The sequence below is a fragment of the Jaculus jaculus genome, chromosome 1 (genome assembly GCF_020740685.1).
Source record: "Jaculus jaculus isolate mJacJac1 chromosome 1, mJacJac1.mat.Y.cur, whole genome shotgun sequence".
In the NCBI taxonomy this organism is placed as follows: domain Eukaryota; kingdom Metazoa; phylum Chordata; class Mammalia; order Rodentia; family Dipodidae; genus Jaculus; species Jaculus jaculus.
Window position 1 is genome coordinate 199346341 of NC_059102.1, and position 1153433 is coordinate 200499773.

Consider the following 1153433-nt stretch of genomic DNA (forward strand, 5'->3'; position numbering starts at 1 on the left):
CTCTCGAATTATCATTCCCCAAATATTAATCCTCCTAATACCATCATGAGGGGTTTAAGGTTTCAATATAGGACCACACCAGTAAAGAGCAAAATCACTTAAGTCATAACATAATTTATTCATACATTTTCTACAATCTATCACATGTATATTTAAATATAAATTCATGTAAGTTTACCCAGACATGTATGCACATTCATAGCTATACACAGTAGTCAAAATATATTTTAAAAAGAAGCAACTTACCCTTAATGAATCCTACAAATTAATATAATAACTTATTCATAAAGTAAAAATGAATAAAAATGCATCCATTTTAATAAGTATAGAATATTTTCATGAGTGGAATGAATGTATATTATGAAAATATTAGAAAATGATTCAATTTGCTAATATATTTTAAATCTGATTTGTAGCATTCAACTTTGGAATTTCATTTAAAAATACATCACTGTGGGTGAAATATTTCACAATTTTTCAAAGAACTATATTTAACAAAGATGCCACATAACTCGAGAGATGGATTAGCACTTAAGGCATTTTCCTGCAAAGCCTAAGGACTCAGGTTCAGTTCCCCAGAACCCATATAAGACAGATGCACAAGGTGGCACACGCATCTGGAGTTTGTTTGCAGTGCCTAGAGGCTCTGCTATACTCATTAATTCCCTCTTTTAAGTAAATGAATAAAAAGTTAAAATAAATATTTACAAAAGAAATATCATCAACTCTAAAAAGTATATGTAGAAACTGTCCCTAAACCAAGCATGACTTTATTACTTTCAGTATCACTAGGCGTACACAAGGTAACTAGATATATTGGACTCTGAGAGCAGCCTCTCTAGCATACTTGAAGAAATACAGGTCAATTATAGTTATAGTCAAAAACAGGAAAAAAATATGGATAAAAGCAAGGAAACATCTAAAACTCAGATTGCAAATACAAATTTGTAGGAACAAACACTCATTAAGAAATTAGCTGACTATAGTCCTGAAATATTTAGTTAAATTCATATATTTAATTATTAGAGTAAGGGCTGTAGGACAAGACACCTCTGTGTTGTATCTCCAATTGAAATTGTAGAGAGTTTAAATAGTTGAATATATGATATATTTATGTCATTTCTTAAGTGCTGGTATATACATAGCAACAAATTATATATGCATTCAAAGAAAATACACTGATTGTAAGAAAAATGGAAATCAGATATTTAAAATGAAAGCAAAATATTTTAACTACTTTACTTTAAACATTTAAATGCTAAATAAAGTAATACTTATCATATTTAAAGTTAGAAGGCAATTAAATAATCTATTTATATATATGCACATATATAATTCATATACATGCATATACCTACCTATTTCAATATTTCAGGAAAATAGTGATAATCGACCCAGATGTGCAAAGAACTTATGTAAAATTGTTTAAACAACTTCTGAAAGCTTCTAGAAACAAAGAAAATAAATAAATTATGGTTTTTGAAAATTTAATAAGTACAATAGAAATAATATAAATATTTATTTTTAATATCAAATAAGGGATGGATGGATTGCTTAGTGGTTAAGGCATTTGCCTGCAAAGTGAAAGGACCCAGGTTTGCAGTTAAAAGCACTTTCAGTGTAAGCATGAGGGTCTCTCAGGCTGAAGACCATTCCCCAGAATCCACATAAATAGCTGACACAGCAAAGAACTTCTGTTACCCTAGTGTTCTGGGGACATGGGCAAGAAGGGGCAGACCTGACAATCACTGGTGCTCAGTAATGGACAGCAACTCCTGGGTGAGGAAAGGATCCCACATGAAGGAAATATGTGGGTGGAAGGTAAGAGGAGGACATCTGTAATTGTCATCTGCACCAGCTTGGGGTGTGGAAAGCAGCACGTTTGTGCATATACCACACATAATGTTCATAGTGTACACATGTGCAAAAAAGAATATCCTTAAATTTAAAAAAAAGGCTGGAGAGATGGCTTAGTGGTTAAGCACTTGCCTGTGAAGCCTAAGGACCTTGGTTCGAGTCTCGATTCCTCAGGACCAACATTAGCCAGATGCACAATGGGGAGCACGCGTCTGGAGTTCGTTTGCAGTGGCTAGCGGCCCTGGCGTGCCTATTCTCCCTCTCTGTCTCTATCTTCTTCTTTCTCTCCCTATCTGTCGCTCTCAAATAAATAAATAAATTAAATAAAAATAAAAAAGAATATCATATAAATAACTAGTAGCAATTTAAAATTAAAGTTGTGTTTATTGTCTGAGAAGTGTCAATTGTCCATTTTATTCAGCTGGAAGATATGCATTCAACTTGCCTTACCAATTCCAGTACTTACATTGTAAATGAAGAACATATTGAGTCCATGTTCAAAGCTACACATAGAAAGGTGTTGACGGGGCTGGAGAGATGGCTTAGCGGTTAAGCGCTTGCCTGTGAAGCCTAAGGACCCCGGTTCGAGGCTCGGTTCCCCAGGTCCCACGTTAGCCAGATGCACAAGGGGGCGCACGCGTCTGGAGTTCGTTTGCAGAGGCTGGAAGCCCTGGCGCGCCCATTCTCTCTCTCTCCCTCTATCTGTCTTTCTCTCTCTGTCTGTCGCTCTCAAATAAACAAATAAAAAATTTTAAAAAAAGATGTTGATGATAATGCTATTTTTAATACACATATTTCAGCCAAATAGTATGTAATACAGATTCCTTTTAGAATTTTATTTGAATTTTTTTTTATTAATTGGTTTTGTACCCAGTGAATACAGTCAAGTTGGTACCACGTCCTACCCCCTTCCCTTAGCCCCTCCTTGTTGAGGTATATGGGTCGTGCATTGATGAGTTAACCCACAGTTATGAGTAGGAGGAAATGTCTCTGCATATCATTTCCCAACATGTTGCTCTGACATTCTTTCTGCCCCCTCTTCAGCAAAATTTCCCTGAGCCATGTTGGGTTCATTTTGGGTCTGCTTCAGTACTGAAGTGTTGGGAGCCTCTGTGTCTCTGGATATCTGATTTGGTAGGAAATGATTGTTCCCTGTGTTGATCTCATTCACCCCTGTGCTGGTACCAGGTTCACCAAGAAAACAGCACCCTTGCTTGTTTCGCCAATTGTTCTTAGTTTCAGCTGGGGCCCTTTTGAAGTTTGATGGGGTGGTTCTTTCCTTTGAATCACCTCTATCTGAAAAAGAAGCAGATCTCCAACAGAGAGTAAAGTTAGCAGCAGATTAAATTAATTAGTTTTGTACTCAGTGAATACAGTCAAGTTGGTACCATTGTTAGGCTCATCCATGTACTACCTCCTCCCCTTGGGCCCTCCTTGTTAAGGTATATGGGTCATGCATTGTGGAGTTACCCCACCATTATGGGTAGAGCACTGTCTCTGCATATCATGGCCCAATATTTGGCTCTGACATTCTTTCTGCCCCCTCTTCCACAAAATTTCCCTGAGCCATTTGGGTTCCTTTTTGTCTACTTCAGTGATGAGGTGTTGGGGACCTCTGGGTCTCTGAATATCTGATATGGTAGGAGTTGATTGTTCTCTGTGTCTATCTCCTTCACCCTTGTGCTAGTACCCGGTTCACCAAGAAAACAGCACCCTTGCTTGCTTCACCAATTGTTATTAGTTTCAGGGCCCTTTTAAGGTACAATGGGATGGTTCTCTTCTTAGGATCTGTGTCTATGTGAAAAAGAGAAGCAGATACTCCAAGGGAGAGTAAGTTAGCACCAGACAAATGGGATAAACCTTATTATTATTATTATTATTATTATTATTATTATTATTATTTATAGAGAATAGGTGTAGGTCTTCTTGTAGCCCACAATTGGTGGTAGCTTGATAATAGAGAGCGGGCTCATGTTTGGATGTGGTTCTGGCTTGTTTCCCAGCTCCAGCTATGGGTCCTGTTTCACTGAGAGGATCAGTTAGCTAAATCAAGAGCAGTTGGTTTCCCTCCATGGTTGTGCATCACTAATGCACTTGTGTGAGCATCACAACAGGTTGTTTGCTGATAAGTAGGTTAGACCACAAGAAGTTTGGACAGATATTGGTCATGTTCCCCCAGTCACCCATGTAGCACCTTCTGGCACTAGACCTGCTGACTGTCTGGGGACTGACTCTCTTCCAGCTTCCAGCCATGTCACTCCATGTTATGTGTCAACTGCATATGGTGTCTTCAGCCATAGGGTCTTACCACTAATCTTTGGTGGCTCATTAAATTCTCTGACAGAAATCTGTCATTCTCTTAGGAAACCTTGTAGGTCTGTCTGATCAAAAGCTCATTGTGGATGATAGCTACCTGCTGGTACCTGGAGTTACAGGTCTGTGACCACTAATAGAAGAAAGAAAAATATAACTAATATAAAAGAGTTAGAGAGAAAAGAGTGAGGGAGAGTGTGAGAGAGAGAAGCTTAGAAGATTAAGGTCAGTCTTCATCATACCTGCTCCAGTGCCTTGAACTCAGGTGTTTCCTATAATGTCCTGGAGAAAGTTCAACCATTTGGTCTGCCTTTTAGGCTGTAGAATTTTATTTTATGGTACCATTGCTGTTTGGGTCTCTATTTGCGCATCCCTCCCCCTCCCTTACCCTGCCCTCCCTCCTCATTCACCCTATTGTCTAGTCCTCCAGATGCTTACTGTGTTTGTTGTCATCTTGGGTAGATTCAGGTTAGGTGTTGTAGTGTGTGAGACTATTCAGTGATTATCTTTCTATGATTGGGTAAGTTCACTGAGAATGATCTGTACCAGGTTCAACCATTCTTTTCTTCAAATTTCAATGAGTCATTTTTTCTTACTGCTGTGTAAAATTCCATCTTGTAGTTATACCACATCTTAGTTATCTATTCTTCTAATTATGGACATCTGGGTTGATTCCAACTCTTAGCTATTATGAGGTGTTTTAGTACTTAGTATGGTTTTATAATATGGTTGATTATCTAGAAAGTTATTAAAGTACAAATAAGGGCAAGAGAGGAGGTAAAATTATGTGTTCAAATCAGATTTTAATGTGTGAGGGAGAAGAACATGGTTGACCAAGCCACAGGGAGATACAAGCATTTGACTAGAGATTATATGAAAATATTACACTAATAAATGAAGACAAGAGTAAAGGTGTTCATAGTAAGAAATTCATAAGTAAAATAAGAATATTTGTGATTGTTTGAATTAAAAATACTTACCTGGTAGGGGAAATACTATGATCATGGATTAAATGCCCTCCATAAACTTATGTGCTTAAGTGAAAATTCTCCAGCTGGAGGCAATTTGAGAAGTTGAGCCCTGTTGAATATGTGTTATTGAAGGTGTGCTTATGAGTATTCTAGCCAGCTTCCCATTGTTAGTGTGCATCTCATGTCCTGTGTCACTTGCGATGTCCATCATGCTTCCTCCTGCCATCATGAGACTTCCTGTAGAGAAAGTAAGCCAAGATAAACAACTTACATCAGTTGGTTTTGGTTGGGAGCTTTGTGCCAGCAAAGGAAAGGTAAGAGCAGCAAGTGTGAAATGCCAAAGGTAGAAGCATGTTTACTGAAGTTTTGACACCTTAAGAAGAAGGAGTGATTAAAAGAACACTTGTAGGGCTGGAGAGATGGCTTAGCGGTTAAGCGCTTGCCTGTGAAGCCTAAGGACCCCGGTTCGAGGCTTGGTTCCCCAGGTCCCACGTTAGCCAGATGCACAAGGGGGCGCACGCGTCTGGAGTTTGTTTGCAGAGGCTGGAAGCCCTGGCGCGCCCATTCTCTCTCTCTCCCTCTATCTGTCTTTCTCTCTGTGTCTGTCACTCTCAAATAAATAAATAAAATTAAAAAAAAAAAAAGAACACTTGTGGAGCTGATTAAAGTGAAGTTTACAAGGAAAAGTTTAGAGATTGGAAGGCATGATATGGATTTAGCCAAAACATGTCATGATCTAGCCTACTCTTTTAGCAATGAAAATTTCACAGTGAAATATAATTATATTAATAGTCCCAATTGTTGGTGGCTCATACTGGGATAATAGATTTAGAAATGATTAAAATTTAACATATATATGAAATAAAACAACATATGTTTAAAACTGAACAGAGACAAAGATATATAGATAAATGGTTCTGTTGCATACATGTTTCTCTCTGCATGAATTTTTCAAGGAAAATAGGGGTCATTTGAATATAAGTATCATGTTTAATATATAATAACTGAGATATTTGATAAGTTATTAACTGGCAGATATAATAAAAAAGATAGTATACACAGGACAGAATAATGCCAAGTCCTGGGTGGGACAAAGTGATGTAGCACTACAATACCTTATGCTACTCAAAACACTGGCAACCTACAACATCAGAATTATTTGTTTCTGGGATATTTTCTCAATTCACTATTTTTAGAGAGAAAGCAGAAGTATGGCCAGGAGAACTACTCTAATTGACTGACGGTGTATTCTGTTTGTACTTAAGAATATCATTAATATGTTTAGATATTAAATGTATCTTAATTCTCTATTTCAGAAATATGAAATCTTTAAAAAAATGTTAAAAGCTAAAAAAAAGATTAGCTAAATTTAATTATATTATGAATGTTACCTGTAAAATTCCAAATGTTGCTCACTCAGTTATGTCTATTACCTCTTAGTGACAGTGATTATCTTAAGGGATTAGTTTTCATTAATTGTACATAAGTTTTCTCACAAAAATGCCTAAAAATACTCAAGTAATAAGAATAACCCTATTATTGTATTATTTCAGTGACAAAGATATACAACTGTGAGAGCAAATAAAACTGTATAAGTAAATATTTATCATTTCTCTATTTGACATTATTTGAAACAATTACTATTATTTTGTCTTATCATGTCCTATTTATTAAAATAAGGTTTCCTAAAGAAATACCTTGGAGAAAAATTTATACGTAAACCTAAATGTACACTTTGAGTAAAAATATGACTAAAACCTGTTTATATCACTGAATGAAAATGAAACATATAAAAATAATTATTTATGAAGCTAAATGATTAAAATATTAGGTAAAGCTATTTCTTTAGCTTAATCTATAAAGCTTCTTACAGAATGTGAAAAATTAAGCAAAACTTGAATAAATTCTTAAATCTTTCCTTCTTAAGGAATAATTTTGGGACATTTACTTGATATCACAATTTTATTTAAAATATTGTCCAGCGACTCAGAAGGTATCATGGTCCTGGATAGAAGTGACTGGAGTACTGAGTAAGATCTCAATTTCACCTTCCAAGGCTCAGGGTCTAATGCAGAAGAGGTGGTGGAAAGAATGTAAGAGCCAAAGGAAAGGTAGGACTCCTTACAAAGTGCTCCCTCCAGACATAAAATGGCCTGGATATCCATTACCTCACAGTGCCTGACACTACCTACACAAGACCATCATAAGAGGAGGAAAAGATCATGACATCAAAATAAATGAGAGGCTGATTGAGATAGGAAGGGGATATGATGGAGAATGGAATTTCAAAGGGAAAAGTGGGGGGTGGGAGGGTATTACCATGGGATTTTTTTTATAATCATGGAAGATATTAATAAAAGTTGAGGAATAATAATAATAATAATAATAATAATAATAATAATAATAAGTAAAAGGAAAATATTGTCCAGTAAAATTTCTGTTATATCATTAAAAAAATGAAATATCACAGCCAGGTGTGGTAATGCACACCTTTAGTCTCAGAACTTGGGAATAGAGGTAGAAGGATGTTTTTGAGTTCAAGGCCACCCTAAGACTACATAATGAATTTCAGGTCAGTCTGGGTTAGAATGAGACTTCACCGAGCAAAACCAACATACACACACACACACACACACACACACACATATATATATATATATGAAATGAAATATCAGTGATACAAAGCAGTATAAAAATGACAAATGACCACTTTTTTCAAAAGAACTATTTACTTTCTGTTTTCAATTTATCCATTTAGATGATCATAAAAATAAAAAAGTAAGTTTAGCAACAATAAATATAACTGCATTTTTTTTCTTCTCAATTTTTATTAACATCTTCCATGATTATAAAACATGTTCCATGGCACCCTCCCTCCCCCCAATTTCCCCTTTGAAATTTCGTTCTCAATCTTATCCCCTCCCCATCTCAATAAATCTCTCTTTTATTTTGATGTCATGATGATCTTTCCCTCCTCTTATGATGGTCTTGTGTAGGTAGTGCCAGGCACTGTGAGGTCATGGATACCCAGGTCATTTTATGTCTGTAGGGAGCACTTTGTAAGGAGTCCTACCCTTCCTTTGGCTCTTATATTCTTTCCGCCACCTCTTCCGCATTAGACCCTGAGCCTTGGAAGGTGTGATCAAGATGTTACTCGGTACTCCAGTCACTTCTTTCCAGCACCATGATACCTTTTGAGTTGTCCCAAGGTCACGGCCATCTGAAAAGAAAAGATTCTCTACCCAAAGTGAGAGTAGCATTAATATAAGGATATGACTATTAAGAGAAGTGCTTACTGGATGGCCTGATAAGCATAGTATATACATTTATCCAGACTGCATTTTTTTTTAAAAAATGTTCTTCCTTTGGGCAATCATGTAAATTTTAAGTAAGTGTTACAGGCTATCATATGTGAATCAAGTGATGGACAATAATTCACTTACAACTAGAAAACATTATCATTTTGAACCAATCAATGTGTACTTGTCCTTTTGCCACATTCTTAATCTTGTAACCACCGTTTCTTTCCAGGCTGATGTATTGCAAATGCCTTTGTACTTATTTTGAATATTAAACTTTAAATGTCAAGATTTTCCCATGTACAAAGGTTTTCTCAGTTGCTGATCTGGAAAAGATTAGATGTGCTGTTATATATGAAAACTAGCATCTGGCATGAAAGATTTTGAAGAAAAACATATCATGTGAATTGCAGGTCACAACTAGCTTCAAAACTGCTCAATGAGAAATAGCATACTTTTGAGGTTATGATTTGTGAATCTACCAATTATTTAGCCTATTAATTTGTTTGGACCTATCATAAATGGACAGATATTTTTAAAATTTATGTTTTTGTTTCTGTCTACTGTATCTCATCTAAATATCATCACCCATTGAAGGCTAGAATTCATGAAAGCTGACAATTTCTTTAGTAATTGAAAGAAATATGGAATTATAAAGCAAAAATGATCACAAATGAGAAATGAAGGCAAACAAAAGCACAAAAATCTCCTTGTGAAATTAAATATAATTGTTATCTAATGATTCCTCTGTATAAGATTTTATGTGAGGTGTTATGTCAAAATGATGTGCATATAATGAATTATAACTTATTATATAGAACTTTTAGAATCCTATTGATATCAGTCTGTACTTTCTACATGTAAATGTAGTGTGTTAACATGATATATTTTGGAAGAATGAATTTGACAAATATGATGGATTGAAATGGCATGTGCAACACAGTTCTGATTGAAATCCCAATTATTTATTTTAATATGAATAATACATGATTAGGCTGAATCATTTTATTAAAATATTATCTTAAATTGTACTATATATGAACATGTAATAATATTTTGATAACTTTGTTTTGTCTTGTCTAATATTTACTGTTGAAAACTGAAGAGTTCTGTATACTTCCAGGGAGGGAACCTTTCTAAGCTTCTGGAAACTTCAATGGTGTATTTAAAATATAATTATGTTTTGTAAAGCATCCAAATATTTTATTTTTATTCCTCACATTATATAATGGCTTAACTCACCAATTCAGAATTTTATCAGTTGTCATTTATATCCATATTATTTAATTAAATATCAGTATGTTCCTTTAGGAAATCCAATTCTTCTCAAGTTTATTCATTATTTTTCTTGTGCTTTTGAAAAATCCATCATATAACACCACATTATGTTCTTTTTAATTTGTGTGTTATCAGTAATGTATTAATATGATTCTATAGTTGTTTAATTATATTTTCTTTTATATTTTTAAATTTTTAGTCACAAAATGACCAGATTTATTAGAAATAACATGGTATTGGACCTGTTATGAACTAATATAAACTGGTAGTTTTGGCAGTTGGCATTCCTAATATGCAATGGGAGAATAATGACGGTACTTATTTCATCTATAAAAAAACTCCATAAAGGGCTGGGGAGATTGCTTAGTGGTTAAGGCACTTGCCTGCAAAGCTAAATGAATCAGAACCCACATAAGCCAAATGCAAACAGTAGCACATACATCTGGAATTCATGTGGAGTTGCTGTGGCTTGGAGGCCTTGTCACAGCCATTCTCTCCCCCCCACCAAACCCCTTTATCTCAAGTAAATTTTTTAAAAAAGTAAAAAAAAAAAAACAAAAAACTCCATTAAAATGTCAACCAGTTATAATTTGGTGAATTAATACATTTTAGTTACTTTGGCTGTGCTCTTTTTTTATCCAAATATGTACTTTCTCCTGTTCTGGATTTAAGTGTGCAAGAGGAGCACACATACTTTTCAAGGTAGCAGTGACTTTAGATGAGGCATGAGTATGATGCAGTGAAGAAAAGGACAGTATTCTGTGCTTGTATTATTGGTTGTATTTTATTTTTGTTTCCTTGGCAAACCCAGTAAAACATAGGAACTGACAGATCTGATTTTGTTGAATAGCTGGTAATTTAAATACCGTTTTGAATAGCTTTACAACTAAATGATAAGTTATATTCAAATATCACCAGATTGCAAACATACCTAGAATTCTGATTACTTTCCTAGTTATAAATTTCTTGTATTTCTTTATTTTTATTGACAACTTCTTTAATTTTAAACAATATGCCATGGTAATTCCCTCCCCCAACTTTCCCCTTTGAAACTCAACTTTCCATCATATCTTCTCCCCCCTCAATCAGTCTTTCTTTTATTTTGATGTACTGATCCTTTCCTCCTATTATGATGGTCTTGTGTAGGTAGTGTCAGACACTGTGAGGTCATGGATATCCAGGATATTTTGTGTCTGGAGGAACATGTTGTAAGGAGTCCTACCCTTCATTTGGCTCTTACAGTCTTTCAGCCTCCTCTGCTGCAATGGGCCCTGAGCCTTGGAAGGTGTGATAGAGATATTTCAGTGCTGAGCCTTCCTCTGTAACTTCTCAGCACTGTGGTGCCTTCTGAGTCATCCCAAGGTCATTGTCATAAGGAAGAGAAATTTCTATAACCGAAAGTGAGAGTAGCATTAACTATATGGGTATGAACAGCTTTCTGGGCAGTTTGGTGAGCATAGTATATACACTTACTCAGATATCAGCAGATGTTACATCCTTAGGGCTCATAACTATCCCTGTTGTAGGTTTTCAGTATCATTGATGTATTTGCTACCATAGAGCAGGTCTTTAGTTAAATTAGAGGGCAGTTCATCTCCCCCATAATAGATGTGCCACTATTGCATCCATTGGCTAATTTGGCCTGGTTGGCCAAATATAAGGCCAAACACTGTGTGTCTTTGAGTATTTTCACTGGTGATTTCTCCCCCTCCCATTGAACTGCATGCAGCATGGCTTCTTCCAGCTCTCTGTCAGCTGGTATACATGGAGGAGGTTTTCTGCTCAGCTCCAGCTGGATTTCTCAGTGATCTTGCAGCTCAAATATGTGGAGTCTTCAGCAATAGGGTCTTACCATCTATTCTTGGTGGGAAACCAAGGGCTTCGGCAATGGCCTGTAATGTTTAGGGGGCATCAGGGACCTCCCTGGCCAACAACTCACTGGAAGGTATCCCATCCCTGGCACTGAAAATTTCTAGTAATAATCTATGGCTCATGAGTGCTCCATTTCCAAAAAAGTAGGTTTGTTTCTATATGAGTTACTTATATCCTCTTAGATTTTTATTAGCCCTCCCTCCACCTTTCCTTTACTCACTGTCTTCCCCTAACCTGAGTTTCTATTTTTTGTTTGTTTGTTTTCTCAGGGTGGCCTCAAACTCGTGGCAATTCTCCTACCTTTACCTGCCAAGTATTGGAATTAAAGGCATATGCCACCATCAACTTCCTCTATTTTTTTTTCTTTTTTTATTAATTAGTTTTGCACTCAGTTAATACAGTCAATCTGGTACGATTGTTAGCTTCCTCCATGTCCTACCCCTCCCTTTGGCTCCTCTTTGTTGAGGTATATGGGTCTTGCATTTTGGAGTTAGTCCACAGTTATTTTAAACTCTATGAAATAATTAATTTCTTAAAAAGCTACACATTTAATAATATGGGATATATCATTTATTAAGGTATACAAATTTCAAAAAAAAATAGAAAATATATTCAGGTCACATTAAGCTAGAGTAAATAAAATGCCTATTCATATGCTAGAGTAAATAAAATGAATGTTTTAATTAGCCAACACTTAACAAATGATTCTATATTATACATATAAAATCATCATAAAGCAGTTCATTGGATATATTAAGTCTAATAAAGTATGTTTGCCAATATAGGACTAATGGTAAATAACATGTTTTAATTAATTACTCCTCTCAATAAGCATTTATTCAAAAATCCTAACTAGCAAAATCACTACAAAAACTCAATGGACCCACAGAAAATAATAAATTGTATCTATAGGAAGTGACAGTGAGGGTTGTATAGCATTAAAATATTCTTGCTTTTACTGGAAGCAACTGTATCTTAAAATTTTGTTATCTTCACTAGAAACTACATGTATCCCTATTAAAACATATTTAAACTTATTCAAATGATAAACATATTGAGTCTAAAATCAATTTTATTAAAACCTTTAGTAATTTGGTATCAATGGTGTTTCTTGATTTTTTGATTTTAAGTCACATAGATCAAATCATCTAAATATGGTATATGTAGAAATATTACTTTTTTATACATTATTTCAGCCAATAAATTGCTATAACTAACAGTTGGAAAGGTAGCATTATGTGTATCTATATGAAAAAGTTCAAAAAAAGAGACATAGGGGATAGGAAGATTGCTAGGAGGTAATGGTGCTTGCTGGTGAAGCCTGCTAGCCTGGATTCAATTTCCAATATGGCCACTTAAGTCAGATGCAGAAAGTAGTGCAAGTGTATGGTGTCCATTTATAGTGGCAAGATGCTCTGGGACCTATTGTACACACATACACACACACACACATATGAAACACACTCACTAATAGATAAAAAAATACTCAAAGCTTTACAATAGTAACAAATGTATGTAAATAATGTGTGTAAAAGGGAGACTAATAACATATCTTTTGCATGATACGGTGAAATATAGTTCAAATAAGTCAACCTCTTAAACACTGAACAACAAAGAGAGCACAGAGAAATATATGAGTATTCAAAATGTGATTAAAACATAACAGAAAGAAAAGATCAATCAAATCATATTATTAGAAGTAATAATATATAGAAAACAATATTTAAAAATTGGAAAACATTTTAAGAAACAGCTACAATTGTTTAAAATATGAAGACATAAGTTTTTAATTATGAAAATAAACAATAGAAGATAATTTAAAATACATGTTATTAAACATAATATGAGAAAATTTACAGGGAAGTAAAAGAGTACACAGATATCTATCCATGCATCATCTATGTAGCTATCTACAGCAAATGTAGAGGGAAAAGGAAAAATATGGCTGAAAGTGTAAAATTGCAATAGAAAATAATTCTGAATAAAATTGTTAAGCTTCTAAGAACCCTTTTGGTTTAACCTTTAAGGTAAGATTCTATCTATCTATCTATCTATCTATCTATCTATCTATCTATCTATCTATCTATCATATATCTATCTATCTAATGTGTGTGTGTGTGTTTATATTTCATCTTTGACATTTTTGAACATGATTGATAATTATGGGATCACACGATAAACAAATGATTCATTCACCAGTGGTAACGGTGATATTGAAATCAGACATGAGGAGCTTGAGAGATGGCTTAGATGTTAAGATTCTTACCTAGGAAGCCTAAGGCCCCATGTTCAGTCTCCATATGCCACATAAGCCACATGCACAGAGGTGATGCAAGTGCAAGGTCGCACATGATTACTATGTAGCGCAAGTATCTGGCATTCAATTGCAGTGGCTAAGATCCTAGGAATGCCAATTTTCTCTCTCACTCTTAAAAAAACAAACAAATAAACAAAAACACAGACATGAAAAATAGAGTATAAATGTTCAATGCTTTTTAAGACTAACATTAAGATAATTCATTGAAAACGATAGACTTTGTTTTGTAGGGTGGGTGGTGTTTGATCAAATTATTTCTTATTTAAGTTATCTTCTTTCACAGTGATATTACAAGGGTAAATTCATTGATTAGCTTCTCCTGTTCTTGTTCTCAGAGTCAGTTTTTAAGTCTGATATGGAGTGAATCCACCAAAATCTGACTTTACGGGGTGGGAATTGAGGATCTTTGGGAATTTTTATGTTAAATGTTTGTTGTTTAAGAAAGCAGTAGAGGTAGAGAGATGGATTAATAGTTATGGGGCATGCCTGAGAAGCCTAAGGAAGTGAATTTGATTCTCCAGTACCCACATAGGCCTGATGTGCAAGGTGGCACATGTGTCTGGAGTTTATTTCCCTTGGCTACAGGACCTGGTGCACCCATTCTCTCTATCTGCCTCTCTTTCTCTCTCTCTCTCTCACCAGCAAATAAATAAATAAAGGTATTTTTTGAAAGGAAAGCAATATTATCATATATTTATGGTTTTATTAAAGATATTAAGCTTTTCTCCATAAGAGCTCACATGTGGTACTGCTCTTAAATTCATCTCCATTGGAGGTTTAAGTTTTTAGTTCAGTACTAGAGAGCTAGAGAGCTTGCTTACATGAAGGGAGGCCTTGAATTCATTCCCCAGCAACATCTATCAATCTACAAGCTTCTCCTGTGGACATCCACCCAATCATTAGGTTTGGGTTGATTTTAACTAATATCTAACTAGAGGGATTAGGAAGTTAAACTTCTCTCATGTTTCATATGAAACACAGGCAAACTGTAGATACCACAAGTTTTTGTTTTTATGTTTACTACTCTTAGTCATTTGAAAATGTGATATTTTCATATCCTTAGTGAATTTCAGTATATCTATATATCTATATCTATATGTATATATATAGATATGGATTTTTATAATATACTGGATAAAGAAAAAAAATGATTTCCCTATTGTTGCTTGGACATGAAAAATACATTTATTAAGTCACTAAAACATTCTGGAATGGTTTTAGAATAGTCGTTTTGCTTGCAGAAAGAAAACATGTTCTTGTATGATGTTGTGTCCTAGACATACCTGTCAGAGCATCTCTAATGTAGATCACTTTGTATGTATGCAGATTATGTTTTCACCTTGCTTGGAAGATCAAAGTTGGTGTTTATCCTCCTTAATAAACATTTTACTGTAATCTTGGTAAACTTAATTAGTTTTAATTTATAAGTAAATTTACTTTTAAATTCATGATATATTCATTCATGTTCAGAAATATATTATAGAAATAGCATTTTCTTATTGTTTTACAAATTGAACTGCTATATGCTATTGCGCTATTCCATTTGACAGTAAAACACTATTTTTTTTATTTTCTAGAATTTAATGCAGCAAGCATTTAAACTAGAGAAAGGAGAATAAAATTACTTGTGGATATTCATCCCATGTGACATTCATTCTGGATGAAGCATTAAAACTAACTGAGGGTTATAACTGTAAGTATTTGTTAATTCAATTAGAATGTTCATTTTATTTCTCTTGATAGTATAATATGTGGTACAGTTTAATAAAATTTAGAAATAAAATATGCAGTATGGCATAGTGATTATGAAAATGCTACAATTCCTGGTATGTCAGGTAACATAAGTATAGCAATGCATAAAGAGAAAAGTGTCTCATTTTATGTAAAATCACCTAATTATAGAAAAAATATTAGCAACGAATGAAGGTGAGGTACAAAATTACAAATTTGCTGCCAACTTATTCTTATCCAGAATATATTCAGATATGCTACTGTCCTCATGAGAAATATTAAAATCATAAGCTATGATGAAAAAATAATAATCTTTGTACAAATAACAAATTAAACATGAGTTATAGATTAAAACATACAACAAATGCATATTATAAGGCCAGTTGTTCTAATTTGGATATATCTTTCTTCTGTAGATTATTGTGCTTATAGAACCCAGTTCTATTAATGGACAGCTCAGTCTCTGCCCAATTAAATTGTCTCAAACTCTTTACTTACAGCATCGACCATTTAATGACACAAAGCTATTCTTCATATATACATAGAAAAATATATATACTGTTAAGTGTCCTAATGGTTTTATTTGATCAATAAATAAAGACTTTCTACTTACTATTGCACAATACTTTACTGTCATTTCAAGGTAAGTGTTATGATTGATAACAATGTCGAGTTTGCTAGCAATTTCACTCTGACTATGGTCTGTTCTATCCAATGCCACACTTTCTTTGATCCTATGAATGACAAAATAACCATGACCTATGCAGAAACTCAGATTTCTGTATTTAGTAATAAAACCACTGGACAAGTAGGGATTTCCCTGGAATTTGTAATCAACTACATTTGTAAACAAACTACATTTCATCCCCAAAGTACTGACTGATCAGGTTATCGCTTTACTAGTTATTATTTATTTTAAATGTTATCTCAGGGTATAGCTAAATATATGCTAGGCGATGGACAGTTGGCTTAGCGGTTAAGGCACTTCCCAGTGAAGCCTAAAGACCAAGCTTTGATTCCCCAGAACCCACATAAGCGAGATGCACATGGTGTTGCATGCATCTGGAGATTGTTTGCAATGGCTAGAGGCCAAAGCATGCCATTATATCTCCTTTCTCTCTCTCTGTAAATAAATAAAAAATATATTATAAATATATTAGCTTCCTCTTGCTTTATTAATCAGAAAAATAAATAGTGAAAGATCTTCTACAATAACTTATGCCATAAACCTATTTTTTTTGTAAATGGAACATTGACTTATTAAAATTATTTTGTATGATACAAATTAGCATCATTTTTTAAATATCCTTAGATAGCTAACTTGATATAAGTAAGCAATAACTTAGATTTAAAACTTCAAAATTTAAAAATTCTATTTTACTTAATCGTTAACTTACATTCAAGACCCAGATGACAGATTTAATTTACTGTTTGAATGGGTATATAAAGGTTTCAGAATTAGCTGTCATACTTACAATTGGCAAAGTCTTGTAATGTTCATCTTTTCATTATGATATAAAATATGTAAACTCAATTCAAGGCTAAATACCAAAATTGATTAAAATTCATTTTTACTCAAAATAAAATATAACATTTTCAGTGCTAGGCTGGATACTGGGGGCTTGTGAATACTAGGCAAATGCTCCAGCACTGGGCTATTCCCCAGCATAAATAAAACTCATTTAATATCTTAGGTATCTCAATAAAAAGAATTAAAACATGCATATAATGTATTTGTTGTTATCAGAAAGATATTTCAACAAAGGTAAATTATCCTATGAAATATTTTCTGTTTTGTTTTCTTTATTTGTTGTAGAGTTTCATGAAGTCTCAGGTGGTCTTCAATTTCAGGTTGGCCCTGAAATCATGTCCTTCCTCCTACCTCCATAGTGCTATTGAAGGCACATGCTGTGAGAATATGAGCAAATGAGTAAAACTTGTTCTAATTAAAACTGCTGATGAGATGACTAAAGAAACTTTGTGAATTGATTTGAAACTATTAATCTTCTAATGTTGCTAGATCATTTATCAGAATGATGTAGTTAAATACAAATTTTCTGAAATAATTTTCAGTGCTTGGTAATTCTAAGTGATTTTAGAGCAGCATTTCTTCAACACAGTGTATTTAAGACAGTGTTTGGTATATAAAATTGTGCATTGACTTAGGGACGCTCCTGTGTATTTAGCAGTGTGAGTGTGTGTGTGTGTTAATAACTGTGGTTAGAACTTCTTTTACAGCAAGAATATTGCCTCGTATAAGAAGTTCTGTTGGTTAAGCAAACTGCATCAAGCCCTCTAGTGGCATCAACATATAAAGTATTTCATTGTGATGTTTGCTCAATAAAAATGGGTTTGTTTGTTTTTTCCTTAAGTGCAGGTATTTAACATTTCCTTGACATTAACCTTTTCAAATTCTGTTTGGCAGCTAATTTGTTTGTTTGGCAGCTAATTTGTTTAAGACTCTAGTTTTTTGTTGTTGTTGGTTGTTTGTTTTGTTTTTGAGGCAGAGTCTCACTCTAGTCCAGTCTGAACTGGAATGCACTATGTAGCCTCAGGGTGGCCTTGAACTCACTGCAATCCTTCTACATCTGTCTCCTGAGTGCTGAGATTAAAGGCATCTGCCGCCATGCCTGGCTAGGTAATTTTTTCTAAAGAAAAAAATCATTGAATTCCTTGACTTAACATTAGAGAAATGAATAGTCCAGGAATTCATTAAAAAAAAAAAAAAAAAAAAAAAGGAGCCGGGCATAGTGGCACACGCCTTTAATCCCAGCACTCAGGAGGCAGAGGTAGGAGGATCGCTGAGAGTTCGAGGCCACCCTGAGACTACATAGTGAATCCCAGGTCAGCCTGAGCCAGAGTGAGACCCTACCTCGAAAAACCAAAAAAGAAAAAAAAAAGGGGAGAAAGACAAGGATTGTTGTTGGGTAACCTGTTGGAAGTATCATGTGCAGGTATGGATGCTATGCATATTTTCTATCTATAAGCAATTAGGATAATATTAGTTATTAAAAGAAAAATGACATCCTTTACACAAAGAAATGTTCATCTGAGTAAACAGCACTATGAAGAGTTTCCAATGATTGAGGTTTTCTTTATAAGCCTTACTAAGATCTTTAGCATTAGTTAAGGTTCAAAGGAAGTTAATGGTCATATTCTTACTAAGGGATGTTTTCTGTGAGACTTACTGTTCTGTTCTTATTATAGAAAGTATATGCACTTAGAGTACATCTTTACTTGACGATATACAAAATTGTTGTTTCAAGTATTAAAACACAAATTTCAACTTTGTGATGGCCATATTTGCATTTCTTTAAAATATTTTGAAGTAGTAACAATTGATCTATGCTGCCAGAGGAAACTGAAAAAATCCAGGCAGCGAAACTGGGCAGTGCTATTGAATAGTGTAATATACAAATCAGAGTCTCAAAGATTATTTTTTCTCAAAGAAATTTCTTTGTTACTATCCATTATTTTCACTTTAACCAGAGCAATTAGATTCATGACATAACAACTAAGCGTCCTTGTGGCTGAAAGTGCTATTGTTATTTCAGAAGACCCACATGTCTTCTCAGCTCTCTACATTTGTGTGTAAAATGAGTATCATCAGTGTTCTACCTTACCTTACTTGATAGGTCCTCAGATTTTCAGAGGATGATCATGATTCCTTTGGAATGTTATGACTGCACAGTTGCTCACTGAGGACCCCATGAAGTTGATGAACACATGGTCTCATGTTCTCTCTATTTCTGTCATTGATTTTGGGTCTCCAATTAAAATTATTTTAAAATAAAATCTTAATTTCCCAGTATGTCTACTCATCCAGTTTCTTAAATATACTAATTTCAAATCTATTTTGATAGAAGGTGGGCACTCTATATCTTTATTAAAATATGAATTCCTTTAGAAACTTGAAGGGGTTTGTATGTGATGTAGATATAATTAAAATACTTGGAATTACATGAAATTTCTGATTATTATGAAGATTTTCTAGTGTATTCAGTTTATATTGTCACCTTCATGTATGATTGACATCACAGATACTTTCTGAAAGAAATAAAGATACAAGATATTCTTGAACTTGATATGTTTTCAGACCCCACCTCATATAATATACAGTTTCATGGAAATTAGATTTTTAATTAATATGGTAATAGCTTTGTCACTGTCCCCAGCAATGTCTTCTGTTCACATAGTCCCAAACACCCAGAGTAAAATCATGTTAGCAAGAATAAGTTTTATTGTGAAATCCCCAAGATATTTTTCAATGGAATAATATCTACTTAAAAAATTGTGGAATAACTTAATATCATGATGCAAAATGAGACAAGCATAATGTTGTTTTCTAGGATATTTTCTGGTTGCAATCTTCTATCTTCTATATCTTCCTTGATTTTCAGATGTTGCTCTTAACCAGAAAAAAGTGGATCTGCCAGTGCTTTGCAAAGTTGGTTGAGAAAATAGACTAATATAAAGCTGGCAGATAAGTCTTTAAGCACTAATTAGACCAATGCAAGTCAGGGGCTTCCATGTTTCACTTTCCTCTGTAGAAGGGTGTTGGCTCAGATTAGCCAGATCAACACAGGTGTGATCATTTTATTGCCAAGGAAAGCCTGAACAAAACTTGCTTGTTGCAAAGAATATATGGGTCATAAAATGGTGGGGGTGGGGGGAGGCAGAGATGAGCCTTGGAGTGTTAAATATGGAGCCACTAAAGAAGTGTGTTCATGTTCACCATAGTCCACGATATCTTTACAAGATGACTCAAGAATCCTCTGCTAAATTCTCAATTTGAGAGAGCTCTGACTGAGGACTTGTGATATAGGAAGATGGATATGCTTGTCCATGGCTGACAAAAGTCTTTGACTGCTGCTGTCTTTAGAGGTACTGGACTTGCACCAGGTCTCGAGTACAAAAAGCCATTTTTTGCTATGAAAACCACCAATGAGTCTTTGAAATAGCTTGTGGTTAATCCTGAAAAATTTACACCTGGAGTTTAGGGATTATAATTCAATGGAAGTGTCATTCCTTGGCATAAACAAGGCCTTAAATTCAATCATCTGTTACCTCAATGCCAAATATTTTACGCATAGGGTTCTGGTGTGGAGCCAAGTTCCACAGCAGTTATCATTATACTCATCTATTTACTCTTAACTTTAAATTAGGAAGTAAAATGAAATAATTTTTGGACTTTATAACACTGGTACATAAGTAGCCTATTTAGGCAACTAAATTTCAGAAATTATGTTGTGCTTGGTTTGGTGTAAAGTGCTAGTGATACCAAGATAATCTCCCACCTTCAAAAAGCTTATTGTTTAGGAAAAAATATTTATAAACTCTGTTGTAGCAGCACTATAGTGTACTGCTCTCTTGTCAAATAAGCTTGCTCACAGTGAAGTACTTTTTTTTTTTCTTACAAATTTATTACTTATGTTGTAGTTGGTTATTTCATTCTATCCTCTTTGAAATAGTGATTAACTAAGGCTAAGAGGGGTTAAATAATCTGTATGCTAGTAATTGGAATAAGATGAGTCCAGAAAACATGAATTTAACCCCAACATGCAATTCTTTCCATGTAAAACCTTCTGAACATTAGAGAGGTGTATAAAATATTAGGATGAAGAATAAAAGAGGCACTCAGTTCATAGAATGAGATCCAAGACAATGCTGTCTAAACTGTGTGGGCTAGAGATGTGGTATAGAGGTGGCAGACTAAAACTGACAATTAGTTGATTTGCAAAGGGCAGCATCAACAAAGTTGTGGGTGTTCTGGATTCATTCTGGTGTTTCAACACATAATTAATGTAAAAGAGGCAGCACATCAAAAAAGTATCAGAGACAAAGATTTTTAATTTCTTAAAAATTATTTTATATTGGTACTTGTTATGTAAAGTCCCAGAGAGAAAACTAAACATTTTTATTTATGTGCCTTTGTTCATAATCCCTAAACTAAGGAAGATAATATAGAAGCAAAAGCGAAACATTATAAAGGTGTTTGCCTTGGGAGACATCTCTGCCACTTTAAGTGCCAGGTTAAGGTAGTTTGCAGATATTTAAATGTACAAATCATTCCCTAGAAGAAAGAATTCTTAGGACCATGGCTGTTTAATTGGGCAGAAGGAACTGTGCCTCCAAGTGGATTCAGTACCAGAGGACCCAGTTAATTTAAGGAAGTTTTAAACAGAAAAACACGGTGATCATGAGCCCATTAAAAGAGAGATGAATTCACAGCAAAACAATTCTGGAGCAGAAGAGATGGCTCAACAGTTAACCAAGTTCAATTTCTCAACACCCTTATAACACCATATCTACAAGGTATTGCTTGTGTCTGGAGTTTGTTTACAGGGCTAGAGACTCTGGTGCATTCTCTCTATCTGCCTCTCTCTCTCTCTTTCTGTCACACACACACACACACACACACACATTATTTAAAAAGAACCAGTGTTGGAGGTGATGGAATTAGTATATGGATTTGATGCTGTATGGTGTTAGATAAAAAAGGGAAATCTGTACTTTTGTGATTGTCCAAGAGGTCTACTCAGTGTAAAAGAACCCAGATCTGGAATTGGGAGCCAGATCAGAATCCTATGGAGACAAATACTGTGTTCTCCTTTGTCAAGCTATCACTAATCTTTGACTAAAACAGAGGTTACATACATCAAATTTTCTCTAATAATGCATATTCAATTTAAACTATTCTAACTCACTCTCCATTTGAGAATCTCTTCTTTTTCAATAAGCAAGAGTACTGCTTCCATGGTGAACCAGAAAATCAGTGCCAGGGTGTAGGAAACAGACCCTGAGGATACTCACCACTTACGAAAGCAGAGATCCAGAGGTTCCTAAGAGCTCATCACTGAAGTACATTTAAAACTCACCCACCATGGCTCAGGGAATTGCAGAATGATTGCTTGGAAGCAGGACTGCTCATCTTCCCAGTTCCTCTGTGGTTTCATCTGTAGCTCAGCTGAAATGCAAGGGAAGTTTATTCTTGGTTCTCTCAACCTTATGAAAAAGGAAAATCAGATTCTGCAACACAGAATAAATTCAGTATAGTATAAAAGGGTTCAGCATTATTAAGTTAGGGAGAATTTGATGTATGTAACCACACTGTGAGCCAAAGAATAGTGAGAGCTTGACACTAGAGAACACAGTCTTTGTCTCCATAGGATTCTGATCTGGTTCCCAATTTCAGATATGGGTTCCTTTACACTGAGCAGATCTCTTAGACTTTCACAAAGCTATTAGTTGCACACTAGTCTGTGTGCCACTATTGCACTGCCATTTACATCCAGTCAGGATGATTGCTTCTAAGTAGCTTAGACCTCTGGTTGCTCAGACCATTGTTGGCCATTTCCCAGTAGCTCATGTACCACTTTCCAGCACTAGACAGGCTAATTCTCTGGGGACTGGTCCTCTTCCAGATTCCAGGATGGTCTCTCCATGCTCTGTGCTGACAGCATATGATGTATTCAGCAATAAGGTCTCACCTTTTGCTTGAGGAGGGCAATCAAGTGCTTTGACAGAAGCCTGCCATGTTTTGGGGACCATGTAGGTCTTTCTGATCAACAGCTCTTTGTGGATAGCAGCCAATTTCTGGTACTAGGAGTTACAGGCCAAAGACAAAAATGAATAAATAAGTAAATAAAGTATGGGTTTGTCTCACCATCTCCATGGTCCTTCTTTCCATGTGCTTCCCTCGTATACCTGTTGAGGGTTATATCTTTTAGTCTATCATCAATGATAAAGGTTTCTATGGTACTAGTTCATTTTGGATTTAGTTTTGTGATTGCTTTCCCCACTCTCCCTTTCCCTTTCCCCCAAACTCTCCCATTCCTGTTGTCCGGGCCTTGAGTTGCCTATCAGGTATGTCAACAACTCAAGTTGGTCCAGGTTAAGAATCACAGATGAGTGAGACTGTGTGACATTTCTCTTTCTATGATTGTGTGAGTTCACTAAGTATGGTTTCAAGTCTGTCCATTTTACTACAAATTTAACTGTGCCACTTTTATTTATTCTAACTGCTATTTAGAATTCCATTGTTTATATGCACCACTTCAGTATCCATTCATCCAGTTATGGGCACCTGGGTTGATTCCAGTTCTTAGCTATTATGAATTGAGCAGCTATAAACATGGTTGAGAAAATCTCCCTGTAGTGAAAAATGAAGCATTTAAGAGAAATGCCCAGTAAAGGAATAACTGGTATTATTAGTAGTTCTATATTCATCATTTTCAGGAATCTCCATGTTGATTTCCATAGAGACAGGACTAGTTTACATTACCCCTAATAGTGAATGAGGGTTTCGCTTTCCCCAAATCCTTGCCAACATTTGTTGTAATTGAATTTTTAATGTTTGCCACCCACATTGGACTAAGGTGGAATCTCATAGTTGTTTTAATTTCTAGTTCACTAATTGGTAGGGATGTTGAACATTTTCTTAAGTGTGTGTTATCCATTTGGATTTCTTCCTCTGAGAACTACTTATTCAGTTCTCTACCTCATATTTTGAGTGTGTTGTTTGATTTTTTTATGTTTTTGAGTTTCTTATAGATTCTAGATATTAGTCCTTTGTTAATGGTATAGCTGGTAAAAATTTTCTCCCATTTTGTAGGTAATCTACTGGCTCTGATTATGATATGTTTGTCTGTGAGAAAGCTTTTGAGTTTCATGAGTCTTATTGGTTGAGATATTGTTGAATTTACTGGGCTATGAAGGTTTTTTTCAGAAGTCTTTCCTAACTCCTATATTAGGGAGAGTTCATCCTATCTTTTGTTCTAATAGGAGAAGAGTTTCAGGTCTTATAATGACATCTTTACTCTTTTGTATATAGAGCGAGAGTCAAATTTCATTTGTCTACATTTGACTATCCAATTTGTCCTTGCAACATTTGTTGACTATGCAGTCTTTTCTCTAGTCTTTATTATTGGCACCTTTGCCAAAGATCAAGTAGCTGTAGTTACTTGACCTAAGGTCTGGAATTTTCACAATACTAATTCTACCTGTTCAGAAGCATAGGAAATCTTAAGCCTTCCTTGATTTATTTCTTGGGTTGTTTTTATGTTTTTCATTATATAGGTCTTTCAAATCCTTGGTTAGGGTTATTACATGATGTTTAATTTTTTTGTTGCTATTGAAAATGGGATATTCTTACTAATTTCTTTTCCTTTTTTTCCTTTTGTATATAGGAAGGCTAATAATTTTTTGTGTTAATTTTGTGTCCAGGCACTTTTCTGGATCACCTTTACAAGTTTTGAGATAGAGACTTTAGGGTCACCTATGTATAGGTTCATGTTATATGCAAATAGGGCTGACCTAACTCCTTCCTTTCACATTTGTATCCCTTTTATTTATTTTTTATTTATTTATTTTTTTTTCCTATCTCATTGCTTGGGCTAGTGCTTCTAGTTGAAGAGCAGTGGTAAGATCCGTGTGAACTCCTTGAGTCTTTCCCCATTAAGCATTATTTTGGCTTTAGGTGCTTTATATATAGCCTTTATTGTATTGAGACCCTCTATGCCTATTCTCTCAAGTGTTTCGAACATGATGTGGTGCTGTATTTTGTCAAAGGTCTTCTCTGTATCAATGGGATGATCATGTGGTTCTTATGATTAAGTTTATTTATGTGGTGTATTATGTTGACCAATTTCTCTATGCTGAACCATCCTTCTATCCAGGGGATGAAGCCTCTGTGATCCAGGTAGATAATGCATTTAATATGTTGTTGAATTTGGTTTGTGAGGATTTTGTTTAAGATCTTTGCATCTAAGTTCCTCGGGGATACAGGCCTGTAGTTTTCTATTCTTACTGTATTTCTGTACTAGGGTGATATTTCAAAAAGGTGTTGTGAAGCATTCCCTACTTTCTGATTATATGAACAAGTTTGAGAAAAAAAATTGCTTTTAGTTCTTCAATGACCTATTGATAGAATTCAGCTGACAAGACATCAAGTCCTGGAATTTTCTTTCGAGATAGGGTCTCATTCTAGCCCAGGCTGACCTGGAATTCACTACCTATTCTCAGGGTGGCCTTGAACTCACAGCAATCCTCCTACTTCTACCTCCCAAGTGCTGGGATTAAAGGCATGTGCCCCATGCCCTGCTTTTGGTGAGGTTTTTGATTCCTTTTCAATCACGATGGAAATGATTTATTTAGGATATTAATCTGCTCTGAGTTCAGTTTTGATAGGTGATATGTGGCTAGGAATTCATTAATTTCTTCCACATTATCACATCTTGTGGAATAGATGTTTTGCAAGTATGTCCTTTCTTTTTCATTTCTAATTTTGTTAATTTGAGACTTTTCTTTTGTTCACTTGATCAAATTGAAGAGGGATTATTAATCTTGCATTTTTTTGTCAACGAACCAGCTCTTGTTTCATCAGTATTCTTGTCTGTTTGTTTGTTTGTTTGTTTGTTTGTTTGTTCTGCAAGATAGGGTCTGACCTGGAATTCGCTATGTACTCTCAGGATGGCCTTGGACTCACAGAGATCCTCCTACCTCTGCCTCCCAAGTGCAGGGATTAAAGGCGTGTGCCACCATGCCTGCCTTGTTTCATCAGTATTCTTAATTGTGTTTCAGTTTCCAATTCATTAACTTTTGTTCTTATCTTGATTATTTGTTTCCATCTGGAACTCTTAGGTTTGTATTCTTCTTGTTTTTCTGGTACCTTTAGGTGGGCAGCTTGGTTATTAATTTGGGATCTATCTTTGTTGTCATTTAATACTGTGAATTTTCCTCTTAGGACTACCTTCATTGTATCCCATAACTTTTGGTTAGTTGTGTTTTTATTAACAGTATATTCTAGAAATTTTACAATTTATTTTTCTAGTTCTTCCACTACTCATTCATTGTTTAAAAATGTGTTGTTCAGGGCTGGAGGGATGGCTTAGTGGTTAAGCACTTGCCTGTGAAGCCTAAGGACCCCGGTTCGAGGCTCTATCCTCCAGGACCCATGTTAGCCAGATGTGCAAGGGGGTGCACATGTCTGGAGTTCGTTTGCAGTGGCTGGAGGCACTGGCACACCCATTCTCTCTCTCTCTCTCTCTCTGCCTCTTTCTCTCTCTGTCTGTCATTTTAAAGAACCCCATTAATATGTATGACTAATATGCCCTACCAATTACAATGAAAATAAACAACTCACATTCAAAAATAAATAAATTAAAAAAAAACAAAAAAGAGCAAATTGTTGTTGAGGTAGTAAAAAAATATATTTAAAAAAATGTATTGTTCATTCTCCAGGATCTGGTGGAGTTCCTGATGTGTCTCATGGTTAATCTCTACATTTAAAGTATTGAGATCTAATGCGATGCAGGAAGCTACTTAAATTTTCCTGAGTTTATAGAGGCATGCTGTATGGCCTAATATATGGTCTACTTTGAAGAAGGCTTGCTGAGAAGAATGTATATTCTGTTTAGCTGTGATAGAAAGTTCTGCAGATGTCTGTTAGGTCTTCTTGATCTATGGTATTATTGAGCTGTATTATTTCCCTGTTGATTTTCTGCTTGGATAATCTCTCCATTGATGAGAGTGGAGTATTGAAGTCACCATCATGGTGTTGGTTTTTATTTCTGTTTTGGTGTTAAGTTACGTTTTGTTTTATAAACTTTGGTGCACCAGTGTTCCGTGTATATAGATTTATGATTGTGATGTCCTTATATTGGATTATTACCTTGATGAAAAAGAAGTGGCCTTCTTTGTTCTTTTTGATTATTTTTGGTTTGACGTTTATTTTTCATTAAATTTTATTATATAAAAAGCTTTTATTTTTCTTTTTAATTTCCATTTGCTTGGAGTATCATTTTCTGTCTTTTCAAGCTGAGGAGCTGTCCATCTTTAGTAATGAAGTGGGTTTATTGAAGGCAGCATATAGAAGCTTCCATTTATCTAATCCACCTGCTAACTTGTAGCTTTTTTTTTTTTTTTTTTGGTTTTTTGAGGTAGGGTCTCACTATTATAACCCAGGCTGATCTAGAATTCACTATGTTGTCTCAGGATGACCTTGAACTCACAGCAATCCTCCTACCTCTGCCTCCCAAGTGCTAGGATTAAGGGTGTGCACCACCACACCTGGCAACTTGTAACTTTTGTATTTTTATTTTTTTATTATTATTTTCTTTTCAAAATTTGTATTAACATTTTCCATGATTATAAGAAATATCCCATGGTAATACCCTCCCTCCCCCGAAACTTTCTCCTTTGAAATTCCATTCTCCATCATATTTCCTCCCCATCTGAATCATTGTACTTACATATATACAATACCAACCTATTAATTATCCTCCTCCCTTCCTTTCTCTTCCCTTTATAACTCCATTTTAACTTACTGGCCTCTGCTAATAAGTATTTTCCTTCTCATGCAGAAGCCCAATCATCTGTGGCTAGGATCCACATATGAGGGAGAACATGTGGTGCTTGGCTTTCTGGGTCTGGGTTACTGTACTTAGTCTAATCAGATCCATCCATTTTTCTGCAAATTTCATAACTTCATTTTTCTTTACTGCTGAGTAGAATTCCATTGTATAAATGTGCCACATCTTCATTATCCACTCATTAGTTGAGGGACATCTAGGCTGGTTCCATTTCCTAGCTATTATAAATTGAGCAGCACTAAACTTGGTTGAGCACGTACTTCTAAGGAAATGAGGTGAGTCCTTAGGATATATACCTAGGAGTGCTATAGCTGGGTCATATGGTAGATCAATCTTTAGCTGTTTTAGGAACCTCCACACTGATTTCCACAATGGCTGGACCAAATTGCATTCCCACCAGCAGTGTAGAAGGGTTCCTCTTTTTCCACATCCCCACCAACATTTATGATCATTTGTTTTCATGATAGTAGCCGATCTGACAGGAGTGAGATGGAATCTCAATGTAGTTTTAATCTGCATTTCCCTGATGACTAGTGACATAGAACACTTTTTTTAGATAACTTGTAACTTTTAATGGGTGAGTTAAGACAATTAATATTTAAGGTTATAACTGTGAGGTTTCATTTAATCCCTGCCATGGTGGGGTGCTTTTGGGAGTTTGATGCTTCCTTGTGCTTTGTAATTTTTTGAGCCTTCACTAGTTTTGGATACTGTGATCTTCTTGTAGGCTCTTGAGATGGGTTGTTTGACTCTTCTGTGTGGAGTATACCCTGAAGTATTCTCTGTAGGTTTGGACTAGTGTTTATTATAATAATAGAGTTGACTTTTTTCAAGTGAAATTTGCCTTTCACTATCTATTACAATGGATGTTTTCACTAGATACAGTAGTTTGCATTGGAAACTAGCTTTCTAGACTTAGAAGTGTTCCATTCCAGGCCCTTTTGCCATTCAGGGGTTCAACTGAGAGGTCTGAGATAATTCGGATAGATTGCCTTTGTATGTAGTGAGTTGTTTCTCTCTTGCTGCTTTCACCACTCTCTTTGTTTTCATTGTTAAGAGTTTTACCTATGATGTGCCTTGGAGAGTTTGCTCTTTGATTCTATCTGTTTAGTGTGCTGTGAGCTTCTTTTATCTGGCAGGACCTCTCTTTTGTGAAATTGGGAAAATTTTGTTCAAAAAATTTGATGAATATGTTCTCTATGCCTCTGGCCTGGATTTCTGCTCCTTCTGGTATACCCAGGATCTGGATGTTTGGTTGTTTTAGTGTACCCCACATTTCCCACATCTACTATTTACATGATTTTTTGAGCTTACCAAAGTTTTGTCCCCTGATCAATTTCTTCTGTCCTGTTTTCATACTTAGATGTTCTGTGTTCCACACCGGTGACACTTAGTGAGGAGTTCTAGAGAGGGTTTTTAAAGCACTATTTGATTTTTGTTTTCTGTTGTATTATTTTGTATTGTGATCATCTATTTTTTGAGGTACAGTTTCAGTTCAAGGCCTGATTTTCTTGATGATTTCTGGAATTCGTTACTGCATTTGAATATGTCTTCATTAAGCTTAAGCAGCTGGTAATTGAGAACTACTATTTATTGACTCACCTTCAATTCATCTATATGCTTTTTGATGTTTCTCTCATTTTTATAAATTAAGTTCAGCCTGGTGGTCAAAGATGAGTGCTCTAAGTGATAATTATTCTCAATTTCAATTATGTAATTATTGGTTTTTTGATTCCAGGTCAGCAATTCTTTGATCAGGGGCACATAGCTTGTTGTGTTTTCATTCTGGGATTCAATTTTTGTTCTTTTCTCTGTGATTTCATTGGTGGCTTTCATTGTGGGACTAGCCATCCTAGGTGGTGACCTCTTATTTTTCTGACTTTCATTACTTTTATTGTTATTATAATTATACTTATTATAATTATAATTATTATTTGCATTGCGGTCTACTCATCTTGGGAAAAGCATTGTTTTATTGAGAGGGAAGAAAATATTTGTCCTTGTAAGATCTTCTGGAGGTTTTCTGTTTTAAATGTGAACCATATTGGTTTATGATTGGATTATAAACACAGAAACACTGACTATGGAGGTTTCAAGTACTTCAAAATTACCTGGGTAACTGGGAAGTGGGGAACTGGGAGCTGAGGCCTATTCACTCCACCTTCACATACTCTTCAGCACAAAGGGACCAGGTATTTGGGACCCAGGAGCTGGGAAGCTGAGTAGCCTGGGGCAAGAGGCCAGGTTCCACAGTGGCCAATGCACCCTATGGCTCAGGAGAATAACGTTTTGGGGATCCAAGGAACTGTCAATCAGGAAATCTAAGCAAAAAGCCTGCTTCGGCAGCACACATGCAAAGACCAGGCCACCCAAGCCAACAACAGGGGTACTGGAACAGGGAACTGTGAGGTAGAGGAGGAGCCAGGAACTCTGGTCTACTCACACTTTATGCTGCATGTGCACCCTCTGGAACAGGGTGTCCAAGAGTTGGGGACCCAGGGACCATTGGATCAGAAAGTAGAGTATGGGACCTGCATTTGCAGCTAGCACAGAGGGTCCAAGCAGCCCCAAGCCAGCAGCAGGGGTACTGGGACCAGTAACTTTGAAGTGGTGAAGGAACCTGGAGCTCTGTCCTACTCACTCTGCATACACACCACGCAGAGCAGGGGATCCAGAAGTTGGGGACCCAGAGGCCATTCAAACAGGAAGGCAGTACAAGGGGCCGACTTCCACAGCAAGCTCACAGGGTCCAGGAAGCCTCAAAAACTCACACACACACACACACACACACACACACGTATGTATATATTATGTTCTCCAACATCAATCTTTCACTAGTCTTTGGTGAAAAGGGGGCCTACATCCATAAAAATCTCCTAAATTTTAGAACATTTATCCTAGTTAACCTATTCTGATTTCATTCTCCATTGGAGAATCTGTTTGTCTTTTTCAGAAGGTAATGTGACTGGATGAGATAAACCACCCCTCATATTTCAGCCAAGGCCCAGGTGAAACCACAGAGAAAATGATGAGGTTAGCCTGAGTGCTGCTTCCATGGTGAGCCTGAGAATCAGTGCCAGGGTGAAGGAGACAGACACTAAGAATACTCAGCACATACCAAATCAGAAATCCAGAAGCTCCCAATAGCCTCTCACAGACTTAAAACAAACCCACCATGGCTCAGGGAATTGTGTAGAAGAGGGGATAGAAAGACTGTAAGAATCACAGGTTTTCATGTCATACCTAGAGGCATCGCCTCACTTTTTAACTGATTGCTGCTCCCACAATGCATAACCCACAACCTCATTGGAATACCATCAACACTACTGAGAAGGGCCCCAAATAGAATAGAAACAGAGAGGAGTGTAAGTATGGCACCAACACATGATGTCTCCATACAAATTATTCTCATAATAAACAAAAATGAAGTAGAAATAGATTCTTCCTTATATGTAATTATTTGAAGAATTAGAACATAATGAGTACTTCTATTTAGTAATAGATGGAACTCATGAAGTGATGAGAATTATTAGTAGGCAATGATTACATTAAATGATGAATTAATGTATAATATTATTTATAAATATTTTAAATTATTTTTATTTGCATTGGTTTATTCATTACCTATGCATGAATTTTAATATTTAAATTGTGATAATAAGAAACAAATATCCAAAAATATATTAACAAATTGATATTACATTTTATTAGCATCTTCTGTATTGTACAGTGCCATTAACAACATAAAATTATTTACATAAATAGTGAGAATATATTGAAATGGATTCCATTTTATGTTCATAGAAATTTTTGTCAAAACAAATATTAAAAAATGTAATGCTCATAATTATTTGTATCCATAATTCAGAAAAAGAAATAAAATACTTGTAAGAGTTTAACTCTTAAGTCCCAAGTTAATATATATTATGATAAAGAAATAATTATTGCCTGAAATGGGGATATGTGGAAATCGTGTTATTTTTCTTGCTAGTAATTCAAATATACCTTGTAAATTATTAAAATTCTTGTAACCAAATAGGAAAATTTTGATTAAAGAGAATCAACTCTGTCCCCAAACCATTCAGTATATTAGTGCCTACATGACAAGTACACAGTTACCTTCAGTTAAATGTCCATTCTCGGTTTGCAAGGAACTTAAGTAAACATTGCTACACTATGATAATAATGTCATATGTATAATTTAATTTCCCATAAAGAGAATTATTATGTCACCTATGAATTCTCCTTGAGTGTCTTGATAACGCAAATATCATTTAAAATGAGTGAAAACTTTGGTGACTTTGCCAATGTTATAGACTGTTAGTGACCCATACTGGACTATTTCTTTTCTAATTCACTCATTTAATTTGTTGCTCATTTCCTTCCTTACCTTCCTTCTTTCTTCCTGTAATAAAGCCTTACACATTCATGATCTTTAAAAGACATAAAAATATGAGAAGTAAAAAAATGACCATGTCTATTGCCTGCTCTTATTTCATGCTCATTTGAATGTATATTTAAGGTGTTGGTTAATCAACAGAAGTCTCAAATGAATGAACAAAATATATAATAATCATGCAGACTGGGATTGGGGATATGGCTGAAGAATGAACAGTGATTCTGTGTACACACGAAAGCCAGAGAGTTCTTGATTTCTTTTCTCCATTACCCAAGTAAACAGCTCTGTATGGAAATGCTTGTCTATAATTCACTTCTACTCTTAATAGAGGTTGGAGATATGTGTGACAGAGGGCAGAGAAATGCTAGAGCTTGATGACCAGTAAAATGTACTGAAAACAACAGCTCTTGCTTGAGTGGAGATTCCATTTCAAAAAAAACAGACAGAGGAGTGAAAGAAAAGGACACCCACATTCTCTTCTTGCATTCACATGTATTCATAAATGGCTTGCATATCTACATGCACACATACAAACATGCCAACATTACACACACATCCATCACACACCACATCACAAATGTTAAATAAAGAAACTCATACATACACTAAACACATTTATCACACATTACCTCACAAATGTTCTACAGACACATGAACATACACACACACTCCAAATAAATAGGTGAATGAATAAATAAATTTAAAGATTAAAACTCATAACCCAGGCATGGTGGCACATGCCTTTAATCCCAGCATTTGGGAGGCAGATGTAGGAGAATTGCCTTGAGTTCAAGGCCACCCTGAGCGACTCCATAGTGAATTCCAGGTCAGCCTGGGCCAGAGTGACACCCTGCCTCAAAAAAACAAAAAATAAAATAAAATAAAATCTCAAATTATTCAGAATAGACATATTGCAAATGTTACTACTTAGAGTTCTGCATAGAAATTGATCTCTTAAGCATACAAGTTATATAGCTATGCTTTCTTGAAAAGATAATACCTAAGTTTTAATATAGAACTAAATAGACTGAGTTTGGCCTATTTCCATGGAAAGTTCTACATATTACATAACAAAATGTTCTAGTTTTACATGGCTGGAACAGACATTTAATACACCAATTTTCAAAATAACAATTTCCTTTTCTATCATGTTTCCTTTACTTTAAAATATAGTCATTGCCAATAATGAAGGCCCTTAAAATGCAATAACACATCTTGCTAAATAAGTTCTTATAAAATGATATTATCTGCAATTTGTCATATTATATTGCATGCTTCCAGTGAGTGCTAATAAGTGTGTGACATTCAAGAGGTTTCATTTAACATCTGTCACCAGCATCTAGCAACCGCACCTACAGGGAACTGTAGGAGAGACTGTTATTCTCCTTTGTAACACCCTGAATCTGTCTCACATCATTTACATACAGATAGTTACAAGCATTCATCATTTCATTATGCTGATGACTTCACTATTCTGATGTATAATGTCTCCTTAATGAGCCTCAAAAAATACAATATTCCTTGATTTATGACTGCTTAACTAAAAAATTATACAAATTGGCAAGAATTCTTCATAATGTATTTTCATTTTCGCTCTACATTACACTTATATTTAATAGTGACTCATGAGATAAGATCATGCTTGTTTGACAAAAGAAGTGATCAAAATTTGAGTTACATGTTTTAGTGTTATTGTGGCTTATGGGCACACTTAAAGTTGTATTGTAAAACTCTGCTGACACTAAAACACAGCAAATGAAAATTGACCACAAAGATCGTGTATTAGACAGCTAACTTCTCCATGACTCTCAAGTCAGTTGAGGCTTTCTTATATATAGAGGAGGTAATCACGCTAATATTCTATTTGTTTATTTTTTATTATTTTTCTCTATTTTGAGGGAAAATTTTATAGCCTTGACATTCAGAGAACACTGTAACTAGTAATCATAGAATCATTAAGAAAGTTAAGAGGCCAGAGGTAAATCTGACATGAAGACAGAAGTTTGTAAGATGATAGGTAGAATATGTCGCCTCTACTTACCATATCTTAGGTCCTCTTTAGGAAGCCAGACCCCAAAGTGTATCAGCCCTTGTTTGGTTTCTATTCTCTGAATAGTTGTGTCCTATTTATTAAATAAATATCATTTCCCCAACTAGCTGGCTGTTTCTCAAACAAGAATTCCAAAGAAGTATAAATTATCCCTGTGTTGCCAGCTTGGACAAAAGTTTACAACTTTTGAATCTCGAGCAATCATTTTAGAATGAACACTTCATATGACCAAGAATAACAGACATTGATTCACAGATGAACTAAGTTAGCATGAATGCGGATACAGTAAGAAAAACAACATTTACAAATGGGCCTCTTTTGATTTGATATTACCTCCCTTTAACACCACTTTCATTCAACACATCTGAGATGAATTTTAGCATTCACTTACTAAAGGAACAGAAAACCAGGCTAAATTAAGGAATCATCAGATAAAAGTAAGCACAGCATGGATCTTATTCAGAAGCAAGTGATCAGATTGTGTATAGAAACTTAATAAAAGACATAAAGTATATACATGCCTATCCTTAGAGAACATGCCCACTTGTAAAATACACACAAGATAATTAGGAGTATTATTTTAATACTAGCCTCTTACTTGCTACCTTTATTAGTATCTTTCAGGGTCCTTTTAAATTTATTTTAGTTTTATCTAAAATTGTGATTATTTCACAAAGACAATAACCAAAGCTGAGAGGGTCAAAGCAGTAGTGTAATATAAATTTTTCAGTTATATATAAGGAGACGGACTTCAGAAAGTATCTGAACTCATTCAGTAGCACATAAAGGACTTCCCTAGTGATCACTCATGTTTGATGGATGTTTATTTAATATATTTATGTGAAGTTAATAAACTCCCTTCAGTAATCTCTCATATATTTAATGCATACATTATTAACACAGCAAGATTTGGAATATACATATCATTTTGTCAGCCATTTACTGAAGCTGATGATTTCTGCTTCATTTTTATTAAAATCATGCTTTTGTTATGCCCAAAAAGTAAATATGATAGTTTTGTTGGTGTGTCAATCAGAGTTGATTTAGGGATGTTTGTCATCATTTAAAGGAAGACATTGCAGATTATAGAGAAGGTTTCCTTGGTAAAATGCTGGTGACATAAGCATGTGGTCTTGAGGTCAGATCTCTAGTACCCACATAAAAGGTGAACTTGGTAGCACATGCTTGGAAACCCTGCACTAAGGAGGTAGAGACAGAAACATGACTGATTCATGCTAGCAAGTAATATAGTCAAATGGGTGAGTTATGGCTTCAGAGAGATACCCTTTGTGAAAGGACAAGGTATAGAAGAATTGAGGAAGACATCTGATACTGAACTACGGCTTACAAACACAATCATGGGCATGTATACCCACCCATATGTATATGAACATGCACATACACAGATCTATCACTCAAACATACACATGTGGTAAAGAAGCAATTTTAAATTGTTTCTTGTACTAAAGAAAGAATCCACACCCATTTCCCTGGCCCCTGGTCCCCTGCATTCTACTGTATTAGTCAAAATCTAGGAAGTTCAGACATAATGCAAGTCCCACAGTTAGGAAACTTCAAAAATCACTGATTGACATGCTTAAGAGTAACAGAAGCAATAAGAAGAGCCTAGTAGCCCCTCTGGAGATTAATACTAGGACTCAAATAATTACTTTGGGGAAATTAACATCCTGTTATGCTAGAAATGATAATCACGTTAGAAATCTGTCAGGATCACAACACTTGAAAATATTAGTAGTAGAAGAACTGAATACTTTCTTAAGCCTATGAGAACTTGTTGCCTGGACCACAGTGTAATAACAGGAATATGTGAAGCAAATCACATTCAGTTAGCATTATCTAACACAAATAAGGGATGGATACTGGAAACACATTCGCTGTGGCTAAAAGTCTGTAAATCATGTACCCAAAGTCATACAGGTAGTTAACTCTGAATACACAGCTATAAACAGGACATCTGACTCATAATCCAGGGCTGTTTGCTCTGCTCTACTGACAAAGTAGAAACATTCCCAGTAGGCTTTCTCAGTGCAAGTCTACAGAGACACTGGGGAAACTAATTAAGAGTATGAAGGAGAGCTGTGCAAAGTACAGTTGCTGCACTGAACCAATAGTTTTGTGGATTAAATTTATTGAGTCTTACTAATTTTGTGGTATAGTTTATTTAAGGATATTCTAAAACACTATAACTCAGTATCATCTCTTAATAATTATATTTTCATACATTTAAGTTGACCTTAGAATTTCTACATAGATGAGAACTATCTTATAAAGCTAAATAAATGTATTTTTATTCTTAACATACTGAAATATTAATATTCTCTTACTATGTTTGAGATAAAAGATATGCCATATGAAACATTAAAAATCTGATTAAAGCACACACATTTTCTTGTCAGTGTATAATATTTACTAATCAAATTTTTGTCACAAAGGTTCAAAATGACTGATTTAAAATAGAGGACTAAAATAGTTTAGGAAAATACAGACTATAGCCAAAGCTACCATTCTGCATCCCTCACCACCTTCTTATAACATCTTGTCAAGCTGATTAATATAACAGAGCACTTCAGCTTTAGTGAAATACACTTATTCAATTCCACTGAAGATTATAGGTTTCAAATAATAAAATTGGATTTTACTGAGGATTGAAGTGTGTAAATAGAACATTTGATTGAATTTAATAAAATGGTATCCTGCTGATGGAGGCAAGTCATTTCTTCCAGTTTTAACTTGATTACAAGGCAAGAAGTTTTTATGAGCTATTCTGAATGGGAAACTTCTGTCTACATGAAGTCTCAGAAAAATAAGCAAAGACATTTACTATTTTTAAATAAAACATTTGAGAATAAATGACTATTTTTTACCTTCTGTGGGGGTATTTTGCAACTTCCACTTTTTACTATGCAATAAATCACCTCTGTTAAGCTAATTAGACACAAAGGGAAGACTGTAGACAATGTTTTCCTTTGACTTTGAATAACCAAAAATTTTAATAACTATCATTTAACAAATCAAAGAAGTTCTATATTAATAAAATTCATCAGATTCACTGTAAAATGAATAAGTACATAATAGCTAATATTTCAATGTTTCTTGAAATTGAGTATGAATATCAGTTTTCATTGTGTGCTTTCTAATACATAGTGAACCTTAACTTTAAGAAAACAAAAACTTTATACAAAATACTAAAACAATATCTGAAATATATCAGAGTAATAATGTGTAATTATAAGAAATACCATCCATATTTTTCTTTATTGTAATGTCATTTATTATTATGAAAATAATTTTATTTATATTTTCTAAATTTTTACATCCTAGGGTAGTAACTAAAACATTGCTTTATAAAATAGCATTTCTCTAAGAAATTCAATATTTTAGTTCTTATATCAATAGCAAACACATTCTCTCATAGCATAACTTTTTAATTATTATATTTCAAAAAGATGGCTATGAAGGTAAACGATGGGTTTGAACTCACAAGGAGTCATTATTATATTAGTAGGACAAATGATAAGAGTTGTCATATGCAATTAGCTAGCATGATGGAGACAGACACAGAGAATACTCAAAATGCAACAGAACAGAAGTCTAGAGCTTGCAAGATCTCAATATTAAAATAGACATAAAGCACAATCACCAAGGCTCAGGGAATTATGTGGAAGACTGAACAGAAAGAATGTAAGAGCCACAGGGTGGGAGGAATATCCAGAGGCGTTGTCCCCATACAATGACTGTCTTCTGCTCTCACAAATCATCATCCACACTTCCATGGTGAACACCAGCAATCCCACTAAGGGTCAGGGGGCTCAGTGGAGTGGAGAAAGGGAGGGGAATAATGGCACTAACACTTGATAGGTATCCATACAAGGTTTTAACTTAATAAAACAATACCTTGGGCTAGGTGTGGTGGTGCATGCCTTTAATTATGCCACTTGGGAGGGAGAGGTAGGAGGATTGCCATGAGTTTGAGGCCACCCTGATACTACATAGTTAATTTTAGGTCAGCCTAGGCCAGAGTGAGACCGTACTTCAAAAACCAACAACAAAAATAATTGGATTTATTTAGAATTCAATGCTTAAGTGCATTGTATTCTAAACATGTGTAAAGATAATTCATGGTACATGTATAATATTAATGAAGCACTTATTCCATACTAATTATTTGGGAGTGGTTAAGAAGAATTAATAAGTAAACACTTGAAGAAATGGCTCATTTTAAATGATACATGTCATATTTTATGTATTAGGTTACATAGTATATTCATTATACCTATTTTATTTTATTTTGTATGATTTGCTTATGTGTTGTTTTATTGTATGGAAAAGGGCACATCTCATACAGAAAGAGATTAATAATTAGAGGTAAAGAAAATACATGAGAAGAGAAAAAGAGAATAATAGGTCAGACAAGTGCCATGACTAAGTTGGAAATGAAAGCGAGCTTGAAACTAAAATAAATAAATAAATAAATACTATGTGGGAAAATGCATGTGGTTAAAGTTTTGTACATATATATATATATGTATATATATATATATGTATATATACATACATACATATATATATATATATATATATATATATATATATACATATATATGAACTTTTTGTACATACATCAGACATATGCTTGAAAATTTTTTAAAATATGTATATTTAATGAGATGGAATAAAACAAGAAATATAATTGAACAAAAGAAGTTCCAGTAGACTGCTAAAGTAGTATATTCTAAAGAGTCCCAAAGTATAGAAGACTACTTCATCAGACAAATCAAATATTACTTGGATTTTTTTTTTTTTTTTTTGAGGTAGGGTCTCACTCTAGGCCAGGCTGACCTGGAATTCACTATAAAGAGTCTCAGAGTGGCCTCAAACTCACACCGATCCTCCTACCTCTGCCTCCTGAGTGCTGGGATTAAAGGCGTGCGCCACCATGCCTGGCTGGAAAAAATTTTCTAACCAAATTTCTGGATATATTTTTTAAAGATTTTATTTTTATTTCTTCATTTATTTGAGACAGAGAGAGGGAGAGAGACTGAGAGAGAATGAGTGCACCAGGGCCTTTAGCCACTGCAAACAAAGTCCAGATGCATGTGCCACCATGTGCATCTGACTTATGTGGAACCTGGAGAATCAAACTGGGGTCCTTAGGCTTTGCAGGCATGCACCTTAACCACTAAGCCATCTCTTCAGTCATAGATGTTATAAATGTGGTTAGAGGGAAACTCCAAAGAAAGAGAGGTGACAAATATCCCCTGATAAATGAACCCTGAAATACATAGAATTTAAGTATTGAAATAAAATTATCAGTTAGGCTATGAGAATGGCAGTTGGATAATAAATCAGTGTCCATGAAGAGCAATGTATTACAACACAATATACATGAGGGCTTTTCGTTTTGAGAAGCAACTCTGAAAGAACATTTGTTAGTTCTTGAACTACATAGAAAACCACAGACCACAACTGTTTGTTATTTATTGAATGCCTAAAATGTGCCTAGCCAGCTGTACAATAGTTTTGAATGATTTTAAACTCATGTAAGTGGTTACAATAGCTCATTCTTCCGCACTAATCTAATTTGGTCATGACAAAGGCAGCAATAACAAAAATACTGGTTCTATTCAGAGACTGTCAGTATTCATAGGAACAGTATGTTTTTGTATTATCAATAGTGAAAATTATTTGAAGAAAAATAAATCACTTTCTTCATCTGAATAACTTTTTACACAAACAATCCTCTTTCCTTGTCTAGTATAAGTATCAACTTTATTCAATGTGAAAATAAAAAGAACAAGCATCAACCCTGACATCATTTTACCAGGTAACACATTGATATTAATTCAGAAATGACTGATAGATCTCATTACCTATAGAAAGAATGAAATCTTAACTGAATGATAAAGGCAAAAATCATAAGATGAGAAGGGAAAATAAAATAAATCAGTTTTAAAACTAAATGAAACTCCAACCAACTAGTCCACAGTCTGACTTTCTCTTACACTAATGAGTTTTACAAGTAAGTCTGAAAAAAGTCTTAATCTTCTTTGGTGTACATGTTTTTGCTTCTTATTCTGTCCAAGGTGCCATATAGATTGTAAAAATGCTTCATTTCTCCTCAAAAATTTGTTCCAAAGTCCAAACAAAAAGAAATTAATCATGTTTCTTATTTTAAGCCTTACATTCAGTTTGTGCATATAAGATTTCAAATGTTAAGTGATTCTTACATTTCATTCTACAGTCTAAGTGCTAGAGAAGTATGCTCTGACTGGTCTAAGGTAGCATATTTTGTGTCACAGTAGTCCTGAAGCACTAGCAATAATCATTGTAATATGAACATTAATTACAGAATATAGTGTATTATTGGAAAAGGGGGGGCATTGTTGACAACTCAGAATCGTTTCTAAAGGTTAGTTGGTTACTGTTTTCTTACATATTTATAAACATTTTGAAATAGAAAATTACCTGAAAGATTGAGCTTCTTGTTATTAATTGGAAATATATCAATACAATTTAGGAAGTGTTCCCTTCTAGAAAATAAAGTTCTATTCGGATGTAAAGGAATTATGAATTTATAAATGTGTGTGTTTAACTAATTTTAGAATAACAAAGTATGAAGCATTAAACCTTTCAAGTTACAGGGATTTATTCTGCAGCCAACCTTGCAGGACCTGCATTACCACTACCAGTGAGGAAATTCAGCTATGTAGAGATGCTAAGTTACTTGAACAGGTCTGTTGTCAGAAGAATGAAATTGTTCTCATTGCCAATTTAGAGAGTCAGCACTGTGTAACTATCTCTTTAATGACTTGATCTGAAGATATTTATGAATAGCACACCCTTTATTTCAATCTAAGAGTCAGTATTATATAGACAGTTACATATTATTGCCATTACTGTCATTACATTCAACTCCCAATTTAATTTAATTAAAATCAAATTGGATCACATCACAATTTTAGTTAATCAAAATGATAATGAAACATATGATAAAGGTTGCAATAACTGTTGCTTAACAAGGCTTTCAAGCATTATCTGTTGCTTTGTATGAATCATATTAACAGAATACCTCCAGTTTCATAGAGTTTAAGATTAACATAAAATAATAGTTATATCCTCATTCTGTGGAACAATTTTGAAAATATTGAAAGCATTAGTGCGTTAGTATAAGTGAGGAGAAAGGAAAGAAGGATTAAATAGGTACCATATCATAATAGCAAACAAAACCCAAGGAATTTTAGTCTCACTGTTGCCCAGAGAAAAAGAAAACGGCAGCACTGTTTCCATCTTCCAGAAAGCCAGGCTGAGAAAGAGAATCATTGTTGCTCAAATGGCCCCTACAATTTTAGAATGTAGGAGAGAGAAGAATGCACGTATCCAAGCCAAGACTTGATTTAGCAGGAGGCCTATGCTGCATTCTCTTGATTTCAGGACTCTCTGCTGGGAAAAAAAAAAAAAAAAAATCTGAATGTCATGCAGCTAGTTAGAACTCTGGTGAAAGGCAGTTGGGCAAGCAAACAACAAGGTCTAGTGGGTATAGTATTGAGGTTGTTCAGAGCTTGGGAGGCCCTGAATTAAATCAGTGGTACTGAAAAAAAAAAAAAGCAAAAATACAGAAGAGGAGATAGAACAAGATAAAAGCAGAAGGAAAAAAGAAGAGGGTCAGGAAAGGGAGGAGAATTATGAATCAAGAGGAAAGAGAAAGGACAGGACTATGGAGAAAGATGAGCCCCAGCAATGACAACCAACCTACAATCTATATGGGCAAAAGTTTGGTCAAATAAGTTCAAATTTGATTTAAGATAGGAAACAAACAGCATAAAGGAAAATCTTTTTTGGACACATTAATTAAATCTAATTGTATTGCAAAAGAAAATATGTTCAAGATGAAAAACTACACCAAACCAATAAATAATTCAGAAACAAAACAGAATCCAAGGCCGTAGGTATAGCTTAGCATGAGAGGTCCTTGCCTACAAAGCTAAATAACCCAGGTCTGATTCCCAGGGCCCACATAAACCAGATGCACAAGGTGGTGCACGCATATGGAGTTTGTTAGCAGTGGCCAAAGTTGCTGGCATGCCCATTCTTTCTCTCTCTTTCTCTTTCTCTCTCTTTCTCTTTCTCTCTATCTTTCTCTTTCACTCTCAGATAAATAAATTAAAATAATTAACCTAAATAGAAACAGAATATCTAAAAGAAGTAGATTATATTCCTAGCTCAAATGAGTATACAGGCTACCATACAATAGAATGAGTTTAGGACTGGAATTTTTGGGAATCATTAAAGGGACCTTAGGACAACCAGAAGATGAAGGGATGAGCCCTGGGAAAGTGACTTGAATTAATATACAAATGGGTGAATCTACAATGGTCCTTAATCTATAATATTGCCTACCACACAGTCATCACTGTGGAATTTACCACTCTTAATTTACTATATGTTGTTGTGTTTAAAAAATGACCCTAATGTGTTGCAAATCCTACTCTCGGCCAGTCAAGGAATTATGCTTCACTCCATATCCACAGTCTGAAGTCTCTCTTTTTGCCTAAGTTTCTGGTTAACAAATATTGTATCCCTCAGGAATAAAAAAAAAATTATTCTGATTATTGTAAAGCAAATATTTTAATCATAGTAATGATAATTTATCCTCAAAATGTGAAAGAATTGTGGAAACTAGGATAAAAATTACTGTAAAGTTATTAACAATTTCTGCATTGATTAATCATACCAAAATCAAGATGCTCCAATCAAGACATCACTTCTCTAAATGTGCTTTCCTTTAGATAATACATTGATGTGCTGCCCTATGCCCCTCACGCTTAAGCTAAAACAGTAAGGGTGGCAGCATACTGTTCACAGAGGTGTAAACAAACACCTCGGGAGAAGCAGAGGCAGTTCTGGACATCTACCCATCTTCACATACTGCTGCGAAGCTCAAAGAAAGAAAACACAGTGAAACTAGTAGACAGAAGAGAATGGCACCACTGAATGACATAATAATAAGTATTTCTAAAAAAATGATCTCTATGAGTAATAAAAATCAAGCATAGGAGCTGGAGAGATGGCTCAGCACTTAAGATACTTGGTTGTAAAGTCTAACGACCTGGGTTTGATTCCCCCAACACACACATAAAGCCAAATGCACAGTAGCACATGCATAAAGAATTCATTTACAGCCACTGGATGCCCTGGCACAGCATTTCTTCCTCCCTCTCTCTCTCTCTCTTTCTCTCTCTGTCTCTCTCTCTCCCCCTCTGTTTTCTTTCCATCTTTCTTTGCCTTAAAATATATAAATTAGATAAAAAAAATTAAGGATATCCTATAGAATAGTCACATTGAAGGATTTTATCCAAATGCTTACATATGCTAAATTGTTATATCCCCATTTAGGGATATTTACAGTGATAATTCTTAATTATATGCCAGAAAAGGCAGAACATTTCTTTAGCAGAAACATTATTGAGGGAGTGAGAAGATGACTCCCTCAGTCAAGTACTTGCTTCAAAAGCTTGAGGACTTGAGTTTCAATTCCAGTACTCACATAAAAATGCCAGGCATAGTGGTATGGGTCTAGAATCCCATCTCAAGGATACAGACTGGAAGATACCACATGTTCTGGGGCAGCAGGGTTAGCCTAATTGTTGACTTCCCCCCACCCCTCGATACACACATGCAGAAGAGGGCTTATCACTTAAGGTTATTTCCTTTGAAGCCTAAGAACCCAGGTTTGATTCCCCACTCCCCATGTAAGCCAGATGCTCAAAGTTGTACAGGTATCTGGAATTCATTTGTTACTTGTAGTGGTTGGAAGCCTTGGCCTTCCCATGCTCCCTCTCTATTTGCCTCTCTCTCTTTTCTTTCTCTTTTTCTCCAATGAAACATAAATAAAATATTAACAAAACAGTAGACAGAGCCTGAGGATGACCCCCAAGGTTGCCCTTTTCCCTCTCTCTAACTCTCACACACACACACACATATGAGAGGAGGAAAATATTCTCATATATTCATCAAGTCATTATTGGAACATCAAGACACTCAAATTGAGGCTTTAGAATGCTCTTGAAGGGGAGTAACTATAATTGAGTACCTTTCCATTTTCCCTTCCATGGAAAGCATTGTTGGATCCATTAGATGGCTTATAACTACAATTGACATTATTGCAATTAGAAATATGTAGATGAAACATTTATGTTTATGTTTATGATGTGAAACAACTGTAGATTATTGGGGATTATTGGATGTAAAATTGATGAGATACTGATGTGTTGGAGTTACGCATTAAAAATCACCTGAGGGCTGGAGAGATGGCTTAGCGGTTAAGCGCTTGCCTGTGAAGCCTAAGGACCCCAGTTCGAGGCTCGGTTCCCCAGGTCCCACGTTAGCCAGATGCACAAGGGGGCGCACGCATCTGGAGTTCGTTTGCAGAGGCTGGAAGCCCTGGCGCGCCCATTCTCTCTCTCTCCCTCTATCTGTCTTTCTCTCTCTGTCTGTCGCTCTCAAATAAATAAATAAATAATTTAAAAAAAATTTATAAAAAAAAAAATCACCTGAAAATCAGAATAGTTAAAAAGTCTGAGGATTGAAGATTTAGACTCATCTTTATAAACTGGAGTATTTATTTTAGAAGCATGGCTACTTATCAAAATATTCAGTCAATTTTGAGAAAGAATTAAGAGGTGTGCTCTTATTCAATATAATTATAACAGTATAGAGCTCATAGGAACCTAAAAATCACATAGTCCACGTCATAAATCAGTATTAAAATTTGGTGTTAGGGGCTAGAGAGATGGCTTAACAGTTAAGGCACTTGCCTGCAATGCCAAATGAACCAGGTTGGGTTCCCCAGGACTCCCATAAGCCAGATGCACAAGGTAGTACATGTGTCTGGAGTTCATTTGCAATGGCTGGAACCTCTGGCACACCCATTCTCTCTTTCCCTTTTTCTCTCCCTCTCAAATAAACAAATAAAAATTTTAAAAAATGAAAAATGATGTTAAGAATTTTGTTTAGTAGAAGAGTGTATACAGAGCAAACTCAAGACAGTGTATTTGAGCCTCAGCACTGGAAAAAGTTAAAAATAAATATTAAAATTAAATACATTTAATTTGTTTTATAAGTATATATGTGTATATCCATGTTGAGATTCTCTCTCTATATATATATGTATATTCATATACATAGTCATGCCCATTATTCACTGAAAAATATCACTTTGATTAATTAAAAGAAGATCAACATTTACCCTGAATAGCTTGATTACATTCTAAACCAACATACACACAGCTTATCACAGTTAAACATAATACTATAGTACTTGTTAAGTGCAAATATAGTATTAATTTCAACAGATGCAATCTAATTAAGATAACCTGTTTCTTTGATCCAGTCTTAGGAAGAGGAAGGACTTTGTAACCTAGGGGAAATGAAGCAGAGGAAGCCATACAGATGGAGGAAACAATGTGCTGCATTGTCAAGTTGAGTTTTAAGAGACTTACAGGGCTAGAGAGACAGTTCAGTGGATAAAGAAAGCACTTGCCTGCAAAACCTATGGCCTGAGTTTGATTCCCCAGTACCTATGTAAAGCACAAATTGAAGTTGTTTGTAGTGGCTAGAGGCCCTAGTCTCTCTCTCTCTCTCTCCAAATAAATAAAATATTAAAAAGTTTCTGTTTGATAATAATATGAACTGAATAACATGTGAAAATGAAAATTTATCAGTTTACTAAGCAAAATCATTATCATTTGCTAGGCCATTTTATCCATTAACTCATTCATATATTTACCCATTCATTCCATAAGCTCTGAACACAAATGCTGAGAATATGTTGGTCCTTGTTGTAATGAACATTCAGCTAAATGAAGGAATAAAGGACATGGTGATTTTATTGTTAAATATTTTGTTACCTGTTTCTTCAAATTTATATTGCAGTTCTAAAATATTTCACATTATTTGTGGTAATATAGATCTTGAATTAAAAGAATGTTTTTAAAGACTATATATGTATATATGTGTATATATATATATATATATATATATATATATATATATATATATATATATTGTGCAATACTTTTATCCACTCATGTTTGTAGTACTTTTGGAGTATGTATTTCAGTAATCACTTCCCTCGGTGTTTCTTTTGATACCTACTTAGTATAAGTTTTTGATAGAAAAAAGGAAATATTGTCATATTAACATCACTGGACATACCATGAATTTAATAAATTGAATCCAAGAATCAAAATGAACCATTAGGTCAGTTCATCTTCATATTGGATAGATGGTAAGTTATTTTGAAACTTTATTAGAGTTATTTTAGATGTTTTAGGTTTGCTTTATGTCTGTTTTATCTCATAGCATCTATGTATTCTGTTCATATTTCATTAATTGTGTCATGCAAGTCTTTTCCTTGCTATTTGGCTACTCAAGAATATCAAGTACTAAATATGCAAAGCTTATATACACTGATGAGAAAATGACATGCAGGGAACTGCTTCCTTTTTGTAGTAAAGGACTGCATTCTTCTGGGCCTCAGCATAATCCAGTTGTCTTCCTCCTGTGCTGGCCCTGTCCTAAAGCTCTATCACTGACAGATACATAACACCGGTGCCTCTTCACAAGCAGTCGTAGAGGTTGCCTGTTGCAACTTACAGCCTTCTTCCCTGTTTCCACTAACCCTGTGTGGCTTTCCAGGTTTCTTCTTTGGGTTCTTCCTCTGATGCCACTGAGTAGATCTTTAAACTGAGGACAATCACTCAAAGTTTGCATTTGTACTCTTTATAAATCTTTATTCACTAATATTGATGTTTGATATTCTCACATACATTTGGACATTAAAAACATATTACCTCTGTTCCTTTTTGTTTTTCTTTTATTATTTTCTTTTGGAGATGAGGTCCTACTGTGTAATTCTCACTGGCTGGGACTTTTGTACATTGAGCAGGCTGGCCTCATAGTGTACTGATCCTCCTGCATCTGCTTGAGTACTTATGTTTTTTAAAAAAGAACTGGAAGGATGGCTTAATGGTTAAGAAATTTGCCTGCAAAACCAAAGGAACTAGGCTGAATTACCCAAGACACACATAAACCAGATGCATAATGTCACACATATATAGAGAGTTCATTTGCAGCTATTGGAGGCAGTGACACACCACTTCATTCTTTCTGTCTCTCTCTTTCTCTCAAATAAATGAAAAACATTAAGAAAAAAAGAAAAAGCAAACACAACCATGCCCCTCTCTTGCATCACTTATCTTCATTTTTTAGGTAATATTTTATACATGAAAAAGCAGGCTCTTCTTTGCTTATTGCTTATAAACTCTGAGACTTTTAGTGAACAAAATCAAACTGTAAGATGGCATTCTTTGAAAAAAAAATCAGATAATAGAACATTAAATCAGAATATTCTCACACAAATCTTAGATGTCTTCTGCCATTATGTTACATTGACTGAATTTAAAAACATGACAAATCCCTTTTGACTGCCATCTTTCATTCTCATTTTCTTATCTTGTAAATGAACAGATCATGTGCACACTTTATTAGGCATTCTTATGAAATCCCAGAAGTTTTATTTTCCTTTTATATAATTGGAATGTTGAATCATGTTCAGATCACCATACGTACGTAGAAACTCAATAACTTCTGTATTACAGTAGGATTTGTGATTTTTCTTTTCAAGTTTGTCATTAATTTTCCCCTTTTTCATTTCAGGTGCATAGAATTGATTTAAATCAAGTCCATGGTTCTTGGTATACTCTCATCCTTGGACAGTATGTGGATCCCTTAATTTCATTCTGCCAGAGCCTGGCTGATAACTCATGCCTACTGCTTGTTCTTCCTCTGCACAAGCACCCCATGTTTCCCACAGTAGCCACCGTATTGGACACATGCTTAATTTAATAATTTCCCCCTGGCATATATTTTATCATCCAATTATATATACATTTAATTTCCTTCCTGCTACTTCATCTTAAGAGTCTTTTACACATTTCATTATCATATATGTCATGCTATAATACATGGTATTACATAGGCATAATTGTTTAGTATTACCTTGTGAGAATGTGACATAATAAATCTATTATTTTGCCTATATCATATGATTTGTTTTAAACATTTGATCAGTGCTGGTTCAAACATTATTGTGTTATTTTTTTTCTAACAGATATAATACAAATTATACTATAGGATATTATATTTTTTTCTTTTATCTGGTCATGTACTTTCTACTATACTTTGGGATTGTTTATAAGTAGTGACGTTCTTATAAAAATTTATTAATAAAACACTTAAAATGTGAATTTGTTTATAATGTAGACTTGTTTGGATTTTCATCCTTCAAGTTAGACATAAAGGTATTTCCTTTCAGTGTTTGTTCTGTTCTGGTCTGTTTTATCCTTATATTCTTTTTAAGTGTCAAGCAGTATTTTGTTTCATTATATTATAAAATCTGAGTGATTTCCTTATGGTAAACTAGCATTTCAAATATTTGACTTTTGCCAAGGTATCAGTGCTCTTTCATGATTCATTTGACATTTTACAGAATTATTATTAATGTATTTATCTAAGAAGTGTTCCTCTTTTTATCTCTGTATGATTTTACAAGTTTTTGTTTCTTTTATAACATAATATTTACTCAAAGTTATGTAGTATAATGTATAAAACTTAATCTGATATCAGTTGAATTGGATAATGATGCAGGAAATAACACTTAAAAAGAGGAGCAAAAGAGAAGAACTTGAATAAAAGAATTAAGGCAAGCATGCTCATTAGTCATCATATAGGCACCACAGAGGACCCGGCCTGAGGGCCATTCCATTTAAAATGCTCCATAAATACTATTGGATCCCTGAAGCAAAAAATAATAAGGGTTTGTCATCCCAGTTAAAGTGCTGGGAATGTGACATGCTGACCAGGATGGCTTTTTGCATTTTGTGAGAATGGTATTCTGGTAAAGCAATTCTGGAATGGATTAAGTGAAAATATTTTGAGAATTATCACTTTTTTTTTCTAATTTTGCTTTTTGCTTATTTCCCTAAATGAATTTATTAATCTAATACCAGAACCTACTTATTATTAGTTGACAATAGAACAGATTATGGCGGAATCCTAGAGAAACAAAAGCATTGAAAAAATGCGAAAGGTAGATCTGGCATGTGAGCCTTTTAGTAATTTCAACTGCTTATAGTTTAACGAGGGAAGAAATAATCATTTATTGATATTCAAATTATTTCTGTGTTATGAAAGGAAATACTGATGAATTTCAACATCTTCAACATTTGACCTCAACTTTGGGTAGTATTTATGCATTCCAAAAGATACAATATATACAAACTAATTAAAGGTAAATTAATAATTTTTAAATGAACTAAAAATGAATGCATCTTGTGGTTAGCAAAATTTCATACACATATGTAAGTAAAAGAAAGATGGAACTCCCAGAAAATCACCTGCCATTTAGCAGTTCTTGGACACATCACTTAAACACTTGAAGCAACAGTTTTGTGGTATTACACATTGATAATAACTGTACTCATTTCATGAAACTTTTCTTATGTTATAATTACCTAAAGAACTTAAAAGACAACCTGACATGTAAAAATTTTAGAAATATTAGTCATGCAGCATTTTGTGTCTGTGATATAAAAGCTCTAGTGGCTGAGCCCAGAAGATCACAATGAGTTTTAGTCCAGCTGACCAACAGAGTGGACTTTGATGCTATCTTGAGCTATAGACAGAGACCTTGGCTCAAAATAAAAAAAAAAAATGAGAGAAAGAGAGAGAAAGAGAAAGAGATTGATTGAAATTAGAGCTTATTTTATTTTGGACATCATTATTGTTAATACCATGTGAATTTGATCATTCATGGTCCTGCATTTAGGCTCTTGCCATTTAAAATGTCATTTTATGATCCACTTCAATTAGAAAGATGTAAATTTGAGATTGGAGATATAGACTAGCTCAGTCAGTAAATGTTTGCCTTGTGTTCACAAGGATCTGAGTCTAAACCCCAGAATCAAAGTAAACAAAAATAAATAAAATAAGCAGGTATGAAGATTCACATTTATAACCCAGTGGCAAAAGAGTCAGACAAAGACAGATCACCAGCCAGTCAGTATAGCCTAACTAACAAGCTAAAGGCCCATGATATCCCCTGTGTGCGCGCGTGCACGTACACACACACACACACACACACACACACACACACACCTCTGCACCTTCTTACAAATAAACATGCACACACAAACAAAATTAGTCAGTTAATCCAGTAAATATTGAATACAAACACATAACAAGAGGGTAAAGTGAACTAAAATTAAAACTATATTATATAATAGCTGATAACTTGAGAGTTCAAATTTCAGTTAACATAGGATAATGGGAAAGATTTTCTGTCACAATTTTTTATTTAATTTTTTTTTTATTAAAGTAGTTAATAAGATAAAGTAGAAAAATTGAAAGTAGGAGTTTAAACAAACTGTAGAATATTAATTAATTTTGTAAATATTAAGTACAAGTCAAAATTGATGAAAAAATAAAGCAAGTGAACAATAGGTGCAATTAGTGCTAATAAAAATTTATACTTTAAAAGGAAAATAAGCATAAAGGAAAAATGATTCGTTGAAACGTGAATTAAACCTACATAATATTTGGAAAATATACCTATGGACAAATTGAAATCTTTATCTGCAGTCACTCATGCCTCCATTGACCTACCATCACTGTGATTATGCTATTCTGTTTTTAAAATAGATAGTGTAATAAATGTAATTCCATGAAAACATCAAAATTTTGTGTTGAAAATTAATTTCTAGTGATGCCAATCCTTCTAATATGTAGTTGTATGGCTATGAACAAATAACTATACTGCAAAAAATCCAAGGAAAGATTGTTTTAAGGAAATGCTATAATTGAATTTTCAAAATGCAAGTGCCAAAATAAATATGATCTATATCAAAAGTATGCATAAAAGTGCAATGAGTTGGAAATTTCTTTTTTTTTAATATAGTAAAGCATTGTGTTTCACTTCAACAAAAGAAGCTAAACCAGCATGTCATTGTATGTGTTCAATAAACAAAGTAGAAAAATTCTTAAATATGAAAAAGAACTACCTTTAGGCTATTTTTTAAAATAATGCTACTTTCTAACCTACTTCAAGCATTTTCTTGTAGGCATACTTGAAACCTATTTTTTTATTAATTAGTTTTGTATTCAGCAAATACAGTCAGTTTGGTACCATTATTAGGCTCATCCAACGCCTACCCTCTCCCCTTAACCCCTCCTTGTTGAGGTATATGGGTCATGTATTGTGGAGTTAGCCCACAGTTATGGGTAAGATAAATGTCTCTGCATATCATGACCCAACATATGGCTCTGACATTCTTTCCGCCCCCTCTTCCCCAAAATTTCCCTGAGCCATGTTGGGTTCTTTTTTGGTCTGCTTCAGTGATAAGGTGTTGGGGACCTCTGGGTCTCTGGCTCTCTCATTTGGTAGGAGTTGGTTTTTCTCTGTGTTGATCTCCTTCCCCCTTGTGCTGGTATCTGGTTCATCAGGAAAACAGCACGCTTGATTGTTCCAACAATTTTTCTTAGTTTCAGCCTGGGCCCTTTTGAGGTATGATGAGGTGGCTCTCTCCTTAGGGTCTACATATATCTGAAAAAGAGAAGCAGATTCTCCAGCGGAGAGTTAGTTAGCACCAGGACAAATGAGATAACCTTTTTTTTTTTTTTTTAGAGAATTTAATAGGTGTAGGCCCTCTTGTACCCCATGATTGATGGTAGCTTGATAATGGAGAGTTGTCTTATGTTTGGATATGGTTCTGACTTGTTTCCCAGCTCCAGCTATGGGTCCCATACCACTGAGAGGATCAGTTAGCCAAATCAAGAGCAGCTGGTTCCCCACCATGGCTGTGTGCTACTATTGCACTTGTGTGGGTATCAAACAGCTTATTTGCTGCTAAGTATGTTAGGCCATGAGTTGCTTGGACAGATATTGGTCATTTTCCCCCAGTCGCCCATGTAGCACATTCTGGCACAGGACCTGCTGACTGTCTGGGGACTGACTCTCTTCTAGCTTCCAGCGATGTCGTTCCATTTTATGTGTCAACCATATAAGGTGTTTTCAGCAGGAGGGTCTTAGCAATAACCTTTGGTGGGTCATCAAGTACTCTGACAGAACTCTGTCTGTCTTTTGGGAAACCTTGTAGGTCTCTCTGATCAAAAGCTCATTGTGGATGATAGCCACATGCTGGTTCTGGGAGTTACAGGTCAGTGCCTACTAAGCAAAGGAGGAAAAAGATAACTAATATACAAGAGTTAGAGAGAAGAGAGAGAGAGAGAGAGAGAGAGAGAGAGAGAGAGAGAGAGAGAGAGAGAGAGGGAGGGAGGGAGGGAGGGAGGGAGGGAGGGAGGGAGGGAGGGAGGGAGGGAGGGAGGGAGGGAGGGAGGGAAGGAGGGAGGAAGGGAGGGAGGGAGGGAAGATGTGGAAGATTAAGGTTAGCCTTTATCATACCCTCTCCAGTGTCTTGTGGTTCAGGTGTTGATACATTATAAACAGTGATTAGGAAGGTGTGTAACAGAAAAACACAAGCCTAGCTGAGGCCTTCAGGCTCCATGGTTCTGGACTGTAAAGCACTCAGAAATATCTGGCTGGGCATTGGCCTCTTGGAAAGTATAAAATTACTGTTGGTCAGAGATGGGTGAAGTAAGATTCCTGTCATAAATCCATGGATAAGCATAGTGATTTCCCCCAAACAGAAACCAGTTAATTTGGGCTTTTACTTCTAGGAAACAGGTATGTAGCTGCAATTTCAGGCTTAGATAGCATTTAGATAGGCATTTTTATTTTTCAATGTTTGTCAGTATTTCACCATTATTACTAAAGCATTCCCAATTATTACCACTGTGCAGGAATATAAAATTGCTACTATGAAACCTGGAATTGCATTCTAAACATGGGAAGCCAGAAGGAATCCTTGTGTAATTATTATAATTTAAATGGAAAACAGTGCCTAGGTAGGTAAATATGTAAATTACTCTAGAAACAATAATTTCATGACATGTAGACAAGAATACTATAAAAGCTAAAATATATATGATTTATAAATCTAATAATGAATGAATAATAAAGAGTGCTGCAATGAATATTTGAAAATTGACAGCCAGATATAATATTTACCTCTCATTCCTAAATGAGATATGGCTGAAAAGGAGATAATCTTATTTGGTTGTATGGTAGGGTGATGCAGTGATTCGAAGGATGTTACACCTTAATTATGGTGTAAGTAGTCAGTTTATTGATCTAAATCGTATGAAATATAGAAAAAAATCACAAAAATATTTTTTCTGATCTAAGCATTTCAATATCATACATTATGAAGGGAAGAAAACATGTACATTGTGCTTAAACACTAAGATTCAAATTGTTAACCCCCTACACACATACTTAAAGCTACTTTGTAAGAATGAAATTGCCCTTTCATTTTCACCTCATTTCTTATACATTCTAGTACAATCCATGTTTAGTATGCTACCTTTTGATATATGAGATATATATATATATATATATATATATATATATATATATATATATATATATATATATATATATATATATATATATTGCCAGTAAGAAGCACAATCATGGCTTGGAAATGAGAGAATACGTCACAAGCCTAGCCAGAGGAAATGTAGATACCTTAAAGAGAATGTTAAGTTTTAGAAACAGAAAGGAAAAAAGTTACATTAAGAAAAATCTCCATATCTTTTGGCAAAATTTTATGCTTGTATTCTAATATCTATATAACATACCAGAAGCATGAAGGATCCAGGATCATTATCATATGTTATTGTTTGAAACCAAATATGAGAAATGTATTGCAAATCAAACCAGAAGTAGATTTCAATAATCTTCAGGGAGGTAACAAATACAGAAATTCTGTTGTATACCATCTATGTGCACCAACATTTCATTGGTATTAAAGAGATTCTTCTGTAGAGGAACAATGAATATGTTTGTATGTTTCAAGAGTTTTGAACAATTTCAATAATACTTAATGATATTTCATTTGCATTAACCTCTTATTTTGCATTTTTCCTTTGGCAGATAAATTGTTGTGAAACAAATTTAAGATTATATGCATATATTTATATGTTTGACTTTCAGGTATGTCCAATTTTCTTGCTAAAATGATGAACATTTTAAAAGCAACACTTCCCTTAAGAGTACTTTGAAGGAAAGTTAATTATGCCATACTTTTTGAAATACAGCTCAGTTTATGTTTTAGATATTTTAGCAGAAATAATTTCACTTAAAAGTTGAGTTACTCATTTTTATTTAAATATTTTATTTGCCCTCACTAAGAATCAATCTAAATTCAAACACACCCTGACCTTTCTCCTAAGAGTGAGTAATCATCTCTGAGCTATTTTGTCAGGTTACAATCTGATTGATAAATTATATGCTTTTGCTCATGGTATATCTTCTTGGAAAATATGCAAGTTAATTATGAAAGTTTTCTGTAATCAAATATTATCAAATACTATTGGTGCTCTTTAGATATAAGTGAGGCAAAATGAATCATAATTGAGACAAGATAATATCAGAGAATGTTCCCATACTATATTTTGTTACTGGGCTAACTGACCTAGATTTTTTTCCTCCTAAATGAATGTAAGTTCACCAGGGCTAATGTGTTTTTAATTATTAATACCATATGAAGTATATTGAATCTTCCAAAATTCAGTGACATTGTATAATTTTTCAGAATTCTCATGAAATTATGATATACACTATGTCAGGTAAGTTGTTGTTATTTAAGTCTAACTAGTATATTGGTCATAAAATAAGATATGGTAATTACAAAGATTATAATTAAAATATGTAAAAAGTAAATCAAATGCTTTAAAACACAGTGAAATTGAAATAGTTAATATATTAAAAGTTGATAAGAGACATCATCATATGATTGGTTTCTGAACACAAATAGGACATTATCAAATATACAGGCTTCAGCTAATAGACTATTTACTCGTCCATTAACAATACAGAACCAGCCAGCTTTCTGCTGACTTTAAGAATACCAAAATGTATTCATGAGGCAAGTATTAGCACATTAGGTTTTGTTATGACCCTGCCATACACATTTCATAAGAACACTCCATCAACCTCCAGTGCCTCTAATTAAAGCAACATGAACTCGACCCTTCATTCTGTTATTTTGTGGGTACCAAACCCTGACCTCAAAATGTCTTTCTCAAACTCTATCCTGATTCCACAAAAAAAGACAAGATTTATTTTCATTTCTTTCTGCATACTGTATACATTTTCTTAAATTTGCTTAGTACTCTCTTATCTGTAGTTCTTTGTTCTAACATATAGCTATGTCTGGTAAGTGTTTGTACACATATTATTCAATCCAAATCCAATATATGTGAAAGGCTTAACTACAACAGGATCACTATGAAGCTACCTAATCATCATGCCTCCTCTCAGCCCATTTTACACTTTCTGTCACTATGCTGGAAGCTCTAGGAATTTATATGCATGTCTGTTTCCTAATGTAATTGACGTTTTTGAGGACAAGTACATTGGAAATTGCTACAGATATATCTAAATTTGAAAAGAAGGTAAATAAACAAAACTATGCTATGAGATTCTGTCTTAAACTTGCTCAATTGTGTTTAAACCTACTTCTGGCACAGTAATCACTTAATAAATTTGAGCTATTTGTAGTATATTGCATCCAAAAGCAATCTAGACATATTTAAATATTACAACTTATGATTATATAACAATATTAACTTAATTCAAAGCTATGCCTTATGCACATTTGATTTAGCTGAGATTACCTAGAGAAGAGTTGTAAACACTCAACTGATAAGGTCTTACAAAATTAAATTATTTTTCACGTTCATAAAAATGGCTATCCTCGTCATTTGTTGGTGAGCAATTGGCCTTCATTTTTATCTATTCTGTAAAAAATTACCCCAGTTCTTTTGGAGTTCTTAAAATGGGAAAAGAGTCAGTATAGTCCAGTAACAGAAGATATCAAGTGTCTTCCATTTACATATACTTACATATACTTTGAGTTAATAGTAACCATGTAGAATAAGGATCTAGATCAATTCTTTGGAGGTGGGGTGTGTTTCTTTTATAGGTGATAGGCATAATCTATTTATTTATTTTTTTAAAGATGGGTGAGTCAGTATTTGGCAGGTTGGTTGTTTTTTTGTTTTTGTTTTTTTTTTTTTTTTTGAGAGAGAGAGAGAGAGAAACTTGGAGAAAGAGGCAGAGAAAGGGGCATTTAGAGAGAACTGGCACACCAGGACCACCAGCCACTGCAAAGGAACTCCAGATGCATGCTCCACTTTGTGCATCTGGCTTAGGTAGGTCCTGGGGAATTGAACCTGGATCCTTTAGCTTTGTTGGCAAGCGAATTAACTGCTCTGCCATCATTCTAGCCCTATTTTTTGTGTTTTTAAGTAGTAAATTCTCTAAAATCTTGAGAAAGTACCTTTAAGATTTCTCCAGGAAAACATGAATAAAATTTCACGGAAGTATTCAAATAATAATATCCTCACCCTTTTACTCGGTCAAAATGAAACAAAATCAGTATTATTTATGACTGATTCTTCAGTACAACTTAAATTTGTCTTGTGATATTCTCTCTACTTCAGAATGTAATGTATTCCAGATGCTTATTATACGCTGTGAGTATTCAACACAAATATCCCTGTGTTATTAAAGGAAACAGTTTTGTTTATTATTAATGCATTTCACCTGAAACCATGACAATATTGCATCAAAAATACTATAACACTGTTTACTACATCAAAGAATATACAATTTGCTTCTGATTAGCTTTCAATTGGCTTAGAGTGGTCTTCTGGTACAATCTTTAGGAGAGGCTACCCAGGAAATAATACGGAAAATTTGGGAGGAAGTATAAAGGGCAGAGCATATATGATGGACTCTTAGGAAATGTCTGATGTTATTTATATTCATAAGTCGTTGGGTGGAGATACTGAGAAGTCACTGAGAGCCCTTACCTAAGAAATTCTCAGATGAACATCTTCTTCACAGGCATGCTGTGAAGAAGACTGACACCAGCTGTAGGACTTTCACAACATCTGACTGAACACAGCCTTCTCCCTCAGATTATAAATATAAATATTCAAGATTGCTAGCAAATCTAGATTATCCAGCAGACCCCAGTAGACAAGGATAAGGATTCTGCTATTATTTATTATTTAGAGTAACTTAATGTTATTTTAGACCATATTTTCAAGTGTAAATTTATTGAAAGAACTGTAAATAAAATGTTGAAGTACTTTCCTCCTCACGCCAGTTGCATTGATATCTATAGGAATAAATTTCCTTTGTCTACTTGGGAGAATTTATGGAAGCATATATCTATATATGTTTTTTCAGTGATACTTGAAAGAAATGCTATAAAACATAAAATTTCCTATGAAACATTTATTTATGTGATGGGAGACAAGAAAAATGAAACACAAGATTTAGAAAATGCTCTGTAGATTTTCAGACATTTTCTTAAATATAATTGGGTATTTATCCCCAATTATTTCCAGTTTTTGGCTAGAATTTACATTGAGAAAATAAGTGGCATACATCTTGTCCAATACATTTCATTTTTTGTTATCTCCATTGATACCATAGTATTTTTTTAATTTGCACATAGTGACTATACATGGTATATGGTTTATAATGTGATATTTTTACAGATGCACACAATGTATAATGTGTGAAATTTGGGAAATGTTTATCTGCTTCTTCAAACATCTCTTCATTTGGGGGTAAGAACATTTATATTATTTTAGCTTTTATTTATTTATTTATTTATTTATTTATTTATTTATTTATTTTTTGAGGCAGGGTCTCACTCTAACCCAGGGTGACCTGGAATTCACTATGTTGTCTCAGGGTGACCTCTAACTCACAGCAATCCTCAGACTTTGGCCTCCTAAGAGCTAGTATTAAAGATATGTGCCATCAAGCCTGGCAAGTATGGATTTTTAAGTGTGTTTTGAATTTTCTTTAAGTATATTTTATCTGAAAAGAAGGGGAATCAAAATAGAGATTTAAATTCACTGTCTTTCAAGAAGACTATTGTCAAAAAAAATGATAAAATTTTGGTACCTGACAATATAATGATGATAATCTGATGGCAGGAAATAGAAAAAAATGTAAATTTCTTCTCTATCTCATGAAATATATACATGCAATTAAAAAATCAAAAAATAAACCTCTGTTAGCATTCTACACTACTGAGAAAATGTGCATATTTAACTATGCTTAATATGTTAAAATTTTATAACAAATATATAAAATGCAGTCAAAGGGGAGCATACTTTGTCCTCTATTATTTGCATATACATCCGTGTACAAATTCTCATAAAAATCCATGTTTATTACTTATACATTTTATGTATGTGCTTGCTTCATGAAAGTACAAGCTCACAACATAATGTGAAAGAAATGAGGTAAAAACTAATTCAGTATTTCATTAAAGAGAAAGTGAATACTAAAATATTCATCAATGAGTTTTAAAGTATTCATATTTTAAACCCTGGGCATTCTTTAAAGAATGATGAAGACACAAGCATGCTCACCTTTGAAAAGTGATTATTCTACCAAAGTTTGATAAGGTACCTTCTATTTATGGTATGCCAAGAAGGTGTTAAACATGTTTAACAAACATTGTAATTATGAAACAATAATTATATCAAATGTCAATTTGTTTGCTTCACTGTGATCATGCATCAAAGATAATGTTAATAGAAATGACTAAAAATTAATGATTTTATTGAGATATGCTAATATTCTAATATTTCTTGAACATAGAGAAAAATACCAATCTTTATTTTCAGTATTAATTAAACATTTGAAAATTTGAGGGGTAATCAGCAATAAAACAATATTGAGTGCCTAATTTCCATTTCAGAAAATAAAAAATACTATTTAATCTAATGAATTTAACTTAAATGTATAGATACATAAAGAAATCTGTAGATTCCTTTTATTTTTAACGTTCATTTGCATACTTTGAATAACACTATTGACTGTATTTAAGGACAATGGAATAAGTAATAAACTTTCTTCATTGCTATCCAGCTTCATTCATACTCTGAAGTGTGTTAAAAGAAGCCAATAATGCAATATATGACCATAGAAAAGTAGAAAACTAAATGTAATTATTTAAAGCTGATAAGATTTTATTTTTACAGAAAATACATCACAATTTCCATAAAAATCCCATGAGAGGGCTTAATATGATATTTTGATGTGGCACTAATAGTCAAACTCATATTTTATTTGTACAAACTAGAATTATCATTTCCTATCAAAATCATATTAATCAATGCACGCTTACTATTTAGTGACTGAATGTCTAACAGTGCTATAAGTCATTCAAACACAAGAAATCATTGCCTCACAAAATCTCTGGGGTATGTGCTCCTATCATTCATTTTAGAGAAGATAGGTTGATACATGTACAGCTTCTTTGGCATTGTAGTCCAAGGTAGAATCAATGATGTAAAGGAAAAAGGCTAATGATAAGAGAAGAAAAGGAAATTCAATTCTTTTCTCACATTTTCATACTCAAAAATGTTTTAAAGGCTACCTGCTGCATTTACTTTAAGCATTTGTTACCTTTAGATTGATGCCTGTCATCTTCTATCATTTAAAAGAATTGGAATGCCCCCCTACATGGCATATTTACCTGCTCTTATTTTCTACATAAATATCATCATCTCCTTGCATACTTAAATTTTCTATTTCTTGTCATTGTTGTTTATACATATCTACCTTCTTCTGAAATATAACTCTACAAAGACAGAGATCTGTAGTACAATTCTTAATAATATACCTTAAGTGCCAAGAACAACCCTGGCATGTAATAGATGCTGGTTAACTGTTTTTCTGAATAGTTTATAGGTATAGTAATAATGCCTGGAATTGGTGTGCACTAGAATTAATATAGACATATGAAGGTCAGGAGGATGACACAGGCAATTATTACCCTTACATATATTAATATATCTTTGAAAAATAAATCATTTCTTTAGGAGACTTCATAAATTATAATTCTTCTGGTATTAATGAAGTCTTTAGTAATTCATAGGCATTTATTTAGCCAACATGAGTAATTTTAGTAAATAATTATAATAGTTAATCTATGAATATTAAGATTATTTGATATTAATATAATTATTCAATTAACATGTGTTTCTAAATAGTCATAATAACTGTTTAAAAATTGACACAATAGACTGGACTAAGAAATAATGAAATATAAGATCGGTAGCTGGTAGTGTTTGGCTTACTAGATAATGACAGGCATACATTTTATGTAAACTCTGAATAGACAACAGAAAGATCTCTGTGATTAACTGTCAGGACCTAAGCTCTTAGGAGAATGCCTGGAAATAGAAGGCACTCAATGCTTATTTACAGCATGAATTATTATTTCAATGAGATAATTATTAACTTTCCATAGTTTAGTCTCATTTCAGAAATGGAAATAATAGCATGTATGCAATATTCATCTTTAAGTTAAGTGACAGCCATAAAGCAACATGAATTTCATTAGTACTAAAGGTCAGTATCTTGGCTTTCCTTCAAATAGAATCACTTTGCATATTTTCTTTTATTATGTGGCAATTTTTCTATAGTAGATATAACAAATGTTAAATCTTTAAATGGGCCTTTTCTCCTGCATTTTTCTTCCTCAAATATAGTTATTTCATTATAGAACTTACATTTAAACATACATAAAGAGGATAACCATGTCTTAATTAAAATCATTACTATTTAGATGTGTGTATAAGGTTTCCAATGACATTGCTCAAATCTTTTTTTTTTAATTTAATTCATTAGATTTCTTTTCAGCAAATACAGGCAGCTTGGTACCATTGTTTAGGCTCATCCATGACCTACCCCCTCCCAATGGCCCCTCCTTGTTGATGTAAATGGGTCGTGCATTGTGGAGTTAGCCCATAGTTATTGGTACGATAAATGTCTCTGCATATCATGACCCAACATGTGACTCTGACATTCTTTCCGCCCCCTCTTCTGCAAAATTTCCCTGAGCCATGTTGGGTTCATTTTTGGTCTGCTTCAGTGCTGAGGTGTTGGGGGGCTCTGAGACTGTGGCTCTCTGATTTGGTAGGAGTTGATTTTTCTCTGTGTTGGTCTCCTTCCCCTTTGTGCTGGTATTCAGTTCATCAGGAAAACATCACCCTTGCTTGTTTCACCAATTTTCCTTAGTTTCAGTCGGGCCCCTTTTGAGGTATGATGGGGCAGCTCTCTCCTTAGGATCTGCATCTATCTGAAAAAGAGAAGCAGATTCTTCAACGGAGAGTAAGTTAGCACCCGGAAAATTGAGATAACACTTATTTTTTGATAGAGAGTTTAATAGGTGTAGGCCCTCTTGTACCCCATGATTGATGGTAGATTAATATTGGAGAATGGGTTTATGTTTGGATATGGTTTTGACTTGTTTCCCAGCTCCAGCTATGGGTCTGGTACCACTGAGGGGATCAGTTAGCCAAATCAAGAGCAGTTGGTTCCCCACCATGGCTGTGTGCCACTATTGCACTTGTGTGGGCATCACACCAGGTTATTTGTTGCTAAGTAGGTTAGACCATGAGTTGTTTGGACAGATATTGGTCATTTCCCCCAGTCGCCCATGCAGCACCTTCTGGCACTAGACACGCTGACTGTCTCGGACTGACCCTCTCCTGGCTTCCATCCATGCCATTCCATTTTACCTGTCAGCTGGGTATGGAGTCTTCAGCAATAGGGTCTTACCGCTAACCTTTGCTGGGTCATCAAGTACTCTGACAGAAGTCTATCATTCTTTTAGAAAACCTTGTAGGTTTCTCTGATCAAAAGCTCATTGTGGATGATAGCCCCATGCTGGTAGTGGGGGTTACAGGTCAGTGCCCACTAAGAAAATGAGGAAAAAAAATAACTAATATACAAGAGTTAGAGAGGAGAGAGAGGGGGATGGGGAGAGGGAGGGAGGGAAGATGTAGAAGATTTAGGTTAGACTTGATCCTACCCTCTCCAGAGTCTTGTGGTTCAGGTGTTTCCTGTAAGGGTCCAGTGAAGGCTCAGCCATTTGGACTGCCTATTAGGAAGTAGAATTTTATGGTACCATTGCCATTTGGGTCCAGATTAGTGTTTCCCACCCTTTTGATGCCCTCCCCACCCTCCCCATCCATCCTATTGTCTAGTCCATGAGGTGCTTGCTGGGTATGTAAGGTATCTTGGGGAGATTCAGGTTAGGTGTTGTAGATGAGTGAGACTATGTGTTGATTTTTTTTTTTTTTTTCTGCGATTGGGTAATTTCACTGAGAATGGGCTCAAATCTTAATGTATAATGCTTTAAACATTTTTTTAGATTTTACTTTAAGGAAAAATATACTCTGATATTTATGCCTTGTTATTATTAGCTCCTTCAGAAAGTTTATTGTACTTGTGAAAACTGTTCATTTTTGGAAAATTCACATTTCACATTGCTATGAACTAAGTGTTCTGGAAGATTCTTTTCACATTTACAGAGTGGTTTTCAATTTAATAAATTATGAGTTACAATACGGTTTTTAAGAAGATATTTCTTTTTTTTCCAATTTTTTATTTTCACTCTACCCAGTTAAAATACATTACTACTTTTTCTAAAACAGGTTGCATATAAAGAAATATGAATATTACTATACTTAAGTGAATATATCAGCATAGATATATTCATACATACCTCTCTATTTAGCTATCTAGCTGTGCATATTTGCATAGAAACATAAATGAACATACCAGTAAGAAGGAGGAGCAAAGAAGTCTTTATGGTGTGGTTGTTTGTTCTTCAGATTACTGGCACCTATATTTTCAGGTATACCATGAGAAATGTCTCAAAATTTTCTTATTTGTAAATTGGAAAATTTTGTATTTTAGTCACAAATTAGACAAAAAATGTAGAATGAAAGAGATAAAATAAAGTTATGATAATGTTTTATTTTTATTCTAAATAAAACTACTAAACAAATTATTATTTTCCTAGGATGAAAATTGCATGACATTTCATGGAAAACAATATGAAATAATTTTAAGTATTTAAATATTATTTAACCAATTATAAAATTCAAATCTTAATTACTATCTTACCCAAAAGAGTGGTTAATTAATATAAGTAATTTTACTTGACAATTATGAAAGTTTTAAATACTAAAATGAATATAATATTTCTGTATATTGATGCTATGATTTCTATTAACAAATCCTAGATTAATAGTCTATTCTCAATAGAATTAACACCAGTAATTTTGGCTTTTTATTCAATATATGCATTCAATAGTATTATACAATATTTTCCATAATACTAATATATTTTAATAATTTCTAAATATAATTGTAAGTTGATATCCAGAGAACCTCAAGTAGAAGCTAATTGAGGCCAATATCAGTAGAAAGAAAACAAAACTAAGAGAAAATAAAGAAAGTAAAATACCTTCCTATTTACCATCTGAAATTTGACTGCATCTGTATTGAACAGAAAGTAATAAACCATAGAAAAGCCATTTAACACCATAGTCTACCTTTATTCTATTTTTTTTTGTTGTTGTTGTTGTTTTATTTTTTTAAATTTTATTTATTTATTTATTTATTTGAGAGTGACAGACACAGAGAGAAAGACAGATAGAGGGAGAGAGAGAGAATGGGCGCGCCAGGGCTTCCAGCCTCTGCAAACGAACTCCAGACGCGTGCGCCCCCTTGTGCATCTGGCTAACGTGGGACCTGGGGAACCGAGCCTCGAACTGGGGTCCTTAGGCTTCACAGGCAAGCGCTTAACCACTAAGCCATCTCTCCAGCCCTCTTTGTTGTTTTTTAATAGTGTCCCTTAATCAGTATCGCTCACTGTTTGAAAGAGTATTTTACAGGAAATGTTTCAAGAAATACCAAGTGTAATTAATTCAAGTGGCACACTGGGCATGGCCAGATTGGCCTCAGGGCAACACATGTCTGAAAGAGGTGGGTAAAGAAATACATCTGGTTTCCTTAGAATCCTTGTGTTAAAGCCTATCAGCAAGACTGTGATAATGAACCTTAATTGTTTCATAAATTATTTAATTCATGTATTTATTTACTTTTTTTATTTATTTAAGAGACATAGAAAGAGGCAGATAGGGAGAGTGAGTTGGTGAACCAGGACCACCTGCTACTGCAAACGAACTCCACCTTGTGCATTTGTCTTACCTGGGTACTGGGCAATCAAACCTGGGTTCTCAAGCCTCATAGGCAAGCATCTTAACTGCTACTCCATTTCTCCAGCCCTGAATTTTTTTATAGTATTAGGCATTTTTGGAAAATTCAACCAGCATAGAAGTCAGCTGTTTTCTCGTGTGTTAAATAAAAGTAAATAACTAAATTAAGTAGATGAATACAATAATATCTAACTTACTTGATGGTGAGCGAAATAGATGCTTGGATTTGTAAGTTTTATAGGTACAAAGGTGGCCCAAAAAAGACTATCTGGAAGAAATGAGTACTGAGAGTGTGTAGATTGGAGGAGGATGTGGGTGCCAAAAAAAAAAAAAAAAAAAAAAAAAAAAAAAGGAGTAGCATGCGGTGTTAATATTTGGAAGTGTAAGAGCAATATGACAATATGACACTCACATAAAGAATCAAAGGTATGAAGAGAGAAGTAAGAGATAAGACCAAAATACTCTGAATAAAACGTCTTAAATTTTTCCTTGATGGTTAGTCAATACTGTGGAATTCTTTTACAAAAAGAATAATGAATGGGTGGTAGGAATTATTGGAACTGTGAGAGTAGGTGAATAGAAAAGTTGGGTTGGATGATTAGAATAGATTAGAATAATTCTGAAGGGCAGAGGAGTAACACAATTGTCTTTTTAAATATAAATCACATTTAAAACAAAATCATTAGAATTACACCATTGTAATGAAATATATGAGAAAATTAAGTCTAGTGAGGAAGGCTGGGTTTGAAGTGGATCAAAGTTTCAAAGGTCCTTGGTTGGCTAGTTTTGTTGTTTCTGAGTCATCAGGAAGCACTTCATAAGGAGCATATGTCAAAGCAAAGTTGCTTATCTCATAGTGGCCAGAAAACAGAGTATGGGGCAAGAAGGTCTCAAAGATGAGATATAATCTTTAAAGAGTTATTCCCCACTGACCTGCTTTTACAACAAGACCTCCCATAATCAAACAAATAATTCAACAATGACTGATTCAATGATGAGGCTAGCAGCATTACTAAACCTTCCATACATGAACCTTATCTATCCTATGATATAGATTTCTTATATCAAGTTAAATGTATTAGAAATGTAGTGGAGAGAAGAAATGGTTTACATGCTATCAGCAAAATTAAGAAAGGAAAATCACTGAGTTAAGGTTAAATGTATGTGTGATTTGGTTTAAAAGTATGTTTCAATGCCTAAGATATGCAAATATCATATAGTAGACGTATTGGCTGAGTATATATAGGTTCAGGGATGTATGTGGAGACAGGGGATGAAGCTTAGAGGCCAAGAGCAGAATTTGGGGGAAACAATGTCACTATTAGCAACTGAATTCAAGAATTACCTTCATGGGCATTCTCCTTATTTTGGGTGGTAGTATATTTTATTGCATTTTCAATGTACAAGCCATGTTCCCTTGAAAATGTATGTCACACTTTGTTATTTCTTCAATATTTGCAAAATTCTTACTCACACAGTGATTCAAGGAATAATTTGGGAAGGAGTTCAATAGATATAAAAATTGTCTTTGTGATGAAATTAAGCTGAGGTAACTTTTCATGATTATAGAGACAATTCCTCTGTCTGAGATCAAATTAAGTTCCATAAGGTTTAGTTAGCACCCTTCCTTCTGAAAGCATAGTTCATCCAACGTTTAAAGTGCTGGCATAGAAAAGATTAAGTGTAATCACAAAGATGAGCCTAAAGTGAATGTTGCAGAAACAAATAGAAGTCTATTGAGTTATTCTATATCTAACAGGATTTATTTTTATCTGAGGACATATGAAATCATGTTAACAGTAAGCTAAGTTACCTATTCTATACATCATGAATTGAAAGCTATTTTAGTCATTATAAATAAAATTAAAGTGACTGGAGAGATGGCTTAGCAGTTAAAGGCGCTTGCTTACAAACCAGCTGCCTCAGGTTCAAGTACTTAGCACCCATCTATACCCAGATGAAAAAAGTGGTACAAGCATCTGATATCCATGTGCAGTGCAAGAGCCACTGATGCACACACACATACACACACACATACACACACACACACAGAGAGAGAGAGAGAGAGAGAGAGAGAGAGAGAGAGAGAGAAATAAACACACAAATAAAACTATTATAACAATAAAATTGGAGATGAAGAAATCACTTTCCTTATGCACAAATCATGCCAGTGCTCTTGAAGTAGTATGTAATCACAGGGTTTTCATAAGTGAAAGGGGGGATAACAGAAAACCCAAACTAGATTGGGTTGAGACATGCCAGGATTCAAGCAGCAGTAGAAACAGTATTAATCACTGTTGTATTCTCTAACAGTGGCCATCCAGATTTTGATACTGATCACAAGTAGATCACTCTCTATTTGTTAATTTTCAAATAGGGGAGTGAAATCTGAATACAGATCAAATGTAATATTATAAATGTGATCACCAGGTTAGGAGAGTTAAAGAGCTTTAATAATTTCTTAAAAATCATTATTAACATTTTCTTGAACATTACGATTGTCAAACATTTTATCATATATGAAATATCATATTTAAGTTTATAATATATGTGAAAAATGATACATGGGAAAATTGTGAAATTTCTATGTGCACTTAACACAATAGACATACCTACTAGACATATGTACATATAATATTTATACAGTGATATTTATATAGACCAGAGTGATAAGCAGGGCTGGTGTATAATCCTCACAGTATGCCCTCAGTATTCACTTTCCCTAGTGAAGAACACCACCAAAATAGTGCTCCTGGGTTTGGGGAAAGAAAACTGCTTCTTCCTATGAGAATAACAATGTATTGCATTCTTTCCATCAGAGTGATTTTATACTTTCAAGCAGATATTTTTGTGCATTAAATTGTTGTTATTTTTTCATCTCTCTCTTCTCTCTCTCTCTCTCTTTCTCTCTCTCTCTCTCTCTCTCTCTCTCTCTCTCTCTCTCTCTCTGTGTGTGTGTGTGTGTGTGTGTGTGTGTGTGTGTGTGTGTGTTACTGGGTGGTCTGGCTATGTTGGAACTTGTAATGAAGCTCAGGCTGGCTTTTAACTTGGCATCCTCTTCCCTCATTTTTATAAATATTCATATTGCTGATGTGGTCCTCTATTTCAGCTTGTTATTGAAATGTTACGTGTTCATGCATGCATTCAAAAGTGTCACTAAGATATGGTTTGTGAATTGGGGAGGGTGGTTAAGGGATTTGCCTACAAAGCCTAAGGACCAGAGTTTAATTCCCAGTACCCATGTAATACCAGATCTGGAGTTTGTTTGCAGTAATCAGAGACTCTGGCATGCCCATACTCTCTCTTTCTATCTGCATCTTTCTCTCTCAAATGAATAAATAAATTAAATAAATATTTTAAAATATATGGTTTGTAAAATCTTATAAGAATGATATTTTGCGAGCTTTTACCATTGATATAAAAACGTATTTACAAAATATGTCCGTGTGTGTTTTTAAAGTTGTCATTAGTTACCGTTATATTGACCTAAACCTGATTGGAAAGATAAATGTGCACTAGCATTTGTTTTTGACACTATAATATCTACCTGGAAAAACTGATTATGCTCAATGATTTGAAAGATTTCTCACATAGAAGAAACAATCATTTACTAAAATACATTTATCAATGACACAAAAAACATAAATACCAATTGTGGGAAAACATAATAAAAAGTATGCTAAAGTATATGTTAACAATATACATACTTGCTTTATGGTTCAATTAAGACTTAAGATGAGTATGTAAGTTATATTGAGTAATCGTTGCTTTACCTTATTTTTGTGTTTTCATATGTGTTTATGGCATGAATGTGTGCAAGCATGTTTGTATGTTTAGGAATGCATGTATGGGTGCTTATGTGTGTATAAGCACATTAAGGCCAAATGTTGACACTCTCTGTATTCCTTTTACCTATTTTTTTTTTTTGAAACAGTAGCTCACAAAATCTAGAGTTCACTAATAAGGCCAGACTAGCTATCCAGCTACTCTACAGTATTCATCTTTCTCTATTGGACCAGACTGGGTTCACAAACAAGTCCCACTGTGTCTGGCATTGTACATGGGTACTGGGCATCTGAACTCAGGTACTCATTCTTCCATAATAAGCACTGGATCACTAGAACTTTCAAACACATTTTTAAAATTTTTTTTGGTTCATTTTTTATTTATTTATTTGAGAATGACAGAGAGAGAGAGAGAGAGAGAGAGAGAGAGAGAGAGAGAGAGAGAGGGAGGGAGAGAATGGGCGCGCCAGGTCTTCCAGCCACTGCAAACAAACTCCAGATGCATGCACCCCCTTGTGCTTCTGGCTAACGTGGGTCCTGGGGAATCGATCCTGAACCGGGGTCCTTAGGCTTCACAGGCAAGTGCTTAACCGCTAAGCCATCTCTCCAGCCCATTGAACACATTCTTAAATAGCTCCAAGGAATCAAACGTATTGATGTACCAGATTTTTTTTATTTTTTTATTTCGTCATCCCAATCCTTTTCATAGATAATCTTAGTATGTCATGGTTTTATATATTTAGAAAACTTACCACAAGTCCACAAGGGATGCTACTCACAATAGCTATCATGTTTAAAGTGTTGTTATGACAATAGTACACAGGCATAATTAATTTCATGACCACTATATGAAACAACTGACACTCATTCAATAATCTAAGGAAAATGTCAACTAAGCCTACATAACTTATACTATTTAAGTTATAATTCTATTGTAAATAATTAATCCTATTCAGAGAATCAACAAATTAATATAAAGACAACACAATTTTGCTCTGTCACTAGAAGGAATAAGGAAAGATGGCATAGTGCATAATTTCCTTTGAAATTCTAATAAATGTTTAGCTATTTTACTGAAACCATCTCTATAAAGTGTAATCCAAAGTCTACAATGTTATTTTGCTATTAGTCCTTTGGAAACTATATTATATCCACCATAAAGTATTGAATCTTTATATCATCTATATCTCTGCAACACGTCAATTATGAGAACAGCCCAAATGTTTGTTTCTCTGGACCCTGGTGTCTTTGTAGGTGATAATTACCATTCCTAACCTTGGACACTGAGAAATTTCTTTTGTTCTCAGAAATCAATATTTGACTCATGTGTCTCTTCTAAAGATAAAAGCCTGAAATGACCCTTATAATACTGATGATAAATTTTGTTTTTAAAACACAAGTTAAAAGTGATTTTTAATACTAATGAAGTACCAAAGTTATTGTCCTGTCTGTGTGATGATATGTTGACAAATTAAGGTTGAAAATAAAGCCAAGGAATTTCTAACTAACAAAACCTTTGTATATCCATGTGATACTTTTTCTTTTCTATACTCAGGTCAACATCCCTACCAAATAAAAAGACAACCCAATACTAAGTTATGACAAACATCTTAAATACTTCTATAGTCATTTTATACTACACTCATAATTATGAAATTCCTTATGTTAATGTATTAAGAAACATACAAATGGAACATTTCAAATATTGTATGTCAGCTAATAAGTATTACATTTAAAAATGTTCAACTACACTTATTCTGGATGAGATTTAAAAGTATAACAGAAAATATGTTTCCTCATAGATCCTTACCACTTCACTAGAGGCTGGAATAAAATTTCACATATGTGTTATAAATATTCTTAAGAATTTTTACACCCCTGATGTAGAAACAATGTCAAAGAAAGAGGACACTATCATTGATGGAAAATTGCTTATCATGAGTGATTATGATTGAATAATGCATTATTTCTCCTTTAGAGCATAAAGTTAAATACAGTAAAAAATGAGAGAGAAGTGCTCAGAATACAAGGCTATTAAAAGTGTTCAAACAAAAGCTTGCTATAAAGCACAATTTTACCAATGTTAGTAATTTAGTTACATTAATTGAGGGAATTGTTATCTCAAGTGGAGATTGTAGAGAAAACGTACTTTTATATGGTCCTGAGGATGGAATTAAGTCCTCATGCACACTAGGCAAAGTTCCTACCACTCAGCCATACCCTCAAAATCTTTCTATGATTTTTTTTTAATTTTTATTAATTTATTTGAGAGTGACACAGAGAGAGAAAATGGCTGCACTAGGGCCTCCAGCCATTGCAAACAAACTTTAGATGCATGTGCTACCTTATGCATCTGGCTTATGTGGGTACTGGAGACCTGAGCCATGAACTGGGGTCATTAGGCTTCACAGGCAGGCGCTTAACCACTAAGCCATCTCTCCAGCCATTTCTGTGACTTTTTTATTTATTTATTTATTTATTTATTTTTTTTATTTGAGAGTGACAGACACGGAGAGAAAGACAGATAGAGGGAGAGAGAGAGAATGGGCGCGCTGGGGCTTCCAGCCTCTGCAAACGAACTCCAGACGCGTGCGCCCCCTTGTGCATCTGGCTAACGTGGGACCTGGGGAACCGAGCCTCGAACCGGGGTCCTTAGGCTTCACAGGCAAGCGCTTAACCGCTAAGCCATCTCTCCAGCCCCATTTTTTTTTTATTTATTTATTTGAGAGCGACAGACACAGAGAGAAAGACAGATAGAGGGAGAGAGAGAGAATGGGCGCGCCAGGGCTTCCAGCCTCTGCAAACGAACTCCAGACGCGTGCGCCCCCTTGTGCATCTGGCTAACGTGGGACCTGGGGAACCGAGCCTCGAACCGGGGTCCTTAGGCTTCACAGGCAAGCGCTTAACCGCTACGCCATCTCTCCAGCCCTTCTGTGACATTTTTGATAGTAATACTAGAGATAATTTTCATTAGACTTATACATCTATAAATTCTAACTCTGGTATTATTTTAAATGAATGTCAGGATAAAGGGATATGATTCTGATATTGTGTTCTATGCACATTTTATAACATTTATTATGTATGTGTGATTTTTAGAGGAAAACTGCAAAGAAAAACAGAGACATGTATTCTCCTAGGAGATAAAGTCTGAGAAGTATGGTAATCACAATACAGTAACTATGTGACATGTAAAATATGATCATATTGGTTTGGGAGAATTTTTTTGTAAATTCAAAGAAAAAAAAGGTCAGATTAAAACTCTCTAAAAATATACCTTGTTTCCAAAGCAACATTGATGCATCATATGGAAAGAAAAGCATTTCCTGATGTGAATTCTATGACACTTTCTTGGGCTCCTAAAGAGGAAAGAAAGTACTGGGAAAAAAAAAAAAAAAAAAAAAAAAAAAAAACTGCTCCATCTAATCCCTTGGACTGCTACAAGGAAAAAGGACTTTTGATCACATGTTTTCAGTAACATTTTCCTGATTGAAGATTGCAAAAGTGTTATAATAATAACATTGACTTAAATTGATTTAATTCAATGATTTCCAAACTTATTTGATACTGGTAATTCTTTTCAAATTAGCATTAGAATCAGACATGAGCTGGGGTCCCTTTGCAGATAGATCACAAAAGGGCTTATCTGTACAGCTGGACACATTCAGTTATTTTAGCCATTGCTGTGAATAGATACCTGACAAGATATGGCTTAAGGAGGGAAAGGGTTTATCTCAGCTCACAGCTACAGATAATACAGTTCATCATGTTGGGGGAAGGCATGGCACAGGGTCAAGAAACTGGCTGTACACATTGCATCCATAAACAAAAACAGAGGGCAGACAGAAAATATGGTGAAATATAGAAGTATTTTGAAATATAAACTATTGAATATATACCTTGAATAAAAATAGAAATATAGAACACCAGGAACTTCTCTGCCCCTAGTGAACCATGACTTTCAGCAAGGTTCTATCTCCTAAAGGAAAGTTATAACTTTCAAACAGTGCTACCAGCTGTGAATCAAATGTTCGAATACATGACTTTATGGGGGGCGTTTTATATTCAAACTGCAACATACCTCCTGGCACCAGTAAGCTCATGTACATTCTTGATGCAAAAGGCATTCAACACAATTTCATAAGTATGCATAATCACAACAAACCCAACATGAAAATGTATGCTGAGACTCAAGGCAATCTTTTCAATGTGAGCCTATTAAATGTCCTCTCTCTCTCTCTCTCTCTCTCTCTCTCTCTCTCTGTGTGTGTGTGTGTATGTGTGTGTGTGTGTGTGTGTGTGTGTGTGTGTGTGTGTGCATATGGCATGCATTCAACATACAATGGGGACATTATAAGTAATGATTGAAGTAAAACAAGAAACCCAGCAGGGTAAACACTACACTCAATAGTTCCATGTCTGGTATCTGTGTTCCAAACGGTTTAAGTAGCCTTGTCTCTCCACAACTGCTGCCTATAGTACTCTCCGCCTCTCTGATGGTCCTGAGCCTACAAATTTACTTGGCAGATGTTTCATGCTCCTGCCTCTCCAACACCCTGCAGTCTCTAGTGCAACTAAGGCTTTAAGTTTACCACTTAAGACAAAAGCCTCCTAGGGCCTCCTTGAAGGAAATTCAGCTCTACCACATGTTAACTTGCTGCAACATGTCTCTGAAACCATGGAGCAAGGTGTCGTGACACCAGTAGTCTTGCATCTTTCATGCCTACACAGCTGGTAGATGTGGATGCTGTCCTCCACTTTCTGTTGCACACTCAGGATGAAGATTGACCCGCTTGGAACATTGCTGTGATAGCGTCTGTGTGCCTTGGCGGCTGAATCTGTGGAAACTCTACGCGGTTGTATGGACAGCAGTAATTCTTTTGCAGCATTCTTTGTTTAGGCTTTGTCCTTTCATAGGCACTTTTTCCTCAGAAGTTAGAGTGTTTGATGGCCAGTGTTTTGCATTTTGGACACTATATCTTTTGTCCCAGTGATGACACTTAGAATTTCTTCTGATCATGATAATTCCTTTAACATCATTGATGTCTTCAAGTATAGATGCTTTTGAGAGAAAAAAAAAAAAATTAGCAGCATTTTCTTTGTCTGGAACTTTAAATATGTATACAAAACAGTTCTCTCTAAACTTCATTTTTTTATAACCAATTGCTCCCATGAGAGAATTAATGCTATCTAGCATTAAAATGTCTCCAAACAAACATATTAGTCCCTTATTCTTTTTAATTTAGCCTCACTCAAGTTTTATGCCAGTATAATGCAGCTATATTTTTTGTCAGAATATCACACAAACTATCTCTAGCCCAGTTCCTGATAGAATTCTTGTTTTCTTAGAAATCTCTTGAGCTTGACTCCCATGCTTCTCTCAGCACTGTGGTCTTCTAAACATCCATCAGAGAGGATGCTTATTTCCTGTTTACAACATTGTAGGGCTTCTCTAGTCCACATTTCCAAACTGTTCCACATTCTTTCTGAAAACCAGTGACATATGCCTATAAACTAAATAGTTTATCACAGCAATATCCTCACTTCACAATATTAAATTTCTGCAGTATTTATTATACCGGTTGCTATCTTATAAGAAGCAGCTTTAAAAAAAAAAAGTAGAAATTATTGTTCTTTGAGGTTCCATACAATACCTTCTGTCATGGAAGACATGGTATTGCAACAGGATAAAAAGGCTTGTATCACATTGTATGCCCAGTAAGGAAGCTGGTGAAAAACAGAAGTGTCAGGCTAAAACCTCAATGCCCTCCCAGGGACCTACTTCTAGGCAAGACTCTTACTTCCTAAAGATTCTACGACCTTCCCTCACAGCACAAATGAAAGACCAGGATGATGAAACACATAAGCCTTTGGGAGACGTTTCACTCTCCAAACATGCAGGCCCAATTCACACTAATTCACAGTGTAAGCTGGGTTCAAGGAGTTCTGGCGCACACATGGCAATTCCATTATGAGATTGTGATTTTATTCTTAACATCAAGGCTTCAGATTTCTTCTGAACACAGTGGTATACAGTCTATAAGAAATGCTTGATAGATGTTGAATTAAGTTGTCTAGCTTGATGCCTATGTATCAAGTGACAGATCATGTTCTTTTAATGGAAATGTAGCCTCAGACAGAATGCACCAAGTTACAAATTCATGCAGGACAGGGATTAACTCATCTATATCATACCAATTTATTTTCTTGCACTTGACTGTCATTTACAGAAACTTTCATTTGATTTTGTGGATAAGACTATAGTAAGCTAAGGTGGTAGACTAATATATTAGCAAATAAAATCATAGCTTTGTATTTGTGGAACATTTTTTCTCTTGATACTTAAACAGTAAAACTTTCATAATTGAAAAAGTAAAATAACCCAAAGCCAAATTTCAGGGTTCCTGGCTATAAGCTTTTAAGAGAATTGATATACGTAGATAATGTTTTCTCTCTGGAGACAATATTATCTGCCTAATAGGGTTAAGTGTCTCTTTGTACAGTGTGCCTGATGAGGTTATTAAGGAATCTGAAAGGATTATGTTATCAGTGAGAAATTAATGTTCTCAGAGATCGAATGAAATCCATACAATAGTTAGCTAACAATGCAAAAATATTTAATCATTCTATTCTTTGCTCTAAGGACTTAAAAATAAGAAGATTATTTAAATTGTGAATTGATTTATTGAAAAGGATATTCTACAGGGAAAGTTTGAGGGTGATTTCCGACATGTTTTGCTAATAAAAGGTGAATGCAAACAAGCATGGGAAGTGTTAGCACAATGAATGTAGAATATTTCCATGTTTCTCTTCAGAGTTGTGTACCAGTTTATTGAGGCTTCCATAGAAAAGTATTATACACAGGGCGGCTTACAAGCAATGAAATTTATTGGCTGATAATGTTGTAGGGGATGAACAAAACTAAGTTAGGAATGTGTTCTCTCTAAAACTTGTAAAAGTGAGTCTTCTCCTGCCTCTGCTTACCTGATGGTGGCCACCAATCCACGATGGCCTTGGACTGGAACTACAGCACTCCATGCTCTGTGTCTGTGGCCACAGGTTCTTCTGTCATCAGGTTTTTATATCACCACATTCCATTTCATTTTGCTTACAATGGCATGCATTGCACAAACTTATAAATATTATAATAATATTATAATGCCCTCACTGAAGTAGCCACTTTGGGCTACAGAAATGGTTCAATGTGCTAGTTTGCAAAGCTTAATAGTGTAGGTTTGATTCTCCAGTTTCCACATAAAGCCAGAATTACAAATTAGCGCATAAGTCTGGAGTTCCTATGCATTGGCAGGAGGCCTTAGCCAACTAAATCTCTCTCTCATTCCCTCTCTCTCTCTCTCTCTCTCTGTGTGTGTGTGTGTGTATGTGTGCGTGTGTGTTCTACTCTCTTTTCAAATACATATATGTTAAATAAAACATTTTGCAACCACCCACTTTGCAAACACCCAATTTCCACACATTATCACAATGACTCAAGCTCTTTGTATGGTTATCATCATCTATTTTATTTTTAAAATTTATTTTATTTATTTGAGAGAGAGAAAGAGATAGGGAAAGTGATAGAGGGCTGGAGACATGGCTTAGTGGTTAAGCGCTTTCCTGTGAAGCCTAAGGACCCCGTCCATGTCTTGATTCCCCAGGAATCAAGCCAGATGCACAAGGGGGCTCATGCATCTGGAGTTCATATTCAGTGGCAGGAGGCTGTGGCACACCCATTCTCTCTATCTTCCTTTTTCTCTGTTTGTCTATTGCTCCCAAATAAATAAATTAATTAAAAAATTGAGAGAAAGAGGCAGAAGGGAAGAGAATGATAATGGTCACACCAGGGCCTTCAGTTACTACATACAAACTTCAGATACATTTGCCACCTTATGAATCTGGCTTATGTGGGTCCTGGCCATTGAACCTGGGTCCTTTGACTTTGCAGACAAGCACCTTAATCACTAAGCCATCCCTTAAGCCCATCATTGATTTTTTTTGAATTGTGAATATATTTTATGACTTTTGTGAATATGGAATTCATATGAGTTCTATTTTGTCAGTGCAAAATATTTCATTCTTTCAAAAGTTAATGAGTATAGTATACATGAATAAAACTCAAGTTCCTGGAATTGAAGGAAGTAGAACCTGTAATGGAAATCTGAGGATCCCAGTCAGGGATTGCCACAGATGCCTCTGTAGTCATCATTTTCCTTACAAAAATTATGCTGTTCTATCCAATTTTATAAATATGAAGTTCTTGGTAAGAACACCCAAATGCCAATTTGAGGTCACAGACACATACAACATCAAAAGAATATCTGGCTTCAATATATTTATGGTGGGACAAAATACCACGAAAAATATTTTTAAAAATACATAAAGGTTATAAACAGTAAAGTTGCTACCACAGAATGAATTTAAGGTGCTATTTAAAAGAAAGTCAAGAGCTGGAGAGATGGCTTAGCAGTTAAAGCATTTGACTGCAAAACCTAAGGACTCAGGTTCAACTCCCCAGAGCCTATGTAAATCAGACACAAAAGGTAGCAAATGTTTCTGGAATTTGATAGCAGTGGCTAGAAGCCCTGGCATGCCCATTCTCTCTCATGCTCTCTCTTTCTCTCTCTTTTATAACAAAAAAAAGAAGATAAGTCAATGTTGGGTACCCACTATGTACTAAAAGTAGTAATGGCAGAAAATAGTAATGTTGGGAGTGAAATATTTAGTAAGCTTAGTAATATGTAAAAAGCTTCTGTTACATCACATAATATAGCTGTCTGTGATTGCTGCTTCATGGGAATACATTATGTTAAGTGACTTTTGTATTTCTAAACCCAGGTGGAATTATGTAGGATGAATCAGATGTTCCCTGATCGTCTAGTGCTTAGAAAGTGTATGGGATAAAATGTGGCCAAAATTATTTAGTTTGAAAATGTTTTAATTTATTTTTAAATTTTATTTTTCTTGCACATTCTCTGTGTTCCAAAAGTAGTTCTTCTCCTAGGTCATGGTTATCCTTTCTCACATTGGTTACATTTGCCAATCTGTTCAATAACCCTTTTGCTGTCAAACATGCAGACAATTAACTTTCCATATGTATTTTTGCATCTTCATGATTTGTTTTAATACATCCTATTAAATGTTACCTGAAATGTGAATTCTATCTCTTCTTTATTCTAAAGTAGTTTACTAAAGTAGAAGCATAATGATGAGGAAGCATCATGAACCAGGCGATGTTATAGGATATCAAAGAAATGACATATTGAAGACTCTTGAGAACCAGGATGCTGTTGAATGAGTTTTGTTTCTTATATCTCAGGATGCAATCTATATGGTTTGCATTTTCATTCCCTTTCTCTGTCTTCTTTTCCATCCACATAGGCTGCTTGGTCAGTGCAGAATCAAAGAGCAGTCCGTCAAGATCTTTTGCTCACCACTAAACTCTATTTGTCGTCTCAGAAAACTAGAATGGTGTGTTTCTAAGCCAACAAAGGACCTGTCATTATTGAAGATATTTTACTGTGTCAAGATCAACCATTTGTTGCCAACATAGACAAGGAAGGCAGTGCAGTGTTATATAGGGAAGCCACATCATGTGTATTAAATAGAGCTAATCTGGTCTACTCCAACTCAATTGGTGAAACTAACAACTAACATTTAATACGTATAATTTATGGGGATTTGTTACATCCACCCTATGTGACTGATTTCTATATTGTGACAAATTTAGAAATGTTGCCCAAAGGTTTGCATCATATTTGTGGTCTCTTCTTCAGTCACAACTGTAATAAGTACCCACTTCTTTGTCATTTTTCCATTTATTTAGTTTTAGTCTGCCTTATTAAATATAACTTTCTGTAATATCCTTTCCACAATAAAACAATTATTTATGCTAATTCTACATCAGGATTTTTTTTGTTTATTTTTATTTATTTATTTATTTATTTGAGAGCGGCAGATGGATAGAGGAAGAGGCAGAAAGAGAGAGAGAGAGAATGGGCATGTCAGGGCCTCCAGCCACTGCAAACGAACTCCAGACGTGTGCGCCCCTTGTGCATCTAGCTAAAGTGGGTCCTGGAGAATTGTGCCTCATACTGGGGTCCTTAGGCTTCACAGGCAAACACTTAACCACTAAGCCATCTCTCCAGCCCTATATTAGTAATTTTGAGATGAACTAAAAATGTAAAGGACATAGGTATCACTATACCTATGTACCTATTACTTAGAGTCTTTAGAACATTAATTTACAAAAAAAAAAAAAAATTCAAGCACAGTAACACAAACGTTGTAAATAAAAGGAAAGTTAAGTTTCTTTTTGACTTACCTTAATGACTCTGTACCCAAGAACACAAGCTCTAGCCTTTCCTCTTCTAATTTCCAAAGCTTACCTCAAATAAAACCTATTTCAAGACTCTCAAATATGTTTTCATTTTTACAGAAATGTGTAGACGGTTTTGATTATAATAAATGACCTCTTCACCTGGTAACTATTTTTTTTCAGCTATAATCAAATACAATGTTCCTTCAGCTCTCTAGATATCTCATTAATGATACTTCTGCCATACAACTGGACTTAACATCAGATCTTGGCTTGAAAAATAACAGTGTCATCACTTCAATCACAGTGTGCACATAAATTTATGTGACTTGTTATAGATGATTTTAGACATGCAGCAGTTTGTATCACAAAATTAATCCTAGTAACTACAGACCTTTTAAACTACAGCATGAGTTTGTGATCAATTGCAAAGTGAGAATAAAGCCCATGTCAAGGTCTCAGTGGCTCCATAGTTCTATCAAGTTTTGAATACCTATGATATTCTGCAACTAAAAGATGGGCTCACTGCCAAGTTGTAGAATAAAAACTACAAGTAGCACCTACATAAGATTCGGAGTGTTTACTACATAATTCACCATCACTATCTATAGCCTGTAAGATTCTTATCTTAAGCAGTATATCTGAATAGCTCTTTGTCCTTTTAGGTTCAGGTATAGTGAGTCCTTTGCATTTAATAAGTCCTTGAAGAAAGAGAAAGCTGAAAAGATAATTGGAGAGCCAGGGCTATTGAAACTGCGTGAAAAAACAAACAAAGCTAAATACAATGCTTAATATACAGGGGCATGGCTTGAAACAATAATCCAACTGTGCAAAACTGGACAATAATTAAAACTGAACTAGTTCTTCTAGAGTGATTAAATAAACCATTTTCACTAAGCAAAGATTTGTTCAGGAGGGAATTGAAAACACAGTTAGAAAGAGAAAAAAAATGTACTTATTAATGTGGCAACAGATGCTAGTTATTATATAAACTTCAAATGCTACTAGTATGAGAGAATTACTGATTGTACCTCTTTTATTTCAAATCATAATGATAAGGTGATAGATATATCACCAAAATTTAGACAAAGCTGAAATGAGAATTCCATGCATAGTAAATAATAGATTTGATCAAACATCAAATTGTATATTTCCTTTGCATTAAGGCTCTCAGTCCTTAGTTCACAGAAATATGGACAAAAAAGCATTGGCAGAAATAAAGTCTGAAAATATTCTCCAAAGGAATTTTGATGTAAACAGATAGGAGAACTTACAGAAGCTGCTTATGAGATGATTCTAAAATATTTTAACCTCATATCATTTAATGGTTAAATAAGTTAAGTACTAATGAATATAATTTTTTTTAAGTCTAAACAAGGAACTTTCTAAGGTGACCTGTCTTCTCCTTTTAAGACAAGTGTGTGTCATCCCTTGTGAAGACAACTATAGAAATGGCTTCTTACTTTATAACAATGTGCTGCTTCTGAAAAGTCTAATGGAAATGACTACAATAGCAAAGTTGTCTTTGTCATACTAGTTAGTCATTGTTATTAATGCCAAAAGCAATTAAAGAAGGGATTAATGGTTTAATGAAATACTTCATGTATCTCCCTAAATTATCAATTATCAGGAATACTTCTAATTGCAGTAATAGTACATTGGAAACATATGGCTCCAAGAGATACAGTTGACTTATATTTCATGGTGTTGCCATCTCTTTATTTCTTCAATGAGAATAGCAGCTGAGGAAATTGGAAGGAAAAAATAAAGCAAAGGTGCTTTTAACTTTTCATTCTGTGAAATTATTTTGCAGGGAGCAAAAGGAAGGAACATTGAGATAGTAAAAGGTCTATGGCAGTGAAGAAAAGCATTCGAATTTTAAAAGTCAAAAACACCAGGGCTAAAAGGTTGTGCAATGAAAATCTCTATATCTGATAATTCCCAAGTTCTTTCTTTAAATACACAATGAATGAAGAGAAAGAAGTTTTACTGTAGTTAATAATTAGTTTAAAGGAATTATATGTGTCATATATTCATATATGTACTGGTAATACACATGCATGAGAAAGATGACATATTTTTTGGTAGCATGGGTAGGAAGCACCCTTTTCATGAAAAAGGAGCATGTAGTTCTGCTTACTTGGCATCACAGCAAATAGCCACACTTTCCAAGTATTAACAAGTATTTGCTTTAGACCAAGAATTTTCTGAATATATAAATAACATGTTTTATCATGAAGTGTTATAGCTTTTCCCATTCAACTCACAATCACCCTGTATGGCACATTCTTCTGGGTTCCTCATTCCTCAATGTATTCTACAGCATTAAGCTCTGTGCCAATATCTTTGTACTGATTTAGTTCTGTACCCAAACTCATAAATACAGTGATAATCAACAAAGTATCCTCCTGAGCAAGAAAGAGGGAAGAAGAATCTCTCAGATTCCCTCCCTGGTCAATCTTTACAGTGTCTCCCCAGCTTTTCCCCTCCCCACAGCCTTTCCTTCTCAATGCATTAATACCCCCCCCCGGAAGGTCTAATAGGCTTTTGGGTTCTGTTGATGATTATAAGAATAATATATTTTCAAATGGAAGTTAATCTGATAGAAGTAGTCAAATTTTCCCTGAGCTCAAGCAGAAACAAACTTCTTCATGGCAATTGTACTGATTCCATCCACTATTACAGTGATGGAGAAGACAAATTATCCAATTACTATACACACTGCTCTAGGCAATACAACATAACATCCTGATTAATCTAAGTACATGGGAGAGATACTTCTGTTTAGAACAAGTCCCTTAAAACAAACAGTACTTGATTACCAATAATGATTAGTCATATTTGCTTAGTAATACTTAAATGCATTTTAATCCTGAGTAAAAAGAGTTCTACTTAAGTTTAAAAATTATTTGTATAAATGTTTTAACATAGTATGCAATTAGAATTCAAATGTAAAAGTGTCAGTACATTCATCAAACCATTGATAAAATAAAATGAGAATGACTTTGTTCTAGCCCATTGGTACAAATAAACAAATTTCATTTCTTTCCATTTTGTACTTTATATTTAAAAATAAAATATTAAAGAATTTTGTACATACAAGTATTCATTAGTAGACATTCCAACCCAGTATCATATTGTTTGTCAAGATAATTAAATGATTCATGTATTTCTCCATGAGGAAAGTGAAAAGCAATAGAATTTTTGGCAAGAAGACACAGAATTAAATGGCATCAGCAAAATTATTAAAGGAATATTTTACTTTTAATAATTGATCTGAAAATATGTTAGACACTAAGAAAAACAGATAATGAAAAGAGCTAAAATAATATATACTCTCTGGAACCTTTGTGTGTTTCAACTAACACTTTTGCCTACTAATTCTCTAACACTAATATTTTGTTGTAGTTGCTGGTATTTTCTTTGCCTCATCACCTAGGCCTCATGTCTTAAGGCATTGACTGTGATGAACTGGCAATTCTGAACTTGAAGGTAACATAGCAAATATTTCCTTTATTTTACTTTATTCCTTTTTCCAGAGAAAGAAGGAGAGGAAGAGGCAGATAGTGAGGGAAGATGGGGGACAGCAGGGCCTTTGGCCACTGCAAATGATCTCCAGATGCATGTGCCACTTTGTGCATCTGGCTTTCATCAGTTCTGGGGAGTTTAATATGGGTTCTTTGAATTTGCAGGCAAGTACCTTAACCACTAAGCAATCGCTCCAGCCACACTTTACTTTGAATTTACCTTCTGTTTTATCAAACTTCATTTAACATATACCTTAGCATAACCTCACCATATGCTTCCAATAATAGCCTGAACACTAGCCTCTAGTCCTGGGGCCACTTGATTGCCTATGTTTAATGTTAATGTTAAAGTTATAAATGATTAGCACAGTTGTGTTAATGGAACTGAGTCCACTTTCCTGGGCCAAGGTCATCTCTATGATGCTACTAAGATGAGATACACATGGAATATCTAAGAAGTGCATAAAACCAGACTCAATATATTAAAATATTGCAGTAGAGTCTGAGACAGGATGATGGAGAGCCCTTTGTGGTGGTTTGATTCAGGTGTCCCTCATAAACCTAGGTGTTCTGAGTGCTAGGTTCCCAGCTGATGGATATTTGGGAATTAACACCTCCTGGAGGGAGTGTATTATTGGGAGTGGGCTTAAGGGTTATAGCCAGTTCCCCCATGCCAGTGTGTGGCAAATTCTCCTGTTCTGTTGTCCACCTTATTTTGGCCAGAGAGTGATGTCCACCCTCTGCTCATGTCATTATTTTTCCCTGACATCATGGAGCTTCCCCTCGAGCCTATAAGCCAAAATAGACCTCTTTTTCCCACAAGCTGCTCTTAATTGGGTGATTTCTATCAGCAATGCAAACCAGACTGCATCAGTAAAATGGTTTCCAGTAGTGGGATTGCTGCTGAACACTTGACTGTGTGGCTTTGGCTTTTTGGAGCTAATTTTCAAGAAGAATGTGGAAGGGTTTGAAACTTTTGCCTAAGAGACACCTTGCAGTGTTGTAAGTACAGCTTGATGGACTATTGTGTTAGAGTTGAAAGACTTGAATGTAGTGAGAACTATGAACTGTGAAGTTTAGCTTATGAGGGTGAGAAAGAGCTTTGCTTGGACTGGGCTAGCAGTTTGTGTGAGAAGCTTGCTCTGATGCCCATGTCCTGAGAAGTTGTGCAGGGTTGCTTTGCATAGAAATAAACTGGTTTGAGTAGAGGGATATGGCACAAAAAGAAATCTTTAGGCTGAAACTGATGCCTGTTCAGCTGCAATTGAGAGATTACAACTTTTGAGACTGGGGCAGCTGACCTGCACTGGGGCAACAGGAAGAATGTAAACATTTTGAAGGGGTCTGAATGCTCAAGGAGTGTCATGTTGTTCAAAGTCTGCTTTATTCCCTGTCTCCCCCGCCCCCGGAATTAACAAATTGGCACCCCACCTGGTATTTTGAGTATAAGAAATGTAGAAAAGAGAGGGTCATTGAGTTTGCAACAAGGTCTTGTGTTTTGGGCAGTGTGAAGCAGGTTTGCTGGATGCCTGCATAGAGATCCCATGAGGCCATGAGGATGAACCCTGGATTGCAGTGGAGACCCAGTGGAGATGTCGGGGCCACAAGATGGCTGCTAAGCAAAGCTACCCATCCCCATGAAGTTTTCCAGAACTGTGAGTAGCCTAGGTTGAGGGGTGGATTGGAATGTCAGAGACTTGTTGCTGGTTAGAATTATTGGACTTAGAGATTTGTCACTGGCTAGAGTGGTTGGTCTTGGAGTTACAGTTTGGTGTTAGCCTTGGTTGTTTTAAATCATGTATTGCTTGAGTATTTCTTTGCTATGCCCAATGCCATCTTTGGCAGTGTGAATGTTTAGTCTGTGCCATTATGGGCTTTTTTTTTTTTTTTTTGAGGTCATGTTTTGGTATTATGACTCAATTAAAAGACCTTTGATTATGGGGATGTTTGAACATCATTGGGATTGATAAAATCTATGGGGGCTTTTAAAAGTCAGACTGAATGCACTATATTTTACATCATGTATGGATATCAATTTATGGGGGCTAGGGGTAGAATGTGGTGCTTTGATTCAGGTGTCCCCCACAAACCTAGGTGTTCTGAATGCTAGGTTCCCAGCTGATAGAGATTTGTGAATTAACACCTCCTGGAGGGAATGTATTGTTGGGGGCAGGCTTCTGGGTGTTATAGACAGTTTCTCCATGCCAGTGTTTGGCACACTCTCCTGTTGCTGTTGTCTAACATATGTTGGCCAGGGGGTGATGTCCACCCTCTGCTCATGCCATCATTTTCCCCTGCCATCACAGAGCTTCCCCTTGAGCCTGTAGGTCAAAAAAATCTCTTTTTCCCACAAGCTGCTCTTAGTTGGGTGATTTCTACTAGAAATGCAAACCTGGCCGGGCATGGTGGCACACGCCTTTAATCCCAGCACTCAGGAGGCAGAGGTAGGAGGATTGCCATGAGTTTGAGGACACCCTGAAACTTCATAGTGAATTCCAGGTCAGCCTGGGCTAGGGTGAGACCCTACCTTAAAAAAAAAATGCAAACCTGACTGCAACACTTTTTTTTAGAAAGTCATCATCTTTAAGGGTGTACACCTTACACTGCAAATGAATACAGCCAACAGCAACAGGAACCTTTATGTGGCCATCCAGACAACCTCAGAGAATATAGGCTGCTGGTGGGACTGCACACATCAGATCATTGTAGGCCCAGGAAGAAGTGAACATATTTTTAGAAGTATGGGTATGAGATTTTAGTAATGAATAAATCCTACTCAGTGGTGTCTGTGAGTTTACTCATTTTATGTCTTTTAATTTTAGAAATTGTGTTACTAAACTCGTCAAGTAAAAATTTCTTAATTGTAAAAATAATAGGCATCTATGCCACAAGGTTAATGAGAAAATCTGATAATTTAATTCATGGGTTGGAAATCACCTATTTTGGTACATATAACATATTTAGGGAAAGTTTATAAATGGCAAGTCTCAGAGATATCCTAATTAATGTAACCCCAACTAACAACTTGCATGCTTAATTCCATTTTTTTTAAAATACCCTTATTTGTTGTGTTCAGGGTTATTTCTTATAATTAATTAAATATACTTATGTTATATAGATCAAAGAGTGATCTGATATGATGTATACTTAATATCCATTTTCCCACACTCACTCTTCTGAGTCATAAAAACAATAGGTTTTGAAATTTGGTTTTGAAAACTGAAGAATTATTTATATAACTAAATTCAAAGAAGGATGCAGGTTTAAGTAGTTACTGTCCATTGATGTGATGTAATAGACACTGAAGGTGTAAAATCTCTTGTTAGGTGAAATAGACTGTACGGTGGTCATTCCGCATGAATAATGCAGTTATCATGATGACTTTATTCAGTACCCAGCATACAGACTGGGCCTGTCCATGCAATTTTCTTTGGGCAGTAAGGTGTAATAAGCATGATTCAAGCAGAGACTTGATAAACATTGCCTGTTGGCATGTGCCATTTTCTTATGAGGCCCACTTCATGAGGTCAGAAGCAGAGGCTATTCTGTTAGAGCCAAAGCAGCTTGCAAAGATACTGAAGGGTGAAAGTCCACTAGGCAAAGTACCATGTGCTGGAGGACCAAATCCAGCCTCTGATCAATGGCAGCTACACAAGTGACCTTGCCTGCCAGTGTCTTAGCATAGAATGGGATTTACCACCCTGTAGACAGCCAGTGTTAGGAGAGGTAATTGGTGCTGATTTAAGCCGCTAAAGTTGAAGTGATGTGTTTTAGGTGATAGAATGGGACTGAAACTTTGTCTTTAGATAATTTGATGTGATATCTTGGCCAGCACCTCTTTGATCCTTTTGGAGCCATCAAAATGTACACATTCCTCTTTCATTCTTCATTACCATGACAACTTGAGTAGGAGGCTGAGCTTATAAATAATTGGAACTCACATGCAGAAGGAGAAGGAACTAAATTAAACTAGATGGCATAGGTGAGGAGAGGCAGAGAGAGCCTGAGGGAAGCACAATAATGAAACTGGAGTGCAGGGTACACTGTATCCCTTCTCAAGTCCTTAGAATACCATAGGAAACATAACCAAGATTTTATTTTAATTAATATATGAACACCACAGCTAAAGACATTTAAAATAACATTAAGCATTGCTACTAAGGACAAAATATGACATGGGATTTTGTATATAAAAGATAAAATTATGGCCAGTTGTGGTGGTGCTTGTCTTTAATCCCAGCACTTGGGAAGTGGAGGTAGGAGGATTGCCATGAGTTCAAGGCCACCCTCAAACTACATAGTGAATTCTAGGTCAGCCTGAGCTAGAAACCCTATACCTAAAAAAATTAAAATATTAAAATTATGGAGTATTCTAGCCAAAGTCAAATGATTCAAGATAGACTATGAAGTTCAATACATTATATTTTCCAAAACAGCAGGGTGGTAATCAAGGAGAGCAAAGCCAAACTACCATTCTCAAAACATAGCATTGGTGTACAAATTTGTTTTTCCCTGATTAATTACGATACTTCAAGTTGTTTAAACTTAAAATTTCATCTAAAATGTATATTTGAAGATGGAGAATGCTGTAGTACTTTTGACAGACTTTCAAAACATATTTTAAGAAGATAACTTGTTTTTCCATTCATCCTGCTCTTATGTTCATTTTTCTTTGGAAATCAAACAATCACCTGTCCTGTGATCCTGATGCATATTATTTTAACAATTTTAAGAAAGAAATCCTAGTAAACAGGTACACTATTTGTACATGAGTACATGTCTGAATAATTGAGATAATTTTACTGTGTAAATTTATTTTATTCTAGCTTTTTGTTACTTAAGGGAAAGTTGTATAATTGAGAAACGCCCTCCTTAATTGATGGATAGCAGTTAGGAGTTAAATGTCCCAGTCTTCCATTTTCATCTAGTCCCACATGTACAACTTTCCCCATTCCTGTGTGCTTGCCAAAATTTCAAGGCATACAGATTACATGCCTCACATAGATTACATAGTGTTTGAAGCTCTGCTCCAGCCCTACCTCCTCAGTACAAGAGAAGCATATTCTTCCCCACACTATGCACCCTTCTTGCACTTTGGAAAAACATCCCCTGGTTCTCTGGGAAACCACTTCATACCAGTCATTATTGAGTAACTTGTATCATCCACATTAATGACATTGAAATTAGTGTTAAATCTGTGTTGGAGAGATGGCTTAGCAGTTAAGATGCTTGCCTGGAAAGCAAGTGGACACAGGTTTTATTCCCTAGGACCCATGTAAACCAGATGCACACTGGGGTACAAACATCTGGAGTTCATTTACAGTGGCTGAAGGCTTTGTTGTACCTATTCTCTCTCTGTCTCCCCCTGCCTATTTCTATGTTTTTCTCAAATAAACAAAACTAACAGATTTTAAAAAAAAAACAAATTAATGAGGATAAGTTTATTCCAATCTCAATACCACTATCATAATATGCTATAGGATTTAATAGCCTTAAATAAATACATAAGCATGTATTTATAGATGTATATGTATATGCTACATATACTACTCAAAACTGTGCTGAGTATTTTCTGGGAACATTTTATATAGCATATGAATAATCTGTTTTCTCTCAGTGTCCACTGTCCCTAATAAAAGATAATGTGATGGTTATACTATTCCATCTGTTGGATCTCTTCAATAGTTTTCTATTCTTCTAACTGTTAATAGATTTGTGACAAATCACAAATATACTCAGAAAAGGTAAAATATTTCTCATAAAACTTGTTAAACTGTTCCCAAATCAATAGTCATGTAACTTGAAACAAAATGAACATGTTTTAGAGAAAAAAAAGCAAGTATTTGAGGCAGTTTATTTTATTTTATTAATATGTTTATTTCTTTGAAAAGAGAAAGGAGGGAGGGAGGGGGATAGAATGAAAGAAGAAATAGCATGCCAGGGTTTTTTGCCACTGCAATCAAACTTCTGAGGCATGTACCACTTTGTGTAGTTTTACATGGGTGTTGGGGAATTGAATCCCATGCCATCAGGATTTGCAAGAAATTACCTTTGATTGCTGAGCCCTCGGTGTTGTTTTTTTCTTTTTTCATTTATACAAAGTGCATTATTCCAAAATGGAAAATACATAAACTTGGTGTAGTTATATAATTTTATTCTTTTTATAATATATACTTAATTAAATTAAATTTTAAAATATTTAACAATTAAAATATTTTAAAAGAACTTCACGTACAATGTGGATAATAATTTCAGACTTAAAAATATTTTACATAGATAAAAGGAATGGATAAGTAGTATCCACTGTACATTTGCTTAAGGCATTATGTTTGAAATATCTAAATTTAAAAGTTTCACAAGAACTTATTTCTCTAAGTAAATTTTAGTAAAAATCTGGCATAAGAACTATGACCAAGGCTGTCTGACAGCTTTGAAAAGTGAAGTAACTTTGTTCTCATTATGTCCTATGATAAAATGAGATTTAAAAAAAAAAAAAGTAATTTTAGTGAACATTTCCTGGCCCAGCCCTTATAACCATCAATGAAACACACAGATGGCCCAATTACTTTGTTGAAATGGCATATATTTCAAAAAAATACCATGCACTAAGATTAGCCCTTAGTCTATACACATTAACTATTTTATTGATTCCAACAATGAGTTATCACATCATAAATCACCTTTGTCACAATGAAGAAATGAGAGGTTAAATAATATAATTTTCACATAACCTGACGATAAATATGGGATTTGAATTTAGGAACTCTTGCTGAGTATTATATACTTTTTATATGGTATAAACATCTATATGAATATATGCATACACCTAAAATGAAATGGCTGCCTCAATTGATGGGAATCCAAACCAATAATAAAGTTAGGCTGACTCTATACCATCACTTCATTACTTCCATGAGAAGTAGAAGAGCACATTACTTTATGTTTCAATTACCTTATTGTTTCTAGGTAAAAACACACAACGAGAAGCATATTATAGGAAGAAAGGGCTTATTTCAGGTTTATAGCATTTTAGGGGAAGCTTCATTATGGCAGAGAAAAGCACCCAACTCACATCCATGCAGAGCAGAGAGAAATAAGCTGGGTCTGGACACAAAGTAAACTAGTTTCCTCCATCCTAAAATCCTCCTTCAGAAAGGTTCCACCCCCTAAAAATTTCACCTCTGGGGGCTAAATAGAAAGCTTATTCAAAACTACCTGAGGCTATGAAGAGTGTTTACATTCAAACCACCACACTTTACAAAAAGAACCACTCTTATCACTAAAGAGCTTCAATGTATTGAAAATTCAAGAAGCTGAAGAAGATATTGCCTGAGCTATTCCCTTTCCATGGAGTAAACCAAATAAAATAAAACGAGGGCCCAATGTGCATGAGTAATGTGACCCACAATGCAGTTGAAGCAAGGTATATTCATTGCACATCTCCCCTCTGTATCTCAACCTCTGGACAAGAATTATGCTCTCCAAACCTTAATGAATATCTTTTCTTTACTTATATGACACTTAGAAATGTGAGATGTGGCAGCCTGTCAAGATAAACTTACTCTGAATTATGGTAATAGACTAAAGGAGCCTAACATATTAAGGATCTCAGTGGCACATCTCTGAGTATTGCAAATGGGTACATTGTGTGTACAACTAAATACATCTGGATGCACTTTACTGACATCCATTTATAAATTTTAAGACACCAGAGTTTAGCATGAAGATGGCTTAGGTAGTTTGAGATCTTGAAACTGGACTGGGTGATGTAATTGATTTTACTGATTTCTTCAAACTTACTTAGCCAGAATTCAGAATCCCTACACTCATGTTATATTTTGATCACCTCTCCACTTAGCTGACATTTGTGTAAATATTAAGTTAAGCTGAATAAATATGGATATTAGTAAATTGAATGAATTAAATACATGGTATCTAATATAAAACTAAGCTTGACCCCACCCCCTGACTGTCTGCATTTCCATAAGTTGAACACCAGAGGGCGAAGAATCTCCTTAATTACTACCAAAATACCAAGTCAATGTTCAAATCCTAGGTTTCTTTTATACATTTAAACATCAATTAGAAGTTATATATATCCAATATTATTAAATGACTTAGAATTTGTATGTAGCTATAAGATTACATTTAATTTGAAAACAAAAACTGCATTTTTAAAAAAAAATAGTTAAATTTTGCTTTGTAGTTCGAAAATGTTAACTCTTGCCTTTAAAAATCCTTATTTATGCCTATTAAACACTAATAATAATCATATCATATTTGTATACAGTCTCATAAATTGAATAATCTACTTTTTAAAACTATGTTCTAATTCATCCAATAATGTTTTTGTTTGTTTCAAGGCTGAGTAGGTTTAAAACAGATTCTGTCTCAGTGAAGACAGTTATACATTTATTATTAGTTAATTTTGTACTTTCTCCACTATAGGTTTCCTTTTGAAGACAAGATTTTTGGTCTAATTTAAATGTGATGGAATATTTAATTGTATTTTTTATATTGCTCTGTGTGTGTGTGTGTGTAGTACATGTGGTGATACATGCATGTATAATGTAGGCATATGTGTGTATGCTTGTGTGTATATGTACATGCCATGTACATACATGTGTAGGCCAGAGGAGTGCATCAAGTGTATTCCTGTTTTAATCTTCAATGTCTTTTTCTTAGGACAGAGCCTCTCATGTGAAACTATAAATTGTAGCTGTCTTTTTTTTTTTTCTTTCTTTGTCATACTGATATACCTGAATGCCCCAGTGATTTCTTAGTGATTTCTGCCATCCCTCATGAATTTGCCTATGTGCTTGGCCATGCTGGCTTTTTACATGGGTGCTTGAGGTTGAAGTCCATGTTTTTCAGGCCCTCTCTGGCCCTCATGCTTGCCTAGCAAGCAGTCTTACTCACTGAGTCACCCACAAGTCTTAATGGAATACTTGAAAGTATATATTGTTTAATATAAACAATATAATTTGAACATCAAAACTGCTACTATGATTTTCTAAAACCGTAGAAATATATCTTACTTAAAATGTAATGCCTTCAAATAACCTAAAACAATGATGTGTATAAAGATAGGTGAAACACAACAAGATTTATAATAAGTCAACCTCATTGAGGCTGAAGTATTCAATAATCAGTAATAAGATTCCATGATTCATCCTACAACATATAATTGTAGATAATGTTACAAGAAATTTTCCAAAGAAAATATTAAGGACCAGTGCAGCCCATTGTCGATGGCTTATAATATGTAATTCTTTTCACCAGAGCTGTATACTAAATTGTATACACAGTAAAATTCTAATTTTATGAAACATAAAGTAAAGTTTCAAATTAGTAGTTATTTAAAGGTTTAGTTAATCATTGAAGTTTCACTGCTAGTATCTAGAGGTTAAGAAACATAAAAATATAAGATCATATCTACAAACACTAATTAAAATGAAAAATGAGAGAATATAAAAAAGTCATTAAAGAAGCAAGACAGAATTAGTTGTCTAGAGTCCTGTGAAATTTGCTGCAAGGCATAATTGGTAGAAGGAGAATTGAGATTGCATGAAGCAAATATTAAATCTTCCAGCATGAGACTATGGGTTGAAGATAAAGAGAGGAAAGCATCTTGCACGAGCTGATAAAAAACTATAGCACCTATGAACACACGCATATACTGAGGGTGGAGATTCAAAGTGTATAAAAACTGCAGCAGAATGAGTAACAAAAACATAAAAGGTGGGGCTACAGAGATGGCTCAGAGGCTAAGGTGCTTGCCTGCATAACCTAACAAGCTGAGTTCAATTCCCCAGTACCCACGTAAAGCCAGATGCACAGTGACACATACATCTGGACTTCCTTTGCAATTGCTGGAGGCCCTAGCATGCCCATTCTCACTATCTACCTATTTCTCTTCTCCCTATCTCGTTCTGCTTGAAAATAAATAAATACCTAAATCATATATATGCATACACATATATAATTTTGATGTGATATTTATTAAAGGTGGCATTAATCCATTTTTATTGTCAAACTAATACCAAGTATTCATTGATGAGCAATTATTCCCCTCCACAACTTAATTCCTACATTTTTTAATTCCTACATTTTGTGGGTTTGTTTTTGTTTTGAATCAAATGTTCTTCATAAACTGATATACTTTGAATGTTTGGTCTCCAGGCTAGTGACAACTTGGGGAGTAGAGCCCTGCTTAAGGAAGTGTGTTGTTGGGAGCAGGCTTATGGTTGTTATAGCCAACTCCCTCTTGCCAGAACTGGGCTCGTTCTCCTGCCACTGTTCAGGCCATGCTGACCCCTGCCATCATTAACCTTGCCCTCAAGACTATAAGCCAAAATAAACATTTTCTTCCTGTCAGCTGCTTCCAGTCAAGTGTTTTGTCTTAGCAATGTGAAGGTGATGATAATATGTTTATTTTATTTTATTTATTTTTTATAAGAGAAAGAAATAATTGGCGTGCCAGGGCCTCCAGGTCACTGTAATCAAACTCCAGATACATGCACCTACTTGTGTGCATGTGTGACCTTGCTCTCTTATGTCATCTTGTGTATCTGCCTTACATGGGACTTGGAGAGTAGAACCTGAATTCATAGGCTTCCCAGGCAAGTACTTTAACAGCTAAGCTATCTCTTCAGACTTGTTCTTCTTTTTTAAAATTAAGTTATTTCTCTCTCTCTGTCTTTCTCTGTCTCTCTCTCTCTCTCTCTGTCTCTCTCTCTCTCTCTCTCTCTCTCTCTCTCTCTCTCACACACACACACACACACACACACACACACACACTTTTTATTAAGTAGAAACTTTGTTTGGACACATGTGCTGATATCATCATATCCCTCATCCCTTCCCTGGGGGGACCTCAGTGGGATTGCTGGTTTACACAATGGGGTGTATGTTATGAGTTGTGAGAGCAGCAGTCAAATTTGTTGGGGCAGGGGGAAATGCCTCTACATATCCGCTCCCACATGTGGCTCTTACAACAATCTTTGTACCCCCTATTCTGCAAAATTCCCTGAGTCCTGTTGGGTATGTTTTAAGTCTATTTTAGTGCTATCAGAAGGTTCTAGATTTCTGCTTTGGTGCATTTTGAATATACTTGGCAAGTGTGGTGGTGCAGGTTGTCATAACCCCAGAACTTGCTGCCAGAACTAATCTCCTGCTCCTCTTGCCAGTTCCTCTGTGGTTTAACCTGGGCCCTAGCTGATGTACAAGGGGTAGTTCATCACCTGCTAGGAAGTAAGTCAGCTATCTGTTTTTTGTCTTGTTGATAGAATTAGGTTGTCCTCAGTTTTCACTGCTTTCTGAAAAATAACAGATTCTCCAGTAGAGAGTGAGATCAGCATATGTTAAAGGGGATAGGCATTGTTAATTTGGAGAGATTTTGAAGCATGTAGTCTCTCTTTTGGCCAGACTAGTAGGGACTTCCAGATGGAGTCCATAATTATGGTCTCCATAGTATTCTGACTTGTTTTCCACTTCCAGCTATGTGCTCCTTTCCAATTTCTATATCCCTTGAACAATCAGAGAGCCGTTGGTTACCCACTTAGGCTGGATACTAGTATTGTACAGGTGTGTACATATTGTCACACTGGTTGCTTTCATATAGTTTGCTTGCTTGCAAAGTTTTGGCCATTTCCCCCTAGTGGCTCATGTAGCACTTTTCTGTACTATATGAGTTAATCTTCTGGGAATTGGTTTCCTTCCAGATTATGCCCAGATCCCTTATCCTTCTGTGTCAGCAGGCTATGGTGTCTTCAGAAATATGGTTTTACCTTTTACTTCAGGATGATAATCAAGTACTTTGACAGAATCCTCTCATGTTTTGAGACCTCGTAGTTCTCTCCAATCAATATCTCAGTGTGGGTTGTAACCAATTTATGGTATGGAGAGTTATAAGCCAGAGCCAAATGTTTTAAGGTTAGGCTTCATCCCACCCTCTCAAGGGCCCTTCTTACCATGTGACCCCCCCCCCCATACTACTATTGAGGGTTTTATCTTTTAGTCTGTTATCCAGGAGGGAGTTTTCTGTGGTACCAGTTCATTTTGGATTTAGTTTTGTTCATACTCCCCTTTTTTTGTTTCTTCCCCCCTAAACCCTTTCATCTTAGTTGTTTGTCTCTTGAGTTGTTAATCAGGTATGCCTGCAACTCAAGTTGTTCCAGGCTAGGAACCATATTATGAGAGAGATCATGCAGCATTTGTCTTTCTATTCTTGAGTGTTTGCTTAGCAGTGTCCATTTGACAAATGGACAATGAACATGTGGTACATACGCACAATGGAATTCGACTCAGCAGTAAGGAAAAAATGATATAATGAAACTTCTAGGAAAGCAGGCAGACTTGGAAATGGTTCATATAACATATTTTTGTTTGTTCATTTGTTTTTCAACTTTGTTAGAAACATCCCATTTTTACCACTAGAAAAGAAAAATGTATTGTCCATTGGAGAAGTACTTAGCATAAAATATATATTCTTGTTGTTGTTGTTGTTGTTGTTGTTTTATTAGAAAGACATCGCCAGGTGAAAGGAAGACAAAATAGTTGCTTATTGGATCATCAACATGAGCTACTGTGTACTTGACTCATGGGCAGAGTACACCGGAGGGAAATAAGCCTTGTGATAAGAAAAGCCTCCTATGGTTTCTGTTCCTTCCAAATTTCTAGTGGTTTCACCTCCACTTTAGAGTGAAATGAAGGTTTCACTTTGGCCCTAAGTGCTACATGAAGCTTTGTCTTTCAGTGCCACTGTTAGAAAATGTGTGATTTAATACTTGTATTGTGCAAGCCTACAAAATCTGCCTCTTGTAGAAAACACAGAAGTCTTCCAACAGGTCTAGTGGTGGCCTGCTGTGCTTAGATGGAGGTGACTGTAGTGACCTCTAACAAACATGTAGAAACCCCACCCAAATCCTGTTGTTGTCTTATCAAGCTTAGCTTTTCAAGTGAGTTAATAACATTACACATGAAAATCCCTCCCCTCTCCAGGATTTCTTAAGACCTGCTTATAGAATCCCATGACTTCTCTTCTAACTTTTACCAGGTCCTTCCACCAACTCCTCCCATGGGGTTTAAACCACATGGCCTTGATTCCTCAGCATTCCAAGTCAGTTGCAAAACGTGGTACATGTATATGGAGTTTTTTTTGAAAAGTCAAGAGGTCCTGATAAACCATTCTCATGCTTTCTAAATAAATAAATAATAAAAACAAGCATTATTAAAAAAATAAAGTTTAAACCATATGACCATGTAGTAATACACCATTAACCCATTCCTTCTTTTAAGCTATTTTCTATGTCATTTTTGTCACTGAGGAGAGAAATGTCATAAGTAACTTTAAAGAAGAAAGATTTATGTCAACTCATTGTTTCAGAGGTGTCAGATCTTTGTTGTCAGATTCCATATGTGTGAGCCTGAAATAAGATGGAACATCACAGTGGAAAGAAGGTAGGAATGCCAAGTTCCTTAAATCATACCAGGCAGCAGAGAGTGATGGAGAGAAAGGGGCTAAGGACAAGATATTCTAAATAATGCATTCCAGTGACCAACATCCACCAATGAGGCACCACTTCATAAAGTTTCCATATGTGCCAAAAAAGCAACACCAGCAAGGAATGAAGCCCTTTGAAATATATGCATGTTTTAGACTTTTAATATTCAATCCATAATGGGTAACCAATGAATTAAAATCTTTCTTTTCATTGTTAGATTTACTATGTAGTAATTTTGCAGTGCAAAATGTCTACATAGTTTTAGTTTTTGTAAATAGTCTGTGACCAAGAATAGATAACTCTATCTTGTGGAAGAGAACAGGCTACTAGTGTATGAAGAAGAATGGCAGGTGGCAGTCTAAGACCATACTACCCAGAATTCATCAGATCTTGGAACATAAATATATTCAGGCTTAGTTAATATTTGGAAGAGGAAATATTCAAAATTTCTACCATAAATGTAAGTGACAAAATAGTGTGGTAGTTTATAACATAGTAATTCAGAAAATAGAGAGGATTAGACATCATTTTATTGACCAAGATCCTAAGATATATGACCACTAACTCATTAGTTAATTAAAATGTTGTCTGACTTGCATATACTTTGAATATAATTTTACTGTGTACTTCTATTATACTAGATTATAATTGTGGCATGAGAACCATAAACAGTAATATGAAATTGTCCCAATATCAAAAAGTGCCCACCAGCACATATGATAGTATTTATTATAACACAACATCATAAAAAATGATATAAAATAAATATCAACTTACCCTTTATTTTTAATTGTAACAACTATGTATGACACACTCAAAGAAAAAAATATTTGGTCTGTGTTATATATTGAGCTGATACACTAAGTCAGCTTTTTGTTTATTCAATGTACTTTCATTAGTGGATAAAAATAATTAATACATTTAATAATAAGTCAATCCTAGAAAGTTTTATTCTTGCTTGAGAACCACTTCAACACTCACAGAAGAGAAAATAGTTGAAGCAAATAACCTTATATTTTGGAGACTGTTATTAAAATGATTACAGATATATTTCTCCTTATACGTTTCTAAATTTCACTAATATGATTTATCTAATTTTATACATATTTCAAAGCTATCATTTGGAATCAACTTTATCTTACTAAATATTTCTTTATTTCAAATGCTAATTCAGTAGTGTCTTCTCAGTAGGAGAGTTTCTGCAAGGACACTTAATGTGGTCAGGCACCCTGTTTGATCCTTGCAGTACCAGAGAGTGTGGATTGAATCATTGCTATGATGGAAGCAGAAGCAGCCATGGCACAACTCAAACATGAAGAACATGTGAGTAGGATAAACAGGTTAATCTGAAGACAAAGTATTAGTCCTTAGATACCAGTTCCAGAGTCTTCTCAGTTCCCTTCTTTGCAAACATGTAGAAATATGGAATGCTATATAATTTCTGTGATATGTCAGAATTAATAATTTATGAAGAATGTATTTTTTAGCTAAATTACTCTAACAAGTCATATAACTACTAATCTTTATGATATATGAAAGACAATACAAAAATAAATAGTACACCATTCAAAGAAACCTTATTTTGAACATATTTTATTTTAATTTATTTATTTGACAAAGAGAGTGCATGACAGGGCCTCCAGCTACTGCAAATGAATTCCAGACACAAGCACCACCTTGTACATCTGATTTACATGGGTCCCAGGGAATCAAACTTGGGTCCTTTAGCTTTATAGGCAAAGTCCTTAACAGCTAAGCCATCCCTCTAGCCCCAAGACACTGTATTTTGATATCAAGAATCTTTAATTAAAAATACTGGAGCTAATTTAAAATGTTAGGATTTTATATTATAAATGTTTTTATTAAATAAGGTGATGAACTTATTTACAGGAGCACTTGGCTTTTATTTTGTTTTTTTGCTATTGTTATTCATATGGAGTTGTAGCTCAGCAGCCTTGTGCTGTGTGTGTCTGTGTTTCAGAGGACAGGTTTGCAATCGAAGCTGATTGTTTGCCCAAACACCATCTGGCTTACCTATTTATAATATGTCAAATGAGGCTGCCCAAGGTGTGAGGGAAATCTTAATTTCACATTTATTCAGGTCATACTGGCTGAGAAGTCTCAGGCCCCAGCTCATACTGCTCTACTACCATGCTTGTATTTGTCACAGCTTAAGCATTGCTGTTTAAAATTCTCACGAATGCTTTCTGATTTTCACTACCTTCCCTAGTTATTTTCAAAACCTCACTATTAAAGCCATAATGTGAACCATGCTATTACAATACATACTATTATAAACTTTTGTTAAATTACTTACTAGTTGTATTAGAAACTAAATACTCAATTTAGGTATTTATACTTCTCTGGTATTTCCAGTATTTATACAATACATACACATATATAAAACAACAATGAATATATGTATTCATTGCTGTTATATTAATATTATTTTTGGTATTGTGGCTGACTTAAAATACTTAGGAATATATAATATTTGAACATTATTGGATAGATAAAAATATAAGAGCCAGGGGTGGAGTGTGATAATTCGATTTAAGTATACCCATAAACTTATGTGTTCTGAATGCTACATGTTTAGCTGGTGGCAAGTTTTGAAACTTAAGACTCTTGGAGGCATATTGTCAGTGAGAGCTTATGGGTGTTATAGCCAGCTTCCGCTGGCCAGTGTTTGGCACACTCTCCTGTTGCTGTTGTACATTTGATGTTTGCCCAGGGGGCTGGGGGGCATCCTTTGCTCATGCCATCACTTTCCCCTCCCATCATGGAGCTTCCCCTCAAGTCTGTAAGCCAAAATAAAATTTTATTTTATTTTTTCCTCCACAACCTGCTCTTGGTTGGTTGTTTTCTGCCATCAATGTGAACCTCATTGAAACACAATTATTGCTAATTTAAGTAATATAACCTCTGATTCAAAAAAAAAAAAAGTATCTAAAGCATCTAAAGTTCAAATCTAAATGAACAAATAAGATTTTATTTGGAAATACAAAATGTGTGAATATTTTCATGTTATACCTTGCTGAATGTATGTCTCAGAATGTATACATTAAAACCAAACACAGGTGATATGTTCCATCTGTACAACTATTTTCATATTAATATAGAACACTTTGAAAAGTACAGTTCATGTCTAAGTACCCATTTTGATTTAAAACTATAAACATTATACAAATACATACTCTACTTGTTTGACTTATTGTCCTTTTGAAAAGCAACAAAAGACAACAAAGTGTGAAGATACTGATATAAAAGGTTATGAATGCTAATGTGAATATTAAAAAAATTCACCTACAAGGAAATGTATTCCTGTTTTATTGTTTTTGAAGATGTGAACCGATTTTTTTTTCCCAATGGAAACTCAGTTTTATTTCCCTCTAACCAATGTATAATACAATTTAGTCTGTTTTTACAGGCATGATGGCAAAGTATGAAATAGTGCCAAAATGTTCACTGCAGGATCTGTTTATATAAGGTATTGCATGTTTTGTGATAGATTTTCTTTAAGGCCCTTTACATTCCTTTTCTTCAAGTACAAATCCAGCTACAAATTTTTGTATTTGCTTTACTTCTACAACTTTCCATACAAGATGTATTACAGATGATAATTGTCGAAGTACAATTTTGACTTAATTCTTCCATGATAAGAATTTGCCTGAATTCAAGACAAATTTATTTCTGATTTTATTCTCATTTAACATACACCTCCTTACATTATAGGAAATTTGAATGACAGAGGAGGAAATGAAAATTATCACTAGCTTTTGCTGTCAAAGATAAACAATTTGTATAATGTAGGCATGTATAAAAAAGTCCTGCTTGTTTTTATTTGCTACTGTGGGAAGATTAATCTCATATTATTTAAATCTTTGTTTTAATATTTTATGTATTTATTTGTAATCAGACAGAGAGAGGAGAAAGAGAGAGAGAGAGAGAGGAAGAGGAAGAAGAAGAGAGAGAAAGGGTGTTCCAGGGTGTGTAGCCATGGAAAACAACCTCTAGATGCATGGTCAACTTCATGCATCTGGCTTTATGTGGGTACTTGGGAATTGAGCCCATGTTGTTAGGCTTTGCACCCAAGCAAGTACATTAACCACTAATCAATCTCTACAGCCAGCCCTGTACCTATTTTTCAGTGAGCAAAAAATTAACTACTATGAAATATATTGACTTTAACTATTTTCAAACAATACACACACAGGATATAAGAAATAATTTATGAAAACATCTTTCATCATAAAACCTTGTATAATATTATATAATTTTTGAAATATTTCTGTCTATGGCTTACTTCATCCTACGGACTCTTTGAAGAGATTTGATGTGTGTTAAAAAGTTTGTCAAAATGTTGCATACCTAGTTACCCTGACACTACCTTCTTATGTGCACATCTAAGCACATAATTTGTTTGGCAGTGAAAAATGGATGGCTAAAAATAGGTTCTTATTCTTATTTTATCTTATTAACATTTTTACTTAATAGTTGTTTTGAAGATGTTTTAATGTATTCCTTTACCTTCACATGTGAAGTTTTGTATGCTCATCACATAGTATTAATTATTGTTAACTCTTGTCTCTATGCCGTTGAAATCTGTACTCATCAGTTGGAGTAAGCAGAATAAATTTTTGCAAATATTTATTTCAATGAACTGTTGTAGGTTGCATGTAATAAAAGATGAACTATTTACTCTCTTTAATATACACAGCATTTCCTTCAAAATTTTCTCCAAAGTTTTTGTTTTGTACAAACCAGTAAATCTAAGGACAAAACAAATGAGACTACAAAACCCTGTTGCCAAAAATTTATTCTACAGGGTATAGGTATAACTTGCTTTAAAAGTTAAAGATTTACACACAAAATAAGTATTTCTAAAGCCTAGACCATTCAAAAACCTAATATATTAAGATATAATTTATAGAGTCTGATACATATCTTTATCAAATTATGTTTATGAAAACATCCTTACACATTGTCTCACATTAAATTGATTGCTCTTACTTCACAGGTTAAAAAATATGGCTTTAGATTGGGGTAAAGCTCTATGATGGCATACTTGCCAATACTGCACAAAGAAACCCAAACAATAAATAAATAAATAAATAAAATAAATAAAAATAAAGTGATGGAGAGATGGTCAGTGATTATAGGCACATCCTCGTGTGAAGTCTAATAGCCTGGTTTAATTCCCCAGCGCCCATGTATAGCCAGACACATAAACCGGCACGTGTATTTGGAGTTTCTTAACAGTGTCAGGAGACCCTGGTACACTGATGTCTCTTTCTGTCTGTGTCTTTCTCTCTCTTTCTCTCCCACTGATTTCTCTTTCAATCTCTCCCCCCCCTCAAATAAATAAAAACAATATTAAAAAAGAAGGAAGACTTCAATATAGAAATTTCAAACTGAACATTTGCCATGTCTCTGAAAACAGCTGCAGATCTTTTACTCATATATTTTAGCAATTTTGGTATAAACATATAGCAAGTTTGTATTAAATAAATGTAAATTCAAATGATAATTCTTAAGTGTCTGCATCTAAGGAGGAAAAAAAAAGATAATGAACTGAAATCTATGGGAGAGATACTGGATCAGAGAAAATGTCTTTAAAAATAATGGGGAATGGAAAGAAATTTTCTATATCAGAAAACTCTAAGCAGGATCTGGCACAGTCTACCACTCTCATTATAAGGTATATTAAATACTTGGAACTGGCAAACTCATTTGATCCCTCTTCCCAGTTATTTAAGTATAGCTTAGGGATGCTTCCTTGTATAAGCTCTGCATTTGGGAGGACATCTCTGAATTGGGTTTTAATCTTTTCTGTTAGGAATTGCACACAAGCTTTTTCTGAGCAAACTAAAGAAACCACACATACCTTAACCTTGCATTGTGAGGAAAGTCCTACAGTCAACAGCTATAATGAACATTCTGAACACACTCTGAGCCTTTTTACTCTGTGAGCATAGTGGAAAAAGAAGGAAACAAGAACATAATAAGCTCCTTCAATGAGTGAATGCAAAGCAAGATATACTTCTGAGTCATATGATTTATTAAGCAAAGAAAGCATGACTTCATTTTTTTTTTCAGAAAGTAGTGTTCTAAACCATAGTTTAATAAGCATTTTTAAGTTTAAAGATTTAAGTCACTGGATTACCAGTCATCATAAAATTTCCAAAGGATAAAGAAACCATGAAGACAATGACCATTGACTTTCTAATAACCCTGCCCCTCTACTTACTTGATAATACCGTTAAATAATAGAGTGATATAGTTATTGAGTGCCCAGGAAAATGGAGTTATGTTTAAACAACAATCTGCATATAAATGTTTATATTAAGATATTCATAACATTCACAAATTGGAGAAATTCCAGATATCCTTTCATAAATGTAGGATTAAACACATTATGTCCCAACAATACCATAAAATGCTAAACACTGATATAAGAAATAATCTGTATGAATCTCCAGAGAAGTACAATCAGTGACAAGAGTCAGTCCTACACAGTTACATGGTATATGATTCCACTCATACAACATTCTTGAAATGACAATATTACCAAATAAGGCAAAGATAAATAATTTTTAGCATTTAAGTAGGAAATAGGGGCATGGCATAAGGATGGGTATAAAGCAGCAATAAAAGAAAGACAACAGTAATTCCCACTCCCTCAACTTATGCATTCTGTATCCCTAGAAGGTTAAAAATATTACTTTGTAATGCAATAAATCCTTTACAAATGTATTTAAGAATCTCAAGATAAGGTCATAATAGACTAACTGATCAGACTCTTTTGCATTCAGCTTCAAGTTGCTGGCAGAAAACACCCAACCAAGAGGAACTTGTGGTAGGAAAGGGTATAGTTTGGTTTACAAACTCAAAAGGAAGCTCCATTATGGTAGAATAAATAATGGGGTGATCAGAGGCTGGACAAAACCTCCTGGCCAACATCAGGTATATTACAGGATTAGGACAGTGTGCTGAACAATGGCAAGGGGGATTGGGCTATAACAACTATTAACCTGCCCCCAACAACATACAAGTGCTAGGAGGATCCAATTCCCAATTGCCACCACCTGAGAACCTTGCATTCAGAACACATAAGTTTGTGGGGAAGACATGAATCAAACCGCCATGTTCCATCTTTGACCTCCATAAACTGATAACTATCCATGATCATGATGTAAAATGCAACTTTAAAAGTCCCTATACTTTTGGGGTTGGAGAAATGGCTTAGCAGTTAAGGCATTTGCTTGCAAAGCTGAAGGACCCAGGTTTGATTCTTGAGGACCAATATTAGGCCAGTTGCACATGGTGGCACAGGCATCTGGAGTTCATTTGCAGCAGCTGGCACCCTAGCATGCCCATTCTCTTTCTGTCTATCTGCCTCTCTCACTCACTGTCTCCCAAATAAATAAATAAAAATATTTAAGACAAAAAGTCCCCATAGTTTTTGTCAATCTGAGTGATGTTCAAACATCCCCATAGTCCAAAATCTTTTATTGTTTTAAGTATATGAAGTGAGGATATATTAATTAGCTTGATTCAACCATTTTATAAAGCATAAGCAAATCAGAACATCATGATTTGCCATATATTCATACAATCACTATTTATCAGTTACAAAATTTTAAAAAGAGAGACAAGTTTCTGGGATAATTTCAGAATACAACAAAATCTACCCTGTTATCATGTTGCTTAGGTCTTTATGTGTCCTTAACTAGAGATTGATGCTACTTCTAGTATTAATATTGTATTTTTCCATGAAAATCTATATTTTCTCCTTTATGAAATGGATTGCTATATTAATAACTTTATATATTTTGAAAATTCTTATTTATTTATTTTTTGTTTGTTTTTCAAGATAGGGGCTCACTCTAGCCCTGGCTAAACTGGAATTCACTGTTGGGTTCTGAAAGGCCCAGGCGTGAGACCTAGTGGGACTTCCTGAGCCTAGCTGAAGTTTGGCGACCTGTCTCTGGCCAGCTAGGACTCAGCAAGATGCCTAATGGCTTCTGGCCTGCCACCTCCTCCGCATGGCAATTGTAATTACCATTTCACTAGTTACAGTTTACTATTGGCCCTTACCCACCCTTCCCCCCTCCCCATCCTAAAATCCCGCCTTCGTCCCCAACATTATATAGGCAACTGCTCAGAGTAATAAAGCAGGTTATTTCTGCGAGTTTCTGTATCGAAAAGACTCCTGACTCAGTGTGGTTTTTCTCTGGTGGCCAGGAGAGGTCTGGGTCGTTCGACGCTTATCATCCCCTCAGCCCCTATGGAGGAACCACCAGGCCTGGTCCTTCCCTTGGCACTACCTGCCTGCCCAAGAAGGAGCCCAGCAATTCACTATGTAGTCTCAGGCTGACCTCAGACTCATGGCAATATTCCTACCTCTGCCTCCTGAGTGTCGGAATTAAAGGCGTGCACCACCATGCGTGGCTTAACAGGACATTTTTACTTTTTATTTTATTTATTTATTTGTTTGTTAATTTTGAGGTAGGTCTCACTCTAGTCCAGGCTCATCTGGAATCACTATGTACTTTCAGGATAGCCTTGAACTCAGGGCGATCCTCCTATCTCTGCCCCCTGAGTGGGATTAAAGGCTTGTGCCCCCATGCCTGGCACCTTTATATCTTCACGGCCAATTATAGGTTTTGCCACTCTGCCTTTCTTGACCTGGGAGTATGGTTTAGTAGTAGGGAGCTTGCCTGGCATGTATTGGACTATAGGCTTGATCCCCAGCACCCTAAAAACAAATAAGAGCATATCTTTGTCCATTCAAAAGTTGTTAAAATAGGGGCTGGAGAGATCACTTAGCAGTTAAAGTGCTTGTCTGCAAAGCCTAAGGACCAAGGTTTGATTCCCCAGTACCTACATAAGCCAGATGCATATGGTGGCACATGTGTCTGGAGTTCCTTTGCTGTGGCTATAGGTCCTGGCACACCCATTCCCATTCTTTATCTGCCTCTCTCTCTCTCTCTTAAATATATATGTATGTATGTATGTATGTGTGTGTGTATATATATATATATATATATATACACACACACACACACACACACACACACACACACACATACATACATATATACATACATACATATATATATATACACATACATGTATACATACATATATACATACATATATTTTTTTAATTGTTAACACATCTGAGATAATGATTTACACATCAGAACCTTTGAGGTTTTTTTTTTTTGTTTTTTGGTTTTGTTTTTTTTTTTTTTTTTTTGCCTCTTGTAGCTTTTCATTTTGCTGTGTTAGCCTGTCTTGGATTATTTCTCATAGGTGAGTTATGCCTTTTTATACTGCTGATATGGTCAATAAGTTATCTTAGTTCTGTCTTATCATTATAATATATGTCATATGTATATTCTTTAATCTTTCATGTATTTTTTTTCTGGGAAAAACAGACAGGGTCCCACTCAGTAGCCAAAAGTGGGCTGGAATAAACTATATAGCCCTGGCCAGCCTTGAACTCACAAAAATTCTCAGAGACTACAGATGTGAGCGACCATGCCGGGTTTTCATGTATCTCTTCTGCAACATCATCCCTGATGTCTTGCTATCTGACTTAAAGTGAATAAATCCTCATATACCAGAAATAAAGAAAACAAAAAGAGAGCCTAATGGGGATGAGAATATTGTGTTATCTCCATATTATTGATATCAATGTCCTGATTATTACCTTGTACTAGGGTTCTGCAAGATGTTAACATTGAGGGATACTGAGGGAAAGAGTAAGCTGAATTTTTAGTCTGCTAGAAGGAACTGGGCATTTGTTTGTATGTACTTTTCATAAAGTAGAAAACTTACAGCAGTTTATAAGCCATATGCAATATAAGATTAATATTTGGGGTGAGAGAGATGTTTCAGTGGTTAAGTTGCTTGCCTGCAATGCCTAATGACCCAGGTTTAATTCTCCAGTACCCACAAACGCCAGATGTAAGAAGTGGTGCATGCATCTGGAGTTTGTGTGCTATGGATAAAAGACCCTGGCACACGATTCTCTCTCTTTCTCATTTGGATTTTCCAAAGTGCATTTTCACCCAACCCTTCACTACTAAGATAGGAATAACCATCTAGGAATAATACAGTGCACTATGCATGGTACCTGATTATAACCAAAACAGGACTAGAAGTGTTTTCAAGAAAAAACAACCTTTAATTTGCACTTAGCTTCTAGCTTCAAAGTAGATCAGCCTCATGGTGATAACACTGGACTGCTATACCTACTTTATCTTTTCAAAAAAAAAAAAGAGAGAAAGAAAGAAAGAGGGAAAAATATGATAGAAGGAAAGAAATATAGAAAAGTATGAGAGAAAATTAAAAATGGCAGATAAAATCTATCAGATATGCTGAAGTAGCTTGTTTTCCAAAGTACATAAATACATTAAATACATGTTTATGTGTATATATATATATATATATATATATATATATATATATATATATATAGAGAGAGAGAGAGAGAGAGAGAGAGACAGACAGACATCAAAAAGGTACAAATTATATATATATATATATATATATATATATATATATATATATATGTGTGTGTGTGTGTGTGTGTGTGTGTGTGTGTATATATATGTATATATACACACATATATATATACATATATATGTGTGTGTGTGTGTGTCAGAAACATAAAATTTAAATATAAATCAATTGAATGTCAAAGTAACAGTTTAAAATATTCCATTCAAAATATGTGCACTACATTTCAGCAGTAATTACTTCAATTCAAAAAGGGGAAATCTGCAAAATAATTTAAAACCAAATCACCAGTGATAGTTTCTCCTTATGCTTTCAAGCTTTTGTCCTTAAATAGTGAAAAAAATCTGGGGCTGGAGAGATGGGTTAGCCGTTAAGGCATTTGCCTTCATAGCCAAAGGTACCCAGTTTGATTCTCCAGGACCCACATAAGCCAGATGCACAAGGGGGCACATGCTTCTGGAGGTAGTTTGCAGTGGCTGGAGGCCCTGGCATACCCATTCTCTCTCTGTGTCTCTCTCTCTCTAACTCTCTCTCAAATAAATAAATTAATGAAATGTTTAAAAATCTGTAAAATTTAAATATATACTTACGATATCAGCCTTAAGAATGTAGGCATTTGAAAGAAATAATTAGGACTGAAAATATATTTTTATATTAGCCAAAAAGAAGACCTATAAACATTTTAACTTGAAATGCTTAATTTTAATCCCATTAGTTAGAAATAAATATGAAAATATTTCAAATACAGCTATTAAAAACTACTTCGTGGGCTGGAGAGATGGCCTAGTGGTTAAGCGCTTGCCTGTGATGCCTAAGGACCCCTGTTTCGAGGCTCAGTTCCCCAGGTCCCACGTTTAGCCAGATGCACAAGGGGGCGCACGCGTCTGGAGTTCGTTTGCAGAGGCTGGAAGCCCTGGCGCGCCCATTCTCTCTCTCCCTCTATCTGTCTTTCTCTCTGTGTCTGTCACTCTCAAATAAATAAATAAAAATTAAAAAAAAAAAACTACTTCGTGCAGTTTACAATATTTGGCATTATTATAGAAATAAAGTTAAAGAGTTCTGTTGTTCAAAATGTGAAGTGGTCTCTTGTAGAAATACAGTTGTTAGCTTAAAACATTATTTTCAAGCTTCTTGCCAAGAACCCCCATAAGCTCACAAAAAGGTTGTAAACATTTTCATATTTACTAATATTGAATTAGTGAACAGGTATGGCACATAAATCAGTTTGTATTAAAACAAAGAGGAGTATGGAATATATAAGGTACATATGTCGAAGTTATAAATGATTATATGTGCACAAAATTGATGTTGAAATAAATGATCACCTACCATCTTATTTTTGAAATAATAATATCTAACATAGGAACTACTAGCAGAATAGGCATTTCAGATTTGAACTTTTAACAAATATTTTATTAATTAATTTATCTGAAAGAGAGAGAAAGAAAGAGAAAATGGGTGTACCAGGGTCTTTCCCACTTCAAACTCCAGATGCATCTGCCACCATGTGCATCTAGCATTATGTGGATACTGGGGAATTATACTCAGGTCCTTAGGTGTTTTAGCCAAGTGCCTTAATTGTTGCACTACCTGTCTAGCCCTTAAACTTCTTCCATTAGTTTGGATATGTCTCTTTCTACTTTTTTTTTCTCTAACTCAGCACCTAGTATATGCTAAGCACATGCATTTTCCACTGAGGTACATGTTCATGCCTAATTTTCATTCTGTGTCTTTTATTAGAAAATTAAGATAATCCTTTAAGAGAATATCTTCCAACTTAAGTAAAAATATAAATATAAAATAATGTGGGAGATGGTTATCTGTACTATGCTATCACTTTTAGAAGTAGATAAGCATCAATGCCATTATAGAATGATCTTTTTGAATTTAAAAAAAATTATTTATTTAATATTTGAATGAGTGAGAGTGGGAAAAAGGTGGAGAGAGAGGGAGAGAGAGGGAGAGGGAGGGAGAGGGAGGGAGAGGGAGGGAGAGGGAGAGAGAGGGAGAGAGAGGGAGAGAGAGGGAGAGAGAGGGAGAGAGAGGGAGAGAGAGGGAGAGAAAGAGAGATTGGGCATGCCATAGCCTTCAGTCAATGCAAAGGAACTCTAGACACATGTACCCCTTGTGCATCTGGCTTATGTGTGTCCTGGAGAATTAAATCATGGCCCTTTGGCTTTGCAAGCAAATGCTGTAACTACTAAGCCATCTCTCCAGACCTATAGAATGATTTTAAAAAATGATGTCATAGCCAATACCAGGAAGTAAGAATTGAAAACTAAAGTGACATAGACATTTGAGGAAACTCTAGGAAAGCTTACTTGTTCATCAGATTGATTTTTCCTTCTTCCATATTATATATGTTACATCACTGTATTAGTCTGATTTGTGCTTCTATAACAATATACAACTGACTAGGTATTTGATAGACAATATATGTTTGTCTGATTCACTCTTCTGAAGGTGATGTAGAACCTGGCTGAGAGGCTTTACCTTATGAAGATTCTCATGTAGAGTCGTTGATAGAAAACCTTACACAGCTGAGTACATGAGAGGAATCACCATCCAGGGAACACAAAAGATGGCAATAAGAGATAGAGAAAAGAGAGAGAAGAGATGACAGAGGCAAAAGTAACAAAGACAAAAGATGGAACAGAAGAGCTAGAAGTAAGAGAAGGAGCATAAGAGAGGAAGGGAGGGAGCATAAGAACATAAATACAAGAGGACCAAAGGTGCTTCTATAAAGAACTTACCTCTTCAGTGATGACAAGAGTCAATTCATGAGGGTCTTCAAGGTCAACACTGTTGCTTTCAACCCTGTTGTTTGGGTATTAAGCTTTCAACACATATTCATTGTGGCATATAGTTAATCCATAGTATTCTCTTGGTAACAGTTCAGGCAATAGAGTCATTTCATTGGGATCAATCTAGCCATCAGAATGTCAATGTAAGACAGATGTGGTGGCACCTGCCTTTAATCCCAGAAGTTCAGAGGCTCAAGACCACCCTGAGACAACACAGTGAATTCCAGGTCAGCCTGGTCTAGAGGGAAATCCTAAATAAAAAAAGAATAATAAAAATAAAAATAAAAGACCAACAAACAAGAAAGAATGTAAATATAAATGAGTGATTGAACTTCCTTAAAAAGACTACAGAGCCATCATTTTGCAGACCTGACTCTACCCACTGACTGCACAAGTACTTCAGAAATGTTCTCCATAGGAACAAATGCTGCTCGACTGAATGACACTATATAAATAAATACCAGTGCCTGGAAGGATCTATTACACTGAGAAAGAAAGTAAGTTGAATGCTGTTAGATTAAATGTGTAGCACATAAAACATTCCAAGTAATGTACTTACCTAGAGGAGACCTAAGAATTGTATTTAGATAATCCCTTCCAATGTAGACTTATTGATAATATTTCTTCATATAAAACCACAAGCAACAAGAAAAGAAAATCACAAGATGGGCATGGTGGCACACGCCTTTAATCCAAGCACTGGGAAGGCAGAGGTAGGACGATTGCTATGAGTTCAAGGTCACCCTGAGACTACATAGTGCATTCCAGTTCAGCCGTGGCGATAGCAAGACCCTACTTCAAAACCCCTCCCCCCAAAAAAGAAAAAGAAAAGAAAATCACTGAAAACTATGTTAAAAGAAATGACTAATGTTTTCAGCACCAATAGTCAACTAATTCAAACACAAATTGAAAGACTAAGTTATTTTAGACTAACATATACATGTTAAATAAATATGTGGATTCCTGCTGAGGAAGGGTTTCCCTTATTTTTTCTCAACCAGACACACAACAAGGATAGAATCTGAGAAGTAGCCTATCTTTCAATGCATAATTTTCAGTGACTCAAAATCTCATTATGCATATCCTAGCACACATATTTTATAGGAAATAATCTGAACATTGTTTTGCCAATAAGTATTTGCATCTATTTATATTTCATTATAGCATTCAGCCTCTTTGGTTCAAGGTTTATAGTAATTTCTGAGTAATAGTAGTACCTTGAGGTTTACAAGGAATCTTGGAGCTTACCTTTTCAGTAAAGGAGTATGTAACCCTATATTTTTGCTACCATTACTTTGACATATGAAAAAACTGAACCATAGAAATACGTAGATGGACTTAACAATAAAACAAATATAAATGTATACTATAATTATCTAAGGATAGATTATCCTTAACTCAAAATATTACCAATATCAGAGAATACTTAATTTTTTTCAAACTTGTGACACATAGCTATGAGGAAAGGATTATTTTCTTTTACACTTGGACTCAAGTTGATGGTGCTCTTTTGGAAGATTGCAGATCATTTAGGAGGTAGAGCCTTACTGAGGAAGTGGATCACTGGAGTATGTCTTGAGGCTTTTTAGTGACACCCAACTTTCTGTTTGTTCTCTAGTCCCTGACAGCTCATAAAATTTGAACACCAGAACAGTAACTGGAAATAAATCTTTTATTACCTTAATCTGCTTCTGGTCAGGTGTTTCTTCCCAGGAATGTGTAAGTAACTAGTAGAATAACAGACACCATTTTTTTTTTTCTCAGTGACATTTCACACAAAACTTCAAACTGTCCACACATAAGTTTTGTTTTATAAAATACATATTATATTCTCAGTTTTCAATAAATATAGAATTACATCTCACTGAGATTAAATGTCTTGCTGAAGAATCAAAGTGGACACCTCATAATTGTTACTTCTGCCTCTTTGTCCAATGGCAATGTTCTCAGGAATTGATTAGTCAACTTCTCTGAAGTTACTACTAATATATAACCATATCAATTTAACTTAAGAAAATTTAATGATTAATCCTATTAATATTATGGCATAATTTTTCCTATAATGTCTTATATACCATGCAGAGAGTTGAGTATATAAGTAGGAAGCCCTTGAGTTAGTTGTCACAGACAAGTGACTGCAATATGTTGTGATAGGTGGCTGAGCTTAAACAACATTGACACCTAGCAAAAAAAGAAAAGTTTGATCCAAACAATAACTTGAAAGGATTTTTGATTTAAGAAGTTAATGTCAGCAATCTAAGTACGGGTAGGCTTAAAAAGCAACTGAGTCAATAGTAGCTACTATGAAGATATAACAAGATAGTCAGCGTACTTGTAGGTATTCATCTGCCCATCCTATCAATTCACTCACAACTTCCACCTTATTGAAAAACAAGGTCTGATCTAATAAGTAATAGTTGGGTCATTATGATAGAGATAAACGTTTTTAAAAAGTTTATAAGATTTATAAAAATTCCAGATGAGTATCTATGACAGGCAGGTGTATATTTAGATTCACAGAACAGTAGATTAAGAAATAAATGTGGGATTTGGGCTGGAGACATGGCTTAGCGGTTAAGCGCTCGCCTGTGAAGCCTATGGACCCCGGTTCGAGTCTCAGTTCCCCAGGTCCCACGTTAGCCAGATGCACAAGGGGGCGCATGCGTCTGGAGTTCGTTTGCAGTGGCTGGAAGCCCTGGTGCGCCCATTCTCTCTCTCTCCCTCTATCTGTCTTTCTCTCTGTGTCTGTTGCTCTCAAATAAAAAAAAAAAAGAACAAAAAAAAAAAAAAGAAGAAAGAAATGTGGGATTTGAAGATACATAACAGTTAAAACTAAGGAAAAAGTTCAAGTCACCTTGGAACTTACTTAGAAAGAGAGGACTGAATTGAATCTGTAAATGAACAGATAGAAAAAATGGAAGGAAAAAGAGACAGACATAGCAGAAAGAAGAAAAGAATGCTGATAGAACTGTGCAGTAAATGAGACAGATGCCATCATAAGACTTAACGACTAGTAATTTCAGAAGCCTCATAAAAAATGTAGGGAACCATGTACGATGGCCTCAGGATAAGAGAAGTGACTTGGGAAAACACTGTCCATGACCTTATTAATGGCAGGAGCAAACTGGAGTTAAGGTTAAATATAGAAAATGAAAATACTCATGTCAGTTACTGTTTTTAGTAGATATATAATAGAAATGGGAAATAGAGAAATTCTGTTTGTGATTGTTTAGACTGCTTATCAATTTGAAAGGATCTAGAATCACCTGTAGGAGATTTTGGAGATTAGGTTTCCCTCTTCGATTTTGTGAGTGATTACCTTAATTAAGTTAATTGAGGTGGTATGATGCAATTTAACTGTAGTGACCCAATTTTATGGGCCTGGGTCCTGGACTGTATAAAAATGAGAGGGTTACTGAGCACCAGAATATCACTATCTGTTTCCTCACAGGACTGGATATGGCCAGCTGCTTTAAGTTCATACTGTCATGCTGTTCCCACCATGATAAAATTTACTTCATAAGTATAAACCCTTCTTTTCTTAAACTGATATCTGTCAGTTATTTTGTGCACCAAAGACAAAATAATTGCTCTAGTGTACTAAATCAAGGAAAACACAAAATACAGGGAGTTTTATCTTATAGTATTTCTGGAGTTCCAATTCCACCCCTCCAACTAGGCTACTCACAGTTCTTGAAAACTTCATTCAAGGATGGTGAATCTCCTTACCAGCCATCTCATGGTCCTGGCATCTGCACTGAGTCTCCTCTGCAATCCACAGTTCATCCTCATGGCTCCATGCAGCCATCCAGCAAACCTGCTTCACACTGCCAGAGCTATTTCTAAGACACAAGACCCTGTTGTAAGTTCAATGACCCTCTTGCACACATAATACCAGATGGGGTGCCAATTTGTTAAGCCATGGGGGAATAAAACAGAATTTGAAGAACAGGACACTCCTTTAGCATTCAGGCCCTTTCAAAAGATTGCATTCCTTCTATCATTGTAATGCAGGTTTGTTGGCCCAATTTTAGAGGTTGTAATCACTCAATTGCAGGAGAACCAGCAGCAGTTTCACCCAAATATTTCATTTCTTTTTCTCTACCATATGCTCATACCAGTCCAATACTATAAAATTCTACCCTGCACAAAATTTTAGGACACGGGCATAACAACAAGCCTCTCACATGAACTTCTTGTAGCCCAGTCCAGGCAAAACACTTTCTTACCCTCACAAGCCAAACTTCACAGTCCAAAGAACTTACTGTATTCAGGTCTTTCAACTCTGACCAGAATAGTCCAACAAGCTGTACTTACAGCACTACAAGGTATCCCTTAGGCCAAGGTTTGAAATCCATCCACAATCCTCTTGAAAATCAACTCCAAGAGGCCAAAAGCTACACAATCAGGTGTCTAACATTAATGTCCCCACTTCTGGTACCAACTTTACTATTGTAGTCAGGTTCACATTAGTGGCAGAAAGCACTTGACAAAAAGTAGCTTGTAGGAGAAAAATTTATTTTGGCTCACAGACTCTAGGGAAAGCTCCATGATGGCAGCGGAAAACATGGCACAAGCAGAGGGAGGACATCACCTCCTTGCCAAAATCAGAGATGCTATCATATTAAACTTGAGCCAATCACACTCTTGATTCATATTGTGCTCTTTTCAGCCAAAAGAAGAGTTTCTGGTTCTTAAATATTCACGAGGCACAATGGTTTCACAACAAATCAAATTTAATTAAATGATGCATTTCCTCCACTTACAAAAGGTTTATTAAAGGTTTATTTGCTCATGCAAATTAAAGTGTTAGAGTAAAAATCCACATGAAACTTGGCACTAACAATTAAAAAAATATATTGAAAGATTTCTCGCCTCACTGCAATACCTTCCTATACTTAAACAGCTCAGCTTGTCATTTAGAATCTTTAATGAAACTGGGGAGGAGGCTATTTATTTGCATAATAGGACATAATTTACTGTGGTGAGGTTTTAATTATTTATAGGCTGTCTGAAATATTTAAAATGGCATCACTAAGGAGCATGAAGTGTTAGATAATGCCTTCATTTCAGGTTTCCTGCCATTTCTTTTATGGGTCAAACGATTTATTTCTAATTAGTATACCAGGCTAGTGGCTTTAAAAACATAAGGGAAACAAATTGGTTTTAGTGTGTTTGCAGCTTGAGTGGTTGGGGATGGCCAAGGGTCACTGACAGAGACAGAGAGGAGTTAGGAGTTGGAGCCAGCAGTCAAGTAAATACACAGAATTCACTGACTCAACAAAGCCATACTTCCTTTGAGCACCCTATTTACTATATGGATTAGTTTCTCATTGGGAGATAGTGGGTTCTAGCTAATGGACTTTATGTTAATTGTTCCTTAAAATATTTCCTAACATTAACATACTTCTTACTGGAAATGATTGAACAACAAAAAATGTCCCATTGGATAAAAGATGCAGTGATTATTCTGTGTGTAGGGAAAATGAAGCAATTTCAGGGTAAAAGTGAGTATTTAAGTGTGTGCAATGCAATATTATTTATATAAATGAACAGAAACTGGATTTCAAACACAATACTGTTTGCTTTTTAATAAATTGTACAGAAATGTAGCTATTTTATAAGAAGTTCTGGATTAGTTGAACATACTAAAATCCTACTAGGATTTTTAAAACACCTTTATGTACATTGCAGTATTAAAGAGAACATAAAAAAAGGCCAGGTTCATATCAAAATAAGGTTCATTATTTTATAAGAAATTATGCCCTCATGATTTTTTCTGTGCAATTTCTAATACAATAATTTTCTTCAACATGATTTTCAATTTTTCATGTTTTAAGCATCATTGTTCAATCAGGAGAAATATGTATGAGCCCAGGAATTATGGCACTTCCATGATGAACTTGATATCTTTACTTTGATGCACATATAGTTCAAGTGGAATTTTTGTATTTTAGAGTTAAGTATCCTCTCTTCTGTCACACTGGGCCTTACAAACATGGGTAGGACGATGTCAGGCTTATGTCTAGAAAATACCTCTGGACATTACAGAGGATGCTCTGGGTACCCTCTCATGGACTACACAGATATTTTGTCTAGAGAGAGCATGTGATCACCATGCACAGCATCCAGGTGATAGAAAAAGGCAGAAAATGAATTGAACCCCATGGAGAATATTGAGGGTGTCTTTATCTTGAAGGCAAAAATAAATCTTGTTTGTGACAGAATGATTTTGGAAGAAATATCACCAATATATTTTAAATATATACATACTATATATATATATATATATAATATATATAGCATATATATTATATATGTTCAAGTGTCTATGGAGTTCAGAATGATATTTATAAATATACATATTTATTTAAATATATATTGATATATATATATACACACATATACATATATATCACATATATATTATACACACACATATGTTCAATGGGCTGGAGAGATGGCTTAGTGGTTAAGCGCTTGCCTGTGAAGCCTAAGGACCCCGGTTCGAGGCTCGATTCCCCAGGACCCACGTTAGCCAGATGCACAAGGGGGCACAAGTGTCTGGAGTTCGTTAGCAGTGGCTGGAAGCTCTGGCGCACCCATTCATTCTCTTTCTCTCTCTATCTCTCTCTCTCTTTCTCTCTGTGTCTCTTTCTCTCTCTGTTACACTCAAATAAATAAATAAACATGAACAAAAATAATATTTTATATGTTCAAGTGTCTATGGAAATCAGAGTGATGGTTATAAATATATATATCACATATATATCATATATGAATATTGTTCAAGTGTCTATGGAAGTCAGAATGATGGTTAGAAAGTAAGTGAGAAAACATAAAAATATTATGGGTTGAACATCAAAATCTTAACTTAGTTAATGACAAATTGAGCTCTATATGAAAGGGATGGAAAGGTTTATATTTCTCAGTGTACATTAAGAGTAAATACAGCATTGAAGAGATGGCTCAGTCATTAAGGCACTTGTCTGTGAAGCCTAAGGACCCAGGTTTGATTCCTCAGTACCCACGTAAACCAGATGCACAAGATGGCATATGTGTATGGAGTTTCTTTGCAGAGGCTGAAGGCCCTGGCACACCCATTCTCTCTCTTTCCTGCTATTACTCTCTCCTGCCTCTCCCAAATAAATAAAAATAAAATAAAATAAACACTTTTAAAAATGTTAATATATTTTATTATCTAGCTAATAAACTATTATATAAAAATGATCAGGATAAAGGACAAGGTGAAATGTGAGAGGGAAATAATAAACACTTTTGGTAAAATGCAATCTGTACAATTGTTTAAAATATATTTAAAATGATTGACAGATACATTGCTTGAATTATCTCTTTCAAATTACTTAAACTGTTTTAAGTTGTACTTTCTGAAGCTCAGAAAAATTGCCAGTATTATAATAGGACTCAAACTAATCATTCTTTAAGACAGCATGAACCTGGATATTTGTAACTATAAATAAAATCAATGATAGTCTTGAAAGCTATATGAAGTAGCATTCCATTTTTAAAGGTTTTAAAATGCAGTTGAACAGTTACTATACTTTGTTTTTGTTGGTTTTCTTTTATGTAATTCCAGCGAACAAATTCAGGGCCTCATACATGCTAAACAAATGTTCTACTGTAGGGATGTGCCTAGAATTGTTATTTTAAATATATATCTTATTTATTTATTTGAGAGAGAAAGAGAGAGAGATAGAGGGAGAGGTGGTGGGGGGGCATGCCAGGGCCTCCAGCTACTTCAAACAAACTCCAGATGAAAGCACCTCCTTGTGCATCTGGCTTACATGGATCCTGGGGAATTGAACTGGGGTCCTTTGGCTTTGCAGGCAAATGCCTTAACTGCTAAGCTGTCTTCTCCTACTCTGTTATTTTTAATAGACTTTATTTTTAGTATAGTTTTAGTTTAAAAACAAAGTGAGCAGAAAGTGCAAAGGATTCTTGTATCTGCTGCCCTAGATTCAGGGTCTCCCCACTATCAAAAGATGCCCCTAGAGAATATGCTGGCTGCAATTAATGAGACCAAGCTGCCACAGTATAACACAAATTCTGTACTTAGCCTGAGGATGGGCCTTGACATTGCACTTTGGGCTTTAACACATACACCAATAAAGCATCACACAGAGTAAATTCACTGCCACAGACGTCATTTTAAAATGACATGCTTCTCATCCTTCCCACTCCTTTTACTCCTAAGAAGTAATCACCTTAACTGTCTCTACAGTTTTACCTTTTCCAGAATGCCCTATAGTTGGAATCATGGTATTTATCCTTTTTGGTATTTTCATTTAGAAAAATGCAAGTAAATTTATTCCTGTTGGGGATTTAACAATGGAAAAAGTACTCCCCATACAAGTATGAACCCAGAGTGTGCAACCTGGCATCCATATAAAGAACCTTGTTCTGTGTCAGGGTTTGCAATCTCAGCCATGCATATAGGCATGAAGAGAGACAGGGGCAGCAGAAACTGCTGTCGCAGCAAGCCTGGAGAAAGTGGCATGAATAAAATGGCACTCTTCCTCAAAGGAGCTAAAAGGTGAAGAATGACACCCAAAGGTTGTCTTCTGACCTCCATATGAACACACATGAACACCATGGCTTTATGTTTCATGCATGCCCAGTATCTATATCTCTCTATCTCCCTCTCTCTCTCTTTCTCTCTCCCTCTCTCTCTCTTTCTCTCTCCCTCTCTCTCTCTCTCTCTCTCTCTCTCTCTCTCTCTCTCACACACACACACACACACACACACACACACACATACACACACACACACGTTCTTTTGTCTTTTTATGCCTCAATAACTCATATCATTTCAATAGTTAATATTCTGCCACTGTCTAGATGTGGATGTGCCTGAATATTTACTGATTCACTGGCCTACTTGCTTACTTCCAAGTTTTGTCAACAAAAAGTGAAACTTGGGCTGGAGAGATGGCTTAGCAGTTAAGCGCTTGCCTGTGAAGCCTAAGGACCCTGGTTCGAGGCTCGATTCCCCAGGACCCATGTTAGCCAGATGCAAAAGGGGGTGCACACATCTGGAATTCATCTGCAGTGGCTGGAAGCCCTGGCACACCCATTCTCTCTCTCTCTCTCTCTCTCTCTCTCTCTCTCTCTCTCTCTCTCTCTCTCTCTCTCTCTCTCTCTCTCTCTCTCTCTCTCTCTCTCTTCCTCTTTTTCTGTCGGTTGCTCTCACATAAATAAAGAAAAATAAACCAAAAAAAAAGTGAAACTGTAACATTCATGCTCAGGTGTTTGTATGAATGTGTGTTCCAAACTCACTTGGCTTAATATTCAGGAGAGAGGTCCCTCACTAATATTGGTAGAGGACGATTAACTTTATAAGAAAATGCAAAACTATTCTCTAAAGTGACTGTCGCATTTTGAATTCATAAGTACAATTCATGAGGCATTTTTGGCTCCACATCCTCCAACACTGAATTGTTGGCATGTTGGATTTCTGCCATGCTATAGAGGCATAGTGGTAGTGCACTGATGGTTTAGTCTGAATTTTTTTTTAATTTTTTAAATTTTTATTAACATTTTCCATGATTATAAAATATATCCCATGGTAATTCCCTCCCTCCCCACCCCCACACTTTCCCATTTGAAATTCCATTCTCCATCATATTACCTCCCCATTACAATCATTGTAATTACATATATACAATATAAACCTATTAAGTAGCCTCCTCCCTTCCTTTCTCTAATAACAACATATGGTATTGGAATTAAGCATCTTTCCATGTGTTTATTTTCCAATTCTGGTGAAGTTGCTCTTCAAATCTTTTGTGTGCTTTCAATCCAGGTGCTCACATCTTTTGTTCTGAGTTTCAGTATTCATTGTCTATTTTGGCTTTGAGTTGCTTTCTTCCTCAGCTGATTTTATTTGTTGTTTTGTTTTGACACAGGGTCTTATGTATGCCAGGCTGGCTTTAAATATGTGTTGGAGATAACCTTGAATTTTTGTGTGTCTCAACCTCTCAAGTGTGGTGATAAAGGCAACTATCACTGTGCCCAATTTTAAGCAGTACTGGGGATCAAATGCAGGGCTTTCGTGCTAGACAACAACTCTACAAGCTGAGCTACATCCTAGACCTCCTTTGGACTTTTTAAAATTGTATTTATTTATGTGTGTCTATGTGCATGTTCCTATTTTTGGGTGGAGGTCAGAGGACAACTTCCAGGTCCATCCTCAATGTTCCATCTCATTTGAGGAAGGGTTTTTCTCAATGTCTCTCTGTGTGAAATTCTCCTGTCCCCTACTTCCATCTCCCCATCAAAGGTGCTGAGATTACAGTAGCTCCATAGGATTTCCAACTTTATTTTGTGGGGTCAGAGGATCAAATTTGGATACTCAGGATTGAGGGGCATGCAAATTATCATGGGAGTTAACTCTGCATCTTTCCAATCCCATTCTATGGACTTTATATAAATGTACTTTTCATGGAGAAACCAGGGTATGGTCACAAAGAAAGACTAATTCTTGATCATTTGCTTTGCAGCTAAGAAATTCCACTTAGGGGGCTAGTGCTGCCTCTCCTCATTAAAGGGTCACACCTATATTCACACAGTGAGACTTCTTACAAAAGCATTATATATTATGGTTTCTGAAGTTATAGTTCTCAGTCATTATTAGAAATAATTGGAAGCTGACATAGTCTCCCAGTTACCAGCCTTTCAATTCCTTTCCTCTACACCTGAAGAGAAAAATAAATGTATTGTTTGGATTACTGATAAAAGATAACTCTTACTATAAATCACTTAATTTTTTTAAAAAGTGGCTACACTGGATTTACTCTGACACTGCTGGCTATCAAAGACTCATCTCAGCCAACATTGGACAGGAAACATGTGGGTATTGGCAGGATGACCAATGCACTCAAACTAGGGGGTCGGGGCCAAAGGATTTTGTAAAGCCTGCTATGTCATCAAACAATTGGGTCCTGGGCCAATTTGTAAATTTCATAAAAAAATGAGTTGTATTCCCTGTTTATGAAAATCATGTATGTGGTTTTCATACATTAATGTCATGCATTTTGTTTACAGAAGAGTGGCTTTTATACTGCCAAATCAAGGTCACAGTGAATACTTAAAAGTATTCAGACTACTGCACTACTCCTGTGTTTATGTGTGAAGATGCACTTGTCTAATTGAAAAAGCAGAAAGTGCCAATAAATTTGCCATAACAGTCCTTAACCATATTTAAAGGTTTAAAATTAGAGATGATGTACAAAATATTCAGTGTAAATAATGTGACTTTATGGACCAAAATCTAAATACCTACATGTTATCACTCATACTTATGTACAGGAAACACGTACTTCAGACCTACCAGTTTCATTTTATTTTTATTATTTTCTAAATTAACCTCTGTATTGTCAAAATGCTTCCAATTTACGGTTACTCTTACCAAATCTTTATACATTTTATTCCAGAATCTAGATGAGAGGAAATGTGTAGTCGATTGCATGTGGATATCATTATACAGTAAAAGGTCACATTAATGCATATTCATAAATATACAAGACATATATCTAAATTCTGGAACAAAAAGCTAATTAAAAAGATATGGTATTGGATTTGAACAATTAGAGATCAGCTATGATAAGCAGAGAACTGACTGAAAATTTGAACTCTCAATGCTTAATTTCCTTTACTTAGAAATTTAAATAATGATTGTTACTATTTATAAAAAAAAGTCCATAGTATTTTTTATTGCACTTCTTAGATACTTCATGGAAAAATTCTGAATAATTGGTACAGATGACTTGTAACTTTATGAGTATGTGATTTTAATGGGATTTACTCTGAATTCTGAATAGTTGAATGGTATGGTTCCAGCATATAAAGTATAATAATAATCTTTTATATTAATCAAAGTAGTAGACAACTCAGGATTTCTTTGTTCTATGATGGAATATTGAAAATTATTTTCTAAAGTATAAGTTTCCACAGCAATAACATACTGTTCTGGTTCTAACTGAAAAGATATCAAATTTATTTACTGAATTAAATTGAGCTAATATACATTCAACGGTCTCTAGTATCACTTTGATTCTGTTTATTTATCATTTATATATTTATTTACTTAATTTGAATATAAGCCTTTGAATTCACAGTTTTGCTTGTATGCTAATTAAGGATATTAGTCACAATGTTAATTTCTTTTCATAGACACACACACACACACACACGTGTGTGTGTGTGTGTGTGTGTGTGTGTGTGTGTGTATGGAGAGAGAGAAAGAAAGAAAGAAAGAGAGAGAGAAGATGAATGGGCATTCCAGGGCCTCTAAGCCACTGCAAACGAACTCCAGACACTTGCACCACCATGTGCACCTGTCTTTCATGTGTTCTGGGTAATTTGAACCTGGGTTCTTAGGCTTTGTGGGCAAGTACCATAACCACTAAGCAATCCCTGCATCAGGCTCAAATTTCCATTTCTAAAATTAAAATAATAGCAGACCCCAAGGAGTTTTAGACCTGTGGAAATTATTGCTCTCCTGTCATATATGGGCCCAACAGACCCGGAAGTCATTTCCATTGCTACATCTTAATTCTCCTTGCTAGTTTATACTCTGGTTATCAAGCTACTCATTATTCTAATTCTTCCTGAACTAACAGAAACTCAAACAGAAACCATCTTCTCTCCACTTGTAATTCTTTCCATGTTCATTTTGCATACCATTTTCTTCTACTTTTTTTTTTTTTCTGCCTGGTCAACCTCTTTCTGTTATTTCTTTTTTTTTTAATTTAATTTATTAGTTTTCTTTTCAGTAAATACAGGCAGTTTGGTACCAATAACTGGGGGCTAACTCCACAATGCACGACCCATTTTCATTTTCTTCTACTTTTAAAAATCTGTTTCTTTCTGTACTTATTTCTTGATTCATACATGTAACTTGTCTTTAAAGCTCTCCTTCTTTTGTTTTCATCAATCAAGTTTGCAAAGCATTTAATTTGTCATTACCCTTAAGGTAATATATATCTTTCATCTTGTTTTTTTTTTCTAATTCAATTTCAAGTTAGCTTTACTAATTCTTCACTCTTGATAATTTTGTTAATCTGAAGTCTACTGTTTAATTGCATATATTTTCACTACATTCTATTTTCCATCTTTCTCCATTAGTCAGGAAAACCTTCCAGTCCATCAATACCACTTTTCTACAGTGGTCCCTATGTCTCATTGGTTTTGGTAGAAGCATTCCCCTTTTCATTACTTTCCAGCTAGTGATTTCCTTGTGCTCCAAGGCTAATTTAATCTTCTTGTTGTTTTAATTTCCAAAGAAAGATATGGACTTGTGTGAAAACTGCATTTAAAAAAAAAGTTAAAGCTTGCTTATGGTACACTATTTGTAGAATTGTAATATATTGCAAAGAAACAAGAACATACAAAAAAATAAACACACATACATGTTTAAGAAGTCTAGTTCTAAATTTATATATTCAATCCAATATCTGGACTGACTATTTATTTCTCTTTATCATTTTTTATTTTAAGCATACTATACCTTTTTAATTCCCAAATAATTATACTAGTAATTTTGTTTCTGCTATACCATGCACGTATTTATAGGATGTTTGGTAAATAAAAAAAAAGTAAATAAACCATTGTGCTTTTGCTAAAAATTATATTGTATTCCCTGTTTTTATGCTTGCATATGTACACCCTATTCAAGCTCTGCCCTTAATTTAAATAAGTAAGAAGAGGCCAGAAGAATTATGCTTACCTGTCTCTTACTCATCTATTCATTCCATCATATGTAATAATTTTATTATTTTAATTTGCTAACCATCCTAAGTACGCATATAGTGGCCATATATATATATACACATGTCTATTGTGCATATATCTTGGTGCTGGGGAGATGGCTTAGGGGATAAAGTACTTGCTGTACCAACATTACTACCCCAGATTTGGAACCCAGCACCCACCTAAGAAGCCAGTCAACTGTGGAAGGTACTTATAATCTCAGCCATGCCTATGAGCAATAAAGTTCTCGAGACACAAAAATATTCTAGAAGATCAGATGCACCACACATAAATTCAAGAAAATAGCATGGAACTCTGTGAGGTGGAAGGTAGGAACAGACACCTAAACGTTGCCCTCTGATCTCTACATGCATGTTATTTCTAAATGTATCGTTGACTTAGGTAATAGGTGCTGCTAAGCACACACACACATACATGCACATACACACACACACACACACACACACACACACACACTGGCATGTTTTAAAGACTTGTTCTAAAATTAAACAGGTGCTCTATTAGAAGCTGTTTGGTATAAAACAATGTTTTGAACAAAATATTATTAAATTGATTAATTAATGTGTTTATGGTGTTGTATATGTGTGTGTGTGTGTGTGTGTGTAATATGGCAAGTGTGTAGAGGTTAGAGGTCAGCTTGTAGGTGTGCCCCAGAGAGTGAGGGTGAACTGGTGCCATGGCAATCATGTAGAAGTCAGAGGAGGGCTTCCATGTCAGTCCTTTTCCTTATACCATTTTAAGGCAAAGTCTCTCCCTTTGTTGTTTACCACTCTGTTTTTGAGCTTCTGAGAAATTCTGTCTCAGCATCACTTCTCATCCTGGGTCCATTAGGATTACAAAATCCCTGCCCCAGTTTCCAGCTAATATGTGGGGCCTAGGTACCTGAACTCAGATATTCAAATGATAGAAAGCTTTAAGAGGCAGGACTCAATGGGACTTTATAGATTATTGGGGTGTGCCAATGAAGGTGGTTATGACATACTACAGTGTCTCACACTCTTTCTTCCTCTCTCCATGTTCTTCTCCCCATCCCTTCTCCTGCTCTAGCTCTGTCTCTTCTCCCTTCTCATCTCCCTGACTTCTAGGCCATAAGTTTCCCTATGTATGATGTACAGTCTTTTCATAGTCCCACAGTCAAGGAGTCAACCACCTCTGGACAAGTCCCAACATTGTGAGCAGAATTAACCTGCCCTTTGTTGGAGGGGTTGTTTTGTTCAAGGTAGGGTCTCACTAGCCCAGGCTGACCTGGAATTCGCTATGGAGTCTCAGGGTGGCCTCAAACTCATGACAATCCTCCTACCTCTGCCTCCCGAGTGCAGGGATTAAAGACATGCACCACCACATCCGGCAACCTGTCCTTTTTAAAAGATGATTAGCTCAGGAATTTATGTGCAATAATGGAAATTTATCTCACAATGCTGCATAAGATATTTTTGTATTCTGAGATTATGAAATTAAATGTTTTAGTATTTTTACTCACAAGAAATTAAATACTTTGGATTTTTCAGAGAGATTTACCACTTCTCCAGTAATTAATTCAAGAAAGGCATTAAGAATGTATTCCATTGCCTGTTTGAATTTCAGAAATTATTGTGAATGAAAGAAGGTTCTAAATTACTCAATTACTCAAAGCTATTGAGATACTATTTTCAGTCTTTTAATGTGTGAGAAAAGAAAGCTGGCAACTATCACAAAAAATAATGGAAGCCTAATAAATGAATTAGATAATAATTATTCTAACTGAGGGAGAAACTACATAAACATAATGTGACAATGTCCAAACTATTTGAACCTGTTGTTGTTCATGGAAGGGAAAAATCTAGTTGTGCTTGCTTTCTTCTGATATGTTTCTTATTTTTTTTTTTAAAATGTGTTACTTATTTATTTATTAGACAGCAAAAGAAAATGAAGGAGAAAGAAAGAGAGAATGGATATGCTAGGGCCTTCAGCCAGTGCAAAAGAACTCCAGACACATGCACTACCGTGTGTATCTGGCATAAGTAGGTAATTGAGGATAGAAGCTGTATCCCTAGGCTTTGAAGGCAAACACTTTAACTGCTAAACCATCTCTCCAGCCCTTGATATGTTGCAGCTTAGTCAATTAAAAATGTAATGAGTTTTGAAAATTTTAGGTCCTTTACATAGTCTTTTAAATTTTTTTTGAAATATTTTATTTATTTATTCATTTGAAGGAGAGAGGAAGAGAGAGAAAAAGAGAGAATGGATATGCTGGGGCCTCCAGCCACTGCAAATGAACTCCAGACTCATGAGCTTTATATGGATATTGGGGAATTGAATCTGAATCCTTTGACATTGTAGGCAAGCACCTTGTTACTAAACCATCACTCCAGCTCAGGACCATTACGTGTGTGTGTGTGTGTGTGTGTGTGTGTGTGTGTGTGTGTGTGATCTCAATTTTTTCTTTATTAGTTATGTACATTCTCAGTGTGTAAACAGCCATGTTGGTACCATTGTTAGCCTCCTTCCTGTCCTCCGCCCTCTGAACAGATCATCCTTATTGGGGATTGTGGGTCATGCACTGTGGGGGTAGCCATCAGTTATGAGGAGGAGTAAATGTCTATTACTTTTTAAATACCATGTGTATGATAGAAATAAGCAAAAATATACTCTTTATTTTTTGCATGTAACTAAGGTAAAATTGCAAACAAATATGACTTTTAGCTATCCTGATTTTCTTGTTTGTTTTGAATAGTTCTATTTCATTAAACTGAAGGTCAGTTGCACAGTATTCTTCTTCTCGTTTTATTCCTTTTCCCATATTCCCTGATAGCAAGGAGAATATAGAAAGTTATTGGTTCTCAATCACATGTAAGAACATCACCATCCATTTATTCTAGTATACTCAATATGTATTATGCATAATTCAAGAAGTAAAATAAGAAAATAGTTCAACTTCAGAAATAGAATATCTGTTACAAGTTAAAGACTCTCAACACATGTTTAATCGTGGATTTAAGCAAGATATTTTGGGTAGCTGGGAATTGGTGATAGCAGATAGTACTAGGAATTGTGATGCATGATTTCATGTATGCCCTTGAGCTTCACCTATTGTTATCATTATTGTGGTTGATATTTACTGGATATTTTTATAGCAATCATTATGCGAAGTTGTTAATAGTTTTCTTCATTATAAAGTAATGAGTTTATGTGATAATTCTCTTTGCATATTTACTACAAAAAATTATCCAGTTTATGAACAGAAAGACCAGAATTCAAATATGGCTATTTAAAACTCTATCTTTCCTATAACTATCATGCCATACATTCTCCATCTCCACAAATCATGAATACAGTGTAGTAGGAAGTGTGTGAATTGCACACTTGCACTAGTCTCTAAAAGAATATGTAGAGGAAGACCACTAGTACCCACTGTCATTTCTGGCTCAACAGTCCCTGGAAAATAAATGTGTACAACTCTATTAGAGTGCCATTATAATGAAAAAAAAAATGATGGTACATAAAAATAATGTTCATTTGGCAAAGTTTTAATTGTGACAGCAATGAGATCATCTTGATTTGAGTTCAACTTCTGAAAATGGTCCAGGTGAAATTTTTGTTTTGTTTTGTGTTTTTGAGGTAGGATCTCACTCTAGCTCAAGCTGACAGGGTGACCTGTAATTCGCTATGTATTCTCAGGTTGACCTCAAACTCATGGCAATCCTCATACCCTGCCTTCCAAGTGTTTTGATTAAAGTTGTGTGCCACAGTGCCTGCCTGTCCATGTGAGAATTTTATTTCATTCACTTTTTCTTCAGATGGGGTTTTGCTACCTATTTATCTCAGATTGTCTTTGAACTCACAGTCCTTTTGTCTCAGAATTCATAGTGTTTTGACTACAAGCAACCAGCACTATACCAACTTGTTTTTGTTTTTCTTTTTATACATTGGTTTTCATCATGAAGGCCAGCCTGGCATGGAATTTACTCTGTTGCCCAGACATTCATTGGATTGGTAGCCATCCTCTTGCCTCAGCATCCCAAATGTTGAGATTAAAGGCATGAGTCACAAAGCTTGGCTATGTGAAAATTCGAGAAGGCAAAACATCATTTTTATGCCCTATAATAAATTATCTCCATTGACTTTGCAAGTTTACTTTCCAAGAGCTTGACACACATATTTTAATATATGTGAGCATGGATACATACACAGACATATATATGTATAGAAACACAAATGAATGGAAAATCATAATATACATTAATTCTAAAACTATTGGTGATTTCTAGGCAAACATTATGACCATGAATTTTCCTTATATTTAACTTTTTTTGCTTAATACAAGGTAAACATGTAGTCCAGTCTTGTCTAGAACTCGCTATATGGCCCAATACAGCATGCAACCTGCAGCCCATCATCCTCTGCCTCCTGCTGATTGTGGGCCTGAGCACCAAGCGTGACTAACACAATTCTATTTTCAAAATCAAAATCTATGAAGTGACCTTTGCATATTTTTGTAATGACTAGTTATGATTTAGATACATACTTATAATGCTGAAAATTAGTATGTTTATTATCAACTAATATAGTTAATCATTTTTATCCTAATTATGAATACATGAGTAAGAGAGAGAGAATGGGCACACCAGGGCCTCTAGCCACTGCAAACAAACTCCAGACACGTGCGCCCCCTTGTGTATCTGGCTAATGTGGGTCCTGGGGAATGGAGGGTCCTTAGGCTTCACAGGCAAGCACTTGTCTGCTAAACTATCTCTCCAGCCCTAATTTTCTTACTCAAATATATTCTTCTTAATAATTACTCCTCAGTTGCTTTTATGAAAGATAAAAATGGAAATTCCTTAGTGATAACTGGGTTCAGACTATATTCATTGATAAAAATGACCTATTACTTATATATTTATTGGATTGAAACTGAAAATATGGTGGCTGATTTCAGAGGTCACTTTTATATAAATTCCACCAGGTATTCATATTCAATGGCTTGCATTGTTCTTTCTTCACATAAATCCTGAGACATCTCTATCAAAGCCTGTCCAGCACTCCTCCACTTCCAAGCATTGTGCTTCCAATGTAATTTCAGTGTACCATGCTTTGTGACGATGGAAGAACACCACTACACATGAGGAAAGCTGTAACACCAAAAACAAGTACCAGACAAGCAAGTAGGTAAACAGGCATAAAGGAAACAGTGATAAAGCCATGAGCAGAATATTTTTTTTTATTGTGAAGTCTATTTTCAAAGTTAGAACAGACAATTGAATAAAATGAGAAATTTAGGTAATTATAAAATGAATAAACTGAAATCAATTGATGCCTTGAGAATTTAAGAAAGAACATCAAACATTTTATAAAGCAAATTTTAGAAGAGAAAAATTAAATCTCCAAGAAATTAAATAACATACAGTACCTATTAAGTAATATGAGAAATTTATATATGAAGCATATGGGTATCAAATCAGAATATGTAATGTTAGTATCATTTCAAGAAGAGGAAAGATAAGCTGGTTACTTAGTAGTTAAGGCATTTTGCCTACAAAGCCTAAGCACCCAAGGTTGATGACCCAGTACCCATGTCAGCCAGATGCATAAGGTGTTGTGTGTGTCCCAAGTTCATTTACAGTGGCTACAGGCCATGGTGTGCCCATTCTCTCTCAGTCTCTCTCTCTTTCACTCTTTCGCTCTCTTAAATAAGTAAAAAAAATATTTTAAAAGAAGAGGGTTGGGGTTGGAGAGATGGCTTAGTGGTTAAGTGCTTGTCTGTGAAGCCTAAGGACCCCAGTTTAAGGCTCAATTTCCCAGTACCCATGAAAGCCAGATGCACAAGGTGGCACATGCATCTGGAGTTCATTTGCAGTCATTGCAGTCCCTGGTGCACCCATTCTGTCTCTCTCTCCCTCTCTCTCTGTCTCTTTCTCTCTCTATATATATCTCTATCTCTCCCTGCCTCTTTCTCTGTGTATCTCTCTCAAATAAATAAATCAACATAAACAAAAATTTTCAAAGTAAAGAAAAGATTTGGAGAGATGGTTTAGTGATTAAGGCACTTGTTGGCTAAGCATAAGAACCCAGGTTCAATTTTCCCAGTACCCACAAAAGCCAGATGTACAAAGTGGTTTATGCATTTGGGGTTTGTTTGCAGTAATTGGAGGTCATGGCATGACCATTCTCTCTGTATCTGCCTTTCTCTTTCTCTCAAATAAGTAAATATATATATATATAATTTTTTAAAGAAGAGTAAAGATGTGTGTGTGTGTGTGTGTGTGTGTGTATGTGTGTGTGTTTTCAGGCATGCATATGCATATAGATGCATGTATGTGTTGTCTGTTGTCAATAGAAAGACTCAAATATTTTTTGTAATTATTATAATTTATAAAATTGACCGACCTCCATTTTTGGACATACAAATATCACTAACTGTCCCTCATATGGTTAATGAGAAATTTTCTCATCTTGATCCATTATTGCAAGTTTTCAGACTACCAGTAATAAAGAAAATGTACATAGTTCCATAGATAAAAGTAGATACCATTAAAAAGTTTAGGGTTATAGTTTTCCTTCACATGACCATGAAACCAGAAAATTACTATCTATATGATGGAATGACAATGTTGGTAGCCTAATGTAAAACTGTTGTTATAGAATTTTATGCACTGACAAACTATTAGGTAAGTGTAAAAAAAAAATGACAAACAAGGCTGGGTGTGGTAGGGTATGCCTTTAAACCCAACACTTGGGAGGCAGAAGTAGGAGGATTGCTGTGAGTTTAATGCCAGCCTGAGACTGCAGAGTGAATTCCAGGCAAGCATTGTATAAATACTCTATCTTAAAAACTAAACTAACCTAAAATAAAATAAAATGAACAACACAATCATTTTAAGATTTAGACATACTCACATTACATTCTATACACAATTATCAGGAGATGACAGACAGAATACTCTTCAATGATTAAGTAAAGAACAAAGAAAGACATTGGTCACAGGAAGCTGAACATGAAAATAATTATAACTTCTGAACTACTGAGATAGTCAAGGATGAGACTCTTCCAAGACTGCAAATAGTACTATTCATGCTTTAAAATTAATCACATCAAACATAGAAGGATGTTATGAAAGTACTAATGAAATGAAGATGCAGGATAGGAAGAGAACGAGGAGGAGCCAAAACTGAAAGAAAGTTCCATGTGCCTTTTGTTGTTTCTGTTTACCCACACAATAATCCATTTTTACCAATGAATGTAAGGCTAGTTAGTGATGATTACATGTAGGAAAAGAAATTAAAACAAGAAAATAGACCCACACAAAATTAGAATTGTGTTTTAAAGTCACTGTAATGTAGATGATTCAGTTGTAATATTTTACAAGAACAAAAATATAAACTCATTATTTCCTTAAGTTAAAAAAAAAGTAATTAATTGGGTGTATTGGTGCATGCCTTTGATCCCAGCATTTGGGAGACAGAGGTAGGATGATCACCTGGAATTTGAGAACAACCTTAGATTACAGAGAGCATTCTAGGTAAACCTGGCCTAGAGTGAGACACTACCTCAAAATAAAGTTTTTTTTTTTTTCCTCAATTTGTATTAACATTTTCCATGATTATAAAAAATATCCCATGGTAATACCCTCCCTCCCTCACCCACATTCCTTTTTGAAATTCCATTCTCTATCATATCCCCATCCCATCTCAAGCAGTCTCTTTTTTATTTTGATGTCATGATCTTTTCCTCTTATGATGGTCTTGTGTAGGTAGTGTCAGACATGGTGAGGCCATGGATATGCAAGCCATTTTGTGTCTGGAGGAGCATGTTGTAAGGAGTCCTACCCTTTCTTTGGCTCTTACATTCTTTCCGCCACCTCTTCCACATTACACCCTGAGCCTTGGAAGGTGTGATCAAGATGTTACTCAGTACTCCAGTCACTTCTTTCCAGCACTATGATACCTTCTGAGTCATCCTAAGGTCACTGACATCTAAAAAGAGAAGATTATCTACCCAAAGTGAGAGTAGCATTAATATAAGGATATACATATTAAGAGAAGTGCTTACTGGGCAGTTTGATAAGCATAGTATATATACTTATCTAGACATCAGCAGGGCTCATGACTACCCCTGTTATGTTTTCAGTATCAAGTATATATCCCCCCCCCCCATGAAGAGGGCCTCTAGTCCAATTGGAGGGCAGTTGGTTTCTACCATGACAGACATGCCACTATGGCACTCATTGGCTCATTTGGCCTGGCTGGCCAATAATAAGGCTTGCAGTTTCCACTGTTGAGTATCTTCACTGGTGATATCTCTTTCTCCTATTGAACTACATGTAGAATGGCTTCTTCAAGCTTTCTGTCAGCTGGTCTACATGGAGGAGGTTATCAGCTCAGTTCCAGCAGGATTTCTCAGTGGGCTTGCAGCCCAAGTATGTGGAGTCTTCAGCAATAGGGTCTTACCATCTACTCCTGGTAGGAAACCAAGGGCCTTAGCAATGGCCTATAATGTTTTGGGGGCATCAGGGACTGCCTTGGCCAATAACTCACTGAAGGTATCCTACCCCTGGCACTGAAAGTTTTCTAGCAACGATCTATGGCTCCTGAGTGTTCCATTGTCCGAAACTGGAGGATTCCATATGATTTATTTGCATCCTCTTAGAATTTTATTTGCCCTCCCTCTACCTTTCCTTTACTCAATCTCTTCCCCTGACCTCACTTTGGGCCTTTTCATCCCTGTTAATCTATTCTTCTATTTATATATATACAATACCACCCTATTAAATGCCCTCCTCCCTTCCTTTCTCTTCCCTTTATATCTTGTATTTAACTTACTGGTCTCTGCTACTGAGTTTTTTCCTTCTCACACAGAAGCCCAATCATCTGTAGCTAGGATCCACATATGAAGGAGAACATGCAGTGCTTGGCTTTCTGGGCCTGGGTTACCGTACTTAGTATAATCCTTTCCAGATCCATCCATTTTCCTGCAAATTTCATAACTTCATTTTTCTTTACCGCTGAGTAGAACTCCACTGTATAAATGTGCCACATCTTCATTATCCACTCATCAGTTGAGGGACATCTAGGCTGGTTCCATTTTCCAGCTATTATGAATTGAGTGGCAATAAACATGGTTGAGCATATACTTCTAAGGAAATGGGATGAGTCCTTAGGACACATGCCTGTGAGTGCTATAGCTGGGTCATATGGTAGATCAATCTTTAGTTTTTTTAGGGACCTCCACACTGATTTCCACAATGCCTGGACCAGATTGTATTCTCACCAACAGTGTAGAAGGGTTCCTCTTTTTCCACATCCCTGCCAGCATTTATGATAATTTGTTTTCATGATGGGAGCCAATCTGACAGGAGTGAGAGGGAATCTCAATGTACTTTTAATCTGCATTTCCCTGATGACTAGGAATGTAGAACATTTTTTTAGATGCTTATACGCCATCCATATTTCTTCTTTTGAGAACTCTCTATTTAGCTCCATAGCCCATTTTTGAATTGGTTTGTTTGATTTCTTATTACTTAACTTTTTGAGTTCTTTGTATATCCTAGATATTAATGTTCTATCAGATATATAACTGGCAAAGATTTTTTTCTCATTCTGTAGGTTGCCTCTTTGCTTTATTCATAGTGCCCTTTGCAGTACAAAATAGTTTAATTTCATGAGGTCCCAGTGATTAATCTGTGGTTTTATTGCCTGAGCAACTGGGGTTGTATTCAGAAAGTCTTTGCCAAGACCAATATGTTGAAGGGTTTCCCCTACATTTTCCTCTAGCAATTTCAGAGTTTCAGGTTGTTTTTGTTTTTAAACATTTATGGGATGCTTAATGATAGAATGTGTAGGTGTGTTTGTGTGTGTGTTTGTGTGTGCACACATGCATGCATAAGCACATATGTGTTGACAGCAAAAGACAGTGGGAAAGGGAATGAATGTACTTTGGGTAATATCAGGTAAGACATCAGAATGAAATTATTTTAAATACTAACTTGGAAAATTACAAATTATTTAGAACTGCCAAATCATGACATAGCAGTTTGAGCACATGACTTAGAAATATGGCTTGAGCCACTGTAAGTATAGGTACATGTTAAATGTAATTAGCATATTTATGCAGCTGAATGTTACTAGAGTACTATGTGCTTGTCAGTCATTATATGTCCATTTTAAAACAAAACTGTAGAAAAAGGGGAAATGAAATGTGTTCCTGATTATCAAAACACACTTCAAAAAACATAAAACCCCACCATTCAGAAGTTAACTTAAAATTAACAGCTTGTTCCTCATTTATGCTTTCTGACCCTATTTTCTATCTGGTGAAGAGATAAATACAATAATAACATTAGATTTTGTGATGATACTTTGCATATTTTAAAGTTTCCCCCCAAATATTTCTTTAGTATTTGCACCAATTTATATCTGTTTGCAGAAATGGAGGACAATGTGAAAGGAATTTCTTCCTTGCCTGCATCTCACATGAAGCCCTTTGTCTCCAGCCTGCCCACCCAGACTGGGGGAGTGCTTTTCCTTAGTGTTTAATTCTTCCAGATTATTTGCTGTGGTCCTACTTCTCTCAGATCTTATTTGTTGCCTAACTGATATGATAAACTATTTGTGTAAACTGTACAAAGGAACTAAGTATACCTTTGCTAAATATTTATTGACAAGTTAGATATTGAAGGGACTGTGCGATACTTTGAATTACATATTCTCCATAAACTCATGTTTTGAATATCTGATTGACAGCTGATGACAATTTGGGGGATTGATCCTTGCTGGTGGAGGTGTGTTTTGGGGGTCAGGCTTAGGGATGTTATAGCCAGCTCATCTTTGTAGACTTGGGTTCACTATTCTGCTGCAACTTGCCCCCTGCTGTGGTGAGATGATGATGCCCAGCTCCTACTCTACCATCTTTCACATGCCAGCGTGGAGCTTCTTCAGGAGGCTGTAAGTCAAAATAAACAACTTTCCTCCCTCCAGCTGCTTTTGACAATTGCAACAGATGGATTGTATGATAGCATGACAGGAACTTTGTTGGTGTTGATCCTATAGTCTTCAGATAGGATCCTCAGACCAGATCAAACCCCTACAGTTGGAAAAGACACTATGTCATGTTCATATGTTCATATTGCTATATGATCTTTCAAATACACACCATGAAATAAGTATATCATATTTATTTTGGTTAAGAATATATGGTTATAGAGTATAATTTCCTTAAGCAATTATGATATTTTGGTCTTTTGTCCTTGAATATTTTAAGAAGTTTCTCCCTCTCTCTCTCTCATTCCTTCTCTCTTTCTATATTAGAATTCATGTGGTAAATACACATTGTGTCTGTCATAGGTTTGGTTCTAGAAAGTTGAAGTACTAGTGTTAGAGATTCTTGTACGAAGCAAGAAATCATACTGAACTTTAAGTCATCATAAGAATAGATAGTGCCCCATTAAGTTTAGTATTTAATATGCTAAATGCATTTAATATAATTTCCTTCCTAGAACATTCAGCTTTTTGTAAGACTCAGAGAAATGTTAATAAGTGGTTTATTGCAAAGTTTTCTGCTTTTTTTCTTTGTATGACATTGTCTATTCTTGGTCCAGATCCACACAGAGATTCTGCCTTAACAGGGAAAGAGAACTTTTCTAAGATTTATTTGAAACATGACTGTTAACGTTTTGGAATTTTGTTATTCCCCTTTGAAAAGTGTAAGGGAAAGCTATTTTAGTTGGTTACACATTAAACTTTATTGTTTAAATATTCTTGTCTGTCCTAACTAGCACAATCTTTTGAATAAAAACAACTTATTTTGGGAAAGTAGCATGTTTTCTGTAATAAAATTTTACAATAAAGAGAATACTGCCCTGGTAAGCCCTTTCTTTCTTTCTTTCTTTCTCTCCTCTGTGTGTCTGTCTGTCTGTCTGTCTGTCTGTCTGTCTGTCTCTCTCTCTCTCTCTCTCTCTCTCTCTCTCTCTCTCTCTATATATATATATATATATATATATATATATGTGTGTGTGTGTGTGTGTGTGTGTGTGTGTGTGTGTGTATGTGTGTGTGTGTGTGTGTGTCAAATAATTTATAAAATAAATAAATAAAAGGAATATGGAATACTATATTATTTCATTAATTTGCATGACTGCAAATATTTTTAAAATATGAGAAATGAGGTAATCTTGAGGTAAGTCAAGAGAAAAATATATATCTGAAAAATAGCAGCTGAAATAATATATCAGAAGTCCCCATTACTATGCCAAACCTCCTAACCATTAGCAGGATAGTCTCCAGCTCCAGACACCCAACATCACACTGCAGTCATTGTGTATCATCAGGCAGGCTTACTAGTCTTACAACCTTCCAGTCCTATTTGAAACTACAGGCTCTATACCACTGTAACATTTTCCTCAGTTTTAACAAATTTCCAGTTAACTCTTTTTCATTATATTTTCATATTTCTTTATTCTCTCATTTATGAGTACATATATCCCTTTATTCTATAATGCTGAGATGGTTTTACTTCTTCAAGTCTATCCTACAGACATGTATATACTTTTCCAGTGTTGTATAGATAAGAATTTTTATGGGAAAGTTTGTGGGGGCTGGAAAATAATTAGCAAACAGCTAAGTGCCTCTCAATAAGGCAATAGTTAATAAACCCATGCAACATTAATAACAATAAAATAATGAGATGTTTCTGTTGGTACCAGATTCAAAATCCCTAATAGATACATTTAAACAAAAGCAAGTTACAGAATAATATGTATAGCAGGCTTAGGAGATGATTCAGTGGTTAAAAGCATTTGCTTTCAAAGTCTACTGGACCAGGTTCAATTCTCTAGTACCCATGTTAAAGCCAGATCCACAAAGTGGTATATTGTGTCTGGAGTTCATTTTCAGTAGCAAAAGCCCCTGGTGTGCCTATATACTCTCTCTCTCTCTCTTTCTCTTTCTGTTTTTATCTCTTTATCTCTCTGTATCTTTATTTTTCTTGACTCAAATAAATAAGTAAAGATATATTAAAAAGAAAAAAAAAAAAGGGCTGGAGAGATGGCTGAGCAGTTAAGCACTTGCCTGTGAAGCCTAAGGACCCTGGTTCGAGGCTCAGTTCCCCAGGTCCCATGTTATCCAGATACACAAGGGGGCGCACGCGTCTGGAGTTCATTTGCAGTGGCTGAAAGCCCTGGCGCACCCATTCTCTCTCTCTCTCTCTCTCTCTCTATCTGTCTTTCTCTCTGTGTCTGTCGCTCTCAAATAAATAAATAAAAATTAAAAAAAGAAAAGAAAAAAAAAGTTAAAGTCTGCCTGGGCTTGGTGCTATATAATCCCAGCCCTTGGGAAGTAGAGGTAGAAGAACTCCCATGAGTTTGAGGCCACCCTGGGACTATACAATGAATTCCAGGTTAGTCTAGGCTAGAACAAAACCCTACCTCACCAAAATGAATAAATAAATAAAATGTGGCCTATGCAGAAAATGTTCTTAATTTTCACTTCTGTGAATGACAATGAAAGGCAGTAACAAAAAGGAATATTTTTATTGTAGTCATTAATGCATACTGATTTTACAAACTGAGGTATTCACAGTGATTTTTCCATGTATGTATACATGAAGCATTTATCATTTCCATCTCTCTTCTCCCATAATCTTTCTTCCCTCATTCCCATAACCCCACTCCCACACTGTAATAAGCCTCCTTCTACTTGCTGACAATCCTCTTTTTTGATTCTTACATAGGAGTGGTAATATCTGTCATTTTTCTTTTGATCTAACTGATTTTTCTCAACATGAAGTCCTTCAGTTCCAGACCTTTAGTAACAGCTGGCAAGACTTCTTTCTGACATATGGCTGAATAACATTTTTGCATGCACACCATTGTTTTCTCTGTTTACACATATTTGTTAGGCAGACACAAAACCCTGGTTATTGTGCACTGTGCCACAGTAAACATGAACATGTTGCTACTTCTTTTGTATACTGCCTTCATATTTTTGGAGTGAGATAACAAGATCATATGATAGCTCTTGTGTAGCCCTTTGAGACACTCCCATCTGGTTTTGCATATTTCAACTTGTAGCCTACTAAAAACAACACAAGGGAATATGGATCTAAGAGTTTCTGTATTTCATAATTGAAAATTCAGACTTGAATGATAATGGATCTGTATACCTAAATGTCTAAATGAATTTAGAATGTACTTTTTCCATTTTAGGACAAAGCTCTAAGACCAAATGTGAATCCTCACCATGTATATATACCCTCTAGAATTTCTATATAAGTTCGTTTTAAAACTTATTTATAGAGCTGCAAATTTCATGGGATTGTAGAATTTAAAGAAGAATTTAAATTGAAAAACTAAGTACTACTGTAAGAGAAAAATCTCTCACTTGTTTCTAGACAGCAAATAAGTAGTGTCCTTCAGTTGTAATATTATTTAGACTGTTCCTTTTTGAAATAATTGAACATCCAGTGATGATTGTAACAATTCCTACATATTTAATAATTGTGCTATTATAAAATGAGCTTCCTTGTAAACTGACACTTGTACACCGTATATCTTCCAAGTAGAATCTGAAAAATAAATTCATAACCTAATAATAGCACTGCAAATTGATGCCTTATCTCTCTTTTAAGTATCCCCAGCAATCTTAGCCATAGCCTTTGGGAATGTTTGTAATCATTTTATAACCACTCTCCTGATATTGACAAAGCTTAAATTCATTTGAACCTTTTTTTTAATATACTAAAGCTAGAAATATAGCACTTCTCTTATCAGAAAGTGAACCTCATTTATGTCATCATTGGCAAATAAAGTTGTGTTTGTTCTGTAACTATTAGAATTTTTTAACTTAATCTATTCATCTATTATTTAGTCATTCTGACATGGTTAAATTTGCTTTTTATATAGATATTTACTTTGGTACGATTTATACATAATATGTGGCATATAACTTGAGAAATCTTAATTTTTATTTAAGATGTGAAATTGATTAGCAGTAATCTATTAAATGTCAGCTGTAGGGTACTACATCTGATACTATGTGTGGCTTCTGAGTAGTTCTACATCACTTAGATGATCTGAGCAGAAATATTGTTAGATATCAAAAGAATGGCAGTCTACAGATAGAACTAATCACCAGGTGGTTTTTAAGATATGACTTTGAGAGCTTGAAGTTGACCTGGGGATGTCAGATGGGATGATGGCAACCCAAGCAATCTTTCTCCAACTGGATCATCTTCATCCATACTTAAAATTCAGCTGAATCAAAGATGTGTTTGTCTTCTTAGGGTGCATTAGGTGAGGCAATACCTCTATTTTTCTAGGTCAAGTTTGATGCAATGCATTCTTATTCTTTCTGAGTTTGTATTTTATTATATTGGCTCTATGAGCATAGGTACACTAAATTTTACATCTTATCATGTAAAAGTTCGTGTTAAGTCCCAGTTAAAGATTTGGATGTATAAATCACTAAATGGATAATTACATGGATGAATAAATTCTTAAATTTTGAATCCTGAAATTGTGATAAGGAAACTATAAGCTTAAGCAAACCATTTTCTTCCAAAAGCTACTTCTGGTTGGGTGTCTTGCCCTCCAAAAAAGAGAAGGCACCTTTTATAATGTGATTCTATGAAGGAGTAGTGGTAAACCCAGCATATCGAAATGGCTTCACACTGAAACTCCTGTAGGTTTCACATGCCTATAGAAATACTTTGGGAGCCAGGTTTCATGGCACACATCTTTAATCCCCGCAATCAGGAGGCAGAGTTAGGAGGATCGCTGTGAGACACTATCTTATAAAAAACAAATAATAATAATAATGAAAAAAAATAAAAGTACTTTGGGTGCAAGACATATGCCCTATTTAATAAATAATTTATATATTCAAAGGTAATAGCAATTTTGACAACCTGGAGCCTTCTCATGCTTCTTACCTTAAGTGGTACTATATTTTATATTTTTCACATTTCATACACAGACTTTATAAGGATACCAAAAAGTCAAAGGGGAGGAAAAGGATTTCTCCTTTTATTTATTTATTTATTTATTTATTTATTTATTTATTTATTTATTTGAGAGTGACAGGCACAGAGAGAAAGACAGATAGAGGGAGAGAGAGAGAGCGCCAGGGCTTCCAGCCTCTGCAAACAAACTCCAGACGCCTGCGCCCCCTTGTGCATTTGGCTAATGTGGGACCTGGGGAACCGAGCCTTGAACCGGGGTCCTTAGGCTTCACAGGCAAACACTTAACCGCTAAGCCATCTCTCCAGCCCAGTTTTCTCCTTTTTAAATGACTTATTTATTTGTTAAAGAGAGAGAGAAAGAGAAAGAAGGAGCAAGGGGGGAGGGAGAAAGAGACAGAGAGAGAGAGAGAGAGAGAGAATGAGAAAATAGGCAAAGAGCCTGAAGCTATTGCAAATGAACTCCAGGCCACATGTGCTACTTTGTGCATCTGGCTTTACCTGGTACTAGGGAATCAAACCTGGGTTTTTAAGCTTTACAGGCGAGCAAATTAAAGTTTGAGCCATCTTTCCAGACTGCAAATGTCTTATTTTTAAGTACATTCTTTGTTGCTTCTGATATTAATGTTGCTTTTGATTTTATAGTGTTTTAAAACACCATAGATTTTAATCTAGGCCAAACAATAGTGTACTTCTTAAAGCATGGAAGATAAACTATCTTTCAACACCTCTGGGGTTAGGTATAATTTTCCAGGACTTGAGCTTTTGCACATGCCTGAAATGACAAGTCTCATTTCTCCTCTCTTATCATTCTCTGAGTATGTTTTAAACATGCTTATCCATGCAGTGAAGGGAGTCATTCTTACGTAGTAGCTGTCCAAAAGATATACATAGAATACATAGAATAAAATATGCAGGAAAATCTGTGTACACTCATGAGTGCACTCTACACACCAGCACAAAGATTCTCTCTTGCCTTTCTTCCTTTTCAAAGGTGATGTTTTATTACTCTTCCCTTCATCTTTCAATATATTCCATGTCTCCTATTCTTTTGTGACTTTCAAAAATGCTCACTCTGCATTCTATTTTTCTTACAAGTATACTTTGAGCTACTTCCTGTGTCTGAAAAATATGTTGTCTGCTAATTTATAATTTGTTTTGTTTTTATTTGCACTGTACATTTATATTTAGTTTCTACTTATTGATGGCTTATTATTTCCATTGATAGGCTGACACTGATTGTGTAGCATGAAGATGTTCTGTGCACAGTTTTGACTTGCTTTTTAAAATAATTGCAACCTCAGTCTTTTAAATATTGTAGCTTAGATTATAGTAATAAAACTATGTCTCTTAGGGCAAGTACTCACATTTAATTTTGTTTATTTTATATTTAATATATAATATATACAGCCAAATAAATTTGAGCATCAAATGCTAATATTTTCAAAGGTATGTGTGAACTTATGAATATTAAATAGATTTTGGTAAAAGAATTTTCAATAGCTAACATCTTCATGACATATTCAGTATATAGCATTAGCAATATTTACATGGAATTTATAATTCATCAAATTCTTTAAAGTCTTACAGATATGTAATTATTTAATTACTACAGAGACAATATGCAGTAGATATTCTACAAAGTGAATTCAAAATTGGAAAACTGTGACAGAGATTATGTATCTTGCCTTTGAGTCCATGGCTGGAGTGTAGCGGAGATGGTGATCCAGACTCTGTTATCCAGCTTCAAAGTTGGACACTTGTATAATACTCTGCCAAACTGTCTCTATATACCTTGATATTCAGTGAACAATTCTTTGTCACCGTCTTGATAATCACACTTTAGAATGCAAACAATGCAGGCTCAGAACTTTTTTTCTATACTTTAGTCACTTTTTAAAAGTTAGTCCAGGGACATATTAGATACTCATTAAGTATTTTTTATAATGAATATGTTTCAAACATAATAAATATTAGTTTAAAAATACATGAGCTGATGACCTATACAATTTTCTTTGAAAGGATTCATTGTTCTCTTACTATTATCTTCCCATTTGATCAAGCGATGCATCATTTTCAAAGTTTCATTTGTGTTTTTTCAAAAAGTACTATCTATGCATTTTTGGTGCCATTTCAAATATGCTATTATCACGCCCTACTATACATTATAAGGAAATGTCTAAAGCAAAATATTTTCAATCCAGTTTGTATGAAAGATGAAGAATAGCAAGTCACATACAGGTTTACCCATGGTCAGTACTCTAAGGCCTAAGGGTTCTGCATGTTTGGTTTTTTTCACTCAATTACCTTATGCCTCTTACCAGTGCCTCACAAACCATGACTGAATTTTTATGAGTTTGGAGATTGAACACCGGCCCTCTCAGAACCTAATGCTTGCATGCTAAGAGTTCTTATCCACTGAGCCATCTCTCTAGCCCTTTAAAGATTAATTTCTAGCAGAAAAAAAAAAAGCTGAAATTTCAGGATATCAAAAAAAAAGTGTCTTAGAAAAAAAAAAAAAGAAATGCAACAAAGTAAATAGACTAGAGAAATGAGTTAGCGGTTAAGGCACTTGTCTGAAGTCTAAGACCCCAGGTTTGATTCTCCAGGTCCCACATAAGCCAGGTGCACATGGTGGCACATACATCTGGACTACATTTGCAGTGGCTAGAGGCACTGGTGTGCCCATTATCACTCTCTCTCTTTCTCTGTCTCTAATAAACAAACAAAATTAAATATCTTAAAACAATAAAGTGGTAAAAAAGTCTCTGGTTCTTATATACTTTTTGGAAAATTCTCCAGATTTTTTTGGTAAGTATCTATATTTTATATTATTTAATCATGATGTGTTTTCTTTCATATTTAGCTTATACATTACTTTATTAATTGTATTCATTTTAAAATATGTACAAGACATTTATTATTAGTAGCAAACATTTTTTTATCCACTGTCTAAAGACTTACAATCAAATTCTAGGTATGGCACCTGGATGATTCTGTCCTTGCCCTTCACATGTGCCATATCATTCATGTAGGAGTATGCTGATGGCTGGCCCTTAGGGTCTTACTTGCTTATGTTGACACTACTTGGAGTTTAAGAACTTTCCTTTGTCTCTGTTGTCTCATTACTCAAGGTCAGTATTAATCAAATGACCTTGATATATGGGAACAGTCTTCCTTAAACACATGTACTCTCCTTTTTTTTTTTTTTTCAAAATCATATTATTAGTATAATCAATACATATTTTCTGATGCAATGCAAAAAAGTAACTGCAATCATGCTTTCTGATGATCAGAATCATTTCAACCTGAAAATAAATGCTAACAATTACAGCATCTACATGATTATACAATCTCATTTTGATTTGATAAAATGTGATTATCGGAAAGGTTCTGTTTAGTCAATCCTTCAGCACCTATCTTGGACTGCCAAAAATTTACCTACACTTTGTACTTTCACTATTGGGCATATCATGGTATGCACATTATGTTATCATTATCTTCTAGTTTTAACATAACAACTTCATTTTAATAGAGGAGGGCAGCATGATGTCATCCATTAGTGTGAACTTCTTTGTACTGAGTCTAAACTTAATTAAATTTATGGTAGATGCATTCCTGAAATCACTTTTATCTGTACCCTCTGGAAAAATGGCTGTATCACAACTCAAACATAGGATAGGTTAAGAATTTTATTTCTATGCTTCTGTGTATGTGCCTAGATAAACATATATTTTGAATTTACAAAAGTACAGATGGTGGTAGGAAGCACACAAAGGTAATAACATGATTTTCATTGCTGGATTCTTGATTCCTTGGTAGAGAAATAACTTTTGTTGAGCAACTGTAATTAAAGATCAGTGATCTGAAGCGCTAATTACCTGAGATCAATGTGGATGGTATTCTTAAGTTTGTTTGATATCAGTCTCAATGTGTATGTGACATGGATTATTTCCTGTTTGATCACCAAAAATATCAGTATGCTCACTAGGTAAAGTTTAGACAACTCAGATCTCATCCAGTAATTTGAAAGCTGAAAACTGCAATATAGGCTAGAATTTATTTCAATTACTTTTCTTTTCCCACATGTTAAAGCTATTTTAACCTTTAGCAGCATACAATTATTACAGATAGATCATTTTTAATGATTCATTATGTATGAGGTCATTGACAATGCAATTAGCTTTGCAATGAAAATTTCTACTCTTTTGATCACTCTGTACCTATAATGAATGAGGAGAGTTTTATATCTAATTTCCTGAAATTAGAAGATTAAAGATAGAAACAGACTCTTGTATTTAAATGAGGCACAAAGTAACAAGATTGCATTGGTTCCTTAGCTGTGTACCTTGGGAGTGCAGAACTGTGGAGTGTTGCTACTGCCTTTCATTATTCCTGTGGCCGGCCCTTGAGTGCTGTGTTGCTGGCTTCTGTAATCACTTGCACGTCCCAAGTCTGCTGGACATTAGGGAAAAGTCTTGCAAGCTCTCATCAATGACACGCATCACTAGGTTGTATTCATATCTAAGAAATAAAACTGGAGATGTTTGAAAAAAAGATTAAGCCCCATGTAAATGTACATTATAAATCAGGTGTTTTTGTGTTTTTATTTTCTTTGGATTTTTGTCTTCTTTTTTTCTCACTCCTTGCCAGATAAGATCTGTATTTCCAGTTAAGTCATAATGTATTCCTGTTTTCTAATTTTCCTTTTAATATGATTGCAAACTAAGGTCAATTTTTATAGTTAATGAAATATATATGGGCTTTTATCCTCCATCTTCCAAATACAAAAATAAGATTCAACTGACAGTAAAACAAGACAAAATGAATTCTAGACCTATGATAACATGGAAGAACATCATAGATGGCTTTGGATGGAAGCATGATTTTATATTTGGTTCCGTGAAAGGTGATCCTTAGACAATAATTAACAATAGATTTGTTTGCAAATATTTTTATTGACACATTACTAAATGAAGATCCAAACCTCTCTTCTACAATATTGAAGAAAACATATTTAATGAAGTTTAAAATGAATCACAGGTGTATAAAAACAATTTTAAAATGAAGACTGGAAAGCCACCATTATGTTCATAAACACATGACATTTATACTTAATGCATAATTTAAAAATTTGGTTTCAATTTTTTTTTGATTTTTTTTTTTTTTTTTGAGGCAGGGTCTTGCTCAATACAGGTTGATCTGGGACTCACTCAGTAGACATAGGCTGGCCTCAGCCTCACAGTTATCCTCCTACTTCAGCTTCCTGAATGCTGGGATTAAAGGTCTGTGCAAAAAATCTAGATTTTTAAAGTTTTATTTTTTAATGTGCACTTTTAAAGGTGACTGTGTTTTGGTATCAGCAGATAAATTAAAACAATATTTTGGAAAGTATAAGCAGGTTCTTACTTAAAATGACTAGAAAGAAAATTAATACAGGTTATAACTCCAAAGTCAGCCATAGGGATTTTGAATGTTTGCCCTCAGATGAATGGCATCTGATAATTGGAAATTTTCAGCAAAGCTATTATGGGTCATAAACGGATGGCCTGTATTTTTACACCTTCCCTAAACTTTAAGTTTTATAAACTTTTATTGAGAAATCAAACCAAAGGCTCTTCTCTCTCTCTTGTAGTTTTTTGACTTTTGTATAAACACACAGAAAGGAATTATTTTCTTTTTTTGTTGAACTATTGCTTTAATTTATGACAACATAATGAAATAGAGATTCTGAACCTCTAGAGTATTTCTTCCTCATTCTTTGGTCTGTATCTTCTTCCACCTCCTCCTCCTCTTTCTTTTCCTTCTCTCTCTCTCTCTCTCTCTCTCTCTCTCTCTCTCTCTCTCTCTCTCACACACACACACACACACACACACACACACACACACACACACACACATACACACCCTCTTGTTTGTGCCTATCTGCTGCATGCCAGCATACTCAAATTCAAGAGTAATTAAGTTTGTGACTTAACAGGCAGGTAACTTCAACAAAAGGTACTTAAGGTTCTTTGTTGTGGTTTCCTTCGTTTTAACCCTATTGCCAAGTTCTCACATTACAGATAAAAAGATAAGGCTACAGGTAGATGATACACTGATAATAAATAGATAGATACTAGGTAGAGTCTACAATTATTCATCAACACAAACATCAAGAAAAACCTAGTTCTGTTTTATGGGGATACATTTGGGAATTAGCATGTGTTAAGATGACATATATATCAAGTAATTCAAAATATTATTTACATAAAACAGCACATAAAAACATCAATTTTAAAACAGAAAGGGGTGTGTGGTGGTTTGAATAGATGGCCCCCAGTATATTCAGTTGTTTATTTGTTTGTAGTTTGCATCTTTAGCCACCTGGCTGGAGGCAGTGTCACTGGGTGGATCTTAAGGTTTGGTGGTGTGTTTCAAATTTCAATCTAAAGATATGCAAAGTGTGCCTAGCTGGAGTTCCAAAAGTGTGCTGTGTGGCTTTTGGCTTTTGATTTTTAGGCTTATGCTTCTCTCTGTCTGTTTGGGCTTGTGAAGGCAGGCCAGCTTCTTCTGCCATTATGTAACTTCCCCTGGATCTATAAGCTTCAATAAATATCCCTTCCTCCATAACCGTGCCTGCTCTGGAAGTTCATCTCAGCGAACCTGAATCTGTCTGCTACAGGGTGTGTGTGTGTATGTGTGTGTGTGTGTGTGTGTGTGTGTGTGTGTGTGTGTGTATCAGTGTGATGGAGACAAACACTGAACATACTCAAAACATACCAGAGCAAAGATCTAGAAGCTTCTGAGAGGGCAACACTAAAGTAGACTTACAATACTCCCACCATGATTCAGGGAATTTTGTGGAAGAGGAGGCAGAAAGACTGTATGAGTTCATTTGGGAAGGGATATTGTATTGTCCCTCTCTCTCCCAATGACTGACTTCTTTTTTTTCATATTTTTGTTCTTTTTTTGTTTGTTAAAATTGTACTCATATTTTATAGTAATAAAGGAATTTTATTTATTTATTTATTTTATTGGTTATGTACACAGTATATACAGTCATGTTGGTACCATTGTTAGCCTCCTTCCTGTCCTCTCCCATGCAAAAGGACCCTCCTCTTTGTGGAATATGGTTCGTGAATTGTGGGGTTCCCTGAGCCCTGTTGGGTTCATTTTATTTCTGCTTCTATGATAAGGTCTTGGGAGCCTCTGTGTCTCTGGATATCTGGTTTGATAGGAGTGGTATGTTCTCTGGATCTATGTCCTTCACCCTTATGCTGGTATCAGGTTCACCAAGAAAGCAGCACTCATGCCCATTTCCCCAATTACCATTTATTTCAGCTGGGTCCTTTTTGAGGTGTGATGGGCTGTTTCTCTCCTTAGATCTGTGCCTATCAGAAAAAGAGAAGCAAATTCTCCAACCAAGAGTGAAGTTAGTGCAGGTAAACAGGATACCCTTTTTTTTTTTTTTTTTTTTAGAAAGAGTTTAATAAGGGAAGGCTGTCTTATAGCACACTATTACACTATTGGTGGGAGCTCGATACTGGAGAGCAGGCTCATTTTTGGATATGGTTCTGACTTGTTTCTCAGCTCCATGTATGGGTTCCATTCCACTGAGAAGTTGAGTTCACCAAATCAAGAGCAGTTGGCTTCCCACCATAGCTGTATGCCACTATTGCATTTGTGTGAGCATCACATTAGGTTGTTTGCTGCTAAGTAGCTTAGACCACTAGTTGCTTGGACAGTTTTTGGTCATTTTCCCCCAGTTGCTCATGTATCACCTTATGGCACTAGATGAACTAACTGTCTTGGGACTGACTCTCTTCCAGATTCCAGTGAGGTCAATCCAAGTTCTGTATCATAAACATATGGTGTCTTCAGCAGTAGGGTCCTACACTAACCCTTGATGAGTCATCAAATACTCTGACAGAATTCTGTCTTCTTTTGGGAAACCTTGTAGGTCACTCTGATCAACAGTTCATTGTGGATGTTAGCCACAGGCTGGTACTGGGAGTTACAGGTCAGTGCCAAAGAAAAGAAGGAAGAAAAAGATAGGTAATATAAAGGAGATATAGAAGAGAGAGAAGATGGAGAGAGAGAGAAACAAGAGATTATGGTCAGTCTTCATCATACCCTTTCCAGGGCTTTGTGATTCTGGTATTCCCTTTAAGGACCTGATGAAGGTTCAACCATTTACTCTGTCTTTGAGGATATAGAATTTTATGGTACCATTACCATTTGGGTTCAGTTTTGTGTTCCACACCCTCACCTTTACCCTTCCCTCCTGCCCCAACAACCCTATTGTCTGGTCTTGGATATGCTTATTAGGTATGTCAGCATCTCAGGTAGAATCAGGTTAAAAGCTATAGATGAGTAAGACTGTGTGACAATTATCGTACTGTGATTGTGTGAATTCACTGAGAATGATCTGTTCCAAGTCTGACCATTTTTCTTCAAATTTCATTGTGCCATTTTTCCTTATTGCTGTGTAAAATTCTATCATGTAGATATATCACATCTTGGTCATCTATTTGACAATGACTAACTTGTGCTCTCATAAATCATAACCCACAACTCCATGGTCAATCATGGTCAATACCAGCAACCCTACTGAGGAGGGCCCTCAGTTGAATGGGGGCAGGGAGGAGGAAAATGAAGGTGCCAACACATGATGTGTCCTTAAAAAGTTCCTATTTAATTTTTTTTAAAAAGTTTTAAAAAGAGGAACAATTTTCTGATCCACCCTTTTAGCTTGTGTATCTTGATGGGTGAATTAAGGCCATTGGTATTTAGGGTAATGACTCTGAGGTTTGATTTGATCCCTGCCATGTTATGATGGTTTATGTGGCTTGGTGTTTTCATGGACTTTGAAGATTTTTGTGCCTTTTCTGAGTTTGTTTATTTTGATCTGCTTCTTGTAGGCTCTTGAAGTTGATTATGTGATTCTTCTGTGTGGAGAATTTCCTGAAATACTCTCTGTAGGTTTGGTTTTGTGTTCAGATAGTTATAAAGTGGAGTTTTGTTATGGAAAGTTTTTCTTTCACCGTCTATTATGAGGAATACTTTTTTGGGGTAGAGTAGTTTGGGTTGGAAGCCATAGGTTCTTAGAGTTTGCAGTGTTCCATTCCAGGCCCTTCTGGCATCCAGGAAAGGTCACTTAGAAAGATTTATCTAGTTATTACACAGCTCGGTGGCACCCACCTTTAATCCCAGCCCTCAATAGGCAGGGATAGGAGGATCATCATAATTTCAAGGCCACCCTGGAACTTCCGAGTGACTTCCAGGTCAGCCTGGCCTAAAGTGAGATTCTACCTTGAAAAGACCAACCCCAAAACAAAACAAAAATAATTAACTTGTTGGTTGTGAAAACTATTAGGATCCCTTAAAATTTTAACATAAACTATGTACATGACATTATATGTGTATATATATCCTAACACACAAAGTCAACAGAGCTATTTTATGTCAGCAACTATACGATAAGTAATGGATCACATTGAAAAAAAAATAAATATACTACCAATTATATAAACTTAAAGAGAACTAATTTAAAAATATGCAATAAATGCTGTTGTTGAGATCTTTATTCCTAATTTGCATATTATCCAATGATACACTATGTGATTTCAAATTATCATCTCTAGGTTTTCAAACAAATACCTATGCTTGCATAAAGCTAAAACTGTTTGCATAAACTGGGCATGCTGGCACACACCTTTAATCCCAGCTCTCGGCAGGCAGAGGTATGAGGATCACCATGAGTTCAAGGCCAACCTTAGAAAACAGACTGAATTCCAGGTCAGCCTGGGCTAGAGTGAGACCCTACCTTAAAAACAACAACAACAAAAATCATAACCTTAAAACAGAATTTATGAAGCAAAAATGTAAACCATTAAAAATAAGGCTGAATTATAAATGTCATTATCTTTAAGTCCTTAATCAGTGATCTAATGCAAGAGGTTTTCTTAATTGTCCAGGAAGGTTTCAGTTTCTGTGAAAAGTATTCTAACAAACAATGCCTTAGCCAAGATAAGGTTAGAAGCATGTCATTGTTAACAGAGACAACTCTGAGATTTCATTTCGGAACTACTGACAGATCATTTGCTTTGAATGTTCAACATACACTGGCTATTCAATTATGAAAGCTGTTAAGAGTAAGTGCTCTAAATAGAATTCTTTGCTTGGTTGAAACAGCAGAAGTTCTGATAAAACACTGATAATGTGTCCTTGGCTCTCTCCACTGTTGTGTGCCTGGGCACAAGCAGCCTGGATAATGCATGCTTTGAATATTAGCTATACATCTTGTTAAAAAATGTGCTTCAATACTGGCCAATAGGCAATATCAGAAGATTACAAATTCTTATAAAAAGAGAGCAAACTAAGAAAGGACGAGCTAGATAATTTTATGCTCATATTTAAAAATTCAGAAAACTCATTTTTCTCTAAACAGAAAGGTAGTTCATAGTCACAAATGTATAACATAGTAACAGGGTGTAAGAATACTAAAGGTACAACAAAAATTGTGTGATAAAACCAAATGGACAGATTTGAAAACAAATGTGTGATTTATGCAATAGGACTTTTAGATATGCATTTTTTTTTACATTAGAATCCACCCAGGTAAGATAAAATATAGAGAAAGTAACAACACTTAACCACAAAGTGGGCTGGTGTGGCATTCTGTCACAACCCTCTGTGAATAAAGCCTGTACTTCTTAGGTCCCTGATGACTCAAAATGGAATCCTAGTTCCTCATGTAAAACCCATCATGTAGCCATGATGCTGAACTCCTCAAGAATGAAATCTCACATTATGCACATTCAGCTCACCACAGAGAATTAAATAAATATATGTTGCTTTGAGGAGGAAGGAAATCCATGCACAAGAAATTTGTTAATTCACACATTGGCAGGCTGAAAGCATATACACCAAAATGAAAATGAGTCCTGTGGATTTTTACATATAAGTGCAAATTAGGCAAGTGCTACTAGCTCTGTCATATAAGAGGGTGAAGCATATGGCATTCAGTTCTCCACTACATAAGGAATAAATAAATACTGTATTTTTTTATTATGGCCTTAACGGATGCACTATCCCAATTCTTACTGCTTTAACTTTCTTTTTTTTTTTTTTTTTTGTCCTTTGAAATAATAAGATACTTAGCTAGGAAATTTATGTATAGGGTTTTCATTTCAACTTTCATTATGAAAGAAATTGAGTAGGTGATTTTTTTTTTAAATTTCTAAACATGTGATTTCTTTTTCTTTATAAAGAAAATATTCTTTGAAAGCTGGACATGCTTTGACTGTATGACAAGTCTTTTGATGAGTCTTCAGTTTAAGATATTCAATATCTTTGCTAACAGGTTTCCTTGCAATGAGATAGTTCTAAACTCAACACTCCTCATAAGTACTGAGATGTGATATTAGATAAAGACAAATCTATGGGAAGTTATTTGGGAAAATCCTACTTTAGCTCACTAGTTCTTCAGTTATAAATATCTAAGGTCAATTTTATTTAGTGTATAATATTTGAAAGCATGTAATTGTGATGGTGTTAAATTGAACTAAATTCAATTTCATTGTTTAAAAACAAAGACACAGGCTGGAGAGATTGCTCAGTGGTTATGGTGCTTGCCTACAAAGCCTAAGGACATAGATTTGATTCCCCAGATCCAACATAAGCCAGATGCACATAGTGGCGCATGCATCTGGAGTTCCTTTGCAGTGGTTAAAGGGTCTGTGGGTGCCCTCTCTTTCTCTCTTCCATAAATAAATAAATAAATAAATATATTTTAAAAACAGATGCTACATGCCTTGCTACAAATTAAGCAATTGTAATTTATAGACATACCAAAAGAGAATCCCAGACTACAGAGTGTAACAAGGGATCTGAAAAGTCTTGCTTACAGATTTCCAACCTGAGCTAGGAAGGAGCTTTCTAGACAAGGGGAATGACATGGACAGGGCTTTCCTTTAGGAAAAGCTGGATTTTTTTGAGAATTAAAAGAAGAATGTGTATCAAGGAAGCAGAATTATAGGGAATTAGTTGATATGATGATATAAAGCCTTGAAAAAAGAAGGATGAGGCTTTTTCTTGTCTCTGCTATATATTGTAAAGAGTAACCATTAGACAATTTGAAACAATAGGGTTATATCTAGAAAATATGTTATGTCTATAAAATATAATAAAAATCTAAGGTCATGAGCAGGGAAATTGATTTCCCTTAAATTTCCAGTGTGATGTATCATCTGTGGTGGAAATAAGTTTTTAAACTCTTTCAAATCCCTCAGGCACAATATGTATGTATAAGATAAGAGGCCCTAATTTCCTGTTCTTCATAGGAAAATTATATGGGAATGAGAAACAGTAAGCAATACATTTATGAAAAGATTCTAATAATAATTGTTAAGGATGGTTGGGGCAAAAATGACAATATTTATTAATGTTCTTTAGTATTTTGAAAATGTATACATGGCACTAAAAGTAGTATCTATCTATCATCTCTTTCCTAACATTTATTTCCTCTTTTGCTACCTGTGTCACTTTGATCAGTTCCAGATATAATTTTAATTATCTCATGTATGAGTACCAACAAAAGTTGTAGCTGATTCATGGGATTTTACGAACAGTATGATCTTTGATGAGTGCCCAAGATACAATGTTGCATACTAGTAATGGGTTTCCAATATAAATCCTTGGTTCACTGAACTTATAATATGGTTTTATATATCTTGCTGTTGTGACTTGACAAAGATGCTTCACATTCCTATTCACTAGATGGCAAATAGACAGACGGGCAGACAGACGATGTTTATTCAAGGATTAAAATAATAAAAATAAAGTAATAAATTAATTTATGTTTCTTGGCATGTGTCAAGTGCATGATGAATTTTAAAGTGTATAGGTAGAATAAATTAAAAAGTCTAACTTTAAAGAATCAGTCAGGAAGATAGAGACTGATATTCCTGGTAAACACCAGCTTTGATCTTCACTCTCAAACTTTTGATGTTTATTCTGCCATCTTATTTGTCCATGAAGAAGCAGTGTAGATCCATGATTGTATTTTTTTCTGTGTGTGTGTGTGTGTGTGTGTGTGTGTTTGTCCATATGCATGTTCTGTGGGGAGTAGGTTCGTATATGTGTGTGGATGAAACACATATATGCATGGAGTTGAGAAACTAATTTTCATCTTGAAGATGCTATTCACCTGGAGCTCACCAGTTAGCCTAGACTTGCTGGCAGTAATCCTCAGAGTTCTGTCTCCTCCTCCCCAGAGCTGGTATTTCAAGTATATGCCTAGTGATTGGCACTTTTACATGGCTTCTGAGCATGGAACTTAGGTTTCCATGTTTGTGAGATGAGCACTTTACCAACTGAGCTATGTTTCCAATTTCCATCATCATCATCATCATCACTTAATATTTTATTTATTTATTTACAAGCATAGAGAGATAGAGATAAGGGAGACAGACAGAGAGAATGGGTGTACCAGGTCCTCTAGTACTGCAAATGCACTCCAGCCACATGTGCCACTGTGTGCATCTGCTTTACATGGGTACTGGGGAACGAACCTGGGTCATTAGGATTTGCAGGCAAGTTCCTTAGCCTGTGACCCATCTCTCTGGCCTTTCCCCCATTGTTTTGGATGTGAAAAAAAAAAATCCTTTAGCCAATGTGAAACTTAAGATAAGTGTTTATATTACAAAATGAGTCTAAAATGTCCATGTCTTAGTCTTACTTTACCCCACAATGTGCATATACATAAATACACAAGTAATTTCATAAAGTATGAAAGGCTGGTCTTCACTTTAGCTATAGCATAATAATATATTTATTTGAATGCCAGTTGTAATATTCCACACATCTAGATTTTTCTTTGTATTTACATGAAGCTATTCAAATATTGAGAAATAAAGAGTAGGCATTCAAATATTGAGAAATAAAGAGTAGGCAGAAATCAAATTATGATCAATAATCTTGTCATACTAGCTCAAAGAATTAGATAATTATAATATGTGCTCCAAGGTCTATTTATCTGTATGGGCTATTGATGTCATGTTCTATAGCCTTATGAGACTCTCTGCTGTGCAAAGCAGACACATTCACCAGCTTGGACTCATGTCATCATTGCATTCACAGTTCCTACAACTGATGGAGGACAGCATTTGCTAGAATAAAACCAAACTTCTCCACTTTATCTTCTATAAAATGATAATTCTAAGCCGGGCGTGGTGGCACACCCCTTTAATCCCAGCACTCGGAAGGCAGAGGTAGGAGGATCACTGTGAGTTCGAGGCCACCCTGAGACTCCATAGTGAATTCCAGGTCAGCCTGGGCAAGTGTGAGACCTTACCTTGAAAGAGAAAAAAAACAAAACAAAACAACAACAAAAAAAAAAATGATATTTCTGATATCAGTGTCTGAAATTAACCTCTATAATTTACATAATTTAATAAATTGCTTTTATACTGCTTTCATAATATAAGCAAAACCATAATTATGGGCCATGAGGCTTATTACTTTAGCCAACAACCTTCCCTACTGTTTCTTTAAGAAGTCTTTTGCATTTGAAATTTCCCAATACCTGCTCCCAGTCTTCCCCATGTAAATATGCACTTGGCCTTTCCCTCAGTCTCTTATATAGACATTCCCATGCTTACTTCCTTCTGTTAAAAATTCACATTCCCTTGCTGGACGTAGTAGTGCACCCTTTAGTCCCAGCACTTGGGAGGCAGAAGTAGGACGATCACTGCAACTTTCAGGCCATCCTGAAACTACATAGTGAATTCCAAGTCAGCTTGAGCCAGAATGAGACTCTAACTCGAAAAAAACAAAACAAAAATTATATTCCCCTCAAATTGCACATCAAAACTCCAGCCTACTTATTCTTAAAGGAATATGTCTCTGCTTTTCTTATGTAAAGTCAGCTGGCCAATCCACATTTCATCGTAAATTCTATATCTGCCCTAAGTCAAATCTGATTTCCCAATGAAACAAAATTATTACTTACACTCATAGTAATGTCCAGAAGAGACAGGCATATTTTCCTTTAAAAAACATGGACTAAAGAATCATGGTTTGTTTATAAATAGTTAAGTGACAGTAAGGTGACTATGTTTCTACCGTTTCCATTCCAAAGCCTGTTGAAAATGAAGCCTCCTCTGAAACCTCGTAAATCCAGAGGATTGGTTATTGTTTCATCTTTCAGTACCTGCCTGTTACTTCTGCAGACAAGAAAGAGTGTAAACCAAGTTTGTGTATTTACATATTACCAAGCTGCCTGAATAGAAAACTATCCTTATAAAACCCCAAAAGAGAGTTTTTCATATTTAAAGTGCATGAAGTCAGTAAATTCACAAGTAAACATAGAGCTTTTTCTTTTGAGAGCAGCATCTTGGGGTTTAGTCTACCAAATCATCCTACATATGCAAATGTTGTTTGAATGCAATTTAGCTGCATGTTAAGCAGGACAGAAATCTCAAGGGTCAAAGATTTAAAAATGTCTGCAGCATGAAAATCATACAAGCAAATGTTTGATGTACAGATGGGGGTATACAATAGGTCATGGTTAGATGGATTCATTTATTTTCTTCAACCCCTTATTTGGAATTGTTTATTAGGATTTTTTTAACTGGGTGCGATTTCAGTTTCAGTTCTAAAATCAATTCGAAATCTTCTTTCAGTGTCAATATTAACTCAAAAAGGTAGCATATGTTTACTATGTGGATGGTAGGGGATTTATAAAATTTCTTACATACTGTAGAATAAACTTAATACAAAATTAACAAAAAACTATAATCTTGTTCATTAGTCTTTCTCTCTCTCTCTCTCTCTCTCTCTCTCTCTCTGCTAGTTGGGTTTTGTGTGTGTGTGTTTCTGAACTCTAAGTTTTCTTCCATAATAAAGAGGTTCTGGAGTTATATTATTTTTATTGCTTTATTTTTGGAATACAACTTGGTTCATTCCATCCCAAATAGACTTAAATTACTATAAGTGTAAATTCAGACACAATAGATCGTTTTATTAATTATTTCCCATTAGTAATATCTAATAGATTAGAGATATGCCATATAAGGCATAATATTAAATACTAAAAAATTCTACATGTAACATAGTATCTTCAATAAATGGATTGTAAAAGAAGAATGAGAGAGAAACCTAGCAAGAGTAAATATTTATAATACTTTGAACATGGAGATAGATTCTTTACTCATTCATCAAATATTTCTTGGTTCTGCATATAATGTTAAAAAATAAAAACAATATTGAATGAGGTGGCTAGGTCCTTGATCCGGGAAAGCAGCAGTCTAGCAAAGGACTTTTCAAGATGAAAACAAAAGAAATATTAGAGATAGTTCAAAGCTTAAGGGAACAGAATTCCTGAAGCTTGTTAATTTCTCTAAAGCTTCTATGTGGAGTAAGTACATTTTACAGAGTTCTTATTTCCTACACAGCACTCAAAGTTCATTTTGACACAGCATCCCACTAGCTTTCAAACATGCCTATAGATCCTGCCATCCAAAAACATAACAAAGGTAATTTCCTCGACTCTTCCTCCATCAGGCACTGGACTACCAATTATATTTGAATGGATAATATAAATTTTCCATAAAATACACCACAGAATATAAAAAAATCTTAAATAAGAACTGCTTATAGTAACAACAAAAATATTATATGTGGGAATGCTGAATTACATAATAGTTTTCTTTATGTGTGGGAAACAAATATGTATAAGACATGTAGAATATAAAATTTTGAACTTTGTTGATTGACAATGTCTAAGTAAATCCAAATTATATTTAAATAAATGAATGAATGTCCATTTTATCTACATTGTCAGTGTGTTAAATCAAACTTCTCTCATTGTGCCTAGATTATATTTTTTACCAAATATACATAATATTTTGCCAAATATTTTATACATATACATATATATATATATATATATAATGTCTTTCCTTTTCTAAGTAAAAAAGATTAAATATTTACAAACAAAAATGACTTTATAAATGTTATTTTTATTTATTTATTTATTTGGCAGAAAGAGAGAGGAGGAGGGAGAGGGAGAGAGAGAGAGAGAGAGAGAGAGAGAGAGAGAGAGAGAGAGAGAGAGAGAGAGAGAGAGAGAGAGAGAGAGAGAGAGAGAGAGAGAGAATGGTCACAACAGGGCCTCCAGCCACTGAAAATGAACTCCAGACACATGCACCAGTCTGTGCATTTGGCTAAGGTGGGTCCTGGGGAATTGACACTGGGTCCTTTGGCTTTGCAGTAAAATTCCTTAACTGTTACACCATTCCTCCAGCCCAAAAGTGGCTTTTCATGTTTGCTACATACCCATCAGAATATTAGAAAGATGTGCAATTTTTTACACATTTCAATTAGGGAAAGAAAATATTTTATATAAGTAAAATCATGAGAGAACCATTCCCTCCAGAAGGCAGAGATCATGATGTATTTTAAAAAGGATTTACAACATATAAAAAGGTAACTGGAAAAGATATTGCCTTTAATTAGCTTGTATCTTTTTTGATAAAGAAACCTTGGGAAGATGGAGTTCAAAGAAATATCAGCATTAAGGGATAAATTAACTATGGTGGCGTAGAAAAACAAAGTAGCCTCTTATGGAAGAAGGCAAGGTAAAATTTCATTCTTTTTGGCTGCAGAGATTCTAAGAAATTTCAAATTTGCTTTACATGAAATGAGGAATCACTGGTTTCAATAAGGATGGAGTTAAGTTATTTGTAGTGTATCTACATATCACACAACAAATTGTATGAGCAGTGGATGAGGAATAACAGAAAAACAAAACAACTAGGGATATATTTGGTTCAGAAACTAAAAGTTGGCAGTGAGGAGAGAGAAAAATAAGCATTCAAGACTTCTAGTGCACATAAATAAGTTGAATAATTAATTCCTTGATAAAGAATAGCCAATTGTTATATAAATGAAAGAATCAAAGATATTGGTAACTTAATTTCCAGTGATACAGAAACCTGAAAATCATATGCAGAAAATCAAAAGTACAAATCAAGAATCACATTATCTCATGCTTGCTCTTGGTAGAAGACGGGTATTTAATTGGAAATGTTAAGTAAGCATGTTGATATTTTGGTCTAAGGTTTTAGAGTGATATGAAAATACCATTCACTAGTGGAGTTTAAATGCAGAAAATATAGTATACAAAAGACCACCCCTCAGCTGAACTCAGAGACCACCCAATGGTTGAGGGCAGGAGAGAGGAAGAGATGCTATCACTGAGGTGAAAGTATAATGCTGAGGGCACAGTTCCTCTTGAACCACCTGCTTGTGTCTGAAAGGAGGAAGTCAAATGCATAGAAGTGAAACACAGGCTGAAAATGCTAATTGGAATTGGGCAAACAAAGTCCCAATCATTATGATCAATGGTGACACAGATGGAGAAAGGAAAGCCAAATCAGTGAGCTGGGGAATGAATTTGTGGAGGCTGTAGAGACTGCTTAGCAGTTAAGGTGCGTGCCTGTGAAGCCTAAGGACCCAGGTTCCATTCTCTAGAAACCGGGTAAGCCACATGCACATAGTAGCACATGCATCTGGAGTTCCTTTGCAGTGGCTAGAGGCCCTTGTGTGCTCATTCTTTCTCTATCTACCTCTTTCTCTCTCTTCCCCTCTCTCACTCAAATATATAAATAAAAAAATTTTTTTTTAAAGAATGTGTGTGTGTGTGCATTTGAGAGGGAAGTATGGGCATTTTTCTTTCAAGCTTTCCAGTCATATAATAGTGAGGCTTGGCTTTCCTCATTATTCTGTTCTTATTTGATATCTACCACCACACAATGGCCAGTAACATTCAGTAGAAAGTGAGCTCCCTGTTTAAGTAGAAAAGCCAGTGATGGAAGTTCATCCAAAATTCTAGAATAAACTTCAGAGCCTATACATAAATATTGACTTTGGTAGCAGGAAACAAGATGTAATTATAAAAATAATTAATTTGATTATTTATATTTTTAACATTTTATTTATACAATGATATTAAAATATTTTTGCTCTTAAAAATACTGTTTTCCAAAGAGATATTTTTATAGAAAGACTCAAAAGTTTAGATTCTCTCTATACATACATACATATATATATATATATATATATATATATATATATATATATATATATATATGTATATGTATATATGTGTGTGTGTGTGTGTGTGTGTGTGTGTGTGTGTGTGTGTATGTCTTAGCAGTTAAGTGCTTGCCTGGGAAGCCTAAGGACCCCGGTTGGAGGCTTGATTCTCCAGGACCCATGTTAGCCAGATGCACAAGGAGGCGCACGTGTCTGGAGTTCGTTTGCAGTGGCTAGAAGCCCTGGCGCACCCACTCTCCTCTCTCTCTCTCTGCCTCTTTCTCGGTCACTGTCAGATAAATAAATAAAAATAAACAAAAAAATATATTTTTTAATTTTTTTTTTAATTCTTACTTTCCTACTACCCTGTGGATCTGGGACTTTAAATTTAATGTTATGTAGATTTGTGGTTATGTAGAACATTACAGAGACTCAGTAAGCTAAAGATACCTGAATATCCATAGTTTCTTTCTTTTTTTTTTTTGTTCATTTTTATTTATTTATTTGAGAATGACAGAGAGAGAGAGAGAGAGAGAGGGAGAGAATGGGAGCACCAGGGCCTCCAGCCACTGCAAACAAACTCCAGATGCGTTTACCCCCTTATGCATCTGGTTAACGTGGGTCCTGGGGAATTGAGTCTTGAACTGGGGTCCTTAGGCTTCACAGGCAAGGGCTTAACCGCTAAGCCATCTCTCCAGTCCCATAGTTTCTTAATTTGACCTGATCACATAGAATTGTTAATGGAATCTTCCAAGAACTTGCTAAACTGCATAGATGGAATGGTTTATGTAACATGTTTTAGTTTTGTTGACAGAGCAAAGATTTTCTGTGCTTTATGAACAGGTAAAGTCTTAGGTTTCTGTCATCTGGCATGTTCAACAAGTGACAGTTTATAATATGCTAAAAGGTACCAAATTCCTGTGTCGAAAAATTTATGGCCACGTCAGTTGGTAGCTATGAAAAATCAGCAAAAGCTGTGGCACTTTGATTAAGCACTCAATTATAATATGTACTGCTAAATGAAATAAGAAAAAAAAAACTAAACATTGCAATATTTAGAGTTTGCCTTGTAGACCATGAAACGATCTCTGAATCTAAATATTTTTATTATTTTTAGAGAATTACTTCATATTCTTAAAAGTATCCCATTATAAGTCAGTTGAATGAGAATGAAAATACTTAGTAGCTGAGGCCAGTAAGATAAAAAGGAGACATAAAGGGAAGAGAAAGGAAAGGAGGAGGATACTTAATAGGTTGATATTGTATATATGTAATTACAATGATTGTAATGGGGAGGTAATATGATGGAGAATGGAATTTCAAATGGGAAAGTGTGGGGGTGGGGAGGGAGGGAATTACCATGGGATATATTTTATAATCATGGAAAATGCTAATAAGAATTTAAAAATAAAAATAAAATTTAAAATATATATATAAAAAAGAAAAAAAATAATATGATGAAAAGTGAGGGTGTTGGGAGGAAATTTTGATCATGGTATGTTGTCTATATATATATATGGAGAAAATAAATTAACAAAAATTTAAAGAGTATCTCTTGCAAATTGTCTGGTTTTCAAGGTACCTTAATGACATAGTACTTGAAGTTATCACTTCATTATAGTTTTCCATCCTCTAAAATTCTGGTCAGCACTTGCTTCTGCCATCTCATTGCCTCTGAACATTCTCACTTTTATATCAGTTGGTAAGTATATTACTTACATCCATCCATCCATCCATACATCTATACATACATACATACACTCACACACATAGCTAATCTGCTCGCAATATATTTTATATTTTCATTTCTTTTTGTCTAAATAGGCAGTCTATCAACTCCTTTGCTCCAATTAAATATTATTTTAATGAGGCTGACTTTTTCTGATTTTCAAAAGAAAATCACATATTCAAAGTTTCCAAGTACAGGGCTGGAGAGATGGCTTAGCAGTTAAGCGCTTGCCTGTGAGGCCTAAGGGCCCTGGTTCGAGGCTAGATTCCCCAGGAACCACGTTAGTCAGATGCACAAGCGGGCGCATGTGTCTGGAGTTCGTCTGCAGTGGCTGGAGGCCCTGGCACGCCCATTCCCTCTCTCTCTGTCTGCGTCTCTCTCTCTCTGTTGCTCTCAAATAAATAAATAAAAATAATAAAATTTTAAAAATTTAAAAAATAAATAAATAAAAAGTTTCCAAGTACATACTTGGTTGAAACTGATACTTATTAAGCATTTTTTGTATATTTGATATGTGTGTGTTTATGTGGTGTGTGTGCCTATTCAAATTGGTGCTGGTGCACATGTGTATGTATGTAGAAGACAAAGAACATCCTCCAGTATTGTTCCTCAGGTAGACTGTTCACTTTCATTATAGGAAAGACTCTCATTAGCCTGGAGCTCACAAACTTGCTAGATTGGGTGGTTAGTCTTCCTGTGTCTGCTCCTCCAGCACAAAAATTACAGTCTCCACACTGGGAATTTTACTACGCTAATGAGGATCAAGCTCAGCCCCTCATGCTTATAACTTAACTGTCTCTTCAACTCAGTAAACGTACTTCACTTTGGGTACAAAGTCCTCTGTTCTCACTTTGGAGTCATGGTGAGAGCAAAATCACAAAGAATTTTATGAACACTATCCAAGATTCTGGTGTGTATTTTGAATTTTCAAGATGATGGATTTCTTTTGGAAAAGCATCATGGTTTCACATTTGGAAAAATATGAGTAATGGAGTTCCTAGAATTATATACCAAGTTTTGTATACCTGTTTAACTTATAAGGTAAATGGTTTTGTACATAGTTTAAAAATTCAACACAAAGAAAGATCCTGTGTTCTTTTTTCAGCTTTCCTAAATGGTGGCATGTTGAAAACCAGTATGTCATATTCATGATTCTGACATGGAAACAACCCTGCTATCTTATCGAGATTTATCTAGATTGATGTGATCTAAACTTCCTTATTTTTTTTTTTTGGGGGGGGGGTTCGAGGTAGGGTGCCACTCTAGCTGAGGCTGACCTGAAATTCACTCTGTGGTCTCAGGCTGGCCTTGAACTCACAATGATCCTCCTACCTCTGCCTCCTGAGTGCTGGGATAAAAGGTGTGTGCCACCACACCCGGCTTGATCAAAACTTCTGTATAATTTTACCTCAGTAGGTTCATACACTTTTCACTATTGTCAAGATACTAAAGATAGTCTATACAGCTTAACAATGACATTCAAGCTAAGAAATATCTCATTAAATAACTTTTATCAAGGTGGGATCCACAGAGACTGTGATTAGACAAACCTGGTGAGATAACATGGCACACACCTAGGTTTTATGGTGTGGCTTATTGCCCCCATGGTAGAAACCTGTCTGTATTAATACCCTAGACACCGATAGAACATGGTAAGTATTTGTGTGTCAGTATATATCAAAACATAGAAAAACTGTGGAAAATACATGGTATGAAAGGTGTTTTCAAATGTTGTGTCTGCACAGGATCCTTTCCATGGAAACTGGAGGACTGGATTTTGTTCTAGGTGTGACAGTGTGTAAATGGGTATAAATGTGATAATATAGGACATTAAGGTGCTTTTCAATTGAATTTATTGATGCCAACCACTTTGTTTGTATTATATTATTTTTTTGAATATTTTATTTCTCAAAAATTAAATTAGCCAGTTGTGGTGGTGCACACCTTTAATCCTAGCACTCAAGGTAGCAGAGGTAGGAGTATCTCCATGATTTCTAGGCTACCCTGAAATTATATAATGAATTCCAGGTCAGCTTGGAATAGGTCAAGACACTACCTCAAAACACAAAGCAAACATAAATAAATTAATGAATAATAGTCATCTTACTGTAAGATCTACACTATATTAACATTATTTTATTAGATTATTTTCTAATAATATATAATTAAAATACCAATATGTAACACTGTATAAAAATAGTTTCTTTTTATATATTTATTTTGCCACCTTTTCCCCCTATTATTACTTTTTTTTCATTTTGGGGTGTACATTAGGACAAGAATACACATTTTAGTCTGAGCTTACAATGTCTTATTCAACAATAACATCTATGGAATTGGCATCTCTAGTGATAGCAGTGCCTTCTTCAAGGATTCTTCTTAAGGAGCTCCTGAGTATCTTCTTGAGATGTGGCAGTTTAAAAACTAGGTTCTTTATCCCTAGTATTTCCTTGCTTTGGTTTTTGTTTGTTTTTCTTATAATAAGATCATAAATCATGACTCTTTCTAGTAATAATTCTTTCACTAATGTAGGCCTATGTTATCAAATATTTTATGGAAATTGTTATAGTCTGAAAAAGTTTCTACTAAGATCTCACCTGTAATTTTCTTGAAAACTCTTCTGTTTCTAACCTACTAGTTTCCTTTAACGTTTTTTCAATGTTCTATTCTTGTTTTAGTCCCATTGAAATCTTATGAGGTTGCCATCATCTGACTGTTCCCTCACTAAACATAAAGCCTTTAGGTACGACATATCAAGTGACCTCACCACAAACACTTTCCCTCTCTCTCACTTATTCTAGGTATGACATATCAACAGTGACCTCACCACAAACTCTCTCTGTCTCTGTCTCTCTCTCACTTATTCTCTCCTTGGAAATAAATTTTTAAATAAATTTTAAAAAAAGAATTCAAGAACATGATTCTTATCATGATATTTTGCATAACATTTCATATTTACCATAGCAGTAAAACTGGATATAAGACACATTACACATTATTATCAAACTCCCAGGAACTAATATTCTATATGCCACCCTTTAACACAACTTTCATCTTTCCCAGCATGCCCATTTTTTAAGCAGGAAGATCCAAGAAGAAATGACAGAATCGGGCCAGGTATGGTGGCACATGTCATTAATCTCAGCACTTGGGAGGCAGAGGTAGGAGGATCTCTGTGAGTTCAAGGCCACCCTGAGACTACATAGTGAATTCCAGGTCAGCCTGAGCTCAAGTGAGACCCTACCTTGAAAAAAGAAACAAACAAGAAAGATATGACAGACTCACCCTTTGGAAATTGTAGCAGTCTCAATTAGCAACTGTTGTAAAATATCCAGGAGAGTTTCATATTTTCATATAGGTACTTGTTGCAGTCAGGTTCACATTGCTGGCAGAAAACCTGACCAACAGCAGCAGCTCATGGAAAAAAAAAAAAAAAAAGGAAAACTTTTTTTGTTTGTTTGTTTGTTTGTTTGGCTTACAGACTCGAGGGGAAGCTCCAAGCTCCATGATGGCAGGGGAAATGATGTCATAAGCAGAGAGTGGACATCACCTACTGCCGAATCACAGGTAGACAAAAGCAACAGGAGTGGGTTCCCAACACTGGCAAGAGGAAGCTAGTTATAATAGCCATAGGCATGCCCCAATAATTTACTGCTTCAAAGAGGTTTTAAATTCCAAATCGCCATCACCTGGGGACATGGTATTCCGGACTCCGAAATTTTATGGGGGACACCTGAATCAACCCACAATGGCACTTTTCACTCAAAGAAAAAGAAATATAGTAAAAAAAAAAAAAAAAAAACAAAAACAAAAGCATTGTTTTGTGAGAAAGTTGAGATGTTGGTTAGGGTAATAAGAGCACTTGCTCATATTTAGATGAATTTATTAATATGTATGCCAGGAAATAACACTGTGGGCTTTCAAACATATATTACCTGTAATATATGCTTATGAGATAGCTGCAACTATATCTACAAGGAAATACCCACAAAATTTTATTTCCTATTTAGTGTACTATCTGTAGTAAATCAAAAGTTTGTATCAAGACTGAATTATCCTCTAAAGATGTGCTTCATATCTTCTGCTCTAGTGAGTCCCAAAATAATAGTGTGCATTAAAATCACCTGGGAACTTAATTGAAATTTGAAAATCTAGTCTCCACCAATGAGTTTGATTCAGAATGTCTCCGAGGGGTCTGCATTTTAACAAGTACTCCAGATATTTCTGACGCGGGTGGTAGACGAACTCTGTTTGATGCTGTTTAAAATGTCCCCACTGAGCACACCTGCACTCAATTTAATGTGCACATATTGAGGAACTGCAACAGAATCTGTGCCAGACACCATGCTGGATGTAAGGAAACTGCAGAACTATCCCTCTTCTTTAGGCACGTTGTGAAGTAGAGCAAACACCTACTTCCACTCCTCCCTGTGAGAATAGCCTCAAGAATAGTAAAGAACTTCTGTCACTATTAATTCTTATCTATTTTTGCCATCATTTGACTAGCTGCTTTCTTTAAGGCTGGAACATAAATACCATGAGAGCATATATAAACATGTTTATCACCACAGTTCTTCTTTAAATAGCAAAGCTGTTTACCCTTTATAGGAATGCAATACAAAAGCATGCAATATATGTGTTTCAAAGAATGTTATGCTTTGTGTGTTTAAAAGAAAGCTGAAATGCATTAATTGAAAGCAATGAAAATGGCTACATAAAGGAGCAAGGAGTTCCACTGAGTTGTGAAGGCTTAAGAAGCAGAAAGGGAGAAAAGAGCTTTCCAGGGTGAGGGAATATGATCAAAGCTGTGGATAGCATGAAAGCACATGGCCAATTAGGACTATACTATAAAGCTGCCTCCAATAAAGCTCAAAAGAAGAGTTTTGTGGCTGTTTCTTTTCGGTCTTGCTGTAAAATAAAAATCAAGTATGGCACTCAACACAGTTGAGAGGTAATAATTCTGATATTTATTTGCTTGTAAATAGTTTTCCATATTTTCACAGATAATATATGGATTCATGTGCTCAGTCTGTTAGTTTTTGATTCTTTTCCTGTCTAAAAATCTTTCCAAGTCTGGACATTAAAATTGTGAGGATTTTTATAAGTTAATCCACATACATACATGAACCCAGGCACCAAACATGAGTCAATAATGGGAGAGAGTCCATGGTTGTTAATGGTTAGCCAGAACTTACATAAAGTTGTTTTTTTGTGTGTGTGTGTGTGACTCTTTGCAAGTCTGTGTGTGTGTGTGTGTGTGTATGCATATGAGGTCAGGGGACATGTTTAGGATGTCAGTCCTTGCTTAAGGTAGACTCTTTTTCACCATGGCATCCCAAGGCTAGCTGTACCACAAGCTTCCAATGCAACCTTCTGTCTCTAGCTTCTACTTGCCCTAGAGCATTAGAACTACATATGTCTGATACAGCTTCTCTCGTTTACATAGGTTCTGAGGATCCTAGCTCAGATACTTATGATGTGGCAAATAAGTTATCCACTTGGGCATCTCTCTAGCCTGTTTTATTTTTTTTTTAATTATTTATTTATTTATTTATTTGAGAGCGACAGACACAGAGAGAAAGACAGATAGAGGGAGAGAGAGAGAATGGGCGCGCCAGGGCTTCCAGCCTCTGCAAACGAACTCCAGATGCCTGCGCCCCCTTGTGCATCTGGCTAACGTGGGACCTGGGGAACCGAGCCTCGAACCAGGGTTCTTAGGCTTCACAGGCAAGCGCTTAACCGCTAAGCTATCTCTCCAGCCCCTGTTTTATTTTTAAAACATCATCTTAATATAGTATTTGTCAACATTTTGTAAGGCTCAATAAGATACTAATGTACCATGTGGTTTTAAAGTCTCTGGAACCTTGTATTAATTATGTTTACATATAAACACAAACATAAATTTAATATAAATGTTTTCATGTTCTAATTGATAATTAGCTATATATAATAATTAAACATTCTTTCTTTTAAAAAAACTGCACCTTTCAATTCCTTGTAAGGTCTTTTCTTCTTTTACCTATCTCGTCTTGGACATAAAGTATAACCTGTAAGATTGCAGTCAGATTAACTATAGTGAAAAATGAATAAAAGTAATGGGGCTTATGATCTAATAAAGAAAATTAAAGATATTTAATATGTATGGCTAAGAAAAATGAAGACAAATGAGAGAAAATGATAACTATATATAAATACTTGTAATAGTAAGGTATAATATAGAAAGATTTATACTAGCTAAGGTCTTCTAAAAGAAATAATGATCTGACATTTTAAACAAATAAAAATTTACGTATAATGAAAAGTGTTCTTTCATGGAGAACAATTAAAAAGAATATTTTTTTCCTGTAGACATGAATACCAGACGTGAGCAAAATCAGATGAGATAAAGCCTTTATGAACCTAATAGATAGAGTATCCACTATGTAACTCCCTCTTTTCTAGTCTTCTATAATATACCTTTAATCACTTGGAAAAAAATTATGATCCATGAAATAGAAATTATTAATGAATCAGTTATTCCACAGACTTTGAAAGATCAGCATTGGAAGTCCAAACTCCCATTACCATCCTAGGTCAAATATTTCTAAGGCAACTACTACCATCTTCAAGATATCAAGATATTTTGCTGTCCTTTATTTTCTTTGATGTGGATGATTAAAGACTCTATTAAATAATTTAATTTTAGTATATCTCTCTTTCTCATTCTTTCTCCTATTTATTTTTGTTTCTTACTACATATTTCATTTTTTTCTGCAGGTTGAAAAATGTCATGTTGTGACATATGACATGATATAAATTTAGGTTGTTAAAGGTTTGTTACAGGCTTCTTAGAAATCGCCATAGATTATGACTAAAATGTTAATTGGCTGGGCGTGGTGGCACACACCTTTAATTCCAGCACTCAGGAGGCAGAGGTAGGAGGACTGCCATGAGTTCGAGGCCACCCTGAGACTCCGTAGTGAATTCCAGGTCAGCCTGAGCTAGAGCGAGACCCTACCTTGAAAGAGCAAAAAGTAAAAACCTGTTAAATGTTTCTGATAAAATTTATCACAATTACCTGAGTTTATTTATTTGTGTACATATATACACACAGAGATATGCATGCACACATTCATATTTGTATATATGTACTTATAATCTGCCTATATAGTCCTCTTATTTTAATCTTTCCTCAAAATAGTTTATATTGTCTTTGGTAAAGTATATTAAATACTATCTATGACAAAAATTATCTGTATGTATATACATAGATATGTGTGTGTGTGTGTGTGTGTGTGTGTGTATATATGTGTGTGTGTGTGTGTGTATGCATGTATGTATATACATAGATCTATGTATATATATGTATGTATATACATAGATGTTTGTATATATATATATGTATGTATATATCTAGCATTTCTATTTATAGATTCACACCTTCAACATTTCAAAAATATCAGTTTTACAATGGTAAATTGAAATAGTAAATAATTCATGGATTGGTATTTAGCTCCTTAAGATGATCTAAGATAAATAATTGCGAAATGTCAAAACATTGTTGACAAGAAAAGTAGTACAAATCAAAGAATGCAATATTAACTTTAAATAATGAAGCCATAGTATCATAGACAATTTACAACAAACAGTAAGAATGGGTTCCAAATTTCCTATACTTGCTAATTGTCCAGCAGAGGGTAGACCATGCTACAGAACACTGAGAAATTGAGTAGCAAATGAACAAATGTATTATGTTATTTAATTGTTTTCTTGTACTGAGTGAGTTTCTTGGGTATAGCTATTAAAAATATTTCATAAAGTTTGCTTTACTTTATTTGAGGAAATTTGAAATGTACTCAAATGAATTTCAGTATTATAATTGCCAGTGAAGATAAACCTTTCATATCATTTTATTTTTTATAATAGAATCACTCTGTGTGTGTGTGTGTGTGTGTGTGTGTGTGTGTGTGTGTGTAAGAACATAGAAGTACTGCCAAGTGAAAGCAAGTCTTACAGTTAAATTAATTTGATGGTCCTAATCAGACTGTGACTTATTAATATTTTTTTAATATTAATTTTTTAAAAATTCTTGGTAGTGTAACTTTTCTGCAGAGAAGCCCATAAGTTCTTTGTCCCCAGGAAGTCACCCTTGATGAACTAAGGCTGACCCCACCAAAATTCACCCTGCCAAGTAGTGAGTTTATTGAGCTTCCATATAGAGCATGGGTGAAGGATTAGCTCGAGGAACATTGAGTTTCATTCCAGCACAGCTGCATAGATGGAGCTCTCCATCTCTTAATGTTTTACCCTCTATGCATGGAGGGAATATGATATCTCCAGTGAGATCTCCTTATGGCCTTTCATCAATGGGAAAATGTTAATCCGTCTACTCCCAAGGCATTTGCTTGAGTACTCTCAGCTGCTTTTCATAGACATAGCAGTAGCTGTCTTTATCAGAGACTAGAACCACACAACACTCCACCTTCTCCTCCAGCTCCTACATTCCTTCTGACCCTTCTTCCACAAAGCTTACTGAGTGAGTCATAAGAATGACATCAACATTAGCACTTTTCCCTCCAGCCATGGCTGTGCATTGAGCCAACATGTCACAATAGTCACTTAACTTCAGGAACCTAAATCTCTGTGGTACCTTTCCTATGGAAACAAAGTTTTCTCCCCATATTGAAGCTGATAGCAGTAGTAATATAAGCCATAAGCAGAAAAGCTTGAAGGCACATTTACTCTGTAGAAAATATAATCATTTTCCTGAATGAAGCTAACAGCAACAATTACCTGTAAGAATATCCATGCAAGTTTTTAAGGCAATTAACAATATGATAGAAGTCACTATGCCTCAAGGTCTATGGCCTCCGAAACCATAGTTTGGGGGGCTGGCTTACAATACCAGACATGTGGTACTTCCAATGGAAAGGCGTTTTATTTTTTAATTTTATTTTTTAATTTTTTTATTAGATTTCTATTCAGCAAATACAGGCAGTTTGGTACCATTATTAGGCTCATCCGTAACCTACCCCCTCCCCAATGGCCCCTCCTTGTTGATGTATATGGGTTGTGCATTGTGGAGTTAGCCCATAGTTATTGGTACGATAAATGTCTCTGCATATCATGACCCAACATATGGCTCTGATATACTTTCCGTCCCCTCTTCCACAAAATTTCCCTGAGCTATGTTGGATTCATTTTTGGTCTGCTTCAGTGATGAGGTTTTGGGGCCCTCGAGGCTCTGGCTCTCTGATTTGGTAGGAGTTGATTTTTCTCTGTGTTGGTCTCCTTCTACCTTCTGCTGGTAGCTGGTTCATCAGGAAAACAGCACCTTTGCTTGTTTTGCCAATTTTCCTTAGTTTCAGACCACCTAGCTGACCTGGAAAGGGCTTTAAATTCAACTGGGAAGCTATTGTCTCATCACCACAAGAGTCTAGCCAATATTTCATCAATGAGAATCCTGGCATTTTTGTAGTGTAGCATTCAGGATCCACATCCAAGTAGAACTGTCAGAAACAATTCTTCCCTGAAGCATGCCTAGTGCCCTCAGGCACCATGAGGATCAAACCATACACAGGAAGTTTCCAGCTCATTACCAGTCTGATTTCTTCATGTCCTATGACCAAAACACGTGGTCTTTTCAGTGATAGCATCTTACCATCCAGTTTTGGCATGCAATCAACAGCAGTGGTATTAGCCTTTATGATTCGAGGGGCCTCTAGAAACACCCTGATCAACAAGTGAAAGGGAGATAACCCACCCCCCAAACTGGGATTCTGTATAAACACCATTTGGTTTCTGGGAGTGCCTTACCCTACTCAACAAGACGCCTCTTAAAGTTATTGTTCTAACAACTCAATTTTCCTCTTAATTACCCCAGCTCTTGTGGATTTATTAGACAGGTATAAGTACCATTGTACAGCATCTGTGAAATGAATGACCATCTCCGTTGGTCCTCCATGAGCACAGATACGTTGGGTGAGATACTTGATACTGTGGCTCCACTTGTTGCTTCCTTGCAAGAAAATATTTGCAAAAAGTTAGTGCTTTGTCTAAGCAGGTATGTGCATATTCACAAACCTCACTTTCAGAAATAGGCTCTTATATATTCTATCATTACCTTTATTATGTTTATCCATCAAAGTCATAAGGGGAAAGCCTCACATAAATGTTCAGCTTGCTAAATGTCAGAATCTTTTTGGGAATTGCTGTAGCATTATTCATTTTCCATCCAATGTCCATACTCCTGTGCCCAAAATTTTATATGAACTCAATGAGCAGCCTCTATTGACACTAGGGTACAGGTGGCTCATACTCTGGTAAATTCATCAGATTCTTAGTTTCTATAGACTTTCATGTGGTAAATGACTACAGATCCTGGTTCCTGTTGAAATTGGCCAAATATTTCTTTCTCTATATATTGCCCCCATTGTGGCCAACCCAAAACCTACCAGTTCTCCTTCCACTGGGCTGTCTATAAAGTCTGGCCCCTGAACACAGCCCAATTTCAGTAGAGACTTTCATAGGCCAAGCCCTGTGAGTTACTGCCATCCATTATGCTTTCAACTCAGTGCTCAGCTCTTCCTTTCTCCTCTCTCCAGCCACATGGTGTCTTTTCACTTATAGTCCCATCTTTGCTTGTGCCTTCACCTGTGCAATCTGTGTTCCAAACTTTTAAGGGAACAGCTTGGATCCCTTCTAACACTTTGTCTGGCTGGAATGTGAGTTCAGTACTGGAGTGGCTTAGTTTCTTGAAAGAACACTGGCCAAATGCAGATTGCATGACATTATTGGCATGGCTTATAAATATCAGTCCCTCCAACCCCTAATGCTAAACATGACCAGGCTGGAGAGATGTTTTAGTGGTTGAGGTGTTTGCCAGCAAAGCCAAAAGACCTGGGTTTGATTCCCCAGAACCCACATAAGCCAGGTGCACAAGGTGGCACATGAATCTAAAGCTAATTTACAGTGGCTGAAGGTTACGACATGCCCATTCTTTCCATATCTACCTGCCTCTCCATCTCTCAATGAATAAAATGTTTAAAATCTACAAAAAAAGATATGCATGGCCATTGAAGAGTTTGATTTTGTGCAAATCTTGAAAGATTTGCCAAAAGGGCTTCAATCCACCTCTTCATTGAATAAGCTATCTTCTTTGTTACTGAAGTGGACCAAGTAATGGATTCTTTTTATTGAAAGATTGTATACAGCTGGAAATTGCTTCTTTAATGTACACTTGGTTTCTACACTTTTCCATGGCTGGAAACAAAACCCAATCAGCTTTAGGTATCTGGATGTCTTTCGACTTCTATACTGATGGGTTACCATGGCATAACACTGTCCCACCCATCCCACCATACAATATGGCTCAAGTCTATTGAGCTTTTCTACCTCAATCCCATATGGCACTCCTCTTCATCAAATTATGTGAAGGACTGATAACTCGGGTGAGGTAAAGGATGGAAATTTGTTCCAAGGAAACAAACTGGGAACCTGGTGGTCCCAAGAATATCTGAAGCTATATCACCTTCACTGGTATAGACAGTTGTAAAATCCCAAAAATAGTAATAATTTTTGATTTTTTTGTTGTCATGCCTGATCAAAAAATACTTCCAAAAATTTTACTATTATTCTTGCCCTTGCATTTTGCAGGGCCTTTTCCCCCACTAACCTAGTTCCTTTTGGTATATTTTATGTTACTGAAAGGTGTTTTTACATCTGTAAAATATTCAAGTTGTTAGCACAATGCCATCCACATAACTTTTTTTTTTTTTTAACACAACATGGGCATGATTTTTAAGATCCAACACAATCTATTCCAACAAATGCCAGTTATTCTTAAGGATCACTAGCTAAAGGAATACTAAAGAAAATGTTAACAATGCCCAATACAACATGAAAATATTCAATCACTACTATTAGTTGTTTCCTCAAAAAATCAGCATTGTGTCAAGCTGCACTGATGACAGGCATTATTTTATCAAGCCCTCTATAATCCATACTAACTTTTAATAGACCTCCCCACTTCCTTATCGGAACAATTCCATGGTGCTTGCTTGAATCTCCCTACATAACTGGTTCCATATGTGCCGGGCTTCCCTGGCAGGTAGTGCTGAGGAAGGACCAGGACCTCTGGTTCCTCCCAAGGGGTTGAGGAGGAGGATGAGTATCCACCGCCAGGAACACACTACCAAGCCGGGAATCTTGTTGAAGCAGGAACTCACTTTATTGTTACAGGCGGTTGCCTATATAGTGTTGAGAATGAGGGTGAGGATTCTAGAATGGGGGGGAGAGGTAAGGGCCAATAGTATACCATGACTTTTGAAATGATTGGTTCTAAGCGTGTGTTCACACGGAATTCCAACTCCTATACAGAAGTAAGAGACCAGGGGCTGTTAGGCGTCTTGCTGAGTCATAGCCGGCCAGAGGCAGATCACCAAACTTCAGCTAGGCTAGGGAAGTTCCACTAGGTCTCACATCCAGGCCTTTCAAGGCCCAACACATATATCCAGTTCACTTTCCCAGGTACAAGTGGTTATTAGCCCTCCCTCCCACTTGCTTCAGTACTTTAGGCTGGCTCCCTAGTTCTGACACTCTGTGATTTTTTTGTTGCCCCTTCATTGACCACACCTATCTTATGGCAGAGTCTGATCCTGCATGGGAAATTCAAGGACCTGATTGCTTGCTTTTACTCCTGCCTTACAGACCACAAGTGAGGGGTTAATCTACCAGAGTGTGGAGACCTCAAAGCAGCAATAGGATCAAAACTTCTCTTCCCAGTTAGCTGCAGAGATGGAAATGTACTTCCCTTGATTTTCCACCCTCTATATACTCTATCCAAGACATTGAGACCTGCCACACTGTGTACAGTTGGCAACTTTCCCCACCCTGTTCTTTGTACAGGCACAACTCAACAGACTAATCTTGAGAGTCTCTCTTGAATTGATTCAGAAATTTCTGATAAAGGTTGAAATAATCTTTCTTAGAGCCAGTTGTCTAGATAATCCCAGTGCTTTCTCAGGATAACATTCAAAAACAGTCCCAAATATCTTCAGTTTCAGAAATTTAGATGTTTCAATTATTTTGGACTGCATGGTTCAGATGGCCCTATCTGACTATAGTAGTTCAGGAAATAGATATCTTTGTTCTGTTCTAGGGTTTAGAAGATTCCAATCCAGATACCTGTGTGTTCCTGGGTCCATAAGCAAAACATCCTCAGACATTGATTATCATTTACCTCTCCAGCATGGCCTGCTTTCAGCTCAGCCTGAATTACCTTATGGGAATCATGTTAGTGTCTTTTCAATTTTTTTTAACCTTTAATTTTATGGATCTGTGGCAGAAACATACAAATAGAAAGAGGCAGACAGAAAGAGAGAGACAGAGAGAGAGAGAAAATGTGCACATCAGGGAGTCCTACCACTGTAAATCAACTCCAGACATATGGGCCACCATGTGCATTTGGCTTCATGTGGGCACTGGTGAATCAAGCTTGAACTGGTAGGGTTTTTAAGCAAGTACCTGCAACTACTGAACCATCTCTCCAACCCTCTTAAGTTTCACTATCTTCTTATCCTCTTTTTTGACTAATTAAACCAAAATAAAAAGGGAGAAGAGGAGTAAATCAATGGGAATCCATGTTTTCTATAATTAGTGTAAGCTATCTCTTCCATCTGTGACATTCAGTATTGACCCACATTATGATTATAATGTAGCTTTACTCTAGTATTTTAATTTTGTTCCAAAGATGATTATTATATTATGTCTGTCTAAACATTATACTAACTGTATTGTCTTCCTTGCCTTTCAAATATATCATTTTAATTTTTTCTTCAAACTTTGTAATTATTTTCAAATTTTCACAATTAAAAATTAGCCTAAACATTATATAAAACTCTAATAGACAAGTAAATATATTCTTGTGAATAGGAATGATCACAGGTAAACCCTTGGACATCATGTTTGACCGCATTAATAACTCACAGTGTATATGAAAAGCATCATAGACTGTGAGATGGCTCACTACTTTTAAGCACTTGCTTGCAAAGCCTACCAGCCTGGGTTTGATTCCCTAGCACCCATGTAAATCTGGGTACACAAAGTGGTGCATGCATTGGGAATTTGTTTGGAATGGCAAGAAGCCCTGGAATTCTCTTGCTCCTTCTCTCCCTCCCTACCTTACTTCATTCTTTCCTACCTTCCTCTCCCTCCACTCATTCCCTTGCTAATAAATTTATTAAACATTTTTAAAGTATCATGATTTTTGAATCCCTGCACTCTTATTAATATAATATTGCACTTTTCAAAGCACTGATAAAATAATATATACTTATTTTCATATAAAAATTACATAATGGCTGACAATGGTGAATATGCTGTAAACCATTGAATATTTTATTTAAGATTCAACACTCTACCAAATGATGATATGTATAGTCAAACACACCCATGCAGACATATGTTGTGAGGATTAGTGGCATATGATTAATAGTGTCAGTTCCAAATCATTGTCACATATCTACTTTGCTTCTTCTGTGTCAAAAGAAAAAAAAAAGCTGTCATTCAAAGGGTTATCTTAATAAAACTTGGAAAATAGAAGCTAAATTCATGAACATTTTGTGACAAATACTTTTATGAAAAGAATGTATTAAAATTAAAGATTCCTATCAGGTAATGATAAAAACGAAATAAATGCCAGTCACCCAATATCTTTAATAAGCAAGGACAAATATCTATACAATCATCATAGACAAAGTTTGTTTTCTTCAAAAGAAACAATTTCATGTTTCTTACAGGGCTCATAGGGTTTCCAGTATCTTTTCCTTTGATTAGATATGGTAATATTTTCCGAGTTTCACTTTGAGAAACTCTGAAATAACTTTAAAACTCAAAGGTAATTATGAGAATCCATTATCTTTTTTTCTGTTTTCATTAATCTTTTGATTTGAAAGAGAATTATTAAAAGTATGATGATTTCATATAACCTGTCTTAAGAAGATCTTTTGGGGTGAAATTATTGTGAAGCTTTGACATAACTCTGTAATTCTGATATTACTTTGGCCCATAGTTCTTTCATTTACACTTTTACATGTGTTTTCAAAATGTAAATCAACAAAAAGCATTCTAAAATCACCTTCTTGTCTTCTGTCTTTTACTTACAAATAGTTTTGGGTGTATATATATCAACTGCAGACACATGGGACACCATGTGCATTTGCCTTCACGTGGGCACTGGTGAATCAAACCTGAGCTGGTAGGGTTTTCAAGCAAGTTCCTCCAACTACTGAACCATCTCCCCAATCCTCTTCTCAAGCTGCAAATACCCTATTGCCCATTTTGACTAATTAAACCAAAGTAAACATTGAGAAGAGGAGGAAATCAATGGGAATTCATGTTTTCCATAATCAATGTAAGCTATCTCTACAATCTATGACATTCAGAATTGACCCCTTATGATCATAATGGAGCTTTACTCTACTATTATTTTAATTTTGTTCCAAAAATGATCATTATATTGTGTCTGTCCAAACATTATACTAATTGTATTACCTTCTTAGCCTTTCAAGTACATCAATTTATTTTTTCTTCAAACTTAGTGTATATATATATGTATATATATATATATATATATATATATATATATATATATATATAATTTATCTTTATATTTTATATTTTGAATATTTCTATTGCTATGTCAAAGAAAAGATTTTGTTATACATGTTCAGAATTTGCATAATATTCAACTACTTTGAATGCAATTTAATATAAACATCAAAAACAACAGAAAAGACAGAGGTGTTTGATCCTTGATTACCTGGTATAATTCCATTATATCATGTGGAGGTAAAGCAGGATGTACACCCATTTGTTAATGCAATGAGTTGTATATAAAAATTTTCAAAGAGGGCAGGTGTGGTGGTACACTCCTTTAATCCCAGGAAAAGCAATGAGAATTTGGGATCAGTCTGTGACTACAGAGCAAGTTCCAGGTCAGCCTGGGATAGGGTGAGAAACTATCTCAAAGCAAAAACTCTGAACAATCTACTAAATTTACTACAATTTAGAACTAAGAAAAAATATTCAAAAATAAAGCACACAAAATAAATTAGGTGTTGTTATGCTTTTACACTTATGAAAAGACAGAACAAGTTAAATGGGAAATAAAAGTAAATGATGTTTGCCTCTTTTTAAAAATTCATATATAAAATCCATGAATAAATATCTGAAAGTTTTAAGTGCATCCACTCTTGTAACTGTGGGTCAATTAGCAATGATTTCATATGTATGATGAAAAAAAAAGCATTTTATTATATACATATTCAAGTAACTATCAATAGAAACCTAAAGATAATTTACATTTTCTAAATCTATTTTATAATTATCATTTAGGCCATGTTATACTACATAGAGCTATGAAAATAATGTCAATTTGGAGGTTAGTTCTTGATTCAAGTCATTCAATGACATTTTCAATCAATATGAACTTGGGCAATACTCAAAGATCAAAAATTCACCTTCCTCACATAATAATCAATATTATGTCCACTTTTGTAAGTGCCATAAATCCTAATTGAAACATTAGATGTCAAAATTATTCACTAATAACATTTGATTTTTAGAAACTTCAAAACAAAACAAACAAGATAAAATTGGGATCATATTCTTTTGTGTGACCACAGTCACATCTAAATTCTGCAGTTCATGGGACTGACAACTTGTGGGAGAGGAGAACAGATTTTGTTTTTGGTGGGTCTGCTCTGCAGGATATATGGACACTGATAGAAAGAAGTCCCAAGAGACAGTAAAATTCCATCTCTGAATGATAATTTTCACCATAAATGTTAACTAGTTGTTTTGAAATGTTTTACTGCAATCACTTTTAAAAATGTCAGTATTATAGACACTAATACCTCTGTCTTTCTTTTTTCTTCTTTTTTGGGGAAAAATTTCTCTAAGATTATGATTGGTCTTGTTTTCTGAAAAGCTTGAGGTTTCCTTCCTGTTCTCACTGTTTCTCTGATGACCATTTCATGATGCTCACGTTTCCCCCAACAGCTGTGCTGCAGCATTCAGAATTCTGAACGCAATGTTAACTAAAAAAGGGAAGATAGCTAATGACTGTGGCCCTGAGTATTCTGAGCTGTCTTCTACTCCTGTGTAACAGAATACTCAGGGTATTGGGGGTTCTTCTAGATGCATGGCCTCTGGACTTTGTCTTTTTTTCCCCTGCTGATGCCATCTTGGCTTTCTGTCCCTGCTCCTTGTTTGGTTCCTTTACAAAGTCTCAGGTTTAGTCTCTACCTAGTCTATGCCAGTGCATTTGCTGTACAAATGCCTAAATTTTTAGTCTGGAAAACATTTTTTTTTGCTTTTCAGTTCTCCCTTGGTGGGGGCATCTCATTCTATTGAGGATGTGGTGGAAGATGACAGGACATAATACAATGCAAAAAAAAAAAAAAAGTGCGAGGAGGGAATTTCAGCAGCACATTACAAATTATTATTAATTTATAACAGTATTCACTTATAGAGTTGTTTTAATTCCCATATTATATTTAAGGTTTTGGCTGGCAACTACTTTTAATAATAATGGTCATTTCCTCTTTAAAACAGAATCAAAAGACAAATAAAATATTATAATAACTTATTTTCTTTTTTTTTTAATTTAATTTATTAGTTTTCTTTTCAGTAAATACAGGCAGTTTGGTACCATTATTTAGGCTCATCTGTGATCTACCCCCTCCCATTAGACCCTCCTTATTATTGAAAATGGGTCGTGCATTGTGGAGTTAGCCCCCAGTTATTAGTATGATAAATCTCTCTGAAAATCATGACCCAACATGTAACTCTGACATTCTTTCCGCCCCCTCTTCCGCAAGATTTCCCTGAGCCATGTTGGGTTCATTTTTCTTATTTTCTTCCCTGTGATCAAATAAGCATTAACAACAGAATTAAGAGGACTGGAAACATGGCTGAGGATAAAGGTGCTTGCTTGCAAAGTGTGCCAGCTTGGGTTCTATTTCCAGCATCACAGGAATCACAAAGTGGCACATGCACCTGGAATTCATTTGCAGTGGCAAGAGGTCCTGTTACGTTCATGCTCTCTCTGTCTCTCTCTCCCTCTCTCTTAAATAAATACATCCATACATGTATACATAAATAAAACAGGATAATAAAAGTTAAAAAGAAGCATTTCTCTGGGTGTGGTGGCACATGCCTTTAATCCCAGCACCCGAAGGAGGCAGAGGTTGGAGAATTGCCATGAGTTTGAGGCCACAGTGAGACTACATAGTGAATTCCAAGTCAGCCTGAGCTAGAGTAAAACCCTACCTTGATAAAAACAAACAAACAATAAGCATTTCTACAAGAGAATGCTTAAAGTTGTTTTCCATGATACCTTACATTTAAGAATAAAATCAGTGGGCTCTCAGATTTGATTAGGTGATTGAAGATTTGTTGAAAGCATGATATACATAAAATATAACCCTCTGTGTCAGGAATAAAGATAACCCCAGGAAAATCATATAAAGTTCTCATACAGTTTAAACAATATCCCAGTAATGTAAATTTTCTGATAATTCATCTCTTAATGTCTATGAATGGAGTTTTTCAGGGTAAAAATACATTGATGTTATAGTATAAGAAATTGTATAAGTCATTTTATATTTCATTATTAAATTGGTTTTTCTCCAGCATTCAAGCCAGACTCATTTGTTGGAATGGAATGCCACCACTTAATGTATGTAATAATGTCTTCCAAAGGATGAAATTACTCACAAGGGAGAGTCTGAAGAGTAAGATCAATGAACTTGTACTAGTGTAAATTATGAATGATTAACGGATATAGCTGTGGGAATTTAAATTTATTTAGAATGTATAATTGTAGATAATTTTGCACATTTAAACAGGATAAGTGTGCCAAGTACTGAATATAAAAATCATTATAATCTCCTTTTAATACTTGACAAATTATGGAGTGAAAATAAGAAGTTAATGAATTAGCACATATATATTGTATATTACAAGAGACCAATTAAGATAAATTTAATTAGGAAAATACTCTATTTAATGTATTTTTATGGATTTTTGAAGTATACAATATACTTCAAATTAAAGTCAAAAATAATTTTGGAATTGAAGCAAATCACCGAAATTTACTGTAGTATAAAAGAATACTTAAAATGTATTGCAAAGATGTATTTGAAAATCTTTGTAAAGAGAATTAAATTAGGATATACACATTTACTGTATTACTTAAAATGTTTTAACTAGAGAAATGATTAAGATATTTTTGCTAACTTCTACTTCTTTATAAAAGCAATACATAATTGTAAACAAGTCAGATGCCAATATTAATGAAACAGAAAAATGAAAACAGAACAAAGTTAAAGAATGAGCTTGAGTTTTCTTGAGAAAGTGTTCTTGTGCTTCTGAGAATCAGCTTTTGCTCCCTTTGGTCTGACCTGTTCTGATATCCACAGATTGTTATTCCAGAATATGGAAGGTGGGACTTTGAAATAAGAGTATCGGAACTTGGTGGTGGCATGGCTAACAAATGTCCATGAGTGAAAAGTAGGGTCCGGCTTCTGCTGTGTCTGCATGATTAAGATGTTCACTCACATTTTCATATGAAGGAATAACTGCCTGCTTAAAGTGTATTCTGGCTAGAAACCTGGGTGAGACTTAGAGATGTTTAACATACTTCTTTGATGATCATTTTATTAATGCAAAATCTGACAAAGCTGGAGTGGCTTACAAAAGGATGTTTCCAATTAATAGAACAATAGCAATTCCAGATTTTTCAACTGACAAAACATGAAGAAACATAACACACAAAGTTAAGAATGAAACAACTATATGAATTTCTAATATTTTAACTATTTTTTTATTTGTTATATTTGCAAACAGAGAGAGACTGGGAGAAAGTCAGAGAGAAAGACAGACAGAGAGAATGGGTGTGACAGGAACTCTGGCTACTTCAAACAAACTCTAGGTGTATGTGCCACTTTGTGTCTCTGGCTTTATGTGGGTACTGCGAATTCAAATTCAGGTGGTTAGATTTTGCAAGCAAGCACCTCAACCATTGAGACATATCTCCAGGCCAATTATTATTTTTCATTTTAAATAGAACAATCCCCTTTGAAGATCATGCCATTTTTTTCGTTATCATACCTCAATTTATAAATATTTAAAACATAAACAGATATATAAGCTTGAATTATATAAATGTTCTTTTGTCAAATAGATTATTATTGCCTTTGTGAAGTCAAAGGCAAGCTTTTTCTAATCTACATATTAAAAGTTTTTCAGTATCTCTTAATCAACACCAACAGTCTTAATTTAGTTTCTTAGGGAAAGTACATATGCATCACATAGTTGGAAAAGGAAACAGGGCCAGTCCAATGAAAATGCATAATAGTTTTTTTTTTTTTTTAACAGTGAATACAAGTAAAAGACATGAATACTTAATTAGACACACAGACTAAAAATTCATCAGTAAATTCATGGAAGAAATTATTTGAAAGTTTTAATTTTTATTGTTTCTTACAGTTGTGTAAGATTGGCAGTTCCTTTCATTAGCAACTTAAATCATTTCAGCTTTTGAGTCCTGAGGTAATACACATGAAGATAATTTATGAGGCATATATTTAAAATATTTAAAAGACAAAATCCTAGAAATACTAACAAATTTAATATATTTAGCATAGAATAGATAGATAGATAGATAGATAGATAGATAGATCTCCAAAATCAGTAGCTATTGATATTTTTGTATAACTTATTATTTAAAGAGTAAAGGAAGAAGAAAATATATTCTTTCCTCCCTAATTTAAATTTAAGTGAGGTACCTACAGTTTGATTTCCTACCCATTTACATCATATGGACTATTTTTTTGTTAATTAGTTATGGGCATACCCAGTATGTAAACACACATGTTGGTACCATCACCTTACCTCACCCCTGCCTCCCACCCAAAGGGACCATCCTCATTGGGGATACAGGTCATCCCCATGGGGATTGTGGGTCATGAATTGTGAGGACAGCCATCAGTTATGGGAAACAGACAATGTATGTGTTCATAATGTCCCAACTTGTTGCTCTAACAATCTTTCTAACCACTCTGGTAAAATTCTCTGACACATGTTGGGTGTGTCTTAAGTCTACTTCAATGATGGGCTCTTAGCAGCCTTTGGATTTCCAGTTTGATAGGTGTTGAGTGTCCTCAGTGTCTATCTCCTTCATCCTTGTGCTGATATCAGGTTCATATAGAAAGCAGAACTCTTACTCATTTCTCCAACTTCTGTATGGTTTCAGTTGGGAATGAAATGAAGTGCAATGTGTTGTTTCTCAGGTCCTGCTTCCACCTGAAAAAGAGAAGCAAATTTTCCAATGGACAGTGAAGTCAGCACAGGTTAAATGGGATAATCATTATTAGTTTAGATAGAATTTAATAGGTATAGACCCTCTTCTAGTCCAAGATTAGTGCCAGCAAATTCATAATTCGGTTATGATTATGACTTGTTTCTCAGTTCCAGTATGGGTTAACTTCCACTGAGTGGATCTATTAGCCAATCCAAGAGCAGTTGGCTGCATGTCACTATTGCACTCGTGTGAGCATCTCATCAGTTTTTTTGCTTCTAAGTAGATTAGACCTCAAGTTATTCAGACAGATGTTGGACACTTTCTACCAGTAACTCATGTAGTATTTTCTAGCACTAGATGGCTAATACCTCTTTTCCAGATTCTAGCCAGGTCTCTCCATGTTCCACACTGACAATATATGGTATCTTCAGCAATAGGGCCTTACCATTAACCTCTGATGGGTTAACAAGTGCTCTGAAAGAAGCCTGACTTGTTTTGGGAGACCTTGTAGTTCTCTGACCAATAGCTCATTGTGACTGATAACCATATCCTAGTACTGGGAGTTACAGGCCAGTACTGAGGAAAAGAAATGAGAAAAATAAAGAAAGTAGGGGAAAAAAGGAAGTGAGAAAAAATGGAAATAGGAGAATTTTTTATTATTAATTAGTTTTGTACTCAGTGAATACAGTAAAGTTGGTACCATTGTTAGGCTCATCCATATCATAACCCCTCCCCTGGCCCCTCCTTGTTGAGGTATATGGGTCATGCATTGTGGAGTTAGCCCACAGTTATGGGTAGGATAAATGTCTCTGTATATCATGACCCAACATGTGGCTCTGACATTCTTTCCTCCCCCTCTTCTGCAAAATTTCCCTGAGCCATGTAGGATTCATTTTTGGTCTGCTTCTATGATGAGGTGTTGGGGGGCCTCTGTGTCTCTGGATATCTGATTTGGTAGGAGTTGATTGTTTTCTGTGTCGATCTCCTTCACCCTTGTGTTGGTACCTGGTTCATCAAGAAAACTCCACCCTTGCTTATTTCATCAATTATTCTTAGTTTCAGCTGGGGCCCTTTTGAGGTATGATGGGGTGGTTCTCTCCTTAGGATCTGCAGGTATCTGAAAAAGAGAAGCATATCTCAATGGAGAGTAAAGTTAGCACCAGACAAATAGAATAACCTTTTTTTTTTTTTTTTTACAGAGAATTTAATAGGTGTAGACCCTCTTATAGCCCAGGATTGTTGGTAGCTTGATAATGGAGATCAGGCTCATGTTTGGATATGATTCTGACTTGTTTCCCATTCCAGTGAAGGGATCAGTTACCCAAATAAAAAGCAGTTGGTTTCCCACCATGGCTGTGTGCCACTATTGCACTTGTGTGAACATCACAAAAGGTTGTTTGCTAGTAAGTAGGTTAGACCATGAGTTGTTTGGACAGATATTTTTCATTTTCCCCCAGTCACCCATGTAACACCTTCTGGCACTAGATGCACTGACTGTTTGGAGACTGACTCTCTTCCAACTTCCAGCCTTGGCATTCCACTTTACATGTCAACCACATATGGTGTCTTCAGCAGTAGAGTCTTACCACTAACTTTTGGTGAGTCATCAAGTATTCTGACAGCAATCTGTCTTTCTTTTGGGAAACCTTGTAGGTCTCTCTGATCAAAAGCTCATTGTGGTTGATAGCCCCATGCTGGTACTGGGAATTACATGTCAGTGCCCACTAAGAAATGGAAGAAAAAGATAACTAATATAAAAAGTTAGAGAGAAAAGAGAGAGAGAAAGAGAAGCTGTCAAAGATTAAGGGTCAATCTTCATCATACCCTCTCCAGTGTCTTGTGGCTCAGGTGTTCCCTCTAAAGTCCTGGTGAAGGTTCAACCATTTGGTCTGCCTTTTAGGATGTAGAATTTTGTGGTACCTTTGCCGTTTGGGTCTAGATTTGTGCTTCCCACTCCCTACCTTTCCCTCCCCTCCCTCCCCACCCATCCTATTATCTAGTCCTAGAGATGCTTGCTGGGTATGTTGGCATCTTGAGTAGATTCAAGTTAGGTGCTGGAGATAAGTGAGACTATTTGGTGATTCTCTTTTTGTGATTGGTTAAGTTCACTGAGAATGATCTGATCCAGTTTCATCCATTTTTCTTCAAATTTCATTGTGTCATTTTTTTTCTTACTGGTGTGTAGAATTCTATTTTGTAGATATACCACATCTTAGTTATCCAATCTTCTAGTAATGGACATCTGGGTTGATTCTAGCTCTTAGCTCTTATGAATTAAGCTGCAATAAACATGGTTTAGCAAATTTCTTGGACTGTCTTTTAAAGGTTTTAGGGTACATCCCCAGTAAGGGAATAAGTGGGTCTGTTGGTAACTCTACAATCAGCTTTTTCAGGCATCTTCATATTGCTTTCCCATGTGGTTTTACCATCTTACATTCCCACCAGCAGTATTCCTAATTCTCCACATCCTCACCAGCATTTATTATCATTTGATTTTTTGATGTTTGCTGTCCTTACTGGGGTAAGGTGTAATCTCATAGGTGTTATAATTTGCATTTCCCTGATGTTTAGAGATGATGAACATTTTTGTAAGTGTGTGTTTTCCATTTGTATTTCTTCCTCTGTGAACTGCCTGTTGAGCTCTTTGCCCCAATTTGTGAGGGGGTTGTTTCACTTATTGTTTAGGTTTTTGAGTTCTTTGTAGATTCTAGAGATTAGGCCTCTGTCAGTTAGATAATCAGCAAATATTTTCTCCCATTCTGTGGGTAATCCATTGCCTTTGCTTATCACATGTTTGTCTGTAAAGAAAATATTTAGCTTCATGTGATCCCATTGGTTGAGTGACTGTTGATCATGAGCTACTGGGGTTTTGTTCAGGAAGTCTTTTTCATTCCTATATCATGGAAAGTTCTTCCTATATTTTCTTCCAGTAGTATTCGAGTTTCTGGTCTTATATTGAGGTCTTTGATCCATTTAGACTTGAGTGTAGTGCATGGTGAGATGTGTGGATCAAGTTTCAATTTCTGGCATATGGTTATCCAGTTTGTCCAGCACCATTTGTTGAAGATGCTTTTTTCCAGCCTGTATTGTTAGGGCCTTTGTCAAATATGAAGTACTTGTAGTTGCTTGGCCCAAAGTCTGGGTCCTCAATTCTGTTCCATTGGTCTATACTCCTATTTTTATGCTGTTTTTATTTCTATGGCTTTGTAATACAGCATTAGATCAGTTATTGTGATGCCTACAGAGGTATTTTGTTTGCTGTGGATATGCTTGGGTATCTGAGGCCTTCTGCCTTTCCATATGAAATTTGAGATCATTTTGTTTACTTCATCTCACCCTTTCTAGGGCTCTTTTATCCAGGTTTTCCCTCTAAGCTCATATTGAGGGTTCAACCTTTTAGTCTCTTTTCCAGGATATAGGATTCTATGGTAACACTTCCACTTGGGTCCAGTTTTGCCCTTCCCACACACAATTCTCCTCCCTCAAGCCTTACCCTCGCTATTGTCCAGACCTCAAGATAACTATTAGGTATATCACAATCTTGTGCTAATTCATGTCAGGAGCCACAAATGAGTGAGGTCATGTGACAATTTACTTTCTGAAATTATGTGAGTTCACTGCATATGTCATTATTTATATTTACTGCTGAGTAGAATTCCATCACGCAGATACACCACATCTTAGGTATCCATGTATCCAATTATTGGTACATGGGTTGGTTCCAGTTCTCAGCTGCTATGAATTGAGTAGCTATAAACATGGCTGAACAAATATCTCTGAATTGAGGTGTGGAGCTCTTAGGGTAAATGTCTAGTTAGGGAATAACTGGGTCTGTTGGTAATTCTATGGCCAACCTTTGAGTCTCCATATTCATATCCAATTAATGGTTGCACCAGTTTATGTTCCTACCAACAGTGTTCTTTACATCCTTGCCAACATTTCTTTTCATTTTATTATTAATGTTTCTTATCCTCACTGGGGTAGGTGGAATCTCATAGTTGTTTTAATTTGTATTTTCCCTGATGGTTAGGGATGTTGAACATTTCTTAAGGGTGTGTTTGATATTTGTATTTCTTCCTCTGAAAATTTCCTATTCAGTTCTCTTCCCCACTTCGTGAGTAGGTTGTTTGAGTTTTTGTTGTTTAGATTTTTGAAATCTTTGTAGATTCTAGATATTAGGTCTCTGTTGGATATTTACCCCCCCAAAATTCCTCAACTTTTGTGGGCAATCTTTTGGCTCTGCTTATGGTCCATTTGTCTGTGAAAAACCTTTTCAGCTTCATGAGAGCCCATTGGTTGAGTGATTGTTTAAGTTCCTGAGATACTTTTGTTTTGCTTTTTTTTTTTTTTTTTTTTTTTTTTTTTAGGACATCTTTCCACTAATAGTAAGGTCTTTAATCCACTTGGATTTGAGTTTTGTGTTTGGCAAAATATGTGGGTCTATTTTCATTTTTCTACATGTGGTTCTCCAGTTTGTCCAGCACCAGTTGTTGAAGATACTGTCTTCCCTTCAGTCTATATTATTAGGACCTTTGTCAAAGATCACATAACTTTAGTTACTTGGCTTAAAGTCTGGATCATCCATTCTGTTCCATTGGTCTATATTCCTGTATTTATGCCAGTACCATGCTGTTTTTGTTACTATGGATTTTAATATAGTCTTACATCAGGTATGGTGATACATCCAGAGGTGTTTCTTTTGCACAAGATATGATTGACTATCCAAGGCTTGCTGCCATTCCATATGAATTTTGAAATCATTGTGTTAAATGTATATATTGCTTTTGGTAGGATTGCCATTTTCTCAATGTTAGTTCTGCCTTTTCATGGGCATGCAAGGTCTTTCCATCTTCTCAAGTCCTCTTCAATTTCCTTCTTGAGTGTTTTATGTTTTCATTATATATGTCTTTCATATACTTGGTTAGTGTTATTCCAAGCTATTTTTTGTGTTGTTGCTATTGAAAATGGGACAGTGTTGCTAATTTCTTTCTCTCTATCTTTGTCCTTTGCATATAGAAAGGATACTGATTTTTGCGTGTTGATTTTGTATCCTGATATTTGCTGAAGGAATTAATTACCTTCAGGAGTATTGACATGGAGGCTCTTGGGTTACTTATATATAGGGTCATGTCATCTGCAAATAGAGCTAACTTCACTTTTTACTTTCCAATTTGTATCCCTTTTATTTCTTTCTCCTGTTTAATTATTTGGGCTAGGACTTCTATTACTGTGTTGAAGAGCAGAGGTAAGAAAATGCACCCCTGTCTTTTCCTGATCTCAATAGGAATTCCTTGAGTCTTTCCCCATTAAGTATTATTTGTACTTTAGGTGTTTTATATATAGTCTTTATTATGTTGAGATATAAACCATCCTTGCCTATTCTCTCAAATGTTTTGATCATGAAGTGATGTTGAATTTTGTCAATGGTCTTTTCTGCACATATTAAAAATATCATGTGCTTTTTGTGTTTAAGCTTATTTATGTGCTGTATTACATTTCCGTATGTTGAAACAACCCTGCATTTCTGGGATAAATCCTACTTGATTAAGGTGGATAATGCTTTTGATGTGTTGTTGAATTTGGTTTGTGAGGATTTTCTTCAGGATCTTGTGTCTAAGTTCTTCACAGTTATAGGCCTATAGTTTTCTTTTCTTGTTGTATTTTTGTCTGTTTTTGGTATTAGCATGATACTAGCTTCATAAAATGAGGTGGAGAGCTTTCTCTGTTCTCTGATTATGTGGAATACTTTGAGGAAAATCAGTTTCTGTTCTTCCATGAAGGTTTGATAAAATTTGGCTGAGAAGCCATCTGGTCCTGGACTCTTCTTTTTGAGGAGGTGTTTGATTAACTTTTAAAACTCGCTGAGTATGATAGGTTTGTTTGGAAGATTAATTTGCTCTGAGTTTAGTTATAATAGGTACTATGTGTCTAGGAATTTATCTATTTTTCCACATCATCCAGTTTTGTGGAGTAGATATTTTGGTAGTAAGTCTGATGATTCTTCCAGTTTGACTTATGTCTGTTGTGATCTCTCCATTTTCATTTCTAATTTTGTTAATATGAAGTGTCACTTTTTTTTTTTGTTTGATCAGCTTAGCCAGGAGTTTATCAGTCTTATTTATTTATTCAAAGAACCAGCTTTTTTGTTTGTTTGTTTGTTTTTTGTATTTTCAAGGTAGGGTCTCATTCTATATTAGCTGACCTGAGATTCATTATGTAGTCTCAGGCTGACCTCAGACTCATGGTGATCATCCTACCTCTGCTTCCCAAGTGCTGGGATTAAAGGCATGTACCACCATGCCCAGCTCTCAAAGGACCAGTTTTTCTTTCATCTATTTTCTTATTTATTTATTTAGTTTCCAATTCATTAATTTCTCTTCTGATCTTTAATATTTATTTTCATCTGCTTTTTTGGTTGTATTCTTCTTGTTTTTTCAATGCCTTCACATTGATGGTTAGGTTATTGATTTGGGATCTCTCTGTTTTTTGTATGTTTGTTTTGTTTTTGGCAAGAATGTTCTGTAGATGTCTATTAGGTCTAGTTGTTCTATGGTGTTTTTGAGCTCTCTTACTTCCCTGTTTATTTTCTATTTGGCTATCTATCTATTGATAATAATGGAGTATTAAATTCCCCAACTATGATGGTGTTAGTAGTGATTTCTATTTTGTTGTCAAGTAGGTTTTGTTTTATGAATTATGGTGCACCTGTGTTTGGTGCATATAGACTGATGATTGTGATATCCTCTTGTTGGATTAGTCAATTGATGAGTAAGTGGTGGCCTTCCATGCCTTTTTTGATTACTTTTGGTTTTATGTCTATTTTACCAGATATTATCATAGCACTGTCTGCTTGTTTCTTATTTCTATTTGTTTGGAATATCATTTTTCACCCTTTTACCCTGAGGACATATCATTCTTTAGTGGTGAGATGGCTTTCTTGAAGATAGCGGATTGAAGGGTCCATTTTTCTGATCCACCCTGTTAGCTTGTGTCTCTTGATGGGTAAACTAAGGCATTAATGTTTAGGGTAGTTACTGTGAATTTTGATTTAATCTCTGCTATGTTAGGGTTTGTTATGTTTTTTCATGTTTTTGTTGGACTTTGTTGGTTTTTGAGCCTTCTCTAGGATTGGTTATTGTCTTCTTCTTTTAGGCTCAGGAAATTGGTTGTTTGACTCTTCTGTGTGGAGAATTCTCTGAAGTATTGTCTGTAAGTTTGGTTTTGTATTTGTATAGTTGTAGAGCTGACTTTTCTCATGGAAAGCTTTTCTTTCATCATCTATTTTAAATCATACTTTTGCTGGGTATAGTAGTTTGGGTTGGAAGCCATAGGTTCTTAAATTTTGCAGTGTTCCATTCCATTCCTTCTGGCTTTCAGTATTTCCAGTGAGAAATATAAGGTAATTTTGGTGGGGTTACTTTTATATATAATGTGTTGTTTCTCTCTGCGAAAACTCACAGTCCATAGTTCTTACTGCATTCAGGTCGTTCAACTCTGATTACACTAGTTCATCAACTTGTACTTACAATGGTGCAAGGTGTCTCTTAGGCCAAGGTTTCAAATCCACCCACATTTCTCTTGAAAATCAGTTCCAAGAGGTCATAGCCACACAGTCAGATGTGTAGCAGCAAAAACCACCACGTTTCTGTACCAACTATTACTGTTGTAGTCATATTCACATTGCTGGTAGAAATCACCTGACAAAGATTTGGCGAAAAAAAGGGGTTTATTTTGGTTTACAGACTTGAGGGGAAGCTCCATGATGGCAGAAGAAAACAATAGCATGAGCAGAGTGATGGACGTAACTCCCTAGCCAATATAAGATGGACAATAGCAACAGGAGACTATGCCTAACACTGGCAAGAGGACACTGACTATAATACCCATAGCCTGCCCCAAACAATAACACCACCTCTTGGACATGTTAACTCCAAAATCTATATCAATTGGGAACCTAGCATTCAGAACACCTAAGTTTATGGGGAACACCTGAATCAAACCACCACATGAACCCATGATCCAGAGGTGGGTTATCAGGACAGCAGACCCAATGGTGGCAGTGTGGGGTGTAGGTGGTGGAAAAGGGGAAGAGAAAGGGAGAAGAGGTGCAGAAGGGAGGAATGCGATCCAGTCAGTTGGAGAAAATTTGAGAAGATGCTTGGCCCTGATCTGAGGAGCACGTAGGGAGCACAGGAGTGAACTTGGTCTGTGGTGAAGTGGCTGCCACAGCAGCTGGGATGGCTTCTTGAGGGGTTTGGAGGTCTAGTTGTTTACCTAAGAGCATGGGAATCAGAAGATTCCCTATTCTGATATTACCCTGGGAACTGAAGTGTGGTTATATGGACACCATTCTTGACCAATTTTGTTGTGTGTCTGTGAGGATGGCTATGTCTGTTCTGTGGCATACACATAGAGTTCAGATCAGAGGACAATTCCAGGTGAGACTATGCACTCTATCATGGTGGAAAAGCAATGACAGAAATAAATCATTTTGTCACATTGCATCAAAAATCAAGAAGGAAACTAAGAAAGATGTAATAAGTGAGGAAATGTAATAAATAGAAAGTGAGTTCAGGCTATAAAACCTCACAATTATCTCCCAGGGAACCACTTCATCCAATACTGCTCTATCTCCTTAAGGTTGCACAACTTTCCAAAACAGTGCCAGTATCTGTGGACCAAGTGTTCAAACACATGATCATGTGGGGGACATTTCACACTCAAACCACAGCTCTCTACCCTGACCCCTATAAAGTCATGGACATCTCATGGTAGAAAATGTATTAGTCCAACACCAAAGATTCCTGAAGTTTTACATTTCCAACACTGTTCAAAGTTTCATAGTATCTTGTGAGACTGAATATATTACTTGGGACCACCTGCAAACTAATTTAAAAAAAAGTTATCTACTGTCCATATATAATGGCATGAAGAAGATATTTCCATACCAAAAGAGAGTAACCAGGAGCTTACCAAGGGAAGATTAAACCAAGGAAAGATCAAAACAGAACAAGGAAATCAACAAATCCTGTAGCTCTATGTTCAGCAGCTAAGATTCATGATGGGACCATCTGAGTTACAAAGAACCCTGCTGTCCCTGCTCGGCTGCCACATTGTGTTATTACTTTGAAGTGCGGGCTAGGCACTTTGAAGCTCCTATGCAGCAGTCTCTGGGGACTGAACCTAGGGACACCTTCAGAATCTCCCTTCAGTCTTTATTTCAAAAAAAAAAAAATGCCTTCTTATAAGATAGAGCCTTCAATGGGTGGGGTCTGGCCCATGGAGCACTTTTTTTCCTATTTCCCCAGTGAAGAGAGTAAAGTTTCTCTTTAATCTTATTGATTTCTTTGATCAATTACAGATTTGCATAAAATGTTCCTCTATAAGCTTCACTTTAAAAAGATGAAGACTTTAACATATGAACATATTGAAATTTGATATTTCCATCAGTTTATATTTTTGATTTAGTTTTTTTTTTTTTTTTCAGTTTCTATTCTTAAGATCTCACTCTCCTTATGTTAATATTCCCATTCCATTGAAGGTCCTCTTCAATGATGTAAGGAGTAATTACCAAGGGGTCATTAGTGTACCAGTCAGTCTTTGCTTGGGGGATGGGTTGGATCACTTTTTGTGGATCTTACATTCTTTCCTTCTTCTTCAATGTTCTCTAACTCTTATAGGGTGCATAGGGTGTTTTCTTTAGAATTTTGCTCTAGGTAGCCTCTATTTATCTAGCTTGGTGAGTTTTGAGTCACTCCAGTTTCTACTGCCATATCCCTGAAACAGGTTCTCAGACTAGCTATGACAGCACTCATATTTAATCTGTCACTTCATCTGTGATGTTTCCTAGTCCCCAGCAAATTTGATAGGGATGGCCAATCTCATTCACATCAAACATCTGGCTTTCTTGTTATTCTGATGGGTCTTGAGTCTACCCATTATGTGACACTATCTCCAAAAATAATATTCTCTAATCAAGGGTGAGATCAGAATGTAGAAGGAGAAGAAGTTCAGACCAAAGGCATGTAGAACTTATTTAACAAAATAATTAAAGAAAACTTTCCCACTCTCAAAAGAAAGGGCCATCAAGACACAAGAAGCTAACAGAGCTCCAAACAAATTGGACCAAAGGACAAACTCTCCAAGACATATTGTCATTAAGACTCTAAACATTGACACAAAAGAGAAAATCCTAAAAGCAGCTAGGGAAAAATAGCACATCACTTTAAAGGTAACCCAATCAGAATTACTTCAGACTTCTCAATGGAAACCCTGAAATCCAGAAGGGCCTGGAATGAAACACTACCAAGTCTAAGAACCTATTGCTTCCAACCCAAACTACTCTACCCAGCAAAAGTCTCCCTCATAATAGATGGTGAAAGGAAAACTTTCCATGACAAAACTCACCTTTACAATTACACGAACACTTTTTTAAAAAAGTTTTTTTTTTGTTTGTTTTCTTTCACTGTAACAGCTAAACAAGAGCAGTGAGAATGTTGAACTGTCTTAAAAATTCCTCCTGAGAAAAGTAGTCCATTTAACCGCATTCAAGTTCTCAGAACATAGCCAAATTATTTTTGTTTTTTAATTTTTTTTATTTATTTATTTGAGAGTGACAGACACAGAGAGAAAGACAGATAGAGGGAGAGAGAGAGAATGGGTGCGCCAGGGCTTCCAGCCACTGCAAAGGAACTCCAGACACGTGCGTCCTCTTGTGCATCTGGCTAACGTGGGACCTGGGGAACCAAGCCTCGAACCAGGGTCCTTAGGCTTCACAGGCAAGCGCTTAACCGCTAAGCCATCTCTCCAGCCCGCCAAATTCTTTTCTAGAACATAACACAAACTGCCTCTAACCCATGTCTTAATATTTGTTCCCCTGGAATCCTCCTTTTTCATGCCTCCACTCTCCATCATTCTCTTGCAATTCTGATCTTCTCAACTCCCAGCAGAGTCAGCACTGTTAGAGAATTGCAATGCTTCTTTTAACCACAGTCTGAAAATCTTCCATATTCCTCCCTCAAACTAGGTCTAAAAGCCCATGAGCCACATGGTCAGATTTATAATTGGCTCACTTCTAAATTCCATTTTTTTTAAATATTTTTTTTGTTCTTTTTTTTTTATTTATTTATCTGAGAGTGACAGACACAGAGAGAAAGACAGGTAGAGGGAGAGAGAGAGAATGGGTGCGCCAGGGCTTCCAGCCTCTGCAAACGAACTCCAGACGCGTGCGCTCCCTTGTGCATCTGGCTAACGTGGGACCTGGGGAACCGAGCCTCGAACCGGGGTCTTTAGGCTTCACAGGCAAGCGCTTAACCGCTAAGCCATCTCTCCAGCCCAAATTCCATTTTTTTATTAGCTACTTTACTTATTACTATAAAAAGTAAATCACAATAAGTAGTTTAAGGAAAAAAAAAATGAGATTTATCGCACTGTTTGTAGTTTGAAGGGTTACTTTCTGCCATGCTGGGAAAAGCATAGCAGCTACAAGTATAGGAGACCATGTGGTTACATGGCATCTACAGCCAGTCAAGAAGAAGAGTATTTTAAAAAATGGGGCTGAAGTATCAAAAACATCGAGATCTTCCCCTCGAGACCCGCTTTCCTTAGCAATGGTCCACATCCTCAAGGAACCACAACCCTCCTAATCAGAACCACCAACTAGGACCAAATGTTCAAATGTGTGAACCTTTGGGAACATTTTACATTCAAATCACAAGAAAACTTTTCAATAAATAACGTCCATGTTATTTTCATCAAAGCTTTCTGATTCAAGTGATCTCAAAGCAAAAAAAAAAAAAAATAGGTAAGGTGTATATTTCATGGTAGATATCACAGTGAGTTCCTCATAGTGAGAAAATTCATTCCCATTTCTTTGCTATTAGAGTTTAATAACAGCTTTACTCCTCATTTGCTCCTGAAATTATATTTCCACAAATGAGACAAAATTCATTCCAATTTCCCAAAGACTGTGTAACATGATAATTTGGAGAAAAATCTATTATTGCTTGGAGCTTTCTATTTTACAGAGAATGGTTTATCTACAATTCTAGGTAACATCTATTCCTCCATATTTAGTTTAGTCATACATAAAAGTAACACACTTTCCTATTTCTTAACCTCCTGATAACTGTCCATGTATGTTGGTCCTTATACTTCTCACTCCACTCTCATTGGCTTATGTGTCCTGATCCTGTCATCTAGATTGGCCTATGTATTTTCAACTTCTCTTTAAATATACAAGCAAAAGGTAACTTTCCCTTGAAAAATACATTTTTAAAAATTTTCTTTTCAATCTGTGTATTATAACTTGGATCTGAAAAGTCTATCTTATACTTATGTGTTTGAAAAATTATACAAACTTTTGTAAGCCTGCTTTGGATAACAGGTTGCTAGGGACAGACCATTGAATATTCACAACCTCCTACATGTTATGGTGATGGGGGTACCCCATTCTCATTGCCTCAACATTAAACCATGACTTCTCCACCATGATGGAGTTCAATTCATCAGAAATTATGAACCAAGTATGTATTTTTTCCTTAAGTTGTTGATGTCAGTTACCTTGTCACAACAATCAGAAAAGTAACCTAATATACTATATGAAGAGTCAGGTTCCTATGGTGTATCTGTCATTCATTCCATCATCTGTGGGATCAGCCTATGATACCATGGACCTCTGAAAAAGAAGAATCTTCAACTTATCTTATATTCATAGATTCTCATGTAACAAATAGGATATACTTCAAAACTACTATGGAGTGAATCAGTAGTCAAATTGCTTTACATCTCAATTCAGGTTCTTTTAGGTTCTATTTTATGTTATTTTGTGCAAAGTTATGTGTTTCACATCTTCTAACTTATTCAAAAATGAGATTTTTTTAAAATTATGTTTTATATAAATTGAAATTGTGACTTCCGGTTAAGATGGCGGCGTAGGTACCACGCCAAAGCAGCCTGGGGGGGAAAAGACCAAAAAAAACTCAGCAAAATACACACTTTTACTAAAAAGTGAGGTGTATAGGAAGTTGAGGCGGCAGCGGAGAAGTGGAAGAGTTATAGAGCATCCAGAGCCTGCACAGCCGGGAACAGCGGCTCCGGGGTGGCTCGGCTGCCCGCCGCAACTGCGGAGCGGCAGAAAACCGCCGGACTCTCGGCTCGAGCCGCAGGACAAGCCAGGTGCGAGATTTTCCCCTCACACCGCGCTCTCCGCAACTCGGGAAACATGAGGGGAGAACGGCAGCGAGCAACGGAGGGAGGAGCAGACCGCGAGGTAAAAGCACACGTGGAGAAGCGATACATCCAGAGCAGCTGCGGCTCCCTCCCCTCACCCGCCGCCTGAACCCAGCTCCAGCGAACACAGCAGCGGCCCGGGACCCGGCCACGCCAACTTGGGCTGACGGCGGGACCCAAGCAGGAGCAGAATTCGGCAGCAACTTCAGCGGCTCCAGCACCGGTACCAGTGGCCCCAGCAGCAGCGGACCCAGGAGCGACTTCGGGGAGAGCAGCACCGGTGGACACGGCAACGGCAGCTTCAGCAGCGGTGGGGGCTCCGGGGGTGGCAGCTACAACAGCTGCAGAGGCGGCAGCAGCGACTCAGTTTGCCCCGTAGGAAAAGCAAGTGCCCAGCTCCAGAAATCAGAACAGCAGCCCAACGACCCAGGCAGCAACTTGACTGAGACCACAATCACCCAAGGTAACTGGGATTGCACCAGGGAAGGGTCTCACTTGGTCACAAACTGACTTGGATACCTCAACAGACCAGAAATCTAAACCTCTTTGTTGATAGAGGATCTGGTCATTATAATAACTACTCTTGCATACATACTCGGGGCTGTTTTTGATGGAATGGGTACAGTGTTTAGTTAAATTTTAGAATCTACCAGTATATTATTCCACTCAGCCTGCTTGAATACTCCTATAGCAGGGAAACTCAACCCCTAAGAACATCTTTGTAGATACTCTGAGAGTCTTAAGAGCCACACCTAATACCTTAAGGTCCTACCCTGAAAATATATTACATCAAATCAATTGATACAGCTAAGAATACACAGCTAGCTAGAAAATCCAAGCATTAACTTAATCCAAGATGCAAAAATATATACATTATAACACAAGAAACACTAAAAAGCAAGACGATATAAATCCACCTAAAAGTATTAATGCATCAGAAATGTCCTCCAGTGAGAAAGAGTTAGAGGAAATGCCTGAGAAAGAGTTCAAAAGAATAATTATAAATATGTTCAAAGAGGTCAAAGAACACATGAAAACAATCAAAGAAGAAATCAAAGAGGAAATCAAAGAGGAAATCAAAGGAATCAAAGAAGAGGCAGGACACCAATTTAATGAAATAAAGAAGGCAATACAAGACATAAATAGAGAAATAGAAATAATAAAGAAAAACCAGTCAGAATTACTAGCAATGAAGAACACAGTTAATGAAATAAAAAACTCTGTAGAAAATCTCACCAGTAGGATGGATGAGGGAGAGGACAGAATATCTAAGCTAGAAGATCAGGTGGCAGACCTAATGCAGTCCAACAAAGAGAAAGACAAACTTATAGAAAAGTATGAGTGGGAATTTCAAGATATTCGGGACACTATGAAAAGATCCAATATAAGAATTCAGGGCATAGTAGAAGGAGAAGAATTCCACTCCAGAGGCATAGTAGGCATCTTCAACAAAATCATAGAGGAAAATTTTCCCCAAATTGGGAAAGAGGTGCCAATACAGATACAGGAAGCCTTTAGAACCCCAGCCAGACAAAACCCAGAAAGAAACTCTCCTCGCCACATTATACTCAAACTTCCAAACACACAAACCAAAGATAAAATATTGAAAGCAGTTAGAGAGAAAAATCAAGTTACCTACAAAAGCAAGCCCATCAGGATTACAGCAGATTATTCAACACAAACTTTTAAAGCCAGAAGGGCCTGGAGTGATATATTCCAAGTTCTGAAAGATAACAACTGTCAACCAAGGTTACTTTATCCTGCAAAGTTATCCATCCAAATAGATGGAGAAATAAAGACATTCCATGACAAAAGCAGGTTAAAGGAATATCTGAAGACAAAACCAGCTCTACAGAAAATACTTGATAGAATCCTCCATGCTGAACAAAAGGAAAAGCACACATATAAGGAACCTAGAAAAAACCAGCCATACTCAATACCAGTTAACAGAAGAGAGCACAGGTAGAACAAGTAACACACACACACACACACACAAATGGCAAACATAAATACACACCTTTCAATAATATCTCTTAATATCAACGGTCTCAATGCCCCAACGAAAAGACATAGATTTGCAGACTGGGTTAAAAAGCAGGATCCTACAATTTGTTGTCTTCAAGAAACTCACCTTTCTACAAAGGATAGACATTATCTTAGGGTGAAAGGTTGGAAGACGGTGTTTCAAGCAAATGGGCCTAGAAAACAAGCAGGGGTTGCTATCCTAATATCAGACAGGGTGGACTTTAGTCCAAAGTTAGTCAAAAAAGATAAGGAAGGTCACTTTATATTGATTAAGGGCACACTACAACAGGAGGACATTACAATCCTAAACATATATGCACCTAACATGGGGGCTCCCAAATTCGTCAAACAAACACTATTAGAACTAAGGTCACAGATAACACCAAACACGGTGGTGGTGGGTGACTTTAACACCCCACTCTCATCAATTGACAGGTCATCCAGGGAAAGAATAAACAGAGAGGCATCTGGACTAAATGAGGTCATAGAAGGAATGGACCTAACAGATATATACAGGATATTTCATCCAAAGGCTGCAGAATATACATTCTTTTCAGCAGCACATGGAACATTCTCTAAAATAGACCATATATTAGGACACAAAGCAAATCTTAACAAATTCAGGAAAATTGAAATAATTCCTTGCATTCTATCTGACCACAATGGAATTAAACTACAAATCAGTAGCAAGAAAGGCTATAGAGCATACACAAAATCATGGAAACTAAACAATACACTACTAAATGATGAGTGGGTCAATGAAGAAATCAAAAAGGAAATCAAAAAATTTATAGAGTCAAATGATAATGAGAACACAACATACCAAAATCTCTGGGACACAATGAAGGCAGTTCTAAGAGGTAAATTTATAGCCTTAAGTGCCTATATTAAGAAATTAGAAAGGTCGCAAGTAAATGACCTAATGCTTCGCCTTAAAGCCTTGGAAAAAGAAGAACAAGGCAAACCAAAAAGTAGTAGACGGGAAGAAATAATAAAGATTAGGGCAGAAATTAATGAAATAGAAACAAAAAGAACAATCCAAAGAATTAATGAAACAAAGAGTTGGTTCTTTGAAAGGATAAACAAGATTGATAAACCCTTAGCAAATCTGACCAAAAGAAAGAGAGAAGAGACACAAATTAATAAAATCAGAGATGAACAAGGTAACATCACAACAGATTCCAGAGAAATTCAAAAAATTATAGGGACATACTATAAAAGCATATACTCCACAAAGTATGAAAATCTGAAAGAAATGGATTCTTTCCTTGATCTATATGACCTACCTAAATTAAATCAAAATGAGATCAATCACTTCAATAGACCTATAACAAACATGGACCTCCGAACAGTTATCAATAATCTCCCAACTAAAAAAAGCCCAGGCCCGGATGGATTCACTGCTGAATTTTACCAGACTTTTAAGGAAGAGCTAACACCATTGCTTCTTAAGCTTTTCCAGGAAATAGAAAAAGAAGGAATCCTACCAAACTCCTTCTATGAGGCCAGCATCACCCTGATACCAAAACCAGGCAAAGATAGAACAAAAAAAGAAAATTACAGACCAATCTCCCTCATGAACATAGATGCAAAAATTCTCAACAAAATATTGGCAAACAGAATACAAGAGTATATCAAAAAGATCATTCACCCTGACAAAGTAGGCTTTATCCCAGAGATGCAGGGATGGTTCAACATACGCAAATCTATAAATGTAATACATTACATAAATGGGTTGAAGGACAAAAATCCCATGATCATCTCATTAGATGCAGAGAAAGCATTTGACAAAATCCAACATCCCTTCATGATAAAAGTCCTACAGAGACTGGGAATAGAAGGAACATATCTCAATATAATAAAGGCTATTTATGACAAGCCTACAGCCAACATATTACTAAATGGGGAAAAACTGGAAGCTTTTCCACTAAAATCAGGAACAAGACAAGGGTGTCCACTGTCTCCACTTCTATTTAATATAGTTTTGGAAGTCTTAGCCATAGCAATAAGGCAAGAGACACACATAAAAGGGATACAAATTGGAAAGGAAGAAATCAAGTTATCATTATTTGCAGATGACATGATTCTATACATAAAGGACCCTAAAGACTCTACTAGCAAGCTGTTAGAGCTGATCAAAACCTACAGCAATGTAGCAGGATACAAAATAAATACAAAGAAATCAGTAGCCTTCGTATATGCTAACAACAAACACACAGAGGATGAAATCAGAGAATCACTCCCATTCACAATTGCATCAAAAAAAATAAAATACCTTGGAATAAACCTAACTAAGGAAGTAAAGAATCTATACAATGAGAACTTTAAGACACTCAAGCGAGAAATTGCAGAAGACACTAGAAAGTGGAGAAACATCCCTTGTTCCTGGCTTGGAAGAATCAATATCGTGAAAATGGCAATCTTACCTAAAGCAATCTACACATTTAATGCAATCCCTATCAAAATTCCAAAGGCTTTCTTCATGGAAATAGAAAAAACAATCCAAAACTTCATTTGGAATCATAAAAAAGCTCGAATATCTAAAATAATACTGAGCAACAAAAAAGAGGCTGGTGGTATCACCATACCTGATTTTAAACTATACTACAGAGCCATAGTAACAAAAACAGCATGGTACTGGCACAAAAACAGACATGTAGATCAGTGGAACAGAATAGAGGACCCAGATGTAAGCCCAAGTAGCTATAGCCACCTGATATTCGATAAAAATGCCAAAAATACTCATTGGAGAAGAGACAGCCTCTTCAGCAAATGGTGTTTTGAAAACTGGATAAATATCTGCAGAAGGATGAAAATAGATTCTTCTCTCTCGCCATGCACAAGAATTAAGTCCAAATGGATTAAAGACCTTAACATCAGACCGGAAACTTTGAAACTGCTAGAGGAAAAAGTAGGGGAAACCCTTCAACATATTGGTCTTGGCAAAGACTTTCTGAATACAACCCCAATTGCTCAGGCAATAAAACCACAGATTAACCACTGGGACCTAATGAAATTACAAAGATTTTGCACCGCAAAGGACACAGTGAAAAAAGCAAAGAGGCAACCTACAGAATGGGAAAAAATCTTCGCCAGCTATATATCTGATAGAGGATTAATATCTAGGATATACAAAGAACTCAAAAAGTTAACTAATAAGGAATCAAACAAGCCAATCAATAAATGGGCTAAGGAGCTAAATAGAGAGTTCTCAAATGAAGAAATACGAATGGCATATAAGCACCTAAAAAAATGTTCTACGTCACTAGTCATCAGGGAAATGCAGATTAAAACTACATTGAGATTCCATCTCACTCCTGTCAGATTGGCCACCATCATGAAAACAAATGATCATAAATGTTGGCGGGGATGTGGAAAAAAAGGAACCCTTCTGCACTGCTGGTGGGAATGCAATCTGGTCCAGCCATTGTGGAAAACAGTGTGGAGGTTCCTAAAGCAGCTAGAGATTGATCTACCATATGACCCATCTATAGCACTCCTGGGCATATATCCAAAGGATTCATCTCATTTCCTTAGAAGTACATGCTCAACCATGTTTATTGCTGCTCAATTTATAATAGCTGGGAAATGGAACCAGCCTAGATGTCCCTCAACAGATGAGTGGATAATGAAGATGTGGTACATTTATACAATGGAGTTCTACTCAGCGGTAAAGAAAAATGAAGTTATGAAATTTGCAGAAAAATGGATGGACCTGGAAAGTATTATACTAAGTCAGGTAACCCAGGCCCAGAAAGCCAAGCGCCACATGTTCTCCCTCATATGGGGATCCTAGCTACAGATGACTGGGCTTCTGTGTGAGAATGAAAATACTTAGTAGCAGAGGCCAGTAAGTTGAAAAGGAGACATAAAGGGTGGAGAAAGGAAGGGAGGAAGATACTTAATAGGTTGATATTGTATATATGTAATTACAATGATTGTAATGGGGAGGTAATATGATTGAGAATAGAATTTCAAACGGGAAAGTGTGGGGGTGGGGAGGGAGGGAATCACCATGGGATATATTTTATAATCATGGAAAATGTTAATAAAAATTAAAAAAAAAATAAAAATAAAAATAAAATTGAAATTGATATTTTACTTGCTAGCTCTTATAATAGATTCAACTTTTATTTTATTTATTTATTATTTGAGAGGGAGAAAGATATAGAAATAGGCAGGTAGGGAGAGAGAGAGAGAGAGAGAGAGAGAGGGAGAGAGAGAGAGAGAGAGAGAGAGAATGGGCACAGCAGGGCCTAAATCCACTGCAAACAAACTCCAAATGTGTGCACCCCCTTGGACATATGGCTAACATGGTCCTGGGGAGTTGAACCTGGGTCCTTTGGCTATGAAGGCAAACACCTTAACTGCTAAGCCATCTCTCCAGCCCAGATCAACTTTTAAATAGATTGCGCCATAAAATCAGCTAGAGAATTACTGCAAGAACCTCTCAGACAGGCTATTGAGAACATGTACTTTGATTGGTGAGAAACATTCAGGCTCATGTCAGGAAGGAAAGTAAATGACCTATGTTTATGTGACTACTTTCTGTACATGATGGCAGAGATATAGGGGAATTTGATTATATTGATGTTTATTTAATGACTCTTTATTCATATAAGTTGGTGATATGGTGAGAGAGAAAAAAAAAAAAACAAAACAGAAAACCTGAAAAGAAGCAAGATACTGTCTCTTTGTGTCTGTATTTTCACCATTTAGTTACTAAAAGTTATCATAAGAATAAAAAGTTAGTTATTGTTATAATATATATATATATATTCAGAGATGAGTAAAAATTATTAAAAATATTTTTACTGCTCTACATTAGATTTAGAAATTACAAGTTCCTTGGAGTGTTTTTTGATTCTATGTAAAAAACATTAGAGTGCATTTATACTAATTTACATCACTGAGATTAAAAGGTATTAGATAAATCACTGATTTAGAGTAATTAGATTTAGCAGTGAAAGATTTTTTTTATGATTTTTGTTAGCCATGTATAATTTTATTCATTCAACATTATGTAGAAAATGTATATAGTCCAGTACTCTCAAATGAGAAGAAAAAAGAAAATTAACACATACAAAATCTTTATAATGTTAACTTTTAGTTGTTTTAATATGCATTTGCATTTTAAAAGCTGATAATGGTAGTAAGCTGTTCTCCAACTTTATATATAGGTATGGTGAATATACTGAAAACGTGTAAGCACACACAAGAGAGAGCTTATTTTAGTTGTACTTATGCAATTTAGAATACAGTTAAAATTATTTCATTAAATATTTATTTATTTGAGAGTGACAGAGAGAGAGAGAGAGAGAGAGAGAGAGAGAGAGACAGAGACAGAGAGAGACAGAAAATAGCACCAGGGCTTCCAGCCACTGCAAACGAACTCCAGATTCAAGTGCCCCCTTGTGCATCTGGCTAACATAGGTCCTGGGGAATCGAGCCTGGAACTGGTGTCCTTAGGCTTCACAGGCAAGCACTTAACTCCTAAGCCATTTCTCCAGCCCAATAAATATTTATTGAATTGTTTGTTTAACCATCAGGGCTTTGTTTCATAATTACTGTATTTTCCAATATGCATTTTCTCATGTAATTCTCACCCAAAATCTCTGAGGGTATTTAGAATTGCTAAGATAAGAGTAAGTAAGTGAACCCAGACCTGGTGAAGTGAAGAGTTCAACATTTTTAAAAAAAATTTTTTGTTTACTTTTATTTATTTATTTGAGAGTGACAGAGAGAAAGAGGCAGAGAGAGAGAGAGAGAGAGAGAGAGAGAATGGGCGCGCCAGGGCCTCCAGCCACTGCAAACGAACTCCAGTTGCTTGCGCCCCCTTGTGCATATGGCTAACATGGGTCCTGGGGAATGGAGCCTGGAACTAGGATCCTTAGGCTTCACAGGCAAACGCTTCACCACTAAGCCATCTCTCCAGCCCCAGTTCAACATTTTTAACACCTGGGATTCTCCATCTTGGCACAGACTGGAGTAGGTACGATCCTATCATCAATGGCCTTTGTGAATTACTAACTACAGGAACTGATGATCAGCCATAGAGCAAGAAGGACGGCAGGAGTGGAGAGATAGAAAAGAAATGGAGGGGAGGAAGAAGAAAGGAAGGAAGGAAGGAGGGAAGGAAGGGATAAAGGGAGGGAGGGAAGAAGGGAGGAAGATAGGGAAAAGGGCAGGAGGAGAGTAGAGGAAAAAACAAGAGACAAGAAAGGAGGAAAGAATGGAAAGTTGGAATAAATAAAGGAAGTAAGTGAAGAGGGAGGGAGAAAAGGAGGGAGGGAGAAATAAAAAATCTAAGTATTCAAGACTAATTATTGTTTTCACATGCTAGGGAGGCAAAGATTAAAAAACTTGCTGGATGTCAAAATTGACAAAAATCAATCTGAGGAGAAAGTTGGGAACTTTGCGTTATATATCAGTCATAAAGAGTTCTCATTTTAGTTGAAAATGTATAATTCTAATCACAATAGTTCACAAAGGGGGAAAAGCTCAAATGACAAATGCAACACATAGACTCACTGCAAGCCTGAAGTGCAACCTTCTTTATATCTAAATGTTATAATTTAACTTAATACTAGATTGAAATTAAGCATGTGATGTTAGTGAATAAAGAATGTTATTACTCTGATTAAAATTTTAGAAGAAAAACCTGTCACTACACTGTAGAACTTCCTATTAGATAAAGAACCCCATTCCTCCCCCAAATAAACAGAAATGCAAACCATATGAAAAGTGTAATTCTGGAATTGTGTTTCCTTTTGAGTCTATGCCTTCTCTATAAAAGGTCCTCCAAAATGTTTTTGGGCATGCTTATATGTGACAAGGTGGGGATGGGTTCTCTGTGTCTTGACAGTAGAACGTCCCTGGCACTAGCATGCTATTTCTCATTCCTAATTCTTTTTTTAGGATTTATTTTTATTTATTTATTAGAGACAGAGAGATGGAGAGACAGAAAGAGAGAATGGGCATGGCAGGGCCTCTAGCCACTGCAAATGAACCCCAGATGCATATGCCACCACGTGCATTTGGCTTACGTGGGACCTGGAGAATTGAACCTGGGTCCTTAAGCTTCACCGCAAGTGCCTTAACAGATAAGCCATATCTCCAGCCCCTCATTCCTATTTCTTGAGATGCCTTTTTTCTTGAATATCTTCACAGAAGACATATTGGGATGCATCGTTTCAAAAACTAAGTAGAAAGAGAATTAAGCTTGTACAACAGTGAAATACATGACATCTAACAAAACCAAATTGTGCACAGGAAATTATCACTGGTATACTTCTAATTTTAAGACTATTGACATCAAATAAGTACAAGTTTGTCTCAGAATTTAATTTTTTAAAGTTATCTATTCTGAGTTATCTAATAAACATAATTTAACTCCAATAAAATTAATATAGGAACACAATTTCACCAAAATGATTGTGAAGTCTGAGGCATGATCAGCATATTTTTTCTTTTTCTTTTATTTATATATGAGAGAGATTGACCCATATAGAGAAAGAATGGGCACACCCAGGCCTCTAGCCACTGTCAATAAACTCCAGTTGCATGTGCCACTTTCAGCATCTGGCATACATGGGTCTTGGGGAAATGAACCTGGGTCCTTTGGCTTTGCAGGTAAATGCCTAAACTGCTAAGCCATCTCTCCAACCCAGCTTGTTTTTCCATTAATTTGTAAAAGCTTAATAATATTTACTATCTTAATAATGTATTTCCTTATATAAGATCAAAAAAGGATAGCTTCTGTGGCTACTTATATGTGAAAACAATGATACTGTAATGTCCCACAATAATTAGAAATACTTGAAATTTTTAAATTAAATAATCACTAAAAGATAATAGTTTTGAAGTGTGTCATCTCATATCAATTTTAAAAAAATGAATTCCTACTTTTCAGTGTATAAAACTTGAATAGTGCCTTAGTGAGAAGTTAGATCACTGGGTGTATACAGCCCTTTCAAGTGTAAGGATTCAGTGACCTAAGGTCTTCCAATTAAGGTCCTTCTCTTTGAGTTTCTGCAGGCTGGTAATCAAGACATTAAGCCTTAAGTATTAAGTCTTTTTAGGAAATATCCAAACATTAGAACCATCTCAACAAACAAATGCTGGATTAAGTGCCATTATAGTTAATTTTGAGTTAAAGAATTTTTTTCATGTTTATAAATGAGATTAAAAGTGTAAAATAAAATTAAATGTAGCAGAGCAGTATTATACTTTACTGCAGCTTTGTATTTTGGTGAAAAAATTTCCAAAGATTAATCACCTATAATAAAATTTAAAAATATTTTTCAAAATTTTGCTAGCATGGTGGCATATGTCTTTAATCCCAGCACTAGGGAGGCAGAGGTTCAAGGCCAGCCTGAGAACACAGAGTGAATTCTAGGTCAGCCTGGGATAGAGTGAGATACTACCTTGAAAACCCACTCCCGAAAAAAATTTTAAAAATTTGATCACATGTGTTTGTGCCATTTCCCAAAGGGTACATATGCATGAGTAAATTGTTATCACAACTAGTTGCTCTAACAAATAAGGCCTAATCTTACTGGACTAATACAAAAGATGTTTTCTTTTCTTGCTTAAGTAAAAGCTCACTGACTATATTTCTGACTGATAGATGTCCTTCCATGTGATTAACTATAGACTCTGGTAGGAACATTTATGGAATCCCCTTACTCAATAGCATAGGATTTTTTTATAAATATTACTGATACTTTGGGGGTAACACATTTGAGGAGAAAAGAATTTTCTCTCATTCCATTTGTTAACATCATATGATCTATTATATGTCCCTATAAGCAAAGAAGTCCTGCATATCATATATCTAGTACTGCATTATAAGCTCTGATTGTGTGTGTGTGTGTGTGTGTGTGTGTGTGTACAGACAGTGAGTGATTGTCCTCAGAAAATACATAATAATGAGGCAAACTCACTGGAAGATTTCTACATGTTCCTTCTTATCATATATAAATAATATAAATAAATATAATAAAAATATAATGTTTAATATAATGTATATTAATAAATATATAATATTAATATACATATAATAAAATATAATATAAAAATAATATAAATATAAATAATATAAAATTAAAGGCAAAACTAATTTGCTACTTTCCTATGGCATAAATCACCTTTAATGAAATGTGTTAGTCATTCAATACATTATTCACTCAGAATGCTCTCTCACTACTCTACTCTGTAGATATAATCTAAACAAACTTTGTAGTGACCAAACAAACCTATAAAACCTCTGCATTCACTGGGATTATATTCTGGCAAGAGAAAAATTTACTAAAAAGAAAGAAAGAAAAAAATTATGACTAATCATGGCAAAATTTTAAACCATAGTGAGACTATTCAGGGCTGACTTGAGTTCCCCAATATTTGTCTGTTAAAGCCCTGACCTCCATGATTGCATGTGGAGATGACACTTTTAATGATGAAATCAAAATTAACTGAGGTTGGCTGGGTGACCTTTAATTTAATCACTGTTCTTCAAACAAGAAGAAATGTATGTACCCAAAGACACAGGAGGGACAGCTAGCTGAAAATGCAGCAAGACTGTGGCCATATGCTTGCCAAGAAGAGTGGCCTACGATTAAAATAAGCTTCTAGATACCCAAATATTGAGAAAATGTGGCATCTGTTATTTGCTATTCTTTGGTACAAGTTTGTGATATTTTGTTAACGAGTCATACCAAAATAGTATGGAAAATAGTATGGAATTTTGTCTTTATACTGAGTAGCAATGAAAGACCTCCCTGTAATATAGCAGGTCTCCTAAAATCAAAATAAGAAATTTAATATCTCAGGAGAGAGTATAGGAAGTTTAGAGCCAGGAGACATGGCATGTGCAAAAGCAGAGATAGGAGAGACCTTGGAGTCTATACAATATTGGGTTATATATTTGTAGCTATGGGTGGGCAAATTTAGGAAATTCTAAACTGAATGGCACTGATTTTCAGAAAAGATTAAAAATTATGGAATAAATTGTCATGATTCTTAAAAATGAGTAATTCACAATTCTACACAATGATTACCATCATTTCATAATGACCAAGATTTATAGATGAAATATTGTATTTATTCTTAGTAAAGGTGTGATTTTACTAAGATTATAAATGATAAGCAGAATTCAACCCAGAATTTTGATTAAACTAAATAAAAAGATAAATAATTAGAATGAAAAGAATTATGATTAGATTTTGATTTTATTTTAAAATATGCACGAATATGTAGAACTAAAATGGGTTATAATTTAGTGTTTTATTTATAACTGAGAATTATATTTTCTGTAATCTCTTATGATGTCAGAGTTCATTTTACTTATATTCTGTAATTTCATTCTGAAATATTTTTATACACTTTTTTGAGAAAAGATTATTTTCTGAAGTTTATCATGACTTTCAGGTTGTGATGTAGCCCAAGATTTTCTTAACTCATTAGTCTTCTGCCTCAGTCCCAAGTGTTTGAATTATTAGTATGCTTCATTGTTGCATTCCACATGATAAAATTACTAATTATTCTTTCATTCATATCTAATGATCATGTATATAGCAAACTAATGATAGAATCATTGATAATATTTTATTCAAACTTATCAAAAAAATAAGGCTGTATAGATTTCTAAAATTCTGAGAATAGTAGCTTAATTTGTCTCAATTTTAAGAAGTGAATAGAGTGAACTACATTGCTCTCTTTATTAAATTCTATAGCAGTATCTTCCAGTGATGATCTATGATGCTCTTTCAGTCAATTAGTTATAGAAAAAAGATAAAAGGACTCATAACAGGCAATGACCTATTAGCTTTCAACGTTGTAATGTAAAATGTTGATGTTGGCTAGGAGGTGATGTTTACCCTCTGCTCATGCCATTAGTTTTTCCTGAAATCATGCAGCTTCTCCTCATGTCTGTAAGCCAAAATAAGCCCTTTTCTCCACAAACTGTACTTTGTTAGGTGCTTTCTACCAGAAATGTGAATCTAACTGCAAAAGTAAAATTGGTACTGAGAAATGGATTGTTATTGTTAGAAACCTGATTCTGTGGCCTTGGCCTTTTATAACTGTTTTACAGGATTAATGTAGAAATCTTAGCCTAAGAGACACTTTGAAGTGCTGTATGTATAGCTTGATGAACCATTTTGAAGAGAGCTGAATAATCTGAATGCAGTAAGACCTGTGGACTGTGAAGTTTGGCTTAAGAGAGTGAGAAAGAGCTTTGCCTAGACTGGGGTAGCAGAAATATTTTTGAGAGCCTTGCTGTTATGCCCATGTCCTGAGAACTTCTGCAATGTTGCATTGTGTCGAAATGGGCTGGTGAGAGCAGAAGAATATGGCACAGAAAGAAATGAAATCTTTGGGCTGAAACTTCTTTCAGCTGCAATTATTTGAGAGATTACAACCATTGGGATTGGCCCAAATGATCTACATTGGGATAAGAGGAAGAATGTAGAGTCCTTTGAAGGGGTCTGAATGCTGAATGACTGTCCTAGTTTTCAGAGCCAGCTTTACTCCCCACTGGAATAACAAATTGGCAGCCTACATGGAACTACAGAGACTAACAAATGCAGAAAATGGAGGATCATTTTATTTGCAACAACACAGTTTTGTATAGGCTGTGGATTGCAGTGTATCCCCAGTGGAGATGCCAGGACTATAAGACAGCTGCAAGTACCAGATCAAGTTTTCCAATACTATAAGTAGCTTAGCTGGAGGGGAAGAGTTGGAACACCAGAGTGATCACTAGTTGGAATTATGAGACTTGGAGACTTGTCACTGACTAGAGCTCTCGGACTTGAAGCTACAGAGTTTGATATTTTTCCCTATTTGTTTTAAATCTTAAATTGGTTGAATGTTTCCTTGCCTTTCCCAATGTTTCCTTGCCTTTTCCCACACTTTTGAAGTGTGAATGTTTATTCTGTGTCATTATTATTATTATTATTATTAAGCAGTAGTAGTAGTAGTAGTAGTAGTAGTAGTAGTGGTATGGCTCACTTAGAAGACCTTGGACTATGGGGATGTTTGAACATCACTGGGATTGATAAAATGCATGGGGACTTTTAAAGTTGGACTGAATGCATTGCATTTTTCATCATTGATAGTTATCAGTTTATGGAGGCCATGGGCGGAATGTGGTAGTTTGAGTCATTTGTCCTCCATAAACTTAGAAGTTTTGAATGTTTAGGTCCCCAGCTGGTGGCAATTTGGGAATTAAATCCACCTGTTTGCAGTGAACTTTAGGGGTCAGACTAATGGGTGTTATAGCTAGCTTTGCTTTGCCAGTGTTTGGAACGCTCACCTGCTGCTGTTGTCCAGCTGATGTTGCCCATGCAGTGCTCATACCTTCACCCTCTGCTTATGCCATCGTTTTCTCCTGCCATCATGGAGCTTCCTCTCAAATCTTGAAGCCAAAATAAACCCTTTCCTCCCAGAAGCTGCTTTTTGTTGGGTGCTTTCTACCAGCAACAAGAAGCTAACTGCAACATGAGGGGCTCCCCCAAATTATAAACCCCGTATTTGGGTTTTGTCCTATCTTTAACAAAGAATTGACAAAGACAGACTCAAGAACAATAAGGTTAAAATTGTTAAAGTTGTTAAAGAAGAACTCAGAAATTTTGGAGTTTATTTAAATTAGATTGCGATCTAGGACGGCTAGAGCACAGTCATAAACATGGGGGGAATAGGCAATATTCTCATGTGGTAACACTGCTTAGTTTATAAGGTTCATTTAAAAGAAATTAATGCTTTTGGGGGAAAAAAACTGGAGCAGAGCTGCAAGCATACGTAGGGGAGGTAAAGGTGCAAACAGTAAGTGAGGCTCAAGGAAAAATAAGAGAAAATATCAAAGCAGAGAACAAGAAATTCAGAGGTGAAATGAGTAAAGAGAGTTACACTCATGGTTACTCTGAGTTTAAAGAAGTTCTATAAGTAATAGATCTAGAGTTAGTGAAAGCACCCATGTAGTAGATCTGGAGTGTAAATGAAATATGCACATAGTAAATTAATAGACCAGTGGAAAATTATGCAAGTGGTCAAAGTGAGACCTTACTCACAGCTGTAAAACAGAGGCAAGCAGAAGAGTTTTGCCAGACCAAGAAATGGTTTTATGTTTTCCCCTCCCCTTATCCAGCAAGGCTGATTTGGGGTGAGAGGTGATACTCATATGTATCCCTGTGGCTGGAGGGAAGACATCAAAGCAGAGCACAGAGCAGAGCAAAAGTGGAGTATAGCAAGCAGAGCAAAGCAACCATTATATGCAAAGGGAAGATCTGATTAGTTTGGAGATTTGGAAGGCATATCCTAGAGCAAACACGCCTGGGCCATGTATCTAGGTAGCACTCTAGACTCTAGATAACAGATGCTGTAAGTAAGCCTCCATCATATATGGGTTCCATTTCTGACAAGTTCTGTTCTTGTGTCAGGGAAAAGTGGCATGTGGGGTGGCATCTCCTGGTTCTCTCTGGGCCTCAATTTCTAACTGAAACTACCTAAAAGAAGCTAGCTTTCTCTTATTCTCCTTCAACATATACCCATTTCCTTCCATGTGAAGAAATAAACTAAAAAAATAGCAATCATTTCTTGGAAGGCAGACTGATTTCTATTTGGCATTAGTGCTTTATATCATCATTACATCAATTTCAGGATATTTCTGGGCTGTGTTAACAACAGCAGGCACCAAATAAACTCAGGGAGTTTCTAACACATTCTGTTGCCTTCAGAAAAAATCTCCCCATAAGTTGATTTTTTTTTGATCATACTGTTTTTGTCTTCTACTATAAAGGAAATTAAGTGGACTGTCTATGCCATATCCCTCCTAGGGATGGGTTGCTCTAATATTTGTGTTTGAAAAAGATGTTTTATCTCTCATAAGGACATGCTGTCTAATTTATCAAATAACAATATATGTTACAATTCTCAGCTGAAACATTTTTCAAAGAATGAACAGTTTGAAATAAAATAAAATGACACAAAAGGGGAAAAATTCAGAGTGGTCTAGAGAGGAAAACATTAAACATTGATTTATCCCAGTTATATATGTTGTTCAGCTATGTTTTCCATGATACACACATCCTTAATACTCTGAATTTCTCTTCTTTAACTCCACAATAAATACAATTCGCTAAGTGTTATAATAGTTTAACTATTTTTTTTTACTAGATATGTAATCAAATACTGAAAATTTCCTGTTTATTCTCACTCTTAAGGTTTATAATTATAGATCAAATCATAGAAAAATATATGGTTGCCTTCTAGAATCTCAGTTGTCAAAATTTAACTTACCTTTGAGATCATTAAACAGTCAAGATTCAATAGAAGCAACTATTATCATGAAATATACCATGAAAAATTGTGGCACCATTTTTATCTGACCCAAGAATTCACTTATGAAGCTGCTTCACTCAGGTAAATAATAACCATCAAATTCCACAGAACTTGGAGCCCTATCTTTTATTCTCTCCTATTGATATAGGTGTTTTGGGGCTCCTTGCTAGCAAATGTAGGATACTCCAGATCTTATTAATTTAAATAATTATGATCAATAGACCAGAAGGTAAGACTTAAATAGATTTTGTTATGCTAAGGGAAGAAAGCTAGAGAGTTCCTACCATGTGGCAGCAAAAGGGATAGAGAGAACATGTGGGCGTAGGGTATACCCTTCCCCCATATCAGTCAGCAAGGCTGAGAAGAGGATGCTCACCAGAGCAGGACCCTAGAAGTTCAGGAAAGTGGGAAAGTCTTACCCACCTAGTAAGAGTCTATTTATAATCTTATTGTGTTGAGATTTACCCTTAGGCTCAGACAAGTCTGAGAAGGAGCTGATTGGTCTGGGCTTAGGAAGGTGTAGGCACATCTGGGTGGGTGAGAAAGAGACAGAGAGAGAGAGAGTGCTGATGAGATTAAACACTGAATTCCATTATTTATTTTATGGACACATCAAGTGTTGTTACCATCATTTCCCTCATCCTTACCCCATTCCCAAGTACGCTCTTCTCAGTGGAATTTCTGGTATTTACAATGGGGCTGTGGGTTATGAGCTGTGTATGAGCAGGTGGGGGTGCAATGCCTCTGGATATCCCCTTCTACCCTGCGGCTCTTATAATCTTTTCTATCCCTCTTCAAAATTTCCTAAGCCTTGGTGGGTGCGTGTTCAGTTTTAGGATTTTTGAAACAGATATAATTTTAAAGATCATTTTAAATAAATATTTATTTCTGAGCATATTTAATATTTAATTAGAAAATTGTAAATAAAATATTTATGAAGTGAAATATAATTCAAGGGCACTCACTAATTTATGTTACTTTTCATTTTATTAGAGTAAAAAGCCAAGAAGTAAGGACTTAATTATACTTAAAAAATACATTAGACTATAAATATATGTTACCTGTGCTTTCAACCAATCTATTTAAAAATTAGTATTATTTCATATGAACTCTTCAGTGTCATTACTTCAGAGAATGTGGATGTCAGAAATATCATCAGCTCTAAAGTTATTGCCATCTTTTAGGGCTTCATTAGGCAAATTTAAAGTGAAAAAATACTGTGATAAGTAGCAACATTTATGAGCTATCTCAGAAAAACCTTCTGGACTTATTATTTATAATAAAGTAAGCTAAAATTACAGCTAGTCTTTGTGAACTACAATACTATATCTGATTGCAGGTAAAGTGGAACTGTAAATTTACTTTGTTTTATAAAAATTAACTAAATGTGTAGTTGTTAATACATTGAGGCACTCATATTTTTATAAACATATGAGAAAGTACAATCTTGAATTCATACCTTGAATAAGTTGCCTAAATTTTATTTCCTTCAATTACTCCAATTAAATTGTTTCAATTAAATCTAGATTATATCCAATCTCATTTATATGATACTGCAAACTCTGTCTGGAATAGTTACAGCCTTACAAAACCATAGCTGGAAACAATGGTCTTCCAAGATGAAATAATAAAAGTGACTTCTTTTTTTCTTCTAACTATAAAACAAAATCTGTGACTATTATTAGACCTGACTAGACAGTGTAACTTAGCAAGATAAAACTCACTCTGCTGTGGCTTCCAGCACACCATACTATTGATACCACTTTTTTTTTTATGATTTCCCAGTTTAGAGCACAGCTTTATGAATACAAAATACCCTGCCAGTGAGATGTTGTACTACCAGCTCATAGATGAACTAATTATTTTAGGATTTAACACCTGTGGTTACCTAGAAGATCTCATTGATAAAGATTAGATGATATGGAAACTACTTAACAAAAAGTTTTAGAACTTGCATATTTTTATAAGCATTGCTTACTCTGCCACCCATCTTATTAGCATACAATAATTGGGTATGGTTACTTCTTAGAAATCATTAGGGAACAATTGCTTATTTAAATGATTTTATATGGTAGTATATTGGATTTAAAACAGTATATAATGAAAACACTATGAATAATTTATATCTGATATTACAAAATACTATGCAATTTTGCTGTTATGCAAGGGATATTGATAGAAATATGACAATGGTTCAAAAAGTACTTACTGGATCCTTTAAGGACTCACATAAAATTGAGATTGTATCTGTGTACAAATCTTTTTTTCTTTTCTTTTTATTTTTCCATGGTAGAGTCTTAGACCATGCTGACCTGGAATTCACTATGCAGTCTCAGGCTGGCCTTGAACTCAGCAGTATTTCTATATTCCTACCTCTACCTCTGAAGTGCTGGGGTTAAAGATATGTACCACCATGCCCAACTTCTTTACAATTTCTGATGGATGACCTTTTCCATCATATCCAACTCTTGGTAGGTTAAAAGATATTTATCTCGCAGTATACACTGTCACTGTATATACTTGGTCTGCCACACTCAGATCCAGCACTGTTTTCCTTACAATGGAATTCCCTGTATGATGTGACTAAGTACAGGTGGCCTTAATAAACTGGACCAAAATCTACTTCAAACGCTGGAGAGATGGATTAGTGGTTAAGGTGCTTGCATACAGAGCCTAAGGACCTGGGTTTTACTCCCCAGTGTCCACATAAAGCCAGATGACAAGGTGGCACATGCATCTGGAGTTTGTTTGTAGTGGCAGGAGGCCCTGGCTTTCACATTCTCTCTCTCTCTCTCTCACACACACACACAAATAAACTATTAAAAAAGTCTACTTCAAGCAACACCTTCTTTATTAGCTTACCCTTGATTTTTCTACTTTGTATTCCCCTAACAAGTTATTGCAGGTCCAACAACTCAGCCATCATATATCCCAATGTTTTGAATATTCATTATTGTATATAATAATTTAATAGGAAGAAATTCAGGATTCAGAATGCCTATGCTTGTGTCTGGATGCCTCATGGTACTTTCATACCATAGTTAAAGGTGTGTCCCTGACATTTTAACATATGCTCTCTAAATTCAATCTTTTACAATCAAACCTCTAGTAAATAGCTTATTCACAAAATATGCTTCTTCTGAGTAATAATACTTATAGAACCAGTAAATTTATAATTTTACCATATATGTCATATATTTGCATACATTATTTTCCAAGTGCCTTAAAGCCAAGTACCCTATATATTTAAGTATCTTTCTACTTTCTATTTTTTTAATTTTTTTAAATTTATTTATTTGAGAGCGACAGACACAGAGAGAAAGACAGATAGAAGGAGAGAGAGAGAGAATGGGTATGCCAGGGCTTCCAGCCTCTACAAACGAACTCCAGACGCATGTGCCCCCTTGTGCATCTGGCTAACCTGGGACCTGGGGAACCGAGCCTCGAACCGGAGTCCATAGGCTTCACAGGCAAGCGCTTAACAGCTAAGCCATCTCTCCAGCCCCTTTCTACTTTCTAAATACCCTAAAGCCATTTCCTTCATCATCTGGTCAAGTAAGAGTGAAGAGACTAAAAAGGTGCAATAAAAGCATAAATTTAACAGAAAATCTCCCCCAGTGATTAACTCAAGATTAGAGAAGGAGAGAACAGGGAAGGATGAAAGTAGGAAAAAAGAACCTTTTCTCAGACCTTTGCTCCATATCTCCCTACCATTGAGTCACTTTTAAAACATTTCATGAATTCTTTACAAAGAGTAGCTAAATATAATTAGAATTTTCCATCATTCATATTTATTTTTATGTCCCAAAGTTGCTACTAATTATCTGGAAAACATTAAGCAGGAAACCTACCTTTCTTCCTTATAGTGGATAAATAGCATTGACTTCTTATGGCTGGTGCAAATGAAGAGTAATGTACATAAATCTCAGCATCCAGTGACTAACTAGTAATGGCATTTAGTAAATGGTAGTTACAGCAGTTACTAAGGTTATTATTATGATTACCATATTTCTCATTATGCAAATAAGCACTCTTTGAGGGCTAAGCCTGTCTTCTATTTAGTTTATGTCCTCTATAACATTGTAATAGTAGTGGTCACATGCTAAGGAATGAATGAATACATGAATTAAGTATTTTAGAAACTTCATTAATCTAGTTCAGCAAGTGAATAACTACAAAGTGAATATCTCATTTTAAGTGGTTTCTCAATAGCACTGGTCATTAAGATCAGTTCCCTGGTGACTGCCTGCTAATGACCGTGATCCCAATTGCTCTCAGAACTCATCAAGATTATTTCATTTTATGGGGCTGTGATATCTTCTAGATAAGTTTGATTTCCTAGAAATTTAAAGGAAATCATCAATTATTTATTTACACTGTTCCATATTTAACTCTTATTGCATGGCATTTCATACTGTACTTATGTACCCCAACAATACAAAAGTATATTCACTATGATTTCTGAAGAATAGTTCAATCAGAGAACTGAGAAATGGTTACTTTTACTCAGTTGCTGCTCTATCAAAAAATAATCATATTTCCCATCTTGTCCCTTCATCTTCATGAATATTTTCTTTATATTTTAAAGTTAACAATACTTAGCACCTCAGTAATACAGCAATCATGCTATACTTAATTGTTAGCCAGCTGGAAATAGTTCAGATATGTGCCTATATGTCTACAGTTTTTAAAATGATTTTACTAAGTTTCTACAACTTACTAAAATATGCTGCAAAATCTCCCTTTTTCGATTGTAGGTCTGTCTTTTTATCCTTCTATAAGTTATATGTGTCTATATAATACAAGACAGACTGTCACAATTTTGAACAGTGCCTTTTGTCTTGACTGGATGTTGTTGGTCAAGGAACCTGGAATGCAGACTGACACAGAGCAGTGCTGTGAACTCCAGGCTGTCCGAGGTAATGCCTGTGGGGTGGGGGAAGCAGGACTAGGTAGAGGGATAAAAAGGGTCATGATGTCATAATTATTACAAAGCAACTGTGGGCCTCAGGGACTTCCTAAAGCTAGAAGTGCCCTGGGATTGAAAAAGTCAGTATTGCATTGTACCTTATTGACCCAGTTGATTATAGAAAATACAGCATGACCAGGAGAAAGGTGAGTTTAATTTCAGGATATGGTCAATGGACCCACAAGATCATATATACTAGCTGGCAGAGTAAGTTCTTCCATCTCTAAGAGAAATAATAGTGAGTAATGCTGCAAACTCCTATGCAAGACTCCACAAGGTAAATGGGTAACTGATGCAGCTTTAAATATCTTGGCTAATCTGTATAAAATCTTAGAAGAATAAAATTATCTTGAAGGTTTTTATTTATTTATATATTCATTTATTTTATTTCTGAGAGAAACAGAGTGAGAGAATTGGCATCCCAGGGCCTCTAGCCACTGCAATTGGACTCCAGATATGTGTGTCATCTTGTGCACAGGCACAACCTTGTGCATGTATAATCTTATGCATTCAGTTTATGTGGATCCTATGGAGTTTAACTGTGGTCCTTAAGCTTCACAGGCAAGTGCCTTAACTGTGGTGCTCTGATCATTTAGAAAAGCCCTGAGATCATTTTATGGAAGAATCTCTTCATTCCTTACAAAAATGAAATTCAGATCCCCCTCTGAGAAGTAGCTAATGGTATCTGGGGGAAGGGGAGTCATGTTCATTGGGGTAACATGCCCATACACATGTCCATGTACAAAACCCCCTACAGATGGTCATGCACACAACCTTTATTAAGATAATTGGGTTGAAAAAACAATAGAGCAACCAAACACAATAAAAGTACGAAAGAGAATAATTAGGAAGAACAGGTTCAGCAGAAAAAAGAGGTAGTGAGATGGGAACATTAACAAAACCATTTTATACACATATATGGAATTATTAAAAAAAATTGAAAAAAGAATAAAAATTATACTCAAATTCTTTAGTTATTGTATGATCCCTAATTCATTTTGTAAAAAGTTTTGATCATTTCTAAGTTTGTTTTGACATTTCTGAACTTAAATATAGAACCCTTTTGAATACTCATTAGAGTCATTGATGAATTTTGAGAGAAACTGAGTTTTTCCTAGTTATACTGGCATTTTTAGGGCACAAAATATGTGGAGTTTTAAATTTTATTTTTAAAATATTTCTAATTATTTTTTTCTCAACCAAAAAAAAGATGGGGAGAGAGAAAGTGAGAGAGAGAAGGTGGGGAGAGAGGTCAGATCAGGGCCTCTTGCAACTGCAAAAAAAATCTCCAGGTGCATATATCACTTTCAACGTATGGCTTTGTGTGGGTACTGGGGAATCAAACACCAGGCCATGAAGCTTTGCAAACAAATGCCTTTAACCATTGAACAATCTCCCCAGCCCACAGTTTTTAAATTTTCGCAAGGTTAACTTTGTCTTATGCTATCAAGTGTGACTTCAGAAAGCAGTATGTATTTTCTATGTACCTCATAATTCATTCACTGCTGCTCTGCTCTTGGAGAGCTCTGATAGAGCAAGTTCTTGCCCAGGGTTTGCTAAAGAATTACTTATCTGGGCCTGGGAAATAATCACAAGGCTGGTAGGAGAGAGGAATGTATGAAACAAATTTATTGTTCAAGGATCAGAATTACACCAAAGACAGAAACAGAAGGCAAGCTAATTACAAGCAGAAAACCTTCCATTAATACGGATGGGAGCTGAAAAGTAGAAACTCACCTGAGGGATGAATAGGGGTGGTAAGTATGTTAGGATTGTCTCTACATATCATTGAAAGTGTCTATTTAAAGTAACTTTTTTGAAGTAACTGGGAGACCTTTTCAATTGGGGAAGAGCAAGGTGATCTGTCTATTAAGCTATGGCAGCTGCCTTGGCCACAAATTTTCTGGCTGGACTCCCAGGGCTCCAGCTGTCCCCATTTAACTGTGGAGTTACCAGCAGCAGCTGAACTCCAAGAGCCTTAGCCATTGAAAGCTAACCATACAGTTACCAGAAGTGGAGATTTCTCCCTCACTATGGCACAAACTTCAAGTATTGGTAAAGTTTCTAAAGAAATTAAATTTGCTAACTTTTGGATATGTTTCATGAACATTAATAAACTTAGAAAATGTAGAAAACTCCCACTTTCATAATTTTCATAACCATTGCACAGCTGAAGAGTAAAGTGTGGAAGATCTTCTTCACTCAAAAGGGTCATGATCGCAGGACTGAAAGATGCAGCCTCTGCACTTCCTCTTGCCTGGTATGTCAGCATAGAACAAGGGAAGGCAGCGAATGTATATAAATATACAAATGCCGAGAGGCAAGAGGATCTTCAGTGATAAAATAAGTGTTTAAAAGAATCCATCTGGTTAAATAGACTAATAAACCCTAATCTGCATAATAAAATACACATAGAAGAGAAACATTGTGTTACTCCTTCCTTGAATACATTTCAATTGTTTCCATACTATTCTTTTCTAAATGAAACAAAATTATTGCCCTTTCATTGCAGCCTAGAAAGCTGTAAAATTATAAACAATATTGCAGCTGACTGAGGCATTATCCTAATGGGATATTCATTAAAATCTCTGAAGATTTACTTGAGAGGCTTAGAAAACTGAAATTCAAATGTTATGTACAATGGCAATTGAAATGCATGTGTTCTTTTCTCAAAATCTGGCTTAAAAGCATAGAAGTCTTACTTTGATTAAAAAGACCAGTACTATGGGCATGAAAAATGATTGAAGTACTCAAATATATTGCATGCTGAGCTGAGAATGCCTGTGATTTTGACTTGTTCTTACTATCCTCTAATTCTTCTTCCTGCCCAATACAGATTAATCTCAGTCTCCATCAGTTCTTTCTCTAATGTTTTTCATTCAGAAATGGAGAAGAAATCACTTTGGAACAAAGCTTACTGTAGTATTTTATACCTTTGCTCTTCTTTTTGTGAAACCTCTGCAATATGCCAAATGCCTTTTATAAAAACATTTGTGAGTAGAGAGAGAAAGGGGGAAGAGAGACAGCCAACCATGCCAGGAACTCCAGCCACTGCAAATGAACTCCAGAAGCATGTGCCTCTTTGTTCATCTGGCTTTACATGGGTACTGGGGAACTGAACCCAAGACCATAGGCTTTGAAGGCAAGTAACTTAACTGCTGAGCCATCTCTCCACCCCCATCTCTTTGGTCTTTCACAAAAGTATGTTATTAAGGGGCTGGAGAGATGGCTCAGCAGTTAAGATGCTTGTCTGTGCTGCCTAATGGCCTAGATTCAGACCCAAGTTCAATTCCCCAGTACTTAAAGACAGATACACAAAATGGGCACAGGCATTTAGAATTCATTTTCAGTGGCTAGAAGCCCTAGCATGATCATTCTCTCTCTCTTTTCTCTCTCTGTCTCTTTCTCCTTACAAATAAAGAAATAAATATACTTTAAAAAGTATGTTACTAATGTTATGAATGACTAAGTCACAGGATGTGATTGCCAAGTCATATTTTTCTAAAACTTCTCTAATTCCTTTGTCAAATATTCTTCAAAGTCATACTACGAATAAAAATAAGGCTAAGACACAGAAGCCACAATTTAATCATCACACAGAACAAAACTGAACTGATGGAATTATTAGCTCAAACTCATGAAAACCAGCTATTAGCTGATGGTAAACTGTACTAATAACTTCAGGGAAATAACATGATAAACTGAGAAGGAAATGACAATTCTGATTTTCTATCATTCTCTCCAATATAAGAAGCTAGCAAAGAGAAATTATGGTTAGTTTAGCAGTGACTATTCTGTGTCAAAAAGAACATGCATCAAGAAGAAAAAAAAAATCCTAAGTAAAATTAAAATTTAGTCTTATCTACAGAATTTATTTTATTAATGTTAATTTTTATATTATATTAATTATAACAGCTTATTCTCTTTTTTCCTCTTTCCCCTGCTCCTGTCATCCTGGAGTCCCTCCTCAGTGGGGTTACAGTATTCACTGTGGGGTCATTAAAGCCTCAGTCAATCCCTGTGGGATAGCAGGGACCATGCCTCAGAATATTGCTACCCACTCTGCGGGTCTTACAGTCTTTCTGCTCCTTTGTCTGCAATTTTTTTTTTTTTTTTTTGAGCTATGGCAGGCCTGTTGGCAGTCTGGTTTAGTGTTCAGTTCTCTGTATCCTCTGGACTCTTGTTTTGATCAATCACCATGTTTGTCACCAACCTGTGGCTGGTTCAGGCTAGCAGTAAGAGCAGTATTCCTTGTATCACTTCCCTGCAGTCTCTCCTGGGCTGTGGCAGATACTGTGGAGGTGGCACATTTCATGGTGGGTAGTTGTCTAACTTCTTGTCTTATCAGTGGATCTTGGGTCTCTTCCTTTTTTTTTTTTTTTTTTTTTTTCCTGTAATCTGTAAAATAAAGCAGATTCTCCAAACAAGAGTGAGAGCTGCTTGAGCTGAAGGACAGTGTGCAAGTTTAAGTTTTTGTTGGTGGTGGTGCTGCTGGTGTGTAAGTCTACTCTTCTCCACAGCTAGCAGGGAGAGGTCCTCTCTGAAGTATGAGTTTCCTGACAATGGGATTCTCATATTTCTTCTTTTTTTTTTTTACCCTATTTTCTCAGGTTATTAGCTGTTTTGACTTGCAATTACAGCAAATAAGTCCAGTTGTACTAACATCAAACCCAGCTATTTGAATGTGGGAATAGAAAGGTACTTCTGATTTCTATGTATAAGAGTTCCTTGACAACTAGATATTTTAATGTAATTTTAAACTTATAACCTGTTTTATGGCAGTGTGTTTGATGTAGTTTGCATTGCTTCATCAACTTAAGATTCTAGAGTTCTGCAAATGTTTGTGCTATGATTCTTAAAAGCAGGAAAACTTATATTCATGAACATATAGCAAATTATGTATTTTTAAAGCTCATCATAAAATAAACTAACAATTAATGATACTGTTTAACTGAAGACTGTAATAAATCTAATCAATTAAATAGGCAATTATGTATCTGATTTATCTATATATTATCAAGGCTAATCTATTTCACAGAGTAGAAAATAATTTTCAAATATATAAACAGGATTTTGTTAGGTAATAATAGTAAATCCAGATTTGTATAATAAGGTTTGCTTTTCTCCGTAGAGTAGGCAAACAAAAACTAAATGAAAATTTAAAACTATTTCATACAAAATGGAGTATGTATTTAAATGTAACCTTCTGGGACTCTATTAGGTAAATAGTTTTGAAAGTAGCACAATATTTTTTATCCCTTCACCACCAAAACACTTTTTAGAGAAGCTATAAGGCTTAATAAGAAATTGTTTTATTTATTTTACTTATTTACTTATGAGATAGATAGACAGGAAGAAAGAGAGAGAGATAGAATGGGTACACCAGAGCCTGTAGTTAGTGCAAATGAACTCCAGATGAATGTGCTACCATGTGCATTTGGCTTATGTGGGTTCTGGGGAATTGAACCTTGGTTCTTAGTCCTTGTGGGCAAGCACCTTAGCTCCATAAGTCATCTCTGCAGCCCCCAAGAAATTACTATTTTCATTTTGTAATTTTTTGAAAATAATTACAAGCTTAATAATTACAAAATGGAATATTAATCAGATATGTATTAAAGTGCCCAAACCTGAAGTGGATGTACAAATACCTCACATCTGTTTGCTGATTATAATACCAGCAACTCATAGTGTGTTGGCTGAAATGCAGTACTGGGGACTCTGCACTTTGCACTTTGTCATAAACATAAATTAAAACAGTCTGGGCTCAGTGCCCAGGGATCTAGTAAAGCAAAGGAAACTTAGCAAAGAAACTCATCAAATGGATATAATTAAGGATGTATCACATTATCTGACAAGGTTACAGTTTTCTAAAGATTTATAAACTTTGACTCAATAATTTCAAATAGTTGGAAAGAAATATGACCAGACTGTGAAGATGAGAGTGAATGATAGGATTGAAATAATTCTCATCTCATAGTGTTAAAAGTCCAGATCAATGATCAATAATCTCATCTGGAGATCAGGGCATACTTCCCTTATCACCCCTGTGAGAGCTGTGGCTATGTTCCACCTACCTTGGATAGTAACATGAATGCCTATTTTACTTCCATTTCTACCTTTTTTTAGAGCACCTAATGATCAACTTTCCTTTTCTCTCCATTACCATTCAGATCTCTGTATTGACAATAAAAAACAGGATACAACCTGTTCCACCACTTCATATATTCTGAGGTACAGGTAGAAGTTCAAAATGTGTCAATTTTTTCCCTATAGTTTTATCTGTTTCTGTATTAATTTAAGATAAGTATGAAATAGTTATTTATATCGGTGAAATTTAACTTTACATGGAGTTTATGCTGATACTAACCAAAACATTCATCAAGATACTGGCTGGAAGGTGGAGCAGGACCATCAGGGTAATATAGTCTGGATATAGGCAGGATGTTACATCTTTCTATATAAAATAGATAATATAGTTAGAGTGTAGGAAGAACTTTATAACTGGTTATATATGAGGAATAAATATTAGAAATATATTTAGGACAATTTTCCTAAAAATGATGAATAAAAAAATCCAAACAACATCGACCTTGAAGTAAAATAAAATTTTCTTTCATGTAAAATAAAAATTAAACTTAAGCATACATTTTCAAAACTGCATGCATTATTTCTTGTCTTTTATGGTACTAGGAAAGAGACACCCATGTCTCTGTTCTTATCAGTTATGGAAACTAAGTCTCAGAAGTGTTAAACAATTTCTCATTTGCTTGATGTAGAACTGACATTTCTGGAGTAAAAGCATAGTATATTTACAATTATGCTGTAATGCATGGGTAGAAGCAGTTGTCTGGATTGAAATGTTAGCTCTGCCATTCTTAATTAAATAACCATAGTAGGGTTGGAGGGATGGCTTCATTGTTAAGGCATTTGCCTGCAAAGCCAAAGGACCCAGGTTCAATTCCCTAGGACCCACGCTAGCCAGATGCACAATGAGAAGGATGCATCTGGAGTTCGTTTGTACTAGCTGGAGGCCCTGGCATGCCCATTCTCTCTCTCTTTCTCTCTCCCCCCTTTCTTCTCTGTCAAATAAATAAAGAATATTTATATAACCATAGTATTACTTTTTTTCTGGAGAAATGCATAGAAAAGCCTATGGACCATAGGTAGTGAAGGCTGACCAAAGAAATGTGTCCATTCAAGTCCAACTTGAATGATCCAATGAATTCATTAGACTTACTTGTAACAAAAGGGTCACTTGATAGGCCAGAAATAAGGTAAGAATACAAAAGTTTGTTAATTCAGAAACAATAAATCCATATGGATATATCATATCTGTTTTAGTAACACAAGCCATAGAAACGATCACTGAATGGCACTTGCTGTAAGTAGAACCTGGACAACAGTTCTTCAGAGGGTAATATGTGCTCAGTCCTGGCCAAATCAGCAGTGTACAAAGCATGCCGACTGATGACAACTGTAGCTATTCTACCTGAACTGCATGACAAGAAGGGAATTGTGTACCACGGCTTTAAAAAAAAAAAAAGTAAAGCCTTTCTCTGAAAACTTTATGACTTAATTTTCATGGGATATTAGAACCCCTTTGTGCCACTGCAGTAATGGTGCAACTCTAGGTTTTTACAAAATGCGTTACTATGCAAAAGCAAGTAGATAAAATCAATTATCAAGTAACTGGGCAATTCCGTTATATCAAAATTATAAGAGATTATGGAATAATATCATTGTTTGACTGTTTAGCTAAATTGAGAAATAACCGGGTGTTTATTAGTAACTGTTGAATGTTGAGTACTAAGATTTTTTTTTAAAAGCATGCATAGTAAAGTTAAAGTCAATATATTATGAGCCTTGTGAGATTAGATTCTTGTTTTTACTTCCACTGACGATTGTGACACCAAGTAATTGACCAAAAAAAATTGAAAACAATTTGTGGCTTGAATGTAAAATGTCTCCCATAGCCTCAAATGTTAGAATATCGATCTTCAGTTGTAGGCAGTGTTTAGGGAGATTGTGCAGCCTTTGGAAGATGGAGCATTGCTAGAGTAACTCTTTCACTGAGGATGGGCCTTAGGGTGCTATAGTCCAACCCCACTTGCCACTCACTTCTCTCTTGCTAATTTCTCCTTTCTGGTATGAAAATAGGATTTATACATGGCTACTCTTGCCATACTTTCCCCACCATGATGGACCTTCCAACTAAAACTGTAAGTAAAAAATAAACAATTTCCTTTCATAAGCTCCATAGGGAAGGGTGCTTTTTCCCAGCAACTAGAAGTTAACTGCTACAGAAGCATATGTTATTCATTCATTTAACCCAATTGGCAACTGTATTTTTCCATCTAAATATCAATTGTTACATTGAATTTCAAAGTATTACCTTTTATTACAATTTAGCAAAGTAGATTCATTAGTTTTAGATACTAGGGAGATTGTTTTCAAAATTCATAACTTAACTTCCTCACTGTAATATTTTTATTCATGGGCTTTTGAACATGGATTTTTAAACATTTACCAAAACTTTTAGGAGTGTGTATGCCATTTGATACAGCAATATTTCGACCATTAGTACTATTATTCAGCAGGACATCTTACAAGAGTATTATGAAACAATCAAGGTTTAAACTCAAATTATATCAGCAGTTGAATAATTCATAAAATCACCATTATGAAGCATCAGATAAATATCATGGTGTGTGTGTGTGTGTGTGTGTGTGTGTGTGTGTGTATTAAATATATCCTCATGAATCTATCCAGCTTAGAAATGATCATTTTAACATAAATTTATCCCATTTCCTCTCAGTATTTGCTGTTGTCATTCTTCTGAATAACCTTCTGAGACTCTGTCAGTTGTTGAACTGAGCATGACACCTTAAAGAGACAGAGAGGACGTTAGTGTTGGGGCTGACATGCAGGAAAGAGAAGAGAGCATATAAATGAGCCACTGTAGAACTATATGCTTAACCCTTCAGCATATTTGCACAGTAACCAAGAACTCTATGTACACTGAACTCTAATAAAAATAAATGAGAAAGATTAGATTATTTAATGGCAACAAGATTATTATCCTAATGTATAGGATTGGGGTTAATATAATATAGTAATGAAGCAAAATTTAAGAGCACATACAAGATGTAATTCAGTGTACTGATAAAGCCAGGCTTGAACCAAGCATTGGGGCACACACCTTTAGTCTCAGCACATGGGAGGCAGAGACAGGAGTACTGCTGTGAGTTTGAGGACACTTTGAGACTGCATGGTGAGCTCCAGGTCATCCTGAGCTAGAGTGTGACCCTACATAAACTCCCCACCCCCCAAAAGATGTTCACTCATATTATAACATTTTCTGAGCACTCTATCACTCTCTGAAGCTATAAAGGAAGACCTGCAAAGAGCTGTTTTACAAGATTCAAGGTTTAAAATAATTATCACTTTTTATAGACTAAGTATGGTGGACCTCACTTAACAGGAGCAAATATGGGAGAATACTGCCCATAGAATATTTAGCCATGTAGGAAAAGTTCAGATTATTTATATAGTCAACATAGACTGTTGTATTAGCATTGAATATCATTGGAAACTACATAAGAGAACAAAACCTCAATATCAGTGTGGGAAATTTTAATAGAAGCTATGTAGGCAAAGTATATGATAACACATATCTAGGTCAACAGTAATTTTAAAAAAAGTCTAAAGTGGGCAGTGGCCACATTAGTTTCAGGTTTTATAAATGTAGGCTATGTACATTCAGCTTTTTTAATTACTTTAAAAAATGTTTTATGTTTTCATGTGTTGATTAATTTGGATGCTTCAATTTGCTTTCCCAAAGCCACTATTTTATCTTATTTAATTTTACAGTATGTTGTTTTCCCAGAAAATCAAAACTTTATTGAAGCTAAATAATTTTCTCAGATATAATTTGTAAGTACAAAGGTAAATCTAGAAAAATGCAGCTTTATTCTTATTTTCCAAGCACTTTGTTGAATCATAAAATGTGACATAAGACAACAAGCAAATGTTGTCACATGCCATTTTGGAAACTGTGTTCAATGTTATTCTTCTCATGAGAGTAAACAACAGATCCATCTCAATTGGTGTCTACCAATATCTAAACAATGCCAAATTAAACACATATACACACACACACAACACATGCACAAATTAGTCAACAAGTTTATAAACTCGTTTATAAGCAGTGTTTACAATGCTGAAATTGGGTTGGAGAGTGGTTAAGGCACTTGCCTAGAAAGTCAAATAGCCCAGGTTTGATTCCTCAGGACCCACATAAGTCAGATACACAGGGTGGCTTTCTCTCTCTTTCTTCCTTTCTCAAATAAATAATTAAAGAAAGAATTTAAGGAGACTCAACTTAAAACAAAAAATGCTGAAATCATTTTAATGTATATAAGCCCAATAGAACACAATCCACAATAAAAATGGCTATTTATTATCTAGTCATAAGATCCAAAAGGTCAAGTGAATTTTCTTGAAATGTAGTAATTTTGAATTATACAATGGTAGACCCTTCTAATTTTCTTCCATATACTATTTAGTCCATATGCTTATAAGAGCTTTTTTTACTTCCTTTTCATTACATCCCCCTTTTGTGTGTGTGTGTGTGTGAAAGAGAGAGAGAGAATTTTATTTATGTTGAACACAAGGTCTTTCTATACATTCCTCAGGCTATCCTGAAACTCTGGGTCCTTTCAACTCCACCTCTAGAATTCTGTAATGAGAGACATGAACAGTCACACCTGCCAAACAAAGGTTTTATTAACACTTGGGTATGCTTTATATATAATGTTTACATTAAAGTAATTTTTAATTATATTCAAATTTAAATACATTTATATGATAAATGAAGGTAGAAAAATAATTTAAAAGTATATAAACATAGGAAATAAAATCAAAGTAGTAGATGACCAGATCCCTAAATCATACAAATTCTAGTGAAAGATTCCTGAAGTGGCCGGGCGTGGTGGCGCACGCCTTTAATCCCAGCACTCGGGAGGCAGAGGTAGGAGGATCGCCGAGAGTTCGAGGCCACCCTGAGACTACAGAGTGAATTCCAGGTCAGCCTGAGCCAGAGTAAGACCTTACCTCGAAAAACCAAAAAAAAAAAAAAAGATTCCTGAAGTGGGTAAAATATATAGTACGGGAATATGGTATTGTAAGTGAAAGTAAGTTACATAACACTAGTATGCTTTTGAGATCTGGAGTTTTTGGAGAGAAGGCTACTTTTTAAAAAGGGAGTTAAGGGTACTGAGGAAATGGCTTAATGGTTATGGCATTTGCCCATGAAGCCTAAGGACCAGGGTTCGATTCCCCAGGACCTATGTAAGCCAGATGCACAAGGGGGCACATGTGTCTGGAATTCATATGCAGTAGCTAGAGGCCCTGGCATGCCCATTCTCTCTTTCTCTCTGTCTCTTCCTCTCTCATAAATAAAATATTTTTTTAAAGGGAGTTAAATTGAATTTATCCACTGAAATAAGTTTCTGTTAAATAGGCTATTACTGACTACCTAAACATTAGCAAATAGTAGGCTATTTCTGCCTAGAAATCTTTTCATCAATTGATGCTATTTGTTTTAGAGAGTACCAACCTCTCCTGCTGGTACCACTCAGTCTTTTCCCATTGATTTCCTGTTAACTGGTTACATCATTTGCAGTGGCAGGAAACCCTGACACACTCACTTTCTTCCCCCCACCCCCTGCCCTCTCTGTCTTATTCTCTCAAATAAAATGAAATCATAAAAGAAAGATTGATGGGAAGAAGAAACAGGAAAGGAAGAGAAAATGAGAAAAGCGTCTTTGAGGATTGACAGCAGTGTTGACCCACCTTCTCGTTATACTTTCCTACAGTCTAGGTCCTAAAGAGAACTAACTCCAAGAAGATCTAAGGGTTTGCAATTGAATTATATTTGCTACATCTTTAACCGGTTTGGAAATCCTCCACATTCTCAGTAGGAACATGTTATTACTCCATCCCACTTTTCCCTTTATCTCACAGCTGTTATCTAAATGTCATAAATACCATAACATCACAGGGCTGCCCTAAGCCTGCGTTTCTTTCAGAAAGCGCTTTCTCTGGGATTCTGGCCCATGTGTTCTACTAGTTACAGTAGGCTCTTCTGATCTCTTGATCTTCAGCACAGGAAAGCCTCTGTGCTCCTGCAGATATCACTCATCCTAAAGCAGCCTGGAGAGTGCCTTCTGACAGAGTTTCGACAAGGCAGGGAGATTCTTACTCATTCTTTCCCTTTCCTCCAGGATTAAAGCCCACTGAAGCAAGTTCTACCACATTTGTGCACAATTTGTTCATATATTATCTCCTGTTCTATAGATGGATTTGCTGAAGTGCTGTTCCTGTATGACTTAACCGTGGCCAAAATTCTTATTATCAATTCTCACTTAATTATTTCAGATTATTATAGTATAATGGGATCAAAAATTAGAGATATTATCTTTGACTTTAATTTTTCTATGGATAAAAAGGAAATTACCTTTACTGTCTAATTAATTATAAATAGCATAATTATTTTTTCCTGAATGACAGAGCAATGTTCAATCATTCATTTTTAAATGTATTTTTATTTCCATCATACAATTTCTGTGACAATCCTTATTCTCATTTTTAATCAAACCCAACATAGAATAGTATTTCAATTAGTGAAATATTCATATCTGTTTTCACTGTTTCCTTTAAATTTCTCAAAAGGCTAATTATGGAAGCATTATCTCTGTCAGGGACCTAATTATTTGTCTTCATATGCTAAGCAATTTACCTTTTATCTTTAATCATGGCTTCCTTCAACCTTTTCTTCTGTTGTTTTCACTCCAACTTTATGTAGCTCATGTTAGGTCATGCCATTCCTCTCAATTTTTATTTTAAGGGTTTCCTGTGTTTTTTCTTCACTGCTCCCTTACAATTAATATTGATCACTTTTCACCTCCAGCATATTTATATCTCAAAAGTACATCTTGTTATTAAGCATCATTTTAATTAGCTCAAGTATTTTCTTCTTGCCCTTCCTCCTATTTAGGGCATCTCCTATTTAGGGCATCTGGATAAGAACCAGCTTTTTATATATTTAAAATCAATTTTAGTTAGCATAATTTACATTTAAGTTTAAAATTATCACTACTAATTTAGTTAGAATTACAACATTTTGAGAAAACATATGTTTTCCTTCAGGATGTACCTTTTGATATAGTACCATTTGGTCTTAAAACATAGAGCACTCAGTCTACCTTCTAACTCTCAAACCTAAATATTAAACTCATAAAATCTTAATATTTAATTTTAATGTGGGATGTTGACTTGATGATAAACATCTAATTATCCAAGTGAGTTTACATTCCCTAAGTTATAGGACTTAATAGCAGAGTGGAAGGTATATTTTTATTTTTATGTCTGTGCAATATGTTGTATATATATGCATGTATGTGTGCAAAGGTGCAAGCTCTATGTATCTTCCTACTCATTCTCACATTCATTAGTTTAACCTGTATTGATTGTTCAACTGTTCTTTGCCAAACACATTGTTATACAATGAGAATACAACAGTACAGTTAAGAAAGCAGGCTATGCCTTCCCTTTATGACCTTTCATTTGGCCCTTAAAAAAAAAAAAAAAAAAAGGAGGAGAAGGAGGAAACAATGTCTTCATGTGTGTTAGATAACACCAATGTCATCTTACAAGATTTTAATGCTTTTGACTTTTTATATCTAGAAAACCAAATATATAACTTCTAAGGATCTGCTAGATTTTGTGCATTTTAAGAAACCTAGCAATAAATGTCCTTAAATTATTTCCAAGTAATGATCAAAAGATCTTTAAAACTGTATTCTTTTTATTTAAGATTTCTTATACATGGAATGAGAGGTATGTATGAAGGGACAGTAACCCTCTCACAACTCTCTGAGAAGCTGGAGTGGGATTTGAATGAAATAAGTGGTAGTAGATTCTGTGTAATGAGTCTGATTCGAGTAGTTCTGGGTCCTCTAATAAAAGGTTGCAATGCACATGTAATCATTTCCTAGGAAATCGGAAGACGAAAATAATGTTGTTACATAAGTACACATTTATTATGACATTGGACTTCCATGCTCTGTTAACATTATTGAGCAAAATGAATTATTAGTTTTTATTGAAAAATCTATTAGATATGAGTCTGCAATATATACATCTGTTCAGAAATTCACAAAAATAATATTATATCAATAAAGAAAGAAATTTACATTCTAAGTCAGAATTTAGCCAAGATATTATCTAAAAGGGCTGGTCAATAGTAACATCAGGTCCTGGATTACATGGCTTTTATTGCAAAGTGTCAGCTCTGCCATCTCAGTTTCATTGCTCACTCGGACCCATCACTTGAGTATAACTCTCTTGAACAAAAGAACATACTGTGATACAGAGAAGCTTTGCATTTTTAAATGAGTGTCACCACATTTATCTTCATGGAAGTGGATATAGGCATCTTAAAAACATTCTAGGTCTGGAGGGGTGGCTTAGCAGTTAAGGACCCAGGTTTGATTCCCCAGGACCCATGTAAGCCAGATGCATAAGGGAGCACAAGCATCTGGAGTTCATTTGCAGTGGCTGGATCCCTGGTACACCCATTCTCTCTCTCTCCCTCTCTTTCTTCCTATTTCTATCTGCAAATAAATAAAAATAAATTTAAAAAAATCTAAATTATGGGTGAATACAAAAATAAGGGCCTAATAATGCCATGATTTATTTCAAAAAACAATAAGAGACTATACAGAAAAAGGTGAAATATCAAACACTATGTCAGAATCTGTATTACTTACATGAAAAATAGAATTGACTTTCATTTCAGCTAAGCAAGGCTCCAAATCTGTGCATTAAACCAACTTTAAATAGAAAATATTAAAAACAAGTCTTAGTCTGTACTGAACAGGTATACAATAATTTTTCCTCTTCTCTGTTATGTTTAATCTTCATTTTTCAGGATCAAGAATCACCAATGAAAACAGATCTCTAGTCATGTCTGTGAGTGATATTCTAAATTTGATTGGTTGTAGTGAAGGAACCTACCTGTACTATGTGTGGCATCCTCTCATGGGATACATTCCTGTATAAAAAGGAGAAAGCTAGCGGAGCACACTGGAGTTGTCTTCCTGCTGTGCATCCACTCTGCTGATGTATGTACCTCTGGCCTTCATATTTCAGCAATGCTTTCCCTGCCATGATGAATTTCCCTACAAAACTATGAAGAACAAATAAACCTGTCATTCCTTCAGCCTCTTTTGATGGGTATTTTGGCTGAACAATGAGAAATTAACTGATATGTCCCACAAATAATATGTTATTCCAACAATTTTTATAGTGTTTATATTTTGTTATGCATTAAAATTAATCCAGGGATAACTTTAAGCATACAAAGAGAACGTGTGTAGGTTGTATGCAAATTCTAGATATTTCATATAAGTGAGCATATACAGATTGTGATATCCATATGGAATCTAGAACAAAGCTCCTACAGATACTAAGTATGAATTATACTTTTTGTTATACATTTTGTAAACTATTTTTGTATATTATTAGTGAACTTCTTTTATCTCAAGAATATCTAAATTATTACCTTTCCTTTTAAAAGTAGATAAGTGCAATTAATTTTTGGCAATAGTTCTTCAAACAGTTTTATATTTATTTTACATACTTACAATCACTGGAAGAGGGAGGACTAAGTTGTTGTCTTGTCATTAATTTCAAATAAAATTATACTGAAAATGAAATTTGAAAAATCAGTTAAGGATCACTGTTTAGTTTATTTCTACTTAATTATTTCAGATTTGGTAAACATAACTCCAAAAAGAAGTATTAGAGCCAGGTGTGATGGTGCACACCTTCAACCCCAGCACTTGGGAGGCAGAGGTAGGAAGATTGCCATGAGTTCAAGGCCACCCTGAGACTCCATAGTGAATTCCAGCTCAGCCTGGGCTAGAATGAGACCCTACCTCAAAGAAACAACCAAAGAAAAAGTGTTAGTCTACTGAATGCTGCCTGGAAGTTGATTTGCAGTATCAATTTCAGTTAATTCCAATGTCTGTATATATAAATATTTTATTCCTAAAGGTTACTTAGTAAGATAAGCACTTTTTGTTTTACTTTATTTTTGATAAAGGATGTCATGTAGCCTAAGTCAGCTCAAACTTGCATCTCAGCTGTCCTTGAACTCCTAATACTCTTGCCTCAGTCTTCTGAGTGTTGGAATTATAGGCATGAGTCAGTATGCACAGTGAAAATCACATTTGATTGATGTATTGCATACCTGTCCCAATGAGTAGTTCTTCAATCAAATGATGCTAGTAATTTATTTTGAATTTTCAACATCATTTTATTTTCACCAGATACTTGTTTTATAATAAATTATCCTAAAGTCTTTAACCCTATCTGCTAAGAATTCTTACAAAGCTATGTGAATAGGGGCTGGAGGATGGCTTAGCAGTTAAGGTGTTTGCCTGCAAAGCCTAAGGATCCAGGTTTGATTCCCCAGTACCCACATAAGCTAGATGCACAGGAAGGCACATGTGTCTGGAGTTTGATTGCAGTGGCTAGAGGCCCCGGTATGCCTATTCTCTCTATCTGCCTCTTTCTCTCTCAAATAAATAAATAAATATTATTTTAAAGTTATATAAATAAACTGACTTTCAAAGCTGAGTTTCAAAGAGATCTAAAAGTTATTATCCATGTATTGTCACACTCTATTAAATTATTTTGAATACTTTAAATACTCAGACTTACTTCTGAAATGTCCTTCAATTCAATGTATAACCATTGAAATCTGTGCATTTATGTACATTTAGTTTAAATACCAGAATCTCTTGCATGACCAATATAACGTTTTTTGTGTTACATGTTTTAAGACTAAAGTTTCATTCCATAGTTCACACTGGCCTATAACGCATGATGTATCCCAAGCTTGCTTAGAAATTGCAACAATCCTTCTGCCTCAGCCTCCCATGTTCTGTAAATATAGCCATAAGAAACCATGTTCAACCACAATTGTCTTATTCTATATATATTCAGAAGTCAAGGTAGACAATGGTCTATGGAGGGACCAATTCCTGTCTTGTAATATTACAGCAAGGACTTAGTCTCTGATTGCTTCGAAAAAGTAACTAATGTCCTCTGAGTCTAAAGTGTATAGGGTCCCTTGGCCCAATGGTCCCATTTGGAGTATAAGTTCTGAAATAGATCCCCAGATATCAAAAAAAAAAAATAATCTGTTTCTCAGGCAGTGTGTTGTCTGTTCCTTTGTTTGTTTACCCAACAACTCCACATTGCCAAGCCTAGGTTTATAGGCAAGAGATATGACAAGTAAGAATAGTTGCTTATTAATTGTGACTGAAGCACAGCAAGGAATTAGGCCTAGCCCATCTCCCTTGATGCTCTAGTATTTGGCAGTAGCTAATAAGCATTAATCATCAAATACATAGGGATAGAAAGATGCTAGAAAAAAGTGAATGCTGGTTTAAGATGCTCTGATTGGAGACCAACTGAAATTCCAAACCCTCATGTAATTTTTCCATCTATTACCTAGGGTTTCCCTTCTTTCTTCAGGAAGAGATGGAACCAAGATCAAATGAAAACATTCCTCAATTGCCTTGTTAGTAACCATTTCTCTCTGGAGAAAAGAGCTTATTCTAATACCCTGGTATGACTTGCCAATGTTTTGTTAAGACCTATGGCAAAAAATGTCAAATCAATCCACAACCTATGACCAAAACATGGAGGTGGGGGGAAGAATCAATGGCCTTTATAACTTAAAGCATTTACTTTAGAATAATTCAACTATTAAAGATTAACTAATGTTTTATAAATATTGACAATATGATTCTTATCTAACTTATCTATAACAAACTTTCCTAAAGGCAATTAGCATCCAGTTATACAAGCTCAGCTTGTAATAACTGTATTTTTAATTTATTGACTCTCAGATACTATTACCACATGAATTGTTTCCTCACATACTTAACTCATAGAACTTTAAAAAATATACACAACGTGGGGAAAAATATACCAAAAAAATATACACAAAGTGGCAGCGTTGATCCCCTATGTGATTGAACACATGTATCATGGATGCCCTATTCATTAGGACAAATGTTACCTCATGTAAACTTGATAAAATTAAAATATAGATTATAGTTTTAAAAACTCTTTGGACTCAGGTGGCTTGACTGGGACTTGAGGTTCTAGTTAGAAGACATTTGCTACAAATTATCAAGAACACTAGTTAATGGACTAGAGAAATGGTTTAGTGTTTAAGGTGCTAGCTGGCAAAGTCAAAGGACCAGGTTCAATTCAGTAGGACCCACATAAAGCCTGATGCACAAGGTGGCACATGCATATGGAATTCCTTTGCAGTGTCTGAAAGCCCTGGCACATGCATTCTACCTCTTTCTCTCTCAAGTAAATAATTATTTCTAAAAACAGAATATAAAAAAGAACACTAGTATGCATAGAAAATAGGACTGATGTGCAGCCTGCTTAGTTTTGCATGTGCTTTGCTTTGCTACCCTTCTTCTATTTATCAGTACAGTTCACACAGGGTTACCTACACATGAGTGCCTTTACTTCTAACAAGGAATCTCACTGGGACTGGAAGCCATCTTTCAGATGAATCTGTGGACTTTAAGAAATGTGTCATACATACCTTTTAGCTGCATGCATGTCTGAAGGTACAGCACTTAAAACACAGGGCTGTGGAGATTGCTTGGTTGGTGATTAAAGGCACTTGTTTGAAAAACGTGCCTTCCTGGGTTCAATTCCCATATCACCCAACATAAGTCTCATGAAAAAAGAAGAAGAAGAAGAAGAAGAAGAAGAAGAAGAGGAGGAGGAGGAGGAGGAGGAGGAGGAGGAGGAGGAGGAGGAGGAGGAGGAGGAGGAGGAGGAGGAGGAGGAGGAGGAAGACGACGACGACAACGAAGAAGAAGAAGAAGAAGAAGAAGAGGAAGAAGCAAAAGTGTCTGATATTCATTTGTAGTGGCAAGAGGCCCTGGTGCAACTAAGAAAAAAATAATAATAAAATAAAACACTTCAAACAAACACAGTACATTGTAAAATACAGAAAAGTTAAAAAATAAAATTTGAGCCACCATATTAGATAGAGTATATTTCCATTCATAAAGCCAAAAGCAGATCATAAAATCTAAAGGAAAACGCCAAACTGCTATCATTGGAAGTTGTGGATTAACTGTATTTTTATTGCTACTGGTACTATTATTGCTACATTATGATAACTTTTCAGAACTTACATTAAGATATGAAATTGTTTTAAAGACAGAATCAAACCAGTTTCTATAATCAATGAAATAACATGTGTTATGAAAAGCAATAGAAAATATTAAAAATTAAGTGGATAGCTGAGGAAAACAATAATGTTCTATCACTATAACAAGCCACATTATACAAGGCATGTACAAAAAGAGCACATTCTGTGTGTGTGTGAAGATTGCCAGTAGTTATAAATGTATAGAAGATGACCTCAAGTAAAGAAGGTAAGTTATACAAGAACAACAACAAAAAAGAGAAAGGAATAAAGACAAAGATTAAAAACAAGAGCAAAAAAGTGACAGCTATCTTACGCCTAACCCTGAGAAGAAATACTCAATGTAAGTCCAGGAAGTCAGAGGTTTGACACAGACTATATATAAATTGAAGAGCTGGCAGGCAACTTGAGCATGCAACTAGCAATTACAGACCCATCACTGTCTCTGTTTCTAACTCTTTTTCTATACATATACATAGGCACATTCTTGTTGAAGCAACGGTATCATTTTACTACTGAAAAGAGGATATACGTTTCTTTTTATCCCAAACAGAAATATGTTTCTGTTGGAAATAGAAATATTCTCCCAAATAGAATGTCAGTTTGCCAAACACTAAATTGTCCAATATTTTCATCATAGGGTCAAAATTAATGTATAATACAATATAGGGGATATTTTCACATGCTACAAGCATAATTTCCTTTACCATTGCTAGGAGGGACAAATTCATGTAGGTGACTCCTTAAGGCATACATTTCAATACTAAAAATGACATAACTTAGTGGTTAGTTAGCAACACTGTAACAATAATACTTTAAAAAAACCTTCCAGATTAACAATTTAAAATGTTTATTGATTTATTTATTTGGAAAACAGTGATTGAAAAATGTGTGTCTCGGGGCTTCTTGTAATTGCAACCAAATACCAGATACATGTGCCACATTATTCATCTAGCATTATGTTGGTGCCAGAGTACTAGGGAACAGAACCTGAGCTGGCAGGCTTGTCAAATAAATACCTTTAACTGCTGAGCTAACCATCTCCCAGGCCCAATATTTTTTTAACTTTGTTAAGCATCTTCCTGAAGCCAACTTATTGCATTAAAGTATACATGAGCTCCTTTAAGTTGTAATACATCCAGTCTAAACAGGACTTTATGAAGGCACAATGAATTGCCTTTAAACCAAGTTTATAATTCTGATAATTGCTGAGTTGGAAAGAAAATGTTTACTTATTTATGCAAATTTAATTCTATCAGTTTAAGCTTGTCATAATGTTAGTCAAACATCAGATAATCATTGGAATAGCATTACCACTAATAAAGAAACATAATGGACTATACTCATTAGTGTATAAAATGCATATGTTATGAACTTAATAAGAAGTTTTAGTTATGGTACTGCATAGTATAACTTGATAGAGTTTATTATGTCTGCCCTCATTAATAATAAACCTTCCTTATAGCAGTTATAATGTTGGACTCCTACAGATAGCATTATAATGAGGGGTGATGCATTTTGATTGAGTTACCATAAGAGAGAAATTTAATTTAACTAGTCTTCATTAATGTTTTCCATTCAAGTCATTATATGGCACATATAGTATGCTGTTTAAAAAAGAAAGCATCCCCATAGGTCAGCTTCTATTTTATTATAAAGCCCCTTTCACTGTTATTACAACATGACTTACACATATTGGTAGAACAAAAAAATACATTTTCTTATGCTCTATGTTTAAAAATAACATCTGATATGGGAAAGTATGTCTATATATATTAACATATATGTTAACATATATACCTAACATATATACAAATGTATATGTATAACTGATAAAATTTATGTATGCTAATGTTTATACCTAGATATAATATATAATAAACATAAAATAAAATAAAATATAATAAATGTGCATAGAAATATGTTTCATAGATTAATATTTCCATGTATATACCATAATTATGCTTATCATTCTATCTTTATGAAATTAATAATAAAATATTAGAATTTATGTACCTATGTTTTTGGAGACTCCTAAACAAAACCACCACAATGATCTAGTGGTTATATAAATTAAAATGTTAAGTTATGGGAAAGGTTCCATGACCATTATGGTAGCCTATCAAGTTGGTAATATTTTGTATGTAAATAAGAAAATGTACCTTTATTTAATAAAATGCAGAGTCATAACTTCACTTATTACTGTATTTTCTTTCAGATTTGAATAAATGAAAACCTGTGACCTGAATTCTAATTACTTAACTAGACATAACTATTAAAATCAGTGAGATCTGGGATGTTTACTGCTTTTATTTCTTGGCTTTTGTCTTAGGGAAGTCTGTTAAAACAAAGTACCATAAAGTGAGTAGCTTATAAACAGCTGAAACTTATTCCTGACAGTTTGGAAGACAAGACTTCTGAGCATAGCTACTAGTATGGTAGATTCTGGCGAGGAACTTCATGGTTGCAGACTGTGGTCTTCTCTGGTACGTTCACCTGACAGACATAGGGACAGGGAGGGCAAGATTCTTTTGCCTTCTTTTCAGAGGACACTAATCCTGTTCCTGTTGCTTTAATGTTTGCTTTCCAAAAGTCCCAGTGCCTAATACCCTCACCTCATAGGTTAGAATGTAAAATATGAAAGGAGCAGGACAGGAATGTTCTATGTATTGTGGCTGTGTTATCTACTATGCTTCCTATTTCTTCAGCCTCTGACCCTTCATAAGTCTCCTTTCTTAGACATTTCTCCACTGTTGAAGGTGTTCCATTGATTCTTTGCTTGCCATGTACTCTGTACTGATTCATTAGTATGTTGAAGAAATTAAGGAGAGTTTAATATCTGCTTGAATGACTCATGAATTGTGAAATTTTAATGATCACATTTCTTTCCTTCAAAATAAAGACCTTTATACTGATCAACCCAAGACCAAATACAAGTCTCCAAAATATATTATCTATGTCACTTTTTATTGTTCCCCTTCCACAAAATCTGTATGAAGTAGCTGTCCATCTGTTCTCTTTAATAAGTCTCCAAATATTATAAATACCAAAATTCTTGAGCAAGCCACAAATATATTCAGTTGACTTCATAAAGTAAACATGGTTTGAATTTGACCTGTAATATGTGCCTATGAACATAATATAATATTTATTATAATTATATTATAATTATAATATAATATTTATTGGTTCATAATACCACTATTCACCTGGTAATTGAAACCAGAATATCAAGTTATCTTTGCCCACCACTTTATATCCAATTTCCAAACCAGGTGTGCCATTGAGTCATGTGCTTTATACTGCTAGATTTGCTCTTCTTTGCCCTACATATTTCTGCTCCAGGAATGATGCCTTCTCCTGGACTTTGGTTTCTCATGCCAGAGTTGGAGACATTTCCAGCCTCACAAGACATGTCACGAACTGTGGTCATAAAGGGCCTCATATCTAGAAACTAACTGAATTTGGCCACTGCAAATGAACTCCAAATACACATGCTACCTTGTATATCTGTTTTTTTTTTTAAATACAGATGTTTGTTTATTTGCAAGGAGAGAGAGAGGTTGAAAGAGAGAGAAAAAAGACAAAGAAAAAAATGGGCACAATAGGGCCTCTTGCCACTGCAAATGAACTCCAGATACATGCACCACTTAGTACATATGGCTATACATAGGTACAAGGGAATTGAACCTTGGGTGTTAGGCTTTGTAGGCAACACCCTTAACCACTGAACATGCCTCCAGCCTGCATCAAAATTCTAACCTTTTAGCATTGGGTGTACCCTGAAGACCTTGGAGTGAGAGGCTGGGATTCTTCCACATCAGTTAGGATGAAGCTCTTGTCTAGAGGCTGGTATGAGGAAAACCAAAGCAGTGTTGGAACCCGAGTCCCCCAAGGTATACAGCAATTTCTTGGCTGGGGACTCCAGGCTCAAGGGAGAACACTGAACAACAAATGAAAAACATCACAGCAGGGCAAAGGATATATGAAAAAAGAGAATTAGGGTGAAGAGGCAGAGGAGGGAGAGGTGAAGAATGGCAAAAAAAAAAAAAAACAAAACTGTTCTTGAAAATGCCAGAATGAATGATCCCTAAGTCTCTGATCGCAACTTGTCAATTTTTAATAAAATTAAATGTGAAGGTAATAGGGGAGTACAAGGCAAAGTTAAAAAATATGGTGTTACATTTTTGTACATGAAATACTTTTCCCCCATACTTTTTGAACAATACTTCCTATATTTTATTTTAATTTTTTTCAAGGTAGGGTCTCTCTCTAGGCCAGGCTGAACTGGAACTCTGTAGTTACAGGTTGACCTTGAACTCATGGTGATTTTCCAGTTACCTATGTCTGACTTGTGAGTGCTGGGATTAAAGGTGTGTGCCACCATGTCTTGTTCCACATCATACACTTTAAAAAATCTTGTCCTGAGTCCTTAGATGTCATAACCTTTGAGATAAGTTTCTAATTTTTTGTCCTGATTTTGACTGTCCTGTTATCTAATAAGTCTCACATATGACATACAAGTCATTATGTATTTAAAACATCCATTTATACTTAGTTTAATTAAGGACTAGTTTTAGAGCTTTTGAAAACTCACCCAATTTAAATACATATTTACTTGTTTTAAATATACAAGTTAATTTTTTGTGTTCTGAGTACAAAAAAAAATTGTTTGATGTAGCAAATACAACCCATATTTTTTATGTGATTTGGTTTTAATGTATTCACTAATAGTATATTTGAGCATATTCTACTTTTATAAGAAATTTCAAACAGTTTAAATCATATCCATCCTTTTTATATGAGATGTATATTTACAGAGTTTTGTTGTCAATTTGACTCAGGTAGAAGTTATTTGAAAATAGCATTCATCTATAGATGTTTGTGGTAGTTGCTATAACATATGGTAAAATATATTTGAGTTCTAAAAGGTGGTTTTGGTTATTTATTCTGAGCACTGGTAGAAATACCTATTTTATCCCTTGTAATCATTCATTAATCTTTACTTATATGTTATAAGCATATATGTGAGGACTTAAAAATGTTCCTGGTGCTATTTTGTCTACAGGCACTGCTATAAGTAGAGCAGAGTGCAAAGAGCTGTTTGCTTCTTTCATATTCAAACCCCCATTCCAGTTCCAGTCATTCCACCAGAGGATTGGAAGCTTTTTCTATTTTCTACAATGTTGCTCAACACTCAATTTCTTAACTTAGCAATACAGATCAAATAAAAACTATTTTATTCTCCACACAATTATTCCTTTGTTCTGAGTGTTCATGACATATATTAAAATAAATGTTTAATAGTACAGTAATAAATATTTAAAATGAAAGAAATGTACTTAAGTGTGTAAATATGTGTAGAGTTGAGCAAGAAAGCTTAATAACTTTATCTTTTAGCGAAATTGTGTCTTACAGTTTTGCAAAGTAGCCAGTAGAATCACATTTGAACCTCATAAAAACTAAATCTGATAGATCAGTTTATGTCACTATATTTTTTTGCAGAGGAGAAAATTGAGGTGGAACCAGATTATATGGTTTGCCTAACAGTCTTTATAGACATTTTCTTCCTCACATTTTCTTATTTATAATGTTAATTTAGTAGACTTCCTAAGGTATCATTAGACTAAATTTGATCACATAATGTTTAAACACTACATTCACTGACAAAATAAATATAGAATGTTTCTCTAAGATGTTTTTGAAAAGTGTGCTTAAGGTAAGATTTTTAATAGTGTAATAGCATAATTTAATTTTAGTTCAGCTTTTAAATAGATACTTATGTCATAATATGAACATCAAAGTTCCTTGTACTTTCATATGTGTAGTAAGCATATATTGATTTTTACATGTCTACTTGTTTTGATCTTCCCCATATAACTTATTGGCATTTTCAGATGTCTATTTTCTCATATCTAACGTTGTGTAAATGAAACATCCTTGTCACTGTGACAACTGCTTCATGGAAATAATAAAGAAGGGAAACTATTTTGGCTCAGTTTCAGAAAATTTAGTCCATGGTAAATGTAGTGAGTATATGAGCAAGGTTCCCAGTAAACACCCATTAGAGCTCCATTGCAGTTACCTTCTTGTTGCTGGCACAAAACACCCTACCAAAGCAGCCTTGTGAGAGGAAAAGGCTTATTTGGCTTATAGATTCCAGGGGACTCTTCAGGATGGCAGAGGAAAATGTGGCATAAGCAGAGGCTGGACATCATCTCCCGGACAACATCAGGTAGACAACAACAGCATTATCCTGTGTTGAACACTGTGGCAAGTTGAGGCAAAACATCATGATTAAGGGAGTGTGTGACAGGGGAAAAACTCCACTCATAGCTGCATGAAGACAGAGACAGAAGACAGATAGTTTTATCATTCCAGAGCACACAATCAGTGATGGACTTCCTCTAACTAGGCTCACCACCTAGTTCACAACATCTCCTAATAATACCATGATATTAAGAATTAGTCATTGAAATAAATAATTGGCTATATCAGACCATTCATGATTGTATCTGCCACCTGGGAATGGAGTCTTCAGTATCAGAGTCTGTAGGGCACATTTCATCTCTTAACACTTATCTGGGAGAGGTAAACACAAATGGACATTTTAAATCATTGCTCACTGATGAAAAGAACAGTAAGTTCAAGAACTCAGATTTCATCATGAGATACTAATATATATGGTAACAGTTAAATAAAACTACATGTATAGGTAGAAAATAACAACTTTTAGTAAATAATTTCAAGTATATGGTAGTCTCTACAGAGCAATTATCCTAATAAAAAATGACACTGATGTATACTTCATGGAATAATTCATACTACATGTAAAAGAATAATGTTTGATTGTTTAGGTGACACAGACGTCTTTACATATATTCAATCAGGTTAACATAACTGTATATTGAAGTATTATTTTATATAAATTACATATCTATTTCTGATTATATTAGCAAAACTGTTCAAAAAGTTATACAATATTAGAAATTTGTTTATTTTTAGAAAAAAGAGATGGCCTTTTATTCACTCTTTGCCCTTTATAAAGTGATTTCACAGACATAACTTATGTGATAGCAGGGAATGGTACTATGGTGTTTGAAACTAATTTGTTATAATAAAATACAATGTATTCATTTTATTTTGACTATGTAGTTAACATTATATTTGAAATTTTCATACTATCTTCTGACACATAAATAAAATGTCAATTATTTTATGAATGAGATAATTTTAGATATCTAATTGCTGATCTTCTAGAAAATATTCAATTCTCTTTTCCAGCTAAATGTCATTCATTCAAGTCTAATTGATTTTGCCTAATTAACATCATCACGTTCTTAATTATTTTTTCACTAAGTATATACACAATGTCTTGAGATTCTGTCTTTTTTTATAAAAGTGTGTCAAAAATACAAAAGTGGGGATATTTTTTATAATGAATGAAATAATTCAGTTTTTATTTTGTGAAATTATATATAACTCAATGATTCACTTATTTCACAGTAATGCTAACAGGAATGCTGGTTCCTATTTGCTAGCTAGAAAATGCATGTAAACATTCTAAAATAAAATAAGTTTTAAATCGTCTACATGGGGAGATGTGGTCCTTTCCATCAATATATGTTGTTATTATTTTTTGTTAAAATACATGTCACTCAGATATGTGTTTAATCCTTGACCATCTGGGCATATCCGTGTACTCCTTTCTATCTATTTTTTGTGACTGATGTATACAATTTCTACAGTGTGGATAATGAAGATTTTGTTTGCTACTATTTTTCCCCCTCACGCATGCCAGGCAATTGCTCTATCCTAGCCCAAACTTTTTTTTTTTTTTTTTACCTAATGTCTCTTTGACATATGTCCTTTTTAAAAAATATATTTTAATGAGATAAATAGAGCAAGAGAAAGAGGAGAGTGAGAATGAGAGAGAATTGACATGCCAGGGTCATCAGCCACTGCAATCGAACTCCAGATGTCTGTGCCATCTTGTGAGCATGTGCAAACTTGTGTGCTTACATCACCTTGTGCTTCTGGCTTATGTGGAACCTGAAGGCTTCAATACTGGTCCTTAGGCTTCATAGGCAAGCACCTTAACTGCTAAACCATAACTCAAGCCCTTACCTTTTGTTTTATACTTTGTATTGCCAACACCATATATATAACCTTTAAAATATCCCTTGCTATAACCCTAACTTTTCACTCTCCTGTATACCCCTCCACCAAATACCTTCTTTCTAAGTAGTCTTTCTTCTATTTTGCTGTCATAACTGTCTCTCCAAATATACAGTATCAATTAACTCACTTCAAGCTCCTATATGCATTGACTCTATATTGAGTTTCAGAAAACCATACCCCCAAATGAACACTTCAGAAATAAGGAACCAGAGCTCCTTACTCCCAAGGGCAGCCAAAAAGTATCCAACCTCCACCTCCTACCTTTCTGTATAGCAGCAAACTACAGAGTCTTAAGGACCTCTTTCTAGAAAGATCTCACCAATGTCTAGTAAGAAGAAATGTTGTACCATGGAGCCAAAACTTGGTGAAGGTTCAACCAGTTGGTCTGCTTTTTAGGATGTAGAGTTTTTATGAACAGTGATGCTGATATAGGAATTTTGAGGTTCCTCTTCAGTATACCGATATATGGCAATGCACCAATAATTTGGGGGTATCCATGAATTCTTGTATTTTGAATTTAAAGAATTGAAATCCATAGACCAGAGGGTAAGATATACAGAGACTTTATTGAGAGAAGGAAAAGGGAGAAAGTCCATTAGAAGAGAGGGAGGGGTAAAGTTCATTCTTTGACCTAAATTGGAGTCATTTATAGCTTCTTTTTTAAAAAAAAAATTATTTATATATTTGCAAGCAAAGAAAGGAGAGAAGAGAGAGAGAGAGAGGAGCGAGAAAGTGAGGGAGAATGAATGGGAGTATGGAAGTTCAGGGTGTCTAGCAGCTGTTGAAACAATTTTACCCATATTGAATATTACCCATGTTGAAGTTAGCTGCTTCCAAAAGCCTGTGGGTAGGAAAAAATTCATTATTTTTATTCAATATAGCCATGTATTCTAAACCCAAATTCCAAAACTTCAGTGCTCAAAATAGACTATCAATCATATGGGCCACCACCATATCACCATTGGTGACTTTTTAGAATTCCACTAACAACAGTTAATGATGGGCTTTGGGATTATGTTTTCTTTCCAATGAAGAATTAAATTTAAATACATAATTAAATTAAGCATAGGATGGGAAAGACTTCTTTAATTTCTACATTATTCAAAAGCATATCTTATACTGCATCAAGCGTGTGACTATTTTCTCGGATTCATGTAAGCTCATATGCATTCCATTTGTAGTCTTCATGGATGGCCAAGGATTTATCCACAGCTTGGCACAGAATATTTCTCTATTCCTTCTGTGGTCTGCTCACTTTTTTTTATTTTCTTGCTATCTCAGTTCTTTCTTGCTGTGGATCTCCATATGTCTCCATGTGTCAGCTTTCTGACTTACAGGCTCTCAGCTTGTTGCTTCAATTAACTTTGCAGTGGGCAGCCAGCAGTTTCCCTGCCTTCTTGATGGCGTTTCCCCTTTCCAGGCTGGTTTTTATCACTGCACTTGGCTTGTGCCTGCCTGTTTATCAGTAGTCAGCTGATGAACTCCTGTTTAGAGTGCCTGGATTTCCTGCCAATTTTATCACTAATTCCCCACTAATCTTTTGTTACACTTTTATTTTATTTTCTTTCCAATACTGTGTTCTGTGACAATTTCTTTATATGACTCAATACAAAGAGAGTTTTTGTTTTTTTTTTTACCTGTTTAACTTAGAAGGTATTTAGTTTTGTTTTCTATCAGAATTGACCAAAGGTGAAGTATATTCCCCATCTAAGAAAGTGCTTATATAAAGTATACATTGTACAGTGCCTATGATTTGAGTGTATCTGTTATGAAATATTCCCTAGGAAATTTATTTTAAAAGTTACTTATTTAATGGTAACTTGATACGTGAAAGAGGTTAACTTAAAACAATTAGTATTACTATTTGTTTCAAGAAAGAATCCTGACATTTCTTAAGAATTTTATGTTTTCATTATTATAAGTTCCTATTCTAAATAGAGGCATTAAGAGACTAGAACTGAGGTGAATTCTTCTCATTTGGAGAAAGGATATCTATAAGATTTTCTCAGGCCTGTCCAACATCATTTTCACTTTGCAACACAACAGTTTCCCCAAGCTTTACACAAGTGAGTTACCAAAAATGCAAACAATGAACAAACAATATTTTAAGTTTAAGATTTTGTTGTGTGCTGCATTGATAACTATCCTTTATTCCATAAGAAACACATGTATATGTATATGTATATGTATATGTATATGTATATGTATATGTATATGTATATGTAAATATATGTGTAAATTTAAGTTAGAAAAACATTTAAGATGTCATAAATTGTAAGGTAATTCATTACATATAAGTCTAAATAGGGTTCATGAACCTGTGTCACATAAATGAAATTTTATTAATACAAAGTAGTAGAATGACCCTATAGTAGTATACTGTGCAGAGAATTTACATGCAGTAGGAATAATGTGGATGTTGGAAGAGAGAATTTCTATATTATAATCTAAGCTTTAATATGTTTCAAGAATATAATCTCAAGAAAGACTATATTAATTACTTGGAACAGATCAATGGTTTTCCAAGGATTTTCTTTTACTTGAAAAATCTGCTTGCTTACTTTTAATAGCAAAGTTAAAGCATGGTGTTTAACCCCAGTGGAATGATTTTACAGGGATAGTTATAACTAATATCTGGTAAAAGGAAAAAGTGTGTTTCTTGGATTCTGAATGGGTTTTAGTTGATCTGAGATGGTTCTAAAAGACATATTTCTCTAGTTTCCAGTGAATTATAGCTTGAAAAATCTGGAATGATAATTTCTCATGTATGAAGCCACAAAGCATCAAATCATGTTATTTGCTCTACATATTACTGGTTTAAATGTGGTCTCAGCGCTACTACCTCTATCTCTCTGCTTGCTCACTTCTGTGGAGAGAAGTAATGGCAAGTTACTGCTTTGGAAGTTATGGAAGTTTCCTCATTCCTTCTTCACTACTGCAAGAAGCCAGGGTTGGAGCAGTCTGATTGTCCTTTCTGTCATTCAGTTGCTCCTATTTCTGTCCCTTCCTCAATCATCACTTATTTTTCACTTCTTTTGTTAGGTTATACTCATCTTTCTAACTTCTCAATATTGACATTGGTGCAGGATTGAGACCTCTGTGGGATTAGATTTCCCACACTAACAGCTCTCAAGTCTTAAGTTTTTTTTTTTTAATTTTTGTTTATATCTTATTTATTTATTTATTTATTTATTTATTTATTTATTTATTTATCAGAGAGAGAGAATGTGTGAGAGAGAGGGAGTGTGTGTGTGTGTGTGTGTGTGTGTGTGTGTGTGTGTGTATGTGTGTGTGTGTGTGAGAGAGAGAGAGAGAGAGAGAGAGAGAGAGAGAGAGAGAGAGAGGGAATAGACATGATCAAGACCTCTAGCCACTGCAAATGTGGGTATTGGGGAATTAAACCTGGGTCCTTTTGGTTTTTAGGCTTAACCACTAAGCAATCTCTCCAGCTCAAGTCTTGGGTTTTTATACAGATTAACAAAGAATTGAGAATACGGACTCATGGAATTGTGAGTTGTAGAATTTAGTTCAGGGAGTGTTAAGAAGGAAAGCAAAGGAGAAAAAAAAAAAAAAGTTAAACCAAAGAAATTGGTTTCCCTCTTGCTAGGAAAGGGAGAGAAGACCTAGAAAAGCTCCCTCACATAGAGCAAGGTCTCTCTTCCAGAAAAAAAGAGTATTGGAAAGGAGCTTGAACACATGGAAAGCAAAGCATTCAAGCCCAATAATTTTCTTTATTTTTCATTCTATAGCCTTTAGTCTATCAGCAAGTGACTTTGTTAACAACTGAGGTGTTTTATCATTTCTCTGATAAAAATCATTTCATGGCTTCCCACTACTTCCATAGTAAAAGTCAGTTAAAGGCTGGGCGCAGTGGCACACATCTTTAATCCCAGCACTTGGTGGGCAGTGGTAGGAGGATTGGCATGAGTTCAAGGCCACCCTGAGACTACAAAGTGAATTCCAGGTCAGCCTGAGCTAGAGTGAGACCCTACCTCACAAAATAAATAAATAAATAAATAAATAATAAATAAATAAAGACAGTTAATGAACTATTATTTTTTAAAAAATTTTTTGGTCTATTTCTATTTATTTATGAGAGAGAATGGGCGTCCAGGACCTCCAGCCACTGCAAATGAACTTCAGATGCATATGCCCCCTTGTACATCTGACTAATGTGGGTCCTGGGGAGTTGAGCCTCCAACTGAGGTCCTCAGGTTTCACAGGCAAATGCTTAACCACTAAGTCATCTCTCCAGCCCAGTTACTGAACTTTTATCATGGTGCTCATTTAATTCATTGCCAAAGGTGTAATTTTAATAGTAAAAAAGAAGACTACTATTTCTATTGTTTCTAGGCTCCACCTGTAAACACTCAGTTTCAGTTTCTTCTCCTTCCTGAGTCCCTACCTGTTGTACTCCTACCTTCACAGTAAACATCATCACTCTCTTTTGCATCTGTCTCTCATGTACACTGCACTTCAATAAACCTTTCTGAAACATGACAATTTGCTCTTTTGTATCTGTTTGCCATACCATTCTTTTGTTAGCTGCAGAGCTATTCTCTAATATTTCTTTTATGCATGTGATTAGTCACTTTGCACATTGCTTCTCAAAATAGCATCTTTACTCCACCCATGGCATGGACTTAATCCTTTATTCTTCTTCATATTTTTTCATACCATCATTACTATCCAACCTATTTGTTTAATGCTATCACTGCTGTACATTAGAAGGATAGGGAAAGAAATCTCAGAACCTTGTTATATTTTACTACATAATGTGCCCTAGCCCAAACCAACCCCCAAATACAAAGGGTGCTCACATATACCGTCAAATTAATGAATAAAGAATGTCTGTTTCACACTACATTGGTTCTGATTTCCTAGTTTGCCTGGCATTAATTGGACCATAAAAAATCAGTTCATAGTGAACAATTTCACATAATTCTCACTCATGCACAGAAAACCAATATAATTTTATAATACAGAAGATATTCTTGTTTCTTTTTATTGATTGATAAATGTTTATACACACATATAAAAGCACACACATATAATGTCTATTTTCCCTGAAATGTGTTATAGGGAATTTTTAGAGGACAATTGCATGTATTCCAATTTAGTTCACATGTTTATTGTATATTTAAAAACTAAAAACTAGCATATTCCCTTTTCTGCTCTTATTCTATGATATGTCAAGTAATTCTGTGCTGAAAAATATTCATTGATTATTTGATTGAACAAACATACTACAGACTCACTTCCCAGTTAGAAAAAATCAATTTTAATTCTAGGATTACTGCAAAAGAGCTGAAGAGTTTCCATAGATGGAAGAAAAACTAAAAAAGACTAATTTCAAACTTAGATGAAACCTATTTCATTTCATTTTCAACTCATAGCCTCAGAGCAATGATTCTACTGGACTATTAAGAAAACACATTTTCATCATCATCTTATTGTTTAACAGACCTTTTGTCTTCAGGATAACCAAGAAACTATATCTGTGATTTTCAGTATTCCATTCTCATTCCTATCTACATGCTGACTCGAACTTTACTTCATCTTCCACTTTCAAGTATTTCATTGGTATCTTGTTCTACCTTATATAACTAATTTTGCATTCATGACATATTGTCCAATTTTGTCCAATTTCATCCAATTATGATTACATCTCTCTGAATCAATTTGTTGCCTTAAATCTATTAATATTCATCATTGTCTAAAGCATATTCTTCCTGAATATATATCTTAATCCTAAATGCCATTAACATTAATAAGTAGGTTATGAGGAAAACTTCAGACCTATAAATTAGAGTTGAAACACAGGAATAAATTTTTTAAGAACTGGGATTTATGAGTTGGCTCAGCTTTGTTTATCTGGCAATAATGTAACCACTTTATCCCTTAAGTAATTTAATTGTTGATAGATTGAAATTTTATTTTGTCTAAGGCACAAATAGCTTATCAAATACCATACACTGGAATGTGATTTTTTAAACTTAAACCTAATATATAAATTAAACCAAAAAGTCGGCAATACTATCTAGGATAAAATATGGGGCAGGGAGATCATCTAATCATTAATATGTTTGACACATGAGCAAGAGGACCTGAATCAATACTCCTGTAAAAGCCGGATTTGGCTAGGCTTACTGTAATCCCAGTGCTGGGAAAGTGGAGACAATGAGGATCCAGGGGCCTGCTGGATAGCTACTCTGGCCTAATCAGTGAACTCTAGGTTCAGTGAGAGACTATGTCTTAAAAAATAAGGTATAAAAGCAGATAGGGAAGAAAACGACTTCAAGGTCTTACCTTCCCCAAACACATGACCACACTCATAGAGATATACTTGCTAATGCATACAATAAATACATACACACAAAAACACAAAAGCCAAACAAAATAATACAGTAATATGTAAATTTAGACCAGCTAGTATTTATTATATTTTTATAATTGATGGAGATATACTTGTTAATTATATAAGTCAATCAAAAAAATGTTGAGATTTTATATATATACAGAGAGAGAAAGAGCGGGAAAGAGAGAGGGAGCGCCAGGGCCTCTAGTCACTGAAAACAAACTCCAGGTGCAGGCACCACATTATGCATCTGGCTTTCCATGGTTTCTTGGGAATCAAACCTGGATCCTTTGTCTTTGCAGACAATCATCTTAATTGCTAAGCAACCTCTCCAGTCAAATTCCATCAATTTTAAGAAAAAATATAATGTGAAAGGACATATAAAATTAAGAATACTGAGATGTAAAAATTTCCCTCCCATAAATCCTGAAATTCTTGAGCTATTTTGTATTTTACAATGAGAGTTTACTAATTTTATAATTTAAATTCTTTTTCTATCTCTTCTCTTTTGCCAAAATCAAAACAAACATATCAAATATAAGTCATAATTCACTGTTAATTGAGTATACTTCCTAAATATCTATTGATATAATATCATGGGGTCACAAAAGTCCTCTAGTATTACATCCAACAAATCTCTTGCTCTTTAAGGTAAATATATATATATATATATATATATATATATATATATATATATACACACACACACACACACACACACACAGAGAGAGAGAGAGAGAGAGAGAGAGAGAGAGAGAGAGAGAGAGAGTGCTTGCCTCAAAACTTGAGAACTGGACCTTCATACAATGTTGGGTATGGTGGTACATGCTTGTAATTCCACTACTGTGGAAGCATGGATAGTAGAATTCCTGGAGCACATTGGCTAGCCAGTCTAGCCAAAAGGATGAACTCCATGGCAAACAGAAATGACTCAAATGAGGTGGATGGTGTTTCTCAGGATGCCTGATATACTCTGACCTCCATAAACCTAGACACATATGTACCAACATTAAAATGAGCGTGTGTGTGTGTGTGTGTGTGTGTGTGTGTGTGTGTGTGTGTGTGTACGCACATGCGCATTTAAAAAAAGAAGAAAAAACCTCCTTGTCATCAAACACGGCCATCTCTAATTTTTCATATTATGGACAAAGATATTTTTTTGCAAGACAAAATTATTTATGACATTCCATACCATATGGTTTTCTTACAGTTGACTACCAATAAAGAGAACTTTAATAGTTTACTGACTTATTTATGATTCAATGTCTTACCACTTATTATAAGTACTAATACTTCAAGTGCTTGAAGCACTTTTGAGCTAACATTTTATTTATAAATATTTTATTTATTTAGGTGGGAGAGAGAAAGAGAGAGAGGGAGATGGATAGATGAGAAAGAGAGAGAGTGAGAGAGAGAATAGGCACACCAGGGACTCTAATCACTTCACATGAACTCCAGATGCATGCACCAGCTTGTGCATCTGGCTTATGTGGGTACTATGGAATTGAATCCTTAGACTTTGCAGGCAAATGCCTCAACTGCTAAGCCATCCCTCTAGCCCAACTATGTGTCTTTGATTCCCAGCATTTCATGCTTTGTACAAGAAACATCTCCATGTGCTTGTATATCAAGTATTTGCTTCTTCATAACACAAATGAGGCTCCTACTCCATCAATACCACTTTTATTAAGGATTAATCCAGTTTTCCTTATCTCTTCCTCCCTAATCAAGTTCTGCTACCTATACTCCTTATAAAAACTGTATCAGAGTCACCAGGCAGTGTTTTTCCCATTTCTCAGGAGCTGCTTCTGTTTTATAGGAGCTCTGCTGTTTTTCATTTTCTTTTTTTTTTTTTTAATTTATTAGTTTTCTTTTCAGTAAATACAGGCAGTTTGGTACCATTATTTAGGCTCATCTATGATCTACCCCCTCCCATTAGACCCTCCTTGTTAATGAAAATGGGTCGTGCATTGTGGAGTTAGCCCCCAGTTATTGGTATGATAAATGTCTCTGCAAATCATGACCCAACATGTGACTCTGACATTCTTTCTGCCCCCTCTTCCGCAGAATTTCCCTGAGCCATGTTGGGTTCATTTTTGGTCTGCTTCAGTGCTGAGGTGTTGGGGGCCTCTGAGGCTCTGGCTCTCTGATTTGGTAGGACTTGATTTTTCTCTGCGTTGGTCTCCTTCCCCTTTGTGCTGGTATCCGGTTCACAGGAAAATATCACCCTTGCTTATTTTGCCAGTTGTCCTTAGTTTCAGTTGAGCCCCTTTTGAGGTATGTTGGGGAAGCTCTCTTCTTAGGATCTGCATCTATCTGGTAAAGAGAAACAGATTCTCCAACGGAGAGTAAGTTAGCATCCGGAAAATTGAGATAACACTTTCTTTTTTGATAGACAGTATGATAGGTGTAGGCCCTCTTTTACCCTTGTGTTTGGGTATGGTTCTGACTTGTTTCTCAGCTCCAGCTATGGGTCTAGTACCACTGAGTGGATCAGTTAGCCAAATCAAGAGCAATTGGTTCCTCACCATGGCTGTGTACCACTATTGCACTTATGTGGGTATCACATCCGGTTATTTGTTGCTAATTAGGTTAAACAATGCGTTGCTTGGACAGATCTTGGTCATTTCCCCCAGTCGCCTATGTAGCAAGCACCTTCTGGCACTAGACATGCTGACTGTCTGGGGACTGACTCTCTCCTGGCTTCCAGCCATGTCATTCCATTTTACGCGTCAGCTGCGTACGGAGTCTTCAGCAATAGGGCCTTTGGTGGGTCATCAAGTACTCTGACAGAAGTCTGTCATTGTTTTGGGAAACCTTGTAGGTTTCTCTGATCAAAAGCTCATTGTGGATGGTAGGCCCAAACTGGAAGTGGGGGTTACAGGTCAGTGTCCACTAAGAAATTGAGGAAGAACATAACTAATATACAAGAGTTAGAGAGGAGAGAGATAGAGGGGAGAGGGGGAGAGGGAGGGAGGGAAGATGTAGGAGATTTAGGTCAGTCTTGATCCTACCCTCTCAGTCTCCCTAAACTTCAAAACAATTAAACATTTATTTTCTATTAAAATAAATCATGTTTATTTAAAAATATAGTCAGTGACAGCATAAACATATTATTTTTAATTGCTCTTGTTGCTATTTGGGGCTTATAAAATTTTCATATCATATGTATAGTTCTGTTAAGGTTACTTTGTTGTAAAATTTTTGATAATTGCTTTCAATATTTGTATTTTCTTCCTCAGAGGCATGTACTACTTACTCTTTTCTGTCACAGGCAGGCTGGTAATATGTACTGTTTTCATATATCCAATCATCCTTACCTTGGTATAGGTTATTTCTGTCATTCTCTCTGAAAGTCTCTTGTTTAATTTGTTCTGTGCCCCCCTCCCTCCCTCCCTCCCTCCCTCCCTCCCTCTCTCTCTCTCTCTCTCTCTCTCTCTCTCTCTCTCTCTCCCAAATCCTTATTATTATTATTATTATTACTTTGACCAGTTCATGAACAAGAGAAGCATTCACAGGATGACTCCTAGCCTTGCTTTCATCAAGGCAAGCATGCATAAGATTACAGTAAAGAAAAACAGTACCCAGTTCCTACTTCATAAAGACAAGCCATTAGACCTTATTTTACACCCAATATTATAGGAGATAGTTTACACTGTTTGAGGAATATTGTTGACAATTTTCCCCCACTCAACTTTCGACACTGAGTTTTATGATATAAACTGACATAATGTAGAGAAGCAATCCACATGCTGTTTTTAAAAGGTTTTGATACCAAAGCTGATAGACAAAAGTCTACCCTCATTTCCACAATGTCTAATATTTCCTTTTAGCAGTGGGAAAATCCCAGAGGACAGGTATTTTGACAAATATGAACCCCTAGAAGTGCACACTAAGCCATAAAGCTCTTATCTGTCAATATCATACACAGTAAACGTGTTAAAAAAAAAAAAGAGCATAATAGCGTGCTATTGTGCTGCTGAGGCATCCGTCTTCTTTATGTTTGCATTAGGGACTTGTTAAGGTGCAGAATGTTTTGCCCACTAAATGTCTGTATGATGCAAGATTGTCAACTCAGCTGTTAATAGCAGACACTCTTCCTAGAAAAATCTCTAAATTTGGCTATTTGACTGGGAAAAGCAGTAAGGCTTTTTTATGTTTATTTGATAATTGTTTAAGTGCTTGAAAGTAAACACAAATATAAAGGTGATTTTTGAATACTTACAAAGCTGACTTTATTATGCTGCTTTTTTCCATGATTTATTGAAACTCACTATTTACTGGACACTAGTCATAAAGAGCCAATGAGTCCAAGTACTATGTTTACTGACAGAATTAAAAGCATGCTTTTGGGATTACTGCAAAACAGTAAATATTTGGAGAAATTATTCTGGGACTAAGATGATAGCTAGTAGAGGTGAAGAGTTGCTTTCTATAGCATTTATAAATTTTCTGCATGAGGTGACCTTCGAATTTTCATCTTATCCTAAAAGCTTGTGAACCCTCAAAATTTGTATGTTGAAATCATAACCCCTGAGGTTATAGGGTTAGGTGGTTATATCTATTTTAGTTAACATTGATTATCAACTTGATGAGACCTATATTCACCTAGGAGACAAACTGTTAAAGATATTCTAGCGTAGGTTAACTGAAGTCAGAAGATCCACTCTACATGTGAATGGCACCAATCTATGGGCTAGAATCCTAGACTAAATAAAAAGGAGAGAGCTGAGCAACAGTAGGCATCATTTTGTGTTTCTTGACTACGGTTATGACATGACAAGCTAACTCCTGCTGCCATGATTTCCCACAATGATGGATTGTACCTTCAAACTGGGAAGCAAAATAATCCCCACCTTCCTTACTAAATTGTTTTTGTTATATAGTTGAGCATAGTAATGATAAAAGTAATTAATTCAGGTCTAATTAGGTAACCATGCCATGAAGGTGACATTCTCATGGTCGGGATCACAGATTGACCTTTTCACCACATCTAGACACAGTGAGAGCATGCCTGATATTTTCCATCTAAAGAATGGGCCATCTCCAGTTAGCAAATGTACTTGCACCTTGATCCTGGATTTCTCAGCTTCTCAGACCATGACAACTTTCTGTTGTTTGTTAGCAGAACTGTAAGGTATTTTATTATACCATCTGAACACACGAAAACTAGCGTCAAAGGAAAAAGAACATAGGTTTTAGGGGGAACATAATAACTAATGAAAAGAAAGGAGTCTATGCCATCAGATGTGTATCAGTCTTATATCTCTTTTCCCTTTTTCCTCACCCCTCATGGTTACCTGGGGTATTGACAGCCTTGGCCACAGAAACCATAAATCTGTTCTGTATATATATCAGTGCTATTTAACTCTATGGATCCCATAGCTAAACAGAATGAATTACTAGAAATTACCATAAATGATACATTTTATTTTGCTTTATGTAAGGCTCACACAAAATAAAATTGGTATCTGTGATGTATTTCAATTATCAGGAAGGGATGGAACATGATATCCCAGTTTAAAAGTAAATAAATAAACCATCTTGCTATACGTCCATGCACAAAGTTGTGAACAAAGGTTAATGTACTCACCAAAATCTATTCTTGACGTCATGAGTTTCAAGTTATGAGTCTGTTAACCTTAAATGAGGGAAAGAACTGATAGTGAAGTTCAGGCTGGATCTTTAAATTAGGCAAGTTTTAATAATTCAAAATGACAAGAAATTGATGAAATCTTTCTTAGAGCTCATGTTAAAACCAAATTAAGAACCTTCAACCTATTACTCCTTCAGTCCTTAGTCAAAATTGAAATTTCACATAAAATCTGAAGCTCTTCTGAAAAATTAAGTGTTCATTAATGGAACAGACAATTGCCTAATAGAGCCAAAAGAACTTCAACATCACCTGTCCTGTACTTAATTTTGTAGATGAGGAACTAGAGAAATCTTGAAGAAGAACCCCAAGTTTGCAAGATCAAGTGAGAGCTATTTCTAGCTGTCAGATGATTTGACTTACAATTCAGAGCTCATTGTCCTTAAGAGCCCTCTGGAATGGTATGAGAGAAGGGTTGGTATTGAATATGAAAAGAGGAAAGTGAAAAAAACTGTAACAATAAATGTTGCTCAAAGTTTTGACCTAAGGCATTATTAACTCCTCCTTACCTCAGATGTTTAAAAAAATGAAAGTTAAGTTTAGCACAATACCCTTTACACATTTCTCAGTGGTTATATTTCAGTAAAAGAGCTTTAATCTTTGGCTAAAATAAATCATCAGGAAAAGATTGGGTATGTTATATTATAATCATGAACTGAATATAGTTTAGAAAATCAAAATCTTCACCTTATAGGATAAGAGAAAACATTGCAATATACAGCAAGTGAATCTTTAAAGTAGATTGACTTTATCCAGGTGTGGAGATGTATGCCTTCAATCCCAGCACTGCAGATGACTTCTGTCTCCCATAAGGCTGCATACAGTGCAGTTTTTTTCCAGCTTTCGGTTGGTTGGGTTACAGGGAGAAGGTTTTCTGTTCAGCACCAACTTGAGTTCTCACTGATTTTGCCACTCAGGCATGTGAAGTCATCAGAAATAGGGGCTTACCATCTCTTTCTCATGGTTAACTAAGGGTCTTGGCAATAGACTATAATGTCTAGGAGGCAACACAGATCGCCCTGGCTAACCACTCAGTGGAAGGTATCCCATCCCTGGCACTGTAAATTTTCTAGTAACAATCTATGGCTTCTGGATGTGCCATCATTTTAAAAAGTCGATTGTCATACGTCTTATTCAGAATACCTTGAATTTTGACTGACCTTCCTCCCCCCACCTTTCTTTTATACAATCTCTTTCCCTGACCTCACTTAGGCCTTTCCCTTTCATATAATCTGTTATTCTACTTACATATATACAATACCATCCTCTTAAGACCTTCCCTCTCCTCCCTCCCTTATAGCTTTTTTCTAGCTTATGGGCCGCTGCTACTGATTTTTGGTTCCTGATCACACACAGTCTATACATTTGTAGCTAGGATCCACATATAAGACAGAATATGCGACGTTTGGCTTTCTGGGCCTGGGCTACCTCACTTAGTATAATCCTTTCCAGATACATCCATTTCCCTACAAATTTCATTTTTCTTTACTGCTGAATAGAACTCCATTGTGTAGTTGTACCATATCTTTATTATCCATTCTTCTGTGGATGGACATCTAAGCTGGTTCCATTTCCTAACTATTATGAATACAGCAGCAATAAACATGGTTGTGCAAGTATCTCTAAGGTAGTCAGAAGAGTCATTAGGACATATGCCTAGGAGTGCTATAGCTGTATCATATGACAAATCTATTTTTAGCTGTCTCAAGCACCTCCACACTGATTTCCACAATGGCTATACCAGATTACATTCCCCCCAACATTGTAGAAGGGTACTCCTTTTACCACATCCTCACCAACATTTATAGTTTCTTGTTTCCTTGATGGTAGCTATTCTGGCAGGAGAAAGATGGAATCTCAAGGTAGTTTTAATTTGCATTTACCTGATGACTAGGGATGTAGAACTCGTTTTTTGGTGTTTATATGCCATCTGTATTTCTTCTTTTGAGAAATCCCTATTTAGGTCCATAGCCCATTTTTTGATTGAGTTGTTTTGTTTCTTATTGTTCTGTTTTTATTTTTATTTTTTTTTTAGTTCTTTGTATATTCTGGATATTAATCCTTTGTCAGATGTGTAGCTGGCAAAGATTTTCTCCCATTCTGTAGGTTGTTTCTTTGTTCTATTCACAGTGTACTTTGCTATTAAAAAAAAAAAAAAAAAAAAAAAACACTTTAATTTCATGAGATGCCAGTGGTTTTATTTTCTGAGCAATTGGAGTTATATGCAGGAAGTCATTACCTATGCCAATATGTTGAAGGGTTTCCCCCTAACTTTTCCTCTAGCAACTTCAGAGTTTTAGGTCTGATATTAAGGTCCCTGATCCACATGGAATTGATTTTTGTGAATGGAGAAAGGCAAGGATCTATTTTCATCTTTCTACATATAGATATCCAGTTTACCCAGCACCACTTGTTGAAGAGGTTGTCTTTTCTCCAGTGAATATTTTTTGTCATTATTTCAAAAATGAGATGGCTGTAGCTGCCTGGATTAATATCTGGGTCCTCTATTCTGTTCCATTGATGTACATCTGGCTTTGTGCCAATACCATGTTGTTTTTGTTGCTATGGTTTTATAATATACTTAAAATCAGCTATGGTGATACCATCAGCCTCATTTTTCTTGCTCAAAATTGTTTTGGCTATTCAAGAATTTTTGTGCTCCCAAATGAATTTTAGAATTATTTTTCTATATCTGTGAAGAATGCCATTGGAATTTTAAAGGGGATTACTTTAAATGTGTAGATTACTTTTGGTAGCATTGACATTTTCACAATATTGATTCTTCCAATCCAAGAACATGGGTTCTTTCTTTCTCTCTCTCTCTCTTTCTTTCTCTCTCTCTCTTTCTTTCTTTCTTCTTTCTTTCTTTTTTTTTTCTTTCTTGAGGCAGTTGTGAATGGAAGAGATTCCCTGATTTCATTTTCTGCATGTTTGTTGTTAGTATATAGGAAAGCTACTGATTTCTGTGTATTTATTTTGTATCTGCTACATTGATCAAAGTGTTTATCAGCTCTAACAGTTTGCTGGTAGAAGTTTTAGGGTATTTTATATATAGAATCATATCATCTGCAAATAGTGATAATTTGATCTCTTTCTTTACAATTTGTATCTCTTTTATGAGTGTCTCTTGCCTTATTGCTATAGCTAATACATCCAGTACTATATTTAATAAAAATGGGCACAGTGGACATCTTGCTTTATTCCTGAATTTAGTGGAAAAGCTTTGAGTTTAGTGTATTATTTAGTCTCCATGAATTTTTGTATGCTCTGTAGCTTTTCTTGTTGTTGATTTACAGTTTAATCACATTGTGCTCAGATAGAGTACAAGGAATTATGTTAATTTTCCTGTATTTTTGGAGATTTGCTTTGTGTCCTAATATATGGTCTACTTTAGAGAATTTTCCATGTGCTGCTGAAAAAAAAATTATATTCTGCAGCTTTTGGATGGAATGTTCTGTAGATATCTGTTTGGTCCATTTGTTCCATGCATCATTTTATTCAGATGTCTCTCTGTTTATTTTTTGCATGGATGGCCTGTCAATTGATGAGAGTGGAGTATTGAAGTCTCCCACTATGATTGTGATTGATGTTATCTGTGACCTTAAGTCTAAATAGTGTTTGATGAGACTGGGGCTCCTTTGTTAGGTGCATATATGTTTGGATTATAATGTCCTCCTGTTGGAGTGTTCCTTTAGTCAGTATAAAATGACCTTCTTTATCGTTCCTCACTAATGTTGATTTGAGGTCTGTTCTGTCAGGTATTAGGATAGCAATCCTGCTTGTTTCCTAGGCCCATTTATTTAAATAGCATTTTCTATCCTTTCACCCTAAGGTGGTGTCTATCTTTTATTGAGTGATGAGTTTCTGGGAGGCAAGAAATGGCAGGATCCTGACTTTTAATCCAGTCTGCAAGCCTGTGTCTTTTGAATGGTGCATGAGGCCACTGATATTAAGATTGATTATTGAAAGGTATGCATTTATTCTCACAATTCTTCTTGTTTTTTAGTGTTTCCTGTTCTCCCTTTACTCCTTTGTTTTAACTGTTATTTGAGTGTGGTTTATTTTTTCCAATTTCCTCCTGTGTTTTGCTTACTCTTTGGCATTAAGAATTCCTTCAAGTATTTTCTGTAGAGCTGGTTTAGTTGTCATAAATTCCTTTAGCATACTTTTGTTGTGGAATGTCCTTATTTCTCATCAGTTTGGATAGATAGCTTTGCAGAATAAAGTTATCTTGGTTGACAGTTGTTATCTTTCAGAACTTAGAATCACTCTAAGCACTTCTGGCTTTTAAAGTTTGTGTTGAGCAATTTGAAGTTATTCTGATGGGCTTGCCTTTGTAGGTGGCTTACTTTTCCCCTGTAAATGCTTTCATTATATTTTCTTTTGTTTGTGAGTTTACTAGTTTAAATACAACATGGCGAGGAGAGGTTCTTTCCAGTTTTGTCTATTTGGTCTTCTAAAAGCTTCTTGTATCTATATTGGCATTTCTTTCCCAATTTGGGGAAATTTGTCTTCTATGATTTTGTTGAAAATATCTACTAAGCCTCTGGACTGAAATTCTTTTCCTTCTCTTATACCCTGAATTTTTTTTCTTTTTTAATTTAATTTATTAGATTTCTTTTCAGCAAATACAGGCAGTTTGGTACCATTGTTTAGACTCATCCATGACCTACCCTCTTCCAATGGCCCCTCCTTGTTGATGTAACTGGGTTGTGCATTGTGGAGTTAGCCCACAGTTATTGGAGTGATAAATGTCTCTGCATGTCATGACCCAACATGTGACTCTGACATTCTTTCTGGCCCCTCTTCCACAAAATTTCCCTGAGCCATGTTGGGTTCTTTTTTGGTCTGCTTCATTGCTGAGGTGTTGGGGGCCTCTGAGGCTCGGGCTCTCTGATTTGGTAGAAGTTGATTTTTCTCTCTGTTGGTCTCCTTCCCCTTTGTGCTGGTACCCGGTTCATCAGGAAAACATCACCCTTGCTTGTTTCACCAATTTCCCTTAGTTTCAGTCGGGCCCCTTTTGAGGTATGATGGGGCAGCTCTTTCCTTAGGATCTGCATCTATCTGAAAAAGAGAAGCAGATTCTCCAAAGGAGAGTAAGTTAGCACCTGGAAAATTGAGATAACACTTACTTTTTTGATAGAGAGTTTAATAGGTGTAGGCCCTGTTATACCCAATGATTGATGGTAGCTTGATATTGGAGAGTGGGCTTATGTTTGGATATGCTTCTGACTAGTTTTCCAGCTCCAGCTATGGGTCTCATGCCACTGAGGGGATCAGTCAGCCAAATCAAGAGCAGTTGGTTCCCCACCATGGCTGTGTGCCACTATTGCACTTGTGTGGGCATCACATCAGGTTATTTGTTGCTAATTAGGTTAGACCATGAGTTGCTTAGACAGATGATGTTCATCATCCCTAATCATCAGAGAAATGCAAATTAAAACAACTATGAGATTCCACTTTACCCCAATAAAGATAGCCAACATCAAAAAAAATCAAATGAAAATAAATGCTGGCGAGGATGTGGAGAAGCAGGAACACTCATTCACTGTTGGTGGGAATATAGGATGATACAACCACTTTGGAAAGCAATATGGAGACTCCTTGAAAAGCTGACTTTAGAAATACCAACAGACCCAGTTATACCCTTACTGGGCATCTACCCTAAAACCTTAAAACCAAAGGCCAGAGAGATTTGCTCAACCATGTTTGTAGCAGCTCAATTCGTAATAGCTAAAAGCTGGAATCAACCCAGATGTCCATCACTAGAAGAATGGAAAACTGAGATGTGGTATATCTACACAATGGAATTCTATACAGCAGTAAGAAAAAAATGACACAAAGATATTTGAGGAAAAGTGGTTGAACCTGGAACAGATCATTCTCAGTGAACTTACCCAATCACAGAAACATATATATATCAACACATAGTCTCACTCATCTACAACACCTAACCTGAATCTACCCAAGATACCTTACATACCCAGCAAGCACCTCATGGGCTAGACACTAGGATGGATAGGGAGGGAGGGGAGGGCATTGAAGGGGTGGGAAACACTAATCTGGACCCAGACGGCAATGGTACCATAAAATTCTACTTCCTAAAAGGCAGACCAAATGACTGAAACTTCACTAGACCCTTACAGGAAACAACTGATCCACAAGACACTGGAGAGGGTAGGATCAAGACTGACCTAAATCTTCTACATCTTCCCTCCCTCCCTCTTCCCTTCCCCCCTCTTGCTCTCTTCTGTAACTCTTGTATATTAGTTATGTTTTTCCTCAATTTCTTAGTGGACACTGACCTGTAACCCCCACTTCCAGCATGGGGCTATCATTCACAATGAGCTTTTGATCAGAGAAACCTACAAGGTTTCCCAAAACAATGACAGATTTCTGTCAGAGTACTTGATGACCCACCAAAGGCCAGTGATAAGACCCTATTGCTGAAGACTCCATACGAAGCTGACACGTAAAATGGAATGGCATGGCTGGAAGCCAGGAGAGAGTCAGTCCCCAGACAGTCAGCGTGTCTAGTGCTAGAAGGTGCTACATGGGCGACTGGAGGAAATGACCAATATCTGTCCCTGAATTCTTATGTTTGATCTTTTCATAGTGCCCTGATATCTTGAAGTTCCCATTCATACCTTGCTCTTAGCTTGTCTTTCTCTTTGTTGGACTGTATTAGGTCTGCCACCTGGTCTTCTAGTTTAGATATTCTGTTCTCTCCTTCATCCATTCTACTGGTGAGACTTTCCACAGAATTGTTTTATTTCACTGACTGTATTCTTCAGAGCTAGGATTTCAGCCTGGTTCTTCAGTATTTCTATTTTTTTACTCATGCCTTCTAATGACCTTTTATTTATTTCATTAAGCTGGTTTCTCTTTCAGAAGTTTGTTTTCTTCTTTAATTCTTTTGTTTTCTTCTTTGATTCCTTTCATTTCTTCTCTGATTTCTTTGAGCATAAATACCATAATTTTCTTCAAATCTTTGTCAGGAATTTCATCTTCAGCAGTCTCATTGGTGATCATTTCTGATGTATTTATAGTTTTGGGTGGGACTGTATTGTCTTGATCCTTCGAGCTTCTTGTAGCAACCTTTGAATCCTGAGTTGATTTGATGCTTGGGTATTCTACTTATCTGCAGTATTCCCAGATGTGGCAAACCACCTCTATATACCTTCAGGATATGAGTTCAAGGTGCCAGGTGTAGCTCTTTTTCCCCAATCAAGCCACAGAAGTAATCCTAGGTACTGAATTTGCTTGCTAAGCAAGTAGGTGGAATAATTTACTGGTATATTCTAAATTTCAACAGAGTAATGTACACAATCAATAAAAACCAGAACAAAGTATGCAATTGTGGGGATTAACAAAAACAGATAGTCTTATAAAGCCAAAATCTCTAAGGGTGTGTGTTGTTCTATACCCTTAATCTTGTCAGCTGGGAGATAGAGGTTTCTGTTCTCAATTGGGTTCCAGGTCAAACTGGATCTGGTTCAGACCCTGCCCCCAATAATGACAGAAACAAAAGACAAAGGTGATATATATACACATACATACATACATACATACATATATCTTAAAGGCAACAATATTCAACCCCCAAGTACAAGTTATTTGAAAATGGTAAAGCCACCCAAGAATATATACCCCTGACAAGGAAAGAGATTAGCTCTTGCAATGCAGGTCTGTATACCTTTTTTTGTTTGTTTCTTTGTTTTGTCAGTCTTGTTACCTTTGGGGGTGGCTTCCAATCTCCTCAATGTTGACTACCTGCCTCAATCCCTCCATGTTGTGCTGTGCAGCTGTACCTCTTATCAGCTCTGTGGCTGCTGCCCTGGGGGCTGAATGTTGGAGGTTCCTGGTTTTGATAGTGGGGGATCAGAGTTCAGACTTCTGGAGTTGCTCGTACTTTCAGTAGCACTTTAGTTGATCTCAGCTGTCTTTCCTTCAGATTTCTTAGCTTTGCAAGAAGGCTGATGGAGTTAAAAAATCTGTTGCTTGGTCTCTGCTGCTGCCATTGCTGCCAGTTGTGCCTGGTGGGGTGACACTGGGTGGATACACAGAGCGTGTGTGCTTTGTGGTGGGTCTTGGTCTGTCCTGCTTCTCTGGTGTGTCTAAGAATAACCTATACTCCTTTACTTTTCAGAAGAAGAGTGTGTTTTGCTGGGGTTTTATTTAGATCCCTCCTTAGGCTGGTTTGGGGAGGCTCCTCTCCTGCCATTACCCAGAAGACCTATAATGCCCTTTTCTATTTATATTTTTACTTTTGTTTATTTATTTGCTTGAACTTTTTAATAAATGTTATATTTTTATATCTCTTTTCCCACCATCCCAATTTCCCTGACAACCTTCCTCAGTGAGTTTGTTCTGGGCTAATTCAGGCCAGTTTTTTTTTTTGTTTGTTTTTTTTTTTTTTTTTTTTTTTTTTTTTTGTCAGTTTTTGTGAGAGGGGAAACTGTGCCTGAGGGTATTCCTACCCAAGCTGACTCTTACAGTCTTTCTACCCACTTTTCCTCAATGATCTCTGAGCCTTGCAGGGCCTGTTGACAGTCTGAGTAAGTGTTGACTTTTCTGTAGCCTCTGGATTTTTGGTTAATGGGTTTTGAAATAGTATCCTTTTAAAATTGTGGGAAACCATAAGGAAATTGGTGAAACTATTAAGACTTTGAGAAGAACAAACCACAGGTTATGAAAATATGAAAAGATATCTTAGAAATAACATCAGTATTAATAAAACTAGAATTTTTTGATAGCAAGATCCAGGAGTTTTTTGTTTGTTTGTTTGTTTTATGGGTAAAGAGTTATTTTGCTCTCTTTACAGACCCCTTGAAACCACACTTCTGCCCCTCTTAAGCCTGGTTCTTACTAAGTTATTGTAAGATATTTATTACTATGAATACAAACACTATTTTGACTTCAAGCCATACTGCAAACTCAAATTTGGCCCAGTATATTCAGACATCACTTTAAACTTTGAAAATTATGACTTTAATTAAAGATTCAGCATACAGCCAGCAAGATAATAAATCTGGAATTGATTCTATGGTGTGGCTTACATTCCTGTGACCTTAGTGGTCACATCATCTCTCTGTTACTAATACCACTGTTCACTTCGCACATTTCCTCCTTCCAAACCCTTCACTTCAGGTGGTTGGCTTCTCTTCCCACTCTGGTCTCATTGTTAAATGGCTCAAAATGTTATAATAAATGCAAGGTAGATATCTCAGCTGTTTAAAAAAAATGTACTCTGAAACTGTTACTATATGTATAAAAAATTATATATATATGGAAAAGGCAGTTGGTTTGTATTTTCCTAAGAAGCAAGCCTTGATGACTCTTTACAGAGGATGTCCTTTGCATACTAAGCCTGACAAATAGTATTAGTCACTGAGACTGTAAATCGGGGCTATAGTGAACTGGAATAAATACAATTCTGCAAACCCTTATGCTCCATGGTATTCTATGTCCCTCCTCTCTTGTCTATTTCTCCATAGTGTCACCCCAGTGATCATGTATCCATTTAACACTTCTCTGTATAAAACAAAAATGCACCATGCTTTGGTCATTTCTTTGGAATTCAGTGTCTTCTGAATGTTCACATCCTCATGTCAAATTAGTGACTCATGTGATTTTCCTATTTTTAATGAGCCTTCATATTAATTCAGTATTTTGATTTTACTAAGGAGCACACATATAAACAAAGGAAGAGTGAGTAGAAAACTGTCTCCCTCCCCTGCATCAGTTTGTAGAAAACAGCCATTTAAGTACACACTTACATCAAAGCAACTGAAAACACATTTATTGAAGGCTGTTTTCTACTAAAATTATTTTTGCCTGTTGAAATATTGCACCTTAATCTACCAACTTGTTTCTCTGATTTGTGTGAAGCCTAAGTGCCTGATATCCCTTCTTTCTCCTCATATAACTCTACCTCAGTAGCTTCTCATTTTAGTCTTTGCTGGGTAGGAAATATGCCACATGGTTGCATTAGGAGAGGAAGAGTTCTTACAGCTTGATTATAATTCAATTTTAATTTAAGATGCACTGTGGGAATTTGCCTATGGCTATTTCAGAATGCATTTAAAATATTTAACCTTATTTGAAGAGAGCATTTTGTTTATCTTCACATCCCCTCCAGGGTATGAGGTTGATAACACCAGGGCCACCAGACTGTCCTGAGAGCTATGCTAGTCACCTTTCTGTTTAAAGTCTGCACTGCTCAAATCTCTCATTAAGGAAAATAACTACACCAAAGTAATTAATAAATTGTGTATGGAATTTTTTAACTTAAATTCATAATTTCATGTCATGATTTTTTTTCTTCTGTGATTGACAGAGACTATAAGTTCTGTTAGTAGCAAAGAGAAATGACATATAGATACTCTACCACCAGAGGTACTTTAATGCTTGGAAGGGACTCTATTGCATTTAACTTTCTATGTAAATACATGTACTAAAGTTTTCCTTTTCCCATTAAGAATCATTTCAAATGAATTTTTGCTATTAGAAAATGATAAATCAGGGCTGAAGAGATGGCTTAGTGCTTAAGGTGTTTTCCTGCAAAGCCAAAGAGCCTTGGTTATATCCCTAGAACCCACATAGTCCAGATTCACAAGGGGGTGCATGCATCTATAGTTCAATTGCAGTGGCTGGAGGCCCTGGCATGCCCATTCTCTCTCTCCCTCTCTCTGCCTCTTTCTCACTCTCTCTCTCAAATAAATAAATTAAGTTTTTTTTTTTTTAAAGAAAAGGAAATTATAATTAGTTACATAGCAGAGTAAATGATATAATTCATATTGTCCTGTTATGTCTCTTAATGGGCTGGTCATGAGAATAGTTAATGGACACAATTTCATTATTCTAGGTTCACTTCCTTAAATTTCTCTAAAATTTCACCTGCATGAAGAATATCCAGCAAGGAGATACTCCTGTAGAAAAAGGCAGTAGCATTTAAGAACTTTGAGGACGGAGGGATAGTCATGCTTGTCATTGTGACCCATCCGGACACAGTACATAGCCCTGATCACCTAAAACAGTTTACCAAAGTTTCTGCATTGCAAACCTGACCTTTCATTCTACTCTTATATATGCAACCTTTTAGGTGATTGAGTTCAAAACAAATTTTCCAATTCTTTTAAGGACTTTGGGTACTTAGTACTGCAAATTTCTCACTGTACAAGTGAGAGAATATCATTTGGAAATATTATCTACAATATGTCTCTCTGCCCTAGTGAGATTCAGGGGAGTCCAACATCACTAATAATTCTACTCTTTCTTATTATCACCTCTGGTTGTGGTATGTTTTGAAAGTAAAACATATTGAAGAAAAGCAGCAAGAATTAAAGAGATAAATTTCCTCATACAAGTGTACTGACGGTTCTGTTAATGGAAAAAGAGTTGAAATTTACCTCTCCTAGCTGGATGCATTTCACCACTCCAGAGATCTGTGCATTCTGAACAATAGAGTATAATCACTTTTCCAATTATCTATCTGTGTGACTGCTCAGAAGTTCTTTCTGTTAAACAGGGCACTTAGCCTTTTCACATTCTTCTAGTGTCCCCAAAAATGTTGTTTACCACTGTTGCCTTGGGATGACAACTTTTGTTATGTTATCTGTAAAATTTAGGATTGTTGGAAATAAACCAACAAAAATATGTAATACTAAGCCAAGATTTTCCAAGATTTTTCAGGAATAAAGTTAACATTGGTTCAACTTCTTGGTAGAGCATAGGGATCAAATCTATCTCTCTATATCATTGTTACTAGGCTTACATTCTCATGCTGGTTGCCTTGCAATTGAAATATGGCTATAGCATCTCCAGGGATCTCTATCATATTTGTAAGCACAAAGCAGTATTGGTGGGGGGGTAGTGGGCTGAGAGCAGAATAATAGATAATAATCTCAAAACCAGCTAATCACATTTTCTCTTATGTCTCATTTTAATTGAACTTAGTTACATAGATTTAATTGTCCTGGGGAAAAAATAAATCTTACTTTTATTAACTAGGGTGAGTTTTAGACAAGTAATAAGTCTGTTGATGTTAGTTTTTGAGTTTTCTGACCAAGAATATTGACCAGGACAGTCTTAAAGAGCCTCCTTATTGTTGCCTACACCATCCCTTACCCTATATTTCTTTTTCTTATCTTTTTTAAGAAGTATATACATATTCCTCAATCTACCATGACCCTATACACAAGCACATTGTAAACTAAAACTTATGTAAACTTATGTACATTGAAAAGAAATTTAAAGTACTAACCTTGTAAATAGAGCATCTTTGTGACATAATACACTGTAGAGTGCCTGCTTTTCCCCCCAGCGATCATGTGGCCCTGTGAAGCTGATCTCGTTGGTGTTGCCTGACGTCATTAAGGCCTAACAGTCATATGGCACATCACTCGTGTATGAAAGCAAAATTCAAACGTTAATATTGGCTGTTTTACTGAAGGTGTATTGCAGTTGTGAAACTGTAAAGTCAAAATATTCTGAAGTGGAGCCAGAGGTAAGTTGATTATGTTGTTTGCAACACATCATCAGACAGTCTAGGCAATGTGTGACAGTACAGGCATGAATAAGCATTCTTAGGTCTTAGACATCTTTCTATAAGTTATGTAAAGTGCATTGGTGTGAGAAGATTCCTGAAGCATGATGTAACCCTTACCCAGGATGAGGTTGTACTTACAGGGGGAAATCTTCATTACTTATTCACCAAAGACAGCTGTGATGAAGTTTGGGGAAAGTTACTACATACCAAGACACCTCAGTTCTACTGTGGGAAATCTTTCTTAGGTCGATAGATTGTTCTATAGGTCTCTGCTTTGAGCCAGCACAGTCAGGTCAGGCTTTCCTGAATCTGTTTCAGTGACTGCCAGGCCTTTGTCTGCTCTGCATAAGGATCAGAGATGATGAGGTCGGAGGGACAGTCATGCTCGTCATCATGACCCATCCTGGCACAGTACATACCCCAATCACTTAAAACAGTTTATCGAAGTTTCTGCATTGCAAACCTACCACTCATTCTACTATTTCTTGTTTATTTATTTATTTGAGAGACAAAGAGAGAGAAAGAGAGAATGGGCATGTCGGGGCTTCCTGACCACTGCAGATGTGTAATCGAGCCTTGAACCAGGGTCCTTAGGCTTCACAGGCAAGCGCTTAACCGCTAAGCCATCTCTCCAGTCCCCCATTCATTCTACTCTTACATATGCAACTTTTATGGTGATTGAATTAAAAAAAAAATTCCAATTCTTTTAAGGACTTTAAGTACTTGCTTAATACTGCAACAATTTATTATTATCATTTTTTCTGTGTACACATGCTTGTATGTATATGTTGGGTGTGTACATGTGCCAACCTCAAGGAGTCTGTCTTTCCCTATTTTCTGTTTTTATTTTTCTATTTTATTTATTTATTTGACAGGGAGAGAGAGAAAGAGGGTGTGGGGGAAATGGGCAAGCCAAGTCCTCTAACCACTGCAAACAAACTGCAGGCACATGCATCACTTTGTGCATCTGGCTTACATAGCTACTGGAGAGTCAAACCTGGGTCCTTAGGCTTCACAGGCAAGGGCCTTAATAGCCAAGCTTCACTCCAGTCCCTGATTTCTGTTTTTAGACATTATTTTCCTTCTTTTTGCTGTTGCATGTTTGCTACTCTAGGTAGCCTGAGAGCTTCTAGATTCTTCTTTTCCCAGTTTTGCTTTATGTAAGTACTGGGGAATCATACACAGGCCAGCAGGTTTGTGAGCATTTGCCTTTAACCATTAAGCCCTTGCTCTGGCTTATATGCTGAAAGGTCTATAACACAAATTTTACCATATATATCCAAAGGGCAGACACAATGAAAACTGATATAGTTTTTTTTTTCCTTTCTATCAACAATTTCTGCCTTCTCTACAACACCCATTTCCATTTATGCCTCCCATATATGCTCCTTTAAGCCTTCACCATGGCTCCACCTGCAAGATTATAAAATCCAAAATGTAGTCTGTCTTCAAAACCTTTGGTCTCTCCTAAGTCTTGAACCATTTGAACACAGCCATGCTTTTGTCCTCACACTACTTCAACAAGCACTAAACTAATTGTCATCTTTGGTTCCTCGGCACCTTCTATTTATTCCTCTTAAAACAATCTGTAGCTTGTTAGCAATGGTAAGTGTGAAATATGACAAGAATGTTCAATATGATCAAGGGCAGCTTCTGTAGTTCACACTGCTAGGTCACTTATCTGTATTCTTCATTTGCTGTTTGAAACTGTAGGTAGCTCTTGAAAACCTTTTGTGCCTCTTTTGCTAGTTAAATGATCCTTAGAAAGCTCCAGTTCATCTATGACTGAAGCCCAGCTCTTTCCATCACTGTCTCTGCAACTACTGCTCTTATTCTGATCTCTCCAATATGATCAAGTTTTGTGATTGTAAAGGTTGACTTGACAGTTTATTGTGAAAAGAAAATTGATCTCCTCAAATTCTTCTCTTTGGTTCCTGCTTTGATAATCCTCATCTGCATCAACAATTTTTTTTTTAATTTAATTTATTAGTTTTCTTTTCAGTAAATACAGGCAGTTTGGTACCATTATTTAGGCTCATCTGTGATCTACTCCCTCCCATTAGACCCTCCTTGTTATTGAAAATGGGTCGTGCATTGTGGAGTTAGGCCCCAGTTATTAGTATGATAAATGTCTCTGCAAATCATGACCCAACATGTAACTCTGACATTCTTTCCGCCCCCTCTTCCGCAAGATTTCCCTGAGCCATGTTGGGTTCACTTTTGGTCTGCTTCAGTGCTGAGGTGTTGGGGGCCTTTGAGGCTCTGGCTCTCTGATTTGGTAGGAGTTGATTTTTCTCTGCATTGATCTCCTTCCCCTTTGTGCTGGTATCCAGTTCACAGGAAAACATCACCCTTGCTTATTTCGCCAGTTGTCCTTAGTTTCAGTTGGGCCCCTTCTGAGGTATGTTGGGGCAGCTCTCTTCTTAGGATCTGCATCTATCTGGAAAAGAGAAGCAGATTCTCCAACGGAGAGTAAGTTAGCACCCAGAAAATTGAGATAACACTTTTTTGATAGACAGTTTGATAGGTGTAGGCCCTCTTATACCCCGTGATTGATGTTAGCTTGATATTGTAGAGTGGGCTTGTGTTTGGGTATGGTTCTGACTTGTTTCCCAGCTCCAGCTAAGGGTCTACTACCACTGAGTGGATCAGTTAGCCAAATCAAGAGCAATTGATTCCCCACCATGGCTGTGTACCACTATTGCACTTGTGTGGGTATCACATCCGGTTAATTGTTGCTACTTAGGTTAAACAATGTGTTGCTTGGACAGATCTTGGTCACTTCCCCCAGTCGCCTATGTAGCGCCTTCTGGCACTAGACACGCTGACTGTCTGGGGACTGACTCTCTCCTGGCTTCCAGCCATGTCATTCCATTTTACGTGTCAGCTGCGTATGGAGTCTTCAGCAATAGGGTCTTACCACTGGCCTTTGGTGGGTCATCAATTACTCTGACAGAAGTCTGTCATTGTTTTGGGAAACCTTGTAGGTTTCTCTGATCAAAAGCTCATTGTGAATTGTAGGCCCAAGCTGGAAGTGGGGGTTACAGGTCAGTGTCCACTAAGAAATTGAGGAAAAAGATAACTAATATACAAGAGTTTGAGAGGAGAGAGATAGAGGGGAGAGGGGGAGAGGGAGGGAAGGAAGATGTAGGAGATTTAGGTCAGTCTTGATCCTACCCTCTCCAGTGTCTTGCGGTTCAGGTGTTTCCTGTAAGGGACTAGTGAAGGTTCAGTCATTTGGTCTGTCTTTTAGGAAGTAGAATTTTATGGTACCATTGCCGTTTGGGTCCGGATTACTGTTTTCCACCCTTTGATTCCCTCCCTGCCCTCCCATCCATCTTATTGTCTAGTCCATGAGGTACTTGCTGGGTATGTAAGGCATCTTGGGCAAGTTCAGGTTAGATGTTGCAGATGAGTGAGACTATTTGTCGATTTTTTTTCTGTGATTGCATCAACAATTTTTTAACTTTATTTTTTTTTCCTTTTTTTTTTTTTTTTTTTTCCCCAGATAGGGTCTCACTGTAGCTGAGGACCTCACTATGTAGTCCCAGGCTGGCCTTGAAATCCCAGAAATCCTCCCACCTCTGCCTCCTGAGTGCGGGGATTAACATTGTGTTCCACCATTCCTGGCCTTTTTTATTACAGGGTTTTGGAGCTTAAGCCTTTCCTATTTCTTTCCTATTTTGCATTTCTTCTTAACATATCAATTTAAATACATTTTTTAGTTTCTTTTCTTAATCCTGCTCTCATGCCCACCTTTATATTCTTCTGCATCACTTTTTGCTGACAGTTAAGGCTTTCTGGGTACCAATCCATATTGCTCCCCATACTTCCCATCCTTGCATTTATTTGTCTGATCCTAACCCCCATCATCCAGTTGGCCACCTATGTTGCTTTGTCCTTGATTCTCTTCTATGTGTAAACACAATGTTTTCAATATCTGTTTTGTGAAAGCTGTTCTTTAAGGACAAGTTACATATAACTTTTCCTTAATAAAGCTTTTTTTTCCCTCTACATCTATGGAAGTTTATGCAATGTGCATATATCAAATACTTTATTGGGAAGGAATACTTGAAAATATCCACTGTATACCTAAATCAGTATATTAGTTTTAATATAAATACAAATAGATATAAAAATTATATATAAACATATGAAATATGTGTTTATATATGTGTTATATTAATATATTATTTTATATATTATATAACAATAAAATTTAATATATGATATGTATTAATATGTATAATGTATGTGCATGAAAATGCTTTTATATATTTAAGTATTTAGTTATTTATTTCAAAGCAGGGTCTTGCTATAGTTCAGGTTGATCTGGAATTCACTATATAGTCTCATGCTTGCCTAAACTCACAGCAATCCTCTCCCTTCCAAGTTCTGGGATTAAAGGTGAGTCCTACCACATGGAGTGCCATGTACATTGCTGATGTTCCATATAACTTCTGATGACTAAATGTTAAATAAACATTTAACAGTATAGAAGACTTTTTTTTTTAAGGTTTTTACTCTGGGAAAATAGCTCAGGTGTTAAAGGTGCTTGTTTAAATAGGCTGCCAGCCTGGGTTCATTTCCCTAGTACCCACATAAAGCCAACTATCCAGACTGGTGTATGTGTCTGGAGTTCATTTGCAGCATGAAGAGGCTCTGGTATGACTATAGTCTCTCTCTCATCTGTCTTTCTGTCTTTTTCAGCAAATAAACAAAAATATATAAAAGAATGTTTTTACCTAATGAAGTTAAGCAAATATGAGCACAAAGCTAAAATTGGTAACTATAGGATTTATTACGGAGTTACCAAAAACAAAATATCAATATCAAATAGTGACTTTAATTAAAATATCTTGCCTTCTGTTTTTTTATTAATTTTTAAAATTTAATTCATTTATTTATTTGAGAGAGAGAGAGAAGAGAGAGAATGGGTGCACCAAGGCCTCAAACACTGGGAAACAAACTCCAGACACATATGCCCCTTATGTGGGTACTGGGGAAATGAACATGGGTCCTTAGACTTCTCAGGTAATCACCTTAACTGCTAAGTCATCTTTACAGCCCTGCCATCTGTTTTTGATACATCCATTGAAATACTCTATACCTTTTTTTAATGTGTAGACTTTTCAAGGTCATCAAAAAGAAATCTCTACTACATATTCTGTTAGGTAATCCCAGAGTCTGACAGCACTCAAACTGATGTTATTGTGAAAAAGGATGGATGGAGTAGGGGCCAGGCACAAAATACAGCCATTAGTAGAAAAATATACCTTATAAAATAAAATTTATTTGCAAATATATGATTTGATTTTTTTTTCATGTCAGTGGTTTGGAAAGTATGATTTTTGTAAAGGCAGCAGCAACAAGAGCAGCACCAGAGGATGAAAACTGTCCTTGGGCACTGGAGTCAGAAATAACAAAGGAGGGTCACAGCACCCTGTGTATCAGTCCCTCCAGGAAATTCTGATGCATGTTTATGATTAAAACCATTGACTTAAATCACCACTGTGATGTCCATCTGCACTATAAATTTAGCTGCATGGTATATAATCCTGAGATATTTAAGAATAAATCTCCATTCATCTCAGATAAATTTTATTTGAAAAAAAAAACATTTAGCAATATCTCATTTCCTGATACTAATGGAGCTGATTTAACTAAGATATATTTGTTGCATAGTGTAACTAAAAGATATATATTGTGTTATTCCCTCTAACAGTCTATTTAAGAAAGTCCTTGTTCTCAACCTTAATATCAATAGACAGAGAGCTTTCAGAGGCTCAGGACTGACTGTCCTACTGATCCTGTTACCCAGTCAGCTTGGACATACTAGATGATTCAAGAACTCAAATTTGATGCAATCAAGTGTCTTGGATTTTAGCACAATGGTAGAGAGTGATACAGAAGTTGCCTATGATATGCAAGACCCTGGGTTCAAGCCCAACACTCTATGTAAGTAAACAGATAAACAAAACATTAAATAAGTTACATTTTGTTGGTGCATGACTTTAATGGTAAGAAGTTGAGGAAGGAAGAGTCTAAGTTGTCTTTATAGTTTCCTAACAAAACAAAGGAAGATATATGTGAACAAAACTATTGCTTACATTATATGATAGCAGGATGAAACATGAATAGCATACAAATGTCTTTGCTGCAAATTTCTGTACCTTGGAAAAGAATAGTCCCACAGGCTTTAGGCATGTGGACAGAGAAGTACTCTCCAAGGAATTCATATTTCAGCTCAGAGCTGAGAGTGAAGAAACAGCCTACACAAGCTGGGCACCAAGTAAAAGCTTCTCTGGCAGAGACTGAAGAAGGGGCAGAAGCCCTGAGTTGGGAGGAGAGTTGGCATGGATGTTTAGGAATATTTCCTGTGTCTGTACTTAATTAATGAGGGAGATATTGGCAGGAAATTGAGTTTGAAAGGACAGAGGCAAAGTCTTCTGGGCAGTGGCAACCTGTTGACTAAATGTGGTCTGTTTTAGCATCCAATAATCGAAAAAGGTAATCAAAGATAACTTACACTTCTTTGAAGTGTGATTGTTCTTAAAGATAGAGAAGTTAAGAGTCAAAGGGACAAATCTAATTAATAGGTACTAAGGCTTTATCTGGAAAAAGATATAATTTATTTCCAGGCTTCACATCATAATTCTTCAAGTGTTTTATGATTAGTCTGTATATGTCTGAAGAAAAGCTCATTTCTACTAGAACCTTGACTTTTCTTGTAACATCAGAAGAATTGAAATATTTTGCTCTTGAAAGTTCAAAGGGCAGCTTTTGCCATCTGCCTCTTAAGATGGAGAATTAAGCACCATGCAGAAATGCAGAAATTAGGATAAGCCTATGTAAAATGTACAGGGTTATTATGAGAAAAAGAAGACAATTCATCCAAGATTCTGTCCTCTCCCCTATCCCAGACTCAGAAAGGTTAGCTATGCTTGCTGTTAAAAGTTGGAGTCTACGGTCATTGGAGATGTGGAGATTCTAAGCTGACATCCTTGTCAATACAGCCTTAAGTTGTTAGCTGATTTGAAACCTGGGTACAAGAAAACCAACCCTTGTGTTGAATTTGAAAGGGAGAAACCAAAATTTCCAGTTTGTTTAGATAATGACTTTATTATGACATATTGTTACTTAACAAGATCCAGTTGTGTTAATTATTTAACAACACTGCTCCCTTGTAAACAGACACAAATAAAATCAGCATGGTATATTCGTCTGTAGATAAGTACTCATTCTTTCAGCTTTCTGCTTAAAATGTTTTAGAGTTTGTGATTTCTTTTTAGGAGTCACACTTAGTATGATACCCCTTTTCACTGCTAACAGAGCGCACATACCTGGCTCTGTTTCTTACATCATTTGCACACTGGCTTCTTACTGCTATTCATCCTATGCCTTTTCTATGTTTAAAAATCATAATATCTTTTTAGAAAACATAGTCCATCCTGTATGTACTCTCATCTGACTCTTAACATGATGTATTTTTCTGTCTTCAAAAATATTTTCAGGATATTTTTCTTTTTTAAACTTTATTGTTTAGGGAACATGATATGTGAACACATTATATTTCCCTTTGCAAAGCCTCAGAATTACACAAACCAGTGTGTTCTCAGTTTCAGCTTATGTTTCCAGGGCTTAAATGATATTGGTTGTGAAAAGCTCAAATTTTGTGAATTTTGGGTCATCCTTTTAAACTTAAATTTATTTATTTATTTATTTACTTGAGAGTGACAGAGAGAGAGAGAAAGTGGCAGAAAGAGAGAGGGAGAATGGGCATGGCAGGGCCTCCAACTACTTACTGCAAATGAGCTCCAGAGGCATGCACCCCCTTGGGAATCTGGCTATTGTGGGTCCTGGGGGATCGAGCCTCAAATTGGGGTCCTCAGGCTTCACAGGCAAGTGCTTAACTGCTAACCCATCTCTCCAGCCCTGAACTTAATTTTTAATTAAAATACTACTCATTCATTAATTAATTGATTTGAGACATAGCAAGAGATAGAGAGAAGAGGGGGGATGGGTGCCCCAGGGCCTCTAGCCATCGCAAATGAATTCCAAACACATGCTCCACCTTGTGCAACTGACTTACCTGGGTACTGGGGAAACTTGGGTTCTTAGACTTCTTATGCAAGTGCCATAACTGCTAATCCATTTATCCAGCCTTGGACTTAATTTTCGAAATTATTTACTTATATGAAAGGCAGAGAGAGGCATAGAGAGAGAGCGGGAGATGAAGAGAAAGAGAATGGGTGCACCAAGGCCTCTTGCCACTGCTTACAGGCTCCAGACTCAGGTGCCATCTTGTGCATCTGGCTTTTACATGGGTACTGGGGAATTGAAACTGGGACTTTTGGCTTTGTTGGCAAGTGCCTTACCCACTAAGCCATCTCTGAAGCTTTGAAATTAATTTTTTAATGAGATAAAATTACAATTTAAAAGAACACATACTTCTATAGTTCTAATTCATAACTGAATCTTTTTTAGAAGTTTTCAAAGGAAGAGTAATGATTTATCAGACATACACCCTAGCAGCTTCCAGATATTGAAAGAATGTTTTTAATGTTCCTCTTTAGAGAATTCAAAAGCTTGCTTTTCTCAGTAAGGTATAGCATAACTCAGTCCATATGAATGAAGTAGTACTTGATCAAAATGATACCCCTAAGCAAATAAATATTTACAATTGTGAAAGGACCTGGACTACTTCATTGCCTAGAGAATAATAATCACCTTGGTTTGATTATATCAAATCACTTAAATAATGAAAATGTAGATACATTATGATTCAGTACTATGACATTCATATGATGACACTATATCCAAAACATTCAAAAATTACTACCTTTGTTCAGTACCCATCAATTTGAAATGGAATTTATGTTAATAACCTATAAACCAAGAGGCTAATTATAACTATCAGAAAATTAGTAGCAGTTAGAAGGTTGCACTTTTATATACAACTTTGAACATGCTTTAAAATATTTGTGAAATGTTATGTAAACTGTAAAGAAATCGTCATTGGTAAGTATCAGACTAATTAATCAGACCAGCACAAACTGAAGGTTTGAAATCATGGTAGGTATATAAACTGTGTGTGTGTGTGTGTGTGTGTGTGTGTGTGTGTGTGTGTCTGTGTGCATGTGTGTATTCTAGTTCCTGTGACCGCTATAAAGGAGTGGCCCAATGCTGTGTAAAGGGTCTTGTAATATTATGATACAAAACTATATAAACATGCATTCCAAATAACTAATGAAAATGCCTGTTCATACTTGGTTTTCTGTGGTTATCTAATTTTTTTTTGTTGTTGTTGTTCAGTAATCTCATTTTTGGATACATGGTAAATACTTAATAACACAGAGAAAAGTAATATTTCAAATTTTTAATACTGTGAAAATGGATTAGCTCCAAATTATACACAGTATCTACTCTTCTATTTATTTTTTTTTATTTCCCTCATTTATTTGCACTATATATTCACTTAACAAAACTAATGAATTAGATGAGGGAAACCAGTGGAAATACTACAGGTAGAATAAAATTTGACTAATCACAAAATTAATATTTGTAAAAAATAGGATTATGATCTGTATAAGAACAGCTAAAGTTATCCTTAAACCAAAAACAACTTTTCCTTCATTTTGGAGCAATTTATTTTGTATCGCTTTCTAATTTGTATTAGAAACATTTTAGTTACAATAATTTATTACAATTGTTGTAAACCATTGCCACTTCAATATAATTTGCAGTTCTACAAATTTGTAGTTAATTTGACTGATGAAACATCAATTCATTTATTTTATGTGTCTTAAAAGGCTGTTTGATTTTAAACCTGAAGTGTCTTGCCTTATATACTTCCCCACAGAACATAACTACCACACCCTCCACTCTGTTTTCAATTGTTGATCAAGTATTTTAATTTTTTTTATTTTTTTAATACATTTGATTTATTTATTTGAGAGAGAGAAAAAGGGAGAGACAGAGAGGGAGAGAGAGAGAGAGAGAGAGAGAGAGAGAGAGAGAGAGAGAGAGAGAGAGAGAGAGAAGGAAGGGGGGGAGAGAATGTGTGTGCCAGGGCCTTCAACCACTGTAGAAGAACTCCAGATGCATGTACCCCCTTGTGCATCTGGCTAATGTGGGTCCTAGAGAGTTGAACCTGGTTCCTTTGGCATTGCAGGCAAACACCTTAACTGCTAAGCCATCTCTCCAGCCTGACCAAGTATTTTATAATCACAGATCTTTTAATAATTATCATTTTATTCTTATTATTTATGCCTTATCCCATTTTTTTCTGTTTGTCAATGTTAAACTCATCTAGGTACAAAATGGTCTCCTGGTAATCTGGCCAATTAATTATATAGTGTCTTCTCTGGATTCAGCCTAAAGTAGTCTATGATAAAAAGTTTATCATTAGGAGTCACAAAATCTTTCACATTTTGCTAAGAGTTTCTTGCTCTGAGACATCCCCTAATAGATATCTATTAAATATAGACCCTCTTCCTCCTGCATCTATTCATGTGTCCTCTTCTCTCTGTTGTGAATCGCCAGTCTGACAAAAGTACAGATCCATTTACCTTTGGAATATGTAAGCTCACTTAGATGACAATTTGCATGTCAGTTGCTCATTAAGAGCTTTCCCAGAGATTCCTTGGTTAACCCAATTTTTGTTTGTTTATTTTTGAAGGTAGGGTCTCACTCTGATCCAGGCTGACCTGGAATTCACTATGTAGTCTCAGGGTGGCCTTGAACTCACTGCAATCCTCCTACCTCTGCCTCCTGAGTGCTGGGATTAAAGGTGTGTGCCACCACGCCCAACTTTAACCCAATATTTTAACCAGAGCTTTCAGAACTTCCAGCAAATACTCTTACTCATTAGCACTTGAATGAAATAATATGTATTTAGATTTTGCCAGAATTGCCTAATGAGATGAAAACCTAGAAGCAAAGAAAAATATCACTTTGCAGGAGGAAAACAGAAAGCCTTACTCTCTTTGGTCCTTTCATTATTTTCCTCTCCTCAGTGGTGGTGGCATAGGTGCCATTTGGGTTTTCATAAATTACAATATCTCCACAAGTAAGAATCTATATTTTTACTCTATAAATGGCTAGTAAAGTTGGAATATCTTACTAAAATTAGTACAGCTGGAATGATGTAGAGAGAGATATATATTTTGCATTACCTAAGACAAAAGCCTATTTTATTATATTTTATTTCATAGTGTGTACAGTAATTTATATTAACAGCAATCACTTTATTATATACCTGTGTATACAATCACATGCCCTCCTGGATTTTTCAAGGTCTTAGTACTGGTTTCTGTTTACTCTTATGAACCTTCCTAACTGTCATTTATAAATATGAATTTTGTATTTTCTTCCTTATTCCTGCCAATATATTTTGTGGGTCAATATATGTTGGTGGAAAACTATCTTATTTATAAGTGACTGTGCTTTCTTGTGGCTGAAATATTATTGCGAGTTCTCCTACCTTTGTTCTTTAGAAAGTAAATGTGGCCTTGTGGTTTGGAGAGAAGCAGGATTAATGTTAAATCAACATCTCTTTCCAGACTAGACACCCCCCCCACCCACCCACAGACTTTGCCCCACAGAGCAAAGAGAATTGAATATGCCATTCATTAGGATGTAATTGATACTTTGTTGAAAATAAAACTTTATAAATTATATCTCAGAACTTTACTAATAAGCATCCAGATAAAAACTTGAAACATTTTTATTGTTGCTTTAAAATGAGATGAATTATGTTATTTATGACTGAAAGTCATGATCTAGACAGTCTTATTAGCTTCCCATTTTAATGAATTAATTGGTCCCCCTGGGCTGTTAAAAGTAGAAGGGGATCACTTAGAGGGAAAACTGGCTTTCTTCATGTATCATCTTCTCACACTTCTGATGGACACAGTCTGTTTTCGGCAAACAGAATGATAATGTACAACTTCTTTTCCATTATCCAACAAATAAAGTTTTAAAAGGTATAATGGGATAGATAGACATGAGAAGTACAGAATAATACCTTGATAGGATAAGATGCTCTACATCACTGCCTTTGCATGCTATAAATATTGCTTCCTTGGAAGTGGTTTGAATGCTGGCTGCTCCACTTCCTTGGATTTTACATCTTTTCTACCAGCCAAGCCTATCCATGCACATTAACCTGTCCTGTGAATCAGCTTAAAATGTCTTTCCTTATTTGCGTGAGTATAGCATGCATCAAAATAGAGGCATTTAGAGCAAGGACTTAATACTAAAATCTTGCCAGAGTGCTTTCCAAGTCAGTAATTGCAACCTCTCCCTGAAGTGTGTGGTATTATATTGATCCTAAATTCATCACTCATTGCTAGTCAGCCACTTGATTCTATTGACAATGACAGTAGAATGTGCATCAGGTAGGATTACAGTAAGAACAGCTTCCCTCTGGCTTCACACTCAGTGCTTTGTAATTGGTATTGTAAATGACTGTTGAAATCAGAGAAAGTAGAGAGAAAGAGAGAGAGTGGGGGAGAAATGAAGGAATAATGGTGTGAAGAAATTTCCCAGTAACTGAATTATTGATTATGTATTTCTGTAATTTGAAATCATTACCTCAGGCATATTAAACTAAACATTTTAACTTACTTCATCTATACTTGTGATTGCTAAGATATGAAGTCACAGTTATAATAGTATATCTCCTTCCCTGTTAGAAAGTAAGACTTGAGAAAAAATATTTTGAAGAAATACTGGAAAGATATTAAATATACTTCCAGATATTTTGTATCATTTCCCTCCCCTTTCTGTACTTTCTTTATGGACATAAATAATTCTCTGAATGGATACCCTTGTAATTTTGAAGACACTTTTTAAAATTTATTTTAGAACAAGGTCTTTTACTCTCATATTTTTGTATAAATCGCATGCAAGAGCTAGGGGCCATTCATCACATCAGTAGATTTTTAGGAATAATTTAGTTATTTTATCAGAATTATCTGTACATTGATTCAGAATGCACTCTGTGTCTTTGTATGTATTTCATGTATATAAACATCTATGTATCCACATATTGGAGAAACAAAGAGTAATAGTGTAGGCTCCCTGCCCTTTAGATATTTAAATGGGTAGAGGAGTCTTATATACAAATCATAAGTATAATATGATAGTTTCTCATGAGAAGAAATATGCATTTCTATTTTATTAGCCTAAGAAATAAAGCATTTTGTCTGTGAATTGGAAAAGAAACTCCTCAGAAGACCCCCCCCCCCCACTTCATAGCAGGAAACCCCATTATATCAATTCAATGAGAACAACAGTGAGCAATGATAATTTTTCAAGCCAACAAGCATTGAGCAAAGACAAAGTTGTCAAAACTACACTCTTGAAAACCAGAGGTATTGGGCTTAGACATTTCATAGCTAAATTTCTGTAGAAGTGATATTCTATTTTAAATCAGCCCTAATAATAGATTTCTCGGCTTCATGATGTACTATCCCTCTAGTATATATTTTTTGCCACATCCAATACCCTTACACTGACAGTAGCCTTTAATATATTACATGACTGATTTTAAGATCTAACTGAAATTCCACTCTTGTTTACTTCAGAAAAGAAAGGAATAAATATAAATTAAGCCCAAACAGAAATAATAGTTTTTGGCACAATTTATTGTACAGATGGATAACAGTAAGCAACTGTATTCAACAGGTTGACTAATTTGTTTGTATAGGGGCATGTTTTGCAGATAATTTCTTCTGTGAAACCCACTGAGAAGCATTCTGCTCATGATTTCATTTTCTACAAAAGTCAAATAAAAATTTTCTAATGGTAGCAACCAATGAATAATAACTCAACCTCAGAAAGTCAGAAAAACTCCATCCCTTACTTTTCACCTCCTCCATTTCACTTCCCTCTGTACCTTCCTCTTTTTCTTCATTCCCATCTTTCTTCTTTTAGTGCTTGAACTATGATTCAAATCTGCAGCACCAAGTAAAGCCAAAACTGCTTTGATAAACAGACACTCTGTTTGGCATAAGCATCATCATTCTGTATCTTTTTCTATTAAGTATTTTTCTATTCATTTTAAACTTCTGCACTTCTGCAGTTGATAGGCTGTCAAGAGATATCTTTGATATATACTTCCTCCTTAGACTTATTGATTCAAAGTACTTTAATCAATGAGAGAAAGAGAGAGAGTAGAGAATGCTATTTATTTCACAAGGCTCTTATAGAACTGACATGAGGACCACATTGACTCATATTGTCTGGTCCAAAAAGATTGTTGAGTTATTGTAAGGCATCCTATTTTACTTTCTACCATAACTGTCAGAAAGTATAATTTTCTTTCATGAATCTTATATATTACAGGTTATCATTAATGTTTTAATTGTCAGTCCTGTCATACATTGATTTTGGTTTATTCTAATAGTTTTTTTTTTTTAGTTTTTTGGCTTTTATTGAAAATATTAAAATTATAGCAATGGCAAATAGAAAATAAATTCCTTGAGACAGCTTTACTTAATTTTTCATCATGAATATAATCTTGGAGGGATTTTCATCTAAACAGTCATATATATATATATATATATATATATATATATATATATATATATGTATATATACATACATACATACATATATGACTGAGAACTTTCAGATACTGAACAAGTAAAAGAAATTGCTTTGCAAAATAAAAGCATAATTGCAATTTCCAGTCAAGATGGCCACCACCTAACTGCACTGCACTGCCCAGGGAAAGGAAGGCAAGGCACTAAGGGTTCACTGGGTCTTTTAGGGGAAAGCAGTCTCTAATAGATCACCAGTGGGAGGGCACAGAGGGGGAAAAAAAGGAATGGCTGATTCCCTTGGTTGAGCCCCAATCCTCCAAGCAGCTGCAGTAGCCATAGTCCCAGCCTCAGTATACTCTGCACTTACCATAGGATAGGGGGCCCTGGCCAGCATAGTTCCACTAGTGCCGGGGTCCAGCCCTGGCTTGAAGGAGGGTCCCTGAAGAGAGGTGTGAAAGGGAGTGGCGAAATAATGACTCGAAGTCAAGTTCTGGTGCAAGCTGATAGGCTAATGCTGAAGGCAGCTGAGTTTTTTCGTCTTTCTCTTTTTTTCTTGCCACAGCTCTTAGCCTTAGTCTTTTATTTTTTTGATCATGTCATACAAGAAGAAACTTTAAGAAAGATACAATTTTACAGAATTTATAGAATCTTTTTGTTATTCCGTATCATCAAACAATCCCATAATTATTTACCTCAAGTAAAGTCATCAGGCCCCTATAATGATTAACTGTTTTTACATTTTCCCCATGTATGTGCAGTCAAACACTTGTGATTTCTTGAACTTCTACTTTTAATTACTATATTAAAGGTGAGAGGCAAAACCACCACAAATGAGACTTCCCATCATTAATCTCTGGCCCAGTAGATCCATTTATCCTTTAATCATTTATTTTGAATTTTCCTTTTTATGTCCCTCCAATACTTGGACTTTGGTCCCCCTGATTGAACTCTGTCTGACTTTGGTTGCTTTTCTGTAAGGATTCTTGGTAAAAAGTCAATTGCAATTGTCACTATTTAGAAAAATTAGTCATAGAACAAATTTACATTGTTCCAGGAGGTTTATTGTTTCCTCCTAAGTGTACTGTACTCCATGCCTGACTTTCTTTAAGGCTTTTAAGGAAAACAATTATCTCTGACCCATTTTTTTGTTTGTTTGTTTTTCCAATTCTATGTCAGAGCCTCTTTCAGATATATTGACCAACACTTCACCAACACCAATTTTTTACTGGAAAAGTAAATTTAGAGATTGGAACACCAAGTGAAAGACAGAGAAAGACAAACATTATACAAAAACCACATATTTCTGTAGCATAGAGAGCCAAAGATTTTTCTATAGAGGGGCCACATTGGACTTCAAGGAAGAGACAGCTGGGCTGGAACATTGTCAAGCAGCTCTTTAACGCTAGATTCCTCATGATCCTGAAATGGCATGCTTGCCGTCTCTGGCACACTTGCATCACTGCACAAGGGAAATCACCCTGCTACCCATCTCACATATGACCTTAGGCAGGCTCCACCCACTGGCCCCTGCCAGCTCATGCTGGATCTGTCCATCTGCCCACCACATGCCACACCCATCCACCTGTGCAAGCTCAGCCTGCTTTGTCCATTTCTTCCTTGCTGTTCCCTCTGCCTGCCTGTCCAGGCACAAACTCAGGCCCATTTCAACTGCCCACACATGAGTTCAGACTCCCTCTTCCTGTCTGCCTGTGCCAGCTTAGGCCCAATCCCCCATCTGCAGCACCAGCTGCCCACCCATCTGCTTGCGTCTGGCAGCCTACCACATGAGAGTTCAGTCTGCTTCGGCAGCCCGCAACAAGAAAATTCAGGCTGCTTCATTGTGGAAAATGGAAGGAGTTCAAAGACAGTTAAGAGATATGAAGGACAGTGAAAAATAGAGGACCTCAAAAAGCAGCTGGTAGCCGGGTGTGGTGGCACATGCCTTTAATCCCAGCACTCGGGAGGCAGAGGTAGGAGGATCGCCGAGAGTTCGAGGCCACCCTGAGACTACATAATGAATTCCAGGTCAGCCTGAGCCAGAGTGAGACCCTACCTCGAAAAACCAAAAAAAAAAAAAAAAAAAAGTAAAAAGCAACTGGTGGTGCTAAATGAAGACATAAAGAAATGAAAGGATGAATTCCAAAAAGCATCAAGAAAATCAGAAAATGATGTGAAAAGGGAATTTGACAGAGGGATGAAAACTATACATAGAAAAGTGGTAGAAAATGCAAACCTAATTGAACAAGCCCAAAACACTTTAGAAGCCATCAAGAATAGAGACAACCATGTGGAGGAGTGGAGGACAGAAACTCCAATCTGGAAGACAAGACAGAAGAAACAGTTTGAGAGTTCAAAAAGTTTCAATAAGTTCAAAAATTTCTGTGAACAGAACATGAGGTAATTGTGGGATACCCTTAAATGTCCTAACATCAGGAATACCAGAAGGGGAAGAAATTCAGACCAAAGGCATGGAGAACTTATTTAACAAAATAATTGAAGAAAATTTTCCCACTCTCTCAAAAGAAAGGGCCATCAGGATACATGAAGCTCACAGAACTCCAAACAGATTGGACCAGAGGAGAAACTCTCTAAGACACATTGTCATTAAGACTGTGAACATTGATACCAAAGAGAAAATCCTAAAAGCAGCTAGGGAAAAACAGCACATCACTTTTAAAGGTAATGCCATCAGAATCATGTCAGACTTCTCAATGGAAATCCTGAAAGCCAGAAGGGCCTGGAATGGAACTCTGCAAAGTCTAAAAACCTATGGATTCTAACCCAAACTACTCTACCCAGCAAAAGTATTCCTCATAATAGATGGTGAAAGGAAAACTTTCCATGACAAAACTCAGCTTTACAATTTATATGAATACAAAACCAAACCTACAGGGAGTATTTCAGTAAATTCTCCACACAGAAGAATCAAATAATTGAACTCAAATGCCTACAAGAAGAAGATCACAATAACCAAACTCAGAGAAAGACACAAAAAAACTACAAAGTCCATGATTGCAGGGCTTTTCTGAGAGTTTAATGTACCAGCAAGTGTTTCTATGTTCTTGTGGTCATGTGAATTTACTTTAAGGAACATATTAACATATTTTTGGGCTAGCATGTAAAGTGAATATAAAGGATGAAATAACATAAAGATTAGAAAACTGATCTAGAGACAGATTAAAGTGAGCTTTGGGTGCTAGCTGGCTAAGTCTGACCTGTGACAACTGAGCATCACAGGAACTGAGACTATTGTCTGAGTCAGCCAGCAGGGCTCCACCAAGCTGCACCGCTTCCTCCAGACTAACAACAAGAACATTGCCTTGCCAATTTCTAGCTTAGAATTTAATTGCATATTTATTTACTACTAGTTCCTTTGCAAAACTGTTGAGAAAATTCAATGATTTAATGACGCAAGCTGTTGTGAGCAGAACCCAGCACTGAACGAGCAACCTAGTTCATTAAGTATTATTTATGGAATGTGATTAATTTCAACCACAGAAATGTTATTATAAAACAAATGCTTTAGCAAGGTTATATTTTATTAAGAAAGAATTCTTCAGTTAAGTTGTATGCTATAGTTATAGAAAGCAGGAAAAAAACATGTAATTTCATGCTGAGGAAATTTATTAGCTACATTGTTATAAATGGAAATACTTTCTTACAGGCCTAGATTTCAAATCTCTATTGATAAATGCTGGTGAACAACTGTTTTAAAATTAGGAAGATTTGTTAACTTATTAAGGAAAAATTCCACAAATATAGACAATATATTATGACCATAATCTCTTTCCATGCCCCCATTTGTGCTTTGAAAATTCCAGCTCCACTGAGCCCCCTTCTTCTTCCTAATTTAACTCTCTTTTAGTTTGATGCCATTGTCATATGTGTCTTCTGTGAGTAATGTCAGGTTATGAATATCATGGCCACTTTTTGTCTCAAAGACAGCATTGTATATAGTCCTCCTGTTCCTTTGACACTGATATTTTTCCACCACCTCTTTCAAAATGGTCCCTCAGCCTTGGAGAATGTGACAGAAATGTCTCAGTTAGTACTGAATACTCCACTGTCATTTTTTTTTTTTTCTCAGTAGCATGATGAGTTTTGAGTCACTCTAGTAGTCTCTACCACCTGAAAAGAGAAACTTCTCTTTCCAAAAGTGAGAGTAGCCTTAAAATATTGCCATAAACAAGTCTTGAGGGCCGTTTGGCAGGCGTAATTAATTTATCCTGTAGTAGTTTCCTCTTAAGGTTTATGACCTTTCCAGCCATGGGCTTTTTATTAAGTACCAGGCATGAATTCCCTTCCATGAAGCAGGCCTCCAGTCCAATCAGAGAACTGGTTTCCCCTGTAACAGACATACCACCATTGTATCAGTTGGCACATTTAGACTGGTTACCTGTAAGGCTTGCAGGATCCACTGAAGGTTAAGACCATTGTTGACTTCTTTCTGCCAAAAGACGGTGTGCTGCATAGATCTTTCCAGCATCCACCTCAGCTACAGCTTGGTTTCTCAATAACCTGCAGCCCAATCATGTGGAGTCTGATGTGCTAACTCTGATGTGTAACCAAGTGCCTGGTCAGTAGCCTGTAGAGTTTTAGGGGCAACAGGGGCCTCCCTGACAAAAAAGAAAAGTTTCTGGAAGTTTTATTTAATCAACAGTATAATGGCCTTAATGATAATTTTCTCCTCCACAAAAATATGAAACTGGTATCATATAATAATTCTTAAATTCACTTCATTATGAATACTATGTTAATTTAGCAGAGGCATATAAATATAACTGAAACAAAGTTCAACAAGTATTGCTGATCTGATTTAAGTTCATTGTAAATATGCATTACAAATGATTATAAAATTTTATTAGTTATGTTTGTAAATAAATATAAAGTTGGTTAAGTCATTATAGAATATTTATTATGATTAATTTGATATTCTAAACATTTGCAATTTTAAAATTTGGGTGATTTTTAATTATTTCACATAATATGCTGTTTTCTGAGTGTGAGTTTCTACTGAAATATACTCATTTTGACTAGAAGTAATCTAATCCTTTTACATTGCAAGATAAAGGGACTCCTTTGATCAAACGATTTGTATCACTTAAGTTAGTGTGAAATAGAATAAAATGGAACAAAGTCCTTATTCTTTTTCAACATGTCACATCAACAAGATGGAAGTAGGAATTGAGCTGAGTATGGCAAATATGGCTGGGCTACAATACCCAAGGCCTGACTCCATTGAAAATTGACACACTTCTTTCCAACAAGGCTCCTCCACACAAAGGCTCCTTTTCCAACATCACACCAACTGGGGAATAAGTATTTAAACATGCAAGGTGTGCTTGAGATATGACTTAGTGGTTAAGTGCACTTGCCTGCATAGCCTAAGCACCCAAATTTCATTCCCCTGGACCCATGTAAGCAAAATGCACAAGGTGGCACATGCTTGTGGAGTTTGTTTACAGTGGTTAAAGGCCCTGGTGCAAACATTCTCTCTCTGTCTCTCTCTCATATTTCTATCTGGCTCTTCATCTGTCTCATAAATAAATAAGTGAATAACTAACTAAATAAGTAAATAAAATATTTAAACATTCAAGGCCATGCGGGACATTTTACGTTAAAACAATCACAACTTTCCTCCATTGATAGTAGGGGTAAACCTACTATCATTCTACCTGCCCTTTTAACCATTTTATGAGTATATGTAACCCCATTTGCAAAGGACAAATGTTTATGTACTAGTCATCTCCTAAAAGCCAAACCTTTTAATGCTATCACAGTAGCAAAACTGGAATTGTAGGGGAGACTCATTCAAATAATAGCATCTCATTCTCTAAATGTACACCCTTCCTAAAACAAACAAAAAAAAGTGCTCTTATTCCCTCTCAACATCTCTGAAAAGTCTGAACTGAACTGACTCCATTATTAATGTCTATTTCTCAAATATCATTTGTGTGAATGAGATCTCAGGCATGGTTAGCCTGATGTAAAGGGCACCCAAGCTGTAAGAATATAAAATAAAATAGATTATGATTTCCATAATGTAATATAATATTCCTATTTCAAAGATAATCCCATTTTAATGGGAGTAATAAGGAAATAAGAAGTTCTTAAGTAAGTCCAAAACCCAACATGTAAAAGAACATTAAATGTTGAAGTTTGAGAATGTTACTTTTTTAATGTCCCATCTCCAAGCACACTAGAATCAGGACTGGGTCCTAGTGTTTCAGGGAGCCTCATTTCCATGCCCTTGCTGGAAGAAAATCACTTAGTTTGTCTATGCCCATATTTTAACTTTGATGCACTGAATTCACTCTCACCAAATTTCTTAGTGCAACAGTACACATTGATGAATTATGTGTGGCAAACTTTTCATCACTGTGATAAATAACTGAGAAAACCTATTTCAAAAGGGGTTGGATTCATTACCCTTCATAGTATCAAATATTATAGTCCAAGTTCACGTTGACCATGGTGGTAGGAATATGACACAAAGGTTTTTCACCTCATGGCATCAAATAAAAAATATCTAGAGATACAAAAAGGGACAGGGAGAAGATACCCTTACCAAGCATGCCCCCAGTAACCTACTTCCTCAAGGTAGGCCCCACAAACTAAACCTTCTTGCACCTATACAAATACTGTTGGATAAGGACCAATCTTTCAGAATATATGCCTGTGAGTACATTCCAGATTCAAATCATAACACTAACTCACAAAGCAAATACATGTAGTCCGTCCATCTCTCCAGAATTTTTCCATCTTAACAGAATTTGGAAATAGAAGCCACACATTATGGTGGACATTTTTATTCCTTGGATTTCTTCTACCAGATATATAAATTCATTGCATGTACAATTTGCCTTTTATAAAGTCCTAGGAAATGGATATATCTTAGTCAGTTTTAGCCATTGTATAAAAGATGACCTATGTTTTGATTTCTATAACTTGGTTTCACATTTCTATCTGAAATTCCTTTAGAACAGTCTTTATTGTTCATATTTCCTTCAACATTCTATTCATGACAAACCAAGTGATTACTAGTAAGAAGGAGACATTATCAATGACTTTGCTCATCTGAACCCTCAGAACAATACCCCTCAAAGAACTGTAAGATATTACAAAGTTTCTAAAGCTATTTTCATATGCTGAGACTTACAACGACACTCTGTTCCTCTTGTACCAAATTCTTTCCTGGTTGTGATGTTATAAGTATACTACAATCTCCATAATTTGTAAGAAACACAATTGTATTTCTCACAGTAAACAAAGCTTAGACGTTAACATCAAGGTGATGGTACCTTGTGAGAATGTTGTTGATATTTCTTCTCATGCTGTAAGGCAGAAGAGGAAAATGGTAAATTTCCTTCTTGATCAAACACCTTTATAGTGGAGCACCTAAACTCATTTATTCAGCAAAAGATCTCATGAATTTATCACTTTTTATTTTTATTTTTATTTTTTTTGTTTTTCAAGGTAGGGTCTCACTGTAGGGCAGGGATTCACTATGTTGTCTCAGTTCACAGCAACTGTCCTACCTCTGCCTCCTGAATGCTGGGATTAAAGGTGTGTGCCACCACTCCCAGTAAACAAATCACATTTTAAAGGCCTTGCCTCTTAATATTACCATACTGGTGGAAATTGGATTTTGTAAGGGAGCACATTCAAACCCTAGTAAGCCATTATGATATCCTCCAGGTCCCATAAAATTTTTTGTCAATTTTTCACTGCTGAATAATCACAAGAGCTTTTCTCAGCTAATCAGCCTGACAAGTTCTCTTTATGAAAAAATCAGTCATTCTAGGCATCCAGAATCCCATGCTGTGTGCTTTATAAGTATGTAAAGCAAGGATGAGGGGAGAGGGATTTCAAAATCATTTCAGGTTCGCTATCATTTTTCAATCTCCCCTTGAATCCATTTACATCAGTGGCAATAACCTGATTATGTTAGGAAGAGTTCACATATTGCACCTGAGAGACCAACCTAAAAACAGCCCTGTAACCTGGAGTGTTTCTGCCTTTTCTCTCCCAACATAGGACTGGGGACATAAAGTTATCTATTTTCATGGTAATTGTTTCTGGTTCTATAGCATGATAGTGGTATTTGTGCACACATTTCTAGAATTCCTGAATCCAGTTCCTTAGCCATGTATCTACTGAGCCCTAGTAAGCCACTTAGCTTCTCTATGTTTAGGTTTTATTCTAAAAAAAAAAAATGGTTGTTATTAAATATATGTGGATTACAGAGAATATATAGCTTTAAGTAATTGTTCACACATGTTAAGTTCTTAATTAATGTTATATCATTATTACTACAGTTACTCACTGGGTCATGTCTAGACATGCCAAATTAAGGGAACACTCTTTCATGTCTGTCAAAGACTCTCTCTAGAAAATGTGTTATCTCTTGGTAACTATCCATACACAAGACCAGAAGGGTGAAAGCCACTAAAAATATGTTATGATATGATCTGTCTTCCCAATATAGCTTCTAAAATACGGGCAATAAAGCAATAGTGTGCCATATGTAGTCAATATTTATTCAGTATTAACTTAAGGAACAGCCTACATCATTGGAATACCAAATTCTTTCTTCTGTAGGTCAATTGTCTAGAAAGAAAAGCGCAGAGATCAGAGTAGCACAATCACTTAATTCTTCCCAAAATACATCTATCTAACAATTCTTCTAATCCACCTATAGTAGAATTTTGTTCCAGGGGTTAGTCAATATTTTTATTTCTCAAAAAATATTTTACTGGGCTGGAGAGATGGCTTAGCAGTTAAGCACTTACCTGTGAAACTTACGGACCCCAGTTCCAGGCTCGATTCCCCAGGACCCAAGTTAGCAAGATGCACAAGGGGGCGCACACATCTGGAGTTCATTTGCAGTGGCTGGAAGCCCTGGCACACCCAATCTCTCTCTCTGTCTCTCTTTCTCTCTGATGCTCTCAAATAAATAAAAATAAAAACAAAAACAAAATAAGTTTAAAAATTACAAGGATGCTCTTTAAAAAAAAATATTTTACTTATTTATCTGCAAGGAGAGAGAGAGAGGGAGAGAGAATGGGCATGCCAGACCATCTAGCCACTGCAAACCTACTCAAGATGGACAGATCATTTTGTATATATGGCTTCACATGGGTACTGGGAAATAAACCTGGTTTGTTGCAGGCAAGCATCTTAACTGCTGAGCCATCTCTCCTTCCCTATTGGATATTATTGTATGTACTTACTAATATACCCACAAATGGAAAGGTATGCCAATGAAAGGTTGAAAATGAGTTTTTCCTCTACATCATAGTGTCTACTGTGGGAGCATCAGAAATTTGCCCAATATGTCATAAAGTAATAAAGTACTGTTTTTTGTTTGTTTGTTTGTTTGTTTGTTCATTTAATTTTGCTGGTGGTGCTGACCATTAAAATTAGTGCATCACATGAGTCAGTTAGAGTAGAACATTGAGTTACACTCTTAGGATCTGACAAAATTTCTTTCCACAGCAACAAAATTACTAAAATGTTTCCAATTTGGTGGATATTGACAAAGGTGTTATTCATGCTTTGCCTACACTGAACAGTAAGTCATAAGCACAGCAAAACTCTTGATCACACCAAAAGCTACATAAAAATATATGCATTTTCAGCTATCAATTAAGAGGATGGATATTAGGATATTTTACAAATATGTGTATCTTCTCTGTGGATATGAAACTTTTAAATTTTCCCTCATGCTAACTCATTTTGAGTAAAAAAAAAAATGTACTTACCTAATACCACATTATTATTCTGCTATTTTATTAGAATTCTTAGAGCTTTCATATTCTGCACCTTATCTTTAAATGTTCAGATGAATTTGTATGCTTGTTCTCTCTTGGAAAGTGACAAATTTCCACCTGCAATGCAAAGGAAGCATGGGTTGGTAGCTGTTCTTCAAACACATAGTTTGAGGTTTTAATTTTTTTATTAGTTATGTATAAAGTGTGTATACAGCCACATGGTACCATCATTAGCCTTCTCCCTGTCATCCCCCCCTGCAGACTGTGGTTGTTGCATTGTGGGAGTAGCCATCAGTTATGGGGACAAGGCAATGTGTCTGTGTATAATGACCCAACTTTTGGCTCTAACAATCTTTCTGACTCCTCGTCCGTGAATTTCCCTGAGCCATGTTGGGCTCATGTTAGGTCTATTTCAGTGACAGGAGGTCTTGGGAATCTCTGTCTCTGGATGTCTGACTTGGTAGAAGTTGAGTGTTCTCTGTGTCTGTCTCCTTCACCTTTGTGTGAATACCAGGTACACTGAGAAAGCACCTCTTGCTCATTACCCCCAGTACATTATATCACTTCAGCCGGTGCCCTGGGGGACAGGGTGCAGTGGATTTATTCTTTCTTCAGGTTCTGCATCCATCTGAAAAATAAAAGCAAATTCTCCAGTGGAGAGTGAGGTCAGTGCAAGATACATGGATACCCATTATTATTTTAGAGAGAATTTAATAGGTATAGGCCCTCTTGTAGCCCACTATTGGTAGGAACTTGATATTGGAGAGTGAGCTCATGTTTGGATGTGGTTCTGACTTTTTTCCCCACTCCAGGTATGGATTCCATTCCATTGAGTAGAATCATTAGCCCAATCAAGAGCAGTGAGTAACATACCATGGCTGTATGCCATTGTTGCACTTGTGTGAGCATCATGTCAGGTTGATTGCTGTTGAGTAGATTCAACCACAAGTGTTTAGACAGATGTTAGTCATTCATTTTCCCCCAGTTGTTCATGTAACACCTTCTGGCACTAGACAAGCTAACTATCTGGGGATTGTCTATCTTCTAGTTTCTAGCCAGGTGGCTCCATGTTCCATCCCAACAGCATATGGGGTCTTTGGCAGTTGGGTCTTACCATTCACCTTTGGTGGGTCATCAAGTACTCTGAAAGAATGCTGTCTTATTTTGGGAAACCTTGTAGGTGTCTGTGATCAATAGCTCATTGTGGATGTTGCCCACATGCTGGTACTAGGAGTTACAGGTCAGTACAAGGGAGAAGAAAGAAGAAAAATATAGGTAATATAAAAGAGAGAAATAAACAGGAGAAGATGAAGGATAGTCTTTTTCATACCCTCTCCAGATCCCTGTGAACCAGCTATACTCTCAATTTTTTATATGTCTTTCAGGATGTAGGATTTTATGGTACCATTTCCATTTGGGTCCAGTTATTTTGTTCCCCCTCCCTCTGCCCCTCCCCTCCCACCCACCATCCCTATTGTCCAGTCTTTGAGATGTTTATTAGGCATGAGGTTTTAATTTTTGAGAGAGGAAGAAGTTTCTCAATGTTCTTTCAATAATAATCAGTCCCTTCCAAATCAATAGCAAGTTAATACTCATGGCAGGTGGGTTGGTATTTATACTATTAAGTTGAATGCATTTATTTATTTATTTTTCTTTCTAAATGAAGCAATGTCTGCAAAACCTATTGATCTATATTTGACCACCATCTCCAATTGATAATATGGGTATTTATCTTATGAGCACTCCTCGTTAGTCTTGGGTTGAGGAATTAATGTCTTCACTCACTGTGTAATAAACAAAATGTACACAATAAAAAAAAATTGGAGAATTTGTGTGGACAGAGAAAAAAATTCTCTGACAACATTGCAAAGTTATAGTCATCTTAACAAAATCTATAGATGCACTCTCACACAGAGATGATGATCAGAATGGCAGATGAAGGTTGTCTTTAGTTATACACCTAACTGTACCAGATAAAGAGGATTAAAAGTAGAAGTTGTCCTTGGGGATGATTGGAAAAATAATTGCAAATATTGATAAAATTAGTTCGATAAGGTTAGTATTTTCACCTCAGCTCTCAATTAAATCTATATTGATTGTGACCATTTATTTTCATTTCTACTGAATGGAAATCCTGGAATTTAGAACATGTGTTTCATACTTTCTTTTTCTTGTTACCAAACCATAAAATTATTTATTTCTCTCAAAGGACATATGAATTGAATTCAATAACAGTATGATAATTCACAAATAAAATTAAAATAATAAAACAAATTTAATTAAAATTCCCAAACACAAGTCATAAATGGAAGGAAAATCACTTGAGGAATATGAAGCTCCCTTTCCTCATGTGCATGTGCATGCCACACACACTCACACATCCACATAGGTCAGGAAACTCCCTCTGGTATCATCTGAAGCCAGGGAGAACCAAAGAGTCAGAGTCTCAGGAAACGGCCTGGGTGGCAGGAGAGATGGACAGTCCTCACATACAAATGAGTTCTTTGTCTCAGGGTTCACACAGTGGATGCTGAGACAGGAATTCATTTCCCTTGAGAAAAGAGAGAAGTGCACAGGGAACATAGGGTCATGCCAGAACAGGTGATAATGAAATTAGAGTTAATGTAGGCTGGAAGAAACCAAGGCCAGATGGGTTGGTAAAACTATTATCTGCAATGCATGCTAAAACCAGACTTGGTATATCAGTATGGGAGAAAGCAATTGTTAAGAGGCCCATGATTTAAAAAAATAAATAAATAAAATTTAAAAATTCTTGGGAGTGTAAGAATTTTATCCTCATATCTGCAGTAGGCTGTCTTGTGTTTTTTAATATAGGTATATATTGACAACTTCTATAACAGACAACAAACCATAGTATGTCCCTACCCTCCCTTCCTCCAGTTTCCCTTTCCTCACTCTGTTCGCCATCATATCCCCTTCCTCTCTCCATTAGTCATAGGATATATCTCAGTTACTTGAGAAGCTAGTGTTAATACAGACAACAAATTTAGAAGAAATATGAGTATTTAATCAGTAATAGGGTAGCACCAGATGATAACAAATTACAAAGTATAGTGGACAGTTATTATTTTCATAGTTATAGATAATGATTGTTTTAAACTTTATTTGTTTGGGAGAAGGGGATAGAGGTAGATTGAGAAAGAGAATGGGTGTGCCAGGGCCTGCAGCCACTGAAAATGAACTCCAGATGCATGTGCCACCTTGTGCATCTCATTTACGTGGATCCTGGGAAATCGAACCTGGGTCCTTTGGCTTTGCAGACAAATGACTTAACCACTAAGCCATCTCTTCAGTCCTGTAGGTAATGATTTTTATAGGTGTTTACCATTTGTTCAAGGCTGTTTTATGATATCTTTAGTGATGTTCAGTAATTAAGAGAGTGATATAACAGTTAAGTAATATGTTGTTTAGTCTAAATAATACCCCCCACACCAGGCTGTTCTCTCTTTCTGGTAAGTTCTTCCTCAATTATTCCTTTTATTTGCATCTTATGTATACCTGTTCTAAAGTACCACCCTGTCAATGAAACCTGCCTTAATTTTCTTTCTTTTTGTTTATAATGTTTTTGTTTACTTTTATTTATTTGAGAGTGACATACAGATAAAGAGAGAAAGAGGCAGAGAGAATGAGAAAGAGAGAGAGAGAGAGAGAATGGGTGCATCAGGGCATCTAGCAACTGCAAACAAACTCCAGATGCATGCACCATCTTGTGCATCTGGCTTATGTGGGTACTGGGGAATCAAACATTTAACTGGGGTCCTTAGGCTTCATAGGCAAGTGCTTAACCTCCAAGCCTTCTCTCCAGCCCCTTAATTTTCTTTCTCCATATTAATTCAATTTTTGCATATCTACCCCTCTCTATGTCTCTGTCTCTGTCTCTCTCTATCTCTCTCTCTCTCTCACACACACACACATATATAACTATTTAAGTTTCTATAGGATTTAATTTTCTATTTTTGTCTATTGTTTATCTCCTGCAACCAGAATATAGTAAGATTTTTTTTTTGTCCTGATAGAAAAATCACAGCCCTTTGACAATATGGTGAAAATGTTAGACACTTCACAAGAAATAGTTAAACAAATTACCCTATAAGCTTAAGTTGAGTCATTTATTCACACTTTATAAAGCTTTAGAAGTATTTAGCATAGTATTGAAAACATATTGAGCAATGAAAAATCACATATCAGGTTATTTCCATTAATATTCTTCATTATGTGCACTTTTAGAAATTTTAGAAATTTCTCAGCATGAATGTGTCTTTCAAGTTGTTGAATAATAAAACTATCTGGCGAATATACACAGGCATCATAGTACATTGTTGGTTTTTTTTTAAGGTATGGTCTCACTCTTGTCCAGGCTGACCTGTACACCACCACACCCAGCTCCATGGTACATTCTTCTTTTTAAATTTGTTTTTACTTACTAAAGACATACTGAGCATGGATACATCACATATTGGTACCATCCTTTCCTTTCGCTCTTCCCTGGCCCCATTCTGCTGAAAGCCCTCTTCCATGAGGTTGCAGGTATTCCCATAGGTTCCCATGGGTTTGTGGGTTATGCATTGTGGGAGCACAAGTCAATTGTTGTGGAAAGGCAATAGCTCTAGGAATGATTTCTCAATCTGTGGCTCTTAAAATCTTTCCACCCCTTCTTGCACAAAATTCCCTGAGCTGTGGTAGGTAAATTTTTTTTTTTCCTGGTTTTATGAGGTAGAGTCTCACTCTAGCCCAGGCTAACCTGGAACTCACTCTGTAGTCTCAGGGTGGCTTTGAACTCATAGTGATCCTCCTACCTCTGCCTCCCAAATTCTGGGATTAAAGGCTTGTGCCAGCACACCCGGCACATGGTGGATTAATACTTTTGTGATGAGGTCTTAGGAGTTTCTGGGTCTCTGTCTTGGTGGTGTTGAGTGTCCTCAGTTTCTAACTCCTCCATCCTGGTGCTGATTGTCATACTCACCATGGAAACTGCATTCTTGCTCATCACCCCAGTTCCTCTGTGGCTTTGCTGAAGTGTGAGGGGTAATTTATCTTCTTAGAGCTCCCTACCTTCGGAAAAAGAAAACCAGATTCACCAATGAACACTGAAGTCAGCACAGGTTAAATGGGATAAGCATTATTAATATAGGGAATATTTTGTTTTTGATTTTGTTTTTGGAACTACAGAGTCACATTTTGATTCTTGAATTTTACAGTTTAGTATTATCACCACATGTATACAAATGGTGTACAAAATTTTCAGTGATATTTGTATTTATATTGTAATACAAAATAAACATATGATTTTTGGAAAAAATAACCTATATTTTATATCTATACAGACAGCCCATCTCTTACAAACAATAGCCAAAATTAAAATTAACTACAAAAGCTCCAAAACAGGGAAAACTGCTTCAGCTTAAACTATTCCAAGAAAAATAGACCCATACACAGTACAAAGGTGATCTAAACACTGTAACTTGTTCTGATAGTGTTATTTTTTTTCCAATGCTCTAAATTGAGTTTGTGGATAATTTTCTCATCTTAGCATGTCTCAGATCATAGATGAGCAAACTAACATTAAAATATTTACAGTAACTTGCTGTTCTGAAAACAAAAGCTTTTAAGTGTTTGCCTCAATTATTTTAAATTATTTACGTATATGGAATGCACTTAACCTCTGATACAAGAAGCTCTCATATTATACCCATTTATGGAAAATTTTATTTTGTTGCATGTAATTCTGACATGGAAGTAACTTCTTGGATCAAACTGACTTCTAGATATTAAATGCCACTTAATTCAGCACTATGTAATAGTTTATGGATGATAGTATCCTTGAAAAACTTTACTAACAAAGCATAACACAAGACCACCATAAGAGGAGGAAAAGATCATGACATCAAAATGAAAAAGAGACTTATTGAGATGGGGAGGGGATATGATGGAGAATGGAATTTCAAAGGGGAAAGTGGGGGGAGGGAGGCATTTCCATGGGATTTTTTTTTATAATCATTGAAAATGTTAATAAAAATTGAGAAAAAAAAGCATAAAGTGACTTCAAAATATTGCCCATAAAAGATTGCACTGGCTGGTAGGTGGTTCAAACAGCATTCTCTCTAGTTCCCATCTCTAGAAGGGATCATTTTGAAATACTGGTATACTGTTTCTTAGCCACTGTTATCTATAAAAGTGCTGGTTTTAAAGCTATAGTAACCAAACTAACCATTTGGAATCCAGCTTTTGTTTGTTTGTTTAATCAAAATACATGGGAAATTCCTGGAATAGAAAACTCAACATGTGCTGTGGTTATACAGGGTGTACTTCCCTCCAAATATCCACCACACTGAATTTCTATGAAATCTTTAAAGTAATGGTCCCAACAAAATAACTTCGTTTTTAATGAATTCAATTTTTTACACAAAATATTTTAAAAGAGTCAACTGATGAAAACATCAACATGATCAGCACCATTATGCAAGTAATATTATTGGGTTTGCAACTGAAGTTGTTATTTTTTTTTTCTAGATTGTATAGCCCACTGGAGCAACCCTGCATTTATTCCACCAACATTTTCCTCTCCCAAATTGTTCCAAAACCTGAGACTTTCCTTGCTGAGAACTTATCTCCCAGGATCCAGTAATCTTTATACTTATTTATTTTTCAGTAGCCTGAAAGGCAACTCCCCTTCGTTACTAGCAAGAATCATGTTCCTGGGAAGCCTGGTATTTTTTACATAACTACATTTTCCTAGCTGATATTCTGAGTGTCTTTGCAACTCCTTATATGCTTTTAAGTTCCAATGAGAAAGCTTTCTTTTTTCTTTTTTGTGTATTTCTTTGAAAGAGACAGAGAGAAGGAGGGAAAGAGAGAAAGAGAATGGGTGCGCCAGGGTTTCCAGCCACTGCAAAAGAACTCCAGGTGCGTGCGCCCCCTTGTATATCTGGCTAACCTGGGTCCTGGGGAATCGAGCCTCCAACCAGGGTCCTTACGTTTCACAGGCAAGCCTTTAATCACTAAGCCATCTCTCCAGCCCTGAGAAAACTTTCTGATTCACTTTCAGTTAATTGAACAGCTGTGGCATTTTAGTAAAACCGAATGTTTAGGGAAAATTTGATGAATAAGCCCCTTTTTAGCCAAAGACTAGTGAGAGCTTGCTATTGAAGAGCATAATTTTTGCCTCCATAGGGTTCTGACCTGGTTCCCATTTTCACGTGTGGGTTCATTTACACTGAGAGGATCTCTTACAGAAAACTATTGGTTACCAAACAAAGCTGTGTGCCACTATTGTACTTTTTTGTACATCTTTTTTGTTTTGTTTTTTTTGCTTCTGAGTACTTTAGACCCCCTGTTGCTTGGACCATTCTTGGCCACTTTCTAACAGTAGATGGACTAATTGACTCCTGACTGGCTCTTTTCTGGATTCCCTCCAGGTATCTTTGTATTCTGTGCCACAGCATATGGTGTCTTCAGCAATAAGGCCTTACTGTTTACCTCGGGTGGGTGATCAAGTGCTTTCAAAGAAGCCTGACTTCATTTGGGGCCCTGGAAGGTCTCTCTCATCAACAGCTCCTTGTGGACAGCAACCGCTTTCTTGTACTAGGAGTTACAGACCTAAGCCTTTTTTTTTTTTTTTTTTTAAGATTAGGCTTTATCCCATCCAGGACCCTTCTTATCAGGTTCTCTCCTCATACTCCTGTTGAGAGTTAAAACTGTTAGTCTACCTTCAAAGAGAAAATTTTCTATGGGCCCAATTCGTTTTGAGTTTAGTCTCTCTTTTTTTCCCCACCCTCTGCTTCTCCTCCCTAGGAACCCTTCCTTCCCTATTGTTTGGGCATCAAGTTTTCTATCTGGTATATCAGCACCTCAAGCTGATCCAGGTTAGGAACCACATATGAGTGAGGCCAAGTGGCAATTGTATTTCTGTGATAGTGTGAGTTCTCTGGAAAAAATGGATGGACTTGGAACAGATCAGTCACCCTGGTACACGTTTAAGAAAACAAACTAATCCTCCTAGGAATTGCAATCTTGCAGAGATTGTACCAATTTCTCAGTAGTTGAATTAATGTAAAGGAAAGTTGACTGCATTTCCGTTTATATGTTTAAACAATTTTGTATCCTGACTTCAAATGTAGACTGGTAACAAGTCAATGATTTTTGTTTCAAACAGTGTGGAAAATTCATGCTCACAAAATCTGTTCAGACTTTTGTCTTGGGGAAGATACAAACTAAACCAATGCTGGTTCATCCATATTGTAAATAATTTTCAAGGCTCCTCACCCTTTTGATTGTCACTTTTTTCTGGGGAGGCTGACAGAACCTTATATAATATAATGCACATGTACAAAAATACACACGCAGAGAGAAAATAATAGGTTATTATGTCAGGAAAAAGTGAACTTGCTATTTACCTGTAAGCTTCACTTTAAGTGATATTTGTCATACTTTTCACCTAATGTGCATATGGCAATAGAGAATCTGAAATAGTAAGATTTTTTTAAACTTTATTTATTTATTTATTTATTTATTTATTTATCTATTTATTTATTTATTTGAGAGAGCGAGACAGGGAAAGAGGGAGAAAGAGAGAGAGAGAGAGAGAGAGAGAGAGAGGGAGAATGGGCCTACAGACATTGCAAATGAACTCCAGACTCATGTGCCACCTTTTGCATCTAGCTTTTGTGGGTCCTGGGGAATAGAACTGATGTCCTATGGCTTTACAGGCAAAAGCCTTAACCGCTAAGCCATCTCTCCAGCATAAAATAGTGTATTTTAAAATGAGTTTAAATATGTTCCTATATTGTTGCTCATAGCTGGAATAAAAGCTACATAACAGTAAGCAGTATTTCAAACATCTATTTTGGTGAAATAAAACTTCCCTGAAGGTATAGATGTAGAGCAGATGTGCACACACAATATTATCAGAGTGAAGAATGGGGAATACATTGCTATTCTACAGTGAGAATAATTCTCCGGAGGATTGTCAGCATAGCAATATCTCTCAATAGACACTGGAATATTTTTTTTCTTTTTGTTGCTGTTTTAGGTGATCTGGAAATCCCTAAGTTCCCTAAGCTGTTCTGAAACACATGGCTATACTCCTTCCTCAGTGTCCTGAGTGACTTTCAGAAACTTTAAAACAAATAAAAAACAGAAACTTTTAAAAAGTGCTGACAAAAATATTTTAATTTTACAAAAGTATTTTCATTTTACTGGGTAGTATTTTAGCATCAAAAAAGCTATATCTGCTGATGACTTTATCTTTTCAAAAATAAGTGTAATAATTTCTTTTTCAGATATATTCAATGTTCTTATGATAGATTAAGCTTATTAATGAAAAAGTCTTAGAGAATAATTATTGGTTACTTACACCAAGTATTTATTATAGTAATACATTAGTTTTGATTTTAACAACCCATGATCAGAAGTGAATAAAATTAATGACCAAAATTCACAAATCAACAGATTTGGCCAATATAGATATTGCCTCTAAAGCATCACTTAATGCTTGGTCAGTTTTTATACTTGATTTTCTGTTATAATTCGATGCATTCACTTAGTAGTATAAAATTAATGATTTGTGTTCTTTAATTAATATGATGAACACTGTAAATTTTTAGCATATTTCACTGGAAATTTACCAAGACCTGATTTTTCCCCATATTAATTGCTCGTTTTCTGTGTTAAATTCTCTTTGTTTTTTATATGTATTTTCTAAGCTCAAAAATTATTAACTCCTTCATCCTTAATATGTACTTGAATGAGGACTTACAGCTATGGACATATTGTATAATATTTCTACATAATTAAATATATTTTTAAATTTTAAAAAATGAGAGTCAAAATGAACACTTATTTGAATAACCTACTGCTATCAGAAAGCATTTATTCAGGACACAAAGATTTGCACTTTTTTATTAATTAGTTTGTACTCAGTGAACACAGCCAATTTGGTACCATTGTTAGGCTCATCCACGTCCTCCCCCTCCCCCTAGCCCCTCCTTATTGAGGTATATGGGTCATGCATTCTGGAGGATTTTCACTTTTGAAAACAACCTATTCATGTGGTCACATGGGGGTTCCTCTCAATTCTTCTGTGTCTTATAATAAGATAATCTGTATAAATAGAAATTTTAAACAGTCTTAAATACTTCCTTCAATATAGAGAATATATATATATTTTTTCATCATATATACATATATGATGAAAAAATATCATTGGTGAAGAGGGAACTGATATTACACAGGTTGTTAATGAGTCACACCTAAACTGAAATGTCCAAGGTATGCACTAGGTCTCAGGATGAGACAACAGACCTTGCTGCAATGGCTGTGTAAAGTGGGGAGCCAATAGGAAGTTGATGCTTTGGTAGGGACTGCTTTTCTAAGTAAAACAGACTTTTATGAGAGAATGACCTCATTGAGACTAGAGGGTCTGCTGAACTAATTAATGTACTAGAAAATTATTAAAAATAAGAGCAGATGGGCTAGAGGGACCACAGAAACAAATGGCTGAACATGGCTGATATACAAAAACAAAAGAAAGATTGACTTAGGGAATACTCCAGATGATTTCACTTCTCACTTTTTTTTTTTTTTTTTTTACTGAGGTCCCAAAGATTTGATTAGAATTAAACAAGTCTAAAGCAAATATATGCATATATGTACATTTATACTTATGAGATGATATATGTATGCATGTCAAAGGTGTGTCATGAGAGAGAGAGAGAGAGAGAGAAAGAGAGAGGCTTGGGTATATGTGTTAGGTGTGTGTGTGTGTGTGTCCAAAGCAGTTTCCATGAAATGACCCAGATTATTATGTAAGTATAGACTACTTATTATAATTATTATTATGTAAGTATAGCATGGTTGACTGACCTGGGTTCACAGCAAACAATGGACAGAAGGTTCTTCTTGAGAATGGAGATTCATAAGGAGCAGATATGAAAAAAATTGTATAAATTCTTCACATACAGATGAATAAAGTTGGAAAAGTTAGAATGGATAGGCCCACCCAATCAGTTATACCTGTAATGTTATCAGTGTCATGGGGAAGTTGATGCAAACAGTATGGAAAGAGTTCAGATTGACAGGCACTTCACAGTGAAATATTTTTGCTTAAAGTGGGTCCTGTGGTAAGATGGAAGGCTAATTCCCATACCTGTCGTGGGGCACCACCCTGCCCAAGTCCTCATAATCACAAGTTAATATTCAATGGCTTCCAAGAGTTTCCAAATGTTCCTCAACATAGCCCCTCAAAATTTAACTTTTTTTTATAAATAAATCCACCTCCATCTTTACCATATACTGCGATGTACACCTAAATTGTGCTATGCCACTCTCCTCCTCTGCCCCATAGCTTCTGCCAGTCCAAATGTCTTTTTCAGATCTCTGAAGTGTTTGTCTTTGAAGTGCATTCTTATTCTGTGGGCTAGAGTAATGTATAACAACTAGCATTGGTACTTCCAATTTGTGCTGCCAGTCATAATGGTGGGTGATTCATATGTGAATTAAGTCTTCCTGACCAGAAGGTACAGTTCTGATGGAAGACTGCTTTTCCGAAATCTCTTAGCCTCCACCATACATGCCATATCACAGCACAAATGCCATGTTAAGCATTCAAGTCCAAATGCTGCTGTTTTCCACATTTCAGTTTGAAATGACAGATAAGACACTAAGATAAATGCTTTGATCTCTGAATTCCCCATAGCTTCCCTTGAGAATTTAATATGCTTTATTCTTTTAGATAAAGCAAATGCCTGGGGCAGCTGTTGTCCTGGCTTCCAGACCCTAACCCACTTAATTTAAGCTTTCTTAAATAAATTCAGCTCCCCTTTTGAGATACCATCAAAAAAATTCTTCTAAATAACATTTAAGGAGGAACTATGTTTATGGTAGTTTTTAAAGGATTTTTATAATCATCTACTTATTCCAACACATTTAATGCATGCCTCCCATATACAGTACAAAGTTCTAGAGTCCTGTGTGATGCCTAATGAAAAGTATTTGAGGCATGAGACACTACATACAGCAGGATTAGCACAGAAGTAACAGAGCACACACAGCATGGTGTAACAGCAAAGGCAACAGAAATCACATATGATATGGTATATAGTTCAGGAGGTGAGAGATCACACATGGTACATTACAGTACAGGAGTTGAGAGAGATCAAACATGGCATGTGAGAGAGATCACATTTGGTACAGTACAGTACAGGAGATGAGAGAGTCTACACACAGTACAGTGCAGTTCAGGAGGTGAGAGAGATCACACATGTTATAGTGTAGTACAGGAGGTGAAAGAGATCACACACAGTACTGTGTAGTGAGGTGAGAGAGATCACATACAGTACAGTGTAGTTCAGGAGGTGAAAGATCACAGATAGTACAGTGTACAGGAGGTGAGAGAGATCACATACAGCATGGTGTAGCACAGGAGGGAAGATACTTTACATACAGCAGAGTGTAGCACAGTGTTCCTCTAGTGTTAGTGTGTGTCATCCACAGCAGGAACAGAAACCAGGACTGAGCAAGGCTAGAACAAATTGCAATCTGCTCCTGAGTATCTGGAATGAGATCCCATCAGTCTGTGTGGATCAAGCCCTGGACTGTGAAATAGTTTGATTTTGCTGAACAGTGGAAGTTGAGAACCATTTGTGTAATAAATGGAGACATAGGATGATGACGACATGCCTGTTCTCACTGATCATTCAACTGCAGGGAAGAAACAAACTTTCCAAATATCATTCACTCCTTTGTATTTGGAATATCTTAATGATGTTTTGGTTCTTTGTTGGTAAATCCAATATTTTAAGGTATATGTGATACCTAACAAATTTAAAGGGAGAAACTGATTTTTCTACCAATTGAATGTGTTCAAATGCACAATAAAAACACCACCATAGACCATATGGGAAAAGCTTACCCTTACATTATGTACCCTAGATCACTTTAGGTGCAAGTTCTTAATGTACATTATGAGCTCAAAACTAAGCTTACCTACATATCAAATATCACGATGCAAAGCAGAGGAAGGCCCCATCAGAGATTGTTCCTCTGTGTCTCCCAAATCTCCACAATCATTGTTATCACTGTCTAAAAAAGCCTAAGCTGTTTTATTTTTCAGTTATAACCTGATAAGCATTGAATCACAATATTTCTGAATTTAACTCTGTTCACTTAATATTGTATTTATAAAATTCACATGTGATCTTTGCATACAGTAAGAATTCATTCTTAATAACTTTGTGTGCCAAATTATTTGAATGAACAATAAGGAGAATATATATGAAGAACAAAGTGCAGGAATAATTTCACAGGAGGTTTAAAAAGGATATGAACATCTGAGAATGTCCAGAATCCAAATGCATGTAAATTTCTATTTTCAGACTTTACTCTGGCCATGGAGTTTCTCTATTCTCCTCTGATTATTATTCCTCTTGTCTGTTTGTTTATTATTTTTTGAAGTTTTTAATGTGTGTATTTGTGTTGTGGGAGAAGAAACTGTAAGAAAGTCAGAGGAAACTGTTTGGGTAGGTTTTCACCCATGGCATCATTTGAGGCAGTCACCGCTTGCTCACAGGTACATTCATGAGCTCCTTAGAAATTCTTTCTCTGCCTGTCTTCTCTATATAGATACAAGATTCCCAAAGCCTGCCACAGCTTCCAGACACTATGTGGGGTCTGGGACTTGTAAATAAGATATTCAGAGTTGAGTGGCAAACAGTTTATCCACTGAGCCATTTCAACAGCCCTCTTTATTCTACCCTTGTTAACAAGCTCAAAGGAGGAAAGCAGTCTATACACATGGAGGTCCTATAAATATGAGAGATATAATGAAAAACTCAGAGGTCCCAACCTCTAAACTCACCTCCGTCAATAAACCAAGTATTTTGACTGAGATCCTTGGAAATAGCTCATAACACTAAAGATCATTAGCACCTTGGCAATAATATAAAGAATTGTGTTTGCACTTATTTAAATGGTACTAGATGTTTGGAATAATAGGAAAGGAAAGTCCTTTCCAAGAAATTGGTCCCAGATCCCAGAGTTTAAATTTACTCCTTTACACCCACATAACCATGTGTTCTCTCTCTTTGAGCTTCATTATAGGCTTTGATCATACTGAAAATGATCATACTGAAAAAGACATCTTGAGGCAAATTGCAAAGAACATTGAATACACTTACCTCCTGTATCCTAAAAATAAAATTTTAGTAACACCACTTAATTTTTGTGATATCTGTAAGGTAAATTTTGATACTAGCAGCCTCTCCTTTATGTTATCATCACTAGATAGTGTTATGGCATTGCAGTTTAGATTTAATCAGATGCATTTCCTTCAGTTCAGTGCCAAATGTTTCTCACTTGGGTTTTTCTGTTGTCATATCAAATGTTAGATGATGTTCCAGACTTCCCATAGTTGCCAGGACAGAAATGCATACAAATATGCATTATGAATGAGAATGATATGTAACTCAATTTAGTATGTATAATCAACACATATTCTAAATGGCATTATAATAATGTAGCATAAAAATAACATTTGTAATTCCAAGTATTGGTACCTGGAGGAAAAATACCATTTGTACCTCATAATTAAATGTAGGAAGAATCAGTAGTAAAGACTTTATTCAAACATATTCAAGATGGTTTGCAATAGTTATATTTCATTATGAATTCTCATAGGTTTAGAAATACTTCAACATTTTTATTACTGCACTGTTGAAGAAACATACTAAAAATAAACATCTTAATAATATATTTAAATATTTTAATTCTCCAGTTAAACAGCAAATTAAGTAACTCAAATCTGAAAAAAATGACCTCAATAAACAAATTTAAATGCAAATACATATAAAGTTTCTTTCCTTAGTGATCAAATATAAAATAATCTATGAATTTATACCCAGGCCATGAAAACAGCTTTAAATAAAGTGCCAAGACATTTTCCTTAACATTTGTCTACACCTGGAATTGAAAATGATTATAGTGATTATAGTGAGATCACAGCAATTATATGAAAATTTCTCAAAATCAAAATAATGGTGCTAACCTTTATATTTTAGCTTTTTAGGAATTCTGAATATTCTTTTGATTTATAGCTATTAACATTATATTGTGATTACTTACATATCTTTACACTTTTCTTAACTATCAGTAGAAATCATCCAACAATGAGAAACTTTGGGAAAAAATAGATTTATTTTGGCTTACAGCCTCGAGGGAAAATCCATGCTGGCAGGGAAAATGATGGTATGAGCAGAGGGTGGAAATCACCTCCTGGTCAACATCAGATGGACAACAGGAACAGGAGACTGTGCCAAACACTGGCAAGGAGACACTTGCTATAATACCCATAAGCCTTTCCCCAACAATATACTGTCTCCTGGAGTTTTTAATTCCCAAATCCCTATCAGCTGGGAGCCTAACATTCAGAACAACTAAGGTTATGGGGAACACCTGAATCAAATCACCACAGATACACTTTAAATTTTAAGGATAACAAGTCTAGGCAACAGTAAAACTCTTTAAATACACTTAGACCTATTGATTCCTGACTACTTTTTTTTTTTTTTTTTTTTTACCCTGTGGTGTGCATCACTGACGTAATGGTAAAAATACACTAGTTTATAAACAGTATCTATGTTTTCCTTTTTAATTTCTTCTTCTTTTTAAATGATTCAATGTCTAAGCTTACTACTGACTTAAAGTCTAATGCAAACATTGTATCTAAATATAGTTACTGATAAATCAAATGTTAGTGAATGATCAACTTCTCTGGTCTTATTATCCTTTACCTGGTCATAGAGCATGCCATAAACTATCATCTTCATTTTTATTACTTTTGCTTCTGCAAATAGTAGCAATAAGTATGAACACAAGTTTAGAATTTACTGGGCTTACTGGGTTCATGACTGGATTCAGCCTTTTCCAAGGAGTACTCATTGAACCTCACAGACGATCTGTGAGGATATGTGAACAGGTCAGCAAGGGCACCTATTAAGAACACTACCAGGCTTCAATCTAAGGTCTAATGTGTAAGGAATGATGAGTACAAAGCTAACATTATGTTTGCCTTTACAATGTTTCAAGGAAGTAGTTGAACTTAAAATTCTGGGAAACATAAGACCAATATAGTTCATAGGTCACTACAGGTAAATATAACTAGGAATAAGAAAGTAGTGTAGACAATATAATTATATTGAGATCTTTTTGTTGTTTTAGTATAAGTGAGTACTGATTCTTCATACTCATTGCTATTTTAGGCATTTTCTTAGGGAAAGGCAAAAATCTTTCTAATTTATAGGGACTTAAAATAGAATTTGATATATTTCCAAACTAAAACGCCAATCCCAGTAAAACTAAACATTTTACATAAGCTATAAAGTTTATTATTGTAAAGGATTCTGTTTATTTCTTTGAATTTAAACATTTTTTGCACTATGAAAACAGTAGTGTTAGAAAGTTATGTATATAATTAATGGTGAAACTACAATAGGTCATTTACCTACAAAGTAACTAAAAGATTTTTGTGATTTATAAGGATATGTACATAAAATTTCTTTCACGTCAAATGTCTCTGGTGTTTTCTTCTTCACTATAATAGAATTCATGTTTTGCAGCATTTAAAAAAATGTTCATATATTTATTTGACAGAGTAAGAGGGAGAGAAAGAGAGAGAGAATGGGTGGTCCAGGGCCTCCAGCCACTGCAAAGGAACTCCAGATGCGGGCACCTACTTGTACATCTGGCTTATGTGGGGCCTGGGGAATTAGACTTGGGTCCTTTGGCTTTGCAGGCAAACGTCTTAACCACTAAGCAATCCCTCCAAGCCCCTTTTGCAGCATTTTTAAAGGTACGCAAGTATAGCTATAGCAACATGATGGTAATCACTGTTTCCTCAAACACATAAATAGCTAAGATGAGGCCAAAGCATATTTCCTGAGACATGTTGTGTTATTCATCTGAAATAAGGAACAAGTTTTCAGTCTCAGTTTCATACTCCTTAAATTAGTATATAACTACCATGGATTCATATGGAAAATTTGTCAAAATTACCATAGGTGTGTGAAAAAAACTTCCTATATTTGGATGCCTCTTCTTCCATTTTTAATACTAAGTGAGTATATGCTTGTATATGTGAATAATTAGTGTGTGATAAAGTGAACATGTCTCCTCTGAGCCCTGTGGGATTCCAGGTATCAAGAGCTTGAATTCCTCTCAGATTATCTGTGTTAAAGGGTAAAACATTTCATCACAAAATTTCAAAAGAATACTAGGTACTGTTTTGTCTCTTGAAAACTATTAGTAAGGTAAAGCTTGATAAATTGTGGAATTTATATCTTCAAAGCAGGACTTGGTAGAGATGGTTCAGAGAAGACTCAGTGCCAAGTAGGAGCTACACATCCCTCTTGGATAGCATGAACAATCTAGAATTGGGGACCCATGATTTGGGGATTTGGAGAAAAGGAGTGAAGTCGGCGGCACTGCTGAATTTCTTTCTTCAAATTTACAGTCACATATTGTATTTTAATGACAACTAATTTTTAAGAATGAGGTAGGATAACAAGAGCATTTTTTTTCTGGTCCAAGAAAATGTAGTTTGTAATTTTTTTATTAATTAGTTTTGTATTCAGCAAATACAGTCATTTTGGTACCATTATTAGGCTCATCCGTGACCTACCCTCTCCCCATTGGCCCCTCCTTGTTGAGGTATATGGGTCGTGCATTGTAGATTTAGCCCACGGTTATAGGAAAGATAAATGTGTCTGCATATCATGACCCAACATGTGGCTCTGACATTCTTTCCACCCACTCTTCCACAAAATTTCCCTGAGCCATGTTGGGTTCATTTGTGGTCTGCTTCAGTGATGAGGTGTTGGGGGCCTCTGAGGCTCTGGCTCTCTGATTTGGTAGGAGTTGATTTTTCTCTCTGTTGGTCTCCTTCCCCCTTGTGCTGGTATCCGGTTCATCAGGAAAACAGCACCCTTGCTTGTTTTGTCGATTTTTCTTAGTTTCAGCCGGGGCCCTTTTGAGGTATGATGGGGTGGCTCTCTCCTTAGGATCTGCATCTATCTGAAAAAGAGAAGCAGGGATTAAAGGTGTGCACCACCACGCCTAGCCTGGACCAGAGTGAGTCCCTACCTTGAAAACTCAGCTACTGAGTTTTATTCCAACTCACATAGAAATCCAATCATTTGTAGCTAGGATCCACATATGAGAGAGAACATGTGATTTTTAGCTTTCCGGGCCTGGGTTACCACACTAAGTATACTCCTTTTCAGATCCATTAACTTTTCTGAAAATTTCATAAATTTATTTTTCTTTACCAGTGAATAGAACTCCATTGTGTAAATGTACCACATCTTTATTATTCATTCATCTGTTGAGGGACATCTAGGCTGGTTCCATTTCATAGCTACTATTAATAGAGCAGCAATAAACATGGTTGTACAAGTATTTCTAAGGTAGTGAGAAGAAATATTTGGATATATGCATAGGAGTGCTATAGCTGGATCATATGGTAAATCTATCTTTAGCTGTCTTAAGAACCTCCACAGTGATTACTACAATGGCTGTACCAGACTTCATTCCTATCAATAGTATCAAAGGGTTCCCCTTTTTCCACATTCTCGCCAGCATTTATATATTATTGTTTTCTGACAAGAGTGAGATGGATTCTCATAGTAGTTTTAATTTGTATTTCCCTGAAGACTGGGGATATAGAACTTATTTTTTTTAGATGTTTATATGCCATCTGTATTGCTTCTTTAAAAAAAATTGGTTTATTTTTATTTATTTATTTGAGAGAGACAGACAGAGAAAGAGAGAGAGAGAGAGAGAATGGGCGTGCCAGGGCTTCCAGCCACTGTAGACAAATTCCAGATGTGTGCGCCCCCTTGTGCATCTTGCTAACTTGGGTCCTGGGGAATCAAGCCTGGAACTGGGGACCTTAGGCTTCATAGGCAATTAACAGCTAAGCCATCTCTCCATCCCCTGTATTGCTGCTTTTGAAAACTCTCTATTTAGTTCAATAGCTCATTTTTTTATTAATTTGGTTGTTGGATTTCTTATTATTTAGATTTTTTAGTTCTTTGTATATCCTAGATATTAATCCTCTGTGAGATGTATAGCTGGCAAAGATTTTTCTCTCATTCTGTTGCTCTATTCACCATGTACTTTGCTGTACAAAAGTGTAATTTCATGAGCTCCTAGTGGTTGACCAGTGGTTTTATTTCCTTAACAACTGGGGTTATATTCAGAAAGTCTTTGCCAATACCAATATGTTGAATGGTTTCCTCCACTTTATCCTCTAGCATTTTCAGAGTTTCAGGTCTGCTTTTAAGGTCTTTGATCCATTTGGATTTAATTCTTGTGCATAAAGAGAGATAAAAATCTTTTTTCATACTTCTACAGATACATATCCAATTTTCCCAGCACCATTGCTGAAGAGGCAATCTTTTCTCTAATGAGTATTTTTACCATTTTTGTCAAAGATCAGGTGGCCTTAGCTACCTGGACTTACATGTAGGTCCTCTATTTTGTTCCATTTATCCACATGTCTGTTTTTGTGCCAGTACCATGCTGTTTTTGTTACTATGGCTCTGAAATACAGATTAGAATCAGGTATAGTGATACCACCAGTCTTGTTTTTGTTGCTCAAAATTTTTAGATATTTGAGGGGGTTTGTGCCTCCAAATTAAATTTAGGATTTTTTTTTCTATTTTCCATGAATAATGCCATCAGAGTTTTGATGGCAATTGCATTAAATATGTAGATTGCTTTTGGTAAGATTGCCATTTTCATAATATTGATTCTTCCATTCCAAGAACAAGGGATGCTTTTCCATTTCCAGCAGTCTTCTGTCTTGAGTGTTTTAAAGTTTTCATTATAGAGATCCTTCACTTCCTTGGTTAGGTTTATTCCAAGTTGCTTTATTTATTTGATGCAATTGTGAATAGTAGTGATTCTCTGATTGCATCCTCTGTGTGTTTGTTGTTAGCATATAGGAAACCTACTGATTTCTGTGTGTTTATTTTGTGCCCTGCTACATTGCTATAAGTGTTTATCAGCTCTAAGAGTTTACTGGTAGAGTATAGGGTCCTTCATGTATAGAACCATATCATCTGCAAATGATGATAACCTGATCTCTTCTTTTCCAATTTATATCCCTTTTATGTGTGTCTCTTTCTTATCACTACAGCTAAGACTTCCAGTGCTATAGTAAATAAACTGGGGACAGTAAACACCCTAGTCTTGTTTCTGATTTTAGTGGTAAAGTTTCAAATTTTTCTCCATTTAGAAATATGTTGGCTGTAGGTTTGTTATAAATAGCCTTTATTTTGTTGAGATATGTTCCTTCTATTCCCGGATTCTTTAGAAGTTTTATCTGAAGGGATGCTGGATTTTTTTCAACTGCATTTTCAGCATCTAATGAGATGATCATGTGATTCTTGTCCTTCATTCCATTTATATAGTGTATTACATTTATCAATTTGCATATGTTGAACCATCTTTACATCTCTAGGATTAAAGCCTACTTGGTCAGTGTGACTTGTCTTTCTGACATATTCTTGGATTTTGTTTGCCAATATTTTGTTGAGAATTTTTGCATCTATATTCATAAGAAGATGGGTCTGTAGTTTTCTTTTTTGTTCTATCTTTTGTTTTGGTATCAGGGTGAGGCTGGCTTGGTCAAAGGAGCTTGGTAGGGTTCCTTACTTTTCTACTTTATGGAAAAGTTTGGACAAGCGCTTTTGAATGTGCTGTTAAAATGTTTTCTTGAGCATCTCATTCTTGTTTGTTATTTACCATATGTATTGCTGCAAAGTATTCAGTGCCTCTATGTCTGCAATATAAATGACTGTAAACAAATTCTTTTGGCTTCTGATTATTGGATTGGCTATTTCTGTTAGCCAACAAAACACAGCAGAAAAGAAATTTAGATAACAAGGGAGGAGAAGTTTTATTTTAAAATAAAGCAAAACAAAACAAAATTGCAAGCTGGGTAAATTCAGCCTTTACAAAATTAAAATGTCCTCTGTGGGGAACAAGGGGGATTAGCTTAACTCAGAAGTCCCTATCCTGGTTCTATGTCACAATGAGAAGTACAGTCATACTCATGCATCATTGGTTAGTTTTATTTAAACCACATACCCATTCTTGATGGGCCTAGTATTTATATGTAGCTATAAGTATGAATTCATTGTTCAAATTCAAACAACCCAATAAGCTTTTCCAGAGAACTTTATCTTGGTAAATGGGTTAAGGGCATATTGTGCAGGAATCTCAGTATTTACGTGTGGTCTTCCTAGCAACACTGAGTACAGGTGACAGCAGCATCAGTAAATACACATCAGTCTTCATGTTGAATGAAAAGACCAGAGACCTACTTGAGAGTATTCTTGGATATTCATGTTGTCGTCTACTTGGAAATTTTCTGCTTAGCCTGTTATTGTTAATGAGCTTTGGCTGGTTTTCTCATTCTAAAAGTAAAAAAAAGCACTTAAATTTAAAATGCCAGCAGTAATCAGCAGCAAAATTATGATCTATTAGAAGAAATTGGAATCTAAATTATCAAGGTAATGGCAAAAATATTAAATTTAAAATCAGAGATCTGAATTGATGGCAGCTCTCTGCTAATCAGGGTGAACACATTCAGCCATACATGTTCAATAATTCTTTCAATAATAAAGCCACAGCCGCTTTTCTCATATATGGAAAATAAACATGTACAGAAGTGAAAATGCAGTCACAAATCTACCCACCAGCATAGATAGCAAGTGATGCAAATTTGTTACATTATAGATCTTAATCCTGAAATATTTTAACACTATGAAATCTAATGAAGAATACTCATTACTACACATTCAAATCAAAACAAGTTGTATCAACCTGTTAAAATTTTTTCAAGTTCCTACCTATATCATTCTCCATGTATCTTCATCCTGGAAAATTAAACATTTATGATATTTTCAAAAGACAAAATTGTAGTAGTATTGGCCGATGTTCTGTTTGACATTTATTTTTGATTTTAGCAATGGACAGCATCTTCTTCCACACAACAGTGTGGGATCTGATGATTTGAGGAGAAAGACAAAAGCTTTTTAGGTAGAGAAGATTTTATAATACAGAGATAGACAACAGAAACTACAGCAGGTATTTCAAAGTTACTTTCCTCAAGGATAATTCCTTATCTTGCAGATTTCAATGAACTATAATCTGTTGGTTTGGAGGAAAACCAGCTTGTTTCAAAGTTCAGTTGATAGAGCCTTGTGTGAGAAGCTGACCTCATATTTTTGTTACCCTATGAAACAACTTGCATTTACTATTAGAGTTGCAATATTTATAACATGGACAGAACAGCATCTTTCTCCCTGCTGTTTTCTTCAAATACACTCATTTTTTTATCCAATTTAGAATATTCCCTGGTGAAAAGAAAGCAATGTTAAACATATTGCAGATCACCTTTAAGGCTCAAAAGTGTCAGAGCTCCCTTTGTTTAGTAGGGATTTGCTTAATAAAATTAGTTTAACTAATTTGAGAATCATTCTGTGATTCTTGAGGTTTTCTACTTGATTCATTCTCTCTTCAAAAGCTGCTATTGAGGGATGGAGATATGAGTTAGCAGTTAAGGCATTTGTCCACAAAACCAAAGGATTCCGGTTTGATTCCCCAGGACCCACATAAACCCAGATGCACAAGGTAGTGCATGCATCTGCAGTTTAAAAAAAAAAAAAAAAAGCATTATTCAAGTATTAGCTTCCCTCTAATAAGCTAAGTATCACATGTGGACTATTTTGTGTAGGTTTTGCTTTTATATACGAGCTAAACAAATTTCAAAAACAAAAATAAATGTCATATTTTCAGTGAGGTAACAAGTATTAATCCAATTAAACTTTTTTGTTGTTTTTGTTTTGTTTTTTGAGGTAGGGTTTCAATCTAGTCCAGGCTGACCTAGAATTCACTATGGAGTCTCAGGGTGGCCTCAAACTCACAGTGATTCTCTTACCTCAGCCTCCCAAATGCTGGGATTAAGGATGTGTGCCACCATGCCTGACTCAATTAAACTATTTTTATATAAAATAATTCATAAAAAGAAACAACTGGACTGGATTAGAAGTAACACTAGAGGAAACACGCAAACACACACACACACATATTTTCACAGCTTCATTACTATTAGATGTTATACTATTAAAAGTTACACATAAGCCAGTTTAGATTTTATAGCATTTCCTCCCATGGGTAATTGTAAAGTCTAATATATGTATATAAGAATGTTCTATGCCATTACAAAGTAAGGCTGACTACTTTTCAGTATCAGAATTTACCATTGCAAGGTAAATAGGAAACCAAGCTTCATGTCTTCAAAGTCTTCTAGAGAGACTTGCTTCCAGTGCTTTCCTGCCAAGTCAGGAAACTGACATTATCTGTAGATCTAAAGAGCAACTGCTTGTTTGACTACCAAGAATTGACTATACAAAATCCTCTCTTTCAGAAGGTACATCTTCTTCCCACTTAGTGAGGCCTTTGTGTTTTCAGTAACTGTGATCCTGGCTCCCATGTATTAGACGTGATCTACTCGTTGGGATAATAGAAAATCTGTTGTTTGTACCTTTTCTTCCTATACCTTGCTTTAGTTTCCTACCGCCTTATCATATAGGTTTCCATTAAATATTTATACAATGCAATGTCAAACATAGACTAGGCATTAAGTTGCTGAAACTTAAAATATCATGCAGATTGCTTGTAAACAGTTTCAACCACATAGCAGGATACCAAAACTCAAAAAGGATAATGAATAATTTGCTGCTAAAAGATGTTTGATACTTTCTATAGTTTGAAAGTATGAAGATATAATTTAAATGCTTATTTTCACATTTATTCTATGCAAAATATTATGATGTTTTTTCAGATATTCACAGAATGAGGCTGTATTCATAATATTGACATTAATAACTGTTTTTTTTTATAATTTACCCTGCTTTGGCACTATACTTACATTCATGTTTTTTAATTCTTAAAGAATAATTTGTTTGCTGGTAAACATTTTTACTATTCACAAATGAACCTGGAATGAAACTGAAAAAAGAAAAGCTTAAATAATGAGTTTAGTAAATATACATGCATGTTGAATCTGTATTTTTAACATGCATGTTTTTCTCATGCTTGTCGTTTGGGTGAAATGACAAGAACAATGAAAACAAACTGAACTATATTTTACAACAAATCATAGAAGAAATGAGGAAAGAAGGTTCTGGGGAAATGATAATATATGGCAGTAACTTGGTTTTAAGCAGGAAAGGATGTGAAACATAAGAGACACAGCAATCTTTGGAACATGACTTTGAGGCATGAATAAAATTTCCATAGTTTAAAGCTATTGTGCTTTGCAATGACATTGTTTGAAGAGAGTAAGGAAAGTGGGAAGCTCAAAGAACATTGAAGACTGACACTACCAAGAATAAAGATTTGGGGGAGTAAAAATTGTACATGGTTCCTCCCAGGAATTGTAAAGCTGGCAGGTATGATGAACGAGGAAGTTAGGACCATAGGAAGGCTTTGTTGAGGGGTTTTGAACGCATGGCAGATGGCAGATCAGAACCCAACAACAGCTTTGGGAAGGTTCTTTTATAATTAAGGCTGTATGCATGCCAATGCTCACAGTGAAAATTATTAAACTAGCATGTGACAAGATACTACAACTTTAGGAAATTTCTTGCTATAGACAGAAACTCACTGGTAGAAAAAGTCAAAGTAGGACTATTTTATGTTTTTGCTTATTTAGAACTTTATTATATAAATTTTCATTTTTTAAAGATTACAAAATCTGTTCTATGACAGGAATACAAGCAGTATTGTTCCAGGATTATTCATGGGTACATCTAAAAGAGCTTAGATTACATACTAATAGTATGATTTGCAAACTTCCCAAATTAGACTCTTAAGTAAAACAATTTTAAGTATTCAGTGATATCTGATCCTTTACAAGCATTTCATAATTATGGCGTCAGTGCCAAGCATCTGATGTGATTTAACCATCAGTAAAAGGTACAATACACAGAACTTGTGGCATGCCTTGCAAGAGAGAAACTAGTATAAAGTAAGACCATATATAATAGTAGAAAAATATTTGTGATTTTTTTTTAAAAAAAACTGCTTAAGTAGATACTCACCCCATTCCCAGCCATGGCCAAAAAATTCAAAATAATTACATCCTTTAGATTTATACCTTCCTTTTTGTTTTGGGCAAGAGTTAAAATAAACTAATATATGTATATGACTTTAAGAGTTACAAATTCATCACACATATTAAGGATGCTAATGAATAGTAATACCTTGAAGCATTTTTTGATTATCAAAACAAAGCATTAGATGGTCAACTACACTTACAGAAATACAACCCAAAATCTTTACCTTTATGCCCTTGCTTTGCATTTAAAAGTTCTATTTTTAAATACTCATTTGAAAAACTCAGTATACAGTTCATCCAGTACTATAGTAATAATAGCAGTAAAGATGTTTACTTACATTAGATATTGAGCTAACCTACTTAGACAGGACTATTATTCTCTCTTCTCATATGTATTTCCATATAATGTAGCCAAATGGTAGGTGATTTAAATACTTTTTCTTGAGGTTTGCACATCTGGACTTAAAACTCTATTAATCTCTATTCAAAATGTCATATACTTTACTGGTTGTTCTGAGAGAAGTTATGGACATTTCAACAGCTTATCATGCAGCTCAAGGTTATATGGCAAAATAATGAGGAAAGTGTCTTAAGAGGTAGGAAGTAGGCTCTCATCTCAACCCTTGGTGTGGCCTGTTATGAAAAGTTCAAAGATGTGAATCAAAGTGGTAAATGTAAGACCTATAATAATACCAGGCTTAAGGAAATTAAGTTGACTTAATTACTAGAATCCTTTGGAGAATGGTCACATTGGAACCAGCTACATGTCACTTGCACACAGATACAGCAATGTCAAAAATATATAGAACACACCATAGATACAAATTCTTCTTGGCCATCTGTATTTAGGTATTACCAATGTGTAGATTCTTCAGTGGAAAAAGTGGTTAAGTGTGGCTCTGTAGAATACCACAGTCTCAAGAACACTTTTCTCAACAATTGACAGGAATAAACTATATAGAAGAGTGTATTAGTCAGGGTTCTCTAGAGGAACAGAATTACTAGAATGAATTATTTTATAAAGGGAATTTATTGGATTAGGTTACAGTAGTCCAATAGCAGTTGCAGGCCAAAGAATCACCGAACCTGGTAGCTGCTCAGTCCACGTGGCCAGATGCCTCAGCAGTCCCGACCCAGCATTGCAGATGGTGCCAGAAAGCCCGGAGGCTTCCTAAGGAGCTGCTGGGTTTCGATCCACGTGGGTCTTCAGTTGATGTTGGTCTTTAGTCCGTACTGGTCTTCAATCCATGCTAGAAGGTAGGGAGAAGCTCCAGCAGCCAAGTGGAAGGAAGGAAGGAAAAAGGGAACTCTTCTACCCAGAGCTTCCTTATATCAAGTCCCTCTCTGAGCGGGGCCGCCCACTCTAGGGGAAGGGCTCACCCTGGGAGAAAGACCTCCTCCTTTAGTTGATTCTTCCTAGAAGCAGCCTGTGGATTACTAAACAGATCAAGTTGACAACACCTTAACTATCACAAGTCCACCCCTTGTCAACTTGGCATCAAATCATGTCTCCTTACATCATACTTAATTTCCAAATGAAAACAGTAACAAGCTCATAATTCCGCCTAACATCGCATAACTATCCCATGTACAACCGGAACCGCAAAATCTTCCCCCCAACACAAGCTTAGTCTCTAATACAATGGGTCTAATATAAATTCAACAGTTTAGCTAATGGTACAATATTAATATTGGTGTAGATACAAACACTCTGTTATCAAGGCAGGACAGAAACATTGCAATCACAGTCCTCATTTCTGTAACTGATCACGTGGCCTTAGCTGATATTTGTAACTGCCTTCTTCTACTACCCATTCTGTATTCCCTCCACCTTCAGCAAGCACCTCGGCAGGTCTTGGTTCTTTACCTGGAGGGGTAACCCATACCTTCATCCCTGGGCCATTTATCACACTACTTCTATTGGGTTGTTGCAGTCATCCATTGACTTTGACAACAGGACATGGTAACACTAACAGATGCCCTAAAGGATCTCCTGCACTCCAGGCATACTCTTCCTTACCTCCATTGTGGAGGAGCAGCCCAATTTCCCCCTGGTAATCTGGATCAATTACCCCTGCAATCACTGTAACTCCTTTCTCAGCCTGTTCACTCAAGGGCATTAGGAGCCCAAAGTGACCAGGGGGAAGTCTTAGCTTCCAGTTCAATAGAATGTTCTTTGTGTCTCCTGGCAAAAGCACTCCCCCCTCTGGAACCAAGATTTGTAGTCCAGCAGAGCATAAGGTTGCGGGAACAGGAAGCAAAAATCTAGCTAACGGGTCACTTGGGGTGATGGCAAGTGGGACCATTCCCATTTCCACCCCTTGATTCCTGGACCCATGAATCTGGGCTATAGGAGAAACAGTACCATATATAGGACACTGATTCAGAGCATATACAGCCTGCTGGAGGACACTCCCCCAGCCCTCCAAGCTGTTGCCACCTAGTTGGTGCTGTAGCTGTTTCTTCAAAAGGCCATTCCACCATTCTATCAAGCCAGCTGCTTCAGGATGGTGGGGCACATGGTAAGACCAGTGAATTCCATGATCATGAGCCCACTGCCGTACTTCCTTGGCAGTGAAGTGAGTTTCTTAGTCAGAAGCAATGCTGTGTGGAATGCCATGACAGTGGATAAGGCTTCTGTAAGCCCATGTATGGTAGTTTTGGCAGAAGCACTACATGCAGGAAAGGCAAATGTATACCCAGAATAAGTGTCTATTCCAGTAAGGACAAAACGCTGCCCTTTACATGATGGAAGAAGTCCAATGTAGTCAACCTGCCACCAGGTTGCTGGCTGGTCACCCCGAGGAATACTACCATATCGGGGGCTCAGAGTTGGCCTCTGCTGTTGGCAAATTTGGCACTCAGCAGTAGCCATAGCCAGGTCAGCCTTAGTTAGTGGAAGTCAGTGTTGTTAGGCCCATGCATAGCCTGCATCTCTGCCACCATGGCCACTTTGTTCATGGGCCCATTGGGCAATGACAGGGGTGGCTGAGGAAGTAGGTTAACCACTATCCACAGAACAGGTCAGCTTATTTACTTGATTATTAAAGTCATCCTCCAGTGAGGTCACCTTCTGATGAGCACTGACATGGGACACAAGTATCCTTATATCCTTTGCCCATTCAGAGAGGTCTATTCACATACACCTTCCCCAAATGTCCTTTTCACCAATTTTCCAATTGTGCTCCTTCCAAGTCCTAGACCATCCAGCCAAACCATTGGCCACAGCCCATGAGTCAGTGTATAACTGCACATCTGGCCATTTTTTCTTCCAAGCAAAATGCACAACCATATGCACTGCCCGAAGTTCTGCCCATTGTGAAGACTTCCCTTCACCACAGTCCTTCAGAGTTGTCCCCAGAAAGGGGCTGTAATGCTGCAGCTGTCCACTTCTGGGCAGTGCCGGCAAAACGTGCTGAACCATCTGTAAACCATGCCCTAGATCTCTCCTCCTCAGTCAGTTGGTCATAGGGCACACCCCATGATGCCATAGGTGCACGCTTGGGGACAGAAGGTATTGCAACAGGAGTAGCAACCATAGGCATTTGGGCAACTTCCTCATGTAACTTACTCGTACCTTCAGAGCCTGCTCGAGCCCGATCACATATATACCACTTCCACTTGATGATGGACTGCTGCTGTGCACGTCCAACTTTATGGCCTGGTGGGTCAGACAACACTCAGCTCATAATGGGCAGCTCGGGTCACATAGTAACTTGATGGCCCATTGTCAAACTTTCAGTTTCCACTAAGGCCCAATAGCAGGCCAAGAGCTGTCTCTCAAAGGGAGAATAGTTGTCTGCAGATGATAGCAGGGCCTTGCTCCAAATTCCCAAGGGCCTCCGCTGTGATTCACCTATGGGGGCCTGCCAAAGGCTCCAAACAGCGTCCCTGTCTGTCACTGAAACATCAAGTACCATCGGATCTGCTGGATCATACAGCCCAAGGGGTAGAGCAGCCTGCACAGCAGCCTGCACCTGTTGAAAAGCCTTCTCTTGTTCTGGGCCCCAATGAAAACTAGCAGCTTTCCAAGTCACTTGGCATATGGGACGGAGTAAGACACCCAAGTGAGGAATGTGCTGTCTCCAAAATCCAAATAGGCCCACTAGATGTTGTGCTTCTTTCTTAGTGGTAGGAGGGGCCAAATGCAACAACTTGTCCTTGACCTTAGAAGGAATATCCCTGCATGCCCCACACCAGTGAACTCCTAGAAATTTCACTGAGGTGGAAGGTCCTTGAATTTTGGATGGATTTATTTCCCATCCCCTGATGCGCATATGCTGTACCAGCAACTCCAGAGTGGTTGCCACCTCCTTCTCATTTGATCCAATTAGCATTATGTCATCAATATAATGGACCAACGTGACACCCTGTGGAAGGGACAGGCGATCAAGGTCCCTGCAAACTAAGCTATGACACAGGGCTGGAGAGTTAATATAACCTTGAGGTAAAACAGTAAATGTGTACTGCTGACATTGCCAGCTGAAGGCAAATTGCTTCTGGTGGTCCCTATGGACAGGTATGGAGAAAAAAGCATTTGCAAGATCAACAGCTGCATACCAGGTACCAGGAGACGTGTTAATCTGCTCAAGTAAAGAAACCACATCTGGTACAGCAGCTGCAATTGGAGTCACCACCTGATTAAGTTTCCAATAATCCACTGTCATTCTCCAGGATCCATCTATCTTCTGAACAGGCCAAATAGGAGAGTTAAAGGGAGATGTGGTGGGAACCACCACCCCTGCATCCTTCAAGTTCTAGTGGCATTAATTTCTGAAATCCCTCCAGGGATGCAATATTGTTTTTGATTCACTATTTTCCCAGGTGGTGGGAGCCTCAATTGCTTCCATTTGGCCTTTCCAACCATAATAGCCCTTACTCCACAAGTCAGGGAACCAATGTGGGGGTTCTGCCAACTGCTAAGTATATCTAGTCCAATTATGCATTCTGGGACTGGGGAAACAATCACAGGATGCGTTCGGGGACCCAGTGGACCCACTGTCAGTCTAACATTCGCCAAAACTCCATTGATCACCTGACCTCCGTAAGCACCTACTTTAACTGAAGGGCCATGGTGCTTTTTGGGGCCTCCTGGAATCAATGTCAATTCAGAGCCAGTGTCCAGTAGGCCCCAAAAGATCTGATTATTTCCTTTCCCCCAGTGTACAGTTACCCTAGCAAAAGGCTGCAGGTCCCTCTGAGGAAGGATAGGTGTAAGTTTAATATTGAAACTTTTGGCAGTTGTAGGGGGGTCCTTCCCCGAGGGAACCCAGCCAACCCTTCAATCAAGGGGCTCAGGATCTGTAAACTGGCTCAAGTCTGGAAACCAATTAAGAGGCCTTGATTCTCTGTTGCTATAATTCAAAGTGGCTTTATGTCCCCTTGCTGTGGAACTTTTCTGCTTATACAGATCAAGAAGAAACTCAGTAGGCTTCTTATCTATTTGACTTCTGGGAACACCATGATTAATCAGCCAGCGCCAAAGGTCCATACGAGTCATACCTTTATGTGCATAATTTTGCCTACGCTGTCTATTATGAAAAGCATGTTCACCCCGCCTTTGGCGATTCAGTGCTGCCACTTGGCCCTTGTTACCCTGAGATCCAGTTATGCCCATTGCATCTAAATCACCTAATGCAGCAACTGAAGCTCCCACTGTGAGGTCTTCTTTACATAAAAGAGCAATGATACAGGACTTTAAATATGCTGGCGCTCCCCTCACAAATCTGTTTCTTATGGTCTTAGTGAAGGGCACATCTTCTGGTCGCTCCCATTGTGGGGGCAAAGATGAGTTTACATGGCAAATCCACTCCAGCATTCCAAGTTCTCTGAGCTTTTTAATCCCTTTACTGCTGCAGTCCGGGTCACATTGCTGGTAGAAATCACCCAACCAAGAGCAGCTTCTGGGAAAAAGAGATTTATTGTGGCTTACAGGCTCGAGGGGAAGCTCCACGATGGCAGGGGAAAATGATGGCATGATCAGAGGGTGGACATCACCCCCTGGCCAACATAAGATGGACCACAGCAACAGGAGGGTGTGTCAGACACTGTCAAGGGAAAACTGGCTTTAATATCCATAAGCCGGCCCCCAAAAACACTCCCTCCAGGAGGCGTTAATTCCCAAATCTCCATCAGCTGGGAACCTAGCATTCAGAACACCTAAGTTTATGGGGGACACCTGAATCAAACCACCACATTCCACCCCTGGCCCCCATAAACTGATATCCATGCATGATGGAAAATACAATGCATTCAGTCTGACTTTAAAAGTACCCATAGTTTTTTATCAATCCCAATGATGTTCATACATCCCCATAGTTCAAGATCTTTTAACTGAGCCATAATACCAAAATATAACCTCAAAAAAACCATAATGGCACAGAATAAATATTCACACTGCAAAAGATGGCATTGGGCATAGCAAAAAAACATTCAACCAATACAAGATTTAAAACAACCAGGGCAAACATCAAACTCTGTAGCTTCAAGTACAGCAATTCTAGCCAGTTACAAATCTTCAAGTCCGATAATTCTAATCAGCAACAAGTCTCTGGTATTCCAATTCCGCCCCTCCAGCTAGGCTACTCACAGTCCTGGAAAACTTCGTCGGGGCCGGCAGCTTCTTGGCAGCCATCTCATGGTCCCGGCATCTCCACTGGGTCTCCACTGTAAGCCACGGTTCATTCTCATGGCCCCATGGGGTCTCTATGCAGGCAACAAGCAAACCTGCTTCACACTGCCCATGGCCATTTTCAAAACACAAGACCGTGTTGCAAACTTAATGACCCTCTTTCCAGCATTTTCTACTCCACGATACCAGGTAGGTGCCAATTTGTTAATCCAGGGGAGATTAAAGCAGACTTTGAAGAACAGGACTCCTTGAGCACTCAGGCCCCTTCAAAAGAGTCTACATTATTCTTGTTGCCCCAGCGCAGGTCAGTTAGCCCAGTCTCATAGGTTGTAATCTCTCAGTTGCAGCTGAACGGGCAACAGTTCACCCAAAAAGTTTTCTTTCTGTGCCATATTCCTCTGCACACACCAGTTCATTTCTACGCAAAGCAACCCTGCACAACTTCTCAGGACATGGGCATAAGAGCAAGCTTCTCACACAAACTGCTAGCCCAGTCCAAGCAAAGATCTTTCTCACCCTCATAAGCCAAACCTCACAGCCCATAGTACTTACTGCCTTCAGGTCTTTCAGCTCTGACCAGAATAGTCTTTCAAGCTGTACTTACAGCACTGCAAGGCATCTCTTAGGCCAAGGTTTCAACTCCTTCCACTTTCCTCTTGAAAATCAGCTCCAAAAGGCCAAATGGTGGCTCTGTGCCTTTGGCTAGAGAAGAACATTTACAAAAAAAAAAAAAAAAAAAAAAAAAAAAAAAACAAAAAAAAACTTTTAAAATGCTAAACATAATAATTATTATATTTAGCATATGGTTTGTTCACCAAAATTCCATGTTAATATTAGAGAGTAAATTACTTCTATATAGTTATTATTTACCCATGATTATTTGAAGTGAAAAAGGAATTTCTGGGTTCCATTCCAATATAACAATGTGCAAACACACCAATGAATTCAGGATATCCCAGATTCTTGTTTACTGAATATACAGAATTAAAAGCCATAGACCACAGGGTAAGGTTTAGAAAGACTTTATTAGATTAAGAGAAGGAAAGAGGATGAAGTACAAAGAGCTCCCACCAAGAGGGAGGTGAGAGGTCAAGCCATGTGGAATTGGGGAGGATCTCCCTTTATCTCAGCCCTCTGGGCCTCCCTGGAACTGGAAGTACAAGGAAGATGCATAGCCAGAAAAAAAAAAAAAAAAAGGAGGATCTGTCCACCTGGTAAGTGTCTACTTATGACCTTATTGTGGTAGGCCTTATATTTAGGCTCAGGCAAGGCAGAGTGTGGGCTGATTGGTTTGGGCTAGAGCCTGATTCGAGAAGATGCCAGCCATTCAGCCAAGTGGAACCCAGGATCCACTTAAGGCAGGTTCAAAAGGTGCATCTGGAGCATGTTTGCCGTAGCTGGAGGCCCTGCTCCACCCATTCTCTCTCTATCTTCTTTTCTGTCAAATAAATAAGAAAATAAAAGTAACAAAATATTTTAGATTTCAGTTCTTTAGTCTTAAGTTGTCTGTTTAATATCATTTACAATGTATATTTATGAATAATATATTTAAAGTATTTTGTAATACAGTAGGATGTGTGTGTGTGTGTGTGTGTGTGTGTGTGTGTGTGTGTGTGTGTGTTTGGGGTGTTATTCTGGTAACTGAAGTACAGAGAAAAATGCTATATGCTTGTATGTCGTTTCTGCAAGAATTGTTTTAATGCTCTTACATTTAAAACATGCTTATCTTGGAATCGTTATATTTAAGCTCCTACACATATGCACATTGTTGTCACTGATGCAAAATAAACAAATAAGTAAAACATCCACTAGAAAGGAGCATCATTAACATATCAGTACTTCCCTGGCTCATTTTCCTTAGAAAAAATATCTTATGAATCAGCTGCTAAACTGAAATTTCAAGAATACAGGCAGCTAATGGAGGCACATAAGAAGATGTAGATTGTGAATCTTCCTTGGATGTGCTCAAGGAGGCAGTCCTCAAACAATTACTCTTGAATTCTGCCCCCCCCCCCCCCCCCCCCCCGTCTCTCACTCTCAGGTCTCACTCCTGCTAAAGAATAAAATTCAAGAAATTGATTATAAAAGATCTAGTTCACTTTTTATTGGTGATGCATGAACCTGCCAGCATGAAGTCATCTCAGCAGAAGGGGATTGTGCAACACTTGTTGCCTGGCAGTCCTTTTGTGTCAGGTTACATGAGTCAAGACAAATCAACAGCATACAAATGTGGCTTGATAAGCTTTCAGTCACCCCAACATGGGTAAGAGCAGGAGGACTCTTCTTAGAGTGGCTCAAGTTGATTGGATCTCATCTGAGTGGTTGCTATGGACTATCTGTTTTTTCAGTGTTCTTTACTTTTCTAGAAAACTGCCATGTTTAAAGATTTGAGATCAGCGCTTTTCTGTTTTCTTGGAAGGTCAGATCTGGGTGACATGAGAGGTTAGGGTGTGTGTGTCCTTTTAGGGCCTATTTTGAGGGCCCTAATGTAGGCACACAACTCAAACCAATAAAATAAATAAATAAATAAATAAATAAATAAATAAATAAATAAATAAATAAATAAATAAACTTGGGCTGGAGAGATGGCTTAGCAGTTAAGGCCCTTGCCTGCAAAGCCTAAGGATACAGAGTCAAAACTCTAGGTCACACATAAGCCAGATCCACAAGGTGGCACATGTATCTGGAGTTCCTTTGTACTGGCTAGAGGCCCTGGTATGCTCATTCTCTTTCTTTCTCCCTCCCTCCCTCTCTCTCTCTCTTTCTCTCTCATAATAATTAAAAAAAAAAAAAAACCTGCCATAAATGTTATTCAATATTTCAGCCAATTCTGAGCCTACACTTTTTGGTGATGATATAAACAGCATATTGCTATGTGAAGCATACTGCCTTAGGATTGTCTGTGTTGTTTGGAATGCCCTCATCCTTTGGATTCTTGTGCAGATGACTGGACCTTACCACCAATATGTGGCTTTATAATAACTTTTGGAGTACTACATGTGCTTCCTGGAAAGATATAGCTTTATTTTGTTATACCTTTTCACTTTAAAACATTTAGTGCACATTTTAGCTAAATCTAGTCCCTTTAACACTTACTTGGTTTGGTTGATTAAATATTCATCTTTCAAGCCAGGCATGGTGGCACACCTCAGTACTTTGGAAACAGAGGTAGGAGGATTGCTGTGAGTTGGAGGACACCCTGAAACTCTATAGTGAATTCCAGGTCAGCTAGGGTTAGAGCTACACCCTACCTCAAAATACCAAAAAAAGTAAAATAAAATTTATCTTTCATCTATTTATGACTCTCCCTAACACTAAAACTGTCTTACATATATAACACAAACATGTGTGTGTGTGTGTATTTGTATCTCTATTACCTTCCTGAATATTTAATATCTTACATATTGTAGAAGTTGTGGACAAGTTTGCTTAAACATATAAAATAAAACATGAAAGAAATCTTGGGTTTCAGTTTGGTTCATGTTAGACTAACACTATTGGGTTTCCAAATTCGTGTGTGATAAACATGGCAAAATTATGGCTATGTGTCAAGAATGGAAAAATAATAATGTATTTTACATTTCGCCTTATACAGGACTAGGTAGTAACCAGATTCCCTGTGATTTTATTTTAATATTGGAAGGTAACTGCTGCTAAGACACAACTTGGCCCTATTTAAATCATCTGTCTAAGCATAGCAACAGGATAAGGTAGGTTTTGATGGATTGGTTTATTATGGATAAATTAAGCATGGAACAATCTAAATTGCTCATTAAAGAGACAGAATCCTCAGCCATCCTTGCAGTAGTGGCTGTTTGAATTCACTTTTGGAGCCCTGGCCAAAATAGGAGGGAAATAATGATAAAATTTTTCCCAAAACCTTTCAGAATCACATTTTCAACATATCTTTGTTAGAAAACAGTACAAAGACATTTTCAATGACCAGATAAAAAACAAATGTGGCAACTGACAGCATGTATTATCCTTTAAAACACTTCAGGCTAGATTACTTTTCCTTTTTATTTTGTGTTTGTCATAAATCTGTTGTTATCAGAGTAAATTTTCTAAGGTTGTTTCTATTTTTATGTTAAACGTTTCTCCTTGTGCAGTGAGCTGTTGTTCTGAACTCTTCACTTAGGAACTTTTCTCTTTGAACCATATATCTTTTCTTGTAAATTACATTGGTGTTTTCTTCACTGTAGATTTATAACTCAGACTTTCCTCCTAGAAGATATATTTGGCTAAATATCACTCTTCTTTCACTGCCTAAGCTAGAGTTGGTTAATTCATTTTCCTTTTTTTATTATTGCTTTAGTCACATTAAATAGATACTGTTTATTAATATGTGAAACCGCATTGTTATATTTATGAACAGAATAACAGGTGAGTGTTCTGAAATCTAGCAGCAATTGGACTTTGGGATAATCTGTCATATATATAATATGACATATATATATGCATATATATACATATATATATATATACGTACATATATACATACATACATATATATACATGTATGTATGTATGTGTATGTATGTATGTATGTATATGTGTGTGTGTGTGTGTGTGGTTTGATTCAGGTGTCCTCCATAAACCTAGGTGTTCTGAATGCTAAGTTCCCAGCTGATGGAGATTTGGGAATTGACACCTTCTGGAGGAAGTGTATTGTTGGGCGTGGGCCTATGAGTATTATAGCCAGTTTCCCCTTGCCAGTGTTTGGCACACTCTCCTGTTGCTATTGTCCACCTTATGTTGGCTAGTGATGTCCACCCTCTGCTCATGCCATCATTTTTCCCTGCCATTGTGGAGTTTCCCTTTGAGCCTTTAAGCCAAAATAAACCTCTTTTTCCCAGAAGATGCTCTTGGTTGGGTGATTTTTGCCAGCAATGTGAACCTGACTGCAACACATGTATATATTTATGCAGATAAATATAATGGAATATGAGGCTTTATTATAAATCCAACCTCTTTTGTTCTGTAAATAAGAATAAATTTAGTAGTTTTTAAAAAATATTTTTATTTATTTATTTGCGAGCTGAGAGAGAGAGAAAGGGAGAAGTAATATAGAGTGAATGGGAACACCAGGTCCCCCAGCCACTGCAGACATACTATAGATACATGCATCATGATGTGCATCCAACTTTTACATGGGTACTAGGGAATAGAATTCAGGTCATTGAGCTTTGTATGCAAGGGCCTTAACCCTGGAGGCAAGTACCTTAACTGCTGAGACATCTTTCCTGCCCCTTAGTGCATTATTTTATCACCATCCTATAGATTTAAGTTAAGAATTGGAAAAGCATGATTTATGAATAAAATGAAATTAAAGCAATTAATATACCACCACAGCATCCAAGGCTAATCCTTTTTATTCTTTTTGGATGCTTCTGATACTCACTTGATTTCTTTTAGCAGTTGCTCTTTGGTTGCTCTGCTCTTTTGGATTAAACTCCAATTTACACCATTTTATGACTGTGTGATACTGATTTATAATGTGGATTATCATACTTATTTAACCAATTACCTAGTCTTGAACTTTGAAGGTGCTTTCAATTTTTCAATATTGTCAATACTATTTTGACAGTAAGCATTCTTGTCAATAAATTTTGAAAGGGGCCATAAAGGCTTTTTATAACTCAGTTTTTAAATGTAAATTCTATGTATAAGAAAATTTTCTATATATACTCCAAAATTGGATTGATTTATCTTTTTCTTCATTTACATGTATCATATAAATCTGACAGTTAGGTAACTACTTGTTTTATTTAATTAAAATATACACAAAACAAATTATACTATTTAATAAGTCATTTAGCCTGATAGTAAGACTATATTTGAAAATACTAAGAGGGCTACAGTCTAGGGATTCATACAACATCAAATGAATAAACATGAAAAATTCCCATAAAGAAGAAGTTTAATTCCCTTCTTGGCAATAGCTATAAAATGCTAATATAAATGTTACTTATTTATGTAATTATTAAGTCAGACAACCTCGGCACCAAGCTAATTATGGTCTGTAGTTACAGGACATGTTTTATGCATTTAGTAAACTGTGAAACAGGTCTGTATGATAATGAACAGAGGCTCAGTATCCTCCCACCCTCTCTGTTTAGGAGAACCTGGAATTGTGTACCCATGGTAGCTGTACAAATTAAGAGCTCTTCTCAGTGGAATGGTATGCTGTATCCAAGAAACCCCCAATGACCTTACATTTCAGTATCTTCAAATGAGGCTACTGGTTTACATGAATGTGATATACACGGGAGAAAATAAGTTAATTGTCTTGTTATTCTAAATTGAGGTGAAATGTATTTGTTGCTTAAATTTAGTTACGTCAAGACAATTAGATATATCAAAATTATGAAATGAAGTGTTCATAAGAAAGCACAATAAAATGATGACTTCCTTGTTTCATGTTAAGTCCATGAGATGCTTGCTGGGTATGTAAGGTATCTTGGGAAGATTCAGGTTAGGTGCTGTAGATGAGTGAGACTATGTGGAGATTTTTTTACTGGGATTGGGTAAATTCACTGAGGATGATAACTTGGCTGAGAGACTTAAGTCCTAAAAATGATGTCCCAATGATAGAACTGTTTGAGAGAGTAAAGATCTTGCCAAGGAAGGAGCTAAGACACCTTAGATTTTATTATCCAGATCTGTTTTCTATTTAACAAGGACATATTTATGATAAAAATATTTACCCATATTTACTTATCTTGATCATTTTTAAATCAATATGAATGTTTTTCTTATATGTATTCAGAAGATAAATGACTATAGAACCTTACTCTTTCAATGTTTGTAATTGTTTTCACTTATGAAACAAGTCCCTTCTCTGCAAATGCCTTCAACATTTGTATATATTAAATGTTCATTGCATAAAAACTTAATGACTTACAAAATATTCAGGTAAATTTTAATCTTTAAATCATACCCCTCTGCTGCATGATGATTATATATATATATATATATATATATATATATATATATATATATATATAATTTTTTTGAGGTAGGGTCTCATTCTAGCCCAGGCTGACCTGGAATTCACTATGGAGTCTCAGGGTGGCCTCAAACTCACAGCAATCCTCCTACCTCTGCCTCCTGAGTGTTGGGATTAAAGGCGTGCACCACCACGCCTGGCTGATGATTATTTTCTTAAAAACTAATCACATAGGTTCCTCACAGCCCTATTATCATCACTTTCTTTCTCCTTAACATAACTATTTTTCCACCAATGAGTTGTTTTTATTATTTAATTTGTACTTCATGACAAATTTTAGTCCCTTGCATAATTAACATCTATCCAGTAGCCCCTCATTTTACTAGTACAACATTCATTTATTCATGAATAATATTGTCCAGCTGGTCAGTATTAAATGCCATGGCCAAAGACAATGCAAGGAGAAAATGGACCAAAGCATGTCCAATGATCAATAACACAGAGGAATCACAAGAACACAAGACAATATGGCTCAAATTTGAAATATCCTCCACAGTACATGATTATGATTTGAAGGGTGTAGAGCCTTCAGGACGTGAATCCTGGTGATTGGAAGAGATCAATAGGGGGCAGGACTTTGAAGGTTATGCTGTCCCTATTTCTGGACACAGTTACTGTTCCTTGCATGCATTACGAGTACTACCACCTGCTGTAGACTGCTGGTCTTCTCTGTCATGAGAGTGGAAGATTTGAAATAAACCTTCTGGAGTAATCCTTTTTTAAAAATATTTTATTTTTATTTATTGATTTGAGAGTCACAGTCAGAGGAAGAGAGTAGAGAGAGAGATAGAATGGGTGCGCCAGGACATCCAGCCACTGCAAATGAACTTCAGATACATGTACCATCTTGTGCATGTTGCTTACGTGGGTCCTGGAGAATGGAACTTAGGTCCTTTGACTTTGCAGGCAAGTGCCTTAACCACTAAGCCATCTGTCCAGCCCGAGTAATCCTTTTTTTCCTTTAAGTTGTTTCAGACATTTGTTCATAATGATGCAAAAGTAACTGACAGAATGCACTCCTAGAAAGTAACTGTCAGAATGTACTCCTAGAAAGGCATTGTGTTTCCTTTGCATACCTTATTGCACTCCCAAATAAATAGACCTTCAATTTAGAGCTCAGTAGCTGTTGCTATATATGTGTAAGCCTTTGCTTTAAAATATTAAAAGTCTCTAATTACCTGTGCCTCACCTTTGTGTCTACTTTTAATTAAACTGTAACTGTATCCTGAAAAATGTCCACATTCATGTCCAGCATCTTTAGCCATAAATCTTATAGGTAGAAATAATCCTCATATTGTACTTTCAAAATAAATCATTCTTTATAGTGTTTTTCTGTTTGACATTCAATATAATCACCACTAACAGGGAAATATTAAGTATATAAGTATAATGTTGAACATGAATTTTCAAAAACTCAGAATTTTAGTATACATATGGCTTTCTGAAATTTGAAGAACTCTGTTTAGATTGTATCAAAGTTTAGATAAACATTTTATATATTATTTTTACATTTTAACTCACCTGATTGTCATTACTTTGGTATCTGACCAAGAAACATATATTTTAAATCACATTTCTATTATTTCAGAGTTTATCTCTTTTTGTTTTTTTTAAAGAAATTTTTCTTTTTGTATAAATCCCTTTTCCATATCTAACATATTTCTCTAAAGATATTGTATTTATAAGTATAATGTTGAACATGAATTTTCAAAAACTCAGAATTTTAGTATACATATGGCTTTCTGAAATTTGAAGAACTCTGTTTAGATTGTATCAAAGTTTAGATAAACATTTTATATATTATTTTTACATTTTAACTCACCTGATTGTCATTACTTTGGTATCTGACCAAGAAACATATATTTTAAATCACATTTCTATTATTTCAGAGTTTATCTCTTTTTGTTTTTTTTAAAGAAATTTTTCTTTTTGTATAAATCCCTTTTCCATATCTAACATATTTCTCTAAAGATATTGTATTTATAAGTATAATGTTGAACATGAATTTTCAAAAACTCAGAATTTTAGTATACATATGGCTTTCTGAAATTTGAAGAACTCTGTTTAGATTGTATCAAAGTTTAGATAAACATTTTATATATTATTTTTACATTTTAACTCACCTGATTGTCATTACTTTGGTATCTGACCAAAAAACATATATTTTAAATCACATTTCTATTATTTCAGAGTTTATCTCTTTTTGTTTTTTTTTAAAGAAATTTTTCTTTTTGTATAAATCCCTTTTCCATATCTAACATATTTCTTAAAAATATTGTATTTGTTCCTAATTCCTCATAACTCAGCAGACTTTAAAAAACTCAAGAATATATACATACAAAAAGAAAAAAACATCCCAAAATATATGGCCTGGAAATGGAAAGAAAATATGTGAAACCTAGTAGACATTGCCATGAATTATGTCACACAACCACTACCACATATTATTCTATGTAACATGTATTTAGAAAGAATACTGAAAACTTTCTTACATTTATAGTGAAAATTCATACCATCATTTATCTGTTAGCATTTAGATGTTGCCCTAGAGGGAAAAATAGAAGCAAAATAAGACATAATTTGTATATTATTTGGTGATAACTTGCTGCTTATTCTGCATTAAAACCATTTATATATTGCTTTACTTACAGCTGCACAGACTAGCAGCATTTTGATGCTAGGAGCAAAGACCTTCATTAGACAGTGCCTGGAGCTGACACAGACTGACAGCCATAACTAAGAGGACCTCTGTGCTTCTGACCTACATCATCACACAAACTCATATTTAGACACAGCCCTTTTTTTCTTTTTTTTTTAATCCACAGCTTTATGCATGCTTAAGGCATCTATTAAATTTTGATATAATTTTCAATATTTTGCTTCTTTATTTCCATTTTAAAATTAATTGACTGACTGGGTAAGACCCACTTTTCTACACTTATTTCACTGAATATTTATAAGTTATTTATTTAGTGCTGGGAAGTACAGCAAGAACTTTTCATTTAAGACATAGGACTTATCTGTAGATCTTTTCAAATATTTAGACAAGTAATATACTTCTTACTTTTCTCCAAGTTCATATCCTTATGTTAAAGTGAAAGGTAAATGACAATACCTATTGCTTATTTGCTTTGTTATCATAGTAATACCTACGGAAACATTTCAATGTGCATAAGAAAAATCCCATTAATTTACTAGTGAAAAAACATAAATCATTTTGACTATTACACTAGATTGGTTTTGAATTGGTATTTGTTGCCTTGCTTAGAAGAAATTTTGAAAAGAAAACTCTCATAGAATTTCAAGGTATCTTATTGCAGTTTATAGAGGGAACATTGAACCTAAATACTATTTTTTTTTAATTTGTGAGGTGATAATAAAATCACATTTATTGATAGCAATAAAAACTAGCTGCTTGTATTTGGAAGATAGTTACAGTAACAACTGAAGGCAAACTGACAGATAAGTTGTAATTAAAGAAGAGACAACCTATTCGACTATAGAAGTAACTGAGACTATGGTCTGACATTTCAAACTTAAGATAAATCTGGAAAAATGCTCTGGGTTACATGACCTCAGGAGCAGCATTGCTAATTCCCAGGCAATGACCTTTACCAAGAGATATTGCTCTGATCATGTGAGAATCCAACTGTATTCTCTACAACTATATCTAAGCTAAACTATTTCTAATCTCTATAATTATAATATGAATTCTAATTGTTAGGCAAGAAAAATAATTCTAATACTAAAATATTACAGATTTTAAGTATAATTTTTAAATAATAAAATATATTACTTTGCTGGTTTATGTAAATGCAGATTCTTATGTTAAATGACGAGCTTTTGAAATTTTGCACTTTAAGTTATTTACCAATGATTGTTGAGCAATTGATAAAATATACTTACCATTCTCATTATCAAGAAGATGTTATAAGAAAGATGGACATATTCCATAAGCAATTCATGGAGATTCTATCTTTTAGTTTTGTGGCATATGCAATATAATCTGCAAATGAGAGACAAGAATGAGATGTAGCAAAAGTTAATTTTTACAGAATCACTTTCATTCTTCTGATGATTTTTTTAACTTAATTTACTAGAGAGAGAGAAAGGGACAGATAGAAGAAGAAAGAGAATGGGCACACCAGGGCCTCCAGTCACTACAAATGAAGTCTAGATGTGTCCGCCACCTTGTGCATCTGGCTTTACATGGGTACTGGGTAAGGCTTCGCAGGCAAGTACTTTAACCACTAAACCATCTCTCCAGGCCCTCTTCTGATAAATATGTAATTGAACAATGAAAATGTATCAAATATCCCTAGTATTTCAACATCCTTCTTATTGGGTTGCCAGGAAAATTATGATTGTAATAATTTTCTCCTTCACTGTAAATTTTCAATAACATTTATATACCAAGTTAAATGTATAGCCTGCATACCTCTTTCAAGTTGAACAAATCCCTAGAAAGTAATTCCAGACAGTCAATTTTAGACACTGGTAGAACTAGATCTCAGACAAGTTTAACGAATGATCAAATATTACCATACAAGAGGAAGGAATTAGCATCCAAATCTGATTTAGTCCTTGAGTCAATATGAATGTCATTGTGTTTATTTATTTATATATTTATTTTTGTGTTTTTGTGTTTTTGAGGTAGGGTCTCACTCTAGCCCAGTCTGACCTGGAATTCAATATGGAGTCTCAGGGTATCCTCAAACTGACAGTGATTCTCCTACCTCTGCCTCCTGAGAACTAGTATTAAAATCATGTGCCGCCATGCCTGGCTTGAATAAACATTTTAAAAAGCATTTTGCCTAATAATAAAAACAAGTTAGTAATATAAATTGAACTTATGGTAAAAACTAATATTTTCTGTTTATTTAATATTAAAATATCATTAGGTATAAAGTTTATAGGAAAAATATTTCTCAGATATTTTCTATCTTTAAAGATTGTCTTTAAAATATATATCATTTTCCCAGTGTGTAATTTATATTTTCATAATGTTTTAGAACTTCTCAACATTTTCTCCCCTGATAAAATCTAAAGATGGTTTCACAATGACAGCCAAATATTCAACATTTCCTCTATTCTTATTGAATGTTTTACCATTACTTTATTCTTCAACCTTATGAAAACAGATGATTTTTTCTTGATATTATGATATTTGTTATAATTTTTTAAAAAATAATTATTTTTTGCATTTCTTGCCTCTCTCTCTCTCTCTCTGTGTGTGTGTGTGTGTGTGTGTGTGTGTGTGTGTGTGTGTATGTGTTTGAATCAGTGTGTGTAGGGGGATGCCTGGGACTCTTGCCAATGAGAATGAATATTAGATGCTTGTGCCAACTTTTGTATCCTGCTTTGTAGGTAGCAACTGGGAGGCAGAGGTAGGAGCATTGTAGTGAGTTAGAAGCTACCCTGGCACTGTATATTGAATTCCATATCTGCCTGGGCTACAGTGAGACCCTACTTCAAGAAAAGAAAACACAATGGGTAGAAGTACATATCATTAATAAAAATGTGATAATAAAAGAAAAGTCAGAAAGAATGAGGTTTGTGGCTTAGATTGTATTATTTTACCTTTGCCATATGCAGTCTTCCAGGGGAGAGTCATATGATTTGTAAATCTAGGATTGGGTTAGAAAAATTTGGCCTCCTGTTTACTCAAACTTCCAAGCTTATACATCATAGTTTACTGTTACCATTGGGACAAAAAATCACTTTGCTTTTCCATGTCATTTTTCCTTTTATATCTTTCTTTCATCTTATTGAACTCATTGCTTTTTCTATAAAATATATCAGTCTTTTAGAAATTATGAAGCATTGGGTCCAGGGAGATGGATCTTCGGGTAAGAACACTTTCCATGTAAGCATGAAAGCCTGAGTTCAATGTCTGGTACCTATAAAAGCCAGATATGGCTGTGAACACCTATAATCCCAACCATGATGGAGACAGAGACAGGAGCATAACTGGGGCTCACTGGTCAGCCAGTCTAATAAAACTAAACAACAAACTATGAGCTCTACTTCTAGTGAGAGACCCTATCTCATGTATATAAGGTATAAGAGAAATGGAAGCAGATGCTGACATCTTCTTTTGGGTTCTGTACACATACACAGTCGTGTACACACAACTCTGCACACATGTGCATAAACCAGTCACACATAGTACATACAATGCATACTTCCTCAGCAGCACTAACCACCACATACCCTGAAACTTTTAAAACGAAATTAAAACCCATAAATAGATAAGTAAAAAGTGAAATAAGCAACTTGTAAAATAAAATAGAGAAGCAGACATAGCAATATAAGTATTTGCTCAAGGTCATATGAGAAAATAATAAAGCCCTTGGTATTTATTCTATTTTTATTTTCTTAAATATTTTTGTTTATTTTTATTTATTTGAGAGTGACAGACAGATAGAGAAAGAGGCAGAGAGAGAGAGAGAGAAGGGGCACGCCAGGGCCAACCACTGCAAACAAACTCCAGATGCGTGCGCCCCCTTGTGCATCTGGCTAACATGGGTCCTGGGGAATTGAGCCTTGAACCTGGGTCCTTAGACTTCCTAGGCAAGTGTTTAACTGCTAAGCCATCTCTCCAGCCCACCATTCGTATTTATTATCATAAGTGGAATATTTTGAGCTATTGATTTATAATCTTATAATTTTTTAAATTTCCATACCCATCCTTAAGAATCATTGAGCCAGGCATGGTGGTGCACACCTTTAATCCCAGCACTCCGGAGGCAGAGGTAGGAGGATCACCGTGAGGTTGAGGCCATCCTGAGACTATATAGTGAATTGCAGGTCAGCCTGGGCCAGAGTGAGACCCTACCTCGAAAAACCAAAAAAAAAAAAAAAAAAAAATCATTAAAATATGAGTAAAAAGTATCCTTGATTATAAACACAACAACAAAGGATAGTCAACTGCCTAGCATGAGCTGTGCCACCATTAGCATATATGCAGGGACCCAGGAGGTATTATAAAGTAGGTAGGGGTTTAAGCCTGAGTGTTGCTCTCACTGTTATACTGACAACCATCTTCAGGAAGATGAAAATAGACACTGAGGGTACTAAAAACCCATCAAACAGAAATTCAGAGGTTTCAGGGAGCTTAATGTAATGTTTAATATGGCATGCAATATAATTTCCACAATAAAATTATGAACATATTGAGTTTTTACAGTAATTCATGACACAAGCATGCTTAGAAATTATTGTAATAGATAAGTAGATGGATTAATCAATAAAATAGGTATGGATATTGGTAAATGGGCATTGTTGTCAGCTTCACATTGTTGGGATAAACATGCAAACCAGACACAGTTTCTGGGAGAAAAGGGTTTATTTCAAGCTTATACATCCAGGAGAAGTTCCTTTAAATGGCTGGAGAAACTGCCTCCCATTCATAAATCCAAGTAGAGAGAAACCAAGAAACAGCCAGCACCACAATCAAGCATAGCCAGAGCTCACAACCTCCCTGCATAACTTTAGGCTGGAATTTGGATCCATCCCTAGTGGCCACACCCCCCTGAACTCCATCCAGGAGCAGGACTCTGCCTGCTAGGGGCTGAAGCTGCAAAGTCAATTGTAACAAAAATACTTAAGTCTATGTGGGAAATGCATTCAAACTAACACAGTGGATAAGCATATAAACGTACACACTTGAAAACACATTTTGAGGTCTTCAAACTAATACATACATTACATTTTAATTGGATATCTTATTTCATTTTACTTGTTTTGTATTATGAAAGTATATATTTTTATCTTTAATATATATTAATAAACAATGTTTGTTTTTAATAATATGTGTGTCCTGATGATAAAGTGTAATTCTCTAATTATTGAAATCGGTAAAACTTATGAACATACTGTAGCTGGTCCCTGGAACAAGAGGAAGACTACAATTTGAAATAATATGTAGTTAGCAAGTTATACTTTCAAATTTTTATTTCTTTATTTCTTTATTTGTTTTTTTTTTTTTTTGTTTGTTTGTTTGTTTTTGTTGTTTTGTTTTTCAAGGTAGGGTCTCACTCTGGCTCAGGCTGACCTGGAATTCACTATGTAGTCTCAGGATGCCTTGAACTCTCAGCGATCCTCCTACCTCTGCCTCCCGAGTGCTGGGATTAAGCGTGCACCACCACGCCCAGCTTTCAAATTTTTATTTCTATAGGGATTAGCAGTGACAAGGAAGTTATCAGTTCACAATATCTTAATCACAGAGAGTTTTTGTCATTCCTTTATAGAGTATCCAATTCTGTGGCTGGTAGAGGAGACATCAAACAGAACCAAAACTGATTGGAAATCTCAGTCTTTTGAAATACTAAAATGATGATTTGGAATACTTTATATTCTCTTTGCCATACTGTTAGGATGCAAATCAAATTGTTTTATTCACCCTTCAATCAAAACGCTTCACCAGTCTTCATGATCAATAAAAAAACAAAAAGGAAACAAACAAAAAACCACTAAATGTCTTATTGTGCCTTCTATGTCTATGAAGCTCTCGTTCTTAGTGAGATCCAAACATGATTCTTGACAATCTTATGTCCATTGAGTATTTCATAGAAACTGTCTTTCCTTTGATATTTGTCCAATGAATGTGTCATGCTCGTTATCTTTTGCACATGCCCTTTACTCTGACTGGAGTCATTTTCACTAACAGAAGTGAGTTTTCTTCATTTAGTCTTCTTTTCTCATCATTGAAGTCAATTTAGTCTTCTGTTCCTCCAGAAAGCCAAATTGACAGAATATTCCCATCTGCTTACCACATATGGCAGCATGATAAAATTATGACAATGGTGGCCTGAAATTACACTCTTCCAAATCAATAATTATTAAGATTAACTCTTAGTCTGCACAGGTCACACTGAACACAATGCATGCTTAGTAGATATTTGTTTATTAAATGTAAACTAGTATTCTCTCTGTAAATATGCAAAAGCATAAATGTATGCATTTAATAAATATTTATAGCATTCATTTAATCTATTAACCACTGATTTCATTGAATAAATGTTTTCTAATGAATATTAGTTTGGGACCAACAATTGTTCATAAGTATTTAAACCTAAAACAAAGAAAATGGCTTGAAATGTAGCTCAGCAGTAGCTTGTGGAGCGTAAATGACATCCTGTGCTTAAACTCCAGTCCTGGAAAGAAAGAGAGAGAAATTCCTATGCATAAAACTGCCTTAGAAATATTAGATTACTTGGACAAACTCATATATTTTTCATGTAGCATAAATATAATGTGTGTCAAAAAGGTTGGGTTATAAAGCATTAAATATTATTGAACGTTACTGTATACATGTGTAAACCTTAACACTTCTAAGTTACCATATTAATTGTTAATTATCATAATGTGATATTCAATTAATTTACTGATGTTAATGAATTTATGAAACAAAAGGAAATATTTAAGGAAATATTTATGTCAATCAGATTGAAGGTTGATCATTTATATATAAATTTCAGATTCCTCAAATGGACTATTTGTGTTCATTTTATTGAATGCTATATTTCAAAGAATTGTGCAAAATCTAGACTATTCAGCTATTCTCATTGATATAAGAGAAATTAATATTACATTCCTAGAAATTCATGAAAATTGTTTATAAAAAGCAAAACAGTAGAAGATAAAATAGCATAACAGGAATGGACTATGACTAGAATTGGGTTTCAGGAATAACATATTAGGTTTGTAATCAATTATGGATGAAGTGTCTGGTCCATATTTTTCCACATCATCTACCAGCACAACATCTCTCATGCCAAAATTGATTATGGAAGGAGCACCTCTTGTGTCATAACTGTCTGCTCCAAGCAGAATGTGATCCCTGCAGAAGAGCAATTAGCTGCAGAAATCAATCATCCAGAGGGTGTGCTTTCTAGGGTTTACCTTGAAAAAAAATATTCTTCCAGTTGAACCTAAAATTAGTGTCTGTGTGTGTGTATGTGTTCATGTGTGTACAAATGTGCACAGATGATTTTTTTTCTGTTGAATTAAAAGTCTGACATTTATGTGTAGAGCATTTATATTATTTATTGATATATATTTATCATCTGTCTGACTATTAATGCAAGCATATTATCATTGCAATCAGTTGATTGTATAAATCAATAGATATGCTTTAAAAGTATACTTCAAATTTTGTTCATACTTAAATCACCATATATATTACATATATATATGTGTGTATATATATATATATATATATATATATACACACATATATATGTAATATTGTAATATATATAGTGACATATATATATATATATATATATATATATATATATATATATATATGTAAAATGTCAACAATGAATCCTTAGTCAACTTATATAGCAGTTTTATACCATAAGAGTTTATTTTTTTATTTTAGTTATTTTTTTTTTATTTTTTTTATTTTCCCAGGTAGGGTCTCGTAGCTCAGGCTGATATGGAATTGATGATATAGTTCCAGGCTGGCCTCAAACACTTAGTGATCCTCCTACCTCAGCTTCCTGAGGACTGGGATTAAAGTCATGCACCACCTTGCCTGGTAGAGTTTACATTTTTATTTAACTTAGCATTTAAATTAAATACATGAGAGAATTTTACTAAAACATAACTTAGATCTATAATGCTGTTAATGTAATATCTTTGTGCTTATAGATGGCTAAAATAATTCTGTATCATATGCAATTCTATTGTTTGTACTTGTATATACTATTTTGTAAGAGACAAGTTGTTTTAATGGAGTAGTTGTCATAGTCTAATTATTTTAATACTTAATTTTGTTTATATACTTGGGAGAGAACAAAAGGATAGAGAGAGAATGAGTGTGCTAAGTCCTCTAGGCACTGAAAATAAATTTCACATGCATGGACCACCCTGTGCATCTGGCTTATATGGGTATTGAAGAGTTGAACCTGGGTCCTTTGGCTATATTTTTTTTAATAATAATGTCTTCAGAAGAAGCTGAGTCCTAAAATGCTGCATAAACATCCCATGGAATAACCCCCAACAGTTGGGAGTCTGAAGGAGATGGTCCACGTCACTGTTCAGAGGCCTCCTGTACTCCCATGTGAACAATCAGGGGATGAGATCATATTTACTTATCTTTGTGTACAGTACATTGCCTGGTACAGAAACACACAAACAATAGTGGTATTCTCTCCCTCTCTCTCTCTCTCTCTCTCTCTCTCTCTCTCTCTCTCTCTCTCTCTCTGTGTGTGTGTGTGTGTGTGTATATTTAACATAAATGATTCCTTAAGCTATTTTTATATCAGTTTGATGTTTGTCAGTCTAATTGCAGAAAAGTTAAGTCAATGATTAAAACTATTTTTTATATTTTTGTTCATTTTTATTTATATAGAGTAACAGAGAGCGAGAAAGAAACAGATAGAGAGGGAATGGGCGTGCCAGGGCTTGTGCGCCCCCTTGTGCTTCTGGCTAACGTGGGTCCTGGGGAATCGAGCCTCGAAGTGGGGTCCTTAGGCTTCACAGGCAAGCACTTAACCACTTAAGACATCTCTCCAGCCCTAAAACTATTTTTTGACAATTGCTTAGTAATTGTTAATTTGCATGTTATGTTGAGAAATGTAACTTTTCATCAAGATTTGATATCTGAAAATACTTCATGCATGAATATATCAATTTACTATAGTAACAAATACAAATAATCAAAAAGTATCATCAAATTACTTTTGGATCTTTTACTTTGTCTTATGTGAATGTATGTTAAACTTCCCTGAATGCAAGTGCAGACATTCATAATATTGCTTGTTATTTTAATCACAAACTTAAAATAACATTCAATTATCAGCTCAGCATTGGTGTTTAGCTATCTTTGACATTATAGATACTTACATGAAGTTGTTTTTCCATGGGCTAAATGTGAACCTGGAACCAGGACTCTAATTATTCACTGTGGGCTTTATTTTTTCATATGGATGTGTCTGTTAGTGTTGCTCTAACAGATGCCACAAACTTAAGCACTGAAATATACTGATAGTTCCAGGACTGGAGAGATGGCATAGAAGTTAAGGTACTAGCCTACAAAGCCAAAGGAACCAGGCTTGATTCCCCAGAACCCATAAGCCAGGTGCACACGTTGGCAAATGTGTGTGGACTTTGCAGTGGCTGATGGGCCTGGCATGCCCATTCTCTATCAACCTCTTTATCTCACTCTATTATATATGTATGTATATATACATACTTCTTATAGTTCTCATGTCATGCGTTAAAAATTAGAAAATGTGGCTGTGTTCCCTCTGATGATTCTTAAAGAAAGTCAACCTGATTCTTGCTTTCTTCACCTTCCGTAAACTTCCCACATTCACTTGCTGGTGACCAGTGAACCAAGTCTACTAAACATCACTTCTACACTTGTGTCTTTATATCACCTATCCTCACTCAAACTCCTGTCTTTTAAGGATCCTAGTGGTTATATTTTTTCTACCCATAAAACTCAAAACACTGTTAATATCTGGATCTTTGACTTAATCATGGCCATAAAGTATATTTTGCTGTATATGTAATATAATCTCAGTTTCCTTGGAATGCAATGTGGACCTATTTGAGGGACATTATTTAGAAACAGTTTATCATAAAATTAAATATTGTCTGGTAAAAGTAACTTAGATGTCTATTCTGATTTCATTTAGCCTAGAATATCTATTTGGGAAAAGTGCACAATCATTAAAAGAGATAAGAATTGGAGCAAAGTTGCCAATTGGGAACAATCATCAGCATATTTTATTTGAAATAAAAGTGTGAAACACACTCTAATGAAAACTATCCTTAATCACATTTGTTCTCACTTTATAAAGTCCTTGAGTAACTAATATGTATGTGTGTGTGTGTGTGTGTGTGTGTGTGTGTGTGTGTGTGTTTCTCATTGATATTAGTGCTGAAAGGGGTGAGTTACTACATCTTATTTTATTTTGCTAATTATTCCTTGAGGTATCAGAAGTCATTGTGAACATGAATTAATAGTATTTGTTGTGAACAACATGGAAGTAAGCAACTTTTGGAAGGGAGGATTGATTTATGTTCACAGTTTTACAGTTTTCTGTCCACAGTCACACGGTCACATGGCTCCACTGCTTTGTGTCCTTCTGTAGTGATGCTGGTCACCATGCATGAATCATGATGGGAAACATGATGGGGAAAAGTGGAACTTTCCCTGCAGAGAGGAAGAGAGGAGAGGATGAGATGGGGGTTGGAGATATATAATTTACTGCAATTAGACTCCACCTCCTAGTTTTCACTACATCTGAATAATGCCATAAATCTATAAATACATTTATCAATGGATTAATACATTAATGAAGTTAAAGATTTCAAAATCTAATCATCGCCACAAAACCCATCTGCAGTCAATCCAGTCTTTAACACATGATCTCTGTGACCATTTTATGTCCAAATTATGACAATTTCTTGTGATCAATTTGATTCAAAGGGTATTGCATAGAACAAAACTATTATAAATGTGACTAGTTAGTAGATTGACATATTATTTATTTTGTATATATGTTTGGTAACCATAAGTTATATTTAGGCTGAAATGACATTGAAAATATAATGCTCCATTTCCTTTTTGTCTATTCTTGCTGTATAGATAACAACTTTCATTAGGGTCAGATGTCACATTTCCTGATGTGCTAAATTAAATTATGCTCCTCTACTATGGATATTTCCCCATGTTTTTATTTCTATCTTCTATGATTAATGAAAATTAATAAGTAAGTAGACATTATACTTGTATTTTGGCTTCAATAACATGAATAGAAAATTTCTTACTGTGCTTCTTTTGTTGATAGTAGCATTGTTGGCATATAATGTAATGAAAATATAATTTCAAAGTATTTTATAAAAAAAATTATTGGGCTGGGGAAATTGCTCAGTGGTTAAAGGTACTTGCTCCTAAATCCTGCAGTCCCTGGTTCAATTCCTCAGTGCCATGTAAAGGCAGCTAGATGTACAACATGGGACTTGAGTCTGGAATTCTTTTGCAGTGGCAAGAGACCTTGGTCATTCTGTCTGTTTGTCTGTCTGTCTCTCTCTCTCTCTCTCTTTCTCTTTCTTTCTTGCTCTCTCAAATGAATAAGCTAAAAAATAATTCTTTCCTTTTTTATTACAAACATTTACTGTGATAGTCAAGATTATTTCTAAGGTGATTTGTAATGTAATATAATGTAATATATAATGACTATTTTGCAAGAGGAAAACAATCACACTTCACCAAACTTAGGATAATTTACATTGTATGTTTTAGTTACTGACTTCTGTCATTAAATGCTCAACATTTTCCTCAAGCTTTGAAATCCCTTTTTCAGAGCTCATATGTGATCATATTGTGCTAGAAAAAAATAGGAATAGTATTTCCAAAGGAAAGGGATGAGTTTTTGAAATACCTTGTATTTGCCTTAATCAAGATGTGAAATGTGTTCCACTTGATCCTTTAAAATAGTTTCTATGACATTTGCCACAGTGGTCATTAAATTAGATAATAATGGCCCAGTGTGTGTTTGGAATCTTTCCATTTTGTAGAAATAAAGAAATTGTGTTGGCTACTTTTCTGCTTTATGAGCCTCTGTAGGAACAAATGTGCTCATAAAATGTACATTAAGAGTTCTTCAATTATATTCCTATTTCCTTTAGCACTCCAGCCTCTTAATAAGCTTTTCAGGAGTTTCTGGTCTATATTCATTTTATTTCTTCAACATTCTTCATAAGCTTTCCTCATGAGTTAAATAAATTTTTTTTACATGGTGCAGTGGAATTATAACCAAGAGCATTCATTAAATATAATACTGTACAGGAACTTACTTCTCCATATCAGAAGAAAAATACTTTACATGTAACAACTTAAATCCTCTTGTAATTTTTAACAAAACAATAGATTGAAGAGATATAAATATACAAATTAACACATGAATATAAGTATATTATTTCATCATGAGTTAATACTTTCCCAAGTTTACCTCACTAGCTGTCTCATTTTCTATATTGCTCAAACTAGCCATTCAGGTATATTAAACTAGGTGAGAGCAGATTTAGAATTAAAAGTCTGCTTTCATTCTTAGCTAAATGTACAGTCTGATTTTTTATACTAAACTTTATGACATTGTTCACAGTGAATATGATGTGTAATAACCTGTGTGTGCATGATCCACATAGAGTGGATTTTGCTGTTTGTGTTTTTATTGTTTGGTTGTTTGTAAGGCTGAGGATGAAACTCGAGGCATAGAACAGATGGCAAGGCTAGTACCACTGAAATACATCTCCCCTCCTAAGCCTGCATCAAGCTTTCAATTGAATTGTCACTGTGGCCTGGTACTTTCTCACACGCTGAAAACATACACTTCCTATGGTATGAGCAAAGGGACAATGCTATCTGTAATTTTTTAATTGCTGAATAAGGCATATTGGAGATGATAATATAGGCATGTGGTAGTCTGAATTTATGTCCCTTACAGACTCAGGTGTTTTGTTAAAGCTTGTAACTTGGATGTCTAATCTCATGGCTGGAGAAGGTGTCACTGAGGGCACATCTTAGAGTCCAGCCCTAAGGTCTCACTGGGGGTGGATCTGAATCCCAGCCCAAATGTGTAAGAGAGCAATTTGAGCTCTGGTGAGGCACTTGCTATTTGTTATCAGTATTTTGCTTGTTGCTTTTGGTGTTTGCTGACTGGTGATGATGATCTCTCTGCTGATATATATGTTAGCAACTTCTTCCATCACTGATGGACCTTCATCATGGACCTGAAAGCTTAAAATATATCCTTCTTCCCATAAACTATGTCTACATGGAACTGACTACAAGGCATATCAAGTTGATTGCGATTCTGTCTTGTCTCTATGATTCACCTTTTCACTGTTTTCTAGTTTCTGGCAGAGAGTTATGACAACGGAAAAAATCTGGATGTTGGTACAATTGTTTATTTTTTCCCTGGTTTCTTTGCATACTTTGCTTCCTTGAGTAATTCTACTCATTAATTTCAGTTTTTATTTTAGTTTCCTATCAATCCATTTTAGCTCTTAGCTTAATTTCAGCAATTTTAAACATTAAACTCAAATTTTGATATTAAGTAAATTAACAGTGACAAATTGTTTTTATTATTATTTTTTTTATCTCTTCTGAGTTCAAAGAACCAAAACTTGCATTTCATATGCTAGGCAAGTACTCTCCACTGAGGAAAAACCCCAGATAAAATGTTACATTTTAAAATTAATCAAATATTAACCAATCCATTAGTTAAAGAATCAAGACTAATAAAAATAACATAAGATTGATAGAAGGATGGAATATTTGAAATCAGGCAAGGGGAATATTAAATCTCAGGTCTGCCACATAAAACCAGTTTTGAGATATTGAGGAAGAGTTATCTTATTGTGGAGCATGTTCTCCTCTTTAAATGAAGACAATCTCCTGTTACTATTTTATTAAGAAAAATGATGAGTCCTTCTCCACAATGGTGTTCATAGTTATTTGGGATCATATGATATCACCAATAGAGTGATTAACTTTTATTAATTTACTTCAAAATGTATAAACATGCTGAGGTCTGAAAATTCAGTTACTAACCAATACACTTAAACCCTTCCAGAGTAAATAATTTAATAAAATATTTCAACCTATTCCTTCTAAAAATTGTTTTACAAAATCTTCATCTCCTTTCTTAGATATTTTTTTTCTACTGGAATATTTATTTATTTTGAGGTAGGGTCTCACACTAACCCAGGCTGACCTGGAATTCACTATATAGTCTCAGGGTAGCCTTAAACTCACAGTGATCCTCCTACCTCTGCCTCCCTAGTGCTGGGATTAAAGGCATGTGCACTACCACACCTGGCTTTTCTATTGTATTTTGAGAGCTTGTTTGGGCATTCTAGCAGGGGAGCGCAGCTACTCGTATACCCTTGACCAAAGACTGGTGCTCTTCTATTCGGGGAAGGTCGTCCTCTTCCACTGAGCACACAGCTTCAGGAGGGATGCACATGGAGCAGTAGGGAGGAAGGGGACCCCTGCCTAGCCAGTCATCAGCAGAATCAACCCTGGTGATCAATAGGGTGACAGATGTCACATCCAGATTTCCCTCACATCCTTTATCTTGTATTTTTATTTTTATTCATTTATTTATTTGAGAGATAGAAGCAGATAGATGAGAGAGAGAGACAGTGAGACAGAGAGAGAGAAAGAGAGAGAATTTGGGTGTGGCAGGGCTTCCAGCCACTGCAAATGAAATCCAGATGCATGTGCCACCTTGTGCATCAGGTTTATATGGGTACTGGGGAATAGAACTTGGGTCCTTAAGCTTGACAGATGACTGCCTTAACTGTAAAGACATCTCTTCAGCCCTTGTGTTTTGGTTTTCAAATCCACAGTGTATTATCACCTGCTTATGTTGAGAGTTCTGTGAAAATTTGATAGGTTTACGTTCCTTTAAAATACAAGTGCCACAATGGCAGAACAAAAATCTCAAAGATTTTGCTCAATATTCTACCTAAAGTGCCTAGAGCTATGACTCATGCCTTGGAGAAATTCAATCAATGTACTCTGAAAGCATGAATAAACTAACTAATTAAAATTGGCCACTTTTAATATTAAATAATTCTTTATGTCCAATGTAAAGCTATTGCAAAAGCAAAGATCTTGTTTTTAGAATCTTAGATAAAATAGGGTTCTTCTAACCTATACAATTATTGAGATTTTATTTTCAACTAAATTATGTGCATGTGACTTTTGAATAAAATTATATGTAATAGTAAAGAAGTAGCCCCTATTATTAAGCACTCAACAAATATTACCTATTATTTTTCACTGAAAAGTTTATGATTATGTTTACAGAATTTCCTGCTTACCTTTAACTATGTATTCAGAATACCTAAGTTTATGGGGAAATCTGAATCAAACCACCACATAGCACAACAGAAACTAACATTGGTCATTACTATTATTAAGATGTTAAAATGGGTAAGTGCTAGCTATTCTGAGTAGGGCTGTTAATTACACTAAATGCATCAAATTCTAAAATTCCAAAATTTGGCAACACAGTAGGTGATTTTTTTTTCTTTTTCTTTTTTTTTTTTTAAATTATTTATTTATTTGAGAGCGACAGACACAGAGAGAAAGACAGATAGAGGGAGAGAGAGAGAATGGGCGCGCCAGGGCTTCCAGCCTCTGCAAACGAACTCCAGACGCATGCGCCCCCTTGTGCATCTGGCTAACGTGGGACCTGGGGAACTGAGCCTCGAACCGGGGTCCTTAGGCTTCACAGGCAAGTGCTTAACCACTAAGCCATCTCTCCAGCCCATTTTTTTTTTCTTTATTAGACTTTTAAATAAAGATTAACCTAGAACTCTAATATAAATGTTTAAAAACTGGATTAAAGTTATACATTTGATAATTACTTGGGCAATAAATATTCTTGTACAACTTTTTTTATTTGTTAATATTTTATTTATTTATTTATTTGAAACAGAGTAAAAGAAAGAAAGAAAGATACACAGGAAGAGAATGGGCATGCCAGGGCCTCTAGACACTGCAAATGAACTCCAGATGTATGTGCCACCTTGTACATCTGGCTTTATACTGGTACTGTGAAATGGAATCTGGGTCCTTTGGTTTTGTAGAAAAGTGCCTTAACTGCTAAGCCATATCTCCAGCTCACATAGTTTTAATTTTATTTGGAATTGGTATAAACTATTCAAATATAATGATTCATTTGGTGGCTTTACATAAGATTGTAAACAGGGCTACAGATAGCACAACAAGTTAAGTGCTTGCGTTGCAAGTAAGAGAAACTGAGTTAAAAAAATTAAAAAACAAAACCAAAAAACTGGAGTTAGTGATAATGCTGCCAATCACAATGCTAGGGAAGCTCAGATGGATGGCAGGGTTTCATTGGCCAATCGTAGGTTCTAGACCAGTTACAGTCTCTATATACATACATACATACATACATACATACATACATACATACATACATATGACTAAGTACTTGAGGAACAACAATGAGGTTGTATCTTATCTTCATACACATGCAGGTACATGTCCATGTGCACCCATACATATGCACTTACACACACAAGCATACACATCCAAAATTAAATTGGAGGAATGAGAGATGGCTCAGAGGGCACAATGTCTGCTGTGTTAGTAGGAGGACCCAACGTCTACTCTCAAGAACCCATGTAAAATGTGGGGAATTGATTTTCCACCATGGCTGTGTACCTCTATTGTACTTGTGTGAGCATCACGACAGGTTATTTGCTGCTAAGTAGGTTAGATCATGAGTTGCTTGGACAGATATTGGTCATTTCCCCCAGTCTCCCATATAGCACCTTCTGGCACTAGATGCACTGACTATCTGGGGACTGACTCTCTTCCAGCTTCCAGCCATGTCATTCCATTTTACCTGTCAACCACGTATGATGTCTTCAGCAGTAGGGTCTTACCACTAACCTTTGGTGAGTCAAGTGCTCTGACAGAAATCTGTCTTTCTTTTAGGAAATCTTGTAGGTCTTTCTGAAATTTTGCGGAAGAGGGGATGGAAAGAATGTCAGAGCCACAGGTTGGGTCATGATACACAGAGACATTTCTCCTACCCATAACTGTGGGTTAACTCCAGAAAGCATGACCCATATACCACAACAAGCAGAGTCCAGGGGGAGGGGGTAAGACATGAATTAGCCTAACAGTGGTACTGTATTCACTGAGTACAAAATAAATTAACAAAAAATAAATAAATTATAATGAAAAATGTGGGGAATTGTATCTGGGAGGAAGAAGTAGGGAATCCTTGGGGCTGATAGACCAGCTAGCCTAGCTAAATTGATTACTCCTAGGTTCTGGAAGAGAAGCTGTCTCAATGAGTATATTTGAGAATAACTGAAGAATACTATGATGTCAATGTCTGGTTTTCACATACATAATCCCCTAGGAGCATGCATACTTGCATATACCTTTGTGCCTGAGCACATACAAACACACATGTACACATAAAGTACACAGCTATATACACATACAATTACATCACAAATAAACTATGAAATCTTCAAGAGTAATGTTAAATTTGAATTATGTTAAAAGTTTCATGTATCTAATATATTATCAGTATTTGAGGATGTTCACAAACAATTGAATTTTTAGTTTCATTAGTTTTTTAGGTTTTTGTGTGGTAACTCATAAAGAATGGGGCATTATAAGGGAATATAAAAATTATATCACAATGTGTCTTCTACTTTATAGTGCAATAAATCTTCATCCTAATATTTAATACAAGGTTATTTTGAAATATATGTTAACTATGATAGAGCAGGACATTCAACAGTGACCATGTTAAAAATAACTAAAATTTGAACACTTTTAAATTCAAAACATCATTTAATCATTACAAATAAGTGCTGACATGTTTATAACCATGCTGAAATTGAGAAGGTTTCATTACTCTAATTAATTTAAATAAGACATGCTTATGTAACAACTACTGTGTAACAAGACTCTTGCACTTTCACAAATGCAATTTTCAGCACAGCCTAAGATGAGCCAAAGCCCAGCATCACACTGATACAGTTCATGCAGGTCAAGCATGTTTCTTTTTCATTCTCTCTAAGCATCTTTGTCTTTTTTATTCGCAATGTACTTCTGGATGAGGAGAATATAATTTGATAGAAACTTAGTTCAACAAGTATAAATGCTGATGGGCAACCTGACAAATTAGACTCAGAGGTGGTGTGGTATTAACCTTCACAGAGTTGGAACTCTCTTATGAGGAATGTGAATGTGTGGATAGACCCCATTGACCATTTTTATTTCAAAAGTAATTTGCAGGGACAAAAAAAAAATGCAAAATGAAGTCTCTGCTGTGGAGTTCTTCAGTTTATAAGTTCAGTACAGAAACCTCATTAACATCTCAAAAGTAGGTTAAGTAAGTGTTTTACTTAATAGAGAAGACAGTATAAAATAATTGTTACTGTTACTGATATTCATTAATATCATAATTACTATTAAAGTTATCTCTAGAATTACCTCTTTTCTCCTGTAGTTAGTTGCCTCTTGCCAGATGCAAACACAAGAATTAGCTGTTATTCTGTTTCCTTCTCTCTTTTATTGTGAGACAGAATCTCCTAATGTAGTCCAGGCTGTTCTGGAACTGTCTTCCTGCCTCAGCCTCTGAGAGCTGTATTATAGGTATATGTGTTCATAACTAGAACTTTTGTTGCTGTTGTCACTGGTTGTTATTTTTTGGTTGGGTTCTGGCTATATTGTCCAGGCTGGCCTCAAATTTCTGGGCTTAAGTCACTTTCCTGCCCCAGTCTCCTCCACTGGCTTATTCTTCAAGTACACACCACTGAACCTGGCTCAGAGATAGAAACTGGAAATTTAAAATAGAGTATTCATTAGTATATTGCATAAGTACTTTCATATTCAGTATGCACATAGCAGTATTGGAACCCAGAGGAAGGAGTACTTATTATCTTGAGGTTTCAGTGAATTCTGTCTAGACTCTTCATTTGTTTCTTGAAACAGGTTCTCATGTAGCCCAGGCTAGGCTCAGCCTCACTGAATAAAAAAGGCTGAACCCTCTAACTCCTTCCTTATCTACCTGAAGTCTCCACCTCGAAAGTACTTATATTACAGCCATGTGCCCCCAGGTCTCTTAAGCACAGAACAGAAGCTAAGCCCTAATGTAGGAAGCAAACTTTCTCCACAGAAAGTAAAGACAGGATGAAAAAGATCAGAGCATAATGAAGGAATCTAATACAAATAACACTCAATGGCAAAAGAGATGTTTTCATACTTCCTTTCCTCTTTGTCCTGTTTTCAGTATTTCTCTTAAGCAAAAGTTTTTTCTAACTTTCTGACTATGAAAATAGTCTGGAAGTCACCCTACCAACTGGGTTAAGTTCAGGTGCACATGGCATACTGGAAGGAAGACTTGGACCTCTGATGCTACAGCATGGTGGGTCCACCTTCCTGAGATTTATAGGTTCCTTTACTAGTTTTCCACAACTCATGGGTTAGATGGCTAGCTTTCTCTTGGGGATGTAGCCAATATTAATATTAAAATACAAGCAATTTTTGGAGGGAAAGTTTAGATGTATGATTAAAATTTAGCAAAGAGGATTATCTCATCATACTGCTTTAAACATGATCTTTAGTAATTTAATTTATTCATAGGTTCTCTTCTATCAGAGTTCATTGAGGTAAGTACTAATTACTAAAGGTGCAATTTATTTAGTGATGGCAAAGCTACAAATAATAATCCTGTCAGTGATTCAGAGAGGAAAATAGATACCTTGAGACAAGGCAATTGTGCAATCTTTATGCTTACAAAGAAAAATACTGCCATAGTACATAAAAGGCAAAGAATTTAATTCCTAATTTATTCTCTAAATTTTGAGAACTTTATTAATTACACTAACTAGGTGGTTGATTCCCCTCTGGTTTTGTGCCCCATGGATTTAATCCAGAAATGTTTTCAGAGCTGCTGGAGTTTCAGTACATGCAGTGAGCTCCGTATATTGATCTCAGTGCAGGATTGATTCTCACCAGCTAAAGAAAGTTACTCAAAAAGTTCAAGCTGGACTAGAAGAGTCATTGAACAGAATGTGAGCAAAGAGCTTCAGTGAACATAGAATTAAAATATGCTTTAAAATAAAGTCATTACTTGGGAGTAAAAGTTGCCAATGTTTGCACATAAAGCCATATATTATAGCTATAATTAGGTTATTATTCTAAATTAGATTGCTATTTATTTGAGAGATAGATTATGCAGAGAGAGGGAGAGAGAGAGAGGAGAAGAGAAAGAAGATGGGTACTACAGTGCCTTTTGCCACCGCAAACAAACTCTACATGCATGTGCCACTTTGTGCTTCTGATGATTGTGTTACTAGGAAATGGAATCTTGACAGGCAGGTTTTTCAAACAAGGATATTAAATTGCTGAGCTATCTTTCCAAGGCACTGCCTTAGTTTGTAATGGAAACTGTAGGTTGCAAAAGCCTGCACCATGGTGATTGTTAGGTGTATTCCAAGTGTCTGACATTATATTCTACAGCAAAGTGCCAGAAACTGTGTCTCTTCTGCCAAATGTGGCCACTGCTTGATTTTGTATGGTCTACAAGCTGAGAAAGGTTTTCAATACATGCATTTGAAACATAGAAACAACATCTTTTGATTTGTAAAGATGAAATAAAGTCCATATGTTATGTGCCTTCTGTTTTATTTAGTCAGATCCAATTGTTTTACTCATATGTTGGCTAACTACATGTGTGTTATGTCAGGGGAAAGATGTAACATACACTGTGAATCCTAAAACACTGATTATGTAATGTGTAACCAAAACTAACTTGTTAACCCCTGATTAGATAAGCAAACTGCATTCAAAGATATTCAAAATGTCCCAGGAGAATTCAGAATGTGTGACCTTTCATGAAGCTTCTATTAAATGACAGTTAAGGAAAAGACAATAAAATCATCCTTTAGGCAAATGAGAAAAAAAAGATAATATTCTGTTACTTATTTGTTAAAAAATAATATCTACTTTCTTTCAAAGCTTAAAGCTTATAATTGCAGAAAGATATATTCCCATGTGAGAGGACAAGCATAGCATATGGACATACCAAGAATGGATGGTAAGAATTCAGGCAGAGAATTACAAAACAGCTAGCAGAGGGATTACACAGAACAAAGAAAGAAGATATTAGAAAAGATTTAACGTCAACCATTTTCCTTGGTTATTTTCCCAAAAGTGAAGTATTCAATACTGTCGAATTCAGAGTTGTGAATTACAACTCTGAAGTAGGTGTTGTAACTTTTATAAACATGTAATAAAAGAAAACAACTTAACTTTTCTGTAACAGAACTAAATTGTCAGACGACAGGTTCACGTTATTCCATACTGAGTTGCAATCTAAGTTTCATGGTGAGGAAAAAGTAGCTTCAACATTTAGCACCAAGTTGAGAGCAAATATCATAAAATAAATAATTAAACAACAATGTATCTGTTACTATGTCTTGCTGTGAACAAAAGAAATGTAAGGAAAGAAAAAGTTTATTTTACTTGCATTTCTAGAGGACCCAGCCTATCATGCCAGAAACACATCTCATCAAAGCACAAGAAACACAGAGTCACAAAGAAAAGTGGAACCTGATTATATAACCTCAAGGAGTTTCCTATTTTTCTACTCCCTTCAGCAAGGATACAAGCTCAGAACAAGTATCCAAACACATGAGCTTATGCAGGGTTTTGTACCTTCAAATCACAACAAAAAATAATCATTATAAAATAGCACTGCAGCTTTGGTGGGTATATTTCCTCAACTGACAGAAAACACATGTAAATAAATAAAAATGTCATTTTGATGAATCTTCATATATTAAGAATAACCATTTATATTGTTTAGGTATTATGTTTAGGATGAAACAATCTGACATTAATCTTCTGTTGTAAGGACTGAAAACTGGAAATAGTATTATCTATTGTGTGTGCATGTGTGGAGTGGGGGGATGCATTTGCCAGGCTGGGAATTGAACCTAGGTCCTTGCATGTGCTAGGCAAGAGATTTATCACTCACACCTAAGGCTTTACACTGTGCTATGTATGAAAAAAAAAAATCTGTTTCAGAGGGAAATTATAAACTCTCACAATGAAGACCCTTTTAGGTCATGACATCCCCACCCCGATCCCTACAGCAAACAAAACTGATATGGGCAGAGGACAATTGCTAGCTGATTTCTTTTACAACCTGGAAAAATGATGTTCTACATTTTTATCCCTTTTTTCTCCTTCACTTTTCACATCCAGGAGTGTCTGGATAAATCAAACTCTCTGGGTATTAAGTATTCAGTATAGTTTTCAGTTTATAGAAATATGCACCTGCCTTGTTTCATGCTTATGCTCTTCTGTGCATGCAAGACACATTATTGAAGCATGAGAGAATCATTTCTCCTCTGCTCCTGCATGGACAGGTGCCTTGGAAAGATTTTCACAGATTTGTCTCTGTTTCTGAGAGCTTGGGGATTACATCTTTGTAACTTGGATCTTCTGGGACAATTGTTCTCTGAATATCATTCAGCCATTGTCCCTCTGAGTGTTGTCAACAAAGCAAGCAAGCAGACAATATTAAAAAGTCACATTTTGGCTATGGCCTCCATGAGCCACTATTATATCATTATTAAATTACATATCAAAATGATATGATTTTTCCCTATGCATTACAGTATTTCTCTATTGTCTATCTGTTTATTTTGTTTTTGGTAACCACTCAAGCAGGTTTAAAGTTATCAAGAAGAAGTGATATTTCCACCATCCTGTGCTGAAAACTTTCTCAAAGGAATTCGTATAAATAAATGTGTATTTAAGGTGAAATGAGAAGCAAAATTCTTGAAAATACTTGATTCGTCAAGACTTTTTATTAGCATATAAAGCAACTTAATTGGCTTTGAAATTATAGATCAAAGTCACCATCTTTCTCTTAGAAATTATTTTATTTCAGATCTCTGGGATATGGTAAGTAGATGGTAAATTCTTTGGGAAGAGATGTGAATATTCTTTCTGAGAAAATTCTGTGCATTGATCCTGTTAGCATGTACTGGTGACAAAACAATATGTGGAACATTGTGAAAACATATATTAGAGCAGCATTATTATGATATATATATGTATATGTATATGTATATGTATATGTATATATATATATATTTTTTTTTTAAAGATACACTCAGTTTTCCATTAGTGATTGATATCTATTTGGTTATGATCTACTCTTGATTTTGTCTTCTAATGTAACAGATTCCACTAATGTAGAAGGACAACATTATATAATGCTTAAGTATGTCCTCTATACCAAGGGTAAAGAATTATATTTTAGAGAAAAGTAGGAATTGTTATGAACTACTATTAATTTGATTGTCCAAACACTCAGAATCAAACTCCATGTAGCCAATAGCTTTATACCTCCATAGTGTAATTATTGAAAGTGGTCTATTATTTCTGCTATAATGAGGTGCAGAAAAGTTTCCACCATTTAATTATTATTATTATTATTATTATTTTGGTTTTTCAAGGTAGGGTCTCACTCTAGCTCAGGCTGACCTGGAATTCACTCTGCATTCTCAGGGTGGCCTTGAACTCATGGCAGTCTTCCTACCTCTGCTTCCCCAGTGCTGGGATTAGAGGCATGTGCCATCATGCCCAGCTTCCACCAGTTAATTATTGATAATGTAGATGCATAATGTCAAACACTTGGCCACACTTTACAGGAAACTCTGGAAATTTTCATTAAATATCAGTCTTTGCAATGAACTAAATTAAAGAAATGGATGCTGTGAGTAGGGCATATTTCTGAACCACATATCCCTGCCCTTTTAATTTTGCTATCATTTCTTAATTGAGTGAACAGTGATATTATACGATCTGCCAAACCTCGAGTCTCTGACTAATTACCATATATGGAATGATGTAACCACCTAACCTGTATGATTCTTGTGCATAATAGAATGCAGGGTAGTACATAGGAGAGTGTATACTTAACACAATGTAGCTTTGATTTAAAATAATTATGTTATTTACAAGGACATTTAGAGATACAACACATGGTGTCTAGTTTTATCGCCATTAAAATACAAAAACAATTTAAGACTATTCTCTACCTGTAATGCAAAGACACAGAATCTAAATTCTACCTACAGTTCACTGGAGAAAATATTAAACTGTTGTCACAATGGGATTGCTTGGGATGAGAAAAAGAAAGATGGAGCTTTTTATTTTTACTATATATTTGTTCTTTGAACATTTATAATTACATATGTGATGCCAACAATTAGTTTCATTCTTTTCTCATTACATGAAAAACATACCTGAGGAGCTTTTATTAAGTAAGAATACTATTCTTTCTGGGTGTCGTGGCACACACCTTTAACCCCAGCAGTTGGGAGGTGGACGTAAGAGGATTGCTGATATTTTGAGGCCAACCCTGAGACTACAGTGAATTCCAGGTCAGCCTGGGCTAGAGTGAGACACTACCTCAAAACAAACAAACAAACAAATACTACTCTTGAGTGATGGGAAGATAGATGACTCAGAAGTTAAAGGCAATTGTTTGCAAAGCTACCTAATAAGGGTTTAAGTCTTCATTAGTCAACTAAAGCCAGACACACAAGTGGTGCACATATCCTGAATTTGTTTGCCATGGCTACAGGCTCTGACATACCCATTGTCTCTCTTTCTCCTTCCCTCCTCTAACTCATGAATATATTTAAAAAAAAAATCACTTTTGAGATTTATACCTTGTTTTCTAAAGGTACTAGAAAACTTCTATTTCCAAGGACTGTCAATAATATTCATATACCTAGGAATCTCCATTTGAAGTTTATTGAAGGGATATTTTTAAGTTTAATTCTAAAAAATAAGAAAAATACAGATGGTCAATTTAAGAGAAAGAGATGGTAATGCTGTTATCCTATTTAAAAGATATTCCAGGAAAATGTGGAAGTGGAATTTTAATCACTTGTAACGTTTGATATAAAACAATTAGAGATAAGTGAAATAACAATGTAATTTTATTCTCCATTTTCATTTTCTATTTCAATTATCCATTTATTTATTATTGCCACTTATAAAATCCTATCAAGTCAAATCCAGATGTATAAATTTTTCAGTATATATTCTATACTTAGGATATTTTTTGCTGGACTCCAAATTACCATTTCAATTTCAATGCAAGTGGGAAGATGCATGTGCCTTTATTTAAATGGATTGCTTGTCTTTGCCTACTGTACTGTCATGGCGCTACTCTCTTCTGCTGGCTGGATTCATGAACTAACTAACATCTGCAAGTACACATAATGGGAAATTATCATTTGGCCCAAGAAACTTAGCTTATTTTAATATCCCGTTATATTATTGAACCCTGAATGAGGTCCATCATTTCATTTTCTATCATTTGCATTTTTCATTACTTGTAAGCAATTTGAAATACAATAATTGTTTTCAGATTAAAGAGAATTCATGGTTCCATATATTCACACTCTGGTCATTACATTTTCTATCATTTGAAAAGAAGTAAATATATTTTCTACAAAAATTTATCTTTCATGTTATATTAAAGTTTCTCAATCAGTCAGATTCAATTCTACCTTCCCCATTGTGCAGAACACTACATACCATCTAAACAATCATAATTTCAGGTTGAAGGTTTAAGAGACTTTAACATGTCCATTTCTTGCCAGGTTTTACATTGTAAAAGTATATAAACTCTGTTACTTTTAAAAAGTCATTTTCTTTATTGTTTCCTATAACATTTGCTTTTTGCCAAAATTTGAAAAATAACAGTGGAGATAGATAATACCTATCATCTTTTAAAATGACTACCTCAGGTGTCATAATCAGGAGCTAAACTACTACCTAAGATAGTAGTCTGATTCTGAAAAACATGTTTCCTTTCTTTACTCCTTTCTTCCAGACAGAATTTTGAGGTTTCCACATACAATTTAATTCATGCAATGAAGTTAACATGTGCATTTTGCTTGTTATTTGAGAAAATAATCATGCTTTGAATTTGTAAATATTGGGGACATTGGTAGGGGCACTGTCCTCTTCTGTGTTGTCTGTGCTCTGTGATATGCACTGAACATTCTCCACCTAGAGTTTTGTGTGAGGAATTGCTGGCAAAGTAGAAAATTTCTATCATCAAATTTCTTATATTCAAATTATTATAAAAGTAAAGCAGTGTATGTAGGTTTTCTGTTGTGTCTAAACTTATTCATAGAATGTTTCAATATCAATTACTGAAATCTAGGAACTAGCTTACTGTTAAATGTTGTCTAATCCAAAATAAGTCTTTCATTTTGATTTCACTATAATGATCAACTGATTTAATATCTTCATGCAGCCTTCTATTGATCATGTGAAAATAACAGCATTTCTCACCTCTCTAATGAAGGCAATTTAATGAATTATTGATATCTACTGAGCATCTTAAACTACTGACTTAAAATGTGTATAGGTAATGGTATGTAAGAAAACAAATACCTCAGAGATGACATCGTCTGTGTTACAATTTTGATCTCTGTACAAACTCAGATAATGACTGATGATTTTTCCCACAAAACCATAGTTAATATATGTTTCTCCAGCCTATAATTCCTAGTAATCTCCTTTACTTTCTAAGGAAACCTATCAATGTGCTTTAGAGACACCTCATCATTATCCTTTCTGCTCTATGAATAGATGGTAAGAATATATTTTAGTATGTCTGGTGCCATACATATATATAATTTCCTACATTCCTATTCAATTGTTTCTTTCAGCTAAATATATGGAAATAAGATAGCTAATTACTCAGCTTATATGCATTGAATAAAAAGTAGAATTCTACCCAACACTTGGCTCTGTTGGGGAAAATTTCAGAGAAAGATAGGAACAATTAGAGATTATTGAAAACTGCACATAGCATATATATTAAGAAGTGAGTTTTTAAAATTTGCTTATTTGTATTTATTTATTTGAGAGCAACAGAAAGAGAGAGAGAGAATGGATGCACCATGGGCTCCAGCCACTGCAAACAAACTCCAGACATGTGTGCCTCCTTGTGCATCTGGCTAAAATGGGTCCTGGGGAATCGAGCCTCGAACTGGGGTCCTTAGATTTCACTGGCAAGCAATTAGCAGCTAAGTCATCTTTCCAGCCCAAGAAGTGAGTTTTTAGTGTTCATTAAGTATGGATTTAGTGACTATTTCACTCCCTCATGATGTTATGTGAGATGAATTTTTAAGACTTGGGTTGGGAATTTTCAACAGACAAAAAGGAAGGAGGGAATTTTAGGCCAAGGAAGTAAAAAGGTAAGACATCATATAATCCAGCTATTGCTAGATGTTTTATTTACTTTAGGGAGAAAGATAGGAGACAGATAAACTGTGGAAGCAAATAGTGAGAATGGATGAATCTATACGTTTGTAGATATAATCAAGTCAAGAATGTTCAATTTATAAATGCATTGAGTTGCTAGGTTCTATGAGTTGATTAGATGATAATACATGGAAGAATAGATATGTGGAAAGAAAATCTTGTGTGCTGGAGAGATTGTTCAGTGGTTAAGGTACTTGGCTGCAAAGGCTAAGGACCCAGGTTTGATTCACCAGAACCCATATAAGCCACATACACACGGTGGTGCATGCCAGCTTGTTTGCAGGGGCTAGATGCCCTGGCATACCAATTCTCTCTCTCTCACCCTCTGTCTCTCCTATAAGTATATAAAAATAAGGATAAAAATAAAAATAAAGAATTCTGAGAACAGTACAATAATTCAGTTAAGCATAATGCATTTATTCGATACTTTAGTCAAGGCACACAGAGAGACAGCTCAGTGTTAGCCCTTGGAAAGTATCTTTGAACATTCACACAATGCATTTTCAGTCAAACTGTTTAATGATTGTTACACAAGGAGCCATGATGAAGTTCTTTTGGGCACAAAACTGTCAATTCCATCCTGACAGGAACTGTCCTGTTTTGTGGACAGATCTGTATTAGCTACAGCAAACAGACTTCCTTGCCAGGTATCTAATAGTCCTGGCATCTCCAAAATCCCAGGGTCTTCACCTCAACTTACAATTTCTCTTCACAGCCTTGTGCCGTGTCCTCACTGGGTCTTCATGCAAGGATTTCAACTCTACCTCACATCACAGTTTCAGAATCTTGTACACTTCATGACGCTATGTTCTGGAATTCTTATGCCTCCAAAATGAGTACCAGGTGGAATGGTCCATCGAATTGTAAATCCACAGGGTGGAAGGCAAAGTGGGAGTGAAATTATACCTTGATAAGCAAGAACTCCTTTACATTTTGAACTTTTAGGCATTTCATTGAGCCTGCTAGATTCTTAGCTGTCCAGGACCCCTTCTCCTATCTGCTTTCTTGTTAGTTTGTCTATCATGGAGTCATGGCTTATTCTCTAAACCCACTTACTCCCTGGTGGTAATTTCTTGCTTTAAATTATCTAAGATCTAAAAAAATTTGCAAACAAAATGATTAAAGTAATGCCCAAAGATGTAATTAATAAGCCCAGAACAAGGACCAAAGGCAATATTCTCTAAGAAAAACATGCAACTTTTAGCACATGAAACTCTTTGACCCTTGTCTTAGCAAATAAATAAATAAATAAATAAATAAATAAAATAAATGCATTCTTACTAACTTGAGTCTTCAGTGGGTTGGGTTTTGTTTTGCCCTCAGGGCATCTATCACTCTGTCCCAGTGCAGAACAGTTGGCCTGACTTTAATCTCACACTTACCAGTCTTTATTTGTCAACAACTTCAAACTTGCTTAAATTTATACCTTTGTCATATTTTTTAAATATCCTTTTGCTTTATGTTATCTTCTGTCTAATACATGTCTGTCAAATATTAACTTTAAATTCAACTCTGCTCAAATTCTCGCGATATTGGCAGAATACATCCAACCTTTCTGCCAGTAACCTAGTTCTGCCTTCTGAAACCTCATGAGTCAAACCTTCACAGCCCACAATTCCCTCTTCATTTAGATCTTTCCAACATTTACCAAAACTGGCCATCAAGTTCTGCATGTAGGTTACAAGTCTTATTGGCTCTAAAGCACCAAACCATTCTGTTATACTCCCACAAACCAGCTAAAAATGAACCCAACGTGGTTCAGGGAAATTTTGTGGAAGAGAGGGCAGAAAGAATGTGAGAGCCACATGTTGGGTTATGATACACAGAGACATTTATCCTACCCATAACTGTGGGCTAACTCCAGAATGCATGACCCATATACCTCAACAAGGAGGGGCCAGGGGGAGGGGGTAGGACATCGATGAGCCTAACAAGGGTACCAAATTGACTGTATTCTCTGAGTACAAAACTAATTAATAAAAAAGAAAGAAAGAAAGAAAGAAAGAAAGAAAGAAAGAAAGAAAGAAAGAAAGAAAGAACGAACGCAAGAAAAGTCCAAAAGCTACATTGTCAAGATTCATTCCAGCTATGATACCACTTCTGACACCAATTTGCCATAGGAACTACCTTCTTTTCACTGGGACAAAACACCTGGCTTATGGTAGAAAAGAGTTTGTTGTAGGCTTACCATTTTAGGGGAAACTCCTTTGTGAAAACAGTGGCAGCTGGCCCAGTTAACTGGGCATCAAACACTGTCTCTTAACCCTAGCTCCCTGAGTAATGTCTTCCCTTTCACTATTTTTCTGTACCTCTTTTTATCCACGAGGATCCTGATAAGCAGATGTCCCTACTGGTTCATCTTGACATATATTAGGAGCAAAGGAACCCCCCTCTATTATTTTTCTTCTAAGTTATTAACTAGGATTTTACCCTTGGAAAAAGGGGATGTCACCTTTATCTGTTGACTAGAACTCACACCTGAACCAGTCTCATCCAGAAGATGGCTGTAAAAATCAATATCAGTGTCAGATTTCTCCCTCTTCCACAACTTTTCATAAGCTGGCCCTTTCTGAGTCAGCCTCTTAAGCCCATCGACCAATCAGGTCCCTCCCTTACACACATGAGCCGGATAATGATACTCATTCTAGTTGCACATCTGATTCATGTAAATGCCCCTTAAACATGCATGTAAGCCCTTAACCCTTTACAACTTCTTCCATCCTTTCCTATATCTATATGAGAGGCATCTTCTCAGTCTCCCCTCCCATTTCTTTGTTAGGCTGGGAAAGGGAAAAATTTGTTTTTGCCTTGGTACTTTCTTGGTCTGTTTTGGGCACTTTTGTCTTTTGTTTTCCACATGTGTGTGCCCCTTGCCAGAGGTGCTTTATTTATTTATCTATTTATTTATTTTTGCATAAAAAGTTCTTTCTCAATGTGACAGAGAATTTATTGGACTTCCCCTTCCTATCCAGGTGGGGGAAGAGGGAGAATTTCTTTAGGCTTGGGAATTCCTGATTGCCTTCCCTCTGGTTTCTAATTCTTCATATTTCATAATTTACTGTTCTCTAAGTCCATGTTTTCAATTCTTTGGGAACTTAGACAGGGATCTGATTGAAGTTGAAGTACAAGGGTCCCCTGCATCTTGATGTGATCTAATCCTTCCCAAGACTCCACTCTTCTGTGATTCTGAGCCTGTTACTGGAATTTTGGGGTTCTCTGCAAATAAACCAATATACCAATGTACCAATAAATGTAGAGTACCCTGAATTCTTATCTTATGAGTTTAAAGAATTAAAACCCATATAGCACAGGACAAGATTTAGAGAGCCCTTATTATATTAAGAGAAGAAACTGCAGAGAGTTCCATGTGGAAGGCAGGAGGGGGTAGAGAGCTCGTTTGTCAGTAGGGCTGGACATACCAGAAACTGGAAGAACAGGATCCATCCAAAAGAGAGCTGTCCTCTGCTAAGGGTCCATTTATAGCCTTAATGTATTGGACTTCACTTTCAAGCTCAGGTGAGCCAGTGTCAGAGCTTATTGGTCTGAGCTGGGGGCTGGCTCAATAAGAGGGTAGCCATGATGCCCAGTTTATGGCTGACTGAACTTAATCAATCACAATGTCAGGATCAAATTTAAATTCTAGGAAAGGGGTACTCCCTCCCAGTCAGGGGCTCAGGTTGTTCGTGGGAAAACAGCTCTTAAATAACTCTTTTAGGCAAGAGATAAGAAGCAGCCAGATTCTTCTCTGGCAAAGTGGATACTGCAGGAATAGGCTTCAAGACATTCCTGCTTTTTACTTTGAGGGGACCAATCATTATAACTGCCTCAAGCCCATCCATTAAGAATTTATTTCTTTTTCTCATGGAGTGATATATGGTTCTATCATTCAGTTTCTCTCAACTCTATGGTTATATGAAGCCAAACCTACAGATAATACTTAAGGGAATACTCCAGAGAGAATAGTCAAACAACCAATCTCAAGAGCCAACAAAAAGAAGCTCACAATAACCCAAATAGACCAGGCTCAAAATAGTACAAAATATAAGAAAGCATCACACCCCATAATATACCTTATTATGGCAGGGGTTAATGTAAACCTCACAGGAATAACCTTAAATGTTAATGATCTTAACTCACCCATCAAAAGACACAAAGTATCAGGGTGGATCAAAAACAAGCAGGTATTGCTATATTAATATCTGATAAAATAGACTTCAAACCAAAAGTAACCTACAAGGACAAAGAAGGCCACTTCCTACTCATCAAGGGAATGATCCTATATGAGTACATCACAATCATAAATATATATGCCCCAAACACAGGTGGACTGAAACAAAAAAAAAAGAAGAAGAACCAGGTGTTAGGCTGGAAAGATGGATTATCAGTTAAGGTGTATGCCTGCAAAGTCAAAGGACCTCAGTTCAATTCGCCAGGACCCAGGTAAACCATATGTACAAGGTGGCACCTGTATCTGGAGTTCGTTTCCAGTGGCTGGAATCCATGGTGGACACATTCTCTCTGCCTTCCCCTCCCCCCACCTCTTTTTCTCTCTGTCTCTCATAAATAAATATTAAAATAAGAACCTGATGTTAATGTCCATGTAGAGATAAAATTGGGGTCAAGTGAGGTGGCACATGCCTTCAATACCACACTTGGGAAACAGAGGTTGGACAGTTGATATGATTTTGAGGCCACCCTGAGACTACATTTTGAATTCCAGGTTAGCCTTGACTAGAGTGAGACCATACCTAAAGAAAATAAAATGAAACATAAACAATCAAACAGCAACAATAACAAAAAAAAAATGATCTCTTTATTAAGGATAGGGAGCTGGAGAGAAACTCTTACAAAAACCTGAAATGGAAGGAAGGCTTCTTTGAAGGGAAATAGGGCTTACTATAAAAAGGCTCTGGGCATCAATAAGGAAGACTTCACCTGCCATATCTCTTACTGAAAATTGAAGCCTTGGTGATGTACAGAGTTAAATCTGTTTTATACACATTGTGAAGGAATAGGTACTAAATTGAGAAATTAACATAAAACATTTGTCTTAAAGTTCCTGGGTTGTTGAGAGAAAAACTACAGAAGTTTTCATAGAATAATTGTTCAACTCAGGGAGCAAGACATTTACACAGTGTATCCCACATCACTAGAGTCAGGTGTATTGCTGTGTGCCTACAATCTTGACAAAAGGAGGCAGAGGCCTGAAGGTGGTTCATTCAAAGCCAACCTAGAATAAACAGTGAATTTGAGGCTAGTAGGGGCTAAATAACAGGATTGTGTCTTGATAAGCAAAAGGCTAAGCACGTAGGTCAGTAGTAGAATGTACAAAATTCTACTACCCCTTTACTAATATTTATCGTTGGGGACAATATAGTCACACCTCAACCATGCACTAAACAAAACATTATGACATACAGTGTATCAGAAATAATCACAAATTTAGAAAACAAGCCTGAAATGATCAAATCAAAATAGAGGCTGGGAATTTGCTCTACTCAGGAAAGAGTGCATGCTTCACAAGCACAAGGTCCTGAGTTAGATCCCCAACACCCATGTAAAATTTGGCCATTCCATAAATACATGTGACACCAGTCCTCAGTGGGGATGGAAACAAAACTGCTTTGTGAGGCTTAGCAGTCAGCTATACTGACCCAAAGTTGTAGCTTTTTGTTGGGTGAAAGACTCTGTCCCAAAGAGAACAATGAGGAAAGAGATAGGAGGACCCCTGCCATCTTAATTTTTACACACATATACACTGGACCTGTGTATTGTGGCATACGTGTGCATATGCCATACATGCACTTCCCACACACCACACCACACACATATACAAAAATAAAAATATTTTAAAAACTACTCACTTAAATGACTTTAAAGGGAATTTAGAGATCCAAATGGTCAAAGTTGAAAAATAATTAATAAACCTGATTATAATAAGTTAAATTCACATTAACAAAACACATTAAATAGAATGTTGGTGTACATCATGAATTTAAAGGTAACTGAGATATTTTACATATATCTCATATTATGGCTAAATGAATATATACAATTGCATATTGTTGGAGCAAGACAAAATTCTGCAAAAGTATGATAGTCACTTATTTAAAACTGATAAGTCTTAAACAGCCTCACCAAGAAATACTAAAAACATGAATATGAATATTAATAAGAGAAAAATCCAAGCAAATGTTGACCAGAACATGTAAGAAGTACCTAACACATTGCTTAGAAAAAAGGTGGAAAGAAAGAGTCCCGCAAGAAGGATGCATGATGGGGAGTGTCATGAGACTAGCTGGAAAGGTCAGAAGCCTCATGTGGCCCATGTCTTTGAAATCAGGAGATGAGTCATCTAGATAGAGTCTCCATCCAATAAAAAGTGTCTTCATCTAAGCATTGCTGGTCAAAAAGTACTCTTCTTTTTGGTGAATATATAACTGGGCAGAGTGAAGCAAAGTAAAAGTAGAGGAGGAATAAGTGAATCCCAATTCTCTGTAAAGAGGAGTGCTAGTCTGCTGTGGCTAGGGACAGTAGATATGGATTTAAAAATAGATTTGGCATCAAGAAATGGAGAATGGAATTCATATTGTAATGTATGGTAAATCTGGAACTAAAAGAATGACTTAAATCTCTTTCTAAGAACATACTAGTATTTTACTACTGGTATATTTTGATCAAATATAGGGACATGCTATTATTTGAAATAGGATGTGTATTCATTAATGTTGTTTACATTTCTTGAATGTAGTTGTCAGCCATTATTAATGACAGTAAACCTCTTTCTGAAGTTTCTTTCAATGAGGTTATCATCGTTTTTCTTTCACTTGATCTTCATGTGAGTAGGTTTTTCATGGTTTTCTTTTTTAAAACTAATTATTAATTAAAGTTTAGGCTATAATTAATAATTAAAATTAATAATTAAACTTTCTCTAGTATTTTTCTCTTCTTTCTTTGCAAATATGCATGTTTTCCATGATCTTACCTTCTATACCTTTCCCTGTTCTCCCATATAAATCACTCAAGCATAGCTTGTGTGTGTGTGTATCTTTATTTATATGTCATCTATCTATCTATCTATCTATCTATCTATCTATCTATCTATCTATCCATCCATCCATCCATCCTATCATCTATCTATTTGCCATCTATCCATCATCATCTATTATCTATGTATGCATCCCTCACATACAGTTGGATGACCATCACAACAGACTAAATCTAAACCAAAGCCTATTTTAACAGGTTTAGGAATAAATAGTCAACTTCAGAAATATATATTTTTCAATTTTACTTTCTAATAAGCTTTTAATGTTATATAATAAAATATAAACAAAACAAATGGCATAATTGGGTTACCAAATATATAAAATTCCTTTATTATTTATATTAATATTTTTAACATTCCCTTAATGCAATTCCTTTATTCATCTGTTTTACTAAGGCTGATTCTGAAACAAAGTATTCAATAATTCCTTAAAAATAATTTTGGAAGCCGGGCCTGGTGGCGCACGCCTTTAATCCCAGCACTCAGAAGGCAGATGTAGGTGGATCGTCATGAGTTCGAGACCATCCTGAGATTCCATAGTGAATTCCAGGTCAGCCTGGGCCAGAAGTGAGACACTACTTCAATGAACCCAATTTTTTTGTTTTGTTTTGTTTTGGCAGTTTCCTGGCTTCTTCCACCTACATGGCCTGGGTTCCTTGCACCTGTTTGTGTGAGGGTAGGCATGGCAGTCTGGAAGAGGCCAGACTGTTAATTTCTGGCTCTGCCCAGTTCCCTGGTCCAAGTTCCCTGATCCAATCTGTGGGCTTGAGGTCACAGGGCAGAGAAAGTAGGCCAGGTCTCTGTTCCCTGGCTCCTTAAAGTCCCCTGGTTCTGGCAAGGGCCATTGTGCCTTGCTTGTAGAGACCTGGTCCCTGTGTTACCTGTGGAATTGGACCTTTTGCTTTAGTATTTTGACTGGTCACTAGGTAGGAATATCCCTGTTTACTTAACTCAGAGGGTGCACAGTCCAATGGATGAAAACTTGCTTCCTCCTCAATCAAACAGTCTTCCTAAAATGGGTAGACAGCAATGCAAAAAGGCAATGAAAGTCATAAACCTGAGAGATCTCCACCAAGTATGACTAGTCCTACAGTGGAAGCCTCCAATGAAATCATAGGGAAACCACCAGAAATTCATTCCAAAAATGAAAACATAACTCTCCAAATGGAACTCCATCCAGATAAAAGAAACCCACAGAACACCAAATAGCACCAAAGAAGAACATCTCCAAGACATATCATAGGTATAACTGTTAACAACAGAAACAAAAAGACAGTGTTAAAAGCAGAAAGAGAGAAACAATTCACAAGATACAAAGGCAATCCCATCAGAATTACATCAGATTTCTCAATGGAAATCCTGAAAGCCAAAAGGGACTGGAATGAATACTGCAAAGTGTGAAAAACTTTGTCTTCCAACCAAAGCCACTCTACCCAAGAATCAGGCATCTCATAATAGATGGTGAAAGAAAATTTTTCCCTGGAAAAGTCAACTCTATGATTTTATGAACACAAAACCAAACCTACAAAGAATACTTGAGGGGATGCTTAACAAATAACAGTTAAACAAGTAATATCAAAAGCTGACAAGAAGAAGATCACAATAACCAAAATAGACCAGGCTCAAAAAAGTACAAAACACAAGAAAGCACCAAACCCCATAAACCACCTAATCATGCCAGAGATTAATTCAAACATCACAGTAATAAACTTAAATCATCTTAACTCATCCACTGGGTAGGAATATCCCTGTTTACTTAAGTCAGAGGGTGCACAGTCCAATGGATGAAAACTTGCTTCCTCCTCAATCAAACAGTCTTCCTAAAATGGGTAGCAAAAGATACAGGTTATCAGTATAGATCCAAAAACTGAACCCTTCTATTTTCTGTCTTCAAGAAACCCTCCTCACCACTAAGGATAGGTACCTCCTCAGGGTGAAAGGATGGAAAATGATATCCCAAGCAAATGGAAATCAAGAGCAAGCAGGTGTTGTTATATTAATATCTGATAAAATAGGCTTAAAACCAAAAGTAATCAAAAAGGACAAAATGATCCAACATGAGAACATCACAATTATTAATATATATGTATCAAACATAGGTGCACCAGAGTTTATAAAACAAAATGTTCTCAACAACAACAACGAAAACAGAAATATGCACCAACACCATCATAGTAAGTGACTTCAACACTCCAATATCATTAATAGACAGATCATCTAAGCAGAAAACAAACAGGGAAATAATAGACCTCAGCAACATCATAGATCAAGTAGACCTAATGAATATATACAGAACTTTCCATCACAACTCTGGAGAATACACATTACTCTCAGCAGCCCACAGAACCTTCTCCAAAACTGACCATATATTAGGCCATAAAGAATGCCCTCATAAAGTCAGGCACATTGAAGTAAATTCCTGCATCATGTCAGATAACAATGCTTTAGAGCTAGGAATTAACAATAAGAGACACATCAAGAATTCCACAAAGTCCTGGCAACTAAACAACACACTTCTAAACAATGCATTGGTTGTGGAAGAAATAAAAAAAATATAAAATTCCTAATTGAATGATAATGAAAACACAAACTAACACACACAAATACTTATGGGACACGATGAAGGCAGTCATAAGGGGAAAATTCTTAGCCCTAAATGCCTTATATACATAGAGATCCCAATTTAATAACCTGTCTACCTAGAGGCACTGGAAAAACAAAGGAAACCCAACCAAAGAGCTCCAGATGGAAAGAAATACTCAAGATTAGAACAGAAATTAATGAATTGGAAACTAAGAAAACAATTTCACACTTGGCGAAACTATGAGCTGGTTCTTTGAAAAAAATAAGCAATATTGGCAAGCCCTTGGCCAAACTGATCAAAAGAAGAAATAAAAAGGAGGTCTCAAATTAAAATCAGTAATGAAAAAGAAGAAATCACAACATACATGAATGAAATTGGAAGAATCATCAGGGCATACTTCCAAAACCTCTACTCAAGAAAATTAAATATTACAGAATAAATAAATGAATTCCTAGACACATACCACCTACCAAAACTAAACTCAGAGCAGATTAACCTTCTAAACAAACCTATCATATCCAGGGAGATTCAAAATGCAATCAAAATCTCCCCAAAAGAAAAGTCAAGGATCAGATGGTTTCTCAGCCAAATTCTATCAACCCTTCATTAAAGATCTGACACCACTTTTTCTCAAACTTTTCTGCATAATGAAAGACCATGGAATCCTCCCCAACTACTTTTATGATGCTATCATCACTCTAATACCAAAATCAAACACAAATGCAACAAGGAAAGAAAACTATAGACTTATATCCTTAATGAACTTAGACACAAAGATCCTGAACAAAATCCTTGCAAACTAAATTCAACGACACATCAAAAGCATTATCCACCTTGATCAAGTAGGCTTCATCCCAGGGATACAGGGATGGTTTAACATATGAGAATTGGGAAGGGTAATATACCACATAAATAAACTGAACAATAAGAACCACTTAATCATCTCAATTGATGTAGAGAAGGCCTTTGACAGAATAAAGCACAATTTCATGATCACAACACTGGAAAGAATAGGCATGGAGGTTTTATATCTCAATACAATAAAGGGTATATATAAAGTTATAAAAGCCCAAATAATCATGGGGAAAAACTCAAGGTGTCCCCACTGAGAATGGGAACAAGTCAGGGGTGCCCATTCTCACCACTGGTCTTCAACATAGTGTTAGAAGTAGTAGCCCAAGGAATGAGACAGGAGAAAGAAAGAAAAAAAAAAAAGGTATTCAAATTGGAAAGGAAGAAGTCAAGTTAGCCCTATTTGCAAATGGCATGATCCTATATATAAGTGACCAAAAATTCTCCATCCCAAAACTTCTAAAGGTGATAAATTCCTTCAGCAAGTGATAGGATATAAAATAAATGCATAAAATCAGTAGCTTTTCTATATGCAAAGGAAAAATATACAGATAAAAGAAATCAGTGAAACTGTCCCATTTTCAATAGCAACAAAAACTTAAGTACCTTGGAATAACACTAATGAGTGATGTGAAAGACCTATATAATGAAAACATTAAAAAAAATACTGAAGAAAGAAATTGGAGAGGACTTGAGAAGATGTAAATATTTCCCATGATCCAGGATAGATAGAATTAATATTGTGAAAATGGCAATTCTACTAAAAGCAATGTACAGATTTAATGCAATACCATTTAAAAAAATACCAGCATCATTCTTCACGGATATTGAAACACTCATCTCAAAATTCATATGGAGTGTCAGAAGGCTTCAGATATTTAAACATATCCTCAGCAAAATAAAAGAAAACACCTGGTGATTTCACCATACCCAATCTAAAGCTATATTACAAAGCCATACTGACAAAACAGCATAATACTGGAATAAAAACAGAAACTTAGACCAATTGAACAGAATTGAAAACCCAGACCTTAGGTCTTTGACAAAGGTACCAATAATGTTGACTGGAGAAAAGTCAGCATCTTAAACAAATGGTGTTTGAAAAATTGGATGACCATATGTAGAAAAATGTAATTAAAACCACTAATTTGGCCTTACACAAAAATTAAGTCAAAATGAATTAAAGACCTCAGTATAAGACCTGAAACTCTTCAACTACTGGAAGAAAAAATAGGAGCCACTCTCCATGATATGGGACTAGGAAAAGACTTCCTGAACAAAACCTCAATAAGCCCAGGAAATTAAACAAGCACTCAACCAATGGTATCTCTGGAAACCCAAAAGCTTTTGCACAGACAAGCATACTATAAGCAGAGCCAATTGATTACCCACTGAATAGGAGAAAATCTTTGCCAGCTATACCACTGACAGAAGCCTAATATCTAGAATGTACAAAGAACCTCCAAAAAACTAAACAATAAAATAACAAATAATCCACTACAAAGTAGGGGAGAGAATTGAATGGGGAGTTCTCAGAGGAAGAATTACAGGTAGCTAACACACAGTTAAGAAAATGTTGAACATCTATAACTATTAGGGAAATGCAAATGAAAACAACTATAAGATTCCACCTTATCCCAGTAAGGATAGCAAACATTAAAAAGTCAAATGAAAACAAAAGTGGGTGAGGATGTGGAGAAATATAAACACTCATTTATTGTTGGTGGAATGTAAGCTGATAAAACTACTATGTAAATCAATATGGAGATTCCTGAAATGGATGGATATAGAGTTACCAACTGATCCTGTTATCCCCTTACTGGGCATCTACCCTAAAGTTCCCATATCTTAGATCAGAGATATTTTCTTAACCACGTTTATAGCTGCCCAATTCATAATAGTCAAGAACTAGAATCAACCCAGGTGCCCATCATTGAATAAATGGATAATCAAGATATGGTATATCTATATGATAGAATTCTGTTCAGCAGTAAGAAAAAATGACACAATAAAATTCATAGAAAAATGGAAGAACTTGTAACAGTTCATTCTAAAAGAACTCACACAATCACAGAAAGACAATTATTACATGGTTTTACTCATCTGTTGTTCCTAACATGGATCAGCCCGAGTTGCTGACAAACCTGAACAGCATCTCTAAGTTTGGACAATGCAGAGGATAGGGCTTGAGGAAAGGAGGAAGGTGGGGGGCACAAAACTGAATCCAAATTGAACTGGTACCATAGATTCTTATATCCTGGAAGTTGGACTAATTGGTTGAACCCTCAAGAGAACCTTAGGAGAGCATGTGAATCTAAAGGCCCTGGAGGGTGAGATGAAGCCTAACCTTAAATTTCTCCTGTTTTTCTGTCTTTTTTTTTCTTTTCCCTTGGTGCTGGCCTATAGCTCCCTGCACCAGGATGTGATTTTACATCCACAATAAAGTGTTGATCAGAGATACCTAAAACAAGCAAGACAGACTTCTGTAATAGCAATGGATTACCCACCAGAGGTTAATGTTATGACCCTATTACTGAAGATACCATAAGTTGTTGGTATAGAACATGTAGAGATAGTGTTGGAATCCAGAAGAGAGCCAGTCCCCAGACAATTAGGCCATCTATTGCTGGAAGGTGCTACATGAGCTACTGGGGAAAAGTGGACATCTGTCCAAGCAACTCACAGTCTAAATGACTCAGAAACAAACAACTTGATGTGATGCTCACACAAGTGCAATAGTGGCATACAGCCATGTTGGGTAACCATCTGCTCTTGGATTGGTTAACAGATCCTCCCAGTGGAAAGGAACCTATCTCTGGCACTGCCAAACAAGTCAGAAATATATCCAGATAACAATTTTGCTTTCCATTGTCAAGCTGCCACTAATCTTTGGCTATAAGAGGTTCTACACCCATTAAATTCTCACTAAATTAGTAATGGTTATCCCATTTAACTGGTGCTGACTTTACTCTGTGTTGGAGAAGATTATTCTCTTTTTAAAATGGGAGCTGGATGTGAGGAAATAAAGGAAACAGTGCACTCCAAAATAACCCCAGCTGAAACCACAGAAGAACTGGGAAAATGAGCAAGAGTGCTGCTTTCTTACTAAATATGATATCAGCATAAGGATGAAAGAGATAGACATTGATGACACTCGACAACAATCAAAGCAAAGATCCAGAGGCTTCTAGGAGCCCATCACTGAAGTAGACTTAAAATGCACCCAACATGGCTTAGGGAATTTTGCAGAAGAGGTGGTGGAAAGATTGTTAGAGCCACAAGTTGGGACATTTTGCATGGAGACATTGCCTCTCCCCCATAACTGACTGCTGCTCCCATAATGCATAATCCGCGATCCCCATGGGGTTGACCTGCATCCCCAATGAGGAAGGCCTCTTCAGAAAATGTGCAGAGAGGAGAGAAAAGGTGGTACCAGCATGTGTTGTTTACATCCTAAATATGTTGATATCTAATAAGAATACATTTTTTTAAAGTTACAATAAATTTCTTTTCAAATATCCTGGATCCTGCCACACCTAACTTCTTCAGATGTTTGCTCATGACTATCAGTCTCTTGTCTAAAGAGCATGTTCTATATTTGTCATTTGTCCTTTCTTTCTCATTAATCCCTCTATACACTGCATACTGAATTATACTTTGGACAGTTCACTAAAACATCTTTCATCAGTCAAAAACAGATTCTGCATCGTATTGTTTATGGTGGTATTTTTGTTTGTTTTTTTTTCCCTCAGGTTTCATCCTGACATTGGATTCTTCCACACAATTACTATATTGTGAGTTGGCTGCTGTCAGGGTGTAACTTCCCACCATTGTGCCCTCATCACAAAAAGCCGCTCTAACTCTTCTTATCTCCTTACCCTAAAGTGTTTTTTTTTAACTTTTTTTTTTAATTTTTATTTATTTATTTATTTGAGAGCGACAGACACAGAGAGAAAGACAGATAGAGGGAGAGAGAGAGAATGGGTGTGCCAGGGCCTCCAGATGCCTGCGCCCCCTTGTGCATCTGGCTAACGTGGGTCCTGGGGAACAGAGCCTTGAACCGGGGTCCTTAGGCTTCGCAGGCCAAGCACTTAACCATTAAGCCATCTCTCCAGCCCCCTAAAGTGTTTTTGTATAATTAATTTCTGTTTGTTTCACCATTTTAGTTTGGAGGTTGAAACCAATTATTTAATCACTGCCAATTTTAAAAGATTACTTACATATTTTCATACATTTTTTTAATCAATCAAAACCTCTCTTCTAATTTTTTGGTGTGTGTTTGTATGTGTATGTGTGTGTGTGTGTGTGTGAGAGAGAGAGAAAGAGAGAGAGAGAGAGTTTCAATGATTTTTTAAATTTTTTTTATTTATTTATTTGAGAGCGACAGACATAGAGAGAAAGACAGATAGAGGGAGAGAGAGAGAATGGGCGCGCCAGGGCTTCCAGCCTCTGCAAACCAACTCCAGACCCCCTTGTGCATCTGGCTAACGTGGGACCTGGGGAACTGAGCCTCGAACCGGAGTCCTTAGGCTTCACAGGCAAGCGCTTAACCGCTAAGCCATCTCTCCAGCCCTCAATGATTTTTTTTAAAGTTACCTCAAATATAATAGGTCCAATCCTGAACACCTTATGCCCCATAACATGGATTCTTCCTCCTGATGACAAATGTAATCAGTCATCCAAACAATGGTAGAAACCATGAATCAGGACAATAATATTTAGATCCCTTTTAACTAGGCTTACATCAAATCCAACTGCATAGTCTACTTCCAGAGTATCATCCACACAGCCACATTCCCCCATTTTACTAACATCTCAGTCTGTGTTGACATCTTTTTTCTCTCGTGTAACTCCTGAAAAGCCATCATAGTATTTTTTTTTTCTTTTAAAATCATGCCTTCTTTGTTCTGGCCCCACAATAATCTCATCACTTATCAGAACTTTGAATCATCTTTTAAAACATACAAGTCAGAGCATAGTACTACACCTGATCCAATTCTTTCTTTGCTTTCTATTAAACTTAATATCACATACAGTCTAACTACTGGGCCAATTACCTACCTAGTCTTATTATGTGTCCATTTCCTCCTTTCCACCTTGTAGCCATTTAACTTACTAATAACTCAAGGGACACACAAAGATTATTCCAGTCTCTAGATACTTAGTTTGCTCTTTCTTGTGTCCTTAATGAATAGTTCCTGGTTGTGCATGGCTTCATTTCTGTCTCTATCTTTGTGTTTGTGTGTGTGTGTGTGTGTGTGTGTGTGTGTGTGTGTGTGTGTGTGTATAATATTTTGATTTCTATTTCAATAAAACTTGCATTTTTCTATTTTCAGTAGAAAGTTATAAATTATATGTTGATGTGTTGGTTTATTTTGATGCCTTTTTGTCCTCTAGCATGTTATTAGCATGCTAACACTTATATTTATGTAAAATATATATTTATAATTCTTACAAGAGTAACACTAACCATTAGTAGGTTGCTCCTTTTCTAATAAATAACAAACTAAATACTTTTGTAAAATTAAAACACTGAATAAGACATATTAGAACATTAATGGTTGTGTGTAGAATTTAATAATGTTTTCTTTACTAGAACATGCAGAATGTCTCTGGGCATTTGCCAAATAAGCCAAGGCATAAATTCTAGTTTTCTATAATTTATCAACCTGTAACCAATTCAAACAGTTAAGAATATTGGAAAAACTGAAGTATTTTTATATGTACACATATATGATATATATATATATATACACACACACACAATATAAATGATGTTACTTATATTTTGATGATAAAATTGCCATCTGTCTGCTTCAGTGCTGAATTTAACAGAATTTTACTCAGGTATAAAGAAAGCTTTCATACTGTCTCTGTGATTTATCATGGAATAGTTTCCTTTGAGAACTTGCTTGTAGTATGTCTTCTGGGGAGCAGCTGTGGCTGTGGTTTGCAGGGCAAGTGCTATTCATATTTCTGTCTCTATGCCTTAGAAGCTGTTCTTTGTCTTTGTTGCTTTTGAATGATGGCCACTTAGATTACTGCCTGCTACAAGATACTGCCTTTGTCTAGCTGTAAATAGCATATGCTGTCTTGTTTAAAATTGTATTTCAACACTGTTTCCATCCATGCTTAGATGAAGTTGCCTTTGCTCCTCATGGTACACTTCTTGAGTTATAAGACTTTGTAGATGTATAAAAACACAAATGATAAAGATACGGATGAATGTGTGGTGCCATGGCTGCTGCTGGTAATGATCATGAGAAATGAAGAAAGAATGCCCTAGACTCCTTATCTAGGATAAACTGTGAACATGGTGATACTTAGATTTAATTAGTATCTGCTTAATTAATCAAAATAACATTTAAAGATATCTCTATTCCATTATGGATTCATTTTTCATGGAGGATCAGAATACATCTGCCTCACAAAACCTGCTTTTTCTTTAGTTATTTGATGCTTCTCTTAGGTGTTTACTGGCTTATTAATGCTTCCATTTGCTATCTCCTGGGCCACACAAAAATAAAATTATGTGTTTTTTTTTAAAGTAGGGCCTCACTCTAGCCCAGGCTGACATTATATAGTTCAACATACACAACACCCAGCATTGCTTTACATTTTAGATTTATGCATATTATTTAGTTGCCAATATGGAAATTATATCTTATTGCTTTTTTCTGCAGTGATGAGCTGATGTGGCTTATGACCTTAGTTTACATAAATGGAATTTTCTTGTTCTCTTTTATAAGTACAAAGCCCAAGTTTTTATTTTTCTTTACGGTGTGTGTGTGTGTGTGTGTGTGTGTGTGTGTGCGTTTGCATATGCACATGTGTATGCATGCCTGTGGAAGTCAGACTACACCCTTAGGTGTTATTCATCAGAAATGGTTTCAACATTCTTTGAGCATAGCATGGCCTTTCATTGTTGTGAATATCACTGACTAGGCTAGACTAGCTATCCTACAACACTCAAGGATCCTCCCTCCTGTCTTTGCCTCCTCAGCACTGAACTTATAAGCATCCTTCCATATCTGAAATTTTTACATGGATTCTGAGGATAGAAGTCAGGTCATCATACATTTGAGGCAAGAAAGATTCTGATTGGTTGAGCACCCCAGGCCCTCAAGTGTTTCTAAAAACAAAATTCTTACTGATTCCAAAGCTATAAAAAACCACAATTACACATACACTACTACTTAATTTGTTTATGGTTTTAAGAAAATTAACTATTTACCAGTGACTCACCTTTATTTGTCATTTTCATCAGTTTACTAATGTGTTATTAATAATGTGTTGGTCAGTTTTTATCATTACACCAAGCCAAATAATTTCCATATATATAATTTTATTTCCCTTTGCCATTTTCCTCTATTACATTGAGCACAATTTCATAACAATTGTTATATTCTATTTGTGCTATATAGTGGTCAATATAATTTTCATTTCATTTATAAATTTCTGAAAATGCAAATTCAAAAGATTGATGTTATTTATTTAAAAAAGAAAAGCAGTAACTAAGACATCAAAAGTTATTTTGTTGTTGGTAACTCTCAATAATCATTGTATGCTGACTGTATCAGTCATGACCACTAACAATATCTCTTTGTTTCTCGGAGATAAATGGTAGAAAAAAAGTAACTAAATTTACTTCATTTTGCATGGCCAGTAGTATAATTTAATTTGTGCATGTGATACAAATGCTGCTTGGAATGGTTAACTACAAATTGTTTTGTGAAGGTATAAAACATGAAATCAAGTTGTTAAAACTGTATAATTTGCACACTATAGTTATTCTTTCAGATTTCTAAGTTGTATGTAAATACCTGTTCTTGTCATTTATGAATATGAACTTGTCATCTTAATAAGTCCATGATTAGTTGCCTCTATTTAAATATATGTCATATATTTTCAGATTGTCTCTTATTTGAGTCACTTAAACTTTTACATTATTTTAAATCATGTAACAAGACTCTGAGACAATAGATATCAACTATTAGAGTTTTTTGGATTTTCAAAGATAAATAGCATTATAATGACGCAAACAATGTCAGTTTTTGGGATAGTGATAAAATAAGTATAAGGTAAAATAATGTGTGCTTAATTATAGATAATTTATGCTTGAAGAGTGCTGATCTTTTTTTATTTATAGATTAGTAGCTAAGTTTGAGAAAGGCATAATACTTATTCAAGTTCTTATAACACATTAGCAAAAGACTAGAGTAGAAACCATGGTTTCTTATATATGAATCCTTATATGTCTTCTTAAAACTTTTGTATTTTCATCAGGAAAATATCTTTTGTGACTGAGAAACAGTGAGAGATATATGGTTCAAGCTACTGTCTGGATTTTGGAGACTTTTCAATGAGTGCCATTTTTTCTTTTTCTAAAGCAATGTTTATTCTTTTTTTTTTTTAATTATTTATTTATTTATTTATTTGAGAGCGACAGATACAGAGAGAAAGACAGATAGAGGGAGAGAGAGAGAATGGGCGCGCCAGGGCTTCCAGCCTCTGCAAACGAACTCCAGACGCGTGCGCCCCCTTCTGCATCTGGCTAACGTGGGACCTGGGGAACCGAGCCTCGAACCGGGGTCCTTAGGCTTCACAAGCAAGCGCTTAACTGCTAAGCCATCTCTCCAGCCCTGTTTATTCTTATGTATGTAGAAAGTCTTATCATTGCAGCTGAGGGAGGAAAGTAACAATCAGCCATAGGTAGAAGTAAAAAAATGTGCACTAAAATATAGGAATGTAACATTGTGTTCCAAAAATAGGTTAGGAAACAAGTAGGGGTAGGGGGGCCTTTATAATTTTACTAACACATCAGTACAATGATTTTTTTTTAATATTTTACTGTAGTTATTTATGAGAGAGAGAGAGAGAGTATGGACATTCCAGGGCCTCTAGCCATTGCAAATGAACTCCAGACACATGTGCCACCATGTACAACTGGCTTACATGGGTTCTGAGTAGTTGAACCTGGGTTCTTAGGCTTTTCAGGCAAGCACCTTACTTCTAAAACAATTCTCCAGCCCCAGCAGAATGATTTTTAATGAAGCAACAACAATGAAATTAGTCACACAAACAAGAGACAAATAAGGGATACTTGAAATAGAATAAATTACTAATGCGTAATCCTTTCATGCACCTAATTCTAAAATTCATAATCCATGCACAAGAAATATTTTGATTTAAATTCAATATTTTTAGAACAAGAGCACTCTGTGCACACAATTAAAAATGGCTTGAAATATGAGCAACATGAAAAACAGAGTCTGGAAATTTCATGTATTTATCTATATTTACCTACTCTGAAGTAATACATTTTATATAGGAATAAATAACTAAAGTATTGTTGAAAAAAGAATGTTCTATACTTTTTTTAATTTGAAGCCACATCATTGAGTACTTTAGCATACCCACCGAATATTAGTTCTAGGAATTCACTTATCACATTAATGGCACGAATAGACATTCTTGATGCCTAATCCTGGTACTTACCTGGAATGTGCACACTAGAGCTTGGAATGCAGGTACATGAAATTGAGAGTATTTTTATCCAGCAAGACTAAATAAAAACATAAGTTTGGAACAGAACCTGCTTAACAGATTTTCACAACAAATATTTATCATAGACCAGTCCAAGTTGCTAGAATGAATATCCAAACCAGACACAGTATATGGGAGGAGATAGTTTATTTTAGACTTACAGATCCAGCAGAAGTTCCATCAATGGCAGAAGAAGCTGGCTCCCTTTCACAGATCCAAGCAGACAGAAACCCAACAAACATGTAGCAAATACCAAAAGCAGCAAGTACACGCCTGCCAAAGTTCACACTGCTATCTGACATATTCTGGCAGAATTTCAGATCTTTCCCCAGTGACCTATTAGGTCTGGACTTCAGAATCCACCCTCACTGACATATTCCCCAGCCAGGCAGCTAGAGATCCAAGTTACAAGTCTAATGTCAACACCTGATATAATGGGTGACATACATTCAAACTACCTCCATATTATAATTAAAATAATTACAAAACAAAAAGATTTTATTTTTCAGTTTTCAGATTGAAAGATAAACTACACTTGAAAAATTAAAAGTATAGGCATATCCTGTTTTCTTACTTTTACACTGCATATCTCAAAACCATGTCTTGCTAACATACACTCTTCTCTCTTCTTGGACAACCTGGAATAACTGATTGATGACAGTACTTTGGTAACCTGAAGATTCTCAAAAATGAAAGCATTAGTTTTGTAACAAACCTTTCTAACAATCATTTTCTATGTATTTTTAAGATATCATTAGACAAATTAGAATATTTATACTGACCACATGGTACTAAGTTATCAGAAAGATGAATGAATTTAACCAATGCAGGCTGACAGGATGTTTGGTCTGCATAGTGAGTCCAAACATCTGCACATTTAAAACATATTAATGTTACTAATTTATCTAAAGATCAATGCATTTTTTCAGTGTTGACAAAAACATGTTTTCCCATTTGATTCTTCCATGACTGTAAGATTTATTCAGCCTTGCTTTAACTAATTTGATAATATACTATTATTTAAGTCATTTAATATAGTTTAATTATTCAATTCCATATTTGCTAATTCATTTGGATAAAATATTAACTTAATTATAATTATTTTAACAAACTTAGTGAGACATATAGCCTATAGTATGATATTAGATGTGTATTAGTATATAAAACTAATAAAAACCTAACTTATTCAATCAGAATTTTTTTCTAGTAAACATTTTCATAGCTTTGCATAGAACATGGAAACATTGATATTCAAAGCAACAACTACCATTCAAAGATTGCATTGTCCTTTTATATTTCATAAGACCAATTGGATTTTACTGGGGAAAAACACATCTGATTGTTTTACTAAATAAAAATTGAAAAATTAATAAGACAATAAAGAAGGATTCCTAACCCAGGAGTCAGCTCTAGTGACAGTTTTGATACTTTTTATAGTTTGATACAAGATATGTCTCCCCAAATCTGAAATTCTCCAGCTTATATTTCCAGGTATTTTGCCTTTTTTTTTTTTTTTTTTTTAGAGGTCTGAAAAGTAGCTGGCTTCTAGCCCATACGACAAGCTTAGTGAACATATTGGGCAAATAACACAATCATTAATCAAGAATCTCATATGCCTGAGACTTGGGTTAAAGAATTTCCATTTTACCTTTGAAAAATCCTCTACCATATGCTATCTGAAAAGTGCATCACCTAACTCCTTAAACCTAAAGATAGCATTATCATTTTCAAAGTGTCAAATTAGTCCATGTTGTTTAGTCTATCCAGTTATCAGTTAATCAGCTGTTGAGTTTTGCCTGGGATACAGAGAACTTATGGAATATGTGAATCTCACTGTAGAAATGGGGAAATAACATCCATAAAGACACATGAGAATCCCTGTCTATAACAGGTTTACTTAGTAAATTTTTCTTAAAATTTATATTCTTTTTGTAGATTTTTTTTATTCTGTTGTTTGTCTTCCTTATAATATTAACTATTATCATGTGTATGTATGCTTTATTTTTAAAATTCACTTTCAATTATTAAAATGCCATATTAGAGAGGAAATTTTTATTATGAAATAATTCCTAAAACAAAACAACACTTATATTGTTCAGTACAATAATTTTCTATAAGTATTTTTAAGCCAAGCACGGTGGTACACACCTTTAATCCTAACATTCAAGAGGCAGACATAGGAGGATTTTTGTGAGTTCAAGGCCACGCTAAGACCACATAGTGAATTCTAGGTTAGCCTGAGCTAGACTGAAACCCTAACTCGAAACTCCCCCGAAAAAAAAGCATACTAAAAGGTATATTTTTTAAATATTTTACTTTTTTATATGCAAGCAGAGAGAGACTCAGAGAGAGACAGAGAGAGAGTGGATATGCCAGGGCTTCCAGCCACTGCAAATGAACTCCAGCTGCATTCACCACTTTGTCCATCTGACTTTATATTGGCACTGGGGCATCAAACCTGGTTTGTTAGGATTTACAGGCTAGTGCCTAACTGCTAAGCCATCTCTCCAGCACAGGTACAATGATTTTGATAACATGCTTAATTTATCATCAGTTTTTCTCTCTAAGGATAAATACAATTTCAAATCGATAAAAGTTTTCTCTAGAAAAGTAAAATACCATCTGTCTACACAATCATCTTTCCATGCTATAACCCTAAATGTCTTGAACAAAATAATAATATGAACCAGAAGTCTTAGTAGGAGCTATAACCTATCTTGGGACATTATCCCAGGGACTCAATGACTTTATTGCCTCTTCTTTGTAAGGAATGGTTGTATCTCTGCCCTATCATCCTCTAGTACTTGACAAGTGGTGAAGTTTCTACCATACACTATTTCCTGTAGGAGAATTTAATGACCCTACCAAAAAAAAAAAGAAGAAAAGAAGCCAAAACTGCATGTAACTTCAAATATGAAGGATAATAAAGTTATTTTTAAAGATTTCAATAAACCATCAACAACCCTCATTTATTGATTATAATTTTAAAAGCTCCTTTTAAAATTTTTCCTACTTCTCACATGAAATCATTATAAATATTAAGAAAAAAATAAGTTAGATTCATCTGTAGAATATATTGAGATTGGGAAGCATAAATGTAATATGATGTCCTTAGCTATCTGAAACAAATCAGAAATAAAGATCTTATTCAAGCTAAGTGATCTCAATCATTTTCATTTCTAAATTATTCTCATTTCATTCAAGATATTTACAGTAATTGAGTGTCATTTTCAAATTCATAGTATACTAGCCATCTTCTTTGCAATGATTTCCTCAAAGACATTCCATTATCGTAGGATGAATACTGAGAATTTTATTTCATCTCTATTTCCTTCTTTACTGTTTTTTTTTTTTTTTTAACTTGGAATGAGATAGATCAGGGGAGAAATTCTAACTTACCTCTTTTGACACTTCTAAAATAGAATTCTAAATGTGAACTTTTTTTTTTAATGCTACCTCAGACATGCACATTTCTTGTTTAATTTAACACATTATGGAAATATTAAAGTGTTTTAACCATTTTCACTGTCATTACACATTGTCATCATACACATAATCAAAAGATCATTTCCTAGATGAGAGTAGTGGGATCATTATGATAAATAATGATGAATATGAGATTAAGTTGAAGCACTAAGATGTTTTCTATTTGAAACAATAAATACATACATAAAATATAAGTAAACATACACATTATCATTTTAGTTGCTGTGTGATTCATGAGTAATAAACTTTCACTGGATAACATGGTATTTTGGGAAGGGCTTTAGAACAGTGGTAAATTATCAACCTAAGAAAAGCAAAAGTAGAATAAAAGAAGTTGCATATCGTGAAAAAATTGGAGAAAATATGAGTGTGGCAAGATTTCTAAAAGTACATTATAATCTCTATGAATTCTGATTATCATAATCTTTAGTCTGGATTATATAACAATATGAATGTTTCTGTGCAATAAAAATTTGGCAGACAGTGAAGATACTTTGTTATTTGCAAATGAAAAGGAAAGAAAGGGCTGGAGAGATGGCATAGCAGTTAAGGTGCTTGCCTGCAAAGGCAAAGGAATCAGGTTCAATTCCTCAGGACCCACGTTAGCCAGATATACAAGGGAATTTGTTTGCAGTGGCTAGAGGTCCTAGCACATCCATTCTCTCCCCCCCCCCCTTTTTCTCTCTCTCTTTTACAAATACATTAATTAATTTAAAAATCTTTTAAAAAAGGAAAGATAAATACAAGTGTAAATTGATCCTAGTTTTTAAGGTAGAAATGTGGATACATTTCTCATTATTTATAGAAAATTTTGAAAACAAAATGTATGAATGTCAATAATTTAGAATGAGAGTAAATTAAAACAGCTAATAACCCAGCCAAAGATATTAATCTATTTCATAAAACTGAAATATAGCTTTGTAAAACAAAACATCACTGTGTCATGAAATTATAAACATTTGTGTGTGAATTGATATTAAATTCTATTTTTAAAACAGCTTTATTGGGGTAAAATGTGCATGACATAGAATAATATATTTTCACTTTGCAGTTGGTGAAATTTAATACATGAATGCCACCATCAACAAGAGATTTTAAATCTCTGGTCACTTGAAAAATTCCTCTACCTGTCCATTTCAAAGAAATCCCCCCCCCCACCCCCAGAGTTTCTTTGGTATTTCTGTCATTTTATTTTTTCTCTAAAAAATAAAAATGAATATAATCATACGTTTTTCAGTGGCAAATAAGGATAATAGGTGCTAGTTATTTACCAACTGGCTGTGTTAGAGAGGTATTCATTATAGAGAAAATAATCTTTGAAATATCCATGGTACATTTTAGCTCACAATTTTGGAGGGTTTCTGTCCATAACCTGTTGTCACCTTGCTTTTCAGATTGTGGCAGGGAACATTGGTATATAGTTGGGGAATCTGTTGATCTTACTGTATTCAAGAAGTCAAGTAAAAGAGAGAGGAAGGGAGCCTGAGCAATGGCTTGGCAGTTAAGGCATTTGCCTGCAAAGCCAGAGGATCTTGCATTGACTCTCTAGGACCCATGTAAGCCAGATGCACAAGGGGGCACATGTATCTGGAGTTCATTTACAGTGGCTGGATGCCCTAGCGTGCCCATTCTCTCTCTCTCTCTCTTTCTCTCTCTCTCCTTTTTGTTCGCTCTTACATAAATAAATAAATAAATGTATATTAAAAGTGAGGGAGAGAGAGGAAGAGTCTAGCATCCAAATAATACCACACTCTGTGTCTGAGCTTTCTCCTGCCAGTCCCATGTCTTAAAAGTTCCACTTCACCTGAATAGAATTACAAACTTGATGCAAAGCTTTTACCTTGTGAAACCTTATGGCACATTTATGCAACCTAGAGCACTTCTTTTTCTGTTAGTTCCAAGAATGTTCAAGGTACAACTGAAGGTGGAGAATAAAAAGCAAAATTCTGTGGTTATAGAAAGTTCTGAAAGCAAGGCTCAGTATGAAAGCAGACCATTTTGTTTGTTTGTTTGTTTGTGTGTCTCCACAGTGCATGATCCATATACTTCAACAGGAGGGGTTAGGACATGGATGAGCCTAACAATGGTACCAACTTGACTGTATTCATTGAGTACAAAACTACTTAATAAAAAATAAATTTTTAAAAAATGAAAAAAGTCAAATCTCAGTTTATATATTTTGGTTGTTTGACTTGAAAAAGGCCATTTTTGCAAATATTTATTTTATTTATTTATTTATATTTATTTATGAAAGAGTGAGAAAGAGGAAAGTAGTAAGAGAAAGAGAGAGAGAGAATGTGAACACCAGTTTCTCTAGCTACTGCAAACAAACTCCGGGAATGTGCATCATCTTGTGCATCTAGCTTTACATGGGTACTGGGGAATTGAATTTGGGTTCTTTGGCTATGCTAGTAAGCACCTTAAACACTAAGTCATTTCCCAGCCCTCCAAAGACCATTTTGTGTGTGAAAATAAAATTAAAAAAGCAAGTATTCCCATATCTTTAAAATTTTCCTTGCTATAATGTTTAATACATGTGTGTTAGGTACAGAGAGCTAATTTGACATATGCATACAATGTGTTATGATCAAACCATGATTCCATCTCCTGAAATATAACTTATTTATATGAATTATTTTGCTATAAGCTGTTACCCACTGCATGCATGTCCATAAATACAACCTATGCCTAAGGTAGAAGGTCAACTGGATTATATTATAATAAATATAATATATATCATTTCTTAACTGTTATTTTTATACTAGCAAAAGTATTAATTATCTTGAGTAAGTATAAGTAATTTAAAGATTTAAGAATAAGTTATTTCCAAAGATTTTAGCAAATATACCAGAAAAAAGTGATTCTATCAAGCCTTAATAACAGCTATACGTGTGTGGGTGGGTGAGTGTGTTTTCTTTGCGTGTTTGTGTGTGTGTGTGTGTGTGTGTGTGTGTGTGTGTTTTGGATATTCATTGCAACATTTCACAGCCTTCCACCATTGAAAAGGAAAAAAAAAAAAAAAGAAAAAAGAAGAAGAAGAAGAACATAAAATTCCCCTGTTACTTTGCACTGCAGGGACAAATACCTAGTGAGAAGCAGCTTATGGGAGGTAAGGGTTTATCTCAGGCTTACAAAATCCAGGGGAAGCACCAACAATGGTGCATGAAACTGGCTTACCTCCATATGTCGTAGCAGAGAGACACTACCTACAACCAGCAAACAAGAACAGCCATAGTCCCAAAATGCTCATGAACCCACTTCACAGCTGGACTATAAGATCCATGCCCAGTGATACACCCTCCAGCAGGTTGCTGGAAACACAAGTTTCAATCATAATCCAAAAACACCTCAGTGTATATGGGAAATACATTCACATTTAAACCACCACAACCAATCTAGAGAAAAATTACTTTTATTAAGCTTCTTATTAATTTGATAAGAGATACAGTCAAATTATTACATTTGTATTATTTATATATCAATGGCTTATTTTATTTGTTCAGTTATTGGTTAAAAGTGTTATGACTTATGTTTTATTTTGAAGATTTTATATTAGAATGATATTAGAATCAAATTAATATATTTATTTTAAATATGTTTCCTAAATATCATTTGTATTTAATTTTATGTTGATTACCTATATAATATTTTATTACATTTTCAAGGTTATTGATCTTTTAATGATTATTTTTTGATTGTTTTATGCTTTAAAACATGTGAACATATTTCTTAGTCAAATCTTCAGTCTATTAATATGGAAATGATAGGTATTATTTTGTGTTAAAAACTAGGAGTGCTGGGCTGGAGAGATGGCTTAGCGGTTAAGCGCTTGCCTGTGAAGCCTAAGGACCCCGGTTCGAGGCTCGGTTCCCCAGGTCCCATGTTAGCCAGATGCACAAGGGGGCGCACGCGTCTGGAGTTCGTTTGCAGAGGCTGGAAGCCCTGGCGCGCCCATTCTCTCTCTCCCTCTATCTGTCTTTCTCTCTGTGTCTGTCACTCTCAAATAAATAAATAAATAACTTAAAAAAAAAAAAAAAAAGCTAGGAGTGCTGCTTTTTTTTTTGGTGAACCTGGTACCAGCATGAGGGTGAAGGAGACAGACACACAGAACACTCAACTCTTACCAAACCAGAGATCCAGAGACACAGAAGCTCCCAAGACATAATGACTGAAGTAGACTTAAAACAAACCCAACATGGCTCAGGGAAATTTGGAAGAGGAGCAGAAAAATTTTTAGAGCCACAAGTTGGGACATTATGCACAAAGACTTTGCTTCTGCCCCATAACTGATGGCTACCACCACAATGCACGACCCACATTCCTCAATGAGGATGATCCCTTCCCTACAGGGGGAAGGCTAAGGATGGTACCAACATGGCTTTTTACACACTGTATATGTATATAACTAATAAAGAAAAAAGGGCTCTAATAAGCTGCCTTCAGTTTTTTGAATATTATAAACATGTGTAAAAAACAAAAATTTTTTATAGTACAATTGTGGTTATAACCCTCATGACATCAATGTCAAATTCTTAAAGTTTCTTTGGGAATACATTCACTAAAAAGTATTTAATTTATAATTTGCATGGCTTGTGTTTGTGAGAGGGAACGAGAGAGTGAGAGAGAGTTGTGTGTGTTCATGGGAGTACAGGAGTGTGCATGCATCAGCACATGTGTGGTGGTCAGAGGGCACCTGTTGGGTGTTAGTCTTCACCTTTCTCCTCCTGTGAAGTAGGGTCTCAATATGCTTTACCTAGGCAGCTGGCCCCAAGTTTCCACTAGATTCTTATATTTCTGCTTTTCTTCTTGCCTAGATACAACTGTGTTTACAAAATGTGCCAAAATATCTGTGTTTTTTGTTGTTGTTGTTTTTGCACAGGTGTTGTATTCTGAACTCCACTTCTCATGGTTACATGGTCAATGCTTTCTCTACTAAGCCATCTCCCTAGAGCTCTTATTTTAAAACAAAAAATAAAAATCCAATTCACTTGATAATTTTAATTAAATGAATCAGGTCAGTCAAATTTTTCCATGTCTCTTTGAGAATAGGCAATTACTTAATCTCTATCATACCTCCTGCCAAAATATTAAATATTAAATTGTGTAAAATATCTTTTATTTGCTCTTATCCATCATCTGTGGTATCAAAACAGAAGGCATAATATTTGGAGAGAATAGGTTTGGTGGAAGCAGGAAAGAGAGGAGAGACAAAGGTAAAATGTGAAGGTATTATGATTATGACCAAAACACATTAAGCACTTTTAAGAAAATTGTTAATAAAATGTTAAAAAGACATGAAAGTAGAAGGAGCACTAGTTGGTAAGAGTAAATGCCTCAGAGGAAATGGAAAAAGGTCAAGAGAAAGTAATCAAGGAGTCAAATATGTCAAAATACATTATATAAATACATATAATGTCATAATGAAGACCTTTCTTTTATATAACTTATATATGTTAATATTTTTATTTATTTATTTATTTATTTATTTATTTGTTTGTTTGTTTGTTTGTTTGTTTATTTATTTATTTATTTGAGAGCGACAGACACAGAGAGAAAGACAGATAGAGGGAGAGAGAATGGGCGCGCCAGGGCTTCCAGCCTCTGCAAACGAACTCCAGACGCGTGCGCCCCCTTGTGCATCTGGCTAACGTGGGACCTGGGGAACCGAGCCTCAAACCGGGGTCCTTAGGCTTCACAGGCAAGTGCTTAACCGCTAAGCCATCTCTCCAGCCCATATGTTAATATTTTTAAAGTAGATGTAATCAAATGATTGATATGAATCAAAACTTTAAAAATCTACTCAAGTTAAAAATGTTCAAGCTAGTTTCCAGACTCTAAACATGCAGCCACCCTGCCCTGAAGCCCTTCAGTCTTCTGCGCTAAAGCATGTGCTCTAGACCTCCACACTTTAATATCTGCTCCGCTGTAAAACTTTGACCATAGTTATTCTTAGACAGGAATAAATAATACTATTCATAATATGGTTTATAAGACAAATATGCATTATAACATCCTCTACCATAGAGAATGGTTTTCCTACCTACAAATTTCTTTGCTGGACACTGGAATTTTCTCATAGCCCTTAATAAAAGTTGCCCCATCTTTTCAGTCATTGCTGTGATCAGGACCCCATTGGCTCAGCAATGCATTCAGAGCCATATACTTGCATATACTTGAGTCAATGAATGCCCTGTGCTTGGGAGTGAGGTCTACAATAATGTTTTATTTCCTGTTTTCTTGTCCTGGAGGATGAGTTCTCTTGGGCCTTATGAGAATCTTGGCTTTGGATGTTCTTTTGTAAGCAGTTAACAAGGATCACATTCTAAAGCTCTAGACCTAACTAACCTCTGTGAAAAGTCAAACAACATATTTCAAATGAATTAACATCCCTTTTTTTCCTATCAATTTCCAATTATTTCTCTAATATATATATATATATATCAAATGTCTATTTACAGATATTGGCTATAGTAGTTTTTTTTATAATTGGTTTCCTTCTTTTTCTTCTTTTTTATCTTTCTTTGTTTTTGAGGATGATCTAATTCTAACCCAGGCTGACCTGATACTTGCTTTGTTGTCCAAGTTGGCCTTGAACTCACAGCAATCCTGCTTATTCAGCCCCCCAAGTTCTGGGAATATAGGCATAAACCACACCAGCTCTTTTCTTTATTTCTCCCTCTCTACCTTTGTATCTTTCTTTCCCTGCTTTTCTTTTCCCTCCCTCCCTTCCTCCCTTTCTTTCTTCTTTCTTTCTTTCTTTCTCTCTCTCATCCTCCCTTCCTTCCTAACTTACTTACTTTCTTTCTTTCTTTCTTTCTTTCTTTCTTTCTTTCTTTCTTTCTTTCTTTCTTTCTTTTTTGTTTCATTTCTCACTGCCTGATTACTAATGAAATGTTTCAAATACTGAATAGCTCATTCAGATTCCATTGGACTAAAAGTTAAGTTTAAAGAAAAAATGTTCACTTGACTGAGCATGCATTCCAGGTTGTCTTCAACAACTTTGAGAGAATACTATTTATATAAGAAATATGGCATAAAGTGAAAGACAATTTTCTGCCTATGAAATGGATGTAATTCCAATTAATACCTCTCAGTAAAGCATATAAAAGTGATTAACCAAGCAAAACAATTGGCCATCTCTCTTATCTGTCTTGAGTGAAACAAATTACTTAGGATTAAGCTCTGTATTTTTTATGGATAAGGGCCTATTAGAAATTTAGGTGCATTCATAAAAATGTTGCATATTTCAAATTAAGGTCTTTCTATTGTCAGATTTCTACTGTCCTCAAGAACCTTGTCATGGAATACATATTAATTTTTTCTTAGCTGCAATACACTTTCACATCTTTTTAACATCTTCTTGAAATTTACAGTTGTTATAATTGATCTTTCCTAATTGAATCCTCCATTGAGTGTAGAGTGTAGAATGTTCCAGTCTAATTTAGACTATATACCTGGTGAATCTTCAGGGATTTTACAGACTTCATTACATTCCTTCACACATTTTATTCTTCTTCCATTCTATCTCTAGAGATACCTAGTCAATTGATGCCTCCAAAAGAAAAAAAAAGTGTATTTTATCCGTTTGTGCTCACATTCTCTTCTTACTAAAGCAATGTATCTATGATTGACCTATTTCCTATTTTACCTATTCTATCTCATCTTTCCCCTACCTATTTTAATCTTCTTAAAAAACATGGTCATTTAAAATCTATGTTCAAGATGCTAGGAAAATTTTTAAGTAGTTACAGACATGTTCTTTCAAAACATGGTAGCTGGAGATTAATTCCCAATCACCCATGTTAGTAGGACAAAACAATGGTACAAGCATCCAGTGCTCATTTGCAGCCACACACATGCACTCACTCATGTGCATGCACACACACACACACACACACATACACACACACACACACACATACATATTGTAAATAAAAATTTAAGGCTGCATTCCAGATATAATTTTTCTCCCACTGCTAAGAAATACGAATGACAGAATATGTGCCAAAAATATTACTTCTTAGCTTTTCTTACTCTCATTGAAATACGGAATGCAAATTATTATAATCTTCTCTTGTTATTCTAATAGATTCACCTTTTGTGACTGCCCAGCAGACTTTGTTATTTACTCAATTTAGCATCTAGTATCTAATTCATCCATCAGAACTTAACATACTTTCTAAAGGGTGGATTTAAATGAGAATATGGTCTTTTATTTTTTTGGCAAACTCTATTCATTCCTCCTCATTTGAAAAGCAAAATTAAACATGAACTGACTTTTTCATGGAGTTCACACTCAAGTGGGGATAAAAAAAAGTTCCACAAATAGTTTCAATAGAGGAAAAAGTGTCATATGGACTGCAAAAGATGTGCCAAGAGTCACGAAAAAATAATGTTCTTTATCTAGTTTTTGGCTCTGATACCAAAAATCAGTGTCATGTGTGGCCATAGTTGCAATGTGTCTGGCTGGCTATCCTCATCATTATCTGATTTTGGCCTTCAGCCAGACTATTTGCATCTACTTACCCTCTAAATAAGTCAACTCCTGCCTTGTACAGGCATTGCTTACCATATGCTGTGTTATCAGCATTAAGTAAAGTACTCATCTCTGGAAGTCTTGGTAGAGTTATTTAGGCAAAAGCAGTTGCTGTTAAATCAGAGTTTCCTTTCTTGAGCAAGACAATGACTTGTGACCCTGTAGAATGATGAGCTATTGCTTATCTGATGCCAGCAATGTCTTCTCCTTGAATTCCCTATCAGTGTCATGCTGACTTGGGAAATTTGGACAACAGGAGGTAGGGTTTATGATGCAGGCCAGCTGGTTTTGAAGAACCAGATGCTCAGAAATACTTCCCTGCCTCTCAGGGCATGGATGATAATACTGCTGCTCAGGAGGACTGCCACCCACATGTGGGTTATGAACAAAGCAGAATTCAGTGAGGTATGTTCTGAAGAAGTATAGATTTCCAATGTAATATTAAACTTATAATAAACATGATAATAACAACAACTGATGGCACCACACTTAGAACTTTCCTAAGTCTTGCAACACATTTAGCTCCTTTTCTGTTTTATCTTATTTCAATCTCAAAGCAATCTGAGAGTCAGAGACAATCATTGACCTGTTTTCAGCCAAAGAAACCTATGCTCAGTGAGGTTAAGTGATTTTCCACAAATTGCACAGTAAGTAAGTGACAGGACTAAAATTTAAATCTAGACAAGGCTAAATTCTATGGCTCAGGGAATGAGGCAACAGTGTCATCAGCTGTGAACCCTCTAGCCATTAAAGCCCAATTTTAAAGTATGTACATAAATGTCATTTAGACAGTTTAAAATCATTCCAACTACATTTCTTTCAAGATTAATTGAGGAATGGATCCTTTGAAAATGCTGTCAAGGGAATAATGGGCACTGCATTAGACTAAAATTAGCAATTCCAAGTACTTCATTTGAACTTAGAAATGAAATACTAGTTTGTTTTTCAACATTCTATGATTGATCTACTGTTAAACAGTAATATTTTTGGTTTATTCAATATTGGGCTGAACTAACTTTACTCATGGTACTTATGTCACTAAATGTATTTTTATTTGGCTTTTTACCTCTTTGTGACTAATTTTCTAATATTGAGCACTAACTGTAGATCATACCATTCAATTTTGACATTAAGTACCTGTGCTGACACTAACACAGAGCCCAAACACTAACAGCTCAGTCCCAAAACACTGTTTGTACTTCATATTTCAACTCCAAACTCAGATCACTCAAATCTAACAGTTTACGAAGTTAGGTGGAGTTCTATGATATCCTACTCTGGCTAAATAATTTAAGTTTTAGAGCAGAGGCAATGTCAATAGGATATTGTGAATGATATAGCTCAGGAAGAGTCAAGCAGCAGAGATGTGCAGGTCATGATTTGGGGGAAGAGGATATATGGAATGACCATGTCATTTCTGGATATATCACCCTCTTACTACTTGGACATGTTCATCAGCCCAGTTCCCTATACCTTATTACTGGAGTGTTTTTGATACGGGTTTCTATATTTAGGCAGGACAAGATTACTGACTCTTAGTGAATAAGTCATTCTTACCCATTGATGCCATAGCCTGTAGACAGAGGGAAAGGGGGTCTAATAATGATTTAGTCTTTCTGGTGATTAGTCACCATCACAATTTTCTCTGGAGCCCCACAACCACCATTCATTTCTTAACAAATGTAAATGAAGTTATCCTTCGAGAGATTCAGAGGATTTTTAAAAACTATATGCCAGGACACAGAAGAGAACCAACAAGCATTTTTGTTTTTACATAACCACATGAAATTATAAGAAAATCACATTGTATTAAACAGGTCTAGTTTATCCATTTAAGAGTTACAATAGTGTTATACATTTAAGAATTACAATAGTGTAAGACATCAAACCTAGAAAACATAATACTAGATGTGCACACAAAGGTTTATGTTTTACGAAACACATCATAGGGAAACTTGTTAATTTGTTGTATTTAGCTGAATTTCATTAACCATGTACTGGCTGTATGAAAGGCTCCATGCTTGGCATTTAGGACACAATGATAATTATATCCAGAGCAAGTCCAATTTCAAAGTAATCCCTGCACACCATGGAGATACATGATATCTGATGTCAGCCTGGAGAAGGAGCAAAATCAATATAATACAAAGGCTGGAGAAACAATAGGAGGAAATAAAACTTCAAAAGTGATTGATTAGCAGTTGGGTAAAGAAATTGGCAGACAAAATTCAAGATATATTAAAAGACAGTGTTTTATATCTACATTGTGCTACACTAATTACTCCGAGTTGTTATATAATAGTTTAAAAGTTTATTAAAACAGAAAGGAGAAAGGTAAACTAGAACAGACTGCACATGGCACTCTGCATGATTTCAATTGGTTTTATTTTTAACTGTGAAAATACAAACACAGTGAACACTTTTTAAACAAAACAGGTATGATCTGACCTCTAATTTAGAAATATGATTTCTGGAGATAGTATGGAGAAGTATGGGATGGAAACAAATCCAAGAAATAAACACCAGCTAAGGAACAGAAGGGAAATGATGTGAAATGAGCTCTAAGACTGATCAGGGCTGATGGATTCTTTGCTGTAGAGTACATAGAACCAGAGACTTGTCAGCTAACTGGAATGGGAAAGTGAAGGGGTAGAAGTGTGTCTCAGAAGATGCCTTGATTTCTATCATAACCATTTTTTTTTTTGAGGCTGACACTATTGTTAAAAAAGTGGCACAGAGAAGAAAGAACAAAATGGTGAACAAAATAATTCACCTATGGGTATATTATTATTTTTTTTTATTTATTTGAGAGGGATAGAGAGAGAGTCAGATAGAGATAGAAAGAGAAAGAATGGGCACGCCAGGTCCTCCAGCCACTGCAAACAAAATCCAGATGCGTGCGCCCCTTGTGCATCTGGCTAACATGGGACCTGGAGAATCAAGCCTCGAACTGGGGTCCTTAGGCTTCACAGGCAAGCACTTAACCGCTAAGCCATCTCTTCAGCCCGGGTATACTATTGAAGAAAGCTTCCACCGAGAAATTTACATGGAGTTGCATAGTAACCAACAAACTCTCAGTAGTTTTTTGAAATTCAGTAAATTCAAAATTGCTCAAATGGGCATAGGATTAAATAATCTTCCTAAATCATTTATCATCTCAAGTGGATATGTCATCTTGATCATCCTTTGGTTTTAACCTAGTTATTGACTAATATATAGACTAAAAGTACAATTGGGTGAATTCGCAATGAAATTATATACCATATTGTGTCATAAACATGTGGTTAATTGTTAACACTAGAAAAGTAATAATCGCTCCTTAGATTTGAGTATTCATGTAGTTTGCTGCTGCTTAGGCCAATTAAGAATTTCATTTTTGAGCCAGGTGTTGCGGCGCACACCTTTGATCCCAACACTTGGGAGGCAGAGATAAGAGGATTGCCATGAGTTCGAGGCCACCCCTAGACAACACAGTGAATTCCAGGTCAGCTAAAGAAAATTTCATTTTTGTCTTATTTTAGTCCAATCTTGTTATTTTGCTGATGAATTAACCATTTTCTTTTTAAAATATAAAAAAGAAGTTTAAGTTAATATTTTTAAAAAGTTGCATATAGTCCATATAGTTTATGCATGGCAACTTTCTGAAAAGATTTGCTTATTACAGACAAAGAGTGAGAAAGAGAAGGTGGGTTGGGGGGGGAGAGAAAGAATGGGCACTCTACAGCTTTTAGCCAGAGCAAACAAACTCCAGACACATGCACCATCATGTGCATCTGGCTTACGTGGAACCCGGAGAATTGAACCTGGGTCTAAAGGTGTGGCTGCCATCTTAACTGTGAAGCCATCTCTCCAGCCCCATGCACAGATTCTTAAATGGATATATCAAGTATGGGAATGTGTGTGGCAAAAGAGCCACAAGGTTCCAAGTTAGAGGCTAACTGGGATCAATCATTGTTTTTAACAGTGTATTTTTTGTGTGTATTTGGACAGTTATTTAAATTCTCTATAACTTGATAGATTCATCCACAAAATGAAATTAATAAATCTACCATAAATCATAAAGGGCAAATGTGTGTGGTGATGAATGTGTTTAAGGTGTTTATAAATCTCACAAATGGTATACTAAATAAATAACATTGCCACTGCTATTGCTACTATACTGATCCTTGATGTATTAGGAGCTTTTGGTAGGTATCAAGACTTTTGCAATCATATTTATATATGATTGTCCTTACTTTCTACACCCCGGTTAGAGGTTTTAGAGAGCTTGTGTCCACCTTCTTATAAGCTTTAAATAAAACCATACTTCTTTTAAAAAGGAAATGATGATTTTCTGCATGAAAAACAAATACTTTACCTTAGTAGAAATAAAATCTTACTAAGTAAGTAAGTTTTTCATGTATTTGGGAGCTATTCATCAAAATGATTTTAAATATATATATATGTGTTCATTCCCCTATCTGTCTCTCTTTTCTCTATCTCTCTGCTCACAAGTTAATGCATAAATTTTATTTTTTTACAACAGTTCATTTTTTTGTGCTAACATATTTCACTTTATATAATAGTATACTATATTGATTATACCATATTATAAGCTATTTTACTTAATGTTCCGCTAAGGACTTATGGGATATGAGTTGTGTGAACAGCAATCAGACACTGCAGGGCGGAGGGAACGGCTCTGGATATACCCTCCCACCTGTGGCTCTTACATTCTTTATTCCCTCTCTTCCACAAAATTCCCTGAGCTTTGGTGGGTGTGTTTTAAGTCTACATTAGTTTTGTGCTCTATATAGCTACCATATTTCGGGTTTGGTATATTGTGAGTATCTTCAGTGTCTGTCTCCATCACCGTGGCCACGTTGTCAGGCTTACTGTGGAAACATGACTCTTGCTCATCACACCAGGCCCTCGGTGGTTTCACCTGGGCCTTAGATGCTGGGTGAAGGGTGGTTCATCTTCTGTCAGAGAGTCAACTAGCATTGTCTTATTGATAGATTTTGGTTGTCCTTGGTTCTTTCTGCTTAAATGACATAGATCATGGCCCTGCTCCCAGCCTCTCTTATTCTGGCCTTGTCTTCTCCTTACTACATTTAGCAGCATAGGTTTTCATAAACAATTATCCCATGAAGTACAGTATTGCTAATATTATTTAGAAATTAATAGATAGTAAATGTACTTAGTTTTAATTGCTAATATGGTAACTAACGTAGACAGAGTAAACATTAACAATAATTCTTTTGAGTTGGCAATAACTCCAAGAGGACCATCAAAATGGACCCAAATATTATCAATACATTTAAGTTAAGTTGCATATAAGTAATAATGATAGCTAGTATTAATTGTTGTCTGACCCTGATCTAAGTGTATCCTTATTTATTAATTGAAATAGTCTCCTGTGAAATCTATGCAAACATTTTATTCTGGCCATGAAGAAAATGAGCCATGAAATGATCACAGTGATTGTTGCAACATCACCTGGCTTGCAAAGGCAGCAGAATCCTAGTCTGAATTCAACTATTGCCATTTTAACAACAAACGATGTCCCTCTGCCAACAAAATAGACTTATTTTTGTTAGGCAGTAAGTGATCTTATGATTTGAAGCCAATTTTTTATAGAGCATTACTTAATATAAAATGCATTTATCTTATGGAGTACCTTTTCTTCAGTTCATTGGTACTGTTTTTACTGGCTTCCAGATGAGTCTTAGACTGTGTTGTCAAGGCTAAATATTAGTAATTTACTTCACTCACAATGCTCATCTCTAACAATGAAAGGGAAATAACAAAGCTAGTTTTCCTTAATTAAGTATATTACTGCAGGTTTAGAATACCATCACTCCTTGGAGTTACATTCTCTCATTGATTCTTAATATCCCATTTTTTTCCTCTCTTTTTTTTATTTATTAGTTTTGTACTCAGTGAATACAGTCAAGTTGGTACCATTGTTAGACTCCTCCATGTCCTACCCCCTCTTCCTGACCCCTCCTTGTTGAGCTATGTGGGTCATGCATTGTGGAGCTAGCCCACAGTTATGGGTAGGAAGAAATGTCTCTGCATATCATGGTCCAATGTGTGGCTCTGACATTCTTTCTGCCCCCTCTTCCACAAAATTTCCCTGAGCCATGTGGTATTCATTTTGGGTCTGCTTCAGTGATGAGGTATTGGGATCCTCTGTGTCTCTGAATATCTGATTTCATAGGAGTTGATTGTTCTCTGTTTCCATCTCCTTCACCCTTGTGCTAGTATCCAGTTCACCAAGAAAACAGTACCCTTGCTTGTTTCAACACTTATTTTTAGTTACAGCTGGGGCTCTTTTGAGGTATGTTGGTTGGGTGGTACTCTCCTTAGGATCTGCATCTATCTGAAAAAGAGAAGCATATTCTCCAATGGAGAGTAAAGTTTGCACCAGATAAATGTGATAACTCTTATTTTTTTATAGAGAATTTAATAAATGTAGGCCCTCTTGTAGCCCACCATTAGTGGTATCTTGATAATAGAAACTGGGCTCATGTTTTGATGTGTTTCTGACATGTTTCCCAGCTCCAGCTATGGGTCCCATACCACTGAGTGGATCAGTTAGCCAAATAAAGAGCAGTTGGTTTCACACCATGGCTGTATGTCAGTATTGCACATAAATGAGCATCACAACAGGTTATTTGCTGTTAAGTAGGATAGAACATGAGTTGCTTGGACAGATATTGTTCATTATTCCCCAGTCGCCCATGTAGCACCTTCTGGCACTAGCCGTGTTGACTGTCTTGGGACTGACTCTTTTCTAGCTTCCAGCCATGTTACTCCATGTTATGTGTCAACTGCATATGGTGTCTTCAGCAGTAGGGTCTTACCATTAATCTTTGGTGGGTCTTCAAGTACTCTGACAGAAATTTGTCATTCTTTTAGGAAATCTTGCAGGTCTCTCTGATCAAAAGCTCATTGTGGATGATAACCACCTACTGGTACTGGGAGTTACAGGTCAGTGCCCACTAAGAGAAGGAAAAAAAAGATAATTAATATAAAAGAGCTAGAGAGAAGAGAGAGAAACTGCAGAAGATTAAGGTCAGTCTTTGTTGTAACTTCTCCAGTGTCTTGTGACTCAGGTGTTCCCTTTAAGGGTCTGGTGAAGGTTCAACCATTTTGTCTGCCTTTTAGGATGTAGAATTTTATGGTACTATTGCTGTTCGGGTCTAGATTTGTATCCCTGACACCCTCCCTTGCCCTCACTTCCCTCCCCACCCACCCTATTGTCTAGTGCTTGAGATGCTTGCTGGGTATGTTGGCATCTTGTTTAGATTCAGGTTAGGTGCTGTAGATGAGTGAGACTATGACAATTATCTTTCTGTGATTGGGTAAGTTTACTGAGAATGACCTGTTCCAGGCTCAATAATTTTTTCTTCAACTTTCATTGTGTCATTTTTTTTTTATTGCTGTGTAGAATTCCATTGTGTAGATATACCACATCTTGGTTATCCATTCTTCTAGTGATGAACATCTGGGTTGATTCCAGCTCTTAGCTATTATGAATTGAGCTGCTATAAACATGGTTGAGCAAATCTCTCTGTCCTGAGGCTTGAAGGTTTTAGGTTACATGCCCAGTAAGAGAATAAGAGAACAAGATAAAATTGGCCAAACAAAATGTGCTACAATTCAAACCAACAATTCTCATTAAAAATATAGCATCATTGCCTTCTTGTGGTTTACATAAGTTCATGCATGTGTGTATGTTTGTAGGCACATGTATATGTAGATATCCATGCACACATGTGAGGAACCCACAGGGTGACATTGGTGGTCTTTGATTTCCCTTTAATGTCTTTATTGTGGAAGGGGCTCTCACTTGAACCCAGTGCTTCCCAATATCCTTGGTTTAGCATATTGGTTCCAGGGATACATTTGGTCCATAATGGACCCTCGAGTTACAGGTAGGCCACTATACCCAGTTGGGGATCTAAACTCTGGTCCTCAATCTTGGACAACACATTCTTTTCTAAGCCATCTTCCCAGCTTGAGTTTACATTCTTGAAAATTATTTTCGAATAAAGCATGGCATTCAGAGAAATAAGTGGAAAGTTTAGCTGGGAAAGTACTTTCAACCTGAACTACTTATATGTATAACAACCCAGATATCTTTCTTTTTCCACTTTTATTTTTTAATTGACAATTTTTATACTGGAACATAACCAGTTTGATCACAATCTACACTTAGTTTGTTTTTTTTTCCCCCTTCTCCTCCAACTTTCCATTAAACTCTTTCTTTCCAAGTATTCCCTCTTCCTTTTTTGTGGCTTTTCTTGCCCTGCCTCTATCATTTGTGTATAAATGTTGGTGAGTTTAATGCTGTGGATATCTTGTGGAAATAATCAGAGTTACTAGGTGATCATGCATGAAATAATAAACCCAAAGCCAGCATATACTCTCCCAAAGTATGCCTCTAAGTACTCCTCTGTATCTTCTGGCCCTTACACTCTTCAGCAATATTCCCTTGACACTCAACTGTCAATTATTCTAGCAATCTGATGAGGTTTGAGTCTATCCAGTAGTCATCATTGACTGAAAATCCAAGCTTCTCTGATCAAATGAAAGAGAACAAGCATACTATACATATTAGATGGAAATTTTATGGGTACAGTGTATCCTTTAGGTCAACCAACACTAGTGGTTTCTGTCCTAAGATTCATGAAATTCACAGTCATATGTTGTAGACTAGATTTTCAGTACTATGAATGAATTTCCTCCCATGGAATGGGTCTCAAACCCACAGAGCAGTTGGTTACCCTTAACAGTCATATCACTATTGCCCAATGGATACTTTTCACCTGACTAATTAAGTAGTTGTGGAGCACAAAGGGTGGATTCATAATAGGGTAAGCATATCCAGAAGGCTGCATAGAACCTTCTGGTATTATGACAGCTAGCTAGACAGTATCAAACTTCAAGCTTTATTTCAGCTTTACTTCCCAGCCTGCAGTGAGCACATGTTGCATCTTTAACAATATGGTCTTACCATGTATTTCTGATAAAGACTAGACTTACTAAGTAATGCTTACTAAAACAATCTTTTATATATTTTTTTATAAAATAGCATGCTAATGATAAATCTTAACTCAAAAACCATCAGCCTCACAGATTCATACATTTGGGTAAGGGATCCTTCATGATGCTAGTGACAACTAGGCAGATCCAACAACAGCTATGTTGGATGGCCAGTTGAAGAACTAAGGATAAAACCTGGGGTCTGCAGTGCCAGCAAGCTGACAGACAACCAGAGGGATACAGGAGATCAAGAGAAAAAAAATGGAAGAATGTAGCTCCAATGATGCCTTTAGGGGATACATAGAATCTCATTGTTAAAATGGAGAAGGGAGAAGTACTTTTAAAGGGAATCTGAAAATAAATAAATAAATAAAACACTCACATGAAAACTTGACACACTGAACTTAGATGAGGGAAAAGTGAACAAAATCCACATGTGATTCAAAGTTCCTTAACAACCTAAATAAATCCAGCAGTTGACATGTTGTTATGAAGAAAAGTCAGTTTGGATGAGGAATGGGAAGGGATGACCTAAAGAATTGGCCAAAATTTGAGTTGAAAGCAAGACCAACAAACTAAATTGTTTGTATTAGGCTGTAAATAAAGACCTTGGCTTACCCTACTGGAGACTTATCAGGGTCTCTGATGCCAGTGTGATGTGAGATTAAAGTCAGCTGCATGAGTGAATGCCCTCAGTGGAAGGAGCCAATCATGAAGGTGAGAGTGGACTACTACCAGCTCCCATTTTCTGTAAATCAGGCTGCATTATTTCCTCACACATCTTCCATGCATTCCTGTGCTCCAGTATTTGTTTGGTTAACATGTGTTAACATTAAAGTTTAGTTGTGCTGATTTCAACTGTCATACATCGGAAAGAGTGTGTGTGCCAATACATTAAACATCTGTGCTAGTAAATAATAGACAGGTATTTGAACTAAACCTAATCTTAATCTGTTAATGTTGTTAGCATTTTCCTGTATCCAGTCAACTTCATGGTCATTAGAACATATTTGCAATTCATAAACTGTATGTCCTTCTCCTTACAGAAATAACTAGTACATCCTCCTATTAGGATAATGCTAAGAATGACAATTTATGACAGTGGGAATCTAAATAATGGGCTCCCGTGTTTATTTTTTGAAATTGTCTGAGATGAAAAAGAGACAAACAAACCTGTAACACATTCATCATCAATAGTACTCACCTGATGTGGCTAAAGTTTAGTGATGCTAGATATTTATGAGATATTTTAATCTTGCTTATTTTTAACTGAGAAAAACCCAGAACATATTACGTATAAGCAATATTGACTGAGAATCAAATTTATTGAAAGAAATACCACCCTTTGGGTTGAAAAATTGACCACTACTAGAATATAATTTCTAGAAATGCAGCCTGAAGGCAATTCACTAGAGGACAATTTTTCAGTGCAGTAGGCAAGTTTTCAAAGGATTCTGACAGGCTTTCTCTCTATCTCACTCTCTCTAACTCTAAGGCACATTTTTGTTCTAAATATGCTTTAACTGTATTATTTCTTAATGCTTCTTTGTTAGTTACCATAGACATTTGGTTTCTATTATTAAGACAGAATTATTATTTTGTACCATTTTAAATGATTAACTTTGAAATCAATACAAATACATCAAATTTAGTTTTAATCAACAGTGATAGACACTATATACTGTTTTCTGCACAACTTAATGGGCTTCCTAAATAACCTCCCAGTTTCTATATTTTCTCCTTTCTTAAGGATCCATCCAACATTGCTGTCAAACTTTTCCTTTTTACCCATAACATTGGCCATCTCATCCAACTCAAAAACCTATAGAGGTTTCCTTCTGCTTTTAAGAAAAGAATATTCTTAGGCTGGAATTTAAAGTTAAAAAATTTAAAATTTAAGAGCTCTGGCTTTTTTGCCATGTGCATCTCCTAATTATTCTCTTTACCAAGTATACTAGTGTCCCTTTCTGCACATTTAAATATTTTATATTAGTATTAGATTTTATAGCATAGTAACCATGGGTGATATCTGTTTTCCTTAAAAGAAATGTTAAGTACTATACAATGTTTTCAGGGTCTCATCTGTTTCAACTAATTTAAGGTGACTAAGGTACATATGATTGTTATGGAAAATCAGAGGAAGAGAGAAAGTTGGGAAGTCAGATAGGGAAAATCTATCCCTTTATGTTCTTGCAAAGTAATTACACAGTAAATGCAATCAAGTGGAAGGTTTTGGTGGGAATAAATTTCATTCCACAGTTGTACATTTCTCTTCCTTTGAGCCACTGTGCCATAACAATATATTGAGTTGTTAAATATTAATAGTTTAACATATTAATGGTATCCTTTGCTATATTATTTTTTTAAATCTATTACATTAGTGTCAAAAGATTGTATCTTATGAGTTGATGTTGATCATAGTAACCACTAAGAGCTCAAAGTAAGGCAAACACAAAATAATAAGAACTTTCATCATGGGGCCAAGAGGGTTCCCTCTCTATTCCGACATCACTCTATACATTTTAGTTTCTATACTATGATCTATAAAGATTGCCACAATAGTTTTCAGATATGTGTTTGTGTTAAGAATTAAGCATAAGCCTGTATAAAGATATTTTCTGTACTTGAATATTTGATGATGTTACTAGTATGATTTCTTTCATCTACTCACTAATAATTTATGTATCTTTACATGGCATACCAATTTTGTTCTTATGTATTTGTAATGTCTCTAGTTCTATGTAATTCAATCTTGTATTTTTTTTTCAAGATAAGGTCATATGGTAGTCTAGGTTGACATGAACTAACTGTACAGACCAGGATGGTCTCAAACTCATGATGATCCTCAAACCTCAGCCTCCTGAGGGCTGAGATTAAAGGCATGAGCCACCACACCCAGTTTGGTGTTATTATTCAAGCTTCTGTTGAGTTAAATCAGCAAGTTTATTAGGATTTATTTTGTCAATTTATCTATGTGATGGAAAGTACAGTATTATCTTAAAGACATCATGAGGGATAGATTATATATGGTGTAATATTATGTTACATTTATATGGTAACATGTTTGCTTTAATGTACCTTGATTGTATTATATTTATTCATATTTATAACTTTGATTGACAAAAACTAATCCACTATATTTATTAAGCAATATATTTCTATATTCCAATTTTTCTCTATTTGAAAGGCAAAATCTCCAATACTTCAAAGTCTATTGGCATTCAAAATTAAAATAAAAATCCATATGAGCATTTTAACCTTCTGATCATGTATATAGTTTTAAATTGCCTAATTTCTCATAGTTTTTTTTCATTTATTCATTAGTTCTGTTGTGGTGTGTGTGTGTGTGTGTGTGTGTGTGTGTGTGTAAAGCCTCTTGCAAGTGAGCATCAGACACTTGCACCAATTTTTGAATCGAGCTTATGTGGGAGCCTTGGGAATTGACCCTGTGCTGTAGAACACTGCAAGTCAGCACTTTAACCACAGCCATCTTCCCAACCCACACCCTAGGTTATTAAAACCGAGCACTGAAGCATATATACATATTTGAAGAAAAGTCCTAACTTTAGAAATGTTTAGCTTAACACATTGAGTTTTGAATTTTGATCTTTTATGGACTATTGAAGTGTGGTACAATTATTTTGCCTTAATCTGGCAGTGACTATAAGAAATAACTCACAGTCAGCCACATAAAGATGTATTTAAAAAGTGGTAAAATGGGCTGGAGAGATGGCTTAGCGCTTAAGGCTTAAGCGCTTGCCTGTGAAGCCTAAGGACCCTGGTTCAAGGCTCAATTCCCCAGGACCCACGTTAGCCAGATACATGTTGGGTCATGATTTGCAGAGACATTTATCATACTAATAACTGGGGGCTAACTCCACAATGCACAACCCATTTTCATTAACAAGGAGGGTCTAATGGGAGGGGTAGATCACAGATGAGCCTAAATAATGGTACCAAACTGCCTGTATTCACTGAAATGAAAACTAATAAATTAAATTAAAAAAAAATATAAAATATTTAAAAAAAACTTTTTATAGCTAGCCATCAAAATGACAAATATATCATAAAAATAATTAAGTCTTTCATGATAAACTCTGTCCCAAGCAACTTGCAAAGTTACCACTGTGTATGTCTATATATAATGATAATGTTTAGAATTTGCAAACACTAATAAAGTTCCTCTCATATACAAACTTGAATAACATATATAGACTGATAATTTTACATAAAATATCCTTCATGTCATCATCATTGCTATAAAATTGTTCCAATGTTCACCCAAATTTTGTCTAATGAAAGCCTTTTCTCTAGTTGACAGGAGAAAGACTAATTTTTTAAAAAATAAATTTAAGCCATAAATAAGTTTGCATAAATTAAATGTACAATCAGGCTTGGCAGAAGTCAGAATGTTTGAATGGACTACACATGATTGCATATGGAGTCAAGGCAATCTTGCCTAACTTGTGGATCTATTATCTGTATGTGGTGGAGTGCAGGCATGAGGAGTAGTTTATATTGATGTATAGATGGTGTTTATAAGATGCATTTTTACAATCTATTTTTTTCTGGCATATGGATGTGTGATTATAACCTCTAATCTATGAAGCATATGTACATTTGAAATAAGTTTCCAAATATTATGATAAAAACAAGGAACAAGCTGTTATTTCTTTCACCATTACATTGCTTATGAAGTTGTTGGACTGCAGAGAAAATGTTTGATGGCATTTGGAATTTCTATGCATTTTTCTTCATTGTAGCCCAATTTTTGTTGAATATAACAAAAGGCATTTTCCACAAACTCTAGCTTATGCTTTTCAAACATACATCTCTCAAATCAGCTTAAGATGTTACTATGCAATCCAGGTTTATTTTTCTCATCCATTTGCATTTCTAGATGTGTTTCTCACCCAGGCAGGTTATTAGTGTTGGCGGCTGCATGGTATAGATAGTGAACCTGCTATATGTAGGTGTCTTCATGGAAATCACCTGGGGCTGAGAGTTCTGCTTGCCTCACCTTATCGTATCTGGAACATAGATTTGCTCAACTGTCATATTTTGGCATCTCTGAATCGCTGTCATGTTGTCGTATTCAAAGTTACAAAGTAGCCCATGGGAATGGAGCCAACTACTTGAGGGGCTTGGAATGAAGAAAAACGTCTGATTTCAGCATTATTCATTGGAAATGCTATTTGTGAAAGCATTTACTTCAGTTCCTGAGATGCTAGCAGTAACTTTAATAGGCAATGCATAATCCTGCTTTTTAGAAGAAATATTCCTACATACTTAACAGTGAAGGAACTTGTAATTACTAAAAGCCATGACTAAAATGGCTAGCTGAAGAAACCAGAAAGAAGTAATTATCCATCATTGACTTAGATTTTATCCATAGTAACTGCTAATTAAATGAACAATGGGTAAGCATGCCTGTATAGGTGATTTACAATAATTTTCCCAATCATTTTTGGTCCCTTAATTTTTACAACTTCATATTAACCTCTATGGGAATATAAGTGGGAAGAATTAAGAAAAAGTAAATTGCAATATATATCTAAAATAAGTTCAAGGTACATCTTAAAGTATTAAATTATCTTACAGAAATAAGAGACTTACTAAATTTTTAAATAAGTAAGATACATCAAAAGTATGGAAAGTGTATTCTAAAATAACTTTAAATATTACATGATTCTGTTTTAGTTCTCCTTATTAGTGTTGTCTTAGAATATGCTAAATTGCCATCTTTCCATACATACCACTTTATATGTTCTTTGAGTTAAAAGACTGACTCTTTTTTCATAGTCTTCTTGTAAGCATGGCATATATCCACACATACACACTATATTTTTTTTTATTCTCCCCTCTACCATCTCTAAATACTTTGAGGTCATGCCACCTCAGCTCAATTTTTATATTGAATTTGTGAATCTTTTCAAAAATGTCCCACCTGTAACTTAATTCTAGACTTGGTGTTTTCACTGGAGAATTTGTGGTAACCAGAAAATAGTAATGAGGCAAATACAAAAAGGCTTTCATGTGCAAACAAGTGGGTTGACATTCCCTTAAGTCAGCATGTATGTGACAATATGAAATATTTGTGAAATCCTTCACTAAAAATATGCTCGTACAAATATACAAAATACAAAATTTTTCTTAAACAGGTAATAGCACTTCAGGGAGCTCATTTGATTTGGGAAATCCATCTTTAGTGATGAATCTCATTTTGACTCTTGAAAGACAAGTGTCTTTTTAGTCAAAGGAATAAAGAGATATATTCTTATTGAAAACAATCCTGTTATGACAAAATAATCCACAAATGACCAGTATTTTATAATTTAAACTTTTCCCTGTTTTACTGACAGGAATGCCAGTCTTATAATAGTTGAATTAATAATTTTCACAAACTTTGAAACTTCAGGATTTTCAGAGGTGGTAGGTAGCAGTATTTTAGTATTGTGAATATGGGGATATAGAAACTGTCTTACAGAAATGCACCCAAGTGAAATACATGATCTTTGAAATATAGAAAAGATTACTGTTTCTAATATATCTTCAAAAATAGTATTAAAATACCAAATATCTAACAAAATATTTACAATTTCCAGAAAAGAAAATGTAGTCTATATTAAAATAATTTTATTTTTATTAGACAACTTGAATTACAAATTAGTATACAAAAGAGATTATCTGTTTTTACCAGATTGCATATTCAAATTGAAATTTGGTGAAATTTTAGGGAGGTCATTACTAATTAATTAGTAGGATAATGAATTAGTTTAAAGACACAGTATTTTAGCACCCACAAAAATGAATCTACATACCTTCTGATCTAGCATAGTTATCTATATGAGAATAAAAAATATGCCCAAAAATTTTTGAGCTCTTTTGAGGCTGAGTTCCTCAACCTGCATAACCTTTATCCCCTCATCCCTCTCCAACAGCTTTATACACAGACCTGTCCAACTCCCTGTGCTTTTATTAGCTCACACATCACTGTTAGATTCGCCACAGTAGAGCTCAAACCTAGATCGTCCACTCATCTGGTAGCTTTGGAGATCTGAGGTAGCCATCGCTGCTAACTAATGTACAAATGCCCAAATCCCTGCACTCACAGTTCCCTGGAGATTCCTATCTCCACAGATTCTGTGCTGTGCCTTACTTTTGATAAATATGGTTTTGGGGAAAAGACACATAGTTCTTTCTGCTCCTATACTCAGTTAGTATTTTTGTTTACTTGCATTTTTTTTTCACTAAGTTGGAATTTAAAAACAAAATGTTTCAATTCAACAAGCTAGAACTTGATAATAAAGGAAATTAAAAAATAAGGTCAGAATGATCACATACTTCCACACCTGCCTTAACCTCAGATACTACAGTATTTTGAAAAGGAAGCTATTAACACCATATGCAACACACACACACACACACACACATACACACCTACAAAGATGCTCATTGGATCTGAATGTCTGGCAAGAGAATTTCTCATATTAGCAGTCAAGGAGGCACCCTAAGTTTACCACAGATGAAGCCTAGTTTAGCAGCCCAAGCTCCTTACACTTTCATAATAACCACCCTATCTGTCAGCAATGTTTGGTCATTGTCTACAATCTGGTCTGGATCCGTGGAGGCTTGTACTTCACATATGTTTATATCATGCGAGGGAGGCAGAAGGGAGTGAAGAGCCACTCCTTTTTTCTGTCTTGATGTGCCTCTACCACTTATCTGTACTCCTAGGAGGATATTGGCTCCCAACCACACCTGCGTGCAGCCCCCAAGACTAAGCCTCAAAACTATTTATGTTAAGAAATGGCTCACAATTAATCAGTTCTTATCTCTTGCCAGAATATTTTTAAGTCAAAGGCCTTGCTGAAATAATTTGATTATAGAAGTTCACACTTTGAGACTGGTCAGTGACTTCTGCAGATCAAATCTATTTGGACACAGATCTGGAAGCAATAGTCTTTCTGTCCTCTTTTCCCCTAATCAAAATTTCATATGAGTCACACATCTTCTCTCCTGCTCTCAACAATTTCTTCTTCAAGTTTACAACCAACTGTGCTCATCATGTTGAAATCCTGCCTGATTGCCTGCATTTCTAACTCTCATTTCTCTGCTCATTTTCTAATTCTGGAGATACTAGAATGATCCCTCTATTCACTGTTATTCTTTTTTTATTTTTTTAGGTAGGGTCTCACTATAGCCCAGGCTGACCTCGAATTCACTATGTAGTATCAGGCTGGCCTCGAACTCACACTGATCCTACTACCTCTGCCTCTCAAGTGCTGAGAATAAAGGTGTGAGCCACTATGCATGGCCCTGTTTTTGTTTTTGTTTTTATATTTTTTTATTTATTTGAGAGTCAGAGAAAAAGAGATAGAGAGAAGAAAGAGAGAGACAGAGAGAGAGAGAAAGAGAGAGAATGGGCTCATTGGGACTTCTAGCCATTTCAAACAAATCACATACACACCAGCCACCTTATACATCTGGCTGGCTTGCATAGGTACTGGGGAATTGAACACTACATTTTATCCTTAGTTTTCAATTTAAATGTACATCTGAAATCTGAACTCTGAAGAGCCCTCCTCCCCAATTCACATTTCAACCATGGGTGGAAATAAGCTCATCACATTGCATAGTGCAGATACTGTCATGAAATAGACAGAGGCATGAAGTGCTATGAAACATCCTACGATGCAGACATGAATAAGAGTGTCTCCCACACAAGAACTACCTGTGTGTGACAGTCAACAGCGCTGAGGTGGAGAAGCATTGTGGGCTTATTCTGGTAGTCTGTTGAAGACCTGTGTGCAGGGTCATTGCACCAAGGCTTACGTGTACCTCACTCTTGCTATCCCTTAGTATAAATCTTCAGTCACCTCCCTAGGGACACTGCCTCCTAAAAAAAGCAGCACACTCTATTTTGGTTCCTTGAAATTATGATGTGTTTAATTCCTTATTTCTCATACTCCACTGTAAGTTTAATTAGCAAATCTTGAAAACAGCTCTACCTCCTATTCTAGTATTAGCTTTATACCAGTCTCAACTGACATGACCACATCTCTTCCCCACCACAGTCACTTACTGCCTGGTCTACTGTAGATCTATTCTTCTCCTCCAACTGCTTGACACCCGCTCCCCCATTCATACAACCCTTGAAGGATTATTTTAAATTCTCAAATTGGACTGCATTATTCATCCCACCTTACTCAATGTCCAATTCACACTTAGAAAGTCCCAGGCACATCTTGGAGACCTTATTCACAAGTCTTACTCAGAGACAGTTTATCCTCTAAACTTCTGTTTTGATGCCTTCATTCCCTTACTCTTGTATTTCCTTCTTTCTGGAATCCCCATCTGCCAGATTTCCCAGCTATACTGGTTCTTGGCATTCATTTTGATTTTAGAAAAAAAAAGTATCCCATCTGCTGAAGGTACTTTCATAACCATACAAAATAAAAATGGCCCTGTCACCTACTAGCACTGTGATCTGCCATCTGATTTAATTTAATTTGCAGTTTTGAGGACTGATTTGTGCTTGCCTTACCACCATTCTCACATTGGTAGGAAAGAGTGCCCAAAATAACATTTTCACAAGCTTTATTATTCCTCCTAAATATTGGTTGAATCCACAGTGCTTTTTAATAATACAAATAATAAAAATGATATGTTAGCAATTATAAGGAATGGTACTGTATATCAGTGCAGAGGAAATAATTCTAAAGGTCAATAAAAATATTTGAAAGCTCCTTGCAGCTGTTTTTTTTGCCAAGATTAGATGACTTCCTCCGTCTCTTTCATCACCTTTTTCATGGAAATAATCACTCTCTTTCCTTTTTTTTTTATTTTATTTTATTTGTTGGTTTTTGAGGTAGTTTTCTCACTCTAGCCCAGGCTGATTTGGAATTCACTATGCAGTCTCAGGCTGGCCTCAAACTCACGTGATGCCCCTGCCTCTGCTTCTTGAGAGTTGGGATTAAAGGCATGCAACACCACACCTGGCACACAGAAATAATCTTATGCTTCCAAATTCTGCATTTATTCCTATTGATGCAGGATGTGGGGATTCAGGATGAGTCCTTCACAATTAATGAACACCAAGTTTTAGATTCTGCCCTACCTTTAACAAGGAAGTAATAAAGACAGACTCAAGAAGAATAAATTATTATTTATTACATTTATTTAAGGGGAAATCACAAATTGTGGAGTTTCTATAAGGGAGATTGATGTCTACGAAGAAAGGGCAAACACATGTGGAGTAGAAAACACACTGTCATGTGGAAACACTGTATAATTTATATGGTCCATTTAAGAGAAATTGAGATCTTTAGAAAACTCCTGGAGCCTCCACAAGCATGTGGAGGATAGAACTTAGACGTATAGGCAGAGAGGCTTAGAAAAAAGACACATGGAATCTATTGTGTACTTTATTGAAGAGGAAAAATGTCATATAGAGAGAAAGAAATTCAGAGGAGAAAAGAATAATAAAGAGGGCTTCACTCATGGTTATCTGAGTTTAGAGTAACTACATAGGTGCCAAGACTAAAGTTGATGAGAGTACCCATGTGGTACATTTGGGAACCAGAGGAAAATCATGTACGTAATTAAAGTGAGAAGTTATCTCAAATTATAAAGCTGAGTCAAAAAGAAAAGTTTAGATCAAGAAAGAATGTTATGCTCTCCCCCAAAACCCAGACAGGCTGGATGGGGGTAGAAGCCAGACTCATGTGTGTTCAAGCAACACAGGATAAGAGCCTCAGACAGACAGACAGACAGACACACACACACACGCACACACACACACACACACACACACACACACACACCCCTGGGGTCATGCCCGAAGAGAAAAGAGGGAGGGGCTGGAAGCCCACCGCCTTTATAGCATCAGATTGTGGTATGTGAGGGGAAGACCCAATGGGCTAATAAATTGGAGGATGGACCCTAGGGTCGGCCCACTCAGTTCGAACACTAGACAGAGGGCATCAGGGGCACTGTAGATCAGTTTCTATCAGATACAAGTTCCATTTCTGCCAAGAATTCCGTTCTTATTCCAGGGCCAGGTTGCATGTGGAGTGCCATCTGCTGGTTCTCTTTGGGTCTCAATCCCTAACTAAAACTGTCTAAAGCTGGCTAGCTTTTTCTTATCCTCACTCATTATTTACTTATTTACTTCCCAGCTAAATCATAAATTGCTTAGGGGGGAGGATTTTTATTTTATTATTTTTTATGTTTTTATCACTTGTAGCACAGTTCTGGTCCTAGTACAGCTGAAGTATTTCAGTGTAGCCAAAATACATCAACTATTTTGTACTGAGATTGTGATACCTAGTTGCTATTCATATTTTCATTCTGAGTTTCTGTGTTATGTAAATTCTTACCACATAAATGTGTTGTAACATTACGTTTTTATAAAAATCCAAAGTCATATAACATGTATTACTTGGTAATTTCTATAGTAAAGGATACAAAAATACTCAAAACATTATATAAACTCACATATATTAAAGGGTAATTATATACCAATACTCTAATAACTTTACATATCCTAAATAATATCATTTTCACAACAGGTTTTGGAAGGTAGTAGCTGTGAATTGTTTTGTGTATATATGTGTTTAATGTGTGTCTGTGTACATGTATGCATGTGCACACACACACAAACTTGTGGGCATTCTCTCGGGTACACTCCCAGTGTGCATATGTGAGGAGTTCACAGAAAGGTATGAGGATATCATAGAATGATGTGAGGATGTCACAGGAAGGTGTCACTGTTTTCCTGTTTCACTTTTCTATCTTGTTTCCCTGAGATAGAGTCTTTCACTAAACCTGGAGGTTCTCCATTTTCAGTGACTCTGAATGACCAGCAAGCCCCAGTAATCCTTCCATCTGTGCACTCCCTCAGTGCTGGGGTTGCAGGCATGTGTGGCCTTGCTTGACTTTTTTATATGGTTGCTTGTGATTGAAATCTTATGCCCATGCTTACACAGAAAGTACTCCTACCTACCGAGCGACCTCCCCAGCCATTATTTATTTCTTTTTTTTTAACTTTTTTTTTTTTTTACTCATTTGCAAGCAAGAGAGCAAGAGAGAGACAGAGAAGGAGAAGGAGAGAGAGAGAGAGAGAGAGAAAGAGAGAGAGAGAGAGAGAGAGAGAGAGAGAGAGAGAGAGAGAGAGAGAGAGAGAGAACACAAGTGCCACTAACCACTGCAAATAAACTCCAGATGCAGGCACTACTTTGGGCATCTAGCTTTATATGGGTACTGCAGAATTGAACCTGAGCCTTTAGGCTTTGCAGATGAGCATCTTTACTGCTAAGTCATGTCTCCAACACCCCACCCCGCTTTTAAAATGCTACTTACAGAAATCTAGACAGAGCAAGAGTCCTATCTTACAGGATCACTGTAGTGGGTATGGAGATATCCTTTAACTCCAGGCACTGTGACCTTCAAATTAGTACTTATAACCTATTTTCTTTCTATTCATACTGTGCAATTGGTTTTTTAAATGGCTTTATACCTTTAAGGTAATAAAACCCTTTCTATCTAAAAGTGACTTTTTAAAAATTCTGCAAGCTGTTTTATTGAAATACAAGTTCCACAATTAAAGGATTTTCAACCCTTCACTAACTTCAGTGATAAATAATATTTTTGCTTTATGGTATGCATGACAAAGTCTTTTCTTAGTCTCTATGAAAAAGCAAAGCTTTACTAAATACACTAACATATTTCTGCATACCAGAGTGAGAGATGGTGAAAAACCAAGAAACTAAATTTCTCTAACAATGTGTTTTGGTGGTGTAAAATGGTCTATTTCAAGCAAGGAGCAAAATAGGCATCATATAACATGCTCTTATTTTGGATAATCTTTTAAGTTTGGTGATGCTTCAAAATACAAATAAATCAATATAAACAAAATTTAACAATAACAAATATTTTCAAAAGTTCTTTAATTGCCCTTTCTATCAAAAAGTATACATTTCTTATTTCTAACCATAAAGAACCATCATAATTTTCACAAAAGCTTTAATTTTCAACATATTCAGCAACAATATTTTTATGTAACAACCATAAAAAACTACAAAAATAAAAACCTACATTAAAAGATCATTAAGGACTAGACTGAAAGGGAAAGAAATAAAAAAGAGAGAGAACATAAATGTCTTGCTAGGTAACCAATTTGGATTTAAGAGCCATCTGGCTTTTCTTCATGCTTCATATCCACTGTCCTCTACCAAAGTACTTGGGGAAATGGTTTTTGGTCTCCTAATTAAGTAGAATCACTGTGGGATGGCAGGGCAGGGCTACATAACCATTTACATTTCACTTTTTGAGAAGGTATTTACTTGTTTATAAAGGATTTTGCAGCAAGGTGAGATAAAACATATGTTTATAGGTTTCTGACTTATTTACTCAACCTAAAATTCATAATAACTACTCCAGGTAATCAAAATGAAAGATATAATCAGTGCTTTAGTGAGGAAGAAATAGTAGTACATAGCATTTTGTAAACTAAAGTATGGAGCTAAATCTGTAAATAACTGGGATTAGAGTCCATAAAATTAGAGTAAAATTCTTACATTGCACCAAGAAATATTGATGTTAGATAACAAACATGTGTGTGTGTGTGTGTGTGTGTGTGTGTGTGTGTGTGTGTTAGATAAAAACATATATCTTTGCATTTATTTCATATATATGTATATATATTATGAATATGTATATTAACACCTACTATTGACATGAGTAGTTAGAAAGACTGTAAGAGTCATAGTGTGGAAAGTAATAGTTTGTGTCACTATATACTGGACATGAGCTAACCAGTACATCTGTGACCACACAATAGTTATTGCTGCCTATACAAGAGCTGAACAGTATTGACCCCATCAACATGTTGACACAGAGGATTGAGGAGGAACAAAAAAGAAGGAGGCTTCAAAACAAGGACTACTTTGAAAGATATGTGTCTTCAATGGCATTTGGTAGAAGAGGGAGGACAAAAGAGGAATCAGGAAGGGAATAAATTCAAATTATATTATGTTCATGTGTGAAAACTCTCAAGAATCTACTTTCTTTCAGTGTATAAAATTTAGAATCTATTATTGCACTATAAAGATCTGGACACACCAGTATGACTTCTTGTCTTCCTCCAAAGGTTTTTCATAATTTGGTCATATATATCTCCTTGGCTGTAGGGTTTCCCAATGTTTTTGGCCATTTTCGATTTATTTGCCATTGTATGATTAAAGCAGATGTAATTACAAAATAATATAACCTTTCTTCAAAGAAGAAAAAGTAAATTATGTTGCATATCCTAGTGCAAGTGTGCAACACATATTTCCACACAAAAGGAGTATATCCCAGATAACAAACATATAAAGGAGAAGGGCAATATTTCAGTATGCTGATGATCATACATTTAGTTCTTTTATCCTTGATTAACCACTTCTATAGAGAGTGAATTTTAGATTGAATTGTAAGTGGAAATTTCTACTGCTATTGTTCATAAAGTAATAGTCTTCAGGCCTAAAGATACATATTTTTAAAAGAGTAATTTTGATTACTTTGAGAAAAGGGTAGAAATTTCTTCTAAGGGTTGAATGTTCCCCTCTCTTCTACTCTAACATATAGTCCATTATCCATCATTTCTTTCTTTCTTTCTACGTGGATTATCTCCAGAGCAACGGAATTATGAAGGCCTCTTAGTAGGTTAATATGATTGAGATAATTAATATTGTATTTATCAGGTAGTAGGAGAAGGTAAAATATTATATTTTGATGTCTAATTTTACAAGAATTTAAACTCCAGAAATCATTTTGTGTCATTGTGATTGCATCTCGTAATGTCACACAAAAAAGTTTTTAGAAATCATCTCACTGACTATTAATCAATTTTTCCTATAAGTGCTGAGGAGTGTCCATCAGGGAGGATCAATGAACTTGGGAAGATGGGGCTCTGGGGAGACAGGCCAGTCAGAGAAGCCTGGAGAATCTCCAGGCTTTTGCTCCCTGCCAGTTGAGCTCCCTCCCACTTGCTAGATCTTCTTAGACAGTCATTCTAGAAGGAAAATAAGAAGCAATTTTGGTGTCTTAACAATTTAACACTCAAATGAACTCAGATGAATCAGGCCTACTTCTGTTTACAAATTAGTGTCTAATTGCTATCAATTTTTCAATAACTTGGATCTTATTTCTTCTGAAGATACAATGGAACTAAGTTATAAAATAATCTCTATAGTTTGATGACCAAGAATGTCAGCATATATGATAAAATTGAAGAATTGCAAGAATTACTGAGGAAATGACAGTCCATGATTTCTCAGTTCTAAGAAATCAGCTCTGTGCCTGTGTGAAAGCACCAGCGAAGAGTATCTTCTCCCACTCAGTTCCTTCTCATGACGAGAATATAACTCACTCTTCAGCCTCTTATGAGCATTAAGTGGATTAATTGACAGTTTGTTTTCTGGCACAATATTGGCTGCATGTTACATGGAACCTTGATTTTAACTATTCCAGTGATATTGATTAATTATGGAGAACAAAAGTCTCTTTACTTTAGTTCAGTAAAAGGCATATGAAAAATCCAAATAACTAATGAAATATTTGAAAACTGCCTTTTTAAATAATCCCTTCTCTCTGATGCTTGTTTATTTTTATTTGGTAGAAATGAAATTTCCATGGCATCTTACCCTTAAATTTTTTGGTATAGAGAGTAATTTATATGCCTGTGATTCTACTCAGTGATTGGAATATGATCAAGCTTATACACATGACCTAGTTAATATGCCCTGTAATTTCTGTTTTTGCTCTCTGACATGAAACTCATTAGCTTTTGTGGTCTCAGTGCACATGCATCAAGAAAAATACATTTAATTACAAGCAGAGTGGTAATTTTCACTTTCCAGAAAAAATAGAGAAAATGAGATTCAAAGTAGCCAATTCTAAGTTGTCTGTCACTTGTGTCAAATATAACAATCCACTTGTCTTCATATTATTTACTACTTACCAATAAATGTGTGTTTTATCTTAACAGGCAAACTCCTACCAGAAATATGTTTTTCTTCTAAAAGGTAAGTGCCTTTTAAAAATATTATATAAAATCATCATAGTTTCTGATTTATAGCCTTGAAAACCTATTAATTTTAAAGCCCCCCATGTGACTGCTTGCTATGTTGTTCAAAGGCAAGGATATATAGTATTAATTATTTGAAGCTCAAGATTATTGGTCATGGTGGTGACATGAATAAGGACAGATGGGCACATTTTTCTATTTTAGCAAGTATAATTAATTAACTTGGTAATTTTCAAAAGAAATACCTGTTGAAATAAAATGCTAGAAAGGACACAGTTCAGTTTGACCACATTTGTTTCAGTTCTGGATGGATTTAGATAATTTTCATGGGAATTACTAACAACTTGGCTCATAGTCACAGATTTTTTTTTTCTTTTTTAGTGGTTTTCTACTTATTTGGTTAACTTGAATTAGAGAATAGTTTTTCTATTTTGAAAGTTATAGATGTTTGTATCTTCCTGTTACTACTTATCAAGTAGACTGTTTCTTTATATATCTGTTTCTTTTATATATCTGTTTTAACTTAGTAATAGACATGTTGCAACCTTCAGCTAAATTTTTAAACTGACTCAATCTAATATTTAAATTTCCAGGCATCCTATGGGGATTAAAAATTAGCTGAATGTGAATGTTTAAGTAGAGTTTTTGTTTTCCTTTATTATGTTCTGAGATATAACCAGGTCATGGGATAATTTCATAGCTTTCCTTCCTCAAAGTAGTTCAAACACAAAGGGGTATTGTTTGCAGTGTCCTTGCAATAGTGTCCTTGTTGCTTTGAAAGGTCATGGTATTTGTCTTTAAATGACAAGCTGCAAGAGTTACTGTAGCAAACAGCAATGTCTGGTATTTCTCTTGAGTTGAGTCTCACTTGCTGTTTAGTTGTCAGTGTGCCATTTATTGTTTTCTTTTCTAACTATATTGTCTGAAGCCAGAAGGATTTTCTTTGCTAGTCAGTGTATATGTAATTTCACTGTTAAGGTCAGTATGTTCATAAATTACAATTCATTCTTCTAATTGTTGTGAATTTCCATGATCAGGTAATGTTGGCTTGTTCACCTGAGGTATAGCATGTTATCTTGTTATGTTATATTTGTGTTAAGCAAAGAAATTCACTTTACTTATACTTTGAAATTTAGAAACAACAAAAATCTCAGTTGCTTTTAAAATCTCTCTACTTTTTTTGGTAGCAGCCCATTAAAACTATTAAATGACCAAAAAGCATATACAAGTCATAATTCACAGATATGTCATGTCATTCTGGCTATTATCTATGATATAATTACAATAAATTGCTTCTCATAAATTCAATTCTAAAATATTGACATATCTAATTACTAGTTATGTAGTCAGTATTCAAACTATTTTGAAGTAAAAATAATTAAGAAAAGTAAATTTATAATCACTTCCCATTCTATTTCTCCCTATATGCAAATATGTTGGATTTATCCTTAGCCAAAATTTACTTATGAACCTACCTCTAGCTTTCTTGCTGTATGACCTCACACAAATCACTTGAGTTCTCTGAAAAATTTTAATCAGTTTCCAGAGTGGGTTAAACAAATCATATTTTTCAAGATGACTACATTGATGCTGAAAGTGTGTTTCCAGTTATAACCTCATGTCCTCTAAGATAGATACTTTTTCTATATACCTACAATCTATGACAAATTCCATGATGCTTTATGTCATAAATGTACAAGTTTGTAGCATGCTTGTTTCTTTTCCTCTATGTATCTAAATGTTTCTTGGTTGTGCTGATATGATTCAATTTTAACATGTAAGAAATAAAGGCATAGTATCTTGCTCTGCTATATCTAATGATACTTCATTCTGTTGGTGATGTAAGGGGTCATTCTCAAGAAACAGACATATAAGTCTTCTATGAATAACTCCAACTCTCATTTTAGTAGAACTTTTTATAACATTGTTGAGATAAGTAAATTGACAAATTACAACTCTTTGCTCTATGTAATCATTACATATTTACATGGTCATATTTACATGATCCAACAGGGCTGGCATATTAGTCTGGCTAATTACATGGAAACTGTGATTCCAAGTCATGTACTTTGCAAAAATATGCAGTATTTATCTTAGATCAGTCTTTCCTTTCATATCATTTCTTTAGTATGTCTACTAATGCTATTTTCTGAATCTAGTTTATTTTATGCTATCCTCGTTATCTTCCTTTTGCAATATTTTCTCTGCAAAATCTCTTGGACAATCAAAGAGTCGAATTGCTGAACAGTAACTTTCATAAACATTATTTACATGTTCATGAAATTTTGTAATGACTTAAAGGACAGATGATATGATAATACCTTTGGCCTTCGGGGAAAACTGAAGTTGAAAGTCCTTCCTAGACATTTTACAGTATGAACTGCGAAAGGTGAATTGATTCTTCTCCATGTTTACTATTAAATTTCTATGTACATATAAGGCTCCACATTCACAGTGTCCTTTTATACCCTAGCTTTGTTACTGCTGATTATACTTAATAAAAATAATATACTTATATCCAACATTTGAATTCTCAGAGCATTGTCTCTTTTAAATCTCCTCTCTGCTTGGGGTGGTGGTTTGTGTGACTCCAACCATCCCTGAGGATGATAATAGTTGCTAAGGGGTGAGAAAGAGACATTTGTTTTTTGCTTGTGTGTGTATGTGTGTGTGTGTTTTTCACTTACAGAAGCACTAGTAAGTTTTCCATGCTCTCATGATTAAATTCATGATTCACAAAAAATGAAAGAGAAAGTGATAGAGAAAGACATGAATGTAAAAAGGGACTATATATGAAAAGGAAAGTGTTGTAGTCAGCTTTACATTGCTGGCAGAAAACTAGATCAAGTGGAAGGAACGAGTTTATTTTGGTTTGCAGACTTGAGGGGATGCTCCATAATGGCAGGAGAAAGCACTGGCATGAGGAGAGGATGGACATAACCTCCTGGCCAACATCAGATGCACAATAGCAGTAGGAGCGGGGGCTGAACAATGGGTAGGGGCAGGAAGTGGCTATAATATCCATAAATCCAGCCCCAACAATACACTGCCTCTGGGAGATGTCAATTCCCAAATTGCCACCAGTTGGGGACGCTGCATGCAGAGCACGTGAATTTATGGGAGACACCTGAGTCAAGGCACAGCAGTAGAATGGGGACTATTTACAAAAAGGAAAAGGATTAGCAGGAGAAAGGAAGCGACTAGATGTGGTAACGGGGGCTAACTATGATGCCCCTACATGATTATATACAAGTATGAAGATGTCTTAATAAAACCTATTTTCCTGCACAATTAATACATATATGCTAATAAAAAAAAACTTTAAAAATTCTCCTCTACATTTTTCTCCCAATCACTTCATGTTTTCCTACTTTGGAGATCAAACTTTAAGCAGAATTTGCATTTTTTATTGTGCTTCACTTATCACTGTCTTTCTCATACTTGAGCCAACAATTCTGGTAATGCAGGATGGAATTATTTCTTCTATCCTGTGATCAGTAACCTAAGGAACAAGTTACTTGGCCAAAGCTATAAAAGCAAACATAAAGATAATTGTGGGCTTCTGAGACTGGGTCCACGCTTAGTGTGCTAACAGTGCTTATCAGCTGAAAAGGGTGTGTAGGTTATTTTCTGTCTAAGGATTTATTCATACATATGATAGGATGCAAGAAGGGGGAACGCAAACAAACAAGCAAAAAACTGTACTGCTTTTGGGAATAAGACCCAAGCAATTCAATAAGCAAGATTTGCACCTCACTAGTTGCCAGTATAAACTCAAAGTTGACATTGAGTTTGATTGTTCTAAAAGGAAAAAAAAAAAAAAAAAGGAAAGAAAATTGTTTACAAATGATGAGAAATTCATTTTGAAGAGAATTATTTATTGCATTAATGCAATGTATCAGTGGCATTGATAATGCACATGAGAAAATATAAACCTTTTCTCCCACATTTGGGTGGGGCCAGGTAACTAATTCTGGTGACCAAGGGAAAAAACAAAAGTAGATTTCTTTGAAATCATTTTAATTGGTATTGAAATGTCATTCTAGGAAATCTAATTATAAAGAACTAACGTGCATTGCTATTTGTTGACTTTTTCTTAAACTTTTAACATTGATATGTATTCTGTTAATGAATTCTAGTGCTTCCTGGAAATTCTTCACTTTATCTCAGTTCTATCAGCTATATTAGTATAAATATCTCACGTTTTCCTCTCTTTCTCCTGAGCTAAAATCTACCAATTACATCAGCCATGAACTTTATATTTCTGCCAACTGGATATTTTGTTTCATTATTGTTTTGAACATAATTTTTTAATAATTTTAATAAGTTTTCATAGTAATAACAGAATGGTCATACATGTAGGTTATCCTTGGAGTAATATCCACGCAGTAAGTTTCACAGGGCTTAAAGTTTAGAAGCTGGTTAGGAGTATCTATTATGAGGATTGCAACCTCTTGAGAGGCCCTTGACTTTGAAGGTAATGGTCAGTCTATTTGATTTTTTTCAGCATGCAATTTTTTTCTAACATTAAAAATTCAAAAAATATTTTATTTACATATAGAATATTCTCTCATACATACTCTTTAAAACTGATATCACATGTTGTTAGTTTTCTTGCCTCATGCACAAGTCCTTCTTCTCTTGATTTTTTATCACTTTTCCCATTCAGTAATCATGAAGGAGTCTGGCAGATATTGTACCAAGTTCTCTGGAGTAATGACACCTCTTTAATTTTTTAGTCTAGCTACATCTTTCTTTATATCTTCTAAACCAGACTACTCTCCTGGCCATTTGATCATTAGTAGAGATAATTAGGCCACAGTGTAGACAGATGATCTAAGTAAATGTTCAATTCAAAATCAGATATAATATTTTTGTGTTTTTGACTCATTTTAAGTGGAATCAAACTCAACTTTTGTTGTTGATTTTTTCTTTCTACTTGGCTCTACACATTCACTGCTACAAATTACTTTAAAATAAAAGCAGCTTTGTCTTGCCCAGATCTAGAGTGATTCAGAGGGATGTTTGCAACATTTCTCTCTTCAGAATTCTGAGTTAATTTTCTTCACTTACACAAATACCACCAATACAATTTCTTTCTAGTAAAATATGCTCATGTACTCCATCTTGAAACACAGTAAATGGATCATGAGTGAGTAAGCTTTTCTGTCACAATAAAATGTTTATCATAGAAACAACACCACATTAAGGTGCTTGCCTGCAAAGCCTAACAAACCAGGTTTAATTTCTCAGTACTCACATAAAGCCAGATACACAAAGTGGTGCAAGTATCTGGATCTCAATTACAATGGCTGGAGGTCCTGATGCATCCATCTAAATCTCCAGATATTTCTCTCTTTCTCTCTCTTCTTTTCTCTCTATCTCATCTGTTTCTCTCTGCTTACAAATAAATAAATTTAGCCAAAGTTCCTTGAAACAGCATCAAATGCAATCAATGAGTTATGGTGAAAAGAAATAAGATAAAAAGTGGCTACATTGTAATTACAGCAATTCCTTGAGTATTAGCATCCTAATCACAGAACCTCCTTGGGCGGACTACCATTGACATCTAGGTGTGGTTTACTAGACTCTGTAATATGCATTTATTATACATATACATGTATGTTGGCAGGTACACTAAAGCTCTCTGTGTTAGGCAGGCCCTTATACATCTACTTTGTTCTCCCAAGAGGCCTCAATGTTTCTGTTACTCGCTGTCTTCCTTCAGATCCATGAATGAGAAGACCCGGAAGATCAAAAGGAGAGAGAAGTGTAAGTGAAGTGTTAATATTTCTCTAGATCTTTCTCCCATGACCTTGCTTTCAATTCTCAAGGCATGCTTCTTTAAAAAATCCTCTTTCCATTGTCTCTGCTATTCTCAGGGTGGTAACCGATCTCCTTTGAACTCCTCTGACATTCTGAACACTCTGCCTATACCATTACTCATTTCTTCAGTGGAGAATTATGCTTACTTGTTAGTGGTGCCATCTGTTTCCACTTGGGACACTGACTCATACTAACATTTACATAAAATGGCAAAATCTTGTGTGAAATACATGGGAATAGAAGTGTTTTGAAATTAGAATTTTTTTTTATTTTGTAATATTTGAATATACATAAAATATTTTCAGTATGGGGCCTAAGGCTAAATATACAATGTGCATGTCATTTACATCTTATAAAGATAGTCTGAGGGCAATTTTATATACTATGTTATGACGAGATCATACTGGATTATTTACTATGCTATCATGGTAACACTTAAGAAGTTTTTGATGTTGGAGCACTTTCCACTTTAGATTATTAGATTAGGAACTTACAGCCCATACACAGTTTTATTGGTTGTTTTTCACTTTTCAGTATGTCTTAACCACCATTGCCTGTGGTTCAGTGTAATTTTACAACATTCCAACAACTTAGTGTTATACATGTACCACAGTGAACAATTACCTTGTTTTCTATTTTTCTCTATTAGTGGCAACACTCTAATGAACATCTTTGTAGATATTCACATCCTCTGTTATTCCCTTTGGATGAATTCCCAGAAGTGAGCTAAGAGAATTAGTTTCTAGATGGTATTTTGTTATTAGTGCTGAAGATTTCTAATCAAAGATATAGCCTCTATCATCCTCATCTACATCATCTTTCCTTTCCACTGAGCAGTTCAGCAATCCCTTAGAAAGCATACTTCTTGAAATCAGAAAACAATAGATCTTTGAATTTTAGGTTTTCCTCAAGATAATTTCTAGGTTTTGTTTACCTAAAAGATCTTTAAACTTCTTTTCTTTTTGATCAAAAAAGAAGCTTTTATTTTCTGGCTAGAAACAGGCTATGTTAAGCCAGAGCCAGAACTCCACTGCCAGCATCTATCTGCCATACTTCCATTGTACCTTAAACAGGTAGGCTGTACCTTTTCAGGATGTCAAGGCTTTATGTAACTCCTTCCTTTGTTTTGCATTCCCTACTTTTGTCCTATAGAGTTAGAAACATAAGTTTACCTTTCAAACTTTGAGTATGGAACTTTTTATACACTTGACTGTTATGCGAGACTTACTGGTTCCTTATAACTATATAAATATAGCCACAGTTATCTAAACACTGGCAAGGAAAGGGCATGATGTTATCCTCTTTAAAGGAGACCAGATGAAAAAAAAAATTGTACTTATGTACTTTAACCAGTATGTCCTGAATAGAATAAATGATGCCATATGAGATGAGAGAATCCAATATATCCAAGACCTTCCTAGAACAAAATTATGAACTATCAAATATTTATGGAATTAATCAGTAAACAATTTCCTTTAGCAACTTAAGAGTTGAGTGCTTTCCTGCAACCTTTGCATTACCTACCTATCAGAATATTTCTGGCTATAGTAGTCACTTTTTCAATTATCTAAACATAGGCTCAAATGAAATACATGGATAATAGCACAAAAATTCAACCATTTTTTCTCAATTTTTAAAGGAAATTTATACATTTCATATAGCTCAAACACTTCATGTATAAAGATAATCATGACCTAGGTGATTAAAAAAAAAAATGCCACCAGAGTTATCAGCATGTTTCTACACCTTGGCAAAAAGCCCAGAAAAAAATAGATTTATAAAATGTAATTCTGGGGTGTTTTATAAATATTATAAATACTGTTCTCACTAGTAAATGTGCATTTTGTGGCAACTAATTCCTATGAGAAAAATGTAAATTTTTCACATAGTTCATTTTCCAGAAAATATTTTCTTATTTTTTTTCTTCCTCTGATTAATCTGCAACACAAAGAAATAAGCAAAAAAGTAATTAAATGCTTCTTCTTTTGTAATTTTCCTTGTGGATATTTCACAAACTTAATTTCTCTAATAATTAGAACAACTTCAAACCTATAAGGGTTCAGTTTTCAGTGAGAGTTTCAAAGATAAGCATGTCTGTGAATTTTTATCCTATATCATCTTCAGAGTGCTGATACACAATATTAATAAGATCCTGATAAGACATTTAAGTATTGTGTAGCATATATTTTATAACTGTACTATTTTTTTATTTTAAAAGACATAAGGAAACAGTGAAATAATGTGTTAGTGTTATACTAAGGCCATGAAAAGCCAGACAAACTTAACTGGTGTGATCATAATATATACAATATTGCTATGATGATTAAGTTATTATGTTGGAAAGACTACTTCAATCATATTGAAGTTATGAAAATATCTACTGTGTGAAGGCTGGGGGTAATGGCTCAGCCTGACTGTCCTGGTTCAATTCCTTAGTACCAATGTAAAGCCATGTGTACCATAAAATCTGGCACATCCATATTCATTCTCTCCCTCTCTCTCTCTAATAAATATATTTTTTAAATATCTCCATTGTAAAAGTCAGTAATGGTTTAATATAACCAATAGAAATTTTGTTCTATCAAAATGATGTGTTCAATAATACTATATTAACTTTTCTTTTCATGATTTTGATTTTTAAAATGTATTTATAAATGTGGTGACCTTAACACTAATGAAATATCTCATCAGGTAAGAAACCTGTCCTTGAAAGAAAAAAGTCTGAGAAACCTGGCACCATCTCACTTGGATTAATAGCATCTATGTAAATAGCTGGGCATGTCCATGAATGTCTTTTACTTTATCCTGTGGTGATCAGAGACAGGAGATTTGTGGCAGCTTACTGTTCAGACAGTCTGAATGCAGACAGCATCTGCAAGTTAAGAGAGACTCCTCAAGGAAATAATATAAATGAGCAATAAAAGAGGATACCCAGTGTTCTCTTTGGCCCCCCACTCACCATGCATATCTGAAAACACACACACACACACACACACATACACACACACCATATATCACATATACATGCACGTTAAAAGAAAAAAAAAAGTGGAGGATTTGCAACATGGCTCAGGGAAATTTGCAGAAGAGGGGTAGAAGGGATGTCAGAGCCACACGTTGGGTTATGCTACAGAGAGACATTGCCTCCTACCCGTAACTGATGGCTAACCCCACAATGCATCACCCATATTCCCCAACTAGGAGGGTCCCTGTGGAGGTGGGAGCACAGGAACGAGGATAACAATGGTACCAACTTGACTGTATTCACTGAGTGCAAGACTAATAATAAAAAAAAGTAGAGGGTTTGGTAGAGATTTTCATTTTGTTTTTTTTCAAAACTTGAATGCTGACTTTCTGTTTATAAATAAACATATAATATCAAAGCATATCATTTCAATAAAATTCAGGTATTTATGAGAAAATTTTGCTCTGCATATATTTTATTCATTATATTTACTTTTGATCCATACCTTCTTGCTATTGCTAGTTACTACCGTGAATTTAGTTAACCATGAAGATGGAGGTGAAATTGTAGGTTTCCTCCCGCAAAGAACTTTAGGAATTTCTATAGAGTCTTTGAAAATTTGTCAATATATGTACTTCTAAATAAAATATAATTGTAACTGTGGTGCCTAAAGGATCAGGTGCTACTTTCCTGAAAGCATAAAAATCCAAATAACATATGTGTTGTGCCATTGTGAGCCATGAAAATTTTGGACAATGATTTACTTACCAAGTGTGTTGAAACTGCAGCTGAGGGAGCTATGAAGAGCTCTTTTACTCACTGCAGAAAGACCTGCTTGAACAATTGTAGTTCTTGTTGATCTCTGGTGGTTTTGAGGGAAACATCTACAAGATACATGTATTGTTCCTTAATAAATATTATATGAGTTTCTTCATGTATCCTTTTATGCCACCATAGTGCAATGTATTTCTAACTGTGTGGCTTTAAGCTGGCCAATCTCCTCCTTATCATTTTTCCTGTCATTTCTAATATTCCCAAACTTGTTTTTACACTTGCTGAACAACTTTTTACTATTTAGTGTCCATGATCTGATACTAGCTTCAAGGCTCTTTCTTCTCTATTGTCTATGTATCCCCCGCTTCTCTAAAAAAAATATTATACTCAATGATACTAAAACATGACTTTCTCATTTCTGCTTTCTGGAAACTTCCTTTTTCTAGTCTCTAATTATATTTCTTACTTCTGGATCCCCATTTCTGGTTTAGCTTATATTTTGTATTTAATTATACTTTCTGATATTTGAATTTTATTTTCCACATTTCTATAGTCAATTGGTAATATCTCTGGGAGTAGGGTTTCATTTCAGTTAGCACCTAATTATGTGTAGCATAGAATGCACAAATGCAGAAAACATTTTGTGAAACTGAAAATATGCAATTGTTTGTACATATTATAAAGAAAGTAATTAGCTTAGTGTACTACTTAGTCTTCAAAGTAGATAATCTAATATTTGTAATTGCAAATAAAGATAACTTCATGCATAATAGGTAAACTTCAATGGAAATCCTGACAGTATATTACTCTTTATAACAATAGGAAAACTTCTGTAATTCTTTGAAATTTATTCATGTCAAACTCCATGTAGTGTTTGAGGAAGTAGGAATGTCATGGAGATTCAGATCTGAGATCCAGCCACTGAGGCAACCCCCAATATCATCTTTGATGGTGGTGTAAAATAAAATTTTATATAAGAATAGAGTTGTGTACTGTTGATGTCAAACTTCAAAACTCAGAAAAAATTGTTTCTCCTACAGCCATTGTGACTTTACCTGGCACTGAAAACCAGCATGGCAGATGGCATGCTGTGCCCTCCATAGGTTTTGCCTTTGAGGCTGCAGTTGGAGCTCTTTATAAACTTCCATGGCATCAGAGACCCAAGAAGTTTCACTACTAAATGACAGCCTAACTCAGTTAGAACAATTGTGTTCAAAAACTGGGAGTAAAAATAATGATGCTTGTGTACAGTTCATTCCAAAGCTTTTAAAGAATGTCAATTGGATTTTTTTCTTTTCTAAAACAAATGTCTAAGAAAGCATTTTAGAATTAATTCCATTAAAGCATTTTAAACAGGTCATTTACATAGAAGTAAATATATATTCAAGGTGATACTCACCTTTGTAATTAAATTTAACCCTACAAATTCTAAAGTCTCATCAACAGTCTTACATTTTAACCATAGGCTAGTTAACTTATATTTATTTGTTTTGACACTTTGGAGACTACTTCAATTCATTTAAACAACAAAATGAACATTCTGAAATTCTCTCTTCTTTAGGAGAATCTGAAGATGAAAGTGTGATTTCTTGGGGCTTTGGCCTTCCTGTTGCTTCCACTAAACAATAGCCTCATTAATAAAATGTGATGGTAGAGTGAATATTTATTTAGAAACTAGTTTTTATTCAATTTTCTATACCCTAGAATGATAAATATGACATACTAGAGCATTTCAATGTCCACATAAATAAGACTTTTCTTATACATTTGTGAAAAGTGAAGGTATTTATGCCATACTCTTTATAAGTCATTTGTCAGAAAGCTCATTTTTGGTGGGGAGCTATTCGTAAGCATTTCTATTCAATCCTTAAATGTTAAATGGTATAAATTCTGGTTTCCTATCAAGTTAAATAGTTAAAATAAAGACCAGTGACTTCTAATTGTCTCAGTTTCTTAGGCTCTAGACAAGTGGCATTTAGAATTAGGAAGTAATTAAAATAAAATTTACTTTTCTACCTGAACTTATCCCTTGACACAGAGTATTGAAAGATGATCAAATATTTTTTTAAAAACTTTCTCTGTATTTTCATTATTTCTGCTATGGAGAGTGAGTTTGCCAAAACCCTCAGTAGAAGCATTATAACTGAACAAACCAGTCAGCTGAATTATGAATGGGAAGACACGTCTTGGTTAAGAAACCAGAATCCTTTACATCTCCTTGAACAGAGTGATAGGCCTGCCTCAGTGCAACAGAATTCCCACTTTACATATTGTTTTTGTGGATCCTGACTTCATTACAATTTCAGTAGCAATCACATCTCTAAATTATTTGTAAGAAATGGAGGACAGCACAAAAATTTTAAATTTATATCATCATCATTTTTCTGCTTTACTTTTACCATTAGTATTGGTTCAATCTCTTAATGTCTTTAAAAAATATACCTATAGAACATATAAAGTGAATGATTTTGTTTTATTGATTTTGTGTGTATATGCGTATAAGTGTGCATGTCTGTGGCCCCAGGCATGCATATGCCATAGACTGTGTGTGCTGATCAGTGATCAAGATTTTGTGTCTGTCCTTAACTTTCCCCTTGACTGAAGCAGGACCTTTTGTTTCTTGATGCTACATAACCATGCTGTTTGGCCTGCTAGTGTCCAGGTATGCTGAGATTAGATTTCTATGGTGCTGTGTCCAGTTTGTGTGGGTTATGGAGATCCAAGTTCAGGTGATAATGATTGTGCAGCAAGCACTGTTGCAAGCAGAGATATTTCCCCAGCCCTTATTTTTTATTAATTAATTAATTTGTGAGAGATATAGGTAGACAGCTAAACAGACAGATAGCTAGACAGAGGATAGATGGTAGATAGAGAGAGAAACAGAATCAGTGTGCAAGGGCCTCCAGCCACTGAAAACAAGCTCCAAATGTATGTCACTTTATGTGGCTGGTTTACTGGGGAATCAAACCTGGGTCCTTAGACTTCAAAGTCAAATGCCTTAACCACTGTGCAATCTCTCCAGCCCTACCAACCTTTATTTTTTATTTAAAAATTATTATGGATTTTGGGCATGGTGGCTTACAACTTTGATTTCACTACTCAGGAGGCTAAAGTAAGAAAACCACCATGAGTACAAAGGCAGGCTGGACTGCACAGGAAGGTCCAGACAATCCCGAGCTAGAATAAGACCCTGAAAAAAAAAAAGAAGGTAAGAAAGAAAGAGAGAAAAGCAAAAGGAAAGAACAAAAATGTGTTGTATGCTTTAGAAACTTCATGAACTATTTTGGTTGGAGTTAAACTGGTTAGCACTAATTGAATGTAATCTTATTTACTTTAAACTTGAAAATACATTTAAAGTGTCTTTTTATTTTTTTTAATTTATTTTATTTACAAGAGAGAGAGGGAGAGAATGGATGTGCGAGGGCCTGCAACTGCTGCCAACAAACTCCAGATGCATGTGCCACTTTGTGCATCTGGCTTATGTGGGTCTTGGGGAATCAAACCTGGGTCTTTTGGCTTTGCAAGTAAGTGCCTTAACTACTAAGCCATCTCTCCAGCCCCTTTACTTATTTATTAATTCATATTAATCGATATTAACATTATTTGGGAATTCCTTTACCAGGAATATAACCTTTAATTATCAAAACTCTATACCATATAGCTTGCTTGTTTATATACGGTATACAATAATACTTGAATAAATACATAATTATAGCCAAACAGAATTAGCAACTAATATATACCATAAAATTATACATCCTGTAATCACTTTTGAAATTAATTATTCCTTCACAATATAAATATTTGCAGAAAGACTTTTTATGAGATTTTAATAAATTTTATGAAGTAAAGACAAATATTGGTAAAACAAAAACTGTAATTCTAGGGTTCAGAAAATGGAAATTATAGTCCTTTGGAAAATGGAGAATAAAAATTCAGAAAAATCTCTATGGAGCTTCAGGCATAATTTGATTAAAGTGAGAAAGTTCTGCCCATGACAGAGGGTAGGATATCTAAGCCCACAGGGCTCACCTGACAGGAAGAAAGTCAGATTGAGAGAAAACCATCAAGTATAGATTGACTGTCACTATTTGCAGGGCATTGTGAGAGGGTGAAGAAGATAAATTTTTAAGATTGGAGAGGATAGCCCTAGCCCTTAAGGAATGTGAAATCAACAGGAAGGCAAGATATAAGAAAACCCAACACTGTGAAAAGGCTTGTGCTTGAAAGTCACTGTTTAGACATTTGAATAATAGAAATCCCAGGAAGGCAGAGGTTTGTGAGCAATATATTATATGAGATAATGGATATGAAAATGCTCTGTTAACGGCAAGGTGCTATAAATGTGAGATATAATCATTATGTGGCTCACTAGAAAGAAGCCTACATTTTTTTTTTTTCACAGACCCCTTTGGAAATGATGTATGAGTTAGCCCTAGGAGACAGGGCTTATAGATCCAACTCCTAGTTGGATAATGGTAGGTTGTTGATCTGAGAGAACAGGGAGCAGGAAACAGGATTGTTAAAAATAACTGACATTTTCTTATTAGGCTATCACAAGTTTCTAATATACATGGCACCTAATAAAAGGAGCTTAGATGTAAGTCATAATAAATCTCATGACGTGTTTACAAACTGTATTTCCAGATACCCTGTGACAAATGGTAGTTTGATTTCTGGCTGTTTACGGAAGTGGTTTACTGGTTTACTTATTGAGTATTCATCATAGTACCCGTATATAAATAAAATGTTGTCACCAATCTTCTTTGGAACTTGTTTAACAAAGCTATTTAAAGAATGTATGTTTTACTTATATGAAAAATTATTCACATCTGCTATAGTAATTCATCGTATGTGTTTTAAAACACTAATTAACATAGAAAGTAAAAAGGATAACTCAAAAATAAATATCAAGCTTGCAGGGATTTGAATATGAAGTGTTCCCCATAGCATTATGTATTTATGATTATATCTTTTTTTAGAAAAAATGGAATTTCTACTTCTTTTTGAAAATATATTTTTTAAATGTTTTATTTTTTATCTGAGAGAGTGGAGGAGAGAGAGAAAATGGGCATGCCACTAGCCACTGCAAACGAATTTGAGATACAAATACCACCATGGACATCTGGCTAATTTGGGTACTGGAGAATTGAACCTGGGCCTTTAGGCTTCAAAGGCAAGCACCTTAATTGATAAGACATCTCTCCAGCCCTGTGATTATATCTTATAATCAATTGATAGCTGCCCGAAACTTGGGGAGGAGGAGACTTGCAGGAAGAGGTGTGTAACACATGGGCAGACTTGATGTTTATCTGCTGTGCCAAGATGTGATGCCTCGCTTCTGCTGTCCCATGCTTTTCCTGACACGGTGAAACTTCCCCTTGAGATTTGAAACCCAAATAAGCCCGTTTTTCCCCATCAGCTGCTTTTGGTCAGATGTTTTGTCCCAACAAGAGAAGGTAACTACAACATTAGCATGTGTAGTGATGTGACTGAACCCCTAATACACAGTAGGTTGAGATAGAAAACTATCATGAGTTTAAGGTCAACTCAGGTTACTTAGCAGGTACCCAGTGAGTCAGAGCTGTATAGCAAAACAATGCTTCAAAAATGAACCAAAAATAATAAACTACATAATTATTAAGTTTAATTTTTACTTCAGTATTTTATAATAGCCTTTTCAAAGTAAAGCTCACATGTCAAAAATTCACATTTGTGATGTGTAAAATTCAATGTTTTTTTTTTTTTTGGCATGCTCACAAAGGTTTATTACATTACTCTAGAAATTTAGCAACTTTGGGGCTGGAGAGATGGCTTAGTGGTTAAGCACTTGCCTGTGAAGCCTGAGGACCCTGGTTTGAGGCTTGATTCCCCAGGACCCCCGTTAGCCAGATGCACAAGGGGACACATGCATCTGGAGTTCGTTTGCAGTGGCTGGAGGCCCTGATGTGCCCATTCTCTCTCTCTCTCTCTCTCCCTCTGCCTCTTTCTCTGTCTGTCACTTTCAAATAAATAAATAAACATCAAAAAAATAGCAACTTCTATCTCACTATATTCTCATGATCATCTTGTGCATGCAGTTCTGATAGCTTCTCACCTTTTTGAATATTTGTATTTCTAGGGCTGGAGATATAGTTCAATGGTAGAGTGCTTGTATAGCATGCATGAGACCCTAGGTCCCATACCCTTTAATACAAAGGAGGAGGAAGAAAGAAAGGAAGAAAGAAAGAAAGAAAGAAAGAAAGAAAGAAAGAAAGAAAGAAAGAAAGAAAGAAAGAAAGAAAGAAAGAAGGAAAGAAAGAAAGGGAGAGACATAGAGGGGTTGAGAGAATGGGCACACCAGGGCTTCTTGTTACTGCAAACTAACTCCAGATGCATATGCCACCATGTGCATCTGGATTGGGGATCTGGAAAATTGAACCTGGGTCCTTAGGTTTAAAAGGCAAGAGCCTTAACTGCTAAGCCATCTCTCCAGCCCCAAACTATCATTTTAACAATAAAGACATTACCACTATATTACTGATATCTATTTACTGTTTGAAGTGAAACAACAGGTATTTCTTCCTCTTTAAATCATAAGTACACAACCTGTACTTTAAACATTTACATTACTTTGGTGAGAATATGTAAATTTATTCAACCTTCAGTTAGTTATGTGGCTCCAGAGTAGGCCTGTGCTTGGGATGAACAAATGAAAAATAACTGGATGTCAGTAAAGTTTTAAAGTATAAATAGGAGCCAGTGGGCCTTGTAGTACTCCCTTACTCAACTTACATGAACACAACTAAGAAAACTATTCAGTCTATTTTAAGAAAATATCTTAGTATGGTATGTGAGCTAATTCCTATCTAAATCTTTACTTTACCTTCATACTGCTTTAATTGTCCCATTTCCTCTCCTTAGGAAAGAAGTTTATCAAAACTCTCATCACTTTTATGTGAATTGTGGGAGAATCTTCTTTTTGGAGGGAGGTGTTCTGAGGTAATGTCTTACACTAGCCCAGGCTGACCTAGAACTCATTCTGTAGTCCCAGGCTGGCCTTGAATTCATAGAAATCCTACCTCTGCCTCCTAATTGTGGGATTAAAGGCATGTGCAACCATGCCTGGCCAAGAGAGTCTTTTTAATTAAATGCAGAAGACAAACTAAGGCTTGAAGACTCAGGTATATTTTTAGTAAGCATATGATGTAAGAGAGTTAGCAGTTAGCTGTCTATTCAAATGGGGAACCTTTCCCTCTAAGATAACTTGACTTTGGGTCACAAATGTGAGTTAATCCATTTCTCCATGATTCCAGTTCTGTTCCTTAGGAAAACTGGACCTCTGAGAATGAATGCTATGGCAAAGTCTTTCTATGATAGGGAAGGAATGTCTTACTGAACATTTCTGAGATCATGTCTATGTTGGAGGTAATGAAAATTCCTCCAAACTATGACATAGTCTCACCATTTTAAAGAATAAGGAATTCCTGAGGAGCTTAAGGCTTCTCCACCAGGCTTGAGACCAGCAATCCAGAAAAGAAGGCAGAATGCATGTAATTTTCTGCTGCTGTTTCCAGCCCTCTCACTCCCTAGGGTACTTGATTTTTCTCAAATTGAACCCTTAGAAGTTTACTACCCCCAACCCTTGTTTTTTTCTTTTGCTGCTCCTTGGAAAAGTATGAACAACTAACAAAGAGAGAAGTTTCATTTTACCTCATGAAACAAAGTCCCTTCTGAGGTTCCTCATGGTTACAACTTTTGACATGGTCCAATCAAAGTCGACTCTAATCCCAAGCAAAACACTCACTGTTGGTTCCACTCATCTTTCACTGCATGAAGTTTAAAAATAACTCAAAAGCTATATTTTTCAGGCCATAAGTGCTGCTAGTATTCTGCATTTACTGCTAGAACTAAATTAATCAATGCTAACCATCAAACTATCCTGTGTATCAAACAAGTAACTCTAGGAATAAAACACGCCAGGATCAAATGACAGGCGCTGCATGGTTTATAGCCCATAACTTAATGGCTGGACCATAGTATGTACTCATTTAGTATATTACTTTGCTCCAACAAATGATAAAACAACTGAGAATTTATTTTATTATCGCCAAAGGCAGTGAACTCTTCACAGTGATTTAGGAGGCACAATTGCCACCCAAAGCTCATAGTGTTTACTTTTGACACACTCAGAAATGATCAGTATTGCTGCAGTGAAAGCATCTTTGAACAAGGCTAATTAGCTAGGGAAACAGAACCAACTGTGAGTCATTGTAGTTTGTACTTTTTTTTTTTTTTTAAGAAGCCAATTAGGCATGTTTTCCACCAGAGTTCAGCTTGTTGAAACAACGAGTTTACCTGGATTCCTTACAGAGATGGCAAAGAATTATTTACAGGGGATGCTGACCCCACAAGAGCCACAGCATTTTGCAATCTTATCCCAGGATGGATGATGAATTTCTAATACTTGCATAGATGGACCTGACTTTCCCTAGATGTTTTACCATCCATATATTCTACCTCCCCATGAGATCACTAGATCTTGTGTGTCCTGTATACAGCTGGCACAAGGACACCGTAGACCTCAGATGAGGGACTGACGGTCTTCCTTGTTGCTTCTTCTATGGAGGAATATCAAAAAGCCCCATCACAAGAGTGTCTGTAAGCAGTCTCAGCTGTTTCTGATGAATATGGCAAGAATGGGCACTTTTATTTAATTTTTTTGTTTGTTTGTTTCAGATGATGGATTCACACAATAGTTACTAAATTAATTCTGTGCAGAAGAATGGCAGATTAGAAGTATATCAAAGTTTTATGGGATAAAAACAAAGTATAACAAAATAACTTAAAATTTATGTAAATAAGATATCCTTGTCATTCAGTTAATGGTAATTTGTTTTTTGTTTGTTTCCATTTTATAAGATGGTTCCATGCAAGATTTTCATCTGGAAATTTAGTCATGTATTTTATTCAAATTCTCTCTAAATAAGTTGGATGTCAGAGTGAGAGGTCTGGGACTAGTTTCCTAATAACCTTAGTGGCTATCATTCCTTAGTGTGGTCTGTGAGAGAATTCTCGCTTTACCATGCCCATTGAGGGGACGGCTTCATATATAGTCAGTATGAATTCACTCCAGGGATTCCAGTACCTACATAGTGAGCCTACTGTGTTCCAGGCTCACAAACAAATACAGTTTCTCAAGGAACTCATGTAAAATTTCTTTGCACTATGATGACCTTTCTTCAGGTAGGAAGGGTTAGAATACCTGTTGTTGCCTCCGCAGACTTTCCCCTTTCTTCTACAAAGCCATCATGGAGATGGGATGGTGAATAACTTTGTAAAAACTCTGCATCTTGAGACTATGATTAATTTAGAGAATATTGATGTGGATTTTGGGTGAATTTGAAAATAAGAAAAGATTAGCTGTCATTGTAAGTTTCTTTAGATAGAAATAACAAGAATGTCAAGCACTATAGACTGTCATGGGTTTTGTCATCCAAAACCACAGGATTAACTTTTCTTCTTAGATGTAAGAATGCTACATAGTATATGGTCAACAAAATTAATTTAATTATTTTCTAGTCATTCTTCTGTGTTACCAAAGTTATGCAAATACATTAAACTCACTCCTACTTTTGGCACCTTGACTGATTACCTATGGTATCCAACCACTGGAGATGAAACCAATTAAGATAAATAATGCAAGATCAGTTTGCAAAGATCACTATGGGTACAAAGTTCTTAGCAATTATTGGTATCATAGTGGTAAAAATAAGTCAATTAGATACATTCCTTAAAGATCAGAAGCATGGCATATTTTGACATATAAGCTGGTTTGATTTTTCCAAAGCATCCTGATTCAATCTTGAATAACAACCTACATAAAAATTCATAATAAAAAATATCATATCCTTGGATTTTTCACTTGAGATATTTGTATAATAGCATCCAAATTCTCATAAAATGATTAAATAATGTAGACATTTTGTTGATTAAACTATTTTCCTTCTAACATTTATATTATAGCAAATTAATATATGCATAATTTTCTTTAATCCAACTTAATGATATAATGATAATGCCATTTGCTCACAAAATTCCAATTTATTTTCTATTAAATATGTCAGATTATATTTTAATTTGGAGTGATATTAACATATTTCATCTGCTTTTAAAAATCACCTAGGGGCTGGAGAGATGGCTTAGCGGTTAAGCGCTTGCCTGTGAAGCCTAAGGACCCCGGTTCAAGGCTCGGTTCCCCAGGTCCCACATTAGCCAGATGCACAAGGGGGCGCACACGTCTGGAGTTCGTTTGCAGAGGCTTGAAAGCCCTGGCGCGCCCATTCTGTCTCTCTCCCGCTATCTGTCTTTCTCTCTGTGTCTATCGCTCTCAAATAAATAAATAAATAAATAAAAAAAATCACCTAGTTTTATGTAATTAACTTAATACATACTTTTATATCAATCTATTTATTTTTGTATTAGTGCTCAATACCAGAAAAAAAAAAACAAAAAAAAAAACCAAAAGACATTCACTGTCTTTATACAAATAGAAATAGTACATATGATATATTTTATACCTTTCAAATTATTTAATCAAGTTTATATATATCCCCAACTTAATGGTAGTTTATAATTAGTTAAAATATTTTCTTTAGAAATTTATCCCATGAAGTCTACTCAACCACACATCTAGTGGAGCCAACTAAATATTTTTGAATGAAAATTATTAGACAAACAGATCTGTATCTTTATTTAAAAGGAAAGATAGGAGGTTATATGATTAGTCTTCATGTAATCAAAGCTTAGAGGTACACTACAAAATATTTGTAATTCTAAAAACACAAATGAAAATATTCTATCCTAGACAACACTATATATCAATAATATATAGAAATCCTATATACCATGAATATATTTGTTCTCTTATTCCACCCCAATTATGAATCTATGTAACACACATGCAAATGTCTATACACATTTCTCAGCAATGTGTAGATCCATTGAACTAAAATTACTTCTAAACATAAGACAGTCTTACTATGTTATAGAACACCAAGATTAAGGTGGGCTCTGATTTTATTTTTGAATACAATTAAATTGAACTTAGAAGACAATATTCTTTTCTTGCTTTAATTTGAAGGTTCTGTCACTTTAACAAATGTAGTAATATCATAACTAATAAAGTGTCCCTTATACAAATGAATAAGTAAAAATAATTCACTGAAAGGAAAAAAAAAAGATCTTGAGAACTGGTGACATAGTTCAGTGGTTAAAGGTGCTTGCTTATAAAGCTGTTAAACTCAGTTTGATTCCCCAGTTCCCACCTAAAGGGAGAGGCACAAAGTGGTACATGTGTCTAGAGTTCACATGTCAAGAGGCACTGGTATGCCATAGCATTTCTCTTTCTCATAAGTAAATATAAATATTTTAAAGAAAGAGCTTCAGAGATATATCAAAGTTGGAGATGATCTGAATTGGAATTTCATCAATTCTGTTTCATCTCACACAATATTTCTAAAACCAATTAGTGTTGCAAGCATACTTAATCCTTTCTCTTTTGTAAATTATAGAGCTTGGGGATGAATAAGAAATGCAGGCATACAGGTACACACACAGACACACACACACACACACACACACACACATATATATATATATATGGTGAGGGCCATCTGGTGAGAAATTGTTAAAAATGAAGACATATAATCCTAGAAGTCAAAGCAAATTTCAGCAAGGTTATTTCAAGCTGAAATAAGAGTTAGGAGTCCTAGATGCCAATGCACAAAAACAAGCTTGAAATACCTGAGTCTTTGAAAATCGCACAGACTAGGAGAAAATGAAGCAGAACAGAGCTATGAAAGAGGAAAACAGAAATAGAGACAAGAAGATCATCTGATTAAACCTTTACATTAAGGAGTAAATAATTCTTTTTATCTTATTTTTATAATTTCTAAGAAGTACTTGCTTCTAGATTTTTACATATGATTAATATTAAAGTGTTTCTTATGAAACTCAACAGTGCATAAAATCACCTACAAAGCTTGCTGGAATCTAGTTTGTTTCCTACAGATTTAGGATTTTCTTATTCTGCATCACAGAGAGGCCCAGTAATGTGTATTTCTGTCATATTTCTAAGTGTTTTTTTTTTTTCTTGTCTAAGAAACACATTTTGAGCAGGAATACTCAATTGTTTTCTCAGCTGAGAAGCAGTAATTTTATGATTTTATATATAAACCTAATAACAATCCAATTAAGGGACTTGTTTTTTACATACATGTTATATCATGTTAACATTTAGCATTCATTCTCAAAGATAAAATACAGGTGATTGAGAACCAAACCCATCAATCTGTGTCCTTTGTGTTTTGAGAATAGATTCTATATTCACCTTGTTCTTTCCATGTCTATTGCTTCCTTAGACAAGGACAATGATGCCTTTTTGTAGGCCATAGGTAAGATAGGCCACATGTAAGCTGTTAAGTATATATGATGGTTTGCATGGATGTCCCCCAATAGATTCAGTTCAGCAAAGCTTTAGATCTCCAGCTACCTGGCTGGAGGAAGTGCCATTGTGGACAGATCCTAGAGTCCAGTCCTAAGATATGAGGGTGAATTTGAAATTCCAGTATAAAGGTATGTAAAGTACTTGAGCTTTGCCTGGGGTTCCTGAAGTATGCATTCTTGCTTTTGATGATGGATGCTCCTCTCTCTCTCTTTTTCTTTCTCTTTCTCTCTCTCTTTCTCTGTCTCTCTCTCCTTAGATATGTGAAATGGAGCAGGGGCAGGGAGGTGGGCTTCCTCTGCCATTATAGAACTTCTCCTGAATCTTTAAGCTTTAAAAAATCCCTTCTTCCTCCCCCAAACTGTGTCTTGGCTGGAGGTTCATCCCAGCAACATGAAGTTGTCTGTCTACTACAGTATGGTTAAGAATATTTAGGGCCAACAGGGGTTTGATGCCCAGAGAGGGAAGAGGGAGTAAGAGAGAGCAAGAACATGGCACAACCCACTGAAGAGTCAAGAAACAGAAAAGAAGATGTGATAAAGGGGACACTGGGTTCAGTTATTTTAAGTGGAATTTTTCTTGCAACCTCTCTGGAGCCTTGAAATTAGGTCAAAATTAAGTTTTTAAATGCTCTGTATATAAAACCATGTGTTTTGCTTGTGTGTGACATGTGTGTGCAGTGTACACACATGCACTGTCCTTGCCACACCCATGTGCTACCTGCGGTGGGGTGCGCTCATCTGCGGTGGCCTGCTCTTGTTTGAGCTGGAGCCTCTGATTGACTGGAGCTTGCCTGTCTCCTTTTTCTTTTCTCATGAGCTCCAGATCAAAGCCTTGGATTTCCCAAGGGAATGGTTTCCAGGCATGTGTGGCCACACCCAGCTGTTTACTGGGTTCTGCAGATTCAAACTCAGGTGGTGTCAGGACCCCCTTAGGTCCTCATGCTTGCACTGGATGAGCACTAAACTGCCCCCTACGCATCCCTCAAGCCCCAACCCCCTTTTTTTCTTTTGAAATAAAGTGTAGCATTAGAGCTCAAAAAAAAAAAAAAAAAAAAAAGAATATTTAGGCCAAAAGGTAAAAAAGTGCTTCCAGATATATAAACATTTGGAGCTTGGGATTCGTGTTGAACAATGGAGCAGACATGGTTCTAAAGGCCCACAACGACCTAAATAGACATCAATACAGTAAGTTTTCTGGTCCCTCAATTATTGAAAATATCTCTGGCACATATGGTATATTAAAAATATTATGGGGGCTACTGGCATAAGGGCTGGCTGTGTCCTGCTGCCCAGGCCCAAAGAGTTTAATCAGGGTTAAGTTTGTAATAGACTGATATGCTTAGCTAGAGATATTAGACTAAGAGAGTTAAGATTTGAGGTTTTGTTGTTGTTGTTGTTTTGCTTTGGTTTTTCGAGGGCTAGAGGCAATAAAACTTCATCAGGTCGAGATATCACAGGCTGGCAACCCAGGAATTAAGTTCCTAAGATGACCCACTGCCACCTCTCCTGTCCACCATGTGACCAATAACAGGCAACTGATCAGAGTAATAAAGCGAGTTGTTCCTGCATTGAAAAGACTCCCGACTCAGTGTGGTTTTTCTCCGTTGGCCAGGAGAGGTTTGAGTCGTCCGACACTCATCATCCTTCTCAACTCCTAGGGAGGAACCAGCAGGCCTGGTTCTTCCCTCGGCACTACCTGACCAGGAAGGAGCCCCGCATCAAATCTGTCTTATTTACAGGCATTTGACTACAAATTGTAACACGGTGGTGAAAAACATGTGTGATGGTGAATTGCAGGAAAAATGACAAGGAAATGTAACAGAAATGTAAATTATTTTCGCATGGGGAAAACCGTAATGGATTTCATTGCTGCAAAGCAAGGGAGATCCACTGTGGGAGCCATGGAGAGCTGGGTAACAGCAGTAAGCTGCTCTTGGTTGGGTGATTTCTAACAGCAATGCGACCCAGACTGCAACAGTAAAGTGGTACCGAGGAGTGGGATTGCTGCTAGACACCTGACTATGTGGCTTCGGCCTTTTGGAGCTAATTTTCAAGAGGAATATGGGAGGATTTGAAACCTTGGCCTAAGAGATGCCTTGCAGTGCTGTAAGTACAGCTTAATGGACTATTCTGGTCTGAGCTCTAAGACCTGAAGGCAGTAAGAACTATGGACTGTGAGATTTGGTTTATGAGGGTGAGAAAGAGCTTTGCCTGGACTGGGCTAGCAGTGTGTGAGAAACTTGCTCTTCTGCCCATGTCCTGAGAAGTTGTGCAGGGTTGCTTTGCGTAGAAATGAACTGATGTGTGCAGAGGGATATGGCACAGAAAGGAAAATCTTTGGGTGAACTGCTGCCCGTTCAGCTGCAACTGAGAGATTACAACCTTTGAGACTGGGCTAGCTGACCTGCGCTGGGGCAACAAAAAGAATGTCGACTCTTTTGAAGGGGCCTGAGTGCTCAAGGAGTGTCCTGTTCTTCAAAGACTGCTTTAATCTCCCCTGGATTAACAAATTGGCACCCTACCTGGTATCGTGGAGTATAAGAAATGCTGGAAAGAGGGTCATTGAGTTTGCAACACGGTCTTGTGTTTTGGAAATGGCCATGGGCAGTGTGAAGCGGGTTTGCTGGTTGCCTGCATAAAGACCCCATGGGGCCATGAGGATGAACCATGGCTTGCAGTGGAGACCCAGTGGAGATGCCAGGACCATGAGATGGCTGCCCAGGAGCTGCCGGCCCCGATGAAGTTTTCCAGGACTGTGAGTAGCCTAGCTGGAGGGGCGGAATTGGAATGCCAGAGACTTGTTGCTGGTTAGAATAATCGGACTTGAAGATTTGTCACTGGCTAGAGTTGCTGGACTTGAAGCTATAGAGTTTGAGGTTTGCCCTGATTGTTTTAAATCTTGTATTGGTTGAATGTTTCTTTGCTATGCCCAATGCCATCTATTGCAGTGTGAATATTTATTCTGTGCCATTCCGGGTTTTTTGAGGTTATATTTTGGTATTATGGCTCAGTTAAAAGATCTTGAACTATGGGGATGTATGAACATCATTGGAATTGATAAAAACTATGGGGACTGTTAAAATGAGATGAAAGCATTGTATTTTACATCATGTATGGATATCAGTTTATGGGGGCCAGGGGCGGAATGTGGTGGTTTGATTCAGGTGTCCCCCATAAACTTAGGTGTTCTGAATGCTAGCTCCCCAGCTGATGGATACTTGGGAATCAATGCCTCCTGGAGGGAGTGTATTGTTGGGGGCGGGCTTATGGGCTTTATAGCCAGTTTCCCCATGCCAGTGTTTGGCACACCCTCCTGTTGCTGTGGTCCATCTTCTGTTGGCCAGGGGGTGATGTCCACCCTCTGCTCATGCCATCGTTTTCCCCTGCCATCGTGAAGCTTCCCCTCGAGCCTGTAAGCCAAAATAAGTCTCTTTTTCCCAGAAAAAAAAAAAAAAAAATTCTGGGAGGGAGGGAATTAACATGGGATTTTTTTTATAATCATGGAAAATGCTGATAAAAATTTAAAAAACAACAACAAAAAAAAAGTATTCTGGATTATTTTGCTTTAGAGTTTTACTTGTTATAGGGTAACCCTCACTACAAAACTTTTGACATATTCATGTGATGTAACGTTATTTTGGCAATGAAGAATGTTCTTGAATCCAAATATTTTTAATCTTTCTAACTCAAAAAACATAAAATCTAACAAGCTTCAATGTCTTAAAGACTGAAATGTTAAGTTCATTTTAAAAAGCTGTCATGCTTTTAAATAAATCAGGCAGATAAACCAGGCAGATCCTGAATAATGGTAATGGGAATTTTTGGATATGCACCAAAAATGCTGGTCATCTTGGGTATCCTTGTCATATGGCCTGGGTGGATGGAAATTCGAATGGTGTTGTAAGGTGAAGCAATCTGTGTCTGCTATAACACCTAAAATCAAGATCATTACAGTAAATTTTGAACACAGAACTGAGTGTCTCTGTTCAGGCCCTGTGTATTGTCCAGACCCCTGCTGTCTTTCATGAACTATACATAGTTGGATGATTATAGATGCTTAATATCTGGAAACTATTTTAAGTGAAAACAATTTCTAAAATGGAACTCATTTTTGACTGTTTTTTCACTTTGCTATTCAAAAGGAATTTTACCATCTCACGAGTCTTTGAATAAGCCAATAAACTCAGAGTTATTTTCTCTTCTAGATTTAGTTCCTAATTAATTTTGTAGTTTCGATTTATTGTCTTTCCTTCTGTCAAACAGTTCAAAGCTCTTTCCTTATATGTGCTTCTTATAAAATCCATATGAATGAAGAAACCAGAGTTAGTGCCAACCACGAGCAAGAAATAATGCCAATTAGAATGAAGTGGTGCCTATGGCTTAAAGAAAGTGATGTGAGCTGAGGGAGAGCTAGGAGTTTCACTTCACAGCTCATGTATGAAGTAAAGTAATCTATAGTGAGTTATTATATTTCAAAGCAGTCAGGATAACTGCCAGCAAAATTGTCTGACTCTAGTCATGTGCATTATGAGATTATCAGGGTCAACATAAATCCTGTTTGTTGGTGTACTTAAGGAGAACATACACCTTTTATGGCAGTGACTTGAGAAAGTTAGTTGACTTGAGAATGAAGAGAGTGATGAAATTTTTGAGAAAGTGGTACATTCTAACCCATTAAAAAAATCCTAAGCCGAAACTGTGAAAGATGGCTGCAAAAATAAATTAAATGGAGGAGGTGCTGTTTTAGCACTTGTGACATCACAGAACTGGAAAAAAAAAAAAACATGTGGATGTGAATGAGGAGTGTCCCCCATAACTTCATGTGTTTTGATTAAGCCTCATACTTAATCATTGTTTCCTGGAGTCTATGGAAGATGGAACCTTACTGCAGGAAGTGGGTCTCTGGGTACAGAACATCAGATTTACTAGTCTACCCTCACCATGTTTGCCCTGAACAGTTCACAGTGACTACTTCTTCCTTGTTGATGTAGAGCTGTGACTCAGGCTTGCTTTGCAGTCCTGCATCATTTTACTTTTAAAGTGATTACTCATTTTTTTTCTCAATATTTGAGAAAGATAGCTAAAATAATTATTTCACACATGTTTGCTTTCCCATCCATCCATCAAAGAAAAGATAATTGAAAAATCACATGTAAAGCTTTATGCAATGGACAGAATTATTTCTAAACATATCAGTCTAAATATAGGCAACTTTTATTTTTTAATATAAATTCTCTTGAGTACTTTAATACATTAACATGCTACAATAGGTCATATTCCCATCCCATTATTCTCTTTTGTCTTCCTCCACTCTCTTTCCACTGACAGCCCTCCTCAGTGGGGCAATTTCACGACATGGGTTCTTGAGCACACCAGTGAGTTGCAGTGAGGAGGACAATGCCTCACAGTACACCTTCCCACTCTGTGGCTCTTACTTATTTTTACCCTCTCTTCCACAATGTTCCAACAGTTTTGGAGAGTTTGCTATAAGTCTCTTTTATTCTGAGCATCCTCTTATTTTCTGCTTTGATAACTTCTGATTCTCCTGAGTATTCACTACCACCTTCACGTAGAAGGCCATGTGGCTAGCAGTGTGAATAGCACACCTATGCAGTCCACCACTTTGTAACTCTCCCTGATTCCTTGTGGGTGTGACAGAGATGGCTCCTCCAGTGCTAAGCCTCAGGCTTTCTCTTTTCATTATGATGGGTCTTGGGTCTCCACAGTATTTGCAGTCATCAGTAAAAAGCAGGTTGTCCAATCAAGAAAGAAAGCAGCATTGATCCAACAGGATAAACATATACACTTAGTGTTTTGATGGGCTAAAAAACTATACATATGCACTTAGCGTTTTAATGGGCTAAAAAGCTATATTTAGCCGCAGTCCCCCCCCCCCAAAAAAAATGGAAGCTTCTCTCTAGTGTGTTACCTTCCAAACAATAGGCTTCTGATCTGGTACCAAGAATGAATTCCCTCATGTGGAATGGGCCTCGTATCCAGAGAGCAATTGATTGCCCTCATGTTTTACCTATGTGCCTCTATTGCATCAGTAAGTAAATCTTTCCTGCCTTGTTGATTTTTATAGCTTGAAAGTCCCACTGTTTATTCATACTACCTTTGACTTTTATCCCCTAATATCTCACATAGTGCTTCCTGTCACTATGAAAGTTAGCTAGCAGGGAGCTGGCTTCGGCCTCAGTCCCAACATGATGCTGGATGTCCTGCAACTGCAGCCTGTGCTATCTTCAGCAATGGGGTTTGCTTTTTCCATGAGTGACAAATGTTTGGGTGGACTCATAGTTCTTCCTGACCCCACTGAGTTGGGGTGATCCAATTCTGATACAAGTATTTATCTGAAACAGCCTATGGTTTTAAGGTAAAGCTTTTATTTAGTATGATTTTTTTTTTTCCCTCAAAATAGTTCACAGAATGAAAAACAGAAGGGATAGGATAGATGCAGAATTTGCTTATCAAAAAAATAATAACAAATATCTATATTGGTACAAGTAATAGTGTTGAGTGGATATTTCCAAATAAACATGCTCAAACTATCTATAAAATCATCACAGATTTAAAAAAAATACAAGATTCCTGTTAGTAATAAAAGTGGAAATAAATGATGGCTTTCAGCCAGGCGTGGTGGCGCACGCCTTTAATCCCAGCACTCGGGAGGCAGAAGTAGGAGGATTGCCCTGAGTTCAAGGCCACCCTGAGATGACAGAGTTAATTCCAGGTCAGCCTGAACCAGGGTGACACCCTACCTCGAAAAAAAATAAAAATAAAAAAAAAAGGCTTTTACTTAGGTTTAAAAGAAAAAAGAGAAGGGTCTTACTTAGTGCCTACACTTTCTCCTGCCATTAGAAAAGCTTTCTAATCATATTATATATATGTAACATAAATAACTTCTTTGGGTTGGACACTGCACTATTAGCATCTTGCTCAACCACAGCACTCATGGCCCACTAAAACCATGTGGTATCTGCTCTCCTGTGGGATTCTTAAGTGACTTATCCAATTAGCAGGTAAATTCTGGCAGAGATGGTATAATGTCCACCCAATGTGACCACTGTAAATATAGAGCCTGAAATAGTGTTGTGCTTTGTTCTAAGGAAGAAGCTAAGATATATCATTTTAATTAATAATTCATCAGTTTGACTGGTTGATCAAACAAATAGGTTCATATTTATGAATCTAAGGAAATAGGAAAATGTAGGAAAAGGAACTTTGCATACTTTTAAATGTTAGTTTCCTCCAAAAACAACTCAAGGGAAAAGATCCCCTCTCTAGAAAAGCAGAAAGCAACACTGGATCTTCCTACCAATTTTACCTAAACAGCTGTTCATCTTGAAATGGGAATAGCAGTAAGTAGTGAGCTATTTTAAGTGTGAAAGTACTAATGTCTACAAAATCACTCAAATGCTGTGTGCAGGAAACCGTGGAAAACTGATCCACATCAGAGTATCTCACTGTGGCCCCATTTTAATTTACTCTGATGAGAATCTGTCTGAAAAGCACTAAAAGTGGGTGTGCAGTGGACAGCTGTTTCCACACACTGAGCAATAAAACAGTGTGACAGGCAAATGTGGACAGAAGTAATGTAAAACATTTTAGACTGAGCTGCCTGTTTCTGAGTCTAATGATTTTTTGTGTGTTTTATGTAAATGACATCTGAGAAGTTTACAGCCATCCATCTCAAGTCAGAAAAGTCATTTCAAGGAATCAGAGACGCCTAATAGACAAGCCACCCTTGAGTGGCTCAGTTTTCATATGTAAAAATCTACAGAGAAAAAGGCATTGCAGAATATTTAAAGGTGCTTCCAGAATGCATTGTTGTCTATGTTATGTTAAATGTGCGTATAGATATATGCTGCTAAGGAAGTGAGACGTACAAGTTTAAAGAAGTATTACATACTCATGAATTTGAATATTTTAGTCCTATTGCTAGTAGAATTAGAAGTGTGTTTTATTGCTTCAGCTTTATCCAAATCTATTACACTGTGATAGACAATATGCTTCCCAGGGCCAGATCATGATAATTCTGAAGATAGGAAAAGGAGGACATGCTGGCCCTGACCTTCACCTAGCTCCCTACTCCATGCCAGTGTCTGTCTTTATGCATACATGGAATGTGGTTTGCTCTGCAAAGTGCAACATAGGGTAGCTATTACAATACAAGTGAAGCAGCACCTATGGGGTAAGAAAAATGTATTTTATATTCCAGCAGCAGAAGAGAACAAAGCTCTCACAAGGGCTCCACTAGACAGTTTCCCCTCTTGTAAACTAGGAGTTGGGCTCTGAGGTAAAGAGTAGACGTTTCTCAGAAGGGTGATTTCCCTACCTGCTCACCAAGACTCCAAACCCTAGCTGTAACTGATCTAAGTTAGAGGTTCATTAAAGCTAATGCATAAGCCAGTGGGAGGACATATCAGGAATAAGAAAGGGCAGAGAAAGATTTATAAAATAAAATGATTTCCTTTATTTTAAAATCATATAGTCTTAAAATTTTGTGTTAGAAAATTTATAATTTTACAGCATGATGACACAAACATGGGATTGATGTCAAAATTTGTTTTTTATTCTCTTTTAATCATCTTCCTAACATATTATAAGTTAAAATTGTTTATTATTAAAACTCCATTTGTATTTTAACTTATGTTAAATATAATTTAATTATATATTTAAAATTAAATCTATCACATTTAAAACATAAATACATTACACACACACACACATATATATATGCTTATGTACAAATTAACTTTATAGTCTCCACCCTAAAATCAACTACTCACATCTGTTTAATAGAGAATCCTACATGGCCTATTTTTACTTCTCCAGTCATAAAGTTACTAGTTTTTCATGGCTCCTATAGCTATATGTTGAATCTTTAAAAAATAAAATAAATAAATGACTATGAATCCTTTGATTGTATTAGATTTTTATGAAGCAGTTTCAGTTTTAACTGCCAGAGAAAATGTGATATTTTGTTGTTCTGACACCTGACTCATTCCAAGGGAAACCATAGAGCCATGCATTGGATGATAAGTATATTAGGGCATGTTTTGTCCCTAAGTTAATCTCTTAGTAACAATAGGGGAATTTTAGTCAGATAAGATATTCTTATCTCTGTTTCCAACATAAAATGATATGATAGCAAGTCTTCACTTATGACCAACATTAGTCTCTGTTGTTATAAACAACCAAGGGGCATGATATGCTTTTGTCTTCTGTATGAGGTAGTGCTTTGCACACACTCAATCCTCATGCCCACTAAGATCACACCATTGATGAAGTCTTCTATCTGAACTGTAAACATTTTTCTTTCTGATTTTGGTCTCCAGGCATGCCATGGGGATTTTGTGATGCCACAGAATGGTCTTCATCACTGGGTTTCTTTATACTTGATACAGCCCTTGGCATGATTTTTGACTGGTACTACGTGTACACAGAAATGACAGTAGTACATCCTTTGTTGATTTGATAGCTTTCTCCTCAAACTCTCTAGCTCCATGTGTCTCTGGGGCTCTGGGGAGCTGCAGGTTTCAGGGTCAGGTGCACCCAATTATGGAAACAGCTTGCCTACAATGGTGTTTTGGAAAACAAGAAGCTTGTGATTTCCTTTACAGCTTACCACTTTCACAAAAGTATACTGAGATTTTATTTATACAGCATTTCACAGTAAGTACAAAGTCAAACACAGTGGGCTTTGCTATTAGGAGTTTATTGGAACAATTATGACTAAAATTTCCAATTAATATATCAATACATCTAGTCTTAGATGAGTTGGTAGATTAGATTTGGAGAAAATTTATACATTATACTACTTATGAACACAATGGAATAATTTTGAATTTGGGTATTATTCATTATCTATTCAAATGTTTCCTTTTAACTAATACTTATTTCTATATACTTTCCTCAAATGCTATCTTTTCTGAAGGCATTTTATTAGCAGATGCATTTTCACAAAGCAGCATTTTATGAGATTTGAATGAGGAAAAATAACACACTTCTGAAGCAAGATATGGTGGCTAGGATAAAAATTCTACCAGGCAATTCTATGTCCTTCCTAACAACAGCTTCTGATTAACTGTGACATAAATAACTTTCAAATGGAATCATGATAGAACTAAAATTGAGAACATAGGACCAAATGGTTTGTTTTTTCATCCTTAGTGAAATAATTAGCAGAGAAGTTATAAAACAGGGAATGATAAAAGGAAAATTTATATTTCTTGAATAACTACTATATTCCAAACCTAGTATTTGCAGATCATAATTTTTACCTGTTAAACATCAAGACACTTCCTAATAGGTCATTCTCATGAAAGGAAACTGAAGCTCAGAGTGTGTGTGTGTGTGTATATATATATATATATAACAAGGCTGGGCTAGAGTTTCTCTGACACTACTGTTTATAATTTATACTACTCTTGGGATAGCCCAAGCAGTAGATACCAACCATATTGTCATAGTCTGAGAATGAGCAAAGTTAGGATGTAAGACATGTCTTCAGAAGCATTTAGGAGAAAAATGTTTGTCAGAAGTAGTTAGCACAATCTACGGTTAACATTGATGATAGCAAATGTGAAACACTAAACTCATTTGTACAAAAGTATAGCAAAAACTAAAAGCTTCAAACACAAGGTAATACAGAAAAGAATCAATAATTTGACCACTTACAGATGAATGCATCTTTGAAAATTCTTTGAGAACACTTCCATGTGTGTGATATGCATGTATAATTGTGTATGCATACATGCAATCATGTATGTATAGGAATGTGTGCGCCTTTGCATGAATGCTCATGTGGAGGCCAAGGGTCTGTTTCAGGTCTCCCCATTCCTCTTCCATATATTTTGGCATGTATATGGTATGTGTGTGGCGAATGCACTTGTTTGTATGGAGATGTGCACATCCCATGTATACACAAGCAGAGGCCACAGTAGAATGTTGGGGGACCTCCATTATAACATTTTTAATTTCCTTGACATGTGGTCTGCAAATGAACAATAAGCTATTGTTTTATGGTAACTCTGGTTGACCAAAAAGTCACAGGAAATCTTTGTTCTTTATCCCCAACTGGATAAGGAATATAGTCATATGTGGTCACACAGCTTTTTATGTAAATGCTGTAGAATTTAACTTGGGCAGTATTAGTCCCTTCCTCAAGCTTTCACAGAAAATGTTCATACTATAAGAGCCATCTATCTAGTCCTTTCCATGATATGTTTTAAGACATGGTCTCCTAAATGAGTCTAGAGCTCACCGTTTCAGCTATACTAGCTGGCCACTGCATCTAGTGAATCCTCCTGTCTTCATTTCCCTAATTCTGGGATTATACACTAGCTCACCATGCCCAGCATTTTTATATAGGTACCTGGGCTCTGAATCCAGATCTTTATGCTTACACGGAAAGCACTTTAACACTGAAACATCTACCCAGCCCACCTTGGTGGTTTTTATGCAGAACTAAATATTATGTTACCCAAATCAAAAGAACCACTCTGAGTATTTACCAATAGACAGATACTGCTAAGTGTTATACTAGTGATATCCTAGTCACTTTTGAATAAGAATTATCAGTACCACTGTGAAAATAAAATAAACTCAAATGAAAATAGTCCCTAAGGTACCAAGCTTTTGTTAAAACTTGCACTTTCCTATTGGTATCCTAAATTCACGTATAGGATTCCTAAATCCAAAACAATTATTTTCAAAACTGTAACCTATGCCTTTCTAAGTGATAAATTAATAGTAAGACAAAGAAATCAGAAGATCTAAGGTGATCTCAGTTATGGAAGGATATCTGTTATGTATTAGAAAAAGGGTGGAGAACATAGGGAAAGAATGTCATTGAGAGGAGAAGAGTAGCTTCATTTTCTGTTCAAGAATTAAATAGAAAAGGTTGATGTCCAGCACAAAGTAAAATCCAATATGGGAGGACAGGGAGGAGAATCCTATCTAACCCATGTGCCCCATCCTTCTCTCATTACTGTTATGGGCATGTCCTTTATTGCTGTAATAGATGGCTTGTCTGAACTTGCCACTTTTGCTAAAACAGCAAGAAATAATCATCCATTCTAACATATTAACATCAGGTTTCAACTACCTAAAGCTTCTATACATCTACCACTGACTATACAGAAATGTTGGTAGAATTGCAGAATGTAAATAATGTGCACAGAGGGGAAAATCATTAAGTTAGTCATAAATAAAAGTTATCAAATCACAGACTTGAAACTCAATTTCAGAATTGTTCAGTGGGCAATTTCACAAAACTATAGCTATGTACACATTGACCCAAGAGAAAGTTTTTAAGTGTACATTTCCATTTGACATAAGGAATTCTACACTGTATGACCAAGTGGGGTTTTGAAGAGGACCACTGGCAAACCAATGGGATAGACAACCTCTTGCAGACATCCTGGATGTGTAGCACAAGTGTAAATCTATAAATCAGTGCATATCAAAATATAATATGCATAGGAATCATGCAGATACCTTAAAATTTACAGATTTTCATTGTGTTTGGAAGAAGTATTGCAAATTTTTCATTTATAATAGATTTGTAGATGATGGCCAAGGAACTTTTTCCTAATATTTTTATTACCTTGTTGTTTGCATATGCATGTTTTTACTTGTGTGAAATCTTTTTAGTTTAGGGGTGCACATTCATGCAGAGGACAGGAAATAACCTCCTATGTTATTCTAAGGAATGTTATCTACATCTTTTTGAGACAGGACTTCTTTTTGGTTTGAATTTCACCAATTAGTTGAGCCTGGCTAGTCAAACAAAGTTCAAACTGCCACCTTCCTCCTTCTCTCCAGCACTGGAATTATAGGCCCTCCCTGACATACATTATTTTTCTAATGTGGGTACTGGGAATGAAACACAGTCCTCACACTGGTGAGGCAAGCACTTTTCTCTCTGGGATATCTCTCTAGTCTACAAGGCACTCATTTTTACAGAACTTATTTACATAAGAGCTGAGGGGTTTACTGCATTACATCTGAGTTGATAATTATATTGGTTATGATGTAATAGACTGTGTTTGAATACATTATCCCTAGTTGGTGGCATTGTTTGGGAAGTTTATAGAGCCTTTCATAGGTGAAGGCTTGGTGGAAAAGTGTCTTAATTATAGCCAGCCCCACTTGCTCTGTCTGCTTCCTTCCTGCTAATGTGATTATATGTCTTTGGTTTTCTGCTTATGCCAAGTAGTCCTTGCCATGATGGACTTCTCCTGCAAACTCCAAGATGAAAATAAACCTTTTTCTTTATCTGCTTCTAGTCAGATATTTTGTCCTTTCAAACTTTTTCTTTATTAACTGCTATAAAAAAGTTGGTACTTAGCAGTGGGGTTGTTTCTGTAATAAACATGAACATGTGATTCTTAGTCTTTTAGAACTGGTTAGAGGAAAGACTGTATAAGGATGGAAGCTTGGACCAGGAAAGCCTTGCAATACTATAAGCAGAACTTCATGGATCATTCAGTGGTGAGTATTTGGAAAACTAGAAAGCCAAGAGGAAATGTACACTGTGGATACATGGTTTATGAGAATTCAGAGGAGAAAAGGGTTTCTTTCAGGAATTGAGCTAGAGGTAATTCATATAATATTCTGGTAAAGAGAATGATTGCATTCTAAACCATGTTCTGAGAATTTAAGTTGGGCTTAAATGTACAGACTTATGTGAATGGTAGAGGAAATTTCAAAACAAAAGAACAGAGAGCATGAATTACCTCTTCTATAGTTCCCTTATTCACATCTATGATGAAAGAGAACAAAATACAACACAGAAATGCATCAAAGATATAAAATTTGGGACAGAAAGCAGTCTAAACAAGTTTCAATTCCTAGGCACAGAGACTGCTAGGATTTCACCATTAAGTATAAGTCAAGTGCTCTATACTGGAACAATAGGAATTATAGCTTAAGGTTAAGATCTATCCCATTGAAGGTTCAAATTAATAGGAATGCAAATTTTTTGAGATGAAATATTCATAGGAATAATGCTAGAGAAAGTCTCCCTTTCTCAACTTCACCACTCAGAGGCTGCTATAATTGATATTAAAGACCATACCTCATACATACCTATAGAAGAAATTGGCAGCTTCATCCACATGACACTGGTTTTGAAAGAAAAAAATAATCAAGATATAAGGGCCTGTAGATGGCACCACATTTCCATACAGCCACTAAAACTAAGCATTGAAGTATATGGTCCAATTTTCTACTTAGTGCCTCTATGAGACCACTGTGTGAAGCAGTGAAGTGAACCTGAAGTTACAATGGTAACTACAGGATTTTAGGAATGTCAGACTATGAGGCATCTGCCAACGAACTCTGAAAGTCATGAGCAGTACAGGATAAGGGATTTGAAGTAACTAATTCTTTGAGAGCTCAGAGAATTTCATCATGAGTCACAGATACAGACAAGGCATTCAACTCCAGGACTGGGTATTGTCCTAACAGTTTTGAGTATTTATTTGATCCAATCTTTCCTTGTTATGCCCCTTTCCCTCTCCTTTACAATGAGAATATTTATTTTGGACCACTATTTGTTGAAAGTATATAACTTGTATTTTGATTTTAGAAAGCTCTCAGTTAAAAGGCTGCCTTGAGTCCTAGTTGAGACTTTGAACTTCTAAATAGTAATGAGGCTAGTATAAACTGTCAACTTATAAAATTGAACAGAATGTATGTTGCGTCAGTCAATGGTCAGAAATCTATGGGGGCAGATATGGAGTCTAATGCTCTGAATGTAAAATGACCCTCATAGTCTCATGTGTTGTAATACCTAATCCCAGACTGGTGACACTGTTTGGAAAGGTTGAGTGACCTTCATAAACTTGATGCTCAGTTGAGGAAGAATGTCACTGGAGGTGGGCCTTGAGGTTTAATAGCTCAGCTCTACTTGATTTCTCTTTTCTCCCTTTTGATGTGATGATGTAGCACCCTCTGTTACAGCCATGCTTTGCTTGCCATGATAGACATCTCCACAAAATTGTAAGCAAAAAATAAATCGTTTCCTTCCTTAAGCTATTTCTGTTCAGGTATTTTGTTCCAGCAAGGAAAAATATAACTGATGCAATGATCCACTTGCTATGAAGTTTCGCTGGAGAAGAGCCTGTGTCAGGTCTCCCTGAGCCAACTTATGTACTTCACCCTCTTGGTTGCAAGCTATTAACTCACAACTGATTCACTAAATCTCATCCCAGCTCTCTGTTTAGTAGCAGCCCATGATACATTGATTAGGGTCCTGGTGGAAGTATTTACTCATGGGAATAAGAAAGTGATGCTCTTATTGGCATCTAGTTGAAATAGCCTCCTTACATATTACTTTACTTATTATTTATACCTACTACAAATCAAATTATGACAATTGAAAAGACTGTTCTAATATATTCATTTTTAACATGTTGTGAAATTCTTTCACAAAATGTAAGCTCCAAGCTGACCAATAGACTGTTGTCTTTAAAGTGTCTGTCTTAAGGGATATTTGGAGTAAAGTGCCAAACTTTTCATACAACCTGGGTTATTCACAAGTATTGAGACCACAATTAGCTACTCATTGTGTAGTGCAATTTTGAATTCCAATTAGAAGAGGACTCAATGCACTCTGATTTGTTACAGTATTCAGGAGGACATTTCTCATCTTTAACATTAATATTAACTAAGTGATGGAGTAATCACATAACAGAATATAAAAGTTCAGTGCAGAAATGTATAACGAGCTAAAAATAGCCAATTTACAAATATATGTATGGGTCTTATTTCTTCTAGAATGTTGAGTACTATGTGTGATCTGGCTAAAACATTCTAACTATGTTGGTGTTAAGGATTGTGTTTCTACACAAATTTTAGCATAAAATAAATGTGTGTTATACTATGTAAAGAGAAAATAAAAGAAACAGGGAATAGGAGATGCCCACATTAGTTAAAAAAGCCATGAAATAAAACCTTGCTTAACAGAACTCAATACTAAATGGAGTCACAGTTGATATCAAGAGACTAATTGGTCAAGCAGTCACTAATAGAGTGAAAAGCAAGATAATTCCCTTTAGATTGTGTAGGCCCTTTTCTGGAATGTAAAAGTTAACATTACTGAATGTTTCTCACTCCACCCTCTATCTGCCTGAATAAATGTGCTTAGGTGCTGGGAAATTATTCCAAGACAGTCAGCAGAGGGCATAGAGATGAATAATGAAGGGGGGCATTGTTTAATTAATAAATGGGTTCTATAATCTGAAGGTTGGCTGTGAATTTAAGATGCACATGAGAGAAAAATAGCAAGACCTTAGTAAAATCACAAAGTGTTATAGTAAGTCTTTTCTGAAAAATGACTTCATTATCATGATTAGTTCCTTATTACTCATCTTATCAAAAATCCAAAATAAATTCAATTCAAATGCTATTAATAGAAAATTGTACAGAATTTTGAATTTATTTTCCAGCAAATGAAACTATCTGAATATATGAAGCTTAAATCCAACATTCTGCTTATAAATAATAATTCACAAGGCTTTTGTCTGTTAAATTTCAACTAAGAAAAATGTAAACATCAAGGACAATGTCCTAACAACTTAGAGTAAATACTAAATATTAAGAAATTGAGATTGTCAGATAGTTTTACTTTATCAATCACTATAGAAATGCATATATATATATATATATATATATATATATATATATATGTATATATATATATATATATATATATATATATACACACACACACATAGTTTCTGCTTCATCAGGCAGTTGTGTAAAATAAAATGAAAAATAGACTGAGGCTTTTCAAAGTTTAAGGCTTAACACTTATTCTTCTTAAGAGATATTGAGCCGGGTGTGGTGGCGCACGCCTTTAATCCCAGCACTCGGGAGGCAGAGGTAGGAGGATCGCCATGAGTTCAAGGCCACCCTGAGACTACATAGTGAATTCCAGGTCAGCCTGAGCCAGAGTGAGACCCTACCTCAAAAAAAAAAAAAAAAAAAAAAGAGAGATTGACACCTCTCTTATATTACCAGGGCCAGCCTCCTCATCCTCATATGTAAATAAGGGTATCTCTATTAAAAATGTCTTCATTTTTCAAAAATTGTCCAATTTTATTGTTGTAATATGATTTAAAAAATGGAAAATTCTTTCAGATCCAATGCAATGGGAAGCACTGGGTCTTGTCATCACACTGTCTACCATCTCTGGGTCATGAAAAGTATCTAGTACCATAGCATGCTGATGACAAGAAAGCCAAAAGTGAGTAGATGGGAATTGCAGTAAGTAGCTCTTTGTAAATGAAGGAATGACAGAAATGTTTGTTATATATTCCAGAAAACAGTATATAAAATGAAGGTCCACATTAAGAAAAATAGGCATGTCAGATTGAAACTTACCTTTTCTAAAACATGATTTTACTTTGACAACAAACATATATATTAGGCTGGCAATTGCAATTATAGCATAATAAAATATACCAATAAAATACTTGTATTCTAGTTAGAACAGTGGATTTTATTAGCCAGGGACAATTTGGCCTTCTTAGGGATATTTCTAAGATGTAGAAACCTACTTGGATTGAGTATCTGGGTTAGCAATATCGGAATTCAGTAGATTCTTGCCAGAAATAATGTTAAACTTCCCACAAGATATAGGGAGGCTCCCTACTGTAAACTTATCCTTCCCTAAATGTCACCTAGGCTAAGGTCAAGAGTACCTGGATCACGAAATCCTTGTCCAAAATCATTTGTCTCAAAAGGTAACTGATTTATTACTTAATGTCAGGCAGAAAACAGTGATGAGATACCATGAACAAGGTGCAAAATTCCAAATTATGTTTCCCCCTGTGGTTCTTCATACTGTAGTTATAAAGGTAGGAATTTAGTAGCCAATTCTAATGATCTGAAGGAACAAAAACAAAAATAAATTCTCTTCACTCTTGTCACATAAAAGCTACAAAATTGGGGAATTAGAATTTTCCTTAGCATGGAGAACCAGATATCAGCATATTTACCAGATATCAGAATGTTTAAAAGCACCATGTGAGTATAATCCACAAAAGTATTTCAGTACACAATTAGCAACAACACTAATTGGTACCAAGAATTTTCCATAATTCTGGAAAAAGGAAGCAGTACACCTGTAGAAATGAACATGAGGTAACTTTATGGTCCTTACAGAAAATTTGACAATATGACATCATTCAAACACAATAGCTCAAGTGACATAAGTATTTAATAATGTGCATACATTTACAAATAAATAGGTATTAGCATAGCATTTCTCAGACATGTGCTATAAGACCATCCAACACTGAAGGAGGAACAATGTACAATTTGATAGAATTGAATTCATGCTGATTTCAACTTTATGTCACAGATTCAGTACCATTATGGAAGACTGATCATACAGCAGAGAGGTTAAGAAAACTGAGAGAGACATGTTTGAAACAGACAATGTAATCATATTTAATTTATAACAATGTTCTTCAGTTTTAATCTGTGATTACTGAATTAAAAGAAAATCATGTACCCATATGTAACCCTGGCTTCAAACTTTCAAGTAAGTCAATTAGTGAGACTAAATTAAATTGGAGTAACTGGCATGTTTCTACTCTGCTGCTTATATAGCTTCACCCCTTCCCAGAGTTTCTGATGAACATCTCACTTTGACACTCACTGATTTGGAGGCAAGGAGTAAGAAATATAGGGAAGTATAGGTGACAGCTATATCACTGTCCTCATCTTCTGAATGTTTACCAATTATCCTTGCTAACTAGAAAGAGTCCTGAGAGTAAGTTGCACAGTGGTGTTTGCTGAAGGCCTGGACCTGCAGCCCATAGCAGAATTCTTTGCCTGCAAATATGGTTATAGACCCCAGCTTTTTCACATTTTCCAAGAAAATTAACATCAATGAATTAATGCATTATAAGATCAGCATAAAACTTGAGTGGGAGAAAAATTCAGATGGTTCAATCTTTAATAATAATCTCTTGGTTTGTATCCAAGGCAACAGAAGCAGGATTTTTTTTTTTTTTTCCTTTATACGTTTTATCTAACGGCATGGAAAGAAAAGAATCTTTTCCTCCTAAGGAAGAAATATAAATTAAGTATTTTAGTTACACAAATAATAAGTTCCTTGCATTAGTTGAACTTTATGAAATATAAGACTCAAAGTATATAAAAATACAAGCCAAGTACTTAACTGTAGATGCATTAAATTTTATTTAATATAAGTTACAATTATGCCCATGTTGTTTTTATTTAGTCTTTTACTTTTATTTTTTTTTTCTTTAAAAAATGATTTAAGGCCTGCAGAAATCCTGTGCTTACACTTGGTGGCTATAGTCCATACTCACCTGTAAGACAGAAACACATGGAAAAAAGGGTTTCAATATTGTGTATGCAAGAGAATCATTTGGAAATTTTGGCCAAACACCCATGTCTTCAGGTCTCCAGTTGATTCTGGTCTAATTACAGTGTGGTGGAGCCAAGACAGGGTGACTATTTAAAAACCCTCAGGTGATTAAAATGTGCTTCAGGGACTGAAAGTCAGCAGTGAAAGGCATGCTTTCGATTATCATAAAACTGATAAAGGAAGGCAAAGTCTTTGCTTTATTAATGACCTTGTTCTACCAGCCATTCAGGTCAAATGTAAAACTAGGCTTTTACTTAATGCATGTCATCTGTGTAGACCACTTTTGAAAAATATCTCTCAATTAGATTCTAAACTTTGGTCTTTCCATTTCTTTATGAAAGAGGCAATAAGAAGTGGGGGGAAAAAAAGGAAAAAGAAAAGTCATTTGGTTGACTAACATTTCAAGTGGTAAAACCACAGAAATTTGTGAGCCAACATTTTGATCAGTGGTAAATAGCATTAAAGAAGGATTTACAATTAAAGATTGTTTGAAGTATCTGTTTATACTTAGTCTTCAAGAATGTGGTCTGAGTGTGGTATAAGCTGTTTTAAGCCCTCTGTTGCAGTGAAAAATGTTTCAGCTGTATGTTGCACAATATTAGGAAAAAGTAATGCTTAAATTCAAATATATACCAGTTGGATAACTCTTGGATTATTATCAATAAAATGCAATCCTTATAGGAAACTCAGTAGACAAAGTAATCATATTAAATGTCTGGGAATTTGACATAGAAAGTATAGTGAATATAACTCACAAAGAGTTCAGACACACACAAACACACATGCACATGTGCACCCTATGAGCATGTACAAGATCCATGTGAGCTCACACTTGACTTCTGAATTCCATCATTGCTTTCTTCTATTATTTCTATTACAAACATATTGGTTTATTGTTTATTAGCAAATTGCTTATTTTTACTACTCTAATGAGAATAATTATTTGTGGCCTAAGGAGAATAATATAGATGCAAAGAGCTCGACTTTAAAAGTGTCAGTGGTGTTTGTGTGACAGGTAATGAGGCAATTTGGCAGGACATCAGAAACTAATTGAGCTCAGCTCACATCAGTGAGACTTGTTCAGCTGAGGCCTTGCTTCCCTCAAAGAACAGTGGAATTAAATGAGACAATGTGACATGTACAATTTTAATTGGAAGCTCTAATTTAAAATATTTAAAAGCATGTTTAAAATAATTTGTGAATCCATACAGATGCTTCCTTCCCTAACTAATTAAGAATACTCAGTGGGTCATATAATGTCTAGATGTCAAAAATATGAATTATTGAAGTCCCTGCACATATAAGTGTACTCACACCTTTAGGCAAAATCAAATTTAGTTTAACAGAAGGAAAGGGGAAAGAACCTTCAAGACTGCAGAAGGGTAGGTGATCATTTTGGTTAACATAGTATTTTTAAAATATTAGCATATCATTCAATGGGGAATATTTTGAAAAAGTAAAATTATATTTTAGTACAACCAAAATCAAGTAAAATTAAGAATGTAATTTGGAGACATGCAGGACTTTGCTATTTGGGTTGGCTTTGGTTGCTACTTTTTATATGTGAATGTTGTTTTCATTCTTATGTTGTAAACACAATTCTAAATATATTTAGATATATTTATATCCCTAACAAGGTATTCAGAGCCCTAAATTTTTGGTATTGCTTAATATCTATGTCCCTTGATGAATCTTGAATAATTTGCTATAATGGGAATATAAGTACATGTCCAATTTTATAACTAATCTATTTACAATTCTGTAATAAAATAATTGTAAAACAAAAACATATAATCTGACACCTCCTAACTGAACAATAGTTATGGAATCAAGGTAGACTGATAATTTAGAATGGCAATAAAACATTCTTACGCTATAGCAACATATCTACATGTTATTCTTGGAGCCTCAAAATATGTCTTAAGGAGACTATTGAAATATTTAGTCACATTTAATTTATCAGTAAATTATATTGACAATTTATTATGATAGTATGATAGTATGATATGCTTTTTCATGAATTGTATTATTTACTATCTTGTTGCCAAGGGCATACAACACAAATATAATGAAATAGTCTAAATAGCCTTAAAATATAAGATTTTATAGGATGGAAAAGATGCTTAATGGGATCAATGAAAAATTTTCATAATAGGAGGAAAGTGAGATGTGGTATGAGTAGAATCAGTATGAACAAGAAAACATCGAGGGAGGAGAAAACAAGGACAAAAATGTCATTTCATTTTAACTGGATTCTACAAAAGTAAATTAAGGAGACTGGAACAGACTAGGAGAAAAATAGAACCCAATAACATGGGAACAGTCAATTTTAATTGAAACATTTATCTCAAAGCTTGTATCTCTTTGCTCTAAAAACCACAACTTCCAATATTATTTTGCATATGTTTTATATATTATCGAAGGCCTTTAATTTATTTTGCAGAATTGTAAAGGTTAACCTGACTGAAACTGCAGTCTTAAAAGGAAAATAATACTAATAAGCCTGAAATCTTACTCATCAGATATGTACAGGGACATTATGTATGCACATAGACACTGGGCATATGTACGCATTGAATGCACACACACCCACACACACACACACACAATCTGATTCAAGTAAGTAAAATATGTCCAACAGTTCCTCGCATTCTGAAAGCAGGCACACTAACTCCAGCTTTCCTAACATCCTGGTTCTAAATGTGTAAGGAAAGATGTCATTATACAATTTAGTCATTATTTTTGAGAGCAATGCAGGTGCTATAGACAATTATAATCATTCTTATTCTGCATATGAATGCACATGAAAACCAGTGCATTTTATGTCTTCATGAAATGCAACCTATTGTACTCCTATTCCCATTAGGAAAAGATGGCTCTTTACACAGACTACAGACTGGTTTTCCAGGTAAGTAACATGAAGAGCAGGTAGCATTTTTACATGTACCCCTTGAACATGAGCACCATATCCAACAATGAGCTCAAGTACACATAATTTTGGAATCAAAGAGACTGAAACTCAGGAAATACAGTCTTAGGCTTATATAGTATTTATTTCATAGATCAAATATTTTTCATATCTTCAGAATTACATCAGTGAGGTATGATATCTGCCAAGTTCCTACAATTTGTTGTGAAAACAAACTAAATACATACTTGTTTTTGTTTTGGGGAGGTAACTTCTAATGTTGTTTTAATATCTATTATAAATAGTTATTAGTGCATAATCTCCTGGTAATATACAACAATTTATACCTCATACATATGCTTGACTCCAAAGATTTAAACAAAAAGTGATGGAAATGAATGCTTCTAGCATGTAGACCACTAGCCTCAGTTCTGATTCTTTATGGAAAATTAAAAATTGCCTAATAAAAAAATAAATTATATCATTGTACCATTACTATATGAATTCCTGGAAACTGTGGGATTTTTAATGGATGTTGTTATATATAGATATAGATAAATAATTTGCACTCTCATTTTTGTGTAATATACAGCATGTACTTTTTCAACATCATTAACCAGCCAAAAAGGCAAAGTTTTCATACTTTTGCATCTAAATTACAAACTTGAATTTTCCAAATTGAATGCTATTTTAAATGTACAAATGAACCTAAGTTAGTCTTGCAGCCAACTTTGTTTTTTTCTAGAACCAATAAGAAATGAGATTAAACAATATTTAATCATAGGGTGTACTGGGGAAAGCTGGTATAATTTATAAACATAATTAGATATGTTAATTATATAAGCACTATTTTATCATAAGCTCTCAAAAACCTGTGGAGTCTCACTACAGATTTATGACATCAAAATGTAGCAGCAACTTGGCAAACACTAAGTTATCCAGCAAAGTCATCTTGTATTAGAGACCATAAAGTGTGTCCAGTGAAAGATGATTGGTGTCAGCTAAAACTGTAGCCCAGAGCTACACTTGGCGTGTTGTTACTTTAATCTAGTTATTGCAGTCTTGAAGTGTATCTTAGCAAGTCCAGGGAAGAAATGCCAATAGCATGACCCACACAGATCATTAAGAATGTCTAGAACTAACAACATCAACAAAAACTGATATAAGTCCTCATTTGAGAGCTTATTTGGGAATATATTGAATTCTTACTTCAGATGTAGTATATCTGCTCTAAAAGAATAATTAAAGTTTAGTACATTGTAATATAGCCTTTTATGATTGAGACTTTGAGAATATATTTTCAGATAGGCTAGAAGAATTAAAGTTTTAAAGACTAAATATTTTTAAATCAAATAAACCATAAACATTAAATTAAGAAGCATACTACTCTCATGGTCTGTGTTATATTTTATTAATTACACGGATATTTTAAATTGTCTTAAGTTTTACTACACACAAGTAATAATACTAGCTGAATTATTTTATAATACCTTAGCTAAAATTTTATATTTAAAAAATAAGTTGTTGTTATGTTATAGCTCATCAAAATTACATTGAAGATAAACCTACTTTATATACACATTTGAATGTATCATTCTAATATTAGCATCTTAATTTCATTATATTCAAAAGCACAGATGTGTTATTTTATTTTATAAGACAAATAGAACATATTTAAGCAAGCACCTTTGATCAGGGAAGCACTCTCCCCTTGCCAATATTTTTCATAGAAATTAAGTGTGCTCTACATTAAGCTTAAAATAAATTTAAAATGTAATATCACTAACTCTAATACAATTAACTTCTCTAATTCACCTGAATTATAATCCAGCCGACCTTCTTGCCATTCAAATGTTTATGGAATTGGTTTTATTAATATATTGTAAATATTTGATTAGATTAAATTGTAAACATTAACGGATAATACTTTATATATGTTAAGTTGCAGAATAAGTTAGTTAAGGTCATGATGAGTCATTGATATCTGAAAACAAAATGATAACTACCTTTTCTTCCTCAGGAACCCAAAAATTCTATATAAATATTTCAGAATGATACAATTAATTAATAGCTATAGTAAGAGTATAATTTTCAGTGCAAAAGTTTCAAATGAGTATTTATTTTCATCCACTCACATACATTTTCAGAACAAGTATTAGACAACATGAACCTATGTATTTGTACATATTATTTAATATTTGCTTAAACTAATCAGACAATATGCAGAGCTAACATTTAAGCACTTAAAATTCATAATATAAAATGTTGTAAAATTACTTTCTGATTTGGAAGAAACTATAACTTCACTTTTTGAGCTAGATTTTTCCAAACACCTCTTATTATGGAATTTAGTGGAAATGTGCCTTTCATTTTAGTGGTATACAGATTACAACATGATTTCAAAATAATTTTAAGGTAAAAACTTTGTTTTATTTTCAAATATTATACCAGCATGCCATGTTCTTTAAAAAAAAATAACAGAATCTAACAAACTATTAATTTATTTCCTTTTATTTTATATTTAATTCATATGCACATATCTTTGAGAAAGTGAAAACAAAATAGCATGTCTTTTTTAAAATCCTACATGGTAACTTTTATCTTTACTGCTATATTTAGCATGATAAGTAAATAACATTTTCAGATAGATTAAGAAAAATTGCAGTAATATGTTTGTGAGCAATAGAATGACAGAATAATCCTGCGCATCACTACCAACACAATTTAACTATTTTTTTCTTGCTTGCTGTATTAGTGATGAGAAAACTTTAAAAGCCGTCAACTTCCCTACAAAAAGTTCAGTTCATATTTGCCATTCCCTTGTTTCCATATTTTATTCTTAGCAAGGCTTCTTTGAGCCACTTTTTCCTGAGGGGAGACACCTGGTGGGTTTAATTAGATTGCATCTGGTAATAATTAGAAGCTCGGGATAGAAGTGCAGCAGCTGTATCCATCCAGGTAACTTCAATGAGGTAGTGTCAGTCCAGGAGAAAAAATAAAAATCCTGACCTTGAAAGGCAATGAACAAAAACAATGAGGAACCTCAAAAAATATTTACCAATCAATGAGAGGCTGCATGTGTAATGCCCAAGGCAAGCAAGATCTACTCCTTTTTTGAAGGTTGCATGTTGCCTTTGTAAATGGACATTGGCATAAAGAGTAGGCATTTGTCATGAAAATACTTTCTGAAAGGGATTTAATTCAATTCATGCTAGAGGGGCCATTAACTTAATCACAGCAGCTACATGCTTATAGCATTGTTCAGTGGCCAATATGGACACAGGACAGAATAGCACCCATGCTGCTTTCCATATCATAGCCTGCCTCTATGAACTTTTAGTTTTTACAAATAGATTATTTCGGGCAGGAGAGATTGCTTAGCAGTTAAGGCATTTGCCTGGGGGGTGGGGGGGGAATGGGGGGAAGAAAAAAAAAGAAAAAGAAAAAAAGCAAAAGGACCACAGTTCGATTCCTAGCCATGCTGTGGGCACAGCTTCTTGGTACTGTCATTCCCAGAGGAAAAGGGCTAGACACAGACTCCCAAGGGACAGCAATGTCACAGTTTTCATTTCAGGACCTGAGATAAGGGACACTGAATCTGAGAAATAAACTAAAAGGAACCATTTTCTAAACTATTTTGAAATATCTGGCTATGGGAACCTATGCTATATCTTTAGGCTCAATCCTGTCAATCTTCTATAGAAATAACTTCATGTCAAGCCTCAGTTTTAATGTGGCCATAGAATCTGCTGGTATTTTGTACATAGTCCTGAAAGCAAGTTTGCCACAAAACTATATTGAACTTTCATTATATTTCCAATTTTGCCTGGAAGGAAACTTTGATCTTCTTCATTGCTAAATCTGGAAAGCATATTAAAATAAAGAGTGATTTATTTTATGAAAAGTACTTATGATAAAGTATAAATTAGTAGTTCCCTTTCTCTGTTCAATCCTGCTTTGTCCAGCATGCATACCCATCAGCATAGAAAGTAGAAAGCACAAGGGCCTCAGGGGAACAGAGGATTGACATTACCAAAAGAAGATTCTGACTGTCAGTTTCCACATTCAGAGCAACTCCGTACCAAATTAAACAATGGGAACAAAGGCTGGAGTTCTTTCTTTATTTTTCCTATCAATAGCATGCTTCTAAATGAAAAGTTGGTATAAAATTTAAAAAAAAAAAAAACTATTATGATTATTCATTTAAAAAATAGAAAATTTGTTTAAATTCAGCTCTACCAGTCTTCTCATTTTAGAAATGCTAAGGATGAGGCTGCATGAGGTGAATGGCAGAACTAAGCCCTAAATTTAGTATAAGGCAGTGGTTTTGCTTCTAAAAGATTCTATCCTAACACTTTATAAAAGTGCTTTTTTCCCTTTGGCAGAATACCAACTTTTTCCTTAGATATCTTTTGTGGTTTTTTTGTGTGTGTGTGTGTATCTGAGAAACAGAGAGTTTCAAGTATTCTGGTTCTCCGAAGTATTTCTAGAATGTAAAATATTAAGATTCATCAAATTAAATTATGGAAAATATTTCAAAAGCCTCTTCACAATAGAATTAATATTTTGTATCTTTCCTTGATTTAATTTGAAAATGAACGTGAATTTGGCCTTTCGTAACACATATGTAAATTGTGGCCCTTTTAGTGATTGAAAATTTTAATGGCATTATATTTAATATGGACACTATTTCCACTTCCAATTTACTTCAATTTTGCAATTCTGAGGATTGAGTATATGGTCTTCTTTCTATGAAAATGCTCTGTCCCTGAGTTTTCTCTCCAGCCATCCTTGTACTTCAGATTTTGAGACAAGTTGTTACCAAATTGTCCCCTGTTTTTTTAATTATTTTTATTTATTTATTCGAAAGTGATAGAGAGATAAAGAGGCAGATAGAGACAGAGGGAAGGGGCGCGCCAGGGAGGGCCTCCAGCCCCTGCAGACAAACTCCAGATGCGTGCACCCCCTTGTGCATCTGGCTAATGTGGGTACTGGGGAATCGAGCCTCTAACCGGGGTCCTTAGGCTTCAAAGGCAAGCGCTTAACCACTAAGCCAGCTCTCCAGCCCATCCCCTGTGTTTTTTAACTCACTCTGTTCATTATTTATTTATTTATTTGAGAGCGACAGACATAGAGAGAAAGACAGATAGAGGGAGAGAGAGAGAACGGGTGCGCCAGGGCTTCCAGCCTCTGCAAATGAACTCCAGATGTGTGCGCCCCCTTGTGCATCTGGCTAACGTGGGACCTGGGGAACCGAGCCTTGAACCGGGGTCCTTAGGCTTCACAGGCAAGCGCTTAACCGCCACTCTGTATCACATATCACAGTGAGATTTTGAACTAAAATTCTCTTGTATCTACCTCTGGAGTAGCTGGATTGTATAGAACTGGAACACCAGGACTTGTTTACATTTCTTTTGTATGCCAGTTCATTTAAGTTGCTGAAATTTCATTTCTCATATTATCTGTGTCCAGTTATTCTAATTTAAAATGCATTTATGTAGATAAGATTCACTTTTTCACTTATTTCCTGTTTAATTGCAATAATTAGAATAATTTCACCCAATCATATTTTAATATTGTAAATATGTTTTAAGTTTTCAAATGTTGTATACAGACATCTTTGCACATAGTATGGCTTGTGTTCCATATGCTTTGTTTGGGCAGCCCTGTGACCTCTGGAGATTCGCCTTTAATCTTCGGTGTTCCTGACTGTCGTGAGGATCTTGTCTGACTAATGCAGAAGGCAAAAATGTGCTAAGTCTGGTACAAACCCTATATTCCCTTACAAGGACTTATTACTGTAAGGTTCAAGAGTGACCAAGACCCACGGAAACCACTCTGAGGCAAAGATGGAAGCTTTTGTTGGTGCTGGGGGGTCATAGCTAGCAGCCAGGACTGACTCTCAAGAGCAGAGCAGTCAACTTGAGATTCCACAGATAGTGCATTTTATAGGTCTCTTCAGTTGGGGGAAGGTGAGAAAAGAAAGGAACTTCTTTGTTCTTTACCTTAGCCACAGGGTGTGAGACCAGAATTGACCAGGTGGGAGCTAAGGAGGCAGGAAACCTAGACCTGGGGCATTGTTAGGCAAAGAAGGGATAATGGCTGGGCAGTTCATGTCTTTTGTGACTCTATTGTGTCCTGACCTAACAATTACTATTTTTGCTTAAAGGTTAAAATTTCAATTATTATAAACATACTTTCTAGACATGCATTCTTATAGGACCTTTGTAAAAATATATGATATTTGTGTGTGTGTGTGAGAGAGAGAGAGATAGCTTATACCTACTCAAAGTAAATGACAGATTCTTATACCACTTTCAGCATTCAAGCTTTACATGGGTGGATTGGAACTTGAACCTGGATCAGCAGACTTGACAGCAGATCCTTGTAAACATACAAGGAAACATCATTAACCACTGAGCCATCTTGCTAGCCCCTGTCATTTATAATCTTTTACTTAGTCATGGAATGCAATTAGCAAACTCTAGAATTAGGAATGTTGGAATGCACAGAAAAAGCAGAAGTCAATGAACGCCCTCACCTCCTATAGTCTTATTGCTGTATTCAAAATATTTCTCTTGAAATTTAAAGTTTTCATTGCTTGACCTATTCCTTAAGGCAGGTACAACAACTATTTGTTTAGGAAGATTGAAAGCAAGGAGTTCTATTCCAAGGCACAGGTAGAACTTTTGCATTGTATGGATCTTGCAATCTCCTTCACAAAAAACAACAAAAAAGAATCCTGTCTGCATAAGGGAAATGCTGAAACAGAGATAATAAGGCATTGTGATAGCCTGTGATTCACTCTTAGCTGAATGCCTAGGGGAGTTCTGTATAGATCAAGATCAGGGTGAGATGCTGCATCCAAAGTCAGGGAAGGCATCTTAATTACTTCCCTCATTATGGTTCTTGGCTCTAAAGCGAAGCAAAATCCTCTTGATTCAAATCCTACAAACCTTCTCAAAGGCTACCTAAATGGACAAAGACTTGGATTTTTGTTTGTTTTGTTTCTCAAGGTAAGTCTTGATCTAAACCAGGCTGAACTGGAATTCACTGTGTAGTCTAAAACTCAGAATAATCCTTCTTCCTCTGCCTCCTTTAGGAGTGCTGGGATTAAAGGTGTGCATCACTTGGTTTTTGATTCAGGCAAAATAGCTTGCAAGCAACTGAATGAGATTAACTGTCATGTATACTTGTGTATATGAGTGTATGTGTTAGACATTAGATCCAGAACCTAGCACATGCTAAGCATAGTCTACCCTTGAAGGAATCTCCAATCTTTCATATATACTTTTACAATAGTGTTTTAAAAATATCCACATTGATGGGCTAGAGAGATGGCTTATCAGTAAAGGCACTTGCCTGTGAAGCCTAAGGATCCAGGTTCAATTCCCCACTACCCACATATGTCAGATGCACAGGGTGGCACATGCATTGGAGTTTTGTTTGCAGTGGCTGGAGAATCTAGCATGCCCATTCTCTCTCTCTCTCTGTCTGCCTTTCTCTCTCTCTTCCTCTCAAAATAAAATAAGTATTATTATTTTTTTAATCCAGGTTGAAGCAAAATGGGTTCTTCTATGACTATCCACCCTTCTCTTGATTCATCATACCATTATTAGGCCACTGCCTAATTCAAGTGTAATAAAATTTGAAAGGGAATTGTGATTAAGTACCACCACAATCCTTCATGCAGCAAACTATATGCTGTAGCTAATATGTACAAACACATTATAGATTTTCCTGCAGCCCATATGTAAGATTCAGGAGCATGTATTTCTATTTTCCTGCCCACATGAAACAGTCTGGTGAGGGGCAAGGATACATAAATGCATGGATGAAGTGCAAGTAATATGAGTTATAACAGACTTAAGTGGCTGATGCTACAAGAATATATAGAGGTAATTTTGTCACCAGCTGAGGGAAGGAGAGCACCATGCAATGGAAGTGACTTTGGAAATAAGGCTCGCAGGTAAAATGTGAGAATATCAGACTCAGCAAACTTTGAAATGTTATTTTGCTGTTATTTAAGGTCTTCATTCAAGAAGAAATGATAGAGTTTGAATAGAATTAAGTAGATATGCTCCTCAGTTTGGAAGACATAATTGTATAGCTTCCTTTAAACATGAGAGTAATTTAAGAACATGCCTCCCTATCAGGCATTGTTCTTCCCACAAGAAGGGTATGTTCAGAGACTCATGAGTAAACACATTTCAAAAGACTGATGACACACAGTAGAAAAGTGATTCAGGAATGCACTATGATAACAGAAAGAATACCCTTAAAATTATTATATATAAGTGTGTGAGGAGAGTAAAATATTCAATTTAAAGTTAAGAATGGTCACTGGAAACAAAATAGCAGTTACATCAAAAGAATGTTTGGATATATAGAGTAAGTAAAATATCACAGACTTCTTTTGGTTGTTTGATGTTTGAAGTTCTGTCTTTTATAATTCATGACAACATTGTTTTGATCATAGGAAAGGGCAGATGAATACTTTCAGCAATGTCAGTAAATTGTTCCATATTAAAAGTCCTAAAGGAAAGGTATTCCAAAACCATGGCACTGAGATTATAGTCAACTTTGGGAAGAAATATCAAACTATGTGTTTCTAAATGTAAAGTAGTTATTTCATTAAAAGCATACCTGCTATTAAGAGTGTATCCAAGATAATATTCCCATGTTCATCATAGTCACTGACTATTTAATAGCATGTAACATTATGTTAATGATATTTGAAAATATAAAACCCTTTATTGTATACAAAATATATTACCTAAATATTGTCATAAAATTACCTAAGCATCACATAGCAGAACATATGAATAAAGTTGTTATTATGTAATATTAAAAATAATCTTACTCTAATATAAATTACATATATGAAAATTATAAAGCAACCTATTTTTTATATTTAATAATAAAAAGGAAAAAGAGGTGAACTAGGCAAAAAGGAGAGAAAAAATAATAAGAAATTTTCTATGAATAGTGTCACTAGTTTACAGCAGCTCAAATGGTAGAGGAACATTTGTGCTCCATCAGAGTATGTAGTTATTGTACAAATACAGTTATCTGCAAATCAATGTCTTCTTCCCTACAGGCTCAAAAGAACTGAAGGAAAGCCAGTAAATAAGGATTTGAGGCAATGTCCAAAAGAGGTAGCTATACTATTTGTGGGAAGTTAAGCAGCTGCTAATCTACATGTGGAAAGGATTATGGGAACTTTGTAAACTCCAAAGTTTGTTGAGTTTTCATTGTTGTGACAACTTGAGGGAGGGAGGGAAGTTATTTTGGTTCATGGTTTCAAAAGTTTCAGCCCAACAAGGCAAAGAAGTAAACCCCTCACACCATGGTGACCAGAAACATGAGACAGAAAATTGGTATCTTGGGGGCTGGGGAGATGTCACAGTGATTAAATGGACTTACTTGCAAAGCCTGGTTACAGGGTTCAGTTCCCCAGAACTCTCATAAAGCCAGATGAACAATGTGGCACATGCAAGCCTAGTTTATGTAAAGTAACAAGAGTCACTGTTCTCTCTCACAAATAAAAAGTATTTTTAAATTATTTTATTTATTTATAAGTAGAGAAGGAGAGAGATAGTAAATGGGTGTGTCACTTCCTCTAGCCACTGCAAACAACCTCCAAATGAATCACTACTTTGTGCACCTAGCTATATGTGGGTACTAACGAATCAAAATCAGGTCATTGAGCATTGCAGGCAAGCACCTTAACCACTGAGCAATCTCTTCAGATCTTGATTCTCTTTTCTTACAGGTAAAAGAGATTAGGTAATTGCAGAGCTCAAACATAGATTGTTAACACAGTGAAAAGAAATGGTTTATTTTCAGTTTACCCTTTGGGGGAGGCTTAATCATGATCAGGAAATCATGTCAGGGACAGACTGCAGTGAGTCCCACCTCCACATTAGCAGGAAGGAAGTGGAGTGTAAGCTCAATGCTGAAAGTGGAGCAGGGTGAATATATGTCAAGCCCCACCCCCCAGTGTTGACACACCTCCAGCAATGTTTCCCGTAAAGGCTCCACCAGCTGGGAATTAAGTATGATGCCTAAACACAGGTGATAGTGGGGGACATTTTCATACACATTACCACACCTTCCATAGTCATTTCCATTTTCTAGCCTTAAAAAATGTGGAAAAACATTCAGGCTAGAATCTTTATCTTAACTAAGTTATGTTTACCAGTGTATCTTGAAAGATGCAAGTTTAATATTTTGTGAGACACAGTTGAACTAATCACTTTACTTTCATTCAAAATCCTACTGAGGAAGGGGAATGGGAATGGCAAACAAAAAACATTAATTAAAAATTTTGGGAAGAAGACCTGGTCTACCATGCCCTCTCCAATATAAATATGAAATATTACATGAAGATATTGATATATAAGCCTTTTAACTTCTCTACTATAGACATTGTCAAGATAGTAGACAGTATTTCATGTGACTTAGAGTGAAAATAGAAATGCTTCCCTTACTACTCATGGGAATTTCCTAAAGATTATAGGTGAATCCAGCATTTCCTATGTAGTGTATCAACAGGGTTTTTAAGAAGGTCATGATGTTAAAAGCTAGTAATTGATTCTTCTATTTACTGTGACTAATTCTGGATTTGCACTGTCAACAGAAAGCTGATCAAATCTTCTTGGGTTCTAAAGGGCAATACTGCCATGCACACAAGGAGGATATTACCACTATTCAGACTAATTTAGATTGATGTGAAACATTTACAAAGATGGAGCCATGTACTTACTTTCTTTACTATTATACCAAACTGCAAAGAGAAGCTATAAAGTTATTTATTTAATTACTTATTTGTGAGTAGCAAATGAAATTGCACATCATGACTATGTAGAGATGAGTCAAATAATGTAGAAGTCAAAGAATTTCCCCCCAAAAGTTTGTGGTTGTTTTGTAAAATAAAAATAAAAGGATGGGAATCAATTTCTAATAAATTCAAGAAAATAATCCTTAGAACTAATTCTTTTTACCAATATTTTTAAAATTCTTATTTAAATGTATCTTAAAATTGATTCTGAAAAACTTATATAAAAGCTTTAAGTAAACATGAAGCAGTATTTGCCAAGAATATTATTCTGTGTTTGTCTTTGAATTACATGCTGATAATAGCAAGACCTGGGAAGTACATGTATTGAAGGTTTTCTCTTAAATTAGTCTCAGTATGAACTTACTGGGAGTAAATTTATTCAGTCTTAGTTGGTATGGAATGGGGAGATGAAACCTGAAGAACGTGAGGCTAGCCCACCTCCTAGCCATCATTTCTGTCATCACCTTATATTTGATGATCACATCATACTTGATAATCACAAAGAACTTGGCATACATGCATGTATTGGAGCTTTCTCACCTTCCCCCAACTTAAGAGTACTATAAAGGCCACTATCTGTGGAATCTCAGGTTGACTGTGCTCCACTCTTGAGAGTCAGTCCTGACAGATTGCGGTTTCCCTAATAAAAGCTTTCATCATTGCCTCAAAAAGAAAAAAAAAAAATGAATGAATGCATGTCATAATGAGATATAATATGGTTACTATACAACTATAATTTTTAAAATATTTACTTATTATTTGAGAGAAAGAGAAAGAAGGAGAGAGAGAGTGAAAGAGAGAGAGAGAGAGAGACAGAGAGAGAGAGAGAATGGGCATGCCAGTGCTTCTAGCAAACAAACTCTAGATGCATATGCCACTTTGCATCTGGTTTACGTGGGTACTAGGAAATCAAACCTGGGTACTTAGGCTTCTCAAGCAAGCACTTTAACCACTAAGCAATCTCTCAAGCCCTACAATTACAATTTTAATGTAAATAGAAAAAATGTGAACACACATACTTATATGCTTATTTTAAAACATTTTTCTGTTACACATTTAAAAAAAAAGTGTAGAATAGAGAATATAAAAATAAGTACCCTTCATGCTCTTCCCCTCATGTCTGTTTCTAGTGTTCAATTTCTTGAGAAATCTTTATAGAACCTTATTCTTTAAATTGCTCCCCGACTTAGTTTTCATCTGGAACAGATTGACTTAAAGCCACTTAAGCTCTAAAACATGCATGTAAATAATTTTAATTCTCAAAAGAAGTATATTTTTTGAGACAGAACCTTACTCGATTGCCCATAAATATTAAGATTTGTTTTATTTTATTTTATTTTGTGGTTTTTTGAGGTAAGGTCTCACTCTTGCTCAGGCTGGCCTGGAATTCACCCTTGGCAATACTCCTACCTCTGCCTCCCAAATGCTGTGATTAAAGGAGTGTACCACCACGCCTGGCTTGTTTTATTTTCTTAAGTAGAAAAAGTGAGCCAAGAAGAAAAAAATATGGGAAGATTATAATTATGTCACTATTTAGACTAAAGTCATGAAGGCTCTATTTAAAATTATCTGTGTTAAATTCTTGCTCTGACAGTCCTGGAAGGCTCGTTCTGCAAAACCTCAAGTGAACAAGAACTAATCACTGGGTAGAGAGATGGGCAGTGTGATGGTTTACATTGATTGTCAGATGGACAGGGACTGGAATTACTAGCCTCTGGGCATGCCTGGAAGGAATGACCAAAAATTAGGTTTACTGAGGTAGGAAGACTCCTTTAAAGGTGTCATTATTCTATGGGGTGGGGTTCTGGACTGCATCAAAAGAACAGAGCTCAGTGCTGTCATCCACTCTGTTTCCTTACTCTGGGATAGATGTGATAAGCTTCCACAAACTCCTGCCATCACGATTCCCCTGTAATGATGGGTTACAATTTCAAACTGTAAACTGAAGTTAACCCTTTCTTTCTTCTGTTGCTTTTGGTGATAGCATCTAAAAAGTAAAATAGATTGAGAGGTTGCTGCCAGGGACATCAATAACATGGGGGGATTTTTATGGATTGTTACCTTTTGTTGCCTTATCTACTACATCAAAACTGAGTCTCATGGGGCTACAGAGATCACTAAATGGTTAAGGTACTTGCTTACAAAGCAAATGACACAGATTTGATTCCCCAGGACCCATGTAAGCCAGATGCACAAGGTAGAATTTTCAGTGGCTGGAGGCCCTGCCTCCTTCAATGTCCATTCTCTCTCTCTCTCTCTCTCTCTCTCTCTCTCTCTCTCTCTCTCTCTCTCTCCCTCTCCCTCTCCCTCTCACTCTCTCGCTCTCTTAAATAAACAAATAATTAAATTAAAATAATATATTTCTAAAAACTGAGGTGCAGAAAACAGAGAAAACTGTATTAATGATGTGTGAAAATAGGAATGTTTGGGATGGTCAAAGACCATGTGCCCAATATGCTGCTTCTAACATAAATTATAAGACAGCAAAATGGAACTGTTGTGAAATATAGTCCAAGAATTACTTGCCAAAACAGAAATGGTAATGTGAGATTTAAGGCAGAATTGAGAAATTTGAGAGAAAATAACATTCTTTGGTAACACAGAAACCTTTACATTCATTCAGATAATGTATTCATTAATGGTCAAGTATCATAGACAAAGGCTTTTGTTAGACCGTATTGAAAATAATGTAATAGGAGATCACAGTTCTTTCCACAAGTTTCTTCTCAAAGGGCTCATTATTATCACAACAAGCCTTACTGAGAACATGCATATGACTTTTCCTGCGAGATACTTTAGATTGTTTATCACACTTAATTTTATAGGTGAGATAAGTGAAATCTCAGAGAGGTTGTGTAACTTGAACAAGCTATTGTAGTTTGCAAATGAAATATCTAACCTGTTTTAAACACTTACCCTTTACACTATGCCATCTACCAATCTTATTAGGAGAGGAGTCCTTTGTGTTTATTTGTGCTTGTGAGTGTACATGTGTAACACTGTAATACACTGCAAAGTATTCTGAGCTTGGATGTTATACAAACAAAGTTTCCTGGCAAATGTATGTTTATGAAAATTATTGACAATTACTTGGCAGTTTGATTTAAAACTTGATAATGATAGTTTATAAAGGTTCACTCTGAATCAGAGACTGTAAGAACCCGTGGAGATGCATTTGAGAAGTGTCATGTCACTCAATTTGTTTGAGATAGAGAGATGTTTCAGTGGATCAGCCACTTGCTTCACAAGTGTGAGGCTTTTGAGTACAGATCCCCAGCACCAAGAGAAAAGGTATGGGGCAGGTGCCTGTAATCCCACTGCTTATATAACAGAGAGAGGATATTCTTCTGGCAAGCTGACTGGATAGATTAACTGAGTCAGTGATTGTTATGCTCAAATGGGAGACTCATCCTTAATAGATAATGTGGAGACTGTACTGCTAACAATCTCTGGTCTCCATATGCACCCTGGTTGCCTGTCCCACTCAGCCTACTTCTTCTTTAGGGTGCCTGGAGTCAGGATTATAGTGGAACCATGGATAATGCATAGCAAAGCCAGTCTGAAACCAGTGATTTGTCTTTAGGAAAGTGACCTAGCTGTAAAACTGGAAGTTGAAATTGAAGACAGGCTTCTAGAAGTGAAACAAAGTTCTATATGGTGTATTTGGTAATTACTTGCATTGTAGTATAAGTGTAATCATAAAAGCAATGGATGAATGAGTGATAAGGAGAAACACAGCAGGAAGAGCAAAGAGATCATGATGGAACCCAAATGGGTGAAGCATTTGTATTATTATTGGGTAAAATCAAGGTGAAGTGGTCAATTAACATCATCCATGGTTGTAAAGAGACAGGTGGAAAAGAATAAATATTATGTTATCTCCTAGAAACCATGGCAGGAATATTTCAAATACTATAGCTATACATAAACATGCCCTCTTTTAAAAAATTTTACTAATCACAAAGTCTATAGTGACTACTGAAATGTCTTCCACACACACAAAGGGTTAATAAGTGATTGGCAGCTGTTGAAAAACAGACTTTATCTTATTTTCCATAGTAAAAATCAAGCATGCTCAATTGGAGGTACCATGTGTATGGTGGGTGTAAAGATGAGAAATTACAGGGTTCAATGATAGGTTGATTTTCACCTTATTCATTTGGTGGGAGAGCCTGTTTCACCTCATTGATTTCTCAGTGCTAAACAAGTCATGTTCGCTTGTTCATTAGAGATTGCTTCATTTCTTTTCAATTCATTTTTTCATCAGCCTGGCACTTCTATGTGCTAAGGCTGTGCTTCATAGAGACTATAATTCCCAGCTATTGATGGATGTGACATCCACATTCTGAAATATGAGCAGGCACAAAATGCAGCATCATCACAAGGAGCACAGATGCAAATGTACTATAGGAGACTGAACAGTTCACTTTACTTCACTATATTTATCAAAGCCCTTGTAGAACAGTTCTTATGTCAAGATATGAAATAACCATAAATATGAAGGAAATAAAGATCTATACAAGCATTTATTTGAATACAATAAAAGAATAAGTGCAGATCCCTTAGCTGACTCTTAATACATTTTATTAGGCTTGTATATTCTGCTTTATTACAGTGCCATAGAATAGCTCAAGAAAAATTAAGTGAGCTAATTCTGTACTATTTACTGAAGGAAACTTCTGGTTAAAGTCATTGGACTTTTTGCTTGAGAAAATATTAAATAATTTGTTTTTTTTTTTTTCTTATCCTGCAGAATATTCAGACTATAGTAAAGAAAGAACTTTTTCAACCTTCAAGTGCTAGTGAATTTCTGCATGGAAAGCCACCTCTTTCATAATTGTGTTTCCTACCCAGCTGCTATGTAACTTATGATGTGAATTATGGCTTCAAACTACTGCCATTAACTCCACTTGAGGGATCAAAGTGTTATAATCAACTAGTACTTTTATTATTATTATCCAAAGGATGGAAGTCAGTACATGACTTTGGCAGAAATGTGTTATCAGAGACAAACTATTACATCAAATATACTCCTGGGGCAGGAGAAAAATCAGTACTTCAATCTAAGAGAAACATTTTTTGCCCTAATTTGAACACATGATTGGGGGAATGCAATGAAAACATTTTGTCTATGGCTGGGCTATAACCCAATTAACTGGTAGACTATGATTTAAGAAATAAACCCAATAGGGCACCAGACCCTCACAGGAGTCTATTAGAAATGAATAAAAGAAAATTAGTTTAAATTAACTTTTTGCCATTTTATCAGTGCTTATATGCTAAAATCTTTACACCTTTGAAAAATAACCTTCCTATACTATTCAAATATCAGATTAACTGATTTGTTTAACCAGATAAGTGCTTAAAATGCACCATGATATTTTAGGATAGTGAACAGCATGCATTAATAATTTACCACTTATGTCATATTTGCCCATGCAAGAAAGACCACTAGAGATAAAATATATATGAAGAAGAAAACATTTTTTCCTTATCTTGAATTAAAACTATAGAACATGTTTCTAAGAGGATAGAGAATTGAAACTTGTGCATGAAGTACACAGAGGTATCAGCTTTCCGTCAATTACTATGGAAAAAATAAGAACACAGTTACTGAACATATTTGTGCCTCTACATATAGTATTTGAATATGGGAGCAGCAGATTTCAGAAAGTAATTTTTCTAGTTACTAGGCAACAAGAATAAAAACAGTATTTTTCCTACTCAAATACAACTGGCATAATAATTCTGAAACTCAATATGTAGGATCTTCTAACTAAATACCAAGAAATATTTCAACAGATACCAAGTCCCTCTAATCCAGTTCGATCCCAATAATACCTGGAGTTAGTATCCGATCTCACAGGCTAAGGGCTCAGTTTCACAAGTGCCCTTCATTGCAGATACAAATCATAAGCTGAAGGTTGTAACTTGAGTTTCTTTGCTGACAGGCTATAATTCCAGGTTCCTATGATGCCTTTGGGTATTGGATGAAATTTCTACAGCAGCAGCTTATAGGAACATCAATGCTTACCTATATTACATAAAAGATGTTATAAGAATACAGATAGAAGAATGCATAGTTCAAAGCACTAAAAGCAGGGTGCAGGCCTTCTATGTCAGTCTTAACAAACCATACTGCCAAAATCCCCACTAGTGAAACAGGTATGCACAATTCTTAAGGTTTTACTGGTGGCTTCATGTCAAAGCAGGAAGAATCAATGTGACCATTGAAACCTCCCCACTCTTCTGTGACTTCAGGATATGGCTGAAATAAGCTTTAGCATTCCTGGTGATCAGCACCACTTGTAAAGGTATTCAAGGGACCCTTACTACAAGTTATTTCACTGTCATTCAAACTACATTATTATTGCTGCATATATATATATATATATATATATATATATATATATATATATTTGAATATTTAACTGATACTCAACTTCTTTGAAGCTATCAATTGAAAAATTCAAAGCATTTGGATAATCATAAATTTTTCTAATTTTATAGCCATCTCCATCAGATGGCTTCCGGAATTGTTATTGAAGGATGCTTCTTCCTCAGAAAGAAGTCCCAGCAGTGCCTTCAGAATGTAATCCACTCTGTATATTTTGGCATATGACTGTAATCTTTAGGATATGAACATTTCCTTTTTGCAAAACTATATTTAAATGCAAAAATCTTACCTTTTTCAATGCTGGAGGATATGTAACTACTTCCCCATTCATTATATGGACATGATATATATTTATATATAAATCATTTCTCACATATATTTTTACAACTTTTTTTGTTTAAGGCAGAGTACAAGACCTGTGTGTACCTGATAGTCCTCCCTCTGGCCGAGAGTCAGTGCATTGAGTGGTTTTGTATGTCCTTACCCCATGTGTTATTCATCAGCCCTCTACTAAAGTCTCCCAGTGAGCCAGTCATCAGTTTTTAAGATTCCAACTAGAACTGAAGTCAAGCTAGGCACTGACAGAGCTATACTTGTAATGAAAACTTATGGACCATGCAGTAAAGGAACAGGAGTCGGGATCTCCAGGGCCCAGATTCCAATCCTGTGAAGAATGCCACTACTTGGTGATTAGAGCTTGTATGTGCAGAAAAATATAGTAGTAGAAATGATTCACCATGGAAGAGAAAGCCATTAAAGTTAGGCTTTCTGGGAACACTGTAATAGCACTTGTGAAAGGATGAAGAAAGCATTGAGATGTGACAGAATCCAGAAGTGAACAGAGGCACATTTATTCAAATTCATGCTTGGGCGCTGAACTTTGTTCCTAATTCTGGATAATGGAAGTTTTCTGTGACACTGAGGAGATGACTCAGTGGTTACAGTCACTAGCTTAGAAAGGGTGACTGCTAGACTTCAATTCCCTGTCACTCCAATACAGCCAAAGGCGAAGTATCAAATGTGTCTGTTTGAAGTTCATTAGAGCTCCAAGAGATCTTGGCCTATCTCCCATACTTGCACAAAAACACATGTAAAAATAGGTCTGGAGAGATGGCTTAGAGTTTAAGGCACTTGCCAATAAAGCCAAAGAAACCAGGTCTGATTCCTTAGTACTCACATAAGCCAGATGCACAAAGAGGTGCCTATGTCTGGAGTTCATTTGCAATGGTCAAGGACCCTGGCATGCTCATTCTCCCTCTCTCTACCTCTTCCTTCCTTCCTTCCTTTATTTTCTTTACATTCTTTCTTTCTTTTTTTACAATAATTTTCAACCATTTTTCCAAACTTTATTGATGTATCAATCATCTCATTAAGATTTTATATTATTCATTAAAATATTCATCTGCATTGCTCAAGGACAATACATTTTCTACAAATGGAGAAAAAAGGAGAGAAAGAGAGAGAGAGAGAGAGGGATAGAGAGACAGGGAGAGAATGGGTACATCATGGCCTCCAGCCACTGCAAACAAACTCCAGATGCTGCACCACCTTGTGCATCTGACTTACATGGAACCTTGAACTGGGGTTCTTGGGCTTCACAGGCAAGTGCTTAACCACTAAGCTATCCCTCCAGCCCTCTTTTTTTTTTCTTTTCTTTTCTTTTCTTTTCATTTCCCTTTCTTTCTTTCTTTCTTTCTTTCTTTCTTTCTTTCTTTCTTTCTTTCTTTCTTTCTTTCTTTCTTTCTGCCTTTCTGTCTTTCTCTTTCCTTTCTCAAATAAATAAATAAAAATAACTTATGAAAATAAATAAATAACTTTAAATTTGTTCAGTGATAGACTGTTGTGAACACAGCTGTACTTTGGAGACACTATTAAGAGGAGCAAGATTTAGGCACTAATGGGACTGGAAAGATTGCTTAGTGGTTAAGGTGCTTGCCTATGAACCCATTTTAAATTCCCCAATACCCACATAAGACTAATACATAAAGTGGCACATATGTCTGGAGTTAGTTTGAAAAGGCTGGAGGTCCTGGTATGTTCATTACATCTGCCTGTCTCTCTCTCTCTCTAAATAAATAAATAAATAAATAATAAATAAATAGACAGACACATAACTGAACAAATAAATAAATAAATATATTTTTTTAAAATATCTAATTTAGACACTGAGTAGTATATGGGCAATGTTGGCAACTCATCAAGAATCAAGTAAATTTACCTAATTAAATTCTGAGGTTATGGTTTTTTTATTTTCTTTGCAGTCTATGTGTTTTGAATAACCTAGCCATAAATGGAAGCCACTGAGGATAATATTATGAAAAAGATGGGAGTTTTCTATATCACTTAGATTTTATATATATTCCATAAATTATTCCATGCATATTCTTGGTTTCTAACTTTCAAAATATTCAATGTATGGCTTTATTTGCTTCACCTATTTTATTTTCTTACCTCTTTTAAATTTGCTATGATTTATATGCTCCTATCTTCTGTAGCTTCTTTTTCTTAAACAATATGGGAAGCAAGTATTCATTCATCAAAACAAAACACAGAGGCAAAGCCTCACTCATTAATTAACCTTAGTTATGTAGATCAAAAATAATTTACATGCCAAGGTATTCTTTCCTGTACAGAATACAAGAGAAGTTAAGAATGAAAAACAATTAGTTCGTTTTAAATTTAAATTTAAACTCCTTTTCACAATTATTGATGGAAATGCATTCAAGCAAGTAGATTTAGCAATAGAAATCAGTTGTCAAAATTGCTACTGTTTCATGATTACTGAATTTTCTATTACATTACAGGTTCTTTTTAAACCTTTTCTTTCAAAGCATGACAAAGTCACTGAAAATAAAGACCCATCTGCCCCTCAAAGATAAAACTAATATGTATTTCTTGCCAATTCTTTTCTCAGTTTTATGTTAATTATGCAAATTTTGAATGCTGAAATTTACATGACTCTGATTAACCTGACATTGACCTCTCTTTTCATAAACTTTGGATTTATTGAAATATTTATAAATGCCTTGGGTAAAACAATTGAGTCGTTAGACAAATGCATATTTTTCAGTTCCAGCCACTAAGACACAGAGAAAACTTGAATGAAATATTTGGCATCCTGAGTGCTAAAAACACCCATTAGCCAATCAGCAGCAGTTTTCCATAAAAGCAGGTGTGAAAATCCTTCTGGAGTGGTTAAAGAACATGAAAATTTCTTATACCCCACTATATTTGCTAGAAAGAAAAAAAAATGTATTGTAGAAAATGCATTGTCCTTGAGCAATGCAGATGAATATTTTAATGAATAATATAAAATCTTAATGAGATGATTGATTCATACATTAACTATGAGTACCCATAGCAATTGATTCTGAGGCAAAAAAGATATAGAAAAGTAAGTCTATGCCTTCGGGTTTCCCTTTGCAATTACAATATCTTGTATTTAAGCTTTGTAGAAAGTGTCAGTTACTCATATTTAAAATTTTATAGATTCCATATTATATATAGGAAGATGGAATGCAATTTGGACATAATATGTGCAATATATGTAGCATATTTTTAAAAATGATGCCAGGAAGATCTCATGAGCACATTTGTTGTTATGATGTATAACAGTGTTTATTTAGAATTAAAAACATATTGTTGAATCCAGTAAAATTAAATCACAGAGCCTCCATTTCCCCATTTGGATATATGCTCAAATGTTTCCCAGTAAGCCTAATGTCTTTCATTACATTTTGCAGTTCTGTTTTATTGGGGGAGAATGAAAATAATGAGTTATATTTAACACAATAATTTTAGGTTATGAATATGGGCTTGAAAATCATGAGAATTTGGGCATAAATTCTTATTAAACCACTTTTACTTGGTCATCTTTAAAAACTGACTTAAACTTCCCATTTTTTATTTTCTTCATAAGAACAATGGGATTATATATAGTCCATAGAATTTAAAATTAAACAAAACAGTTCCTAAATAATGTCTAACTATAACATGCATAACAAGTTGGCTGATGTTATCATGTCCATCCTCATCGTGATCACGGTCACCATCAATATCTGTAGTATAGACTCGTTGCAAGGGTTATCCTCCAAAATTGCCTTCTTATCTATTTTGTTAAACTCTGTTACCTAATATTGAGTCAAAGTAAGATGCAAAAAGGGAAACAAGATCATATAGTAACAGAATCAAAGCATGCCTTGTGAATCACTGAAGTATTTTTTTTAATCTTTTCTGCATTCTTGTGCTACACAAGTGCTATGCTAGAGTCAGCAGTTCAAAAAATGTTAAATCATTTTATTCTGATTTCTCAAACACTCCAATAACTGTCATAATTGTAAAAATAGTTTAGCCTACAAAGCCTACAGATAAAACACTATTTTCAGGGGAGTGTATTATTTATTTGCTGTTAAAATTCTACCTGAACCATATAATTAAGCCTGGATTGAAACATTTGTTTTCCTTAAAATATTTTCTCCCTACATAGATATATGTGGAGCCAGAATCAAATGGAGAGAATATGAAAGACAAACAAAATTAAGCAATTATTCAGATACTTGACCATGAAAAGAAATATGTTTCTACTGTTTCTTATCTCCTATTAAAAAAGAAAAACTAGAGAACCATAACAAATCAATTAAAAAAAAAACTCCCTGGAAAAGTAACTTTCAATAGATATGAGCAAATGATTTGATTGACACACCAGTTTTCATATTTATAAAAGAAATATATTTGCCACTTGTGTCTTCCTCATGCAGTATTATCATTTTTGTATTTATTTACAAGCAGAGAGAGAGAAGGAGACAGAGTATGAACAGGTCAAGTCCTCTTGCCTCTGCAAAGGAACACCAAACACATGTGCCACGTTGTGCATCTGGCCTATAAAAAACACTGGGGAACCAAACCTGGCTCCTCAGGCTTTACAACAGGCTTTAACTGCTGAGTCATCTCCCCAGACCTCAAGTATTATTTTCTGTGCTACACATATTTACAGGAAATACAGAGAAAGGTTAATAAGATAGGTGTGTGTTTGTGTGTGTGTGTGTGTGTTGTGTCAAGACAAAGTATGGAAGACAATATAAATAGTAAGAAAAATATCTCCCCTATCAGCCAACAAAGAAATTAATACATCCTAAAGTTAAAGGGAAAGGCTATATTTGGTGGGAGAAGCAATAATCATTATTAAAATTTTTATTTAAAACTTTTATTTATTTGCAAGCAGAGACAGAGAGAGAAAGAGGAAGGGAAGGAAGGAGGGAGGGAGGGAGGGAGAGAGAGAAAGAGAGAAGCAATGATCATTCTTAAGATTGTTTAAAACTTTTATTTATTTGCAAGCAGAGACAGAGAGAGAAGGAGAGAGGGAAGGAGGGAGGGAGGGAGTAAGAGAGAGAGAGGGGAAGAGACAGAGAGAGAGAGAGAAAGAGAGAGAGACTTGGTATGCTAGGGCCTCTAGCCACTGCAAACAAACTCCAGATGCATGCACCACTTTATGCATCTGGCTTTATGTTGATACTGGGGAATTGAACCCAGATCATTAGCCTTTGTAGTCAAGTGCCTTAATCACTCAGTCCTTGTTAAGATATTTGAGAATGGAAGACTAGCTGTCCACCCAATCTTCTACCCTCTCATGCCTCAGCATTATGCGGGGGGGAGGGGGGGCACTGAAAATACTGCATAATTATCCAGATGACCTTGCTAATGTTCCAAGTTCTCTTGTTCTGACAGAAGAAAGAACTTTTGGGGAAGAATTAGATTCCTGTACACAGAAAAAGGACATCTTTAAAGAAGAAAGCAAGATTAGGACATCCAATGGCTGAGGTTACCTTTTATGCTCCAGGAAACTAGGTGATGAGCATGGTCTCAGCTCAGCTGTGTGCCTGTATTTTACCATCGGTAAAGTGGAAACTAGGAAGTAGCTTTATCATGGGCTATTGCAGGGTTGACTGAGGTGATAACAGGGAGGTGCTTAGAACCTTGCTTAAAACACAGTAAGTGATCAGTGAATTCATGCATAGCAGATATTTTTAGTTAAATATAAAAGCAGGTTTTACCAGTTGTAACTCACCTGAAGCCTTTAAAGCTAGACAATGCCCAAACAAAGGCATGGGTTTCGGGAACAGCTCCAGAGTTGAATGCCTCTGGGACTCATTGATCCATGAGTAGGACTAGAACAAAATAGCCCTGTTAGAAGTACAGGCATCAGAGGCTGGGATAATATCTCACTTCATAAAGCATGAGGACCTGAGTCTGCCATCCCAGAATCTTAATTCCTAGAACTCTGGAGGCAGAGACAAGAGGACCCCTGCAGCTGGCTGTTTAGCTAATCTAGCAGAATAAGGAAACTCCAGGTTCAGTGAGAAATCCTGTCTCAAAAGTACTGTGGAGAATGACTGAGGAAGATATCCAATGTTAATCATCTTTAGCCTCCACAAGCACATGGGTGCACACATCCCACACACATATCCACATGAATATACATATATACATCAGGTATAAACAAACAGAAAAAGTATTGTCTGCTGGTTATAGCAATTCTTACCTATAATCCCAAACATAGGCAGGAGCGAACAAGAGTTTGAAGCCAATATAAAGCAATAGGGAGTTCTAGTGTAGCCTAGGCTTCATAGGAAGTCCCTGAAACAAACAGAGATAAACTGTATTGGAGTTAGAATCTGCTGATTGTATGTAGTAGCTACAAGATGAAGAAAGCCCAGCCCACCGCACCATGACATGTTGGAGTAAGGCTTAGGTACAACTGATCTGCTGAAAACTTGGCAAAGCAAAGAGAAGACACAGGAAAACCCTCAGCTGAGATGTTTCCTACATTTGTCAAGTGAGTGTAGATGTTAAGTGTACTTGCCTACTTACCTTTTAGTGCGTTTGTCTCTTTCAGCTTCATTTTCACTAGGAGGTTGCACAGCAAACACCATTTTCCTGTTACAGTTATGTTTCAAGACATTTTTTGAAAAGGCAATATGCTTTTGTCCATAGGTAACTAAGGTTTGAGAATTTATACCAGTAAAAATTGTTAATGAAATCCTTTGTTGAAATCAGGGACATTATCTTAAAGAAAGAAGGGAGGGACTAATGAAGTGATATTTTTCTAGGAAAAAATCAGGCACATTAAAATAGCACACACATCACATTAGGAACATAAAAACACATAAAAAAATCTGCTATTTATGACAAAAAAAAAGAGATATACTCATTCATTTAGGTTCTAGAGTTGCTGATTAAAATTTCTTCCAAATAAATGTACTTTCCCCCTCAAACCCAGTTCTATATAAAACATGAGACAACTGCTGTAATATTCTTTGCACAATCAGAAAATATCCCTTCTAATATTTTATATCCAGCCATGTAGCCTAAAGGAAGGCAACATCGCTCAATCAGTTTATGCAAATTCTATATATGACCCCATGTGGTAGTGTGAAATGCAAAATATTAAGAAACAAAGACAGCACTTTGACACTTAATCCCTTCATATTTACATGATGTATATCAGAATTGAGTTCCAAAGGGGACAATAAATGAGTTGTTCAATCTCATAAGGTTATTAGATTTGTAGATTTTTTTTCTCCACCTAGTCCATTTATACTCTCATCCAAAACATAATTCTGCCTACTTGATGTCTCATCTTGTTGTACTCTGAAAATACAGTAAAATAGATTAAATCTTAATCACTGGTGATAAAACACAGGGAGAACCAGTAATAGTGATATAAGGGGCATAGGTGATATTTAGAACTAAGGTTAAAATGGTACTTTTAATTTTGCATATAGTTTCCATTTTTTTTAAATCAAAGCCAAACATTTCTTACATATCATGGAAGGGAAAAATTGAATAATAAAATGAGTGAATTTTTGATTTTTATGTTTGGATATTTTTTTTTTTAGTTTTCTATTCAGCAAATACAGGCAGTTTGGTACCATTATTAGGCTCATCTGTCACCTATTCCCTCCCCATTGGCCCCTCGTTGAGGTATATGGGTCGTGCATTGTGGAGTTAGCCCACAGTTATTGGTACGATAAATGTCTTTGCATATCATGACCCAACATGTGGCTCTGATATTCTTTCCACCCCCTCTTCCGCAAAATTTCCTTGAGCCATGTTGGGTTCATTTGTGGTCTGCTTCAGTGATGAGGTATTGGGGGCCTCTGAGGCTCTGGCTCTCTGATTTGGTAGGAATTGATTTTTCTCTGTGTTGGTCCCCTTCCCCCATTTGCTGGTATCCAGTTCATCAACAGAACACTTGCTTGTTTCGCCAATTTTCCTTAGTTTCAGTCGGGCCCCTTTTGAGGTATGATGGGTGGCTCTCTCCTTAGGATATGCATCTATCTGAAAAAGAGAAGCAGATTCTCCAATGGAGAGTAAGTTAGTACCAGGACAAATGAGATAACCTTTACTTTTTTTATAGAGAGTTTAATAGGTATAGGCCCTTTTGTAGCCCATGATTGATGGTAGCTTGATATTGGAGAGTGGGCTTATGTTTGGATATGGTTCTGACTTGTTTCCCAGCTACAGCTATGCGTCCCATACCACTGAGGGAATCAGTCAACCAAATCAAGAACAGATGGTTCCCTACCTTGGCTGTGGGCCACTATTGCACTTGTGTGGGCATCACAACAGGTTATTTGTTGCTAAGTAGGTTAGACCATGAGTTGCTTGGACAGATATTGGTCATTTTCCCCAGTCACCCATGTAGCATCTTCTGGCACTAGACACACTGTCTGTCTGGTGACTGACTCTCTCCTGGCTTCCAGCCATACCATTCCATTTTATGTGTCAGCTGCATATGGTGTTTTCAGCAATAGGGACTTAGCACTAACTTTTGGTGGGTCATCAAGTACTCTGACAGAAATCTGTCATTCTTTTAGGAAACCTTGTAGGTTTCTCTGATCAAAAGCTCATTGTGGATGATAGCCCCATGCTGGTACTGGGAGTTACAGGTCAGTACCCACTAAGAAAATGAGGGAAAAGATAAGTAATATATAAGAGTTACATAGGAGAGAGGGAAAGGAAGAGGGAGGGAGGAAAGATGTAGAAGATATAGGTTAGACTTGATCCTACCCTCTCCAGTGTCTTGTGGTTCAGGTGTTTCCTGTAAGGGCCTGGTGAAGGTTCAGCCATTTGTTCTGCCTTTTAGGTAGAATTTTATGGCACCATTGCCGTTTGGGTCTGGATTAGTGTTTCCCACCCCTTTGATGCCCTCCCCTCCCTCCCCATCCATCTTAGTGTCTAGTCCATGAATTTCTTGCTGCATATGTAAGGTATCTTGGGTAGATTCAGGTTAGGTGCTTTAGATGACTGAGACTATGTGGCAATATTTTTTTTCAGTGATTGGATAAGTTCACTGAGAATGATCTATTCCAGGTTCAACCATTTTTCCTCAAATTTCTTTGTGTCATTTTTTTCATACTGCTGTATAGAATTCCATTGTGTAGATATACCACATCTTAGTCATCCATTCTTCTAGTGATGGATATGTGGATTGATTCCAGCTCTTAGCTATTATGAATTGAGCTGCTACAAACATGGCTGAACAAATCTCTCTGTCCTGTGGTTTGAAGGTTTTAGGGTAGATGCCCACTAAGGGAATAACTGGATCTGTTGGTAGCTCTATAGTCAGCTTTTTCAGGAATTTCCATATTGCTTTCCAAAGTGGTTGTACCATCCTACATTCCCACCAACAGTGGATGAGTGTTCCTACTTCTCCACATACTCACAACATTTATTTTTGTTGGATTTTTTGATGTTTGCTATTCTTATTGGGGTAAGGTGGGAATCTCATAGTTGTTTTAATTTGCATTTCTCTGATGATTAAGGATGATGAACATTTTCTTAAGTGCGTGTTTGCCATTTGTGTTTCTTCCTCTGTGAACTGCCTGTTCAGCTCTTTGCCCCATTTTGTGAGTCGGGTGTTTGACTTCTTACTGTTTAGATTTTTGAGTTCTTTGTAGATTCTAGAGATTAGGCCTCTGTCAGTTGGATAACCCACAAATATTTTCTCCCATTCTGTGGGTAATCTATTGGCTTTGCTTATTGTATGCTTGTCTATAAAGAAACTCTTCAGATTCATGTGATCCCATTGGTTGAGTGACTGTTTAAGATTGTGAGCTACTGGGGTTTTGTTCAGGAAGTCTTTTTCCATTCCTATATCATGGAAAGTACTTCTGAAATTTTCTTCCAGTAGTATTCAAGTTTCTGGTCTTATATTAAGGTCTTTGATCCATTTGGATTTGTAGTAGTGCATGGTGAAATGTGTGGATCAAGTTTCAGTTTCCTACATGTGCTTATCCAGTTTGTCCAGCACCATTTGTTGAAGATGCTATCTTTTCTTCAGCGTATATTGTTCGGGCCTTTGTCGAATATCAGGTAGCTATAGTTGCTTGAACCAAAGTCTCGGTCCTCAAGCCTATTCCATTGGTCTATACTCCTGTTTTTATGCCAGTACCATGCTGTTTTTATTACTATGGCTTTGTAATATAGCTTTAGATCAGTTATGGTGATGCCACCAGATGCTTTTCCTTTGCTGAAGATATATTTGGATATGGGAGGGATTCTGCCTTTCCATATGAAATTTGAGATCATTTTTTCTATCTTTGTGAAGAACACTGTAGGGATTTTAATTGGAATTGCATTAAATCTATATATTGCGTTTGGTAGGATTGTCATCTTCACAATGTTAATTCTGCCTATCCTGGAGCATGGGAGGTCTTTCCATTTTCAGAGGTCCTCCTCAATTTCTTTTGTAAGTGTTTTTTTTTTTTTTTTTTCATTGTATACATCTTTTGCTTCCTGGGCTAATGTTATTCCAAGGGATTTTATTTTTTTTATTGCTATTGAAAATGGGAATATGTCCCTTATTTCTTTCTCTGTATCTTTGTCATTTACATATAGAAATGCTACTGATTTTTGTGCATTGATTTTGTGTCCTCCTACTTTGCTATAGGAGTTAATCACCTTCAGGTGTTTTGGGATGGAGTCTCTCAGGTCTCTTACATATACAATCATGTCCTCAGCAAATAGAGCTAACTTAACTTCTTCCTTTACAAATTGTATCCCTTTTATTTCCTTCTACTGTCTTGTTGCTTGAGCTAGGACTTCCAGTACTATATTGAAAAGAAGAGGCGAGAGAGGACAACCCTGTCTTGTTCCTAATCTTAATGAGAATTCCTCCAGTCTCTCTCCATTAACTATTATTTTAGCCTTCAGAGCTTTGTATATTGTCTTTATTATGTTAAGATATGAACCAACCATACAAGTTCTCTCCAATGTTTTGATCATGAAGTGATGTTGTATCTTGTCAAAGGCCTTTTCTACATCGATTGAAATGATCATGTGGTTTTTATGTTTAACCTTGTTTATGTGGTGTATTACATTGACAGATTTCCGTATGTTGAACCACCCCTGTGTTCCTGGGATTCTTGGTGGGTCTTTTGTTGTTGATTTCCAGCAATATAGCATTGTGATCTGATATCATGCAGGGAATTATGTCAATTTTCCTAAATATATGGAGGCAGTCTTTGTGACCAGGAAGATGGTCTATTTTAGAGAATGTTCCATGGGCTGCTGAGAAAAGTGTGTAGTCTGTAGATTTGGGATGGAAAGTTCTGTAGATGTCCGTTAGGTCTAAGTGCTCTATGGTTTTTTTGAGCTCTCTAACTTCACTGTTGAGTTTCTGTTTGGATGATTTGTCTACTACTGATAATGGGGTATTGAAGTCCCCACCTATGATGGTGTTGGTGGTTATTTCTGTGTTATTGTCAAGTAGGTTTTGTTTTATGAAGTTTTATGAACTGTGGTGCCCCTGTGTTTGGTGCATACAGATTTATGATTGTAATATCCTCTTGATGGATCATTCCCTTCATAAGTAGGGAGTAGCCTTCTTTGTCTCTTTTGATTATTTTTGGTTTGAAGTCTATTTTATCTGATATTAATATAGCTACACTGCTTGTTTCTTATTCCCATTTGCTTAGAATATTGCTTTGCACCCTTTCACCCTGAGGAGGTGTCTGTCTTTAGTAGTGAGGTGGTTTTCTTGAAGGCAGCAGATTGAGGGTTCTAATTTTTTTGATCCATCCTGTTAGCTTGTGTATCTTGATGGGTGAATTAAGGCCATTAATATTTAGGGTAATGACTGTGAGATTTGATTTGATCCCTGCCATATTGTGTTGGTAGATGTGCGTTTTTGTTTTCATAGGCTTTGAAGTTTTTGTGCCCCCTCTGAGTTTGGTTATTGTGATCAGCTTCTTGTAGGCATTTGAGTTTGGTTATTTGTTTCTTCTCTGTGGAGAATTTCCTGAAATACTGTCTGTATGTTTGGTTTTATGTTCATATAATTGTAAAGCTGAGTTTTGTCATGGAAAGTTTTTCTTTCACCATCTATTATGAGGGATACTTTTGCTGTGTAGAGTAGTTTGTGTTGGAAGCCATAGGTTCTTAGACTTTGAAGAGTTTCATTCCAGGCCCTTCTAGCTTTCAGGGTTTCCATTGAGAAGTCTGAGGTAATTCTGATGGGGTTTCCTTTGAAAGTCATGTGCAGTTTTTCCCTAGCTGCTTTTAGCGTTTTCTCTTTGGTGTCAATGTTTAGAGTCTTAATGATAATATGTCTTGGAGAGTTTCTCTTTGGTCCAGTCTGTTTGGAGTTCTGTTGGCTTCTTGTATCTTGATGGGCCTTCCTTTTAAGAGACGGGGGAAGTTTTCTTCAATTATTTTGTTAAATAAGTTCTCCATGTCTTTGCTCTGAAATTCTTCTCCTTCTCGTATCCCAATGATTCTGATATTAGGATGTTTAAGTGTATCCCACAGTTCCCTCATGTTCTGTTCACAGGAACTTTTGAACTTACTGAAGTTTTTGAACTCTTGAACTGATTCTTCCATCTTGTCTTCCAGATCAGAGTTTCTATCCTCCACTTTGCTGACTCAATTCTTCAGATCCTCTAGTGAGTTTTGGACTTGTTCAATTATGTTTGCTTTTTCTACTACTTTTCTATGTATCATTTCCATCACTCTGTCAAGCTCCCTTTTCACATCATTTTCTGATTTTCTTGATGATTCTTGGAATTCATCCTTGCATTTCTTTATGTCTTCATTTTGTACAGAGAGCTGATTTTTAAGGTCCTCTTTTTTTTCACTCTTCCTCATATCCGTTAACTTTCTTTGAACTCCTTCCAATCTCTTATCAATTTATTCTAGCTTAGTGATGGTAGCATCCTCACGATTGTCGGTCTACCAGTAGGTTGTTCAGGGTTGCCTTGCTCATAGCTTCAATTTGCTGTTCTGATCCTAATGATTCTTCTTTGTTTTGGTTCGATGTATTCATTGTAGGACTGGGTGATCCAACTGAATTTTTTTGCATTTGATTTTTCATGTTATTTTTTTTTGCTCTGTGGTCTGCCCATGACAGTGTATGGGCAGGTAGTTGTGTCAATCAGCCTGGGCTCTAGCACAATGGGAATCTGAGGCAGCCCTGAGCAGTTGCCAAGCAGCCTGGGCTTTGGTTCCCACTTGCCAAAGCCACCTATCTATTCCTGGCAGGGGTGCCAAATTTGCCTGAATTCTCAAGTGGTAATGCACCAAAGCTGGAGCTTGGAGGGGGATTGCGGTACCAAGCTCTGAAGTAGCCCAAACTCTGGCTGGGAACACTGAGACCCAGAAACAGTCTGCACTCCCCTGGCACAGAAGAATGGGGGATGGCTGGCTTGGCAGATAGGTAGGGGATGACACCTGAGCTGGCACAAGCAAGAGACACAGTCTGGGCTTGTGTGGCAGTTGCTGTGGGACTGGGCTCACTGAACGTGCAGTGGCAGGAGCAGTAATGTGGGCAAGTGTGCAGAGCAGTTTAAACTTCTGCATGCAGGGTCTATGGGCGCTCATTCAGCGCGCAATTGGCACACAATCGGAGCGTGGCAGTGGGGTCAGCAGCTATTTGGTATTTTGTGGGGGGGTGGTCTACCCACATACGAGGGGATCCACGATTCCCTGTTTTCTCCCCCTCTGTGCCCTCCCACTGACCAGAAGACCCAGTAAACCCTAATGTCTTGCCTTTCTTTTACCAGGATTTGTAGTGCAGCTAGGCTGTCACCATCTTGGCTAGAAGTCTTTGGTTTGGATCTTTTGATGTTAGAAATAATGCATATTTAATCATTTAGGTGGACCTCCTGTAAATTTTTCTTTAATTTTAAATTCATCCGTGTTTGTTTTAAAATACTAGATCCCAATACTATATTCTCCTGCTGAAATAAATTGAATCTCTTGTAGTCATTAAAATTCATGTTTGATAACTCATCACCATGTCTGGAAGTAATGTGCTCTGAGTCCACCTAGAGAGAGCTAACATGGGGGTAGTATTGCCATCGAACCACTCATAGATTGAGTTAATGATAGGGGCTCAAATTCCTAGTTGAACTTCTCTATGTTAATGTTCAACTACAATAACAATGGAATGTTTGAGTTTTTACTTTTCTACAACTATCCCTCACCTGTAGATAAGTTTAAGGCACTGGTCCTCTTAACCATATCTTGAGAAGTTCTAGTTCACAAAGATATACTGCAGCCTCACATTCATAAATATGTACTAACTCTATCTCTTTAAAATGTAGTATAGAAAATACTCATTTTTACAGGATTGAATTCAAAATCCAACAGCACAACCCATAATGCTTATTTAGAAAATGGTGTGCAGTGTTGATGAGCACAGGCCATGTAAATATGCCTTTTATATCACAGTCTTTAAGATTGACATAGGGAGAAAAAAATTGGTGTTGTGATTTAGAAAGTTAAGTTACAGGTAATATTTGTTCTTAAATGTATATCATTAGATTCATTTCAATTATAGACTAGTTGATAACAAAAAGAAAAAATTGAAAAATAACAGTACTAGGAGCTGGAAAGAGCACTCTGTGGGGAGAGTGCTTGCTGAGAAAATATGAGGAGCTGAGTTTGTATACATCTGCAAGCCAGGCATGTAATTCCAGTGCTAGGGACAGGGAGACAGAAATTCCCCAAATTTGCTGCCAGTTAATAGAGCCAACTTAGTGAGCTCTGGATTCATTGACAAACTCTGTTTCAAAAAAGGGGGGACTGAAGAGATGGCTTAGCAGTTAAGGTACTTACCTGCAAAGCCAAAGGACTCAGGTTTGACACCCCAATACCCACATAAGCCAGATGCACAAGATGGAGCATGAGTCTGGAGTTCATTTGCAGTGGCTGGAGGCCCTGGACCACCAATTCTCTCTCTTTCAAATAAATAAATACAAGATAAAATATTTTTTAAAGTTTTTAAAAATATTTTTAATGGGGCTGGAGATAAGGCTTAGTGGTTAAGCACTTGCTTGTGAAGACTAAGGACCCTAGTTCAAGGCTTGATTCCCCAGTACCCACGTAAGCCAAGGAGGTGCATGCATCTGGAGTTTGTTTGCAGTGGCTGGAGGCCCTGGTGAGCCCATTCTCTCTGTCTTTCTGCCTCTTTCTCTCTCTGTCTGTTGCTTTCAAATAAATAACATTAAACAAAAAAAATAATTTTAAAATAGGACTGAAGGGATGGCTTAGCAGTTAAGGTGTTTGCCTGCAAAGCCAAAGGACCCAGGTTCAAATCCCCAGGACCCACGTTAGCCAGATGCACAAGGGGTCACACATGTTTGGAGTTTGTTTGCAGTGTCTGAAGGCCTTGGCATACCTATTCTCTCTCTCTCTCTTTCTCCCTCTCTCTCTCTCTCTCCCTCCCTCTTTCTCTATGAAATAAATAAATATTTAAATTTTTTTAAAGTGGAATGCAATTGAAGACATTGATCTCTGACCTCCTGTTTGTGCTCACACCTTCATAAACACAGATGCACACATATGAACCAACACACATGCATATAAGCATACACGTACACCACATCCACGTGCCCAAATTAGTAATTGATAAGACTACAAATTTATCTCAATATTATCTTGAGTTTATAAATTACATCCATCTGATCAAATTTAATATGTCACACATAAAGTCACCTTTTCTATAAAAATAGCATGTAGTTTCTAAAGACTGTATTTCTTGTTGGATTTCTTTGTTTGTTTGTTGAGGTTGTGCTTAGGCTTGATTCTAAAGTATCAGAACCAATAGTGCTGAGTGATAAATGAATCTGCCTTTTGAAAGCAAATATTCAAGCTTCTCATCATACAATTGTTTCAATATAATCTACTGGAAGACAACATCCAGGATTTCAGAAGCAATCATCCTCCAGACAAGGAGGAACCCCAAGGTGTTCATCTTGCACTCTAGCAACAATACTGGTGACAATACTGTTGAGTACATACCACATCATCAGTTTTCAGAACACTCTGGCCAGTCTCAGTTGCTAGTGTCAAAGTAGTGACAGAAACCAATCAAGGCTGGACCACCATTTCTTTAAAATGTTGGAAATACCACTCTTTTGGACATTAATGCCTATAGTTTTATCTCGTTGGACATGCCGGTTCTTAGTTCTGTTACTGTAAAAATGGAACCCAGACAAGCATTTTCTGCCACTGTCGATAGAATGACTTCCATAGCATCTCTGAAAGGAGGAACACAGTAGGACTCCCTAACTTCCAGTGTTTGTGAATCCTTGGTCAATTGCAGAGCCAACTGTATTTCTGGAGCACCACCTCCTGTAATAAACGCTCTCATTTCTACTAAGCAGCGAATAACACAAAGGGCATCATAAATGTAGTGCTCAGCTTCTTCAATCACCAGTTTGTTAGATCCATGTACCACAGTTGTAACTTTTTTCCAGCGCTTATGCAGCCTGCAATCTTGACCAGTTTCCGGAACCATTTAAACTGACTTCCTCTGCTGACTCAGCAGAACCCAGCAAGTCAACAGTAAATTGGTCAACATGAGCAACTGGCTTGGTTCCAATTTCCTTACAAATTATTTTTGATACAGGATCTCATGCAGCTCAGAGTGGATGCAAACTGCATATGAAACCAAGGTTTAACTAAATACCTTCAGAAGTTTATTAATAAAATAATTCCTTGATGACCTCTGTGAGAATAGGATAAAGAACATTAACTTCAGGTATATTGGCTCATGTCTTTAATCCCAGCACTTGGGAGGTAGAGGTGAGAGGATCAGCATGAGTCTAAAGCCAGCCTGCAGCTACAGAGTGAGTTCCAGGTCAGCCTGAGCTGGATTGAGAAACTGCCTCGAAAAATACAAAACAAATAAACAAATATTAATTGATGTATAAAATTTATTGCATGAGGACATATGAATTTTGTTTTAGAAAAAAATGATTTTTAATTGTATTACTTACTTAATTGTAAATTCATAAATTAAAAATAGAAGGACCAAATGTACTTTTATATTTCTCAATAGTTGTTTGTTTTCCACTCTAAAAGTAATGAAATAATTATTTCTAAATTCCAACAGGATCATGGAAGAGTATACACTACTGTACAAGGGTTTCATAATTCTTATATATGATAAAGTATTAGTTCTATGAAAAGTCCATATTATATATATTTATAGTGAGCCTCAATCAAAAATTGAGTATACACTATTGTGACAGATATTATAATAAAGGCCTTGGGTGAAAGTTATCACTTTGCTTCCAATATGCAATGGTTTAGCTGTGATTCAAGTGAGTATCCCTGAGTAGTTCATGCATTAGTTTTTTCCTCAGTAGTTGTGGGACATGGTATGAAACATTCAGAGGATGGATTGTATTTGGAAGTTCTTGGGTCATGGGGTACTGCTTTCAGGAGAGAATACTAATCTCCTTACGTGAGTTCTTGAGAGAGCTACACTTGCTCATATTATTAAATCCAGCTACATACTGTTTGAATATTTGTTGGTCTGCTACCAGTGAGCTATAGAGTTCTGCTCTGCATTATGGGGGCCGCCTGTCTCAGGTATTTTATTATAAAAGTGCAGAATATACAAACGCACCCATAGCTATCATTTTGCTTCTAGAGACAATCCTAAACCCATGTCTGACCCACAAATCCCTACACTGATATTGAGAAGGCCTACCTCTTGCTCCTTCTTTGATGTGACTTAGTAACTGAAATACTACCTGTTCCATAAAGAAATGTATGAAGTCTTTGTTCCTTTCTACGTTTGGAAAGGGTTCCTAATTTATATTCAATTGGATATTTCAATATAAATATTTCCTACTCATCCCTCAGCATCATGATAACTTTCTTTGCATCTTATCACTTACTGTTAAGTCAACTTTGACCAACTATTTTGTTGAAGAGCCACTAATCATTTCTACTTTTAATGTCTCACCAATTTCACCAACCACTGTTCTATAAATGGTGAATGTATCACTCTAATAGGGACAATATAATACTTGCCAATTCATTGGAAATTTTTTTCATTTTTATATATATCTTAAATTTCCTATAATTAAAATCAAGGAATTCAGGTCTAGAGGAATGGCTTAGTGGTTACGGCGTTTGCCTTCAAAGCCAAAGGACCCAAGTTCAATTCCCTAGGACCCACGTTAGCCAGATGTACGGGGCACATGTGCCTGGAGTTCATTTGCAGTGGCTGGAGGCCCTGGTGTACCCATTCATTCTTTCTGTCTGTCTCTCTCTCTCTCTCTCTCTCTCTGTCAAATAAATAAATAAAATATTTAAACAATCAAGGAATTTTCATGTTTAAATAATAGACTTTGCAGGTAAGATATTCTCTGATGACATTCTTTACTAACAGAGTAATCATATATAATGAAAATATCTACTCATTATTTCATTTGCCAAGTATTTTCCCAACATATTGAAAACATCACATGTGTGTGAGGATTTTAGAAATTGATGAAGCATAAATTCATTTGAAACGTAATATATAATACATGGCTAAAACTATAGAATATGCCACTTGATTAAAAGAAATACTTTTGGGTTCATGGTACATATTAAATATTGAAGAAAGTAAAAATCTTATGAAAGCCAGGTATGGTGGCACACACCTATAGTCCCAGCACTTGGAAGGCTAAAGTAGGAGAGGCTGTCTATGAGTTTGAGGCCATTCTGAGACTGTATAGTGAATTCCAGATCATTCTGGGCTAGCAAGAAACTACCTTGAAAAAACAAACACCAAAAACCCCAATGTTGCATGAAAGACATTTTGACAGTAGAGATTACAAAGCCAAAGTTTTTTTTATACATAAGTTTTTGTTTGTTTGTTTGTTTGTTTTTGCAAGGTAGGGTCTCACTATAGCCCAGGCTGATCTGGAATTCACTATGTAGTCTGAGGCTGGCCTCAAACTCATGGTGCTCCCTACCTTAGCCTCCCAAGTGCTAGGGTTAAAGGTGTGCGACACCATACCAGGTTTTTTGTTTGTTGTTTGTTTGTTTTAGTGGAGCTAAAACATTTTCTAGAAGTATCACCTGTGTACTGTGAAGTCTCAGCTGCCTACCTTCACATTTCACCTCCTTCCACATGAGGACAGAGGACAATTTTCATGTATCATCTCTGTAGTGCTGAATGAACACTTGCTGCATGAGTACAGAGGACAACAGTAGTGAGTTGTGGGCTATCTTTACAGAGTAGTTAAGCTGTATGAGGAGTCAGGCAAGAAGTCATCAAGCTCATTGAAAGGAGTGACATAAGAGAAAACCCATGTAGTCATGTAAAATTGATATACTATGGACTTGGGGAGTCAATGATCAAAAGAGTCTTATAGAATCTAGACCATTTTCTTGGTAATGTAACATGTGATTATAGTATGAACAAAAAGTTAGTAATCTTTTAGAAATTAATGTTATTTTATAAGCTTTTTCATAAGTATTACAATCATTAAAAGTATGTAGATGAGGCCAGGTATGGTGGTTCAGCCCTTTAATAACAACACTTGGGAAGCAGAGCTTAGAGGATTTCCACTAGTTTGAGGCCACCCTGAGACTACATAGTGAATTCCAGGTCAGCCTGGGTTAGAGAGAGACCCTAGAAAAACTGAAAAAAGTATATAACTGAAGGGTTAATCATTTATCGTATATCCATATTGTCAATAAAAAGAAATATTAATAGAGTAATTAAATTTACTGAATGGGCCAAGGTAAATATCTCATCACTACCTTGTCTTCCGATAAAATAATGTTGAATGCCTATACCAAAGGAACTTCATTATGTCTATGTCTGTGTAAAGCCCATAAGAATAAATACAATCCAGTATTGATAATGTCCTCTGTGTGTGTGTGTGTGTGTGTGTGTGTGTGCGCGCGCGCGCGTGCGCAAGTGACTTAATTTGGTTACATTGTATAAAAATATTTTTCACTCCTCTTGCTGGTTCTTTTTCCTTGCTGATAAAAGTATTATTATTTAGAAAAAATTTTTGTTTAGAGCTAGAGAGATGGCTTAGCAGTTAAGGAACTTGCCTGCAAAGCCAAAGGACCTCAGTTCGATTCTCCAGTACCCATATAAGCCAGATGCACAAGGTGGCACATGCATCTAGAGTTTGTTTGCAGTGGCTGGAAGCCCAGGTGTACCCATTCTCTCTCTCCTGCTCAGCCTCTTTCCCTCTCTCAAATAAATAAATAAAAATAAAATATTTTTTAAATTCTGTTTAAATACTTATAAATGGTTTTTTTCCAGATTACAGAGTTAAATTCTATGAGTACACTTAATTTAGGGCAGAAGATGTTATTTTCATCAAGATTAAAACAATATCATACCATTGTCTGCTGAGGTGTAATGTCCTCAGATCAAATTCACATTTGTCATTTATTTTATGAAACCATTTTCAAAGAGCCTGGGTGCAACTATTATCTCCTATTGTCACACTGTCTTTTTAATGCTGATATGTTAATATTATTGCTTCTGTACCTTGAAGAGGAATATTATTAAAACCAAATGAAAATAACAGTTCCCCTAGATACTGAATCTTCCTCCATTTTTCTTTACCTATACTAATATCACAAGTTTTGAAAATAAAATTAGAGTTATATATAAAATGTTATTCATTCAAGAAAGCAGGAAGTTCCAGGCTAGAGAGATGCCTTAGTGGTTAAGATGCTTGCCTGTGCAGCCTAAGGACCCAGGTTTGATTCTCCAGGACCCACATAAGCCAGATGCACACGGTGGCACATGCATCTGGAGTTCGTTTGCGGTGGTTAGACACCCTAGCATGCCCATTCTCACACTCTCTCTGTCTCTGTATCTGTCCCTCTCTCTGTCTCAAGTAAATAGATAAAAATAAAAATTAAAGAAATTAAAAAAATAGGGCTGGAGAGATGGCTTAGTGGTTAAGCGCTTGCCTGTGAAGCCTAAGGACCCCGGTTCGAGGCTCGGTTCCCCAGGTCCCACGTTAGCCAGATGCACAAGGGGGCGCACGCGTCTGGAGTTCGTTTGCAGAGGCTGGAAGCCCTGGCGCGCCCATTCTCTCTCTCTCCCTCTATCTGTCTTTCTCTCTGTGTCTGTCTCTCTCAAATAAATAAATAAATAAAAATTTTTTAAAAAATTAAAAAACAGAAACTTCATAAATAACACTTAATAATTTTTCTGTAATGTGACCTTCTATAATGAATTCTTTTCTTTTTAAAATATTTTTTCTTTCTTTCCTAGTACCATTACTAAAGTTATAGATTTTATAAAAGAAACAACTCTTAGTTTGAAAGGCTTGAGATTTTCTGTAAGAACCCCTATAATTGCCTTGTTCAAGGTATGAGCCAGGTGCTTTCTTTCAGATTCCCTGGACCTCAGGAAATTCTTTATACAAAATTTTCATTGTGTATGTTTACTGTATTGAATATTGTATTATATGAGAACATTTTCAAATATGTATTGTATATTGAGCACATTCCCCTTATATCCCTTCTACCCTACTCTGTCTCCTCCTACCTCTCACATTAAATCTCTTTGTTCCCTTAGACCATTTCATTTATATACGAGAAAAATATTTTATTCATTTATTTGCAAGCAGAGAGAGGTAAGGGGGACATACAGAGAGAATTGGATACAAGAACCTCTAGCTGCTGTAAATGGACTCCAGATGCATGTGTCACTTTGCTGATCTGGCATTTAAGTGGGTACTAGAGAATTAAACTCTGGTTATTAGGATTTGCAGACCACACCTAAACTGCTGAGTCATCTCTGTAGCCCAGGTCTTTTTTTTTTTTTTTTTTTTTTTGGAGGGGAGAGGAAGATAGGGTCTTGCTGTAGGACAGGCTGACCTGGAATTCACTATGTAGTTGCAGGCTAGCCTTAAACTTACAGAGATCCTACCTCTACCTCCCAAACACTAGGATTAAAGGCATGTGCCACTGTACCTGTCTTCATTTCTACTTTTATGTGATATATACATCCATGATTCCAAGTATTTATATGAAACCTGGGTACTCCACAGAGTACATGTTGTTTATCTATGTGAGATTAATTAACTTAATATCATTAACTTCAGTTGCATGCATTTTCTTCAAAACAACATAACTTTGATCTTCTATAAGGATTAAAACATCAATTTTGTATAAACCATATTTCTTAAATTTGGGGACAAAATAAATAGTAACCAGTAAAAGCAGGTTCCTTCTCCAGTCAAGTCTTTTGAAAAGAGTTTGTATTTGTATGGTAGTCTTTCCTCAGACATCCTTTTCATTGTTTTGATGTAAAGCAGTTGTGCCATCTTCCTTAAGATTGCTAACGTGTCTGCCAATAGTAGGGTCAGTAATCTAAGATCAGTCTCAGTGACTTTAATTTTAACTTACTGGAGGTTTTCCAACTTAAAAGCTTAAATCTCTCAGTCCAATATCTTTAGCCAAGCATATCAGTCTATTACAAATATAACCTTGATCAAACTCTCTGGGCCTGGGCAGCAGGATGCAGCCAGTCCTTCTGGCAGTAGTCCAGTTCCAACAAAGTCCTGTGCAGTCTTTCCTTCCCCTTACAAAGCTCATAAGCCAAGCCTCAAAGTTCAATACTATCTGCACTTAGCATTCTCAAACTCTCATCAGAATAGTTCATGAAACTTGATTTACCACTGCAGAAGGCATCTTTATTTGCGAGCACCAAGTCCATGCCCATTCCTCCAAAACAAAAGTTCCAAAAGACCAACATCCACATGGTCACATTCATCTCAACCCATTCCTCAGTATCAACTTCTGTAGCAGACAGCTTCAGGTTCACTGAGATGAACTTCCAGACCAGGCATAGCTATGGAGGAAGGGATTCATTGAAGCTTACAGATCCAGGGGAAGTTCCATAATGACAGAAGAAGCTGGTCTGCTTTCACGGACCAAACACAGACAGAGAAGCACAAGCCTAACAGCCAAAAGCCACACAGCACAGCACACTTTAGGAATTACATCTAGGCACACTCTGCATATCTCTAGAATGAAATCTCAAACCCATCACCACATCTTAAGATCTGCCCAGTGACACTGCCTCCAGCTAGGTGACTGCAGATGCAAACTACAAACTAAGAAAACACTGAATATATTGGGGTCCATCTATTCAAACTACCACAGTTAGGGTTGAACATTTTTTGGGACATGATTTAATCTATAGCATATGAATTTCTCTAGAATTAATGTAAGGTATGCATATAATTAATAAATGGCATAGTGTTGCTGGGAACATGCTTTCATAATCACTTTTGGATTCTTATGTCCATTCATCCATTTAATAAGACTACATTTTAAACATTTAATGAGAATTTTGGTGGCACAATGGGATCATATTCACCATGTGTTCTCAGTTAATATATGTTTAATTCTTAACCAGAAACAATTATTTATGTGATCAATTTAAACATTATATCAAAGGTAGGAGATAGGCATGACATAGATCCCACCATTTTTCTATGTAAAACCAAACCATATACATGTCTTTTGAGTTTCATTCTCCATGTTTGGTGAATAAGCACATTTTTTTCCTTTACATTCACTTGTTTCTACAACAAATATGAGGACTAAACTATGATCAATGTTGAGTTCTGGGACTAAAAATAAGTAAGGCAAAACTCTTGACCACAAAAGGTGCCATAGTCCACTAAGTGCCAAGTTTGTGGGCCAATAATTTCATAAATTCTTCTAAACATCTGATTCTTATTATATTTGGGTAATTTTTACTTATTTTATAATGTGTTTTAATTTTTATAGGGCTCAAATATTTCTTTTACTAACACAGGGTAACCAAAACAGTAAAAATTGTGTGCAATTTTTAATTAATACACTACCATATAGTCTATATTTTTAACTGGGAAAATCATTTAACTTGTAGTATGATAACTTTTCTTCTTTCACAGTTTATGTAGCAATGGTAGAATTTTATATAAGGACTCATGATTAAAGCAAACCATAATAACCCCAGTCAAATGATTTCCCCATTCATAAAATATCTGACTCCTCAACTATGCAAATATCTGAAATAGTATGTATAAAAGTGTTGGTTCTCTCTGGGGCTTGACAATATCGGACATTTTTAGAAGATTACACATGCTTTGACTTCAATTTTTATGTGATATATTTATTCAAGGTTACCTTTTCTCTCTATTGTTTTGTATAGAATGAATTGCTAAGAATCATATCTGTGCTACATTCTAACATTCTCATCTTGTTATTGAAACACTTATGCTGGCCTTTTTGGAAACAATATCTTTGGCTGGCTTCTCCTAAGCATTTAAAATAATTTACCTTTTATATTTTGTAAAGAAAACTATAATGTTATATGTTACCAAAATACCACAGACTATAAGTATAAATAAAAATGAGCTGTGTAAGCCAGATGTGGTGGCGCACACCTTTAATCCCAGCACTTGGGAGGGAGAGGTAGGATGATCACCATGAGTTCATGACCACTCTGAGATTACATAGTAAATTCCAAGTCAGCCTGGGCAAGAGTGAGCCCTACCTCAAAAAACAAAAACAAAAATAAGCTGTGCAGGTAACAATATGTAAATTCTACTGATTAATGTGAGAATCATCAATGCTAATTCTTTAAAAAGTCAGATTTAGAAGCCTTGATGAAAAATAAGTAAAATGGGGAAAATCAATTGGTTCAACTACCGGAATGATGCTTTTACTTCTTTGGGCTCCCTTTAAAGCCTGTGTCTGCAAGCTGAACACAAAATTATGAATTTCCTCATGCTCGTGTATGCAGGTATAAAATGCAGTGTTAGTTTTCTGCTGACTTGTTCAATATTTCCTATATTTTTGGTAATTTGTATTGAAATAAAATAGACTTAAAGTTATTTAGATTGAGTTAGAAAGATGTCTAAAATAAATTAACACAGTGCATAATTTATCTTTAAACCCCCATTGCCTAGTGCATTGTCTGGCATATATTTTGGCTTCAGTAAATGTTTGCTGAATTGAATTAAGAGTGCTAAACTGACATTTCTTAGTTTAGTTTACAAAACCAAATTCAAAAGCTCTTGACTATTTAAAATGTATGGTCTAATACTCCATTGCCACTGAGTAATTTACATTTTAACTGCCCAATTAATTGATTCTGTGATGTAATCTGAAGACTTAGTATTCCCTTGCTGTAGGAATTTTCTGTCAGTATTTTCCATTATTCTTTTCTTTCAGAAACAAGGTGAGAGTAGGATTGCAACAAAGGTGGAAATATTATCTAATATGAACATTTGTTCTAACATTCATTCTATGTTGCACCAACAATTCACTTTGTCTGTACTAGTAGTTTGTATTTAGAAAGATGATAATTTTTTTATTCACAGATAAAATCAAGCTTATGTTGCAACTACCAGTTTGTAAGTGCTGACCTTGTGGCATTCCAGTACTCTCCATTCTACTTTGCATGTAAAACCATTTGTTGCAAGTGCAGGGCAGGCTTTCAAAGCTAGGAGCTATTTGTCACTTGATGTGTGATTCTTCCACAGGGATTGTGAGAGCAGGAGGCTGGCTGCCATGGTCAATTGCTGACACTTCTTAGCACTGCCATGTCATATTTGAATTTGTGCTTTACAGCATTTTGGGTGCCTATTCTGTTTACAGTCATCCACCGGTTCAAGTCCAGATGGTTGTTTGGGTATTTTACTGCTCTTTCTAACTCAAACACATTGAATCCAAATCTCTCTGTTGCAGTACATAAAACTTCAGGAGTAGTAGAGTAGATTTGGAATGAACATGACTTTACCATAGTGGGTTTTCATTTAAATTGGAATTTGCTCTGCATAGAATTCTGAACTTTTCAATGCAATAACCTACATAGAATATCTTTACAACATTCTGGCACAATAACAGAGGTACAATATATCCTCAGGTATGAATACATAAATAGGGAAGATGTAAATATTATTCAAATTTAGGAGTAATATATTAATAGGAGTGGTACACTTGTGCCAAGACTCAAGTTTTTTTTTTTCTTTTCCAGCTCTCAAAGAAGATAGCATTTAATTAACAAGCTAATTGAAGTAACTAACAAAACAGCAGTATAGTAATACAAGTAAAAGTAGGGACCCAAGTTTTTTTTTGATACAGAGAGAAAGAGAGAGAGAAGGCTCCAGGACCCCCTGCTGCTGAAAAAAATAAAACTCCAGATGCATGTACCACTCTGTGCATCTGACTCTATAAGGTTACTGGAGAAGTGAACCTAGCCATTAGGCTTTGCAAGCAAGCAAGCATATTAATCACTGAACTCTCTCTCGAGCCCCAAGAGTCAGGTGTTATTTGCCTGTATGTGTGGAAATTTCTTTTAGATAAAAAGTATTCCCTATAGGTCAGTCATGAATTCTAGAGAATCTGTCATTTTGTGCTTCAAATAAGGTTTTTATGACCTTCCAAGATTTATCAGCTCTATTTCGTATTTCTCTTTTTCCATCTCATAATCACTACAGTGGGACAATTTTTTAAAATTACAATGTAGAATTCAGACAATGATCTCATCATCCATCATTTCAATTTGGTATACAAATGATGTTATTAAACTGCAGCCCGTTTGCCAAAAAACAGACACTATCAATTGTTTTAGTGACTTGATGTTTTACCAAATAGTACCCAGATTTAATTCTATGATTTAAGGTAAATCAGTTGGAATATAAGAACATTCAAAGTTTTCAGAAATATTTGCATTGCCATTGTATATGGAGTATGTTATTACAAGATGTATCTAAAGGATAGAAACAAATATGTTTTCATCAACTACACTTATTACTATTACCAATTTTACTATAAAGGAAGATACTATGCTGTTACAAAGGTAACGTGTGGGACTAGAGAGGTGGCAGTGGTAGAAGGTGCTTTCTTTCAAATCCTGCTAGCCTGGGTTTCATTCCCCAGTACTCACATAAAGTCATATGCAAAATGTGGCTCCATATCTGGAGTTAGTTTGCAGTGGCAAGAGGCTGTGGAATGCCTAGTCTTTCTCTCTCTCCCTCTCGCCCACACATAAATAAATAAATGAAAATATTGTAACAAGTAAGATTCATGAAGTACAATATGTATTGATTGATATGGAATTATACTAACTCCAAATTAAAGTCATGTTTACTTTAACTGGATTGAGGAAGAAGGGGATATAGTCTCAGAAGGTGGGTATGTATTTAGTCTCTTGTGTATCCTGATGAGTGAAATGTCAGCCTGTGCACATAAGTGTAATTTTTTAACTTGGATATTATTTGGATTGTGCATAGTCTTACATGCTAAGTCAGAAAGTTGGCTATATTTATTTCTCTAGGCAAAGTACTTTTATATCAAACATAGCATTTGAAACAATAATAATAATATTTAGGTCAGTAAAATGTATTACCTTCCCAAATAAGAAGATTGCTTTTTTGAGATGGAGATATTGCTTAGTGGTTAAGGCATTTGCCTGAAAAACCAAAGGATCCAGGCTCAATTCTCCAGGACCCATGTAAGCCAGATGCATAAGGTGGCACATGTATTTGGAGTTCATTTGCAGTGGCTAGATATGCTAGCATGTCCATTCCCTCTCTACTTGACTCCTTCTCTGTATGTATCTCTCTCAAATAAATCAATAAAAATAAAACTTGTAAAACAGTTGTTTTTGTTTGTACTTCAGCATGATTTTTTTTTCATCCAATGGGACAGCAGACAATATGCACATTTTTTTCAAATAAAAAAAAGAGAAGAAAAGCCAGAGCACATTTTATCATCAGAAAGTATTGTTATAGTATATTTAATTAACTTTCATGCAAATAAGTCAACACAATGTCACCAAAGATATAGCTAGATTACTAAGTGAATTAATACTATAAAGTCACTTTTATTAAAATATCTATGAAATTACTGCATTATAGTGAGAATCTACCAACATAATTCTTTTTTCAGAAGATAGATTATGGTTTCAGTGTAGCATGTGTGTGTCACCCAACTCTCAGTATCTGAGTTCAGATTCCCAAACTACATGTAAAATCTAGAAGCTAAAGTAGTCTTCTGTAATCCTAGTGGCCTATAGTGAGAAGGGAGGTGGAGAGAGAAGAATTCCTCAGAAGGTTAGTATGAAGAAGTGAACAAGATAGCCTGCCTGAAAACAAGTTTAGATAGCAAGGACCAAACTAAAAGTTATTCTCTGACCTACAGATGTGAGCTATGACATGCATGTACCCATATCCAGTAGATTTTTCCTTATATTTTGAGAATATGATGTACTTAAAAATTAAGTAAATTTAATGTTTATTTTGAAATTGAAAATTATATTTTTGAATAAGTTGTTTCAATTTTATCAGATAAAAATATTATCTCAAAATAGAATAATCTCTATATGTCAATTAATTTTTAATAGATAAATTGTGAAATTAGGGCTGTGTGAAGCCTAAGGACCCAGTTTTGATTCCCTAGTACCCATGTAAGCCAGCTGAACCAGGCAGCATATGTGTCTAGATTTTAGATAGAGAGAGAAAGAGAGGTTAGAGACCCTGATGCACCCATTCTCTCTCTCAGTCTCTCTCAAAATAAGTTAATAAAATAAACATTGAAGTTGGTTGTAAATTTGCTTTACATTCTTCTAATCACCAATAATAGAGCTTAGCATATATCCAAATATGATGAAGTTTACAGTGTATATCGGTAATATTTGTTACATTAGTGTATGCAAAAATTCAGCTGCTGGAAAATTAATGCAATGTTCTAAGACAATACATGTCATTAGACCACTCCGTGATGACAAAAATGTATAATTCTGAAAAACCACCATCATGACATGTGACTCCTACATCTAAAGAATTAAATTCAGTTTAATTTAACTAATTTAGGTTGAAAAGTAGGGGCTGGAAAAATGGCTCAGCTTTTAAAGGCACTTACTTGCAAACCCAGCAGCCCAGAGTTCAATGCCCAGCCACCCACATAAAACCAGATGAGTGTTCCTTTACAGGAGTGAGAGACCCTGACATGTGTATGTGTGTTCACACGTGTGTGCATGCCCCCCCCCCACACACACACAATTCTTTTGTATTAAGATTGAAAATTGAACAGTTACAAGATTCCTATGGGCATTATAAGACAATTCAAATAAAAAAAAGATCCTATAAAAGTAATCTTTGAAAATTATCCAGTTTTATTTAGCACAAGCATTAAATATGTGCAAATGAATTCTGATAAGCATTCATGAGTCTAAAAATTTAGTTTGGATTTATGTTGGAAATTGGCATAATTGATTTAATGTGTGGCCCATATTTTTGTAAAAAATAAGAGAAACGAACAAAAGAAGAATCTCCATTCAGTTTTAGAAATTGCTCTTAAGTGCTGTTTATATATTGAAAACATATGATAGGATAAAATGCTAGGAATTGATGCATGTTTGGAATAATTAATATATTGCAAATGGCTGATTAAATTGGATTTTAATTAAAATTTATCATTCATTTATCTTGAACTATCATGTTGACATGTCACATTTTATTTTATTTATTTACTTATTTAAGAGAGAGAGACAATGGGCACACCAAGGCCTCTAGCCACTGCAAACGAACTCAAGAGATAGGTGCCACCTTGTGCATTTGCCTTACATGGGTTCTGGGGATAGAACCTGGGTCTGTAAGCTTTGCAGGCAAGTACATTAAACACTAAGCCATCTGTCCAGCCTAAAATAGCACATTTAAAAAGCACAAAGCAAACTCCTAGACTTTAATTGGATAGTCAAAAAACTGGCTTATAAAATACCATATTTAAAAGAAACAAAGTAGTTATATTTGGGAGGAAAATGAGTGTATAGGAGTACTGCTTTTAATCTAAGACATAAAGTGATTTTTCTGTATAGAAATGTCTTATTTAAAAAAAAAAAGAGTGAGAAAGCTTGGGTAGATTAGATTAAAATCTGAAGTATTAAAGGATTAGAAGATAGCATCTGGCAGCCAGCTCAGGTGCTAGTCTTATTACTTTCCGTAGAAGAAGCACAATCACATGAAAAGCAAACAGGGAAGTGGGAAAATGTCCATGAGGTGCCTGCTTTACAAAAGAGAAAAGTGCACTCTGCAATCAGTTACAGTTGACTGCAACAAAAATTAGTTTCCAGGGATCAAAGGAAGTGAGCAGCTGACCAGGGCAACAAGAATATCCCACAGTGTGTTAAATATTTATTACTGAGCCACTCTGCCCCCAAACAATCTGAATCCTGGCATATTTCCACTGAAATAGCTCATAGGTAATTAATTTGGCATGTCATTTTGCATAAAATTAGTAATTAATATTAGTCTATGTGCATGATAGTGAACTTTCTTCATGAAGAGATTCAATCTCCTTCCCTTCAAAAACATGATAAAACAACCATTCTACATTTTGTTCTCAAACCCAAACCATATATTAAAAGAAAGAAAGACGAAAAAGCACTGCAATCTCCACGAAGGAGACATCAAAGTTTATGGACCCAATTTCTTTTTGGTTTTTCAAGGTCATTGCATATTTTCCCCTTTCCACTGCGTGATATTATGAGTACTATAATATGAATAGATCTTTCAGCCAGCCCCAGCACTTTAATGAACTATTAAGGGATGTTCATGAGATTTTCTTTTCAATGGATCTATCTCAAAGTTTAACAGGTTCTAAATGGAGCCTCTGCCAAATGCATCATTTCGCATGGCCCATTTTCCTGATCTTTTGAAATTAATCCCTTTTCTAACTAAGAACGATATTATAAGCTAAAAGGAAATGGCTGCATTAAGTGATCTTATAGTCATAAATACTTTAACTTGTCCTATCTTTCACAGATTTTAGCAAAATCACTATGTAAGTCTATAGGCTTCATAGAATTTTGTTTGAATGAATATAATATTTTACTTAATGTGGTTATTTGAAGTAAAACTACTGGTTTCCTTTTAAATAAAAATAAAAACACACTCAACAAATTGCTCATTCACATCTCTTAGTGATATTTCCTTTCAAATTGGTGTTTGGAGATAACTCTTTGCCAAGGGTGATTGTTTTTTCTCCTTCTTGCAATGCTGCAAAGTGAACACAGGCAAACACTTTACTATTGAGCAGCAGTCATGGTCCACAATTAGTAAACACAAAAGAGGTTATAGATGGAGGTATTTATTTTGGGGAGATTCTGTGAAACAAAATATATTGTAAAGATAGATTTTAGTATTTTTCCATAAATGCATGAGGTTAAACAGAAAGACCAAGACCTCCATTCTATTCCATGGCATAGCCACTGGTAAGTGGGGAGAAGAGGAAATGGGACTCTGTGGATAAGGGTGGGTAATGTGCAGTGCATACGATCAAAATGAAATATGTATGTATGAAAGTATCAAAAACAAAATTGTATTTAAGATATTTTTGAAAACATTTCTCTTAGTATTTGGTGGTATTAAACAACACTTAATTTTTGGTGTGCTATCTGTACATATTTAAGAACCTTTCAATCAGGTATACATTGTGCAAATAATCAAGTGGAAAGCAGAAAATGAAAGAAGTGAAAGAAAATAAGATTGGTCATGAGTGATTTATTATTAATGCTGAGTGATATGTGCATGGGGGTGATTGCTCTTTCTCTTTTTATATGTGCGAGAAATCATTAAAATTATTTTAACATCTCTTTTAAAGGAAATGCATGGTATCTTACTTATGATTTAAACTTTTACACAAAATAACCCTAACAGAAATAATGGTTCTGCTTATTCATCCAACCTTCTCAAATGATCTTTTTTTTTTTTTTATTTAACTTTGTTCTACAAAATAGGTTGCTAGGAATTTTGGGTGCATCACTTTATGAACATATAAAAATAATGCTAACAAAAGTTCAGGTATGGTAGGAGATATGGCCTAGCGGTTAAGCGCTTGCCTGTGAAGCCTAAGGACCCGGTTCGAGGCTCGGTTCCCCAGGTCCCACGTTAGCCAGGTGCACAAGGGGGCGCACACATCTGGAGTTCGTTTGCAGTGGCTGGAAGCCCTGGCGCTCCCATTCTGTCTCTCCCCTTCTATCTATCTTTCTCCCTGTGTCTGTCACTCTCAAATAAATAAATAAAAAAGGAACAAAAAGTATTTTTAAAAAAGTTCAGGTATATGGCTGTTTGTCTTGTTAATATTTGAAGCATGAAAATGCTTTCTTCTTTCATGCTCATGTATCAGTAGATCTTCACTTCTACAATCACTCTAGGTCTTTACTTCAGTGCTCACCATAAATATGATGCTAGTGATGGTTCTAAAGATATTCATTGTTGTTTAATGTTATGTATGGACTTGACCTTGTCTGATATTCATAGCATATCTGTGGGGAAAGTGATATCATTAATTACATGTCCAGATGGAGAAACTATATCAAAGAGAGGGAACTGCCTTGGTCACACAGGTGAAACTCCAGAAAGTGAATTTATATTCACCAAAGTTAACACACCAAATACTTACTCACTAATTCAGGCCAATGTATGAACTTTCCATATAATTTCTTTCTTTTAATTTTGTTTGCTTATTTTTATTTATTTATTTGAGAGCAACAGGTAGAGAGAGAAAGAGAGAGAATGGGCACACCAGAGCCTCTAGCCACTGCAAACAAACTCCAGATGCATGTGCCACATTGTGCATCTGGCTTACATGGGTACTGAAGAATTGAGCCTCTATCCAGTGTCCTTAGCCTTTACAGGCAAGTGCTTAACTGCTAAGCCATCTCTTCAGCCCCTTTCCTTACTATTTCTAAGTAATCAAATACCCCTTTAAATAACAAGGTTGATATAACACCCCCACACACAGTATTGCTTTCTCAGCTCTGGAGCATCAATCTATTTTCTTGAACTGGCTACAGCACCACACTCTCCCTGAGACTCTGACTTTCCCACAATGTGGGATGCTACTCACTGATCACACGGTGCCTCTGATCTCCACCTTCTGCAGGAGGCAGGTGGGCAGAGCAAAATTCAAAGGTGCACTCACTGATCTCCAGCAGACTCATTTGAATAGCTCTCTGCTCCTAGCTGGACCACGTGCTTTGGCATCAGACCTAGAGATCTGAGGCACTGCAGGACGATGCTGACAATGCAGGACCCCATGAGCCCTGCTTCCACGCTAAGAAGTTTCTGTAGTACAGTCCTATCCCCACCGTCCTGTAACTTGTAAGGGCAGCTTTGATACCATTACTGGACTTCTCATGCCTAACTCTAGTGTACCTGAAATGGAATCAGTATGACACAGAAAGTTAGTTTGATTAATTTGTTGTACAGTTCCTGGTCTCCTTTAGCTCACAGCTATTTCATTTATTAAGAAGTTCTTTATTTTTCACTTTATTCATATACTATATGCCAGGTGTCAGTTCATTCAGTGGCAAGTTGAAATTAACCACTAACATAAATAATATGCTGGATAATAAGCTATGTGCTGAGAATTTAAAACTATATGGGAGATTTTACAGTTTAGATACTTAAGAATATATTTAGTAAAGTGCATATTGAATAACATTTTTAAACATATGAAACTTAAAGGTACGGAAAGATGAAAATGCCAGGCCCCACCGCCGGCAGGTAGTGCTGAGGAAGGACCAGGCCTGCTGGTTCCTCCCAAGGGGATGAGGAAGAGGGTGGACGTTGGATGACCCAGAAACTCTCCTAGTCACCAGAGAAAACCACACTGGGTCGGGAGTCTTGTGGAAGCAGGAACTCACAGGAACTTGCTTTATTGTTACAAGCAGTTGCCTATAAGATGTTGGGGACGAAAACGGGGATTTTAGGATGGGGGAAGAGGTAAGGGCCAATAGTAAACTGTGACTACTGAAATGATAATTGCATCTCCTGCCCGGAAGTGACAGGCAAGAAGCCATTAGGTGTCTTGCTGAGTCCGAGGCAGATCACCAAACTTTAGCTAGGCTCAGGAAATTCCACTAGGCCTCACGCCTGGGCCTTTCAGGGCCCAACATGAAAAGAATTAAGGGATGAATTTCAGTTGGTCAGTCAGTAATAATAACTGAGAAGTTAAGTTTTGCTCTTTTGACTAAACCTTATCAGGAGTATAATCAAATTGTCCTTTAAAAATTAACCATAGTACCTTGTATGTAAAACTCCCTCTTGTTGCTTACAGACACCTTCCACCCAGCACGTGTGGCCCAAAGGAAACATCATAAGCTCATATGCATAAGCAATGTATGTGAATGTTAATTATTTGGAGTTTTTGTCTGTAATAGTTAAATTAAAGACAATTGCTCAGATATGGACCTTGGTTTACACTCAGTCAGAGTCAATATACACAAATTTAAGAGTAGCATGTTAATCAGATCTCAGTCATGATGAGTGTATATTCTTGTTCATTGGTTGTCTTCTTGGATTCTCCTATTAATCCTCAGAATATGAGAGGATCTGTTGGAAAGCAGATTAAAGTACACTTTTTCTTATTCTTTTTGTTTCTTTTCTTGCTAATAGTAAGTGCGTAATTGCCAAGCTACCATTGTTTTAAAACAAGAGGAAAATGAAAACCTTATCAGTTGGACAATTTTGCTTCTCAGCATCTTGTACAGCCAGTTTTTTCCCCTTGCCCCTCCCCCACACACAGATTGACTGATTGTTTTGCCTTTATATAAAAGCCCATATGAGTCAGATTTCCCTTGTGAATTTCATTTACTGGTAATGTCAAGTACAAATCCTTATTAGACCACAGTGATGCACTGTGTAAACCTCTTTAATCACCTAATTGTTTTGCCGGGAGAAACAGCTCTAGCAGGAAGAATAAAACTCTTTCAGTGATTACAGCAGTCTCCTCTAGGCTTGTAGATTAAGAAATATCAGAATGAAAGAAGACTCCAAACTCCTTCAGAGTACTAATTTATTATTACATCCTAACCTCTTTATTTTATTTTTGTTGTTTTGTGAAAGAATCTTTATCTCTTTGAAGTACGTGTGTGATTAATTATAACCTAATACATTAAGAAAGCATTTTTTCCTCTGAGAAAACAATATTTCAGACAAGTCTTGTGATATATAGATAAGCTTATCTTGACATTCAAAATGATTTAGAGACACAGACAGCAGAGTCACTAAGGAAAAATGTTCTTCATGGCTATCTAGTGAGCTCACCAAAATTCGTCAAGAGACAAAACTAAGGCAACCTTCAAAGTATATATTTCACAGTCATTTTAAGTTATGTAAGAAAAGATTTTATGTTTGAAAAGCCTGATGTAATGTTTCTGGATTGCATTTCCTCAGACACTTTTTAAGAAAATGCCTTTAACTACTGAGCCATCTTCCCAGCCCTATCTCAGATACATTCTCTTTTTTTCTACTTTAATTTTATTTATTTATTAGAGAGAGGCAGAGAGAGGGAGAGAGAATGGATATGCTCAGGCCTCCAGCAACTGCAAACAAACTCCAGACTCATGCACTCCCTTGTGCATCTGGTTTACGTGGGTCCTGGGGAATCAAACCAAGGTCCTTTGGCTTTGCAGGCAAATGTTTTAACCACTAAGCCATACTTCCAGCCCTCAGATATATTCTTAACTTTGTTCATAAAGTGACCTGCAACTGAGGTAGAAATAAATCATTTTATTAATTGCCAATTTGTTGGTTCACTGAGGTCAGTGGTTCCGGCTTTACATCTGTTAAAAATGTAAAGAAATAAATTTGATATGTGAGTTTTTTAAAAAAATAGTTTAAATCAAGGACAGGAATTAAACTTTCCTAAAATCTAAAGTAGTTTACACAGGAACCACTTTTTCTATTTATATTATTTGTGTATATGGATTGTGTACCTCTGTGTGTATGTATATATATCTATATATATAATGTGTGTATCTATGGGAGCCTGCATGCATTGACACACCTGTGGAGTTCAAAGGACAACCTTGGGGTGTGTCTCCTGTGCTTGTACCTTTTTTTGAGACAAGATCTCTCTTGCTGCTGTAGCTGTTCCTGTACTAATGTGTTATCCTGGCTTGGCCTCCCATTGCTGTAGGCCCCCTGGGATTACATTTGTGTGTGCCACATTACATCTGACATTACTTAGGTTCTGAGGAGGATCAAAAGCAGGTTGACAGGCTTAAACCTAGTGTTTTTTTTTTAACTACTGAGCCATCTCTTCAGCCTCTAAAAATCAACTTTTATCTTGAAAAAGAATTGAGGGGAGCAACAATAAATATGGTAGCCAGTAGAGATTGCATCTGCAAATGCCACAAAAGTGTTAAATGACAGGATGTTGCTATTAAAACTGTAAGATGTGAGGTGAAGCCTACATGTTCTGATTCAACTCGCTTCCCATAAGGCTCAGCGGCTCTGGCTCTCTCATAGAGACGTGCATTATCAGGGAAACATGTGAACTTGATGTCCTTCTGCTAAGCTTTCCCACCTGATCACGTGTTGTAGCCCAAGATATTCATTGAGCTTTTTGTGTGGGGTCTCATGATCTTGATTCACTGTTAAAGAGTTTTGGGAACTTGTAATCAAGATTATGGTGGTTGTTGAAGATGCACAATATGATATTTTGTGGTAGTTGCTGTTTGAAGTACTGGGATTACACTAACAAAATACCTGGTATAATAAGCATAAAGAAACAAAGGTTAGGTCTGACTCAGATATTTAGAAGTTCTAGCACATAATTGGCTGAATGCATAGCTTTGGGTCTATGGTAGGACAACGTAACATGGTGACAGAAAAAGAAAAGGAAAGGAAAGGAAAGAAGAGGAAGGATACAGGACATATTTTCAATGGTCTAAAGCCATTCTACTTTATTTTATTACTTCACAATGATGCCACTTTAGGCCCATAGCTCATGCATGGACATTTGTGAAACTTTGAATATCGAAACTACAGCAGATCTGATTCTAACTTACTCAAAACTACTAGAAAATCCATTGAAAGGATTAGATTGTAAACTGAAGTGGGTGGAATTGGAATAAGGCTGCATTAACCATGAGTTTCCATGTTGTGTCTCTATGTTACAAAGTTTCAAAAAGAAGGGATATTGTCAGCACATTCTTTTCTATCAGGTTTGAGTATACAGTATATAGTGTCTCTGACCCTGGGACTATATGCTAAAGGAGTATCTTTATGTGATTGAATAAAAAGACTATTTTAAAATTGATTGAAAGTAGCTACAGTAATCATGTTCTATGTAAATGATGTTTCATTTAAAATATTACATTTATCAAAGATGCTATATTATGTCTTATTTGTATTCACTTTATTACATATATATCAGATACCTTTTACATACTTGTTTATATGAAATTACATTTTGCTTAATTTTTAAAATGTGTGAACTCTTATTTTACACATAAATGCTATGTTAAAAAGGAAGTGGAAAACTTTAAATTGTTGAGGTTTTTAAACCCAGACACATTTCAGATTTCCTCAGTTTCCTCAAGTGAGAAACAAGGTTGACAGCCCTTGCTTTGGGGTAAATCTTACATATGGATAAATGTACAAACATGGCATATTACTACAGCAACAAAAGCTACTGGCAAAGATCATGAGCATATGTTAAGCTATATAATTCCATTCTAACTTAAAACTGAAAGATTAGAGGCAAAGCAGAAGCAGAAGAAATGTTTATAACATCAAGTGTGAAAAATATATATCACCAGAGTGACATTGAAAACCTCTAAAGCCATAGCAGGTGCTACAATCCACTTCTCAGGCAAAGGCTGTCAGTCAAGGGAAGTCACTCCTGACACCCTTCAAAGCCTGACTAGTTATACGACCAGACTGTATCCTTTGCAAAGTCTTGTACTTATCAGACTTGACACTGCTTAGGCAGTCTGGCTCCCTTGTTCCTCAGTACCCTGGTAGCTGCAACTGTCTTGTTCTTACTTTTATCCCCAATGCTTTGAATGCTACATGACACATAATATGTGCTCAGTGAATGCTTGAGGAATTAATGATCACTGAATAAAATAAGAGATATATTATCATGGTTACAGAGGAACAATACTAATATTTTGGGTTCATTTACCTGCCCAGAAGATAATCAATGTGCTCTTCCTAATAACAGATTCTACAGTTACTTCTCATTGGATTTAAAAATAAAAAAAATATAAATTTCATATTGAAAGCTTAGAGAAGTTCCAACATTTATTAGACCAATAATTCTTTAATCTTTCATTCAACAAGTATAAAGAGATACCTAATACACACATAAACAGCTACTTCCAACTTGCACTACACATGAAACTCACAGTCTTCAGCTAAAGAACACATGGTACATATGCCACCATTTGGTGAGATTATAGAGTTGCAAATAGTTATTGTTAATTTTCACATAAAATATGCAACAGAAGTTCTTTGCACAGAAGAATGATTTATATTTTTTTTTAATTTTGAAATAGCATATATATGTCTGCGTCTGTGTGTGTGTGTGTGTGTGTGTGTGTGTGTGTGTGTGTGTATGTATGTGTTTAAAAACATCCTGAGTACATTCCAAGTTGGAAGAAGCATAATATATTTGTAGTGAACTCTAGGAGACTTGTTTGCCTGAGCACAAGTGATTATTGTAAATGTGACTTATAAGTCAGTATAAATAGGACCAAGGACATGCAACACTACAAGAATCCTTCCTTGCCAAAGTTGACAGGATCCAGAGGTCACTTTTATCTCTGTGTATGAGACATGACCATACAATAGTGAGATGGACTTTTCTTGAGTGGGTCCTAAAATGACACTGAAACCATTTCCCAAGAAGTTCCCATAGTGAACAACAATACCCTAGCAATATTATTTTTCCTTCTGAAGAGACAATAGATAAGAAGATCAAGGTGGACTGGAGAGATGGCTTAGCAGTTAAGGTGCTTGCCTACAAAGCCAAAGTACCCGGGTTTGATTCCTCAGAACCCACATAAACCAGCTGTACAAGGTAGTACATGTGTCTGGAGTTCATTTAAAGAACCTGAAGGCCCTGGTGTGCCTATGCTCTCTCAAATTAATAAATAAAAGTTAACAATTAAAAAAAATAAAAAATAAGATCAAGGTTACTTCAAAATCAACACTATTAAGGTAAAGTTGAACCATGAGTCATTTAATTCTCCAGTACTCACCCCTCTGGACTTTCCTGCTAAGTATCAGTGCTTCTTCAAACAAAGTTGATATTGTGTGCAGAAGGAACTCACATTTCAGACATCTTCCTAGAGAGCCAAGTATGACCAGTTACAGGGGCTAAATAGAAAAACAAAAACAAAAACAAACAAACAAACAAAAACCACGTAAAACAAAAGTTGAGAAATTGTTAATGTAAAACTTCAAATTTGCCTAGATTTTCACATCTTCCATGAAAGTTCTCTCCCACTTGTCATATGTAAGGATGACTTGATTCTACATTTATTTTTGTTTGGCACAGCTCTGTGGATGAAACTCGAGCTCTATGTTTACGAGGCAAGCTTCTACCATGGAGTAGTATTGGGTGCAAGAATCAGTGTGAAACCACAGGTTTCTCATCACTTTAGCTCTTTCCTAGCGCTCTTATGTTTACTCCTTATTTCTCTTATTCATGAACAAAAGCAAACCAACAAACACCAAAGTTGTCAAAACCCTGTTGTTTGCTTTGTATTTTTCAAATACTAAGCTAGTAGTTTTTTCACAGCTAGTAATTAAAAAATTAGGGCAATGCTAAAGTCTATATATTGACATCAAATATAGGGATAAACATCAACTCAGCTGCCATTCTGTTAATGGCATACTACATATGTTTCTATATTTTTTCCTAAGGCAACATTTATTTTTCTAAGATATAGGGAGTTATTGAAATATTCTGAAATATGAGATATGATTCAATTCTATTGAATAAATCAATCTAATGACTTACATTGATAGTATAAATAACTTACTGTTAAGGAAGAGCTATTAGAATTGTGAATAGCAAACAGGTCCTTAACAAATTTCAGTGTCATTTTGTAAACTTGTATAAAATGACATTTGACTTCTATAATAATAATTGACTGCCGCGGACTGACTCTCGGGGAGATCAGGACCGAGGGAGAACAAGGGCGAAGGCTCAAGGAGAACTCGGGATTCGGCGAGGAAATGACAGACAGACACACTCTAAGTTGAATATGCTGCTGCAATTTACTGAAGGTTTTATGAAGGTTTTATACAGATTGAACAGGGAAACTTAGCAAGCCAACAAGTGATCTTAGAAATCATTAATCTAAACAATCTTAAGTATTGTTCTATTGTAAGCATACATGTAATACTTATCAGGCAGGAATGTATCCATTTTTTAAGAAGGACGTCTTGCACCATTGACCACAGCTTTACATGAATAGAAGCTTGGGGTAAGGGATATAAGGTGAACAATAGGTTATTTATTTTTTATAAACCGAGCAGAGAGTCATCTCTTTCCACTTATTAGATTATTTATATAATCCTCATATTTATTATAAAAGTGTTTTTATCCAAAAGACCACCAATATTTTAAGGCTGGTTTAATGTTTTCCAGGAATTCTTTTCTTTCTTGTCTAGAGTATAAGCACCAAGGCTTACATGTCCTTGCTAAGCATTTCATAAATGGAAGAGAATGCCATAGCCTCCTTTTTTCTTTATAATTTATTCATCTATTACCGAATTCATCATATCCTCCCTCATAGGGGAGTGGATCTAGGTAGTTCCCAGCTCTGGGAGTCTACTAACAGCCCTTGATCAAGTACTGAACATACCCCCCAGGAAGTGTTCTGGTGGGAGTACCCCAACTTTTGTAACTTCTTTTCTGTAGAACTGTCATGTTTCTTATGAACATTACCGATTAACATTTCTACTTTCATTTTCTCAGGATCAGTATTGTTCTAAAACATCATAAGCTGTTTCTACTTTATACCATCTAAAAACTGTTCTAGAGTTAATTTTTTATTCCTAGTAGAGTTATACATTTCCTCCATTGCCCTAATCATAGGAGGGGCACATTCAATACTCAAATTGTTTTTTGTACTCTGATTGCGTGCATGATTAATAGTAAGCGTAGTGTAGAAACTAGCTGTTCTTACAAACAACTAGAAGGAAGCAGGAAAGAAACAGAGCGCAGAAAACAGCTCATTGGCGCCAGCAATCAGGTCATCGTGACTTCATGGGCAGCAGGAACCATTACAGTAGCTGACTGCCAAGGGGTCACCAGGGGCATCCCTCCGAGGAGTGCTGGCCCTCTGTCCTCAGTTCTCTTCCAGTACAGAAGCATCTCTGCTTGCTACACAGGCGAGGTCGCCGTGGACGTAGCAATTGACTTCTACAGTAATAAATACAATTATATGAGTAAAAATAGTTCTCCTGTTTTGGGGCTTTAAATTTACATGAAGAGTTGATATTCTATTCAGTCAATCATGGAAATATATTTGCTGAAGGCATATAATAAAGAAAATATGTTTATCTTAGGATAAATATATTAGGTATTAAATAAGTTTGGTGTTTCAGGAGGTGCATGTAGCTAGTTCAGTGAATTCTAATGAGTCTTCATTAATTATCCAGAACATATATATCATTGGATTTTATAAGATCTTTTTAAATGAAAATAATAGTCTATTATTACTAAAAAATTACAAATAGGTTACATTTTCTCTTGAAAATATCACTAAGAATTTTATCCCAATAATACTGGTGTGCTCTGTGCTATGACTAACATTGATTACTGCTGCTAAACAATCAGGCATATAAAGAATCCAAACACTGAAGTAATAAAGTGGCTTTGCTATCCCTGATGTACGCCATTGGCAAAACGCAGCTGAGCTGGTGTTTATCCCAAATTTGATATAAATTTTGTAAAATGTCTGCACTATCTGATTCTAAGGATTGACAGGCTAACGTCTATGAAGATTTCACCTCAACAGAGAGGTTGTACCAGTTTCTTTGTTGTATTTTGAGATGAAAATGTGCTAACATATACTGGGTAAAATATTTCTGATCATGAATATATGGTCTGTGATGATCTAGTATAGCAATGATGAAAGCAAAATTGGAAAACATATTAACTCCATAGATATTAAGAGTAGAACAAAAGATCCAAATTGGAAATACTCTTATCACTGTATTTATTTTTTTTATCAGAAACAAGGTATCTGTAAGAGTTTCACCCAATCAAATTCACATGTAAAATCACAAATATAAACACTACCTAAAATCATATTAGCAGCCCCGTAGTTTCTAACATAAAAGTAGATGTAAATTTTATTAAAATCTCAAGTTATTATTTATAAATACAAAATTCTTTATTACTTCAAGTTTTCAGTAAAAGGACCTTAAACATTTGTAACACCACACACACACACACACACATATATATATGTAAAGTTTATCTGAAGGTTTTGTCTACAGATCATGGAAAGCTGGGCCTAATGTTTACCTTAAATCATGTGCTAGCTCCTTTTCTTGTGTCAGTATACATTAGGGTTACTAAACAAAGCCTCCTTTTTCTCTTTTGGCTGACTTTGCTCCTGTGAAAAGTATGCACCTGGATTAATAAATCACCCTAACGAATTCTTTGTGCATCCCCTGTTGTTTTCTTTACAAAGGAATCCAAAGAATGAGCAAAAATTGGTGTCACCATTTGTTTTAGAGTGGGTAGCTAGGAATAGTTACTTTTTGTATTTTATTGTAGAGCATACCATAAATTAAGGACATTTGAAAATTTACTAGCTAAGTGTAATAATGGTTTGTTTATGATCAAAAGTCAATTGGGAACAGGAGCTGCTATGTGTTGGAAGGTTATTTCAGGGCTTAAGTGCTAGAAATACTTTACATATTGTAAGTTATTTTTCCTAACTCAGTCTCATTTTTTTTTAAAGATTTTTATTTTTATTTATTAGAGACAGAGAGAGGGAGAGAGAAAGAAAGAGTGAAAACGGGCATGCCAGGACCTCCAGCCACTGCAAAGGAACTCCAGATGCATGTGCCACCATGTGCTCCTGGCTTAAGTGGGACCTGGAGAATTGAACCTGGGTCCTTAGCCTTCACAGACAAGTGCCTTAAAAGGGAAGTGATTCCTCCAGCCCAGCCTCATTTTTATAAGTGGAACATAGGGATGTAACACAGGTACAACCAACATTTTTTTTTGGGGGGGGGATTTTAGTTATTTATTCAGATTTCATTTGGAGATACATTCAGTTTTGAAATGGTAGCCCCAAGTTAGACATTGATATAGAAAACAACAATGATCTAGACATGACTTGAGTGAATTGCCAGGTGTATCCTGTTTCTGTCAAGCTTTGTGATTTTCTACAAGCTATCTTGGAAAAGCCTACAAAAATCACATCTTATGTCACATATAAAAAAAACAATTACCCTACAATACTAATTTATATTTGGCTTGACTTCTTACACATATAAGAGTGCTAGAATGTTGATGTTTAATGGTGGTATTATTGTTTTCAAGATCAGTATCTTTTTTTATATATTGATATCTAATTCTTTTTTTTTTAAATTTAATTTATTAGTTTTCATTTCAGTGAATACAGGCAGTTTGGTACCATTATTTAGGCTCATCTGTGATCTACCCCCTCCCATTAGACCCTCCTTGTTAATGAAAATGGGTCGTGCATTGTGGAGTTAGCCACCAGTTATTAGTATGATAAATGTCTCTGCAAATCATGACCCAACATGTGACTCTGACATTCTTTCCGCCCCCTCTTCCGCAAGATTTCCCTGAGCCATGTTGGGCTCATTTTTGGTCTGCTTCAGTGCTGAGGTGTTGGGGGCCTCTGAGGCTTTGGCTCTCTGATTTGGTAGGAGTTGATTTTTCTCTCCGTTGATCTCCTTCCCCTTTGTGCTGGTTTCCGGTTCACAGGAAAACATCACCCTTGCTTATTTCGCCAGTTGTCCTTAGTTTCAGTTGGGCCTCTTTTGAGGTATGTTGGGGCAGCTCTCTTCTTAGGATCTGCATCTATCTGGAAAAGAGAAGCAGATTCTCCAACGGAGAGTAAGTTAGCACCCGGAAAATTGAGATAACACTTACTTTTTTGATAGACAGTTTGATAGGTGTAGGCCCTCTTATACTCCGTGATTGATGGTAGCTTGATATTGTAGAGTGGGCTTGTGTTTGGGTATGGTTCTGACTTGTTTCCCAGCTCCAGCTAAGGGTCTAGTACCACTGAGTGGATCAGTTAGCCAAATCAAGAGCAATTGATTCCTCACCATGGCTGTGTACCACTATTGCACTTGTGTGGGCATCACATCCGGTTATTTGTTGCTAATTAGGTTAAATATTTTTTTTTTAAAGGCTGGAAGTGTCATTTCAAACTAGAAGTAAAGACGTGAATTTGAATGGTTTCCCAGTATGAATGGCTGCATGGGCGTGGGGGGCGGGTGTCATTTGCTTCAGTGGTATAGCTGCTAATATATTGTTCATGCTCTGATAAATAAAATAAATATGATAACACATGTGTGCTCATGACAGCAATCTTACTAAGATTCAGCAGGAAGAAAAAAGTCATGAATGAAGAAGGGGTCTAGTTGAGAAGAAGGCATTCAGGGTGGAGCATCAGGGAGAGTATCAATAATGAATGTGATCATAGTGAATCAAAAGAGAAAACAAAAACTTTTGAAAACTACCCAGATTTATTTTGTTCCCTCCTTTATGGACTAATTTTTAATGTTGTAGTAACAAGGGGATGGAATTTCAAAAAGCATCAAGTGTCATTTGCCCTTCATTAAGAAGGAATCGAAAAAACCACAGATCTCTGCCCTTTCATTCCCTTTATTGTTTGTCCAGGAGAGCCTTACCGTGGTTCCAGGTCAGGCGGGTCATCAGGCAGCAATGATATACCACATAGTGTTGGCCTCGTGCCATAGATTCCCTGTGTGTTCCTGCTCTGTACCCACAACTGTGAAACTTGCCTGTATAACTGGACATACCAGAGTAGCTTGGACTACAAGTGTAGAAACCACACAGGCTGAGGCTGATTTGCAAGCAGTGTTCTTTTTACAGTGTTTTCCTTGGTTGGATAACAGCTCCCCCCAAGCATCAGTTTTTGTTGTTTGCATTTATTTTGTTCTGTCAACTGGCACTATGCCATAAACTACACAGAAATTGTTAATAGCTAATAGTGTCACTTTATTTTTTTGTGTATCCAGCTATCATACATTACTTTGATAATAACATTGACCATCTTATCCAAGAACTAAGAAGATATAGAGAAACTAAACTGTGCAAAACACATCTCCATGCTATTTTATGTAAGAATTATAGTAATGTGATTAAGATATATAATTATGGCAGTATGTCTGCATTATCTGTATGTGCATAGTAAATAATAATTATTATAATAATTCTAATAGAAATAATAATAAAAATTCTAATAGAAATCACTATTACATGTGATATATTTATATTTAAGATGGTTAATTCACACTATATCATAATACATAGTGTGTAACACACCAGGTTTTATTGTTGTTTCACTTTACTTATTTATTTGCTTTTGAAATATTCTCTTTGTAGCCAAAGCTAGCCTTGAACTAGATATCCTCCTACTTTTAGCCATCTGAGGGCTAAACTTATAGGCATATGTTCACCTGGTTGGTACAAGCTCAAGTTTTATAGCATTGTGAAATATAAAATAGAGCTTTAAACATTAGTTTCAAAATCATGTATGTATTTACCTGAAATATCCCCAAAATAACAGATTTTATTAAAATTATCTTTAAAATTATCCACCTTCAGAGTAAAATTAAAAAAAAGTTTTAATTTTTAACATACAATCAGAGAATGTATATAACTAGCATTTTTGCCTAAATATTTTCTTCATGTAGCTTGTAATATTTATTGACTTTACACGGTATATTTTGTGAAAATAGAATAAAGGAATCTTTTATGTCTGTTTATGACTTCTTTAAAATCCCCCTGAATATAACAATCACATTGAAAAGGAACCAAATGTTATCCATTAACATGACATACAAAGAACAAAACATAGATGTGAGTCTCAATTGTTTAATACGAGCACCACAACTTTGTTTTACAGGAATTTGAAATGAAAACAATTTGTAAGGCATATGGGCATAATTTTGATCTCTATTTGACGATTTAAGGGCTGTGAATTATTTTTTAAGGGTTATATCCTTGCTGGTAGAAAAATCAAAGTTATTTAGGATGAATAAAGAGTATGCATCAAATATCAGAATTACTGCTCAGAAAACATCATCTACCTGTGTATAGTGGTGCTTTTCATGTTTGTGTTCTGACCAAGAGCTCTGCATAGTGTTCAGACATCGGACTCACACATGCAGACATGATCAGCAAAGTTTTTCCTTTAATCAGACATGGGCATTTGGTACATTTTAGAATGTTCAGTCATCTGATAGAGTTTTCTACATGGTCCTGTTTTGGAATGCTTACAAAATGGAAATGTAATAGGGAAAAAGTCAGATTTTTGCTGATGGCTGGTTCTTCCTCCTTACTATCAGTTATCTTTCATTATTTCAAAATGTAATTTATAAGATCATTGTCTCTTTGCTCAAAAATACTTCATTCCTTTTGAAGCTAAATTTAAATACAAACTAAAAACCTGTTCTCATTTTTTTAATTAAGTTTGTTTGTTTGTTCACTTACTTATTTGAGAGAGAGTGAGAAAGAGGGAGAAAGAGTGAGAGAGAGAGAGAGAAAGAGTGAGTATGGGTACTCCAGTGCTTCCAGCCACTGCAAATGCACTCCATCATGTGCCACCTTGTGCACATGGGTCCTGAGGAATCAAATCTGGTCCTTACATTTCACAGGCCAGTGCCTTAACTGCTAAGCCATCTCACCAGCCCAGTGTTTAACTTTTTTTTTAAATCATTTGTTTCTAATTTTCAGATGAATATTACATGAACTGTAACCTTCCTCTAGGTCTATGGCATTCAAAACAAAGTGCTTGGATTTAGAGATGAGGGCTGAGAGAAAGAATACTGGTTTCAAATGAATAAGTGCTAACTGTCCAAATTACTACCAGAGAGGTATTTGAAGGGTTAAATCTCCCGTTGAGAAAGCCACCAGACCTGCTCTCCTCCAACCCTTCCTTGCAGTATGTAAGTTGAACATTGCCTCTACTCAATAAAGCACAAATAATAAACTCATTTTCATTTATTATGTAAAGTCCTCCTCAAACAAATTATGAAGACTCCAGAGAATGGAGCCATTCTTTATTGAATTAAATGTAAAATGAAGCATCTAGACTGACATGTAAACACAAGACAATTTTAATGTTGAGACAAATGAATGCCAGTCTTTGAGGAAAAAAATGAAAAAAAAATAGTGTTCTTATTCCTTTTATTTGCTTACATTCAGTCTACATAGTATTATAAAAATGGAATGATTTAAAAAATATTAAGCAACAGAAATTGTTTCCTTGAGGTGAAGGTATGTAGTTAATAAAAGTTCCTTTCTCCTCTCCAAAGTTACTTCATTTTAATACCTTTTAAAATAAAACATACTGCTATTTCTCACAATTATTACTAAATTGAATACTTTGTTTTGAATAGGAATCACCATAGAATGCAATTACTATTTTAATTGGGAAGCTAAATTAGTTCTAATATGGTAAGAATTAGTCAAGATGAGTTTAATTAGAACCATCTTAATAATTTAAGTTTACTTGAACCTCTAATACTATTTAAATGTAAGAATCCTGAGTGATGTCTGGAAAAGTTTCACTTAGAAATTCAGTCTGTTGACATTAGCCATATGTACACTATTATACTTCTTGTTTTCCAGGAGACGTGGTGAGGAAACTGAACATGATATTGGCATTCTCAAATTACCATGTTTTTGTTGTTGTTGTTGTTATTTGTTTTATAAATCATGACTTTAGTAGAAGGAAAGTGTAGGTTTCATAGAGTAGGCAGCTTTCCACATCAGTAAAGTGAGAATTGTAAGGTAATATGAACTTTATAAACTGCTAAATATTTTTAAATATTTAATGTTATTAAAAGAATTGTTAATGTTAAGAACTATCTAACATATTAATTACAATTAGAACACTTGTATTTCAAAAATAAAGTTTCTTTTATTAGTAAGCATGATATATAATCCAGATAAAACAAGAATAAGGATCAAAGAATGATAAATGTCAATCAATCAGTCAGTAGAACAGTTTCCTAGTCAACACTCAGTGTAAATTTCAAGATCTAATAACTAAGGAAAGTTTAGGATTTGGGTAATATATTCTGCTACCTGAGTAAATGACAGCTCTCTTTGTCAATGCAGAAGCACTGTGGTTTGAATATCATATATAAATTTTTCCTCCTTCTCAATAGTTGCTTTCCTGTAGTTTGTAATCAAGTTAATTCTCTAAATATTTACAAAAAAATTAGAATTAAATCAGAGGTTGTGCATGGTTTTATTCAATCAAGAAATAGGAAACATAAGCCTTAGGTTTTTAAAGGCAATAACAAAAAGCTATGGATTAAAACCCAGTATATGAAAGTTTCAGTTGCTATTCCAAATATTATTTAATATTTAGTTTACTTAGAGAGAGACAGAGAAGGGCTGCACAAGTGCCTGTAGCTACTGCAAACAAACCAGATTCATGCACCTCCTTGCATAAACCACCTGTGCCATCTGGCTTTGTATGATTACTGGGTAATCGAACCCTAGTGCTTAGACATTGTAGGCAAGTACCTTAACTGCTGAACCATATCTTTAACCCACTCAAAATTATATTTAAAATAAAGATGTTTCAGTTTGAAATAGCAGTTAACTGGGTGAAAACAATCAGTCTGGTTTATACAGAAGCTTCAAATCCAATTTACAAAAGGTTCCTGTATAATAAACAAGGGTTGTATTTTTTTTTTACTTGTATCTTTAGTGCTTTGAGTACATATGGTCAAAATAAACTTTGAATTCAATATTTATAACTAATATTGTTTAACCAGTAGTAATGATAGATAATTAGAATGTCCTTATTTGGTAACATGTTTCACAAAAATAACAACAAAAGATAAAGCAATGTTCTGACCTCAGTAGTGTCTCTTGGAATTAAAATACAAAATGATACCCAAAACAATAGCAATTCTAAGCATAAAGTGTATTTTAAATTAAAATGACAGAACTATTTAAATTGTAAGCAATCTCCTAATCCAGAATAAAGGGGAAAATACTTCAAGGGCATGTGTTCCTCTCAATAGATGCAGACAGTTACCCAGGCATTCTAAACAGACAGGGGTCAGCACAGGATTTTCCCAGCTATCTGCTTCCATTTCCCATCACTCTCCCTGCCTCTCCCTTTCCATCTTTTCCTTCTCTGGATTCAGCAGAGTCTGTATCTCTGAGCACTGTAATCTATCTTTCTCCCATGTGTCAACAGGCCTCAACAGAAGACAAATTCCTGATTTGGGGCTCAGAGTAAATCATAGAAACAAATTTGTGCTTGTCAAAGTGGGATTTTGACACCGACTGTATCACCACAGAATTGGGACCCACACAATGCCATTGGGCCATTGAGTATAACAGAATCCAGGCACAAATGTGAAGTGTCTGAAAAAAAGAATGAAAGAAATTTCCTATCAGCAGCATTTCTCTTTGTTTGCAATCCATCTGCTTCAAACAAGTACAGTTTTTCATCACTGGATCTTATTTGATAGCCTAGAGGAGTGAAATTATAAGTTCATTACAACCAAGCAACAAATAATATAAAATTCCTCACCAAATTTTTGAAATGGAATTGTAAAAGATACCATAGAGAAAACCTCTCTTAACACAAAGTTGCATTTAGAAAGAGAATGGCTAATGCATGAATCCCTTTAAATTTGGTTTTCATGTATGCTGTAAAATTTTCTTCACACATTTCAAATTATGCTACAAGGAAAAAGGCAGCAGCTTTCCTCTGCCCATTTCTCCCTTCATCTTCATTCAATACCTGCTTACATGACTGCCTTCATAGTTTAGTCTGTGCAAGTCCTTACTGAGATATGGATCTTGGTCCTGAATTTAATCTGAGCTTAAGTACACAATGATGTATCTTACCTAAAGTTGATGACTCTTGATTTTGACTTACTTATGTATTTTGTTAGTTTGAAGCCAACATCTATGAAGCAATTTTCTTCCTCATTTTGTGTTCAAAAATATGTTCCAAAAGACATACATATTCCTTTTTGTGATGGGCTTGTGTGAACTTGGCAATAAAGAACACAACAGTGATTGTACATATGTCACCATTTGAAAATCAGTGGTGGCTTTATTACATTATAATGATGAAAATTTTACTGTGAATATCATTTTAAAAAACCTTCTAGAACATTGATATCGTAAGACCCTTAGCATGATGTGAAGATCACTGTAAAGAATGATCTACACATACTTCAAAAGCAAACAAATATTCCAGAAATATAGCATCTATTGTATTTATGCTTTAATGACACTGCTTTTTTAGTGTACACACATTAATAGAGGTATTTTTCTTGTTATCTTTTTTTGTCAGATTTGTAAAAATTAGTTTGGGGCTTAGGTCATCTATATCAATTCTAGAAAATTGAACACAGGCATGACAAATGAAAAGCAATGAACACATCAATAATCCAAGTCCCAGGACACAATCTCCAAAAACAGTTTTCAAAGAGTTTTCTTTAAAGATAAATACATATACATGAACTGATAGACAACAAAATTGGATGATAAACATGCTAATTTCAAAGTTTTTTTCACTTAGCAACTTGTTATCAATAGTTCTATCTAGAGTATTAAATAGTAGAGCACAGAAAAAGGTTGAAATTTAGTTCCACAAGATACTTCAGCTCTGAGAATTTTTTTTTTTTTTTTTTTTTTTTTTTTTTTTGAGGTAGGGTTCATTCCACGCTGGCCTGGAATTCAATTTGTAGTCTCAGGTTGCCCTCAAACACACAGCAATCCTCCTGCTTCAGGAACCTCACAAGAGTGCTGGGATTAAAGGCATGCACCATGCAAAAAAAGATTTCTAATTTCCTAACTGAAATAAAAATGAATGGGGAAGGGGCACCATGAACACTGCTCTTATTGCTAATCTGACAACCAGATCCAGGGCAATGGTGGCAGACATGGTGATGAAGCACAACCTGTCGACACAGAAATCCAGGGGCTACAAGGAACTCAACACTAAATCAGATTGCCAACAGGCCTGCCATGGCTCAGGGATTGTTCCAGAAGAGGGGACAACAAGATTTTAAGAGTCACGTTGTGGGCTGGAGAGATGGCTTAGCAGTTAAGCGCTTGCCTGTGAAGCCTAAGGACCCCGGTTCGAGGCTTGGTTCCCCAGGTCCCACGTTAGCCAGATGCACAAGGGGGCGCACGCGTCTGGAGTTCGTTTGCAGAGGCTGGAAGCCCTGGCGCGCCCATTCTCTCTCTCTCCCTCTATCTGTCTTTCTCTCTGTGTCTGTCGCTCTCAAATAAATAAATAAATAATTTAAAAAAAAAAAGAGTCACATTGTGAGTAGGGAATACCCTAAGGCCAGGTTTCCCCACTATCCCAGTGGGACTGACTGAGGCCTTCATGTCCCCACAGTAAATCCCATAACCCTGCCAAGGAAGGCCCCCAGGAAATGGGAACAGTGGCGAGGGAATACAAGAGTATAATCTGCTTAAAAAATTAATTAAAAAAAACCTTTTTTTTTTTTTTTTTTACCTGAGGGAGGTACTAACAAGCTTCCATTATGACCACTATTATTCTGGACCCTCCAGAACAAGAAAATCAAACATTTGCTGGTTTAGAGAGACTTATACAGCTTTACTGCCATAGAAGTCTTTAACAGGCTAGCATGCAAGAGCACACACCATCTATCAAAAATGTAGGAACTAGGATGTGATGGCAATGCAAGTGTAGGACACATACCTGGACTTCATGGGATCTAACCCTTTCTCTAACTTAAACCCTCTGTGCTTGGTTTGCTCATGTTTAAAATGCATAAAATGATGATGACTGTAGCCCTTCCTTTAGAAACGTTTGTGAGCCTTGTGTAAATTTCCATCCAAGTTCCTGTACAAGGCTTTTAGTGAGTGGCTGAAGAGTCAGGAAGTTTTTAGATGAGTCGGGAGTTCCAATCATTGGCAAGCCAGTGGGAGCAGTGATCATGGTCATTATGACAGAGTGAATATGTGGCAGATGTTATCAAAGGAAACTTGGATAGCCAGTGTAAATGTATTGATTTTGTTATTCCATTTTTGGTGTCATGTCTGGGGACTTGAGAATTTTTTGTTTTGTTGTGTTGTTTTGTTTTCCCTCTATCAAATCTAGCTCATCATTACTAATAGTCAATAACACTTGTGACTGGAGATCAGTAGACATCTGAGTAAGGGCATTCTAACTTGGGGGAAAAGGAGTTGTGTTTCAATGTGTGCTGTCAAGAGATTTCTCCTGATGAAATATGTACCCCATAGTAGATGACGAGGACCACAAGATGATTAAAATAAACTCTCCATTTCACATCCTAATGTAATCAAGTCACATTACAACTCACATAAAGGAGGTCCACAGTATGATAGCACAAACTCATTTGCTTGTTGACACAACATGCATGGATATTAGGTAATACCACAAGAACTTCATAAAGAAGACAGAGATAACATTCTCCTTGAAGATGTAAAAGATGTGAGGAATGAGGAAAATTGGGAATAATCTATAATTAGAGGAGAACATCTAGGTTAATGAAAGATTAGACTAAAATATCCATAAATAAGCCTGACTGGGGTCATTGGAGAATGGTCACGTTATACCAGATAGATTCAAATGCAGACATCCCTTACTACACCCTTCAGGTTTGCAAATTCACTAGAATGACTTATGAGCTCTGAAATCTATAACATTGGGAGCCACACATATTAAAGAAAAATAAAAATGAGACAAAAGAAGACATATAGAGAGTTTAGGAGAGTTCCAAATTTTTTAAGTTTCTGGTCATCATATGCCATGCACTCAATGATAGAATTACTCCCTCTTAGCCCTGTGGCAGGACAATACCAGAAGAATATTGTCACCAAAGGAAATTCACCCAATCCATTGCTATCCATTATTTTTATTGGGGCTGTATTCATCTGGTTTCATGTTTATTTCTGATTCTTTCTAGAGATTTTATTCAGTACCTTTCATTTCAAGTGCTCAGAAGATTGGATACACAAGGGGGATTGTTCACTTGTCAATGCCCCTGAGGAAACAGAAGCATTCATACAACACAAAACATTCCAGAAGCCTAGAACCACTGAGTCTATGAAAGCATTTAGACAAGTGTAATATATGCAATAATTTAGGATGTTGCTTGTATCACTAGTATAGAAAATGGGAAGAAGACAGTGAAGTGTTTTGCTATAATGTAGGTCTGATCAGGTAACATACAATGGATTTGTGATATTAAATACACTTCTATTGCTGTAGCATGCAGCACAATGCCTAATAGTTGACTAGTACATGTTTTAGCAAAAAATCACAGACATGTTCCTTCATGTTGGACCCTAGTACTATAAAAACAGGGGTGCTATGGAAAGATTCCCAGAAAGTTTGGAAATAAAGTTTTGTAGGCAGAAGAGGGCATAGATTCAGATATGTTGTACTAGAGATTTTAAAAAATAATTGATAAAGGTTCTGCAAAGTTAGGATTGTACAGTTGAAATATATGACAGAGATTAATGATTATAATATATTACTTAAAGGATAAGTATATTCTTATGATATCAATCATGTTAAGTATATATATGGAAAGTGGGAATTTAAGAATAAAAGTGGATCAAATCCTCATTTTGGTGGCTCTCACTTTCAATCCCAGCACTCATGAGGCCAAAAAAGAGTTCCTATGAGTTCTAGTTTCCTCTGGACTATAAAGCAGAACTGTAGATCAAAAAATCTGAACAGTACAATCCCCCAAAAAGAGGGAATATATTTTATAATGTATTTTTAATATAAAAATGCCATTTTATTTATTTTTTTATTAGATATGGACATATTTTGTATGTAAACATCACATATTGGTACCATCCTATTCCTCCTCCGTGCCATTTTTCTGAAGAGGCCTTCCTCATTGGAGATTCAGGTCAACCTTATGGGGATTGTGGTTCATGCATTATGGGGCAGCAGTCAGTTATGGGGTTGAGGCAATATCTCTGTGCAAAATGTCCCAACTTGTGGCTCTAACAATCTTTCTGCCCCCTCTTCCACAAAATTCCCTGAGCCATGCTGGGAGCATTTTAAGTCTACTTCAGTGATGGGCACTTAGGAGCATCTAGATGCCTGGTTTGGTAGGTGTTGAGTGTCCTCAGTAGTTTTCTCCATCACCCTTGTGCTGATATCACTTAACTAAGAGAGCAATGCATTTTTTTTTCACTAGTTACTTAGTTTTAATTCTCATAAGAATTGATGAAATTTTTCTTGTTTTTTTTTTTATAAATTTTTTTTAATTGACCTCTTCTTTTTTTAAAAAAAAATTTATTTATTTATTTATTTGAGAGCGACAGACACAGAGAGAAAGACAGATAGAGGGAGAGAGAGAGAATGGGCGCGCCAGGGCTTCCAGCCTCTGCAAACGAACTCCAGACGCGTGCTCCCCCTTGTGCATCTGGCTAACGTGGGACCTGGGGAACCGAGCCTCGAACCGGGGTCCTTGGGCTTCACAGGCAGGCGCTTAACCGCTAAGCCATCTCTCCAGTCCCAAGAGCTCACTATCTTTAAAGAACAAGAAAAATTCGGGCTGGAGAGATGGCTTAGCGGTTAAGCGCCTGCCTGTGAAGCCCAAGGACCCCAATTTGAGGTTTGATTGCCCCAGGACCATGTAAGCCAGATAGACAAGGTGGCACATGCACCTGGAGTTCATTTTCAGTGGCTGGAGGCCCTGGTGTGCCCATTTTCTCTCTCTCTCTCTTTCTCTCTCTCTCTCGCCTTCTCAGCAATTAAAGGTACTCTCATACAAAGCTTGCCATGAATTTGAGTCCTCAGTACTCATGTAAAACTGGACACTGTATGGTTTATGTGTCTGAGACAAAGTTCTGTGACCTATGGCAGCCAGCAGAATCAGAAGTATGTAGGCCAGCTAGACTGACATCCTTAGCATTAGTAAGAGACCCTGTCTCAAACAAGGTGAAAAAAGAGCACAGATACCTTGAGGATGTCCTCTGACCTCCTTACAAATAGTGTGGATGGGTTTGCCCATATCAATGTTACACACACACATACACAGAAATGCATAATTTTTAAAACTATTGAAATGTATATCCTATGAGAGATGGTGGCTGGCTTAACAGTTCTCCTGCCACTTCCAGAAAACTGGAAAAATGACTTATGCTGTTTCAAAAAAAGGTGGGACCTAAGATGTACCTTGTAATTTTGGACAGTCTTTTGTTTTTCTGATACATCATTACCGTACATTCTTTCTCCTTATTGGAATACACTCTTTCTATGACCATAAATTAAAAAAAAAAATCTGAAACTTAGATGGTGCCACCTTTGTACTAGTAAAAACACCAGCACTCACTATTGTCCAACTGCAGGACATTTGTTATATAAACAGTAAAACTCTCTTCACTCAATATAACTTTATATCACATTTATTCATATTGCCATGGCCCAAATTTATTCTTTGGCCAATTCAAATCTCACATTAGTACAGTGTGCATGATTTTAATGACACCTAACTTTTAGGGTGGCAGTGAGGTGAGAATTATATTCATAAAAAAATACTTTGCAAATTATAAAATGTGATACAAATGTCCCTTGCTACTGTTCATCAAATCATGTGCTTCCATTCTCCACATCTAATTATAAAGATTGTTGGAAATGGTTGAAATGGAGTGTAAGTTTCCCAGAAGTGGAATGAATGGTTTTCAATGAATTACTAACAGCAATTTTCTCAGGTGAATGTGCTTCCCAAGTCTGCATCTGCTCATTTGCAAAGCCCAAAAACCAAGGTTTGATTCACCAGTACCCACGTAAAGCTATATCCACAAAGTGGTGCATGCATCTGGAGTTCATTTGTACTGGCAAGAAGCCCTGCTATACAACCCCCTCTCTCCTATTGTCTGAAAATAAGTAAATAAAAATAATTTTAAAACAAAAAATATTCTGGGCTGAGAGCCTGTCATCCTGAATTTGATTCCCCAATACCCACATAAAGCCAGATGCTCAAAGTGATGCATGTGTCTGGAGTTCATTTGTAATGGAAAGAGTCACTGGTATACATATTATCTCTGTCTCTCCCTCTCTCTTTCCCATATCTTTCAAATAAATAAATGAAAATATTTAAAAACAAATTTGCAAAAGGTGAAACCACATATTTTGAGGGTGAAGGAACAAGAAATAGTACCAACACTATGAGTCAATATTTTTATCTTCTCCAAGCAAGTAAGAATACAAGTATTTACGTTGTGTCTTAAGCATGGCAATAATAAGGAAATGACAGTTTACTTACCAGCCTGAAGACAATATTTAATTGAGCTACAAGATAACAGCCAGTACAGGGAATACATTAGATGTCTACTCTTTTTTTCAAATACACATGTAACACTGGGGCTACAAGTTGTAATATTTCAATTGGTTTTTGTGGAACTCAAAATACATTGAGCTGTTCTGATTGGACTCTCCCTCTGTCAAGCTTAGTTTCTCAGAAACTCACTGAGTATCCAGGTAGACAGGGCCTGTTTTCCACCTGGTAAGAAGATCTTCAATATACACTGGCTTAGAATGATATTTCAGGTTTTCTTTCTACTACATACAGATTAAAAATAGTTGCACTATATAGTCTGCTGAGCCACAATTTCATGCATTATGTCACACAACAAACAGGGGAAGCAAATGATATGCAAATCCAAAGAGGCTGTCCTTATATCCAAGATAAGGTTTTCATCATTAATCTTACTCAAGCTTTAGCCCTGATACCAAAGAAATATAATTTCTCACTAGAGAGTAGTAGGAGTCACATACCATCCTCCACCATAGATCTCACTGTTCACAATGTGTGAGATTCCAATGCTGATGTGATACCTGTCTGTTTTTTTGTTTTTTGTGTTTTTTTTTTTCTGGCTTTCTGTAACTTTTACCTAGAAGATGTAAACAAATCTTTGTTACTAGTACTCTCACTCTGGAGGAGCCAGGCATGCTATAGTGTAGACTATAGCATCCTGGTGTTATGAGTATTGTAGAACCCATGGTACTTCAGAATCCTTCTTGCTTATTATTATCATGTTTCCTAAATATTACATAGGAAATATTTCCTGACTACTGAGTAGGGCAGGCACAGACATACTTACTGATTCTTCTTTTACTATACTTATTGTTATTAAGCCTCTATTCTCATATTCATTCTCTGACATTTATTCAGTTCTTTTTTGAAAAGTAACTGAAGGTGTAGATTAGCTTTCATTGAAATCATCTCCACTGTATAAGTAGACAAAATAAGCAACAAATACAATTGTAACAAGAAACTGTAAAACAAAAAGTAAGGAAGATAAGGTAGGGGTGTCTTCTCTTATACCAATCATTTTATCTTTTTCCTAATGTTAATAGATCCTCAAAATTTGAACAGAATTCATGACTTGCTGTGGCATGTTTCTCCCACATTCAGATGTTCACTGAATTGCTACTGGAATTTATATAGCATACATATAAAAGCATGTTGATAAGGGCTGGAGAGCTGGCTTACCAGTTAAGGTGCTTACCTGAAAAAACAAAATTCAATTCCTCAAAACTCTCATAAGCCAGATGCACAAAGTGGCACAGGCATCTGGAATTTCTTTGCAGTGGCTAGAGGTCTTAGTATGTGTATTCCCATTTCCCTCTCCCCTTATCTGTCTCTCTTTCTCTCTGTGTCTCTGTCTCTCTAACTGCTTCTTTCTTTCTCAAATAAACAATAAAAAATATTAAAACATGTTGAAATGATATTTTTCAATGAAGAATGAAAAAAACTTTTATGACATGATTAGAAAACATGACAGGAATTGCTGAGTATCTTCATGATGTTTGCCAACATATGAGACTCAAACAGCCAATTTCATTGTCCCATGAGGAGCTTACTCTCTGATGTGTCATCTGTGCAGTCATCAATAAATTCTTGCAAATTCATGCTTACATGAATTTTAGAAGTTCTGCAGCAACATGGGAAATATGAGTTGACCCTAACATGTTTTAAAGTATTATGTTATAGTATCAATGTTGTCAACATGTACTTATCATGGCAATTACTGTCATAGTGTCAATTTTATCATGTTTTCAATTATACAAATAATTTCTTCTGCAAAATTACTCTAGCATTTCTGTAAACTTTAGATTCCAAACACTAATATTTTACTGCCTTGTTTACATTGATAAATAAATCACAAAGTATGACTATCACTATGAAAGATTTTTATTATAGCAATATTATATGTAGCACTATGAATAAATTCTGTCCATGTTAAAAATAAAATAAAATAAATATTTAGTAGCATATTTTGGGGGGTCAGGAAATAGGTTAGTGTGAGTGATATATGTTAACAGAGACTTGAGATCTTGTTCAAAGGAGTCCACAACTAAAAATTAAGTATAGATTGGAACAATGACAATGAACAAGTGTACAATATGCTGTTTTGCTTGAGTGGTGTAACCAGTGTGGTCTAACAATTTTGATCAGCGAAGGCATCTCTAGGGCAAATGATGTTTAACTTTGCTAGGGGAGTGATTTAAAAGTACTCAGTGTTTGAGGAAGGGAAATAAAGTGGAGCTGTGAGAACTGAATCCATGAGGTGGCAAAGTGTATGAGACATTTCAGGAAATAAAAATAATGTGCCTAATGAGTTAAAATAGGAGCAAAAAAGTGGATTCAATGTTGATAGGCAAATAAGCAGGAGCCAGGTTGGACAAGATGTACCAGAAGGGATGAAACATTTGGATTTTTTTTTTTTCTTAGAGGGTAAAATGAAGGGCTCTTGGGGAGTGAAACAACACTAGAAAGATTTGTGTTTTAAGTAAATCTTCCTGGATGTAAAGTATTGATTAAAAATGATGTGTGTCAATTAGTTAGGAGGCTAGTAGGAAAGACAATGTAAGGTATGTTAAGTATTACAGAAGGACAATGGAAGTGGACATTGTTACAAGTGCATAAACTCCAGAGATGTCAAAGTAGTCTGATTAGCAAGATGTGAGTGCACATGAAAGTGTGCATGCATATAGCAAGTCCAGATACTGAGAGGAATCCATTTTATGCCTTTACTAACATTGCTATTGATCTAATCAGATGACAATAAATCTTCCCCATGGGACATAGTTAACATTGTCTACACATATCTGGGCATTGCTTGGATATAGGGGTCTTCTCAGGAGTACTTGTAGAGTATTTTCAATTCAGAGGAATGAAAGTCCCAACTTAATAAACAAACAAAAAAAACTACTTAAGAGATTTCATCATTACATGAGTTTATTTGTGTAAAAATTGTAGTCTAATATTTGTGAAAGCTTATAGAAAGAAAATAATTTGTGAATTATACTCATTTTACATCATCTATACAATGTGCCGATCTGTTTGGAAAGGAATATAGTTCTTTCCAATTCAATTCCCAGAGCTCTCAAGTTCTGAATTCTCACTGACTTTTACATGGTTGAAAGACTTGAAACTCTTTTACTTTTACTTTCCTCCTTCCCTCATAGTGCATCTTCTTTTTAATGTTATTTTAAAATGATTCAGCCTGGCATAAATGAAACTTTCAATCCTTTACAATCACAAGGCATCTTCAACTTTCTAATTCTGTCATTTCTATCACTTTCACAGCTGAAATTTTAACCACTTCCCCAGTATTCAAAGTGCCATATTTTGTTGCTCACAAAAAATTGGCAGTGCTTCTTTTTGTTACCCTGGAGGATCTAAAATAGTGAACCTCACAAAAAATGCAACTAGCTATCATTGGCTGTCATCTTCCTCCTACACAAATCTTCTACGTAAGTGTACCTGCACAAGTCTTATTATACACTGTGTACTTCTTTCTCATGTTATGTATATTTCCAACACATGGGCAGTAATGACAGTGGAATATTATGGATACTAATATTATAATGTCATTGCTTTAATTATATAATAGTGCTAATGATAAAATTTAATACACAAAGATAGTAGCTGTTCCATATTCTTTCCTACCCATCATATTGATTCCAAGTGTAGGTCACCCACATGCATGAGAGTATATACTTACCCTGCCCCATCAAAAGGTTGATCTACCCTGACAATTATACCTTCAGTGTACAATATTTTCACAACTCATTAATTTTCCTGATTTGCTTCAAAGAATGTGAATAGTTTTTTGGGTTATTGGTGGTTTTGTTTCATTTCCTTTTATTTTATTTTTTTTTGTGGTGGAGGGCAGGTACAGTGTCTCACGTTGTAGTCCAGAGTCAGACTTACTATGTGTTGCAGTCCGGTTCGCATTGCTGGTAGAAATCACCCAACCAAGAGTAGCTTCTGGAAAAAAGAGGTTTATTTTGGCTCACAGGCTTGAGGGGAAGCTTCACGATGGCAGGGGAAAACGATGGCATGAGCAGAAGGTGGACATCACCCCCTGGCCAACATAAGATGGAACACAGCAACAGGAGGGTGTGCCAAACACTGGCATGGGGAAACTGGCTATAAAGCCCATAAGCCCACCCCCAACAATACACTCCCTCCAGGAGGCATTAATTCCCAAATCTCCATCAGCTGGGAACCTAGCATTCAGAACACCTAAGTTTATGGGGGACACCTGAATCAAACCACCACACTATGTAACCCAGACTAGCCTCAAACTCATGACAAAACATTTGCCTCACTTCCAGACTGATATTATTACAGGTGTGATCCACCAGACTTGAAGAATTGAACTCTTTTTAGGGTCTGCAAACCTTTCTTCTCTCTTCTACATATTTGATTCACTTATTCCATCCTAGCTCCATTCTTGTTTGGTTCATTCTCTGCGTGGAAAACTCTAAGAATTAGTTCATATTTTCAAAAATTATCTGATATTGATTGGATGTGTACTGTGTACAATCTAACATGTTTCAGTGATGTTGTTCTGGCTAATCTAGAACACATGACTTCAGAAGTTGTTCTAGAATGGCTACTTGTTAGATATATTTTAAATTTATAGTCAAATTTTAAATGAAGACTTTTCAGCCAAAGGATAGGATAGAGCTATAAATCTCTGAATTTCAGCAACAATGTTATTGTAAATGTTTCCCAAATTGGTATTTTTCTCTTCTACAGAGTTATCAAAGAGATTTAAATTCACTTTGAACACTAACTACATGCTTACATAATTATACTTAATAAACACATACTAAAATAAAGTAGAAAAATTAATTTTCATTGTGGCATTACCATTCATACCTTAGAATTTTTTGAAGTGGTTTCACATCTCTACTGAAACACTGAGTGTAGCATAAATGTCTTTCCCTGTTCAAGTCAAAATTTACTTGGCACTAAGTTTGAGTCAACAATTTAAAATGCTGCATTGGACTGGAGAGATGGCTTATGGCACTTACCTGCAAAACCTAATGACCAGGGTCAGATTCCCTAGTAGCCATGTAAAACCAGATGCACAAAGTGGTGCACCTTTGCAGAGACTGAAAGCCCATACCTCATACATTTTAATGTTGTATTCATAAGACCTATTTAGAATGACACAATTTTTAACACACTACACATTAGTATCTCCCACAATGTCAATATAGCAAGTGATACATAGAGATTAAGTAAAGGTCATATTATACATAATTACAACATACTAAAGTCTGTATCACTAAGATCTTACTTTGATCTATTTCAAGATCAGCTAATGCCATATTTACTATATAGAATCATTATTTTGTGTTCTCATGTACAGAGAATCAATTTCATTGCTTTATGGCTAGCATTATGGAATCATGGTTTATAGGTTTGTTTTAAAAGCAACATTTTTATAATGAAGAAATAGAACCATTTAAAGAAATATTTTCAGTGATGGAAAGATGGCTCAGCAGTTAAGGCACTTACTTGCAAAGCGTAACAATCTGGGTTTGATTCCCCAAGACCCACATAAAGCCAGTTGCACCAAGTGGCATATGAATCTTGAGTATTTTGCAATGACTAGAGACCCTAATGCACTCATTGTCTCTCTTTTCTATCTCTCTCTCTCTCTCCCCCTGCTTGTAAATAAATAAATAAATAATAAAATATTTTTTACAAAAGAATTTTTTTTTCACATTTCCTATACATCCACTAATTATTTTAAAGAAGGCTTTCATATCAGCCAGACTGAGTTCAAAATGGCTATCTAGCTAAGGATGGCCTTTTATTTTTTTTTAAATATTTTTTGTCATTTTTATTTCTTTATTTGAGAGTGACAGAGAGAGAGGGAGAGAAAGAGACAGAAAGGGAATGGGCGTGCCAGGGCTTCCAGCCACTGCAAACGAACTCCAGATGCGTGCGCCCCCTTGTGCATCTGGCTAACGTGGGTCCTGGGGAATCGAGCCTCGAACTGGGGTCCTTAGGCTTCACAGGCAAGCGCTTAACGGCTAAGCCATCTCTCCCGCCCTGAGGATGGCTTTTTGATTATCCTCTCTTCACCTCGAAAGAACAAGATCTTGAAGTTCTTAGTATAGTAAGAATAATGTATGGTCTGAAGCCGCCTTCTTAAACAGTTGGTCATGCGCAGTCAGACAATGAATACGGAGAATCTGGATAAATTTGGCACAGTGAAAGGCTCCTGAGCACCCAATGACCAAATGTTAATGTAAAGTTAAAGACATAAGGAACACAGGGGTTTGGGCAGCACTTCACTGTGTTGCATCACACATCAATGTGGCTTTGGCTCTGAACACACAATGCGCAAACCTTCTGCCACACCTGCCATCCTGACATGCAACACCAGCAGTGCTTGAAACACCTGGCTCAGATCCAAGAATACTATAGCTTATGAATTGCACTCTTGGTACTGAATACACACAATTCTTTTCCACTAGAGAAATAATGACTTTGAATATTTCCCTCCTATCATTTCTCAGTTTGTAAATCCCCAGTTAGTACACATTTTAGTTTCACTGTGTTTGAATGGTTCATTTTAAAACTTATGGTTTGAAGTGCTGACTTGGCTTTCATAAGAAAATGCAAAAAATGAATTTTGACTTAACACAATTTCAAAAAATTTCTGAAATTCCCATAAACATATTTCTGCTATTTTTGACTCTATATTTATACAAGGTAGCATACTCAGCATTGACAATTATAAAATAAAAATATTGGTTATTTGCAAAAACTTGATGTTGTACAATATCAAACATTCAGCCCCAATTTAATTTTTATGTATAAATAACCAAGCACCACTTGTATATAAAAGAGATTTCTTTGTTATTTATCAGTTAATGTTTGACTTTGACTTGATTTTTAGATCATATTAATTCATAGTATTTCATATAAAAAGTTCTCAGGCAAAAATGTTACATGTGGAAAAATCTTTAGTAGTCTTGGTGTAAAATATCAAATAAAAAATGCAGACCACATTGACATACCAATTCAGTAGTGGTAAGAAATTCAGAGATAGGAAAACAAAACAGAGCCACGTTCTACTGACAATAATGCAAGATTTTACCCCCCCCCAAACCAAGAGCCATTTCCAAAGAAAACAGATAGCAAATACAAATGCCCCCCCTTCCCTAGCAGCTGCTTTGTGACCAGAATTTACAATGCAATGAAGGAAACAATACTATTATTGCTTGCTCATGAAGTGTCTGTTTTTGATATCTCTTGTAATTTATCTTCTATTGAACTGATATTGATTTTTTGGGGAAAATTGCATAATCTCCAAGGAGATTTTTAAAAAGACTAATCTTCATGTGTGCTTTATATTTTTTCCACTGGTTTATTCTTCTCAGTGATTTATCTACCTAATAACATTATAGATAAAACCTGCTCGTTCAATTTCTTTCTCCAAGAGCAGTTCATGTTTGAGCATGCTTTACCTTTAATTGCCTGGGGAGTTTTAGATAGCCGTAACTTTAGTGGTCTGAAACAAGTTGCAATATAAATAATTAAAACACTAAGTAACAGAAGCCTACAAATAGCTGTTTTGCGTCTGTGGGTGATATGTAACTAATTGTTCACGGCTGGGAAATCCTTCAACTTCATAGTTGTCCTGACTTGAAAGTGAATAGACATTGCTATTACATTTATTTAAAAAGTGGAGCAGAATTGTGACTATCAAAGCTTCTCACTACTAGAAAATGCCATCCTAAATTCTGTGCTCTGCAGTTTAATTTCAGATTGTTGAGATTACCAGACATCTCTCAAGAATCTGTGACATACACTTGACTTCTACAGGGAGGCTGCAGGACAGGCCGAATGCTGACCTGCCAGCAACCAAGAGAACAGGACTCTAGACTGCCCCTGCCTAATCATGCTGATTTTATGTCTGTGGTCCTGTGACTTCAGTGATAAGATGAAGGATCACACAAGAAATTAAAAGGAGATGTATATAGGTAGAATAATGCCTGGTATCATTTAACAATTATGATTATATATATATATATATATATATATATATATATATATATATATATATATATATATAGTAATATGCTACCTAGGAGAAAAAATTGGATAAAAAGATCAATTAGAGATTTATTTTGCATTAAAATATTAATGCCTTACAAAATATCCTTCTTAACTTGAATATCAAAGATGTAATTTCTACAAGTCTACTGATTGATGCTGATATCCAGAGATACAGAGGCTCCCAAGACCTCACCACTGAAACTGACCTAAAAGGAACCCAATATGGCTCAGGGAAATTTGAGGAAGAGGGGGTGGAAAGAATGTCAGAGCCCCACATTGGGTCACGATACACAGAGACATTTCCTCCTACCCATAACTGATGGCTAACCCCACCATGCAGGACCCATATGCGCCAACAAGGATGGTCCCTGTGGAGGGGGGAGGACAGGGCGGAGGCTAACAATGGTACCAACTTGACTGTATTCATTGAGTACAAAACTAATAAAAAAATTACATATATTCATCTAGAAGGAAGAATAGATTTTTGTCTACTTAATACATATTCAGGAAATAGGATGCCTGAACTTGTTTTTAAGTTCACAGCAGACACTGCACACTCTTCTTGGGCCTGCTATTTATTTTATATTGTGGCTATTTCCCTGCTAATATTTTTTTGCAGTTTTCCTCCCCCCTATGGTGTGGTAGCTGCTGTAATTATGATGCCTTGAAAAACAAAACCACAATGAGTAAATAGCAATGGTTCTTTTAACCCTCTCTCAAAGAAGAATTTGATGCTTTGTAAGACATTTTCTTCTTCCCCTGGACTTTACAATGACCTTAATCCGCAGACACCATCTGGAATCATTGCTGCCTGTAATAGACATGTCAATATTAGAAGAAGGTCCTTTCAACAGTTTGCATCCTGGATTGATCACAACTTGAGTGATTTCATTCCTAGAAGGCTGGCAATTCAGGGCAGGAGATATAACACTTGAAATATCCTCTGAGAGGTTTTCTGTGAAGTGTTCTTAGTTTTTGTTACAACTAGAAAAGAAAAATCGAGATTTACATCTTAAACAGACTTTATAAAAGCGAAATTGCTTTCAAGCAGCAAGAAACAACAATATTTTTATTCAAAGACACTGGAGGCTTGTTTGTAACCAACCCTGCCTAGGGTGATTGAGTTTGCAGACTTTCTCTACAGACACCTGAGGTTTTTATCAATGAGAAATATGAGATTTTGGAGGAAGAATATACAAGAGGAGAGAAGTTACTGATCTATTAAACTTCTTCATCTACGTGGTATATATGTTTTTTTAACTGCTACAAAGGAACTATTCATTTATGAAACCACCCCTAACTCCCTTGCAAGTCATCTAACTGTATCTTTATTGGAAGGCTGATTCTATGCACCACGAGGTGGCAGTAGAGTCACACACTTGTTCTCTTAGGGATAATTGTGCACCTGCTCTCACCTAGGAAAGCTTCTGGCATCGCTGTTGGGTTTCTAAGCAGCTCTTGCCTTCTAATACTCATGTGTTCTTTATTCAAAGGACAAGGATATCTGTACATGAATGACATTGTGAACATTAAGCTGTGTGAAACTTCTGCTTATGTGTGCTCTTATTTTGAATGACTATTATAAGATTCATTAAGTTCATCTATTAAATATTTTTGTTTCAAAATGCCCAATACAAAATATATTATGAGGGCTGGAGAGATGGCTTAGCGGTTAAGCGCTTGCCTGTGAAGCCTAAGGACCCCGGTTCGAGGCTCGGTTCCCCAGGTCCCACGTTAGCCAGATGCACAAGGGGGTGCACGCATCTGGAGTTCGTTTGCAGAGGCTGGAAGCCCTGGCATGCCCATTCTCTCTCTCTCCCTCCATCTGTCTTTCTCTCTATGTCTGTAGCTCTCAAATAAATAAATAAATAATGAACAAAATATATTATGAGAACATGGGTTATGTAATTTCAAGGTCATTGTAAAACTATATTCTAAATGCATGATAACAAAACTTCAGTCAGTTTCTGAATCTTCTACAGGAGGAAATAAGCACAAGTGACCAAGCTCTAGAACAGTATTTTTTTTTCAGTAAATTATATAATTATCCACCATATATATATATATGTTTATTAGTTTTCTATTCTACAAGTGCAGGCAGTTTGGTACCATTATTAGGCTCATCCATGACCTACCCCTTCCCCATTGGCCCCTCCTTGTTGAGGTATATGGGTCGTGCACTGTGGATTTAGCTCACAGTTCTTGGTGCGACAAATGCCTCTGTATATCATGACCCAACATGTGGCTCTGACATTCTTTCCACCCCCTCTTCCGCAAAAATTTCCCTGATCCATGTTGGGTTCATTTTTGGTCTGCTTCAGTGATGAGATGTTGGGGGCCTCTGGGGCTCTGGCTCTCTGCTTTGGTAGGCGTTGAGTTTTCTCTGTGTTGGTCTCCTTCCCCCTTGTGCTGGTATCCGGCTCTAGAACATTATTAAGGACAGCTCTGAGTGAAATATCTACTGTATTTATTCACAATATTTTCTTCATGAGGATTTCCAGGCTTAATTATGTTCAGGATAATGTACTTTAACTACTGTAGTTTTAGTAAGCTATGAAAAAATTTAGGTAGACCTTATGGAATCTTATCTACAAATAGCCTAGCTTCTTAATAACAATGCACTCTCTCCTGTATTCCTCTGCAGAGAGCATGGTGGCATTCAGCTTCCATATGCTTTTGGTAAACTTCTGCATCTGAGGCTGTCTTTATCACCTTTGTTAATTCATACAGTGTAAGTTCTGCGATGGGAAGAAAGAAATCAATACAATTATTCCCTTCTTCTCACTAATTTCCTTGTACTAAAATAAAAGAAAAGAAAATTTAGGCCCTAGAAAATAAACATCATCTGGCAATCTAACCTTCTTACCACATTGGCTGCCCTGCATTCTTCTTGGGTTACTCTCTTGAGCAGCTGTCTAGAGAACGCTGTAGCAGACTCACAGATGACACAGCTTTAGAAGCCAGCATGAACAACTGCTCCAGCTCTGTGCTGGGCTTGGTCCCCAGAGCCTCCTCACAGCTCTCAGCTTTCCCCAGGCCTCACATACCTCCTTTCCAAGCGATTCTGCCATGCTTTGGAGTCTGGAAGAGAAAACTGCACTGTTTCACAAAGAACACACATACATTTAAACATCTAGAAGAGTGAACTGAGCAGAGAGAAAATGAGGAAAAGCTATAATATTTGGGGGGCTTGAGTGGAATATTTTTTGGACTATAAGTCAATGTCAGCATGGTAAGCTACTGGAGCTTTATAATGTGGGATTAGAATATGTCACAAACTGTTAAAAACCTAAGCGGAAAAAAAAAAAAAAAAAAGCCTTTCCTTGGATTTTCAAAATATTAATCTTCTAGGCTTTATACAGTTACTGGTTTAATATTTTCATCTCCTCTAGTTTTTGATAAATTTATTTTCTTCTTATATTTCCTTTTCTTTACAAACAGGGAGAGGTGGTGCAGGAGGAAAAGCTCCCCAGAGATCAATTCCCTATTTGAGCCTTAGGGTGCCAGCTTCCTCTATGCCCACAGTGCCCCCTGGCGGCACTATGGAAAAATGCAAGCTCTATCTGAGATTTAATGCTGGGCTTGCTATGCTAATTTTAACCAGTTTTAATCTTTTATACCTAACTAATTTTGAAATTGGCTTTATCAGAGTAACTCATATAACCCTGAAAACAATAATATTAACTTTAAAACTCTTACATCAATTATTATATATTAAGAAGGAAGAGACCATTTGGAAGAGAGAGTAACTACTGACACACAAAATTCATGTTTTCCCCCAGTGTTTCCAGCCACAATGACCCATCCACCTTCCAGAGAAGCAGGAGATTTGGAGACGCCTCAGCATTTTCCTTTTTGTCATATTCTTCTTGCTAAGCTTTAAAAGGTCCAAGAAAAGACAATGCATATGCAAGAATGCAAAATGTATTCCTTGAGGACAATTCTGGTCCTAGGGAACCCTGGTGTGCACTATAGAGGACATATAGATTTTATGTCATCTCCATATTTCATTATTCTGACCATTCTGACCATTTAAATGCAATGTCCAAACAATTGACTTTTCAATATTTAAATTCCCCCAAAATGAATGACATGACCATCTTCACACTTGTCACATTTTGGATTTTTTAAGTGACTTTCATTATTTATCTACATTGATCGGATGACCTTTGCCTTCTATTCACTAGCCTTGAAAAGATTTAAGTCTTCCATGAGTGCAACCTAGCTTCATTCATCCCCAAATTAATTAGCATTATTGGTTTCCTGTCATATATTAAGAATTGTGCTTCCTTTCCTTTGCACCTGTGCAGATTCATTTCAGGCTAGTGTTATCCTAGTAAAACAGAAAGACCAGACTTTACTGTGCAAACTATTGAAAAATATACTCATTTTCTGAGACCAAAACATAACACAATCCTTTCAACATAGAGTGTTTCCTGTGAATAGGGTAAATATTACTCATTAAAAACCAAACCATGTATAGAAAACAGTTTGAAGATAGTAAAGATAATTAAAATAAAAGTAATTTCTTTCTGACTTTGAAACACAGACTTTTAACTATTTTTGAATAGCCATATTTATTTTAATATTTTTTATTTTTAATTTATATTTATTTTATATTTATATTTATTTTCTAGAAGATTTCACATACCCAAAATTATCTTTAAAGTCTATCAAAATTTTTCAGATCTTATAAAAAGAAATAATAAAAATACACTCAGTGTAAGCCAAAGTAAATGTGAATGAAATACTGAAAGAATGTGTGATGTAATCCGTTCATGTCATAAATTGGAAGTTCAGCGTCTAATCAGTTTAAGGAGTTCATATTCACATGGTTAGGGGACAAGTTGTGGCATGGATTTCCAATTTCATAAAAGTTACTGTTGCAGTCTGGTTCACATTACTGGCAGAAATCACCCAACCAAGAGGAGCTTGTGGGGGGAAAAAGGCTTATTTTGTCTTACAGACTTGAGGGAAAGCTCCATCATGGTAGGGAAAAATGATGGCATGAGCAGATGGTGGACATCAGCCCAGGCCAACATAGGTAGATGATAGCAAGAAAAGAGTGTGGGAAACACTGGCAAAGAGAAACTGGTTATAATACCCATAAGCCTGCCCCCAACCATACACTGTCCCCAGGAGGTGTTAATTACCAAATCTCAATCAGCTGGGAACCTAGAACTCAGAACACTTAAAGTTTATGAGAGATACCTGAATCAAACCACTGTAGTTACTAAGTCCGTGACCTCCTGTTGTGCTCAGGTATTGAGTCCTGTGTACAGCAATTGTGAAAAGGACCTTTGAATTCCACCTTGCAGTCCTGTCATGATCCTGCAGAATGAGGCACAGGTTTCAGTAAAGTAAGAACAGGTACGTAATGATGCAGTAACATGACCATCACTGAGTTATAACTTATCATAATACTTACTGTCAAATTCTAGACAAACTTTCTGTTTTTAGATGTAGAAATTCAGATTTGAGCTGTTTAGCTCATTGTACTGAATCTTCTTTTTTTTTTTTTTCTTTATTTTTTGGTAAAGAATACCTATAAACAGTGAATATGAAGCACTCAGGGATAGCTTACTTATATTTTTATTGTTATTTAATGGCTGAGATATGGGACCTGGGATAGAAATGTATTTATACAACTTAAAGGAGAGTTAAGTTGTTAGGATTTAATAGCCAAGAGTAGGCAGATAAAACTGTGGATTTATGAACAGAGGCATTGGTCCCATGGAACTGTAGAAATTAAGTAGTCAGAGATTGAGATGTGATTACTGATAATAATGGAGAGAAGAAACCTACTCTAGGACAATCATAATAAATTTCACAATGTTTTTATAACAGGAATAAAATCAAAGACATTATCCATTCCAGGACCAATCCTCCTCCAAAATATATCATAGGTGAAAAACCCAATGTATACATGTCTGCTTCAGGGTCCGCATCCTCTCCAATTTTTACTTTCAGGTGATACCTTTTTTTTTGAAATCTTGCCACAGTCTTTATTCCTAGCCCAGAATTACTCAAATTTACTGCAACTCAGTCTTCTTTATGTGTAGTTTTGAAGAGGAAAAAAAAATATGAATAATCAAAGATACTGAAGACCCTCTTACAAGTATGAGTAGTCCTAACTATCCGTCAAATATTGAACTCAGACTCAGCTGACTTAAATGAATCTTTCAGTCCAACCTAGTGGTAACTCAGGTTTCTAGTCTTTTTCTGTGTGTTTATTCCCAAAGCACCAGATAGCTTACTGATAGAAGATTGTGCCTTATTCATGTATAATTCACCAGGCTGGATTAACTGCAGAATTAATTCATCCAGGCTCATGTCATAACTTTCCTTTCACTGTACTGTTAAGTGTGACCCTTGTCTACTCAAGGTTCATTGCGAGAATGAGAATATATATATATATAAAATGAATCTTCATAGACTATTCCTGCACATGCTTATCTGTTACCATCTTTACATGATGTTAGTTTACTCATCAAATACTGTCCACGGCTCAGCAAGGTTTGTTGTATGTGTGGAGACCTGGGAAAGAAGAAACATATGCTGTAGTAAATCATTATGTCCATTAGTCCTCCTCAAGGTTTCAGACAACTAAGTCTATGTAAAAATAAGTAAAAACTGAGAAACAAGACAACTCAGATAATATCTTGCTGAGATATCCCACCTGGGAATAAAATGCAGCTTGTCTTTGGTGTATTTATATATTTTAGGGAGCTATATTTCTAAACTTTTATGGATATTTTAAGTCATTTGTCTTTTTACTGTAAAGTCCGTATTCTTTATTCTCAATGTTAGTGTGTGGTGATTTGAGAACTCCCAGTTAGTGTCTCTCATCACAATTTTACCAAGATTTGTTAGGTGACTGAAAATAGCAGCACGACAGCAATAAGAATGCATCATTTATGGGGATACAGGAAGTAGTAAAGATATTTTAAAGATCTTGTGAGAAACTACCCTCTTTTGAAAAGCATGAGACCATACTTTGATCACCTTTGAATCAGAAAATGCGTCTAGATTGCTCTCACAAAAACCATCCATTTGAGGTTCTAAAATTTTTAGGGTATTGTTTTATGTTTCCGGATATATTCTAACTCCCTCTGAGTCTGAATCTATTCTTTCTGGGTCCATGGGGTACAATGAAATCAGTATGAAGATAATACAAGTGGTTGAAGACCATGAAAATCATTCTGAACTTGTCTTCTTTTAACTCTAACTCCAATGAGCAAATTGACAGCTTGGTGTAAGTGTTTATTCAATCTGAAATTCTCATGAACTTGGGCCTGAGGATATATGAAAATAATTCCTATGTGATATCAAAGTACCAAAAGGGAAGTACAGTTTTCCCAAATAGTTTTGGTATTTCGGATAATGTATTAAAATTTATCAACATTCCTATGTCTTAGAAATTGTAATAGTTAACTTATTAGTTCTGTGATCAAATACCTGTAAACATGCAGCTTCATGAAGGCAGACTTTATTTAAGTTTATTGGGGAAGGCATGGTGGCAACAGCATGACACCTTTGTTGACACTAAGCCTATAGTGAAAACGTAGAGAGTGATAAATGCTCATTCTCAGCTAACTTTCTCTCTTTTACATAGTGCAGGTCTCCAGTTTATAGAATGGTGCCACCCACAGTTAGAGGGAGTATGCCCACCTCAAGTAACTTATTCGAAAAACTTTCAGACATGCACCTAGGTTGGTTGTCATGGTGGTTCCAAATCCTATCAAGTTCACATGGCAATCCCACCTCTTGTCAAGTTGAAACTCAAACACAGTATCTTTAAGCCATAAACTTCCACTTCTTGTCCCCATAGAACCATGATCATAAAATTGCATATTTTTTCAAACTTCAAAAGTCCATATACTCTTTTAACAGTTTAAATTCTCTTCAAAATCTAAAGGCAACATCTCTTCTGAGACTCAGTCTAACTTTTAACTATGAGTTCTTATAACATCAAAAAATAAATTACATACTTCCAACAGTGACACAGAACAACCATTCCCTATCCAAAAGGGAGGAAAATTAGTGCTCAAAGGAAGTCTCAAACTGAAGCAAGTCCTAAACTTAGCAGGGCAAACACCAAATCTTGAAGCTCCATTTCTGGCATCTGGGGCTACTGGTGGAATCACCCGGGCTCTATCACTCTATCACTACTGACTGCAGCACACATAAGCTCTCCTTTGGCATAGCTCTACTTCATGTCTGTAGCATTCTATTGGTAGACATCTGATGGTTCCAGCAAGTCCTGTATCCTTGGGTCTGTACTGCATGTAAGTTTCACCTTCATACCTCCATGAAGTGTCCTCTCAGGACCTCGTATCAGGGACAGACCCTGCCACATATGCCCTGCTGTCAGCTCTCTAGAACTGTGGCACAGTACTCTATAACTTATACACAACTTTGCATGTATCATGCCTATAAGCCATTACCATATAGAGATGGTACGAAGTGTCAGCTTGGGACATAACATGGCTCTCATGCACCACAGCTGTAGAGGATTCTGTATGCCTTCCAGCTAACCTTGAAAGACGTCTTTAAGTGGCTATGTTTGAGCAGGGAACTCTTTCAGTTTAGGCTCTCTTCTTGCACATGAATTTGGATTTTCATAACATGGACCCTCTTGTGGTTAGGGTTTTGCCCTCAGGGTACTTTTCCTACTCTTTTTTTTTCAGTTTTTAAATTTACTATAAACTTTATGAATGAATTACATATTAACTATATTCCCCTTGTTTTATCCTACCATGATTTTTGCTTCTGAGTAGCTTAGAACTCTGGTTGCTCAGGCCATTGTTGGCTACTTTCCCCCAGTAGTTCACATAGTGCTTTCCAGCACTAGACAGGCTAACTGTCTGGGGACTGGCTTCTTTCTGGATTCCAGCCAGGTCTCTCTGTGCTCTGTGTCAGCAGCATATGGTGTCTTCAGCAACAGGGTTTTTTACCTTTTGCCTCAGGTGGGTAAGCAAGTGCTTTGACTGAAACCTGTCGTGTTTTGGGGACCATAAATGTCTGTCATTTAACAGCCCCTTGTAGATAGGTAGATAGCAACGAATTTCTGGCACTGTAAGTTATAGCCTAGAGGCAAAAACAAGAACAACACACGCACACATACATACGCTAGGCTCCATCTCACCCTCTCTGGGGCCCTTATTTTCAGGTTCTCCCCGCTTACTCCTGTTGAGGTAACGTTATAGCTTTTTAGTCCTTCTTCAAGGATAAAGGTTTCTATGGTATCAGTTCATTTTGGATTTAGTTTTGTGTTTGTTTTCCCTACTTTTCCCCCAAAACCTGCCATCCATATTGTCTGGGCCAAGAGTTGCCTATCAGGTATGTCAGCAACTCTAGCTGGTCCAGCTTAAGAGCTGCAAATGAGTAAGACCATGTAGTGTTTGTCTTTCTGTGGTTGTGTGAGTTTGCTGAATATGATCTGTTCCAAGTCTGTCCATTTTTCTACAAATTTCACTGCAATACTTTTTCTAACTGCTGAGTAGAATTCAAATGTGTAAATGTACCACAATATCCTTATCTACTCATCCAATGATGGACAATTCAGTTGATTCCAGTTCTTAGCTGTTACAAATTGACCAGCTATATGCATGGTTAAGCAAATCTCTCTCTCTTTCTTTCCCCCTTCCCCACCCATGGTAGGTTGTGACTCTAGCTCAGACAGACAGACCTGAAATTCACTATGTAGCTTCAGGGTGGCCTCAAACTCATGGTGATCCTCCTACCTCTGCTTCCTGAGTGCTGGGATTAAAGGCACGTGCCACCACACCCACCTGCAAATATCTATTTGTGAGACATGGAGAACTTAGGCTAGATGCCCAATAAGGGAATAACAGAGTCTGTTGGTAGCTCTATGTTCATACTTTTCAGGATTCTCCATATTGATTTCCATTACTTTTAATTCAGCTCAATGCAAGTTCTCAGGACATAGATAGAATTCAGTCAGTTTCTTTTGCCATAATATGACATGAATGCCTCTAGCCTAGCCTAGTTCACAGTAGAGTCCTTGTTCCTCTCTGTTACCTTTTTTTTTTTTTTTTTTTTAGTTTTTGTCTCTCTGTTACCTTATGAGCTGGTCCTCCATTCTGCATTGGTCTTGGCATCCTGATCTGAGATCCAAGAATAGCTTATTAAGCTTTGCTTATGACATTCTAGGAAGATTATATCCCAAACATTCAAAATCTTCCTTATTCCTTCCACAAACCAGTTGTAAAAGTCTAGGGGTCAAATGATCATGTTTATTACTGAAAGGACTATATTTCTTGGCACTATTTATCTTGTATTATTTACTTCTTTCTGTGACCAAATGCTTGACAAGAAGCATCTTAAAGAAAGAAGGGTTCATTTTGGCTCAGGGCTTGAGAGGATACAGTCCATCATGGTGGGGAAGGTTCAAAAGCAGACATGAAGCACGTGGACATTTCAGTTCAGTGCAAGGAGGCCAAGAGTGTTGAATGCTTATGCACAGCCAGCCTTATTCATTTAGTGCAGTCTAGAACACCAGCCCATGAAATGTCAGCACTCTCAGTGAGGGTGGCTCCTCCCCTGTTATTTAGCCAAATCTAGAAAATTCCTCACATATAGGCCCAGAGATTTGTTTACGTGGTGAGTCTAAATATTGTCAAATTGACAACTGAAGGTATCCATCACTCTAATCTCATTTGCTTTTGAAAATTGAACTTGTATCATCATGATACTTAGTGAAGAGATATTTCATCTTGGCATGGCACATTTGTAAATTAGAATAATGTATTAAATATATAGCACCATGTGTTCTAGAGCTCTATTCAATACTATTTAGTGATGAGAAAGAACAAAATCATGCCTCACAAACGCCTGATCAATTAGTATAATACTCATTTGGGAAATTATATTAAATAAAGTTTATATTAAATGTACCATGGATCAATGTGTGTGTAAATATATATATATATATATATATATATATATATATATATATATATATATATTTTTTTTTTCAATAAAAATTTTATTTCTTTAACTCTACCTGTCATATGTATGGCTTGGCTGGGGGATTCCAAGGGTCACATTATGTCACTTACATTATAAATATTACTCTCATTTTCAGTTTCAAGGATTTCTTATAAATAATTTAGAGAAAATTAATAATATATTTATAATACATTCTAAAAGTAGGAAAATAATTTATAAATACTTAATAAATGTTTGATAATGCTTTTGCCATCCAGGTTATAAATGATAAATATGTGACCATAGATACCTTGTTAAAAATTTATGACCAGTGGTTATGTTTATTCTATAATGGCTTGAAATGTTGTTAAAAGAGTGAATTGAAATCTATATATACATTCTATACACCAATTATTGGAAAATATTTAAGCTATAAAGTAGTTTGCAGCAATTGTTGGGTTATTATAGCTAATGATATTTATTCAGTGTTAGTAATTTGCTCAGCACAACATTGCACTCTAAGGTCTAGTTTATCTCAGAAGTTCAGCTGCACAGAAGTACCTTCCATACATTGGCTATGTTAAGGCAGCAGTACCTTAAGAAATCGTTTATAAATCATTTATAATGAATTCAAAACTGAAACTGCCTTTTGAAAGAAGGAAGGGAGTGAAGAACTACAGCTACCCAAGAAGGCTTTTATGATAGTTAATGTCTAGTCCACTGAAATTCTATAAAAATTTGGAGTCATAAGGAAGAGGAATTCCCTGCACGTCTCATAGGAGCTGACTTCTACATAATCACTGGAATTAAGCATATTTCATTCTGTTCTCACTCACTTTCCAAATACAGGTTGAAATAAACTAATGACTTATTAATATTTTGCCTATCCCAATTCCAAACAATACAGATTAGCCAAAGAATATTTGTGTGGGTATATGTATACTGGTTTTTAAAGCTCATACAGCAGTTTTGTTGCAGCTATCCAATATTCTTATCATCTAAACATGTAACTGATAATGTTATATTATTGATTAATTTTCTTCCATATTACTTTTGGAATGATGTTTAAACTAATTTGAAATTTAATATATCAAGGGTTCCAGAACTTTTCAGGATTTTCAGTTTAGGCACCAAAGATATATCAGATATCACAAGAAAAAAAAAAAAAAAACAGGAGAAATATCACAGTGGAGATACAGGTACCTGTCACTTGAGTTCTATTGTCTGAAAAATGAGGGTACAATAGAGTTGCTACCTCTCCAATCATAACGGGTGGCATTATAGGAGACCACATTCAGGACTCTGATATGTCCACCTACCTAACATAGAGATGAGAATCCAAAGCTATTGCCTTAACAGAGAGCAGTGGGAGAAAATTCTGTGGCTCCATAATCATGTCAACTGGGAACAAGTGGGAAACCAGGAAAGGAAAGTGTACCTGGTTCATTCTAAAGGGACTTTGCTGTATACATGTTATGCAAAAGGGTAAGTGGCTCAAGGAAAAAGAAAAAAGAAAAAAAAGCAGCTGTAAGAGGAGAATGTAAAAACAGAAAATTGTGATATAGCAACAGCTTTACAGCACTAAAGACATTCACCAACCACATACCTGTTGACTCAGGATTTAGGTAAACAGTGCTATTTTTTTTTTTCATGGAGAGATGCAGTGAGAAATTATTAATGAAACCTTGCCAATCTACATGAGTACACTAACTTAATATGCAATGAGAGGCAAAAACCCTGCTTCAATGTTATTTAGTAATTTCAGTCACTATAAAGAAATAGACCTAGGAATGGACATATAGCTTAGTGAAAGTTTTTTTGGCATGCACAGGCATGGGTTTGATTATATATATGAAATCATGTTGAAGTAGATACAACTCATTATGTGACAGGAGTAAACTTAACTGATTTGAACCAAAGATGTCTCAGTTGTTACCATCTTCAAGAATAGATAAACAGATCAAAGTTATTCTTTTATTGGAGAAGGTAAAGATTTAGCATGGGAACAAGGAAAAGTAAAATATTTGAGCAAGATATTACTATATGCATTATGTATATGAGATGATGTGCCACTTACAGAAATATAAAGTACGTTCGCCTTCCTTGTGCAGGAGTGGAGAGACTGGAAAGTAAGAACCTAAGATAGTCAATAGGCAACCAAAGCGTGCAAGAGATCAGCACAGCCTCCCATTCATCTGCCTCCACATGCTAAGCATTATCTAAGCTATCATCTCATTCTTACCAAATACTGTCTTTCCTCATTGATATGAGATAACTTTCAGTCTCCTTAATTAAATCACTAGCTTTGTGAGGAAGAAAATAAATAAAATAAAACATCAGCCTGCTATTCTCTCTGCCTGATCACTAGGCACCAAGCAGTGGCTTGAGTACTAGCAGCCGTTCAGTAATTGTTTGTAGATTTTAGGATCTGTCACAATATCATGTGAAAACAGTCACCCTTGCTTCTTATCTATATAAGAGGAATTTGCCATAATTAACTGAGGCAGGCCAGTCCAGGACTCTGGCAAATCATGAAAATGGAAACGAAGGGACTGACTAGAGAAATACGGAGAAAGGCTTCAGTAGAATTTTGTGACACCTAGATAGAATATGACAGAAACTCAGGTGCCATTTTGGAAAATGCCAAAAGCATCATTGAGGGCAAATACACCTAACCAGGTGGCCTTGTGCAATCAGGCAGTGCCACAGAAAATCTAGTTATCACAGAAGGCTTTTCCTCTGTCTCCTTCTTGGCTTGCAGGTACTGTCAAGGTACATTAGCACCAAAAGGAGTCAGATTGCAATGACCTTTACTAATCTGCCACATTTATGTTTGTACTTTCCTTGCTATAAAGGTAGCATTGCAATTACTAATGTCAGCATTTTCTATGGAAACAGTAGTGAACTCATTAAGAACACGGCCAGGTGTTGCCAACTCCAGGTGTGAAACTACTGGTTAGTGAGATGTAAATAACTCTTTATGGAAAATTTGCAGTCTAATGAATTAGCAAACCTCACACAAAGCCAAACTAGTTTCCTGTGATTAGCTTCATTATACCACTAGCTACTTTTGTGCAGCTCAAATAAAAAAAAAAAATAAAAGTTAAAATAGCATATGCCCCTCATTTTAGGTTATAAATCAGATTAATACATCCTCACTACCCACTGTTTCCAAAGATAGATGTATGCCTTTACACCACACACACACACACACACACACACACACACACACACACACACACACACATGTTAAATCACACACACTGAAGTGCATATAGATATTATATCATTCTTTTTCTATGGTCTGTATGCTCTGTTAGTAGAAATGCATTATGCCCAACTACAGGGTGCTTGTCATCCCATCTGTAGCTTCCATACTACTTACTATTAAAGGGAATGGCATTTGCTGGTGGGGTTGAGATGAACCATACTTTCAAGTCTTGTTCAGCAGCTGCTCAGTGACTTGCAGCTGTTCTGAGCTTCCTTCTGGGTTCAGATGCTGTTTTCCATATCTTTCCTATAATCTCTGAAACAAATGTCAACATGATTAGGGTCCAAAAAAAAAAGTTAAGCATTATGGGATCTTAACGTGCAGATGAGCAAATCTGCTCAGCTACTGTGACTGCTTCTCATTAATGCTTGATACAGTCTTTAAATGCAAACAGACACTTGAGTTTATGAATTCCCTTGAATGTCATGGTAACAGTAATGGCAAAGGAAATGTCTTCATGTGCTGTGACAGCACTACTAAACATGTGGTGCTCAAGGAACATATTTTTTTATAAAGTAACAACTTTTATTTTTCTTTTTTAAATTTATTTATTTTGAGACAGAGAGAGAGAGATAGAATGGGCATGCCAGGGCCTCCAGCCACAACAAATGCAATCCAGACACATGTGCCACCTTTTACATTTGGTTGACATGGGATCTGGAGAATTTAACCTATGTCCTTAGGCTTCACAGGCAAGTACCTTAACCACTGACCCATCTTTCCAGTCTTCAAGGAACATACTTGACTAATGTAGTTTACACGTGATAACTTGGAAGTAGCTATTTTACCTTTTCGCTTTACCAAAATTGTAACATGCAAACTGTATAATTCACTTATTTGATGATATTTTAACTAGAATGAGTATGAATGAATGATTTCAATGAAATAGGGTGGAAGTTGGCCACCCAGGTTAAGAGCTTGGAAAGTTTACATACCCTTACAAAGTAGATTAAAAGGTAGTATCCCTAACTAGTAATGATGTGATAAGAATGGAAACAGACAAATACATTTTTGAACTTACTCTCATTATGTAGAATGTATTCTTAAATTCTGGTATCCTACTGTTTCAGTAAAATAACAGTGTAAGACCATGCCTATATTTTGTCTTCAAAAAAATGCCTATTGATATAGATTATATTCTCACTGCTACTCATTTGTTTACAACCATCATTTCAGGGGTCTTCCTTGTCCAGTGTTGTCACCTGAAACAATAAACATCCATGCTCATGAAGAGGACTGATTATGTGGCAGATACATGCTCACTGCTGCTATAACCTCATGATTCAGTTTAAGGCTATGAAAGTGTAGGGTAATGTAGAAATGAACTCAAAATATGCGTCTACTAAGTTCTGCAATATATTCAATAGTGAATTCATTCAATATTGTTATATTTCAGATCTTAATGTCCCTCAGGTACTCCAAAGGCTTTGACCTTAGGAAGGTACTATGGGATGCAGTAGAGACTTAATGATCTTCTGCCAGGTATTAGGTCTTAAAGTCCTAAAGAGGATAATAAGTGCCCATGATGTGGAAGAGGGGGCGGAAAGAATGTCAGAGTTACATGTTGGGTCATGATTTTCAGAGACATTTATCATACTAATAACTGGGGGCTAACTCCACAATGCACGACCCATTTTCAATAACAAGGAGGATCTAATGGGAGGGGGTAGATCACAGATGAGCCTAAATAATGGTACCAAACTGCCTGTACTTACTGAAAAGAAAACTAATAAATTAAATTAAAAAAAAAATAAGTGCCCATGAATCTATTTTGTGTCAACTTACTTTCTTCCTTCATTCCTTTTTTTTCCTTCTTTCCTTCCTTTCTTTCTTCCTTCCTTCTTCTCTTCCTTCTTCCGTCCTTCCTTCCTCCCTCCCTCCCTTTCTTCCTTCCTTCCTTCCTTCTTTCCAATGTGGTAATGGGTTTTTATTTTTTTCTAATATCTGTTTCTACCAAAGTTTGCTGCCAAAAGCACAAGTCAAATGACCAAGCAATTGAGGGATGAAGCCTCTGGAACAGTGGGCCAACATAAAATGTTACTTTCTATAAGGTGATTAAATTAGGTATTTATTATAGTGAGAGAAAGCTTATCAGCACAAATGTACATGTAATATATATCTAGTGTCTCAGTTAACTCCTTGTTCCTGGAACAGAATGCCAGATGAGAAGTAGGTTAATGAAGGAATGTTTTATTTTTACTTATAGTTTTTAGGGAAATCCATCATAGTAGAGACAGTATAGCTTAGTCAGGAGACAGGCTTCATATCATCACCCTTCAGCAAGGAAGAAGTAGAGAGAAAAATGTTGATACTCAGCCAACACTCTCCTTTTTATACAGTCTGAGGCACTGCTCATGAAATGGTGCTGGTCAGTTAAGGTGGGTCTTCTCTTCTCCACTGACCTAGTCAATATAATCCATCACAAGTTATCCACAACCAATATAAACCATCACACCTACCTTGAGTTCAGCACTGTGATCTGGGTTATCTACATAATCCCAAGGAACATACTATATAGTAGCATCTACTTTTTGATAGAATCTTACATTGCAAGTTGTCTTACTCTATTTTCTGATGCTATAACCAAGCATCTGAGTCTGGATGCCTGATACTGAAGAGGTTATCTAGCTTATGCCTAGAAGTACAAGAATTGGAGCCCATATTTAATGGCATCTGGTAAAGATATACAGTTCCCAACCAAGGTATAAATGAGGTAAGGTAAGTGGGTGACTGAAGAAGAGACAAAGAAAGGAATAATGTTCCTTATAAGAACATACACCCACTATAACTAACTCATCCTCACAAAACTAATCCTGTCTTCATAGAGTTAACTCAGGCCCTTGAGAAAAATATTATCACATTCGTGAGTTCAGATTCCCCCATGGCATAAGCACATCTTAAATGCGCCGTACCACAGCACCACTATATTTTTAATGAGTTTAGAATGGAAATACCATATCCAACGTACATAGAAAAATAATGTAGACTTTAGACCAACATTTCTAGATAAAATTTTGAAATTCAGAAAAATCATCATGCTATTAAGCTCAGTATCTACATTTGTATAACATTAAAATAGTAATAACAATAATAATGATTACCCTTTTAGCCTGTATGATGTTGCAAATACCAATTTACTAAGTATAACAGGAAAGATCTGTAAGCTATAGAAAATTTTTGTTAGATTTTTCCATATGTAGGAAGGACTGTGATTTGGGCTTTAGCATGTTATAATCATCACCTAGACATGTGTGCTTAGTAGACTGTAGTAATTACTTTCTTGTTTCTGTAATCAAATATGTGACAACAAGCAACTTCATGAAGGGAGAGTTCATTATGGCTGATATTTTAACATTGTAGTCCATCATGGTGATAAACTCATGATGGCAGGAGCTTGAAGTAGCTGGTCACATTTAGTCAACAGTGAGGAATCAATCAGAGATGAATGCTTCTGTTCAGCTCACTTGATCTTCTCTATAGAGTCCAGAACACCAGGCCATAACATGATGCCACCCACAGTTAAGGGGAGTATTTCTACCTCCATTCACCTAATCCAGCTATCCCTCACTACCATTTATGACCTGAGGCTTATTTCTTAGGCAATTCTACATCCTGCCAAATTGGCAAGCAATATAACATATCACATATATCTTCAAAAAATAGATATTGAACAAACATTGCAACAAAATGGCTGTAATTATTGTGAGAACAATTATTGGATTGACCTCAACAAGAATGTTTTAGGGATAACTTATAACTTTCCTATAAATTAAAACTTATATAACCATAAAACCACATTCAGAAGAATTACGAATGGTAATTTCAGCTATTGAGAAAGTTGGGATAATTCACTGAGTAATCTTAAGCTAGTCCTAAGACAAAAACATATTGCAATGTCTTTTTTTCTAATTCAGAAAATACTTAAATAAAGTTTTTATATAGCATTGGTAAACCACTTTCTCTTTATAATAACTCTATAAAGAGGTACCTTGGATATGCCCATTGCACATAAGTGGGAATAAAACACAGAAAATAAAGCATAGTGTCCCTTCTTACATAGCTTGTTGGCCACAGCAAGCTGTGTCCATTGTAAGTTGTTGCCCACCCATAATGATGAATCTTTTACATGCTGAATAATTAGAGGAGTGGCAAACTAGAAGAATAGAAAAAATAAAATAAAATAAATGCTTTTAAAAAATCACAAGAAAAAGGGCAGTACTCCTGAGTAAAAAATTGAGTTAACATTGGCATTAGTGAGTAAACCTTTTGGAACAAAACAAATGTCCTTTGCAATCGAGTTCTGATAAGATCACCCCTTCAATTGTTCTCCTCTTTCATGTTCACTTACAATTTATCCCTGCTAATGTTTTCTGAGGTGTATTATGTCTGTTTTCTACTTTTTTCTATGTTCCCAAGTCTTACTCCAGCTCCCAGCTCAAAACCACCCCGTAAACATTTTAAACTCAAGTAGCCCTTCTTTTGTCATAATCTCTGTTACAAATTCATCTCAATGTTTCTACAGCTCCTTTGTAAAGTCTTTTAGAAAAATCATACCATATTGCTTAACAGTTCCATTTGTCTGGAAAACTTTACATTTCAAAAGTTGCTTTAAAAAATAATTATTTTTGAAGCCAGTATGGTAGTTCACTTCTGTGTAACCTCACTACTCAGGAAAGAGAGGCATCACAAGTCCAAGAACAGCCTAGGAACCATGTTGAGAGCATGTCTCAAAGAAAATGACTAAAGAAATAAATAAACATTAAAAATAATTAGCCCTGAAGTTAAATAGTTGTTATTTTCAGTGTAGTGGACATGAATAAATGTGGTTAATCATCCAACTTAGCTTTATGATTTCCAATATTAGTAAAGATTGATGATGTCATGAAAAATTATTCAGTCTTTCTCTATCTCTTGTCATCTTTCTAGTTCCTAAAATGTGTTAAAGGGCTGCTTGTATCCAAATATACTTTAATGTCATATTTTTAGGTATTAAAAATGAGTCTATATGGATCACTTAATGTAAACTAACCAAAGGTAAACACTTGAAAAATGGAAAAGTGTTTTTAATCATAGTATTGTCCTTGCTAAAGTTACTAAGAAAATTAAATAATTTACCTCATGCCAAGTAGCTGGTAATGTATGGGACCAGGAAACAATCTCATTGTCTTCTAAAAGTTTAAGCTTTTTTTTTCCCCTCATTTACAAATGATATGGAGCTTTAGTTTTTTTCTTTAAAGTAAATGAAGAGGAAGACGAAAGCAGAAATTTTTCTTAGTACAAACATCCGGTGGCTATCACTAACCACAAAAAGCAAGTGTGTTTGAGTCAATTATTTGGCTGAGTTTTTATTTATTTAATTTATTTTTTTTGCAGTGGGTGTCAGAATATCATACCTGGTACATTGGGAAGTGAAGGCTGTGAGAAAGGAGAGTAGTTTACCAAGGAAGGGTGTTTGTGGGTAGGAAGGAATAGAGTTCTCACAACTCTGGAAATGCTAGACCAGAAAGATGGTTTCTATTGTGAGTGGTGAACAGAAAGGAGAACATGATTGGATTATAAGAGGCCTATGCATACTCCTTTATTTTCATTACAATCAGAGAGATGAAATAGAAATGTCTTTGCATCCAATAGCACAGTGCGGGGCTTCTTCCCACTCAGGTAGTGCCGAGGGAAGGACCAGGCCTGCTAGTTCCTCCCTAGGGGTTGAGGGGATGATGAGCGTCGGATGACTCAGAAACCTCTCCTGGCCACCGGAGAAAAAACACACTGAGTCGGGCGTCTTTTCCATGCAGAAACAACTCGCTTTATTACTCTGAGCAGTTGCCTATATCTATCATGTTGGGACAAAGGTGGGGATTTTAGGATGGGGGAAGAGGTAAAGGCCAATAGTAAACTTTAACTATTGAAATGGTAATTACAATTAACACATGGAAGTAGCAGGCCAGAAGCCATTAGGCATCCTGCTGAGTCATCTCTGGCCAGAGACAGGTTGCCAAACTTTAACTAGGCTCAGGAAGTTCCACTAGGCCTCATGCCTGAAAGGCCCAACATCTCCCCCTTTTGTTTTTGTAAGAGCATTAGTCACCATGGCCCCTGTCTTAGGTTGTCCCCCTCTGGGGATCTTACCCGTCATTGAGTACCAGGTGTTTAGCTCGCTGAGAAGCCACTCCATGGCCTGTCTTAGGTTGTCCACTCTGGGGATCTTACCCGTCATTGGTCACATGGAGGGCAGAGGAGGTGGCAGTGGGTCATCTGAGGAACTTAATTCCTGAGTTTCCAGCCTGTGGTAATGTATTTCGACCAGATGAAGTTTTATTGCCTCTAGCCGCTGGTGAAGTGAGGATAAGGAGAAGGGGAAGGAAAAGGAAGGGTAGGGGGTCCAGGTAGAGGGAGGAGGTAGGGTAAGAAGTCATGTAAGCCCGTCCGCAGCAGGTTGTCCTGGGGGTCCCATCTCTTCCTCTCCATGTCTTCCTGGATCCTCTTAATCTTGTCTTGGATGATTCCTGATTTATTGGCGTAAAAGCAGCATTTTTCCTGTAAAAACAAACATACGCCTCCCTTTTCGGCTGTTAGTAGGTCTAGTCCTCTCCTCTTTTGTAGGACTACCTTAGTCAGGGAATCTAGCTTCCAGAAATGATATCTACATCTGGGATTAAGGTGGCTGGGGCACAAAGGCCTGTCCAATTGCTGGGCAGAAAGTTATAGGCCATCTCGCCTCTGCAAACATAAATCATTCCAGAAGGCAGGCAGCGGTGAGCTTTGGGCTTAGTTGTGTTAAAAGTACAGAAGGAAGGATGAATGTATCTCACATCTATACTGGAATTATTAGGGGAAGGCGGGGCCCAAATACCCAGAGGAAACATTGGGAAAAGCTAGACAGGGATGGGGAAGGTGGCTGAGCAGCTTTTTAAGGTCATATGGACAACTGTACTGCAATCAGTCAGAGAGGCCCAGATCGGAGGCAAAACCAGCAATCATCCGCAAGGGAGGGAGTTATTTAGTTTAGCAGGGTGAAGGACCACTTTAGGAACAGTCCTCAGGGGCGGGACACTCCCTAGAGAAGTGATTGTCAGTGTCCCCTTGTTCAGACAAATATTTTAGGTCTCTTGCTGGTACCCAAATGGCTCTTTTTCTTTTTACAAAATTTTCCCATGGACAAAAAAATTTATGAGCTTCACACAAGTTTCTATCGAAAAAAACTCCTTTCTGTTACAGAGTTTTTGTATTTTAATTACTTCTCAATACAAAAGACTATTAAGGCCAGCCAAATGGCTTTGACTCTGAATATATATAATCTTGCTTACATGTAGTTGCTAATGTCTTGCTGCCAGAATGGCTTCCTGACACTGAATATACATAATCTGGCTTACTGTAGGTGCTATAGTTTTGCTAAAGCCTTGCTATAGTTTTGCTGAAGTGTTGCTGCCGAAAGCTCAGAGCTATGGATACAAGTCCAGCCAAAATGGCTCCCGACAATTCCCCCTTTTTTATTTAATATTTTTATGAACCGGGCCCCACCAGGCCTCGGTGAAGAAAGACTGTGTCTGTCTTAGGTTGTTCTCTACGATATTTAGGCCTTACCCGTCATTGGTACATGAATTCCATCATTCATGCCCTGTCTTAGGTTGACCTAACTCGAGAGAATCTTACCCATATTTGACTACCAGCCTCTGCAGGGGCTTTAAGATAATGTCTCAGGAAACTGAGGTCGGGTCTGTAGCTGTATCCCATGTATTTCTGCATGGATATCCATAATGGATCTCAAAATGCATTTAACGAGTATGGGCAGCAGACACAGAATAAGCAAATGACAAACACCTATAGTAGTAAAGCTTTCTATCTAAGAAGTGAGAGAATTCCATCGAGGCAAGGCAGACTTAAAAGTAGATAGTAAGTCATCAGCAGCTTTAGCTGCATCAAAAGTAAGATGAATATTTTGTAAAGACAAAAATCTCTGAATATAACTGAATCAGATCTAAGGAAATATTATCGTTGTGCCAAATATCTCTTAAATGTATTTCCCCAATGCTGTTAACTGTTATTATATTTTTTAGAAGTAACACAAATCCATTGAAAATCTACATGACACTCCAAATGAGTTTTAACTTTTAACCCTAGTATATAGAGTATCTAACATGTATCTATGGTAAGGATAAGGCACAAGATCTTAAAGGGAGATACAGTTTGAACTTTCTCAGGAACTACTTTAAAGCTGTGAATATGAAGGGTAGTTAGACATTAAAAGTACAATATTAAAGTCAAAAGCTACAGCATATCTTAGGAACTCCTGCTAGGCACGCTTTGTATATCTTTAGATTGAAATCTGAAACCCACCATCACACCTTAAGATAAACAATTGAATATATTGGGAGCCATTTATTTAAATTATCACATTCTGCCCCTGGAGCCCAATAGATTTATAACCATCACACATTATAAATTGTTAGAAAAAATTAAAATACTTAGGGTAAATAAGGCCCTTTTTAGCTGGTTGTGTGGGGGTATGGATTCCCCCTTTTGTTTTTGTAATTGAGACTTGAGAGTTTGATTATATATATTTTTAAAAAATATTTTTATTTATTTATTTGAGAGCAACAGACAGAGAAGGAGGCAGACAGAGGGAGAGAGAATGGGCGTGTCAAGGCCTTTAGCCACTGCAAAGGAATTCCAGACTCATGTGCCCCCTGTGTATTTGGCTAATGTGGGTCCTGGGGAGTCGAGCCTTGAACCTGGGTCCTTAAGCTTTACAGGGAAGTGCTTAACTGCTAAGCCATCTCTCCAGCCCTTGATTATATCTTTTAATAATAGCCTGGCCCCGGGGGTTGTACAAGATGCCTGTGGAATGTGAGATTTTCCAGGTCTGGAGAAAATCTACAAAGGCCTTGCTTACAAAGTAGGGGCCATTATTTGTTTTAATTTGATCAGGCAGCCCAAGTGTGATGAAACATTGAAGCATATAACTAATGGCATGTTTAGATTTTTTTTTCCCCCCCCCCCGGCATGTGCCAATGCCCAGTAGGCCTGGGAAAAGATCAGTGAGCCCAGTCACCACGAGATGGCAGATGTCTCCCCTATCCCCACCTGGGTCAGTCCAAGGGGGCCACGTGGCAGTCTCCTAGAAGGTGGATTGCCCACCATTTCCCAGTAGGGGAGGGTTGGGCACAAGCTGCCAGGAGGGGGGCCATCTGTTTAAATTACCAAATTCCGCCCCTGGCTCCCAGTAGATTTATAACTATCATATATTATAAACTGTACTCAGTTTAATTTTAAAGGTTTCCACAGTCTTGACCAATTTAAGATATTGAGATTTGTAAAATTAAACAAATTAAACACTTTTAATATATAAAGGCACAGAGTAAACATTTTTTAACTGGTATAAGGTATAGTAAGGAAAGACTAAAACAATGTAAATTGAACCATCATAACCTAAAATTAGTCTCAGTACCTGTAACTTGCTTGAGGTGTTTTAGCTTAAAATCTTAAGTCTCAGCTGTGCGTGGTGCTGTACGCCTTTAATCCCAGCACTCAGGAGGCAGAGGTAGGAGGATTACCATGAGTTTTAGGCCACCCTGAGGCTCCATAGGGAGTTTCAGGTCAGCCTGGACTAGAGTGAAATCCTACCTCAAAAAACCAAAACAAATCTTTAATTTTTTAATCCAATATCTCTAGCAAAGCATATCAGTCTATTACAAATTTAACCCTGATTAAGCTCTTTTTGGGCCTGGGCAGCAGAACGTAGCCAGCCCTTATGCCAGTAGCCTAGTTCCAATGAGGTTCCCTGTAGTCTTTCTTTCCTCTTAGAAAGCTTATAAGCTAAGCCTCGAAGTTTAATGCTGTCTGTACTTAGAATTTTTAAACTTTTATCTGAATAGTCTATAAAATTTGGCTTACCATTCCAGAAGACACATTTAGTTGAAAGCATCAAGTTTATGCCTAATTCTTTAAAACAAAGGTTCCAAAAGATGAACATCCACGTGGTCAGGTTCATCTCAGCTCATCAGACAGCTTTAGGTTTGGTGAGATAAACTTCCAGACCAGGTACAGTTATTGAGGAAGGAATATTTATTGAAGCTTACAGATCCAGGGGAAGTTCCATAATGGCAGAAAAAGCTGGCCTGCCTTCACAGGCCCAAGCAGAGAGAGAGAAGCACAAGCCTTTAGAAATACAAAAGCCGCCGGTGAACCGAAGGTGAAGGGAAAGAGAAAGGGAACGAAGAGATGTCGACAAGTAAGTACAGGTTATAGAAGCAAAGTTCAGTGCACTAAATATGAAGACTGCCTCATAGCTCATGAGGGTACGCTCACCCGCACACACTGATTATCTCCTCAAGACTGCCTCTCACGGGGTGCACTAATCTGTCGGGGTCCCAGAGCCGCACATTAGGCACCAGATGCGGGGCCTTCCCGGTCAGGTAGTGCCGAGGGAAGGACTCAGAAACCTCTCCTGGCCACGGTAGAAAAACCACACTGCGTCAGGAGTCTTTTCCATGCAGAGACAACTTGCTTTATTACTCTGAGCAGTTGCCTATATCTATCATGTTGGGGATGAAGGCGGGGATTTTAGGATGGGAGAAGAGGTAAGGGCCAATAGTAAACTTTAACTATTGAAATGGTAATTACAATTAACACATGGAAGTAGCAGGCCAGAAGCCATTAGGCATCCTGCTGAGTCATAGCTGGCCAGAGACAGGTCGCCAAACTTTAGCTAGGCTCAGGAAGTTCCACTAGGCCTCACGCCTGGGCCTTTCAGGGCCCAACAGCACAGTTGATTTCATTTCTGTGCTTTAAGCTTCACAAAGAACTGCTGTAAATATAAGCTGTAGCAGACACCTTTAGGTTCATTGAGACGAACTTTCAGACCAGGCACAGTTATGGAGGAAGGGATTTATTGAAGCTTACAGATCCAGGAGGGACGTTCCATAATGGCAGAAGAAGCTGGCATGCCTTCACAGGCCCAAACACAGAGAGAGAAGTACTAAAGGTCAAAAGCCACAGCACACTTCAGGAACTCCAGCTAGGGACACTTTGCAGATCTTTAGATTGAAATCTGAAACCCACCACCACACCTTAAGATCCACCCAGTGACTTTGTCTAAGCCAGGTGGCTACAGATGCAAACTACAAACAAACAACTGACTATATTGGGGGCCATCTATTCTATTAAAACTATCACATAAGCTTCCTCCCCTAACCTACTAAATAAGGGCCCTGAATGCAGCACAATAAGATCAAGAGTTTAGGGCTGGAGAAGATGGCTTAGTGGTTAAGGAATTTGCCTGCAAAACCAAAGGACCCCAGTTCAATATCTCAGGACCCACGTAAGCTAGATGTACAGGGAGCACATGCATTTGGAGTTGTTTGCAGTGGAGTCCCTAGTGTGCCCATCCTCCCTCTCTCTCTCTTTCTCAATAAATAAATACATTTTTAAAAAGTGTTTAGCAGTATCTCAGCTTTGGCTCTTCTAATCCTCAGGTGGAAAAATCATTAATATATTTTTCAGAAGTTTTTTGTTGTTGTTGTTATTTTTCCTCAGATCAAAAGTAGCATTGCATGATGGGTTTTTGTATTTGGTAATTTCTTTTTTAGTAATTTTACATAAACTCCACTTTACTGAGACCCAGTGCAATTAACAGCCTTTGCTGTGTTCACATTTTAAAACACAGAGCATCGGCAAGACAAATAGAACATCACCACTTTTCCTTTTCCATCGTTTTGTAGAAAAGATTTTTTTGTGTGTGTTTTTAAGAAAGATATAAACAATCTTCAACTTTTTTTTTTTTTTTCAGTACTAGATGACTGGAAAGAATCAATTTGTACAGCATGGTACAGCATGGTAGTTTACCTTGGGGCAAGAACAAGTTAGAAAGTAAACCTGAGATGCAAAGATTGACTGCAAAGATTGCTTGTCAAAAATAAATAAATAAATGCACAAAACAGGAATTTCTTCCAAGTTATTTGTCAAAATCTCATATTTCCCTAGTATTCAAAGTCTGAGTCATAGCCTGAAGGAGGGTCTTGGTGAGAGGGAGTTAGTTAACTTTTGTCCGGCAATTAGGGTGACTGGGCCTCTAAGAGCAAAAATCAGGAATGTCTTTGTTCTTTGCTAGAGAACATTGAATAAGTAGACTTCTCCCTATCTCTTGACTAAAGGAGATCCCTACATTGGTTTTCCACAATCTGAACCCCTACTGGGAGGGAGTTCCCTTTTCCTGAACAATCTAATCCTGATATTTTTTGGATGGTTAAATTCTGCACCCAGGACTTGGCTAACTGAGACAACCCCTAACCCAGAGCAATGTGCTGTCTCTCTGGCTTACAAGAGCCGGCGATAATGACCACTATAGTAAGGTTAAAAACTACATTTAGGAGGGGAGGGCAAGCTCTCTGCTTGATCACTCCTGAACTTCCATGTTCTGGTAAGCCTCCCCTGTTTTGGCCAGGCTGGGGTGAGACAAGGGAGAACACTTAACCTCTAGTACCACATGGGCTCGTCAACCCCTCCTTCTCTCCACAAGGCAGGAGTGCTTTGTACTTTTTTTCTTTCCTCTCTAACTCTTTCTTCATGTTATTTTCCATGCCCACCACGTGGGCTCTCAGACCACTGTGAGTGTATTTATTTTCTTTCCCATGGCTCTGAGCTTTGCTCAATAAATGTATTATTTTAATAATTATCCTTTTCAGTCATATTTTATCCAATTATTTGGTTAGAAGTAGACACTATCTTCAGGCTTGGGGCTCAAGGACTCTTTTCCTGAACCCCCAACACCCCATTTCATTAGGATGGACTGAGTAGGCATATAGTTGTCACACACAAATGTGTGCTTAAGTGACACATTATTTTACTTAATTCAATTAGCTTAAATACCATGGAAAGAAATATTTTAGAGGTATCTTCATCAATTTTTCCCTTCCCCTTTTAGCAGAAATGACAGTGTAGTATGAAAAAAATCGTCCTGTTAGTTCAAGTAGCTGGATCAGCAAATGCTGGGCTGTAATGGATTTTTTAAACATCATTATAATGCTCCCCATTGCTCATCCTGTGCTTCACTGGCTGAGAAATATGGCAATTACTGGCCAAAAAGATAGGGTCCCAGGACACCAAATGCACAGAGAGTATAATTTTCTAAGCATCAGAGCCATATCCTGCCATCTGTGGGACTTCGAGGTCACAAGCTCTTTGGTCCAGTACTTATGTTCCATTCCTTGTCACAAATAGTCATGTGACCTCTAATGGATTCCATAAACCCATTTCCATGTCACTTCATCCACTGCTTGCCCTATGCAAAGTTCATCTAGGCAATATGGAATTGACTGCATGGATGGAGAGAGTCTGGTAGAACATGATGAACACAAATTCTAATTAAAGGTAAAAATGGGGCTTTTAGATCTGACATTTATGCTTATCCTTTCAGAGTCTAGAAAGATTGAGGAGATAGTACTGAAGGAACTGGTATATTGTACACTCATGATAAATGAAAACTTGTAGAGTCCTTGTAATAGGTCCCTTGTTGAAACAAGTCTGGCTACCCAAGCATTCTCAAGAGGAGAATTTTATATGAACATATTTTTCAATAGGACAATAATATAAATTAATATCATCACTAGATATTATATAATATGATAATTATCTTCTACATAATTAATATGAAAAAAGTTGAAATACAGTGTTCCAGCTACTGAGTAGAAACAAATCTAACTTCATGTCTGTCCTGACATGTTTTTAAATTTTCAAAGCAAACTGTATCAGCCTTCCACAACTCTTCCACTAAGCAAGATAATAAACAAAAGGAAGATGTTTCCTCAAAATGTCCTTGTACCTTCAGTTCCTGTGATATTCTTTAGAGCCTAATTGCTTCAGTTAGCAGTGTTTTAAAAATAGTGCATAAGCTTTATAGCATAGAGATAGAATTAATTTGTAAATATCAAAAAAAAAATGACTAGTATGTACTATCTCTTTCCTGTTTGTTCTTGGCACAGCATGGCACTCAATGGAAAAAGCAGACAATGGCTTCTCAACATAGCTCCCAACTCTTGTTTCCTGTTTACTGGGGGATTAAGTGGCAAGGTATCAGAAATGTAAGGAAATAACTTTGATGCAAAAGGACCACATATATTCCAAACATTCATACGTTTGAAGTTGACAACTGTTGTAACCAAGTTTGTCTTTTTGGCAAATCAATACTATGAATGTGATAAGTTTTCCATCAGGCATCTTTACCATGGCACTAGGTAATGAGGGTTTCCTTGGAAATTCTCAGCTATCCTTAGACTAATTGTGTATAAATAGAATGGTAGGAGAGTATGCTAGACTGGAGTCCAAAAGGAGTTTTATTCCAATAATTATTTCAAAATAAACCCATGGTATGACCTTTAACAACACCATGCATTTCCATTTTATAGCCATGTACTATGCTAATGACACAGTACCATTATCAACTAGCTCTTACATTCTTGTTGAAGGAACAAAATTCAAAAATAATATGCAATATAATAATTAATCTTATTCTCTTCCCCCGTGACTACTTTCCATTGCCCTAAAGGCTATGCCATCTTTCTGCCTAAATTGAGCTTCTCTAAGAAGTTTGACTCATCCATACCTGAAATACCAATTTATATGCCAACATTCCAAAGATCCACTAGGCACTTTTCCAATAGTTAATATTTTCTTCTGATTTTGGTCTATTTTTAGGCACATTTCCTACCTTCCCTTACTATAATCTTCTATGAAAATTATACTATGATTTATATTTTTACATTTCCTAACATAAATTGTTCCTTGCTTGTTATTTTTAGTTATGCAAACTTAATATTATACAAATAAGTTACATGCATTCTATTTTTCTATTCAAATTTTACTTTAAGATTTCAATTATAGGGCTGGAGAGATGCTTTAGTGCTTAAGGCATTTTCCTGCAAAGCCACAGAATCCCGGATCTATTCCCCAGGACCCACCTAAGCTAGATGCACATGGTGGCTTATGTGTCTAGGGTTTGTTTACAGTGGCTGGAGACCCTAGCATACCCATTCTCTCTCTCTCTCTCTCTCTCTCTCTCTCTCTCTCTCTCTCTCTCTCTCTCCATATATATATATATATGTATATATACATATATATATATGACTCTCTCTCTCTCTCTCTCAAATAAATAAATAAAAATTTAAAAAAATCAATTATAAAGTATTTTAAAGGTTTGGTACAAGAATCTTAAAATATTCTAGAAAAATATTAATATTGCAAAAGAACTTTCAGAAGTAGTTTGATATTTTCCTGTGTTTCATTTCTCCTCCTTTTCTTTTGTAATAAAGACCCTCAATTCAACAAGTTTAATATGAAGTTTAAGTTACTTATTTTAAAGGTAATGTAAATATTAGGACACATGACTGCTATGGTATTAGGAATTTTATTATTATACATGACCACAAATGTTGTATTACTTAATTATAGTCATTCTGATTAGAAATGTATTTTTCTATGGCCTAGATTATTTTTATTTTATCACAAAGTGGGTGCACTCTATCCTACCGGTTCCCATTTCTGGTCATATGTCCTGTGATAGAAAGGAGAGGTATATTCTTTCGGAGCATCATTGTCCCCATACCGAAGAAATCTCCTTTGCTTTTTCACTCCAAAATATCTTCAAATTCTCAGATATCTTCTCATTTGAAGTAGTGTACTTTTTAAGCAGTGAGTTGGCAGATAAATACTTCCCATGTTTCATTTTAGAAATCCTAAGATTAAATCCAGTCGTGGTGTTTCACACCTGCTATTTCAGCCACTTGAAATTTAGGTCATAGGATGGTAAATTTAAGGTCTGCTTTTGCTACTGAGTGAGTTCAAGGCCACCCTGGGCAACTGAGTGAAACCCTGTATCAAAATAAATGTAAGAAGAAGATAAGAGACCTACACTTGTCTGACATGCAAAAGACCCTTGATCCAACCTGCAATACTTAATAAATAATCACAGTGTTAACTAAAGCAAAACTAGGCCACTTCTTTTTTCTTTTTGTAAACATGTTTAAATATAACAAGAAATTGGCATATCTGATGGCTGTTCCATTGTCTTTCTTTATCACTTTTAAAAATATTTATTATTTATTTATTTGAGAGATAGAGAAATGGGGAGAGAGAGAATGACAAACCTCAGATGCATGTGTCCCCTTGTGTACCTGTCTTACTTGGGTCCTGAGGAATTGAACCTGGATCCTTTGGTTTTGCAGACAAGTGCTTCAACTACTAAATCATCTCTCCAGTGCTACTAACTATTCTTTTAAAATATTCATTATTATTATTATTACTAACATGTTTCATATGGATGCATCATTAAAGGCTTAAGAGACTCTTGGAGCAAGATATAGGGTGGTCTTATTTAAGAATTTCAGCAGGTCAAGCAAATTTCATGAATTTGCAAATGAGAAGTAGTAGGCTTCAGTTTTCAATTGTTCTAGAGTAGTCTGGGCTTAACTCCGAGTTAGACTCTTTTGCAGTCCTGTCACATTTGTACTTTCCAGGTGCCTGAGTGGTCAGGTAGTAGAGCCATTCCATGCCCTAACTGAAACATGTCTTTAAAATACAAGAAACAGTATCAGGCAAACCTATAAACATATCTAGAAAAAGGGAAGACCTCAGTGTAAAATCCCCATTTTTCTCATTTTTTGGCCACAAGCACACAGCTTTGCCGTGCTCTTATCCTATAAAGTAGCTTTCTTTATAATAAGGGTGTGTTAATATGAAGTAAGCATGCTGCAAAGCATATACTGAGATGTTTGGTTGGAATTTTGCCCCAATGGTGGTAGCTGTGGGCTTCTTTTTGTCCTCCTACTTCACACATGCAATACATGGCATACTCCCAATCCAACACCCCTGTTGTCCTTCCTCTGTACTTGTGGCTCATATTACTAGCATATGTTTCATACTGTCAACAAAAGAAAAAGCCTACTTCAATTTGGAGCAAATTTAGTGTCTTTAAAATATTCAAATATGCTGTTGTACAATAACATATGGCCATGAACAATGTTTTTAATTTTTTTTCTCACAGTATCTCTCTTTAAGGATAAATCATGTATTCCAAGATTAAATTAAACGGGCCCTGCTGTTAGAGAAAAATGTCTTTTGTGCTGCAGCTTGGCTTTCTATATTAGTGTTTATTAAATCTTTAAAAACTTAAATAACCCATGATAAAATTCAAGATTATGAAAAATTACATGTGTTCATATTATAATAGATTTTATTATATTAAAAAGTAATATTAAACCAAATGACTTTATAAACTATAATCACAGAGCTGAGCACTAGATAAAATATTAAATTGTATGATCAGAAAAGGTTCTTGGAGGTATTGCCTTCTTGGGTCTTCTCTTCACTTTGCTATTCTAGTATTAGACCAAATATGCACACAATACCCTAAGAATTGGAGAAGCAAAAACAGTCTTCAATGTTTGCAAATATCCATTTGTATATTATGTTAAAATTTTAATATCCTTCCATAATTATGACTATATATCAATTTTTCATCAAGCTTCAAAGAGAAGTAGATCAGAAATGAGCATATGGCATGGGTTTTGGTTTCTTTGCACTTACATATTCCCAGTTGATATTTTTGTCAAAAACACAGTAAAAAATACTTCTATTTTCTTTACTTTCAAGGCAGCACATTTATTCCTTTCAGGGCACCAATGGCAACTTATAACATTCTTATGTAAATATACATATAAATGCATTGGGTTGATTTCCTAACATAACCTGAAAGAAGTGTTCAGTCCTTCCTACATTCAACTGGGAACATCTTCCTTAAGTGCATAATATCTAATCTCTGGGGAAAACCCTTCACACACTTTCCAATGCCAGTACAATTATATACTTCTTCAGTCCATTAAAAGAATTAGAACAACAACAACAACAACAAAAATATCAGTGCATTGTACAATCAGCAATTTGCAGTCTGGTTTGGGCTCTTTCTAATCATGTATGTTGTTCAATCAACTACCCATCCTATTGGAAACTTAGAAACTATTCTTCTCTTGTACTTCATACTTCCAACCATCACCTTGTTGTGCAAAATGGCCCCAGTGCTATGGGAACATAGCTGACTGAAAATTAGGTCTTTACAGGTGTATTGTTATATAGAGCATCAAAGATTATTCCCATACCCAACCAGCCATTGAAACTGTGAATGAGAATCTCATTATCTTCACACTTCAAAAATGCCCCAAATCTGTACACTGACTCCTCTCAAATTGTTAAGAAAAAAAAATGCATCAAAAGTTATAAAACTATCACCAGAGAGAAATGTGGAAATGGATAAATATGAATATACTTTTAAATTTCTTCCCTTGTCATTTTAATAAAAGGAAAATTAGAGACTAGTTATTTGTAAGAGTAATAAAATAATTAGCAATTCTGATTAGACAAACCAAATACAATCAAAACTGTAGAGTTAAAAAAAAATGGCTCAGTGAGTGAAATGCTTGTCAGGCAAAATTGAGGACTTGATTTTGCTTCTCCAAATCCTCCATAAAAATGTCAGGTCTGGTGGGAGATGTTTATAATATCAGCATGGAGGAAGTATAGACAGTTGATACCTAGAATATGCTGGCCATCCAGTTTACCTTTATTGGCAAGCTGGATCAACCTAAGAATTAAAAAAAAAAAAAAAAGCAGACAGCATTTCTGAGGAAGGAGACCCAAGGTTGCACTCCCCCCCAACCCCAGGTCTACAAGCACATGCATACCTACTTGCCTACACATTCACATATACAGCCTACATTGTCATGTTCTGAAAATCAACAGATTAATACAAAATATTTGGCACACTAGGCAATTAACTACATAGAAAAGCTTTCTTAGAAGAGAAATCCAATATCTAGGAAAACCATCATGTCTCAGCTGTCTTCAAATGACATGGCTGATGGATACAGATACCACTGAGTGAGTTCTTTTAGGTTAGAGACCATTCATCCAGTATTCCCCTAACATGGGCAACAAAGTATTGGGTACCTTGCTTGCTCTTTTTCCTCCCTAGAGTGTGGCATTTGCCCAGCGAGGAAAGACTCATTTCCTTTCCTTGCTAGCACTGCGAGTAAAGGGGATGCCATATAGAAGACATCAGAAGAAGAACCTAAAACTTTTAAGTAGAAGGAAAGGAAAAAGAAAACAACCAGATAATTAAGGATTAAAAACTCAGGTGAGTGCTGGAGGGATGGCTTAGCGGTTAAGCACTTACCTGTGAAGCGTACTTAAGGAGCCCGCTTCAAGGTTCAATTGCCCAGGACCCAGGTCAGCCAGATACACAAGGGGATGCACGCGTCTGGAGTTCATTTGTAGTGGCTGGAAGCCCTCGTGAGCCCATTCTCTCCCTCTCCTTCTCTCTTTCTCTCTCTCTCTCTCTCCTTTTCTTTGTCTGTTGCCCTCAAATAAATAAAAATAAAAATAAATTAAAAAAATAAACCTCAGGTGAAAGTAAATGAACATGAATAAGCTGAAAAACTAGAGCATTTGTGGCATGAGATTTACTTCTAACAAGTAGCAAGTAGATCCACTGTCATTTAAATGTCATTCTGGTCCCACATTTGCTTTTGCACTGCTACAGAAGAGGGGAAAATAATATTTCTCTTGAAAATAAGGGAAAATTGTTCATTCTTTATTCACCATAATTGAGACTGAAAATTTCAACACTACTTAGATGAAAAATGCCACAGAAAACAAAACGTTAGTTGAGTTCAAGTACCAGATGTGAAGCAATTCATAAGCAAAACATACCTTTTTAATATACTTTAAACCATAAGCAGAGAGATAGAAATAGTTCTAACATTTCTTTATTGCTATATTATTTCAGATTTGCCTAAGTTTAATACAGACATTTGAGGCATCTTCCTTATACTCTTAAACATGAATTGATTTTGAAGTGACTGAAAATTATATTTGACTATCAAGATAGATATAAGAACAATTTCATAAAGTATAATTGCATCAAGTCATTTGTGATCATTACACCTCTAAACTGCATGAGTAACAATGGAGACAAACTTAGGAAAAAAAAAACAAACCTGGATTTTAATGAGAAGGGTCTTCAACAGCATAGTAGTAGTAGTAGTAGTAGTAGTAGTAGTAATAACAACCATTGTTTGTTAATGGTGACTAAAGAATTGGCCACTTGGTTTATGCATTACATGGATTCACTATGCTGAACTCTATACACATTAGAATGAAATTCTCGCGATAGATAGATAGATGATAGATAGATAGATAGATAGATAGATAGATAGATAGATAGATAGATAGATAGAGATATTTCCCAAACCACAGAGCTACGAAGGTATGAGAGACATTGAACCCGAAATCTCTTGTTACTTCAGAGCCTGCATTTAACTTCTGTGCTGTAATTTAGCAGGCTGTATGAAACAATGCAGAAGTTCAGTGTGCTGAAAGACTTTGTGTAACATAAATAGTGGGCAGTATTTATCTCATTGACAAGCAGAGTCAAATACCATGACCATGGAGAAAAGTTTGGTTTAGTTTTCTGTGGATCTATATTTGACATGCTTATCGTTACTTTGAAGCAGGGTGGGTATCCCTTCTACTTACTTTCAATGGTCACCAAATAAGCACAGCTGTTATATTATTTTAACTGGCTCAAACAGGAAAGCCTACAGAGCTTCAAGTGAGAAAGTGTAGAAATTATCTTGAGTAAAATGGAGTTCCACTACTTTAGAACACAGTAACATTCTTATCATAATCCCACTAGATGTTACAGGAAAGAAATGGATTAATCAGTAAGCAATGATTTGTGGAGTGTCTATGTCAGCACTGGCACTGTGGAGAAAAGAAGTAAAATGTGACGCCTGACCACACAGATATGAGCGTCGGATGACATCCAGTGGTACATCACAGAGAGGAGTAAACTGACCTCCAGAGCCTAAGTGTTTGGATTTAATTTCCTGTTTTGATACTTTTTAGTTATGTGTCTCTTTGATCAGTTTCCATATCTGTTAAGTGGTGCTACTGCTGATGATAACAGCTTTAATTTTGAAGTTCAGTTTTTAAAATCTGCTAGTTCAGGAAAACAGACCATAGATGTAGGAGAGAAAAAAAATAATTCTATCATTGAATAAACATTATTCACAATGACATATATAAAAATGCACTATGCAGGGCTGAAAAAATAGCTTAGTGGTTAAATGTGCTTGCTTTCAAATCTGATGGACTGGGTTTAATTCAACAGTGCCCATGTAAAATCAGATTTGCAAAATAGAGCTTCTATCTGGAGTTTGCTTGCAGTGGCAAGAGGTCCTGGTATGATCATTCTCTTTCTTTCTACCTCACTCTCTACTTTCAAATAAATAAAATAACTATTTAAAATATGCTGTGCATTACTATATTTTATATACGTGATAAATATGATGCATGCATAATAATTATAATGTATGCATATAATTAAGCATCTATATATAAAGATAATATACATTAGAGTCAATGTGTTAAAAAGGTTCCAAAGAGAGAAGGAAATTTCACTTTTAGAGAGCCAGGTAAGTATCACCTGTACATATTTACCATCAAGGTCAATCATAACTAGTTCTCAAATAAGGGGACCTGTTAGCATCATTTGATATGCATGATTTATCCTATATTACATTAATTACATTACATTAATCCTATGGTTATCATGTGTGTGTTAGTTAGCCTTGTCAAAGGACGAAGTTATGTCACATCTTTACAATACATGGCAGTTTTGCACCATAGGGCAGTATTGCCCACCTAGGATGAGCACCAGCCTTCTCTCATAAAATGAAGGATAATGCACTATCTTCCTTGTTAAATCTATTTCTAAGGAAGTCTTCCCATTTAGTAAGAAAACATTCTTTGGTCTTTAAATTAAAATAAGCCATATTCATGTTAAAAAAAAACAAAATTAAATTTGTATATATTTCAACAAAATAGAGAAGATTTACCATTACATGTTTTCTAAAGTTACTGTCCTACAGCAATTATGTGGACAGGATTTGTGTAGTGATGGTGTATATGCTGGGGGTGGGGTAGGAGTTGGTATCTTCATTTGTTCTCATCATGAGGAATTAGCATCTTCTTTTTTAATTTGTATATATCCTTATATTTATCAAACTTGAAAGATTTACATTGTGATGAATGAGATATTCAGCATAGTATGCTATTTATATTACTATTAACATTCATTATTACTTTGCAATCAATTACAAGATATAGGTGTATGGATGTATAGAAAGCCTCAATAATAGGAATATTGTGGACATCATGAAAGTATGAGAAGGAAGATTCAGCTGTATAGGGGCTGAGAAATAATGATTAAATATTTGCAGAATTTAGAAAAGCATTTTATAGAATAGATAATGTCTTAAATATGAAAAAGACATTAACAGTGACAGAAATTTGGATTCAGAGACTAAAAATCAATGGATCTCATCTTTGGCTACATTTAGTGATCATTAGCATGCTAATGTTGACATGTTTTGCTGGAGGATAGTTATAGAAATCTTACTGTAGTATGTCTAGAGTTGATAAAATGCTAAGAGTATCAACAAGGAGATAAAAGAATGTTAGTGCAAGGTGCTAAGTATCACAGTGGAGAGCTTACAGAATGACTTTCATGACAGCAAAATAATCAAGAAATAAATTCTAGGTATTGTATGTGGAGCAAACAAGACACTGGCTAAACTGGTGTTGGAAAAGTGAAGAACAGAATTCTCTCAATGTTTGGCTTGATGGAGCAGAGTTGATGGAACAATGGCAATCTGTGACGGAAATCTTAAAAGTAATGCCTTTGGAAATGAACACAGATGTAACAATGGCAGTATATTGGTGTACTTTGTTTCCTCTTCAAAAAGTTGACCTGCATAAGAAAACAAAGAAGTTATTTTAAAAAAACACAAACTATTATGTGGTGACAATTTTATGATGGGTAGTCCTTTGAAAAAATGACTCACTGCAACCAATATTAATTCTATTCAATATGCTTATGTGTCTACTAACTAATTAGTCTTCCTCAAATATTCCCAGCATCAGTGCTCTCCTCTTAAACTCTTATTAAAGAGATTGGAACAATTCTTTCCATAAAAGTCAGTGGAGATGAGTAGAGAAGCACTGGATTTAAGAAACCTTTTTCTGTAGGGTGTGGTAGTGCATGTCTTTAATCCGAACACTTGGGAGGCAGAGATAGGAGGATTGCTGTGAGTTCAAGGCCACCCTGAGACTACATAGTGAATTCCAGGTCAGCCTGGGCTAGAGTGAGACTCTACCTTGACAAAAACTTTTTCTGAGCCTCATCCTGGAAGTTGGAGTAAATTCAGAGTCAAGGATCAGATTGAAGTTTTACTGATTTGCCCCAGGGCTAATGATTGAGTGCGGTAACAGCTCTTCATGAAGATTGCAGCACTGAAGTGTGGAGATGGAGTCACATCAGCAGCTGATTTCAGATCTAGTGACCTAAAGGTATCCTAGCAGAGATTCTGAAGCAACGCCAAGAACAAAATGAATCCATTATATGTTAGAGCCACACAGTTACTTCTGCTTCTCCAAAGGAACGCGGCAGGACAAGGGAAGAGTACAGCAAGTGAAGAGTGCTGTTGGTACAGCAGTAAAGAGAGCTACTTGGAAGGAGAATTCAGTACAATGTCAAAAGAGAGAGAGAGAGAGAAAAAAAAAAAAGGTACTTTGAAAACATTATTATATAGCCCCCTTTCCAGTCACTTCTCTATTCACAATTGAAAGGAAATTCTCCAGCCACTTTTCCCAGCAATAATTGTAGGTATCTCATTAAGTGGCATCTAAATTGTATGATATGAATATTTTATATGGCAATTTTGTTCATCTAATCGTCATATTGAGATTGATTAAAGATAAGGGAAGGGTTGGTTTATTTCTGATATCTGCACTATTTGTTTTCATTTTAGGAACCTTGCTGTACTCTTCTGAACTGAATTTCATTATCCTAGGAACATGCATTCTTTATTCAAACTTCTCTGTCTATGTGAAATGGAAAATTCAGCTCAGTTCCTAGCAATGAAGTCTCAGTGGAACATTTACTTTTACATTGCCATTTTTTTTTTCTTTCCATGATAGGAAAAAGAAAATAAAGTGTTATGACTGGTCAAAGAGCCACAGGCTTGGGCAAACTATCCATGTTACATAGAAAAGACAAACTCTTTAATCTTTCATAATGCTCTGCCTTCCTTGCTAGGCAAAGGAAGTTTCTTCAACAATCACAACCATGATCAATATCCAAGGTCCATTTCTATTGCAAGTTTTAATCATCCAGGTTTAAATATTTCCCTGCTTCGAACATAATGGTGATTTGATTGTGAATGGGTGTCTCCCATAGCTTTAAGGGATTTTAGGTTAAGGTTAAGCTTTCTACTTAAATCTCCCACAGACTGCTGGAGAAGGTATCACTGGGGGTGTATCTTTTAATCCATTCCTAAGATGTGTAAAGAGCATGCCTAGATTCAGAACCAGGTTGAATTCAAAAGTAAGGGACTGGTGTGCATGGCAGAAGATGTGGAACATAAAAATATGAAAGATGTATAATTTGTGAAAGGAGGGAGCTTAAAGGAAGACTTGAAAGAGTATGCTGCTCTTCAATGTCAAGGTTTATTCCCCCGTTGATTTTAAAATGTGGATAGGCCTTATACTTTGTGCTCAACTTGGAAGCATGAAAAATGAAGGAAGGTATGTCGTGAAGTATAACATGGTTCTGAGTTTTTTTAAAATGAACCCTGAGCCAAGTGAGGCAGGTTTGAATTTCTTGTATAGATGGCCAATAAGTCCATGGTAGGAAGATGAACCTCTTCCAGAAGCTGCTGCTCAGGAGAGGCATGTGAAGCACAGTAGAAATCCCTGTGTGGAAACCAGATAAGACCATTTTATAGAGCTGTGAAGAACTGGTTTGTAGTGTATATCCAAAGATGTTTTAAAACATATGCCAAGACTGTGGAACTGCTGCCATAGAGTGCTGCTGGTTCAGGATGGAATTTAAACTGAGATTGCTCAGCCCAGCTGGAGGAATATAATTGAATATCTACAGACTTTCATCACTGGTTATAGATATTGGACTTGAACTGCAGATGTTTGCTATTTGCCTAGCAGTTACAGATATTGCATTGGTCCAGTCTCTCCTTGGTATGCTTTTTTTTTTTTTTTTTTTTTTTTTTTACCCCAGTGGAGAAGTTTACACTGTATCATTATGTGTTGCAAGTAATAGTACATGCTTTGGTTTTAAAGGGCTCTGTTATGAGACTTGAATCACAAATGAGACTTTGGACTTTTGAACAGTGTTAAACATGATAAAGACTATGGGAACCTTTGAAGTTGGACTGAGTTCAATTTGCAATGTGAGATGATAAAGAGTCTATGGGGCTCAGGGACAGAATGTGTTGGTGTGACTGTGAATGTACGGGATTTTTTGATTAAGTTGAGCTTGATACTTGCATTTCCAGCAGCATGCTGGCAGAAGTTTCACCTGGGGTAAATTGTTTAATCCAAACTGTTTGAGTTCTGGCTATTGGTGCTTGCTGGCTGTTGGTTGTGTTTCTCTTCTGTGAGTGCTAAGGTGAGCCAGATTCACCTGCCATAATGATGCTTCCCCTAGAACCTGCAAGTAAGAAATAAAACTTTTCTTCCCATAAGCTGTTTCTGGTTGGATAAATAGTGACAACAGAAAGCTAACACATGTTTGGATAATAGTCATATATGTAACTTTTGTATTTATGTAAGTTTCAGTAAAATATATGACTTAGTTAGCTATGAAGAGTACTTAGGTGCTACTTATGTTATTATATCTGAGGCTCTATGACAAAGAATACAAGAAAGCTGGATTTTTTATACAGTTAACCACCCTTATTTTATCTTTACAAATCAACCACTCTAGATTTAGAAGGATATAGTCCTATTCTCCATAGTAATGTAAGTTGAAAACTGTAATACAGGAAATAGCTACATTATCTAAAACTTTTCTTCACTTTATTTTTCTTGTCCATGACTTGCCTTACTATATCAGACTTATGATCAAATTTTTCATCTGAGCATTTATGAAAAATCAATAACAGGAACTCAGATAGACAGAATGTATACTGGTGTCTAGAGAAATCCTTCAGTGGCCTGTTCTCTCACTATACAGGAGGCTAAAGTTGACTCCAGAGAGTTTCTAACATTTACTGGCCAATCTTCAATGAGGTAATTCTAGCCATAAATCATAGTAGGGAAACACTATTGTTTAATACTATTGGTGTTCCATTAATTGAGAGGAATGTTGGGTTTTCCATGGTTCTCCTCTTACCCAAGGGCCTCTTTATTCTCCTGTATTTGGGGGTACACTCAGCTACCAAAAAATAAAAAATAAAAAGACACTGACTTAACTCTGGTCATTTCCAGTGGGATTTCTAAATGCTAAGTGCTAATGCATGATTTAAAAGTATGCTATTTCCTTGTTCATTTTGAGTTTCAAAGCTTTTGACTCTCTCCTACAAATACCAAGGTCAGTTTAAAGTCAGACTGAGAATAAACCACATCTTGTAAACATCAGTGGTTGGGTTATGATCCATGAGCAATCCTGTGGTCTCCTCACTGATGTTTCCAAGTATTGAATGCTGCTCATTTTCAGATGCTAAACAGAATATTGCTTGATTTTTGTTAATCCAACATCTTCAAAAAATTTAAAGTGCTTTTACAGTCTCATAGTGAATATAAATTTTTATGTCTGTAATCATTTTAGTTATAGCATTAACTCTAACAATCACCAATGAGCTATAAAATTTCTAAAAGTTCATCTCGTAACAACAATTTAAGTTGACCAATTGTAAACTTAGTAAAATATTTTATTAAATTATTCTAAAATATTTTATAATCTCAATGTGCTTTTCATTGATAGTACTGATGTTTTACACAGTCTCATTGTTTGATGCTGTGGAAATAAAAAATTATGAAACAGAGATGCCACTCTGAGTCTTATTATGAAGAATCTTTTTTCCCCATTAATTGATTAGACAGTGAAAACAAAAGATGAACGATATTAGATACTTCACTTGATAAAGAATTCTTTATGAATCACATGCATTCCAATGTGTTTATGTGTCTTCCCTGTCACATTATGGGATATAATACAACTGTAGAATGATTAGCCATAAACAAACATTAAGTACTGGAAATTAATTTCCTCATTGGTTCCTAAAATTTCTCATTAGCCTAGAGGGTTAATTTTACAGTTTTAATGCAATCAGTATTTATCATCTCTTGGTTTACAGGAAAGAATTAGAGTTATTAGCTATTAAATTATCCATGAAAATTTGACACTCTTCTAGACCAAACAAACCCTGGGGCTTGCTGATTCTCCCAGTGTGAAACATCTGTGGCTTCCACCAGAAAGAACTTAACATTGTCTAATTAGATTTACAAGATTTATAAGGTTCAGGTATTCAGTTATTAGAAACCTAAGAATTAGTGTAAAAGTTTAAATTCACACTTGTTCCAGTTTATTTAAAACATCTTAAATGATAACTACATTTTTCTTCCAAGAGAATTTATTTGAAGTTCATTCAAAACAACCAAGAAATAACTAGATATCTAAGAACAATTTAAGATGTAACTCTAAATTAATTTAACTTAATTGTACATATGTGAAAACAAGTACAGAAAGTACCTTTAAAATTTAGAGATAATTTTTATGATAATTGGATAATATTGGAGAAATTTTAAACTACCTTTTCACACTAAATGATTGAATTAGATATGTATATTTGCCAATAATGTTGATTGGTACCTAAGTTATTTTAATACCTGAAGGAAAAATTCACTTCACCTAAAATCTTAGTTATTCAAAGTACTGTTTATCCATTTCATCTTCAACATGGAAAACACACAAAGATCTGGACTAGGGTGAATTTAGAAGAAATAATGTTGAGATTTCCCGTTACAACATTTGCATAATGATATCCCAAGGAAGCCAACAACAACTGTTCAGACAGAGAAGACTTTGGAATCTAAAGGTCCTTTCATTTTAAAATAAGGAGAGTAATTGTAGACCACAACTGGTGTGTCCACTGCAGTTCCATGATGATTACCATGCAGGCAGAGCACTTCCTAGGCTGTGTGCTGCTACCCATGATCATAACTCTACACACTCATGAACTATTCTCATCTGAGTTGGCTCCAGGGTGATGTTGACAAGAGAACCCTGCTGCCACTATGGATGAGGGCATCCAAATGACTAGAACCAGACACTGCCAAAGAGAATAAGTAGCTTTCTCCTCAGGGGAAGATCATGTTTTTCTTCCTACTTTGTAAAAAGATATTATGATTTATTCTAATGGATTTCAGACATTTATGCTTCATTATCTCTTCATTCAACATTCAGACTTTCTCAATTATTTAACATATGAAATATAATAGATTTTGAAAGTTTTCATTTGTTCAAATACAGATGATTGTTTCTTAGCATTAACTTTCTTTTTACAAATGCTACCTAATTTTGAATAGTTTTGCTATCATTTTGAATTAGTTAAAAACTAGAGCTGTGTATGTAGCATATGTGATGACGTGGGTTGAATCCTTAACTCCACAAAGCTAGATATGGTGACGCATACCTGTAATCTCATCACTCAGGGATGGAGGCAGGAGGACCAGAAGTTCAAGTTCAAGTTCTTCCTTGAGTACGCAGAGATCAAGGCCAAAATTTGATACATAAAATTATGTCACCAAAAAAAAAAAAAAATGGAGCTACAGTTAGAGTACTATCCTAACATATTAAACCCTCTTTATTAACTCTCAAATAATTAAAAAATGAGTATGGAAACATATAAAATATTATACTACCCAACTTCAAGTGCTTACTATTTGAATAAAATACCACAGTCTTTCCTCTGTTTCATTACACATATTAAAAGAAAGTAGATGGGTATAAACAGACACCATAAAATCAGAGAGAAAAGTCATCCTTTTTATCAAATGGGATGACCAGTTAAAATTAAAAATCATCCTACAAACAAATATTAACTAAGCCATAAGCAATAGTGAAAAATGGATGCTTATTGATCACTATATTGTGAGAATTATAGTCAAGGGCAAGCTAGTATACTGAAATTAAAGAGTAGGACAGAATGAATGACAAAAGAAGGAAGAGGGCTGGAGAGATGGCTGAGCAGTTAAGCACTTGCCTATGAAGCCTAAGGACCTAGGTTCGAAGCTTGATTCCCCAGGACCCACGTTAGCCAGATACATAAGGGGGCACACACATCTGGAATTCGTTTGCAGTAGCTGGAAGCCCTGGTGCACCCATTCTCTCACTCTCTCTATCTCTCTTTTTCTCTGTCTCTTTCTCTCTCTGTCTGTCACTCTCAAATAAGTAAAAATAAATAAAAATATTAAAAAAAACAAGGAAGAGACAATAACTGCTATAAACCAGATTAGAGGTTAATATACAGAATATACAAGGAACTCAAAGTAGTCACTATTGCCAAAATTTAGAAATGTTCAATGGATCTATGATGGTTTATGTTGATTGTCAACTCAACAGGACCTAAAATAATAACCTGTGAAAGATTACCTTGATTACATTAACTGAGGTGAGAAGATTCACCTTAACTGTGGGCAGGACACTGTACTGTATACAAAGGATATCTCTAGCTGGGAACCAATGTTCATTGTTCTGCTCTGCCTCCTCACCAATGTACTGAATATGACCAGATCCTCTCACATACCTTCTTTGTCATGAGGGACTGTAAACTAGAACTGTACACTGAAAGAATCTCTTCCTCCCATAATCAGATTTTAGTCAGTTATTTTATTTCAGCATCAAGAAGGCAACTGAGACAAGACTTAAATAGGAATTCCTCAAGAGAAGATATATAAATATATAAAACAGGTCTATGTAAAAATGTCAATATCCCTACCCATCATTAAAATGCAAGTCAAAACCATGCTGAGATATCACCCAACTCGAGGAAGACTGGCTCTAATCTCAGAGTAAGATAAGTGCTCATGAGGGAATGGAGAAAAAGGATAGAAAGGTAAATTAGTTCAACTTTTATAGCAAATAATATAGTGGTTCCTCAATAATTTAAAAACAGAAATACTTTGTGTTTCAACTAGTCTAGGGTTGAATATATGTATTCACACATACACACACACACATGCACTGAAAGGAACCACAATCATATAGTACAGATATCTGCATTTTGGTGTTTATGGCAAGCATACTAGTCAATGAAGCCAAAAAATGGAAACAACAATCTAGATGACCATGCACTGATGAATGTATGAAGCAAATGTGGTACAAAACATGCAATGGAAAAGTACTCAGCTATAAAAGATAGTGGCCTCCCCTCACTTGTGATAACATGGATAGCAATGAATATGGTCAGCATCATTTTTTTGTGAAATACTATGTGAACTCACATGGAGCAAGAGAGTGCCAACTCTTGGGCCACCAGGGAAGGTCACAAAAACCAGCAAGAAGCTAATCTTATCAAATATGAGAATAGAATAGTGATGGCTAGAGACTGAAGAGAGTGGGGAGGAGGAAGCCATGCAGAAACAAACATCTGACCAGTGGGTCATATGCTACAGGTGTAGATAAAGGTTCTGCTGTACTGGTTGCATACTGAGGTAATGCTAGTTAACAAATCATGTACTGTGTACCTACGAAAAGCTAAGATGTAATAAAGTCTCATCATATGTTGCAGTCCAGTTTGCACTGTTGGTAGAAATCACCCAACCAAGAGCAGCTTTTGGGAACAAAAGAGGTTTATTTTAGCTTACAGGCATGAGGGGGGAAGCTCCATTATGGCAGGGAAAAACAACAACATGAGCAGAGGGTGGACATCATTCCCTGGCCAACGTAAGGTGGACCATAGCAACAGGAGAGTGTTCAAAACACTGGCACGGGGAAACTAGCTATAAAACTCATAAGCCTGCCCCCAGGAAGCATTAATTCCCAAATCTCTATCAGCTGGGAACCTAGCATTCCAAACACCGAAGTTTATGGGGGACACCAGAATCAAACCACCATATCATAGGAATCATAAATTTGAGGAGGTAGTTATGGCTATACAATTTAAATAGTAGACAATATAAATATGCACTGAAATATCATGTGGTAGCTAATAAATATATTCAATCTTTTCTTATTTCTTTTGAGATAGGGTCTCAGTCTGACAAAGGCTGATCTGCATTCACTTTGTAGTCTCAGGCGTGCCATGAACTCAGGGTTGTTCTCCTACCTCTGCCTCCCAAGTGCTGGGATTGAAGGCTGTCACCACTATGCATGATTCAATGTTTTTTATAAAGATTTTGTTCATTTTTATTTATTTATTTGAGAGTGACAGACAGAGAGAGAAAGAGGCAAATAGAGAGAAAATGGGTGTGCCAGGGCCTCCAGCCACTGCAAACAAACTCCAGATGCATGCACTCCTTGTGCATCTGGCTAATGTGGGACCTGGCGAATGGAGCCTCCAATTTAGGTCCTTAGGCTTCATAGGCAAGTGTTTAACCTCTAAGCCATCTCTTCAGCCCATCTTTTTTTTTTTTTTTAATGTATCACATAAAATAAATTTAAGCTTTTGGATCATTGAAATAAGAATTGTAAAATGGGACGGATCAATGAAATTCTAAAAAGAATAAATGCAAAAGGAAAGAGTGCATATACAACATTTAATGTGCAAAGGGACTGTATTGATGTCCTTCCCAGACCACGGAAGACTGATGCATGTAGAGAAGAGCAGATTCCAGGAGATGCTACCGTGTGGTGAAAACAGCCTTGGTGCAGCTGCGGTTTTGAGACCACTACTTCTACATTCCTCTACCCTGCCCCATCAGTGTGAATATTCCTGCTTACAGCTTGTGAAAATCACTTCCAATCCCAACGATCTCTACTAGTCTGCTCTTACTACCATAACAAATGATGAAGTTTGGGGCCAGAGTAACATTTTCCCATAGTTCTGGAGAGAGCAAGTCAAAGGTTAAAAGGTACCAGGAAAGCTGCCTTTTGTTGAGACCTCTTTAGGTACAGTTGCATGACTTCTGGCTTTGTGCTCACATGGATTTTCCTTTGTGTACACATCTCTTAGTTTTATTCCTCTTCTTGGAAGGTCAACATTCCTATTATTAAGGAACTCATATTTCTGTTTCCAAATGAGTTCATACTGGGCTTAGGGATTCAAATGAAGAATGTTTGGGTAGACCATCCACAACACTTTAGCTGCATGTTTGTTTTCTTTCTATTGGGTTTGGCTGTGAGAGAAAAAGTACTGTAACATGTTACCACCTTAACGACCCCACTGGCTTTCCCTACTCAGAAAGATTTAGAACGGGGCAGGAGGTGGCATCTAATGTGCTCACTATTGCAGTTACGAATTCTTGCTGGGACAAAACATCAACAAAAGTAGTTGAGAGGGTATATTTTGTGTTACAGTCTCAAGGAGAAGTTCCAAGATGGAAAGGAAATCCATAGCATGAGTAGAGGCTCGGCATCACTTTCCTTGTCATAGCAAGTTCTAATTCTAACGTCAGCAAGAGAGTGAGCCAGGCCCTAGCAAGGGAAAGCTTACTATAACACCAAATGCTGGCCCCTCGGGACACACCGCCTCTAGCAAAGCTCTACCTGAAAAGTTGTCACCAGCTGGGGATCAAGCATTAAGAACACATGAGTCTATTGTGGCCATCAAATCAAACTACTAGACACTATAACAAATCAAAAGACAAACTTCTGAAACAATGTCCTCCAAAAGAAAAGATGTTGAAAATAACTGTACAATGAAAATAAATACAGTGGTCCTTAGAATTCAATTTTCCAAAATATGTAATCTAATTTGAAATAACATTATAGCTTAGAAATTCAAGCAGTCCACTAAGCGGAAGAAGAGAATCACTGAGTTACTTTACACTTTATCATTTAATAAATATATTTTTTTATTTATTTGAGAGAGAGGGAGAAACAAAAAAAAAAAAAAGATAAAGAAAGAGAGAGAGAGAATGGGCATACCAGGGCCTCTAGCCACTGCAAACAAATTCTAGATGTATGTGCCACCTTGTACATCCAGTTTTATGTGGGTGCTGGGGAATTGAAACTGGGTCCCTTGACTTTGCTGGCAAGCATCTTAATGGCTAAGCCATCTCTCCAACCTGACATGGTAACACATTTTTCTTACTTCTTTCGTTCTTTCGTTCTTTCCTTCTTTTCTTCTTTCCTTCCCTCCCTCCCTCCCTCCCTCCCTCCCTCCCTCCCTCCCTCCCTCCCTCCCTCCCTCCCTCCCTCCTTCCTTCCTTCCTTCCTTCCTTCCTTCCTTCCTTCCTTCCTTCCTCCTTTATCAAATCCAAAAGACAGAATAGCAAATATTCCTTTAAAGACACTCAACCATGAAACTGAAAAATGTGCATATTTGTGATTTTTGAAAATTTTCAGTTTCTTTAACTTGGACAGTAACCAACTAATTTTGCACCAAGGAAAGAAATATCTTTTAGACATTATAAACTCTTATATGTGAAATAAGGCTCTATTTTTACCCTATAGGTTCTTAATAATTTCCTTCTAATAATACCAAAAAGCCAAAAACTTTTTGAAAAGAAAAACAATAGATGCCATGACTTTTAAATGACAAAGATATCTCCAATAGAAAAATAATTATTCAAATCTCTGAATATAATAGATATAATACAATTCTCAATATTAAAATCAGCTTTCATGTACATAGCTAGCGAGGTTGTATCCATTTCAAATATTATGTGAGAAAAATAAATCTGTCATAAAATTATCTGATTCAAATAGAGATATGAACTTTTTAAAGATTCCAAATATGCTGAAATTAATAGAGACTATTCTTTGATCTTAAACTAACTCTTAATCATACAATAGAGGCACTTATTTCTTTGTCATTTGGAATTGATGAGGCTGTTAGACGCTAATTTCAGGGTGTCACTAGCAACCATTTTGGGAGTAAAGATTGATTTGAATAACAGTGGGTTTTCCTTGTGGTAAAGTAGAAATACGATTAGAAGAAGAAGCTAATAATTCATCTAAGCATCATGTAAAAAAAATACTACCAAAAATGATAAGTACAACTAAAAACTGCTAAAATGTGCCAAAAATTCTCAATCTTCGGTCAGGTATAAATAAGAATATGAAGCTTTTTCTCTTTATGTTGGCTTGTCTTCAAAATTTTAGCAAAATATTTATGACATACATTTAGATTTAGATGTTTAGAGTCATTGAAGACAATAGCTAGGAACTCATTTGTTACTGCGGCTTGAACATGCAGGCACTTAGAATTTATCATTGAAAAAATGTCACGATTTTCTAGAAGCATCAATATTGCCAGTATCTATCTGATAAAAAATTTAGGTAGCTAATAATAGCTGTCTTTCACAGTGAAATTTACCTTTCTGTACTTACAAAAAATTGCATGAAAGTATTTTTTAACATGATGATATGACTGGTAAATGATATGAAAGAACTTTATCTTTAAGTAATCACGTTAAGAAGAGTATATTTAGCAACAAAATTGTTGCTTTTGTTTTACTCCAGAAGTGTCATTTATTTTATTCACTTATTTAAAAATTGAAACACTTTTTTCTTCCACTAACAATCCATATACTAAAGGCTATAACTAAACATTTTTGGTCAGTTGCCTTATGAATAATTTGTCCCCATGATTCACCTATCCATTATTAACAAATTATTTATAACCCCAACATGTGACATCTTCTCTACATTAACATAATATAGAGAGATGAAAACTTTGCCTTCTTTGTTTTTTTCTGATTAAAATCTATGATTGAAACTTACAAGGGATAGGTTAGTGGGGAAAATTATACAAATTTTATTAATATTTTGTATAATATTTTGAAGTTAGAGACTGAGAAAGAGACAGAAGACAGAGACAAAGAGAAAGAAAAAAAAAAAAAACCTTAAAGAAGTGATTACAGGACTGGAGAGATTTCTCAGTGGTTAATACCCAGTAGCCTGCAATACCTAATGGCCTGAGTTTGATTCCTCAGTACCACGTAAAGTCATGTACACAAAGTGGCATTTGTGTCTGAAGTTTCTTTGCAGAAGCTGGAGGCCCTAGTATGCCCGTTTTCTCTCTCTTGCTCTCTTTTCTCCTTGAACTTTTACAACAAAGTTACTAGTTTCAGGAACTTGTATGACATTCTAAATTTTGGGAAGAGGGCAGAGAAAAGTAAGGTTCTGAGTCTTCAACGTGAAATACATTTTGGTAAGGTGACTGGAAATATGTAGGAGAAATTAATTCAGGTGAAGTGATTTTTTTGTGTTGGTAGTTTACTTTTGATTTATTTTTCTCAAACTCAGCTTGTTGACTTCTCCATCTCTGATAATAGGAATTGTTATTTTCCTGGAGCTGGACTGGTTGACCCATTCCCTAAGAAAATTTTGGCACTCCATTTAGGTAGACAGGCATAAGGCAATTTTTCTTGTGTCAGGTATTCTGATTATCTTCAAATCAAAATAAATGTGAGACCAAAGTGGTATAATCTATTCATTTTGATTCTTTTAAATGTGCTTCATTTATTAGAATGGAAAAGGATTCTTTGTTTGAAGTAGATGTCCCCTTTAGTGCTGAGAACTATGTCAAATAGTTCTTTTCTTTTATGAAGGTGTTTTAATTTAGAAAATGTTAGTTCTCATTTGGGGGGACTTTTATAGCTCTTTCTTGTACTTTATTTTTTTAAAGTAATTTAAATGCACTAAATATTAACTGCTACAATAGAATAAGTGCCTGTGGGAGTGACAGAGTGTAGGAGTAGGTGAGAAAATCCCTCAGACTATGCAATTCTCTTAAAGCAACTGAGCATTCATTTTCTCATTTGTAAACTAGACATTTTTATAACATTGAGAAAATGTTTTTGTTGCTTTATTTTTGATGCAGAGTCTCATGAAATTGACGTTGGCCTTGAACTTACTATGTAGTTGAGGGTGACCTTGAATTTCTTATCTTTCTGATTTGGTCACCCAAATTCTTTGAATACAGGGATATACCATAACACCCAGTTTTAGGGGTACTGGTATTTAAACCCAGGGGTTCATATATGGTAGTCAGGCATTATATCCTCTGAACTACATTGCCATATCCACTTGCAACATTTGCAATAACAACAAATGGAAAAATTTGCTGTGTTGGGGAAATAAATAAGTCTATGGCTTTAGTATCTTCTATTGATAACATTATTCAGGAAGTTATGTTGATTTGCTAAATATAAAATTTAAGATTTCTATCTGTTATAATTATACTAAGAACTCTTCAGTTTTCCATACAGTATTATTTAAGTTATATATTTTGATTATTGAAAATTCCATATTTACTAGCATCTAATCTGAGTTCCTCTAAGATGTAGGTCTTCAGTCTAAACATATTAAATAATATGTATGTGTCTATGTGTATGAGGTGTGTGTGTCTGTGTTTTAAGTTTATTTATCTATTTCTGTGAGAGGCAGGGAGGCAAATATAAAGAGAGAATGGGACGGGCACACCAGTGCCTTCATCCATTGCAAACGAATTCCAGACACATGCACCACCGTGTTCACCTGGGTAATCAAATTGGGTTCCTTTAGCTGTGCAGGCAAGTGCCTTAGCCACTAAACCATTTCTCCAGTCTGTGTATATATTTTCTAATAGTGGAAGAAATTGGTAATCAATTAGAAGAAAAGCCATAATAAAATATGAGACAGGGGTGGAGGAATAGCTTAGAGGTTGAAGTGCTTGCCTGCAAATCCAAAGGACCCAAGTTAGATTCCCCATGACCCACATAAACCAGATGCACAAGGTAGCACATGCTTCTGGAGTTCTTTTGCAGTGGCTGAAGGCCCTGGTATGCTTATTCTTTCTGTCTCTCTGTCTCTCTGTCTCTCTCTATATATATCTGCCTCTTTTTCTATCTCAAATAAGTAAAATATATTTAAAAATTAAAAATAAGAATGTAAAAATATAAAACAATAGAATATTTAAATATAGGTAGAAATGTTGAAGTTGCAGAAGAATATATGTACACATATAATTTTAATATGCAAATCAAAAGCAAGCTTCTCTAATGTTTTACGGTATCACTAGTGTTATGCCATAACTTGCTACAAAGCTGGTTAGACCTTCAGAACCAACACACTAATATTGTATTTTTCTTTGGTAAACATATTGTCACCTAATATATAAAAAAAAGTGCCTTTAGAAAATAGAAATTATTTTATGTTTACAAAACATGATTGTGTTACAATGCATTTCAAGCATTATGAATTTACTGGGTGTTAGCAATGATCTGAGTAAATTAATGTACTTCATGTGAATCTTTCATATATTTTCATTAATAGTTTAATGTTCCATTATATAAAGAAGGGATTAATTAACATGGAATGCGTTGCCTTTATTTTTCTAAATTGTTCTCCATAAAATTTGGCACTAAATCCTTCATTTTAGCTATAATAAAATTAAAGCAATTTACTTGTGTCTCAACCCCTTTTATTTTCCTACATTATACTATGGATGAGAGAAAATCTACTTCTATTGCCATCTTAATATGCCTTTTCACACAATTAGGTTTAAATCCTGTACATAAAAATAACAGCATGAACATTTTATATTTATCTTTTGCCTGCTATTTTATTTTAGTTTTTTTACAATTTTTTCTTTATTAGTTATGTACATACTCTGTGTGTGAACAGCACAGTACCATCCTTATCCTCATACTGTCCCCACCCTCCAAAGGGAATCTCTTTGCTGGGGATCCCAGTTATCCCCAAGGGGGTTCTGGGTCATGCATTGTGGGGGTAGCTATCAGTTATGGGGAAGGGGCAATGCCTCTGTGGTAACCCAACATGTGGCTCTAACAATCTTTTCAAGAATTTTACTGGGCCATGTTAGGTTCATTTTAGGTCTACCTCAGTGATGAGGTCTTAGGAGCCTCTGTGTCTCTGGATCTCTGCTGTGGTAGGATTTGAGCGTTCTCTATCTCTTTCACCCTTGTGTTGATACCAGGTTCCCCAAGAAAGCAACACTCTTGTTGATTTCCCAATTACTCTATGGTTTCAGATGGTGTCATAGTGAGTTTCTGTGTCTGTCTGAAAAAGAGAAGTAGGTTCTCCAATGGAGAATGAAATCAGCACCAGATAAATGGGATATCCGTTATTAGTTTAGAGAGAATTTATAGGTTTAGACCCACTTGCATCCCAAGATTGGTGGGAGCCTGATATTAGAAACTGAACTAATTTTTTGGATCTGATTCTGATTTGCTTCCCACTTCTAGCTATGAGTTCCATTCTACTGAGTGGATCTGTTAGCCAATCCAAGAGCAGTTGGTTTCCCACCATAGCTGTCTTATACTATTACACATGGGTAAACATTATGTCTAGTTGTTTGCTGCTGAGTATCTTAGACCCTAGTTGCTTGGACAGATGTTGGCCATTTTTCCCCAGCAGCTCATGTAGCACCTTATGGCACTAGACAAGCTAACTGTCTGGGGACTGGGAATCTCTTCTAGATTCCTGCTAGGTCTCTCCATGTTCCATACAGATAGCATATAGTGATTTCAGCAGTAGGGTCTTACCACTAACCTTTGGTAAGTAATTAAGTGCTCTGACAGAAAGAAGTCTGTCTTCTTTTGGGAAAACTTGTAGGTCTCTCCGATCAACATTTCATTTTGGATGTTAACCACATCCTGGTAGTGGAAGTTACAGGCCAGCACCAAGGGAAAAGAAGGAAGAAAAAGATAGGTAGTATAAATGAGAAATAAGGAAAAGAGAGACAGAGAGAGAAACAGAATAAAATTAAGGCTAGACTTCATCATACCCTCTCCAGGGTCCTTTAATTCAGGTGTTTGCTCTATGACCTTTTAGTCTGTCTTTTAAAATACAGGATTTCAACCTTTTAGTCTGTCATTAAGGATATAGGTTTTTATGGTACCAGTTCCATTTCCAGTTTTGTGTCTCCACTCATCCCCTCGCCTCCTCTCCATCCCCACCCTCCTTTGAGATGCCTTTTAGGTATGTTAGCATCTCTGGCAGATCCAGGTTAACAGTCAGAGATTAGAAAAAACATGTGGTGATTGTCTTTCTGTGACTGGGTGAGTTGGCTGAGAATGATCTCAAGTACAACCATTTTTCTACAAATTTCATTGTGTCATTTTTTTCTTACTGCTGTGTAGAATTCCATCATGTAGATATACCACATCTTGGTTACCCATTCATCTAATGATGGACATCTGGGTTGATTCCAGTTCTTAGCAATTATGAATTGAGCAGCTATAAACATGGTTGAGCAAATCTCTCTAAAATGAGGCATGGAGCTTTTAGGGTAAATGTCCAGTAAGGGAATAACTGGAACTGTTGGTAGCTCTATAGTCAACATTTTTAGGAGCCTCCATATTTTTTTCCATAGTGGTTTTACCATCTTACATTCCCACCAACAATGAATGAGGGCTCCTATTTCTTTGCATCCTCACCAGCATTTGTTTTCATTAGACTTTTTAATGTTTGCTGTCCTGACATGGGTAAGGTGGATATTATAGTTGTTTTAATTTGCATTTCACTGATGGTCAGGGGTTTTGAACATTTTCTTAAGTGTGTTTTGCCATTTGTATTTCTTCCTCTGAGAACTCCCTGTTCAGTTCTCTGATCCAGTTTGTGAGTGGGTTGCTTGATTTTTTATGGGTTAGGTTTTTGAGTTCTTTGTACAATCTAGAAATTAGACCTCTGTCAGTTGTATAGCCAGCAAAAACAAATTCAGATTCCTGGGTTAGTCTATTGGAATTGTTTATGGTGTGTTTGCCTGTGGAAAAAAAAAAAAGTTTTCAGCTTCATGAGGTCCCAGTTGTTGAGAGATTTTTTAAGTTCCTGAGCTACCGGGGTTTTGTTGAAGAAGTCTTTACCCATGCCTATACTGTGGTGGAACATTCCTCCTGTTTTTTTTTTTTTTTCTTTCAGCAGTAGCAGAGTTTCTGGTCTTATATGGAGGTCTTTGATCTATTTTAACTTGATTATTTATTTATCTATATGTGTACTTGAGAGAGAGAGAGAGGTAGAGGGAGAAAGGAAGAGAGAAAGAATGGGCATGCCAGGACCTCCAGCCACTGCAAAGGAACTCCAGACATGTGCACCCCCTTGTACATCTGGCTAAAATGGGTACTGGGGAATCTGATTGAGGTTCATTGGCTTTGCAGACAAATGCCTTAACCACTAAACTATCTCTCCAGCCCTGGACTGACTTTTGTGCATGGTGAGATGTGTGGATCTAGTTTCATTTTCCTGCATATACTTATCTATTTTGTCCAGCACCATTTGTTGAAGATGTTGTCTTTTTTTCAGTCTACATTGATAGGGCCTTTTTTGAATATCAAGTAGCTTGATATTACTTGACCCAAAGTCTGGGTTCTCTATTCTGTTCCATTGGTCTGTAATTCTGTTTTTTTTTTTTTTTAATTTTTTGGTTCATTTTTTATTTATTTATTTGAGAGCGACAGACACAGAGAGAAAGACAGATAGAGGAAGAGAGAGAGAATGGGCACGCCAGGGCTTCCAGCCTCTGCAAATGAACTCCAGACGCGTGCGCCCCCTTGTGCATCTGGCTAACGTGGGACCTGGGGAACCGAGCCTCGAACCGGGGTCCTTAGGCTTCACAGGCAAGCGCTCAACCGCTAGGCCATCTCCCCAGCCCTGTAATTCTGTTTATAATGCTAGTATGCCAGTACCATGGTGTTTTTGTTACTATAGCTTTGTAACATAGCTTTATATGAGGTATGGTGATGCCTCCAGAGGTGTTTCTTTTGCTGAGGATATGCTTATATATTTGAGGCATTCTGCCATTTCAGATGAATTTTGAGATCATTTTTGTTTATCTCTGTAAAGAAAAATGTTGGGATTTTTATTGGTATCACATTAAATCTAAATATTGCATTTGGCAAGATTGTCATTTTCACAATGTTTATTCCTTCTATCTAGGAGCATGGGACATCTTTCCATTTTCTCAAGTCCTTCTCAATTTTTTTTCTTGAGTATTTTTATGTTTTCTTTATATAATTCTTTCACATCTCTGGTTAATGTTACTACAAGGTATTTTATTTTGTTTTGTTGTTGTTGTTGCTGTTGAAAATGGGACAATGTCACTTATTTCTTTCTCTGTATCTTTCTCTTTGTGCTGTGGTCTGCCTATCACAGTGTAGGAATCTTATATAATTTAGGAGGAAGCTATAGTTTACCCTTGAAACAACTTCAGGGATCATTCCCTTTTATATTTGCCTCAATCAGGCTTCTGATGACAATGGGACCTGTCCACTCAGTGGGGAGGAGCCTGGGAGGCTCTTGTGGGGGCCTGAGGAACTGGGAATGGCTCATTGGTCAGAGTTTCAGGGAATGCATAGAGAGGTACCCCAACAGGACAGGAGGTAAGGGGAGATGGGACAAAGAAGACTGGTGCTATGTAGAGGGAGGCAGGGGATGGGGTAGGATGGGATTGCATTGTTCTGTAATGTGGTGGAGTTGGGACCATGTAGCAGGGGCTTGATGGGTCTGTGCGGGCCTATAACATGGTGGGGTAGGGGGATAAGGCTACTGCAGGTCAGGTGGCCAGGTGTGGTGGGGGAATGGGTGGTGGTCCTTGTGGTAGTAAAGAGGAGGAAACCCAAGAGAGGGAGTAGAGGATGCTAGCCTGCTGGCCTGGGTCTGGAAAAGCCTGAAGGGAGTGCAGGAGGACCTAGTCCTGGCATGGCAGGATGGTGGCTGGGATGACCAGAGAGCCCACTGGTGAAAACAGGGAAAAGAGCCAAGGAAGGGAGGAAGAAATGTGAGCTGGCTGGCCTGCAGGTAGTGCAGGAGGAACCTGGTGGTGTGGTGCCTGGGAAAGTTCCTTGAGTGGTTTGGGGGATTGGTAGGCTACCTGACAGTGTGAGAATCAGTGAATTCCCTACTTTGCTCCTCCGTGCCCTCCCACTGGAGGTCTGCAAGAATCTGCCCACCTATCTTGCCTTTCCTTCCCCACAAAGTGAAGCATGGGTAGGTGAACACCATCTTGACTGGAAGTCCCTTGCCTGACATTTTAAACTCTCAACTTAAGAATAACTCCAGATTCAACTGTATTGTATATGATCCACCTCAGATTTCTCTCGGGGGTGTGGGGTGGAGGAGTTGTGTGTATACAGCAAAGGTTTAAGCACATTTCACAAACTGAACCCTTTCCTGGAACCATCTTGAAGACCATGACCCTGCCTGCTCCATTGCCTAGATTACTCTGTAGTTGTAGCCCCTCGATCCAATCTCCTTTGGGACTATAGGCCATTATAGAATTACCTATTACTTACATAGATGTGCCCAAGAAGGACATGCTTTCTGGCTTACTACTTTCATGCCTTATTTCATCTGTCATATTACTCTTAACAAATGGAACCATTCAATATACGCTAATTTGTATCTATATTTGATCATTCACTTTTTGCTGTGAGAAATAGACACAGTTTTTAAGTGAATGATGTTCATGTAGTTTTCAGAATGAAGTCATCACATCACACACAGCTGTAAACATCTTTGAACATAGGATGCTAAACATCCCTGTATACTTCTGTTTGTATATATCCAAGTTTTAGAATTTCGAGCTCTCAGAGGATACATGGGCTCAGCTCAGTAATAGATTCAGCAATTGGCCTGAAATTGTTTTACAAAATTGTGGCAATATTTTAGACCTTTTAAATTGTTTTCACCTTTCTGGCGCTTTGTAATAGCTCATGAGTTTGGTTTACATAGCTAATGAAATTGAGTACTGTTCATGTTTCATTGGCTATGATTTTATTCTTTTGTCTGAAAATTAGTTATAATAATGTGGTCATTTGTATATTGAATTATCTTTTTCCCATTGATTAGTATAATTTCTTTATGTTGTTTATGACCATAATTATATTTTCCAGATCTAGTAAATGTAATAGAAGTTAACATTTTTATTTATTTTCTTTATAGCATTAGTGAGTTTTGTATCTAAAGAAAACTTTAGTTATGCCAAACACACACATACTCTCATAACCTTTGGGATATTTAATTGTTTATTGTTTAACCTGTAAATGTTCATTACTTTGCTTTTAGCATTTAAATGCACATTCTTTGTAAAAAGTGACTTTGGCTTTCTAATTTGCATCCAGATTTCCGAACACAATTTATTTTTTACATCTCTTCTTAATAACTTTGACGTGCCCATATGTGTGTGAATGTGCTTTTAGAATCTCTATGGTGATGCTCACTGCATCTGTTCCTGCACCATTAGCATTTCTTCACTAATACAGATTTTTATGAGATGTTGATAGCTAGTAGCATGGATTTGGCAGTGTTATTTTCTTTTCCAATCACCTTGACCTTTCTTGTTTTTCCATACAGGATATATGTATGTATGTGTGTGTGCATGTGTGTGTGTGTTCTTCAATATTATGAATGATAAACCCTATCACTTCAAATTATTTTTGAAGATAAGTTGAATATAACATAAGAAATATTATTATTAAAGATAATTATTATCTTACTGACCTGAGAATCTTAATGCTGAGCTACATGAAATAGTATCTTATTATTTAGGTCTTCCCAAGTTTTTCTTTCTTTCTTTTTTTTTTTTTTTTGGTTGTTATTTTGTCATGTATGCCTGAAATAGGTAGAAGAATTTTTATTTAGTTAGTTAATTTTGTTTTACTAAGACATGTATATCATGGTGTGCTGACCTGGAATTCACTTTGTAACCTTAGGGTGACTTCAAACTCACAGTGATTCTTCTACCTCTGCCTCCCAAGTGCTAGGATTAAAGGCATGCACCATCATGCCTTGCTGAACATATTTTACATTGGTCATATTCCATTAGGTTATACTTTTAAGTTCCCTCTCCCCCACTCCTATTCCACTTAGGGCTCTATTAAATGAGGTTCTGGGTATTCACTGTGGTGTCAAGAATGGACCAGTAAGTTTCTGTGGGGAGAGGAACCATAATCCTCAAGATGAACTTTTCCACCTTGTGGCTCTTACAATTTTCCTGTTCCCTTTTCCACATTTTTTCCTGCACCTTGGAGGACATGTTGTAAGTCTCCTTTAGAGTTGAGCTCCAATTAGCCTCTCCTGTTTTTGTTTGTTTGTTTATTTTGCTTTGATGAGTACTGAATGCCCTCAGCATTTACCACCATCTCACTTATGGAGGTACTCAGGCCAGAGAGAGAGACAGCACTCATATTAATGTGCATCTCCCTCAGTAATGTTTCCTGAGAATTGTCAGATGTTACATAGATAATGCCTCTCAGTTTAGGCATTGCCCTTTCTATTCTTGTCATACTGATGGATCTTGAATCTCCCTGATATTCACTACCATAAGTTAACAGCACATTCTCTAGCCAGGAGTGAAAGTAGCATGATTAGAAGGGCATAAAGATAGACATTTCAGCTATAGCATGGCACCACACACCTTTAATCCCAGCACTAGAGTGGCAGAGTTTCATGGTGAGTTTGAAGCCAGCCTGGGACTACAGAATGAGTTCCCAGTCAGCCTGGGCTAGAGTGCCTGCCTCAGGAAAAAACAAAAAGATATTTGGAAGATACTGTGACTGGAATACCCTCTCCTTTAATGCAACAAATAGTGGCAGTCCTCATATCCAATCAGAAAGCAGCTGATAACCCCATACCTTTGTGTCACTATTATACCCATGTGTACATCTTTTCAGGCTGTTTGGTTTTGTAAATTAAAGGATCAACCACTTTTGTGTGCTTTGGGTGACATTTATTCCCCCTACAGCTCATATAGCACTTTCAGTACTATGAAAACTAGCATCAGGGATACACTTTTATGTCTCAATGTCTTGAGAATACAGCCTGTTATGTCTACAGTAATTGTATCTTGCCACTTTGATCTGGTGGGTAACCAAATGCTTTTGGCCATGGACAAAATTGTTTGGGAGATTCATGGTCCTCAATGAGCAAGAGCTGGCTCCCTGTGAGTGAAAACCCCATTATAGTACTAGAATTTATAAGCAACACCTTATAGTTGTTTTTTTTATTAGTTTTCTAGTCAGTACATACAGGCAATCAAGTTCGTACCATTGTTAGCCTCCTCCTTGTCCTCCCCCCTCCACAGAGACCTTTCTTGCTAGGGTATATGGGTTCTAATGTAAAGCTTTCTTCCCCCTGACGGATGTTACTCCCATAGTCATTCCTCCTCTTCTCTCTTATTAAGATTGTTGTACCTTTCTATTAGATAGCTAAGAGAAAGGTTGTCATTATACTAATTCATGCCATCATTAATTTTGTGTATCTCAACCCCCTTTTCCTCCCTTAACCATGTTCTTAGACTCTTCCAGTCCTGTGTTCTGCCTTCCACTTGCCTGTCGAGTATCACCTTCTTCCATCCCTCCTTGCTTCTCCTCTCTCCTTGCCTCATTCTGGCTTCCTTGCCAGTAATATTGGTGCTTATATTTTATTAACCAATCAAATTATGCCATGTTAGGATTCGCACAGAAAACATGTCTTTCTGAGCCTATAACCTCACTTACTATGATTCTTCTTAAAGTCAACTATTTTCTTTAAAATGTCATTAGTCCCTTTTGCCTTACATCTGTGTAGAATTACGTTGTGTATATGTACTACATATTCATTATTATATTATCAGTAGATGGGCATTTGTGCTGAGCAATTAGCTCTAAATTAGAGTCTTTAGAGTGCATACCTAGGAGTAGAATAGCTGGATAGAATGGCAGAGTTGTTTTTATATTTTTGAGGAACCTCCATACTGATTTCTATAGTGGCTATACTAATTTGCACTCCCAATGACAGTGAATGAGTCTTCCTCTCTCCCCACATACCCATCAATATTTTTTTCTGTCATTTGAATTTTTGAAGATTGCCTTTCTGACTCAAGCGAGATGGGGTTGCAATGTATTTTAATTTACATTTCCTAATAGCTAAAGATGTTGAGCTTATTTTTATATGTTTATTTGCCATTATATTTCTTTCTTTGGAAACTCTTTGTTAAACTTCCTGCCCCACTTTTTGATAGAGTTGATTTCTTTTTTTATTACTCAGTTTTTTTTTTTGAGTCTTTACATCTGTTGATGCATAGCTGTATAGTCACTTTTTAAAAATTATTTCATTTATTTATTTACTAGAGACAGATAGAGAGAGAGAGAGAAAGATACAGAATAGGCACACCAGGGACTCTAGCCACTGTAAGCAATCTCCAGACGCAGGTGCCACCATGCACATCTGGCTTACATTGGACCTGGAGAATCAAACCTGGATCCTTTTGATTTGCAAGCAAGCATTTTAACCATTAAGCCATCTCTCCAACCCTGTATAGTCTCTTTTTATTTCATGAAGACCCAGTGGTTGAGTGTTTGTCTAATTCCCTGGGCTACTGAGGTCTTATTCAGAAAGTCTTACCCTATGCCTATGTTTTTGAGTATTTTTCCTGGTTTTCCTTGTATTCATTTTAGTGTTTTGTTTCTTTATAATAAGGTCCTTGACACATTTGGAGTTGAATTTTGTGCAGAATTAGAGAGGGGGTACTTATTTCATTCTTCCACATGTCATTATCCAGTTTCTCCAGCACTATTTGTTGAAGATTCTGTTTGTTTTTCTTCATTGTATGTTTTCTTGCCTCTTTGTCAAATATTAGGTAACTATAGCTATTAGAACTTTTTTGTGAATGAACTGTGAGAATAAAATATGGAAATAAAATATGGGGAAAACTGTGAAAAGGTTTCTTATGAAATTTCCAAATAACTTTTTTTTTGTAAATATTGCTAGGAGTTGCTTTTTCTACTAAGTTCTTTTCATGTAAGTTGCCCTTAACTTAAACCTAAAACCATGTAATCTGCTTGCTTATTGAAATGTTTCCTCTGCTTGAGTTTACCTTTGGACTGAGCAGCACAAATAGCCAATATTGACAACTGATGTTAAGATATGCTACTGTATGTTCTTCCTCAGTGGTTGGTGGCACTGTTGATGCCAAAATAATGATCAAATGCATGAGTTATACTAACAATATGATGAAAACTATGCACTTATTAAAAGTTATAAATTGCCAACAGGGTCTTTGAAAACAAGAAGTGGACATTTTTATTGTGTTTTTAGTGTGTGTGTGTGTGTGTGTGTGTGTTTTGGACAAAAGTCCAAAATCTTTCCTTTAGCAAACATTTGAAGAATTACATGAGATCAAATGTTCTCTACCCCTCACTCACATGTTGCCTGTCATTTACCCATATAATAATTTTCAAGTATTTCTTTTTATATACTTAACAAAAACAACAAGGAGTGTCTGTCAACAAAGACTATAACCACAAGAACATCAGCACAGTGGCATCTGCAGAAGCAGTCTTCATTCTCCCAGACTATGCTCTCAAAAGCAAATAGCCCACCCCACTCTTGTTTCTCTGTTTTTGTTTTTGTTTTTGTCATTGGTTGAAAGTGGATGTGTATGGGTGTGCACATAGCATGTACAAATCAGAGAATAATTTCTGGTGTTGATCTTCTCTTTCTATCTCATTTTGAGACAGGGTCTTGCTTGGTTTTACTGCTAGGAAGTCCAGACTTGCTTGCCTTCAAGTTTCACAGAGTTTTCCTGGCTCCACTTGTCACTGCCATGGGCATGTTAAGAATGGCAGACACATGTGCACTACTGTACATATTCTTTTCTTATATTTCCATATTGCCTTAGTGAATATGCATTATTGACTTTTGAGTATCAAATAAAACAACTATTATAAATAGCCTGTACAGCTTGAATCTTAAACATTTCTAACTCTATTAACATATTTTATATATTTTAATTTTATATATTTGTATTCTTATTTCCTTTATTTTACTTATATAATTAAAATACTATAAGATATATAATGACTGATTTACTAGATTCTAGCATTTTTTCGATATGTGATGCCAGGTATATATTAAAGCTTCCTCAAGTTTTGAACTTGCTCCATCAGTCCTGTATGTACCTGTGGGATAGACCCATACAAAACATGAGGGCTTTTTTTCAGTTTTTTGTTAGATTTTAGGGGAAGAATGTGGTGGTTTGGTTCAGGTGTCCCCCATAAACTTAGATGCTTTGAATACTAGGTTCCCAGCTGATAAACATTTGGGAATCAAGGCTTCCTGAAGGCAGTGTATTGTTGGGGTCAGGCTTATGGATATTATAGCCAGTTTCCCCTTTAATTAATTTATTAAGTTAATAATCATCTTCGTATGTTTTTTTTTCTGTTTTTTTTATGTTCTGTTTGCTTGTTTTCAGTCTAGGGTTGCTTTTTTCCCTATCAAACAAATGTTTGAATATTTGTTATGTGTAAGGTAGGAAAAAATAAACCCTTTATCAGTGACAAAACATTTTTATTTTTTTCTTAGTCTTTAGGAAAACCTCTTAAAATAAAGCTCTGGCCAACAAGACCGTTTTTTATCCTATAGATGCCATTTCATTTCTTTTCTGGTTTTCATAGTTTATGTTCATAAAATAGCAGGAAGTCATATTATTGTCCCCTTGATGTATTGACACTTTTATTACACTTCTATAATTAGGGTTGTTTGAGCTTTTGAACTTACAAAAAAATCCTTTCATCCATTTTGGAAAATTCTTACTCAATTTGTATTCTAATAATTGTATGTAAATCCCTGTCATTCTGCAAAGTGAATTATAAACCCATTAGGTATTTTGTTTTGTTCCTGGATATCACTCACATAGTGTTCTGTTTTGTCATTTCTCTGCAATGCAATGCATAAGTGTTCACGTATTTTGTAGGCTATTTAGTTAGCATTGATATGCTATGGTTTAGACAGGCTGGCTATATCTCTCACAGGTTCAGGTTCTAGCAGCTTGCTTCTAAGTAAGCAGGTATAAATAGGAGGTGGTAGAACCTTTCAGTAGTGGATCATAATGACAAATGGTTATGTTACTGGGTCAATGACCATAGTCAGGATTTTTGTAGTCTTAGTTTGTGTGTTTTTTGTTTAGTTGTGAAAATCTGTATTCATTAATACTGAGGGTGAAAACAGAACACTCCACACAAGGCAGGAGCAACTCAGTTTTCTTAGTTTTTGTGAAGGAATGATTTATAAAGAAAATCTAGAGCCGGGCATGGTGGCGCATGCCTTTAATCCCAGCACTTGGGAGGCAGAGGTAGGATCGCTGAGAGTTTGAGGCCACCCTGAGAATACATAGTGAATTCCAGGTCAGCCTGAGCTAGAGTGAGACCCTACCTTAGAAAGCCAAAAAAAGAAAAGAAAAAGAAAAGAAAATCTGGCCCTTGAATTTCTTATACTTCTCTCTTGCCAAGTAATCTAGTGGGTACATGCAACCACCATTATGATACCATTAAACTTATAGCTAAAGAAATGACATTGTTTGATCTTGAACATTTTTGCATCTAAAACAGTGCTGTCTATAACTCTTCTTTATAAATATCCAGCCTCAGGCATCTTGTTATAGCAATACAACAACTAATACAAGATCATCATTTTGTTCTGTTTAGACAGCCGGTAAATTCATACAATCAGCTATCTTATTTTTATAGTTCTATAATGCCCATTGAATACACTTTCCTAATTAGAATTGTCTGTTTAAATTATACCTTGATGAGAGTCTTCCCTTACTTTGAAAATTATGAGTGATACATCTCTTCCTTTTAGATGTTCCAGACTTTTCTCTCATGTTCTGATTTAGCACAGTTCTAAAACTCATTCATATTTTCAGAGAAAACAGTCACTGTTCTTAATGCAGTACATGGTCTACTCTTGGCAAACTCTTATGTTCTAAGCCACATAGGACTGTTATAAGTTTTCTTTCAATTGTACTAGCTTTTAACCCAGTTCAATCATTGATCTAAATAATCAGATTTTACCCAATGTCTACAAATGATGCAGGTATATATTTGAGCTTCCTCAAGTTTTCAACTTGTCCAATCAGTCCTGTAAGCACTTGTGGAATAGGCCCATACTAAACACAAGGTTTTCTTTTTTTTTTTTTTTTCTTCAGTTTTTCTTTAGTTTTCAGGGGTGGAATATGGTGGTTTCTTTCTTTATGCCCTTGCAGTCTGTCTTCCTTACTGTGGGCTGCATGGACTGACTGGCTCTTGGTAAATATGTGGCATACAAGATGGGATAGCTCTTCTGAGATCATGTGCAACAGACTCAGGCATGCATTCTTTGTTGTCATTTGCTGCTGATTAAAGCAAGCTGTCATGTTTTAAAAGCCCTTAGGATGTTCGCTTGTGCCATGGAAGTAATATCTAGGGAAAATAGCCAGTGAGGACCTGTGCCTTGTGAATGAGCCTGGTGGTAGATGAACCCCATGCAAGCCCGAGAAGACTGCATCCCTAGAAAGCATCTTGATCTCAGGCCACTAAGAAATCCTGAGCCAAGGGTGCTTGAGTAGTTCTTACTTAGGTGCCTTAGCTTGCTGGAACCACCAGATTATAAATGTTTATTGTCTGTAACTGCCAAGTTATGGCATAATATTGTTACTGGAAAATAAGTGACTAATAGACTTTTATGTAAATCCTAATTTCATCTAGGATTAGTCACATATTCATGACTAAACTATAACACCCCCAACTGTCTCAGTTTTCTACCTGCATGTGCACCAAAAATCGCAAAGAAAGACCAAAATAATGAATAAAACATAAATAGATAAATAAATAGGAAATACATTCTTTTTAAATAGAATACTAACTTGTGGGGCTAAGGAGATGGCTCACAGGTTAAAGGCACTTACTTGAAAACCCTGCTAACTTGTGTTCAATTCTTTAAGACCCATATAAACGAGATGCTCAAAGTGGTGCATGCATCTGGAATGGCAAGAAGCTCTATTGTGCCCAAATTCATTATCTCTCTCTTTCCCTCTCTATCTTCTCTCTCCCTCCCTCCCTCCCCCCCCCCCCCACTCTGTCTCTTACAAATTGATAAATAAGCCTGGCATGGTGGCACACACTTTTAATTGCAGCACTCCAGAGGCAGAGGTAGGAGGATCACCAAGAGTTCAAGGCCACCCTGAGACTACATAGTGAATTCCAAGTCAGCCTGAGCTAGAATGAGACCCTACCTTACAAAACAGCAAACAAGCAAACAAATAGATAAATAAAAGAATTCCTTAAAAAATATTAGTTTGTGTACAAGATGAAATTTGGTTACTTTACAAAGGAACTTACATTTTAGAATTTTGAAAGTATGTTCTTAGACAGCATTATGGAACACACTTAAAACAAGAATTGACAAATGGACAATGATATGGTCCCTACATTTGTACTATAAAAGAGGACATATTGTCATGCACATCTCATGTTTTCAAGTATTATCCTGAATCTTCCTGCAACAAAATTGTAAATGACAATGTTGTTGTTTTGTTTTTCCTTTGGTAGTGAGCCAGTAATTTGCCAGAAATTACTCAGTTCAAAGCCATCACTTATTTTAATGATTCAAGGTCAAGAATTTGTCTTTTCTTGTTAGTTCCACTAGCATTGCTCTCAGGATACATCTGTGTGTACACAAGCATGTATGTGAGATCTTTACTGTCTCATTTATTTGCAGCATGGAAGAAACAAAGTATTTTATTTGACATGGAGGTGAAGTAAATGAGAAGGAAAGGTGGACTTTGTTATTATAATAAAGGAGAGATAGCACATTTTGCAGAGACTTGAAGGTTGATGTTAAAGGGGGTGAAACAGATTACTGGAAGGAATCCTAAAGCTTTAGGAAAAAAGCAAGAATTAATGGGTAAATAGAGCTTCATTGAAAAGGTTGATTGGAATACTTATTCCTAGAAACTCCATAAAAGCAAACACATAGACCAAGGAAATTCAAAATGAACTGCATGAAAAGGGAGGCTCTGTTCAAAGGAGAGTGGGGAACTGTGCATGCCTGGAGCTCAGGGGGCCACTCAGGGAGACAGCACACAGAATGAGGAATCCAGTACATGTTGGAGTCTAAGCAGCCCCAGAGAATTCAGCCTAGAGCTAAGTACTTAGAGTTGAGATCCTGAGAGAGAAAGTTCCTCTAAGAAACCAAGAGAATAAAAAATAGATAATTCCCCGGAGGCAGAAGCAAGGAATTACTGGCAGACTAAGATCCCAAGGCCTGGGCTATGGAAATAAATGTGTAACTAGAAAAGGTTATACCTGATCCCTAGATAAACAGGATAAATGTTTTAAAATTTGTCAATGCCTTTAAGTAATGTAACATTTTATTGAAAATATAACTACTTTGAAAGAGTTTTTACAGAATCTCAATTGCAGGTAATTTGGGGTTTTTACCTTTCGTACCCTAGCTGGGTACAGGGACACTCTTTACTATACCTACATTGATGTGCTTGATTATTGGTAATACAGATGTTTATAAACACCTCCTGCTGAAAAACAAGTCAAGCAATTAGAAAAGTTTTTCTTTTGGTCCTATTTGCTTTCAGTGATCATTATCTGCTTTCCCCAGTTCTACCTTATGAGAAAACACAAAAAATTTTGTGACAGGTCTCCAAATAGGCAAGTTCATTCTTTGCTGCTATTCTCTTTATCAGTGAAAATTTCTCAGTGATCATTAACTATTTATGTGACATGGTTTTGGGGCTCCTTGTCATTTTAATTGCCTTCCTTCTGGAAGACTTCACCTGTCAGTGTATTTAAAATATTTCAGGTGTATTTTTTATGACATTTCATCTTGCAGAGAAAAGATGTATGTATCATTGTATTATTGTATGAATATGAAATGAGTAAATGAAATAGAAAAATGTTTCAAATTTGGACTGACCAGCACTAAATGTGAACATCTTACTTGCCTATGACTAGGAAACCTTAATTCAGTCTATTGATTCCAAGACTTGTGTTAACTTGTTTATTGCTAGTCTGTTTTTATGCTCTTCATACTGGACTTTATGTATAAATGTTGAGTGACCTTGCTTACCAAAAATGCATCCAGATGTTTTTCACATGTAGTTTGGGCCTCCTTTATTGATCTTTACATAACTAAAACTTAAAGATTAGTAATTACCTGATTTCAATTCTAGTTTGTCAATTTTAATCAAGCATGCCACGAAGATAATGTTGAATCTTTATTTGCTGTGATTTTATATTTTAGAAGATACTTTCTAAGAGTTCTAATCTTATATTCAAAATGTTGCCCACAACAAAGTCTTTTCTATGTCATCAGAAATATTCACGAGAGATAGTATCACCCCACTAATTATAACCTGAGGTTGTCTATTTAGAGAAAGCATTCTAAGTGAGGTGGTCTAAAACAATGAGATTCAGTTGAAGTGTCCTTTGTTTAGAGACAGTGCTTTTTACACAGTCTTCCAACTACTATTGTTTTCTCTGCTTCATAGGCTTAGATCTTTCTAAACAGATGAACTTTTGCTGAATACAGTCTTTGAGCAATTGGTGTTCCAAAAATTTACATTCCATCAATAAATGGTGGATTTTTTGTTTAAAAGAGAGCTTTTCATTTTGTTTAACATTTTATAAGGATATAAAGATGAATAATTTTTGCTTATAGAAATACAATTTTTATTAGGGCTATAAAGGAATTAAAAAATAGAATCCTGAAACTTCACCAAAGGAAATGTTATATATCTTTTCTTTTTAATTGTTTTGATTTTTATTTTCCTAATAGAGACTAGGTTGGCCCAGAATTTGCAATCCACCTGCTTCCATCTCCACAGTGACTACAAGTATGTATCTTCACACTCGGCATATATTTTATACCTGAAAATGAGAGGAAGAGAAGTTATTTTAGGGTTTGCTTTTTCTTTAGATAATGTATGAGCACATCCCTATCGGTTAACACACCTCAGGGAAGAACCAAGTGGAAAGCTCTTCTGAACACAAGTCTAAATAGAATTGTACAGTTTCTATTTATTATTTTCCTGCTGTGATTAGATAATTAGTAAGGTGGTTGGTGTTTAGGTGAATTATCATTAGGAAAGCAATAGAATTAAATGGAACTGCCAAAAGTACCACTTGTTTCTCTTCCTCTTTAATGTGTTGATTCCTTTATGCTAGTCTTCAAGAAGAAGCTCAGCATGTGTTATCACATAATTTAACCTTTTTTCCATATAATTACATCTAACCATACATTGAAATCACTGCTACCTACCTTAGCATATTTTTTAACAATTAAAAAGAGCACAAAAAAAATCTAATATGACCTGAGGGGATACCCATCATCTTCTGTTAATTCCCCATGTACCGAAGTATCACTATCCCAAGGAACCAAGAACAAACTTCTCATTCATTCAGAGATGACATTTTGTTTCTCTGACACAATATACTTTTACATAGAAAAAAAATTTCCATCTTAATGTCATTATTTAGTGAATACACTTTATTTACTATTAATATGATTCTAAATGGGAGGTGGAAAAACAGTTGCCTGTTTTCAATTCCTATTCAAAAGTAACTTACCATTTGGATAGAAGATAATTTTTATTTGGGAAAATAAAGAATGAGAGGCAGGACCTGATGGATAGATGAGATATGTCAGTGGAGTCAGGAGTTTAATATGCAACATTTGTCATGGTTTCTACTTTTCTTGCACACAGGAAAACTTGTGCAGAGAAATGGCCCAACTCAACTACTCATTCTACCCTAACTCCATGGAAGTTGAGATGTTCATTTCTCTTTATCTGCAACAATTAATGCTATTAAATTTATTTATTTATTTATTGGCATTTTGAGGTAAGGTCTTACTCTAGCCTAGGCTTACCTGGAATTCACTATGAAGCTTCAGCGTGTCTTTGAACTCATTGTAGTTCTCCTACCTCTGCCTCCTGAGTGCTGGGATTAAAGGCGGGTGCCACCACTCCTGCCCAATTTGTTACCTTGATATGATGAACACATTTTAAAATGTTTCACAATTTTAAAAAGAAACAAAAATGGACAACTCTCTAAAGGCACTGTCACCTGATAACATCTCCATTGACAAATGAGAAGTGCTGGTAGAGAAAAGAAGGTTTCTCATGCAGTAAATGGTAGTGACATATACACCTCTTCCTCCTCTGCCAGAGGCAATGTCCTGCCATAGAAAAATCTTCATTTTGTCTCAGCCTGTAGAATATTTCACAAAGTAGTTTTCTTAGTCGAAATTTAAAGGAACCAAATCAGAGACACTGCTGACATGATGCTGCAAGGATTATCAATCTTCTCTGTAAGACATGAATGGTTCACAGTTCTTCTTACCTTCTCAAATGTGCGCTTTTCCTTACTTATTCAACATTTATTTATCCTATATCACAACACTCTCTCTAGTATTTTTAGAAAATTTGTGTCACCAAGAAGATTGATATGAGCAAATTGAAAGTTGATGAGGGATAAAGAGGTAATAAACAGAATATGGCTGCAGAATTAGATAGGTCTCTAAACACTTCATGCCTTCTAGGTTCTGAGGAGACATTTGTTCTCCTATGGATAAAAGCAAGCGTCAGAGAGAATAAACATAATTCAAAATGAGAAAGAAGTGTTTAAATAACACTTATAATCATGATGAAATCTTGGGAAGATGAGGAAAAGAGAAGTGTTTGATGTACTGTCCTTTCTTCAACCATAGAGAAAAACAAAGCTTGAGTGTTAGAACTGGTTATATTGAGTAATCATTGGAATCATTGGAAATTCAAATTAGGAAATATCTGTGGCAACAGGGCTTCTACCCCACTTCAGCAAATACCATGAAGATGCAAAGTGTGAGAAATTAGAGTTCCCAACACAAACTGGGTACAGCATTCCATAGATAATAGAATTTTGTTTATAAAGACTATCAAGGCAAGGTTTGCTATAGGCAAGAGATGAAATAAGACATGCTAGTTAGTGGTAAGAAGCAATTTAGTATAAACTAATATAGCAAGGTGGAGAGACTTTGAAAATGACTTACTTTAAAACATTAATTTATTAACTTTAGTTGTATAGTCTTATTAAATTGTTTCCTATTGCTTCAAGCCAACAAAGTTGACAGTGCATTTTAAACAAATTAAAACTGTCACTATATATTAGGAAATCAGCAAACTAAGGAATGTATTTGCAAAGGAGATCTAGCTCTTGCACTTTGCTGTCTTATAAAGGAAATATTGGTAGAGTGGCCAAAGCACAATTAAAACCGTATTTTTCATTAGTCTGACCCATGGACTAGGACTTTTGGTGTTCTATTATGTATTAGAGAATTCACTGCTCCATAAAGGTCATGCCAATGACAGCATGAAAAGAACAAATGAGTCTCAGCTAAGGCTATTGCTGGTCACAGCTTGGAGGCTTTATTTGACATTTGGTACCTTACAATCATATCACCCTGAATTGGGACATTTAGAATTAATTTTAAAGGAAGTTTAGTCCCATCCTCTTGTATAACATACAAAGAAAACTGAAATTAATGACCAGTACAAAACCACAAATGTAGTAATTGTAAAACTAGTTTTGTAATCCACACTTTTTAGCTATTCATTCTGTGCTCTTATGACAATGTGCTTCACATTTTAAAAAATGAAAAAGAAACAGATGTTCAATTTATATCTACTAATCCAACTAGTGTTGATGAAAAACAATAATAGGTTATATGACAACATTATTTATTTGATAATAATTATGGCATCAGAATAATCAATAAGAAGTTTGCTCTTATATCAGATGCAAGTCTATATACTGTGAATTCACAGAAAATGCTCAAGTGGAGATAGGATTCCTGCTGTATTTGCTTACTACCTGATAAGGACACTGATACCCACAAGGTTACCTTCATCAATGCTAAAAAGTAGCAAATGGTAAACTATAAAGGAACTCATGAATTATGTACTGTAATCACTGAGGGTGAAGGAAAGTATGTCCACTTGTTGATATGGAAATGGCTTGGAGACAAAGGGTTCTCTGTTCTAGGGATTAATAGGGGATGGGCTGGGAAATAGAAGATGAGATAAACAGGGAATTTAGAAACAAAAGAATGGAATGATTTCAGTCTTGGAAGAATAGGCCCAATGGAGAAGACTTTTGTTTAGTTTAATGATGGGATCAATTGGAATCCTCCTCCTACATTTCTGAGCTTCATTCTCCTCTGTAGAAAAAACTAACATTCCTTAGAATTCCCTATGTGCCCTGACACACATCTTATCTTATTTTACTCTTATAGAACCTTTATGGACTAGGTACTGCTCTATCCACTTAGAAATAATGAGTTGAAGCATACATGGTTACAGTTACCAAACAGAGTATATGAGCAGAACTTCAAACTTAGCTCAGTGTCACTCTAATATGTGATATGTGTCCTTTTCTCTGTTCATTTTCTTCTTAGAAATAGTAATGTAATGATTTGGTTATGTATATGAGGCTGGTAGGAAAGTGATCACACACAAGTGAAACAAAAAAAAAAGCATTCTTTTTTTTTCTTTTTTTTGTTTTAATTTTTGGTTGTTTTTATATGATGCAAGGTCTCACACGTGGCTCAGGCCTTGGTATCACTATGTAGCCAAGCCAAGATATGCTTTTAAAGTCCCCATTGTGCCACCTCATACTTCTCCATGCTGGGAATAGAGGTGTGTGCTACCATTACTAAGCTAGGCCCTTTTCAAAGAAGAGTTAAGAGTATAAACCTTAGTGTTAAACATCAGATTACCCAGGTGCAATGGTTAATAGTTAACCAAATACACCAGGTTCAGCTTCCAGCTACACTTCTCTAATATCTGTTTGCCATGTGAACACAGTTTGCCCAGTATTGAAAGAGCCCTTGTTGTGGAATTGAGCATCACATGGCCTTTTGCTTCTAGCCCTCTCAGCAGCTGTGATTAGCTAGAGAAGATCTGCACAAGTTTGGACCCATTGGTGTTCTATCATTTATGTGTGATTGTGTGTGTGTGTGTGTTCTGAGAATATGAGTAATTAGCATTTTGATAGAAGAACTTGATATTGGTAATGGTCAACTAACAACCAACCATGAAACCCTGATTATTCAGCAAACAGCCAAAAAAATTATGTAGCTTGTGATTGCATTGTTATTCAATAAATTCCAACATTGTGGAAAAACATAAATATATTTCTGTGCATCTAATGCAGCATGCTCACCACAGTTCAGGACCTGTGGCTGGCTGATCATGTTATAGGGCATTATAGGAGCCAAGAGCAAGCAGAGAGAGTACTAAGAAAGAACTAGGTCCAAACTCTAATCTTCACACCAACTACTGACATATTTATACTGATTAACCTCATGACTTGAATGTTCCACAGCTTCCTAAAATAGTGCTACCAGCTGGAAAACAAGTGTTTAAACTCATGAGCCTCAGTGGAGACATTGCATATTTAGAGTCCATCATCTCGAGCATTCTTGAATAGTATAATTTCATTTGAATGTTTTTAATAGAATACATATAGGCTAGTTGCTTTGGCCTTGGCCACTGAGATGCTAAACTTGGGTATTCTATATAGCTTCCTCTTTGCAACAACTGCTGAAGTTGATTCCATTCTTTCTCTGTGTTCCATATTATCTTCCATATATTTCCAGATGGATGAATGTCAGAATAAGCTGGACTTTTTGTCTGAACTTGAAAATGCATGTTCATATTTCAAAAATATGTAACTTATTACAGTGATTGTTAGATCCTAGTTGATACAACATCTGCACCTACAACACTTGACAGTACCATACTCTAAGGAAAGCTTCACATAGTCATTTGGAAAATCTTTAATAAAAGTCTACTCTGTTTCAACTCTGTTCAATGTGATATGGTGGTTAAAATGAAAGGTCAAAATCCCTGTAATATTCAAAGAGAAAGATAAACTACAATTCTTCTGGCATGGTTGCTATTAATGATGTGTCACAAAGAACCAACAAGGCTTCATATTATGATAAATTCTTTGAAGGCCAGAGCAGAATAAAATGATAGTCATGGGCTGGAGAAATGGCTTAGCGGTTAAGCACTCGCCTATGAAGCCTATGGACCCCGGTTCGAGGCTCGGTTCCCCAGGTCCCACGTTAGCCAGATGCACAAGGGGGCGCACGCGTCTGGAGTTCGTTTGCAGTGGCTGGAAGCCCTGGCGTGCCCATTCTCTCTCTCTCCCTCTATCTGTCTTTCTCTCTGTGTCTGTTGCTCTCAAATAAATAAATAAAAAATGAACAAAAAATATTTAAAAAAAAATGATAGTCATTTGTCTAAGGTGAAGATGAGGTTATTGAGTTTTCTATCTATATCTTTTTATTTTCTCCTACAATGTAGTTTATACAAAACTAATGCAGGTAGAATTCATATCAGTGGTAGATTCTTTAAATATTCTAACTCAAGATGGGGAGAGGGAAAATAGTCTAACTTAACTATTGTGTATATAAATTTTATTCTATATACAAACATGTGTATGAGAACAAACTAGTGATGTAAAGAAAGATTGGCAAATTATATATATATGGGTATGTGTGAAGTTGCATGTTCACATTAAGCTTTAGGGTTTCCTTGGTCTCCATAACTAAGTTGTAAGTTTCCTGAATATAAAGAATCAGGTCTTATATTTGCCTTTCTTCTCTCTTCTTGGAGTATAATAATAATTCAAAGTGCTCATTACACAGATAACGAACAGTGAATCATCCACACTGATTTTTCTCAGTGATCTTACTGTTGATGTTATGTTGTAGAAAGGATGAAGGAAGTTCAGATTATCACCAAAAATTCCCACCATCAATTCCCCTAAATTTATTTTTTTTTAAGGCAGCAAAAAATGTGTACCACATGAATTTAAGGAGAGTTTTCTTCCCTCCTCTTTCTGGAGTTGAACATGAATGCTAATTAACAGTTTAGTTGTGAACAGTGCCCTGAGGTTATTGTAATCTTTGGTAATATAAATGAATAGACATTTTAATGATAGCTGTTTTTTTTTAACTTAAAAGCTTAATTAATTTCTTTATAATTTTATTTTCTTATAAAGCACTTGATAATTTATTCACTGTGCTGAAAAAGAAAATTTTTGACAGACATCCAAAATCAGCCTGTGCTATAGTTATTACAATCTATTTGACCATTATCGGTATCTAAAAGGAAGAAGAAAGAACAGTACATGACAGTCATGTGGATGTAATGATTTGAGTATATGTATAGAGTAAAAACAGTAACCTTGGGCGTCTTTCCTCAGGAACTTTATCCAGCTTCTTTGTGACAGAGTCTATTGCCCTGGATTTTACCAATTAGGTTATACTGTCTTACCAGAGATCTGCCCTTTTTTAATTTTTTTTTTTTTTAAATGTGGGGTCAGGTATGCAACTCGGGTTTTCATGTTTTCAAGACAAGCACTTTAGCAAATTACCTATCTCCATAGTCCCACTGCATTAAATTTTAAGAGGTATAAAGATGTAAATGGAAAGCTCAAACACTTAGCAAGGGAAGAAACATTCTGCATTCAAATCTGCACCTGTTTTATGTGTGAGCAGTTGGGCATGTCACTTCTAACCGGAACACTGATGTATGCCACACAAAGTATTCTCATGAAATTTCCTTCCACAAAATTCATGGTGTAGTGTGGCAAGAATGTTGGGCATAGTGTGAGGTAAGATGGAAGAAGACACACAGAAAAGTATTAGAAGTGGGATTTTTCTGTACCCCATCATTGCTCCCTTTTCTTAGCCTGAAATTCTAGTAGCCAAAGGTGATAGGAACCTGCTTTCTGTCCAGTTCTCTCCTCAGCTCTGTCTCTTTCTGATAATGGTATCTATTTTTCTCAGCTAATGTAATATCACCCTTCAATTATCTTGCCTTTGTGCATACCAAGGTCCTCATATGCCAGAGATCTTTGCTCTTGAGAGCCTGTTTGGAAGTTCTAGTAGGGGAGAGAAGCTACTCATATACCCATGAGTGAAGACTGGTCCTCTATTCTGGGAAGGTCATGCTCCTTATGCACACTGCTTCGGGAAGAATGCATATGCAGCTGTGACCATGGAATCACGGTCAGCCTTCTACTTCAGCTGTCCACATGCTGGGTTAAAGGTATGTGGCACCATGCCTGGCCAAATGGTAGAACTCTTTTATGTCATCTCTACCCCTTAAACTTCAGAGAAAATTTAGAGGAGAAAAGTCAACCCCTTACATTCATTTCCAATGGATCACATTGTGTAACTTTTCTAAGACGCATGGGGATGTGTTCACTGTTAGACATGGGAGGATCAGGTTTCCATCACTGTGAAAATTTCTGCTTCACTTTCTATTTTATTGATTTATTTGACAGAGAAATGGAGAAAGTGAGTGAGAGAGAGAGACCAGAACCCCTAGCTACTTCAACCAAACTCCAGATACATGCAACCTTTTGGTGCATCTGGCTTTATGTGGGTATTGGAGAATTGAACCCAGGTCCTTAGGTTTTGCAGGCAAGTGCCTAAACTGCTGAGTCATCTTTCTAGACCCCTTCTGTTTCTAATATAACTATTGTTCTCATTCCATAATGAAAACAATAAGTTTTAGATAGGCCAATAAAGTTATATCACATTAATTATACACATTTATAATCTGAAGATATTCATTTACCTGAATTTGTAATGGAAAGTAAGGAAAACCACAGTTTTCATTCTTCTTTATCAAATATCCTAGCTTCCCATTAATTAAAAAGTCATTTATAAATATATATATATTTATAAATATATTAAATATAAACATATATATATTTATAAATATATTAAATATAAACATATTTATATATATGTTATATAGTGAGTGCATATATTTGCAGTATATTCATAGATAGTTAAGGTACATTTGAAAAAGTAATGAGAAAAGACAGCGACTACTCAGCATATGAACAAAATTAGCAGAAAGATAGCATTTATTACTAGACCATGAATGTACCAGAATTTAAAATGCCATTTCTGTTTCAGCATCTGTCTCCTTATTAACTCCCAATTATGTATGCTCACACCTCTCTTAGGATTAAAGTATTTTTAATTAGAAAAGCTTGAAGGTTTTTCAAAGTTTTCGTAAAATATGTTTTTTTCTTCATTCAAACTATTTTCACACAATCTTTCTTAATTATTATTTTCTTATTCAAGCAGGTGAAGGTCACATTTAGCTGAGTTTATTTGAAATAGAACAGTTTTTATTTGGTGGGAATATTGACCTCATAGGTTAATGTGAATCAAAAACTAATATCTACCTTACCTTTTTAAGAATACAACTCAGTTTTATTGAACTTTTGTGTGTTTTTCTTGCTATGTGCTTGTTTTGTTCTTTTTTAAAAAAGTAAGATGCCTCACTATGTAGCCCAGGATGGTCTATAACTTGCACACCTGCCCTGCAATGTGATTCTTTGATATTCTCCAGATCTTTTTTTGCTACAACTTTCCTTTCACTTAGTGTTGGCACTGAAGAAATAGCTTATATCTATCTCATGGAAGAGCACAGATTTATTCTTAGAGATTTCTACTTAATTTGTCTGACAATATAAAAATGTAATGCTATAATTTTTTTTTTTTTTTTTGGTTTTTCGAGGTAGGGTCTCACTCTGGTCCAGGCTGACCTGGAATTAACTCTGTCATCTCAGGGTGGCCTTGAACTCATATGGCAATCCTCCTACCTCTGCCTCCCGAGTGCTGGGATTAAAGGCATGAGCCACCACGCCCGGCAAATTTTTTTTTTAATTACAGACATACTTAGGATGGATACATCATGTGTTGGTACCATCCTTTCCCTCACACCTGCCTCCATTCTGATGGGGACCCTCCTTAGTGGGATTGCTGGTATACCCCATAGGACTGTGGGTTATATGTTGTGAAAGCAGCAGTCAGATACTGGGTGACGGGTGGTCAAAGCCTCTGGGTATGATGTCATTTACATGTTTTTTAAATAGAACTGAATTAAATAGGATTTTGAAAATAAGACTAAAATTTCTAAATATCTATGTCTTTTTAAATGTCTACTCTCAACAAGAACAATTTAAATTTTTTGTTGTTGTTGTTCATTTTTATTTATTTATTTAAGAGTGACAGAGAGAGAAAGAGACAGATGGAAAGATAGAGAGAGAATAGGTGCGCCAGGGCCTCCAGCCACTTCAAATGAACTCCAGATGCGTGTGGCCACTTGTGCATCTGGCTAACGTGAGTCCTGGAGAATCGAGCCTCAAACCAGAGTCCTTAGGCTTCACAGGCAAGAGCTTAACTGCTAAGCCATCTCTCCAGCCCCTCAACAAGAACAATTTAAATAAGTTTCTTATGAACTTATGAACATGCTCTTGAATTTCTGGTGTCCTTGACATTTTTTTTTAATTAGCAAAGCCATTGAATTTGATCAGATGATTTTGCATTGATTCTGTAAGGTCATATTTTTATATTTTAATCAATTACAGAACAAAATTATATTAAATATCCCAAATGTTAATAACTCTTTTATTACTGGGATGAAACCTCCCATATCCTGTAATGTATCTTCCTTTTAATAGTAAAATATTCTATTGCTTTGTATTTTATACAACTATTTAGCACCAAAATAAATTTAATCTGTATTCCTTTTATTTGCTACAATTGTATGACTATTTAAGGGAATTTTAGTTGTGAAATTTTATTTATGTATTTTAAGTACTCTGTAATGGTTTAAAGATATAAGAAATATAAACATATTTAAATGTGCATCTGTATTAATGGAAACTAGTCTTTGTTGGTCTATTCTAGATAACTGTTATTTTTAGTAATGTTTTAGCATTTTATGCATATATATGTGACTAAAATTACTTGCAATTTGATGCATATGTAAATATTTTTTCTATTGTAATATCAAATGATTTTCTAACATGATATTACAAGAATTTTAATATTAATAATACTTATATTTAATTTATTTTCTATCCTTTGTCAAAAGGTAATATATATTTTACAGATCATTGCAAAGAAGAAGTTTTTGAAGTTCCAGTTTGGTGTGTTTTTCAACTGTTCAGTTTTCGCTATTTTAACAATTGCATACTTCTGCATATTTTCACTTATATTTATATGTCTATTAAAATACCTAGTTTATTTTTATAATTTGTCTTATTTTATTCATGCAATTCTGAATAAATGCGTTGTTATTTACTATTGTTTTTTGACAACCTCCATGATTATAAACATTATCCCATTGGTAATGCCTCCTTCTTCCACTTCCCCTATGAAACTCCATTTTCAATCATATCCTCTCCTCATCTCAATCAGTCTCTTTTATTTTGATGTCATGATATTTTCCTCCTATTATGGTGGTTTTGTGTAAGTAGTGTCAGGCACTGTGAGGTCATGGATATCCAGGTCATTTTGTGTCTGGAAGAGCATATTGTAAGGAGTCTTACCCTTCCTTTGGCTCTTATATTCTTTCCTCCACCTCTTCTGCTATGTCCCCTGAACCTTGGAAGGTGTGATAGAGATATTTCAGTGCTGAGCACTCTTCTGTCACTTCTTCCCAGCACCATGATGCCTTCTGAGTCATCCCAAGGTCACTGCCATCTGAAAAGAGAAGGTTCTCTACCAAAAGTGAGAGTAGCATTAATATATAGGTATGAACATTAAGAGAGGTTTGATGAGTACAGTATATACATTTAGCCAGACAACAGCAGATGTTAGCCCCTACGGCTCATGACTAGCCCTGTTTTTGGTTTTCAGTGTAAGGGATGTATTCCCTCCCATGGAGTCGACCTCCAGTCCAATTAGAGGGCATTTGGTTTCTACCATGACAGCCTGCCACTATTGCACCCATTGGCTCACTTGGCCTGGCTGGCAAAATATAAGGCTTGCAGTGTCTCCTGTTGTGTATCTTCACTGGTGATTTCTCTCTCTCCCATTGAACTGCATGCAGAATGGCTTCTTCCAGCTTTCTGTCAGCTGGTCTACATGGAGTAGGTTATCAGCTCAGTTCTAACAGGATTTCTCAGTGACCTTGCAGCCAAAGTATGTGGAGTCTTCAGCAATAGGTTCTTAATCTATTTCTGGTAGAAAACCAAGGGTCTTGGAAATGGCATTTAATGTTTGGGGGGCCAACAACTCACTAGAAGGTATCCCATCTCTGGCACTGAAAATTTTCTAGTAACAATCTACAGCTCCTGAGTGTTCCATTGTCCAAAACTGTAGGTTTCCATATGATTTATTTATGTCCTCTTAGATTTTAATTAGCCCTCTCTCCACCTTTCCCTTATTCAATCTCTTCCCCTGACCTCACTTGGGCCTTTTCACCCCCATTAATCTATTCTTCTACTTACATATATACAATAACATCCTATTAAGTACCCAGTCCCTGCCTTTCTCTTCACTGTCTATCTCTTTTCTAGCTTATTGGCCTTTGCTACTGAGTTTTCTTTCTATTCACACAGAAGCCCAATCATCTGTAGCTAGGATCCACATATGAGGGAGAACATGTGGTGCTTGGCTTTCTGGGACTGGGTTGCCTCACTTACTATAATCCTTTCCAGATCCATCCACTTTCCTGCAAATTTCATAACTTCATTTTTTCTTTACTAATGAGTAGAACTCCATTGTGCAAGTGTGCCATATCTTCATTGTCCACTCATCACTTTAGGGACATGTAGGCCGGTTTCATCTCCCAGCTATTGTGAATTGAGTGGCAATAAACATGGTTGAACAAGTATCTGTTAGGTAATGAAATGAGCCCTTAGGATATAGTCCTAGGAGTGCTATAGCTGGGTCATATGGTAGATCTATTTTTAGCTGTCTCAGGAATCTCCACACTGATTTCCACAATGGCTGGACCGGATTGCATTCCCACCCACAGCATAGGTTCCTCTTTTTCCATATCCTTGCCAGCATTTATCGTCATTTGTTTTCATGATGGTAACCAATCTGACAGGAGTGAGATGGAATCTCAACGTAGTTTTAATCTGCACTTCCCTGATGACTGAGGATGTAGAACATTTTTTTAGATGCTTATATGCCATCTGTATTACTTCTTTGGAGAACTTTCTATTTAGCCCATTTTTAATTGGGTTGTTTTATTTCTTATTATTTTTTTGAGTTCTTTGTATATCCTAGACATTGTATAGCTGGTAAAGATTTTTTCCCATTCTGTAGGTTGCCTCTTTACTTTATTCACAGTGTCCTTTACTGTACAAAATCTTTGTAATTTCATGAGGTCCCAGTGGTTAATCTGTGGCTTTATTGTCTGAGCAACTGTGGTTATGTTCAGAATGTCTTTGCCAAGACCAATTTGTTGAAGGGTTTCCCCTACTTTTTCTTCTAGTAGTTTCAGAGTTTCAGGTCTGATGTTAAGGTCTTTAATCCATTTAGACTTAATTCTTGTGCATGGAAAGAGAGAAGGATCTACTTTCGTCCTTCTACAGATACATATCCAGTTTTGCCAACACCATTTGCTGAAGAGGCTGTCTTTTCTCCAATGAGTATTTTGGGCAGTTTTGTCTAATATCAGGTGGCTATAGCTACCTAGACCTACATCTGGGCCCTCTATTCTGTTCCATTGATCGACATGTCTGTTTTTGTACCTGAATACATACTTTTCATGGAGAAACAATGTAGATTCCTTCTGTATGTCGTGTTTCTCATCTTGTTCAGGTTTAAACATTCAAAAACTTATTGGCTCTTTTCTTGACCATCCACAATTCCAAAAATGGATATATTCTGTTCTTAGAATTTGTTTATCTGAAGTATTAGGCATAATTTTCTAAGTTATATTTTTCCTTTGAGGTCTAGTGCATTTTTACTCAGAGCATATAACTTGCATGGTTTTCCCCTGTTTTGGAATAGTTGAGTTTTTATTTTAAGTGTGAAATATCTGCTTCATGTAAATGTTCCTCTGGTAATAAAAATATCCTATCATTCATCAAGTTTGTGACAGAATTTTCTCTTTATATACATATCTATATAATCATGTTTTGTATACATTATTTATGCCTTAATCTATTACCAATTTTATCTCACACTGCTTATAAACTATATGATAAAAGCTATGATGATCCACCCTATGGATGGAGTTTTCTACCTCAGTTCAGATTTGCTGCTTAGTTCTCTCTATGGATCCATATCCCATGCTGTTGTTTGATCCATACCCTTCAAAGGCTGTTAAATTTTGGAGTAAAAATATACTGTATAATATAAAAGAGAAAGTGTTTCCTTCCTTATGGAATTTTCAGTGCTCATCCAACTCCATTAATTTCTTTCTTAAAATGAAACATTAATGTAATGCCACATTATCTAATGGCATTGCTAAATAAAGTCCAGATATGTGTATACACCATTATTTAACCATATTATTGGATAGTAATATTAACATTTTTCATAAAAGTTTGAACCGGGAGATAGCTTAGCGATTAAGCCTTTGACTCTGAATCCCAAGGACCATGCTTCGAATCCCCGTGATACACTCAAGCCTGAAGACCAAGGGGGCATTCCTGTGGCCTAGGGCGCCTGTTGTGCCCATTCCCTGTATCTGTGCCTTTCTCTTGCTGGGCGTGGTGGTGCACGCCTTTAATCCCAGCATTTGGGACGCAGAGGTAGGGGTATCGCCATGAGTTCGAGGCCACCCTGAAACTTCATAGTGAATTCCAGGTCAGCCTGGGCTAGAGTGAGACCCTACCTCAAAAAAAAAAAAAAAAGTTAAAGACCATTCTGTTTTATATGACTCCATGCTAATATTGGAAATATCAATAGTGATATTTTACTTAAGATTCATATATACAGATTAAGTAAATTACTGAAGAGAATATGTAAAATACTCATGCAAAGTATGTGGATTCACAAATTATGTTTATGGTTTTGGTATATGGCAGCATAAAAATATTATGATGCAAATATTTGTCCAACTCAGCTTATCAAATAATATCATAAAGGAAAACACTTAGTTTTAACTAAATGGTCGAAATGTTTTATGTCTATATTTCCCACAGTGTTATCAACTCTAGAATATAAAAAGGAAAGTAAGAAAAACACTTAAAACAACAAAGCTATGTTTGTTGTCCAATTAAATTGAATCTCTCCTTTTAAAGTTCAACTATTTTTGTGGTATTTAGATCTTTCTCTTATGTTCAGCCCATTCCACTTCTCTGAAGTAGACTTAGTGAGGTATGCTTATCCATTACCATATTTCTTGATTTTATGAGTTCTTCTGAGCTTCACATTTTTGTCCAGGCATTAGTAGTTTCATGAGGGCAGATTTAAAGGTACAAAGGCTTTGTTTCTGGGGGTAATCTGAAGCCACTGAGTAGCAGCTCTCACTTTCTGCCAGTTCTCAGTAAGACATACAAACATCAAAGCCAACAGCATACCACTGATATTTTTCTCCTCCAAGTTTGTAAGTCTTTTGCATCTTAAAGACATTTGTATTAGTGAGGAACATCGGCAAACTGATTATCATACCTTCACTAGTTGTTGTACGTAGCCCTAGTAATTTTGAAACATTAAATGAAACAGACCTAACACTACAAATCTGAATATGTAGCATAGAATACACACACACACACACACACACACACATATATATATGTGCATATATATATATACATACTACACAGAGAGAGAGAGAGAGAGAGAGAGAGAGAGAGAGAGAGAGAGAGAGAAAGCCATTCTGAGCTTTGGTTTGAGTGCTACAGGAAAGAAGATTCATCAAAGAAGTTAAAAATTAAGTGACCAAAACACAAGACCTAGAGTTTAGTAATTTTCATGTATCAGAAATAAAATTATAGGCAAGAGTACTGTGCCTGTACTCCTGAGCACTTGGGGGGCTGAGTCAGGTGTATTACTTTGAGTAGATCAACCTGGAGCTAAAATATGAAACTCTGATTCAAAAGTAGCAAAGGAGGAAAAGAAAGGAAGAAAAGAAAGAGAAGGTTGGGTGGTGAGCTACTTCACATTTTACTGTCATTATATAACAGCATGATATACTACAGAATAGTCTAGGTAAGACCATCATGTACAAAATTTAAAATACCATTTCTAGATAATAAATAAATATTTCAAGGTTTTATAAATTTAAACCAAAGCCCTGTTCCAGGGTTGCACACTAGACTTTTTTAAAAATATAGATAGATGATAGATGATAGATAGATAGATAGATAGATAGATAGATAGATAGATAGATAGATAGATAGAGGTAGATAGATATATATTGTGGTGGGAAGTCTGCTATATTCTTGTTTCATTGATGGATCTTGGTTCTCCTCCATTTTCTTTGCCTTTTATAAAATAAAACAGTTTCTCAACTGAGTAAGAACAGCTTGGGTTAACGGATATATGCAAAGTTATTTGAGATACTTTTTTACTGTGTAAGCTCATTTTTCTTCTTCAAAGAAGAGTGGGGTTTTTCTCTGAAGTCTATGCATTTCCTGACTGTGGAAATCTGTCTTGGTCTCCAGTATCAGATACAAATTCTGTCCCACAAAGCAGGCCTCAAAATCCAATCAGAGAACGCTGGAAACCAGCAGAAGCTTTGTGTCACTATTGCACAAGGGTGCACTTCTTGCTGGCTGGTTGATTTTTTAGTCTGCAGGGTTATCTGCACATTCATGCTGTTGGAAACCATTTTCTACAGCAGCTCCCATAGGGCTCTCCAGCATTTTGAGGAATAGGCAGGAGCGAACTAGTTTCCCTTTTGGTTCCAACATGGTATTCTGATATCCTGTAACCACAGACTGTGATGTATTCATCAACAGGGTAGGTGATCAAGTGTGGAACCTCATGGGTCTACTTAACCAATAGCTCATTGCAGGGAGAAACTCAATTCGAGGCTCGGGACTTATTGGCCAGAGTTCCTGTTTTTAAGGCTACATTTTTTTTCCCCAATTTCTGTCTGGATTATCCTTCCTCCCCCTTATTGGTCATTATGTCTTGGAAATGGCTGAGATATCCTTTCAATATTTCCCCAATACTAAAAGTGTATTGGTTTTCTTTCTTTATGTTTTCCTAAGGACCCAAAGATTTAATTTTTTTTTAATTTTATGTTGAACTAAAGAAGACAAACTGTCATGGTAAAGTGCCTTCTGGAAAAGCTCCAGTTCTAATCTAATAAAAATATTACCTTAGGTGATGGAACTTTCTTTGGATTCCATATGTTTCCAGATATTTAAAATTTTATGAGAACTCTGCCTTTTTATACTTTTTCACCTCCAAGGAAGAAGGAGGAACTTAAATTTGAAAAATATGCATCTTATTGTCTCTGTTGCTTTTAACAAATTATATTATAGTACATGTTACACAAGATTTGAAAAATGCAATGCCTACATCCTCTCTGGTACAGGAAAATCTTTTAAGCTTAATAATGTTGAGCAGAGTGTGCAATATCATTTATACTGTGCTTCATTACCCCTTAGATTAGCAAATAACATCTCATGTAGGGCTGGAGAGATGGCTCAGCTATTGAGGTGCTTGGAGTTTGTTTACAGTGGCTGAAGGCCCTGACATGCCCAATTTTTCTTTGTCTCTGTCTGTCTCTCACTTGCATATAAATGAGCAAGTGGGCTGGATAGATGGCTTAGCTATTTAGGACCGTGCCTGCAAATACATGAACAAATAAAATATATTTTTTATTCTCACCCACACAGAAGAGCCCTTTACTTCATAATATTTTCATATAAGCTAAGTCATTTGGTTTATTGTGCATTTTAATTTTATTTATTTGTTTGAAAGACAGACATAGAGAGAAAGAGGCAGATAGAGAGAGAGAGAAAAAAAAATGGGCACACCAGGGCCTCCAGCCATTGCAAATGAACTCTAGACACATGAACCACCTTCTACATCTGGCTTATATGGGTACTGGGGAACAGAACCTGGGTCCTTAGGCTTCACACACAAGCACATTAAATGGTATTCCATGTCTCCAGCCCTCTTGTGTTTTTGAAAGTCTTTTGTAAGATGCATTAATCCTTTTCATGCGACCAAGCATGATGCTCCAGGACTCATTTGGAAAATCGGTGCATCAGTAGTTATAAAGACAAATGCTGGTATCACTATTATCTTAATACCAGGGTCCAGAATTCTTTCCACATAATGTACAGACACATTCCTCAGTATAGATAATGAAATTAAAAATCTTTTCGCACAAAAGCATTCCCTATTTTCTGACATATATGATCTCGGAAAAGTCATTCACTTTTTGGAATGAAGTATTCCTTACCATCTGTAAACCACTGCTTCTTCCCATCAGACCTGAATCAACAAAATGTAGTGCTTTTTACACTTCTCCAGAGAAGAAATGACTTAGTCAAGTTATGTACTCTTGAACTGTAGCACAGAGGTATAAAATTGCAGATAAGTAAGGAGAGGGTCAGAGGACAAGGGGCCATACTTGGATAACTGAATGTAGACCCATACACACTGAGGAGGAAATTGTTCAGGTAACAATAGGAAAACAAATGTTTTGGGAATATGGTGTTTATTTTTGGTGTCATGAAGCAGCTTGACTTAAATTTGTTGATAACATTACACACTCTTAACTTCATTTGCTAAGTTTATCTCTTGATTGACTGTTTTCTTGAGGTATGAGATTTTGAGAGACAGAGGTTGAGGACTCATTTACCTAAGCACATCGTGTCTCTTGAGGCTCCAGTGCCTCTCCTTGCCTCAAAGTTCCTGCTCTGGGCATCCTCGTCATCCAGTATGGAAAGCATGAAACTTTCAGTCCCTCTCTATCCCCCTCTGCCTCTTATTCACTCATTCTCCATGCTGTGCTTCACTCTTAGTCTACAAAGATTTCCTCCCATCTCCTTTGTTTTTTTTATTTCTTTGTTTAAAATGCATAGAATGTTATTCAAATAGAAGATTAAATTAAAACAAAAAACAACAATGGAAAACATCTATTCTGGGGAGGTTTAAGGAGTTAATAAACAGAACTTTTCTGAGGAGAGGTACTCATAGATGCCTCTGACAAGTGTGGGTGTCAAAACTCAGGGGAAGCTAAAGCTTGGTGAGAAATAAAGAGTATATGTACTACCAAATTCTTGACAGTATCCAACACATCTTTCTATATACTCTGATCACTTTTTCATGACATTTCTGTGCTCAGTAAGAACTTTGCAGTATAGTGATGGGACTTGGTCATCATTAAACTTTAGAAAGCCCCCTGGTGTCCCAAGGTAGATCCTTTTGCTATTAAATATTGTCCAATTGTGCTTTTAGGCTATTCTAGGCTGTTCCCTTAATGCTATTCTCTCATTTACTCAGAGAAAAGAGATCACTGCTGAAACAGTCCCAGATCTCCAGGAATATGTTTTTTTTTCTTTGCTTTTCATAATAAAAAAAATGTAAATTGGGCATGGTGCTGCACAACTTTAATCCCAGCTCTCGGGAGGAAGACGTAGGAGCATCACCATGAGTTTGAGGCCACCTTGAGACTACATAGTTAATTTCAGGTCAACCTGAGCCAGAGTGAGACCATACCTCAAAAAAATATATATATATTTTAAAATGTTTTAAGCAAAGAAGGTAAAGCTTCAAACACAGCCTGAACTGTAATATTTTATGTGTATGAAATTGATGTTCCAATTTTGCAAAAGCCATACATGTTGATTGGTAGATACGTGACGATCAATAGGTACATGTGAAGATGCTAAATAGACACATAATTGGTAGATGAGTATGGAATATATTTATATAAATATATATGTACCCAATTACCATTCTAATGCCATGTGAACACCTAAAAATCTTCATACTATGTCTAACCACAGGGTTTACAAACAAGAAAAGATATCAAAAGAAACAGTCAACATCTTCATCACTGACATATATTTAAAAGATTGCAGGAATGTAATTAAAAAAAAAAAAACTCTAGCAGAATTTTACATGTGAATGTTTTAAAATTATCCTACAAAATATCCAGCACTTTACCTTAAAAACAACAGAACTTTTCCAGGTTGTTTGTAGGCCATGGATGTAAAGGCCTGCAGCTCCAGAATTACTGTGAAGTTGTGAGGCAGGAGAAGAATATCACTGGGAATCAGAAAGTCAGGCTGTAACATCCAATGTGGATGAGTATAGGTGACATACCAAGGACCAGACGTCACATTTAAGTGATGTTTGGCAGGATTAGATTCTGGTGCAGGTTTTTCTATGTCTGATATATAGATCCTTTTAGGCATATGGTTATAATAGATATCTCCTTTTATCAAAATTAAATCTTTAACCAATGCACAGCTTTCTTCTTTAGTTACTTTCTATGTAACAGTGAATTTTTTTGTCAGTTTCTCTTCTGTAGTTTTATGCAACAGCTGAAGGCTTTATGAATGTTAGGCTAATTGAAGCCAATATACCAACCTGTGTGGGTACTAAGAGTCATATCTGCAGGATTTGAATGAGAGTTTCACACATTTTTAGTGTTTCATTGGGTTCATACCCTGCTTGGCACTTGGAAACAGGATGTGAAATGTTGAAAGTATTTTTTTTTAACATGTAGAAAAGTTCAGCAGGAAGAAAAACTAGAGAAACACAATCTTGTAACATGGCACACGTAATGAAATGAGGAGTCTGACAATTGTTTAAGGCAAGTGTGTGTAGATTCCTGCCCACATGGTTCAACTTCATGCATGTTTGTTCTTTGAGCTTGTTTCTAGCATGGAAATTGTGCATAAGCTTGCTCAAAATTAACATTCTCTCTCACAGTTCCAAATATGCAATCTCAAAACAAGCATTCTAGCTGAAAATTTTCTATGAGTATGTTATATATATACAAACCATGAATATTTTATTTAATTGTGTATGTGTGAAAATGTTAGTAATTTTCCATTTTGTCCATTTTGATTTTGATACTGTAAAATGACGTCTTTTATCTTAGATGCTAATTTTGTATGTTTAATTGTTTATATGTGACAGAGCATGAATATCTATACAATCTAAACAAGGGTCTGTGAAGAATCTCTGTACAGGGCTTTGTGGAGATGTTTCATTGAGTAAAGTGCTTGCTGTGCAAGCCTGAGTACTTAAGTTTGATCCCTAGACCCCTGTAAAAATCAAAATACATTTCAAAAATATATTGATGTATTGTATAAAAATTCAGCATACAATAAATGCATATTACCATATTTAAAAATCCAGACACTGTGAAATATTTTGGTAAATCCAGTGATGCACGTTTGTGGGGTGGGTGTTTGACTGCAGGCCTGTGAAACCCAACTTTGGATTTTTATTCAACTTTAACAGACTTGAAAAAAATGGACTCTGAGAAAGGTAAATTATGAATGATGAGGTTTATTTAGGAAGAATTGGCATGCAGAGGAAAGCTAGAAAGACTCAGGTCAGAAAAGAATTCCCGTCCATTCCCGACTGGAAAGAGAAATGGAAGAATGGAGAGACAGGAAAATCTCCAGGGGAGAAGCCCATAGAAAGGGCACACCCACACATGAACAAAAAAAGTGGGCCAAAAGATTCAGAAGAAACACACACACACACACACACACACACACACACAGAGGCACAAAGGCACAAGCTCTTCACAGACATGGAAGCTTAGCTTAGATAGTAAAAGACCCAGTGCTTAGAGGAAAATAATAATATAGCAGTGTGAGAAAGCTCCCCAAATTAAGGCAGGAACATACCCCAAACAAGACATCCCCTCACTTCCAAGGCAGGCTAGGATGGGGGAAGAACATGCCAAATCAGCATCAGGAAAGTCTGGGGCTAAGGGAATGCATCCAAGAGAGCCAAAAGCTTAGAAGTGAAGGTCCTGAAGCTTAGAGGAAAAGCATGCATATAACAAAGTGAGAAAGCCCCTGGCAACAAAACACATGCAAGATGCATGTGGGAAAATACACTGCTTATCTGGGAAAGGGGAGAGGGATTTACACACTGGTGTTCAGGTGAAAAACCACAGGAAGGTGAAGGCTAAAATGGAAGAGAAGGATCAGACACACATGACAAGCCTTTTATGGCTCAAACATCCAATTAAGATGGACCTTGCTGACACCGGTTCGAGGCTCGATTCTCCAGGACCCACGTTAGCCAGATGCATAAGGCGCACACGCGTCTGGAGTTCATTTGCAGTGGCTGGAGGCCCTGGCATGCCCATTCTCTCTCTCTCTCTCTCTCTCTCTCTCTCTCTCTTTCTGTCTGACCCTTTCTCTCTCTGTCACTGTCAAATAAATAACTAAAAAAGTAAACGAACAAACAAACAAAAATGATAGACCCTGCCATCAGACTCAGGTATGTAAGGGAGAGACCTGATTGACCTTTGATTCAAGAGACTGACTCAGCTGGGGTCAGCACACCTGAAAGAAGTAAACATGGGGCTGGAGAGATGGCTTAGTGGTTAAGCGCTTGCCTGTGAAGCCTAAGGACCCCGGTTCGAGGCTCGGTTCCCCAGGTCCCACGTTAGCCAGATGCACAAGGGGGCGCACGCGTCTGGAGTTCGTTTGCAGAGGCTGGAAGCCCTGGCACGCCCATTCTCTCTCTCTCCCTCTATCTGTCTTTCTCTGTGTGTCTGTCGCTCTCAAATAAATAAATAAAAAATTAAAAAAAAAAAAAGAAGTAAACATGTAATGGTGTTGTAGAGTAACTGCTTATAACCACCTTGGGTGAGACTAGATCAGAAGTTAGTTCTAATTGTGCCAGGGTAGGCAGGATGGTATCTGCTATTCTCCATGGACTGACTGCCTGTGAAAAGCTACCTTGCTCCTATTCTCCTTCCATAGTGTGCTAGGTTGAATAGATGACTCCCAATATATTCAGTGTTTTATTAACTTGTAGTTTGGATCTCCAGCTACCTGGCTGGAGGCAGTGTCACTGGATAGATCTTAGGTTTTAGCCCTAAGGTATGGCCATGGGTGTGAGATTCCTATCTGAAGATAATGAAAGTGTGTCTAGTTAGATTTCCTGAAGTGTGCTGGGTATTGTGGTTTTTTGGCTTGTGGTTTTTCTCTCTGTTTGGTCCTGTGAAAGCAGGCCAGCTTCTTCTACCATTATGGAACTTCGCCTGGATCTGTAAGCTTCAATAAATTCTTTCCTCCCATAACTGTGCCTGATCTGGAAGTTCATCTCAGTGAACCTGAAACTGTCTGCTACAACTAGCATTCTAACAGTGATATGGAAGGGAGAGACAGGAGAGTTTCCCAGATCTCAGACTAGCTATCTTGGGGCACAAAGCAGTGATCAGTGAAGGACCTTGCTTCAAACAAGTTGAAAGAAAGCAACTACACTGAAAAGATGTTTTCTGACTTCTAATAAATTCTGTAGCACACACACACCAGACCATGCATGCATGCAGACATACATACACACCCACACTTGGTACCACACACACCAGAGCAGCATGCACAAACACACAAATGCACACATACACACATGGTAGCAAACACATGACAGCATGCACACACACAAACATACATGCATGCATACACACATATGTAACAGCACACAAACCAGTGCACGCATACCTGCTGTGGTAGCCCACACAAAACAGAGCACATGCACACACACACACACACACACACACACACACACACACCAGAGTGCAAACAAACATATATGATAGCACTCACAAACCGGTGAACATGCACATACAACATACATACAAATGCAGTAGCACACACACAACACACACAAACAAGAGCATGCACAGTTCAGCACACACACACACACTCACACACAGATATTTTAAAGTATTTTTAATATAAATTTTAATATAAATATAAATTTATATTTACAATAAATATAAAATATCACAACATTGATTTTATAAAAGACTTCCAAACGTACATGTGCCTACAACATATGAATATGTTGTTCCTTTAATCATTGACAGTATTATTATGTGTTATCATTTGAAAATACTTTGACACCTAATAAGTAATGATATCTCATTGTAAGATTAATCTGTATTTATCTATTACATAGAAAGGATAAGAACTTTTCTGACCTTTATTTGAAAGATACATTGGCTTCTCCATAATTTATTAGTCTGCCTTGTTCATTTTTATGATGACTTGTTTTTGTTATTAATTTCTATCATATAATAATAAATATTTTAATTCATGTATCTTAAAATATTTCCCATGTTTATAGATATAAAATGGCCTCATTTTTCCTTCTTTTTCTCTAATAAATAAAAAATATATTTTTTAAAAAGGGCTGGAGTTATGGTTTAGTGGTTAAGGTACTTGTCTGCAAAGCTAACAGACCCAGGTTTGATTTCCCTGGACTCACGTAAGCCATATGCACAAGGTGGTGCATGTGTCTGGAGTTCCTTTACAGTGGCTAAAGGCCCTGGCATGCCCACTATCTCCATATATCTATATCTCTCTCTATTTCAGATAGATAGATAGATAGATAGATAGATAGATAGATAGATAGATAGAGATAGAGATATATAGATATAGGTAGATATATAGATATATATTTATTAAAGCCTCATGAGCAACCAAGCTTTAAAAAAAAAAGGTCTCATTTATGCCTTAGGCTAATATGTTAATGATTACACAGTCAATTATAACAATTTCTATTCCTTTATTTGTTGTTGTTGTTTTTTCGAGGTAGGGTCTCACACCAGCCCAGGCTAACCTAGAATTCACTACAAAGTCTCAGGTGACCTTGAACTCATGGTGATCCTTCTATCTCTGCCTCCTAAGTGCTGGGATTAAAGGCATGCACTACCATATCCAGCTCAATTTCTATTCTGATTCACCTGTTTTGGATTTAATTTCTTTTTCCTATCTTCAGTTGTAGTATGTGTATGTCTTCAATGCATATTTGTAAATATTTGAGTTTCACTCTGTCACCAACAGGTAGATGACAGCCTTTCCTGCTCCGGAACTATGTATAATAGTCTTTTTATCAGTAGTTAATATGTACCATTTCAACATCCTCTAAGTTACAACAGTATAGCAGAATCTCCATTGATAAACAAAACATTTTATTTTTTGTGGCTTACTTGTATTTACTGAGCAAAAGATTAGTATAATTGTAAATTTTCTATGGACTTGGATTAAAATATTAGCACAAGATACACATAGAACAAGTTTTATACTATAAGCTTGAGAAAACATCGAAAGATTCATGAATAACATAAGATAAAAGACTATTTTATGGTTTCCAGTGGCACTTATTAATTAATAAGAAAAACTTTGTGTTGGTAGATGTGTCCTTGGAGCTGACAGGTAAGTGTTCTTTCAGTCACGCCTGAAACTGTCTCCTCAAACATTTATTTAATTTAGATGCATTAGTCATTCAGAGTACCCTTGATTCTATCTGCTCTATTTTCTTTCATGCAGTTTAGTCAAATACTAAGCTTCTTTATCTTCTAGACTCCTTCTTCTCTTGCATTTCTGTTTTCCCTACTTCAGAGACCAGCCAACACTCTAAGTAAATTCCTAAATTATTACCATTAAGAACTATCAAAACCTAGGAAGGAGGGCTACTCATGCCTTCATTTTTCTTTTTTTTCTTTTTTTTTTTTGAAACAGGATCAAAAATGTAGTCCTGGTTGGCCTCGGACCTGTTACGCAGTAAAGTCATGAACTCTTGATCTTCCTACTTCATCAACCCAAATGTTGTTTTTATGGGTACATGATGCCACCTTGATATCCACATGTTTTTGTTATTCCATTGTTTCTAAACCCACACAGGGGATAGATCTTGGGAGGTTTGGAGGATTGTGTGTGTGTGTGTGTGTTTCTGTGTGTGTGCTCTCACTACACACTGAAGACAGAATTGGGTGAGTCCTCTGGGAGTTACCAAGTCAGCAAATTTCAGCTGCCAAGACTTCATGGGTTGCTCTTAAATGCACAGGCTTGCCTCATCCAGGGCTGTGTCCTTCATGAAGAAACACGGTCAGTGGAGGCCATCTCTAGAGCATAAAGGCCTGAGCACATGAGCTCACTGCAGACAAGTCTGGAAGGACCCAATCTTCCCATGAAGTTAGAAATGATTTATAGAGCATTGCTTGTTTCCTTTTACTACCCTTCACACCATCTTCCCAGGGTATGGATCCTTAAAAAAATCTTTTGTATATCAAACTGTGGCTTAGCGTCTGCCTCTAGAGAATTCATGCACACATAGAATTATGTAAATATTTAAATATATTCCCAATATTATATTTATATATGTATGCCAATATAATTTAAATATTATATATAATGTGCTCTGTAACTTTAAAATGGTTCTAGGTGGAGGGGGAAGACAAGGAGGTGGCTAACAATGGTACCAACTTGACTGTATTGATTGAGTATAAAACTAATAAAAAAAATAAATAAATAAAAAAGAAAAACAATGGTTCTTAGATCAACTTTACAGAGGGCATTGTTCACTGTCACAGTTTAAAAAAAAATACTAGCTCAATAAGCTTCTAGAAGAACAAGATTAATTTTTATGGCTTCCATGAAGAAACTTGCCTTTGTTTTATAGTGCCAGCTTTTCTGTCATTCATTTAGAATACCTATTATAGGTGTGCAAGTATTTAGGAATGTTATACCATTTTTGCTATCATGTTTACTTCTAGTATTATTCTTTCTTGATTTCTATGTTACCTGATATTAAACTAGCATTTCTTTCTTTCATACACTTAGATTCCCTTAGCATTTTAACAATTGTTCTTTACTTTTGACTTTTTAAATATTTAGCTAACATATCTTTGTTGAGGAAGCAATTTTATGTAGTTTAATATTCCGTGACTTTTATTTGAAAGACTTATTCTACTTACATTTGGTACTATTGATAATGATGAGTCTGAACCCACCAACTATTTCTGTTTTCTGCTTCATTACAACACAGTATTTTAAAATAAGCATAATATTTATCAAAAAGCATTATAACCATACTAATATAACTAAACTTTAAAAATTTTATTAATATCCTGGAGATAATATGTAAGTGTGAAAGAGTGGCCTATAGATGTGCAGTTAGTATTCTTTAAGGTTCTCAAATTTTATTTTTTGCATGTGCATATTTATGTGGCTATATGTGCAATTTATATTTATATGGGTATGTGTGTGAGGAGGTAGGCGGGCATGCCTGTGTGTGTGTGTACATGTGGAGAAAAGTGGTCAATATTCAGGAATCGCTCTTAGTCACATTTGGCCTCAGTTTTTAGACAAGGTGTCATACTACTTGGATTTCACCTATTTAGCTGGATTAGCTGAGCATCAAGCCCTACATATCCTTCGTTACTGCCTTTCCATAACTTGGATTCCAGGTATGCACCACCAACCCTACCATTTAGAGGGTTCTGGGTGTTTCAAGTGGGGTTTTTGTGTTTGCATGGCAGACACTTTATTCAGTAAGTCATCTGAGCAGCTTGAGGAATGAATTTTTGGTTGTTCTTTTCTGGAGTCTAATTTCTCAGATCCTGATGGCATTCTTATACATACATCCACTTCATATAACCATATCATAATTTAAATCTAGTTATTCAATCAATTCTGAAACTTCTTTATTCTATCTTTTTGTAGATAGGGACTATTTAGTTTCTTTTCAAGAGCATGAATTTATTTCTCATTCTGCATGGTTTCTGTGATTGTCTTTATAACTCCCCTCCTCCAGATTACTAGCAAGACCTTAGAGTCTGAATCTTCCCTACAAAGAAGGATGACAAGATGAATGTGGTCTTTGTAAGATCATTATGTTGTAACATAGAGTAGTTATCAAGATACTGACTCAGACAATCAGGATATAAAGTTCCAATTTTCTTCCTGATAATAGTGGCATATACAACTACAGTGACATAAAGATTGTATCAGTGACTCCAATGTATCAGCATATATTTTCATTAAAATGTCCATTCATTAACTGTATCTGTATTTCATTTTCCTGTACTTCTTTTTTCTCTAAGTGCAGAGCAATATCTGAATGACAGACTAGAGACTGAATTTGTTGGACTTGTATAATAAAGAATTACCTCTGTGTTTCTCATACATATGAGTGCCACCAAAGCTCTGTCTTGCTGAGACCCATCCTTAGAAGCACCATCAAGAAATGTCAGAAAAGCCATTAAACTTTTAAAGTAACAGCCACCTAATACTTTCAGCTTTGGAAGAGTATGAAAAGATTGTGTCCAGAAAGAAAAAAAAAATCAGTCATATTAGATGTACTTGACTTATTTAGGTTATTTATCCTTGAATTCATTTTTTAGGTAGTAAAATATATGTAGTAAAGCAAAACATATTTTCATTTTCCCATCAATATGCCTCAGCTGATATATGAATATCATTGTGATATATGAATATCACAGAAATTTTACAGATAATTATGTTTCCCATATAATGAAGTTATTGATTAGTGAAAATTATCAGAATGCTGCACATTCATGCATATATCCATGTTAATGTTCATTTAAAATAAATTTGTTCTTCAAAAGGAATTGAGGATACATATCTTATTATTGTATGTTTATTTTAAAATAAGAATTTAGCTTCCATTCATACTCCCATATTTTTCTGTCTGGTTTGTGGACAAAAACTAATAAGTTGTGAGTTCAGATACGCTACAATCTCAGGGCATTTCATTAATGAACAGTACCAATGGGTCTCACAAGAAAGCAGTAACTTGCTATAGGCTCTTAACATTTAATCATTAATTTTGTTGTTAGTATTTATATATTTTTACAAGATATACTAGGTATAAAGTGTTTACAAGTCACTGATGTTTTCTTGTCTTTTTAAAATGCTTACATCCACAAATAGATTTTTTAAATGTATTTTTTTATTTATCTGAGAGAGAGAGAGAAAGTACACGAGAAAGGGAGGGAGAATGGACACCCCAGCCACTGCAAATGAACTCCAGATGCATGAACCCCTTTTGCATCTGGCTTACATGGGTCCTGGAGGGTCAATCCAGGATCCTTTTAGAGTCTAATAAGGATGCTTTGGCTTTGCAGGCAAATGCCTTAACCACTAAGCAATCTTTTTGTCCCACAGATTTCATTTTTGAATGACCTATGTAATTAAGTTTGGCAAAGATGAGAAGTCCAAAACCAAAATCTTAGATTTAAATAACTACATTTACCTTTACTAATTACATTCTGTTTGTGTATTTTTATACTTCTAACATAATTCTGACACAGAACAATATATTGCAGTTTTCGTTAAATACATTTCTCTATACCTGTTTTACATATCTTTGGTGAATATAAAATGAAAATCTTGACAGTTATTTCTTGTCTTGGTCCAGTCAACAGTATAGAAGTAGTTTACTACGCAGGTCTCGAACTTTATAGGACTTCACAGACAAGCTGAAGAAAGCAAAAATTTTATATGTCAAACCAAACAAGTGAAACATATTAGTGTCTCTGTGGTTTGTATTTTGATGAGAAACAAAGAAACATCCCACAGTAATGTGTTCTTTTTCCTCTCCAAAAGATTTCTAAAATCGGATTCTAATTCTTTTCTGTTTGGTGTGGGATTACTCTGAGCAATGCTGTTTGTATCCCCACAAGGCTGAAGTGATGGAAGAAGCATGCTGTCTCAGGCATTTTAACCAATACTTGAAAAAAGCAAAAAGCACAGAGAACTTCAAGGAAAACCAGATGATGTGAAATCATACTTCATCTCTAATTTGAACATTGTGTATCAAATACAATTGAAGAATTTTTAAACTGACATCTACAGTAACTATATTTTTCGAAACTGCAAGCAATGGACAATAAGCTCTTGCTAATAAGGCTGTTCATGCCAGGAAAGGAAATGATTCTGACACCTTTCTCAAAGTTCACCCTCAAAACCACTTCTTTTCTTTTGATTTCAAGATTCAGAGGCACCAACTTGCCCACTTTGTCCACAGCAGAGGCAAAGCATGCAAAGGAAACATCTTTCTTGACAGAGGTCTTTTTTAAGTATATATATTACTGACAACTTCTATACTTACTGACAACAAGCCATGGCATTTCCCTCCCCCACTTTCTACTTCATAACTCTGCTGTCCATCATATTCCCCTTCCTCTCTCCATCAGTCTCTCTTTTAATTTGATGTCATCATCCTTTCCTCCTATTATGAGGATCTTGTGTGGGTATTGCTAGGCACTGAGAGATTTTGGATATCAAGGCCAAATTCTGTCCAGATAGCTGTATGTAAGGAGTGGTACCCTTCTTTGGCTCTTACATTCTTTCTGCCACCTCTTCTGCAATGGACCCTGAGGCTTGGAGGTGTGAGATGTTTCAGTGCTGGACACTCCTCCATCCCTTCTTCTCAGCACTGTTTGGGTTATCCCAGTGGTCAACACCATCTGAAAAGAGAAGCTTCTCTAACCAGAAGTGAGAGTAGCATTAATATATGAGTATGAACTTTAAGTGTAGGGCTTTCAGGGCAGTTTGGTGAGAATAATTTATGAATTTATCCAGACAAGAGCAGGCTGTCTACCCCTAAGGCTCATGACCTCCCTTGCCATAGGCTTTTGATTAGGTTTACAGTATCAGGCACATTTTCCCTCCCATAGAATGGGTGCTCAGTCCAATTAGAGAGCAATTGGTTTCCCCCAGAGCAGACATACCACTATTGCACTCATTCAGTCATTTTGCCTGCCTGACAAAACTTGAGGTTTCTACTGTCCACTGTTTTCACCACTGATGACTTTTGTTTCCCATAAGACTGCATATAGTGCAGCTTTTTCCAGCTTTCAGTTGGATGGGCTATAGGGAGAAGGTTTTCTGTTTAGCACCAACTTGATTTGTCAGTGACTTTGCCTCTCAAGCATGTGAGGTCTTCAGCAATAGGGTCTTACCATCTCTTTCTCAGGGGGAACCAAGGGCCTTGGCAAGAGCCTATAATGTTTTAGAAACAACAGGGAACTCCCTGGCCAACAAGTCACTGGAAGGTATCCCATCCCAGGCACTGAAAATTTCTAGTGACAATCTATGGCATCTGAATGTGACATTATTTAAGAAAGTAGATTTTCATGTGTTATTCAGAATATCTTGAATTTTGATTGACCAGCCCCCCTGCCCTTCTTTTATACAATCTTTTTCCCTGACCGCACTTAAGCCTTTCCGCTCCCTGTGTCCTCTTAAGACCTTCCCTCACCTCCCTCCCTTATAACCTATTTCTATCTTATGGGCCTCTGCTACTGATTTTTGGTTCCAGATCACACACAAGTCTATACATTTGTAGCAAGGATCCACATATGAGAGATAACATGCAATGTTTGACTTTCTGGACTGGGGTTACCTCACTTAGTATAATCCTTTCCATATCCATTTATTTCCCTACAAATTTCATAATTTCATTTTTTTTTCTGCTGAATAGAATTCCATAGTGTAGATGTACCACATCTTTATTATCCATTCACCTGTGGAGGGACATTTAGACTAGTTCCATTTCCTAGCTATTGTGAATAGAGCAGCAATAAACATGGTTGTTCAAGTTATCTCTAAGTTAGTGAAAAGAGTTATTAGGATATATGCCTAAGAGTACTATAGCTGGATCATATGACAACTCTATTTTTAGCTATCTCAAGAACCTCCACACTGATGTCCGCAAAGGCTGTACCAAATTACATTCCCACCAACGGTGCAGAAGGGTTCCCCTTTTACCACATCCTCACCAACATTTATTGTCATTTGTTTTCTTTCTTTTCTTTTCTTTTTTTAATTTATATTTATTTTTGTTGTTATTTGGGTTTCTTCAGGTTTTTAAAAAATTTTTATTATTCTTTTTAAAATTTATTTATTTTTTTATTAAGTAGTTTGTAGTCAGTCAAGTTGGTACCATTGTTAGGCTCATCCATGTCCTATCCCCTCTCCCTGGCCCTTCCTTATTGAGTGAGGTATATGGGTTATTGATGGTAGCCATTCTGATGGGAGAGAGATACAATCTTAAGGTAGTTTTAATTAGCATTTCCCTGATGGCTAAGGATGAAAAACACTTTTTAGATGTTTATATGCCATCTGTATTTCTTCCAGTGAGAACTCTCTATTTAGTTCCATAGCCCATTTTTTGATTGGGTTGTTTGATTTCTTATTGTTCTGTTTTTTGAATTCTTTGTATTCTGGATATTAATCTTCTGTCAAATGTGTAACTGCCAAACATTTTCCCCCATTCTGTAGGATGTCTTTTTGTTCTATTCACAGTGTCCTTTGCTGTAGAAAAGCTCTGTAATTTCATGAGATCCCAATGGTTGATTAGTGATTGTATTTGCTGAGCAAATGGGGTTATATTCAGAAAGGACAGAGGTCTTTTTTATAAGACTCTGATTTCCTACTGATCTATTTTGCTGTCACTCCTATCATATCCACATCATTTAATACAGGAAGTCTGAAATGATTCATCATGTGATATTTATGCTGATTTTACAGCCATAAAGGGCAGTTATGCACACACACACACACACACACACACACACACACACCAAACAAGTGGTAAAGGAAGTGTAGCTCCTGGAAAATATAACTTTTATTCTTAATATTATTTTGACACTAATATAAATACTAGCAACTTTGATTCATCCATAGTACATTTCCAGAGAATAAAATTTCTGAAGACTTAATGTATATATTTATAAAGTAATAAATTCATACAAAAACCTATTAAACTAGCATTGGTTTATACAGAAAAAATAGACAAAACAGATTGATATATGAACTGAAAAAAATCCAAGTTTAAAACAGGTAAACTCTAACTAATAATTAAATATTATTTTAATAAAGTTAGTTGTGTATTCTCTAATAAGAAATCCAAAGATAACCTCTTCTCATTAACTATAGCACCCATCAACCCCTGCAAACACTAAATATATTAATTTTTAGTTAATTATATTTACATGAAATAAGACTAATTATTTGTCCTTATAATCAAATGCTAGAAAAGAATTATTAATAATGTGTAGGTAAACTGCAATGAGGAAATTATAGGTTGTCCAAATACAGACACTGTTGATAAATTCCAGAAACAGCATATAAAATAAACATATGTCATCAGTATACTTCCCTTTACTGAACTATTTCATGTGAACCCCACATTTCCAACACCATCTCTAACAGTCCAAAACTATTGAAGTAAAGTTCTCAGAGACCACATTTTCTACAAATATCCACTAATAAGTTGCTTAGGGACTGGAAGTAGGCATTAGGTTAAGAAATGGGAATACAATTTTTAAAATTTATTTATACTTTACATTTTTTCTTAAACAAATTATCTGGGAGATATCATCTGGGAATATTGAGCCAAGTTTGGAGGGCAATTAAAATATGACCTTTGAATAAATGACATATTTTTGTACCAGATTCTATCCCTGTTCTTTGAGTAAACATTTGCAGAAAAAGATAAATTCAGAATGGAAGATTAGATTAGAATTACTCATATGAATCAAGGTAGCACCTACTATGTTCAGGGTATTGATTATAATTTCTATCAGTTTAGTTAATTCCACTTGGCTTTGAAAGTTTCTCTAGAAGTTCCAAACAAAAATGAACTCAGATAAGTTCCCTGGCACATCTAGAATACTGATCTTAATAATTTTAACAAGTCTTATGACTGTTTTCCTTGACATTTTGAAAAGCTGTGACAGCATGTAAGAAAAGTCCATCAATTTAGCCATCTTTAAAACGTGGTTTCTGGGCCATCACAGTGAGCAAGGGCCCAACTCTTCATGTAGACTCCTGGCCCCACTTACCTAGAGTAGGTAAGTCTGGGTATGAGGCTCCAGGTACTTGGCATGCCCATTGAAGTCTAAGAATTGTTCCAACAATTCAAGGATTACTGAATAGGAGCTTCCTTTAAATTCAGAGTACAGTGAAATGTGTACATCCTTCTGAACTGCCAGACAATTAAATCTGGAAAATAAAATTATATTTCTTTACCAAATCTATTTATATAACTAAACAATAGCAGCATCCAGTTCATAGTAAAGACACTTTTGAATTTCTGTCAGTATTGTCTAACCATCTTGAAAAAGATTATATTAAAAAAGCAGAGTCTTGGGCTCTAGAGAAGGCTCAGCGGTTAAGGCATTTGCCTACAAAGCCTAACGACCCGGGTTCAATTCCCCAGGACCCACATAAGCCAAATAAACAAAAGTGGCACATGTTAAAATAAAAAAGGATAGTCTGTCATATGGTCTATGTACGGTGACCTATTTGTCCCTTTTCTGTTATGGCCCACATGGATAATTAAGCCATTTTTGGAAGAGCACTTTTCTTAAATTTGAAGTATATATGTTACTACAAGTAAAGTGTTGTTCAGGAAAACTACATTTGTTCTTTGTTTATAAGGTTTTATGACTTGGAATAAAACTAAAACTCAGAACAAAATGCTTATCATGGTTCTTGTAAAGAATTGCCAATTTATGCATGGCTTATAAAGTTCTGCATTTGAAATGATGAGCTTTTTTATAAACAGAGCTTCTCACAGTAAAACAATAGCTAATATATTTAAACATTGTCATTTGTGGCATACATTTTCATATTCATACTTATTTTAAACATGGATGTTATAACTAATTTAAGTATCCATTTATTGAGTCACTGATACTAGGCATACCACCCAGGCTTTAAACATATATATCTACCCACAGACTTGTATTTCAGAGAAGCACTATTTACAGCTCAGATGGTCACTATATATAACATGAGATGATTTAAAGTTCTATTTGACTTTTTGAAAATGTAACTGTTTTGTTGTTCATTTCAAAAATATTTAAATGGTAGAGAAAATTCATGGACACCTCTGAGTATGTCTATTAGACATTTTATCTGTAAAGATGAAAATGGTAAGTACACTTAAAAGTTACCTTTGGTATTTTCAAAGACAGCAAAGTCTTTTACTTTGCATATGGCATATCTTTGCTTCTCATATTCTTCAAAGGTTTAAACACCAAAGTCTCTATTAAAGGCTGCCATTTTCTATGATTTTGATATTTGCCTTGATATTTTAGATATAAATTTTGATTAGGATGTCATCAGAAGTTATACATAAGATAAATAAGTGAGCTCTCTGCTTGCTGTATTCCTACAAAGATTGAAAAAGCACCTTATATTCATTTGGTTATCCTGTAGAGAAAATAATCTCCCCTCTCTTTGTTTCCCCTATTGTGACAACTTCTCATTTCAAAATGAGATTTAGAATGGGTAGATTTAAAGAAGATTAATTCCTCTATGAAATAAAAAAGGTAATACCTGACTGTTATGATAGGAGGTGAACAGAACTTGAAGTGAGGTTCTATTAATAAGATGTACCTTTCCAAGTTCAGAGTAGATGTGGATTTCTGCTTTATGGTCACTACAGGAGAACTGCTAGCAGTGAAAGGGCCCTGGCTGAGAGTGTTGCAAATGAAGTCCACATCACAGGGACACAACTGGATTCATGAAAGAAAAAAAAAATACCTAATGGAATAAAATATTATTTAAAGTTTATTTACAAACATTCCTTCTGCCTTTGATTCTAACTGAATACTAAAGAAGGTATACTTGTCCTAAAGTAAGAAGGGCCATTTTCTTAATGATTTAATCACCTGATATCCAAGTCTGGCATTTTATATCCTATACTTCCTTTTCAGAATATTAGATTGTTTTAATTTTGGTTATGATGAAATAAATGTTAATTAGAATAATAAATTTGTGAGCTCAATTATTGGAGACAAAATTATATCTTATTAGCTAGGTTTCCTACCACCAGTGAGTATTATTAAATTTAAGATAATGCATGGTAGTGCACATATTTAATCCCAGCACTGGGGAGGCTAAAAAAGAATGATCTCTAGGTATTGGAGGCCAGCCTGAGCTACAAAGTGAGTTCCAGATCAGCCTAGGCTAGAGTCAGATTCTGACTAAAAATAAATAAATGAATAAAATTAACTGGGAAACTCAAAGTGAAGACAAGGTTAATATAGCTGACCAAACCTATCCATTTTCAAATGATAAACACATACACATAAATATCATTGGTTAAGGTCATAATTTCAATGTTTCTAAAGGAACAAAAAACCCCTGTAGGTGGCTCTCAGAACATTAGACCCTTTTCCAAAGAGTGTTTATATGAGATTTATCCATAAAATGTATTGTAAAGAAACATTCTGTTTTTCTATCCTGGCGATTCCCAGCCTAAGTGTGGCCTGAATTCACATTCTCATTTTTTTTTTTTTTAAGTCTTCAAGTCAAAACTATGAGGAAAATTTGTTTGGAAACAACCAACCTAACATAATGCTGGCAATGGGCTGTTGCATTCAGTTCTGTCTGAATGTAATGATCAAAACTCAATGTTCACAGTAAATAGGACATTTAATACTAAAGAATCCTTTTGTGAGATGGTGATGTGAATGAGGTAAGAGACTCTAAAATTACAAGTGTGGGCTACTACAGCTACATGACAGCAATTACAATAAGCAATGAGAATGTCATGAGACAATGAAGTCCCCAAGAATGTTAATGATGGCCAAGATGAACCACTAGGAAATCATATCTGTCTCATAACAGGAAGCCATAAGTGAACAGGAAAGCTATCCCTCACTAGATATGAATGTGCTGGCACATCCATCTTGGTCTTCGCAATACCCAGGATGGTTTCTCTTATTTAACTCGCCCAGTTTATGGCACCTTTAAAACAATCCAAACACTGTGCACCCTTTAACATACATTGGTGACAAAAAGTAGGGCTTCAGGGAATCCAAGTGTTTTCTTTTTACTCAAGTGTAAACAGTAAGAAAGCAATAGATTTCTATATCCTTTTTCCTTGTTTGAATAATAAATTCTAAAGGAAAAAATAAAGTGATGGATGGTACCTCAAGAGTTAACACGTTAGCATAACCCATTTTTTGCTTAAAATATTAAATTCATGCTGATAGATTTTAAAAGAAAGTGGGTATATTCACAGAAATCATTCTCAGTTTATAATGTAACCACTGAAATGGAACATCTGAGCACATTTGCATATGTTGATACAAATTATGAAGTTCTAATAAAACTTATTCTAAATTTTAAAATTAACATAAAATAAAACATATACTTTGGACTTTCAGGAAATATCTCAGGAAATTAAGATGGCATCTATATGTCTTCTACATAATGTATATTACTATTTATCTTCTATATTTAAATTTCAGGAATGTCTGATTGTTTTTTCATGAAGAAATGATTTGAATAGCTAAATACAATACATAGCATTTATCCTATGTGACTTATATGCATTAGTAGAATCTTGTTAATGAACTGCTATCATTCCCCCACTTAACAAACAAGAAAAGACTGAAACAAAGTGGTAATGCCATTTGCTTAAATTTACACACTGATAAATGTCAACATTACAATGGCTATTTTTCACTATGAAAGCCTCAAGCACAAAGCCCAAATTGTATTTATCTTTCAATTCTAAGATAAAACTATAACTAGTCTGGCACTTAACTATACACATATCACAATAGTATCAAGTATTTCTGAATTATGCATTTATGTTCTTTTCATTTATATGTTTAAATATTTATCTAATCTATGTATAATAATGCATTATTTAATCAATATTCATTATAATCACTTTATGCATGCATCCATTATGTATTAAAATATTCATTGACCTCCTATGCAAATTTGGGCTATAGCAGTGATCGTCATAACAGCAAAATTTTCCTGCCCTCATGGTGTTTGTATTCTAGTGAACATGAACAGATAATCAATAGTGATCATCTAAAATGACATTTCATTCTTATTACTTGTCATCAGGTTCTTTAAAGTCACTAGTCAACCTGAATTAGTAACTAATGAAACATTGCTGCCAATGTCAATTCAGGATGTGAATTTAATTTTTTTAATCAACTGATAAATATTTTATATTGTTTAATGCACATTTCTATTAAGGACACATCATTTAATTTATTCAATTTATTCATTAGCATTGAACATCTGGGTAACAGTTCCGTACCTCATACATATATAACACACCTTAACATCTGTAAAGTATGGCCTTGTCTTTCTGTACTTAGCTTCATGACAGCTCTTCAACACTATACTTGAGAGCCATTTTTGATGGCAAACTCACCAATTGAAGCTCTGACATGTGAAATGCTTGACATTATAGAGAACACAACAAATGTATTTGAGGGCTGTAACAAAAAGGTAGAAAATAATCTTGTTAAATCTCACCTGGGAATGTGCACATATGACTCACGTATTTTGCTGTTTCGCAAACATTTATAGAAGTTTTCACAAAACTGATTGATGTTATAAATGAATAGAAAAAAGCATTCAAGCTTAATAATATGGGATATGTGAATAAGAGTTGGTTGTGGATTTGCCAGGCAAGGGCTGCAGAGGAGAGAAATCAGGTACCCACTGGTAACCCAAGAGAAGCTCTGAGCTGAGGGTACTAAGTGAAGATGAAGATGAGTCACTGGGGCTTCAGAGGAAAGCACTACAAGCAGCAAGAACAGTGGGCACAGTGCTGTGGCATGTTCTGGCATTTTTGAAATGTTTGAAGAACTGAAGAGCTGTAACCAGTGTCAGTGAAGGACAATGAGAAAAGAGCTTGAGGAAAAAGATTGGAGAAAGTTACTTAAGAAGCAAGTCATATGCAGGCATTTAGGCAACATTAAGACCTTCAGCTTTAATCGTGATTGAAATTAGATGCACTAGATAGGTCAGACCATACCTGTGAAAGGACCTGACTAGAATTTTAGAATATTTTTCCCAACTACTGTGTTGAGAATAGACTTACAAAGAGCTTGGTCCTGTAGAAGTGGGCTGACAAGCTGCAGGAATTCTCTGGTAAAAATGAACCATAATGATGGGACTCACATTGGTATTATAATAGTAAATGTGGTATTAATGGAAATTTTGGAATATAGATTGGTAGAAAAAGTAGAAATAGTATCAAATTGATGTCATATGGTGTGTAAAAGAAAAAGAGGGCTGAAGTAGTGGTACACATGGCGATGAATTTTCCACGTATTGAGACGGAGAAACCTAGAAATGTTGATCACAGGAAGTGGACAGTGAGCATTGAGATATGGACATGCCAAGTTGCAGGATATATTAGCCATATATGGGGAGATATTGATCAGGGTACTGATATTTACCAGGTAATATCAATGCAAAATGTGCAAGTATACATTCTCTTAGTGAATATACTTACTAATGGACAAATCACTTATCTTCCATTTTACTCCTGTAAATATGGCAGATATCCTGATATTATATAGAAAGCATATGAATAGGTAGTGTTGCAGTCTGGTTCGCATTGCTAGTAGAAATCACCCAACCAAGAGCAGCTTCTGGGAAAAAGAGATTTATTTTGGCTTATAGGCTAGAGGGGAAGGAAGCTCCACAATGGCAGGGGGAAACAATGGCATGAGCAGAGGGTAGATATCACCCCCTGGTGAACATAAGGTGGACCACAGCAACAGGAGGGTGTGCCAAACACTGGCAAGGGGAAACTGGTTATAATACCCATAAAGCCTGCCCCCAACAATACACTCTCTCCAGGAGGCATTAATTCCCAAATCTCCATCAGCTGGTAACCTAGCATTCAGAACACCTAAGTTTATGGGGGACACCTGAATCAAACCACCACATTCTGCCCCTGGCCCCCATAAACTGATATCCATACATGATATAAAATACAATGCATTCAGTCTGACTTTAGAAGTCCCATAGTTTTTTTAATCAATCCCAATGATGTTCAAACATCCCCATAGTCCAAGATCTTTTAACTGAGCCATAATACCAAAAAATAACCTCAAAAAAACCATAAGGCACAGAATAAATATTTACACTGCAATAGATGGCATTGGGCATAGCAAAGAAACATTCAACCAATACAAGTTTTAAAATAACCAGGGAAATATCAAACTGTAGCTTCAAGTCCAGCAACTCTAGCCAGTGACAAATCTCTAAGTCCGATAATTCTAACCAGCAACAAGTCTCTGGCATTCCAATTCTGCCCTTTCAGCTAGGGGACAGAATGTGGTGGTTTGATTCAGGTGTTCCCCATAAACTTAGGTATTCTGAATGCTAGGTTCCCAGCTGATGGAGATTTGGGAATTAATGCCTCCTGGAGAGAGTGTGTTGTTGGGGGCGGGCTTATGGGCTTTATAGTAGCCAGTTTCCCCTTGCCAGTGTTTGGCACACTCTTCTGTTGCTAGGTTCACCTTATGTTGGCCAGGGGGTGATGTCCACCCTCTGCTCATGCCATCGTTTTTCCCTGCCATCGTGGAGCTTCCCCTCGAGCCGGTAAGCCAAAATAAACCTCTTTCTCCCAGAAGCTGCTCTTGGTTGGGTGATTTCTACCAGCAATATGAACCGGACTGCAACAGGTAGTAATGCCTTATCACACTAATTGAATTTGAACTCTTGTCTGATACTTGGTTACATAAAATCACAGTGAAACTTTCCTAGGGAGACATATATAAAGAGGCCATAAGAGATCAAAGAGAAGATCCATTCAAAGTACAGCTTGGTTAACTAATGAGTTTATTGAAGGCAATCATAGGAACATGGGTAATGCAAAGCCAGCTATACCACAGGTGAGTTCCCTGGGCAACTTATAGGAATCTATACCATTGATAAGACCCACTAGCAGCATAGCCAAATCATGAAAATGATGTATTAAAGAATATATCCCAGGGCTGGAGAGATGGCTTAGCAGTCAAGGCACTTGCCTGCAAAGCCTAAAGACCCAGGTTCAAACCCCAGCACCCATGTAAGCCAGACTCACAAGGTGATGCATTCACACAAGGTCACATATGAGCACAAGATGGTGCACATATCTGGAGTTCGATTGCAATGGCTAGAATCCCTAGTATGCCAATTTTCTCTCTTTCTCTCTCTCTCTTATAAAATAGAATATGTCTTAGTATGGGCCATATACAGCTTTGAAAAACCATACTTATAGAGAGTGCCCTAGGTGGAAATTTGGGCAGCTACATCAGTGAAGAATTCTCATATGATCAATTATTTATCTCTTATATAACTTCATGGAGGGGAAAGGATTCATGAGGATGTCTTCAAAGTATTTGAGCCCAGATACTCTACCCCGCCCTCAAAGAGACCAGCATATATTATAGACTTCTTTTGTGATCTCAGAATCTTTGATTTAAGAAAGAAATTTCCTTGCCCAACTCATACAAAGCAAATATACAAAAACAATGTCAGGGAAATTAATTACTATGAAAGAATCTGAATTCTAACATAAAATAGAGAAAATGTTATATTTTCTATGGAATTGACTGAGGATTAAAGTAATAAGAATTTATAAATCTACATATAACAGACATTCAACAAATGTAAGTTGTTTTATGCCATGCTGTATAGATAAATGATTTGGAGATTTGTTACAATAAAACACACATAGTGAGTTTAGGACTATGGTGGTTTGATTCAGATGTCCCCCATAAACTTAGGTGTTCTGAATGCTAGGTTCCCAGCTCATGGAGATTTGGGATTTAATATCTCCAGGAGGCAGTGTATTTTGGGGGTGGACTTATGAGTGTTATAGCCAGTTTTCCCATGCCAGTGTTTGGCACACTCTTCTGTTCCTGTTGTCCACCTTATGTGGGCCAGGGGGTGATGTCCACCCTCTGCTCATGCCATCATTTTCCCCTGTCATTGTGGAGCTTCCCCTTGAGTCTTTAAACCAAAGTAAACCTCTTTTTCCCCACAAGCTCTTCTTGGTTGGGTGATTTCTACCAGCAATGAGAACCTCTCTGGAACAAGGAAATTAAGGTTGTGCTAATTGGGTGAAAATATATTGTTATAGTAATTCAATTTCAATACCAAAATAGCAAGAATGATATAAAATATATACCAAAACATTTTCCTCTATTCATTAAGTGTTCTTGACATTCTTTTTTTATCATCATAGCATCATCGTATTCCATTACTAGTGTTTTAAGTGTCATGCTAGCCATGGAGATTTTCTGTAGTACATATACAGACAATATGGTCAGGGATGTTAACCTGCTCTAGAACACATAACCAATCAGTGGCAGAACCATGACCAAAGGAGAGTTTTCATGCTTGTTGCCCAGCATGTGAAGTGACAACCACAAAAGCAACAGAACCTGACCACTGACAACATCATCACTTGATCTTTCCCTTAATGAAGAACTCATTTGTGCTGCCAGCCTTCTTTCTGTATTTTGGTTTCTTAAGAATTAACATAGACATTACAGTATAGCAATGGGAAAAATTCTCATTGCTGATATCCTTAATCCAAAGGCAGACTGGGAAGTAAATATGTTTCTGAGAAGGCCTGTTTCATTTTGGAACTCATTCAACCCAAGTTTGAGGAAAATCTAAAATTCAGTAACAGAATTATACATGAATAAGGAAGGCAAGTATGGCTGGGAGGTATACCTCAGTGGTAGAGTGCTTGCCTGGTGTGTGCAAGGCCTTGAGAAAAGGCCAAAGAAGAAAGGAAGACATTTAGATGGTTGTTGCCCAGTATCTCTTCTAGAGCATCATTAGTTACCATGACTCATTCCTAATTGTTTCCCACTTCACAGATGATCACAAGTGAACAATTTCAAGTGCAAATCCATTTAGTCATATACAGAATGGAAGTAGAAAACCACTGACAATCCAGTTTCCGTACTTTTAGTCTTTTTTTTTTAAATTTTTTTTTTTTTATTTTTTTATTTGAAAGCAACAGACACAGAGAGAAAGACAGATAGAGGGAGAGAGAGAGAATGGGCGCGCCAGGGCTTCCAGCCTCTGCAAACGAACTCCAGACGCGTGCACCCCCTTGTGCATCTGGCTAACGTGGGACCTGGGGAACCGAGCCTCGAACCGGGGTCCTTAGGCTTCACAGGCAAGCGCTTAACCGCTAAGCCATCTCTCCAGCCCAGTACTTTTAGTCTTATAGTAAGTATAGCTGTGGGCCCTATCCAGCAGGAAAATGTGAGAGACAATCCTATTTCCTTCTAACCATGAAGGGGGATTATTTTTCTTCTGACTAATTCCTTATTAAATAAACTAGACCATACCTATGGGGTCTAAATACAGAAGGGTCAAAGCGCCAAGGCAGAAGTCCACTGTGACACCTGCTGTATAAACAGCAACAAGGTCTTTCCTTGCTAAGCCATTCTGTGTAACACTACTTCCAATCCACCTCTCCATCCTGGGTAGGCCTTGATTTCACCAAATTCAGGGTTCCAGTTGGCATACCACATAATTAGTGAATTGGGCTTCCTGGTTTGTTGTTGTTGTTGTTGCTTGTTTGTTTGCTTGCTATATAGTTACTCTGCCCTAAATATGATTGATTGCAAATCATCATCATCGTCATCATCATCTCTTCAAGAAACCCTTATAACAAAATACCAAATTCCCTACTAACAACAAAAGAGAATAGCGATAAACAAACCAAAGTAAACAAGGAATCTGTCAAAACACAGATAGCACAAGACAGCTCTAACCTCAGACCCCAGTACTAAAGGAGCCATTGGCAAAATCCCACATATGATATTCATAGCTATAATATTCAGTTAAATGGGAAACAAAAATGCTGCTTTCCCAATTAGTCCTTGGAGTTCTCAGTACAGCTTAGGCTGTAGCCACTTTCCAATTTCTGTCTGTTTGGTCTCTCCTGTACTTCGTTATAAGCTACAAGGAACATGAGCCATTTTTTTTTTCTCTCTCTCTTATTCTTTTATCCTTACCCTGAACTTCTCTTTAAAACATTTTCTTAGCATACTCAGAGTAGTGGTGAATGCTTGTCATTCTAGCTCTCAGGAGTTCAATGCCACCTTGGAATACATAGATAGATCAATTCAAGGCTGGCCTGGGCTGTGTAACAAGATCCTATGTCCAAAATATTTTCAAAAATGACAATAAATTAAATTAAACTGCCCTTGTCATACTTTTATTTTATTTGCTGCATATCAGTGAAGTTGCTAATTCAATGGCATGGCTTGTTAAGTCACAAACAATTAAGATAAAATATATTGAAAAAATTTTAAGAAGTACTTATATAGAAAATGCACTCAGATGTTAAATTCATTCAAATGTCCATGCTTTTCAGTTCATCAAATGGATACTTATAAAGGGTATTCTTTCATTCTCTTTTAGAATTCATAAATCTAACTAGCTAATGCTGAAAATCGTATTAAGAATTCGAAACTTTAAATTTAAGAATATAGAAAATAACATTATTTTGTAGTAAGAAAATAGCAAGGCAAGGTGGCTCACATATGTCATGTTAACATTCAGGAGGTAGAGGCAACTAGATATCTGTGTGTTCAAGGCCAACCAAGTTCCATGCCACTGGAGCTATATAGCAAGACCATGTTTCAAAACAAACAAACAGACATAATATTATGAAAATAAAATATAATTTGGGCTCGATAGATGGCTTAGCAGTTAATTAAGCTATTTCTTGTGAAGCCTGAGGACCCTGGTTCGAGACTTGATTCCCCAGTACCCATGTAAGCCAGATACACAAGGTGGCACATGCATCTAGAGTTTGTTTGCAGTGGCTGGAGGCTCTGATTCACCAATTCTTACTCTCTCTCTGTCTGTCGCCATCAAATAAAGATAAACCAAATTTCATATAAATATAAATATAAACATATATATATATATATATATATATATATATATATATATATATATATGCACACACACACATATTTAACTGGATGTGCTGGGAAGACAGAATGAGCCTACAGAGAATTTTTTATATTGAAACCACATCATGGACTATATGGTGTCATGGTTTAACCCATTCTACAGACAATGCTAAATGGCATAGTCATCAAGGATTAATAGCAAGAAAACAGAAAGACTGAAAGTTAGCAATTAATTTATAAATATAATAGTAATACTGCGGTCAATGCAAGTAGCTATGCAAACTCTAACAAGTATAGTTTTTACTCTGTGTCATACAAAGAACAGTTCTTGTATATAAATGGAAGAGATTATAATCAACAGATGTTCAAGCTCAATAAACCTAGAATTTCACATGATGAAGAGATTCCTAGGAGGGACATAACTTGTCTCTAAAAGAGCTGTACTCACATGTAAGTGGATATGAATATATAAGACATACCCTATTAAAATTTCACATTATTTTTTTTGAGGTGAGCCCAACAGACTTCCCGTTTTATTTTTTTATGAGAGAGAATTGACATACCAAGGCCTCCAGCCAGTGCAATCAAACTCCAGAACAGTACATGCCCTTGTAGTCCTATGTGACCTTATAGGCTTGCATCTCTGCGTCTAGCCTAAGTGAGACCTAGAAAGTTGAACATAAGTCCTAGGCTTCACATGCAAATGCCTTAGCCACTAAGTTATCTCTCCAGCCCTCACATTATTATTTTCTGAGAGAGAGAGAACAAGAAAGAGAGAGAGAGAGAGAATGTACATGCCAGGACCTTCAGCCTGCTGCAATCAAACTCTGGATGTGTGCACCCCCTTGTGCACATGTGCACCACTGTGTGCTTTGTGTCACTGTGCATCTGGCTACTTGGGACCAGGAATTTTAAATGTGAGTTCTCAGGCTTCGCAGGCAAGCACCTTGAGTGCTAAGCCATCTCTCCAGCCCTCACATTAATTTTAATTTTTTTTTTTTTGAGAGAGAGAGAAGAGGAAGAGAGAGAGAGAGGGAAAGAATGGGTACACCAGGGCCTCTAGCCACTGCTAAAGAACACCAGACAAATGGGCCACCTTGTGAATCTGGCTTATGTGGGTCCTGGGGACTCAAACCTGGGAACATTGGCTTTGTAGGCAAGCACCTTAACTGCTGTGCCATCTCTCCAGCCCAAATTTTTACATGTTCTATGGAACTGTTACTTTAAGCACACATTTAGAATGCTTGTTTTCACAGGCTCAAGACTCATTGGTATTTTGACTCAGTGAAGTCACTTATGGTCACTGGCTCTAAAGAGCTCTCCTATACTGTCAACAGTGTTATTAATGAAGAAAGAGCAGGATCAAACCTTCCTGATGGGCATTTAAATATGTGACTTCATTATGAATTCAACCAAATTATGGATAATGCCTATTATTTTATAAATGTATATAAATATGAATGAAGCAGCGGGGTGAAAATACTACAATAACAAATCTTATTATAAGAAAGAATTTTTGAAATAACTTTCTAGGAGGGTAATGACCTCAATTAAAGTTTATGTGAAATTGTAAGTGGTGATTTTAATAAAAGAAGTCTTCTGAAAAGTGCATATTTGATAACATAGTATTTTGGTATTTCCTTCTAACTTGCATTTGTGTTAAATAAAAATCTTTCAGCTAACAAGTAAGATATATAATTTAAACTATTGTTTCTTTTAACCTATTTAAATAGTGATTAGTTTTAAATTCAAAAAAAAGGAAAGAAAAAATCTTAAGTTTTCTTATTAGATATGCATTCTGTTAGTGAAGGGCATACAGTAGACTACAAAAATGTCCTGTGAATGTGGATGTTACATATGTGGAAGGGGCTTACACCAGTCATATTTGGAGACATTGCAACGTTATAAATATTCTTGGTATAAATGTTCAAAATTCAAAATCAAATAAGAGTCTTGAATAAAAATGCACTTTTTCTATATGAGTTTCATATTTTATCATTTATGTTTTTCTTGTACTTAAAGATTATTTGAAAATTATTATTTTATAATAATCACACGTTTAGTGTACTTCATGTGAAGTACTCACATATGGCTTTGTATTTATACAACTTTGCAACTTAACTAGGAAAATATATTTTTAGTACTATTATCACAAAAAAATTCCCTGTAAAACAATGCTGAACTATATAGAGAGCTATTGTTCACATTTACATGTTAAATTCCAATGAAATTTGAAAACAGCAACACCTATACTGTGATGCACATTTTCTTGTCTTTGAGACACCCTATGCTGATTCTTCTATTCCATGTTGTAAATTTTATGCATGTTCAGTGTGAGACCTGTAAGCCCACAGGGAAAAGCTCAAAATCAGTCTATTTGTTGTTGTTGTTTGTTATTTACAAGGCATCAACTTTCTCCATTGTGTTCAGTGTTATGTACAGCAGTAATAATGAGGTGTGCTTGGAGTGGACCAAACAACCATCAATAGCAAACATGGTTGAGGGGTCTCAAAGAGCAAGATTAATGATCTGGTTGAGAAGCTGGGAACACGCTCATTGTGCCCATGTATAAAATAGTTTTAGCATTGAAAACATTCACTATTGTATTTCAAGTTTGGACTCTCCTAGAAATTTTTGTATTGAGACAGTTAGGAATGGTGGCTTGACTATGGAAACACTCCAAATTAACAAATTCCTTCTTAAAACATAGTACCAAGGGGGCTGGGAAGGTTATGCAGGTGTTATAGGTGGTGCTTGCAAAGCCTTCAAGCCTTTGTTGGCCTGAATTCAACTTCCTGATACCCACATAAAGCCAGATGTATAAAGTAGCACATTAATTTGGAGTTCATTTGCAGCGACAAGAGGCCCTAGCATACTAATTCATTTTCTGTTTCTCTCTGCTCACAAATAAATGCATATATTTATTAAAACATGGTACCCAGAGTGATGTAATATTGTATGTATAGTTCTTCAAGTGTGGAAAGTGGTGGAAGATCTTTTCTTTTGCTTTCTATTTTTTAAAAAAAAAAATCTGATTCTGAAAAAGCATTTAAAACTGCTTAAGGCTGTGATCACTTAGTAATCATATCAATTGATATTGGTATTTGGAATTGTGGCTATATCTAAGAGTTTTAGTGTGATCACCAGGGAATTTCACAATCAACCTTACAGCTGGATGCATCTATCAGAGTTAGCATGAGTGTGACCACCGAAGCAAGCAATGGAGCTAAAAGTGTTAGAAGGTCAGTTAAGAGCAACTTAAATTTGTCTCCTGGGAATTTTCCAGGATATGCACTGCTTAGCCCTAGCAACATTAATAGAAATATCAGAAACCACACCATTATATGTCATTCCAATGGAAAAGAAAAGCCTCTGTACTTTGCACTGGGTGATTTTATTGCAATAAGTCAGGGAGTAAAAAGGTAATCTAATAATTCATCCTTACATGGAACATTAAAACAATTTCTAAATATCATGATATTAATATGCCACATTGTTTTATTTCCATAAATTAATGTTTTTAACATAAAAGGATAGAGACTGAATATAAGTCAGAAGATTTTTTATGTGACTTTCTCTGTCATGTGCTTATAGGATAGAAAGGAAGAAAAAGTGTGATTATCTATAGTACTGGAATGGGATCTTTCTGAGAGCCAGGTTTGTTTTTTCTACTGTATCTCAACTGCCTCTGCACCAATCAGTGCACGCATACATGCATGTGTTTATTCCCCCCACCCCACCCCGCATACCAAAGAAACACAGTACTACCACATATCCTACATTTTTTTGGAATGCACAGGATCAGCTAAGTTATTCTAACACATTTCCAGATAAATTAGACAGCAGGCTCTCAACTGAGGAACTTTTTTTTCCTAGTTAAACAATATCTGAAGGTATTTTTGATGGACAGAACTGGGAAATTACCATTGGCATCAAATGGGCACAGGCTGTCATCATTCAACATCCTACAACTCCCAAGGAGGTCTCTCACAACAAAAATTACCTGGACCAAAATGTCAACAAATTTGAGCTCATGAAATACAAGGATTCTGAGTTCCCAGGCTGTTATAATGAGCTGGCTCCAACTAAACTAGGTTCAAAGGGCACCCACTGATTATGAAACCCTTACAACATATTCCATCTTCAGCCAGGTCATGTTCTCCCAATCACTACCACATCCCTGATGAAAGTTTCATTAATAAAGTATATTTTTCTATGAAACACTTTCTAATTTTGAGGTGTTTACTATTATTTAATTGACAGTCATATATTTGGGGAGGGGGGTTCCCACTTGACTGTTATGATGATTTGAATTACCTCTGCTTCCTAATCACTGACAGGTTTCCATTTTTGCACCAAAATTCTTTCACCTGACTCTGTGGCCATTCCTTACTCTTTCTTGCCTTTGCCTCCTGCAGCTACCTTGCACTTACCACAACACAGTCTGTCCAAAAAACAAGTCTCATCATGCCATCTACCTGCTGTTCATTGCCAAAATGATAAAAAGTCCTTTGACATGAAAAACAAACTGTAGGTCTCCTGTCCCCAGCTGACTTCCCCAGACTAATCTCTTGATCCTTTGGTCAAAGGAAGTCTGCTGGCTCAACATCAAACTCCTTAGAGCTCTCTCCACAAACCATGACATCTCTCCCCTGGGTGACTTTACTTCTACCTGCTTGTCTGAGTACAGGTTCACCTTTAGCTATTGTCAGCTCTCTAACTCACACCTGTTTCATTTAGCACTTCCCCAGGAAACCCTGAATAATCTTCATGGCTACTCATAGATATTTCAGGTTTGTTTCTGCTATTTTATTTCCCAGATTTCATGGATGAAAATAGTTCCTTACTTTTGACTCTAGATTCTATGGGGTAGTGAGTCTTGTTCATTTTATTTCTTAATAGCCTAAATGTAGGCCCACAATATGAGAGAGAGAGAGAGAGAGAGAGAGAGAGAGAGAGAGAGAGAGAGAGAGAGAGAGAGATATTAAATTACATAACAAATTATAACTATCAAGATGTATCATTTTTCTGTTGCTACCAAATTAAGTCACTTTAACTGAAATAATGCATCAAATTTTATTTGCAAATAAGTTTAGCTATTGTATCTACAGTTTCTATATTATAATCCATTAATAGGTTGATTTAACCATTTGATATTATTCTCTTAGCTAACTTATTTTTAGATGAATTTAGATTACTAAAGTTTCTATTACATAGAAATGCTTAATGATATATTCTAAGTACTGTTATTGTGTGAATGTCACATCTGCCTCTCTGGTCTAATCCATGGCTAAGTGTTGGAAAAACAAGTGATATTTCATAATTGTGTATTGAGCAACTACTACAAATCTGGACTTCTGTGAGAAACATATGTTAAAAGTTTCATCCACCTGTGAAATAGGACTGGAATTTTTCCCAGCTTTATCACTGAGAAACAAAGAAAAATAATCTGTGTAGAGTTACTTTAACAGTGTTCAGTAGTTTAAAGAACTTCAAATCTAGGCTACTACTTCCTGGTATACATACAAACTAGAAAATGATACTTACACTTTTCACTTAAATCTCAAAGATGGCTGAGAAGAGAGCTCAGTAGATAAATTACATGCTTCACATACTTGAAGACCTGAATTCAGATTCTTAGCACCCATGTGAATGCCTTGCATGGTGGTATGACCTGAAATTAAGTGTTTAAGAATCAGAAACATTTAGGTCCCCAGGACAGGGCTGTCTAGCTAGAAAGCTAAATTTGTGAGCTCTAGTTTCAGTGTTTCAAAAAATAATATGAAACTGGAGAGATGGTTCAGAGGTTAAAGGTTCTTGCTTACAAAGCTGATGGAACAGGTGTGATTTCCAAATACTCATGTAAAGCCAAATGCATAAAGTGGCACATGTGTCTCAAGTAAGTTTGCAGTGTGAAGGGGGCTCTGGTGCGTTCATATTCATTCTTTCTGTGTCTCTTACCTCTCTCTCAAAACTAAATAAAAATATTAAAAATGAAATGTATAGCAATTGAATAATACACCTTACTTCAACCCCTTATCTCTATATGAAAGAACACATACACTTATTTGGATCTGTGTGCACTCACATACAAACATACATACTTATATGTATACACAGCACACATGCATGCACTTACAAAGTCCCAGAAATTGTTTTTAGCTAATTATTCCTTAGTCCTGATTAAATGAGATCATAAGCACAAACCAAAGAAAACTATCTATTAGAATTTGTAAGAGTTGATATGACATAAAGATTTTAGATTAGTTTTCCACACTAAATGAATAAAGGTAGGTCTATTAGTCAACTTCTAACTGCTGGGAAGTTGGAAAGAAATTAGAAGAAGGAAAATAGCTGACAGAAATCAGTGTAAAGCAAGATGAGTTTATTTCAGTCTTTTAATTACAGAGAGTAAAGTTCATCATGATGAAGAAAGCAAGACAGAAGCAAGAAGCCAGAGTCATATCATAAATCAGCATGGAGGAAGTAGAGAGAAATGAATGCTAATTTTCAGAAAGCTCTCACTGTGTTATTTGGGTCTAAAACCCAGTCAATAGGATAATGCCACTCACAGTTAAAATGGGTTTAACTACCTTAATTATAAAGAAAATTCTACATATACATGCATAGAAGCTAACTTAATCTACATAATTCTTCACAGGTGATGCTAGGTCCTGTTCAGTTGATGTATATATAGTACATACTATTACAAGTAAGGTTATTCTTTCTCATTTAAGGACATCAACAAATACAAAATATGACAGAACACTTTGAAAATAGACAAATAGAGATGGCCATCTTTGTCTAATAGTGTTAATATGTGGGAATTTAGCTAAAATGTAAGATGTTGCACATCTTGTAAGCATTTGAAAATAATGATGAGAGTCAGAGACTACTTAGTCTTTGTTATGTTTGTTTGAGACAGGGTTTTATGTAATCCAATCTGTCTATGACCTTGCTACAGATAACCACATTTATCCTTGAATCTGGTCCTCCTTCCTCCATCTCCCAAGTATTGGGATGACTGGTGTGTACCACCATACCTGTCTATGAGTCAGGGATTGATCATTTCAGGGTTTTGAAAGTTGCTCATATAGGCCAAAGAGCATGGCTGATTATGCTGTTCAGTTATTTCTACAGAAGACAGAGTAAGTACGGTGAGCCTATTGTAGTGTGCAAAGAGATGGAAACTGTTCTCAAGACATGTCATTTACAGAATCCAGGTGTAGGATATGGAAAATGAAGACTCTCAAAATTCCATTTTTTTTTCCAATTAGCCACTCTGTAGACATTTAGTGCACAGGTAGGGAAAGAAAAAAAAAAAAAAAAACTCTGGTTTGGGTTACAACTTCATTTATTTTGTTGGATTAAACCAACCTTTCTTTTAAGACACCCAATCTTAACCTTTTTTAAGTTATTGAGAAAGGGAAAAAATGTTACTGTAATTTATTGTACTGGCCCACCACAGCATAAAGAACCACAAATTAAGAACTTCATATTTACCTCAAGGAATACTTTAATCTCAGTCTCTAGAGAAGGAAGTGAGAAAATGTACAGGTGATGCATTTTAAGACAAGATGGTGTAAGGTTACTGAAGAGGAGTTGTAAATTAAAAAATACTGAGCAGTTAACAATGGCGCCCATCCAGGCTCAGTCTCTCACGGTGTGGGCCATTGATCCTTCACAGGATTCTCCGGAAGTCTGCGGAAGTGGGTCATGAGAGCGCCCTGTGAAAGCAGCTGCTAATCTGCACTTAGCAAGCTGCCATCGCTCTCCCTGAAAGTGCAATTGTGACCATAATGACTGTCTAATTGATAGCAAAGTGGCTCAGTAAAACCCGCCTCCTACCTGGAAAACACTTCTATGGAATTGATTGATTGGGCTCTCCACAGCGGCATCAGCCAGTGGTTTTCTTAGCTGCCCCAGGCTTACCTTGCCGGGGTGTGCAGCAGCAAGTCCCAGTGAATCACCAGGAAATACTAATATTGCACCCCACTGCACTGCCGGGAACAGCCCTGGACATGTTTCCCTCTTCCAGTTTTGATTTTCAGTTTAACTTAGAAGTTCTTATAAGTCTTCCAAATTCTTCAGTCTCACGGTTTCTTGATTTCATGGTCTGGACTTTCAGGATTGAAACATGAAATGTGCTTAACTATGACAGAAAAAAGTTCCTACGATTATTACTTTATTTATTCAACTTGTTTATGCCAACTTGTCATACTCTCAGGTATTAACTAAATAAATAGAAAGTTTGAGACAAGGGTAATATTTATCACTGTAAATCAAATTTGCCATAAAATTCAGCCAATCAATAACTATACTTAATTATTATAGACAAATTCTGGTGTGGCTTATTTCAATGTTCCATCATGAAAAGCAAATGTGTGTGTGTATAAATAAAATATTTCTCTTTTGTAACTTTGGAGATATAAATTGTTTGCATTATACATGAATATAGAAAATATGAAATCAGAAAATCTGCATGATCCGTACATTCATTTGTTTATGTGTGCAAAACAGGTTTTGAGTTTCTGCTACAGAGCAGGAACTATTAACTACTAAAACTTTAAAAAGAAATGAAATGTGGTCCTTAAACACAAAATTATTAGTCATACAACAAAGAAGTTCATTATTATTTCCAAGGACCAAGAAAAATAGGACTACACACTAACTATGGTCCCCATATAATGCAAAAAAGGACAGTTTTGACATTTCTACCATTATATTTGCTATGCAGATATGATCATGAAACAATTAGCATCAAACTGAAAAAATAACTGAATCCAACTCTTGGCTGTTGGCATTTTAGCTACATGGAAGCCATCTCTAGCATCTATTTAGGCTCTTGCTATATTGTCAGTATTAATAAATATTGATCATATAGATATATTATTATTAATTTATTTTTCTTAATTACAGTAAAAAAATAGATACAGTCAAAAATATAACACAGGACTATAATTTAAGAATCTTGAGTTTTAAATTATGTTTTATATTTGTTTAGATACATACAAGTACCCTGAAACTGGTGACTCACTTTCTATTCAGGTACACAAGAAAGGAAATTTGGGGAGCTTCCCGCATAAGCATGAGGAACTGAGTTGGATCACCAAAACCGACATTAAAAGTCCAGATGTGGTGGCATGTGCCTGTAATCCTGGAACAAGGGAGGTGAAGACTAGCGTACCCCTGGGGCTCACTGCCCAGCCAGATTAATTTGTGAGATCAATAAGAGACACTGTGCAAAAATAAAAATGTGTATGACATTCCTGAAGAATGACACTTGAGGTTCTTTGGACCCTGTACTTACACACATGCATGCATGTACATATGCACAAACATGAATAAAAAGAGAATTCTTAACTTCAATGAATTTTTGACCTGTTCCAAATAAAATAGTCCATTAAAAATATATTGCATTTTGAAAACATAACTATTTGGAATATGGAAAGCTTTCTAAAAGAATTGAGGTATAGTTTCTTTGAGTAATAGACACAGATTGAAGGGTAAAATTATTGGTATATCAATTTTACATAATAGTTATGCATTTTTCAGCTTCTTATGGAGGTGATGTAAAAATTTCACTGGACCAAGGAAAGTCATATATATATGTCTTTAGTCTATGTATGTGTGTATAAATGCCCATGAGTGTGTGAGAGAGACCATAGCACAACTTTATATGCTGGGCTTTTCCTTTCTTTCCTCCCTTCCTTCCTACCTTTCTCCCTTCCTTCCTACCCTTCTCCCTTCCTCCCTCCCTCCCTCCCACCCTCCCTCTCTCTCTCTCTCTCTCTCTCTCTCTCTCTCTCTCTTTCTTTTTTTCTTTCTTTCTTTCTTCTTTCTTTTAAGGCTTTTAACTGGTCTGGAGCCCTCTCAGTAACCTGGATGAGGTGACCATGAAGCCAGAGCAATATGCCTGTTTGCTTCCCCAGCATTGGGATTACAATTACAAGTGTGCCCAGCTTTTATACATGGGTTCCATTGATATAACTCATGTTGCTTAAAGCCTATGAGCTTTATTCAGTAATTATTTCTAGGGTTGACACTCAGCTTAATTAGCTAACTTAGAGTATTGATACTTGATTAAAAACTTTAAGCCAAAAGAATGCTGTATGAACATAAAAATTATAAAATTTATGGACCCTGATAAAAAAAAAGGCAAGTAGAAATTGCATATGAACCACAATTGTAAATGTATTCAAATGTCTTGGAAGATAAAACAGGTTCAATTCCCCAGTACCTATGTAAGCCTGATGCACAAGGTGGCACATGTATCTCGAGTTAGTTTGCAGTGGCTAGAGGTGCTGACATGCCCAACCCCTCTCTATCTTTCTCTCTCTCTCCTTCTCTCTTTCTCTATCTCAAATAAATATCATATTAAATACTGCCAGGTGTGGTGGTGCATGCCTTTAATCCCAGCACTTGGGAGGCAGAGGTAGGAGGATTGCTGTGAGTTCTGGACATGTCACTAAATGTTCCAAACAGCCATATTTAAATGTCTTGTCAGGTTATTGAACGTTTTAAATAGCCAAATTTAATTTTTTTTTCAATGTAGTTGTAATACATAAGCACTACAAGGCGTAGAGAAAAATCACAATAATGAGTACAAAATATTTTACATCTTTAAACATTTTCTATCTACAAACATTTTGGGGTCTAAGGACATAATTTATGTTCTTTTTTGTAAGTTAAACCACTTAGCCATCTCTCCAGCTCTGTATTTTTTTCTTTTTATATAGAATCTTGGTATATATCCATGGGAAGGCTGGAAGGCATTATGTAGTTGGCACTGGCCCTGAACTTACATGGACCCTTTTGCTTATCTTCTGAGTGTTGAGTCTACATGCATGTAATACCAAATCAGAAGTATCCATTTAAATTAATGGATACTTGAAGTGCTTCCATATTTCTACAAGTATGAATGGAGTTACAATAAATATCACCATATAAATACCCTTTCAAGACATTACATTCAATTATTTAGGCTCAATACATAGAAGTAAAATTGCATGGTTGTGCTTACCTATGCTTACCTATTTGAGGACTCTGCTGTCTTCTACTTCAGTTGTATTGTTTTAGAGTCCTACTAACAATGCAAAAATGTTTTGATTTGTTTATGGAGTCACTAGCATATCCTATTTTCATCTTTTCTTATAATAGTAGCCCACTTGAATAGGTCCAAGGCCATGCAATTTTCTAATGTTTCATACATATTTCTGCTATAGTTCACTCATATTGGCCATCTTTATGTGACTAATGCCTACAAGCATATATTTATAAAAAATGTCTACCTCAAGTCTTTTCTCTAATTACTAATTAGGTTATATACTTTTGGGTTAAGTTTTAGGAATTCTCTATATGTTCATGAAAACTAACTTCATGTGGTTAATTTTGAAATATTTTCTTCCACTCTATGAGTTGAAGTATGTTATTTTATTTTGATGCAAAATTATGGAAATTTTGAGTGCATAATTTGTCTATTTTTTATTCCCTATATCGCTTATATCACATTAAATTATTCAATATTATGAAAGTCTTACTCCATGTTTTCTTATTAGGGTTTTGTAACTTTAAGTGCTGTTGTTTTAATGTATTGATGCAACTTAATTAAAATTTTCTTTTTATATAGATAGATTGTTATTTATTTACTTATTTATTTATTTATTTGAGAGAGAAAGACAAAATGTGTGTGCTAGTACCTATTGCTACAACAAACAAATTTCACATACATGCACCACTTCATGCATCTGGCTTTGTGTTGGTACTGGGGAATAAAACCCAACTTTCCAGATCTGATTCCTGATTTAATTATTTTATATTCTAACTATTAGTTTTTTTCATATATATATGAAATATATATGAATATATATGTATATATTCATACACATATATTCTTGTTTATGATTTTGTAGAATTGACTAATAATCTCCATTTCCTTTTCTAATTTTACTAATTTGATCTCCCCAATTTTTCTTTGTCTACATAAAAGCTTGACAATTGCAATGATTCTCTTATAGAATCAAATTTTTATGTCATTGATTTTTTTCTATTGGTTTTCTGTTCTATTTATGTCATATCTACTCTTCCTTATGTTATTTTTGTATTTTTTTTACTTTTCTACATATGTATGTTTTAAATTTATTTTTATTTATTCATATTCACAAGAAGAGAGAGAGAATGGGTGTACCAGAGCCTCCATTCACTGCAAACAAAATCCTGACATATGTGCCACCTTGCACATCTGGTTTACATGGGTAATGGTTACTTGAACCTGGGTCCTTTGGCTTTATAGTCAAGTGCCTTGTTTGAATAGAATAGATGGCTCCCAATATAATGTTATTTGTTTGTGGTTTGCATCTGTAGCCACCTGGCTGGAGGCAATATCACTCGCTGGATCTTAAGGTGTGGTGGTGGGTTTCAGATTTCAATCTAAAAATACGCAAAGTGTGCCAAGCTGGAGTTCCTAAAGTGTGCGGTGGCATTTTGGCTTTTGGCTTGTACTTCTCTCTCTCTCTCTGCTTAGTCCCGTGAAGGCAGGCCAGCTTCTTCTGCCATTATGGAACTTCCCCTGGATCTGTAAGCTTCAATAAATATCCCTTCCTCCATAACTGTGTCTGGTCTGAAAGTTCATCCCAGTGAACCTGAAGCTGTCTGCTACAGAATTTGGTGACAAATTTGTGGACATTGGTCCTGTGGAACGTTTGTTTTGGAGGAATAGGCATGGATTTGGTGCTTGCAACTGAAAATGTCTTCTGGAGTGGTAAGCCAAGTTTTATGGACTATTCTGATGCATCCTGCTGCCCAGGCCCTATTCTATTCAAATCATCACAAGGCATTTGCCAATAAAGCCAAAGGATCAAGTTTAAATTTGTAATGAACTGATGTGCTTGGCTAGAGATTTTGGACTGAGAGATTAAAGATTTTAAACTGGAAAACATTAAGCAAGTTAAATTTACTGGCACAGAGACTGACTTTAGATTACTAAAGTTGCTATTGTCAAACACATTAGCAATCTTAAAGGAAGACGGTCCAATTGTTTTACCATGGAAAGGATGCCTGAGGAAAGACTATCATAGAAATTCAAATACTTTTGGAAAGAGTTGACTGGAGAAGGAACCTGCTTTTCAATGCTATGATTTGTTTCGTCCCTGAATTAAGAATATGGCTGTGTCCTGTACACCTGATATTGGTTTCAGAAGCATGAAAAATGCGAGGAGTGGTCTTGAATTGCACATGCTTCCAGGAGCTGCCACTGTAATGCAGCATTTGGTAGGGCCTGATGCCCTAATAGGCTGAAAGAGGTTTTGGAAAATGTGAGGAGTCGTCACGAATTGCACATGTTCCAGGAGCTGCTGCTGAGATGAGGCATGAGACAGGGCATGATGATCTGATAGGCTGAAAGAGCCTTTGGAAAATGGACCATGGTTTGCATAAAGACCTGAAGATGTATTGTATATACCAAGACTGTGCAAGGGCTACCATAAAACACACTGTTGGCCTGAGATGGAAGTGTTTCCTGGATACTCTGCCCAGCTGGAGGGGTGGAATTGGAAAATGTGGAGACTGTCAGTGGTTGGTTGTATTGGACTTGAACTGAAGAAGTTTGAGGTTTGTTTGATGGTAGTTGAGTTTGCACTGTTTTAGTCTCTCCTTGCTATGCCTTATACCAGTTGAAAATGTTTACTCTCTGCCTTTATGTGTTAGAAGTATTTAACTTGTTTGATTTTTACAGGACTTAGTATCTTAAACTGGTCAAGACTGTGGGGAACTTTTTAATTCATCTGAGTATAATTTACAATGTGTGATGGTTATAAATCTGTTGGGGGCCAGGGGAGGAATGTGGTGGATTGAATAGAATAAATGGCCCCCAATATATTCAGTTGTTTATTTGTTTGTAGTTTGCATCTGCAGCCACCTGGATCTTAAGGTGTGGTGGTGGGTTTCAGATTTCAATCTAAAGATAGGCAAAGTGGCAAAGTGTGCCTAGCTGGAGTACCTGAAGTGTGTTGTAACTTTTGACTTTTGGCTTGTACTTCTCTCTCTTTGCTTGGTCCGGTGAAGGCAGGCCAGTTTCCTCTGCCATTATGGAATTTCCCCTGGATCTGTAAGCTTCAATAAATATCCCTTCCTCCATAACTCTGCCTGGTCTGGAAGTTAATCTCAGTGAACCTGAAGCTGTCGGCTACAGAATTAGCCTTAACCACTAAGCCATCTCTCCAGCCCTTAAATTTATTTTTGACCCCTTTATTGTTTTCTAATGCAAATGTTTGTAGCTATAAATTTACCTCAACATTTTTTGTTTCCCAAAGCTTTGCATGTTTTATTTTATTTTCATGCATAGTCAGACATTTTATTACTTGGCTACTGTTTATATGGACTACTTTCTCCTTCCTTTAACTTTCAACCTATTTATGTCTTTAGCTATAAATATATTCCTCTTTTGGAATAATACACCTGGATTATATTCTACCAATTTCTTTGTTTTGGCTAGAGAGTTTAAAACATTTACATTTTAAATGGTTTCTTTTAATACTCTGAACCTTGCTTTCTACTTCTATTAAGTTGTCACTTGTTTTCTACCTTATTTTTATTGTTTAGTTAATATTTATAGTAAAATATTTAAATTTATTTCTAATTTCTTTCTGTGTATATTATAAATACTTTCTATTTAGTGACCAGGCAGATGGCAATTAAAATCTTAAGTTGGAATGCTCTTGTGTAAAATTATATCAGCTTAAATTCAATAATATTTAAAGCTCTGTTCTTTTATAGCTGTATCCCTAACCTTTCTGATTATTATCACAAAATTACATGTTTATACATTGTGTGTCCCAAACCACAAACTAACAATTTTAAAATGCATTACTATTTAAAATTGTATACAAAACAGTAACTTGAATAACATAACCAAGTAATACTGGCTTTTAAAACAATTGCTATTTAAAATAAATTAATCTCCTAAATCATATAAATAGTATACTCTCAAGTAGTTAGTTGCATTCATAATAGTAACTTCTATAAGTACCTACATATTCACCTTAATTAAAAACTTTATTTTAACATATATCTTAGAATTGCTTTTTATTGTTAATCTGTAAGACTAGTAACTTTCAAGGTATGCTAACTAATTTCCCTAGCTTTTGTCTACCTGAGAAGTTGTTAGTTTCCTTACCACAATAATAGAATATAGTGAATATATTGACCATAAGAATGAATAGTTTGACCAGAAGAAGATTCTAACTGACACTTCCTTTGAAAAACTATCCTCCTATCCTATTCTCCTATCCTATTTCCCCTATCCTCCTTCATTATGAGTCTCAGGAACTGTTCTTCCACATTGCCATCACTGCCACCACCAGTACTGGATGGGGAAGCATTCATGGTTCACATATTAACACACTGAGAAAAGAATGATCAATAAGGGTCTTGCCTAGATGAATGTAAAGTGATAGTAAATGAATGCAAAGAAATCTTTATGGAGTTTGAGTAGAATGATGATACATGAGTTAGTGATCATGGAAACATAGCAAATAAAGTTCTGGTGTTTTGGAACAACTGTAAAGATAAAATATAAAAGAATTTGGAGAAGACTTGCTGAAATTCATTGTAATTCATCAAATAATCTTCCATAATATGATGACTCTATACAAGGCCTTCCAATTCCTTCAGGCAGAAGGAGAAACATTTCATGGGAGAATAACACAAACAATTAAGGTATAATGTGGCTAATGACAGTTTAAAAGCAATTAAAAATCTTAATTGAAATGAAGACACTTCCAGAACTTGCTAGAGAAGGTAGAAAAACTACTTAGATTAATTTTAGGAAAATAAGAGAAAATTGAATGATATTAAGTAAATTATTCTGCACCTATCCACAATTGAGTTGTGGTTCATCAAACACAAAATTGGCACTATTAACACAGAGGTTCTAAGTCTAAATATATATTACTAACTGTTCTTGGAGAAAAAATTCTCTAGAATTTCAAATACTTAGAAAGCTCAAACTTTCAAAATGATTCCTTCAAGTTATGTAGTATAGAGGCAGTTGTCTTCTGGAAGGAATGTTTTCTTTCACTAGTTCATCAGTAACTGAAGTCACATCATCATCATAAGAGTTTTAAGTGCTCAGAAAATTAAGTTTTACACACAACCCAGAGGCAAAAGAGTGCCTCAAATCATCCATTTCAAAAGAAAGAAATCAAAGCAAAACAAGGTACTAAACAGATGGAAAAATAATGCAATGAACATTTAGGTTTGGGTTTTCTGGTGTTCCTCATTAACTTTGTCTGTCTGTTCATTTCATTGAGAGATTTGTACGTGGTTGATGATACTAAGATATGTCAATACAATAGACAAGTCTGAAATATACCAGAGAAAGAATTAAAACACTACATTCTGGGTTCATGTGTGAGGTCTTTGTAATTAATGTCCATGTCAATTTGACAATGAACAAAATATTTGCATGCAACTATGTGTACTTGTATTGCTAATGAAGATATACTACTGGAAACACACTATATTTAGTTGTATATGAGCTTCTATCTCATTGCTGTGAACAAATGGACAATTAAAAGCAACTTAAAGAAGGGAAGGGTTTGTACTGGGCTTACATTTGAGGGAACATTTTATAGCTAGAAAGGCATGGCATCAGGAGCAGTAGCAGAGCTGGTCTGGAAGCAGAGGATTAAAAGAAGTTAGGGCCAGGCTACAAAACCTCAAGGCCCAGTCTGAGTACTTTTGCCAGCTAGCCAATACCTCTTAAAAGTTCCATCATCATGCTGTTTTTGTTGCTATGGCTTTGTAATATAGCTTTGGATCAGGTATGGTGATTCCTACAGAGGTATTTCTTTTGATGAGGATATGCTGGGATATCTATCCGAGGCCTTCTGCCTTTCCATATGAATTTTGAGATCATTTTTCTATCTCTGTGAAGAACAATATTGGGATTTTTAATTGGAATTGCATTAAATATGTATATTGCCTTTGGTAGGATTGCCATTTTCACAACGTTAATTCTGCCTATCCAGGAACATGGGAAGTCTTTCCATTTTCTCAAGTCCTTCTCAAATTCTTTTATGAGTTTTTTGTTTTGTTTTGTTTTGTTTTCATTATATAGATCTTTCACTTCCTTGGTTAGTGTGAGTCCAAGGTATTTTAATTTTTGCTATTGAAAATGGGACCATGTCCCTTATTTCTTTCTCTGTATCTTTGTCATTTGCATATAGAAAGGCTACTGATTTTTGTCCATGGATTTTTGTATCCTGCTACTTTGCTAAAGGAGTTAATCACTTTCAAGAGTTTTGGGATGGAGTCTTTCAGGCCTCTTATGTATACAATCATGTCATCAGTGAATAGAGATAATTTAACTTCTTCCTTTCAAAATTGTATCCCTTTTATTTCTTTCTCCTGTCTAATTGCTTGAGCTAGGACTTCCAGTAATATATTGAAGAGCAGAGGTGAGAGTGGACACCCCTGTCTTATTCCTGATCTCAATGGGAAGTGCTGGCATAAAATCAGGAGTATAGACCAATGGCATAAAATTGAGGTCCTGGACTTTGGGTCAAGCAACTACAGCTACTTGATATTTGACAAAGGCCCTAACAATATAGGCTAGAAAAAAAGAAAGCATCTTCAAATGATGCTGGACAAACTGGATAACCATATGCAGGAAACTGAAACTTGATCCACACATCTCTCGATGCACAACTCACAAGTCCAAATGGATCAAAGACCTCAATATAAGACTGGATACTTAGCTACTACTGAAAGAAAATATAGGAAGAACTTTCCATGATATAGGAATGGAAAAAAAAAAAAAAAAAAAAAAAAAGAAAACCTTCCTGAACAAAACCCCAGTGGCACAGGATCTTAAACAATGGGATCACATGAAGCTGAGGAGTTTCTTCACAGACATACAATAAGCAAAGCCAATAGATTACCCTCGGAATGGGAGAAAATATTTGCTGATTATCTAACTGACAGAGGCCTAATCTCTAGAATCTACAAAGAATTCAAAAACCTAAGCAATAACAAGTCAAACAACCTATTCACAAAATGGGGCAAAGAGCTAGACAGGCAGTTCACAGAAGAAAAAATACAAGTGGCAATCACACACTTAAGAAAATGTTCATCCTCCCTGATCATCAGGGAAATGCAAATTTGTCCCGTCCTGCGGGACCTAGTTATTCATGGGGGCGAGGAGGACCCTAACCTGAAATAAGATGGGCGAGAGAGAGGAAGAGACTCAAGCAAATGTACACTTGTCAAGAGTTCAATTTTATTGAGCTACAGCGGCCTTTTTAAGGGTTAGGGTTAGGGTTAGGGTTAGGGTTTTGGGTGGGGGGGGCTGAAGGAGGCAGGTGGTGGAAAGTTACAGAATCTTCTTGGCCTTTGGCCTAGGACAGTTTGTGGTTATTCCAAAAATTCACGGTACAGTTCTCACGTCTCTGCAGTTGCCAGGCAGGGTGTTAATTAGTTAGGTGTGGTGGAGTGGGGGGATGGAATCAGTTAGGTGTGGCAGGGTGGGGGGATGAGGAAAGGTCAGAAGTTGCTCAGGGCAGAAGTTGCTCAGGACAGAGGTTATCTCAGGGCAAAGGTCTGTTCAGGGCTCATCTCCTCGTCTCCAACACAAATTAAAACAACTGTGAGATTCCACCTTACCCCAGTAAGGATAGCAAACATCAAAAATCAAATGAAAATAAATGCTGGTGAGGATATGGAGAAATAGGAACCCTCATCCACTGTTGGTGGGAATGTAAGATGGTACAACCACTTTGGAAAGCAATATGGAGACTCCTAAAAAAGCTGACCATAGAGCTACCAACAGACAGAGTTATTCCCTTATTGGGCATGTACCCTAAAACCTTCAAGCCTCTGTCTAGAGAGATTTGTTCAACCATGTTTATAGTGGCTCAATTTGTAATAGCTAAGTGCTGGAATCAACCCAGATGCCCACCACCTTCTCAAATATACCACTAGCTGGGGATGAAATGAAAAAAAAAAAAAAAAGAAGAAGAAGAATTTAAAAAACAGGAAAAGAATAAAAGCACCTGATCCTATTTGTGGCATTTCTATATTCAAAACACAATAATCTGTATCCTCCCAGAAGAAAGAGTGTGGTCCTTTTGAACCTATTTGTTGGTTTGTCCTCACATCCACTTTCTTAAAGTCCAGCATTCAAACCTCTACTGTCTGGGGTATAGAAGGGAATAGTGGAAAGAAAAATAAATTTTCTAATCCAATTTTTAAGAGCTTGCTCAACGTAAATTCTAATGCCCCATAGGCCAGCTTGACATATTTGACAGATAGGCTTCTGAAATTATCTAAATTCTTTGCTCCTTTTCTCTGATGCTTGCCAGGTATTAACTACTCATATGCATACAGAGAGAGGGATTTCTTTTACTCCTTTAGTCAAATATGAACAAATCAATAAAATCAGACACTGATTGTAGGATGAGAGAAAATAGAAAGACAATGCTTAGCCACACACACACACACACACACACACATGACTCCGGTGTAAAGAGCAATGTAAGGGACAGAAGATAACTGTAAGGGTAAGTATGTGGAAAAGTCTGAATGGTGTGAAATTTTACTCTACTTCCATTGACTAGTCTACTGTAGTTTCAGGGATTCTGGGAAGAGACCTCTGAGTTGGAGACAGGATTGTTTATTTTACACAGCAATAGACAGAGAATCAGTTCTTTTTAAACCAACTCCTTAAGCCTTCATCTCCAGAGGTTGCTGATTAGGACAAAAATACTTGCTTATACAATGGACCAGTTATAAGAGAGGAAATCTAATCTTAAAGAATGGCTATAATGAGGCTCAAGCCTGCTTACCATTTGCATCGGAACCAGCCAGTATTATCTCTGATATGCTTGACAGTAAACAAAACCTTCCTATTACAGAGGAAAACTCCTTATCCTCTGAAGTTTTATTTTCTTTAAAAATAAATTTCTGGGCTGGAGAGATGGCTTAGCGGTTAAATGCTTGCCTGTGAAGCCTAAGGACCCCGGTTCGAGGCTCGGTTCCCCAGGTCCCACGTTAGTCAGATGCACAAGGGGGCGCACGCATCTGGAGTTCGTTTGCAGAGGCTGGAAGCCCTGGCGCGCCCATTCTCTCTCTCTCCCTCTATCTGTCCTTCTCTCTGTGTCTGTCACTCTCAAATAAATAAATAAATAAAATAATAATAATTTAAAAAAAAATAAAAAAATAAATTTCTGAAATGATAATCCAGAATCTAAAGCATTTCAATTCCTTTACTTATGAAATGTGCAGAAATGTGAAACATTTTGAAAAATATTCCTCAGCCCTATGTAAGCTAATAGAAATTTGTGAAGATTCATATACTATGCACAAGATTCCCAAAAAGATTCTCTGAATATTAGACAATCAGAAAATAAGGACTTGAAATTGCAATGATAACTTTTAAAATACATAGATCTGGTAGGAAATAAAATTTGAAAATCTTCTCAGGATGTGAAATATTTCTTTTATCAATGACAGATGAGACACATATGGAACTATATATAATATTGATGATCAAACCTGTATATCCAAGTAATATAAGTTCCAAAAAGTAGAACAGTATCATGGGAATAATACTAGAACTCTGTTCTAGAGCTTAAGAACAAAAAGTTCCTCAATATTTACTGCCAAAATAGAGTAAGTGCTTCCTGGTTGAAATGCACAATATTCCCATGCCAGAACATGGAGAGAATATAATATGATTATACAAACTAGGGCTGGGCTCAGTGGTTCAGATCTTTGACTGAAGAAACAAGTTTGATTCCTCAATATTCAAGTAAAGGCAGAAATAAAAAATGTTGCATGCATCTGGAATTCATTTGCAGCAGCTAGAGGCCCTGATGTGCCCATTCACCCTCTCTGTCTCTCTCCCTCTTTCCTTCTACCTCCTTCTCTTGCAAATAAATAATAACTAAATAAAATTTTTAACAGAGTATAAATTGCCTGAAAATTTTGTATCAGACAAAATCAGAAAAGAAACTCATTGAGATTCAAGAAATACAATTGGCTGGAGTGATGGCTTAGCAATAAAGGCCCTTGCTTAGGAAGCCTAGGACCCAGGTTCAATTGCCAAGTACCCAAGTAAGCCAGATGCACAAGGTGGTACGTGCACATGGAGTACATTGGCAGTGGCTAGAGGCCTTGGCATGCCCTTTCTTTCTTTCTTTCTTTCTTTCTTTCTTTCTTTCTTTCTTTCTTTCTTTCTTTCTTTCCTTCTTTCCTTTCTTTCCTTTCTTTCCTTTCTTTCCTTCCTTTCCTTCCTTTCCTTCCTTTCCTTCCTTTCCTTCCTTTCCTTCCTTTCCTTCCTTTCCTTCCTTTCCTTCCTTCCTTCCTTCCTTCTTTCTTTCTTTCTTTCTTTCTTTCTTTCTTTCTTTCTTTCTTTCTTTCTTTCTTTTTTTCTCTCTCTCTCTCTCTGTATGTGTGCATATGCATGTCTTTCTCCCTCTCTCAAAATATTTTTAAAAGTTCAAAAAGTGAAATATAATGAAGCAATAAATACATTGGGGTTTATATCACACCCAATAAATGAGAATGTGAGAGGTAATACAACAAAGAGGATGTTACTTAATGTGAGAAGAAATAAAGGGTGCTATTACACTATTGAATATTCATAGACATACAACATATATCAGGCTACAAATTCACAGTTCAAATACAAGAAAACTTTTATTTAAGTAACTTAACTTAGGAAAAGAGAAGAGAATCCATTTGAACCATCGTCTCCTTGGAATGGCAAGAAGGCCAAGGTGTTGTGTTCAAGGAAGGATAGGTGACTTAGTCTTTGACTTTGCCTTTGAGTGAAAAATATTCATATAATCAAAAAGCTAAAGGTACTGCTCAGGGATTATCAGCAATTTAAAACAAATTATCAACAATATGACTATACTGATACACGATAATTTTAAGTATTATCTAAACTTACAATGTCGAATTAGGAGTGCCTGATATAGGTAAGGAATAAATTAAAGGAAAATCAAGAATATGAATTTATTCATATTAAAGTGTAGTCTGGACTATATTTTGAGGATAATAAAAACCCAAGAGTAAACAGTAAAACAATTAAATAATTGCATAAAAATGAGGCATGGAGGAAGAAAAAATTGGTTACTTCTTATATATCATAGCAAAAGCACAGGATCTGATGATTAATATTAATGAATGGAGAAATTACCTAGAGGTGTGGAGGTAACTACCAGAAGAATGAAAGGAAAAAAATAGTTCAAAGAGTTTGCCTCTGGGAAGCAGCTCTGGGGATGGGTAAGGATGCCGTAGGGGCCATTATTTTTCATTATACTCCTGTACTATTATTATTAAAATGCCTATGTGTAACAATATGTTAGCAATGTAAAATTACTCCATTCCTTATAAAAGTTTTAAAATACAGAGGATTTTAATTATAGCCATTCCCTTTGGTGTTAGAATGAGGTCATGCCTTAAAAGTCAGCTTTATAAAAGCTTTGAATTTTTTCATTATATGTGTATGAAGATTTGGATACTGTTTTACTGATCTTTGAGGATGTTTAACTAGTAAATTTGTGAAAACAAAAGCATAGTTTGCAATATGGTACTTACATGTTGTTCATAGTTAATGTATTTGTTTAGTTAGTAATAATTATTTTGACTTCATTTTCTGAAATTAACTTTTAGCTCTTTTCCTTTTCTTAAGTATTAACTAATAAGATGCTACTTCTTTATTTATGAACATATGATTTGTTAAGTATTTTGTGAAAAAAAAATGTGTCTGGCTTTCCATCTCTACATTGCCTTCCAAGAATGTATCCCCTGTCTGCTTTCTTGGCTTTACTTTCTGTTTGTTTGAAACTTTTATTTCTGCCTACTAGTTCCAGCAACTTTTATAATGGTGATGTTCAGACTAATCCAAAGGGCAATTTACACTTAACCTTTTTTAACAGAATTCCCTAAGCAGGATGTCTCAGCAGCTCATTTGCAATTCTTACTACAGACAACAGACTACAGCTTGTCTCCAAAATTGGCTTTATGAATTGTAACCACAGGAGTAGACAGTAAAGGTTTTGCATTCATTGCATCTTGGCAAAGGGATTATACCTCAAGCAGCTTTCCCTGGAGTCCAGTCAAATAGAATTAGGGGTGAAGAAATTACTGACCTTTTTCTACTGAGCTGTCACCGACCTCATGCAAAGAGGCCTTTTGCTGAGGGAGGGAGAGAAATGACTTAGTGTCCTGATCTATAAAGTCTCCCTCTCTGTGTCGATTTTTCTTGCTCTCTCGGTCTCTCTGTCTCTCTGTCTTTCCTTTCCTTATACATATGAGTGTATGACATGGCACATTGACAAAATATTTTGGCAGGCAACATAAAGCAGGAGAGTTTCTGAAAACCCCTGGTCTGAGGGATGGATTCTTTCGGGGCATTAACCTGTAACTGCCCCCTAATGGACATTTTATAGTAGTACCCAACTCCTAATGGGAGATCAGCATGACTTCTCAAAGGAATTGTCTAGGTTCAGAATGAAAGAGAGAAAACAAATGAATCTTTCAGATCTTGAGGCAATTACTGGAACATAGTAAACATTCAAAGGAGTGCAGAAAAATACAGCTAGGCAAAGTTTTTGGAACACACAAAAAACAAATGGTAAATAAAACATGATACTTGAAATTTTCAATCTTTAATTCCTATGAATGACTAATGGAGATTTTTTTGTTTAATAATAACAGTAAACTGTGATCCTAATTTTCAGTATATTTAAAATACAAAGATGAAATTTATACACTTTATCAAGTAAATATTTTATTTTGGAAGTATGTTTACCTATTTTATGTGATTTTGTTTAACATCTTCTGCAAGCTGTGACCATTTAATATTCATAATTCCATAATGAGAATACTGGTCAGATTATGCTTTCAAACAATACACATATTTCACCTCATTGTTTGAGGCAAATTTCCTGGTAATACAAACATTTCATGTAGGCATAAATTATAAACTGCCTTTTACATATATATATGTGTGTGTGTGTGTGTGTGTGTGTGTGTACATTAGTAATTAAAATCTCACAGCTAAAAAAATCACACCTAGCTAAAATGGCAAAGTTGTTTTTTTTAAGTACTTTGTCTTCCACATGGTAGGAAACTTCAAGTCACTGGCTTATCACTGGTGCTCATTAAATATATAATATATTTGCAAATACATTTTAACTTGAAAACACTTTTGATAATGCTTAATAGCAACTAAGGAGATGATCTCAGCATATTTATATCTATTCATTGTAGTAGGTCAAATAGATAGCAATCATTTCAAGATGCCAGTATTGCTGTTACCATAAACAATAGAAATATAAAAGTATTGGCAGGAAAGCACATTAATGATATGTACACTAATGCTAATAAAATGACATAGGTTTGGTACTATAAAAATACTGGACTGTGTAGTATTTCTGTCTTTTATTTACTAAGCTTTCTTTTTATTGATAGCATAACTGGTGTTATCTACTGTTCTCCTTTCTCTTGTTATTTATATACATATAAATATTTCATTTTTCATATATGATATATATTTACACCAAATAAAATGAAATAGTGTCTCATTAATTATTGATTGAAGTATTTTTCTTGATAATTCAAATTCAATGTATAATTTATCTCAAATTTCTATATACTGTATGTAAATGCCACACAATGGATGTTATCACATATACAGGTTTACACAGTCTTTGTCACTTAACAAAAGTTAACTTGCTAACCACAAAATGGTGGGAATTTTCTCATTTGTAGCAGAAATAATGGGGAATGAGGAAGGAGCTTTCTGGAGTTATATTATGTAGATGCTTATCAGTTTCTCTTCCCCAGAAAGCTGGGGCAAAATGTAGATAAACCATATTCTCTGTTTCCTATTTCCTAGCGAAGACAGGTGAAAGTAATCTCCTTCACTTGTTCCAGAGGTAGCCGTTGATAAACAAAAATCCAAAAATCAGTGATTTTGTAACTTACCCAGCCCTAATATATTGCTTTTATATATTAGACATTAGCTTTCAAAGTATTGGTAGGAGAGAATGATCTAGTAAGTTAGAAGGCTGCAAGGTAAAAAAATATGAATCACTTTTTTATCAATTATAATGATCTTGTGATTAATCTCACTTATTACTAATAGAGCCCACATAGAAGAAAGTTGTTAGGTCAGGGAAAAATGGAATCACCAAGGATGGTAGAAGGGCAACAGAAACATAAGGAATTGGGTCATCCACAATCCTTAAGGTACTGCTCAGCCATTATCCCTTCCTTGCCTAACGATGCCCCAACTCTAGGCTTCCTGCCCCTTATCTCCCACCTGGTTACTTCTGCCGTCACACCCTATGGCTAATATAAAGAACAAAGGTGTTTCTTCCCTTCCTCACTGAAGAGCTCTGTATAGCACAGTCAAGTTGACTGCTCCGCTTTTGAGTCCTGGCAGCTCGTGTTTTTCCCGTGGTCTCCGTGGTCTTGGTCACTCCTGAACTTTACAAGAGTCAAAAGCCAGTCACTGGGCTGCAGAGATAGCTTAGCAGTTAAGGTGCTTGCCTACAAATCCAAGGGACCCAGGTTTAATTCCCCAGTACCCACATAAAGCCAGATGCACAAGGTAGTGCATGAGTCTCAAGTTCATTTGCAGTGGCTAAGAAACCTTGGCACATCCATATTCTCCCTCTCTCTCTTTCTCTCTCTCTCTCTCTCCCTCCCTCCCTCCCTCCTTCCCTCTCTCCCTCTCTGAAATAAATCAATAAATAAAGCCAGTCACTTATCATGACCATCATAGAAATAATAATCTGGTTAAATGGGACTTTGTTTTTTTCAGTTATCACCCTTATCCCCCACCAAAATTACATGCACACTAGTATAAAAGGTTTTCACTTACTTCCTGTGAAGGTAACTATAAAAGCTATCAATCATCAGGAAGTTTTCTGGATTAAAATATTCATGGTATGATTTATCAATAGTTAATAGAGCCTGTTTTCTACAAAGTTATGATGAGTATTTCACTTTCTCCACGAAGATATCAAGTATTTTCTTAGATATTAAAATGATATCTCCTTATTCTGTTTGCATATAGAGATGTAAAACCCAACTTAGGAGACAATAAATTGAAATAGAAAAGTAAGAAAAGGAGACACAGATGACTAAAAGGATGATGTTGCATGGAACAAATGCCTCAGAGGGAAGCCCCCTCTTAGGTGAGAAATACAAAAGTCAGTTGAGTATGCTGATCAAGCCTGCTCAATTCTCCCTCCTATCCCACATGCAGCTCCTTGCAACAACTGTTTGCCACATCCTTTTCACCTCACTAGAAGGGACACTCAGTAATCTAATCTCACCTTCTAACATAAACTGTCCTTGTAAAACCTTTTCAGTGACCATCATAGCTATTCTAATTCTGATCAGTTAAACTTGGTCATAAAGAATATGGTTTTCTGCCTCTCACCAATTTAAACTACATATCAAAACTTCTCAGTGGGAAAAGACACAAGAAATTAATACCAGATGTATATTAATTTACTAAATTTATTAAAACACCCGGTTTTACACTGGGAAAATTATATTCTTTCACCATAATAATTGTGGGTGAGGGCTGGAGAGATGGCTTAGCTGTTAAGCACTTGCCTGTGAAGCCTAAGGACCCCAGTTCGAGGCTTGATTCCCCAGGTCCCACGTTAGCCAGATGCACAAGGGGGCGCATGTGTCTGCAGTTCGCTTGCAGTGGCCCGAAGCCCTGGCACGCCCATTCTCTCTCTTTCCCTCTATCTGTCTTTCACTCTGTGTCTGTCACTCTCAAATAAATAAATAAATAATGGACAATAATTGTGGGTGAGAAAGAGTGACCTGACTGTGGCCCTCAGTACTGAGCAGGTGTCCTTGTCTGAGTGTTGCTGAACCCTGTTTTAAAAATTCGCTCTTAAACTGGGCGTGGTGGCACACACTTTAATCCCAGCATTTCAGAAGCAGAGGTAGAAGGATCGCTATGAGTTTGAGGCCACCCTGAGACTATATAGTTAATTCCAGGTCAGCCTGGACCAGAGTGAGACCCTACCTTGAAAAACCAAATATATATATGCATTATATTATATATTTATATAATATTATATACTATATATTAATATAATATATAGTATATATATTTATATATTACATATATTTATATATATAAATATATATATTTATCTTTTAAATTCAATTTTATGGAAAAACTACTAGAGATGTGCCAACAAACTTGATCCTTAAGGACTGGAGGGATGGCTTAGCAGTTAAGGCATTTGCCTGCAAAGCCAAAGGAGCCTGGTTTGATTCCCCAGGACCCACGTTAGCTAGATGCACAAGGGGGCTCATGCATCTGGAGTTTGTTTGCAGTGGCTAGAGGCCCTGGCGTGCCCATTCTCTCTTTCTCTCTCTCTCTCTCTCTCTCTCAAATAAATAAATAATAAAATATTTTTTAAAAAAATTGTTCCTTAACATTTGCCTGCAGGATAGTGACCTCTAATATCTTTTTTTTAAAAAATTTTTTATTTTTATTTATTTTTATTTTTTTTTAAATTTATTTGAGATAGACAGACACAGAGAGAAAGGCAGATACAGGGAGAGAGAGAATGGGCGCTCCAGGGCTTCCAGCCTCTGCAAACGAACTCCAGACGCGTGCGCCCCCTTGTGCATCTGGCTAACGTGGGAACTGGGGAACCGAGCCTCGAACCGGGGTTCTTAGGCTTCACAGGCAAGCGCTTAACCGCTAAGCCATCTCTCCAGCCCACCTCTAGTGTCTTTAAAGAGTATGATAACGCAGAAACAGGACAGCATTCCTGAATTCCCTTAGAAGATGCACTGCTGCAGGGGAGGGCACCGTGATGTAGCTGGAGAAATGCTACACATGGATGCTGTGAGGGTGCTAATTGTTCCAAGTGCATTAAGAGAAACACATGACACCTTTGTTAGCTGACATGTTTCACCTGCAAAATGTAACAGTTACATTCCCCATAAATTTTTAAATATTTTACTTATTTATTTATTTGAAAGTGACAAACAGAGAAAGAGGCAGATAGAGAGAGAGAGAGAGAGAGAGAGAGAAAATAGGCGTGCCAGGGCCTCCAGCCACTGCAAACAAACTCCAGACTTGTGAGTCCCCTTGTGCATCTGGCTAACGTGGGTCCTGGGGAATCGGGCCTCGAATCAGGGTCTTTAGGCTTCACAGGCAAGTGCTTAACTGCTAAGCCATCTCTCCAGCCCCATAGATTTTTGTCAGACAGGGAAAAACAAACTATATTTTCCCAGTTTCATATATAGTATTTACACAATTTGGTTAGCATTCTCCCTAGGAAATGGATTTACGCAGTATAAATTAGCATATCTTAGTCATTTGTTTTTCACATATTCTTATTGAGCTGCCTTTTTCCATATTTCTATTCATAAACAAGTCTGTTTCTACTTGAGGAAAGCACAGGTACTTTAAAAAATGAAGTGTATGGGAGGGGGACACTTGTTATTGCAATATATTGTTAAAACATTTAATTAGCTCTTTTATGAGAAAAGTCATCCGTAGTCTTTCTTTCCAAGGCATTTTAGCATTTTGTATTTGGGTAGTCTCAGGCTAGACATATGGGGAGTGGAATCTTCCACATTTGCTTGTCAACTTCTATTGTTAAGAATCTCAGCAGTGTGGATCCCTCCTCTCCTTAACACATTGAGTGTAGAAGTTAAATTCCTTCTCTAAGAAGCAGAGACTAGCTTGTAATATCTACAAGTATTTCTCTATACAGGCAAAAAAAAAAAAAAAAAAAAAAAGTGGGAAAAAACTTGCAAGGATAGAATGATAACTAAGAGCTGGTATCAAGTGTTGAGAAGGAAGAGGGACGAGGGAAGGGTGAAAGGACACATGTGGCATGTAAACAGACGAGGGAGGGCAGTAGGGGAGAACAGGAGGAGGGTAGGCAGGGACCAAGAATCAACTGAAATGAATTGTTTTTGAAAATGGAGCTGCAGAGATGACCAAGCTGTTCAGGCATTTGCCTGAAAATCCTGACAATCAGGGTTTGATCCCTAGTAACCACATAAAGCCAGATGCACAAAGTGGCGCTTGCAGCTGAAGCTTGTTTGTAGCAGCTAAAGGACCTGGCATGCCTTTCTCTCCCTCTCCCTCTCCCTCTCCTTCTCTCTCTCTCTCTCTCTCTCCCCTTGGAAATAAAAATAATTAATTAATTAATAAGGGAAAAGAAAATGCCTGAAAAAATGATATGTAAATCCCTGTATGCTAATTTAAAAGAAATGAAGGAGCTGCATCACGAGAAAGAAGTAACTAGACACAACACACAGAACACTGCTCATTGAGTTGGCATGCGTATTTGAGGAAGATCATATTAATTATATGGTAACTTTTAGAAATGTCCATTCTTCCATTGTTCTGAGCTTCTCCTAGGTATTTCTACCTCTAAACACAGAGATAGAGGTGCGGAACTGAACGTTTCACAGGACTCTCATGTGCTGTCTTTGAGTTAAGCTTGTGAATGGCAGCCTTTTTCCCATCATTGACTTGCTACTTTTCTCCTTTTTTTGAGGGACAACATCAATATTATGCCACATGCCCTTCTTGTTTTTTGAAATCTGTCCCCTACCACTAGAGTTTCCTGTCATATGGACGTTACAATTCCATCTGCTTCACCAGCCCTCTCTGAGATGTTTTAATTTAAATGATTGACTACTGGGTTCCAAATCATCTGTGAAAGAAGTGATGAATACCTTTGGACCAGTACCTTTCACCCTTTTACTCTCAGTCATAATTACCTGAAGTCCACAGTGGATTGATTCTCATTGCAGACACCCAATTGTATATCAGGCAGGAATGGGATGATTTTGTAAAAGTCTCACTCTATGTTGCTATAATACAGAAGAACTTGAACTCGGTCAACTTCTTGTCTCCTTTCTCGGGAGAAAATGAAAACTAGGGGGCTGATTATTTCCTACTCTAGATTTGGGTTTAGCAAGGTGAGGCATTTCTCATTTTTAGCAATAGGCATGGCTTTCAAATTGTCATTTTCTCCTGTCAGCCAAACACTGGCAGAGTGTGCAGTCAGCAGTGAGAGATAACAGGGATTCTGGGAATAAGAGCAATCGGCCTCATCTGGCCTTGAGTAGTGGAAGCACTATGGTGTCTCATTAAAAGGTCTTCTCCTCTCCTTCGGGTTTCCTCCTGGAGTGCAGAGGCAGACGGGCTATATTAGCATCACTCTTCTGCTTGTGGCTGGTGTAAACAGATCATGACTTGATATCCATGTGCACTCTTTTTGTGATAGTTTTCATCTCTGGAGTGTTTGCAGCTGTTCCCAGTGCCTCAACACAATCCCTTTTAGCCGAGAATTCTGTTGCTTCCCTGCTGAAAGCAACTGTGGATGGATGTGTGATTGATCAGCTGTACTCTGATGCTGTAGAAAGATAGACTAAAGAGCAAATGTCTTTTCACTTCAATTTCATTATGGGATGCAGTAGCATCTCACAGCTGGAAACAAATTAAAGTCATTTTTTTTTTCCTTCTCATAATACTAAGAAAGTGGTTTACAAGTAAAGATCCTATTCAAATTATTTGGGGTGTTTTCCTTTCTAGGAGTATGTGTCTTTATTTGCTAAATTAGATTGCTTTGCATTTAAATGCTGATGACAATGAGTTCTTATATGACTCAAGCTCAGCAAGGTGACGTGTGTGGGTAGTTATGGGTGCTCACCAACTGTTAGGTCATAGTTCATGGATTTACTGCTTCCACAATTGGTTTTCTTGCCTGTCAAATTATGGTGGTATTTTAAAATTACAATGCTTGTCTATATACCTTTATAACTATTATTCTGTTTATTAAACAATTTAAGCTTAGTCTCTTTTTAAACTTCAATATGGATGTCTTTCCTTTGAAAAATCAGCTTTCTGTATCTCCGGGATGTCGAATTTATTTTTTCTAACTTTGAAAATTATCTGTGAAATCTTTCTCCACATGGGCCTGAAATGCAATCAGGTTAGACAAACACTTCCTACACCCAAGGGAACTAAAGGTCTTTCCATCTGATGAATTATGTTTTGGTGTTAGTTTTGTCCCTCTCTAAATTAGAATGGAACTATAAACTCAGCTCCAACATAAGACTCAGTGTGGCCTTTGTTTTCTTTTATTAGGTGAAGTGCTTCCCTGACATTTGACAACACAACACAAAGAGTGAACCGCCTATGCCCTATTGATGCCTTTACTTAATGGTTTTAAGTTTTCCTGCTCTAGAAAGCATCGTTGACATAGCAAGGCCGTGGCCAAGTAGTAGTTTTCATCTGCCCTCCTCAGTGAAGTAATAATGAAAGTAACATGAGTTCTCATCCCTCCCCCATCTCCATACAGTAGATCTCCCAATGTCTTGGACTCAAATAGTTAGGTTCAGCTTGCTCTTACAAAGGTCCATGGTGTGTGTCATGGATATGTGTGAATATTCACTGAAAGCTCTGAGAACAAGCAACCATCAAATCTGCCACGTTGGCATCCTGATCACTTTGAATTAAAGGTAGTTGGCAAGGCACAGATGCATAAAGAGCACTGTGATTTTCCTATTGTTTCTTAACATCAGGAGATGGATGTTTTCCTCATGATGAACTGACATGTAAGTAAAACACTACATTTGCATCACAAAAAGGTAGTTATCATAGTATGAGATCACAAGGTATATAAATTATACTCAAAATTTCCTCACTCACATGGACCTTTCCATTAGAATCATTGATATAGTCTGTGTATTATAGTCTACATGAGTCTTACAGCCTGAAGCTACAACCAAGTCAGATGCAATCCCTGCCTTCAAACACTAAACATCGTAAAGAGAAATGTGTGTGTGTGTGTACATATAAAACCTTACATGCCAAATTATGTAAAGCAACTTTAACCTAGTGATGAGTTTTACTGGCCAAAACACTAGAGTTGCTGAGCTATTTAGCTACTTCATCTATGGTAGGTGATAAAGATTTCCCTGAGAGGAGTCATTTGACTTAACGCCTGAATAATGAGGTAATTTGTGGAATATCTGTGAGAAAAATATTGTGTTCATTTTCTCTCAGAATAATAAATTCCTAAGATAGGCACTGCATATAAAGGTTTAACTTGGCGTACAGCTTTGAAGGTTTCAGTCCACAATCGATGGGGCCTTTCCTTTGAGTCTGTGGTAAGAGAATACATTGCAATAGAAGTTTACTACAGAGTGAGCTATTCACTTCATGGATAGGAAGCAGCAGACAGAGAATGTATCCTTTGAGGATACATTTCTGATAATCTAAAATAATCCACTAGGCCAAACCTCTTAAAGAGTCCACCATGTTCAGACTGGGGGATAGCTCAGGGTTTAATCCTCAGTACTCACCTAAAATACTGGTGTGTGGCACATGTCTATAATCTCAGCATTGCAGAGATCAAGAGTAGGGCTTGTTTACCAATGAGTATAGGCAAGCCAGTGAGCTCCAAGCTAAAGAAAGATCCTATTGTAAAGGAGGCAGACAGTGTTCTGGGGTTGACACCTGAGGTTGTCCTCTGGTCTCTGCACACATGGTACATCTGTGCATACAGATGTGCACACATACAAGTATATACACAAATGCATACACACATACATAAAGCATTTCTTTTAAATGTACACTACCTCCAAAGAGTGCCACTCTAGGGACAAAACAATAACCACCTCAACACTGAAACAATATTAAACATGACAGTAAGTATTAGAGACAGGTAAAAGTGGGATATACTTAACAAAGCAATAAGTGTTGGGTATTCATTTACAGGGAGAAGATTGTTGGGAAAAAATGAGAAATTGAAGAAAAAAGAGGTTAGATGGCCATTGTGGTAATGTGAATGGATGGCCCCCGATATATTCAGGATTTTATTAAAGTTTGTAATTTAGATCTATAGTCACCTGACTGGAGAAGGTGTCACTGTGAATGGATCCTAGGTTCCAGACCTACTGTGTCAGGGTGGATTTGGAATTCCAGTCTAAAGATATGTAAAGTACCTGAGCTTTACCTGGAATTCCTAAAGTGTACTTGCTTGATTTTGGGTGGTGGTTTTTCTCTGTACTTGGAACTGTGGAAGTAAGACCAATGTCTTCTGCCATTAAAAGTATTAGTTTGGGGGCTGGAGAGATGGCTTAGCAGTTAAGCGCTTACCTGTGAAGCCTAAGGACCCCAGTTTGAGGCTCGGTTCCCCAGGTCCCACGTTAGCCAGATGCACAAGGGGGCGCACGTGTCTGGAGTTCATTTGCAGTGGCTGGAAGCCCTGGCGTGCCCATTCTCTCTCTCTCCCTCTATCTGTCTTTCTCTCTGTGTCTGTCGTTCTCAAATAAATAAATAAATAAATAATGAACAAAACAAATTTAAAAAAGTATTAGTTTTGCTCATGCTTCTTTATTCAAATAAATATCTAGTGGACAGAAACTTGTTTAAAGGGTAATGGAGGTGTCCCATATTTGTGTTTGCTCATTTCCCTGCACATACTACTTAGTAGCAGTTTTCCTGCAAAGGAATAACTTTTGAGCTAGGGTTTTAAATGGCTCCAAATGTGCTTAAATTTCCCAAAATGAAATTAATTTTAGTGCATGCAACAAAATAAAAGACTTTTTGTTTTAAATTTGTGATTGATTGAAGCAAATCATAAAATTAAAGCAAAAACTGACAATTAGTACTTCCTTTGGATTGGGATTCATTTTGCTGCTATAAAAATATAATATGTGTTTATTTGCTGAAATAATAGTTATCAGAAAATCACAGTTTCATTGCTGCTAATATTTTTGTTTCTAATAAACAATTCATCAGTCTACTGAAATAATTAGTGAAGTTTTCTATGGAGCAATTGGTTGGCTTTGGTAGATGTAAAGACATTTCTTTTGAAAATTGTTCAATGTTATGCCCTTTATCATAAATCTCAGTTGTGCCATGGTTCTTAGGTAGGATATTACCATGACTATATCAAATGCAATTGAAAATGTGAAAAAATTGCCTGAGGGCATTTTTGTTTTGTACTTAAACTTTATTTTGTCATTTATTCTTATTAGCAACCATTAAACAATTTAATAATTATAAGCTCCATTAACATTTTAATGAGTCTAGTGGCCATCGATAAATGTAATTAAATTAGTTTTTATTGTATTATATTTTGAAGCTGTGATTAAATTAAGTTTTACTGTGCTTAGAAGAATAAACCTATGGAGAGATTGCTATTCACCAAACATCTTATTAACTTATAAGGCACTGATAAAATAGACATTAATGGAAACAGCAGGAATATATAATTCCCTATTGTAACTAATCACAAGATAAAACCTTAATCATGGGTGCTTGGTGTCAATATAATAATGGCAAGGTACTTTAAAAAAAAAATAAATTCAGGTAGAGTCTTAGAACCAGAGAAAAATACATACATAGTCTTTTACTGTTCTTTTCCTCTCCTAATTCCTGCAGGTATAACCTACAGGGCTGAAGCAAGATAAAGACCAGCAAGCTATTGATTGCAAAGTAGATATGCAAATTGATGTTGATTTGTTTGATAACAAATAAAATCCCTTAGATAATCATTGTTCAACTTGAACATTTATTATATAAGCACTCTATTAATTTAACCAATTTGATATAAATACAAATTAAAATGAAACCTCAATGGTAATTTTATGACATTTTTGTTATTTATTACTCTAATCCACATTCTACAATTTCTCAATCTGGCAGACACTTTACAACTCTCCTCTTGGAAGCTTTCTGATTAGGCTGTGTATGGATGAGAAGGTATGCTGTAGTCTATGTTCTTGTGACCCTATATGGTCTTCATTGAATCTGAGATTGAATTCTTTCTTGTGCTGCTGTGAGATAAATTTTGAAATGCTCTCAAGAGTAAAATAAGTTTGCCTTATTTTATGATGAACTGCCTAACACAAGATTGCAATTAAGCATTTTACAGGATTGTAATTTGTGTATCGTGTACAGCATATGTTTACTTATGGGAATTGTGTGGTTTTGCTGTAATTATTAGATTCTATTGATTATATTCCATTATGCTAATGTTTCTAAAATAAGCATATCAAGCACTTTTATGCCATACAATATTTCAAAAAAATTCAGAGAATTTCTTTTCATTGGTCAGATGAAATATTTTATTATTAATCAAAAATAGTTTATGATTAAATTTATTTCCTATTCAGTAATTTTTTTGTAATCAAACAGGTATATGAGTATGGATATTTATGAAATAAAAACAATTGATTAAGTATACTAATAATATACAATCATCACATATACCATATAACAATAGTTAAAATTGAAAAGTTGGACTGGAGAGATGATTTGGTGGTTAAGGAGCTTGCCTGCAAAGCCTATGGACCCAGGTTCAATTTTAGAGTAATAGCATAAACCAGATGTCCAAGGTGGTGCATGCATCTGGAGTTCATTTGGAGTAGTTAGAAGCTCTGACATGTGCCTTCTCTCTCTCATAAATTAATAAACAAACTATTACCAAAATAAAAAGTTACCTTGTATTTTATTTATATTTTTAAACTACATTGATGTTAGAACTGTGTAATGACAGCTTGATAAATATAAGAAATATGCATATATAACTCAATAGTTTTCTTTGCATTTCCAGAATGAAACAAAGGTGAACTTATTGTCATGTAGACTTCACCACCAAGAGAGATTTTCATATTACTGATGCCATTTCTATTGAGGATTTTAAATTTTTACTTGAGAAAGTCAGTGAAGACTTTGCTCTAGAAGAAGCCCTTCTTATACTCAATTGACCTGTAGTGTAGTGTACTTTTCATTCTCTCTCTGCTTTCCTCCTAGATTATCACTGCCTTTCCAACTTCTTGGACAATGCCTTGAGGGTGGGAACTTAGTGCATTCAATATTTGTATGGAAAATCATTGTCCTCATCTAGTTGCTAAAGCTACTTGAGCATGTCTTGGGTATTCCAAACTTGCTTTAATCATGTTCCTTCACCTGTAAGGACATTGCTGCAGCAATCTGTCCTTCTTCCCTCCCAGTTGCTGTCTCTCCATAGGGAAGGTGGAAAGGACAGACATGCACAGAAGAGTGAGCAAATAAGGACGTTATCCAAATGGGAATACAGCTAGGAGAAAAAATGGGATCCTGGTAGCAATGGTGCCGACAGGGAGGTGGGAAGATACTTCAGCCTATACTCTTGACAGGGCCTGCAGCAGTCAGCTCCGTGCTCCTGGGATGAACCTCCAGACCAGACACAGTTCAGGGAGGAAGGGAATTTATCTGAAGCTTAAAGATCCAAGAGAATTTCCATAAAGGCAGAAGAAGCTGGCCCCCTTTCACAGCACCACTGCAGAGAGAAAAGCACCAGCATACCTTAAGCAAGCACAATCTAAGAACCCAGGCTGAGCGCAAGCACTCTACATGTTTTAGAATGGAATTCAGATCTGCCCCCACACCTTAGGGCTGGGCCCTAGGATCCACCCACAGTAACACCAAGTAACAAGCGTGAATGGAACTCCTGAATCCACTGGGGGACATCCATTCAAAGTAGCACAGAGCCATAGCTATGAATGTAATGTCTTACAAGATTCAGGATGACGGTAAATAGTAGTAAGAGCAGGAACACGGGGAGGCAGAACAACAGCTAGTTGCATTGGAGGTTGTGAGAGCCACAGGTCTTGTTAGTGGTAGCTAGAACAACAGTATGTCTTTTCTGAAGCAGAAGCTGAGAGCTGCTGTTCTCTCTTTGAGGCAGGAGTGAACCTAGAGTGCATGTCTGGGTGCAGTACCTAATTGTATTTGACTAAGGAGTCAAATATGAGGATCATACAGACACAGGTGGGCACTGATTAGTCATGCAAAAAAGTTGAAAATTACTGGAAACAATCAGGAGAGCCTGTCAGACCATCTCACCCTGGGCCTTCCCACCTGTCGGCCTTACTGTCAACATGGTGACTGTCTAGAATAGGAGCTCTGCTTCGGAAAAAATCAGTGGAGTGTGGGACTGAAAAGTTGGCTCAGAGAATCAAAGGTTCTATCTGGAATACCCAAGTTCATATCCCATACCCCAATGAAAAGCCAGAATCCTTGGTGGACATTTGGAATCGCACCATGCCGTTGAGAAGTGGGACAGGAGAATTTCTGGCAAGCTCATGTAGACTTCATGTGTACACACATGCCCTGTAACATATGTACTCACTCACGTCCAGACCACAATAAATGAACAAATAACTCTTTCAAATATAAAACATTTATTTGCTGTCTGGATGTGAGTACATATGTAAAAAATACAAAAAAAATCAAAGATTTTTAAAAAGTGGAATGTGGAGCAGGAGTGATGTTTCAGAGAGCACTCCTGTCACCACCGAAGGTAGCACTCAAGTATCAAAAGGGGAAATAGGCCAGAGCTAGGTCCCTTTCTGAGACTTCCACCAATTCAGTTTCATGGTCAACTCTGATCACAGGAGTGGGCAGAAGGACTCCATTTTCTTTATATCATATTGAATCCTTGCTTTCAACTCCCATAACTAGTTATTGCTTACCTTTTTCTGGGAAGATCTGCACTCACACTTTATTCACCCCAAATAAGGCATCAATGATGGACCAAAGAAACATTCCACTCAAATCTATGTGGGTGAATGATTGCCTTTACTGGGGCTTACAGGTGCATGGGTGAGAGGTGACTTACAGGAGTGGAGGGACTTAAAGGCAGCTGCATCACTGGAAGGAAGGTTCACTAAAGCATAGGTGAAGACTCACAAAAGCTTCATCCCTGGATCTCTTCCTCTGCATTTTTTTTCACTGCTTGTATACGCCTGAGAAGTAGGCTTGTGAATTTTCTAAGTCTGAGCACCCTTCTGAGACTTACCACTCCTCTCATCAGGAGTGACTGTTGCTGTTGTTGTTTCTCTATTTGCAAGGTGGAGGTTATACAACATGGACTCATTGCTTGGTTTCTTGATTTGAGATTTAATATCTGTCTTAAGTGTATTGTGTCTTTCCTTTACTGACACATCTGAGTCCAAGCCACTACCATTTCTAACATGGCCAATGGATGTACTTCCTAAATCACCCCCACTGCAAGTCTGACCCTATAACCTCCATTGTCTATTATAACAAGCAAAAGCACCATCTAACTTTTGAAAATATTTATCTTGGTATGTTCCTCTCTAATAAACCTTCCTCAAAGTCTTCAGATTTTATACACAATAAAATATTCACTTAAGCTTTATTGTTTCTTTTCTTACTTCTTCATAATGTGAGCTACAGAGGGCTGAAATTTCATCCTTAAAAACACCACGGAATTCTCTGAGCCTACCCCAGTATCTGTGCACAATAAACATGAATCCTTGGTTTTCTTTTATGCTTGTGTACAAGTATAGCCTAATTTCATTCTTAAGGTCTTGCTTTTCAGATATGTTGACTGTAAGAATCCTATTTAGGAAAGCTTCCATCAATGATAAAACCTTATCTTCCTATACAGTGTTGAATTCCACCCTACAGAAATCATAATGCAATCAGCAATCATCCGCTTTCTCTACTCATATTGCAATCACATGGAAAAGGAACTATAGTCATTTTGAATGAACCAGTATCTTCAGCATATACCTGGTTTGAAAAATGATATGCATGTGAGAAACAGTAGTAAATGGATGAATACCACCAGACATCTTAATTAATTTTTTTTTCTATTTACTGTAAAGCTATTCCAGCTGATGTAAAATTGCTTAAGTTCCATTTGTGAAATTTGTTGTATCCCTCTGAAAAATAATTTTGGTCCTCTTTTCATATTCCCAAAAACAACTTAATAAAATATGTATATATTATTTTGATCTATATATATATTATTTTTATATATTATTATATTTAGTTTATATTGATTGAGTCTGTTATGGATTAGGCATTGTTATAAATGATATTTCAAACTTCTAATCTTTAAAAATGTCCACAAAGGAATGGACTATTATCTTTGTTTAGCAAGTGAATGGGAAGCCATAGCTTGTTAAATAATTTGGGGGATTTATACTATAAGGAAATGGCAATATTTGAATTTAAGTATCATTTTGCCATTTCTATTTAAAAATGTTATAAAGAAAACCCTTAAAAATAAAATGGTCAGAGAGTATTTTAAATGTTAAAATCCATTATGTAGTCATGATTTTCATTTAATTTCTTGTATAAATTAAGATAATTCAAGTATAGTAACAAAATCATATGTGGCTATTTACTGATTTATTTTTAGGTGAACCTGAAGTGATTATTTAGTGGTTAAAACAGTTGTAAATGAAAACTTTGCCAAAAAGTCTCAGCAGTCTGGACCACAGTTTCTCTGGAGCCCATTCTGTCCATTGCTTGCGGGTTCATTCCTTGGCATTTGTATGTGGTTTGAATGTAGAGCCAAAGGTTAATGCCCAGTGGACCAGTCCAAATGTACATTTGATACCATCATTATAAGCATGCTTGCTTATAAGACACAGAGCAGATGAAAGTTCCACCCTGCCTATACCCAGGGGCCCTTAGGAAGATGGAAAAGGATGAATCAGTCCCTTGTTTGCAAAAAGTGTGACATTAATCATCCGACATTGTGAACTGCTAGACAGGTGTCATTTGTTTTTCAAAGTTATGCGATGTTGTTTGTGGAGCTGCATAAATCTCTTCGGATTCTTTTACAATAGTCTCTCAGGTACAGCAAATGGGAAGTGAATCTGTCAGTCCTGAAAATGTTAAAGATCAGCAAGTGCAGAGTTACTGTAGAACTGACCTTCCTCCTTCATTACTGAATGCCAGAACTGTAAGTAGAGAAAAGATTGAGGACAGAAAGACAATAGAGTGAAGAGTGAACTTCATATCAGGTCAGGAAGGGGTCACACTAATAAACTACAACATTTATTTAGGAAGTTTTCTGGCAATATATTCAAGTGTACCAAATAATCAAATAATGCTATTCTGTTTTCCTTTTTTCTCCTGATTTTTTTTTCTTTTGTGTGTGTGTGTGTGTGTGTGTATGTGTGTAAAGGCATACATTGAGATGTCATTTTCAGGGTAATTTGTTATCTAGCAATACTGTTGTGGTAGAGAAAAGGAGTCTTAATCAGTGAAAAGAGAACAAATTTCAGTGAAGAAAGGCTGACTCAGGTGATCATTATTTGCTTTAATCACCTGGTGATTTCAGGAATGGTCTCAAAGAGCTTTGGTTCAAGTCCAGATCACACAATTGTCATTTGGGCAGTAAGTGTTCTGAACGTTGTCAAGGTGATGGGATTTCAACGATTTGTATATCATAATATTACATTTTATATTGGTGCTTAGTAGAAGAGGAATTGAAGGATGAATTCTCAGAAGGAACAAAAAGGCTTAAAGAATGTGTAAATGAGATGGGTTCAGGGCAAAGCATACAGAGGGACCTATTAGCATGCATTTACCAAGACTTCTAGATAGAGCAATTAAGTCTGCAATGCTTTTTTATATTGTTCAAATACATAACTGAGAACTAGAACTCAGTTATCTCATTACAAGATAAGATCAACCAAATCTGTGTTTCTGTAGAAATGGAAGGTGTGACAAGCAATTCTTTATAAGATAGTTATCAGTGGCAGGCAGCTAAGGTCATCTTTGCTGAAAAACTTGAATATTTTTCTTTTAAATTTAGTCACATGCGTTTTCAGCTCAGTAATTCACACTTCTTTGTATCTTTGACAGAGGTAGAAAACTTTTGAGTTTATCTTGTGTTTCGATTAGTGGTTGCTGTGGTGTGACATTCCTCTTTAAAACTCATGCTGGGGGTCTAGAGAAGAGGGTTCAGTGGATAAAGATGTTTCTTGCAAAGTCTACCAGCCAGGCTTCCCTTCCCAAATCTCCCACATGTGACTGACACAAAAAGTGGCTCAAGTATCTGATGTTTATTTATAGTGGCAAGAGGCCCTGGCACACCAAACATCACACAAATGTACATTCCAACTTGCATGATACACAGGATAAATTTTAGTTGAACATGGAACCAGATACAAAATATGAAATAGATTAGTTACCATGTGTATTGGTCACATTTGTTTAGTGGGACAATGTACTTGACCAGAGCATCCTATTGGCAGAAGGGGTTTGTTTTGGCCTGAGTTTTCAAGAAGTTTCAACATGGCAGGAAGGCATGGCAGAGCAAAGGATGGATATCATGTCTCTACACAGCAGTTGTCAGAAATCAGAAGGAGTGTGGGGTGAGCTCCTACAAGACATAGCTGGGCTATAACACCCAAAATCCCACCATCAGCACATACTTTCTCCAACAAGCCTCAATGTTCCAAATTGCTACCAGCTGTGGAACAGATATTTAAATAATGTGAGACAATGGTGGGATATCTCCTTCAACTATCATATCATGTATAAAATTCAAGAGAATCAATCCATGAAAAATAACAAATTTTACTCTTGTGATCTTATATCAATGGATCTTGTTTATAATATGCCCTATTTTGTTAATAATTAAAGAAATTAAATTAAAAAACGAGAACTTGGAATAAGAGTAATTATTTAAAAAATCATTACAAAGTATAACGTGAAAAATAGATTCCGGAATGAAAGGAAGTATGTTTGACACATATAACTAAGAAATGGTTGTTATTCAATATCTATAAAAATTCATTAAAAAATCAATGAACAAAGACAACACTATAGCAAAACATATGGAATGTAATTTTACTAGAACTCAAGTGGCCAATATATTTAGGAAAATGTATTCGATTTTAAAAATATTATTATTATTACTCCTACTTTGGGGTCTGTACTTGCCAGACAAACATGATACCACTAAGCTACCACCTAGCTCTTCAATCTCCATCTTCATTATGGAAATAAAGTGATAATCACTAGTGAAGCTGACTAAAAAGAAAAGAAAATCATAGAATTTTTTAAAAAGGAAAATACCAGCAGGAAGTCATTCTGGTGTTGGATAATAATGTGAACACTACATATCCTGTGTTCTACCTCTTCCATATGTAGGTAAACTCATATGAAATATCTGTTTAAGAATATTCATGTGCTGGGTAGATTGCTCGGTCAGTAAAGTGTTAATCTTGTGAATATGTGTGCCTGGTTTGATGCTCAAAATCCATATAAAAAGCAGGTTGTAGAGAGCATTTAATTGCAGATATGGGGAGGCAGACACAGGCAGATCCATCATACTTACTGGCCAATACATATAGCTTACTTGACAAGCTCCCTCAAATTAAAGTGGATGGTGCTTGAAAAACAACACCCAAGGCTGCCCTTTGGCTTCCACATGCATGCACACACATGTTTGACACCCAAATACACACATACAATTACAAGCACACATGCACATATGGAGACACACAAATGTTCAAAAAATTTGTAAAGAAGAAAGCCAAAAGGGAGAATACACAAAATCCTTCAAAAGTATTAGCATTGTTCTATAATTTAAGATGATTAAGTATTAATGTAACATTGTGAAGCATTCATTCATCACATTTAGTCCATTATATAAGGCAATAATATTTAAAACACTTAAAAAATGTAATGTAAGGATAAATGAACAAACTCATTGAAGACGTCAAAATACCAAGCTTAATGTCCCAGGGAACATTAAACTACAAGAAAAAAAAAAACTGTAATTAAAACATAGTTATTTCAGCCATATGATAAAACATTTGGAAAAAAAATATTTAAAAATTAGAAGTCTTAAAATTTAAGTGTCCTCAGAGAACAATCAACTCCTACCAAATCAGATATCCACAGACACAACAGATCCCAAGACCTCATCTCTGAAGCAGACCCAAAATGAACCCAACATGGCTCAGGGAAATTTGTGGAAGAGGGAGCAGAAAGAATGTCAGAGCCACACATTGGGTCATGATACACAGAGATATTTCCTCCTATCCATAACTGAGGGCTAACCCCACAATGCAGGACCCATATACCCCAACAAGGAGGGTCCAGGTGGAGGAGGGAGGACAGGGAGAAGGCTAACAGTGGTACCAACATGACTGTATTCACTGAGTACAAAACCAATTAAAAAAAAATTAAGTTTCCTTTCCTAACTGTAGAATAAGGCTATTTAACTCCCTTTAACTACTTTGGTATACTAAGAAAGTCAGTATTTAGCCTTCTTTTTTTTTTTTCTAAATTATTATATAAATAATGGTGACAATTTTATGCTTTATTGAATAACTTTAGGTATTAGATATGACAACATTATTAACATTTTTTAAGTTAAAATTGTTTTCATACAAAATAATTACAATTTACTAGAGGGTTAAATAGAAGACTTTGTATTCATAATACATAAGTAAAATTTATCATAGGGTATAAATTTTCAAGAAGGTTCATGCTTACATAAACGGTTTGGCAGTCATGTTGACCCCTTGTCATTTTCCTGTGCTCTGTTGCTTGTGGAATCCATTGGCCCCTTGCCTACCCAAATAAGCTTCAGTGGAAATGGGGAAGTTCACAGGATTGATGCAGCTAGACTGGCTGTAAGAGACATTTGTGATTCAGATTGAGCCATGCTCACAGCCCCCACAGACAAATGGAAATGTGCATTCAAAAGAGCTATTTTATGGTCTGTGATCTTCAGTGTCACTGAAAATTTCATAGTAGGATGAAGTCTAACACCCACCACATTATAGTTTATGGGATTATGAGTTGCTTTTCATCATATGAATAGATCAAAGGGATGAAAGCAGATTTTTGCTATTCTTTGTTAGAAATTTCTCTCTGAAGACATAGACGCACATATTCACATATTAGCTACTTCAATTTTCTAGAGAATAGAGAAAACCTAGGAGAAACAAATTATTTATGTGAATAATGTTGTATGATTGTATATTCATACACATTTAATGGATTCATTACATTAAAGATAGATTTTATTTAAGATAACCATTTTTGTGACAGTAATTTTGGATATATGATTTTTATAATGATAGATAGACTATGCCCAGGATGGGATATTTTGTGTTTTCTAAATATAGTTAAGGAGATATATAATAATATAAAAATCTTGGATTCTTTGTTTGAAAATCAATAATCTTTTGCATATTAATGGTTTTTTAAATGTATGTATGAAGATGTTTTTAATTCATATTTATATTTTTGACTGTAAAAACAATGAAAGTTAATAAGCATTGAATTAACTTTTTGATATAAAATGTAAAGGAACTAGTTTGTCATCGTAGATTATGTGGAGAAATTGATACATAACAAGTATAACATAATAAAGTAAGGGAAACAAGAAGAATAGCATTGGACATAATGTTTATTAATTGTGTGATTCAGTGATTTTCATCAGTTTTAATTCTTCTTTAAAGGTGGTTCCAATGTGGACATATGTTCTCACATCTTTGAACGTCCATGCCATTTCTAGGCATGCCAACATTGCAATATATATATTTGACAATTGGGTTGCATTCTACATCCTTGAGGATTTGTATGAATGCTCTGCTGTATATCAATGACTGATTAAAATAATTGGCTATTGTTGATGAATTCAGTCTCCAGTCCCCTCTTTTATCTGGAAATGATGAGGTGGGGATAGAAGTCCAAGCTTGCTTATTTTGCCTTGGTTTCTCATACAGTTTCCACCAGCCATCTTATATTACCATTCAAGTAAACACTTGTATCATGCTTGAGGTTATGAAGGTTTTAAGTCCTGTCTCATGTTAAGAACTAGTACTAAGGTTAAATATTGTAACAGAAGTTCTTATTGTCCCCATAATTGAGGAAATCATAAGGTCTTTAGGAGTACTGTGTCAGGAAACAGAGGAAGGGATCAAATACAAATGTCTTATTAGATTACATACAACCTAGCCTACTGTCTTTTATGGTTATCAATCTAATTCATACCTCTGCAAAATGACAAACTAGTAACTAAGCCTTTAATTTCAATATAAATTGTGGAATTATGTTATTTTAGTAGATATTCTACTGTACATTATCCAGGGCATAGAACTTTGTTGTTTGGATAATTGACCAACAATCAAGAATAAGCATAGCCGGGCGTGGTGGCGCACGCCCTTAATCCCAGCACTCGGGAGGCAGAGGTAGGAGGATCGCCAAGAGTTCGAGGCCACCCTGAGACTCCATAGTGAATTCCAGGTCAGCCTGGGCTAGAGTGAGACCCTACCTTGAAAAACCAAAAAAAAAATAAGCATAATGGCCAAAATCTTCCATACACCATTTTTATATTATTTTTTAACTTAATTTTATAAAGAAACAAATATTTGCTACAAATACCATTCATTTGCTACTTAAATATTCATTGTTATGACTTGGCAACATGGTGTCACTGGATTTTTTAAAACATGTTGGTATTAAATGATGCTGAAGGAATAGAGAGAGAGGAGAAGAAAAAGTTAATACCTGGAACTGTTGACATGGGCAAGTCTTAGAAGGCTAGTACAAGTCAGGCATCATGCTGTTTCCATAACAAGAACACAACGTGTGGAACCGCCTGTATTAGCCATCTCAGTATGTCTCTCTGACAATGCAACTGACATTGTCTTTCCTTTTTTGTTTATTTTATTCCATTTATTTATTTGAGAGTAACATACAGAGAGAGAGAAAGATGCAGAGAGAGAGAGAGAGAGAATGGGCACACCAGGACTTCCAGCCACTGCAAACTCTAGACACATGTGCCCCCTTGTGCATCTGGCTAACGTGGGTCCTGGGGAATTGAGCCTCGAACCAGAGTCCTTAGGCTTCACAGACAAGTGCTTAACTGCTAAGCTCCAGCCCAACATTGTCTTTCTTTAACCAGTGAAAGTAGCTAATTGAATTAAATGCATTGATAATGAGGGTGAAATTTTACAAAATAACCAAACAAAAGTAAATGTAATGAATGTTTGTAATACAAGCAAGTTTGTTCTCTTCCATTTTAAATGTGTTGATGTCCACCAGGACCATTGCTTTCTCAGCCCTGGAACACATTTTCATCCTCAAAGTCCTACAAGCCTCATGACACTGAATATGGAAGATGGAAACATGCTTATATTTTGTCTTTTGCCTGAAAATTCTCTCTTAGTGAGGAACAATGAGCAGAGAAAGACTCACTCACTGCTGAGAAGAAACTTCTTTCTGATGGAAAACCTCATCCACTATTTTCCCCATGATCATTTCTTCACTCAGCAGTCCAAACTCACTGCTTTCCATAGTGCCATACCTACAGGCACAGTTCACTTAACATGTGAGGTTACAATTAGGAACAAGAACAGGATCTCTGAGGACTCTGTGTGTTCCTTCTGATAAGAGATGGGTGGAAGATTCCCTGCATTTAGCAATAGATTCCACTCAACTTGGTCATTACCAGAGAGTAGTATCAGGAGTTTCATTCTTAGTCTGGAGGAAAGAAGAAAGGAAGGAAGGAAGGGAGGGAGGGAAGGAGGGAGGGAGGGAGGGAGGGAGGGAGGGAGGGAGGGAAAACAGATTATCATCAAGTTAGAACCAAACCAGACCAGTGTTTGATGAAAACTAAATACTGGCCATGGAAATCATCTGTTTTACCTCTATGCTAATGTTTGAAAAGAAAGGTCTAAGAATCACAGAAGTGCTCTAAAGACAATAGAGGTTAAAGAAAATCTCTCATCCCATTTATAGATAACAATACTCCTAATTAAAGTTTTCCCAAATGTAAAGGTGACCAAGGTGAGAGATATAAATACCAAGAGAACACTGGTGAAATACATAGAAAACATTTTATATAAAGTAATTTATTGAATAATATAAACTCATTGAAAAAGTATCAAACTTCTATTACATAGTTTGATTTTAAAGCACAATCATTTCACGTAGGAACATAAAACCAAATACAGGGAAAGCAAAGCAACCATGCTCCTCATTCTATCCCTTTTCTCCACTTCCCAGAGACAAAGGCTAGTGAGTATTTCCATTCCTCCTTATGTCTAGGTTTACCTTTGTAGCTCAATAAACTTTTGAAACTTTAGTTTCCTCAGTTTCCGATAATGATTTCTTCTTATTGTAAAATATGAAATTTTAATTCATCTTCATCATGTGTCCACTCCACTATTTGATATTTATATTACCTCAGTTTCTATCATAAATATATATATGCATGTATATATATATATATATTTATGATATGATATATATTCATATATAACATATATATGTATATATAACTTTGATATATATGTATATATAACTTTCAAGCTGTATTACTCTCCAGCAATACATATCAAGGATAAGGGGGTTCTGACTAAACTGAGATGCTAAGATTATTACAGAAGCACATCAAGGACAGAAATATCAAGCAAGGTCAGATAAAATGGGAAGATTCTGCTTTGTTCTTTTGTCCTATCCTACTTCTCAGGAGGAATTCTATTAAATGTTTCTTCCTTGTACATATTCAGTTATGGGATGATTTTCATTAAGTTGACTTAATCCCTAGTCAAATTGGACTTCACAAGGAAAAAGAAGGAACTACAAGGTTGGTGCCAGACAGAAAGAGTTCAGGAGCTTAAAGAAGTTATCACTAAAAGAAAGAGACTTTATCCCTGGGAAGCTCCTTTTAAGCTGAGGGAATTTATTGATTTAGGTTCAATGTGGAAGAAGAGTAGAGAAAAAAAAAACTTAGATATATTATTCTTGGGTATTTAGAACATGCCATTCACAGACAAAGGAGCAACATAGGAAAAAAATGTTAATGAGCAACATGTGATAGTTGAAGCATATGTCAAGTAGAATAGAATGTAGGCAATTAGCTAGAGATCTGTTTCAGAGGAGTGGAGAGTGACAATACAGAGCATGGAGTCATTAACACGTTGCTATTACAGGGCAATCTCACGAACTGAGTGGGAAAGTCTAGGGCAAGGTAAGGAAAATGGACCAGGATGGAAGTTGAGTAACTCCAGCATGCAGAAGTGTGAATCTTCCAATAAGACCAGGAAGCAATGCTTGGAGATTTAAAATTCCTATCAATCCTATACATTGATGCGTTTGTAAACTTCTTGTTGTCATGACAAAACAGAAAGCCAACTGCCTTTAGTTGGTAGTTTAAACGGATCCCTTCCATGGCCAGCTGGCTCCATTATTTATAGGACCCTGGCAAGGTGGAAACATCAATGCAGAAAGACCTAATGCAGGAAAACTGTTCTCATGGCTCCCAGGAAGAGAGAGAAAAAGAAGTATCTGGAAACAGGATACTCTAGTGCCCTACTTCTTCTCACTGGGCTCTACTTCCTAACAGTGTATCTTTGAACTATCATCAATGTCTTCATAATACAACCACCTTTTTAGCTGGGGACCAAGCCATCAACACAAGGGGGGGTGGTCAGGAATCTTCATTTCTGGACCACACCCAGAGCTGTTCAAATGAATTATTTGTAAATATCTGTTTGTTTGTTTGTTTGTTTGTCTTCACTCCTTTCTGATGCAGGTTACCCACACACTTAAAATGTAAATCTGTGTTTTTATGCTTAAGGTGGCAGAGTCAGATGTGTGTTTTTTCTAATGTCATAAAACTTTTTTTCCAGTTGAGATAAAGTTCGGATGCAAAAAGCAGAAAGTCATAGGAGCATACTCTGAGTCCTAGCACTCAGCGTTTAGGAGGTAAAGGCAGTAGGATCAAGACTTTAAAGCCATCTTTGGCTACACAATGAGTCAGGCTAACCTAGGCTGATGGAGATTATGTTTAAAAAGGAATATGATTTTGATGATTTATTTTCAATTTTAAAGGATGTGTAATTATAATATATTTTGGAATTTGAAATAATTGTATTTCATTCTCGTGGCTATGTTGCTTTGATTTACAAACCAATTCTAATTTTAGATTGTGTCTTCACAAATTATGTGAAGTTAGACATTTAAGCAACATCAGCGAGCACTAGTATTGATTGGGAAATAATTTAATCACATGTATTTTTTATAAGCATGATAGACAAAATAACTAAATTATAAAAAGTCACAAGTTGAGCAAGACAGAAAATAAAACATCATAATTGTAGTTGGTTTATTTGTTGATATTTTATGCTATTACTGATAATTGCAATTTAAATGATTTTTAGCATTTACATTTGATCCTGAATGTAAATCCAAAAACACAAAATGGAAAGTAATAAGTTTCAAAGTTTCAAAGTTTCAAAGTTTGCTTTGTTTACTCCTAGATTAACAAGTTAGTAGCTCACCCGGTGCTATGCAGGAAAGGGTGAGCCATTAAATTTTCAAAGTGGTTTTGTTTTTTTAAGAAATGACCATGGGCAATGTGAAGCAGGGTTGTTGGAAGACCCTGGATGTATGTCTAATGGATCCACAGGGATGAACTAGACTATGGGATGGATGCCAAGGAGAGCTGTTGTCTCCAGTGGAGGTTTTCTCCAAGTTTTTGATCAGCCAAGCTAGACAATTTGAACTCCAGAGACATGTTGCTGGTTATGATTATCAGACTTGGAGATGTGTTACTGGCTAGAGTTGTCAAACTTGGGTTACAAAATTTTATATTTGCCATGTATTTTTTAAACCTTGTATTCATTCAGCCTTTCTTTGCTGTGCCCAATGTCATGTTTTGCAGTGCAGCTATTTATTCTATGCTATTGTGATTGTTTTGGTGTTATGGCTCAGTTCAGAGACCTTGGACTATGGGAATGTTTGAACAGCATTAAAATTGATAACAACTATGACTGAATATGCTGTATTTTACATCATGGATATTTATCAGTTTATGGACACCAGGGGAGGAATGTGTTGGTTTGATTCAGGTGGCCCCTATAAACTTATGTGTTCTGAATGCTTGATACCCAGCTATAAGCAATTTGAGAACTGGAACCATGTTAGAGGTGTGTTGTTGGGGGTGGGCTTATGGATGTTATAACCAGCTTCCCCTTGTCAGCATTTGACACAGTGTCCTGTTGCTGTTGTCCACCTGATATTGAGTAGGAGGTGATGTCTCACTTCTGCTCATGCTATGCTTACCTCTGCTGTCATGGAGCATGCCCTCTAGTCTATAAACAAAAATAAATACCTTTCCTCACATCAGCTGTTTTTGATTGGATACATTGGGCCAGCAATGCAAGGCTGAGTGCTGTAGCATGCATCACACTAGTGATCATCAAAGGATTTTATTTTGTCATTATAAAATTTGTTTCATCAAAGTAGTCTATTTCCTTCATATTTTTTAAGAAATTAGTAGAAAAACTTATCTTCAAAATAAAAACATGTCTTCCATGTCCAATGAAAAACTTTAAGGATTGTAGGTTTAAATTATATTTTAATTTTTAATCATTTCCTTAATACAGCTCCTGTTTAAAATTTGAAGGCCTAAATAATAATTCCAATAAACTTGTTTCCAACCTGAAGATGGTGCTAATCTAGTTCAAGAAGATGAAAAATAAGGAAATATTTATCCCTAAAAACTCAGATATTTCTCATTTCAAAGTTTACTATTATTTTTAACTTTTATTTTTAATCCATATTATTTAAAATAATTATTATAATTATATTATTTAAAATAAAATAAAGGTAGCAACATGCCTACAAATTTAACCTAAATTCATGCATCCTTACACTCAGTACTTGTATTTCAGACATCTATGAAGGAATAAGCCAGATTACCAGTCTCCAGGACAAGTAAATCATAATGAAAGAACAAAAATCAGATAAAGAATGAGAAAGATAAGATTGCTAACATTCCCCTACATAAAGGGAGAAAATGTGGGTGTAGGGAGATCCAGAATGATCACTGGTCCAATGAAATAATGAGATTCTTCTGTATAGATGTAGGGAAGTTCCTTTGACCTGTGGAAGTCACAGTGTCTTAATTAAGTTGATCTCATACTCTAGGGAATTTTACCATGTTCTTTATAGCCCCTGGTAGTTTATTCTTTGTCTTTATTTTCCATGGGCATATCTTTTAGATGCTAAATCCTCTTTCCAGGTATACAGTTTTCAATATCCTTTTCTTAATACCAGAAATTCCGAAGATAGATTAAATTCAGGGGAATAGGGCTATTTTATTCTAGGCTTATAATATATGATGATAAATTTGCCATATGAATCTAATAGATTTCTCTATTTTCTTCATTTTATTTTGAAACAAGACATCCTAGTATAGTCCATGCTGTCCTCAAAATTATATAGCCCTGGTTAGCCTTAAATTTCTAGAAATCTTCCTGACTCAGCCTCCCAAATGCTGAGATTATAGTCATTAGCCACTATATCACTGTTATTTCATGTAATTTCTATGTATCATTAACAAAACCCGAAGTATTCTGGCTTAGACAATTCTCACAAATGATTTGTACTTTTACTTTCTCCTCTCTCTCTCTCTCTCTCTCTCACACACACACACACACTCACACTCACACATCAATTTCTCTCCATCATTTAGCAGCCAAGCCTAAGCAATTTAGGAGAGCAGACTTGGTGTGAATTTACACCCCACCATTGCTAGGACACAGCTGTAGTCAAGAATCCCCTGCCCTGTTATCAAGATCAAGTGAGAAGACCTAGCTTGTCTGTTGCCCAAGCTATGATGACCTTGCATAATAACTTTATTCTCTTATCTTTTCTATTTTTTTTCCTTCTCCCAACTCTTACCCATGTTGCCAGCAGAAGATTAGCTCTTCTCCTTTAGAGGTTTTGAAGATCCAGAGGCCCTCTTTGTCTCCCACTCTCTTCTTCATTGGCTCTCAGACTTCTCTCATGTAGCCTGCACTTGGTCACCTACCTCTCCCCTGGAAAAGTGTAAAAGGGAACCACCTCACTTTCTTCTTCTGATTCTTGGAGTTTCCTTCCTTCTAGTTCAGACTCCATCATGCCCAGCCTATAGCATGGTGCTATAACTCTCCCAATAAAGCTTTAATTGTAAAAGGCGAATTATCTCAGCAGCCTCAGTGAACCACCTTATTTTCCTTTTATCTATGAACCATGCTCATTTGTTCCATTCTCTTCACCTAAACATATCCATATTCTACTTTCCATGTCACCATGGGTTCCATGTTTATGACCTGTGTGCCACACATTGTTCTAGAGTTCTTAACCTTCAGCTTTCCTTTCTTGCTTTGATAATATCAAATATTTGGGCTCTCTCATAGCACTTTAGGTAATGTTGCTACATTGCTTAAATTGTTACTAGCTCCTAGAAAAATCACTGTTCCTGGTCTTAGGAGGAATTTCTTCCACAATGTAATGCTAGGACTCTGAAAATGTGTCCTTGCAAGGCACAAATTAAAAAGAACAAAATATAATAGGGTGATACTTTCAATATTATTATAAGTGCTTTTTGTATCCTTTCATGAGGGTAAAGCCCTGATGACTAACTTGCTTCTCCATGGGTTTTGTCTTTTTTACTGTAACTTTGGGTATCAGGATTAGCCATATACAAAGTGACATAGACATTCAAATCATAACATCCTATATTACCAGAACTCAAATCACTGTGCTGAGGAAAATAATAGCCAGATGATTTCAATAAGATTATTGATTGAATGTGTCCATACATTTATCCTTTTGTAAATTTAACTATGTATAATACAGTTACATAGTCAAGTAGCAAATTTTGACTTACATTGTGAAATTCATATATGAAATGTATTCATTGGTTTCAATTTGTATTTGTAAAACATTCATGAAGCAGAAGATTAATTCTGGATAGAATAATTTTTATTTTATCTTATGAAGACCTTTTTTATTTTTCTTGTTAATTCACAAGGTAGAATCCCAAACAAGCTGACAAAATGTACCAACATACATTACATTAAATTTATAAATATGATATTAAAAATTACATAGGCTTTCCTACTTTTAAGATATAAGACAACTACCTATCTTTTTTAAGCTCTGTTTTTTGACATAGGGCAAATAATTAGACTTTATATATTTAAGATATTTCCTATTTTAACTAACTTTCCTTATGCCAAAACTCTATTTGATGAGAACAAATATTATCATTTATTTAAAATGACTTTTGTGATTTTTTAAAAATTTTCTTCCTAATATTTAACTTGTGTTTTCTACTAGAAAAGGGAACTTTGGGATAGCTTATTGGTATGATTTTATTTTTTGTAAATAAGAACAGGAGAAAATAAGGTAGAAAGAAGATGAAGAAAGGAATTAAGAAAAGAAACAAAAAAATGATGGGAAAAAATACACTAGCTTGCTTAAACATAACCGTGCATTGGCTAGGGAGCAACATACTTGGTGTTTTTCTGTATTTCTTAGAAATTTCCTTGTGAGCTCTAGTTAGTAGTCAGTGGAATACTAACACATAATAGCCACATAAAAGCTGGAGAGGTCTTTAACTTAGATTCTACATTTTTCCGAAGCCCCAAATTGTCACTTATCTCATTCAAGGTTAAGCATACCAAGTATGCACTAAATATAAAATAGTAGGAAACTTTCTTTAAATAAAAGCTAGAGCCAACAGACCAACTCATAATTAGAGACACATATATATTTTTTGTTATTGGATATATTTACCTAGGCCTGTATATTCTCTGTTATTGTTCTTCTGTCATTGAAAATTTAAGATTTAGCCACAAATTATGGAATGATAGGCATCTTGCTTCTTTATGCAAATGTTTCTGGAGGGCAGATCTGTGCTACCTAGGAGTGAGCACAAAATACAGTCATAAGCCACGGCAGTTATTGCAGTTAGGGTTTTCTGTTGTCAGGGAATCCCAGTGGGTTATGCCCAGCCAACCTTCTCAGAAAACCAGAGAGACCTGAGGTGGGACAGCAGCACAGGAACTTTTCTCACAGAGGGATGATATGTGGGAGAAGATTATAGCATTAGTAACCCAAAATCTGTCTTCAACATGCTCCTAGTTGACTCAGTATCATCTAGGGAAAAGAATCCAAAACAAGGATTTGGGGTTTCCATAGAAACAATCCAGGTGGTATTGGTCTTGCTGGGGTCTGAGTGAGAGTTTCCTGGTGCTACTATTTCAGGGTTAGTCATGTAAAGATAAAGTGGGTGCAAGGACGGTCTCTATTGAAAATAGAGGCAACTGGTGTTCATCAAGTCAAGTCAATTAAACCAATTTCAAAATAAAATATCATGCTTTTCTTTATTTATAGATTTTATATTTTAAGTTGATACATAGGGACTGGAGAGTTGGCTTAGCTGTTAGGATACTTGCCTGTGAAGCCTAAAGACCCAGGTTAGATTACCCACAGACACCATATGCATAAGGTGGCACATACATTTGGAGTTTGTTTGCAATGGCTAGAGGCCCAGGCATGCACCCATTCTGTCTTTCTATCTGTCTCTCTCTCTCAAAGAAATAAATGAATTAAAAAATAAATGAAATATTAAATGGATATGTAAATTAATGTATGCATATATAAGATGAAAGCAAAGTGAATGCCTAGACAAAGGGAATAAGGAGAAAGATAGGTGTGGGAAAAAAAGAGGGTAGGGAGATATGGGGAATATACCTACTATTATTATACATAGTGACTATACACCAAATTGAAAAAAAAAAAAAAGATCTCTTTCACATTGGGAATATTTTTTTTTTAATTTTTATTTATTTATTTGAGAGTGACAGACAGAGAGAGAAAGAGGCAGAGAGAGGAGAGTGGGCGCGCCAGGGCTTCCAGCCACTGCAAACGAACTCCAGATGCATGCGCCCCCTTGTGCATCTGGCTAACGTGGGTCCTGGGGAGTCGAGCCTTGAACCGGGATCCTTAGGCTTCACAGGCAAGTGCTCAACCGCTAAGCCATCTCTCCAGCCCGGGAATAATTTTTGTCCCTTGTTAAAAGAAAAGTTGTTCTTAGGAACCTAGGAAGCTATGGAAAGGAAAACTGAAGAGAAAGGCTGGCGAGATGGCTTAGAGGTTAAGGCACTTGTCTGCAAACCCTAAGGACCCAGATTCCATTTCCCCGCACCCAAGTTAGCCAATGTACAAGGTGGTGCATGTGTCTGGAGTTTGTTTGCAGTGGTTGTAGGCCCTAGTACATCAGTTCTGTCTCATTCTACCTCACTCTCTCATATAAATAAATAAATAAAACTCAAGAGAAATTAGAAGGAAGTAAATGTAACAGGATTATAACAGATACACAGTGGAATTAGCAAAGTCAATGACAGGGAATTCCTTCAGGTCCCAATGTCATGTCATCAGACCATTTCTATGGGAGTAGGCTAAAGGAGAGATCCCAAAAACGCTCAGACACTCTGTGATGATTCCTAGGCAGCAAAGAAGCTGGCTGAGCAAAGCTTCCACATGTACATTCCAAGAATGTCCCTCAATGTCACATCCTGTGTATTGTAACAGGCGACAGTGCTATATAGGCTTAAGAGGGTAGGACAGTGTGGATGACTCTCCTTCTTTTGGATTTGGGAATACTCCTACCCTGACTGTTTCAAGAGAAGAGGGAACTTTCTTCCACTCCTTCTTGTTGGATTTATGGTCCTAGAAATCTTCACCAGATACTGTCTATTGAATGCTTTGTGTATCTAGGCCCACAACATTCCAACATCAACACACTAGGCTAGTGACTGAGCTCACTATAGACAACAAAGAAATACACGCTTGAGACTTGTCAACATGAGTTATTGGGAGTATAGAATGATCAGTTATGCTATTTCTGTTCCTTCATCCTGAGCTTAGGAATACACATAGCCATACACACGAGGGTGTACTAGTGTAGTCTCATCCTTGCTTGTCTGTCTTTTTCCCTTCCGATGATTTCTGTAAACACTGGGTGCCTGTACTGATTTAAGTTGACTTTGGGCAACTTCTTTCCCACACCTCAGTTCCTAAGCCCTCATCCAGAACCATGCCCAGGACAATCCATTTAGCTGTTCAATTTCCATGTATACCGACACAACTTGAGGTCTTTCTGCCTTACAGAGCCATCTTACTATGATAAGAATATATCACAGTTATTCTACTGTAAAATGGCCATCTTTATTTATTTCTCAGGCTCAGTAAAATCATAGACCATTTACTATGTGTACTATATCATAATATCAACATGTAATTCTCAGGCAACATGTAACAAAATGTGTTAATTTTAGCACCATAAGATCTAATACATTGTCTTAATTTTAATTAAAAAAGTGTCTTTTTGAATCTTCAATCTAGGCATTCATTAATAGATTATTAATAAATGCTGATGTGACAGATGTGTTAAACAATACAGATACTAACTAAATTAGAGCAAATAATTGAAAATTAGGATGTGAAATTGGCTAACACTTTTGGATAAATACAGTAAATATGAGACACATTCACCTTATAAAGAACATTGGATTTATCTTTTTATCACTTTCAGAAGCTGAGCATTTCTTAAAACAAATAGGTTGTGTCAATGGTAAAATAAATAAATAAATAAATAAAATAAGATTTTACATTCTCCCTTGTCACAGCAGCTTAGTGGCACTTGCAATAAATAAGCAGCACATTGCACTTAGGCAGCTAGGTGGCAGTGGTGCACCATCCTTCCATCCCTAGAAAGTAAATTTAAATTTAAAATCATTCAGTCCTGGAACATGTGCATGTGGTTCTGTGGTGGTAATTTTGAAGACTCCTGAGTGAGTATTGCTGGTGCTGTCAACTGACCAGACTCCTAACTGCTCTCTCCTCTCTGACTGGCTGGCTAAATACCTGTTTTCATGATTTAGCACAGGCACCCTTTTCATAATTGGTTATGGATTCCACTGGTGAAAGGAAGTTAAGCAAAAATTCAAATAAATGCCTTCCTACATTTCTATCTGTAAATACTGCCATTTGGACTTTGAATTCATATTTTTCTTAATTTTTTTTAAATCATGCTATTCTTATAATGAGAGTTTGAACTGTTTGATTATAAATTTTCTTTGGAATGTGGATATTTTCACACACCAAAATATTTTAAAAAGATCATCAAAGCATTTTGTTAACATTTGGAGAGAAAATAAGTGAAATAATACATAAAAGAGCCAAAGGAACACATGGAAGTACATAGTTCCCGCATAAACATGATAGACTATTAACAGAGGCATGAAAATAATGACAATGTTGCTGTGCATTTCTTATGATTTCAGGTGCAGTTTTAAGGGCTTCACATATATTGACTTTATTTCTCTTTAAACCAACCTTTGAAATCAACATGATGATTAACTTTTATTTCTGTATGTGATTACTAGGAGACAGAGTTGGATATCAATTTACACTAGGTTATATAGCTATCAGTCATAGAAGAGTTTCAAACTCAAGGGAATCACTATTTTCTTAAAATTGTTTCTAAAAGAGCCTTCATAAACATGACCTGGACAAATTTTGATATGATATATATGGGTTTAATATAAAATTCAAATAAGTAAATATTCAATGAATATTAGAACAATTGGTAATTGATAACAGCATATTTACAGGTACCATGGCATTGCATAAAAGACAATGTAGAGGGCTAGAAAAATGGCTCAGTTGTTAAGTGTGCATGAAGGCCTCAGCAAGCTTGAAACTACCCAAGTTCAAATCTCTAGATCCTACATGAATAGCTGTGCATGACCACACTTGTCTGTAACCCAATCCCACAAAGGGGACTGAGAACAGGGAACTGCCTGGGCTCCAAATAAACAGCCAGCAAGCTCTGATGTTAATAAGAGATTGGTTCAAATAAGAACAGGGAGAAAAAGCAATGGAGCTGGACATCCAGTGTTCTGTTCTGGCCATCACAAGTGAGCACCCTCACGCCAGAAACAGATGAGTATATGGGCCACTATAAGAACATCCAGGTGCACACACCACCTAACACACACACACACACACACACACACACTAAAGTAATAATGTAGAAATTCAGATTAATTTCATGTAATTTTGAAATACTAGAAAGAGTATGAAGCACATAGGAAATTTTACCCTGGTGTCCTTAAGCTAGGTTATTTAAACTCCAAATGCCCAGAGGAGACAAATGTCAGTGTCTGCAGATAGAAATGTAGAAATGCATATGTTCGAATTATTGCTTAACTTCCTCTTCAGGAGTGGGATCCATGAAAATTATGAAAATGGTACTTGGCAGTGACCTTGAGATGACTCAGAAGGCACCATGGTGCTGAGAAGAAGTGACAGATTAGTGCTCAGCACTGAGATATCTCTATCGCACCTTCCAAGGCTCAGAGTCCATTGAGGAAGAGGTGGCAGAAGCAATGTAAGAGCCAAAGGAAGGGTAGGACTCCTTACAAGGTGCTCCTCCAGATACAAAAGGGCCTGGATATCCATGACCTCACAGTGCCTGACACTACCTGCACAAGGCCATCATAATAGGAAGAAAAGATCATGACATCAAAATAAAAGAAAGACTGATTGAGAGGAGGAGGGGATATGAGGAGAGTGGAATTTCAAAGAAGAGGAGGGAAGCCATTACCATGGGATATTGTTTACAATTATGGAAGCTGTCCATTAAAAAAGTTTTAAAAAAGAAAAACCAAAAAGAAGGGGAAAGAAAAAAGAAGAACAAGAACAGGTATTTTGCCAGCATAGTGATATTCCACACACTGACATTTATGGAGCACTTCAAAGAATAGGGACTACAGCATGGAACACACTAGAACTAAGGCATGGCTATTCATGCCCCATTGTAGCACAACATATTGTTAGTAGACAAACCAAATAATTCTTCCTTATTAGTTCACAATTATGTAGATCAACTAGGATTGCTGACTCATACCAGTAATCTGAGCAATTTGGAGCCTAGGATTCCTGCAAATTTGAGATTAGCCTGGGTTACAGAGTGAGTTCCAGGCCAGCTTGGGCTACAGAATGAAACCTTGACTTAAACATAAAAAAAATGCAAGGCCCTTTTTTGAGGGTCTCACAGAGCCACACTTAAGGTTTCGTTTGTTGTTTTCTGACATTGAATCTGTCTCTGGAATCAGGCTCACCTCTGACTTGCACTCACCTTCTTTCTACATATGCTGTTTGAGCTCTAGAATTACAGGTATGTTCTTCTTTGTCCAGTTGACACTCAAAGTTTTGACTAGCCTAGCTGTTCTCTGTCATCATGTCAGAGTCACTCGTTCACTTCGCAGCATTCAGCTACTAGCAGCTATAGGACGGTGGTCCCAGTTTCCCTGCTGACGGTTCGCCAAAAAGAGATATAGATTTCCAGAAGCCACTTGCATTCCTTGTCTTGTGTCTCCTAACATCCTCAAAACCAGTAATGGTGCATCAGAACAATTTATACTATGAATTTCCTCAACTTCCTGTGAGCCTACTTCATTTTCTTCTTTAAAGAACATAGGTGTTTAAATCAGGTATTAGTCTATCTCTGTATTTTAAAATTTAAGACTAGTGGACTTAGGGTTTTAAAATTACTGCAGTCCATACTTCACTGTTTGATTGAATAAACTAAGAAGCTAGAATCTTGAAGTTATTTCTATAATTCTACCAGCTACCATAATCTCCACCATTGGGCACATTTTGCTCATGTTAAAACATGTTGTCAATGGATATGTTTTTCTCCAAATCAAGGTGAGTACTAATATGGTCAGTAAATGTAGAGATTAAACAAATAAAAACATGATAACAACCATGATTAATTAAGAGCAGTGAAGATGCTTGGTGCTGTGGATACATATCTTTACTTTGATCCTCACACACTACTTCAAGCAGGAATCTGAACTTCATAGAATTTCTGCAACTTGCTAACATAAGACAGCCAGTAAATGAGGAAGCCAAACTTCAAGTAAAGAACTACATGAATACCGGGTCTGCAATTTTTGTAGCACAGCATGAATGAAAAGAGATCTAAGAGTCTTGTCCTTGAGAAGAAAGTTATGCTTCAAGCGGAAAGATTAAATAAAATTTGTTATGCAACATCAATATGATTAATGATTCATTACAGATAGCATAAAAGAGTTCTATACGTATGCACCTAGATTGCTATATCCATTTGTTACTGTTTTTGTATAGATATGTGTGTCTATATATATATATGTGTGTATATATATATATACATATATATATGATATAAATAATATATATAATAAAAATATCATGATTTTATGTGATATACATTTGTTTTATATATGAAATATGAAATATAATAAATTAGGATTAATTCAAAGTTGTCTGAGAATTTATACATATGATATTTATTATAGGCCATTGTCAGGAATAGGTAAAATGAAGCAAGTTCTAAAACAGTAACTTTTACACATGATGACTTTATATCTGCTTATTTTAGTTTCAACCTCTAGTTTTATTATAAATATTTTAAATTAATGTGTCCTTTACATCATTTTATTATTTTTATTATGAATATACTTTGTATGGACATGATGTCCTGTTACCCCCATTTTCCTCCTCCCTGTCCCCATTCTACTTGAGGGCACCTCCTTAGTGAGGTTGCTGGTATTCCCTATGGGGTTGTAAATTAAAGAGTTGTAAGATCAGCAGCCCGCCATTGGGGAGGGGGAGCAATGCCTCTGAGTATGTCATCCTAACCTAAGGCTCTTAGAATCTTTCCGCCCCCTCTTCTGCAAAATGGCCTGAGCCATGGTGGGTGTATTTTAAGACTATTTCAGTGAAAAGCTCTTAGGAGCCTCAGTATCTCTGCTTCCTTATGTGTTGAGTATCCTCAGTGTCTGTCTCCTTCACCCTTGCACTGATTTTCAGGCTCAACATGGAAGCAGCACTCTTGCTGTCTCCCCACTTCCTCTGTGATTTCACCTGAGCCTTAGCTGAAACAGAGTGGTTTGTTTCCATTGGCCTAGCTACCTTCTGAAAAAGATAAACAGACACTCCAGTGGAGAATGAAGTCAACATAGGTTGAATGGGATAACCTTTCTTAATTAAGGAGATTTTGGTGGAAGTAGCCCTTTTTTTTGGCCAAAGTCTGGTGGGAGTTTTTTGTTGGTGACCATAATCTTGGTTTCCAGAAGATTCTGACCTGGTTCCCAGTTTGAGCCATGGGTTGCTTTCCACTGAGCTGCTTTCTTAGCCAATCAGAAAGCTTTTTGTTACCCAGCCAAGTCTATGTTATGCAATTGCACTGGTGTGTATATAATGTCAGAGTGGTTGCTTCTGATCATCTTTGACAGCTGCTTGCTCAGACCTTTGTTGGATACTTTCCCCTAGTAACTCATGTAGTGCTTTCCAGAACTAAATGGGCTAACCATTTGGGTACTGGCTCCCTTCCATATTCCAGTTTGATTTCTCAGTGTACTGTGTCAGTAGTATATAGTGTTTCCAGCAATAAGGTCTTCCTTTACCTCAGGAAGGTAATCAAGTACTTTGATAGCTTGGGCCTATCTTGTTTTGGAGACCTCCTAGGTCTCTTTGGTCAATAGTACAATGTAGGTAGCACCAATTTCTGTGACTAGAAGTCACAGAACACAGCCAAGTGTATTAAGGTTAGGCTTCCTTTCTAGGCCCATTCTTTCCAGACTATCTCCACCCATCATGCTCCTATATCCTATATCCTTTAGTCTACCTTCAAGGAGAAAAGTTTATATTGTACCAGTTTGTTTTGGGTTTAGTATTATGTTTATTTCACCCAAATCTCCCCTTCCCCATACCAAAACTTTGCATTTCTATTGTCTAGGCCTCCAGTTGCTTCTCTGGTATGTTAGCAACCCAAGCTTTTCCAAGTTAAGAACCATGGAGGAGTGAGAACTTCTGTCATTTTCCCCCCTGTGACTGTGTGAGTTCTCTGAGTGTGATCTGTTACAAGTCTGTACATTTTCCTACAAATGTCATTGCATCATTCTTTCTTATAACTGTGGATAATTCCACTGTGTAAATGTACCACATCTTCATTATCCATTCATCCAAAAATGGGCTCCTGGGTTTTAAAGAGAAACTCTACAATAATTGTAAAGGTCAGAACTGAGTCCTATAAAGTTTAAGGATTACAGAATCCTGACTCCTCTGCTCAAAGGAATTTTTCCATAGATGATTATTCACAGTTCTCAAGAGAAACAGATACAGCAGAATGAATATGCATTATAAAAGGGATTTATTAGACTATCTCACAAGATATGAACTGGACTGGCCAACACCATCTGTCTTTAGGTTTTAGAGTCAAAGAAGTTAGCTCATTTCTGAAGAATGAAGAATCTGGGTTCTGATGTCAATGAACAATGTTAACAGGGTGGATGTAAGCCCCAGAGAGTATACTGAGCAGCCAAGCCAAAGACTCAGTACTCCCCTGAAGCTTGTTCACTTTAGTTTATCACTCTAAAGGAAAGTCTTCCTCAGTTTATGCTTTCAGGAAACTCCCTCAAGCACCCATCCAAGAGGAATGTCTGTGACTTGATGCCTAATCTAATCAAGTTAACAGAAGAATTTAATGTCACAGGTTCTAATGGAATTGACCTCATCCGTCAGAGTGTATTTCCTAAAAGTTCTGATGGTAAGAAGATCCTATGAAGGGGATAAAATAAACTTTGAAAAATCTAATGGGGAAAATAGGGTATGGAAATTAAGAATTTAATATTTGTCATTACTACCCCTTTACTACTACCCATTAAATACTTATATAAGCTAGCATACATTGAATGATATTTCTGTAAGGGTCTGAAAATCACTGAAGAAAGACCCTAGACTCAAATAGTTTGTAAAAGCAAAGACCATTTATTCTGCATAATCAGCCAGCATGCGAGGGTCAACCATTCATACAAAATGGCGACTGTGAGAGGAGCATGCAGGCTCCTTTTAAGCACAACTAGGGGAATTTCAAGCGGGGTTAGGTAATCATTTTAAATGATTGGCTAGGCAAGCAACAGTTACAGTTGTACATCTTTGGTTGGGGCCAAAGGTACAAAAGGGTGGTGAAAGGAGTGAAAGGTGCATGTCTGGGCATGTTTGGACAGGTCTCCAGGAACTGACTCAGCCCCTGTGCTATCTTCTCAGGCCACATGTCAGGGTCATTGTTGATTAACAGCCCGCACTTTCCTAGAAGTCTTGCCTGCCTCTCTGGAAAACTGAAACTTAGGCCTGGATAGGGTGGCATTTTACTGAAGCCTGTCATGGTATTAGTTTGGTCCCTTCATTCCCCTCTTGAGTATGGCCCCATCTGGAATCCTTGAGATGTATCTAAAGGTCTGTATTATTGCCTTAGGACCATTAGTTGTATTGTGGCTAAGTGACCCTTAACAGATTTGACCAAGGCATTAATAATGCACAGCCCACAAGTGAGGGCCAGCAACAACAGGGAAGAAATTAGGGGACCAACTAAACATAGATTCATACCAGTTTTTATTTTGCTAAGTTTACCCCTTTCTTCTAGCCTCTTGCAGACCATGGCTAGGCTACCTCCGACAATGCCTGAGTTATTGATATAAAAACAGCATTGTTTTCCCAGGGTCTGGCAATCCCTCCTTGCTATGAAAAGAGCAGGTCTAGTCCCCTTCTATTTTTCAGTCCTACTTCAGCTAGGGAGTCCAGTGACCGATCTAGGTAACAGACAGACCTCTCTAATTGAGGGACATCTGAGTCTATAAAGTTACTTAGAGCCTGAAAAGTCTGATCCACCCTAAGTAAGGCCACTGTACCAGTGCCAATTCCTGCTGTTATGCCAGCCCCAACCAACACTGTGAGAAGGATCACCAAGGCCCCCAAAATCTTGTTTTTCTCTGTGATGGTCTGGGACTGTCTCCATATAGGAGCTGAAAGGAAGGTAATAAACCTGAGGGAACAGTGTTAGTAGAACACACATGCTGGAATTCTGAAATAACAGTGGGTGGATGCCAGGGGTTAAGCCAGTGGTGCATGCAAATCAGGTTCCATTAGGGGGCACAAAGTAGGACTTACTAGCATTTGCGGTGACAGTATGATTACAGAGATGCTTAAGGTGAGGGAAGCTAACTAGTTTTCCCCTTGTTCATATCACACATAGCCCTTTTCCAGTTACAGCTTGAAGGGTAAGGCCCAGGGACTGTCCCCAAGAGCATATTAGTGGGCTTTCTGAAGGAGTTGACAGGTTTCCTGTGGTAGCCCAGCCAGTCTAGTATGGGGACCTGGGATCTAGGCAGAGTCAGCAGCCCTCTCTGGTGAAGTTAATGGTGGAATTGAGGAAATTAAATGTGAAATTGAGTAACCCAAATAAAATGGATATATCAGGGATCCTGGAGGGGTGTGTGTGATTAATCAGGGGGTGACTGGGTCCATGGGTGAGAAGGTGACTGAAACTAAGAACTGTACTGCAGGTTTTAAAATGGGCAAAGCTGGAGCTGCTGGCCCTGCTACAGCAGGAGCTTGGGGTGGGGGGTGCGCTGTCAGGATAGCCTGTTTCTGGACTTGAAAGAGGAGTCCTCTATCCAATCCTGATGCACATAACCTTAGGCCCCAGATTTTTCTGGTTCCCATCCTCTGATAATTTGTTCCTTTTTTGTCAATGAGATGGAGATTTGGTATCTCTTCCCTGTGATGTTCAGTTATTTGTTCTATGGATCTGGATAAGATCTCTATTATTCTTTACCTAGGGGGCATTGGTCCTGTATCCCCATTTATAGCAAAGAAACTTTCCGTTCCCCCACAAGTCCCATAGTCATTTGTTCCTGGGCAAACATAAAATTGCACAGTTGCAAGTTTTTGTTCCTGGCAGTCATCTCTGCAGGTTTCCATGGCATTTTGTCAGTCTTGATAGGACTGACAAGTCCCACCCTTTGGACTTGGATGTCTCCATATGGGACTGGCTAGGGCACAAAGATCTAGGTGGAAGACAGGGAAATTGGTACTCACCAGACCAGTCAACATCAAAGTCTGCACTACTCTCCCTAGGTCTCATGGGGAAGTCTCAGGGCCCCAAAGTATCCATTTGGTAGTAACAGCTTGATGCAGGTTAGCATCTGATGTGGTCTGAACCGGTAGCAGACAGCTTTAGGTTCACTGAGATGAATTTTCAGACCAGGCACAGTTATGGAGGAAGGGATTTATTGAAGTTTACAGATCCAGGGGAAGTTCCATAATGGCAGAAGAAGCTTGCCTGACTTCACAGGCCTAAGCAGACAGAGAGAAGCACAAGCCTAAAGGCCAAAAGCCACAGCACACTTCAGGAACTCCAGCTAGGCACACTTTGCATACCTTTAAATTGAAATCAGAAACCTACCACCACATCTTAAGATTACCCAGTGACATTGCCTCCAACCACATAGCCAGCAGATGCAAAGTACAAACAATAAATAACTGAATATATTAGGGGCCATCTATTTTATTCAAACGACCACATTCCTCTCCTGGCCCCCTCTAGATTTATAATCATCACACATTGTAAATTGTATGCAGTTCAATTTTAAAGGTCCCCACAGTCTTGACCAATTTAAGATATTAAGACCTGTAAAATCAAACAAGCTAAACATTTCTAACATATAAAGGCACAGAGTAAACATTTTTAACTGGTATAAGGCACAGCAAGGAGAGACCAAAACAATGCAAACTCAACCACCATCAAACAAAACTCAAACTTCTTCAGTTCAAGTCCAGTACAACCAGAGACTGACAGTCTCCCAGATTTCCCAATTCCGCTCCTCCAGCTGGGCAAAGTAGCAGGGAAACACTTCCATCCCAGGCCAACAGTGTACTCCATGGCAGCCATTACACAGTCCTGGTATATCCAAAACATCTTGAGGTCTTCATGCAAACCATGGTCCATCTTCCAAAGGCTCTTTCAGCCTATGAGGGCATCATGCCCTGCCTCATGCCTCATCTCAGCAGCAGCTCCTGGAACCATGTGCATTTCATGACCACTCCTCACATTTTCCTGTAGGGAGCTAATGCAGATGCCATTACAAGATGGCGCTGGCTTCCTGCCAGTCTTGAGGTAAACAATTCCTTATTTAGGCAGCACCTTGGCACCAACCTCGCTTGAGGTTGCGCATGCGCTTGATGCACCTTGTCCCGAGCCTATCCCGTGGCTCCTGTGGGCGGGTGAGCCTATGGCAGCCAATCAACAGGCGCCCCATAGTATTCTGCCCTATAAAAGCAGCTACACTCCTGTGCCCCTCGCCATCAGCTTTCCTGTTAACCAAGAGGCTCTCCAATAAAGTGTGATCAAGAAGGATCTTTGTCTGGTGGTCGTTCTTCTCCTGCAGGACAGGGGGCTCGCCCCATTTTCCAAAGGCTCTTTCAGCCTATCAGGACATCAGGCCCCACCTCATACCACATCTCAGCAGCAGCTCCTGGAATCATGTGCAATTCACGACCACTCCTCGCAATTTTCATGCTTCTGAAATGAATACCAGGTATGTAGGACACAGCCATATTCTTAATTCACAGACAAAATAAATAATAACCTTGAAAAGCAGGTTCCTTCTCCAATCAACTCTTTCCAAAAGTGTTGGCATTTCTATGATAGTCTTTCCTCAGGCATCCTTTCCATGGTAAAGCAATTGGACCATCTTCCTTTAAGATTGCTAATGTGTTTGACAATAGCAGATTCAGTAACCTAAAACCAGTCTCTGTGCCAATAAATTTAACTTGCTTAAAGTTTTCCAGCTTAAAATCTTAAGTCTGTCAGTCCAATACCTCTAGCCAAGCACATCAGTCCATTACAAATTTAACCTTGATCAAACTCTCTGGGCCTGGGCAGCAGGACGCAGCCAGCCCTTATGCCAGTAGCCCAGTTCCAACAAAGTCCTCTGCAGTCTTTCCTTCCCCTTAGAAAGCTCATAAGCCAAGCCTTGAAGTTCAATGCTGTCTGCACTTAGATTCTCAAACTCTGATCAGAATAGTCTATAAAACTTGGCTTACCACTCCAGAAGGCATCTTCAGTTGCAAGCACTATGTTCATGCCCATTCCTCCAAAACAAAGGTTCCAAAAGATCAACATCTACATGGCCAGGTACATCTCAGCCCACTCCTCAGTACCAAGTTCTGTGGCAGACAGCTTCAGGTTCACTGAGATGAACTTTCAGACAAGGCACAGTTAGGGAGGACGGGATTTATTGAAGCTTACAGATCCAGGGGAAGTTCCATAATGGCAGAAGAAGCTGGCCTTCCTTTGCAGGCCTAAGCAGACAGAAAGAAGCACAAGCCTAAAGGTCAAAAGCCGCAGCACACTTCAGGAACTCCAGCTAGGCACACTTTGCATACCTTTAGAATGAAATCGGAACCCTACCACCACATCTTATGATCACTCAGTGGCATTGCTTCCAGCCAGGTAGCCAGCAGATGTAAAGTACAAACAATAAGGAACTGAATATATTGGGGGCCATCTATTCTATTCAAACCACCACAGAACCCCAAGCAGGGCCATCATAAGGATCAGGTAAATAGAGTTTTCATCATTGAGTCTCTAGCTTATGGATCCTCAATTTGAGTGGGCCTGTGGGTGTGCAATGGCTCGCCATGGTACTGGCTTCTCTTCAGGTGCATAGTCATCTGGGTCAGTGTGTGGGTTGATAGGCTTCACATGTGAATGATGTATCCAGGCTGAGATGCCATCTATCTTGATGGCCATTGGAGTGGTCAGAATCATGGTGTGAGGTCCCTTTCAGCTGGGTTCAAGAGTCTCCCTCCAGTGTCTTTTGACAATTACTATGTCTCCTCGTCTGAACCTGTAGAGTATAGGTGGAGGTGTCTTTTCATAGATGGCCTGCAGTTGAGGCCAGAGACATACTTGCACCTGAAATAAAGCTTGTAAGGAGGAGAGAAATCTCTCATCTTCAAATTCAGTTAACATTTCTGCTTTTATATTAGAAAACAAGGGTGGGGTTCTTGCATAAATGATTTCAAAGGGAGTCAGCCCCATAATATAGGGGGAGTTTCAAACTTGGAATAGGGAAAAGGGAAGGAGAGACACCCAGTTAATGCTAGTTTCAAGGGGTAATTTAGTTTGGGTCTCCTTTAGGGTCCAATTCATTCTTTCCACCTGTCTTGAACTCTGGGGACAATATATACAACATAGTTTACAATTTGTCCCCACAATTTTAACTATGGCCTGGGTTACCTGTGAGATGAAGGCTAGCCCATTGTCTGACCCCAAAAGAACAGGCAAACCATACCTTGGAATGATGCTATCCAATAGCTTTTTTTGGCCACAGTTATGGCAGTCTCTTGCTTGTTTGGGAAAAGCCTCAGTCTATCCTGAAAAGGCATCTCTATATACCAGTAAATACTTATATCTGTACAAACCATGTTTTATCTCTGTAAATTCAATTTCCTAATTTACTCCTGGTCAGGTTCCTCTTTCCACAATTATCAACCAAGAAACTGTTTTTTGCATTTACAGGCAGCATGCATGGCATCAGGCTACAGCTTCTGCTGCCTTTTTCCTCAAGTCAAAAACGTTAAGGTGGGTTCAGCTAAGTATTCCTCAATATTCCATTGTCCTAGATGAGTACTCTGATGTATTTGTCTAATGAGTTGGCTAGCAAAGTCTGATGGGAGGATGATCCTTCCATCAGGGGTATTGTACTGTAAGACCTCCAGAATGAGGACCCCACACTCTGCCTGGAAATGGTGACACCCCAAATCACTCATGAGAAATGGTCTTGATGCAAACAGCAAGAGGATTTTTATTCCAAGCGCGCTGGGGCCCACAGCTGTACACCATGCAGGGGTAGAGGACTGCAGAGCCCCGAATGCAGGAATGGGACAGCTTTTATATGGTTTCTAACAAAGCCTGTGCATTAAAATCAATCATTTCTTAGTATCAGAAGCCTGAGCAGTGCGGGCCAGTCGGTTTATGCCACTCCATAGTTTTTAAGCCAATCATTTTAAATTACTCAAGCCCACGCTACATGGACCAATCAGTTTCCTATAACCCTGGCAGTCAGCATTTGCGCGGGCTCTCGGGTGGGGGTGACAAAGTGTGGTTAAGACAGGCTATTAGGGCTTATGGTGCGAGCAGTTTACAGAAGCCACATAAGCGGTTTAATCCGTTACTCACTTCCCATCCTCAAGGGCCTGTCTTACACCCTTTTACCTAGTTTTATTTCGAGAGCGGGCTCTGACACAATAAGAAGAGTGACGTTTTACTTACTTTCTAACAGAGAGTAGGGCCTGGAATTTGAGGTATGCAGGGCCCTGCTAAAGCTCCTTTTGGAGCGTGATAGTATTTCTAGGCTCCTGACTTCTTGGGCCTTACATGTCCCACTTTTTCTCTCGTTAATAGCTCTAATCCTAGAACTGGGAGGACTAAATGCCAGTTTCCTCTTGGCTTGGAAGGCCCTTGTACTGTTGTCTGTGTACCATGTTCTGGACTGCACTCACTTGTTCTCTAACAAAAGCAATAAACTTATTAATTATGCAAGGCCCAACTGTAAGCATCAGGAGCAAAACCATTAAGGGTCCCATTAGAGTAGAAAGCAGAGTGGTCATCTAGGGGGACTTGTTGAACCATCACTCAAACCATCCTTGGTCAGCTTCCCTCTCCCTTTGACATTTCTCTAGCCTTTCTCTGAGCTTGCTCATGGAGTCTCTGATAGCTCCTGAGTGATCTACATAAAAGCAACATTCTTCCTTTAAGGCTGCACACAACCCGCCTTCTTTTAGAAACAGTAGGTCTAATTCCCTCCAGTTTTGTAAGACCACTTCAGACAAGGAGGTCAGGGTTTCTTCGAGATTGCTAATGGATTTCTGTAAGGCTTGGAGATCTTCAGTTATGACAGCATGTAATTCACCAAGTCCTTTTTCTAATTGTTGTGGTCCTGTGATCAGGGCTGTGGTCCCTGTCCCTACACCGGTGGCTATCCCTAACCCAAGCATGACTGCTAGGGTAAGGGTCACAGGCTCCCTTTTGGATCAGGTAGTCATACTCATCGACGACCACTTCCTCAGGATGGTAGTAAACTTGGGGGACAAGCCGGACCATTATATACAAATTTTTGGATTGCTTAAAAACTGAGGGGGAAACACAGGGAGTTAGCCCAGTATCACATGCCCACCACCTGTTATATCCTGGCATTAGATATTGGTTGTCTGAGGTCTGATTATAGATCAGAGTATTATTACAGAGATGTTGGTGGGACGGGGGAGCCTATACATGTCCCACTTCCTGAGATGTCTGGGAAAGTCAGCTTGTTTTTAATTCCCCATGAACACTGTCTATTATGTTCTTTAGTAACATTAAACTCTCCCACGTTTGCCACCCCCTCATAGTTGGGTGGTCCTGAGGATAAACAAAGCCAGCAGGCAGAGGTAGCATTGGGGTTGGTGGCATTTATGGTGAGGAAGGCCCCCTGGATAAGGTTTAAAAGCCTTTGTCCTGTCTTGTGTGGGGCTACCAAGAATGGGCTAGTCGGAGTGATTCTAGTGGTCGTTACGCGGCAGGTCCCAGCTGCCACTGTGGGTAGGGACATAGGCAATGCCGCATTAGGGAGTCCCTGGTCTGCTAGAACATTATTAGGTCCTATTGAACTTGGGGTGGGAGGCTCTATCTTGAGTCATATAGTGAAGGTTAGGCCCTTAGCCCATCCTGTCATATAGAACCTGAGTCCCCAAGTTTTTCCTTTTATCCAGTCTCAGGACCCTCGACCTTGGGGGTGAAAGAAATGTTGAGAGGAACTGCTCTCTTCCCGTCTAATCCATCCTGAATGGTGATCAGGTCCCAGGAGGAAGCTGGGTGCCAGTAAGTATTGCCTGTGGCCTCACAACCCCAGGATTTACAGTAGAACTGTTTTACCCCTCCACAACTTCTTTTAGAAGTTCGGGGGCAGACATAAAATGGAGTATGCTGCATCCTACGTTGGGCTAGCCTAGAGCTGCACCCTGGGTCATCTGCCATTTATTGGCCTTGGGAGGCGACCTCTTGTATGAGTGCCCATTTAGCTACATGAGAGTGGACATCTCTAGGGACCTCCTCGGAAGTGAGTTCTGGGATATCCCAAGATTATAGCCCTGCTACCAGGGCACATATGTCCAGGGTCAGGACAGGCCACCAAGTCCAGGGGGGTGCTTCCATAGTTGCAGTCCATATCATATCCCCCATCTGGGAAAGTACATGCCAAGTCAACTTTTGGGGGGCATGGAGATTGGAGGAATCACCTAGCTGGAGAAGGAGAAGCCACACGGCGAAGCCTAAGCTTAAGGGGATTGTCCGTCCTCTTGGCTTGCCATTCAGGACCATGTGGCGGAGCAGGCTTGACGTGAGATGCATGGATCCAGGTGGGTATTCCTTCAACTTTCACAGCTGTCGGTGTGGTCAGTAGGACAAGGTAGGGGCCCTTCCACCAAGTATCAAGGTTTCCTGCGTGGTGGCGTCTAACATAGACCGAATCTCCCACTTGGAAGCGAGGTGGGACCTGTAAGTCTCCTTCTTCTGAGTAGGCCTCCCAGAGCCGCTTCCACGTTCATCATCTCACCCACTCGAGCACCTTGAGCCTAGAGAACAAAGGCTGGGAAAATGGCACATCAGCACTATGTACAGAGGCTATTTCTATCAGTGGAGGGGGCTCCCCGTATAGCAATTCATAGGGGGCCAGTCCAAACTGTCCGGGGGTGTTTCTGACCCTAAAGAGCACAAGGGGTAGGAGAGCTATCGCATCATTAGCGCCAGTCTCTGCAGTCAGTTTGGTGAGGGTCTCATTAATGGTTCTATTCATCCTCTCTACCTGTCCTGAACTTTGGGGTCTGTATGCACAATGTAATTTCCAATCAATCCCCAATATTTTGGCCAGTCCCTGACTACTTGGGCAACAAAAGCTGGACCATTGTCTGACCCTATTACCTTAGGTATTCCGAATCTTGGGAAAATTTCCTCCAGTATTTTCTTAGCCACCACGGTTGAGGTCTCTTTCTTGGTAGTATAAGCTTCTACCCAGCCTGAAAAAGTGTCTACCAAAACTAGTAAGTATTTGTTACCACACTTAGCTGGCTTTACCTCAGTGAAGTCCATTTCCCAGTGAGTGCCTGGGCTGCTTCCCCTCAGTCTCTTACCTGGAGGCATTTTTGAAGGATTAGCATTGACCATCTGGCAGGGTACACAATGCTTGAATACTGAGTCAGCTATCTCTGGCAACCTCAGAATATGGTAAAAAGACGTTTGTAGTAGTTTTTGTAGATGTTTGGCCCCTGGGTGGGTTAGGCAGTGTATTTCTTGGACGTATTCTAGTCCCCTCACTTGGGGTAGAATCTCTTTTCCCTCTAAGGTGAAACAGGCCCCCTACGGGGTTTCAGAGAACTGGGCTAATTTTCTGACTTCTTGCCAATCCTCTGGGGTATACCATTGCCCACTTTCTTGGTTTTCTGGCTTTTCTATTATGGGCAAAAGGCTGAGCCCCTGGGCTGCCTGTTTGGCTATTTGGTCAGCCATTTGGTTCCCTTTGGAGACAAAATCTTTGGCTTTTTTGGTGGCCAGGACAATGCATAATGGCCAGTCTTTTGGGTAGATGTAAAGCTTCTAGCAAACACAGTATTTCTTCTTTGTTTTTAACTTCTTTCCCTGCTGAAGTAAGCAGCCCTCTCTGTTGATAGATGGCCCCATGCACATGTGCAGTAGCAAAAGCATACCTACTGTCCATGTAGATATTCACAGACTTTCCTTCAGCTAATCATAAGGCCTGTGTGAGGGCCACGAGCTCAGCCTTTTGTGCTGCAGTTCCTTCTGGCAGACTGCTGGCCCAGACCGTTCCATCTACTATCGCTGCCCCAGCCATCCTCTTACCTTCTACCATATAACTGCTCCCATCTGTGAACCAGGTTAATGTTCCTCTGGTCAGTGGGACATCTGTAAGGTCCTTACGGATCCCAGTTTCCTCAACCAGCAGTTGATGAAAGTCATGAGTCACTGGCTCATCATTTTCTTCAGGCAGAAGAGTAGCGGGATTAAGGATGGCAGGTGGAGTGAACATTACCCTGTCAGTGAGGAGCAGGCTCTGGTAGTGTGCCATTTGGGCATTGGTCATCCATTGGTCTGGGGGCTGCTGGACAGTGCTCTACAGAGCATGGGGGGGCAATGACAGTTATCTTCTGCCCTAGAGTTAGTTTATCAGCATCTTTGATCAGTGTGGGCATTGCCACTATGGATTTTAGACAGACAGGCCATCCACTAGCTACGGAGTCAAGTTTCTTTGACAGGTAGGCGACAGGTCTTCTCCATGGTCCTAAAGATTGGGTCAGGACTCCCTGGGCTATACCCTTATGCTCATCTACATAAAGGGTGAATGGTTTAGTCACATCGGAGAGGGCTAGAGCAGGTGCACTTAGCAGTGCTTTCTTGATGGTATCAAACACCCTCTGGTGTTTGGAGGTCCAGGTGAATCCCTCTTTCTCTTTAGTTAGTGGATAGAGGGGGGCTGCTAAGGTTGCAAACCCCAGGATCCATAGCCTGCAGAACCCAGCTGTCCCCAGGAACTCTCTGACTTGTCTGGCCATAGTTGGGACCAGTATTTGTACTACAGTTCTCTTTCGTGCCTCTGCCAGCCATCTTTTCCCATCCCACAAGGAGTACCCCAAGTACGTTACCTCTCTTTTGCATATTTGAGCCTTTTTAGCTGAGGCTCAGTAACCAAGGTCAGTCAGCTCCAGTAGTTGTGCCTTCATACCTTTTAGACAGTTCTGCTGGGTAGCTCCTGCCAGGAGTAAGTCATCAACGTATTGCAGCAGGGTTAGGTGGGGGTGCTGAACCCTAAAGTTGGCTAGATCCCTGTGTAGGGCTTTATCAAAGATGGTTGGGGAGTTCTTGAATCCTTAGGGTAAGTGAGTCCAGTTGACCTACCCAGTTCTCCCTGTGTCTGGGTCTCTCCATTCAAAAGCAAAAAGAGATTGGCTGTCCAAATGTAATCTTAGGCAGAAGAAGGCATCTTTTAGATCCAACACTGTGTATCAACTCCGCTTGGGTGGGAGTGCACTAAGGAGGTTGTAAGGGTTTGGGACAGTTGGATGTATGTCCTGTACTCTTTTATTAATTTTTTTCAAGTCCTGTACTGGGTGGTAATCATTAGTCCCAGGCTTTCTAACTGGCAGTAAGGGAGTGTTCCAGGGGGACTGAACTGGAACCAGGATACCTTGCTGAATCAGTCTTTGAATATGGGGCCAAATTCCTTCTTGAGCCTCTCAGCTCATGGGATATTGTTTGACTGATACTGGCATAGCACTGGCTTTTAGCTGAATGACCTGTGGGGGTACTTGTTTCGCCAAGCCCATGCCCATGGTTTCTGCCCAGGCTTGGGGAAACTGCTCTAACCAGGGCTTTAGATCTTGACTAGGCTACTGGGGAAGAGTATAATCGATACTCATCATCTAGTTGGAGAGTCAACACAGTGATGGGTTGACCTCTGGCAGACACTTCCAGTATTTCTGATTTGAGGGAAATTTGAACACCCATCTTGGTTAACAGGTCCCTAAGAAGGAGGGGCGCTGGGCACTCAGGGATGACCAAGAATGAGTGGGTTACCCGTCCCACTCCCAGGTCAACAGTTCTTTGGGTAGTCCATGAATATTGCCATTGTCCAGTAGCGCCCAACACCCAGGATTTTTTATCTTTTAGTCCTCCCAGTGGTTGTAAGAGTACTGAATGTTCTGCTCTGGTATCAACCAGGAACTTGACTGGCCTCCCCTCCACCTTTAGAATTACCCTGGGCTCAGGGAGGGGCTCCGAGCCCAATCTTCCCTAATCTTCATCCTCTTCAAGAGCTAGAACCCTAGGTCCTTTGCTGTTCTTCTTAGGGCAATCCCTTGCCTAGTGCCCTTTCTCCTTGCAACAGGCACATTGATCTCTATAAAGTTGGGTCATGTTGCCCAAATTCCCTATCTGCCTAGGACCTGTCCTAAATTTTTAAATATCTCTCTCCCTTTCTCCTTTCTTCTACACCACTGTGGCCAAGATCCTAGTTAGATTTTTCTCTTGTCGCCTATTGCGCCTATCTTTTCTTTCCTCTCTCTCTTTCTCTGGTCTCTCCTTGCGTTCTTCTTTCCCTCTCTCTTTCCTTTGCTCCTTTTCCTCTTCTGTCTCTCTTTTGTAATATACCTTTTCTGCCTCTTTTACTAAATCATGCAACTCAGCTTCCTGTAATCCTTCCAATCTCTGAAGTTTTTTTTCTGATATCAGGAGCTGACTATCCTATGAAGGCTAATGCTACTGAGCCTTTCTGGATTTCAGAGGTGGGGTCAAAGGGAGTGAACCTCCAAAAGGCCTCCATGAGCCTCTCAAGGAACATTGAGGGGGATTCAGTTGGTCCCTGCATCATCTCTCTCACCCTGGCCAAACGGGGGGGCCTTCTGGAGGCATCTTGGAGATCCGCCACCAGAGCCTGGCAATAGATTTTTAAGCTCTGCCTACCTTCAGCTGTATTGTATTCCCAGGCAGGGTGAGTCAGAGGGAACCCCATGTCTATCTCATGCTGCAGCTGTGAGGGCTGCCCTTAGGCCCCAGGAACATTCTTTCTGGCCTCTATTAGAATTCCCTCTCGCTCCTCTGTTGTGAAGAGTGTCTGCAACAGCTGTTGTCAATCATCCCAAGTAGGCTGATGAGAAAACATAAGAGACTCTATCAACACTGTGAGGCGCCGGGGTTCTTCTGAAAAAGGAGGGTACTTAGCTTTCCAGTTATAAAGATCTGCAGAGGAGAAAGGCCAATATTGGAGAGGCTGTAGTTGGCCCCCAGCACGAGAGGACCTGATGTGCATAGCGGCAATGTTACAATCCCATCTGCTCCCTCCAGGGTGGCATATCTCCAGCTCCACATTCTTGCAGCTGGTCCTCCCATTGCTAGAGGTTTGGTAGGGGCGGAGGGCTGTGGAGGCTCAGGAAGGGCAGAGGGCGGAGGCTTGGGAAAGGTGGAGGGCGGAGGCTTGGGAAGGTTGGAGGGCCCTGCCCTGGCACCCGGAGCTGGGTAAGGAGGAGGAGGGGCAGGCTGAGTTTCTGGCCAAGCCAGGAGCTCCTCGATCTTGGGATAGATGCGAGGAGGAGGAGGAGGTCTGACTTTCTCCAGAGAGGGTTTTCTTTCATTTTCAAGGGCCAGGACTCAGGAGCTTGGCTTCCTTGGTCTGTTCAACCATGGCTTAACCCATGGTGGGGGGCTGTCCACCAAATTTTTCCATGTGAGGATGTAAGGCTTTTATCGGGATGAGAGCCTGGTCCATTCTGAAAAATAATATCTTTAACAGCCAGAATAGTCTCAGAATTAAAGGTTCCTTCTGATGGCCACCCGACCTTGTAAGTTGGCCATTCAGAGGCACAAAAGGTCTGCCATAGTCTCTTTTAAACTTCAACTGACAAATTATGAGCCCTAGATTTAACTTCAGTCCAATGGTCAAGAGTCAAGCTAAGGGGAGTCATCACCATCTGTCCCATAACAGAACTATAGACAAAGACACAAAGGACAACAATGCACACAACAACTGAGACTAACAGATCCAGACACCAGCAGCCCATCCATGTCCTCCATAAGCAGGCGAAAGGATCAGACATCCGCAGAAGGGGAAGCTTCCACTCTAACAACAGAACTTGGTCCTCTGACTGACAATCTGACAATAGAAGATCATCAGGTGTCCCTGGCTCTTCTCACCTCCCAGGGCATCCCCCAGGGCAGCAGCCTGTGATCCTCCTAGCACATCTGCTGATCACAGTCCTCTGGTCTTTACGGCCCGAGTGGATGGCTACAAACTGAAAACAGAAAGCGCGTGTCCCAGAAAACACATACTCAGAGCAGAAACACTGGCCAGCACACATTCACTGCAGGGGGGGTCCCCCTTACCTCCAAGTCAGTTCTCGGGCATGAGGGGGTGGTCGTAAATCCCGGATGAGCCCCCAAATGTAAGACCTCCAGAACGAGGACCCCACACTCTGCCAGGAAATGGCAACACCCCAAATCACTCACGAGAAATGGTCTTGATGCAAAAAGCAAGAGGATTTTTATTCCAAGCATGCTGGGGCCCATAGTCATACACCACGCAGGGTTAGAGGACTGCAGAGCCCTGAATGCAGGAACGGGACAGCTTTTATATGGTTTCTAACAAAGCCTGTGAATTAAAACCAATCATTTCTTAGTATCAGGAGCCCGCGCAATGTGGGCTAGTCGGTGTATGCCACTACATAGTTTTTAAAAAAATTTTTGTTCATTTTATTTATTTATTTATTTGAGAGCGACAGAGAGAGAAACAGGCAGATAGAGATAGAGAGAGCGAGAATGGGCGTGCCAGGGCCTCCAGCCACTGCAAACAAACTCCAGATGTGTGCACCCCCTTATGCATCTGGCTAACGTGGGTCCTGAGGAATTGAGCCTCGAACCGGGGTCCTTAGGCTTCACAGGCAAGTGCTTAACTGCTAAGCCATCTCTCCAGCCTATCACTCCATAGTTTTAAGCCAATCATTTTAAATTATTCAAGCCCACACTCTGTGGACCAATCAGTTTCCTATAACCCTGGCAGTCAGCATTTGCGCGGGCTCTTGGGTGGGGGTGACAAAGTGTGGTTAAGACAGGCTATTAGGGCTTATGGTGCGAGCAGTTTACAGAAGCCACATAAGCGGTTTAATCCATTACTCACTTCCCATCCTCAAAGGCCTGTCTTACGCCCTTTTCCCTAGTTTTATATCCAGGGCGGGCTCTGATACAATAAGAAGAGTGACTTTTTACTTACTTTATAGCAGAGAGTAGGGCCTGGAATTTGAGGTATGCAGGGCCCTGCTAAAGCTCCTTTTGGAGCATGATAGTATTCCTAGGCTTCTGGTTTCTTGGGCCTTTCAGTACCATCCTTGTTTCTTATAGGCTGCCATGTAGGTCTTAATTCTCCTTTGTTCTGTATCAGTATGGTTTGGTGTCTCTGGCAATGTTGGCATCATAATTGGAGGCAATTTTGCCACCAGGGTAATAGCAACTGGATGACTGCCTCTTGTGCCACCTTGTCAGCTCTTTTGTTTCCCTTAAAGGTAGGCTTACCACCTTTTTGGTGTCTGGGGTAATGCATGATTGATACCTCCCTATGCAACCATATGGCTTACAGGAGATCTAAAATCTCCTGTTTGTTTTTAATAGTTTTTCTTTCTTCTGTCAATAGTCTCCTCTCTTTATAAATGGCCCCATGAACATGTATCATTGCAAAAGGATAACAGCAATCAGTATAGATACTAAGACTCTTTCCTTGGCCTAGATGTAAGGTCTTGGCTAGGGCTATCAATTTAGCTTTCTGGGAAGACGTACCTGGAGGGAGGGCTTCTGACCATACAGTTGTCTCTTGAGCTGTCACTGTATCTCCTGCATACCTGACATCAGCTTTAAAGAAACTGCTACCATCTGTATACCAGGTTAGCTCTGCCCCTTCAAGGGGAACATCCTTGAGATCTGGTCGGGTCCTTTGTAAACTGCTCCAGATTTCTGAGCAGTCATTTTTAGGATTTCCCAGGTCCTTTTCAGGTAACAGTGGTGCAGGATTTAGGGCTTGACTAGTGACAAATTGGACCCAAGAGAGTTTGAGAAGAAGATCTTGGTAATGAGCCAGTCTGGCATTGGACAATCACTGGTCAGGGGGCTGTCTCAGTACTCCTTCAATAGCATGAGGAGCAGTTACTCTCAGGGTCTTGCCCAAAGTGAGTTTATCTCAGTCTTTGACCAATAAGGCAGTGGCTGTTATTATTCTGAGTCATAAGGGCCAACCCATTGCCATTGGGTCTAATTTTTTTGATAGGAAAGCAACCAGCCTCTTCCAAGGGCCAAGAGTTTGAGTCAATACTCCTTTGGCTATGCCATTGTTTTCTTCAACATAAAGATGGAAAGGTTTGTGAATATCTGACAAAGCCAATGCCAGGGCTTCAAGGAGGGCCTCTTTCATTTGGAGGCAGGCCTCCATTTCTGGGGTCTATTCAATGGAAATTTCTTGTGCCCTTGTGCCCTCATAAAGAGAGATGGAAATTTCTATGAATCTGGGTATCCAGTCTACAAAATCCCACTGACCCCAAGAACTCACATACCTGTCACCAGGTTTTGGGGTGGGAATGTTGAAGATTGGCTCTTTGTGGGCTTGAGACAACAGGTGTTGGCCCACCTTGACTATATACCCAAGATAAGTTACTTTCCTCTGGCAGAGCTGTGCCATTGGCTGAAACTTGGTATCCCATGCAGTCCAATTCTCTTAGCAAGGCCTCTTCACAGAGCGTCAGGCTCCTTCATCTGAGGGTGCTATAAGGAGGTCATCTACGTACTACAAGAGAGTTGTTTGGGGATGGACATGACAGTACTCACCCAAATCCTCATGGAGTGCTTCATCAAAAATAGTGGTGAGTTCTTCAATCCTTGTGGCAATCTAGTCCATATTAGTTCTTCATTGAATCCACATTATGTATCACTCCATCCAAAGGCAAACAAAGGCTGGCTGACCAGGGCCAGAGGCAGACAGAAGAATGCATCCTTAAGGTCCAGCACCGTGTATACACCGTGGAGCCATCCAGTCATTGGAGTTTCCTGCAGATATCTGGTGCTGCCTGGTTCACAGCAGACTGGTTTTGCCTTGCTTTCAGGTCCAGGGGCATATAGGCCTAGTATGCTTCTAATTGTCTCTTTAAAAAGGCCCCTTGGTTTTCTTCCTTACCTTGTATAACCTGTCCTACCTTAAATAAATTTGTGGGCTTCCTTGCAGCCTCTTGGAGACCCCCATCAGAATCTGGCTGTAGACTCTCAACTTACCTGCAGGGCTGTTGGGATACCAATCTGGGTGGGCTAAGGGAAAGGCTGCATCCACGTCAGCCTGCACAGTTGTGGGCTGACAGTTAGATCCAGGAACCAGCTTGAGGGCAGTGGCTAGAATTCGCTCCCTTTCCTTTGTAGTAAAAAGAACCTGTAAGAGCTGCTGACAATCATTCCAAATGGCCTGATGGGTTTTCATTATGGAATCTAACAAGTCTAGGAGGTCTGAAGGCTTCTCAGAAATCTTTGGATTCTACATCTTCCAATTATATAAGTAACTGGTAGAAAAAGGGATAGGAGTCACAAACTGCTGGCTGTCCTGATCAGGGGTGTCAGTTTCCCACAGAGGTAGTGCAATTGTTGTGGAGTCTGCCTGCCTCGCAATGTGGACCCCTGTATTTGGGAGACTCATCATGTTTCCTCCTTTCTCTGGGCCTGATCGGCAATTACCACTTGTGGTATAGGTTCTGGTGCATGGGCAGGTACTTAGGGAAGCAGGTAGAGGTCCTCCTCTGTGTCAGGGGATTCCAATGGTGCTCCAGACCCCCATATGCTGGAGCCTGAGAGCTCCAGTCTGACTCTGGTTTTGATAAATTCTGATGGGTCGTGCCCATCTGGTGGATCCTGTTCATGGGATAGGCTGTCGTCAGCTTCATTTTTGTTTCTTTTACATTTCCTGGGAAATTTCTTCCTGGGTCTGTGTGTTTGTGTCTTGTTCAACCTCTTTTACTTTCTTGTGAGACACCATGGAACAGGCAGTGAGTTCCACCCCACTGGACTTAGTCCAGTCACATTTCACGGATTTCCAACACGTGGCAGACAATTTGGGTTTAATAGTACAGTGGGGAAGACTAACCATCTTTTGCAGGAATGAATGGCTGAATTACAGTGTGGGATGGCCAGAGGGAGGCACCTTCCACATCCCCACCATTTACAAAGTTAAAGGTATTGTGTATGGGAATCCTGAGCAGGTATTAATTGGTGTATCCTCTTGGACTTTGTGGGCCTCCAGATTGTGTCCAGACACCAGAACCAGATTTACCTGAAAAACAAAGAACAGAACAGAACAAAGACACACAATACAGAGGGGTGCCCCAACTCATCAATTGGTGGGGAACCAATTTTTTGTTCCCCTAAAAATGCTCCACTATTGAGTCTGGGGCAGGGGTCCCCAGCAATCCCAGACAAGCCCCCAAATGTAAGGGTCTGAAAATCACTGGTGAAAGACCCTGGACTCAAACAGTATGTAACAGCAAAGAGCATTTATTCTGCGGAGTCACCCAGCATGCAGGGCTCAACTATTCATAAAAAATGGCAACCCTGAGAGGAGCACAGAGGCCCCTTTTAAGTACAACTAGGGGAATACCAGGCAACATTAGGTAATCTTTTAAAATGATTGGCTAGGCAAGCAGCAGTTACAGGTGTACGTCTTTGATTGGTTGTGGTGAAAGGGTTGCAAAAGGAGTGAAAGGTGCATGTCTGGGCATGTTTGAACAGGTCTCCGGGAACTGACTCAGCCCCCGTGCTATCTTCTCAGGCCACATGTCAGGGTCATTGTTAATTAACAGCCTGCCCTTTCCCAGAAGTCTTGCCTGCCTCTCCAGGAAACTGAAACTCAGGCCTAGTTAGGGTGGAACTTTGCTGAAAGCTGTCATGGCATCAGTTTGTTCTCTTCAATTTTCAAGTCACTGTGTGAAAATGATATTCACATTAATCTAAAGATAAGGCCGCATGGAATCAAGGGACAGTCATTTTCTTGGGATCTCATAGCAACAGAGAGATAAAGCAGTAATTATGTTTGTAACAAGTGATTGTGGTTTTCAGAGTTATTGGTTCTTTTCCAAAGCTATTGAGCTGCTAGCTAGTTCATTTATATTAAGAAACATTAGATATTTTGAAATTGCTTTGTGGCTTGTGTGGCCTCCCAAAAATATATACAGCCAGTCCCTCTCTGGCCCTACTCTTCTCCCCTTCTTCCTTCTCTTCCTTTTTTGCTTTCCTTACTTTCTCCAGTGACATTATTGTTAAGTGAATCCAACCAGATGTCTGGTGCAGCCATATACTGAATGACGTTACCATCAGTGACACCAAAAGGCAGGACACATACTTAAAAGAAGACAGAAAAATTTGCTTTTATAAGAGTCAAAGATCAAAGTGTGTTCTCGAGAATGCAAACTGTCTCACTGCTTAACATAATAGCCAATAATGATTGAATATTACTTGTCATATTTTAAGGAAATATTGAAAAAAGTATGTCTAATTATTTCTTGTACATAATTATTCTGAATTCACATTTGGAATATTAAAGAAAATATGGTAGAAATATTTGTTTAAATTAAAGAGAAAGATTCATGTAAGGTCACTTAAGAATTGGATTACTGGTGATTTTTATCTCACAGGTGAGCAAAACAAACAAATATCACTATAGAACAGGTAAGTGCAATTGATCTACTGGCTATAAATAACCTAAGAACATTAACTATAAAGTTTATAGAGGAAGCATTGTTTGAGAGTTTAACAAACGTGGAGCATTATAATCTCAGGAAAGGAATGTTTATTTTCTTATTGTCTACAAATTGTTGCCAGAAGCAATAAGAAGTGATAAAGAAATAACCAAAGATTTCAAAACTTTAAAGTATTAAGGATGGTATAATTAAAATGAAGCAGGAATATGCTGATTAGCAAAGTTATCATTTCTGGAACTGGTTTTCTGACATCTTCTACAAAAGTCAGGCTCTGAGAACTATCTGATAGCTCAGTAAGCCCTGTAAAGATAGATTTTTGATAAGTGAAGCAACTTCAAGTGGAGTATATCAAAGACATGGAGAGGCTCAGAGGGATGCAAGTCTATATTAAAGAAACTCTTTCTTGTTCAAAAACAGGGAATAAATGCACCATTAATTTTATAGAAAGGTGGTTTGGTCAGTTTCTTGTTGCTGGCACAAAACACCTGAGACAAAAGTAGCTTGTGAAAGGAAAGGTTTTACATTGGCTTACATATTGGGAGAGAAACTCCATGATGTCAGGGGAAAATCTGGCATGCAGAGAATGGACGTCACATTCTGGTCAACATCATCAGGAGAGAATGGCAAAAACTGCCAAGAAGAAGATGGCTAAAACTTCCATATACCTTCCCCCAGTAACACAGCTATCTGACAAATTCACTGTCAAATTGTCTGGCTCCAATTCACAAACTGGTACCAGCTGGGGACCTAGCAGTCAGAACACATGAGTTTATAGGGCACACGTAATTCAAACCACCACAGGACAGTAGACAATGGTACCATCAGAGAAGAAAACTACCTTCACTCTTACAATTGTCCTTATCCTCTGTGCTATTTCCATTCTGTGAGAAGTATTTCATGGGATTTTACATATAATGATTTGAATGTGAATTATTAAAAATATTATTTATTCATGTGAGAGTGGAAGAGAGGGCAAAAGAGAAAGGGAAGAGAAAATATGAATATGGGCACTCTGTGGCCTCTAGCCACTGAAAATGGACTCCAGACACATGCATCTCCTGTGTATCTGGCTTTATTTAGGCACTAGGGAATGGAACCAGTCATTTGGCTTTGCTTGAAAGTACCTTAACCACTAAGCAAACTCTCCAGCTCTGATTTTTTTAAGATAGTAAATATAGACAGATAAAAATAGATTTCCTTCATAAGCAATGTTGAAATCACTAGAAGACTGAATAGAGGGGAACAGAAATTATACAATCCTTTATCTCCATCTACAGTACATTCTACTGCTATCCTTAAAGATGACAGGGTATACTGTGACAACTGATGGAAAAATTTGTTAACGTCTGCTAATGACGACTATATAAGCAGAGTTCACTCTCCGTTGTATGTTTTCATGGGTTTCCCCATAGTTTGTCAGGTGGCTCCCAGTCCAATATCCACAGAATAGGTTCAATATAAAACATCTCCGCTTTAATCTATTCATTCATCCTCTTCCCCTCCAATCCCATTCCTTCCAAAAACTAATCTTTTTATCTTGTTCTTTATAATTTTTCCTTTTGTTCTGAATATAACAGAGTCAGAATACAGCACTTTCAGACTGATTTATTTCAATTAGTACTGTACATTTAAGAGTCTGTCATGTCTTTTCATGGTTGATATCTTGTTTCATTTTATCACTGGCTATTTTATTGTCTGAATGCACATAGTTTAGCCATCCATCTATCTGCTGGCATCCAGATTTATTTTAATACTTTTCAAATATGCCTAAATCTGTTAAAATCTTTTATGTGTAGATTTTTGTGTGAGCATAAATTTTACATATATTTGAGTACATGCTTAGAAGTGAAGTTTCTCTATCATATGGTAAAATCATGTTCATCTCCATATGAAGCTGGAATAGTATACCAAATACACCATTTTATATTTTTATATTTTATAGCAGAAACAGCGAGTGAATGACTGGTTGCTTTACTGATCATTTTCCATAGTGACATATGAAAGCTGATCCTGAGTAATGGAATCTTTAATTGGTTTATTTGCATGAATAGTAAAGGAATATCTAAATAGTCAGAACTATGCTTCATAGAGCTATGCTATTTCCAAAATGGATTATTTTGATTTTCTTTCTTTTTGAAAAAATATTTATTCATTTGTTTATTTATGATACAGAGAGAGAGAGAGAGAGAGAGAGGGAGAGAAAGAGAGAGAGAGAGAGAGAGAGAGAGAGAGAGAGGGAGGGAGGGAGGGAGGGAGGGAGGGATAGGGAGAGGGAGAGAGAGAAAGAAAGAAAGAAAAAAAAGAAAGAGAGAGAAAGAACATGAATGGGCACACCATGGCCTCTAGAAAAGTACAAAGGAACTCCAGACTTATGAGCCACCATGTACATCTGGCTTATGTGGGTTCTGGGGAATTGAATCTGAGTCCTTATGAGTCCTTAGGTTTCACAAGCAAGCTCCTTAATCTCTAAGTTATCTTTCCAGCCCTATTTTTGTTTTTCTTGAACAGAGACTTTTGTTTTGGTATAAATTGATTGAAGAAGGATAATAAATTTAAGTTATATGCATATCTCAAATTTAAATAAATTAGCTTATACATAATCAACTTATTTAATAAATACACAGGTTTTGTATTAATGCTAAAAAACCTGGGTAACATGGCGAAGACTTAATATAAGTTTTTGCTAAGTCATCTGTAAACTAGTTATGGTGCAGTGTGAATCACACTATGAAGTCCAGACATCAGAAATCCCATGTGTACTTGGTGTAGAGTAAGAGGTCGACTTTTTCTGAAAAGCATCATTTGGAAAGAAGAGGAGGAAGGTTCTGCTTGTCATTCTAAAGAGTTTAAAGTATACTCATTGGATTAAATAAATCTACTTAAGATGTTTTAATGGGTTACTCATAGAATATGGTCAGATCAGTGTTATGACTCTCTGAAAATGTAAGTGAGGAAATTCAGGATTTGGATGCTCTTTCGGGCTACATCTTTTCTAGTCTGTTATCTCTTTCAACAAGTTAGGAAGAAGGCTCTTCCATGAAGATCTCAATACCATTATACAGGGAACCTATGATGACTAGATTATAGTTGGCACCTTATAGAATTGTGCTACATGCAGCAGTTTGAGCTATATAATTCTCCTTAAAATATCCACAATTCCATGTAATTTGTTGGAATACCTCAGCAAAGCTATTTGTCTACTATTTTCCTATAATAATTCTTCTTTGTACAATTGTGCTTTGAACATTTTTTGATGCAGTAAATCAAAACCTTACTCAAATACCTGATCCACCACTACCACAACTAACACCACAAATACCACCACTGCTTTGGAAATTTGTTCAGCATCCTGAGGTAATCTGTCTAATTAGTCTAATAGTTTATGAATTTATACCAAATTAAACATTCTTTTTCCTTTCTTAGAATCAATGAATAGCTCTTCCTAATTGTCTCAACTCTTAGTAACCACACTTCCTAGCACTCATGTTTCAGGTCAAAGTGTAGTCACAGTTCTTTTTCTCTCCCCACTGCCCAACATTCAGCATTATTGTTTTGGTTGTGTAATTTATATACTGCTTCATCTAAATCTAAGGTGCACCAGCTACATCATAGACTTTGGAAATTTACATAACAATCAGAAGATTATGAAATATCATTTCATGTTTTCCACTGGCACAAGTCTTAATGAAACTGTTGCAAGGAAGAGTTAGTGAGTAAAATCCAAAACGATGGCAGCAACAAGTGTATAGGACATGTGACAAATATATGGCAGAAGAATAAGTTAGATCCACATAGCTACTGCGAGATCTAAATATGGCAGGAGTTATTGTGGTGGTTACTGTTGTTTTTATGAATGCAGGATACATGCAGGCAGAGAGTAGAAAATAAACCACAAGGCTTTGAGATACATCATTATTTAACAGGGTGTTTCAGTTGCATAGGCATTGATATTTTATTATAGAAAAGACTATGGTAATCTACAGTGAATAGTCTATTTCAGATTTTCTGCTTAGACATTCCCCCTGAAATACTATGACTAAAACTATTAAGATCAGAAGTTTACTTGGACTCTGAGACCATAGGGTTCATTGACATGTTCACAGGTCCTCATCTCAGGTTTGTTCTACTAAATGAAATTGGAAGGAAGCTTTCCAGAGGCCACATATGAAGTCATTTTCCTACTACAGTGTCTTGAGTCAACATTGTAAATGACTGGAGTTGATTGACAGCCATCATCATATCAGCACACAGGCTGAAGGCACTGAAAGCCACATGAGCAGTACTCATGAGATGCAAAGTGTTTCCCTGAACACACTGTTAGTTTCTCTCCATGGTGTTCACAGGGAGATTTTTATGCTTGTGTGGATCTGTGCACAGTAGGTGCTGGCAGCTGCTGCTGCCTACCATTAAGTACACACTGTTCCCCATTGCTGAAGCAGACATTGCTACTCGAGTGAGTCAGTAAAGCCTGATTCATCAGTGTCAGCAAATAAGACTAGGCGACAAAGGGCTTAGAATATCAGCTGAAGGTAACTAGGTTCTCTGAGTTTCAAATGTATTCAAAGAATACATAATATTTGCATAGGACAACAATATTTGCTATTCCTCTATATTCAAGACTACATCATCATAATTCTTATTTGCTTATCACTTTACACTTGCTAAAGCAATCAAAGGCAGCCCTACCTTTGATTTTAGAACAGTGCCATGTGGACAAGGCACCCTGTGCCACCCCCAATTAGTAGAAACGTGAGTGACATTCAGAAGATAAAGCTGTGGAGATGACCTTGGTTACACTGAACTACACAATGATTCACCCTCACTTTTAGTCTCCTTCAACTGAGATACACAGGGTCTTCAATGTTACCTTAGGATGTTATTTTTGAAGTTAATGCAAAGTCCCCACTCACCCACCTCCACAAAAGCCTTAAGAATGTCATGTCACAAGAAGATGAAGAAGGGACAGAAACAATGTAACCACAGGATAGGAAGGTGTATTCTGACACATTGCCAACCCTCAACAGAGACTGACTGACTTGTGCATGTGTGACCTACAGTAAGTAATACCGATAACCCAACTGAAGTAGGTCCACTTTGGAATGGGGCAAGATCATGGAAACATAAAAGTATAACCTGATGAGAATAAAGCCAATATGCAAGGTGTCCATATAGTAAAGTTCTCAAAAAATATGAATTCACTAAGCAAGAATGCTTAGTGCAAGCTGCAAGAATGCAATCACTGAAGCAAGAAGCAAATCTCAGTCTGTTTCCTGCTTTGTTCTCTAGACAGTAGCTAGTGGATTTCACACACCAAATTTCCTCCGTCAAGAATTATAGACAGACACATAGAACATTGCAATATATGAAAACAAACACACACAAAAACTTCTTTAACTGGGTTTCTAAGAGAAACTTCAGTAAACCCAAGATATCCTCATGCAGGTAACCCAAGTTAAACTGAGTGGGTCATCCACAGAGACACCAAAATAGAAGAGGGACTGCTTGGGAAGAAGAAATAGGTTTAAAATTAATGGGACCAAAGAAGGTAATTGGAGGGGATTAAAATAAAATGCAACATACTTACATGTAAAAAAAAAAAAAAGTCAATAAAAAGAAGAAAAAATCAATATCTCTCCTGTCCCCTGTTCCCCTGTGAATTGTAGGAATGTTGGGGCTTATGGAGGTTTACTGTTGTCAAAAGCACATGGGAATCCCACTCTGAAGCCACAGGGAGCGCCCTGACGTAGTGGTCTTCTCAATTTCCTGTAAGTGGATGTCCTTGAGGGGAGTCCAAGCTAAACTCTTTCCTTTTCCAATTTTCTCCCAGAATTCTCATCTTAATGTGAATTATTTTACAATGACATTCAAGTGTATATTTCTTCTAATGTAAGATTTTTATACTGTGAAAGATTTTTCAACTAATATTCAACTGATATTGATAGATATTAAATAAACACTGTATTCACTAGAATGTGCTATATATGTAATAAAAAACCCATTACACAAAAGTTTAATGCAAACATGTTTGTTTTCAAAGTTAAGTTAGAACTATATGTGGGAATGGGACAGAAAGAGCCAATATATTTTGTGAAGCTACCAACTTTGTTTGTTTGAAGGTTGTCAGGACACATTTGGTCTGATTCTGTTTATTTATGTACATATGTGCATAATATACAATGCATCATGCTGATAAATATTTTACTTTGAGCCTACATTACTACCCATGTATACATTGAATATATGTAAATGTACCCTGAATATTTTAAAAAGAAAAAAATTATTAGTCATATTTTATATAAATGAGCTCTAAATTCTTTTTGTTGATATAATCTTAAACAATTAAAAGATAGCAACCTGGAATTACTTTCCTATGTTTTTATATAGTGTCTAAACAACTGTAATTTTTTAATATGAAGAGATAGCTACAATAAAGCCATGTTTAAAACAAATTGAGAGTAACAGACATGCTATTGATGGGTGTGGACAGAACACAGTAAGACATGTTCACCTTCCTGCTCAGATCTTCAGTTCACTATCTGTTGGAGGTACCTCACGCCATTGATTATCACAGGATGAAAACTGGGTTTCTCTAATCACATCATTTAATTTCTTCTTGACAAATACTAATGGAAATTGTAGATATTTAATTTTGCCCCTATTCTTGGGGAATTGTTACCTCATAGCATATGTGTGCAGAAATAAATCAAGAGTAAATACAAAAATATCCTAAGGCAATAAATGTCTTCATTTATTATATAAAATCAGCATTATATGTACTTCAAAGTAGAAAAACTTTCCACCTATTATTTTTGTAATTAGAAATGTATTTTGGACTTTAAGGAAAATTTTTAATCGAGGGAACATTTTAAAAAGTGGTTTGAGAGTTTCATCGGTAGCGTGAGGGGAGAGTGTATCCCAAAGAGCCCTGCGCAGCATCACCTCAGCCTTGAGCAGCCAGGCCGAGATCCAGCAGCCGCCCATCCTCAGTGCCGCCCAGACCAAGCCCCACGCCAGGGCATGGAGCACCCCCACCCCCACCCCAGGCCTTACCTCGGACAAGAATTAGGTCGTCACAAGGAAGGTTTGGGAACAGTAAAATGGTTCAATGTAAGGAATGGATATAGTTTCATCAACAGGGAGGACACCAAGGAGATGTATTTGTACACCAGACTGTCATAAAGAAGAATAACCAGGGGAAGTACCTTCGCAGTGTAGGAGATGATGGAGAGACTGTGGAGTTTGGTGGTGTTGAAGGAGGAAAGGATGCAGAGGCAAGGAATGGACAGGCTCTGGTGGAGCTCCGGGTCAAGGCACTAAAGATGCAGCAGAACATAAACCATTATCAGGCCACCCATGTCCTAGGGGTCCTCCCTCCACCTAATCACCAGCAGAATCACCATAACAGTGAGAGTGGGGAAAAGTATAAAGGTTGCGAGCGCTTCTGCAGGCCCCGCCCAATAACACCGGCCTTATAGTAGGCGAAGGATCACACCTTACTACATGAGGAGGCCTGGACCACAGTATCCCACCTCCTGTACAGGGAGCAGGGATGGAGGGTACCCACAACCAGGGTACAGGACAGCAAGGTGGACCAGTGAGACAGAATCCTTGATTCCACAGGGGTCCTCCTCGCCAGACAGCTTAGAGAGGATGGCAATGCAAAGGACAAGGAAAATCAAGATGACGCCCAAGGTCAGCAGCCACCTCCATACCTGCAACTGCAATTACTTCAATTACTGACTTAGACGCCCAGAGAACCCTAAACCACAACATGGCAAAGAGACAAAGGCAGCCAATCCACCAGCTGCAAATTTGTCTTCTCCCAAAGCTGAGCATGGGGGCTGAGTAAATGCAGGCTTATCATCTTTACCATCATCCGGTTTAGTCATCCAACAAGAAGAAATGAATATGAAATTCCAGCAATAAGAAATGAACAAAATATTGGAGCTGAAGACCTTATGTGCTTGCTTTTTGGCAGCTGACCAGATAAACTAGTACTATCTACATTGTCTACACAGCATGGTTTTGTTTTTAATTTTTATTTTTTAATTTTAATCTAAATATGTCTCTATCTGATAATGACAAACATGAATTTTTTTAAAGCCTGTTTTTTCTCAACACACCTTTAAAGGTTTTTAAATTGTTTCATATCTGGTCAAGTTGAGATTTTTAATTTGTTATAAAAAGCTTACTGGTTGATTTTTTTCAAACGGAAAAGAAAAAAAGCCCACAAGCTGGAAGAACATGTTAATAAAGGTCTTAAATAATGAAAATAAAAAGTGGTTTGAAAAATGATTCTAATGGGTGAGGATAAATTTGCTTATTTTCTTTTTACCATCAAGTCTGAACACTACTGAGTTTGAAGAGAATACAATTATTATAATTATTTTTTAATTATTTTTTAATTAATTATTTATTTATTTGAGAGCAACAGACACACAGAGAAAGACAGGTAGAGGGAGAGAGAGAGAATGGGTGCGCCAGGGCTCCCAGCCTCTGCAAACGAACTCCAGACGCGTGCACCCCCTTGTGCATCTGGCTAACGTGGGACCTGGGGAACCGAGCCTCGAACCGGGGTCCTTAGGCTTCATGGGCAAGCGCTTAACCACTAAGCCATCCCTCCAGCCCTACAATTATTTTTAAATCCACTCTTACCATTGTCCTTATTTTTTTTTGTTATGTTGTTTGTTTACTTGCTTTTCTGTTTGTTAAATATAAATTTAGAAAAAATGAATTTATTCATTTTAGATGTGATTTAAAAAATTTTAACCCTTTCTGCAAGACTTTTCAAGTATTATTCAAATAAGCAGATAAAGAATCTTGAATTTGATTAACATAATTTATTTACCGTGGAAAATGCTTTTATATTTCACCCATGGTTCCTTCAACTAGTAGTTATCAAGGGCTTACAAGTACCAAAAACTTGTTTTATGCTCAGATTGCTTAGAGGAAAACAAAAGGAAAAAAAAAAAGGGTGGGGGGAGAGGAAAAAGCAAGCTACAGAGCTCAAAATTTCCAGGATGGTGTAGAAGATGTGTGGTACTATTCTCATAATCATGTCTGCACATGTGTAATTATCTCTTGAGCTTATAACAGTCAATGGTATTTATAAAACAAGTATTAAAAGTAAAATCCACCGAACTTATTAACTCCATCAAAAGACACTGTATTGATTTGATTCAGATCTCTCCCATAAACTCATGTTTTCAGATACTTGCTCTCCAGGTGGTGACTATTTTGAAAGTGGGGCCTTGCTAGAGAAGCTATGTTGGGAAGAGCCTTAGTGGCATTACAGCCAACACCCTCTTGCCAGAGCTTGACTCATTTTCCTGCTGCTGTCTTCCACCTATTGTGGCAGAAGTGGTGACCAGTCTTTGCTCATACTATCCTTCTATCTGCCATCAAGAACCTTCTACTTGAAACTGTAAACAAAGTAGAAACTCCACTCATCAGCTGCTTTTAGTTGGGTGCTTTCTCCCAGCAACGGAAAGGTAACTACAACAGAAAATTGATACCAGAGGAGTGAGTTTATTGGTGCTAGGAACCTAATGCTGTAACCTTTGAACTTTTGGAACTCATTTTTTGGAGAAATATGGAATTATTTGAATCCTTGGCATAAGAGATGGCTTTCAGTGCTCTAAGTACAGTTTGATGGACCATTCTGGTCAGAGTTGAAAGATCAAATTGTAGAAAGAACTATGGAGTGTGTGAGCTTGGTTTATGTGGGGAAGAAAGAGCTCTGTCTGAACTAGGCTAGAGGGCAGTTTGTGTGAGAGGCTAGCTTTGTACTGCCTATGTCCTGGGAACATTTGCAGGGTTGAGTTTGGAAGAAATGCATTGGTGTGAGCAGATGAATACGGCACAGAAAGAAATGAAAGCTTTGGGCAGGAAACAGCAGCTTGCTTCAGTTGCAATTATTTGCTAAATTGCCATTGTCAGGATTGGGGCAGCTGTTCTGCATTGGGAGAGGATGAATAATGACTCTTAAAAATAGGGTGGCTTGAAGGAAGAATCCTTAAGAAGTTTTAATGCTCTGCAAAAATGGATTTATTCCACCTTGAATTAACAAATTTGGTATTCCATTTTGTATAAGGAACTATAACAAATGCAGGAAGGAAAGGGTCATTGGTTTACCACATGGTTATTTGGAGTTAGACCCTAGGTGATATGGTGCCAGTTCAACAACCCTGAATAAATGCCATGGCAGTCATGGGGTAGATGCATACAAACCCCAGAATTTTTGTAATACCAGGACTATGGAATGGCTTCCAAACAGAGCTGACAGATCAAGATAGATTGCTCCATTCTAAATTGCTGTTACTAGTGTTAATATTACTGGTTATTATATAACCACTAGTAGCAATAGTTGTTAATTTCTCACTAACTTCTTTATGGTTGGTGTGGTAGTTTGAATAGATGGCCCCCAATATATTCAGTGTTTTATTAGTTTGTAGCTTGCATCTGTAGCCACTTGATTTGGGGTGGTGTCACTGGGTGAATCTTAAGGTACGGTGGTGGGTTTGAGATTTCAATCTAAAGATATGCAATGTGTGCCTAGCTGGAGTTCCTGAAGTGTGCTGTTCTGTGTGGCTTCTTGGCTTTTAGGCGTGTGCTTCTTTCTCTGTTTTTGGTCCTATGAAAGCAGGCCAGCTTCTTCTGCCTTTATTGAATTTCTGCTGCATCTATAAGCTTCAATAAATCCCTTCCTCCATAACTATGCCTGGTCTGGAAGTTCATCTCAGCAAACCTTAAACTCTCTGCTACAAAGAAACATTGTTCTTAATTTATCAAGAAAGCTTACAAGTAGGAAAGTGCTTATAAATATGTCTTTATAGGGAAGGTGCCTGAAAGTTGATTAAGATGTCTGTCAAAAGCACCTCAGTAATGAAATGGACAACTGGAAAATGGATTTCATGTTTCCTTGTTTGTTTTCTACAGTATATCCTTTTGTTATCGACATGAGGATAGCCTACACTGTTGTATGGTCAGTCAGATGCTATAACTTCACAGTGTCAAAAACAGTTTTAAATGAAAGCAAGAACATTAAATAAGATACATGAACAGTTCTGGCCACTAAAAGCCCATCTATCACAGATTACTGTGAGTATTCATAATATTTTATTGGTATTTAAAAATGGCCTTTTTGTAGATAATGTCCATAAAAGAATTAAATGTATTAATAATTTTTCCTCTACTACCACCTACTCACCTTCAATAAAATGACTCTGAACATTGATAGACTAAGATTTGAATTACTTGGTAAGCTTGGCCACTACTAGAGTTGAGAAATTCATCAGAAATAGGTGATTATGGGAATTCCAGGCAAACACTATATCAGAAGTCTTCTATGATGCCATTAATGAGTCTTCCTCCTATTCCAAATGCAACATCTTACTATATTTTACATGCCCCAGCAATATTTTACACTACAATGTCTATAACTGAACAGTGTTTCTATATCGCAATCAATGTTTCACTGGCCCTAGGAGGGCTATCTTTCCCTAAGAGTTATATTGGCTTTGAGAGATACTGCCTTTTGGTGATCATCATTGAAAGTATCACTAATGATGTCAGATTTTGGACAGTGATAGAGGAAAATCAGAACTTGAGAAACAGCTTTCTTAGAGTCAGAACATTTTCAATTTTCAGGGAGTTCACATATTCTTTTGTATTTTCCACTGTATAATATGCAATTCTTTAGCTATAGCATTCACTTTTTAAATTATAAATCAAACCTGTTTAGAAGGGGTATTCACTTAATTTTGGTATGATCATTCACAAGTCAGTAAGCTAAAACATTCTTTTAAAAACATCCTAATATTAAGATGTAATTTTACTATTAATTTTGTTGTTTCCTTTAAAATATTTCTAAAATAATAAATTAACCTTCTTTAATATTTCCATAAGCCACATTAAAATATGGACGAGATAAGAACACTTCCTTGGCAAGCATATTTAACATCATTTTAGGAAGCTGCAAAAGATAAAAGAGAAAACAAAAAATATCAACTTTTAAAAGTTGCAAGTTTTCAGGACGTGACATTTAGGAGTGTTTGACTGTGTTTAAAACCCACAGGTACTGTACTGAGTTTGCAAGTTGTATCTTTATTATGTTTCCTGAACTCTACATAGTAAAAAATCCTATGGCTATTTCTAGTATTTTTTCTCTTTAAATCTTTGTTTTTTCTTTATTAGTTACATGCATTCTCAGCGTGTAAACAGCCATATGGGTACTATAGCTGGCATCATCCATGCCCTCCCTCCTCTAAAGGTATCCTCCTCATTGGGGATTGTGTGATGTGAATTGTGGGGGTAGCCATCAGCTTTGGGGAAGAGGCAATGTCTCTGTGCATAATGTACCAACTTGTGGCCCTAATAATCTTTCTGCCCCCTCTTTAATGAATTTTCCTCAGCCATGTTGGGTTCCTTTTAGGTCTACTTCAGTGATAATGTCTTGGGAACTTCTGTGTCTCTGGATATCTGGTTTAGTAGGAACTGAGTGTTCTCTATGTCTATCTTCTTCACCCTTGTGTTAATACCAGATTTGCCAAGAAAGCAGCATTCTTGCTCATTTCCCCAATTACTCTATGGTTCCAGCTGGTGAGGTGCGATTGGCTGAATCTCTCCTCGGGTTCTATGTCTTTCTAAAAAAGAGAAGTAGTTTCTCCAATTGAGAGTGAAGTCAGTGGGAATAACCATTATTATTTTAGAGGGAATTTAATAGATGTAGGCCTTCTTGTATCCCACAAGTGGTGGTAGCAAAGATTTTGTTAGAATTTTTTAAATTTTTATTTATTTGAGAGTGGCAGAGAGAGAAAGAGGCAGAGAGAGAGGGATAGAGAATGGGCACCCTAGAGCTCCCAGCCACTGCAAACAAACTCCAGACGCCTGCGCCCCCTTGTGCATCTGGCTAACGTGGGTTCTGGGGAATCAAGCCTCAAACGGGGGTCCTTAGGCTTCACAGACAAGCACTTAGCCGCTAAGCCATCTCTCCAGCCCAAAGATTTTGTTCAGGGTCTTTGCATCTAAGTTCATCAGGGAAATAGGCCTATAGTTTTCTTGTGGTATCTCTGCCTGGTTTTGGTATTAGGCTGATAATAACTTCAAAAGAAGAATTGGGGAGCTTTCCCTGTTCTCTGATTATGTTGCACAGTTTGAGAAAAATTGTTTCAGTTCTTCCATGAAGGTTAGATAGAATTTAGCTGAGAAGCCATCTGGTCCTGGACTCTTCTTTTGGGGGAGGTTTTTTATTACCTTATTTTTTAGGTTTTGGTTTTTCAAAGTAGGGTCTCACGCTAGCTCAGACTGACCTGGAATTCACTATGTAGTCTCAGGGTGGCCTTGAACTCATGGCAATCCTCCTACCTCTGTCTCCCAAGTGCTGGGATTAAAGACGTGTGCCACATTGCCTGGCTTTTGATTATCTTTTCACTCTCAATGGCTATGATAGTTTGTTTAGGAGCTTAATTTGCTAAGAGTTTAGATTTTGTGCCCAATTCTAATGATATTTGCATCTGTTAAGGAGCAAGTCCCAATATCCAAATAATAATGTAATTATTGAGATTTGGGTTTTTTTGCTGCTCTTGTTACTTTTTCATATAGGATTTGATTGGGTTTGATCTTACTATGTGGCAAGGCTAGCCTTCACCTTTCTGAAATTCTTCTGCCTTCAGTTCTTTGATTAGAGGCAGATATCTCCATGACCAGCTGCTCTTGTGGGGTTTTCACAGCACAGTGCAATCTTCTCTGTATAAGAATAATGTTCTGGGCTGGAGAGGTGGCTTGGTGGTTAAGTGCTTGCCTGTCAGGCCTAAGAACACTGGTTCAAGGCTCAGTTCCCCAGGACCCATGTTAGCATCTGGAGTTCCTTTGTAGTGGCTAGAGGCCCTGGCATGCCCATTCTCTATCTATCTATCTGCCTCTTTCTCTTTCTGTTGGTCACTCTCAAATAAGTAAATAAGTAAATAACAAAAATTGTTTTAAAAAAAGAATGATGTTCCTTGAAGTATAACAGGATTTGCTTATTGTCTGAGAAGGGATTTATTTATTTATTTATTTGTGGGTGCTCTATTTTAAAGGACAATGAATTGAACTTTCTACAACACTATTACTTTTGCTGCTAGTCAGGTCAACGTTTGAAAAGAGTATTTTTATGATTAAAAAAAATATAAACATTTTAGTAGCATTCATCAAATCCTGACCAACTCTGATAGTACCTGTTCAAAGTGACTATTGTGTATTTTATCATTTCTTTTCCAAAAAGACTACATGGACAGAAAAAAAAAAAAAAACTTTAATTGTTACATTATTATGATGCAGAAACTGAAGATGTTAGAGATTATCATGCCTAACTTTGTAAAGGCAGGAACAACAGACTAAGCATTCAATCCTACATGTTATTTTAAATGAATTTTTATTAATTTGTGTTTTATACTTGATTGCTACATATTTCTCCATTAGTCCACAAAGCTATATTCAATTGCATATTATATATATATTATATAATAGACATATTATTTTGACTATTTTGATATTAGAATTTATTATTACAAATACTTAAAATTTTAAAAATTATGTACATTTTTATAATTGAAAACATACTACAAATTGCTATGAAATACCTCCTTTCTCCTGCTCCTTCTCTTCTTTCTTCTTTTCATTTACTTAAAGGTATTTTCAGAGGGGCTGGGGATACAGGTCAGTGGAAATAGCACTCATCATTAAGCTGGGGTAACTGAGTTTGACCCCCAGACCCTATGTAAAATAAAGCAGAAGCTGTTGTAGCCTTCCATAATCCCAGTATGCTAAAGATGACAGTGAGATGAAGAGACAGAATTTTCAAGAAACTCATGAAGAGCACAACAAAGAACAGCAGAAAGAAAACCCAGAGGAAGAAACCCACCTCAGAGGAGGTGGAGAAGCTAGGACTGGCACTGACCTAAAACTTGTCCTTTGACATCCACATGCATGCTATTACATGATTGACCCTGCACTCACAAACACACACACACACCACACACACCCCAATTAACAATAGTATGTTTTTTTTTTTAATTGGAGATTTAAATATATAAAGAAATTGAGAAGCAAATACAGAGGTTTCCCTTACCTCGCTAAACCAACCAAACATATTACCTACATCCCCTTCCAGAAATGGAGCATTTGTTACAACTGGTCAGTTTCTAAAAGCATATCATACAACAGCATACCATTGCCACCCAGAGTGTTGGGCCTTGAGAGGCCCAGACCTGAGGCCTAGTGGAACTTCCTGAGCCTAACTGCCTCCGCCCAGCTATGACTCAGCAGGGGGCCAAATGGCCTTTGGCCAGCCACTTCCGCACAGGAAATTAGAGTCCCCTGCTCATGTGGGCTTACAACCAATCATCTCAAAGGTCACGGTATGCTATTGACCCTTACATCTCACCCTACCCTAAAGTCTCCGCCTTCCTTCTTAACATTATATAAACACCCGCCTGTAATAATAAAGTGAGTTCCTGCTTTGAAAGGCCTGCCAGGCCAGTGTGGTTTTTCTCTGCTGGCCAGGAGAGGTTTTGAAGGAACCCAAACGTGGGGACCCCATGCTCTGCCCGGATATGGCGATACCCCAAATCACTCACAAGAAGTGGTCTTGATGCAAACTGCAAGAGGATTTTATTCCAAGTGTGTTGGGGCCCACAGTCGTACACCACACAGGGGTAGAGGACTGCAGAACCCTGAATGCAGGAACGGGACAGTTTTTATAGGGTTTCCAACAAAGCCTGTGCATTAGACCAATCATTTTTTTTTTTAACATCAGGAGCCCGTGGGGTGCGGGCCAGTCAGTTTGTGCCACTCCATAGCTTCTAAGCCAATTAGTTTAATTTGTTCAAGCCCCTCATGGACCAATCAGTCTCCTATGACCTTGGTGGTCAGCATTTGTGCAGGTCCTTGGGTGGGGGTAGCAGAGTGTGGTATCAGTCTCCTATGACCTTGGTGGTCAGCATTTGCGCAGGTCCTTGGGTGGGGGTAGCAGAGTGTGGTATCAGTCTCCTATGACCTTGGTGGTCTGAAGCAGGCTGCTACGGCTTATGGTGCGGGCTACTAAGGCTTACAGTGTGGGCTATTAAGACTTATGGTGCAGGCTATTTACAGAAACCAAATAAGTGGTTCACTTCATTACTCATTTCCCATCCTTGAGGGCTATCTCATGCCCTTTTTACCTAGTTTTATATTAGGAGCGGGCTCTGACATAACGAGAAGAGGGATTCTTTACTTGCTTCCAACAGAGAGTAAAGCCTGGAGTTTGAGGTATGCAGGGGCCTGCTTAAGCGCCCTTTGGAGCGTGATAGTATTTCTGGGCTTCTGAATTCTTGGGCCGTTCATTTCCCACTTTTTCTCTTGTTAATAGTTCTAATCCTAGGACTTGGAAGGACTAAATGTAAGTTTCCTCTTCATCCTGAAGGCCCTTGTATTGTTGTCTAAGTATCATGATCTAGACCACGCTCACTTATTCTCTAACAAAAGTAAAAATCTTATTAAGTATGCAAGGCCCAACTGAAAGCATCAGGAGCAAAACCATTAAGGGTCCCATCAGGGTGGAATGCAGAGTAGTTATCCAGGGGGACTTGTTGAACCATCCCTCAAACCATCCTTGGTCAGTTTCCCTCTCCCTTCGACACTTTTCTAGTCTTTCCCTGAGTTTGCTCATGGAGTCTCTGATAGCTCCTGAGTGATCGACATAAAAGCAACATTCTTCCTTTAAGGTTGCACATAATCCGCCTTTTTTTTAGGAACAGTAGGTCTAATAATCCCCTCTGGTTTTGTAGGACCACTTCAGATAAGGAGGTCAGGGACTCCTCTAGATTACTGACAGATTTCTCTAAAGCTTGGAGATCCTCATTTATGACAGCATGTAGTTAACCAAGCCCTCTTTCTAATTGTTGTGGTCCTGTGACCAGGGCTGTGGTCCCCGTCCCCACACTGGCGGCTATCCCTAAGCCAAGTATGACTGCTAGGGTAAGGGTTACAGGCTCCCTTTTGGATCGGGTGGGATGACTACTTCCTCAGGATGGTAGTAAACCCGGGGGACAAGCTGGACCATTATACAGAAATTTTTGGATGGGTTAAAAACTGAAGTAGAAACACAGGGAGTTAGCCCAGTATCACATGCCCACCACCTGTTATACCCTGGCACTAGATATTGGTTGTCTGAGGTCTGACTATAGGTCAGAGTAACATTACAAAGATGTTGGTGGGATGGGGGGGCCTTTCCTATACATGACCCCCTTCCTGAGACCTCCAGGAGAGTCAACTTTTTCTGGTCCCCCATGAACACCAGCTATTATGTTCTTCAGTCATATTAAACTCTCCCATAGTTGCCATCCCCTTATAGTAGGGTGGTCCTGAGGATAAACAAAGCCAGCAGGCAGAGGTAACGTTGGGGTTGGTGGCATTTATGGCGAGGAAGGCCCCTTGGATTAGGTTAAAGAGCCTCTGTCCTGTCCCGTGTGGGGCTTCCAAGAGTGGGCTAGTCAAAGGGGTTCTACCAGTCGTTATGCGACGGGTCTTGGCTGCCATTGTGGGTGGGAGCTTGGGTAATGCCACTTTAGGGGGTCCCTGTTCTACTAGAACTTTATTAGGTCCTACTGGTCTTGGGGTGGGAGGCTCTATCTTAAGTCGTATAGTAAAGGTTAGGCCCATATCCCATCCTGTCATATAAAACCTGAGTCCCCAAGTTTTTCCTTTTATCCAGTCTCGGGACTCTCGACCTTGGGGGGTGAAAGACATGCTGAGAGGAACTGTTTTTTTTCCCATCTAATCCTTCCTGCACAGTAATCAGGTCCCACGAGGAAACTGGGTGCCAGTAGGTATTGGCTGTGGTCTCACAACCCCAGTATTTACAGTAGAACTGTTTTATCCCTCCACAACTTCATTTAGAAGTTTGGGGGCAGACATAAAATGGAGTATGCTGCATCTTACATTGGGCTGGCCCAGAGCTGCACCCCGGGTTGTCTGCCATGTATTGGCCTTGGGAGACAACCCCTTGTGTGAGTGCCTGCTTAGCCACATGAGAGTGGACTTCTCTAGGGACCTCCTCCGGGGTGAGCTCTGGGATATCCCAAAATTCTACCCCGGCTACCAGGGCACATACGTCCGGGGTCAGGACAGGCCACCAAGTCCAGGGGGGCGCTTCCCTAGTTGCAGTCCATATTATATCCCCCATTTGAGAAAGCACTTGCCAAGTCAACTTTTAGGGGGCAAGGGGATTGGAGGCATCACCTAGCTGGAGAAGGAGAAGCCACACGGCAAAGCCTAAGTTTAAGGGGATTGTCTGTCCTCTCGGCTTGCCATTCGGGGCCCGGTGGCGGAGCGGGCTTGACGTGAGATGCATGGATCCAGGCGGATATTCCTTCAACTTTCACGGCCATTGGAGTGGTCAGTAGGATGAGGTAGGGGCCCTTCCACCAAGTCTCAAGGTTTCCTGCATGGTGGCGTCTGACATAGACTGAATCTCCCACCTGGAAGTGATGTGGGACCTGTAAGTCTCCTTAACTGAGTAAGCCTCCCAGGGTCGCTTCCACACTCGTTGTCTCACCCACTCGAGCACCTTGAGCCTACAGAACAGAGGCTGGGAAAGCGGCACATCAGTACTATGTATAGAGGTTATTTATACCAGTGGAGGAGGCCCCCCGTATAGCAATTCATAGGGGGTCAGTCCAAATTGTCCAGGTGTGTTTCTGACCCTCAAGAGCACAAAGGGTAGGAGAGCTATCCAATCATTAGCGCCAGTCTCTGCGGTCAATTTGGTGAGGGTCTCGTTAATGGTTCTATTCATCCTCTCTACCTGTCCTGAACTTTGGGGTCTGTATGCACAATGTAATTTCCAATCAATCCCCAATATTTTGGCCAGTCCTTGACTTACCTGGACAACAAAGGCTGGACCATTGTCTGATCCTATTACCTTGGGTATACCAAATCTTGGGAAAATTTCTTCCAGTATTTTCTTAGCCACCATGGTTGAGGTTTCTTTCTTGGTAGGATAAGCCTCTACCCATCCTGAAAAAGTATCTACAAAAACTAGTAAATACTTATTACGATACTTAGCTGGCTTTACCTCAGTGAAGTCCACTTCCCAGTGAGCACCTGGGCTGTCTCCTCTTAGCCTCTTCCCAGAAGGCATTCTTGAGGGCTTATCATTGACCATCTGGCAAGGTACACAATGCTTGACTACTGAGCCAGCTATCTCTGGCAACCTCAGAATATGGTAAGGAGACATCTGCAGCAGTTTTTGTAGATGTTTGACCCCCATATGGGTTAGGCGGTGTATTTGTTGAACGTACTTTAGTCCCTTTGCTTGAGGTAGAATCTCTTTTATCTCTGAGGTAAAACAGGCCCCCTCTGGAGTTTCAGAGAACTGGCCTAACTTTCTAATTTCTTGCCAGTCATCTGAGGTATATCGTTGCTCATTTTTTTGGTTCTTTGGCTTTTCTATTATGGGCAGAAGGTTGACCCCCTGGGCAGCCTGCTTGGCCACTTGGTCAGCCATCTGGTTCCCTTTGGAGATAAAATCTTTGGCTTTTTGGTGGCCAGTGCAATGCATAATGGCCAGTCTTTTGGATAGATGTAGACCTTCTAGCAAACTTAGAAGTTCTTCTTTGTTTTTAATTTCTTTCCCTGCTGAAGGAAGTAGCCCTCTCAGTTTGTAGATGGCCCCATGTACGTGTGCAGTAGCAAAAGCGTACCTGCTGTCCATGTAGATATTCACAGACTTTCCTTCAGCTAGTCGTAAGGCCTGTGTGAGGGCCATGAGCTCAGCCTTTTGTGCCGAAGTTCCTTCTGGCAGACTGCTGGCCCAGACTGTTCGTGTTCTGTCTACTATCACCACCCTAGCCATCCACTTACCTTCTACAATGTAACTGCTTCCATCTGTGAACCAGGTTAATGTTCCTCCGGTCAGTGGGACATCTGTAAGATCCTTTCAGATCCCAGTTTCCTCAACCAGCAGTTGATGACAGTCATGAGTCACTGGCTCATCATTTTCTTCAGGCAGAAGTGTAGCGGGGTTGAGGATGGCAGGTGGGGCAAACATTATCCTGTCGGTGAGGAGCAGGCTGTGGTAGTGAGTCATACGGCCGTTAGTCATCCATCGGTCTGGGGGCTGCCGGACAATGCTCTCCAGGGCATGGGGGCAATGACAGTTATCCTCTGCCCTAGAGTTAGTTTATCAGCATCTTTGATCAACGTGGACACTGCCGCTATGGCTTTTAGACATATAGGCCATCCACTAACCACAGGGTCAAGTTTCTTTGATAAGTAGGCAACGGGTCTTCTCCATGGCCCTAAGGATTGGGTTAGGACTACCCGGGCTATCCCCTTACACTCATCTATGTAAAGGGTGAATGGTTTAGTCACATCAGGGAGGGCTAGGGCAGGAGCACTTAATAGTGCCTTCTTGATGGCATCAAACGCCCCCTGGTGTTTGGAGGTCCAAGTGAATTTTCCTTTCTCATTAGCTAGTGGATAGAGGGGGGCTTCTAAGGTTGCAAACCCTGGGATCCATAGTCTGCAGAACCCAGCTGTCCCCAGGAACTCTCTAACTTGTCTGACCGTAGTTGGAACTGGTATTTGTACTACAGCCCTCTTTTGTGCCTCCGTCAGCCATCTTTGTCCATCCCGCAAGCAGTACCCCAAATATGTTACCTCTCTTTTGCATATCTGGGCCTTCGTAGCTGATGCTCAGTAACCAAGGTCAGTCAGCTCCAGTAGTAACGCTTCTGTACCTTTTAGACATTCCTGCTTGGTAGCTCCTGCCAGGAGTAAGTCATCAACATATTGAAGGAGGGTTACCTGGGGGTGTTGAACTCTAAAATTGGCTAGGTCCATGTGTAGGGCTTCATCAAAGATGGTTGGGGAGTTCTTCAATCCCTGGGGCAAACGAGTCCAGGTGAGCTGCCCAGTCCTTCCTGTGTCTGGGTCTCTCCATTCGAAGGCAAAAAGAGGTTGGCTGTCCAAATGTAATCTTAGGCAGAAGAAAGCATCTTTTAGATCCAACACTGTATACCAAATCCGCTCAGGTGGGTGGGCACTAAGGAGGTTGTAAGGGTTTGGGACAGTTGGATGTATGTCCTGTACTCTTTTATTGACTTCTCTCAAGTCCTGTACTGGGTGGTAATCATTGGTTCCTGGCTTTCTAACTGGCAGTAAAGGAGTGTTCCAGGGGGACTGAACTGGTACCAGAATACCTTGTTGAATCAGTCTTAGGATATGGGGCCGAATTCCTTCTCGGGCCTCTCGGCTCATGGGATATTGTTTGACTGATACTGGTGTAGCACTGGCTTTGAGTTGAATGACCTGTGGGGGTACTTGTTTCGCCAAGCCCATGCCCGTAGTTTCTGCCCAGGCTTGGGGAAATTGTTCTAACCAGGGCTTTAGGTCTTGATTAGGCTCTACTGGGGAAGAGTATAATCGATACTCTTCATCTATTTGGAGAGTCAACACGGTGATGGGTCGACCTCCAGCAGACACTTCTGGATTTTCTGATTTGAAGGAAATTTGAACACCCATCTTGGTTAATAGGTCCCTACCAAGGAGGGGTGCTGGACATTCAGGAATGACTAAGAATGAGTGGGTTACCCGTCCCACTCATAGGTCAACAGTTCTTCGGGTAGTCCATGAATATTGCCGTTGTCCAGTAGCACCCAGCAACCAGCAATTGCCCAGGATTTTTTATCGTTTAGCCCTCCCAGTGGTTGTAAGAATACTGAATGTTCAGCACCAGTGTCCACGAGGAACTTGACTGGCTTCCCCTCCACCTTCAGAGTTACCATGGGCTCAGGGAGGGGCTCCAAGCCCCGTCCTCCCTAGTCTTCATCTTCTCCAAGGGTTAGGACCCTAGGTCCTTTGCTGTTCCCCTTAGGGCAGTCTCTTGTCCAGTGCCCTTTCTCCTTGCAACAGGCACATTGATCTCTATCAAGTCAGGTCCTGTTGCCCAGGTTCCCTATCTGCCTATGGCCTGTCCTAAAGTTTCGAATATTTCTCTCTCTTTCTCCTTTTTTTTTTTTTTTTTTTACCACTGTGGCCAGGATCCTGGTCAGATTTTTCTCTTGTCATCTATTGCACCTATCCTCCCTTTCCTCTCTCTCTTTCTCACGTCTCTCCTCACGTTCTTCTCTCTCTCTTTCTTTCCTTTGCTCCTTTTCCTCTTCTGTCTCCCTTTTGTAATATACCTTTTCTGCCTCTTTTACTAAATGACGTAGCTCAGCTTCCTGCAGTCCCTCCAATCTCTGAAGTTTCTTTCTGATATCAGGAGCTGACTGTCCTATGAAAGCTAATGCTACTGAGCCTTTTTGAATCTCAGAGGTGGGTTCAAAGGGTGTGAACCTCCTAAATGCTTCCATGAGCCTCTCGAGAAACATTGAGGGAGACTCCGTTGGCCCCTGCACCACCTCTCTCACGTTGGCCAAATTGGTGGGCCTTCTCGAGGCACCTTGGAGACCTGCCACCAGAGCCTGGCGATAGATTTTAAAGCTCTCCCTAACTTCAGCTGTATTGTGGTCCCAAACAGGGCGAGTCAGAGGGAACCCCATGTCTATCTCATGCTGCAGCTGCGTGGGCCACCCGTCGGCCCCAGGGACATTTTTTCTGGCCTCTATTAAAATTCTCTCTCGTTCCTCGGTTGTGAAAAGTGTCTGCAACAGCTGTTGGCAATCGTCCCAAATAGGCTGATGAGAAAACATAAGAGATTCCACCAGCCCCGTGAGGCGTTGGGGTTCCTCTGAAAAAGGGTGGTGGTTAGCTTTCCAATTATAATGATCTGCAGAGGAAAAAGGCCAATATTGTAGGGGTTGTAGTTGGACCCCCGGCATGGGAGGACATGCCTCGTGTAGCGGCAGTGTTACATTTCCATCTGTTCCCCCCGGGGTAGCATCTCTCTGGCTCCGCGTCCTTGCAGCCTGCCCTCCCATTTCCAGGGGCTCGGGAGGGGCGAAGGTAGGAAGCTTGGGTAAGCCAGGAGGCAGAGGCTCGGGGAGGGCATGGGGCAGAGGCTTGGGAAGGGCAGAGGGCGGAGTTTCAGGCAGGGTGAGGGGCGGAGGTTTGGGAAGGGCGGAGGGTGGAATTTTGGGAAAGGTGAGGGGCGGAGGTTCAGGAAGGGCAGAGGGCAGAGTTTCGGGAAGGGCGAGGGGCCCTCTCTCAGCTCCCGGGACTAGGTAAGGGGGGGGAGGGGCAGGCTGAGTCTCCGGCCACACCATGGGCTCCTCAATCTCGGGATAGATGTGAGGGGGAGGTCTGGCTCCCTCAGGAGAGGACTTTTTTGCATTTTCAAGAGTCAGGGCTCTGGAGCTTGATTTCCTTGGTTTATTCAACCACGGCCTGTCCCACAGTGGGGGGTTGTCCACCAAATCCTTCCATGTGAGGATATAAGCCTCTTGGTTGGGACGGGAGCCTGGTCCATTCTGAAAAATAATATCTTTAACAGCCAGAATATTCTCAGAATTCAAGGTTCCTTCTGATGGCCATCCGACCTCATAAGTTGGCCACTCAGAGGCACAAAACGTTTGCCAGGGTCTCCTTCTAACCTCAACTGACAAATTATGGGCCCTAGACTTTACCTCCAAGTCTGTTCTTGGGGTGTGTGTGGGGCCTTCAGATCCAGGACGAGCCCCCAATGAAGGAACCCCAACGTGGGGACCCCACGCTCTGCCTGGATATGGCAACACCCCAAATCACTCATGAGAAGCGGTCTTGATGCAAACTGCAAGAGGATTTTATTCCAAGTGCGCTGGGGCCCACAGTCGTACACCGTGCAGGGGTAGAGGACTGCAGAGCCCCAAATGCAGGAATGGGACAGTTTTTATAGGGTTTCAAACAAAGCCAGTGCATTAGACCAATCATTTTTTTAACATCAGGAGCCTGTGGGGTACGAGTCAGCCAGTTTGTGCCACTCCATAGTTTCTCAGCCAATTAGTTTAATTTGTTCAAGCTCCTCATGGACCAATCAGTCTCCTATGACCTTGGTGGTCAGCATTTGTGCAGGTCCTTGGGTGGAGGTAGCAGAGTGTGGTATCAGTCTCCTATGACCTTGGTGGTCTGAGCCAGGCTGCTATGGCTTATGGTGCAGGCTACTAAGGCTTATGGTGTGGGCTATTAAGGCTTATGGTGCAGGCTATTTACAGAAACCAAATAAGTGGTTCACTTCATTACTCATTTCCCATCCTTGAGGGCTATCTCATGCCCTTTTTACCTAGTTTTATATTAGGAGCGGGCTCTGACATAATGAGAAGAGGGATTCTTTACTTGCTTCCAACAGAGAGTAAAGCCTAGAGTTTGAGGTATGCAGGGGCCTGCTTAAGCGCCCTTTGGAGCGTGATAGTATTTCTGGGCTTCTGAATTCTTGGGCCTTTCAGTTTCTCAACCCCTAGGGAGGATCCAGCAGGCCTGGTTCTTCCATCAGCACTACCTGAGCGGGAAGGAGCCCAACACCAGAGTGCATAGTTTACATAAGTATTCACTCTTTGTGTTGTATATGAGTGTGAACAAATTTTAAATGACAAGAATCCACCATTGTAATATAAGAAGAAACAGTTTCATCTTTGTTCTCCATTTATTCACCATTCCCTTCAAACACTGGCAACACTTGATCTTTTCAATGTCTCCAGAGTTTTGTCTCATGCAGAATGTCATAACTGTACATTATGCAAACTTTCAACATTATCATCTTTTAATTAGTTGTAGACATTTCCAAATTTACCATGTTTTCTCATGGTTTGATAGTTAATTCTGTTTAGAGTTGAAATACCCCCTTGTCTGCATTTGTGGCAGTTTATGTGTGTTTTGCTTTACTGAAGGGCAATGTTTGCTCCCACATTTAGACCATTGCAGATAAAGTTCCTGAAACTTGTCATCTCCTTTGGATGCTAACTTATAAAGGGAAAATATATGCTGTTTGTAAGAAACTAGAAGGCTACATTCCCAAGTGGCTGTTTTGAGTCCCCATATTTCCATATTTTCATTGGAACTTGATGCTCTTAGTGGTCTTGCTTGGTGTATGGAGGTATCTCCTTGTGTTTATTGACATCTCCTGATGGGGTTGCCAGGAACATCTTTCCCATGCTACTGTACTATATATAGTTATCTTTCTGTGAGTGTGAGATGCCTACCAAAGTCATTAACAAGGTTTTATTTTTATTTCTTGTACTTATTTTATTATTTTTTTGGACACCATTCAGCCTAACCTTGAATTCATTGTGTAGGTCTGGTTGATCACTGACTTGAAAAGATTCTTCTTCCTCAGCTTCCTTATGGCTGGTATTACATGCCAGTGTTAATATGCCCTGTGAGATTCATTCATTTCTTTTAGTTTCTGTGTTCATTTAGTGTGTTTTGGACAAATATCTTTTATCAGGTATGTTTTCTATCTTTCTGCTTTTCCAGTACATGGTTTGTATTTTCCTGTCTTGCCAGCTTCTTATGCATAACTAATTTAAAAATAGTGAATTTCAGCTTACTATTTATTTTACTCTTGGATCATATTTTCAGTGGTGTACCTAAAAAGTTACTGCTATACCCAAAGCCACCTAAACTTCCTCATGTATTATCTTCCAGGTGTTTTAAAGTTTTGCTTTGCTTTGCCTTTTACATCAGATAATCCATTTTGAGTTAACTTTTCTGAAAGCTGTAAGGTCTCTATTGAGATTTCTTTCTTTTCTTTTTCAAACAGATGCCAGTTGTTAAATCACATTTGTTGAAAAGACTGTCTTTGCTCTATTGCATTGCCTCTATGCCTTTGTAAAAGATCACTTAGCTATATGGGAGTCTATCTCTGAGTTCCCTATTCTGGTCCACTGATCTATTTGTGTTATATTTCACCATCTTGTGCTGTCTTAATTACTGTGTCTCTATGGTAAATCATGAAAACATAGTGCTACTCCTCCAACTTTTCTTTACTTTCTATAGTATTATGTCGATTTCTTTAATGTGGCAAAGCTTTGCAGTTAATTGATTTGAAAACTAGTAGCCTTATAGTCTAATCAGTATGAACCTTGAAATTTCCATTGCTTTCATTATGGTATGATTTTAATTTTTGTTTTGTTTATTTAATTTATTTATTTATGTGAGAGTGACAGAGAAAGAGGATGCAGGGAGAGAGAGAGAGAGAGAGAGAAAAAGAGAGAGAGAGAATGGGTGTGCCAGGGCCTTCAGCCACTGCAAATGAATTCCAGATGTGTGTGCCCCATTGTGCATCTGGCTAACATGGGTCCTGGTGAATCGAGCCTCAAACTGGGGTCCTTAGGCTTCACAGGCAAGTGCTTAATTGCTAACCCATCTCTCCAGCCCAATGGTATGATTTTTATTTTGAATTTGAAGGCTCAGTATGAGGTCAAATACTTAAATATATTTTCACACACACACACACACACACACACACACACACACACACACACACATATGTATATATATTAGTTTTGTATTCAGCAAATACAGTCAGTTTGGTACCATTATTAGGCTCATCCATGACCTACCCCCTCCCCATTGGCCCCTTCTTGTTGAGGTATATGGGAAGTGCATTGTGGAGTTGGCCCACAGTTATGGGTAAGATAAATGTCTCTGCATATCATGACCCAACATGTGGCTCTGACATTCTTTCCACCCCCTTTTCCACAAAATTTCCCTGAGCCATATTGGGTTCATTTTTGGTCTGCTCCAGTGATGAGGTGTTGGGGGCCTCTGAGGCTCTGATTCTCTGATACTCTTTTTTTTTAATTTGTATATTTATTAAAAATATAGACTAATGGTTCTGTGCTTCTGTGTCATTGTGTGTTCTGACTTCCATAAAACTCATCTTCACAAATACACTCTGCACAGAAGTAAAATGTAGACAGAAGTGACTGCTGATCCAATACTGCTCCAGACACAATCCTCTTAAAATCACACTGGCTAGAAATTGGAGTCAGACATTATTTACAGTTATATCAACACTCACAGAGGCCAAATATCACAGGAATAAGAGCACCCAACATCTTTTTGTGCTTCCCAAATTTTTTATATTTTAGTTATAAAGGCCAGTTACCACATCCCTACTTGTTCTTGCAAGTAGAATTTTTTGTCCATTCAAGCAGTTCTTACACCTTTCTGGGCCAATTCATTAAGGATAGGGTAGAAACTGTAGCCACGTTCCTCATGTCCTGTATTTTCATACAACTGCCCATCTTCATATGCTGTCCAATTTCTTCAAGATAAATGGAGTGACTCGCAGCAGGGCCACGTAGATAAGGAAGGAAGTTCCGTATGGAGGAGAGCACATCCTCGGGCATCTTGCTTTTCATCTCCTCTGGGTCCAGCTTCTAAGCAAGGCCTTTGATCCAGAACATCGTGGCTCAGCCTCACCAGCTCAGACCCAGATGTCCTCCTCCTCTGCAGTGATCGCCATACACTATTTTTTCATATATTCTTAAAGAACAAAATATTAAAACCAAACTTTTAGGACTGGGGAGATTGCTTAGTGGTTAAGATACTTGCCTGTAAAGCCTAAGGACCCATGTTCAACCTCTAAGATCCCACACAAGCCAGATGTACAAGGTGAACCATGCAAAAGGTTGCACATGGGCACAAAGTGACATACACACATTGATTATAGTGGTTGGAGGCCCTGATGTGCCAATACACTCTCTCACTTTCACTATCATTTTTTTTTAAAGGCCAGTCTATTGAGCTTGTCTCAAAAAAGTAAAATAATATGAAACTTCTAGAATTACATTAGTAGTGACACTACCATTATTTTATAGTAGTCAAAATAATGCTAGTGACTGTTTATAATTACTCTTTTAAAAATCTTTTTATTATTTATTTATTTGAGAGGGGGAAGGAAAGGAGAGAATGGGCACACCAGGGCCTCTAGTTACTGCAAATGAACTACAGACACATGCACCGTCATGTGCATCAGGTTTACTTACATGGGTACTGGGGCATCAAATCTAGGTCCTTCGGCTTCACAGACAAGTGTATTAACTGCTAAGCTGTCTCTTCAGCTTTTGAAAATTGCAAATATTCTTTATTGATTTCAATGAATTAGTAAAATCTACACCATATTCAGGACTTAAAGTTTTATTAAAATCCAAAGCCAATTAAGTAACAATATTATAGAATGGTAGAAGATACAAGTAAATCTTAATTCTGTAGTTATTAGATTAAAAAATGTTATTAAATAAAAAAGGGATAATAGTAAATATCATTTATCAGACCTAGACACAACCATATAAAAAATAAAGAAGCCTATTTTGTTGCTGGATGTATTTGATGGGTTTCATTAATATATTCTCTTAGCTGCTATAACTACAGTCTCGTTTATTGTCTGTGGACATGCATCACATGTTGTTTGTGATGGTCTTTTAGCAAGCTATCTGGGGGAAAGCATTCTGTAAATGTTCAATCTCATTTTCTCAATACAAGTATAAAGGGAAAAAATGCAGGGCCATCGGGCTGGAGAGATGGCTTAGTGGTTAAGCACTTGCCTGTGAAGCCAAAGGACCTAGGCTCAATTCCCCAGGACCCATGTTAACCAGATGCACAAGGGGCGCATGCATCTGGAGTTCATTTGCAGTGGTTGAAGGCCCTGGCGCACCCATTCTCCCTCTCTCTATCTGTCTCTTTCTCTCTCTATTACTCTCAAATAAATAAATAAAAATGAAGAAAAAAGTTTAAAAAAATGCAGGGTCATTTAATTGTTCAGTCTGCAACCAACCACCACCCATGAGGATTGGCCCAATTACTTGGGCTTCATTAGCATGAAAAGATTTCACAGGATTTAAAACTGTCAACATTGCAAACTATATAAGCAATTCACAAACCAAGGTTGTGAATTGCCTTCAGATGCACTAAAAGAGTTACTTAATTTTTTATTTGATGGATTTTTTGGAACTTCAAAACAAAATATGTTTCTACTTAAAGTGTTGTAAGAGTAGAAGTCATTTTTTTTCTTTTACAAAACATGCATAAAAAATAATACTATCTGCCACTTTCTGGGTGTTTTGTGCCTGTTTTGGGGTTTAGATGAAAATCAGAAAAGATGGTCATCTGTAACTCCATTTCTCCAGGGTGAAGGAGGTTATTCTGACACCCTATTACTTATAACAAGTATCACAATGTAAGTAATACCCAAATGTAGGAGCTGGAGAGATGGCTCAGCAGTTAAAAATGCTAACTTGCAAAGACTGAGTGCCTAGACTGATTCTCCAGTACCCAGTCAAGCCACATGAACAAGGTGACACATGCATGTGGAGTTTGTTTGCTGTGGAAGAGTTCCTAGTGTGCCTATCCCCTCCCTCTCCCCCCCTCCCTCTCCTTGTCCTTGCAAATAAATAAGTATTTTAAAAACCAAATATAGTGAGACATACTGGCAATCCAAGGCAGGGGGCCAGACACAAAAGAATCCCTGGTGATCACTTAGACAGTCTAGTCTAATTGGCAAGCTCTAGTCCAGTAAGATACACTGTTTCATAAAAAAAGGTGGACTGGAGAGCACCTGATAACACCCAAGATTATTCTCTGGCCTCTGTAGACATATGCACATATGTTTATGGAAAACACAAATTTCACCCTCATACACATGAATGCCCACACACAAATAACACACTTAGAACTCAGTTTAGAACAAAGTGAAACACTCAAAAACAACGGTCAAACACAAAAAACAACCTTCAAATATAATCAGATTCTTAACAAATATGAAGAGTGTTCTGTTGTTAATTATATTTCACAGATTAAATTACTATGTGCTTCCATGTGTTATAGCTATATTCTCTCCATTCCTAATTTATTGTCTTATGGGTAGAAGGCCAAACATTTTTTGTCTTCATATTTTATTAACTGTAGCTGTTAAATTCTTGTCTTTGGAACAATATACCTGATCAGATGTAATTTATGGAAAGAAAGCATTTATTTCTGCTTCAAAGTTATGAGAGGACATTTTATTAGGATAGAGGCAGTATGATATGAGCAGAAAGCAGGCTCATACCTTCGCATAACAGCAACAGGGAAGAAACAGTAAGAATGAGATGGCTAGCACTGGCAAGTGGGCTGGGCAATGAAATCACAAGGGTAGTCCCTAGGCACACCTCCTCCAGTCGGGCTGCAGCTCCCAAAGGTCCACTAGTTGGGGACTGAGTATGAGGTTTAATTACAAACACAAGAAGCTATGAGAAACATCCTGCATACAAGCTACCACAGCACTCTAGTACAGGGCTAGAATCCCATAAATGTGCAGGACATAGGGATGAAAGAAGAAATCAAATGATTGGAGGAAGAAATAAAAGAAAAATATGCTAGTGATGTTAATGAAACAGTGCTGTATACTCTTTCTGATTGTTCTTTTGAGACTGAAAAAAGAATGTCATACTACCTACACTGGCCTTGAAATTACTATGTAGCTAAGGGTTAACTTGAACTCTGACCTTCCTCCTGAGATTAGAGAAAGGTGCTAACATGTCTGCCTGAGTATTAGTGTGTGTGTGTGTGTGTGTGTGTGTGTGTGTGTGTGTGTGTGAAGTCTATGGGTGGTGTGGTGTGTATGATGTGGATGCCCTATGTGTATGCATGTAGAGGCCATAGAACATTAGGCTCTGGGAGTTGAACTCTGAGGTATCTTGTCCAAGAGGCCCTCATGCTTAAATGGCAAGTGCTGCTCACTACGGAGCCATCTTTCCATCCCTGAATACTGCATATTCTTCATAAAAGACTGTTATTTAAATGCAGAAAAGATTTATTCCTTAAAAATCTCCACCTTTATGTTGTAAATCTTACTAAGGCCCATCATGTATCTCTTTGGATGGGGCAGTATTTAATATGAATGATTTCTAATTATTCAAATGAAAATGTCCAGTCAAGGTTGTATAATAATTTAGTAATTCACTGAGAATACTAAGATATTATAAATCTTCACCTAAGATAGCAAATTAGTAAAGTGAGGTGGAGAGGACTTGAAAAATGACTTTACACAAGATGCTGGACACATAGCTGTGAATTCTTCCTTTCTGAACTAATGCCTGGCCTTTTCCTTGGTGGATCCTTTCTTTGTGGCTCACTATTTCTAAGGGTCACTTATATTCCATAAAAAACAATAGTATTCTCTATGCTCCCATTTCTCTACTTCATAATGGGATTCAATGTTTTTCTTTTCTTCATGAACTTCTTCTGAAATAATGCCTTCCTAAGGCCTAAAGTCTAAGTCTCTTAACCAATTGATTTTGCACTCATTCCTATGAGCAAGGTGTTAAGTAGACTGTAGGTAAAGATGGCTTGTGCTCTCCTCCCAGCTCAGTGTCTCAGGTTCAACACAGCCAACATTTTAGAGCACATCATACTGTGGATGTTTGGTTGTTCTGTGTATGAGAATTTGTTTGGCACCATCTCTGGCCTCTGGTCTCTGGATGTCATCAGTAGCCATCAGTTATGAGAATAAAAAATTATACCAGACATTTACATATGTTTTCTGAAGGACAAAATGAACTGTAGTTGAAATCCACTTCCCTAGCTCAATATTATGCTTATATCTTCTTCATTCCACACAAGATAATACAGTATTGTTTTCTGAATTTTTTTCCCAGTGTGATTGCCTTACTTATCCAGATTCATGCCCATTTTCTTTTTTAAAAAAATTAATTTGTTTTGTATTCAGCAAATAGAGTCAGTTTGGTACCATTATTAGGCTCATCCATGACCTACCCCCTCCCCACTGGACCCTCCTTGTTGAGGTATATGGGTCGTGCATTGTGGAGTTAGCCCACAGTTATAGGTAAGATAAATGTCTCTGCATATCATGAACCAACATGTGGCTCTGACATTCTTTCTGCCCACTCTTCTGCAAAATTTCCCTGAGCCATGTTGGGTTCATTTTTGGTCTGCTCCAGTGATGAGGTGTTGGGGGCCTCTGAGGCTCTGGCTCTCTGATTTGGTAGGAGTTGATTTTTCTCTGTCTTGATCTCCTTCCCCCTTGTGCTGGTATCTGGTTCATCAGGAAAATAGCACCCTTGCTTGTTTTGCCAATTTTTCTTAGTTTCAGCCTGGGCCCTTTTGAGGTATGATGGCGTGGCTCTTTCCTTAGGATCTACATCTATCTGAAAAAGAGAAGCAGATTCTCCAATGGAGAATAAGTTAAAACCAGGATAAATGAGAGAACCCTTACTTTTTTATAGAGAATTTAATAGGTGTAGGCCCTCTTGTAGCCCATGATTGATGGTAGCTTGATATTAGAGAGTGGGCTTATGTTAGGATATGGTTCTGACTTGTTTCCCAGCTCCAGCTATAGGTCCCATACCACTGAGGGGAGCAATTAGCAGAATCAAGAGCAGTTGGTTCCCCACCATGGCTGTGTGCCACTATTGCACTTGTGTGGGCATCACAACAGGTTATTTGCTGCTAAGTAGGTTAGACCATGAATTGCTTGGACAGATATTGGTCATTTTCCCCCAGTCGCCCATGTAGCACCTTCTGGCACTAGACATGCTGACTGTCAGGGGACTGACTATCTTCTAGCTTCCAGCCACGCCATTCCATTTTATGTGTCAACTGCATATGGTGTCTTCAGCAGTAGGGTTTTACCACTAACCTTTGGTAGGTCATCAAGTACTCTGACAAAAATCTGTCTGTATTTTAGGAAACCCGTAGGTCTCTCTGATCAAAAGCTCATTGTGGATGATTGTCCCATGCCGGTACTGGGAGTTACAGGTCAGTGACCACTATGGAAATGAGGAAAAAGATAACTGATATATAAGAGTTAGAGAGGAGAGAGAGAGAGAGAGAGAGAAAGAGAGAGAGAGAGAGAGAGAGAGAGAGGGAGGGAGAGGGAGGGAGGGAAGGTGTAGAAGATTAAGTTTAGCCTTGATCCTACCCTCTCTAGTGTTTTGTGGTTCAGGTGTTCCCCATAAGGGCCTGGTGAAGGTTCAGCCATTTGGTCCGCCTTTTAGGAAGTAGAATTTTATGGTACCATTGCCATTTGGGTCCAGATTTGTGTTTCCCACCCCTTCTATACTCTCCCCTCCCTCCCCATCCATCCTAGTGTCTAGTACATGAGATGCTTGCCTTGTATACCCATTCTCTTATTATTATCATAAGAAAGAATGCAAGGGCTGGTCTGCTCTTCATCTTGTAGCCAAGCAGTCCTCAAGAACAGTGACTCAGTGACTTTGGCTCCATTAGGAAAATCAAAAATTCTTCAACTTTTTCTTATTACACTTATACTATAATAAGATTGTTAAAAATTTTAGTTTTATTTATTTATTTACTTGAAAGTGTCAGAGAGAGACAGACAGACAGTCAGTCAGACAGAATGGGCACACCAGGGTCTACAACCACCACAAACAAGTCCAGATGCGTGTGCCCCCTTGTGCAACTGGCTTACGTGGGTCCTGGGGAATTGAATCTAGGTCCTTTGGCTTTGCAAGCAAGTGCCTTAACTACAGCCATGTCCACCAATTTTTAATAGGTAGCTATAGAATACTTGGATACAATGTAATTATGTGATTATAAAATGTAGTTGAAATATCAGAAGTTATGCTAATTTTTTGCTGAAATCATGTAACAAAATATTGGTTTAGTGGGCTGGGGAGATAGCTTAGTGTTTAATACCCAGGTTTGATTTCCCAGAACCCATTTAAGCCAGATGCACATGAAGTCACATGTATCTGGAGTTTGTTTGCTGTGGCTAGAGACCCTGATTCAACCATTCTCTCTCCTTCTCCCTCTCTCTCTGTGTCTCTCTCATAAGTAAAAAATAAGAAATATACTGGTTAAAAATATTTAGACTTTTTTTTTTCCTGGCAGTGGGTAGATGGCTCAGTGATTAAAAGTACTTGTTACACAAGCAAGATAATTGGACTTCAAATCCCCAGAACCCACATGCAGCCAGACGTGTAAGTAGCACACATGAGTATAATTCCAGTGTGGCTACAGCAATTGGAGGTTTGAGTAAGAAGAATCCCAAAATTGTGAGCCAACTCTCCTTTCTGCAAACAGTGGATAAACAAGAGAGACCCTGTCTCAAAAAAGGTAGGAGGCAAGGACCAACAGACTGAGGTTTTCTACCTCATTCATACACTTTCTACTTCACTCACACAGTGTAGTACACATGTGGCCATATATGCACACAAATCTACACACACACACACACACACACACACACACTAAATATAAACCTTAAAAATAAAAAAAAATGACTTTTCTTTACTGAACCAAGTACATAGTTGTTTCCCACAAACTTTGCCTCTGAAAACGACTATATGAAGTATGTTGTCAAAATCTGGATTTTTTTTCCCATATTGAGCTATTATAAAAGCTAACCATCAGTGATTACATTCCTTATCCATTCCTCAACCCAAAGAGTGTAAGATGGGATTACATATGCATATCTACTTCCATGAAACATCCAAGTTTAATGGTAAAATAGCCAATGGCCTTTCCAGCAATGTCTAACTTACTCTTAGGAGGTAGCTTATGTCTGGAGGCCTTGGCTCATTATGGATTGTTGTGTAGCATCAGTCATGCTTTGAGACATAGTGCTTTACAAGACAAATATTACAGATCATTCTTCAGAGGCTAGCATAGCATGCAGCAATCCTCGTTGGCAAACAAAACCTGAGAGCCATTCATGAACTCTGTTACCTTGACAGTACATTGTCAAATGTTCTACTAATAGCCCACAAAATCAGAAAGGATCCCAAGAAACCAACAAGCCTTTTGACAGGCTTCCAAACATTCCACATGAGAGAAGTGATGGCGACAAAAGTCAAAAAGTCCTTGTGCAAATTCTGGGATTTTTAGGGTGAATCTCAGAGTAGCTATATGTGAATATCAGGACTTTCCTCCATTTAGTCACTTTTTCTTCCAAATATAATTAGTTATTATTTTGTTTAACAATAAAAGACATGTCAAAAGAGTCATGCCTATATCCAAAACTACATTTATATTTTAGGAGGCAGAGTTCTACTATATGAAGCAGTGTATACACCTTATTGACCTCTGGAATTATTCAATTAGGAAAATTAAAGGATGAGTAGAGGTCTTTGAGAGATTAGGAATGAGTTTTCATTTTGTAGTTTTACTTTTGGGAGACTCATTATGAAATTCTTTCTCAGATTGAATTATGCTGATCATGTAAATTTAAAATATCAGAAAACAGAAGATTTCAATTACAGATGTATTTGGGTGAATTGAGTTGCAAAGTTTTCTGTGCTGTTTCATTTTGTGTGTTGTATGTGCTTATTTTACTCTCTTTGTTTCAGAGTTATGTTTACTAAATAGTGGTATTCATAGGAAGCGATGCTAACTATATTGCTTCTTAATAAAATATATTGCTGGCCTGAAGAGTCAGGTAGCTGTTAAGGTACTTGCCTGCAAAGCCTAGGGACCCATGTTCTATTTTCCAGATCCCAAATAAGCCAGACACACAGATGAAGCAAGGGCACAAAGTTGCACATACACACAAGATGTTCCATGTATCTGGACTTCCATTGTGGTGGCTGGAGATCCTGGCACACCAATTCTCCCTCTCTCTCTTAAGAAATACAAAAAAGAAAATAATGTTCCTATACAGATAACTTTAATGTTTATTAAAATGAAAGCAAATTTGAGTATTAAAAATGTTAAATTGTAGAAGTCACTGATTGGTATTTCTATCCACATTTTCTTAGTTAAACCTTGAATTAATTGCTATTAAGTCACTATTTAGATAAGGTATTTTATTATTTTTTCTGTTGAGTAACCTATTGCCATTAAGAAATACATTTTTTGGGCTGGAGAGATGGCTTAGCGGTTAAGCGCTTGCCTGTGAAGCCTAAGGACCCCGGTTCGAGGCTCGGCTCCCCAGGTCCCACGTTAGCCAGATGCACAAGGGGGCACACGTGTCTGGAGTTTGTTTGCAGAGGCTGGAAGCCCTGGCACGCCCATTCTCTCTCTCTCTCCCTCTATCTGTCTTTCTCTCTGTGTCTGTCACTCTCAAATAAATAAATAAAAAATTAAAAAAAAAAGAAATACATTTTGTTTTTTTTCTGTATGATGAAAGACCTTTTTACATTTATGGTAAAAATTTTAAAACATTTTCTTGCTTGCCTCAATTTTAAGATGCTTTAAAAATATTTTATTTATTTATTTATTTATTTGAAAGCCAAGAGAGAAAGACAGAGAGGAGGATAGAATGGGTGTGCCAGGGCCTTTAGCCACTGCAAACAAACTCAAAACACACATAATACTTTGTGCATCTGGCGTTACATGGGTCCTGGGGAACTGAATTTCAGGTTGTTAGGCTTTGCAGGCAAATGCCTTAACCACTGAGCTTTCTCTCCAGCCCCTTAAGTTGTTTTTATTTGCTTTTTTTTTAGAATAGAGAAATATGCAAGTAAGATATTAGATATTTAGAATACAAAATGTCAGCAGATGTTGATTGCTAAAAATAGGTTTTTTCAACCAAATAACATACTTCAATTTTTTTTCTACAGAAGGGAATATTTTGGCAAGATGTGTCTTGTAAATATGACATTGAATATATTATTTAAATAAATTTCAATAGTTGCCTGTTAATTTTAACATTTGATAGAAAAAGACAATAAGTTGAACTTGATAATCAGTTAAATAGAATTATTTAATTATAATAAAATACTTTAGCATAAATCAAATATTAATTTAATTAAGCATATTTTTATTGAAAGTATTATCTGCTATAGAAGAAACTTTGCATTGTATTTTGCATTAAACATATTCCAATGATTATATGCCTGACAGTAGGATTTATTTCAAGCCATGTCGCTTCTTGCTGTGTTTGGTTCATTCTGGTATTAAAAAGTCAAATTAATACTTTAGGAAATAATTTAAGAAAAAATGCTGCTCTAAAAATATTTGCTCCAGTGAGCTAAGTAATTCTTGGAAGCTGGTCTTTTACCCTGAGCAACTGGAAAATTATATAATTTCACTATTTTAGGTGAAATATTTAGATACTACAGGATTAATAATTATTTTTATTCAGAAAGTCAGTCAAATATTGAGTAAAATAGTGTTATTTATTGTGGACTGTTTCATGTATCTTCTGTTCAGAAGTAGTGTCTCCAATTTGATAATTTCTTCTCACTGTTATTTTCAAATTAATTTGAAAAGTTAGAAAAGATTTGTTGAATGAAAAGAATTTTGGATAAACACAAAACATGTCTCTAATGGGAATGAAATTAAAACTATTATTTATTCACTAAGTATAAATCTGAGATGATAATTTTACTTATATATTAGGGAAATGAATATGTTGTTGACTCCAATTAGAATGCTTTGAGGTTTTTTTTCTTTAATTAAAAACTACTTTTTCTGTGTGAGTAGTAGTTTTTGATTTATAGTACACATTGAGATATAATTTCTATTGGCCTTTTGTAGTTTTTCATTCATGAAAAGAAATGAACACAAGAATGTTACCATTACACTATCACTTATTTATGAAAATAAAGGAATCTTATTGGCTATTACAATTTAGAGTTTGTTGTGTTTTAAATTAACATATTCATGTTTTTGTGACTTTTAACAGACCATAACTTCAAACTCCTGTGGTGGATAACGATTTTGCTGCACGGAAATAACAGTAAGTTCTTATTCATATACAATAACTTTGTCAAAACTTCAGTACCTCAAAGTCAGGATTTCCTTCTGGCTTAAAGTCATGAAAAGGAAGTTAATATATTTGCTTAAATTTATGCTATAATAATTTGAAGAAATAGGGAGCTGGAGAGATGGCCTAGTGGTTAAAAGCTTGTCTGTGAAGCCTAAGGACTCTGGTTTGAGGCTCGACTTCCCAGAACCCACGTTAGCCAGATGCACAAGGGGGCACACGCGTCTGGAGTTTGTTTGCAGTGGCTGGAGGCCCTGGTGCGCCCATTTTCTCTCTCTCTCTCTCTGCCTCTTTCTCTCTCAGTCTGTTGCTTTCAAATAAATAAATAAAAAAATTAAAAAAATTGAAGAAATTTCTTCATTGAATAATATTTATCATATAACATGTTAAATTTAAGTAATTTCAATATTGAAGCTATATATCAATCCTGATAAAGACTTTCAAATTTGTCTATTTATGCCAGTTTTGTTATAAACATTTCACACCATTACTTTTCTCTTTGATGAGCTGATTTATAGCAATTCTCAGTTTTCTGTGGGCAGTTTTTGAAAATGAACATTTTGGGTGTGGAACCCTTATCTTCCATAATTTATAACAGCCCAGATATCTAGTAATGTTGAATATTAAATTTTTGCATAAGAATATGGGTGGATTAATCTTATTGGGTAAGATTTTGCTATGAATTGGACTTAAGTGGTAGAGTGACGTGGAGCACATTTCTAATGTGACCATAGGCAACTTTTGGGGGGCCATGTTGTGTTATGTGCATCCTTTTCTTTACATGGGAATTATCTCTTTTCCAAATGAACTAGGGAAATATCAACATGTAACAAGCTCTTTGATCACCCAGGAATTAAATTAATTTAAAATGTAAGGTTTGAAATGGGAACTGTTTTATTAGAAGAAGCATTTCCTTTGCTAAGGTATCAATTTCAGGGGTAAAAAAATGCTCTACAAATTGTGAATTCTTAGTTTTATGTTATTTTATCTGCTCAAGGGGACTTCTGCTCTGTTGTACAATCTTGGGTGCTGTCTGGTTTGTATTCTTTGGTAGTATTTTTTAGATCTCACACTGACTCATTTTCATATTTGGCAATAGTGCTGCCAGTGATTTTCAACATAACCTGTTTCCTATTAGCCATCAGAGTATCTTTCTGGAATGTAATAAATTAGTGTTTCTATTTTATAGACTATATAGCAATGGTTATTCTTATCAAATACTAATATGGCCAATTCAAAATTAAGCTGTATTTCAAGAAAATTACTTTTTATTTGGTGAAATAAAACTTTTCTATTATTTTATTAACACAATATAATTTGATAATACAGGTTAATGAAAAAGTTTATTTATATTTGCAAACATTTTATTGATAATTTTCATAAATGTGCATAGAGTGTTTTGATCCTAATCCCATCCCATTATCTTCCCTTATGCCTCTCTTCCCCCAATCTCTTCCATTAAACTCTTCCTTTTTACGAGTCCATCTTCTACTTTGATGTCTTTTTTTTTTTCTGCCGTATCCAACTTCCATGATGGAATGTTGATTAAACCAACACTGTACAGATAACTATAGTCTCTGTGAGGTTGAATGCAAAGTCTGCTTTATGTCCAGAAGTCAGATCTCCATAGCACTACTCACCATCCTTTACTTCTTACATTCTGTCCGACTTATCTTGCACATTGTTCCCTGTGCCTTGGATGGTATGATAGGAATGTTTCATTTAGCTCTGAGCATTTGTCTTTTTTCATCAAAATTTTGATATGTTTTAAATCTCTGTAGTTGTCACTGACAATGGGAAAATAAGCCTTTCTGACCAAAAATGAGAGAAGCACTAATCTGTGCGCATACACATCAATATTTAGAGGACAATTTGTTGGGTACCATATATCTGTTTAGCCAAACAATAATAGTCACTTCCATACTAAGACCTATGAACTTTCTAGCCATAGATATGAGAATATAAAGATGATATGAAATTAAAGGATAAATAACTAAAACTATTTTTTTGTCTAATTGTAGGCAGGGAATTGGAAACAGGTAGGAAAGGGATCCTTTTAAAGAATAAGCACAACAATGTTCACTTTCTCATACAGTAATCATCAGAGTTTACCAGTACTAGGGAGGCATATTTTATACATTCTTCCAAAATTATTTATGGTCTGTTTTCATTTCTAAAAGTCTCTAAGAGCAGCCGGGCATGGTGGTGCACGCCTTTAATCCCAGCACTCTGGAGGCAGAGGTAGGAAGATCGCCATAAGCTCAAGGCCACCCTAAGACTACAGAGTTAATTCCAGGTCATCCTGGACCAGAGTGAGACCCTACCTTGAAAAACCAAAAAAAAAAAAAAATCTCTAAGAGCAATCTGATATAAATATTTCCCTTGTACATATACAATGTGTGTGTGTGTATATATATATATATATATATATATATATATATATATATATATATATATGTATATATGTATATATATACATATGCAGGTTTGGATAAAAATACATATAAATATATCTTCTTCTTGATAAGTATTTACATGCACAGGTGTATATATGTGTATATTATGTGCACATAAATTTATGTTTTCTTTAGTCCTCAAAACAGCAATACTCACAAAATAGAATACTCACAGATAATTTTATTTAATTTTGAATTATCAGATTTTCATACATCTTAATTTTCCGTTTGAATCTTTTCCTAATCTGTCATTTATTCATGTATTTATAAAATATTAGCTAATGAAGTACAGGCTCTTCTTTTAAAAGTTCCTAGAAGATACCAAAAATGTTTTCTAGCTTTTCTCGTGCTAAAAGAGATAATATAAACTCTCAGCAATGTTTTCCTTTGCTCACAGTAGAAGTTGAATACGACAGAAGTCTGGATGCAGGGATGGAGAGATTGCTCAGTAGTTGAGGCACTTGTGTGCAAAGCCTACATACCTGGATTCAATTCCCATGTAAAGCCCGATGTGCAAAATGTTTCATGTATCTGAAATTAGTTTGCAGTAGCAAGAGGCTCTGCTGCGCACATATACTTATACACTTCTCTATCATCTATCATCTATCTATCTATGTATCTATCTGTCTGTCTGTTTATCTATCTATCTATCCTATCATCTATGTATCTATCATCTATCATCTTCTACCTATCTCTCATCTATCTATCATCCATCTATGTATTATCTATTTATTTTGAAAAGTAGTTAAGATATAGCCAGTGAAGAGGAGGGTACTCTGAGCTCTTGAGGGTCAAGGACTGTTTTGTATAGAAGCTTTTACTTGAGCCACAATATGTAACTACAACTAAAATGATGCTGCTGGTAGTGTGGTGTGGGACTGACAGTGGAGGGCAGATGGTCAGCAGAAAGAATTAGGAAGTAAGTCTGTGACAATTCTTAGTCTTTGAAGGGAAAGGAAAGCTTTATACATATACAGTATGTAGCCAGATCAAAATGACAAGAGAGTAGTACGTTTTCAGAGAGAGTACAGAATAAATGTCACAGAACAACAGGCCAAAAATGATATCTGTCTACATAGATTTTATACAGGTGAGGTATGTTGGAGTTATATTTGGGAAATGTCAACAGTGGTAACAAATCTAAGCAATAATTCTGAAGAAGGGTGAACAAAAGAAGAGAAGCCACAGCTGAAACACACACACACACACACACACACACACACAGAGAGAGAGAGAGAGAGAGAGAGAGAGAGAGAGAGGTGTGGAGAGAATACACAGTAGGAAATGACTGCAGCAGCTCCAAGAGTTCACCATCGCAGACTGGCCAAAGGAAGTGAATGTAGGGCTAGGATGGAAGGAACATATTCTAGTTTAGAGACCAGGTTTATTATTTGAGGTTATCTTTCCCACTAAAAGAAGATAAGTCACAGGATAATCACTCATTGGAATGTCCTAGAATAAAGAGAAGCTTGTTCTTAAATAAACACTTTCAAGAGCAGAAAGATTTAATTTATGTTAGAACCCTTTGCTCATGCTCTCATTCCCTGGTGGTGTCATGGAGTGGCTGTGGACCCCAGTTCAGGACCTGTTTGCTATAAAAGCTATGACCATTTCCCCATCCAAATATCAATTCAGTGCTAGTAGCCTCATGTGACTATAAAATTAAAATTAATTAAGTTCAGTAATGTTACTAAATTAGCTTCCCAGTGGCACTCACCACTTTGCAAATGCTAAATATCCAAGTGTGGTGAGTGGTTTCTCCATTTGATATCATAGATATAGTAAACAGTCATGTTTTGATTATAACTAGTTTTGTAGAACACTGATTTTGAAGTTTTAAGTCATAAATTCATATACATAATTAAGTATATTTAAAAATTTTGTCCATGAAACAGTTTTGGAAGTGGAAAGATAACAGGTTTATTGTTATTCTGTTAATAATCTTGTATAGACCATCTGTATTTTTATTGAATGAGACAATTTTAAATTCCCAAATTTAGTAATCAAAGAATGTTTCTATTCTGTTGCAAATGGGCATGCCAAAATGGTCCCTGCTTCTTATGACAATAAGAATTGAATTGAATTTACAATAAGAATTGAAAATAGCCCACAGTAAGAAATCAAAAAGTTTACCCTAGGACAAGATAATGTTCTTAACATATATTATTTTCTTAATACTTTTTAAAAATCAATATATATATATGTTTACTAATCACAAGTGTTCATTTATTCTAATCATTGGAGATGAAAATATTTGAAATTACAAAATTTCATTTGAATACATTATTTAAGTCCTCATGATGTATGTAGTTCACGGTATCTGACCATTTAAAATGTATCTTACCTGCATAAAGGCCATAGGAATATATATGGAATATATCCTTTTAATAACAATGTAACTACATATGGGAACAATGTATATTTTGATCTTATAAGAGAAAAGTAAAATTAGCCTTCTGTTTTTTTGTTTTGTTTTGTTTTGTTTTGTTTTCGAGGTAGGGTCTTACTCTCACCCACAATGATCTGGAATTCACTGTAGTATCAGAGCAGCCTCAAGCTCATGGTGATTCTACTACACCTGCCTCCCAAGTTCTGATATAAAAGCCGTGCACCACCACAAACTGCTTTAATCTTCTCGGTTTAATTGCACACAATTTTAGTTCATTCGTTGTTGTTTGCAAATTAAAGGCTATTTCCCTCCTGCTGACAGATTTATAATAAATGCAGAACCTGGTCTTCTTTTACCATTATTTGCAAATGAGATATTGGTGGTGTTAGACTGTACTAGAAACAGAAATATTTAGAGTTAATGAACAACTTCAGTCTCTGCCTCCTTTGCACAGAACAATCATTTTTTTTCTTCTTGTCACTTTTTAAATTAGTTTTCTATTGTGCAAGTACAGGCAGTTTGGTACCATTATTAGGCTCATCCATGACCTACCCCCTCCCCATTGGAGCCTCCTTGTTAAGGTATATGGGTCGTGCACTGTGGGGTTAGCCCACAGTTATTGGTATGATAAATGTCTCTGCATATCATGACCCAACATGTGGCTCTGACATTCTTTCCACCCCCTTTTCTGCAAAATTTCCCTGAGCCATGTTGGGTTCATTTTTGGTCTGCTTCAGCGATGAGGTGTTGAGGGCCTCTGGGGCTATGGCTCTCTGATTTGGTAAGCATTGATTTTTCTCTGTGTTGGTCTCCTTCCCCCTTGTGCTGGTATCTGGTTCATTAGGAAAACAGCACACTTGCTTGTTTTGCCAATTTTCCTTAGTTTCAGCCTGGGCCCTTTTGAGGTATGATGGGGTGGCTCTCTCCTTAGGATCTGCATCTATCTGAAAAAGAGAAGCATATTCTCCAATGGACAGTAAGTTAGCACCAGGTCAAATGAGATAACCCTTACTTTTTTTATAGAGAGTTTAATAGGTGTAGGCCCTCTTGTGCCCCATGATTGATGATAACTTGATATTAGAGTGTGGGCTTATGTTTTGATATGGTTCTGACTTGTCTCCCAGTTCTAGCTATGGGACTTGTACCATTGAGGGGATCAGTTAGCCGAATCAACAGCAGTTGGTTCCCCACCATGGCTGCGTGCCACTATTGCACTTATGTGGGCATCACAACAGGTTATTTGCTGCTACCTAGGTTGGACCATGAGTTGCTTGGACAGATATTGGTCATTTCCCCCAGTCGCCCATGTAGCACCTTCTGGCACTGGACGTACTGACTGTCTGGGTACTGACTCTCTCCTGGCTTCCAGCCATGCCATTCCATTTTACGTGTCAGCTGTATATGGTGTCTTTGGCAATAGGGTCTTACCACTAACTTTGGTGGGTCATCAAGTACTCTGACAGAAATCTGTCATTCTGTTAGAAAACTTTGTAAGTTTCTCTGATCAAAAGCTCATTGTGGGTGATAGCCCAATGCTGGTACTGGGAGTACCAGGTCAGTGTGCCCCCTAAGAAAATGAGGGTAAAAGGTAACTAATATAGGAGTTAGAGAGGCGAGAGAGAGGGAGAGGGTGAGAGAGGGAGGGAAGATGTAGAAGATTTTGGTTAGCCTTGATCCTACCATCTCCAGTATCTTGTGGTTCAGGTTTTTCCTCTAAGGGCCTGGTGAAGGTTCAGCCATTTGGTCTACCATTTAGGAAGTAGAATTTTTATAGTACCCTTGCCATTTGGGTCTAGATTAGTGTTTCCCACCCCTTCGATGCCCTCCCCTCCCTCTCCATCCCTCCTAGTGTCTAGTCCATGAAATTCTTGTTGTGTATGTAAGGTATCTTGGGTAGATTCAGGTTAGGTGCTGCAGATGAGTAAGACTATGTGGCGATTTTTTTTTTCTGTGATTGGTTAAGTTCATTGAGAATGATCTGTTCCAGGTTCAACCATTTTTCCTCAAATTTCTTTGTGTCATTTTTTCTTACTGTTGTATAGAATTCCATTGTGTAGATATACCACATCTTAGTTATCTATTCTTCTAGTGATGGACATCCGGGTTGATTCCAGTTCTTAACTATTACAAATTGAGCCGCTACAAACATGGTTGAGCAAATCTCTCTGGCCTGTGGTTGGAAGGTTTTAGGGTAGATGACCAGTAAGGGAGTACCTGGGTCTGTTGGTATCTCTATAGTCAGCTTTTTCAGGAGCCTCCATATTGCTTTCCAAAGTGGTTGTACCATCCTACATTCCCACCAACAGTGGATGAGGGTTCCTGCTTCTCCACACCCTCACCAGCATTTATTTTCATTTGATTTTTTGATGATTGCTATTCTTATTGGGGTAAGGTGGAATCTCATAGTTGTTTTAATTTGCATTTCTCTGATGATTAGGGATGATGAACATTTTCTTAAGTGTGTGTTTGCCATTTGTATTTCTTCCTGTGTGAACTACCTGTTCATGTCTTCACCCCATTTTGTGAGTGGGGTGTTTGACTTCTTACTGTTTAGATTTTTGAGTTCTCTGTAGATTCTAGAGATTAGGCCTCTATCAGTTGGATAACCCGCAAACATTTTCTCCCATTCTGTGGGTAATCTGTTGACTTTGCTTATTGTATGCTTGCCTGTAAAGAAACTCTTTAGTTTCATATGATCCCATTGGTTGAGTGACTGTTTAAGATCGTGAGCTACTGGGCTTTTGTTCAGGAAGTCTTTTTCCATTCCTATATCATGGAAAGTACTTCCTAAATTTTCTTCCAGTAGTATTTGACTTTCTGGTCTTATATTGAGGTCTTTGATCCATTTGGATTTGCGTGTTGTGCATGGTGAAATGTGTGGATCAAGTTTTAGTTTCCTGCATGTGGTTATACAGTTTGTCCAGCACCATTTGTTGAAGATGCTGTCTTTTTCCAGCCTATTTTTTGGGGGCCTTTGTCGAATATCAAGTATCTATAGTTGCTTGACCCAAATTCCGGGTCCTCAAGTCTATTAAACTGGTCTATACTACTGTTTTTATGCTATTACCATGCTGCTTTTATTACTATGGCTTTACAATATAGCTTTACATTAGGTATGGTGATGCCACCAGAGGTAATTCTTTTGCTGAGGATATGTTTGGATATGTGAGGCCTTCTGTCTTTCCATATGAATTTTGAGATCATTTTTTCTATGTCTGTGAATAACACTGTAGGGATTTCAATTGGAATTGCATTAAATCTATATATTGCCTTTGGTAGGATTGTCATTTTCACAATGTTAATTCTACCTATCCAGAAGCATGGGAGGTCATTCCATTTTCTCAAGTCCTTCTTAATTTCTTTTTTGAGTGCTTTTATGTTTTCATTGTATAGATATTTCACTCCTTGGTTAAAGTTATTACAAGGTATTTTATTTTTTTTATTGCTATTGAAAATGGGACTATGTCCCTTGTTTCTTTGTATCTTTTTGATTTGTATTGCATATAAAAATGTTACTGATTTTTGTGCATTGATTTTTGTATCCTGCTACTTTGCCATAGGAGTTAATCAGCTTCAGGAGTTTTGGGATGGAGTCTCTCAGGTCTCTTACATATACAATCATGTCATCAGCGAATAGAGCAAACTTAACTTCTTCCTTTCCAAGTTGTATCCTTTTTATTTCCTTTTCCTGTCTTATTGCTTGAGCTAGGACTTCCAGTATTATATTGAAAAGCAGAGGTGAGAGAGGACAACCATGTTTTGTTCCTGATCTTAACGGGAATTCCTCCAGTCTCTCTCCATTAAGTAATATTTAGGCCTTTGGAGCTTTGTATATTGCCTTTATTATGTTAAGAAATGTACCAACTATGCCAATTCTCTCCAATGTTTTGATCATGAAGTGATGTTGTATCTTGCCAAAGGCCTTTTCTGCATCTATCGAAATGATCATGTGGTTTTTATGCTTAACCTTGTTTATGTGGTATAATACATTGACAGATTTCCATATGTTGAACCACCCCTGTGTTCCTGGGATTTCCTGTGGGTCTTTTGTTGTTGATTTCTAGCAATATAGCATTGTGATCTGATATCATGCAGGGAATTATGTCAATTTTCCTAAATATGTGGAGGGAGTCTTTGTGACCCCGTATATGGTCTATTTTAGAGAATATTCCATGGGCTGCTGAGAAGAATGTGTAGTCGGTGGATTTGGGGTGGAAAGTTTTGTAGATGTCCGTTAGGTCTAAGTGATCTATGGTTTTGTTGAGCTCTCTTACTTCCCTGTTGAGTTTCTGTTTGGATGATCTGTTTATTACTGATAATGGTGTATTGAAGTCCCCAGCTATGATGGTGTTGGTGGTTATTTCTGTTTTATTGTCCAGTAGGTTTTGTTTTGTGTACTGTGGTGTCCCTGTGTTTGGTGCATACAGATTTATGATTGTAATATCCTCTTGATGGATTGTTCCCTTGATAAGTAGGACATGGCCTTCTTTGTCTTTTTTGATTATTTTTGTTTTGAAGTCTGTTTTATCTGATATTAATATAGCTACACCTGCTTGTTTCTTATTCCCATTTTCTTGGAATATTGTCTTTCACCCCTTTACCCTGAGGAGGTGTCTGTCTTTAGTGGTGAGGTGGGTTTCTTGAAGGCAACAGATGGAAAGGTCTAAAATTTTGATCCATCCTGTTAGCTTGTGTCTCTTGATGGGCGAATTAAGGCCAGTAATATTTATGGTAATGATTGTGAGATTTGATTTGTTCCCTGCCATATTGTGGTGGTAAATGTGTTTTGGTGTTTCATGGGCTTTGAATTTTTTTGTGCCTACTCTGGGTTTGGCTGTTGTGGTCTGTTTCTTGTAGGCATTTGAATTTGGTTATTTGTTTCTTCTCGCTGGAGAATTTCCTGACATACTTTCTGTAGGTTTGGTTTTGTGTTCATATAATTGTAAAGCTGAATTTTGTCATGGAAAGTTTTTCTTTCACCATCTATTTTGAGGATATTATTAGGGATACTTTTGCCGGGTAGAGTAATTTGTGTTGGAATCCATAGGTTTTTAGACTTTGGAGAGTTTCACTCCAGGCCCTTCTAGATTTCAGGGTTTCCATTGAGAAGTCTGATGTAATTTTGATGGGCCTTTGAAAGTAGCTGCTTTTAGGATTTTCTCTTTGGTGTCAATGTTTAGAGTCTTAATGGTAATATGTCTTGGAGAGTTTCTCCTTTGGTCCAGTCTGTTTGGAGTTCTATTGGCTTCTTGTCTCTTGATGGGCCTTTCTTTTAAGAGACTGGGGAAATTTTCTTCAATTATTTTGTTAAATAAGTTCTCCATGCCTTTGGTCTGAAATTCTACTCCTTCTGGTATTCCAATGATTCTGATATTAGGATGTTTAAGTGTATCCCACAATTCCCTCATGTTCTGTTCGCAGGAACTTTTGAAATTACTGAAGTTTTTGAACTCTCGAACTGATTCTTCCATGTTGTCTTCCAGATCAGAGTTTCTATCCTAGCTTAGTGATGGTAGCATCCACACGATTATTGGTCCTTTGTTGCTTTCCTGCAAGTTCTATCAGTAGGTTGGTCAGGGTTGCACTGCTCATAGCTTCAATTTGATGTTCTGATCCTGATGGTTCTTCTGTGTTTTTGTTAGATGTATTATGCATTGTAGGACTAGGTGATCTAACTGGATTTTCTTGCATTTGATTTTTCATGATATTTCTTTTGCACTGTGGTCTGCCCATGACAGTGTATGGGCATGTATATGGGTGGATTAGCGTGTGCTCTAGTGCAATGGGAATCTGAGGCAGCCTGGGGCAGTTGCCAAGCAGCCTGGGCTTTGGCTCCCACTTTCCAGAGCTGCCTATCTACTGCCTGACAGGGGCACTAAAGTTACCTGAATTCTCAAGTAGTAATATAACAAAGCTGCCTGCATTTGAGCTTGGAGGGGGAGTGAGGTATGAAGGCCTGAAGCAGCCCAAACTCTGGTTGGGAACACTAGGACCCAGAAACAGTCTGTGCGCCCCTGTCTCAGGATACCTGGGCCTGGCCAGGAAGGCACCTGAATTGGTGCAAGCCAGAGACACAGTCTGGGTTTGTGTGGCAGTTGCTTTGGGGCTGGACTCACTTAATGTGCAGTGGCAGGAGCAGAAATGTGGGCAAATGTGCAGAGCAGTTTAAGCTTCCACAGTGATGGTGGCCCGCGGCTGGGTGCAGCAGTGTGGAGCAGCAGCGGGGTGCAGGACAGGGCAAGGCGGAGGTGTGAGGAACTGTGGGGGGTGCGGGAGGGGTGCAGGACCATACACGGAAGGCTGTGGGCCACAGGGCAGGGCACGGGATGGTGACATGGCACGGGATGGGACGCAGGACCATGCTAGGATGGCAGTGGGGTGCAGGGCAGGGCGCGGGACAGTGGCTGGATGCAGGACAAGGCGCAGGAAGGCAATGGGGTGTAGGTCGGGATGGAAGCCAGCAGGGCATGTGATGTTGTGCGGGATAGTGACAGGGTGGGGGATAGGGTGGGGGACGGCAGGAGGGCGCAACAGCTATTTGATGTAATGGGTGGTCTACCCTGATTTCTCCCCTTCTGAGCCCCCCACTGACAAGAAGACCCAGAAAACCCTTAATTTCTTGCCTTTTCTTCCCCAGGATTTGCAGGGCAGCTAGGCAGTTGCCATCTTGGCTGGAAGTTCTTCTTGTCACTTTTGACTATTAGTTATTTGCATTGGGAAACTTGTCTAGCACTACTATATAGTTGCATATCATCTTTTATAATTTTCTGCATCATCTTTTAGACAAAGCAGTTCTTTTAATGTAATTCTATGTTAACATTTAAAAATGAATTTCAATAAATAATACCACCATTTGTGTTTGCTCAAATGTGTACATTTGTATATCTAGTCTAAATAACAAAATTTTTCTTTAGTCAATCATCCAAGGTTCTTTCAATCTATCCTACTGCAAAATAAGTTAGATTCTATTTCTTTATTTTTTTTTACTGTTGTTCCATGTTGCTCCCCTTGGTAAATGCTATCACTTCTACAGCAGCCAACCTGTAGCCTTTCCCTTATGCTTTCTGCAAGCCTTTAATCCTTTAAATCACCTTTTCTGGTATCCTAATTCCTTAGTAATCTCTATCTCACCCATCATTTCTTACCTGTCATGGAGTTTATTAATTTGGTACAACTCACCTCCTTTGTATCATTCCTGAATTAAGTTTAAATAATGATCTGGACTCATTTAATTTGGTAGCCACATCCCTGTTAGCTGGCTTGAAGTCAATTGCCATGTAATAAACAGGACATGATATTTATACTGTATTCCAAAGTTTGAAATTTCTGTATGATTACCTCAGGCCAAGCGTAGTTCATTCTGTACTGTGCCAGGCTTAATTTTCCCTATTGGTTCCTGGAGTGAGCATTGGAAGCATAATAAATACAAATAATAATGGTGTAGTATTAGTTATAGCTGTCAACTGTCAAATGATATGAATCCATGTAATGATAATGCCAGAATATACTCTTATATCCAACAGCAGTTAATTCCAGAGCTTTGTAAAACTTAAAGTCTTGGTCTTTCATAAAACATATTATATATACATATATATGTGTGTATATATGTGTGTATATATATATATATATATATATATATATATATATATATATATATATGATGATCATATTGATGATGTTGCCATATCTCTAAGAAAAAAATGAATAGAGCCAATTATTTTGCTACTTATTTCTGTCAACAACAAAAAACCTTTCGTTAACCTTAAGTTACCTCCATCATTCACTAAAAGGGGTATTCATTCTTTTTAACTCAAAATGTTGGTACAGTTAAAACTTGTATAATAAAAAGATGAAAATTAATTAAAATTGAATATAAGTGCAATCAATATTAAGTAATAAAAATTGAAAATTATCTTTCTCTTGGGCTGGAGAGATGCCCCAGAAATTTAGGGACCTGCCTGCAAAGGCCAACAACCTGTGTTCAGTTCCCCAGTACCCACAGAAAACCAGATGCACAAAGTGACACATACATCTGTAATTCATTTTCAGCAACTAGAGGCCCTAGCACATGCATTCTCTCTTTCTCTTTCTAACTCTCTGCTTGCAAAAAAATAAATTAACAAAATAAAATAATTTACCTTTCTCTTTTCAATTTTGGGATCAATTTATCTGGCTCTATGCCACATCTTATGGACTTTTTTTTTTTTTTTTTGTTAACTTGTGAAATCCAGCTGTTGTTTCTAGGGAGTTATAATTGTATAATACTAAAATGGTATGTCCTTATCTTGCTTGAAATCAAAGATGGTAAAATGTAAACCTATTATTTTCCATTAACATGCTAATCAATATATATCTTTAAAATTGTTAATACATGAACTTATACTTTCTGGGCCTGGGGACTTAAATAAACCCATGGCCTCGCACAAGGCAGGCCTGCATTCCACTAATGCACTGTATCACTAGCACAAATGCATATCATTTTTAAATAAACCATGCTCTGTGAAATGATCTTCCTTTGAAAAGAATTTGAAACTTAAGTAATTATATATTTACTTCAGATTTAATATAATCCCATCAACATTAGCTCCAGACATAATGAACTATGATATAAAAGAAACTATAATTGATTATTTGCGTTTTATTTTGTTTAATGCCAGTTTTTAAAAGTGTACATAAAGTAGAATGAGTATGCTTTTTTAAGATATTAGATTGTGGGCTGGGGAGATGGCTTAGCAGTTAAGCGCTTGCCTGTGAAGCCTAAGGACCCCGGTTCGAGGCTCGGTTCCCCAGGTCCCACATTAGCCAGATGCACAAGGGGGGCGTATGCGTCTGGAGTTCGTTTGCAGAGGCTGGAAGCCCTGGCGTGCCCATTCTCTCTCTCTCCCTCTATCTGTCTTTCTCTCTGTGTCTGTTGCTTCAAATATAAATAAAAAATTTAAAAAAAGATATTAGATTGTTTCATTTGTTAAAAAAATATACACTATTGACCTTAATTTCTATTATATACAAATCTGGAAAAATTAGATTTATTTTTAATTAAATATCTAAGTATTTCGTAGTAGCCATAAGACAATTTATTCTAAATTTAGGCAGTAATTTTTAGTAGTAATATGTTCTAATTGCAAATGTAAAGAAAATTATATGAAAAAGTAAAAGATATGAATAACTATAGATACATAATATAGTAGATGTCATTAAGTAAAATATTGAGTATGAAAGAAAATGTGAAGAATCTTTGATGGTGATGTTTGCTATTTACAGTAAGATTCTTAAGTCTTTTCTAAGCATGTAGTTTTGCCACAAGTCCATTAGCACACATTGTCAAAAACCTCATAATCAATTGTGATTTTGTACCAAGCAAGAATGATGAAAGCTCTGAAATACCTTTCCATATACAGGGCTGAAGAAACAAATGTATGTGTGCATTACATTAGATAATGAAAACTGACTTTGTTACCTCATATAATCTTTCCATGATATTTTCATGAAAGACTTGGAAATTGCAACCTTATGTAGAGTAGCTTAAGTTTGCCACATTTCTTTTATTCATTTTCACAGGATGGATTCAGTTATGCTATTCTGCATGCTTATTTGAGTTTTTACATAAAAACAAGGACTTGGCATTAGAACATTCTATAACTTATGCATGATTTGGTCACCTGTTCTATCAGTTTGACCTTCTGCTATTCTGTGTATTTATTGGCTGGACATTTCACCTGTTTCTCTTCATTTGAAAAAGCTACAAATAGAAAGAAAAAATAGAAAGGTTATCTAATCAAAATGCAAAATATGGCTAAAGGTCAGGGAGGAAGGGCATGTGATTCTAACTCCCAGTATATGTCAGACAATAAAAATCTGACACTTCATTTTGGGGGCTAAAAATATAACAACAATATTGAAAATACCATGCAAATGATTTTCATACAGGACTGTAGAGTTGAATTGGTCTAATAGAATTTTTTCCATTTTCATTAAACTTTTAGAGTTATATGTTAGTGCCTATGAAAAAGAGAGCATGCCTACAAAATTGGACATTTGAAAGTTATAGATTAATAGACATTTTCATCTGTATTCATCAATAAGTTACAATCTGAAATATATCTATATGCATACACTATCTATATCTATATACACACATATTCCAAAAAGCATCATCCACATATATAAAAAAAGCATAAACACTTAGAAATCATGGATTAAAATAAATTTTGGCAAAATATTGATAATATTTAATAAATGTAATAAAAATTACTTTCAATTTTCATTTAAGTCAAGAATTAATAAGACAAATACATATAAGAATTTATATTTGAGGTAAAAAAAAAAGTTGGACAAAGTAGATTGCACACTGACTCACAAAAAGCCAAATCTTAATACCTGGAAACTATGATAATTATTTTATATGGTAAAAAAATGTTTATTTATTACTTAATATGTTGGTATTGTATATATTTAAGTAGAAGAATAGATTAACAGGGGTGCAAAGGCCCAAAGTGAGGTCAGGGGAAGAGATTGAGTATAGGAAAAGTGGAGGGAGGGCTAATCAAAATCTAAGTGGATGCAAATAAATCATATGGAATCCTCCAGTTTCAGACAATAGAACACTCAGGAGCCATAGATTGTTGTTAGAAAATTTTCAGTGCTAGGGATGGGATACCTCCAGTGAGTTGTTGGCCAGGGAGGTCCCCAATGCCCCCAAAACATTATAGACCATTGCTGAGGCCTTTGGTTTCCCACCAGTAATTGATGTTAAGACCCTATTGCTGAAGACTCCACATACTTGGGCTGCAAGCCCACTGAAAAATCCTCCTGTAACTGAGCTGATAACCTCTGTCATGTAGATCAGCTGACAGAAAGCTTGAAGAAGCCATTCTCCATGTAGTTCAGTGGGAGAAAGAGATACCACCAATGAAGATACTCAACAGTGGACACTGCAAGCCTTATAATTGGCCAGCCAGGCCAAATGAGCCAACAGGTGCAATAGTGGCACATCTGTCATGGTGGAAACCAACTGCCCTCCAATTGGACTGGAGGCCTGCTCCATGGGGGGGGGGGGAATACATACCTGATACTGAAAACTTAAAACAGGGGTGGTCATGTGCCCTAGGGATGTAACATCTGCTGATATCTGGATAAGTGTATATACTATGCTTATCAAACTGCCCAGTAAGCACTTCTCTCAATATTTATACTACTCTCACTTTGGGTAGAAAATCTCTTTTCAGATGGCAGTGACTTAGGGATGACTGAGAAGGTATCATAGTGCTGGAAAGAAGTGACTAGAGTACTGAGTAACATCTCGATCACAACTTCCAAGGCTCATGGTCTAATGCGGAAGAGGTGGTGGAAAGAATATAAGAGCCAAAGGAAGGGTAGGACTCCTTACAACATGCTCCTCCAGACACAAAATGGCCTAGGTATCCATGACCTCACCATGCCTGACACTACCTACACAAGACCATCATAAGAGGAGGAAAAGATCATGACATCAAAGTAAAAGAGAGACTTATTGAGATGGGGAGGGGATATGATGGAGAATGTAATTTCAAAGAGGAAAGGGGAGGAGGGAGGGCATTACCATGGGATATTTTTTATAATCATGGAAAATGTTAATAAAAATTGAGAAAAGAAAAAATAAAGTTTATTTTGGCAAGGTTAAGGTAAATCTATTGATGAGGAAAGAGTATCCCTTATCATTCCACTGAATTCTAAATATAATTATGGAGGGGTTGTATGGGGCCTGCTTGGACTTTGCAAGCTTGCTTTGGAAGCAGGCCTGTTGCTCCACCTTTCTGATTAAAGTGCCTCTGGGTCCCTAGTTCCTGGGTACGCTGTGCCTGAGGAGTAGTCCATATCCCTGTTCCCTGGTTCCTGCCAGTTCCCTGGACTTGGTAGGTCCCCCTGCAACTGGCTTGGTGAGGATTGGTCCCTGTCTAGGGGCTATGGAAGCAGGCCCTTTGCTCTGGTATCCTGGCTGGCCCCTGGGTAACAACATCCCTATTCCCCTGACTTAGGGGTTGCATGGGCCACTGTAAGAGCTGACCTATTGCCTCTGGCTCTCCACCTGCTTGGGCCCTGATTACCCGACCTGTGATCCCCATGAGCTGAAGAGTACATGCAAGTGGAGTAAGTACACCAAAGTTCCCCAGGTACTTTTGATGTACCTGCAATCTCCACCATCTGCATATCTCTGGTTATAAGTCCACTGTATAAAAGTACACAAATCTGGGCTGGAGAGATGGCTTAGTGGTTAAGCACTTGCCTGTGAAGCCTAAGGACCCCAGTTCAAGGCTCAATTCCCCAGGACCCACGTTAGACAGATGCACAAGGGGGCGCATGTGTCTGGAGTTCGTTTGCAGTGGCTGGAGGCACTGGCGCTCCCATTCTCTCTCTCTCTTTATCTGCCTCTTTCTCGGTCTGTCTGTCTCTCAAGTAAATAAATAAAAATAAACAAACAAAAAAAGTACACAAATTTGTTTCCCATTTAAAACAGAACACCCTCTGAAGATCCTACAAGGACAAAACCTTGCGACCTCCTCAATAGAATAAAGCACCTCACCAAGAGGAGTAGACAACAATGCAAAAAAGCCAATGAAAGTCAGAAAACTGAGAGATCTCCATCAAGGATGCCTAGTCCCACAATGGAAGCTTCTAATGAAATTATAGAAAAAAAAACACAAAACGCAGAAATTCAATCCCAAAATGAGAACACAACAACCAATGAGACCAAGAACAAAAGATTGCCTAAACTGGAAACAAACCATCAAAAAACCAACAATCATATCAATGATAATGAATGGATTTATATCTTGGAGCATTCAGCTTTTGACAGTAGGCTTAATTTGATTGAAGAAAATTTTAGAACTCTCAAAAGAGATATGAGTAAATTGGAGGTGAGTCAAGAAATGTAAGATCCCAGTAACTGATTAATTAAGCTTTATGAAGACTTGATCAAATGTAAGAATGAATTCCCGGAAACATCAAGAAAATCAGAACTTGAATTGAAATCCTACCTCAAGAAAGAGGCAGACATGATGCAAAATAATGTAAAGGAAAACAAAAATCAAATAGAGCTTATAAAAACCTCTCTAGAGCCCCTAACAGAATTACTCACTTGGAACACAGAGCCTCTCACCTGGAAGACAAGACAGAAGAAATTGAATGTGAGGCTAAATATAATTACATTGGGCTTCTCACAGGAAGCAGAGGGAGATTTTAAAAATCATCATTCAGAGGTGAAAGTTAATATAGTGATGGAAATACACAACAAATCCAAGCCAAACAAACACTGGACATGGGTAATTTTAAAGCAGAGGACAAGGATAGTATAGGAAAGGAGGCAGCGGAGTGTAAAGATACTCACTATCCAGGCTCCCCATATTTAAAAACATGTGCTACTAATCTTGTTGGCCCAATACCTAAATGTTTTTTTGCGGCCTGAAAATGGGTTAAATAAAAACAAGTAAAAATTCATAGACTGAGCACTGGGGAACCCTAACCTTTGAGGGTGGAGAGTTAAGGAGAAACAAAGGGAAGGGAGCAAAAGGCAGAATTAGGAAGCAACCTAGGAATATATGGTGTTATGGACAGTTTAATCAAGAAAATGTTTCAAGTAGGAGTGGTCAATGGTCCCAAAATAATGGTTTCATTAACATGAAGATTCAAAATAAGGTGCACGTTGAAGCTGTTACACAGGTGGTGGCCAGCAGACAATTCCTATAACTCAAGTTCCATTTGTTGTATTTGGTCCATAATGACAGGAGAACAGTGTGTCTTCACCAAGTGTGAATAGAAAGGACTTTTAAATACAAGGTCATTGCATAATTGCCTTATTGATCCTATTTCAGGGCCAAAGAATTACTCAGACAGTCATGACAGCCTTTGATTCATAGACTGACATGATTTCCAAAGGTGCAGTGGATAGTGCCCAGCTAGTTCAGCTGTTAGAAATGAGAGACTCTTCAAGTGTGTAGTATTAGCCCTGACTCAGCAGAGCTTAACTACACTAGACCAGCAGACGCCTTATCTTATACACTAGCTATAGATTATCTTCTTCTTGGCTAGATTTTATCTTTGAAACTGTATCTCCCCAACTATCCCTGACCCTTCCAGTAGTCCTGGCCCCCTGAACTCACAATCTATCTGCTTCAGCATCCAATGGGCTTGGATCTCAAATATGTGTCTCCATGCCCAGCTCTAAGAAGCTTAATCATTGGCTAGCATTGTATAGAAAGCAATATGTTCAGAGTGTAGAAATCACAAAGTTGTACTAAAAAGTTTATATGAAACACAATTAATGGTGTTTTGACAGTTCAAAAATGTTTTTTTTTTTTTCTCTATCTCTCATATTAGCAGCAGAAAAGTGGCCAACTTAGAGCTGTTTCCAAGCACTGTAGCTTCACTCTTCTGCCACGGTTACACATCTTGAATAGATAATACTATTTCTTTAAAATTATTTGGGACAACGGTGTCCATTTTACTTTATGCAGAGTTAGTGAAGTTGAAATTTTTTGAAAATTATTTTTGGTATGAACTCCAAAATGAGAGAAAACTTTTAAATATCTTGTCATATTTTAATGCAAATATATTTTAGGGTAAGAAAGTTTATTCAAAGAGAATTTTGATGGTCACTCAAGAATTATTCATCCAAGTTAGTGAGCACTGGAGTGGAGCAACAGTGAAAAAGGTCAGCATATCTTCATGATCCTTGGTCACTGTGACATTACTGCTAACACAGATAGGCTTAGAGAGGAAACCAGATCATCGGTATTGCTTTTCAGTTTAAATTATGCTGAAAACATGCTGAATGAGAATTATTGAAAGTTAGACATTGATACTTATTTTTCAAATGGATGTTTACAAAAAATGGGAGACTTATACTTTATTCAAGATAAGATGTAGTACAAATGTGTTTCTAATTTTGACTAGGCATGTAGTGTTTGAATTTATAGGAATTTGGCATAGTTTCTGTCTAATTAGTCATGCAGACAAAAGAAGAAATGAAAAGCAAATTAGCAAAACAAAAAAATGTGAGCTATAAGTTTTCAAGGTACAGAACTGAATAGAAAGTAATTGAGAAGAAAGACAAAATAGAAGTCTTCCCCCTAAGCAGAGCTGAGAAGCCAAATGATATTGAAAACCAGTGAGTAATGAGCAAAGTTCCTTTGCAAAGTCAAAAAATATTGATCATCTAAAAACATCTAAGAAAATTCTTGATTAGAGAAAGGAATGTCTGATAGATTCAAGTGTCTATCCTTGCTATGAGAAGACGATGATGAAAAACAAAGATAAAATTCAGATGTTACTCATTGTGAAATAATGTTTACTAAATAATTATTTAAAATGAATTGTAAAGTAATAGAATTTTTTGTTGATGTCAAGTAACAAGGATACGGAGAAATCACTACATGGATAATAATTATGCAAATAATGTTTTAGGATATGGACATGACTATAAGCCTTCTTTCATATTTTGACCTGTCAATTTGAATGGCAATAAATTATATTTATGTATTATTTATATTTGTCAATAATTTTCTGTTTCAAGTAAGAACATACAAATAAATAGGCAAACATTTAGTATATTTATAGTATTGTAATCAGACTCTTATCATAGCATGCCAGTTATATGCTTGTTCTTTCTCTTTCTTTTTTTTTTTTTTTTTTCTTTTTTTCTTTTTCTTCTGGCAATCTGACTCTTTTTTTTAAATTTAATTTATTAGTTTTCTTTTCAGCAAATACAGGCACTTTGGTACCATTGTTTAGGCTCATCCATGTTCTATCCCCTCCCACTGTACCCTCCTTGTTGATGTAAATGGGTCGTGCATTGTGGAGTTAGCCCACAGTTATTGGTATGATAAATGTCTCTGCATATCATGACCCAACATGTGACTCTGACATTCTTTCCACCCCCTCTTCTGCAAAATTTCCCTGAGCCATGTTGGGTTCATTTTTGGTCTGCTTCAGTGCTGAGGTGTTGGGGGCTTCTGAGGCTCTGGCTCTCTGATTTGGTAGGAGTTGATTTTCTCTATGTTGGTCTCCTTCCCCTTTGTGCTGGTATCCGGTTCATCAGGAAAACATCACCCTTGCTTGTTTCGCCAATTGTCCTTAGTTTCAGTCAGGCCCCTTTGAGGTATGTTGGGGCAGCTCTCTCCTTAGGATCTGCATCTATCTGAAAAAGAAAAGCAGATTCTCCAATGGAGAGTAAGTTAGCACCCGGAAAACTGAGATAACAATTATTTTTTTGATGGAGAGTTTAATAGGTGTAGGCCCTCTTGTACCCCATGATTGATGGTAGCTTGATATTGGAGAGTGGGCTTATGTTTGGGTATGGTTCTGACTTGTTTCCCAGCTCCAGCTATGGGTCTCATACCACTGAGGGGATCAGTTAGCCAAATCAAGAGCAGTTGGTTCCTCACCATGGCTATGTGCCACTATTGCACTTATATGGGCATCACATCAGGTTATTTGTTGCTAATTAGGTTAGACAATGAGTTGCTTGGACAGATATTGGTCATTTCCCCCAGTCGCCCATGTAGCACCTTCTGGTACTAGACACGCTGACTGTCTGGGGACTGACTCTCTCCTGGCTTCCAGCCATGCCATTCCATTTTGCGTGTCAGCTGCATATGGAGTCTTCAGCAATAGGGTCTTACCACTAACTTTGGTGGGTCATCAAGTACTCTGACAGAACTCTGTCATTGTTTTGGGAAGCCTTGTAGGTTTCTCTGATCAAAAGCTCATTGTGGATGGTAGCCCAAAGCTGGTCGTGGGGATTACAGGTCGGTGCCCACTAAGAAATTGAGGAAAAACATAACTAATATACAAGAGGTAGAGAGGAGAGAGAGAGAGGGGAGAGGGGGAGAGGGAGGAAGTGAAGATGTAGAAGATTTAGGTTAGCCTTGATCCTACCATCTCCAGTGTCTTGTGGTTCAAGTGTTTCCTGTAAGGGTCTAGTGAAGGTTCAGCAATTTGGTCTGTCTTTTAGGAAGTAGAATTTTATGGTACCATTGCCGCTTGGGTGCAGATTACTGTTTTCCACCATTCAATGCCCTCCCCGCCCTGCCCATACATCCTATTTCCTAGTCCATGAGGTGCTTGCTGGGTATATAAGGTATCTTGGGTAGATTCAGGTTATATGTTGTAGATGAGTGAGACTATGTGTCAATTATTTATCTGTGATTTTGCAAGTTCACTGAGAATGATCTGTTCCAGGTTCAACCATTTTTCCTCAAATTTCTTTGTGTCTTTTTTTCTTACTGCTGTATAGAATTCCATTGTGTAGATATACCACATCTTCATTATCCATGCTTCTAATGATGGACATCTGGGTTGATTCCAGCTTTTAGCTATTACAAATTGAGCCACTACAAACATGGTTAAGCAAATCTCTCTGGCCTGTGGTTGGAAGGTTTGAGGGGAGATGCCCAGTAAGGGTATAACTGGGTCTGTTGGTATCTCTATAGTCAGCTTTTTCAGGAGTCTCCATATTGCTTTCCAAAGTGGTTGTACCATCCTACATCCCCACCAACAGTGAATGAGTGTTCCTGCTTCTCCACATCCTCGCCACCATTTATTTTCATTTGATTTTTTGATGTTGGCTATCCTTATTGGGGTAAGGTGTAATCTCATAGTTGTTTTAATTTGCATTTCTCTGATGATTAGGGATGATGAACATTTTCTTAAGTGTGTGTTTGTCGTTTGTATATCTTCCTCTGTGAATTGCCTGTTTAACTTTGTGCCCCATTTTGTGAGTGGAGTATTTGTCTTCTTATTGTTTAGACTTTTGTGTTTTTTGTAGATTCTAGAGATAAGACCTCTATCAGTTGGATAACCTGCAAATATTTTCTCCCATTCTGTGGGTATTCTATTGGCTTTGCTTATTATATGCTTGTCTGTAAAGAAACTCTTTAGTTTCATATGATCCCATTGGTTGAGTGACTGTTTAAGAACTTGAGTCACTGTGGTTTTGTTCAGGAAGTCTTTTTCCATTTCTATATCATGGAAAGTACTTCCTAAATTTTCTTCCAGTAGTATTCAAGTTTCTGGTCTTATGTTGAGGTCTTTGATCCATTTGGATTTGAGTGTAGTGCATGGTGAAATGTGTGGATCAAGTTTTAGTTTGCTGCATGTGGTTATACAGTTTGTCCAGCAGCATTTGTTGAAGATGCTATCTTTTTCCAGCCTATATTGTTCTGGCCTTTGTTGAATATCAAGTAGCTATAGTTGCTTGACCCAAATTCCAGGTCCTCAAGTCTATTCCATTGGTCTTTACTCCTGTTTTTATGCCAGTACCATGCTGTTTTTATTACTATGGCTTTGTAATATAGCTTTATATCAGGTATGGTGATGCCACCAGAAGTATTTCTTTTGCTGAGGATATGTTTGGATATGTGAGGCCTTCTGCCTTTCCATATGAAATTTGAGATCATTTTTTCTATCTCTGTGAAGAACATTGTAGGGACTTTAATTGGAATTGCATTAATTCTATATATTGCCTTTGGTAGGACTGTCATTTTCACAATGTTAATTCTGCCTATCCAGGAGCATGGGAGGTCTTTCCATCTTCTCAAATCCTCCTCAGCTTCTTTTGTGAGAGTTTTTATATTTTCATTGTATAGATCTTTTACTTCCCTGGTTAACGTTATTCCAAGGTATTTTATTTTTTTGTTGCTATTGAAAATGGGACTATGTCCTTTGTTTCTTTTTCTGTATTTTTGTCATTTGCATACAGAAATGATACCAATTTTGGTGCATTGATTTTGCATCCTGCTACTTTGCTATAGGAGTTAATCACCTTCAGGAGTTTTGGGATGGAATCTCTCGGGTCTCTAACATATACAAACATGTCATCAGCGAATAGAGCTAACTTAACTTCTTCCTTTCCAAATTGTATCCCTTTTATTTCCTTATCCTGTCTTATTGCTTGAGCTAGGACTTCCAGAACTATATTGAAAAGCAGAGGTGAGAGAGGACATCCCTGTCTTATTCCTGATCTCAATGGAAATTCCTCCAGTCTCTCTCCATTAAGTATTATTTGGGCCTTTGGAGCTTTGTATATTGCCTTTATTATGTTAAGATGTGAACCGGCCATGCCGGTTCTCTCCAATGTTTTGATCATGAAGTGATGTTGTATCTTGTCAAAGGCCTTTTCTGCATCTATCGAAATGATCATGTGGTTTTTATGTTTAAGCTTGTTTATGTGGTGTATTACATTGACAGATTTTCATATGTTGAACCACCCTTGTGTTCCTGGGATAAATCCCACTTGGTCAAGGTGAATAATGCTTTTGATGTGTTGTTGGATTCGGTTTGCAAGTATTTTGTTCAGGATCTTTGCATCTATGTTCATTAGGGAAATAGGCCAGTAGTTTTCTTTTCTTGTGGCATCTGTGCCTGGTTTTGGGATTAGGGTGATACTAGCTTCATACAAGGAGTTGGGTAGTTTTCCCTGTTCTTCAGTTCTGTGGCACTGTTTTAGAAAGATTGGTTTGAGTTCTTCCATAAAGTTTTGATAAAACTTCACTGGGAATCCATCTGGTCTTGGACTCTTCTTTTTTGGGAGGTTTTTTTAATTACTTTTTCAATCTCCATGAGTGTAATGGGTTCATTGAGGTGATTTATCTGCTCTGTGTTTAGCTTTGGTAGATGATATGAAACCAGGAATTTATCCATCTGCTTCACATTTTCCAGTTTTGTAGAGTAGAAGTTTTTGAAATAAGTCCTGATGGTTCTCCCAATTTCACTTATGTCTGTTGTGATCGCTCCTTTTTCATTTTGCATTTTGTTAATTTGGAGCCTCTCCTTTTTTTGCTTGATCAAATTGGCCAGAAGTTGGTCAATCTTGTTTATTTTTACAAATAACCAGCTCTTTGTTTTGTTAATTGCCTTAATTGTTTCCTTGGTTTCCAATTCGTTAATTTATGCTCTGATTTTAATTATTTCTTTCCTTCTGGAGCTCTTTGGGTTGGAGTTTTCTTGTTTTTCCAGTGCCTTTAGGTGGATGGTTAGGCTATTGATTTGGGATCTTTCTGTCTTTTTTATGAAGGCATTGAGTGCTATGAATTTTCCCCTGAGGACTGCCTTCATTGTGTCCCATAAGTTCTGGTATGATGTGTTCTCATTGTCATTCAATTCCAGGGATTTTGTAATTTCATTTTTTTATTTCATCCACTATCCATTTATTGTTTAAGAGTGTGCTATTCAGTTTCCAGTTGCCATTGGAATTCTTGGTGGGTTTTTTGTTGTTGATTTCTAGGAATATAGCATTATGATCTGATATCATGCAGGGAATTATGTCAATTTTCCTAAATATGTGGAGGCTGTCTTTGTGACCCAGTATATGGTCTATTTTAGATAATGTTCCATGGGCTGCTGATTAGAATGTGTAGTCTGTAGATTTGGGGTGGAAAGTTCTGTAGATGTCCGTTAGGTCTAATTGATCTATGGTTTTGTTGAGCTCTCTTACTTCCCTGTTGAGTTTCTGTTTGGTTGATCTGCCTATTACTGATAATGGTGTGTTGACGTCCCAGCTATGGTGGTGTTGGTGGTTATTTCTGTTTTATTGTCAAGTAGGTTTTGTTTTATGAACTGTGGTGCCCCTGTGTTTGGTGCATACAGATTTATGATTGTAATATCCTCTTAATGGATTGTTCTCTTTATAAGTAGGAAGTAGCTTTCTTTGTCTTTTTTGATTTGAAGTCAATTTTATCTGATATTAATATAGCTACACCTGCTTGTTTCTTATTCCCATTTCCTTGGAATATTGTTTTCCACCCTTTCACCCTGAGGAGGTTTCTGTCTTTAGTGGTAAGGTGGGTTTCTTAAAGGCAGCAGATTGAGGGGTCTAATTTTTTGATCCACACTGTTAGCTTGTGTCTCTTGATGGGTGAATTAAGGCCATTAATATTTAGGGTGATGACTGTGAGATTTTATTTTATCCATGCCATGTTGTGGTGGTAGAGGTGTGTTGGTGTTTTCATGTAATTTGAAATTTATTGTGTCTACTCTGGGTTTGCTTGTTGTGATCTGCTTCTTGTAGGCATTTGTGTTTGGTTATTTGTTTCTTCTCTGTGGAGAATTTCCTGGAATACTTTCTGTATGTTTCGTTTTGTGTTCATATAGTTGTAAAGCTGAGTTTTGTCATAGAAAGTTTTCCTTTCACCATCTATTATAAGGGAGACTTGCCAGGTAGTGTAGTTTGGGTTGGAAGATGTAGTTTCTTAGAGTTTGGAGAGTTTCATTCTAGGCCCTTCTAGCTTTCAGGGTTTCCATTGAGAAGTCTGTAGTAATTCTGATGGGGTTTCCTTTGAAAGTGGTGTGCTGTTTTTCCCTAGATGATTTTAGGATTTTCTCTTTGGTGTCAATGTTTAGAGTCTTAATGATAATATGTCTTGGGGAGTTTCTACTTTGATCTAGTTGGTTACGAGTTCTGTTTTCTTCTTGTATCTTGATGGGCCTTTCTTTTAAGAGACAGGGAAAGTTTTCTTCAATTTTTGTGTTAAATAAGTTCTCCATGCCTTTGGTCTGAAATTCTTCTCCTTCTGGTATTCCAATGATTCTGATATTAGGACGTTTAAGTGTATCCCACAATTTCCTCATGTTCTGTTCACAGGAACTTTTGAACTTACTGAAATTTTTGGACTCTCAAACTGTTTCTTCCATCCTGTCTTCCAGATTAGAGTTTTTATCCTTCACTTCGCTGACTCTATTCTTGAGAACCTCTAGCGAGTTTTGGACTTGTTCAATTAAGTTTGAATTTTCTACTACTTTCCTATGTATCACTTCCATCACTCTGTCCAACTCCCTTTTCACCTCATTTTCTGATTTTTCTTGATGATTCTTGGAAATCATCCTTGCATTTCTTTATGTTTTCATTTAGTGTGGCCAGCTGATTTTGAAGGTCCTCTTTTTTTTTTTCACTCTCCCTCAACTCTCTTAGCTCTCTTTGAATTCCTTCCAGTGTCTTATCATATTGCTCTAGCTTAGTGATGGTAGCATCCACATGATTATCTGTCCTTTGTAGCTTTCCTGCAAGTTCTAGCAGTAGGTTGGTCAGGATTGCATTGCTCATAGCTTCCACTTGTTCTGATCCTAAACACTCTTCTATGTTTTGGTTAGATGTAACCCTTCTTGGACTGGGTGATCTGTCTGGATTTTTTTGCATTTTATTTTTCATGTTATTTTTTTGCACTGTGGTCTACCCATGTCAGTGTATGGGCAGGTAGGTGGGTGGAGCAGCCTGGGCTCTAGCTCAATAAGAATCAAAGGCAGCCTGGGGCAGTTGCAAGCAGCCTGGGTTTTTGCTCTCTCTTGCTAAAGCCATGTATCTACTGCCTAACAGGGGCCCCAAAGTTGCCTGAATTCTCACCCAGTAATGCACCAAAGCTGCTTGCCTTCAAGCTTGAAAGGGGACTGAGGTAGCAAGCCCTGAAGCTGCCCAAACTCTGGCTGGGAACACTGGGACCTGCAAACAGTCTGCACTCTCCCACCTCAGGGGAGTGGGGGATGGGTGGTGACAGACAGGTAGGGGATGGCACCTAAGCTGGCACTGGTGACTCAGTGTGGACTTGGGTGGCCTTTGCTGTGGGACTGGGCCCACTGCACGTGCAATTGTTGTACAGAGCCAGCTGATGCAGGCACGGGATTGGGACACAGCAGAGGCTGGCTGGCAGGCACGCGATCAGACCAGAGCAGCGGGGGATCTGGCAGCCGGCTAATACCGCAGAGCTGGCCCCCACAGGTGTGCGAACTGAGCGTTGTGGGCCAGCATGCGTGATCAGAGCACAACGGCGGAGGTCCCCGCACAGGCAGCGCAGCAGGCTGGTAGATGGGCTGGCAGGTGCGCGATCGGAGCACTCCTGCTTGGGGTGCAGGGCACAGCGGCTGTATGGGGGGGGGTAGACTACCCACTCAAGAGGGGATCCGTGATTCCATGTTTTTCCCCACTCTGTGCCCTCCCACTGGCAAGAAGACCCTTATAACCCTTAATTTCTTGCCTTTGTTTTCCTGGTATCTGCAGTGCAGCTAGGTGGTCGCCATCTTGGCCGGAAGTCCTTGATTTTTCTCTTATTCTCAAACGAAAATAAAATATTTTATCATATCATACAGTTTTAAAAAATATTTTGTGTATTTTTATTTATTTATTTGAGAGTGACAGAGAGAGAAAGAGGCAGTTAGAGAGAGAGAGAGAGATTGGGCTCGCCAGGGTCTCCAGCCACTGCAAACGAATTCCAGATGTGTGTGCCCCCTTTTGCATCTGGCTAACAAGGATCCTGGGGAACTGAGCCTTGAACTGGGGTCCTTAGGCTTCACAGACAAGTGCTTAACTGCTAAGCCATCTCTCCAGCCCTCTAAGCCATCTCTCCAGCCCAGATCATAGAGATTTGATGTTTCTCTATTCATCAGTTTTTGTTGTGAATGCAAATATTAAGGTCCCAGTAAAAAAATAATTTATTTTGTTTTGCAAAGTTCTGAGAGTTTCAAATCTTAAATATGTAATTGATAATATAACATTTGTTGCTTGTTGTGAAGAATTTGAGTAAACATATTTAAGATACATCTATACAGAAATTACTCATGAGAGTATGGGAAAGAATTAGTTCTTTTACTAATCATAAGTAAATGTGGGCCAAAGATTACGTTGAACATACAAACTACAAACTAGATTTAAAAGAAAGAATAGACATTCCGTAGATGAAGGTGGAGAAGACTCAGTAGGTACAAGGAAAAAAAATAGCTGTGAAATTAGTGTCTCGTGCATCTAGAAGGCTAAAAATAGGTTAGGTCTTAATTCTGCTCTAAGCTTTTGTGAATTGTGATGGAGACATTCTCACCTTGTGTTACCAAAACCAGGGACTAGACATGGTAATTTAATATGTAGGAGATAATACAGAGAAGGGGTGTAAGAAAAGCCACATCCAGGTAACAGTATTTGCCTCTAGATATTTTTTAACACCTTAGGGAAAAAGAAAAGAAGAAGAAGAAAAAAAAAAAGAATACATACACACACACACACACACACCCACACACACACACACACAAACACACACACATACACACATATACATTTCTCAATGTTTTGGGAGACAGTGAATTCCCTTGAATATTTTTATTCTATTTAAAACTGGATATACTTTGATGATTATTCAATATTACAATTTCCAGTTACAAGTCAATGTGGCAGAAATGGAGACACACTCATATCTCCTGGTACCAAACATTAACACATAAACAAGTAATTCAACTTAAAGAAAAAAATCAACCTTACAAATACTCAAGTCTTAGCATCTGGCCCACTTTCATGTATCATTGTTTTCTTTCTTTCTTTCTTTCTTTCTTTCTTTCTTTCTTTCTTTCTTTCTTTCTTTCTTTCTTTCTATTTATCTTTTCTCTCTCTCTCTCTCTCTCTCTCTCTCTCTCTCTCTCTCTCTCTCTTTCTCTCTGTCTCATGGTAGCCCTTATTTTGGAAACAGTAACAGTGCTTTTATCTAAAAAAAAAATGAGCATAGAATCATGTCTGAAATGGAGGCTTCACTTTTCTGGGAATATTCAAATAATCACAAAACAGATTCACCAACAAAAAGAATCTAATTTTTTTCCTAATCAAATCACACATAAGCCATGAATACTTCTGTTACAGTTGGGAACTCTAATAAAAGATGTTAGCAGAAAAATAGCTACTGCTTATGTTGTTCACATATACCATGTGATGACAATAACTAACTCTGTTCTATAGAATTTTATTTTCAATTTGGAGTATAAGCAATGAGAAGATAAGATGACTTGTCAATATTCCTTAAGAGTCAAAGAGAAATCTAAATGAGAATAAAAACAGAATTGGCAATGTAATAAAGATGAGAAAGTAAATAGGAGCTCTATATTGGATCACTGTATTTTTTTTTTAATATTTTATTTATTTATTTGAGAGCAACAGAGACAGAGAGAAAGCTAGATAGAGGGAGAGAGAGAGAATGGGCGCGCCAGGGCTTCCAGCCTCTGCAAACGAACTCCAGACGCGTGCGCCCCCTTGTGCATCTGGCTAACGTGGGACCTGGGGAACCGAGCCTCAAACCGGGGTCCTTAGGCTTCACAGGTGAGCGCTTTACCGCTAAGCCATCTCTCCAGCCCGGATCACTGTATTTTATGTTCATTAAAATCACTTAGCTTGAGCTGGAGAGATGGCTTAGTGGTTCCTTAGGCTTCACAGGTGAGCGCTTTACCGCTAAGCCATCTCTCCAGCCCGGATCACTGTATTTTATGTTCATTAAAATCACTTAGCTTGAGCTGGAGAGATGGCTTAGTGGTTAAGCGCTCGCCTGTGAAGCCTAAGGACCCCGGTTCGAGGCTCGGTTCCCCAGGTCCCACGTTAGCCAGATGCACAAGGGGGCGCACGCGTCTGGAGTTCGTTTGCAGAGGCTGGAAGCCCTGGCGCGCCCATTCTCTCTCTCTCCCTCTATCTAGCTTTCTCTCTGTCTCTGTCGCTCTCAAATAAATAAATAAAAAATGAACAAAAAAAATTAAAAAAAAAAAATCACTTAGCTTGATAACCCATCCTGTTTAAATACCAAGAACAAATTGTTAAAGCACTGTCATTACACTCTTGCTAGTTAGGTAGTCAGGACCTTATTATGTAAATAGAAATAGCACCTTGGAATGAATATTAGACTTGTGACTTATGAAAGTAGTAATGGTGCATGGTTTCCCAGTGTTACAAGCCTGTTTTCTTGAGACAGAATTGCTCAGGGAAACTGGGACTGCCTTTTCAGTCAGATTGGCTCCTTAGTAAGCCACAGTGGTTTTATTTGCCTGCTTACTGCAGGATTGGGGTCACAGGCCTGTGTGCTTACTCCTAAGTGTTTCATATATATATATATTATTATATATATATTAATATATAATAAATAATAATATATATAAATAATATATATATTATTCAATATTACAATATATATATGCTCTTATGCTTCTTCAGTTGTAATTCTTAACCACTGAGTCATCTCCTGAGACCCAAGAGTTAATTATAAAGTGATCTACAGTACTCTTATATGGTCTAGAATCCAAACATCTGCCTGCAAATAAGTTTTACGAAAATTTTAACAAGAGAAAATAACTCAATATTATAATCCTGGAAAGTGAACAATTAAAAAAAAAAGTTGACTGCCAATGTATTTGCCTGGATAGCTAGAAATAAAACAACTCAGCCCTTGACAATTTAATACTCTAGTTAAATGTACTGTTAGATTGCAGGCATAGCCTTTGTTACAGGGCTATTTTTTCCTTTCATTATTAGTTCAATGTTTAATATTAATTAGAAACATGATTCAATCAGTTGTATGTGCTTACAGCAAAAATCTCCCTAGAAGTTTGTTTTCAGCTTTTATCTTAATATCTTGCTGAAGAAGCTCATAGCCAAAACTTCTCTTTGAATTTAGATCACCACAATGGTCCATCAAGCTCTGCTTAAAGCATTGCAAGGGTTCTCTCTTCCAATGTTCTAAATCCTTCATATTCCTCCCACACAAGTTCCAAAGACCAGAGAACCACAAGGTTAGATAAATTGAAACAATGAAACTCACTTCTCTGTCCCAATTTTCTGTTGTAGTTATGTTTTTACTACTACTCTGTCTTCCTTCCTGATTCTTATGTAAATGAGAGCTAGCTGTTTGCTATGAATGCATTTCTTCAACAGGATAAACATTCTCCTTTAAGTATAGGCTGAAATAGATCCATTTCTCTCATAAGCTGCTTCTAGTTGGGTTGTTGTCCCAGTAATGAGAATGTAACTATTACCATGAACTTCTGTTACATTATAAATAAAATAATCAGACAGCCATCTTTATTTCTACATCAATGCTCATAGAGTCTAGAGTACCATAAAATACAGATCAGACACCATTTCCTAAAGCACTAAACTTGTGTTGGTTAAAGTGTTCAACGATAAGACTAAAAAGTAAGTTAATAACAAAATTGATTTGAGAAAAATCTCATTACTCTTAAATTTGACACTTCTGGAACATTTTTAAACAGAAAAGACCTTGTAATAGTATTTCCAGTTGTATTCTGTTTTAATTTTTATCTCAAATAAGTGTGAAAATACCTATGTATACTTATATAATCCAAGGGAAAATTGTCTTACCTTCAAATATTGACTAGCCTCTCTTTAATTCACAAGTTGCTCAAAACATAACTAGAAAAGACTTTTAGAAATTCAACAGTATATAAAAATATAAGTATTATTTCCAATTATTTAAGTAGAAATTTTCAGATACTTTTGGATGAATTAATAGTCTTAAGGTCATCTCTTTGACACCGAAGTCCTAACACATTTTTCCTTTTGTTTTGAGACAGTGTCCTGCTTCATAGCCCAGGAAGCCCTCATGCTCTCTCTAGCACAGGCTGTCTGTAGAGTACCTCTGCCACCTGTATATTGTGATTATAGATTTGTGCTACTATGCCCAATGCAAATCATGACTTTTTGCAATATGGAGTGACTCTGAAAAAAATTATCAATCTTCTGAAAATTACAGCAGTAAAAAAACAATCCCATATGTAGGGTAAGAGGTGAAGTACTAAACATAAGAACCAGAGAGTATGTACATATAAGGAGAGCTGAGACACCTGTTGTCTCATTGTTCTTTACATGCATTCATACTCTTCCCACATATTATTTTGGTATTTCTGATACCATCCATAGAATTCCTGCAATAAGAATGAAATTCAGTGACTAACCAGCTTAGGTTTCTCTCCCTCTTCTATTCTGTCATCAAACATGCACCTGAATATTTAGGCATTTCGGAATTAAAAGTATTTTATTTAATATAGAGAGAAGGAGAAAAAGGAGAGGAAGATGGGCACAGTAGTACCTTTCTGCAACGATACAATCCAGATGCATGATTCACTTTGTGCACCTGGCTGTATAGGTGCTAGAAAATTGAACTCTGGTCTGTAAGGCTTTGCAAGCAAGCACTTTTAACCACTGAGAATCTCTCCAGCCCAAATTTTGGATTTTTTTTTTAAGTGACATAAATTACACACTTCAGAATAAAAGTTCTGACATCCTAAGCAGAAATTCATAAGGAAAATACTTCACAAATAAATTATAGAAGAATATAGGATACATGGATAGCATTATCAGCTTTCTAAAATACATATACTCCTAAGTTTTATAAAATATGTCTCTGGGTTTTATAAAATAATTATCATTCATTATTCATCTTTAATTCAGATCCAACTTTACTTCATCCAGCCACCCTCAGTATAGAACTAAATGAAAAAAAAATAGAATAAGTGGTATATGTGCTAATTCTGGCCATACACAAAAGTATGAAAAAAAAATTTGTTAAGTCATTGTTTTAAGTGTAGTGATTTGAAAGTAAAGTGTTTCCAATAACCTTATGTGTTTGTGATTAAGACTTATATGTTATCTCCAGCTAGTGAAACCTTTGGAGGGTAGAGCCTCCTGAAGGAGGTGTAACAAAGGAGGCCTTTAGCCCCACTTGCCATTGTTATTTAGGTCTTCTGTTTTTTTTTCTTTCCAGGTAGAGTCTCACTCTAGCCTGGGCTGACCTGGAATTCACTATGTAGTCACAGGGTGGCCTTGAGCTCATGGTGATCCTCCTACCTCTGCCTCTGGAGCACTGGGGATTAAAGGCATGTGTCACCACATCCTGCTTTTTGGTTTTCCTTTTCTTTTCTTTTCTTTTTTTTTTTTTTTTTCCATTTAGCTCACTCTTGCTGATTCCTCCCTGCTGATGTGAAATCAAATAATATCCAGCCTACTGCTTCTTCCATTATTTACCTGCCATGAAGATACTTTTCCTCAAGACTATAAGCCAAAAATAAATAAGAAAGAAATAAAACCTTCTTTTTTGCCCCAAAGCTACTTCTAGTTGGATGTTTCCTACCCCCCTAGAAATTAGATGGAAACTGATAGAACAAGCTTATGTTTATAAATTCACTAGACTTTCAACTTAAAGTAGTGATGTAGTAAAAGGTAACTTACTGAATACTTCACAAGTGTTTGCTACCTTACGTTGCTTTCAGTGATAGAAAAGATGCTGGAGTTATACCTAGGAAACTGACCTGTCTGTCTCAACTAGAGCTAATCGCGTATCTTGTCACATGTTGAGTGAATAGCATTTGGATGAAATTTTAAAGATGAAATGTATCATCATAAAAACAACTTTGCTGATTAACTGAAATAGGAAACAATGGAGGGAAATATATCCCATTTTAATTTACCTTTTCTTTTTAATATTTTTGTAATTAGAAAAATAAGTAGAAATGTCTTTATTCACATAAGAAATTCATAGAGGTCATTCTAAAGAGTATATATAAAACATTTTAAGAATTCACAAAAAACTATGAGATCATCAAAAGTTTAGTATTTAAGACAAATGTTCAAAATAATTTATATTTAATACTAAGCCAATTACCAGAGATAACTAATAAAACTATATTATTTATATAGGATCAAAACCAACACATACTTAATAATTGATATAACTACAGAAGTGAAAGAATACTAAATGAAAATTACAAAACATTGTTTAAAGTGGTTAAAAAGACCTAATAAGTAACAATATATCGTATCTTCAAAAAATAGAAACTATAAAATTATAATGATAATAGTATTACCTGATGAAAATTACTAGTTTCTATTCCCTATCAAAATTCAACTGGCTTATTTGTTTTCAGTTATAGAAACACCAATCTAAACATTATTTAGAACTTAGGGAACTACAACTAGCCACAACAATGATGAAAAGAAAAGATAAAAACATTAAAAGACAAACACTTCCTGATTTTTAAAAATTTAATTTATTATTATTGTTATTATTATTATTATTTTACTAATTAGTTTTGTACTCAGTGAATACAGTCAAATTGGTACCATTGTTAGGCTCATGCATGCCCAATTTCTCTACTCTGAAACTTTAAATGGGATTAGACTCTAAAATTGAGTAATAAAAATATTAAAGTGAAAAGGAAATTGCTTCAGTTACTGTTGCTGCTGGAAAAATAAAAATAAAAATAAATACCACAAACGGGAGATTGACACAACAGATGGTAATTTCTTATTGTCCTGGAGACCAGGATAACCAAGACCAATTACTTTCAGAATTTTTTTCTTAGTGAACACCCTTTTCTGAGATCCCTTCTGCTTTGACCACACTGGTAAGCTGAAGGAGCTCCAGTGCCTCTCCTTTTCATGATTAAAACAAACAAACAAAAAAACAAAACAACAACAACAAAAAACACAATCAAGAGAGCTCCACATTCAGGACCTCATCCAACCTCATTCCTTTCTTTTGGACCTCCATCACAAGGAGAGTTAAGAACATAAAATTTTGACTTGGTGTATTCTTCGCAAACACCCCTGTACACAAAGCATTGACCGGAACTTTCAGGTTCCAAAAGGATTAAAGTGAGCTCCTTGCCGTTTGTGAACTCTGTGCCTTATTTCTTCACAAATGGCTTCATCTCAAGTGGTTTTCTTTGTTTCCCCATCACTCCTTCCCCACTTATGTAATTTTTAGATTGAAATGTGGAAAGAAGGATAATATTAAAAGAGAGTGATTTGAAACAGCAGTGTGTATTATCAGTGGATCTCATTGACTGTAATGTAACATTCCTTTCTATTATCACATCAATATTGCCTTGGAGATAGCATATGGCAGAAGGAAAAATGAATCACAATTGATATGAAATCCAGCTGTGTATGCACCATTTGTCTTCATATGGGAATAAAAATAAATTTTTTGATAAGATTCCAACTTTATAGAGAAATTTGATTACCTTTGTCCCAGATGCATATAATATTGATTTTTCATCTAAACACATATTTTTTTCTTTGAAGGAACAGGATTTAAAGATAAATTAAACTAGGTAAAAGAAGTGGATTTAATTTAAGTTGAAAAAAATTTTGTAAGATATTATCATTAGGTTATATACATTGAAAGTAGCCAAAACTCTAATAATCTAATATATTCACATGAAAAAGATACTTATTACCACTTTATAATTAAAAGAAGCAATATAAAAGTAAAATTAAAAGAACAAATTCTAGGTCTGGAGAGATGGCTTAGTGGTTCAGCACTTGCCTGTGAAGCCTAAGGACCCCAGTTCAAGGCTCAGTTAACCAGGACCCATGTTAGCCAGATGCACAAGGGAGTGCACACATCTAAAGTTGGTTTGCAGTGGCTGGAGGCCCTGGCACGCCCATTCTCTCTCTCTCTCTGCCTCTTTCTCTCTCTGTCTGTCACTCTCAAATAAATAAAAGTAACATTTTTTTTTAAAAAAACAAATTCTAATTGGTGAATGCTGTTTATTAATAGTATAGTCAAATAAAAAATTTTAAAATGTATATTGGATAAATATAAAAACAATTTATTTCTAAATAGTGTTTTTTGAATTATCTCTGTAAGAAGATCATGAATATATTGTCCTAGGATTATATAACAGATTTAGAATATTTTCATGTTTAGTAAGTTTTAATGCATAATATAATAAAGATAACATTATTAGCATGGGAGAGAACTACATTTTCTGGTTTGATATACTACATTTATTGAAATGATCATTTAGAGGGCTGGAGACATGGCTTAGCGGTTAAGCGCTTGCCTGTGAAGCCTAAGGACCCTGGTTCGAGGCTCGGTTCCCCAGGTCCCACGTTAGCCAGATGCACAAGTGGGCGCACGCGTCTGGAGTTCGTTTGCAGAGGCTGGAAGCCCTGGCGCGCCCGTTCTCTCTCTCTCCCTCTATCTGTCTTTCTCTCTGTTTCTGTCGCTCTCAAATAAATAAATAAAAAAAAAAAAAAGAAATGATCATTTAGAGAAAAGTATTGAAAAACTGAAAACATTTGCATTCAGAGTAAATATTCAACTGGAATGTAATTAGATTGAATTTTCCCCTTCATTAAGCATATGGACAAATCGGGTATGCATTTTCATTTAAAAATTTATTATAGGGAAACACATAAATGTAATTATAAGAATTCTCATTAATTTATCTTTGACTTCTTGCCATCCTGCATATATGTTCAATTTTACGTTTACTCAGACCATTATCAGGAGTATGATTACTGCTTTAGGAGATATGGCTTCTTGTTACACGTGGAAGGCTTTCTGCACTTAGAGGCAAACAGCTATAAAAGTAAACTTGATATTTAGTCACCTAGATATTTGGAAACAAAGACAAAAAGTGAGAACCTATGTAAGCATCATTTGAAGTTGCTCAGCCTATGATTTATTAATTACCTACTGAAGTCTGATACACAGAGCAGGTAAGGACCAATTTATTAGGAAAGAGTAGGGTATTAGAATTGAAGTCTACCAAATGTTAGTTTCAGAGAATAATACCTAATTGCTAAAATATTGAGTGATTTTTGGAGCATAGAGTATGTCTTCGAAATTTTAGTGTTTATGGTCATATAACTTAATAATACCAGGGGAGAGCTAAGTAAATAATAAATCCTTATTAAAATGAAAGTGCCACAGACTTAAAAGAAAGGTACTGTGGGCTGGAGAGATGGCTTAGCGGTTAAGCGCTTGCCTGTGAAGCCTAAGGACCCCGGTTCGAGGCTCGGTTCCCCAGGTCCCACGTTAGCCAGATGCACAAGGGGGTGCACGCGTCTGGAGTTCGTTTGCATAGGCTGGAAGCCCTGGCGCACCCATTCTCTCTCTCTTCCTCTATCTGTCTTTCTCTCTGTCTCTGTCGCTCTCAAATAAATAAATAAAAAATTAAAAAAAAAAAAGGTACTGCATTCCTAAACGCTGCTGCATTTTCAGATTTATATAAAAGTAAACCAAGGCAAACATCACCAATTTTTAATTTGTGTTGAATTGAGGTAATAAGTGTCTACTATAGCATTTACTGAATATCTGAGATACTTTGCGATGCATATTCTCTTTAAATGAGGAATATTAACTAAGCAGAGATCTGTAGGATAAGGTTCTAGCTGAAGGATATCTGAAGGGGAGGGTGTCTGAGAAGCATATTTCAAATCAGATACAATGTATATATTTAAGAGTATGCATGTACAAGTGCATCAATTTCTTTATTCATTAATTTCTTATAAAATATGTGCATACATGTTTATAAATTATTGACATATGCTTCAGTTTTAATTTTCAAACAAATGTAATCAAAATGGTTATAGCTATCCAAAACTATAAATTAATCTCTTTAAGAATTTGAATATAGTAAGAAGATACATTATATTTAATACAAAGATAAAAATTCTAAGCTTTAAAGAAAAGAATGAATACTAAATCATTACCATTGTTGTTCTTTGTCACTTATTCTATGTCCATGCTGAATGAATTTTTCTTTGTTATTTTTCCATTTAAATGTGTAGTTAATTTATTACTCATATATATCATTGAGGCCAAATGTCAGGATGAGAATGTAGTTTGTTTCAATTCAGTTGGTTTCAATGTCTCTCTCACTTGTTATTTCATCAATCAGAAATATAAGAATTGTTATTGCTTAAAATCCTATAAAGAATAGAAAATATCAAATTCATAAATAAGAAATGGACTGTAAATTTGGTACAATAACTTTTAACAGATTACATCATTATAGTATTAGAGATGATCAAACACCAAATTACTTACAGGTATTATCTAGAATGTACCTTTTTCTATTCCTGAAATAAATTTATTAAAATTTATATAATTTAATGCATGCACCTCATTTTATTTTATTTTTTTTGAAGTAGGGTTTTGCTCTTGTCCAGGCTGACCTGGAATTCACTATGTAGTCTCAGGGTGGCCACGAGCTCATGGTGATCCTCCTACCTTTGATCCCCAAGTTCTGGGATTAAAGATTTGTGCCACCACACCCAGATTGTTTTTATAGGTTATTAAGTTATTTATTTGAGAGAGCGAGAGAGAGGAAAAGAGAGAGAGAATGGGCATGTCAGAGCCTTCAGTCACAGAAAAAGAACTCCAGACACATAGCCACCTTGTGAATTTAGTTTACATAGGTCCTGGGGAATCGAGCCTGAGTCTGTTGGCTTTGCAGGCAATGGCCCTAACCACCAAGCCATCTCTTTAGCCCCAGTGCATGCATTTTAAAAGATAATTAGTATACATCTTACTGGCACTTTATTGCCTAATTAACTCCTAATTAGTTAATTAGTTAAGGATAATTATAGATCTGACTGCAACTCCTTGGCTGGTCACCTGAGATTTCAAGTAAAACCTCTAAAACACACATTTTAAAATATGGCTTAAGAGGTTGGGTATTTAGCTCATTAATGGAGGGCATGTCACATACATTAGTTTTAGTCCCTGGCACCCAAAGTTTAAAAAAATAAATAAGTAAATAAAGGAGCTGGGTAAAGTGGCACATGTCTGTATTCCCAGCACTTAGGAAGCAGAGGTACGCAGATCTCTATGAGTTTGAGGCCACCTTGAGAATACAAAGTGAATTCTAGGTCAGCTTGGGCTACATTGAGACCCTACTTATGGTGGTTGGATTCAGGTGTCCCCTATAAACTTAGGTATTCTGAATGCTAGATTCCCAGGTGATGGAGATTTGGGAATTAATGCCTCTTGGAGGTAGAGTATTGTTGGAGGCAGACTTATGGGTGTTATAGCCAGCTCCCCCTTGCTGATGTTTGGCATACTCTCCTATTGCTATTGTTCACCCGATGTTGGCCAAGGGGTGATGTCCACCCTATGCTGATGCCTTTGTTTTCGAGTTTTCGAGTTTCCCCCTCGAGCTTGTAAGTCAAAATTAACCTATTTTTTGTTCCTCACAAGCTGCTCTTGGTTGGGTGGTTTCTTTCTGTTATTTTATTTTTACTTTTTTAATGAGAGAGAGAGAGAGAGAGAGAGAGAGAATGAAAGGGCATGGCAGGGTGTCTAGCCAATGCATACAAATTCCATATACATGTGCCCCCTTGTGCATCTGGCTTACGTGGGTCCTGGGTAATTGAACCTGGGTCCTTAGGCTTCACAGGCAAATTCTGTAACCTCTAAGCCATTTCCCCAGTCCCCTGGTTCTGTGATATCTACCAGCAATGCAAACCTGACTGCAACAGTAAAGTGTGGTACCTAGGAGTGGGATTGCTGCTGGACACCTGACAGTGTGGCTTTAGCCTTTTGGAGCTGATTTTCAAGAGGAATAGGGAAGGATTTAAAACCTTGGTTTAAGAGATGCCTTGCAGTACTATAAGTACACCTTAATGAACTATTCTGGTCAGAGTTGAAAGACCTGGATGCAGTAAGAACTATGGACTGTGAGGTTTGGCTTACAAGGATGAGAAAGAACTTTACTTAGATTGGGCTAGAAGTTTGTGTAAAAACTTGCTGTTATGCCCATGGCCTCAGAAGTTGTACAGGGTTGCTTTGCATAGAAATGAACTGGTGTGAGCAGAGGGATATGGCACAGAAAAAAAAAAAATTCTTTGGGTGAACTGCTGCCCATTGAGCTGCAATTGAGAGACTACAACCTTTGAGATTGGGCCAGATGACCTGCACTGGGGCAAAGGAAGAATGTAGACATTTTTGAAGGAGCCTGAGTGCTAAAGGAGTGTCCTGCTTTTCAAAGTCTGCTTTATTTTCCCCTGGATTAACAAATTGGCACACTACCTGGTATTGTGGAGTATAAGAAATGCAGGAAAGCGAGGATCATTGAATTGGTAACACAGTCTTGTGGTTTGGAAATAGCCATAGGCAGTGTGAAGCAGGTTTGCTGGATGCCTGCATGGAGACCCCATGGGGCCATGAGAATGAACTGTGGACTGTAGTGGAGATGGCAGGACCATGAGATGGCTGCTAAAGAAAGCTGTCAGCCCCAGATGGCTTTTCAGGGCTGTGAGTAGCCCAGCTGGAGGGGCAGAATTGGAGTGCCAGAGACTTGTTGCTGGTTAGTCTTATCAGACTTGAAGATTTGTCATTGACTAGAGTTATTGGACTTGGAGCTACAGAGTTTGCTGGTTGCTCTATTTAAATTTTGTATTGGTTGAATACTTCATTGCTATGCCCAATGCAATCTTTTGCAGTGTGAATGTTTATTCTGTGCTATTGTGTTTTTTGTTTGTTTGTTTGTTTTTAGGATTTTTTATTTTTATTTTTTTTTTTTGGTATTATGGCTCAGTTAAAAGACCTTGGCCTATGAGAATGCTTGAAAATCATTAGGATTGATTAAAAACTATGGGGACTTTTAAAGTTGGACTGAATGAGTAATATTTTATATTTTGTATGGATATCAGTTTATGGGGGCCAGGATTGGAATGTGGTGGTTTAATTCAGGTGTCCTCCATAAACTTAGGTATTCTGAATGCTAGATTCTCAGATAATGGAGATTTGGGAATTAGTGCCTCCTGGAGGCAGAGTATTGTTGGGGTCAGTCTTATGTGTGTTATAGCCAGCTCCCCCTTGCTGGTGTTTGGCACACTCTCCTATTGCTGTTGTTCTCCTGATGTTGGCCAGGGAGTGATGTCCACCTCTGCTCATGCCATCATTATCCTGCAATCATGGAGCTTCCCCCTTGAGCTTGTAAGCCAAAATAAACCTCTTTTGTTCCCAACAATCTGCTTTCTGTTGGGTTAGTTCTACCTGTGATGCAAACCTGACTGCAACGCTACTTCAAAACACTAAAGCAAAAGGAAAAAGAAAGAAAAATATTTAAAGTAAAATTGAAAAGTTGATAAGAAAGAAGACAAAATAACAGTAAAAATTTATAAGAAAAATGAATAATATTTTGAAAACAAACTGTTTTAAACACTATTAAAGTTGCTTCTCTTGGAAATCATTGATCTAGAGGCTTTAGATATGATTAAGAAGAGAGATGGGAGTCAACCGTCAGGTGTCCTGTGCTGTCTGTGCCATGTATGTTAATTGGATAATATGAGGTGATACCTGAGCAAAGTCACACTACTGCTTCTGCTGTTGTTAATTACATGAACGGGGCCGTTTACCAGGGTCTTCACACTCCACTGTGACATGTGTTGTGTAGGCATCTTTGCTGTCACACTGTTTGGGGAGGAACAAATGAGAAAATGTGTAAATTGCCTATTATACTTCTGATCATGATGGACAGTAGGTAGGTGTTCAACCAGTGCCATTTTTACTTTTCCTTTCTTTTACCTATTTTATCTTTGACAGAATAGTGACTAGAGATATTTTGTTTGGATGCTACTGCTGTGATTTTGATCTTATGAAGTTATATAAGTAAATATCACCTTTGTCTGTTTATGTCATTATAACAAAGTACCTGAGACTATATACTGTAGACAAACAAAATATATGTTTCTCAGATTCTTCTTCTGTGATGTCCACCTCCAAGGTACTGGTAAGTTCACTGGTTAGCATGGCATATTTTCTCTGATTCCAAGACAGTTCCTTGAAGTTGACCCTTTGCATGGTGGCAGACAAGAGGCCAGGCCTGGAAAATGCTCTGTGAGGCCTCCTTTTTGGGTTTTTAGATAAATTCCACTTACGGGAAGGACCTATCATGCCATAATCACCTCTGAAATACACTGTTGTGTGAACTCTTTCCTGGGGAGCGTTTGCTCACCTAGGCAGCACACCTGACAAGTTCACGGCTGACACCACCAGAGTTTTCTTTGGCAAATCAAGGAGTTCATTGGACTTTGTCACACAGTATAAGTGAGTGTTTACTTATATGAAGTGGAGAACCCAAAACAAGCACATTGAAAGGTCTTACCCAAGCACTGATGACACCCCTCCCCCAAAGCTGCATGGACAGAATTCACTCCCATCCCTTGATTTTTCACCATCTATATATTCCATCTCCCCTGAGACTATGAGACTTCATTTACCATTTCATATAGCTCCCCCCAGGATGTCTAAGATCTCAGATGAGGTTCTGATAACACTCCCATCACTCCATGGGGAACATCAACTAGACCAATCTTGAGTCTCTCATGAGAATGCTGCTTTAAATAAAAACAGCAACAATTTTTCTCTGAGGACGATGTTATACAAGTGCCATCTCTAAATGATACTCTGTTTGTCATTTGCTTTCAGCATGTATGTTTTGGGGGTGTCATATTCAAATTATAGTTATAAGACACTATGAAAATCTTCACTGTTTCCAGAAGTGCTGTGCATCAGCAAAATGAAGTAGCTGATCTCAAGTTCATTCCACCCATTCTAATGTGACAACAAATTGATGGTAAGGAAGTAATAAAGGTTCCATATGTGCCACATGGCATAGCTTTTCATTATTTCACCAAAAATATTGATAAAATAAAATAGTACTTAACAGAAACAGGTAAAGATACAGAAGAAGATACCATGGCAAAGTCATGGCTATGAATATACTTCATGAAAAAACCACCTTGCTGTATTTGATAGAGTCAGAAATAACAGAATGGGGCTTCTCATGTAGAGAGCACTAAAGATATTATGGTCGTTTAATGCAAGGATTTGAATGGTTTTCTAAAACACCATTGGTACTGAGAAGAAAGCAGAAGTCTCATGTACTAAAAAGATAGTTGAAGGTATAAGCTGATAATGCAGAAAACAATGTAAGGTAATAAACACAGAAGATTTAAAACTTAAACATGAAATCATTATATGAGCCAACATATCTATTTCTGGGTAAATTGCAAAAAATAATAAGAGTGGAATGATACATCTACTTGGATATCAGTGTTTAGACAGGCCTTATTTCAAATAGCTAAATCATGGGAACAAACCCAATACCCATCACAGGACGACTGCGTGAACACTATGTAGTATGTATAAACATTGAGACACAATTCAATCTTAAATAGATGAAAGTCTGATGCACTTTACAAGATGAATGGACCAGTAAAACATTATAACTAAATGAATACAGATAAAAACGCAAATATTAGGGAACTCTACTTACATGAAGTATTTAGGATAAACACTAGTTATATGGATAGAGGTAATACAAAAGTTACATGAGCAAGAGGAAAGGAAAAATGGGAGTTGTTTTGTGATAGTGCAAGAGTTCTAGAAAAGTTTATTATATATATATATATATAATACATTTATATGTATGCATGTATAGCATGTTTGAAAAATGTGTCTACTGTGGCATGAATAAATGCAGCTAATTAACATGTATTATCTCACATACTTTTGTGGTGGTGAGAAAACTTAAAATATACTCTTCTACACATTGAGTTAAATGAAAATTGTTTGCATGGTCATGGGTGGAGGGTTCTTTACTGTGAAGTGGGAAAGTTATCAGTGCTATACACTAATGGACCTGGCTCTGCCTTCCCCAGCAATTATCAGCTGGTATTCTGGGAAGTCACGGGTCTCTTACATCTTTCCCTCAAGTGGTGAGTGTACTGGAAGGCTCAGTCACATAGAGGAAACTCAGCTGCTGTGAGTTCATGAGTGTAACAGCCATGACAGATCCCGAAGACAGCACTGGCAGACCTCCTCCCAATTCTCTACCCTGCTCTATCCTCCATGAGGTTCTTTTATCCTTGGAGGTAATGGTTTATATTTCCTGTTCAAGGATGAGCATACATGGAAAAACTCATGAATATAAAATCGGGGTTAATGAGGAAGAAGGGTGTTAATGGGATGGGAGAGGATATAAGAAGGTGAAATTGGGTGGAATAAAAACAAAACAGAATGTTAAAATTCTATACCTGAAATCAGAGTAAGTAGCTTATATTTTGACACAGATGTTTGCTTAAATCTCTGTTGGAAAACATGCTTTTATTATATATTCAAGTATGTTCAAACAACATCATGCAAGGTTTAGCCAAAACACTGTGCACATGTTCCAAGGCATTATGCAATTTAGACTATATTAAGAGTCAGATTCCTTCTCTCATGTAAATTTACTGGAACAGGTAACATTAGAGGAGAAAATTAAAGATTAGTGACAAATATTGTAATTGCTTTAAGAAAGAACACAAACATCTGGCCCTGGACTAGGGAACAGGAGTTAAACTTCAATTGGACTACAGCTAGGAGCTAGACTCAGAAAGGATTCATCTGTAGGGAGAAAAGACCACCAAAATTGAGATGGAAGAATTAGGAAGCTTTTCCTTACCATCACTTGTATCAGATTGAATCAGGCTAGAGTTTTGTCTTGCCACACCAGAGTGGTGTTTCTGATTAATGCTGTGGAACAGAGTCACTTACTGACACCTGCAAAACAAAGTGACCTTGCTCCTAACTTCTAATACCAGCCATCCTCTGGTCACCACTCCCCATAAGACTGGGTTACAGGCATGAATGTCCATACACAGCTGTTTTTGCTATGCTAGGGATTTGAATTCAGGGTAAGTTAGGGCCTCCGGCCCTCATGTTTGTAACACCAATGCTCACTCACTGCGACATCTCCATAGCAGTGCATTGGATACTTTATAGTCCCATTACTTTGAGTAAACTTTAAAATAGTAGAGTAATGAGCAATGACACTGTTTCACTATAGCACATTGTATCTTTCATTTGTTAATGAATATCAACTTAAAAGCTCTGATGAATCATATGGTTGGATTCATTTCAGGAATGAACAACATATGTATTCAAGAAAATCTCAAATTCTGTACATAACTTCAGGGTACTCATAAATCCCAGGTTAGAAAAAAGTTATAATTCAGTTAATATGTTCTTTGTTCTATATTTTGACCATTTACATTATTTAGCCAACAATGAGAAAAATACAGGCCACATATCTCCTATGAAATGCCTTGTGTAAATAATTTTGCTTCTTATAAAATAAATTTGCAGTTATAGAAGAGTTATTGTCATTTCTGTGTAATGTACCTTCTGTTCTGTCCATACTTTGTTCTAAACTTTTTCAGAAACATATCTTTCTAACATTATATGGTATAAATTAATCATAGAGAACTTTACTTGTATTAATCATGTATATACACAGTGCTGAAGATACACAATAACCAATCACCACTTCCTATTGCAACATAAAATCACATAGGAAGGTCTACAGTGCATATTGGTCCTCAAAAACATGCTGCTTCAATACATCATTAGATATTGGTTAATATATTTCAGGGCTAAAAAAAAGGAATACATGGATAATTATTTACAGATGAGATTAACCACATGGAAGTACACTGTAGTTTGTCTCATTATGACCTATGGTTCTGAACAATTTAAATAACTACAAGGCAAGAGCAGATAGTACCTTCATTTGTTAAAATAATAAACACAAAAAAGTACTCCTCCCTGAAAATAGTCATATACATGGTTAGCATGGGGAAGAAACACGGTTTCCCATGCATTTTAAAAGTATAATATTGCTATGAACTGAGCCTTACTGACACTTTAATCTATTTGTAATAAATAACTATAATGCATTTGTCATTAACAACCTCAGGGAAGATACAGGTAGAGGGAATAATACCAGCCCCATCCATTTCTTGGCTAACTATATTTTTGTAAGAATCATTTACTTAAATGGATTTAGACATAAAAAGGGAGAAAGCATGAAGGTGCTGGATATTTTAATGCCCTTTGGAATATAGTGAGATGGAATAAATTAATCAGACAGTCTTTTTCATTTTACAGATCTTGGTCCTTGGTTAGCTGAGCTTTCAGCAGAAATGAGTGATAGTCCTTGTATTTTATTGCTCTCTTAACCTCAGATATTAAGCCTCCTGCCAAAATCTAATCCAATGATAAAGTGAAAATTACTGTTTCTTCTCTTGATATTTGTTTTTAATAATATGTTGAAATTATTTATTTAAATAAGTGTCTAAGGCCATGCCAACAAAGAAAAACTAAACAAAATGCAAATTCCCATTATCAAGAAGAAATTTGAATTTTGCAGATCACTGCAAATCAGCACTGTAAAATCATTAAAAAATCTCCTTTGATCACAATGGAGTTCCTGTTAGCTTAGCTGTACCTAGAAATGCACAAGGGGGTGCACGCGTCTGGAGTTCGTTTGCAGAGGCTGGAGGCCCTGGCACACCCATTCTCTCTCTCTCCCTCTATCTGTCTTTCTCTCTGTGTCTGTCGCTCTCAAATAAATAAATAAAAAATTAAAGAAAATATTTAAAAATAAAAAAATGGGCCTTTTAATAAAAATATCTCAAACCACGTTTATTTTTCCAAAATTGAATTGGAATTAATCACATACAAAACTTGTCAATGGAACTCATTTCAGGAACTATTAATCTTAATTTTTAACTGATTAAAATACGTGTACTCCATTTAGGTTTTTTTTTTTTTTTTTGCCTCTGTACAACATGCTTTATTAAACCTGAAGTACTAATGTTTGGTTCACTTTTATTACTTCTCCCAAGGTCCACTCATAAAACCTGGACAATGGATTCTACTGTCGATCCCAAATATTGCCATGTCTTCACCCAGTCCTTGAACAATGATGATGCCAGTTGTGAAATGAGTGTTTTTGCTTTCTAATCTTGTTTCTAATCTTATTTATCATTTATAGCACACAGAATATTCTACTTCTATTTCCTTTCCATATCAAAAATAAACATTATTCAAACACTATCCACCATTGAGTTGAATCCTCTTTGGCTACCATGGTGCCATATTTATTGAAAGTTATCTACATGACCTTGCCCCATTAGTACCTGGCCTCATTACAGCACTGAGTATTTTGTTTCCTTTTTAACTTTCACTGGGGCACAAATATATTAACCCATGACATTTGTTCTGTGATGATAGAATCAAAATAATCAGTGCATTGAAACTGCCATTAGCATTAAATGCGGGTTTTAGCTTCAAAAAGGCCCGTTATTATTTTATAGCATTTTTAGTTATCTCTAGAAAGTAAAACTATGTAAATAAATACTTAAGTGTGATAGAACTGTTACTTACCAAATTTAGCTCCTAGTCATCAGATTTCACAATATACCTTGAGCAGTGGATGAGGCCTTAAGGGTGGTTTTTTCTTGGATGCACAGTGAATGCAGTTATCCTGAGTTGGAGCCCCCAGAAATGTATTCTAAGCAAGCCTACTGCAAATAAGTGACTTTTCAGAACAGGCAGAATATGCAAAGGAGGGCATAAGAGCCATGTGAGTAGCAAAAAATGTAAGAGTATAGAAATGCTATATCCACCATCACATTTATAGGTCTTTGCTTTGAGATACTGGCCAGTTTCTTTTTCCATCTCACTCATGAGATGAGCTACCAGGAGGAAAGTAATGCTTATCTCTCTGAGGCCTTTGGGGCTTATTCATTCTTCTAAAAGTGGGAGCTTTAGAGGAAAATCATTAGTCATTTCCTGGATACTAAAAAGCAGAAACCTCATCCACTAAACAATGACCATTTGCCATTTTCAATGAACCATTCACTGGGGATTTTTGTTGTTGTTGTTTGAATTGAATGAGGTCATTCATTGCCTTATCCCCCCCACACCACCCCAAGGCTTCTTACTTCAGAACTTCCTGAATAAAAGGAAAAGAAAGAAAGAAGTGCCAGGGGAGTAAAGAGTACATTACTTTCACTAGCCTCCTAATTATAGTGATTTATGAGTTACTCATCTGAAGTAATACCAGATATGTGAGCTACTTGGATCACCATATTAGTTTTGAGATCTACTGGACTCTGTGTAGATGATTTTTGGTCCTTAAGGAAGTGCCTATGTCAATGGTTACCCTTCTACTTAAAATAAAATGCTGCATTCACAATGCAGAGTACTAACCACTGTAAGATCATAGAGAGCCATGTACCCAGTGACAAAATGCTTTATTCACAATGGCTATAGGGTTGTATAGAATCCGGTTCCATGACTCATATCTCAATATTTTGATTATACCACCTTTACCGCCTGTCAACAAATCAATTACATTATCACAAAAGGCATCTTATAGGAAAACTCCTCAGAAATTTGACACATTTACATTGTCACTCAGAGCAAACGTTGTCATTAGGGAAGAAAAGACTTTACTAACTGTCCTTCAAATTGAGAGACCAAGGAGAAGTAACGTGCTGCATCTGGCTTCCATGACCTCACTTAGTGGCTGGACCGTGGTGCTGCCATTTAAAATCAGACAGCCATTTTGATTGAGATGAGGAACTAGCTGACTAATGTGCTATTTTTGCTTCTGTATCCATGCTTGCTTAGCTAACCCCCCCCCCCCATGATTCCTGGGAAGCCTCCACTTCAAGGGCATTCCAGAGATACCTACTCATGGAGGCTCCAGCCTCTTGCAAAAGATAAGTTCTGCAAACAACTATTGCAATAGGTTCTGCAAACAAGTTACTACCTAAGGTAAGTAGGCTGGAGTTCCCACACACACCCTCTCTTAAATTCCTGCATGTGCCCTCATAGAACCAATCATTTTTTTTTATAATTTTATTCATTTATTTGAGAGTGACAGACACAGAGAGAAAGACAGATAAGAGGGAGAGAGAGAATGGGCGCGCCAGGGCTTCCAGCCTCTGCAAACGAACTCCAGATGCGTGCGCCCCCTTGTGCATCTGGCTAACGTGGGACCTGGGGAACTGAGCCTCGAACCGGGGTCCTTAGGCTTCACAGTCAAGCGCTTAACCGCTAAACCATCTCTCCAGCCCCCAATCATTTTAATAAGTCACAATATGATGTAACCTTTCCTTTATAAACCCCTTTCCTCTGAGGGTCTGGGGTCTCTCCTCTACTACCACTGTGCTGGACTGTGTGGACACAGCCCAGGCCTAGGCTTGCAATAAAGAAACCTGCTGCTTTTACATTCGAGTGTCTCAGCTTCTGTGGTGGTTCTCTGGGTGACTCCTGGGTGACCCGGGGTCTTGGCTCCTGGTCAGGGGTCTTGGCACAACACAAATATGTGTCCTTCCCTGAGATTTTGTCTCATAGTTCCCTGTGTTAGTTTCTCCATGGAAGCCTATCAGCACTCACTTATACCTCTCCTGGTCTTTTTCCCTAAATTCAATATAAACCTAGTGTTAAGCTCAAACAACAGAGAGCTCCTCTGTCTTGTTTGCAACACTCCTTTTGAATACCTAGAAGAGTGCCTGGTCTGTATTTCCTACTCACCACAAAACAACATGACAGAAAACATTTATATAGTCTGTCCAAATACAACATTTCATTGTACAGGTTCTACTATTTCAAGACAACAACTGACAAATTTAAGAGTGCTAGGGTGAATCAGTTTTATTTCTCAAATTACCTCAAAATGCCCAACCCAAGATTAAAGTTACATGTAGAGATTCAGGGTTGAATTCCTACCATCTTTAACAATCCGTGTTCCATTGTAAAGTTACTTTGAAGCAACAATCTGGTGGCAAAGTGATGAACAAGGTAGAAATGTTCTTTGAATTCAGAGTGTTTGTAGTCCTAAGTTACTAGTAAACAAGTAATTAAGTAAGTAGGTAAAATGTGATATGAAATTATTGCATGAAGGAAAATAATGAACAGTCCCACTGAAATGCCTAATATATTTCAAGTTGACCAGTAAACAATTTGTAGGGAAAAGACTCCTATGTCAGTTATTCTGCATGGTCAAAGAAGTTAGAACTGATGAAGTTGAAGATTAAAAAAAAAAAAAATCAGAAGTACCAAAGTATACAGAAGTTAAATGATGGAAATAAGATGAAAGCATTCAAAATGTTACCAAGGAGGGGAATGACATTGAATGGATTTTAGTCATACCATCCAGCTATGACATTGAAATCAAATGTATTAACCTAAGACCTAATGTGATACGTCAGCAGCCGGGTGTCCCTGTCAACCAGAAACTCTCTTGAATCCACGCAGTTGGTAATGGGGCTTTGATATTGGAAGGAAGAGTAAAAAGACATAGATTATACTTTTAGAACTATTGCCAGTGGCCTTTTAAAATTTTTTATTTATTTGAGAGTGTGTGTGAGAGAGAGACAGAGAAAGAAAGAGAGAAAGAGAGAGAGAATTGACACACCAGGGCCTCTATCCACTGCAAACGAGCTCCAGAAACATGTGCCACCTTGTGCATCTCGTTTTATGTGGACACTGGGGAATCAAACCTGGGTCATTGGGCTTTGTTGGCAAGTGCCATAACTGTTGAGACATCTCTCCAGCCTTCAGTGGCCTTTTAATTTTTGAGGCAAGCCCAACAGACTTGCCTTTGTTATGCAAGAGAGCAAGGATGAGAAAGAGTGAGAGAGGGAGAACTGGCACACCAGGGCCTCCAGCCGCTACAGTTGAACTCCAGACGTTGTGCCCCCTTGTGCGCATGTGTGATCTTGATCTTGTGTCACTGTGCATATGGCTTACATGGGATCTGGACAGTCAAGCATGAGTACTTACGTTTCACAGCAAGTGCCTTAGTTTCTTAGCCATCTCTCTTGTCCTCAGTGACCTTTAAAATTGAGTTCATTGGCATTTAAAGAGAGAACAGGGCATAATATATTCCTTTCATATACCTGCCCAAAATAGATGTGCACAATCAGATAATAGTGTGTCTGTTATCAGAGTAAGCTGATGGAGGCAAGCAGTAAAGCAAAATATAGTAGAAATAACCAGGAGCCTGACCAGGAAGGGGCACTTAGTCACCTGACATTCATAGTTCCAATATATGCTGGTGACAACTTGGCAGAGAGTTTCAGAAAGCACTGGATGGAAAAAACTGAGTCCCGGGACCTGCCACCTTAAGTCCTTTCCATGAGCTTTGACAGTCTATGGCTTCAGTACTTTTAGCATACTTAGTCTTCATGGTCCCCGTTGTCCTAGGCCATGTGTGAGTAATATTCGATTTTGCAACTTCTCAAAGTGAAGAGCTACTCTATTAGCCTCAGCCATTCACCTGAGCATGGTGAGGCTTACAGGAACTGAGAAAGTTATTTGAAGAGTCCTAGATCCCAGTGTACCATCCTAATTGTTTTAAAGATTTATTTAACATTGCATTTTAATTATAATATATGAAGTTTAGTGCTTATATGACAAAAACTAGAAAATTATAGTATGAGATCAGGGTTAGCCCTGAAATTGAGAAGTAAGAAGAGATTTACTTGAATCTTTTTCTTTCCCCTGTGACCTATTTTCCTCTCACTTTAAATTCTTCCTCTTTCTATTTTATTAGAAGCCTTCAACACACTGCTACAGGCTGTTTTTTCACATATATCATATCCCATCCCTACCTAAACCTACATGATCAATTCTTTCAGGGCACTGATCCCGGCTTCCCCTTGTGAAAGCTAGACCACTTGATATGTACATCTCTATCATTCTGCCAGTGGAAAAGACTACCTCACCATCTCTCTTCCATTGTTTTGTACAATATATAATGCATAATGACTAATTTTTACATGTGTTTACTTATTTATTTGGGCTCATGTCAGAACATTTGAAAGTCATGTAAAACCAGCAGCAACGATAATTGGGGCATTCCAGACCTGTGGAGCCTGACTCTGAAAAGGAAAGAGATTTCTGTGTGTGCTGCTCTCCTAACGGGTCTCTTCTTTACTATGAGGCTGCATATGTTCAGTCTGTTAATAGAGTTCGCAACTAACCCTATGCCAGAGAGAAAAGAAGAGTAAGAATTTTGTGCTCACATTCAAAAGTAAATAGGTGTTCAGAAACTGTTCTCTGTACAGAGCTTGAATAGATGTTTTTGGAGTGTCAGAAAAACTCCCTATTAAATTTTCTGTTGATGGCCAATAGCTATGTCATTACTTGGATATACTTCTTATTTTGCATTGACACATCTCCACCAACAACATTAGAATTAAATGAAGTCCTTATATCAATCTCAGTAAAGAAAATACAATTATCAAACTATCATAATTAAATACATATATAGAATTCACAAAATTTCTGGTGTGGCATGGTTTCAATTCATTTTCTTTAACAAGGAGTTATGCTGCTCATGTATTGAATTTAATTCATCTATTTTTGTGTTTTTCAGTGTCTTCCCAAAGGCCTTCCAGCAATGAATGCATTTTTAATAATTTGTATTTGAAATAAATAATAGTGGCTCATTACATTGAGATTAACTTTTCATGGCAGAATTAAAATGAATGAATATTTATCACTATTATTTGAGTTTATCATACATGAATATTGTAAGTTTACTTGCTTTTACCATTAATGATGGTAACACTATGAAATGCTCCCATTAAAGAGTAATTTTAGAATAGTCAACTGGGAATAACACTTGAATTGAGAACATTTCTATGCACATGTGTTTTTATCAAATTATATGTGATAAAAACCTAACATTGCCTACTTATGTTTTTATGCCCATTTTATGTGTCTCCTTATTTTTTTTTTATATTTTATATTTATTTGCAAGTAGAGAGAGAGAGAAAGAGAAAAAGAAAGAGTGAAAGAAAGAGAGAGAATGGACACATCAGGGCCTCTTGCCACTGCAAAAAAATCCCAGATGTATGTACCACTCTGTGCATCTGGCTTTACATGGCTACTGGACAATTGAACCCAGGCCATCAGGCTTTGCAAGCAAGTGCTTTTATCCATTGAGCCATCCAGTCCCATCATAGGTTTTTCTAACCACAATGATTAAATTATTTTTCCATGTGGTTAAAAAACCAAATGTACTTAAAATGCTAAACTTAGCAGGAAATTATAACCTTAATGAAATTAAAGATAGACTTCTGAACTGCTAAGGATGAAATTTACTTCAGTTTTTACACTATTCCAGTGTATCAGATAAAGTTTTAAATTCCAACATGCCTCCAGACAACATTTACACCTCTCCTTTTTCTCCTTTGAAGAGAAAAAAAATTGCCCTACTAATTCCTGGAATTAGAATGGGGTATATAAAATACATACTCTAAAACCTCAGTGGAGACATAGCTTTAGCAAATGGACACAACATCTACTACTATAATTGTTTATTAAATATATTTTATTAAATATATTTTAATATTAAATATAAATATTTATATTTATATAAATTTATAAATATAAACTATAAATATATTTTAATATTAAATATATTTAATATTAAATATATTTTAAGGGCTGGAGACATGGCTTAGCAGTAGAGTGTTTGCCTGTGAAGCCTAAGGACCCTGGTTCGAGGCTTGATTCCCCAGGACCTATGTTAGCCAGATGCATAAGAGGGCACACGCATCTGGAGTTTGTTTGCAGTGGCTGGAGGCCTTGGTGCCCCCATTCTCTCTCTCTCTCTCTCTCTCTCTCTGCATTTCTCTGTCTGTCACTCTCAAATAATTTTTTTTAAGTACAAAAAATTTATATATACATATATATAAAACTATGGTGAATTCACATTGCAGAAATATTCTTGAAATCATTCTTTCAAAACAAAAGAAAGCTGCTGTAACATTCCATTTTTGATAACTAAAATAGCAATAGATATACATTTTTAATATTCATATACTTGAATATATATACATACATATAAATATATTACAAATATATATTTTATCAATACAATATGCATATACATATCATTTGAAATGTACTGTATATAATTAGCTCTTTTTCCATTTAAACACAGTAAGAAGACAAGATATTATGGGTAGTGAATATGTCTTCCAATGCAATTCCAAGTGTTAACTTTCTCCTTTTTATTCAGTCCATCACCTGGAATAGTACTGCCCACAGTGAAGGGGGTCTTCCCACTTCAATTAACATAATCTTTTTTTAAAATTATTTATTTATTTATTTGAGAGCGACAGATAGAGGGAGAGAGAGAGAATGGGTGCGCCAGGGCTTCCAGCCTCTGCAAATGAACTCCAGACGCGTGCGCCCCCTTGTGCATCTGGCTAACATGGGACCTGGGGAACCGAGCCTTGAACCGGGGTCCTTAGGCTTCACAGGCAAGCGCTTAATCGCTAAGCTATCTCTCTAGCCCTCAATTAACATAATCAAGATAATTTCTCATCAGCATTCCAAGTGGCTGGTCTAATGTACATAGTCCTTCATAGACATGTCCAGAGGCTAATTTCCTAGCTGCTCTAAGTCCTGTTTAATTAGTTATCAATAGGAGCTGTCATATGAAACATAACAATACAACTTTCAGGGATTCTTCAATACAAGATAGGGAAGATAGGGAAGTGGATAGACACATTGGGAGCAAGTCAGCAAGTCTAAGAAAACTCACCCACTGTTCTTTCCCTCAGATGATGATGCGACCCGAGGCATGTGTTAGAGCTTTCTAATTGTGCTTGTCCTGTAATTATTTAGGGACGAACTTGGCTTATTAGGATGACTTGAATCCTGTAGACTTCCTCCCTCTAGCACTGTGCCATCAAGGCGACACATTCTTACTAGGAGTGAGAACAATTGCAATTGTTAAATGCTTTAATGCAAATAGCATTATACTTGTTATACATGACATAAACTAGACTATATAATTCAGCACAATTGTATCTTTTAAAAATATTTTAATTTATTTAAGGGAGAGAAAGAGATAGAATGGTCACCACAGGGTCCCTTCCATTAGGAAGGAACTCTGGATGCATGTGCCACTTTGTGTATCTTCCTCTACTTTGGTAACAAGGAACTGAACCTGAGCCATCAGGCTTTGCAAGCAAGTGCCTTTAACTACTGTGCCAACTCTCGAGCCCACACAATTGTTCTCATTATTTATCTTAACATTGTAGTATAAATCAGAATATGAAAACATTTACACAAGGTATGTCTCAACAATTGTGGGAGGTTTGCTGGCAACCAGTCAGCTAAGACCTTACAAAAGGGGAAACAAGCCTGATACTAGGGGCATACATGTAACCCTTAAATGGCTGAAGCAAGAGAATTACCATGAGTTCAAGGAGAGACTGAGCCATATAGTGAGGTCTAGGCCAGTCTAGGTTACAGAATAAAGGTCTTTCTAAACAAAGCAAAAACAAATTTCAAAGTAGATATAGATCAATGTTAGAAGACTTGCCTAGTATGTTTAAGAACCTGGGTCTAATGTACAGCACCTCAAAGACTTAACAGAAAAAATATAATTATGATAATTATGTTGTTTTTGGATATTCTCTTGAAAGTCAAGAATATAATATGCATGTATGTAAATCTATTTATGTATCTATCCTCTATCCAATCTAATCTATCATCTATCTATCTATCTATCTATCTATCTATCTATCTATCTATCTATCTATCTATCAATCAATCATATATCTAAATTAGGTAGATATAGACACACACACACACACACACACACACACACGTACAGTCTTTCTTAACTGTTTCCAAAAGAGACTCAATTCATAAAACTTGACTAAGTCTAGGGAAAAGCATCCAATCTTCTCTATCCTGGGAACTTCACTGATTAATTCAGGTTAAGTGTTTGTTCTTCAGCATATGTGGCTTTCACAGAGGTTCCCAGGCATAGCATTTTTTGGTTTTGTTTTGTTTTGCTTTATTATGGCAGGCTACCTAGAACTCACTTTTTAGCTCAAGTTGGCCACAAACCCCTTGGCTATCTTCCTACCTCAGCCTACTGAGTGTTGAGATGAAAGAAATGAACCACCATGCAAGGAACAAATACTTTTTTTGTCCTTTTTGTATTTTTATTCATTATTCTTTTGAAAGAGAGAGAATGGGTATGCCAGGGCTCCTAGCCAATACAAATGAATTCCAGACACAGGTGCCATTTATTACATGTGGCTTAGGTGGGTACTGGAGAATCAAATCTGGGTTGTTAGACTTTGAAAGCAAGCACCGTAACCCTGTCAGCCATCTTGCTAATGCCTAAGACAAATAATTTTAAGCATGGCCTTTGAAATAGTTTCATTTTAATGTATTTTTATGGAAGACTGATACTGATATTGCCATGATTATGATTATATTAGTGTTAACATTTCCTTTTTAAATTTATTGAGATAGGAGGATCTCTGTATATGCCATTTGTTTTCAATTTTGTGATATCAGAATGGACTATTGCTATGTGAGATAAACTGCCTGTGGCAATAGTCCAGTTGTCTAATTTTTTTTTTTTTCATAGCTGCTGGACTGTCTATCGATCTAGTCAAGTGAGAGAAAAAAAAAAAAAAGAACAAGCTCAACAAAAATTATATTCAAAGCTCCTGTGATCATTTTATCCCTTTCTGTAGCAGTGGGGAGACACTGGGGGAGGGGATATATCACCCTCTCACTAGAGAAAATGAGAAACATCACAGGCATACACAATTTATATAGGTCATACTACTCCTGAAAAGCAAATAAGTTTACATCCATTTTCTATAAAAAGAAAACAAAATTGGACCATGTCAAAATTTTGTTCTTTGTTGATTTCAGAAAATTTATCTAACTGAAATATCAAGCAATTTTTATAATGTTATATTGAGAAGTAAGTGGTGTTTGCAAAAATGAAATAATTATGGAAAACAGACAAGTATTTTACTGGCATAAATAATAGTATATTCAAAACAATACTGGAATGTCTTAACCATAATTTGGAATAAACAAATAGTTATGGAATTTTGAGGAAAGTAAAAAAGCATTTCATGGTCACCAAACACTGTAATAGCTAAATACTTTAATTTGACTTGAAATAATAGTTTAATTTTAAACAGCATTGTTATTCTTTAAAATAAACACATTTCTCAAATAATAAATAGTACTATTGTAATAACCAAAATATTGATAAATTATATTTATAGAATTTTTGCTTACTTAGTCTTACTGTCAGCCTCTTCACTATTGTGTCTTTTTTTTATAAGCTATTTTGGATAAAATAAGATTAATTTTCAACCTCTTCAAAGAGAATCTTTAGCTTTCTCTCAGACAGTGGGGTTGAAGGTCAGGAGAAAAGACAGCAGGGGAGTATGGATGTCAACAGAACACTCCAGGGAAGAGCATGGAGGACAAAGGGCAGGAAATTAGGGTGGTCACAAGGGGCTAAAGCAGAGAAGGGCGTGGGCCTGAAGCTGATAACATCATCACCGCCCCAGTGTAGATGCGAGACAAGGTGAGCCACAGAACTCCTTGGAGGGTCCAGGACACCACTGTCTCATGCTGGCTTAGAAAGGAAAGAAAAACTACAAGGGAAAGTGACAACGGGACTTTTATTTTTTCTCAGATTCCTGTATAGTACCCATTTGTCCATCATTCATATGAAATGACCTCTACCTCTTCCAACTTTATCAGGAAAGTATAGACCAACAAGAGGAAGATTCCCTCAACTTCATCTCCATCTTTCCTGGAAACTGTAACAATCCATGTGTTAACTAATTCCTCTTCATATGTGGTAGCTGCAGCTGTTATCAGCCCCATTCACTCCTTTCTTCTCTGAGGTTTGATCTCATGCTTCAAACCATTTCTTTTTAACTTTCTTCTCCCTACTTAAAACATGTTCTCACATGGAAGAAGCAGTATGTCCTAATATTTATTTTAGTATGTCCTAATTTCACAGAAAACAGGAAGAAGATCACAAGAACAGCATTATAGTTACTTACATATCTTTTCCTACTTTATCCATGGATCTACTTTTTCTTTCCTTAACTTAAATTTTTAAATATGTTGCCAACCCAACATATATAGCCATACACACATTTTTTGGACATGAAAGAACACTAATACACGGATTTTCCCTAGCTGTATAGTAAAGAAAACACTATTATGAAGATTCTATCTAACATTTTCTGGGATTCTTCCTAAATCAATATAAAATAGAAAAAAAAAAAAAAGACTCACGTTATAGTTCGTTGAGTGTAGATTTGGTCATCTATCTAGCTCTTCCTAAAATATAAATGAAGCACATAATATTTATATAATATGTATATAAATTATGTAATGTATATAAATCTATCTTAAAGCAAGAAAAGAAACAGTTTTAGAGTGAATCTTCTCAAAAGTGAGAAACCTCAAAGATTTGCATGGTGACATTGACAGAGTGAATTAATCTTGGAGCTTATATGAGCTCCAAATTCCTATTTTTAACACCATAAATCTATTTATACAAAAGCCAAATAGAATTGAGGTTTTGTTTTTTTTTTTTCTTTCATTCCAAGCTACCTAAAGTGGCCTGTATTTCTACAAGATCAAATGTTTTTATTTTATACAATTCCTTGGTCATTCTGAGCTACAATGAAGTTTTATAAATTCTCAGGATACTGTGTTTTATTAATCAACAACATTCTTTACTTTTTTTTTTTTTTTTTTTTTTTGAGGTAAGGTCTCACTCTGGCCCAGACTGACCTGGAATTCGCTATGTAGTCTCAGGGTGGTCATGAACTTAAGGTGATCCTTCTACCTCTGTCTCCTGAGTGCTGGGATTAAAGCATATACCACCATGCCTGTCTACTTTTTACTTCTTAAAATATGACTTTCTGCTAGGATTTTTGCCAATATATTTCCTGATTCTATTCTTAATTTTAAAGTAACTATTTTTCTCAAGTAATTCTTTTTCTTTGCTTTTATTATTACTATTATCATCATCAACATATTTTGTATGGATACATCAGGTGCTGGTATCCTCTTTTCCCTTGTCCCCACTCCCATTCCGCTATGGACACCCCTCAGTGGTGTTGCAGGTATTCTCCACGGGGTTGTGGGTTATGCATTGTGGGATCAACAATTGGATTTTTTTTTTTTTTCAGGGTTACGGAAGGAATGCCTCTAGGTATGATGTCTCAACCTGTGGCTCTTACAATCTTTCTGCCCCCTCTTCCTCAAAATTCCCTGAGCCCTGAGTTCTCAGGAACCTCTGGATCTGTGCTTTAGTAGGTGTTAAGTATCCTCAGGGTCTGTCTCCTTCCTCCTGGCATTGATAGTAAGGCTTACCATGGAAGCAACACTCTTCAATTGTCTCTCCAATTCCTCTGTGGTTTCAGCTGTGGCTTGGCTGAAGTACAAGGGATAGTTTATCTCCTTGAGGTTCATTGCCCTCTGGAAAAGAAGAACTGATTCTCAGAGAGTGAAGTCAGCACAGTTTAAATGGGATAAGCATCATTAATGTGGATAGAATTTAATATATGTAACCCTTCTTTTAGCTAAATATTAGTAAGAGCTTGACAGTAGAGAACATAGTCTTTGTCTCCACAATAAGGTGTTACTTTTTCTTTCTTCCTTTTTTTTATTTTTATTTTTATTTTTTGGTTTTTCAAGGTAGGATCTCACTCTAGCCCAGGCTGAGCTGGAATTCATTCTGTAGTCTCAGGGTGGCCTCAGACTCATGGTGATCATCCTGCCTCTGCCTCCCAAGTGCTGGGATTAAAGGCTTGGGTCTTACTTTTTGCCCCAGGTGGGTAATCAAGTTCTTAAACAATTCTTTTTGTTTTGTTTTTATTTATTTATTTGAGAGTGACAGAGGGAGAGAGAGAGAGAGAGAGAGAGAGAGAGAGAGAGAGAGAGAGAGAGAATGGGCATGCCAGGGCCTCCAGCTACTGCAAAGGAACTCCAGACATGTCCGCCCCCTTGTGCGTTTGGCTAACCTGGGTCCTGGGAAATCAAGCCTCAAACCGCAGTCCTTAGGCTTCACAGGCAAGCACTTAACCACTAAGCCATCTCGCCAGCCCTCTTAAGTAATTTTTAACAAGCACTCCTAACAGAGCCTAGACTTGCATATCCATATGTACTATTGATTTACTATTGTGATCTCTTCTTGGATGGTTCTCAGTATATTAAAGTAATCACATCTTATATTGAATGAGTCATACTTCCCTTCCTTGCCCTGCATGTCTGATATTGTCCTCCTGCTTTATTCTCTCCCCTGATCCATGTTGTTACTTAAGACATAAGCTTATCATCTTCTCATTCTCCATGTCCACTATGTGCCACAGTTAATTGATGCTCCTCAATCCAGTCCAATTCTCTTCAACCTGTAAGTACTAAGGTCAATGACTATACGTCTCTGTATCTCTTGCACTCACGTGCCTCTATAAACTATAGTTCCTGTTTTGATCAAAAACTATTATAAATAAGCTTATGATGATCATGTTTATATCCACAAAAGTGTTTTCTATATTATTGTATATATATACACTTCCCTACACCATACAAATTTCACCACTACTTATTAAAAACACTTCCACATAATTTTAGAGAGAGAACTAGTGCTTGAGGGACTCAACTACCACTATCAAACTCCAGATGCTTGCGCCACCTAGTGGGCATGTGCGACCTTGTGATTGCCTCACATTTGTGTCTGGCTTACCTGGGATCACCAGAATGAAACATCAGTCCTTAGGCTTGGCAGGCAAGCACTTTAACCACTAAGCCATCTCTCCAGCCCTCACCACTGCTTTTGACTAGGCTTATTTCTCGTCTTCATATGCACTCCTCTATCAATTATGTTTCCTGTTGCTATGAACAAATACTTGATAAGAATCAAATTCAAGAAGGAAGTTTTTGTGTGTATGTGTTTTCTGTTTACAGTTTAAGAGATACAATCCATCATAGTGGGGAAAGGAAGTCATCACAACCATGAGGCAGCAGGGCATGGGTCATCTATCTGTAGGAAGCAGAAGAGGATGATCCTGGTGCTCAAAACTTTTTTTTTTTTTGTTGTTGTTGTTCTTTTTATTCTGTCAGGGACCCCATGCCCATGGAATGGTGCCGCCCACAATTACTGAATCTATTCTGCTCAGTTCAACCTTTCTGGAAACATTTGTCATAGACCCAGTCAAGATATTTTTCAGTGGTGATTCTAACATACTTTAAGTTGACATGATTAACCATCACACCCCTATCCTAGTTCTTCCAAAATTTACGACTTGCTTTTATGCATTTTATATGATTGTAAATTCTTCTGCATTAAATTCAATTAATGAAATTGCAAATATAATTTTAATTCTGTTTAGTCTACCTTTGAGTACCTCTGTTGGGTACAAATGCTGACATTATAGCATGTAGCACATGATATTATTTGTATTTTTTCCCTGATGTTTAACTTCAAGTTCTCTTGGTATTCCTGGTATCCTATTCACCACTGCATTTTCACATTGACTATATCAGTGAATAGCAAAAATGTTTTAGTTGCCTTTCCATTGTTGTTATGATACCTGAAATGAACAAATAATGTATATATTGATATTTTTTCAATCATTAAATTAGTAAAATCATCCAAAAGTTTAGGAGATATTAAGCAAAATTTAAAAAAAAATTCTTCAGTTATATTTTTATTAAGATTGCCATCCTCAAGTTATTCTATAGGAATACAAGTGAAGAGAAAATAAAAATAATGTAATAAATTTCTTGATTTAATTTCTCATTCTAAGTGAAAATCTTAACATATTTCACTATTGAATATATATGAGAAAAAAAAATTGATTCTAAACAAGGCAGTGAAAGCAAGGTTGCCTACAGTCCTGACGCTGAGAACCTGGGGCAACAAGGACTCTGGAGACATCCTATATGAAGCTCCATGAAGCTGAGGTATTATTAACTTGAAAAGGAGACCATGGCACTTAACCCTGAGCTACTTCCCAGAGGCTACCCCTGTAGAGATGCTGCAATAATAGCATTTTTGTAACTAGAAAGCTCTCCTCCACTTGTCTCTCAGTCATATCTCACCAGAAGAGAAACATAACTCTATGCCTTGCTTCATCATAAGTGCGTAGAAAGCATGTTGCAGAGTCTGCTTTAGGATGAATTCTGAGTCACCTAATTTCTAAGTGGAAATCTTCAAAACTTGCAAGGAAACTGTTCTGAATTCAGCTCAGCTCATTAAACATCTTTTTTTTTCCTTTTTTAAAAATTTTTATTTATTTATTTGAGAGCGACAGACACAGAGAGAAAGACAGATAGAGAGGGAGAGAGAGAATGGGCGCGCCAGGGCTTCCAGCCTCTGCAAACGAACTCCAGACGCGTGCGCCCCCTTGTGCATCTGGCTAACGTGGGACCTGGGGAACTGAGCCTCGAACCGGGGTCCTTAGGCTTCACAGGCAAGCGCTTAACCGCTAAGCCATCTCTCCAGCCCTCATTAAACATCTTAGCACCTCTTCCTAAGGGTGATATGAAGAAACCAATGATGATTCTGAAGAGTTCTGAATATTTCTCTCTCTCTCTCTCTCTCTCTCTCTCTCTCTCTCTCTCTCTCTCTCTCTATATATATATATATATATATATATATATATATATATGTATATATATAATCATTCTTCATCAAACATTTTTTTTCACTTTTTTCTTTTAAAATGCAAAACTTTATAGGACATGTTTATGGATAAAGTTACAACCCAACTATCACTTCCTAAGAAAAATCAATATCATAATTGGAATCACACACTGGAGTGAACATTCAAGCTGAAATACATGCATTATGAAGGGGAAGTGTGTCAAAAATAATTCTAGGATAGTCAAGATTAAAAGAGATACCTTAAAATACTAATATGAGAAAACTCTAGGTCATAATGGTACAAAAAGTTAATTAGCAAAATTAATTATTTTATTATTTAAATATTTTGTTTATTCATTTGCAAGCACATAGAGGAGAGAGAGAGAGAGAGAGAGAGAGAGAGAGAGAGAGAGAGAGAGAGAGAATGGGCATGTCAGTGCCTTCAGCCACTGCATCTAAACTCCAGATGCATGTGCCACTTTGTGTATCCAACTTTATGTGGGTACTGGGCAATCAATCCCTGGCTGTCAGGCTTTGCAGGCAAGATTCTTAACTACCTAGCAGTCTCACCAGCCCCCCCCAATTATTATTTTAAAAAATTATTTGAAATCTTCTAAATTATTTCTCAATATTAATATTTACAGAACCATATCAAGAGGGGGAAAAAAAGCCCTTTCATTGGAATTCAGTAGCATTTTCAAAACGTGTGCCCCTTCTCCACCACATCAACCAGGATGAAGTTGGCTCACAGTTAATTAATAGCAGGTGTCCATATATAACACCAAAGGACTTAACAAAGTGGAGAAACTGCCAACTTAACAGAGGCAGATGAACTTGACTCAATGAGCAGTGAAAAATCTGAGGCAAAAATGGTCCATTTCCCCATCATTGATTTTCACCATCCATTGAACCATATTTCTTTTTTAAAAAATATTTTATTTATTTATTTATTGGAGAGAAAGAGAGACAGAGAAGCAGATGGAGAGAATGGGTGTGCCATGACCTCCAGCCACACGCACTACCTTGTGCATCTGGCTTATGTGGGTCCTGGGGAACCAAACCTGGGTCCCTTGGCTTTGCAGACAAGTGCCTTAGCTGCTAAGCCATCCCTCCAGCCCCTGAACCATATTTCTTAATTTATTTCCTATAGCATTTTCCTGAGTAGGTTCTTCATCCTGAAAATTATATGCTGCCCTAAATTACTCCAAAATTATGGAAAATCACTGAGAGAGGCTGTTGGATTTGACAAGTAATATATAAAATACAAAATTAGACTTCTGCCAGCCCTGGGAAAATGGTTATTGTGGAGTATGTTTTAGAGGTCAGAGTAACATGAAGCATGATGACTTTTTAAAAATAAATATATTTATTTTATATTTTGAAGATGACATATATTAGAATTGTGTAAGTCCAAGTTGTTTTGTTTTGTTTGTTTGTTTGTATGTTTTGTTTTTTGAGGTAGCATCTCACTCTATCCTGGCTGAAATTCACTATGTAGTTTCAGGCTGGTCTCAAACTCACAAAAATCCTCCGACCTCTGCCTCTCGAGTGCTGGGATTAAAGACATGTTTCATTACACTTGGCTCAAGTGGAAGTTTTTTTATTAAAACTTACCAGCAGCATATAAACTCCCAACAATAGGTCATGTTGTACCTCGGGTACCCCAAAACACTACAAATTTCTAGCTCATCAACTAGAAAAGCTATCCAGTAACTAGGGAAAAGAGTGAAAATAAAAAATATATATTTATTTTGGGCACGTGGAATGGAAATAGAAAGTAATAATGAAGAGCAAGAAACAGAAGAAAAAGTCACACTATTTTTAAGTCAGATTTACCACTCATCTTAGTGAGAAGACTATAGTAATTTCGCTATACCTAGCTCTGCTGTTAGACTCGAAGTATCCTGCTAACACTGGGGTGTCTAAATTCCACATCAGATTTACCTATACCAAACACAGTGCCCAGAATATAGCTGCTTCTTAAATAGGATGAACTAAATGTGTGAATAAAATCATCAATTTGTGAATAATAACTGAAGTACAATTGAAATGTAAAACTATTTTAAAATTATTTTTAGGAAATGATAAAAACAGATTCCAAAGTCAACTAAATTGTATGGTATGCTGTGCATTATTTCAAGTAATACAAATGCATTTATCACTTACCTTTGTTGTGAGGATTATAATTGAAGTTAGTGTTCAAATGTATGAAGATTCTGTCTAAATCCTCTTGTAATAAGGCTTTCAACTGGAATGACATATTTTATTCATATGAGGCCAGTCATGATTCTCAACAGGATGCCTCTGGCAATGTCTTACAGATGCTGTTAGTTGCCAATGAATAGAACAAGAGCTCCTACTCAAATGTGTACAGTAGTTTTCCACAACCAGCCCCAAATGTGACTTGTGCAAAACAAGCAGAAGTCACACTAGGTGCCTAGAAAAGAGTGTGGCAAACAGCTCTGGGCTGATGATGTGATAATGGCTTTAAAAACGTTTTATTTATTTATTTTTATTATTACATATGGACATATTTTGTATGTAAACATCACATGTTGATACCATTCCTTCCTTCCTCCCTGCCCCTTTTCTGAAGAGGCCTCCTCATTGGGGATGCAGGTTAACCCCATGGGGATTGTGGGTCATGCATTATGCGGGCAGCAGTTTCATTCAGATCCCCTGTTCGCCATTTGTGTTCCATGCATGTCTAATACATTAGGCCTATACAATTCAATGCTTCTCAATTATGTCCAAATTATAGAACCACAAGGAGAGATATTTTAAATCTCAAGGCCCAGGGTGCACCAAAGATCTACTAATCTATGCTGTACAAAACAGGATCCTAAAATTTTGAGGCTCCTGAGAAAGTTCTGGTGACAACAGCCATGGTAATTACTTTGGTTCCATACATAAATATCTGGGCTTTCAATTTTCCTTTATATTCCTTTTTCTGTTATTTGGTTCTTTTGATCTTTTAACACAATCATATTAAACAAACATTACTACTGCACTGTATCAGACTGGAACCTCGCTAGAATGGTTGTTTCTCTTCTTAAATTTCAAAACAGTTGATTCATCTTTTTTTATTACATGTTTTATTTTTGTTATTCTCTTGTTCTCCTTCCTTCATGTCTTCTTTTCCACTCTGTCATTTTCACTTTTATTCTTCTGTGATAACCCTGGATCTCTTTGCTGCATTCATTTAGTGATAACTAAAGCAGCTTTATACAGGCTTTTACATAGTGTTTTATTTTGAGTCCTATTTTTAATGAATGGTTTGTTTTTCAGTTGTGGTTCTTTTTTGGTATTTCAGTGTTCTTTTTTATCCTGCTTTGTGGCCTATAAACATGTTCCTCTAGTAGAGGTGTTGCCATGGATCATTTGTTGGTGGTAGGTGTAAATGGCTCTCTGTCCTATAGACTTTACCAATAACCTCATACAAAGTCAGTTCCACTCATGCATTAGTGTGTTCCCATGTTACTGCCTATGGTGATATCATGCCTTGTAAAACTTTGTAGCATTCCTCATTCATGCTGAAGTTATCGGAGGATACCTAAGGGTCTCTCATTTCAAAGTTGTTCCTTGACTTTCCTAGCACAACATGCTTATTTCTTAGTCAATGTAAGAGTGGATGAATGTAATCACAACTTGTAGAGGTTAGTGAACAAATCTGTATTTCTCTATACTGCATTCTGTCTCTGAGGAGGCAATGATGGAGAACTAGTTGAGAGTTGGTACACAGTACATAGAGTCAGACTCTACTGTTTGTTTACTTGCCAGCCCATTCCTCTCTTGCAATAATTTTGAATCAGCCCATACTGCACAATGTCTCAAATCCTTCCCATAAAAATGCTTGGCTTGAAGCAGATGTTAATCATGACATGTTCAAGACAATGACTTTACAACCTCCAGCAATATCCTTGTGATACATTAGTCAGTGCAGTGTGAACTTAGCAACATTTCTAGTAATAGCTCTCATCTTTTAGTGTTCATGAGAATCACTTGAGCTTCTTACTAAGAATTCCAATTCCTCCTGAATCAAGTGGACGGAATGAGGCTTAGCAATCAGTAAGTTGGTGGTTCTATTGCCAAGTAGATAATGAAAAAGAAAAAAATATATATATAGGATGTGCATTCTACTTGGTAATATAAGGACCTTAAAAAGAAGTATGTGGGGACTTGAGAGACAGCTTAGTCACTAAAGTACTGATCTCATGAGCATGGGTACTGAGTTTGATCTTTAGTACCTAAATTATAATCTTACATTGGAGAGGGGAAGACAGGTATATCTCTACAGCTCACTGGCCACCCAATCCAGCCTAGTCAGTGAGATCTAGAGACTCTGTCTCCAATCATTGAGGTACTCTCAAAAAGTGGTAGATGACATTCCTGAGGATCATACCTGAGGTTGTTCTTTTATATGCACAGGCACATGTGTGCATGCACATGCACATACATGCACACAACACACACAATCCACCACCACCCATGAAAACACATACATACACCATACATACACATATACATGAACAAGTAAATTAAGTATATGATGTACTTAGTGCCCACAGGAAATTATGGACATCTATACCAGATATAAACTGCACATAGTAAACTATGCTATAAGAATACAAAACACACCATTTAGGAAGTGGTCACATTTGTATAGAATTGCTAAAATTCTTAGATGAAACATGCTCTTAAAACTCAACACAAATAATAAACAAAATACAGCACTTGGGAGGCAGAGGTAGGAGGATCGCCATGAGTTTAAGGCCACCCTGAGACTACAGAGTTAATTCCAGGTCAACCTGGACCAGAGTGAAACCCTGCCTCAAAAAAAAAAAAAAAAAAAAAAAACCAAAAAAAAAAATAATAATAAACAAAATAGATGGCTTCTCATGGTTTATTTGTAAGTTTACTAGCCATATGATCTGATATTAGACATATGTACAGCTCACAAAAACATGCCTACTCCAGGAAACTTTTCTGATATGCTCACCAGTTCCCATGATGCATATAACATAGTCATTTTAATGACATTTTAAAGTCCTATTTGTAAGTCACCATTGTTCTTACTATCTCCTACCAACCTATGTACATATTTCTTTTTTTTTAATTTTTATTTATTTATTTGAGAGCGACAGACACAGAGAGAAAGACAGATAGAGGGAGAGAGAGAGAATGGGCGCGCCAGGGCTTCCAGCCACTGCAAACGAACTCCAGTCGCGTGCGCCCCCTTGTGCATCTGGCTAACGTGGGACCTGGGGAACCGAGCCTCGAACCGGGGTCCTTAGGCTTCACAGGCAAGCGCTTAACCGCTAAGCCATCTCTCCAGCCCTATGTACATATTTCTGATAGCACCTATCATCATGCTTCAGGATGAATTATGCCTTTACTTCTTTTTCTTTAATCCCATTAAATACTGTTCTTTGCATATAGTACATTGCATTTTTTTCACTTCAAATATTTTTCTTATCTATTTCCAAGCAAAGCAAGATAGAAAGAAGAGAGAGAGAGAGAGAGAGAGAGAATATGGGCATGACAGGGTCTCAAGCTGCTGCAATTAAACTCAAAATGCACATGCCACTTTGTGTATCTGCCTTTATGTATATAATTAGGAATGGAATCTGTATCATTAGGTTTTGTAGGTAAGTGCTTTAACCACTGAACTATCTCTCCAGCCCCCTGCATATAATCCATTCTAAATTGAACTTTGTAAAAAGAAAAAAAATGCTCTAGTATGCAAACGTATGCATAAGCAAAGACAAAAGCTACATGACTTTACATATAGTTTGTGAATTAAAATATATCACTTAAACCGGGCATGGTGGCAAACGCCTTTAATCCCAGCACTCAGGAGACAGAGGTAGGATGATCACCATGAGTTCGAGGCTATCCTGAGACTCCATAGTGAATTCTAGGTCAGCCTGGGCTAGAGTGAGACCCTACCTCGAAAAACCAAAAAAAAAAAAAAAACTTATCATTAATATATGTATATATATATATATATATATATCTCACTCTTTGTGACATAGAATAAGCATAGAGATATAATTTGCTTTTTGTAAATAAAATCACCTATAGAGTACATAAAATATATAACTTTCAAAATAAATGAAACATATTCCCTCTTTTCAAAAAGTTACAATGTTGTTGCAAGCAATGCATATCACATAAAGAAAAGGGAAATTTATTAAACATATAGTTTTGCATATAAAGACAGTATTAATACAAGGTAAATGTATCAAAACAAGATCTGTGGGCAAAGAATTTTTAATCAGTATTTAAGAGAACTTATTGAGAAATACCAGTGGCATTTCAGATAGTGGCAAAACAACAGAGAAAAACTTAATAAAAATGATCTTTTTGAAACAAGTTATTGTTCAAAGGCTATGTTTGTGAATTGAAGGAGCCTACTAGCTACTCACCCTGTGTATATTGACTATCTATATGAGCAAGCTTTTCTGTTGATCCCCAGAGAGAATTTTAAGCTTATCTAATAATTATTTTATAGTAGAAGTGGCTACAAAAATACTCATAGATAAGTCACAGTGAAGTCATATTGAGTACAGAAAACATAACATGTGTACGGTTTCAAAAACAAATATCTTGGCATGTCAGAAACATCCACAGGGAGTCAGATAAGAACTGATGCTCTGCCTGTTCTGACGGTACAGCCTCATTCTCTTTGATGCTGTTGTAGTTTGTGTCTCAGAAATAGGGTCAATTTATCAAGGTCAGGATGGCTCTGTTCTGCCAGCTCTTGTGTATTTGTATGTTGTCAACTCTATCTCCTAACCTAACCTGGATATGGGGGCTTCTGTAATACATGCAGGTATGGGTTTTCTTACCATAAGTTCTTGAATTTTATTGTTGCACACACGCGCGCATGCACACACACACACAATATAGGTGTTCATAGACAAAAAATGCTTTCTTTCAAAATCTATGCCAGCTTTGTTGAAAAGCTGTCAGGGTACAGCAGGATGAGAAAGTGAACTCTGTGCCTTGCCTTTGTTAATTACTTGCTTTGTGGCTAGAGAAATACCCCCAGGTCTCCTAGTCTGTAGCCAGAAAGCTGAACTTGTTTCCAGAAAGTTCTTGGAGTTGTAACAGAACAAACATAAAATGATTTCTGCAAGTCCTGCAACTAACAGCCAGCATCAGTAAATCCATTTTGACCCTCACTTCGTCTTTTCCCCTTTTCTTTCCTACAAATGAAAATAGTTATATGAACCTGCTTCTGAAAGACACTGTAGGTCCTGGGTTTTTATTTTCTTCTACCAAGTAAGTGTAAGGCAAGTATCCCAAATATAAACAGAAGACACTGTTATGAATCATAAGTCCAGACCTCCTCTAAATCTGTAAATGAATAATGAATATGGGGTTTCTAAAGAAATGATGATAACCAGTATCTACTGTCACAGATAGATCCAGTAATGACATTCATTATACAGCTCTGTCTTATCAAGAGTGACATGTATGCTTCTCATTGGGTACAATTTCAAATTGATGAAACATTTACCCATGAGGGATTTTGCATGCTGTTACCTGTTATAAGTTCATCCCTTCTCCACTAACTACTTCCTATAATGCAGATCACTTAATCAATGTCAGCTGAGTGACATTTACTCTGGCCCGTTCTGGAATAGAAATTCTGGAAACAAAGAAAACAAAAGGTATTGGTTATCCTTTGGGATTGTGCATTGTGTTACAGTGTTTAAACGTTGGCCTTAGTTTTATCTGTTTAGGACCAACTAAGACTTTTCTCGTGGTTGAAAGACACTGTATATTAGTATACATATGCACATGAATTAAAAATCAGTATTTCTATCTAACTCTTTAAAATTACATTGACTAGATCAGTTTATCAAATAATTTGATGTTCATGTACTTCATCTGGTTTATTTCCTAGGATAGTGTAGTGTTGAAAAGATTTTAGTATTTCCTAAGAGAGATCACACAAGCATTTGTCCAAGGTCAAGAATAACCTAGTAGTAATAATAATATTATATTGTATCCTGTTTTGGTGAGTTTAAGAAACAAGGACCAATATGAAGCTCAATGCCTGAAAGATGTATATGTTATGAATTTTATTATTTAATATACCTTGAACAAACTTTTCAATGGTTAAAATATAAACATTTATTTTAATAGATTCATGGATCTTTTGGTGCAGTAGCGGGAATGTATTTTATTTGAATTCTTAGAATTTGTACTTAACTAAATTATTAAACATACAATTTAACATGAACTGGAGAAGTGCTCAAAATTACATAGGCATGCTAATCATAGAAAACTGTTTTTGAAAGCAGAGACTATAAACACAGTATTTGAGAATTGCTTTTTAAAATTTTATGTCACATTTCTCATAACAAGTGTTGCAATAAAGTTTTTATTGCTAAAACTCAGCACAGAATTAGGTCATTCATAAATCTGTTGCAATTAATGTTTCAGAAAAAAATAAATATAAAGACATGTTATTTCTTTAATAAATGTCCAAAGGCATAAATTACTTCATTATAACCATCTTCCTAATGGGAAGAATTTTATAAATCTTTGAACAACTATCCCAATAACATTTCAGCTTTTTACCAAAATGTTCTATATATTCATGTTCATATATTTCCCATAAAATCTTTTAGATAACAAGAGTTAAATTTGATATTTGTATTACTTTAGCATTCATAATATGAAGTTAAGTTTAAAAATAAATCGCTAGACTGTTAAATTCTTAATATCACATAGCTTCTCTCTTTCTAAGTAGGAACAATGCCAGTCATTAGCTACATAGCTCACGTGGTTGAACAAAAGCATGAAACAAATGAAGGAAATTTTCTATAAATGAAAATAATATATCATATTAATATGCATATGAGAAATTTTTATTTTTAAACTGGAAAACCATTGTTTATTGTATGTTTATTTGTTTATTTATTTTGAATTAGGGTCTCACTCTAACCAGGATGATCTGGAATTCACTATGTAGTCTCAGGGTGGCCTTGAAGTCAGTGATCCTCCTACCTCTGCCTCCCAAGTACTGAAATTTAAAGTGTTTGCCACCATGCTCAGATTGGAAAGCCATTCTTCAGTAACACTACTTACAAAATTCAAAAGACTATGTACCAAGACATAATTCAGACTTGTATGATAAACTAAATACAATTTGTAGGTATATGATAAACCTTTCATTGAATTACCAGAAGAAATTTCGAAAAATGTAGTATTATGTCATTATTTATTTTTTACCTTTTAAAAGTTTTATTATTTATTTGAGAGGGAGAGAGAGAAGAGAGAGGTTAGAGAGAGAGATGGAGGGAGAAAATATTGGCCTTTACCCCCTGTAAACAAACTCCAGAGGTATGTGCCACCTTGAGAATCTGGTTTACATGGGTCCTGGAGATTCAAACCTGGGTGTTTTGGCTATGCTGGCAAACACCTTAACTGCTAAGCCATCACTCCAACACTCCTTGTATATTTTTTTTCTTATTCATATAAAAAATATTCTAATACTAACTCAGTTGGTTCATTTTTTTTCTCTTTGTTAAACTACCTTTCAATAGTAAAGCAATTAGAAAGTTGTACATTAAGCATAATTTACTGTTCACTTATAAATGTCAAGGCAAGAGCAAACTATAATCATATAGTGAGATAAGAAACATTTGGGATATATAGGAGTTTATTATCTGTCAGTGGAAAATAAATGAAGAATAATAAGGCTTAAAATAGGTTTTTAAGTGAGCATATTAAAATAATTTGGGGGCAGAAGAGATGGCTTAGTGGTTAAGCACTTGCCTGTGAAGCCTAAGGACCCCGGTTCGAGGCTTGATTCCCCAGGACCCAGGTTAGCCAGATGCACAAGGGGGCACATGCATCTGGAGTTCGTTGTCAGTGGATGGAGGCCCTAGTGTGCCCATTCCCTCTTACTCTCTCTGCCTCTTTCTCTGTCTGTCACTTTCAAATAAATAAATAAACATAAAACAAAAAATTTAAAATAATCTGGAATGTTGTGGACCCAATATTATGTAAGTCTTGCACAGGTAGTGACGGTAACTGTTAGGACATGAGTGCAATTTCCAATGTACACAAGAGTGCGTCCCAAAGCACTCTTCCCTATCTTCTGGCAACTATACTGTTTATGCATTCTCTGTACAGGATTCCGTAAGTCTTGGTGGAAGTGATGTGGAAGACTCATTTAGTACCAACATATGAGGTGAGGCTAAGGAGATTGCTCAGTCAGTACAGTTCTTGCTTCACAAAAATCATAGCTTGACTTTGATCTCCAGTACTTTTATAATATGCCAAGTGTGGTGAAATAAGCCTGCAAACCCAGAGTTATAGAGGCAGATAAAGGAGTAATACTGGGGTTCAATGACCTAGCCCCAATGAGTCTAGCCCAAATTTGTGAGTTATAGGCCAATAAGAAACAGTGACAACAAAAGTGGATGGGGTCCCTCTGGCTTCTATATGCAGGTATACACACATGAACATGGGCCCTGAATTCACATGTACGTGCATATACATACGTGAATAAAAAGAAGGAACAATGGAAAACAAAAGGAGGCCTTGCTCAAACTTGGCAAGTACTATACACTGAGCTATGCATCAGACTCTCCTATATTTTTTGGCAAAAAGCTTCCTTACATAGCTTAGGCTGGCTTTGATCTTCCTATGTAACCCAAGATGGTTTGGAACTACTTGCCTCTCTCTGTCCTATTTTGTGGTTTTAGATATATATATGGCCTTTGATTGCTTTTCACTGAAGATCACATGGTGATCATATTTTGAGTACAAATAGTGTATGTCAACAGTGATCTGTATTCTAATAATTACCTAATTGTTATTTAATTAATGAATGGGAATATGATATCCATCAAGGTAGTAATATGATCAAGAAGAATTCTGTCTCAATGTGGGATGCTGAAAAGAAAGTAAAACCACCAATGGAGACTTATACTAGAAAAACATAAACTGCTGGAATGTGTGTTACAGCTTATCTTTGGCTGATGGCATCTTCCTGTCACACTGACATTCTGGGGAGGCTAACCACACTTTAGCAGCCAAGAGAAAGAAGAACTGTGGACAATGTCACACAATGTCCACACTACATTCTGGATATCAAGGTGATGTTTGAGGGAGGACAGACAGGGCACTGTTGCTACTGATGGAACCGATCATACTGTTAGAAGTTTGGGTTCTTCTGGCTGCTCACATGCTAGTCTGATTTTTTTCCTCCTCCTGCTTCAAACACACAACTCAGTAAAAAAAAAAAAAAAAATGCCATTTTAGCTTTTTAATTTGTGTTAATCCATGCAATGACATTGACTAACATTTTGTAGTATGAATTTTATCTCATAGCAGGCTCAATGAAGTTATTTAAGCACTGTATTTTTTGAAGGAATAATTTTTATTATTTACCTTATTTTGAAACCTCAGGATATTCCAGTGTGCCATGACAATTTTATGTGAATTAGCTGAGGAAACTTTGCTTGATCAGTGCCACTTCTTAGTTACTGTCACCAATTTACTCTTTTAAAGTCTCAGCCAGCTTTTGTATTCAGAGAACATTCCTTTCATGTTCAATATGAACTGTAGAAAGGTAGTTATGATAGGAAGTGAGAGTGGCATAGAAGATTCCACTTGCAAGATAGTTTAAAATTCAGTTCAAAGGGAGAAAAGTTATCTTCTTTCAATGAAAATGCCATATAATAGTGTGTGGTAAACATGGACCAATTACACAAATGAAGATACTGTGCTCCTTAAAATCTTCCTATAACACTGAGGATGTCCCCAGTGGAGTGGGGACAGAGATGAGGAAAAAGAGTATACCAACATATGAGGTATCCCTACAAATTATGTTGTTAATAATAATAATATAAATGGATGTCATAATTTCTTACTGTAAAGTAAGAAAGTGCCAGTGATATCAGCCAATTGTCTCAATGAGTGAGTAGACATGTATTAAATACTTGAGGGAAAGAAGAGACATTTATCTCAGGATAAAAGGTTACAGATAGAACCATATACTCAAGTAACTACACAAAACTTCTGTAAAACATAAAGTGTTTTGAAAATAATATTATACAAATCTAATTTTCTCTAGTTCATAGAGGATTTTTTGCCTACTAGAACTCATGTTCTTCAGTTTTGTGCTTAACTAGACATTTGTTCTCTTCATGGATAGGAAACATTAATATGCACATGTAATTTCTAATGACATTTACCTGTACCTCAAATAAAAATAACATTTTTCTAAAATCAGTATTTTTTTCTAACTGGTAAAAGAAGCACTATATAATTGTATATCTCATAAAAATCAAAATTTTACTAAGTAGGGGCTGGGGGGATGGCTTAGCAGTTAAGGCATTTGCCTGCAAAGCCAAAGGATCCCAGTTCAATTCCCTAGGACCCATGTAAGCCAGATGAACAAGGTGGCACAAGCATCTGGAATTCGTTTGCAGTGGCTGGAGGCCCTGATGTATGTTCCCATTCTCTCTCTCTCTCTCTCTCTCTCTCTCTCTCTCTTTCTTTCTCTCTTTCAAATAAACAAATAAATAGAATAAAATAAATATTAAAAAGTTTACTAAGTAAAGCTGAATTAAAAATCCAAAGAGGGAGCTGAGGAGATGGCTTAGCAGTTAAGGCATTTGCTTACAAAGCCAAAACCGGTTCGATTCCCCAGGACCCACATGAGCCAGATGCACAAGGAGGCACATACTTCTGGAGTTCATTTATAGAGGCTGGAGGCCCTAGCATTCTCATTCTCTCTCTCTCTCAAATAAATAAATAAAAATAAAGTTTTAAAAAAAGAGGGCTGGAGAGATGGCTTAGTGGTTAAGGCACTTGCCTGCAAAAGCAAAGGACCTTGGTTCAATTCCCCAGGACCCACAAAAGCCACAAGGTGGTGAATGCATCTGGAGTTTATTTTCTGTGGCTAGAGGCCCTGGCACCCCCATTTTTTCTCTTTCTATCTCTCTGTCTGCCTCTTTCTCTCTCACTTTCTCAAATGAATAAAGAAAATTAGAAAGAAAATACCAAAGACCTTCATCAGAACTGGTACAGGGAATAAAGGGGTCAGTGTGGGCAAACTTTGTATAAAAAATCAATAAATTAAAAGAATAGATTTACAACTTATGGTAGAGGGAGAAACCTATCCACAATACATGAATTACTTTCTATATATTATTTATAAATATTTATGTCCTTTATTTTATAGTTATAATAAACAAATATCTTACTATTATATTATAAAATCAACACAGTCATGAATATTCCAATTTATGTTTAAGAACTGTTATGTTTTTGAGAAGGAAAATGTTATTGACGTAGGAAGGAAGAAAGCTGCATCTAATTTCACTACCTTCATCCCACAAATTGGCCTTTCAATTTAACCACACTATTCTAATTGTGATTGACCTTAGCTATGAAATAATAAATTCATGTGGTATCTAACATTCCATTTTGCTTGAACTGTTTTGAACTGCTTTGATATACATAAAAATGTTTAGTCTTCTCAACTACAGTCTATGTGTCTCATAATAATTCTAAATAAACTTATAGACAGAAATATTCTCAGTAGAATTATGACCCTTTGAATTTTATTCTATTAAACATAAAGCTACATATCCAGCCCATGTTTAGAATATCAGCAATAGTAATGTTTGACTTAATGCCACTTTTATACATAGAATTATGCTTGTCATGTAAGGATTAAAATAAGAAGAGTTAATTGAATGTTCTAAATATTTAATAACTTCATTTTTATTTATCCAGTGCAATATAGATACCACAGTGTCCTAAGGACTTAAAATGATTCATATGGCATCACCCTTGGGCTGGGGTTGCATTTAGAAGTTTAGTGTGTAGGAAGCCTGAATTCTATCCCCAGCAGCATGATGGAGTACACATATAATTCAAACAGTAGCAGATATAGACAGGAATGGTAGAATTTCAAGGTCATCTTTGGCTACATAGTAAGTTGGAAGCAGAGACCCTGTTTCAAAACACAAACACCCACAGCTCCCTTTCCCATGACAAAAAAGAATATTCTAGAGAGTTCTTAGACAGTGATTAACAGAAACACTTTCACTCAGACCTTTTGTTCAGGATTCCAGAAATAGTGCTATGGTCCATGATAATGCATTAACTGAATAGTTCTACCATGGCTTAGAATTTCCTCCCATCTAAGAAAAAAATCAAATTCTGTAGAAAACAAAATTAGGCAAACCATGCATCTGCAATCACTAACACACAGTGAAGGATAAACACTATAGCTGGGAATGAACACTGTTACCTGGTTTGATTCTTGATTTTCTGTCATCATGCATGTGTGCTAAGCATGCTTCTGATTGCTGCTGCAATTCGTATGGATATTAACTCTTAAACTCTCTCAGGTTTTATTCTTCCATAGTATTTATTCAATGTTTATCTGTATTATTTTTAAATCTGTGATCTAGCCTTGGTGTGTGTATGTTTAAGTATGACAAGTCAGAAATGTTTTTGTCACGAGTTTTTAATCCTCACTGTACAGGAAACAAGGTATACTATATATCACTATATATGTGTGTATATGTGTGTGTGTGTGTGTGTGTGTGTGTGTGTGTATGTATGTGTGTAGATATATATATACACACACCTTTGAATGATCATGGTCATTTGAAAATAAATTTTAAATTCATGTAATTGAAGTCAAACAGAAAGTCATATGTTTAACATGTTAAATAAGAATACAACTACATAGATTATAATGATTTTCTTATTTTCTAAATAATAGTATTCTTTCCCATCTGATCTTATGTTCTCCCATCTTATTCATTATCATATAAGAAGCATCAGAAAGAAATTCACAGTTAGTTTTAAGAGGCTCTAAGGATTACTGTAATAAACACCTTCTGTATAAAATTGTGCAGGCAGGACAAAACAGTTCATTTCTGTTCATCATTGCATCATTTTTGAAAAAGCTTTGCAGGCTGTAGAAATAATCTCCAAAATTTCACCCATTTGAAATCATTAGGATGGTTTATTAGGGCATATATTTGGCTTTTTGCCTTCACTTTAATTCGGAGACTGAGGATCCTGGTTTAAAGAACACCCCTTTTCTTTAACAGATAGCTAATGTGTAGTGATTTCACAAATAGTAATGGAGGAGGGACATTGCCTCCAGCAGGGAAAAAAGAGAATAGAAACAGAGATCAATTGCAGAAATTTATCTGAAATATAATAATGGTTAGGACACTGAGTAGCAACCTCAGGGATAGATATGTGGTGTCAACAACTGTTTATTCTACTTTTGTTATTATCTACAGATTTTAAAACAAAATATCTTGTCACCTTGTTTAGATAATATTGAAAACTTAAAAATAGTTCATAATTAACATTAATACTCAAATATATTATCAATAATTTATAGTAATATAGTAGTAATATAGACTTGTAATTCTATAACCTATGGGAAGTAGTTATAAGCTCTTGTGGCACATACAAATTGATCTCTAAAACTTATAAAATGAGAAGTAAATCATGCTCATTTGAATAACTGAAGAATCACCTATTTCAGGATATAGGGATAGTTTAATTTAAATGTGTGCTGTTCATTCCCATTAAAATATAAAGATTTTATATCATAATCATATAAGCAAGGGTATTTGATGTTTCTTTTCTGTGGCATTGTTCTGAAACATTGTACCACAATTAAAATGGGCAATTCAAAATTTATGATGCCTTGCATAATTTATTTCAATTTCAGGCTGCCCTTTAAAAAATTAGCTTGCAGAGGGATGGAAATTTTGAGACATTTTCCAATGAAGGTTTTAAAAGTTATTCTTTCTCTCTGTGGCCTGTATCCCCTCCCACCTTCCTACCCTCTGTCTAAAATTGAGAACTTTTGAACATCTCAGTGTCTGTGACAAGATTGAATTTATGTATGGTTGACATTTAAAATAAAATGTTATTGCAGAAAATGTCAGAAAGTGTAGAAGTTAAGTCATCTGTTGGAGGAACTTAATATACTTTATAACCTTGTAATTTTTATCAGATTTAAAAGATTTATTCTGTCATAAATAAATGATGTTATCCATAAACTTGAACTTTCTCTTGGGGTAAATAATAGTCAATGAAGAAAATAAATTGAAAGGCAAAGAATTTAAAACATCTCTTTAATATTGTAGGTCTCATAATAGGCATAGTTCTGCAGAGTTAATTTAAGTTCTAACATAGGGTAACATTTATTTTTATTTAGAATAATAAAACTATCAAGATATCTTCTACACATAAGAAAATTTCAGGTGCATTTAAAAACATAAGCAAAATCACTTGGTTTCACTACACAGACGTTTTCTTTCTTACAAGGTTGAGTACTGTGAAATAATTCAGTAAAAGAGAATCCTTTTAAATTACTGAACTAGCCTCCAAAAAGAACTCTCCACTCCTTCCCATCCCTTTCCTTGGCTCCATAGGAAATATAAAAGAAAGCATATCCTCTTTTTCACGTTACTTAAAACTGTAATAGGGAGGATACCCATGAAATAAATTGTTAGAAATTTCACAGCAAATTAAAGTAAATTTCTAAAGACTGACTCTTAGAAACCAAAGAAATACCAGGTAAACAAACAGGATATAAGTTCCTACATATGTATTATTTTCTAAATAGATACTATAAGTATGATAAAGGAAGTTTAGTATGACTCATTTATAAACTTCCAAATATTTAAGTGTATATTAAGATTAAAAGTGTAATTTTATTTTAAATTTGAATGTCACTATAGCTACAATATTATTTAAATATTTCATTGGGAGGAAGGTTAATCCAAATTTAAGATTTATGAACAAGCCACATGGAAACTTCCAATTTTTACTAGTATGTTTATTTATTTATATTTATATATGTATATGTATATATGTATGTATGTATATATATACATACATGTATACATATATACTAAAAAAAGAGTTTGTGAAGAAGTATTGTGTGGAAGTGGATAATGTTGTGACCAGAAGCCATAGATTGTTATTAGAAAAAATTCAGTGTCAGAGGGCCAGGGAAGTCACCAATTCTCCCTAAACACTACAGGTCATTGTCAATACTCTTGGTTGCCTACAGGACTAGATGGTAGTACTCTTTTGTTGAAGATTGTATATGCTTAGATTGCAGGTCACTGAGAAATGAAGCTGCAACTGACCTGGAAGCAAACTCCCTGTTGACTAGCTGTAGGCATGCTGGGAAGACCCTTATAGCCTGTTGGAAGAATAAAGCATCAAGGGTGTTATCCAGCATTCGATCCTGTATGCTTAGAGCTGGCCATCCAAACCAAATTCAATCTGTTGGGGGTAATCATACTATTTTCTGATTGGAACTGAGGTCTCCTCCATGGGAGGAAATTCCTGCCTGGTATTAAAATATTGATCAAAAGCCTGTAGCTTGGAAGGTCATCGTCCTTTGAGAGGCAGGGGTGACTATGACTACTGTTTTCTGGAAAACTGAATATATTTCAGCAGTCAGACTGCCATGTAAATACTTATGTTTATACTCAGATATTAATTCTACTCTCACTTTTGGTTAGAGAGGCTTCTCATTTTAAATGGCAGTGACTATTGGTGTGACATAAAACTCACTGATATACTGAGAAGTAAGTGGAGTGGTAAGCATTATATTAGTCATCTGTATCACACTCTTCCAAGCTTAGGGAACTTTGTGGAAAAGAAGTAGTGGAAAGAATTTAAGAGCCAAAGGAAAGTGAGGATTGCTTATAATACTATATATGTTATAATACTTAGTATTAAAGTATTAAAGATAGTATTAATCTTTCAGACAGAAAGTGATCTTGTTATTCATGACTTCACAATGGCTACTTATATAGGTCCTGCATAATGGAAGAAAATTTGATGATATCAATATAGAAGAGAGACTGGTTGCACAGGACAGAGTGTAGGGAGAATTTGGAAGGTGGATAAAGAAGGTGGTAAGAGAGGAATTATGGTCACAATTTTTTTTTTTAAAACTGGTTCTTCTAACCACCCTTATAGCCACACCCCCACTGGTAACTCTCACCTGTGGCTGGGTAGCAATCAGTGATAAACTTTTTTTTTTTAAATTTTTATTTATTTATTTATTTGAGAGCGACAGACACAGAGAGAAAGACAGATAGAGGCAGAGAGAGAGAATGGGCGCGCCAGGGCTTCCAGCCTCTACAAACGAACTCCAGAGCCGTGCGCCCCCTTGTCCATCTGGCTAACGTGGGACCTGGGGAAACGAGCCTCGAACCAGGGTCCTTAGGCCTCACAGGCAAGCGCTTAACCACTAAGCCATCTCTCCAGCCCACAATTTTTTTTTTTTTAATTTAGGTCAGTTGCCATTAAAAAGTTTAAAAATATATAAATAAATACATAAATATTTAATCCTTCAAATAGCATGTGGGGCTATTTTTCTATACACTAAAAACTGAAGTAATTTTATTAAAGTTATCAAAGCTTACATGTTATAGAAAGAATACAATTTACATTTTCTTCCATGGAGAACATTCTGCCTCTTCAGAAGACAAGGAAGTTAGGTTATTGCACTGCTGTGACAGCTCGCATCCCCAGAAGCCTTTCCTTTCCTTTCTGCATCCTTCCTTCCTTTCCTCCTTCCTTCCTTCCTTCTTCTCCCTCTCCCTCTCCCTCTCCCTCCCCCTCTCTCTCTCTCTTTCTTTCATTCTGTTTGTTTGTTTCTACCTTCCTTTATTCTTCTTTGATATTTGTAAGGGGAGAGAGAGAGAATTCACACACCACAGGCTCTTACCACTGCAAATGAACTCCAGATGCATGCACCACTTTGTGATTCTGGCTTTATGTGGGTGCTGGGTAATTGAACCCAGGCATCAGATTGTGTAAGCAAATACCTTTAACTGCTGAGCCATGTTCTCAGCTTTCTTTCTCTCACTCATTCTTTCTTTTTACTCCCTTTCCTTTTCTTTCCTTCCCTCTCTTCCTCCCTCCCTCCTTCTTTCCTTCCTCTGTTCCTTCCTTCTGGTTTTGAAGATAGAACCCTCGCCTCATACATGCTAAGTACCTGTTGTAGCAGACATTCCTAACAGAGCCTTTAACATTTTAAAAACATGGAAAAGCCTATTCATATTCTTTCCATTTGTTTCATGGGGATCATATGATATTTTCTTTGGGTCATGTCTAACCATTGTTTCCTTTATGGAACAGTCTAGTAGTGGCTATAATTTTGGTTGTGGGTGTGTGATTTCTCTAGTGTACTGAGAAGACAGTAATGGCACACTATTTTTGAAAAGTAATTCACAAAAATTTATGTAAACCAAATGCAGAAATTATAAGGAACAGCAAGCCCTAGAGAACACAACACCAAGGTAAACAGACTTCTTTGGCTTCCTTCTTCCTGTCCAATCCCAGGTAGTAGCCAGTTAATGGCATTTACTCATGAAGGCACTCCACATTCTGCTCTTTGTTTCTGTCCTCTGATCTTTTAAAAACCTAAAAGGGTTTGCTGGTTCTTTCTAAGGCATTATTTGATAAAATTTGTCTTAAATAAAAATTTCACATTTATTAAGGCACTAATGAATAACTCAACAAAAAGTATGAAATCATTGTACCTCATTAGGTATGAGTCTTTGTCATGTTTTAAAATATAAAATAATGGAATGAAAATGAGTTTTGTGATTCATCATTCTTCAATATTATACACTTAATTAAAGGAGAAATTTCCCTTGGCAGTGATACATTGATAGGGAAGAGATCTTTGCCCCCTCATGAATGAGAAATGTTTGAAACAGGACACCATGGCTACTGCCTGTGAAATCTTTAAGTGTCCAAATAAATTTCTAATTATAGAAAGATTCTCATTAAATAATGAAGATGTATAATTACAGAAAGGTTTTCACTTAATTAAAATCTCATCTGAGCTTCCATTTGCATCAAGATTTGGATAATAGAAGTCAGGACCTTTTAAGGTTTGGGGGGAAAGTAGGTCAAAATATGAGGGAGGCATAAGGTTTGTCTTGAAGTGTTGGGTATAAATAATTTGTATTGAGTTGTAGAAATGCCACTAGAAAATAAGTGTGGTAATAAAATATAAAATGTGCTAGCATGATTTTTTACTGAGGATACCTGCTAGTAATTATGATTCTTAATATTATACATTATATAGTACCTGCCATACATGTTGTTGAATTGTATCTATTTCTGATGTAGAAAACCTTTAACAGAGAATAAAGACAAAACTATTGAATTTGTTATCTAACGGAGTATTTTGTGTATAGGATCACACTTGTCTTTTTTTTTTTTAATTTTTTATTTATTTATTTGAGAGTGACAGACACAGAGAGAAAGACAGATAGAGGGAGAGAGAGAGAATGGGCGCGCCAGGGCTTCCAGCCTCTGCAAACAAACTCCAGACGCGTGCGCCCCCTTGTGCATCTGGCTAACGTGGGACCTGGGGAACCGAGCCTCGAACCAGGGTCCTTAGGCTTCACAGGCAAGCGCTTAACCGCTAAGCCATCTCTCCAGCCCTAGGATCACACTTGTCTTACTGATAAACTTTCAACAGAAATTCCCCTGGAAATCATGAAAAATTTAATATGAGAAAAACCTCAGTTGAAGAGTGAAAGTTTATAGCACATATTAATTATGACATCACAGAGGGATATACTTATTACAACATGAGTACTAGGCAGACAACCTTTGGTGATGCTTACTTATTTTATATAGTAATACATTTGTAGTCCTAACTGTACTGTATACTTTGATAATGCTTAAAATAATTATTATTTACATAGTTTCAGTTAAAGTATCATATTTCCATAAATAATTACACTTAAATTTCAGTACATCCAGAGGAATAAAATATTGACTGAATACTGAGAAATCTTCAAGGCAATTGGAATGTAATAATACATGAGCTATTGTCTTTCCCTCGAGCAGATACTTTGAGGAGCTTGAAAGCACATCATACATTTTCTTCTGTGTAATACATAATATATATATTAATGTAGAAACAGTATGAAACAACAAAGACTAATGTGTGTATATTAAACAAAATGGAGTTGTTATTCATTTATTTCTTTGAAATCCTACTACTGATCAATAACACTGCATTCCTGTCATTAGTAGAATATAGGGTCATCTTTTCTTGTTGCTTAGACTTTTCATTATTTTTAATTTTTAGACATCTGGTTGTTGCTAGTGGTATCTGAGTGTGTTACCAAGTCATTGATTCATTCTGCAACAAATTGGAAAAAATACACAAAAATGCAAAGTAGCTGAAAACTTCATTGAGAGTAGAGTAATAATTTACTGCTTAGAGTTACAACAGGCCACCTTAGTGGGATAATACTAAATGGCCCTTGTTACTACCCATGGCTTGTTCTTTGCTTCTGCTGTTGCTACTTCTCCTCCTCCTTCTTTTTCTTCTATCTCTCTCACTCTCTTTAAGTTTTTATAAGGGAGGGTCTCACTGTAGCTTAGGTTGGCCTCAAACTTACAGTAATCCTTCTACTTCTGCCTAGCAAGTGCTGGGATTGATTAATGACATGAAACACCATGCCTGAGTTTTTATCTTTCTTTTATTTTTTTCCCCATGGATTTTTTTTAAGGAATACACCAGAAAGAGGGGTTAGTTGATAGTAATATAGTTTGTTATTGCTCTAGTGTGATATTTTAAATTTTTGTTTATATAACCATTTTCTACTGTACATGTTTCTTCCCATAATTCATCTTAATCATGTATACCCAGTTATGCATTGGCAAAAGATGGTAAATAGGGGCTTCTCCATAAAAAAACATTTTAGGCACATAGTTTGTCTTATTGCATATGCAACTAAAAACAGCTCAGGCTGAATAGTCCTCTGCTGTTCCAAACATGGCTATATCTAAGACATGGTTGAACAGGAACTGATCACAAAATGGAGTTACTGGTGGCCAGTAGGGGAAAAGTAAGATATTCCATTATTTGGAATAGGGTACATGTCCAGCTTGATGTAGTGTGTAGGAATTTCCAACCAGTGGCTAAATGCATTATTTAGAAAACAAAATAATTAATCATCATTTGCTAGGACATGTGGGGTCCTTGGCAACTAAGCTATCCCCTATGTTAGCCAACCTTTGGCAGACTAATATGGTGAAGCCATCTAAGAAGAAGGTGACGACCATGTCCGTCTTCATATCACTGTCTTGTGTGGCCATAATTCTATTTCCCATGACTGTTGGTGAATGCAAAAAAGGACTTCAGTCAATTGTTTATTCAGCAAACTGTTTATTCCAAATATCAGGCAGAAATAACTTATAAGAGAACAGACCATGAGGAGGTAGCTCTTTCCCTGAATTCATCTAACATTTAACAGAAACAGTAAAAATATAATCAATCCAAATACAGACTATATTATATTAGTTCCAAAATAAAGGTACAGTTAATTGATATGCTTGAACACGATGCTGTCATGTTTGTTTGTTTTTTTCCACCTCTCTGACCATCAACTTTCTTTAGGTACTTTCTTCTTTGTGTTGAGTTATTGTAAAACATTTCCTGACAGGCCTCCCTTTCCTATCTCAAGCTGATCCTCTCAGGGGGAACAGATAATGTGCTCTGTACATGAAGATGCATCTGAGAATGAAGAAAGGCAATCACTGACTACACCAGTACAACAATCATGAACCAAAAGTGATTTGGACAAATCAGAATGAAAGATAACCTTATTCAAACTCCATCCTGGCTAATCCTGAGGTGAACAATTGAAATGTTACCTTGTGATGGTGCACACATCTCAAGATCTGTCAGTCCTTCTGCATTGCTTTCATGATAGAATCTACTGTGCTAGTGAGCAGGAAGTTATTCTCATGACCTTATGTCTCCTTTCTGCTTTGATAAGATCTCTGCCCACTTACCTCTGAGACTCACCATCACACATCTACTGTTTTCTTCTGAGTTTCTCATTTGTAATTGTATATTTTGGAGTTTTTAAAAGTGTTATTGAAATGCTAATACACAAATTTGTTATTCCCTCAATTAAGGCAGAAATATATGTCTTGCCTTAAAAGCTATACTAGTTCAACATAAAAAATGATACATTAATAATTGATATTTATGGACAGATAAACAGTTGAATATATATGTGCTTTACAATGTGAGCTGGGAGAGAAAGATGATACTCAAGAGCTTATTGATACAGAAGTAGAGGGAAAGATGGTGGCTATAGGACCTCGGGGAATGAAGTGGAAGATCAGTTATGTTAACAAAATCTCATTGAAATAATAGTATTTAGACAGGGCTTAATGGAAGATACTCTCTATGGGAAAAATGTGAAAAGGGACACTTCAGGAAGCTATGATTGAAAACATAGGCTGTAAAAATGATTCATTTTCTAAGGATGATTTTCCAATTGAAGTAAGGTTTTGAATACATTTATAAAATGCACAGGTAGGAATAGAGATTTTTAGTGAGAAGATGTGAAAAATGATGGCAGTCTGCGAATGCAATAGAAGTCACATTTATCACCCATATAGTTCTGATATAGATGCAAGAAGAGAAATGTACTTTAAATGACCTGTGGTTTCATAATGGCTTCCCTTTTGAGTCTATAATCTAAAAATGCTCTTATTTTGTAAGCCTGTGCCCAATGGAAGTCAATAGCATAACTTGACTAGTGATATTCCTAAATCCGATGACCTCTCAAGCAGTTTTTCATTTTGCAATGCCTATCTATGAAGGATATAAATTAATACCTTCCCACTTTCCTCTATCCATCAACCTCATGGTCACTACATATAGAGAAGTGTTCATAAAGATTTCTTGAGTCTTACTGAAACCCAAAAAACTCTTGTCCATGTCTCTAAAAATTTTTAGTATAGGTTTAAAGTATCAGTAAGAGAGCAGTTGTGGGGGTATATACCTCTAATTCCAGCCCCTGAAAGAGGGCAGGAAAGTCAGGATTTTAAAGTCATCCTTAGCTATATTGTGAGTTCAAGGTCAGCCTAGGCTACTTGACATTAAGCAAACAAACAAACAGACAGACAGTAAGTCCAGTTCTCCTCCATTTCCGGGCTCTCTTGCCTTCATGCTGACTCCATGACCATAGAGATGTCCCTTATACTATAACATCTGGCATCTCTGGCTTAGCTTCCTCCCAGGGTCAAATGGAGTAGAGTTACCATTCTTTCTCAAGAATTTGGCCTCAAATTTTAGACCTAATTTTTATTGGCATATATTAGGTCACATACATATGTGAACTAATCCCCACAGACAGATTCCCAGTTTTCCAATTGATCAGTGTGATAAAACATTATCATCCTGCACTAGGGAGAAGAATACATTTTGCCCTATTGGGGGAGCACAGCCCTAATTTTAGAGAAAGCTAACCTCTGAAACTTTCCTGTCCAAAATTGGGCAAACTGCTTCTAGAAGCAGAACCTGAGAGGTGAGAGAGCTAATTCCCAGCACCCCCATCCCAGGAGTGAGCTAGATGTCTATAGCAGCAAACTGAGGAGAAAGAATGCTGCAGAGAGGTTTAGTGGAAACTATCAGTAACCTTGCTGTATCTGCTGTCACTGCTGTTCTGATTGTACCTTGGCTGTGGCTTTCTCTCCTGCACACAGTGAAAAAGTAGTAGTATGTGAACAATGTATGAGCAGAGAGTAAGGAACTTTCAACACTGGATAATCCTTAAAGATCTGGGAAAGGAAGGGATTTAGGGTTATGACCTGTTGGACTTTGCTGATCTAGAACACATATGCATTCTGATCACAAAAGCAATCACATTAAGCCCACCTATGATTTTTAACCAAGCTGTGAATCCATAGTTATTGACCTCATTGTCTTTAACACTATGATGAGTTCATCTAACTCAGGTCTCTAAGAAAAGGAGCATAGCTTAAGATCAACCAGCATCAATAAACCTTGCTTGTCAATATTGGTCAGCTGTATTGTTCAGGCCAGTGGTTCTCCAAGGCAGAGGAAACCTAGTCATACTGATTTAAGCCTGTGGCTTACACAGTGGTGAATTTAACTTGGAAGTAAGTTGCAAGTAAGGAATTTAGCATCTCACGACAATAATATTACAAATGCTATTTGTAAGGGTCCATAAGAATCATTCCCATGTTTCCCACAGTTCATTCTCATAGTTTATTTCCAGTTTGTTCTTATAGCTCATACCCACAGGGTTCTTCACACACACGCGCACACACACACACACACACATATTCTGGTATTGAAAAGACAGAATTATCTAAAGAGACTGATTATATAAAATGGGCTGAACTTCCAAAGCTATAGGCACAATAACATCCTACCCCTTACCCTCTCTTCTACCAAGAGTTTATCCTGACCCATGTAACAGACTTGTATAGAGTTTTTGATCCTCCTATCTCAGCTTCTGAAATGCTAGGATTACATTACTCTCTGAACTCTATCTTCCCAGAAATGTGAGGCATGATGAAGACAATATTTCAGCCATGTTCTTTGTCTACTCCCATTGACCCAATAGAAACTAATTCATAGAGAAGAAATCATTTAACTTAAATTTCATATTTGGTTTTAATTACTGATAAAAATCTGATGTATTAGACTCTTCATTTTATTTACAATGAAAACCTAATTCTTGGAAGACTAATTTACAAAGCCATGTATTGGGCCTTATAGTTTATAAAGTAAGCTTCAAGTGCACAGTGAAGGAAAATGGGCATTCAGATGAATGAAAGTTTCTGAGGAAGGTGACAACATACTCTGTGAATAACCATGTATAGGGTCAATGACAACCCAAGACTAATGTGCCAGATTCCTGGACCTCTTAATAACTTTACTGAGGCTCTCTACGCCATAGCAAACTATATGCTGTTTTCTCCCAAATCTGCATATCAGTTATTTAGCAATTCTACAAAATTAGAAATAATATATGCTTTTACTCACAATTTCAACCATATTTGTTTAATGGATAATTTTATTAAATATCACAAATTATAATCATTCAAAAGCCTATATGCTATCTTTCCTCTAAATGAGTTGCTCCTATGTTATGTGCTTTATAGAGTGGCACTACAGTCTTTAATGTATAAGAAATTCTAGAGATGCTTATCCCTCACCACCTTTTGTTAAAGCTTTACATATGTCAAGTTGTTTGATAATATGATGTTATTAAAAGCTGGAAATATGCTTGATATTGACATCTTTTTTCCCTAGCACTCTTCAAAATAATTTGGCCATTTAGAGGGAAATAAATATACTGATTTAATATACAACAAAACATTTGTTAGAAGATTGAAGGATTTAGCCGGAAAGCCTTAGTACAAAAAGTCCCCCACATACAGGAGATTGTAGTAGGTCTGGGGGTCCCTCAGAGATTCACCAGTCTGACATGAATATAATATTAATAAATACAGACATTTATTTCTGTCTAGGACTACACTTTGAGCCAGAAACTCATGAGTGCAGCCCCTAGTTACATCTGGTCAGGGTTTATAAGGACAAATTGATAAATAAGTCTATGTAGCAACAATCACAAGTCTAGTTACAAAGGTGAAGGAAAAGTTTAGGGGTTATCTCATTCAAGCAGATGTCCTGGTATTCTGCATAACAAAGATAACATTAACAAGGTACCCCCCATCCTGCATACCACAGGATGGGGTTTCTTCATAAATTTCCTTATCCATCACATTCCCTTATCCATCAGAGATATTTTTCAAGACATCTCAGTGATGCCTGAAGTCATGAATAGTACCAAATTCCTACTTGTGTTTTTCTATACATAAAAATGGACCTATAATAAATTTCAATTTATCAATAAGGTACAGAGAAATTAGCAATAATAACTTGTAATAATAATAAAATATCATAACTTCAACAAAGTAATTGAGATGTTCTAGTGGCCAAAGTACACTTTCTGTGTAGTGTCTCTCTTTAGCCAAGGATGACCTAGAACTCACTCTGTAGCCCAGGCTTTCCTTGGATTCACAGTGATGCCCAACCCTGCCTCCTGAGTGTTGGGAATAAAGGTGTGTGTCCTTAAACCCAGCGATATTTTATAATATTTTATTTTTAGTTATTTATTTGAGGAAAAGAAAGAGGCAAAGAGAGAGGGCCTCCAGCCACTGCAAAAGAACTCCAGATGCATGTATCACCTTGTACATCTGGCTTACATGGGTCCTGTGGAATTAAACCAAGGTTCTTTGGCATTGCAAACAAGTGACATAACTGCTAGGCCATCTCTCTAGCACCAGCTACATTTTTTAAAAAAATAGATAAAATTTCTAGATATTTTTATGATGTCATTGCTCAGTTTCCCTGTATAGGCTATTGCAAACATTGTGTTGTTTTTATGTAGGCTGATTTTAGATTATACAAGTTGCCATTCTTTTAATGTTAGATGTACAAGCTAAAATCCACTGATTCTGCATTGTTGAATAGAACAAGTAAAATTGACTCAGGCAGGGAAACAAAGATGCTTTCTTTTTTTCTGTAAGTAATATTTTTAAGATAATTCCTGCAACGCATGGGTTACTCTGCTTTTAGTGGAAATGTCTGTCAAAGAAAAAAAAATATTGGATTAACTGTGATTTTAGTTACTTAGGCATGAGTCACCCCTTCTACCATGGCAGGCTCATAATTTAGATGTCTTCCTAAGCAGATCACTAGTCTAGCAACAGATATATTTGGAATTCAACCATGCTTGTAAAAACAAGATTTTACAACCAATAGGAAATATGAGGAATGGGAGTTGATCTAATGTTAATGTGGATTTGGTTTAATCATTTACCTGCAAAGATTAGTTAGTGAACAGTGCCCTCTGTGTGTGTAGTCTTTCATTTGACAGAAGCAGGCCTGTTCAGGAAACGGAGATATAGAAAAAATGAAATTCAAATAAATTAGTTTATGTTTGTTAAGCATTTTCATAAAGGAAAAATAAATCTACCAATAAAAGACACACTGCAATTAGTCTCTCTAATGGAAAAGCAGGGCCTGATTAAGACTCTTCTGCTAATGCACTCTAGAGTTACTTATAACCAAATTACTGAAAATGTTCAAAAAGCTCTTCTATTATTACTTAGCTTATTTAGTCTCATTTGTCAAAGGCCTTTTGCAACCTTTCTTGCTGAGCAAATGTCCTTTTCACAGCCTTGAATTTCTGTGGGCCTGCATTCTCAGCCAGTTGTGCCTGATCACCCAGCAGGCACAATTAAGAAAGTGCATTAGTCCTTCGGAAGATAATAGAAGCTCTGAAGAGTTTTCTGTAAGAGTCTGTGTGGCATATTTCTATATTTTTAAGTCAGCTGGACTCACTGTTTAATCATCTGAGCAGCTTGAATAATTCAAAGTCACAGAAATGAAGAAAGGGAAAGTAAATGTGGTAGGGTAACATATTTTTTCTCAGCTATACGGTATTCGTTCTGTATATCTGAAATGTGAATGGGAAGATTATATCCAAGCACAAGCAGTGCATATTCATTTAAATAATGGGAAAATAGGGTAGCTAGCAGTGGGGCTCTTTATGCATACAGTACAGTTTGATCACGTTGACTTATAGTCAATACATTGGTAAGAAACAGAATGAGCACAATGCATGAGCAAGAAATCAGCACTAGTTACTTTTTTACATGTTTGAAAATGACATCTTAACTGCCAGGAAACAAGCAGTTGAAGAAGTGGCTTTTAAATCCATAATGCAATAATGAATCTTCCTTTTGCTAACATAGAATGGGGCTCTTTGATTGGAGTAATATGGAATATCACAGTAAATATGAAAAAATAACTATGTTTTGGGTTTTTAATGACTCTTATATAACAACTTTACTATATCACAGGCTTAATGAAAGGTAGAGGAGGCTTGTGTTTAGCAAGAACTATAGATAAGATAAAATTTGGAATTGGGGATTATTGAATCACAATTTATATGGTTATTTAATGAGATGTGGTTACTTGTATGGCCATACCTTCATATGTCATATAGTAGTGAATTTCTAGGTTCCTGATTAAACTGCTTGGTACTACCTACACAAGACCATTAAAAGAGGAGGAAAAGATGATGATATCATCTTTGGGAAAATGACCAGAAAATCAAATAAATTTTATAGTCATCTTCTTATTTATTCCTTTTATTCATTCATTCATTCACTCATTTTGGTGCTGCAGATTGATTCCATTAGCTGTGTATGCTAGACCTGTAGTCTAATACAGGCTGATGATAGATAGGTAGGTAGATAGATAGATAGATAGATAGATAGATAGAAAAATAGATATTTATGGTAGATGATACGTAAGTAGGCAGATAGTTTGATAGAAACATTGATAAATATGATAGATGAAATACATATGTTTATATATAATATATATATACTGTACATATATATATAATATATATATATATATATATGGATAGAGAGATATATAAAATGAGTATAAATCCTAATTAATTTGAAGCATATGCTAATCTGGGGACATAAAGATAAATGTCACTGCTTCTTTCTAATAAAGAGGGCAGTATCAGAGGCAATGAAATAAAATACTATATATATATATATATTTTTTTTTTTTTTTTCAAGGTAAGGTCTCACTCTTGCCCAGGCTGACCTGGAATTCACTATGGAGTCTCAGGGTGGCCTCAAACTCATGGCAATCCTCCTACTTCTGCCTCCCGAGTGCTGGGATTAAAGGCGTGCACTACCACGCCCAGCTAAAATACTATAATTTTTTAGTAGGGTAATCATGAGGTTATACTTCTCTGAAAAATTAAATAAGTAAAAGACCTTCCAGAAATAAAATACAGTTAAATTTCAGAGTAAACTAAATGAAGCAGAGGAGATATAAAGATAAGTCCAAAACTTTATATAGAAGGAGTATCTTAAAGAGATTGAAATTTTATGCTTAATGGTTATGGATTTTATTCCATGGACAATACAACAACCATAAACAAGTTAAAATAGGAAAATTAAATGGTTAAGTCTGCATTTTGGAAAGATCACTGAGATGATTATGTGGAATATTGGTTAGAAGACTTAACACTAGAAGTAGTGCCTATATTTCCGTACTTATCCAAATAATTTGCAGGAATAAGCAGTTAGATCATTTTTAAGGAATTATATGCCCATATTAGTTACATATTTCATTATTGAAACAAAATAATTGACAAAAACATATTTTGAGAAAGGAAGGGCTTAATTAGGCTTACAACTCCAGAGGTTAAAGTCCATCATGGTAGAAAAGGCATGGAGGCAGGAGCTTGAGACAGCTGGTCACATCCATACCATGGTCTGGAAGCAGAGAATGATCAATGCTGTTGCTCACCTTGCTTTATCCTATTTATTCAGGGAAGGATCTCTGCACATGGGATGTTGCCAAACATGGCTAACATGGTATTTCCACCCAATTAACCTTACCAAGATAATCCCTCACTGGTGATCCTAGGTCCTGTGAAGTTGACAAGCAGTTACATCAGAGATTCTAGGTCCTGTCCTGTTACACTGACAATTTTCCAAATGAAGGGTAGTTGAGTTTATTCTAATTTTTTCTAGAATTATTATTTATGTAAATTCAGCTCAATTATTCATTGAGCTATTTCATATAAGAACTTGAGTTTTGGTCAAATGTGTTATGGATTATGTTTATATATGTAGAATTTTAAAATTAGAGTCAACAAATTAACAATGACTGAGTTTTGCTCTGTATTTGTGTCATTCTGCTATTCTAGAAAAAACACAATATAGACTAAGAGAAAGACTCAAAGGTTGGTATACTACATAATTTCCAAGTGTTTGAATATGTAATTTGTTTTCAGTAGGTATGATGAATGCTACATTTAGCTTATGCAACTTAAAAATGTTGTCTCACATTAATTATATGTGAACAATAAAAGCTGCTTAACTCTGACAATTATTTTACTTACTTCAATTCTAATATACTGACTTGACCATAGTATAATGAAAGATACAAATATACCACCTTTTGTTGTAAAGGAGATTAAGATAAGTACATATACTTGTAGTTGTTATGGGTAAGCATAGTTTTTCATTGTCTTAAAATCAGAAATGGAGAAATAGGAAGTGGACCAAGTTTTTCCATTAACTGTTCCACTTGGAATAGAGATTTCTTTCAGTTTCATTTGAAATTTGTGTGTATGTGCATGTGTGTGTGTGCATGCACACGCACATTTTTTTGTATTTTACAGCTTCTCTTTTGTTTGTCAGACAGTATCCTATGCTTTCAGAGTCATGTAAGATTCAAGTAAAAATATGGCATGACTAATTTTATATAAATGCTTTTGTTTGTTATAAAATGTGGTGGCTTGAATTTGATGTCCTCCATAAACTCATGCATTTTGAATTCTTGTTTCATCCCAAGCTGATGTTATTTGGGAGGTAGAGCTAAGCTATCTCACAGATCTGTGTTGATTAGGTCAGGCTTTGAAGTGTTATACACAGTGCCACCTTGCTAAAGCTTGGCTAACTCTCCTGCTGCCATTTTTCACCTGTTGAGGCAAAGAGGTGATGTTCAGCCTCATCCCTATTTTTTACAAGTTTTAGTGCTGCCTCACAGGTACCTATTAGATGGTTCATCATAATTTGCATAAATAGCAGCTTATTAATATGCATTCACTTTATATTTGATGTCTTTACAACATGCTTCAGTGAACATGAACAAGTTATGCCTTGGCAGGGGCACTTATATGTGCAAAATATCATGTAAAAGAGAAAACTGTATGTTAGTGAATAGGTAAATATTTTACTACTTCCTCTACTGATCAGTAACCAGCCTTGTGCCCTTGAGAACAATGGATATTATCTTCAATAGTCTGTCCCAAACTGTGTTTTGAGGAAATCTAGCATATAATGGATGTGAATAATTGCTCTTGAATAAAACTGTGAAATGGTCGATAAAGTTTAGGAACTACATACTGAATCTCTCTTTGGGTGATTCATACTGCACATTAACATATTAAGGACTGTAAGAAGTACTGACATAAATAAGCAACTTTAGGATGTGTTAGCTCAGAATTACCTGAACTTCAGTTATGGAAGAATTCTTTAAGTCATTGGTATCCCTTAGAATGCAGTTTCTTAGTTTCAGCCGGGGCCCTTTTGAGGTATGATGGGGTGGCTCTCTCCTTAGGATCTACATCTATCTGAAAAAGAGAAGCAGATTCTCCAATGGAGAGTAAGTTAGCACCAGAATAAATGAGATAACCCTTACTTTTTTAATAGAGAATTTAATTAATATGTGTAGGCCCTCTTGTAGCCCATGATTGATGGTATATGGCTCAGGGAAATTTTGTGGAAGAGGGGGCGGAAAGAATGTTAGAGCCACATGTTGGGTCATGATATGCAGAGACATTTATCTTATCCATAACTGTGGGCTAACTCCACAATGCATGACCCACATACCTCCACAAGGAGGGGCCAAGGGGAAGGGGTAGGTCACAGATGAGCCTAATAATGGTACCAAACTGACTGTATTTAATTAATTAATTAATTAATTAATTTAAAAAAAAGAAGAATGCAGTTTCTGAAACCCTCATTGTCTTATTTGAGGCTGTATAAGTGATTGCTGTGGAACACACTGTGAGTTGACTGAATACTCCCTATTTCTGTTTTTCTTGACCACATGTATTCATCAGATTAATGTAAGATCACTTTACAGCCATCATGGCTAGGAACAATGAAAAGAACAGTTAATTCTAAACTGAAGGTCTTTCATTGTGCCAATCCTGCATTCTCAAGTCTCCTCAGCACTCCTCTTAACCTGTGATTTATGAAGAATTTATCTCCTACTTTACTATCACTATCCCCTTCTCCAGTCATGATTCCTGGTAATTCTAGTGTTAAATGTAGGTGATTACTACAGCTTAGGTTTTGAATATCCATCAAAGTCCATGGGAGAAAGACATGATCCCCACAGGGGTTTGCCCCTGCCAGCGGGGAGTTGAACAAGGACTCAAGGAGAAGGTAACCTGAATGGGGGGAAGCAGACAGACACAAGAAGGAGACCAAGCTAGGTATTTGTCAAGGTCTCGAAGTTTATTTTTACACATAGGTTTTTATAGGGTTGTAGGGGGAATGAGTCATAATCAGGCCAGAGATCACAGGGTTACTGACTAAATGCAATTTCTTTGTTTCTTCATCAACTACCAGCAGCACCAGGAGAAGCTATCACCCAGGCGTAACAGCTCCTTCATTTCTGGTAATAGATCATTAGATGAGGAAATAGAAACTTAACTTGCTATATGGTGGTTTCTGTCAACATGGCCAAGGTTTGGTTCAAAGCTCCCAACAGGGGTTCTATTGGAAGGTGATGGAACCTTTAAATCTTTAAACCCTAGTCAGAGGTATTTCAGTCACTGGGGCCTGCATAATAACAGGATCCTGGTTTCATATTCTCCCTGCACTGGCTTCCTGACCATGACAATGGTAGTTTTGCTCTTCCATGGGCTCCCACCTCTGCTTTCCAGGTGCCCCAACTCCATCGTAGATTAGAAACTCCAACATTGGAAGACAGAAACAAAACAAACCAACAAAAATAAAACTCATCATAAATTTTCCCAAACACTTAATATACTGATACAAATCTGGCTATAATAGGGTTTGTTAGATTCTAAATATAATTAGTCACACTTCATTCATACATCCACACTTTGACTTTGTTGTTACCAAAATGATAAACATTTGAGTTGTCCCAATTTCAAGTGTACCTCTCCTCAACCACTTCCTTGTTTCACTGATATTTTTACTCTGGGAATACACATTCATTTAAAAATATATATATATATTTGTGTGTGTGTGTGTGTGTGTGTGTGTGTGTGTGTGTGTGTGTAGTGTGTATGACAGTGTTTCTTGCTGCTGCAAACAACTGCTACTAAGACTTTATGTGAGTGAATGGGGAATTGAACTCTGGCTGACACGTTTTATAAGCAAGCACCTTTAACTACTAAGCCATAGTGCTAGCTGCAAATACACATTCTTTAATTCTAATAGCTTTCACTCTCCTCCACAAAAACAAAATTCATTCTATAACTTTTCTCCTTACCAAATGTAAACTTGGCTAGTCTTAATCATGCCAAGTCATAGTCACAACCAACTTCCTCGCCTCTTTCACATTTTTTGCAATCATTTGGCTAAACCTAAACATGAAATTAAACTCTCCATATTCCCATGCATATTCCCCAAACATAGTAACACTAATAGCAATTCTAAAATGATTCAAGATTATTCTATCAGGTGCCCTGTTTGAGATTCACAATATTCATATGACACATACCCCTTTATGTACTTCCTAGATGTACAGATGAATATAGCAATAGACTCAAACTCCTTTATAGGTCTGTGCTTTCCCATAATTTCTATCGTCAACTGGTAGTGTTAAACCAAAACTTATTGAGAAAACAGCAGTAATGGGGGCAATGCTCATCACTATATTTTTACATGTTCTAGAACATTATTTAAATCACCATTGTCTATCAGAAGATCATTACAATACTCTTTTTACAGGATTCTTTACTTCTGTCCCTGAATGCGGGGCTTTTTCCCACTCAGGTAGTGCCGAGGGAAGGACCAGAGCTGCTGGTTCCTCCCTAGGGTTTGAGGGGATGATGAGCGTCAGACGACTCAGAAACCTCTCCTGGCCACCGGAGAAAAACCACACTGAGTTGGGAGTCTTTTCCATGCAGGAACAACTCGCTTTATTACTCTGAGCAGTAGCCTATATCATGTTGGGGATGAAGGCAGGGATTTTAGGATGGGGGAAGAGGTAAGGGCCAATAGTAAACTGTAACTATTGAAATGGTAATTACAATTAACACATGGAAGTAGCAGGCCAGAAGCCATTAGGCATCCTGCTGAGTCATCGCTGGCCAGAGACAGGTTGCCAAACTTTAGCTAGGCTCAGGAAGTTCACTAGGCCTCATGCCTGGGCCTTTCAGGGCCCAACATTTCCCCCTTTTGTTTTTGTAAGAGCATTAGTCACCATGGCCCCTGTCTTAGGTTGTCCCCCTCTGGGGATCTTACCCGTCATTGAGTACCAGGTGTTTAGCTCACTGAGAAGCCACTCCATGGCCTGTCTTAGGTTGTCCCCATCTGGGGATCTTACCTGTCATTGGTCACATGGAGGGCAGAGGAGGTGGCAGTGGGTCATCTGAGGAACTTAATTTCTTAGTTGTCAGCCTGTGATATCTCAACCTGATGAAGTATTATTGCCTCTAGCCGCTGGTGAATAAACTGTGTAATATTGTTAATTACACAAGGCCTGACAGTGAAGATAAGGAGGAGGGGAAGGAGGGGGTCCAGGTAGAGGGAGGAGGTAGGGTAAGAAGTCATGTAAGCCCGTCTGTAGTGGATTGTTCTGAAGGTCCCGCCATCTCCTCTCCAAGTCTTCCTGTAGCTTTTTAATCTTGTCCTGGATGATTCCCAATTTATTGGCATAAAAGCAGCATTTTTTTCTGTAAAAACAAACATATGCCTCCCTTTTCGGCTGTCAGTAGGTCTAGTCCTATCCTGTTTTGTAGGACTATCTTAGCCAGGGAATCTAGCTTCCAGAAATGATATCTACATCTGGGATTAAGGTGGCTGGGGCATAAAGGCCCATCCCATTGTTGGGCAGAAAGTTACAGGCCATTTCACCTCCGCAAACATAAACCATTCCAGAAGGCAGGCAGCTGTGAGCACTGGGCTCAGTTTCGTTAAAAGTATAGAAGGAAGGATGAATGTATCTCACATCTATACTGGAATTATTAGGGGAAGGTGGGGCCCAAATGCCCAGAGGAAACATTGGGAAAAGCTGGACAGGGATGGGGAAGGTGGCTGAGCAACTTTTTAAGGTCGTATGGACAACTGTACTGCAAGCAGCCATAGAGGCCCAGATCGGAGGCAAAGCCAGCAATCCTCCGCAAGGGAGGGAGTTTAGTTTAGCAGGGTGAAGGACCATTTAAGGAACAGTCCTCAGGGGCGGGACACTCCCTAGAGAAGTGATTGTCAGTGTCCCCTTGTTCGGACAAATATTTTAGGTCTCTTGCTGGTACCCAAATGGGTCTTTTTCTTTTTACAAAGTTTTCCCATGGCCAAAAATTTTATGAGCTTCACATAAGTTTCTATCAAAAAACTCCTTTCTGAGCCGGGCGTGGTGGCACACGCCTTTAATCCTAGCACTCGGGAGACAGAGGTAGGAGGATTGCCATGAGTTCGAGGCCACTCTGAGACTCCATAGTGAATTCCAGGTCAGCCTGGGCTACAGTGAGACCCTACCTCGAAAAACCAAAAAAAAAAAAAAAAACCTCCTTTCTGTTACAGAGTTTTTGTACTTTAATTACTTCTCATTATAAAATCCCAAGGTTGGGAAACAAACAAACTTTTGATCTTAGTAATATAAACATAAATATTAAGGAATGGCCAGCTCTTATTGGTAACACTGAATGTGTATAATCTTGTTTACATGTAGGTGTTCAAGTCTTGCTGCCTGAATGACTTTCTGACATTGAATATACATAATCTTGCTTACTGTAGGTGTTATAGCTTTGCTAAAGTGTTGCTGCCAAAAGCCCAGAGCTATGGATACAAGTCCAGCCAAAATGGCTCCTGACAATATTCCCCCTTATTTATTTATTTATTTTTTATGAACCGGGCCCCACAGGCCTCGGTGTAGAAAGACTGCGTCTGTCTTAGGTTGTCCTCTACGATATTTAGGCCTTACCAGTCATTGGTACATGAATTCCATCATTCATGCCCTGTCTTAGGTTGACCTAACTCAAGAGAATCTTACCCATCTTTGACTACCAGCCTCTGCAGGGGCTTTAAGATAATGTCTCAGGAAACTGAGGTCGGGTCTGTAACTGTATCCCATGTATTTCTGCACAGATATCCATAATGGATCTTAAAAGGCATTTAACGAGTATGGGCAGCAGACACAGAATGAGTAAAAGGCAATCACCTATAGCAGCAAAGCTTCCTATCCAAGAAGTGAGAGAATTTCACCTAGACAAGGCAGACTTAAAAGTAGATATTAAGTCATCAGCAGCTTTAGCTGTATCAAAAATAAGCTGATTATTTTGTAAAGACAGAATCTCTGAATGTAACTGAATTAGATCTAAGGAAATACTATCGTTGTGCCAAATATCTCTTTAATGTATTTTCCCAATGCTGTTAGTTGTTATTATATATTTTTTAGAAGTAACACAAACCTATTGAAAATCTACATGACACTCCAAACGAGTTTTTTTTTTTAATTTTTTTTTTTGGTTTATTTTTATTTATTTATTTGAGAGCTACAGACAGAGAAAGAGGCAGAGAGAGAGAGAGAGAGAGGGAATGGGGGAGCCAGGGCCTCCAGCCACTGCAGACGAATTCCAGACGCATGCACCCCCTTGTGCATCTGGCTAACGTGGGTCCTGGGGAATTGAGCAACAAACCGGGGTCCTTAGGCTTCACAGGCAAGCGTTTAACCACTAAACCAGCTCTCCAGCCCGAGTTTTAACTTTTAACCCTACTATATAGAGTATCTAATAGGTATTTATGTATGTATCTATGATAAGGATCAAGCCCAAGATCTTAAAGGGAGATACAATTTGAACTTTCTCAGGAACTACTTTAAAGCTGTGAGTATGAAGGATAGTTAGACATTAAAAGTACAATATTAAAGTCAAAAGCTACAGCATATTTAGGAACTCCTGCTAGGCACACTTTGTATATCTCTAGATTGAAATCTGAAACCCACCATCACACCTTAAGATAAACAATTGAATATATTGGGGTCCATTTATTTAAATTACCACACTTTGCCCTTGGAGTCTAATAGATTTATAACCATCATACATTATAAATTGTTAGAAAAATTTAAAATATTTAGGGTAAATAAGTTGGTTGTGTGGGGGTATGGATTCCCCCTTTTGTTTTTGTAATTTAGATTTGAGAGTTTGATTATATCTTTTTTTAAAAAATATTTTTATTTATTTTTTTGAGAGCTACAGACAGGAAAAGAGGCAGATAGAGAGAGGGAGAGCCTTTAGCCACTGTAAACGAATTCCAGACGCATGTGCCCCCTTGTGTATTTGGCTAATGTGGGTCCTGGGGAGTCGAGCCTCGAACCTGGGTCCTTAGGCTTTATAGGCAAGCACTTAACTGCTAAACCCATGATTATATCTTTTAATAATAGCTTGTCAGGGGTTGTATAGGATGCCTGTGGAATGTGAGATTTTCCAGGTCTGGAGAAAATCTACAAAGGCCTTGCTTACGAAGTAGGGGCCATTATTTGTTTTAATTTGATCAGGCAGCCCAAGAGTTGCAAAACATTGAAGCATATAACTAATGGTATGTTTAGATTTTTTTTCTGGCAAGTGCCAATGCCCAGTAGGCGTAGGAAAAGACAGTGAGCCCAGTAACCACGAGATGGTGGACGTCTCCACTGTCCCCACCTGGGTCAGTCCAAGGGGGCCACATGGCAGTCTCTCAGGCTGTGGATTGTCCGCCATTTCTCAGTAGGGGACGGTCAGGCTCAAGCTGCCAGGAGGGAGGCCATCTATTTAAATTACCAAATCTTGCCCCTGGCTCCCAATAGATTTATAACTATTATATATTATAAATTGTACTCAGTTTAATTTTAAAGGTCTCCACAGTCTTGACCAATTTAAGATATTGAGGTTTGTAAAATTAAACAAATTAAACACTTCTAATATATAAAGGCACAGAGTAAACATTTTTAATTGGTATAAGGCATAGGAGAGACTAAAACAATTTATATTGAACCATCATAACTTAAAATTTGTCACAGTGCCCGTCATTTTAATTTGCTTGAGGTTTTTTAGCTTAAAATCTTAAGTCTCAGCCAGGCGAGGTGGTGTACGCCTTTAATCCCAGCACACGGGAGGTTGAGGTAGGAGGATTACCATGAGTTTTAGGCCACCCTGAGGCTTCATAGGGAATTTCAGGTCAGCCTGGGCTAGAGTGAAATGCTACCTCGAAAAACCAAAACAAAGAAAAAGCAAATCTTAAATTTTTTAATCCAATATCTCTAGCTAAACACATTAGTCTATTACAAATTTAACCCTGATTAAACTCTTTGGGCCTGGGCAGCAGGACGTAGCCAGCCCTTATGCCAGTAGCCCAGTTCCAATGAGGTTTCCTGCAGTCTTTCTTTCCTCTTAGAAAGCTTGTAAGCTAAGCCCTGAAGTTTAATGCTGTCTGTACTTAGAATTTTTAAACTTTCATCTGAATAGTCCATAAAATTTGGCTTATCACTCCAGAAGACACCTTTAGTTGTAAGAATCAAGTTTATGTCTATTTTTTTAAAGTAAAGTTTCCAAAAGAGTAGCATCCACATGGTCAGGTTCATTTCAGCTCATTAGACAGCTTTAGGTTTGCTGAGATAAACTTCCAGACCAGGTACGGTTATGGAGGAAGGGATATTTACTGAAGCTTACAGATCCAGGGGAAGTTCCATAATGGCAGAAAAAGCTGGCCTGCCTTCACTGGCCCAAGCAGAGAGAGAGAGAAACACAAGCTTTTAGAGATACAAAAGCCACTGGCAAACCAAAGGTGAAGGGGAAGAGAAAGGGAACGAAGAGATGTCGACAAGTAAGTAAAGGTTATAGAAGCAAAGTTTAGTTCACTAAATATGAAGACTGCCTCATAGCTCATGAGGGTACGCTCACCCACACACACCCATTACCTCCTCAACAACTGCCTCTCACGGGGTGCACTAGTCTGTTGGGGTTCCAGAGCCCTACGTTGGGCGCCAGATGAGGGGCTCCTTCCCGCTCAGGTAGTGCCAAGGGAAGGACCAGGCCTGCTGGTTCCTCCCTAGGGGTTGAGGGGATGATGAGCGTCGGACGACTCAGAAACCTCTTCTGGCCACCGGAGAAAAACCACTCTGAGTCGGGAGTCTTTTCCATGCAGGAACAACTCGCTTTATTACTCTGAGCAGTTGCCTATATCATGTTGGGGATGAAGGCGGGGATTTTAGGATGGGGGAAGAGGTAAGGGCCAATAGTAAACTGTAACTATTGAAATGGTAATTACAATTAACACATGGAAGTAGCAGGCCAGAAGCCATTAGGCATCCTGCTGAGTCATCGCTGGCCAGAGACAGGTTGCCAAACTTTAGCTAGGCTCAGGAAGTTCCACTAGGCCTCACGCCTGGGCCTTTCAGGGCCCAACACCTGAACTCTGGTTAGACTTATTTCAGAAAAACACCGTTTCATACCAGTTAGCACCCATATTAAAGACATTAGAGCCCAAGCTTCTGTTATGGGGATCTGGTGTCACACAAGTAAAATCACTAACTCATGGAATGGAACGCGTGGACAAGTTTTATTGGGTAGAAAGAAAAAATAAATAAAAAGAGGAAAGCTGGTGTACCAGGTCTGCATCTCAGGGTTCGGGATCTCAAGATTTGTTGGGAGTGTTAGCTTTTATTGGAAATAGCCACATGATATTTATAGTAGAAACAGGATTGTGAGTAAAACCACAAAGTTGCATACTGTTAAACAAGGGTGTGTGGGGGGGTATTACAAGAAGTCACAAGGTTACATAGGTCACATAGGCAGAACTGAGGCAAGAGACATTCTATGCTATATAATCACAAAGATCTCTAGAAACAAAGAGATACAGGGAAGTCATGGTACATTGCTTAGAGGGATCAACCCCTTCCTTTCACATTCCATTTTCCATTTCCCCCTCTGATATGATACTAGGTCAAATCTTTGTGAATAACAGTGTCTAGGGTGTTTTCACCTAAGGGGGTGTATTATGTCCACAATACCATGAGTTTCACAGAATTTATTCTATTCTTTATAAATCTACTTAGTGCATTAATAATGCAGGGTTCTATGGTAAGGCCTAAGAGCAGTAGTATCAGGGGGCCAGCAATAGAAGAGACAGGGAAGTTAGCCATGGAGACCAACTAAATATAACCAATTATTAGGGGCCCATCTCTTTCTAAAAAAAGGAATAGGTGCAAACAGGGTGTGTCTGTAAAACGGTCTTGATTGCTGGGAGAATGGACTCCTGGACTCTTTGTAAGACGTGGCTAGAAAGAAGCTTTTAATTAGTAAAGTTAGTTATTTGTTCAAGACCCATCCTGGGCAGGATGAAGGGAGAGGTTCCATACATAATTTTAAATGGAGTAATTCCTTTTACATAAAGGGTACACCTGGCCCTTATCAGGGCAGAAGAGAAGGAATCCCACCCATCCTGCACATGTCTCTAGGGTTAATTTAGTTAAAATCTCCTTCAAGGTCCAATTTATCCTTTCTACCTGTCCTTAACATGGGGATCTCAGGCACAATGTAATTTCCAATTAATCTTCAACATCTAGGTTAATTCCCTAGTAATTTTTGACACAAAGGCAGGCTCATTATGGGATCTTATCCTTATCCTGAGGCACAACCATGCCAGGGGAATTATCTCCTCTAACAATTCCTTAGTCACTATTTGGGCTGTCTCAGACATGGTCAGAAAAGCTTCCACCCATCCTGAAAAGGTATCAACATAAACAAGTAAATATTTATATCCATACTTATCTGGCTTTACCTTGGTAAATTCAGCTTTCCATTATCTACCTGGCTCTGTTCCCTGATCTCTAATCTCCATTGGTGGTACCTGACCAGAGGAGGCATTTGTCTGTTGGCAGGCCTGACAGTGGGTGGTGATGTCCTTGATGACGGAGTCCATAACTGGGAAGAAAAACTCTTTCCTTATTAGCTCAGCTAGCTTGTTGTTTCCTAAGTGAGTTGGTTGCTTAGCTAGTTTCTGCCCTAGGGTCTGGGGCCGCAACAGTCGTCCATTCTCCAGTTGATACCATCTTTGTGGGGTCTGTTCCTTTATCAGATGAGAGGGGAGCTGTAGGTCCTGTTCCATGTATGTTGGCCACTCAACGAAGAGTAGGTGCTGGGAGGGTGACCAGACAATCTGGTGGATGCTGAGAGGCAGCACTCTTTGCTACTAGGTCTGCCAGTCTGTTCTCCCTTGCTTCTGTGGTCTCCCCTTTCTGATGACCCAGACAACGGATTATGGCTACTTTAGCAGGTGCCCAAATGGTAGCCAGTAAGTTCAAATTTCATTTTTTTTTTATTTTTAATGTTTTTACTTTCGGCATGTTAATAGCCCTCATTCCAAGTAGATGGCCCCATGTACATGTGCCTTGGTGAAGGCATAACGGCCATCTGGGTATTTACTGACTTGTCTTTTCCCACTATTAGAGCCTTGGTCAGTGCTATCACTTCAGCTTTCTGAGCTGATGCAACCTGAAGTAGGGCCTCAGCCCACAGGGTTTCTTTCAAAGTCATTACAACCACCCCTGCATACCTGATTCTGTCCATGACAAAGTTGTTGTTATCAGAATACGTCACCAGATCAGGGTCTGGCCAGGCCACATCTGTTAGGTTTTGGCAGAATCCATGGAAGGCAGAGGTGATCTCTAGGCAGTCATGTAGAGGGGTTGATGCCTCATCAGTTTCTAGAAGCAGGGAGGCTGGGTTTAAGCCTCAGTTTGTTAAAACCATATCCTTCATTCATTTAAGAGTAAGCGTGATAGTGAGTTATGTGATAGTTGGAGAGCCGTTGGCCTGGGGGGGCTCTTTAAAAGCATCTCTATCATATGTGGAGCCATAATTGATAAAGTCTGGCCCAAGGTTAGTTTGTCATACTCCTCTATCAGAATAGCAGCAGCTGCTGCAATTGCCTCAGAAACAAGGGGCCAACCAGCAGCTACTGGGTCCAGCTTTTTAGACAAGTAGGCTATTGGGCAACACTGTGACCTCAGTCTTTGAGTTAGGACGCTCCTGTCTGTCTCCTTTTTATACAAATGGAAGGGTTTGGTTCAGTCTTGAAGTGCCAGGGCAGGGGCTTATGTCAGAGCTGACTTTAGTTCTTAGAATGCTTGATTTTCATTTTCAGTCCAATTCAAATCTTCCTCTCGTGGCTTCATATAGTGGCTTGGCTAACTTGACTCAGTTTACCTTTTTAACTTTTTGTCTGCTGAGAAATTTCATTTAACAGATGTAACTTTAGGCGTTCAAAATAGAAAAACTATAAAGAGAAACAAAGCTATATGCCATTTGTCATTCCCTTTTTCTTGTCAGAGACAATTGGCCATTTTGTCTCTGGACAGGATCAGGGGGACACATGGCTTAAACTTGCATGAGGTCTTAGATAAAGGGGGTGTCATTCCTTTCTCCAGAGTCCAGTTTGCCATGACTTTAAATAGCATATAACAGTAAGAAGGAGCAAAAGGAAATGACAGAGCAGAGAGCTAAGCATCCTAACATTCCTTGTCCTACTTTGTTTGTTTTTACCTAGGAAATTTATTTTTCCTATTTGTAATACTGAAGGTGATAGAGTCTTGTTTATGTATAACCTGCTTACACTTCCAAAGAACACGAATTACATCTGTGCTTATGAATTTATGACCCACCTAGCATAGAATATCACCTGTGTCTAATGTAAGCTGAATTTACATTAAGTCTATGTTCCTATATAAAACTCTTAGAGCATCCTTAAAAGTGCGTAAACAGTTGAAAAAAATCTTTAAATGTAGGCATGGTGTTTAGGTTTAGCCTGAAAACTAGCTTTCTGTTCCTTTTAAAGGAAATTAATTTTAGGGAAAATTTGGTCTTTTTCGATTTCTTATATCTTTTCTACATATGGACATCTTTATCTATATACTTCAACATTCTGATCTACGTTCCATTCCAAAAGCATTTTTAACAAGCACTCTATGTCCAAAATTGAAAAAAAAATGCCTTCCCAGTTCTTGCAATCATCTCATCTCAACCCATAATTAATTATCTTTCTTATAAGACTATTAATAAAAACTATACCAAATTGATTAATTTTATTACCTACTGACAAAGAAGCAAGTAGTCTGGCTTCAATGAGTTATCCATTTTACTATTGGAAATTTGTAGAGAAAAAGCATGTTTATTATTTAGGTCACCAAAAAAAATCTCTACCTGATAAACAGACTTGTTTTATGATATCAGTATATCAACCTTCATGTTTTATATAACCCATTGATTTGAGATAGCTCCCATGAATAAACTCCATGAAATACACTTTCTATGAATACAGGCAAAACATGACAAACATTTTGGGTATCATCTTTATCAATACTTCTACCATATTTGGAAATGTTTTTTATTAGAAGTAACTAAGGCAAATAAAGACAAAAACCAAAAAAACCTTGAAATAAATCAAATGACAACAAAAGCTTTAGGAAAGACCTGTTGGACTATCTAGATTAATAAACCAAATGTATTATTTGTTTAAAGCCAAAACAAAAAAAAATGAAATATTAGGCACAGTTCAAATTAAAATTATTTACTTATTTTATCAAGCAATTTAAAAGTCACGTGCTTTAAAATATGGAGTCAGGGTATCACATTGGAACTTTGAATTGGAGATCCTCCTGTCTTAGCTTCCCAAGTAGCTAGGATAATAGGCCTAGCTCATTAGCTCATCTTAATGTTTATTTATTTATTTATTTATTGAAGATCTTCAAAATGCTTTTTAACCAGTTTTAAAGGAGATTTTTCAACAGAATAATTTTGACCCATATCTTCAAAGATGAGGACAAGACAAATGAACACAACACCAAACACAAACATGCTAGCAATAACGGCTCTCCTGACATTGCCACATGGCTGTCAAACCAAAACTGAACCAGAAACAGACCTCCATTTGAAATCTCGGAACAGAGCCAGAGAAGGTCAAGGGTGTCTCCTCCATCCCTTGTCCAGGGGAATTAATGCTGCATCCAGCTCCCCTCATGGACCCAGACAAGTGTGCAAAACCATAAAAAAAAGAAAAGCAAGAAGAGTAGGAAAAGCACCTTCGGAGGTTTCTTACCCAATAAAGAAGGGGACCAACTCCAAAACCAGGAACATGCAGATGGATGGAGATATGGTTCTTTGGCCAAGATCAGCGGTCTTTCCCAAGTTTGGTCACCCCAGAGTCAGGGAGGAGGTCTTGAAATGTGCATCTGGCCAAGCCCCCAAGATATCATGGGGTCTGGTGTCGCACAAGTAAGACCATTGACTCACATAATGGAATGTGAGGCCAAGTTTTATTGGGTAGGAAGAAAGAAAAAGAGGAAAGCTCGTGCACCAGGTCTGTATCTTAGAGTTCTGTTCAGTATCTCAAGATCTGTTGGGAGTGTCAGCTTTTATTGGAAATAGCCATATGATGTTTACAATAAAAACAGGATCCCAGGGAGACTCAGGGTCATGCTGTTACCCTAGTAGAGGTTTATACAATAGAAACTGTGTTTTAGAGTATTATCTGGGTCTGGTTGCTTACTGAATTTGCAGTCTAGTGGAAGAAGAGAAAATGAGACATATGATGATTAAACAAGTAGAACAAAGGCGTTAGTAACATTGGCTAAAAACTAACAGGAGGTGATGGATTAGGTCACATGATCACCGGCATGAAATGCTTTTCTGCTAGAGGTGAAAATAATGAGACCAGCATGGCTGGAGCTCAAGGGGAAATAGATACCAGGTCACATCCTCTAAGTTGGATGGAAGACCAATGGAGAATTTATGAAGGTACAAAATCATCTACATTACATTTAAGTTGAAATTATTCAGTTATTAAACAATATGACTGATAAAGTAATCACAGATCCTGGATTTAAAAATAATCTCACATGAAAGATAATGTTCTGCTGCCAGAGTGGGTTGAAAAACTGAAAGTAAAACCTCATTTATTTATGTAAGTGATCACTGTTCTGGAATTATATCTTCCAGTGAAGACATATTTTGACTTTTTTGGTTGCTTATGTTTTTTGACTTATGTGTAGAGTAAAATGGAAATAAATCAATGAGTACTAAGTTACAAATAGATAGGAGTAGGAAGTTTGCATGGAGTTTCAGGAGAAGGAAATTATGGATAATAATGCTGTGCTATATATTTCAAAAAGTAAGGAGAAAATATTTTAACTGTCTTTACCATAAAGAAATTATAAATGCTTGAGGAAACAGATACACTTAACCTGATTTGCAAATTATACAATGTATACATGTATTACAACATTATATATTACTTCCCTATTATGTCATATTCTCCTTTTCTATCAGATAAAAATAAATATAATTAAAATTTGAAAAAAAAAGTGATGTGATATAAACTTACATCATACTATGCAAGAACTGTTTCTGCTGTCAAATCTTAAGTCTGGGTATGAAACTAAAGACAGACTCAGTGTAGTTTGGGAAGAAACAATTATGAGAAAGCAGCTCATATATCTATCACTGTCTTTTAACATATACTAGAAAAGCTTTTGAGAGTTGTAACATGAACATACAGATATGTTGAAATGTTATGGGTTCCAGTGTTGAACAAGTAAGACCATTGACTCATGGAATGTGAGGCAAAGTTTTATTGGGTAAAAAGAAAAAGAAGGTCTGGTATAACAAGTCTGCCCCCAGAGGGAATCTTGGAGTGGGGGTTGGAGGACAGCAAAGAACTGTTTCAGAGTGTCAGCTTTTGTTGGTAATAATCACATGATATTAGAAAAAAAATGGGAGTTAAACCCTAAATCACAATACATGTGACAATTAAAACCATAAAAGTAAAAAAAAAAAAAAAAGAACAAAACAACCCCCCCCAAACTTGTAAAAGATCTGCTGGTCAGTTACAGGAAGCACCCCCTGGGAGGTGGGCCTGTGACCAGGAGTTTCGCTTATCTTAAGGAGTTTGCTCAACAATGCAGGCCCCAGGAAATGCTATCCTTCCCAACAGAGCCTCTTGTTTACCTGCTATTTTCAGAGCCTGCCCTTTGTCTGCCATCAACAATCTCCTGACTTCTATGTTACTCTAGGCTAGGTATAAAGAAATGTAGAGGAGGCGGGGTGTGGTGGCGCACGCCTTTAATCCCAGCACTCAGGAGGCAGAGGTAGGAGGATCGCAGTGAGTTTGAGGCCACCCTGAGACTACAGAGTAAATTCCAGGTCAGCCTGGGCTAGAGTGAGACCCTACCTCAGGAAACCAAAAAAAAAAAAAGAAAGAAAAAAAAAAAAAAGTAGAGGAAATATAACAGTTTGCTCTCTTTACAGAAATATCATGTATTTAAACATAAAAGGGAAGACAAAATTTAGGTTTACTAGAATAAAATATTACTGTATTATTTAATATCTACAGGAAATATATTCCCCTGCAGGGTTTTAAAACAGATAAGACCTTTCTAAAAGTAATGCAAAAAGTATTATTCTAGAGAAATTTAATCAGAAAACTCATTATACTTGTGTAGAATTTAAAGAAAAATTAAAGAGTAACATTATAGGTGCATATATTATTTACAGAAAATCCTAGGGTAGTTTGTAAAAGCCTTATCCATAATAAACCCTCCAGCTAGTCTTTGCCCCAGATAGTGATATCTATTGAAGAACATGATTTTCTTAAAAGTTTTTCTATTAATTTTTTGTTAAACTATGCTATATAATTTAAATCCTATAGCTAATATATCCTCAAATATTTGATCCCTTGGAGGCTCTATATAAAAGAGTTAATGTTAGAGAGATGATATGAATTATTTCCTTTAGAACAGAAATTCTTCAGATATTTAGAATGTTTCCCTTTCAAAAATATTGTTGTAGAAAATCAAAACACAAATATACTCACAGCAATTGAATTATATTTTTTATAAAACACTGTGTACTTTCTATAGTACAATATTGAACAGTGGCTTAAATCCCATGTCTCGACACAACTATGTATTTTTCCACATAAACATTTACACATAAGGAAACTACTTACCACTCTTTCTTGGTATCTGCCTCACAAGGTCATTGAGAATATTGAGTAAATGCAGTAAAGTATTTACATGTACGTTTGCCATGACTAAAAAGCAATCAGTACTCATCAGTATTTTTTTTTAAATTTTTTATTTATTTATTTGAGAGTGACAGACACAGAGAGAAAGACAGATGGAGGGAGAGAGAGAGAATGGGCATGCCAGGGCTTCCAGCCTCTGCAAACGAACTCCAGACGCATGCGCCCCCTTGTGCATCTGGCTAACGTGGGACCTGGGGAACCGAGCCTCGAACCGGGGTCCTTAGGCTTCACAGGCAAGCGCTTAACGGCTAAGGCATCTCTCCAGCCCTCATCAGCATTTTGAAATACTTACAAAATTGAGTGATTATGAACTGACAGTTTAATAAGAACTCAATAAATCATGTTTCTTTCATTAGTGAATGGTTAAGGTGTCTGCTTCTTACTAAAGATGAGAATACAATCTATTATAAGAGAATATCCTTCAGAGGATAGGTGAGATGATACATTACCAATTATAATCCAGATATTGTACATTGCTGACGTCTAAAAGTGATTGTGTTCTTAGCAAGAAAACATTAAGAAGAAGCCACACATGAAAAAAGTCTGAAATATGCTATTCTATGACTTAAGTAAGAGTTAGGAAAGTGAAGAGATAAAAGATTCCAGAGAAGGTAACTTTACAGCCTATATAGTTTTGAACAATCAGTCAATAATATAGTAGGCTTATATATGCAGATGTCTTATAGAAAATATGCATTAAACACTAACCCATTGGATGCTGAACACTTAGCCACTGCATGCTATGTATTTAATAACATTAAAATAAAATTGTGTTAGTGCTGGTGAGAAAACATTTGAAACAATTTAAAAGGAGGACAGATTTCTTTTGAATCATGGTTTCAGAGATTTCAGTCTCTGGGCAACTCATTCCACTGTTTGTGTATAACCTGGAAGTGTATCATGGTGTATACTCCCTTTATGGTGACTAGGAAGTATGATAGCAGAAGTGACAGAGGACAATTTGAATACTTCATTGAAACACCCTCAGGGACTTGCTTTCTCCATCCTCATAATTTTCCATAGCTACCTAACAACGCCCATATATTTGAATCTATCAATGCAACAATCCAGTAATGGACTCAGAGCTTTTATGGTCCTATCACTTCCCACAAACCCCAACAGGTGTCAACTAAAACTTTGATGCATGAGAAAATTTAGGGAGACTTCATATTCAGGCCATTACATTAGACATGCCTCCATCCATTTAGTTTGACACTCCAGATTGGTCACCACACAAGTAATGTGATAAAAATGCTTTGAAATATGTCTATGCATAACTGAAAAATAGGATTTAGAGGGGGCCACAACGAGTATGAAAGCATAATGAAGAACATTAGGAGCTGGATTGTATAAGACACAATGGATATGCTCAATGTATAAGAATATTTATGGATCAGAATTAAAGATCTGTAGCATCCACTTAAAGATAAGGTAAAATAGAAAATGCAGAAAATTGAAAAAAATAATATTGAAAATATTATCTTAAAGCATTTCACCTTTCTTAAGAGAAATCTAACTTCACATGTAAAATTGAATGGAAAATAATGAGGACAGAGATAAGAGGAAAAAAAGATATAATGAGGAAAAGAGGGTGAGCAAAGTGTCATGGATCCATGAATGCAGCATGAGGTAATGAAGGATGTGGTCCAACCATCATACATATAACAAGAGATTCACTATGATAAAGCATAAAAGTAATGTCCTTACAATATGAGAATTGGAACATGTTCAAAGTCTCTAGCAAATAGTACAGAAGAGAAGAGGGTGACTGCATCGGACTTGTATCTCTAAGAACCAATTACTTCAAACAAGAAAGCCAAAAGGTGAGAAATACAGATTTGAGTTCTAAAAAACTCTTACTGTAAAAACTAAGAAAGAGATAATTTACAGGAGAAGTGGTGTTGTTTATTTCTTGATTTCTTTGAAAATAAGATTTAAGAACAAAGTTAAAGAAAACAATAGGAATAGGAGGACTTGCTTCAGGGAGGATGAGAAAGAGATGAGGTCTCTGGCCAGTCTGAGTGTGAAGACTTAAAGCTTCTGTCCCAACAGCTTTTATTTTCTCTCAACATTGTGGATGTCTGAGCTACATACTGAGACTTAAGGAGTGGACAACAATTACATGCTTTGGCAAAAGGAAAGCTTTAAGATAACTTAATAGAACATAGAAATGCTACCAGAAGTTATAGTGTAGAATTATTGGAAATGGTCAGTAACATTCACACAAAATATGTTTCTTGTGTCAAATACTTACCATCACAGCAATTCAGTGGTTGTGGAAGATTCTAGTGTTACCTTCATTTTGCTGAGGAACAAATAGTAGCATGCACCATAGATAATCATCCTGTTCAAGCTCATAGTGCTTATAATTAAGTAGATTATATCTGAATATGCTAATGAAGCTAGATCTTAATTCCAAGAAGAAAGCATTAATAATCTTATCAAGTAACCCTAGTATAAGTTAGAAAACTGTAACTGAATAGGAAAATAAAAACAAAAACAAAAACATGTAGCACTGATCTTGGGGTAGAAAAAATACCAAACAAGATCAGGAATCATTAGTTAGAACTTTCGTGAAGGGCAGAAAATTATGCTACAAAACAGAAATTGCATATAAAAATGCTGAATGTGCTACTCATTACATAGTGTTCAGTAACACCATGCATATTCTATTTGACTTCTGAATAAGAAAGAATCTTGTGTATTTGGATATGATAAATAAGAAAGATATAAAATGAACATAAATGAGAATGTATCAAAATACATTATACAAATATGAATATTTGAAATATGCATCAAAACTGAAAAGGTAAGAAAAATAAATTTAAACTGAAAGCCTTACACTTTTTTTTATTAGTTATGTATCATGTGTATACAGAAATGAGAGTTCCATCGTTAGTCTCTTTCCTGTCCTCCAGCCTCCTCAGGGACCCTCCTCATTGGGGAATGTGGGTTGTGCATTGTGGGAGTAGCCATCAGTCATGGGGGAGAGGCAATGTCTCTGTGAATAATGTCCCAACTAGTGGCTCTAACAATCTTTCCTCCCACTCTCCCATGAATTTTCCTGAGCCATGTTGGGTTTATTTTAGGTCTACGTCAGTGGTGAGGTCTTGGGAGCCTCTGTATCTGTGGATATCTGGATTGATAGGAGTTGTGTGTTCTCTGTGTCTATCTCCTTCACCCTTGTGCTGGTACCAAGTTCACCAAGAACACAGCACTCTTGCTCATTTTCCCAATTAATCTATGATTTAAGTTGGGGCCCTGTTGAGGTGTGATGGGCTGATTCTCTCTTCAGGGTTTAAATCCATCTGAAAAAGAGTGAAGTCAGCACCAGATAAATGGGATAACCATTATTATTTTAGAAAGAATTTAATAGGTATAGGCCATCTTGTAGCCCATGATTGGTGGGAACTTGATATTGGAGAGTGGGCTCATTTTTGGAATATGGTTCTGAGTTGTTTCCCAATTTCACGTATGGGTTCCATTCCACTGAGCGGATCCATTGGCCAAATCAAGAGCAGTTAGTTCCACGTGTGTGAGCATCACATAAGGTTGTTTGCTGCTAAGTACCTTAGACCACGAGTTGCTTGGACAGATGTTGGTTATTTTCCTCCACTTGCTCATATAGCACCTTCTTGCACTAGTCAAGCAGATTCCAGCCAGTCACTCCATGTTCTGTACCAATAGCATATTGTGTCTTCAGCAGTAGGGTCTTACCATTAACCTTTGGTCTTCTTTCAGGAAACATAGTAGGTCTCTCTGATCAACAGCTCATTGCAGATGTTAACCACATGCTGGTACTGGGAGTTATAGCCCAGCACCAAGGAAAAAGAAGGAAGGAAAAGAATGGTGATATAAAAGAGAAAGAGAGAAGAGGAAGGGAGAGAGAGAAACAGAAGATTAAAGTTAGTCTTCATCATACCCTTTCCAGGCCCCTGTGATTCAGGTGTTTCTTCTAAGGGCCTGATGAAAGTTCAATTGTTTAGTCTGTCTTTCAGAATATAGAATTTTATGGTACCTTTGCCGTTTGGGTTCAGGTTTTTTGTTCCCCTCTGACCTCACCCTCCCTGTTGTTTGGTCCTAGAGATGCTTATTAGGTATGTCAGCATCTTGGGCAGATTCAGGTTGGGGTCACAGATGAGTGAGTAAGACCTTGTGACAATTATCTTTTGTTGATTGTGTGAGTTCACTGAGAATGATGTGTTCCAAGTTCAACTGTTTCTCTTAAAATTTCATTGTGTCATTTTTCCTTACTGCTGTGGAGAAGTCCATCATGTAGATATACCAAATCTTGGTTATCCATTCATCTAATGATAGATATCTGGGTTGATTCCAGCTCTTAGCTATTATGAATTGATTAACTATAAACATGGTTGAGCAAATCTCTCTGAACTGAGGCATGAAGTGTCATTCTCAGTAAGGGAATAATTGGGTCTGTTGGTAACTCTATAGTCAACCTTTTTAGGAGTCTCCATATTGCTTTCTATAGTGGTTTTACCATCTTACATTCCCACCAACAGTGAATGAAGGTTCCTATTTCTCCACATACTCACCAGCATTTGCTTTCATTTGATTTTTAACTATTTGTTATCATTACAGGGGTAAGGTGGAATCTCATTGTTTTAATTTGCATTTCCCTGATGGTTAGGGATGTTGCACATTTTCTTAAGTGTGTGCTAGCCATTTGTATTTCTTCCTCTGAGAACTCCCTGTTCAGTTCTCTGACCCATTTTGTGAATGGATTATTGGAATTTTTATTTGTTCTGCTTATTGTATGTTTGCCTGTGAAAAATCTTTACAGCTTTATGAGATCAAAATGGTTGTCTAATTGTTTAAGTTCCTGAGTTACTGGGGTTTTGTTCAGGAAGTCTTTTCCTACTCCTATATCATGGAAAGTTCCTCCTATTTTTTTTTTTTTCTTCTTCCAGTAGTAGCAGAGTATCCAGTCTTGTATTGAGGTCTTTGATCCATTTGGACTTGAGTGTTGTGCATGGCCAGGTATGTGGATCGAGTTTCATTTTCTTGTATATGGTTATCTAGTTTGTCCAGCATCATTTGTTGAAGATGCTGTCTCTTTTCAGCCTGCATTGTTAGTGCCTTTGTCAAATATCAAGTAGCTGTATTTACATGACCCAAAGTCAAGGTCCTTGATTCTGTTTCATTGGTCTATAATCCTGTTTTTATAACAGTACCATGCTGTTTTTATGTTTTCTTTAATATAGATTTCAATTAGGTATGGTGATGCCACCAAAGGTGTTCTTTTTGTTAGGGATATGGCTGGATATAGGTGGCCTTCTTTCATTCCAAATGAATTTTTCAATCATTTTTTTTTTCTATTTCTGTGAAGAAAAGTGTTGGGATTTTTACTGGTATTGCATTAAATCTGTATATTGCCTTTGGTAAGATTGCCATTTCACAAAGTCAGTTTTGCCTATCCAGGTGCATGGGAGGTCTTTCCATTTTCTCAAGTCTTCCTCAATTTCTTACTTATTATATAGGTCTTTCACATCATTGGTTAATGTTATTCTAAGATATTTTTGTTTTTGTTGCTATTGAAAATAGGACAATGTCACTTATTTCTTTCTCTGTATATTTGTTTTTTGAATATAGAAAGGCTACGTTTTTGTGCATTGATTTGGTATGCTGTTACTTTACTGAAGGTGTTAATCACATTTAAGAGTTTTGAGATGGAGGTTCTCAGGTTTTTTTTTTTTATGTATAGAATCATGTCATCTGCAAATACAGCTAACTTAACTTATTCCTTTATAATTTGTATACATTTTATTTCTTTTTCCTGTCTTATTGCTTGAGCTAGGACTTCTAGTACTATGTTGATGAGTAGAGGTGAGACTGGACACCACTGTCTTATTCCTGATCTCAATGGAAATTCATGCAGTCTCTCCCCAATAAGTATTATTTGGGCTTTAGGAGCTTTATATTTAGCCATTATTATTATTATTATTAGTAGTAGTAGTAGTAGTAATAGTAGTAGTATAAGCTGTCCATGCCTATTCTCTCCATTGTTTTGAACATGGAGTGATTTTTTTACCAAAAGCCTTTTCTGCACCTATCAAAATGATCATGTGTTTTTTGTGTGTGCGTGTGTGTGTAACCATATTTATATGGTGTATTACATTGACATGTTTCCACATGTTGAACCAACATGGCAATCCTGGGATGAAGCCTACTTGATCAAGGTGGATAATGCTTTTGTTGTGTTGTTGAATTCAGTTAGCTAGGATTTTGTTCAGGATCTTTGTGTCCAATTTTATCAGGGAAATAGGCCTATAGTCTTCTTTTCTTGTGGCATCTCTATGTGGTTTGGGTATTACAATGATAATATCTTCATATAAGGAGTTAGGGAGCTTTCCCTGTTCTCTGATTGTGTGGCACAGTTTGAGAAAGATTGGTTTCAGTTCTTCTATGAAGGTTTAATAGAATTCAGCTGAGAAGCCATCTGGTCCTGAACTCTTCTTTTTGGTGAGGTTTTTGATTACCTTTTCAATCCTGATGGATGTGAAAGGTTTGCTTAGGAGATTAATCTCCTCTGAGTTTAGCTCTGGTAGGTGGTATGTGTCCAGTAATTCATTCATTTTCTCCATTTTATCAAGTTTTGTGGAGTAAAGGTTTTTGAAATAAGTCCTGATTATACTCCCAATTTCATTTATTTCTGTTGTGATCTCTTCTTTTTCATTTCTATTTCTTTTTAACTTGAAGCATCTTTTATTCGCTTAATCAAATTGGGCAAGGAGTTTATCAATCTTGTTTATTTTTTCAAAGAACAAGCTCTTTGTTTTATCAATTTTCTTAATTGTATTCTTACTTTCCAATTCCTTAATTTCTGTTCTGAGCTTAATTATTTCTTTCTATCTGGAGTTTTTTTGGATTGGATTATTCTTCTTTTTCCAGTACCATTTGGTGGATGGTTAGGTTATTGATTTGGGATCTCTCTGTCTTTGTTATGACAGCATTTGGTGCTATGAATTTTCCCTGAGGAGCACCTTCATTGTGTCTCATAAGTTTTGCTTCATTGTGTTCTCATTGTCATTCATTTCTAGAAAGTTTGCAATTTCATTTTTTATTTTGTCCACTAACCATTGGTTGTTTAAAAGTGTGTTGTTCAGTTTCCAGAAGCTGGTGGGATTCCTGGTGCATGTCTTGTTAATTTCTAGCATTTCAGCATTGTGATCTGATATAATGCAGGAAATTATGTCGATATTCCCAAATATATGGAGGCAGGTTTTATGACCCAGTGTATGATCTATTTTAGTGAAATTTCCATGGGCTGCTGGGAAGAATGTGTGATCTGTGGATTTTGGGTAGAATGTTCTGTAGATGTCCATTAAGTCTAATTGATCTATGGTGTTGTTTAGCTCTCTTACTTCCCGGTTAATTTTCTGTTTGGATGATCGATCTATTGCTGATAGTGGAGTATTGAAGTCCCCATCTATGATGGTGTTGGTGGTTACTTTTGTTTTATTGTCAAGTAGATTTGTTTTATAAATTTTTTGGTTCATTTTTATTTATTTATTTGAGAGTGACAGAGAGAGAAAGAGGCAGACAGAAAAAGAGAGAGAGAGAGAGAGAGAGAGAGAGAGAGGAAGGGAGGGAGAGAATGGGCACACCAGGGCTTCCAGCCACTGCAAACGAACTCCAGATGTGTGCACCCTCTCCCCCTTGTGCATCTGGCTAACGTGAGTCCTGGGGAATCGAGCCTTGAACTGGGGTCCTTAGGCTTCACAGGCAAGTTCTTAGCTGATAAGCCATTTCTCCAGCCCTGTTTTATGAATTTTGATGCACCTGTGTTTGGTGCATAAAGATTGATGATTCTAATATCCTCTTGTTGGATCACTCCCTTGATAAATAAGAAGTAGCCTTCTTTGTCTTTTTTGATTACTTTTGGTTTGAAGTCTATTTTGTCTGATATTAGTATAGCTATACCTGCTTGTTTCTTATTACCATTTGCTTGGAATATCATTTTTACCCTTTTGCCCTGAGGAGGTGTCTGTCTTTAATGGTGAAGTGAATTTCTTGAAGACCGCAAATTGAGGTGTCTAATTTTCTGATCCTCTATATTAGTTTATGTCTTTTGATGGGTGAATTAAGGCCATTAATAGTTACTGTAATAACTGTGAGGTTTGAGTTAATCCTTGCCGTATTGTGGTGGTATATGTGACTTGGTGTTACCTTGGGCTTTTCAGTTTTTTGTGTCTTCTCTGAGTTTGGTTATTGTGATCTGCTTCTTGTAGCCACTTTAAGTTGGTTATTTCATTCTTCTGTTTGGAGAATTCCTTAAAGTATTTTCTAGAGGTTTGGCTTTGTGTTCATAAAGTTGTAAAGCTAAGTTTTATCATGAAGAATTTTTCTTACACAATCCATTATGAGGGATAAATATCTATAGAATATTAGTTAAAACAATGTAGATGAATTTCCCTACCTAGGTAGAGGATTGATATCTCAAGTAAGGAAAGTAATATACTATCATTCTATTTTTCTGAAATTTAACTCCTACCCTTGCAGGTGCTTAAATTAATTCATTAAATACTATTTACTTTATACTTGTTATTGTTATTTCTGTCATGTAGCTTTGTTAACCACAGGTGAGAAGATGTCACTCTACCTTTCTGCATATGCTTTCTGCCCCTAGGGCAACCTTAAACCTGCTCTCAAGTGACACTTGTAAGTCAACTTTTTCTTTGATTCTTTCTTTTCCTGAAAACAAGAGAAAATGAAAATAAATATTTCCTTGTTGTGGATGTTTTTCCATTTGTTTTTTTTTCCTATCATATTTCTATCTTTCCATTGAAGTATGCATATATATATATATATATTTTAAATCAGGAACCTTCTCTGAAACTAATGCTTTTTCTTTTTTTTATTGAAAATATCAATAGAAGCATGGTGGCACATATCTGTAATCCCAGCACTTGGAAGCTGAAGCACATGGATGACTGTTTGTTTAAGGCCAGTCTGGACTATGTAGACAGATTATTTTTTAGAGAGCTAGAAATTATAAGTATAACATACCCACCCTCTTTTCCTTATTCCTTGACCCAATCCTCCTTATTTTTCTGTAATTCTACTTTTGCACATAAGTTTTACTCAAATAAACAGCAAGTCCCTGCAATTCAGATTCCATTCCATGCTTTCTTGTGTACTCTTGTTTTCCAAGTGTAGGACAGACAGTAAACTGAAAATAATAAAGATTTTGTTGGATATATGCATTGCTGAATTCATGATTTAGCATGACTTTGTAAAGATACAATAGAAGAGTGTTCCCACCCTCTTCTTCCTGGAGCTGTCTGGATGCCAACCCCAAAGTTGGGATTTAGAAACAAATGTACCTTCACTAAAATGTAAATTGAAAGAAAATATTGTTTTCTCAAATGAAGGTTGGAAGATCCTAGTTGAAATGAGTTCTCATGGACCTATCTAGACAGTTGAAATATGGTTTTTTTCTAGAAAACCCTTTATTTCCAAACACTTTTCTAATTCATCCTGTACGTCATTACTATGCTCGGGTTCTTAAAGGTACCTTTTCCAAATGTTCTTCTGTAAGGTTTGTGAAAGACCAGACCATGAAAGACCACTCTGAGTTAGGAAAAGTGGTTTAGTTTGAAGCTTGCAGAGGCCAGGCTATCTCATGGGGTAGAAGACAGGAAGAGGAGCTGGTGTGAGTCTGAATGGTTTGGGTTTTTATAGAGCCTTGCTTTTTGTGAGGGGGATTAAATACAGAAGAAAAAGCATTGAGGAATTCAGGGGAGAGCAGGGACAAAGCTGAGGAGGTAATCAATCAGAGACTGGACTGCCATCAGAAGAGAAGTCAGGTTGTCTGTAATATAAGATCAGCAGAAAAACTGTGGCTTAGGGCATTGTTAGGTCAGGGAAGTAAGGGTTAAGCAATGTACATATCTACAGGATATTCTCTTCCTTCATCTCGACTCTTGTCCTACCTAACATTCAGCATTTTGTTAAGGGTAGAAGGTGGGGTTTATTTCTTTCATTGCTTCTTCCTGCTGAGGAGGCATGGTCAAGTGTTTCAGGGGATGCTGCTGGCAGCTGCTGGCAATATCCATCAGATCAGGTGATAGAAAGATGAGTTTGAGCAGGATAAAAGTTGGTGCTAAGTGTAAGTGTGATAGGTTAGTAGAATTTGTTGAATGAATGATGTGCAAAATTAATTATCTAGTTTTGGATGTGTTTTCACAGACAGGGGGCTATCAAGAGTAAAAGAAATATTTCCCCATCAGTGGCCCAAGTAATGGTAGTAGCCAAGGTCAAATACTTTTTTTCCTGCAGCTGCTATAGAGAAGCCGAGACTTGTTTTTATTAGGATAGGTAAGTGGGCTGTGGCAAGATCAGCCTTCTGGGATGTACTTCTCTTAGGCAATAGGCCAGTGTCTACTATCTGGTCATCTAAAACAATGGCATATTTCATTTTTTGGGACCTCTGTGTGGTGGTAGAAGAGCCTCCACTTATCTATACCATGTGTGGTCAGGGTCAGGGATGGGAGACAGTGAAATTTTGGGTTATGGTAGGTAAGTTCTTCTGAAGTCTATGACAGGAGTGTGTAAGCTGTTTGGGTAGAGGTAGAAGGGTAGTTGGGTAAAGTGGGGACAGGAGTCTAATGTAATGTTTGGGTTGTCAAGAAAGCTAACATGAAAAAGTTGAAGTTTGGATAGGGTTATTGTTTAAATAGCCTCCACTCAAACCTGGGGTTCCCCTTAACATTTCAGGCCTTGAGGGATGATCCAGGCACCCAGGCAGATGGAGTTGGATCGTCACCGAACCATATGAGTGAGGGATAACTGTAGATGAGAGTATACAAGGTAAAGATTGAAGTTAAATATATAATCCCAATGTAAGCAGAATTATCACCAGAAATTGCAGGCATGATCATCATGGAGATCTAGAAATTTACTGAATAACATGGTATTATTATTTTCTTTCTTTCTTTTTATGTTTTTGTTTTCGTTTTCCAACATAGGGTCTCACTCTGGCTCAAGCTGACCTGGAATTAACTGTAGTCTCAGGGTAGCCTTGTTCTCACGGGGTATGCCACCACAACCAGGTTTTCTTTTATTTTTTTACAGTGAGCATGTTACTTTCTGGCTACATTATTTCTAATGAGTGATTAAGACCAAGTAGGTGACCAAACTTTAATTTTATATTGTAATTTTGAAGGTCAGTTGTGGCTCTTTCAGGGAGACTTAGAGATCTGGGAGAAGCTCTGTGGCTCAGCATTTGTGTCATGTGCTGTGATGAGTCTGTGCTGTGCTGACCATTAATGTGGCATTAAGGGTTCCCCCCCCCCTTTGTTTTGACTATATTTATGCAGACTCCATATTGATTGGAATCCATTTTTTGGGTTTCTACATCTTTGTAATCAAGAACTCAAAGCAAAAAAAAAAAAAAAAAAAAAGAAATCAAAGCATGTTTATAGTCCTGGAGAATTTTTGTTGTTGTTGTTATTGGTTTTTCAAGGTAAGTTCTCACTCTAGCCCAGGCTGACCTGGAATTCACTATGTAGTCTGAGGGTGGCTTCCATCTCATGGTAATCCTCCTACCTCTGCCTCCAGAGTGCTGTTATTAAAGGGGTGTGCCCCCAATCCCGGACCCTGGAGACAATTTTTATTAACAGAGATATAAATGGTAACTCTGACTTTTATTTAGTTTTAGTGCCCTAGTGAGAGCCACCAGTTTTGTTCCTACATTGGAGGATCTGAACTTGAATATAAGACAAATAACAATGGCTTTTGTCATTAACAGTAACTTTTATTTATTTATTTTATTTATTTTTTTTTTGAGGTAGGGTCTCACTCTGGCCCAGGCTGACCTGGAATTCACTATGTAGTCTCAGGGTGGCTTCGAACTCACAGCATTCCTTCTACCTCTGCCTCCCGAGTACTGGGTTAAAGGCATGTACCACCATGCCCAGCTTAAACAGTAACTTTATTTTATATATAATTGTTGTTTTCTATATTTTATTTTATTTATTTATTTGAGAGAGAGAAAGAGAAAGGGAGAGAGAGAGAGAGAGAAAGTGTGGGCACACCAGGGCATCCAGCCACGGCAAATGAACTCCAGATGCATGTGCCACCTTTTGCATCTGGCTGATGTGGGTCCTGGGGAATTGAACCTGGGTCCTTTGGCTTTCAGGAAAATGCCTTATCCATTAAGACATCTCTCCAGCCCAACAGTAACTTTTATCATTGTAATTTTTATAACATTTTATATTGTTCTATGAACAAACTCGAATCATCCAATCTGTCAGAAATTAACTTAATGTAATAAACATGAAACCCATATAAATGTTGACCATTTAAATGAATCTGTAATGGCAATATCAAATCAGAATTGAATTATGGAATTTTTTGTACATACAAACCTCTGGCTAATGTTGTAGCAGATATAAACAAGCACTTCTGATTTTATAGGTGAAAATGTAGAAGTCTGTCTTTAGTAACTTAGAATCACCTTTAAATATATCTATGTACCTGTTCACCATTTAGTCGCTTTAATCTGTCTGTCTAAACTGACCTATATAAACAGTCCTGATAGAGAATTCTGTAACAGTTAATCTGATGCACTTGTTTAGGGTTACTTTGATTAACCTAAATCAATTTTATGTCTCATTATTCTTGTTACCCAATACCAGATATCTGATAGTTTATGTTTAAATTACATTGTTAGTAAATAATAGATTCTAGCATTACATCTCATTTTGGCCCAAGAATTGTGAATGGAACTCCTCAAAAATTGAGAAAGCACACAGTTTACACAGTTATCAGAATATGGGGAGACTTTCTTGTCTCCCTAAGAACAAAAGTTACAATGAATGAAGTTAGATTATATATTTTATAAAAATCAAATTAGATTATCTCCTTTCTAAAACTTGAGTTATGAACATGACTATTTAGAAGAATTAGCTTTAGAAAAGAAAAGTCAGTTAACTAACAATTACATCTTAATTTAATTAAGGCTGTTTTTTTCAGTAGTTAAAACTTTAGCATATAGGCATTATCAACTTAATTAAACATTTGAAGGTAGCTGTTACAACTGTCACCATGATATCAGTAAATTGAATTTTAGATTTTATAACCTGTTGACTAGAGACTTTTCTTTTTATAATCCTATGAAGCACATTTTTAAAGCATGGGTTTGTAAATGTAGGTAAAACTTGGTATCTTCCATGGAGATAATATACATATCTGGAAATGGTTTTATTAGTAATGACAATCCTGAACTATACTTATGATATAACAAACTGAATTATATGTTCTTATTGTTAAACATCAAATTCTAACTTGTGAAGCCTAGTTAGATCTGCTTGTTGCTTGTTTGTTATGCTTATTTTAAGTCTGAGTACTGTATTCTAACAAGACTTTAGTGATCTTAGACAAGAGAAAAGTTGAGAGCAAACAAAAGTTATATGCTGCTTGTAATTTTCCCTTTCCTTGTCCAGAGGCAATAGGTCAATTTGCCTAAGGACAAGCTGTGGATGACACAGAGTTTTAAATGTTCTTGGGTTCTAAGTTGGGGAGGGGCAACCTATTTCTCATGATCCAGCTTACCATGAATTTAAATAGCATATCACAATTAATTTAATTCACATTACAGTGAAGTAGAAACAAGCACTTAGGAGTATCTCTGAACATTGAGCAAACCTACCATTTCCTAGGTGCTAGGCTTTCAGCCTTCCCCTAGCAGAGTTTAGTATCCCACGTGTTCTTTGAACTTGTGTGTCTGGCTGTGGTATGGGGTCTCTTTGGCACCATCCTATTGCTGTTTGGCTTCTAGCATGGTTCACAGACTCGCTGTGTTTGTGTACTCCACACACAGCATATCCCCATTTGCAGAGTCTTACATGGAGTCTTGTCCACGTGACTGTGCATGCTGATTGAACCTATGTTCCACAGCACTGCTGCAAACCCACACCAGCACAGTCAGAATCTGCATTTCCCACAAAGTAGCACTGATCATTAGTATATGAAATTCAGGTCAATGTTCAATCTCACATTCATGCAAATCATTCAAATCATTCAAAGTTAAAACACTTGTTCCCTAGTTATTCCCATTTATTTCTGTGCTATCTAAACTGGGCCAGTCTTACCTTGGCTAAAAAAAAACGGGTGAATAGGGCAAGCAGAGAAGAGAGAACAGGTGTGTAGAGCAAAACAAATGCTTGAATATGAGGTAACTTGGAACAATTGCCTGTGCTTTCACGGAAGTTATCTAAAACAGTAAAGATTTGAAAATTAACAGTATTGTTTTAGGCCACTTGAACCCATTGTTCAATCTATATTGAGGTCAGGCATATTGTAATAAAAGATTAAATGGTGAGGTTTGATATCGTCCTGGAGCCTTAATTTCTTTAAGTTTGAAGGAGACAAGCTAGTGGGGTAATAGGGACAGTTTTGAAAGCCTGATTTCCTATTTCAGATGACAGGGAGGAGAAGAGGGTGTAGGAGCAGGCTTTCCTGAGGAGGAAAGGAGGGAAATGAGAATAAGAAGAAAGAGAGTTAAAGCTGGGTTTACACAGGAAAACACCAATATGATGCCCTGGTCTGTGAGGGTGAATGGGGCCTTAGTCTCCCACACAGGCAAAGACTGTTTAAGTCAGGCTGAGGGCAGTTTATCCTCTTAATGGGCAAGGTGGGTATTTGTGCTCCAGAAGAAGTGAGCAGCTGGCAGTGAAAAACAAGATCTCAGAAGGTGAGGGAGAGAGGGAAGGTGGGGAGGTGGAGAAAGGATGAATTTGTCAGCTCTCCTCTGGGGATGGCTGAGGAAGTGGAACTAAACTGATACTTGTGTTGTCATAAACTAAGTTGTATGGTGCAATGTGTAGTCCAGTAAGAAATGATTTATGGGGCTTGAGAGATTGCTTAGTGGCTAAAGGCAATTGATTGCAAATGCAGGATTGGCCACATTTGATTCACCAGTAACCATGCAAAAGCCAGATGCACAAAGTGGCACGTGTCTGGAGTTCATATCCATGGCAGGAGGCCCTGGAGCACTTATACACACTCTGTGTCTATCCCCCTCCCTCTCTCTGTCTTTCTCTCACTCTCTCAAATACTTAATATTAACAAAATGGGGGAATGGGCTAAGCAAGAAGGCAGGGAGATAACACAATCAGTAAAGTGCATGGCTGAGTGCAATCCCAAGAACCCATGTACAATGCCTTTTTGTTTGGGCTGTGCCTATATTTCCTAGCACTTGAGAGGCAGAGAAAGACAGGAAGATTCTTGAACCGTCATGGCAAGAATGGTTAGTGATTCTATGGATATCCAAAGAAGAGAAAAAAAAAGGGGGGGGGGAATAAAAGGAAAAGTTATGTCCCTCCCCCCCATTGCAATTCAAAAGCAGATAGTTTCCACAGAGAGGGACTGTGAGCAACTGCACTAAGGGAGGGGCTTCTTAAGAGTATAGTCTAGCCCGGCATGGTGGCGCACGCCTTTAATCCCAGCACTCAGGTGGCAAAGGTTGGAGAATTGCCATGAGTTTGAGGCCACCCTGAGACTCCATAGTGAATTCCAGGTCAGCCTGGGCTAGAGTGAGACTCTATCTCAAAAAACCAAAAAAAAAAAAAAAAAAAAAAAAAAAAAAAAAGAGTATAGTATATAACCTCATTAAGGGATAAATCTTCCTCCAGCTTCTTCAGCAAGTTTGTGGGTGAGGGAGGAATGATCTCCTAACCAGGAGTGATTGACATGCTCCACCCAATAGTCTATGCAGAATAAAGTGACTCCTCCCTTCCTAGAGTTAACAGGGAAGCTGGATGTGAAGTGCTTCCTTCAATGCCTATCTATAACAGGACTAGAAATATTTAACATCAAGCTTGTGCTGAACAAATTGTTAGTTATAATATATACATGTGCACAAGACGTAATGAATGGCGAGCACACAATGAGCCTTATTATTACAGAGCTAAAATTAGTGCAGCTGAGACAATGGCTTTGGCTTATTTTGTCAACTCTCACTAAAGGATCAAGATGAGCAGAAAAAAAAATGACCTATGTGCAGCACCCAAGAAACTAAAAATAAATGTTCTATCTACAATACTTTGATTAAAAGCCAGTTTGCAAGTTTCTGTTGTTGAATGAAGATGCTTATTCTACATAGATATTTACCCAGTGATGAACCCAGCTTCAAAATCATGATTATGGAGTGAATATGCCTACAGTTGTTGTACAAGAATGAGCAGAAGATCATGGATGGACATAGATTTACATTAAATAAACAAAAATATATCAGCCTGTCCAAATGGAGATGGGCAATGTGAGTTCAGCATTACTTCCCATCTTATTAAAATACACATGGAGTGCTGAAGATTCTCTCTAGTAGATATTTTCTTTGTGTCTCAGTGGGAAGCATCCTGTTCTGCCAAAAATATGAGACACATTTTCTACAAAAATATTGCTAATCATTTTTGCTTGCTAAAATTAGTCATCATAAAAGACTAAGTGTGTTAAGAAAGTCACTGTTTAATTGAAAAAGATGATTATGGTTGGCTGTAATTTACAGGTTTCTAGAAATGTTTTACTCATAATATTTACTCATATGCTAACGCCATGAGCCATTTGTCCATATGTCCTTTTTCTCCCTGCTGTATGCTCCCATTTGAAATGTAGGCTGTAGTGAAATTTATGGAAATCAAACACAAGTAGCTCATTTTTACACACAATTTTACTTTTTTCATTACAGAGGATCTGAATGTTTGCATTACCAGATACTTTCTAAATATTTATACATTGATCATCTTCTATTTGATTATAATTTCAGCTTTACAATTAAAATCATAAAATAAGCTTGAGAAAATTGAATTGTAAATATATACTTCAAATATTGTGCTGAGAATATTGTCTGTCATTTTAAAAATATGCATTCAAAAATTGATTTCATTTATTCCTCTTCACTAAAGATATATATAATTTATAAAGTAATTCAAACCTATTTTGTTGCCTAATTAACTGCCTACAATTTTGAATCATTGCAACATATTCTGTTTGAATGTTTCTAGTGCTTAAACTTCTATCACCTCACTCAGGCAGAATCTTATCTTCATCCCATTGTCCTATGCACTTTTGACTTGTCAGCATTGGATAAACAAATGCAATTCTTTTTTAAGGCCCTGAATATTCCTAGAGCACTTCCTTCCCAGGTTGTGCATCATTACTATATCTTGTGTGGGTTCCTGAACTGCTGTCCATTTACAGTTTCAATCTAAGTATTCACAACACCTTTGTCCCTCTCATCTACCAAAGCAGAAGGGGTATGTATATATATATATACATACATACACACACACACACACATATATATATTAGTGTTTTTGGTCACCTGAAGTTTAAAATTAAAAATAACAGCCTCAAGTCATCTTATTATTAACAATGGCCATTTAGACCAACGACTGACATAAATGACCTGTGAAAATTAAATTACTTTTGAAAACACAAAGGACTTTCCTTTCTAAATTCTAACCATCCCATTACACTAGTCAATCCTAAATACAATTGACTTCAACTTGACTTTATACATGAATAGAGAACAAAAATGTGCAGATACACACTATTATATATATTTAATAATCATCTTTTTAAATACCAATGTATATTTATTACCCTCAAGAAACTTTTATTGCATTTTATTTTATTTTTGAGTCTGGGTCTAATATACCCTAAGCTAGACTTATGCTAGACTATGTAACTGAGGATGGTCATAAATTCTGATTCTCCTGCATCTGCCTCCTCAAGGTTGGCATTATACACATGCACCATTTTGTATGGGTTTTTAATGAAACTTTTATTATTATTATTATTATTATTATTATTATTATTATTATTATTGTGGTTTTTCGAGGTAGGGCCTCACTTTAGCTTAGGCTGACCTGGAATTCTCTATGTAGTCTCAGGGTGGCCTTGAACTCACAGTGATCCTCCTACCTCAGCCCCCTGAGTGCTGGAATTAAAGGCGTGTGCCACTACACCTGGCTGATGAAACTTTCAAAACAGTGAGTTATGTTTTGAGTCAATGAGAGAGTACCAGAGATAGCTTAATTTGCCCTTCTACCACACTTTAGCAGGTCTTGTTACTCTAATTGTATAATGAACTTGTGTGGAAATGAAATCATTGTGGTCTTTGTGGGCAAAAGGCCAACATCACTTCACAATTAGACCATCATGATTTGGGACACTGAAAAGTAAAAGGTTACTCTACTGAAATGGGACATAAGCACATGACTCATACTCAGAAGAAATATCAAAACCAAACCTCAGAATTATAGACAATGGATAATTTCTAGGAGATGGGGAGTTATTTCCTACTGCATCCCTTTGCTTGTATTGTTTCATTTACCTGCTGAAAAGACCTTTCAACATTCTACAAAACATCATGTTTGCTATGACATATTTTGATAATTCTTTCAGCATGTTTTCCAAGATACTTTTGAAAACCTCTTTTTTTCATTGAGTGGAAGATCTCAATAAACTATATCCAATATTGTTTTTCTATTCTTTGATCTCTATCTCAGCAATGAATTTAACAACACAAGAAGAATTTAGAAAGTGGCTTTATAACAACTATGAAAAAAAGGCTGTAATACAAAGTTAAGGAAATTTTAATTGCTTGATGAAATCTTTGAAATTGTTTATCAAAATATTGAGATTTTTTTATCTCATTGTTTTGAAAATAGGAGATGGGTGATTGTATATGGTACAGGAAAATGAGAAAGGAATCTATCACTGAACTAGAAGAATTCAATGTATAAAGAAATTAGGCCGGGCATGGTGGTGCATGCCTTTAATCCCAGCACTTGGGAGGCAGAGGTGGGAGGATCACCGTGAGTTCAAGGCCACCCTGAGACTACATAGTTAATTCCAGGTCAGCCTGGACCAAAGTGAGACCCTACCTCGAAAAAACAAAAAAACAAACAAACAAACAAGAAATTAGGAAATTCTTATGTGTTCGGATGTAGAAGTAACAGGAATTGGTGACTGGTAGGAAATATGTGAAAGACAGTAAGTAATGCCTTGGAGACTAAAAAAGCCCCCAAGCTGTTCATGGGAGCAGAAATGTTGTTGGAGAGAATCAGCATCAGTGCACGATTCCCATGCTAGCTTCAAGGGTTTTGTACAAGGTTCACATAGACATGGATCAAAGTCACTTTAAAACAAACTGAAATTTATGTTTTACTTTAAGGGAGAATAGAGCACAAAACTTTTCTTATTCCCTTTTCCTTTTCTGGAGTTGCTTTCAGATAAAAATTAACCTTATGCGAAAATGGCAGGTTCTCTGGTTGACAATACACTTCAATTTTATGTAACACATATGCAGATGTTCACTGTGGCATTGATTACGGCTTAAATGTACTCTGACCCATACGTTCTATTGATCACAATGTTTTATAATAGTTTCTCACTGGATTGTTCCTATGGCTGTGGACTATTTGTGTAATGAACTTATGCTCTCCAAGATATTTGCTAAATTTCTTAGAAATGACCTAAACTAGCACTTCCTGGAACTTCACATGGGAAAGTGGCCAGTAACTATTGCCTCTTCTATGCTTTGGCCATCCGGGTTCTGTTGAAGGGATTCTTGCTCTAAGTATCAAATCTTAAGTCATGTAAAACACTTCTCAGAACTGGAAGTTTAAAATCCAGCACAGTAACCTCATTCTTTATTTCATTCTTTCTGAAAAGAATGAAATTTAGTTCCCTTCTTTCATTTTTTTCATTAAAGTTGATCATACTGTGATAAACTTTACAATTTTTGATGTCAGTTTTTGAGGATAGTAATATCCTATTCCTCATTCATCCCTCTCCTTTTTCTAATTACAAATTACATTTTAACTAAGATTTTATGACATGTGTTTGATGATATCTTCATAAAATGCTAAAATTTTACTTATATAGACAATATATATACCACCAGTTAGCAAATTAATTAGTTTGCTAAGAGAAAAATATATAATTTCATAATAATAAAAAATAAGAATTAGCTTTTGTCTGTTTGGACACTGTACAACAAAAATAATATAAGCTGTGTGGTGGACAAACAAAATGCATTTAAATCTCAGTGAGGGAGTATGGGAACTGCAAGATCAAGCCACAGCCAATTTCACATACAGGTCTGTATTCTGTGTCATGGAGGATGATTTTTTTTTTTTTTTCCTGTGTAATCATATGTTGGAGATCCCTAACTGTCTGTGTTCTCTCTTATCAGGGTACTGATTCCAAACATGAGGGCTCCATCCTCATGATTTAATCACCTCCTCCAAAAGTATCTTGTAGGTTATGAAATATTATATTAAAATGTGTGCTTTTAATGGCCAAATACATTTTAATCCAAGTAAATTTTGTCAATTTAACAATTATTTAGGAATTATTTGAAAAAAAATAAGTCTATCTATATAATAGTTTGAATGTGAGAGTGTAAATTTTGGCTTCGTATAGTCAGCTGTTTTATTAAAATTAAGCCTGTAACATGAGTCTCTAGACACCGGCTAGAGGAGGTGTCATTGGGGGCAGATCATGGGGTCTAGCTCTAAGGTGTGTTTTGGCGGTGCATCTTGATTCCACCCAAAAGTGTAGAGAGAGCATGTTGAGCACTGGCTGTTATTTATGCTGCTGGCTGTTGGTGGTTTCTGTCTGCTTCAGTGTATGAAAAGAAGTCAGTTTCTTTGCCATTAATGGGACTTTCCCCAAATCTGTTTGCCTGAAATTAACCCCTTTCCTGCCATAAACTGTGTGTGGTTGGGTGTTCATCACAGTAACAAGGAGCAGACTGCAACAACCTAGTTTGTCTCAAGGAAAAATAATGAACATTCTTTTATATCACAGTTCATGTAGAGTAGATGCAAAAGAAGATGGTGAACTTCACAATAGTGCCTTGTTAAAGATTGTTCTTTGAGGCCTTCAAAATATAGAACTATTTATAAAATCAAATGTATTTATTATTTTCCCTCAATAGCTAGTGCACAGTGGACACAAAATACAGGCAAGCAAGAAAAAACTAAGTTAAAGAGGAGAAAACATTTAATATAATGGAGGGAATACTAAAATTGGTCATTCCAATAAGGTCTGTTTAAACAACAGGACAATCTTGGAAGAGATCAAAAAGTGTCCAATAAGTAGAATAGTCAAAAAGATAGTAAGCATGAGCTAAAGAAATGGCTTAGCAGTTAAGGAATTTGCCTGCAAAGCCAAAGGACCCAGGTTTGACTCCCTAGGACTCACATTAGTCAACTGCACAAGGGGGAACACGTGTCTGGAGTTTGTTTGCAGTGGCTGGAAGCCCTGAATTGCCCATTTTTTCTCTCTCTCCCTCCTTCTTTCTCTGTCAGAAAAACAAATAAATAAATAAAAATAAAATTAAAATTAAAAAGATAGTAAGTATCATAACATTATAAAGAGAGGAGACAGTTCTTCCAAAAGATTTTTTTCTGGGCTAAATGTCTTTAGTTAGAATTGAAAGAAGAAAATAGTATAGAAAACATTCAGGAGAAGACATAAGGAGAAACTGTTATATCAGAGCATATAGTATTTGCTTGAGTGCTAAGAAATTTGGACAACATTCTTTTAATTTTTCTTTTTTAAAAAAATTGTGTTCCTTTTAATTTATTTATTTGAGAATGAGAGAGAGAGAGAGAGAGAGAGAGAGAGAGAGAGAGAGAGAGAGGTAAAGAGGCAGATAGAGAGAGAGAATAGGCGCACCAGGGCCTCTAGTCACTGCAAACGAACTCCAGACATGTGCACCCCCTTGTGCATCTGGCTAATGTAGGTCCTGGGGAATTGAACCTTGAACCAGGGTTCTTAGGCTTCACAAGCAAGCACTTAACCGCTAAGCCATCTCTCCAGCCCTCTTTTTATTTTTCAATGTTGTTCAGCCTCCCTTATTTTTAGTACTACTTTGAGTATTTTTATTATACAAAGTATTGGGGTTCATTTGTAAGTTTCATAATCCTTTGTTCTTATTTGTTTTCCACTCATTGTTACCTGTTCTCTTTCTATCCCCTTGCTGGTCTGCCCCACAGTAACACACATTCTGCTTTCATCTTACATTTGTTCCATTACACTCTATTTTTCTTTAAAACTTCTTCTGTTTTCATGCTCTGCCCTTCTAGTTTTATTACTTACCTTCGCATAACACAAATACATATATACTCATATATGCCAGTTAAAATCTATGATATGTTTATAAGGTATCACTTAGTGCCTTTCAAAACAGGAGAAAAAATACTTTCAAAAATGTATAAAAAGGGCTGGAGAGATGGCTTAGTGGTTAAGCACTTGCCTGTGAAGCCTAAGGACCCCGGTTCGAGGCTTGGTTCCCCAGGTCCCACATTAGCCAGATGCACAAGGGCGTGCACGCATCTGGAGTTCGTTTGCAGAGGCTGGAAGCCCTGACGCGCCCATTCTCTCTCTCTCCCTCTATCTGTCTTTCCCTCTGTGTCTGTTGCTCTCAAATAAATAAATAAATAAAAATTTTTAAAAATGTATAAAAAAATTCAAGAGAACTGGAGAGATGGCTGAGCAGGTAAGGCACTTGCCTGAAAAGCCTAAGGACCCAGGTTCAATTCCCCAGTACCCATCTAAGCCAGGTACACAATGTGGCACACACATCTGGAGTCCATTTTCAGTGACTAGAGGCCCTGACACACCCATTCTCTCTCTCTCTCTCTCTCTTTCTCTCTCTCTCTCTGTATATATATTTGTATATATACCTCTTTCTCAAATAAATAAATATTTTAAATTATTAAGAGATTGTTCACAGGATAGGAATATTCCTACTCAAGAAAAATCTTTTCATTTTCAGTATCCTTCAGCTCACTCAAGCAAATATTTTATAAATTATTTATGATATAGTAATAAAATTGAACATAAAGATTGTATCTTTTTGTAAAATCTATTCAAACATCCTAAAATACGGAATCCATAGCTTTGACACATTTTCTTTAACATAGCAACCATAAGCAAAATGTAACTATTAAAATTTAAATGACATGTAAATGAAGATGAAACTTCAATTTCTCTCTTATAGTAAGTATGTCCCATGTACTGCATAGTTACACACAGATAGCATCCAGGGACAGTATTAGATGGAGCACATGCCAAACATTTCCATATCTACAGAAAGTCTCATTATAAAAGACTATTCTAAAATGAGTAATTAATTTTATTATCATTATTAACTTTTAAATAGGGAATAAACTCCAAACAACTCAATTTGTGGACCTTGTATAGAAAATACTTCAGAGTTGAGGAGAACTCCTCAAACAGACTTACTTTCAATTTGTGAAAAATAATTTAGAATGTGTGAGCTGAAATGCTAAACTGATGAATAAACATTTAAATTGAGATAAGAAGCTTTAAATTTAATGCTTAGAAATACAATGTTTGGATTGTTGAAGGGATATTATAGGATTCCGATCCAACCACAGCTATGAATGTTTATGAAGTACCTGTAAAAGTATGGAGGAGTATATTGAGTAAATTAATTTCTAGTTTGTTGAAGTAAAGGTATATCAAAATATTTTCCTTGTTTAGTAACAAAATTAATTTTATTTTAAAATTAAGTATTTTATCTGAAAGCTATACTTTAGGAAGATGGGACTGTTACTTATCTTAGATATTATATAATTAATGGATAAATTTAATAATCATGATTTAAAAATCACAAGATGCTCATCTTCTTGTAAAACTTTCCTTACATACAAATTGTGAAAAACCTAACTAGATAGAAAATCATTCATTGTAAGTAGAGAACAATTTGTGTGTGCACTATCTGTGTTTAAATGAATGCATGTTTTGGGGGGGCACATGTTATGTATGTATTGAGGAGAAAGTTTGACGTTGGGTGTCTTCCTTGATTATTCTTCACCTTATTTATTGAGACAAAGTCTTTCAACTGCACCCAGAACTCATCAGAATTCCACTGGACTAGCTAACCAGCTTGTCCCAACTTGCCTCTTCATGCCAGTACTGTGTTTACAGGTGTGCCCATCCAGAACTTTTATGGTTGCTGGAGATCCAAACTCAGATCCTCATCCTTGTGAAACAAATGCTTTATTTAGTGAGGCATTGCTCTAGCTCAATGACATTTTAAGAACATTATTTAAAAAGTTGATTCATTGGGTTCTTGGAAAAATAATCTAAAGCACTCAACTTTTAGTGTCCTAGGAGAAGAGCCAAGACTAGAGATTTGATAAAACTGAAAATTTATTCACTCAGGAGTATGAATGTGTGTGCAAGTATACATGCATGCACTGAGTGTGAGATAAATGTTCATGTGTCATGAAGAATAGATGAAGCCCTGTAAATTGATAAGGCATGTTCAATATTAAGAAAATTGCTATAAGTATACCTATAAAGTAAAATCTATCAAAATCATCTTTTAAAATTTATTTATTTTTATATAAATTTAGTTATATAATTAATGGATAAATTTGACATTCATGACTTAAAAGTCAAAAGATGCTCATCTTCTTATAAAACTTCTCTTACATACAAATTGTGAAAAACTGAACTATATTGAAAATCATTTGTTGTAATATATAACAATGTGTGTGTATGTGCGTGTGTGCATGCACATGTATGTGCCCATATGTGCATGCACACAGCAGAGTGTCTTGCAGCTACAAGCAAATTCCAGACTTACAGCACGTTTTTGTGTCCAGCTTTATGTTTCTTCAGAATTGGCCTTGTGAACGTAGACTTTGCCAGCAATTGCCTTTAACTGCAAAGCCATCATCCTAGCCCCCAGGTCTTGTCAAAAGGAAAGTCAGCAATTCTTTCTTTAAAGGGAGGTTAATACAACTCCAAGGAGTCGTGTTAGAGTCTCCAAGACTATGAGACCTTTGCATTGTTAAAATGTATGTTCGGTTTTGATACTTAGGAATACCAACATGGGTCTACCTACTAGTATCATTTCAGACAACATAACTAATTATTACTGGTAAATAGTATATATGTGTACAACTTGAATGGATACAAACATGTTAGGGCAAATGCTTACTTACATAACACATAAGGGTTTACATATCAGCTGTTTCACTAACTCACCTATCTAGTACTAGAAAATCCATTTCCTAACTTTAATTTATTCATTCTGAAAAATAAGTTTTAGATTATTTCTCTAAATATCTTTCTCTAAATTTCTCTAAATATCAGCCTTTAAAGCTCTACAACTCTAAGTAACTAAAAAACCAAAAAAGAAAAAAAATAAACTATAGTTCTTACTATTAGGTCTAAGAGAGTATCCCTTTAAACATTTTAGAAGAAAAAGAAGTATTTATTCAAACATAAATGTAACTAGCTGGAATAAATTGGGGAATTTGAGCATGCATCTACATTTTTTTCTGAATTGTTAACTAACTGATAATATCGTCTTAAAGAATATAGAATCATTTCCACATGGAGTTTATTGTCTATAACATAATGTTTGTTTATTTCCTACCCTATGTTGATGGATGGAATAAGACTGTAAAGGAGTGGTATACTCTCAACACTCCAACACTGCCCAGGGTGTAAACATTTTTACATTGGCACTGGTCCCAGGGAGCACTTAGCACAAATGATATAGAAGGGACACTGATGATATTCTTTGATGTTGGACTGGATGCAGATGATTGTAGTAGTTATGAAAAGTACACATGATAAGTTTTGCAATAAAAGTTTATTATAGTATTTGATTATTGGGAAATATAGAACACTGGATTCAATAAAGTATAACTGAATGAATTAAAACTACCAAATACGGCAGTGCTTCATTGTGTATTTCCAGTGGATAGGTAAAATATAACGCTAAGAGTTTTCATCCTCTAAGCTTACATTTAGCTATTTATAAAACAGTTGTATGCCAAAATAATGAGCAATTAGCAGGAAATTATATTTTCATATCACAACAGTAATTGACAGGAATGTATTTCTGTTGCTCTTTCATGTGTAAAATCTTCCAACTACCCTCATTATAATGATCATCCCTTTCACAAGGGTGGGAGATGAGATTATTGTTCTTAGTGTACTGAAGTACATCTACTATTGCGTTAAAAGTGAAATCACCAAGCAGCATACCTCTCCCAAAAAGAATTATCTCCATCACCCAAAATAGAAAATTCTGTCTGTATAAACATCACTCTATTGCAATATTTTATAATGTCTTCCATCAATACTGTTTCAGATCTTGTCAATTCTGAATACCTCAGAACTTGTTAGCTATCTTATTTTTAGTACAGACATTAGTGTTGGGAAAAATATGATCACTCTACCCAAACTGAAAAATTTTCTGTAATTAAAGTTATATTCCCTGGCTCTCCTTATCTATGCTTTTCTCCCTTTCCATTTTCTGCCTCATGCTGATCTTTTTTTTTCCTATTCCGAGCCTCTGTAGTATTAATGCACCCACTATTTTGAGCTGGAGGCCTTGGCTGTCCCTTGTTTATGTTGTCTCTGGAAGTGTTCTTATGCAGGCCTTTGACTGAAACCTTTCCCACATAGTGGAATCTCATAGTTGTTTTAATTTGCATTTCCCTAATGGTTAGGGAAGTTGAACAAATCCTTCAGTGTGTGTGTTAGCCATTTGGGTTTCTTCTCCTGAGAAATCTCTATTTGTTCTTTGCCCATTTTTGGAGAGGGTTGTTTGATTTTTTTATTGTTTTGTTTTTTTGAGTTCTTTGTAGATTGTAAATAGTAGGCCTCTGTTAGTGGTGTAACTGGAGAAAAGTTTCTCCTATTCTGTGGGTAATCTTTTGGTTCTGATTATGACATGATTGTCTCTGCAAAAGTTTTTTTTTTTTAGCTTCATGAGATCCCATTGGTTAAGTGATTGTTTAAGTTTCTGGGCTACTGAGTTTTTGTTTGTTTGTTTGTTTGTTTGTGTTTTTTCTAGGAAGTCATTCCCCACTGCTATATCATGGAGAGCTCCTCCTTTTTATTTTCTTCTTCTTATTTTTTTTTTAAGTAGAAGAATTTTAGGTCTTATATTGAGGTCTTTAATCCATATGGGCTTGGTTTTTATCCATGGTGAGATGTGTGAGTCTACTTTCATTTTTCTGCATATAATTACCCAATTTGTTATTATTATTTTTAATATTTTATTTTTATTTATTTATTTGAGAAGAGAGAGAGAGATATACAGAAATAGGCAGAGAGAATGCATGCCAGGGCTTCCAGCCACTGCAAACGAACTCCAAACATGTGCACCCCCTTGTGCATCTGGCTAACGTGGGTCCTGGGGAGTCGAGCCTTGTACGGGGTCCTTAGGTTTCACAGGCAAGTGCTTAACCACTAAGCCATCTCTCTAGCCCAATTTGTTATTATTTTTTAAGTAAGCTGAAGAACTCAGTTCCAGTATGGCTAATTTATAATGTCTTTAGTTTTGTGTACCCATTCTTTACCCCTTTCTCTTCTATGTCACATTTCCCTAATCTCTTTTAGGCCTTTCTACCCCATGTATTCTATTCATATACTTATATAACCATTATCCTTCCTAAGCCTTCCTCCCTCCTGTCCCTTTAATTTTCCTGACCTCTACTGACACTAACTTTAACTTACATACAAATCTAAACATTCAATACTAGGATTTCATTATGAGAGAGAAGATGAGACATTTATCTTTATAAGCCAGGGTTTACCTCACTTAGTGTAATATTTCCCAGATCCATCTATTTTCCATTGAAATTCACAATTTTAATTTTCTTTAAAGATGAATAAAACTCCATTGTGTACTTGTGGCACATTTCTATTATCCATTCATTACTACCTACAGTTCCTAAGCTTGTATACTTGGTTTTGGTCCTTTCCACTCTTCTGAGTTCTATCACAGAATTTGCTTATAGTATCCATATTTCTAAGTCTTTGGATAATTTCTTGCCTTAATTTTTTCCCCTCTTTGAATTTTAGTCTTGTTTGGCTACTAAGGTTCTTTTTTTAAAAGTCTTTATAAGAATGCTAAATCTTCCTCCTGATATTATTAATAATTTGATATCTCCTCAACTATATGTTTCTGTTTCTTACCAGATGAAGACTTTCCAAAATTAAATTGTGAAATTCTTTTCTTTTGTGCTTTCTTTTTAGAGATACCCTCTATTATTTTGAAAACCTAATTGTATTTTACAATTTACTTCCACTTTTTATTCATAAATAGGCACATATCTCCTCATTTTAAATGTTGTAGATTCTTTTCCTACAGAGTATCTTCTATCCCTACTCTCTCATTCTGTGTGATTTTAATAAAGCCTCAGGTCTCTTCACATCAGAGTAATTATTATTATCCCCAAATTAAGTTTTTGTCATTATTTTTCATGTTCTAATCTTTCCTGTGAACTATGACCAAATTATTGACCCTAACTATTTCTATTTTGCCAATTTGCCACTCAGAAATATTCATTGACTTAATAATACTTAAAACAATAAAATTACTAATACTGAAGCCAGACACAAGAGTCTCATCCATATTGATTTTGATTTTAAGCTTATCTTCAACTATGTTGAGCTCCTCTGAAAATATTTTTCATTTCTCCAAACACTACTATTGATTCGATTTTACATTATGTATATATAAATATAAATATAAATATCTAAAGTAGATTAAGTCTAAATTTAATAACAAGAGCTATATTTATATTTGTTTTCTCTGGAAAAAATATCATGCTATGCATAACAGATATCTCTTTAAGATTCCTCTATTGACTGTGAGGGTGTTTAGCCCAAAGTTAATGCATGTGTCTCCCTCTTTGACTTTTCAAATAGTATGTTTATTGAATGTTTCCTAGAATAATATATATTACAATTTATATAATATTGGCTATCATTTTATAAATGAATGTCTGCAGTTAAGGTGAGAGTTTTGTGGCTCACTATGCTGTGCCTTAGAAATTTCAGTTTCTCAACTACAATGTAGCAGAATCCACAAAAAAAAAAAAAAAATCATTGGGGGGCAGAAGATAACATCATTCAGATAAAAAGAAAGAGTAAAAAATTTTTCAGAAACACAGGGACTCAGTTTGTCTACAAAACCCATGTGGAAGATATATGTGGAACCCAGGATCTATACTATGGACTTTCAATGCCCTATTAATGTATTGATATGAATGTGTGTTCACAGTGGCTTAAGCTTTTCTGCCCCAGTTTTAACACAGTGACCAAGTTAGAAGTAATTATTTAAGGCTTTTTATAAAAAAAAAATTTAGAAAATTCAAATTTGAATGACAAATTCTCTAGTGTCAGACAGAGCCTCTGAACCTAAATGTATTGGCTTAGGAACTAACTATCATCAACTGAAAGCTGCAGTAGCTGTTTGTCAGAAAATTCAAAGAGCATGTCCCTTGCTTGCCACTGAGACATTTATGAGGTAGATAAAAGTATTGTTCTGAATATTATTCACTGTACCAAATAAATAAGGGAAGAGAGAACCTGTAATTTTAAAAAATATATACTAAGAATATGAGTATTATAACTCAACATGCTTTATAAATGCTAGAGACCTAATGAATTTGAGTAACACATTTTAATTAAGGCATGGTCCACCATGTTGCAACCCCCTTCCAGACAAAATAGTTCAGTGAACAGGTAGTATGTCCCCAGTGAACTGAAAATATCAAAGTCTGGGAAAATTCTTCATTTTAATGAGCTGCATTTCCTGAGCACAGACCTCTCCCCTGACAGGGTGTCTGCAGGAGGCAAAAATGAAAGTAGTTGTTTTCCTTTGAGACTTTCACTGCTAAATGCTGTGAATGCCAGAAATTAAAACTGTGGTGCTGAGATTTTTTTTTTTTAATGTCTGCTCTGTCTTATGTTTGTCCTTGGGCTGGAAATTGTTAAAGCAACAAAAAAGCAACAAGAATATTTCAATGTTTTTATATACCTTTAGAAAACTGTTAATCTTATGCTGAAGACACTCATTACTTTTCTAAAAGTACTGTTCCTCATTTTAGATCAACTATAAGTACAAATGTCTGAGCTGAATATATAATCCTTTCATCATTTAATGGTTGTATTTCTAACGTGAATATTCTTTACAACCCTAATTGAAAACTGCACATATTTCACTACTAAGAAAATTCATATGGCATGAGGGAGTGTGATTTTCTGATTCTATATCATTAAGTATGGTCAGAGAGTGCATTTTATAGTATATTTATGATCATTTTCTTTTTACTTAAAAATGTTTATGTGGTCACAGGAATATAGGTGTACTCATCTTGGCACTAACTTTAAAATATCATAGTTCAAAGGACAAGACAAACAGATATTAAAATCATGTGATAACTTAATGGACACTTTATTTGACTAGAAATCTTACAGATGCAAATGCTAGTGCCAAACACCACTAGGAAATTTGTTTGGCAATGTAGAAGCACCTTAAGAAATTATACTTGATTTCCATAAGCGTGTCATGAAATTTGGGAAGAAAATGAAACATGTTTAAAAGAAGAATATTCTAAAAGAAATTAGCATAATTGCCTGACTTATTCAAAGGTCCATGTAGTGTGTCTGGATTAGCTCCAAATAATATGCAACTATCCATGCTTTCAGCAGAGTAGCTCAATACAACCACAACAGAGAGAGAAAAATTACACAGTCAGTCATAGCTTGTAACACATAAAATAAATACAGTTGACCAAAGGGGTTTTGTTGTTGTTGTTGTTGTTTTCAGAATACTTGACTTGAACTGATTTCCCACATAACAATTTCTCTTCTTGAGGAATCTAAGTCACTTTAGTTGTGTTCAATGCTAGGGTAATTTCTTAAAAAATATAAAATACATACAAGTCTACAAGCTTACTACTGTGGATTAAGATTCATATATATAACTGTAAACTTGAACAAAGTGAATTATAAGGAACTGTATTTATTAATGAGGTAGAGGGAAAGAGAGAGACAGGCAGATAGAAGGGGAGAAAATGGGTGTACCAGGACCTTCAACCTCTGCACATGAACTCCAGACACATGCACCACCTTGTGTATCTGGCTTATGTGGGTCCTGGAGAATTGAACCTAGATCCTTTGATTTTGCAGACAAGCACTTTAGTCACTAAGCTATCTCTCCAGCCCCAGACTGTATTATAAATGGCATTTTAATTGTATCCATTTTTTCTATTTATATTTTTAAATTTCAAGAATTTATTTTGCATGCTTTTCACCTATTTTCCAAAATCAAATGACTTTGAAAAATATTTGTACATTCCTCGGTGTTTTCTACTTGGTCTATCAGTGCTTCCCAGTCATTGATGGAATTGGACTGATGCTTCATGAATACATGCTCTGCCCTGTATGATTGACAGTGCATCCAAGTCAGTAAGGCATCACTAGTATTTGTTTAGATAGTAAGAGGGCATGTATGAAAGTAAAGGACAACTTGGTTTTACCACAAAGGCATAATATGCCTTTATTTTGTAAAGCTCATTTATCATAAATATATTTAAAATTATTCAATCACACAATTTAATTACACTTGTGAAAGTTTCATATATCACAGAGGTTTGAATTAATAGTAGCATGTCAATGGCTTTATAAATAATATTTAGCCTTTTAAAAATATCTGTGCATTTGAGAGTAAGAGCAAGGGAGAGAAAGAGAGAGAGAGAGAAGGAGAAAGAGAAATGGAAAGTAGGTTTCTGGCAGGACACCTTGCTGCAGCATACACACTCCAGACGTGTGCCACTTTGTGCATTTGGCTTTATGTGGGTGAGTAGGAATCAGCCATCAGCTTGGCGCACTTTGCAAGAAAACTGCTTAACCACTGAGCCACCTATCTTGCCCAATATTTAGCCTTTGATTTGAAGAAAACAGTAGTGCTGAAATAGTTATAGTTTTTGTCAAGACCCTTTTTTGTAGACAAGGCGTATGTGTATGCTTCTGATGTGTATTATACATTATATTAAAAATTCATGGCTACAGAGATGGCTTAGCAGTCAAGGCACTTGGCTTTGAACCCTAAGGATGCATGTTCAACTCTCCAGATCGCAGGCAAGCCAGACACACAAAAGTGAGGCAAGTGCAAGGTCAAACATGCTCACTAGGTGGCACAAGTTTCTGGAGTCTAATTTCAGTGGCTGAGGCCCTGGAATGCAAATTCTCTCCTTCCCCCCTCTATCTCTAAAAAAAAAAAAAAAAAAAAAAAAAAAAAAATCAGCACAATAAGCCATTTGTTGTTTATTATATTTCAAAGAAGTGACTCTGCTCTTTTTCATACTGAGGTATTTAAGGAGTCATAAGATGGATCTAGATTTGTTCATGTATATTTTTCTTTTTATATGTCTCAAAAAATATACATAATTTTAAATACTATTAGAATGTGCTTTGCATTTTGCTTCAAAATAGGGCTGGAGGGATGGCTTAGCAGTTAAGGCATTTGTCTGCAAAGCCAAACTCTTGGTTGGGTGATTTCTAACAGCAATGCGAACTGGAATGCAACAATCAGGAAATCTCTCCTCTTGGGGTACAAGGGGAGTGGTCCAAAACCATCCTGGGAAAGATATGGTCATTCACAGTAGACCAGCAATGGGGGGTGGCTTTTCCAAATCACTTTTAAGATATTTATATACTTATTTATGAGAGAGAAAGAGAGAATGAGAATAGGTATGCCAGGGCCTCCAGCCACTGCAAACACCAGACACATATGCCACCTTGTACATTTTTCTTATGTGGATTGTGGGGACTCAAACATGGGTCCTTAGACTTCACAGTTAAGCACCACAACCGCTAAGCTACCTGCCCAGCCTTAGGGGGATATTTTGTTAGCGATGCATGGTCCTTCTTCCCAATCATGAATTATTCTATGTTCTAAACATATAACTTAAAAAAAAAAACCAGAAATAAAAATTCTGTATTTTTTATAAAACTTGATAAAAATACTATTGCAAACCATACAGGCAGCAGAAGTATAGTTATCAAAATGCACATACTTCACTTGCCATCTCTAGCACCTAGAACTGTCAGTGCCTGGTTCTTGGGTATCTCCATTTCTGATGGGCCTGTTCCCATCCTGAGAGCACTCCCTTTTATCTTCCTCCCCCCCCCCCCTTCCAGTACCTTTGCTCTGGTACCTTTCTAGATTTGGGTCTGCCTTTGGGGGACAGGGCTGAGTAGACAACTTTGGGCATTGTTTCTGTGCTCATTCTCTACATTAGTTTCATCAAGTTTAACATTGTTTCAGCCTTGGAGCATGGTGGTGGGGGGTAGGGACAAAGGCACTGACCCTTAGAATGCAGCATTGTACAAGTTTGGTGCACTTCCTTGAGTGTTTATTCTCACTCTTTTTTTCCCACTGAGTCAAATTTACTTTTAACTGGTACATACCATAAATCCCTGTGGCATATATATGGGTATATGTATGAAGCTTTCTATTAAAACTATGATTTGTATGAAAACTACCCAGCAAAAGGAGTTACATTTATATCTATATATGTGCAAAGGAGGTATATATGTACATATATATCTCCATCTATTTTTCTTGTCTGGGAAAAGTAACAATGAAAAAGATCAAGAACAAAAACATAATACCAGAAAAGAATGAGCCAGGCATGGTGGCACATGCCTTTAATCCCAGCACTTGGGAGGCAGAGGTAGGAGTATCACTGTGAGTTCGAGGCCACCCTGAGACTACATAGTGAATTCCAGGTCAGCCTGGACTACAGTGAAACCCTACCTCAAAAAAAAAAAAATGAATGAATAAAAAACCTCAAAAACTTTATGTTTAATTACTGAAATATATGTCTTAAAAAGAATGTCTTAAAAAGAATGAAGAGATGTTATAGGAAAACATAAAATATGTACCAAAACTCTGTTGGGGAGAGAGAGTGAGAGGAGACTATTTAACTATGGTTTTCAGCACATAAGGCCTAGAGTAGAATCTGGAAAGTCTTTAGTGGGTTTTGTGTCCTGAAACCTGTCCTACTTCTGAGACAGCTAGGTTTTGGTCATGGATTTTTAATAATTTTCTTGAGACAATCTAATTACTTAATTGTTCTGTTTTCAAATTTTCAGTTATCCCATGAAGAATAATAATCTGTGATTTGCTAAACTTAAGACAAGTAATGTTCACATTATAAGTGATAACCTTGATATCTGTTTATACTATAGATAGATTTAAATCTCATGGAGTTTAAAAAAATAAGTAAACACCAGGAATCACGTGACAATAAACATGTATAAAAGAAAAAAAATCAGTGATTATCAGTTACCTTAACTCAGTGGTTAGTGTAATGAAAAGCATCCAGCTGGTTGTAATGTCTGAAATAAAGAACTGAGATAGGTGATACTATAAGTAGCAGAGTTGATAAACCAAGAGTTGAGCAAATGTATTATCTTGTATATTTTAGAGAATTTAGACATAAAAATCCAAATATTGTTACCTATCTATCATTGTGATTTTTCAGTTAAAAAATTAAAAATGTTTTTCAAATAAAAATATTTGAAAGTCAACTTTTTAGAAAGAAATACTAAAGAACAGAAGAAATAAAGAATAAAAACAAATTGATTTGTGTAATTGCTTTTTTGCCTAAGATTGTAGTTACTAAGAGAATCACAAATTACTCTGAAACTAATATTGTTGTGTGAAATAAATGGAGGAAATTCAAGTAGATCATCTTGAAACGGGATGTTAGGAGTTCAGGAAATTCCTTGAATGCCAAAACCTAGATTCATGTTTACTTTTAACCAAATACATGAATAAAATAAGACTGGAAAGGGCTAGATTTTAGTCCTAGGAGATACCTGCCTCCCAGGAGGGCCCCAGGTTGTTTGTGAAAAAACAGATCTAGGGAACAGTCAGATCAAACAAAGTAGAGACTGCAAAGATAGGCCCAACACATTCCTGCTTCTTACTTTCAGGGGCCCAGTTACCCTAACTGCCTAACAAAGCTACCTGACTTACTTTCATTTTCAACACAGACTCAGTGCTATAATATTCTACTTAATTTAAAAATGTTTCAAGAGCCAGGCTTGGTTGAGCACACCTTTAATCCCAACACTCAGGAAGTAGAGGTAGGTGGATTGACATGAGTTTGAAGTCATTCTGGGACTGCAAACAGAGTTTCAGGTCACCCTGGGCTACAGTGAGGCCCTACCTCAAAAAACAAAACAAAACAAACAAACAAACAAAAAGAAAGAATCAAGGAAATGCTTAAACTTAAACATTAGATTGGTAGGGGTGTTTCTTCATTATAAAGAATGAAATGACTGGGCATTGTGGAGCACACTTCTAATTCCATCACTCTGGAGGCTGAGGTAGGAGGATTAATGTGACAGCCAGGACAGCCTGGGCTAGGCTAGAGTGAAACCCTACCTCAAAAAGTGAAAGAAAAGAATGAAAATAATTTTGTGACAATAAATTCTTAATGAGAGATTCTAGCTATTCATCATTTATTTACTTATAATGACCTACTGTGATGTGTTTTTAATTCAAGTACCTCCAAAGCAAGTAATTTTAGATGGAATTGGCTATAGAAGCAACAAAGATTGAAAAACAAACAAACAAACAAAAAACAGAAAAATCAAGAGAACTGCATCATTCTATTTTCTAAGCAAAGGGTAAGGAGTACTATTTCTTTTGTCTAGTAACACAATAAAAGTGGAAAATTGAGTGAACTTTTTAGTGTTATGTGAACTACTTCATTATAAATACAGATGAGTCTCAACACTAAATTAAAGTAAAACTGGCAAGGAAATATTATTTTACTTATGAAAAACAAGGTTACAAAGAAGTTTACTGGAAAAGCATATCATATATAACCTCTGTGATAAAATTGGCCATATGTATGTGAACAAGGTGAGCATAAGTCTTAACAGGCACAAGTGTGGTAGATGGAACTTTCAACACAGAAGAGGGAAGAGAAATACGTAAGCCAAAGAACTAGCCTCAGAGAGGACTTTGAGTTGAGACAAGGCTTCATAAAGAGAGGGTAAATAAAGACCAGGGACTTCAAGTTATATCAACAGACAAAAGGAGAAGCAGCCAAGATGAATCTTGGGATGAATGAGGTTTAGTAAGAAAACAGCAGGGAAAAGGAAAAGCCTTGAAGGAACAAAAAAGGAGTCATAAAACACTTCTGTAAGAAGAAATCATTTTATCTGATATCTATAGACACATATGGGAGGGAGGTAAGGGAGAATGTTGAGAAATTAAAGTGGGAAATGACTAAAGGGGAGAGCAGCAGTTCAGGTGTGGCTATTACTAAAGTGTGAGAATAAAAGAGTGAAAGGGGAGGGTACTCAGAACTTGAGATTAGGGGAAGTTGGGACATCAGGAATCAAAGGGACAAGAAGAGGAGTTAAAAGAATCCTCCAAAGGGGAAAAATATGGAAAAAACAGAACTTTAGATCATCGCATAATGTCAGTAGCATGAAAAGGAGAGTATGTGGCTCAAACAAGGACTCCAATTAATGGAGGAAGAAGGAAATGCGTGAACATCCAAAAACAGCCTTCAAGAATCTCCCAGTGTGAACGAGTTTTTGAAGAAAAGAAGATCTGACTGCTGATAGCTGAAAAGACTTTTGAGAAAAGCCTGAGCATTGTTGGTTCAAAGAAATATGTGGGGATAAATGTTGTTCTGCAGGGACAATGGAAAAGGAAGGGTTGACAATGATATTTTCCAGTGAGAGTATACTCAACAACTGGAGGTCACTGAACACAGGCTTTAAGATTTTTCTTTTTGTTCTTGTTCAGGAAGCTTCCTTCAAAGCCTGGTGGGTTGTCATGAAGATAGATACTCCTGCCTGGCTTGGGTAATTAAGGGAGATCAGAGAACTTGCTATAAGGAGGGAGCTGCTGAGAATGTTTTTCATATATGGAATAAGAATTGTGCTTTATGATAAGACAAGAATGTAATGTGCCTCATAATGTGTGGGCAATGCATTCCTCATGCCTTGCTTCATTCCATGTGCAGAGTTATTAGAAGATATGATGTTAATGTACAGCATATGGTACGTAGTGCATATCACATCCTGTCCATTTAATTTTGTTTTTGCCTATCTTGAAAATAAGAACAGATTAAAAAAAAAAAAAAGAGGATGGGACATGAAGAAAGAACTGTGCAGACTCAACATTTAGATACAACTTTCACAGCAAGTTCTCTTTATGACCAGGGAACCCTTTTCCTAAGATGAAAAAGCAAGGCTCAGATAACCACAACTGAGATTCCTGACCTACCTTAGACAAGCTTTTAATCCACCTGTATAGCTTCATAAATGTGAGTGAGGTAAGCATTAAAACTTATATTCTAGGTATAAATCCTTAAAATGTTCACAAAAGCTGACAACTTATATTTTTTAGCATACAAGTGCTTATATATAAATATCCTAATGACATGCTGTAATGTGTATTTATTATGTTTAAAATATATAGAGCACTGCCAAATACTTCTGATTTCTTTCCTTGTTTGAATGTGTATATAAGTGTATGCATGTGATTGCATGCACATTCACACAAACACCCTCATTTCCAAATAGTATCTTGATTATGGTTCGTGCTTCATCATATGGATTTGAAGGTATGCAGTTCAGCACTGAGTTAGAGCAAACTGGGTCAGCTTTTGCTTGTTTTATTCTGTATCACAGAGTAGACGGTATGTAGTATAAACTTAATTAATTAGTGACGCAGAGACACATTTCATTTTCCCAACTGAAGTGAGCTAAAAGAAAAGCATTGCTTACTTAGACTTAGCATTCTTTGCATTGTGGAACCTATGTAAATTCTAAGAAATACTGCAAATGCACCCCTTTATATTCTAATGGTTTTACATAAATAAAATCTAGAAGTGAGGTTTGCCTTAAAACTGTAACTCTCATATTTTATATGCCTACAAATCACAAGGACAAGTTGTTAAAATGCAAAATTTTCAAGAACTTGCATTACTAGATTGTAAGTAAAGCCTCTAAATTTCCAACTACCAAAGAAGAGTTTGCAGGCTATATATACATATTTTTTCATTTAACATGCTGCAAAGATTATCCAAGTAGTTATAGCAAATACTTATAATTATTTATTGATATAAATATCAAAAACTAGAAAAATGGTTTTGTCTTCTCTTCCTTTCAAACAAGCAACCTGTGAGCACAGACATATTTGTTTTCATTTTGTAAATTTTTCCTATCTGGAGGTTTTGTTAATTGTTATTCTAATGACTCACACATTAAGTGTATTGAAAAATAATTCCACCACAAATTAAAGAATCTTTAGGGAATATGTAAAAACTATAGATGAAACTTTTGATTTAGTAGTTCATTTTGTGATATTTTAAATATATTAGACTTGATATTAGACTTGAAATGGCTTTGGGGTAGATATAACAATATCCAGTGGAGTCTTGGAGACATAGTTCAGTCTCATACCTCTGCTTGAAGAAAAGACCACATGTGACAAAGATCACTTCTTAACATGAGGAGGGAGTTTGGGAGAGTCTCCTGATATACTGTGTTCCATAAAGTTATAGTCAGTGATATATTGAAATGCTAACAACTTCTTTTATAAAAAATGCTACCTATCATTAGTGAGAAAAGCCTGTGGATCATCAATACAAAAGTATTTTGTCCTTTCAATTGTTTATCTCTGTGAGCCAGGGGTATTTCACATCATATATGCCTCTCATTTCCTTCTCACCTAACTGCCACATTTCAGATATTTACATTCCCCTAATTTGCAGGGTAAGCAATTTGCTGAAAATTATCTCTTTCAGACAGGGATGCTGTATCTAAAGTTTATCCTTTTTCTTAAACATGGTATAGAATAAAATGAAAATAAGATGAACAAAATATGAGGATGTAAGGGACCAGGGACAAATGGAAGACAGTAAGCAAAAGTCACAGATACATGGATCCAAACAGACATTTTCCATATATAATGCCCATGTATGTCATCTGTTAACACAAGGCAGCATGGCTACGACTTGTGCAATGGTATTCCTCATAGCCTTGAATACTGTGGGTAGAATTACATTTCCAGTCATGGCATAAGAATGTGCAATAATTAACCCAAAACCCAGATGCACTTTTGTCACAGTTCAGATGGCTGGGAGTCCACAGCCAAGGTGGTGACATACTTGATTTTCCCTGACATTTCTTCTATTCGTTGTATCCTTGTATATCCATTATTCTGTGCATATACCTCCTTGGCTTATTCACTGTCTCCCTCCTACCAAGCTAACTTAAACATAATTACTTCTTTAAAGGCCTCTCTCCCAACATAGTTATATTGGGAACCAGAGCTTCAACATGTGACTTATGAGAGGCAGGTATAATTCAGTCTATAAAAATTACAAAAGGGATTTAAAGACATTTACTTTGGTTACTACTGGTCAGCTGAAAGATGTAGTGACTTGGTGAAAGTTTCATATCCACTTTTGAGGAGAGCCCTAATTTGTAGTATTTCTTGTGTTCCCTGGTATAAGAATACCTCAATGGAATATTACAGGGTATCAATTTGTTCCCTATTTTTCACTTTTATAAGTCATCCCTGGGAGCCAATATGACAGGATTCCAGTGAACCACTGCCATAAGCCCTGGGTTTTAGGGACTGATGGTAATGAAACTTTGAAAGAAATGAAGTGTGCTGTGATTATATTTTCACTTTTATCTTCACATCACCCTAAAATTCAGCCTCAAACTCAGAAATACATCTCATAAGGGGAAAATGGAATTGCACAACAATTTTAGGCTACAATTCATACTTGCTTCTGTAGCTGTTTTGTGAGATGATGTTTATCTTTGGGTGGGTGCACAATGAGTTGATAACAGGATAATGACAAAACTTTGCAAAGTGACATTTTAATGGACAGCACATTAAATTAAGTCATTAAAAATTGAATCCTCAGTAGGCAGCTTAATCACTGTAATTAAACCAAGTACTTTAAGTAAAGCTTAACCTAATCAGTAATGCCACTTTCAGCTGCTTTACATGTTTTGATAAGTTGTTCATTAGGAAAAATGCTCATTTAGTGCCAGTAAATAGAATCAATATTTACTTCAAAGCAGTTCATCCTATTATTTTTAAAAATTATCTTCATCTAAATGCTATATTTATTCACAAAGAACTAACAGTGATGATGAGTTTATTTTATAGACAGTTTGGTGTGCTCACTGAGAAATATATTCTGCAACAATTTACTGTTTTGGCTGAGTTGAATACTGTAAAGGTCATCAATTACTCCAGGCTTACTGAAATATGTGTATGTAATGAAATGCTTTGTGTCGGCTTCACTGACCCTGAAAGCCTCACTATGAGAGCAGGGTACCCACTAAATTGTTTAATTAATATAATGCAGTGGGTAAAGGTTATCTATTAGTGCAGGTCTTAGTAAAGATATTTTGGTTTCCAGTGATATGGGTGAAAATATTGTACATGTTGTCAGACATACTCACCTGTAGAACTGTAAACCCTGATTCCAGATAAAGCAAATCAGCTCATACCCTTCAGTAAAATGAATTCTACACCTCTCTATAATCCCTTCTCTGGCAAGAATGTGATGTTATTTGCTGACAATACTGGTTTCTGCAGAAAGACCTCTTTAGTTGCAAAAAAGAAAAAAAAAAAACCCTGTATTTCAAAGCTGCTTAAATATATAAAGGTTAAAATAATCTATTCAGTTAATCCTGTATGTAAAATTATGGATGAACTCCCCACATAAGTCATTAAGTATCAGTCAGACACATCTTACACAAACATAATTATATCTATACCCTAAGTAAAGTATGGAATTTTGAATATGCATTGCATAGTAAATAAAAATTTGAAATGGCATCATATTGGTAATAATATTTAGCATGTTACTGCCAAGATATTCTTGCCTATAAAACGTTCACCATGTGATCAATCAAAAAGCTTGAAAATATATACTGAAGTTAGACTAGTCCTGGGTCTAGACATAAATTACAGAGTAATCAATGGGATTTTTGTGTTTTTTTTTTTTTTTGTCATCTGTCTCCACTTTTTCCTAGATGACAGACATTCTCATATTTGAGAATCATTACTTGAGATGTATTATCCAATTCAGTTATCACTATTTTCTGTGGTGCTGTTTAGTGATGTCAGCCACTGGGTAAATTATATTTATCAGATTTTTCTTAAGTGATGAATGATGGTAACTGTAAAGAGATTTTGACTGGTTTCGGGTGATAAAGCAAAGGATATTAAAAATATTGAAAAGATAAGGTATTTGTTGGGTGTCAGTACCTAACATTAAGGCTACTGCAAGCCAGGTATGACTAAATTAAAATATTTAAATTTCGTCTTGTATAACATTATTATCATAGCTTTAGGCATCCCTTCATGTGCATTCAAATTTACTTCTTCACTTAACAAAGGAAATAAAATGCTTATAAAATGCTAAGACAATAAAGATAATCTACTTCACATTTCCAGATTTTTATTGATAATCTGTTTAAGCAAACTTTCAAATAAGTTCCCTCCTTTTAACTTTACATGCATTCTTCATCGAAAATCTCTTGCTACCCTCTCAAACCAAGGCCACAATGGAGATATGTAAGTGTAATATATAGTTTTTAAAAATAAGGACTTCAAAATATTATCAGTGGCATAAGAAATAAAGTAATAAATTACTTATCAAAACTCCATGTTCCTCCCCAAGTTTCTGATATTCTGCTTTCAAATATTGCTCTTCCCCCTCTATTTTGTAGCTATTTGCTGGTATTGAGTACCTCTGTCTCTTGAACTTTAACTTGGATACATATACTCTCAAATTTCCTCATCTGCAGTGGATTGAATGTTTATTATTCTCCCATACCAAAGCTCATATCATAAAATACTAACCCCAGTGAAATAATATTCTAGGTGGGAGCTGTGAGTGGTATTTAGTTATGAGGGTGGACCATTTCTGAATGTGATTGCTTGTCTCATATAAGAAGATTCTTAGAGGTAGTTCTCATTCCAACAGAGATGATGAGAAACAAGCATGCGCAACCCGGAAACTCTTCATGCAATCCTGGCCAGCCCACTACTGTGACTTTAGATTCTCAGACTCCAGAACAGGGAAAAATGAATTTGTTTGTAAACCACCCAGTTTATGGTACCTTGTACCATTAGCTTAAGCTAATATATCTTACCACTCATGTTTCTGACTGATAAAACTGTTTTATGAATAAAGGCTTTGCAATTTGAATATGAAAGAGATTTATCACTCTTTGAAGCCTGGGAATAACTGTTTAACCTAAAAGAGTGAATAAGCTTTATACCAAATAATAAATGTGTTTTTTTAACTCATTATTATGATCCTCTTCAGTGAGAGGTGAAGGGTGGCAGAGTAAATTATAACTTATGAAGAAAGAACCTATATGGCATCACTATATAAGCCACTGCACTAATGGATTTGCTAAACTGTTCAGTGATATAGGTGATTGCCCTGACTTTAACACTTGACTTCACAACATTACATCAGATAACATCTTCTGAATAGGCACATCTGTAATGTTATATAAAATAGTGATGTTTAAAACTTGACTGAAAATAAATAAATAAGTAAATTTACTTGAAAATGATTTTTCAAGTTTTGTACCTAATAATTTCAAGGTTAGGTACTAAAAACAAAACATAAACTTTTTCATTTTGTGCCTAAGATATATCCCAGCATAAGTGGCCTAGCAAGTATCAACTCAAATGCTGAGGAAGTAACTCCACTAAAGAAACAGGTGATCTAAATATTTGAATAGAATTATCATAGGATTAAAACTGTGTGTTCTAACTATTTTTGTCTCACAACTAATAAAGTAAAAATCTCATAGAAATAATATCTAAATTTCTCAAGCACAGACATTTTTTGTTTGTTTGTGACATTTTAACTGTGTATCATGTCTATTGGAAACAGCAGCATTTAAGTCCTCATGCTTTCAACCTTAACAAATTCTTTGGATGATTTACTATTAATTCATTCTCAGTTGATCATAGGTAATCTGATAGCCATAATATTATGCTGATGGCATATTTCCCCAGTAATAATAATGAACACATTGATTGTGCTATTCCCAACCATGTTATCTATGTTAGTTTCAAACCTCATTCTCTTGGTCAGGTAACTAGATAGAGATTGACATTTTCTAATGTACTGGATTGGTGTGATGTTTAAATAGTAAGTCCACTGGGCTGGCAGAGGATTGGATAAGACTTAGTTGTTTGCACAGCTGATAGATGACCATGATAAACTTTGCTTCAGTGATTATACCTCTGTATCTAATTCACTGGGGAGGGATGCTGTCTATTATGGTACTCTAGAGCACATTTCCTCGTGACAACTATAATTGGTTCTTCAACCCTATTCAGATACAGCATTAGATGCCCATATTACAGAGTGCCAAACATCCTTGTCAAAATATCACTGACTATTAATTTTTTAGATAGTGATAAATGTTTTAAGATTATTCTTCCCAATTTCTTCTTTTCTCCAAAGCTGTTTAAAAAAATACTTTTTTAAAGTTTTGGATAAATGTATACATGTCTAAGTGTTGTGCTTAAAGTCTAATTTTTTGCATGATAATAAAACTTCATAGACTTTTTTCTAATATATATGCATAATAACTACAACCTTAGTCACAAACTATATGACTTGGAAAAGATGAAGCAAGAGCTCAGTGTATGGGGAATGTTAACCAACTGTTACACAAATATATGAAGAAGTGAGATCAGAGGAGCAAGAAGTTACTGTGACTATTAGATTAAAAATATATGTATGTTTTTTTTTTCCTTTGTCTTTTGTTTTTCGGTATCTATTTCCTTGAGGGGAAATGACATAGGAGTCCAAGGACCTGAATAGGAAATGTTCATACCCAAATCTCACACCTACCTGTCTGACATGGACGGTGAAAAAGCAAGTAAATAATCCAGGGCATAGACATGTATTGTTTCTCTAGACTTTCTAAATGTCGCAGGATAAATTATTCTACCTGTCATTTTAAAATTCAAAGCGTACACTGTACTCAGGTAGCTGAGCTAGGAGGAGCACCATGAGTCTGAAACCAACCTGGGCTATAGACTGAGTCCTTGTCTTAAAAACAACAGCAGCAGCAACAACAAAAGTTTATGTGTTCATTTAATATTTTTACTAAGAATTTGCTATGTGAAAGACTCCAGTGGCTCCAGAGTTTACAGTGATAGCCACGAAGAAAAATGTGTGAAAATAACTTAAAAATAATTTGTATTAGTAATAAAAATCAGATGTCTTATATTAGTTTATCAATGTTTGTATAGTATTTCATGTGTGAATGGAAAGCGGAGATAGAGAGGAAACTTTGAAGGCAGACAATAATATCCATGGAAACACCAAATGGGAATGTACATGCAAGAAGTTTTTGCATGAATGCAGGTACATGTGGGAGAATATTCATGTGTTTCCACATGCACATGTGTGTTTAGGTGGTGTATACTGTGTAGTATGTGTGCATGCAGAAGTCAGAGTACAAGCTCATGTGTTCTTTGTTCTTCCTTGTACTAATAATATTCACCTTTTATCTGTAATATTTGTTAAAAAAAATCTTTAGACTAAATATGTTTACCAGAGTTTATGTGAACAGAGTATCATTCATGAACTGGATGCAGGAGTGTTACACAGATGCACATTAGTGAGATCTTGTGAAACTGACCTGTCTGTGAAAACAAAGTATGTGTAGAATTCTATTATTCATCTTGTGGAGACTTCTGATGGCAGGTTAATTAGCAATTTCTCATTAGTTCAGTTACTAGTTTTGTTTTCCTTATTACATTAAGATTTTGTATAAATACTTAGGGGGTAAATCAAATGCTAGAGCTATGGCCATATAATAGCCTACAATTAAAATATTTGCATTCTCAGGCTGAAGAGATGGCTTAGTGATAAAGGCACTTGCTTGCAAAGCCTAAGGACCCATGTTCAACTCTCCAGGTCCCACATAGACCAGCTGTACAAGGTGACATAAGCATGCAAGGTCACACATGTGCCCAAGATGGCACAGGTGTCTGGAGTTTGAGTGTAATGTTTGGAGGGAGGCCCTGCTGTGCCACTTCTCTCTCTCTCTTTCTCTTTCTGTTTCCTTTCATTCTCTTATAAAAAAATACAAAAAATATATATAGCATTTTCTTTCATGAACCCTCTCTCCTGAGCTACACATTGGAACTCGATATGCTTATCGTATAGTTTTTTTTTTTCAGGTTGAGTTTGGTCCATTGTTATGGTGGTTTGACTTTGTAATGTCCCCTTATAGCCTTGTATTCCTGATGGAGCCTGATAATTAATCCCCATCGGGTAGAGCCTTTGAGATTTAGGGTCTAGCTGGAGGAGGTGTTTTCACTCGGTTAGATCTTGAGGTTTATTATTCCAGTAACACTATCTAGCTCAATATTGCTGCTACCTTCGGTTGTTGTGACAAGATGTGGTACCCAACCTCTGCTCTGTCATGCTTCCTCTGCCATGATGAATCTTCCCCTCTAAATCATAAGCTGAAATTAACCCCTCCCTCTCATAAACTGCCAGATGTTTTGTAACTGCAACACCTATCCATCCATCACATTTTCCAGAAGACAATGTTTCTAAAGCAAATAGCTCAAACAGGTTCATCTATTCATTTTCTTCCAAGGTAAATTAGTGTTTGTCACTGTTTCCATTCTAGTGGCATTGTTTTTTCCCTTCTTGTCTAATCTACAAATGCTCTTCATGGGGTTTTCTCTTCCTGTAAATGCTATGCTTCAGCCAAACCTTTCCTTTCCACTTATTTCTAGTCCTGTGTCATTGGGGCAGCTTTTTCTAGATGCATGTTCACTACTTATACCTACTGACTGCCTATGGACACCACCTGTACTCATCCTTAAGATAACTAGTAAATGGATTTGTGCCTTTTGAGGTTTGTTTTACTGTATGCAGGAGAAGCAAGCAGGGACTAATAAATAAAAAAGATAAGAAAAAATACTATTGACAACTACTGTTCCAATAACAATGACTGAGCGATAAAGCAATAGATAAAATTCATGGAAATATCTTGGAATTGGATACATAGGGCATATATATGTATGATGGATATTGCATGTACATAAAATATTTTAAGTGTCATAAGTCAGGTGATGGTTCTAAAGAACTTTAGTGAGCTCATATGGTTTTTGTCAGATTACCAAACCACTGTAATTAGGATACTTCCCCCAAATAAACTTTTGTAATCATTAGTACTGCTCAAATCAAGTTTCTTTTGCTTAACACTAGATTCAATTGTTTTAAATGTGCAATTATGAGATATTCAATTGGCATTTCTATTACATGTTCTGGTTGCTGAGAGGGGAACAATTCCTCCCTTTCTCCTTTGCACAGTAGAATTTCTGGTGTTAATAGCCACATATATGTCCTTAATTACCAGCAAAGAGCTATCTGATATCACAATAATGAAGACTTACTATTCACAATTCAGAGCCATAATTAAAACAAGTTTGTAGTTTGTTTTTGAAGATTAAACATGTTCTTATCATGAGTGGTTACAAGCATAATTCTAGTCTATTCACTTTAAGATCTCAGGTTAATTCTTGTTTCCTATAAGGCAACAGAAAAATACATTTCATACATGTTCTGAAAAGAATGAAAATGATTATTCTTATCACATAGATTTATATTTTATTAATAAATTTTATTTAACATATATCAACATAGTTTTGAAACAAAACAAGCCATGAATTGTCATCAGGGATCTGTGAATGGGAATTACTTATTTATTTATTTATTTATTTTTGTTCATTTAATTGTATATTTTTATTTAGGAGTCAGAGAGTACAGCTATCACTCATCCTTATATTTCCAAATACAATTTATTTCAGTTGCCTTACCTCTGTCTTTTTGTTTTTGTTTTGTTTTGTTTACATTTTCATGTTTTCTGTTTTTGCTCCTGCTTCCAGATACAGATACATGCCCAAGGGTCCCTGTAGTTCTCTGTGCCAGCACAGTGCGCCTATGTTGTTCTGGCTTAATGCTCATTAAAGAATGGGCCCCCTGGAGTAAACTATGTTTTCACATCAAGTTTTCTCTTCAGTAAAATTCTCCACCACTTTTACCTAGTTAAATACCATTTTTAATAGTAAGCAACATCTTTGCAATTTTAATTGTTTGGGCTCTTTCATTCTTAACATCTAGTAATATTTCTTGTGTATTTGACATTGCACAATATGCACCTTGATAGTTTCTAGAAAATCTTTTCTGAAGTACCTTTCCTCCCTACCTCCATTGGCAGAAACACTACCCAATCTCCAAAAATAAATTGCACCATCTTTTGAATAGTGTATTCATACAAATATCAATAAGCAAAAAAAAAAAAACGAACCCTCATTTATTTATTTTTATTTTAGAGAGAGAGAAAATTGGTGTACCAGGGTCTCCTGATGCTTGCGCTACCTAGTGGGCATTGCACCCATGTGCTTGCCTTACCTTTGTGCATCTGTCTTATGGGATGTGGAGCAACAAACATGAGTCCTTAGGCTTCACAAGCACACGACTTAACCACTAAGCCATCTCTCCAGCCCTGAATCTTCATTTTTATTAAAAACAATCAATTTAGATCCGGGCGTGATGGCTCATGCCTTCAATCCCAGCACTCAGGAGGCAGAGGTAGGAGGATCACTATGAGTTAGAGGCCACCCTGAGACTACATAGTGAGTTCCAGGTCAGCCTAAGCTAGTGTGAAACCCTACCTCAAAAATAAATAAATAGGTTCGTGCTTCCAGGTGGGTCACGATGGCGGCTCCAAACCGACAAGCACGTAGTTAGATCTTGAGACGCAGGCCTGTACGATCCCCCTCGTCCCCCTGACCATGCGGTATTCCACAACGAGGTGGAGATCTAGGACTTCCACTATGATGAGGACTCGGAGATGTATTTCTACCCCTGCCCGTGTGGTGACAACTTCTCCATCACCAAGGAAGATTTGGAGAATGGGGAAGACGAGGCAACATGTCCTAGCTGCTCTCTCATTGTTAAAGTGATTTATGACAAAGATCAGTTTATGTGTGGAATAACAGTTGCAGCCCCTTCAGCCAGCAAAGAATTAGTTAAATGCTAGGAAGCCATCAGGAATCCACATCTTGAACAGGAGAATGAATCCCGATGGACATAGCAAGTAGACAGCGACCACTTTCACAGGACAGTTGTTTCAGTTGCTGTCTCATTCATGTGGCTCTTTTCATCAGCTGCTGAGTTCAGCCAAAAATACAAAAGTGAGCCCCTGGAAATCATGCTTAGACCTTGGAATTGGAAGCATTCCTAATTATTTATCTGAACTTTAAGGAAGATCATTTGGAATTAGTGCTTTTCATTCTACCAGGTGCACCAGTGTGATATGGTAAACCTAACTAAGTATCTGATAACATCACCATCTACCTCAGTCATTAAGATGTTTTAATTTAAAAGATAATATTTTTGACTTGGTTATTACAATGATTAAAACGAGCCCATTCTTTGAAAAAAATAATAAATAAATAAATAAATAAATTTAAATCCAGAACTCTATAATGCCCTTGTACATTCAAAAATCTAAAGGCATGTTTATGACAGCATCTTCCTGATAAGATTTTTGGAGAGTCCTCTTGTATTCTTTTTTTTTTTTTTTTCTTTTTTTTGGTTTTTAGGTAGGGTCTCATTCTAGCTCAAGCTGACCTGGAATTCACTATGTAGTCTCAGGGTGGCCTCGAACTCATGGTGATCTTCCTACCTCTGCCTCCCAAGTGCTGTGATTAAAGGTGTGCGCCACCACGCCCAGCCTACTTGTATTCTTAATATCAGATTTCAATGTTATTATGAACTATTTTAAACAATTATAATATTATATATAGTACATGAGCATCTTTCTCTGTTATGAACCTGTGTGTCTAAAATTCAGTTTAAAAATTAGAACTTCGCCAGTAAATGACAAAGGCGTCTTCATCCCTGCTAACAGTAAAAATAGCTTGTCCACAGCTCAATTCTGATACTAGTGTTAAACTAAACTTGGTTGTTAGCTTGTAAGAATACTATGCTTTTTCTGCATTTTGCACATTCTCAGGTACCTACACATGATCTTAGCATCCACTGATAGCTGTATATAATTGAGTTCCATATTATCATACAGATAATAAAAATTAATACATGTCCTTTAAATAATTCACATTTTTCTATTACAAGGTGGCCAGTTGATTTTTTAATTATAAAAATGCCTAGATAAGGTTAGCAATGTATTAATTGGTATTTGGAAAAAATTGTTAAATGACTGTTATTGTAGACGCACCCAGCGGATTTACTTCTAATCATAAAATCCCAATTGTACACTGAGTATGCTTTTGCTATCAGAGTCAAGTGATTCTAAAACTATCAGTCCTTGCTTTCAGCTCCTGAATGGGTTTAAGCATATATTGCAAATACATCTTCATAAATAATTCTGGTTTGAGGACCAACCTATCAGAACCACTGACATAAAACATTGCTTTTTTCTTAACTTTCTCTGTATTTTTGTAACTTTTAATCTTATAATTTACATATCTATCTTTATTTAAATATGCTGTTTTATTCACACAATTTTATGAATTTATTTTTCTATATAGGTGGTAAATTTAACTATATTGGCACCTCTGCAAATTTGTCTTTTATATATTTTGAAGCTCTAATCAAAATAAACAAAAAGAATAAACTACAATTGCTGAGAATGAGAAGTATAGAGGGGTACTAGGAGGATTAGAATGATAGATACATGCCATTGTAGAAACTTCTTAATGTGTAAATATAGGTTTCTCTATCAAAATATGGGTGTAACCATCATGTACGTAAGATGGCATGGATTCTGAAAAAATCACATGAAATCTATAAAGTACTTTAATGGGGAATTTTAGAAAGTTTTTGTAAACATTGTAATACAATAATTTCAATATCCAAATGTGCCTTTGTAGCATATTTTTATTAAATTCATACTGACTAAACACTGACTCTAAACTTATATAAATTGTTTTGTAGCACATGTGAAAATACTATAGCAAAAGTAAAATTTCTGTAGGTTTCCATTTCATCTCTAGAACTTAGAATTCAATGTGCCCTTATATCATTTCCCTAACAGTTCTGATTCAATATAAAACAAAGCTAATAAGTGCCTAATTTATCCCTCTCATCATGCCTTCAAAAAGTAGGAGAAAATATATGAAACAAGAATATTTGGTGTATACTATAGAACAAGAATACTGATTTATTTTTCTTAAGTTACAAACACTTTGTATCTCCCTCTCTCCCTCCCTCTCTCTCTCTCTCTCTCCATATATATATATATCCACACATATATATCTCCAAAATTCAAATTTTAGAACCTTGTCAAGCCCAGTTGAAATAAATATTTGAAGGATGCAGGAGTAGATATTTTGGTTTCTCTCACAAATGCTAGTTCAGTGACTTACATTCTGTATCTGACAACCAATAGTCAAAGAAAAAAACAAAATGAAAAATAACTGTGATATAATTTGCTCTCAGTTAATATGAGACCTGGAAACCACAATCATGTGAGAATATTAAATCTCACTGGATGCAAATTTTTCATGAGGGCTGAAGAGGTAGCTTATCATTTAAGGAGCTTCCCTGTGAAGCCTAAGGACTCAAGTTTGATTCCCCAGTACCCATGTAAGCCAGATACACAAGGTGGTAAATGTGTTTGAAGTTCTTCTGCAGTGGCTGGAGGCCCCAGTGTGCCCATTGTCTCTCTCTCTGTCTGTCTCTCAACCCCTTTCAGTCTCTCTCTCTCTCACACACACACACACAAATAAAATATTTTAAAAAACAATATTAAAAATATTTCATGATATAAATAAAATGGCAATAGGGGAATTGTGAATGAAGAGAAACATTCTTTGTGAAGAAGGTTCTAAAAGGAATGCATACATGTAGGTCACCTGTTACTGCAGGGTTTTTACAAGTGAACATCATCCAAATTTTGAAACAAATATGTTATGATTTTTGTTGTATGCTCTTTTACTATCCAAAATATACTGTATTGGAATACGGAATAGAGTGTTCTTCCCTGCCAGTGCTGGCAGTGGATAGAGCAGCGTAGGGCACTCTAGAGCATACCTGGCAAGCATATGTCTCAAAGGGTGTAATCCTGTGGAAACATGACACCTACTCCATTATTTCTTCACACTTAAAAATATACTTTCAAAGTGATAATTCTTATTCTGGTCATATTAATCACTGGTTTTATTATGTATGGATATTTATATGTATGTATATTGTGAGGCTAATATTTCCTAAAATTCCTTTACTTTTTCCAGTCTTATGTCTCAAGTATTAGTCTAACCTTAAGTACTTATTACTGAAACCTGTGATGAACCATTACTTTCAAAAGAAAAATAAACATAAATAAAATAGCACATTCCCTAGAAACAGAATAAAGTTCAAAGAATTGGACTAAACACTTGTAGCTTCATAGGTAAGTATATTTTTTGTTTTGCTTAATTCCCAAATACACATATTAATATAACACTTCAGGGCAAGTGTTTTTTTAATCTTTCAGAGAATTTGGGAAAACACTAGCTTGAAAGTGAAAATGTTTCACAACTAATCATATTTAGAGATATTTCTAGGTTTCTTTTTTACCCCATTCATTTTATTGAATTAAGGTTTTACTGTGCATGTAATTTATATGTTATTTGTATAAACAAATACATAAATTGTAATGTAAGACTGTAGGATTGTAATTCATAGTGCTATAATTTCATCATTTTGTTTCTTTGTAGCCCTACAATATAATTGACATTTCCATTGATTGTCATAACATAAACAAAAAGTACCCTGATGGCCAAAACTCATATTTTGTTCTCTAAACTCTTCTTCCTTTTCCCAAACCATTATTATTATTATTTTTTCTATACCCAGTAGAGACTGAGGGCAAAGTTACTATTCTATTGATAAGATTCTAGTTTTGGACACTGCAATGATTCGCTTGGGTGTGGAATTATTTCCCTTGAAAAGCATCAAGGGAGTGCTACAATGATAAAGTCATAATTACTTCCTTCAGCAGCAATAGTTTAGGGGAAAGCTCAAAGACATATGGGCTGAATATTTAGCAGACAGTGATAATAGTGAGGTCACAGATATGACTCTGTGGGATGCTAGCAAAGCAGTATTGCAGGGAAAATTGATTGAAATCTTTGCCCAAAAGAAAAGAGAATGGCAACTGTGAACACCAGAGTTAAGGGCTAAAACAGGGAGCCTCCAAAAGGAGCATATTAAGAAGGGTAAGGCTAAAACTAATTGATTTAGAAAATGCCAAGGGGAAACTTAATAGGATTCTAAATGAGAGAGTGGAGTATCTAATAAAGCTCACTATGAGCAAGTTTTCCTCCCATGGCAATAAAACAGATACCATCCTGGCCTGCAAACTTACAGGGAGAAAACAATTGAGACTAATTAGGGAAATTAAGGGACAAAAGGGGTCTCATTGTAACCCCAGGAAACAAGAACCAGCATTGTTTTTTATTATTCTTGCAGACTCATATAGCTTGGAAGCACATGTGTTATTTTAAAGAGTTGCCTCATTTGATCAAAAGAAAGTCGAATTTCCAATTACAGACTGTTCATATATCAGTATATTTGCAATATTTCAATGTTTCCTCTCTTAATATGGTGTGGAGTGTGAGAAAGAATGTAAAAAATGTAGTATGACATTAAGAAAAACCTAATGGACTAGGAAACAAGATATTTTGACTCTTCTTAACTTCTTCAAAACTTACTAAATCATTTCCTTAACTTCCCACCTCAGAAGGAAAACTCTTATCACTCCTTTATGTTTTACTTTAACAAGACAAGCATTGTTTTATATTCCTCAACCTAACAACAGAAAGTGTGAAGCAATAGTTATTGCAGCAAGCAGTCAGAGACCCTTTAGGTCATAGGAAAAATTAGAATAATTGAGGAAGAAAATAATAATGAAATAACTAAATGTAAACAAGGATGATAACTCGCTGGTTATTATCAACCAATGAAGGGCTTGCAATATCTGATCTTGTTGTTGTTGTTTCAAGGTTGGGTCTCACTCTAACCCAGGCTGACCTGGGATTCACTATGGAGTCTCAGGGTGGCCTTGAACTCAAAGCTATCCTCCTACCTCTGCCTCCTAAATGCTGGGATTAAAGGTATGTGCCACCATGCCCAGCTTCTGATTTTTTTTTTTTTTTTAATAACAGAAATAACTTTTGCTTCAAATGACTTTGGATCAATTTTTAGACCAAAAAAAAAAAAAAAAACAAAAAAACAAAAAACACACCACTGAAAAGATAACAATGCCTATCCATACATGGTCTAGATAAATAGTTATAAAAATTCTGACATCAATATATATTCTTAGTTTTTTGTTTGTTTGTTTGTTTGTTTTCTGAGGCAGGGTTTCACTCTAGTCCAGGCTGACCTGGATTTCACTATATAGTCTCAAGGTGGCCTCAAACTCACAATGATCCTCCTACTTCTCCCTCCTGAGTGCTGGGTTTAAAGGCGTGTACCACCACCCTGGCAGTTTTTCTTTATTCATGTGGAAAATGACACTTAACACTGGAGACCTGTAACTCATCTTGAGAATTCTGAATGACCATTTTTGCTACATTTGATTTTGAAAATAAGCTTTTCTAACAGTATATACTCAGATTTAAATTTCCAAATTACATTAAAATAAAAAAAACCTTTAATTATTTATTCAGTTATTCATGCATGCATGTATGTATTAATGCTTAAAACTGCACTTAACAGGAAGTCTAAAAGTTATCTATCTTCAGAATATTATGCTTTAAAATAGAATTTGTATGATTAATGTTGTTGATTTTTGGTAATATTTTCACACTTAAACAATTCTATGAAGTACAAGGATCTGTGAGGAGAGGAAAAGCATTTTAAATAGAGGAAATGTAAAATTACAAAAAATGTGAAAAATTGAATGCTTTTATTTGAAATGGGGTCTTAATATGTGGCCTAGACTTAAACTTACTGTGTATCCTATGCAATCCTTTGCTTCAACCTTTGAGTGCTATTATTAGTAGTGGATGGCATCATGTCAGATGATGAAAATAACTTTTAAATATTAATGTCACTACTTTGATTGATGTAAGTGTATAATTTGCATCAAATGTGCATTATTAAAATGCACAAAGGAACCAATTTTAGATAGAATCACTATGCTTCATACAATAACTATGTCCTGGGTCCAAATAGGAGCTCTCAAAGATGATCTAGTTAGGAAGAGATTGAGAAAAGAACTGCCTCCAAAAGTAATTAAGAACATGGTAGAGATTTACAATATACTATCATTTGGTATAGGAGCAAAACCTCCAAAGCTAACTATACCTCCATTTTAAAAAAAGAAAAAAAAACAAACAATTATCCAAAAACTGATGTCAATCACATCCTAATCTTGTTTGAAATGCTGTTTATCAAATTAAACCTCTCATGCTAGAGAGATATCTTAGCAGTTAAGGCATTTCCTGTGAAGCTGTATGACCCAGGTTCAATTCCTCAGTACCCATGTAAACCATATGAACAAGGTGGCACATGTGTCTGAAGTTTGTTTACAGGGGAAGAAGGAGCTGGAACACCCATCCTCTTTCCCTCCACCCCCCCCACTCTTTGTTTCTGTTTCTTAAATTAAAAAATAAAATAAATATTTAAAAAAATCTATCTCTTCAGGCTGAGGAAAGGGCTCCATTAAAGGCACATGCTTGCTTGCAAAGCCTACCAACCTGGGTTAAATTCCCCAGTATTTGTGATAAAGCCAGATGTAAAATGTAGTAGTGCTTGCATGCCTCTGGAGTTAGAAACCCTTGTGCACCAATATACCTTCTGTCTCTCTTTGTCAAATAAATAAATAAATAATTTTATAAACCAAATATGCATTTCATTATTTTGCTGATTTTTTTCTGTGAACAGTCTTTCAGGAATGTTAAAAATGAATTTATTGGCCCACTTTCCCCTGCCGAGCCGCTCACTGCATGGTAGTCTGTTGTCCCCGTCGCCTCGCCAGGACCACCGCCACCTCGGACCGGCTGTATGATTAGGCCACAATTTTCAATGAGTAGACATATTCCTCCGTTCTGTGGTGTTCTTGGTCACACATTTATGGAGTTTCTGAAGGGCAGTGGAGATTACTGCCAGGCACAGCACGACCCCTATGCAGACAAGTAAACTGTAGAGATCCATTACTACTCTACCAAGAAGCCCCCATAAGAGTGGTTAGCCTGGACACAGCAGTGTTGACGTGAGATCCACAGCTTTAGCAAGAGCTCACACCTGGATGGGGTATAAACCTCAGTGCACTTTGTGTCGCCTCAGTAGTATTGGATTGAAGAGTTGCTGCTTCTTGTTAGGAGGTTCATTTCATTTCCCATTTCTCTCAGCTCCATACTCAAAAGCACTGAGAAGTTCAAGTGGAGTATGTTGAAGTAGACTTCAGTTTTGTTTTTTTTTTCCCTCTATTTCTGTATTCATTTTTTTTTTAATTCCCTCATAACCCTATTGGGTGTTTTTTTGTTTGTTTGTTTGTTTGTTTTTTGAGGTAGGGTCTCACTCTGGTTCAGGCTGACCTGGAATTCACTATGTAGTCTCAGGGTGGCCTTGAACTCACAGCCATCCTCCTACCTCTGCCTCCCGAGTGCTGGGATTAAAGGCGTGCACCACCACGCCCGGCTTCTTTTTGTTTTTTAAACTAAATTAACATGGCTCAAATGAACCGCCATGCTCCTGTGGAAGTCACATACAAGAACATGAGACTCCTTATTACTCACAATCCAACCAAATTTGTAGAGGAATTTAAGAAGTATGGAGTGACCACAATAGTAAGAGTATGTGAAGCAACTTACGACACTGCTCTTGTGGAGAAAGAAGGCATTCATGTTCTTGATTGGCCTTTTGATGATGGTGCACCACCTTCCAACCAGATTGTTGATGACTGGTTAAGTTTTGTAAAAAATCAAGTTTAGTGAAGAACCTGCTTTTATATTGCTGTGCATTGTGTTGCAGGACTTGGGAGAGCTCCAGTGCTTGTTGCCCTAGCATTAATTGAAGGTGGTATGAAATATGAAGATGCAGTACAATTCATAAGACAAAAGTGGCGTGGTGCTTTCAACAGCAAGCAACTTTTGTATTTGGAGAAGTATCGTCCTAAAATGCGGCTGCACTTCAAAGTCTCCAATGGTCATAGAAACAACTGTTGTATCCAATAAAACTGGGGTGCCTGATGCTATTGCCTTGGATGTGGAACTTCAGACAAGACCTGTTTTGTCACTTACATAATTAGCCAACATTTTGGCTTGGTGAATAATTCTAGTGACGTACATAGGAGTGTTTTCCCAAGCTATATGCTTGACAGAATTGCAACCTCTAAGTTTGGGTTATGATCAACTTATTTGGACACTTAGCAAAAGATTCTTGCTGGTTAGAATTTAAAATGTGATTATTATTTGTACCAATTGACCTTTCCTAAAATCATGTGGCCATGGGTGTCTTTAAATGTTCCCTGCGGCAGAATCTTGTAAGTACATAAGACTTGTAGGACAATTAGTTGCCAAAGCATTCAGCCCAACACTTGCACATTTTTAGTATCACACAGAACCAACATTCAGGAGCTAAGGACACTAGACCCTGGGTGGTTCATTCCTTCAGTCATTTCAAATGTAGGGTCTATATATATATATATAGTTTTCTGCTCACTTTATGTTTACATTTCCCACACATCAGATTTGCTCAAGTGTTTTTTAAACCAACTCTTTTGGTGATTATTTAATGTCATTCTGTCTTTTATGCTGTTATGGAAAAACCTCCATTTTGAAAATCTGCATTGTTGAAGAAGCACATGTCTTTAATGTCTTCAGACAAACAAAAAACCTTATAGTTAATTTAGTGTTTGCATTCTGAGGTGCACATGAACAGGGAGGGCCTGAAGAAAGAATGGGAGAGAGGCTGTTCAATTTCTCAGTCAGATGTTACCTTTGTCTTGTATAGCAGAGAATGTGCTCTTTAATTTAGTAAATGTTTATAAAGGTAGAGATGCTTTGTTGTAAACAATTATTAATCAAAATTTCTGAAATATTAAGTTTTTCCATACTTAACAAAAGTTCTTTACCAGCTTTTTTTTTTGTTTGAATTATGATTTTCCTCTTTCCAAACTTGCAAAAAAATGGAGTCTGCTAACTAACTGAGCAGACATGTAATATTTTATATGCCTTTTGAGCTATGTAACTTAATAATTAGATACTTGATAATTTGTTTTATTATGTAATTGATAAAATGCTGACATGTTTTAACGTGAGTTCAACCATATATTTATACTGTCTAGGAATGTGTGGTTGTAGTTCTGTGGGACAAATAATTTGTCAGTGTTCACCAGCTTGTAAAAACTTAGTGCAAGAGCTTAAACATCTAAATAAATAATGAAATGCATTTATCATTAAAAAATAAATTTATTTTTCAAAATTCCTTTCTCCCATTTTATTTTTCCTGTTTTTTTTTTTTGACCTGAAATTCACTATGGAGTCTCAGGGTGGCCTCGAACTCACGGCAATTCTCCTACCTCTGCCTCCCGAATGCTGGGATTAAAGGCGTGTGCCTCCACGCCCGGCTTTTTTTTTCTTTTTATGCATCTCATATTGATAGAACTTAGAGGCTACCTATCCTTTTATACAGCAAATTAAATCTAATAACAATATAGAACAGTTGCTAAAATACCACAACTGGAATATCATTAGTTTCAGGGAAATGAATATGTCACTTAAATATGAAAACTTTGAAATAAGATGCAATCCCAAAATTTAACAAATTATTTACATTTTAAAATTATTTTCATATTATTAAAAATGTTACTGTTCTCCTATTTGATTTGTGGTATTAAAGCTGGTTCCAGGCTGGAGAAATGGCTTAGCAGTGCGCTTGCCTGTGAAGCCTAAGGACCCCGGTTCGAGGCTCGGTTCCCCAGGTCCCACGTTAACCAGATGCACAAGGGGACGCACGCGTCTGGAGTTCGTTTGCAGAGGCTGGAAGCCCTGGCGCGCCCATTCTCTCTCTCTCCCTCTATCTGTCTTTCTCTCTGTGTCTATTGCTCTCAAATAAATTAAAAAAAAAAAAAAAGCTGGTTCCAAGTAGTTATCTTATGTATGTAGTATCACTTAAAATGTATTACTATTTCATTTGTCAGAACTATATATTTTCATAACTTAAACTCATTTAAATATTTACATGTATTCATTATTGGTAGAAATTTTATAGAAACAAATATTGTATCTTGAACTTAATAATTGTTTTTTTTACTTTATTTATTTGAGAGCGACAGACACAGAGAGAAGGATCCGATAGAGGGAGAGAGAGAGAGAGAATGGGTGCGCCAGGGCTTCCAGCCTCTGCAAACGAACTCCAGACACATGAGCCCCCTTGTGCATCTGGCTAACGTGGGTCCTGGGGAACCAAGCCTTGAACCAGGGTCCTTAGGCTTCACAGGCAAGCACTTAACCGCTAAGCCATCTCTCCAGCCCGAACTTAATAATTTTTAACCTATCTCTACATAAATTTTATTGAAAGATAAAGTTTAAATTCATAGTTTTAAAAAATATTTTCAAAGTTTTTATTTATTTACTTTTTAATATTTTATTATATATGGACATATTTAGTATATAAACAACACATGTTAGTACTATTCTTTCTCTTCTCCCTGCTCCTTTTCTGAAGAGGCCTTCCTCATTGAGGATGCAGGCCAATCCCATGGGAATTATGGTTCATGCATCATGAGGGAAAGAGACAATGTCTTTGTGCAAAATGTCCCAACTTGTGGATCTAGCAATCTTCCAACCCTCTCTTCTATAAAATTCCCTGAGTCATGCTGGGAGCATTTTAAGCCAGTAATGGGTACTTAGGAGCTGCTGTATCTCTGATTTGGTAGGTCTTGAGTGTCCTCAGTGTCTATCTCCTTCACCCTTGAGCTGATATCAGATTCATTAAGAAAGCAGCACTCTTGCTTATTTCCCCACTTCCTCTGTGGTTTCTTCTGTGGCTGAGATAGAGTGCACTGAGTCCTTATCTCCTCAGGTCCAGCACTCTTCTTAAAAATAAAAGCAGATTATCCAACACAAAGTAAAGTCAACACCAGTTAAATGGGATAACCATTATTAATTTAGAGATAATTTAAAGGGTGTAGACCCTCTTATAGCTCAAGGTTAGTGGGAGCTAACCCACTAAGAGAAAGAAGAATCATTATTTGGACATGATTCTGATTTGTTTCCAAGTTCCAGATATGATTTCCTTTCCACTGAGCTGATCTGTTACCCAATCCAAGAGCACTTGGTTATCCACCATGGCTGTGTGCCACTATTACACTTGTGTGAGCTTCATGTTAGGTTGATAGCATCTGAGTCACTTATATTTTGAGTTTCTTGGACAAATTTTGGCCACTTTCCCCCCAGTAGGTCATGTATCTCCTTCCAGCATTAGATGGACTTATTGTCTGGGGACTGGCTCTCTTCTGACAGCATATGATGTCTTCAGCAGTAGCGTCTTACCATTAAGATCTGGTGGGTAATCAAGTGCTCTGACATAAGTCTGTCTTATTTGTTTTGGGACATTTAGTAGGTCTCTCTAAGCAACAGCTCATTGTAGATGTAAAGCACATCCTGGTAGAGGAAATTACAGGCCAGTGCAAAGGGAAAAGAAAAAAAGAAAAAAAAACAAGACAAAGAAACAAGTGCAGAAATTTAAGGTTAGTTTTTCTCTCACCCTCTCAAGAGCCCTTAGATTCAGGAACCCCCCTAAGGTTCTTTTGAAGGTTCCACCTTTTAGTCTGACATCCCAGAAATAGGATTTTATGGTACCAGTTCAATTTAGGTTCAGTTTTCTGTCCTCCTACCCTTTCCATTCCCCCAAGCCCTACCCCACCTATTGTCCAAGTCTTGAGGTGCTATTCAGGTATGTCAGCAACTTGGGCTGATCCAGGTTAGGAACTGCAGATGAGTGAGACCATGTGATGGTTGTCTTTCTTTGATTGTATGAATGCACTTAGAGTGGTCTGCTCCAAGTTTGACCATTTTTCTACAAATTTCATTGTGTCATTTTATCTTGCTGCTGAGTATCATGTAGATTTACCACCTCTTGGTTATCCATTCATCCAATGACAGGAACCTGGGTTGATTCCAGGTTTTAGCTATTATGAATTGAGCAGCTATAAACATGGTTGAGCAAATATCTCTGAACTGAGATGTGGAGCTTTTAGACAATGTAATAAAAGTAATGTAATAAAAGGATCTGTTGATAACTCTATTCATCTTTTGCAGGAACTTCTATATTGACTTCCATAGTGCTGTATCTGTATAGTTACCACCAACTGTGAATATTATTATTTCTCCATATCTTCACCAACATTAGTTTTCATGAGATTTTTTTTTTTTAATGTTTCCAATCATTCGTGGGGTAAGGTGGAATCTAATAGTTTGTTTTTTTTTTTTTTTACTTTTTTGAATTAATTAGTTTTGTACTCAGGGAATACTGTCAAGTTGATACCATTATTAGGCTCATCCATGTCCTACCCCTCCCCATGGTCCTTCCTTGTTGAGGTATATAGGTCATGCATTGTGAAGTTAGCCCAAAGTTATGGGTAGGAGAAATGTCTCTGCATATCACGACCCAACCTGTGGCTCTGACATTCTTTCTGCCCCATCTTCCACCAAATTTCCCTGAGCCATGTTGGGTTCTTTTTTGATCTGCTTCAGTAATGAGGTATTAGGAGCCTCTGTGTCTCTGGATATCTGATTTGACAGAAGTTGATTGTTCTCTGTGTTGATCTCCTTCACCCTTGCTCTGGTACCCAGTTCACCAAGAAAGCAGCACCCTTGCTTATTTCACCAATTATTTTTAGTTTCAGCCAGGGCCTTTTTGAGGTATGATGGGGTGGCTCTCTCCTTAGGATCTGTGTCTATCTGAAAAGAAAAGCAGATTCTCCAACAGAGAGTAAAGTTAGCACCAAACAAATGGGATAACTCTTATTTTTTTTATAGAGAACTTAATAGGTTTAGGCCCTTTTGTAGCCCAAGATTGGTGGTAACTTGATAATGGAGAGTGGGCTCATATTTGAATATGGTTCTGACTTGTTTCCCAGCTCTAGCTATCGGTCCAGTTCCACTGAGGGGATCACTTAGCCAAATCAAGGGCAGTTGTTTTCCCACCATGGCTGTGTGCCACTATTGCACTGTGTGACCATCATGACAGGTTATTTTCTGCTAACTAGGTTAGACCATGAGTTGCTTGGACAAATATTGGTCATTTTCCCCCAGTTGCCCATGTAGCACCCTCTGGCACTAGACATGCTGACTGTCTGGGGACTGACTCTCTTCTAGCTCCCAGCCATGCCATTCCATTTTAAGTGTCAACTGCATATGGTGTCTTCAGCAGTAGAGTCTTACCACTAACCTTTGGTGGGTCATCAAGTACTCTGAGAGAAATCTGTCTTTCTTTTAGAAAACCTTGTAGGTCTCTCTGATCAAAAGCTCATTGTGAATGATAGCCACATGCTGATACTGGGAGGTACAGGTCAGTGCCCACTAAGAGAAGGAAGAAAAAGTCAGCTAATATAAGAGTTAGAGAGAAGACAGAGAAAGAGAGAGGGAGACAGGAAGAGAGAGAAAAACTGCTGAAGATTAAGGTCAGTCTTCATTGTACCCTCTCCAGTACCTTGTGGCTCAGGTGTTCCCTGTAAGGGCCTGGTAAAGGTTCAACCATTTGGTCTGCCTTTTAGGATGTAGAATTTTATGGTACCATTGCTGTTTGGGTCTAGATTTGTATATCCTACCCCTGCCTTTCCCTCCCCTCCCTCCCAACCCACTCTATTGTCTAGTCCTCAAGATGCTTGCTGTGTATGTCAGCATCTTGGGTAGATTCAGGTTAGGTGCTGTAGATGAGTGAGACAATGTGGTGATTATCATTCTATGATTGGGTAAGTACACTGAGAATGATCTGTTCCATGTTCAACCATTTTTCTTCAAATTTCATTGTGTCATTTTTTTCTTACTGATGTGTAGAATTCCATTGTGTAGATATACCACATCTTAGTTATTCATACTTATAGTCATGGACATCTGCGTTGATTCTAGCTCTTAGCTATTACGAATTGAGCTGCTATAAACATGGTTGAACAAATCTCTCTGGACTGGTCTAAAGGTTTTAATGTTCAGGCCCAGTAAGGGAATAACTGGGTCTGTTGGTAACTCTATGGTTATTTTTTTTAGGAGTCTCAATATGGCTTTCCAAACTTGTTGTAACATCTTACATTCCCACCAACAGTGGATGAGGGTTCCTATTTCTACACATTTTCACCAGCATTTATTTTCATTTGATTTTTTTCTTTTTTAATTTTTTTTGTTTATTTTCATTTATTTGAGAGTGACAGACAGAGAGAGAGAATGGCATGCCAGGGCTTTCAGCCACTGCAAATGAACTCCAGACGCATGCGCCCCCTTGTGCATCTGGCTAACGTGGGTCCTGGGGAATCAAGCCTCGAACCGGGGTCCCTAGGCTTCACAGGCAAGCGCTTAACCACTAAGCCATTTCTCCAGCCCCATTTGATGTTTTTCATGTTTGCTATTTTTACGGGGGTAAGATGGAATCTCATAGTTGTTTTAATTTGCATTTCCCTGATGACTAGGGATGATAAACATTTTCTTAAGTGTGTGTTTGCCATTTGTATTTCTTTCTCTGTGAACTGCCTCTCCAGCCCTTTGCCCCATTTTGTGAGTGGGTTGTTTGACTTTTTATTGTTTAGGTTTTTGAGTTCTTTGTAGATTCTAGAGATTAGGCTTCTGTCAGTTGGATATTCAACAAATATTTTCTCCCATTCTGTGGGTAATCTATTAGCATTGCTTATTGTATGCTTGTCTGTAAAGAAACTCTTCAGTTTCATGTGATCCCACTGGTTGAATGACTGTTAAAGATCATGTGTTACTGGGGTTTTGTTCAGGAGGTCTTTTTCCATTCCTATGTCATAGAAAATGCCTCCTATATTTTCTTACAGTAGTAGCCCAGTTTCCAGTCTTATATAGATGTCTTTGATCTATTTGGACTTGAGTGTTGTGCATGGCAAGTTGTATGGATCAACTTTCAATTTCCAATATATAGTTATCCAGTTTGTCCAGAACCATTTGTTGAAGATGCTATCTTTTTCCCAGCCTATTTTGTTAGGGCCTTTGTCAAATATCAAGAAGATCTAGTTGCTTGACCCAAAGTCCGGGTCTTCAATTCTATTCCATTGGTCTATACTCCTGTTTTTATGCCAGTACCATGCTATTTTTATTACTATGGCTTTGTAATATAGCTTTAGATCAGATATGGTGATGCCTCCAAAGGTATTTCTTTTGCTGAGGATATTCTTGGCTATCCAAGGCCTTCTTCTTTTCCATATAAAATTTGAGATCATTTTCTTCTATCTCTGTGAAGAACAATGTTGGGATTTTAATTAGAATTCCATTAAATATGTATATTGCCTTTGTTCACATCTTTACAAAATTAATTCTGCATTCCCAGGAACATGGAAAGCCTTTTCATTTACTCAAGTCCTCCTCAATTTCTTTTTTGAGGGTTTTTATGTTTTCTTTGTATAGATCTTTTACTTCCTTGGTTAACGTTATTCCAAGGTATTTTTTTTTTTTTTATTGTTGTTGCTATTGAAAATGGGACCATGTCCCTTATTTCCTTCTCTGTATCTTTGTCATTTTCATACAGAAAGGCTACTGATTTTTGTGCATTGATTTTGTATCCTGCTACTTTGCTATAGGAGATAATCACCTTCAAGAGTTTTGGAATGGAGTCTCTTGGGTGTCTTATGTGTACAATCATGCCATCACTGAATAGAGCTAACTTAACTTCTTCCTTTCCAAATTGTGTACCTTTTATTTCTTTCTCCTGTCTTATTGCTTGAGCTAGAACTTCCAGTACTATGTTAAAGATCAGAGATGAGAGTGGACAACCCTGTCTTTTTCCTGATCTCAATGGGAATTCCTTCAGTCTCTCTCCATTAAGTATTATTTGCAAAGGCCTTAGGAGCTTTGTATATTGCCTTTATTATGTTAAGATATGAACCAACTATGCCAATTCTCTCCAATGTTATTGATCATGAAGTGATATTGTTTTTTGTCAAAGGCCTTTTCTGCATCTATTGAAATGATCATGTGTTTTTGTGTGTGTGTTTAACCTTGTTTATGTGGTGTATTACATTGACAGGTTTCCATATGTTGAACAACAAGGCACTGGAGAGAGTATGATGAAGACTGACCTCAATCTTCTACAGCTTCTCTCTCTCTCTCTCTTTTTCTCTCTCTCTCTCTCTTTCTGTCTCTCTTCTCTATAACTCTTTTATATTAGTTATCTTTTTCTTCCTTCTCTTATTAGGCACTGATTTGTAACTCCCAGTACCAGCATGTGGCTATCATCCACAATGAGCTTTTGATCAGAGAGACCTACAAGGTCAAATGTTTCATTGGAGGCTTCCCTTGCAGGACTAGGCATCTCTCAGTTTTCTGGCTTTCATTGGCTTTTTTGCACTGTTTTCTACCCATTTTAGGAAGAATCTTTATTTTAATGAGAAGGAGGCAAGTTTTTGTCCTTTTGCACATACTCTCTAACTCAGGTGAATAGGGATGCTGATACACAGTGGCCAGTCAGGATACCAGAGTAAAAGGCCTGATTCCACAGCTTGCACCAGGACCATATCTCCCCAAGCAAGGCACAATGGGACCTCCCAGGACCAGGGAACTGGGAGGAGGCAGAGGACAGGAATCTGGCCTAATCATTCCACACCAAGCCCTCCATTACACAGACTGGTTCAGGGTACTTGGACCAGGGAACTGGGAGGAGCCAGAAAGAAGGGGTCTGGCATATTCACTCCAGACTACTGTACCTGCACACAGACTGGTTCAGGGAACCCAGACTAGTGAGGTGTGAGGAGCCCAGAAACAGGGGTGTGCCCTTTTACTCCACACCACTATGCTAGCTCGCATACACCAAATTTTTTATTTGTTTATTTATTTCTTAGAGCCCGAGGGGGGGGGGAGAGAGAGAGACTGTGAGACAGTAAAAGAAAATGGGCACACCAGGGTCTCTACTCACTGCAAAGAACTCCAGACACATGTGTCACCTTATGCATCTGGCTTATGCAGGATCTACAGAATTGAACCTGGGTCCTTAGGCTTTGCAGATAAATGCCTTAACTTCTAAGCCATCTCTCCAGCCCTAAAATTCATAGTTTTTGAGATAGCTATCAACAATTGTTATTTAAGAAAAATATATTTGTGTTATTTTTCATTTCAAATACAAACAATTTTAGTAATTTGAACACTGTAAATACTGAGCTATTCATATATGTATATATCTTTAGGTCTTAGTATATTTTTTTCCTCTCTTTTACATACACTCTCTCTCACACACACACCCCACACATAAATCCTTTCATTTCCTTTGATGAATAGAATGTCATAGTTTATTTACTTTCTAAGTCAATTTGGTAATATATAACAGGAAATTTGGTGTTTGTTATATAATTCCTTTGTCTGTAAACCAGATTATCCCTGCAAACTTAAATTATCAATTGTTTATTGGTTTGCCTCACATAAATCAATAGTCAAGATCCTCAAAAGGCTAAAACTACAATTGATTTTGTGGACAGGTCTCTTTAAAGATATAAAGGATGTTGTAAAATCAAGGGCTTAAATATGTAAGAAGACTTTTCATTCATATGCATGTATAACATCACAAAAGTACAATTTTATTTCCAAAAAGCAGATCAGCAAAATTTTTAACACTTTCAAATTAATGAATATTATTATCATACATGTTTTGTTTAGTTGTATTTGTAGAAAGTCAACAAATAGGGAGTACCTAAATAAATAAACCAATTGGCTTGTTATATGTATCTAAAAAGTTTCAGATATGTTCTTATTGCAAACACAGTGTGATAAGATCAGAGAATCTACCCATTTCCCATAACTTTTAGTGCCAGCTAGAACTATTGAAAAGATCCTATCTAAATAGATTCTAAAGCATGAAACTGCCTTTTAAATGCTACTTATCATCTAAAATTTTTACCATTTAAGTAAATACCCTCAATTGATCCATTAATTTTTCCCCTCAGATATGCTATACCTCTTACATGAATATAAGTAAGTTGGCTCCCTGGCAAACTGAAAATGAACTAAAAAGAACACAGCCTAAGACATGAGAACAGCTTTTTTTTAATTGTGTGTGGCCACATTGCTGGAACAGAGCAGGTTGTTTGTTTCCTGAGAGATTCCTGGGCTTTAATGATCAAGACAGAGATTCACTTTACGTTTTAGGAAAGAACATAGGCTAGACCAGTAGAGAGGGTCACAATATATACAGATTATAAGTAATCATTAAACTAAAACAAACATCAAGGATTGTTAAAAAAAAAAAAACTCAAAGTGTTTTATAGAGAGAGTATTGCAGACATGTGCAAATAAAGAGGTTGGGGCTATCATTTTTAAGATAAAGTGCACTGAAAGCAGATTCATGACAGCTTTCCTCTGATAATTTTGGAACTGTTTCATAACAAAAATGAAAGTCTTCCTTATACATGGTAGGAATATCCTATTTCATTTTTCAGTCTTGAGCCAAGAAAAATGAACAAAAACACTTAATGGTATAACAAAACTGGACAATATGGCATGGGAATTATATGACTTATAATAGAAAACACAAAATGATCTTGACTATTGTGGTGGTTTGAATAGATGGCACCCAGTATATTCAGTTTTTTATTGTTTGTAGTTTGCATTTGCAGCCACCTGGCTAGAGGCAGTGTCACTGGGTGTATCTTAAGGTGTGGCAGTAGGTTTCAGGTTTCAATCTAAAGATATGCAAAGTGTGCCTAGCAGGAGTTCCTAAAGTGTGCTGTGCTGTGTGGCTTTTAGTCTTGTGCTTCTCTCTCTGTCTGCTTGGGCCTGTGAAGGAAGGCCAGCTTCTTCTGCCATTATCGAACTTCCCCTGGATCTGTAAGCTTCAATGAATCCCTTCCTCCATAACTGTGCCTGGTCTGGAAGTTCATCTCAGTGAACCTGAAGCTGTCTGCTACAACAATGTTAATAGAATCTTATTAACTACAACATTATCTAAGTATCTAGGCTTGGTAAGAAGTAGTACTGTCCATAGTGTTATTTTAAAATTTTTTTTTTGTTTGTTTTTGGTTTTTCGAGGTAGGGTCTCACTCTGGCTCAGGCTGACCTGGAATTCACTATGTAGTCTCAGGGTGGCCTCGAACTCTCAGTGATCCTCCTACCTCTGCCTCCGAGTGCTGGGATTACAGGCATGCGCCACCATGCCTGGCTTTAAAATGTTTTTAATTCAGTTTAACTTGAAAGATAAATATTTTGCTTTCAATAATAAGAAGAGTTAGAAATACAATTTAAAAGAATATTTTAGACAAATTTATCTTTCTCTAAAATATTTTAAATACCTTGGCAAATTGTCAGATTATTAAACATTTTTGCCATTTTTTTTTTTTTTTTTTTTTTTTGTGGTTCTGGTTCTACCTGTGCTCTCTTCTGTTAACTAGTATTTGAGTATTGCTTGTTTTTTCTAGGTTCCTTATATGAGTGCTTTTCCTTTTCTTCAGCATGGAGGATTCTATCAAGTATTTTCTGTAGAGCTGGTTTTGTCTTCAAATACTCCTTTAACCTGCTTTTGTCATGGAATATCCTTATTTCTCCGTCTATTTGAATGGATAACTTTGCAGGATAAAGTAACCTTGGTTGACAGTTGTTATCATTCAGAACTTGGAATATATCACCCCAAGCCCTTCTGGCTTTAAAAGTTTGTGTTGAATAATCTGCTGTAATCCTGATGGGCTTACTTTTGTAGGTAACTTGATTTTTCTCTCTAACTGCTTTCAATATTTTTTCCTTGTTGTGTGTGTTTGGAAGTTTGATTATAATATGGCGAGGAGAGGTTCTTTCCAGGTTTTGTTTGGCTGGGGTTCTAAAGGCTTCCTGTATCTGGATTGGCACCTCTTTCCCAATTTGGGGGAAATTTTCTTCTATGATTTTGTTGAAGACACCTACTATGCCTTTGGAGTGGAATTCTTCTCCTTCTACTATGCCCTGAATTCTAATATTTGATCTTTTCATAGTGTCCCGAATATCTTGAAATTCCCACTCATACTTTTCTATAAGTTTGTCTTTCTCTTTGTTGGACTGTATTAGATCTGCCACCTGGTCTTCTAGCTTAGATATTCTGTCCTCTCCTTCATCCATTCTACTGGTGAGATTTTCCACAGAGTTTTTTATTTCATTAACTGTGTTCTTCATTGCTAGTAATTCTGACTGGTTTTTCTTTATTATTTCTATTTCCTTATTTATGTCTTGTATTGCCTTCTTTATTTCATGAAATTGGTGTCCTGCATCTTCTTTGATTCCTTTGATTTCTTCTTTGACTCCTTTGATTTGTTCTCTGACTTCTTTGAACATATTTACAATCATTCTTTTGAAATCTTTTTCAGGCATTTCTTCTAACTCGTTCTCACTGGAGGTCATTTCTGATGCATTAATATTTTTAGGTGAATTTATATCGTCTTGCTTTTTAGTGTTTCTTGTGTTATAATGTATATATTTTTGCATCTTGGATTAAGTTAATGCTTGGATTTTCTAGCTAGCTGGGTATTCTTAGCTGTATCAATTGATTTGATGTTATATATCTTCAGGGTAGGAGCTTAAGGTGTTAGATGTGGCTCTTAAGACTCTGAGAGTATCTATAAAGGTGCTCCTAGGGGTTGAGTTTCCCTGCTATGGGAGTATTCAAGTAGGCTGAGTGGAATAAAATACCGGTAGATTCTAAAAGTTAACTAAACACTGTACCCATTCAGTCAAAAACAGCCCCAAGTATGTATGCCAGAGTAGTTATTATAACAACCAGATCCTCTATCAACACAGAGGTTAAGATTTCTTGTCTGTTGAGGGATCCCAGTCAGCTTGTGACCAAGTGAGACCCTTCCCTGGTGCAAACCCAGTTACCTTGGATGATTTTGGTCTCAGTCAAGTTGCTGCCTAGGTTGTCGGGCTGCTGTTCTGATTTCTAGAGCTGGGCACTGGCTTTTCCTGCAGGGCAAACCAAGCCTGGCAACTGTGGCCCTGCAGATCAGCTCCCCGGCTGCTGTAACTGCTGCTGCTTCTGGGTCTCCTGTTGTTGCTGCTCCTGGGTCCGCCGCTGCTGACGCTCCTGGGTCTGCTGCTGCTGGGGCTGCTGGTACCGGTTCTGGAGCTGCCGATGTTGCTGCCGAACTCTGCTCCTGCTTGGGTCCCGCTGTCGGCTCAAGTTGGCGTGGCCGGGTCCGGGACGCTGCTCTTTTCGCTGGAGCTGGGCTCAGGCGGTGGGGGAGGGGAAGGAGCCGCAGCTGCTCCAGTTCTTGCTGCTCCACGTGTTCTTCTACCTCGCGGTCTGCTCCTCCGCTGCTCGTTGCGGCTCTCCCTTCACGTTTCCTAAGTTGCGGAGAGCGCGGTGTGAGGGGAAGCTCCCGCACCTGGCTTTTCCTGCACCTGGAGCCTAGTCTGGCAGCTTTCTGGTGCGCCCCGCCGCGGCGACGTTTGGCAGAGCTGCTGGGGCCGCTTCAGCTGGCCTGTGCGGGCTCTGGATGCTCTGGATCTCTCCTACTTCTCTGCTGCCACTTCAGTTTCCTATACACCTCACTTTTTAGTAAAAGTGTGTATTTTGCTGAGGTTTTTTGGTCTTTTTTCCCCCCAGGCTGCTTTGGCGTGGTACCTACGCCACCATCTTAACCGGAATAGATTATTAAACATTTTTAATAAGTTATTGTTTTTCAAATGAAAAATTTCCTCATATAAACCCAATAATGTATTGTAATGTTGATTTTATAACCTTGGTACTTTTCCCTTGCCAAATTTATTTCTTCCACTGACTATATTGATTAGAAATAAGAAATACAATTTAATAAACAATTATAAACTGAAATAAGCGTTTTATCTAGTTAAGCTTCTATTTTATCAATAATATGATTAAGCATGATAATTAAAACTTTACAAAAATGTCATAAAAATACCAGACAGCTTTCTTACTGGCATTTGGTCACATTAATAAAATGAATGAAAGGACAAAAACCTTTAATGACATATATTATTAAACCTTGACCACAGGAGTGTTTTTCCTTATTCAAAGTTTTAATGTAGGAAACATAAAATCCAATCTATATCTCCCTTTAGATAATAGCATATATACTAATAGCCAGTTCTAACAAAGGCTTCTGTGTCCTTTCTACAAAAAAGCAATACTGCATTTCAAAGAGCCTTCAATCTTTGGGACAGTTCTTTGTTTTAACTGATGTCGACAAAGCTCAAAAATTCTTTGGGCAAAAAAAGCCATGTAGATGAAAGTGCTTAGAGGGGAGATTCTATTACCTAGCAACATCCTGGAGAGCTATTCTATTTCAATTACTCTTTGAGCAATGAATATTAGATAAAATATATTTTTGGCAAAATACATGAGGCATGAATTGGGTAGACTTTAATTTTAAAAACTGCAATTTATTACAACTAAATAAACAGCTATGTTTATTTGTCTCCACTGTATTATTATGTAATTTGGCTTAGGAACTGTTTATCCAAGAATATGAATATTTATTTAACTTGAAATTTTGTCTAGCATTAGATATATGTGCTCTAGTCATAGCTGTGGCCTACTGTTTCCAACTTTTTGGCTAATATGAGAAAAGCAGTGAGAATAGACCGTGATACTCTCACCTCCTTAATGAACTTAGATTCTATCTCTAAATGTAGTTAAGGCTTGTGGAGTAAAACAAAGTGAACTGACAAGAGCTTTCAGGTTTCTGGTTGAATGTTAATATGTATAAAAATCTTCTTCCTGTTTTAATTTCTTCACATTGAATAAGAATTTTAAGAATGCTTCACAGGGCTGGGATTTTTGCTTAGTGGTAGTGAAATTCTCTTGTGTGTGAGACCCTGGGTTCAATTCCCAGCACATGTATATACACATAGAAAACATGTCTGATAAAGGAGGTATTAAGAAACTGAATGAACATTAGCATGTTGGTGCAATAATAAGAAGCTCTTTGGTATAATTCAAATAAATTATGATAAAAGATATTTGTTTAACTTCCTCCTTTCTGAATTTTCCCTTCCATTCTATTCACTAATATCATTGAAAGATATACTTTTTCACACAGAAGTACCACCCAGGAACATGAAGGTCACCCTCTATGACATCCATATTCAACAATTCACCAGCAATTTATCTTCCTTAAATGTGCCCACTTGTCTCCCAGACCTTTCTACCATCTCACAGAATAAGGTGTCACTGGGTCTGCTACTTGGATTATTGAGGCATCTTTAAATCCAACAAGGTCCAACTCCTGTCTCACAAGACCTGGTCCACTCTGACATTCTCTGTGATTTGATGATAGGAAATATTTGAAATCCATGGGAACATCATATATCCTTTCACATCTGAACCTTTCCATGAATAGTGACTCATCCCCCTGTATAACTGCATATTGGTGACAAGTAACAGTCATACTGAAAAGTCTTCACTTAGCTGTTACTTCTGAAACATCCAAAAGTAAAAAAAAAAAATATGTGCTTCCACTGTCATGCTGACCTCTGTCATCTCAGCATTTTCATTGGTGTTTCCTTCTCTCTCAATTTGTCCATTTCCCTTATTCTGCAAAAACACTTTCCATTATGATTTCTTCAATAATGTAAATTCAAAATTTAGAAACATCTTTGATAAGGTAGGATTTGGTACAGAGAAGAGGGCAATGTAGACTGTCAAGTGAGTCAGCACAAGTTCTAGACATGAGACACCTGAGTGAGTAATCTTGGTAGAAATACTCTGGCATGCAAATCATCTATGAGCCTGCAGAAAATATCTGCATGATTTGATAATTCATATAATTTAGGGGTAAATGTTTCAGTTACCTCATTGCTGGGTGTGTGGGAGTAACTGATCAGAAGCAGCTTGATGAAGGAAAGGATTGATTTGTGCTGTCAGCTTTGAAGTGAAACAACCATCTTAGCAGGGAGAGCAGGGCAGGGTCATGAAGTCTGTGTCATGTCTTCCCATCAATATACAGGAGAGAGAGAGAGACAAAGGGGGGGGGGGGAGAGAGAGAGAGGGAGAGAGAATATACTGGACTAAGGCTACTCCTAGTGACAAATTTGTTCCATCAAGTCTCCACTTCCTAAAGATTCTGAAACCTTCCCAAACAGTGCCACCAACTGGGAATAAATTATTCAAGTATATAAGTATATGGACATCATTTTACATTCAATCCACCAACCTCATTTTTTATTAGTATAACAGTATAACAATAGTTTACCCCAAAGTAAGAGAGTGTTTCATAAAGCAGAAAGTCTATGGATTAAATTACAATTTATCAAATAAGTACACTATACTAAAGTAACATTTTTAATTTATTTATGATTTATGTATAAGATACAAATTCAAGTGTAATTAAGCAGAGTCTTTATTTGAATATTGCAGATAAATATTCATATTTATTTATTTATTTATTTTTCTTGGTTTTTTGAGATAGGGTCTCACTCTAGCCCAGGCTGACCTGGAATTCACTATGGAGTCTCAGGGTGGCCTCAAACTCATGGCAATCCTCCCATCTCTGCCTCCCGAATGCTGGGAATAAAGGGGTGCATCACCACGCACAGCTCACATTTAATTTTTATAACATTAAAAATTATTGTATTAGTTATGGAAATATTTAGTATGGAAGCAACACATGTTGGTACCATCCTTTCCCTCATCCCTGCTCCTTTTTTTTTTTTAATTTTTTCTTTTTGTTCATTTTTTATTTATTTATTTGAGAGCGACAGACACAGAGAGAAAGACAGATAGAGGGAGAGAGAGAGAATGGGCGCACCAGGGCTTCCAGCCTCTGCAAACGAACTCCAGACGCGTGCGCCCCCTTGTGCATCTGGCTAACGTGGGACCTGGGGAACAGAGCCTTGAACCGGGGTCCTTAGGCTTCACAGGCAAGCGCTTAACCGCTAAGCCATCTCTCCAGCCCCCCTGTTCCTTTTCTGAAGGACACTTCCTCATTGGGGACACAGGTTATCCCCACAGGGATTTGTGCATTTGTGGTTTGTGCATTGTGGGAGCAACTGTCAGTTACTGGGGTGAGGCAATGCCACTGGGCACAAAATCCCAACTTGTGGCTCTAACAATATTTTGGGCCTCTCTTGTGAAAAATTCCCTGAGCCATGTTAGGTGTATTTTAAGTCTACTCTAGCGATGGGTTCTTAGGAGCTACTGGATCTCTGCTTTGGTAGGTGTTGAGTGTCCTCAGTCTTTATCTCCTTCAACCTTGTGCTAACATCAGGTTCACAGAGAAAGAAGTACTCTTGCTCATCTCCCCAGTTCCTCTGTTGTTGCAGCTGGGACAGAGATGAAATGCAATGGTAGTTTCTCTCCTCATTTCCCACTCCCATCTGAAAAAGAGAAGCAGATTCTCTAATGAAGAGTGCTGTCAGCACAGGTTAAATGGGATGAACATTATTAATGTAGAGAAAATTTAATGGATGTAGTCCCTCATATAGCCCAAGATTAGTAGGAACTTCATATTGGAGAGCAAAATCATTGTCTGAATATAATTTAAACTTGCTTCCCAGTTCGAGATATGGATTCCTTTCCACTGAGAGGATCTGTTAGCCAATCTGAAAGCAATTTGTTACTCACCAAGGCTGTTCGCCACAATTGCACTTGTTTGAGCATCACATCATGTTGTTTGCTTCTGCGTAGCTTAGACCTCAGTTTGCTCAGACAGATGTTGGCCACTTTCCCCCAGTAGCTCATCTGGTACCTTCCAGCACTAGACTAGCTCTCTATGTAGGGTCTGGCTCTCTTCCAGGTTCCAGCTAGGACTCTCCGTGTGTTCCCTGTGGACAGTATATGTTATTTTTAGCAGTAGGGTCTTTCCTTTAAGCTCTGGTGGGCAATCAAGTTCTCTGACAGAATCAAGGTTGTTTGATTTTCTGTTTGTAACTGGGTATATGTAGAAGGAATTTGAAAAGCATCCATCAATGGAAGTCTTCTGTTCTTCTCTGACCACTTTGAGCCAGTTTTTAATAATGTTTGAATCAGCAAAGGTGTCACTATTTCTCATACCTGTTTTTGTGCATAAATATGCAATTCTAGTAAGTGGGTCATCTATCTAGTAAAGAGTGACCTAGTACTCCCTCAGTAGCTACTGATGTGCTTTATAATGCCAATTTGAAATAGAAATATTCAAGAAAACTTCAATTTTAAGGCAAGCACACTCCTGTTTTTTAAGAAGATGACTTTCATTGATGCATTCATTCATTTTGAAGCTCTCTATCTCACCTTCTCCTACACTAATAATTACCTGTGAATGAAGGAAAATTTACTTGAAGTTTTAAGTTACATTCATGAGTTCCATGTAGATTATTTTGAAAAGAAAGCATCATGAATGCAGATATTAAAAAAAAAAACCTCTATTGTGAGAATAATATTGAAAACCATATAATGACAACGACATTTTAAGAGTCAATTTCTAGGATGATATTTTTCTAAGTGTAAGACTCATTTACTATTGTGCATTCATAACAAAAGAAAAAGAATTTGTGATGGTTCAGCATTTTATAAAGCAATCTGTATGTAATGGTATATTCCCAATTATATTATGTGGCATCCACAACAGCATTGCATGTACAGATTTAACATCTCTAATGAGAAAAGCAAAAATCTGAAATGTTTAGAAATCAGGAATACTAATATGCCACAACTGGAAAATGTCACCATACTTCATGTGACAGGTTACAGCCAAAACATAGGCACACTAAAATTATTGTATAAAATTAAATCTTCAGATTACATGCATACATTATACAGAATATTGGATGATTGTTATATTCCCATTGGATTATACTCTTGTTCACTCTTTCCCATTCCTACTTCCTCCTGTGGGCCCTCCTTGATAGGGTTATTGGCATTCACTGTTGGGTAATGAATGCAATATTCAGTCTCTGTGAGAGGGGTGGGACAATGTCATAGGGTACACTGTGTGTCTCTTGTAATCATTCCTCTCCCTCCTCAACAATATTCCCTGAGCCTTGGAGTGTCTTTTATAAATCTGCACTGTTGAACTCTCAACATCCTCTGATTTTCTGCTTTTTTTTTTTTTTTTGAGTCTCTTTTGTTCCCACCACCATCTCCCTAGAGGAGTTTCTCAGGCTAGCTGTGAAAGTATCATACATATATATTTTTTAATTTTTTTGCTAATGTTTCCTGGGCCCTAGAAAATGTGATAGAGATGTCTCATTTTGTGCTAGGCAAATGACTTTCTTTGCTTATTGTACTGATGGGTCTTAGGCCTCTCTGGTATTTGTTGACATTTATAAAATGTAGATTCTATAGCCACAAGTGGGAACAATATAATAAAAGGAATACACATAGAAATTTAGAAGACTTTTTAACAGACATAACCTTTCCTTTTAGACAAAGAACTGTGGAAGCTTCCCGGTAGGGTCTATGACTCTCCAAAGCCATAGATTTAATAGTGATGGTTCTCAGTCACAGGTATGAATGCCCTCTCACTGATTTGGCTTCATATTCAATCAGAGAGTAGTTGATTACCCCTATAGCCTATGTACCATTATTTCATCAGTGTGTGCATCTTCCCTAGCTGGATAATTTTGTAGGTTGACTGCTGGTTCATACTACTGGTAACTTTTTTTTTTCTTTTTTCTTTTGAGGTAGGGTCTTGCTCTAGCCCAGGCTGACCTGGAATTCACTATGTAGTCTCAGGGTGGCCTTGAACTCACCACGATCCTCTTACCTCTGGCTCCCAAGTGCTGGGATTAAAAGGTGGGCCTATCATCTATCTGTCTGTCTGTCTGTCTGTCTATCTATCTATCTATCTATCTATCTATCTATCTATCTATCTATCTATCTGTCCATCTATCCATCCATCCATCCATCCATCCATCCATCCATCCATCCATCTATCTATCCATCCATCCGTCATCTATGTGTGATCTGTCATCATCTATCTATCATCATCAGCATCATATATCTCCCTGTCTCTCATTGTATATTTGAATTAGCTAATCAAGAAGAAGGTTTCTATGGCAATACTTCATGCCATCATTAGCTTTGTGCATCTCCCCTTTCTATCACTCATTTACTGAAGTCTATTTCCTATATTCTATGCCTCTAATTTCCTGTCAAGTATGCTCACCTCTCATTTGTCTCTGCTTCTCTTCTTGTTTGCCAAATTTGGTGTCAAAATTAAACCTTAGACCTATTACAAATTGCATTATTTTCATATCTCAAACCAACTCTAGTGGTTGAAATGTGTGGCTCCATAGACTCAGGCTGAGTTTCTAGTAGATAGTGCCCTGCTGAGGAAGAAGTATGTCACTGGGGATGGACTTTGGAGTCCACCCCTAAGATGTGTTTGGGGGCAGATCTTTGACTCCAGTCCTAAGGTACAAGGATTGCACCTAGAGTGCGGGCAGTTTATGCTTCCTGGTGTTGGTCTGACTGTATGTTTAATGGAATATCTCTGCTGTACGTCTTTGGAAGTGAGAAAGTTTCTTCCACTGATAGATGGTGCTCACCTGGATTTTGTGAGCTTCAAATAAACCCTTTCCTTCCATAAGATAGATTCTTTTTGCATGATTGATCCAACAACACAAAGCTGAATGCAACATGCATTGTGTTTTTTTTTTTTAATTCACAATATAGACTTCACATCTATATACATAAGGGAATTTTGAAGAAGCAGGATTCCAATCATAAGTAAGGAATATTTTACTCCTTTCATGAGCATTCCCATATGTAAATGAACTGTGATAATGTGTCTAAAGGTTATGGTTGGAATTACTCTTGAATCTGCTCTGCCACTATAAAATAATATTTGCTTTCAAGTCCAATATATTAAAGAAACATAAAAACTTTAATATTTCATATTTAATTGTCCATGGCATTCATACATATTGATAAAATCTGCAATATAAATAAGATTAAAAGAAATGCTACAAGCTCTGTCTCTTGCAGGCCTCAAATAAATCATTGATGAAAATGGATTTGACTGATTTGTTATGAATCTTTTTGTAATAATGTCCTTGAGTTCATGCCATGGAACTACCTTATAAGTGAGGTCATCACAGAATGGGCACTTCCAATGACTTAGTAATTAAATGCTCTGAATAATGTTCAATACCAATGTGCTTAATTTCCTGTCTCTAGCTAATAGAATTATATTAGGTCTCCCCAGTATTTAACACCTGGAAGCCCTCCTCCTTCTAAACAATTTATAAAATTGTTTCAGCTTTTTATTTATGCTTGCCCTTCATCTACAAAAACACATATATTTTGATGTGGATCTTAAAATTAATATACATTAATAATGTCATAATGTACTATATTTTGATTTAAACTGTATGAAGTAACATTATAGAGTTCTGTAAGTAAAGTTGACTAATATAAAAATATGTCTCCCAAGATTCTTCTCAATTAAAAACATTAGTTCTCAAGTCTACTCTTAAAAACTTTCTTTTGTGCTTCTGAAATATTTGTAATGCTATTTATAAAGCACTCATTCTCCTGTATTATCATTACCATAAATCTTTTTTTTCTTTTTACAGCATCAATAAAATTACTGTATGTATATTTTCTTATTTGAACCCCTAAAAAATTAAAACAAATGAAAAAAAAAGTAAGCATTTCTCTTCACAACTTAAAGTGTGTGGTTCAAGATGATTCCTAGGCCCCAGCATGCCTTGGAACTCTGGTTAATGTCATATTCTGCCTCTGTCTCTGTCTCTGTCTCTCTCTCTCTCTCTCTCTCTCTCTCTCTCTCTCTCTCTCACACACACACACACACACACACACACAGAGAGAGAGAGAGAGAGAGAGAGAGAGAGGGAGAGAAAGAGAGAGACATGTCAGTATGTTTTGTGTGGATATAGTATATAAGCTTGTAGGTGGTACACATGTGTGCAAATACATGTGGAGATGAAGTCGATGTAATTTGCTCTCCTTAATTTATTGAGACAAGTTCTCTCCATGAACAAGATCTTGCCAAAGGGATCCAGCTTTTTCTGTCTCTACTTCCACCACACCTTGTATTCACATGGGTGCTGGGATCCAAACTCAGGACCTCATGTTTGTGTGTCAACCACATCAGTTACTGAACTACCTCTACAGTTCTGAGAACATTGTAAACATCATAACTCATTCTATGATAATCAATAAGTAGTTTTTTTTTTTTTTTTTTTTTAGAAGAGAATGTGAATCACCAAAGAAGAGATGCAGTTTTAGGTACTTTCTCATCTTTAATATTAAAACATCCTCATATATGGAAATTTACTTCCTGTTCTTAAATTATAGATTCTTTCTTCATAGCATGTATACCAAAATGCACTATCTCTCTGCTAAAATGTAAAAATCTTTAACTGCAAATGTGTTATGGTCTGTTATTGCTTGATTTAAGCACAGTTTTAAAGCAGGGCATTTCACTTTCCTAAATTATATAAACTTTCTTAGCATTAGTAAGGCCTGGTCTCTCTTTCCTTACTGCTCATACCAGGTTGGGAAGAAATTTTTGCTTTTGCCTGTACATCTCCAATGTGGTGTTCTTTTTAACAGAACTTATCACTTATACTCCTCTGAGGGAGCAAAGATGTGATAAGATAAAAGAAATGAAGCTTCAATTTATCTTTCTAATCCTCATACCTAGGATTACTTTCAAAGAGTGTGTTTGCTCTTATCTCAGGGGAAATTCCTCTTCCCTTGGACCACTATGATCTGGTAAAGTAGTTTAGGAAACATGGTTCACTGTTTGTGAAGATAACAAGAAGCACCTATCTTTTCAGAATTTTTACAAAGAATAATATATCAAATATATTTAGTTATTCCTTTAGCCTGTCTTTTACCCCTGCTCCTTTTCCAAAAACAAAGTCTCAAGGAAGAACAAAGAAATCTTCTTCTATAGTCTCAAAGGAGTATCCAAGGTGGGCTTTGCATCATTATTTCCAGAATCTAGTCTCAGCTTTCACTTTTTCCTGTATTCAGAAGTGATTACCAATATAAAGGCAGCTCTGCAATGAAAGGCCAGCAGCTAATCAGTTATCCCATTAGGGACATTGTGAAGCTCTTCTTGCCTCTAAATAAAAATAATATTGAGCTGGGCATGATGGTTCATGCCTTTAATCCCAGCACCTGGGAGGCAGTGGTAGGAGAATCATCATGAGTTCAAGGCCACCCTGAGACTACATAGTGAATTTCAAGTCAGCCTGAGCTAGAGTGAGACCCAAACTCCATAAAACAAAACCAAAACAAAACAAAAAAAACCAAAAGTAATGTTGAAAAAAGAAATAAACACATAGGCTATCTGCAATATGTGTTTCATACCAAAATCAATCTTTATATAGAATAATATTAAAAGTAAACATTACTCTACCAATCATTAAAGGAGACTTGAACACCTTTCACAATAAAAAATAAGGAAGAAAGCAATGGTTAAAAATTACACAATGCCTAGTATTCCCTCAACTACATTCAGTCAGAATTATTATGAATTTTAAGGAAAAAGTGTGTGTTTACATGTATTTGTGTGAGTGTGTGTGTGCAGGTACATGCATATCTGTATTTCATGTGCGCCTCAATGGTGAGAAATAAAAATATTAGTACTCTTCTCACAGCTGATACCCAGTTCTGTTATAATCATCAGAAACACATGTAGAATGAAGTAGGTATTTTCAGTCCACATATTTATCTTAATTTTAGGAAGATTTAATTTTATATAATGTGTGTGTGTAAAAGTCAGAATGCTTAAATTCTTATTTTTGGCTTAATATATGCCATTAAAACTTGCACCAAAATGTCTTGAATTAACTGACAACTTTAAAAAAAAAATGGCAAAGAATGAAACATCTAAATAAATATCATCCCCTCAATCTTCTGGGTTTCATTTGAAAAGCCTAGAACAATGTTATCTACTGCTGATAGGTGCCCCTCATCTCCTTGAAGGGGCTAGGTAACTGAACACTTATTATTTGTGATAATAGCCACCTGAAATATCTTTAGTAACTTAAAAACAGATGTAATTTTCAGGAAAGCACTGAATTGAATATGCTACATCCCAAGAAACAGAATGGATTCTGTTAAAATATAATGTAGAGAGATATTATATTTGCTATGACATTGTTTAGAGTTTATTTTAGTACATTATCCTGGCTGATTTCACATTAATTTGTATTTTATTTTACCTCTGGCTGGGGGATTTTAAAAATTGTTTCTCAATTTACATGCAAATATCCAACTAAGAATATAAGAATGTTTTTCCTTTGCAGAACTTCCTGGAAAGTTATATATTACTCAAATTACATATAGTAAAAAGTTCATAAGACACTATTGTTTTATATTTTCTATTTATTTTTAAAGTAAAATCTTTTTCATATTGCCTAGGCTGGTCTGAACCCTCTTTGCTTAATTTCATCAAGGAGATAAAATTATAGGGACATGACATTTTTTAAATTGTTCTAAATTAAATTTATTTTAACTGCTGCATAAACACATTAAATTTACAGATATTAAAGGAGTATCATATGATGCTTAAATACATATATACACTGTGTTTAATGAAATCAGCTTAAATAAGTATGAATCCTAGAACACGCATTACATCTTGTATATATTTTTATTTCTTATGTTAAATTTTTCAGAATCCTTCTTTCTAATTTTAGGCAATATTAATACATTATCTCAACTTAGATTTTACTATAGCACACTGGACATTCTTGTTCCTATTTAGCTGTAATTCAGTACCCATGAATCAGTTTCCCTTATCTTTTGTGCTTCTCTACACTCTCTAGGTTTTAGCTAGCACAATTCAATTCTCAATCTCTTCATCAAGTTTTAAGGTTCTGTATCATACTTGCCCTTTGTCCCTGCCTAATTTCACTTAGCATAATGGTCACTAGTTCCCTCTTTGTTGTCCAAATTGACAGGAGAGTAACAGTAAATTGAGTATTGACCCAACCTTTTCTTTATACATTGATCAGATAGATAGATACTTCATTTGGTTTCATATCTTGACTATTGTAAACAGTGCTGAAATAAACATGGTAGTGCATGCAAAATACACACACACACACACACACACACACACACACACTATAAAAGATAAAACTTAGAAGAAAAGGATGGAAGAACATAAACTAATATTTGAACATATTTAAAAGGGGTTATATAATACCAATACCAGCTATCACTCTATTTTTGACATTTTATTAGTTATCTATTATTATTATTATATTAGTTTTCTATTCAGCAAATACAGGCAGTTTGGTACCATTGTTAGGCTCATCCGTGACCTACCCCCTCCCGAATGGCCCCTCCTTGTTGATGTATATGGGTCGTGCATTGTGGAGTTAGCCCACAGTTATTGGTATGATAAATGTCTCTGCATATCATGACCCAACATGTGGCTCTTCCACAAAATTTCTCTGAGCCATGTTGGGTTCATTTTTGGTCTGCTTCAGTGATGAGGTATTGGGGGCCTCTGAGGCTCTGGCTCTCTGATTTGGTAGGAGTTAATTTTTCTCTGTGTTGGTCTCCTTCCCCCTTGTGCTGGTATCTGGTTCATCAGGAAAAGAGCACCCTTGCTTGTTTTGCCAATTTTCCTTAGTTTCAGTCTTTTTACTCTTTGATTGCATTTACTGCTAACATTGTATTATAATATGAATTTGAATATATACATATGGGTATGTATGTGTATATGTATATCTCTATCTCATAAATGCTGTCAAGTGTTACCTGGGCTGGAGAAATGGCATAGTGGTTTAGGCACTTGCTTGCAAACCCTGGAAACTCATGGTTGAAACTCTAGGTCCCAAGTAAGCCAGAAACACAGTGACACAAGCATGCAATGTCACAAATGCACAGAAGTGTTTGGAGTTCATTCACAATGGCTAAAGGCCCTGACATACCCATTCTTTCTCTCTCTCTTTAAAAAATATAGTAAAAAAAAGTTTTACTTACAAAGCTAGGTTTTGCCCACAAGTTAGGTTTTAAATCTAATGCTTGGTATTGCAGTCAGGTTTGCATTGCTGGTAGAAATCACCCAACTGAGAGCAGCTTGTGGGGGAAATAAAAGGCTTATTTTGGCTTAGAGGCTTGAGGGGAAAGCTCTATGATGGCAGGGGAAAATGATGGCATAAGCATAAAATGGACACACCTCTTGGACACCATCAGGTGGACAATAGGAACAGGAGAGTGTGCCAAACACTGGCAAAGGGACGTTGGCTATAACACCCATAAGCCCACCCCCAACAATACACTGCCTTCAGGAGGCATTAATTGCCAAATCTCCATCAGCTGGGAACCTACCATTCAGAACACCTAAGTTTATGGGGGACACCTGAATCAAACCACCACATTCCACCAAATCCCCATTATCTGATAATCATCGATGATGTAAAGCACAATGTATTCAGTCCAACTTTCAAAGTCCCTACATTTTTTATTAATCCTAATGATGTTCAAACATTCCCATAATCCAAGGTGTTTTAACTGGGCCATACTACCCCAAAAATCCACGCCCCAACCAAAATGACACAGAATAAACATACTGCAAAAGATGGCATTGTTCATAGCAAAGAAATATTCAACAAACACAGGATTTAAACAGTGAAAACATCACACTCTTTATCTCCAAGTCCAACAACTCTAGTCAGTGACAAATCTCAAAATTCAATAATTCTCACCAGTAACAATCTCTGGAATTCCAATTCTGTCCCTCCAGCTAGGCTACTCAGAGTCCAGGAAAATTTCATCTGGGCAGGCAGCCCTACTTAGCAGCCATCTCATGGTCCTGGCCTCTCCACTGGGTCTCTACTGCAACCAACGGGTAATCCTCATGGCTGCAATGGGTCTCCATGCAGGCATCCAGAAAACCTGCTTCACATTTCCCATGACAATTTCCAAAACACAAGCATGTACTGCAAATTGAATGACCCTCTTTTTCCTGCATTTCATATACTCCATAATACCAGGTAGGGTGCCAGTTTGTTATTCCAGGGAAGAATTAAACAGACTTTGAAGAATAAGACACTCCTTGAGCATTCAGGCCCCTTCAAAATAGTCTACATTCTTCCTGTTACCCCAGTGCAGGTTAGCTGGCCTGATCTCAATTGTTATCATCTCCCAATTGCAGCTGAACAGACAATAGTTTCAGCCTAAATATTTCTTTTTGTGCCATATCCCTCTGTTCACACCAGTCTATCTCTATGCAATGCAACCCTGCACAAATTCTCAAGACATGTGCATAACAGCAAGCCTCTCACACAATCTGCTTCTAGCCTAGTCCAGGCAAAGCTCTTTCTCACCCTTACAAGCTGAACCTTAGAGTCCATAGTTGTTATTGTATTCAGGTCTTCCAACTCTGACCAGAATAGTCAATCAAGCTGTACTTACTGCATTGCAAGGCATCTCTTGAGCCAAGATTTCAAATCCTTCCATAGTACTCTTGAAAATTAACCCCAAAGGGCCAAAGTCATGTAGTCAGGTGTCTAGCAGCAAATGACATGACTCCTCAGTACCAATATTGCTGTTGCAGTCAGGTTCCGCATTGCTGGTAGAAATCACCCAAAGAAGTACAGCTTGTGGGGTGGAGGTAGGGAGAGGTTTATTTTGGATTACAGACTTGAGGGTAAACTCCATGGTGGCAGGGGAAAATGATGTCATGATCATAGGGTGGACACCCCTTCTGGGCCAACATCAGGTGGACAACAGGATCAGGATAGTATGCCAAACACTGGCAAGGAGAAAGTGACTATAATACCCATTACCCTACCCCAAAATACACTGCCTCCAGGAAGTGTTAGTGCCCAAATCTCCATCAGCTAGAAACCCAACATTCAGAACACCCAAGTTTATAGGGGACACCTGAATCAAACCACCACACTTGGATTTAGCCCTAGGCTTGAATTTACCTGCAAAGCTAAATTTTACTCACAAATTGGTTTTTTGTTTGTTTGTTTTGTATGTTTTAGCCTACAAAGTTGGGTCTTACCATGTTTAAGATCATATTCACCAAGAGAAAAGAAGTATTTTTAGAGATGATCAATCAGTATTCATTGGATGATGATGCATATATTATTTATTTTTTCTGATAGTCTTAAAAATAAAAATTACTTCTCAAGTTTATACTCAATGAAACTAAAGATCAGAGAGGCTATTTTAATTCCTAAAACTCTAAGCTAACTTTAGAGCCAATTGTTGTTCAAATCATCTAAAATGCATTCTCTTTGCTCTTTTACAATATTAAATAACCATATCCCATTGGGCTTTTCTTTAAATTTTCATTTGATTCTGTGTGATACATAAAGCATTAAGAGGGATGATAGTATGTACCTTAGTCCATTTTTATTTAATGCAGAACAAAGCAGTATAATGTAGGTGGCACACATACAACAATATTTCATTTCTTCAGTTCTGATGCTGAAGGTCCAAACTAACAGGGGCAATAAATTTGATATGGTGAGTACTGGATTTCTGGCTCATAGATAGTCGCTGCTGGGTCTATCCATGGAAGAAAGAGCTATAAAGGCTCCAAGGCTCTTTGATAAGGTTTTTTTTTTTTTTTTTTTCTTTTTCTGAGAGCACCACCATTCATCTAATATCTTCCAAATTCTATGCCTCATATACCTCTCTCATACCTCTCTCTCATGCCTCATGCACAATCACATCTTCTAGAGAGTTAGAATTTCAATGGGATATTTGCAGATGGGGAACAGAAATCTTCAACAATAGCAGTGGGTCAACAGAACATCTTAACTGAAAATTACATTTTTGCTTTATTCACAGCACAGTTATTAACGTTGTGAAAAAATTAATCACCAACGCATCTTTTTACTTTGAGATAAATGGAATTAATAGTATTTTAAAATTGTAACATAATTTGTATATCTACACCAATTTTACTCATAATGGTTGCAGGGAAGTATTAGTGAATTATGAATTTGCATCTTCATTCTGAAACATCATCTGATATCTGAGGATTTTTGTTGTGGACCTTTTTTTGTAACATACTGGTCAAGTCAGTTTATAAATTATTTTCTTTCATGGTGAGCCCCAAAGTAAAGTACTTTTCTGGCTTCTTTTATATGTCAGAGAACAAACATAGTTCCTTTCACTTAACACAGGCTGAACAATGCCATTAAGCTATGAGATCTTTTGATAATCAGAAAAAGAGATGCCCAGTTCCATCTTTATGTTATCATCTTATTTTTGCTAATAGCTGAAAAGATATTAGATCATTGGGAGATATATTAGGACAAATCTAAAGAAACCATGCAGTGAATTATGTGTAATTTATTTTGTAATATGGGCACAAATGTAACTTCTAAACACTTAGTTGGTACTATAAAGATTTGTATTTATACTTAAATGTTTGGAATAATTCCAAATTAGTAGTGATTACATCAATACTAATAATTTACCTAATTTTAGAACTCAAGTCCACAAATGTATGCAGGGCTACTGTTTCATTCAAATGAAGCAGAAATGATAAGGTCTATGGTGAATAGCAATGATTAAAAGGCTTCCTGTAGACTTTCCCATTCTAGTAAGTGAACAGGTATATTTCACTTTAAACTATGGATGTCAAATATGCCACAAATACTTTTGTATACCCGTAAAAAAATACGTATTCTATAAGATTATATTATGAAGTTCCCTTCTAAGGGTTATTTTCAAATTATTATTCAAATTTTGCTGATATTTTTCTCCCTGTAATAATGGTTTAGTTTTACCTTTGTATAGAAGCACTGTGGTCATTTGGATTTGAGTGTGAGCATGACTTGTCACATCTATCCCTTTCTCCTATTCCTTCACGTCTGTCACCTTACCTACTGCTCTTGATCAGATAGATGCTGATTGCTCCTAGGGTTTCTTCCTGGAACATCTTACATTTGTGAATTTATTCCCACGTATTATGAATCTCTTACCAAATACTTGTTAACATACACCTAATAATAATTTTTTGATATTCCAGTGCAGGTGATTTCCATTCTGAGAAGTAATTTCTATGGTATTCACAAGTTAAACCCACTATAGATCAAAATGTGATATCAGTTGTTATTTAATTTTTGGAAATTCCTGATCTCTTTCCTATGTTTAGGAGGATTTGAATCCCAATGAGTCATTTTGTTGTTTCAGTTGCTACATTTCAACCAAGATGCATAACTTTTGGCACTTGTAATTCCATAGAAATTTATATGATGCATAAGTCTTAATGGCTACTTGCAGTTTACCTCACCTCATTAAATCAACATATTTCATCTGTAAAATGCAGATAATGAATATTCCTTAACTCGAGAGATTTTTGTGAGGAGTTAATAACCTGTAGGCTCATGCCCAACACTAATTCTTACTTTTTTTCCTATGTGATCATCAAACCTTATAATTTTTCAAACACAAAAGTGATTTTCACCAAAATATCACAGCCATAGTCTCAAGGCTGCTTGCATTGTCAGACTTGAGACTATTCTACATGGTTGGAAAAAGTAATGGTAGAAGGTTTTCCTGGTATTTTTTGAGTTATGTTATGCAAATTATTTTCTATGTTGGGAAACTGTTTTTGGATATTTCTACTTTCATTTCCTTATGAAGATTTTGTTGATGTGACAAAATTAAAACACTCCCAGATAGTTTGCTGTACTTCTTCTCTTTTATAGGAAAAATCCATGGCCTGCAATACTGTCTTATTCAAGATGAGCAAGCTAACTCTGTGGTAGAGGGAACAGGAGAAAGGGTTTCTGTATTCCTGGTTTACACAGAAACAGAAATGAAAGAATAGGGAAAAATGATATAATAGTTAATATTTTTCAGTGAGTCCTGAAAAGAGCTCACTCTTTACAGATGAGGTAAAATAATATTTTATATCCCCTTCCTACATCTTTTCCCAAAGCAACAAAACTGCATATCTATTTCTAGAGGAAATACCTGCCCTCAAATGTGACTGTTTGCAAAGCTGTCTCCAGCCTATGTCAATTATATAATCAGAATTCTTTATATTTCTTAGACATGTGGATTGGTAGTTTCATAATTCCTCTCAAGACAATGTTGTTGAAAACCCTATCCCCCAACTTGTTTATATACCTAGAGAACTTTCTTTTATAAATGTATAATAGGTAGGGCTAGAAAGATGCTCCAGCAGTTAAAGGCATTCACTTACAAATCCTGCTGGTCTAGGTTTGATTCCCTAGTAACTACATAAAGTCAGATGCACAAAAGAGTTCAAGCATCTGAAGTTCCTTTGTAGTGGCAAGAGAAGAAACCTTGGAATAATCCCATTCATTCTTTCTCTCACTCTCTACCTCCTCACAAACAAATAAATGAATAAAGCTGAAATTTATAAAGATAGCTCCTAAATTACAAAATTGGAAATCAGGTACAACTGTGTGTGTGTGTGTGTGTGTGTGTGTGTGTGTGTGTACTACTGGATTATAAAACTATTTAGATATTACTCATATTAAAGGTAAAATTGTGTAAGTTTACAAGTTATTTGTAACATACAGTATAAATGTCCATTAAAATCAACACAAAGTAGTAAATAAAAAGTATTTTTAAAGGAGAGGCTGGAGAGATAGTTTAGCACTTAAGGCACTTGCCTGCAAAGCTTAAGGACCCACTTTCAATTCCCCAGTAGCCAAGTAAGCCAGATGCACAATGTGGCACATGCATCTGGAGTTCATTTGCAGGGGCTAGAGGCCCTGGCAACCCATTCTCTCTCTCTTTCTCCCATTCTTTCTTTCTCTAAAATAAATAAAAACTTTTATTTTTTATTTATTTTTTATTTTTAGAAAATCAACACAAAGTAAAAATACAGGACTGAGATGTAGATCATTAGCATGTTCAAGGCCTTAGGTTCAAACTTTAGCACTTCAGAAACAGAGAAAGAGCAGGAGAAAGAGAAAGAGAAATTTTCTTGCCAGTTTTGAAATGAGTATCTGTAAACAGAGTTGTAAATTCAGGGAGTTTATAGATTTGAGCATAACTATGGTCACTTGATTATAAGACTAAAAAATAGTAAAATGACAGACAATATATAGATAATATATATAGATAATAATTGTCACATTGTTAAGTACTAAATAAATATTGCTTTTGGGACCCAAAGTCAGGTTATATTTAACAGACATATAATCCTATGCTTGTGTGACCACTTTTTCTGCAATGATATGCCTAAAACATAGAATCATCTTCCTCTTTCTAAACCTCTGACATTTTCTTATTGTCTAGTTTCATACATTTAGCCACAATAACCTTCCCTCTGCTTTAAGGTTGCCCTGAGACACCCTATACCCAGTACATGTCAAGATGTCTAGATGCAGCTTCTAACTATGGAGTCTTACAGCTTCTAGGAGGATTGTCAAAGATAGCTGCAAGTAATTTCATGAAATGGTCAGAAATACCTGCAGTAAGCTCTTTAATTCTAAATCTTTTCCAAAATTTCTAGGCCCTAGGCAAGAACCCAATTTGTTTCCCCCAGGGCTAACTTTGGACAAAGCCTTCCTTTTGTCTGTTAGGTACACAGGTTGGTATCACAGAGCACATTCTAATCACACACCTGGTAGGAAATAATTTGTTTGTAAAATATTTTTACAATTTGTAACCACTGTCAAATAATCATATTTCTTCATTGAATAAACCATCATATTTTGTTGAAGCTGAATTCAAAGTTTCAGTTTGCATACATTTTGTAAATTATGTGAAGGAGAGCAAAGAGGATGCACATTTCCAATTGCTTCTTTATTTTTAACTAGCACAACTATGTTGGAAATATATAAGCTCCAAGGTCTCAGAACTACCTGCAATTCAAGACACTCTATTAAATGTACTGCATTTAATGAGCTCCTCATTCTATTGACTGTTGAACTATATATCAATTGCATGCCCCTTCCTTTCAGCATTCAAACTGTTTAGCTCCCAGTAATAGGTACATTAAAAAGGATCTTGCTACAAATATGAACACAGACATTATAGCTATATGCATTTCTGCCTATGCTCACACTTTTTTAAAAGCTCCTGAGAGAAATCTTCACAAAGATAAACTGTAACACTTTTGTGCAGTGTTTGCTAGTGGAGAAAGACATGACACACATTTTTCTGTACACAGCTGAACTCCAGCTTTGGGATGATCCTACTAATAAAGAATTGGAGAGAGTTGGAATAATCACTAGATCATGATGGCTATAGGCAAGTTGTACCTTGTTTAGATTTCTGGATGACTTTGAGTGTGTCTGTTGAAAAAGCATAAAAGCAAAATTAAAGATTTAAATTGAGTCACAATTCTGTAATAGTATCTGAAAACAGTTATGGATATCATTAAATAGCAAGTGAGCAAATGAGGTTTCAAATATTACAAAAGTATTATAACTGATAAATAATAATGCTGAAAGAAGAATTCAAAAGGCATAGTTTCAATTTGGTAGTACTTCTAAGAGATTTTTTTCTTCATTTTTATTGTAATTTTTGTGTTTATTATTATCATTTTAATTAATAAATTATTATATTTATTGAGGGAAGTAGAGCCAAGGAAAGGCACCCAAGTGACTAGAGATCCCATGTGGAGGGGCTAGGTGGGGGTGGGGGGAGGCATGGGAAGAAAAGAGAAAAGAAAGTTCAAGAAACTCCTGTCATGTGGGGAGCTGGATGGGATAAAGATCCCATTCATAGGGTAAGGGCTAGGGGCTCCCTCCCAACTAAGCTTGGGTCTGGCTGAGCCCAGGATGAGCAGAGGGAAAAACTCACCCACAACTTAAAGTTCCCAAGTGATGAGAGAGAGAGAGAGAGAGAGAGAGAGAGAGAGAGAGAGAGAGAGAGAGAGAATCTGCCCTCCCCTTGCAAAGGTATTTATAACCTCTAGTGGTAGGCAGGCTCAGGTGAACGAGAGGGACAGCTGGTTGGTTAGGGCTAGGGGCTGTCTTAGGAAGTGATTAGTTCTGGCACCAAATTCTGGGGGCTGAATTTGACCAACCACAATTTTTAAATCCTATTAAAGACCTCCCTCCCAGGAGGGGTCCTGATTGTATGTAGAAACAGAGGTCTCTAGGGAACTAAGCAAGAGATAGAAAGTCATCAGATCATCCTTGATTTCTGACAAGTGCAAACTTACTGTGCTTTTCACCTTCAGTTTTCCAGTTACCCTAACTCTACCCCCTATTATTTCCCCCTCTCAAGAGAAGACACTCTAATTCCTGCTAGAGGACAAGGGGTGGTGACCTCAGATCATTGTTCCCTGCTGAATGGGGCACAAAGTTTTTTGGGGGGAGGGGCAGTTAGAGAGTCTGTCACAGAGAGGGGAACTAAAGGAGTCTAAAAGTATGTTGATGAAGTGCAGGAAGATAGTCTTGGAAGACAATATTGGGAAGAAAGAATAAAATTAAGGAGTTAATAAGAAGTGAGCACATAGTGATCTGGTTGCCTTCAGGGTTGTCCTTCTTGTGGACTTGTAGGCCTTTAGTTGCATTTGAGGAAACCCAGGTAGATGGAATTGGATTGTTGGGACCATCTGAGCACAAGATAGGGAGATTTTATTCCTGAACTGTTTATTGAATGACACAGTAATGTCTGACATGGCCTGGATCTGTTGCTATATGGCTTATAAAACAGATGAGATATTAGCACAGTTATCAGGAATATAACTTTAATACCATCTTTTGTATAATAGCCTTTTAGAGTATGCCTTTTTATTTTGTCCTAGGGTAGACAGGTCCAAAGGTTGGATGTATAGAGCCATTAGGTGCTATTAAAGGCTATATAAATATATTTTTGGTCTTGGGACTTATTTAAGGATGTACTGGCAGAAGTTAGAAGAGATTCACCATTGTTTCCAGCATAAGGAAGTCTTTTGAATTAAGTGACTTTTGATCAGAGTTATCTATCTATCTATCTATCTATCTATCTATTTATCTATTCCATATTTAAAAATAACCCTCTTGACATCTAATGTTGTTTTCCCTTATTATAGAATTATGAGTATTAGAGCTGGTGACAACATGTCTTAAGGCCTTGCTTGTTTCCCCCTCTTGAAAAGCTCTTGTATTACTTAATAGACCATTCAAATATTTGAGGTATTCCTTTATCTTTGGTTATACATTTTTCTCTGAGTGTTTAGGATGAAGCAGATAGCCACAATTTAATCAAGGATTAGTTTTAGAGTTCACTAATGGATCTCCAAAGGATAATTTAGGGATTCAGAAGTAGCCCTAGGGCTTAGTGGTATTTTCTGTCTGTTAGGATGAGTCAGGGCCATACTGACAAAATGGTTTTCCCTTCTTTGAGAAGCTAGAAGAACTGATTGCTCTTCAATTGTGACTATACTGTTTCAGACTGTATACCAATTTTGTGTTTGGATTTCTGCATCTTCCCTAATTAGGAAAAATGTGCTTTATTGTCATTTATTTATTATTAGTTATTATTTGTTATTATTAATAAGATGTTTTGTATGGATACATCATGTGTTACTACCCTGCTTTACCTCATAACTGCCCCCATTCCATTGGGCTCACTCCTCAGTAGGGTTGTGGGTATTTCCCCATAGGGTTGTAGTTTATACATTGTGGGAGCAGTAGATATTTTTGGAGGTGAGAGAATGCCTCTGGCATGATGCCTCAACCTTTGGCTCTTACAATCTTTCTACCTCTTCTTCCACAAAATTATCTGAACAATGGTAGGTGATTCTTAAATCTACTTCAGTGGTGAACTCTTAGAAGCTTCTGGATCTCTACTTTGGTAGGTGTTGAGTATCCTTAGGATCTGTCTCCTACCCCCTGGTTCTAATTATCAGGAACAGCATGGAAGCAGCACTCTTGCTCTTCTCCCCATTGCTCTGTGGATTCAGCTGTGGCTTGGCTGAAGTATGAGGAGTAGTTTATCTCCTCTGGTCTTACTATCTTCTGACAAAGAAGACCAGATTCCTCAACTGAGAGTGAAGTCAGCATAGTTTAAATGGGATAAGAATTATTAATTTAGTGAGAATTTGATGTTTGTAACCCCTCTTTTAGCCAAAGACTAGTAAGAGCTTGACACTGGAAAACATAATCTTTGTCTCCATAGGATTCTGATCTGGTTCCCAATTCTAGATATGGGTTCCTTTATACTGCATGGATCTGTTAGCCAATAAGAAAGCTATTGATTACCCACTGAGGCTCTGTACCACTATTGCACTGGCATTTACATTGTGTCAGGGTTTTTAGCTTTTGAGTAGCTTAGACCTCTGGATGCTCAGACCATTGTTGGCTATTTTCCTCATTAGCTCATGTTGCACTTTCCAGCACTAGATAGGCTAACTATCTGGGGACTGGCTTTCTTTTGAATTCCACCCACTTCTCTCCATGCTCTGTGTCAGCAGAACCTGGTGTCCTCAACAATAGTGTCTTTGCATTTTCCTTAGGCAGGTAGTCAAGTGCTTTGACAGAAAGCTGTCTTAACTTGGGGACCTTGAAGTTCTCTCCAATCAACAGCTCAGTGTGGGTAGCAACCAGCTCTGGTACTAGGAGTTGCAGGTCAGAGACAGAAAAAAAAAAATTCTTGTAAGGTTCCTCCTACCTACCCTCATCAGAGCCCTACTTTTCAGGTACCCCCCTCACTCCTTTTGGGAATTATACCCTTTAGTCTATCTCCAAGGATAAAGATTTCTATGTAGGGCATAGGCTCAGGCTCATTTTGAATTTAATTTCCCCCAGTATATCTTTTTTTTTTTTTCAAGGTAGAGTTTCATCTAGTCCAGGCTGACCTGGAATTCACTATGTAGTTTCAGGCTGGCCTCAAACTCACAGACTCACAGTGATCCTCATACATCAGCCTCTCAAGTGCTGGGATTAAAGACACACATATCTTTTTTAAGGAATGGGTTTGTGGCTTAATGAAATTAACCTACATGCTAACTATTATAGAATAACACTCACAATTGCCCTTATTCTACATTTTCAAACTTTTATGAACAATAAACAGAGAAGAAAAACCTATTTTTTGCATTGAGCAAAAGGTATCTTTTTCATGAGTATTATTTCCATCATCATATTAGTTTTATATCTACACTGAAAGTATAGCCCAAAACACCACTTAAACAGATTCATGTTGGCTTTTTTCACTTAGAACTGGTGATACTTAGAAGTAATATATTTCAAACATCATATTGCAACAAAATCATATTCCTAAATGAGTATATACATACATATATTCTAGACTCTCTCACTTCATCACCTGCAACCGCAGTTTCTCTTTCTTTTACAGATTTAGACAGATATTTACACAATTGGCCAATGAAAAAGTAATTATAAATATGACACTAACATGAAGCCATTCTTAGTTTCTTTGAAATAATTTCCATGATAGGAGTTGATATGCAAATTATGTATTTAGACATTTAAATCATTATTGTATTTGTGGTTTGGACTTTTAAAGATTTTGGTAGTGCACCAAATAGTATTTTCTATGAGGATTGCATATTGGATTTATGGACAAGTTACAAGATAAAAAATATCATTTCAAACAACTATAAAAGTTACTAAATCCTCCAATAAGACACACCACATTCAATGAGATTATTATACACATTGGAGCATAGTAGTTTTTCTCAGAATTAAAATAAATAAAATTCAGTAATTAAGTAGCCTTGGAATGCTTATATAAATGCAATCATAATATTACTGTGCCTCTCAAGCCATGCAAGCTAATGACTTCCCTTCATTTTGCATAAATTGGCTATGCAATTTTTCTATATAAACATAACCTTGAATATAATTTCATACCCTTTCAAATGGTTTCTAAAACAAAAAAAAAAAAACTAATCTTGAATTATATCATGTGTATTACTAATATTGGCTTCCCTGCAAGGTTGAGTAAACAGAAAATAAAATGAAAACATCTGCAGAAACTGATCCCAGTATGAAATATTGCCATAACATTTCATTCCAATCAGAACCACTGCTTATTTTCAATATTAAGACCAGCAGTAGGTAAGACCACTGACTGAAAATTAAAAGCTAATCTATGGAAAATTGTGGTCAAGGGATATGTAGTCTATGTTTGAACATTCGTTAAATAAATAATGAAACATAAGAAAGAAACCTAATCATTCTGACATCCTTGGTTTTTATTTATACCCTGGTGCTCAGCCCAGTGGGCTGCTCTGCTTATACAGGAGCTCTTTGAATCTCCTGCATATGTGAGCCACTGCTCCTGTCCTTCTAAGCAAATGACTAGGCCAATGCTGGTCTTCCGACACTCCATTCATTGTTTTAAGGAGCTTTGAAATGCTGTTAGCGGGAAAGTTTATTTTAAATCACCCGAGTCTGTGGTTTTTGTAAAGTACTAGTCATGGTGGCTTTTGGACTTTTTTTACAATGAAGCTTGCACAAGCCTGTTTCAATTCACACTGCAACTTGATGAATTACCTTCTCAGGATTTCATTATAAATGTGTTCGAAGGTGTGACTGCAGATACCAAGGTGTTTTAAAATAACAAATAGGTACATGGCGAATGGAAATCTTCACATCTAAGTGCCTTAGATTCAGAGTGCACTAGAGAGAAGTTCCTCCAATTCATCACAGCAATCTGTTTATTGTTTTATTAATGCCAAGGATTAGTTCATTATTAATATACAATAGAATACATTTGTGTGGAGACCTCCACATGAGTTGGATGACAGGCGTGACCTTTGAGGAAGCACAGAATGCAGTAAAGCCTGCTTTGTTCCTAACAATAATGCTTCATGATATCTTCTGGCTATACATCATGACATTGGTGCTTCTTCTGAGCTATGTGACTTCATCAGTGCATGATCATATCTTTTTACACACAGACAAAAGTTCACATTAGATGGTAAAGCCATTGAAAGAACACTTGTAAAGAATATCTCTTCAAGGTAATTTAAAACATACATAATGTTTTAAAGGTAGATTAGCCAAGGTGTATGTGTGTGTGTGTGTGTGTGTGTGTGTGTGTGTGTGTGTGTAGATATGTACATCCCATGGGTGTACATGCAAAGACCAAAGGAGAAGGTCACACATCCTTCTCTTATCACTTCTCTGCATATTTCCTTGAGATTTGCCTGTCCTTCTGCCTGGAGTTACTGACTTGATGACTGTCAGCGAGCCCTGGCATGGATACTGAGGAGTTGACCTTGGTGGTCTCTGACCTGAGAGATTCTCATACTTAAGCTACAAGTTCCAAAGTGGTAATCCATCTCCCTAGCCATTCAGTTCTGTGGTCTGTGTTCTCCAGGACTGGACAAGAGCAAGGGGAAAATTAAACTCTGCTGTCTTTCCATCCATTCCCTCTTCTATTTTGGTATCTTTTTTTTACCCTCCCCTGTAGTTTATGTGAACATGTTACTGGACTCATTATCATGCAGGTCTTGTGTAGATCATGACAACTGCTACGAGGTCATGAATGAGCCACTTCATGTCCACAGGATACTGAACCATACTATGTCTCTCCCTCCCCATCCCTTCTGGCTCTGTATTTTTTTTTTTCTGGCCCCTTTTCCATAGTGTCTCAGAACCTTGGTGGTATGATAAAATGTATCATTTAACAAAAAGCACCCAGCAGTTACTTATTCTCAGCCCTTTGATGAATTTTTAGTTCCCCCAGTGTTCGCTGCCATGTACAAATGGAATCCTCTTTGATGAAAGGTGAGAGCAGCACTCATCTGCTGGCATTAACATAATATACATGTTTAGAGGATAATTTGTTGCTTCCCTCCTAAGGCCTATGACCTTCAGAGGGTGTTGACTAAGTTTTCACTATTAGGCATGAATTCCCTCTGGTGGAGCATGCTCAGCTTTAATAAGAGAGAGTCTCATTACCCCCATAATAGTCATGCCACTATTGCACCAGGTAATCTAAAATTACTTGTAGAACTTGTATATTATGTGTCTTACTGGTGGGTAAGACTACTGAGAACTTTTCTCATTTAACAACATGCATAACACTTTCCAGATTTATGACAGCTAGTCAGCAGGGAGGAGGCCTCCAGGTCAGTTCCAGTGTGATTGCTGAGTTTCCTGCCACCGATACATATTGTGTCAACAGAAGTAGAGCCTTACAAAATAATTCTGATGTGTAATCAAAAGCACCGGCAGTATTCTGTATTGTGTTAAAGCTCTCAGGGTCCACACTGACCAACCTCTCACTGGAAGATATGCTACCCCTGGTGCTGTGGTTTTCCTGTACCAATATATGAATTCAGAGAGCAATGCTGTCCACACCAAAAGAGAGTTGTTGCCCACTCACTTTTTTAATGTTAAGTATTTTAATATCATTTATTTATTTGCAAGCAGAGAGAGACAGACGCAGAGAGACAGGGACATAGAATGGGTGTGCCAGGTCATCTAGCCACTGAAAACAAACTCCAGATGCATGTGCTCCTTTGTGCATCTGTTTTTACGTGGATACTGGGAAATCAAACTCAGGTTGTTGGGTTTTGTGGGCAAGTACCTTAACGGCTGAGCAATCTTTGTAGCCCTTTTAAATGTTTTAATCAGCTGAGAATGAAGTGGGTTTACCTGTTTATTTGTTTTTTATGGTCTTTAGTTTTGTTAACACCCCTCAACTTCCCTCTTCTATTCATTTCCCTGGCCACATTTAAACATTTCTATCCCAGTGTTCCAACCTTCTACATACATTTTTACTATGCCCTGCTCTTAAGTCCTCCCTACTCACACTTTCCACTCATAGCTCGTTCTACCACCCTGGCTTCTACTATCACTCCCACTTAGATACATATCTAAAATTTGAGGTTTTGAACTCTGTGTGTGGTGTAACATGTGGTGCTTGTGTTTTGAAGTCAGGCTTATTTCACTTTATATCTCAATAAAATGCAGGATTCATTACTCGCAGTCCAATGTACTTTACCAGCATATCAATTTGTGTTTTCTGTAACAGTTTACAAGTATTCAATCTTGATAATTATTTAGAAAAATAAAGGATTGATGATTTTGGACTGAAAAATTTTATAATATTTTAAACAAATATTTACTTGCAATTTTATATATTATACTCTGATAGCTTTTATTAACTATGAAATATTGACTTAATGACTTCAGTACCTACTGTGGTAATCTGTGAAAAGCCATCTGATCTCCAACCTTTACTCATTATGCAAATAATTAAATCATAGATGAGTCCAATTCTTGTCTAAGCTTTGTAATTAAAAAATGAAGAATAAGAAATTAAGCAAAATATAGTTTTTCATTTCTATTTTTTGTCTAATATAGATAATATTTTTAGTACAATTTATTTATTTATTATTTTTGTACTCAGTGAATACAGTCAAGTTGGTACCATTGTTAGGCTCGTCCATGTCCTACCCCCTCCTCCAGGTCCCTCCTTGTTGAGGTATATGGGTCATGCATTGTGGAGTTAGCCCACAGTTATGGGTAGGAGAAATGTCTCTGTGTTTCATGACACAACCTGTGGCTCTAAAATTCTTTCGGCCCCCTCTTCCACAAAATTTCCCTGAACCATGTTGGGTTCATTTTTGGTCTGCTTCAGTGATGAGGTGTTGGGAGCCTCTGGGTCTCTGGATATCTGATTTAGTACAAGTTGATTGTTCTCTGTGTTGATCTCCTTCACCCTTGTGCTGGTACCAGGTTCACCAAGAAAACAGCACCCTTGCTTTTTTCGCCAGTTATTGTTAATTTAAGCTGGGGCCCTTTTGAGGTATGATGGGATGGTTCTCTCCTTAGGATCTGCATCTATCCGAAAAAGAGAAGCAGATTTTCCAACGGAGAGTAAACTTAGCACCAGACAAATGGGATAACCCTTTTATTTTTTATAGAGAATTTAATAGGTGTAGACCCTTTTGTAGCCTATGATTGGTGGTAGCTTGATATTGGAGAATGGTCTTATGTTTGGATATGGTTCTGACTTATTTCCCAGCTCCAGCTATGGGTTCTGTACCACTGAGGGGATCAGTTAGCCAAATCAAGAGCAGTTGGTTCCCCACCATGGCTGTGTGCCACTATTGCACTAGTGTGACCATCACAACAGGTGATTTGCTGCTAAGTAGGTTAGACCATGAGTTGCTTGAACAGATATTGGTCATTTTCCCCCATTCGCCCATGTAGCACCTTCTGGCACTAGATGCACTCACTGTCTAGGGACTGACTATCTTCCAACTTCCAGCCATGCCAATTTATCATAGTGTGTGTAATATTAAAAGTACATACAGAATTGAGATCTTATTAGAAAGTTATAAAAGCTACTGACAGAATAAAATGCCAGATAAAAATCACCAAGCTCCTCGATTTCTAATTTATTTACAGCTCTAATGGGTCCCTAATTCTATACCTTCTCCAAATGATTATGGAATATGACACCTCACTTCAAGAAATAACATGGTTTAATGCAGAAACTTATGTTGTTATCATCCAGATTCCATTTTAGCAAATCATTATCTGTTTTGTTTTGTTTGTTTTTTGAGGTTGGGTCTCACTCTAAACGAGGCTGACCTGGAATTGACTATGTAGTCCCAGGATGTCCTCAAACTCATAGTAATCCTTCTACCTCTGCCTCCCAAGTGTTGGGATTAAAGACATGTGACACCATGCCAGGTCCTTTTTACCTTTTTATGTTTTCCTCACACTATTAACTTGGATACTTCTCTCACTAAGTTGCATTGCATTTTACTTGTGATTATTCAAATAATTCAGGTGGTCATTGCTCATAGAAGAGATTCTCCAACAGATTATGCCTATGTCTATTTCAAAATTCACCATAATCTATGGTCAAAATAACTTTGTTGTCAGCAGTGAAAGTGAAATCTATTAGTTATTATTTTTTCAGCAATCATTCTGTATAAAAATGAGGATATACTAGAAGTTATTTCCTTATGCATGAAATATAAAATCCATTATCCTAATATAGTCTCATCATCCTATAAAAATAAGTGAGTTCACTTGTTAAACAAAAGCAGTTGAAAATAAAATATAAGTATGAGCTAGTATTATGGGAAGTTCCCCTCCTGTGAGTTTTGTCAGAACCTCTGCTGAAAGGATTTCATTGCTGCAGCAGTTTTTTTTTTTCTTATGTAGTTTTATGCAACCCAAGCACTGGTATAAATTAGAACATCTAAAAGGAATAAATAAATTTTTGTTACCATTATGTAAATTAAGAAAAATGTTGAGCAGTCCCAATATCTAGGGTGAGCCAAGTTCTAAAGTAAAGTACTACATGGAATACAGATATCCATTTCTTCCTGTAATACTCTCATATTTCCAGATCCTGCTATATAAACCATAGTATAAAAATATTAAAATTCCAACTTACTTTTATGTTCCAGTTTCTATCTTAAAATTCTGTGGCTATAAACTGAGTCACTTACAGCCACAACTTCAAAAGGCCTGGTGATCCAAGTAGTTTTCCAACAAAGGTATTGATATATATTTTATTCTTCTCTACAAACAAAAGTAAAATATGAGAAAAAATATTTCCCTGATAATTTCCAGATTATTTTATGCTTCAATAAAGGCCAAAAAAATAGTTTTCTAAAGTCTCTCTGATAAAAACATATATCAAATCTTATTGGGATATATTTTATTTTCTTACAAATATCCAAAATCACATAATAACCAAGTAGCTAGAAATCATAGTTCCATATCCAAAAGTATCTATTTCATTTTAATTTACCATACACAATAAGTGAGGTTATTACTGTTTTATTGTTTATCTATTTCAAGCATTTAAAGGAAGTTAAATGTGGTACAATGGCTCATTTACTAAAATATCCTAAAGTATTTGCTCTTGGACTCCAAGGAATACCGTGTACTATACATCTTAGTATCAGAAGATAAGTTACAATGATTTTAAAATTATAAATTATAAGATTTGGTGTAAAATTCATTACATCCTTTACTATAAAGCCTGTATTGGGTCAATATATACCTTTGTCTCATATACATTTTATCTACTATTTCAAAAAGCATTCAATGAAAATCTGACTACACATGAAAGTTAGATTTTCCCCTTGTGAACTTTCTTACATTTTATTGATGTTCATCAGCAGGGAGTATGAAAAAAATGTGAGTTTTTTTATTGTCCAGTCCTGAAGTAAAGAGACCACAGGATCCCAACATGTGACCTTCTTGAACTTTCATCATGGAAGGTGTAAAAGCTCTTCCTCATACAACATGTAATGTTTGATATCTGTGGTTTCCTTTCAGTTTTAATAAAGCCAGAAATGAATGCAGGGATATTTTAAGTTATATTTACCTTTCAGGATTATGCATAAGATAAATTATTTGACACTCTCATGTAATCCATTGGATAACTAGTTTGTTACATGAAATTTACACAAAACAATTTTATATTCAATATGAGTAAAAATGTCAATTTGCACAGGTATGAGTGCAGATTTTTAATTTTTTTTCCCTTGCCAATGATTTGCTTTCTGTATCACAAGTATTTTTTCCTTAGCTTTTACACAGTAATGTTTCTTTAATTTTTCCCAAAAGACTTTTGGTATATTATGAAGCTTGCGATCTGTAAATCATCAATCTTGCAAGCTTTAATTTGGAACAAAAGTTGACAAAGAGACTTTCTGAACAAAAATTGATTCTTAACATATATTTTTTTAAAGAAAATTACTGACAGGTTCATTGCAATTTAACCTATCATCTTTGGTGGGTTACAAGTATGTTAAGGCTCATAATTTTGACAATCTTTTTTCTGCCTATAAAATGCTTCAGATTTAATTTAAAATTACATCTATATTAATTTTTATCATTTAGAATTAAAGTTGATTATATCTGGAGCCTGTAATTCTCTGAAGTGTTGCATATCAAACTGTGCTCTCTACAGAATTTAAATCATAAAATAAAATGAGCATGTTTTCCTCTGTAGGAATTCTATTTGAATCAAGTCCATCTTTAATGCTTGTCTGAATGTGCCATTAATAATTTATTAACGTTTATCGTAGTTTATACCTTACATGTTACTACACGTTAAACTGTTTTAAATATGTATAAGTTACAAAGTTAATATTATTTTATGCAGCCATTGCAGTTCTTAACTCATTGGATAACATCTGAATGCTCTGTTCACTGTGCTGGCATTATGGAATACACTGAAACAGGGTTTAACTAGGAGATACTAAATAAACTGTGGTGTACGACAGCAGCGGATGCTCCATCCTGTGACTTTATGTCTGCTCATTTGCACCATTAAGACATATTAGTCTTTTACATAATTTTGGGATGCTGTAACAAATATGTAAGGATACATTTCTGAGTTATTCCAGCTCTTGTTGTAGGCATATTATAAAATGTTTAATGTGCACAGCAATCAGTATCTGCAATATCTGCTTTTAGGAAAATAATCTTAGGATGAAAGTTAATTTGGAAAGGATATACTATTGTCATTCTAAACATAGGATTAATATTATATTTAATAAGTGGAATTTTTATTCCTAAAATAGCCAATGGCAAATATTTGGCTGTAGAACAAATGTAAACATCATCTCTCCCTCTATCTTTAATGGTATTAATATATCATTCAAGTAGAATACTGTGGTGGAAAAATAATCTTGTTAGTTGGGTGTGGTGGCACATGTCTTTAAAGACAGCAATCTAGAGGCAGAGGTAGAAGGAGCTCTGTGAGTTCAGGCATAGCCTGCCTGGGACTACAAAGTGAGTTCTAGGTTATCCTGGTCAAGAGTGAGACCTTACCTCAAGAAAAAAAAAAAAAAAAAAAAAAAATATATATATATATATATATATATATATATATATATATATATATATATATATATCAGTAATTGTTAATCAAGCCTTACATTACAGAGCATGTGTCCTACTTATTTTAGGCTTGAAGGATGTGTCATACATAAAATAGTCTACACATAATATGCATTTAAACATGTGCTGATTGTGTTGTTTCTACATAGGTGGCAAATATATGAGCATTTTCATATTATTTTGCACATAATTCACATATGTGTTCATATTAATTATTCTGAATATTCTCTATTGTCCATTGCATTTTACATAATTAGGACCATATGCTCTGTGATTACCAACTTCTGAGAGCTGTACCATTCTGTGGTAGAATTCCAAATCATTGGGCATCCTGTTACAAAAATATTAGTGCATTTTTACCTTCAAGGAAATCTTTAAAATTTTGTATGGATTTAAAATTCTAAAGATGCAATAGATATGAAAATCATGATGTAAAAGTATTTTTTTTTCTGGTAAAGTTTGACCAACATTTTATTTACATAGAATATCCTCCAAAGAATTAAGAAAAAATTAGAGAAATCCAAAAAATACAAGATTCTGTGTCCTGAGTATATTTTTAAATAATCATGATACAATCATGGCAAGAGAGTTAAAATATGCAATAATGAAATTATCTTCATTTATTTCTCTCTTATAAGGAAATGTAGCAAGATTCACTTGATAAGTTATTATAATTACATTTTAAACTACAAGTAGAATTCTCTATCATTGCCTTCCAAAATAATTAGCCATTGTTATAATTTACTTTATTGTAAAATACTTGACTTGTGAATTTCATAATGTATAAGTTTGAAAGATATTTTCTGGGCCGATTTTTTTAACAGTTCAAGAAAGTATTATAAATACAGCTTTGGTTTAATTTGCTTTTTGGGTTTTTTAACTTAACTAGTACACATACTTACATATGACATATATTTTAGTGCATACATTTGCTTATAATTTGTAGGAGCAAACTTGTTTTTTATTTTGTGTTACACCACATTTGGCCCTTTTTACATAAGGATAATCCCATGTGCAAAGGTACAGGGAGTTAAAATATTCTTTTTCACAACCAGGTCTTCTACTATACTCTCAAGTCTCTACCATGTTCTCATTTTCCTTGTTTCTTTTAGCAGATGACATCAAAGTGTTGTGAATGAACAGTAGTCATTTCATTAACAGGGTTTTCTAATTATTCATCTATAAGATAAGATAAAATAAAATAACCAGATAAATATGCAGTGAAAAAGATTCTTTGCATCTGAGATTTTGAAATAGCCAGTTTAGCAAGCTCAGTTTCATATGCACAACCAGTACTATTTTCCAAATGCAGAGCAGTGGGCTTAAGCAGGACCATTATGGACTGTAACTATATCAGAAACTATTTCATCATTTCTGATAAACTACACAATTATAATATCTACTTTAGAGGGGAAAGTAATTGTTTTAAAAATGCAATCTAATATTTACCTTGTGCCTAATACATTTTTTAACTTAATTTATAGATTCATTTTCTAAAATAGTTATTGTACTTTACCAAGCTGATTTTCAGAGACACACATGTAAATCACATGAATAAATATTTTTCCTTTGAAATTTGATTTGTATAAGCATATTGGCAGAAATGTCCTTTATAAATTACAACATTATTTTAAATCTGATTTTAAAGGAAACCCTTAAGGTGGGTTAAAATCTTAATTCTGTATGTGAGCTTTATAAGATATGATTAAGGATGGAGTATGAACTTTTAGACACCATTGAGTTTACGAAGATCCATTTTATTAATTTGCTTTAATTTTAATTGTGAAAATGATACCTTAATTCTAAAAATCCTGAAGAGACATGCAAATTACAAGTGACTTGAGATGATTGGGGCTCTGGCAGTGATCCACTATGAAAATAGACTTGCCAACTAGATACATTTACTCAGCTTAACACAATAATTCTATCACACTTTCCATAGGAAAACATTGTAGTTTACTGTACAAACTATGGCTGCATTTTCATAAATGCAATAATGTGAGCTTCACTAATTTTTAAATGTTTTAGGAAAGGAACTTTTTTTTATTAAATTTTTTATTTATTTATTTGAGAGCGACGGACATAGAGAGAAAGACAGATAGAGGGAGAGAGAGAATGGGCGCGCCAGGGCTTCCAGCCTCTGCAAACGAACTCCGGACGCGTGCGCCCCCTTGTGCATCTGGCTAACGTGGGACCTGGAGAACCGAGCCTCGAACCGGGGTCCTTAGGCTTCACAGGCAAGCGCTTAACCGCTAAGCCATCTCTCCAGCCCAGGAAAGGAACTTTTTAATTTGAGAAAAATGTTGGCTCTTTCCAAGTTGTACTATCAAGATCTAATCTTTAATCACTGGCCCCTACTTTTCAAGAATAACTTGCTTATTAAACCTTAATTAATTTTTTGTACATAGTTAATTTTTTATTTGATTTGGAATGAATGGAAACACTTTGGGGAAATAAAACAATTTTATTGATTTAAGTATAATAACATTTTGTTTTAAAGTCATGCCATTTCAAATGCATTTTCTCTGGTTTTTGTATTTATGAATGTTTCTACATCACATTACTGCAGAGAAATGATTCAAAATGCTTTAGAGTTTGAGGATCAGGAATCTGGATGCTGCTTCTATATATGATGCTGGTTCAGAATTTTCATGAGGCTGTGACCAGATCTAGCCAGCTTTACAGATATCTCAGTTTAGGGGCAAGAGAGATAATACTGGGCTAAGCTCACTTGTATGCTTATTGTTAGTATCCATGATCTTTTCCATTATTAACAAGAAATCTTTTCTTGCTCTGTGTGTGCCTCCACTGGACTACTCTCACCATAACATGTGGCCCACAATGAGAGCTCACAAAAATAAAACAAGAAAGAAAAGTGAGAAATCAAAGAGCCCAGGGTATAAACCACGTGTCTGCATAATCTAATCTTAGAAGTAACATTAATCACTACCACCTCATCCATTAGAAATAAGTAAGTCCATTTCATACTCATTCCCTAGCTGAGGTCAGTTTTGAGGTGAAGTCTTGATGAGGTGTTTTGATGTGGTCAGGCTTTGTGTTGTTATAGCTCAGCTATTCCTTGTCAGAACCAGCTCATGCTGCTACCTCCTAGCTACTGTGGCAAGAGAGGATGCACAGACTCTTTTCTGTTATACCACAATGGAACTTCTGTTCTCAACTCTGAGCCTTTCCTCTCATAGGCAGCTTCTGTTTAAGTATTTGTCCTAGCATTAAGAATGTAACTGCTGGGCTGGGGAGATGGCTTAGTGGTTAAGCGCTTGCCTGTGAAGCCTAAGGACCCCAGTTCAAGGCTCGGTTCCTCAGGACCCACGTTAGCCAGATGCACAAGGGGCGCACGCGACTGGAGTTCATTTGCAGTGGCTGGAGGCCCTGGCACGCCCATTCTCTCTCTCTATGTCTCTCTGCCCCTTTCTCTCTCTCTGTCTGTCACTCTCAAATAAATAAACCAAAAAATTTAAAAAAAAATAATGTAACTGCTATAGGGAGATTTTAAAAAGTCCTTAATACCGAGACATAGTGCTATCAAGAGGCCACGACTGATCATGAAGATCAGTACTTTTCATACTGACTTAGAAATTAAGTTTGAAGGCTGGAGAGATGGCAAAGTAATGTAAAGGACTTGTTTGCAAAGCCTAATGGACCAAGTTAATTCCTCAATACCCATGTAAAACCAGCAGCAGAAAGTGGCATATGCAATTCGATTTATTTTGCAATAGCAAGTGGCCCTGTGTGTTCATTTTTCTCTGATTCTTTCTGTCTTTTTCTGTCACATATTTTTAAAAAAAGACTTTACAGAATTAAGTCTGAGAGGAGAAACAGAGAGTGTTTAGGGGGAGGGAATAGTAGACAAGTATACACAAGGGTAGAAAGGTCTAATATGTGATGAAGGAAAGGGAGATGGAGGGACACACAAAATTGAAGATGGTATGAATAAGTACTATAGAAACTTACTTCTTCATTAGCTCATTAAAATGTATAACTTCCTTAGAGACAGAGAAAGAGAAGAAAGAGAAAGAGAAAGAGAAAGAGAAAGAGAAAGAGAAAGAAAAGAGAAAGAGAAAGATTGAGAGATTGTGTGGAAGTACCCTGATAGAGCAGAAAAAGTTTTACCCTGAAGTAATAGGTAAATCCTAGTGGCAGAGATGTGCCAACCCCCTCCCACAGTGAACTATAAGTCAGGCCAGTGAATTTGCTTGTTTATACACCAGAAGTAGATGATAATATTTTAATGATGAAGACATCAGAGGCTGTATTTGCAGGACAATGGGAAATCAAATTGGAACCAAGATGAACACCATCTCCCTGTCAGCTCACTGTCGTAATGCTGGAAAGTACTATGTAAACTGCTGGCAGGCAGGGATGCTGGAGATAAAATTCTGAACAGCAATCTAAACAAATAGTAGATTCTGAAAACTACAAAATCAACCAGCCAGGTAAGATGTACGCATGGATGCAATAGTGGAGCATAAGTTACGACATGATCAACTTATCTGTGATTGGCTGTAAGGCATGCTCAGTGAAAGGTTGATACATGCTTGATGCTCATAAGTGAGTCCAAAGCCTATGGTTGGAAGGTCATAGACCTTTGATGGTAACTTCCACTGTGCTTTGGTTGAATGGAGACTTTTTGCCCATCACAAGGCCTTCTATGTGTGTATGTTTATTCCCTGTCATCAACATTGCTCTCACTCTGGGTTAGAAAACCTGGTTTTACAGATGGTGGTGAATATTGAGGAGACCCAAGCCAATTGCTTAGCACTTGTTCATTCATCTATATCACACCCACCACAGCACAGGTAACATTGCAGAGGAAGCAGCATATTGAATATAAGCACTACTCCTACTGCAAGCCAGAGAACCATCTCTATGCACGTGGCAATAGACCCTACGGAGATTGAAAACTCATCAAAGCAGAATACATTAGGCTGTTGAAAATTTAACACTAAGGGATATTTCTAACTCAGTTTCCAGTGCTCAGTGAACATTGTCAAAGAAGTTAGAAAGAATGCAAGAGCCACAATGAGGTACAGTGTGGCACTTTCCTACCAAGGTGACTCTACTAAGTTATTGATGATCCCACAGTGATTACCAATACCCCCACATGATCTTCACTGTTTTGAACCCATAAACATTTTGATATAGAGGACAGAGAAGGATCAAAGGAATGAGACAAAAAAGAAAGAATGAGGAAGGTGTAGTAGTTTGAATGTGTTAGTGAAAATGTGTGCCCCCATAGACTGAGATGTTTTACTAAAATTAAGTTTGTGACTTCAGCCCCTTAGATTCCTGCTGTGGGCGATGGGGAGTAAGAGGTGGGCATTTTACTAGGGGAAGATCTGACTCCAGCCCAAATGTGTGGAGACAGCAAGTTTGAACTCTGGTGGTTTGTGACTTGCTGCTTGTTGGTGTTTTCTTACTGCAATTGTTTATCTCTACTTGGATCTATGAAAATAATTTGTTTCTTCTGCCATTGATGGAACTTCACCTGGAACTGTAAGCAGATAGAAATCCACTCATCCCATAAACTATGTCTGGTTGGATGTTCATTGGAGCAACAAAGAACTGACTACAACAGAAGAACTACCTTGAAAGAGTTTGAACCTTAGTGGAATGAGTTTGGGAAAATGGAAAAAAAAGGCTAATGGCTAATGTGATGTGAACATGACCAAATTACATTATGTTTTATAGTAACTTTATACACAATAAATTTATTAATATTAAAATATTCGATACCCAGCCAAATAATTTAAAAATAACTTATTTGAGATGAGTTGAATTTCTGGTAATATCTTAATAGTAGTAATGCAATTCAGTTATTCCATGAGAGCCTTGACTTTGATGAGTAGTAGATGTTATTAATAAAATACTTCACTTCTTTAGGTCCCAGCTAGTTAATTTTTATTTATACAATAAAATGACAACTGTACCATATAACACATACTTTATTGTCATGCTATTGAGATAGATTAATGCATATTTTCAGTTCTAATATTGTAATCCTTGAATATATTGGATAATTTATCCTATATGCTTTACATGTCATGGTAGTTTAAAGGGTGAGTAGTATCAAGAAGCTTTGGCTTGAATGACAGCCATGGAAAATACCAAGGGGTTGCAAGTAATTCAAAATGATGTGCTTCTATTTCTTTATATGAAACTGCAGGGAACATTAATCCTCACTTCATAGAATTATCATGAGGATAAAATGCCCTAGTAATTTAAACATTTTTAAATTGTTTTAACTGTTCATCTCTCAAGTAAATATTCTGTTTTCATTATTTGTGGAAGTAGCAGATATAATAATAGTAATATTGTGAATAGCATTATTTTGGTTAAAAATTTAAAAGAGTATAAATTGACTGTATTCAGCTAATTGACCACTTGACTTTAAAAATAAATAGCATTACAGTGTCCAAATACCTAAAAATTCATTTAGTTCCTTTAAATAATGTTTACTGTTTCTTCAAGAATATATGATTATAAATTACAGAAGAATTTGTATGACAGTTAAGCATCAACAAAAATAAAAGCTAGCTTCAGCTAAGAGAATTCAATGTAAAAGAAAAAAAAAAAAACCTTGAACTGAAATACTGAGCATATGGCCCACCCCTTGGAAAACCTGTGATTAGGAAATAATACATTTCTTCTCAATGGAACTGAATCTGTAATATACACATTAGCAGAGTGATACCTTCAAGAAAACTAGAAGGAAGGAAGTTTTATTATTAGCATTGGGGACACTTAATGAGAGTTTGGTGATATTTTATATCAGTTCTAATGACATGTAATTATTAATCTCACTGTTCAATATGAGCTGTGTCCTGGCTAGTATGGCTAGGAACATGCTGAGCAATACCTACACACTTTGACTTCACTATTATTTATTCAAAACCTTGTTTAGGGATGGAGAGATTGCTTAGTGGTTAAGGCACTTTGCTGCAAAGCCAAAGGACCCACCTTCAATTCCATAGCACCCACATAAGTCAGATGCACAAAGTGCCACATACATCTGGAATTCGTTTGCAGTGGCTGAAGGCCTCGGGCCCATTTTCTCTCTATATATCTGCCTCTCTTGCTCTCTCTCTCTCTCTCTCTCTCTCTCTCTCTCTCTCTCTCTCTCTCTTTCAATAAATAAAATGAAATAAAACATTTTCTTAAAAAAACTTGCTTAAAGCAGTTCACACAACAGAAGAATAAAATCATAAGAAAAATTATCTTCTTAAACTAATCATTACAATTTCTATTACTCAAACATGATCTATCATTAAGTCACAAATTACACATTACCCTTTTAGGTTAATGCAGTTTGTATATATTAATGAATTCTAAGAGAGTATACACTGTTTGCTTTAGCAAGCCATTAGTTAAATGTAACTAATATGTAAGGCTGCAATAATCTATATAGAACTGCAATAATCTATAATTAAAGAAATATCTTCAAAATCAGGCCTTTTACCATAGTGCAACATGCAACTCTAGGTCTGTTCCACAATTTTCAACAATGTATCTTAACTATCCAACAATTAACTCCATGGTGCACTAAGTATTAGATTTGATCCCTACCCTATTTGATCTAAGCCAAGTTTGGAATTATGTTTGGAGTAAATTTTGCATTTATACCTGCCTTTTATTTTTTGCCAGACTAATTAAATACACAAAGAATATTAACTTTGGTTGATGAAATGACTCTGAGTATTATTGCCTCATAAACTAATGCAATGTAACCAATGTTCTGAGAATTCAAATTAATGCTACCATTAAAGCAAAAGTATAAGGCAAGGGATTACGTCCTCTTTTATTGAAAGAAAATTTAAAGAGGCTGGAAAGAGTAGTTTGCAGACAAATGGGTACAGCATTTACTTGAATAAGAATGTGGGGGGGGGAGAATGGGATCATGTTCAGTAATATTTCATCAATGATCTCCAGCAATTTCTATAGCCTTTACTACTGATGAACTTCTTATAGCTTATGGATGAGTTTTATAGGTTTTATGGTTAAATAAGCATATAGTCATCACTGAGATATACAGAGTTGTAAATTAGTTCATTTCATGGTTAGGAATAAGTTTAGAACTGATGGTTAGCATAAATAATTCTCATCAGTTGCCTCAAGAGTTTGATGGAATTAAACATCTATTACTAAGAACCTGCTTGCATAATCCAGAGGGAACACCATCAATGATGGAAGAAAACCTATAGCTAGAGCTCCAACTTCTCTGAACACAACTCCTAGGTCTGGACTATAAGATCCTAATTCCCTGGTCAATCTTTAACCCTTTATATACTTTGGATATTTTTGTGGCAGATGCCTATAATCCCAGAACTTGTGAGGGAAAGGGTAGATGATCAAGATTTCAGAGTTATCCTTGACTATACAGAAAGTTCCAAATCAGCCTGGGCTATGTGGGACCCTGTCTCAAACAAACAAGAATTATAGTGGCTTTCTTTCTCTTATAGGCCACAACTTGAGACTACAAGAACATAGAGTTTAAAGTAAGGAAAGAAGCAAGAAAGATATTATGAAAGCATTTCATAGGTAGTTTTGCTTTTATCCTTTTTATTGCATTTATATCCAGCTAATATCAGTCTGTGTAAATGGCAAAAAAAAAAAAAAAAAAAAAAAACAGAGTGGATTGCTTTCTGGTATACACTTCACACATCCTCAACATGCTGCATTCTCAGCACCTATCTACAGAGGACATGATCACAGATCTTCTCTATTTCTGAACAGAAGCCATTCAGGCCCTGATCCAAATATGCTTATAGGTTAAGAAGAATATCTCAGTTCAAGGTTTTCAATTAAATGGAGCCATGGTAAGCATCAAGTAGTGTATAGTATAGTATAGTATAGTATAGTATAGTATAGTATAGTATAGTATAGTATAGTATAGTATACTGATATAGTACAGTGTGGTGTGGTGTGGCGTGGTGGTATAGTACAGTACAGTATAGTATTGTATAGCCAGAGCAATGTCAAGATTGTGGTTTTATCTTGAATTGAAATGAGGGTCATCTGTTGTTTTTTCACAAGAACCCTCCAGGCACTTACAAGCAGAGGGCATGAGGGATAAGGGAATTGTTATGTCACATAGGTTACCCTGAGACTGTCAACTATAAAGAGGGATTCTTCTATTCTCTAACTAGCTCCATCTTAAGTACATATTTATAAATGACATGCTTGTGCTGGAGAGTTGGCTTAGCAGTTAAGGCACTTGCCTGCAAAGCTAAGGGATCCCAGTTTTACTCTCCAGGACCCATGCTAGCCAGCCATATGCACAAGGGGGCACATGCATCTGGAGTTTGTTTGCAGTGGCTAGAAGCCCTGGTACACTCATTCTCTCTCTCTCTCTCTGTCAAATAAATAAAATATATTTAATTTTTTTAAATGACATGTTTGTCTGGGCACCTCTCCTAGAATTGTATAGGACCGCTCTCTCTACCCCTAAATGTTTTTACATTCTAATTTATTTGTTTCTAATAGTTCCATTTCTCATATCATCAAAAATATTTCATTAAATTACTCTGTAATTTGCATTTCCATACTACTAATACACAATAAAAATGGATTTTTAAAACTCACTCAAAATGCATTTTATTTGAATTCACATTAAAATCCTACCAATTGCACTATTTTGATTAACAGGAGGATAAGCACAACTTTAGTGTAAATGTTCAGACACAATATCAATCTGAAACATTTATATAGTGAGAAAGGAGGTAGTTACTTAAGTGGAATAGCCCATTATAGATATAGATAATTCATTTTGTGCTTAAAGCATTTTAGACTAAAAGCAATATTTATACTTTAAAATATGTAGGAAGATAGAATATTTCTTTTGAACTTCATGACAAGTATCACATCATAAAAAGAGTATACATGGGAAGAATGTCTACAATTAAACTAACACATAGGGTTACCAATCACATGTCAGCTGGTCTACAATCCCTACTGACAAAATAGAGATAAGTCTAACTATTTAAGCTAAATAGGCAAAAATGATTGATTAGAGGAAGTTTGTTAAATTGAATGAGTTGCTATTACCAGTGACTGTGAAACAATGAATCTTAGCCTAAAGCGGCAAAAGCAATAAGGCTTTTCATAACTTTTTGTATACATAGTAAAGACTAAATTTGTTGCAGCATCCACAGAGATTTAAATTAATTTCAGAAAGAAAATTATTACATTAATTTGTTTTCATAGAATATAATTTAGAATTAGTTATTCAGTAAGGGTTTTCCCAGTAGCCTTTAATAAAATGATAGAGATGGGCTTATGGGGAGAGAATCTTAATTGTTCAGCATTCCATTTCTGTTTGACTCATTTTCAAACTTAGTTATTAGTGTGAAACACTTTCAGTAAATGGGTATTTGTAAACTAGAGTCCCTGAATCCCAGCCCTGCTCACGGTTATTACTACCTTTAAAGCAGAACATACAGGCAACGAGGCTCCTAGCTGGAATTGTTGGAAGCATAGCTCTGTTGTTCTCCTAAGCAGAGCCAACAAGATCTGCTGTTGGATACCTTCTCAGTCTAGATCTTGGCAAATTTATAACTCACAGAGGTTCGGTGGGTCTCTTAGCATCACCCTAGGGGCCTTGCCATAAACTTGGTGGACTATATGACTTCTATTCAATAATGTAGGGCATCCATACACTAAATATAATGACCTTGCACTTGAAAGAGTAAATACTCCACAATGTGGGTTTATATACATCTGCTCAAAGGGGAACACTATTGGAAGGAGAGATTTCATAGTAGGGATCATATTTTATGTATCTCCTCTCTTCTTTGCCTTTCTCTTCCTCTCACTCTCTCTTCCTCTCTCTGCCCATGTGTGAGGCTATGCAATCTCTTTACCACTGTGCTATATCCCAAGCCCATTTTAGCTTCTTTACTAATGTGCAGCAATTTAGTTGAAAATTGAGCTAAGCAAAGATCCTCATTCCTTCTGAATATTCAATAATATAAAATTGAGTGACATAATATATACAAAATCCTTTGGAAAATATTGTGTTTATAGAATTTTTGTGTAGTTTGTGACAAATTTACACCTGGCACTTCAGTCCCTTAACTTAGCCATATGTAAAATTTGACCTTCATTTGTCCAACAATTAATAAATGGTAATTACTTAAAAAAAACTAGATAGCCCAGGAACCACAGTGTCCAGGCACAGAAGAAGTCTGACACTACACCTTCTCTTCATAGTTTGTCTCATGTCTGATCCCTTTATCCCTTTGAAAGATCCAAATGTTTGCTGTCTCTTCTTCCTCTACCTTTGAATATGTTACCCAATGCATGTTAGCAAGATTACCTAACATTAACATTTGATAATTTACTAAGGCATTGAAAACAATCCCCTGGCCCCTTTATCTGTTAAAAACATAAAAAGTAATTATTCCCATGCATGGTGGTGCACATCTTTAATCCCAACACTTAGATGGGTAGGTAGAAAGGTCACCATGAATTCAAGGCCACCCTGAGACACCAAAGTGAATCCCAGGTCAGCCTATGCTATAGTAAGATCCTAGCTTTAAAAAATAAAGCAATTATTAGGTAAATGATTCAAGGAATAAGTGATTAAATGAATTGAATGCTTTCTAAGTGTTTCATGTATACTTGGTTATGTTAGAGGCCAACCCAAAACAATTAAATTTATGTTTCTACCAAGAAACCCTGTGATTGGCAAAAATGAGTCAAGCATATCATAAGATAATTGTAGATACGGTATACCCAGCAGATTTAATTGAAAGAGATAAGTTTCAGGCAGCAAAGTGGAAAAGGAGATAGTTACCATAAGAATATATAATTAGTGAAAATTCTTTGAATGGAGAGAACTTGAAATGTGATATACCTGCTTATATTGGTGGCAATGACTAGAACCCTTCCACCTAATGTGGCAAAAAGAACACTGCGGAGCTTAAACATTGCATCTGCTATGCTGAGGGACTTTTTTTTCCTAGGATCAGCCTTTTTCTGGGGTAATTAGTGAATTAGAGTGCTAAGAAAGGGTAGGAGGTGGATATCTAGGATCCCAGATTTGTGAATTTAATTCACTTTTACATACATGAGAGTCTCAGAAATGTTAGGAGTTGTACAGATTAACACTTATGAACAAGTATCAGATTGCAAGGTCACTGAGAAATCAATTGTGTGTTAGCAACAACGAAACTACAAAACCAATGCAGAAAAATATAAGGGAGGATTTCTATAAATCATTTGTAAATTGATCAGGGTACAGATTCTATATAGCATAAAAGAAAAGAAAAAAATGAGCCTTTTTCATGGAACATGGCATGAATTTCAGCAAACTTAAACAGCTGATTTTAAAAAGAACTCACAAAACTAAGCAATAAGAAATCAAACAACCCAATTTAAAAATGGGCTATGGAGCTAAATAGAGAGTTCTCAAAAGAAGAAATATAGATGACATATAGATTTACTATATGACCGAGCTATAGCACTCCTAGAAATATTTCCTATGTACTCTTCTCACTACCTTAGAGATAGTTGCACAACAATGTTTATTGTTGCTCTATTCACAATCATTAGGAAATTAAACCAGCCTAGATGTCCCTCAACAGATGAATGGAGATAAACATGCAGTACATTTACATAATGGAGTTCTATTCAGCAGAAAAGAAAAATGAAATTTGCTGGGAAATGGATGGATCTGGAAAGGATTACATTAAGTGAGGTAACCCAGGCCCAGAAAGGCAAATGCCACATGTTCTCTCTCATATGCGGATCCTAGCTACAAATGCTCAGACTGTGTGCAAGTTGGAGTAAAAATCAGGAGAGAGGCCAGTAAGCTAGAAAAGGGCTATAAGGAAAGGAGGAGCAGGGTAAACTTAAGGGCATGGTACTATATATATGTAAGTAGATGAGCAGATTACTGTGGGTCACATGGCCTAAGTGAGGTTAGAAGAAGAGACTGAGTTGAAGGAGTATGGGGAATGAGTGTTCAAAAGTCAGGATACTGTAAATAAACCACATGATAACCTACTTTTTTGGATAATGGCACACCCAGTAGCCATAGACTGTTACTAGAAAACGTTCAGTGCCAGGGATGTGATACCTTCCAGTGAGTTGGTGGCCAGGCAGGCTCCTGATGCCCACAAAACATTATAGACTATTGCCAAGGCTCTTGATTTCCCACCAGGAATAGATGATAAGATAATGTTGCTGAAAACTCCACATGCCTGGGCTGCAAGGTCACTGAGAAATAAAACTGGGTATGAGCTGAAAACCTTCTCTCAGTAGACCAGCTGACAGAAAGCTGAATAAACTGTTTGCATGTCATGCAGTCTTATGGGAGACAGAGGCCATCAGTGGTAAAAATACAGTGTATACTGCAAGCATCAATTTTGGCCAGCCAGGCCAAGTAAGTCAATGGGTGCAATAGTGGCATGTCTCTTATCAAGAAAGCCAACTATTCTCTAAATGGACTGGAGACCTGGTCTATAGGAGGGAATACATGTCTGGCATTAAAAACCTATCAAAAGCCTATTATAGGGGAGCTCATGAGCATTAGGAGTGTAATGCCTGCTTTTGTCTGGCTAAATGCATATGCCTTGCTCAACACACTGCCTTGTAAGCACTTTACATGTTTATTCCCATATATTAATGCTACTCTCACTTTTGGTTAGAGAAGCTTCTCTTTGCAGATGGTGGTGACTCAAAAAGTACCATAGTGCTGAGAAGACATGACAGAGAAATGTTCAGCACTGAAACATCACTATCATACCTTCCAAAGCTCAGGGTACATTGTAGAAGAAGTTGCAGAAAGAATGTAAGAGCCAAAGGAAGGGTAGGACTCCTTACAATGCAATCTACCAGACAGAAATTGGCCTTGATATTCATGTCCTTGCAGTGCCTAGCACTATCTTCACAAGACCCTCATAATAGGAGGAAAAGATGATAACATCAAAATGAGAGTAATAGAGAGAGGGAAGGGATGTGATGGAGTGTAAATTTGTGATGAGGAATGTGGGGGAGGGGATGGAATTAACATGGTTTATTGTATGTAAGCATGGAAGCTATCAATAAAAAGGAAAGAAAGAAAGAAAGAAAGAAAGAAAGAAAGAAAGAAAGAAAGAAAGAAAGAAAGAAAGAAAGAAAAAGAAAAGAATAGACCACAGTATTCCCAGTATCCCCACAATGGCTGACACAGAGTAGATATTCAATAAATAGTAGCCATTCAAAAAAATGATTTTAGATTTAAATAATCATTTTAGAAAGATTTGTTTCAAATACAAGATATTTAAATAATACCAATAAGTGAAATTGTGGGTGTGATTTTACATGCAATATAAGTGGATATTGAAAGGTTGTTTGCTTTGTTTTGTTTTTGAGATACTGGGGGTGAAACCCAGGACAATGATCATTTTACCCAAGAGGGCTATACAACTACGTGCCCTGCCATTCCTACCCCTTCTGAGGAAGAGTCTTGTTATGGCACCAGGAGTAGCCTTAAACTTGAGATATGCCTGCCTACCTATTGAGTCCTGGGGTTCTAGGAATATGCCACTTGCTATACCCATTTCCTTTGACCTTGTTTTCGCTAATCTCATTTTTAAACCTAAAAAGATAAAACTGGGGCTGGAAAGATGGCATAGTGGTTATGCACTTGACTGTGAAGCCTAAGGACCCTGGTTCGAGGCTCGACTCCCCAGGACCCACAGAAGCCAGATGCACAAGGGGACGTACGCATCTGGAGTTCCTTTGCAGTGGCTGGAGGCCCTGGTGTGCCCATTCTCTATCTGCCTCTTTCTCTCTGTCTTTCACTCTCAAATAAATAAATAAATAATAATAATAATAATAATAATAATAATAATAATAACAAAGAAAGAAAAATTAAAAAGGTAAAAATTCTTAGGCAATCCTTAGGGAAACTATGAGACAGAGAGAGAAAAGAAATGTTAACAACCTTCCTCTTATTTTATAAGAGCAGGTGTAGCCTACATATGGGAACAATTGAGTCACATTTATGTAGTTAACCTTGATTTTGAGCTCAAACATCTTTGTTATGTTTTCAGCAATGATCTTTAAAACTTGTATTGGATAATGTTTGGTCTACAGTTATTATACACAGTAAAAATTCAGCCTTTTTTCGCCACTGTAAAATGTAAATAATATTCATTTTTATTTGTTTATTTGTTTGTAATCAGAGAGAGATAGAGAGATGAAATACAGAGAAAATGGACATGCCATGGCCTCCAGCCTCTGCAAATGAAGTCCAAGTGCATATGCCATTTTGTGCATCTGGCTTTATGTGGGTACTAGGGAATCAAACCTGTGTACTTTGGCTTTGCAGGCAAGTGCCTTAACTGCTAATCCATCTGTCCAGCCCAACATTCACCCAGCCCAACATTTACCCAGACCAACATTCTTTTTTTTTTTTTTTTTAAATCTTAGAATTGTATCACATTTATGAGTATCTATTGTTTGGAATCAAATGAGCATTTGGATAGCATTGAGAATAGCTTTAGTGTGTGTTAGGAAGCAGTATTTGTTTTCCACATTTAAGACATGTATAAGCTATGCACATATATGCTGATTTCTTTTACAAAGGAAATCTCCTGATCTATGGTAAAAACACTTTATTTATAAAAATAAAGAAGCCTCCTTAATAGCAAGAGTTTGTTAACGTGTGTAAAATAAAATAAGCTATTAGAAATGCACTGAGTCAGAATAATTTTGTGCCTATGGTACATAATCTTTATAATTTTTTTTTGCTTCCTCTTATTTACTCACCTGAATTTTGCATAACACATTTGACAAGATTAAGGTAAGCAAGAAATATTTGCCCATTATTTTTATTGGAAAAGTTATTTATCAGTATATACATACTAAATATTAAAAGACTTCTCCTAAAACTACAAATTTTTAAGTGATATTTTATTTTAACAAAAAATTAAACCTTTGGTCAATGTACTTCATGATAAAAGTATTTCCTAATTTCACTGTTTACCACATTTGTTTAATAGATGATGTGGTTCCATTAAAAGAATCTCTGTTCATGGTTATTTGTGTCAGTTTGCTTTTATGAATATTCATTAGTTGCTCACAAAAAGTATTAGCAATCACATGTAGCATTAGGCAGTATTAATAATGCATGCAGTTTTAGAGTACCTATTAATATTTTTGAGACTAATACAGCTTTTTCAAATGATTTTAGATACAGGCAATGTTCCAAGAAATAAAATTGGAATTCCCCCAGTAAAAGAGAGATTGCAAATCTACTTAGCTAATTAAAGAAGCTTATGTTCGGCTGTAGGTTCCATTCAGAATGCTGAAGATCATGCCAATATTTTAAAAATAAATTAAAATGGATAATTTAGGGGTCTGAATTATATTTTAATATGAAATTTTCAGTGTATCTATTTTGTTAGGTAGAAATTTGTCTCTTTAAACTTTGAAGTCCTTATTCACTTTACTATATCAAAAAAATCAGCAAAACTTCTTTATGTGCAATTAGACATTTTATTTATTCTTTCTTCCTCATATGCTTGAATTAAGTCTGTCATTTCTTAGCTAAACATCAAAGGTTACATGTTGTCTCTGAGATATGAATTAGTATAGAACCTTTAGCCAAATGGAGCCTTGGGCTAAGAACAGTAGCAGATCTGGTAAAAGTGTTTTATCCCAGTGTCTTTATTTAGGAAACTCTCAGAAGGGTACAAAGAGGATAATTTTACCTTCCGAGGTACTGTGTGACATGACACAAATTTTGATGTCTGTCAAATTTATATATTAATTTCTACCACAAGATATGAGTAAATGTGCAATTCACCTATCATGTTTAAATTGCACATTCATATTGGCCAAAACCATTATGCTTATTTCTAGAAGCTTAAGCAGAGCTATTGTGACAACTGAAGATTTGACAAAAAAATAACTTTGTGTCCTTCTATGATATAAGCTAATTAAATTTGAATTAAAGCTAGCTTTTATTAGCCCAAATATAAGGCAAATAAACAAATACAAGTTTGAGTTTTAAATCATTGTTTTCTCTCACTTGCTTATCTGCAAACTTTGGGCATCAGCAAAAGGCATCCTTCTCGTTATCACAAAGCCACTATATGTACCCAAAGTGCTGGGAGCACTTGGCTGGCACAGTGTTGCCAAGCCTCAGAAGAGTCTTTTTCTGCTTTTCTGGTAGAGATGTATGAAGGTTAATGGGTTTTGGTCAGAAGTACTTAAAGCAATTTAAAAAATTACATTTCAGAACATCCCACTTGACCTATTAGTTGTCCTATTAAACCCAAAGGGATGAGAACAAAAACTAGAAGTCATAACCCACCTCCCAGCAGTTGCCAGGTGTGATTCTGATGCAGAAGGAAATCTTTAAAAGCCTCCAGCATGAGACGATACCCCCTACCTGCAAAATCTTAATGATGTAGAAAGTGATTGAAGCAGAAGACTGAAATTGCCATGGCATTTATTTCTGTTCCTATTTTTAAAATGATAGACCATGGTTAGTTGGGGTGAGAAAGCATGTTAAAGCTTTGACATCACTGGGCTTTATACAACCAGGCTACCAGCAAACTAATGTGATTATAAATAATCTATTCAGATTCATGAAGTAGACATTTTGTAATTGCATGCTGTAATTATGTTGAATTGCATCTTTTGAAATCTTGAACCTCTTTGTGATTTTTTTCTCATTTACTACTTTCAAAGGTACATTTACAAAGTCAAGTTATAATTGCCTGACTTAAAAAGCAACAGCTAGTAAGATGTAGCCTTTAAGTAACTAGGACTCAATCAATCAGTTAAAGCTAATAAATACTCTTGGATTCATGGCCCTGTACCAAAAATGAAATAATCAATGCAAAGTGGAAAAAGTAGAACAATTTATTGCTGTCAAAATTTTGTGAACAAGTGCATGTGCCAACATAAAATAGTGGCATAAAGTAAATTTTCTAATGCAGCTAAATCAACATTAATATTCATAGGATAAACCAACCATCTATAAGACTGGTAGGTTTGGCTTAATATTTTTAGATATAGTAATTTGTACAATTCAGGTAACATTGAACACTTAGAAATAATTTGATTACTTTTCAAGCATGAAATAAATCCCACAAACACTGTTATAGTACCTCCTCTTACAAAATTTATCATTTTGTTTCTAAAATAGAAAAATGTTCTGACCATGCATAGTCATTACATTAGAGACTATAAACACAAAGGGGATTCACCAAATAAAGCCCAATCATAAAGGAGTGTGCTTTGTCCATATTACACTTTTGACTCTGCTACCATGAGAAAGATGCTGTTCAGTTGTGACATTGCCTTATTTTCTTTCCTGCAAGTAAAATTTCCCATGTGGGTTTTAAAGAGGAAGAATGCATGGCTTATTTTTCTGTACCAGCATAAATGAATAGCATATACACTGTAAGTATTTACCTAGGTGATCTCAATGATGTCTGAAGATCCTACATTGCCAGAAACACATATTCAGCTACAAAATGTGTTCTCTGAATTTGTTTCTTATCATATAATATGTTGTTGATAGCTTTCTAGTTAATTTATTCTTATTGCATAGTCCTATTACATATTTTACATGGTCATATGACATTCAATGAGTCCAATAGACATTTTTCTGTCTTTAAATATTCTTTAATAAAAAACCCAATATATGTATGTAGGTAAGAATAAAGATGACAGACGGATAGATAGATAGATAGATAGATAGATAGATAGATAGATAGATAGATAGATAGATAGATGAGATGAAATAGATGATAGACAAATAGAGAAGTATTTAATAAACATAGATACCTAGAGGCAGAAGTGCATGATAAACAGTTCTCTAAGGAGTAGCATCTCTTATGATCTAAATATTGTAGTTGTAGCATATATGAATGATACTTTCCACACATCTTTCACAATCTGGATGTTGAACTCTCTTACATGCAGCATAGCTGTGCTTAAAAATGCTTGACTAGCTGTTGCTAACATTTGGATAACAGGCCTCTGGGATTTATTTATTTATAGAAGTGATGTCCAGGGGTGGAGAGATGGCTTAGCCATTAAGGAACTTGCCTGTAAAGCCAAAGGACACAGGCATGATACCCAGGTCCCACATAAGCCATATGCACAAGATGGCACATGCATCTGAAGTTCATTTGCATTGCATGGAAGCCCTGGAATGCTCTCTCTCTCTCTCTCTCTATCTGTGTTTCATAAGTAAATAAAAATAAAATTCAACAAAAGAGCTGCCCTATGAATTTCAGTACAGAAAATAAATTGTGAGCATAATTATTTTTTTGAGAATATACTATGAAAGACGTATGTACTTGTCAAGCAAAAGCTTCTTGAACATCAAAGAAATCATCATATGATGAGTAAAACAATAGAATGAAAATGGAGAAAACTTAATTATCTGAGGCCTGTATAGCTTTCAGAATTGGCAAAACATTATATCACAATGCAAAGATGTCAAAGCAGTGTGCCCAAAAACTAAGCAGAATTGTGATTTGAAAAAAAAGATTTTTGAGTCAGAAATCTTTTATTATAACCATGCGATTACTGTTTTGATTTTTTTTACTTAGGATCATACCTTGTGTGGATACATTTTTTCCCTCCTCCCTGCCCCCATGCCACAGGGGGCCCTTATCAGTGGGGTTGCTGGTATTCCTGGGAGTAGCAGTCAATGAACAAGGGAAGATAATACCTCCAGGCATGACATCCCAACATGAGGCTCTTATAGTCTTTCTGCCCCCTCTTCCACAAAATTCCCTGAGCTTTTGTAAGTGAGTTTTTTAAGTCTATTTCAGTAATGAGCTCTTAGGAGCCTTTTGCTTGAGTATGTGTTGAGTATCCTTAGCATCTTCCTCCTTCACCCTGGCACTGATTATCAGGTTCACCATGGAAGTAGCACTCTTGTTCATCTCCCTATTTCCTCTCTGATTTTGCCTAGGCCTTGACTGAGATGCGAGGGGTGGTTTATCTCCTAGAGTCTTGTTACCACCTGAAAAAGAAAATCAGATTCTCCAATGGAGAGTGAAGTCAGCACAGGTTACATTGGGTATGCATTATTACTTTAGGTAGCTTTTGATGGATGTAGCTCCTCTTTTAGTCAGACAACAGTGGGAACTTGGCAACGAGAGCATGATCTGTGTCTCCATAGGATTTAAACCTGGTTCTCAGTTCCAGATATGGCTTTCTTTCCAGTAAACAGATCTCTTGTGCCACTTTGCACTGGTGTGTACTTCTTCTCAGGCTTGTTGATTCTGAGTAGTTGAGACCCCTGGCTTCTCACACTGTTGGCCACCTTCTCCCAGTATTTCATGTGTTCTAAGCTTTCTGGCACTAGATGGACTAATTGTCCAGTGACTGGCTTTCTTCAAGACTCCAGCCAGGTTTCTCTGTGTTCTGTGCAGGCAGCATATAGTGTCTTGAGAAATAGGGTCTTACCTTTTACCACAGGTGGGTAATCAAGTGCATTGACAGAAGACTGTCTTGCTTTGGGTCATATGTTTCAGATCAACAGCTCAATGTGAATAGCAACAATATCTGTTACTGTGATTTACATGTCAGAACCAAAATATTTTAAGGTTAGGCTTCATCCCACCCTCTCTAGGACCATTTCTTTTTTTATAATATTTTATTAATTAGTTTTGTACTCAGTGAATACAGTCAAGTTGGTACCTTTGTTAGCCTCCTCCATGCCCTGTCCCCTTCCCCTGGCCCCTTCTTCTTGAGATATGTAGGGCATGCATTGTGGAGTTAGCCCACAGTCCAGGGCCCTTTCTTTCCAGCAGTTCACTTATACTCCTGTTCAGGGTTACATCTTTTAGCCTGCCTGCAAGAGAAAAGTTTCTATGGTACCCTTTCATTTTAGATTTACTTTTGTGTTTGTTTCTCCCAATTTTTCCCTTTCCCTCCTCCCAAACCCTTCCTTCCCTGTTGTCTGGGCCCCAAGATGACTATCTGGTATCCCAGCAAGTCAAGCTTATCCACCTTAGGAACCACAGCTGAGTGAGAATATGTGACATTTGTCTTTTTGTGATTGTGTGTGTTCCCTGAGTATGGTATGTTGTAAGTCCATCCATTTTCCTGCAAATTCCACTGTGTGTATATACTACTGCAACTTTGTTATATGTGGGCATCTGGGTTAATTCTAGTTCTTAGCTATTATGAACTGAACAGATATAAACATATTCAAACAAATATCTTTGTAGTGAAGTGTGGAGCATTTAGGGCAAGGGAGTAAGTAGGTCTAGTGGTAGTTCTATCTCCACCTTTTTCATCAATCTCTACATTGATTTCCAAAGTGGTTGTAAAAGTCTGAATTCCCACCAAATGTGAATGACGGTTCCTATTTCCCCACATTCTTGCCAAGATTTGTTGTCATTTGATTTTCTTTTAATGATTGCCATCCTTGATGGAGTAAGAGGGACTCATAGTTTATTTTGCATTTCCCTGATGGTTAGGGATGTTGAACATTTTCTTAAGCATGTGTTAGCAATTTGTATTTCTTCTTCTGAGAATTCCCTATTCATTTGTCTACCCCATTTTTTGAGTGATTGTTTGATTTCTTTATTGTTTAGTTTTTTTGGGGGGGTGTATTTTAGGGATTTTGTAGATTCTAGATATTAGGCCTCTGTCAGTGGTATAACTGGGTGAAAATTTTCTCTTATTCTCTGTGTAATCTAATGGCTCTATTTATAATATGTTTGTCTGTGCAAAGCCTTTTAGCTTCATGAGATCCCATTGGTTGAGTGAGTGTTTATAATCCTGTGCTACTAGAGTATTATCAAAAAAGTCTATCTCCATTCCTATATCATGGAGAATTCCTCCTATTTGTCTTCTAGTAGGAGAAGAGTTTCAGGTCTTATATTAAGGTTGTTAATCCATTTGTAGTTCATTTTTTGTAATGGTGAGATCAGTGGGTCTACTTTCATTTTTCTACATGTGGTTATCCAATTTGTCCAGCACCATTTGTTGAAAATGCTGTCTTCTCAAGTCTATATTATTAGCACTTTTGTCAAAGGTCAAGTAGCTACTACAGTCTGGGTCTTCAATTCTGTTCCATTGGTCTATATTTCAGCTTTTTTATGCTGGTACCATTCTGTTTTTTTTTTTTTTTTCACTATGGCTTTGTAATATAGCTTTAGATAAGGTATGTTTATATCTTCAGAGCTGTTTCTTTTGCAGAAGATATGTTTGGATATATGAGGCCTGCTATGATTCCATATGAACTTTGAGATCATTTTTTCTATCCCTCTATAAAGAATGATCAATTTTATTGGATATATCTATATATCTATATAGATATATCTCATCTCCAATAAATATATATATTATAAATATAAATATAAATGTATATATATATATACAATAAAATGGAAATTATATATATGTATTATATATATATATACATATATATATGTATTATATACATCTACATATATATAGGTATTATTCCAAGTATTAAGTATTATTAAGTATTAAGTATTATTCCAAGGTACTTAATTTTTTGGGACTATTAAAAATAGGACAGCCTCACTGATCTCTTTCTCTGTATATTTGACCTTTGCATATAGAACCACTACAAATGTTTGTGTGTTGAATTTATATACTTCCATTTTGCTGAAGGAAATAATCACCTTTAGAAGGTTTGAGATGGAGACTTTCAGATCACCTATTAGTAGGATCATGTCCACTGCAAATACAGCTATCTTGACTTCTTCCTTTTCAATTTGTGTCCCTTTTATTTATTTTTACTGTCTTATTACTTGGGCTAGGATACTAGTACTGTGTTGAAGAACAGTGCTGAGAGTGGGTACTCCTGCCTTCCTCCCAATCTCAGTGGAAACTCCTTGAGCCTTTCCCTATTATTACTGGGTCTTTTGGTACTTTATATATAGCTATTATTGTGTTGAGATACAAACCCACCATGCCTTTTCTTTCCAGCTTTTGGATCGTGAATTGATGTTGTATATTGTCAAAGGCCTTCTCTGCATTGATTGAAATTAACATAAGTTTTTTATGATTAAGATTATTTATGTTGTGTTTTATATTGACTGATTTGCATTCATTGAACAATCTCTGCATACTTGGGATGAATCCTGCTTAATCAAGATGGATAATTCTTTCCATTTCTTGTGATGTATTGTTGAAGCTGGTTTGTGAGGAATGTGTTTATGATCTTTGCATCTAAGTTCATCAGGTATATAGGCCTATAGTTTTCATTTCTTCTTGTATCTCTGTCTGGTTTTGGTATTACAGTGATACCAGCTTCTTAAAAGGAGGTAGGGAGGATTCCTTGTTCTCTGATTATGTGAAACAGTGTGAGAAAAATTGTGATCAGTTCTCCAATGAAGGTTCTGTAGAATTTGGCCAAGAAGCCATCTTGTCTAAGAGTTTTATTTTGGGGGAGGTTTTTGATTACCTTTTCAATCTCCATGAGAATTACAGGTTTGTTTAGGAGATTAATCTTCACTGAGTTTAGTTTGGGTAGGTGGTATGTGGCTAGGAACTCATCTATTTATTTCAGATAATCCAATTTTGTGGAGTAGAGGTTTTGGAAGTATGTACTAATGATTCTTCCAATTTCATTGATGTCTGTTGTGGCCGTTCCTTTTCCATTTCTGATTTTGTTAATTTGAGACTTCTTTTTTTTTTTCTTTATTTGATCAAATTTTTCAAGGGTTTATCAACCTTGTTTATTCTTTCAAAGAATAAGCTCATCATTACATCAATTTTCCATTTCTGATTTTGTTAATTTGAGACTTCTCTTTTTTCTTTATTTGATCAAATTGTTCAAGGGTTTATCAACCTTGTTTATTTTTTCAAAGAATAAGTTCATCATGACATCAATTTTCTAAATTGTTTTCTTATATTCCAATTCATTAATTTCTGCTCTGATTTTGATTATTTGTTTCTGTCTGGAGTTCATAGGGTTGGATTCTTCTTGATTTTCCAAGGCCTTTAGCTGGATGGTTGGCATTTTGATTTGAGATCTGCCTGTCTTTGTTATGAAGGCATTTAGGGCTATGAATTTTTCCCTGTAGGACTGCCTTCATTGTCTCCATAAATTTTGGTAAGCTGTGTTTCATTATCCTTCAATTGTTGGATTCTTACAATTTTTAAAAATTTCTTCCACAACCCATCCATTTTTTTAAAAGTTTGTTGTTAGATCTACAGGAGCTGGTGGAGTTCATGATGTGTCCCTTCCTGTTAATTTTTAGCTTTAAAGATTTATATGATATAATGCAGGTAGTTATGTGAATTTTCTAGAATTTATGGAGGTATGCTTTATGGCCTAAAATATGATCTATTTTGGAGACAGTTCCATGGGATGCTCAGAAGAATGTGTATTCTGTAGCACTGAGGTGAAATGTTCTGTAGAAGTCCTTTAGGTATAGTTTATCTATGGGGTTGTTTACCTCTGTTATTTCCCCATTGATTTTCAGCCTGGAAGATCTGTCCATTAATGATAGTGGAGTCTTGAAGTTCCCAACTATGATTCTGTTGGTGTTTATTACAGTACTGTTGTCAAGTAGTTTTTGTTTTATAAACTATGGCACACTTGTGTTTGCTGCATATAGATTTATGATTATGATGTTTTCATTTTGGATCATATTCTTTTATTTTATTATTTTTTAATTGAGAGATGAAAAAAGGCAGAGGCAGAGAGAGTGAGTGCATGTGCCAGGGTTTCCAGTCACTGTAAACAAACTCCAGATGCATTCGCCACCTTGTGCATCTGGTACTGGGGAATTGAACCAAACTGATCTACTTTCGCTTTGCAGACAAGTGCCTTGATCAGTAAGCCATCTCTGTAGCTCTGGATCATATTCTTGACGAGTAAGTAGTGGCCATTTTTGATTACTTTTTATTTTAAATTTTTTATTTATGTATTTGAGAGTGACAGACACAGAGAGAAAGACAGATAGAGGGAGAGAGAGAGAATGGGCATGCCAGGGCTTCCAGCCTCTGCACACGAACTCCAGACGCATGCGCCCCCTTGTGCATCTGGCTAACGTGGGACCTGGGGAACCGAGCCTCAAACCAGGGTCCTTAGGCTTCACAGGCAAGCGCTTAACCGCTAAGCCATCTCTCCAGCCCTGATTACTTTTTTATGAAGTCTACTTTTTTATTAGAAATTAATATAGCAACACCTGCTGGTTTCTAATTCCTATTTGCTTAGAATATAATTTTCCAACCTTTTGCCCTTAGGAGGTGTCTGTCCTGAGTGGCAAGGTGAGTTTCTTGAAGCTAGCAGATAGAAGGGTCCATTTTTTGTGAGTCATTCTGTTAACTTGTGCCCTTTGATGGGTGAAGTAAGATTGTTAATATTTAAGGTTATAGCTATGAGGTTTGGTTTAATCCCTGACAAGATGGGGTGCTTTATGGGGTTGGGTGCTTTCTTGAGTTCTGTACTTTTTTTTTTGAGTTGGTTCTAATTTAGTTATTGTAATCTTATTGTAGACTCTTGATATTGGTTGTTTCAGTCATCCGTGTGGAGCATTCCCTGAAGTATTCTCTGTAGGTTTGTGTTCCAATAATCACAGAGTTAACTTTTTTTCATTGAAAGTTTTTCTTTCACCACCTATTATGAGGGATACCTTCCCTGGGTATAGAAGTTTGGGTTGGAAGCCATAGTATTTTAGACTGAAATGTTCCATTCCAGGCTCTTCTGATTTTCACTGTTTCCTTTGAGAAGTCTGAGGTAATCCTGATCTTTGTATGTAGTGAGTTGTTTCTCTCTTGCTGCTTTTAATACTCTTTCTTTGTTTCCATTGTTAAAAATTTTAACTATGATATGCATTGGAGAATTTCTTCTTTGGTCTTGTTTGATGTTCTGTGAGTTTCTTGTATCTGAATAGGCCTCTCTTTTATGATATAGGAAAATTTTCTTCAATAATTTTCTTCAACATATTCTCTATGACTCTATCTTGGATTTATTTCCCTTCTGGTATACTCATGGTCCAGATGTTTGGTCATTTTGGGGTATCCCACAATTCTCTCATATTTTGTATATTCTGTTCTAAGAGAAGATTCTTCTCAATTTCATTTATGTGATTGTTGGTTTATTGATCACTTGCTTCCAGTTTAGCCATTATCTTTATCAATGTAACATAGCTTGTTATATTTTCATTTTGGGATTCAATTTCTATTGTTTTCTCTATGATTTCATTGGAGGCTTCCATTGTGGGATTAGTCATCCTTGGTTGAAATCTCTCAGTTTTCTGAATATTGTTTTGTTTTGTTTTGCATACAAGCAGGGTCCAGGTAGCCCTAAACCAGCAGCAGGGGCATAGGGAATAGGTAATTGGGAGTGGGGATGAGCCAGGAGCTCTGGCCTCAAAAAATTTCAACATACTCTATATAGTATCTCTATGCAAGAAAATTTCTTAACATTTATATAACATTGAGAGTCAGAAAAAAAAAATTACCCTCCAATTCTTCATTCCATGTGTCCTAAGACTGTGACTATAGACACAAATAAATAACTTTACTGTTATTCACTTAATTTAAATTAAAAAAGAAACAAATCAAATATCTCAATTACCTTCAATGTGCACTTACCTCTCTTCTACAAAATGGTAGAATTCTAGAGTTGTTCACATATATTTCCAGCCTAATTAACAATTAATCACCATGTAGCTATCAATGGAATATGTGGCAGAGTGGTGTCATTTCCAGGAAGGTGTCAGAACTAACCCCTGCCTTGTTCTCTCCTCACTATAAGTCCTCTATACAAAAGATACTGTCAAGAAAGTTGTGGACATGGGGTCACCTGGAAACACAAATGAAAAACTGGACTGTAGGAAGAAGTTTTTAACTGGAAAGCTTATGAAATGGAAGTGGAACTGGAAATGGTACATGTGAAGTTTTCACTGCCCCCCTCTCGGAAAAACTAATTTTCTTATATGGAAAATAGAGAGAAAATGAACCTCAGTTCATGGGTTTCTTGATAAGGAGGTTGGTGTATCTGCATAGCTTACTGGTTTTTCTGGGTTATATCATATACTTAGGCTGTTTGAGTTTGCTATTACAAAATTACCATGGACAAACATTTCTCATTCATAAGTCCTAAGTGTGACAAGACCAAAGTAACGAACTCTGGAGCAGAAGGCTGGTCTCATGGGCATAGATGGACATCTTTTGATTTTGTCATCATGGCATAAGAAGGGGGCAGGTCCCAAATTCTCTTTCATAAGGATGTGATCCCATTCATGATAGATTTACAATCATGTTCTAATCACCTGTTATGACCCCACTTCTTTTTTTAATTAATTTTTTGTTTATTTATTTTTATTTCTTTATTTGAGAGTGACAGACAGAGAGAAGGAGGTAGAGAGAGAGAGAGAGAGACAGAGAATGGGCATGCCAGGGCATCCAGCCACTGCAAATGAACTCCAGACGTGTGTGCCCCCTTGTGCATCTGGCTAACGTGGGTCCTGGGGGATCGAGCCTTGAACCGGGGTCCTTAGGCTTCACAGGCAAGCACTTAACTGCTAAGCCATCTCTCCAGCCCATGACCCCACTTCTTGGTAACTTTACACTGTAGTTTAGGTTTCAACATATGAATGAAAGTGGTGTAATACTTTTCTGCAACTTGGGCCATTTCATAAGCTTTAGCTTTGTAGTGCGTTCAAATGCAAAGCTTAAATTACAGTCTTACCAGAAATAAACAACCAACTTTCTTTAGTTTGCCTTACTTAAGTTTACTTTAGTTTTCCAATCATTTTTCTTGTTATACAGCTAAAAGCACATTTTATGCCACGGTGATTTATTCCAGAAAGCTTCTGGAATTTCTAATGTTTTAATACCTTACTATTTGTGTCACATTTATTTATGACACCATACTTTTAAAAGGATCAAGTATCACTTGCTTATATATCCATTGCTTCTTTGAATAGTTATTAAACATATTGAGTGTCAAATTATTTCTGTTTCTATGTAATCAGGTAATGTCAATGTATGCATTGGTAAGCATTCTCTGATATTTGAAAGCACAAAGAATTCCTGCTGCATTCACAGACTCGCCCCAAAAGAGTGCCACTTTTAATTCTACATTGGAAATATGGCTGGAGCATCACACTTTTCTTTCTTTTCATTCTACAAAAGCATTGCTCTTAGGGCAATAATATTGTAATTGGCTCATCACTATTTACAAGAAAGGGATACACTTCAGAGAAAAGGGAAAGAAACATCAGTGTGATAACTTGATACCTCTTTGATTACACAGACATTACAGGCAATAGACTCAGCAAGTGGCCATATGGTCACTCTCTAAATCACCGTGAATTTCAGGCCATCACAGACAATGTCATTTGATTTCAAAAGGCAAATCTCATTGGGTTTTCTAGGTATCAATCTCATCTGATAAAATAAATGCTTATAATTCAGTGTTTGATGCTAGGTTCCTGAATTTTAGGCTAACATCTGGGCTGGTTGTTTTTACATGATATTTTGACATTCTATAAGTTAACTCACTCTCTTATCTCTCTGTCTCTTTCTTACTCTGTCTCTTCCTTCCTCTCTCTCCCTAACTCCCTTTCCCTTTTTCTCTATCTTCTTTTTTCTCTATGAGGACTAGAATAAAATTATGATTAATTAACAGAAATCTACTTTGAACTAGTGTGACAATATTCAGATTTAATCCCATTCTCTTTCTAGTGACTTATTCCTAGATCACTTAACATCTAGCTAATGTCAAGCCTAATTCAATGATTCTCAAATGTTGTCTAGAAATCAATCCCATTTTAGGAGCCAGTAGTAAAGCTAAATGTATAGGTCCTCTCCAGACTTGTCTAATATCATTTCATAGGTATGCCTTTCTGGTGTTTTTATATGGTTGAACTGATGAACTCTAATTTTAGTAAGCACATCCAAAGTCTCATCTAGTGTCTTTTACTAATGTAATACCTAGCTTTGCTGTCTGATAAGGTACTTAGATCTTGGTAAATGCTTTCAGAATATTGCTAGTAGAGGCTGACATTTTAATTACCAAGTGCATTCTGTTCTGTGGTTTGTGTGCTCAGGATTGAATCCAAAGTTTTCTGTATGTTGGGCAAGTGTGCTAACATTGAACCATAGTCCCACCTCAACTTTTCTGGTTTGAAAAGCAAGTAATTATGAGCTATTAAAATAGTTAATGTTAATCCTGAATTGTTCTTTAAATATTGATAACTTAAATGATAAGCTTATAGCTTTGACATCTTTTACTGATATACACTAAATGAGTAAATATACTATCTAATACCAATCCTATATGATTGATAGCTTCTGGAGAAAAATGTCTGTGGATAAATTGCAATAACTGGTATGTTTACCTGCACAAAAGCTCTTTAAATTCAGAAGATCACATTGGTTGAGTGCTTGTTTAATTTCCTGGGCTATTGCGGTTTTGTTCAGGAAGTCTTTTCCCAGTCCTATAGCTTGGAGAGTGCCTCCTATTTCTTCTTACAGTAGTTCAAGAGTATCAGGTCTTATACTGAGGTTTTTAATCACTTGGGCTTGATTTTTGTGTTTAGTGAAATGAGTGGGTTGTGTTTCATTTTTCTAAATATGGTCATTTAATTTGTCCAACACCATTTGTTGAAGATGCTGTCGTTTATCCAGTCTACAGTATTGACACGTTTGTCCAAGATCAAGCAGCTGTATTTATTTGACCTAAGATCTGGGTCTTCAATTGTTCCATTGGTCCATGTTTCTGTTTTTATTCCAGTACCGGGCTGTTTTTGTCACTATGGCTTTGTAATATAGGTATAAATCAGGTACGGTGATGTTGATACCACCAGAGGTTTTTTTTTTTTTTTTTTCTTCTGAGTATATGTTTGGCCTTCTGGCATTTCATATGAATTTTGAGATAATTATTTCAATCTATGGGAAGAATGATGCTGGTGTTTTTATTGGTATTGCATTAATTCTGTATATTGCTTTTGGAAGAATTGCAATATTTACAATATTAATTCTACCTATCCAGGAGCATGGGAGGATGTACCATCTTCTCAAGACCTTCTCTGTTGCCTTTTTGAATGTTTTCATTATATAGGTTTTCACATCCTTGGTTAGTGTTATTCCAAGATACTTTTTTTTTCTTCCTGTTGAATTTGTAACAGCTTCACTGATTTTTTTTTCCCTGTGTATTTGTCCTTTGCCAATATTAAAGGAACTGATTTTGTGCATTGATTTTGTATTCTGCTATTTTGCCGAAGGAATTTATCACCTTTAGAAGTTTTGAGTTGGAGGCTTTTGGAAATCTTGCATGTCATATCAGGTCATCTGCAAATAGAGCTAACTTGACTTCTTCCTTTCCTTTTCTACAGCAGATGAGATGATCATGTGTTTCTTATTTTTCAGTTTATTTATGTGGTGTATTGCCTTGACTGATTTCCTTATGTTAAACCATCCCTGCATCCATGGGATGAAGCCAACTTGATTAAAGTGGATAATACTTTTGATGTGTTGTTTAATTCAGTTTGAAAGGATTTTGTTCAGGATCTTTGTGGCTAAGTTCATTAAGGATATAGGCCTACAGTTTTCTTTCCTTGTTGCATCTTTGTCTGCTTTTGGTATTAGGATGGGGCTAGCTTCATAAAAGGAGTTGGGGAAGATTCCCTGGTATGCAATTATGCACAACTGTTTGAGAAAAATTGGTCTCAGATCTTCAATGGAGGTTTGATAACATTTGACTGAGAAGCCATCCAGTCCTTGACTTTTTTGGGGGGGAGGTTTTTGATTAACTTTTAAATCTGCATGTATGTGATAGGTTTATTTAGTAGATTAATCTTCTCTGAGTTTAGTTTGTGGGTAGGTGGTATATGTCCAAGAATTCATCCATTATCTCCAGATTATTTCATTTTGTTGAGGAGAGATTTTGGATTATTCTTCAAATTTCAGTGACATCTATTAGGATGTTTTCATTTTCATTTCTGATTTTATTTTTAATTTGAGACTTCCCTTTAATTGCTTGATCAGTTTGGTCAGAGGTTTGTCAGTCTTGTTTATTTCTTCAAAGAACCAGCTCTTCGTTTCATCATTGTTTGTTTGTTTGTTTGTTTTCTTAGTTTCCAATTCATTAATTTCTTCCCTAATCCTGTTTCTTTCCATTTGGAGGTCTTTTTATTAGTTTCTTCTTGTTTTTTCAATGCCTTTAGGTGGAAAATCAGGTTGTTAATTTGGAATCTCTCTGTATTTGTAATGAAGGCACTTAGGGCTTTGAATTTTCCCCCTAGGAATGATTTCATTGTGTCCCATAAGTTTTGGTAGGTTATGTTTTCATCATCATTCAATTCTTGGAATTTTACAATTTCCTTTTTGATTTATTCAACAACCAATTCATTGTATAGAAGTCTGTGTTTAGTCACCAGAAGCTGGTGGAGTTCTTGATGTGTCTCTTCTTGTTAATTTCTAGTTTTAAAGCTTTGTAATCTGAAATTACACAGGAAGTTACTTCAATTTACCTGACTTTATGAAAGCATGCTTTATGGCCTAATATATGGTCAATTTTGGAGAAGGTTCTGGGGCTGCTGAGAAGAAAGTATATTTTGTAGAGCTGGGGTGGAATTATCTGTAAATATCCATGACATATGATGATACTGAATTCTATTTTTTCCATGTTGATTTTCTGCTTAGATGATCTGTTTATTGATGATAGAGTGTTGAAGTGTCCGACTATGATAGTGTTGGTGTTTATTTCTGTTTTGTGTCATGTAGATTTCATTGTATAAATTGTGGTACACCTGTGTCTGGCACATATGCCTTTAGGATTGTAATATTCTCATACTGGATCATTTCCTTGATGAGTAAGAAGTGGCCTCAGTTGTCCTTTTTGATTACTTTTTGTTTGAAGTATAATTTATCAGATATTAATATAGCAACAGCTACTTGTTTTTTATTTCCTTTTGCTTGTGATATCATTGTCTAACTTTTCACACTGAGGAGGTGCCGATCTTTAGTGGTGAGGTGGATTTCTTGAAGACAGCACATAGAAGGGTCCAGTTTTTTGATCCATCCTGAAAACCTGTGTCTTTTGATGAATGAGTTAAAACCATTAATATTTAAGGTTATTACTGTAAGGTTTTAATTAATTCCTGCTATGATGAGGTGTTTTATGGAATTTGGTGTTTTCTTGTGTTTTGTACTTTTTTGAGCTTCGTCTACTGCGGTTATTGTGATGTTCTTCTTGTTGGCTCTTGAGATTGGTTGTTTGGCTGTTCTGTAGAGTATTCCTTTTCAAGTATTCTCTGTAAGTTTGGTTTTGTGTTCATATAATCAGAGAGTTGAATTTTTTTCATGGAAAGTTTTACTTTCACCACCTATTATGAGAAATACTTTTTCTGGGTAGAGTAGCTTGGGTTGGAAGCCATAGTTTTCAGACTATGTGTTCCACTAAGTGTTCCATTCCAGGTCCTTTTGGCTTTCTGGGTTTCCACTGATAAGTCTGAAGTTACTCTAATGTGATTGTCTTTTTATGCTGTGAACCACTTCTCTCTTGCTGCTTTAACACTCTCTCTTTGTTTTTGTTGTTAAGAGTTTTATGTGTTTCGGAGTGTTTCATCCTGTCTGTTTGGTGTTCTGTGCACTTGTTATATCTGGATAAGCCTTTCTTTGGAGAGACTGGGAAAATTTTCTTCAATAATTTTGTTCAGTATGTTCTCCAGGCCTCCAGTAAATATCTCCTCTAGTATACCCATGATCAGGATGTTTGGTCATTGTAGAATGTCCCACAGTTCCCTAAGATTCTGTTGACTTCATTTTTTGGAACTTAACAAAGTTTTTGGCCTCCTGATAAATTTCTTCTATGTTGTCTTCCAGGTCAGTGGTTCTGTCTTCCACATGAGTAACTCTGTTGGTAAGGGGTTCTAGGGAGGTTTTTATAATTTCTATTTGATTTTTATTTTCTATTGTGTTATTTTACATTGTATACATTTCTGTTTTGAAGTATGATTTCAATTTGAGTTCTGATTTTCTTGATGCTTCCTGGTGTTCATTATTGCATTTGGTCAAGTTTTTATTAAGCTTAATCAACTGGTTGTTCAGATCTTCCACTTTTTGACTAACCTTCAATTTACTCATATCTCTTTCGGGGGTTATAACATTTTCCTCACTCAAGTTAAGCATACTGTCAAAAGCTGAATGCTCTAGGAGATAATTCTGTTTAATTTCATTGACATGATTACTGGATCTGTGATGGTTTGCTTCTACTTCAGTGATTTTTTTGATCAGGGTCTCATTGGTTGTCATGTTTTCATTTGGTGAATGAATTTCTGATGATTTCTCCATGATTTCACTGGAGACTTCCATTGTAGAGCTAGGCGTCCTTGGTGGAAGTCTCTCAGTTTTCTGACTTTCATTGGCTTTTTTACATTGTTGTATACCCACTTTTTGAAGACTTTATTTTATTGAGGAGGAAGCAAGTTTTTGTCCTTTGGCTTGTGCACCCTCTGACTAAGGTGAACAGGGATGTTGTTACCCAGTGGCCAATCAGGATACCAGAGCAAAAGGCCTAATTCCACAGCTCACACAGTGTGTAGGCCTCCCCAAGCAAGGCACAATGGGTCCTACCAGGACCAGGGGCCTGGAAGGAGCAGGGAAACAGAGATCTGGCCTACTTACTGTGTGCTGCTCCCTCAAGCACATAGACTGGACCAGGGAACCAGGAGGAGCAAGGAAGGAGGGATCTGGCCTACTCACTCCAGATTGCTGTGCCTACCCACACACAGACAGGCACAGGGAACCCAGACCAGGTAGGTGGGAGGAGCCAGGAAAACACAAAAATATCTTTAAGGAATTATTGAATACTTGATTTCAGAATCAGCCTTAGAAAAATAGATAAATACAGGAATTGCACTAGGAAAAAAGTTAATAATGTGAATGGTTCAGGCTGGAGAGATAGCTTAACGGTTAAGGCACTTGCCTCCAAAGCCAAAGGACTTCTGTCTGATTCCCCAGTATCCAGGTAAGTCAGATGCACAAGGTGGTATGTGCATCTGGAGTTTGTTTGTAGCAGCTGGAAGCCCTGAAACACCCATTCACTCTCTTTCTCTCTCTCTCACTCTGCCACTTTCCCTTTCTCAAATAAATAAATACAAATCAATTATTAACAATGTTAATGGCATATAATAATAAATTTTGTATCCCAATTATATAATTTCTTTTGTTAATATTTAACTATATAATCTAAAAGTTTATTCAAAACTAAAATTGAAAAAAAAAACTATTTCTGAAGTTTATTTATTCCTAAACTACTTGCCTAAATATCTTAAAGAATGTAAGAGCCAAAGGAAAGGTACCATTCTTTACATACAACTGTCTGGACAGAATTTGGCCTCAATATCCAAGACCTCACAGTGCCTAACAATACCCACACAAGACCCTCATACTAGGAGAAAAAGATGATGACATCAAAAGAGAGACTAATGGAGAGAGGGAAAGGACATGACAGAGAGGAGAGTTATGAAGTTAATTTATGGATTCAAATGGGCAATCTTGAAAAATAATAAACCTGATTAAAATACTTTAAATTCGCAATAACAAAACACATTTAGTAGGACTTTGGGGTGTATCATAAATTGAAAGGTAACTGAGATATTTTATGCAGATCTCATTTTATGGTTAAAAAGTATATACAATTGTATATTTTGATATATGTTTTTGCATATTTTATGATGGAGAAAAACAAAGTTCTGTAAAAGGTATGATAGTCACTTATTTAAAATTGACTAGTCTTAAACAGCCTCAACAATAAATAGTAAAATCATGAATATGAATAAGAGAAAATAAAAGTAGTTTTTATAAATATTTTTGTTTTTGCATATGTGTGTGGTGTGGTGTATGTGGCAAGTGCATGTATAGCATATGCACATGTATGCAGAATTACACATACCCAGTGTTTATGTGTGTAGAGATTAAGATGTCAGGTGTATTCCTCTTTTCCTCATTGTTCTCTTTGAGACAGAGTCTTTCTCCAAATTAAAAGCTGCCATCTTTAGGTCATTATAACTGACTAGCAAGCCCCACAAAGCAGTTTTGTTTCCATCCCAACTGAAGGACTGGGAATACATGTATTCCTGGTATGGCCAAATTTTACATGGGTTTTAGGAATCTAACTCAGGACCTTGTGCTTGTGCAGCATGCACTCTTTCCTGAGCAGAGCCATAGTCCAGCCTCTGTTTTGATTGTTTTAAAAATTATTTGGTCATTTCAGGCTTATTTTCTAAATTTGTGATTATCTGCTGATATATTATATGCCATAATGGTTTTTTAATATACATATTTTTTTATTGACAACTTCTATACTTACAGATAACAAACCATGGTATTTCCCACCCCTCCCCTCCCTCACTTTCTCCTTCATAACTCTCCTCTCTATCATATCCCCTCCCTCTCTCCCTTAGTCTCTATTTTAATTTGATGTCATCATCTTTTTCTCCTATTATGAGGGTCTTGTGTGGGTATTCCTAGGCACTGCGAGGTCTTGGATATTGAGACCAATTTCTGTGGGGAAAGTTGTATGTAAGGAGTGGTACCCTTCCTTTGGCTCTTACATTCTTTCTGCCATCTCTTTCACAATGGACCCTGAGCCTTGAAGGGTATAAGATGTTTCAAGTGCTGGACACTCCTCTGTCCCTTCTTCTCAGCACTATGTTCCTTTTGGGTCTTCCCAGTGGTCATTGCCATTTGAAAAGAGACACTTCTCTAACCAGAAGTGGGTTACTATATTAATATATGAGTATGAACATTAGGTATAGTGCTTTCAGGACAATTTGGTGAGATTAATATATGCATTTATCCAGAGTATAGCAGGCTTTATACCCCTAAGGCTCATAACCTCCCCTGCCATAGTTTTTTGAATAAGTTTTCAGTACCAGGCATATATTCCCTTTCATAGAGTGGGCCTTCAGTATACTTAGAGAGCAGTTGGTTTCCCCCAGAGCAGACATGCCTCCATTGTACTTGTTTAGTCATTTGGCCTGTCTGGCCAAATTTGAGGTTTCCACTGTCCACTGTTTTCACCACTGATGACTTCTATCTCCAATAAGACTGCATAGAGTGAAGTTTTTTTATTTGTTTCCAGCTTTCAGTTGACTGGGCTATAGAGAGAAGGTTTTCTGCTCAGCACCAACTTGATTTCTCAGTGATTTTGCCTCTCAGGCATGTGAAGTCCTCAGTAATAGGGCCTTACCATCTCTTTCTCATGGGGAACCAAGGGCCTTGACAATAGCCTGTAATGTTCTGGAGGCAACAGGGACCTCCCTGGACCATGACTCACTGAAAGGTATCCCATCACAGGCACTGAACATTTTCTAGTAAGTATTTATAGCTTCTGGATGTGCCATTATTCAAGAAAGTAGATTTTCTTGTCTTATTCAGAATATCTTGAATTTTAATTGACCCTCCCCCCACCATTCTTTTATACAATCTCTTTTCCTGACCTTGTTTAGGCCTTTCCCTTCCATGTAATCAGTTCTTCTACTTACATATATACAATACCATACTCTTAAGACCTTCCCTATCCTCCTTCCCTTATAGCCTTTTTCTAGCTTATGGGCCTCTGTTACCGATTTTTGGTTCCAGATCACACACAACTCTATACATTTGTAGCTAGGATCCACATATAAGAGACAGTGTGTAGCATTTGGCTTTCTGGGCCTGGGTTACATCACTTAATATAATCCTTTCAAGATCCATCCATTTCCCTGCAAATTCATAATTTCATTTTTCTTTACAGCTGAATAGAATTCCATTGTGGAGATGTACCACATCTTTTTATCCATTCATCTGTGGATGGACATCTAGGCTGGTTCCATTACCTAGCTATTGTGAATCGAACAGCAATAAACATGGTTGTGTAGATATCTCTAAGGTAGTGAGAAGAGTCATTAGGATATACACCTAGAACTGTTATAGCTGGATCATATGGCAAATCTATTTTTAGCTGTCTCAAGAACCTCCACACTGATTTCCACAATGGCTGTACCAGATTACATTCCCACTAACACTGAAGAAGGGTTCCCCTTTCACTACATCCTCATCAACACTTATTGTAATTTGTTTCCTTCATGGTAGCCATTCTGACAAGAGAGGTGGAGTCTTAAGGTAGTTTTAATTTGCATTTTCCTGATGGCTAAGTATGTAGAACACTTTTTTAGATGTTTATATGCCATTTGTATTTCTTCCAGTGAGAACACTATTTAGTTCCATAGCCCTTTTTTTAAAAAAAATTTTTTTGTTATTTTTATTTATTTATTTGAGAGTGACAGACAAAGAGGCAGAGAGAGAGGGAGAGAATGGGTGCACCAGGGCCTCTAGCCACTGCAAACGAACTACAGACGTGTGCGCCCCCTTGTGCATCTGGCTAACGTGGGTCCTGGGGAGTTGAGCCTTGAACCAGAGTCCTTAGACTTCACAGGCAAGCGCTTAACTGCTAAGACATCTCTCCAGCCTCCCCCCCCCCTTTTTTTTTTGATTGGGTTGTTTGATTTCTTATTGTTTTGTTTTTTGAGTTCTTTGTTTATTCTTGATATTAATCCTCAGTCAGATGTGTAACTGGAAAAGATTTTCTCCCATTCTGTAGGTTGTCTCTTTGCTCTATTCACAGTGCCCTTTACAGTACAAAAGCATTGTAAGTTCATGAGATCCCAGTAGTTGATTAGGTTTTATATTCTGAGCAATTGGGGTTATATTCAGAAAGCCATGACCTATGCCAATATGTTGAAGGGTTCCCATACCTTTTCCTCTAGCAATTGCAGAGTTTCAGGTCTGATATTAAGGTCTCTGATCCACTTTGATTTGATTCTTGTGCATGGAGAAAGACAAGGATTGTTTTCATCTTTCTACATATAGATATCCAGTTTTCCCAGCACTGCTTGTTGAAGAGGCTGTCTTTTCTCCAATGAATATTTTTGGCATTTTTGTCAAAAATCAGATGGCTGTAGCTGCCTGGATTAACATCTGGATCCTCTGTTCTGTTCCATTGATCTACATGTCTGTCTTTGTACTTTAGGTACTTTATTTATTTATTTAGGCAATTATGAATTGGAGAGATTCCCTGATTTCATTCCCTGCATGGTTGTTGTTAGTATATAGGAAACCTACTGATTTCTGTATATTTATTTTGTAGCCTGCTACATTGCTAAAAGTGTTTATCAGCTCTAATAGTTTGCTGATAGAGTTTTTAGGGTCTTTTATATATAGAATCATATCATCTGTAAATAGTGATAATTTGTTCTGTTCCTTTCTAATTTGTGTCCCTTTTATGAGCATCTCTTGCCTTATTGCTATAGCTAAGACTTCTAGTACTATATTAAATAAAAGTGAGGGCAGTGGACACTCTTGTTTTGTACCTAAATTTAGTGGAAAAGCTTCGAGTTTTTCACCATTTACTATAATCTTGGCTGTAGGTTTGTCATAAATAGTTTTTATCATGTTGATATATGTTCCTTCTAGTCCAAGTTTCTATAATACTTGTACCATGAAAGGATGTTGGAGTTTGTTGAATGCCTTTTCTGCATCTATTGAAGTAATCATGTGATTTTTGTCCTTCAGACTATTTATATGATGTATTACATTTATTGATTTGCATATGTTGAAGCATCCCTGAATCCCTGGTATACAGCCAACTTGGTTGGTGTGAATAATCATTTTGATATATTCTGGTATTCTGTTTGCAAATATTTTGTTCAGAAATTTTGTATCTATGTTCATGAGGGAGATTTATCTGTAATTTTCTTTTTTTTGTTGTTGTTCTGTCTTTGCCTGGTTTTGGTATGAGGCTTCATAGAAGGAGTCCAGTAGAATCCCTTCCTTTTCTATTTTATAGAAAATCTTGAGAAGCGTTGATGTTAGTTCTTCCCTGAAGGTCTGGTAAAATTCACCAGTGAATCCATTTGGGTCTGGATTATTTTTAGTTGGGACCATTTTTATAACTGCTTGGATCTCTATACTTGTTATAGCTCTATTTAAATGGTTTATCTCACCTTAATTTCATTTTGGTAGGTCATATGAATCAAGGAATCATCCATATCTTTCAGATTTTCAAACTTTGAGTCATATATATTCTTCAAGTATGTCCTTATAATTGTCTGAATTTCTTTGGTATGTGTTGTAATGGTGCCTTTTACATCTCTAATTTTATTAATTTTTGTCTCTTCTCTCTTTCTTCTGGTCAAATTTGTTAAGGGTTATCGATCTTGTTTATCCTTTCAAAGAACCAACTCATTGTTTCATTGGTTATTTGGTTTGTGTTTTTTTTTTGTTGTTGTTGTTGTTGTTGTTTTGGTTTATATTTCAGTAACTTCTGTCCTAATCTTTATGATTTCTTCTTGACTACTACTTTTTGGTTTGGTTTGTTCTTCTTTTTCCAAGGCCTTAAGGTGGAACATTAAATTGTTTATTTATGAACTCTCTCATTTCCTAATATAGACACTTAGAGCTATAACTTTCCCTCTTAGGACTGTCTTCATTGTGTCGCAGAGCATGTTGTACTATCATCATCATTTGAGTCTATGAATTTATTGATTTCCTTTTTGATTTCTTCAATGACCCATTGATCATTTGATAGTGTACTGTTTAGTCTCCATGAATTTCTGTACGCTCTGTAGCTTTTCTTTTATTTAATTATTTATTTATTTATTTGAGAGCCACAGACAGAGGAAGAGGCAGAGAGAGAGAGAGAGAGAGAGAGAGAGAGAGAGAGAGAGAGAGAGAGAGAGAATGGGCACGCCAGTGCCTCCAGCCACTGCAAACGAACTTCAGATGTGTGCACCCCCTTGTGCATCTGGCTAACGTGGGTTCTGGAAAATTGAGCCTCTTACCAGGGTCCTTATGCTTCACAGGCAAGCACTTAAACACTAGGCCATCTCTCTAGCCTCTGTAGCTTTTCTTGTTGCTGATTTGCATTTTAATTCCATTGTGGTCAAATAGAGTACAAGAGAATATTTCTATTTCCCTACAATTGTAGAGATTTGCTTTGTGTCCTAATATATAATCTGTTTTAGAGAATGTGCTGCTGAGAAAAATGTATATTCTGCAGCATTTGGATGGAATGTTCTGTAGATATCTATTAGGGCCTTTTGTTCCATGACATCATTTAATTCAGATGTCTCTCTGTTTATTTTTTTTGCCAGGATGACCTGTCAGTTGATGAGAGTTGGGTACTGAAATCTCCTCCCACAATTGCATTTGATGTTATCTGTGACCTTAAGTCGAATACTGTTTGATGAAACTGGGATCCCCCATGTTAGGTGCATATATGCTAAAGATTGTAATGTACTCCTGTTGGAGTGTTCCTTTAATCAGTATAAAATGAACTTTTTTATCTTTCCTCACTAATGTTGGTTTGAAGTCTATCATGTCAGATATTAGGATAGCAACCCCTGCTTGATTCCTAGGCCCATTTGCTTGAAATACCATTTTCATCCTTTCACTCTAAGGTGTTGTCTTTCTTTTATTGAGAGATGAGTTTCCTGGAGGCAACAAATGGAAGGATCCTGCCTTTTAATCGAATCTGCAAGCCTGTCTCTTTTGGATGGTGCATTGAGGCCATTAATATTAAGAGTTATTATTGAAAGGTATGCATTTATTGTCGCCATTCTTATGTTGTAGTGTTTCCTAGTTTCCCTTTACTCATTTGTTTTAACTGTTATTTGAATGTGATTTATTTTTTCCTATTTCCTCATGTGTGTGTTTTGCTTTCTCTTTGGCATTAAGAATTCCTTCAAGTATTTTCTGTAGAGCTAGTTCACTTGTCATAAATTCCTTTAGCTGGGTTTTGTTGTGGAATGCCCTTATTTCTCCATCAATTTGGATACATAGTTTTGCAGGATAAAGTAGTCTTGGTTGACATTTGTTATTTTTAAGAACTTGGAATACATCATTTCAAGCCCTTCTGGCTTTTAAAGTTTATGTTTACTAATATATAGTTATTCTGATGGGCTTTCCTTTGTAGGTGACTTGCTTCTTCTCTCCAACTGCTTTCAATATATTTTCTTTGGTTTGTATGTTTAGTAGTTTAATTATAACATGGTGAGGAGAGGTTATTTCTAGATTTTGTCTGTTTGGTGTTCTAAAAGCTTCTTATATCTGCATTGACATTTCTTTCCCAAATTGAGGAAAATTTTCTTCTATGCTTTTGTTGATAACACCTACTAAGTCTCTGGATTGAAATTCTTCTCCTTCTTTTATACCCTGAATTCTTATGTTTGATCTTTTCATAGTGTCCTGGATGTCTTGAAATTCCCATCCATACCTTACTAATAGCTTGCCTTTCTCTTTGTTGGACTGTATTAGGTCTTCTAGTTTAGATATTCTGTTCTCTCCTTCATCCACTCTTCTGGTGAGATTTTCCACAGAGTTTTTAATTTCATTGATTGCATTCTTCAGAGCTAGGGTTTCAGCCTGGTTTTTCTTCAGCATTTCTATTTCCTTACTCGTGTCTTATAATGACCTCTTTATTTCATTAAGCTGGTTATCTTTCAGAAGTTTGTTTTCTTCTTTAATTTCTTTGTTTTCTTCTTTGATTCTCTTCATTTCTTCTATGATTTCTTTGAGCATAGATACCACCATTTTCTTGAAATCTTTGTCAAGCATTTCATATAAAACAGTCTCATTGGTGATCATTTCTAATGAACTTATAGTTTTTGGTGGGACTATATTGTCTTGATTCTTTGAGTGTTGCATCCTGAATTGATTTCATGCTTGGGTTTTCTACTTATCTCCATTGTTCCAAGACATGGCAATCTGCCTTTATATACCCTCAAGATATGAGTTCAAGGTGCCAGGTGTAGCACTTGTCCCCCAAATCAAGCCACAGCAGTAATTCTAGGTGTTGAGTTTTGCTTGCTAAGCAAGTATTATAGGGGACTGGGTGGAATAATTTACTGGAAAGTTCTAAACTTCAACCAAGTAACATGCACAATCAATAAAAACCAACACAAAGTATGCAATTGTGGGGATTAAAACAAATAGACAGTCATATAAAGCCAAAATTTCTAAGGGTGTGTGTTGTTCTACACCCTAAATATTGTCAGCTGGGAGGCAGAGATTTCTGTTCTGAGTTGTGTTCCAGGTCAACCTGGACCTGGATCAGACTTTCCCCAATAATGACCGAAGCAAAAAACAAAGGCCCTATATATATGAAAGCACAAAGGCAACACAATTCAACTCCCAAATACAGATTATTTGAACCTAGTAAAGCCAACCAAGAATATATTCCATAACCTGCCCTGACAAGGAAAGAGAGATTAACTCTTGCAGGACTATACCTGGTTTGTTGTTGTTGTTGTTGTTTGTTTGTTTGCTTGCTTGTTTTTGGTCAGTCAGCCTTATTACCTTTTAGGATGGCTTTCCCTCAGTGTTGTGCTGTGCAGTTGTATCTCTGATTTGCTCTGCTGCCTGTGCTGCCACTGGAGGCTGAATGTTGGAGGTTTGTAGTTCTGATGGTGGGGGATAGAAGAGTTCAGACTTTTGGAGTTGCTCCCACTTTCAGTAGCCCTTTAGTTGATCTCAGTTGTCTTTCCTTCAGATTTCTTAAAGTGGTAAGAAGGCTGCTAGAGCTGAAAAATCTGTTGCTTGGTCTCTGCTGTTGCTGCTGTCTGGTGTGCCTGCTGGGACTGTGCTGAGTGGGCCTGTGGATCAAGGTCCAAGATCTTCTCAGGGAGACTCTGGCTGTTTTCCTCCTTTCTGGTGGGTCTTCGTCTCTCCAGCTTCTCTGCTATGTCTTAGAATAACCTATACTCCTTCACTTTTCAGAAGAAGAGTGCATTTTGCAGGGAATTTGCAAAAATGTCTCCATAGGCTGGTTTGGCATAACTCCTAAGCCATCATCTTACCTGGAAAGTGCCATAATGTTTTGTTTAGTACATGATTGAGATGTGATTATATTGTCCCCATTGATATATTGGGAAAGGGGTAGTAGCATTTTGTACATTCTACTACTGAGTTACATGCTCAGCCCTTTGTTTATTGAGACAGAATCGTATTAGGTAGCTCCTGCTAGCCTCAGATTCACAGTTTATCTTAGATTGGCTTTGAATGAATCATTCAGGCCTCTGCCTCTTTTGCCAGGATTGTAGGCTCACAGTAATGCATCAAGCTTTAGTGATGTGGAGCACCCTGTGTGTCATGCTTCCTGAATTGTAGAATTAATTATGCCTAATGTAAACTTTAGTAGTTTTTCTGTCAACAACCCAGGGATTTCAATAAAAATTTTTTTTTTGTTAGTTTATTAATTAGCACCTATTCCTCCACAATGTGTATAAAGTAGATTTAACTTTGTACATCACTGAAGTTTTAATTTTCATTAAGAGCTATGGCAGGTGAAATCTTCCTTATAGATGCCCAAAGCCTGTTGATAATGAGTCCCTATTTCCCTTCAAAGAAGGCTTCCTGCCATTTCAGCTTTTTGCAAGAATTTCTCTCCAGCTCCTTTTCCCAAGTAAAGAGATAAACATTTTGTTATTGTTGTTGTTTGATTGTTTATGTGTTTTTGTTAGGTAGGGTCTCACTCTAGTTGAGTCTAACCTGGAATTCACAATGTAGTCTCAGATTGGCCTCAAACTCTTATCAATCCTTTGACTTCTGTCCCCCAAGTGTGGTATTAAAGGAATGTACCACCTCTCCAGGCTCCAATTTCATTTCTATATGGAAATTAACACCTGGTTCTTATTTTAATATTTATTTATTTATTAGAGACAGAGAGAGAAAAAAAGCAGGGGGGGGGGGGCAGAAAAAGTGGGCCTGCCAGGGCCTCCAGCCAATGCACTCCAGAGATATGTGCCATCTTGTGCGTCTGGCTTACCTTGGTCCTGTGGAATCAATGCATGGTCCTTTGGCTTTGCAGGCCTTAACTGATAAGCCATCTCTCCAGCCCAACACCTGGTCCATTTTCCTCCCTAAGGTAATATTTTTTTAATCTTATTTTATTTTTTCTCGATTTTTAAAACATTTTCCATGCTTATAAAAGATATCCCATGGTAATACCCTCACCCCCCCTTTTCCCCTTTGAAATTCCATTCTCCATCCTCCCCCCCATCTCAACCAGTCTCTCTTTTATTTTGATGTCACGATCTTTCCCTCCTCTTATGATGGTCTTGTATGGGTAGTGTCAGGCACTGTGAGGTCATGGATATCCAGGCCATTTTGTTTCTGGGGGGAGCATGTTGTAAGGAGTCCTACCTTCCTTTGGCTCTTACATTCTTTCCAACCTCTTCCACAATGGACCCTGAGGCTTGGAAATTGTGATGGAGATATTGTGATGCTGAGTACTCCTGTCACTTCTTCCCAGCACCTTGATGCCTTCTGAGTCATCCCAAGGTCACTGCCATCTGAAAAGAGAAGCTTCTCTACCAAAGGTGAGAGCACCATTAATATGTAGGTATGAACATTAAGAGAAGTACTTACTAGGCAGTTTGATGAGCACAGTATATACATTTAGCCAGGCATCAGCAGGTGTTACACCCCTAGGGTTCATGACAACCCCTGTTTTAAGTTTTCAGTATCAGGGATGTATTCTCTCCCTTGGAACAGGCCTCCAGTCCAATTGGAGGGCACCATGACAGATGTGCCACTATTGCACCCGTTGGCTCATTTGGCCTGCCTGGCCAATTATAAGGCTTGCAGTGTCTACCGTTGAGTATCTTCACTGGTGGTATCTCTTCCTCCCATTGAACTGCATGTAGAATGGCTTCTTCAAGCTTTCTGTCAGCTGGTCTACATGGAGGAGGTTATCAGCTCAGTTCCAGCAGGATTTCTCAGTGGCCTTGTAGCCCAAGTATGTGGAGTCTTCAGCAATAGGGTCTTACCCCCTGGGGTAATATTTTATTATTATTTCTATTTAGCATTCTTTTCTCTCATATTTCAAAGAATGTCTGGCAATAAAAGGTAAAAATGAATCAGGGTAACTGGAAGGGCAAATACCTTAAGAGGATATAAGAGGCCTGAGGGGCACTGAGCTGGAGAAGAAAAGACTATAGACTGCTGCTGGCAAAAGAAAAAAGAAAACACTTCTAATAAATGAAGACTTACCCATTTTCCAGATCCAAGTTTTCCAAAAGGGGCACTATTGGACACAACAGAATCAACTGTGGAAACTGCTGAGCAATTCTGCCCACTCCAGTAAGAAGAGTAAAGGCAAGGTGGAACTGCTCAACTGGAAGGAGTTTTGGCAAATTCTCCTGAATATTGGAGCTATATTTACAGTCACAAGGATGTTCTGAAGGGGAAAGAATAACAGGGCAGGGATTATTTATGTGTAAATATCCACATTTCTCAACTTCAAACTCACTAAAAAACTATGTGTTGGTTGAGTCAGTTCCAACTTCTTTATGAAAATTTGGAGGCTGAATGAAAACAGTGAATGCCTACATGAAGAGAGGGGCTAAGCTGATTTTCCTAAGAGCTGGCAAAGACAGGAGACAGAGAGAGAGAGAGAGAGAAAGAGAGAGAGGGAGGGAGGGAGAGAGAGGGAGAGAGAGAGAAAGAGCGAGAGAGGAAGAGAGAGAGAAACAGAGAGAGAGAGAGAGAGAGAGAGAGAGAGAGAGAGAGAGAGACTTTACAGTGCCCAGGAAATAGGGAGATGTGAAAGCAGGAAGAGAGGATGTGAATGAGAGATATGTGACTCTCCACTATTTGGGGGAAGGGGAAGAAGAGAGAAATAAAAGGTGTGCCTTAACAATGCTCCATTTGAATCTCTGAGAAATGTTGAAACACCTGTTTCTTAACCAGAAAGTTTTACATCTGTGTTTACACAATTTGCACTCCTTGAGGCATCGGCTTGCATGCTTACAAACTACAGTAGAGTTCTCTCCTTTATTTCCAGCTCCTAGAGCTTTTCTTTCTTCTTTTGAGTATTCTTGTGGGTGGAAAATAAGTATGTATTATGTTTTGTCTGGCATTTCTATGTATTATGATTTGGCTTCAGTTCAATCTGCCATGTTGCTGTAGGTTCTGAAAGGACTGAGGTGAGATGAATGGGGCATCTGCTGCATATCTGGAGACCCTGCTGTGAGGAAAAACAAAAGGTTTTCTCTAGTAACGCAAGCAACAGAAGTTATGCTATGGTTTTCAGAAATTCCTTTCTCTTGGAAATTTTAAAAAGCAATGCTGAGAATGGAAGTGTCTATTTCTCTTCCTTAAATCCAGAAAACAATCTGATATACCAGTTCTGAGGGCACCCACAATGTGCCCAGGTCACAAATGAGGGGATATCTTTCTTCTTTTTTTTAACAAAAAGAAATGTAAAGATGTAAGCAAACATATCAAATATAGCATAGTATGTGCTAAAGTAAAACCTTGTTTTTATTATGCCAATCAGATTAAATCTTTAACATGGAGAAGCATTTTCTTCTAAGTATTAATGTGTGTTGATCTGTTGGTAAGGGTTATGGACAGAATCAGCACTATACTTGATGATTACTATATAGCTTTTTTTTCTTTTTTCTTTTTTCTTCAACGAGTGGCCGTGGAACATTCTTTTACCTCATTTATGAGGTTCTCCCCATCAACCAGTCTTGTTTGTCCCTCCTCATGTATAGCAGGATAGAGCAAGTCACTCCAAACCATTCAGAAATGGAGTGTCCCTATGTTCCTGAGATAGCATGAATCATTCTATTTTCATCTAAGTTCTGGAACAACAGGCAGAGCACAGAGGACAAGGAAGTGATAGAAGCAGACATAATATCAGGTTGGACTTACAATGTCTTTTGGAAGGGGTGCTTGTGACAAAAATGAATTGAACTGATTACAGGTTGACAAAATTACAGGAAATAGGTGAAGGGAGAGAAGCTGACCCAGATTTACTTGGTAAAACTATTGTGACAGACTGTGTCATAAACATGTCATGAACATGGTCTGCTCCACATTAGTGAATCCCTAAATGACCCCATCATGTCATGTAAAAATACTTATTTGAAGAGAGTAAGGTGGCATTGACAGGAGCTCTTTCTTATTCCAGATTGTGTCTTCAGTACTATGAGCTGGTGTACAGCTAAAAACACATTTACCACAGGGTCATTAATTTAGAAATGAAGATGTAAAGTTATAGGAAGGAGAAAAAATTAACATGTTCACTCACCATAACCAATGTATAATTATTCACAAATGGAGAAGGGAGATGACATTTAATGAACACATATTATGTGTGAGGCCTTGTCCCAGGTCATTTATAATGACACAATAAATACTTAGAAAGATAATTATAGCCTCCCCACACAATTTGGCTTCTGTGAACATAAAACCACTATACTATTGAAAATTCATTTCATGTTGTATCAAAATGCCCATCAGATAAATTATATCATGTATAGGTGATTATAAAATACTTGTCTTTTTATTATTTTATTAAAATATTCTTTTATTCACATATTTATTCAAATGTTTTCTTATTATGGATAAGAGCTATACTTAAAATTTTTGAGAAGAAAAAATTCACCATAATTCTAACATATAAATACAACTACTGTAATAGAAGCCTTTCAAAAAATGTAGTGGAGTTATCTCTTTGTAATATTAAAGTGAGGAATGTATTTTTGGAGAAAGTATGTCAGTGACTCGGATTTTCTTAAAAGCCTATCTTTGATGTTTCTGTGGACTCATCCATGAAATAAACAGACACAACATCTACTCATAGATTAATGTGTGTTTCCTAGAAAATCTAGGTCATCTCTCAATATCAGGATGCTAAATTGCATATGAAACTGGTAGGTGATCCTGCACTGATTGTATAGCACTAAGGCAGCCAGTTATTTTTCCTTCTAAGAGTTAAATGGTATCATCTGCTAAGCCCAGCTTTCAAGCAGCTAGAAGTGACACTGTTTAATTTACTTGTAACCCTTATAGAAGACTCTTAGCAGAAGGTATTGGTCTTTGCACTGGATTGAAAACTGGAAGTCCCACAGGAAATTGACTAAAACTATTATCATAGTTAAGGTTGACTATCATTTCTAATTATAATTCACATCCAATAATGAACACCTTGTTCAATAATATTTAATTCAAATCATGATGCTGAGTATAAAATTACATATCGAGAGAATTCATTAGAAGTTTCAAAAGTAAGCTGAGTAAATGTGCCTCAGAGAATGTATTTGATGAATTTGTAAAAGTATTTAAATTAGATCTGTAAAGTATTATGAAAAATCCACAAGGGATGTACAATTAGGTGAATAAGCTCTTCAAGGCCAGAAGCTGCCGGGCATTTGCTATAAAATGCTTTCTGATATATTGTTTATGGAAAGTAAAGATAGGGGAGAGGGAATAATAGACAACATAGTAGAAAGGCAGTAGAGGTGATACCAAAGGTAATTGAATTAAAAGTAAGTAATTCCTCCATAATTAGTTCTCCAGCCTTTGCCTACATATTATTCATATGTCACTGAAGTATTTTAACATGGGACAAATGGTTATTTAATTTATACATGTTTTATAGAGTCTATAATGTATGAATCCCATGAAAAGCTAATTTACACCAAGGTCTCATTCTGATTGTGGGATGTAGGTTAGACAATGTTAACTGTAATATCATGTAATTTATATTATGTCAGCTGGTTAAATCTGTAGTTATTTTACCTCAGTATTCTGATGATGCATGGATTTTTAACTTTATGTTGTCCCTATTAATATGTAGCTAAGAAAAACTTTTAATTTTTTAAATATTTACCTTTTGGTTCATTCATTATTTCATTTGTGCCCTCTGTACTCATTTTATTCATCCCTCAGATATTGAGTGGTTAGTATACTCCATGAGCAATAATGGTAAGAAGCCAGGAAAGACTAAATAGTCTATCTTATAGTTTATATTTTATTAAGAAGAGGGTAATTTTATAAATAATTTTATTAATAATGCATTGTTGAAAAATAAAAAGAATTCTATAAAGTTTGGGCCAATAAACCTTTCCTATAAAACATCAAGTACGTTTTTAAGTTTTCCCAGCCACATGGTCTCTGTTGTATGTATTCCACTTTCCAGTTATGCATGAAAGCATTCATAGCCAATATTGATGAATGAATATGCTGCATTTTATATAGTTTTATATTTCAAAATCAGAAAGTCTTGCTGTGATCCATTTGTTCTAATCTTAAAAGGCTTATTCTGAAGACACATAGTTCAATGAAGGAATAAGAGTGAAAAATATGCCTCAAATTGGCAAGGGGGAAATTAGTGATGGTTTTTAACCAAGAATATCACATATAAGTAGACATGAGGAATTTGTGGAAAATAACAAACTCATGTGGGATGGAGGTAGTTGGCATGGAATGAAGGAATTAATATGTGTGTGTGGGGGGGAGGGTGTAGCAGTAGTAGTAGTGGTGGGTGAAGTATGGTTTCTGTGGAGTATGTGTATGGCATATGCATTTTTATGTGCATATAATGTACCCTGCAGATGAAAAGGCTGCAGGTAAATATAGGGTGTCCCTCCTCCATCACTATCTGCTTGATTCCTGTGTCTGATTCTGAAGCTCACCAATTGTCAGTAGCCCCAAGGATTATATGGTGTTTGCTCCCCCCAGAACTAGAGTTGTGGGCATGCATGGTCATACCCATCTGTTTACAGAGGGAAGTAAGAATCAAACTCAAACTGTCACAGGCCCCTTTAGGCCTGCATGCTTGTGTGGAAAGCACTCTTAACTGTTATCTTTTTAGCTCAAGGGAAGTTTTTAAATGTATCTACATAGCCTACTTGCAGGAAGCAGTTGCCTAACCTATGAAGTTTATATTATCCCCCACTTACAAATGAGGAAGTTTGTTGCTCAAAGAAGCAAAGGGTTTACTTGATGACTCAGTTCAGATTCTAATCTGTGTTGTTCTAATTGGAAACTCTTATCTTTCTTATTCACTACAATGGCACATTGTGTATAACACTGAGACATAATATAAACATAATCTTTTCCCCCTTAGGAATTTGTAGTCTATTACAAGCTTTCCTGGACATACATTTATAGGGTAAAATAAAGCTTTACATTTGTTTTTGGCAAACTTTCATAATTTCCTGATGTGACAAACACCAGGCATAAATTCATGAGGGAATTTTCAATAGGAAACTTTCTAAAACACATTTGTTATATCCTGAACCACCAGCTTTTATACACTTAATGTATCACAGAGAACATTTTATAGAGGGATAAAACCCTGTTGGTTATTTTAGAATGAACTTTGAGCCCTAATGTCCAGTATGTGATTTATTGATAGCTATAAGGCAAAGAATAAGAGATTTACATGATTGAGGTAGAAAGAGAAAATAAGTATCTTTTGCCTAGCAACTGAGTCAAGATACTAGAAGAAATACGCTTATCTGTTTTTAATCTATGAATAATTAAATATATTTTATCAACACAATGACATACAGGTGTGTTTACATTTTACCTTTTTATCTTGATTCTGGGTTGACTGAAGCCCTTTCAGCATACTGATTGCTCTTATTCCTAATGGGGCAAGTGCCATCTTACACTGTTCAAACACTTTTGAGGGCCTTCATAAAATGCTTAGTAAGATTTATTCCACAATAGAGTGAAATAAAATGCACAGTCTAAAACAGTCCAATAAAGATCCAAATGATTTGTTTTCTATAAGAGTTAGGCAATGCTTTATTGTGATGCCTTGTTGATGACATACAGAAAAAGCATTTTATCCTGATAGAATTAAGAGAGGTCTAATTTCTATAATTTGTTTTCTATGAGTTAGGCAATGCTTTATTGTGATGCCTTGTTGATGACATACAGAAAAAGCATTTTATCCTGATAGAATTAAGAGAGGTCTTATTTCTATAATTAAAGAAATAGGAATGAAGACAAGAAAATGCCTTTATTCTTTGATATGTACCTACTGGCCTAAATGTAAGACTTGAATGAAGTTAGATTGACTTTAAAGTTCATTGCTTTCATTCAATAATATCAGAAAGAGCTCAAAAGGGCATGGATACAAATTCAGAAAAGAGCCATAAATTCCAAGAATTGTCATTTTCTAGTTAATTTTGTCTGAAATGAGATTTTTCTTAGCTGTTAGGAAAGAAAAAGACTATTAACTAGGCATTAACAAGCAATTTCCAGTTAAATTTTGAAGATAAAAATATTTGATTAATGACAGTGTTTATAGATATTTATGTTATGCCCACATGGATGATCCCCCAAATGTTATGCCCAGTTCTCGATGCCCCCAGTGATTCCCAAGGAGAACCAAACACATATGCAAAGGCAAGGAGCTATATTTTGGGCTTAAACTTGGACTCTTGACTTCACCAGCACAATGGATCCATACAAGAGCCCCAGGTGGCAGGAGAATAGGATTTTTATAGGGCTTTGAACATAGAAGTAGGGGATGGTTACATGATTGGTTGTTTTAAACGGTAACTGTACTTGTATTCTTTTGATTGTCTGGGGCAGAGAGACAGGAGGGACAAGTCTTGGGCATGCCTGGACATGTCTAGTAGCTGACTCAGGTCCTCTGCCTAAGCAGGAATTTGAAACTTAGACCTAGCTAGGACAGCACATTACTGAAGCCTGTCACAGTGCCAGTCTGGTTTCCTGGTCTTTCAATTTACAGGTGTTATCAATCACATTTAATCTATATTATTCATTTTTTTCTCCTACCCATCATACTATATTTTCCACAATAGTTGGGAATTGATGTAGTTTGGTTCACATTGCTGGCAGAAATCACCCAACCAAGAGCAGCTTGTGGGAGAAACATTTGATTTTGGCTTACAACTTGAGAGGAAGTTCCATAATGGCAGGAGAAAATGACAGCATGAGCAGAGGGTGGACATTACCTCCTTGCCTACATCAGGTAGACAATAGCAATAGAAGAATGTGCCAAACACTGGCAAGGAGAAGCTCACTATAATACCCTTAAGCCTGCCCCCAGCAATACACTGCCTCTAGGAGGTCTTAATCCCCAAATCTCTATCAGCTGGGAACCTAGCATTCAGAACACCCAAGTTTAAGGGAACACCTGAATCAAACCACCACAGGAATCTTTGAAATGAGCACTGCAGAATAGAAATTGATGTACTCAATGAGTGTTATTTAATAAATAGAAACTATCATCTATTTTCAAGGAGTTATTTTACTTCCAAATAAGCAAATATCCTCAAGTACATACATATATACATCAAAAATTTAGTGAAATTTCAATGCCACAATATTTGACTTTACCTAAGAGAAAATTATTGTATTTATTTTTTATATTATTTCCTATTAAACATTGGGTATATACTGTTAGTATAAACATTTCAAACATAATGTTTTCTTTATGAACTACTATTTTATGAGCCCATAAACTAGCAAATGAGCATCATGAGAATATTTCTACATTCATTACAATGAAATTCTAATTCTTTAAATATCACTTCTTAGTTTAGAAATTCTATCACAGTCAGTAAGACTTCAAGAAACCAAACTAGTATTGGGAAATAAACAAATGGAAAGTTCCAAGTAGTATTTTCAGTCTTTAGGTATATACTAAAAACCCACAAGTTACATGAGAATTATAAGACATAACCATAACAAAACTATGTCTTCAAATATTTAAGTCATTAGTCCTTTATTTATTTTGAGGTAGGTTCTCATTCTATCACAAGCTGACCTGGATTTAACTATGCAGTCTTCGACTGGCCTTGAACTCACTGCAATTCTATTATCTCAGCTTCCCTAGATCTGGGATTAAAAGTGTGCACAACCACACCCAACTGTTTAAGTCATTAATCTTAAGAAAAAAAGATACTTTTAGTAGGATTATTTTACTCTATGTGTTCTCTTCCCATGCTTCTCTCATATACTTATTAAATTGTGAGAAATTGAAAGAGATGTGGTAAAAGAATTCTTTATTAAAGGAATGACATGTTACATGTTTTGAGAACAGCATACACCCCACACGGTGCTTGGTTCATATCTAACATTGAACACCACGTGCCACAGAATGGATACATTGATGCACAATGAAGAGTATTGTTCACAATCTGTTGAAATATTTACTTCTCTCTCCAGCAGACTGATGCCTGACCACCATATCAAGTAAACCATGGTATTAAGTGTATATTAGTTTGTTTACTTTTGCTTTTGTGATTCTGGTTATATCAAATTGGAAGTGTCCTGATGATATTACCACTTCCAACAATCACAGCAATAGCAATAATGCACTTGATGCTTGCTAGAAGGAAACATTGACAGCCTTCAGTCTTGCGATTACAATTTCAAAAGATATAATTAAAAATGTTCAGGAAACTTTTAAAAAAAATTGTTTATTTTTATTTATTTATTTGAGAGCGACAGATGGAGAGAGAAAGGCAGAGAGAGAGAGAGAGAGAATGGGTGTCCTAGGGCCTCCAGCCACTGCAAACGAACTACAGATGTGTGTGCCCCCTTGTACATCTGGCTAACGTGGGTCCTGGGGAATGGTTCGGGGTCCTTAGGCTCCACAGGCAAGCGCTTAAACACTAAGCCATCTCTCCAGCCCAAGGAAACTATTTTTGAAGTCATTTTAATCCTTAAATCATGATAAGATGAATTCACATCTAAAGATATAATCCTGTTATGATTATGTACCTAAAGTCCATGTTTCTTTATATGACCTTTGGAAAACTTTGTAAATAAAACAGTAAATTTTATATCTTTTCCAAATGAAATCAGCTCTCTAAGCCTCAAGACCAAGAGACATGGCATTATTATTCTATTTTCTTGTGTTTTTTCCCTCCTGTGTAGAAACATCAATCAATAAATTTCAGATTCATTCCATTCTTTCCTGTACCATCAGGCTACATGCATACCACTTCAATAATACTAATTTAACTGAAGGTATATTGTCTCAATCTGATATATTAACATCTCCAGTAAACCATATTCCTAAGTATCCACATCTTTATGCAGTCCCTTTTGCTCAGAGAATGTGCCAGACTAAACAAGGCACTTAACCCCCCCCCCCAAAAAAAAAAAACAGCAAGCTTTGTTATTGCTCTCTTTTCCTTCCTAGGCTGGTTGATTTGCTGGAGAGACCATTTAGAGAGAGCATGTGAAAAGACTATGAAAGTCACAGAACAAAAGGCATGAGGCAGATAAAAGTAGGCTTGTCAAATAAAATGTGGTTATGAATAATAATTTCTAATATAAGTACAAGTACAATATCATCAGTATCAAGAGAACCATATCATGGGAATTTAATAAAAGGTTCTATCTTAAGCCATTAAACTTTTGCATGGTATGTTTACATCAGAAACTAGTATAAATAAAGCTGAAGAAGTCCTCAAAGATGGATAAATTTAAATTAAAACGGCTGAGGAGTTACAGGTACTGAAGAGGATCATGCATTTCACTCACAGGAAAACAGAGTCATGTACTTGAATGAACAAGGAAAAATCTAACAAGGACGTGAGAAAAGAAGGAAGTTTTAGGAATTTAAGAAGAAAGGTATAGCAAGAGAATAGGCAGGAGAGACAATACATTAGGTTTTTATTATTGATATTACATTCAAATAATTAGGTTTCAGGGCTGGAGAGATGGATTAGCAGTTAAGCACTTGCCTGTGAAGCCTAAGGATCCCAGTTCGAGGCTCGGTTCCCCAAGACCCGCATTAGCCAGATGCACAAGGATTATCACACATATGGAATCCATTTGCAGTGGCTGGAGGCCCTGGCATGCCCATTCTTTCTCTCTATCTGCCTCTTTCTCTGTCTGCCAGTCTCAAATAAATAAATATAAATGAACAACAACACCAACAACAACAAAAAAAAGGAATTAGGTTTCATTATGGCATTTTTTTCCAAACTAAATTTGTTTTCTTTTCCTTTCTGCTAATCTTTACACTTGCCACCCCATCATAACCTTTTTTTAGCTTTCCTGTCACATGTATCCTTACCCCCTCCCACCCCCTTTCTCATTACTCCTTACTCCCCTGTTACGGTCTCCTGTCTTGTTTTGTAGCTTATACCCATTATTATATCACCTTATTTGTATCATACAATATTGAGGGTTAGGAATTACATAATAGAAAGCAATTTTTGCTTTTGGGGCCATGGATTATTTAATTGAGTATAATTTTTCCAGTTCCATTTATTTTTTTCTACAAATTTCAAACTTTGAGTTTTCTTTATAGCTAAATACAATTCCATTCTGTATATGTACCACATTTTTATTATCCAGCCATCAATTGGAACATAGCTAGGCTATTTTCTAGCTATTGTAATAGAACTGCAATGAAAATTGATGTGCAAGTATCTCTGTCATCGATACGGAGTCTTTAGGGAATACAATCAGGAATTGTATGACTGGGTCATATGGTATTTCAGTTTTTGTCATGACAGAGAGAATAGTCCAAGAATAACTTAGTAAAATAGACAGGGCTAAATCATGCAAAACTCTAGGCTATGGTAAGGATTTTGAATTCAGAAGCAATTGATGGGGTTTAAGTATGGAAAGAACATAAGACATTTTATGTTTTAAAAATATGACTTTAATTACTCTGTGGAGAATGGATGGAAGGGGGCCAAGTGTGAAAGGAGAAAGACAAACAGAAAGGCAATTGTAGTATTTCAAGGAAGAGATGACAGTGACTTGGACTAGAATTAAAGCTATGCAGGTGGGTTAAGTTAGACAGATGGGAAACAGATGTTTTGGAGAAATAGTCAAATAATTTTTTTTTTTAATGAATGGAATATATGTGATGAAAGACAGAGAGTGTTGTCTTGAAAATAACTCCTTGATTTTAAGTTTGGCAAATAATTGCATGAGTGTAGTATTTATATCCATGTCCTAGACGTGAATAGCTTTTGGATAGGTTTTTGGAGTCAGGGAGATTTTCAGTGGAAATGTAGGCCAGAGAAAGCTGCCTGAGAGATCTGTTTGATATGAAGTGTAAATGTCACAAAAGTAGATGATGCATTATCTGTGGCTCATAGAATATCGAAGTAGGAATGCACGGGTGAGTTACAAGCATGGCAAAGGTATTTCAAGCATAGGAGTTGAAGGAATGCCCTAGAGGAATGTGGACATGATAGAGAATGTATGCCATAGAGAACTCCATTTTCTGAAGATTAAGCCGAGGAGAAGCAGAGGACGTGGATGTGAATGAAGTTTAATCTGATGGGATAAGGAAACATGAAAAAGGGTAATATATGAAAGCTAAGAGGAAAGTGGTCAGGAAGGTAAGAATAGCTGCTGACAGGCCAAGTTAAAAAAAAAAAAAAACCAAAAATTTCTACCAGATTTAAAAATATCATATTCGCTGGTGGCTTTTTGGACCATAGAGTGCATAATTGGTATCTGGGGAAGAAGAGGCAATCTGAGGAGATAAATCTCCAAGAGAACACACTGTGAAGGAAACAGAAGTTGTGTTCAAAATTAGAATGGAGCTAAGGCATATACTTAAAACTTGTAAAATAATAGTTTTGATATTGGTGAGGAATATGTATGTATTTGAGAGTGAGAAAGAGAGAGAGAGACAGACAGACAGACAGAATGGGCACACAGAGCCTCTAGCCACTGCAAACAAAGTCCAGATGCATGCACCCCCTTGTGCATCTTGCTTACATGGGTCTTGGAGAATCGAACCAGGATCCTTTGGCTTTGGACCAAACGTATTAACCACTAAGCCATCTCTCCAGCCCCTAATTGTGTAGTACTTTTTCTTTTCTTTGGCTTCCCTTTCCTTCACATTGGACACAGTTGATGCAATGACTTAGATGTAATGCATATTTGCTCTGTCTTCTTTATTTACTGGGCTTGTTACTTATTTACTATTTTCTCTCTCCTGGGCCTGGATATGTTTGTTTTCTTCACTGTTTTGACACATCTAGTTTGTTACATGTTTATTTACTCTTTCCATAGCTTAGGAGGCACTTCTACTTTGTCTGCTGGTGGGTATCAGTTGAAGGGGGGAAATAATATGCATTCATATCATTTGTTATTTACATAACTTTTCAAATATCTCTTACTGTGTCCCCCCTGCATTCTACATTCAGTTCCTTTTCCTTTACATTATGCCTTGATGTTCCTTCCCACTCCCATACAATCTCTAAACTACAGAGGGTTTCTTTTTCCCTTCCACTGCTCTTAATCTGGCTTCCTGTTAGGCTTTCAAAGGGCAATGTAACCAATACACACCTTCATCTTCTATGACCCACATTCACATGTAGAACTGGAATCACACAATGTGTAGCCTGATCAGTCTGTCACGTGTGGATTAACATGTTTTCCATGTTATATTCACCACATTATCTCTTAGAGTACTTATGCACAAAAGTACATGAAATGATCTTAAAACAGAGGTCTTCTTTCTTATTAGTTGCTTCAGCGAAATGGTGTTACAATATGTAAGGAGTCTCCTCCATGTCAATCATAACAAGCATCCAGCAACACTGTATGTGTGTATGTGTATACATGCACCATGCATGTTAGGAAAACTCTATGGTTCTATAAAACAAAATCATATCTAAATGAAAGTACCAACCAAGAGAACTACAGAATTATGAAAAGTGACTCACAATAAATTACCACTTGGCTTTCCTCATAAGGGAATATGTAGCTAAATTTTCCTCCAGAATAACAGAATTTAGTACCCAATATTTGGTCAGGAATCATTTCACTTTCCTCATGTTTGCTAGTCTTATTTTCTGAGGGTCTAGGTTTAAAATATAATGGTTAATATTCATTTCATCATAATACTACAATATGTTGAGAGCTGTGTGTGTGTGTGTCTGAATTAAACAAAGAAAAAAGAAAAAAAACACACATCTTGTAGTATATGCAGACCAACCAAAAACACTAAGATGTTTTAGGCTGATCATGATGGTGAGTCAAGTCTTAATTCCTAAATTCAGGAGGCTCAGACATGAATGTTTTAAATTTGAATAAGGTTATATTACATCATAAGACTCTGTTGCAAAAAGTTTAAAAAAGAGCCAAAATAACAACAAAAAAAATATGATAACTTACTTTTTCTTCAAGACAAGAACATTGAAACTGAACTTCACAGCTGTTTTTGACCTAATGGTTGAAAGAATGCATAGCTAAAATCCAGCTAAAATCTGGCCTCCCTGTTTCTGAATCAATCCCATAAATTGAAACAGGCACAGTTGTATTCATTTAACTAACGTTGTACAAACAAAGAAGTGTAAGTAAAAATAATTTATTTTGAGATTTACTTTTGGGGGATTAAAAAAATAAACTTTTGGCAAACTGTAATAAAAAGAAAAAAAGGAATGAGGTAGGGGCAGGGATAAACTTCTTGGGAATCTTTTATAAAAGTAAAAAATGGAAATTAGAAAATATGTACATAGTATAGAACTCTGTGGGGAACTACGCAACCTAAAAGCAGAGCCTAAGGAAATGCAAATCCAAAAGCTTTCTTACAGGTAACTGGGCATGGGTTTGAAGGAAATAAGTGAACTTGAGAGTAAATACACCTGTTTCCAAAAGAGGGGCCAGACATTCACAAAGGAGCTGGAGAAGATGAGGGACTTTCTCTCCTAATTTGAGATTTTTTGTAATAAGACTCTATTGGAACCTTTTCAAGAAATAAATTGTCTCATAGCATTGAGAATTCAGGTTTTTTTTTTTTTTTTTTTTGAGTAATAGGATGCAACCTCCTAAGCCTTTGGTATGAACTTGTTGTCTGCAAGAAGTTCTCAGTGGCCACTAGGGGCCAAGGCTTTCTGTGTTCCCAGCATGTGTCAGGCTACCAAGGCACCCTGGAGATGATGGAAATGCCACCTGAGAGTAACATTTCTGTAAGAGGACACGTGTGTTTCTCACAGCAAAGTAATGAAAAGATGAGGCTAACACAAAGAGAGCTCTGGGAGTGACCCCTCAACAAGTCTGAAGGAATGACTGTTCTGTGAAGATGGGAGTGTTCAGAAGAAACCATGAGCATCTGTTCTTTCCACTTTACAACTTTGATTATGGTGAAGAAATGAAACAATCAACTAAGCTGTGAACATCTGTGCCTATTCAACTGAATAGCTGGATTTGGCAGGGCAAAAATGGGACACAACTTAATTTTGCTCTCCACCAGCACTGCAAACAAACTCTCTTGATCCATTCTATTACATCCCTGGACGAGTACTTGAGACAAGTCTTTTTGTCCTTTCAGTCAACTGTTTGGGGGCTTTAATCAAACAGCTCTATGTCTGATCTAAAGTAAGTCTAAATTTCTATATTGAGCTAAAATTTCTCCCCAGCACTATCTCTGATCCTTCTCAGGCATAAGAATGAATATTGGACCAGGTTCTGCACTTGGGATTTGTCTGTCTTGTTCCTGTTCTTCTTTCTCTAGCTGCCTAGTTATTTGTCTATAGGTGAGTTAGTTTCCACTGAACTGTTTCCTGTTTTGAGCAATGACCATTATGCCTGCTGGCTGGGAGTCCATCCCTCTGTCAAATGACAAACCCCCACATAGACTTTTTTTTCTCAATTTTTATGAATAGTTTCCATGCTTATAAAAAGTATCCCATGGTAATTCCCCCCCAACCCTTTGAAATTCCATTCTCCATCATATCCCCTCCCCATCTCAATCAGTCTCTCTTTTATTTTGATGTCATGATCTTTTCCTCCTCTTATGATGGTCTTGTGTAGGTTGTGTCAGGCACGGTGAGGTCATGGATATCCAGGCCATTATGTCTGGAGGGAGCACGTTGTACGGAGTCCTGCCCTTTCTTTGGCTCTTACATTCTTTCTGCCACCTCTTACGCATTAGACCCTGAGCCTTGGAAGGTGTGATCGAGATGTTACTCAGTACTCCAGTCACTTCTTTACAGCACTATGATACCTTCTGAGTCATCTCAAGGTCACTGCCATCTGAAAAGAGAAGCTTCTCTACACAAAGTTAGAGTAGTGTTAATATAAGGGTATGAATATTAAGAGAAGTGCTTACTCGGCAGTTTGATAAGCATAGTATATACATTTTTTCAGACATCAGCAGATGCTATACCCCTAGGGCTCATGACTACCCCTGTTTCAAGTTTTCAGTATCAGGGATGTATTACCCCCCATGGAACGGGCCTCCAGTCCAATTGGAGGGCAGATGGTTTCCACCATGACAGATGTGCCACTATTGCACCCATTGGCTCATTTGGCCTGGCTTGCAGTAACCACTGTTGAGTATTTTCACAGGTGGTATCTCTTTCTGTCATTGAACTACATGTAGAATGGCTTCTTCCAGCTTTCTGTCAGCTGCTCTACATGGAGGAGGTTCTCAGCTCAGTTCCAGCAGGATTTCTCAGTGGCCTTACAGTCTAAGTATGTAAAGTCTTCAGCAATAGGGTCTTACAATCTATTCCTGGTGGGGAACCCAGGGCCTTAGCAGTAGCCTCTAATGTTTTGGAGGACATCCCTGGCCAACAACTCAGTGGAGGTATCCCATCCCTGGCACTGAAAATTTTCTAACAACAATCTATGTCTCCTGAGTGTTCCATTGTCCGAAACAAGAGGATTCCATATGATTTATTTGCATCCTCTTCGATTTTGATTAGCCCTCCTTCCACCTTTCCTTGGGCCTTTTCACCCCCTTTAATCTATTCTTCTACTTACGTATATATAATACCAACTTATTAAGTACCCTCCTCCCTTCCTTTCTCTTTCCTTTATGTCTCCTTTTTTACATACTGGCCTCTGCTACTGAGTTTTTTTTTTTTTTTTTTTTTCCTTCTCACACAGAAGACCAATCATCTGTAGCTAGGATCCACATATGAGGGAGAACATGTGGCACTTGGCTTTCTGGCCTGGGTTACCTCACTTAGTATAATCCTTTCCAGATACATCCATTTTCCTGCAAATTTCATAACTTCGTTTTTCTGTACCGCTGAGTAGAACTCTATTTTATAAATGTGCCATATCTTCATTATCCACTCATCAGTTGAGGGACATCTAGGCTGGTTCCATTTCCCAGCTATTATGAATTGAGTGGCAATAAACATGGTCGAGCATGTACTTTTAAGGAAATGGGATGAGTCCTTAGGATAGATGCCTAGGAGTGCTATAGTTGGGTCATATGGTAGATCAATCTTTAGCTGTCATAGGAACCTCCACACTGATTTCCACAATGGATGGACCAAATTGCATTCCCACCAACAGTGTACAAGGGTTCTTCTTTTTCCACATCCCCGCCAGCATTTATGATCATTTGTTTTCATGAGGGCAGCCAATCTGACAGGAGTGAGGTGGAATCTCAATGTAGTTTTAATCTGCATTTCCCTGATGACTAGTGACACAGAACATTTTTTTAGATGCTTATATGCCATCTGTATTTCTTCCTTTGAGAACTCTCTATTTAGTTCCATAGCCCATTTTTTAATTGGCTTGTTTGATTTTTTTATTATTTAACTTTTTGAGTTCTTTGTATATCCTAGATATTAATCCTCTATCATATATATAGCTGGCAAAGATTTTGTCCCATTCTGTAGGTTTCCTATTTGCTTTTTTCACTGTGTCCTTTGCAGTACACAATCTTTGTAATTTCATGAGGTCCCAATGGTTAATCTGTGGTTTTATTGCCTGAGCAATTGGGGTTATATTCAGAAAGTCTTTGCCAAGATCAATATGTTGAAGGGTTTCCTCTACTTTTTCCTCTGTCAATATCAGAGTTTCAGGTCTGATGTTAATGTCTTTAGTCCATTTGGATTTAATACTTGTGCATGGAGAGCGAGAAGAATCTATTTTGATCCTTCTAAAGATACATATCCAGTTTTCCCAGCACCATTTGCTGAAGAGACTGTCTTTTCTCCAATGAGTATTTTTGGCATCTTTATCAAAAATCAGGTGGCTATAACTACCTGGACTTATATCTGGGTCCTCTATTTTGTTCCATTGGTCTACATATCGACTTTTGTGCCAGTATCATGCTGTTTTTGTTACTATGGCTCTGTAATATAGGTTAAAATCAGGTATGGTGATACCTCCTGCCTTATTTTTGTTGTTTAGTATTATTTTAGATATTTGAGGTTTTTTTGTGATTCCAAATGAAATTTTGGATTGATTTTTTCTATTTCCGTGAAGAATGCCTTTGGAATTTTGATGGAGATTGCATAAGATGTGTAGATTGCTTTTGGTAAGATGGCCATTTTCACAATATTGATTCTTCCAATCCAGGAACAAGGGATGTTTCTCCATTTCCTAGTGTCATCTGCAATTTCTCGCTTGAGTGTTTTATAGTTTTCATTGTAGAGATCCTTTACTTCCTTGGTTAGGTTTATTCAAAGGTACTTTATTTTCTTTGATGCAATTGTGAATGGGAGTGATTCTCTGATTTCATCATCTGTGTGTTTGTTTTTAGCATATAGGAATGCTACTGATTTCTGTGTATTTATTTTGTATCCTGCTACATGGCTGTAGGTAGTTATCAGCTCTAACAGTTTGCTGGTAGATGCTTTAGGGTCCTTTATATATAGAATCATGTCATCTGAAAATAATGATAACTTGATTTCTTCCTTTCCAATTTGTATCCCTTTTGTGTGTGTTTCTTGCCGTATTGCTATGTCTAAGCCTTCCAGTACTATATTAAATAAAAGTGGGGACAGTGGACACCCTTGTCTTGTTCCTGATTTTAGTGGAAAAGCTTCCAGTTTTTCCCCATTTAGTAATATGTTGGCTGTAGGCTTGTCATAAATAGCCTTTATTATATTGGGATATGTTTCTTCTTTTCCCAGTCTCTGTAGGACTTTTATCATGAAGGGATGTTGGATTTTGTCAAATGCTTTCTCTGTGTCTAATGAGATGATCATGTGGTTTTTGTCCTTCAACCCATTTATATAATATATTACATTTATTGATTTGTGTATATTGAACCATCCCTGCATTTCTTGGATAAAGCCTATTTGGTCAGGGTGAATGATTTTCTGATATATTCTTGAATTCAGTTTGCCAATATTTTGTTGAGAATTTTGGCATCTATCTTCATGAGGGAGATTGGTCTGTAATTTTCTTTTTTTTGTTCTATCTTTGCCTGGTTTAGGTATCAGGGTGATGCTGGCTTCATAGAAAGAGTTTGGTAGAATTCCTTCTTTTTCTATTTTTATGGAAAAGCTTATGAAGCAATGGTGTTAGCTCTTCCTTGAAGCTCTGGTAAAGTTCAGCAGTGAATCCATCTGGGCCTGGGCTTTTTATAGTTGTGAAATTTTTGATAACTGTTCAGATCTCCATGCTTGTTATAGATCTATTTAAGTATTAATCTCATCTTGATTTAATTTAGGTAGATCATATAAATCAAGGAAACCATCCATTTCTTTCAGATTTTCATACTTTGTGGAGTATATGCTTTTATAGTATGTCCCTATGATTTTTTTAATTTCTCTGACATCTGTTGTGATGTTACCTTTTTCACCTCTAATTTTATTAATTTGTGTCTCTTCTCTCTTTCTTTTGGTCAGATTTGCTAAGGATTTATCAATCCTTTCAAAGAACCAACTCTTTGTTTCATTGATTCTTTGGATTGTTTTTTTGTTTATTTCTATTTCATTAATTTCTGCACTAATCTTTATTATTTCTTGCTATCTACTTATTTTTGGTTTGCCTTGTTCTTCTTTTTCCAAGGCAAGGTGAAGCATTAGGTCGTTTACTTGTGACCTTTCTAATTGATTAATATAGGCACTTAAAGCTATAAATTTACCTCTTAGGACTGCCTTCATTGTGTCTCAGAGATTTTGGTATGTTGTGTTCTCATTATCGTTTGATTCTTTAAATTTTTTGATTTCTTTATTGATTTCTTCCTTGACCCATTCATCATTTAGTAGTGTGTTGTTTAATTTCCATGATTTTGTGTATGCTCTATAGCCTTTCTTACTATTGACTTGTAGTTTGATTCCATTGTGGTCAGATAGAATGCAAGGAATTATTTCAATTTTCCTGAATTTGTTAAGATTTGCTTTGTGTCCTAATATATGGTCTGTGTTAGAGAATGTTCCATGTGCTACTGAAAAGAATGTGTATTCTGCAGCATTTGGATGAAATGTCCTGTAGATATCTGTTAGGTCCATTCCTTCTATGACCTCATTTAGTCCAGATGCCTCTCTGTTTATTTTTTTCTGGGAAGACCTGTCAATTGATGAGAGTGAGGTGTTGAAGTCACCCACTGCCACTGTGTTTGGTGGTATTTGTGACCTTACTTCTAATAGTGTTTGTTTGATGAATTTGGGGGCCCCTTTTTAGATGTATATATGTTTAGGATTGTAATGTCCTCCTGTTGGGGGATGCCTTTAATCAGTATAAAGTGACCTTCCTTATCTTTCTTAACTGACGTTGGACTGAAGTCTACCTTGTCAGATATTAGGATTGCAACCCCTGCTTGTTTTCTAGGTCCATTTGCTTGAAACACTGTTTTCCAACCTTTAACCCTTATATAGTCTCCATCTTTTATAGAAAGGTGGGTTTCTTGGAGGCAACAAATTGAAGGATCCTGTTTTCTAACCCAGTATGTGAACCTATGCCTTTTTGTTGTGGCATTGAGGCCATTGATATTAAGAGATATTATTGAAAGGTGTGTATTCATTTTTGCCATTTTTTGTAGTTCTTCTGGTTTTACCTTTGCTCTCTTGTGTTAATTAGTATTTGAGTATTGTTTGTTTTTTCCCAGTTCCTTATATATGTGCTTTTCTTTTTCTTCAGCATGGAGGATTCTTTGAAGTAGTTTCTGTAGAGCTGGTTTTGTCTTCAAATACTCCTTTAGCTTGTTTTTGTTATGGAATGTCCTTATTTCTGCATCTATTTGAATGGATAGTTTTGCAGGATAAAGTAACCTTGGTTGATAGCTGTTATCTTTCAGGACTTGGAATACATCACTCCATGACCTTGTGGCTTTCACACTTTGTGTTGAGTAATCTGCTATAATCCTGATAGGCTTGCCTTTGTAGGTAACTTGATTTTTCTCTCTGACTGCTTTCAATATTTTTTCTTTGGTGTGTGTGTTTGGTAGTTTGATTATAATATAGCGAGGAGAGGTGCTTTCCAGGTTTTGTCTGGCTAGTGTTCTAAAGGATTCTTGTATCTGCATTGGCACCTCTTTCCCAATTTGGGGGAAGTTTTCTTCTATGATTTTGTTGAAGACACCTACTATGCCTTTAGAATGAAATTATTCTCCTTTTACTATGCCCTAAATTCTTATGTTTGATCTCTTCATAGAGTCCCTAATATCTTGAAATTCCAACTCATTCTTTTCTACTAGTTTGTCTTTCTCTTTGTTGGATTGTATTAGATCTGCCACCTGGTCTTCTAGCTTAGGTATTCTGTCCTCTCCTTCATCCATTCCACTGGTGAGATTTTCTATAGAGTTTTTTCTACAGAGTTACCAGAGCTATTCTACTGTTCCCAGCTTTAGATCATCCACCACAAAAAAAAAAAATCCAAATACAAATTTAATGCTTCTATCTCTGCCATGCTTCAAAATGCATGAGACATGCACAGAAGGGAAAGATTAGCATAGTGTGCAGTGTTCAATAGCTTCCCAGTGAGGGTAAAATCAAGTGTTGGTGGTTGGAAATGTGAAGGAAGGGTGTGTGGTATATGAGATCTCACTTAGGAAATGGCACAGATAAATGAATGGGGTAAAACAAAGTTGGAGGTATTCTGTGAAATCAGAATAAGAATTATGCAATGCCACATTAATACTGATAGTAGAAAGTGAAGTGCCCCTGTGCTTTCTTTGGTAGGATAGCAGCACAAGAAAACCAATGATTTATGAAGATGGCTGTGAGCTAAGCATTGTAACATCTTTCCTGGTGTTTTTGTGTACTTTCTTGGGATTCTTTGTACTGATTTTTTTTTTAATTGATACAAAAGTAAATAAGCTCCAACATGATAAGCTTCAGGTAACTATGATATGTGGTTAGAATGAGAACCTCAATACCTGATTGGGAGAGTATGAGGTAGATATGATATTTCTTCTCACTTACAAGTGCCTACTGGGGACCTTGAACAATGCACAGCAAGTGGTAGATATTCAATAAGCATCGATATAATCCAGGCAAATAGATTTAGTGGTTGAAGGGGTGAAGCATGGGTATCAATTACAAGGTTGTGAAAGCGATGGAGGGACACATGTTGAAGATCTCACAAGAATGCAGCAATATTAGAAAAGTGACTGTAGCACAGAAATATCTATGCTCTTTGCAGACTTATGTGGATACTTATATTAGCCAAAGAAAGTTGGGAAAGATTAATGACAGAGTTTGTGACAGAACAAAAAGTATCCCAGAGTCCATATTGAAAAAAGCATACTTTATAGGTTAAACACAATTAGTTATAAATGAGACAGTTCAGCCTTAGACAGAAGGACACAGGAAATGAAATATAGAAGTTATTGGGATCAAATTTTTTTTAAAAAATTATTAAAAATTGAGTGTAAAGATAGAAGAATAAGGAACTTAGGGAAAAATCAATTTTATCTTGTCAGCTTTGTTCACTGAATATTTGTTTTGCATTAAATGATATATAGTCCCATGGGAATTTTCTAGCTAGTTTCTTTCTCATAAACTTATAGCAATGGTTTAACATTAATTACTCCAGTTGTTAATATTCCACAGTATTTATTCCATAATGATTGGGACCAGGCAGTCAGACTGAAGAGTGTACATTGTAATTCATGTAACTTGATTGCACGTGCCAGGTAGAAGGAGCAAGGGGATTAGAAGAGGAGGAAGAAGATAAGAAGGCTCCATTATCATAGGAACACCATACAAGAGCATGTAAGTTTTATAAAGCTGGTAGGAGCTGTGAATATTTCAATTCCAAAAGAATGACATGAACGTTAGGTAGCTGGAGATTAAATTATTATAGTTATGCAAATGAAACCAAGCTTGAAGTAAGGATCCAAAGAAGCCACACTACACATGATCTACTATGTCATTCCAGGTTTTCACAGATATACTTGTGTCATTATTCACTGAGCTGAGCAACTAGTAGCCTTCCCCACAGAGGTGGGAATCCTTCCTGTGGAGAGGTAGAAAAATGCCTGTTCTGAGGACAGGTTGGGTTCATAAGTGAGAAACAAATTATCTCATTCAAACTGGGATCAACTTCTCTCAAACTCAATCAGTTTGCTGTTACAGAAAATAGGAAAAATGATTAGCACAGTTAGCTGTGACTTAAATTGCCTCAGACAGAAACAAAGCAAGTGAATGGAATCCATGTCAACATATACAATTCATGCCAATACACACACCACACAATATGCACACCACACACATGCACATACATACACACATATATATGGGTGTGCCATATATATATATATATATATATATATATATATATATATATATATATATATGTATGTATGTATGTATATTTGTCCATTAGTGCATTTATGTTTCTTCATTCTTATCCAACAGACTAACCATACATGTGAAAATACTGTAAGTATGACAACTATCAAATACTGAGGAAAAAATCATTAAACACTGGATGGAGTTTGCATTTAGACTGAAGTTTCAATTCACCTTTAAATAATCAAAACTGCAAACTATAAAGAATGTAATATGGATGTGTTTATTCAAGAAAAGAACACAATGGGCTTCTCAATGGGTTCCATTTAGAAAAATAATATTTTTCATTCCACAAAATATAATATATTGTGCTATAGTAAATTGCTAAGGCATTTATGATTTTATAATTTCTTCCTTTTTAACTGACTTTTATAGTCAAACTACTAGATTGTTTTTTTCTATTCACACTGGACAAGAAGTCTTCTCAATGTTCAAAGAACCAAACTCTGCTTAGGATTTTTTGTTGCCTTCACTAAAAATATAACATAACTAACATATCACCTTGAAATATGAGGAAAATTTCTGCTGTATGACAAACTCTAGGTTTATATATCCTTTCCATCATTCTTTTAAAACTTTTGGGTTATCTTCTTTTCATCATCAGTATGATAAAAATAAGGTCCAACAAGACTTCCTCAATCTCAAGTTATCATAGTTTGGTATTTATATGCATGGCATTTATTTATGAAATACCAGTGCCAACAAATAAGTGCAAATTTCTAAAAAGCTGTTGTCAGTATGACATAAGAGGTGCAAGAATTTATCAGGGCATATACCCATAAAAGAAAGTGGGAAGGAAATAGACAAGGATGGGAAAGTGGGAAGACTGAAAGTGAAGCCTTCCTCAGAGAAAGAGAAAGGGAAAAGGGGTATCATGCAGCTCATGGAAGGTAGGCAAGATTGCCAGGATTTCTGAGGCCAAGTTCTCCAGTAGGTGCAGCCCTTATCTTTCAGGAATTGGCTTCTCTTAGTGTCTCTGTCCTGCGTACTGATCAGCAGGTAGCCACCATTAGGGAGCTGGTGGCCTTGGAGCCAGTGCAGTGGCACACTGGAGAGTTCAGCATCTGTGGTCCTTGGTCAGTCAGGCTTCCTAGGGTTGAAGATCTAAGAGGCACACCTTCATGGCCACTGTGATCAGGTTCTGAGCACTAAAGTTTGAAATATGTAGATAAACTATGTTTATTATGCAAAAGCTTCTATGCTCCCCTACCTTTATTTTATATAATTTTAATAAATTAACTTCTATATAATAACTTTTAAAATATTTTATTTGTAAGTAGAGTGAGGGAGAAAAAGACAGAAGAGGTGAATGGACACACTAGAGTCTCTAGCCACTACAAATGAATACCAGATGCATGCACCACTTTATGCATCTGACTTTATGTGGGTACTGGAGAGTCAAACCCAAATCATTAAGCTTTGTGGGAACGTGCATTAACTGCTGAGCCATCTCTCCATCCCTAGAATTATTTTTGTTGATGCAAATTTACCATTTTACATAGGCTTCTAGCCCCATTAAACAATTTTATCTGGATCTCTATACCCTCTAGCACTGGATGCTCTCTTTGCCAAGGTTCATCAGCAGATACCCTATATACATCTCAAAACACTGCTGTATTCCTCTAACCATGAGTTTTTTTTTTCACTAAAGTTTTAGAATTTAAACATATATAACCTTCTCTAAAACCTCTTTATTTTGTCCTATTTTGAAAGACTGACATCCTATACATTGCTGCATTGTCCTGTTATTACTTCCATTCTTCCTAAACATTCCTGTATGGTAGTGTCATTATTTCCACCATATATCTGCTTGCTGTTTTGGTGGTTTCCATTGAAGACAGTGAGCTCATAGAGCAGAGATGGGTAAGGTTCCCAGGATTTCCAGTACCCAGCACAGTGTTTGACCCAATTTATTGGGTGATTGCTAAACAAATGAATGTGAACATGCACATAGCCTAAGAGCCTAAGGAGACAACAGTCTGTTGCCTGGAGTGTAAGGAAAATTTATTGTTCATTGATATCAGTTATTATTTCCATTTCCTCTGTGAAATAAATTATTCTGGCTGTTACAGCTTACAATAAGGCCAGTTCTGTCCTAAAGACAGACACTGTTAATACACTCCTCTGCACTTTATTTATACTATGAGTATCATTATAATGTTTCATCCAAATCCTCCCAACATCACATTGATGACTTACACCTCTCCTGACTAACACCCGAAGAGTCTAAGTATTTTTGTCTTGTAGCATGATTGGGAGAGGACCAAGGAAAATAGCAGTTAGGTAACTCCCTAAGCACCGCTGTGGCTAGTGGCAAAACTAATAGTGAAGTTCATTACCTCCTTGTGTCCTCCCTACTTTTGTTTTACAAGTCACATTTTTTTCATGTGTTCTGGGCATTAAGCAGCTTGAACTGTTCAGGACTATGCCATACTAACCAGAATGTTAGTGGTACCCATCAACTAAGCCCATTGCCATCAACTTAAGAAATGCACTGGATCTAGTGTAGGCAAGAGAGAATAAAGATCAGTGCCATTCCCAGGTTCCCATGAAAAGTCTATAGTATATTTTGGAGGATTTTTTTTTTTCCTTGGTTAGGACATTTAAGATATTTTCAATTACTTTATAAAGTTACCTTTTTTATTTTACAAAAAGACAAACTGTGTTAGTAAGTGTATTTTACTTATAAGCTCTCAATTCACATGTCTAGGTAACAACCCCACCATCACCCCACTCCAAAATATATTATATCCAATCATATTTCTCTGACTTAGAATAAATCTATCACTTGTTAATTCTTTGGGATATTGACTGCTTGGGTAATCATGGTACAAACATATTCAATAGAGAAATAATTATCTTTGGAAGGGAAATTAATGATACAAAAAATCATGTATGTTGAATGAATTTAATTTATTCATCCTATTACCTTCTCTCTTAACAGGGATAATTTAAAGTCAATACTAGTTCCATTTTTAAACCTATGAATTTGCAAATCCTCTAATTTAATTATGAAATTGAAAGAGATGTCAAATCATTTGTATAAAGTAAATAGTATGCACAGGACCTGGATAATAAATGGCATATCTCTCAAGTAATTCTAATTAACTCCTTTCTCACGTTTTAATTCTTAAGTTGCAAACTGTGCCACTATCTTATCTCCAGGATAATGGTATCTGCTAGCTCATGTATAGTTTTTCCACCTCTGCTGTTACAGCTAGAAAAATCAGGCTGTTCTGTTGTAAACTTTTATTGGCTGGAGTTCATAATGCAGCTGTAAAATTTCATGTTGGGCTACAATTTGGTGCACAAACCCTATGCCCTGAAGAGCTTAGGTTCCTAAGAAAACAATTGTGGAACTCCATTTTTTTTTCTGCAGGTGGACTAGAAATTGTTACAGTAAATAAAACTGTCCTTAAAAAAAGACACTTTCTAAAAATAAAATGTAGTGTACAAAATGATCTTCTAGGGACTGAGTTGTAACCCCTCACTCATGAAAATAACTATCATATGATAGCAGTGGAAAATTTACACTTGTAACAAGCACAACATGCTCCCTGGTACTAATACTGAAAGAAGTGTTACTTCCCTTTATTTTTCTAAGATAGATTAAATTCAGTGTGAAGCCACTGTCATCAAGGTTGAAAAGATATTGAACAACAATCAATTTGGGCAGCTCCTCCCCACCTTTGGGTATGATAGAACTCTGAGGCTTATATAGTCAGACAAAGAATAAACAGGACAGATTTAGGGACATGGTTCATTTGGATTCCTTATCAGACAGCCAGACTTAACTGGCAAAATCATGGTTATCCCTGCTGCCACTGTCAAGCTCAGTGATATGATCTGAGGGGCTGCCAAGCACACATACACATGATAACATTTGCAGGGCGTCTCTGGATATGTGTGCTCATGCACACACCCACACTCACACCTCGCTGCCCATCCCCTACCTTCCCCTTTACCCAGTTTCCAACCTTCCGGAGACCAACAATACCTTTGATATGTATCTAAGTTTAAAGTATTCAGGTTCACTCTAGGTTTCCTTGATTTTGAACCACAGAAATTTTCATTTTCTTACTGTTACAAAGAAGGAAGGTGATAAGAAAGATGTGAAACAAGATGGCTTCCCACAGTCTCCTCTTCTGGAGGGAAAAGGCTAAGACAGTCAACATCATGATTCACTTTAATATAATTGCCTTTGTTATACTCTTCTGTCTTTAGTACCTCCATCACTGGTGAACACTCATGAGACAAGAAACATGTTTATAGACAGACATCTACTCAGCCCCTGTCTTCAGATACATGGCAGAGACCTGATTTCAGTGTTTTTCATTTATACAATGAGATATATGAATTATCTATTTCTTAAATAGAGAAACATCAATTTTAAAGAATCACTTGCTGACCTAAAGTATCTTATTGTATCAAATATAGTATAGTCTATTAATTTATGAACTTATTTTATATGTGTTATTGTTTTTATTCCTAGGTATATTTGATTTTCACATAAAATGATGAATGTTTTATAATTCAGATTATTTAATACCCTGATAATTCTCAAGGATCCTTCCTTACCAAAGCTGAATCAACCAAATAATAAACAAAGGGATTTTGTTAGACTTTTTTTTTTCACAATGTGTCTAATTGATAGCAAATATTATTTCATTGGAGAAATAGCATGTTTATTTAAGTAAAGTTTCATGTTACTGCATTTGCTTGTCCAGAAGTATGTGAACTGCTTTAAGAAATATGTGAAGGTTGGACTGAAGAGAAGGCTTAGTGACTGCAGAGCTAACGATCTGCGTTCAACTCTCTAGTACCCACGTAAAGCCACATGCATGTTGGCACATGCATCTGGAATTCATTTGCAGCAGCTAGATTCTCTGACATTCCCACTCATTCTCTCTCTCTTTCTTCTATCCCTCTCTCTCTGCCTGCAAGTAAATAAATAAAAATAGTTTTAAGTGAAATATGAAAAAGTTGGTATTGACTTTGTAGTAGCTCTTCTATAATTCCTTTCTTCCAGTAAGGTAGCCTCCAGTAAACCCCTCTCAGTATAACTATGCCACTTGCCTGTCAAGTTAGTTTGCTCCTTCTCTGTAGGACTGGAATAGCTGCTTGCAAGCAAACCCTCCTTAAGACAATGCTCATTCTTGATATAGAACAGTGCATACTTTTCTCTGTTGAATTAGCCTGTGCATCTTCAAAGCCATGCTAATTTCTAAAGAGAGAAGCCAGAGAGAGGGGACTGAATGAATGTGTGTGACAGTCTTCAAACACTAAGAGATGTGACATGACAGATAGCATTAATTTATCAGGCGAATTATCAATGTCTTATCCATGATAAGGGTTAAATCATAACAGGCCACTACTAGAAGAATTGGGGGAAGAGCTGTTGTTTTCATACACACAAGTGCAGCTTTAAGCCAGAAAAAAAAAAAAAAAAAAAAAAGGCAGAGATAGAGTAACTTCGGATTAAGCAGCGGAGGAAACTAAGAATGGAAAGATGTTTGTCTGATAAGCTAGTATCAGTTATAAATCATAGAAAACCTTGCTTTGACCTATCTTCCAGTCTCTCAATACTGTCATTTACCTCTCTTGTCTCCTCTTTCCATTTTCTATCTGTATTTGCAATTTTATCAAGAATGTCCCTTCTAGGTAGGGAAAAGCACAGCTGGGGACAGTCCTGGATGTTGACTCTTGGCTTCTTAACATCTTATCAACAACACTCTCTCTCTCTCTTTCTTCAGAGGTGAACTTGAAACAGTTCCCTTGTTCTCTGGTTTCATGTTTGGATTGCTCCATCTATGGTTAGCAAGACTGGGTCTTTCCATTCAATCCACATGCACATCAGGTCCACTACCCCTCAGCAATCTCTCTTCTCAGTCCTTCAGTAACAAGGTGGCAAAGGTACATGTTTGGATGCTCAGGATTATATATCTGTTGGTCACTATAACCTGCCTACTTTTCCAGTGGTATTCAATTTAACTTAAACTCTTATCTAATGGTCTGTTTTCAGTGTGTCATGAGATCTCAACCAACACAGGATCTGTAAACCTTTCTGGAGGAATTTCAGGATAAGTTACATCCAGAAGGAGTTGGGTGTGAGTAGAAGAGCTGGCTGGAATAAGAAAGGGCAAAGGGCAATTAAGAGCATTTCATTCAGGAAAATAAGTGAAAAATAAAGAGAATATGGATTGTTATAACTAAGAGCACCATTTATCATCTCCAGTTATTTAACAGACCACAAACTTTAGGTTGGTCCTTAAAACATATTCCCTTTGAACAAGTCTTTTGGTAGTGGAACTATCCAACTATGAATCTTTCCCCTGTTTATGATGTAACATTGAGCAACCTACAGTACTCACACTAGGTGGCGCTCATGCAGTAACTTTGGAGCGCCCGCCAACAGAATGGTTAAAAAAAAAAAAAAAAAAAGCTGGCTGCACTGAAAATATTGTCAAACAGATGTTCTTGTCTTTGTTGCTGTATCTAAGTTAAGGTAGGAATGATGAGGTCAGAAAGGCTAATAAATTTATTATGTGTTGGAAAAATTATTTTTCCTTGCCCATGAGACAGAAAAGCCATTATTTGTAAAGCATAATACTAGCCATGCTTTACTCACTGTGGCACAAAATTCCCTTAATCCTCCTCATAGTTTGTTATTCTTTGTACTGTGTGCAACTTTGGTTATGAGTAAAGAAGAAGAGATTAGAATGGCTTTTATAATCTGTCTGCCTAAAAGTTCAGTAAATTTAAATAAATCTGTTGCTGAAAAAATGCACTGGCCACTGAACAGTGAATAAAATATGTAGACAGAACATTAATGCAAAGAGGCAAATGATGTGTAAGAGTGGCAGGGCCTGTAAACAATGCAGACAGTTTGAAAAAAGTGTTTCCCCTCATTTTGATCAAATTGACAGAGCATCTTTGCATCCATTTTATCAAAGTACTGTATCTGGTTTCCATTTCTCTTTATCCCTCACCCAATCCCAACCATCCTTTCATTCATCTCTCTGTCCTGGAATGAAATAGCTTGGTAGTAGATGAAAGTTCTTAGTACAATAGCCGGCTGTGCACACGATGAGAAACTGGCAAGAGATCTCTCAGGCTGTTTATGTCTCTCGTCTTGTTTGTGCCCAGCTATGAGGTTTGCAGGCTTCTGTGGATAATTTATGCTGTAGGGGGAGGGAAAAAAAAAAGGTGGTAAAGAGAGAACAGAGACTGGATGACTACCCAAGCTCTATTATCTATGGATTTTTTTTTCCTTTGGCTTATTTGTTTGCTTTTGCTGTTTTGTTTGGTATGGTGCTGGGGAATGAACCTATATCTTTTACAAACTATGAAGATGTTCTTCTACCTCCTTTCTTGACAGCTTGACAGTTGTTATATTGTCCAAACTGGCTTTGAACTCACTCTTTTGTAAAAATAGACCTTGACCTTGCAATCGTCTTGCCTTAGCCTCCTTTGTAGCTCGAGTGATAGGCCTATCTCTGACTCCTCGATGGATGGTCAAGCAGAGTGCAGACCCTCAGCACTGTACAACCAGATACTTTGTTACTTACTCCTCTACTTAGCTATAATTTTCAGAAATTTTGAGCCCAAAAAGGGAAGAGAAGAAAAGGAAACGACTAACTAGTATATACTAGAGAATACCCATATATAACCTCAGTAAATGCTAACCAACCCAACAGATAAAGTTTACCATCTTTATGACAGATATAGATGAACAGAAAGTTCATACATCTTTCACCAAAGGCAAAATGTAGATAATAATTAACATCTGATAACTGACATAGAATTCAAAATAATACCAAGTTGAAGAAGTTTGAGCTGTTCTTTCCTCAAGATTACACTTTCTGCTATATTATTTAGAAAATAGGAATTTATAACCAAGATGCAGCTTACTGAAGCAAAGGTTTAATTTGAAGAGGGTTATTTTGTCCAGACATTGGATTAGGTTTGTACACTTGATGTTCTGACAAGAAGTACTTACAATAAACATGTCTGTAGGCTAAGATCATTTCTAGGGGCAAGAAATTTGGACAGTCCTGCAGGATCCTCTGCCTAGAAGGGCTCCAGCTCGGTTGAGCACTCGACTGTCACTGCCCTGACATTCTTAATTAGTTTGGAACAAAGTTCCTTGCATTCTGATCTTGTGGTGAGCTCTGTAAATTGTGTAGCCTGTCCAACTGATAGGAGTTTTCTCTTTTGATCATTATGTGACAAACACAGACACATCTTGTTACATCTCACACTGTTTTCTAACCTTATGTCTATCCTCAGAAGAGTTCTTTTTACCCACTTATTTATTCACACTGATCAGTAAGAATACAATATCTTGATTTTAACTTAGATTACTATTCTTTAAATAACTGATTTCATTTCTTATGGGACCAATCCACATAAGCACCCACCCTGTGTGAACCACTTAATGAGATCAAGTGATGCCCTGGTTCTTTGTAGCTCAGCTTTCTTCAGCCTTCTATCAAGAAGGGCAATGCCTGCATCTTACTGCTCTAAGCTATTCTGTGTCCTCTATAGAAGTTCCTCCAAGGGAAGACCTATCATGATCTCCCTCAGAACTCAGGCTGTCTTATTAACTCTCCTTTATACCATCCACTGTTACCATCAACAGCAGTTACAACAGAATGGCCATCTTAGGATAGCTATCCAGATGTCGAGATTGACATCTGTTACAGCCAGGAGGTTCTTATTGCTGGTAGAAATCACCCAACCAAGAGCAGCTTCTGGGAAAAGAGGTTTATTTTGGCTTACAGGCTCAAGGGAAAGCTCCATGATGGCAGGGGAAAACAATGGCATGAGCAAAGGGTGGACATCACCCTTGGCCAACATAAGGTGGACCATAGCAACAGGACAGTGTGCCAAACACTGCCATGGGGAAACTGGTTATAAAACCCATAAGCCCACACCCAACAATAACACTGCCCCCTGAAGGTTTTAATTCCCAAATCTCCATCAACAGGTAACCTAGCAATTCAGAACACCTAAGTTTATGGGGGACACCTGAATCAAACCACCACAGCATCCCTGCCCCAAAGCTAACAGCCCTCTGGTGTGTCCTGAAGGATTGCTAAAATATTAAATATGCTCCTTATACTTGGCAAATTGAAAAAAATTAAATCCATGAAGTATCATTGTTAAGTATCTGTTTTAATATATCACACTCAGCACTGAACAGATTGGCTTTAGTAATAGTCTTATTTCTATAGAGTCAGAAAAAAGATTACAGGTATGTGAATGTAAGATAACATATACAGAGGTAAAACAAATTAAAAATGATTGAACAATGCCACACAGAGTTATATAGTTTTATAGTGTCCACTCTGAGAATGAGAACATTATCAGAGTACCGAGGAGAGAGAGACTTAAGTGGCTAATGCTCACACCGGATGGTGCTGAGAGAAGCTATTAGACCTTTTCCAAATAGTTCTGGAAGATTGTGTAGAGGAGGTGGGATTGCATGAGCTATTTGGATGATGAGAGAGAGATAACTTGGCAGGTAGGAAATGAGAGCATTCCAAGAATATGGCACAGTTTGGAAAAGGCTTGTGTGGAATGACTGGGTGATGAAGATATTAAGCCAATTGGCTTGAACTGAGATGGAGCTCATTCCAAGAAAGGATTTCAAATTTGATTCAAAACAAAATAATGACTTTCTACAGCATTATCATGGCAACTCAGTGAATTTCTGAATCAATGTATGGCATATAAATGAAGAAGTAGCTTGTGGGATTCCTGAGGAAGGAAGTTTCCTATGTAAGAACAAGGGGTAGTGGTGAGGGTGGGCAGCATTTGCTACTTTCAGGGGTAGACAGAGCTAGACTTGTACATGTTAGTCTACAGAGTAACAGAAAGGTAGTAACTGGGAGAAATCATGGGTTTGTCCTTATTTCATTAGAAGAAGAAGAGAGAGCTTGGGTGCCAGTCTTGTCTTCTCAGCCTGTAGGGTTATGTTCATGGCCACTCCGTGTTATAACAGAAGACCCAGCAGCTTGTACTTTTGGGACAAGGGTCACTCATTCCACTTGCCCCACGATTAACTTCAAAGCCTAAGCAAGACTACAAACTTCCATAGCTTTTAAAATATTGTGAATATCTACATTTTTTTCTTCTAAAATTGAAGTGAAAAAAATAAGTTACTGTCAAAAAGAGACACCTGCCAAATGGTTCAGTCTGACAAGAAGCATGGAGGAAGGCAATATTTGTCTTGGAAAGACAACTTAAAGAGGTTAGGCTGTGTAATCAATCTTATACAATGACGAGAATATAATAATTTTAAACAAGAATAGCAGAGAATTATAAGAATGCATAAACTTCAGAGGACAAACATGATGGCCAGTAAAGGGTAGTTATGATACAAAAGCACAGTCCTCTTGTCTCAGGCAAAACCTCCTTGAACACAAGAGAGAAATACAGGCTTCATGAATGATGGAAAATTGAGCTCTTATTATGAAGTTATGAAGGATGAACTCATCAGAGTAGTTCCTTTTTGCCCAAGCTCAAGAAAAAAAAAGTTCAGATTTCAGAAATGTCCAATAAGTTTTCTTTTTCCTTTCTTAATTCTGTGTTGATTTGCCAGTGCACAGAAAAGGTAAATCACCCACCCTATATGATAATTTTGATAGCACCATCTGAAGAGTTAGCAGATGATCCATCTTTGTGAAAGGCTGTAAGCATATTCTCACGTGCTGTACTGCTACAAGAGCAGACCCCTGTGGAAGGGCTCTGGAGTGCATCATTTGGCACATCCCACTGTTCTGGCCATCTGCTGCACCTTACAACGTGGTCTGGCAATTTAGGAGATGGCATGGGCAGCCTGGCGATATATCCATATGTTACCCTCTTCTCTCCTTGCTTGAGAAGCAGCACTGCCATCTTTAAGACATCATGAAGAATGCCAACACACTTGACATCCTTTGTCCTCTAAAGACCAGGCATTTTATCTTATATTTTTAAATTTAAAAATCAAATGTCTAATCAATCTTACAAAAAATATGCAAAGGGAATATTGTGGTAGAAGTTCCCCTCATGATGCAAAAGACACTGAGTGTTAACAAGCCAGTCCACAGGTGGCTTGGCTTGGGAAGAGTGATTCCCTGGCATGAGAAAGATTCCTGAAAACTTTTAATCATTCTCCTACTTTTGTAAAAGATTTTATAACCTCAGGCTGGGCCACTCAAAGTAATCTACTGACTGGATGAGGGACTTGTTAGAAATGCCAGAGTATAAATGCCACCATAGACTTACTGCACCAAAAGCTACACAGAACCCTCATCTAATGCAAATGTATATGAAACTTTAAAATAAATGGGTCTGCAAGAAAGGACATGGAAGTGTTTCTACAATTCCAACCATCTTAGGCAAATAATACACCATGAATGAAATGGTCTCCTGCTATCCCATTCAGAAATTTATATAGAATGTTCATGAAGATATTTCTACATGTACCACAAATGGTTTCTGCATGTGGTGTATAATGTCCAGTGTTTTCATGTTTTTGTGCACCATTCACGTGCATGTGGAACCCAGAGGAGAACTTTGAATGCTTTCCTCTATTGATCATTCATACATTTATTTGAGATAGAGTCTTTTTCTCAACATTTAACTGTTGCTATAGATCACTGAACCATAGTGATACTCTTCTTGACTCCTCTCCATCTGTGTGGACTCAGGTTATAGACATGTGTGACTGCACAGCTATTTATGTGGCTCCTTGGTAGTCAAACGTGGTGATCTCCAGCCTGAGAGACCCTCGTGCTTAAGTGGAAAGCACTCTTGGCCACTGAGCCATCTCTCAAGACAAAAGCATTAAGAAAAGTTTGTAATAATTTCCAAATGGCATTTTTCAAAGTGGTCAGAACACTAGATCTAAAGAGATGCCCACTGAATGACTTTATTGCCCTTGGATATGCTTCCCCAAATTTGCATTTGAAAAGTTTGTGCTCCAGATCTCCTCTCCAGTCTGAAGTCTGAATTGAGCTGACCAGGTCTGGACATGGGACCCTAAAGTCTCTGCTTCTCATTTTATCCAAAGAAGCTGAGAGTTGATTATTTGCTTGTCAACCTCACTAACAATTAGTGTGTTCTGTGGCCCTGGCCTTTCACCTGAGGGTCAGATATGGGCTCAGTATTCCTCATGCTAGCTAGCTACTACCCTATCTTGCACTGCTGGTTGAATCTTCTTAGAAACTCTATTAACTGGGGGTGTCAAAGACCAGGAAAGAGTCTCTTCCTACCTGAAGTTTGAATGGAAAATGAATTCCCTATTTACACATCACCATGGCACTTCACACAGTATCATTTACCATCCCTGGGCAGCAGTAGTTCTGGACAGTACTTCTTCAACACTTCATGTCCACTAGTATGTGGGTTGCAATTGCTCAGACAAAAAGGAAAAAGACAGTTAAGAATGTGAACAAAGGAGGACAAAAATGCCTGTTAGGCCCATAATATGCCCACCTAATATTCTGCTATCAAGTCAGAAAACTGACTCACAGCGACCACATTTTTAAATCATTAAATTGTATGTGTTTAGCCAAAAAGTGAAAGAAAACTTAGGAAAACTTAATTCCTTCTCTTATGGGGTGATTAAGAATAGGATAATAAACTGTCAATTAATGAAGTGCACAGACTGGAGAGGTGATCTAGATAATAAGAGAATTATTCACAGTACTATTTTTAATTGAAAAATATATATATATAAGATGTTTTTGTGTCAGGCATTTTGTACTGATATTTTTGTTTTAAATGTGATTGTCTTTATATGGATTTAACACACATGAAGGTGCTAGGAGTCATCCAATGACAAACCATCAGCTAGATGACTCTGGAATGCAAAGTTACTAGTAGATAGTCTCTATGTGGAAACATAAGAAGTAGCTTTCATTTTATTTTCTAAATCGTGCAAAATATTTAAGCATGTTTCTTTAATACTTTTGACACCACATGAGATTATAGGTATAACTGACACTTATCTATTCTCTCCATAAGCCCTGATTCTTCACAAGTTCTACCAATGCACAGCTTTAGATCTCTGAAGAAGCTATAGCTTCATGAAAATGAAACTCTTGCCCTTGATGAGCTTACATTTTAGTGGAATCAATGTGCAATCCAATAACCAAAAACATAATTGACTTAACATGCTGACAGTGGTGACTGGCACATGAAAAATCAGTATCACAGCAAAATACGCTAACATCTGGAGAATAATGGAATTATGAGCAACAAGCATCAGTGAAATGATGCCAAATTCAAATGATGGCTTCTCTTGGTCTGCTTCCAGAAGTAACTATTAAACAGAACAGATTAGCCTTAATCCAGTATGTCTTTTGTGATGGTTGTGGAGGGGGTTACATCATCTCCATTCATGAGAGATGGACAGATGCCAGGGTATTTCAGGAGAACTTAATTGTTCTTGCCTGCCAGGAAATTGTTGCAGCATGAAAAAATCCCATGGATCAAAGTGCCTGAAGATGAGGATTCCTGTACCAAACTTGTGATGACTCAAATGAGATTATAGGTCACCCCAACTACCCTCCGGTCAACCATGTCCCACAGTGTTGGCCTCCTGTAGCGTGGTTGTTGTGACCTAAGCACGTGATTCATGCCCTGAATCCCCAGTCTTAAAATTTGAAAAATAGAAGTTGTGATACATTAATTCAAAATAGTGAAAAAATAAACAATGTTTCTCTATGTGTATATGCGTGATGTACAATGAATACACACTGATTTATACACCATATCCTAGCACTTTGCCTCAACCTTACATCTATCATTGGGATTTACAAAGACAAAATTTATTTCTCAAGTAAAGTCGAGATTTCATATTTAGCCTTTTCAGTATTTATGCTCATTAAACCTTGGCCCCTCAGGCTGCATGTTTTATGTGCACATTTAGAATTGTGTTCATAAGACCATAAACAACTATTTCAAATATCAGTTGCTCTAGCCGGCTGGCCACCAGGTTTGATCTCATCATCATATCCATGTTTATCTGGAAAGCAGTTATTGTTTGTAAAATTATGGAACTGTGCAGTTACATTTTGTCCTTTTTATGAGTAGACACAGAAAACGGAAATAAATTCTAGAAACTGGCTATAGCCAAAGCTGTTTTCATAAACAAATTATACCATGTATGAAGTGATGCTTAGGTGTACTGAAAGGGAGAAATTTTTTATAGTCTTGTTGTTATTGTGGGCAAGGATGTGAACAAAAATGAGGGCAATGAGTTGGGAAGATGACTGGGCTGTAAAAATGCTTGCTGGGCCAGCATAAGGATCCAAATTTGTATCCCCCGTATCCATGTAAAATGTTTGGTGGTGGTGCATGCATGTAGGCAGATGATGGAGGATTCCTGAGGCTCGACTTGCAATTCTAACCCAATCTGTGAGGTCTGGGTTCAGTGAAAGACTCTGTCTCAAATAATAAGCTGAAAAGTGGTCAAGTAAGATAACTGATACTGATCTCTGTCCTCCATACACACATACATATATGTGTACCCACATGCACATAGACACATCACACACCACAAACACACATACATATGTAAAAATAAAAGTTATGGGAGGCTGGAGAAATGGCTTTGCAGTTAATGTGCTTGCTTGCAAGCCTGATGTCCCCGTTTTGAATCCCTAGTACCCACATCCCTAGTACCAAAGCCACATTCACAAAGTGGCACATGTAGGTGGAGATTGCATTGGCAAGAGTCCCTGGCACACCCATATTTATTTTCTCTATCTCTCTCTCTCATTCACTCACTCTCCATGCTTTCAAATAATAACAAATTTAAAAAAATGATGGAGATCAACATTAAAGAAAATATACAAGCCAGGCATGATGTCACATGCCTTTAATCCCAGCACATGGGAGGCAGAGGTAGGAGGATTGCCATGAGTTCCTGGACACCCTGAGACTCATAATGACTTCCAGGTCAGGCTGAGCTACAGTGAAACCATACATGGGAAATAAATACACAAAGTACTAAGTCAATCTTGAAATCATATCCACACATGAGGTCAAATTTGGTAGTAAGTATTCAATACATGTGTGTATATGTACTTGTGGTTTTAACCAAAAAGTCCCTTCACTAGTTTCTTAATCTATAGCTCTATTGTCTCTCTTTTTAAAAAAAAAATTTAAAAGAAAATTTCAATTACTTGAGAGCGACAGACAAAGAAAGAGGCATATATACACATATATAGACAGAGGAGAGAGAGAGAGAGAGAGAGAGAGAGAGAGAGAGAGAGAGAGAGAGAATATAGGTGTACCAGGGCCTCCAGCCACTGCAAACAAACTCCAGATGTGTACGCCCCCTTGTGCATCTGGCTAACATGGGTCCTGGGGAATCAAGCCTTGAACTGGGGTCCTTAGGCTTCACAGGCAAGCGCTTAATCACTAAGCCTTCTCTCCAACCCTCTATTGTCTTTCTTGTGCATGTTTCTCATGAAGCATGATAAATAGGAACAGGGTCTGTATTTACTTGCTTTTAATTTTTCATTTATTTATTGCTACCATCCTATGAAAAACAGGTAAAGGTAGTCACACTTTGCTGTATTCTCAGCATCTGACCAAGGTGGTATAAAATTTGTGGGGCAGCTATTATGTTTTAGGCATCATGCCCCCAAGGACATAATGGCCGCACTAGAGTTAGCAGCCTGATGGCCTGGATTTACATAGAATGCAATATGAATGAGAGAGGGAGGAAACTGATGGATATTCACATCAGAAGACAAAATATTTTTTCAGCATATTAGGGTAATCTTTTTTTTATTACATACTCAGGTGGCTTCGGGGCAATGGGGATCAAGGCTTTGCTACTCAGGTGGCACTCTCTGGGTACACTGGTGAGAACTCAAGCCTTAAGGCAATGTGGAAGCTAGTTCTGTGCCCATACAGGTTATAGGTGTTTTTAGCTGCAAAGAACAAGGCCTTTGCTGTCTCTGGGAAGCCTATACTACATGCCTGTCCTTCAGAGCTAGGATCTAATGTAGATCCTTCAGTACTCAAGCTACTTGATCCCCAACTCTAAGTTCTGTTTAGACCTAGAAATTCTTCTCCGTCCCCTTTCTACTATCCTATTGTTCTGTGTTTATGATAGCCTGTTCACATAAACCAAGATAGAAATCTCTGTCTGTTGACTAAAATCATGGATTTCAGCAGCTATTTTTTTTTAAATTAGTTTTATACTCAGTATATACAGTCAAATCTGTACCATTGTTAGCCTCTTCCCTGTCCTCCCTGCCCCACAGGGACCCTCCTTATTGGGTAATATGGGTCATGCATTGAAGGGTTAGCTATCAGTTATGTGTAGGAGGCAATGTCTCTATGTATCATGACCCAACAGGTGGCTCTGACACTCTTTCTGCCCCCTTTTCTGCAAATTTCCTTGAGCGATGTTGGGTTCATTTTAGGTCTGCTTCAGTGATGAGGTCTTGGGAGCCTCTGTGTCTCTTGATATCTGGTTTGATAGGAGTTGAGTGTTCTCTGTGTCTATCTCCTTCACTCTTGTGCTAGTACCAGGTTCACCAAATTTCCCAAATTATTTTTACTTTCAGTGGGGTCCCTTTTGAGATGTGATGAGCTGGTTCTCTCCTTAGAATCTATGTTCATCTGAAAAAGAGAGGCAAATTCTCCAATGGAGAGTGAAATTAGTGCCAGATAAATGGTCTAACCTTTGTTTTTTATAGATAATTTAATAGGTGTAGGCCCTCTTGTAGCCCACAGTTGGTGGGAGCTCAGTAATGGAGAGCAGGTTCATTTTAGATATGGTTCTGACTTGATTCCCAGCTCCAGCTTTGGGATCCATTCCACTGAGCAAATCAGTTAGCTAAATCAAGAGCAGTTGTTTAACCACAATGGCTATGTACCACTATTGCACTTGTGTGAGGGTCATGTCAAGTTATTTGCTGCTAAGTAGTTTAGACCACAAGTTTCTTGGGCCAATATTGGTCATTTTACCCCAGTCACTCATGTAGCAACTTCTGGCACTAGACAAGCACTGTCTGGGGACTGACTCACTTCCAGCTTCCAGCCATGTCATGCCATGTTCCATACAAACAGCACATGGTGTCTTCAGCAGTAGGGTCTTACCACTAACATATGGTGGGTCACCAAATACTCTGGCAGAAATCTGTCTTCTTGTGGGAAAACTTGTAGGTCTCTCTGATCAATAGTTCATTGCAGATGATAGCCACATGCTAGTACTGGGAGTTACAGGTCCGCATCCAAGAACAGAAGGAAGAAAAAGATAAACCACATAAAAGAGGTAAAAAGAAAAGAGAGAAGAGGAGTGGGAGGGGAGGAGAGATAGATAGAGAGATAGGTAGAGAGAGAGAGAAAGAGAGAAACAGAAATAGGAGATTAAGGTCAGTCTTCATCATATACTCTCCAGGGCCTTGTGACTCAGGTATTCCCTCTAAGGGCCTAGTGAAGGTTCAACCATTTAGTCTGTCATTTAGGATGTACAATATTAGGTACCATTGCCATTTGGGTCCAGTTTTGTGAGCCCCATCCTCATCCTTACCCTACCCTCTCTCTCCACCCATCCTATTGTCCAGTCCCCAAGATGCTTGTTAGGTATGTTGGCATCTCGGGTAGATTCAGGTTAGGAGCCATAGATGAGTGAGACTATTTGGCCATTATCTTTCTGTGATTGGGTGAGTTCACTGAGAATGATGTGTTCCGAGTTTGACAATTTTTCTTCAAATTTCATTGTGTCATTTTTCCTTAGTGCTATGTAGAATTCAATCAGGTAGATATACCACATCTTAGTTATCCATTTGTCTAATGATGGACATCTGGGTTGATTCCAGCTTTTAGCCATTATGAATTGAGCAGCTATAAACATGGTTGAGCAAATGTGTCTGAACTGAGGTGTGGAGCTTTTAGAATAAAAGCCCAGTAAGGGAATAACTGGGTCTGTTGATAACTCTTTAGTCAACATTTTTTTTCTTTTTATTTATTTGAGAGTGACAGAGAGGAGACAGACAGACAGACAGACAGACAGACACACACACACACACACACACACACACACACACACACACAGAGCGAGAGTGAGAGCGAGAGCGAGAGAGAGAGAGAGAGAGAGAGAGAGAGGGAGGGAGAGAATGGGCATGCCAGGGCTTCCAACCATTGAAAACGAACTCCAGACGAGTGCACCCCCTTGTGCATCTGGCTAACATGGGTCCTGGGGAATCAAGCCTTGAACTGGGGTACTTAGGCTTCATAGACAAGTGCTTAACCACTAAGCCATCTCTCCAGGCCTTTTAGTCAACATTTTTTTTTTTTAACTTCATTGTTTCAGACTCATTTATTTATACATAATGAAAGTGGGAAGGTTCATTTTAAAGTCTATTCTAGAAATTATGATTTGGTTCATCTGATAAAATGTTTTTATGCAGTAACAATATGTATACATATGTACATATGTATGAATGTATATTAATGATGGTTTGAAAGAAGAGAAAACAAATCAGTAGACACTTAAAAAATAAAAACTAAAAAAACCTTAATTTCCATGTAGACAAATACAAATCTTGCAGAAAATTTAAGGACAGGTAAATAAGGAGTAATGGTTACATGTGCTAATAAAACCATAATCACAACATTTTTTTAGGAGCCTCCATATTGCTGTCCAAAGTGGTTGTACCATCTTACATTCCCACCAACAACAGTGGATGAAGATTCCTATTTCCCACATCCTCACCAGTATTTATTTTCATTTGATTTTCTAATGTTTGCTATCTTTGCTGGGGTAAGGTGGAATCTCATAGTTGTTTTAATTTGCATTTTCCTGATGATTAGGGATTATGAACATTTTGTTAAGTGTGTGTTTGCCATTTGTATTTCTTCCTCTGAGTCTAGTACTTTGCCCCAATTTGTTAGTGGGTTGTATGACATTTTATTGTTCAGGTTTTTGAGTTCTTGGTATGTTCTAGAAATTAGGCCTCTCTCAGTTGGATATTTAGCAAATATTTTCTCCCATTCTGTGGGTAACTTATTGGCTCTGCTTATTGCATGTTTGTCTGTGAAGAAACTTTTCAGCTTCATAAAATCCCATTGGTTGAATGATTGTTTTAAGAGCTTGTGCTACTGGGGTTTTGTCCAGGAAGTCTTTTTCCATTCCTATGTCATGGAAAGTTTCTCCTATTTTTTGAGTAACTGAGTTTCCAGTCTTATACTGATGTCTTTGATCCAGGTGGACATGATTGTTATGCATGGCGAGATGTGTGGATCAAGTTTCAGTTTCTTACACATGGTTATCCAGTTTGGCCAGCACCATTTGTTGAAGATGCTGTCTTTTTTCCAGCCTAGATTGTTAGGGCCTTTGTCAAATGTACCTGTAGTTACTTGACTGAAAGTCCAGATCCTTGATTCTGTTCTGTTGGTCTATACTACTGTTTTTATGCCAGTACCATGCTGTTTTTTTACTATGGCTTTGTAATACAACTTTAGAGCAGGTATGGTGATGCCTCCTGAGGTGTTTTTTGTTGAGGATATGCTTGAATATCTGAGGCTTTCTGCCTTTCCATATAAATTTTGAGATCATTTTTTTTTTCTATTGCTGTGAAGACTCATGCTGGGGTTTTGATTGGTATTACATTAAATCTGTATATTGCCTTTGGTAGGATTGCCATTTTCATAATGTTACTTCTGCCTATCCGGGAGCATGGGAGGTCTTTCCATTTTCTCAAGTCCTCCTCAATTTTTTCTGAGTGTTTTGATATTTCATTGCATAGATTTCCCTTACTTGGTTAATTTTATTTCAAGCTATTTTCTTTTGTTGTTGTTGTTATTGAAAATGGGATGCTGTCACTTATTTCTTTCTCTATATCATTGTCATTTGCATATAGAAAGGCTACTGAGTTTTGTGCACTGATTTTGTATCCTGATACTTTGCTTATGGAATTAATCACCTTTAAGGGCTTTTATATGGAGGCTCTCTGGTCTATAATGTATAGAATCATGTCATCTGTGAATAGAGCTAATTTGATTTCTTCCTTTCCAATTTGCATCCATTTTATTTCTTTCTCCTGTATTATTGCTTGAGCTAGGACTTCTGGTACTATATCAAAGAGCAGAGGTGAGAGTGGAAACCCCTGTTTTGTTCTTGATTTCAATGGGAATTCCTTCAGCCTCTCTCTATTAAGTATTATTTGGGCTTTAGGTGCTTTATATATAGCTTTTATTATGTTACCATATAACTATACCATGCTAATTCTCTCCAATATTATGTCCAGTGCATCTATTGAAATGATCATGTGATTTTTGTGTTTAAGCCTACTTATGTGGCATATTATGTTGACAGAGTTCCATATGTCGAACCAATCCAGCATTCCTGGGATGAATCACACTTGATCAAGGTGGATAATGCTTTTGTTGTGTTTTTGGATTTGGTTTGTGAGGATTTTGTTCAGGATCTTTGCATCTACATTCATTAGGGAAATAGGCCTGTAGTTTTCTTTTCTTGTGGCATCTCTGCCTAGTTTTGGTTGTTAGGGTGATACTAGCTTCATAAAAGTTATTGGGAAGCTTTCCCTGTTCGCCAATTATATGGTGCAGTTTGGAAAGATTGCTTTTAGTTCTTCCATGTAGGTTTGATAGAATTGACATAAGAAGCAACCTGGTCCTGGACTCTTCTTTTTGGGGAGTTTTTTTTTTATTATTACCTTTTCAATCTCAATGAATATGATAGGTTTGTTTAGGAGATTAATCTGCTCTGAGTTTAACTTTGGTAGGTGGTATGTGTCCAGGAATTCATCCATTTCTTCCATATTATCCAGTTTTTTGAAGGAGAAGTTTTGAAATAAGTCCTGATGATTCTCCCAAATTTCACTTATGTCTGTTGTGATTTCTCCCTTTTCATTTCTATTTTTGTTAATCTGAAGCATCTCTCTCTCTCCTTTTTTTTTTTTCTTTTTCCTTGATCAATTTGGCCAGGTGTTTGCTTTTTTTTTTTTTTTTTTGTTTTGTTTTTTTGTTTTTTTTTTGTTTTTTCTTGATCAAATTGGCCAGGTGTTTGTCAAGCTTGTTTATTTTTTTCAAAAAAACCAGCTCTTTGTTTCATCAATTCTCTTAATTGTTTTCTTAGTTTCCAATTCATTAATTTCTGCTCTGATCTTAATTATTTCTTTCCATCTGTAGTTTTTTAGCCTGGGTTCTTCATTTTCCAGTGCCTTTAGGTGGATTCATTAGGTTATTGATTTGGGATCTCTCTGTCTTTGTTATTAAGGCGTTTTATGCCACAAATTTTCCGCTGAGGACCACTTTCCTTGTGTTCAATAAGTTTTGGTATGATGTATTCTCATTGTCATTCATTTATAGAAATTGCACAATTTCATTTTTTACTTTGCCCACTACCCATTTATTGCCTAAAAGTATGCTGCTCAGTTTCCAGGAGCCAATGGGATTCTTGGTGCGTTTGTTGTTAATTTCTAGCAATACAACATTGTGATCTGATATCAAGCAGGAAATTATGTTGATCATCCTAAATATATGGAGGCAGAATTTTGTGACCCAGTATATCATCTATTTTAGAGAAGGTTCCATGAGTTGTTGAGAAGAATGTGTAGTCTGTGGATTTGGGGTAGAATATTCTATAGATTTCCATTAGGTCTAATTGTTCTATGGGTTTGTGAGCTCTCTCACTTCCCTGTTGATTTTTTTTTTGACTTTTAAATATTTTTTATTTAATTTTTATTAACATTTTCCATGATTATAAAAAAATCCCATGATAATACCCTCCACGTCCCCTTTCCCCTTTGACATTCCACCTGTTGATTTTCTGTTTGGATGTTCTATCTATTGCTGATAATGGAGTATTGAAATTCCCAACTATGATAGTATTGGTGGTTATTTTATTTTTACTGTCAAGTAGATTTTTTCCTTTTTTTTTTAATGAATGGTAAATGATGAATGGTGGTGCTCCTGTGTTTGTTGCATAAAGGTTTATGATTGTGATATCCTCTTGATGGATCATTCCCTTGATAAGTAGGAACTGGCCTTCCTTGTCCTTTTGATTACTTCTGGTTTGAAGACTATTTTACCTGATATTTATGCAGCTAAACCTGCTTGTTTCTTATTCCCATTTGCTTGGAATATAATTTTCCACCCTTATGCCCTAAGGAGGTGTCTCTTTGGTCATTAGGTGGGTTTATCAAAGGCAACAAATTGAGGGGTCTAATTTTTTGATCCACCCTGTTAGCTTGTATCTTCTGATGGGTGAATTAAGTCCCTTAATATTTAGGAAAATGACTATGAGGTTTTATTTGATCCCTGCCATATTGTGTTGGTTTATGTGGTTTGGTGTTTCATAGACTTTGAAGATTTTTGTGCCTTCTCTGAGTTTGGTTATTGTGATCTGTTTCTTATAGGTACTTCAGGTGATTATTTGATTCTTCTGTGTGGATAATTCCCTGAAGTATTCTTTGTAGGGTGTGTGTGTGTGTGTGTGTGTGTGTGTGTGTGTGTGTGTGTGTGTTCATATAGTTGTAAAGCTGAGTTTTGTCATGGAAAGTTTTTCGTTCACCATCTATTTTGAGGGATACTTTTGCTGGATAGAGTAGTTAGGGTTAGAATCCATAGGTTCTTAGACATTACAGTGTTCCATTCCAGGCCTTTCTGGCTTTCAGGGTTTCCATTGAGAAGTCTAAAGTAATTCTGATGGGGTTACCTTTAAATGTAATGTTTTGTTTTTCCCAGGCAGCCTTTAGGATTTTCTCTTTGGTATCAATGTTCAGAGTCTTAATGACAATATTTCTTGGAGAGTGTCTCCTGTGGTCCAGTCTATTTGGAGTTCTGTTAGCTTATTTTAACTTGATGTGCCTTTCCTTTGAGAGAGTGGGAAAATTTTCTTTAATAATTCTGTTGAATAAATTCTCCATTTCTTTGGTCTGAATTTCTTCCCTTCTGGTATTCCCATGATATGAATGTTAGGATGTTTAAGTTATCCCACAGTTCCCTTATGTTCTGTTCACAGAAATTTTTACTTATTGAAACCTTTGGCCTCTTGAACTATTTCTTCTGTTTTTTCTTCCAGATCTGAGTTTCTGTCCTCCACATCGTTGACTCTCTTCTTAAGAGTTTCTTTAGAGTTTTGGGATTGTTCAGTTTGGTTTGCATTTTCTACTACTTTTCTATGTATAGTTTCCATTCCTCTGTCAGTTCCTTTACACATCATCTTCTGTTTTTTTTTTTTTGATACTCCTTGAAATTCCTTCTTGCATTTCTTTTCTTTTTTTTTTTTTTAAAGAGCTGGGTGTGGTGGCACACGCTTTTATTTTTTTATTTTTTTATTATTTATTTATTTGAGAGCGACAGACACAGAAAGACAGATAGAGGGAGAGAGAGAGAATGGGCGCGCCAGGGCTTCCAGACTCTGCAAACGAACTCCAGACGCGTGTGCCCCCTTGTGCTTCTGGCTAACGTGGGACCTGAGGAACCGAGCCTCGAACCGGGGTCCTTAGGCTTCACAGGCAAGCGCTTAACCGCTAAGCCATCTCTCCAGCCCCTTCTTGCATTTCTTAATGTCATCATTGAGCTTAGCCAGCTGGTTTCTGAGGTCCTCTTATTTTTCACTCTCCTTCATATTTTTTAACTGTCTTTGGACCCCTTCCATTTTCTTATCTATTTGCTCTAGTCTAGCATGGAAACATTCATGTGATTATCAGCCCTTTGTTGCTTTTCTGCAAGTTCTTCTATTTGCTTGGTCAGGGTTGCTTAGTTTATAACTTCACTAAGGGTTTCTGATCCTAATGTCTCTTCTATGTTTTGATTAGAGACATACATTTTAGGAGACAGGAATCTTATTGGATTAACTTGAATTTGATTTTTCATGTTATTCCTTTTGGTGTGTGGTCTGCCCTTTGCAGTGTGGTTGTGGGGGAGCAGGTCTGAAGTCACAGGGGGTTGGGGGAGCAGGACTGAGATCACATTGAGCAGGTCGAGAAGGTCAGAGGGAGGGGGAATGGGATGTTCCCCTGTGCATGGCAGCACGGGTGGAGCTATGCTGGCTTGTACCTCCTTGCCTACAGTTAGTGCTGGAAGAACCTGCAGCTGGGATTGTGGCTAGGATGGCTGCTTGAGGGGACTGGGGTCTGGTGGGCTACCTGAGAGTGTGAGAATCAGTCAATTCCTTTTTTGCTCCTCTACACCTGGGGTCTATTAGAGTCTGTTCCCCTCTAGAAGACCCAAGGAACCCTTAATGTCTTGCCTTTCATTCCCTGGGAGGTGTATTGCAGTTAGTCAGACACCATCTTGACCAGAAGACCTCAGCTGCTATTTTTATTTTTTATGTTTATTCTTCCCATTTCCTCCATCACCTATGTCTCCATTTTTATCCAGCCTCACAAATCTATATGCCATCATTCTCATCTGTTTTGCATAGCTACAGAGGTTTTTTTTTTTTTAAAAAAATACTTCATGTACCCTATTTTAGCACATTTTCTTCTCAAAATTCTGTGAAATTCTGTGAAAGAACTACCTTTGTCTCATCTTCTCTCTGAAGCCTTCATCATTCGGTCTAGGAGGCAGCTGCAATAATTTATTCTGCCCCTGCTTCTCACCATTAGAACTCCTTTCATATCAAACACAGAAAGCATGCAACTTACTCCTCCCTCTTCACTAGTACCTTTTGGACAAAGTCCCCAGTACCAATCATATGCAAAACTGTGTAAGTCATAGTTCTCATCATATGCTCTAAGCACAGATTGACATAAGAATTCAGTTCTTCCTTCTTTTAATGCCATTCCTTGGTACCCTAGATGCCTTTTACTCATGGTTTTGTATGTCTCCTAGCCTTCTTTCCCAGTTTACCTTACTTTTTCTTTCACTTCACCCTGATTATTGAGTTTCTCCAAGCTCTATATTGTTACTCTCAATGTGAGATAATCTCATTTTGTGGCTTAATTCACACTTAAGTCTGATAAATACTTGCATTATATTTCAATTACTGAATATCAAATTCATGTATCTACCGGCCTACTTGAAATACCCAGTTGGAAAATTGAGAGGCATCTCTGACAAATATTACTTCCCAAATTCTTGCCACCAGACAATCTCATTGTCTCTACCTTCAAAATCATACTAATACTTTAAGAACACTGAAATAGTTCTGTTTCTGCCCTTAAATTTTACATGGATTGAATTATATATTCATTAGACTTTTAAAAATTTTGTTTATTTTTATTTATTTATTTGAGAGCAACAGACAGAGAGAGAAAGAGAGAGACAGAGAGAATGGGTGTGCTAGGGCCTCCAGCCACTGCAAACAAACTCCAGACATGTGTGCCCCCTTGTGCATTTGGCTAACATGGATCCTGAGGAATCAAGCCTCGAACCAGGCTCCTCAGGCTTCACAGGCAAGTGCTTAACTGCTAAGCCATCTCTCCAGCCCTTCATTAGATGTTTTGTACTTTTCAGGCTATTCCACAGTAACAACAATGATGTCCTTATGACATAATCCATATGTTTTTGTTCTGGGCTTTCAGAAAAAAATGGATCCCCATAGTCCTCAAAAAGTTCTCTACTGTAGCCTACAATGCTCTAAAGGAATGACCTGAATAACCTGTGTTTCTTGCCTAATTTTCTGAAATTCCTTCTTTTATTCTCTTAGATACCCCATACTGATAGCATAGAAAATTCTTAAAATAGGCTAGGTGCATCTCAGTCTCAGGAGTTTTGTTTCCTTTCACCTAAAATATCTTTTCTCCTGATCTCTACCTGATGTTCTCTTTTACTTTCTTTAGTCTGCTCAGGAAGCATGAGGCCTTCTCCAATTACCCACGTAAGGGTATCTCTACCACTGTGCTCTCTGACCTCTCCCTATATATATTTTTTACCCAAAGAGTTGTCAAGTTATCACAATTTAGTATTTGACTTATTATCTATCTGTCTATCTATCTATCTATCTATCTATCTATCTATCATCTTTTTATTTATTCATCTATCTACCTACCTACCTATTTATCATCTATTACAACTCCCTTTTTACCTTCTGCACTCTCTATTTCTCCCTGTTATGAATGTGCCATCCACAAAGTTGCTGTTCTTTTGCTTCTTGTATGATATTTAAAACAGTTTCTGACACACACTTATACAATAAATATTTGTCAAATGAATTAATGCCTAAAATAAAAATCTGATTACCTGCTCTGTCATAGACTGTATCCTGTCATCACATGAACAGAAGTCCAGTACCAGGCAGTATAATTAAAAAAAAGACCTCTTCAGAAAATTCTTGAAGTTCTAATAGCAGATAGTATGGTCTAAGACTTTTTTTAAAAAATTATTTATTTATTTGAGAGCGACAGACACAGAGAGAAAGACAGATAGAGGGAGAGAGAGAGAATGGGCACGCCAGGGCTTCCAGCCTCTGCAAACGAACTCCAGACGCGTGCGCCCCCTTGTGCATCTGACTAACGTGGGACCTGGGGAACCGAGCCTCGAACCGGGGTCCTTAGGCTTCACAGGCAAGCGCTTAACCACTAAGCCATCTCTCCAGCCCAAGATTTTTTTTTTGGTGGAATAAGAATTTGTGAAGACAACAGTGATAAAATAAAGCATGCAATGATGTGGTATAAAAGAAATAAATGATAAGACTGGATGCAGAGCATAGATGTTTAAAATGTGAATCTTATTACTTGTGGATCCTGAGAAGATTATAATTATATTTGGACTCCATTCTCAATGGCAAAGTTACCATGACAAATAAGCTTGTATGAGAAATTTCTTCTAGGACTGCATCATAGTGAGATGTAAGGAAAGGAAAGGAGAGAAAAGAAGAGGGCAGGGGGAGAGAAGCAGGAGGGGAAGGAAGAAAAGGAAAGGGAATGGCAGGGAAACAAGTGAGGAAAGTGGAGTGGAGAAGATGGTACAGAGGAAAGGAAAGTAAGAATGGAAGGAAGGAAGGAGGAAGGAAGGAAGGAAGAAAAAGGAGAAGAAAGATAACAAAGTATGAAGGAGGTATGGACAGATGGTAAGTGACAGTATCTAGTATTAGCATTTGTACTAAAAAGAAAGAATGAGCATAATTTGGAAAAAAAAAGTTTATATAGGAGAGATTTTTTTTTTAAATTTTTTGTTAACATTTATTTATTTGAGAGTGACAGAGAGATAGAAAGAAAGAGGGAGAGCGAGAGCGGGAGAATGGGCACACCAGGGCTTCCAGCCACTGCAAATGAACTCCAGACACATGCAACCCCTTGTGCATCTGGCTAATGTGGGTACTGGGGAATTGAGCCTCGAACTGAGGTCCTTAGGCTTCACAGGCAAGTGCTTAACCGCTAAGCCATCTCTCCAGCCCAGGAGAGAATATTTTGACATGATTATTTTACATAAAAAGAACTTCATTTTATAATTGAACACCCAACCATTCTAGTAAGAATACCTAACTTACCCTAAGTTCTAGATCTGCAAGTATTTTTTGAGCAGTACTAATGCCTTTGGCCCAGAAATGAGACTGCTAATTTCTGAATGTCATGAGGACAGGTGTGGGACATGACAGGCCTCATTAAATGTGCTCACTCCTTTGTAGATAATCACTCAAATATAAACTCCTCTAAGACTTGTTGGAATATTTTATCATGTCTCTTTAATTTTAACGTTTTATTTGAAGAGTATCTACTAATTTGTTATCACTGATTAAGAGGCGTCTAATGTAATAATCACTTGGTAAAATTATTTTAAAATATGTACCCACACTATGGAAATTTTCTAATATTCTAAAACAACTTACTATTCTACCATTATTGTCTTTGAAATTTTATGGGAAGATAAGACTTTCATTCCAAATCTGTGTGCTATTTTATGTGATTTCATTCAGGCTCTTGTGAAGGACTGTACTCCAGCTATGACTAGGGCAAGTTCATTACTACAATTATTTAGCCATTCTATTCATAGTGTTTATTCAGCCATGTCTTTCCAAATGTTCTACAAAGACAGAAGGTAACATTTTTGCTATACGTAAAAGATACATAGTACTCTGCTTCTTATAGATATAGCTAGCTATGGTGTCAAGTGAACAGCTCAAAACTGTGGCCCAATTAACAGAGGACAGTTCTGGAGAGTTCAAAGATCCCATAAAACCTAGCAAGGACACAGCAAGCAGCTAACACAATTAAGAGTCACAAGGAGTGATCTAGGGGGGCAATGATTACCTCCAGAGCAGAGGAGTACACTCAAAAGGGTTTCTCACCCAATCCAGTTACAATACACAGTCCAGACTCATAAAACTCTAGCCCAATATTCCATGCTTTATTTTTAGATTTCTTGTTCAGGTAAATAGGAAAGGCACAGAGAACACATTGGTGGATTTTATTTCTTGCTAGAAGACACAGATGCTAGCTGAGGAAAAGTTACCTTAAAGTGAACCCTGTATAAGTGCAGCCATTTCAGGTAAAATGAAAGCAGAACCATTTGACATGCCAGAGGAGAGGAAGGATATAAAGTCCATTCAGCAAAAAAGGATGTGGTTGGAAGATGAGACACATGGCTGAAACTGCTATTAATATCTTGAGGTTTCAAATTGCTGAATGGGTGAGATCTGTTATTGTGGTTCACTAAAGGACAGTGACCTGTATTTGAACTGAGGGCTTACTTCTCTTGACCTAAAAATGTCACAGTCATAGATGACTCACAGGGAAATGGTATATCACAGTCTTTAAAACAAACAAATCACTGTACACTGTCAGTTTCCATGTTCACTATTATATACATGAAGCATACCAGTCCTTTTCATGCAGGGTATCTGAACAGGCTCCACACTTCCCTGATGTCAAGCAATTTACCCACTTTTGCTTTTAAGCTTTCCTTTTGCATTTGATATTTTTGTAATTATGTTTTTATTTAATGTTTATATACTTAACTCACTCTTGTAGGTCCTTGTACTTAAGAAACAACAACAACAACAAGAAAGCCAGTCAGGCATGGTGGTTCATTCCTGTAATCTCAGTGTTTGGAAAGCTGAGACAGGAGTATTGTCACAGAGTTAAGGCCAACCTGGGATACATAGTGAATTTCAGGCCAAGCCGGGCGTGGTGGCGCACGCCTTTAATCCCAGCACTCGGGAGGCAGAGGTAGGAGGATCGCCGAGAGTTCGAGGCCACCCTGAGACTACATAGTGAATTCCAGGTCAGCCTGAGCCAGAGTGAGACCCTAACTCAAAAAACCAAAAAAAAAAAAAAAAAAAAAAAAAATTTAAGGCCAGCAGTGAGATATATAGTTAGACCATGTCTCAATATGAAACAATGATAACAACAACAAAAGCACAGGACAAAGGTTATTTGTCCTTTCAGTTAGAATTTGCTATTCCACCTTAATAAGACCTCAGAAAAAAATACATTTTATGGGCTAGAGAGATGGCTTAGTGGTTAAGGCACTTGCCTTCAAAGCCTAAGGACATAGGTTTGATTTCCCAGTGCCCACATAAGCAAGACACACAAAGTGGCAGATGCATCTGGAATTTTTTTGCAGAAAGTGGAAGCCCTGGCCACATATTCTTTCTCTCTCTCTGTCTCTCTCCCTCCCTCCCTCTTTCTCTGTCAAATAAATAAATAAAGTATTTTTAAATATATTTGATGATTGGACAGGTGGCTTACCCATTAAAGTACTTGCCTGTGAAGCCTAAGGATCCATGTTCTACTCTCCAGATCCCACATTAGCCATATCCCCAAAGTTGAGGCAAGTGCAAGGTCACACATGCTCACTAGGTGATGAAAGCATCTGGGATTCTGTTGGGGTGGCTGAGACTCTGGCCTGCCAATTCTCTCTCCCTCTGTCTCTGTCTGTCAAAATTAAAAAATGCATTTGAGCAAACACTGTACTTAGTGTGGTTAGCTTAGTATTGAACTTGTTATGGTTCTAGATGAAAAGAGTTCAACCTTTTATCAGAATTTGGTGGAAACAAATTAAAACCATAAAATGCCATATGCATCAGGCATGGCAAATTCATAGCTTTACATTAAACTTTACAGATAGCTATTGAGAAAAAAAAAAATGCACAGTAACATCACCATTGGAGGTTTTCATTCCAAGCTCACAACTTTGCTACCCAGTTTCCCAGAGGTAATGCCAAAGAAACACCCTAAGTACTGTTTTGTTTCTTTATTCCTGTTCCATATGACCTATACCAACAATTGAACTGCCCTCACAATGGAAAGTGGGAAAGTCCCACTGCTTATGATTATTGAGGTGCTTTGAACAAGGGTATACAATCTCAGATAAACTGTGCCCCTCAATTACACGGGCTCACTGAATATGGTTCTTGCCTCACAAGCACCTTATTTTCCAATCGGCAAGGTCTACATTCAATTATCAGACATTATTGGAAACACGAAGGTCAGTGCTTATATTTCAAAAGCTCTTAAAGCAAACATGTTATTGCTTCTTGTACATTTTGGGCTTTAAAAAGCTTAGAACTCACTTTAGGAGATTATTACCATGGTCTCTATTCATTTTGAACATCAGAGCATAATGGAAAATGTTCTGGTCCAAATACTGAATAAGCCAACAAAGCAATTCAAAAGGAAAATGCTGAGTGTTAAAGAAACAAATGATTGGTTTTGTTCTTCAGCTCCTTTGTACCAACCCGTCACTTCTATGTCAAAAGCCAGGACAATTCTTTCCTGGAATGAACATTTGAACTGAGAGTAAGAAGCCAGTCATTATTTTATCATTTAATATTAATTATAATAGTATTAGTCATGATGAACTAATGTAGCATTATGTAGCTTTCAAATGAATTCTCAAAGGACTTTGATTATAATTTGCCATTTTATTCATGTTCAATTATTTTAAAGTGTGGCTGAATTAACAAGTTCCACTTAGCCTTAATCACTACTTACCTCATCAGTTTATAGGACTGACATGTCTAGTTTAAGAAGACAGTCTGTGACAGACTGAGATTGGAGCCATCATGGCCACAGCTGACATCCACACTCAGATCTGTAAAATGACAGTTGTAGCTTAGCCCATCAGCAATTCAATGTGAGCCAATTCTAAGATTGGGGTGAGAGTAGGAAGCTGCTATGAAGGACCACACTCAGCTGCTTACTTAAAATACTGTGCCATGCTCTGCAATTATATGTAGAACTTCCTGTATGTTCTTCTCTCCAAAACACAGTAACGGTCCTAGCTTTAGTCCCTCATGTCTTAGAAAAAAAAAATGGTGAATTCCGTCTTTGGTTCTTAATAAGATACTTTTGCCTAATGCTTTGTGGTTTTGCTTAGTTCTCAAGGATGTTACTACATTTTATCTCAAAGAGTTCTTTTATGTCTTAATTTAAGGTTTTATTATTTTGGTAATCTTTGGCTGACCTGTAAGTTCAAGCAATTTGCAGGTCTCTGCTCTCCACATGACTGCAGTTACATGGTCATGCTGCCTGTTTATGAGGATGCTATGGAATCAAACTCAAAGTGAATCAGACCCTACTAATATGCTTAAGTGCTCCATGAAAGAGTTACAAGATCTGGGGCTAGGGAGATGGCTAAATGGTTAAGGTGTTTTCCTGCACAGCCTAACAACCTGCATTTGATTCCACAGTGCCCATGTAAAGCCAGATGCACAAAGTGGCACATGCATCTGGAGTCCCTTTGTAGCAACTAGAAGCCCTGACATGCCCATTTTCCAACCCCGTCTCCATCTCTGCTTGCAAGTAAATATTTTTAAAAAAGATTTCCAAGGTCATTGTAACTTACACAATGATGTTATTTTTTTCATTTCATCAGGTCTTATGTACTGAAGACTATGACCACTAAGGAAGTTAACCAAGACTCATAAAGTGCTTATTTACCTAGTGGCTCATATAGTAGCATAGCTTAGTGTTCCACACCAATGTAAAATATGATGGGAGTTCCCGACATTTGATAGACATGGCCTCTGCATTCAAATTAACAAAGTTATAAATGGTTATTGGGAACAAAGTTGTATTCAAAATACAATAGTTGCTATCCAGTAGAAACATGTATTTCAGGATTTTCCTGGTAAGGGAAATGACATTAAATCACAATTCCAGTCATTAGTTTTGAGTGAATCCCATGAAGATTTTCATAGTTTCAGGCAGGAATTTTACATGTTGGTTGTTTAACCAGTTGACATTGTAACTGAGGATTCCCCAATAATCCTGTTTTCTACTTTTTCACTCAATGATTGAATTCAAAGGAAATAGTGATTTAAGACAGGCTGCAGAAATGTCCTGTCTTTTATCTGTCCTATCCCTACTGTGCTTTTTAAATTTACTATTTTCATACCAAGAATTTGCTTAGTAAGTAGAACTGTGGCTTTTAGTCTTGATATGGAAACTGATTATGTATGACTTGAGCAAGGACTTTTATATGTTTTTAATTATCAAAAGAAAAAAAATGATACATTCAAGCATTTTATGAAAACTCATATAAGCATGATTTAAAGCAATTATATATATTCCTTATAAAGTTTTATAAGTAATTGCTAGACAGTACATTGTTATTATATACATATTCTTATATGCAAGCACATGCTATACTTGTTCATTGCTATTGCAACTAACAGATTCAAAGCAGAATCATATGGTTTGGATGACAAGTTTAGTAATGGCCAGTATCATGTAAGAGATGAGAGTTGTTCCACATGCTTTGTTGGTAATAACTTCTTTTATTCTCTCGATAACTAAATGATGCATATTATAATCCTCATTTTACATTGTAACAACTGAATAGCTTAGTTAAATGGCTTAATGCCAGGCAAGCAAACATTGATGGGACCAAGGTTTAGTCTAACTTTAAGGTGGCCCATGTTCTGAACTATGACACTGCTCTGCCTAGTTCTCTTTTCAAAAAACATAAACCAAAATATAAAGAACTTCCTTCTACTTTGGTAGTTTTTACTTTCTTGGTCATTCAGAAAATTGTTTTTATTTAACATGGGTATGCATGAATTTTCATATATGCAAGGGTGCATAAGTGTTGTAATGTGGTATGAAGGCCAGGGGCCAATGCAGAATATCTTCCTCAATCACTTTCTACCTTATTGATGGACACAGGCTCTTCTCATGAACTCAGAATGCCCAGATTTGATTTGATTCCCTAGTGAGCTTGGGTAGGGAATCTTCCTGTCTCTGCCTTTCAACACTAGGATTACAGAAGAATGCTACAAACCCTGTGGTTTATGTGTGAGTGCCAGGGACCCAAGCTCAGTTCCTTATGTTTGCATGACAAACATTTTAGCCATTGACTTAGGGACCCAGCCCCCAGAAAGTTTCTTAAATAATATAACAATGATATCCCCAAAACATGAAATAAAACATATATTTCTGGGATCTTCTTCAATAGTGCCAAGTTTGATAGGGTTATTGCTTTGAAATATGACGTTAATGAACTTGCGATATGATCATGCTGTGAGTTATACTTCTTGCCAAAGCCCCTAAAAAAAGTCAAATTAATCCAGAAGGAATTTGAAAATACTCTGTGGAAAAACGAGGGTGGGATTTTGAGGCTTTTGTTATGTAATCAGTGTTGTGTCCTTGTTGGGAAAGCTTCCTTGTAGAAATCATGGGCTGGCTGATGGACACCGATCATAGTTGCTCCCCTTGTAGAAATCACTGATTGGCAGATGGACACTGATCATAGTTACCCCCCGGCTTCTCCTTCCATCATCTCTCTTTAGCACGTGCCTGCCACACTGTTTTTTCTTTCTCACCTCCCTAATGCTCCCTTTCCGCCTCCTTGAACCTGTTCATTGCTTGTCCTTTTTGATATGACCTTCTTGTGACCTGCAACATCTCCTCTGCCCTAAAAAACATCCATTAATTCTATCGCTCGTGCTGCATCTAGCCTGCCCACCAGATTCTCACTGACTCTGTGCTGTTTCTGGTAGTTTCTCTCACTGTCTGCCTGTGAATAGTACAACTCTTAGAAAACAGAAAACTCTTCATTTTATTCAAAAATAAAAACCAGAGTTGTGTTTTAAGCAGTGTTCTTATGTCACTGTGATGAAGTAGCATGAACAGGAGTGTAATTAATTTTCGCTGTGAGTATAGATGCTCTCTTAATGGTGTTCAGGTTGATCCAACATCTTCTGTCCCACTTACCACAGCAACTTGACCTTGATGGGACTGCACCAGCAAAAACATTGTAAATAAGCCTTCTAATTACCATCTTATAAAGAGCAGTGACCATGGTAATACGCTTTCGAACATTTTTTTTTTCTTTCTAGAGAGACACATCTAGTCAGGAGAGTCAGTCTCCCCTTTGAAAGGCTGTAGGAAGCAGCTTTAGTGTTGTGTCTTGTGAAAGACATGTGAGACTAGACTTTGAAACACACCTATATGCTAACCGAACTAGTGAATAAACATGAAATACAAAATCTTGTAATATTTTGGAAACATACAATCTCTAAAATTTCCAGAATGGGAACTATAAAGCCTCTAACTGTCATTTGTTCACAATTATTCTAAGATTTAATTTGCTTCCATTGTTTAGCATTTAACTGAACTGATGTTATTTGATGACTGGGATGCAAAGGCAAAGTATAATATTTCATTGAAAATATGCCCTAAGAAACATATTTAGCACTTAGAAATTTCTAACATACTTCTTAGGCTATTTGCATGCCTATCAGGCAGTAATATGGCCTTCCTTGGATCCTTCAAATAATTACTATCTGACATCTGGCTCACTTCCAACATCAATATAATTTCATGTATTAAAAAGCATCATTTACTGATGGCAGATGGTAAAAAAAAAAAAAATTAAAGGTGCAATTATGTCATTAACAAATTATCCAGTTACAAAGTTGACTCACTGAGATAATGAGGAAAACTCAATGCTGATTATTTTTAGATAAAGTAGCTGGTATTAGGGAAAGAATATTTTCATAATGTAAGGGAGCATTACAAACAGAACCTTTGCAAGTTTAGTCTTTCAGATGTTGAAAAGAATTTATATTTCTCATCATATGACATAAGAAAATGAGAAGTGTGGAATTAATGTGTGTCATGATGAAAATCAGACCACCAATGGGGATTTGTTTTAAGAAAGTCCACATTGTTTAGTGGTATAATCCTCTATAGTGGCGACAGATTTAGTGAAAGAAATGTCACTGCCATGTCGTGGTAACTGTGAGTGATGTGGACTTTCCAGCTTCACTGCAGCCACCCACCCACCCACCCCTATCATGTGGAAGAGCGTTGGTGCCACATTCAGCTCTTTTGGTCTTTCAGCTTCAGAAACATATTTTTTATGTTCTATTGGAGTATATATGAATAATAATTACTAACTTAAGGACTTTGGCTCCACACAAAGATCTCTGGACTCACTTTTCACAATAAAAGCTTATACTAGTCCCACAATATAAACGAGATAATGAGAGAGAGAAAATAAATAAAAGAGATCCCAGTACTAGCTCCTCTTCCTATCTATATTTTAGTTTGACAAAAACTTGCTTTGGAAAGGGCCACAAGTGAAACTTAACTTTTAATCTTAGCTCTTTAGTTCAGAGATTCATCTTGTTTTCTTGTGTTTGCTGATGACTCCAAATTAATGTCTGAGTGATCTACTATTAATGATTTAAAACATTAGATATAATAATCATTTACGGTCATAAATAGAGAACATACATATACATATATATATATGCCTGTATGTATGTAAGTATATATACATACATATATACATATATGTGTGTGTATGCCTGTATGTGTGTATGTATGTATATATATATATATATATATATATATATATATATATATATATATATACACACACACACACACACACACACACACACACACATACCACTGTCCTTAAGTTTAAATTGTCATTGCAATATTCACTAATATCTGAGCTGCAAGGAGACCTGACAAAAAATATATATTGGATGTGGGGATTTAAGCACTGAGATGAGATTCAGAAAAAAAAAAAAAAAGAAAAGAAAAAAATAAAAAAGGCTGCCATCCTGGTGCCACATATAAGCCCTGATTCTTAGGATTTTATAGCCTTTTGTTTTCTCATTTATAAATATGTACTCAATCTCCTCCTTTCTTACTTTAAAAGGTTTGTCAAAATTAAATATACTTCCGTCCTGAGATGAATTTGGTATAACATTGTAGTGTATTATTTCTATGTTTATTATTTTAATTAGCTTTGTTTGTAGCTGACTCATTAATATAAAAACATTTGCAGGGTTTGGAGAGATGTCTCAGCAGTTAAAGGCACTTGCATGCAAAATCTTTTGATCTGTATTCAGTTCCCCAGTATCTATGTAAAGTCAGGTGCACAAAGTTGTGCATGGCTATGGAGTTCGTTTGCAGCTGCAAGAGGCATCCATTCTCTTTCTCTTCTCTCATATCTCTCTTATTCTTATATAAATTAAAATATGTTGAGAATACTTAGCAACACAGACCAATTCAAGAAAAATTTATACTGTTTTATTTTCCTTTTTTTTGTATTTTCAAGGTATAACCTTTCTCTACATGGAATTTACTATGTAGTTTCAGGGTAGCCTCTAACTAATGGTAATCATCATACCTCTGTCTCCTCAGTGCTGGAATTAAAGACAAGCACCACCATGCTCAGCTCCAAAAGTTCTGTAAAAACTGATGTTCAAAATAAAAAAAACAAGACACCTAAGTCAATTTAAGAAAAGCTGTAATCACATCGAATATATATATATATATGTATATGTCTCTGTCCCTCTGTCTCTCTCTTAACTAAATAAATGAATAAAGAAACAAATAAATAAGAAAGAAAACAAAACAAGACAGATACATTCACCACAGCCCCTGCAATTATTACTTTTATGAAAACCAGGTCCTGAACTCAGAGGCTTTAAAAGTAGAAAGGCTCCAGTGAATGACCTCTCAGAGGGCAAAGCTTGAGCCTGCCTGCCTATATGATGTTAGATCTATCAAGTCAGAACTCTGCCCTAAAACAAACCTCAGGTTTCACTGCTTTGAATATTGCAAATACACAGAAGAACAAGAATAATGGCAACCCACCCTCACCAGTGCTTGCTTTGTGCCAAATACCTCACAAAACCGTGCAGGCATCACTGCCCTCCCTTTTCCCAAATAGTCCCCTTCTACTTTCTTCTATTTCTGAGGTTGTATATGTAAAAGGAAACCGATTTATCTTTCCAAGTCTGCCTTTTTTTTTGCTTATCATGATGGTCTCCCAGGTACATCCATTTTCCTTTCTTATGCAAGCCCAGTATGATGGCCTTTTTTTTTTTTTTTTTGGAATAAAGTGAGTGAGGGAGAGAGATTTGGTGCACTAGGGAATCCAGCCACTGTACTTGAACTTGAGACATGTGTGCCGCCTCTAGCACGTGTGTCACCTTTCTATGTCTGGCTTACTTAGAACCTGGAGAGTCGTTTATGGGCTCTTAGGCTTCAAAGGCAAGTGCCTTAACTGCTTACATCCATTTTTGAGCAAATGATAACATTTCATATCTTTATGGCTGAGTAATACTGCATTATGAGTAGACAATGTTTCCCTTGTCTATTGAATTATGCATGGGCACCAATGCAGGTTCTAAAACTTGGCAAATTTAATAGTGCAGCAATAAATATGGGTGGCAGATATCTCTATACCATGTTCACAGTGGTTCCTTTTGGTATCATTTGGAATTTTTAATTTTTTGATTTATCTCAAAAACAATCTACATAGTAGTTTAACTAGAGTAGAGCCTCAGTAAAAGTGAACAAAGGTAATTGATCCCTTCTCAGATAATAGCTTACATCCTTCTATTGGCTCTCTCATCTCTCTAGTAATTGTTTACTGGGAAGAACTTTTCTATTCTAATGCAATGGAATTTCTCAGTGTTTGGTTTCATTGCCTATGCTGTTGAAATTCTAGCCATAATGTCCTTGTCTACATTTATACCTTGAAATATTTCACTGTTTTCCTATACATTTTCAGGTTCTGTTTATTTTTTAATTTACTTTTATTTATTTGTTTGAGAGTGACAGACAGACAGAGAGAAAGAGGCAGAGACAGAGAGAGAGAGAGAGAGAGAGAGAGAGAGAGAGAGAGAGAGAGAGAGAGAATGGGAGCGCCAGGGCCTCTAGCCACTGCAAACGAACTCCAGGCACGTGGGCCCCCTTGTACATCTGTCTAACATGGGTCCTGGGGAGCCAAGCCTTGAACCGGGGTCCTTAGGCTTCACAGGCAAGCGCTTAACCGCTAAGCCATCTCTCCAGCCCTCAGGTTCTGTTTTTTATTAACATTTTGTTTAATTAAAGTCAATGCTTATATAGCTTGAGAGATAAGAATCTACTTTCATCCTTCTATATATGAATATTCAGTTTTCACAAAATCTGTTTGTTAAAGAGTTTCTCTTTTTTCTGGTTTATAATTTTAGCAACTTTGTTAATATTGTACTACTTGGCTTGATTTCCAGATCATCTATTTTATTCCATCAGTCTGTACGTGTGCTGTTGTGCCACTTCTATGCTATCTCTATTACTATGGTTTTGTAGGATAATTGAAAATAGAAGTATTGTGATGCTACTAGCATTTCTTTGTTAATTTCTTTTAAATATTTGCCCTATGCAACGGTTATAGCTCAGAAACTTTATTATTCTTTGTGTAGTAGATCTAAGGATAGTTTTGGTACTGATGTTGTGTTTTCTTTTGAGTGGAGAGTGAGGAGATAAATCCATATGGTGCAGTGTTATCTGTGCAAAATTATCCCATAGTAGTTTTTCTTAGGAGAAAAACTGAAGTCATGTAGGAGCAATTGAACAAAAGACAAAAATCTATGTTTAAAAAAGTATAAGGTATAAATCCACATACTAAGGAAAAACAACCCATATGACCAAAATCACTCAATTTCCAGAGCTAATGACCACTTCCAAAAATCAGTGAGAAATAAGAAGCTAACTAACTGAATATGCACATGGCAGTTTGTGGGCAGTTACTCCTAAAGAGACATAAGAACCCACAACTATCTACAGGGTGCTGAATATTACATGCAATGTAGAGCATGCACAGGCAAAAGGAGCACTGTTATACACACACCCAAGACAAATATGTGACAATATCAAGAGATGGGTACTCAATGTCCTGCTGGGTGTGAACATCTGGATCAATAAATTTATATAACTGGTTGTATTGTGCATTAAAATGAAAGATGTGCCTCAGCTACCAACCCAAGAATCTATATTGTTAATTCATCCTTCTGATAATAAGTCAAGTAATATTATTTAATGTTGTGCATTATAGCACTGCTTGGAATTATAAAACTTTCAGTATGCTTAGAAGGAAGGATAGATCTATTGGAGCCCATTTGCAAAGAAACAAGCATCACAGGTGTGGCCTTCTTGCCTGATGAGTTGGCCATAGTGCTCTCATTACTCAGAACTCTGTCTGGAACACATAGGTGTGGAATAAGCAACTAACTGAATAAATGAACAAGGATGGATTAGGAAGGTGATACAGATCTACAAATGAATAAACCAAATATCAATATTAATGACCTCAGAATTAATGCTGAGAAAAAAAAATCCACTTACAGGATATGTAACTATACAACTATTTTGACATATAACTTAGTACCCACAAAAATACTATACATTGCATATGATTACCATATTATATGTACATGAATGTATATGTTTATACATGATCTTCCAAATATGCAGACAATTACCAAAGCATGACAAGAAGAAAAACCAAATTAAGGAAAGCAATTATCCCTTTGTTAATAGGAGGGATTATCAGTTAGTGATTTCAAGTGCAGTTATAATTATATATATATATATATATATGCAAATATGTATATACATATGAAGTATGTATGTATATGTATATTTTTAGGCCAATAATGCAAAATATTATTAATTTTAAAAGGTGTATACTTCATCATATACTAAACTTGAAATTGTTTTTCTATTGGCATTTGATATAAAATATTTCATAATATAATAATTTAATAAGACTACTCAACTTCAATCTTTGTAGGTACCAGCCTCTACAGCCATACCACCCTGAACACGTCAGATCTCAATCCTTGTACAAACACCATAGGAAAATCTTGATAAAATACAGTCATTCATTATACCTTCATTTTTCAATAGCTTAGTAACTTATTTTAATAATGCACTGGCTTTTCAGTATTCAATTCAAATGCTGTCATTTATGATATCAAAATAATTTTGTGTTTAGAGAGCATTGAACTATGCTATAGAATTTCATTCCTGTGTCCTTTAGAATCATTCTGGCTATTATATTTAAATAAGACAATAACTAATGAGCACCATGTACAAATGACACTGTCTTCCTTAGAGTACGAAGCTCTTCTTGTCCTGTCCCTGCCTTTGAGAGGTTTATTGTTGAGTTTTTCTCTGTGGCAATGGATTTTTAATACATCAAAGGAAACAGCTGCATTACCTGAAGACATTGTGTCTTATGAAGTCTGTGTTATGATATATGATCTTTGTTCAGTTATAGCTATAGTTCACTTCTTCTGGACAGAGAATCTTCTTCAGTGTTTTCTGCACTCCTATATATGCCATCCACACTTCATAAATAATAAAAACGTCATCATAATATATAACCTTTTGTTATGGTTCCTCATAGTTCTTACCATCATCTCTCTATATATGCCTCTTATTCCTCTCCAAGTCTTTACTGGCTATTTTAACTAGGCAAAATAATTCTGCATGATTTTCATTATGGATTATTTTAAGAGAATATGCTTCTCGTATAACAAAATTACATATATTTGTGACTTTAGGCACTCGTGGTTGTTTAATCCTTATCGGTGACATCAGTGTGGATGCAATTAGCACAGTTTGCAGCCACTTCATAATTCAAAAGAATGTGATCATTCAGCCGGAAGCACATTTGACAGAAACTCCATAGTCGTGAAAGCCAATGCTTGCAAGATCACCCACCAGGATGGAGAGGCTGTCAGTCTCCCATCGGCATGGCTGAATACTAATGTCAAGGTCACGATGGTGTAATTTTAGGCTGCCAAAATCTTGCTGGAATTGATATACCAGAAGATGTTTAAGAAAGTAAAGATACAGAACTTTTTGAAAACTTTTTTCAGGGTATAGTTTGATATGACTCTTTACTACTGGGAGACAAATCTATATTTTATCATTATTTTATAACAAAATCCTCTTCTAGTTCTCTTATATAATGATTCCAATATTCTTCCTTTATTTTGTCCTCTGTGTTATTAAATTTATATCTTGGAATTGTGATGATTGTAAGAAATAATCTATTCTTTGGAGATTCTAATTTTAAAAGAAAGTCTGTTTTTGTTAAGCTTAACAAACCCGACCACAAGTGGAAAGTAAAAGATACATTTATTTCAAGTGCAATTTTCTCAAAGTGTCACTTCAAACACACACTTCTCTTTTCAGAGTGTAGAGAATAAGAATACAATAAATTGAGACAAGTTCAAATTATATTGAATTTCCTAGGCAATAGCTTCATCTAATTAAACAAAAATTGCTACATTGTCACTAAGTATTACTTATCCATGAAAAACTTGTGGTTATGCATGGGATTTACAGTGACTTTGTGCATACTGTATATGTTACTTGAGCCTTATAATCATTCCTAGAAAGACTTATGCTTATTGGCATTGTTTTATGACAACATCTGAGGTTCTGATTGGTTGTTGACATTCTGAAAATTGATAGCACATAGAATGAGAGACAACATGACCTTGAAGTCTGAGATATATACCAATATTATAATATTGGTCATATTTTAAATAGTCTAAGTAGTTTCTTTAGACCTGCTTTTCCCAAAACAGTCAAAATCTTTTTCTTTCTCTTGCTCATTAAAATAATAAGGGCCAATAGTATGCAAAACTCATCATAAATTCCTTTTATTCTGTATTTTCTGAAAGTTTCCAGACTATATTCATTCACACATAAATAAAACTCAAATGCTCATGGTTGCCCTGATCTCATTGATTTCACAAACATAAATATGTCAATGAGCTATGTCAAACAATAGCCCAGTAGGATTGCTTTCCATATTCCAGATACATTTTGAAAGATGTCTAAAATGACATGTTTGCTGTAAAATATACATGGCCGGGTGAACTTTCCTAGTCTTATCTTGCGCCTCAGTAACTCTAAAGAGAAAGTGAAATCTTTTCCTTGGCATCAGACATGTTTAAAAAATATATTTAAATCTTGCTTTTAAATAATCCCTAGCCTTCATAAACATACTGCACACTTTTAACAAGTTTCTAAGTTTACCACATTAGTAAGGGAACCTACTCAGGGTTCAGGGGTCTAAAGCTATCACACCTTTTTGAAGTGTTTCAAGATAATGGATGTTTTGACTGAAATGATTCAATCTAAATTAGACCATGCATATGCTTGACTTTCAAAACAATTTATCAGCTTCTTATGGTGCCTTAAATCTTCTAAGATGATAACATAACAATATTAGAAGCCTGCTCAAAAGTAAGCAATCCTTTTATGATCTGAGTTTTCAAGTATAATTTAAATAAAAACCATGTCCTCTTTTAAGTGATAAATTAACTTGGCTTTGGAAACTATGGGAGAAAGTTTGCAATGAGCCCAAGTCATATCTTGAATACCCAATGTAGCTATGTCAAGTACAGCTATGATTTGGAAGCACGCTGTTACAGGAAGACTTTGAAAAATGGGACATGGTACCACAGAGATGGGGAGAAAAGTAGGTTAATAGGTTGAAACTTTAATACAAGACATAAACTGAAATGATAGTATACACAGCATTTGTTTTCCTAGATATGTTCATCTCATTCTAAGAGCCATTTTCTGTCATATCATATACAGTGTTTGTGTTAGACATGGATGATATTAATTAAATAGCAAAACAAGTATAAAAAGGATGTCATCCAGGACCTTGGAACACTCCTGGGAATTCATTAATAAGTAAAGTAAATTCTTGCCCTCAGGAAATTAAAAAACCAAATGGAAAACAATTAGGCTAGAGAACCAAGAATGTTGTGAAATCCTTATATTCTATGACTTCATTTTCCTCTGGCATTTGCTTTTTCACTGTAGGGAGAACAGAGGCATGTTAAATTATCAGATGAATGCTATAGTAACAATATTAAAATAAATATAACAAATACACAGAAAGGAAAATAATACAGTGGGGCTGTAGAGATGACTCTGTGGCTAAAGTTTCTTGCTTGCAAAGTCTAATGACCTGGATTCAGCTTCCCAGTAACCAGGTAATGCCAGATGCACAAAGTAATCCATATATCTGAAGTTCTTTTGCAGAGGCGAGAGGCCCTGGCATACCCACAGTCACTTCTTTCTCTCTTTTTCTCTTGCTCTTGATACTCTTGCTCTCTGTCTTTCTCAAAGAAATAAATTTGAACCCTGTAGGTAATAATCCCATGTGGTTCCTATACATATACTGAAATTATTTAACCTTGTAGGGCCCTCATTTTGTCATAATCAATATAAGAAAAATAAATAAATATTCCTTAAAGATTGCAGTGAGAATTATGAGAATTCATAAGCTATGAATCCTCCCATCTACAGGACACTGGAAGCATCAGCTCTCCTTCAATCATTCCTACAGCCTTTGTGAAAGTGACATAATGCAATCAAAACAGTTTGGATCAAATATATGCTCCATTACTATTAGCTTCCATTACTCATGTATTTCTTGCATGAGTAGAAATGGATCTGGCAAAATCATTGCAGGAAGATTTTGATGTTACTCCACACCCTACAGATAGTCTTTGATTTACTTTAGCTTTTACCTGCTATGAATCCACTGGTTTGATCAGTATAGTGGCAAGGCACCTACAAGATGGTCTAGGAAAGGAAGCACAAACTACAGCTTTCTCATAGCTCTTGAGGAGGTTCTCACATTTGGCAAAAAGAGAAAACTGAGAATGCCACTTAAATTTTATGCTAGATCTACATCTTCATAAGTATAATTTTATCTGAAATACTCGCCCAATTCACTGATTTGGTCAGAGTTCCACAGGGTTTCATTTGTGAGCATTCAAATATTATATTTAATGTTCACATAATTTCTAATGCCTTTACAAGTATTTTGCACACATTATATTAAGTATACAATAAGCATAGTTATGTTTTATATTTCATAATATGATGTCTTTTAAAATTTTATTTAAAAAAATTGAGTGGAGAAATGGCTCAGAGGTTAAAAGAGCTTGCTTTCAAATCCTGAAATCTCATGTTCAATTCCCCAGTACCCATATAAAGCCACATACAGAAAGTATATATCTGCAGTTAATTTGCAGGGACAGAAGATCCTGATGTACCCATTTTCTTTCTTTCTCCAACTTCTTTCTGTCTTTCTTCACTTTTCTTACAAATAAATATATTTTTTTAATTTAAGAAATTTGTCAAATATAGAATGCTGTTGGTCTGTTTTTAAATGTTTGCTACTAGAGCAAGGACATAAAAAAGTACCAACCTTAGATTGTTTAGGTTAAGATTCAGGAAACACTTAATAATTGTCACTGGGAGTAATAATGAACTGACTCTCACTGTAAATTTCAGCTTTTATCTTCTACTCAAAACCTAAAGCACACGTTGCAGGGCTGCATATCTATGTTAAAATATTCGAGAGAAGAAGTTTGCAGGAGGATAGTCTGTTAGGCTAAATGTCCTTGCTATCTTCTTAACAAAGAAATTCAGCTGAACAGCTCAGCACAAAGGCCAGCCGCTCCTATGCAACACTGCCACAAAAAATCTACTAAACCCTCAAAATAAAAAGCTTCTAATACTACATAATTTGATTTGGGTACCTAATAAATTAGGAACAAAGACTCTCTTTCATTAAAGCAGTGACCCATTTTATGGTGGGGGATTGCAGCTCGTTCTCTTCTTTATTTGAATGTGTCTTGTGCTAACTAATGGAGCCCAAGCTCCACCATTTCTAATGGGAGGGGGAGCATTTGTGGCAGTTGGAAAATCGAGTTGGTTGTCTTTTTTTCCCCCACACCATCCAGGGCTGATGTTTCCACTTTGAATCATAAAACTTGAGAAATATGTCTTGACGTTCTGTATTCGTACCATGGGCATAATGCTGGGCATCACTGTAATTGTCAGTGACAGACATTTCTTTACAAAGATAAGTTCTCACCTAATTTGTGTGAAACAGTCCCTGAAGAATGTCATGGTAACAGTCAGCACATGTGCAATGTTGCTTTCAACTCACACACGTGTGTCAAAGGCCAAAATGAAAATTCTTAGAAACGACATCTGCAATTGAAAAAAAAAAAAACCTCATGTATACCAGGGTGGGGTCTGCATTTCAAGGAGTTGGTGTCCATTTCATCTAAGAGAACTATTTAATCATTCTTCTTCTGAGCTGCCCTGTGCACTTTGTAGCAGGGAGGCCTGAGAAAGGTTTAGTTATGCAAGGTCACTGCAGTGCACTGTAGAAGGTTGATTGTGACCTTATTTGTATATGAAAACTTCTCATACCTAATTTGATTAAATTATTTCATGTAAATGTACAGTTGGAATACGTATTGACAAGGCCTCTTTTAAGAAGCAATGGCCATTGTTATGTCATATATAATGCTCTTTGTGAGTTTTATTAACTATCATAATTCTTATAATGTATCTATAAGGCATGATAGTTGTGATCCCATTTTACAGATGAAAAAGCCCAAGTATTAAGTAACATTGGAGCTGCGGTCTGAACATAATCTTACTGGTTCTAGAGGCTTGTGTTCACCATAATATTATATAAAAATTTCTATTAAATAAAATATTCTATAATTAAAGCTTTTGATATGAGCATCCAAGAATTGCAACATATTATTATTATTATTTGCTTATCATTGTATTATTATTCTACACTATAAACATTGTGTTGACACACTCATAATTATTGAAATTATCTGGGTAATTGTATCAGTCTACATAGCAGCTTTGGCAATTGGATCATTTGATGGAAATCATTTCTCTACTATAAGGTATTCTGAGATTAGTGTAATGAGCAATGTCTTTAGAAAACTACTTCCTTTCCTCATGCATATTTCTATTTGGAAAAAGAAGTGTTTATAATTCTATAATTGCCTTAATGACACAGAGAGTTGTTTATTTTTAAGCTTCAACTCAAAACTCATTGCTTCCCTTGCCCTGCTATGCTTAATTCATTCTGACAGCTTTACTGAAAATGTGAAACCTACAAGTGTCCCCCTTTTCCAACTTTGCCTCAGGGAGTAGGAGGTGTGGAGACTGCCTGGACACTCAGTGGAACTCCCCTTGACCCACATCTGCATCTGTGCATGTGATGAAAATGCATGAGCTGCCTTCTTCTTTGAAAGCAAGCAATGTCTTCCAGTCCTTTTGGTGAAATACAGCAAGAGGATCCTTCCAGGACTGTATGAGCACAGAACACAATGACCTGCATATGCAGGATAGAAGGGCGCTTTGCTCACAGGAGGGGCAGCACTTAGCTAACAGCAGCCCTGTTGTGGATGCTCCCCATATTTTCCTCTCCGTGGCAATTCCAGGAGAGTGGCCACATGTTCATGAGGTCAGACCAGAACATCTGTTATTTTTATTTATTTATTTATTTATTTATTTATTTATTTATTTATTTATTTATTTACATATCATAGCATCACTCCTCTTTCCTTCACTATAACAACATGCCTAAATTAATTAACTCACAGAGATAAGGTTTTGAATTATGGTTTGTTGTCTCCAGTGAAATGATATTCCACAGTGGACATATGGAAAAGTTGGTCAGATTATGGCAGGAAAGGAAGAGAGAGAGAGAAAAAAAAAAAAGGAAGGGACCAGGATCTTTCTGTCACTTTTAACAGCATACCTACACCATTATGTAAAGACCGCCCATTAGGTCCAACTTCTAAATAATTTCACCACCTCCCAGTACTGCTGTGCTTGGGAGAAAATCTTTCACATGTGCATGTCTGGACCACACCTTCCCATGCCAAAGTCATAATAATTCAAGAAACATAATGTCTTCATTATAAATACATAGGTGTGGACTTTAGAATGAAACGATTGCTTTAACTATGACATGAATATAGTCAGGAAACAGGAACATATAGGAATGAAGGAATATCTGCTACAATGCTGGTGAAAAGGTCCATGCTCCAAAGTTATGATGAAACCCTAAGGTATAAAGTATCTATTTTAAAATTATATTGACATGAAATTCATAGCATGTGAAATTATTCACTGAAGAATAAAAATCTGAGTAGGAATTAGTACATAAACATTATTATATAACAATTGAACCTAATTCTTTTTCTTTTTTTGGGGGGGTGGGGTGATAAGGTCTCACTTTATCCCAGGCTGGTCTTGAACTCAAAGCAACTCTTCTACATCTACCTCTGCCTCCTAAGTTCCAGAATTAAAAGTAGGTACAACCATGTCCATGCCAGGCTCTATTTCTTTTTTTAAAGAGTAGATTATGAGATTTATTTTAGGGAGAGATAAGATGTAAAGCAAAGCAGTGAAGCACTTAAGCTAAAAGTCATTCTCTCTCTTCCCAGTTTGGCTAGGATGGGACACTGGGAAAGAGTCCCTCACATATGATGAAGTCTCTGCCTGGGGAGTAAGTCTTTGGGGAAGAGAAGAAGGGGTTCTACATGTGTCTTTGGTCTATTCATATGAATCAGACATCTGATTAGAATAAGCCCCATCACCAGGCTCAGGGCCATCACACTTAAGTCTAAACCATCCGCATCACTGCCAAAACTCTTTCCCATAAGCATGCTCTCACCAAATGCTGTAAATGTCAATGTGCTCTGCTTTTCTGTAGATTTATCCATGTGGATATTTGTATTAATGGAATCATATAGCGTGTGAACTTTTATGTTTGCCTTCTTATACTTAATGTAGTATATCAAAGCTCATCTATGTTGTAGTATGTATCCATACATTATTCCTTTCTATGACAAAAATGATTCAATAAAATGTATATCAAAATTCTGCCCATAAACCCAATAAATTATATACCATCCTTCTACTAAAGAACATTTTTATTGTTTTGACCAATGAATTCTGTGAAAATTGCCTCTATACAACATAATTGATTTATTTGATGGATATTTTCAATTTTCACAGGTATATACCTAAGACTGCAGTTGTGGAACCATTAGATTATCTTTAATGAATTATTCAGGTAGTATCATTTTTTTTTAATTTGAAGCATTTAATCCTTGTTGACCCAGGTCTCAAACACTGGTGATTGTGCATGGGCTTTATCTGAAAAATTGTATTCATATTTGTCTTAAATAGTTTGTTTATTTATTTATTTGCAAACAGAGATATAGACACACACAGAGAGAGACAAAATAGACAGAGAGAGCGAGAGAGAGAGAAATATGAGTGTGCCAGGGCCTCTAGCCACTGCAAGTGAACTCCAGATGCATACATAACTTTATGCATCTGGCTTTACATAGGTACTAGGGAATCAAACCTAGGTCGTTAGGCTTTGCAGGCAAGTGCCTTGACTACTGAGCCATCTCTCCAGCCCTGAAAAGTCATTTCCTTTGTATTTGTTGTCCTTCTCATTCTTTGGAAGTGGGTTTAATACTTCAGAAGCTTCAAAGTTCATCTTGTCTGCTCTGTACTCTCTTCTCTTATGTTGCCAGCAATAGGAATCCAATAGGAAATACTGCATTATTATGAGTTTGTCCTCAGCCATTCACCAAGCCTTTCTAAAATACATTCACCTAAGCCCAACCTGAAGTACTGAAAATACAGAGAGAAGTGGGTTAGACATGCTGTCTCTCCTCTTTGAACTTTCAGTTTCCAAAGCAAATAAGCAGAATAATTTTTTTGCTATTTAGACTGCAATCTGGTTTCAAAAAGCTATTAATTATATAGCAGCATCTTGAAATGTAAGGTATACTATATCTATTAACATTGGGATCATGATTTCTTATCTCTTTATGCTAACTTTTGTTTCCTTTCTTATATTTCAAACTTTGGTCATAGATGCACACTAGAAAGATGATCTCTGGGAAATGACTTGTGATCTCATAGCTGTCCAATGATAGACTGGGAGAATGAATGCTAAAAACATCTTCTAGTAACCTGAGTCACCCACTGGACCTATCTATGTACTTCTTGAATTTCCACATTCTTCCCAATCTTGCCTAGAAAATGTGCGTTTCAGCATTAAAAATAATAAACATCTATTTCCATTTGACATATAAGAAACTCCAAAATATGAAACCAATTTAGCAATTTACATAAATACTTAAAATCAGTACCTCTTTAAATTGATAAATTTATTATCAAAACAATTATTGATCAAAATTATGAGATTTTTTAATGTCAGAAAATTTCAGAATTATGAACATCAATATTATGACCACCGAGAATGAATGTATCCATAAAGAGTCATCTAAGCAAAATTGGGCTGGAGAGATGGCTTGGCAGTTAAGTGCTTGCCTGTGAAGCCTAAGGACCCCTGTTCCAGGCTCGATTCCCCAGGACCCACATAAGCCAGATGCACAAGTTAGAGCATGCATCTGGAGTTCGTTTGCAGTGGCTGGAGGCCCTGGCACTTCCATTCTCTCTCTCTCTTTCTCTCCCTCTTCCTCTGTCTGTCACTCTCAAATAAATAAATAAAAAATAAACAAAGATTTTTTAAAAAAAGAGTCATCTAAGCAAAATAGAAAAAAAAACAGGAATTTACCAGTTTTTCATGGAAAAATAAAGGGCCAACTGTAATAGGAGCTTTTGGGCTCAGGATGTCTGTGCCATACGAGCCAATGAGACAGGACAAGCAAGACCAATATTGGGGGGAAAAAAAGTAATGTATGGGTAATATACATAATATTCAGCCATATGCACTTTTTGTGTGGCAATGTTTTCAAGGGAAATGTAAAATGTATTCATGGTCTACAACTATAAAACTCCAATGTTCAAGAAAAGGGGAAAAATACATGACGTAGGACAAAAATCTCTGTCATGGACTTTCTGTCATCACAGAAGGTTACATTCATTAAGTGCTTTCATCCATTTGAGAGTATAGATTCTAAAATGAATTCTTAACTATTTTTAGTAATAGTATTTTCTGGAGTAGCTGTCTAGAAATTAAAATTTTATGACTATATTTTTGGTCAGCAAAACTACTTATTGGCTTTGGCTTTATTTCACCACTTCGAAGAAAATGAGAACAGATTTGTGAAAAAGTAATGAAGCCCTTATCCTTTACTAGTTTATGCATTATTCTAGGAAAAAAAAGCTCACCCACATATCTGTATATCTGCCATCTACTTTTGAGTCATCTTATGCTTCTTTGCTACTAATGGTACTCTGACATATTTTAATGCATTTGTAAATAAATTATTTAATTTTTTGATTCAATAAACAAATCTAATTCAATATGAGAGGGCAACATCGTTTTCTTTGAGAAATCTTCCATGAAGATACATTTTACATTTGAAGTTAAACTTTTCAATAATTTATTCCCTCTCTGGGCTGCCTGAGATTCTAAATTGCTCAAATTACTGCTTTGGTGCATGGCTGACCTCATACCAGGGTACACCTGATGGCAATTGTTTATATATAGAACACAGTCCTGATCAATCTCTGACACTTACTACTGACTTCCTGCTGCTCAGAAATGTGTACTCTAATAGCATTTGTATGTTTTCTTTTCCCTCAAGGGTTCAGATTCCTTCTCTACAAGAACATGGCAAATTGGAACAAGCATCACAGACTCCATAATAGTAGTAGCCTGGGAAATTTGATTGTATTCTCATATACTATCTGGGACTGGCTAGGTAAAGTGCCCCATCTTTCTATAAACAATTAGCCTTACAGAAACAGTTGAATACAAAGACTTAGGCATCAATACTTTGTCACACTTGAAACTCTTAAAATTACTGTCATATTAATCCTGATCATGGAATATATTTTCAAGATTTCATCCAAGAACACCTTTTACTGTCAAGGAGTAACTGAAAGAAATTGCTAAAAACAGACAGAATTGTAAGTTAAAGAAATTAGAACCTTTCGGAGAATGACTTCTTTAGATATTTGATACTGTATAAAATTACAATTTTAATGCTACTAATTATAAGGGATTAAATCATCATGTGTATCAGCAATGGAATGTAAATTATTTATTATATTTTATTTGAGAGAGAGAAATTCAGATAGAGAATAGGAGCACCACAGCCTCTAGCCACTGCAAACAAACTCTAGACACTGTGCTACCTTGTGCATCTGGATTATGTAAGTACTGGGGAATCTAACATGGGTCCTTAGGATTTATAGGCAAGTACCTTAACCACTAAATCATCTCTCCATCTTCTGAATTGGATATTAAATGATTAATTTATTTAACAGGGAATAGATAATAATGCTTTAACTAGTTTCAAGTATGAGATTTGTGGGGGTTGGGAATCATTACATTTATATGTTTTGTTTTGCATTTTGATTTTCAAAAGATATTAGGAATCTTTTCTGACTATGGGTTAAAAGGGAATAGGCTCTGCTGTGAGCCCTTTTGGTCTCTATGCAGTGACTAGGAGTTAATTGTAGAGAATATGAATAAGTGTTAAAACAAATAACCCATTTAAAATTACTTGGATTGTGTTCAAATTGTATTTGAGTTGTATTTTTAGTTTCCATTTTATCATGTACATATTTCCTATATCAGCCCATTTCTTTTCAATGTATCTGTCATCATCTGGTCCACACTACTCTTCCCTCTTTATGGAAGAATTGTTATTAATTCCTATGTTAGTATCCACTGAATTACCAGCCTCTACCTATATTTCTCAGTCCATAAACTTTTATGAGGCAGAGTGAGTGGCTTTTATTTTGAAACATATGATTTCCATATTGAACTCTGTCTTGACCCACTTCAAATTTCCTAGGGCTGTTAGTCCTGTATTCTCAAGCCAATCTCCAAGGTCTGTTTGGGTCTGACTGTTGCTTTTTGTTCTATATCTTCTACAGTAATGTGCTCCCTAACACTCTGAAATCCAGTCCATTTCTCAGGGTCCCTCCTTCAGAGAATCTTTTATTTCTTATTCTATCTGCTGTGTTGCACCTACCTCTGTGTCTTTAGCCAGTTAATAATCATCTGAGCACCTATCCATTGCTCAGGACATTGTACTTCCGCTGCCTCTTCATACAAAAATCAGGCTATAGGCTCCAATTCTTCTGTGCACTCTCCCCCATAACTTCATGTAAAGGAAAAGTAGAGTGGGAACTTAATGAAGTGCCTCCATCTCTATGACCATCATGGTAACCAGAGCAGAGGAACTTGAGCTAATAACCCTTATAAGTAGGATACAATTGGTAACAGTTATGTTCACTCCTTACAGCTCAATACTCAGGTTTTGAAACATGAGAGGTATTAAGATTATATGCAGTTCTTTAGACATGCTTTCATTTATACAGCCATCCATTCAAAAATACTTATTGGAGCTTATCATGGGCTAGGAACCCAGCCATGAACTTTCATGAACCCCTGTTCATGCTGATCCTTTCTCTGTGTATTTTCCTTCATTTCTTCTCCACCTTTTCAATGTCCCTAATTCCCTGGTGAAATCCTACTCTTTTTTTTTTCAAGGCCCAGTTGAAAATGTGACCTCTTATCAGAAGCTTCCTTGAACTCCTTCAGGCTGAATTAATTGCTCCTTTATCTATGTTCCCAAAGGAGTTAGTTCATACATTTGTAAGAGCACTTATCACATTGTATTAGAAATATTTGCATATCTGTATCCTTTCTGGACTTTTTTCTTGATGGCAGGGACCATATCTTACTCATTTATAAATCTCTCATCTCACCCCCTAGCTCTATCACAGGACTTGGCATGTAGCAGTCACTATTTAAACAATAGTTTTTATTTTGTTTTGTTTTGTTTTGTTTTTTATGCCTAAGGTTCTTAAAACATCCTTGGACACTACCAAGAATGTTGGGAAGCAAGCAATCCTGGGATTTATTTCACAGTCTTTCCTCGATGATACAATAAATAAATCTTGTTCTTATGACATTGCTACTTTTCAAGGGAAATTTCTATTATAACCAAAGTCCCCAATGCAGAAAAAAGACTAAAACAAAAGAAAAATGCAAGTGTCAAAGAAATGAGTGTAAGAGGAAAACCAAGTGGGAATGCAACTATTCTTCCCAATTATGCTAGGTCATTGAAGAAGGACCAAAAAAAATTAGCACAAGTGTGAAGGGACATATTTGTGGGACAGAGTTCAAAGAAGCATCATTATTTTGACAAAAGACGACATAAAAATATTCTGGTGCTAGAGAGTTTGCTTAGTGACAAAGACACTTGTCTGCAAGGGCTAAGGACCCAGGTTTGATTCCGCAGTGTTCAGAGAAGCCAAATACACAAGGTGGTACATATGTCAGGATTTTGTTGTAATATCTAGAGGCCCTGGCCTTAATCTCTCTCTCTCTCTCTCTCTCTCTCTCTCTCTCTCTCTCTCTCTCTCTCTCTCTCTCAAAATCAATCAAATAAATAAAACATTTAAAAGTATATTCCTATATCACACATACCAAGTATATATTTTCTGTGATGAAAATTAAAACAAAGGTCTGTATAAAGTAACATATAAGAGGAAAGTTTAGGATATCATCCCTAATTCATTTTGTCTTCCTGTGGTCAGTCATATCCTCTTTAATGTTTAGTCAAATGTGTGGCTTGTTCATCCTTTTATAAACACGTATATATGTACTGTAATATATCAACATTCTCAAAAATTCATTTCAATTATTTAGCTTGATATGAGATCCCACAATGTTAATGGATTTCAGTGTGGCTCTCAGAAGTCCAAAGAATACCTTAATAACATGGACCCAAGCTAAGTGGGAACTATCTAGTCTTCTCTTGTCAGTTTTGGATAGGAACATGGCTGATCACCAGCTTTGAGCTATGCAGGGAAGGCATATTAGTTACACTCTTGAAAACAGACCACACATTGTTCCTCCATAAGGGAAGCCCTTGGCACTGCTCATGTTGTTGGCCAGACATGTCCCTGAATCTTACCCAGGCAAAGGGAATCCAGTGTTGCAGTCTGGAGCCAGTACTTTATTGAGAGTCTAAAGCTTTCTCCCTGGTAAGTTCTCCTTACTTACATACACATGCCTCTCACCTTGCCTGGAAAATGTTGACCCTGTACATGAAAAAACAAACTAGAATGAACTGCATTCAATATACCCAACCTTGATCATGGTCTGATGGAATGCTTAGAACTCGGGCACTGTTAGAGGCGAGTGGTTGAAGTGAGAAGGCACAGATAATGGAAGTCCTTGTTGATCTAAGGAAGAGACAGATCTTATTTCAGCACTATTTCTAATTGTGAAGTATTCAATCCTTATACACAATGAAAAGATTGTTTGAACTATAAGCAAGAAAAAATATTTTCTTCATATTTAAACAGAGAAAATGAACCATTTGGATAAATCAGTTAGCTTAACCTTGTTATTTGACTAGGTATGGAAATATGATCTTAATCTATGAAAATCCTCCAGGAGAGTAGCAGATGTTGATAATGAGCACAATGACTAGGCATGTAGACAAGTTTACTTACACAGAAGGTTGTATATTTAACAAGGAAGTGATGGATAAAAGGAATTTGTCTGGTTTATATTTCTTTTTGCTTGCAATACAACTTCCAAAATATATATTATCTGTGTAGAAATCTCTTACATCACAGATGAGATTCTTCCTTCATAACAAATATAATCTCAGGCTATCTTAACTCCCTCCCACTCTGTAGAGACTGCTATCCCTTTTCCCCCAACCATGCAAAATGTTTACATCTAAATCCTTGGAACATGTGAATAATATATCTTACATGATGTTAGTAGGTGGAGCTCAGTAGATGGGATTCAGCTAAGGGACTTGAGATAGAAAGAATATCTGAAATATTCTACTTGGACCCAATGTAGTAATAAGGGTCCTTATAGGAATGATGTGATGATATGAAAAGACTCCCCTGATCATTGCTGGCTTTGAAAGTGGAAGGGAGTTGCCATCTAGAAGCTAAATAAAGCACGGGAGTGGATTTTGTCCTAGTCTTGAGAAGAAATGCAGCTAAAAACTTTGATTTGTGCACAGTGATATATGTGTATTTTTTTCTGCATCTAAACTTGTTACATAAATACTAAGAAAATAATTTTGAGTTGTTGGAATGATTCTGCCCTCCTCTTCTATTCATCCATAGTGTTATGAATACTCCTGTTAGCCGCACCATCTCTGTATCACAATTATTTTTGTGTATATTATTCTCCCTGAAACATAAAACTGGAATCCATGTTTTAGTCTTGTTTCCTTGGAGACTCACCCAGAGCATCTCAATAAATCAAACACCCCAACATCCTACACCAGGGATAAGAAAATGCTTTGGCAGGGCTTACTTTGTTTTAAGGATTTTCTCAGATAACCTTTGGTCTGTTTTAAGCTGAACTTCTATGATTTTTCAGTCCTTTGGTTCCTACACAATTTCTGAATTCCAGTTGCAGCTTTCATTGCAGAAACATGGGAATACTATTTTCTGTCTCAGACACTTGACATTGTCTGCTTATCCCAGGTGAAGTCATTCCCTGGATGTCTCTAACAATGAGGACAGCTCTACATGCTACTCCACGCATAACTCTACTTCTCCCTCCTATGAGTATGAATATGGCACATAATACAAGAAATAATTAGTAAAAATTTTGGTAAAATAAATAAGCATATGTAAATTATTGTAGAAATGACTTTTTCATAGCTTGTAGTCAAAAGATCAAATAATCGTCCTTATTCTATGGAGCTAAAATAACATGTGGTGCAGCTTTAGCCCTGTTACCACTGGCTTCTTACCCTTGATGACATTGCCAATGCTTTGGTGAGATTTGGGGCTTAGCAAGTTTGTAGATGGTTTGCTTCCTAACATATAGAGAGAATTGTGTATAGTGATCAACTAATACTATATTTATTCTTCTTTTCATTAAAAAAAACTTTTCACTTTCTTTTTAAATTTTTGAAATATTACTGACAATTTCCATAATAATGTACAATAAAACATGAAAATGTACCCCTAATTTTCCCTTCACAACTCCATTTTCCCACATATCCCATCCCCATTCTCAGTCAGTCTTTTATTTTGATGTCATCATCTTTTCCTCCTATTTACTGGTCTTGTGTAGGTAGTGCCAGGCACTGTAAGGTCATGGATATCTAGGCCATTTTGTGCCTGGAGGAGTCCATTGCAAGGAGTCCTACCCTTCCTTTGGTTCTTACATTCTTCCTGCCACCTCTTTGACAATGGACCCTGAGACTTGGAAGGTGTGATAGAGATGTTTCAGTACTGAGCACTCCTCTGTCACTTCTTAGCACTATGGTGCCTTTTGAGTCAGCCCAGTGGTCAACATCCACCTGTAAAGAAAAGCTTCTCTAACCAAAAGTGAGAGTAACATTAATGTATGGGTATGAATATTAAGGGAAGTACTTACTGGGCAGTTTAGTGAGATTAATATGTGCATTTTGCCAGACACCAGCAGGTATTGTACCCCTAGGGCTCATGACTTTCCCCATCATAGATTTTTTTTTTTTTTTTTTTAGAATCAGGCATGTATTCCATCCCTGGCATTGGGCCTCAAGTCCAATTAGAGAGCAGTTTCCTCTATAACAGACATGCCACTATAGAACTCATTGGCTCATTTGGCCTGGCTTACCCAACTTAAAGCTTCTAGTGTCCACTGTTGTTTATCTCTACTGATGACAGATGATTTTGACTGTATCAGAAAAGAACTCTTATATAGGTCACATCAAATATCTTTGGCCATAGAGAAACTAATGATAAATTATACAATGTTTTAACAGAAAACAAATATAACAGAAAAAAATAATGCTTCAATTTTTTTTTTTAATTTTATTTTTTGATATTCTGAGGTAGGGTATCACTCTAGCTCAGGCTGATCTGGAATTCACTATGTAGTCTCACTGTGGTCTTGAGCTCACAACAATCTTCCTACTTCTGCCTCCCAAGTACTGAGATTAAAGCATGTGCCACCATGCCTGGCTAAAAAATACTTATCATATTCTCAGTTCTGCCAATATTTTGAAAATCTCATTTAGTTCCTTCAATACCCACTTTCCTCATCTCAACCTGAACTATTTGAAATATATTACCAATTCTGATATTCTTTGATCCTTAGTAACACCCATGATGCAATATCTCAATTTTGATGACTCTTTTTAAAAATTTTGTTGTTGTTGTTGTTTATTTTGAGAGCAACAGACAGAGAGAGAAAGAGGCAGAGAGAGAGAAAGAGAGAATGGGCGCGCCAGGGCCTCCAGCCACTGCAAACAAACTCCAGACGCGTGTGCCCCCTTGTGCATCTGGCTAACATGGGTCCTGGGAAATCGAGCCTTGAACCAGGGTCCTTAGGCCTCACAGGCAAGTGCTTAACTACTAAGCCACCTCTCTAGCCCTCAATGACTCTTTTCCACTATTCTCATCAATATATTGGCTAGATTTATGTCCATGCTCAAGAATGATTCCATGACCTTGAAAGAGCCTAGAACATAAGTATAATAAAAACAGAATGCAGAAAACTGAACTTTATGAAGGAAAATTAAAGAATTGGTATTATTTTTGTTACTAAGATGTGTTTCCTGCCAATAATAATGACTGACAAGATATATGAGCCAGAAAAGATGATGGGAGATGTACTTAAATATAAAAAGGGTAAGAGAACAATTGGGAATCCCCTTACTCTCTTTGGCTTCTTCTTAAAACTTCTTTATTTGGGTCTTTGCTATTTTATTTTATAGTAGTGGCCATAAGCCTGGGCAAATATGAGTGGTTTATAATCAGTTATAATTTTTACATTATTCATATACTTATTTATGATGCAAAGTGTGTGTGTATGTGTGTGCGTGTGTGTGTGTTTGTAAAAAGAATTTCAGAAGGAAACATTTATTTCACAAACTTAGTCATTCTAGTAAATCAAAGATTACTTTTTATATAAAGATTTATACATGGGATCCCAATATTGTATTTCAGTTGATATTGTAGCTGGTCACAAACATACAAATTTGATGACTTTGTGCACTTCACTTAATCTGAAAAGAAATTGGTAGTGCATTTGTCCTTCATAAAACATTTCAAGACATATGCTATTTTTATTCCAGTGAGATGGAAGTATTTCTCCAGCACTTCGGGTATAAATGTGTCACAGTGATGTTGAATGTCTACACGGAAATTCAACAGAATTTTAGGAGAGACTATCTTCCTTCTATATGAATGAAAATATTGAATGCAATAAATATCACTTACATCTTATTTTTTTCTTCCAAAGACATTTGTTATTCTTTACCCAGTAATTATTATTTTTTTTTTTTTGTGAGGCTATACTTTAATGTGTGAGTTAAATGTGGGCCCTGACAAAACACTGGAAAATGGGCTTTCTTGATTCTGGAGGATACAGGGAGACTTATACATTTGAGCACAAAGTAGATCTGTTCTCCATTCTAATAGGCTGCAATATTTTACTCATTTCAAGATATAATGAGCTTTTGAGTATCTGAAGCTACAAGGTTTGTGTTTTTCATACAATTTGTTTTATTCCATGAGCACTCTGGTGGGGTGAGGTGTAAAATTGTTCACAGGAGACTTTCAATATTAGTTTCCTTACACCTGTAGTTTTTGAAAAAAAAAATCTCTTTTTTTTTTTCTAAAAATAAAAATGAAATGGTTACAAGGACCTAAGGAACTAATTTTTTCCCCAACTTCAACCAATTTACAGGATTGAGCTGAGTGCTCTAGAAGCAGGGGGTAAAGCAAAATTTGCTTTAGGAGATTTAACAAGCACTTGCCAATGGAAAATATTTTTCTACATTTTTCCACTCTTGAATGGCTTATTGAAAAGCCCATTGGTTGAATATATAAATGCTTATAGTAGAGTGTTTTTTCTTTCCTCTTTATATTAGATTACTGCAAAATTTAAGATTCCATTTCACATTTTCACTAGCTTCATGATTTCTTGAGACTTAGTAGTATATATCTCTTTCTTTTTAATTGCATATCATCTTAACTGCTGAAAATTCACACAGCTAGCACTTGAGATACCACTGGTTGAACTTTCTCCCCGTACGCATAGAGTCTGTGCCTATGCTTGTCTTTAATCTTAGAACTGAGTGCCCAGGACTTGAAATACTCACTAAGGGTGCAAAAGATTAAAACAGACCCAGTTCTTGCCAATTTTGGAGGCACATGCCCATGATTCTAACAACTGGGAGACAGATTTAAGAGAACTGCAATTTGACCTGTGTGAGTTGCACAGTGAGACCCTAATAGGGAGACAAAACAAAGTTCCAGTTTTCCAGGCCTGTATGGCAAAACTGTTATTTCCTTTCCTATTAATATGTGCATTAGAGGCATACCCCCTTATCCTTAACAATTCTTCAGAACACACACTGAAGTTTACATACATCATCAGTCTGAAATCTGACGGTTTACTTCACAGATATACAGCAGCAGAACATCTCCGAGGGCCCATGGTAATATTTATTCTTAACTACTTGTCTGCTGTCCGTCATAAAGTGATGCTTTGCTATTTTTCTGCATGTTTCGGCAACTGGTGTAGAAACAACATTCATGTGAAAATCTGGTGTTCTTAGACATGAACTAGTGGTGTCACATAGAATGTTCATAGAACAGATGGAGGGTATGATAGGGCAGAAAAGAGTACTAAATAATTCCACAAAATTTCAGTCTAATTAAGAAGATTTAAAAAGACTATTTGTTCCAAAGAATGAATTAACTTCTCATAGCCTTCTATTCCCTTGATTTATACAATCCCTTTATGATATCACTACCATTAAATTTAATTTTAATTTATGCAAAAGGCATAAGCAGTTCACTACCCTCATACAGTCTCAACATAACTACAGGCAATGTGTCACATGTTGATCACTACAAGGTATTATGGAGGGACAGTTTACACTATTTTTGAGCATGAAGATGAAATTTTCCAAAAATAGAATGTAATGAAGTACAGGGAAATATTTATTGTATTGTGATTTATGGCCAAGAATAAAGAAAGAAAGCAAATGTTATAAAACTCAAGCCTAATTCAATAATTATAAGCAATTACCAATGCTTAGTCACAAGATAAATTGCAAATCACCAGAATAATTAGACAAATATTATTTTGAAGTTCTTGAGTTTATGACACTAATGAATTCCTAATATGGTTTTTATGTCAGTGACTGAAAGGAACAAAGAAGGGAAGTGTGCAAATAATTACAGAAAAGCACAGGAAAGGAGAGAAATACAAACTCCCCATGTTTTAAAGCCTGCTAGAGTGAGAAACTGTTTACTATGGAGTGTTAAGGAGTGTGAGATGTGCTATCCTAAAACCATGTCTTTTATAGTTAAGATTTGTGCCCTATTAAATGAGTGATTTTATTGACTGTTGATTCAGCATGCTTTATCTAGCCAGTGTTTTCAACTGATACAAAGTTATTTTCATTATAGCCTTTCAGTTCCTCTGTTCTGGCACTCCTCACAAGACTGTTTTCTAAATCGGGATCCTTGGGGGCAAGTTTAGATGAGAAGTTCAAGTACAATGTGATGTGGGAAGCACAGCCATGGAATCCCTCCTGGATTTGTCTATTGTTCCAGGGAGAAACTTTCTTAATTACCAAGGGATTAGAGCAGAATATGAAAGGGCCTGAAAGCAGCTTTCCTGCAAATCAGGAATGTATTCAACACAAACTGAGGAAAAGACAGCTGGGAAGTAAGGCACAAGTTTCTGGAAATGTTAAAGGTTCAAGTAGAATAGTCTGCCTGAAACTCCTAATTAAAGAACTAAAAGCTGCTTTTTAAGAATATCAAGGACTGTCATTTATCTTCTCTCCCTAGAAAAGGGTCTTCTGAGGATTGTAAGTGAGGTGTTGGCACTGCCCAAATACAATGGATTTGTCCTTTTTGATACTGCAAAAGCAATGGAAATGGAACTTAATGGTACATAAATAAAAATAATTAAATAGAAGATAGTGTTAGTGGTACATTACCTGAATTAATATAGAGGATTAAGGGGCCAATAGCCCAGAGACAACTTCTTGATTTTGGTGTTTCATATAAATTAGACTACATTTGGAATACAAAAAAGAAAACATAATTTTTACTCTACCATTTTGATTCCTGATTTAAAAACAAATCATTTCTTATGAATTATGTTTCTGGTATTCTTTCTGACATATGGTTTCAGCACATGTTCTCATTGAAACAAGCCAGATTATCAGTTACACCACTTCTGGGAATGTCTTTTTTAATTTAAGTTTAGAAATGGATATATTTTTCATATTGATTTCATAACTCAAACCAGAATGAATGATTAATTTACATGTGTTAATTTTTATGTCCTTAGGTTATCTTTCTACTTGTAGAAGTTCTGACAAATTCATGGAGCAATGAGCCATGTACCACTGAAAGTCTATAATGATTTGCAGGGCTGTTTGAGATTGTGTGGCTTGGTAGAAGCAAGTGGGTAAATTGATCTCAGAAGACAGAAACCAACAGAGAAAACTTCGTTTGTGACTAGCAAACATTAGTTTTTACTTTTTTAAAATGCTGTCACATAGCTTGCAGAAAATGTTGTATATTTACCTGACAATATTGATTAATAGCTATTGTTTGAGAGAATCTGCAAAAAATATATTTATTTTTCATCATTATTTTTTTCTGAACTCATAGAGAAGACATCCTTCACATTATTCTTTGACTATTTTTAAAATCTTTTCTCTACTTTCCTTTGGCTTGGAACCTTTTTTCTGTATCTTATCCAAAGATTCACAACCCATAACATCACATTTTTCCTGAGGACTGAAGACTGCATTCACTTCTTCCTTCTTGACCACTATTCAGTGAAACTCTTTTCTTTTACCAATAAGTTGCCACTTCAACAGATATATATTGCTACTGGTCACTGAGTCCCATACACAAGATTCTCTCATCCTTTGGCAAGAACAAAACCCATGCCTTAGATATCTGGAAAATTCTCTAGTGCAGCACCCTGCTATAGAAATATACTGTAATCATATATGTCATTTAAAATTTTCTAGTAGTCACATTAAAAAATTAAAAGTATATCAATATAAAATCCTAAAGTTTGTATATGTAAAATATTATCTTAATATAACCAACAAAAATGTTAATAACACACTTGCCATATTTGTTGCAGTTATTGTTGTTTTGGGTGGTTGGTGTTTTAGACAGGATCTCATATTGTAGCCCAGGCTGGTTTGAATCTTATATCAATTCTCCCACCTTGGCCTACCAAGTAGTGGAATTACAAGCATAGAATGCTTCACTTGGCTGTGTTATTTTTGATGAAGTCTTCAAAATTTGGTATATATTTTGCATTCATAGCACATCACAATTCTCAGTCAGCCATACTTGAAATGCTGAATAGCTTCATTGCTAACCTCTGTGTTGTTGATCAACCCCATTCTAGATTATCATTCTTTTTTAAATGTTTTATTTATTCATTTATTTATTTGATATAAGAGAGAGAGAGAGAGAATGGGAATGCCAGGGCCTCCAGCAAACAACTGCAAACGAATTCTAGTATGTGTTACCTTGTACATCTAGATTACTTGGGTCCTGGGGAATCCAACCTGGGTCCTTTGGCTTTGCAGGAAAATACCTTAACTGCTAATTCATCTCTTCAGCCCAATAATATCAATTTTAAATTAATGCTGCGGCTAAGTCAGAAGAAATAACCATATTTTATTGATTTAACCAGATGTCACACATAAAATAAGAATGCATTTGCTTAAGACATACAGACATTTGTTGCAATTACAATTTTACCTCTTCTGCTTAAAATAATGTTAAGTAGTCTCAGTATGCATGTCTTAAGACTGCATTTCAGTAACAACTTGAGAGATGCACATGTTTGTATTTAGACAATATTCTTAATATCTCACTGCTTTTTTTAATGTTAATGTTATGTGGCTTTAGAAAATTTAAGTTATGTGTGTTCTAATATTGGGGATTTGAGGTCAATTTTAAATGAGCTCTAAGAGTAGAATGTGGAATGCGTGACATATAGCATAAATCCAAGATAAAAACTTTGAACATGGAACAGTGTTAGGAAAATCAGACAGTGTCACAATGGCAAGGAAGTGACAGAGAGCAGAGAGATTTGCCAAACAATTTAACCCAGCCTTAGCCCTACAATTAATTTAACACTTATGGTTCAATCACTTAAACTCTCTGATTCTCAGTGTCTAGTTTTGCTAGTAGAGGTTGGTGATAATATATCTAGAAGTAACTTACAATGAAAGCATCAAATGAAGCAGAAATATAATCATTACAATTCCATAATACTACTATCTCCAAATATATGGAATGTGTCATTAGACCCTGGATGATAATAGTAACTTCTAGTCTTGAAAGACATATTTTTAAAAACATTTTTGTTTTTATTCATTTTCAAGCACAGAGACAGAGATATAAAGAGAGACAGATAGAGAGAATGGGCATGTAAGGGCTTCCAACAGCTATAAATGAATTCCACATGCATGCATACTTTGTGCATCTGGTTTTATGTGAGTACTAAGGAATCAAACCTGGGTTTTCAGGCTTTGCAGGCAAGCATTTCTATGATGGAACCATCTCTCCAGCTCTAAAAGACACATTTTGAACATCTTCAAAATTGATGGGAATATTAGTTATAACAAATTGGTATAGTCAGACTTAAACAATGCCACTTTAGAGTTATATGAATATTTATAAAAACATAGGCTAGCAAAGATAAATTGTATAGGAAATATATATTAAAAGCCAGGTGTGGTGGCTCAGATCAGCAGTCCCAGCACTCAGGAGACTGTAGTAGAGGATTGACAAAATTTTGGTGGCTACCAAGTGAGTGTTAGGCAAGCCTTTGCTACAGCTTAAGACCCTAACTTGGAAAGAAAGAAAAAGGAAAGAAGAAAGGAAGAAAGAAAGGAAGGAGGAATGAAGAAGAAAGGATGGAATTGAATAATTTTGCATAATTATAAAACTTCATATGGGTTCTGGGTTAAAAACTGTATCTGATATTTTTACAGCATTACTAATAACTTCAATGTTTGGTAGGGAGGTATTAAAGCAAAAATAATTTCTAAATGATATTTCTATATGATCACCATGCAAATACTGGTCCTGAATCAAGTACGCTTTCAACTTGAGTGCAATAACTGGCTTTGTTCTTTATTCTGTAGTCCTGGGTAAGCAACTTGCTCATTCTTGGAAGATATCCACGTGCCATAGAGAGGGCAGAATGTGGGATCATTTGGCTACTATGTAGATGGAGCTACAGGGAGCACATTCCATCAGGCTCTGCAGTCAGGACCCGCTTGCCTCTTTGCTTCTGAGTGCAATAGCACATGGTCTATAAAGCACTAAATGGTTGGGCTGTCACCACTTCAGGATCAGCCTTCCTCTCTGGGCAAATTTGGAGCCATTGATTACTGTGGTTCATATTTCCCAGTTTGCATTAGCAGGAAACTAGAGGCAGGGAATATTTTAATGAAAACCCTGGTGTGAGAAAGGCAGTGCCTTCTAGCAGCCAACTAAGCAGGATCAGGTGATCTTAAAAGCATGCAGAAAGTTCATCTTTTCAATCATGGAATTTCTAGTCCTTGAAAAGAATAATGCACTCAATGAGAAGGTCCTCAGAGTCAGTAATGTCTTTCATTGAAACAATGCAGATTCCTTCTTTGCCTTCAGTCCTTCAGTGTTTGCTGACATGTTTCTGTAGTTCTTTACTTTGCCATTTTCTTATTGATTTCCTTCCATTTACTGGGTAGACTGGGCTGGGGATCTAACTCTGTCAGAATCTATTCTAGCATATGCAAATCACTAGATTTGACTCCCAAAAGTGATAGAATGAATCTTGTTTCTGCAATTGTCAACCGGAGATCTGATACATTGTGGATCTCCTTATACATACACTTTTATTTATATATTCATCTAGCAAAGTTGAATTGAAAATCTATTTTCTTCCAACAATTACCTAGAGGTTTCAGAAGTTGTAGGAAACAAAAGAGTCAAAAGCTCCTGACTCATGGAAGTTTTATTAGGAAAAATAAATATGACTTAAAGAATAAATAAGTGTTAAGAACATTAAGTAAAGGATGTGAACATGAGAGATGTAACCTTTAGACTGATCTACAGTGTTCTCCTGAATAGGTACTATTTTAGCACAGAGTTAAATGAAGTCAAACACATAAGATGTGGGGAATCACATGGTGCAAAGGTTGTGTAAGTTGGAAACATGCTTAGGATGTGCTGTAACAGCAGGATTTCAGAGTGACTAGAGTAGATAGAAAGAATGTAGGGCTTGAGACAGACAGAGACAGGACAGATTGACAACTTCTTTAGATAGAAAACTTTTACTGTAATGTGATAGGAGGCCACTGATGGACTTACCTGGGATTGGTAATATGCTCTGTGATCAATATAATCTCTGAAGAAGAGTCTTCTAGTGAGACCCATCAATAATGCTACTGATAAATCATAGTCCCTAGTCTTTGGTGTAAGAAGTAATCAGATTCAGGACAGACTTTAAAAGAATAACCAATCAGAATTCCTAATGGAATGGATGAGTGTTTTACATGAAAAAGCAAAAGATGACTTCTTTTTTGTAGGAAATTAGTTAACATTATTTTTTTGCAGAGCTATTAGACAGAACTAAGTAATTTCAACCTATAATGATGCTTATGAAAGAGAAGTTTGGGTTACTATTATCCAATTTGCAATAGATGTCACCATATAATTCCTTTAAATAGCAAGATCCTCTAGTGCAGTCAAAGTGTGATTCAATTGTTATGAAATCCATTTGCAGAGAATTATTCAGTAACATAAGCAAAACACACTTTCCTTAAGCACTTGGGGAGAATAGCCAAAGCCATGCCCTCCCCAACCACCTAAGGCTACTGCACTAGCCTTTAGATGCCATGCACAAGTACTGGCCCCAAACAGGGTACATATGGCACAGTTGACATTATCACTCCTTTTACCTCCTAGTATTTTCTAGGTTTCAATGGTAAAGTACATGCTTACCTTAGAATATGACTTAAATATAGGGTGTAAATAATTAACCAGAAAAAGATAATTATTATTAATTTTAATAAATATTAATAAATTATAAATATAATTATTAATAAATATGTTAATCTTAAAAGGAATTATAAAGAAAATATCCTTCTTTACATGCCCTGATCCCACCAACAAGGATTAGCGTATGGCAAAGGACCTTATCAGTTGTTGAATGTCATTTCTGCATATCAGTGTCACACTGTACCAGGTCCTGGATATTCAAAGTCCATGCAACATGATTGGTATCTATATTAGTTACTGTCTCATTATTGGAACCAAAATACATAATGAAATCAGTTTGGGGGAGAAAGGGTTTATTTCAAGTTATAGTTCATGGTTATAGTACTACGTACAGGGAAGTAATAGTGGTGCTGTCTTGAGGCAGCTGGTCATACTCAGCCCACAGTGTGGTAGCTCAGAGCAATGAATGCTATTGCTCAGCAAGCTCTACATTTTTATGTAGTTCAGAATGTTGCTCAAAATTAAGATGGGTCTGCACACCTAAACTAACTAAACCAAAATAGTCAATGTAATCTTTCACAGATGATTCTCTGTCCTGTCAAATTGACAATCAATGTAAACCATCATAGTTTCTATATTAATTTCCTCAAGAAATCTGTCAAAATGAGACCTGTATCCCTGTTTTTAACCAGGTACTGCTGTACCTTATACAAGTAAATCAATTCTACAAAACAAGGATAGACCCTTATTTTAAAGAATTTTTTATGCCTCCTTGAGATTCTTCTTAATTGGCAAGATCGTGACAATAAGCCTACTGCACTGTGAAGGGCCAAACGCAGGAAGTAAGTAAACAACATCACCTCCTGTGCCTATAAGGGCTTTGTGTTCTGCCCAAGTACTCGGTGATTTTTGAGTTCCTCTTCTTACTCTCTTCTTGTGTCAGATCCCAGTTTCTTTAAAATACCCATGTCAAATATTAGATTTTTTGATGTCATGCCCTGAACCCTATCAGTAAGTCCTAAATGGCATCCCCTTGCTTAATCATTGCCAGAATATTGAGTGGTATGTGCTGTCAAAGTCTAAATAATTACACTATTATTTTCACTAACAGTAATATTACTGAAATACAACCATTATCATCATCACCATCAACCAATTTAACTATATGCTGTAGAAAAAATAAGAAATGAATGACTCAGGCTGTGGCCCTAAAGACCTTTTATAATGTGAAAATAGTCACTACTCATTATGTTTGATTGATTCAGAGTCTATAATGTAAGGGAATTTAAAATTATAATTAAGGCTTACAAAAGGTCTCATTTTTAGACAAGTAATATTAGATGACATTTTGTCTTTCAGCTTGGGATTTGAGGGAAGTTTATAAATATTACCTTGATAAACTTCATAAAACCCCTTTCAGTTGTATGTATAAAACTAATTCACAGGTAGTTAATCAAGAAAAAAATGTACATCAAAGTCAAATGATCTGCTGCAAGTCACCAATGGCTCTTATACTCTGTTTTCTCTGCTGGAAGTAACAGAAAACTCAACAAAACATGAAATTCTCTGGTGTGACATTTCTCTCAGCATAAAAGCATGAAACAGGTTGTGTTCTACAAACCTCATCATTTAAGTTAGAGTAGTGAGGCAATTTAGCTTACAGTAGGGAGACTAAAAAAATTTAAAGCACTTTACTCTAATCAGTTATTTTATCATCACAGTTTGTTCTACTTTAATAAAAGGAGGCATCAATGGGATATATAAGAGAACCATACAATTCTGAATTATGGAAGGTAAACCAAACTAAATTTTCACATGAGGAACCATTTTTGAAAAAATTTCAAGTAATGAAAAGCTAATACAGAGGGTTACTTACTTTTAATATCAGAGGTTAAAAAGACTTTTATTTGTGGTGTTTGAATTTCAGTATCAATTGAATTTCGGTCTCATTGATAAGGGAACGCTCCCTAAAGTGAATCTGTTTTGTACATTGTAGGTTACTTTTAATAAAGCAAAGGATAATTTCCAAGTTGGTAAACTTCAATAAATAGGTTTGTATATACTCAATTATCCACAAAATAGAACATACATGTCTCCCTTTAAAATACTCATTTTGATACTATTTAAATTCATTCAAAATAAATTGATTTCATATTAGGTATTATCCACAGCACAGGCAGTAAAAGTTACACTTACCATGATGCCACTGAGTATGGAACCTAGTTTAACTTTGTGTATTCACCTATTCTTCCATATTTCTCTGCCTCTTGCCAGCCCTCATCCTAAACTCATTCAGAGTTTCTCAATTCATTTCCCCTCTTCTGTCTACTCCTGCTCCCCAAGTCCTCTCCCCATCTCCTACTACCAAATTCCAGGCCATCATTTGTCTATGGACCAATAAGCCCTTTCTAATTTTTTGGTACCTGATGAATGCTCAGAGCATGACCTCTTGTCATGATATTATAGTTTCATGAAGCATCCACACAGATGTGAAGTTTATCTGAAGAGATTCTCTGGGGCTAGAGAGATTGCTTAGTGGGTAAGGCACTTGCCTGTGAAGAATAAGGACCCAGTTTTGATTCCCCAGAATCCATGTATGCCAGATGCACAAGGTGGTACATGCATCTGGAGTTTGTTTCAGTGGCTAGAGGGCCTAGAACAACCATTCTTTCTCCCTCTCTCTCAAATAATTAAATGAAAAATTTAAAAAAGGTTAAAAAGTTTTTAAAAATACAGTGTTTCTCCAGAAAAAGCTTGTGTGATTTTGTCTCTATACACTCTTGTATCATTTCTTGACTCCTTCCTAATCCTATGATTTGACAGAGACAGGATGACTTTTGACAGCTTACTGAGATGCCCAGATTCTCTAAGTATATAATACTAGACACCTCTACTAAACCATCTTGGCATCATCCTTCATAGCAAAAGCTTCACCCTCTTCAGTGCCTTAAACTAAATGAGAAAATGCAGAGGCATTGCAGACACCTAGAAAGATAATGGGCTGCCCAGAGAAGTGTCACCAATAAAGCTAAGTGGACAAAGAGTTCAGTTTATATGAAATAATATTCAATTCACACGACAAAGTATGTCCTTCTAATGACTTCATGATAATAGAATACTATTGAGAAAATGAAATAGATAAGTCATGAGGCTAAATGAAGAAAAGAAAAAGTATAAATCAAGTATGTATACTGTGTTATTATTATGTAATGCTTGCCATATGTGGGCAATGTTTTATGTTGATAATATGTACATATGTATGCATGTATTTGGTCATGTAATTTCCATCCCCTTGGGAGTAATTACTGTTATTGGACCCATTTTAAAGACGAAGAAAGAAAGAACATTAGAAAAAAAAATAGCAGCCCTACAAGTGGCAGAGCCTGAATTAAACTTGGCAGTTTGGGAGATGACTGTGTTCTTTCCTGCTTTCTGGGGCCTCCTCAGGAAGCATAAGAGAAGGCAAGGTGAAGGAATCATTTTCCTCAAAGAGCTTCTTTGGTGGGTAAAAGATTCAATTGGTTAGACATGGAAAACATCTAAGAAGTACTAGTGAATGTGATATGGGATGATCACAATGTAGAAATCATTGATGATCAATTTGCTGCCTATATTTACTATTTCAATGCATGTCTAGCCAGAATTACAACTAGCAACAAGGTTTTGTGACCCTGAAAAATGCTTTGATTTGAGGCTTGTCTACCCTTCGTAGTATGAAATAATTCCTGGTTATGATTCTGAGATCAAGAAGTGCAATGGTGAAGTCCATTACTCATCCATCATGGCTCAGATTCTGAAAGAGTACGTGTGATAGTAAGTGGAAAAAGAGGGCAGTATTCACAATAATTCTCTCAGTATATAATGAAGCGTGTAGGTTCCAGGCATGATGGAAGAAATGCTTTTTCAAAGTTATGAGAAAATTTAGACTATGAGCAGAAACCAAAGAGAAAACTTTAAAAAGTAAAATTATTTTAAATCTTTCTTTGATCATAACAAAGATCAGTGACTTTAAAGAATACAAGTATCCTCAAAGCTCTGGAGTAGACTAATAATAGCTAAACTAAAATCAATTTTCTGCAAATATTTCAATACAGGTAATAACTGTGTTAATAAAAAAGCTAAATAAAAGAAGAAATTGAAACAAGAAAAAAGGAGGAAGAAATGCTGGGAACCACTGGAGAGGTTTCTATTCTTCTTTCTCTCCTAAGGAATTCATGACTGAGAGCCTGAAAAGATTATTCTACATCTCTTACATTAATGAATCCCTAAAGGAGTTAAGACAGACTTTCTCACACTAGGCAGGTGTGTAATACTGTCACTCAGATACCCCCAACACCTCCCCTGAGTTGCACTGACTGTCAATGAGTCTGACCACTTGAACATCTTCCTCAGAACTTAATCATCCTCCCTCTGGATTCTCCCTTCTGCCTAGATGTAGTGTTTGAGGTTATCTACATTTTATTCTGTACCTAAATACATGTCCATATTTCTTTCCCAATAAAACAACTTTTATTCTTTTGGCTTTTCTGTCATGAGAACCGGGTCACTTTGTGCCTGGGTGGTTCTCCTGTCTAAATATCTATCATCTATCTATCTACCTGCCTATCTGTCTGTCTGTATATGTATCTATCATCTATCTATCTGCCTATCATCTATCTATCTATCTATCTATCTATCTATCTATCTATCTATCTATCATCTATCTATCTATCTATCTATCTATCTATCTATCATCTATCTATCTATCTATCTATCTATCTATCTATCTATCTATCTATCTAATCTATCTAACATCTTTTTGTCTATCATATATCTCTCTCCTTTCCCCAATGCTATTATTTTTTTGCTAACACTGAACTGTTAAAGTTTTGTTCTCTTGTATCTTATTTAAAATTCCTGTAATGATTGACAGAAGTCTAACTCAGACTGACTAGAGAAAAATTTTAAAAAGTAGGAAAAACACTATCATTTCATCTAGGTTCTAAAAGAAAGAAATTTTGGATGCAGATGTGGTTTACAGTGTTTCTGGGTACAGATGTTCAAAGTTGCTAGTTCAAAAAAAAAAATCTGACTTCTTCCTTTAGTAGGTCCCTTGAACATGATCATTAGGCCAGCCATCTCCCAGATAATAAGGTGATGACTACAAGTCCATGAATGATTTTTTCAAGATCATCAGATGAGCAGAAAAAGAAATTCTTTTTCCCATTATTTAACACAAATCCCAGATTGGGGCCTATTGTCTTGATTTGATTCATGTTCCCACTCTTGACACAACAATTGTAGCAAGAAAAATGAAAATGAAAACTGGCCAATGAGCATCATCCATACTCTGTCCTTTTGTTCTGAGGGAAGTCAGAATTTCCTTCTGAACTGCATTAACTGGATAAAATAGGAATGGCCCTGCCCCTGATGCAAAGGAGGATGCTTTATTGTCAGTGGGACGAAAGAAATCCTGTGCAAAAACATTTTTAGGCAGAATTCAACATATAGCATTTGTAACATTCACACTGTATTGCTAAAAAACAGTAACTACAACTTTCTATTGATGTAGAGCAAATTAAATAAGAATGTAAAATTACAAAACTGAAAATGACTTTGACCTTCATCCTATCTAGCCAACTTCAGAGACAGTGAAACCTAGTAACAGAGTTAAGTGTAGGGCCCAGCCATTTCTGTCCTGGACGTTTTCGGTTAGTAGTTTACTCATTGCAATACAAGCTGGTCTTCAAATAGAATCCATACACTTTCTAAGTTTTCCACAACTTCTTTATCCTTTGTGTTAGTCAGCTTTGAATCACTATGACACAATAACTGTGACAAGCAAATTAGGATGAGAGAATAGTTACTCTGGCATAGGAATGTGGAAGTTTCAATTCAGGGTCATCTGATCCTGTTACTTTGGGTCTGCAGTGGAACAATATTACGTGGTGGGAGCTCATGGTGGAGGTTGCCAATTCAACTGACAGCATCCAGTAAGAAGAGAGAGAGATACAACAGAAGAAAATGCCCTAAATTCCCCTTCATGAGCTTGCCACTAATGACTGTACTTAATCACACTAAGACCTACCTGTTCTAAAGTTCTAACACATTCCATTAGGAACATGGATTGGGGGCCAGTCCTTCAATGCATTATCATTTGGAAGGACATTTACAATCCAAACCACCACACCCATCACTTGTATACACCAAGAATTCTAGTCAAGCTTAAACTTTTACCTTTATTTTTATTTTTTTTATTTTCTGAATGAGAAAATAACTTTTGCTCTTTTACCTTTCAGTCTTTGCATATACTTTCTCACCCTACTCAATTAATCTTTTTTTTCCTTCTAGTTATTCTAGCCCAATGCATCACAAAGCTCAACTCGAGTTTTATTTAATTACCCATGGCTGAGCTTAGTTTCCATTGCACAGAGAAAAATAAAGTAATGGGAAGAAAAGTCACAAAAGATTCCATTTTCTAATTTTCACTCCTGGAATCTGCTTCCTTTCCTCTCCCTGTCCTCCTGCATCCTAGTTACCAATAAAAATCAAGCTCTCCTCTCATGTACAATGTTTAGTACCCTCATTTAGTCACAGATTTAACCCTTCTTATACTTTTATCATTCTGATTTCCCATACTTATTGTTTGTTAGTTCTTGGATCTTTTGATGTATTTTTTGACCTCATCTTTCTTTATTTGCTTTCTGTCTTCTGTATAGACAATGGTTTTATCTGAATATTTTTATACTTGATAACTCAATTTCCCCCCTCTCACTATATCTCTTCAAATCACAATAGGATTTTGAGCAAGCAAAAAAAAAAAAAAAAAAAAGTCTTATCAAAGTCTTTATTGACCTAAATGATTAGTGGAGCAAGCAAAGTGGGTATGAGAAAACAAAACTAAACATACTGACACTTTATTTTGCTTTCACAGTTGTAAGTGACTTTTGTAGAGGAATATGTTGTCAAAATCTTTTCTTTCCATTGTGTCAGTTAGGGACGTAAGATATTGGAGGCTGTAAACTTTGCATATCTTACTAGATCAATGTAGAAAATGTTATCCCAACCAATAGAATCAAGAAAGAGTATGGAGAGTTATAATTCCCTGGATCTCAAGAGAAAAATCTGGATTTATTATTTAATCCGTCCATTCCATTATTCGGCCAAGGTGCAAGCTTATAATCATACTAAGGAAGAAAGAAGCCCTGAGGAGTAAAGTTTCATGTCCATAAAGAAGAGAAACATATTTTGTTGACTACATTTTACTTTAAGAAACAGCAGAGCATAATCTCAGTGAACATTTTATTTGAAACTTTACATTGCTTTTATATCTTCAAATCATATCTTCACTTGGAGTCCTGGATAGCATACATATAGTTCCTCTCACCTCCTTAAGATATCCTTTTGATGATTCTTCCTTATCTTTCTTTCTTTTATATTTTGGAGTAGTCACTGTTGTCAACCTTCAGATTTTTATCCTCTCAGTCAAGTTTATATGTGATTGATTTTTATCAAGCATCACTAAAAACACTCCCCAGCCTTCAACTTCTCTGAGCATCTAGACTTGTAAGTCTGGCTGTCTACATGGTATTTCCATATGAATATCTAGTTAAGACCTTAACCTAGGAAAAACCCAGGATTTTATTATCTCCACTCATCCCTAACTTTTCTAGTTCCATGATTGCTTAGACTAAAAGTATTGACTTTGCCCTTGAGATGTCTTTGTCTCTTATCCTACATGCAGACAATAAGTGAAATAGTTTAGTTCTACCTTCCAAATACATCCACAACTGGAAACTGAGCATCTGTGTCTTTCATTCCATGACCATCTTCTTTCTATCCAGCAGAAACCCTCTTGACCGGATTTCTTGTTCTATAACTTCTACCTCAGTGTCTCTCTCAATATAATGTCTCCCAGGACAATCCTGTCAAATTGAACACCAATATTATGTCAATGCTCCACTTAAAAATATCCAATGGGGGATGAAGAGATGGCTTAGTGGTAAAACACTTGCCTGTGAAGCCTGAGGACACCTGTTCGAGGCTCAATTCCCCAAGACCCACATTAGCCAGATGCACATGGGGGCACATGCGTCTGGAGTTTGTTTGCAGTGGCTGGAGGCTCTGGTGTGCCCGTTCTTTCTCTTTATCTGCCTTTTCATCTCTCTGTCTGTTGCTCTCAAATAAACAAAAATAAACAAAAAATATATCCAGTGGTATCTGATTTGTAACAAAAACCTTCCTTTTTGCTATAGCCCATACACTTCTACTAGTCTCTCCTTGGTTCCTAGGTTTAAACAGTGGCTTCTAGTTGCTTACCTTCTTTTTATGTTTGTTTGTTTTGTTTTTGAGGTAGAATTTCACTCTAGCCCAGACTGACCTGGAATTCACTATATAGTCTCAGGGTGGCCTCGAGCTCTCTGCAATCCTCCTACCTCTGCCTCCCAAGTGTTGGGAATAAAGGTGTATGCAACCATGCCCAGCACCTTTGTTTTTGATAACCAGAACATACCTTCATGTTTTAGGCTTTATAAAATATAACTCTGCATATTCACATGTCTTTTAGTCAGATATTGTCTTCCCAGTGAGAAATCCCCTAGCCATTCCATCTATAATGAAAACTTCTTCCATTTATTTTATTGTCCTTACCTGCATTATGTTTAACCTTAACAATTACTACTATCTACTGCAGTCTATATAACTTTCTTTGCTGACAACTTTGTATGAATCAACCCTTTTAATTTCAGTATTGATAACATCTAGAAGAATGCAAGATACTGTTACAATTGTGAATAGGTTTATAATAACTGAATGAAGTATGATCTATCATAATGATTCCTATATTTTCTTCAATTATCTAGCTAGATATCATTCATTTGGAATTTTATTCTTTCTATATGTTCTTGAAATTAGAGTCTCTCACTGCTGCTTATAACCAGGATTATTGTTACCTGAGGGGCTGGGGGCCTGATTTAAAAAAAAAAATCTTGCAGATATGTATGGGGGTTATGACATTGACCAAAACTAAGTATTTGTATAACTTGATCAACATTACTAGAAACTGTCTTTGTTACTAGATTAAGTGGCCTCTATTATCCTCCTTGGTGGAAGGTTTTGAAAATTCAAAATTTCAACAATACATTGGTATTGCCTTAGTAAGTGTTTGTATCTTTAGTAAGTTTTCATGAATGAATATGATGATACAGATTTTATCAGACTAATAATTATCAGTATACCCTGTTTGCCTAATAATCTTGGAAGGAGAGTATGTCACATCAATAATCAATAAATACTTAAAAGGCAAAAAAATTTTGACCCATAATTTAATTATGAATTAATCATATAAGAGGGGAAAAAAACTGTATACTTTGTTTGTAACCAGCCTAATCTAGAGGGTGCCACAAAGCTGAATGAATGAGAAGACCAGAAGAGATCACAATTATGTTGGTGAAGGATAGACTGTGAAAGTCACCGATGAAAAGATGTAGCAATGAGAGTGTAATCTAAGAATAGCAATTTTCAATTGAAGATGAAAGCTACTGAGTTGTAGGATTCTAACATGAGAGTGCTGAGAACGTCATGCTCTTCACAGAGAATGTTGTTGCCTGAGGAATTCAAGACCCAATCAACAAGCAGGCCTTGCTTTCTTTCTGTCTTTGTTTGCTTGTTTGTTTGTTTGTTTGTTTGTTTGTTTGTTTCTTTGTTTCTTTCTTCTTTCTTCCTTCCTTCCTTCTTCTCTCTCTCTTTCTTTCTTTCTTTCTTTCTTTCTTTCTTTCTTTCTTTCTTTCTTTCTTTCTTTCTTTATTTTTATTCAAGTCTTTCTCTTTGTCAGAGCTACTCTTGGCAGATGCCAGACATTTTTCTGTTAATTTGGAAAAATGGAAACAATATAAGCAATTGAGACAAACAAAAGATTCCAGATAAGAGTGTGTTCTTTTCTCTATCACACAAATGTTCCTACTGAATTGATTCTTACATGTCTAAAGGTCAGGCAATACAATGTTGAAGCCAAAATTAGGCATCTATAGGCTAATTTCCAAAGGTCCTTTTTATAGGTTAATATGATTTCAAGGGTAATCCTGGAGTATTTTAGATGATGACAGAAATATATCTGCGGATTTTTATTTATTTGTGAGGAATCACTATATATTACCTATATCATTTGTCTCCTGTTATACATGATTTAACAAATTGTTTAGGAAAAAAGTGGTGAATGCTTAATAGTTTGTAGTAGAAGTACCTTTGGATCCATGAGAAGGTAGAAGAATGGGCAAAATGTGGGGGGGGGGCGGTATTTACTTTAGCATAGAAAAAGCACAGCCTACAGTGGGGAAACAAACTACCTTTTTCTCAGCTTCTTCTTCAGTGCAGCAGTAGAGAAACATGAGACCCTGTACAGAAGACAAGAGGCACAGAAAGCAACTGAGATGTAGAGTGATGACAAGGGCAGAGGAAGCTTTGTGAGGATAGCAAACTCAGAGACACATGACATGAGGCCATTTATGTCCTAGCAGGTTAAGCTGTGAGCTCTGTGACTGGTCACATCTCCAACTGATTGCCAGGCCTTCAGAAACCATCATCAATATGTACAGCTCTTCACTAGACACATGTTCTGGCCTACTAGTGATGACCACTATGAGAATGGACTAGGAAAGAAAGTTCCCCACATGACAAAACAATGATTCCAATGTTGAGACTCATCAACTTCAATTTGATGTTTGTTAAAAATACACCATCAGTAGTTCAGCACCATTCCCATAGAAATATGGTTTCAAATTGATTCCAGGTTCAAGTTCTTTTATTCACCATATCCCCTTCATAGAGACTCTATAACAGATATCTTTTCATTTTTCTTTCTTCTTTCTTTTTTTTTTTCTGAGATGGGGTCTCACTGTAGCTCAGGCTGACTTGAAATTCACTATGCAGTCTCAGGGTAGCCTTGAACTCATGGCTATCCTCCTATCTCTGCCTCCTGAGTCCTGGGATTCAAGGTGCATGTCCTCATGCCCAACATATAATGGAAATATTTGCCAGCACATCACAATGCTGTTCCACAAAGAAAAGCCATCATAATATCACCCCCTTTAACATCACAACTCTGATTTGTGGTTTCTTCCACTGCTGCCTGTGACCTCCTGAAATTCCATTATTTTCATGTACCCTTCAGACACCTAAACTTATCTCTTAACTTGATGGTAATGCTCAATGCACCTTCTGAAATTATGTCATGAAGACTATTCTCAGGTGCAAAGAGTAGCTCTCTTTCTGTGGAAATTATGGTGTGTGTCACTCTCTGAATTACTAGCCCCACCTTCATATCAGCATTCCCAAGAATCAGGCTCATTATGGAGTATGCTATTCAAAACCGTGATCATGCCCTATTCTTTTCTAATCAATTTCTCTTCAGGTTCTGTTAACTATAGAGGGTTCTTATGTCTCTCTACTCAGATGACTCTCCTCCTCCTCACAGATCTCATCTGAAAACACGAATTTTCTATCTTTTCATTGCCTCTGAATACCTCTCCCTTCTGTTATTTAACTTCACAATTGTATGACTTATCCCTGTCAAGTATCTTGACATACAGCTTGCATAAAAGCTACTCTCCATTTAAAAATTCATCTTACTATCGGAAGACTCCTTCTAGATTAAAGAACTGTGGTAATGCTTGTGTATCAGCAGTTTCATAGTAATCCCACAGATAACAAGCAAGAAATGTGACACAATACAATGTTAAATTTTCTGATTATAGGTAGATCAATATAAGGATGTTATGTATAAGCACATATTCAGGTGCATGAAAGACAATATCCTGACAGAAAACTATCTTCTCTGAAAAAACACAGTCCCTTCCATTGGATTTTTTTTTTGTTTTTTTTCATCAGAATTATGTAGGAAAGCATTAAGTTATGGGAAAGATAATGAGGAAAAAAAAAATCACCTGAACTCATACATGCCCCACTTAGCTGTTAGATCTGAATTTCTAATTAAGGCTATCATGCTGTTTTCAACCAGTTCTAAGATTGGATATCAGTGCAGGTGACAGAGGTTCATGGCCATGCAATCCTCCCATACCCATAGCTCTTTTTAATCATTCTTTGAGGCATTCAGACTCAGCTCTAAGCCACTAAAGCAAAATTGGAGCATCTGTGTAAAGTGTCAAAACAGCAGAGCTAACATCAATGTGACACCCCAGAGGCTTCCTGCAACCCAAACTACAAATGTTAGATCAGTGGCAGCTGAAGGGGCCATAGACTCTTCATTAGCATCACAATCCAGCCGCCTATAAAAACAAGTTGGAGGGCTGGAGAGATGGCTTAGAGGTTAAGCACTTGCCTGTGAAGCCTAAGGACCCCTGTTTGAGGCTCAATTCCCCAGGACCCACGTTAGCCAGATGCACAAGGGGGCGCACGCGTCTGGAGTTCGTTTGCAGTGGCTGGAAGCCCTGGCGCGCCCATTCTCTCTCTCTCTCTCTCTCTCTCTCTCTCTCTCTCTCTCTCTCTCTCTCTCTCTCTCTCTCTCCCTCTTTCTCTCTCTGTCTGTCGCTCTCAAGCAAATACATAAAAATAAACAAAAAATTTAAAAAAAAAAACAAGTTGGAGAAGCACAATGGCACAGTGCATCATGCTTGCTGGAATGCTGAGATTCTAAATATGTGTTAATGCTAGTTAATGCAGTTCCACTCTTGTAAAACTTTTCAGTTATCACATTAACCTCTGGTTGTTTTCTTCAGTATGTGTACAACCAGATTGACAACTTGTGTTGCTTGGTATGAGGCCAAATAGTATTTAAAACAATTTATGGTATGTTTCACTTTAATCTTTGGAAAGAAAGATTCTTTTTGTTGCTGTCAATAATGATTTGCCATCTTTCATAAGAGCATATTATTGCATCAAAAACTACATATTAGCATGTTCTCTCTTATTTAGCTGCAGCAGTCAAGTAATATTGTCTTAGGTTTTTGTTTTTTGTTAATTTGCAGGCTGGTGATGGAATTTCATTCTTTTGACTTCGAGCTATCATGTAAGTAAATTTGTGAACTTTTTCTAAAGTTAAGAGTGGCCTCTTATCTCATTTATTTAATGGTAGTTTTTAGAGAAAAGCATTTGTCTTAATAACATTAGGTGTGCTAAGAAATTACTTGCTCATTTTATTAACTACAAATAAGTGTTCTATGAATATTGGAATTAAGAAATTAACCCTAACCAGGTGTGGTGACACACACCTTTAATCCCAGCACTTGGGAAGTAGAGGCAGGAGGATCTCCTTGAATTCAAGGCCACTTTGAAGCTACATAGCAAATTCCAGGTCAGCTTGGAAGAGAGTGAAACCCTACCTCAAACAACCAACTCGAACAACCAAAACAAAACAAAAAAAAAGTTAACCCTCTAACCCTCTAAGAGTTTTATGGAAATCAAATTCCTAAGATATTTTAATAAATGACATAATGGATATTTTAATGAATTAATATGAAATCACCCAGGCTAGAAAATGTCAAATTGTTGGTAGCCAAGTTTTTCTATCTCCTTGTCAATTACTATTATATTCACTTACCATTCACCTGTCTAAATATAAGGAATTTCTTCTGTTTTTATATTGACCATATATACAATTTTCAGAAGACTAAGATAATGTAGTAATAATTAATACACCTGTTATGCTAAGTATTTATACCCCAATTCTATCAATATGATTTTGAAAAAAATGCATTGAATTTCATGGTTAACCACCTTCCACATACTTGAAATAACAGAGCAAGTGTTTTAATGTTTGATGTTAGTGGCCATGTAAATGCGATGTGAGCATAATCAGTGTGGTGTTTGTTTTGTGATAATTGTTTGTGTGGAGTATGGTCAGTACTATTATTTCATTAGAGACCTGTGACAGAAATTATTTTGGGGGTGGTGGGAAAAAATAATTATTACAATCTCCATAGCTTCCCATGCTCTCCTTTGACCTTGTTACCTACCCTGCTCAGCATTTATCATGTAAGAAGGTATATTAGTATTGTAAATGCTAGAAAAATGGAATTCTATCAAAAGACAATTAGTTTATCAGAAAGTAGTGGAGATGTTATGTTGAATTTACCAACTGTTTTTGTATTCAAAGTCTGTCCTTCCAACCCTTCTGTTCCCATGTCCCAGGAACAATACAAACTTCCATTTCCCCAGGCCTTATTTGGTATTGCAAAAGCAAGTCAAAGACAGACTGAGCTCCTCTGAAAAGTATAGGTGGCTATGCCTGGAGATGTGAGGGCTTCAAAAGTTACAATTTCAAATTTATTTCACTCCTCATATGCTTTTAAATTCTCTAAACTAAAAACCATGTCCAATGGATGAAGACAAGTTCATTGTATTTAGTATATAATAAAATATGATTTTCTTTTTCTAAGGAAGGCTCTCATTCAGCCTAGACTTACTTGGAACTTACTCTACTGCTTTAAACTCATAGTCAGTCCTCTTACCTTAGCCTCCCAAGCTCTGACAGGAAAAGCATGAAGAAATCAGATTTTTTTTCCTGACAAAACAACATATACTAAAGCATAAGTTTATACCTTTTCATACACATTAAAAGTAAAGCATTGAGCTTACTTGATATAAATACATGACAATTAAACTGGGTTTTATGTTGGGCTCCTAAATTACATAAAGCATCTATGTCAAGCATGTCCTCATTCACATATATAAATATTACCCTGCAGTGTAGGAAAGTACATGGAAATAAGACAGTATACTTTCAAGTTGGCAAAACTTGTGGGAGAGAGGCCGAGTGAAAATGCAACACCCTTTAAAACAAGTAGGTTCATTTTTAGAAGGGCAAAAGAAACACACACACACACACACACACACACACACACACACACACACAACTTGACATGTTATTATCTTGAATTAATTTTCTAGTCATTATAGGTGTACTGTAACAGTCCTGATTGTGATAAATTTGTTTGGTATCTATGTAGTTTAAAGATTTATTTTTAGAAATAATTGTCACTTTAAACTAATTAAGCAATTTCCTAGTTTTAATGAATTTACTGTTTGGAATCACTGACTGTAAATGAGTGAGACCAACTGAATGAGGCTACCCCGTAGAGGGTGATGCTAACTGTCTCACTGAGCCTTTCATGCTCTGAGTTTGTTTTTAATGTCTTCCCTCAGCAGGATGTTGTTTTTGAACACTTTGCTTAAATATCAAGGACAATCCTATCTTCAGTGCAATTGTCTCTTGTCAATCTTGTGCTGTAATGAACAAGTCACAAATGCTTTGCTGTTGTCCTGACTCTTCGTTCCCAAATCTGAAACGGGTCATTGCAGACTGTATTCTGTCACTCTTTCCCATCACCAATTATAGCTGTTTGGAGAATCATATGTAACAATTATCTTGGCAGGATACATTATGATAGTTTCTCCATAAAACCAGGATCCCAAATCCTTGATATGACTATGTCCCTGTCACTTCTGCACTCCTTTCTCAAGAGGGCTACTCTGCTGTCTTATCTAATCACTGGTAGTTTCTGAACACGATACACAATGTTTATTTCCTCTTTCTGAAATATAGTGTTTCTGTCTTCTTGGTCCTTTCAAATTACACTCAGTCTTTAAGTCTTCAAGTGTTGGGCTTCTTCCACAAATTATTTTATTTTTCTTAATTGGAAATTTTCATATTTGATCATTATGTAATTTGATCACAATCCCTTAATAATGCCTTACTTTATTCCTCTCCTCCTCCCTTTTACTGAAATTTATTGCTTATTTTTTATTAATTAGTTTTATATTCAGCAAAAACAGTCAGTTTGGTACCATTATTAGGCTCATTTGTGACCTACCCCCTCCCCTGGACCCCTCTTTGTTGCAGTATATGGGTCATGCATTGTGGAGTTAGCCCACAGTTATGGGGAAGATAAATTTCTCTGCATATCATGATCCAACATGTGGCTCTGACATTCTTTCTGTTCCCTCTTCCACAAAATTTCCCTGAGCCATGTTGGGTTCATTTTTGTTTTGCTTCAGTGATGAGGTATTGGGGGCTTCTGGGGCTCTGGCTCTCTGATTTTGTAGGAGTTCATTTTTCTCTGTGTTGATCTCATTCATCCTTGTGCTGGCATCCAGTTCATCAGAAAAACAGCACCCTTGCTTGTTTCACCAATTTTTCTTAGTATCAGCCAGGGCCCATTTGAGGTATGATGGCGTGGCTCTTTCCTTAGGATCTACATCTCCATGGAATAACAATAACCAAGGAAGTGAAAGATATATACAATGAAAACATAAAAACACTCAAAAAAGAAATTGAAGAAGACTTGAGAAAATGGAAAGACCTCCCATGCTCCTGGGTAGGCAGAATTAACATCATGAAGATGACAATCCTACCAAAGGCAATATACAGATTTAATGCAATTCCAATTAAAATCCCTACAGTGTTCTTCACAGGGATAGAAAAAATGATCTCAAATTTCATATGGAAAGGCAGAAGGCCTCGCATATCCAGACATATCCTCAGCAGAAGAAATACCTCTGGAGGCATCACCATACCTGATCTAAAGCTATATTACAAAGCCATAGTAATAAAAGCAGCATGGTACTGGCATAAAAACAGGAGTGTAGACCAATTTAATAGACTTGAAGACCCAGACTTTGAGTCAAGCAACTATAGCTACTTGATATTGGACACAGGCACGAACAATATAGGCTGGAAAAAAGACAGCATCTTCAACAAATGGTGCTGGACAAACTAGATAACCACATGCAGGAAACTGAAACTTGATCCACACATTTAGCCATGCACTACACTCAATTCCAAATGGATCACAGACCTCAATATAAGGCCAGAAACTTGAATACTACTGGAAGAAAAGTTAGGAATTACTTTCCATGATATAGGAATGGAAAAAGACTTCCTGAACAAAACCCCAGTAGCTCACGATCTTAAACAGTAACTCAACCAGTGGGATCACATGAAGCTGAAGAGTTTCTTTACAGACAAACATACAATAAGCAAAGCCAATAGATTACCCACAGAATGGGAGAAAATATTTGCAGGTTATCCAACTGATAGGGGCCTAATCTCTAGAATCTACAAAGAACACAAAAATCTAAACAGTAAGAAGTCAAAGAACCCACTCACAAAATGGGGCAAAGAGCTGAACAGGCAGTTCACAGAGGAAGAAATACAAATGGCAAACACATACTTAAGAAAATGTTCATTATCCCTAATCATCAGAGAAATGCAAATTAAAACAAGTATGCGATTCTATCTTTCCCCAATAAGGATAGCAGACATCAAAAAATCAAATGAAAATAAATGCTGTCGAGGATGTGGAGAAGCAGGAATACTCATCCACTGTTGGTGGGAATGTAGCATGGTAAAACCACTTTGGAAAACAATATGGAGACTCCTGAAAAAGCTGACTATAGAGATACAAACAGACCCAGTTATTCCCTTACTGGGCATTTACCCTAAAACCTTCAAACCACAGGCCAGAGAGATTTGCTCAACCATGTTTGTAGCGGCTCAATTCATAATAGCTAAGAGCTGGAATCAACCCAGATGCCCATCACTAGAAGAATGGATAACTAAGATGTGGTATATGTACACAATGGAATTCTATACAGCAGTAAGAAAAAATGACACAATCAAATTTGAGGAAAAATGGTTGAACCTAGAACAGATCATTCTCAGTGAACTTACCCAATCACAGAAAAAAAAAAAAAAAATGGCCACATAGTCTCACTCATCTACAGCACATAACCTGAATTTACGCAAGATGCCTTACATACACAGGAAGCATCTCATGGACTAGACAATAGGATGGGTGGGGAGGGAGGGGAGGGCAAAGGAGGGGTGGGAAACACAAATCTAGACCCAAATAGCAATGGTACCATAAAGTTCTACTTCCTAAAAGGCAGACCAAATGGCTGAACCTTAACCAGGCCCTTACAGGGAACACCTGAATCACAAGACACTGGAGAGGGTATGATGAAGACTAACCTAATCTTCTACATCTTCCTTCCCTTCCTCTCCCTCTTCCACTCTCTCTCTTCTCTCTAACTCTTATATATTAGCTATCTTTTTTCTCCTTTTTTTCGTGGGCACTTCCCTGTAACTCCCAGTACCAGCATGTGGCCATCATCCACAATGAGCTTTTGATCAGAGAGACCTATAAGGTTTCCTAAAAGACAGACAGATTTCTGTCAGAGTACTTGATGACTCACCAAAGGTTAGTGGTAAGACCCTACTGCTGAAGACACCTTATGTGGTTGACATGTGAAATGGAATGGCATGGCTGGAAGTTAGAAGAGAGTCAGTCCCCTGACAGCACGTCTAGTGCCAGAGGGTGCTACATGGGTGACTGGGGGAAAATGACCAATATCTGTCCAAGCAACTCATGCTCTAACCTTCTTAGAAGCAAATAACCTGTTGTGATGCCCACACAATTGCAATAGTGGCACACAGCCATGGTGGGTAACCAACTGCCCTTGATTTGGCTAACTGATCCCCTCAGTGGTATGGGACCCATAGCTGGAGCTGGGAAACAAGTCAGAACCATATCCAAACATAAGCCCACTCTCCATTATCAAGCTACCATCAATCATGGGCTATAAGAGGGACTATACTTGTTAAATTCTATATTAAAAAAAGTAAGGGTTACCTACTGAAATTCTTCAAACTTGTACCTCTTCTACTGAACTTGTCCTTTTGGGGGGGCTTGTTATTTCAGTTATTTGTTTTTGTAATTTCTGCTTCCATCATGTATGTCAAAATGTTGATGAACTCAGTATTGTAGGTATCTTGTGAAGGTAATAACAACCACTGTGAGGTCATTCTCTCTATCCTCTGGCTTTTACATTCCTTCAGATCTTTCTGCCAGAATATTCTCTGAGCCTTAAAGGGCATAATGAAAATGTCTGATTTATCACTAAGGTTTCAGCCTTCTCATATTTTCAGCACTTCAATGCGTTTTGAATCTCCTAAGTAGTCAATTTCATTAGTAAAAAGAATCTTCTCTGACAAAATGTGGAAGCAGTACTAATCTATGTGCATAAACACATTATAAATATTAGAGGACAATTTGATACTTTACTCAACCAACAGGACTGGCTTCCTGAATAGGCCCTAGAGCACAAGTTTTGCACTATGTTATCAGTACTAGAGATAATCGTCCACCAATAGAATTAGTCTCATATCCAATCACAAAACAATTGGTTGCTTCCCTAATATTTATGCTACTTTTGCACCATTTACACCTGTTACCTGGCTGATTGGTTGTATAGCACACAGGGTAGATCCATGTTTGTAAGGCTGTTTATGATTTTTCTCCCTTAGCAGTCTGAAGAGGATTTTTCAGTGCTATGACCAATAACCAAGACAGAGGAAGTGTGCTGCTTCATTTTGACTTGGCTTTTAGTGCCCTGCTACAGATGGCCATGATGTCTGCAGCAATAAGGTCCAACTATCTGGTTCTGGTGGGAAATCAAGAGCCTTATCAATAGTCTACATTATTTTGGTAGTCTCATGGGCCTTTATGACCAACAACTCACTGGCATGTATCACATCCCATACCTGGGGTTTTCTTATAGCAATCTATTCTTTCTGCATGTACCATTATTCACTCTTATAGAAATTTTCTGCCCAAACTAGAGCTCTCATTATCTTTTGTTCTTAATTATATTGGGTGTTTTGTGGATACAGAAGAAAGATACTGTGTTAAAATTTAGATGACTATTAGAGAAGAAGGAATAGAGCAGAGAAAGGGTCAGGACTTTGAAAGACTAGAGAAAATAGAAATATATAGAAATTAAACCATAAATTTGATAGGAGGAAAATGGAGTTTAATATTTTTCTAATGAATATGGTCTATAATATACTTGATTAGAATTTTATCTCTGATGGTATGTTTGGAGTGGAAAATGTCCCTCTGCTCTATTTCATTCTCTTTAAAGTGTATATATTTCTCTGCAAGGAACTATAAGTGTGGGGTTGATTGAAGTCTGAAATTAAAAGCTGTGCCTGGAAGCTGTGCTAAAATAGTGCAAAAAAAAAGTCATTGAATATGAATAGAAAACGATTTGAAGATAATGCTAAAGAGTCTCTTGTGGCTGGATTTCTGTCTCCATTACACTGACTCAGGTTGTCAGGCTCGCTGTGGAAGCAGCACTCTTGCTCATCTCACCAATTCCTCCGGATTTTCACCTGAGCCCTAGCCGATGGGCAAGGGATGTTTCAGTCTCCTGCCAGGAAGTCAGATATGTTTTCTTGTCTTGTTAATAAATTCTGATTATCCTTGGTTCTTGCTACCTTCTTTAAAAGAAAAAAAAATTAAACAGTTAATTTTATTATTTTTTTTTCTGCAGTATATGGAAATAAATAGGTCTCCAAACCTAGTAACTTTGTGTATCACAGTTCACAAGATATTCCCCAGAGTCATTTCTTCCCTAGGAGTACTCACAAGACTCAGCCTATAGTCAGACAGCTTTAGCACACTCCTGAAATGTCTGCAGAACAAAATCAGCAGTAGAAGTGTGTGGGTTCAGTCTGGAGGCAACCCAGGGCATGCTTTCAAGGTTATCACTCACTGTAGTCATACAGGATATACTGCATTCCTCTAGTGGTATACTAGAACTTGTGTGAACTGCTATCTGCTAGGAAGGTTTATATGATACTCAGAGCTCAGGCTTTTTATTGAAGGTTGTTCACCTAGACAGACTCTAGCTGAGACATACTAAGGTTCCTGAGTCCCAAAGGAAAGACAATGTTCAGTATCACTAGACATGGGGGTGCACACCTTTAATCCCAGCGCTCAGGTGGCAGAGGTAGGAGGATCACCACAAGTTCAAGGCCACCCTGAGACTACATAGTAAATTCCAGATCAGCCTGAACTAGAGTGAAATCCTACCTCCAAAAACAGAAAACAAAAAACCAGAACAAAATACAAAAAAGAAAGAAAGAAAGAAAGAAAGGAAGGAAGGAAGGAAGGAAGGAAGGAAGGAAGGAAGGAAGGAAGGAAGGAAGGAAGGAAGGAAGAAAATGTTCAGCATAAACTATACTGTTTGCACAAACAGTTTGTTTGTGGGGAAAAAAAGGTTGATTTTGGATTATACACTTGAGGGGAAGCTCCCTGGTGGCAGGGGAAAATGATGGCATGAACAGAGGATGGACATCACCCTCTGGCCAACATAAAATGGACAATAGCAACAGGAGAGTATGCCAAACATTGGCATGGTAAAACTGGCTATAATACCCATAAGCCCATCCCCAATAATACACCCCCTCCAGGAGGCTTTAATTTCCAGTTTCCATCAGGTAGGAACCTAATACCCAGAACACCTAACTTTGTGGAGGACACCTGAATCAAACCACCACATTCTGCCCCTGGCCGCCATAAACTGATAACCATACATGATGTAAAATGCAATGCATTCATCCAACCTTAAAAGTGCCCATAGTTTTTAATCAATTCCAATAATGTTCATACATCACCATAGTCCAATATCTTTTAACTGAGCCATAATACTAATCCCCCCCCTCAAAAAAAAAAAAAACATAATGACACAGAAAAACCATTCACATTGCAAAAGATGGCATTGGGCATCACAAAGAAATATTTAGCCAATAGAAGATTTAAAACAACCAGAGTTAACATTAAACTCTGTAGTTTCAAGTCCAACAACTCTAGTCAGTGACAAAACTCAAAATCCAATGAATCTGACCAGCAATAGGTCTCTGGAGTTCCAATTCTGCCCCTCCAGCTAGGATACTCCCAGTCCTAAAAAACTTCATTAGGAGCTAGCAGCTCTCCTTAGCACTCATCTCCTGATCCCAGCATCTCTACTGGGTCTCCACTGCAACCCAAGTTTCATCTTCATGCTCCATCAGGTCTCCATGCAGGCATTCAGAAAATCTGCTTCACACTGCCCATGGCCATTTCCAAAATACAAAGACTGCATTGCAAACTCAATGACCCTCTCTTTCCTGCATTCCTTATACTCCACAATACCAGGTGTGGTGCCATTGTCAATCGGGGGGGGGGGGGGATAAAGTAGACTTTGAAGGACAGGACACTCCTTGAGAATTCAGACCCCTTCAAAAGAGTCTACATTTTTTCTGTTGCCCCGGTGTAGGTCAGCTGGCCCAATCTCAAAGGTTGAAGTCTCCCAATTGCAGCTGAAAGGGCAGCAGTTCACCCAAAGATTTCATTTTTTTCTGTGCCATATCCCTCTACTCACACCAGTCTGTTTGTATGTGAAGCAACCCTGCACGACTTCTCAGGACACAGGCATAACAGCAAGCCTCTCCCACAAACTACTTCTAGCCCAATCCAGGCAAAGCTATTTCTTCCCTTCTCAAGTGAAACCTCACAGTCCATAGTTCTTACTGCATTCAGGTCTTTTCATACTGACCAGAATAGTCCATCAAACTGTACTTACAGCCCTGTATGACATTTCGTAGGCCAAAGTTTCAAAGTCTGCTGCATGCCTTTTGAAAGGGCCTAACAGAAATCCCACTCCTCAGGACCAACTTTACTTTTGCAGTCAGGTTTGCATTGCTGACAGAAATCACCCAACTAAGAGCATTTTGTGTGTATAAAAGGTTCATTTTGGCTTACAGACTTGAGGGGAACCTCTATTATGGCAGGGAAATTGATAGCATGAGCAGAGGGTGGACATCACCCCTGTCCAACATAAAGTGGACAATAGCAACAGGAGAGTGTGACCCACAAACAGTTCTTCTCAGGGAGGCACCTTTATGAGTTTGAGTGGTAGATATGTTCTCCAAGTCCAACTTCTCAAATGTCAACCAGTGGCCAGCCTTTCCAAGGACAGCTATTATGCCATCCAGAGTAATTCTTCCCTCACTTTGCTCCTATCATTTCTCCTATTTCATTTAGTTTTTCTGTATTTTATTACTTTAGTCTATATCAAACTTTCGTCTCTTACAAAATAGTAGTCACCCCCATTCTTTCTCTTCTGCACTCTGTGTAATATGCCACCATTACGGTTTCTGCTGAAATCTGTGGACAAGTGCTTCTAATTTATCTGACAGTCCCCTTGGAGCTCCAGTTGTTGGCTACTCAGAGACCTCTGATGAGCCCACACTTTGGGCACCTTTGTTCCTACCCCAATAAATTGAATGATAGAAGCAAGCATTAAACTTCACTCATAATATTTGTTGACATGAAGAGATCTGGGCCACTTGTTACTAGATTTCATCCAAAACAATGGCATTTATGCAGGAATAAGGTACATAGAGAAGAAGAAGATGATTGGGTTACTCAGCATTGAAGAATGATTGGCATGTAACAAAAAGCCAGAATCATTGAAAATTATTAATTGCATAGCACAGGTTTCAGAACAGAAGTAGCATACCATACAAATTTACATTTATATTTTTTATTTGAACACATGTGTTGTGTTATCCACTATTATATTTTTTTATTCCTCTCTGAATTGCCACAAACCTAATCTTATGATGTTCTTTTCTAATACACCTCTGCACAAGAGTCAAATAGAACAATTGTTATTTTTTTCTTCTCCAGTGCACATTTAGGGTTTCTTAATCTCATGCAATTCTATGGGGCAAGAATAATAAGTTTGGAATCACTGCTCATTTCTCAGCATCTAGTTATTGTGACATCTCCTCTACAAGTCCTTGTATAGACATTCTCAATGTTGTGGTTTCACTCTGAACTCAATGGACAAATGTTTGGAAGAAAAGAGTATGAAACATATGTTCTTCCCAATTTTTTCAGCTCATTCAATCAACTCAACTGAAAGTTCTTTTTGATATGTGAACAAAGCTACATGCAACATTTTCTGTCAGATTAAAACATATTTCTTACTAGATAATTTTGCATGGAATAAGTAGTCAAAAATATGTAGGCTAAATAGCAAATCAGTCTTTCACTATGACATAAATGAACATTAAAAGGTTGTCAAAGCTTTTCTTCCACAGAAATATTTTTGTACAGGGATTTTGGTGTACCTTGCATGCCAACAGACCAATAATTTGGGGAGCCTTGTCTTATGAATTTAGCAAATGAAATCCACAGACCAGAGCATAAGATTCAGAGAAATCTTATTATAGCACAGTTTTAAGGGAAAGGGAGCTTAAGTCCTGGAACATTAGTAGAGAACTTTAAGAGAAGGGCGTTCAGGCCCAGAGCATAAGAGAAGGAGGTAGAGCTCTTGCCCAAGAAGCAAGAGGGAATTTGAGAAGTCCCACTTGAGACTTGAGTTGGGCTTTTTTATGGACAGGCAGCTGGCATAGCCAGTCCAGTCCTGGCAGTAGGTCTCACTAGGAGTGAAAAGGAGAGTGCTGGCATTAGGTGTCTGGAGTCACGATCTCTGGAAAGAGGTAATCTTTCCAAAACTCACAATTCTTTGGAAGGGCATGGAAGCACTCCCTAAGGGAAGAAGAAGTAAGGAAAGTCAAGACCCTTCAGATGTTTCTGACCCTGTAATAAAGTATAGTGACCCAGTTTTTACCCTATAGGTCCATGTACAATCTTTTCTCTTTGGGGTCCTGTCACCCCTAAGCTGCCTAGACAATTTGTATCACCTATGCTACAATTTTATTGGGCCAGTGATATTGCTTTTGGTATCATTTGCAAATGGGATGTAAGATAGTTTTTGATAGTCCAGCACTTAAGAGGAAAACATTACAGTAAAACATGAGCATCTGCTTCTGATCCTACAGCATCCTGTATGTATTCTGGTGTCACGGTCATCCTTGTGTTTCTGACAGCAGCTCCATTACTTTTACAAGTACCATCAAGATGTGTTATTTTTGATCCAATTCTGTCATGTGAAGGTCACATTAGCAGGAGGATGAGAAATGCTGAGCAGAGCTGCTAGAGACCCTGGCGGACATTCATGCTTCTGCTTGATTTAAAAATGGGAAAACGTCTTTCTGCCCCATAGATTTCGTTTTAGTTGATGATCAGATTTCAGAGGTGAGCTGCAAAGTAAAAATTGAGGCATTTGATTGTAAAAAAAAAAAAAAAAGCTCAATATTCTGTACTTTATTCTTTACAAGTGACATATACCAATTAGTGAAGCCCTATAGAACTGAAAGTATTGATCATACTGCTAAAATATTTGTGTGGCACTGTACTCAGAAAAGATTTTAATATTGTTCCTGCAGAGGTAGCATGGTCTTGCTTGATTTGCTTATTTTAATGAGCAGTGTATGCACACACACATGCCTTTTATGTGCATGTTTGACAATGTGTGTGCATATATGTGTGTGTGCACATTTACATGCGTATATATGCATGTTTGTGTGTGCATGCGTGCATGTGTGTGTGTATATGTGTGTGCATATGTGCGAGTAGCAGGTATTGAGGAGAAGAATTACCAGAATGGATGTCATTGTCATGAAAATAATAAAGTTTGATATGTGCTTTGATAGATTTCAATGCTTCAGTCTCTCTCTTCCTTTTCCAATATTAAACAAGATTTATCCATGTTAAAATGAAGTTTCTAACAGCTCTACATTTATAAAAACATAAAATATATCATGAATAACCTCTGCATCTAAAAGTATAGAACTATTATATAAATATAACAGAAATATATAAAATATAGGCAACAAACTTTTTTTCATTTTTGTTGAAATCTCATTAGTATCTGATGCAATAAAGGATCAGCTTGCTCCTCTACTACTTATATCCCACATCTTAGGTGAAAAACGTGGTTAGAATGGTAAAATAGATCATCTCTTTCAGTTACTCCCCTTTCTGCCTGTAAGATATTGAATTGAGCATCACTAGTGAAAATCATTTCAGTTTCTCCCTCCATACAGATCAAAGTAAAACTTATAAATCCATGGACTTGAGAGCTTAAAGCTATTTGAGATAGTCCGATTCACTGGTTCTCTACCTTGTTAGGCTCAAGTGGTTTGTTTTAAAAATTCTGAAATGAAATTCATAGAAAATAGAACTTCCTTATAATAATTTCCAAAATTAAGTATAATGTAATACAAAGAGAAATGACATGAAAAATATGTATTCAGTATGTAAATACTCATGTGCAACTCTAAGAGATATGAGAACTGGTGTGAACTTATATGCAAACATATGAGGTCAGTGAGCTCACAGGTATAAATCAAGCCTGTTAAATTAGGAGAAACTCAAATATTCTGAGGAACATTAACATTGTAATATTATTTTCTAACATGGAGACCAATTTTGCTATAATTCTAAGAAAAACAGTGTCATTTTCCATTATGTACTTGGTATGGTACTAGAAAATTTTTTGTACATTAAAACTTTGGCAAAAAGATGGTCTTCCTAATTAAATGTGTTTATCAGCCTAGGTAATTATGACCAGAAATTTTGCATTGAAATATAGCCATGAAAGACCTTCATGATGTGAGATTCTCCTAGCCCCATTCTCTGTGTCCTATTCATTTCTATGTATTTAGTATTCCTGACTTTTGCCTATTATATAATTATGGTACCTTCAAATGTTGTTTTACCAAAAAGTAAATTTCCAGAAGTTTCCAAAAGCCTCTAAGGCATTGCTGTTTCTTTTTGTAACCTATGTCTCATTGAAACCTTCATTTTGTGGATAAGGAATCTGAAGCCTAGAGAATTTAAGCAATTTACCTACAGATACACAGTTCATAAAGAACACAGCTGAATTTAGTTAGACTCAGAATCTGGACCACATAGAATCTGATCTTATGCCAACACAGAAGCTTTTAGAAACTGGCTGTGTCAAGTGCTTCTGGGAATGCTTACTAAAACCTCTTGCCCCAAGGATACTGTGTGCATGTGTTAAAGTAACCAAGACAGGCATCTCAAAGGATCAGTTTATTTATTGAATGCATATAAAGAAAGCTGCACCCTCTGTTCACAGTAATCTCCTCTGTCATCTTATTGTCTGCTTATTAAAACATTCCTCAACTCTTGGAGAGAGATGTTTCCCAAGCCTTTTCTAAGAGCTTGATATGAATTCCCTCTTCAATCTGACAAACACCTTAACTTCTCATTGTCTGGCCTCTAAACCCTTTCTTCATTACTTTTTCCATGAATATTTTCCATTTCCATAGTACTTACAGAATTTTATGTTCACTTCCCCTATGATTGTACTTCTCTTTATATATAGTTTTACTCTGTCTGTAAAGATTTCCTTTTCACTGGTTGTATTCATCCTATTAGGTAATAAATCTTGAAGGCATACCTCTTAATTCTAAGCATTTAGTGCCATGTTAGACACTGTATGGCCACTCCAGAAATAGCTGACTGATTTATATCAAATAAAGGCCTAGAGTAGCAGCAATTGTAATGCTAGCTTAATATTTATAATCAAGGATAATGAGATTATTTAAAATGTAAATATTTTCAGACTCTTCAAGTACTATGGGCAAGTAACAAGCTCTGCTTTACAATGTATCTCATGACACTTGATTATTGAAGTTCCCAGATGTGTGACTATTCTGTCCTAGTTGCTATGGGCCATCTCCAGGGAGAAGTCCTGTAGTACTCTTCACAGTGGAAGCTGATAAGTAGAGGGGTCATCCAATTAGTTCTTATGGCTGCAGGCAGAACTATACCTAAACTGTCATCAATTCTTAACAGTCTTCAGAGAAAGAGTTCCTACAGCATCCAACTACATCCAGAAAAGTACCTAACAATATCTTATGTCAAGAATTCATCCTACTCACTATCTTTCTAAATATCATACTCATCCTTTAAAATTAGTTATTTTTTCTATGAATTTTATAGGGATGTTTGAGTCAAGATTATTAATATAAAACAACTACTAAACTCCCTGATATTAAGTCACAATTAGTTGTTTACTTTCAATGTAGTAAGAAAAGATCAACAAGTTTTCTTTTTCCTAAATCTCATTTCCTCTTCTACAAACTAAACCCATTGTGAATTGAGTTATTGTGGCTATTTATTAGTACAACTGTTTTCTGTTCTATCTATTGCCACTTATTCAACAAAATTTAAGAGCCCCTGTAAAATAAACCTAGTGTTAAGCTCAGGGAAGTTAGTGATACTAAAAATACACAGCTTCTCTAAAGACTAGATCTAGAGATAATGACAAAGAATTTAACATTTGATAAAATCAAAAAGTGGATAACTATCAAAAACATTCAGCATATTGTGGTGTATACATTTAATTGAAAAGTATGCTATCAACATCTAATTAGCGATTTTAACCTACCATAGTCTTTCAATTCATCCATTTATTCATTCTACATAACTACTATCTAATTTAATATTTTATTTTTTCTGACATAGACATTGAAATCACAATGATAAGCAAAATATTGGTAACTTAAATTGTATTGAATTATAAACTAGTGGTATAAATATGATAACATTCTGACTTCCTCCTGCAAATTATCATCACATAATCCAGGATATCTGAGTATCTACCCTTGTTTAGAGAGTAAGGTGGCAAGGAGTGGATGGTGATGTTACACCTCAATGAAGCACAGGTTGAATTTCCCTTACTGCTTGGGACCAGAAGTGTTTAGACTTTTTTTTCCCCCTTGAAATTAGAATATTTGCACATGCAGCATGTAATATCCTTGGGATGGCCTCCAAGTTGGAACAACAATGCATTGATATTACATGTTTATTTTATGAACATAGCACAGTTAGTATTTTACATATTTTAAGTTTTTTTTGAGTCAAGTGCAATAGACTGACATTATTTAATGTGAGAGAAAGGGAGAGAGTAAGAGTAAGAACAAGAGAGAGAGAGAGAGAGAGAGAGAATTTGTGTGGCCAGAAGTCCAGGCACTGTAATCAAACTCCAGATTATGTACACCACCTTGTGTGCATATGTGACCATGTACACTTGCTCAATATGTGCATCTGAATTACATGGGACCTGGAGAGTGGAACATGGGTGCTTAGACTTCTCAAGCAAGCACCTTAACCACAAAGCTATCTCTCCAGCCAAATGTTTCCAAAATATTTTTTTAAATTCTTTTTTTTGCAGAATTTTTATTAACATTTCCAATGATTATAAAAAACATCCCATGGTAATACCCTTCCTCACCCCTGCCCACACTTTCCCCTTTGAAATTCCATTCACCATCATATTACCTCCCCATCTCAATCATTGTAGTTACATATATACAATACCAACCTATTCAGTACTCTCCTCCCTTCCTTTCTCTTCCCTTTATATCTCCTTTTTAACTTACTGGCCTCTGCTACTAAGTATTTTCCTTCTCACGCAGAAGCCCAGTCATCTGTAGCTAGGATCCACATATGAGGGAAAACATGTGGTGCTTGGCTTTCTGGGCCTGGGCTACCTCACTTAGTATCCATTTTTTTGCACATTTCATAACTTCATTTTTTTTAATGCTGAGTAGAACTCCATTGTATCCACATACCCGCCAACATTTATGATCATTTGTTTTCATGATGGTTGCCAATCTGACAGGAAATGGAATCTCAATGTAGTTTTTTGTTTGTTTGTTTGTTTTTTTGTTTTTTGAGGTAGGGTCTCACTCTAGCCCAGGCTGACCTGGAATTCACTATGTAGTCTCAGGGTGGCCTCAAACTCACGGCGATCCTCCTACCTCTGCCTCCCAAGTGCTGGGATTAAAGGCGTGCGCCACCACGCCCGGCTCAATGTAGTTTTAATATGCATTTCCCTGATAACTAGTGATGTAGAACATATTTTTAGATGCTTATATGCCATTCGTATTTCTTCCTTTGGGAATGCTCTATTTAGCTCCATAGCCCATTTTTTGATTGGCTTGTTTGATTCCTTATTATTTAACTTTTTGAGTTCTTTGTATATCCTAGATATTAATCCTCTATCAGATATATAGCTGGTGGAAATTTTTTCCCATTCTGTAGGTTGCCTCTTTGCTTTTTTCACTGTGTCCTTTGCATTGCAAAATCTTTGCAATTTCATGAGGTCCCAGTGATTAATCTGTGGTTTTATTGCCTGAGCAATTGGGGTGGTATTCAGAAAGTCTTTGCCAAGACTAATATGTTGAATGGTTTCCCCTACTTTTTCCTGTAGCAGTTTCAGAGTTTCTGGTCTGATGTTAAGGTCTTTAATCCATTTGGACTTAATTCTTGTGCATGGAGAGAGAAAAGAATCTATTTTCATCCTTCTACAGATATATATCCAGTTTTCCCAAAACCATTTGCTGAAGAGGTTGTCTTTTCTCCATTTTTTGGCATTTTTATCGAATATCAGGTGGCTATAGCTACCTGGACTTACATCTGGGTTCTCTATTTTGTTCCACTGATCTACATGTCTGTTTCTGTGCCAGTACCACGCTGTTTTTGTTACTATGGCTCTGTAGTATAGGTAAAACAAGGTATGGTTATACCTCCTGCCTTATTTTTGTTGCTCAGTATTATTTTAGATATTTAGAGGTGTTTTGTGATTCCAAATGAATTTTTGGATTGTTTTTTCTATTTCCATGAAGAATGCCTTTGGAATTTTGATAGGGATTGCATTAAAAGTGTAGATTGCTTTTGGTATAATTGCCATTTTCACAATATTGATTCTTCCAATCCAGGAACAAGAGATGTTTCTCCACTTTGCATCTATGTTCATGAGGGATATTGGTCTGTAATTTTCTTTTCTTTTTGTTCTATCTTTGCCTGGTTTTGGTATCAGGGTGATGCTGGCTTCATAGAAAGAGTTTGGTAGAATTCCTTATTTTTCTATTTTATGGAAAAGCTTAAGAAGCAATGGTGTTAGCTCTTCCTTGAGGCTCTGGTAACATTCAACAGTGAATCCATCTGGGCCTGGGCTCTTTTTAGTTGGAAGATTATTGATAACTGTTCGGATCTCCATGCTTGTTATAGGTCTATTTAAGTGATTAATCTCATCTTGATTTAATTTAGGTAGGTCATATAAATCAAGGAAATCATCCATTTCTGTCAGATTTTCATGCTTTGTGGAGTATTTGTTTTTATAGTATGTCCCTATGATTTTTTGAATTTCTCTGGAATCTGTTGTGATGTTACCCTTTTCATCTCTGATGTTATTAATGCATGTCTCTTCTCTCTTTCTTTTGGTCAGATTTGCTAAGGGCTTATCAATCTTGTTTATGCTTTCAAAGAACCAATTCTTTGTTTCATTAATTCTTTGGAATTTTTTGTTTGTTTGTTTCTATTTCATTATTTTCTGCCCTAATCTTTATTATTTATTCCCATCTACTGATTTTTGGTTTGCCTTGTTCTTCTTTTTCCAAGGCTTTAAGGTGAAACATTAGGTCATTTACTTGCGACCTTTCTAGTTTCTTAATATAGACTCTTAAGGCTATAAATTTACCTCTTAGAACTGCCTTCATTGTGTCCCAGAGATTTTGGTATGTTGTGTTCTCATTATCATTTGACTCTATAAATTTTTTGATTTCCTTCTTGATTTCTTCATTGACCCATTCATCATTTAGTAGTATATTGTTTAGTTTCCATGATTTTGTGTATGCTCTATAGCCTTTCTTGCTATTGATTTGTAGTTTAATTCCATTGTGGTCAGATAGAATGCAAGGAATTATTTCAATTTTCCTGAATTTGTTAAGGCTTGCTTTGTGTCCTAAAATATGGTCTATCTTACAGAATGTTCCATGTGCTGCTGAAAAGAATGTGTATTCTGCAGCATTTGGATGAAATGTCCTGTATATATCTGTTAGGTCAATTCCTTCTATGACCTCATTTAGTCCAAATTTTTCCAAAATATTTTTAACTTACCTGTATTTTTAACATTTGTTGACAACCACCTTCTATATACACAATGAAACTTGATAACAATCCTCTCCCACAGTCTTTCCTGTTCCTCCCCATCCTATTCCTCCTACACTGAACCCCTTTTTCCTTCAAACTAGTCCCTTTTTTGTTTTGATGTCATCATATCTTTTACTTTCATGTTATTCATATTTTGTGTAAATAGAGCCAGCCACTGTGAGATCAGGAATGGAACAATTACTTGATATTAGGAAGACAGTATTCCAAAGCAGTCCTACCATTCATTTGACTCTTAACATTCTTTCCACCACCTCTTCCACGACGGTGACCTGAGCTTTGGTGGGTGTAACAGAGATGTACACAATCAGTCCTTCCCAAAATTTTGATAAGCTTTTGGTGTTCCTTCAGTCATCTTACATTTATGTAAAATTCTCATAAACCTCATTTTTCTGTTACAAATATTAGTAATCCATTCAATGGCTTAGAGCATCAAATCATGATATTTGATTGTTATTATCACTGAAATCACACATACATGCACACACACATATACAACTGTTGCAGAAAACATTTCCTTTGGTGTATATGAACACATCTTACCCCCGCCCCAGCAAGATAGAAAGTAGGTGACAGACCAAAGCACAATTACACTAAAACAATTTTTGGTAAACCAATGAGTATATGGAGGATACTTGAGGGCAGAATGTGTGTTGCTTACAGAAGCAATAGAGTACTCACCGGCAGTTGAACCACTTTCTTTTGGAAAGGAGAAAAACAAGAAAGTAAAAGTCCTTGCCTGAGACAGACAAAGAGAGGAGCCCTTGTTAAAGAGGGAGAAGGGAGAAGCATAAGATGGGTGAGAGTAGCTAACTATAACCCTGTC

At 36.3% G+C, this 1153433-nt stretch overlaps 1 long non-coding RNA gene and 3 pseudogenes across 1 annotated transcript; 3 read left to right on the plus strand and 1 right to left on the minus strand.

Moving 5' to 3' along the window:
* Positions 1–15526: 15526 nt before the first annotated feature.
* Positions 15527–775330, plus strand: LOC123457642. The gene is made up of 3 exons (XR_006635091.1): positions 15527–15600; positions 417934–417970; positions 775276–775330. It is a non-coding gene; the product is annotated as an uncharacterized LOC123457642 (long non-coding RNA).
* LOC101606859 lies at positions 764805–765094 on the minus strand (annotated as a pseudogene).
* Positions 775331–880043: 104713 nt separating the features above from the next.
* Positions 880044–933870, plus strand: LOC101606181 (annotated as a pseudogene).
* A 7642-nt stretch (positions 933871–941512) lies between these two features.
* LOC101606569 lies at positions 941513–942074 on the plus strand (annotated as a pseudogene).
* The last annotated feature ends 211359 nt before the right edge of the window (positions 942075–1153433 follow it).